We start from the raw sequence: 985246 nt of genomic DNA, 5'->3' as shown, positions 1-985246 counted from the left end.
TTAGCGTGTATTAAGACCCCCCCCCCCCCCGAGTATAAGTTCTAATATAATTTATTCATTATTTTTGAAAAACATTTTTTTTTAATTTTACAAAACTCAAAAACAACTTTATCCTTGTTACCAATTTGATTCTGATCAAATTTACTTCTTTTTGTACTTCTAGTAAAACCGAATATAAGGCCATATTTTCATATTTTATTTATTTTGGTTATAAATTTTCTAGGCAACACTCCTTGTGTTTCTAGTGTTATCTTTGTGGATACACATGCAACAGACCATCTTTGTATATAATTGATTGTAATGTCTCAGGAGTAATCGAAAAGGTACTGCCCGTGTATAACGACCCGCCTAATCTGATTTTGGTCATTTACGAACTAAAAAGGGGTCGTATACGCGCTAAAATACGGTATATCTGATTGACGTTATTAGTTTTTTTTCGTTTTGATTGATTTGTAAAATTCAGCTAAAACTGAATTTATTTTGAATTTGACAATCAAGGCATTAAACCAGTATAAATCGCTCTAAGAACTATCCTATTTATAAAACCACGTATCCACGTACATCCGGTACCTCAAAACTCGGGGAGTGCCTGTATTGGTTTTGTTATTGTTTGTTGTTCAATTGATTTGTCAATTTTACAGTCAATGTATTAAAACATATGATACAGGCAAAGAGTTCCAGGAAAGAAAAATGTAACAGTTATTTTCATATCGCTTTCATATACTGTATGAATTTGGTTGCCTAAAAGGGGAGGGATAAACTATTGGAACACCTTTGGAAATCTCTTGTATACTACTACAAGAAGTTGCTCTGTCTGACTATGCAAATCCGCACACATCACGAAACAAAAGGGAACGATTATACACACACCACATTGGTCGCAACAAATAATATATATATATATACACAAACTCGTGTATGTGTATTAGTGTGTCAGTGTGTGTAACACATAGAGCTTTTGTTCTAACTCAAAATGAAAAAAAAACAACACATTCACCACATCTAACACGCCTAGAAGGTAAATATATAATCATCGTCAGAATAATAATCATAATAGCAAAACAAATGTTCTGAAGAAAAAAATGCGTGATAGCGGGAAATAGAGACAGAGAGAGAGAGAAAGAGAGAGAGAGAGTGAGAGAGAGATAAAAAGAATAGTATTTTAAAATGATGAATAAGAGACAACTGAAGATAACTAGATAGGCAGTTAATGTTTGAACCAAATATGACACGCAATCGAAACATTTGATATGGGATGGGTTTAAAGTAGTACACTAACAATGATTACCTTGACCCGCTGCAGATCAATGGGGCTCATAATCGTTCCCTGGAAAAACTCCACGGTGGTGAAATGACGTTTGAACAGACCTTCCAGCTCCAGATCGGGTGGTTTACTTTAATTGGTCGTACATTGGGAATGGGCGCAAACAAGAACATAGGACGCGTCCGGACGCAAGGTTTTTTTTTTTATTGTTAAGTTTGTTTGATTTATGGGATTTAATGTAAACGATGCATTTATCCATATTACACACAAATCCATATTAAGCGTTCGGTAGCAAGAATATTGGAATATAGATTGTCCGAAACAGCACAACAATGAATCATCAGCACAACAGCGTCCCAGTTTGGTTGGCGATGCATGTAATATTAATCGCCCATATTTGAGGAACAGAGATAGAGAGAGCGCGCGAGTTCGTTAGGAAGAATTTTAGATAGTTCGGTCATTGAAGGACACGCATACATTCCAGAACATGATATTTGATCGAGGGGCAAAGAGAACAATTCAAGTGTATAAAGTGCGTGTTACGAAAAAGCGCAAAAATAGAAAATAGAAAGAAAAGACACACATGAGGTTAGTCATAGAAGAAATGCCGTAAGGTAATGGAAATGCTCCATTACGCTGGGAATTGTTCCATTCCAAATATTTTTTTTTTTTTGTTCAATGTTTATTAGTCTTTTTAAAAGAAATGTAACTCAAAAGAAATGTATTTTTATATCAATTATAATATTAAAAAGCAATGCACCAGCAATGTTGGTCTCTAGTCGTGGTACGCGGAAATGCAAATCGTTTCTGCAACGCTTTTGAACTTTGCTTGTGCTGATCATATTACGAACCAGTTCAATACCAATCTGACGCAACTAGAACATTTTTAGATATTACCTCTTGTCACGAGCTGTTCCCGGACCTTGTTGAAGTGGTAAGACTTACAAATTGCATATATATATTTATAAATATAGAAATTTTAAAATTAGAAGATGCAAAATTACAATAGTAATAACGAAAACAAAATACGAAGCGATTAATCAAAGTTTGATCCAAACGAATGTACACATAACAGAATAAGAAATGGTCGGTAAAATGTATGATACGAAGTTTTGCATTCCAAAAAAGAACAACGGAAAACGATAACATTCTAACTCAAATGAAACTTATTGCTGTAGTACAGCCAAAATTACTATCATTTATTAGTGGTGAGTGGTGAAAAACAGTTACAGGCACAAGAGAAAGAAAAAAAAAACAAATAAAACTTACAAATGATTAACAGACTGCGAGAGGCAGAGAAACCGAAAAAACACTGAATAGATACAGTAATGAGCGAAGAAGATTGAAATGGTCAATCTAAAACTGTACCATGCGCAAGCACGATGGTGGCATTGTGTGGCATGTTTATGTATTGCGCTTTACTATAAATATGCCAGCAACATCATAGAAGGCCAACATATAATGAGTAAAAACTAGCATAATAGCCGATTGGTAGTATTAAACATATATAGCAATAGATCGAATCGAAAGGAAATGATAAATGATAGCCGAATAATTGCTTTACACTATCTCTACGCTTCGAACTAACCTGTTCAACAACAACTGGATGGAACGATGTACTTGGCTAGCCTTACGACGAATTTCTTCCCTACACAAGGTAAGCAGAGTTATCTTAACTGAACTTTTCAATACCTATTGGACCCTAGTGGCTATGCATGTCGAAAAAAGCTGTCCTGCTGCTAGCTAACAAACTGTGTTCTCAACCCTGCCAGCCAGAGAATCCCGGTCTGCGAAGTGTTGTCATGAGTGCACATTACCGCGCGCAAGGAAGCATGCTGTGTCTCGGCAAACACACCCACAAAAGCGGCACAGATTCGATTCGGGATTCCCGAGTGCGGTACTAAACTAAACACGTGTGACCACATAGTTATCCGTAAACTGGCAAAACAGAATATGACGCAAAAGTTAAGACGCAAGTGCCACTGCGCCACAACTGAATTTTCTGCGTTGTGCAAGGGCGGTTTGTTTAGTGTGCGGGAAAATATTGGTTGGTTAGTGTGATTCAAAAATAGTCAGACGAACGACGATAGCATTGACAAAACGTGTTTTGCAGATAATGTTCACAGGTTAAATTCTTACAGTGGGAATTAATGCATTCCTGTTTGAAGGTAGTTGTGGTATGTTTCTGTTGTGGGAATGTTTTGGTTTGTTTTGTTTGTTTGATGGAGAAACTTTATGCATAAGAAAGCTTAGTAAAACTAATGTTTGTTGCTGTTGTAAGTTTTCGGTTGTTTGATTTCTGTTTTTTTCTGATTTGTTTTGGCTGTTTTTGTTAGTTTTTTTTGTTAAAAGCTGTATTCATATACCTTCACTCGTTCCAAATCGACCGCATTCATCATAGTTCCCTGAAAAAACTCCACCGTTGTGTAATGACGCTTCAAGAGACCTTCGAGTTCCAGATCAGGCTCCTTTCTACATTTGATACAGGTATGTATGGTCAGTTATAGAAATTGGTATTATGGTTAAAGAAACATGTTGCTTGTTATTCTTACAGGATTTGCGGTAAAGTAACTACATCAACAATTATGACGAACATAAGGTCAAAATTAAAAATGACTCAACACACTTTTAGGCAAAGGGGCAACTTTTCCACGAAAACTTGAACCAAATCGTTGATCAATACTAACATCAGCTTAGTACAGTACAATGATGAAGGAAACAAAAAGTCCCGAAACTGTGATGAGAGCTGATGGTAGAAATAATAACGACAACATTTGCATCTTAAGTAAAACAAACAGATAATGTACAAACTTTTGCTCAATTAAATATAGCGTTTGAGAAGAGAGACACTTGCTCTATGTTGGGTAACAATCGTTATTCAGTTTTAATATTATAATTGATGAGATTACTCTTTTGTGTTGGGAGCAACACGAGAAAGTGAGAACAACTCATAATTAATTAATAAAAAAAGAAGAAAATAACAACACACTCCGGTTGCAAACCTTTACGCTGCAGCTGTTGTGTAAATAAGGTTGAAAGGTACAAGAAAGATCTACTTACCGATGTAAAAATACCACTTCGACGTCGACATCCTCGCGATCTTCGTGTAAAAAGTCCTTCAGGAAATGCGACACCGATTCGTATGTTATGTGCCCGCATACCACGATATGTCTATTGCCGTATTCGTGCCAGCCCCACACAATCAAACCCACACACAGACACACACACACAACATATTCACCCGAAGGATTTAATTTTTGCACCATCATGGAATCGCCAAGGAAGATCGCGAGCCACGTGACATCAGATGATGGACGACATCCGGATTTCCAGCAGCATCGCACCAGGATGGACCGATGCACCGTTGAAAACGGCAGATAAACGACCACACACAACACCATGTATGCGTGCGCAAGGTGGCCAGGTGATAAGGATACACAAAGAAAAAAAACGTATGTTAGCAAACAATTCATGGACTTGTATCGTGACACAACATATGTCAGCAAACACAACTAAATAGAAAACCATATGAAACAAAAAAACAAAACGAATAACATAAATATGACGGTTTGCTAGGCCGCCTGTATCTTTTCCTAGACCGGATTGATATGTACGATAACACTAGAAGCAGCATAGCAAACAGCACTTGAGACGATTGTTCATAGCCGCACTGTTTGGCGGGGTTGATCACTATTTGGGGTTTTCTACCATCTTGCCAAAAAGTTCGTGCCATACTGCTAGTGCCACTGCTAGTGCCATCTTGTGTACGATTTGAATTGGATTTTAAGACGTAACGGAAAGCAATGAAAAAAAAAACAAACATTTAAACTTATTTCAGTTATCGGGTAAAGCAAAGAAAACCAATAACAACAGAGAGAGATAAAGAGAGAGGATTAGGAAACGGTGATCAAGATCAAGAAATTTGTTAAATGGGAAAAGTGAGGGATCGTGGGGCAGGTATCGGGACAGGGCAAATATGATAACAGTGACAGTTACAGTTTCGGCAAAGGCGAAGGGAAAAGGAGTTGAGGAGGAGCTTGATGAGACGCGACAAGTTACGACGATTTACGAAATGATGTAATTTTCACGGTACAGACGGAATGTGATGGACCACGAAACACGAAACACAAACATAACGAGATAAAATGAATGGATGAACATAATGAAAGAAAATCAACACAGTACTTGGATTAAACATAATCAAAACAAAACCACAGGTAGGATGACACAACCGGGCTGCATGCAAAAAAAACGACATGTTTTCTACCACACGACGTCGATAACAAAACTAAACAATTAACGGATGAAAGAGTCTTTTAATGATACTTAAAGGGGGGTGGGGGTTAAGGGAAGGAAAAAAGAGAGAAAGAGAGAGAGAGCGCAAGAGAGAAAGAAACAGATAAAAAGATAATTACGGCGAAAGGAGGGAAAGATATAACACAAACAAGGCAACACATTTCAAGGAGGCATCGTCATTGGTGCAATTATCAAAGATCGTTGTGCCTGGCCGCGAGAGGGACCAGCCCAAAGCAGACCGGCCAATTGACATTGACACAGTGGAGAACATTGCACATAGCACGGGGGAAAACACCGCGGAAAGGATCGTATCGTAATTCCTATCCGTACAGATTGACGGTACGCATACAAAAGAGCTGTGCCGACAGTATGAGCAACGTCAAAAATAGGTTAATATTTTTAGACACTATTAAAAAGAGCGACAGAGATACACAGAGAGAGAGAGGTATAGAAGAGAATTGCAATGAAAGACGATGGTGGCGAAGAGGATAGTATTGTTATACGGTAGAAGAAAGAGAGACATTTTTTTATATGTTGGTTTTGCGCGATCTATTACTTGATAAGAGCAGCTAGTTTATGTTTTGGTTTTTCGCTAGAAATTATGAATTAGGTAACTGTTTTTAACTGTTTTAATGTTTATGTAAACGCAGTCCTAGCTATTGGGTTTTTTTATATTACATTTCACTGCTGGTTGTAGGAAAAGTAAAGAAAGCGCTATGAGATTCGAGCACCAAAACATGTACTAAAGTTGAGCCATAATATTGCTTGAGCGATGATGCGTCGTTGCATTTTGCTCGGTGAATAGCAACTTTAAATACATACACTACATTATATACACGATTCTTACATATATATATACATGATGAGTTTGATTCGTGCAGCATACTACGAGCGAAATTTTTTACATATGAGCTTAAGTTACTAAACGCCTATAAACTAATTAATCACTACTTGTGCATCGTAAGGGCAGCAGGTGGTTAGGTGTATGGTGCAGAAGATTTTTATGTTTATGTTGAATGTGTGTGGTTTATTTCTATCTACGAAATACTAGAGCACTTAGCAGATGCTTTACTATAGCAATACATACATACAAACATACATACATACATACATACATACATATTGCTTAAATATACGATCTATTATGAAACACGGTCGCATGCAAATCCGTCGCAACGTATTACAAGCGGTGGCATTGTTTGAAATCATTATCTTTCCTTTTAGCGAAATGCATTAATCTGTATGCATATGTTAAGATTCACACACAAACGCGTGCGCGCACAGCACTGAGACGATGAGAGTAGCAATCTTGTAACGTAATATTAGTCATTGGTGCTACTACGAGATGCATTACACGAAAACTGCAAACCGTGATTTATTAATCTATGCGCGTAGTTCATATTTCTTTGTACTGATGTTCTTTTTAATTACGCGCTCGCTTTGTTTTGAAATCGCTATCACTCTTGCGTATGCCTTGGTTAAGAGAGGTCCTGAAAGTATTGCTTATATTTACTAAACCACTTTAGTTGTACTATATTAAACCAGCAGCATTGGTTGATTGTTTGTCTAGTGCTTACCACAAACAACTCGTTGCCACGGACCGTTTGAGGATGGTGAATGGACAAAAGCGATAAAAATACGATACTATCATCATATCAAAACATTACCGAAACACTACTCCAACTGGTAGAGGATGCTGGTTGAACGCACTAAAAGATACAGCGGGTTATGTTTTCAGCCTGGCCACGCATGTTTTTGCTTCTTGAATTCAATATATGGCTACCCGCCGGCCGGTTATGGCTGTGAACAGTTAAGTAAGATATCGTGTGGTGCATTGGCACGGTTAGCCCAATTAAATTGATCTCGTTTAAGTTTTGGTGCGATCGGAGATATTTCAACTCTAGCTTGTATGTTTGGCTTTTCAAGCTTTAAACATACTTTTGATTTGATTTGATATTACGTACGAATGATGATCTAATTTCAATTTCATTCTAGCGACAAACGATATCTAGATATTGCGTTGGATAATGCACCGGGCTATGCCAACGGAACGGTTGTAATGGAGTGTTTGTTTGTTTTTTTTTTTTGTTTAATACTGCCTTACTTATGGACGGAACACCGTGAAACAACAACAATTACAAATAGTACATCATTTCTATCAAACATCAAGCACAAAACATTACAGAGAAAGGTAGTAGTTTTTTTTTTAGCAGTGTACGTCTTTCGCCCCGAAAGCGGAGCGAAAGGAGATATTCCCAAACATTAATACCAAGACAAATCGAAATGGTAAAACACTAAGAACATAATTCATTCGTGCATTCAGTTCCTATCGTGTACTCATTCACAGGAAAAAAAAGAACAGGTTCGATACGAGATGAGGGCTAGCCAGAGTATATGTGTATATAGGTTGTGTCTATACACGTACACGCATATCGCTATGTGTGTATGTGCATAAAAAGTGGTACTTGTATGTTTCAAAAAATAATGACAATTATCTAACTCTTACAGTAGACCTGTTTATGCTTCATTTACGATTAACCGTTGATTGATTGATGCACAACAACTACATAACCGAGCGAAGCATAGCTTGTAATTGGTACGAGAAATCAATTCTCTCGTCTTGGTCTGTACAGGTTTGTAAAAGTACGAGATACTGAGTGTCACTATAGTATTGCTTTTAAGTAAGTCTGTCAACAGGACTGGAGTCAAAGCATCCGATTGGTAATTTAGGAACAATATATTATCCGGTCATACGGTGACAGCAAAACGGAATTCAACATATTTTTGAGTGATTTGATTTCAGCATGTGCCTCGATTCAATAGTATTCAGTGGCCCATACATATTTGTGGAACCTCGCCGATTAGCGCGAAATGGTGAGCTATTGTTAGATTGTTGGATGACGTTACTGGGAGCATTCAGTACGTCTAGCAAATCATTTCTTCTTGTGGAACATTCTCAATATCTATTCTTAAAAGACTACAGTACAACACTAATCAGGATATCAATAATCACAAGGAATACGGTCACGATCTACAACTTAATTAATTAGTACTACTACAAACACATCATGTCTGCCCTGGATCAACAGATGTTATGGTCAGTTTTGTTGTTTACATGAAGCAGTGAGCAAATTGCTCGATCATCATCCAGTGCCAGTTCACAAAGGCTGTGCTTTAAAAAACTTATCTCTTGTTGCTCATATTGGATGCAGAAGTATGCACCAATACATTCAATTATAATAAAAGAACATGCAAAGTACAACCTAGCGCAACGAGTCGCATTATCCATTTAGCAGGGCAATTTGACCGACCTGGGAATAAGTACATCACACATTCTATGGCTCGTGTATATGTGTATGTAGGTATGTGGAAGTGTATGTGAGTGTATGTGAATGTATGTAGTATGTCCATAGTATACCCAATCAACAAACAATCACCATTATTAGATGGTGGCTACAATTCGTTTCAGTTTAAACAAAAAAACAGTAACGCGAGGACATCAACACAGGATCACCTAACCAACACACCTACCATATGTGAGGGTTTATCGTAGTTCTTATTAAAGATACCTATATGTACAGTCTCGGTTTGAAAATATCCTTCCCCACACTACTATTAGATTGTACACTGCCACACACATACACACACACACATACATACATACACATATACGTCCGGTGCCCGGAGGTAGATATGCTTAAGGTTGTAATAATATGAATAGCTATCAGTGGACAATAGGGCGGGGTGGAGGTGGAGAGGGGGGGGGGGATAGTACAGCTAATCTGGCACCAACAAATGGTTTATTAAACACTAACACAATACGATACATGTACTTCCATTGAAAATAAAAACACACTTATCGATATTGACACTACACAAATTCGAGAAGAAGGGCTTGCACTGTACGGTTAGTACACATCGTTAATCATAGCGTGGGGATCTTCTTCGCGGTTCACTTATTCTTATAGTACGCCGCTTCCACCATTTGCGTTACATAGTTTGGAAGCTGGCTAGGTGACCAGAGCAAGATTATAGTGAGTAAACCAGGGTAATCAGACAAGAGTAGTAAGGTAAGGTAAGGTAAGTAAGAAAGACGATGGTCGCGCACTCAGAATCAGAACCAGATGCTTTAAAAGTATGCACAAGCGAAAGCGCGAATGTAATTCATACTTGTACACCACTCGCTCGCGTGGAGACGTGTAGCAGTACGCTTTCCCTCGAGCATACCGTATCTGGTCATGCTTCTGCTGTGATGCGAATATTGGTACAGTTGAATGCTAACAATCTACGACGATTTATTTGGGAAGTTGAACACCAGAGTATACCTTAGTTTGTAAAAACACCCACAGTTCGTTTGTTTGTCTTTTTCTTTTTTTTCTTCTTGTTAAATGATTATCTTCATGATAGTTGCATCCCAAAGTGGCATGTTTAGTGTGGATACGATGTAGGTTCGTTCGAAAAAATAGAGAATGTGAAAAAAGAACCCAAAAAAGGTAGCGAAACCAATTGTAGCAAATGGTAGATTCGAGACAAAAACGAAACCATGTCATACATTGTTCAAAAACAAACTAAAAATAAGTAGAAAAACAAACACGCACACACAAGACAACAAAAATGGTGGTACTATTGAATGCCATCGTTTGCACATACACAAAAGTGGATGTGCGAACAGGCACTTGAAATAATTAAGAAGAAAAAATATACGCAACACAAATGAAACCGAAAAACAAGCCATATGCATTGCGCAGCGAACTGAGGCAATAATACAAAAAAACAACATCAAACTCAAATCAAAGTGCTTCGCAAAACCCATAGAAGCTATTTTTTGAAAGGCACCAATTGCTGCGATTATGATCGATTTGCAAATGGATTAGTGTGTAATCAAAACGAAAAATTAGCAAAACAGACAAATCAAACGAATCGGATTTTAAAATTCACTGCAAAACAAGCGTGCACAGTTCAGTTAGCACTCAGAAGATGGGACAAAAAGGCATTGAATGTGTATACTAAAACCAAGAAGAGCTATAAAAACACCGGTCTATACGGTGATATGAAAGTTTTCAAGAGCAATTTCCGACATCAAAATAGCTATGCCGATACTAAAGAGATTCCAACGAAAGAGACAATATCGTGTGGGGAGGGGGCAGAAAAAGGAGCCCCAAAAAAGTTCATATGGGTTTTGTAACACTAGTTAACGAAACAGATAGACTGAACATAAAACCATAATCAATACATTCCATCCTTATGAGACATTCAGAGACCAAGATATACGCATGATCAACACAATATTGGTAAAGGACAGTGAACACTTAGCAAACATTGACCATACACAGGTGGGATAGTCTTGATTTGAAGTTAACAAAAGAGCAAGGAGCAGAGGAGATGACAGACAAACGAAGGCAGCAACAGAAAACGTGTATACGCCAACGAGTAAACAATACACTAAACTGTCAAACAGAGACACATGACAAAACAGCCAACACAGCACGAGACTGATGGTGGGAGATAAACCAATAAAAAATACAAAGGAACGCCTAAGGATCAGTTAGGCTGAGAGCAATGTACAAAACAAAACGTAAGAGAAAGAGAGAAGGCAAAAAAGACGTTAAATGTGCAGAGCTAGCAGATATGATAAAACGAAAAAAAACGAAGGAAGTTAAAAAGATTAAGAATAACAGAACATTACTATACGCTGATAAATTGCTTGATGGTGGAGAAGGAAACCGACGATAGAGCAAATGAAAAAAGGAACAGAATCGATTGATTGAAATGAAATTCGGAATGCTGAACAAACAAAAAAATCAAGCAGGAGAAATCGCGGGACCAATCGCGAGAAATCGCGCGAGAGGGCCTTGACTGGGACGGCAAATGAGCAAAATGGAGCAAAACGGAGCGCAAAATAGTGCGGAAGGCAAGATGGAGGAAAAACAAACAACACAAGAAACAATGAAATGCTATATAAGGTGGGTGGGATGGATGGCGGTGGCACAATGGTAATGCGAACGATTATAATGATGTAGGTTCTTGTAGAATCTCACCTTCTTCCCCGTTCATTCTTCAGTGTTCCCCCATATTTGGGTCTTGTTCCGATCAAGTCTATAATCTCTGGTATACAACTTGCAAATATCGCCTTTAGTTTTGTAGCAATTTTCGGGAAGTGTGGTATTTTTTTTTTTTTGTTAAGGTGGTAGTAGAGTGTTGATCGATAATTAGTTCGGAAGTTTTTTGGTTTTGATGGTTTTTGTCGTTGTGCAGTTTTTGATTGGGAATAAGAAGATAAGTAGTAAAAAAATTTAATTAAACAACGTAACCCATTCCGGTAGTGTGTTTTACGAATGAAGTTAAAGTAGTGTTTATCAGATATAGGAGCGTTCATGAAGATTCCATTTTTCCAGTTTTGTGCAGTATGTTCAGTTTCGGTCGTAAATGGAAAATGGGAAATTTAGAACAAACAGGGCCCCAATCCGGCATCCGGATTATTTGCAGTAGTTTGTTTGTTTAGTTTAGTTTGTATATATTTTTTTAACATTGAATCGCAGTTAATTTTTAAGGTCACCGTTAGATATAGCCGGTGTGCCATTATTGTTCACGTTTGATTTATTCGCAGTCATTCGCAGCGTTTCAGCGATACCCATACAGCGGGACGTTCGGCAATAGTTTATTTTCGTTTGAGTTTATTGCAGAATTCGACACACAATGCCACAGAGAAGAAGAGGTAGGTTTCCGAGACCATGGTAGGAAAGAAAAAAGAAAGGAAAAACAACATGTATAAACTCAGACTTGGGCTGTTACGTTGACACACAGACGGTAGTAAATGAAGAGTTGTTAAAAGAAGGGCGAACACTTAATACGTCCGGCAGTTCTTCACTAAAGGTGACAGCAGAACCAAATCACACACGCACACACACACACACGAGAAACGGAAAATTCTACCCCACCCCTAGTGCATCTGATTCTCCTGCCAGTGTCGTTTGTATAATCTCAGTTGCTTTTCTATTGCCTTATTAAATTTAGGTGCCTGCAAAATGTGTGGCATAAGACTGTGGACGTAATATAGATGTGTGTATATGCAATTCATTGATTTCAGCACCGAGGATCACTTGATGCAATCGACATTTAGTTTACAACCCGTTTCTGATAGGTCGGCAGGTTGAATCTAATGAGTGATTGTTGTACACGTCCGCTTAAGCTAAACCATACCCTAGGCTCTTCTCGGGTTCCAGTAAATCACAGCTCTACAAAACACGCGTTCATCAGTACGGTAACTCGCATACCCTTTGGTAGCACAAATGCAGCACACACCGCCGATGTTGGTAAGAAATTGGAGGTACAAATCAAACAAAGGAATATAGAAAAGGAAAATTTTGTATCATATTGAATAAAGCTACTTAAAACAAAACAACTCACTCACACACTCCTCTAGGTTTTTAAGGAGATCGTGGCCGTCTAGGATAGTAATGTGAAGGTTTGGGAGTTTGAAAGGAAAAGGGTTTAAAAGAGGTGCATACATTCTTACATACCGCGTATGGCAACTAATGGGTGTACGGAGAGGGAGTACAGAAAATGGAGCGAGGAAACGGTCGTCTAGTGATCGATCGGCTTCCGGTAACTCACAACCGTTATCTAGCCGGGCCGGCCAAAAAGGACAAACTTAAATAGAAATTAGAAGAATGTGACACATGACTCGACTATAAACGGAAATACAAAACTAAAGCAAACACCTACGTTTGTTATACCGAGATCGAAATAGAGAGTTAATTGTGATTCATTTACTATCCAAAGAAAACTGCATCATGAGTCTCGCACCCTTGGAGAAGGAGTTTGTTTTTACCTCCAGGAAAATAGTTACTGTTATTTAGTGAACTTAACCTTCTTTTTTAAAATTAACTTTGCTTACTGTTCGATCAACCAAACCCCCTTCAGTTGGCTTTGCCAATTCTATACCGAACAGATTTTGCCACTTCAATGAAGGCTGCTTGGTTATTATAGATGACACCAATTCCACCAATTGAAGGCTACGTGCAAATGCACAGTAATGTTACACAAACTAGGCTTCGATTTCTTAGGACTAACACATAGTTTGGTTTTTTTGAGCGGGTGGTGGAATTTTGGGGAAAGTGGCATGGTGACAAGAAGAGAAAACAAAATCCAACTAACACGATCCTCACTTCACATTGACCAGTGTGACGTTAGGTGGTGGTTGTGGTGATAGTACTAGTAGTAGTAATAGTAGTAATAGTTGTTGTTGTTCAGGGAAAATCAATAGACAAAACCGTTTCTAATACAAAACTTCTAATCTTCGCCAACGTACACACAGACACACACATACACACTACGATCAAATCAAACCAGTGTGGCCAGTTACGGGCAACTCTCAAAAGACCATTTCCACAAACAAAACGCAAACAATAACGATCGTTCGAGCGAGGGAAAAAGTGTGCTGCACAATAATCGTGCCAAGGAAGCTCTAGCAAATGCGCTCTTCCTCTCTCCAGCTCCCTCTCTAACCCATCGTCAACTAAGAGAACAAAAGTTCAGTGTAGTTTTCATACACAATGTTTCCAAAAACAAACCCGGTCAGAATAGAAAATAATGTTAATTATAACAACAAAACTCGTTCGAAATGATTTGCTAGCGCTTAGAACAGGATACCAAGTCCAGTCGTGTATGCGTATGTGTATATGTGGATGGTGTGTGTGGATGTGTGTGTGTGTGTTTGTGTGTTTATGTATATGTGTGTACGTGTGTGAGAGAGACAGAGATGTAATGTGTTATTGTGTTTCTAGGACCTAACCGAGTGAAATCTCTCTAGCTAAAATGTATATATATATCTCATGTCTAGCCCAGCACTCTATTTGTTTCGCAATCCATATGCACAGAAGGATATTCGTTTCCCTTGTACGTTTTTTGTTGTTGTTGTTTAATTATCGTTCCATTAGAAGCATTTTTATGAATGCATATTTTGTTAGCTGGTTTCTTTTCTTTTATTTTAGGCAATTTCGGGGTAGGTCGTTTGATTTATTCTCACTTTTCCTATTATGGATAAAATTAAGGTTGACAGATCAGATGTAGTTAAAAAACTATCGATTTGTTAAGGAACTGGTAACATCAATCAAAATTTTGCTCTAATATGCGTGGCTGCGGCATACAGGCTGTGCAAGCAAAAATCTTTATCTACAGTAAATGAATGTTTTTTTTTTTAAATTGGTATGTAAATAGATAATGCTAGAAGAATTCAAGAAAGAGGGAAGAAAAAACAAATCCAGTAAAAAATGGTAAAACAAACAACTGTGAAGAAACACGACAACACAAGAGGCTAGGTTACAGTGGGCGAGAGGGTGGACAAAATGGGAAGGAGAAGAAGAAAAAAACCAAAACAAAACAAAATTACCGGCCCTCCATTTGTACAGCAGAGAGAAATATGTATAGGCATTTGCTAGTTAACATCCCAACAGTTGCAGTAAAACAAAATTATTATAAAAAAAGATGGCCAGCGTGTGCGATGGCCGGAACTGGTGTAGGATTAAGTGAAAAGAAAAACCGATAAAAAGGTAGACAATAGTTGGCAGCAAAAATCATACACCAAAAACCAACGTGTAAGTCTCATCAATACGATTGGTAATTGCAGAGTGGCCCTATTGCAACCAGTTTACCGTGAGGGTAGGTAGTCCGTTTTTGAGTAAGCGGTACGCGGTGCATTTTTGCTTGATTTACTCAACTGTATCTCTCAACAGTCATTCCAGTATCTGTAATTACGAACCGCAGTGATGATATGGTTTAAAAACAGAAAAAGAAAACAACGAACAGGATACCAAATTTGGACTAAGTCTCAACAGGAAAGCGGTGAAAGTAAACGTGAATAGAGCATGGTGGTGGTTGTGATAGTGGTAGAAAGTGGTAGTGGTGGAGAGAAGGTTCCAAAGAAATGGCATCGACAGGAGGAGGTTCGCAAAACAAAAATGGATTGCTAGAGATTGCTTTTGCGTTTAACTTTTCAACTAGAACCAAAATTTCAAATCTTGGCCGAACCGAACCGGAATATAACAGAAGAACACAGGTGCAAACCGTTTGCAAACGTTTGCGCTACTGGTATATGTGTGGGGTAGGTACTGAAAACTTAACATCCGGAGGGGTTTGGATTTTATTTTTGGTACTTTGGTTAATTTTTTGTTTGCTGTAGCGGCTAGATCTAAAATTAATTGAATTATTGGAACGGTATATGGCAGTAAAAGAATCTTGGAAAATGCAGAACAAAAAAAAATCGGTGCAAAATTAGTATCTATAGAGGCGGTAGTTGTACGAAACCGAAAAAAGATTTTATAATTGTAGGCTAAGTAGTAGTAGTATTAATAGTAGTAGTAGTAGTAAATATATGTAGTAGGAATTATGAGGGAAAAAACGAAAAACCAAATGTTATTAAGTAAGTCTCTCACTCTACAGTATCAATTCAATACAGATCGGAAAGGAAATATAGCTAGAAAACCCAAATAATAGTAAAAGCCGATTTAGTGGCGTGGCTCCTGGATCTGCCATGTTTATAGACAATTCCATTAGAACACGCGTGAAAGAGTCGTATGTGCGCACTTTTAACAACACACACAGACAGGGAGTTCTGGAGCTTGACAGGAAATTTTGTAAAGAATTTAATTGAAAAAAAAAAATATCTCTCTTGTTCCATCTTTCGGGGGTTGTCTTTTCCTCTTTCATTTACATTTTTGGCGATTTTATTCTGGCGAAAGCATGGGTGTCTACCCTCTTCACGAAACACTCACACAAACCTGTGTTGGTCGTGAGACTGGTGAGCAATGGTGATCGCACCAAACAAGGACAAGGTGTTCGCGCGTTTGATTGCAATAATGGGAAACTCTCCTTGAAATTTCGTTCATATCGTCAACAGAAAACTGTGTATTATTTTTGAGGGATGCAAATTGTGAATGAAGCGTTGTTCAGGGGGTGTGTGTGAGGGAAAAAGGAGTTTAGATGACGGGTAAAAGAATGCGCGATAACAATTTGGTCATAACAACAAACGACAACTCTCTCAAAGCGTGATGCACATGACAAAACATGACACACAACCGCATTGTGTGCTTTCGGGAATGTCATTTGCTTTTGGAAAATGATGAAAAGCTTTTAAGAAATTTCATTTTGACACAGCGTGGAAGCAAGGGCGAGAACCAGCTTTACGTCGAACTATGTGTCGGTTTGAAGCGGCTCCAGAAGAAGTTTAGAAATCAAAAGAAGAGGCCACTGAAAATATTCATAAAAAAGGAAACCAAACATCATAATAGAGGTAAAAATTCACGAACATATGAAACAAAGCAACGCTCAAAGGATTCGAAACGTTTTACTTTCGCTCTTGTAAAAGAGGATCGATCGCAACATTTGGGAATGTGTATCTGTTGGTCAAATTTCAGTGTTTTGTTTATTTTCAGGCAAATAGCACTGCTTTTAACCTATCAAAATATTATTGAAATATTGAAAGCCATGGGAATGAGATTCATAAAGCATCTGCTATGATGTTTAGCAAAAGCGCAATGGATTCTGGTTAGCTAAAAAGCAATAGACAATAGAACTTTTAAAATTGAATGCTTTGGTATTCGATAAACTGTTCGACCTGTTGCATCGGTCGTTTTGTACACAACTTTAGCTGCTTCTCAAGGCAGAAAACTGAAACTTCCGTAGTATCATGCATATAATCATTATATTACTTTATTAGTAAAAATAAAAATACAGCAAAACATCATCGAAAAATGGTGATGAAGGCAACGAATCAGTTGCTCAATGTGTGACCTCTAGATGATAAACGTCGAATCAAATTGAATATTATTTGTTGCCTTTCGAGAGTCATCGATTATCTGCACTACTTTTACAGTACCTATGCAGAATAAGTGCCTAGTATCAGTTTTTTTTCTTGTTTGTTTCAAGATAATGCATCAATACTACTGTAGATGCAAAAGTTGATAACAATTGATCATATCCTAATGCCACAAACTGGGCACATAATGTGCATAGCGCTGAGACGATGCCGCCAAGAAATGGATTCTGTTTATGTTGGGCCGAGCGCCATTGGATATTGCCTATCCGGCTAGCAACATAAAACAAATGCAAAATAAAGGTGCAAAAAGGAAAGAGAGTATGGGATTGTGAGTGTGAGGGCGGAGATTTTAACGTGTAGCAGCACCAACAATAGGCCAGTCGCGAAATGAGCCGAAATACATGCCACCAAGAAACCAATGCCTTTTGCCGTGTATGGTTGATCTAATTGAGACAAAACGAGTTAATTGAAGAAAAGAAATCGGAATGAACTAGAACTGTCGCCTCGGGATTGTGTTATTGGTTTTCTTTCCTCCGTTTACAGTACACGAGACGTACAATTGTGAGCCGGAGGTTTGCTTTAGACGTGTTTCTTTTTTGGTCAGGTTTCATTTTAGCTTTCGGTGAGCCATGGTTTCTTCTTCTTCTTTCTACAACAAACTGGTTCAAAGCGTGTTTAATCGCGATTGAGTGTGCGGAAATAATAACAAAGTTTGCCTTTAGAAGGATAGGATCAATTGTCACTGGTTAGAATGTTAAACATAATGCCAAACGTTAGCGCTGAAGCACAATCGAACTAAAATAATACATTTCAGTTAGATTTGTTTCTATCAAATCAAAGCATATGATAAAAATGTGACAATTACAAAAAAAAAACTGACGCAAGGTATGACCGGCAATAAAATGAAGTACCTTTTATTTTTACAAGGTACTTAGTCTTCAAACACTTTCAAACCTTCATCCAACCAAACTCCATTATTATAGCTTCGATCGTGCTTTTTACATTCGATAAGAAACGTATGTTGCTTGCATAGAAGTTTCCTCTAATTTCTACACAATTTTAGTAGACATACTACGCAGCAAGCAACACATTTTTCTACAGTTTTAATAAAAAAGTATGCTCAACTAGAGAAACTGATAAATTAAAAAAGAAAATCTATGACAAAGGAGCAAAAAAGGAGTGTGATTGTGAGTGTTTTAAATCCGTTTAGAGTACGCAAAAGGTAGATTTGTTGCTTTTCGTTTCTAATCATTAGAAAACTTTCGAGTACGGGAGTAATTATGCATGTATCATCATACGGATTGATTCGTCAAAACTAGTCCAAACCCCATACTAGAAAGTAATTGATCTATTGTAAGGAAAATCATAAGTTTAATGAAAATAATAGCAAACGAAACGCATAATCGTAACACTATATCAATCGAATCAAACGGAAACCAAACCATAAAGAAAAGAAAGAAAGTAAAACAACTAAATAAAAAACGGAAACATGGAAACCAACAAGGAAAACTTTCAAAAAAAAACCGATGTAAACTTAGATCAACTCGGTACTCGGTCGTGTACCTTCTTCTAACATCCTTAGTGTATTTGCCGCCGTACTTATTCCGCTGTGCTGCTAACTCTGTGATCTCCGGAATCCAACTAGCGAACACCGCCTATACGGGAGTATAAGGAATAGTATCACGCACACAGGTACAGATTAATCAGCACGTCAGTCAGAGTGTTTGCTTTGGTTTCGAACGCAGATGTAACATGGTTCGGTGGAGCGCTTAGTCTTCCCTCACCCGTCCCCTCATTAGCTTGTGAAAACGTCACCTTCGCACCCCGTTTGCGGCTCTACTTAGCCACTCAAGTTGGTTTTTTGGATTACCATATTACGACACGGTTGTAGTTGCTCCGTACGTTCAGATTTCGTTCAGCGATGTTTCACATAGACCAACCCTTGCGGCAGATCGTACGAGACAGCTTATGTACCACCCTTCTGGACACTTTGTCGCTTGCTGTTTTATGGTTTATATTGTTTTAGTGGTTAGTTTAACTGTTTCTTGTATTTCACCAGGCTTATTTTCCGCAGACTGCCCGCATCAGTAGCACTTACTTTGCTCTCCACGCTTTCGCACTTCAACGTAACACTTATCTACTATGCGTACTTCCCCTCGCTTATGGACAGAACACGAAACAAAAAACACGCACGCGATGGTGTGTTGGAATGCAATTATTTCAGATTTGAAAAAGAAACCTTAGTCCTGATTCGAAAACATCACGACTATCGGCAGCTATGTGTGCTTGCTCATCATCTCCTCTCTTAGACAGATGCCTACGGCACAACATGGTAACGGTTCTACTGTTTTCTCAACGCGCTGCAATCTGTTGCTCAGCTGATTAGAAAAGACAATGACAACGTTTGGTGTTGTTATGTTATGCTTTGCAAGCTCTCTACAATGTAAAACAACATTCAAAATTAAATGGTTCAAAATTAGGCGAAAAAAAAACCACAGTAAATATTACGAGCATCGGAGATCCTTTGCTTGCCGTTCTAACAAGTATGTTACAAGAATGAGAAAGGAATGCGTAACGAAATTCCGGAGTGAAACTGGATGCAGTACTAAAGAGAACGAAACAAACCAACGGAATAGTGTCAAACCTGATGCAACAATGATTAAACTCTAGAATGTGTTACAAAGAAAAAAAAGGTAAGACCGAAACATCGAGAGACTCATTATTAGCTACGCTTTGTAGAATGATTAGTTTAATTTTAATAGTAAGGGGGAAAAACGTAACCGTGAATCGAACAACAAAACAAACGTATCATATATTTATATATAGATATATATATCTAGGAGCCACACTACTGAAAAGCTTGTACTTCTAAAAGTTGATAATGTCACTTCTGACACGTGTGAACAAGGCTAGTGGTTTCGCATTTCTATCATATCGTAGCGTATTGAACCGAAACATTGAAACGGCAACAGCAATTGAAATCATCGATTTGATATAACAGCCTGTGAACATTCAGCGACTTGTGAAATGAATAATTTAACTAAGAGATTAAATAATTTAATCATTTCCAGTTTTCCAGGAAGATCTAAATTACATTATTACAATTATTTCGCTAGGCACGGTACCGACAGAAAATAGGATGTTTCATCAAATCGATTATTTCAGTGGTGCTCAAATGATAATCGCTTGCAAATGAAGAGACCTATGATAAATTTGCATTATTTATACTAACGGATCCGTCATTGTTTATCGCAGAGGGAGAAGCAGCTGAACAGACTAAACCACAAATGGTTCCTGTTAATCTTTGCACACGAGCTGCTTTACAATTCTTCTTAGCTCTATCGATACTTTCAAAATATGTTATCCGTACTGTTAGTCCTACACTCTCATTAGTATTTAGTTGCTTTTTTCAATTACTATACACCGCTTAAAAATAGTGCGCTTATCGGCGATGGGGGAAATGTACCAACATTTTACTAGTTTGTTTTTGCTGTCAATGCTCGTCTCGCAACCGGATCAAACGGATCAAAAAAGTAGTGTTAAAGAGAAACGTTGCTATATGAAACGGGCACAACAGGATTATAAGAAGTATGAAAGCTGGAAGCTTTTGATAGCACACGAACAGCTGCCGTCACTGTTGGAAGGTTTGCACTAGTTTGCAGAAGGATAGCACTAAAGCAACACAGCACAATCAAACTGACCAGCCGCACTCATCACAGCCGGGTCCTGCCGGTGTGGCGGCGTGAAACACTGCCACCGCACGCAGACAAGCACACTCACAAACACGCAGTGCCACGTGGCGCACACATAAATGATACTCTTCATTCCAAACACAATTTTCAGCGAAAGGAATGGCGATGACGACGACAACAACGACGACGACAACAACGACGACGACGGCCAACTGTCGCCGTATGAGGTAAAAAAAAACGCAAAAACACATTAAAACGAAATCAAAAAATTACATGGGAACAACAGTAATTGAAAACTCAGTAAAACGAGCAGGAAACGGTAGAAAACAGAGTGCACATAACTCAGAGCATATAACGGACGGAGAGTGGGTGGGTGGGTGGACTGGATAGGCTCGTTGTCGTAAATGGCTGGATGGAGAGTACGCAGCGGAATAGAGAGTGGGAAGGTGAGAAATGGAGCGGATCAGAGCGAGAGAAAAGAGAGAGAGAGAGCAACTGAATCGTGGGCAACCGATATGGGTGTATTATATAGAAGGAACAACATAACATCGAATAATAGTTATAGCACAATTAACGAAATAACAAAATGGAAGTTTTGTTTGTTTGCTTGTTTGCTATAAACAGGCATTCGCTTCAACTACCTTTTTCCTTGCTCGCGCTTTAGCTCACCGCCGTACTTAGAACCGCTACCAACAAGTTCAATAATTTCGGGGATACTGCTGGCAAACATTGCCTAAAAGAGTCAATTGAACTTCAATGATTTGTCTGTAGTATTTGAGTGGGTGAGGTTTAAAGAAAAATTAAACTAAAACAAGTAGCGAAGGGGTGTGAAGGGGTGTAGTGATTTGTTCTCTTTTACGTTCCACATTTCCTTCCGCTTAGCGACAAACAGGCGCTAACATTTACACGAACAATCGCGAAGAAAATAAAGCCACCACAGTTTCCAAAAACATTGTATTTGCTGTCCGCCCTAGATGGAGCCCACGAAGGGTGCCCCAACACTTCAATGCAATCCACTGTAACAGAACCTAATTAAGAGAGCATTCACCTCGCCACCGAAAGGCTGCAGTTCCGCTTAGGATTGCCAGATCGACAGCATCGCTAGTACGATACAGCAGGCATGAAGATGTTTGTGCGCTAGATTGACCGACCGATTGGCGAGCAAAAGCAACCCCAGAACGCTCCCCTAAGCACCTAACCGAGCACGTAACGCAAACAGAAACGGTTCACTAGTCGATCGGGATCGCAGACGGGAAAACAAAACGAGAGAACGGAAAGCCGGAATGTTAACCAACAAAACAAACAATCGCTACGTTATATTATGCGGCAGCCAGCATAAACGCTTTGCATGCAAAAATAATACGCTCAAAGGTCAGCGCTAGCATCCTGTCGGCTCAATCGAACTGTTGCCTTCCTGGTTGCCCAGCCCCGTCGACCGTCACCCGGGCTTAAAATGCGATGTCGTATCCTCAAATTTAAAAGCGATGGTGCGCTCTAAGGCATGCAAACAAGGTGAGATACGTATAACATGATGAGATGAGTGTGTTGGTCATTTTTTTCGGTGAGTTTTTTGCGTCATTGGCTTTGAAGGAATATGGATTTTTTGTTGGTCATAGGTTCTGTTTTGTTGAGTAAAATAAATCATATGAACGCGTTTTTAATAACCTTATTCCAAATCCAGAATGTATTGGCGTTCGATGAACCATTTCACTAACGATTGTGGAATTAACAACGGAAGCAAAATGTTACAAAAAAAAACAAAAACATGTAATATTACAGTTTTTTTAGAAAAGTTAAATAAAACGACTGTACTCACTAAACGGTATATTCATGTAAGAAAAATGAAGCTTTCTTAGTATTATGATTCCAAAACGAATACGAAAATGGTCGTCACTTCCAAATTTTTGACCGAAAATACAAACACAAAACGTCTCAAAATAAAATTGCAACACAATAGTAACATTACTACTTTCAAGCAAAAAAAAACAAATCACACCATCCGAGCACGCGTCCACATTGCGCCACGAGCGCGTTGCTCGTCCACAGTCCGATGCGGAATTAATAAGCGCGCCCGAAAATAAAATCTATCTCCGCATGGCAGCAAGCGGCGCACATCATCATCTATGCGAAATGCAAAGGCAAGACATGGCAAATCCTGGGGAGCACGGAAGGCAGGCGTGGTTTTGAGGGTTGGTTTTTACTTGGTTTTTGTTTTGTTTTGTCTTATAGCTGGCTTGCGAAAAACCAGTGCCGGATTTTAACAAGCGATCATTTTCCTGATGAATCTAGCGCAACTGCCGTCGTGTTCTGTCTCGTCTTCCGTTTCGGTGGCCTGAACCGTTTTTCTTTCAGTAAATCCCCACAGTGTGAAAGATACCTTTCTTCGATGCCCAAGAATCTGCGTTGTGCATGTGGAAAAAAAGGAACCACTTTGTTTGCTTCCCGCGCGCATTGTTACATCATGCCACAGGACGACGTTACCGGCCTTCCGTACATGGGTCGAAGAAAGCTGTTCTATCCTGCAGGCCGAACAGTAACGGTGGCACTTTCCACTTCGGTGTGCACTCGTGTTTCATCGATAATGTCTTTCCCTGCCACCGACTGTGCGTGCGTACTATTGCCAAAAGCAAAGCTGTTGTAGGTTATACAACAGCAAACGAAAAAAAAACGGAAACAAATCAAGCTCGACAGCTTTGCGGGCGGTTCATCCGTTTTCCAGTCCGACAAAGCGCCACAGCACAGTAGCGAAAGCACGTACTGAATGCTGCCCTTTTTTCCCCGTACTGAAAGTTTGCGCATGTGCGAAGAAATGTCCCGTCCGGAGTATACACTTTGCACCTTCTCTCCCAGCAAGGCACCCCCGAAAAGCTATGGAGCATAGTTTCCTCAACACAATCCTTAAGCTTTCCGCAACGTCCTAGCACACATACGCTGACACCAAAGTATAAGATACGCAAAAGTAAAAACAAGCACATAGCAAATACTAATACAACGGAAACATTATTAGCTAAGGAAATTTAGGATGCGTTCAACACGCGGGCAACAAAGGGTAGCGATAAGTGTGGGGAGAATTGTTTTTTTTTTGGATCTAAGTTTTGCTTGCTGCGTTTAGTTAGTTTTGGTTCGGTTTTTGTTTTTTTTTTTCTTTTTTTCATTTCCCACTTGATAAATTTGTCCTGCTAGTCTGCCATGTTGCGTACGCAGCTGATGTTCTCTTCGCTGCGAATAGTACCCACACTAACTACCAGCACTGTCCGTTTACACTGATATTGGGTTTCCAAGAACGACGGAACCATTGGGAACGTTTGGACGCGTTTTGTTTATGTTTATACAGTTTTTGGCCGCTACCCATGGCACGATTGTTTATCCGCTTTTCACCGCACCGTCTTCGCACAATGTTGCATTGAATGGGCGTGAACAACAGCATTTTCCACTCAGAGTAAATTCATTCTGCAAGTGTCCATCAGCGCCCCAACAAGCGCTGAAATAATGTGTGTGTGTTTTTTTTTTGTCGAAATGCTTGCTCAAACGTACGCGAAGAACGACAACACGGAGCAGAGAAGAGCACACTAGATAAATGGGGACAGCGAGAAAGAGAGCGTAGAGAAAATGAAAAGATCACTTACCAAGCCAACAAGTAAAAAGAATACTAAAAAAGTTCGTCCGAGAACCGTTTCACAGTAAACGTCGCCATAACCTACTGTTGACATGGTGACAATGAGAAAATATACACATGTCCAATATGAGAGCTGTTGCGGATTATTGAACTCTAGTGGATCGCCAGAGTTTTCCAGCTGTATGTGAAAGTGGGGGAAAAAGAGAGAGAGAGAGAGAGAGAGAGAGAACGTAATCGTTTCCAAAAAAGGAAAAACGAAAACGAAGAGAAAGAGAAAGAGAGAAAGAGAGAAAGAAATAAGAAAAAAAATCAATTAGTTATGCTGGTCGGTAGCAAGCTGTAACGAGGGCTAGAACGACTCAAGAGCGTGGTGGGTGATGATAGTGTGTGGAACGTAACATTAATGGGTAATGGTATAAAAATGCATTGGAACATAGGCTGGAACTAAACAATTCGCCAAAAGGTCGCCAAAACAAACACAAAACAGAGGGGGGGGGGGGAACTTAAATGTAACAGCATTGCCACGATATCGGATGCGACAGAGTTAGACACCAATTACTACAAAACGACTGCCGCTGGTATGATCAACCAGATGGGCTGTAGCTTCAATTGCTTACACATACGCACTGCACCATTTTGAAGTAATTGATTGCCCTACTCCAAATGCTGCTGCTGCCACTACTACTGACGGAATGTTGCTTTTTAAATTCTTTTCTATCAAATTATAATACCTTGAAAACATAGACGCGTTGAACAATCATATTTGGTTTAACAAACAAACAAAACAGTAAAGTATGTTTAGATTATACGGAAGTGTAATATACGCGTACAAGATAGTTTTTTTTAATTATATCTTTCATAATCATAAAGGTATGAATTTTAAATGTAATGGGTGCAAAATGCAATGGTGATATATAGAAAGATAGTACAAAAACAAATACATCTGAATGTGGATACTGCTACAGTTGCTTTTTTATGTTTAGATTAAAACGCGATACTACTTATGAGAATAGAGATGTAAAAAATACAGCCTCTAGGTGAGGCTAGTTTGGCTGGCAACTTATACATTTATGATTTCCGATTATACGATACACTGTTGACATGCGCTCAAAACATACAACTGCAAGGTTATGCGTTTTACTATGGATAAAATGTTCATCTCGAGGTCAAGTAAATTTGGCTTAAGCATGTACGTAAGGAAAATAATGGAACGTTGAGAATGTCCGATAAGCTTGAACCAAAATATAATGTTCGAATTTTTATATGAGTTGTTATCTGTTGTAGACCGGGCAAAGTTTTTGCATGATTTCAACGTAATTATTTGCGCTACGCTGCATTAAGCACATTTCATAAACAAAAAACCGTAAAATCATAACATTTAAACCAGATTAGGTCATGTTTTTACAGATGGAGAGCGGAATAAATTTGTTTTCACTTAAAAAAAATAAAAATAAAACGGTGGTGCTTTCAAACGATTTAAAAAATAAATTACAATTGGAAACGCATGTTTACTCGACGATTGAATGAAAACTGTGCAGTGATCAGGGCTGCTGCATTACAATTTTTACTAATCGTAGTAAGTAGCAATCAAAATCTACGAAATAATCGGCAATTTCGCGTGGCATCAGTTGTCTTCCTTAGAATCGGCATCCTAAGCTACACTCGCAAAAATGTTGCAACAAAAAAACATATACATACTCATACAAATAGGATACATACACTAATACCAGATCGATTGAACGTAAACTTGATACTTGGGCGTGAATATGCAATTGAGGGGGAGTTTTTTTGGAGGCGATTGCTGTTTGTCTCTTATAATGCACAAAAGGGAAAAGCTGTCTCATTTTCATTTGAGAAGCAAAATGGAAACGAAAAACAAAACAAGCGAAGGTATCAAACGGTTTAAAGAAAAAAAAAGGATATTTTTGCGTATCGGCGTAATGCTTTTAACGTTTTATTGATTTTGTTTGCACTTTTGACTTTCGAGCATTCTCAGATTGCTGCCATACATCAAATAAGAAACAAAATCGTATGTTCTAAAAAGCTGAATGGAAAAGAGCTGCAGTTGTTGGTAATTGTTTGTATGTTTTTTTTTTTTTTTTTGTATTTTTGGTATAGGTATTGCATAGGTGTTTTCGCTTTCGAATCGATAAAAGACCGAATAATGAAAAAACGTTTGCAAATCATTCGCTTCAAAAAATTCAACTACTGATATTCAAGTATAGTAGAATGGACGTAAAAGTGGAACGATACTCACCACCGAATGTGACGATACACATTCGCGTAAAACGGAAACATAATTATGCTAAAAACGTGCTGCGCGCAGCAAGCATTATGCATTACGCACGCAGCACCCCTTCATCTCGACACACGTTGCCAAAATTTATGCCAATTCACGATGCCGCGTATCAGTGAATGTGTGTTTGATGGATGGGTGTGTGTGTGTATGGGTGTGTGTAGATGAGTAAACAATATGTAAGAATGTTGGCCGTGTTCTGCAGTGTGCGGAGCAAGCGCGAATTGCATAACTTTTGACAACGCTCGAAAACTTATTCTCTGCTTCTCTCTGGTACGAGCGGTTTAGCATAATCATTTGTCCAATCGCAATCATACTTACTCAACCTCATCGCAATTGTTGAGATAGAACGAAGGGCATTACGAATATTTACCAACCAACACTGGCTGGCATATGCTTAAAGACAGCTTTCAAGGCGTTTGGCATAATTTTACAGCATAATAATTGCTACTATGCTGTTTCTTGTGCAGGCTTTCCAGCATTTGGAACACATGGTACTTGGTAAACGTGGGACGTAGACATGCATATTCTACGATGCATATTGCTTCGCTTGACTGTATCCGATCGCGCAATTGATTTTTTTTTTTCATCTCTACTACGCTACGCTACACAACCACGCGGGGTTGCGAGTACCGATTTTGTACGCTTCCGAGGGATAGAAGTTAATGGCGAATCAACTACTGGCCTAATTTTTCAAAATGCAACAGACTTTTGTTACAAACTTTATATGTACACACAGACACACATACAGACACGCATGGAAATAATTAACAAATCAAATTATTTTCGCTGTGTTGGAAAACTACAACGCGCGGCTTCGGCGGCCAGCTGGTAGGGCACGCCCGCACAATCACGCTCTACGCATGTCAATCGTATTTATCATTAGCGCGCTTGCAGGAAACATGAACGCTATTCGTTACAAGTTTGTTTTTTTTTTTTGGTTTGAACAAAATGGACACATAGGTACGACCACACCAATGTATATACTCACCAGATGAATAATTCCAGCAGCTGTCAACCACACTGATATAAAAATTGATACTAATTGTGCCAAACGTATTGAACTAGATGTTTTAAGTATATTTAAATATTGTAATATGTCTGGAACAGTCATAAGACGCAGCGCTCGTAGGAAACGTAACCCTAAAACGAGAAAAAAACAAGAAGAGAAAGCGAAGGAAAAACAGAAGGGAAAGGGGTAAAGTAAAGCGAACGAAAGCCGTAGGAGGATTGGCAAGATACAGTAAAGTAAGAAGTACGGATTCGCAAACAAGAAAGATTAGTAGACTCGATATTTGCTTATAAATAGAACTGTTTTTTTGTGTGTATTCGTGTTGGGTGTTGCTTTTACTTCGCAACTTGGCAGGCCGGAACGTGCAAATACTTACCAATCCATGTCCGGTCAAGGTATATGGATACAAAGGACGGGGGTATCGTAAAGTAATCTACAAAACTGTACATCTCCAGCATGAACCAAAGTTTATCCGATGCCGCTATGAACTGCAAAAGAAAGAAAGAGCACACACAAACAAACACAAGAACCAGTAAAATAACCACAGTACGCAATAGGAACGGCTTCCCCACGCAAGACGTCATGCGTCAGGCAGTGGGTGTAATCTGCAGCCCGTCAATCAGTAGGTACAACGGTGTTGCTTTGTTTGTTGCCTTGCGCTTACCCGTATAAAAAAGTAAACCATAAAAAATATGTTGAATGCTAGGTCGATTTGCTGCGTAATGTTGTTGCTCCATTTTTGACACCTTTCCACCTCTTCGTTAGACGCATCGATGAAGTAAATGATGAGCGAGGCGATACTGAGAATAAACACGAGCACAACCTGCGAGACAGAAGAGAAAGAAGCAAAGCAGACGGTTCAAATGGCTGGTACACATGCTAGTTAAATGCATAAATTAAACTCCACTCCCGACTCATCATCAGTTATTAACGTTGTTTCCCCTATCAGTCATTCAGTAAAGCGCATGCACGCGTTTGGCTACAGAAAAGGATCCAGCTGGTGTGAAGTACCGGGCGCTTCCATGCGGTGTGAAGTACCAGGTGTCTCCATTTACCTGGAACTGCAAGCACGCAAGTCCAAAAACGGATGATGCTATCAAAATAAGTCGTTACAGCCACTTGTTCATTTCACACCATGCAGGAAACGCAATGCGTGTCAACAATGCGGCTTAAATGGTACACAGTATGGCATCCGATATGGGGCACGTAATTCTCGCGAGAAAACGCATTGTGTGCGGAACATCCGAACCCTTTTATTTATCTAATATTACATCAAATTACCATCATCGTTATTCCTTCAGTCCAAATAATTTTTATTTTTTTCTTTTCAGGAAAAGGGATTTAGGGTTTATCCTAGTTACACCCCGTTGGGATGAATAATTTCTTTATTTCAGCAATAGCCAGAAGCTGGGAGGTATGTATAATTGCATAATTTATCTACAACTCAAACAGCCTTTAAATCGCGCGATCAACGCGAAATCTGCCAGCATTCCTGTCGATAAACTGCAACATTTGCTACCACTGACGGCACACACCTGTTGTCTAATCGCGGTTGACGGACATTTCCGAACTGGTAAGTGTGCACACAACATACCACGTCACCGTGTCAACATATGGCACCCCTTTCTCGTACCACCTCGTATGCGGTTTTTTTTTTGCATAGATCCATTTTACGAAGCGAGGGTGATCTTTTATGGCCACCTACGTCTTCCCCTTTCATCCACCGTCGGTCCCACACCGAAAGGGGTTGGAGGTAAGTACAATTTAATGTCGCTTCTACTAACAATCACCGCAAGCGAAACAATCTAAGCATCGCGCCCTATATATATATGGCGATGGCCTCGCTGAATTCGGGCGAAAAGAGTGCGCTAGTTGCCATTTTTATCCACTCCACTAGCCAATATCATGCCCAGGACCAATTATTTTCACGTGCCTCATGCAAGAAGGCGCACCGAAACGGAAAATAACAACCTTTAAAATCCCGGACAGGAGGGGAGGTACGAGTACAAAAGCGCAACGCGGTGGGGAAGGGTGGAAGGGAAGGAGGGCAAATGTATGTGTGCTGCGGGCTTAAAAATAGACAACATTTAACGGAGGAGGCTTTCTGTGCTGCCAGTCGTACTAGTTGGCAGGTCCCACAGTCACAGCACCGCGCTTGGCGCGGGAAAAAGGGGGCGGCCGACAAAATCGTGACCTAAATGGAGCGTTTGCTCGCCCACTTTTCTTCCTGCATTGGTGAGGGGTAGGTGTGTGGACCGGTTATGCCTTTCTAAATTTCATATTGTTTTCTCTTGGCTTATTGTACGGTACCATACATTGTGTGAAAGAAAGAAAGAGAAAGAGAGAGAGATGAATAGACAGCGAAAGAGAGTAAGAGCAGACAATTACCGCAAGTACTCTCTAAAGCCTAGTGACGACGACTGCATTGTACCATTGTTTGGCAAAATTAGACGAACGGGTATTGCTTCACAATGTGTGTGTAGAATTGTCTTAAACTCTTCACCATTCCGATGATCCCATCTTGATGTTTGTTGGTAGTTTTGTACATACAGGCCCTTCTTTTCTAGATACATTCAAAAGCGTTTACATATTATTGCTGCATATTGCTTTGCTGAGCCTGCGAAGGTAACACATTTAAATTCCCTGCTTAAAAATAAACCCTCAAACCCAAAGTCCGGCACAAGACGGCGTTTCAAACAACACACCGTCTACACGACGCTTGAAAAAGGTTATACCACTCTGATGTTTCAAACGATTCTAGACAAGCACAACACACACACAAACTAATATGCATATCGCTCACATTACCGCAAGGCCACCGATAAGGTTATGTAAAGCCTCTCCCCCCTTTGCCAGCAAACTATCCTCTGTCAATGAACTGTATGATACAGCGAAAGTGCGAGAGAGATAGTAAGAGAAAAATAGAGAGCATGGCAATTGTACATTGGCCGGCTCACCTGACATTGGGTTCAATATAATAATAACAACAACAACAACAACAACAACAACAAATGCTTCCAACCCTCCCTTAGAGAAACTGCCCTGCGCCCTGCAATCGGCGGCAATTAGATGTTCAATAAATCAATCTCATGCTTAATTAGATTGCTCTGGTTGCTTTCCCACCATTCCGTTCCTTTCATTCCTTCGCAAAATGCAATCTGACCGAGTGTGTGTGTGTGTGTGTGTGCGGCTGTGTATGGATAGAGCCGCACTCACTCTTCAATTATGATTTATGATTTTAAATTTGAGCAGATGGGCCTGGTATCAAATCAAATGGTGTAGAATTTATTAATACTAGACGATGTCCGTAGTCTAAATTAAGACATACTTGCCGTCCCCATGTTTTAAACTAGCAGGCACCACAACAACAACCACAACAACAAAATACATCACGGAGCATCTTAATATTAAGCAACTCCGTGAAACGCGGCTTAAATTATATTTTTATTATAATATCAGAGATAATTATTGAAAAATAACCTCTAAAAATAATTATTGAAAAATACCAGAATATTATTTAAAAAAAGCTAAAAGGATAGAATTGGTAACCAATTTTTTTTAAAAATCTGCAAACTTCAACGTTTGTTGTAAACGTCAACACAATAGCATGAGTAAAATGATAATTTATAGAGTTAAAATCAAAATAAATATCGTTATACAAAATGTAAATTAGTCTGTAAAGTAGTAAAAATGCAATAATGTAAATTAATCTTTAACGACAGGTATATTCAAAAATTAATCATTTTTACACTGAAATCGAAATTCCAGTCCACAGCAAACAGAATAATTATTCCTAGTCAAGAGAAGTTTAACAATTCTGTTTCCAAAGTGTTACATATTTCAAAGCACTAATAGCATTGCGGAAAGAAGTTTTAATCCAACGAAAACTTCTTAGTTTATGTTGGTTGTGAGCATTACCATTTTCAGTCCGTAGAGCTTTTAATGTATTGCTCTATTATTGAGAATAAACCTCATGATAAATATAAGTACGCTTAATCAATTCAGCTTAAACTCCCAACGTGTGCTATTTCATTAGCCTGAACGTATTCACTAGCCAACAATATTCAGTGTATGATAAAATACTCCGTACGGAGACTGACCAAATACATTGTCAAAAGGTCCTTATATGGCAAATAATCACTTCTGGCCATTAAGACAAGTCCAATCCATTGGGTCATGAAAGCACTGCACCTTTTGTGCAGTGATACATCTTGGTTAAATTATACTTACACTTATATAAAAGTTTGCCTGGATGGGGTAAACATAAAATGTAAGCCTAATATCTCCCATCTACGAACGCGAAGCGCTCGAAGCACTAAGTAACCAGGTAAGTAATCAAATAAACTACAGCCTGATTAATATCCCTTAACCTTTCAGTTCGTAGTGATAGCCTTACCATGGTATGGCACCCACAGGTAGAGAAATGGCGATGGATCAAAATCTGAATAGCTTGAAACATATCATCGCGGCAGGCTATGAGCACACCCGCGAACAAATCTCCTCAACAATATCAATCCATTGCTCGTGACATGCTCGATGCATTCGCCCACGTCCTACTCACCAAGATTCGTCCGGTAGTGGTCTGTCCCGAGATCAGCTCGCCGGCCCAATCCTTCGCCTCGGTCATAAACGTGCCCTCGAAGTCCTGCTTGCCCTGGCGGGAGGCTTTCTGCTCCTTCTGCTTCGGATCGTTCGGAGCCAGCTCGGGCTCCTTCCGGCAGCACAGGAAGGCGAACGCGCGCCATAGCAGCACGGCCAGCAGGCCGGCCAGGAAAGTGAATATGCTGGACAGGAGAAAGCACCACCATTTCCGCACCCGGAGACAATCATCAAGATCGGTCGGCGGTAGCTCCGTGGTCAGTACTGATTGCTCCTCGTCACAGCCCGACATCCCCTCGATCCCGCTGGTAGGCCTGGTGGGGGATCGAGAACGCACACCGCTGCACACTGGTTGTCAACTTTCTAGCTGTAGTCATTGGACATGACGTCGTGCCTCACAGCCAGACCCGGGAGGCGATCGCACCGAACACGCGATCGGCAGCGCGACTGCTACACACGGCAAGCACACACACACACACACGGTGTCACTAGCGGAAAACGGGCAGCCAGCTAGTGGACCGCTCACAGCCACGTACGCACACGGAAGAAGCGCGCGCGCCCACACGCACAGCACACAGGGGAGACGACCGGATACCGGGCACTTCTCGGGTCGGCAGCTTTATGACGCGATTGCACTCACTTACACAACGCGAACCAGGCGCACAGGCCGTTGCACGATAACGAGACGAATTCGGAACACTAGAACTCAAACCACCGAGTGCCACTTCCACACTGCTTCTGGCGTGTTCACACCGACAACACACGCACACACGTACGCACCGATGCCTCCGAAAGGATTCTTCTTCCGCTATCTCTGCTTTGCCTGTTGTTACACTGCGCTTCCGGTCTTTGCGTTTTCTTCCCGTGCGAGAACTAGGTCAGGATGTGAGCGAGCGAGAAATGAACGGAAAGTAGCAAACCCACCTTCAGGTAGGGCGGTAGGTTCGCCTACTAGAAGCAGACACAGCGCGCAGGATATCCACAGTGCACACACACACAAACACACGCGGCGATGATTGTGTGTGCACGTGTGTATGGGAAGGAAAGTGAGAGAATGAGCGAGAGCCAGAAGAAGAGATTAAACGGTGCACAACGGCGACACACTCCAGGGCTGGAAGGGTAGAGGGCAATGGACCACCGCACTATACACACACACACACTCACACGCTGTCGGAATTTTACAAAATCTCACTCATTTTCCGTTCGCTGCAAAGCTGCACGGGGCGCTCTGTGCCGCGCTCCCACAACCGGCCGGGAGCGAAAGTGAGCAGGAGAGATGACTATTGTTGTTGTTGTTGCTGCAATCGTTGTCGTTGTTGCTTTTTTCACGTCCTTTTTTTCTTGCAGCAAGATCCGTTCCCGGAGCAGGACGGGATGCGTGTGTGAAACGGCCCCCCTGTTTTCCAGTCTTCCAGAGTTTACCTAATCCACACCGTCACACACCCCCACCGTCTTCAATGAGAGCTCTTGTGTTTCACTCTGCCACTAGCGCACTAGCACGTTTGACGTTTGTGTTTCATAGCTACCGAAGAAAGAACATATCAGATGCGAAACGATCCAAACTGCACAATTCCAATTGCGAGCCTCCAATCCTAGCCACCACTGCCTCACACAAACACACACACACACACGCGCGCGCGCCCAAGACTACTGCGATCGATGTCCGAAACCTCTTGCCACACCACACATGCACAGTGTACGAGGAACACTTTGTTCGTTCCGGCTACTGCGCTTTCCCGTTTGCGTCCACACCACTGCTGTTTGCCTTTTCCCAGGAGCAGTTTCTGCCAACCGTGGCCCATATACGTTGAAGCAAAAGCCCGTCTGCCCGTTTATACACACGTTATATAACGAAACCAACAACGGAAACTCTCCGATGGGCCGTCAGCGTTTGCGGCAGGACTGCACAACGAAAAATTAAAAGCAAAGGAGCACTTCCGCTACGACCAGATAGCGAACGAATAATGGACTTCAAACACACATACACAAGGCCACACGAGGGCACAAGGGAGGCACATAGTTAAAAGCAGGAGAGTGAGAGAGTGAGAGAGAGAGAAAGAGAGAGAGACCGATCGAGAGAAAGTACGAGAGAATGAATTATGAGAATAAAAATGCAGGATACAAGAGGTTGAACTGTAAGGGCGAGCAAGATGGACAGGTAGGGGTGTGGGGTGGGAAGGGTGCAAAGAGAACGGAGAGAATTTGACAAAGAGAGCCGGGTAAAGAAAACATCACTCCGCCATCTTTGTGTGGCGAGCTGCCCAACGCTCACCTTTACTATCCCGGGCTGTAATTTCGGTTTTCGGGATGGTAGAAAGGAAAGCTGAGGCATTCCTCACACACACACACACATATTCCTTGCCTACGGTTAAACTTTTTCAATTGTGCTCGCACCAACTCCTCGCACTAGCCTTGCCCAGTCTTGTGGGTCCGGCCCAGAAAATGTGTTTCTTTCTTCCGGTCACCTTTACTGTGTGACTCACACTCGAGGCACTTCGCTTGATCCTACTACGTAACTTTGCAACTATATTACTTATTGTGTGTTAGATCTGTGTTCCCCTTAACTATGAAAATAAATTCCTGTCATTGTCCACTTATTAGTTACCTTATTTAGCAATAATACTTTACCATTTTCCCAGTCATAGCTTTCTCTTACACGGTTTTCCAGTTGTGGGACACTTTCTCTCTATCCTATTGGAGGTGAACTTTTTATGATGGGAATTGGACTATGTGGTATCCCCATTGGCCAGGCTCCATGGAATTCCTATTAGATTTGTCCAACAAGGGTGCTATGGAGTCCAATTCCCATGGCGTAAAGATCTTTTCCCGTAAGAAAGAGTCAATAAAGTGTCCCACAACTATGATAACTCCTGGAAAACCCTGTAAGCTGCCTATGGGTCATTGTTTCGCACTTTCTCTGAGGAACTGTTCGTGCTCTTGGAAAACTTCTTCGTACGCTTCGTTGTAGCGCTTATTTGTAGCGGGATCTTCGGGTTTCACCCAACAAAGAAACAGTCGCTCAATGCTACTGAGAATCTTTTTAGCGAAGAAACCCATTGGAGGGCAACGATTCGTGCTCCATCAAATTTAGCAGGACGTGAGACGTCATTGTGCTAATGTTTCGAGTAACCTTAATTAAAGCCGCCTCAAGCCTCAGTCCCTAAAATTTGTACAGCTGCCCTACAGTTGGGCAGCTCTACCTATAATTACAGACCGCCTGTGTCGTCGCAAACTAATCCTAACTATGCTTACACCCATTTTCACCGCATGATGTCGGTGCCATTGCAAGAGAAAATTAATTTCACTTCGGCTTCTTTCGCCTGCTTTGACCTGGCACGCTCGGCACAATCAATAAAGCGCTGCTGACAGTTGCTGTCGGCGAAACTCAAAACGGGCACCCCACCGGGGTGGAATGGACGACGTTCGAAAAACTCAGTCCCTTATGCTTCCGCATGTTCACACCATATACTGGTGCACACACCGATCGTTGGCTCGGTACTGTCACAACACACAACCGTTGAGAAAAAAAAACAAAAGCACCTAAGCGACACACAAAACACCACCGAACTGGCGGAAACACAGAGGAAGAAATTATAAAATGAGAATGACTCTGCCGCACCCACCACCCACCCACTAGCTGGTGCCGTCTGCTCCGTTCCCTCTACCCCCCCACAACACATTCGTGCAATGTTTGGGCGACCCTTTCAAATTTTCGCTCGATATCTTCGTTCAGCGATACTTGTATTCATACCGAACGCGTAACGACGACCTGGCGCCTCCACCGAAAACTTCTCGACCGCGGTGCGATGCGTAGCGCTATCGTCGGCGAGCGCACTGTAGTACATTGGCGCTCGCACAGCGCCCATACACCGTCCCAGCATAATTTCTCCAACACGCGCGCGCTCTCTAACGTTTGCCCAGGGGGTTTCGAGGGCCAAGAAGCCGCTCTCCGCTCCGTGCGCTGTGAGATGTTGTTCCCGTTTCGATGCTCAACATTTCATACTTGTTTCATAAATATTTGCACCTTGCTCTACCCATTCTTTTATCACACGCAGCCATGCTTTGCGCGCGCTCGCGCTCTCTCCCTACCCCTCTCTCGCTCTCTCTCTCTCATTCTGTTTTTGAATCTCTTTTTCGCCTACTGGCTGCTCGCAACTGTGTTCTCCCGCTCTCAGAGAAACCTTTTTATAGATCGCGCACCGTTTTCCATCTTCCTTTGCACGCGCCATCTTCCTTACTTCGCCTGCTTTGTAGCACTCTGCACTGGTCACACATCATCTCCCCTTCTCGCTCATTCTTTTCACCAAGCAAGGGTGATAAAGTGGGCAATGGAAAAGCCAGCGGATGGTGGTGGCGGTGGGGAAGGGAGGTTGAAGAATTTGATCCTTTTTTTTGGGAAGAAGAAAAAACATGGCCCATGGCTCCATTTTTTGTTGGCTCATCCATTTTTTTTTTCTTCAACATCACATAGGCACACGAGTTGAAACTTTTGGTTGAAGCACTTGGGTTGTGGTGAAGCAAAGCAACAAAAAAAAATGCGTAACTTATCAGCAACCACATCCCCTGGGCAAAGTTGTTGGACATAGCACATTACCACATACACGCACAAACACATACATGTACACGTACATCATTCGGAAGGTGGTAGGAAAAAAGCAGAAACTCTAACATTTTCTCATGTACGGTACGACACACTACGGCACGTTATTTAATTTACACACAGATGAACGCTTATTGGCAAAAAGGCTGCACGATTGAAAATTTTCCAGCAGCAGCAAACAGCAGCAGCAGCAGCAGTAATAAATGGTGCCAGCGAGAAAGAGGAGGGGTCAATAGTTCGATCGGATCGATGGCACCGAAAAGGGTACTTTTCACGCCCAAAACCACACTGCCCACGTGTCGAAGCTGGCACAAAGCAATCGCACCGTGCTGGGCAACACTTTTTCACTGCAAAACGGTGCAGAAATGTTACCGAAAGGGTGAAAATTCGAGATTGAAAATTCCTGCACATTCACGCACACACACATACACACACACACACACAAGTCAGTTCACAGGGCCCTTCTATGCTGCTCCATTTTTTTTTTGCCTTCCTGCCTGCAGTACACCACCCCGAAATGGCAGTCGGTTAGCCGAGCGAATCTGTTACCTTCACGGGCGAGATCTAGCACACTTCTGATGGAAAATTTGTGCTCTCGCGCATTTGGGTGGCCCCACTTGTGCCTGCTTGCTCGTGATCGAAATGGAAGAGAGTGAGCATTGGAGGAAAAGAGAGAAATAGAGGGAGAAAGAGCGCGTACGGTTGGCGCGGCATGAAGCTTTTGGTAAGAAAACCACCAACAACAACAACAACAATAAAAAACCATGCGTGTGAAAATGAGAATGCGTCCGCACTACGGATACACTACGACTGCGCCAGGCCAGGGTTGGCTGGTAGCCCGCTAACAGGAATCGCCATGATGGCTGGATTTAAAATAACGATTGTTTAAAGTAGATATGTTTTAATTATTTGTACATTTTGAGAAATTTATTTCTCAATATTGAGCTAAATAAATTGTTAAGAAAAAAAACAAATAATTACGAATGATTCATGCGATTTTCATTGATTTACAGTACCGTCTTTTTCTAAATCTGCAAAATGATAGACTGTAAAAAATTAGAAACTGTTGTTAATTATTTGCTTGCTTGATTATTGATTTCCGTTACCAGTAGTAGAAAAGATCAAATTAATTGATGCTATTTTACATATTTTTACAATGTTTCTAGTCCCACACATTTGCCGGTCACAAATGCATCATTCATTTTAAGGGGGTTTCCATCGCTTTCTTCATTAAACAAAAGAGGGCGCTGCAATCGCCATGGAGAATTTGGCCAAATCAATGATTCAAATGAAAAGAAATCGAAAATATTCATCCGTTCTTCTGCAGGACACTTTTTTACAGCGAGCATACGATAAATACAATGAAATACAAATAATATATTGTTCCACAAATACATTTTGTTCACAAAGGCATATTCCATTTAACGAAAAAGTAGAAACACTTCTTTCTGCAAAGAGAACATAATCAATTTGGAAGTGTAAATCCCTCCAACAGTGTCCCCTTTGCATCTTCCCGTATTACAAACTAACCATGTAAAATCTAATTCATTCTACATCCCTTTACCTTCGTAACCTCACTTACCCAGAAGTACAACTGTTTCGAAAACATTCCCCATGACTGGTGTTTCGTCTACTGTGAACTGGGCACAGTTCCGTGCAGTCGCCAGTCGCTTTCCCCGCCAATGATGGCCCGATGGTTATTAACATGTGCCAATCTCGACCATTCTATGCGTGTTTCTTTGACCATTACCTGCCGTACCCAATAGCTTCCTGCCGGAACTGTCATCCATGATGTATTACCAACACCGCCGGTCCGACCGACCTGCCGCAACACCTCCACCAAGTACTGCGGAATGCAGATGTGTGTGTGTGTTAGCATATACCTTAGCAAATTGATTTATTCTTGTTTCACATTATGTATTATCCTTATGCATATAGAAGATCAGCGTGGCCGTCTGCGCGATGCGAGTTTGCTGCCCAGCGCGTGCTGCGTGCGTGTGTTCAGTTTGCAGTCTCACAAGCGTCCACCCAATCGTTGTACACGTCCACCGGTTCCGACAGGAAGTTTATCGACGTTTGATACTCTTCCAAACACACACGACATAATATTTTGGCCGAGTTTTTAGGTTTATCCATCTTGACCTCGCAGGACTTCTCGTGGTTGCAGAACGGGCAGTTAAATTGCTGATCGAGTGGCTCAATGTTCTTGCGCTTTGGCGGTGGCTTCCTTTTCGATTTTCTGCGCCCCATCGTTCCGACAGCCTGCGAAGGGAAGGAAAACGGTCATTAGTGAAAAGGCAGGCTCGGAAGCAAGACAATTGAGGGGTTTTTATCGCGATTTTCTCGTTTTTCACTTACAGATTTGCTTACGAATGTCCGGCTAGTTTTGTTTACACTTGCTTTAAGCCCGGGAGAACGCCGATTTTTGTTGTTGGATTTTTTGTTGTCCCAGCACGAGCTGTCAATCGGTGACGCTGTCAATCAGTGACAGAGTGACCAGAAATATCGATTTATCTGTATTCCTGCAGAAAATCACAGATTTTTTCATAATACTGACCGAAAAGTCATAAAACCATTTCCCAAGTCATTTGGCTGGAAATAGACGATCCGAGATCGTCGCGGTACCACGTAAATCGCGTATGACTTGAGCTGTCAATTATGTCATAAAATCTGATAGATAGGCTAAATAATCGCGGTTCGTGTATGGAACCATCCGAGGCCTGGTGACGATTGAATGTGCCAAGAAAAAATATTTGTTTATAAATTTGTGAATCCAATTATTTATTTAACATAGTTTAAGCAAAATAAAATACAAAACTCTACTCGGTTTTTCAAACAAATTCATCAGAAAAAGTAAAAACAATCGGTTCGCGCTACCGCGAAAATCTCAGGCCGCAAATACACGACGCGCGTTTCCGCGCCCGCGGAAACGCGTATAACAATCCAGCCATAGAAATGAAATGTCATTCGAACGCGCTACCGCGGAAACGCAGAGATGCTCAGCTGGATATCTCTGCGGAACTGTTATACGCGTTTGAACGCGCCTGCGGAAACGCGCGTCGTGTATTTGCGGCCTCAGGAATACCGAAGTTGGGTATCTCTGCGAAACAGCTCCTGATCGGAGGCGCGGAAGATTTGACAGCCCAATTGTTCTACAACTGTTAGGCTGGAAATAGACGAACCGAGATCGTCGCGGTACCGCGAAATTCGCGCCTTGTTTATAACAGTTGTATAACAGTAGAGCTGTCAAATCTAATAAGATTGATGGAAAAGAATTAGAATATTAGTTCAAGCTTTTTATTTCACACTTCACGTAGTTAGGTTAATGAGTCGAATGCAGAATACAAAAAAAAAGGTTAGAAAGAGACAGAACGTGACGCTACGAAAAGCGCGGACACACACTTCTGTCAGTTTGAAGTCCGGTTGGTTGCAGGTTTATGGAGTCGGGTTAAAGGATCGAAGTGTAGGATATTGCCAATCCTAACACCCCCGCTCAATATCCGGAAGGTGCCAACCCCAGTTTGGCTCGATGCTTCTGGAACAAACCGGATGACAAGCCCTTGGTCATCATGTCTGCAACTTGTTCACCGGTCGGGACATAACGAACAGCAACACGCCCCCGCTGAATCTCTTCACGGATGAATCGATGTCGAACATCGACATGCTTCAAGCGCGCTGTATCTCGCTCCTCCTCGACAACCCTTATCGTCGACTGGTTGTCTTCGTAGTAGACCACCGGACCCTCCGGTTCCATGGAAAGCTCCTTCAGTAAACGAACCAGCCAAACTCCATGGCAAACAGCGGTGCTCAAGGCCACGAGCTCCGCTTCCGTCGAAGACAACGATATGGTGGACTGCTTCTTAGTCAACCAACTGACGGCACCGCCGCATACTCGGAAGACGTATCCAGTGATAGAGCGTCTATCCACCAGATCGTTCGCCCAATCTGCATCGGCAAATGCTTCCAGTACTGGTGCCGGATCCTTCGCTGAAAACACCAAAGCCAAATCCAGCGTTCCTTTAATGTACCGCAGTATCCGTTTGGCATGTGTCCAATGCAGTTCCGTTGGACAGCTTTGAAACTGACTCATGTAGTTTACCGCGGCACATAGGTCAGGTCTTGAAGTTAGAGTTACGTACGTGAGACAGCCAACCAACTCTCGGTAAGGTTTCTCAGTACGCTCAGCTTCTTCTCCTCTTTTTAAGTGCAGGCGACACTCCATCGGTGTAGATGCTGGTTTGCACTCAAGCATGTTGAAGCGACGAAGCAGGTTCTCTAGAAATCCCCTCTGGCTGATGCGAAGGATTCTCTCTTTAATGTCTCGGTCAATTCCCAAGTGCCACAGATTAAGCTTAAACGCCTGGAAAATTGAATATCCATAGAAAAAAAATGAAAGCTCCACAGCTTCATTGGTTTGATCAATAGATGGCGTATTACAACTCATCATTATATTGCTATCCTTTTCTTGCAATGTGTTTCGACAAGTTTCATCTTATCATGACCTATATAGCCTTATAAATTTCTGAGCAAAAATCTATATGAATGGTCGTGTGGTCAGATACGTGGGTATCAACACCAACGACCATTACTCAAATCTCACTTGCTTCAGTGCTGGTGGTTTCCGTTGGAGTTTAGTATTTAAACAATCGTATCGCCGTTCTAGTTCTAGCGATGCATAACTTCAATGCGAAACCATACAACAGTACAGAGGAAATGAGAAAGCTCTCCTCCAAGCGATGAAGCTCAACTGGTTGGGGTATCCCACCAACAGAGAGCGCCACCAGCTTTTTTGCTATTTTTAGAATGCATGAGTCGTTTGCCGTCTGCTAAACGAAGTCTTTCTATATTCCGTTTAGGTAGAGAACTTGAGTCGTTTAGAAGCCGTTTAGTGGTCGTTTAGTGGATTTGTGGCACTTGGGTTCTCATACCGAGAAATGTGCGTACCTCTCCGATGTCCGTCATTTCGAATTCCTTCGAAAAACATTTCTTGACGGCTTCTATTTGCTTCAGCTGACGACCGACAACAAGTAAGTCGTCCACGTACAGAACTAGGATAACCTGGCTGCTTTTGGAACCCTTCACATAAAGACACGGATCACTCAAGCTTCTGGTAAATCCTAGACGCTGTACGAAACTATGGAATCTTGTATTCCAAGCTCGCGATGCCTGCTTGAGACCATACAAAGAACGGTTAAGACGACATACAAGATTCTTACCTATCTCGAATCCTTCTGGTGGAATCATAAAGATCTCCTCTTCCAGTTGCCCATTTAGGAAGGCCGTCTTGACGTCCATCTGATGAATTATCATCATTTGGTCATTAGCGATACTCAATACTGTTCGCACAGTATCAAGACGCGCAACTGGCGAATAGGTTTCGCCATAGTCAAAACCTGCTTTCTGGCTGAATCCACGTGCCACAAGTCTCGCCTTGTAACGCTGCTCACCATTTGCCTCGTTTTGCTTTATTTTGAAAAGCCATTTGCATGTGATAGGTACACGCCCTTTAGGAAGTTTCACTATTGTCCACGTTTCATTTCGCTCTAGAGAATCCACTTCTTCGCGAATAGCTGTTTCCCATAGATTCCAATCAGGACGTTTCCTCATCTCAACCAGCGAGCTCGGAAGATTATCCACAAATGCAGTTGCATTCATGGCATAACCAGTATATCCCATGTCATAGTCCGCTTGCCAGCTGGGATGCTTTCGGTCTCGTTCCGATTTCCGAACTTCGACCATTTCGTCTTCAGCTTCATCTGAACCCTCTCCAGGATCAATTCTGTCTGCACAGCTGTCGAAGGTCTCATCCCCATCCGCATCGTTTGTCTCTGCATCATGTACAACGCCTGATGCCTCCGAGACGCCGCCTGAATCATCGGGAACATCCTCGTCGTTACTTTCTGCCTCGGACTCACTTTCGGATTCGTATCGCACTCTACGAATCGGGAACACATCGGGACTGCAGCTAGGCTTCGGACTATCTTTCGAAATAGTTGTTGTTTCACCTTCTAGGAAGACCACATCTCGAGCTACGACGATCTCCTTGCGATTAGGGTTCCATACTCGATAACCATTACGAGCATACCCTACAAAAACCCCTTTCCAGGATTTTGCGTCTAGCTTCTTCCTTCGCTCCTTTGGAATGTGGACAAACACAGTTGATCCAAAAGCTCGCAAGCTTCGGACATTTGGTTTTCTTCCCTCCCACATTTCAAACGGTGTCTTACGCTGATCAAGCGCACTGGCAGGACTGCGGTTGGTCAAAAACGCTGCCGTCTCTATGGCAACTCCCCAAAATACTTTGCTGATGCTGCGGTCCTCTAACATGGATCGAACTTTCTCGACGAGAGTTCTGTTCATGCGCTCGCTCACGCCGTTTTGTTCAGGAGTGTAGGGAACTGTCCACTCGATCTGGATTCCTTTTCGCTCGCAAAAACTCCTAAATTCGCGACTGATGTATTCTCCTCCATTATCACAACGCAGGCGAGAAATACATGAACCAAACTTTGCGTTTACCAGCGCTTCATACTTACGGAAGTTGTCGAATACTTCTTCCTTTGACCGCATCAGAAACACCATCGTAAACCGACTCCAGTCGTCGACAAAAGTAACAAAATACTTTTCGCCTTCTAGCCCTTCTGGCGTAACCGGGCCACATACGTCCGAATGAATCAATTCGAGCACTCGCGACGATTGTCGACCCTCGCGCGCGGAAAAGGGTTTACGCGTTTGTTTCCCGATGAGACACGGCTCACACACGAAATCGCCACCCGATTGTGAAACTTTCGCATTTAATCCGCAAACCATGTCATTTCCGATTAATACCTGAAGATTTTTCGCACTGAGATGTCCATATCTACGATGCCACAATTCGAGATTCTTTGGCACTCGTCCACACGAATATAACGCTGTACACGACGCTTCGTTAAGATGGAAATCTATCACGTATAGTTTCCCGCGACGCATCCCGATTGCTATAACCTCAGAATTTCGCTCGATCTTAAGAACACCATCTGCGAAAACAACCTTCAAACCGGCCATCTCCATTTTTCGAACGGATAACAGATTTACCTGCGCTTCCGGAATGAACAACACATTCTCTAACCTGATCGGAAACGACTCGCCATTCACTTCACTTAGCACACGAATATCACCACATTCCTTAGCGACAATGAACTGCCCTTCCTTCGCCACTGCGATGCGCATCGGTTCCTTCATCGGGTAAAGCTTCTCGAACAGCTTCCGATCGTTGGTCAGATGCTCTGACGAACCAGAATCAATTATCCAGCTCATTTTCGATGGTTCATCGTACTCACTACTAAGGAAACAAATATCTTTGCTAAGATGTGCACTCGTTTGCGACGTGTCGTTCTTCTTCTTCTTTTCCGGACAGTCAGCAATCTTGTGCCCTTCTCGTTGGCATCCGTAACACTTCCAAACTTTCTTTTTCTTTTGTTGCTTCTTCGCTCCACCAAACGATCCGCCAGATCCACTGAATGCAGCCGCTTCCACTCTCGAACCACTCGATTTGCTGCTGCCTTCGCCGCTTCGCTTGATCTCTTCATCAAGTAATCTGCACTTGCAGAACTCCAGCGTCAGCTTGTCTTCCGGCATCGTTTCTAGAGCTGTAATTACTGTCGCATACGCTGGCCCAAGCGTCAACAGTAAATAGCAAACGATATCGATTTCCTCCAGCTTTGCTCCGGTTGACTTGTAGTCCCGGACGATTCGCTCAAAGGTTAGGAAATGATCCTGCAACCTTCCTCCGTCATGCCGTAGTGTGAGAAGCTTCTTTTGCAGGTAAAGTCGACTGGCGATGCTTTTTCGTTGAAACACCCGTTCCAAGGCCAACCAAATAGCCCTGGGTGTCTGCTGATCTTGGATATACTCAAGCATGTTGTCACCAATCCGAGAAATCAGCAGCGACTTGCAACGCCTTTCCTTCTTTAACCTCTGCTCGGACAATTTCACTGCAGCCTCCTTGACTTCAGCACTGTCCTTCTCGTTTACCGCAAGCCGATGATCATCCGCCGCTTCCTGCTCCACGCAAGACATGAGCTCATGCTCCTCCAGTAGCACCGACATTCGGTACTTCCATTGCGGATAGTTCCCTACCAGCATTAAACGGCTTTGAAGGCATTCAGAAGGCATTTAAGGCCTTAGTCGCCTTAGAAGGCGAATAAAGATTTCAACCGAAACTTTCACGGCTGTAACGGGTTCTCTTCGAAATATTTCAACTTTTTGATTCAACGAGAACAGATAGCTTGCCGCCATCTTCGCTTGTTTATATACTGGTTTTGCACCCTTACTAATGTAACTGCCAAATAGAGCAGTGACAACGCTTTTGGTTCCGAACCGAGAAAGCATGTGTTCAAATCCTGATTTTTATGATCTTTTTTCTTTGCTTATTTCTATTTTTATTAATATTTTCTTGCTATAATTAATATAAACAAAATTTTTGTGAAGCAAAATTAAAATAATACCTTTTTAAAAATCATAATAAATACACTATGTTCACCCTTCGTTATCAGGATGGGAGAAATATGTATTTCATTTCTCCTTTTTTTAGAGTTATCGAAATGAGTTTGATATATTAACATCTTTCAACGGGTTGGTCTTTAACAACCGAATAATGCAGACCATCTTTAATTAAGTGAAATAACTCAGAGCTTAACGCAAGAGAACATAACACGTAAATCGTGCTATCGAATCTCAGGCTCATATCTGGGAACACTACAACAGTGCAGTGCTGAAGACGCTTGTAAGGTTTTCTTTTGACAGTTTCAATTTCAAATTAAAAGTGAAATTTTTCATTCACGTATTTCAAAGGCATTTAATTACTGCTAAATGCACTGCTGATCGCCTTCAATTCGCCGGCGATTACAAGGCGATTAGAAGGCATTTAACGGAAATTTGCGGGTAGGGTTAGATCCATCGAACAGGGGTACACGCACATATTCCATCTCTTTATCCATCCTTATACGCTTTGTTATCACCAGCGAATACCTGGGCCCATAACCTAATAAGATTGATGGAAAAGAATTAGAATATTAGTTCAAGCTTTTTATTTCACACTTCACGTAGTTAGGTTAATGAGTCGAATGCAGAATACAAAAAAAAAGGTTAGAAAGAGACAGAACGTGACGCTACGAAAAGCGCGGACACACACTTCTGTCAGTTTGAAGTCCGGTTGGTTGCAGGTTTATGGAGTCGGGTTAAAGGATCGAAGTGTAGGATATTGCCAATCCTAACAAAATCTTCCGCGCCTCCAATCGCGCCTGCTGTTTCGCAGAGATACCCAACTTCGGTATTGCTGAGATTTTCGCGGTAGCGCGAACCGATTATTTTTACTTTTTCTGGCGGATTTGTGTGAAAACTCGTGTCGAGAAATGAGTTTTGTATTTTATTTTGCATACACTATGTGAAAAAAATAATTTGATTCGCAAATTAATAGAAAAATATTTCTTCTTGGCTCATTCAATCGTCACCAGACCTCGGATGGTTCCAAACACGAACAGCGATTATCTCGCCTATCTGTCAGCAGTGGCGGATTTAACGGTGCGCGGACTGAGCGGCCGCGGGGGGCCCCGTCAATGTAGGGGCTCCGTGTAAGGAAGTCCAGCATATAGAACAATGTGTACAGTAGTCTCAGCAAGAGCTTCTGCACTAGTTAGGGGCCCGATGGATGAAGGGACTCATAAACTATAGGGGCCCAGTACAGGGATTCTTAGCACCCCCCCCCCCCCCCCCCCCGCCAGCAAACCATTGAAGTGTGTTTGATTCAAAACCTTATGCAACAATATGCCCCCCCTCTCTCCCCCACCCCCCCGCTCGACACCAACCGGGGGGCCTCCACTCCTTTTAACGCTTAGGGCCCCCAACACCCTAAATCCGCCACTGTCTGTCAGAGTTTATAACATAATTGACAGCTCAAGTCATACGCGAATTTCGCGGTACCGCGACGATCTCGGTTCGTCTATTTCCAGCCTGACGGTTTTTGACGTTTTGAGCGAGGGCTTTTGAAGGGTAGCCGCCAACATAATCTGGCCACACTGTCTGTCCACAGAGTGTCAACAATTGTTTTCTCTTTGCATAATACAGATCCATAAAAACTGCAGAAGATTCCTTTCATTAACTTCCCCATGCTCGCCGGACTCTGCAGAACACAGTTTGGATTGATAAAAGGCTCTACCTGCCATGTGCTCAAAATGTCCACTGTCGAAAAACCTATCGAAAATGCTATCCGTGCAGGACTAACGAAAGAGCTTGCGCCCGTGCATTTGGAAGTGGTCAATGAATCGTACATGCACAACGTGCCCAAGGGTTCCGAGACGCACTTCAAAGTTTTAGTGGTTTCGCCACAGTTCGAGGGACTTCCGCTAATAAAGGTACCTCGTACGACGAACGTTGAAGTGCTGTTTAACCAGAAATAGGATGAAAACACCGTATTCTCACTCTCTCATTAATTTCAGCGGCATCGTTTGGTGAATGAAATCGTTAAGTCGCAGCTTGCTGGAGATTTTGTGCACGCACTTTCGATAGTGGCCAAGACACCTCAGCAGTGGGATGAAGCGTACAAGCTCGAACCTAGCCCAAACTGTAAGGGAGGATTCGGGAAATAAATCTTTGCACCTTGTTAGCTAACGTTCAAAAGAGTACATTCACTACATTATGGGGCAATGTTACAAATGATTGTTTGTAGCATCTTCTGAGTGTTTATTCCGTTCCACTCCTAACAACAGGATCGCCATTTAGATGCTGTAGGTGTCGAGTCGAAGCTTTCCATCATTTTCCGTAAAGTACATCATGTCGGCCATGGTTTGCTCGCAGATCATTTCTTCCACTCGTTCGTGCATCTGTAAAAACGAAACGCGTTTAGTTAGCACACATAAACAATCGTTACCCCTCACTGCCATCCGCTGTGCTTACCGACTGGGCTTTGAACTCTTTCAGCACCTCTGGGTGCTTAAATTTCGGTCCAAAATTCACGCTGATCGTTACGTTTTTGTGCAACGATATTGCCGGATAGTAGGCACCTTTGTACACGTCCACAAATGCCTCTCCCTGACAGACGCCGTTCTTAAAATAGTGAATCTTACTGCCCGGCTGCACTTTCAGCGCCTTCAGCGTTTCATTCACACGGTCCTTGTCCTCGTAATACAGATGGCTTTTGAACTTTACCAGCGGCCGGTCCTTGAACGTGTTCGATGCCTGGTTTGCCTGGTTATCGCTCGGCAGTGTGATTAGAAAGCCGAGCGTGTCCCCCTCTCCATACCCCGCGCTGTAATGCTTGCCGTGCGATTCGTGGAATTTGGTGCCCTTTCGCGACCGCCACGAATATCCGAACTTATCGTAACCGAGTGGTGCCTGCAGATTGGCGTACTCCTGTCCCCATCCCAGACGGCAGGCCGAACCATCGGGCATATCCTCCACGGTAGCTTCCCAGTACCAGCATCCTTTGGTAACGTCTAGTTAGCAATCGAAAGTAATGAAAGAAATAATGAAGGATGGCAGAAAAAGCATTGCCAACAGCGATGTAAATACCACTTACAATGAGAAGCCCGTGCCATGCAGTAACCCTTCTCGCCCGTTATCGATAGTCGATCCTCGGATACCTTTAGCTGGGGAGCACGATCGTGCAATGCGATCAGCACCGCGTTCGGCGACAGCACTCGATACAGCCAGCCCGGAATCGGTTTGCCTGCCCAGTCAGCGCTTTCGTCAAACTCTTGCCGGAACGGTGCGTGCGGATCGGGTTCGGCCAGTATGTACCGGTATCCGTCCTTGTTGAACGGATGCTCCAGCGGGTAGCCGTGGGCTGGCAGCTTCACCAACGCACCGACATCCGTGCCGAGGCGGCTCTTCTTTCCAAGCGCTCCGCTTTGCTCACTGTTGGGCAGCTTTCGTTTCTGTTGTCTGCTTTTCGAAAAGTTTTGCGTGGCTGCAGTAACGGAAGAGGGAAAACAAGAGGTAGAAACACACATAAATGAACCATGAGCAATTCATCTGTCCGGGCAATTGACTGCACTCATTAGCATACTTTCTTCCATCTTCCAGCCACGTTGATGGTGTGAGGTAATAGTGAAGCGATAAATGCACTTGGGATGTTGTTAGAAGGTAAATAAATACAAGCTTAGCTTGTCTTTTCTGGTCTAGGCACAATTGTGAGAAAAAACAACAAAATATAACAGCACAAAACACCGTAACCACGCTACATGTCGATGTAGTTGGCGTACAAGTGTGATGCGTAACAACTCGCTTATCTTTTGGGTGGGGAATAATGCGCAACTGACGTTAGTTTGTTGTTCTAGCGTCTCGCTCTGTCTAACGTCACCCATACCATCGCACTTGCTCCTATTGCAATAGATGCGTTGTTGTCGTTTCAAATCAAAATGCTTTTTGCAGTAGGCTAAATAAAGGATTTTTTTTAAGTAGGAATTTTACAATTTTGCTAGTGTAGGTAACAAGAATTGAGGCTCATTTTTAGTCAAATATCAGGATTTATCCTCCTAAAGTAAGCCAAAATGCCCAGTACACGTTGTGCTTCACGCTGTTCGCCAAACTTTTAGTTCGGATATTATCGAAATCTTCTTAAACCACTTACCCAATGCGGTTGCTTCGTCGTACGTTGGCTTAATCTGGGTAAGATCCGTATTGGCCAGCCCATACATTTGTCCCTGCTCGTTACTTTCCTCGTACGAAAACAGCGTGTTGATGTCTTTTATTAGCGAGCGCTGCACGGTCGCGTACCAGGATTGAGTCGATCTGCGCGCCATGGTCGTCATTGCCTCCCAGTAGTGATCCATGTACGGTATAATGTCCTTGTCCTTGCTAAACATTAGCCGCGCTTTGCCCTCCTTGGCCGCCGTTTGCTGCAGGTTCGCCAGCGCCGTAATGCACATCTGGGGTATCGAGGCTTGCACCTTGCGGAAGCTTTCCAATCCCGTCATGGAGCAGTTTTTGCACACAAACACGTAGTTCATCATGAACGGTACCAGGCGACCAAGCTGAAACCCGATGCAGGACTCGTGGAACCACCTACTGCAGGTGGCACAGAGCAACTCCACTATGTTGAGATTTCTTTCCTTTCCGCTACAACGAAACGTGTGATTATGGACAATAGATGAAACTGTAAGTGAAGGCCGTTTCCAACCACCGCAAATCTACCACCGTAACAACATTTTCTCTTACCAATAACAATTATATTTCTCCTCTGCCAAGGGAGACTTCTTGAGCTCGGGTTTCGCGTCATTCACATCCATGGTATACACTCGCTGCTTAAGGATAGCCAAGGGCACAGGAAGAATTTAAGTACCTTTACGTCTGGAGATTCGTTTTCTAGCACATGTACAACTCCTTGCCGCGTATTTCATTCATGAAATAAACAATGTTTGTAGAATCGTATGTTTGCGCTACAGTACGGCTTGCTGTTTGCCGCACGCGTCCTGAAGCGGCAACCCAAGCAACAAAATGCCATCAAGTGTCATTTTAAAGTCAAACAACTGAGTCCAGCAGATGGAGCGCCCTCTTGTGTAATATGCAAGAAATAATGAAAAGACAGTTAACCTGGAATTGTACCACCATTGAAATGTGCTGTGAAAGAACATTTTTTGGCTTTGTTTCTCAGTGCAACATTATTATTTTTTACTTTCCTCATGAAAGTATCCACACGACATCACCAACTGAACTGGAAATTCGTTGTCAATGTTTCTAGCTCTTAGCATAAATCTCGGAGGTATAGAAGTTCTAGTATTTTAATATCAAAGCCACCATTGTATCTAGATAGCTATCGTTCCCCTTCAATAAGGTTTGGCAAAGTGGTCAATAAACAAAAAAAAAAACAATAAGGAAGGTCGTGTGGTCAGATACGTTTCAACATCATCGACCATTACTTAAATCTCACTTGATTTTGTTAAATACGAAACTTAAATACGAAACCATATAAGGCCCAAAATACACGGAACGGAATTTTGCGGCCGCGGAATTCCGCATGCTGTCAAACCCATATCCAAACTGTCAACGGCTACTTTTCTGAACTGTCATATCCATACATTTTTCAGCAGGCGGTATTCTGCAGCCGCAAAATTCCGGTCCGTGTATTTTCGGCCTAACAGTACAGATGACAGGAGAAAAAAAAACGAGGAAAGCTCCATTGTATGGCTATCCCACCAACAGATGACACCACCACCTTTTGTTTGCTATTTTTAGAATGCATCAGCCGTCTGCTGAACGAAGTCTTTTTAGATTCCTTTTAGGTTGAGAGTTTCAGCCATTTAGAACCTGTTTAGTGGTTGTTTAGTGTATTTGTGGCACTTGGGTATCTAAATTTTCTCAAGAAAATGACGAAAACATACCCACGGGAGTTGCAGAAGATTTTGACATTATAAATAACCCAAAATTAGACCATTTTCAACAATAAAATATTTTCCATCATTTTTTTGTACAGTGCCCTAATCTGTTAACCAATATCGACATCGATTATGCGATCTGGTTCAAATTTGACAAAATTTCACCAATCGTTTTTTGTTCTTTGGGATTGTCGACATTGACTTTTTGACAGCGTTCGGCTTTTTTTGTAAACAAAACATCTAACTCCTTGTTATCACAACATTACCAACTCAGGGGTAATCGTAAGTCAAATTAAAACACAGTATTGTGCAATAGTATTCGTGATTTGATTTGCCGGCACTTTCTCCGTAGCGTACAAAACCATGCCATCGTAGGCATTGCGGTCAATTTTGTAGAGACACATCATCACAATGACTGCCATCCTCGGCGCCGGTATCAGTGGACTGGCGGCAGGCCATTACTTGCTCAGGAAAACACCGACTCTACCTCTTACCATTTACGAAGCGACGGATCGTATCGGTGGTTGGATTCGTTCTGAACGCAGCCCCGACCATGGATACGTGTTTGAAGCCGGACCGCGCACCATTCGTCCTAAGGGCCCGGCGGCAAGTAACACGCTCGAGCTGATAGAAGAACTTGGCCTTACCGATCAGGTGTACTCCATTAGCTCCAACCATACGGCCGCCCGGAATCGTATGATTTACGCGAAGGGCAAATTGAATCTGCTTCCCAACTCACTCGGAGGCGTGCTGAAAACGGTGCCGCCCTTCACGAGACCTCTGTACTTTGCCGCCTTTCACGATCTGCTGGCCGGCCGATCCAAAACTGCGCTGACCGATGAATCTATGTACTCGTTCGTGGAACGAAGGTTCGGCAAGGAGATTGCGGACTACGCGGTCAGCTCGATGCTGTGCGGCATTTGTGCCGGGGACGCAAAACAGATCAGCGTTAAATTTCTCATGAAAGATCTTTTCGAGCGCGAACAGCGCCATGGCGGTGTAATTGTAGGGCTGTTCAAGGAGGCACTTCAGAATCGGAAAAAGAAACAACCTCAGAGCGTTAAAAAGCCTGCCACCCAGATGGCACGGTTGGCCGATAGGGCAAAGGCGGAGAATTGGAGCATCTATTCGATCCGTGGCGGTTTGCAGACGTTGCCGGAAACGTTGGCCACCGATCTGCAGGCGAAGGGCGCATCGATCGTAACGGGCACCAAGTTCGAAGAGCTTACCTTCGACGGAGACCGGGTGGTGCTGCGGGTCGATGGGAAGGAGCAGCTGCTGCAGCATCTCGTTAGCAGCATCCCGAGCTACAAGCTGGCAAAGCACGTCCAGAAGCAACACCCCCAACTGGCCAGCACGCTGAGCAGCATCCCGTTTGTGGACGTGTGCGTGATCAATCTGCGGTACCGGAGGGGCGATTTGTTGCAGCAAGATGGCTTCGGCTTTCTGGTGCCTCCGATCGAAAACCTACCGATACTGGGTGTCATTTTCGACAGCTGCTGCTTCGACATGGACGACAACACGGTGCTGACTGTGATGATGGGAGGAGCGTGGTTCGAGCAGTGGTTCGGGAAAAACCCGTCCGACGAGCATTTGCTCGGGGTTGCACTCGAGCACATTAAGAAGATCTTGCACATTGAGCAGCAGCCCGACAGCTACAAGGTAAACTTGCTACGCAAATGCATTCCCCAGTACACCGTTGGCCATCAGGATCGGGTGAAGGCCATCCGGGCGTATGTAGAGCAGCATCGGCTTCCGCTGTCGCTGTGCGGTGCTTCGTACGACGGTGTCGGCGTGAACGACGTTATACTATCTGCTAGGAAGAATGTTGAGACGATACAACAATAAAAACGACAGGCACTATTCTTCTCTTCGATGTATGTTGCAGGCGGGATTTGGTTTCGGGAGCACACACGCACTGCCTATTTAAGTCTGATACTTGATTCACAATAAAGATATGTTTTTGACATACTGGTAACTCTTTGAAAGACAGTGAACAATCGTATGTACATTGGTTCTTAATTCATCCGATCAGTTCCAAAATCTTATCACTCTGTTTACCGAGTCATGTTCTAATGATAGCTGCACTATTGCAACGGTCACGAGAAACTACTGTTCGACGAAACAATTATACGTATCTTTATGTTTATTAAATAGAATTGTTCGCCATACGGCTTAACAAAATTAAGTTCTTATGTACTGATGCCACACCTCAGAGCTAGACATCAAGGAGAGGAGACACTGGAAAGGGAGGAAGTCGAATAGGTGGGATGAAGAATTGAAAGTGCATATGGCGCACAGCAGCGGATCATTACGTCCAACAGCTGTACGGCGAGGGGGAATATATATAGAGGGGAACGGGAAGGAATGTAGAGAGGTATCGAGGAGAGCAACGTTGACGTATCAGACCAAGCAACCGATATCTGTCCTCGTAAGGAGGCAATGCAGAGTATCCCACTCTGAGGGATTTACTAAGAGCAAACTTGGTGAACTATCTCTGCAGGCGCTCTAATCGGTCAATTTAGAAAATTAGGGCGCGGGAACGAGTGAACGAAATACAACAAAGAAAGCAAGTTTACGTTACAACAGGGAGAGAAATGACCTAGAATGTGTTGCAGGATATCACAGTCGGCAGGAGTAGATATTTTAGGGACAAAACCATGTTGTTCAGCGATGATCTCTAATACTGGTGTACCACAAGGGAGTATCCTAAGTCCATTGTTATTTATCCTTTCCATCAATGATGTCAGTTCTGCTTTGCTTCATGATTGTTTTCTGTGGTATGCGGACGACATCAAAATATATTATCATGTTTCCTCTCCCGGCGATTGCTCTGTACTTCAAAACATCCTTACTCATTTTTTTCCAGATGGTGTAACGATAGTATGCTTATTCTCAGTCCTAGTAAATCTAATGTCATTTCGTTCGCCCGTTTCCGTCCACCAATCATCTATTCGTATATCATAGATAATGTCCCTGTAAACCGTGTGTATGTCGTCCAGGACTTTGGTGTTATGCTGGATGTAGTTCTTACAATCACTAATCATAATGACTTCCTGATCTCCAGGGCCCGTAAAACCCTTGGAGTATTGAAACGTGTGGCATATGATTTCACTGACCCCCTATGCCTTAAGACATTACAGTGGAACCCCTCATAACGAGTACCCATCATAACCAGTACCTTCGCATAACGAGCAAATCTAAATGCTCTACGAATATCCCTCATAACAAGTAAAATCTCGCATAAGGAGCAATTTCATTTTTGTTCCCAATAAGAAATCGTAATCATTTCGAGAGTTTCAATACTAAGAATCGTTAAATATTAAGCTATTTCCAAAAGAGGCATATGCCTACACTTATATACCATTCACCTGAACACTGCTATAAGCCATATACCTACACTTTTATTCACCTGAATGAAAACCTTTATGAAAAAGAGCCTCCCGTATAACAAGTGGGTCATTGGAACGGACTAAACTCGTTGTGAGGCGTTTCACTATGGGGTTCTGTTTTCTAGAACTTGAATACTTGAACTTGAATACTGTTCGGTAAGCTGGTCGCCATCGGCTAGGATCCATATCGACCGTATCGAGAGAGTGCAGAGGTCTTTTACAAGGTTCGCTGCTAGCTAAATCCTTGGAGTTAGCTCTTCTTTCCTGCGTTATTACGAGGAAAGATGTTATCTGTTCGGTCTGTTGTCCCTAGATTTGTCCAATCTTCCATCATTGCATCACTTCTTCTGCACTGTGTTGATGCACCATCCTTACTCTCGTCTATCTCCTTATATGTACCATCTCGTACCCCATTACTTGTTCCTTCTCGTCGCACAGCAATAGGACGCAGAGATCCTCTGTTACGCGCTATGCAAATGATCAACTCCACATCCCATTTGTTTGATTTCAATCTCTCCTTACTTTCCTTTCGCTCCCATCTACCATCCACTCCCTAAATTCGTTACCCCGTATCGTGCTGCTTTAGATTAGGCTTACATTAGGTTTAGCATATTAGTTAAGTTTAGTAAGTAAGTCCATTGGTCAGCCACAAAGCAAACTTTGAAATATATTGAAATTTGAAATATAAAATATCACGGAACGGTAACTATTAATGAGAAAGGAATGAATGATAAACTCAAATACTTTAGCAGGGGCATATAAAAGAGCTAAACCACGGTATTTGGTATTACACGCAGTATTGCCTTTTTTACAGATAGGCACAAGCCAAGCTTGCTTCCACATAGAAGGAATGGACGAAGAACAAACGGATAGAGGAAATAGTTTTAAAAGCAACGGAGCAAACGTGCGTCGACATTTTTTGAGTATTGAGGCCGGAATAGGATCAGGTTTGTATGAGAATTTTAAAGCTTTCAGAGTACTAAGGACCGATTCCACAACGATAGAATTTAGAAAGAAAATTCCGAACTAGTGGCTGTAGATGAATGCTAGTATGATGGTGATGATAAACTCGATTGACTAATTGGTACAGAAAAATTGCTCGAGAAAAGCTCAACAAAAAAACGAGCAGATGTAACATGAAACAAAGATAACAATTATGGATAAATAATTGGCAAAAGTGTATTTCACATACAACAGAAACAGAATTAATTATAACAATTTTGTTCTTTGCGTGAATGATCTTCGCTCGCCACGCCGACCTCATTTGCTTGCCAATGGGGGTACGACGGTCTAGTTGCGAATCTTTCTCCGACGAATGGCCTTTACAGTAGCAGATACATTTACTATTAAACCCCGTGGCTAATCCGAAAGACAATTGGCCCTCTTCTTGGCAAACCGGTGCGGATGATAGAGTGAGTTAGTGAACTGGAAACAATCAGTCTAGCGACGAATTCATATCCACAATTGGCAGTTTCGAAACGCTTGCCTAGTCCTATTTAACGGACATAATGGTGCATCGGACAGTGGAATGTTTTCTCAACGATAAATCGATGCATAATGTCACCGATAGAATCGGATCAACATAATCAAAGATGAATAACTATAACCAAGCATAGGAGTCCACGGTGGTGCGATTGGTAGTACTTTTAATAATGTACACACGCCGTGTGGTTTCTCTACAGTCTTTCCATTACATTAGGCGGCCGATTTGTTGCCCTAAATCGTTCCTACACACTGCCACAAGCACAAAAATAGTCGCACAAAACGGTTTGCTCACAGCACACACACTCACACACACATACCGGTACAATACCAGATATGGATTCATAAGGAAAGCGATAACCGACATAAGCAAAGCTTTTCATTTTCTTTTCAATTTGCACATTCAATCGGTTTTGGATGGAGCTGCTAAGAAACGAGCCCCGCGCAAGGGGAGAGGAGTACGTGGCCAACCAGAGCGGCAGCAGCAGCAGCAGAAGCAGACAGTTGCCGTGTGCCGTACAGCAGCGGCTACAGAACTGGTCCATGACCGTCACCATATCATATGGGCACATTATGGGCCGTGAATGAGCCGGGTAGAAAGTGAACATTACCGACATTGCGCTTCACATACGGTTGGAGGACAATTTGGGCATGGATAGAAAACCGTTCGCCGTTGGCTTTTATGATAAACGACGTGACGAATCATCATCGCCACGGACGAACTAGTAAAGGAACTAGATAGAGAGAGAGAGAGGGAGAGAGAGAGAGAGAGAGAGAGAGAGAGAGAGAAGGAGAAGGGGGTGGCATCTGCTCGGAAGCTTCCAGTGGTCGATCGGGAGACAAGGCCCAGTGCCGCCGAGCGAGGACGCCGATGTGGTTCGAAAGAAAAAGTAAGTGAAATGTCCGGTACGTGAGTAAATGTACAATCACAAATTCATGTCATGCCCAGGCTCGCCAGCTGGCTCGGGGTTGTCCCACGCACTAACTAGGGCCTCGAAGGGGGTGGCGCACCGGGACATCGTTTGGAATGCACCACGCACAAACGTACTTGGTGGACGTGTGCGCCACATCGGTGCGTGTGTTCTATCGGTTCATACAGCGTAGATTGCTCTCTACCGATTGATTTAACTTTGTTTTTCACTTTTACGTTTCATAATGTCGACGCTTTAACGTTTGCATTCCAGCGCTCAAATTGCATCTCCCCTCGGCTGCCGCGGTGCGCTCAGATGCATTCGGATTTGAACCCTTTTTGACATGATCGTAAGCAGAGTGAGTATACATCGCGCTTGAATGTACACCTGCTCCCACTCCCGCTCCCACTGATGCTTCTTATCGTATCGATTGATAGTGGCGTCATGTGCTGGAACTAATCGATCTGTGCTGTGCTGTTCGGTTCGGTGTTCACTCTCCATTAGCTCTTCCATGCCCTACAGACAGTGTGTAGTGTGGTTAAGTAGCGCTACAAAAAACATTATCAAAGTTGGCGGTGCCGATGATCGGCACACAGAGAGATCGCACAAGTGCATCTTGGCGGATCGAAGGCCCATCGCTCACAGTGAACGATACAAGAGCAACAAAGCGCGCCACGAGAGCAAAAGCAAAAGTGTGTAAGGGATTTTTCTTAAAAAAAAAAAACAAATACACACACGTACCAAACACTAGTATTGAAAGTGAAAATAAATTTACATACCACCACAACCACCGCATGTACCGCTTGTCTGTGGCAGCATCAGGGAATGTTTGCTAAGGGTGGATTGGGGGGTGCACTATGATCATTTCGCTTATGCCCCGTCACGCTTCCGTGATATTACATTCAATTAATTGCTGTGTTTATTTCTTTCGCGTTGCATACCGGCACACACTTCAACGTGTTTTAGGATGAAAATGTTTCATTTTATGCGATTCATAATATTGGGCAATATTTTGGATGTTACCGAACAGAAAGGTAATTACAACTGTTACGCCACATAAGAAGAATTTAATATACAAAAGGTGTGTGAAATGTTTCAGGATCGTTTTTTAAATTTTCTTACAACCTAATTATGCCTGTGTAAAAGGACATTTTCTAGCAAGGCACTTAAAGGAATATTTATATTAAAAACACAAATCATCTCTCAGTGTGACATGTTTAGAAGTTATTTTAATGTAATATTTTTATTTCTATGTATTTTTTTTAATATTCATTGAAGTTTCATAATAAAGAATGTCTGTTTTCCTAATTTTTATGCAAACGACATTAGGCGTCTTCCATCAATTGCGTTACGCTGAAATTTCAAATATATTTTTTTGTAAATTATCCCTTTTTCACTGTATTGCGGTACATTCATATTTTGAGAATTTTAACACGTTACAATTATTTTAATATTTATATAACTTAAAGTTGACCCATATATTCAAATTCAATATAAATTTAGATAATTTGGATCCTCAGCGCCAGTGGCGGATTTAACGGTGCGCGGACTGAGCGGCCGCGGGGGGCCCGTAAATGTAGGGGCCTCCTGTATGGTAATTCCAGCATATAGAACAGTGTGTACAGTAGTCTCAGCGAGAGCTTCTGTGCTAGATAGGGGCCCCATGGATGGAGGGACTCATAAGCTATAGGGGCCCAGTACAGGGATTCTGACCCCCCCCCCCCCCCAGCAAACCATTAAAGTGTGTTTGATTCAAAACCCAATGCAACAAATTGCACCCCCCCCCCCCCCCCGCCGCTCGACACCAACCGTGGGGCCTCCACTCCTTTTAACGCTTAGGGCCCCCAACACCCTAAATCCGCCACTGCTCAGCGCCCATTCTGCACTTCCAGCACCATTCCAGATTTTTAGCTTGTCCTTTGGCTTTAGATAAGAGTGCCGGGTATCTGATTCAAACGGAAATGTGTCAAATTCTACACGAACGGAACCGAAATCGGTATTGTTCAAGCTTGTTAGAGACTTCTCTAATTTCGTTCAAAAATTGTTTCATTGACTCGAGACGTTGCTGTTAAATTGATCTGTAATCGCTTTGTTTATCAAAACAACCGGCAACGTGAAACGCAGGGAATATTGTACAATTTTAAAGTTATTCCTACGTATGGAATGTTGTTATTCTTTAAATGTTTGTGACGATGTGACGGTATAAAGTAGCGCTTGTGTAATGTTTCTCTATTTTCTGTGCATTTTGTTAACACCCACACTTCATACGGTAAATCATTACAAAAAAAATCCATTCTGTTTATAATTATATGCAATTCCTGTGGCTTAAAAATATTCTAAATTCAGTAAAACAACTCGCTTTCCTCAGCTTTAACCTGACGCAAAGCAGTTTGACGAAAAACGACCTCCGATTGAGACAGGTAATGCAAAAGTCCTTCGTTCAGTTTAAAAAGTTTAGCCCCCTTCACCACCTATCAGCGTTACGCAATTGATGGATGATGCCTAAAATATTGTCACACTAAAAGCAAACTCTAAAAACAAAATCAATGCTTTCAAGAACACGTTTTAAAAGCACAAAAAAAAACAACAAAATTTCTATAAAACAAGCTGTCGTTTGATGAAAACAATGTATAATAGATAAATAAACTAACTCTACATTAAACCCAAACACACTGCAAAAATTGGGCATAGCTGTTGGACAATGCCGAAAGCTTTCAGTAAACCCACAAGACGACCTGAGTATACTGGCAGTTAATTTCCACTGCCTTATCTATATTTATTTATTGACAAGAACAATCCTTTTTACCCCGCACGAGACACTTTGTCTAGTTTTCGTGTATTCAACATAGCACACGATCAACATTCTTAGATATTTCACAAAAATTACGATAAATGTAATACAGCCGCAAATGCATCCCTGATAATTTAGAAATTGTTTTTACCAATTAGTTATCAAATCTTCTCTACATCGTGAGCGTTATTTTTACGTCATGCAACTGAATTCAGACGTTTTTTCTTGTTCTGTTGGAACGAACCAACTCATTTTAATTTTTTACTTTTTTCATATACTGAACAACGTAGAGGGTGGTGCCCATTTAGCCCCGTTTTCGTATACACTTTTTATCGTTATCACTATTTTGGGGCTGATCGTTTGTTCTAGCCCACTGCCCAAGATAGATAAATCAGTTTGATCAACTTAATCTGATCAAATCTAATATAAATTGGGTTTCATCGCTCGGATTTATATCAAGTCACATCTAAAACTTTTCATTGTACAACGTCGATGTAGAATGGATAGAAAAAAATGGCTTTCATACACAAAACAAACGCCATCATAATTATCGATCGATCCTCCGAGCCCACAAATAACTATCCTGCCACCCTGGTTGCTCATTAAATTGTCAGCCTTTGGCAAGGCACCCCCCAAAACAACATGTGGGCATGTCTCGATGCACTGTCGCTCCAGCCTCCCTTACATACACACAACAGGCGATATTATATCCTCCCAGCAGCTGCTACTGCTTGCCAAACTGCCTTCCAGAAACGATGGCCGGTTGTTTTTGGACGGTTCATTGGGACTCCGCGCTGACCAGCGCGGTGTAGCTCCCTCACAGAGTATGTTGTTTGTTTTATGCTACGCTTTTGTGCCCATATACACTCTCCTCCCCCTCCCTACTCTTCTACACCGCCCACCGCGGGTGATAGTCTGCCGGTTCGGAAACCGGGTCCACCCGGCCAGTGCTAACAGCGCCACCCAATTGCAGGGTGCACTCGATTGCACAGATCCGTCCGAAAGTGCAGCAAAACAAGCAAGCAAAAGAAAGTAAATCCACCTCTCCACAGGCCGCCGCCGCCCACGGCCGCTCGCGCTTTTGTCTGTTCGCGCACACTACTCGCGCATTAGTTTTTTTTTGTGTGCAGATCCGCGTACAAAGTGTCAGTGTGTGTGTGTGTGCTGCAGAAAGTTACAAACAGCTTTGCATATCGCGCGATGATCGCGTTCGATCTCGATCTCGCAGCAGCAGCAGCAGCAAACTGATCGGCGAAAACTAAACTTTCGACCACCGAGGGGGTGGTTGTCGTTGTAACTATAGGGGGGAGAGGGGGGGGGGGGGTTACAGGCGCTGTGGGCCATTGATAGGGGCAAACGCCAACGCCTTGCGCTGCACTATGTACAACAATTCAATTTTTCTCCCCATTCCGACCCCAACGATCGCATTCTTCCGTTCCCTTGAGTCATGCTAGAAGGGAAAATGATGTAAAGGACTGAACCGTTCGATAGTTTCCTCCCATATACGTACACACGAGAAGCGCGGAAATCGAAAGTCATTGATTAATAGGCAACAATGCCGGTGGGGCAGCAAAAATGAAATAAAATAAATAGATTAGCCACCCTCCAAGCCCTCCCCGTGTCGTGGCAGGTGTGTGTGTGTGTTTGTGTGTGTGGAAAATGAGGAAGGCAAAGGGAAAGCCACCGCAGCATCTTGTGGCGCATTCGAGCCTCCTGCTTGAAGCCACCCCATCCATCGGAACGGGCACAAAAGGGCTCGCGAAAAGAAAATTGCCCGCTCGAGTGGTTGGTTGGTTGGTTGGTGGTGCCGCCCTGTTGTGTGGCAGTCGACCGCTTATTTCTCCCTGCGCGCCCGTTGTTCGATTTGATTAACCACATTCCGTGCAATGGCCACATGGCAAAAAAAAAACCCTTTCCTCCCACCACCCCGTATCATTCCACGGCGGCGGCGGCGGACACACCATCATGGGCTGTTTTTCCCCGTCAAGAGCCCTGCCCGAACGGCTCCCAGCAGGCTTCAGCGCTTTCATTCCCACGGCCATGGGCGCGAGAGGGCAATTAGCGAGGGAAAACGGCTAACAAGACGCAACGTTCTAACTCGAGCCCGCAGAATTGGGCGGACGAGCGTTGGGCGTTTAGCGTTAATTTGCGTTGCTCTGTGTTTGCCAATATGCCCTACCCGCTTGATGATGCGTCGGGGATGAAACGAGGATACATGCCGTGTTTTGGATGATTATTATGGCGCGATCTTCGTAGCGCCGTTTCCTCGAAGAGCAACCGGGTATAACTGTGCATAGGTTGGTTCAACTCGCTACCGTTTTTAAGTATCTTTTTTAAAGTTTTAGTTAACTTTATGCTACACGTCTTGCATACATTTTTCAGAATTTTTCCACAAGTAATTAAAGAGATAAAGGAGCAGTGTTGCAAAATGTCATGAGCATCGTGAAAATTTCACCAATGAAAACAATGAACATATCCGTGGTAGATTGATGATCATTGCTGATACTCAATAAAAGTGTGTCTTGACATGCCGAACGCGACATGCGAATTCTTGAGTCCAACGCGATATTCTGAATGACAAGCTTAGCTTAATCCCTGCCAAGCATAATCATGATTTTTTCTGGCTGTGAACAGTGATGCCAAATGCCACTTTTTCAGTCAGCAACACTCATGACTGAAACGAAGCTCTAATCAGCTGACGTACACAACTGAGATGATCAGTGATGAGCCTCAAACAGCTGGAGGATCAATCACATGCTTGGTGACATTTTGATTTGCACCCAACTCTTGGTCATTCACTTGGTCACGACATTTTTGTCGGCGATAATCATTCTTGGAATATACCTGACGTGAGGGCTCAAGCACCAAAATTAGCATGTTTTCTCCCTCTGACTATTTTGATTATCTGTCGGGTCAAACAGAGCGAGAAAACATGCTCATTATGTTTCTTGGAACTACTCGCAAGCACCGTATATCTCCCGTGACCATCGCGATGATCACCGACTGAAAATGTCGTGACCAAGTGAATGACCAAGAGTTGGGTGCAAATCAAAATGTCACCAAGCATGTGATTGATCCTCCAGCAGTTTGAGGCTCGCATCTGATCATCACAGTAGAGCTCGTAACGCTGACATGATTTTGTTTCAACCAGAATTTGTCATGACTATGTCAGTGACATTTTGCAGAACTGATCACAGCAAAAAAAAAGTCGTGACATAGTGACTGACCAAGCGATGGTCGCAAACATGTCATGAGCATATATTAGTCACATCAACCGATCTGAGTATCACCTCTGATTATCACAATTGAGTACGTGACGCTGATATGGATTTTGTTTCAGTCAGACTTTTTACGACATTGACAGTGACATGTTGCAGCACGAGTTTCGATTTGAATAAAAACCGTTACATTATTACTTTTGCTGGAAAACACCAACATCAAATAAATTTCCCACACAATGTTTAAAATCAGTCTCTTTACAATGTATAATCAACATAACACACTAATAGGGACCATTTTATGAAGTTTTTGCATTCGTCGTAATTGCGGAATTTATAAAATTAAGATGACAGATGTGTTGTAACGGTTTTTATTCAAATCGAAACTCCTTTATCTTTTTCATGACTCATAGAAAAATCTGAAAAAATATGTTAGACATGTAATGTACAGTTCTTAAAGCTATTAGATTCATTGTAATGTGAACATTTTGTTAAGTGCTGAAAAAAGTGTTTTTTAACGTTTTGTTTGTTTATTTTTTTTTTCAAACAATCCTGTCAACTTTGAAAAACTTTATCTTTAAACCGGTAGCGAGTTGAACCAATCTATGCAAAATTATAAAATAAATAGGTTAATTATACTAAAAAAATCTATGAAAAATTCAAGAGAAAGATGGCTGTGGTTTACACACATAATCCAAATTTAAAGTCAATCGGATTCCTAGAATCATAGAAATAGGCAATCAAAATCGATTTGGCCTCCCGGGCTGGCCGACTTGCCTGGAATAGGATTAACAAACAGGCTTACCAAAAAATCTCAGTTCAGTTCAACAGTATTGCTCCTTCATTTTTTACAGCAATCATACAAGCACATTGATAGAAATAAGAAAGACGGGGAAAATTGCAGTGATTGTGAAACCGCTTAAGAGACGCGCATTCTTTTCACACCACTTCTACCGCTCAGCCGCTTCTGCAGCGGGTACAGTTAGAATGGATCTCGTGCCGCAAGTCCTCATAAAAACCACCGCCATCACCCCTGCACACGTCTGTCCCAGAAGAGTGACAGTTTGTAAATAGGGAGGGGAGGGGGGGGGGTGGTGACTTGTTCCGTGGCCAAGTAGCGGGCCCCGGAACAGGTTTGCAGCATGTGCAATTTGTGCAATCAGGTTCATGTGCGTGTGGAGCAGCACAGTAGCCCACAAGAACTGGTCGGCGTGTAACGGATCGTACCCTGCGCTAGGCCAATGTCAGGGTCGTCTGTAGCTGGGAAGCAAACGATCGTGTGTGTGTGTGTATCGTATCGATCGATCATATTTCCTACAGAACTACTTTACTATTATGAGCGAATTTTGACACGATCGTCAAAGCTAGTAAAGCAAAAGCAGACCTAAGATCGACTACACAAACTGCTCTTACTAATGTGCAAAAGAAAAGTCACCCCCCACGATCACCCTTCCTCCCCCTCCCTCCCCCCACCCTTTTCACCCAAACAAGATCATCAACTGGATTCAGAAAATGAGGCGCAAACATTCCTACACTACATTGGTCACTTCAAATCCTTCCCATCGGACCCCTTCCCATGCATCTGCCGGGACCAACCATTCCAAGCGACAAACTAGCCACCTTCGCTATGCACCCCCTCACACCCAACGATCTCCACACCCTTCGGAGAAAGGGTGGCGGCAATATCGTAAAGCGGACAGCGAAGTGTACGCTTTTGCGCCAGGCACACAGACACACACACACACACACACGTTTCGGTATGTAGTTTTCACTTGCAGGTCCGCACTCCGGACAGGTTGATCGGAGTCAGTTTCGCGCAGTTACTCGTTGAACGTCGCCGCGAAACGTGGTTGCTGCTCTGGTGTGTTGTGACGGTGTGATTTTCCAGCCTTAGCAACGCAACAGACCCGGATGTACTGGGCGGTGGAAAGAGCTCTCTCTCTCTATTCAAGGATCGGTGTTGTGGATGTGTGTGTGTGTGGTGCTAGCAATATCATCTGCTAGTTGGTTGCGATTACTCGAAAGGGCCAATTTTAACGTGTCCCGCCGTTGTAACGTATGTGAGAGGTGATGCCTCTCAAGTGCTTTGAAGAGTGATCGTTCGTTAAAAGCCTATTTTTCTCGAATTGTTTACAATAGCTGTGTGTGAGTGTGTGAGGAAAATTACCCCCAAAAAAGGCCCTTCAACAAACGGTGCTACAAACTGTAGCGATCGGTGTGACGTGTGTGTGTGTCTATGTGTCTGGGATTAGTAATTAAGCGAAGGAATCTGAACTGAAGCCAATAGGATACGGGCGTAAAAAGAGCTCTACCCCCTTTTTGGCAGAGTGAAAATGGCCATTCAAATGGAACAGGTAAGTGCAATGGAAAATGCTTACGGATGCTTCGGATGCTTTTACGCGAATAGACTGAACAGACAACAGACAAAAGATGGTGTACTAGTGGAAGTTTTAGTGATGATGATGATTGGAATGTAGCACGCACACGGACGAGAAACCAGAGGATCTGTTTAGCGAGTTGCCAGCAAGCCTATTCCTGCATTGAAATATTGCGCGGGATTTTTATCCTGCATGTATGAAAATCCAGCAACAGCTTAAAAAAGATAGCTCCATAAATCAAATCATCCAATCTGCTGAAAAATCTGTATAGCATCGGTTGCATGCATTTTTTGTTGCTCTCCGTTACAGTCCGTCGAGCAAACTAATAAATGACTTTCGTGTGTTGCGCCTCAAGAAACCAGCCAGCCGCAAAACCGTTCCACACGACATTGCTGATGCTGTGTAATTTGGCTTTTTTGCTTTTCCATACGCGAATGCTTTATTACCTTTTCTAATGCAAACATGTTTGTGGCAGCATTTAACCATGCTTCTACCATGTTTTGAATTCCATCTCGTCTAGGAAAGTTTCAGCCACTTTTGCTAATAGAAAACAACTTGTTTGCTTGGCAAAATTATTTCTTTAAATACATAAAAAAATCACCACTTTACATGGGCTAACTATTGCTTTACATCAAAAGGCATATATTTAATTAAACTGAGGGACTGGGCTAGTGACGCAGTCGTCAGGACGTACGACAGCTAGAACTACAATTCCGTGTTACTGGGTTCAAACCTCGAATTGATCATGCAAGCAAGGCAAGGGCTAGACTGACTAAAACTGTGCATCAAGTTACTATTAAGTTTAAAATTGTGGTTTAAATTTAACTATTTCCGGAATTTACCCTATAAATACCTCATAAATTAAACAATCCTTTTATATCTTCTGGATATTTATGATTTGACACAGTCATACGACGACAACCTAGAGTGATTGCAATAAGCAAGCGAGAAAACTTTACTTTACTTACACAGAATGTAAAAACATTCATCAGTCGATAGATTTCATCGATAGTTACAGGCAACATTGGACAATGTCAACTTTTGTTGAACAAAACATATTTTGATATTTTATTTAAAAAGCTGAATTAATTCCTCAACTCCTTCTTTTTGAGAATAAATGAGATCAGTTTCTTCGCCATCTTATTCTTCTGATACCACCCACCCATGATTGGGCTGGCCGAGCTTTAATAACTTTCCAATTGAATTTCTTATATGAGATAGTACTTTTACATGTGACTTATGGTGGCAGATAAGATGTCTCAAAACAAATGCGATCCTCTATGGGTCCACCAAGACATCTTAATTTCAATTTCTTTTAATTTGAATAATTTCAAAAAATTATTATAATTTTCAAATGAAAGTAAAGTTTATATGTGAGTTTTCTGCTGTTCTGTTAATATTTAAGCGATCATTGGATTGGTTGGATTGGTATTAATGGAAATTGATTTTAACTTTGATATTTTGAGCCAATGCAAAGTCCTTAGTACTTCAAAGTTTGAAGCTTGACATAAAATTTGTCGTTAAAATGGTACAAATTAGTTTTGTAAACATATAGTTAGCCAGTAAATATTGCAAAGAAGATATGGTGATCATCTGCCTTCAAATGCAAACATCAAACCGAATCTCACTGTGACGTGATATCTCAATTCCAATTATGACTCCAAATGACATTATAAAGTTGTGTGTTAGGGATTCATGATGCGAATTACAAAACTAAAACCGCACCATCTGTGCCAACCTCCCAAAAGCTGTTTTCTAATTAAAAGCATGCTCCTCCCGCCTAAACCTTGATTATCATCGGAAAAACGCACTCAATCACCAATAAACCCTTCAATATTCCAGGTTCTTTTCCTTCTGCTATCGCTGTACGCGACCCTGACCGTGGGCGATCATGCACCGCCATTTAAGCCGTTGCATCCGTCGGCCTACACCAAGTCTCCACTGATGTATCCGAGCTTCGTGCCCAAGCACGGCATCGGGCTGAAACCGTACATGACGCAATTTCGTGCCGGCACGCGGCTAGCACCAGTAGCGATTCGGCCAGCTCCATCAATGATTATGAGGTACGGATATACTGCTGATGCCCCCCCGCATGTTCAATACGCATGCTTTCTCTCGAACGATTCGCGCGTGTGGAATGGAAAACTCCATTCCTCCAGACACGTGAGATTCATCACGTCTACTGCATTCACACTCCGCTGCTCTACCATGCGCTCTCTGTCTCTCTTTTTTTGCAGTTTGAAAAGACCCATCAAATCCATTCTAAGCCACCCTTCGCTTATGAAGCAACCGCTACTGAAACGACCACCGCCATCGCTAGCCTTTGCCGCGGCCAGCATCAAGCATCACAAGTTCCACAGTTCCCCGCCAGGACCGAGCACGGGTGAGATTGTGTTCGAGAAGCTGAAACCGGTACGTAGTGTTAGATTGTGTAATGAATCAAGCTGTACAGATTAGTGATGAGTAAAGTTACCAAAAAAACAAAATCGACTCCGATCTGACTCCGATTATTTCGGAACCGACTCCGGATGGTAGGTCCGCCCAGCATTATCAAGAGTCGTTTGGAATTGTCTCAAGCCGTTCGGAATCGCCAGGAATTGTCCAGAATCGCCCGAAGTCATCCGGAGCAGTGCGGAGTTGCCCGTAGTCGTTTGGAGTCGGAGTCGGCCGGAGTCGGCTTTCAAAGCAAAGGCCTTTATACGAAGTGCACATGCAAAGTGAAAGACAAAAAAAAACAACGAAATGAAATGCCTGATAACAAGCAATGACGGTTTTAGTTGACTCTGACCGATTCCGGTCGACTCCGAAAGACTCTGGTCGACTCCGCACGACTCTGGACGACTCCGGACAACTCCGGACAACTCCGGACGACTCCGGACAACTCCGAATGATGCTGGACGACTCCGGACGACTCTGGGCGACTCCAAACGACTTTGAACGACGGACTAGTGCTCCGACTCCGGCTGGAACTAGTGGTTCCCATATTTTTGGAGTCGGAATTGGACTAACAATAGTCGGAGTCGGATCAGAGTCGTGGGTGCCCTCCTAAGAGATCCACATCTCTGATACAGAACGTCTTACTGATGAGTGCGCTTGGTTTGAGTGCCTTCATTTTTTAGATCACCACGAAGCTCACCTCTCACAAGGATGGAGCAATCCATACGATCCCTGCACCAAACCTGGGCCTGGTGAACGCACCGAAGGCGCCGAACCAGATCCGAGTGACGTCCTACGAGGACAGCAACAAGCTGGAGATTGAAGTGAAGACAACCAAGCCCACGTTTACGGCGAAACCGGCCTTTTTGAACCTCAGCCCAACGGTACGTAAGGGAGAGCGGGAGTGTGAAGTAGTAGTGCCAATGCGCTCATGTGCTCATTTTCCACCCCCTTTAGCCCGCCCCGGCTGTAGGAACCTACGCCCATCACCACGCCATCGGTGCCAACCCGCACCAGTACCAGGTGACGGAGGAGCACTCGAACGATGTCACGATCGGTGATCTGTACTCGGGCAAGAAGACGTACTTTGCGCCGGATCCGGACCCATCGCTGCCGAGCAAATCGATCGTCCCAACGTCCGATCCGCTCAGCATACCGAGCAATGGGAAGTTTGCGCCAGCCACCAGCGTGCTGGTACAGTCACCGGTCGCGCACTACCCACTCCAACCGCAAACCAGCGCCTCGGCCGTGATCCAGTACGTCAACGCAGTGCCGCAGGCCAGCTATGCCATTCCGCTCGCCACCCAGCCCCAGCTGCAGCAGCACATACTGCAACAGACGGCCATGCTGCAGGAGATGCCCGTTTCGGTTAGTATCAACAATCCCCTCGTCAGTTCCGCCGTCGTACTCGAAAACCTCATTGTTGATGCCCGAACTTGATCACACCTACCTGCTTTATCCGCAGCACGACAGTCCCGACCATCATAATCATCGCCCTTCGCCACACTAATCGTATGTGCCACATTCTTCTAATACAGACTTCCCTCTCTTCCTCGCTTCCCGCCCAACGGGGTTTTAATTCCAGCTCTATAATCCCACCTATCTTGTGACCCAATCCAACAACCTTTACAACACCCACCAACAGCAGGCGTCGGTGAATCTCTTCAAACCGGACACCAACTTCCTTGGCACGGTGCAGCATCAGCAGCAGCACCAGCCACATCCGATCCACGTACAAACACAAACGCAGGCACCACCCATCCCAACGACCGTGCTGTACAACTCGTACCCGGCGTACAACAAGCACGCGGAACCGGCCGCCAGCACCGGCCAAATACTGTCTGCTACGCAGGATCAGCTGCACGAGCTGCAGTCCGTCGTGAACCAGATTCAGTTGAACGACATCCACAACCAGCATTCCGGCGACATGCCAACGTACGCCCAGCTTGTGGGGCACGAGCAGCCGGCCATCCATCAGCAGCAGCTGCCCCAGCTCAACCAGCTCGAGCAGCAGCTGCAGCAGCAGCTGATCCAGCAGCACCAGCAGGAAAAGGGCCAGAATCCGCAGCGCCAGATGACTGACGCCGAGATTGCCAACCTGCTCAACTACGGCATGATCAATCTGCACAATAATCTATCCCCGAGCGACTACTACCACTATCAGGTGGACCAGCCGACGGTGGTCCAGCAACCGTCCGCCCACCACACGTTCTACGAGCTGTCCGAGCGGCAGAAGGAAAACGATCGCATCCTGGCGCAGGCCCAGCAGGAGCTGTACCACCAGCAGAATCAGCAGCAGCAGTACCAGCAGCAGCAGCAGCATCAATACCAGCAACAACAATTACAACACCAGCAGGACCAGCAGCAGCAGCAGTATCCGGCGGACCAGCATTCCGACTATCTGCAGGCGTACCAGGAGCATCAGTTGGCCGTTTCAAACATTCTCGGCTTGCAGGACAAGCAGACGCAAGGGGGAGGCGCTGTGCAGCAGTATCAGCACCATCCGCAGGCAGCCATCGGCAGCACAGTTGCGCCCCAGTCAACGCAGAGTCCACTGCGAATATACGTACCGGATGGAGAGCACGAATACTCCAACAATGTAAGTAGACCTCTCAGCAGATAGCATGCTTATGCCGTAATAACAACTCCGCAATTTTCAGATAAACGCACAGAAACGAATGGACGAAATTGATTTCGAGTATGCCGATGTGGAACCGCAGGATCAGGGTGTAGAGGGTGATACCGTCAGCACGGCCACGAATGCTCATGCACGAAGCGACGAACCCATCACGCCAACGTCGTACGACGACACCACCACTAATGCGTACTACGACGAGCGAACGGCAGAGGATGGTAATGAGGACGGGAACAGCGAGTACTATGACCAGAATCTAAGCAACCATCGGCTCGAGTAAGCATCGCTGCATGCCGATGCCACGTGCGCCAGTCCCTTATATTAGCGCCTTGCGCTTGCGTTGCCTAACTGCTTGATTGCGCACTGTACAGCTGGTTGTTTGATCAGATCAGGGAAGGGTAAGAACGGAAGCGTTAGTGTATATCGTACAATCGTACATCTTTAGCGTGTAGGAAACAAACACATTATTTATTTCGCCCTAGAACTTCTAAATAAAACAAATAATTATCATGAAATGTGCGCATGCACGACAGGCGACAGTATTTCATGACAGCTGGTGACATGGTGAGTATTGTGTGTCATTTGCTAACAATTTGAGAACATTAATTCACTTTAACTTAAGAAATTGATATTTTGTCTTGTTTACTACTTAGTACAGTTATGAAGGTAGTAGTTTTGAAAAGAAAAACAAATTCAATAATGTCATCGTCAGCACACGAACGGAAAACATAAAATTCAAACGAAGAAGCTTTTAAACGAGTAAACCGTCACTGTGACGCAATTGTTTGGATTAAACATGTATTGTGCAACGTTAAAAATGGCTAATCAAGAATATATTAAATGAACAAATCAAGCGTGAGATAAAAAAAAACCCCTCCCCCAGCACGAAACGCACGTTCGCGACAAAGTTAAGAAAGATCCACTTCCAACATCTGGAGTACCCGCTCGAACCCAAACACAGACGAATAGAACACGTACGGTTTGCTGCGATTTACGCCAAAGTCCGGCTCCAGGGACGGTACCGTGCGCATTAGCTGCGGGTTCGGTGCAACCAAACACCCTACCGGACGCTGGACGTTCTTGCGCATCTTTTCCTTGCGCTGAACCAGCTTTTTCGTCTCGCGCAGCATGTAAATGGCATCTTTCGATATCATGTAACGCCGTATAGCCTACAGAAAGTGGAGGGGTGAAATAGGGATAAGCAATCATGGCATGGAAAAGCTCACAATCATGAACGGATCAACAAATAAACTTACATTCTTCTTCTTGTTATCGTGTGCTAACACCCACAGCAGTGTGCACAGTGTGCTAAATATTCCACAATCCTTATCACACCAACGTAGCAACATCTGCGATACGGTGACGAGGCCATCCTCCTGCAAAAAGTGCATAAAAAATGCGTTATTAATGACCAGCTCCCCCCTGCGATAGTAAAAGCCTGCAGCGCACAAACCGTACCTGAAACGCTTGCTCCTTGGTACCCCGGAAGCGTGCCAAATTCAATATGATGCGGGCGCAGATTTCGATCAAAATTTTGTCCACTTCGGACCGGATCGCTTGAGCCATCATGTTGTAGCAGAACACGGACAGAAACACGGCATCCTCCATGAGCAGATGCGGCACCAGTCGGGACATGCGCTCCAGCCGCTTCAGGATGCCGATCGCTTCCGACGAGCTGAAGCGTGTCTTCAGGAAGCGCAGACAGAGCCGGCTCACGTTGCTCAGCCGGATGGTAGGATCGCGCCGTGCTGCCATGCGGCTTGCCACCATTTGCTGAGCGATTTTGCGCATCTGCATCGTCTGGTAGCGCTTGCGGTGGTAAGCGCCACGCCACCAAGCCTGTATGCGCAGGGCCGCCTTTTGCTGCCGCTTGCGCTCCAGATACTCGGGCGTCAGCAGGGCAAGGAAGGCGCGCCGCGCTAGCACACCGCGCCCGTAAGTCTGCAAGCCGCGCACCGTGCGACGAATCTGTTCGAACCGTAGGCTCTCGCAACGAGTTTGCAGCTTTTCTCGGTAGCGTCTTTGGACCACAATTACAGCGCTACGGTAGATGCGATAGTTCGCTTCATCGATCAAACGCTCCCGGTAAGCACGGTAGTGGATTTGAATCGTCCGAACAGCTCGCAGTGTCTGCTGGTATCGATCGCGTTCTCGGCGCATGCTGAGCGTGGCCTTCCAGTGGATTTGAATCGTTGTAACCGCACGATAAATCCGACCATACTGTGCTGCGTCGTGTAGCATCGCCCGTCGGGCACGGTACCGTGCCTGTATCACCGTTGCAGCGTGCTTCAGAACGGTGAACCGTTTGCGCTCCATTACCATTGCACGGTGACCACGGAACCAGCGCTGCAGCGTTACCGCTGCCTTCCTCTTGCGCTCGTACTCAACGACGGTCTGGCGCATTAGCAGCTTGCCACGGAATCGGCGCTGTATCGCTAGGACCGATTCGCGAAGCCGAATGAAAGCAGCTCGATCGTGCCTCATGTTCCGATAGCCACGGTAGAACTCCTGCACCACAATTGAAGCACTTTTCAGATTCAGGAATCGGCCGCGACATTTCTCCATCGCACGCTGGGCACGATACTTGCGCTGTAGCAGTACGATGGCCGCGCGCACCCGTTCATACTGCTGAACGGCCTGCTGCTTAGCACGCTGTGCACGGTAGCGCCGCTGCATTACGACGGTGGCGGATTTCAACCGCAAAAAGTCCGATCGCTGCTGTCTCATGTGCAAAGTAGCGGCCCATCGATGGGAAATGGTGATGGCACTTCGTTTCAGGGCTGCATACTGTACGCGTTGGACCCGGCAGGCACGGTTGGCCCGGAAGCGACGCTGTACCACGAGCACCGACTGACGAAGCTGGAGGAACGCCTTTCGGTCCCGGTTCATTTGCAGCGTTGCGCGTAACCGTCGCTGTATGGTGACGGCCGCCCATCGACAGTGTTGCGTCTCGCGACGAACCATTCGTCCCTGCACAAGGGCACGATATCGCCGTTGCAGAACGGTGGCCGCATCACGGTAGAGCAGGTAGTCATGTCTAAACTTCCTTTGCAGCAAAACGCCTCGCCACGACCGTTGCAGAGTGAGGGCAGCATTGCATTGCCTGCGGTAATGGCTCCTGACTTGACGCATCTCCAGCGTTGCGCGCCACTTGCGCTGAATGTGGAGAGTCGCTTTGCGAATGGATTCATACCGCTGTTTGGCGGCTCGTCCGGCCAGGATAGCGCGGAATCGTGCCTGCACGGTGATGGTGCATCTGCGAAGTGTAACAAAACTATCCCGTGCTTGGCGCATTGCCAGTGTGGCTCGATACTGACTTTGAATGGTAAGGATCGCACACCGAACCTTCGCATAGAAGGCGCGAGCGGCACGCATACTCAATTGCGCTCGGAATCTCCTCTGAACGCAAAGAGTGGCGACTCGCAGGCTGTTGTACTGTTGCCGCTGTTCCATCATCGCTTTGTTGGCTCGGAACCGTTGCTGCAATGTAAGGGTGGCTTTGCAAAGCGTCCGATACCGTTCCACCTCCGACTGCATTGCCTGTCGTGCGCGGAAGCGCCGCTGCACGTTGATCACTACCCGTCGAAGGGTTCGGTAGCTTGATCTTTCCTTTCGCATCGCGAGAGTGCCACGCCAACGGCGCTGTACCTGCACGATCAAGTTCCGTGCGTGTGCGTAAGTGTGTCTGTCCTGCCGCATCTGTCTCCAGCCACGATACTGTTGCTGCAGACGAATGGCACTAGCACGCATCAGCAAAAAGCGGTTGCGCAGTCGCCGCGCCTCCATACATTCGCGCCAGCGGCGTTGAATACAAATCGCTGCCGAACGGCTGCGTAGATACTCTTTGCGCACGATGCGCATCCGCTGGTACGCTTGGATCTTTGCTGCCGATCGATTTTGGAGCCGTTTCCTTCGAATGAACGCCACCATCCCGTTGACGGTCGCATGCAGCCGACGATGGATCACGTACGATTTAATGCTACGCTGAATGATGGTCGCCTGTAGGTGGCGGTGCTTTGCCTCGGCCCGTATCTGCCCGATCAGGGTGGCCGCAGCAAGAAGCTTCCTGCCGAGCGCGTACCGTCGGTACGATGTTTGCAGTACGATTGCCGACTTTCTGCAGAGCAGGAAACGCTCCCGCGCCTGGCGCATTTGGCGCACCGTTCGCCACCATTGCTGTACGCGCACGATCGCGCTGAACCGGCGGGCAGCCAGCTTCTGCGCCAGATATCGTCTGGTGAACCGCTGAATCGTCACGATGGCGCGCAGCTTCTGCCGTCGATGGGCTTCGTACCAAACGCGCACGCAGTACCCGCGGACAGCGGCCTGAATCGTGCGGGCCGCCGCTTCTCGCCGCAACGCACGCTTTTCCTCGATCCGGCGGGAAATGGTCACCTTCAGCCAGTTCATACGCCACCAGCGCTGCAGTACGATTGCGGCCGCATTGAATTTTGGCGCACGGAATTTGTACACAATCTGCCAGAGCAGGGACATCGTCTGCTCCCGATGCCCGTCGCAGATGTCCTTGGCCGTGACGTTGCCGGCAATTTTATAGTCGGCCTGTTCCAGCGCCACCAGCGCCAGGTTGATGTTGTGTATCTTTTGCAGCCGCGATATGGGCGGCACGCGCAGGCTGGCCGACAAATCGTCCCGCAGCAGAATGATCTCCATGACGCGCGTCAGCCGCACGCCGTCCCGCAGATCGACGGCCAAATTCTCGAACGCGTAGTTGTACTCGTCCAGGAAGGACTGCTTGTGCGACAGCACGTAGCCGACGCGTTTCATGTGCTTTGTAATGTCCCCTATGCCGGACACCAGCTGGGAGGCAAAGCGGATCAAAATTTCTTTCGTCTCCTTGTAGGGCGCGTTGCGCACGAACAGGCATGGGTTGTGCTTGATCAGCTTGCGTCGCTTAGCCGTGTCGAGAAACAGGAGCAAAAACAGCACCATTCGCAGGGTAAACTTCCGCATGTGTTCGGCGTACGCGCGCGAAAGATTGTACGCTTTGGAGTTGCGTGTCTCCAGGTAGCGATCGCGAAACAGGCGATGTATGATGAACGTGCTCAGTCCGACGATGTCACGATTCGATTGTAGCTCAATCTGCTCGCCAAACACCACCTCCAGCCCGAGCCGCAGCCAGAGCGGATTGAAGCACAGTAGCAGCTCCAGGATGGAGCGCTGCAGCACCAGATCGAGATGCAAGTTGCGATCAGTGCGCAGCGACAGCAGTTGCTTCTCAATCTGTGCGGCCACCTTGCGGAGTGGCATCGCTATCTCCTCGCTCGTGTACAGCGCAATGCCGGCACTGCGCAAGTGGTTCAGTCGGGTTTTGTAATATTTCGATGAGATCAGCTCCTTGGTAGGGGCGAGCGTAAGCTCCTTCGATTTTACCTCGTCAAACAGCTTCCCAACGTCTAGCGGTTTGTTCGGTTCCGTGTCTAGATCGGCCGGTATGGTGACCAGCGCATTAAGCCACTTTTTCATCTGCCGCTCGTACTGCTCGAACGCCCGCTCGTCCAGATACATCGTGACAGTAAGGAAGGGATTACAGGTGGTGGTCGCCGCAAACGGATCCGGATTAATGAGCGTTTTCAGATGCCGGTCGGAATCGTACAGGAACACACGCTTCTCTTCGCTCTTCGGCGGTAAGCTGCATGGTACGGCGGTTCGCTTGAGGCTGAGACTTCGCGATGAGGTCTGTAAATGATTACACAGTGTAAAGGAGTTTGAAATTTTAATAGAAAAAAAGAAGGAAATTTAGGAGCAACTGCCCCTGTTTAGCTTACCAGTGTTACGCTACGAGTCGATGGTGTCGTTGACTTGTATCCAATCGGCTTCCGGAAAGTGCTACTGATTGACATTTGCGTTTCCGTTTTGGTAACCGACTGAAGGGCTTGTGCTATAATCGCGCTCGAGCTGGAAGTGAGCCGACAACGCCGTTTCGGTGGAGATATCGTTAGCTCAAATGGTTCCAGCTTCAGCTCCTTTCCATCGCCAACCGATTCGATGCTGCGTTTGCATCCAGTGCTCGGCACGACCATCTCATCGCTGAACCGGCCAACCTCGTGCAAGTTAAATCGGCTCGATTGTGCCCGTATTTCATGCTCGCGAAAGATCTTATCCCCTTCGTCTTCTTCGAGGTGGTGACTCTTATTCGTGCTGCTACTGTTGCTGCTGCTGCTCTTGTCCAACAGGTTTGGCAGCGAGGAGCGCGAAACACTGTCCTTAATAGTGACGGTTACATTCCGCACAATATTTTCCACCGATGCAGACCGTGAACTTTGCTCAGCCGACACGATAAACGTTTGCTGAGTGTGTAGGGAAGCTAGCAGCTCAGCATCATCGGATACCGAGCCGTTGCGCCGATCGTGACGACGCTCGAACGTAATGCCGAGTTCCGGCACGTTTTCCTCGGCTATGCTCGTCAGATGGGGACTGGAATCGTGCGCAACGGTGTGCGTTTTGTCGGTAGCGTTCTCAGGATGTTCCTCATGGACTGGCATTTCATCCTTCTGATTCGTTTCTAGTTCGTGCTCCTCCGTGTCTCCTTGTTCATGCTCTAGGGAGAACGTTAAATGACGCTGTAGGTTTTCATCTGACTGCTGCTGCACCAGACTACTGTCCACCAAGGTGGGACTAGCTATAAATGGCTTCAGAAACGTCTTGTCTACTGGCAAGGGTTTAGTAACGGTGGAGAAGCAACTGGGATCGAACCGAGTGTTGCGATCCTGCGGCGTCAAGGCTGTCGTCTTTTGTCGTGATTTGTCATCCATCGCGTCCGATTCCGTCTCCATTTCCGCTGTGGGAGCTTTCGGCGATACCTCCAAGTTCTTGCGCACGGAATGGTCGATCAATCCACGCCGTCCCTTGCCTTTCATGAAATAGTCGGGTGTGGGCTGGTTTTCTACGCGTTTTACATAGCTAACATTCACGGACAGGGGCGACAGGAACTGCTTAGCATCCAGCCTCGCACCAATAACGAGCGGACTGGTCGGATTTACATTTTCTTTGTCAGTAGTAGTCTTGTCCCCTTCCGTACGCATCGTCCCCGAGCTTGCTGCACCGTACTCGTCCATCATATCAAAACTACCGTCCCCAGCGCCCGGCCCATACATGGCCGTTGTTACTTTCGACGCAATAGTCCCCATCCTGGAACCAACCGTTATCGTAGGTACCGACCAACCTGGCTTGCCGGGAGAAGTTTTCGTCTTCTTCGGTAGAACGTTGCGCTTTAGCTTCACCTTCGGCGGGGAGGGTGATTTGAGTTTCAACTTTTTCGGTACGGCAAACGATTTGGCGACAGGTTTGCGGCTGGCGGCTGACTTAGGTTCGACGGTTTTCAAAATAAACTGCACGTCCTTTCTGTTGCCAATGCTATCGGTGAGCAAGAGCACGTCCTTGCCCACTAGCAGTTGCTGGGGATTCCACACCACTTCCAGCGTCTTCTCTGCGCCGGCCTCCACATCGGCCGTTGTCCACTCGAACCAAAGCCCACACCCGGGATCGGGCACTCTGGTAAGGTTAACCTGGGAGGGTAAGGTCAACGTGTATCAGAAGCAGGGAAGGGAGAGGGATGAAACTGTGCACATAATTGTCTGTATACAATACCTGCACCAGCGTCTTGTTTGTATTCCGCACAATCAGCAAACGGCGAGCGCTTTTGCCGACGGGTACGCCTTCAAACACCACGGTAGCCTTGGGAGTAAAAGGTCCTAGCAGAACCAGCGTCGGTTCCCGGGATTCGTTTGTCCTCGGTTTCGCTACGGCTCGTGGTGGCGTACAGGATACCTGACGGGATGTGTAACAGTAGTGTAAATGCTAATGCGACATCAAAATGACAAACATTCGGCTGTAAATCACCTCAAACGCGCTCATCCTTTCCTCATGGCTTTCAGCAAAGCCAGATCAAATGAAGGAAGAGTGAAAAACAACACACCACGGAATGCACACGGTAGCGTAAAAAAAAACGAAACAATAACGATAATACTGAGCAAACAAACTTAACAGAGGTAGAATAATTTCACTGCTATTCCACGGTACAGCCCGCGTCCGTCCAGCCGTTGTTGCCTTGAAAATACGTTGGCGATTTACAAAAAAGCCGACGCTGGTCCGATGACACTGCCGAACGTTGCCGACGTTTGGCAACTGACAAGCTGTCAAATGAAGAGTTCGAACTTGTCGTTTTCAAAACATGCAATTTCGAAACCGTTAAGAATGTTCAACCGTTTAATGAATGTTTAAATGTGTTGTTTTTATTGATTGTTCACATTTTTAATCGTTTGAGTATTATAATTTCGTCTCGCATTGAATACAGAATTAGATATGCGATAAATATTGTGGTAAGCATTTCCTTTGAACCATCAGCCCACAGTACATCTCACAACTACATATACTGTGGAAACGTTCAAACGTAACCGTCTTCTCTTCCGTTACGATACCCATTACAACAGAAACAAGCAGTTTTTTTGGTTTTAATTATCGATGTGCAAATGACTGATTTATTGTTCGTTCCATTTAAAAACATACACAAACCGGCATTGCTGCCTTGGATTTTTGCTTCCTTTCTTCGTTTCTCGCATTACTAGCTACCGTCGAGTTGATATACGCCTAAACATATCTACATCTACACACTACTGAAGAACCGTGCCCGGTAAGTGGGCACGGCCCTGGGAAGATTTGAAGAGTGATCAAAGGGAGGGAAAACGACCGCTTTCCCGAAACGCTGCTGATATGAAAGTGAATGAACCATTAGGGAACAATAGAGTATGTGTAACGCTCCTAAATTTCAACTCGATTAAGAAACAGTTCGTGTAGCGCCACAACGGTCGCATATCTGTTATTGCCATCACTCTAGGCTAGAGGCTGGTGGCAGGGCAGGGAAAGGCTACGGACGACTAAAAAAATACGTTCAGACGTTGGAAAACAGAGTCTTCGGTATATTTAGTAGTAATTTGCCTAACACATTAATCGCTAGAGAACGCTCTCTTCGATAAGACTTACCGGCTTATTTTGTAATGTAAATATAACTATATGTATATGTATATATATCTATGTATATATATATTCCGTAGGCATATGGCTCATTACTGGCTGCTAAAATTATTTACTACAATTTTGGTTCACTGTAGAGTACACGCATATCTCAACGAACGCGCCTTTGCACGATTGTGTTCCTTACGAGACTCTTTATACCTTCCTAACCAGCGCCCCCCTACCCTGGGTGAGTGTTTGTGTTCTATCTACATTTGGGGAGCTTCTTTCCCATTTCACGCTCCCTCGAAACGGTCGTTTTGTTTGGCTAATAATCCCCTACGCCACACACGGGGAAGACATGAGCACGTCCATTGTGACGAATGTAGTTAATGTCCAGCAATGAGTGAACCTGTTTTGGAAAGAACTCAAGTACAGAACATGCTTGCCACTAGCACTTCCGGCCACACCGGTTGGTGTTTGCGTCTGTACTGTACTTGAACCCCATTGTAGCAAGGGGGCCTCTCTAACAATCTGCTCATTGTGGACGGAGGCTGCTGGTATGGCTGGTGGAACAACGCGCGTCGCGGTTAGGTCGATAGTATATTGTCCATGAAGTTGGCAGCTCGCGTAGGGTCTCTCTCGTCTCTCTCCATCTCTTTTCCCCTCTCCCTCTCGATGCGTGCATGTGTACTGGGGCGGATCGGTGGCCTGGATGATACCGATGGCGCGCGCGCACTGCACCACCTTACGTGGCAAAGTATTTGATTATGTTTCAGTCAATCGCCTGAGATGAGCGTATTTCGTTGTGCACCGCGACGTGCACCTTACTGTTGGCCGGTCGGTTCGGGTAGATCTCATAATCGATATCGTCGTCCTCCTCCTCCTCGTCCATATCTTCGCCCTGTTTGATGAACACTGTTTTTAGTGAACCGGGAAACGGGATGATATCGGAACTATCAGAACCTTCTTCGTCGGTGGTCAGCACGTCATCGTTCGATTTGATGGCGACGTACGCAGCCGAAAAGCCCTTGAATCCAACCGTGTCGTCCGACCGGAACCGCACCATGAGCGCCTCGTGCATCGAGATGATTTCCGGTGGATTCTGGTAGTGGTGATGGTGATGTTGGCGCCGCCGAAAAAAGAGAGACAAAAACAAGGCAAGAGAGCACACGGCAAGGAAGCACACACACACCCGGGGGGAGGTAGTAGTAAATGCCGGAAATGAAAAACACAAAAGAAGAAAACACACGCACACACGCACACAAAACACAGAAAGAAAAAGAAAAAAAAGAAGCAAAATATAGCGATAGAGCGATACCATATGCAAGCGACAATCAAAAGGAAAGGCGCTGTACGGGATAACCACGTGCATCCCCTACGCAAAGCCGTTACACATACCGCATTGCCACAGTACTTTCCGTGCAGGGGGCCACTCTCGTCGTCCAGTCCGCCGTACACCTCGACGTAGTCGTACGAGCACATCTTTTCCTCCTCCAGCTCGAAGCTGAGAAACTTGAGCTGCACGTTCTGGCCCGAATCCGCCACGATCGTCCATTCGCAGTCGGCCCCATTTTCGTACATGCCCGAGCCGAACTTGATGTGCGAGTAGAAGTGGTTCTTTACCTCGGTTGCCTTCAGGCGGCCCCCGCAAGCGGTCGAGTGGCTGGCGAAGAAACCCTTGCGCTGGACGCTAGTGTCCGTATTGAACACCATGTACATCTGGTTGGAGGACGACGAGATGGGGTGGGGGATTTTGGCACCACAGAACCGGCCCAGCGTGTGACTGTCCGGCGAGTTGCCGTCATAGATGACGATATGGTCGTATGCGCATTCCTGTCGGTGTGCCAAAGGATTGGGACAGGATTATTCGTCAATGAAAACCAAAAGCTTCCCATCGTGACCGGCGACAATGGGAAGCACACACCCACACACACTCACCTGATGTGGCTCAATATCGAACACATTGAACACCAACCGTATCCGATGGCCGGGCGTCGTGGTAAAGTGCCAGATGCAATCCTTCTTCGGTGGATAGTAATCCGGATAGTTGGGGCTGAGGATTTGGCCGTGCGGTGTAAAGATTTCGTGCTTGCAGCCACTCTCCTTACAATCGTGACCATTGTCGTGCAGCGTGTACCCGTTCCGGCACGAGCACACGTACGAGCCGACCGTGTTTTTGCACTCCTGCTGGCATCCGCCATTGTTGACGGCACACTCATCGATGTCGGTAAAGTAAACGGCGGCAAAGCCCGTCTTCTGGATTGTCTTATCGGACTTGAACACCACCCGCAGGATGTTCCACTCGGACGTAATCGGTGCCGGCACGGTGTACCCACAGTACGAGCCGTGCTTGTGCAGCGTACCGTCCGGGCTTTTCGACAGCACCGCCACGTAGTCGTACTCGCACTCGGACGCCTGGTAGAAGGTGTTGCCCTCCAAGTCGAAGTGGGTAAAGTTGAGCGTGATTTTGTGCTGCGGCAACGCCACTATCTCCCACACGCACTCCTTCATGATCGGGTACTCCTTCGGGAAGGACGGCGATAGGATTGTGCCATTCGGCGTGTCCAGCTGACCTCCGCAAGCATCTGCAAATACACAAACACACGTTCACACACATCAGGGTCAAAGTAAGGGAAACTGTTTTCGGACCGAACTTTAATCGGATCAGCGGACCCCTCCCACCACAACCCATGTGACTAATCCCGCCTGCAACCGGGAGCAAACAATGGATGCAAACTCCGTCTTCCCAATTGCCATCCATTCTGTTGTCATGTTTTCTCAGCTTCTTAAAAAGAATACACACACACACACACACACCAAACAAATCGTCTCCCTTTTGGCGCGTGAAACTGCTCCAAAGTGGCACACACTTACTTTCGCACGATTTCTTATCGCTGTGCAGCTCGTACCCGATGTAGCAGGCACACTCGTACCCCCCGAGCGTGTTGATGCACTCGTGCTCGCAGCCATGGTCCATGTGCTCGCACTCGTCCACCTCCTTCATGAAGGTGGCCGAAAAGCCCGCCTTCTGCACCGATCCGTCCGAGACGAACTTCACGAACAGCTTGTTGGACGTTGACCTATGAGTTTGGGGATTTGGAAGAGAAAAGAAAAACGTCAGCACTTAACGGCAAGGATACGTGGAAAACGGCAGCTAATCTTACTTCATGTCGGGCGGTATTTTGTACCCACAGAACACGCCGATAAGCCGCGAATCGGCTGACCCGCCGTCCCGCACCTCGACGTAGTCGTACACGCAGTTGTCGTGGTTTTCCACCTCGAACGATTGGAACTTGAGCGCGACCTGGTAGTCTTTCGGCACGGTTATCCGCCAGATGCACTCCTTGTTCGGCAGGTAGTCGACGGGGTAGTTGGGCGATTCGAGCCGCCCGCCCGATTCGAGGTTCATATCGCCGCCACAGATTGCTGGTGAAAGACGGGCAGACGGTCAGCAACAGAAACAAAGAAAGGGGAGCGTTAAAGTGGGCCACACATAAAACTGGAGGAGATTTGGGGTCGATTAAGGATAGGTTTTCATTTCAATAGCTTGAAAATGGTTTTGAATTGCAATTTCAAAAGCAATTTGTACTACAATCAAAAACCCCTATGCACGGGAGTAGTTCTGTTGAAATATTGATCGATATAAATTAGTCATAACGGTCGAATTCGATTTAATCCCTCGAGCATTCTGGTCCTAGAATTGTAATCAATATTGAATCAACAGAGATAGGGTTGGTGGGCAAACTGACGCGTTAGCTTTATGCATACTGTTTGCGAAAATTTAGCAATTCTTTCTTGCATAACAATTTGTTTAGAAGTATTTAAAATTGTCGGAAAATTACATTATTTTCACGCCTGAGCTATTTTCATAAATCTTTTGCTATCAAATACAAATACGCTTACCATTTTTAATGTTCTTGATTTTGCCCAACACACTTAATCTTCGGTGGACAGTGCTGCGTTCTATCAACACCCTGTCCCGCCCCGCACTCACCTTCGTAGTTGGCCGCAAAGCCCCGCATCGATGCCTGCCGGAAGGTGGTCGTGTACGTGAGCAGCATACGGCTGCCGGTGGAGCGGATCAGCTCGTTCACCTTGCCGGAGCCGCAAAATTTCCCCAGTATCGGCGACTTGTGCCAGTAGCCATCCCGTATCTCGAGATAATCCGACCGGCAGCTGTTTGATTTGTAAATATCCTGCCGGGGGAAAGGGTGGTGTAAGGGTGAAAATGTAAAATGGGGAAATGAGAAATCATGTTTCACATCCTCTGATCGCCCGTCCGGTCCAGTGACCAGGAAACGCGCAGAGCAAAAGCGACAAGAAATCTCTCTCTTTTTGCGGTACTGGCACTGATCCGGTGAGTGAGAGAGAACGGCCCCGGTCCGTTCTAGTGTTGGAATTGGATGAGTTTGAAGAAAGCGAGTAAAAAAGGTTCGGTTTTTGCTTTTTTGAAGAGGTTGCGAATATGAGTGTGCCGCTGAAGTGTGTGTATGTGTGTGTGTATGATTTTATGAGTGTTTGTGTAGCCCTGGCCGTACCAGATCGGTTATGTTGAGCACTATCCTTTCGCCGTGCGTAGCCGTGATGCGCCACTCGCACCGTTCCGGTTCGGTTGGCGGTGTGGTGGAGTAGTACGTCGGGGAGGTAAAGCTGGCCGAGTTTTCCTGAAACGTGCGTCCACATTCTGGGATGGAATGGGTGGAAAGAAGAAGCAGAAGAAGAAGACGAAGGATCAGGTAAAGCATTGAGTTGGATCGATGGGTTGGCAGTCTATCAAGCGTAAGCGGGCCGGTGTTCGTGCAGCCATGAATGAAAAATCACACCGGCATGAGCGGTGAGCGACTTCGGTAGTTATTAGTCAGAAAACCGGGTGCACTTGTACCGGATAGGGTTAAGTTGAGCATGAAAAATTGGTTACGGGATCTGTGTAAATTGCAGAATACCGTATCGTGAGAACGGTAACAGAAGAACGCTTTGATGTTCTTTGGATCGATTGCTTTCAGGAACGACGGGTAAAATTTTTCGCAGAAAATGAACTGCTTGGGTGTGTTTAATAAGTATAGTTTCATTAGTTTTTCCACTTAAAGTTTCCTAACCAAACTAACATTCTTCGATCCACACGTAAAGGGAATTACCTGGAAAAGCAAGAGATACAGTAGCCGCAAGGACCTTTTGATCAAAATGGATTGAATTATCGAGGAACGATTCTTTTGGCCCCACTGACTACATTTGGAAATTTGAAATAAATCTTGGTATAAGTTATCAAATCATCATTCTTTTAAACGAAAAAAAAAATAATACTTTTATTAAACACGTCCAGGGAATTGCATCACCTGAGCAGAGCATAACGTATAAGGATGGAATCTCAAATTGAATGAAGCCTTTCAGCAACTATTTCAGTAAACTATCTTCAACAATAAGTAATGGAAACAGTCTGTGTACATAAAGACAGCAAATAGTCCCAATAAAGAATCAATATATAATATCAATATCAATATTAAAGAATCAATAATATTTTCTTCTTCGGTCTTATGTCGAAAAATACTTCCAAAACTATTTGGTATACTTACTAGCACACTTGTAGAGCAGGTTAGCTTGTGCGATGTCCCCCTCGCTCAGTCGCAACCGCTGCCCAATTTCAGGCCGCTTGCGACCGGGCATCTCAATCGGGAAGATCGTATCGAGATAGGTACCCTTCGAGAACGTGTTGCGTGCGTAATGCATGATCGAGTCGTAGTCGTACGGCAGTCCGAGCGAGTTTACCTCGTCCTCCGTCAGCTTGTTGAAGTTGTACTCCTGCCCGACCACGATATTGTTCTTCTCGATCACGACGTGGTTCTCCCGGTCCGGGCGGGTATGCTCATGCCAGAAGCCTACCACATGCCCGAGCTCGTGCACCACAATGCCGAACTTGTCGCAATTCTTACCGATCGAGATGGCCTGTGGCCCATTGCCCCGCTTGCCGACAAACGAACAGCAGCTGTTAGGGAGAGGGAAGTAATGAGAAGCAAGTGAGTAGAGCACGGCCTGCCTGGACTGACACAATCGCCTCCGCTTCTCTTACCCGCAGGCACGCTCCGTGAAGACGATATAGTTCGGATGGTCAATGGGATTGCGCTCGACGAATTTGATGCAGGTATAGTTTTCCCAGTGGCGCATCGCCTGCCGGAACAGGGCCTTGTGCATGCCGCTAAAGTTGCCGTCGATCTCGTACGGTATTACACCAAAGTCCCAGATGCGTTCCTTCTTGGCGGTCGCCGCCCGTATCGTGCGATGATGCTGCTGGTGCTCGTGCTCGTCGCGCGCGGATGCGTAGTAAATGTGGCCGCTAGCAGGGAAGGATAGGTGATCAATGAAACCAAAAATACTGTTTTTTCTATACGAAAATGCAAAATACACCGAGGAGTACATCTTGTTTGTCTTTTGTTTTACTCAGCTACTTAACATAGAATTATTTTTTTAGAGATTAGAAATAAACAGTGTTTCAGAGTGGAAAATAAGCTCAAGTTTATTCCGTTTCTTAAACTAAACGATCCGGGGACTAATATTTAAGCTATTCTGATGGGCTGGTCTCATGGTACAGCCGTCAACTCGCACGACTTAACAACATGCCCGTCATGGGTTGAAGCGCCGAATGGAGCGTGCCCCCATACTAGTACTGACTATCCTGCTATTGGTAAATCAATAAGTAACTGAAAGCCAAGCTCACAAAAGGCACAGGAAGGTCTTGACCGACAATGGTTGTTGTGTCAAGTGTTCTTCATAAGTGACCTTTTAGACTTTTAGGGCGTCCAAAAACATGAATGTCGAATATGAAAGTTACTCCACATTATCTCCAGCCTTCACACTGATACAGACTCAAAACTTATTCCGCCTCGGAACAAATTCTGAATCTATTCCGGTTCTGGAGTCTTTCATGAATCTATACAGATCTTGAAATTTACCCCGGAAATCAAAAATGCTCAACACGCCTTTGAATTTTGGAACAGATTCTGAACCTCCGAATCCTAAGATAAACCCTGAACTTAGCAATAGTCCTTAAACTCATACTAATTTCATCTAAACCCTGCAACAGACATCACATTTACTCTAGTTCCAGTACAGTTCCATTCTACAATTCATCTTTTTTTGGATTCAAAACAAGTTCTGATATAATTCTAGATCCTGGAATACATCCACAGCCTATTTCACATCTGGAACTGTTGCTGGACTTATCATAGCTCTAACTGATCCTATCCCGGACCGAAAACTCCTAGCTTTACCTTGCGTCTGCATTAGTAAAGAAAAGAAGCAAAGCGAACTAAGAATGAAACAATGATGCCTGGAAATCATTCCACTTTGTAAGACAAAATGCGTTATAACATCGCCATGACGCTTTGTTTATGGCAGTATTTGTTTTATTGCAAAGAATGCAATGAAAGCACCTTGTATCAGTACGGAATGATGGACGAATTGTGTTGTACAGCATTCCGCTTCCATCCCCCTAAGGTGTTTTATTATCACCTCAATAAAGAGCTGCAAAATTGTTGCAAAGCGAAAGGAAAACACACACACGCACCATTATCTTTATTGCTTTCAATTCAGTTGCAATGCTGCTGCTCGGGGCTTAGTAGTCGCCCATCTTCGGGGAACGGAGAATGTGAAGCTTCCCAAGACGGCAGCAATTAAAGCATTACAATATAAAGCTGGAACGTTTCTCTAGAGTATGCAAATCCAATTCCCGGGTTGCATTCCCCCACACGAAATCAACCCACATTCAATAATATAACATTTCAACGTTCATTCTCCCGTTATCCTTGCTCGTAGATATGCAAGGGGTTTACCGTACGATGAAAACGTCCTGGCAGCAAACAAAGATCTAACATTTATGTGTAGCACCGGCTGCTTCACTCATCTATGCTCCAGTGCCCAAGCGCAAACGCGTCGATGACACACGGCTGTGCTGCTTCGGGATGCGTCGTACTTCAGGCAATTCGTTACGGAATCATGATAACGCTCTCCATTTCAGCGCCACGGTATGAATGCAGGGTCTAAAAGGATGGGTTTCGCAGCATTAAGAATGCTATGCTGAACCGTAACTCCCCATCCTGAACTCTTCCTCCCGTTTTGAACAAATAGTACCCAAACCGAGCATGTCAAACGGGCCTCCACCTTTGCCGGTAGCAGTAGCGCACCATCGTTTACAAAGTTTTGCCCACCCGCCACAACCTGTTACCTGGCGAGAGTGCAATCGCCGTCCGACGAAGAGGCCACTTGCCGCAAACACTTTAGCGGATGGCCCGGACCGTGACTATCTTTCTCTTTCTCGCTTGTCCGTGTCAGTGTCAGTGAGCGAAAGACAAAACGTGTACGTACCTGTCCGCTTCGTCGTCGTCGATGTCGTCTTCAACAGGTAAGTGCTGCGGTTCGGGTGGATCTTGAGCTTTCCCCGCCAGGGCCGGTGCTTTATGGTCCGGTCGGAAATGCAAATTCATACCATTGTCGGCACCTACGTTCGGCTCGGCATGGGTGAAGTGCGTTCCGTGTGCTTGTTCGTGCAGGTGATGATGCTCAGAACGATGGCGATGCTGTTGGTGCTGTGGTTGAGCGCGAGGATGGTAGGACTTGTCGTACCCGTGCGCCTCACCGTGCTGTTTCATCCCGTCCACCGAACTGGCCCTATCGATGTCAACGTTTGCACGCTGTTCGCTTCTATTGCCGTCATCGTTGCCGTTCGCTGTCGGCGGCGGCTTTCGGTCGTCGTTAGCGATGACATCCTGATGCTGATGGTTGCGCCGCGGGCTATCACCTCTGGTCCGGCGTCGCTTCTTTCTCGGTGTACGGTTTTGTGAGCTACGTTCTGCCAGAGGCTCCTCGTCCGGATGGTGATGCGGGTTATGGTGGCTCGATCGGAGGTTGCGATCCCGCACCGAGTACGTTACCGTGCCGAGCTCCACGCGCAAACGTTCCAACCGTGAATGGTACGAGTTTTTGTTGACCACCGTACCGTCGTTGTTCAGTGGGGTCTTGCCGGATGTGGTTTTTGACGTTGGATCATCACCGGTATGGTCCGCATCGTGCAGCCGGGGATGTTGCTGCTGTCGACGTCGACGACGGTGACGTCTGCGGATACGCGTACCGGCCTGTCCAACTGCATCCTGCTCTCCGTTGCCGCCGCTGCTCGCAAGCTTCCCCACCGCAAGTATGCTCGACATTGGTTTAGTTTCGTTGCTTCCGGCTGCTACCTGTGCCGGATGGCTATCCGTGCTGACGGAATGCGACCCAGCGGCAGCAGTCACCGCAGTTGGCGGCTTGGTCGGTAAGGCGTAGGTGGCCACTTTCCGGCTGCTGACGTGATTGTTGCTGATAATATTGTCACTGATCGAGTCGATAACGATGTCCTTCGTGTCGGACTGGATCCGATCGTGGTCAATGTTCCGCACGGCACCGGTCGCATTCTTTTTGTTTGCGGTGGTCGCTTTTTTCTCACCTGTACGTTCCCCGTCACCACCAACGCCACCGGCAAAGGTTGTTTCGGGCTCGCGGGGAACTATTATGTTGTCCCGATTGTCGATGATGGTGGCCTTTACCGGCGGTTCGCCGGAACTGTCCGTGATGGAATTTTCGCTTTCGTACGATGTGCCGGAATGCGCATACGCCCCACCGGTGGCCGACGTCATGCCGGACAGCGGCGTGGAGGCGCGCTGTTTCGTCTTCTTCCGTATCATATCCGTCATGCCTTCCTCCTCGACCTGCAGCCCCTCGAGGTAGACTTCCTGCTTCAGCTTCACGATGTCCTGCTCGAGGCTCTTGTTCATACGCTGTCGCTGCCACTCGGTTTCGTAATTTACGTTCGGCATAGCGATGTCGCCCATAAATCCACCTGCAAAAACAACATACGCCACACGCACAGGCAGGCGAGAGAGAAGGGAAGAGAAAGTGAGCGGGCTGTGGTGACTGATTGTGGTAGCAGGGGAAACTGGACATGACCATTTCTGGGTGTATTTATGTGTGATTAGAAGCAACCGACCCGACCCGGCCCCCCGGCACCCAGTTTTGTAGCATTATTCAATGGTCATTCTCGGGGAAACACCTGTGCGCTTAACAGATAGCCCATAACAATGTAGAATACACCACGTCCATGATCACATGCAGAAGCCATTTATCACCTTTACATATGGGTTTACACAAGCAGGTCCTACAGAACATCGGTTTGCTTATGATGTAAAGTGGTGTGGGTTTTTTTTATTCGCATTACCTATAAAAGGTTCTTGGCAAGCAACCACAACACTTTCTGTTGTTACAATAGGTAACAGACAATTTATTTTGAGTAGCCATCACTAAACTCGCGTATTGTAGGTTTAACACTATAAAACAGGACACCAGGAAGGAAAGCTTTGCAAATGAGACGATGACGACCTGTTGTATTCATAATCCGGTTTATTTGAACTTAATATAAGTTCAAGGCTTAATATAAGATAGGCTGACGAATATTACGATTGCCTGTAAAGATGGCAACGTATTTATTGTCAAATTTCGGCAGTTTATTTATTCGGAATCGTTGGTGCAGGACAGCACTGGCGACTGTAATCGTCTAACAAAATAATCAAATAATATTACAAAGCAAGTATGCTAATAAGTACAAGTACAAGTATGACAAGCGTGATTTGATTGTTCTGCGTATAGAGACACGGTTCCCGAGAGATGAGAATTGAACCACGTACGTCCATGTACGAACGTTATGTTATAGCTGTACAAAAATGCATCCTGCAAGCGATACATGAGAGATTTGAACTATTGTTTAAAGCGTAATTGAAACCAACGAATGCATGTTTAACTTTAAGTGTTTAAACAGACATTTTAAGCTACAGTGAAAGATATTCGCTTTCGAATTTGCTGACCAACAATGATATAAAATTGTCCTTGTGCGCCTAGGTCAACTAGTTTACGAGACGGCTTCCTTCAAGTTCCATCCTATTAATAGCATCATACATTTGCTTTATGCGCTTGTTTTTTTTCTCGATAATACTCACATTTAGAGTATGCTTTAAAATAACAGGACATTTGGGCGAAAGCTTGAGTTTTTACTGTATAATAACATTGTCATTTATAACCATTAACTTTTGAGTAGCGGTTCATATTTTAGTTGAGGATTTCCTAGGTTCATATAAAATAAAATTCAGTGTATTACACCTCTTACATTGCGATATAAATATCATAACACAAACTATACTTTTTTCATAATAATTATTATAATTATTATGAAATAAATCTCAAATGTTTAAAACCTTCTAGTTATGATTAGTGAAAATGCAAGCCCTGTTTAAACATTAAGAAGTCTTAGCTAGGCAAGTTGTTGTAGCGCCAGATAAGGAAGTAAGCTAGGCAAATTAAAGACCCAATTTGTTTCGCAAGTAGTTTGGAGATCCCTGAGCTAGCTGATTCAGCTCATATTTCCATCAAGGGTTTTGCGGGTCAGTTTCCAACGTGAACAGCAGTGGTCACAGCATTCACTCATTTGTTTGCGACATATTTACAACAGCATAGTTGTCTCAAATATTTCATAACCAAATACTTTTAAACACAAGCACACGCGATATTAGGTATTCAGCAAACGTTTTTTTTCGTAAAAAAATCCTGTTCTGGTAGATAAATACTGTATAAGGTCGGAGGCCGTAACCTCAACTAAGCCGGATGCATTTGTTTCTTCGGATTGAACATGTTTCTAGTTCGCTAACAGTTTTTGTCAGCGTTTTTGTCAAAAAATTATTGGATCAGTGCCCAGGACATAATGTACACGGTATCTTTGCCGCATCTCATCATAACGTTAAAAACTGTGTCTCTCACACACACACAACGTCTGTAGTACAACCGATTTGAACAGACTTTGTTGGGTAACAAGGTTCATCTTATCTAAGTGCTTTTTCACCACTTGGCCGCTTGCTACAGCTTCCCAATTAATTGCCTCATCATGCAAACCAGTTTTGATTTTTGGATGGTAAATGAGATGAGGGATGGTAAAATTAAGGCTCTAAATTTGATGCTCTGTACTTTTCTGAGAGATGGTCAGAAACAGGCTCTAAATTTGATGCCCTGAACTTTTCTATGGATTAACAGCAAACAGATCCCAGCATTTTTTCTGGGCTGAATATGCGTGTTTGAATAGTTTTTCAATACGTTTTATTGCATAGTGGTCTATTTTTGTAATACTCTGGTGGTAAACTAGCTTATACTGTAATGACATTTGGAAGTAAAGAAGTAGAATTGATACAAATAAAGGTCCTGGAGAGACATTAAAGACAGGGATTAAAAATCGCCCATAAATGACTTCTCATAAATGCATGAAAAAGGTAATTTACGAATAATTCAACAATGCAGCATTTAAACTGAAAATAAAGCAACATATTTGAGAACATTTTTACCAGAATATATGCACAATTGGTTAAAATCACTAAAAAACCATTTCATGAAATTTTTTTCAATCGTGCGGTCCCTTGAGGATCTAGTTTGACTACCTCGGATCTTAAGCTCTGCAACATGCATTGTTTATAGTTTACGAAGTTTTAGTACAGTAATGAGTTGTTGTAATTATTAAGCAAAAAACTGGTGACAGAACAAGAATGAAAGCAATAAAAACATTGCTTTTTTGGTGGTTTATGAATCCTGACACCAAAGCGGGAAAAACGGACACTCTGTCCTAGAGAAAGATGGACACCGATCTTTTTTATTTATTTTGCTTCTCCTATCAATTGGTTTCATCCCTTAAATAAGGGTATTCTGAAGATGTAAACAATCTAGCAACTAGAGAAAGTATTGAAATAAGCGAGAAATGAAACACCGACCAAAATAGCAGTCATGAGTTATGCTATTATTCGTTTGACGCTGGTGAGGCACTTCACGAAACCCAACATCTTGCCACGGCTTGGTCAACTTGAATCAACAAAAAAGTTCCATCTTAAATGGAAAAACGGCTTCACCTATTAACAAGTCCCTAAAACATGCTTTAGTCGCGGACTTTCCGCGGAGTAATTCCCTAAAGGGAAGTTCAAGACTGTTGTTCTGTAAGCTCGAACAACGTCAACTATTAGAGCCCAATATTTAAATAATGCGTAAGATTCAGCATTCTTCGAGGTGTTAGAAGTGGCGCTTACAATTATTACATTAACGGCTGAATGAAACGCCCTTGCATATGGCCAAGAATTGGTTTATGTACGGAATTGGTTTATTGGTTATGTACTAGGACGTGGAAATCAATGGGATATGTTAAAATACTATAAAACTCTTCAATTTCCAACGTTTTCCACAGGTGTCCATCTTATCCTGCATGGTGTCCATCTTTCCCATTTCTGAAATCAATCATGTTTTTAATTCATGAAAAAAATACAAAAATCGATAGAAACTTAAAAGTTTTAACACGCTTTCTGATAAAACATGAGTGTAAGATAATGTATGCACATTTTCATGGTCGTTGCATTAATACATCCCTAGATTTTTAACATTTTCCTTAAGGTGTCCGTCTTTACTTATCTTCCCCTACGTCTTTGAAGGTTGTTTTATTTGCAAAAGACATTTTTTAAGCAGATACACAGGGCGTTTTCATTTATAGTTCTCGCCATTATTTAATTTTTCGTTTACGGTTCTGATGCACAGTTTGTGCCTCGAAGAAAACCTAAACATTAAATATATTAATTTCGAACGGTCAAGGTTTCAAACGAAATGTACTAACAATGAAAAGAACAAGAGCGCTACAAGATTTTAAGTGAGTCTGGTTCTAGATTGGAAATACGCCTTGTCTTAATATGGTTCTGCAAGCATACATAAGACACTAGTTACAATTAATGAGCTATTGTTGCCTGTTGTTGTTAACTAATTCGCATTTTCCCATCTCGTCAGCATGTAGCGATAATGGACCAGATTCATAATCATGTTTGATTGGTTAAAAAAAAGATCGTTACACACATTTGAGGCTAACCTTTGTGGCGAGCCTTCACCCAAGCTACCCAGGAAAGCTCAAGTTAGGAATAGAAGAGTAAATTCAATTGTGGAAAAGTGAAATTGATATTGATTGTAGGTTTGTCTACACATCAGTTCAGGGCCCTGCCAGTAACCTACACGCATTTGTAACAATCTACTGTGGCCACTTTGATGCCTAGACTCTTTCCCAATAGGGTAAGAAACAATAATGTACCAACCCCGCTCCCGCCCTGTAAGCGTGGAAACGGAAACCTTCGATACAATGAGATAATTTTGGGGTCTAATTCAATTTCCCAACGTATGTCAGGAATTGGTGGCTGCCCAACAAATGGTGTATCCGCCTACGGTTCCCAATTTCAATGCATACCGATTGACTTCAGCCGGAAACCGTTCCGTTCCGAAGCTGAAAGACGGAACCATATGCGCGCGCGCGCTTCCCATTGCCATGCGGTGGTCCGTTGCCATTCCGGAGCAGCAGGTTAGTTAGTGGTTGTCCCAGTGGGTTCCTACAACATAAATTATGAATAAATTTGAATCAACCGCATAATGTCGTGACCAACGATCCAGCTAGCCAGCTCTATTTCTGCCCGCTATTGAACAAACGAGAGGCGTACGTTTTCGTCTGTCCATGGTTCCTACACAAACCCGTTGCATTTGCCTCGACGTTAGAATGAAATCAACCGAAAGCAAGAACCAAACCATTGAACCATTGTGTTGCTCATGGTTTGGTGCTTCTCAGGTTAATGTGACCTAGATGCTGGATGCTCTAAAGTGCCATTGCCATGCACCAGCCACAGCACAGAAGGTTTGCTGCCCTTGCCCTACCCTCCCGAATGTGCTACCCAGAGTGCCATGGCAAAAGGTGCACTAATCTAGCAATTCAAGTGCAACAGGAGAAAGTTGACCGGGACGGCAAAAACAAAAGCGCATATGTGCTTTTAATTGCATTTCATTCATTCTGGGTTTTCCTCCCCTCACGTAGCATCATCCATGGCCCAAGAGTCTATTGGCAAGCATGTGCAAGTGCTGCCCTGCTCGGAGAGTACACCACACATGGGCGCACACCGGCGGGACGTACATGTGTTTTCCTGCATGTGGTTTGATGCATTTTTTTGTCGTTGTTATTTAGGGGTCTCAGCTGGGAAATGGAACCGTAATCCATGCTCTTGCTTGCTCCTTCCCCACGCTGCTAACCAATAAACCGCCCGCACAGGCACACATATGGTGCCAGGCGTAAAAAATGGCATAAGTGCAAAACTTGTACAGATGTAATTGAGTCCCTGCTGTAAGCGAGATACAATTTGGGGAAAACAAATCACTAGCAACTTGCACAGTGTGTACACCCGTCCTGTAGCAACATTCCTTGGTGTTCCGAAATGATGGATAGGACAGATTTAGCTCACAGTAACACAAACACAGCACATCAAACTAGGTCAATCGAGCAAAACCATTGCTCTGGTTACGTACCAGTGCCTGCGCCAATTCTCCTACCCGAAGGACGATGAATCGAAAAGTTTTGGAACGGTTGGTGAATTTTGATAGGCTCGAGCGAATGTAAAATGCGTCGGCAGAGTATTGCTGAAGTGGTGAAATGCGTCCAAATTAAACACCAAATAAACGGATAAAAAGCAGAATTAGATAACAACTTTTCCATTGTATCGTTGCAAAGTTTGGATTGTGTGTGTGCTTCTGACAAGCATTTGTAATTCGATTTAATTCAATCTAGCATTAGCTGGAATTTTCGCCACCAGTTTAAGAAGAACCTTGCATAAACTTGTGCTCTGATGGAACAATGAAATGAGTATAGAAAATTGAATGTAATAGAAAAGAGGCAAGAACAAGAAACTATAAAGTGGATCTTGAAAAATCAATCAGAGCATCAAATTGATTGAAATGTCAACGAATGCATAATAAGAAACGGACCCTTCGTCTTTTAATAATGAAATATGATAAAAAGTAAAGCAAATGAAGTATTAACGGATGTAATGATTAAATAAGCATGGATATGGACATACAAAGAAAATGATGCATATTGAAGAGGCTGCAAAAAAAGAGTACACAACAACGTTTAACGGCTTGGTGAAGCTTTGCGTTGAATCTAAAGAAACAAGTTACAAGCAATTTCAAACATCGAATCTTGAAAGAATATATACACTAACTGGCTGAACTGAGTATAGAAGTGATGGGAAAAAATGAAAATTTCGTCGAAAACGATTCCAACTAGCTCCGAAATTTTCTGAAATCGATTCCGGAATCGGCTCCGGAATTGGAATAGGCTCAGGAATTGGTTCCGGATTCTGCTCAGGAATTGGTTCCGGTATCGGCAACGTAATCGGAATCGATTTGAAATTAAAATCAAGTCAAGAATCGGAATCGATTCCAGCATCAGAGTCGGATAGTCGAAGTCGGGTAGGTACGATTCCGAGTTCCCACCACTAGTGTATAGCCACATATATTGAGGGCACATAGTTTGTAGACTTAGTTCCAATATTTTTTATCAAAAATATGTTTAAATCTTATTCTAGGCATGACTGTTGAATGTTTAATCTTGATTGCGAGAAAAAAATGCGCGATATGCATTGTAATATGCCTTTCTTTATAAACATCAGTTTTAATGTGGACCACTTCTGTTAACGCCACGGACCACAGATTGGAGACCACTCATCTAAATAGTTGTGGATCCGGGCTTAAAGGACTACGGGTGCAGTGAAAATGAACGTGAAATTTTGGGGTTTTCCTTACATAATTATGAGAATTTGGGTTTTCACGTTCAAAATTTCACGTTCATTTTCACGCAACCTTTAGATGGGAGAAATCAAAGGTATTTCCCAAAAATGGTCGATTTTTATCTACAATTGCTGGTAGTATCATCCCTTCGCAGTTAGGATGAAACATACAAAAATACATTGATTGTTTTAATATTGATATAAATATTTAACACATTTTTTACTCAAGTTCTGTAGTAATGTAGTGTCATTTTATGATATGTTTGTCCAATAATACATACATGACTGATTGCAAGAAGCAACATATAACAATCCAAATTATATTGATTCGTCTGTGATAGTTTGGTTCGAACTTTTACTCACATTCCGATAGCTTGTCTTTTGTGACGCAATGTACTGCCACAAAAAAGCCCCACAACAGAGAAGTTGTGATACTATTAGGCGGTAAAAAACCCCATTTGTATCGATTATTTTATTTATACAAAGCACAGTAATAGATAACATATTCCATTTACTGGACTAATTGTCATTATATTCTAATAGCACGTGAAATAGTAGCATTTGGTAAAGAAATGTCTAGAGTTTGGAAAAGGTACATTCAGCACAAAATAAATTCTTCACAATGGATGAATCAATCTTTTGAAGATTTGTCGCCTCTAGTTAAACAGAAGATATTAATAATAACTAAAGGTTTAAATTGTATAATCTTTAAAAATTATTGTTAAAATAGAATATGGGACCAAACTTCATCTGGAACACCGAATTGGGGTTGTAAATGTAAAAACACATGTAACTAGTCTTTTTATAAAACACATTCGGCATTTTTTCTTTAAGCATAACGAGCATAATGACACATTACAACACGAAAAAGTATAGTACAGCAACCTCATGTTACATATGCTACAGAAGCTCAGAACTTGTTGCTCGCGGTGAACTAATTAAAATTCCGCACATGACATACAAATACTCGGAAGTGGCTAATTTCAAACGACGCCACACAACATAGAATTTCAGCAGAGCCAAACGAAAAAGTAAAAACGAGGTGTTCCCTCAAAAACAAAAAAAAGGAGGAACACACAAAAAAGTCACAACGACACAGTCCCACGGGAAAACACATACGCCAACATTGCGCCCGCTTTTGGCAGCAGTACGATCGGCGAGTACCGGCACGGAGGGCATGAAAGGGGGAGCAGAAACACTGTCCTTCGGGGAGGTGGAATGATGATAAATGAGAATTAATTAAATTATAACCGTAGCAGAGCTGCAAAGCGGTGGGGCACGCGATCCCATTTAAATTGTTCCGCCTGCCCAGGAGCGCACACATATTGCAAAGCGCGTTGCCGCCTTTTCATTCCACTCAATTCCCGCCGAACGAACGCCAGTAGCGTACGATACACACATGGAGTTGACGGAAAGTGGGGAGACGAAAAAAACTCTAGCTGCAAACTCGGTACACCGTACACACCACACGAATGCAGTGTTATGGGATGCAAGGGACAGCATCCTCGCTGGGCCGCACTGAATTGAATCATCAACGGACAGAACACGGTAGTACAACAAACAAACGGACCACAATTCCCCCTTGACACACAGACATGCGCTGCGCTGGGTGTTGCGTTTCGTCTCCCCCACAATGTTACACAAAAAATGCCTAATTGCATTGCACTCTTATTATGTTCGGATATGTTCGCAAACAGAACGGTTCAAATTAAATTCAACACAAAAGGGCAGTATCACATTGCGACGGAATGATATCGCTCATCAATTGCTGTGCTTTCACATATCGTTAATGATAGTACAATTTTCACTAAATGGAAGTACATTAACCACAATTACAAACCAGTTATGCCTGTTTATAATCAATCAATATTTCAATTAAGTATAACATATGAGCTCTATCCATTTCATTGCTGATGCTTATTTGATTGATTAATAATTATAATTAATAAAGGCGTTTAGCAGAACAAGTAGAAATTTAAATAGTTGTTTTAGAAATTTAATAGTTGTTTAATTTAAACTAACAAAAAATCGCATAATAGAATGCACTCATTAAGCATCGCGTAAAATAAACCATCCAACAGTGCATAGCCCGGTTCTTAAACAACCCCCGTTAAACATCGATAAATAATCGGTTCATAATGTTTCCACCGGATGCACAACAATCTGAGGCAGGGCTCGATAAAACACGTCCTGCGAGCATAATCGTTTTGGTCCATGAGACCATTGTATAGGAAAATTCTTGGATCATGAAAAATTCTTGGACTGAAGTATTTTCTTCACCCAGCCAATAATGTAGTTCAATGCATCTTTTTTGGAGGAAACTGGAAGTTGGTACTTTTTAGGAAGTTTATGCTGAATTTATTGATTAGCTAAAATCCTTCGGGACTATACCGTTCCAGCAAGTTATGATTGTAATGGCTGTAACCGATGAAGATGTATTTTAAGAAAATGACAGAATTTATCTTTTGATCAAGTATTGTTTTTATGATTATGCAAGTTTATGATCCTTTTGAAAAGTTTGCTCACCCCTGATCTAAAGCGTTCCCACAGTTTATGAAAGCAAACGACGATAACAGATTCCCATAGAATTCGTAGTACATTGAAGTACATTGTACGTCCTTCCTCCATTGAGTGTGGCTAATTTAGTTCGACCGAACGGGCAATAACATATGATACAAAAATGGTACGTAGTACAAGGTAATGACAAAAAGATCGTATGTACTTATTTGCAGTTTTTATCCTCCTTTTACGATGATAAAGCACTAAACGAATTTAATTATGTCTACAGTTGAAAAATAGTAATAAATTGAAGAATGTCTACAACATCTTTCATTACTTGCGAGATGTTTTTCAACAGTCGTCAAATGTTATACTTGCATCACAATAATTTATAAGTTCTTCCACATGATTTTCAACACATCTCTGGCTGGATTGAGTTTGACAGTTCTTCGTGATGTGTTGAAAATCATGTGTAAGAATTTAAATTTTATTGTGATGCAAATACACTATTTGACGGCTGTTGAAAAACATCTGGGAGGCGGAGAAAAATGATGTACACATTCGAAAATGACTTGAAAATCCCTGTATATCCTGCTTAGGTTATCAACAACTTTTAACTATTACAAGTGCTTACAAAATAGGAATTTAGGAATAGTGGCAATTTTTGTAATTTATATATAAGTGTCTAATTATTACATGTGTAAGACGAGACTTATGAATAATAGAATGCTAAACTGAAATATCTGCCTTCAAGGAGATAGTTGTGTGTACCCGATGTGCTCCAAAAGTTTAATAAAAAAATACCATTTTTTATGAACTCCTTAATTAACCACTGCTTTTGCTAAACAAATAATATTTAAAACACTATTTTAAACAAAAAATCCGCATGAATCATGTCACTTTTTTCTCTTTTGGCGCCTGCAGCACAGATTCTAAACGCTCCAAGCGATGATTTTTCTCCTCCCATATGCAGGAATGACCATCCAGGACTGTAGCAGATCTAGGCCTGCCTGTGGTGGATGTGGGTTTAATTTTCTGTGATGGATCTCGTCACCCATAGCAGGATATGCTTCTTGGACCACTCAAGTGTCCCTTCTGGACTACTAAAATGACCAATCCACGTGTTGTTATTTTTTGCAATTAATTGAAGGGATGCTACGTTCTAACCACTCAAGTGTCCCTTCTGGACTACTAAAATGACCAATCCACGTGTTGTTATTTTTTGCAATTAATTGAAGGGATGCTACGTTCTAAAATACAATATCAACAAGGAATCAAACATTCAGGCTAATTCTATTCTGAACGCGATTCGATTCGAGTCGAGAAGACGAATTCCAAAGTGATTTTTCCATACAAATGAACACACAAAATTCATCAACTCGATGTCGAGACGACTCGATTATAAGAATAGAATACGCCTGATTGTTTGATTTATTAAACACTTCCTTAATAAAGCTTAGATCATTTAGTTATTGTAGTCACACTGATGACGTTGTCCGATAGATTCCGTTTATTCTTCATCATGTCAGATTGTCCAGTAAAGGGAACATCCTTTATCTTTAATTAACATCAACAAACTCTCATTTGAGCACATTTGGGACATTTCTGGAGCCAAAAACAAAACTGATATTTATACAAACATTCAACGTTAAACAACAGTGTTATAACGAATTGATGGGATGGGATTGGTAGGTTTGATTGTTTGTGCAAGCATAAAACAAGTTAGAAGGTGAAAAATCATGATGAATGTCGATTTACCTCCTCTTCTAAAGGTCTTAAGTCCTTAATGAAAAAAGAGACTTATTCATCCATCCTCCATCCTTTTTGAGTGCTGTCGATAACATCAGCCCCGTAAATCAATATTTTATTTCACCACTTTACCACGTATTGAGTGGTAGGTGAATAGTTGGTCTTGGTCTTGCGATGGATGCTCAAATGCTATCAATTTGCTCTGTCGTTTCAGTGTATGTTTCTGTACGAGGGTAAGTATTGATTGTTTATTGCTAAGCACATCAAGTGTATCTACAATCTTGAAGCAGATTCATAAGCCCATACTTCTTCTCGACATTCAACGAGTTCAACACGATTAGCATTTGCTAATTTTTTGTTCTAGCATTTGGTTTCTCTCCTATAGTTTGTTCAACCCAAGTAAATTGATAATTCATAATTTTAATTGGTCCTTTTAAGACATGTTGCTAATGTTAGTTGTAATGGCTAGCTTTACAAATTAAATGAGCGGATGGATATACAAATCACAAAGACTTTTGTTGCAGTTTTCCCAGCAGCTAAAAGGCCATAGCTTATGGTTGAATGTTTGAAGGAACCGCGACCACCGCCACCGGGCGCCATACTTACTCGATTTGCACGGGTCCATATCGATGTCGCCGGAGATGCTCTTGGGAAAGCGCGCATCGAGCAGCTCATCAATCGTGTACCGGTGCTGCTGATGCCGCCGCGTTATCAGCGTTTCGTTCAGCTCCAGCCCTTCGGTAAGCTGATTAATGGCAACGATCACCATGACGATCGCCGGCACCCATCCGGACGGTCGCGGTGCTCCAACGGTCGCCCGGGACGGTTTACGGTTTCCCATCGTCGCCGGTGGTGCCTGCCGATGGTGGCAACCTTCGCGCGGGTTGCCACGGCACTCCGAAGGACGAAGCCCCATCATCGTCACTCGTTCAAATTCGAATCCTTCACGCACACACACACACACACTCTGCCCAGAAGGACACAGTGGAGCAGACTTTCCCCTGTTTTTCTTCCCGGCACTTTTTCACTTTTTTCACACCCTTTTCCCCAAGCTGCACGGAATTATCGATATGTGGGACGAGGAGGTGGGAAAATCATTCACCACGAGTCACGAAAGAGAGCGAGAGAGGGCGATGGGGGGGGGTTACATTATCCACCAGTTTGTTGGCAGAAGTGCCGGAAAGTGCCTCGCCAAGAGATTGCGTACGTGCACAATCTCGTTTTCCGGCGTGAACCCCAAAAACTCTCGCACCCTCCGATACTCTGTCCCCAAATGCGAGGGAGCACACACACACGCACGCACTCTTATTGCTACTCCTTTTTTTGTCGATTTCCTTTTTGTTTAGGCTGCACTTCACTTCACCCGCTGGCACTTGGATCGCTTATCACCTGCTCCACCGGGGCCTGCCCATTCACACAACACGCACGACGGGGACGGTGATGACGGCGGTGGCGGCCAGCATCGGCATCGACATTATATTGATTATTTGTTTTCCTCTCTTATCCTTGGTACCGCGGATCATTCGCACTTGGACCACCGTTATGGTTAAACCGTGCCGCAACCACTGCACTGGAACTGGAGGAAGGAAGGAAAAGCAAAGCACTTGTTGGGTGAAATGGCCACGTTTGGAAGGTACGCAAAGCACGTACGCATAAGTTTAATGAAACATCTCATTTTGGTCGTGGGCTGGGGAAAATAATATTTGCGTTTGTAATATGTAATCCCTTCCCTAAAATAAAGCGCCCTGCCCGGAAAACTGCAAACTATTTGCGTACTTCGACGACGGAGGATTGCAAACAGCTTCTAGAAAAGACCAAAGCAAGCAACGTCATGATCGAGAGAAGTCTTCGCCAAACGTCTAGGTGGTGGGTTGATAACAGATGAATTCATTTACACGAAATAAACGGCTGCCTAGCACGGGATCCTCGGCTCGGTACACGCGCAGCAAGCAGACGTCGTCGTTGCGCTGGTGGTCGTGGGCTCCGCTTTGGCGTACAAATAATTTCGTGATAAAAATAGCTACAAAATTAGAACCAAACTTTTGGACCATTTTGGCAAACGGAAGCCGGGGCTGGAAACCCGACAGATGGCCATTGAGTCGGCCAAGTATTTCATTACAGAAACCAAGACGTCGGTTGTTCCTGAGGTTTGGGATTGGGACGTGCACACATGTGTGACACAGAACCTTTCGTATATCGACGACCCGAAAATCGTAATTTGCAGACCCATCAGTCGTTTTCATCAAGTTTCATCTAGCACAAAAACCACACACACACGAGCATTTCTTGGGACACTGGGACCGACGAACATGGAACCTCATCTGGTGTGGAGCAAACAGGGAGAGGGAGTGCGGGGGGAAGGTTTGTCTCTTGAAACATACCCATCAATAAAAACAGCTCTTGCGTGGCCAAAGGACCGTCCAAAAAGGGGAAAGCAGTTATCCGCAGCGGCAGCAGTACACAGCAGCAGCAAATACACATTCCAGTCTTCTGCCCCAACGGACGCCCCAACCAAAAACCGCGACGTTTACAGGACTGGGTGGAGGAGGGGGGGGGGGGGGGCGGTCCTTTGTGGGACCCTTTTTGTCGCTAGCGTCTGGTTTGAATGGTGTTTTCTGTGCCAAAAAAAAGGCCCCCACACACTGCGGTATCTTCTAAGCGGGTTGAATGGTTTAAGGTTTGGCCGAGACCCTTCCTTCCATAGCAGCACAGACGCACAAAATCACGCAATCAAACTCCCGCTTCGAAAACCCTTTACCGGGCGAAGATTTTGGTTCTGGTGTTCCTCTGTCATCCTTCCAAGAGATCAGTGTGTCTGTTTCTCGGTTCGTGCAATGTACTGTGTGTGTGTGTGTATTTTCTTGGAACAAACAAGATGCTCCCGCCACGTTCTTGACGGTTACTGCTTGGCAAACAGTTTCCCTGGTCGAGCCGGGACATAACAGGTTCTCCGAAAAGGGCCAGTAAACTGTGTGTTGATGTGTGCGGTATCCTTCGCGGGCCTTCAAAACGACAGCGGATGGCCCGGACGGGAAGCGTGGCGACACACATGAGGGATTCTTCGAAAACAACGTCCCAACTCCGGTGCAGCCGGATTGTTGGAGCATCATTTTTGACACTTTCCACGCGAACCGTACCGACCAGAGCAGCCGTTGTCGCCGTTGATCGATGCGTGTCGGAAAATCTGTCAGCAATTTTCCACACGTGTTGAGTAACGCGATGGTAGCACACACATCCGCAGCAGTTCTCCTGTCCGCTGGCAGGGGACGTTTGCCGTGCTGGCTGAGATTCAAAATTTCCCCTGTCTGTTTTCACGCTTCCAACCCCCCTTTGCGGGAGGCAGCCAGCAGGCAACCCGGGACAGATAATGGGTATTGGGGTACGGTTCGAAATTGACTTTCGCACCATCAGTGTTCCACCGCAACTGTGCTCCACTCCGCCTGTCCATCAAATCCGTGGGCCATCCCGTATCAACAATAACAGCCCTGCCATCCTGAGCCCTGCCTGCCTGCCTGCCTGCTACTGCGGTCTCTGTAATGTATAAACAAAAACGCAATCGCTTTTCAGAGCCCCGCGTCCGAGGCGACCTTTGCTGTGTGGTGTGTGATTTGCGCCCCGACGGGAAAGGGCACAGCGCGCTTCACACACATTAGTGATGTGCTCTTTGGAGCGCACCCACAACACCGATCCGACTCCGGGTATTGTTAGTCCGTTTCAGACTCCGACAAAATCCGAACCAATAATACCGCCCGGAGTCGGAGTGTCGTCAGGAGTTGTTCGGTGTCGTCCGGAGTAGTCCGGAGTCGCCCGGAATCGTTCGGAGTCGTCTGGAGTCTTTCGCCGTCGTCCGGAATCATTTGGAATCGACCGGAATCATTTGGCGTTGACCGGAGTCGAAGTCTTTCGGAGTCGCCCAGAGATGATCGGAGTCGACCGGAATCGGCATCGGTCGGAGTCAACAGGAGCCGTCCGGTGTATTGTGCTTGTGACAGGCGAACAAACACAACAAAATTCTTTTTTTTTATGCTTTTTTCTGTCTTTCACGACTCCGGCCGACTCCGGATGACTTCGACTCCAACCGATTCCGGACGACTCCGGACAACTCCGGACGACTTCCGACAACTCCTGACGACTCCGGATGATTCCAGACGACTGCGACTCCCAACGACTTCGGGCGATTACGAACAACTCCGGATGTTTCCGAACGATTCCGGATAATGCTGGGCAGACCTACCTTCCGGAGTCAATTCCGGATTTTTGCCAACCTTACCCATCACTACCAAACACCATACACATGCACAGAGCAAAAATATGAAGCAGGCGACGGGATAACCACACGCTGCTTCGCACGAGCCCATCACCATCCACAAGTTACGGCAACAATAAAGCATGCTGTGACCAAAAATTCCCCTTCCTAGCAAACACATCCACACACGCGCGCGCACACACACAGACACAGTCACACATCGTTCGCAAACGGGGCACTTGATTTGATTGATGGATAGTGTTTGTGTGCGCGGAGGAGCAAAACGATGCAGGTGGACATTTGGTGTTGGGTTTGGGAAAACAAAGTGTGTGTGTGATTGTTTCGTGTTGCGTTAATCATTAGGGTAATTAAATTTTCTCTCCTGCGCTTGTGTGTGTGTGTGTGTGTGTGTGTGTGTGTGTGTGTGTGTGTGTGTGTGTGTGTGTGTGTGTGTGTGTGTGTGTGTGTGTGTGTGTGTGTGTGTGTGTGTGTGTGTGTGTGTGTGTGTGTGTGTGTGTGTGTATGTATGTGTGTGTGTGTGTGTGTGTGTGTGTGTGTGTGTGTGTGTGTGTGTGTGTGTGTGTGTGTGTGTGTGTGTGTGTGTGTGTGTGTGTGTGTGTGTGTGTGTGTGTGTGTGTGTGTGTGTGTGTGTGTGTGTGTGTGTGTGTGTGTGTGTGTGTGTGTGTGTGTGTGTGTGTGTGTGTGTGTGTGTGTGTGTGTGTGTGTGTGTGTGTGTGTGTGTGTGTGTGTGTGTGTGTGTGTGTGTGTGCGGGTAGATAAACCGTCAAAGGATATTCGCTTATCCGGAGCGTGTGGGAATGAACCAATCGTTGGCATACCGATACGGCGCGAAGAACGAGGGCCTCCATCTAGCGGCACTACTTTACCGGTTTCAGCAGTGGAAATTAATCAAAAGATTGATGGCGCACATCGTTCCTTCCTTCGCAAGTCGAACCCAATCAACAGGCGCACACAATATAACGTCAACAGCAGCTAACCTCAGCAGCAGTGCGGGGCAAGCAAGTGAAACCTTCGGAAAACGACAAACATTGCACGCCCCGTCGCCCAACACACACTCTTCCGCGCGCACCCGGACCGCGCGAATGACGACTTCCTTGCCGTGTCCGAGGCTGGTTGCACTTAGCCGCTCTTCTTTGCTTACGCGCGCCACACACAGCGACCGACCGACACACGCACACACAGAGTGAACACACGCGTCCCTTACGCACAACGGCCACTGATGATATGCGTACTGATAAGACGCGGGGTAGCGCATCAGCGCAGACCAGCATCAGACAGACAAGGAATCCGTCTGTGCGAGTGTGTCCGTCGGGACGAGACACACTGTTGTTTGGCGAAATCGCGGAGGCTGTTGCTAACAGTTTGTTTTCTCCCTCTCACTGCCACTTTCTCTCACTCTCTCTCTGCCTCTCTCTTTCCCTTGGCACTCTAACGATGATTCTGTTTCACCCCATTTCTTATGGGCACAATTAAAACTCGCGCTGTGTTAACACACACACACACAGTCCTTACAAAGCGAAAGAACGCGAAGGAAATGGGGAAAAACAGAACAAGTAATTAAACGAAAACGGTGCACGGGAAAACATGAAGCGCCTCGCGCTGTTTGCTTGCTTAGAAGAACAGGTGGTGGCGGCGGTGGTGGTATGAGGACACGAGTGCGTACACGCTCGACCGTCTGGTTTGGTGTGCGGCGAGGACAACGACGGCGAAAGATTCGAAATGCACACAAAAAAGAAAGGAACGAAACCGGGCAATCACGGCACCTCCGAAAACCGTTGCGCACACGAAGCCATCCGGACGAAAACTGACACTGAGACTGGGGCGAAGATGCGATGCTGGTTCTGGATGCTGGGAAAAACAGTGAATCTCGCACAGTGAGTGTTCGTCGCGTTGTCAAGGTACCAAAAAGCGTTTTTATTTATTTATTTTTTTTTTTTTTATTTGCGCTCAAATCGTCTCGGTCGACGGTCATTTCATTGAAAACATGAAATAATTTAGTTTCAAGCGATGGGACGGTTTCTTGGAGATGAGGAAAGGAATCGATTATGCTATTTGCAGTGCCAAAAATTTTAAATAATTGTCTGATGGGTGAAAAATGAGAGGAAGGCTCACTCCCCCAGTTCCACAAATCCACCAAACGACTACCTAAACGGGGTCGAAACAACTCAAACTAAACCAAACTCAGCTTCCAAACTAAAAAGAATTCTAAAAGACTCCTTTAGCTGACGGTGAACGACAGGCCCATTTTGAACATAACAAAAAAAAAAAAAAAAAAACCGTTGGCACTATCTGTTGGTGGGATAGCGAAGCTTTCATCGCTTTGGGAGCTTTCATGTTCCATCTGCACTTTTGTATGGTTTCGCATTGCAGTTATGCATCGCTAGAATCGGAACAGAGATACGATTGTTTAAATACTAAAATCTAAAATGAACCCATCTGTACCGAGGCAGTTGATTGAGATCAAATTGAAATTTGACTAATGGTCAATGGTGTTAATACCCGCTTATCTAACCACACGACCTGACCTGACCACACGACCATCCCTATAGATCTTAGCTCGGAAAGTTAGAAGGTACATAGGCCACGGTTAGTTGAAATTAGACGAAAAATATTCTATTGAGTAAAAACCGGTGAAGCTATGGAGCTTTCATTTTTTTCTATGGATATTTGATTTTCTAGTCGTTTAATCTTTAAGCGTTTAAGCTTAATTTGTGGCACTTGGGATATATCCCAAGATTAGATGAAGCAGGGCCAGCAGTCGGCAAACTTTACGACCGAAAAAGCCAAATTCTACAATAATTTTCGTAGAGTTTCACTTGAAGAGCCAAATTGTAAAACGCAGAGCAAAAATGTGTGAAAAGTTTATAAAATATAAAATCTGCCCAGATCCGCCATCTCGATATCAAAGATGCACTTTGCCGATAGCTGAAGTAGGTGAACCCCATTGCAACAAAAGGACAGGAGGAATATAATGATGAGATATAAAGCGCCATCTATTAAGCAAACCGGTGAAATTATGGAGCATTCACTTGGTAATTCACTCTAAACCAAACGATTGATTGAGAGAACATTTAATCAATAGTTTGAACGATGTTACAATTGTTCTGGAACAGAATTAGGTAAAAATGCCAAGTGCAAACATATCACTTGACACTAGATAGCTGCACAAAAATATTGTTTATCTACTTGACTATCACTGCAAATGTTCGTCACGATTGAACAGCTGCCAAATTTATGCCGCTTAATCCGCCCTCGGATAATAAAGGTTCTACTGTAGTTAGACCACTTTATGAACCACTTTTATTTGGTTCTTTGATATAAGGCCTCAAATGCACGACGCGTATAACAAACCAGCCATAGAAATGAAATGTGATTCGAAAGCGCTGCTCTTGCTGGATATTGCTGCGGTTCTGTTGCACGCGTTTACGCGCCCACGGAAACTTGCGTCGTGTTTTTGCGACCTAAGGTTTAATTATGCGTTTTTTAAAGAAATTGTTTGCTCAATTTCAATAATATTAAGTATTAAAACTGAATTCATATGATCATCATTATCTAATGGAATGATATGTTATAATAACCGGTTTTAGTATTCGAATTCCTATTTTCCTGTTTTCCTTATAACGACAACGGATCTCAACGGCTAGTTTAAATTACAAATTGATACAGGCGGTCCCCGAGATACACGGTTAATGGGGACCGAAAACGGCCGCAAAATACCGCGTATCTCGAATTTCCGCGTAAGTCGAATCTCGTGATTTCCAGCTAAAATATCACTAATTTTCGTGTAATTTTGCAAGTAGGAGGCGGTTTTAGTCACTTTATGAATTATTTGAAATGATTCTGACTGAATATAACTGTTTTAAACCTTTTGAAATAGTTTTTAACATTCGGTCAAAACGGAAATTATTTGGCAATTTGAAATTAATGTGTCAAATCAGTACAATTTGCTCAAAGAATTGTCAAATTTAGAAAACCGCGTATCTCCGAATCCGCGTATAAGAGGTACCGTGTATCTCGGGGACCGCCTGTACACATTTTTGCTGCATGGACCCCTACCACGCCAATGCATGCTGCATCGACAGCAGCTGTCAGTGTCAGTGCTCAACACCACGAGGCCGAATCAAAATAAACCGGATCGTTTGTTTTCCTTTGCAGTCCAGCTCGGGGGAAAACAAAGTCCGGTAATTAAAGTAAAGTTTGCCAGTTCCTTTTGCCCATCAAAATGCCGTACGCAAGGAAAAAAATGCACAGTGGAGACACACATCTGCGCCGTCGGTGGCGGCTGCGGAATCGGCGCAAGGATTTGGACGAAATCGATGCCGACCTGAAGAACGACCCGGAAAAGCTGCTGAAACAGGAGGTCGATCTGGACAAGCCGGGCTTCGGGCAGTTTTACTGCATCCACTGTGCTACCTACTACATCAACGATCAGGCACTGCAGGCCCATTTCCGTACGAAAGTACACAAGCGTCGTCTGAAGGCACTCGAGGTGGAACCGTACTCAATTGAGGATTCGTTGCGTGCGGCAGGTCAGGGCAGCTTCGTGCAACCGCAGAAGCGAAAGATGGAAACACAGCTCAGCTTGGCGGAGGTGGACGAGGGAAAGCGAATGAAGGTGGATACGGTAATGGAGGAGGAAAAGCCCGCCAAACAGGAACTGTCCAAGGTGAAAAAGGTGACCGACTACAAGAAGGTCCTGGAAGAGCTGTAAAAATAAAAATGGTTGTTGTAAAGGGAGAAACGTTGAGTTTATTTCAATAGCCGTAACATTGGGTGTACACATTTTTCGCTCCCAAAACGTGTGAGGTCGAAAGTATTGTGAAAAGAGCGGCTCCCGTCCGTTCCCAGTTTCACATGTGGTCCATGAAGTGCGGAGTTCCGTTCTCATTTCTTCGCTTCGTTAAAATATCGCAACCGGACTCGGTGACGAGCAGGGTTTGCTCGAACTGGGCCGAAAACAAACCATCGGCCGTAACTGCAGTCCAGTCGTCCGGCCAGGAAACATCCCGCCAGGTGCCCTCGGATATCATGGGTTCGATCGTGAAGCAATGTCCCGGCTTCATAACACCAACGGCAGAATTTTCTACAAGTAGAGGAAATCAAACCACATTGATCGATGTTAGTGATGGAATTGAAAAGTTTTACATTGTCTGCAAGTACTTACTGGCATAATGAGGTACGTTCGGGGCGGTATGGAACAGTCGGTGAATTCCATGTCCGCAATAGCTCTTAACCACGCTGAACCCGTGCGCATGCACGTGCTTCTGGATAACGTTACCAATTTCACGATAACGTTCACCGGGCCTTTAAAAAAAGAAGCGTGAAAAAGTCAAACATTTGCATCCTTTTCTCCCTAACTCTCCGACCGCACTTACTTCACGATGGCAATCGCCTTCATCAGCGCCTCATAAGTGACCTGCACCAGCTTCTTGTGCTGCTCCTTCACATTACCGACGAAGAACGTTTCGTTCAAATCCCCATGGAAGCCCCGATGGTACACCGTCACGTCCACATTGCACAGGTCACCGTCCTCCAGCGGACGGAGATCCGGTATGCCATGGCAAATCACTTCGTTCACCGACGTGCAGCAAGACTTCGGGAAGTTGTAGTAGTTCATCGGGCTGGGATAGCACTCCCGCTCGATGCACGCCTCGTGCACTGCCCGATCGATCTCGTCCGTCGTCACACCGACGTCGCAGACGCGCGCTGCCTCGTCCAGCACCTCGCGCCCGAGCCGGCACGCCACGCGCATTCCCTCGATCTCCTCGTCATCGAGCACCTTGATCGTATTATTCCCCCGCAGGGCTTCCTCCGACTTGGACCGTCCCTCCTTGTGATCGGCATAGTCTGGCCGGGGGATGTGCGGCGGCACCGGGCGCCTTGGCGTTTGCTCGAACGGTCGCAGTTTGCCGGTAAACGTGTAGTAAGGCCACGGATTGTATGCATTCGTTTCCTTTCCCTCTGTGGAGACAACGGAGAAAAAAAACGTCGGAAGGGAAACAGAGAGAGAAAAAGAGAACGGGGAGGGAAATTAGTAGTAACGTGATGGTGGGACCGAGACCGAGATTCATCCCCATGTATGTGCACCTACTGGCAAGAAGGTGAATAACTTTGTGCTCCTTCCAAGAGCCTTTGAAGCAGTCCTGGCTGCAAAAGTACGAGCCCTGGATGCCCATCTTCAGGCATACCGGGCACTGTAGCGTCGAGGGCTTCTTGCAGTCGTCCGTCACGCAGAGATGCTTCGCCATATCACTCATCCTTGCTATCGTTTTTACAGGCACGCACGTGTAAACGGGTATTGTAGTTACGCTACGTTACGCGAACGGACACGATTCACCGGGATGCGGATGCGAAACTGAAGCAAAACACGGCACCAGAATTACCTAACTTGTACGGAAAGGAAAAATAACCGACTAGACCTTAAAAGAGCAAGAACCCGCACTCGATTTGCCTTTATTTTTCACTCCTCTCCCCTTTCCCTTTCCCTTTTTTCACGCAAAAACCGTTTGACAGGGTGAAACGTCAAAACGCGCGAACGCGGTCGCGACATCGCTGTTCGAACTCCCTAGCGCCGAAAGGAAAAGCAAACCATGGACGAAAATTACAGTTTCCCTTTCATTCTTGTATTTCTTTCTAAATTGTGTGGTTTGCCTTCGAATAAATAAAACGACCAATTTACCATGAACGTAATATGGACATTTTATAGTATTTACTTAAAAACCGGGGTAAACGATCACAATATGTAAATATGGCTAGTATCAGCCTTATCAGCTGATAAAGGCCAGGCATCATCACTTTGTTTGTTTGTTTTTCTTCACAATTGTATGCTGTAAAACAGAGTTTGTTTGGGAAGAAGTGCTTTATCAGAATCCCATAAATGCATCCAACTGGTTAACGAAACTGTCCAGCGCTCCGGGTGCTAGCTTTTCCAGCGTACTAAAGTCGGACTCGGCCAACGTCTCTAGCAACGTGTTTGGCGTGCAGTAGAAGAGATTCCTGTCCCTGCTGAGCCGCTCGGCCAGCTCGGTTTGATGGTTGTTCATCAGCGTTTCGTTCACGACAATGATCAACGGTTTGCCGGCTTCCAGCACTTCGAGGCAACTTCCGGCACCGGCATGACTGATCACCAGATCCGCTTGGCTGATGTCGTCCCCGATGCTGCTCTTCAACCCGTACGCCGAGAGTCGGATGGTTGTGTGCCTTTGAGCAAGCTCCACGTCAGGTGCTTCACCTTTTCCAAACTGTATCGTTAGCGCAGTGCATCCCAGCTTGGCCAACTGTTCCAGAACGGCGGTCGAAGTGACGGCACGTACCAGTGCCACGAATTCGGTCGTGCCCACGGTCACAAACACGCTTTTGTACTGCTTTTTAATCATTTTCTCTTCTGATGCAAACGTTCGGACTCGTTCAGATCTAACAGCGAACAGTGCGCGTTTGGTAGGATTCTATCCTAATCAGTTGCGTAAAGAACGTAAACAAATGGTGTTTGCGTGGTTTGACGAAAATCACCAATGGTACCATTTCTGGACATCGATAGTGAAGTTCTGTACAAACAATGTTTTCAAATGTGTACGTTAAGAAAAAACTTAACAAGAAGGAAATTCGAAATGCTCAATGTTATCCTAATTTAAGCTCCCAAATCATCTTAAAAATCTTTAAAAACTTCAATGCACACTGAGGAACTATGGGAACAAAACGGACGTTACCATTTCATTCTTAGGCTAACTTTAGGCGCTTTTAACATCGTGTTTTTGCTTGTGCTTGCGAAGCGCCTGGCAGTATGCAATACGGAAGGGCTTGTCCATAAATTTTGAGATAAATTAATTTCTTGCTCACACTGATATTTCATTACATAGATATTACATACTATTCAATTGGAAACAAATCCACCATTTTTGTAACGCGAATAATCAGGGAAAAGTAAAGATTTCCACTCACCGGTTCTATCTGCTTGTACTGGCTTAGGATCTCGTGGACTACATTGTTTCTTTATTGCTTTTTTGCATAAATATTTTAAAATATTTATTTACAAGCTTTTTTTTAATATTATTTTTAAAATGAGTGAATAATTGTAATTGATTGACATACCTAGAGCCGTTTTTGCAGCCTACAGGCGTTTTTTGAGTCCTTGCTGGGTTGCATAATATTTTTTGTTGTTGAATTTTTTACTTTTACCCCTTCGTCCTTGCTACGGGAGAATGGTCATGTTCTTATAATTTGAATTCAAAACTATTTGAAAGAGATATTATTTAAAGCTTTCGTTTAAAAAAACAGTTTTACTCAGTCAATTTTTGAGTCGTTTTCATTGACTTTTACGTTACGGCATATTTTAAATTGATTCTCTTTTAGAAGTTAAGCAAATGAAATGAAGCAAATGAATAAAATCAAATAAGTAAATACACAAAAACAAAAGGTAAAGCATAAAACAGCTGAAGTAGAAGCTTTCAGAACATCAAAAAGGCATAAACGAAAGAAAAAAAAACAAAGGTTTAAAGAGCATCCTTTCCAAATCAGAGCAGCAGCGGACCCATCGTGCCTCTCTCTATCGGCGCTTTGTATGTGTGCTGCTAAATCCCTGCTGCTGCTGCTGCTGAGACGTTACGCGAGAATCGAATTAGTTGCGCGCTGGCATTCAAACGGTTCGGTTCGGCTGAGCCGTTGCTCCTGCAATCCGAGCATAGAAGAAACACGCGTTCGGACCCGAAATACCGGTGACGGGAGCGTGGTGGTACGTGTGTGTGTGTGAGTCGTGTGTTTGTACAGTGTTTAGGCTCGCGGTTAATCGCGGTTTGGTAAACGCGATCGCGCCACAACACTTCTATTGAACTTTCGTGCACCGCGTAACCGGGTATACGAAACATTTTTTGTGTTTTTTTTGTTTGCATAGTTCTAGCATTAAACCAATCGAAAGTGCGGTTCGAAGGGAAAGTGAATCAATCCTCGAGGCCGAAAATAGCACGTGCAAACACATATAATTGAGCCAACCGAAGAAAAACACAGCAAATCTCAAACTTAAACAGCAAACAGTACGTGGCACCTTGTAAGAGAGTGCGTAAGAAGTGTGCGTGCGTGCGTGCGTGTGTTTGGTTAATCACCAGACACCGTGTTGCTTTAGTGACATGTTGAATAATTCGCTATGCGTACGGCGGGAAGTCGAAGTGGAAAGAGCATGAAGATAAACTCCCAGGCTGCCTGGTGGCTAAATGGCTGTGCAGAATAAAATGTGTGCATTGTAGCAACGCCCGGTCTGTTTATGTTCAATTTCTAGCGTGCCATCTAGATAACAAATCACCGAGTGCGCGCCGTCTGTTAGTGTAACACAGCACATTAAATAGCAGCAAAAAAAAAAAACGTTCACACATACACAATTACCAACACTAAAGGTGAGTGTTTACGGCTTGTGGCGTTTTTATGTTTATTTAATAAGGTTTCGGGCCGACGCTAACACCGGCCAGCGAGTGACATTTTCATCCTTCGCATCAACATATTAATTTTAAGTGGATGAGAATATTAAACGATTCCCTCCTTCCGGTCACACCTGTTTGCCACCCCATTCCGGTCCGGTGAGGCCACAAACGGAACCGAACAATGGAGAGAGCAAACTAGTGCAATGATGGATGATGGATATTGGATGGATGTAGTAGGATCGATCGATCGAACGGTGACTGCGTTCGCCAATTAGCGGCTGCATGCTAGATGTCGCGGCATTGCCTGGCCGTCCTGCGGGCAGATGGCCCCAGCGCACAGGGCAGGGGTCCCGTACCGGTGGACGGTGGACGGTGTAATAAGTTCGATAAACGGTCGCCCGCCAGCGGTTCCCTTCGAGGTTCGATCAATTGCGCATTGCCAGCGGTTTTTGCATTTGGCAACGGGGCAGCAACAAAGGGCAAGCGTTGTCGCGGTCACAGTTTGGTCCGAAATTGTAACAAACAAACAATAGATGGCTAATTAAAGGTAAAGCGTCCCCCGTACTACTGTTCGCGGATTTCGTGGACTTCGGTCTTCCAGCTAAACTTCTCTATTTGCAACTCGGTGGTGCAAAATCGCCATTCAGTGTGATTTGACGAAAAAAAAAAATCAAATAAAGAGTTCGCTAGCTGAACGTCCTTCCAAACGTCTCTGTATGTCCAGCCGCTGCTCCACCATACTCCACCATATGATCAGTAAACGGTACGCGAAACGGCACACCCGCATTAACGAGCAAATCCCATAAGACAACGGCACACACACACACACACGGCTGGGTGGCCTTGAATCAATTCAAGTGCCAATCTGCGATCTTAAATTTCCTCCCCTGTGATTCCTGGACGTGCCTGAGAAGAAGGGAGAGAGAGACCGGGGGTGCCACCTCCCCGAAAGGGGTGTAGGGAGGTCAACATAAAAGCGGGAGAAAAACAAAGTAGATATCCCAGCGTCACCGTAACCATCTGGCGCATACCGTAACCATCAGTAGGGATTACTCAATCTACTCCCTACTTCCCCGGCTGGATGTGTTCTTCTTCCTGCTCTTTTCTTTTTTTACCCAGGAATGGCAAACGCTGGCCAATGCTCACCAGCGCGCTAGTTGCAATTCATTCCTCCGCGACCCTGATTTGATAAATCAATTATGTTTGAACGTTACTTTACCTCAAACTGCCAGGGCTGCAAACGATCAGCCGTTCGTCGTCAACTTCCTAGCGCGGAGGGGGGGGGGGGGGGAGTGATGAATGGCAGCCGAAGGGCGCGATGCTGCACGGGCCCGGCCGCGCTTCCACGCGGATGGATGTTCTTTTAGAGTGTGCAAAGTGTTAAACTGCAGTAGGTGGAGCAGCATTAGCTTGGCGCTTCAGGCGCAAGGACGTTTGGTACCAACGTTTGCTACAACGGATTAGGGAAGGCGTACGGCACGTTTGGGAGTTTCACACTGGTTCCCGTTGTTGTTTCTTTCTCCATCGCTCGTACGTATCTAAAAGTTTCCAACACGATGAATATTTTATACGGACTATGGGATAGGAAATTTGTACACAAAATGTGCACACAATCCCCCCCCCCCTCCACCCTCTCCAAACGTCGGTAACCGTGTTGGTGCGAGGTGACGTATTGGAGTTGGAAGTTTCACACGATTGGGCTCTTTTTTTCCCGAGGATATATCGATAAGGGAGGACACCGGGTGTCTGATGGCATGTGTGGGGGCGTGGTGTTACTTTATCCCATAATCGAATAGGATAAAGTTTGTTTTGGCTGGAGAGCAAGGTCGCCCATCCCTCACCCCTCCCCTCAACAACTCCCTCCAGATGCGTACCAGATTGGAGGCAGATAATTGTTTTTCTTTCCGGGAGCTTTCCATGATCACAATCTGTCCGGTATCGATGGGCTGCCAGCGTGCCGTTAGCGTTTGTTGCGTCGTTTAATCAAGCGAAAGTTATTCGGTTCGGTCACGGTGGCAGCGTCTTGATTGAAGGTGATATACAATTTCATGTGACGTATGGAAGCGCAAGTGTCAATTTCATCATTAGAAATTAATAGCTTGTTTTTTTTGTGCCTTAGCTACATACTGTCGTCCTTTTCGGGGAATGAACACTGCAACTGCCTAGAAAGGATGTACCGTTCAGGATGTGATCGATAAGAGATTGATTTGATAATATTCGATGTTTGTTGAACAGTTCGTGAGCGCACATCAGAATCAATACAAGTACGATAGGAAAATCCACTTATCTATTATTGGTAGATTACGTCCTGGTCTTGGTTAATCTAATAATTAAAATTTTTAATTTTTTTTGTAATCTTTCATAAAAGGTGTATTTTTATCAAATGACATTGTTCAGTTTTCAGTAAGGTTCGGTTTTTTTTTGTTTTTTGAAGTTGATAAATCCACAACCTACACCTAGTCAGAACTCACTCCAATAAGATTTTACTACATGTATCTGAGATAGCTAATGAAAAAAAAAAACACACGACTAAACAAGTATTTCATAATTTTGTTGTAAAAATTCTCGAGTGATATCACATTTCTAGGTAAAAAAATATAAAAATCACAACAGTTATGAAATGATGAGAGTAAATTGATAAATAACAAAAATTGTCTTATTGTTTAGGATTAACAATTCAAATTAAAATTCAAGTTTTTTCAAATTGTCAGCCAAACGGTTTAACAATTCCTAAATATAACTCATTCCTAACTTAACCTATCTTAATTCGTAGTTGCTTAGAAAAGCTCTAAGTAGTAGTGGATTAAATATAAATGAAAATTTAAGAAAGGAAAGGAGAATAAGGCTGGAAGTAATGGCAGGAAAAGAAGAGAATGAGAAAATGAAAATGAGATGGAAGAGTTTCGGGAATAGGACTGTAATCGGGGACGGGGAACATCTGTGCTACCATTAACACTAGATTTACGGAATTTGAATACTAAAAATACCTTTAGAATAATCTTGATTTTTACTTTTCGTAAATTTATGATAACATACTATGAGTTTGTAGCATAAGTTTTATTTTCATTACTTTCATAGATTTATAGATATATATGTGGTATACTTAGCTCTACGGAACACTTCAAATTGACGGATGGGTTGATTACATTTAATTTTTTTAGTCAAGTTGTAACAATTTTCATGAAAAGTAACTGTAACGAATGAAAGAGAGCTATAAACCATTTATTATCATAAAAAATCTTGATAAATGATTTCAATAAAGTGGCCTTAAACGGAATTGCTGATCAACTTATTCCTCGAGTTTTTCGAAACTCCAGCGGACATCGGTCAAAATGTGGCATCGAAAAGATATCGGTCCATGTGTTCGGTGAAACAATAACGACTGTTACAATAAATCAGCATTGTGCAGATAATTTTTCATGGGAACCAAAACATGAATCATGTATCATAATTGTAATAAAATAGGTTTTTTCATGATTTTAACCAACCTAAATACGTATTTTTATCCACCCGTCACATTGATCGGTGTCCGTAGAGATAGGTATACAAGAGACGCCCGTAAACCTAGTGTTAAAATTGCGAACACACTGGAGCAGAGGCTCTATGGAACCAAACGTAGTACGACGAGAAACAACGTGAACTTAATATGATCTGAAATTGTACCATGAAAGAGTGATACAAATGGTTTTGTATATTTCTTATTCGTTTATTATGCTCTGCTCTATTCTGTTCAGTTAGAATTTGAGTTAAAATTCTTCAATCTAAAACAAAATCAAATGTTGTTATAAATAATTAAGTGTAAAATGCAAGAAAAAGTAACTTAATTACACGCTAACACACACCTATACAAATTAAGTTAAATGAGTTAATACAATTCATCATTTTCTCCCTTCTCCATTTCGATCTACACTTAACGGATAAACATTCTTATTTGAAATTCTTCAATTTTTAAATACTTGTCCCAAGCATGTTTTGCGTCATAGAATTATCTCGATAAAATCATCTAATGAACGTTCAATCGTCTTCAAGCACTCACTTAATAGACAGATAATATTGCTAATAATACTTTGGTTTATTAGTCAAACAGCTTAAATCCTATCATATCCATCCATTTATTCTCTCAATCTAGCCAATAACACGTTTCAATCAAACGAAATTCATCGATCGAATATCGAGTGGCAACAAACGAGCAGCTTTGTTGCGCTGTTCCCCGAGTGGTTTTGTGGTTGACCCCCGGCGTTCATTGTTATGCGGGAGCGTTAACGAATCAGATTGGGACGGATGGGATTGGATTAATTGTCGAATGCGTGTGTGACAATTCTCCGCGGTTCGTTCATGCTAACGCCTCCATGTCTTCCAAGCATCGGAACTGGCCCGGTCAGTGACACTGCTACGGGTAGGACGGGCTAGAACTTTAACTAAGCTAATGCGGCTGTTTACAGAGGATGGAAGGATAAGGAGATACAAAAAGAAGAAAAAAAACAGAGAAGAAAAGATAAACGGTACAAGAGAAACAGTACAGAAACGCAACACGTTAGAACCATATCAAGCGCCACGGTTGTTCCGCGGTTGACACTGTTGTTCTCCGGGGCCAATTGTTTGTGGCGGCACAGTGGCCTGTTGTCGTTGACGTTATGATTTTGCCCGTTTCCTTCTCGTACACTGATTGCCACCATCATCCGCATCTCTCACCTACCGCCACCACAACCATCATCATCATCATCATCAATTGGAACTCTTTAAAACGGTAGAGTCAACGCCAGCCCTGCCGGCCTTACAGCTGTCTCAAGAACTCGCACACACACACACAGGATCGATTGCCTTTCCGCTTTGTAATGGTAATGCATCACATCCACAAGGGGTGAGTTATTTTTTTCTCTCTCTGGGACGAGTCTTGCATAACAATTGTCCAACAGCCAACGGGGTCTGCTAAAGGTCGCGCAAGTACTTCCGAATCGAGTATCAGACAAACCTTTATCATGTCTCATGTTTACCTTCGGCGGTGCAACCGCGGACGGGGAAGTAGCTAAGCAAAGGGGGGAAGCAACACCAGGGATAAAAAGTCGTGATAGAATATGAAATAAAGAAGCAAGAAAGCAGAAACGAACTGTCGTGGAACGAGCGTTTTTAAAAATTAAACGTTTGAAACGTTTGCGCGCGGGCGGCGCCGGAGGAACTCGAAAGCACAATGGATATAAAATTAAACAAAACCGGGCAATGGGACAGTTTTTGAATGATGAATGCGGAAAGAGGACAAACTAGAATGGGCCTTCTATCGGTACAACCGCTACATCCGGTTTAAATGTTTAAGAGACTTCTTTTTAAACTGTGCCTTCCTGCACCGAGTCTCCGAACCTTCGCTCGAACGTCTCTAAAGTAACGCCGCTTAATAAAGTACGCCATCCCGTTCGGGGTGGCAATTATGCTGGCTAATTGTTCCGTTTCAAATGTGCTCGGCTGGCATCGAAACTCCTGGGGTAGCGGGAAGTTTCCAATGCGAAGAAGAATTCTTGCATTCGGTCTTTAAATCTGTTCATCACTTCAATCAGCACTAACTACCAGCATACAGCGGGAAGCGTTTGTTTGAGTTGAAACTTTCTCTAAATTGCCCGCCTTTGACCCCCGCATCCCACGTTTCTTCATTGGCCGCAACTTGACAGTGATACTTCCACCCGTAAGTTTAGCGATGCACCCTTGCTGCAGCTGCAAAGATGTCGAACCGCACCGCATATCCTGTGCGCTGCGATTCAAACAGACCCGAAACCGGATGACAGATGAAGAGCGAACTCCCAACACATACACCCATATGGCGGGAGGGGGTGGGTTTGGATTGGTAATTTAATCTGGGAATATTTTACGATGGCAGAGCAAAGTGCTACCCTGCGTCGGTGATCGAACCACGCACCGTTGCGACCAACCATTGCGAAGACAAACGCTAGTGCAAAGTGCCAATCCGGGATGGCTCTAGAGGGTTTCTGATGTGCGGGTGCAGACCACCAATCGGTACGAGATCCGGTGTAAGGTTTCGTTCGCCGCTTGCAGCGATGAGGATGTCGTGTTAGACTGTTACACACTGACGTACTGTGCCCGTATTGAACCATACTCCAGCCGCTCAAACGCACATTCCTGAATCTCTTCCATTGATGCCATCGAACAGAATCGCACTGAAATGGGCGAAGCACAGGGTAGAACACAGCAAGAAAGGCTTCGTGAGTTGAGTTGATACCAACTGCCACACATTCATAGTTTGGCCGTTGGTTTTGGCATTATGGTTTTGTGCACTGCGTTTGCTTTTCGCTTCACAAGACATGACTGTGACAGTGTGCCCCGTTATCAGAGGTTTCACGGTTCAACAACAACTGACGAAGATCGTTGTGCGCGTCCACCGGGATACGGGGTGTGTTGTGATGCAGTACAGTGGAAGCAAGACATAGCAAATGGTCCGGCAAGGGTGGCTCGGGATTGTTCCCATTTTTTTTTATTTTGGCAAGCAAGATGAACCCGCTGACCGACATCTGAGCGCTGGCGTGATCGATGAACCGTGGTTTTGAGCGAATTATCAGCGAAAGTGTGAAAAAACAATAATGATTTCATGCTCCATAAGATAGATGGGCCAATTAACTGGAGCAAGGAAGCGACCGTTCTCTGCCAAGGGATGATTATGGTGTGCAGACGTTTTGATTTTAAGACCTTTTGCTGTATTCGTTAAATTCTACAGTGACGAGGTTTAATTTTGAGGAGAAAATTGTGATTTAAAAGAAATTCTATTCAATAAATAATCTTAATGCTGGGTATGAGTTGCGAGACTGTTCGATAGAAGCGCCATTGCGCAAAAAGATTCCTGTCTCTGATATTTCTGATTTGATTTCTTGATTTATTTTTTCCAATACTTTGTTCAACATTGCACCCAAGTAAAACTGCTGTAAAAGCAAATATTTGTACAGTAACAGTATGTATAGACCTGAAATCTTGATAAACTGTTCGTAAATATCCCAATTTTCTATGTGATTGTATTTTAAATAGGATTCTTATTTCTTAACGCATACTTACTTATCAATTTTCTTATTCCATTCCTTTATCTCGGCCTTAATGGCCTTAAATTATTTAAAGCATACTAAACACTAATTATAAGCGAATAAACAATATACGAACCAGCTAAAATATTTAATCATTTACACCCAACAAAATTGATAGTGATATCAAACACATGGTTTTGCAGGAAAATTCAAACTAGCTAGACTGAGTGCAAATTCCCAATTATGACCCGTTAGTCTACTGGACTAACGAGGGACGAAATATCGTAAAAAACTTTATCCATTTTCAATCATATGACTACCATATGGCCATCAAGTGTTGATTTTTGGCGTGCATTCCGTGCGAACCTACAGGATCGTTGAAGTCAACAGGACATGGCTTCTGTTGCGGCCTCAGATTGTGACATAAAACGTAATTAAACCACACAGAATAAAAAAAAACAACAGAAAGATCGCCTCTACCACATGCTTGTTCAAACCCTTTGGTAAAAGGGTGTTTGTAAGGGGCAACGATAAAAATACCAACAGCAAAAAAACAAAATGAACCGTTTGACACAAAGAACGCTTCAGCAACGGCACTGGAACGATCTGATCGGATTATGTACGTGATTCATTACCGAGCCGGATGCTTGGGGTGTCACTGGATATGCGGTCATATTGCGATAAAATGCTTTTGTGCAAGGGACAAGGATGAAATAAAAAGTAAAGACAAGCGTTAAGGAAAGAAGGAAAGATGCAGGGAAGAAGGAAGGACTAGCGTTAGGGAAAGGGTGCGGATGCATTGGACTTTTTTATGATCAGGCTTTAAAGAATTGGTAAAAGGAAGGTTTGAAAACTGTTAGGTGGTTTCCCGTACCTATTCTCTCTCTACACATCTTCACATTGCTATTTGCTAGACAATTTCTCGGCAAAGGTGGCCTTTAAGGAAGATAAATGATAGGTGCTAGAGCAAAGTATTTAACCATTTAATTGATTATAGGTGGAAAAATACAATGCCAGACATCAAACATATCAATTCTGTCCTGTGAGTAAGAGTTAATCTACCTATTGCCCCTTGTTTGAATAGAACTTTTCAGACCGATTCCTATAAAACATACTTTTTTAATGCGTATAAAAATGGCAGGAAAGTTTAAGATCTATCTTCATAATCCGCCTGCACTGGTGGCCACATTGAGTCGAAAATATCTCTCCATGGCGCTAAACATAAGCTGCCCAAAATGATACAACCTTCCGCTGAGCACAGCGAAACAGCTCTACATTTCCGCTGTTAATTTTAATCGATTCAAATTGATACAATCCAGATTAATAAAGACCATCTCCTCTCCTTTTCTCCGCTCCCTTCCCCTCCTTCATCTTCGCAGATAATCGGCAGAAGACTGCGAGAGTCTCAACGCACCCGGTTAAACAAACGATCCGATTTCTAACCAATCCACGGCTGGCCGCGTAAAGTGACGGGAGTTAAGTTTCATCAACCGAACGACCGACCGACCGACCGACCGACTGAACAAACGACCGTACGAGCGCCACATCAACAGGAGCCGCATACCGGGACGCGACTCCACCATGAACAACAATAGCAACAAAATGCAAATTCGAGAGTCGCTAGCAATGGACGTGGACGGTACGACGGTGGAGAGTAGCCGGGGCTACCTAATTACCCGCATGACCCTGCTGGCGACGGTGGCCATCTTCGGTTGCCTGCTGCTCGGCTCCGGTCTGCTTATCTATCACTTTGCGTCGTGCGATGAGCATCATGCTTCCACCCTGCACCACACGACGCTGTGCGAGCATCAACATTCAACATCGCACCATCACCAGCAGCACGCACCGGCACCGGGTTCGGATGGCGGTGCGTCCTCGACCACGCACAACACACTTATCGAGGCGTCGACGAGCCGAGAGAATCCGGGAGAAACCATACCCGCCGGTGACAATGTACCGGGTGACACTGGTGCAACAGGTGCCGATGGGAAGGACCAGGGCGGACAGCGGGCGGAGGATGGTACGGTTGCATCATCGGTCCGGGAGGACTTACGGCTCCCCCGATCGATCGAACCTGTTGCTTATGACATTCGGCTGATACCGTGGCTGGTGGAGGATAATTTCACCTTCCTCGGTACGGTGGAGGTTCTCGTCAACGTGCTGGAAGATTGTAGCAACGTGACGCTTCATGTGGCCGCACTAAACATTCACAGTGCCAGTGTAGAACGCTCCACTGGGCGGGGAGAGGAGCAGCACAGTGAAGCAGCGACTGCAGATGAAAGCAGCGAAGGAGCGCCGTTGGTGAGGGAAATGGTGGAAATCGATCATAACCTTACGGTTGCTAGCAAGCAGTTCTACGTGCTTATGCTGAAGACGCCACTGCGGCGGGGCGAACAGTACGTCGTGCGGTTACGGTACGATGGTGTCCTGAACGATTACCTGCAAGGTTTCTATCGCAGCTCGTACACAGCTAACAATGAAACTAGGTAAATAGTTGCTTCGGATTGTCCATTTAGACACGCAGTGCTTAGTGTGGCAAGTATTTAAAGCGATTATAATTTTGTAGATGGATTGCCACGACACAGTTCCAGCCAACGGATGCACGCCGAGCGTTTCCATGTTTTGACGAGCCGGCTTTAAAGGCACGGTTCAACATCAGTATCGCACGCACCCGGGACATGATTTCGCTCTCGAACATGCCCCGGTTACGTTCGTACGAAGCCAGGTAAGGCAGAAAGTCCTATATCCTTTACCAATGACACTGCATAATGCAGAACGATCGACATTTTCAGCGAGCCCGAGCTGCAGGGATACGTGTGGGACGTGTACCAGCAGTCCGTACCGATGTCGACCTATCTGGTGGCGTTCGTGGTGTGTGACTATCTTAACCTGACGTCGGGCAACTTCGCCGTCTGGGCACGGGCTGACGCTATCGGATCGGCACGCTACGCATTAAGCGTCGGTCCGAAGTTGCTCAAGTTCCTGGAGGACTTCTTTCACATCGAGTACCCGCTGCCGAAGGTGGATATGATCGCGCTGCCCGACTTTAGTGCCGGTGCGATGGAAAACTGGGGCTTGATTACGTATCGCGAGACGGCCATGCTGTACGAGGAGAACGTATCGGCGATAAGCAATAAGCAGCATGTCATTACGGTCGTTGCACACGAGCTGGGTACGATCGGATAGTGTGCGGAAGGGGACTTTGTTGCGAGAACTGATTTGACATACCTCTTTACAGCCCATCAGTGGTTTGGCAATTTGGTTACGCCGTCCTGGTGGACGGACCTGTGGCTAAACGAGGGCTTTGCCAGCTACATGGAGTACCTTGGGGTGGACGCCGTAGAGCCGGCTTGGAAGTCGATGGAGCAGTTCGTGGTGAACGAGCTACACAACGTGTTTTCGCTCGATGCGCTCTCGTCCTCGCATCAGATCTCGGTGGAGGTGCACAATCCGGAAGAGATACACGAGATATTTGACAAAATATCGTACGGCAAGGGTGCGACCATTATCCGGATGATGGACCATTTCCTTACGACGGAGGTATTCAAACGGGGCCTGACCAACTATCTCAACGACAAGCAAGTATCGGGAGGTTCGCTTTGTATTGCTTGCAGCATGCTCAATGTGTGGCTCACTTTGCAGGAAGTATCAAAGCGCTAGCCAGGACGATCTGTGGGAGTATCTTACGAACGAGGCACGGCGCGGTGGCATATTCGACGATCACACGTCAGTGAAGGAGATCATGGACACCTGGACACTGCAGACCGGATTCCCGGTGGTGTTTGTACAGCGCGACTACGAGTCGGATAGTATAGAGTTTCGCCAGGAGCGGTTCTCGTTTGCGAACGCACTGAACGGGACGGATGGTGTTGCCCGGCACAGCGAACGGTTTCTTTGGTGGATTCCGATCACCTATACCACGCTGGGTGACAGTAACTTCCAGCAGACGAAACCATCGATCTGGATGAAGGCGGAGGAGGCGCTGGTGATCAATAATCATGACATACCGAGTCACGACTGGATGATCGTGAATGTGCAACAAACGGGTAGGTACAGATGGTGGAAGGATGTTGAGAAGCAATTCTTAATGTATTCTTAATTCACGCTGCAGGTTACTACCGGGTGAACTACGACGAACGTAACTGGCAGATGATCGTGAGGCATCTGCAGGACCGGAACAAGTACAAAACGATCGCAGCCTCGAACCGTGCACAGTTGATAGACGATGCGCTGAATTTGGCGCGCGCAGGCTATCTGGATTATGGCGTTGCGCTGAACGTTACGAGGTATCTGGTGCACGAGACGGATTACGTGCCATGGAAGGCGGCTATTGCTGCACTGAACTATATTGACTCGATGTTCATACGCACCCGCAATTATGGGTTGTTCAAGGTGCGGTTTGCGAGACATGCCAGAGATCGTTGTCTGCTTTCATTGATTAACTTGATTATTTCCTACCACTTCTTGCTTAGAAATATTCTATGGATCTGCTGGAAAACATCTACCGCGAGGTTGGCTTTGAAGATCATCGCGATAGCCCGCTGCTGACGGTGTACAAGCGAATCAGTGTGCTGAAGGCGGTATGCCATCTCGGAAACAAGGATTGCGTGAATCACTGCCTGCGCAAGTACTATGAATGGATGCATCAGCCCAATCCCGATATAAACAATCCGTGTGTATTAAAGATTGCATGTGATTTGTTCTTCCCATTTCCTAACCGGCAAACATTTGCTATTTTCTTCCAAAACTCATTCATCAGCATTTCGCCCAACCTGAAGAGCACCGTGTACTGTACCGCCATCAAGTATGGTGACGAAACGGAGTGGGACTTTGCGTGGGAACGATTCCAGAAGGCAACGGTCGCCAGCGAGAAGGAAATTCTGCTCTCCGCGATGGGTTGCTCCCGGGTGCCCTGGATTTTGGCCCGCTACCTTGAGAATGCTATGTCGGATGAGTACGGTATCCGCAAGCAGGACGCGTTTAGGGTGTTTATATCGGTGGCAGATAACGTTATTGGGCAACCCATTGCGTTCGATTACATGCGCAATAATTGGGCGAAAATGAAGAGCTAGTAAGTAGTTGGGCGAGGACCGTATTATTGCTGGCAATAACCATCATTTTTCATTACAGCTTCGGTGCTTCGATGTCGAACTTGAACATTATTCTCAAATACTGCACCAAGCGGTTTAACACCGAGTCGGAGCTGTTGGAAGTATGCACGCAGCGCGATACACATACACTTGGTTCGCTTAATTAATGACTTTTCTCGTTCTACCGTCCCGTTTCTTTCTACCGTTTATTTTTCGTAGCTGAAGGAGTTTGCTGAAATCCATTTGAAAGATAGCGGCCGCACGATACAGCAGGCGATTGAGTGGACAGAGTCAAACATCGCATGGCTAAACCGCAACGCACAGCCGATTGTTAATTGGTTGAATGAAGTCTAAATTACCATCCCATATTAGACACCCCAACCCCACCCCTTTTTTATGGATCCATCGTCTACCGCTCTGCAGGTGGTGAATAGAAAACGAGAAAGAGAGAGAGAGAGAGATAGAGAGATAGAGAGAGAGAGAGAGAGAGAGAGTGATGGTTTAAAGTTAGTAACTCAATTAGTGGCAAGCAGTTTTAATAAGCGTACTTAAGATAAAATAAAATGAACCGATAACGTCTAATCTATCTTTGTACGATCGAAATGATTATGAACTTGGTAAGATATTGGTTGGAGTTATTTTGCTAGACTTTATTCATCAATCGTGCTTGAACAAAGAAAAAACAGGAAAATATCTTTTTTTTTTCTAGAGACCATATTAAAAAGCTGACCTTGAGTTACTATCGAGCTAGTACCAACATCAACAGTCCAACGATCATCGATACGTTGGCCAATATGGTAGCTGCTCCACCGTTGATCTTATTATCCAAGAATTCATGGATCTCGTCACGATTCCGCAGAGTAAATTGCTTGTTGGTTTCATAGTCCTCCAGTCCGCTCTTAATCGAATCGTAAGCAGCCTGACCAAGGATGTTCTTGTTGCTTTCGATGAAAGCACTGATTGCATCCCGCTCGCTGTCGCTCTTCAAACGGGCCAGAACATTGTTGAAGGCCGATGCCACATTCGTGTAACTACCGTGCCTGTAAAAATCAGTAAGACATGTAAGACATATGCATAAACACAAAAATAAAATTGGGACTAAGATACTTACGATGCAGCCCAGTTAGCGTGATTTTGCTGCAGGTATCGGGAAACATGTGGCAAGGTGTATGGGTTGTTGATCACGTATGTGAAAGCATTATTTTTATCTTGCGAACGGACGTGAGGAGAAGCGATGCCATTCAGCATATCCTGCATTAACACGGTAGTTGAATATTTGAAGTAATCTCATTATAGAAACAATAGCACTTACCGTAATCAGTTCACTCGATGAGACACAACCCAATCCCTGAAGGATAAGGATCTGCTCTGTCGCCACGTTCGTTGTCAGATATTGATTCCACAAGAACTCGAATTCCTCCGTGGAGCCTTTGCGAATGCCCTCACAGTACACTACTTGACGCAAATCAGGATGGACTCTATTGAAGCAAGGGAACTGTAATTTCAGTCTTGTTGAGAATAGCATACAAACAGTGAAATACATACTTGACTGAAGGATTCTGGTGGTATCGGTGGAACTCGGCTACTGCTGCCTTGCTGCACTCTTCATGACCATAGTTGCAAGCCCATTGGAGTACGTTCTGGCGCATGTATGTGAAAATGCGTCGTTCGGTTGCGGTCGGCGCTTGGAATTTGACGATATCGTATGCCTTGGAGAAGATATCCAGGATGTGGGCCTTAAGAAAAGAAAAAAAACATATGCAATGAACAATAATTTCGAGTGATCAGTCATTGATCGTTGCGATTGAGAGCAATCTTACCGCGAACAGCTTCTCATCATCAGCATGAATTCTGCGAGACAGAGTGGTAAGTCCATTGACTGCGGCCAACCAGGGCGCATACTCGGTTTCCTCCTTAAGGTATTCTAGAATCTCCAGCGCCGTTCCGTATGGTACCACATCGCCGCGAGCCAAGTTGAACAGATCGTCCACGATCTGAGCTCGGTTTAGAACGTGAATGCCACCGAAGCCCTCGCTATGGAGCGCCTTGCTGATCTTTCCCCACAGAATGGCATCATAGTTCACGCGATAGTAGCCCACTTGCTGGTTGTTCAGAATGAAGTATTCGACATCCGAGGCTCCCTGCATGGGAATTTCGAACGTCATTCCGGTGTAGAATGCAGGACGAGTAATCGAGAACTCGCTAGCCTTGGTAGCGAAGGTAATTGGCAATGGCCATGCGATCTGTTCGTTGTGATCAGGTTCATTGACTAGGAAGCGTTTCTGAGTGATGGTGAATCCAGTGTCGTGGCTGGTAACAGTGACCAGAGGATAGCCAGACTGAATCGTCCACGGTTCCATGTAGGATCTGGCATTGGGATCATAGCGATTAAGAGCACTGAACAGATCTTCAGGGCGGGTGGTCTTGAAGGCGCGATCCTTGATGTACGCTCTAAGTGCAGTCTTGAACGTTTCCGTTGTGAGATAGTGCTCCATCATGCGAAGCATCACTGCTCCCTTATTATAGGAAATGTTGTCGAATATACCGCTGGCCTGAGCTTGCGTGTAGACGGGATGAGTCATAGGGTGGGTAGATCTCAAGCTATCCATCTGCATCACACCTTGCAGTTGCTCTACTACAAACTGATGATCAAGATTCCATTCTGTTTCAACAAGTGCTGTACCATAATACTGATAATAGCGGGCGAATCCTTCGTTTAGCCAAGTCACGTCCCACCATTCACATGTGACAAGATCTCCGAACCATTGATGAGCGATCTCGTGGGAAATCACAGCTGCAATACGGTGCTGTTGCATACTGGTGGAGTCATCGGACCGGTAGAGAATGTTCGTCTCGCGATACGTCAGCAAGCCCCAGTTTTCCATCGCACCGGCAGAGAAATCAGGTACCGCGGCCATGTACATGCGGGTCATTCCTGCCACACTAGCATAAGGATAATCAATCCATTCTTCCAAAGCTTTCAGTAGCTTGATTCCAACGTCCAAGCTGTACTGTGTTTGGTTCTGGGCCTGAGGACGTGCAAGAATACCCATGCCATCGCGATCGTTTATCTGGTATGGTGCCACGATGAACGCAATCAGGTAGGAAGACATGGATGGAGTAACGCCGAACGTTGTTAAAGTGCGGCCAACTCTATGGAGTGGAAAATTGAGATAATCTTTGAGATGCAATCTTACAAATCATCGACAAAGCCATTTACTACAGAGACTTACTCTGCGACAGCAGTTCCCACGATCGCCGTGTTGGAGTACACATTGTACTGAGTCTTGTGGTTGATCTTCAGCTGGAAGGTGGCCTTGAACCTTGGCTCATCAAAGCACGGAAAAGCTCGGCGAGCGTGTGTCTGCTGGAACTGTGTCGATCCCATCCACACCTTCACACCGTCTTCCCAGTAGTAGCTTCGGTAGAATCCGTGCATATCGTCATCCATGTTACCGACGTAGGTGAACGAGAGCACATACTCCACGTTGGCCTGCAGAGCGGAGCTGAGCGGAAGGGTCAAAATTTGCGTTTCCTGATCGTAGGTTTGCGGAAGAGTAGGTATGATCGTATTATCCGACTTGCGGGTCACGCTCCACGCAGTGATATCCATCCTTGCCATGTGCAGCTTGATCTGCATCACATTTTGTTTTTGGGTCGAGACAGTGATCTTTGCACTGCCATCAAACGTGAATTGAGCCTTGTTACCTTCTTGCTCCAGGTAAGGCTTGATCTCGATATCGTAGTGCGTAGGCCATACGTCATCGTTGAGTCGGTAATCTTCTGGCTGGGCACGTGGCTCGGGCTCAACCAGAAAGTAACGGTCCGGATCTAGTGGACTGGCCGTTGATACTACAGCGCAGGCACAGGTGACCAGCACCACCAGCGCTAGCTTTTCTGCCAATGTCATTCTGTAACGATACATCATACAGATAAGAGACGTGAGGAAAGATGCTTTACAAGCTACGATGATACATTAATCTCTATGAATGGGCCATAAAGACTGTCGATTGATAACTTCAAGCCGAGATGTTTCCGTCCCAGAAAGCGCAGGTAGTCGTGGGAAAATTAGAAAAATATTTCTACTAGTTCTCTTGTGGTGTAAGAAATTGTCACTGTTTTACGTTATTATATTTGAATTCCTGTTAAGGTGAATCCAGCTTATTTATGGTTGTAAATTTTATATATTTTTGACAGTAAATAACAGAATAACTGGAACCGAATTGTTACTGTTACTGTTTACTAGTACGCTAGTAATCAAATGTAACTTAACATTATTGCAGCTTAGGTGTTCCATACGATCCGTAGTTTAAAATTAAACTTATATAAGATTCATGTCCTCCTTGTCCATCCTTGTCCTCCTGGCACTCTATTAAACTCTCATAGCAGCATAACGTATTTTATCCATCTATCTCGTCCAACATTTTTTATTCATACGTGCAAATTGTCTAATTGTAGTGAATTTCACATTTTGTGGACGAAAATGACAGCACTAATTCATTTAACTTTTTTACCAGCCACGTGATCATTAAGGTCAGATGATACAAGTAACACGCTTTGGAACAAAGGAAAATTCGCATAAACTGTTAAATTAACTGTGGGTTTTGGGACTTTGTTCTGCTAATCATCAATATTATGATAAACCGACCGATTTTCATCTTCTTAAACTTATGTTAACGTTGCACATTAAAGCACGACACATATGACTGTACACCGTCAGTATGTAACACTGCCCGTATCACTAACTACACACGAACATCTGCTTGCATTGTCATATGGTATTACCTGATATGGTTGCTTAAATTGCTCTACAGCAACTGGTCAGACTGTTGTACTCTCACAGTTTATATAGAGCATAGGATTTGAGCACACGTAGATAATAAGAAAAACAAGTAACAAACCAATAGAATCATAAAAGATAGCTAATCGATTCAAGATGACAGGCTTTATCTGCAGTATACGATAATGTGACACTGATATGTCCACGGGAAACGGAAAAGCAAGTGTTTATTACACCAAGTAAGCTTCCTCAACCCAGTGCTTAAGCACCATCCGAAGAAAAGATTCTGATGTAATTAAAAGATGGGTATAGCCACCATAAATCTGAATCATTTGTTGTTCGTTAAATAGAAAGCTCACCAATGATTATTTCACAAATGTTAAATTAGAAGAAATAAGTCAGTAAAAATACGCGGTTTCTAGATGGCATTTCATAAATTTCATGTTTAGAACATGTTTAAAGAATTCTCTCCGAAATATTATGTGCAGTATAGGGTAAATGTACCAATAGTGGTGCAATTTGTGGTGGTACAGATGTATTTTAATGGATTTAAAGTGTCAGAAACGACAATTTCTGAATATGTCAACACATAACAGTTGGAATATGTATTATCTTCGCAATCACAACCATTTTTACCATAAAACACATCGAATTTACGAAAAAATACATATTTTTGTGATTGCTTCCTTGTACCTATAATGGTGGTATGGTTCCTATAGTCGTCGTATTGTGTTCCTATAGTGGTGGTAAACAAAGATGCATCAAAAAGGGTGTATAATATCAATGAAACTTAGTTTTGAAGCTGTTTCCGTATGAATAGCATGGATTATTGCCATAATAATGATATCTTTCGTAATTTGATCGTAAAAAATGTATGAATTTGGTTGATGAAAATATTGACTGAAGTACTGAATAACACCTGTCGTCAATCCATACTCAGAAGAGTTTGCTTGATTTGAAGTCGATTTTTCACTCAGCCAGATAAGCGAATTTTGGCCTTTGTTTCATAAATTACTTACAGAAAACTAATTTTTGTTGCTTATTTTAATGAAAACAGTACGACATGTCAAAAATGTCCTCGAAAAAAATCTAAAATAAGCTGTTTTTATTGATTTTAGAACTAGGACCACTATAGGAACATGCCTGTTTGGTGTACCAATAATGGCACTATCGTAAACAACACCTAAAAATACGTAAATATGGTCAAAAGCCAATGAATTTGAATAAAACAATATAATTTGATAACAATTATGTTAAAAAACTAATAATTGCATTGTTATGTGGTCATTTAGAACGTTAACAAGAATATGAGTATCGTTATGAAATCCTAAGGATTTTGGAAAAATGTTGATACCTTTCACAAAATAATGGATTTTTCGGTCACTAAGAAACGGAATGGCCCCATTTCATTTTTAAATCCTTTGTAAAAGGCTAGAGAACATTTCACACTATCATAAAAAAACTTAACTACTGTTAATTTATCGTATGAGACGCATTTTAGTGCAATACCACCACTATTGGTACTAGCACCACTATAGGTACGTTTACCCTACTTACTTACTAGTTAAACAGATTTAACAAAATGTTTGAAGTTATTATGTCAACACCCCGTGAGTAATAAAATTTAACCAAATTTGCGAAAATAGATCAGTATATACATAAAAAAAACCAATTCATTTATAGCTTCACAGTAGTTACAGCAATTCTACAGGTTATTAAATACACTCCAGCATGAAAACCAATTCTATCAGTCTTCTGAATCACTCTATACTCAGCGCTGAAGCAATGGCCATGCTTCTTGATTTAAGATTGTTTAAAGAGGCGAATAAAACCGTTCAGCGACTAACGGGATGCATTTTCCTTTAAGTTTTCAATGTTGTTTTAAGAAATGAGATAGTCTTTTAGTTTTTGGCTTCGAATTTGTTGTAGTTCCATAGCTTTATTTATTTTTAACAATTATCTACAAGTAAAGAACAATTCTTTTTCATACAAGTATCGGTGGTGAGGAATCACAAAACAGCACGTGAAATAAAAACGGACACCATCGATTTATCAGCGGGCTAGTACCAACATCAACAGTCCAACGATCATCGATACGTTGGCCAATATGGTAGCTGCTCCACCGTTGATCTTATTATCCAAGAATTCATGGATCTCGTCACGATTCCGCAGAGTAAATTGCTTGTTGGTTTCATAGTCCTCCAGTCCGCTCTTAATCGAATCGTATGCAGCCTGACCAAGGATGTTCTTGTTGCTTTCGATGAAAGCACTGATCACATCCCGCTCGCTGTCACTCTTCAAACGGGCCAGAACATTGTTGAAGGCCGATGCCACATTCGCGTAGCTACCGTGACTGTTTGTAAGAGACAACACTATATGTAAGAAACATGTACAAACGTAAAATACGTCTAAAATACTTACGATGCAGCCCAAATGGCGTGATTTTGCTGCAGGTATCGCGAAACATGTGGCAAGGTGTATAGATTGTTGATAACATATGTGAAAGCGTTACTCTTGTCTTGCGAACGTACGTGAGGAGAAGTGATGGCATCAAGCATAATCTATAACAACATGGAAGTTTAATGATTAAAGTAATCTTAATAAAGAAATAATAGTACTTACCGTAATCAGCTCACTCGATGAGGCACAACCCAATCCCTGGAGGATGAGAAGCTGTTCCGTTGCCATGTTTGTAGTCAGATATTGGTTCCACAAGAACTCGAACTCTTCCATGGAGCCTTTGCGAATGCCCTCACAGTACACTACTTGACGCAAATCAGGATGGATTCTATTGAAGCAAGGGAACTGTAATTTCAGTCTCGTTGAGAATAGCATACAAACAGTGATATACGTACTTGACTGAAGGATTCTGGTGGTATCGGTGGAACTCGGCTACTGCTGCCTTGCTGCACTCTTCATGACCATAGTTGCAAGCCCATTGGAGTACGTTCTGGCGCATGTATGTGAAAATGCGTCGCTCGGTTGCGGTCGGCGCTTGGAATTTGACGATATCGTATGCCTTGGAGAAGATGTCTAGGATGTGGGCCTTAAGAAAAGAGAAAACATATGCAATGAACAACAATTTCGAGTGATCAGTCATTGATCGTTGCGATTGAGAGCAATCTTACCGCGAACAGCTTCTCATCATCAGCATGAATTCTACGAGACAGAGTGGTAAGTCCATTGACTGCGGCCAACCAGGGTGCATACTCGGTTTCCTCCTTAAGGTATTCTAGAATCTCCAGCGCCGTTCCGTATGGTACCACATCGCCGCGAGCCAAGTTGAACAGATCGTCCACGATCTGCGCTCGGTTTAGAACGTGAATGCCACCGAAGCCCTCGCTATGGAGCGCCTTGCTGATCTTTCCCCACAGAATGGCATCGTAGTTCACGCGATAGTAGCCCACTTGCTGGTTGTTCAAAATGAAGTATTCCACATCCGAGGCTCCCTGCATGGGAATTTCGAACGTCATTCCGGTGTAGAATGCGGGACGAGTAGTCGAGAACTCGCTAGCCTTGGTAGCGAAGGTAATTGGCAATGGCCATGCGGTCTGTTCGTTGTGATCAGGTTCATTGACTAGGAAGCGTTTCTGGGTGACGGTGAATCCAGTGTCGTGGCTGGTAACAGTGACCAGAGGATAGCCAGGCTGAACCGTCCACGGTTCCATGTAGGATCTGGCATTGGGATCATAGCGATTAAGGGCACTGAACAGATCTTCAGGGCGGGTGGTCTTGAAGGCGCGATCCTTGATGTACGCTCTGAGTGCAGTCTTGAACGTTTCAGTTGTGAGATAGTGCTCCATCATGCGAAGTACTACTGCTCCTTTGTTGTACGTAATGCTGTCGAATATTGCGCTGGACTCAGCTTGTGTGTAGACGGGATGAGTCATAGGGTGGGTAGATCTCAAGCTATCCATCTGCATCACAGATTGCAGTTGGGCTACAACGAATTGATCTTCAAAGTCCCAATTCGTCTCAACGAGGGCCGTTGCGTAGTATTCATAGTAGCGAGCGAATCCTTCGTTGAGCCAGGCAACATCCCACCATTCACATGTAACAAGATCTCCGAACCATTGATGAGCGATCTCATGTGAGATGACAGTTGCAATACGCTGCTGTTGCATACTGGTGGAGTCATCGGACCGGTAGAGAATATTTGCCTCGCGGTACGTCAACAAGCCCCAGTTTTCCATCGCACCGGCAGAGAAATCAGGTACCGCGGCCATGTACATGCGGGTCATAGCCGGCATACTGGCATATGGATAGTCAAGCCATTCGTCCAATGCTTTCAGTAGCTTGATTCCAACGTCTAAGCTGTACTGTGTTTGGTTCTGGGCCTGAGGACGTGCAAGAATACCCATGCCATCGCGATCGTTTATCTGGTATGGTGCCACGATGAACGCAATCAGGTAGGAAGACATGGATGGAGTAACGCCGAACGTTGTTAAAGTGCGGCCAACTCTATGGAGTGGAAAATTGAGATAATCTTTGAGATGCAATCTTACAAATCATCGACAAAGCCATTTACTACAGAGACTTACTCTGCGACAGCAGTTCCCACGATCGCCGTGTTGGAGTACACATTGTACTGAGTCTTGTGGTTGATCTTCAGCTGGAAGGTGGCCTTGAACCTTGGCTCATCAAAGCACGGAAAAGCTCGGCGAGCGTGTGTCTGCTGGAACTGTGTCGATCCCATCCACACCTTCACACCGTCTTCCCAGTAGTAGCTTCGGTAGAATCCGTGCATATCGTCATCCATGTTACCGACGTAGGTGAACGAGAGCACATACTCCACGTTGGCCTGCAGAGCGGAGCTGAGCGGAAGGGTCAAAATTTGCGTTTCCTGATCGTAGGTTTGCGGAAGAGTAGGTATGATCGTATTATCCGACTTGCGGGTCACGCTCCACGCAGTGATATCCATCCTTGCCATGTGCAGCTTGATCTGCATCACATTTTGTTTTTGGGTCGAGACAGTGATCTTTGCACTGCCATCAAACGTGAACTGAGCCTTGTTACCTTCCTGCTCCAGGTAAGGCTTGATCTCGATATCGTAGTGCGTAGGCCATACGTCATCGTTGAGTCGGTAATCTTCTGGCTGGGCACGTGGCTCGGCCTCAACCAGAAAGTAACGGTCCGGATCTAGTGGACTGGCCGTTGATACTACAGCGCAGGCACAGGTGACCAGCACCACCAGCGCTAGCTTTTCTGCCAATGTCATTCTGTAACGATACATCATACAGATAAGAGACGTGAGGAAAGATGCTTTACAAGCTACGATGATACATTAATCTCTATGAATGGGCCATAAAGACTGTCGATTGATAACTACGTGTAAGGATGTTCCCAAGGGTTGTACGCACTATAACAAATCATTTTCTTAAATGAATTATCTTATCTATCGATGTGTAGAATGGGGATTTCCCTTCCATTTTTCATCATGAGCAAATCTTGTCCGGGTTGCTTATAAATGTAACTTACAGAGGTATGTGATTCATACTTTTGTCCAACTCAATTACAACTGTTTATGATATGTCATTCTTCTGAAAAGCTTTCATCAAACTGTTAGTCTACGTTATGATCATCGTGGAATGAAACCATCCTCATGATAGAAAAAAACACTCGCTAGAAGTGTTCCAGCAAAAGAACGACAAAAAGATCTTTAAAAAAAAATTCGAGTCTTTGATCATTTATTGACCGCTTATAGTTAATAGTAGGTAAACTGAAAACGGTGTTTCATATAGAGATAGATATAGAGAAATTGTGATAAATTTAAAACATCTAATTGCAAAACCCATATTGGTGTACCAGTTATATGTTGAAATATAATAAGTTTGAAGCGTCCAAAACTATGACACAATTGAGTCAAGTCTTTTCATAAATGAAATAGTACCATTTTGATAGGTAAAGGCCCTTGATAGGGTCTAAGTGACAAAGACACGATGTTAAACGCCATAAGACAGAAAATCTTTACTGTTTCTGGGTAAGAATTTTTGAAAGAAATTTTAATATTCACTTAATAGGTGTGTTAACTGGTATATATTCAAAGCAATATTCTCTAACACAATCATGCGAATGAAAGCGTTTATGACAGTAAGAAATGTATCCAATTTCTGGCTAGAGGTATGAGTACACTTATTCACATAGCACAAAACCAATATGCACCGTATTTAATTTTTGGTACACCATTTTATATCATTGCAACGGCACGTCAGCCAATTGTCAAATGTCTCTTTTTACAAACTGTCACGCGATCGATAGTCGCTAATTACATTCACTGTGATTGTAGTAACAATCAGTCTACACCAGTAAACAGTTCACAGAGTAAAAAAGCACCGAAATAAAACTTTCACACTGTCTTTTTGGACAAATTACCTGATATGGTTGCTTCAAATGCACGGCAGCCACTGACCACGAATAGCAGATCGGTGGCTATTTATATAGAAGAAAGAACATTCCAAAATGTGAACATGTGCGGATCCTAAACAAGTAAAAAAAAGAAAACAAATAAAAAAGGCAGCAAATCGAATCAAGATGACAGGCTTTATCAGCATTATACGATAGTGTGCCATCGATAGGCCTTGTCTTTGTGGGCAGGTGAGCACATGGCACACAGTTAAGCTGCCTGCAAAACCCTGTCACTGTGGTAGGGAGTTGTACTTGATGTAAAGGTGTGGGATACCGTGCAACAAATTAATGCGAAACGTGAGGTCTTGTGGTGTTGTGTGGGCCAAAAAGTGCTACAGCTTTGATGGTTGTAGTGGTGTGCTTTACACAAGTCATAGAACACTTTGAACGTTTAATTTGATTGATTTGTTACATCGTACTTACAACTTTACTGATTAAACTCAATAAGACAGTTAGTAAGTGGAAACGGGTGTATGACAATCGAAGGCGTTGCATTTGGAAAGGTACTACAGCGATTTGAAATATACTTTCAGATGTGTATATATGTGTTAGAAATTAAATAGTATACTATTAGAAATAGTATTTTTTGTGATCAATCGATCTTGTGGTTTATTTTCTATCCTTAAGAAATTGGAACCACCGTACAATGTCATAAAAGCATAGATAATGAAAACGAATGGAAACCCTTAACTGCTTATCACCATTCTACTGGTACCGCTCACACTCTAAAAACAACCGCGAGTGTGACACACAGCGCTACAACGACGTTGTAGATAACAGTTTCCGATGCTCCACTGCCCGCCTTTTGGCTTAGGAATCCGCGTATCTCCTCCCGATGATTCATTGTGAAATTTTGATTGTAGTCGAATTGCATCAACCCTGCCGCGATGAGCTCGTACGCCTCCCGACCTAGGACATCTTTACTAGCTTCGGCAAACTGTTCAATAGACGTCCTAACGCTCACATCATTCACCCGGCCAAGAATGCCTCCAAGTGCCATCGCAACGTGTCTGTATCCACCGTGCCTGTAAAAGCGAAAGTGAAAGGAAGTTAGATATGCGTTTAAGAGAAGGTTCCAAACAAGCTGAACTACTTACGCTTCAGCCCAACGGGCACTGTGTTGTACGAGATATGATGCTGCCGGTTCCAGTGCATGCTGATTGTTAAGCAACATCGACAGGGCACTCGCCTTGTCCTGACTGCGAACATCGGCGGAGCTTACGAGGTTCATGAATTTCTGTTCATGGAAATGTGATGTGATTAGAACAGGGTATGAAGTAAATGCTGAAGAATGCAATATGTCCTTACATTAACGGTTTCTTCTTTCGGTGCACAGCTCATGCCAAACAGCGTAAGCTGCTGCTCCGTAGCCACATTCGTCGTGAGGAAGATGTTCAGTAGAAAGTCAAACTGCTCGCTCGATCCCTTGCGTACACCTTCGCAATAAACCACCTGGCGAAGATCGGGATGTACTCTAGAGGAAGAGGGGAAAGAAAGGAAAAGGATAGCATGTTAAGAAATTGACAAGTTTGTCAGACTTTATCTCCACTCACTTTACGCCTGGATTGGTGCGGAATCGTTCAAATTCCTTCACAGCACTCTTACTGCAATCATCGTGGCCGTACCGGCAGGTCCAGTCAAGTACGAGCCGCCGCAAGTACGTGTGCAATCGACGATCGTATTGAGTAGGTGCTTGGAATTTCACGTACTCATACACGTCGGTAAGAATGTCCATAAGGTATTGCTGCAAGTGCAAAAATACTCGTGTTAGAATATACATCCACAATGCACTCCATCGCATTTTCGGATACACCACCTACCGTGAATAGCTTCTCATCGTCGGGATGAATTCTAGGTGCTAGTGAAGCGAACCCATTAAAAGCAGCCAACCATGGGGCGTATTCCATTTCCTGCTTGAGATAGCTCAACAGATCCAACACTTTACCGTATCCCAACACATCTGCCTTCGCTAGATTCAGCAGATCATCAACGATTTGAGCACGGTTTAGGACGTGTATACCTCCAAAAGCTCGACTGCGCAGGGCGGCACCAATCTTTTCCCACAATGCCTCATCGTAGTTGACGCGATAATATCCCACCTGCTGATTATTCAAGATGAAGTACGCCACGTCGGACACATTCGCCAAAGTAATGTTATGCGACTCGCTAGACACAATCGTCGGTGTCGTGCTTTCAAATTCACTCTCCTTTGTGGCGAACGTTATTGGCAGCGGCCACAGTAGCTTCTCTTCCGCATCCGTACCATTGGCGATGAACCGTTTCTGGGTGAGCGTTACACCGTTCCCGTGGCTAGTGACGGTTACGAGCGGGAAGCCTGGCTGTGTGGTCCAGGGTTTCATGAACGCACTGGCATTAGCGTTGCGTTTATCGAGCACTGTAAACAGTTGCTCCGGACGAGCCGTTGCAAACTGTCGATCCTTTACATACTCCCTGATGGCGGCCTGGAACACATCGGACGATAGGTAGTGTTCCAGCATGCGCAATACCACTCCACCCTTGTTGTAGGATATCGCGTCAAACATAGCGGCTGCCTGGGTCTGCGTGTACACCGTATGAGTCATTGCATGGGTGGCCAGTGAACCGTCCGTCTGCATGGCGGCTTGCAGCTTCTCTACCACAAACTGAACGTCCAGCTCCCAGAGCGGCTCGACCAGGGCCGTGCCGAAATACTCGAAGTACGTCGCAAAGCCCTCGTTAAGCCACGTCACGTCCCACCATTCGCAGGTGACCAAGTTACCGAACCACTGGTGGGCCAGCTCGTGCGAGATGATGCTAGCGATACGCTGCTGCTGCATGCTGGTAGCGTCCTCCTCAACGTACAGCAGGCTCGACTCACGGTATGTGATGAGACCCCAGTTTTCCATCGCACCGGCCGCAAAGTCGGGTATGGCCGCCATGTACATGCGCGTAATTTCCGGCACACTGTTGAACGGGTAGTCGACCCAGTTGCCTAGCGCTTTGAGTAGCTTCAAGCCCTCCTGCACACTGTAGTCGGTCTGGTTGAGGGCTTCGGGGCGGGCCAGAACTCCCATTACATCGCTGCTCTTCAATTCGTACGGTGCGACGATGAAGGCAAGTAGGTAGGTGGACATTTTCGGCGTGATGCCAAATGAGGCCAATGTTCGATTATATCTGAAATAGATAAAAAAACACAATTATATGACGATCATATTACGATTCGATATGTTTCTTTCGTACTCTTTCTTACCGTGTAGGAACACTGTTCACAATGGGCGTATTGGCGTAAACGTTGTACTCATCAGGCTTGTAATCCAATTTCAGCGTAAAAGTCGTCTTGTACCTTGGTTCATCAAAGCAGGGGAATGCTCGGCGGGCCTCAGTCTGCTCAAACTGTGTCGATCCCAGCCACACCTGCTTGCCGTTCACTTTGAAGTAGCTTCGGTAGAATCCACCCATATCCTCTTCCATTCGGCCGACATAGTTCACGACAATGTTGTACTCCACGTTTTTCACCAATTCAGACGGCTTGAGGTTAAGCGTCCAAATTTGTGTCTCTTCGTTGTACGTTTCATTTACTTTTCCCACCGGCATACTGTTGCTTTTGCGCATCACTCTCCAGTCCGTAACGTTCATGTGGGCCTTGTGTAGTTTGATCTGTGTAACATTATCCTTCAGAACGGTGACCGCAATGGTAGTGGTGGCATCGAATGTAAACGCTTCCTTTTCCGGTTCGGGTTCGAAGTACGGTTTGATTTCGATATCGTAATGAGTGGGCCACACGTCATCATTTAGTCGGTACTCCTCGAGCTGTGCGCGTGATTGGAGGTCAACCTCGTCAAACAACTGCGAATGCAACGGTGTACACGAGACGGTAGATCGTTGCAGATTGGCAAGCCCTAGAGACACCAAAATGACGATCTGCACGATCGTACCCATTGCAAGATGACAAATCGTGAGGACCTAATGCGGAAAATAGTTGTTATTCTATGTGCTGGCTTTATGAGTCAAAAGGCTATGATGAGCTTGTTCTAAGCTTTGTCCACCTTTTGTGTCTTGGCTCTACAACACTGACCCAGAAGTTTCACTATCACACTATTAACACAAACAATTGTCGGTGGCACGGCTTGCCCCAAACCAATCAGTTTCACCGGTAACTGAACGAGCATTAGCACAATGTGTCTCATTTATAAGGGCTCTTTACACTGAGCGCTAATTCAGCGATCACAAGAATGTGAAGAACGGATCTTGAGCTCAGTCTATTCTTATCAGTACTATAAATGCATTAAAAGTACCTATTGCACTCACTGTGAATCGTAAACTATCACTGGCAACAGTACGGGTGAATTGGAAGACGACTGCGTCTACGTAGATACATCCTATTCTTTTTATCTTTTTGCAAGTTTCATATCATATCATATCGACACACTATCAGCATTTCACGGTACTCGAGTTTTTAATTTGTTATCAACCATAATGTTTTGGAAATTTTTTTCAAAGTGTTGTGCCGAGACTTTTGGTATAGCTGTGATTCATCATGTCTGTTCACCACATTGACTCGCTCGATAAGAGTGACGGGACATTGCTTATTTTGTTGTTTAGAATACTAATTGAAGATTAAAGATGATTACACACATCTACCGCACAGAATAGTCAGTAATCTTTTTGTTGCATCAGCGATAAAATTGATTGAGCAGGTCTATTATGGTGTGAAATAAGGATTAAATGATAATGACAAAATTCACTCCCGTGTAACACAGATACACGCACAGATGCAGTTGGTAGATGGTAATACATCAAATCAATCAGCTTATTGACGGACTGATTGATTCATTATGCATTTTACACACTTGAAAATCCCCTTGGGAAGTTTGGAAACCCCGAAACTTGGTCCGGATGACTCGTTCCGTAATGGATATGGAATAATGATTGATTAATAACTAAGCAAACGAAGTTTTTCAGCAAAATTGAAATGGTAATATTGAAATCGTCCGTTACAATATAACTTTTACAATAGAATCGAGCAATCGGTTAGAAAAAAAACTGTTACAATAGAACCTATCTCACATGATCGTTCGCGACTGGAGATGCTCCGACGCTAAGCTAACTTATTCATAGCTTGTCAAATGTCGCTGCAAATGGTGCTGCGCTTATCTTAGGCGGGACGATGTACGCTTAACCCATCTCCGGCAAGGGGTAGATTTTGCCGCGGGTGTCACTATGGTTAAACACTAAATGGTAATTAGCAGCAGTAAATATCGTAACCGTCGGCGTTCGACAGTTCACTTTTATATGAGGACGGTTTAGAACCAGGCAAGGTGGATGCATACACTCATGTTACAGGAAGGCATCATTTACGCCGTAAGCGTTTGGCAGTATGATATTTAGCTGTCTAGAATGAGGATACTTAGGGTCGGTGGGGTTTACGAGTGACGAATTGTTTTCAGCCTCTGTATGTTAGAATAGGTTAGTTGTGAAGATAGAGAGAGAGAAAGAGAAAAAAAGAGACATGATGATCATACTCTGGAATGGTATGAATTTTTAACGGTTTTTAAGGCGTTTTGGAAAGGAAAATACACTGTATCATCAGTACTTCTAAGGTAAGTTGGATTATTTTCAATGTACTGTAAAGGCAAGCTTATTGATATGTGAACTTTAAATGGAAAACATGATTTATTTCGTATTTTGGATAATAACAGGGGCATTTTGAACGATACTTTTGTCATACAATTTCCAAACTAATCTTTCATAAGCAACTTGAATTAATACCCATATTGCTTTAGGTATTGATTATTAAGATATTGTCATTTTGTGGAATTCCTATAGTTACGTTACGCGCTAAAAGCTTAGTTCATTTATAAATTGGGCACTTTGCATTGCGTGTATCTTTAAAAAATAAGAAAAAAATCTTTGCTTTTACGAAAAAAATCTCGATATTTTCTGTTGATACCTCCCATCAACCGGCGCATAGCTGCTTCAGTCACTGTTCTGGCCAGTAAATTCCACCATTTCCTCATTGGTATGATGTCCTTAGTTACTGATCTTGTTTTCTTTAATATTTGTTTCTTTATTGCCCAATATCGGTCGAAACAATGGCCCTATTGGTCGAAACTGGGGGCAATTTGGTGGATTCAGGGTTTATGATATAAATTTTAGACTATCTAATCGAAGGTGCAGTTCGTGCTCAACGGAAACCAAATAAAAGTTTACTTCCTATGGCGCCATAAGTTTGCTGTACAGCAAAACATCGCAGAACAAACGTTGCACAGAATTTTATTCTGAGTTTGTGTCAAAATGTGTCAACCCCGATGGAGCAGTGATCAACAGCAGCATCCACCCAGATGTTTCATCATGTATAGATGTTTCATCATGTAGAATCATGTACAGGGTACGTATAGTATTTCATTCCCGTCTCACAAGGTCATGAGCGTGGCAATGCATGATATGAAGCAAAATTTTGATCAAAAAATCCCCTCAAATTCCCCTTAAGGGGAACTCCCCACCTGTTAAAAACCGTTGCCGTAGAGTATGTTGCTCTAAGAATTATTAAGAAGCAAATAAAATTCCATGCTACAAAAATATTGTATTTTTACACTTTTGTTTGCACCACTTGCTTGCTGACTGTCATTTTGAATCATCCAGAAAATATCTAGTTATACATCTAGGTTTACAAGGGACTATGACAATCATTGTTAAATAATGTAAGGACATAACGGTCTTCAAGTTGGGATTCCTTTGCTCGTTGTTAAGCAGTCATAATCAAATAGTTTTTTTCTTTTTACTCATAATTTAGTATTAACTTTGATTATGTACACTACAGATTTTACTACATTATATTATACGTTTCCTCAATGAACCAGCTATCAGTAGCTTATTAGCTGGATACTGGGGCACAATTTACACACTTGAATCAGTAATAGGCTTAATATTAACAATGTGGCGTAGCTAAGTTATCTTACGTTTCCAAGTCGTCTTTTGAAAAACTAGCACTGCCCGCAGTGTGTATGCTCGAAATGGGGATCGAACTGCATACGGTCTTGTTGGAACCAGCGTTTTGGCCGGTAGATAACTGCTCCAAAGCATACGTTATCAGATGCTATAAAATGGTTTGTTTATTTACTGCAACAGGGTGTTCACTATAGACATCACATTCATTGTAATTATAATCAGATAATAGCACGAAGTGCGCGTGGAATTCACCGGCTAACCGTGCTAATCTTGATAGGAGCAATAGGGCCCGGAATGTTTGTAAGTGTATGTGCTATCACAACTGACAAGTAAGCCAGATAAATGGGTCTTCGCGTAACCAGTAGAATACTGGAATAAGACAAAGACATAATATAAATGTGTTGAATGTCGTGTGTCAGCATCAGTGGGTTGTAAGATACTGTCGTGTCAAGGTGCTGTTGTACCATGGAGCGTTTACAAATAGTTAGTGTATTACTTTTCGTTCTACTTGCGCTGTACTCCCGAGTGGACGGGACCAGCTTAAGTTTGTTGCAAAATGACGAAACAACCTCCGACAGCTATCGATTGCTGGCTGTTTCCGAGCCGTTGTATTACGATCTTTACCTTGATATGACGGATGCCAACTTCTCTAACTATGCAGGATCGGTGGACATCACTATCAAGTATACCGGCAACGGCTCAATCTTTTCGTTGAATAGTGTGGATTTAGCGATAAACGAAGAGACCCTTCGTGTCGAACGCATGAATGGAACCAAAGTGCCTCTGGAATCGTTTACAGTTTCACACCAGTTCGAACAACTTTATTTCAATTGTAATGAAAAGTTAGAATCTGGTGCATTCTATAAGGTCCATCTAGAATTTAATGGCACGATCAAGACAGATATTTTTAAAGGAATTTACCGTAGCAGTTACCGGGTGGATGGTGAGATCAAGTGAGTATTGTTTGCATGATAAGCTAAAAATAGTCGCAAATGAAGATTAACAATCGAGGTACATGTAATACGTGCATAGTTACTTAGTGCCATTGATGTATTTGTCATTGCTGATAACGTGGTTTACTATTTTTGTAATCTGCTCAGATATCTGGCAACCACATTCTTTGCCGCTACCTACGCCCGAACAGTCTTTCCATGCTATGATGAACCCGGGCACAAAGCAAGATTTAACGTCAAAATTCGGCATCGATCGCATCATACGGCCCTATCGAACATGCCAGTAATCAGAAGGTATGATGTCGTTACAATAGTAGTAGTTAGCGTTGAATAGACTATAAATTATAATGTCAACATTTGCTTTTGTAGCACAATGATCGATGGTTATAGCGAAACGACTTTCGATACTACTCCCCTCATGTCAACCTACTTGGTGGCCTTTGTCGTATCGGAGATGAAAACGCTATCTTCAATTGGTGAGCTGTTCCGGGTGTATGCACCGGTATGGACATTAGGTTTTATTGTTATTTACTCCGAAATGATGATAATATTTAACTGCATTCAAACTTATTGCAGGAAAACAAGGTCAACTACACGGTTTACGCACATGACTTTGCGGTACGAGCAGTACGTGCACTGGAGAACCATTTCGGTCGCCAGAATCAGATGCGGAAAATCGATCTCGTCGGTATACCTGACTTTGCGATGGGAGCAATGGAGAACTGGGGAATGATAACGTTCCGCGAGGACTATTTGATCTACCAAGATGAGGAAAAAACCACAGCCTTAGCAAAGCAAAAGATTGCATCGGTTATAACGCATGAGCTGGTGCACATGTGGTTCGGTAATGAGGTGACTCCCGAATGGTGGACCTATGTCTGGCTGAATGAAGGTTTCGCCAACTTTTTCGAGTACTACATAACATCGCAGGTAAATAGCAATACAATACTACATTACAGTAAAAAGGCCGTTTTAGGGTGTTTAATCAAATTTACCACTGTTTATTACAGCTCGAGCCAGCGTGGAGATTGTGGGATCAATTTATCTTGGATAATGTACATTGGGCGCTATCCAAAGACTCGCATAGTTCTGTCCGACCGATGAATTACTATGCTACAGATCCTGCAGTTTTGAATGGATTGTACGACTATGTGGTTTATGAAAAGAGTGCTTCCGTTATACGGATGATACAGAACGTGATTGGCTTCGATACGTTCCAGCAGGCTATCAATGATTACTTACGATCACGTAGTTATCTCACAACGAGGCCGCAGTATCTGTATACCAGCATTGAAAAGTTCCGTACAGTCGATCTTCCGGCTAGTGTTGAGGTCATCTTCGAAAGCTGGGCCAATACGCCAGGCTATCCCGTTGTAACGGTGTCCATCGATCGTACCAAACGAACACTCACTGCATCTCAGAAGCGTTTTTGGATGCCGAACGAGCTCGATACGCCACCCCAAAACATGTTATTTTATATTCCCGTGAACTACGGCTCCAATGTACCCACGTCGACCGACTTTGAAGATACAACGCCTACATTCTGGCTGACACCGCAGGACCCTACGGCAACCGTTTCCCTTGAGGCGGGAGTCGAATGGGTCGTAGTCAACAAACAGCAGACGGGGTACTATCGTGTGAACTACGACGATGAAAGCTGGCATAAACTGATTGAGGTACTAAATAGTGATCAGTTTGAGGATCAGCTGCCCGTAATCAATCGAGCACAGCTAGTAGACGATGTGGCCAACCTTGCTCGGGCAGGTGAAGTGGGATACGATGTAGCACTGTCCCTGATGCAGTATCTGGAGCGTGAAACGGAATACATCCCATGGGCCACGGCGTACAATGCGTTGCAACATCTAGATCGAATGTTCTCTAGCCACAAAGAATACAATCGATTCGAGAACTATGTAGGAATTTTAACCTCGCATGTGTTTAACGAAATGAATCTATTTGATACTGAAAGCCATCTGAACCGTTTACATCGTGACAAGTCCGTTTACTTGGCGTGTTATTTCGGTGTTGAGGCGTGCTTGGATGCTGCAACTAAAATAATAGAAGAAGCACTTGCCGAGGAAACGTTAAACATTCCCAAAGAATTGCAAAACGCCGTCTTTTGTGCATTGCACAAATATGATCTGCTCGTTGAAGGAGACTATGGCTTGGAGATTTTCCAAAAATACTGGCTAGCGACAGATCAATACCAGCCGTTGATGGATAAGTTTATTAATGCGTTGGGATGTTCCCGCAATCTGGCCATGAACGAGTTCTATCTACAAATGATTGAAATAAATGAAACCGCACTTCCGATCACGGTGAGCATGAAAAATAACATCCTGAACAGCATGATTAAAGGAGGTCCGGCAACACGGAGTGCAGCGTTCCGCTATGTAAGTGCACGATTCGATACGGTCTCAAACATGCTCAATCATGAGCTTTCGGCGATGTTTAACGCTCTCGGCGACAGTGTTAACTCTCCAAGAGAGTACGATATGGTACGTAAAATGATAAAATGATTGAAGGAATGATGGACTACATTGCTTAATACTTCATTGTACTTATTTATTCAACAGCTGAAAGAGCTCATACATACTCACCAAACATCCTTGAATCCTTCATCGATGCAGGCAGCAACTCGTGCTCTTGCACAGGCAGAAGAAAATCTGCACTGGATTGCGAAACATTCTGGCGTGATTGCGAAATGGCTTGTTGAGCAAACGTTTGAAGGTGACGACGACGATGACAGCGGTGCAGAAGCTATTACTTCTGAAGCAGGTTTGTTCGTGTCGTTAGGGATTATATCAATTTCACTGCAGATGGTAGAGTATTAAATGAAGGCACAACTCGCGACGGGTTAGGCTTATCTAACTATCGGCACTTTGTCACGGCAAAATAAAACATTGCGAAGCACTAAGAGATATATTTGCTGTTTATTTTGTGTTAATAATGGCAAACAAGCAAACAAAAACTCAAGAGTGTTACAACAGTATAAACTTATCTAAACTATGGCTGATCTTGCACCCACTGAACAATAATGCTATCGATAAAAGTAGCCGGCAGGGCATGATAACATGCTATCTGGAGGAGTCTTCTTACAGATAGGAAACGTACCAGACGATTGCATTGTGATCCTGATTGCCTATCGACTAATCTATCCGGCCACGAGTGTTTTACCGCATCAATAAATAGCCTCTAGCCGATGAGGCTAGGAAGTAGCTATTTCGGTTGCGCGTGACGCAGTCCCCAATTAGGTACAGTCCCATAAAGATGTTCCGTACTGCGCTAAGCTTGGCCGCCTTCTGGCTGCCATTAATTCTTGCATCTGCTCCGGTGGAAATAGTGGAAAAAGTATCAACCAGTCGTGATGCGCATGATGACAGTCGCTACCTGTTACCGAAAGTGTCGGAACCGATCAATTACAACCTTTTCCTGGACATTACAAACTACGATTTCTACTCGTACAACGGAACGGTAGAGATAACATTTCGCTATACAGGCGATCAGAATCATTTCTATCTGAACAGTGATGGGCTGGTGATCGCGACCGAAAGCATTAAGGTGACCGGGCCGGACGGTACCGATGTACCAGTTGCAAATGTAATATACATGGAGGAGTTTGAGCAAATATATTTTGGCTTCAGAGATCGGCTGCAGACGGGGGAGCAGTACAAGATTGCGATAAGCTTCCTGAATAATATTGGCACTGAACTGAAAGGATTGTACAGAAGTAGCTACAAGGCTGGGAACACAACAAGGTGAGTTACGCATGAGATGGTCTAAACATAGACAAGAGTCGTTGAATAGATGTTGAAAAATACATCTTAAGAGCAGTTATGAAGCTTTTCAACTTGCTGGCAACGCCAATCAGTGCAACCAATATGCCAGTCATCATCTTTTTCATTAGCGTATCTATGTTTATTTATAGTGCTTTATCATGCTTTACTAACGACGTGACGTAATTGTGATGTAAGAAACATTTTACAAACCTTTTATCATATTCTGTAGATATCTTGCTACAACTCATTTCGAGTCCACTTATGCTAGGAGCGTATTTCCGTGCTACGATGAACCATCGTACAAGGCAACGTTCAACGTAAAGATCCGTCATCGGTCCGAGTATAGAGCCCTGTCTAATATGCCAGCAATAAATAGGTATATTAAGCTAGGGTATTCTTCTTTAAAGTTATTATATAGTGATCTAACTGTGCGATCATTCATTTCAGCGTAACGGTAGGAGATTATACGGAAACAACGTTCGACACTACACCTCTAATGTCCACCTATTTGTTGGCTTTTGTCATCTCCGACTTTAAAACGTTATCTCACGAATCCGACCGATTTAGAGTGTTTGCTGCAGTAAGTACTATATCAGGATGAGAGACAAGTTAATAGATTGGAAACATGTTTTTTATTTTATTTTATTTTATTTTATTCAAACAGGAAAGCAAGGTAGCTCACACTGGGTATGCGTTGGAGTTTCTTGGCAACTCGTTACGTACACTCGAAAACTTTTTTGGACGCCAGTATCAGCTGCCGAAAGTAGATCTCATCGCTATACCCGATTTTGCCATGGGCGCCATGGAGAACTGGGGCCTGATAACGTTTCGGGAGCAGTACTTAATCTATGAGGAAGGAGTAACGACCGCCCGTACGAAGCAAAACATTGCTGATCTCATTACGCACGAGCTAACGCACATGTGGTTCGGTAACGAGGTTACTCCCGAGTGGTGGACGTACTTATGGTTGAGCGAAGGCTTTGCTAGATACTTTGAATACTACATAACATCACAGGTAATGAATCCGATTTTTGATAAAATATGTTATTGTACCACATGTTTTTTGTTCAACGACTTTCAGCTCGAGCCTACCTGGAACCTCTGGCAGCAGTTCATCGTGAACAATGTACACTCGGCGCTGTCACAAGACTGTAACAGCAACAATCGAATGATGAGTTACTATGCAACGAATCCGGCGGTACTAAATGACCTGTTTGATTACGTCGTGTACGCAAAGAGTGCTTCCGTTATACGGATGATACAGAACGTGATTGGGTTTGATACCTTCAGGCAGTCTCTTAACGATTACTTACGATCACGAAGTTATCTCACAACGAGGCCGCAGTATCTGTATACCAGCATTGAAAAGTTCCGTACAGTCGATCTTCCGGCCAGTGTTGAGGTCATCTTCGAAAGCTGGGCCAATACGCCAGGCTATCCCGTTGTAACGGTGTCCATCGATCGTACCACACGAACACTCACTGCATCTCAGAAGCGCTTTTGGATGCCGAACGAGATCGATACGCCACCCCAAAACATGTTGTTTTATATTCCCGTGAACTACGGCTCCAATGTACCCACGTCGACCGACTTTGAAGATACAACGCCTACATTCTGGCTGACACCGCAGGATCCTACTGCAACCGTTACCCTTGAGGCGGGAGTCGAGTGGGTCGTAGTCAACAAACAGCAGACGGGGTACTATCGTGTGAACTACGACGATGAAAGCTGGCATAAACTGATTGAGGTACTAAATAGTGATCAGTTTGAGGATCAGCTGCCCGTAATCAATCGAGCACAGCTAGTAGACGATGTGGCCAACCTTGCTCGGGCAGGTGAAGTGGGATACGATGTAGCACTGTCCCTGATGCAGTATCTGGAGCGTGAAACGGAATACATCCCATGGGCCACAGCGTACAATGCGTTGCTGTATCTAGATCGGATGTTCTCTAGCCACGAAGAATACAGTCGGTTTGAAACTTTCCTACGTACCATCACAGGTTGCATGTATGAAAACATTCTACTAACTGGCCCGATGGATCAAATCAGCCGACTACATCGCGGGAATACCGTGTACTTAGCATGCTACTCTGGCGTGAAGAAATGTTTGGATGACGCGCACGCACTAGCCAATAAAGCTGTCCAGGATTCATCGTTCACCATACCTGAAGAAGTACAAGCGTCAGTGTTCTGTGCTTTGCACAAGTATCCAAGCGCAACACTCAACGCCCAGACCGATTTATTTGAAAAATATGTGACATCAGCCAACAGTCCCGAGGATTTGGATATGATTAACCGGTTCCTGGCTAGCGTGGGTTGCGCTCGTAACGAAACTATTATGGAATATTACCTCACGCTATTGGCATATAATTATCCGGGGCTTCCCGTGACGGCCGGACAAAGGAGTCAAATCTATCTCGGGCTAATCAACGGTAGCCCTGGAACGCGCCAGGCCGCATTGCAGTACTTGTACGAGCATTTTTCGACCGTCACATACTTGCTGACCTCCGTGACCCCGATCTTCACTGAGTTGGGCAATCGTATCAATACGCGATTACAGCACGAAGTGGTACGTTATCTCGACGCCCTTGGCATCTTATAGTCATCTAAGTTTATTGAAATGTTTTTTTTTTTTATTGTTTGATCTACTTTTCCTGTAGCTTAAAAACATTGTGGACGAGTACAGACACATGTTAACAACGGCAGCGAAAGCCGCCGCAGATGCAGCCCTTGTGAAAGCCGAACAAAACATTCGCTGGATAGAGAAACACGCTGAAAGCATCACTTCCTGGTTGGTGGAGCAGGACTATGAGGGAACTACAGCGCAGCCACCCGATGGTGGAGCTGTTGCCTATTCCGTAGGTATAGCTGTTGCATTCGGATGTGCAATTTTGCAGATTTTGTCAAATATGTTGATTCGTTAAAAATGTTATTCAACGTGTAAATAAACTATTCTGTAACAGCACCGCCAATCATATGATGATATTCTTCCCTTTCCTTATTAAATCGTTTAGTTTACGACAGCTTGTTGCGCCTCAACAGTAATAATATTTTTTATCCACCCATAGTACTCACTAATTCGTTGGTAAATATGGTAAAATGTGTTTCTATCCTCCTCGTCGCCATCGGTTTGTCGAGCTATACGACCCGAACCATACATTCCCACCAGATAGGTCACTTGATATTCGTTGACTCCCTGTGCAAAATGGCTTACTAGGACATTACCGGCATCCTCTTGGAAGAATACAGAACGCTGATAGTACTTTCTGTCGTGCTCCACACACAACTGCAGGCCGGTCACATTAGAACCGGGATCCATTCTCAGGCATGCCTCGTTGTACAGTGGAAAACCGTTCTGATGATGCTTTACTTTTTCTTTTCCTTCAATGTACACTTCCTCCAATCTCAAAGGTGTATGTGTTTGGTTATGCCATAAACATGCAGGGATAGTTTCATTGTTGACCGTAGCCACCGTAGCTAGCTTCAACAGTATCAGATTAAACTCTGTCGATACGTTGCTGTACTCCGGGTGCATGAATGTGCGCTGGATAGCGATAGTTTGCAGCGTACTATTGCCCAACACAACCGTAACGTTATCCTGGGCTATGCTTTGATAGCAAGAAGCAGTAGTTAGGACGAATTGCTTAGCTACCAGCGTACCGTTGCACGATCGTTCGCCACTGCCTTGGATAAAAGCCTGTGGATGGAACGTTGGGCGAATGAGCAGAATGTTCACAATCCACACAAAGCAGAATACTTACCATGTACGGATAGGTTGGGAAGTTATCCACATCGTAGGGAGACTTGTTTTTCCTAAACTCATGGTACAGATGCTTACAACTGTCAATCTCCTCGATCGCTTGCGATAGTTGCTCACGATGTTCCTCGTCTCGTAACACATTCTCAGCCGTGCAGCACACAACCATCTCATTCTGCTTGCCAAACGAGCAGGAAGACGATGGGCTAACTGGCTTACCCTGCTTAGCTTCCTGGTCAAGCTTCGGACAGTATCGCAGACTGACACAGGTACCTTCAGCTCCGTTGTCATTCTGACAGCGATCTCCATAGTACTTGGTATCGTCTTCGTAGTGAACTAAAAACGGGAACACGCGAATAAATCCCTGGATCTGTATAAAATTTTCAAATTTCTTACCTTTAGTTGCATGAACAATACTATCGATCCACTGCACGTACGGAGCTATTTTGGTGTACACGGTCGGCAGATTAAAGCCACAATTTTCTCCCTTGCTGTTGATCGCGAAGATGTAGTCGAAATAACGACCAAGCGCGTACAGGGATCGAGACATGGCAGATCCAACGCTGTTGTGGCAACTGTTTGGGGATAGCGCCGTTGGGAATCCGGCACAGAACTGATGTTGTGGCACCTTGTCCAAGCACTCGTCGTACACATTGGCCGTAGCGAAGAACTGATTCGTGCGAACGGACTCATCGTCGCTTTCGTTAAAAGGCACATATCCATTCGTTTGGTACTCATCGACTGGCAGCTTGTCCCACGGCCAGATACATGCTGGCAGAACCGTTTTGTTAAATCTGTAATCGCAATTTTTGAACAATGTTTAAACATTTTGCCATTTTGATTTTTGGTCGCGGTTAGTGCTTACGTGTAAAGAGGCTTCACTATTTCCAGCAGCGCAACATCATTCGCTAGGGTAGCTGCATCAAACTCTGGGTGATAGTGTATTTTTTTTGCTTCGGTTCGAACCCGAATCGAGTTCTCTTGCACCGGGTAGTAAACATTATACTGACCCATTTCAATGGTATAGCCATCGCTATAAGGTATAAATTGTAAGAAAATATTAGCAAAAAAAGGCAAGCCTCAATCGCTACGAACTGCTGATACACTTACACTTCATATTGTCGCAAGCAGTTGGCAGCAGTTAGAACAAATTTTGGTGCTATAAGCGATCCATAGCAGTGACGCTTCGATCCCGTTTCGGCTGTTTTCGGAACGATACGTACTTTGTATTGCTCGATGTGGGTGTTCGACAATCGACTCTTGGAGTATTGGACCTGCTCGAAATTATCGCTCCTAGAAGCCATCGAGTCCTCGTAGTCACGGAAATCGCTATACTTCGAGGTACATTCTATAAGATAAGCGTGAAAGTAGAATTTCATTCGAATCATGGTTTGATTGTGTTCCATTACTTACCTGATGGTAGAATTTTGTATCCAAGCACTTCTTCCATCCAGGGAATGTAGTTTAACACAGGTAAAGCTAAACCTTCATCGTCCGATCCGAAGGTGAACACGAACGGATGCATACGATACTTAGCAATGGCACGGGTTTGTAGTACTCCACTCGTTTTGAGCAGAGCCAATAAACATTCTTTACGATTTTGGAAAGTACATTTGGTTTCCTCCAGCTTCAAGCTACCATTAGATGCTACAGGTAAAAGGCAAGCAAATTTGTATTCATTTCTTTGTTTGTTGTCTGCATACCTTATTTAATCTCATTCTTACCAAGGTCTATTAGTTGAATCTTTTCGAATCCATCCTCAAACGAAGTGTCCCAAAAACATGCAGGTACTGCTAAACGTGTAATACTGAAAGAGATCAAATGTACCATACGAAACATTAATTATAAAATAATTTTCATATTTTCAAATGCTGCTAACCACTTACGTGATGGATTCGTTCAGCCGAAGCAGCGTTACATTATACTCGGGGTGAGGAAACTGTTCGATCGCGCTAATCAAGGGCAGTGTTTCATTGGTAAGTTTAATCTCTGGCAGTGTACCCTCCTCCGACGACGTACAGTCCGCCGTAGTTAGAACGTGCGATTCGTCCACGATCAGGCCGACACAAGTCACCTCTCCGTACTGTACTCGTACCGTGTGGCTGTACGTTTTGTCAACGTAACGATCGGCGAATATTGAGCTGGCCAAAGCGAATCCTCCGTGCTGGTAGATGGTGTATGGACAATCTGTGTGATAAAAAGGTGGAGAGGATGTTGTGTTAGCAGTCACAAATTGCACCTATCGCGTAGAAACTCGTTCTAACGTAATTAAACAGTGTGATTTGGAAATTCCATGCAAGCAGCAAACAACGACGTTAAGCTATTAGTATGCACATTACCTTTAACACTGCGTTCCACATTTGGTACGAGCTTATCTAACGCTTCAAGCTCAGATGCTCTCTCGGGAAAGAGGTAGCCGGAAGCTGTTTGGGGTGAAAAGAAATTATTTACCAAGTGTCGTTCCACATTTTCACTGTTCTCTCTCCTTAGTTCAAAACTTGTTTTTGCATGTCGTTTTTTTTTGGATATTCGTTTATTGGGTTTCACTTTTCGTACCTCCAACCAGACAACACACCACTGCTATGGCACGATACACTGTGGAATGGCATCGAAGCTCGCCCATTGTGAAGTATATTGAAGATCGACAAAATCAATATGATCCCGCAAACAACTGACGGTAGCTACGGTTACCGGCAGACTGCCAGAGGTTCCTTTAAATACGAGATTAGCACCTTCGCACGCTTTCGAGCAGTTTTTAAGAAAAAACCTGATCTTGGGTATTTCTAGCAACAGGGGTTTTGCCCTGTTCGCTGTGGTCACACAGTTCACCACCACATTGCCGCGAGACGAGCACAACGACTGCTTTCGTGCAGTGTACGGCAAAAGGTCTTGGAAGCTGAACGTTCTATCGTTCGGTCGCGTAAACGAAAGGGGAGAAAACGTAAACATAGCGTATGGGAATTGGAGGGCATAGTGGGGACTCTTTTTGTTGGTGTTTGTGATGCTGCATCATAATAGATGCACGACCGATCGATGTATAATCAAAACAAACAGCAGTACGAGACCGGCTTTAATCAGTGCGTCGATGCGAAGCGCGATCGCTTCGAATGATCTTGAAAGAGACGGAAGAGAAGCGAGTTCATCCGCACTAAACTAGTTTGTAGGAACTTCCCCGAAAAGCTTTTAATCAGAATCATGAATAACCTTGAAGGTGTGGTAAAAAATGGGTTGTAAATAATTCTCAAGATGATAATTAATTAAAAACATAGTTGCTTATTAAACGTTATATTTTTCCTGCATTTTAAATTTTTAAATGGTATGAATTGATTGTCTTCACATATCCTGTGCCATCAGATAGAGCTGAGCCCTGATCCATGGGTAGTACTCGCTTACTCGTGTATAAATCGCCGGACGATGCTGAGCACACTGGGCACCGTTGCTGTAGATGCCGACCACGAAGTTTACCGGGCGCCAGTCTGACGTCATGTACACCGTTCCGTACAGTCCGGTGCCTGATTCTGCACAAGCCGTTGGCTCATCGCCACAGTAGGAAATGTCCGTATCGGGCAGTACGCATGCCTCCGTTAGCGTAAGGTTGGAATAGTACTTCAGACGACAGTCGATGTAGTACAGTGGGTTCACCGTATCAGCGATGATGGCGTCCGAGACGGCATCGTACCCGGTTGAGATGAGCTGGGCAGGCATTCGATCCTTTTCGGGCCACATACAGGCCGGTACAGTGTGCTCGGTAATCGCGACCGGTGCGTCGAGTGCTAGCAAGGCGATGTTATAGTGATTAGTGTGATGATCAAACATCGGATGAACCACAGTGGACACGACGCTACGTGTTTGGTTGAACCATTCGTCCTTTCCGGTAGTCCCCAGCTGTACCGTAATTGTCTTAGACTTGACGCTGCAAAACGGGGATTTAAATTAACGTCGTGAAGGAAGGGGTCTTTGGAACTTCCAACTCACCGTAACACGCACTGGGCCGCGGTCAGTACGAACTGCTTCGCGATCAGTGTTCCGACACATTCCACCTTGCCCTCGTCGCCCAGTATAAGCGCAAGTTGCGAGTGAAGCTGCTGCTCCTTGGTCGTGCGGCGGTGCACTTCGTACAGCTCGTGGCAGTGCTCAATCTCACGCCGGATGCTCTGCAGCTTTGCCTGCTTGTCGTCTGCCTTCAGCATGTCGTCGGGCGTGCAGCAGTTGAGCACATCGCCCCCTTCGAAACCGCACTGCTGGAGGGCGGCCAAATTGCGCCCCTTGCCCTTCAGCTGCCGGTAGACCTGGGGGCAGGCTTCGAGGCGCAGGCAAACACCTTCCTTATCGTCTTTCGTGATACACTTTTCACCCAGTCCGGCGTCCGGGATCGCGAACAAAATTCGGTCCAGCGCAATCACATCGCGAATCCAGTCGGCGTACAGTGACACCGGCACCAGCTGCTGCTCCTCGTTGCAGAACAAGCTGACCACCATCGGGTGCATGGAGTATTTGTCCATATCACGTATTTGCAACAGGCTGCCCGTTGGGTTCTTGGGTGGAGCAATGGCAAGCATAGCAAGAGCAAATGAAGGTGAATGTTTGAGACGTATTTGGAATGAGCCTTTTTCGAGGCGACAATCAAACAACACTTACCCTTTCGCACCATTGGGCAAAGGTTGTTTTGAGGCAATCTTCCTGCGTCGATGCCAAGCAGACGGTCGTATTTTGAATGAGATTTCCAAGCTTAGTACCTGGAAATGTAAGAATGAAAGAGAATATTTGTTAAAATGTTACACATCTCGCTGTAAAGAGCAGAAATTACCGAAAGCGATATCTTGCACTTTGGAGTAGGAGATAACATTATCCTTTGGCCAGAGACAGGCGGCCGTGTTTTCCTGGGGCAGTCTGTATCTAAAGATGAGAATCAGTACCGTTTGGCATCAATTTAAATCACACCAAAAAAGTCGCATTCAAACATACTCGGTTGTTCCATTAATTCGCAACAGAATTGGCGCCTTTCCGCTGGTCACGTTCAGTGCCTTGTAGTTGGGATATACCAACCGATCGGCGATCGGTAGATTGAAGTTGTTTTGCAGCTGCACCTGAACCGATTTCCAGTCTTCCGGCACACATTCTGCGGTCGATAGTAGATAGTAGTCGTTTATCAACACTCCCAGACAGGTGCTGCTGTCATTTTTCTTGATGAGCGCAACGTGACAATAGTCGCTGTACACCGTCCGGAGATACTTCAAGGGACACTCTTAAACATATAAACATTAGGAACAAAAATGGTAACCCTAACGATATTTTACACATCACTCGAAAACTCACCATCGATCTCAATGTGCTCGTAGGTCATAAAGCGGTTCCTAAAGTCTTGCAGCATCGATCGTCCATCGTACTCCTGAGGATTGGCTGTGGATGAAGAATGAGCAATGAATCATAGAGGAGTAAATTGCGCATAAGGCCAACGAATTGCTGTACTTACAACTTTGCGCTGCGCTAATGATCACCAACACCAGTAGCGCTGCTAACCAACCCCACCGATACACGCGGCTCATGTTACTCTCGCTAAGCCGTGCTGGAATAAAACTTGTTCCCTCAACAACTGACTGGATTAGACTGCGCTGAACGACGATTCGATTCTACAGCGGGCCACCTTGTCTTCTTTCGCCCGAACAACTTATCGCTCCAAAGTTCCCCATCCAAGGTGTATCCCAATATTCATCCCTACCACAAAGCGTGGACCTGTGTGAACCCCACGCTGAGCGAACGGTCGCTGTGATTCTAACTGAAAAAACAAACAAAACGGAATACAGAAAATATAATCGGACCTGCGTGAATGATGATAATATTTCAAGTGTTATGGACCATACTGGGCTGCAGCTGGATGAGCGAAGTGATATAGAATGCAAATAAAAAGTTATTAAAATAAAGGGGTTCAGCATCTTTGTTTTGTTGGATATATCTGGAAATCCCTAATCGGCTACGGATTTCCCCAAAATGTCATTTCTTTATTCAATAGCATTAATTACTTTAGTATGCAAGAGATCTTTAATCGGTTTTATAATTCGCGTTGTTTAACTGATATTTGTTGAATGTAAGTCAATTAAGTTTTTTTATTTATACAAAGCAATCTTTTCTTTCAAACAAAGTTTTATTTTTAATTGCAAAATATTTTTAATTTACTAATAACACATTTTCATGTTTTCATGAATTTTTTATAATGGAACATTTAAATTGAGCATAAACATAAACTCAAGAATGTGAGAGCAAAGTCAGCCAATACATAGTAATAGAGATAAAGCACAGATTAGCAAGAGTAGAAAAACGTGTTATGTAAATAATTCAACAAATTAAGATAAAAATGCAATAGCATTTTAAAGTAAGCATTAAGCCATTAAAATTGGTATTTTTAATTTTGACCATTAACTTATTTGTATTGATACTTTATTATTATTAAACAACATTTTTGTAGCTCAAATAAAAAATAAATAAAATAAATAAATCAATCTGAAAGTCAATACGATTAAAATAAAACATTGCATTTCTTTCCTAGCTTTCCCTCTTACATCTGTTGACAACATAACAACATGTTTATGCTGAATGATCTCGCAGCATAACATACCCGGCTAAAGCCGATTCGTTTGTTTGCTCCGTAGAGTTGAGCACTTGAAGTAGCATTTAAGGCCATGCTTGAAAACACCAACACCCAGTAAAAACACGCACCGCAATATACATCACCCAAGGCTAGCCGTCTTGTGACTTATCAGCCGTTTGGCGTACAGATTTCGCATACGCGTCATGCCCTTGTTGTGTGTGAGTGTGTGTGTTGGTGCCGTATCGTAAACAGTGTCCATCTGACCGGCCCCTAAGCTTCGTACAAACGGCCTGTACAGCCCAGTGTAGCAAGTGCCAGTGCCGGTGAACGGTGCCAGTGTCGTCTATTGCCCAGGAACACCACACTACAAAGTGCGAACTCATCATGTACGCTTCGGTAGAAACGGGTGGTGATAATGGTACCGCGGACCATGTGCGTGTGGTCGATTTTCGCTCTGACACGATCAGCGTGCCGACACCGAGCATGCGCCAAGCCATGTTCACCGCCGTGGTGGGCGACGACGTGTATGGGGAGGATCCGACCGTGCGCCAGCTGGAGCAACGATCGGCCGCCCTGTTCGGCAAGGAGGCGGCACTGTTTGTGCCGTCCGGCACGATGGCCAATCTGTTGGCGAGTAAGTGCAAGTGATTTAAATTGAACGAAATTGAATAATAAGTTGCCCATAATAGCACTTTTGGGGGTTTTATAGGGAAAGTTAGCTAAACAAATTTGAAACAAATAGCGTTAGTTAAGCATTCCATAGGGAACACTTGGTACGTTGGGATATATTGATGTGTTTAATAAGAAACTGAACACAAATAGTTTCATAGACAATATTGCTAACAACATGTGCCAGATATGATTGTTCATTTAATCTGTGGCATTGATAAATTGCGAGCAGAATTGAATTGTCGGTAGATTTTGGGCTGCAATGGTGGCTTGTTTCTATGCTGTAATCATTTTCGTTATCTCAAGTCAATAAGACAATGATGATGCTTCCATGCGTTTAATTAGAACAATTGGAGTTAAATACAGTAAATCCTCTAGGGTGTTAATGTTAATTAGAACAATTGGAGTTAAATACAGCAAATCTTCAAGGGTGTAGATACTAAAGTATAGTATATTTTGAAAATACAACATACAAAATTGTACAAATTTATGTACGGTACAGTTTGGATTCGATACACTTGGAATTGCTCAACATAAACATTAATAATAGCAAAACGTGAATCCTATGTAGATGAAATGCAAATGTAACTACGAACTAATGATTATTGGTTCGAATAAGGGGAAAAAGCAACCATTTTAGCAGAAAAAAGAGTAGCATGTTGTTTGCGAGCATTACTTTGCCATCCATTCGTTATTTTGCCCATGATATGCAGAACTGATTGTCGATTTCAATAATTGCTATCAGTGGATGCAGGTTCTAGGAAGGAAAATGAGCGAGTAAATATACCTGGCAAAGAGCCTTGTAGGGATTACGAACTGTAGTTTGCAGAACACTGCACTAGGTCGTTCTAACGCCCATCTAAATGATTATCGATTCTAACAATTGCTTTGAGGCGATTTTACCACTCTATTCAGGTTATCTAGTATTTGTTGTGTGCAAATAAACGAGAATGAAGGTTTAAATCGGCTCTTAGCTGCCTAGATGGCGGGTTGTTCACTCCTAATAATGAAGAATGGATACGTTTTTTGTTACGTTTAAAAAACTGATTAGTTTACGTTTAATTAAAAGTTAATTTAAAAAAAGAGAACCCCAATAACTTCTTTTCATTTGTTAGGGATTTATTTCTTAACAGAAAGACAGAAAGTGTTTCGAACCGTTTGAATTGCTCAGTCAGTGATTTAAATTGAGCTATTTGCTAGCTTTTCCAACAATAAATTATACCATTTTGTTTTGCCTCCTTTCCCTTTTCCCAGTGATGGTTCACTGCTCGCGCCGCGGCACGGAAGCCATCGTGGGCGATATCGCGCACGGGTTTCTCTACGAGCAGGGCGGCGCGGCACAGATCGCGGGCGTGCTGCTGAACACGATCAAAAACAACCCCGACGGGACGTTCTGTTTGAACGAGCTAGTGCGCAAGTTCCGCGGCTTTGACGTTCACGAGCCGAACACGGTGCTGGTGATGGTGGAGAATACGCACAACATATGCGGAGGCAAGGTGCTTCCGTTGGATTGGCTCGAGAAGCTCGCCGCGATCTGTCGCGAGAAGGGTGCCAAGGTGCACATGGATGGGGCCCGCGTATTTAATGCCGCCAGCTACCTGAACTTGCCCGTTTCGCGCATCGTGCGGGACGTTGATTCGGTGTGTTTCTGCCTGAGCAAGGGACTGGCCTGTCCCGTTGGATCCATCCTGCTCGGAACGAAGGAGTTTATCAAGGAGTATGTGCCGGTGTGTGTGTTGGAAATGGCAGCAATGATAATGATCTGAATTCTTTCATTTTTAGGGCACATCGTTTGCGGAAAGCTTTGGGTGGTGGAATGCGCCAGGTTGGATTTCTGGCTGCCGCTGGACTGTGTGCGTTGGATGAGATCGTTCCCAAGCTGAAGGATGACCATGCCCGCACGAGACGGGTCGCGGAAGCCATCGATCAGATGGGTAGTCCTATATTCAAGGTAGATTTGGCAAATCTGCACACCAACATCCTGATGGTGGAGATCCTGAGTAAGCAGGTACACTCGAGCGATTTCGCCCATCGGTTGGCCACCGTGGCACCGGGCGAAATGGAAGCGGGTGTGGTCGATGCGGATGGCAAGGGCATTGCGGTGAAGGTGAGTGCACGCGATTGGACGTTCGCGCGCATCGTCATCTACACCAACATTACGGATGAGGACGTCGAGTTGGCTATCAAAAAGATTCGCTATGTCGTGGCAGAATATGAAAAAGAGTTGTAAAAGCAGTGATGTAGACTGTTGACGGTGTTCATGTTTAGAGCGATGGGAAAATAAATTTGCAAATAGGAACGCTAATCTGTGTCCAAGATGATGGGTTGGTAAACATGGATTACCTCGATTGGTCTGTTTACAGTTCAGCACGACGGTGCTGAAATGGTAAGATTGCCAAGAGATCGCCCGTAAATACAGTCCCTGGTTGAAACGTCTATTTTGAATTAGCTGCACCTCTTATTTTTTTCACTTCTCAACATTTTGTGTCACATCTAAGGGACGTTTGTCATCGTCCCTGGTGAGGGTTTCGGTCAACATAATCATGACATGCAATCATATTTTGTTGGTTATTATCACAGTCACAAAGTCCGCCATGCAGCTTAGCACGTTGCCCATGCGTTTGCAGACGATTCCGAGCGATTCTGGACGATTTCAGATGATTACGGACTACTACGATGGTTACTGGTGCATCCTACGATTCCGGAGGATTCTGATGATTCTGAAAGATTCCGTTTAATTCCGATGATTTCTATAATTTCGACGGTTTCAACGTTATAATGATTCCGGAAGATTCGGAATGATTACAACACTTTCTGGACGATTCCGATGATCCTGGACGATTTTGAACGATTCTCGATTTTGGACTCTGGGCTGTTCTGATTGTACCACTTTGGCAGGACTGGCTTTGAAACTGTTACGAATCGTCCGGATTCCGCCTTTGCCTATTTTACATCACCTCACCTCAAAATGCGTAGACGTGCATTTCGATTTTTTTTATCGAATTTGCTATTAACGATAAGCAGCATATTATCCGTTTTGGTATTTGAACGCTTAACAATTTCTATGTGTTCCAGATGATCACGTCTCTCTTCTGAAAGTGATACTTATCCCATGTCTCCCCTAGTATTCTGTCCCGGTCCAGAAACTAATACTGAACCCATAACTGCCTCGATATTTATCCAAATTTCAATTCCTAATCTTACCATGGGGATCGACGAACCATACCCGGCGGTAGATGTACTTTGCATAATGTAGTGCAGAAATTCACCGTAAAACTAAGCTCAATTCGTTTGCTGAAAATCATTCAAAATCTATTATTGCTACAGAGTGTAATCAAAACGAGAAAATTTGAAAGTGATAAACGTGAACTTTATTTTCCAATTTTTACTTTTCATCAAGGCTAGGAACTTTTCAATTCACATACATTCGTTAAACGTCGCATGCGCGATTGACGTTTGTTTCGTTAAATAGCCGGATGTGTTTGACAGTTTCGTTGAGCGATGTTTGTAATTATTTCGGTGAAAACAGATCCGCCGATCAGCTTCCAAAACGTGGCAAATATCGTACCATATCCCAGATGAATATCGAACCAAACGATTAATAGCCAAATTTCAAGTTGTATTCAGTGTTGTACATTGCTTTTGGAGCGTCCTCGAACTTTTCTGAGCTGGAGTGGAACTCTCGCAACAGCGGTGCATAAGTTGGCATTGCCGCACACGGGAACGCAGTCGTCAGGTAAGCTGCTGTTGCAATATGTGTATCTTATTTCAAATGTTTTTAGTGCTATTTTGGAATCATTTTGTGCTGTGTCGATTATTTTGATTATTTTTGCGAGCCGGTCTCTTCGAAAGCTAAATTGTAGCGGCCAATGTAAACAAACCCTTTGAAGGACTGAAGCTGGTGTGACGATGGTGCACCGACCGTCTGTGTAGGTCGGTTTCGTTACGTTTCGATTTTCTATGCTTTCCAAAAAGGGAAAATTTTCCTACACATATCATCCAAAAGGTGTTTCGCAAGAGCCTTACTTATTGTCTTCGCTGATATTAGCAACGTCACTGGCATTACATGCCTCAAAGATTGCTCAATATTTTGCTCCAAAATGATGATGGTACCCAACACTTTCAATGCTTTCCAATTTGCATATAAACAAACCAAACTGATACCTTCGCTCCTCCCCCCCCCCTCCATTTGCCCGACAATTGCTGAAGTGAGTAAGTTGAATTATTCAGTTAGCATTAATTAGAGCGTCGCGTTACGTGTTCAAATAAGCTTGTTCCTCTTCATTCTAGGTAGCCCCGACTCGAATGATCGCAAGCGAATGCTAAACCTGGTACAAAATTACCAGCTGCTTTCTCGCTACAACAACTCATCCACCTTCACACACACACACACACACACACTCATCGTCCTCCCAAACGGTTGATCGGTGATCGTCGTTGTTCCGGCGCGCAAAGCGCGCGCATCCATTACCTCCCATGACGTCGTCATTAGTTCCGACCCGCGCGCGGGCAACGAAGTTGCCGAAACACAAGCTGTTTACATAGCTCAACCGCTCAAACGCTGCGCATTCGCACTAAACCCCCTCATGCAGCCATGCATCGACCAGAGCAGCAGGCGATTATGCATGTGCGCGCTAGCATCACGCCACCGCGAAAGTCGTTGCGATGGCGTATCAGTAAGCAAGCACGCGTCGTCCGGTGCGCGGTTCGTGTCCGCGACCGACGACCGGCAAACGTACAAATTGACCGCCGTTCGCCAGTCGATCGAGCCTTCGGCGTTCGCCTCCGCCGCTTTCGTTCGCAAGGGTGTGGAGATATGGCATAGCATCCCATTTACGTCACGAAGCAGTCCGCAGTTCGCGGTGTACGGGGAGGGCGGATTGAAGCTTATCTGTTTGCGCTGGAGGTCAAACGGGAGGTAGCGATTTAACGGGGGGTTTTTTGTTGTTGTTGCATATCAATCAGGATTGCTTTAGGCGATTTTGCGTTGGAAAATTTGGTTGGCAATGCCATTTAAATGCTTTTTCCATTCGAGCTCCCTTAACGCCCACGCGACAGTAGCAAAAATTAAGTACTTATATTTTTATGCCACTATCTAAAACTTCTTATCTAATCAGCATGAGATTGGTAAGGTAGCTTTGCTAAAGTTGGGATTTGCACACAGGGTGATTTGATGAGTCTGAAATGAACCCTCTCTTCAGAGAACTCCTGGTACGGTGGGGGGCAGGCTGAACTTTGGTCACCCGGTGCCCTTTTGCAGGGCGAGCGTGCGGCTTTGTCGAGGAAGATAAGCGCGGACTCTATTTGCAGGTTTAGCTTAGCGGAATTTGGAGGATTTCGTGTGAATTACATTAATCGGTTTTGACGCGATCGGGCGCGCGTGCTGGAATTGCGTGCGTTGCTGTTGCTTGGCAGATGTTGACGCGATATCGCTTTTCTAGAAAGGAATATTTTGGATTACTTGTTTTATTTAGAATTATTTTATTAAAATCTCACAATAATCTTTTAATTTTTGATTTACAGCGCAATCTATAATTGCCCGAATTGAGCTTCTATCTGTCCCATCGATCCTCATTACAGGGTTTTCCAGGAGTTCTCATAGCTGTGGAGCACTTTATTGACTCCTTCTTACGTGAAATGAACTTAAAGTAATGGGAATTGGTCTCTATAGCACCCTTGTTGGACAAATCCAATAGGAATTTTGAAGAAGCCTGTCCAAAAAGGGTGCCATAGAGTCCAATTTCCATCTTATGAAACTCATTTCCAGTAACAAAAAGTCAAGGAAGTGTCCCACAACTACGAGAACCCCTGAAAAATCTATATATTATTCTATATATTATTCTATCTGTTTTTTTTTTACTTTTTCTCATTGCATAAAGATCTTTCTTCTGCTGTTGTGGACGAAAGATCGCTCCTGCTTTGTGACTTAAGTCTCGCATTTATCTAACAAGCTAGGCATAGTACTAGGCCACGATACACACTGTTGAGGAGGGTCAGCGCTACGCGCACACAGTGAAAGTGTGCTCGCGCTCTTGCAGATCGTTGATGAGATTTTTGTTTTGCTTCTTAATATACGTCCGTACAGCGGCAAAAACATAATAATATACTACCGACGCTATTTCCCTCTGAATCAGCTGTCCCGTTCCTTGTTTGTGCTTCCGCAAAACCGTCGGAACCTGCTGTCCTGTTGGTATCCCTTTTTGGTAGGCTGTATTTAATGTGCCAATTCACATTGGTTGTGGAAAGCGGTTGAGTTGCTTGTTTGTGTATTTTATTTACAAATTTGAACCGATCGTATCTTTGAATTGTTGTCAAAAAACCGATCGAGATGATGTACTGGTGTGCACTTTGCCTTCTCGTGTATGTCCAATCCAATCCGGTGTCCGGTCGCTTGCAAGCACCGTCCCCCCTTGTTGGTTGCATTGTCATTTGCTAAGGGCGTTTGTCGCACTCGCTTATCCTTATCGGAACGTAGTTGTGGTGGTGGTGAGGGGAAGGGTTTTAAAGCTTTTCTCTACGCGACGTGAAGATCAACAAAGACGACGACGATGACGACGAAGACGCTACCGAACCCGACGCTCTGAGTGTAACACTAGTAGCTCGGAGTCCATTGTGCCACATTGCTCCGAACCATTTCTTCCCCTTGGCCCCCTCCTTCCTGCTCGTCTTCCCTTGGCCATAGATTGCAATGCGCACGGGGTTATCAGTCAAACCTGCTGCCCGCTCGAGTACATTTGCCGGCACGCACACACCCCGATCGGCATAGACGCAGGAGCATAGGCCCTTCTCTATGTGTGGTGGCCCGCCATAGCACTACTGAGTCGCGAAAAAACTTTGCCTTTGGGCGCAGGGAGGGGTCACCCCGAGAGGGGAGGGTACGCCGCGACCTGCCTAGAGAGTGTGTGTGTGCGTGCGATGGCGTATAATCTTCCGCCTGTAAAAGCCTCAAAGCATCGAAACCCTGCACCGCCTCCGGGGGGGAGGGTTGGGAGCCGGACGGGCGGGCGGGAGCGTGCGAATGTGCGATTGTGGACGAACAAAATCATCGTGTACGTCGCTCGGTGCCGGCAGTCACTCGATAGCTGCTCTATCGTCGTTCGGATATGGTTAGACGAGCGGCCGCTGGCATCAGCAGCAGCATGTGCGCGCGCGACCCTTACGCGAAGAGCGATTGAGTTGAGTTTTTTCTTTCTGTTGTTGCCTTGATTAGTGATTACACGCCCGTGTCCCGCGACAGTGTGTACCAACGTTCAACCGTGGTTGCGTGTGTGTGTTCTTGACTTGGAAGCTCCCGTCCACTGGTGCAGCGGCAAACTGGAAGTGGCATCATTCCTCCATCTGTCCCAGTTCGTAGTTGGGTAGATGGGTTGCATCTACTGAAGAGAGAACGAGTATGGTTTCGGTCGGATAGTGCAATTGCGGTTTTGTGCGGTGCGAATCCCCATTGATGAGTGTGCGCGCTCTGTCGAGAGTGCATTCGATCGATCACGCGCGGTGTTCGGGAAATAGCGCGAGAAACCGAAAAGACTTCTCGAGCGTTTTGGGTATTTCTGTATACGGGGCTAGTCGTCGGTCGTTGTGGTCGATTTTGAACCGCTGCCAAAAACAAAAACAAAATCCAAACACTCTTCACAATCATTGTAAGAGGCCACAGCTCAGCTTTGACGCGGTACGTCATGCTCTATAGCGGATAAAAAGTGAAAGGAGTAAAATCGGGGAAAAACTCTGATCGCGAAAGTCATAAACTGTGCATTGTCTCTGTGAGATACCCGTGGTACGGTGTGTATGGTTGCGTGTAGGTGTGTCCGGTCTGTAGGGTCCTGTCGGCAGGACCTGCCGTGTTGGAAGTGTTGATTTTAGTATATCTGTAACGTTGCTGTTACGGCCAAGGCAGAATCAAACGATTAAACTCATCTTGTCTGTGTACGCGGTGAAACTCGGAAACACATCAAAATGCTGGGAATTTTGGAAGTGTTGCTGTTCCTTTGTATCATCGGATACTTCTTCAACAAAGAACGGTAAGAGAGCGAGCGAGGGTGAGAGAACTCTGTCACGATCGGCCAAGGATCGCGGTTGCCATCGCGCTGGACGGCGGTGCCTGATCATGCGTTAGACGGTGATCGGTCGAATCACCGGGCTGGAACTATGCATGTGTCGCTGCTGCTGTTGGATCGGTGCACTGATCACGCTCCAGATCGGCGGAACGAGTCAACCCATAGCCGGGTCCGAGCGCGCTTCGTTATCAACGCTAGTTGTGCTCTGCGCGCTACGAATTGACCTTTCGGAGGGACCTCTGTTTCGCGCACTGCCTTGAAAACGATCTTCGTTCTTCGCTGTGTTCCTGCTGCTCGGCGTGTGATGTGGTTATGTCAGGCGGCGTGCGGCTTTTTCTTATTGCTTCAATTCCACCCCGGGGGGAGTTTTTTGTTGTTGTTGTTGGTACGGTTACTTCCCCGAGCGAAATCGATCAATCGAATCCGGCAGCGTTGAATTGAATCAGATTGTGCAAACCTTGCAGATCTTGCTGCACTGATTGGCGATGGTGGTGCAAGATTGAACGATGGCCCTCGGAGAGGCCCTCCCGGGCCTGAGGGTTAGTGCCAGTTGTAGGTGGTATAATTGCGGAAGTTCCACAGCAGTTCTCCCCGTGCGAGTCTTCAAGTTCAAAACCTCGGTACGCGTCTGTACGTGTCTGTACTAAAGTCCGCACAATGTGTGCGCTTCTGCGACAATCCCGAAGGTAACGCTCCGTGCCAACCTCATCCCCAATGTGAACGATGAGCGCATTCTGGGGAAGTTCCTGTCCTGCCGAGCCGAGTGGCATTGGTTTCTGTCAAGTGCCTCGGTACGTGCTGCATGCTCCGGCAAGGCGTTTCCGGGACGTTTCTGACCAACTGACCAACTCTCGTTGGCCAACCTCCTGTTTGGGTGGGTGAGAGGGCGACTATCGTGTGCGAAAGAAACGAGCGCACAGTCCGCGTCGTTGTGAATTTGAATAACTCACTTAAGCGCGTCACGAAATGGATTTCAATTTCAATACGTGTTGCTCCTGTACTGCGCACGGGGTCGAACGTTTCAATCGTAACGAGCATAATGATGCTTTTGTTAGCAAATGTTGTTGATCGTGCGAAGACGTGAACAGTTGCAACATTTTTTCGATTAGGTATTTGTGTCTGTGTGAGTGTGTTTTGTTTCATGTATGTAAAATAGTGGAATGATCGAATGATGAACTTTTTAAAATGTGTTGACGAATTGTTTTGAAACGGATGACTCTACAGGGCAGTAGAATCTGCTTTAAAGAACTCCATTGTATTCCAAACAGCAGCTTGGTACGTGTCGTCTGAACCAGTTCATAAAATTCCTTATACGATTGCAAGTCGCCAAAGCGATCGTTCATCAAAATCCAAATCTCGGTACAAAATGCTTGAATATTCAACGAAGAACTCACTAATGTGTTTGTGGATAATCCAGGCATAAGTAGTATTGATAACATACTTAACATTCCATCAAGAGCTGGTACTAATCGTACCAAATCAATTCCTCACACCTTTGTTCACATTGATTGTCGATCATTCTTCCAAAGTCCATCCCAAGTGCACGGGATCCCACGATACGCAGACGTTCCTTGATCCGTTGCAGATGTGTGTGCCTATCATTTCCGCAGCTGTGTGACGTACACAAGCGGGAGGAACGAATGCAATTTCTTTCTTTCTTTCTTTCTTTGTTGCACAAAAAAACAAGATCGGCTTGCAGCGAGACGCTGCTTGCTTAATATGATGGAAAAAGGAACACAAACGACTGAGCTAGAACAGCTAAGTAAACTTTCCTGCCTCCGACTACTTGGAACAGTTTGAAATAGAACGCAATTTACGCAACACAAAAACTGTTTAGTCACATTGTTTCATCATTTGTCTGATGGATGATGTACTACTCGTGTTGATGCAGTGTAGACGCGATGACTTACTGACTCGAATCCATTAATAATGTGTACAATAGGCGATACTGACCTGTGCTAGTGTAGACATTCGGGCCAATGATTGTTGTCCGCACTAGGAAGTAGTCTTGTTGCGGTTCTTTAACCTGTTTGACCAATGACAAAAACTCTACGCAATGAACTGTGCATTGTGATGTAACAGCTATTGCGGGCTGCGCTCTATTGCCAGTGCTCGAGCAGTACGATCGAGACGTACTGCCTTCTACAGCAACATCTGAGGATGTCCATTTAGTTCTCCGTTCTCAGTGCGGTTACATTTTGTTTTCCCGTGCACACACAGCGATCGATGGTTTTGCGCTCTTCAATGCGTCCGTAACATGCATTCTGCGTTGTAATAAGACCGTTGCGCACACATCTATTGCCTCAAACAGATATTGCGTACAGCCGTCGAGTGTCAAGGCCGCCGATGGCAAAAACAAAATGCAATGCAATGCAATTGGCGCTGGACAGCTTCGTTCCCTTGTCGTGTAGTACCACTTTAGTGCGCTTTCTCTGAGGCGAATCGAGTGAATGGAATGATCTTTTTGGTTACGGCTGTGCTAAGAAGTCGGGAAGGGTTAGACGTTAGTCTCAATATATGCACGGTGTTGGGGACAACGTTGCGACGTGGATTCAAAGCAGACATACAATTAAGCTACGCAGTATTGAAAAGGTTGCATCAGTGACCTGTGAATATTTGTTGTAGATTTTTAGGAAACACTTAGAACATCATAACTTTTATATCAACACTTTTATCTATTTAATAACTAAGAACAAAGAAAAACATCAATACAATATCCTAAAAGCTTTGGCCAATATTCGAGATTTGCAAGTTTGATAACCAATTAATTAGAAATCAATTGATTATCGTTGTATAGCTCTTTAACCACAAATGACGACGGTTTGTTTTTCCACAATCTCACCCCACCTCTCGAGCAAACAAAAGCGGGAAAGGCAGGCACGATCGTCCGTGCGCGGGTGTCAAGAGCGTGGCAATGGGGTTGTAGGTGCTTTTGCAAGTGTATCAGTAGTATCAACCCTACTCCTCGCTTCTAAGTAAAGGGGGTTGTCTATCCCCCTCCTATAATGTCTAGGCTCTGTGTGTGAACGCTACCAATAAACATTACTATATTTGTTTGCTCTTGCTGCTGTTGCGCTGCTGCTATACCACCCTCCATTGATCCGCTGGAGCCTGGCACCCTTCGAAGCACTTATCGTTGATGATGGTTATTTTTGCAACAACAAACCAAAAAAGACGTAACAAAAGCCAAAACAGCCCTTATCTGCTATTGTTCGCACGTCCCGCCTCTCTGCCCTATCTCCAATATCTGTCGCTTCGCGTTGGTCCGATCTTAGCCCTTTTGACCTTGACACTTCCAGGGGCGCAGGGACAGTTGGGGGTGTGGTAATTGAACCTTGCTGGGGGATCGTGCGTAGTTACAGGTTTGCTGGTCCTGGCTTTACTAATAACTTTCGTTTATCTTTCGAGAGTAGTACGATACGTGCGTGTTTTGCGGTACGTCCCCAACCACGGCTCAGTGTGCAGAGCGCCGCCGGGTCATCTACCCTGTGGCGGAATCATTTCCGTAGACTTTGGACATCGATTATGGATGATGAGTGATTTAACTGATCGGTTTATCGATATCCTGTCGGTTCACAAGAAACAAAGGGCAATCGTTGGGTGGGTGGGTTGGTGGTTCGGTACACGCGCTAGAGTGCAGCCATGCTTTGTGTGCTTGCAGAGGCTCGTTAATCCTCCGGCTTGGGCAAAGTTCACGTTGCCAAGATTAGGTGGGCGGTGTGAAACGGAACGCTATCATTGGATATTTATATCCCCCATTGGGGATAGGGGGTAGGGGAAGGGGGAGCTCATTAAGTACCATGTGGCAGGCAGTTTCAGGGCACTTGATGTAACTGTTCTGTCAAGTGGTTTTATTGTCTTTTTATCTGTTTATTATTTGTGTTGTACGTTTTTATGTGTGGCTGAAGCAATAGTAGCTGTTTGATTGTTGTTTATATTTTTAGTATGTTTTATTATTAGCTGCACTTATGATTAAAATGTAACATGATTGTTTTAAAGGAGTGTGCTAAAGATGGGATCGTATTTAATCGCTGCTTTCAATCGATAATAGTCATGGAATGTTTCTTATGAACAATAATCTCATTGCCGAATGAGATAGAGTCTGGCAGTAGTTGCCAAAAGGCAATACAAACTAAAGCTAACTGCTAAGTGATAAGACAGTTCCACTACTTTTAAGCTGACAAGAAGATTACTAATAATAATCTCCGAAATGGATTGTTCTAGAGCTGATTGAAATATGGCACGGTTTCATTGCTATAGGTTAACAGATCGCGACCCTTGTGCCACGTTGCGAGCGATAATGTGTCCCTTGTTTAATGGTGCCGACCTTGCTACGACCAGTTCTATTTTACGCAGTTACGCCAGATTCGACGTGGAAAGCGACGTGCTGCAGAGCGAAGCAGCAGCTTCAGTGCATAATGTATGTGACATTTAGATCGATTACTAAGCAGTGTTTTGTTTTCCTTCCTCCACAGGGCAATCGATATGGTGGACATCATATCGAACCGCGTTCAGGAGGCGTACGGATCCTTCCGCTTGCCGAGCGTGTTTGGGCCGGGCACGGACGCCCAACCGAATGGAGGCTTTTCGACCTACTCGATGCTGAAGCGCTTCGGCGAGGCTGGACGGCGCCAGCGTCAGTTGAATGTGGATAATGATAGAATGGTATGTGGGACATCTTGCCCCAAAAATCGAGCCAGCTCCGTGCTAATGATACAAACCAGTGTGTAATTAATTGGTTACTATCTAGGCTGGTGTGCTACTGGTCTGTGTGATAGGGCAATAAGTGTGTAAATAACTCCCTCCTTATTTTCTTCCGCGCACACAAAACCCAAGTGTTGGTGCAGGACTCCTATTGCTTTTTATTCTAATCTTTTGTTTTGTTTTCTATTATTATTTTCATTTTACTGTAAACTGCAAATTCTCATTGCATTCACACGGAATCGATGTAAAAACACACATCTACACACATAAACAAACACACACAAAAATGCACAACAAAACGCTCCACCAATGCTGCCAACGACCAATACTTCGATACTGCGACACACATGCGATGATTTGCTGTGACTTATTGCTGCACGATGTGGATGACTACTGAACGTGAATTAATGTACAAAATTGGATTGTATTTATGTTTCACCAAAAACAAACCAAACCAAAAAAAAAACAAACTCCCGACCCTTCGTCCGCTGCCAGGTGCGACAGCAAAGTCTCTTCCACATAAAGGAAACATCGATCCCGCAAGTGCAACCGGAATTGAAACCAATTCCTGGCCTGGCATGTCCCCATTGCTCGCCAGCAGAAAGCGTAAGTTTGCCGCGTAATGCCAACCGATCGATCATTTGTTCATCTGCTTTCTCATACTAAACGCCTTGCAAAAGTGCACAATACTAACAAGAGTTTGTGTATCTCCTTCACGAGCCGTTTACTAACCTCTTGCACATTCAGTGGGTTTGGGTAGTTGATTGATGCTGCTAATGGAAACATAGTTAAGACTCTTAATTATAAGAATGTTTCATGAGATGCGCGTTTGAATAATACGTCCAACAACATGTTATTTAAACGTATTTAAAGAATTAAGTCTTTTTCCACGAATTTAAAATACTCTCTCATGTACTTGGTAGTACATCTTTTCTTTACAAACTCCCTCCCTAGCGCGTCAACTGCATTCAATCCAAAGCATGAATGAACAACAGCATAATAAAATATCGCCTTATCTCTCTTACCTGCTACTACTACTACTACTAAGCAATGTTCCGTGCGTAAATGCTTGCGGCACGAAGTACGCAGTTTCCTTAGCAAAATTTGCATGTTTTATCATATGCGAGACACCGTTCTCGCTCGCTCACCCATGCAACCATCCACCCCTGATTGCGTCGTTACATCGTTCGCTCTCGCGTCCGCTCACTGTCGCCGGCGATCGTTTCTCTATGACGATGTGGATCGCCACAAATCGGGCAAGAAACGCTGAGAGATGGCGAGTTGATCCGTCCCACGGGAACGTTCACGCTGCCAGTCGCAGCACGCATCGCTCACGGTTGTCACGGGTTAAAGTTCTATTTTTACCCTCCACAATGTACACGGGAGAGTAGCCCCCAGAGTACTGTCAAACTCTGTTGCTCAGTTGTTAGGAACATCTTCAAGGGTGGTTTTTTGTGAAAACGCAACGCTGTAAAATACGGTTGTTGGCTGGAAATCGTGATACAGTCAGTGCGAGTAGCACGCACAATGTGGGCTTCGGGTGGCTGGATTTCAAGGTGGTCGTTATCTAACGCACCCGGGAGCAGCAGCTCAGGTGGTGTTGCTGCTGCCGCTGGCAACGGATACCAGAATCGCATCTATCAGCTCGAACAGTTTTGGGTGCGCAAGGCCGTTATCATCATACAATTCTCGCGTCGCGTCGTCACGCTACACCGGAGCACTGTATCTAATCTGTTTTTTCTGTGTGTGTCTGTTTCTATTTCTTCCTGTGTGTATTTCTTGTGGTGCAAAACATCTCGCCCGTACGACGCATAACTTCAACAGCGTCCACAGCTTGGTGCGGACGATCGACGGCGCAGTGCGATTGACATACTGCGCGTAACGACGCACGCCGGCGAGCAGTATGCGCGCGTGCACAATCCGGGCAAGTTCGACTGGGGCGTCTGGTGTCCGCATCTGGCGCAGGCCACCCGTGTGCGCCGCTTCTCGTACCCGCAGGTGGCCGGTGCCGTCCTGCCCGACGAACGTGTGCAGGAGGCGCTGGATACGGCGGTCAAGGAATCGATCAACGACAAACGGGCCGAACTGGGGCTGGCGGAGAATGACGAAAGCTTCGACGAGGATCGCTACTACAGTGAGATGCTTCGCAGCCATGAACGAAGGGCGGGCAAGGTAAGTACCCGGCTCTCGATGACCCACTTGAGCCGGTGCACGTGAGAGAGTCGCCGTTTACTAATGAAACTCTGTTTGCGCTTGAAAACAACTTCCAGATCCTGATCGGCATGCGCTCGAAGATCTCGAACCTCGTGCTGCGCATTACCTCCTGGGTGCTGTACAAGCTGCTGCCCTGCTTCATGTCGGGGGTGGCCGCCCATCCCGCCCAGGTGGACATGATAAAGCGCGCCATCGAGAAGCACCCGGACGTGCCGCTTATCTTTCTGCCACTTCACCGCAGCCATCTGGATTACATTATGGTGAGCTTCATACTGCTGAACAACGACATCAAGTGTCCGCTGGTCGCCGGTGGGGACAATCTGCGCATCCCCGTGTTCGGCAGCATTCTGCGCTACGACGGTGCGTTCTTTATCAAGCGCAAGATTGACCCGCTCACGGGCAAGAAGGATCACGTGTACCGGGCGATCCTGCACACCTACCTGCAGAAGTGCCTGACCGCCGGGCACAATGTGGAATTTTTCATCGAAGGTGGCCGTACGCGCACGGGCAAACCCTGCATGCCAAAGGTGGGTTGCTGATGAGGGGGTGGCGTGTAGTTTCCGACTGGATCGGTTTTTTAACCCTTTCTTTCTTGCTTCATCCACAGAGTGGCATTCTTTCGGTGATTGTCGATGCATTCAACGATAAAAGTATTGCCGACGCGCTGATCGTTCCCGTCTCGATCAACTACGAGAAGCTGGTCGATGGAAACTTCGTGCGGGAGCAGCTGGGACAGAAGAAAATTCCGGAAAGCTTCGCCTCGGCTGCGTCCGCCATCATGAAGGTGCTGAAAGCCCGGTACGGGCTGATGAGGATCGACTTCAACGAACCGTTCTCGCTAAGCGAGCTGATCAAATCGCTCCGCAAATCGGACACCGCGCACAATTACACGCCAGAGATGCGGTAAGTGCACTGGAAGCACGAATCGTGAAGAAATGGGGTTGATGATTAATGCGTTTTTTCCTCCTACCAGACGATTGCAGCACAAACCATCTTCCTCCTCGCTGTTCGGCACGGACGTGGTGCAGGAAGAGCAAGACCAGCGGCAGCTGATCGACAACATTGCACGACACGTCGTGTACGACAGTGCGCGGGCCACCTCCGTCATGACAACCAACGCGCTAGCATTCCTGCTGCTGAACCGTTTCCGCGACGGTGCGCCGCTTTCGATATTGGTGGAAGCGCTCGATGAGCTGCGCGCCGTGCTGAACGGTGTGCGCGATCTCGGTTTCACCGGCTCGTCCGAGGACGTCATTCGGTACGCGGCCGACCTGCTCGGCCCGGGTCTGGTAACGAAGGAAAGCCGCAATGGGCAGCTGTTCGTCAAACCGGTGGTGATGATTCCGAACGTGATCGAGCTGTCCTACTATTCGAACTGTCTCATACCGCACTTTGCGCTGGAATCGATCGTCGTCACGTGTGCCGGCTTGCTGAAGCGTGAAGCGGAACGGAACAGCAGCACGGACCGGCACGATCACGCGGACGAGGTGACGGTCGGGCGGCGGGCGCTGCTGGCGGCCTGCATGGAGTTTGCCGAGCTGCTGATGTACGAGTTCATCCTGTGCAAACCGTGCCAGAAGCTGGAAACCGTGCTCGAGAACACGCTGCAGGAGCTATGCCTGCGGGAAATCCTGTCCCAGCCGGAGCAGGAGCTCACCGAGGACCAGGTGATGGCACGCAAGCTGGCCCACAATCTGGAGTGCGACGGGCTGGACGTGGACGACGACGAGCTGGACGATTATTTCGACGATCAGCACAACTCCACCAACGGTGGCGGCGGTGGGCGGCCGTACCGGGCGGTGGACGACGATGTGACGCGGATACATTTCCCGGCCGAAACGCACTGCAACCGGCTGGTGCTGGAGTCGGTACTGGCGCCCTTCACCAACACATACTCAGCGGTGGCGTCGTCGCTGCACCAGCTCTTGGACGGCAACGCGATGGTGGAATCGGAGTTCATTCGGCTGTGCATCAAAGAGATCAGCACGCGGGTTGAGCTGGGAGACTGTAAATATGGTACGTATGGCAAACATGTGAAGCGCTGAACGGTTGAACGGTGGGATGCTAATGATTTCCATTCCATTGCAGGCGAAAGCATATCCACCGATACAGTGCGAAACTGCCTGAAGGTGTTCGAGAAGCGCTCGTACATCGAAACCACAAACAACAGCGGCGTGCGGTTGGTGTCGCTGCAGCCTCCCTTCGACACGATGGCGGAACTGCAAACCATAGTACAACAGGTGCACACGTTCGTGCCAGTTTAGCCTGATAGGATAGCAAATCAACAAGGGTCCGTGGGCTCGGTCCGCGTGTCTGTACGATACCAAACCAAAACCGAACGTTTCGCGTCCGAAGAAAAGCGATTGCAACGAAACGTTTGCAATCGTGACTAAGACTTTAAGACAAATAAGCGCACACACACATACACATAGGGAGGCGCAAAACGATTAGAGCAAAGGTTTGTGATTTGTTTGTCGAAACCTCATCAAAAGACTGTTTGCGCTCCTCCAAAAATGTATGCTAAAAGCACAAAAGGAACAATTTCGGTCTGCGCGTGCGTGTACTACTGTTTAGTTGAGGCAAGGAATATATTGCTACGGTTGCTGTTTTAGCTTTAGGGACCAGCACTGTACGATTGCTCAATCGGTAACGACCGCCGTAGGCGAGCGTCTAATTTCCAGTGAAAATGAGTGATTGAACTCGTCGTTATAAATTTGTATTAGAAAAGACCAACGCGCCAGAGCGCGATAAAATCATATCAAGTGGCTGGATGTCAAGAAATCCTCGGGAACGTGCGTGCGTACATAAGCTTCACGTAAGCTTCACATGCGGGAATTGTGTGGGGCAGCCTGATTGAACGCTTCCCCGGACACGGTAGATGGCCAAATAACTAGACTTGATTTATAATGAACTGTATGAAATACACGAAGTGAATGGAAATGGTTGTTTAATAGCTACAGATAGGAGTTTGCAAACAATTATGCATTCTTCACATCTTAACGTCCGATCAGAAAATGAAGTTGGCAAAATTAGAAAAAAATGGTTTGAACGCTCCGAGCTCGCTCCAGATCCACCGCGATCAGTGAACAAATTCAAACGGCACGTACTCCTCAACTGGTACGCGCAATGGTGCTCTCTGCTGCGAACGCGCCCGCGAAGCCTGAAACGCGTGCACCGCAAGCTCAATCAGAAAGATGCCCCCGGACAGCAGCAGCATGGCAAAGTAGAAGATGAACAGCGGCAACAGATGCTCCATGTTGAACACGATGTAATCCGGCACCGACGGATGCTCCCGGACGCGCCGGATCTGCATCAACTGTACCGCCGTCTCGAGCTGGTGCTTGAAGCGATCGTTCATGCCGGCCTCGACGCAGTGCAGCACGATCGCGTTGAACGTCCCGGCGAACGGTGACGTCTTCGGGACGGCCATCGATTTGTAAAACTCGTAGATCGGCTTCTGTATCGGCCAGATGCCATCCGGCTTGCCCGGGATCCACCGGTAGTTGCCGGCCAGCACGAGCGGCACATACTCCTCCGCGATCAGCAGCGCCGAGTTGCCGTGCATTATGATCTGCTCGATCGAGTCACGCAGCGAGGAAGTGTTCCTGGTGGACAGCCGGCCCGACAGCGCGCTGTACACGGGGCTCTGAAAGTGTGGCCCCTCGTGGCGCACGATGTGCTCGTGGTAGTGCGATACCTTCAGCTCCAGCTCCGTCTCGATCAGCTCCTCGAGGCTGTTGATGTTGTTGACCTGCTGATTGCTCGGGTGCAGATACCGGATCGTGACGCCCTGCCAGATCGGGTACGACACAATGTTGTACACGAGCAGCCCCACAATGATCCACCGTTTGCGGTCGGCTCGGGGCAGCTTCACCGACACGTTGTAGATGATCCCGACCAGGTTGAGCACCTTGGTGCCGAACGTGTGGCTGCTCGGTTCGCGCGGCACATCGAGCCGGCGGGCGGCATACTCGAGCAGGAAGATAATCATCGGCACGCCGAACGAAAGCAGCACGTTCGTCAGCATGTACGCCACGCTGAACGGGTTGATGAAGACCTGCGTTTTGTCGCGATTGCGGAAGTAGTTGCGCGGCGTTATGAAGACAAGCTTCTCGGTGGAGATGTAGTGCAGGTAGAGCAGGTTCCGGGTGTCGTAGTTGTGTATGATGCGCGAGTTAGCCGCCAGATCGATCGCATTCTGCTCGATCAGCCCGAGCGTCCCGACCGGCGTCCCGTTCTGGTGGATGTACCCGATCGACAGCTCGAGCTCGTTTTTGTGCAAGATCAGACTGAAGTTCATCTGCTTCTGCATGATGGACAGGATCTCCTGGTCAATGTCGGTGAAGCTTACCGTGCCGAGGATGCAGTCGTACGCCGACGTCGAACCGTTGCTGACGTGCATCGCAATGTTGAGCGGATAGCCGTTCAGGTTGTAAACGCGGTCGTCGATGAAAAGGTTCAGCTCGCGGTTGTACGCATCCAGCTGCTGCCCGTCCGTCAGCAGGCGACAGTGCAAATCCGACTTCCCCGTCGGAAGGTAGCGCAGTTCCGGCGAGAGTGCCTTCCGGAATGGGTTAAACAGGCAGCTCTCGATCGTATCGTTCGCGCGGTGATTCAGCACAATCAGCTGCAGCAGCCGGTACCGGTACCAGGCGGCATGGAACAGGTCGGCCAGCTCCTGGTCGGCCATTTCCTGCGTGATGAGCATCACCTTGGCGCGCGGGTTGTACTCCGAAAGGTAGGGCAGCAGCTCCGTCAACAGGTCGTCCTTGTGGCCCGAGCCGACGAAGCATTCGCTCGTGCGATACTCCAGCTCTTGGGTGGTGTGCTCTAACGATTGGTGTACGAACGCCTGAAAACTAAGCTTGTAGTGCTCTTGTTAGTGGAAACACGTGTCGTCATCGTGTCATCACCACCACCACCACTTACCGATGAAGGGTGAAGGCATTCAGCGGGACCGGATTGTGCAGACAGTATGGCGACATGATTGGAATTTCCGTGCACGATTCTATCACGGTGACGGTGTGCTGGTCCGTGAGATAGTTGTCAAGGATTCGTGTTTCCATCGACACAGCCCGGGAGTGGCAGTCGTTGTGGCGCAGTGGATCCAGCACTGCTGTTACCCTCTGCCACAGCAACACTAGCAGGACACAACTGCACGCTTGCTTCATGGTGAATTTTTGAGGGAACGCGTACCATGCTAATGCGTTTTTATAGTGCGAATTGAGCAAACAAACCCTTGCGGAGAGTAATTAAGGGCGATTGTTATCGTTCGATAGTTCTGGAAAGCTTCCTAGATGGTGTTTGATAAGCGAAGGAAATCATTTATCACTTTCATCCCGAGTCCGGAGCAGTCCATTTGGGTCCAAACAGCTCGTTCGTTTCTAGAACTACGTTGTGGTCCAGTTTTAGCTCATTTTACTTTAACAAAATTAGTTGTAAATCAATATCCTCATACCTTGAACGCCAATCTGAAACCACGACTCGACTCAAGATCGACCCGATGTTCTGTAAGGTCAACTCCAAAGCAAACAAAATTAATTCATTGCTGCCAAACCAGCCGGCAAACTACTGCCTGGTCAGCTTCTGAGCGGGGTAACAGATCCTCATCAACGCTGCGCTCGGCGGGGAGCATTCTGTTTATTTTAAGAGCCATCTTTGGTGAAGGGTTCCGGTTTGGTAGGCTCGCGAAACTCGTTCCGCGCACAGAAGAATCGGAAAGCCGAACGACGCATAGACACACCGCAGCAAGAACCATCCGCAATGGGCGTATGGCTTTGGCACTGAGGGGAGGGGCGGTTGTAAAGGGTGTTTGCGGTGTGCTGGAAAATCCCCCAACTGGTTCCGATGGCCAGATGGTGACGTCACGCCGCATGGGACAGAGGAAGAAGCGACCCGACCGATCCGGTTGAACGCACCCCCTCGCGTACGGTGGTGGCACCCGCATCGTTGCAGCCGGCGGTTGGGCTTGCTACGGAGGACGGAGAGCGGTGACATCGGTGGTGGAGATTGTCGTTCATCTTGAAATTCGATCCTCTTTCTTCTGGCGGAGTGACACGAGTGAGCGCATGCGAGCGCGATACGCTTGGACTTCGATGCTTCGACGCGCCCAATCGATGCGGCGTAGAGCGATAATCCGGCTGTGCGCGTTCTTTGAAGGTTATGGGTGTTTGTCGGCGTTTGTCCTCGCGGTTTTTGCCTCGTGCGCGCTGCTGCCGGTCGTTAGTCGCGGCTTCGTTGTCGAGCTGCGTTGTACGAACGGGGATCGTACGCGCTTCTCTCTTTGTTGTTGGCAAAACATTCTAAAGCTCAATGTGGCCATCCAACGTGGCCCTTGTGGTGGTGCTGGTGGTTGGTGTAGTGAGTGCTGGATGTGACCAGCCGTGTCAGACGCGGGCGGCCAAACCGCAGCCGGGACGCTGTGTCCCGGTGGCCAAATGTCCCTCGATCAAGCAACACCTGCTGCGGTTGCAGTTTCGTGCGGCCGATCAGTTCGAAGCGTTTCTGAGCGAGCGTGCCTGCAGCTACGGAAAGGATGGGGTAAGTATTAGGAGAAGGGACGTGGGGGGTCCCTGTGCTAAACCCGCTCATGAGTGTGTCCGCCGTGTAGACGCTGCATCTGTGCTGCACTGGGAAGATAGCGTCCGATCGACGCACAGAGCTGGCACCGAACGAAGCCCTCGAGTGTCCCGTTGACTGCGTGCCGATCGAAGACTGTCCGGCAGTGTACGGGCGCAGCATGGTGCTGCAGAAGCGGTACGACCGGCGCCTGCACAAGCTGCTGCGCGACAACTTCTGCCACGAGCAGGCGGGCCAGCTGTACGTGTGCTGCGATCCGGAGCGCTATCCCAACTCGATCACGGCCGCCACCCGGCAGCTGGCTAAGCGCGTGAGCTGGCAACCGTGCGTGACACCGTTCGGGGACGATGGGAAGTGTGTGCCGCCGGCCCGCTGCGCCATGATCGACGACCCGAACACGATCGCGTCCGAGCTGGAGGCGTTCGCGATCGGGTGCGATCCGGTCGCGAACCAGTCGCAGCTCTGCTGCACCGAGCAGCTGCTCATCTTCGACCAGGAAGCGGGCAAGGAGTGCGAAACGAAGGCTGGGCTGGAGGGGCTGTGCACGGAATCGGAACGCTGCCTGGATTTCATCGAGTCCGAGGGCAAGGACGTGTACGTGCGGCAGAACTGGTGCTACACGAACCTGCAGCAGGTGGACTACTTGTGCTGCGCGCGGGACCGCATCAAGGAGCGTAAGTAATCAGCTTTGAATGGTTAGTCAGCAACAAAAAACCCACACAGGTCCAGTGACCTCTGAGTGAGAGTGACATTTTATTGAGAGTGCCTCTGTCTTATCAGCTGTGCTGTGCGTTTGGCCAGCTGTGCTACTGTGCGGTGGGATGAGATAGTGTCGTTACAATTTAGGGATTTTTGTTTTGGGTGTGTTGTGTTTGCTGCGAGAGATGTGTACGTTTTGTAATAATTGGAATTAGTACTTAGCTACAAAACTCATGCTAACTGGTAATGATGGATCATGCAACTTTATTAACGGATCGACCCGGTGCCGGATGAGTCTATGAAGGAATCAATTCCGACCTGTCATAGGAACTCGTTATGTACTTATATGAATTAGTGATGTACATACTGAGCCAGAACAAAGGAGTGAGTTAGTGATAATACTGCAGATGAGTAGAATAATTAAATCTAGACTTTATTTAATTTTTTCGTTTTTTAATCCATTTTTAAATGAATTATTTGTGAGCTAAAAAACTTTCGACAGTTAGATTTCAATGTGTGATGAGTGAACTAAAGCTTGGACTCACATAATAACTAACTTAACCACTCTGAATTCACCCCCAGGGATTGAGCGTCATCTGACCAGTGCTTGAGTGCGCTAGTGTGGTTTGGTAGCCATCATCCCAACACCTGTCAGATCGATTAGAGACAATCCACTGCCAACTCTCTTGATACGCGGTCAGTCTACTCTCATGGCAACCAGGTAGCCAATACCCGCCGTATGAAACTCGCATATTGCTTTTTGGACTACAACCGTTAAAGGACATACGTCGCATCGCCCAGCAACTATGCGTTGCTGGGTTATTAACGGCTAATATTAACAACTGCCCAACTCAGCTTCAACAACTAGATCTGTATGCCCCGGGGGTTCCCTATCCGCCCACGCCCGTTGCTTGCCATCGGCGAACTACCTATGGATCAGGTGGCACGCTTACTTCCATGTGCAGATCATTCGATGAAGTTCACTCGCTGTTCGACTTCAACATCTCACTACAATACTTCAAAGACCGGTTGTACTCAAGGCGGTTCTGACGTATCTCGTGATTAATTTTTTCGTGTAAACTATGTATTATGATCATTCACCGGGACTTATATTGTCCAGTTAATTAATAAACAATCATAATCTCTAGTATGAACTTGCTTCACTCACAGATCAGAATCGCTTATTTAACATCCTTTCTGAGGATCGGGCCAATGTATTGATTAGATCATGACAGCAGACCACACCTGCTCTGTTAGAATGCCTTCGTCAGTGCGGATTCCACTTTGTAGGTCTAGTTTCGTTTGACTCATCTGCAATTTAACTAACTCACTCTATGTGCCATCTAGTTTTGTGATTCAATACACTCTAAGTGAATTGCCGACCATTAAATATCAAATCTACGCTTTCTCTATTTGTTCAACAAAACAAATTGACCATTGACCTTCATATTCGGGATTGTATCTAGTTTATAATAACTTATGATTTTATAAACCTACCGAAACCACCGAAATGGCATCTACTGACACCCAAATCATGGCCATCCGTCAGAGTTCTCCAAGTCCCTCGCGGATAGCTCTGACCTGAAAGGTTCGGGTCAAACTGCCCTTCACAGAGTACTTGTTGGTTTTGTCTGCTACTTCTTCTTCTATTTGGCGTAACGTCCTACGCGGACATGCCGGCCTATACAGGCTTTCGTGACTTAATTCATTACCACGTAGCCGAATAGTCAATCCTTGCTATACTTACCTGTTACTGTTACTATACTTACCTTTCGTACAGTAATGCATCCCTAATCTTCAGCTCCACAGGTTGAATTTGGAATACGTGCCGGGGAGGACCTAACGGCCTGCTCGACGGTGATAAATAGACCAGGATTTTGTGTTCCGCTGGCGCAATGTGGACCGGTGGCGAGGTTGTTGCGTCTAATATCTACCCGTGGAACGACCGCCACACCGGATGAGGCACGCTTCCTGCGGGCATCGATTTGTCCTACGCCGGAAGGGGTGAGTTGTATCGATCCTTATGTAGTTAGTGTAAAGTAGTTACTAATATTTGACATCTTTTCAACGTAATCCAGGCCACCGGATATCATGTGTGCTGCGATGTGACGGCCGTACAAACTACGACTACACCGGCTCCTACAACCCAGCCACCGACCACTGTTGCTGCGGCCCCAGCCACAGCGAGTCTGGTCAATCATCCTAACATACGACTGTTCGATCGGACGAACTGCGGTCTCCCGGGGACGGTCAATAAAATCGCCTTCGGTCAGCAGGCACGGCTGTTCCAGTATCCCTGGATGGCCATGATCGTGTACGTGTCCAACACAACCGGCACGGAAAGTTCGGAATGTGCCGGTACGATCATCAACGTGCGGTACGTGCTTACAGCGGCACACTGTATTGACGGTCAGATGGAACGGATGTAAGTTTGTGATCAATGACACTGCTGGTAGCGCTCTCTAACTCGAGTTTCTCCTTTACAGGCGATACGTACGAATCGGAGAGTACGATACGCGTACAGATCCTGACTGCGAGGAGGACACTTGCGCTGCGCCAATCCAACGCTACGGAGTGGAGGATGCGATCTTCCATCCCAACTTTACCCGCATCGTACGTTCCGGGCATGATATCGGACTGCTGCGGTTGAACCGTTCGATCGATTTCAGCTCAGGAGACGTTTCGCCCGTCTGTCTACCGTTTACCACCGGGCTGATGGGATTCGATCCGACCCTGTACTGGATTACGGGTTGGGGTCTGACGGAGCGGCTCGAGGTCAGCCCGGTGCTGCTGCAGGCACGCATCCCGCCCGTGTCCTGCAGTCTGAGCAGCTACGCCATCTGTGCCGGGTTTGGCAATGCGACGCTACACTGTGAGGGTGATTCGGGCGGCCCGATGAAGGCGCAGGTGCCGGAGTACAACTTCCGGTTCGTGCAGTACGGTGTGATATCGGCCGGCCCGCGCTGTGGTACGCAGGGTGTGCCCGGGATTAGCTCACGCGTTTCATTCTTTATGCAATGGATATTGGACAATATAAAAGCCTAAGTAGATCGTACTGAGCGTTGGCTTTTTCATTGCTGTTGGTGACTTACAGGGTTTTGCGATTCAGCTCACACATTTCTAGAACTATCAAACCAACGTTTGGTCTTATGAAAGTGTGTTGCGTTCATGCGATCAAAATTCGCTATCCGGAGTATTTGTCAATTTATTAAATCGTGCCACAGTCAGAGCATTAAATCACGTCGAATCGTAAAAGTGTCCTACTGTCTCGAGTTGAATCGCTAAACCCAGTGTCATGAGAAGTACTTATATTCAAACTATGCATAAACCTAGCTATAATTAACGTTTTCTTCTTGTTGCTTGTTTCTCGTTTCTTCGCTTTCTAATTTCTTCTTTTATTTATTCCTTCTTATTGATTTCCTCGTTTTTTCTTTCACATCGTTCTTCTTTTTCATATTTTTCCGCCGTCGGATGATTAACTTAGTAATCAAACTCTTTCAGCAGTACCTGCGTAGACAGTTGTTTTGTACCATTTTATTAAACAACAAGGGGACATTATTTTGATTATGTTCCAAAACAGAGTCTTGCGAGGATGTTCACTTGACTCAAATCATTTCGAGCTCATATCCTGCGAGATTGCTTACTCTACTTACTTACTTATCTGACGCTACAACCGCTTTGCGGTCTTGGCCTGCCTCAGGAGTGTCCGAAACCGCTCACGGTCTCGCGCCTCCACGCCATCTTGCCTCCTCAATTTGGGCCTACCACGCCTCCTCTGTCCTTGTGGACGGTCTAAAAAGACTTTACGGGCTGGGTTGTCCGTTGCGTCCGATGCGTACCACATGGCCAGCCCACGGAAGCCTGGCGAGCTTGATACGCTGCACGACCTCGACCTCAGGTCGCCGTACATCTCGTATAGCTCGTCATTATAGCGGCTCCTCCATTGTCCTTCCACACATGCGGGCTCAAGTATCCTTCTGAGCATCTTCCTCTCGAAAGCGGCCAAGAGGGTTTCGTCAGATTTGGACAGTGTCCATGTCTCAGAGGCGTATGTGAGTACCGGTACTATATAGTCCCAGCTTCGTCTGTCGTCACAGGTTCTTTGAGGTGAATTGATTTCTCAGGCTGTAGAACGGCCGGTTGGCAGCCAGCGTCCTTGCTCGTAACTAATCCATGCTATTGTCGAAATTGACCCTTTAATTGACATAGGTGAATTCTGGGACAACTTCAAAAGTGTGTTCACCTATCTGTATGTCACGCCTTCGTAAGTTTGAATTAGTTTTTGGTAGTACCGCTGATGTTGCCACCATCAGTTTGGTCTTTGCCTCGTTTATCTGCAATCCGAGCTTCTCTGCCGCCTGCTCGATCCCTTTGTAAGATTCTGCTACGAAGGAGAACCACAGACCAATGATGTCTATATCATCAGCCTATGTCAGGACCTGGGTTGACTTATAGAAGATGGGTCCCGAAGTCTCCACCTTCGAGTCCCGGATGGCCCTCTCTAGCGCCAAGTTAAATAGGAGACAGGCAAGCCCTGGCGCAGACCTTTGGTGGTAACATCCACCTTCCCCTAGCAAGTTGGTCATAATCATTCTAACTAGCCTCATCAATTTGGCCGTAATTCCAAAAGAGCTGAGCTTACTTAGTCTACTTTGAGGATAATTTATTTTGAGCCTTTTATCATTCAGGACATAAAAGGCACATAACATTTAAGAAATTTATTTTATTGATACGTTGGCTCCAACAACGCCGAATAGAATTCCTAGCCGGAGACTGTCCACTCGTATCAAGACAGTAGTTGCTCCAACTGTCGTAATAAGTCTCAAATGGCTGTGTACTGATCGTGTAGATCGTTACGCTAGGAAGAAGAAATATATCTGGGATATGAACATGAATGAACTGTGCGATTTATTTCTTAGTTTACGCATCTCGGCAGAAGTTGTTTCAATAATAATGAAGCAATTACGTATCACCATGTGGACATATGACTTTCTAAAATATAGTAAACATACTTATTCGTCATAGAGTTTCAGTTTATAAGTGTGGTCCAATAGATCAAGATCGCAAAGGGGAACACGCTGAAACATGGAGCTCCAAATATTGTCTCATCTTAGGGTGACTCATTGCACGTGCGTTGTTACGAACGTGCACACCAGAATGACATAACACATGACTCACATCGAGCGAGCATAGTACACCTCCTCTCACTCATTAACCTGAAGCGAAGATTACCGGACTTACTGTGTTTGTGTTTTATTTATTTTTGATCTTGCCGAGAGCGAGAGAGGTCTACTGCAGCTACGCGATGACGTACGCAAGGGACTTTCCCACGTTCGGTTTTAGGCAAATTTCCAGCATCTCACCGGGGTTAAAAAGGTCCGGCGTTGAGTGTTCTACCCATCGCCCGTCTTATGTTCCTGTATCGTGCGTACCATCTAAATTTACCGGTTCTAACCACGCCAAACGACTCTCCCGTTGTCTGCAGTGAAGCACGCGAGTAAACCGTGCGGCGCGCATGCGTGTTTGCGCGAAACAAGGTCACTGCAGATCTGTCAGCTGTTCGCTGCTTGTGTGCTGTGGAGGTGTGGTTGTGTGGTTTTCGTAGTGTTTCGTTCGAATGCACTGGCTTTGGCTGATCGTGTTACTATCACGCGATTTCGTTGCCTGATAACACAGAATGTGTGCTGATGGATGCTTCTCGGTGGGAGTTGATTGAGATTGATCATTGCTTACAAAGTAGAAGAATTTAATGGTACACCACATCTTCAGTGCTATTGAAACGAAAGCTGATGGAAATAAGAATACATTTTTGATTTCTACTTGTAAGTAAAATAATGTGAAATTGTTATTCCATAATTTGCTTAATCTGCTGGCTCTCTGTATGTTGCTCTCTATATTATTTTAATGTTTGGATTAGAATGCATAAATTTATTTATTACCATATTGTAATTGGGACATTTATTTATTTGATGAATCATAATTTTCGACAATCATCAATATCTAACAAGTAAGATATATTTGCTCAGGCCCAGGTCTATGACAACGTTGCGGGATCATTTGTTGCTAACTCGTATGGATTTTCAGATCTGTTTTTGGTATTAGAATACACATACAGACAGCTGAAATTATCTAATATTCTGAAATATTCAATTTCATCAAAAAATAATATTCCTTTTTTAAATATTTTTCACAGATTTTGATAAAGATTGTTAAAAAAATTAGTTTGACTTGTTAAATGTTTAAACTTTACCTATAATATTGACAAAACATTGCGTTTTTATCAATTACTTGAAACAGGAAACCCCCCAATGGAATTCTTTATTATACATGGATTAAGATTAGTTAGAATATTTCACGAAGACTTTAACGATTATTAGTGTAAATGAAACACGTCATGAATAGATTAAATTAAATTTTTGTAAAAAAACTAGAATAACCAAAGATAAAATTACACTAAAAAAACATAGCATCAACCATCAACCAAACTGAAAACTGTCAGTCATATTAACAGTTTTCAGTTTGTAGAGGTATATTTAAAAATTACATTTATCACAGGAATTCAGCATATCTCCTCATTGCTTTTAAAAAAAAAATTTTTAAGGAAGTAATAAAATTCTAAAACAATTACTGAAAATTAGAACCCATCCTCTTCTCCGTCACCATCTAACGACATCTCATAATCGTGCACTCAAAACCCATTCCAATAGCGCTGTACGCATTCTAGTTTTACCGGTATTTTTGCCAGGCTAACCGTACAATGAAACAGTCCGGTAGCTGCTGGTCAGTTAGCTGGCAAACGGGCTGCTCCAATCGACAGCCCCTTCGCTCCCTTGTTGCACCAAATTTGGGCGTCGAGTTCCATTTCGTTTCGCACTTCCGCTCACGTGCGTTTATCCCTTTACGACCGGCCCGACGGAGCCGTTCTACGCAACGTACTGCGTACTGTCGGCAGAAGGAGAGGCTTTTCCCCCGTTCCGGCACGCTTAACATTACTGACCATGGCCACCTCTAGAGCACGGCGGGGATGGAAAAATGGAACGAAACGGAACGAAACGGTTTATCCACTAAAATTGATGTGCTCCACATTGGCGCTTCCTTCCTTCTGTTCCTCCACACACACATGCACACACATACTGGCTCATTCTCATCCCATGAACATGATATATTGCAATCAGTTTGGAAGTAACTGTTCGCTTCCATGTTCCTCTTTGGGCGGGTGGGTTTTGCTCTCCCCCTGCGTTCGCACACTTGCACCGGCAGTGGCCTACTTTGACCAGCGCTGAAGCCAATGGCTCTGTGTGTTAGTGTGTTACGCAGCGAGACACAACACACGCGCAGCTAAGAACGCATGCGAGCAGTAGGGAAAAATTCTTTCCCGTGCTCTCTTCGATTTTCCCGAGCCTAGCGAGCATTATCTTCTGTTCCTGTTTCCCATTTTTCTTACTCCATTCTGTCGCTGTCTGTTGCGTGTTAATGAAGAGTTTGCGGTAAAACAGAGAAAGAAGCATACTGTTGCAAACTGTATCATGGTCAAGTCAAATGGTGATCGCATTTCCCTCACGAAAGATCGATTTTGAGCAGATCATACTCAAAGAAAGTAGAACCCTCCGCGAAAAAAGTCTCACCGATTGAGTGATTTGAGCACAGTGCGCACTGAGCGTGCGTTCGTCCATATTGGAGGGGGACAGGAAAATGAGATACTGCAACCACGGTGACCGTGAGCGGAAAAAGTAAGCTAGTAAGCGAGAGAGTGAGAGAGCGTGTGTGTGTGTGTGTCTGTTTCCTTCTCTCGATCTGAGTGTCCTGTTTTTCCGACGGCTTTGTGCGATTCGTGCAAACAAACTGCATATACGCACTCATGCCACCCACCCAAACAGTACGCAACACAACCACACGAGCTGCGTTCGGCGCAAATGATTATCCGCCCGGGGGTGGTTGGCGGTGTACGGTTTCGGCCGTTTTTTCGATCCCACGGTGGGAAAACACGGCGAACGGCGAATGCCTCGTAATCTGCCCCTTTGCTGCTAATGAGGGTGAGCTTCCGATATGATGGTTCGGTTCGATGGGTTAATGTTTGCACGGTGGGTGCGTTGGTACGTTCGGGCGTTGGAAAAGTGCATACTGCTCTGTTGCTTTGCGTTTAATTATTAAAGTGATTGCTTTGTCTCGCAGTGACTCTGTCAGCAGTTTTCCAGCCATCCTTTCTGTTTTCCCTAAGAACGAGCACGTGTGAGTGGGCCCGAGCCGGTGAGATTCGGCGGGAAGTTTTCTTCCTTTTGCTTTTGGAGAAAAAAAAACACACACACACAGTCCTACCATGAACCGTCCCGGAATGAGTACCGCCGCTGCAGGGTCAGCTAGTGGTCAGCGCGTTGTGCATAAGCCGGCCGGTTGTGGCGTTAATCGGTGTCCGTTTTCCCAAAGCAAAACGTTCTAGCTCGCGTCGCGAACGTTCGACGTGTTCGTTCTAAAACCAACAACCCGAAAGCGGGTTAAAGTTACGTGCCAAAAGTGTGTCAAAGTGTGTGTTTTTGTCTTTCAGTTGGGAAAATCGGTGCAGAATGAAGATCAACACTTTCGACTTCACGCAGCGAAACACGGGCGCAGCGCGGTGACAGTGTCGGGAAGAAAGTGCCCGTGATGATATAAGAGCGTACGGGTCTAACGTTCGATGCAGTGGGGGTTTTGGTGTGTTTGTTTCACTCCCTGCCACTCTCTGTGTTTGAATGTTGGTGTGCTGCGAGAAGTTCTTTTTGTTCCTTATTTTGTACACTTGAAGTGATTTTAACTGAAATGGGTAGTGAAAGTGAGTGAATATGCAATACCGTACTTCTGGTATCAACATCATGAAGTAGTTAGCGATTAACAACTACTATTACAGTTGTGTGTGGGCCACGATAAAGTCGTTAAAAAGAAACTTGCCATGAATAAATTTTTAAAAGCAAATTATTTAATTTCAACAAAAAAAGTATTTAAACACCTATTAACACGTCATTCCCGTGCGTAAAAACCGTTCTCCAATGGTCTCCGTTTTGGGGTGCAAGAAACACAACAACACGCGCTTACACCTTGTTCTGGTTGGTGTTGGTGACATTCCACTGCTACCATGTGATAATGTTTACAAGTGTCGGTTTTGTTGTTGTTGTTGTTGTTGTTGTTGCTGTGAGAATGCCGATCCAATCCCTACCGAAATTGGCCTCAGCCTGGAAGGGTAGGGTTGTCCATGGTAGAGAGTTCTCTTATCTGTTCAGCGAATACCGTTTGATATCACTGATAACGATGGACGTTCAAAGGGAGGGAGAATGTGTGCATATTTCTCATACTCTTGTTCTCTGCTTCTCTCTCTCTGTCTCTCTGAATCATTTATCTTTCGAGTGAGTAACGTGGAGGGAAGATGGGGCAATATGACCATGGTGAGCGGTACATGGTCAAATAGAAGTTTTTTGAGTACGTACTCGTAATACATATTCGTAAGAAATCATAATTTGTTTGTATTTTTACCCCAATATGTAAAAGCAAAAACTTAACGCATAGTTTGCTTTTTACTAAATTTTATTTTATTTCTTAAAATATTAAAGTTTTATTTTTATTCATTTTTGCGATTTAATGGATTTGTTATTTTTTGACATGCTTTAGTTGAATACTCCAAAGATTCGTTTAGTTCTTTCGTCAAATTGTAGGGTAAATCCTTTTAAAAACACAAACGTTCCTTTAAAAATATAAATTTATTTTATTTTTAATAACATAAATGTCAAAAACAAATTAACTAAAAGCTTATATTTTAATTATGAATTGTAAATTAAGAATTTTTTTATTATTCGAGTTGTCATTTTTAGTCCAATTGAATGTTTTCGATGTGTTTATGGCTTTATAAAAAAATAGTAGAGAGAGAGAGAGAGAGGGAGAGAGAGAGAGAGAGAGAGAGAGAGAGAGAGAGAGAGAGAGAGAGAGGCAACTTACAAAAATAATGGTAATTATTTAAGACCTACAAATGATCCACTTCATTATTTATTTTTGTTCATGTTGTTTTGCAAAGGTATTTTTTCCTCTCAAGATTCTTATATTGTGTTTTCGTTTTGGTAAAGAGAAGTTTTGTTTGGTTTTACGGTAATGTCATATACTTTATTTGTTGTTATATAATTTTAATCAATAAGCTCCAAATTAATCCAACAAGCGTTATCAACTAAGAAAGGTAGTTTTATTGACATTTGAAATACCTACAAAGCAATAGCCTATTTCATAAATTCGATTTCTCACATTATTGGAGTTTGAATGTGTCCCCAAAAGGTTTTGATGATGATGATAAATCCCACCTCTTACCCCAACACAGGTTTGAGAAGGACGAAAGTATCTAAAAGATAATTTTACTCTAACAGTTACAATGCATGCACACACCCAAGACGACCTACATAGTTCCATCAAGGAAAAACTGGTCTTATCCATCAAATACAATGGAATTATCTAGCATCCTTTACGTAGCTCTCCAAGAACCAACTAATGGATCCAGCGAACTACTTATCAGGATGCAAACACAACACAACATAGTATATATCTCTATTTTTCATGTTCAAGCAAGTATTAATCCAGTAATCGATAGTAAGGATGGCCATTCCGCCCCTACATCCCACAACGGCTACATTTTTCATGGCAAAACAACACCAAAACACACCTGTAGCGCTTCGGTCAGCGGTTGTGTATCTTGGAGGTACACGGTTTGGCCTAATGTTTGATTTGATTAGAACTAATCATCACCGTAAAAGAGGGAGGGACATTTAAAGGTATTGCGTAACTTTGCGTGTTTAGTTGCGTGGTTAAGTGTGATTTTACATTTCATTCCTGTTTGTGGCAGCGTACCATATGGTTATGGACATTGAACAGCTTTTCAAAAAATATGCCTCCAATATGACTCCAATAAGCTGTAGGAATGTATGCTTGTATCATCCTCCGCAAAATGAATTTTAATGTGACCGAGAACGTTCTACAATTTCCATCATTAAACGCCCTCCTGTTCGACAGGGAAATCTTCAAAAATCCTTCCACCACTTCAACGAAAAACCTCTCTTTATCGCCTTTATTCTCTATCGCTCTTTCTCTATCGCTCTTTCTCTCTCTCTCTCTCTCTCTCTCTCTCTCTCTTGTCTCCCTTCTTCTTATACTTTTGCCCTCGTTCAACCTCGAATACGCGAAGCCAATGTCCACGCACACCGAAATGCCGGGGCAACCGCTTTCGCACGTAGTTAGATAACATTCTAAAATCGATTTTCAAAACGATTGCCAAAACGGCGAGAATTTCGATCACTGCACTGTATGGGTATGTGAGTGTGGATAGCGAAGCAAAGCGACGGAAGCAAACGGGTGGCGGGGTGGGCGGTGAGGAACCCCTGTTGCAGATACTCATAAATGGTCGATTAGCAGCAGCAACGGCAAGCGCGGGCCGCAAACAGGTGGCGCTCCGTGCAGAGAATAGGGACGTATCGGGGCGCCACCTTCCCCCTTTCCCGGCCGCCAACTTCCGTTCTGGCCAATAGGCGGCGGTGGAGGTTTAGCGTTCGCCGCTGCTCTCGGCCACGGTCCGCAGAAAGAAAGCGGACGCGCATTCATCAGCGCTCGGGTGCGTGATAGATTATTTTTGGATCGCGTCAAGTTAGCGTTTTGCGTTTTGCTGCCGGATCGGTGGTCGGTGGCGTCGGCTTTCGGTGCTGCAGAATCTACGAGGCCAACCCGAAGGGAGGGGGGGGGGGGTGGTTCGGGTGTCGCACACCCGTTGCAACGTGCGACGCGGGACCGACGTATTGGTGTGGTGATCGGATTCGATCGGAACCAAACAGCCCGCTCAGAACTAGAATGATGTGCGTAAGCAAGTTGTAGTTTGGTAGAATTGGTTCTTAGGTCTGTTTTCTATTCCGTTGAACTTTCTTTTGAAGAGGGAATTGAGAGATGGAAAGTTTGTGTTAGAATAGTAAATAATATGCTGAACTTTGAATAATACTTTCATGTTTTTTAAAATAATTTTTCATTTTTCATTTTCATCTAATATTATTATATATTATTATATTTTAATTTAAGTAATGTCCATCATCTGTAACAATATTAAATTTTAATCTGTTATCAACCTTTTTCCATACCACTACAGAGCATTCTACTACCTAGCTATCTTGCCATATGTTCAATGCCCATTTCCATCCCACTGTTGCTACTTTCCATTCGAAACATATGCTTGCGTTGGGTTCGAATTTTCGTTACAATATTAGAACACGAAGATGAATGTTTTCGCGAGAATAAACCACCTATCATGCACCGTTTCCATCGGCCGGGTGCAAAGCTGCACTCGGCCAGTCCGTGCTGCACTGGCAATGCACCGTAAAATCGTACCATATTGTTTATTTGTTCTGGACAGAATGTAGGACCAGACGCGAGGTTACCAATTTTCTCGCGCTTTTTCCCGACCGGCGCAAAAACCAGACGCGCGCCTGTCCAATATTCAACCCGCCGGATGACGAGCGCGCGCGAGTCCGAATGGGCCGTGAAGAGCGGGCCGGATGAACCGGACCGGGGAGAAAGGGGGTGCGGGAAGAGGGAATGGAAATAAACAGAAATGGCAACATTTACTGAGATGCACGCGGGACTGTTCGGCATTTCGGCCGAGTGAGATGAGTGAGTGACCGAAACTTGTAGAATGCTACCGTATGGAATGGAAAGTGAAAAGAGTTCCTACCGCCAGCGATTTCGATTTATCTTTCTTCCTCCTGGTCGTTCCCGCGCCTGAACCAATCGGAAGGGAGCGGCACACTTGGTGTGGAAAAAGGGTCGGTGAGGATTTGTTTAGCAAGCAACAAGTTAGTACGCACGTTCTCGCACGCCTCTCTCGGGTTCGGGCTGGGGCCGAGAAAGCGTGGCCCGCACATTGAGGGAGAGCGCGCGCGCTTCGAACGCGGTGGCGCACGCAACAAATGGTGAGCAAAAGTGAGAGTGAAGCACCCCTAAAGCGGCACTCAGCTTGGGCCGAACTGCTTCGTGTTGCATCTTTCTTTTGCATTTTTTTTTGTTTTTCCGTTTTGGAAGAAATGGAATCGGGGGTGTCAAACCGTGAAGCAATCGGCTCTAGGAATGTAGGGTGATTGGAGATGTCTAGTCTAATGAATAGGACTAATAGCTTTTGACATTGGGCAAAATGCAATAATGTTTCATGCGTAATCATTCAATCATTTCAGCATATTGTGAGCTCTTTATTGAAGACAGTATTTTTCTAATTTATTTAATAAATATTCCAGCAATTTGATTGTTTCATGTATTCAGTTTTAGTATGGGTAATTTGCAGATATAGACGACTAAAGTTTCTAACTTTATCAATATAAAATTGTTGTTCAATTGCTTCTAAATCAGAAATTTGATAATTTAAAAAATAAACATTTCTTCGATTGTTGCATGGCTCTGCTATATTATATATGTGTTCAAAATTTACCAGTATTGGAGCCTTTGATGTATTCACAGTCGTTTACACTAAATTTTATCTCAAACCCACCTATTTTTGCTTTTAATGCACCAATTTTTGACCGGGTGTCACAGTTTTGGCCTATAAAGTATCAACTTTCTACAGTATATATACATTTTTGTCTCTAATTTTAACTATACAGGCGTTGCCGTCAAATTTTAGCCGTAAGTCATGTATTTTTGTCTCGTAGGCGTCAATTTTTGACAGTGTGCATCAATTTTTGTCTCGTAGGCGTCAATTTTTGACAGTGTGCATCAATTTTTGTCAGTGCGCATCAATTTTTGTCTCGAAGGCACCAATTTTTGTCCAATGGTCACAAATTTTTGTCTCTTGGTATTTTTTCGTTATTTTAATATTTTAATAATTGCAGAATGCACAACAAAATTAGAGAGGTTATACTATGCAAAGGAATTAATTCAGGAATTCTATTTGTTTCATATAGTTTTACGTCTTATTTACAATAATATCAAAACAATTTGGAGAAGATTAATCTTCGATTATTTCGTCATTTTGGCATCGTGGCAAATAGTTAAATAAATTCCTAAAATAGTTCTCGCAATCCGTACGGGTTATCATTGTACTGCCATTTTCAATTAAGGAGTACAAAGTATTCCTATTCTTCCTATTCAATTTATTCCTATTCCTATTCAAAGTATTCTTAATTTTTCAAAAGCAATCAGCTGTGTTGATCTACGTACCTGAAATTTAGTCAAAAATGTTGAAGAATTTTCCTTAAAATACCAATAAAATATTCATAAACCATTGATTTTTATTGAAATTAAATGTTAGTACAATTAAATAACCCTAGCTACGCGTCAAATCAGGTAAACTCATGTTGATATATTAAGAGACAAAATTTCATGAACAAGCGACAAAAATTGGTGACCATGAGACAAAAATTGGTGCCTTCGAGACAAAAATTAATGCGCACTGACAAAAATTAACGCCTTCGAGACAAAAATTGATGCACACTGTCAAAAATTGACGCCTACGAGACAAAAATTGATGCACACTGTCAAAAATTGGTGACTTCGAGCCAAAATTTGACGGCAACGGCTGTAAGTCAAACGATTTATTTACAAAATTAAACATTATGTTTGAAACTGTATGTTCCATAATCATTCAATATATGTTAAGCATTACAAACAATGTTGCTCCACAATCATCTTTGGTCAGTATTCGGAGTTGGAATTTCTGGAGGGCGGGTTATAGTTGACTTACAGACAAAAATAGTTGCATCAGAGTCAAAAATAGATGCGCACTGTCAACATTTAAAATGCTTTCTACTGCTTTGTTTTGATCGTTCTTCATACATCATATCAAAATATTCTATTTTATCAAATAATAAAAACCAAAACCGAATCGTTCAAGTCCAATTCCGATAGTCAGAACGGCGTTTATTTGTCAAGCGCCATCTGGCAGATAAACTCCTTCGGGAAGGCAGTTTGAGCCGTGTTTGATACCCGCTTTAAAGGTACAGATTGATGCGCACTGTCAAAAATTGATGTCTCAAGTCAAAATTTTGGTGACAAGGACTGTATTGTAATTTACAAGGAAACATATGCTTTACATTTTTAGCACATATTTTTAAAGCTGAATAAATGCAAAAAAGTTAAAGGTTAGCTAATGAATCTTTTAATCGTTATACTCATGCAAACCATTATTAAAAAAGATAAAACTCGGTAAAAATTAGGGAAGGTCTCAGTTTTGTACAAATGAATTCAAACAGAAATAAATAGAACAAACAAACTAAAATTAAGCAACAAAATAGTTTGTAAACGAATGATCATTGATGCAATGTTCAGATTCGATATAACTCGGATAAATAGTATTTAATAGACACATGATGATCAAATATAATTTTCATCAACTATTTTTAAAAGCAATAACCTTATCTAGTACCGGCAAACTAATCTTAGTATCTTCGAAAATTATCCCATCATTTCATTTACATTTTAGAAAAATACATTTAAAAAAAGATGTAGGGTAAGTGTACCAATTGTGGCTATAGCACCAATTATGGCAATAACGAACACTATTTTCGCTCTAAAACAGCCTATTTGCATTCTAAAACCACGGAAGGAATTTTCATTTCAATTATGAACATTTTATCACATTTGTGCTTCATTAGTTTCATGTAGGTCACTTCTGTTTGTTAAATATCACCCTTTTAAAATGTGTTGCCAAGATTTTTGGTATCTTTTATCACTGCTTCTCCTACTTGCTAAGAGCAGCACTGTAGGATATTAGCGATTTTCAAGCACCTAACCATATTTTTATCTCAAAATCATCATTTTGGTGCAAAATATTAGTTATTTAACGACTACCCATCAAAATCTACCAACATTTCATCGAAAATATGCCTTTTTGCTGTACGTCCAAATTGGTACAATTAACCTTCGGTGTACCAAATATCGCAGTATGCTATGTGTTGTTACGTGTGTAACAGTAAATGAGTAGCTGGGTAGACTTTCCATAGATGCTTTGTTGACCACTGTTTCTTTGGTCGTAGCGCGTAGTTTACATGTGAACAACTCGGGTTTCTCGTTATTTTCGCAATCTAAAGTGTTAATATGTGTTTTAAGCATCATTTTTTGTAAAGTGTTCGAATCAGTAATCGGTGGAATAGTCAGTGAAATGTAATCGATTCAGTTTCACCAAAATAATGCAGTCTTGAATGAATTTCATACGAAGAAGTGAGATCTGAAGCCGCTCGTGTCGCCTTATTGCCAAATGTGCTCTTGTTCTTCCCTGATCAATAGTTAGTGCTAGTCTTGATCGGAATTATCTTGGCCAGAAGATAGTTGAACTATGGCTACGATTATTCATTTAAAGAAATTCAAATAGACCACCCTGATTTGTGCTATTCTTCGTATCGCGCTGAAACGGTAGCTGGCTTCGGTATAGCTTCCAGATGATATGAAGGATTGTCAGGTGTGTGTCGAAGCACGGTGTCATAAAAGGTGTACGAAAGTAATTTTTTTATGATTAGCCTCATCAATTGTGCGATTAATTGAGCGTGGATATCAATACAACCAGTGATAGAAAACGGATTTTTTTAAATGTTAATTTTACGTATTTAATGGTGGTTACATACTTATATTGGTGCAGTGAACTTATTTTTACTTGATTTCAGTTAAAACAATGTCACATAGTAATTTTTGGTGTAAATATCCACGAGTTTTAGAATACAGCCACAAGATTTCGTAATGTCTTACCACTTGAAAAAAAAAGATATAAAAGTTTACGAATGTCCAGAAAATTGTATGTCCAGTTTACAGCTTTTTTTAACATTTAAAAAGAAGCTAATCCCCTGAAAAATAGTTGAACAGGAGAAGAAGAAATTAAAAGGTAAAATCTACATGCAGGACTTATTGGAGTCTTGTTGAGGTGGCGAATATCTAGTTAAAAATTGAATCAATTTTGTACAACATTATCAATACGAAGAAATTCACTAATTAGATAAAGAATACCCGTGGAATAGATTTTGTTTTCCTTACAACACTATCGCTGCCAACTGTTTTATATCGTTTGACATTCCTGCGCTCCACCAGGAATTTCGCGTACCCCTATCCGAAGCGCACGCTCGCACGGTGAGTTACGCGTCCCCTAACCCACCACCACGTCCCCGGCCGCGATGCTGTTGCGATGCGATGCGCCGGGAGCGAGGGGACTAGGGAGCAATTCGGAGAAGTTCAATGTGTTCTAGGTGTTTAATGATAACGGCTCCGCCAGTGATAAGCATCGCCAGCAGTGCGACCGAGACCGATGCTCTCCCCCAGCACCGCAGGCCGGCAAAGGACGGCGAATTGGAGCGGGCGCCCAGTTAGCGGTGGCAGCGGTAGCTCCGACTTTTCCAGTGCCGACTTGGACCGAAGGCGAGTGTCATTCTCTTTCGGAGCTGCGTCTCTCCCATTCCCAAACCCGTCCACACCACTACACACCACCGCTCTTGTTGCCCAGCGGGTTCGGCGGTTCGGTGGTTCTGGCGTTCCTTACGCCGCAGCGAAAAGGGCAATCTCTCGCGGCAGGCTTCATCCTACTGCGGGCGCGCTACGTAGTTACGGACGGTGTGTGCTGGCACAGTGTTAGAAGGACAACGTCACGGTGTGGACGTCAGTGCGTTTGCCTGGTGGATTCTTGGTGTGATAGACGTGTACTAACCCAAAACAACGCTGCGCTGCAATCGTTGGGGCGTTCCGTGTTGCGATGTGCTGATGGACCCGATTATTTGTTTATTATTCAACCAAAGGCGAGCGTTTAGAACTTCTCGCGTAAGAATAGCGATTCTCGCGCGATAGAAAGTTGTCCCCATTATAAGCAACAGATAGTGTGCTTGTGTGTGTGTGTGTGTGTGTGTGTGTGTGTGTGTTTGTGCGTATGGTTGGGAGAGTGAGTGAGATGTTCTAGATAGGAAGCTGATAAGAACGCTCCAAACTTCTAACTCCGTCTCTACGCAGCGTCCCGCATGCGACTTCTCCCCTTCATCGTCGAGCGTTCTACTCTCTCTCTCTCTCTCTTCTATTTTCCACCCGTATGGCTAACAATTTTCCAGCCCCATTCTTGGCTCACCGGTTCCATATGGTTCGGTAGCGTCAGATGCCAATCAAGAACATATGGAAACGGTTGCGCCCGCCCATAGCAGCCTTCTGCGCGCTGCTGGTGCTTCCCTCTGCAGTAGGGCTGCTCTTATCACACTGCTTCCCTTTACCTCATCCCGATCCTCCTCCCTTCTCCTCTTACACAGACATTCTGACCGCCTGAGCCGTCCCCGCTTCTTATCTGTCAATCTCATCCATCCACCTCACCGCTTGTCTAAGGTGTTTGTCCTAAGTCACGTGTTTTTGTAGCTTTTTTATTCGTGCCTTCCATTTGCCCATTCTCACCTACTGTGAGCGGTGCTTTACGACGAACGCGGCTCGAAATATGTTTGCTTCGATCTTTTCTCCCCATCTCGAGTGTTTTGTTGTCGGCGTCGTGCTAGTGTCCTTTCGGTTTGCGTAGAACAAACGCTTCCGGATGCTACAATATGTGCGCGGGGCGGCAACCGGTAAGCTACAATATGGTTTGTTTTAACCGCGTACGCCAATCGTGGCGGGGCGTGTTTCGTGGAAAATCGTTGGCGTTGTTAGGAAGTTTTTCTAGTTTTTTTTTTTTTGTAGGTTTGTTTTGCGTACATTACAAAGAACATATGTTTGGTGAAATGAACGGTTACAATTTAAAATGTACGGTGTAAAAAATGTGCAATAAATGTGACGCTTCATGGCAAAGTGATAAAATTCCGTTACCAGATGGTTCGCATTACTGCAGGCATTATTGCGGGAATTTGTTTGATAACTTAGAAATTTGTTTTAACCATTCTTTTCAAAAGTGTATTCAGCGTATGTTTTATTTAATTCAATAATATTTAATCAGTTCAGACCGGTGTTGTATAAAAAAAGAAGCGATAGAAAGGGTGGTTCTAATTGAAACGAAACATATGGTTGAGCTCAACAACGCTTTTTTGTATTATGAACCATGCAAATATGCTTGAAATGAACTAACATTACATTTCAAAGGAGTTTTACTAACAAAAAATCCTGTTTTAAGTCGTTTCACTTGTAACAGCTGGTGTTAATGGCTGGTGAATGTTCTTCTTATTGCAGTCATCGGTACCATACGGATCAAATGCCATTTACTTTTTCCTTCGTAAGGTTAACATTCAAAGATGCTCTTTACATTAGAAAGCAGTTGTTAGTGGTACTGTGAGAACGATACAAATTTCCATTAATTTCTGTGGGAGGTTTTTTTCTTCATGCCGCTACTCCAAATTAGACACCAAGGCCAGTTTTGTTCAATTTTGATTGATGCGTTGTATAATGTCGTTTTTACTCATTCTAAGCGTTTTGTGCCTGTGTTGGTGCGAGAGATAATTTTATCTCCGACTGATAATTTTACCCGCTCCAGCTTACTTGCGCAGTCATTCTAAACTTATCTGCGAAAGCATTGGGAAAAGCTGGCTGCTTCCGGCTATTGTTGGTGGTAGCCGTTTGGTTGGTACTGAAATGGCAATATGGTGTGGTAATTTCTTGCTTTTGTATTGTGAATTATCGATTTTTTGTATATTTTTATTTTATTTTTATATTTTTTCTTGAAACTAATTATACTCAAAGGGTCATACTTTAAGTGTCATAAACGAATTTTTTTGTGCCCACTTGTTACAAATATTTTACACCCCAGCTCCCAGCAGTGAGCGAATGAAACCGTATCTATAGAACGGATTACGTGAGCCAAGGGACACAAGTGGCGATAGTATGTACGTGTATGTATGTGAACAAAAATTCCGTCTAGTACTAACTGTGGCCTTTCCATACATAGGCACTAGTACGTACGGTTAGCCGCTGCTAGCGCACTCCCCCCGATAAGAGAACACAATGAGAAGAACGCGATGGGGTGGGCTTTTCTTATCGTTCTGACGAAAGGCCCAAGAGGCTAAATAGAGAGACAAAGAAGGAGAGTGCAAGAGCGCACACGCGGGAGAGAGAGAGAGGGAGTCTTGTTTTTCAAGGTAAACCTCCATGGTAAGGGCTAAAGGGAAGAGGGAATAGAAGGGAATCCCGAGGCCACAGGGTACCAGATTTGAAGCGGTGGCAAGAAGATAAAGCAACGGTGGGGCCGTTCTAGCGCTAACATTTTGATACGTCGCTTCTAAACCCGCCGCCTGAAGGATAAGATTGATTCCAGGTTCGGGTAGGGTGATAGCGGGCCCTGCCGAAACCAGTCGCAAATTGACAGTTTCACGGTATCGTGCATGGTAGTTGGTCCGATGCGGTTGGTCCGATGGTCGAATTCTTGGTCACTGTGGTAAATTTGATCTGGTCGAAAGGATAGATGAAGATGATGTGCCTGTGCATGACCAAATGTTTAGTTCTAATGGGGATGAGAGATGCGATACGGTTGATCCAACCTTCGAATTCTTGGTCACTGTGGTCAGCTTGCTCTGGTGGCAAGACCTGCCAGAAGATGATGTACCTTTGCATGACCAAATGTGTACGGTTGCTAAGGCCTCCCACGTGCACTCGCTGTGTGGGTCTTTGTCTTGAAAGCATGGGTAAGTGATTCCGCTCGCTCGCAAGGAGCCATAAAACGATCGCCATACCTTTAGGGCAGATGTTCTCCCTCGCCTAATCGAAAACCTTCGCTAATGTTAAAACGCTGCCCTTGGAGAATTAGGTTCGACCTCACTACGGACCCCGGTTTTTTTTCGTGGTCCAGAATTCCTAGTTTTGCAAAACCGTTGGGCAACGTTGGGGGTTCTTTCAACTTTACTCGCGCCATCTCTCGCTCCCCTTTTCTCTCTCTCACTCTCTTTTTTGTTTCTTCTCCTCAACGGTTTGCTTTCTATTCCCTATTGCGAGCCGTACTTACCATTCTTGTTCGCGAAGAAGATCTACTCGGGCTCGGTCCGGTGCTTTCGGTGGCCTTGTTTTCCAGCCATCTCGTACCGTTGGTTCCTATTGGCGAGGGGCTCCGTTTCATTCCGCGCTGGCTGACTGGCTTCGATCTGGACGCCAGTGGCCGGACGCACATCGCCACTTACAGTTACACGCATTTTTTGGAGAATCAACAAAGGGGGGGGGGGGGGGGGGGGGGGGGGTACGAACAGCGGGCCCTCACAGTTTCGGTGGTTTATGGTTCAATTAAATTAACGTGAGCTTAACATTTTAAGGTTACAGTCCAATTATTTTTAAAGGGGAAGATTTAACGTTTTAAGCTAATGAGCGTAGGGGGGAGGCGGGTAAGATGAAGATGGTACGATAATGCTAAGCAGACCTTCTTCTGCTGACGGTATATCTACACAGACAAATTAAATTGTTTATATTTTGAATTAATTTAGCATAAAAGAATTGCAGATATGATTTTCCTATTGACAAACAATCTCAAATACCAACAAAACATAATTCTTCGATGAATTTGATAGCTTTCTATTGATTTTAAACATGCTAAGCAGAAGTGATATTAACAAGAATTTCTTATTTACTTTCCCGTTGCTACCATTTGCCGTTAAGCAATGATTTATGAATATAGTAAAGGAAAAGTGGAGCTAGCAAAAGCTTCGAGCAAAGGGCTCAGCGTGGGATGAAGGTCCGCTACCTGATGCCAGAATTAGGGGGAAAGAGGGAAAAAATCCCCGCCACAGCTGGAAACAAAACGTTTCGTTTAAACATCCCACCCCGAAAAAAACCCTTTTTGGAAGACCTACGCACCCCAAAACGCCGGATCTATCGATAGGTGTACACCCGTACGAAAGTGCCACGGAATGTCTGGTTTGCCTAGCTGCCTTCACAACTGCCCCATTTCTTTGCCCTTGCATCCACACCTTCCCATCCCTTCAAAGGCCTTTGCTGTTGTTCCTGCGGTACATCTTACCAATCCCAATTGGCTCATTTGTTCTGTTTCCTCCTCTTCCCACACATCGCGATCGTTTCTGATTTGTTTGCGCTTTCTTTCCACTTTCCCATCGCTGCTTACTTTGTTCGGTTGGGCAGCCGTCGAGCTCTCCTTCTCTTGATCTCTCTCTCTCTCTCTCTCTCTCTCTCATTATTTATGTATCTCTCTCACACACTCATACATATCTCTATTGCACGCCATATTGTGACTCGAGAGGGATCTCTTGACTCGATCGCCCATCTTAGCCTCACCGCTGCTCCACCCTTCGCCCTCTCTCCGTTCCCCACGTTGTTCGACGGCCCACGAGCTTCGAGCACATGTTGTCGTTACGATGGGTTTCTATTCTTCTACCTTTTGCTTTGAACTTTCTTCTCGGGAGATTTGTGCGATCCGTCAGACGAGGAAACCGTTTTTTTTACTGCTCCCCCCCCCCTTGTGTCTGTGTGTGTGTGTATGTGATTTTATTCGTTCGCTTCCTCCCGCTCGCGTACTAGGCAAGGCGGCGGCAGTAGTGTACGCCATCTTCTCATACCCGATGCTGATGGAAGGCACGTCCCAGAGCCAGAGCCCCGGCGTTCTATGCTGTGGCTGTGGCGTTCTCGTTTCTCTTGGATACTTTATTTTCCCGACCCGCTGCCTGCTCGGCGTCTCTGGCACCATGTTCCGTGACATGACTCGGTGACCTAATTTCGCTGTCGAGCGGAAGAATCTTGCCGGTTTTAACGATCGCTGGTATGGCCGCTGCTGGTGGCAGAAGAGACGGCTCGAAGCGGATGCGATATTCTTCCAATTTAAATCCCTTACGGGAAGGCTCTTTCATACAAGCGATAAATGAATGGAATATACAGTTGGGAAAATATGTATGAAATTCATAATTAATAAATGATTAAAGTATGTAAGATGCTTAAACAACAGATGTGTAGCTAGTTTAGAATTCTTTATTATTTCATTCACAGCGAATGAATTTAAATTAATTTGTAACTTAAAACATTATGACAAAATTTTTAGCAAAAATGGCTCGATATTTCTATCGAAATTTGATATTACTATCGCAAGTTTGACGCTTTGCCTTAAGTGAAAAGAAAAAAAAGTTAAAAGATTAATTCTACAACAAATGTACTTTCAACCTGATCTGCCAAAATGAACCCATTGCCAGCACCGTTCAAAATGCCAAAGTTTGACCAAGCAGCACACAAACCAAACAGAAGGGTAAAAATAAAACCGGAACACGGAATGCTGTACAGCCACGGTGTACAGGGTCTGGAGAAATGACAGAACACTTACGGAGCTTTTATTCGGTACTCGGGCAGGCACACTGGCCGTAAGAAGCGACCAGCTCGCAGTCCCCAGTCCCAGCATGCCCAGCACAGCTCACAGGGGCCCACACCGTTCCACCCAGCCAAGGCAGGGGGCAGGTTGGGCAATGGCGTCCGAGACCTAGAAAAGAAAGCGTCCCGGATTCAGCGGGTTCGTTCTGCTTTGCCATCGGGGTAGCGGTAGACTGGAAATATTTGCGGCCCAGCAAGAAAGAGAGCAAGAAAGAGAGGCAGAGAGAGAGAGAGAGAGAGAGCGAGAGGATGAGAACGGGTAAGGTGGGTAAGATAGCTGCAATGGAGAAATGGTTAAGCTGTGCGTGAAACGGGTCCGGCCCGGCCCGGCCAGCGCTGCACTTAACGGGAGGCTACGCGAAGCTACGGTTCTTCTGCGGGCGCGTCCAAGCCCTTCTGCCCAGCGACGCGCGCGGTAGGTTCTTTTTGCCGTCTTTCTTTTGAAACTTTCTTCGATCGAGCGGCCACGAACGATGACGAAGCTTTGGCGAAACGAGAACGTGCTGTAAGAAATTTTTATTAACCTAAGAAAGAGAGAGAGAAAGAGCTACTGAGAGAGGGATTTCGATGCGTGTGGTATGTGTGCTGTAGCCGTAATGTAGCAGAGGGAAGGGATGAGCTGCTCACCCTCGCTAGTCTCTGCACTTGCGTAAACTGATGTTGATAAAGCTAGCAGAATCGACGCCGAAGAGAGCGAACCAGAGCGAACTGCTCGCTGTTGGGGAGAAGAATTTCCTACCTCCCAAAAAACCTCTCACCCAGCTCACCCCCCCCCCTTTGCAAACCGCCTTTCAACGGCCTGAGGGAGAAAGGCAAAACGGAGAAAGAGAGCGCGTACGCTTTCGAGCGTTTCGGAAGAACGGCGTTGGCTCAAACTGCGAAAGAAAGCTCCGTAAGTGGCACTCTCCGAGCGAAAGAAAGCTCGCACGGCCGGAGCGTGCGCAAATACGAGTGCGTGCGCGCTGCGGGCGAGACTGGGACGGCCGAAGCCGAGTCGGTCTCGGTTGCACTCGCGGGGCTTTCGCGCGACCCACCGTCTGGGGGAGATGAGCGTGCGAAAGAGAGCACCACGCAAGAGGGAACGGGTGGCGCGTGGTGGTGGTGGGTAGCTCGGGCTCAGAGTATCCTAACCGACCGGAGAAATAGAAGGCTCCGCCAGCTTGGCCAGCAGAATCACCGATCAGATCAGATCGTACCGGTGGCGCGAACGATCCAGCGGCGCACACAAGACACCAAGGTCTGTCCCCGCAAAAGAAAAAGTCTTCGCAAGTCTCGGACTCTGGCTCCTCAATCCCATCCCGGGTGTGTTTCGTTGTTGTGTGGTTTTGATTCCATTCCGGACGCTTGAAGGTTTTTTTTCGGGAAATTCTACTTAGTGTGTGAAAGGCTCTTATTAAGTTGGTGCATGTGTTTGTCTTATCAATTATCGTGCGAGTGGTTGCCCGAATGGCTTACTCATCCTGGAAGGATATTGATACATCTTGCTAACTGTTTTCCAATTCTGTCCTCAGGAAACGTTAACCTTGTGAACAAGCGTGCAGTGTCTGATAGCAGAAACAATTGCAAATATTGATCCAGCAGCAAAGTGAATTTAGCAAACGCTGTTCGTGTCTGTGAAACAGTACAAAGATGTGTCGAGTTGTGTGTAGTGTCCGAGCTCCAGCAGCAATGTTACCCCTTGGACTGTCATCCCCTAGTGGACAATAGACTAGGGCGGCCCTAGGTCTTAGCAAGCTGCAATCTAACCTGCAAGCTAGTGGATCCTAATTCCACAAGGACGTTATCGGGTGTTTAAAGTATACAAGTGTTGGGCAGTGACTCCAAGTGACAGTTCTTTCCGTGAAGAAGTTGTGTTCGTAGTGTCGTTGTTAAAACAGTTTAATCTTCAAAAAAAGATAGTGATCATACGTGTTTGTGTGCATTTGATTGTGTGTGACAGTGTGCGGGTAATAAAAAAAAACAAAAAAATAAAAGGAAATAGAAGCAAAACAGCGCGCTTTGACCTCAATTCGGTGTTTGGCGTGACGCGGACTGACGCGGGTTTTTTGCATTGGTGGTGGGCATTCGGAAGATGTCGCAACAGTTAAACAGCCACGGTACTACTATGCTCGGTAGTATTGCGAACAGTATCGGAACGAACAATAGTATCGCCTGCAGTATGGGCAACAACATCCCGAACAATCTGACCACCATCCCGAACAGCATGATCGCCACCATGTCCAGCCCGGCCGGTAACGCCTCGAACGGTCCGACGAGCAACGGTGCCAACAGCAATGGGGCCAACGGTAGCAGCAACGGCCCGTCTTCGACACCGGCCACCCCAACCAACAACTGTCAGTCGATCCGTTACTGCTGTAAGTAGACGCAAAGTAGACCACGGGGAGGAACGCTCTCCGGGGGGCCAGAGCTACCGCACTCTTTTCGGGATCATTGCATTGGGTTTACAGGAGAGAAGCTTTGGAGATATTCTAATGATTCAGAGTAGAGGATATTCTAAACATATCAGTACGTCAGTGGATTGACACTCTAGCAGTTGCTAATCACGCTTTGTTCAACTTCCAGTTATGAGGATTACTCTTTTAGAAGGGCGTGTAACTCCACTAGTCGTGGAGTTGCATCAGAATGTAAAGATCCACCTTAAAAATATTTGTCTTTTCTTGGTGTTACATTTCGTTCCTTTATTTCGCTGATGTGAACGTTTCACTATCAGCCTGTCTGTCTCTCCTCCGCAAAAAAGGGCATCAATCAACCGAGTTAAACTAGAATTGCAACTTCCAGCTGAGAGGGGCAATTTTTGAACGACAACAACAACCGTTGGCCCCCCGATTGACCGAGTCGCTCGCTTCTGATTCTGATAAGCCTGGTCGGCGAATGGGCTGGGATTGATTAGAATCCTTTCTTCTCTGCTCTCCCTTGATGGGTTCCCCATCACCCTATCGGTAGGTTCATTCGCACCGTTTTGCTACACGCACACCTGCAGCGGTAGATTGAAAGGAAAATAATAAACTTGCTCTCGTTTTGCTGTGACTCCCTGGTCGAGTCCGCTTAGTCTTCACCATAATCATCCACGATCGATCGTTGCCCTGTGGTGGCTTCCCTATCAGGTTGATCTGGTGGCATCAGGCTGCATTGAGGTACGGAACAGGTGGCCAGCAACGGGGGAACAGAGCGCCACCCCACTCGCAAGTTGAAGAGAGATTAGTAATTTCAGCTTCAACCTCGGCAAGGGACCGAGACGTACCAATCAGCGTGGTGGTGGTGGTGGTGGTGGTACGGTTAGTAGTGTGGTAGCTGGTTGCCGTGCTAGTGATCGTACAGCTAGCTCTCCCCCTATTCCCCCCCTCCCTAGTACATGACACTGACGGCCTTAGCACAAGGGTTGAAGAGAAATTTTCATTCCGCTTTCTAGCTTTCTTTCCGCCGCGTTCCGTTTCGTTCTCCTTTTCATCCGACCGCGCACACGGTGGCTTTCCTTCTCAGCTTTCTGTCATCTTCTTTCATCCCACCTGCCCTCCCCCTCCCTTCCCTAAAAGAGAGGGAATTCATACACACAGACAGAGACAACGGAAAGCATTTTTATTTTTCGCTTCTCCGCCTTTTGTCGCCTTTCTTTCAATTCCGCACGGCCTGGTGACGATGTGTGACGAAACTCGAGCCGTTTTAGACACACAAAACCTCACAGTGCAAAACAAAAAAAAAAAACAAGCAGAAAAAAAGGTCTAGCATATACTACTAGCAAACGCGGGTGACAGTTGATTCATGCTGCTGGCGACCTCACACTGTCGCGACCCGCTGGCTTGGCGAAAGCGAACTGCCTGCATGCGATGAAGAATTGGTTTGCTGCCGTTTTTTGTTGTCCTTTTACAATTCGACGTATTGTGTTGTGCTATCACAGCGAAGGAATCTCACTTGGAGGGTGGACTAATTGGGGGGTTCACCTAAGCGGGTTTGAAATTTGCAAATAGAAAGCACACGAAGGGAATTCTTCAAGCTCGTTTAGTTCGATAAAGCTTTTACTCCTTTTAATGTGATGTGTGTAAAGCTGTGACATAGTATTTATTGCAACATCAAACATTCTGCCCACCAGTTACACATCACACACACACACACACACACACACACACACACACACACACACACACACACACACACACACACACACACACACACACACACACACACACACAAGGGTGCTCACATCAAGCACACGTTTCGCTGATCACGTGCACAGTAAAATCGGCACCATGTGGAGGGGGGCGGTTTGATGTCCCTTTCCACTTTCTGTGCCCCCTTAAGAATACATAACCTCAGCCGCGAGCGGTGAGGGAACGCCGAAAGTAAGCGCTTTTGTTGTGGAATGGAGCTTTGTGTGTGTGTGTGTGTTTCGGACATGGGCAGGGCGAGTGGATCCGGGTCAATCAATTCGGACACTCACACACACACACACACACACACGCGCGTGCATGCTTTAGTCACACCCTGGTCGCTTCTTCGGCACACAGTGGGGTGGACCAGGGAGCCGTCGTGTATTGCGTCGTGGCCTCGCGGCGATCACAATGGCTACAATGGTGCGCCAACAGGTGCGCGGTAGAAGATCACACCGCTTGGTCCTGGACCTGTTTTGGCTGGGTGGGGGATGGGGTGGATTTTTTCGGTGATTTATCATGGAAAAGCGAATTGGGTGTAATTCAGCGTACGTGAATGTGCATGTAATTGTACCCCGCGCTTGTCGGTACCGTTCGATAATCGCCGTGCCAGGCGTGTGAGGGAAAGGATGTACAAGGATGTGGCACACGAAAACAGGACTGGGGGCTGTGTATTATGTACGCTTTCCAAAGCTCATCAGGGATTGCAGGGAGAAGGGAGCAAAGGGCTCATGAAACATCACTCCCCTATTGTGGCAGCAATTGTGTTCAGCGGTGAAACCGCATAAAGAGAAGCTTGCACACAAATCGATTGCCTGTTTTTTATTGTAGTTCGCAACTACTCTTTTACTGCTTCAATCGCGAAATGATTGAAAGATGCGAGTGGTTTGTTTATATGCTCTGAACCACCCAACTGCTGTGCGAGAATGACAGAAAGACCTTTTAATTTTTATGCAGCCTCTGTAAGTTCGTTCCATCGTCAGCAGAGACAGCTGAAGGATAGGTATTGGTTTGGTTATTTTTGCCTCGTTAAATGTCATTCGAAGTGTGCTCTCCTTTTTTTTAAATATAAAAAAAAACCTCACCATCGTACGTGCGTGTTCGATTGATCTATATAGCTCTACCCTTTTCGCTTAAAGAGCTCTTCCCATCACCGTTGCCGGTGATCATCATCATCATTTATCAGCCGCGGACGCTGTAATAACGCACCATCCGATTTCGCCACGCGAAGAATTCTTTGTCAAGCACGGTGCGAAGCAGCGAGACAGCGCACGACAGCAGTGAAAGTGAGTTGATCGATGGGTTGGGGACGAACCGTCGGTGCGTATGCATTTTTCTCTCTCTCTCTATCTCTCCTTACCATCTCCCCGTCTGTCTGTGCGGGCACTTACGCACACGCAAATCGGGCCGTTGCGTGCGTTGCATTCTCAATAAGAAAGTCGGTGCTTTGGAGGGGAGGTGGGGGGGGGGTGGAAGATGTGGAGGAACTTAATAAAAATGAAATAATACAAAAAAACACAAACACACACCCATTTTTCCCCCTGACCAGAAGAAGAATACGGGGATTCACAACATCGACGCAAGGTTCAACCTGTCGTATCCCGAGGCCACAAGTGTCTCTCTCTCTCTCTCTCTGTCTTTCTCTTTCTTCGAGGTTCATCGGGGTTGCAAAAAAAAGTGGGCAACCAGCAGCCAGATGAATGGAGCCCTGGTGTTGGTTGCCTTCGCTGCCCCTCAGCGTGCGCCTGGGCTTGGGTTTGCATTACACGGCGGTTGTTTGCCCTGCATGCATGCGAAGGAGGAGAGCTGGAATGTGCTGCCGCTTAGACAAGCGTAGCGTTACGCTGGGGGTATGAATTCACGATTATCATCGCTATCATCATCGCCATCATCGTCAGCATCGGCAGGCTCGAAGTCTCTCGCTTGCAGCACGGTGAAAGTCTTTCACGCGCGGTGGCGCGCTGTGAATTGTTTTGTGCCGTGCCTGGGCCCTTCGTATGGTGTAGGGCTGCACCATTCTTGGGCAGTATTGGGCCTCCCCTCCGGGGGGGGGGGGGGGGGGGGATCATGGAACAGGTCGAGAGCGTGCTGACGAGTACCTGCTGCGTACCGGATCTACACGCATCGCGATGACTCTTCGCCGTGGTGCGTTTCTGTTTTTGTTGCTTTGCTCCAATAGCGCCATGCAGCAACATCCGCCAAACCGGGGTGAAGCGAAATGTTGCAATCTCCGGTTTTGGGGCAGCCCGTTTCGTACCGTTCAAAAGGAAGGGACAAGAATCTAGGTCAATCTTGACGCAGTAGGGGGGGCGCTGGGTCCGTGCGGGACGCCACGAGCTGATCTAAAGATCACTTTCCACTGCGTCGCGAGCGACTGACTCATTGAGCTCCGTGGAGCACTTTTGTCTACGTTGATTGCTTGGATTGGGGTTTTCCCCCGGAATCAAGCAAAAATAAAACAAAAATAAAAACATCCAGCACCATTCCGGTGCGGTGGAAAATGGCCCCGTGCAGGTTGCGTATGTGCTTGCGGTCCCCTCTGGTCCGAACGGTGGGCAACTTCCCGCGAAAGATCAATCAACACGATACGGCTGAAGAAGTGAGAGTTTTTTAGGAATGAAACAGCACGCATAACACCGTGACCAAAACTACAAAAGCCATCAGCAGTTGGTAGTGATGCATGCACGCATGCACGTACACACACACACACACATGAAGGAGAGGTGGGGCGCAGTGGAGTTTGAGCTGGCTGGTAAGACGAGTTTGAAGATCGCGTTTTAGAGAATGTTTGCGTTTAGTAAGGTATAAGGTGAAAACATATTGCGAGTTTAAATAGCTGCAATTGTAGTTTGCATTATGTATGTATCCGTTTAGGTAAACCTAGGAGGGTCTGCCACAACTACTACCACAAACACAAACACTTTATCTCCCAAAAAAAAAGCTATCCAAAACGAGCGCACACTCAGTTGTAGTCTGTGTGCGCAGCGCTGCAGAGTATAACCCTGCTGTCGATGTTATTGTTGTTTTGGGGTTAAGCTTCGTTTCGTAACTTCCCAGCAGATCCTCCGCGAGTCCTCCCTGCCCTCCCTGGCAGAGTGCTACTACAAACCACCCAGCTGCCTTGCCCCGGGTCTCGGTAGGTGGTGGTAGGTTTTGCTTTCTTCGTTTTCTATTTTCTAGCGAACGGCTTTGTTATTTTTGGAGATTTTTGTCTTTTTTTGGCTGGTTGGGTTGGTGCACCCCACCAATCTGCTGTGCGGGCAATTTTTCGGAGTGGGAGCGTACTACGACCGAACCTAAATGGCCGTCCCTTAGCCAACTGTGTGGCGCAGCGTTAGCAGCCGCGTGTCAATAAACTCGAATTCGATTCACCTTGTGTCTGATGTATGTGTGTGTGAGAGTGTGTTAAAGGATTGTGTCGGGGCGAGGTAGTGACTGCATGCACACACCGCAGTAGTCGCGCGTCATAGTAGCGCCCGTAGTAGCAAAGAGTAGTTTGTACAGGGGCGAGAGCTACATTCTTCACTGTTCGTGCTTGTGCGCGCCATGCTCGAGCACCATGAGCTCATCGCCATCGGTAGTTCTTCTTGCTCCGATTCGGGCGATTCGAGAGCGAAAGCTTTCCCCACGGGCGCTTGATGTTTCGGGGGCGCACGAATCTGGCCACCGCTTCTGCTGCGCCTGGCGACCTGCTGGCGGGATCTAGGTCAGCGGTAAGCGGTAAGCGGGGAAGGGCACGGAATTTTTATTATTATCTTTACCATGCAGGCGATTGTTGCTGGGAAGCTGGGATGCTGCTGCCTGAGCAGAACAATCTTTCCTATTTGGATTGTGTGTGTGTGTTTTTTTTTTAAATACACATTGTGAGGATTATATTGAAATGAAATTGAATTGGTGAGTGTTTTAAGGAAAGGACAGGTGATTTGGTATTGTTATTAATTTTTTAACACACTTAAACACACACACACACACACACACACACACACACACACACACACACAAACATTGGCAGAAGGAAATCTTTTGAATTATTTATACCGCCATGGAAGCAGCGCAAGCAAAAGACAGTAGCGTCCGGTAAGGCGACGAACCCGCTTAACGATTCCTGTTTGAATCGAAAAATGCACAACACAACAGTGGAAGAAGAAGAAGAAGAAGCAAAAACACCCTAGCGGAAACGATTTTTATGCTTACTTTCACTGTCCGAACGCTGGCGCGCGGAGATCTGGAGGACAGTGAGAACCGCCGCCGACCGGGTCGCAGAAGCATTAACGACGAAACAAAGCAAAACATGGTCCATATCTGCTTCACGGAAAGCAAAGGAAAGAAAGAAAAAAACTAACCTGTTAAATGGAAAAGAAAACGCACAATGGAGCAGCACAAGAAAGCCACACACACACACACTTAGCACACAATTCATTTTCGAGAAAGGGTTTTAGAAAAGAAAGCATTCTTTTCATTTTGGCAGCAGCAGGCAGCGGCGGCGACAACTTTCCTCCCAGTCCATTTTCTCTCGCGTCGAGGTTCCCGTCGTTCCACGGGGAAGTTTGCCGTGCTAGCTAGCTGCGCAGAGCCGAAATCTATTCCATCCCACGGTGACACACTTCCGCCAAAGGGGTATGGTGGCCGTCTCCGTCCTTCCGAGCCGTTGCATGCCGGTACCTGCCGTACCGTTCGTTTCGTTTGGTTGGAAAATGCTGTCGACGATTGCCGCTCGTGATCGTACGGCTGGCTTTTCTACCACCGGCGTTGTCGTCGTCGTGCCAGCATACTTTTTTCTCCCGAGATCGGAAACAAAATAACACACAAATGGAGGTTGTCGGTGGGTTAGGAAAGAAGGAAAGCAGGAAAAATGAATGCACGAAACGAGTTCTGTTTTTTTCTTCCCTTACACGCTTTTCACGTGCTGCCTCGGATGGTGGATACAGTCCGGGTGAGGTAGGGTCGTGTTGGGAGCAAATTTTGAACTCGTCAGACTCCAACTCGGTACTCGGCAAGTGGGTGAAGGACGTTAACAAGCTGGCAGGGTGGTTTTGGCTGGTGTGTTTCGTTTTTTTCCTTGTTTTGTTTTTGGGAAAGCCAAGACCACCGAATGTATTGCTGGAATGAGAATAAGCACAAGAGAATTAAGCGTTTGTCTTTTGACCTAGTTAGAAGGGTTACAACAGAAAAATACTCAAATCGAAGCTAGTTGGAAACTCATTTTTCAAATAAGAAAACGACATCATTTTGTTCATGCAAACAAATTCGTTGGAAAACTTAAATAAATACTAAAATAAATGGAAACCACAATATGTTAAAGTAACTTACATTCCATGTAATTGTTGAAAACAAAAAATCTCACTTTTAACATCACTTAGTTGCGTGCCGCCATTCTAGTAGCGATTGAGTTTGTTACGCTGGGAGGGAATGTAAATTTTATTACCAGCTCGGATCCGGGTTCTTTGCTATGCAGGTCGACAGGTCGAACGTATTCCCCTTTTTCGCCGTCCGATGTCGCGAGCTCGCCGCACATTTTGTGCTGGTGAAAATTCTCCCCTTTGCCAGTCCCGCTTGCGCTAAAACACAGAGCAAAACGGTGTGCATCCCAGGCAGTGATAATGGCCATGCTGGCGTGTAAGCAAAACAAGAGGAAGACGAAGAAGTAGATCATGATGATGATGATGATGATGATGACGCTCATACCGAAACCCGCGAACGGTGAAAGTCTTCTCGGTTGAAAGAGAAAATTCTTCGCCCATCATGCCGTACCATGCCCCATCATCGTCGTACACACATATACACACACACACACACACACACACACGCGGTTGACTCACAAATACGCTCACCGACGCCGCTCGACAAAGATCTGGTACGATCTTTGCACAGCTTAGCGCGAGCGCAACCGGTTGCGAAGGAATGGGTGGATGAGGTGGCACGGTGGGAAGAGGAAGAAAGCAAGACGGCAGGGCTCCATCTTCTATGTACGTGTGTGTGTGTGTGACTGGTGGAGGAGATGCCAACGACTTTGCGACTTTGCGCACCACCACAAAGGGTTTGGTATGGGAGGGGAAGCGACAGCACGATGGAGGGTGAAGAAAATTAAGAAACACTTTCTATTTTTCCTAGTGTTTTTTTTTCTAACTCGATGGTGCGATCTCTGTGGGAGCTGCTCTTGAGGCTTTCAGACTTAGCTAGACATATGCGTCTTCTTTTTCGTCCTTCTGTTAGTAGATACACTGAAGCAGAATGTATGCAAACGGCTCGCTGCATGGTGGCGTGCGAGTGGTCAGCTAGTGCTAGAGATAATCGACAAACCTGTACCGAGACACTGTTTTGACCTCTGCCGATGCGCATCGAGCGCGAACCAATATTCTCACCCCATGGTGATGGGTAGCTTGGTATGATAAGTGATTCAGCACGAAGGTTTGGAACGATTCGTTGCTTTGAGAGCAGCGCAGGAGGGAGAAACGAGTGTGACTCGGGCTCGAAAAATGACAGCTTAGTGAAAGAGAAAGCCACCCAATCGTCATCACAACAGCTCCAACACCACCAGCATCAGCAGCATCATCACACACATGTGTCATTATTCATCAATCCACCGATCCCTTGCCAATCTGGCTCCGGGGAAGGAATGCTGTGAGAAACAATGTACTTCTCTTGCAACGAAAAACAATTTCGGGACCCACTGCAGCTCACAACGCCTCATCAAAGGGCTTACGCGTGCAACGAAACAACAGGTGCAGGTGGTTTGGCAAGATGCGCGCTTGCACACTCGCGCACTGATGCACCACAGAGCTCACAGAGCCCACTGAAGATAACCTAAATTTGGAACCACACCTTTCCCCCTTTGCGTACGGCAAAGCATCACTCTTTTGTTCTGCTTTTCGTACCATTGCGATAAGCGATAAGCGAGCTGCGAACGTTTCCCAGGTTCGTGGGGGTTCGTCGCTTGCATGTTTGGTAGCTGCGTTGAAATCTTTCCCGTAGCAGCTCGCATTCTCTTTGCTTCTGCGGCCCGTTGCGGCGGGCGGAGGGAAGAAACTTTCTCTGCCGGGGTTTGCGTTCCAAGCTCGGGATGTTCTCGTTACGTCTTTTACGAGCCCACTTCCACCCGCCGGCACACTCCCTACTACCCCCCCTCCCGACGACAACGGTCGTGGATTGGCGATGTCACACCCATCGCCGTTTATTTGCAGCCAGGTACACCTCCGTTCGGGTGAAAGTTTTTCTGGTGCACCCCTTTCTTCCCCCGTTTTCGCCGAGCTCGTTCTGCGGGTCCTCAAAGTTGTTCTACCGGACGGGAACGTTGGCATTGGCTGTCGGGTGGACAGGTTTTTGTTGTTGTTGTTGTTGTGTCTTCCGTCCGCCCTGTCTGGCCACTTTTCGCCATTCCATATGTACCTGGTGGAAGCTTGGAAGCGAATATCCCATTTTGGGCCACATTGCACATGCTCCATATTCTGGAAAGTATGTCAAGCAATATTCTTTATCCGCGTGTCTGCAGGATCGCAAGGGTGAAATGAGTCCGAAAAAAACTAAAAGCAACCTTTTTTTAATACCATTTCTTGCCCACTTTCATCTACTTTACAGGGGAAGCTGATAAGGTCAAAACACTGATCCGGCTGCGCGCTGAGCTGTCGCCTCTGTTTACCGGAAAGCGCAACGCATCGAAGTATGCCTGGGCGTAAGTATCTTCATTTTTCCTCGTTTAGAATAAGCCAATATTGGGTCATCTTCGCGCCGATAGAGTAGTGTGCTAGTAGTTTAATGGCTGCTGTCGGTAATTAAGGCGATATGCTTTGTACCGTTTTGCATCGAGCTGATCCGTTAATCGCTCGTCTCCTTAAAAAAATGTTATAAAAACCGAAATGCTGTCCAAAACTGCCGGTTACTGGTTACTTTATTGCCCGGAGGGTATTAATTATTCTGTTTCTTCCGCACGAAGAGAAGTAGATCACCAGCAAACAGTACCGCCAGCATCAGCTCGAACTGCTGGCGGAAGCGAATCGGAAGTAAAAGAATTAGCAAGCGAACCAGCAGAAGAGTGAAAAGGGAGGGAGAGAGAGAGATAAAAAAGGCTACATTAAACAATATAAAATATGACGGTCCAGCGGTGAGATTTTGATGGAATTCACGTTTTCACCACCATTTCGGGCCCGTTTCTTTGTCCCCGGCCGGGGCTGTTGGAGTTATCGCCAGCACCGCAACACCGTTCTGCACCGAGGGCTCGATCAATTAGGGATGGCTGGTGCGTTTTTTCCGTGCGTACCACGTTTTTGGGGCCACGCGAATGAACAACGGATTTTCTTTTCCGTTTCGTTTCTATTTTTTTTTTTTGGTGAGGAGATTATATGGGATTTTTTGGCTGGTACTTCTTACTTCCGCTACTTCTAACCGCGTGCTGGCCGCGCAAGCTTTGTGGTAAGAGTGGGCTTTGGCGTGTGTTAATGGTTTTGCTCCGGTTAGTCGTTTTTTTTTCGACTGTAAAAGTTGCTGGCTATTTGGGCGTACATTAATTTCGTACAACAAATGGAAGGGTTTGATGGGTTTTGAGCGTTACAGAACAGAGCCGGACAGTGGTGATTGGGTGTGTGGTTTTGGGGTTTAAGGGATGGAGCTTGCTCTCGTTTGCGTAAGCTGTAATCTGTAACGTAGCTGCTTATTTTATCGCTGGCAAAAGTGCACAGAAGTACGATAAGTGGGTCGGAAATAGCATTTCGCGATGGGAAAAGAAGCAAAACTACGAGCTTAATCGATGTTGATCAAACCGATTGTTTCTTTGCTTTGGGTTTTAGTGCTTCGAGCACTTGTGCAAAAAAGGCTGTTGAATAAGATCAATGTGCACAAAACAAACAAAAAAACTAGTAAAGAAAAAAAAACAGGAAAATACTGCGCTATTGCATTTCAAAGCCATTTTTTCGGGGAAAGTTTCTATCAGAAGAAACCTCATCAACGCAACATAAGTCATATATGCACCCCACCCTTCGGTACACACTAGGAAGCTCCATCGTCGATCGGGCCCGCAGTAGGCATCATAAACATACAAACAAATAAAAACAAAACTCCCCACGTACACACACACACATATAAAGGCAAAAAAGAGGAAGAATGTGGTCGAAGCGCACGGTACGATGCGCGTCAAACAGTCTTCTAATCTCACTTTCCGTCAGACGACCGATACCTGGCGCAAGTGGCAAGCAGTAAGCCTGTCAGTAGCAAACAACAACAAAAAAAGAGGAAAAAAAAGGAAAAGAAACCCAATGCAAACGCCAGCCCGAAAGCGATAAAAGTGAAATTTGCAACAAACATTCGCAGACAAAACACAACCACGAGTGGGGTTTAGGTAGGGGAAGGGGAGCGGTGCGAGAGAAAACAACGTATCAAAGAAGCAACCCAAAGTGGATGAATGATGAAGAAGTAAAGCACACTTGTAAAAGCACACACACACACAGACACACACATGGCGATCGAACCACCATCGCTCGGCTCGATCATCGGGCGTACATGTATGCTACGTGGTGTGCAGAATTATGTTAACAACAAAACACTGCGCAGGGAGAGAAATGGAATGTGCGAAAGACTGCGATAAAGATAGAGTGGGAGATAGACGACGAACCTTTCAACCGCGCGCGATGAAGCACCAGTCACTTCAACAATGCGCTGCATTGGCGAAGCTCCCGGTCTGTGGACGCCCTGTGGGCTGTGCTGCAGAGGGAAGTGATGAAAAGTGTCGCGATCTGCTGACAAACTTCGCTGCCAGTGGCGCTGCGTATGGTGTGCATGCAAATCGTTTGCTCTCCAATCACGCTGCCTCGCTGGTCGTTGCCATGGCGCTGCTTTACTGTGCCTGTTCTTCAACCTGTCGACTACTGGGCGGGAAGAGAAATCTAAAGCGTATTGAATAATTTGTCCCTCACGTTGTACAAGAATAGCAAAACCGCGACGGACGACAATGTGCGGCAAATCGCCATCTTTAAACGCGATCCGGTACTTACGCTGCACAACACAAACACTCACCTGTGTCCAGTTTGTCCCGGGAAAGAACTGTCGGACACTGCACTTGTCAATCATAATGCATAGGTTCATTCGCGGTCGCGCGATTTGCCCGATCGATTCCAGCACATCCTCCCGGATGGAGCAAATGGGCCCGGACGGTTTGCTTGGCCCGATCGCTTCTACCCAGCAGGTACCAACTCCTGCCACGGTGAAAGTGGTGCAGCTTTATTGCCGTGCCGGATCTGTTTTGCCGCAAACACACACACACACACAGGTTGAGAGTCGTGGACAGGCTACATGTTTGGGCCGTAGCATTCCGACAAGGTCGTGCCGAGCGGGCGAGGGGTTTCGATCCGAATGGGGTCTAGAAAATGGAAAACACGCGATAGAGAACGCGCCGAGGAGTGGCGGGCGAGGCTTAGGGAAAGATAGCAAATGCAGCAAAAACAAAACCAAACAAAACACATTCACGCAAGCTAGATGAACAACCCGATGGGCGATGAGGTGAGGTGCAGCAGCAGAAGGAAAAAACAGATTTTCTAGATAAGTGCTCTCACGGGAAAGGGGATGGGAGGGAAACGATATTAGTAGTGGCATGTGTGCCCGGCCTTCCAGTGGCAGTGTCAATCGCTCGGGCTCTCGGGCGGTAGCTATGCTAGCGCACGGGGATTCCACCTGAACGGACTGATAATTAGTGATGAAAACATTGGCGTGCCACTGACCATGCCTAGTATGCGACGCAAAGACTGCCAAAGACTGCTAGCGCAAAAAGGGACGGGGGGGGGGGGGGGGAAGGGGGGAGCGATCGCGAGCGAAGAAGATCGTGGTGAAGAGTTTCACTTTCTACTTTTTCCACACGTGTGTGCACACCTTTCGGCACACACACCTCTCTCTCTCTCCCCCCTTTACGGGAGCGCAGCGTCGTTGTTTTTCGTTGCCTTATTTTGTAAAGCTTCTCTCTTCCTTCGGCGGCCGAGCTTTCGCTGTGTATTCTTTTCTGTGAGTGTTTCTTTTTCTTGGTGGTTTTCTCTCTCTCTCTCTCTCTCTCTCTCTTCGTCGTAATGATTATTTCTTTCTGCCCCGCAAACTATTCCACCGACGTGCCAGGTACAACTGCCGCGCTGCTTTTGCTCGTTCATTATATTGTACTTATGTATCTTTAATCGTTGTTTTTATGTTTGCCGTGCTTTCTACTTCATATTTCTGATTTGTTTGCTCTTTGTTTTTTTTTCTTCCTATTTGCAGTGTGGTTGAACGAGAACTCAGCGTGCCTTTACCGATTTCGAAAATCATCAAAAAATGGAACAATCTCCTGCAGGAGTACAAGGTAGGTTTTGTGGAGCAGGAGGAAAGAACGTCAACTACTAATTGGTTTACAATTTTAACGGACAATTGAGTTGAAAGGTTAAAAGACATTCTTAGTTAAAACTTTTTTGATCTGCTCTTTTATTTGGCACATAAAAAGCATCTCAACTTGTCCACAAACTTGTAGAACATAGATAATGAGCTTTAAACTCTTTATTTAAAATCCATTTAAAATTCCCCCCTTAAACCACGCCACTCCGCAGAATGAGACAAAGAATCTCGAATCTCGAGCTTTCTCTGCTGCAAACGCGTTTGTATTTGCGCATTGCGCATCGTCATCATCATCGCCGTGATGATCATCCTCCCAGTCCTTGATGTCGCGCGACCGGTCTCCAAATTGGTCACTCTTCAAGATCCCACGAGATGATGCTTCGTCTACGATCGCAATGGAAATTCCACGGTGTCGAGTCGAGTGCAACCTGCCCCGTTGTCGCTGGCTGCTCCACAAGCCTCCCTCTCTCCCCTCTCCCATACATTCCAGTACAGCATCATAAGAGCACCAGGTCCAGCTCCACCTCCCCTAAAAGGTTCCTTTCTTGAGCGACGAAGGTTACGGCCCGCCATGACATTCAACGCCCAAAACCGACCGTTCCGAGCCTGCTCCTGTCCTCCGGCACACTTCAAATCGTCCTCGCGTTTGGGACCCGCGTGCGCTTTGGGGGAGAAATTGAGCCGAGTACTTGAGCCGGTACACCGCGGTGTCCTACTTTTCCGATACATGCGGCTCCAACCGATACACACACACACACGAGTGCCACCACCGACACATGCAGCGACACGCGCGCGTGCGCCCGCTCGCACTCGGTACTCGGGCAGCATTCTTTCGGTTGTTTCGCTTATTATTCATCCCATGTAAAGTGAGATGTAGCCGAAGCGAGCGCAAAAGATGGCACGCGGTGCCGGAGAAAGAACGGGTGAAAGTGCGAGCAGGATGGACAGATATCGAGCTCTCTGCGGCTCGCGGACTCGGACCCTTCCTCGAAGCGAAGAAAGATCGACGACGGATCGTTGGGCAAAGCAAGAAGAACGGTACCAGTGTGGCCCTTTTTCTGCATCCCTTCCCGTTTTGTCTCAGTGCTCTGCGTACGAAATTATGAAGGCTTTGCTTGTGTGTGTTTGTGTGTGGTTGGAGATCCGGGTTCTTCTCCATCTCATTGCATGGGTCAGTTTGCTAGAGCTTCTCGAGCTTTGTCGGTAGTGGAGGGTTTGTTTTGTAGGATTTCCGTTCTGTTTTGCATGGGATGCGGGACGGGGGATGATGAGCTAGCGATGGTGGACGAGCTGACCCCAAGTTCCAAGAAGGGAACGAAAGTAGGTTACCAGGAAGTGATGAGCGCCCAAGCGGCCCAGTGTGCTCCACCGAATGAATAAAGCATATTTTAAAGCGCTCGACCACTTACAAGGTGTGTAATGTATAAAATGAATGTTATTGATTCTGTTCTAATTTTCAAGCTCACCAAACGCCGTGTCTCGCGTTTATAGTTCCTCGCGTACAAACGGTACACACGTGCTCGGGCAGCCATGAACCACGCTCACGGAGAACGGATCCTAGCTGTACATTGCCAAGCCTGTAGCGAGTAGCGCAATAAAATGCGTAGCGAAAAGGGGGAAACACGCACAGGAACGGAACACATTTTAATAATTATATAAAGCTTTAGCCAATCGTTACCCATCGCACCGGTTATCGGCTAGCTCTTCATCTACCCATGCCCGACTGAACTACAGTTAGGTGCTAGGGTGGCGCGCTTAACCTCTGCGCGTTCTAGGCACAGGCACATCGGTGTTCGGCGTCCAATCGGCAGCTGAGCTTGAAATTGGACTCATTAATCACTTCGCAAGTGGTGGCCGGAAGGCAGAACGGCGGAAGCTGAAGAGGTTGAGAAGCCTCCGTCCGGGGTGCGTTAGCAATTATGTTGCTTCATCCGTGGTTTTTTTTTCGGGTGGGGAGTTTGAGTTGCTATCACGCGCGCGCGCGCGCTCGATGCGTTGCTAAATGTTTGGCGGACGATACGCACCGATAATAATTGGGAGCGATTGGGAAAGGTGAGATAATTTTGAAAGGAAGTAAAACGTTTTTCTTGGGTTATCGTTGGAGCTGGCTAGAGGTTAGAGCAGTGGAAAAAGAACGCCTTAGATTAGTTGGTATTATTATGTTGAATATCGCTGCATTTTACCACGGGAAGAATAGCATAAAACGGTAGTACATTTTGAATGCATGTAATCGTCTAAGAGCAGTTGGTCTCTATGAAAGCTTTGTGGTCACTGCAGCACGCCATCAGCTACGGTAGCACATGTGGCGTGTGAGCATCTGGGCAATCTGGTCAACGTTTTAAAAGAGAATTTAACCATAGAAAGCACCACCGCGTGCATCGTTCGTGCGGTTTTGCAGCGGAAGGTAGCAGCGGATAAGTACAAAATTTAACGTAAAACGCCAATAGAAACTATGCTCGTCCCACCACCCACCATCTCTATCCCCTTGCTGAAAGAAAACACTCTAAAAACGCTCGGAAAGAATCCAACTGGAAATAGAAAGCCTGCCAAGGCAGACAGGCAGAAAAAGAAAGGTTTTGTTTCTTCTCTATTTAATGCGCTTGTACAGGCCCAAAACCGTTTGCCTCAGCTGGTGGACCAACCTAGTGATGCCGTGCTGTGGTTACGATCGTCTACGAAGCCATCCGCATACATACACACATGCGCGAGAGCCCTCATACACACGTACATGTGTGACACAGAGGGATCGGGGCGCGGTGTGCCTGCCGTCTTGGAGTGTCTGTTGCCGTAGTCGCTTTGACAACATCTCGCCCAAACCGAACGCAAACGGGGGAGGACGGATGACTGGGCGCGCGTGCAAAAGACTTCCAAAGATCATCTACGGTGGGAAGGCTCAAAGGGGAGGGTTGTGGGGTTGGCGTAGATGGCGAGAAACTGGGTGAAAAGATCGTAAAGGTCGATGTTAGCGGGAGAGAAAGCGCAGAATTAATCCGTTGCGGACCCGGGCAGGGAGAGAGCACTCTTTAGTTCCCCTCCGTCCGTTTGCCGTTGTTGCTGGTCTGCTTAGATGATGTTTCCCATGGTTGGGAGAGGCTGAGGCACTTTTTTTTTCGTCTTCCTATGCTTCTTGGTGTGGTGCCACGCTCTTCGGTGGTTACGAGCGAAAGCCCCTGCCGCCGTTGTAATTCATCATGATTCTAGGGCATGCTGATGGGCTTTCAATGAGCGGCAAGACATTCTTCTGCCTCCCGTTGGGGCTCGTTGCTTTGTCGGTTCCAGTGCCCAACTCTCATCGTCCGTTCGTTGGAGCTGGATGATGGTGGAGCAGTAAAACGAGTTCAAAAATGGTTGCCTTATAATCCATGACGGTGCGTACAAGTTTATTGGTTTCTTTAAATACGGCGTGCGTACCGCGAATAAAAAAATCGCTCCCAAAAGCTCAGAATGCCCCGTTCGATTGTCCGAAGAGGTACCGTTCCACGCGTCACGGTTCGATTGCATTCGTGCGAAAATCGTACGGTGCTGGTGGTACAGCTCCTGCTTCGCCTCCGATCCGGTTCCATCGAAGCGTGACATCCCGAAGAACGAATGTAATCCGCAGCGTTCTTAACGCCTTACCCCGTTCGGACGCACACTCGGTCAATAAGAACTTGATCGTCCGGCGCCCGTACAAGGCACGGACGCGCCAAGAATTTCCAGGCAGTTAGAGCAACTGCCAACCTAGCCGGTCGAACTAGCGGGTCCTATGATACCGTTTAAGACGTCGGTGTATACCGTCTGTGCGATCAAGTGTGCAGCCGTGTACGTGTATGCGAGCATACGAAACCGTTTGGGTCTCCGGGTTGCGGTGGTGCTCTAACGGTGGTTCCCGTCTAGCAAAAATCACGTGCTCGGTTGAACACGTGGTCCGCGTGGTGCGTGCTGAAGTTTGCGCAAAGAACGAACGCACCGAGCAGCTGGTGAGAACGCGTGAGAAAGAGCGTAAAAGAGATCAGAGCTAGTTGGTCCAGTTCTGGGGTGGATGTCACCGAACAGTTACACCGATTCTCGCCTGTACGCTGTTCCGTGTTTTGGATGGATCGACCGCTCGGCTGTTCGACTCTCGCCGGGCCTGGTCGATGACGGTGTGGCCAAGCGTTACGAAGAGTAGGTCAAACGGACAGCCAGCAGCCCAAGCAGCAACGCCGACATGTGCCCGTTCCAGGAAGCCTGTTCTAAAGTAACGGGAGCTTCAATCGCCGCTCGTTCGGTGTCGTGTCGTGCTGCTGGAAGGTGTCTTCCCGGAGAAGATCTTGGCTGGGTGGGTAGAATAAATGGAAAATGAAATAAAAAAAAGCATTCCAACGAGATGGGATGTAGTGAACAGCGATGGTAATCGTTTACTTGCGGGGCCAAAGCGAGCTTACCTGCGTAGGCGTCGTAGGAGCGTACACGTAGAGGACCAAAACATGTAAAATAGCCCCATTCAGGGATTGGGTCATCTTGGGGAGGGAAAAAATACATGTAGGCAGTATGTTCGAGGCGGTTTCTGTTTTGTATGCACACGGACGGAGGATTATCTAGTGAAACGCTTGCGGACGCTGGAGAGCTAAACAATACATCATTTTAATGCTGGAATGCGACGCTTTCTATTGCGTTTTGCTTTCAACCACCACAAAGCTTGGGCTAGAAGCTGCGGAAACTTTTGAAAAGATGTTCCTATTCTGCTTCACAGTTCACGGTGAAGATAAGCCGTGTCTTGAATTCAGTTTTTCTGCTGTTTGTTATTATTAAAAAGAGCTGAAATCAAAACAATTGCTTCATATGGTGGTCCAGTTTCCGCGGCAGAAGTATTGCGTGATGATGCTACGAACCGATCCATCCTTTCCTATATCTTTCACGGCTTTCAGGCAGTGTCAGTCTGAAGGAACCAATGTTTTTTGTAGGTTACGCTCAATTCTTCGTAGCGCGTGTGTTCACGTTTTTGTTTTCGCTGCCGTCATCGTGTTTGCTGTCAGATCGTTTTTTGGAACGGATATCGGAACACGCAAGCATACCGGCGCATACCGGCCCTAAACGAAGCTGTAATGTGCAACCTAGTTTTTTCGGAGCCAACCCGCCGAAGCACGTAGATTACGCTCCAGAAGGAGGCAGCTCATTGGCAGCGCGATTGCTTCCGGCTGGAAAGTAGCAGCACTCCAGGTGGTTAATTCGTTGGTTAACACATATACAAAAAATGTAGGATTCAACATTAATGTGCTTTAAGAGTTACTGCTGCGTGCAGTTTCCGCTTAACGTCTGTGAGAGCTCGTATGTGTTAAGGGCATGTAGCTCTTATGTTATCATTTTATAACAACAACCCGTCCACTTCGCTTCCCGGGCGTAGCGATAGCGCAGTGCTCACGTGTCGGAGAACGCTGTTTCGCTGAAATCGGTGGCCCGAGATCGAACACTTGTCGCTTCTCGGGCAACAAACAAACGCAAACGACGGGAGCCCGAAAGGGAAGCCGCATCTTAAGTGGCGATTCAGGTGACAATTTCCCTTATCAGTGTCGCCCCATCTCGACGCAACATCTCCGGGAACGCGTTCTATATGTTGTACAGCCCCGAAGTTCTACCTATGCTGGCGTGCGTATCGCTAATGGACCAACAAGCACCACCGGGCGGTGAACAAGAGATCGATAGCGCGACCAGCTTGCTGCAATTTGTCCAATCGGGCCCGCTGACATCGAGGCAAAGGTTCCGGCAGGCGATGTGTGTTTGCCTTTCTAATGATATTGTTTATCTTACTTGCTCTCATCACATCACACGTATACGGCTGCCGATGGAAAGCCAAATCGAACACTCGAACTGGCGCGAGTTGTGCGTTAATCAATGCTTTTGAGCGGTGATGAAAACGTGAAAACGCTTCAACAAACGCTTCCTGGTGGCTAGTATTTACACTCTTCTATTTATGCAACCAGGTGGCAGGCCTTCCCCTTCGCATTGTGCTGCAAGGGGCTAGCTTGAATCATCATAATCATCATCAACATCGGTGCGCTCATCTCAGTGATGTTCCACTTGATTCTGCCAAATGGAAATCTTTTCCTTTGGATCAGCGCTGCAGTGCCATTTTATTATTTCGCAATTGCCGTAATGCATGTGTGTGTTGGGAGGCTTTGCAAATAACACACATTTTTAACGTGGAAAATAATAAAACACCATTTTCCTCGATCGCCTGTTCGATCGTGAAAGTTTGCGGCGCAAACCATAAACGTACCTTTTACCGAACGATTTGCGCAGCTAGGTGAGGGCCATCGCATCTGGAATTTCCCCCAGCTAATTGTGTTGCCGAACTACTGTGACGGACGCTGATTGTTATCGTTTTTCGGTTGGTTGGAAAATAAAATAAGACGATAAAATGCCAATTTTTTGTGGCCCTTTCAAGCGACAGAAAGTTCTTTTTTTCACACGATTCTTTAACTTCGCCCTGTTTATGGCTTTGCGCATGTTAGAGCGAGCTTTGTTTACAGTTACCGTGGCGAGACCTTGAAGTCTGTGCCCAAATTTTGAGCTACCCGTAGCGTTGACCCTTCGGCAACAGCAACACCGCTAACGCGCCTGCCTGCGCTGTTTTGCCTTTGAGGAAACACAAAAAAAATTGAAGAAACCCATAATAAGGGTCCATTTCGCTCAAGGTGGTGTGCCAAAAGTTGGTGGATTTTTTGGAAAGTTTATCAAAATTCTCTGCCAAATGTGCAAAACTCTCACACGCTTGCCGGTCTTGGTGCCCTTGGAGACGGCACTGGAGGGTCGTGTTATTTTTGGTAACTGTTTTTTACACTAATAATAGTGAGTTCATCGTCTTTTTTCCCCGCTTTTTTTGACTTGCAAAATGTTGAATGAAATAGGAAATTTTCCCAAAATAGCTGGACCGGTGGGAAAAAAGGGCTGCTTGAGAAGCTGCATGCACGGGCACGTTAAGCCGTTTGGCACGTAATGCACGTCAAATAGTCGCACAAAAACCACGTGCCAAAATGAGCCCCACAAGGCAATCGGACGCTCAATGGGAAGCTGCCAATGCTCGATGCACGTTCGACACCCGTTAGGCGGTGGGCGATGACGAAGTTCTTGGGTATGGTCCGCGTTGCTGCACTCCGTCCGCACGTACGAGCACCAGAACGGGACAAAAAATAAGCCAATCGGTTTCCGCTTTCCGGATCTACTTTAACCACCCCTTTCCCCGTGCTTTCCGAACCCATGCTTGCGGTTCTTTCCCACTGTCTGCGCGATCGCTCTCTCGCTCTTGAGCTTTGGGCGGAGAAAGCTCGAGGGCTGTGGTTCATTCTTCAGTGGATTCCACAGGTAGTGTTTTCATTCTCGCGACGATCGCTGCCCCTCTCACATGTAGCGCACCATCTCTCTCTCTCTCTCTCTCTCTATCCGTCACTCTCGCAGACCCTTGCACGCTCTCCGGCTTTCTGAGAAAAGTCGCTCAGCTCCACTTCTCGCGAGACCCGCTTACGCACCGGACCGGTTAAGAACCGTTAGCTTTTACGCTTAACCTACTTTCGCGTGTTCTGTTTTGTTCACTTCATTCTTCATTCTTGTCCGTAACCAGCGCCACCCCATCGTTGTGCGTCTCACTCACGCTCTCCCTCTCCCGCTTGAGAGCGGGTCTAGCTGCTAACGGGCAACCCCAATCTACGGGGTACGTTCTACCCGGGCCCTTCTGCCGTTTTCCTCCTCTTGGTTGCTCCCTTTTAGGGTAAACCTTGACTTTGCTGCGATCGTGCGAGAGAGCGCGCGCCAAGTGCGTCAGACCGGGTGTACGCCGTTGGCCTTCGTTGCGCGGTTCGGCTAGAAGGCGGCCAGGTAACGGCGTTCTTGCTCTTGGTGGCATCTTTCTCTAGGCGAGCCGAGCGCGTGTTTGATGTGTTTCCAGTGATTGAAGCTTAGAACATCCGTGAGATGAGCTTTCGGAGCGTGGTTGGGGATGGGGTTTTTTTTTTTGTTGTGGTGCTATCCCTTCTTCAGCTGATCGTAGCGTTCGTTGGAAGGGTAAAGAGGATGAGAAACATCATCTTCAGCAAATCGGTACGCATGGTAGGTAAAGCAACTTCCTCTTGAAGTGACCCACATTTTAGAGAACGGTACCGTAAGACCTGTTCCCTTATTGCTAGCTTGTTTCGACTCTTAACTTTTACATTAAGATCCATTTACAACAAAACTTTTCGACGTTTTAGTTGTTGCATTAGACATTAGAACACATTGTTTCAAAAATGAGACTCATTCTATTGTTGTGAATGTTGCATAAAGCCTTCAACCTATTCCTCAAAAAAAACCGTTTAAATTCCACTGGATTTCAACTCATTTCCCAATCTTCACTTCAGCGCCCAAAATTGCGTGTCTTAACTCTTAAACCGGGGGCTATAAATCATCATGCAAACAAGCGGTGGTGTGTGTGTGTTTGTGTACCGGTTCGAAGCCTACAGTTTATCATCCGTTCCGCACCGATGTGACATTTATGATATGCGCGTCGCCAAACATCAATCAGCAGACCGTGCCGAGCAAATCAAACGACCGGACGGATGTGTCGAGCTAGGAGAAGGAGAGCAGGTCGGGGTGGGTTAAGTTTCTTTGTCCCCTAGTTGGCACTTTCTCCAGCCGAACGAACCAGCCGAGGGAAGGGGAAGGGTATCGATTGATTAGAAAGTGTTAAAGACGTAGTTTCACTTTCCGCCACACACTCTAGTCTAGGCAGCACTGGGGCGCGCAAGGTGACAGCATACTTTGGTGATCGATACCCGTGCATGGTGCGCACGCGTGTGTGTCTATGCGTGTGTGTGTGTGTGTGTGTGTGTGTGTGTGTGTGTGTGTGTTTTGCAGCACAGCTGTCTGCCCTAGAAGCTGGTGACTTCTCCGAATGGGACGGGCAAGAAGATGAAGCTCACATGGTACAAAGCACCGAAAGGCTTACCACGGACGGTGCGAGGAACTTTCCAATTGCTGTGGCAAGTGGTTTATCTATTTTCCAAAGGCTTTAGCTTTCTTTTGTCTTCATGCTTTCTTGGGTTTTTTAAACCGTTTTCCTGCACCATGTGAAGGGGGTGAAAAATTAAGCTACCCCACAGTCAGAATCGTTAATCATGTGTTTTTTTAATGCACCCGGGCATCCCTCTCGGCCGGGCCCCCCCGACCATGCAGTCTGCTTAACGGTGCGTTCTTATTTCCGAAACCATATCTTTGCCGCTGATTTGCGAGCCACTAATGCAGCTCACCCATAACGAGAGAAATAGCTGGTCCGAATAGTCCACAGACACACACACAGCTAGGCACCACTTTCACTCGAGCAGGCCCCGAAAGATGCTGGACAGCTGCGGTGCTGATTGCTGATGCTGCCGAGGGCACACGAAAGCCAAAGATGATTAGACCCCCGATGCTAGACCACCCCATTGGAGCATTCAGGGTGGCTGAAAGTGTGAATTTAGGCAGCGGTCAGCTCAGTTGGTTCTTCGATGCGTGCCAGCCGGAGGTCGTTCGCGCGAAGGAATTGCGCCCAGATGTGATCCTCATTATAGAGGCGCTTTTCTTGCTTGTTTTTTTTTCGCGGGCGCGCTCCGCTGATTACCAAAATTTCTAGCACTGCCCACCCTACCAACCCAGCACACGGGGTCTGCGTGTGTGTTGATACATTTTCATGAGGTTTTCCGTTTCGATTGGAAGATTTTTTGGAGTGACTGTGGTGTCCCAAAAACTAGTCGTTGGCCGGTTCGCTGATTACGAGCTCGCTGATGTTGTTGATTGCCTCGGCGGCGTGTCGAGAAGGAATGTGCGCGGATTTACAAGCTTAGTAGCGAGCAACATGGTGTCAGCAGCAGCAGCAGGGGCGAGGAGAACCAAGCTACAAGATTACTTACCGCGGTCCAGTGCGGCGCAGGGGCCATAGAGCACAGTTTGGAAGGCAGCCAGCGCCTAAAAACCGGGGGTGATGAGTCGCGGGCGATAAAGGTTGCAAGAGGGCAGGAAATCATGCGACCGTGTTGGGTAATGGCAGAGGTGGTGTGCGCGTTTTGTGTGGCGATATTGCCGGATGTGTGGACGATATTTTGAACTGTGTGTATGTGTGTCGGTTTCTGTGTTCACGCTTGTTAAGCGTAACAAGCGCACTGTTAGGCACTGTGCAGGTCCACTGCAAAGTGGGCCAGCGTTGGAATCGTTTCTTAACGGACCCAGCAAACGGCTCGACTGTGAAGTTGAGTTCTCCGGTGGGGCAGGAAGATTAACATTATGCTACTATGCTGAGAGAATTTAAACAGATGCATCAAAACGAAAGGCTCATCTTCTTAATTGGGTCAAAATTAGGCGCGGAAAAGTAAACCACAGAAACAAATGTGCTTCTTCTGTTGCTGGGATGAGCTTTTCTTTACATCTGCTGTAAGAAAGCTTGAATATTGCCGCTGGTTCCCCATCCTCCCAAATGGGTCTTAATTTTGGCTTCGAACTGGGATCGTGACCCTCGCATGATGGAAGATCCACTTCAGCACAAAGCAGAACCCGTGAGACGGCAAAAAAGAGTGATCCAAAAATTAACAATCAGACCCCCTCCTTCAACTCCTGCAATTGACCCATTTCTCGGCTGGTGTCTATTCCACCGGGTTGGAAAGTTCTCAAGCTTATTCTTTCGCGGTCGGAGTATGACCCAATTTCCCACCATAAATAAGTGGGCCCCCTCGCAAAAGCCAACCCTCTTTCTGGGGGAGGAGGGTTCAGTGGTAGAGAAGGCACCCAAAGCTAGCAGCGCACTGAGCTGCGGCGGACTTAGATTGGGATTCTCCCCATACCCACAGCCCAGAAGAATGTAATAGGCAACCCGCGGAAGGATGGGTCTTGTGGTCTCGTTGGTTTGGTCGTTGGTTTCTCAACGTCTTCGTTTCGGCAATTGGGAGGAAATGATCTAGGCGCACGAAACCACCGTGGAGCAAGGGGAAGGAAGTGAACACGAGAGCTCGGCAACATATAGAACAGCCAGCATTCCGGAGTTGGGTCTGGAAGTAGGTCGAACACAAAAAAAGAGCAGAAGAGGCGAGTTCTCTACGATCATCGTTGCTCGGTAATGGGGTTTGGTACCTACGGCAGCATCACTACCACGCTCCAGCTCAACAAACTCGTTCGGCGTGTGTGTGTGTGAGTGAGTGCACTGAGTAATGTTTTGTTGTTTTTTTTGCTCGTCTGACTCAACCTCATCCCCGTTAGACGTTGGGTTGGGTTCGTCTCAGAATAAGCTCAGGCTTGTAGGAATAGATCCACACACACACACATGCACACTCTCACGCACACTATCCACGGAAGATCTTCACCGAAAACGGGGGAAACGAGAACCGGGAACGTAGATTCTTACCCAGTTCCCACTTTGCGCGCTCCGTGGGCCCGCTTCGCTCGCCTGACGTTCGGTTGGGTCCGTTGCTTTCGCCACGGGGCCGGAACAACTCGGGAACTGGGTCACTGGTGGAGGGGTAATCTTCTGCCGTTGCACCGTTGTGCCGTGTGCCGTTGCTTGACCGACTGTGCTCGTGCGGTCGAGTGGGTTTCGGAGTAACAGGCCCGTGCCAACTACTGGCATGAGGCAGAATGGGAACAACGGCTCGCCTTGCTGGAGGATGAGAATGGAGCGTGTTCGAATCGATCGACCGAGCGTTTCCTGTCGAGTGCAAAGGTGACGATGTGCTGGCGAGAGCTGGGACGGGGGTCGATGTTAGAGGTCACAACGATGGGTGGGAAAAGGAAACAACTACGAGCACATTACTAATAGGTACAACTATTTTCTTTCTTCCATTCTTTCGTCCGCGCTACAGGCGATCAAAATGTCCGAGGAGCCGAAGCGTCGCGAGTGGCCATTCTTCAACCTGATGGACGTGTACTTCAGCGATCAGGTGAACGATCCGACGCTGCGCCTGTTCTCCTCGACCAAGCGGTTCGACTCGGACACGCTGGACGACGCCCAGTTCGACGACGAGATCATGAACTCGACGGCAGCGGCCGCGATCGCCGCGGCTGCCGCAGCGTCGGCCGCCGCCGCCAACGCCGCTAGTCAGCACAAGATCAAGAACGAGCTGATCGCGAGCCACGGGCACAGCGGCGGCAGCATGCTGGACATTTCGGACATCATCGGGGACGAGCACGGCGAGTCGAAGTTCGACCAGTTCAAGCGGGAGATCGTGCTGAGCCAAATCCAGGAAATAACGCGCGCCGGCAGCGGCGGGGGCGGCGGTGGCGGTGGCGGTGGCCGCAAGGAGAAAAACAACAACAATAAGGATCACCACAACAACAATAACAACAATAGTAGCAACAACAACAACAACAACAACAATACCAACAACAGTGTCAGCAACAACAATAGCAACAACAGCAACGCGAGCAACCATTCGCCCAGCAACAACAGCGCTAACAGCAGCCCGAACGGGGCCGGCCACAATGGCAACGCGACGCTGGAAAGCAAGCACAAGCTGATGGAATCGCTCAACCTCAGCCCAGGCGGTAGCCACCTGACGACGAGCGGTGTCAGCTCGCTCAGCACGACCAGCAACAGCAGCAGCGGGTCGGCCCGGGACGAGGCGAGCAGCCTGAACAGCAGCCCGACCAGCCACATGAGCAGCGGACCGCCCACCAACGGGCCGGAGCTGCGCAAAATGTCCAACGGCCCGACGGCGGACTTTAGTGCGCTGCTGGCCGCGGCCAACAGCCACACGAACGGTACCCTGCACAGCAACAGCAGCGCGCTCAGCAGCACCGACCGGGACACGGACTACGATGACTATGCGGAGCGGAGCAGCCTGTATGACGGTGGCAACAATCATCTCAAGACCCTCAACCAGAAGCTGCTCCATCAGATGAACGAACATCACAACATCGATCAGGTAAATGGTTGGAGCATTCTTGAGGGGTTTTCAAGCATTTCTAAGCGATAGCTACTGACATACTTACTTGCAGTAATGTCTTTCCGAAGCCGAACATCTCAAAGCTTCATAAGCGACTTGGCGTCCAAAATTCTCTGATCTGATTTATTGACTAAAATTTCACATAGATATTGCATTGGGTGGATTGTCCATGGATCTTGGATACTCCATAACATCAGGACTAGTTAGCTGAATGCTTTTCTATGCTATAGGTCCAATGGAGATCCTCCTTTGAGACTGTGTTGATATCTTTGTATCAGACCTACTCATACGGTGTCATTTTGTAGTTAATTTCCCAAGGATTTAATAAGCCAGTTTCGTTCAGACATTACAAAGTTCACACTGACAATGATAATCATCCGATATCAAACTTCTGACGTTTAGAAGATAAATGATTCCCCAAAAAGGACGTGACATGTGCACACCGTCTCCCCCGTCAAACACACAATCAGACATCAACGCCTTGCGCCAACTACGGTGTATCTATTGCAGCCGAGTGCCATTGTACCGCTTGCGTAAGCTTAACAAAGGTAGTCAACACTACACGCTTCATAGAGGGGGTGAAAAGGAGAAGGATTTTTGGCAAACGACTTTCCAAAAATTTGCTGCCGCAGAACGCACACACACATGTTGCGCAGAAAGAGGAAAGGGAGAGGTGTGCATAGGGGGATGGATTGTATCACCGCATGACGTCGTGCCACCGATGCCAGCGCTGTGACCACAATCAACACCTCACACTCGAAACCGTTTGCCATTCGCCCGATGTTCGCCCGGCTGTCGGAGATATTCTCCACGCGCTCCGATTGCGCCATCTTGCGATGGTTCGTCCGGCAAGCCTTGAGAATGCCATATAAGCGTGCAGAATCTCACACGCGAAATTTTGTTAGCCCGGTGTAGTACTCGACAGCCGACGGGTGTGTGTGTGTGTGTTAGTTTAGATGGGAATGCTTGAGGTTTGATTGGGATTGTGCTTTTCGGGGGCAACCACTTTCAGGATCCTCGGTCCCCGGTTCGGGCGGTAGCAATGGAAGGGTTAATTCTTCTCGCATACGCACCACAATCGAACCATTCAAACCACGTCACAGAGTTAGACGCGCGCACACAACAATCAATCTTTGGAGCAAGTAGGGGTTTCCATTTTGATCCCCGTACTAATGAGCATTAACGAGAGGACTTATGTGGGGATCGACGAGTGAGAGAGAATAGTGTTGCAGGTGGAAATGGTGGAGATGATGAAATTAGTTAGCATTTGATGTTGCATGACTCGTCACCTTCGGCGGGCTTTCACGCTTCTTCGCTTGAATTCATGTTTAAATCAAAGAATCCATGCTATCTAAGTCTCGATGCTAAGTTAAACCTCTCAAACATGACAAATTGTACGAAAGAAAACGAAATTTTCGCCCTTTCGCCCAAAAACCACCCAAGACCCGGTTGCTCATTTGCATGAGCTGACAATAAACAGCAAGCCGTTTGGATTTATGAATCGCCATTCACGACCAAAGACGCTTATTAATAGCTACAGTGCTGTGTTTAGCGTGTTTAGGCCGACGCCCCTCCCGTCGGAACCCCCCCCCCCCCCCTCTTTCCCGCCTCGACGCCAGCTCGTTCTGAGCCCCCTCTTAGACGATAGATAGCGCTTTCGCTTTCACCTGCCCGATGTACGTGACACACTTCTTAAGTGGTTGCTCAAGCAAGCGTCGTCGTCAAACGGAGTGGCAACGCGCGCCATGCGCAAGACGGTTTGCTGTCGACAAATATTACCTATTCGCTTAGCAGCGCAAGCCTCAAATGCCGTTTGCATTGCTTCCTTTCCGGCGGGTCGTAAAGGAGTTCCTTGAAGAATTGCGAAAAAGGGCAGCACAATACCGCCCAAACCGGGCCACATTTTGAAGCGTCTTCAGTGTTGCTCACCGTTTGTTGATATTCGCTGCTCGACACGCTCGAAAATCTTCCTCGACAGGTTCAAAGTCCGCTGCGGTCTGCGTCGTTGATAATGTCCAAGCAGAATAGTTTGGAATAAGTCGTCCGTGGAGTTATAATGGCGGTGGTGGTGGTGGTGGTGGTGATGGTGAAGAGAACGTTATGCAACTTGCGACCGCTCACATGCCCCACCCGCCACGTCCTTCTAATGCGGAGATGGTTGGAGATGTGAGAAGCTAAGCACAACCCCAAAACAAACACCACTAGAGCCACTAGCCCAGGGGTGCGCAAGCAGGGGAGGGTAGCTCGTACGTGCCAATGCCCCTTTATGCAGCTGACTCCTCCTCCTCGTCCTCTCGCCCCACCTCGTGACAAACACTGCAGAAGTGTAAGAAAATCACAACAACCAAAATCGAAAGGCGAAAGCACCAGCCTAAGATCGCGCGAAGGAGGAGAGCCTAACCACAGGGGAACCTGCTCCCTCTCTCTCTCCGTCTTCATTTTCGGCTGCCAATGTGTGCGTCTACCCAGCGATCTTTATTTTGATCTAATGCTCCAAAATTGTGCTCCCCACTCGTTGCACTCTACCCGGAGCAACAACAACAATAACAACAACAAAAAAACAACCTCCGACAAACCCACCCGGTAACCGGTACTGGGAAATCGATCGGTTGCTTGGCCCGCTGGGAGATTTATATATTTTTCGGCAACTTTCACTTTTTTTGTAGCTGCTCTTCTTCTCTATACCCCTCGTGCCACACTGTGGTAAGTCTTTGCGGTTGTGGGTATGTGTGTGTGTGTGTGGGTAGGAACAAGTGCACGACGGGGAACTCCCAACCACAAGGTGGCATGGCGTATAGGAAGATCGCAAGTAAACGGTATTGTATTTATATAATTAGAAGTCGAGGTAAAGGTACGCGTACAAGTTGCAGCAGGTTTCACAAAATGGCACCCTGGAATGTTGGAATTCAGCAACGTCTGTGGAAACTGTTCCGACCTGGGAGGGATCCACGGGAAGGATTTCGGTTTCGTCGCATGCTATGAGAACAGTTTTGCATTTCAAATTAGAATAGATTTCACTTTTCACCAGCCGACTCCAGTTTCGGGTTCGTCTTGTGTCGTATGTCCCGCGCACCTGTTGTTGTTCTTCCCGGTGCAAAACTGCCCCCAAGTACCCGATTTCGAAATATCGCTCCGGCATTGTTTCCTAACAGCTGGAGCGGAGGGAGAAGCTACACATTTAAGGGCCGCATTAAGGCGGCCATTGAACCCGGCCCAAAACTGAATCAAAACAGTGCGGTTTTTCGGTGGTTACGACATCGACATTCGGAGCTTGCAAGAAATGCTCCCACTAACACTCGAAGAAGGCAGCGAAGTCGTACACCGCAGCAACCATCCGGAATTGCCGATTGTGGTGTGTTTGTGGTGCGTTTTTTTTTCTTTTAAATCTCGAGCTTCTAGCCGAATTTCGTGAGCCAAGTGAACCATAAAGTTAGGCCAGTGTTGGTTGGCAAGGAGGGGGGTATTTTTTAAAGTTTTGTTTTTATTTTAGAGTTGTTGTGGGATGTTTGGTTGTGTTGTTATTGTTGATGCTGCTGCTGCGAGGCGCCTCCACCCGGGGCCCGCGGGGGGCTGAGATGCTCCCCTCACCCACTGAGGCTCATCCGCGTAACACACGCTCTCGCGGATCGCGTCTCGACCGAACGCATGTGCAGTCATCTCATCCGTCACGGAGTCGACGAACTCTCTTCGGAGCTCTCGAAACACATTGTGGCCAACAGTATCGCCCCTTCCGTGCCGTGCTTGTCGACTACCTTCCAGCGTCGTTCCTCTGCTTGCGTGGTTGACTCTGGCAGTTTGAAAGACCTTCGGAAGGTAACACAAACGGTACCACCGGGCACGGTGATTGCGAAAAGGCCCGTTGTGTGTGTGTGTATCGGAATGTTTAGAGGGTTTTTTTTGGAGGTGGTTCACACATTCGTAACGGCGCACGGCGTTCGGTACTGCGCAGTATCTTCGCTAAACTCGTGCGGGGAGTTGTATTCTCGCTCCGTGCTCACTCGCGCAGCCCCGACAGGCTTCACTTTCGGTTTGGGGTTGGGGATGGTAAAAACAAAATCACACCTTTATCAGTGAGCGCACGAGGAGTTCGAAAAATGCCACACAACCACCGAAAAAGCATATAAATAGCAACTCTTCTTCTGAACTTTGGGAACCCTGATAGGTTTTGGGGGTTTGGGCGGGTAGACAGGGATGGGTCCCAATGGAAACGACCGCGTCAGAGGCAATCCGGATTGACGGTGGTGTTTTTGTTTTCCGGTTCTATTCCGTCGCATTGTTGTCCGCCCTCGTCGTTGACAACTTTCACTTTCGACCTGAAAACGCGCCCCGCGATTCCGGGACAAAGACACTCACACGCACGTAGCTTTGATTTGCGGGTAAGGTAAACGATCGGTGCGGTTGTGCGGCGTCTTTCGAGCGGAATGCAAACGACGACGTTTCGGATGCCAGGCGGGACGACGGTGATGTTTGGCAGTCGCTTTTGCTTTCCGTTCGCTTTCATTGACTAATGTTGTTGACTTATGGGGTGGGTATGCGAACGGACCGACTGGACCCACGGCGGGTTTGCCGATGATGGGTTGCGCGGTCATAACGCGACACACCTGTCCGATTGCCCAGGCACCGCGATCAGCCGTGATCGAACGTCGATCGATGGTTTAGAAGTCTTTGCCCTACCTAGCGGCCTGCCCATTACACTACGGCGCTGTGCATCACGCAATATGTGCTCAGTGGTTACGAAAGTATCGGTTTGTTTGCGGATGGGTTTGAGACGGTTTCTGTCGTCCCTTTTGTATTGCAATCGATTATTTCGAATGAAGAAACGGAACGGCGCATAAAGCAGAACATTTAGATGCCGCTCCAACGAGCAGTCTGCGTCTGCATAACGATCATCCCGACGAAGCGTGCACACTCGTACACTCTTGGTGTAAAGCCCCCCAAAAGAAGCAAACACGCAAGACGCTCTTATGTATTGGGTAACAAATAAATAAATTAAGATTTTTCGAACTTTTGCCTTCTTTTCGGGAGCCTAGACGAGAGGCAGCTCCACACGGGCACGAATTAAGAGTAAAGTGTGTGTGTGTGTGTGTGTGAGACGGAGAGAGAGAGAGAAGAGAGATAGTAACTGCCCAAAAAAACAGACACCGAGTGGCGCATTTCGGAGGCTTTCATCTCATCGCATCCCCCCGCGCACAATGCCGCGAGGTCATTTGCGGTAGGGAGGATTTTCGGTGCCGTAACCGGTTCGGTTGTGCCATTTCGAGCGGACCTCCGCGGTGCCCCTTTCCCTGCTGAATGTTTTGAGTGTATATTTTTTTTTGTTTTGTTTTGTTTCGTTCGTTTTTCTTCCATTCAGAAAGACCACTTACCTGCTCCGCATTTTTGGGTAGGTTTTACTATTTTGCGGCTCTTTGCGTCTTGGTTGCATCCGAGAAGAGAGTTAATTTTGGAAGAACAAGTTTGGAGCGTTTAAGTTGAGCCGCAGTGCTGGTTGCGTTTATTTTTGGCCTTTCTTGCCCATTTCGGTGCAATGGTGCAAAGCGATCATCGCGCAGCGATCTTTGCAGACTGTCGTGACCATGGAAAAGGGGGGAGAACGAGAATCATAGAGTACAGGTTTATAAAGCACTGGAATTACTGAAAAAAGGAATTATGCAATATGTATGCAAAGTTTTACTTTCAGTCCCTTCTCAGCAATGATGGCAATGACTTAGAACTGATCTTTTTAACCCGTCTTTTCCCATCTTTTCCTCCTTCCAGTACCTCCTATCGTGGCGCGGATTCCACGGCAACATGTGCAAAGGATTCCACAGCCTGCAGCGGGACGGACAGATGGTGGACGTGACGATTGCCGCCGGCGGCAAGATCTTCAAGGCGCACAAGCTCGTCCTGTCCGTGTGCAGCCCGTACTTCCAGAAGATCTTCCTCGAGCACCCGTCCCAGCACCCGATACTGTTCATGACCGACGTCAACAGTCACCATATGGCCGGTCTGCTAGACTTCATGTACAGCGGTCAGGTACGGTAGAACGAGCCTGCAGCAGCACGCTTGCACTAAGCAAATGACACTAATTTGCTTCTTCTTTTTTTTATTCTGTCCCACTCACAGGTTAACGTCAAGTACGAGGACCTGCCCAACTTCCTGAAGGTGGCGGAAGCGCTACAGGTGAAGGGGCTGCACGGCGAGGTAGGTTCGTTGCCCGCGCGTACGCGCTGGCGTTGAAGTCGTTCGTTTTGTCTTTCCTTCTTTCGGGTGGGCGATCCTACTAGGGAGCTGTTTTTTTTTTGTTTTGTTTTGTTTTTTTTGGGGGGAGTTTAGTGTTGGTTTTCGGGACGGTTTTGCCCGTGCGACGTGACGTGACAAGCGGCAAGCATTAGCTTTCTCTTCCTATTTTCGGAGAATGGGTTTGGTGGACAGGCCGATCGAGTCATCGAACCGCCCGCGGGGTTGCGAACGCGCTGGGAATGAAAATGAGAGTGCTTAGCGTATGGCCAGCACGGACCGCTGTGACAAACGTGGTGAAATCAGATACGGATGGCCTGATACTACTGCTACTGCGCTGCTTCTGCATGAGTGTGTGTGTCTTTTGTTGTTGTTTGGGTTGTTTTTTTTTACGTGGAATCGGGTGTTACTCGGAATTCCGTTTTTAAAAGATGTGCTAGCATTACGGTTTATGCTGATTAGGGCTTTGCTGCCATTCTACTTGCGCGTGTCCCGCGACCGATCCCGCTCGAGAAAGAGAAAGTGCATGCGTATGGGCGGTAAATCGGTGTTGATCCATCCCTTGTCCCGGATATAATTGTTTTTTTCTTGTTTTTTTTTCTTTTCTCCGTTGCCCCGTTGGCGCATGCGTAGAGCACAAACGACTCTGAGGAGCGAGACTACCAGCAGCAGCAGCATCAGCACGCCCTGCGGTTGCAAGAGCAGCAGCGATTGTACCACCAGCAGCAGCAACAGCAGCACCAGCAGCAGCTACATCAGCAACAGCAGCAACAGCAGCAACAGCAGCAACAGCAGCAGCAGCAACAGCAGCAAAAGCTTGCCCAACAACGTCAGCAGCTGCTACAGGTCGCTCAGCAGCAGGCACATGCCCAAGCACAGCAGCAGCATCAGCAGCAGCAACAGCAGCAACAGCAGCAGCAGCAGCAGCAGCAGCAACAGCAGCAAGCAGCAGCAGCGGCCGCCGCCCAGCAGCAAGCCGCCGCCGTTGCAGCCGCCGTCGCCCATCAGCAGCAGCAGTTCCAGCACCATCGCAACAACTTCAAGGAGCTGATGAAGGCGAAGCATGCGGCCGCGGCCGTCGTACTCAACGAAGACTATCTCAACAACAACGCTAGCAACGCGAACAACAACAACAGCAGCAACGGCAACAATGGCAACCTCGCCAGCAATGGCAACGCGAACGGGCCCCTGTCCCCGTACGCCAGCAAAAAGATGCTCGACACGCAAAAGTACCAGAAGTACTACTCGAAGCGCAAGCTGGTGCAGCAGTACGAGCAGGAGATGCGGGCCGAGAAGCGCAAGCTCGGCATCGAGGATGTGATACAGGCGGCGGCAGCCGCGAACGCACTCAACCTACGCCTCAACAACGGTGGCAGCCCGATCGGTTCGCCGACGGCCGTCGCGGCCGCAGCAGCGGCTGCTGCGGCAGCCGCCGCCGCACTCAACCCGCCCGGGACGCCCACAAACGGTGGCACTAGCACGGACGATGAACAGCACCAGCAGCAGCAGCAGCAGCAACACCAGCACGGTCAGCAAACGCCCGTACTGCTGCAGAACATCAAATCGGAGCCACAGTACGACGACGAGGACGAGGGCATGGAGGTGGACCAGGACAACAACAACTCGCTGAACGCTGCGAACGCCAACACTGCCCACAACAACAACAACAACAACGAGGACGATTACTACGGACAGCACGATCAGGGCGTGATAACGACGGGCAATGGCAAAACGATCAAACATTCCATACTCGAGCCAAATATAGTATTAAAGCAGAGCGACGAATGTCTCACGACCAACAATCAAACGGGTAGCCTGAATCTGTGCAAGAACGTCAGCTAATCGGCTCGATCGCACTGTTGCGGTGGGCCTTGCTCGTTGTTTGGCGCAAGCGTCCTCAAACAGGGGGTGCAGAGATGCAAGGATTGTGGACGGCTTGGACGGGGGCTGGGTGTGTAGACGAGAAGTGGAGACTGTAGATAGCTAGTAAGGGAGGACAGTGTAACGTGTAAGCTAACTTATTTATTTGCTGTGTGTATGTGTGAGTCGTGTAAGTGTGACGTAACTGTGAGTAATGGAAAGGAGGCTGCTTGAGCGATCATTGCCTGATAATAATAATAATAATGATAATATTTACAATAATAATAACAATAATACGTAGTTGTAACAATAATATGTAGTTAATTTCGATCGATCGATCTACAACACAGCGATCGCGATCGCTCTAGAAGATAATCGCGCATGTAATCGCACCGCAAGGATTAAAGGGGGATTTTTGTTTATTTTGAATTAGCAAATCGTGAGTTACGTGTGTGTGAGTTACAGTTTCGGCGTTTCTCGGCGCCGGGACAGACTGGTTGAATAGTATTTAGATGTAGTATTTTTTTGTAACATTTGTTTTTCGCTCGTTTTTGTCTCTTCATGTGTTTATTGTTTGGTTTATTTTTACACGCTGATTGTAAGAAGTTTAAACAATGGTTCTACCCTTGCACCCTTTTTTGTTACTTTTCATCCCTTGTGTAGTATCCATCATTTAGCGTTGCGTGCGATCTTTTTGTCTATATATACACACACACACCAACACACAAATCACTCACAAACCACACGCGTCACGGCTTCACGCAAACAAGCACACACACACACATGCGCGTATACTTATTTGTCGTTGCGTTGATTTTCGATTCTAATTCAGGGGTTTATTTATTATCTTTTTTGCACACGTATGTGTGTGTGTGTGCATGTGGAGGTGTATTTGTGGGTTTGTTGCTTGCATTCACGTGTAATAATTGCTAGCGCGCGTGCTATCGTTGTTGATTATTTCTTAGTGTGTTAGGGGCACACGGGGCGAACTGTTGATGCGACACAAAAGGAAGGCATTGCCAGCACAGCACCTGTGTGACCTAATTTATACATATATACATACCCATATGTTAACGTAATGAAAAGGCGATATTTGATGTATGCGGTCGCAGAGACACGAAACAACAACAACAACAACAACAAAACAACAATAATATATACAGATACACATTATTAACTTAGCTGTAAGCACTCAGTATCGTGTAAGCGTATGTAACTATCCTGGCAGCAGCTGCCACAAAAGACACACAGTTCCGGTCACAGAACGATACAGACCGGAAAAGGAAAACCTAAACCCTTCGGACCTCTGCACATACGAACCTACGGGGAGGATGTAATGCAACGATGTAGCAAGAGAGAAATTGCTAGTTGTTGAAGGTCAGATCAAATTGTCAGCTCAGGTGTTTTCATGATTCTAGTTGTTGTTTGCTGTTTTGTACGTAAAAGAAGAAACGCGTAAACACGCCACCCAATAATGTAACAAACGTCCTGCTCGAGAAACAAAAGGGGAGAGGGAGAAGAACGTTTTTCCGCAGCGGGAAGTAGTGAGCCTCCAGGATGGCCGCAATATTTTATAAGACGGGCGGGGGTGGCAACCCCCTGACAGACAGGCAGGCAAGAGAGAATGGTATAGAGAGATTAGCATAACCACTTTTACGGACAGTTCTGTGCAATTGTGCAATCGAGCAGCAAGGAAGAATTAAAAAAAAACAAATCCCTATATGTAAATCCACGTACAGGAGTGTATCCAACAGGCATAGGCGTAAGAAAGGGCATACAATGAAGAGCAGGCTTGTACTGAAGACAACAAAACACTCTTCACACAGCTCTCCCAGACAGATATACAGACAGACAGGTAGGCAGCCAGGCCGTGTTCTCGGTTAGTGCTGTTTTGTTTCGTTTTGTTAAAAAAAAACCATCCTCATCTTCATTATCATTCACTTGTATCCGGGTGTTAGTATTTATTTTGTTATTTGCCGTACACGGCACGAACGGCCGTGCCTGCGAACGTACGAAAGCGCTCGATCACTTTGTTTTTGCATGTAATGAAACTAAACTATTGCTTCAAATACACGATTGTTGTTTAAAAAAACTCTAGTAGTATTTGCTGCTCGACAGGCGTTTTGTTTCATTTGTTCGGTTCCGTAGCATTGGGTTTCTGTTTCGAGTGTTGCTGTCGGGCGAGGGCTGTGTGGTGGCGTGAAAGCAGGTTGCGTTGGTATAATTAGATAGCTATAAACTCCTTAAGCATTCTTCTCTCTTCGTCACTCAGCGCTATCATTGAGTTGGGTGCCGTAGGTGTAGGTAATATGGCATGTAACTATGTAACTTATCAGTGGCTACTACTGTTACTCAAACTCTTATTCAAACTACGAACGATCGTACTACATTACCTGATTTGTTGTGAAATACTTATGAAATAATGAGATATATATATTAATAAACTGCGTAAAGGATTTAAACTATGCTGGCTTAATTGGGGTACGAATGTTCGCACGAAGATTTTCCTTATTTTGTGTGCTGAAATTGCTGTGTATAAACCGACGGTGTTTGGGCAGAGTTATGTTCACATTGTTATCATGAATAAGTTGTTTTATTTCGTATAAAATTAAGACACTGGCTCCCTTGATAAAAGTATATTTGCAAAGGTATGATAAAGATGGGCAATGTCGATGTAAGTGTGGCAAAGTTTCATGTGCATTACAATACCTAGGCGCTTGTCGTTCAATCAGCCACTTTCTCAAACTCGATCGAAGCGGGAACGATCGAAGCGTTTGTCAAAAATGACATAGAAGGGAAGTATTCTTGGATGTTTCTAGAACATTTTACCATATTGTACGCAATATGGAATACTGAGCAGGACATTCATGAAATAAGTTAAAGCAACAGCTTTGTATTTAGGCAGCTGAAAGAATCGTTCCACTTCGATCGAGTTTGAGAAAGTGGCTGACTATGTTGCTCAATGTACGTATGCGTAACTAGGCCCGATATGTATGTTTGTAAAAGGATACAGGAAGCTCAAAATGAAATTTGTACTGGCCTACCCTGGGACAAATGCAGACAGAATAGACAGAGTTGACATCATATTGTCGATTTAAATACGCTTGAGTGTAGAAATATCAGAACAAGTTGGACTCCTTTAGTATAAATCCAATCAGCCAAGTTGATTCCAGAAACAGTCCACTAAACATAAATATGCAGCAGGAAATAGAACGTGTTAGCTATTCAGGTGAAAGATAATGCAATGGATTTTTCAGATATTTTTTGTTGTTATTTTTTTATAGTCAATGTGCAGATTATAAACTTTAAAAATATATATATACACATATTCTATATTATGATTCAACGGTGATTGTACGAGTGTGAGGTGTGTTTTTTTTTTGTCTCACTAATCTATTTTATGGAACAGTAAAACTGAATATCCCTATAAATATATCACATAATTTGCGTTCTATTGTAAAATATTAAAATAAATGCCTCTAATAAAGGGCCATGAAACTTGGAGTTATGGGGTAAGGGGGCACCATGATTATAAACACCATGCTAACTTCTTTGCTAGACGAGCCAAGGGATTCCAGATACTCCATTATTATTGCTTTGAAACACTTATGTTGTATTCCCATTTGACCTAATATTAACTTCATAAGCAAAGTTCGAATGGTTTAAACCATTTAAATAAAATGTAACAGTAAGTTCCAGCAAATGCCGGATGTGGTAAGGTTTCATCAGAACCGTTAAATTGACAATTACTGGCTATCCAAATAAAATCGTTACACATAAGTTATAAGAATCTACGTTATCATCATACGGTTATCCTTTAAGGGACGCCCTTTGTTTATGTTATAAAATTTTAATAAGATTTTATTTATCTGCGGAAACGATGTGTACAACATATTTAAGTTGTAAAATTCCATTGTACTTAGTTGAGTTCAAATCTTTCTCCCTTGTATTTGATAACGACCCGTAAACGCTTTTCAAAGTCATTGCAAGCCGCATCCACAATGTCATTCGGCATTTTCTCCCAAATCTTCACTCAACTCTTCCTGAATTTCTAACGATTCCTTGCAAACGGCATCAAGCTTTGCAAGCATATATCCCCAAATACTGAAGCTGCAGTCCATTCAGATGAGCTGATGAAATAAGACAAATTTTCCTAATGCCGTGCTTGAACGTTCGAAGTTTTATGGGTTGGTACTGAATCCTGCTGAAAGCAAAAACTGTATTTTCCAATAAGTACGTTAGCTCAAGGCTTCAAACGGCTTGTCATAACGTGTTGCAAAAAGTACCGTATTTTGGGATATATAACGACTTCTCGTGTATAGCTTTTTCTGATAAATGTTTCAATATTTTTATAGATTTTTTAATTTAAAAAGAATTTTAAAACAAATTTGTCTAATTTATCAAATTATTTCGTACCTTCGTATTCTTGTGGTATTATCAGAGCTTTAGTTTCTAACCTGGTGGTTCTTTTTTATTAATTTGAATCATCAATTTAAACAACCAGTGAGATATTATCTTTGTAGTATTATCTTCGTGGATATGCATCCATCAGACTATGTATGACTTTGTATGTAATAGAATTTAATGTCTCAGGGGTTATCGAAAAGATCCTCCCATTGGATTTCTTAATTTGATTTTGATAATTTGTGACTTAAACACGCTAAAATACGGTACACCTAGTTTAGTTGAACGCCTATCATAATTACAAACAATGGCAATTTCCCTGTTGTCTACATAGCTCTCCAAACCAACTCAGTTGAGGGAGTTTGATATCGTTCGACAGCTGGTACATCATGAAGGCATGCTCCATAAATACGATGATTTTACTTGATGCAAGTTAGCTACAGAGCAACAAAGATTTGACTTACTGTTACCTTACTACTATTTTAATCCTTTGCAATTGTTTGGAGAGCTTAACTGAAAACTGGCAGTATTTGTTGGGAAAAGAAGGAAGACAATCTGTAAAAAAATCTTTTGTTTGACAAACCGTGTCAAGAAACACAATAAATGGGGTCTCAGAGTACGTGTATCACTTTTACGTTGCTACTCTGTACATGGTTCGATATGAAATAATACGAAATTTATGTTTGCTTCCAATGTTATTTGAAATTACCTGAAGGTTTCTACAGCCACTCTTATGTTACAGGATTTTTGCTGCATTAAATGATTTAAGTGGAGTTTTCATTTCGTCGAAGTCTACTAGTGTAGCTGTTCTAGTTCAAGTGCTGATTTAGTACGTTTAAGCAACAGTAGTGGCCATTACACTGAAAGAAAAACACATACACTGAAGACTTTTCCAGTGTTCCGTGTTAAGCTCCCATTTAAAACTTCCATTCTGTCCTGATGATGGAGTGAAACACTTTCATAATAACGTAACAGCAAACCTCCCAACATTGTTATACTCATTCTGCAGTTCATTAGCTCCTATAAAACGAACGGAGCGGCAAACAAGTAGAAGCGTTAACCGTCAAATCACACAATACCTGTTGAGTCTAATGGTGCCATGCAATATTGATGGCTGTAATATTCGTTCTATTTTACACTGCGGCAAACCCAACCGCCGGAAGTTAATCGTTGGTGTTAACGTGCGTGCGTGACAATATAATGGGTCTCCATTTTGTCACCGATAAGCATCACAATCAATTGTTTATCAACCTTTTTAACAATCTCGTTCATCAATTTATTCAGGCAGGAAAGCTTCCTTTGCGTGTATATAAGCAGCTCCACTGGAAATGGGTAGTTTCAGTGTGTTTTCACCCGTGTTACCGCGTTTCGTGCAAAATGCACCTTTCAATGGTGTTGTTTCTGGTGTGTTCTACAGCAGTACGGCTCAGCAGTGCCGCGATTGAGGTGAAAGCGACCACGACCCGTTGCTATTCGCCCGCGTTTCTAATGTACGAATCCATGATGACAAAGTTCCTGGAAGGTTACCAAACGCTCACTACCATCATCGGAGACGATACGGTAGACAATGCCATCATTGAGGCGATCAAGTGCCACCGCGTGAATATGTTGCAAGCTTCGTACAAGCTCTACACGGTCGATACGTACTTCCAGTCGGCCGAGAGGGATCGAAATGATCCAACCTATGGCTACAATCTCAACCCTTACCCGCTCTGGGAAGCGTTGTACTGCGAGGCGAACGTGTCCATGGTTATGGAGGAGGTTCTGCCGGCGATTGCGTTTCGCAACCCGGTGGCCCGGGTGGTGCTGCTCGTACGCGGCATCGCAAAGTACGATATGCTGCAGTTCTTTCGCCGCGCCTGGACACGGTACAAGATGCTGGACATTCTGATACTAAGCCGCATCGACTATCAAACGTTGCTGGTGTGTCTATTCAATCCGTACCTGACCGGGCGGGACGAGATGGCGGACGAACGCAACATGTTCTGCTATCATCTGCGCACGATGGAAGATGTGGCACAGTTCAACCAGGAGGCGCAGCGGTTCACTTACGAGCGGATTAACAACCTGCATCACTATCAGCTACAGGTGGCCATTACGGATGTGGAGCTGATGTCGAAAGCAGTTTACTTTCAAAACGGGTCGATTCATCGGTAGGTAATTGATTGGTTGTTGTGAGGCAATTGCAATAGAAAGACTGATTCTATTTTTTGGTGCAGTTTATGTGGCAGTTAAGTGCAAGGTTGATTGAAATACGGTTATAGAATGTAATGAACATTCCCATTAAGTTTTAACTTATTTTTAGTACATTTTCTTCTCGTCATTGATAACATCCTGTTGATTTAGTATTATTATGTTTATGCTGCCACCACATTGTGCATTTGAATTGAATTATGACGTCGCAAACTACTGAATATCGTGTTCTATCACTGTCCTGAACTGATTTTTAATCTAAAAGAAGATAAAACTTGATTCCAAATGCCGCTCGTAGATTGCGGGTTGTTGTGTTAGTGAAAAGGTGCAGTGTAAAAGCGTCTCGACCTGTCAAAACTTGTCATCAAGCCCATTTGTATATTATACCCGCTTTGGTTCGTTTAAACGCAGGATTAAACACAAATAAAATATTTCATCTCGTAGTACAGTCGTCAACGCGTACGACTTAACAACATGCCCGTCATGTGTTCAATCCCCAAACAGACCGTGCCGCCATACGTAGGATTGACTATCCTGCTATGGGGGGGGAATCAATTAGTCACTGAAAGCTAAGCCCACAAGTGGGTACAGGCAGGCCTTGACCGACATCGGTTGTTGAGCCAGAGAAGAAGAAGAAGAAAATATTTCATAAACACGAGCTATGTGCTGTTCTAAGCACAAATCTTAAACAAGTCATTCTTAAAATAAATAAGGCTCGTAGTATTAAGGAGGAGTACCTTTCAACGGTATAATTTGTTATAGTGAAGAAAACATGTAGATGTTCGAGAGACGCTCAAACTACTACAACTTAGCAGTAAATTGTTTCATAAAACTATGCTAATATTCTTCTTAATCAAAATTAATGTATGCTTCCGAATTCTTCGATACTACGCCCTATGAAAATAAGCGTTTTAAAATAAAAAAAAAGATTTTTTTAACTTTTTTATTGACTGCTAATGCATTACAAAATATATGATGTTCAATTAATTCAAAATTTAAAACGACAAATCATGATCAGAGAAATAGAAAATGACCATCATGGGTTCAAGTCTCAAATTGAAAAACACACTGTTTTTATCGAACTTGAAAAAAACTGTATTTATAGAAACTCACTGAACCATACTGGGCGAAGGTTGGATACAAGAAAAGAAGATCCAATGCTCAACATGCTATGTTATTCTTTCTGGCATAATGAGTAAAGTACTTCACAGCTTCGTCAGAAAAAGATAGAAGAAAATAAATTTTCTACGGCAGTTTTAATTCATAGGGGCCCTTCACGATTCTAGTTAGCTTTTTATATCAAGTTTGACAGTTGGAGGCTGGAATCATCTAAACACTCCATACAAAACCGCACACAAAACTAGCCTGCAATTTTCAGCCTAGATTATTTTAGCTAGAATGCTAGAATTAGATTCGAGTATCTGCTCGAAAAAAGGGCAACATAAGGTGATGTTTTCATTTATCCCAAGGTGCATCATAGAGAACAGGTGGTGGAATCTAGAATCAAAGTGTATGTATTTTTTTTTTATAGAGACTTCGAGCCGGTTAGCATCATTCACCTCTTTTATTAATTTAATCAATTCAATACTTAAAAACTAACATTCTTATTTGCAAGCCATTTGTCGCTTGCAAATAACCTTGTGCCGGGAAGTCTCGGTTTACTTAAAGCTATTATCTGTTGATTTTATTAAAACAGTGTCTGTTACAAATATGGTTTTGGTTAGAATTATTTATAAAGGTTAGTAATACGAAGGAATTTTAAAAGTTTACGCTGGCAATCTCTGTCTGACGAGAGGATGGTGTCGACGCTGTGGTTCAATTGCAGGTGATGCATTCCGCTGTATAACCATGGAATTCGGTTAAGATGTGGCGGACGGTGATTTCGATGCCACAGAAACTGCATAGTGGTGGGCTGGATTTTTGCAATAAAAATGTGTGGGTGAGCCGGGTGTGCGTGATATGATTCTATCATATCCTATCCGAAGTCGTGATATGATTCTCTGGTCTTGGTGTGATGGATGGTCTCTCCATGATGGTGTTGTGGTCTTGATGGTGCGCACGAAATAGCGGCCGCTGCTAACCCAATAACCATTCCAGCTATTGGCGAAGATGGTTTTGCTAAAGCAAATGGAGTCACGGTGTGGAAGAGTGTAATGGCAGCAGGCCGGGTTATTATGTCCTGCGTTGGCTAGTGGGTCTGCTATTTCATTTCCCTGTATGTCTGTCTGAAATTTAGCAGAATTTGACTTGGTGTGAATTCGGTATATTGCATAGTTGTTGGATGTGCGGGTGGTTCCAGATTCAAGTGCTTCAAGGACATTTGTGTTGTGTCTTTGGCTTGCATCAGGTACTTTATTCAAACACAAATATAACAGTACACATCATAAATAATAACAAGCACAATACATACTATATATACTCAGCCGCGCGCCAGCCGTACTGTGGCCTGCCGGGAGCCTTGCTCGACCGGCTGCTCGCAACACTTGTTTGTCCGAGCGCACAACACACACTAAGCGGCCCGCGCTTAGTGTGCGTACGACAGTGTGCGTGACACACTGTCGTCCCCTGGACATTGACCAGTGGTAGCACAACTACCACGGCAAGTCCAGGTGTCGGCACGGCTGCCCACAACAATTTGCACTGTCTGTGAAGATCACGGGTTGTCTCTGTGTAGGCCTTCATCAGCAGTAGATTCCACAGCCAGAGGATCCGTTTTGTACTGTTCCGTTGTACTGTACTGAAGATCAGATGGTGTGTTGGGGACTGCGCTGCCCCAACGTGGGAAAGGCAGAAAACAGTGGAGGGTTGTAAGGCCTCCACCTCGCGGAGAACAACCGATGAAAAAAGAGCTGAAGCCCACTAGCTTCAGCCTGGAGGAAGACCGATTTTCTTTCTGCCTAACACGAGGAATTGATACACTCGGAGTACCAAAACAGGACTGGTTGTATTTATTTTCCGTTTGCACGTCTGTCTGCTTCGAAAGTTCTAAACCAACAACAACTCTCTCAGCGCTGGCTCGCGCTTTTAACCGTTCGCGCATGGGAGAGAATCGCAAGAATTCATATGTGTGGGTGTGAGGGAATAAATTCGATCGCGCACGAGAATAATGAAAAAACCGTTAACGTGAAGAGTTCTAAAACTTTTCTCTCTTTCTTCTGTTGCGTGTTTCACACGCGCTGCAACTGGTTCACTGTCGGAGCGAACCGTTTGGGCGCGAACATGGTGGTTAAGGTATTTTTGCTGCACAAGTTCAACAAAATGACGGTTTGCAATGAGACTATTGCATGCAGCCCGAAGCTGATTATTAGGGACGACAACCGATTTGGATGAGTTTGGTGACTGAGGGGAGTGTTTGTTGTGTTAGCGTGATGAAATCGGCGATTTCCCTTTGGATATGATATGAAAATGTTTTTCTCCATCATTTGTCCTGCAGCTACTACTATCAAAGTGTATGTACACCAGGTGATCTCATAGCATGTTTTTTATAACCAAATTTGAACGTCAGTTTTTGACAAACAATTAAACAATTAAAAACATGTTTAAAATCGTCATTCAGAAGCAGAAGCGATAAAAATCAGCCTTCCAAATACATACATCTTGGGATAAGCCCACCTGTATACATTACTCACTTTGATAGCTGCTCGAAAACTGCTATACAATGCAAACAGCTCAAAGGCAGGTATTTCAGTCTACGATCTTAAAAGGAAAAGGGGCCGTAGACAGATTTTTAATCAAAATGATTATGAAAATGGTTGTTTGAACTGAAAATCCATAGTTGATAAAATGCTACTCCTAAACTAACACATATCAATCAATTTGTCTTCAATGAAAACCATTCTCTATTTAAATATTATTTTTCCAACTATCTTCTGAATTGAAAAGTATATTTTAAAATGCTCGAACGCTCTACATTGCATAATGCTAAAACATTTTAATTTGTTTCTTCTTTAAAATACATCAACATCGACCAATACACCAGCACTGTTCAACTATTATAAATGTAATATAAACGATTAATTATCTGCATCTTCTTTATCTGCTACATCCCTATAAGCTATCAGTACCTGGACGGAGAGATGGTGGAAATTTTTCGCCAAAGAATGAACTTCACCATCAAATATCTCGAACTAAACTACCAAGAGTCGGTCGGCTTCATTTCATCGAACGGCAGCATCGGTGGATCGCTGAAGATGCTCGAGGAAAACACGATCGATCTAGCGGCCAACTCGCGCTCGATCATGCAGCACCCCATGCGCAACCTGCAGTACGTCCATTTCCTGTGCCCCATCCGGCTGGTGTTTGTGGTCCCGTTCAACTATTTCGCCAATCGCTACAAGATGGTCTTCTTCCATGCCTACTCGCTGCAAATGTACCTCACGAACATTGCCATGGCCGTGCTCATACCGTCCCTGCTGCTGGTGCTGATGCGCCGTGACTTTTCCGTACCCGCGTACCTAAAGGAGTCGTTTCGCATTCTGGCGATTGTGTTTGCGTGCAGCGTCGCCTTGCCACGGAACACGCGCCATCGCCTGGTGCTGATGGGGTTGATGTTTTACAGCATCGTGGCCTACTCCGCCTGGCAGGGCATTACGATCGTGCAGCTAAACCAGGACGACGAAAAGCTGCGCAACATACAAACGCTCGAGGAGCTGGCCGAAACGGACCTGGACCTGAAGGCCATCGTCACCTTCGGCAATGCGATTCGCGGCAAGGCGTGGAATGGGAGCGATGTGCGGGGTCGTATTGCAGCTCGGCTCGATGTACAGTGGACGCCGTCCAACATCAGCATCATACCGGAGGTGGCGAACAATCGTACAACCGCGGTACCGATCATAGAGTACTTTGTGGAGGTAGTGCGATCGCGCTACTTCGACTCGGTGCGCAAGCGCAGCAAGGTGTACTTCATCCATGAGCCGTTCATCGAGTACCTGACCGCGATGGCACTGCCGAAGAACTCGCCACTGTTTCCCACCATCCGACGGCTGACGATGAGCTGTCTCGAGAATGGAATCGTAAACTTTCAGCTCTCGCTCATACGGCACAAGGGCGTGCTGCTGCAGATCGCCCAGAATCGCAACAGAACTTTGCGCGACGAACCGCCGGCCAGAAAGGTGAACCTGTTCAACATGCGCTTCGTGTTTTACGTGTATCTGGTAATGAATGGAGGGGCCATTTTGGTGTTCTTATTTGAACTAGCTTACCATCGCCATCAGAAGAAGCGCACAACATTGCGCAGAAATCGACGGCGGGTACGGGCAAGACGTTCTTCAATTATATGGCCATACATTGAGTAACGGGGAAATTCATACTAGTGATGGGAGCTACAGATTGGATACGTGAATCCACTCCATCTCCGACATACTTAATACGGATCCAACTTCAAAATAAATATGGCTCCGAATCCGACTACTCCGAACGAATGCAAATCCAATTGGCTCCGAATGAAACCGAACTACTCCGCTCAAATTCAAATGTTTGCTATTGAATCCGTTTCACTACCATTCTTGATTCGTAGAGAAAAGTACTTACACTACAAAAGCAAGTTATCAAGCAATCCTAGCTTCTAGCTAATAATATTCCTGCCTTGATAGCTACCGCCCAGCACTAATTTCCACCAATACTAATTGACTCTCGTGATTAACACTACATCAAAAGTATTAAGCTGTTTTTATTCTTTTTACCAAATCTTTTACACATTTATCTTTGGAAAAGTATTGGAAAAATCATATTTAAAATAAAATAATCCTCGAGAAGCCATGCGTAACGCCTGACAGTAAATTATCACCCATGTGTCTTAGCTTAATGGAGGCGCCTAGTGCTTTGATGAAAAATACTGTAAAATGAATTCTTGACAGAACAGGTAAAATATAAAAAGTAAAAGACAAATGATTTTTTTATTTTAATTTTAAATACAATTGTGGTGTGAAGAACAATCCTGTAAGCAAAACAGGACCTTTTTCTTCATTTAATATTTGTATGAATGAAAATAATTGAAGTTACAATACATTGAAGGAAAATTATAATGATAAAACTAATTAAAAAAATTATTAAATACATAACTAAAACAATTAAAATATTTTTATGAGTTAAAGTATCAGAAGCGACGAAAACCATTATTAAAAGCTACCAATTTAAATATCATGTTTTAATTTGTAATTTAACTAATTAAAAAGTTGCAATGGAAGTCTATAATGTTACTAAGAATGTATGTACATGGAAAACTTTCTAATGCCCTGTGTGTAGTTAAGCTCATTTTAGATGATTTAGTCTGAGATTTTTTTAACTATATTTTAAAATAAAAAACCCTACACAAAACTAGTTTTATTCTGTTTCATTAATTAGAATGAAAATCACACTTAAAGAAACTTTATCAATTTTCCTGCTGAACTTTTACACAACTAAATGAAACCATACTTTGATGTGATTAATATACTTATTTATATTTTGTAAATTAAAACAATTAAACAACAATAAAAAAGTTGTGAAAATATAATTGCTGTAAAACAAACGATTTAGATATATTTGGCCTTCTCGTTCTTGAGAAAACAGCAGTAACTATTTCAAAGAATGAGATTAAATTTTTACAAACCAATTGATGCAATCTCATCAGCTCATAAAATCCATCCAATGTTTTATTACAACATTTCCAATACAAAGGAACAAGTACTGGGCGTCTCCATTGCATCGTTCGTGCATTGCCTATCCGATTATGCTTCGGCAGTGAGTTACCCAACAGTCAAAAGCCGAAGATTTTATATTGACCTTTCGTTTTTTCTATCTGTCTCTCGCTCTAATTTGAGTGATTTTCCCTTCGTGAGTATCCACGAGCTCCTTCGTGTGGTTGTTGTTGTTGGAAGTTGAAACCGCCCAACCAACCAAGCCGAGCTCTTTCGAAGCAAATCCTTCGTGATGAGCGAGAAAGCATGTCACGCATCTCACGTGTTGCCATGCGAACAGCTGCGCGTGTAGATGTGTGAGTGCGCGGAGAAAAATTGATGGATGACGAATGGAGGAAGGGGAGGAGCTTCACTCTCTCGAAGCATTTGAAGGGGGGCCGAACGCTCTCTTCACATTTTGCGAAGAATCAGTTCAACTCAAACGCTTGGCAAAGAGGATATACTACTTTGAGGCACTAAATATTTCAGGCAATGGAGTCGTGGTCTATTAGTATTAGTATAAATTATTTCCCTTACCCCATTTATGAATTAATTTAAAGGAATAAACATTAATCTGAGTAAAATTTCAAAAGTCACTTTTAGCAAAAAACTTTTTCCAAATGTGTTTTGAAATTCTGAATCGATCTTGTAAAGACGGGTTTTTCATACAATGCGTACTTTTTAAGATATTTGGAAAAGTACGGTTCATAGGGTGCGCGGATGATATACTAGCAATGCTATTCCAATGAAATGCTATTCCGCTCTATCAAATTTTCAGCTGAGCGATTTTGTCTGTTTACGTTAGAACCGCTCCATTATTATTGCGCCTTTTACGTCCTCACGCGCGAATTCACAAATAGTTAAAGTGTTAGGCCCGCTTGTGATGAACAGTAGATCCACCATGTACCATGATTCAATTCTCTGATTAAATCGCACGTTATAAATAAATCGAATATCTCTCCTTCCAATTTCAATTAAAAACACATAACCACTGCACATAAGGTAGGAAAATAGATGAGAGGAGGAGGAGGAGGAGGAGGGGCTATAAACACGTACGTAAATAAAAGGGGGCAGGGCGCGCGTGTGAGCGAAACGCGGCAGCAAACGAGAGAATTTTTTCTTTCTCTTTTGTAACATTTCGGCTAAACACCCGAGCTTAACTTCGGTAGGAACTGCCTATCAAAGTTGGTACACCTTCGGTAGAGAACTCCCACCGGGCACCAGCACTCAGAGATCGCTTGAATACGCGCTTGAAAAAGAACTTGAGTTGGCGAAATTATTCAAGTGATCCGTCGGGTCCCGAAGCCGAAGTAAACCCGAAGCCGAAGCAAAACCCGAACGGGGTTCGGCACGAACCTTCGTTTAATTAGCCCCCTCCCCCTTTTTTGCCAGGATTTCTTTCCGAAATGATACAGTGCGAACCATTATATCAACATGATTCGATTTATTGAATATTTTATATAACATAAATACACAAAAAAAACACAACACATGCACAATAACCACTGCACTTAATTCTAAATTAACGCACATAATTTAACAAACACTTTTTACACTCGCACAGAGAAAAATTAGCACAACACTTTCTGCTCCTCATCGCTGTCGCGCCTAGTTCTCACTGCACTGTACGGCCCACCATCTCCAACACCACGACACAGCCACAGGTTTTGTTGTCTCCGTTCGCCGTGAAACACACATGAAATGGAAGAAAAATGATATTAATTAGAAGGGGGGATGTTGGTTGATAATTTTAATCATTTTTACTTACCTCAAATTAAACAAAACTCTATTTTTTACGGGGTTTATCCGCTGACTACCAAGCGCTGAAACACCACACAAGCACCAACCTCACTGGACTGAAAGTAAAGCCTACTGCGTGAATGTGTGTATGCGCTTCTGCCAAGCCAACCGCGCCGTACTGCGTGTGTAGCCAAGTGCGTGTGTGTGTATATTTGCACCACTGGACACAGAACACAAATCTCACCGCAAAGCAGAGCGTGTGTCGCCAAGTGTATGCATGTGTGTATTTGCACCACTGAATTCTGAACGTCCGCCGCACCGCACCACACAGCGTGTATCGCCAAGTGCGAGGCTGTGTGTTGTATCACCGTGGTGTGGCAAAATGTGTGCATGTGTGTACTTGCTCCACTGAAAACCGGTATCGCACCAGATTTCGGGTGTCGCCTTGTGCGTGTGTGTGTTATTGTCACAGCACACTCGTTCGTCATTTTTTTTTTCGTTTTTTCGCTTGAGCCACTCGATTTCGTTCTTCGCTGATTTTGGCAGCGCACGAAGGGGGTTCGGTTTCAACTTCCAACAACAACAACCACACGAGGAGGCTCGGGGACACTCATCAGGGGAAAATCGCTCAAATTAGAGCGAGAGACAGATAGAAAAAGTGAAAGGTCAATATAAAATCTTCGGCTTTTGACTGTTGGGCTTCTATCGAAGCTATATCGAAGCAAATTTACTTCGAAAGAGCACGGTTTGGTTGGTTGGGCGAACCCCCTTCGTGCCTTGCCAAAATCAGCGAAGAACGAAATCGAGTGGCTCAAGCGAAAAAACGAAAAAAAAAATGACGAACGAGTGTGCTGTGACAATAACACACACACACGCACAAGGCGACACCCGAAATCTGGTGCGATACCGGCTTTCAGTTGAGCAAGTACACACATGCACACATTTGGCCACACCAGCGCTCTGTTCTAGTGCAGGTAGTTTTCTGCAGTCCACGGTGATACTACACACAGCCACGCACTTGGCGATACACGCTGTGTGGTGCGGTGCGGCGGACGTTCAGAATTCAGTGGTGCAAATACACACATGCATACACTTGGCGACACACGCTCTGCTGTGCGGTGAGATTTGTGTTCTGTGTCCAGTAGTGCAAATATACACACACACGCACTTGGCTACACACGCAGTACGGCGCGGTTGGCTTGGCAGAAGCGCATACACACATTCACGCAGTAGGCTTTACTTTCAGTCCAGTGAGGTTGGTGCTCGTGTGGTGTTTCAGCGCTTGGCGGATAAACCCCGTAAAAAATGGAGTTTTGTTTAATTTGAGGTAAGTAAAAGTGATTAAAATTATCAACCAACATCCCCCCTTCTAATTAATATCATTTTTCTTCTATTTCATGTGTGTTTCACGGCGAACGGAGACAACAAAACCTGTGGCAGTGTCGTGGTGTTGGAGATGGTGGGCCGTACAGTGCAGCGAGAAAAACCAGGAGCAACCGCGATGAGGAGCAGAAAGTGCTGTGCTGAAATTGTTTTTTTTTTCACTGTGCGAGTGTAAAAAGTGTTTTTTTTTTAAATTATGTGCGTTGATTTAGAATTAAGTGCAGTGATTATTGTGCAATTGTTGTGTTTTTTTGTATTCTATGGTGGTTCGATATTCAATAAATCGAATTACGATAGTATAATGGTGTGCACTGTATCATTTCGGAAAGAAATCCTGGCAAAAAAGGGGGAGGGGACTAATTAAACGAAGGTTCGTGCAAACCCCCGTTCGGGTTTTGCTTCGGCTTCGGGTTTGCTTCGGCTTCGGGACCCGACGGATCGCTTGAATAATTTCGCCAATTCAAGTTCTTTTTCAAGCGCGTATTCAAGCGATCTCTGAGTGCTGGTGCCCGGTGGGTACTCATTAAACTTCCGTTGCCATCGTTACCAGAAAAAGTGCTCTCTCGCACTTACGCTCTCAATAGTAAACACTCTCCCGGCTATGAGACGATGCGAACGCGCGCTCCAACGCAAACAAAAGCGTACAAACGGTGCTGCTGCCAATCGTTAACAGACGCACAGGTTTCACCCACTTGTTGAACAAGAGAGTTTCGGCCGACCAATTTGGCCTTTTCATCCGGATACACGGCACACGTTACGGTGGCAGCAAAAGTCGTTAACCATAATCTACCGACACGCCGTTGTGTGAGGGTGTGCTTTAGTGTGCAAGTGAGTCGCAGTTTGAAGTGATTTGTTGGAAGGCAGCGAATACGTTTTTCTGTTTAAATTACAGCAGGCAAACAAGTACAACAACCATCTGCTACAATATGTTATCGATGGATAAGCGCCACAGTCGCGTAGTTGTCGCGATGGTTGTGTACATTTCCCTGTTCCTCGACAACATGCTGCTCACAGTGATTGGTAAGTGGTGGTAAAAGTTACTGAAAAGAAAGACCCCCTCCCTAAATGGTTAGCTTCATTTTTTCGCCTGCTTTTAGTTCCCATCCTTCCCGACTATCTGGTGCAGTTTCACGCGACCGTGCCAGCGAGCGTCATCTACAAAAACTTCAGCCTCCACTACGTGCCGAAGCTGATCGGTGCGGTTAGCGACGGGACGGTCATCGTGCAGCCCACCAGCCCGCCCACCGATCAAACGATTGAGCAGGAGAACGGCTCCATTGGCATCCTGCTGGGGGTGAAGGCGCTCGTGCAGCTGGTAGCGAACCCGCTGGTCGGCAACGGAACCGCCCGCTTCGGCTACTGCATTCCGATCACGTTCGGCACCGTGAATCTGCTGCTGGCGTCGCTGATTTTTGGCTTCGGCACGTCCTACACCTCCCTGTTTGTGGCCCGTGGCATCCACGGGCTCGGGTCGGCCTGCATTGGCGTGTGCGGGATGAGCCTGGTCGCGCAGCTCTACACCGCCGAACCGGACCGCCGGTCGAAGGTGATGGGCACGGTGCTCGGCGCCATGGCGGTCGGTGTGCTGGTGGGCTATCCGTTCGGTGGCATTGCGTACGCAATGGCCGGCAAGGCAGCACCCTTTCACGTGCTCGCCGTCCTGTGCGCGGCCAATCTGGTGCTACAGTACTTCCAGCTGGATCTCAGCCCGTTCCGCCCCATCCATCCCCAATCCGGCCTGACGCGGGATTCATCCTCCACCAACACGACGGCGATGGCGAGGCGCGCGACATGGTGGCCACTGCTCAGCAACCCACTGATCCTGATGGTGGTGGGTGGCATCTGGATCTCGACCTCCGCCATGGCCATCCTGGAGCCGTGTCTGCCCATCTGGATGATCAGCCAGCTGCATCCGAAGAAGTGGCAGCTCGGCACCGTTTTCATCCCCGACTCGATCGGGTACTGGGTGGGGACGAACTTCTTCGGCTCGGTCGCCTATCGGTTCGGACAGATTCGGGTAGCGATCGTCGCGCTGGTGCTGGTGGGCAGCTCGTGCATTCTGCTGCCCTCCGCCAACACGGTGGCGGGTCTGCTGTTGCCCCATCTGGGCCTCGGGCTGGGGATTGGGGTGGTGGATGCGGCACTAGTGCCACTGCTCGCCACGCTGGTTGACGCGCAGCTCGGAGGCACGACCGAGGACAGCGATGGGCAGCTCAGTTCGGAAGGGACACTGGGCGGCGAGCACGGCTATGGGGCGGTGTATGCGATCCAACAGATAGCGGTCAGCGTGGCTTACTCGCTCGCACCGATTGTGGGCGGTGAGCTAGTGCCCGTTATCGGGTTTGCCACGGTTTTACGCGCCCTCGGCACACTGAACTTGCTGTACGTGGTGCTGCTCGCCTGTTCCTCTAGCCTGCGAAGTGGGGGAACAGGAACGGCACTGCTTCCCGGCAGCTGCAGCAAACAGACCGCTCTACCGCTTGCCAACAGTGAGCCGTCGACGTATAGGCGCTTTTACAACAGTGTCGAGTAAAAGGGGAAGACAGGGTGGGGCGACCAATCGTGCGTGAAATGGAATTAGTCTTTATCTCGTGCCAGCCAGACGCTGTCGATACTTTAAGCCCGTTCAATAAGGCCACCGTCCACGATTGAACGAACGATTGGGACCATTCGGCGGAATGCTTAATCTTTAAAATATACACAGTGAGTTGTGAATGTATGTGTGTGTGTGTGCGTGTCATCTCCTACCGTATTTAAACCTCGTAAAAATATAAAGCAAAAAATAATAAAAAAGGTAACAAAACAGCGCTCGAACGTGATAAGTGCTTGAGTGCTTTTTTTCGATATGTTTAGTTATCGTGTGAAAGTGAACTGCTGTTCGCGTTTTGATGAAATGGGTTGTTGAGTGGACTGTTCATATTTTAAGATAAAGCAATTCCATCCATCACTTATCGCTTGCACCACACACAGTAGTCGGCAAAATTTAGTGCCCACTACTTACAATTTTACATTTTTTCCAATTTTTTTTGTGAAATATGAAGTTACTGTACTGCTTTAGTTTTTTAACCATTGGTCGTTTTATGCTTGTAAATGAGCAGTACCAAACCATGACGAAAATGAGAAGTTTGCTTTAAGAAACATATTTTTTCGAAAATTTATCAAAATCACTTTGACTAAATAAAGTGCCCATTTTAATCATTCTAAAGAAAATATTTATTTTAAATCATCTTATAACACCAATCCAATCATTTGTTTGCATTCCTCTGGCATTCCAGCCTTGTTTCAGGATCTTTGGTGTGCGTTTTTACCCAAATTTTTAAAAGTTTATCTAGTTCTGCATCTAGTTTTTACATCTGGTTGTTCTCAAGCGTTATCCAAAGTTTTGAATAAAAATGTATTTGTTTTTTTACCACTAAGATTTAGACTTTGTGGAGGACATTCAAGGACATTGTTTTATTCCATACGAGTTGGAACAATGAGCAAAATGTAAAATGAACATATCCGTGGTAGACTGATGCTCATTGCTGATACTCAATAAAAGTGTGTCATGACATGCCGAACGCGAAGTACGAATTCTTGAGTCTAACGCGATAACCTGAGTGACAAGTTTAGCTTAATCCCTGCCAAGCATAAACGTGATTTTTTCTGGCTGTGAACAGTGCTACCAAATGCCACTGTTTCAATCGCTAACACTCATAACTGAAACGAAGCTCAAATCAGCTCACGTACACAACTGAGATGACGACAGTGATGAGGCTCAAACAGTAGAAGGATCAATCACATGCTTGGTGACATTTTGATTAACACCCAACTCTTGGTTCACTCACTTGGTCATGACATTTTTGTCGGCGATAATCACGACATTCTTGGATTATACTTGACTTGGGCTCAAGCAACAAAATCAGCATTATTTCTCCCTTTGTATGTTTTGATTATCTGGTCCAACAGAGCGAGAAAACATGCTCATTATGTTTCTTGGAACCACTCGCAAGCACAGTATATCTCCCATGACCATTGCGATGATCACGGACTGAAAATGTCGCCACCAAGTGACTGACCAAGAGTTGGTTGCACACAATGTCACCAAGTATGTAATGGTCGCAACAACTAGTTGAGTCTCACCTCTGATCATTGCAATAGAGCTCGTGACGCTGACACGATTTTGTTTCAGCAGGAATTTGTCATGACTATGTCGGTGATATTTTGCAAAACTGATCTCAGTAAAAAAGTCATGACATAGTGACTGACCAAGCGATGGTCACAAAAATGTCGCAAATGTTTTATTCAATCGAATCGAATAATACTTCTTGAATGGCTCCCACATAGTCTTTATTCTGATCCTATGAAGATTTAGTGTGAGATTTTCGATGCAAGTGGTAAAAATAACATGATAAGGAAAAATGTTAAGGCTCTTGGGAAGAACCAATGTCTTTATTTTGTCACACGGAATTTTCATGAAAAAAATGTAAAACATGTAAAATTCAAAGTAGTAGGCACTTAATTTCGCACACCACTGTAGGCCAATCACGACGAAATTGCAAAACTTAAAAAAACTAAAAGGAAATTTATTCTGGCTGTTGAAAGTTTTTCATTTAATTAAAGCAACTGAACCATTAATATTAAATAAATATGGTTTGTATGGTATTATAGTTATTTAATTTTAATAATAAAACTCAGAGTTTTGTTACATTATTGTTGAGAAGATATAGCAAAAAAGCATCCCAAAACCATTAAACGCATAACCATTTCGGAAAAAAAACACTTGATAACATATACCTGTTAGTGAAGGGAGCATAATTTAATTTTATTTAAACGCGATTTACCATTACTAGCATTAGCACAGACGATGAAAACGAACGCAAATACAGCGGCACTAACAATGTAACCATTGTGCGATACATACAAACGAAAACAAATAAACTTTAAAGGCATATAATAACATCAAATCAATCGTTGTCATTTTAAACTTGATTTTCTTAAACAACTAGATTCACTGCACTATTGACTGAATATTGCAAATAAAGGAACCACTGCCACAGCTCACAGACACTGCACCAGGCATTGGAATACGAAGGAATCGTGCTGGCGGAAAATGTCCTTAAATTTGGCCCTCTGGCTCCCGTTCGGTTCGAGGCGCGCGTAGAAATCCTTGGCCGAGAGGATGAAATTGTTCACTTCCCGCTCGTTCAGCTGCTGGTAGGAGGGTAGCGAAAGCACCTCCGGCAGCAGCTTGATCAGGTGCTGGTTTAGCGAGGCCGAAAGAAAGATGACCGTCAGGCACCAGACGGACTTGTTCACCTGCGGAAAGGACAGGAAGTTGGGCAGCGAGCAGAGCAACCATTCCTGCAGCAGCGCCAGGTAGGACGAATCGATCGCCGATCGGAACAGCTGATACGTGACGCTCGCAATAATGTCCGGGTTCGGTTGGTTCAGCATCAGCTCCTTGAACACCTTCGTCAGTATCTCGTTGGGCGGGAGCAGGTCGCGTATCAGCTGGCACAGCACCTCGCCAAACACTTTCGCGCCGAGCGGGGTGGTGGTGCGTATTTTCGCAAACAGTATCTCTATCTTGTCGATCTGCTGCACTATGATGTCCGGCTCGTCCTGCACGATGCCGTTGCAGCGTTCCGTACTCTCAAGCTGCTCGTTGCAGCTGCGATAGATGCAGGTGACCAGCAGCTTGAGGGCGGACAGCGAAAACATTTCGTTGTCGATTTTCACCAGATCGATCGCAAGCTTTTCGATCTTTTCGTGCAGCGCGCGCGGCACTCGATCGGTGACGATTAGACGCTCCAAACCCTGCGCGGATGAAAACCAACGGAGTGAATGTGAAATTGGGCAGTGGAGGTACTTACCACCATTGTGCTCGCTACTTACGTTCAAGATGCACAGATAAATCTCCAAATTAGTGGTCCGTTTCAGTATGTTGTTGGCGGAAATGATACTGTTCGACAGCAGGTTGCAGTCCGGCACGAACCGGGACGTGTGTTCGATCAGGTAAAAGTTCAGCGACCAAACCAGCTTCGTGTGCAGATCGCTGAAGGCGCCCGAACTTTCCTCGATGATGCCGTGCTTGACGATATAGTTCACAATCACGTTGCGCAGCAGGTGCAGCTCGTCGTTCAGCGCACCGATCGATGAGTTCGTTTTGATCAGACACTCCAGCAGACAGATGAGCCCCTGCAGCGTTGCATTGCGGATGTACAGCTGGGTGCTTTTCAGATACGTCGGAATGATGGTGCACAGGTGCGTCAGATCGGCCATCGTTGGCACGAGCAGGGCCGCCAGGCGACACAGCAGGTAAATGATGTGCTGTTTCAGAATAGAGAAAGGTGGGAATAAAAACGTAGCAAAGGAGATGAAACGAAGGTGTACAACTGATCTGTTTCGATAGTACCTGCTGCGATAGCGTATCTTCCATCGGGACGCGCTCTTGCAGCTTCAGCAGCAGCTGGTTGAGCCAAAAGATTTGCTCCCGATTGTCGACCATTTCGCAAAAGTTGACCAAGTGTGGCAGCACCAGCGCAGGATCGTCCTCGATCAGCTGCTTCAGCACGTCGTAGATCAGCTGCATCGAGCTCGCGCTGTCGATGTTAATTTTCTCCACAAAGTGGCGCTTGTTGCGGACGACCAACGATTCCACCGGCAGGCTGTTGTTGCCTCCTGCCTGCGCTGTCGTCCGCTCGATCAGCTCCCAGAAGTAGTCGAGCGACAGCTGGTTCTGATCAAACCGCACCGTGCCGATGCTGCTGTCGTCCAGCGAGTACAGATCGTCCGTACCGGTAATGAGCAGCCGGCGCTCCAGGTTGGGCTGATAGAACACGTTGCTCAGCGGAATGTACAGCTGCACGTTGTGGAGCTTTTTGAGTCTACAAAAATCAAGGAAAGATCAAGTCATTTACTTTGCAGCATGTGTGTGAAACAAGCTCGAGCATTCTGCATACCCAATAGTGTCACATTTTATGTTGGGATTGCGCGTAGTATGATGAAACTTGCCCTCCCGAAAGCCAATCCATGGATAGCGGTAGCACGCTAGCAGCAGCGACATTACAGCCTGCAGGCACATGTTTTTGATTTCCCGCTGCTCGACCAGGCTCACGAAAATGGGATCCTCCGAGCGGTTCAGCAGCACCATCAGTGACATAAACAGCTCCTCGAACTGTTGGCGCGACGAGAACCCGAAAACGTTTGCTCTAAAAAAAAAGGATAAACACACAAAGCACATTACTACACGATACCAAGAGGGAAAACACTTGTTTGCCACACACCTTTTTAAAAACAATTCCAACAGCTCAACGTCATACAAATGTTCGATCGGTACGGCCGGTAGCTTCGGCGTGCCACCACCTTCCAGTGCGTCCAGCGAAGTGTAGCAATCGTACAATTCGTACGGCGTCAATGCGTAGGGATAGAATCGATCCAACTTCAGCAGCGGTATGGCGATCGATTCCACCAACGACACGACACCCTCACTCATGGTTAGATTTTTCGCCATCGCGCCCGGATCGGACACAAATTCCGCTATAACGATCGCTTGCAGGTACACTTCCATCGCATCGGCATGCTCTGCTGCTAAAAAGCGCTCAAATACAGCCGGTAATGGTCGGCGGGCCAACAGTTGCTCGTCCAGCAGGGATCTTTCGATCAGCCTGTACATGAGTTTGATGTACTGCTCCACATCGCCACGGTATCGATCGTTTTGGTTCAACTCGTTCCAAAGATAGCGCTGGTGTACGATCGTCCCGATGCAGCGCAGATACAGCTCGCGATGCGTAACGTTTTGGGCCGACTCTTGCTCTACAGCGCGCGCACAGACGGCGCCGAACGAGAGTAGTGTTTCGAAAAAGTTCGACTTGAGCAGATGCTCCTTTACGAAGCGATCGATAAGCTTGCCCTCGATGTAGAACAGGCACAGGTGCTCCAGTCGCTTCAGATATTCGAGGAAACATATTACCGACTCGGCACACTGTCTCGTCGCGGCCGTATCGTCCGGCTTCTGTTTCGCCTCGGCTAGCTTTCGCATCAGCACGATGAGGGTCACCTTCAGCATCGGGTGCACCTTCAGGTAGTTTAGGTGCGGATTGAACTGCACGCAATCGGTGCGGAAACCATGGAACATGCTCTCGAACGCCACCACAATGATGTCGCGCAGCAGCCGCACGTTGAGCGAACCGCTCGAGAGCAGGTTGATCAGCTTGCTTTCGGATTTGATTTCGTGCAGCATCTTAGCAATGTGGCGCGGTTTCGTGTACGAGGTGCCGGCGCAGTGGTACGCTACCTGCCGCAGGAACCACGCCTCATCGACGGGCAGATCTTTCAGCGCGGCCGTATCGATGGTTGGCAGTGCCGATGGCAAGCACTCGTCCGGAACGCTCTCGTAGTATTGCTTCAGCTGCGAGAGCGTTTTGAACAGCTTCGGGAACTTCCGCCTGCAGTCACCGTTGAAGCGAGAGTACAGATGGTGAAAATCATCCGCCGGCAGCACGGTCAGCACGGCGCTATCCTTCAGCCCGGCCGCACCGAGCTGCACCAGCGCGCCCAGCTTGTGATCGAGTATGAGGGCAGCGTTGCGCGAGGTCACAATGTTGACCGTGGCGAGCAGATCGGTTAACCGGCTGCACATGAGCGGGAGCGTCGTGAGCGGTGCCTTTTCCAGCAGCGTACGCTGAACGCCGGACAGCTTGCCTTCCACGGCTGTCATGATGGTTTTGACAATTTGCTTGGAAAATTCCTCATCCGCAATGTGGCACAGCAGCAGCGGTTGGAACTGGTCGGACAGGAGGGCCGTTTCGCTGGCCAGTAGAGCCGACACCTCGCTGCGTGGCCATTTCAACTCGTTCGGTTTGTGTTCCAGCAGCGTCTCGATGAGTACGGTGACCATGCGATCGTTTCGTACGTTGTACTCCTCGTTACGAATCAACGACAGCATTAGCTCCAGATCGAACCCGTGCTTTAACAGCAGCTCACACAGCCGGCGGGCAATGGGTGACGGCAGGCTGCGCCACCGGATCAACTCCAGCGGCATCTGTTCCGCCAGTGCGCGGCTCACGTCAGCGCTACCAGTCGCGCGGTTCAGCGTACCAATGAACCGTTCGATGACATCGTACGTGAACTGAACCGTCTCTCGCGGCGGGTTGTACATGACGCTCAGCTCGTCCAGCACGGCGAAACACTCGGCAAGATAGCGGACCAATATTTTTGCCAAGCTTTGAGCCGCCGGTTGAACGACGTCTTCCGTAGGTCGCGCTGTATCGCTTTCGTGCTCCTTTCCTTCTTCATCTTCGGGCGCCTTGTGTTGCTTGTGGAGATACAATCCTACGTGGTTCAACAGATAGCTTCCCTCCGTTTGCTGAAACACTTGGCGCAAAATCAATTCACCGTACGTGATTTTCTGCAGCGATTTCCACGACTCGCTCACGATCGTGGTGTAAAATATCTCCACAAAGCGAAGCACCACCTTGCTCTCCAGCAGCTGGTTGCGGCCGAAGCATTCAAACAACCGCCGCACGATAAAGTAGTCCGCGTTGCATTGCATCACCAGCTTCCCGTCGGCCAGCACCTGCAGCAGAGCGGCCAGCACGTCCGCCTCACAGTTTGCCGCCTGCGTACCGTCGCCGTCGTGCAGCCGCTCGCTGTACATAATCATCGGCACGATGCGGTACGCGTCCAGCTCGTCCGGGAACTTTATCAGCATGTTCAGCACCACCTCCTTCTGCGTGCTGCATTCCGATGCCTCCAGCACCTTCGGCAGCGCGCTGCTCCGGCTCAGCCGCAGCAGAAACACCTCGTGCGAAAGCGCCTGCACCGAGGCGATGGCCGTCCGGCGTATCACATTGTTTGCCAGCAGGTTGTCGCAAATGTTGATAATCTTTGGGATCGTTACCAGCGGTTGCTCTCGCACCAGCCCGCTCAGCTGAAAGAGAAACCGCACCACCTGCCGCACCAGCTCCTCGGAATCGTCGATCGTGCTGCGTTCGATCGATTCGATGTGCTTGAAGATCGACTCCACGAACACGTTGCTAGCGTCGAGCAGCTGGTAGTTGATGCTAAAGTCCAGCAGCTGGCAGAGCAGCTGCAAAATGCTCGCCTGCACCGTCGGGCGCTGTTTGGTGAACAGCTTCAGGCACGTTATTACAAGCGGTTCGAACAGCTTCACGAACGCACCGATTTCCGGCGTGATCGGTTTCGCTTTGGTTTTGCAAAAGTCGTAGTACCGGGCGAAGAACTCCTCCGACGCTACCGCGTTCGGTGCTTCCGCCAGCGATGCCTGGCGGAAGTATGTCACCTCCGCCGTGCGGTTCGTGTAATTTGCGTGAAACACGAATCGCAGCAAAAATCGCGCACACCGCACACAGTGGTCGGGTTCGAGGGGCAGGAACGTTTGCAAGTAACGCAGCACTTCCTCCACAAACTTCATACCGTTTGTCATGGCGGAGAGGGATTTCAGTTCCAGCAGCGTCCACAGTGCTTCGGTCGCTGCCCGCAGACAGTCGAATAGCTTCTGGCCCGATTCGGCGTTGATCGAGATGCGGTAGCTTTCCATCGAACAGCGCACCTGCTGGTAGAGCTTCATGTACGCGTGATCGCTGCCGAAATATCCGAAGCAGTTGATTTGCTGCAGTTCTTTGGTGTTCATGAAGATGTCCGCCTTTTGCGTCCGGTTCATGACCAGCGGGACGGTGTTGGTGTACACGTGATGGTAGATATTGAGCAGCTTCAGCAGGTGGATGATGAATTTGTTCATCGATTCACCGTCTGTTACCGCGTTTGTGGTGCTGCTTGACAAAACAGCTAAAAAGAGGTGAAATGAAAACGTGATCGTACCTCTTTTAGATTACCAAAAAAATCTAAAAGTCTCACCAACAATCATCTGGGAACATATCCACAGCAGATCCGCGTGCACGGTAAGATCCAGGACGGTGCTATTCATCCCCAGCAGCAAGCTCAACAGCACGCTAACCAGATTGTACTCGTTCCACAGGTCGACAAAATCGAAAACGTCATATTTTTCCATAAATATGCGTACAAAATGAATTATACCAGACTGTAACGAGAAAAATACAATTACAAATATCTCTTTCACAATATTCGCTTCATTTTGCCATACCTGAAGATTCTTGTCTCCAATTTTTAGCAACAGATTGCTAATCCGGTACATTACACGGCACACCGTACAGTAGTCTGGCACTGTTTCGCCCATGTTGGTCCTACCCTGCCGACGACGATCAAACGGTGCAGCGAACGTACCGAGCACAAATTGATCCACAAAATCGCCGACAACCGATGGTTTGGTTTGGCGCTTTGGCTTCTGTTGCACGGAGGAATCGTTCCACGCGCTACACTCCAGAAATTGAAGCAATCGTTCGCCCGCATGATTGCGCACGCGGAGATCGCCGTCGCTTAAACCGACCAACAGTTGATCGAGCACCTGATCGCGCAGCTGGTCGCCCTGGTAGCCGTGCGCTTTGATGCAACCGTAGTCCAGCTGAACGATCAAATCGAACAGTTTCCACTGTACCAGCCAGTACTTGTTGTAGGACAGCAGCAGCAGACGATCGAGAAGCGTTTTTATGTAGCCCGGTAGGAGATTCGGTGCCGGTTTGACCATTAAGCTGTCGTCTAGAAATATATTCCTGCTGGCCGATTGGAATAGAATGGTTGAGGTTGGTTTTTGCACTTTAGCGGCGCGACTGTTGCCGGTCGCAAGGCTTTGGAAGTAGACGTTGAAGAAAAGTTCTACCGACGATAGTGCCTGATTGACGACCGTGTGTATTTCATCCGAAAGGCCCTAAAACATAATGCAAAAGGATATGAGTGTAACTAGTGTTATTTTAATTTAATAATTATCATTTTCACATACCTGCACAACAACGTTCAGCAGTTTATGCTCACTCAAGAACGATTGTGTGGCACCGTTCGGTACTTTCGTGCGCAGAAACTCCCGATAACTGCCGCAGCGATCGACGGCAGCACGCATCAAGTTGCCCACAATCAATTGCACCGTGCCGCGGAGCGTCGGGTCCGGACTGTCGTAAAACAGCAGCACATCGGCGAGCAGCTGCTGCTGGTCCTCGTCCTCCGGTGGCTCCTTGCGGTTCGAAATCGTCATCGCCGTCAGTGCCCTCTGCTCATCCGGCAGCTCGGCCGTCGACGGGCGACTGCCCGCTACGCGATGTTCGTTTTTGATGGTAGTTATCACCTTTGGTACGACCAACAATTCCCGTCTGCGAGCGGGTCCCGGCTGCGGCCCGGCAAGGCTAGCACCCGGGCCCGGTTCGGACTGGGAAAGGATAGCGTCCAGATCGCGGCTTAGCTTTTCGTTGTTATCGATCGAGAAGTTTTCTTCGATCGATTTCAGCTTCGACTTTAAGCCCTGATCGAGGCTGAGCGACATCGGCGAGAAGTACTCAAAGTAGGTCGCACTGGTACACTCGCCAAAGTGATCCTCCTTCATTTCCAGCAGCTCGGAGCCGGCCTCCTCCGGTACCGGCGTGCCGGCATTGGCAGTGTCCGGTTCGTCATCGCCCGGCGACACTTGCTGCGAGAGCTCATTTATCGCGTCTTCCAGGTTTAATATTTCCACCACGGCAAACTCCTCCCGGAACGTGTCCTTCTCGAGCGGGAGGGCAAGTAGCTCCGGCTTCATCCGCACACAGGCCGCCACAATCTGCATCGAGAGGCTCTTGACAGACACGCGCACCACTGCATCCGGTATGAGGGCGTGTCTGGTGCCGGCAAGCAGAAACCGCGAACAGACCAATCGTGCCGTAAATTCGAGCAAATTCTGATCATGGATGGTGCCGATGAACAGTTCCCGCGTGCCTTCGGCACCCAGTTCCTCCGCCACCATCGAAGTGCTGAGTGGAACCTCGAGCGTGTCCCGGGATGGTGTCGGTGTTGGCGCAACCGGGACGCCCGGCGCCGGTACGACGGTGATCGGGTCGGTATCGTGCTCCGTTTCCAGCGTCACATCCAGCTCGGCCCGTATCGTCTCGGCGTTCGAGGACATGTGGCTGCTGGCCATCGACTCCATCGACAGCCGATCCTCCTCCTCCCCGTCGTCCGGCAGCGGTTTGTCGATGGATTTGCGGAAAAACTTCGTGACCGATTCGGCCGCATTCGAGCTGGTGAGCAGCGTGTTGATGAACGATCCGATCGAGTCGGTCGATTTTTGGCTTTTCAGCGACAGTGAGTCGGGTGCGACGGTGCTGGAGCTGTTCGCCCCACTTGCTCCCCCGTCCAGCGGCCCGGAACATTCGAGCTGCAGGGCGGGGGCCGCATCGAGATCCATACTCTTCAGCGAATCCAGCTCAATGTCGGAGGCGGACGCGAGCGATCGATCGTCTACGGGGAGCGCAAATTTCGTCGGAGTGGAGGTTAGCAGCGGCAAGGAACCGGGCCGCAGCAGCACATCGGACCGTGCGTCCGTGCTGGATTTGCGCGACGAAAGCAAACTGTCGCTAGGGTTAATCTTAAAGATGGAGTTTTTCAGCGTCTTACGCTTGAGCAGCATCCGCCGATGGTCACACTGTTCCGAGAGCAGCACCTTCCGCACCGCCGGCTGCACGTTGCCCAGTATCACCAGCAACACCTCCAGCGTGGCGTTGATGATCGTGTGCGTGCCTTCGCGCAGGAAGTGCAGACACAGGTCGTACGTATCGATCGCCTTCTCCACACTACAGCTGCGCAGCACGATCGGCAGAATCGCCCGGAAGCAGCCCATCACGCCGAGCACCGTGTTCGATTGCTGCTGCAGCTGGCCACACTTCAGCAGCTGCTCGATGCACCGGTTGAACGCATTGTTGGCGTAAAAGTCGGCGTTGCGCGATCCCTGCACGAAGGCGAGCATGTTCCGTGCGGCACAGCGCCGTTTGGTGGCACAGTCCGAGCCGATGTCTTCCAGAAACAGTTCCGTCATCTTCAGCACCTCGCCGTCGGTCAGGTAGCCTTCCAGGTGTGCGCAAAACACCTCCGTGAAGCAGCACAAGCCTTCGAGCAGCGCCGGCTCGCGGCGCTTGAAGATGGCAAATATGCACGGCAGCAGATTCTGGGCGTAGGTGCGAGCCTTCCGCTGCCGTATCGTGCCGCAGTAGTGGCCAAATATGGACAGTGCCGTGCGCAGCGAGCGTTCGTTTCCGTTCTTCTTGATTTCATGGTACAGATCGCGCTGGATGCGAACGATGCTTCCGGCCACCTCGCAGTGCCGCACGATGCGGGACAAGTTCTCTTCCGCCGCCATACGCACGCCCGAGTCGGACTCTTCGCAAAACTTTAGCAACACCGCCACTGCATTGCTGATGTGCCCTTGGTAGGTGGGTGAGTTCGCTGTGGACGTGCCGGGCCGAACGTTGACGATGGTTTCACTGATCACACCGAAATGGGCCACCTTTTCCTTGCCGATGGACGAGTCTGCCAGCTTCAGCGATTCGATCGAACGCTGGAGCGCCCCGAACGGATTTAGCTTATCCATTGCAGGTCCGGTTTGTGACCCCTAGCGAGGGGCGGGATGTGAACCTTAAGCCCGGGCAAGGGCGTTGGTTTCGCAGCGAAAAAACACGGAATGAAAACTTTTTATCCGCTGCCGATTGTAAGATGAGTCAAGCCTTTTAATACATTTTTTTTTTCACACAGCTGCTCAGCTGTCAACAAAACAAGCTGTTGTTGGTGTTGTTGTTGTTGTTGTTGCTACTGCGGTTGTTGACGTTCTGCTTTTTGGCATGTAAACAAATCGAAATTTAGACGAGTCGGACAAATTGGACGAAAGTTTTAGCAATATTTTTATTTGAATAGTTAATAATTAGAATAATACAATTTATTTTGCTCGAATATTGCAAGCACAATGCATATCATGCTCAGAAAAAACACTAAACCAAGTAAACAAACGAAACACTGAGAACTCAATACCATAGTGTATACCAAGTGAAATATTACAATTTCAAATTCAAACATGCAGATTTATTATTTTTCAGTTTAGTTCTAATAAACCATGAAATGATTCTAGTCAAAGAACAATTATATTGATAGGAACAAATTATCTTCTTGATCTCAGTTAAATTATTTACTTACCATAAAATCTTCTTAATAAATGAGTAAATGTATACAGGCGGTCCCCGAGATACACGGTACCTCTTATACGCGGATTCGGAGATACACGGTTTTCTAAATTTGACATTTATTTGAGCAAATTGTACTGATTTGACACATCAATTGTAAAATTCCAAATAATTTACCTATTGATCAAATGTTAAAAACTATTTCAAAAGGTTTAACACTGTTTAATTCAGTCAGAATCATATCAAATAATTAATTAAGTGACCAAAATCACCCCTTACTTAAAAAATTATACGAAAATTAGTGATATTTTGCCTGTAAAGCACAAGATTCGACATACGCGGAAATTCGAGATACGCGGTATTTTGCGGCCGTTTTCGGTCCCCATTAACCGTGTATCTCGGGGACCGCCTGTAATGTTATCATATTTCTCGTTCAGTGAAATATTTCACTTACAATTCAAATTCTAGCTGGGCCACGTGCTACGGCCGAAATGTGTCGATGTAATGGGGTGTAATTCTTCCTTGTTTATTGAAAATGCTTAAAATATAATGTGACTTTTATTTAAAAAGTGAGTAATTCACTCCACTCACTTGAGTAATTCCCTCACTAATTCACTCACTTGAGTAATTCCTCCAAAAATGAGAGTTAATTCACCGAGCTCGCAACATCGAGCTAGCAAATGGAATTCCCGAACGTTGACTGATCGAGCATCGTTCGTGACGTGCAGAACGCATCTCCAACGGCTACTTTCATCGGAAATGAAACGATACGTACGTCACCGGTCGTTGAAATTTGGAGCGAGTTCGATCCCGTCCTTCCGGTTGTGCCCGCAGGCACGTTTAGCGGCTGCTGTAGCTGGCCCGTGATCGGGTTGTACGGATCGCATCTAGCCCTGGCCAGAATGCAGGACGTTGTGTTGACGTAGAACCCGACTCGCTGTGCCTCCACATTCAGGTCTCGATTGACGAGCGTTTGCAGAATGCACTGGTTGATCAGCATGTTCCCATTTATCCTTCTAATGCACTGGACAAACTCGCAATGCCCGGAATAGCAATCGACAGTGGTGCCGCTGGTGGGCGAAACGATTACGGGACGCGATCCAGTAACGATGCCCTGCAAAGCAGAAGACACATTTAGCTGACTTACGATGGTGGATGACATATTTTCTTACCGCCAGATTCGTTGCACAGGTGGCATAGCTCGTGTTGATGAGATACAGCGAAGCACACTGGCTGATGGCGGCCAGCTGCGTTGGTCCAGCAGCGAGCGACCCTGCCCTAAAGAAGCATCCGTAGCAGGCGTCCCGCGTGGTCACAGTGGACGTTTGTGTTGTGTTGCAGAGCAGATTAAACAGCGAGAGCAGCCGTTTGTCGTTCGCTGGACACAGTGGCCACGGGTTGACAAATGTAAAGCCCAAAAGATGCACCACCGCGAGACAGTGCACCAGCAGTAGCAGTACCGTCGGTAGGCGCCACATTTTTGACCGTGCGCACTTGGAAAAGTGTCAACTGAAACTACAACGGGGCGGGTCAATCGGCGGGTCCAACGCTCGCTTCGGGTGATGACTCGTGGTGATAAATGGCAATAAATTTACTCAGTCAACCAGGTGGAACTGATGGTCATTTGCGCGCCTGCCAGAACGCTTAAAGCCTGTGAGTGGTAGTGAATAGTTTTTTTTTATATAATTTTTGTTGTTACATTTAAAAAGCACAATGCACGTAATAATGGAGAAAGTTTAGCTTTCACTGATCAGAACAAAAAAAAAATAGTTGAATAATGCGGAACACGAAAACAGTCGCACTAGAAGTGTTATTTGAATAACCTACTAGGGTAAAGTAGTGGCACTCTGACGGCGTGGAAAATACTCTATAGCTCTAGCACTCGATTGAAGTTAAAATTTGTGGAGTTGAAGAAATTGTCATGCATTGATACACTTTGCTCAATCGGCACTAGTATTCTAAGTAGGTGGAATATTATTTTTATACTACAATTCATCGTTGGAATTTAATAAGATGTGTGCAAATGAGCTTTACCCATTGTTTAAATTTAACGCTCTATAGCATACATGTCAAACATACGGCCGGCGAAAGCTTAAAACAGAAGCAGAAATGATTTTTCAATTATAAGACAAGAAAAATGAGTGTACTAATTTTGGTCTGTTTAGGAAGAGGGTTTCCGTTTTCCGACATTCTATCTAAGTAATACATTAATAAAAATTAAATAATTTACCCTTAGTGGCTACTTTGATTACGTAACTGCAAAGATGGCAAGTAGCATGTGTTTTAGTAGTTGTTTAGTGACGGTGCCCTAAGGCCGAACTCCTCATATTTTCACCTCATTATCTGTCGTTGAGGCTTTCTACGGAAGTTCGGAAACCATGAATCGAAATACCACTTTCTTCGCTTGATTGAATTATGAGGTATCGTTTGCGTTTACCGTTGTTAAAGGGCTGCATTTACACTTCGTGTGCCTATTATATGACTTTAGTTCCAAATATATATAGAATGGATTTTCTTGGTTTTTAAATACCGGTCTGATTTTTTGCACTCGCATAGCCGAAGAGTATCCTCATCGAAGTGTCAAGACGAAATATAAGGTTTAAAGAACTGTAATCGCCAAAGATCACACATATCCGGAATAATGCATAAGCATTATAATATTTCAGAGTTGAGGTGATCGCCACTGACAGTGTGAATTAATATCAAGTTTAGCATAATTTTATTTCCAATTTTTTTAAAACCGTATTGAAACCGTAGGATATTTTTCTATATTATCAAAGAATATAGAATATATGGTGAAGATTTAAACATGAAAAAATTGTGTTGGAGGCTACGCAAAATGTTGATTTGATTCTAGGTAAAAGGAAATGTGTAAAAAAAGACTGTAGCCAGGAACCGAGCATCCTGGAGAACGATTGTTGACCGGACCATGTTAGGTCGATGTGCTTTATCGTGAGCAGGCCAGCAAGAGCGAGAATCCCAATCTCTGATAGGTCTCGCTTCACCTGATCCAGCCATCTAGTTCGCTGTGCTCCCCTGTGCCTTATGCCGAACTGGGGATCGTTGACGAATACCTTCTTGGTGGTGGATTAATCCGGCATCCTCATAACATACCCTAGCCTTCGTATCCTGCCAGCCTTTGCCACCGTCAGGATGCTCGATTCGCTGTACAGCTCAGCAGGCTCTTGGTTCATATTTCTATTTCGAACTCCATGCTCGAACACACCGCCAAAGATGGTCCGGAGGATGCGTCGCTCAAACACGCCCAGAGCGTTTGCATCCTCCACTCGGATGATCCAGGACTCGTGTCCATAGAGCGTCCGGTGGTCCTCTCAATCAATGAGCGATATATCTCACATTTCGTGCGGGCTTGAAGTCTTCTGGATCTCAGCAGTCGGTGAAGTCCATAGTATGCCCGATTCCCCTGAACAATGCGACTCCGGACTTTGCTGCTGATGTCGTTGTCCGAAGTAACGACCGTCACGAGATAGCAAAACTACAGCTTGGTAGCTGCCGACCAAATTTGTAGCAAGGGGCGCAAGTCTGCAGAACAGGATCTGGGACAGAATCTTGTAGGCGGCATTCAGGACTGTGATGGATCGGAAATTCGAGCAATTCAGCCTGTCGCCCTTTTTGTAGACTGGGTGAATAACAGCTCGCTTCCACTCCTTCGGTAGTTCCTCCTACTCCCAGACTTTCACGATCAGCTGATGCATTTCGACGGTAAGCCTCTCCGGTCCCATCTTGAAGAGCTCGGCCGCCGAACCATCGCTGCCGGCAGTCTTATTGCTCTTAAGCTGCTTGATGGCGCTGGCAATCTCATCCAGAGATGGCGGGGGCACCTCGTCGTCTGCACCGATGCTGTCGCTGTTGTTACTGCTGTGCTGCTGCTGTGGTGATTGCCTTGTTCTGCCACTTGCGCCAGCCTCTCCTGCCTCTGCTTCACTCAGATGTCCTTCGTAGTAGCACTTGCACCTTTCGATCACCTCCCGCTCGTCCGTCAGGAGATTTCCATCCGCATCCCGGCACATTGCGGTTTTGCGGAGCAAACCCGCTCCGTGCCTCTTTCAATCTCCTGTAGAACAAGCGGGTGTCCCCCGACTGAGAAAGCTGCTCCAGCAGCTGTTCGTCTGACTCTTCAAAACGGCGCAAGGATTCTAGATTTTTTATATTTCTCAAAAAGGAATATTTTTTTACAACTGTCATCGATTGAAACTCATCTTCTATCAAAAAACGCAATAAAATTCATTTTTATGTATTTATTATTATTATTGACATTCATTTTTTTCCTCCACAGATACAGTTGAACACCACCGGGACCGGTGGGCGGTGTTGCTTCTATTGCTGTTGCTCCTTACGATTCTTACGTTACTTCAAAAACAACGCGTACCGCCCCAATTTGTATAGACCTGTTCGCTGCGTCGATATATTGTTTTCTTCTTCTAACCCACCCAATTGGTATATCGTTATTGTGTGTATTTTTTTTTAAATCTTGTCTGTCATACACGCCGTCAGCGAAGTCAAGTCTACTCTTAACAGTATAGATAAGAGCACGTAAGTCCAACACAGGATGGATAAGAAACCTGGTACTAGAAAAAAGTGTATATTTAATATTAGTTCGTTGTTCGTGTTTTATTTGTGTCTCCGTGTAAGTGTTGTGTGTGTATGTTTGTGTAGATTTCCTTGTTCCATTTTAATTGTCCCACCCATACGTAAATGTATTACATAAGATATATGCGCTGTTGTTATGTTGCCCTCACAAAGTTGTTCGCGACCTGCGACCACCGCAGAGCCGTCCTTTCGATAAGGTAAGAATCTCGGGCAGCAGCCGCAGGGCGAAGCATCGCTCATATGCATTTAATATTAATATAAAAGAAATGGAAAAAGAAGCTACATTTCCCCGGGTGCCTTCTTTCCTACTTTGTTACCCTACGCCCAAATGTACACGCCAAGCCACCCTGCCGGGAAGGGTGTCGTCATTGCATTTGCCAACGGCATATGGTTTTTGCTTGGCAACTCAATTCTCAAGCCACCGTACCGTAGCTCACGTACCGGAAATTGGGAAAATCGTTTAAATTTATTGCTTTGCTTACGATCGATCGGGGCCAAAAGAAAAGGGGAGGAAGTGTGCAAGACCGATTTAATATATAGAAACGGGAATTAATATAGACGGCACGCACAACTCCCAGCGCAAAGTATACAAACACATTCACCCGTGTGGTCTACTATTCGGAAACATAAATTTCACATAAATTTGTTCAAAAGTATGCAATGAGTTGGTTTGAGTTGAAGGCCTTTTCTTTACTTTTTCTACCACCTCTTCGAGATAAGGTGAAAACCCCCCGTGGAAAACAAAGTTTTCCAAAAGTTTGACAGAAAAAACGGACAAACTATCAAATGTGTGTATGTGTTTGTATCTGTTGCGTATTTGTGAGTGTTTGCCAGTGTGTGTGTGTGTGTGTTTGTGTGTAAACCGATCGTTTTGGGATATCTTCCATTTTACACCATATAAGATTAATACAAAATACTCTGGTATGATGATACATATTATAATAAGAAAAAATATATAGCTTTTGCTCATTGCTTTACAATCACAGTTCACATTGACGCGTTCGTGTATAATGTTTCGTTGTTTCCTTTTTTTGTTGCTATTGCTTTGTTCGTTGCTTTATTAGCTTGTCTTGTTTGCTTGTTTGTTTGTTTGTTTGCTGTTTTTGTTGTTGTATCTGTGTACTTGTCACGTTATCCCGAATTTTCGCCTCAAAAACTAAACCCCCACCCTATTTACTCATACAATATTAATAGCCACACGAACACGGTTTCTCAATCTCCATGTTTATACGCCCGCCCGGTTCACGCACACACATGCATACATATTACCCATACACGCGCAGTTCCCATGCATCCCAGCTAGTGTAGTGTAGATCACGATCACTCAAAATCCCACGCATCCCACGCCGACCGGATCGCAAATATACTTCTTTATATACCGATATTCGATTATGTCTTACATAAGGGGTGGGGTGGCCGGCAGCCAATAGACAGCGTGCCGGCACCGCACACCCATTAGAATATTCCAGTTCCCACCCCACTCGTGCGAGCGATCGCAACCAGAGGTAGCTGGAAATTCTCACTAAACAATAGTATGTGTGTGTTTGTTTGTTTGTTGTTGTGTGGGTGTAGGAAGGGACCAAAGCGATACCAGTAGTAAAGCGCTAGTGTGAAAAACGATTAACTAAAAAAACAGAGGGTAACAGTATGAAAGTCCAATACGTACAATTGAGCAAATTCAAATTGTGTGTTTGTGTTTGTGTGTTGTTTTTAAAAGCACCACCCTGTAATTCATGCTCGGTGATGCTTTCTGGTAGTTTTTTTCTTCTTCCTCTCTATTTCACGCACATCCCACGATCGTTTGATCGTTCGGATGCTGACCATCCATATCGATCGGGACTGTCGGGTTTGCTCCCTCCGTAGCACACGCTAAAACAAAAACCCCGCTGCAAACGGCAGGTGCAAACGGAAACGTTGCACGCGCTCGTCGCTTGCATCGCGCCGCTTAGCCGCGCTTGAACTTCAGCACCAGCATCGTGATGACGAGGAACAGCGCAATCCAGGCGATCGTCGAAACGAAGCCCATATACACGTCCGGCTCCATTATGCTCCAGCCGCGGGCCAGTATCGAGCGGAGGGACGTGGTGGCCAGCGTCAGTGGCAGGCAGAGCGAAACGTACCGCAGCACGAGCGGCATGCCCTCGATCGGCCAGATCACGCCGGACAGCAGCAGCGTCGGGTAGAACGACCCGAGGGCGAGCTGGATGGCGTTGCGCTCCAGCTCGCAGATGGCCGAAATGACGAACCCGAAGCACATACCGCACAGACCCTGCAGGATGGTCAGCACCACGATCCAGCCGATCTCGCCGTTGTTCGTCACGCCGAACACCACGATCATGAAGATCAGCACGAGCGCGGTCTGGCCGCACATCACCACGAACTGGGTGATGACGTGCGAGAACAGGATTTCGCTCGGCGTCACACCGGCAACCCACGATCGATCCAGCAAACCCTCGGTACGCTCGATGATCAGCGCGGAGGACGTCAGTGCCACGGCCAGGAAGAACACGATACTGTGGAAAGAGAGCGGGATCGGGTGGTTACGTTAAGCATACACGGCGATTGCCCACTTCCGGGTGCATCCGGATGGGGCAGAAACACTTACGTCAAAATGACTCCTGGTGCGACGAAATCAGTGAACGACGGATCGTTGGTACCGTAGATCGGAGCCTTGAACTGGATCGGAACATCGCCAAGCTTCGGATTGTTGTCGCACACTCGCAGCAGCTGCTGGGCAAACTCCCGATACGCGACCTGCAGGTCGCGGTTCAGCATGATGCCGATCTGCTGGTTGGACATGTCGAGCCACACGCGAATTTCCGACTGGTCCAGCGTCTCGTCGTCAGCATCGCGTCCTGTAAAAACAAATCCAGTTAGTACAGTGCAGAAAATCCTTCCCCTACTTGACGCCCTTCTCGTCGAGACCTACCGAGAGCGATACGCGCCACAAGTGCATCGGTAAAGTTGTCCGTAAAGTACAGTGCGCCCCAAGCGTTGCCGTCCCGCACCGCACCGAGCGCCGAGTCCAGGTCCGAGTAGTATTCCTTCACGATCGTCGTGTTGAGGTGGCTCAGGTAGCGACAGGATAGGTTGGTAAAGCTGCACCCCGGATCGAACGCACAGTCCGCCCCGATGGTCGAGTTCATTTCACCGTTAACGATGGCCATTTTCAGGTTGGTAGGATCACGCCCGATCGCCAGACAGAACAGGATCACCTGCATGACGGGCAGGGCGAAGATGAACAGCATCACGCCCACGTTTCGCCACATGCGCAGGAAGTTCTTCACCAGCAGCGCACGAATCTTTCCTTTCGACGTAAACTTTGGTGGTTGGGGGGAGGGAGAAGTTCCGGGATGAGAAAAACGATGGGGGAAAATACAAATAATTAACCAGTTTAGGTGCGCGTTGCGAGTTAATGTACGACTTACGTTGGAACAACCCGAACATTCGGTGCAGTTATCGCACTCGACCGCTTGACTGATCGCACCGGGAGCAGATCCATTGAGTCCATTGATCTGTATGAGAAAGGAGAGATCGTTGGTTGATAAGTTACAGGAAACCAAACATCCTACAAGAGCAAGATAGAGTGAGTGTACTTACAGCAATGGTGGATCCGTTACTGTCACTGATGAGCACCTCCTTGCTCTGGTGGAAGTTAAGTCCGACGACACCACTTTCCTGGCTGACGTAGACTGGGTTGTCCTTTTTGTTGCCGAATGCCAGTGCCGACAGTGATATGTTGTTGCTGTACGATAGGAAACATTCGATTAGGTTAAATTACTGCAAGACCTAACAAACACACACTGATGACTTACCTGATGTTCAGCTCAGCTGGTGCCACATTGGCTTGGCCCTGTTTGCGTGACAGCTTCAGGAAGACATCCTCTAGGCTGCTGCAGCGATACATCGACAGCAGGCAGCTCGGTGACTCTTCCGCCAGCAGTCGACCCGATCGCATCAGACCGATCTGAAAAAGAGAAGATGTTGCGATTGAAGAATTGATCGTCCACAACACAGTCGAAGCCACATAGCGAAGCCGTTGAGGTCAAAGATCACCACTCCTTACCGTGTGTGCTTGTCGGGCTTCCTCGATGTAGTGCGTCGTAATGATGACGGTTTTCTGGCCGGCCTTGGTGATGTGTACCAGATGATTCCATATACTTTGTCTAAGTAGTGGATCCACACCGACGGTCGGTTCGTCGAGAATGAGCAGCTCCGGGTCGTGCATCAGGGCCACGGCGAACGATACGCGACGCTGTTGGCCACCACTTTGGGAAGGAAAAGAACCGCACACAAACACGCAGACAGGTTAGATTACAGGGCTCTGCTCTTATGCGCGCCACACTATGTCAGTCTACCTACCTCAAATTCTTCACCAACCGAGACTCTGATGGCAGATCGAGAAAGTTGAGCAGAAACTGTAATCGCTCGACGATCTCGGACGTGTGCATGCCAAAGATCCAGCCGAAGTACATCATCGTTTCGCGGATCGAGAATTCACCGTACAGAGCAATCTCCTGCGGCATGTATCCTACGCGGGCTCCAGGGACACCGGATCCTTTGGATGAGGAGAGCAAGAATTGGTAAGTTGGGGAAAGTTCCGAATGAAACGACTCTTGCTGATGCCACTACTTACCCTTTGTTCCCGGCTTTCCACCGAGGACCCATATTTCTCCTGAGTTTAGTCGCTTTCGTCCTACTATGCACGATAGAAGTGTCGTTTTACCGCAACCGGATGCTCCTAAAAGTCCATAACTGGATGGGTTGGGAAGAAAAAGTGTGTGCAAAAGAAGAGGTTTAATAAAAGCGAAGCTATTTTTAACAACGACACGTCAACGCTCGATTTGTTGATTAGTTAGATTCCACCGGCAACTGGTCCCGTCGTAAAGCGGAGCTAATTGTTTGCATAAAGTGTCGTGCTAAAGCACCTTCAGGCACCAGTTTGGCACAAGAAGCACAACGCACATCACAGGCAGCTTAACAACAACAACGAGCACGCCAACTGATCGATCCACGAATACGAGCGCGTACCAAATGAGCGCGTTCTATTCCGTACGCCCGCGATTCCATTCCGATCACGTGCCAACGATTTATGTGCGCCGTTGGACACCTCCAACTCCAACCCCACTGGAGGATATCCATTTGCGTTGGAGATGGCCTCCGTGCGACTGCTTAGGGCTACAAAATAAATAATCATTCTGGCCATCGTGGATGTGGAAGGTGGAATCTTCGCAAGCGCAATGGTGAACGGTGGAATCGGACACACATTCCCTGACGCTTCGAGTGTAATAAAGCGCTTTAGCCGTGAGGGTTGTGCAAATAAAAGTTGTGCCGCCGTTGTACCGATCCGGTCGAGATGTGCATCTAATGGACTTGCACTCGTCCCGAGATGGGGCGATGGGCGCGATCAAGCGACCAAACTCACCGGAAGGGAGCTCTGCTGCAGCTTCTGGATGGCCATCAACCCTTCGGGCTGGACGGGCAAGAATGTGTCTTTGTCGTTGTCAGTTCGGGCCGGCATTGAAATGTATTGTCTGGCGATGGCGAGTCGTTTGATATGGCCGACAAAGTTTGGCTTTGCCCATGACTTATTGTTCTTTTCTTTTAATTGCACAAATGAAGCGGTCTTGCCATACATATTGCTTACTTATTGTTCGGTTATGTGTCTGCGGTGATTTTTTTTTATGTCTCATGCCTACTTCGCGTTGCTGATAAGCCGTGCGAGTTAACCTGTCCCGTATGGTGATGCGTCCTTGCCGTGACCTTCCCAACAATAACAACAACAACGAAAAAAGGGATCCCTTCAGCCACCTTGACGTTTAAAGTTTCAAATAACTTTTTTTTTGTATTTGAAACCCCGCAAACAACTTCAGCATGCTCAGCTTTACTGCTGAAACGTGTCTTCGGGTGCTCAGCTCATCGAACAATGCTCCGGAAGCTAGTTCCGTCCAAGGACGAGTCTGGTACGCAACGAATCTCGAGTGATTGTTGCCTGGTTTCAGGAGAGGGGGGGGGCGTTCACACTACACATATGAGGAAACGGAAACACACCGGGCCCCCTGGGTCGGATGATTCCACTCGAACGAATCGACGAAGACAATGTGTGCACACATGTCATAAGTGAAATGAGCTCAAGCTTCATCATAAACGCCCGGGCGCACATGGCGTGAATGTGTGGCTGCCAAATCGTACCGTGGCAATTGTTATTAAATCATAAAACCGGGCGGTGGAAGAGAAGCAAGCACAAACAAAAGATTTTCAAGTACATATTCCGTGACCGATTGCTTTCCTGCTTTCAAGTTTGCGAGGAGAAAAAAGGCTGTGAGCATTAATTCTTTAGTGAACCTTTGAAGTGCATTAAAGAAGTGATTTTTTGTATCAAAGAATCTAGATATTCACCTAGAATTTGATAACCCTCCCATAACCCTTCAGCTGTGGTATAATTGGCCATGAATTACATCAATTACCTCTGCGAACAAACGATGATCATGCAATTGCCAAAGGGTCGCGCATTCCACGCGCATTAGCCACGGTGCATTTCATACTGCCTCACAATAGCGAGCGATGCTGGTGCATGTTGATGTAAATAGTGACTGTCAACGGCTGTGCCGGAACTGACCCTTGCACATTCGACCCGCCCGCGAAGGAATGGTGCTGCTACACGCTAGCAAGGACGCTCAGCAAGGTGTGTACGGGGAAAGTGTGCTTTAACAAACACAAATTCCTCTCCGCCCAACAACGCCATTCACAAAAAAAGGTTAATTCTCGGTCAACCGAAAGCCCGTCATGCACGGTGATTGCGGCGCAGGCAAGTGCAAGTATAGACAACCTTTTTACACGGTTCGCTGGCTTTGAAGTGCGACCCAAACGATGCACACAACATAAATTGAGAGTAAAATTGCTACCTTTCATTTGGGACGCCAGTGCGAGATAGTCGTAGCAATGGAGTGAAAAACGAGGAAGGTTACTGATTTTGAAAAAAAAAGTGGATGATGATTGGCAAAGCGCCGACACGATCCGTAATTACTTCCGTGGATAGTCTGCTAAAGCAACACATGTTTGGCACGATCGATCATCACAATTTCTGCAAGTTGTACTTTTAATTTCTTCCCAACCTAAGCCCGGGGTTTTCCCACCATCCCACACGCGGAGCCACTCGGCGAGCAACTTGAACTGACCTTCAAGGTTAATCCGCAAAGGCAAACGAACTCGCGCCCGTTTGGCAATTTCCACACACTGTAACAAACGCTGTGCATCGGAATGCTCTCCACATCCGTGCGCGCTGGGAGAGGGCCGTATCGAATAATGAATGGGAGTGCGGGATGGGCGTGATTGTTTTTTCTGTTACCGTGCCAAAAATAAGGCGCAAGTTGCCAAAACCGTTCACATTACATAAGGAAACGCGCCGTGTCGAACGAAAAACGCACAAACCTAATGAGTTTAGGGGTGGGCTTTTAATAAGAGAAACCGCGTTAAGACAATGTGGATGAGCATATTGAACGAAGCTGGGCAAAAATAATTAACAAGATGATCAGCGTTGCAAAATTGTCCAGCCAACCAGGAACCAGCGTTGAGCTAAAGCAATCACAAGTCTGGTGTGTTGCAAACACAACCAAAAAAAGCATCATAACAATTTTGCACATAACATGATCACGATGAGTCATCGGTACCACAAACAGGTTTCGGATGACGGAAGATGCACACGAAGCGTTTGCGCTTGCGATCATCATCCCCAAGCGGTCAATCGAAACGAGCAGCGTTTGTGTGTGTGTGTTTGTTGTGATGTACGATGCACGCGGCCATTGTACGGGTGTACTTACATAGTTCCTTTGGCTACTGTCATGTTAAGATTCGATAGAACTTGATTTGGTTTCTTCTTGGTGCCGTACGATTTGAACGCATGCCGCACGGAGACGGCATTCTGCTGTCTGCTCCACATCGTCCCTCCATCGTCGATCGTGGCCACGCTCGTCTCACTGCCGCTAAAGAGAAGAGAGAAAATTGAGAAACACGGTTAGTTAATATTTTAATCACATGTAGTAGAAAAATGTTTAGAAATAGATGTTACAATTAAGACAGCACAAAGCGGGTCAAATTGAATCAAACGGCACTGCAATATTGTTGCTGGTAAACGTGTAAAGATCGTATAGATACAGGCAGCGATTCATTACTGGCTGAACGGTTCGTTCGCTTCGCCTGATTGTATTCGTTGCGCTTTGCAGTCGGCTTACTTCCAATCCAACCGCAACCACACTGCTGCTGGCAATTGTTGTGCACATTAGAGGATGCTTTTTTCTACCCATTTTCCAACAATTCAAATACAGTGAGAGAGAAAAAAAACACACAGATCGCGATTAGTGGCAAACCATCGCTGACTAATTGCAATTGCACATCTAGCCTTGATTCAGCTTGCCTGCAGCAGAGGGCGAGCGCTAGACGAGGCGCTTGAGCAGATCGGTCCACTTGCAGTGACGATCACACACTTTGATCCTTCCGATGAACTCCGTGCGGTGATACGTTTATATAACGGAGTGGAATTTTAACGACCTGCGAAGGAATGACGCATAGCCGCTGGAAAGTTTGGCCCGGATACAACTAGGTCTAGGATAGAGTTTTTCTCTGAGTCGCCGCCTGTTGGTGGTGAACGGAAAATCGGTTTGATAATTAACCGGGTTTGACCGGTTGCTCTTGTGCAGCTGTTTATTAGTGGAAGTGAGAGTGAGAGCGTTTTTGGTAAAACTATACTTCAATGTATCGCGTCTATCATCAGAGTTCCAAGTCGATCGATTCGGTGAGCTCCACGCGATAACACCACACACCCGGTTCAAAAAGACACGATGATAATGGCCTCGTTTGAGTTTGAGTAACCGCAACGGTTGACACAAAATCAGTTGCCCCAACCCGGACAGCGCTCTGGCACACGGTGTGTCACACAAATTTTCCCATCCACCCCGGCGATTCCGGGACTGGAAGGTCACATTATGCTAATGCCATGCGTAAGCCTCCCCCATATCCCTCGCACTGCTTATCGAACGTTTCGAAACAGCGGTGAACATCGGCTGCGCAATCGTCAACCATCAGCATGATCACCAACATCATCACGCACTGGTCAAACAGGCCAATCCCCTTTGTGGTCCTTCTATTTATGGCCGCATATGTGTGCGTGTGTCGACGCGTGATCGACGATCCACTGCGCACCGAAATAAACACCGCGCAAAGTACTTCCGCCTTTCGCAGGCGATCGCAGCCGCAGATCTTTGCCGGATGAATGAAAATAAAACAATTGAAAAAAAAAATGTCCCTTGCCGGAGCACCGAGCGCAGGGCCGGTTGGGTACAGTTGCACACCTGGATGCAGCGCCACCTCTTTCGTTTATGGAAGCTAGATTTTGCCCGCAAGCAGTGCGCGAGGCCAGAAGCTTTCGAAAACTCCGCGCGAGGGCTTTCCAACGGCATTCGGCGTGTACGGGGAGGCCAGCACGCAGCAAACCAGCGGCTGGGTTGGCGAAAACCAGTTGCCGAGCGGTTGCAGTTGAACTTTCAAGGACACCGGAACGTTGGCCGCACGCTGAATCATCCTTGCAGGGTCTGCTCGGGTCGGGTGGACCCGACAAGTTTTTCCTTTGTGCTGCAACATTGCCAACATTAAAGGGCTCTTAACGATCGGGTAGAGTAGGGCCAAATAAAAAAAGCAATAATCAAATGTGATACGATGTTTGCGAAATATTAAAATTCCAAAATTTAAAAGTGTATTTCAGTTTTTGAACATTCCATCGCATCTTTAAGCCCGCATCCAACATCGCAAGCAAAACGATGATGCTTGGCGACGCTTTCGTCTTACGTCAGGTGGCTTCGAGTTCGATCGCTAAGGTACGGATCATGCGCGCAGGTGTGCGTCTCCAGAACGAGGAAGTCACTTCGGCTCGAAGAAGATGGCCGTGAAGCAGGAAGCAGTACGAACAAAGGAGCCAACAAATACAGAAAAAAAGGTGACCATTTTTGTTTCACCATACGCACCACCGTTTGCCGCCATCTTGTCTGGGAAAGGGGTTTTTGTTTTGGCCTGCAACCTGTCGCTCTCCGGGGGCCGCTAAGCAGCGAACGCATTTGACGGTAATGATGTTTAGACTTTGCGCCATGTTGGGTGATATTTCTTGGTTGTCTGCACTTTTGTTCATTAAGATTCTGTTTAGTACCCGGCAGACCGAGATATACATCATTACTTGCAAATGGACGGCAGACGCAGACGGTTCCAGCGGTACGAATATTCCACCTGTCGAATGTGATTGTGTTATTCTGAAACGGCCTACATATGTTATATGGGAACCGGGAAGCATTTTAAGACAGCTCGTTAAACGAAACATACTGTGACGTTCCATCGTCGTCCCATTATCACCCCCATGTCGTCTAAGTACAGTCGAAAGGGTGCTAACCTTGAAGATGGCCGCTTATAGTGCGTGGCCATCTACCTCACTCGACGCCGAGCGGCTCGCGAGCCAAGAGACGGGACGAGAGAAGCAACAAAAACCGACGCAAAGTGGCGTGATGTGCGTACTTTGTGTCATGACCAATCCTCAATTGGTTTTGGTACTCTGCCCCTGGCGGGTGGACGCTAGAAATCTGAAACATTTATTTACCCTTATTACAGCACCGTCGCTGCTAATGCGCTGCCACCGCTCCGCAGCGGGGTCACACATTTGCGTTTCGTTCCACCCAGTACCATTGACCAGTACACCATACCCCTTTTGGTCCCCTGGATTTCAATCCGCGGGGCGACCTTTCATGCTCTCCTCGCCCTCATGCGCTCCTTGCAACCCTGCGAACCGGTTTTCTAATCGAAACCGACCTCTGTACCTCGTGCACTTTACAGTGTGTACCACGCTAGGCCCCATCGCAGTCGCCTTGAAGCAACGCAGGGGACGCGGCAAGGGGCAAAATTTGCCCCCCCCCCCTTCAAGAAACAGACGCAACTGCCATGTGGTGGTGCGTACCTGAGCGGTTTTCGCTAAATGGTGGTTCGCATTTTGAATACCAGATTCGATGAAAAGAGGAAAGATGGCTGCATGGTGGTAAATTCACCAGCACACGCACGCACGCATCACTGAATCGAAAATGGGTTCGAACGAGGTTTGGTGCGTCGCACAATCGTACGATCGCTACCGATCGCACCCATACACAGGCGCCTGGGCCCGTGCGTCCGCTTGAGGTGGACACTACCAAACGTCTATTGACGGCGCACACTAATGGCGTACGCGCCATCGCAAGGCTTTCTCTCACTCTAGCTCGCGGCATGGCGCTGTTGGATTGCCAACCGAGTGGGCCAACCCTCCGGGGTGGGGAGACAGTCTGGAGGGAAGATTAAACAGATGAAACAGCAACAAACCAAAAAAAAAAGACAGTTTGTACGACACGCACACACATTCACCCCGGTCCGGTGCAGCGGTGAACGAAACTGAATTGACCTTCGGAAATGTAGGCCGTCTCGTTTGTTGTATAACATCGCGATCGCGCACACACCAAGTCGGGCGCTGTTGTCGGTTGTCGGCGGTTCGTCGCCGCCACGGCCGTTGCAGTCTTTTTCACGGGCCAGCGGTTGTGACTGTTGTTAAGGCAAGTTTGCAGGTATCCTCGAGAATATTTAAATCCTAGAGAGAATCCTAAAATCCACTTTTATCCTTCGTCACACAGGAAAGAAAATGTCGCAGATTTGGTATGCAAAGCAGGAAAGTATCACGCAGCTGTCAAGGGAATGATGACAGTCTTCTATGTTGTTGGACGAAAAAATGTATTTTTTCGACTTTAAAGCCACCCAATGTGGTTTATGGCTTTAAACTTTTTTTAAAAAGATAATATCGTACACATTATATGGACCCTCTCCACGCCCAATTCACACATAAAAACAGCATCAAAACAGCATCTCCTAAATATGAGCACAACACAACGCTCACTCGAAGGCATGCCAGTCCACTATCGGTGTCACCGGAATGTTTCTTGTGATCATTTTATTGCTGTGTTACAGGCGAGCTTACAATTTCAGCTCCCCCCCGGCGGGCATATGGCGTAATGCGCACGCGAATAATCATCGCCACAGTAGCACAGCGCCGTTCGTTGCGCTCGTCGTTTCGCTGCGACCATCTCTTAATGTGGCGCAATTAAGCCGAAGAAAGGTGAAAAAGCACGATGCCTCCGGTGGTACCGAAACTGCGGCCACTGGGTGGGTGAGCGGCACGGCTTGGAGAAAAAAACACTACACAAAACAATTACAACCCAAGCTCGGAACGATACAACCCGCGGTGGCTCCGTGCTGTCCGGAGGGGGGAAGGTGGATAGGGTTAGCGAGCCGTTGTAAAACATTGACTAAAACGATCGCATTAGCCATCGCTGAATGGTTGATGATGGCTCAATTACACAATTGCTTTGATCGTTCTGCCCCACCTGGTTGGCCGCCCGGGTCGCAACCGTCAGCGAGCGAGCGAGTCCACAATCAATCTTTGTTGATCGGTTTGTGGTTTCGTTTCTATAGCACCGGTACGACCGGGAAAGGGGGCATGCAGTGATTCATAATAAAAAACAAGCTCTGTTATACAAATTGCGTTTTATCATTGCGGATTGCTTCTGATGGCCAAAACAATATGTTAACATTAATGAAGAATATGTAGAAATGCGTAAACAGTAAAGAAATGCGAACAATTTTCGCGTAAATAATAGTCATAAAAATAACGACGGTATTGTATACGAAAACTAATGTAAGAATGAAAAATATCTACAGTGTTTTTAAATAATAACATTCATAAATGGTGTTTGCATTCAACCTTACAAAACAGATATCGTTTACTGAAATTTTCTCTGCTTCGCTAAGCAGACGGAAAGCGTTCTGTTTCAAATATACAGAAAAGGTTATAGGGGCCCAAGGACGATGTTGAAGCAGATGTTATTGCAAAAACCTATTTAAAATGGCTATTGCAGTCAATTAGTTTGATGAAACCAGAGATAAATTGAGCAGAAAACAATCATGGATGATAAATTAAAGTATGATTAGTATGGGAGTATAAACAGTATATGTATAAAATATTTATCTTTTCCCACTACAAAATTGAGTTCAAAATACAACAGATGTTGAATGCAACTGTTATTTCAAATTAGCTGAAGACTGAAGAGACTTTCCCATATTTTATTTTAAATATTTATCCGGTATTTTTGAATTGGGTAAATAACAGAACATAGTTGTCGAGAAACACTATGTACATTATTAAAATTTGTATCTTTTCATTTGTCTTCTTCAGTTTCATTTGTATCTTCAAATAGCTTCAGCCTCTTGATAAAGATGTGAAATGCACGACTTAACAACGTACCAAGTCTAAATTCAAATCTAGTGAGGGTCACATTTTTCACAAATCCCGTATAAACTTTCCTGCTTGTGGTGATTTCAACAGTCCCAGACAACGAACCCTTGTTTGAGGGAAAGGTTGAAGACATTCCCATCCTTATAAAATGTGAAACATACATAGCAAACATTGCACCGAAAAAGAGCAAACATAATTTAAAGCCAATTTGTGCTTAGACAAAATTAAAAAAAAAATCTGATTACATGTGCTTGTGTGTTTCGTTTCATCTCTCAAGCAGTTGTCATTTGTATTTATGTTGATATCATCTTGATGTTGAAAAACAAGCTTTTCTGCAGTTTGACCAATGTTAATTTTACCAAATATCAGACACTTTCCCCATTCTCTTTCGTTTCAGTTTTTATTTCACAAATGCTAACACATTTTTTTTACGAATCACATTTTGTTTGATAGTTGTTCCAATCGTATGCATAAATCCAACTGTCATGTACCGTTATAATGCGTTTCATCTTATTTTCATATTCAACAGGCCTCATTTGACACACACACACTTCGAAAAGAAGGCAGATAAAAAAATGTGTTTTTTGTATGAATCCAAACGAGTTTGCAATCTTTAGAGACACTCTCGTCCGACCATAAAGATATTTATTGGAAGTTAAACCACCTTCATTGCTAAAAATCATTGCATCGAAAGCGCGAGTAATATTTCTTGAGCTTAATGTTTGCAAATTATTTGATTGTTTGACACTTTCAAACCGTAGAGGACTTTTACTTTGTTGTTTCAATTTCTGTACTTATCATACAGTAGAATGAATCCTTTTTTTTACTTTATGAAAAACTACTTTTGGTACTAAACCAATTGTTTTACAACAATCTCCAATTCCTCTGTTTATTTTTCAATCGATTGTTAAACGTATCTATTTAAAAGCGATTCAGTTGTTCAGCCTCCGCCTGCCCAGTGAACTCTTTTACGTGACACCAATCACTTTACTCGCGAGATAGTGTTTTTTAGACACACACACACACACACACACAATAGGTGTATGATTGCTTCCGGTCTACTTACGTTATCAACATTTTATCATGTATTTCTGTGCGTCCGTTTGGTCGAGCGGGGTGTACACCGGTGGCGTAACAGTCGGCTGCAGCGGCGGCGGTTTTCGGTTGTTTGTGAGCGCACTTCCGTTGTCGGTTTGGCTGCTAATTGACGGGTTTTGCCGGGGGTTATTTCGTGGGCACCACCTGGGCCAGCACTTTTGGGGCACTTTTTCGTCCGGGGGAAAGTGGTTTTCCCCACAGAAAAAAAGGAAAAGCGGCTACACACTGCGGCTGTTCCACAGCGGCGGAGGATTGTAATGTAATGTCCGGTTTCCCGACACAGTGGCCACTGGTGGCAGGCCGCGTCCACGGAACAGTCCTGGACAGTTTGCTTGCTTGCTTTTGTTTAGAACTAAATTGCACTTTATCCACAGAAACACTGCGCTGATCACTACGTTACCAGGTGATGAATTTAACCGAAATAAAACTTTTATCGAAACACGATTACATTGACTGCAAACAGGAGGGAAAGGCAAAGGTTAATCACGCGTGGCTCACGGAAGCAGAACAGCTTTGCACAGCTTCGTTTCAGTTTTGGCACAACTTCCGCGGCGAGTTCTAGCACCGAACTGAACTGAAAGTCGGGACGCACACACTACACACACCGACCGATCGAGGGGGGGTGGGGGTGGTGCAGGAGAGGGGAGAGCATTGGCACTGTGCAAACTCGACGCCCAGCATGCACAGGGACACGGAATAGGCAGCCGGCACTGGGATGATGACGCTGAAAAAAGACAGCGCCGACGCGGAACAACGCGGGAAGTGGTGAGGGAGGGCTGATGCTAAAGGCATTAGCATCTTCCGAGCACCGTAGATCGCAATCGCAAACCGGTAGTGGGCAGTGAGAAAGTGAGTAACTCATCCCCCGCCAACGCTCGGTTCTCGGAGCAGTTCCGCATCGTTCTGCCCCATTCCCGACGCGAGGCGCGTAATTTCCCACCCGCAAACAGGGGGAGGGGGGTCTAGGAGATGGAAGACGACACGGCGTTCTGTGGTTTTTTTGGTTTGGTCGGTGCTTCCGATCGCGATGCGCCCGAGGAGGCGGTAAAAAGTCTCATAAACCCCGCCCGTGCAGCACACCACAGCCCCTTGCAGCAAACGCTGCGGCGCGGAGACGTGCAGTAAACAAGCGAACGATCTTACACTCCTCGCTCGCGGGTTACGACACTGCACGCGATCGCGCACCTAACACCTCCCAACCCCCCCCCAAACTGTTGGAGCGGCTGAGCTGCGAGCTTTCGAGTGGCGAGCCTGGATGGATGGAGCAGCAGTTCAATTTGCTGCATTCCGCTAATGCTTCAGCGCACGGGCAGCAAACATCGATTTCAACATTTTGCATCCCACTGCACCGACCGACCCTCCAAGCGCCGACCCTCCAGCGTGCATAGCGACACACATGCACACACGTTCGCATGCGATTGTGGTTGGCGCGGATTCGTTTCGGACCAGAATTAAGCAACCCCCGGTCCGACTGGTTTTCCGACGCGAAAAACATTCAAGCAAAAGTGGTGCTGCGCATGAAGAGGACATGGCGTATGTGTGTGTGATTGTGTGCACACGCACACAACTCTACCAATTTGCACAGCAACACACACACACACACAGCCCAAACCAATCACACGAAGGACTTCTTGTATAACCACACTTGTGCTAATGGCAGCCGTACACGGTGGAGGTCTTTGGCTCGCTTGCAATGGATCGTTCTACCACACAGCCAGCCACACAGTTCATGGCTCTCGTTACGTCGCTGAGGTGGTGAGGTGGTGTGTACACAGGGCACGGGGGACCGCGAGCAAAACAAATTAACCAACATCGACGCTGTTGCCAAACCGCCAAGAACCGAACGGCGTACCAAGAACGGTTCGACGGCCCCCAGCGCGACTCGCGGTCGCGGTTTCGGTTCTTCACTGGAAGGGGGGGGGGGGGCGAGCAAATAGATACACACAAACACTCAAATTGAGAAGGGCTGATTGAGGGAGGGGTGGAGAGCATTATTGTGCGCACCGTTAGCTACAAAACCCTCCGTCAAACCGTCAACGCGTTCGGTCGGCTACTGTGGCAGTTGGATGAGATTGCAACATTTCGTGGTTGTTGGTGTGTTTGAATGTTGTTTGTTTTGTTTTTGTTTCATCTTTCATTTTTTGTTTTCGTTTTCTTGCTCGAATCTCATCAACTTCTCGGTGATGACCGTTTTTTCCAGACCGCTCAAACAAATGGATACAATTGAGACCACTCTACTGTGTTTGGGCAGTTCGCTTGAATTGCAAGAGCTAAAATTCGATTGCTCTGAGGCGCAAGAACACTTTGCTAACGAGAGGAAAAAACACTTACAGTTTTAAGTTCTTTCTTCAAGTTGGTCGGAAATTTTAAGAAACAGGCATGTAAAAGGCCTAAATGATCATCAAACCAAAAAAAGGATCTTCCTGAATAAGTAATTTGATCCAGCAGCAGCAGCACGACCGCGTGGCTTACCCGGTCAGCAACAGAAACGCACGCACGCTGTCAGATGCCACACGGCCCGATCGCGTCACAAACATTCACACATGTGCTATTCAAAATTCAAACAGAAGAAAAAAACACGCAAAAATTCAGCAAATCTTGTATTGGCGTGTGATCTAATATTCGCCATCCCGCCAACGGAAAAAGATTTGCTTTATGCAAATGGGACACATTTTATGTTGCTCACAATTTCGCATATCGTATTTGTGCGTGTGTGTGTGTGTGTGTGTGTGTGTGTGTGCAAAAGCCAGCCAGAAACCTGTTCCGCACCGTGATACCGGAGATCGGCCAATTTGGATGTGATTCCTCCCCGCGCTGTTTTTTTCCTTCTTCTGCGTCGCAGCCAAGACGAGCCTTCGACTAGAGGGTCTATTGTGAGCTTTCGGTCGAACTTCGGTCGCACACGCACGCAGTAGGAAATAAAACAGGATCTTCTCGTCCCCAGCCCGGCAGAATGACAGGAGATTGTACTTTTCAGGGGGGATGTGGTAAAGCTGGCTAAATTTATGCAGCAATTCGATCTGGTGGGCGAAGCGGAAGTCAAACCGCGCGGCAGGTGTCGCGAGCAGGCCAGCAGAAAAGGTTTCATATCTTGCCAAAAAAGTGGGGAAAGAAAATGTTAATTAAAGAGGCAATTTTAAGGGTGAAATGATGGCAAGCTCTATCCAGACCGATGAAAAGGAAGCTTTTAGCATTATTTCTTCCGCCTCGGAATGCGTAAGTGCGCAAATTCTTCTCCCAGATCCTTTCCAATCGCACACGGAAGCACGGACTGGCCTTGCCGCCTTGTTAGCGCTCCGACGGACTTTGCTTTGGGATTTTGCTAATGCAGGTATCAATCAGTAAGGTGCGGTGGGCGCATTTGCATGCCTAATGCAGGCAGGACGGCTAATGACCATAATGAGCGTAGTGCGTCTTTGTTTTCCCCCTGTACGATTTGCCTTAAAATATTTCTCCCATTTTTTTTTCGTCCCCGCTCATTACTTCGCCATAATGGGCGCGCGCGCACCGAGCGGCTAGCAGGAAGCGGATGCCTTTTGGGATTGAGAAGATGACCCAGCCAATTTGCCCGGTTCTCACACTCAATTCTGCCAATCGAACGGGCTCAATTCCGGAACACGGTTCCGAATGCGGATAAGAATTTCACGTCCGACGCCCGTTCGATAAAAACAACAAGCACAAAACAATGATGCCGTACGCGTGAAGCGCAGTGATTAGCCACGCAACCGGAAAACACAGACCACCGCCCCCGTGTGTTGTGATTACACTCGGTGTGCTCGGTGTGTCTTCGGTGCAAACGGTTAGAACAAATCGGCGCGCTGCTGCTGCTGCTGCGTTCGATTGCAATCCCGCGCGCACGCAACACGCAAGCGCAACAGTGAGCGCAAGCACGCACTTGCGCGGGGGTTTGGGTTTTCCCATCATTTCCATGCGGTTTCACATTTCCATCGCATCATTTCGAGGCCAAGCGGTTACGGGCGTTGTGTGCTGTTTTCGGTGTATGTGTGTGTGTGTGTGTGCTCCATTGGGTAGAAACCGCTCGGACCGCGACGAGTTCACTATGACGTTAAAAGTGTTTGACAGAGGGACAGTCATAGACGCGGTGGACACATGCCGGATGCCTGCTCATCGTGTCGCTCGAGTGTGAGGTGTAAAAGGAGGCAAGAAAAACACACCTTCAACAAAACCAAAAGCATAATAAAACACTGCGCGGCCGAGGGAGCTCGCGCGGGCGCGCACATGCACAAGGCGGTGGCAAGGTTTCTTTCGCGGTACGGCGACCGACGTTGTGCAATGGTCAGCAGTTCCCGACCGAGGGAAGAGTGCAAAAACAGCACAAATGTGTTTGCCACTGTCACCAGCAACAGCTGGGATTGGCATCGGTGTGTGTGTGTGTGTGTGGCTCCGACTGCTTGCGAGCAGGCGAAGTCGCAAAGCCAGAAACCCGGCTGAGCCTAAACTTGGGCCTCTTTGGACGCGTGTTCTGCTGCGGTCGCTCCAGCAGGTCCAGATGGTGTCCTACATTCCCCAGCTGGGTGGGATTATGCAAAATCTTTGGACGGTAGCAACAGGTCGCCGAAAAGCTCGCCCAACCTTCGGCGGCCATATGGGCGGCTGATTAGCAAAGATCAACTTGCACAGGGAGGGACAGAGAGAGAGAGAGCAAGATCCAGTGGAAAACCTCAGCCATCGTCTTGCGCAGTCTTGGCCGTGCAGGTTGCCGCACACCACCGAAGTGTGTGTGTGTGTGTTATTGCAATTATTATTATTATGCACGATATGTTGTCTCGCGCAGTCCGCAATTGGAACGCAATACTCTTCGGTAGCCGCACCAGCACTGCACACACACACACACACGTATGCACGCACGGCCCCTTTTGGGTGGGGAGTGTGTGGTGTGAAAAGTCGTGAACGAAAAAGAGGGCCAGCGAGGGAGGGTGGGAGGAATGGCAAACAGCGATTATCCAATTCGATTTGAAATCGTACTTATCTAATTCTGCCATTTTTGCGCACACGGATCGTTTCGGTTGCGGTTTCGCTCACGCACATCAGGCGCCTATTTGTATAAGTGTGTGAGTGCCTGTGTGTCTACACGGCTGCAGCACCCTCATTCTGCGAGGCGACTACTTGCCGAAGAGCTTAAGAAATGTCCCTCCACATGTGTTAGTGTCTGCAGCAGCAACAACAACAACAACAACAACCAGCCAGTATGCATTGTGCACGTCAATCTGTGTGTACCGCGCGGCTCCGAACCCTCCGCCGCCGCCGCCGCCTGCCGCTGGCGCAACTGGTTTGGCCACCCTCTCCATTTCACCCCCCCCCCCCCTCTCTCTCTCTTTGCCTGCTACTGCGTGCGAATCATTGACGGGGTTGCGGCGCTCGAAAGCCACCACCAGCTTGAGTGTGTGTGTGATTGTGTGTGTGTGGTTGAGCGCACACAAGAAAAACCCCCATCCGTGAAGGCCTTTGGCTGGCCGCAGCAGCCTTCTTCTTCCCCACCCTACCCACGTACCCCGTGCGCAGTAGTGAAACTTTCGATTTCTGGCACGGCATACACACGGGCGTACGGGGCAGGGGGAAGGGCGAGTTCGCTTAGCTTCTTTTTCTTCGCTAGCCAGCCACCAGCAAAGAACTTGAACGAGTCCGCGCGGCCCAAAGCTCACCGCGCACGGTATGGTGAGTTTTCAGGTGGCTGAAAGTGAATTACCTTCAACGTGGTGAGTGAGGAGAACCTCCCCTTTGCCTCCCCACCCCGCACAATCCCTCCCCAAGAGGCCTCATGCACTTGTCGCTGAGGCCCAAAACCGAGCCGATACAGAACTGCATCGGCTACATAACGGTAAAACTGCAATTGCACACCATCGCCGGGGGGGGGTTGGTTGGTTTGGAATTTGGAGAAGAGCCTTCGCATCGGACAAAGAAAACTATGCGAGAGAGGTTGCCTGTGTGTGTGTGATGGCGAATCCTTGCAAAAACGGTACACTTGGGGGGGAGTTTGAAAGTGTTTCAAAACATAAACACACTTAGAAGCACACAGACACACGCACGCACTCGGTTACGAACACGTTGCTCAGGGACACAAGTGGGTTTGCTGCGCTGCGCTGTGTACCAAAAAGCAAAAGCAAAGCCAAAAAAAGCGTTCCAACCCGCCGCTGTTAGAAGGCTCGGTGGTGTCCGCTGGTTGGCATTGACTGGGCGGGTGCAGGCCTTCCTCGACAACCCCAAAGGCCTCCTTCCGATCGAAGCGATGTGTCCAAGCGAAGATGCGACACCAAAAACGAGAACGAGTTTTCTCATCGCGCATTCAAGTCTTTTGTTTTGACGCTTTTTGGTGGATGATCGCAGCCATGCCTTATCGAACGGGCAATTTCTACTGAGTGCGAGAGGCAGAGAAAGAGAGAGATAGAGAGAGTGAAATCGAGGATCGCTTCAAGGATCTTCACCGGACACTACACCTCCCAAGCACGGACGCAAGGACGCACCGGACGCACAAGGTTCAAGGCAATCCAAGGTGTTGGAAAAGTTTCATTCAAAATGCATCTTGATTCGTGGTTTTGAGGGTTGTGAAATTCAACCACACGTTCAGCGTGTTCCGAGCGAACCAAAGCGAAAGCGAACGAGCTTTGATCGCATTCCAGCAAAGGTCTGAGTGCCGCCCAGAGCGCCTGTTTTTGCTTGACCTTATGTAACCAGATTCCTTTGAGGCTGTCCCTCCCAAGCACAAGCAGACCAATCAATGGGGCCGCTCCGGCTGCCGTCCCGCCTTGCAGGTAGAACTTCTTGCGGTGCATTATAATTTGAAGCCTGCACCGAGCGGGTGGCGGGTGCACCGAGGTCACAAACGCCCCAACAGCGTAACGAATTCTCAGCTGCGCAATCGATACGGCAGCTAATTGCCGGGGATCGAACCCGGCCTAAACGTGGCGAGGAAGGGAGAGCAGAGCACGGCAGCCGGACGGTGGTTGCTGGCGTTGTTTTAAACCGGTCGCATTATCCTCGCACGATGCATAATGTTGCAACAGCATCCTCCAGCGTACGGCGGCGGTGCACCAGCCGCGGAATGGCAATTGCGCAAAAAAAGGGGGAGTCGCTGTTTTCATTGCCTCGCCCGGCGTGTGTTTATGGGCTGTTCTGGGGGGAGGTTTTTCTTCGTTTAGGAGACTCGCGATAGGTTGGGAACTGTGGGGTCTGTTTTTATCGATCAAAACTAAAAGGGGCTAGAATCGTGCCCGGTTCCCATTCGGTCCCGATCGGTTCCAATAATGATCTGTGAAACCGGGCCACATGTCGGTTAGAAGAAAAGCGAAAGGCCTGACGGCAGGAGCAGGCCTGAGACTGCTTCACATATGTCAGAGGGCCAATCGGGGCAAGAAATCGAGACAAATCGAGAGTGAGAGCTGGCTTCTTTTTGTTTAGTCTCTCCCTCTCGTGGCTATTCCAAGCTAATGTCCCGTAAAACATCGATTTAGGAGGGTGAGGCGGGGGCCTTTTTTCTTCAGCTCAGCAAAGCTTCAGCTTGCTGGCTAGATATTGATCGCTCGGTTGACCAATGGCTGGTTTTTCTTTACAGTCAATTTCATAATGCAGCAATCTAGTTAGGGTCGCGAGCAATAGCGATCAATCTTTGTTTGTTTCACATTCACTAGGTAGCACGCACTCATCGTACGCACTAAATTACAAAGATCTTTGTAACACACACACACACACACCCAAGCCCGTGTAATGTGATGTAAGGTTTTTTGGGAGTAGAAATTTAATAATACAATGTACGGATAAAGCCCTTCATGTGCAGCTTGTGCAGCAATTGCTATTTGCAGCATCGTGCCCGCTCCACACAGATTCAGCCATCGCCTTTTGCGTCTCTTCCTTCTGCTTCCTCTTCTTCTCCTTCCTCTTCTGCCCTTCCTTCCATTATCTTTTTCCAATTTTCATTCCCTTCCCCCAATATCTAGCGCGCGCTCGCCCTGTCGTAACCAAAAATGAAAATTCATTCACACACAACTTTTCCTTTTCATTGAATGCAGCGTACCACCACCACCACCCAACTCCGATCATTTTCACTCTCCAGACAGGTTTCCACTAAGGCGCGTGTGTGTGTGGCTCCCTTTTACGTTTGCTCCACCATATTGCATCCCCTACGCGCGTTTGCACCATTGCGTAATGACAATTTTTCTTCCTATCCGACAATCTTCTTCTCAACCTCGCATCATCCTTTTGCGAAAAATAGGGGGGAGGGCGGGGGGGAATGGTTCTTCTTTTCATTTCCCGTTCCGAATCGCGCTTTTCCGATTTCGCACACCTCGCGTATTAGCGTGTGTGCGGGTATGTGTTTGTTTTCCTTTTTTCAGTGCCGTTCGGTGTACACTTTGGTTACTTTTCGGTTTCTCGGAGTTGTAAACCACCGCACACACAAACACATACACACGCACGCACAGATATTTGCACTCATTTGCACAGTATGTGTTTACTGCGTGCGTGTGTGTGTTTTTAATTTAATTTCGCCACAAATAAAAGTTAACACATCCTAGGGGTGGGCGGGGTGTTACATGGGCCAACTAACGGGGTAACACTAGTAGGTGAGTTTTCAAAACACACACACAAACAGACACACTTTTCACCGTAGCTCGTTTGCAGTAAATATTAACTCTTGTCTCGGGACCCAACTTTTCACCCCAAAATTTGTTTGTGATGGTCTTCAGATTCGTCAATAAATCCCTACAAAAATCACCATCACTTGCACGAAACTGCCCGAACCATCAGAAACGGTGTGCACTTCACGACTGAACGAAACAGAGGCAAATAATAAATACATAAAAAAAGCACAATCACTGGCACGGATTGCCAACACCATCCACTCCCTAACCTGTTTCACTTTTGCACTCCACCACTTCTGCCTTAGCACCTTGGGTGCCAAAAGGGACCGCCGCAACACACTCACAGAAAACCGCGCACAGAAACGCAACCACGAGCACGAACGGCCAACAGTAAACTGACGACACACGCTGAGGCCAGCCCGTGCCGAGACCGCACCGTCCGCGCACGACGGATAATTGTACGCCCGTTCGCTCTCTCTCTCTCTCCCTCTCTATGTGCTTTTCGCTCAACCGAATGGCCAGTCGAACCAGTCCGGCCAGGGTGGGGAGTCGAAGAAGACGAGACAAAGTTGCAGATCTTTCTCTCCCTCTCTCGCTCTCTCTCTCGGTGTGTAAAAAGGTTTGAAGATCGGTCGACGATCACGGTGCGTGCGTGTAGACCGATCACGGCGTGCTTTTGCGCCTTCGGGGCCGTGCAGAAGACGTGTTTTTTTTTTGCTTTGCTTTGCTGTTGATGCCACCACCGCAAGGATGGCGCAAGCAGCTGTCGCATTTGCGTTTTCGGCTCCACTTCGGGCCACTATGTGTGTGTGTGATGGGCCCAACTGACAGCATCTATGGGTGATAGGAGGAGGGCTGTCAGTATGCTGTCTAGTGGCGTACGGGGGAAGGGAAAGGTATGCTGTGCTGTGCGCGAACAAAGAATCGTTGAGCTAGTGCGCGCACTTGGCGACAGTTAGAGAGTTGTCCAGTGGAATGGTTCGTTTGAAATGATTCCTTTTAATGCAATTAGGATACAATTAATCATCATTTTTTTGAAGTGTGACTCTTAGTACAGGGGCACAGTTTTGCATCACCTCGTTTAATTACCATTCCGGTCAATTAGAGCCACGCACACCCAATAGGTTACGATTCACGTGTCTCTCTGGGCTGCGGTTTTGCCCAAGCAAACCGTGTCGTGTTCGCTTTCCATTTTTTTCGCTAATCAATCAAATACAAGCCCTCCGAGCAAGCGCACTGTTACCAGGCTTCTTTACCGCCCGGCACGCCAGGGACGCTCACGGATGGTCAGAACGCACCGGCACGAGTGTGCCGCCCGTCTGGGTTTAGATTGAAGGTTTTCTAGTCCGGGTCCGGTGCAACCGGTTCCGATGCGAGCGCGAGATTCATTCACCACCGTGCAGCAACCCAGCGAATGGGGGTGAGACGAATTAATATAACCCGCTCACCGTGTACACCGGAAGTAGTGGCGCGCTTGATAACAGTGCTCAGACACTGCGCTGTGCACTATTATCCGGTAATGATCTAATCGGCGGCTAAATCGATGCACCGATGCACTTGAGCAAACGGGCGGCGCGAGGCGGACATTCTACGGCGTAAGTGGCTAGAACCTTACGTTTTGCATCGCGCAACAGGCCACAGCCAAGGACCACTACACAGAGGGGGGGACGCACTCGAAAGAAGAGCAAAAACGTGCCCGTCCACAAAGCACCGCAGCCACAGGGACATGAGCTTCCGGCTGGGTAAATTTATTTCACCAACAGGGGTGCCCACATGCCCGCGCAAACCTTGGCGCCTTTGAACTGCTTTAACTGTTGACCCAATCGGCCCAACTCTCCCCGGATGGCGACAGAGCGGTTGCTGTGTGAGGTGCTAGAAATTCCACGCCTCAAGTAGCAGGGCGACAAGTGAGTCAAGAGGAGCCGCTCAGGACACACTGCCAAACCGGTGTAGGACGTGGGAAATCCACGCGTAGCATCAGATTTATCCTTCGAATCGTTACGAGAGCACACTCATTCTCCGGTGCTTGATTTTGTAAGCCCAATAACAGCAGGTACACTGACGACAGCAGTTTACGTTTGCAATTGACGGAACTGACCCTTGCGACTTCAAATGTGTGTGTGTGTGTGCTAGTGGCATCCCATGGCTTCCGTCACGAGAACGCTTGACACAGAGAGGCAGAGATCGAGATGTTCCTCCGCCAAGGTGCGCAGCAGGGCAATGTTCAAGCATTCCTAGCCCATCGCGCACTGCCACCCGCAAGGTGTTAAGTGCAGCACAAACAGGCACAAGTGGCCAAGTACGATTGACGTAGTGCACGATGAATGATGATTTTCCTGTGAAGCTTTACACACCGAATGGCTTCAGTGGCGACACGGGGACAAGATCTGGGAATCACCCGCACCGCGCAGGTTCCGGTCGGGTGAGCGTTGAATACATGGACACGCGACACCAGCGCCAACTGGACACCCGCGGCTCGGGATGCTTGGGGAATCTTTGCAATGTAATGCCGTGTAATGGAATGGCCCATTTGCGAAACACGACAATGTTGGCAAGGAGAGAGATGGTAAGTGGCTAGCAATATACTTATATACGGTGCCGGGAAGCGTCGTTAGTCATTGCAGTTAACGAGATCTAAATAAGGCTCAATTTACAGCTGGATGTAGTTGATCTGCAGTGACGTGCAGGAAAAGGGTGGATTCCAGTGCGGGATGTAAGTGCGGATTGTGGATCTATGGTGCGATACTTAAATGGATATGTCATGCTAGTTTAATATTGACTGTATGGAAGTCATTTAATTGTTTTATGTTATTATAGCTGTATATCTGCTCTGTAGCTTAACGATCTGCAATAGCATTTTCTTAGGAATATTTTGCGGAAATATGTATATATCCTCAAATCAGCTCGAATCTCGAATCGAATTTACAATCGGGAACTTTCTCTTCCTTTCTGGTTCTACTTGGAATAGTTAATAATCGTTTTGAACAATTATCCCTAGCAATAACATGATTAAAGGTTTCAAATGTCTCAAAATATGAAAAAGTCTATATTATTGAAACAAAATCTTAAATCTTGGAATATTCTCTACATAAATTGCATCTGATATTTATTTGTGATGCTTCCTCTGTACATCTTCACAATTGCTTGAACTGTTGTTGGAATGATGGCAACAAAAGGCGTTTAATTTTAAAATCAAATCTTGGATTAAATCCGTTAAATCCTGGATTTTATATCCAAAAAATAACATAGCTAAGTACTACAACACATAATTTATTCTTGCTACGGGGGTTCTAGTCGATAGAATATGATCTTGATGACCGGCATGTCTCTAGTTACTATTGGGTGAAGAAAAAGACCGTTGCATGGATTGCGGACAAACCAAGATTACCAAAAAAGTGTGTTTGATTCCCTAGAACTTCTTGAACTGGTTGAAATATTCGCTCCTTGCAGAAATCTAAGGGTTCGTGAATTTTCTACATATTCCACCGCGACAGACTGTCTTTGGATCGAATTAGCCTCTTCTCCGATGCATACAGACCTTTCATAAATTGGCAGATTGCTTTGAATTTTCTTAGAGTGGACTTTCTGTTTCCTTTCATATCCTTGATTATCCTTCCTTCCCATTTTCCAAGACCCATCAAGTTTTAAAGAATTAGTTTTTAGCTTTTCCTATATTGTTCAACTTGTCTAGCCTCAAACTTTTTTGGAATTCTTTGCGACTAGGAGATCTTTACTAAAACTAGGATAGCATAAGATATAGTTTAACCTATTAGGCAGACAAATTACTTACGAACTTACTTATAGTCTTACCTCTTAGGCACTTTACCAATTAAATGACTTCTAGTGAAGGAAAACATGTCTGTTTGTTGACTTGTGAGATTTGTATTTAATCACCGATCATACTCTACTGCTCTCTTTGTTCTATTAATAGAACAAGCTTCTACAGTGTATCAAAATACAGCAAGAAAGTGAAGCCCCAAAATAGGACGAATAAGAAAAATACCCTGTAAAGCATACGTGCTGCATCTTGTAAAACTTGGAAAATCAACTGTAAAGGAAATCAAAGTACAAATATACGTTTAACTAACTAACTCTACTGCTCTCTGTCGTCAACCATTTTGTGACTTAAGTAAAGCTTCTTGCTGGACCTACTGAAGCCCTTGAAGCATTTCTCTGGCTATACCGATTTTTCTAATTTCTATTTCGACTCACGAAATACATTCACGAGCAGCAGCAGCAGCAGCAGCAGTATTTTACGCACGCAAAACGGTTGTGTGCGTTTCAATTGCTCAACACCGAGTCCGACCGACGAAGGTCACTGTCAGCGCGAAGCTTCTTGCCACCCAAAAACTCGGCACCAAAAACCAAAACGCGCCCAACTGTGTACAGCGAGTTTCGGGAATTATTAGCGCTGCTCATCATCATCATTATGGCGGTGATGTTGCGTTCCAATCAAATTTCAAACCCCCTCGTTACGGACACACACACACATGCGCGCGCCCAAAACCAAAACGGAACCATGGTCGATGGCTGTCGAAATTGGCGCTATGATGCTACACATTTCACCAAGACACCGAAGCATGGTGCCGTGCCACAGATTGGCCCTGTCCCGGCTATGGCCGATACGTGCCCGGCATGAGAAGTCGTCGTCTTCATACCCGCGGTAGACAATGGAACCCACCAAACCGCCCAGGCTCGGGCCCAGCCGGTAACATTGAGCCATTTCCATACGTTCCTTACGTTCCAGCATGGGTGGAATTTGGTGGTGCGTTATGCGAATCGCGTCCTACGCCTTCACGATCCGTCGGCCAGATGCGTTTATTCGAAAGTCGGTTTCGGCTCAGGGTCACCCGTCAAAAGGGGGAAGAGAGAGGGAGAGGGCACGGCTGCTTTGTTTACCTCTTTGTAACTACATTCGTCTTCAAAACAGTGCCTTGTACGGTAGAAATCTTTCTACCGCATCACGGGCCGACCGTGCAGTGCCATACACACACACACCGCTTGATCATGAACTTGATCCCTCCGGAACGTTAAAGGGTCAGCGACGGATCTTGCACCACATTGTTACGAGTGCAATTCAAAACTGTGGCAAAGCAAATGGCACACGTTTAACGCACGCGACGGGTGGTGGTAGGTGGTGTGATTGCAGCCGCTCGACAATAGCTCGTCCTTGACGTTTGCCTCCCAGGCCGTCAGCGTCTTCGACTGATCGTCTGATCGGTCGTATGGCCACGGTTTTTACGAGCAGCGGCGGGCCCCATTAGCAAAAGGACAAAACGGCAATCTACGACGAGGCACAACGCCGTGTACAACGCGATTAACGACAGCAAACGTTGTTGGCTGTCAACAGGCCGTTTGCGCTGTTGTAGCTCTTTCTAGCGCGGCAAAGGATTCGTCGGATTAGTCGTCGCCGGAGTGGCGAAAGCTGGCACTGCGTGACATTCCGACCCGGGTCGTTAAAACTAAGACCAGCAAGGACATTCGCTGCTAAAGTGCGCTTAGTTTGCACACATTTGCGTACCGTTTTAGAGGTTATCCCGCCCGCGGTGGAACATTTGTACGATGGAAAGCAACATTTTATTAGGTGGTTTGATGTGCAACCTTTGCTTTGCACCTGCGAGGCATCTTGCTTGTGACTAACATGCGCTATCGGTTCGTGCTAACTCCTTAACTGCTACTTCAACAGCTGCTCTCGGTAAAATGTTTCCATCAGTTTTTTGTTTGCTGGTTGGACACTACTGGTTTTTTAAGCTGTGTTTTTTCCTACCATCCGATGACGAACGACGTACACGATGAACGATGTATCATGGTTTGTACTTTGCACCTTCGATCTTACTGCTGCTGCTGGCACCCCCTTACTCACAAACACACGCACGCCGCGCAACGCCACGATGACGAAAATTGTTGCAAAGGCAAGGCAATGGAATGGGGAGGGAAAGAGAGCGGGAAACCGGGCTTTCCAAGCATCACCACCACTGCGCTAGAATTGAACCGCAAAGGGAGAGGGGGGATGACATGTACGTCATTGGATCGCCAAGGCATGATTTGCATTAATTGAAGCCTTCCGCTGAGCTGGAGGGCACGCTAAGATCGCGCGAGCTTTGCCGTAAGAGAAAGGATGTCGTTTTTTGTTGCTACTGTTGCTGCTGCTAACGCTCGGTACAAATTGCTACGGCAACAACTACTACAACAACAAAAAAGAGACACCAAACATTAGCTTAATTCTTTTTTTTACCGCCACTCGATCTGTGTTACAGTGCGAGACGATTTTTCCAACGCTCCCGTGGCTGGCTGTGCTGCACCGTTTTTTCCATTGAACAGCTCACAGACGGCGATGGCCTTTGAATAATCAATTTTCCATTGAGGAGGAAAATTACGCGGCTGTGTTGCAATCCGGTGAAGGATTTTCTTCGGCGGGTCGCACGTTGTGCCGTTTCTGGCAGCACGATCGGTTTAACAGTGACCACCGTTTGATCGACAAGTTGCAGGCTTGCCGTTCGCTTGATCTCAGTGTCTCGTGGCCCAACAGGTTCCATGGTGTGAAGGAGCAACGGGAGCGAAGATGAAAGGAATACCAAATTACCTCGATGACAGAGTGTGACGAATTGTTGGAAATTGTGATGAGATCGTGACGTGCCGGTGCGCTACTGGGTTTTCGGTCAGGAGTGGGATGGATTGTACAATGAAGCGTTGAGCATTCCAATAAAATTGCTTTGGCGCCAGGAGCGGGATTAAGTGGGGAAGGAATAATCTTGTTGTGAGCAAAGCAACATCGATTATGTCAAACTTTGCATGGAATTAAAGATTGTACATTAAACGTTTAATGGAGATTACATTTACCTCCTCCAGTGTAGGGCTAGTTAAACAGGTCTTCAATGTTTTACTAGTCTCAATATGATTCTTATAGGAAATATCTTATTTGATCTACATCCTTCGCTGTGCACGTTGCATTGTATTTGACTGTAACTAGTATGGTTTATCTGCGCATGTAAATGTTCAATACAACGTGTTAACAACCTGCTAAACGATCAGTATTCAGTAAATTAAAATTCTTTTCTTTAAACTTTCGATCAAAAATTAGTTTTTATGAATTGTTATATTAATTATAATAAAATAAAGAAATAAAAATAAGAGTCAGTTTTGGGTTTTTTTTTTTCAAAATAGCGAGACTGTGAAGATGTAAGGAATAACCTTTTTGTAGACACATAATTCATTGAATGCATCAGGAAACTTCCAGTTTTTATCAACTTTTTTCATTTTTATGAAAAGAATATGTCTGAACTAGCATGAAAGCATTTTTTTTATTTTACTCAGGATAAACTCAAGAAGCCAAAACCCAAAAACTTTCAAACTTTCGAACGAAACTTTCAAAAAACTTTAAAATAGGAGCAGTTATACTTGAAGGCGCGAGACCGTGAGCGGTTTCGGACACTCCTGAGGCAGGCCAAGACCGCAAAGCGGTTGTAGCGCCGGATAAGTAAGTAAGTAATACTTGATAATATCTGGTCCATGGTATACTACAGAACACTGAAGCACTGCTTTAAAATAATTTATGAAATAGCAAGCAATGTAACAATTATTAACAATTTGCATACATTGAAAGGGTCTAGTGGTGCAAAGCGCCATTTCAAATCGTCTAGTGGTTCCAAGAGCATGTTAATAGTTTGAGAAAATGTCCAAGAATTAATTGCGATGTTGTACTACGAACTTCAACTCAAGGATATTGAAACGAACTGGACAGAAAGCCTCTAAAATAAACTTAACCAAACAATTAGAACTTACGATTTAGAATTAGAAACAAGAAAACGATGATTAATGTAAAACTGAATCTCACTGAACTAAAACTGAAAATAGATTGTATGTAGGAAAAAATAAAAAACAAAATGCTTCAAAAATTACCTGTGTAATCAAAATAAACTCTTTTCTATTACCGCACAACAAACAACAACATATCTACAGCAATGCACTTTTGCACAACATCGTACAACAGTTTAGCGATCAGTCTGTCAGCCTCAGTCAGTCTCATGCGACAGTGGATGAAGTAACACGCTGGCACGCACGCGGGGGAAAGGTTATTGAAAATTCGGTTTTAATTACCCCCTGACTTTCTCACCCGGCGAGTTGTGTTTTCAGCAACGGAATGAGGAACACCAGGCTCCACCAATCGGTACCAGTACCAGGGAAGGGATCACTGTACCACCAGCAGTGTAACACAACAATAAACGGTCGTCGATGAGTATGGTCCCACAACAAAAATGAATGAATGCACGCCAGAGATGAAGGTGTCGGGGTTGGAAATGGGTGGGCCCTGGGCTGTGGCGGGTTACGTAATGTCAAGGCCTTCGCCTGTGAGTAGCATTCGCTCGGGATGACTTTTTTTTCGTTACAGCCATTTCTTTGAACGATCGACTAGTGCCGATCGAGCCTGGCGGTGCGTGGCCGATTTATAAAAGCTCGATATAGTTAAACCAAAGTCAACACACAGAAAAACAGAGCGAGAGAGAGACCAAAGAAAGGGTCTCAATCGACGTTTGTGAGGTGATTCCCGTACAAGACTCAGAAAAAAACGATTATTTACCCTACCGTCGATCGCGTTTGCCTATTGTTGAGCAGGCCGCTGCCGGCAGGCCAGGGTTGGTGGGTTCACCGCAACTGATGACGTGGCAGCAGTGTGGCGATGATGAGGTTGATTGGATCCCGCATGACAAATGGCCTTCGATGGCTTTGTTCGGTTGGGTCCGGGCCAGGACACTTAAGCTTGACCTTCTTGTTTGATTACTCGGATCGGAGCCGCCGCCCAATGCCTTCATCGCCATCACTCTGTGCCCTTTCTGTGTATCGCCTTTTTTTACGCAAATGAATGACGACTGCAACCGTCGACGACAGTCGCAGATATCTGGTTCTCATTATCTGCTGGCGCATATTTACGACCCGGCCCGGCTGGTTTATTCCGTTTTAGATGATGTGACAAATTGAATCCCTATGACAGCTTGATCGACAATGGCCACGGTGAGTGAGTAAAGGACAAGGCAGTTCGTTGCAACCACCGGGCAGGGATTGGAGCAAAATTGAGTAAAATGCTTTGTTTTAGACATTTTTCTACATCAGTTTACAAACAATGATGCTGACAAACCATTTCAGTGCTGCATTCATAAGAAATTATTGCCTGTTAGTCTTTGTTTGTTTCATTGTTATCCTTACACTTCATTGGATCCCTTCAGGAATAATTAATAAACAAAGCGTGTGCAGCTGTAGACGCTTCATAGCAATAAAGAAACGATGGAATGTTGGGATCATTCTAATAGAAGATTAATCATTTATTTAATACGTTAATTCTACTACTCAAGTTAAAGAGCAAAAGAGCAAGAGCCTAGATAATTCAAAAATATATTCTTCAGTAGTCAGAACTCAATTGAAGTTTAATTTGAGCTAAAAATATTCACTAGTTTTCACTAGTGTTTTGGGTACAGTTTGGTGTTTTTATGCTAACAACAGGGTGTTTAATAAGAAATGCTTAAACCATATTCCACATGATGCAACTAGGACCTGCTGGAGTTGAGGTTTACAATCATAAATTTCGCCTGGTGGACATTTTTCATTACCTTTAATCCTTTCCCCTATCGTCAATAACTGTCTGCAACTCATACTGTTGCAACGATCACTCTTCCAAAGCGATAGAAGCAGTCAGTGAAGGTGCAGAGTGGCAGATATCACCAAAAGGAAAATGGATGAAAATCGACCCAGTTTCGCGGAGGGGTGCCGACCCATTCCGCGCCAGTTTGCACGGTCTAGCGTTTGAGGTTTCGAATTCGGCGTAAACCTCTCATCCTCAAACATCGGCCGAACCGTGCGGGCGTTTGGTAACGTTTCGGTAACGTCTTAATGGTCAGCGCAGCGTTGTTTGGGTTGGGTGTGGGTGGAAACGACATCAACCAAACACATCGGGCCCATTCCAGCACTAGCGGCGCTTGAATTGAAAACGCCAAAAATGACCCAACCTCGTCTCGCGCACTACAAAGCGAACTCAAACGATCTTACGAAACCTCGATCAAGCCGAATCGAGTTGTGGAGGTTTAGAGGAGTGTGAGAGAGGGATATCACTCGATAGTTTTGCTGTAAAAGCTGAGACATTTCTAATTCCTGCAGTAGCTCTACCAAATTAAATCAACTTTTCCGTGACATCCTGTGCGGATCTTTAGTAAAACGAGGCCAATCTTTGTTCATGTCGATCGCAAAAATTGACCTTCATGGCAACACACACACACACAGGCAAGGGCACACAAAAAACACAGACAAAGCACATACTTGTCGCATAATGTTGATAAAGTTCGCATACATTTAGAAGGAAGTTACCAAGCATGAAAAAACAGTTACCGTGGCTGAAAGAAGGGAGAGATACCAACGATTCGTACAAATACAAATTGTTGACCGACTGCTCGATTGCGCAGGGGGAGGAGGCTTTCGCTTTCGTGTCACTGGTTGCGCATTGCCTCCCGCTTCTCCTTGCCTTCGTTTCACCACACGTTGATGGCGAGCGAGATGCTTCGCCTACCGAGGAAAAGAATTGCAAAAGACCACCGGCCAACGCCGCGACGCACGTAATCGTAGCCCGCGCGCACATGGTGCTCTTGTCGCGTGTGAGCCGACCGCGTGTGCCGTACCTGGTCGTAAACCAAGCCACACAAACACACACACACACACACATTCCCCATGGCTTCTATTTGTCGAGCTTCAGATACGGTCTGGCCAGTTCGATGAGCAAAGGCAAAGCGACGTCGTATCGCCGCTCATAATCGATAGAGCGAACGACGCAGACTGTCGTTCCCAAGTAAACCAAACAAAAAAGCGCACACACACACACACACACACAACGCACCCGTTCAGGTCCCAGCCTTTCTCCGGCAGTTTTCACAGGAGTCCAGAAGTTTGTGCTTTTGCCTTTCGAAATATATGGTTCCCTTCACGATCCCCCCGGCAGGCACTGCGGAAAGGCAATCTGTTACGCAAGCTTCTATCACGCCAGCTCCGAACGTCTTTCGGTCCCCGAAAGATGCAGTTTAATAAGCATCATCATCATGGCTTCGGTGCATCGTCCGACTAAATGTGCCCAACTCTCCAAACGTGGGATTGGTTCGTTTTTAGCGGGCAAATAAGTTTCCCCCGTCGTTCAACGTAAACAAACCGATTGTTTGCGGCGGAGCCCTGTAAAAAAGGATGAAAGGGAGGGTTTCAGTACATCCCCCGGGCGTACAAAACACGGACCGCTCGGACGACCCCTCTCTCTCTACCGCGTACGCTTCGATCCCAAAAACAATACGTTGGCCTGTTTAACGTCCTGCTAAGTGACGGAGGAACGTTGCTTTTTTGTCGATTGTCGTTGCTGTAGAGTAAGCGTTAGTGTCCTCGACCTAATTTCTGCTCGTACCGCCACGCTTATGAGTGATGGCGTTTGGGGACGGTGGGAAGCTAAAAAAAAACAACAGGGAGGTTGTGATGTAATATTCATAAAGCGGGTAGTTCAACGAACGGACCGGGTTGGATTCGATTGTATCGATTTGCTGCGGGGGTATTCCCAACGCGTCAACGTCGTCCTTTCGCTTATCAATCGGCAAACCTTCCTGAAGCACGTACCAAGTGCCACGCATGGGCATGGGCCACACTTTAATGTTCTATCAGTTGGGATGTTTGCATGATTTATTCAGCGTTTTACGAAAGTGGAACATTAGCTACTTTTTATCAGAAAAAAAGGAAATACCATGCGTACATGGAGACAGAACCTGAAGTTGTTTATTAATCATGCATTAGCTGCCTCGGGGACTGTGTAATCACTAACAAAGGTACACTATCGTCATACGTTATCTCTGGACGTACATTTCCCAATAGGATGTCATTAACCAATCTGATGATCCGTTTCTTGATTCGATAGTCGATAAGAATTTGATCTAGATGCAATCTTTTTATGAATGTGCTTTTTGCTAAAGGAAGCTGATCAAGATATATCAAGAGATGATGATCAGTTAATGTAAGGATATGAACTTGGATCAAAACATTACAATCTTACAATAGTTTTAGTTGGTCCTGTTTGAATATTGTCCATTCATGTTAGAGTTTTTATATTCTTACTTCTTTCTGTTCACAGGGTTTCCCACGATTTATTGGTCAGTTTCCAAGAGTTTTTGTGCGTATCCCATAGATTTTTGGTTCGTTCCCATAATTTATTGGTATATTCCGATTGGATATCAATACAATTGGACCAAAAAATTCTGCGAAACGGCCAAAAAATCGTGGAAACGCACAAACAAAATATGGGAACCCACCAAAAATTGATGGGAATCAACCAATAAACCGTGGGAAACACTGTATCATCAAATTGTCATAGCCATGGTTAAACTAGTTGATTATTAAACTTTTTTTTAATTGCGCTCATTGTATGGCATTAAAATGGAGTTTCGCAAAAATTAACAAAACTTTTATTGTAATATCCTAATTGATATGGTTCCTTTTATTTGTTTAACTATTGTTTTACAATTGCTGTATACTCGAATGTCTGTTTATGAAAGGCTGTTTATCAACTAAAAACATCTTTAAGACTTAATGTTCGTCCTGCGGTGATCCGGATCTTTACAGCAGTATGGCTTATCGAACAGAGTCTTATTTAGCATTCGAATTAAATTTGACCACAATTAATAGCTCTTTTTTCGAATAGATATAAGAATACTCACGGTTTACTCAAGCATGTTTAACTATGGTTTTAGGTTCAATTTAATTAAATAAGAAACACTTGTAAACCCGTTGTGAATAATGCGAAAAAGGTATCGTGTAAGATAAGATTTAATTCTTTCCAATTACTTTATACCAAAAAATAAAGTTATTTTTTCCATCTGGTTCTTTGGACGTCTGAATAAGCCATTAAGTGTATCATTAAGCATAAAAAAATACCAAAAGTGCTCTAGATGTAAACGGCTGCTTTTAATGGAACAAGGTTTTTTCTATCTTTTAATACTTCTAAGAGCCATTCTGCAATGCGTGTTAATGGAAACACACATACTCGTCATTGATACGCAAGTTGCGCACCTGGTAGAAAACGGATAGCTTTTTTTGTTTAGCTTCTTAGCTTCTTTTACGAGTATCACTAATAAAGCAACTCCTCTGTACACGTGCCCTTCCTTGAGACGCAAACTATTAAAGAAGAAATTTTCATCACAGTAGTAGAACAAAAACAAACTCCGACAAACACTTTACTGTATCCTTAAGCTGGCGGAAGTAGCCAAGGCAAGGTTAATTAGTGACGAGTTTCGTGACTCAGCGTTTTACGGGTGAATCAGCGAGCGAAAGAAAATGAAGTGACGCAAAACAGGTGGTGCGAGATTTTGTTTTTTGCTCCTTCCATCTGTTTTCAATCTACCACTTCTTAAGTAGATCGAATTTGTAAAGGTCAGTGATCTGACTCAGCGTGCAAAGGTGCAAGTGGTTTGCCGTGATCATTTTTAGTATCTTCAAAATCAAACGGAATTTTGAATTATACTGTAAGCGTAAAAATATTCTCCTCAATTCACCAACCAGTCTGCTTTTGGAATAAATCTCACGAAATAAATTAAGGAATTACAGTCCGAAGGAATTAATCTCACCGTGTAATTGCGCACCCGCGTAAAATGTAACCTGCTAATTAAAATTACCAATCGTGCCCGAAAGTGAAACACTCAAAAAACTGACCCAAATCCGCGACCGCACTGCAACGGCCCACTGGGTATTCACCCGAAGCAAAAGAATGTCCGACCGAATGGACGGCCGGAGAGTGACATAAGCGGGACCAACGGACCGAACGGGGGCAAATGAAAACTTTTACCACAGCAGGCCGCCGGTGAATGGGTGTGTGTGAGTGTGCGTGTCACTTTTCAGGTGCTGCTGCAGCTCAGAAACGCACTGTTGCCCCCCACAAACTAACACACACACACGCACAGTCGTGCAGTCCGTGAAAACTCAGTGGCCTGCAGTGATAGCCGTGGTGGCGTGTGGTGGTGCGTAATCAACACCTTGACAAATCCGATACACCTCCAAGCTTCAATGTGCGGGTAAGAGGGGGGGGGGGGGGCTTCTCTTAACACCCCTACCTCCCCCGGTGCGCTACTGCGCACACTGCGTTAAATAATCTAATTTCGTCAGCTAAATCAACCACCGGTCAATGCAAAAACGAGAGTGGGAAAAACCAGCGCCAGGTTCAGCCGAGCGCGACTGTATGCGCGTGAAAAGCGCACGAGGAGTCCTCCAGCCAAGACGCTTAGTGCAGCGTAAACAAAGTAACATGCGTTGGAGGTTAGTTCTGCCACAAAGCTCACAAATACCGACGGAGCTGCAGGACAGCAGGAGTACGAACATAAAAAAGCCAATCAACAAAGTTATTTATTTGGACGCGGCAAACGCGCGCACGTGGGTAGCCGCATAAGAAAGTGAGACGACGAGCGCTATTTACGGAAAACAAGAAATAAAATAGAAATGTGTGTCATTAATAATAGCATCAGCATCAATACAAAAAAAAATCCCGAAGAGAAGTAGCTCACCACAACACTCGTGACTGGCCTGGCATCAAAATCCATTGACCGTCGCGTGTTGTGCTCTGCACACGGTGCGTGGCTATGCACGGTTATTTATTCATCTCTTGGCTCTCCCTCCTGCCCTATCTCTTCCCAACACAGAGAGAAAGGCCCTGGAGTCTGCGAAGAGTCTGCTATGTCTGTGTGTGGCAAAGGAAAACGAAAGTGTCACGGCAGACGAAAGCGCACTAGGGCAAGTCGGACTGCCCGAAAAGCGCCAAAACTTCCACCAACCGCGGTCTGCCGGTCCCTCTGTGCCCTGTGCACGACGCGCAAACACACTCACACCCAATCCACAAAACCGGAGTAACCTGATCGGTGGTTTTCGGTTCGGGCGGTTCAGTTTTGACCTGGAGACCCGGGAATTATGTAAACGTCACACACTTACGCTCGGCCCAACCGTTCACCCAAGACGCGACAAAAAGTGAAGGAAGGCGCACCAACAACACATACACACACACACATACATCTACACCCAACAGCATTCCCAGCCAGCTGATGAAAACTGATGCGGTCAATCGGTTGACCGACAAACCGACAGACCGACTGATCTCAATTTGATGATTTCCGTGCTGCGTCTCCGTTTGGGGCTCTCCACACACACACACACGAAGAAGCTTTTCAATTCATTTCGGTTTCGAGGTGTGGTGCCTATGTTTGTAAGGGGAACCGTTTTAACCCTTGGTTATTGCTTTTTAATGTGTTTTTGATTTCACGATGACAACTGCAACAGTGTGTTGTTTTGTGCGTGTGCGTGACTCCTTCTAAAACTGCCTTGCTAAGGTCCGTGCGTAATCCACACAGCATCATGGACGAACTGCACTCAAAGTTCATGTAACGCAACCGGTTGCGTGTCCATAAACCCTTAAATGCATGTACGCCATGCTGTATCGGGGGGAGTGCTACGTCATGCAGTCTGTTTGTTTGTTTATTAAACGCGTTGATCGCAAACAGCCAATAGAATTCATACACAGCAGCTATTCACTGCTAAACAGATGCACGGAACACACACACACACACACATCTTTCAATCGCTTGGGTAGGATCGCACCATCATAGAAGAAGAAGTTTGTGGCTTATTATATCACCGAAATCGGTACACTAACCGCTGTGACAAACTTGAAGACAGACGAAAATCGACACACACACACACCTAGCCGGGGTGTAAAGCAGAGGGTAAGCAAGAGGAACGGGATGGGATCTACCCTGACGATGGTGGCAAATCGGCATAACTGTTACGCAACGCGGTTATCTGGTGGTATGGCACTTTTTATTTTCGCAACACCAGCACCTCTGTGACGAGTTCGATTCGATCGTTGGAGAATCGGGCGAAAAGATACAACGATAGACGAGCCAGCAGGGTAAATGCTCTAAACGTTGTCCATGTGCAATATGCAACTGAAGCTCTAGTTGAATTTAAAACTGATTAGTTGTAATTGTTTGGAATTCATTCTAGATAGTATTGCAAATATATTGAGTTGTTATTTGGAGCTACACTGATGACAAAAGTAATTAAAACAGTACATTTACACCGCAATGAACCCCAGAACAAAAAACACAATCGCAATTAACACTCTTCTGGAGTAAAGATTTCCCTAAATAATGACGTCCAAGGTGTCGGATGGCGCAAGTGCTGCGCGTAAGTGAATTCCAAATTCGCCACGTCTGGCCATTAAACTCCTGCCGGCGCAGCCACTGACGTCAAATCATCAAGTGCCGGCCCGTTCGGTGCCACGAAACAATCGAATTCTGCTTCTGCTTCTGCAGATTCAATGACTCATTACCTTCGCGATCCTTAAACGATCATTAGAAAGCATGCGGAAAGGAGTGGATGGATTGAACGCGGAACTGGTGAAATAATATGCCGCGAAAGGTCAGCTTATTTTCTAGAAAACGCTAAAAATCGAATGAAATTAAAATTTGTTTCCATCTAGCAAATCATCGCTTCGTTATGACCTTTTTATTTTCACTTCTGCTTGTTTTTTTGCGAAAAATTCTAAAATAAATCAAAGAACAAACGTGAAACTTTCGAAAAGCTTCACCGAAGCTTTCGAGCAGCAACGAAAAGCGAGCAGTTCACCAACACACACACACACAAATCGTTCAAGCACGCAAAGCTCACATTGCATGCAATCTTGCATAAAAAAACTGCAAGAAAGGGCGCGCCGCGACTTAGCGAGCGTTGCGTGCCATGTGCGATACAAAAGATTGCAATGCTGCATGCAATTTTAAGCGACGAACCTTTGGGTGACACAGCGGAAAACTTTGAATAGAATTAAAATGTGAATGTAAAGATGAAATATGAACTAGCCAGTTTCTTCTTCTATTTGGCTTGGCAAGTTACACGAAATGCCGTTATACAGGCATTATAGATGTATTACGCACCACGATAGTCAGTCGTTGATACGGGGATTGATCCTATGATAAGCTGACGATTTTGCCATAGGACCGTTTAATATTGTTATTTTAAAACGTCAATAATACCTTAGTTTAAATTCAATTAAATTCAAATAAACCTGTACCCGTATAAAAAAAATCAATGCTTAATTATGAACCCACACTAGTTCAAGCTCATTTCCGGCGATTAATGTTGTTGTTGTTTTGTTTTTAAATTTGCCATAAAAAACACTGGTGATTCATTAGATTGTTTACTTGTTACCAAAATAGAGTAGTGAGTTTTTTTTGTCTGCAGAAAAAGCTAAAACTATTATTCTAGTTCATGTTCTAGGTCCAAAGGTAGCTTCAACTGGAAAGATGATGTTCGTCCCTTCATGAAATACCGTTGTCTGACCGGCGAATAATGTGAACAGAAAACCGGCTCCTCGCGCGGACGTTCCGCGAGACTTTTATTACGGATGGAATTTGCATAAAAACGAACCATCGGAATGTACGGCACCACGGTTTAAATGACTTCTCGCCGCGCGGAGCATTAAGTTTATTTCAGAGCCTTAATTTTAATCCCCAAAAATGTATGGGTGGCATAAAATTCTACTTCGTGCTAGACACGTGTTCCACAAACCTATCTCATGTGGTCCTATCTCATTCCAATCTCTACGTCTGTTCGGCCGGTGTTGTATCTGTTTGTCGTAAGGTCAGGTTCGAGCTTCCGCCACTGGTGCGCGCGCGAGCATCGACGGTAGTGGGGTGGCCACATCCGCAAGCGCTTCCCAACGCAGTGTGCGTAGGTAGCTGGGCAGGGGAGATGGAGCTCACCAGCCAGCCCAATGACAACTACTTCGGCAGGTCGATAACAGCGAGCAGGGAGATCGAGTTTTCGATGGTCAACTTGAACTTGAACGACGTGCGGTCTGTCGGGCAGCCCGTGTTGTACACGTGTGCGACCCGCTCGCCGCGCTGTAGCACACACACAAGCAGTCGCGATCGCGGGCAGCGTTACAACAGCAAACATCTTGAGTTGTAGAAAATCCACACCACATGCGGAAACGACGACGAGCGGCATCGGTGTTGGAGCTCGCGTGGTTTTTGGGATGAATCGATCCGAGACAATTAACGGCGGAAATCAAATTTTCCGAGCTTTTCAGCAAAACCTCGTCCAGCCGGATCATCATGGCATTGAGACGAGTTAATAGTCTCGATGGCAGCCGAATGGTGGAACGGTTGAGAGGTTTTTTTATATGAGTGGTGTCGTGAACTAACAGCCACTCGAGTTTAATTACAGCTCTACCTGGCGCTGAACACTGGAATTGTCTATATCCGTGTGATTTATTGCACAAAAAACACAGCGCAAAATTACACCACAAAAACGGGCAATGCAAATCAATACCCTTTTTTGGTAGATTAGAAGGAGAACGAGTTTGTAAAACCACTTCTCTCTCTGTCTCTCAGGCATTATCAAACGGATTGCGTAACACCATTATCATCAAAGTGCTATTAAATTTATTCTAAAACAGCAGATCCGGCTTTCCCGTCACCGGGTGGCGAAGCAACAACCTCCCAAAAACAGCTGTCGATTGACCAACTCAAACGGCGAGAAACAAGTTTTGAGGCAGGAAGTTTTTTTTCTTCTTCTTTTGGTTGTTTGTTTCTGTCGAGAAAATCTCAAGCTTCAGCCGTGGGGAACAGCACGAGTCGGTTGATTTGACACTTTCGGAACCAACGGTGCCGTGGTAACGTGGTACAACAAACCGACCCTAGCGACATTATCGATTCGAAGGCTGCGATAGCTTAGATTACGGTCGCGTCTACGGACCGGATGGTTTCGGTGGCGAGGTCACTAGCGCTACGAATGTCAAGGGAGCGGGGGGGGGGGGGGGGGGGGCAAGGAGCAGCAGCACCACACTAATGAACATCACATACCTTCTCGTTCGTCTCCTGGGCGAATCAATAAACGCTGCATGTTGCGCACCGTCGCCATGAAGTAGTAATTATTGTTTAGAAGAGAAAAAAAAGCGAGAAGATAACATTAAGAAGGCAAGGCTAAGGGGCACAAGGTGTTGATCGGTCACCGAGCAGCAGGTTCAATGATTGCACACAATCAAACGTAGGCACTAATTGCTGGGGGAAGATATTGTGTGCGCTACCTGATGCCGTAATGAGCGTGAAGAGCTTTGGCTACTTGAATCGCTTCATTTATTGTTCGATTTAAAGGATTTTAAAGGAAGGAAGCAGGTGGATCACGCGAACGATATCGTACCATACGCGCTGGAGTGCAGCAGCAGGTACAGACAAAACCTCGCCCCAGCAAACCGGCAAACGGCTAGAAACGTGACAGTGGTTTAGTGAAAGTGTAGCTACAGTAGAAAGCTATTTTAGCGAGAGAGCGTACATACGCCCTCCCTAGTGCACGCTATCGAATGGACGCCAACTGTCTAGCGTAGCCAAATACACCCAGTACCCTCCTGTACGAAGCTCACCCACGGCTCACAAACCGGCATTAGCATACAACACGTCGCGAGCGAGCAATCGTCACCAGATGTACGCGAAACGAACATAAAAGCCTTCTTTTGAGGGAACGGACACACCTTTGCTTAAACGTCAATATTTTACTTTGCTGATTGCGTTCTCTTGCTTCCCCAAAATACTCAGACACAAACTCAGACACATCCAAAAAGAAGCGTCCAACCATGATCGCTATTGTGTCTAAGGGGAAGAGCGAGTGAATTGACGTAAATCTTGGCCTGTGTAATCAGTTGTTTTTTTTCCTTCAAATTTAATGTGCACAGCAAACTGTTCAATGTCTCTGAATGATTCTAAGAGAGCTGTAATGTTAAGAATGATTTTTCCCCGCCCGAACAACGCATCGTTCGCATTGGCATGGCGACAAATTGTCATGCCGCATTGCCTCCCCACCGACGGAGAGTGACCCTTAGGGCGCGCCGGGGCGGAGCACCCCGGTGTAGGTTGATTGATATGGCGCTCATTAATGGTAGCTTTGCGCGTCGATCGCAATGAACTGTTGGGAGATGCATGGGTCACGGACGGGGCAGCCCACAAACAACTCGGCTCATTAGATGACGCGGGCAAGATTGTGGACCGCTCGTGTGCTGACCCCATTTACATCCTGAACCCCGGGATGCCATAAGGCATAAGGCAACCCACCCATCTCGCTAATCATCCCTGTCGTCACAGTGCGGGACGACCAATCTTATTGCAAACTGGTGCACTGAAGAAAGATAGTATGTGCTAGAAAAAAGAGAAACAAAAAGCGACTACTTACGTTACTGCGGGTGAGTCGGCGGTCCAGCTGAACATTCGCTGGATGCGGCGTTTGTCCAGATTGGGCCGGATCGCGCCCAAACCCTCCTCGGCCTGCTGCGGCTGCGTCCCGGGCGGTTGCGTTGGGGCTGCTGTGTCCGCCGGTTGCTGCGTTGCGGTGGCCATCCTTGACCCTTTCTAGCTAATCACTTATCAACACGTATTGTCGACCAAATAAAATCACAGACACGCGTGAACCCGCAGACACACACGACACACACACAACACACTTGGATTCGTCCGGCTTTAAGTTTGGCGCTCACCCGAACGTCTCTGCTTGCTTAGCTGAGACTGTCCGCGGTTGTTTGCGGTTGATTTGGACACTTTTTTTGTTTGTTTGTTTGTTTGGTAAAATCTCCACAATCCTGCAATAGTTAGAATGGGTTGGTTCGACGAGAAAAAAAAACATAGAAATAAAGTACACAATGTTGAAAGTAAACAACGAATTTTAATTCGGACTGGTTCGGCTTCCAAAGTCCACACCAACACACCAACCACCGTGTTGTCGAAACGAAGAAAAACGGTATACAAACGAGCCAGCAAGAGAGTGAGAGAGAGAGAGAGAGAGAGAGAGAGAGAGAAATAGCGAGAGAGCTTTTTGTGCCAATGACTTGCGTTTGGAAGATGTCTTAGTTTCTGTTTTGCGTTCTCACTTTTGGGCGCACTCAACCTGTGAACGCGTGCGTGCTTGTGGGGTTCGTCGCTTGTTAAGTTTTTCGTACCGTTTTTGATCGTTGAAGTCTTCACAGTCACGGTGGCACGAACGATTTCAATGCTTCCATAGCACTTTTTTTACCGGCACACAGTGAACGTCAGAAAAACGTCAAATTTTAGCAATAAAACGGCAAATTTAAAGAAGGAAATAATAACGAAAACAACAGCGTACGAACAGCAGCGGTTTTTTGTCCCAATTTCTGAGAGATGCTGCAAAAGTGCAACGTGCAGCTTTGGGGGGGCTGCGGGCTGTGACTCACTTGACACCGAAAACCGCTCTTTCAAGTGTAACCTCTTTGCGTGCCGTGATGCTGTACGGTGGTGTGTGCAGCACCAAGCCGTAGGAGCTTTTACCCTTCCTGCACTGCTCAACGTCTGCACTCACTTTCTTTTGTATCGGATGGGGATTTTTGTTTTACTGCCGTTGCACCGTTTGCGTTGTTTCTTCTCTCTTGGCCCGCTTTCGGTCACTGGTAAGCGCTCAGCTCAAGTTCACGGACTCGCAGCTGCGGGCTCTCTATTCACCCTCCGAAGAAATGCCATCGCGCACTCATCTCAATACCTTGCCTTGGCTCGGGCTTCTCTCACACCTTGGTCTCTCTAAAGCAGCTCAACCACCGAACGCACCAATCCGTCCGCCCCAGACCTAAGACGAGAAACGCTAAGCTTCCTCTCGCGATCGCACACGATCTTTTCTGGACACTTTCTGTTCCACAAAGCAAAACCAGCCCGAAAAAAAGCATCAAAAAAACCGTGCCAAATGATTTACTGTAACAACACACACTGTAACTTACTTTGTATACACTACTCCGTACAACACACATACACTACACACACGACCACCAAAATAGGGACGGAGAAAAGTCGTACCGCAAGAGTCGATACACGTTCGATACAGGGAACGGGAAAACACTTCATTCACCAACGGCGACTAGAAACGCAATAAACCAGGGCCCAGGGCTCCCCGGGTGGAGATCGAGCATTCGTTCGAGCTGCGTCCAAGTCCCCCTTCGGTCGGTCGGCCGACGGTGCTCAGTTTCGTATCGTCGTCGTCGTCGTTGAGGTTCATCGGCGGGAAGGCGCTCGCACACGCGGTACATGCGTGAGTTGCACCTTAACGTAATCAAGCAGGCGGTGGTGGTGGTGGAGCGGCTCTAGCAAAGCAAAAACAAATCTAAAACATCAGCAAATCATGCATTACGATTGGTGCATTAATGCAGCGGCAATGTAAGCAGGTTTTTTTGAAGCATCTTTTTTTGTATTTTAGTGTGCGTAAAAGGTGATCAAAACATATTTTTTAAATATAATAGTGAAGATAGCCATTTGAAAATGGGAGTTATTTATTTTGATTCACCCCAATAACCTCCAACCAAGGGAGCTTTTCGACTAGTGGGACAAACAAAGGACGTTAGGATCTTATCTGGGACGAAAGGAGTTACGAGAGAGCGTCTCCACCGATGCACTCATTTCGAGGTTGTCGACACGCACGAACAAAAGGTTTGTCGCCTGCCTTTTTTCCTCGTCCAATGCAACACACAATTTGGGCAATCGCCGCGTGTTTGTTTAATCGGTTCCACTTTCTAGCGTGTGCTGCGGTGACCTTGCGCTCCGGCACGATACATATACGCTAGAAGATCTCCTGCCAATTTGCTTCCATCTTCCACACTTCCAACGTGAGTGATAATTAACACATCCTCACGGTTGGATGGAACCACCGTTTGCATCGGCCAGTTGGCAAGACCTTATTGCCAAATGAGCAATCATTCCGACACCGGTGTGACATATCATCATCACCACACCTCAGGCCATCCGGTGCCGGAGGTCGATCGATAGCGGGGAATTCACTCTAATCTAAATTTAATGCCACTGCGCCGAGGATCTGTATGATGCCACACGGCTATCCTTGGACAAGCTGCGTGGTAGACAGCGCAGCTCAAAACATTCCATCGTTCTTCGACCGTGAAACTTTAATCTACAGGAATTGTTACGATACAAACACCGAAACGATAGCCCGCCCCCCCAACGATCGAATGTGTCCAATTATGTATCGATTATTTCGCATCGCCAATACAATCTGCGTTGTTTTCGTTGTTCGTTGGGATCGTTTTTAGTTGTTGTGTTTTTTGTTGTTGTTGTTGATGAAACTTGTCGATATTTTAAGATGATAAACTGAAACCGCTGTGTGCCTTCGATCCAATTAGCAGGCATGCGTGAGAAATGCGTTTAATTGTAAATATGCCGGCAAAGGTCCGAGATAGAGCGGCCGTCCGGGCATCGCCGATCCAGTAGGGTGGATTCGTTGTTTTACCGATACGACCATTTCTGCTCCTCCCCCTTTGTTTCTCCAATTTGATAGCAGTCCACACTGTACGGCGTGTACGGTTTATTCGTCGCTACCACCATAATCGTCGCTCGAACGCAACGCACTTGCGGGAGGTGCATGCGCACATGAGACGGGTGAAATGCAAGTGCATCCAGCAACAGTCGATTCGGTTGCGTCTTCCGTGTTACGTGACACGGGGCAAACTCGAGGCACTTCGGGTACGTACACACCGCATGCCTTCTTCAACCCGATCTTGTTCGACTCGCTCGTACTAGAGAGGGCATCACAAGTTATACGCGATCACCAATCTCTCTCACTTCTTCCCGTAAACATTGAGGAGAATTTTTTAGCAAAAGAGAGGAGCAGCAAACCTGCAAGAAATCTAAGCTGGTGTATCTCGCTCATATCCTACCCGGTTTTTGTTGGCCTCGTCTATTGCACAACGAAAACCACTTGGCTGGTCCCTTCGGTTAGACGAGATCGTACTTCGCATTTTGTTACAGAATGCATTTAATTTTCACCAACAACCAACATTCCTGTACAAGCTGTAGCACAACATTCCAACTGCTTTCGAGTAACTGTTGCTTCATAAAAGAGATGTACAGCCTGAGTTACAATTTAGCCTGGGCGCTTGCAGGAGAAGCTACAGATTTTATGTTTCTATGACTCATTTGTGAAGAGTTTTTGATCTCATCTGCGATTCAACTCATGCACTGTTTATGCCATCGAGTGATTTACTCTTTTTGTGAATTAACTCACCCACTTCCCGCATTGATCTTATCCTTAAATATCCGTAAAGAATCATAGAAACATAAAACAAATCGTCTGAAACTGAAGAAACCTTAGAAAATATTTGAAAAAAATACAAAAAAAATTAAAGGTAGTAGCTCTAAGCCGATATATTCTACATTTGATCTAACTAGAATTACAACTTCGTGAAGTTTCAGTCTGTCTTTTCCGGCTGTTTTGATTTCGCATAAAAGAGTAGTCAGTCCTGCGAGCTTTCACCGCGAGCTATCCTCGCAAGGAACTACCAGCCGAGCTACCTCTTAAGAGGAACTACCAGCCGAGCTACCTAATAGAGAATAGAGGTGTGCCCCAAAAATCAGAACCATGTGATTCATTCAGTTCATTCTGCAGAATGAACGACCTACGTTTATATTGTCAACGTTAATCGATTCTTTATAAATCATCATATATTGAGTTGTTCATAAAAATGACGTCTAACCCGTCGAAATAAAGAACGTCAAATATGAACGTGCACCGCATCATCAGGTCGTTCACAAAAAGAACGTTCAAGCCGTCGAAAAAAAAATCGTCCCGGTCTACCAAATAATGTTCATGCTGTAGTAAACCTATTACAGTGAACCCTCTCTTATTTGACACCTCTCCAATTTGAAAAACCTCTCTTATTTGAACATTTTGCACAGTCCCTTGATTTCCAGTACATTTTTGTTCCTCTAATTTGGAAAACCTCTGAAATCTGTGTCCCTCTTATTTGAGTATGGTGTTGCCATGGTTATTGAAAGATGTATTCTCAAATTAGCGATTCTGTTCGCAGTTTCCTATAGCAACAGTTAAGGCTGCATACTAAATGTTATGTCTCTTTCTTGTCTTGTATGGACCTTTCATTCACTTTCAACCTCTGTAATTTGAAAACCCCTCTTATTCGACAGTCCCATCGCCTCTCAAATAAGAGAGGGTTCACTGTATATTCTTCCTGCGGAATGAAACCATTAACCATATTTTCATCAACTAAAATGAACGAGTGAATCACGATTTACGTTCAATTCATTTAAATGAAAGAACTAGAAACGTTTACGTTTATGAAAATGAACCGAATTTCCCAAGCCTACTACCAATCCACAGAGATATCAGCCGAGCTACCATCTCATGGAGCTACCAGCTGAGCTATTCGCAGAGCTACTTGCCGAGCTACCTATCCACGGAGCTATCAACGCACAGACCTACCAGGCAAGTAGTTGTAGCAGGTAGCTTCTTGGCGTGTTGGCTCGCCAACTAGCTCCGTAAATAGATAGCTCTACCAGCCGAACTCATACAACAGCCGAACATCTACCAGTGGAATTGTAGCTCCGTGAATAGGTGCTAGGCTCGGCTCTGTGTGATGGTTGCTGTAAATCTCTAAACCTTTCTCCGATTGAGATTCACTCTTTTCCTTTTCCTCGTGGCGTATCAGCCAACAAAAACATCACATTTCGCTCAGAAAAGAGCTACCTCCTGAGTGAGCGGAGCGATTGAGGTACAGTTAAATCTCCCTAAGGTGAATCTTCAAGGGATCGTCAGCTTAGGGAGATATTCATGTTGAGGAAAACTAATGAAGGTGTTGCTATGAAGTATCTTAGAAACCACGTGAAAATCATAGCATCCTTTGACCAATATTTTTGTGAACTGTTACCCAAAAATTCATCATAGAAAATTTGGGCTTTCAAATTGCATATGCTAGCTTAGCTCCTTAGCGAGATACTCATCTTGAAGAGACACAAAATGTATGGAATATGACGGGACCGTCAACATGTTCATCTGAATCAATTCAGATTCAGACCGTCAAAAGTGAGTCAATTCAGAATGAATGAATTTCAGTGTTGGTGGGGGCGATTCCTTGGTACAGTCGTCAACTCGAATGACTCAATAACATGTCCGCCGTCCCCCCCGTAGCTAGGATTTGACTATCTGGCTGCATGGTAATGGATTAGGTCTCGAACGTTACGCCAAATAGATGAAGAATTACAGCGCCGTAGGACGTTATGCCAAATAGATGAAGAATTACAGCGCCGAGTTACATCTTCAGGCCTCACTCTAAAAGAGTCATCAAAAAACTACTGCAAATGATTTGCTAGTTGACGCGGAGAGTCAAGTCATTAGTCGGCATTTAGAGTCTTGGAAAGAGTTATTCAATTCAAGAATGATAAAATTCACTCTCAATGAGTTATCTGTTGTAGTGGAGAGTTAAATCACACATCTAGATTTAACGCTCAGAACAGTTACTGACAGTTACTGAACAGTCACATACAGTTTGATGATGTGGTTGTGTTCGTACTTATCGGAAAGAGCTAGAGTCAAAACAAATCTTTGTCTATTTAAATCAACTCATTTACGACAAAGATATAGCTCAAACCCTCATTGCGACTCAACACGCACATGACAACATTATACATTCCTTTTAGAAAAAGAAATGTTAAAGGTCACCCAGGGGTGTGTGGGTCATCGCCAATCACTCTACGACTGACATCACATGACACTTTTCAGCCCTGCCATCGATGGCTGCCAATGTTTACGAGCTGCCAGTGTATTGCCTTCGATTGCCAGTACACAACAGCCACAGCACAGTTTAGTTTTACGTTTCGGTTGCGCCCTGGTTCCGCCCGTAGCAGATTTTTCACAGGTTTCTTCTTGTTGCCCCCACTATCGGATTCTAAAGCATCGTCGCACACACAGTCACCCGCGGCAGGCATTGCCGTTGCAAGGACACACTCACATGGGGTCAACAGTGTGAAAGGAGGCCGGAAGGGTTGGAGGACCGGCAACACTCACAAACACACCCAAGGGAGAGAAACAGAGAGAGAGAGAGAGACATGTATACAAAGACACATCAATTGACGCACAGTCAAGGCTATTTATTGCAAATGGCTTTCGAAGCGATGCAACTGAGCCCCTCCCTACCTCCACCCCCACCCTCCCGCTATCATTATTGCGTTTGATAATGAAAAATATGACGAATGGCATCGCGGGCCTCCCCGCGGTGGAGAAAAGACCTTCACGCGAGCACGCGGGGCAATGGACGTCGGTTGGGTTTTCCAAGGCGCGGTTTAACTATCGGTGTACGCCGCACGTTGACTGCTACGTTCTTGACCGCAGGGTGGATAAATGGCGAAACCTGTTTATTAAGAGTTGACCCCACGTAACCGTGCTTCCTTAGTTTCAGCGAGGTAGTTGTGGAGAAGATGTGTACCTATACACACCGGTCATCGAGCCGGAATGTCGAATTGCCATCGGAACCTTTTCTTTTAATACATTTTAATTTCATTATTATGCGTTGATGCTAATAATCTATTAATCCACTTCAACTAATTTCTTCAATTTGTTTGTGAAATGTTTTAGATTGGTTCCACTTGATTCCACCACAAATCAAACCATTGGCAGCGTTACATGATCGCGCGCACGCCAAAACAACCTGTTGAATGAAGTGGTTACGTCGTTTGCCATTTAATCGCCGCCGACCGATAAAGGGTGGCCCTCCTATGCTATTGATTTTGCATCTTGCATCACATGCCACCCTCTCGTCCGCCAGTGTTTTTATCATAGCGCAAGCACAGCAAGACCGGTCAGATACTAATTACCGGAAGTGTGTCTATGTGTGTGTGTGTGCGGTGTGTCTGTACTAACCTTTCATCATCCACGTGCACCGTGGCGCGACCCGAAGAGGCAGTGTTCCGCGTAGACAGCAACGAATGACAGCAGGATCATCAGAACGCAGGTCGATTCGGAGTTCGGATTTCGAGTTGGCGCAGCTGTGTGCGATCGTGTGGTACAAATATTTATTTTTCACACCGCGTATTGCCTCCCAGTAGTGTGGAGGGTTTGTAAACGAGCAACACCAAGATTGCGAATACCGAGGGAAGGGACGAAAACGAGTTATCGATACGGTCAATATTGGCTCGGTGAAGCGCAAGCCCGCGCACAGCGTCTTACGAAAGAGCTTTGCACCGTGCACAAATGCGCTTGTTTGCGGTTAACAGATTGCTTTAAAGCCCGACCCGAGCGTACGATAGCTGGCACTGTGCGCACTCTGGCTGGTCGTACGGATCACGATGATGTCGCTGGTTGCGTTGTGCCCCGCCAGCGCGGGCCCGTCCGCCCGATGGCCCCGGATGTTCTCGACCAGTTTAATCTTCTCGCGTTTCTACAACCGGAGCGAAAAGGGAAAGAAATATTATTGCCATCATAAATCGTGAACCATCGGGCTGGACTCTGAAACAGCTCCACCGCAGCAGACGTACCTCTTTCACCAGTTCCTTCTTCGTCTCGAGCAGCGCTTGCTTCAGCTGCTCCAGCGTGCAGTCCTTCGACTTGGAGTCCAGCTCCTTGATGCGGATCTCCGCCGCCAGTGCCTTCAACTTCTTGGTGCGGGCCGTCAGCGCGCGCTGGGTGGCGGACAGCCGCTCCTTCACCTTGTGGCTGGGCAGCTTCTCCACCACCTCCTTCAGTGCGTCGTACATTTTGCCCGACTGCTGCAGCGTTTTCTCCTGCTCCGACACGGTCACCGATTGGTAGAGGACGCGCCGCTGCAACGTCTGCACCTTCACGATCAGGTCCATCTTTTCCGGATCCTTGCCGCTCAGCTTGCGCCACCGGTGCACATTCATCGGGGTCAGCATTTCGTCCTCGAGCGCCCGGGCCTTGACACGCTCCTGGTTCAGCACGCGGTTCAGCTGCAGCACCTCCTGCCGCATGTCGGCCGTGTTGGCCAGCCCGCGGGTCAGCAGGTTGCGCTGGGACCGCAGATTGCTAATCTCGATCTTCAGCAGCCGGATGTCGTCCAGCCGGTCGCGGTACTGGTTTTCGCCGCGATCCAGCGCCATATTCAGCATGTTCAGCTTCTCCGTCAGGTTGTTGATTTCTTCCACGCGCTGCGTCAGCTGCACCTTCACCAGGTCCTTCTCGTTGATCGCACCCTCGAGCTGCTTCTTCAACCGCGTCATGGTGGTGGCATCATCCTAGGGAAAGGCAAAAAGGAGTAGAGAGAGAGAGAGAGAGGGAGGAAAAAGCTATCCACTCTGCTTCCTGCTTACCGACAGCGTCTTATTCAAGCGCGCATTTTCGTTCATCTTTTCCTTCAGCTCCGAGGCGGAGTGCTCCAGCTCGGTGTTCATGTTCTCCACGACCGTTTTCAGCGTCTGCTTCTCCTTCTCTACCCGGTCGATCGTTTTGTTCGCCTTGAACAGCTCCGCCACCTTGGTGGCGTTCTCCTCCTTCAGCTGGTCCACGCTGCGGATTGCGTTCTTCAGCCGGTCCTTCAGCCCCTCCGACTCCTTGCTGCAGGTCGTCAGGTCGCGCTCGAAAATGTTCCGCTCGCCGCGCGTAATTTCGAGCAAATTTTGACTCTGAAACAGCCTCGACTCGCTTTCCTTCAGCTTTTCGCGCAGCTCGGCGATGAGGTTCTGCCTGTACAGCAGATCCTCGTTCAGCTGCTCGATCTGGTCGGACAGGTTCTGCACCTCCTCCGCGTTGCGGTCCCGATCCTTCTCGATCTTCAGCAGGAGCGTTTGCTGCTTCTGCGCGGCAGCCTGGTGCGCTTTGATTTCGTTTTCCAACGTTTTCTGCTGCTTTTCCAGCAGCGTATTTTGCTCGGTTTGGTTCGTCAGCGATTCTGAAATAATCGAATGTCTTGATTGTTGTAAACAGGAAAGCGCAAGGGTACCCCCACCCAGCTACTAACGGGTTATCTTAGTTAGCTCCTTGCGGACGAGATCCCTTTCGCGCAGTACCGCGTCAACCTGCTTTCTGGCCGCGTCGTACGACTTCTTGGACGCGTCTCGCTCCTTCTCAAACGTCACGATCGTGTTCCTGCAATCAATAATAATACCCGCGGGGTGAGTGTCGTGCAGCTCCTGCATGCACCTTCGCCACCTACTTCAGCTTGGCCACCTCTTGCTCCAGCGCGCTCTTAGCTGCCTCGGTCGACTGCATGGCCTTCTGCAGAAGGTCGCGAGTTTTTACCAGCTTCGCATTTTCCAGCCGAAACTTTTTGTTCTCGTCCTCCTTCAGCTTGAGAATGTTCACCTTGGTGTTGAACTCGTTCGTCACCTTGTCCTTCAGCTGCACCATGTTCTCGTAGTCGCCCACCGTCTTGGCCAGCTTCACCTGCAGCAGGTTCTTGTTCGTCTCGATGCGCTCCATGTTGGTGCGCAGGGCGGCCATCTGCATCGTCTGCTTCATGGTGGTTTTGTAGTTGCTGTCCGCCAGCTCCTTGAAGTGCTTCGCCTCCTCCGTCTTGGTCGCCAGCTCCGCCAGCACCTCGGTGTGCTGCGTCTGCAGGCTCTCCAGCTGGCGCTTGTCGCGGAACGCTTCGTTCGACGTCTCGTCCAGCACCTTGTACAGCTCCTTCACCTTCGCCTCCGAGTCGAGACACTTCTGCTCCAGCTCCTCCATGTACAGGCGCTGCGTGTGCAGCCGGCGGTTCAGCTCCTCGACCTCCACGAACAGCCGGTCCCGTTCGCGCATGATGCCCTCCTTGTGCTTGTTCATCGTTGAGCCGACACTGCAAGAACACACACAAACACAGACCGATTAGAACATATTGCCTTTTCACCGTCCCCCCATGTCACGTGTCCTACTCATCGTCCCGATCGCCGTAGCGGTCACTTTCGGCGTGCAGTTTTTCCAGCTTTTCTCGCATCTGATTCATCGCCTCCTGCACGTTCTGCTCGCGCGTTTGGGCCGCATCGGCCCGCTTCCATGCGTCCTGAATTTCCGACTTGAGCGTCTGTATCGTATCCTGGTCCCGCTGGGACAGTTGCATCGCCTGTGCCACCCGTCCCGAGGCAGCCGACACCTCGTCCTGCATCTTGGCGATCCGGTCCTGCTCTTCGATGAGCTGCTGACGCAAATTTTGACCCGTAATGAGCAGTTTCTGAAAGTCTTCCGCCAGCCCATACTGCCCGTTGCCCTGCAGGTCCTTGACGGTCTGCAATGGAAACAGTGGAAATGATTAGGAGCGATCGAAAGCTGATGAAACATGGCCAAACCTACCAGATTGGCTTTCGAGCACAGCTCCTCGAAAAACTCGTCCGTAATTTCTTTCGGCACCAGATCGTCCTCGAAGGTAGACTCCGGTGCCTGCGAATCTTCGCCACTTTCCTCTATTTGGTCCATGTTGTAGTATTCCTAGTGTTTCTTTCGCTTTCACTGCCTTTTGCCCAAGATGCGATTTGATTTAAATCCCACCGTCCGTACCGGGGGCTGGTGCAAATTAGGAGTAAAATTTTCCTCTTCTGTTTTTCACCACCAAATAACTACCGCTCCCTTGTTACCCGGTACCATGGAAACTCGACTGTGAGACTCAGAAGCGCCTGGGTGCAACGCTGCAATGAGGTCACGCTGGCTTTTAACCTCCATGCGTAAGTGTGCCAAACGCTGGGACGGCACAAATAGCTACAGGTGGTAGAGACACGACCGGCGCCTCCGTGTAGCGTGCACTCGCAAACCGAACTGACAGACAGACAGACGGAGCGCTGAACGGTGCAAGTGGTTGCTAGGATGATTTTTTTTTTTTGTGTGAAACGAAACAACCAACAACGAACCATGTGATATAGAGCTCGACCATTTAAATCCACTCCGCCCGGATATGTCGTACAATTTTTAATACCTTTGTTTTTGCCTTATCAAACTTTGCCGTTTATGTTTCCTTCAATGTTTTACGTATTGAGTTCCGAAAGTTTCCGTTTTTTGCTTATGTTTCTTTTCATTCACGATGCAGCAACACACGCACCCATCCCACAGTGTTCACTCTCTTTCTCTCTCTCCGGACGCACTAGTGTGTGTTGCTTGCGCGTGTTTTCTTCTTTTTCTTCTTCTTCTTCTGTGGTTGCTCCAACCCGTAAGAACATTTCCGTTTCATGTTTTTTTCTCATTTATTTTATTTTTGCAATTGTTTGCTTTTATGGTATCAATTTTAAAAATATATAAAGATATCACTCAAACGAAGGGGATGCGTTCTTTCCAATTTACACAGTTCGGTCCTACAACGCAACAACGACTCTCCTCCCTCTGCATGCACCTCCCTCTCCTCGTTCACCTTCACATTGCCTTTTTTTCGCTTTATCGTGTGTGTACAACATCTCATACTTTATAATTTGTTTTGCTTCTTTCTGGAAACTTTTAAAGCAATAGAAAGAACTGTTGCCTGTTCGTACTGTTCAGTAGGTTGCGGTAAAAGGGTATGCTTCTCGTTTGCTAGCGCGCGTACGCTACACTTCGGACTGATTTTTCTTCTTCTTCTTCTTATTTTTTTTTGGCGGGAATTTTCCACACTTTTTTGGGGTTTGCTTACGGTTTGCTAGCGTGAATATCATTACTAGAGCTTTTTGTATATCTTGGGAACACTAGCGGGAGGAGGAAGAGGAGGGGGGAAAGGCGGAAAGAAAAGTAAATCGAAAATTTTGCTATTCAAATATAACGATAAAACAAGATAAAAAAAAACATACACACGGACACACTCACACGAACACACATATGTACCTAATTATCATCACTTGCACGCGGAGTGACGAGACCAGGCGGCGGAGTTAACACGTACGATGTGGGTTGGTGATACTAGAACGCAAATTAGACTAAATATGACTAAAGTTATTTCTCTCTTTCTCTCTTCTTTCTCTATCTCTCTCTCTCACTCTCTCTCTCTTTCTCTCTCTCTCTCTCACTCTCTCTCTCTCACTCTCTCTCTCTTTCTCTCTCTCTCTCTCACTCTCTCTCTCTTCTCTCTCGTTCTCTCTTTCGTTCTCTCTTAGCATCAAATCCACGCCACAACCGAAAATGCGAAAACTGGCATTGATTCAATCGTGCATACAAAATCATACGTAATAGGTATAACAAACAAAGTCTTCCGTTTTTCACGTTTTTCTTCGTGTTGGCTTGCCGGAAAACCGTGCCAACAAAACCGGCCGGTTGCAGCAATATCTCAGCCTTTGCTTGAGTAGGGAGTGGTGGTTCGCAAACTTGCCAGCTGGGAGGGAATGTGTTTTGGAGCTGAATATTGATAGAGCAAATGTTAATAGTTTATTCGTTGGGGTTTTTTGTTTTGGTTTTTTGGGGATTTTAAATGGAATACGCGTCACGTGAAACGATAGCCGCAACAACCCTGCACACTCAATGAGCAATGAGGGTTATTTTTTGTTTCTTGCTTTCTTTTGATTGGCTTGCCTTTAAACTATATCGAACGGCGCTCTCCCCTGTTGCGCTGTCGGGGACGTTCCTCTCTCTCTTTCTTGGTGTTATGAATTGGTCAAATTGTGTGATTTTTTTGTTGCTATTTTTCCGTATCAACATTTACAAGAACATATATTTTTTTGCGTCGAATCAAATGATAAACAAATGTAGAATTATTCGTAAGATGTAAATCGCGCACGTTTCATTGTGCTTGGCGAAGAACGCAAGGGTTCCGATCAACGCCATCCACACAAACAAGCAGAACAAAGGGAAAAGATGTAAAATAAACAAAGCACAAATCGCTCGCAAGGTGCGTGTACTGTACATGGTCAAATGATGAAAGTATATCACAAATGGTTTGAGTAAACAAAATCAAAATAACTGCATCAAAATATCTGAAACATAAACGTATAGCTTCCGCTCGTCAAAAGTACGCAGTGTCAAGCTGGTGAAACAAACAAAACCCCCCCCAAAAATCATGTGGGAAAACAACAAAAACCAAATCAGCAGAAGCAGCAGCCTAAAAGAAAGCCTCAGCCAACCCGACACTCCTAACGGGCCTCGGGGGCCAGCGCCTAATAAAGCGCACAGCACTCGGCGGAAAGGAGTTTCTGCTATAGCTGGGCGGCATTCTCATCCAAACCCGCCACTGCCGTTCGTCACTCCACCGAACGCTATTACACTCCCACCTCGTGGATGTAGCAGTCCCGGCACACGCGAACCGCCTTGGTCAAACCATATTTTGGCAGCGGTTTGGACAGGTTCGAGCACACGCCGCAAAACACGCCACCACAGTTGCGGCAATGGTGTCTTCTGCGGAACGGTGTAAAAGCCGACGCGCAGGCCATGCACCGCGGCGCATCACAGTCCGGAATCCATCTCGGCGGCTCCTCCGGCATCCGTCGCTGCTGCTCGTGCGCCGTGTGATGGGCGGAGCTGTGATGATTACCACCACCACCACCAGTATTGCTATTGACGGGACTGCTCGGGCTACTGCGGCTGCGGCCATAGTCATTTTTGGACCCGCTGGCACTGTGCCTTCGTGTACCACCACCGCCGCCGGCCGACGCTTTCCCGCCCTCGACCACGATGCACGCCTCGCTCAGACTCACGCTCCGCTCCTGCGCCGTCCGGCTGCCCCCGACCATACCCCCTCCACCTGCTCCGCCCGCACCGACGGGCGAGGAGGCCACCACCGACACGGACACGTTCACCGTCACGTTCCGGCTCTCGACGCTGGCCGTGCGGCGCACCGGGGACGAATCGCCCGACGAACCGAACACCGAATCCTGCTCGGGGTTCGCCTCCTCGGCCGAGTAGATGCTTTGGCTGGAGCCGCCGCTGTGGTTCTGCTGGTCGGCCGTGATGACGTCCTGCTCGCTGGCCCGGAACTCGAACAGATCGGACGGGTGGTTGTGCTGGCTGTCCTTCGACTCCTCCTCGCTGCCGCTCGGCTCCGGCGGCTCGTCCGGCTCGGGCGGGGACGAGTTCATGATGAACACGCTTCGCAGCATCTTCCTCAGATCGGCGGCAAAGTTCGTCTGCAGCTGATCGGCCACGCCGGCAATGCACACGAACAGACGGTGCAGCAGGTTTTCCGTTGATCTGTAAAGGGGGGGAGAAGGTTGTTAGTACACAATTTACACGATTAGGGGAAGGTAAGGCTGTGGCGTACTTGAATTTATTTCGTCCAGCCGCTCGGATGGCGAGCGCCACCTCCTGCGCATCACTGCATTCGCTCTGCGTCGGTGATGTATCACAGCTGGAGGATGAATTGCGCTGCTGCTGGTGCTGCTGCTGCTGCTGCTGCATTCGACTGTGGTGGCGGGTGCTTCCGTTCGATGTGCTGTTGTTGCTGGTGGTAATAGTGCTGACGACCGAGCTGGTACCCTCGGCCGATTCGGCGTAGGAATGATGATGATGGTGGTGATGGTGGTGGTGGTGCTGATGAGATTGAGACTTATTTCGGTAGGCCGCCGACGACGAGCTCGATGAGGTCGATGGCCGCGGACGATGGTGGCTCGATTTGCGATGAGTTCTCGCCGCCTTGCATCTGAGCTGGCTGCGAAACGCTTCCTTGGGCGCGCCACCGAGCTTTCTGTTAAACGTGGGCTCTGAATCATTCTGCTCCTCAACCTCCCCAACCACGTCGTCCTCCTCTTCGTCGTCATCGTCCGCATCCACATCGTCGGGTTCGTCGTCCACGTCCGCTTCCTCGTAGTCACTGGACGATTCACTGATTTCGGCATGCTTGTGCACGGTGCTGCTGCCGCTTCTCGATCGATCGCGCACGGGCTGCTGCTTGCTGGCGCTACCGTCCTGTGGCGCACCGTTTGCGTTCGGCTGCCCAGCCGCCACTACAGTCCGCTCGGTCTCCAGTTCCGGCGACATGTCCGTGCTGTGATTTGCCGTACCGTGGCCGGAGTCAGAATCTATCAACTGCTGTTGCTGATGCTGCTGCTGCTGGCCACCGGAACCCACAGCACTCGCTGCCAGAATGCTATCAATGTTGGCCTGCGTCATCGCCGGGGGGGAAGACGCCGTTTCGGCCCCGAGCAGCCGCAGTTCGTCGTCCGTCGCAATGAAGCTGTCCGTCAGCGGTGCCTCGTTCGTCTGCAGCAAGTTGCCAAAGTTGGTGTTTGGTATCAGGTAGCCCGAAGCACAGTCTGTCGTCACGAGCCCGTCCTTCAGCATCACGTCATCGTCAACTTCGTCCTCCTCTTCATCCTCCTCCTCCTCCTCCTCCACGTCCTCATCCACGTCCTCCTCTTCGATCTCTTTCCGCAGGTGATTGTTATTGTCCTCCTCCACCACGGGCACTCGGTCGTCCGCGGCGTAGCTAGCCTCCGGTCCGAACGATTGGCTGGAATGTCGCGGCGCCCCTCTCTGCCGCAAATGCGCCTGGTTGTGACGTTGTTTCGGCCTGCTAGTGCTGCTGCTACTGCAGCCTCCTCTGCCACTGCCGAAACCGCTGCTACCGGTTGCACCCGTGCTCACGCCATACCCTTGACTAACTATGTGCAAACGTCCATCAGCCCCGCTGGTAGCATCGGTGCACCCGGTCGCACCCGGCCCGTCACCGACGACATTTGGCGCGTTCGTCGTCGTGACCGTTGTTACGATGACCACATGCTCTTGGCTTTCACCGACCGGCTCCAGCGCGTCAAACTCTTTCACACCAGCAGCGACCGTACCGCCACTGCCACTGCCACCATCACCGCCGCTTCTACCCTTTTCATCACAGATCAATTGTTCGCTCGCACTAATCTCCTCGTTCGTGCAGAGCAGCTTCTCCAGCTGGTACAGCTCCTGCTTCGTCAGCGCGTGCAGCAGGTCGCGCATCTTTATCAGCAGCTTCCGGAACGGGCGAAACATCTCCGAGATGTTGTCCGCCGGCTGGTCCATGTTGAGCGGGCCTTCGCGAAAAATCACCAGCCCCGCGATGATGGCCAGCCGCGGTATCGAAAACATCAGCGCCGGATCGTACGAATCCACCTGCTCCTGCTCGAGCAGCCCGGTCTTGAGCGCCCGCTGCAGCGTCTCGGAGAACAGCACGCAGATCAGCTCCTGCATTTCGTACTCCTGCTTCGTCTTCACCTGCACCATCGCGCTCACGTACACCAGCTCGAACTCGGCAAACAGCCGGTCGAATATCTTCAAGCTTTCGTACAGCTGCTCGGTGGCCGCATCGTTAATGTCCAGCCGCAGGGTCGGGCTGTTCGGGGTGTTGTTGCGAAGGCACTGCTCCCGTAGCCGGTTCCGCACGATCTCCAGACTCTTGGTGACCGCTTTCGCGAGCGGGCGCATCTTTGCCGACTCGGCCTCGCGGTTCAGTATCGACGAGCCGGCTGCCAGACACTCCGCCCCGAACCATAGCTGCCCGGCCAGGCTTTCCTGCAGCACCTCCTCCGGGAACTTCACGCGAAAGGCACGCTGGGCCCGATCGTCACCGAGCAGCTCGTCCATGATTTGGTTGGTGATTGCGAGGACGCGGTCCTATGTGGGCGGTGCGGGAAAAGGTAACATTACTTTACTGGTTGCTAGTGGCTGTGAGAGGGGAGGTTCATTCTTCCTTACCTGACCCTGGCGCAGTCGGCTCACTAGTCGTGTGCAGCGCACGGGCTCTGCCCGTCCATCGAAACTGTCCAGCTCGCTGGCAATCGCTGTCAGTGCACGATCGGCGTGGTAAAATCGTGCCAGCAGCGATTTGTCGTCAGCCTAGGGGAAAAGACAGAACAGCGATACATTGTTTGCATTAGAAATTGTTGTTCATAATCACAAAGACAGGATTTTGAAATAATTTTAGAAAATTCAAAGATGAATTATATCTTAATTTCAATTACAGAGATTTTTATTTAAATAGCAAATACAGCTCAACACATCCCTTGGAAAAGTCCCCTTGTCTGCTGTCCACAATCGACTTTGTCTATATTTGCAAACAAAACCAGAAACCGTTTACCTATTTGCAGTGCACTTTACTGCACTTTTACATAACCTGCCAGCCTGCGTTCGAAACATCTTCCACCACCGATACTGGTGTGTGTGTGTGTGAACGGTGCACATAACGCTCTTGTATCGCTATCGTACCGCGAAACTACCCGCACGCAGCGCAACAGCAGCGCACCATGAATGATGCGTTGTTCCTGCGCGGAAGGTACACGCGATTACGATCGTGGTTACCATTCGTGCGCACACTCCACCACCTACAATGCGCAATTGAACGGCGAAGGACCGTGGCGGTGCAAACCGAAACCGGTAGATTCGGCTGCCCCCCCCCCCCCCCCCCCCCGCCCGCCAGGCATTGTTACGCGCCAGACGTTGAGCACATGCCTGGCCCGAACCAAAACCTATCTACCGAATTGTGTATGGCCAATTGAGTTCATACGCATACCGGGTGGGAAGGTGTGACGAACATGAGCAGCAGGGCACGAGGGCGGTGGTGGCGGCTGTTGGTAAGCCGGTCTTAAAGCCCGTTAGTAAACAAACGGTGTTTTACACCCTGCCAGAAATAATAATCAACGATCAGCGACGAGCAGCGGGCGCCGTTACGTTGCCGTTTTGCACACCGTATTCGACCATTCCCGACGCGCCAACGCGGTTAAGATGGAGGTGGGAGAGAGCGGGTTCGGTTTCTACGCAATTTCGCCACCATTGCACGCGCTGAGTTCACTTCCTTCCGCGTCATCCCTGGACCCTGGCATGTAATTCGGCCGCTTACGACGAATAGCGCGTGCAGTTTCGTACCTTGCGCAACAGCAAAATGGAAAGTATCGTTTATTATTCCACCGGCGCAAAAGAAAAGTGATGGACAGAGGATTATCTAAATTTAATAAAAATAAAAAAGCCACTAAACCTGGTATTTTGTAGCGCGAATTGGAAAGTAGGTCAAATGCAGCAAAGATGTATCATCGCAGAGACCACTAATTGTACGTCCAACGGCTACTTCCGGTTTTCGTGCTGCCGTGCGACAACAAAAGCAGCATCCAAGGTGGATGAAACACGGTTGTCGGTAGGAGACATTTGCGATAAGCAAAAGGGAAATGTGAGAAGCGGGCAGCGCCGTTGCCACTGGTTTCGCCTCACTCGTTTGCTCACTGTCCCGTTCAACGATAATGAGCAGGTCGTTCTCATGTCGCTGTCGGACAAGGCGGAAGATGGTAATGCACCGTGTGCTTTGTACATTGTCACAAGCATTTTGCCACTCGTGCAGTTCATCGTTTCCATTATTTGCTGATACGTATACATTGTTCCCACAATGCTCTATTGTATTGGCGAACTCTTAAAGGCCAAAAATCTTAAATCTTTAACCAAAATGGTTAATAAAATAGCTGAATCAATGCTACAAATGTTCAAAAATGGGAATACAAACTGTCGGCACAAAAAATGAATCACAATTATAAAGACAAAAAGTGATAACACGTGAAAAATTATAAAACCCACACGTTACACTTTTCGTTTCGAGTGGTTTGATAACAACAAAAAAACACGTCTCAGCTGCTCTAATCCATCCTCTCTCATTTTCCTACACGTGATGTTACACTCACATCAGGCACTAATGCCGTTTTGCCGTTTTAATGAAACATGCACATGCTGAAATGAAAATGTCGCTTTATCAAACGAAACGTTTCTTCTTCCCGTACTGTGTGCGCATCGTTGCACTGCAGGCAAACGGGAACAACGGGTGATAGTGTCATGATGATAGAGACAATAGACTCATCACGACGTACAGTGACTCATCCCACAAATCTGGAACACATCGTCGTTCGGCAATCAGTTCTCAGTTATCAGTAGTGAGGTGCTCTCTGGAGCGCACCAACGACTCTGATCCTACTCCGGCTATTGTAAGTTCAATTCCGACTGCCGAAAACTGGGACCCACTAGTTCCGTCTGGAGTCGGAGTCGTCCAGAGCCATAGTCGTCCTGTTCAAAGTCGTTGGGAGTCGCCCGGAGTTGTCCGGAATCGTTCGAAGTCGTCCAGAGTCGTCCACAGTCGTTCGAAGTCGTCCAGAAACGATCGGAGGTAACTGGAGCCATCCGATGCAATGTGTTTGTGCCTGATTTCATTTTGTTGGGTTTTTTTGTCTTTCACTTTGCGCGTGTACTTCGTATTCAATTCAGGCCTTTGTTTCAAAGGCCCACTCCAGTCGATTCTGTACAACTCCGTACTACTCCGGACTCAGGACGACTACGGACGACTCCAGACGACTGCCGGACTAGTGTTGGGTTTCATCAATCCTTCGTTGAGATTCATTCATATGAATCTTCAGTGATGAGTGATTCGAATATCGAATCGACTCTTCTAAGATTCATGAATCTAAAAAAACTTACGAATGTTCAATAATTTATGAATCCAAATCCAAATCTCGAAAGATTCATTGATCCATTTAAATCCACTTATCTCCAGCGAGTCATGAATGCTTACAGATGTATGATTTTCAAAATATTGAGTTTGCGCGATCCCACCTGCATGTTAATTGTGGGTTCAAGCCTTGCATGAACTGTCTCCCCATAGCAAAACTAACTATACGGCTGCGTGGTATTTCCCAAGAAGTCTCGAAAACATGTATAGGTTGTATAGGCTGAAAACATGACCATGTAGGTTGTTGCGCCAAGAATAAGAATAATAATAAGAATCTCAAGCTCGATGAATCTTTGGAAATTTATGAATTCCTTGAGTTTCGTGAATCTATAAGATTCATGAATCATTGAAATTTTTCAATCTAACCAACCGAGATTCAGATTGATTGAATCATTTCAAAGATTCATTCGAATTATTAATGAATCTGAATCAGATTGACCCAACACTTTTCCGGACGACTCTGGACAAGTCCGGGTGACTTCAGACGATTCTAGACCAGCGATCGGCAAAGTACGGCTCGCGAGCCACATGCGGCTCTTTGGTATCGAGATTGCGGCTCTTTACAGTTTATAAATTTCATAGAACTTTCACACATTTCCGCTCTTGGTTTAACAGTTTCGTTCTTCATTTGACACTCTACGAACATTTTTGGAGAATTTGGCTCTTTTGGTCGCAAAGTTTGCCGACCGGTGTTCTAGACGATTCCGGTTAACTCCGGACGACTCCGGGCGTCTCCGGACGACTCCGAGTGACTCCGAGTGACTCCAGACGAATCCGAACGACTCCGAATGACTCCAGACAACTCCGGACGATTCTGGACGACTCCCAACGACGCCGGACGATTTCGACTCTGAGTGGCTCCAGACGATTCTCGGATAATGCTGGGCGGACCTACGTCGCCTCAAGATGTTTGCCAATTTTACCCATCCACCCATTACCCCAGTTATCAGTCGCTTCGAACAAAAAATCATCGCTTTCCCCACGCTTTTATACCGTTACCACACTAACACTCCACCTTACAACAGGTAATTTGAATTAAACATATATTTTTTATTATCAGTGCCTAAGAGCATTTTAAGCTTCTGCATCGTACCACCCTTTCCCTTCAGCAAAGCTCAACCAAACAGCTGAACGCATAATCGGTGACATTCACCACATGGAGCGAGCGCCCAGCAGCAGCAATGGGTAAAGGTCTCACAAATCTCCCCGGGGTCGTCGTTGACGCCGCCATGGTGTGTGTGCACGCTTTTCTCCCCGAGCCTGCTTTTACTTTATTTCACATCGGCAAGAAAGCGATCAAAAAAACAGCAACAGCGTTCAGCCCTTGCGAACCCGTTGCTCGAGGAAGTGGTGGGAAAACTTGTTTCCTTTACGCCAAACCCGTTGTTCGCTTATATTTTTTCCACGTGCACGTTAGCAATAGGAGAAGAAAAAGGAACTGAACTGCAGCGAACGTGCCCCACGTACTACTAACAACAATAACAGCAAAAAAGAGCTGAAAGAAGTTTCCACGCACACACAGCGTGGCCACTCTGGCTGTGTCCAATGCCAAAAGGCTTATGCTGTGGCTGGGAGGTTGGTGTGTGTGTGTGTGGTTGTGGATTTACTTTCACCTTTACTTCGCCACTCGATTCAGCGACCGGGCGATAAATGCAGCATGAATGTGAGGAGGTTTTTGTTTTTTATGCCTACTCCAATGTCGGACAAACTTTCAATGGATTATGATGATGATGATGAAGACGGTGATGTTGCTGATGGAGCTACGATCGGTATGGATCGTTTTGCACGGAAGCCTTCTTATCTGTACGATACTTCAACCTCGTGGCTTCTCATTCAAAGTTCGTAAAAAAATGTTTCAATTTATGAAAGTTTTATCAACTTGAAACTTATTAAACTACTGCAATAATGTAGCAAATTGGTAAGTTACACGCATGATCGCTTCGATCCCTTATAACTTGCTGCATATGATTTACGGAAATACTGCAATTTTTCCGCCTCATTTGCAAACTCGTAACGGATCACGTTTTACAATTTTGATCGATTTTGCCTGAAAATCCACATCGTCATCATCATTATCTCGCAACGGAATGGAAATTATTATGAATGCAAAAAAAATCACCCCCACACACACAAATCCATTCCCCTTGTTGCACTGGGATTTACGCGATAAGACAATGGAGGAATGAATGTCAACAAGTGACTCAACGATGAACTAATTTAATTGCATGGGACACGTGGAAAAACACGCTAAACGTTTTAATAACAAAGTTTGAGCAACGTTTGACTACGTGTAAATATAGCATAAAAATGTGTTCTAAAGTTTTCTCTACACAAATTACAGCATTATGGACTTTTTGATCAGTAAAATATGTGCCACAACTCAGTAAAAATATTAAAACTCGTGAAGGAAAGAAGCGAAAGCGTAAGTAAATGTCGCCGGTGAGAACAACTACTTTCCATTACTTTCGATTATTAGCATTAACACTTTAAGCGCCGCGTCATATGATTTCGTATGACGGCTTTGCTCACCACTCAGCTTTGTATCTGACGCTCAGTGATTCTCTTGAGAACGAATGAGGTAGGAAAGAGAGAACGAGAACGACATGTGCTGCGCCGCTTATCGCAATGAAACAAAAGAGTGATCACTATGTCCCGAGAAACTGTCGCTCTCATCGCTCTCTTGCCATGCGCTACGTGCTCACTCAAAAACTGTGACGTCAGGCTGGCGGTCAAAGTGTTAACATCACAATGGGGAAGAAAGACATCACACACGCAAGAAACTTTGCCAGCAGTGTGCAAATCTGCATGCACAACGGTGCACGCTTACACTCGGTTGCGAGTTGATCTTGGACAGTGTTGCGTCCAAGTATGTACCAGTCTGTGTATAGCTCAACGTGACGGTTGCTAATAAAATTGTCCTACAACATTGTTTATGGTTATATGCACCAGTTAAAGCAACTGCGATAGTGTTTATCTACACCGTAAGGGCAATGTTACAAAATGCACCACTTGATGCAAAACAAACAAACACATTAAAGCAAAGAAACAAACTAATGGTGACACATAATGTAAAGCAGGGTGAGGTATAATGGACACCAGAAGTAGTAAACGGTGTTAGGTTCATCATGCAGAATTTTAAAGGCCTACTTCATTTATTTTCTTTCCCTCGAGAATATTACACGAACTTGTTGCTTTTGTCAATAATCTGCACAACGCGATTGGTTCAATCAATAAAGCTTTAAATGCTTTTTTATAAATGACGTTATCATCTTTACGAGCAGAACGATCATCTCAGGCAAACGATCTGCATATTTTTCGAAGATATGTTATACATTCATAACTGTTTTAGAAGTGAACATGGTGACTCACATTTAGAGTACCCCCTTTACAAATAAACGTCAATCAAATATCTATAATTACGTCTTGAGTAGTGTGTTTCATTGATATCTCAAACACAATGTAAAATTCAAGAAGTTGAATGAAGAGATGGCACTATTTATTGCAGAAACGTCAAATAGTATCTACTGAGAAACACTAGGCGCTATTCTGAACGCTGGATCGACATCGAGTCCAGGTGACATGGAGATCTCGACAGAAGATAGACTTTGGAATTTCCAATATTCAATGATTGGAGGAATCGACATCATTGGTTGTGATGGTTGAGCACTGCTGATTTGCTTAGGTTCCATGAAACTCTATCTGAGGTATGAATTTGAAGTTTACGAAGCATTACTACATTTTTGACATCTATTTTTGCGCATTACAGGGTTTTCCAAGCCACTTCAATGTTGAAACTGAAAATTTCAATCACGTTAAATGTATGCTGAAGGCTGCACGGGTGAATTCAAGTCTGAAAAGCCAGTTCAATACAAAAAGTTTTGTTTTCAAAATCGTTAAACTATTTTTCAATATCGGTATAAGCCATTTCGATCTGTCAGTTTGGCGGGCTCTCGTCACTATGGGATAGAAGGAAATGCAATACGTCAAAATGTTCAATGATTGATGGTTTGTTTTCTTTTAGCATTGAAAACGTGTTTTAACGTGCAAACAACAATTATCAAATTCATTAAAACAAATTAAAACTATTTATAGTTTTGTTCATTTGATGGCTTCTATACTGTATTCGTTGGGATGATGCAGAAAACCTCACTCACTGAACATTTTGACGTATTTAATTTCTTTCTATCCCATAGTGGCGAGAGCCCGCCAAACTGACAGATCGAAATGGGTTATACCGATATTGAAAAATAGTTTATGGATTTTGAAAACAAAACTTTTTGTATTGAACTGGCTTTTCAGACTTGAATTCACCCGTGCAGCCTTCAGCATACATTTAACGTGATTGAAATTTTCAGTTTCAACAATGAAGTGGCTTGGAAAACCCTGTAAATAACAACATCTCAACTGCATGCTCATTTGCATAAAGTTTTCACAAATGTCAAAAACTAAACAAATGTGGATATTGTGTTTGGTACTTTCTCCTCATTGGCGTAACGACCTAAGCGGTCTTGTCGGTCTATACAGATTATCCAAACTTACAGGGTTTTCCAAGTCTCGAATGTCGAATGTAAATATTGGTATTCACCGCATCCTAGATGTTTTTCAACAGCTGTCAAATGGTGAATTTGCTGCATATTGAAATTTCAGTTTTTACACATGATTTTCAACACATCTCAAAGAACTGTCAAACTCAATCCAGCTTAACACGTGTTGAAAATCATGCTGAAGAAATTAAAAAAAAATTGTGCTGGAAATGAAATGTCAGATCGATGTGGAATAACATTTTGCACGCGGCGAATAACTATGTTTACATTTCAAACTTCATTGGAAAACCCTGTAACGTACCACGCAGACAGATAGTCAGTCAGTCAGAACACACGATGTGGCTGTTGCTAAGGTTCTGTAGCGCTAGATGAGTTTTTCTACTTCTCGACTCGTTTTCGATTTCGCTCAGAATACGTCACCCAGTACGTTTACCACGAAACCGAATAGTTTGTTGCTGGCCTTGTCGATTTAACTTCTTCTTGAGGCGCAAATAGTTCTCTTATTTACCTAATTGCCGCAATGCTTCAACAAAGAATCCCATAAAAGCCTTCTAAACATCATTTCTAAAAAGCAAATAAAAATCTAAAAAAAAAAACTTACCATGGCCATATTGCCCCCGTTTTTCCCCGTGTACACAGTACCAAACCACATTTTCTTAAAACCCCTCTGTTTCATCACAGACAAATGATTCACTTCTTCCAAACGAATAGAAAAAGAATATAGACAAAAAAAACTGACCACTGTCTTCACCGACACTTGATGGCCGTTCGGGGTCGGAAAATTCCACTTCCTGCTTCCTTAATGATGAGTCCACCTGGTTTCTGGTCGCAGGCAGAGCGGTATGCTTACCGGTGAGTACGGTGTGAACACACCGTCACCACACACACATGGCCATTACGACCACTGTCGGCTCGGGTGCCGCGGGCAAGTTCATTTCGTCGTACTGTGTTGGCCGTCGCGCGGCTGCCAAGGTCAATACGCAGGAACTCGTTAGCGGCTACCGTCCGTGAAGGCGACACAATGGAAATTGATCGACGCAACAACACCCGGGCGCTAACGCGTCAAACCCCGTGGGCTCCCGTGGGCCAAGAGTTTTGCCACAGGGAGGGCGCGCGCTAAAGGGAGCAAGGGGGGTTAGTAGAGTAAAAGCTTTCAACGTGTTGGACGGCGGCCGTTCCCGCTGAACGGTTCCAGGCACACATCTTCGCCCGATAGTTGGCACTCAATTTCCACGTGCACCGTCGCGTGGTCTTCCTCGCATGACGTGCAAAACCCCCCCTCGAGTGGGGAATAGCGTAAACGGTAGACGGTCAAAAGCACGTACCACACAGCGGGGCCTAATCGTTGTGACATTTTTTTTGTTTTACGCTTCTAAAGAAAAGCAGCATTCGTTGTTGTTAAAAAGAGACGGCGAATGTCTTTAACTTTCACAGGTGGCTTTCGCAAGACGACAATTACGGTACACGCTCAATTAAATTGCACAGCAATCAAGCTACTCCGTCGTCGTGTGCTGTTGTACCTCCAGAGCTACTCCATTATTTTTAACCTGTATAGCAAAGTGTGTATTGATTTTACTATATCTTATGTATTACATTTTACATTTTCTTACTTCAACATCCATCATACATTTGCTGCAAAAGCTTTTGAATCTTCCCAGTCACGCCAATGTTCAACCGCGACGACCTTGGGGAAGGGCCAACACACATCTTAACACCAACAACCCGAACCAACCTGGCGGTTCTGGCTGGCTAGGCACACGGACGGACCTACAGCAACGAACTTATTGTGCCGGACCGAACAGACGCCTTGGGCCACTCACTTTTGCCGCAAAACTCATGCAACACCGCACTACTACTGGGCTGTATTATTGCACAACATATGGTAAAATAATGTAAACTCGTTCGGTGCTTCTGCTTCGGAGGATATTTCCAGAAGAAACCGAACCCGCACGCGTGCCGATGACGTGCCAGTGGACAGAGTTCTTGTCGTGGCGGATTCGTTTGGGCTGTCTTTGGATTTTATGAATATAGCCAGCAATGATGGTGGTGTGTAGCGATAAATATCTACTCAAATCCATCGAGCGAGCTCTTTGTTTCTTCAAATTTTACAACCATTTGCTTGGGATGGTGCTACAGGAGAAAGATTTCTACGTTGTTGTTGATGTGTCTCAAACTTCCTGAAGGAGATGAAGATTCTCACCAGCCACAAACATTGTTGATAAAGTAGAACAACAAACAGATTCTACAAAATTGAACTGGCACGACCGAGATAGGGGGCAACAAGACGCACCGCGTACTGCGTCTTCCCAGTGTGTGCGCGACAGTTCGTCGTCTGTGGCCTTGAAACCAGAGATTACTATTTGTTTTAGTTGTATTGATGACTGTTACATTCATTTTCCAACTAAATTCTGTAAAATTAACAATCTTATTTTGAATCGACACTCTAGGACAGCACCGCTTGCGGCCAACAACAATCTCCCAATTGGCAGCCGCGTCGGTCAGTCGTCGGACAGTCTGCGTCGGTAGTTCGTTCGGTTAACATTACATCCCTTCGGGTTACAGCCCGCGGTTCGTCGCCATGCATGGATAAGCGCTCTCGACGGTTCGAACGCTCACCACCGACGACAGGTGGCCCCGCAGTGGTAGCAGCACTTCTTATTGCGTCGCAGACAAAAGGCAACCCCGCCGCAACGCTCTTCTGCCACATATGCTGCCCCAGTCGGCCCTGGCGGTCAGTAGTCTGCGCATCGTTTGGCGTGCATAAATGCGGACGACCCAGCCGGTGGTGTGGCGCGATTGCGAAACAGTTGCAGAAAAGCTCAAACCAGCTTCGGTCGTTCAGGTTCGGTTTCACAGTTTTGGCCGTTTTTCGCATTATCAATTATGGAACCCGTTTGGGGCCGTTCGGGCCGTTCGTGTTTGCGAAGGCCTGAATAAGAAATATGGCCCCCGGTTCGGGGCGACGTTACATCACCATCATATCATCGCACCCCACCCCGTTAATGCCGTCGTTTGTGTTTTCGTGCGTTATCTCTTCTTCCAAAAAAACACACACCCCACAAACAAACACACACAAACTTTCTCATTTTATTATTACTATTGTGTCGTGTGTCGTTTTTTTTTTTTTTTTTGGTGAACAATTGTAACAACTTACTCTAATGTGAGAAGGTTATTTTTGCTACATTTTGATATCGTTTAAGGTTTTAAAAAGCTGTTAATAAGGGCTTCTCTTTGGCGGTCTCTGCGAAGGTTGGTTTCAGTCAGATCGACTTTACTTGTGCTTACAGGCGATCTTGAAGAAACGAACCAGACCAGAAAAGGCCACACACGCACGCGTGCCCTCCTAAGCGTGTACACACACACATATGCGCAACACAACCGGCAACAGCAGCAGCAGTTGTTGTTGAGTGGCCTGCATTAAACCAGTTAGAAAAAAGGTTCGTACGTGTCTTGTTTTCGGTTGCGAAATAACAAACATAGCTTTTCTCTCAAGATTGAAGCAATTTCCACACATGGATTGCAGGGTGAATCATCGCTGTTTTCGCCCCCTTCCCCTGTAGTGTCGCCATTATTTAATGATCTTTGTTTGACTGTCATGGTCCCCGAATTTGCGACCAATTGTGATTCTTTGCTATCGATTGTATTGTATAAAAAGAAGGAAATACTTGATGGTTGAAGTACGCTTGAGATAATGAAAGGATACGCTCTTCCAGGATTGTACGACTTCTTTTTATTTGCTTTATAGTTATTTTCTTGAGGGATACCGTTAGGGATAGCATAGCATTCAATTCGATATAAGATTTGATTTTTAAAGCCCACGTGGATATCAATATTGGGGCCTTTCCGTTTTAAGTTCGTAGGCTGAAATTTCAGCCTGTCAGCTGTTTGCATTGTATAGCAGTTTTCGAGCAGCTATCTAAGTGGGTATATTATACAGGTGCGCTTATCCCAAGGTGTATGAATTTAGAAGGCTGATTTTTATCGCTTCTGCTTCTGAATGAAGATTTTAAGAGTGTTTTGTCTATTCGTCAAGCCTACAAAAAGCTTGTTTGAACAAAAGTTTTCACCCATTCTGTCAAAAAGTGATATTCAATTTTGGTTCTAAAAAAACATGCTATGAGACCACCTGGGCTACATACACTTTGATTCTGGATTCCATCGCCAGATCTCTTAATGCACCTTGGGATAAATGTAAACACCACCTTGTTTTGCCATTTTTCGAGCAGGTACTCGAATCTAATTCTAACTTTGAGGCTAGAATAATCTAGACTGAAGATTGCAGGCTAGTTTTGTGTGCGGTTTTGTGTGGAGTGTTTACAAGATTTCAACCTCCAACTGTCAAACTCCATACAAAAAAGTGACTAGAATCGTGAAGGGCCCCATTCTTAATCAAATAATTAATAAAAATAACCTCTTTTCAAATAATTCCTTTTGTCGTTCTTAGTTTGTTGGGATCTTCTTATTGAACAAAGATTTTTTGAACGCCAAGCGAATTTCCTCGCGGAAAGGAAAATGTATCAACGAAACAAGGCGCAACAGAAAACTTCCCAAGTGGTCCCGTGATTGCACTGACCTGCACCACACTTGAATGGATTGCAGAGTTGAAGCAATTAGCGCAGTGCGCCGGTGCATGTGCCTGCAATCGAAATGCAATTGCACTTTGTGAATGTGTGTCTCGTCTAAGCCTCAATCAATTAGCAAGGTTTGCCGGGTGGGGCCAGGGGAGCTTTACAATTGGCAGTGGTTAAGCGCTGCCTTATCACGAATCTTCGCTCCCACAAATGTGCTGACACAGCACACGGCTGGTAAGCGCACACGGCGACAGAAAATGATTACTACTGCGCATTGCATGGAAGAGCAGCAATAACGGGAAGAAAACAGCTTATTCCAAAAAAGGATTTATATGTAAGTAATAAAAAAAGTATTCCCGGGCCTTTACGCGAATCAGCAGGTCGGATTTGGTGAACCGTAAAATACACATCTCATGCTCGTAGCGCTTGACATACATACACGCGAGCATAAGACAAGAAGGACAGAACTCAATTTCAACAACATTAGCGTAAACGTATGACCCTCGCATCGCGGCAAAGTCGTACACACGTACACGCGCGGTTCAGGAGCAAAGGGGCACGAGTTGAACAAGCTGATAAGGAGGTTTATTAAGGAGGAGCTTCCCAACCACGGCTTTATTGCGAGTATTGGGATCATTGAGGGGCTTAAACACATTAGGGTTAGGGAGTTGACAATGCACAAAATTATATAGGTTATCAAAATTCAAACAAGTGCTTGAGTGATTGGGTTGACTGGTTGGAGTTAGAGCTTTGAGTCCCTGAGACTGGGAAGGTGATGAGAAGAAATAGTCATCTTTAAGAGAGCTTTGTATTATGGACGATCTATTTCAATACAACTGATGCGTATACAATTGAACTGAAATTTTTCCTATTTGTTTGACCTACTTACTGGTGGGGCTGATCAAACAATGCATGTACCAAATTGACGAGGCATTATGTACTGTGTGCTATACCAACAATCGGTTCAAAATACAACGCGGGACTGTTCTCCTTATTAGTATCGTTTGTATTATAAATCAGCGAAATGTTATAAAGAGTAATATTTTCACAATATCGTTTGTTGGCCTTCGCAGGCTATAAATATCAACAAGGCAAGATTCCGTTATCGCACAACACAGCATCGATAAGATAAAGTATCGCCTGTTGTGTATCTACAGATGCAACTGCACTACTGGGTTGGGGGCTAGCCGGCACAACAACAACCACAATCCAGGGGGACGACAGACAACAACAAAATCCTTCGGTAAGGTTGATGTCAGCACGCACGAGCGGCACACAACAAGGGGGGGGGGGGGGAGTGGACGGACCTTTGTGTGACGGTGGCCGATCGGTGCGGGTCGTTTCCTGGGGTCGCGGCAAGACAATTTGCACTTTTCCAAGGTTCCGGCGCTGGGCGAGCACGCGCGCGTGTAGCGGGACTGGCTGCTGCCGGGATCTGCGGAACTTCCTGCCACATGCGATGGGAGGATGGATGTATGTTTTGTGTTTGACATTTCTACCATCCTCATGTCTGGGGTTGTGTGTGTGTGTGTGTGTGTGTGTGTGTGTGTGTGTGTGTGTGTGTGTGTCTGTGCCGAAAAGAGGGCGCAAAAGGGCTGGCGCGGATAAAAACACGTGCGCTCGATGGTGTGCGTGCGGCGCTGCGCCGTCTGTGAATGTGTTGTTCAGCCACCCCTCCCCCCCCCCCCCGCCTCTGCTGGTGCGTGTTTATTTATGTGGCGACGATGGTGTGGCTACTGTGACCGAGGGCCGCCGTGCGTGTACGGAGTTTGTGTTGTGGCGCGCGCGCGTGTGTATTTTACTGTGTCGCTGCCGCTGCACACACACACGCAGGAGGGTCGATATCGTCGCACGCTGGCTCGGGCGGACGACGGTGGTCGGTGATGTGGACGGGCCAGAAACATTCCGGGGCGGACCTTCCCCTTTCTCGAAACCAAAGAAACCACCCTCAGCCGCGTGTGTGTGTGTGTGTCTGTGTCGAGACGACGGTGTGTGTGTTTGCTTTACTGTGTGTTGGTGACGCAATTCGCTCGCCCAAGGCCTTCCACGGTCGATTGTGTGTATGGCGCGCTCGGCCATGGTGTGGTGTTGTTTCCTGCATTATAATGCTACTTTGAAAATGCATAGACACACACACACACGCGCGCGCACATGCAAATCTTTAATTTGCGATGACAAACAATCGGATAACCCCGTGAGCGGGGGTTTCGCCATCCCTGCACAAATCATACGCAACGCAACTACGCAAGCAAACACATACACACAGGCACACACGCACACACGCACACACACATTACGGTAGCCTTCTCGCGCGCGCTACGTCACTGACTGAAAGGGGAGGGGGAAGGGGAGGGGAAAAAAAGAAAACAAGAAAAACAATACTCCACCATTGCATTTCTCGTCGTTTCGTTGGCGCTCTCTGTGCGTCCCATCGTCTTTACCCCCTCCACACACACACATACTTGTTTTCGCGCTTTTCTTCTGCTTCCCAACCGATGGAAAAGATGGACTTCACCCATGAAGAGAAAGAGACCGAGACGAGGAAGTGGAAATGCGTAAATAAAAAAGCAGACAGCAGCAATGACGACACCATCACCTTTTTAGCGCTGGCGTGAGGTGAAGATACGTGAGACCGTTTGGCAGCGAAGCGAAAATGGTCGCTGCTCATTACAAGGACAGCCAGCAGCAGCAGAAAACATGACTTTTCCACCCCGTTCACCCCATTGACTGCTTTGAGGGGTGCGGTGGTGGGGGCACCGACTTACCTTTGGCTTGTTCAACCATTTTCGTAACGAATCCATTACACTGCGGAGCACGAGGGGGGGTATCTGTGGAGGTCGCTTATCAATCGAAGTCGTGCCTGTGTGCTCGAGACGACGACGGATTCCGCGCCGTGACGACGACGACGACGGCTTTCACACCACCAGGCAGCGGCGGCTGCTGTGTCGTGTGGTCGTTTTGCTGTATTATTGCTAAGGTTACACCGCTCTGGGCTGGCACCGTTTGCTGTGCCACTGTGTTTTTGTTTTGTAGCTCACAAGGGGGAGAGATTTGTTGTCACCGAAATGCACTTCGTTCACGAAAACAAAACACACACACATGCATACACTCTCGGGCACATACACGCGCGCACACTAGCGCGGCACGCAGCCCGTACTACGCGTGAACAATGGTGCACTCGCACTAAACACTGCACACACACATACGCACAGCACACAACACGCACGACTCACCCGCCTTCCCTTAGCCGTACATCTTGGATGTTTCGTCGATTGGCCAGGGCACGGGCTGGCTGTAGTGGCTGTGGCGACAGGGAACAGGGGGTGCTGCTGATAGGTGCACGATACGTTGTCGACATGCAATCACACACACACACATGAACACACAATGCTTCGAACGGTGAACACTTCCGGATTGGAAGATTTTCGACCTGACCGCACGAAACGATGGACGATTTCACTGACTCATTGCTCTCACGCCGTCACACCAACCACCGTCACCATCTCGGCACCATCGCACCACACCACCACCATCTGCACTGCATCGGGAGAGGTTCTGTGGCGTTAGCGTTTTTTACTTTTCTTCTTCTGCTTCTGCTGATTGCACTTTTAGTTCACGCGGCTGCACGGTTTTGTTGCAAATAAATGCATTCGCCAACCTAAAGCAATGACTCATACCCCGTACCCCGACATTCGCTACTTGGAGGGACTCTGTGGGGACACGGTCCGTGTCCGAAATGGTTCGTCACACACTGGCGAAGGAGCGTACTAATGGTGGCTGTACAGCGCACGGTGGCTGTCTGACGATTTCCCTCAAATTCGCGTTTTTTCTGCCCCGTCGTCGTCGGGCTGCTGCTGCTGCTGCTGCCACCACAGATTATCGGATCGTGGAGCGCACGCACACACCTTTCGCTGTGTACGGTACGCGCGTACAGATTGGGGCGAAGGCTGTCCTCTTCTTTCCCACTGCGTATGATAGGGGCGGAATCGGAGATGGCGCGAGTGTGTGTGTGTTGGTGCGAGCTGCGAAGAAGAAGAAGCAGAACAGCAGCTGTCAAAAATGGAGATTTTCGAACATGAAACATTGTTTTTTTTTTATAATTATTTAAATACTTTTAATTTTTGGAATGTTTGAAAAGAAAAAAAAACAACAATTTTTAGCAATGAATATGACGCATTACTTACTAAATAAAATAAATTTGAATTTTTTTTTGAAAAGAGACATCCCACTGTGCCCAGAAGCACAAGAAAGAGAGACAATGAACAACGCTAGAAAGAGAAAGGAGAACGAGCTGTCAACCAGAGTGACCAGAAATACCGATTTATCTGTATTCCTACAGATTTTTGATATGCCTACCGATTCACAGATGACCGCCCTAAAACAACCGATTTTCCATTTATCCTACCGAAAATTACAGATATTTGATTTTTCAGTCGTTTAAGCTTAATATGTTTAATATGTTTATTGATTAATCCATCGGGATCTTGAAGATCCTACCCAAATAGCCAGAATTGCTTAAGCAGCTCATTTTGGCACGCTAAAGATCGCTGCTCTAATTCGCCTTTTGCAGTAGATAAACAGCATCAAAGTTCTATGTGGGTCTTTCAAACAGCGCCTAAGCAGCTTCCTTATGCCACGATGCCAGGGATTATTTTTCTTTGTGTTTTATTTTCAAGCAAGCGTCATCGATGAAATAAACAACAAGATTTGTTTCGTTTAAACACATATGTATATTTTTAAATCCTTTGTATTGATGAATTACACAAAATTTTACACAATTTACTGATAATTCACAATCACTTCACTCAATATTCATTCTTCAATTAACGAATCTAACTTGTGCAGCAGCAATGAGATTATTGCCGGCGTCCGTCTTTGACACTTTGACAAGAGCCGCCTTGTACCGATGTCATGCATTAAAAAGCTATAAAGTTCCACCAAGTTCAGTACTCTTTCTTAACAAGCCTTCAAGTTCCATCATGAACCCTACACATAGTGCTAATCAGCCGCAAAGTTCCAAAGAGTACCATGTGCCTGTTAAAAAGCTCCATAGTTCCGCAAAGTACCGTTTATCTCTTAATCAGCCACAAAGTACGACATAGGAACGATTTTTCGTTAAACAGCCCTAATTCAGCTATAAAGTACGAGCTGGCTATTTGGGTACATGAATGTACTTAAACTAGTGCTTATAGACTATGTAAGGTACATAAATCGATAGGGGAGAACAGGTGCACAAAAGAACAGGTGCTTAATTTGTGGCGCTTGGGATGCTGTTTCAAGGATCGCTACCCTTATTTCCCAAATGCCTCAAATCCAATAAACGACCACTAAACGGCTTCTAAACGACTCAAGTTCTCTACCTAAACGGAATATAGAAAGACTTCGTTTAGCAGACGGCAAACGACTCATGCATTCTAAAAATAGCGAAAAAGCTGGTGGCGCTCTCTGTTGGTGGGATACCCCAACTAGTTGAGCTTCATCGCTTGGAGGAGAGCTTTCTCATTTCCTCTGTACTGTTGTTTCGCATTGAAGTTATGCATCGCTAGAACTAGAACGGCGATACAATTGTTTAAATACTAAACTCCAATAGAAACCATCAGCACTGAAGCAAGTGAGATTTGAGTAATGGTCGTTGGTGTTGATACCCATGTATCTGACCACACGACCATTCATATAGACTTTTGCTCGGAAAGTTAGAAGGCTATATAGGTCATGATAAGATGAAACTTGTCGAAACACATTGCAAGAAAAGGATAGCAATATAATGATCAGTTTTAATACGCCATCTATTGATCAAACCAATGAAGCTGTGGAGCTTTCTTTTTTTTTCTATGGATATTCAATTTTCCAGTCGTTTAAGCTTAATCTGTGGCGCTTGGGTACGGTTAACACTTCTTTCGCTTTTACTTCTTTTAACTCAGTTAAATTTCGAGTTTTAACCTACCTGTTGCATAGTAACACGCATAACGCAGTAACATTGCAAGACTCGATCAGAGTACACATTGAGTGAATAAAGTTGATTCCATTCTGAACTAAGGAATAAAGCAGTTGTGTTTTTCTGAAGATATATTCCCTGCGACATATCACTACCGAAAACTACCCATAAAATTTTGATGCGCCTACTGAAAACCGCCAACATAATCTGGCCACACTGCTGTCAACGCGTGAAGGCATCTTGGCGCTATTGTGCAATTGTTTCGTGACTTTTCCTGTAGCAACAACGGCCGCGAACTGCGAGTGAATGCACAATGTCCACGATAAATAAGCTTGAAATACGTGGAATACGCAGCTTTGGAGTGGACCGTGCCGATGTGCAGGTAGGTCGTTTCCGTTTTTGCCATTAGTTGCCGTACCATCCAGCTTTACCGCTCTAACGCTTTTGTTTTTCGGCTTTACAGCAAATCAATTTCCGCTCCCCGCTCACGCTGATCGTGGGCCAGAACGGTTGCGGCAAGACCACCATCATCGAGTGCCTGAAGTACGGGCTGACGGGAGAGGTGCCGCCGGGCACGAACCGGGGCGTCGGCTTCGTGCACGATCCCAAGATATTCAACACCGTGGAGAGCTTGGGGCAGGTGAAGCTGATGGTGAAGGATTTTACCGGCAACACGGTGACGGCGATCCGGTCGATGAAAATCACGCACAAGGGCAAGAACCCCAAGTTCGAAACGATGGACTCGACCATCACGATGGAGAACGCCCAGACGAAAGAGAAGGTCACGATGACGCGGTCGCGCGTCACCGACATCAACAACGAGATGTGCGACGCGATGGGCGTCTCGAAGGCCATCCTGAACAATGTGATATTCTGCCACCAGGAGGACTCCTGCTGGCCGCTGGAGGAGCCGAAGGAGCTGAAGAAAAAGTTCGACGCCATCTTCGGGACGACCGAGTACAACCGGGTGATCGATAAGCTGATCAAGATCAGCAAGGAGTACAACGAGAAGCTGAAGGAGAAGCAGGGCGACCTGAAGCTGCTGCAGAACGTGAAGGCGCAGGCGGAAACGAAGCAGCTGCAGCTGGAGGACGGCGAGCGGAATATGGCAAGGCTGACGCAAATGATCGGCGAGCTGGAGGAGGACATCCGGCCGATTCAGAGCAAGCTGGAGCAGCTGGCCCTGGTCGAGCGGCAGTACTCGTCGCTGCTAGCGAAGAAGATTGAGTTTAACTCCAAGTAAGGAAATGTTCGTGAGTTGCATAGTTCTCTCTGTTAATACTATCTTTTGAATGTCTTTCGGCAGGATAAAGAGCAAGCACGAGCAAAGCCAACAGCTCCGTTCGAAGATAAACAAACTGTTTGAAGGATCGTTGCCCGAGCTGGAGATGGAAGTGCGAATCTTTCAGCAAACGTCCGCCTCGAAGCGGTCCGAGCTGGAGGACGAAGAAGCGGAGCTGCAGCGCCTCAAACTGCAGGACCGTTCCCTGCAAAGCAAGCTGCAGTCAATCGATGGGCAAAAGATTGAACTCGCCGAAAAGCAGAAACGCGAACGGGAGCTTCAGATCGAGCGAGGCAAAAAGATTCGGGCGCTTGGCGATAAGCTTTCGCTCTCGCTGGTCGAAGATTACGGTGCTGCTTCGGTCAGTGCCAGCGTAGTAGAGGCTGCCCTCGGCTCGATCCGCAATGCGCTCAAAGCGCAAGAAGCGACGGTCCTATCGAAGGGCAAGGCTTTTGAAGAGGAAGACGCACAGGCACAGAAGCGCATCGACAAGTTGCGCGAAACGAAAGCCACGCTGGAGAGCGACTGCACCTCCAAGCGCAAGCAGATCGAGCAGTTGGACCGTGAAAAGCTGCAGACGGCTCGCGAAGTGGCCGAAATCGAGCGGTCGGCCGAAACGCTGAAGCGACTGATCGATGAAATCGATCGGCTCGAGCAAGAGTACGAAACGCAGGTCAGTGCTGCGGATTTGCCCGCGAAGCGCAAGGAGCTGGCGGAAAGGAAGCTGCTGCGCGATCAGCTGCAGGATCAGCTGGACAAGCTGGACGAGCGCATCAGCTCGCTCGATGCGGTGGCCATGAAGGAGCAGGAGCTGACACTAAAGGAGCAGCAGTGCACCGGGCGGGAGGCTGAGTTGCGCCGGCTGCGCAACAAGCATGGCGACAGCTTGCGTCGCCTCTTTCCCGACCGCACAATCGAGTCGAACTACAAGAGCAATCTGCAAAACCTGTACGACGAGCTGCAAAAGGAGGTGAAAACTGTGAATGAAAAGGTGCGCCGCACGCAGGCCACGGTGACGGAGATGGAAACGACCCGCAAAAGCCAGAAGCAGCAGCTCGATCGGCTGGAGCGTGAGTTGGCCGACGCAGAGGAGAAAATATACAGCGCCTGCCGGGGCAACGCGTACGAGGAGGTGCTGGCCAAGCTGAACGAAAAGATACAGAAAAACAACATGGAGCACGGCGAGGCACGGTCGGCCGTCGTGCTGTACCAAAAGTTCATTGCCAACATCGAAAACGATCGCTGCTGTCCGGTGTGCGAAAAGGGGCTGGAGAGTGAGGACGCGCACGAGGTGAGCGGCAAGCTGGGGGATGAGATTCGACGGCTGCCGGAGAAGATTGAAACGCTCGAGCGGACGCTCAAGAAGGATCGGGCCGATTACGACAAGCTGCTCGCACTGAAACCGATCTCGGAGCGGTTGGAAAAGCAAAGGAAGGAACTGCCCCAGCTGAAACAGCAGCTGCAGGATACGGAGAAGCGGCTCAGCACCGCGTCGGACGAGCTGGAAGAGTACCAGCTGGCGGTGTCAGAACCGACGGCAAACATGCAGCTGATCAATGCGATTGTCGGCGATATGAGCGTGCTGGACAAGCTGGGCAGCGAACTGGAGCGCATGAAGCGTGGCGTAGAGGAGCTGCGTGCCCAGCTGGGGCCGAACATGGCCGAGGGCGTTACCATCGAGTCGCTCAAATCGGAACGGGAAGCTTTACGCGCCAAGTTCAAAACGGAGCGAAATCACACCGACGAGCTGCAGAACACGATCGATACTAAAACGGAAAAGCTGAACAATCTGCAGGCTCGCAACAATCAGATGAAGTCCAAGAAGCTGAAGCTACAGGAATCGGTCCAATCGTTGGAGCAGAAGCGCGCGTCCGTCAACGAGCTGGGTGCAAAAATTGCCACCCTGGAGGAGGAATTTAAAGACGCCGAACGGCGACTCACCCCGGTGCGGCAGCAGCTGCAGCAGGAGCTAGAGCAGAAGCAACGCTCCAAGGAGCAAAACAACAAAGAGCTGCAGCGGTTGCGCAAAGCGCTTGAGGAGCTGCGCTGGGAGGAAACGGCAATCGTACGGCTGAGCGGCGAGCTGGACGATCTGGCCGCACTCAATTTGGGCGTCGAGCTGAGCCGACTGCAGGCGAAACGAGAACAAACGCAGCAAGAGCAAGACCAGCTAAAGCGCACGATGGACGGCAAGGCGAAAAGCATCGAAAAGCTGCGGCAAGACATCGCCAATCAGCATCTGCAGGAGCGGGATCTGCTAGACAATCGCGATCTGAAGCGTTTGATGCGCGAAACGGCCGACTTGGAGGCAGAACTAGCCGCGCTGGTCAAGAGCATGGGCGAGATGGAGGTGTGCAGTGTGCAGAAGGAGCGCGATCGGCTCATTGATCTGCGCGATGAGCTGCAGGCCCGCCGGAGCGAAATGAACGGCAAGGTCGGCGAGCTGCAGCGGCAGCTGAACGAGCTGCGCAAGGAGCTGAATCGCAGCGAGTTCCGCAACGCCGTCCGCAACTACGTCACGACGCTGACCGAATCGATCGTGCAGCGGAAGATCATCAGCGACATCAAGAAGTACCGGGACGCGCTGGAAAGTGCACTGCGCGAGTACCACACGGAGAAGATGCAGGAGATCAACCGGACCATCTTTTCGCTGTGGCGCGATATCTATCGCGGGAACGACATCGACTACATACGTATCAACACGGTGGACGACGGGGTGGCGGAGCGGTCGGACAAGCGCCGTGCCTACACGTACGGCGTGGTGCAGGCGAAGAACGATGTGGAGATCGATATGCGTGGCCGCTGCAGTGCCGGGCAGAAGGTGCTGGCCTCGCTCATCATACGGCTGGCGCTGGCGGAAACGTTCAGCAGCAACTGTGGCGTGATGGCGCTGGACGAACCGACCACTAACCTGGACCGGGACAACATCGACTCGCTGTGTGAATCGTTGCGTCGCATCGTGTCGGAGCGGGAAGGAGGCCACTTTCTGCTGATCGTCATCACTCACGACGAGGAGTTTGTGACCAAGCTGGAAAAGTTTGAAAACTACTATCGCATTTCGCGCAACAGCGAAGGCAAATCGGTGATTAAAGAGGAGCAACTTTAAATTCCATGCCATATTCCATTTTTGCATTGCACGTATGTATTATTCTCATTTTTCGTTATTGTCTTGGTATGTTATCATATTCAGTTTATTAATAAAACATACGAAGCTGTTTGGATAAAGAGAGTGTGGTGGTAATTAAGATATTGATGACTGTTCCAATGCACATTAACAATTGGATAAAATATCGATCGAAATTTGGTTTAGTTGTTAGAATTTTCCTTACAATCTTAAAACTCATTTTGATGAAAAATTTGTTGCCAATTAAAACAAATGTAAGAAATTAACGTATTGACATTAGACATTTCTGAACAAAATATGATCTCTTGATTTCTTGAGTTAATATTTTTCATAATACAGCAGATCATCAACCAAACAAACGATTTAAAGCTTCACCATCACAACTAATAGCTCAATGAATGAAACACACTGATGGTTGAGGTGGCGTCGCTGCTGCAGTCCGATCGTTGTTCCTTTGTTTTATTATCACATAAAGTACACTTCCCGTAAAACATATTCAAGAAAGTGTCCCAAAATTAAGAAACCCACTGAAATCTCCTGTATCTATTCGTGAGGTGCATCATCAGCGTCGTGCGAGTAACAGCATAATGAATGGCTGCTGTTTAACAGGAAATCCGTTCTTCACAGATTTGTATGCTTTCTTCAGTGGCTGGTTGGTCCATAACTTCAGGTTACCCTTTTTTAACACGTCTTTACACGTTAGTGTCATGATGCTAAACCACTAAAAAGCAATATTTGTAAAGCTTTTTTTGTCGTTTTTTCATCAGTTGTATGCTCATATAAAACTTCCGAAAATATAAAGAATGCATATTTAAATAGCTTAAGATCCATAGTAGCCAAATTAGATCCACAAACGAGCGCACGATTGAAAATTTGTTTGTACAAATTTGATAGAAATCATGACAAAAATGGTTCTCAAATGTGTTGTCACACCTCTAGGCTGGATATTATATTGTTGAATAATTCACTAATAACTTTTATGCAGTTTTTATGACAAGTTTTCATCTTTCCCGTAATGCCCGTGTTTACTTACCATCCTCTAGATCAGGGGTCTCCAAACTTTTCAGTTCGCGGGCCGCATTGCTTCACAATCAACTTCGTTGAGGGCCATTTTGACGCTACCTTTAGAATGGGTGGAAGTTCAAATCTCGTTTTAATAAGAAAATACTAGCAAAATACATAAAATTTCTAGAGCTTTCTTTCATTGAATCTTGATTTTCGTTTTCCAGAATTAAAAAAATAAATTTTGATTGGTTAGTCAGAAAAGAAATCTATTTAATTTAATCTTTACCCAGTCATCGCGGGCCGCATTAAAGGCTCTTGAGGGCCGCATGCGGCCCGCGGGCCGTAGTTTGGAGACCCCTGCTCTAGATCATGGGTCTCCAAACTACGGCCCGCGAGCGGCATGCGGCCCTCAAGAGTCTTTAATGCGGCCCTCAAGAGTCTTTAATGCGGCCCTCAAGAGTCTTTAATGCGGCCCGCGATGACTTGGTAAAGGTTAAATTAAATAGCTTTCTTTTCTGACTAACCATTCAAAATTTATTTGTTTACTTCTGAAAGACGAAAATCAAGATTCAATAAAAGATAGCTAAATACATTTTATACATTTTGTTAGTATTTTCTTATTAAAACGGGATTTGAACATCCACTCATTCTAAAGGAGCGTCAAAATGGCCCTTAACAACGTTGATTGTAAAGCAATGCGGCCCGCGAACTGAAAAGTTTGGAGACCACTGCTCTAGATAACGATTTTTTAAAACGTGTGATATAATAATTTGGAATTGAAGTATCGATAAAATCGGCACACGAAGCATAGTGAACCGGGAAAACTCCAAAAAAATCCGGGAAAAACCGGGGAAAAAACCGAGAATTTAAAATCCTGATTCGAGTGGCCACCCTGATCTTACGAGCATTTTTGCGAACAAGGATTTTGGGGCCAACTAACTTTGCGACCAAGGATTTTGAGATTTTGAATTCTACTACGTAGTAGTGATGGGCCATCGGAATCGCACCCACGACTCGGAATCGCTTCCGAGCATTACTACTCAGGCTCCGATTCCGATAAATTCAAACCGCTGGAGCCGTCCGGAGCCGTCTGGAACCGTTGGAGCCGCCGGAGCCGTCCGCTAGTCGGCAGCCGGAGCCGATCGGAGCTGTCCGGAGCCGGTCGGAGCAGTCGGAACCGTTGAAGCCACCGGAGCCAGTTGGAGCCGTCGGAGTCGTTGTAACAGACTGAAGTCTGAACGACTCCTACGGCTCCAACCGGCTCTGTCGGCTACGACGGTCCCGACGGCTCCAACGGCACCAACGGTTCCGACGGTTCAAACCGGCTCCGGACGGCTCCAACGGCTCCAATGATTCCGACGGATCCAACGATTCCGACGGCTCCGGCTGCCGATTAGCGGCTCCGGACGGTTCCGGACGACTCCTAGTTCAGAATTTTGCACCTATCTTCCGGAACCGCTTCTTTTTTTGGCGCCGGTCATTCGGAAGCGATTCCGGATTTTTGTTGAATTTACTCATCACTACCACCTAGAATTTTGCCATCTGTGGATTTTTCACCAAGGATTTTGCGACTATGAACTTCGCGACCAAGGATTTCGCGGCCAAGAATTTTGCGACCAAGAAATTTGCGACTAATGCATGTTATACAGGGTTTCCCACGATTTATTGGTTGGTTCCCATCAATTTTTGGTGGGTTCCCATGTTTGTTTGGTGCGTATTCACGATTTTTTGGTCGTTTCCCAGAATTTTTTGGTGCAATTGTATTGATATCCAATCGGAAAATACCAATAAATTATGGGAACGAACCAAAAATCTATGGGATACGACCAAAAAATCGTGGGAACGCACCAAAAAATCATGGGAACTGACCAATAAATCGTGGGAAACCCTGTAATGAAGCATGTTGCGACTAAACATCTTTCCTGTTTCGAAACCATCTTAAATGTAATAGAAATACATCCTTTCCGATTGCTACCACCATAAGCGTCATCCAATGACAGCAAAACGCCTATAAATCGAACACTCTTGACCTTGTAAATTATGTGACCGAAGTAACAAATCAACCTTTGCCGTCTCCAGACAACATATGGCGATGGTGCAATGAAGCGAGTCCAGGATTTACACCATTATTATTTATGGACCAACAATAGACTCTTAATTGTCCATTACCACGGGCATGCATCTCGCCTTGTGTACTTTCCAACTGAACCCCGGTACGTGTGGGAAGATGAAACTGCTGCTTAAGATGGTAGCAGCTTCTTGCCTTACCCGAGCATCTATCTATATTCTCTTTATGCAAATGATACACATCCGGCGCGCTTTTGAAAACGTTTCACCCCTATCCCCTAGCCCAAGCCGTTTTCCCGCTTACTCCACCACCTTCAGCCGTTCGCACGTCAGCGGATCTACGGGGAATGTAATTTAGCTCCTTTTGTTTTTCAATCCTACTGAAAGCCCTCACCACCGTTCCCATAATCTCCCTCCCTGCACTCGATCCGGAACGATATCATCCTTGCAAAACGCTTCTTCCCAGTCCTTATGCTGCTTGCGAGCAGGTTAAGCATATGATAATAACAAGGATCAAAGATGCTCATACGCTTTCTTGCGGGTTGCGTGGTTGTCTTCACATGCTCCCTTTCGTTCCCTATCGACAAAGCAACCCCCCTTCCCAACCGTCTCTCGCGCGAAGTTCCCGCGCTTACGCGAGCGGTTTTGCGGAGGATTTTTGTTTTGGTGGTTGCGCTATTTACATAATTTTAACACTCACCAACACGGATCCGATTCACTTTAATTGATTGACTTTGATATGCTTGATCCGTTCATGTCATGTGCGATGGCGGTAGCGCTCTGCTGTGTCTGGAGCTATTGAAGGCAGGGTAATGCATGCGTGTATGCGATATGATGCCAGGATGTGGACAACCAGGACGAGAAGGGTACGCGTACGAGTACGTGATTTCGTCGAACTGATTTGTTGATTTGCTGCAAGAAATACCGGAGCCGGGGCGGCTCATCGGTTGTATAAAAGCAAGCGGTTGGACATGGTCTAGGCAACAGTTTCCAATCCGGTTTAGACTAGTGACGGTCGATTGGGGAATCTTGTTGCAAAGTGACGCAGTTCAATTGATACTCAGTGGCTTTTGGTACAGTTCAATTAGAAGGTGGACAACGTGCTGGAATTGTAATACGGTGAAACATAAGTGAGTGGTTCTGTGAAGTTGAAAACGTCCAAGCAAAGGTTAATTATTACCCTGCAACCCTCCAGATCTCGTCCAGCATGTTACATACACGCACGATTGCTCTGCTGCTGGTGGGGCTAGTGGTGCTAGTGAATGCCCAAACGTTTCAGTACTCCCGTGGATGGACAAATGGGAAGCGTTCGCCGTCGTCTTCATCATCGTCTTCACCATCATCCTCGGCTGCAATGGAACCTTTAACTGCGAATCAGCTGCTGGCCTCTGCTCTGTCCCCTGGGGGATTAAACTCTTTAAAACCTAGTGAAAAGTATGCAATTCATCCTCTCTAAACCAATGCACATCTATAAAAATGGTTTAACTGAACATTCTCCTTACAGAGCGCTCCTACGACGCTTTTTGCGGAACCCGTGCGATCTTCGTGTGGCCAGCTTATTAGCCGCTGCCCACCCAACCAAAGAGCTGTTTCCACTGGCCGGCAACAGCTTTGACAGTGCGGAATCAGCCGGAGCCGCATTCGTGCTGCCACCTTTCCTAATGGATCCCGACGAGAGCAACGGTGGCATCGGTGGCAGCAATTTGGCCAACGGTCGTTCGATGGAGGATGAGCTGCGCTTCAAGCGCGGTACGGCCACCGGTTTCAGTGATCATCGTCAGAAAATTGCTTAAAACAGTCCCCGCTATATCCGTTATCACATGCCCGTCATCACATGCCGCCAGACATCAGAGTCAGTCAGTCAGTCACGTCGGGGAGGTCGGAGGAAGAGCGTAAATCAGCGGATACAGGTGCTACGCTTCAGGATGGTGTCCACGTGGCGGTAATTGTTCGCGAGACGCATCCTTGAAGAGCTTCATCAGGGGCAGAAGCAGCACCAGCAGCCGCACGTCAAGAGCAAGAAACGATGATTTAATAATGATTCGCGTCGAAGGCAGGAAAAAAGGAAGAAACGATTATCCATTTGTTGAAGTTTGACACGATGTCCCACATTGAACACTCTACGGGGACATGGTGTTTCCCGTTGTGGCGAAGGACATAGCCACCATAGTTAGTTATACAACCCGCCATTACCGATCCTCAACTTGTTTGGGGGGGAGCTGCTTATATTTCTGCCCAGCGGAAATTGCCCACCCTGGGAGCCTGTGTGTGGACTGTGCGAAATAGTGTATTATATTAACAGATAAAGATAAGGCGTTCTTGTCACGTTGAAGCAACATTTTGGGGCGTGTTTGTTTGTTTGTTTTGCTTGTTTGCCCGACCCAAGACTTCGAGCCGATGGGAGCGGAAAGAATCGATTATAGCAAATGGGACCAGAAGTTACCAGAGACTCCGAATCCGAGTGCCGAAAATGAAGTTGTCCCTGCAGGTACGGCAGGTTTGGTTGCAGTTGGTCGGTGCAGTTAATTGGAAGGTTCGCTGAGGTCGACCTTGTCTTGGAGTTACAAATTATAGGGCTGTGTTTTTTGTGTCTCTTTTTGGATTTTATGAGCCACGGCGGGAGGAATTAGCCTCTCTTCCGGCGTTAAGCATGGGCAGTTAAAAGTATGACATCGTCGCTGGTGGTATGTGGCAGGCTTACGGAAGTTGAAATGAGTATTCGTTTGAAGGGAATTTCCGGACAGGCGTTAGGGAAGGATGAACGCCGAAGATCATCAGAGATTATGATCGGAAGAAAGGTATGCGTCTTTTGTGTTTAGAAAATGCACTACTATGAATTTGTTGAAAATTCTACTTGTAATCTTGCAATTCAGCCCGGTATAAGTACAAGAGTTGAAAAAGATAAAAGAGCGCAAAGATGTTTGCTTAATAGCTTATATTTTATACTCGGGCCGGTCTCGTAGTACAGCCGTCAACTCGTACGACTTAATAACATGCCCGTCATGGGTTCAAGTCCCAAATGGACCGTGGACACTATTATATACTGCACAAATTGGTAACTTTAGCAGATAACCTGTTAAAACTACAGTGGTGGACATTCTAACTCAGTATCTCATTTTTTATGGAGCAACCTTTTAACCTTCAAAGTAAGGTTTAACCTTTTTAATAACAATCGGATTAATATTAAAGAAATTTTCCGCATGGCATTTTATTCTATGTCCTTCCTATGAAAGTGAAATGATGAGTATGAAATTGGAATAATATGAAAAACTAGACGGACAAAGATCCAGATCTCACGGTGGTCCTATTAATTATTGATTCTTTCACCCAGTTGCCTAGCTTTTACTGTTATGGGCACTCTGGAATGAACTTCTAACGTTTTTATCTTTGAAAAGTACATAGCAGAGTAGATAAATTGAATGATTTTAATATTTTTTAAATATAGACAATAGGACATTTATAGATAAATAACATACATTAACAATAAATACATTAACAGCATCGTACTAGCTGAACTAGGATGGGACCAATCGATGTTGGATAGTAAAGAGTTCTATTTGTTGTAGTTTCCGAAAATAATGTTTGGCAATGGTCAGTATCCAGATAATTTACTATCCCATCATTGACAGTACAGGCGACAGTAGAGCAAGGGTGGTTAATATCAGCATTAGTAAGTTGTTCTACAGATTTATCAATACGCACATATGTGACGTTTTCGTTGGCGAGTAATAGTTCCAAAGTGACACAATTAGTGTTTTTGATAGTATCGTGTTGCTGCAAGCTGACGTAAGACAACGCATCAAGTAGCGAGGAGCACGTCATGCTAATAAATTAACGTGAATGATTGAAATAAACATCACCGGTATCAAATTTGGACCATGTAAGTTTAGGGAAAAAAAATCGCCTAGAAATAGTAGAGCCATATCGGGAATTTCTCAGCAACGAGATCCCCTGAGTAAGCAATTAAGCTAGAGTAAGCTAGAAGAGCTTGCCTTTGTGTACCGATACGGGCCCAACCGGTTTCAATGTGTGAATTATCGCATTCGTTGCGAACAGCATCTAACGTGCACGATATAGCTATCAGCACACCACCACCAGTGCTCTTATTACTGCTTTTGCAAGATCGATCGGCGCGAAAGGCTGTGTAGTTATCGTCAAATAGTTGTGTAGAAAAAAGATAGTTTCGTCCAGTTAAGTCTCGAATAAAACAATGACATCAAAAGCACTGCTGCACGAAATAGAAGAAAAATCGAAATAGAATAGAATAGAAATCAGAGAGTTTTGATTTTAGTCCGCGTACATTCTCATAGTAGATGCAAATGCTTTTTACCTCATTAACTCAAGTTGAATGTGTAAGTGAGCCCGTGTGTGATCGAGTGCTGATCAGCATTTGCACGTTCTCTGATCGAGATAGAATAGTGCTCGTTTCGTTTGAGTTAGGTAGTGTAAGTGAAGCTGAATAGGATACAGGGCTGGGCGGCCGTTGTTCGTTTGTGTTGTGGAGTGAATCAGTGTACGTTTCGTCAATAATTAAACGTTGCTCATTTTCGCTGTGATTAAGCGCTGAATACGATGCGATGCGATGGTGTTCGTCAGTAGATGTTTGTCAGGGATAAAAAACATTATTAATGAATGGAGCGGTTGAAAGGTTAGTATAGAGATTTGCGCCGTTAGTGATGATTATCTTAAAACAGTTCTGGGATCCTTTGCTCTCTTTTCTTTCCTTTGCTGTCTTGGAGTTGATCTTCATGCTCTGTGATGCGTAGACGTTGTTGCAGAGATGGTATAACAATATGTTATATATCTTATAAGCAATACTCCAAAGCCGTCCGTCCTGAATAATAAAAAAAATCTAGAAACATCACCATTCTGCGAAAAAAATAAATTTGCAATGTTTTGTAGACCATAATAGCCTAGGATGCAGTCGGCAGTAAAGTAAATCAATAACCAATGATAAATAGTGTCAAACAGTTTGATCTATCAGTACACCGTTAATATGGCAAGCATCGCATCTAACATACCTCTTTCCACTACGGGCAATCGGAAGGTAAACTAATCACTTGATTCACACCGGATTTAGCTGTTACAGGGAACCATTAATTTGTCAAGCTGACAGAATCTGACACGGCTTAACCATCCAATAGTTAGTAACACGTGCTCTGGTGACTGCCCTATCTGTACAAGCCGTGAGCCTGCTGTGAAAAATGCTCGCAAACACTTGTCCGGCCGTGCGACACCAGCCGCAGTGTTGGTGCATGTGAATGAAAAAGGAAACCGGTGCAACCGCTCTTAACCTTTCGCTCTGCTCTGCGCTGGTAATTTGATCGGCGTGAGTACCACGAAGATTTGCTCACGTTCGATCCGAGGGTCGTTGCCAGCTTCATCCCATCGCAGCGAGCAGCGAGCGGAGCGCGTGCGAGGGACATATTTTCCACCGCCAATCTAATCGTCTCATCGCGGAAGGAAGGGAAAATTGCAACCGTATTGTAACGCGCACTCCCTGCCCATCGAATGTAAAGATCCGCTACCGGAACGGCCAAACGCACGGCGGGATGTTGTTGCCAGCCAAGAGCATACGTGGTGTGGCGTGATAAACATCGGCAACAAAACCACTTCACTTCAAAAGAGCAACAACGATCAAAAGTCCTGCAACATCCCTGCTGCATGCGCATCTGACCCCGTACCCCTCGTCTCACAATGCTTCTCTTCATATGTCGGTAGAAGGACACCCCTTTTTTGTACATGCTGTGACCCGCTCTCGATTGCGCAGACCCTCGAAGGGGCTGTTTCGTATTACTTTATAATTAATTTATGTGGATGAATGATTGCCCTGCGCATCGGTGTGATGAAGAGTATGGGCCGTTTGGTTACCTTTTGTACTGTGTTTTTTTTTTGTTTTCTTTGTAGGACTACCAGGACACAAATTTTTCCCCTGGGTATGTTTGTCTTCTTTTGTTCGTTTGCATGAAACTGGGACAGCAGCACAAAAAGGAAGTGAATTTTTAGACTCGGACCTAACAACGCGTTTATCACTTGCGCCAGAGCGTTGGCGTAATCGTTTTGACAGGTTGGATGACATTGTTTGTACCAGGATTAGGAGCGGCACAATTTAAGCAATTTGAATCAAAACTGATGCTTGTGCCGTTTTTCTTACCCAGAGATGCTTTTTCCCGTCCAAATGTTTGCTCCTGTGCTGACAGAGGGCCGCATCTAATCAAAAGTGAAGACGATGGACGCTGTCAGTGGGAATGGTTATCTGATTTGAAACACTGCCAACATTACCACACTTTTGCACGTGCTTCCTTCGTTCCCTCCTCTTCGTAGTTTTGAGGGCCAGGTTGCCAGTTCCCATTTCACAGGTGAACTTCATTTATCTTTAAAGAATTCAATTTGCGAGATTTTAATCAACGCTAGCCAGGGCGCCGGGGTCCGCCTCATCGCTTCACCGAATTAGCCGAATCATATTTAGGGCAAGCTCGCGCAGGCCAGTGGGATGAAAGGGGGTGGGGGGGTTGATGGAGGATGATGCCTGCGAGCAGGTGAATAATTTATTTGCATTAACAGAACCAGTCGAGGAAAAGTCAAGCGAAGAGACCAGTGGAAGAAAACGGACTCTTCAAATGGAAATTGCGTGCAATTTTTTTCCTAGTGTGTGGAAATGTTTTTTCCCCAAAAATCAGAAGACGGCAGGCGAATCTGTTTGGGGATTTGTGTATGTGTTTGTGGGGTGGAGCAATAAGAATGCTGTCCAATTTATTTAAAAATTACTGTGTTAAATTGTATAAATCGAAGGTCGTTACACATGATGCTGGAATGGTTTACAAAGCCATTGCAAGTTGACAATCGTTCAAGGGTCATCCAGCGAGCAACTTTTGGCTCTTTCACCAGTATCCTTGCTACTCGCTCGATGTAAGTGCTCTTGATGCAATGCAATGCTCTGTTCATGAGAAAATAATTCAATTAGCTCACTACGCACCAGCCAGCAACGCGTCCTGGGAGCGATGCATACGCCACGATGGCAACGACGTGCTGCTGCTGCTGCTGCTGTTGCAAGTTCCACCGTCTCCGGGGACTCATCGCAACCCGGCAGCAACCTGACAACTCAATCAGCTCACGGGCGTGGGTATTGGTGTGCCACGTGACGATACCACCAGCCTAATCGGTGCACAAGAACCATGGGAACTGCACCGGTCCCCGAACAGAGTCTACACTTGTTGGTGGAAGCCACCGAAATTCGTGAGCGATTAATGGGTCGAAAGAGGCGCATGGGTCGGAAGTGTTGTTACGCGGGCAAAAAGTATCATTTTCGGCGTGTGATTTTCCCGTCCGCAAGCTCAGGGGGGGGGGGGGGGGGGGGGTGGAAAAGCAGCGTTTGTTTGCGAAGAATGATAAACATATTTATAATGTTATTAGGGGGCGCGCGTATAAAGTGTGTGTGCGTAGAGAGAGCAGATCGCCCCTTTGCACACACACACACAGTACAATGTGGAATGCTGTGCAGACGTACTTTGGTAGTCGAGCGTCGAGTAGAGTTAATAAATTTATGAAATCAAACACCACAGTACGCCGCCGTACAAGGGAGCGCGAGGGCCTAATTGTTTGCTGGTTTTCGTCCATCCCAATTGTTTAGCTGTTAGTGAAAGAACCTGTTCCTGTTTTTTTTTTGTTCCAGTGCGTGAGTGTTGGCGGTGGGAATGGCACAAGAGCACTTAGGGAAGGGCAGCCGTCCCGCGGGACCGATACACGCGAGCCTGCAGTGGGCTGACGGGGCTCGCAGTCAGTCCCTCGGGGTGAGTGGTGAACACTGATGTTGCTGATGATTTTCCGGAATAGTTTGCCTGCGCTGCATACTGCTGGCTGCAACCGGAAATGTGAGAGAGGGCGCGAGTGCCCCTGGTTCGGTTGCTGACAATTGTTGCCTGTGCTGCGTCCTACACGTGCCTTTATCCCGTACACTTGCGGGACCAGAGCAAAAATGAAGGCACTTCCATTGGCACTGTCTGCCGTGTTGTGTGTGTGTGTGTGTGTACACGGAAATTGACTTTTCCAGTACTGCTGGATCGGGTCCGTTTAAAATGTTTTGCTAAATATTTAATGCGCCTCACGTCAACATAACAAGGCTGGCTCGTCACAGACACGGCCTGTTGGCTGCCGTCATCGTCATCGTGTGAAGGTAGCTGCCTAGTTTGTTGTTTCGGAAAGGACTGGACTGTTTTTGGTGCTCTCTTTTTGTGTGTGTGAGTTGCACTCTTTAAATGCCCTACAATGAAGCCACTTTTTAAGCTTCGGCTGGAATAGGGAGCCGGATGGAACATGGCCATGCTTCCGAACAGCAGTGCCATCGGAAATTGGTTGGTTGTGAAAAATTAATCGAATTAAAATAGAGTGTGAAAATCGGTTTTTCCAACATTCCGTACACGTTGGTCGTTATCGTAACAGGATGGCTCGTTTGTGTTTGATACATCGTTTACAATTAAGCCAGAGAAAACTGTCACTGTGTGTGTCTACGGGTGACCCTACAGGGCAAACAGATACGGACCCCTTTCCCAATAGGTTGAAGCGTACTCGAGTGGCGATGATGCTGCAGATAATAAAATAGCAATTGCTCACGAGATTTGTTGCTGTTGGTTGTCTGACCTACCATCAACAGTCACCTAGCGAACAGTAGAAATAAATGTTTGCTACCAATTGACCATTTGCTGGTTGAATATATATTTACCAAGTTTCGATACAAATTGAATTGGGACCGTTTTGTATTTTTTGCTTCATTCGGTTGTTTTTATTCTTGCCAGTTCATGCCCGCTTTCAGGGCCATTTTATTCGCTTGACCGGTGGTGGTTGGTTATCCCCTACCGTCCCCTTTTTTTGCTTCAAATTCTACCAATTGACCATTTCCGAATAAATAGATCGTCGTACATAAAAAATGCATCTCCAGAGGGAAGTGATTCGTTGCGATGGGTTTGCGTGTGGGTGTGCTCCATTTACCTCTGTTTGCCTTATTTTATTTTACACATCGTTTTATACTGTGCCGTGATTTCACAACAGGTCGGTTTCGTAAGCGAGCGTAATAAATTATTGAGCAGCAGAAAAATGCGGAAAAAACGGGGTTTGATTGATTCGTTTGCTTGAAAGTGGAAACATTGTCGGTGCGGAATTAAATCGTTTTAAAGGTGCCAGGCTTTTGTGGCTGTGCCTATCAAACAGCAATATGCAACGAATTATATTGAAATTAAATTTCTGATGCCTCGAAAATCCCACCAACCTTATGGCAAATAAATAAAATGCATGATTAATACTGAGTTCTTTCCCCGCTCATTAGCACGATTAGCCCGACTCACGACAAATGTGTTGGTTGATTGTGAAGCGCCACACAATTAGGAAAAGCCACTCAACGCTATCATCGCCCGAATCCCGATGATCCCCTTTTAACCAGTGACAGCTTTCCGAACATTGGCCAACTTGGCTGGCGACTGACGGACCACAGCACAAAACTGTAACAGAGCATTGTCTCCGGCTTTCTGCAAACGAAATTAAAAATGTGCTGCATTGCAGTGCTGCTTCGCATAAATCAGTCTACGGGGCCACACTCGTGATGAGGGGATTAACACGTAGAAACTCATATGCTGCTGCTGCTGCTCCTACACCAAATCTCGTCTCGTTTTTGTGCGCGAGAAGGCGCCAACGCGAGGCACCACAAACAAGTTTGAATGCAACAGTCTCGTGAGAAGTATTTTGTGTAGTCAAAAATGTGTGAAAAGTATTCCAAAAGAAGGGGGAATAAAACCAATCATACGCATTGTTTTGTAATTTGTATCGTTCTCCGTTTTATTACTGTTCTTTATTTCGATCTTGGGAGGGAAATGGGAAGTGATTTGCGCCTTTCGTCCAACTGTAGCCCTATTTTTCGGTATCTTCACTTCCTTTTAGCTGCTTTGGAGATAATAATTACGTGATGCATGTGCTTCTCATGTGTGTGTGTGCGTGTTTTTTGTTTGTTTGTTTGCAAAAGAAATGGCCACGCTATACTTGTGTTTGCCCCATCTGGTGAAGCAGTAAATTAAGCTTATTTTTAATAACAGTTCCTTAACCCGGCCGGGCTGCACAACGTCTGGTCTGGCGGATATGGGAGTTTCGTATATTATTTTGTGTTTCCTTCATCCTTGCACGAATTTATCCTTAAGATGTCTAGTAAATGATGCAAATGTACAATGATGCTGCTTGACATTGATGCTATTGGGATGGGATGAATGATCGCCGATCGTTGTCTCTCTCTCTCTCTATATTACAACTCAACTACAGTTTAATTAGCTAACAGCTTAAGCGATATGCTATTGAATAACCCTTCTTACTACTGAAACTGCACCCGATCGATTTGCTTTACATTTTCCACTCTTTCTAGAATCATAATCAGCTCCAGTAGTGTCGTGTACCGTTTCCACTATATACACACGCACACACACGCACACAAACAGAGCACTGGAAATACTGCAAATGTAAAGATGCACTTTCGCTAAATGCTGATAATCGTATCGTTACTCTTCTTTGCGAAGTGATGAAGATCCCTAGCCTGGTGCCTAGCTCGTGATTATAGAAGTATGATAAATGTTCCTTGCTCGGAATATATTAGTTAATATTATCTCCTGCTCTTGACCCTAAACTTCTCTCGATCCCTAATTTCTACAAAGTTTGGAGTTATCGAGTGGCGAAGTCGTCGTTTTCGTTGTATGTCGTATCCTTGGTGAGTCGGTTTTTATGTTGTTGTTTTCTTTTTTACAAATATTGTACAACGTTTCACACGATGCGTGCGCGGCACGCTCATTCAATTGCTCACTGTTAACGTTTTAGTGCCAAACCTTCCTGCAGGTAGGTACTAGCAGCCAGAAATTCTCGCTCGCGTACGCAAACACACTCCCTTTCATATCACAACGCTAGACCTGGAGATGCCCAGCATGATGTATCGACTTTTGTTTCGATGTTGCACCGGTTTGGTCGTGAAAATCGAAAGCACGCGCTTCAACACCCGGCCGTATGCGCCTCGGCCCATGGCTGCAGTCCGTGGAGGGCGGCCAGCGGTGCACCGGGCGTGGTGGCGGAAGGTGCTGCCGCCGATGGTGGCGGTTGGCCGAAGCCTTTGCTGAGTGCTTCTGCCTGCAGCGACAGCATCAATCGGTTGGCGGCTTGCCGTTCCGCTTCTCGTTCCTCTGCGGTTTGTCTCCTGTGGAGAGAGAAAATAGAAGAAAAAATGCAATAAGTGCGATTGTTTGAAGGTTGTTATAATCCCAATGGGAATAATTGGAATATTTCAAAATAAGAACAGCAAATGATGCTTCGCATTCGAAACGATGCAAACTAATACAAAACAAGCGTAAACATCGATTTCGTTGCTTAGCAAAACGTGTGTGTGTGTGTCTACTGTTGCGTATCGTTTCCGAGCTGTCGGCGCTTTTCATGGCATACAAAGCATGCACACTCACACCCATGAAAAACTCACTCACATGTGCTCAAGAAATGAAGAAAAATGTTAACCTCCTTAAGCATGTAATTTGACTGATTGGTGTTTTGTTTGTATCGTAGCGTGTTTTTCCTCCCCTTTCCTCCCTTTTCTCCTTTTGGTAGGGAAGTGGAAAAGGATGAAAAGGATGAAATTAACCTTCTGCAAGCAACTCAATTTAAAGAATCGCATGTTCTCGCCAACTTATGTAGGCAGTTGCTGTTTTTCACGAAACCAAATTGAATTCAGCGCAACGGCTTGGTTAAACACAACCATTGGTTCAGCACAAAACAGGGAAACAAAACGCAATCATGCACACACACACACTCACACACAGCAACACAAAACAGAACAAAACCTTTAGTCATGATCAACTCGTGCCGGTTGTCTGTGGTGGAAATTTTTCGGGCTTGGCCGGGGCGGAAAATAAATCGATCTTTTTAACAAGGCGAAAATCGTTGGCATTTTGGTTGGATGGAAAAGAGAGAGAGGGAGAGAGGGAGCCATATAAAGAGCGAAAAAGAAAGACAGCAGCAGCAAAAAAAGGTTCGAAAACTTCCCCGCGTCCGCTCGCGTGGCGATACTGTTCCCTCCGGCCACTCCTGCATTAAATATTAATCGTGGCTGCCATCTTTTTAAGCGACTTTCCAGTTACACTTTGACCGGGGTAAACGAATGCGGGGAAAGAGAGCGCTAAGTGATTCTAACCAGTGTTGGGGCCGCGCGAGGCAAGAGTTTTCATTCTGCGCGCGGCTCACTTTTGGTACGAAAAATCCATACTCCAAAGGGGATTGGTCGAGACTGTGCGGCGATGAGGTTGTGTTATTTTTTTATTCCATTTTTGCTTCCGAGTCCTTTAAATAGTCTCTTTATTCATACAGTGACAGCTAGCGCTTTGTCATGTGTCTAACAAAAAAAAAAAGTCTTTTTGGGGCCAATTTGCCTGATTTGTTCAGTATTTTTGGAAGGCGTGTAGAGTATGAGCATGAGCTTGTTTTAAGAGTTGCATGGGCATGCATGGACTAAAATACTCTTTTTTTTGTTTAAAATTTTATACTTTTTTTGAGTTTATCTTTTTTAAACTATTAATTCCTAGAAAAAACAATCCCAAAATTCCATTCTTGTAAGGACAAAAAAAAAACCTGCTCTCGCTTGTCAACCTTTGTGTTGGTATTTTTTCTCTCTTTTATCCATTGTTCATCGTTTTCGTCCCCAAAAGTTTGATATGAATTTTTTATGCTTCGCTTTATACCGAACTCCTCCTGTACCGCATCACTACCTGGGGCATCCAGCAGCACACGGTACAGAAGCTCGCCGTTGCATTATTAAAACCTTCATAATCGTTATACCAGAAGATGAATCACCGATATCGTGTATACAGCGGCAGAGACTTTAGAGCCGCAGTGGGAACAAAAGGAACAAAAGTGAGAAACAGTTTTGCAAAGAAAGCGATAATATTGAAATGATGTGACGATGGCTTTAAAGAACATTGACTTTCGTTCATCAGCTTCATTCGATTTTGCAAATTGAAAACTGATGCTTTTAATGATCGAGTTTACGTGGCTTGGCGTTTTAGAAGTGTATTTATTCTTTACTTTTGAATGGATTTACATTTTGAATGAAAAAAAAGCTCTATGGCAGTGATGTCAAACTCATTTGACCCCGCGGGCCAAAATGCTTCTGAAAATAGTAGCACGGACCGCAGCCTAGTTTTTTATATTATATTATATTACATGATACAAAAATCAGATCGTTTTCAGTTCTTTTTATTTCATTTTGGGATAAAAATTGCGTTGCAATAGCTAAAACTTTGATGTAGAATAAAGTAAAAAAAAACTGTAACAGATTATTTTTAATTGGACATAGACTTCTGATATTTCCGAAATTTTCATAGTTGTGTGCCAACTAACAAGATTTAGTAGGCAAAAATAATGGCAAAAACTAGTCATGACTAACTACGTTGGTTTATCCAATACAGAATAGTAGATATTACGTTGATGTTGAAGCCATTTTGATTATCAATTTTATTGAGGAGGTATTAATTGTGAACAGCATTTACGTCCGCCAGAAACAGTAAAATCTTACTGTTTTCCAAGGTCAATGCTGTCCAACGTCATTAAATTACTACAAGTCGGTTCGTCCAGTCCAGAAATGAACACATCTTCATTTCACAGTCGGAGAGAGCAAGGTATCATATAAGTCCTTAGTGAACGTTACTATCTTTCTGCCAATTTCCATAGAAATCCTCATTCTCATTATGACGACCAATCAGAGAATGCATAAGCCCTCCTGCGGTTTATCTAATCACATTGGTCTTTGTTGACTGCCTCATGGAAAGCTTGAGACCGTTTGTAACATTCTATCATAACACGAGTTTGTGCTGACATCTGATTTCATCTGATTTCTAATCGTTTTGCAGAAGTATAATGTTGTAAGCTGCAGTCATACGCAAATAGAGGTTCAACCTTTCCCAACACAGTATGCCAAAAAATGCAAGCGCTAGCATTTTAAATTCCTGTTGGTTAAGTGATTTTGTTATTTTTGTCTAGTCTTTTTCTTGTAGAAATTGCAGTTTTGGTTATCCAGTACCTTGATTGATTGCTTAAAAAAAAGTTATTCCAAAACCACATAAAGATGCGTAACTTACTTTCGTACATTCACAGTTTCGTATGAGTTTAAAGCTAAAACGCGTGTTGTTTCTTTTAAAAAATGTTCATCAAATATTTGTTGCTAACACATTTGCTCATTCGAAATGGTTTATCGAAACATAATTTTCATTAATTTTATAACCTTTTTAATAATATTGTCCGGAATTCAATACGCTTTACATCACAGTTTTATGTTTTCTTCTATACCTCGAACATTGTCTATTTATGTGATGTGGTCTTTCTCTCTCTCTTTCTCTTTATCTCTCTCTCCGTCTTTCTCTCTCTCTCTCTCTCTCTCTCTCTGAAATGAAAATGTAAGTGAATCCCAAAATGTGAAATTTTGACTTGAATTCGAAGTTGTTTTTTCCGACGACTGTCTTCATGAAGCCAGTTTTGAGTGGAACATCCGATGTGATTATTAACAAAATAAATCATTGAGTAAAATAAGATAAAAACACACAGCAACTTAATAAAAAATAACCCAAAAGTTTACCTGCTTCTTTCCAAAAAACCAATACCCCATCAATTAATCGTTTGTCTATTTCAGTATTCAATCAAATTGATTTGTGTTGAATATTTTACGATTCTGGCAAATGTCTGGCCCTAGATCTTGTTAGGCATGTAATTGAATTACTTTCTTCCGTGTATGTGTGCTACTGCCATACTGTTTTTCGTGCATTTCTTTCCATCTCCCTTTGCTTGTCCCATTTGTAGCTTCGTTTTTATCTTGTTGTAAACGTACGTGTACCGTGTGTCGCAAGACTACATCGTGTGCACCGCTTAGCAGGACAATTTGACTGATCAAAGACCAAGAACGCACAGCAGTACGGTGCAGAAGTGCTTCTAGGCCCTGCCAACCATTACTCATTGTGTCACATCGTCGCTTCTCGCCCGCTGTCACACACGCAAAGCCATCCAAGGAGGGTGAATCGGGAGTTAATTTTTTGTGTGATACTTCGAAGGGACACGCTATTTTTGCGAAGGGTTTTAATTGAGTTGTCCGGTGGGAAAACTTCGAAACGAAACAGGACTCGTTTGTCGCATGTAGAAAACTGGCGCGCGTTCATTAGGCGGTCTTAGGCGGGTGGCGTAGGAAGGATGCGCGCGCTAGAGCAATGCCTGTTATTTAATTTAATTATCAAACAGTAGTTGATTATTTCGCATTTAATCCGCGTGGTAAAGTGTGGCCGAGCGGCCAAGTGGCTGGATAATGGGATGCATGTTTATTGTCACAGTGCATTAAAACTACCGCCGCCACCATCAATGCGATGGGGCGATGGGGCCGCCTGGTGACGGTGCCGTGGCTGCGGTGTAACATTTATGAATAAGTTAGCGTAAATGTAGCTGCTCGTTAAATGTAAGAACCCACAAAGCACTGTTAACTATTAACAACACTGCAGGTGGTGTAGAGAAAGACAGTTTTCTTAAATCTTCTCGCAGACACACAAACCCCCACCCACACACGTACATACGTATGTAGGAAAGTGATCACGCTGTACGAAACACGCTCGTGCAAGCGAAGATGTCTTTCGTTCGGGCCCTTGGCAATGAGATTATTTATTCAGCAGGCTACAATCTTCGACGATTTGGGAATCGATTTAGTTTCGTAAGTTCTGTCGGCATCGGGCACAAATGGGCACGCTGGGCAGCACGATTGCGGGAATGCGGTAGTAAGTGCAAAGGGTAAAGAGGAGTGAAAATGTTGTTTTGCAACGATTTTTTACAACCAACTGAAACGATTGATCAGCTCATTTGGGTTAGAGTATGGCCTGTTTGGTACGTTTGGGTTCATTGAGCAAAGGGATTGGTAGTTTACGGTGGTTTAAGATCGGGTGAAGGCTTAGAGCCAGCGGCGGATCAAACGGTAGGCGGACTAGGCGGTCGCCTGGGCCCCGCCGATTTAGGGGCCCCGTAGATCGCCATTCTATAGTATGCCGTATGGACAGAGTACTAGCGACAAGGGCCCCCGGAAGGATGGCCGATGGGGCCCCGAGGTTGGCGAAACATTTGCACCCCCCCCCCCGTCAGTAAAAATTTTAGAGTTTGCGACAGATGATTTGCGAAGGATTTGATTTGCGAAGGGGGCCCCGCTGAATCACTTGCACCCCCCCCCCCCCGTCAGCGAAAATTAAAGAGTTTGCGACTGATGATCGAAGGGGGCCCCGACGGCATTTCAAATTTACTGTTCAATCTCCCAACAGCTACTTTAGTCCGGCTACCCCTCAACTCATCGTTCCGCCTAGGGCCCCCGATACCCTTGATCCGCCACTGCTTAGAGCTCAGTATATTGCGATGTAAAACGGTACTTTGGTGACGGCGCGATGCATGTAACTAAGTATGTATGTATTTTAACCAAAATTTCTTAAGCAGGCTTAATTCTGTTAAGAACATGGACCACTTAAACCAAACTCAAATTTTATGAGAGCTTTTTATGGAATTTAGAGCTTTCAAATGTAGCAAATGGTAGGAAATAACAATATATATAACGGTATAAGTCGATCCTACCTGAAAAACAAATTCAAATTAAATTAGTAAGGAAAACTATCATATGTTTAAGTATTTTATAGTGCTTATGACATTTAATACCGTCTCTATTCAATAGTAATATAATATGAAGTCAAATGTTCAAGATGGAATATTAAATCCTCTGCGAACTTCGTGGTTATTTCGTACAACAAATCTTAATTGGAGATGTGGTTCATTAATATTTTGTTTAATTAATATATTGTTCCAACATTCTTTAGGGATGCATTCCGTAGCCTCACGTTATTGGAAATTGAAATCTTCACGGGTTAACACACGAATTGGATATTGCTAGCGTTTCAGAGTATTTATGATCTGTAGGATCTGAATTTATAAAAGTAATTGATCCTTGAATATCATCCAAGATGGCAAGGATTATAGAAAAGGATATTAAAAGATTCCTATTTAAATTCATAACTATATGTACAAGAAATGATGTTAGGTCAAATACCTAACATAAGATTGAACTTGGTGATGGAATAATTATCTATTATCATAAGATTAATTGCTTTGTTCTGATTGTTTGCAAGTTTGATTTCATTTGAATTATTCTCAGCTGGAAGATTGATTTACAATCTAATACTCCATATAATCTTCATTTACCTAAAACATAACTGTTCCATTGTATACTAGAATACACTTCATTTCATATGCAGCCGTTGAGCTGAAAAACTGTGAGAAATTGAGCAGGTACGAATTACACTGTCCGATTAATGATGCATAGCACTCGCTTCCGGCAAATGGTCAACTATTGCTTAAAACGTTGTTCGCTACTTGACTGCAAGGACAGCCAGACAAAACTTTTGCACGTTCGCAGCTAAACTAGAAAGTCCTCCGTCATGACACACACACGAATTACGATGCATAATTAATCTCGCAAGCGTACAACTGCACGGCTACACATCACCCTCGCACCCAAAACCGATCCCAGAACGATCACGTTCGTGTCGCGTAGCACAGCGTAACCCTCCATCATTCACAAGCTGCTGCTGCTGCTGCTGCTGGTGCCGTTGCTGGTGGTGAGCAGCGCCATCAATAATTAAAATCTGTAAAATTAATTTCCACCAATACTCTGGCCTTCCAGTGTCACGAAGCCTGGTAACAAAAATAGCAAGCTGTCATCAGCAGCAAACTACCACGCGAGGCATCGTTAAAGCGTTGCTTCCCCGCCATTGGCAGGTTGCATGAATCAGTACCAAACCCCAACCAGCCAAAAACTAGCTCAAATTCCGTTTGCGTGACATTGGCGCTAGGCAATGGGGGCTTTACCTGTATGCCAGTGGCATTGCAATCGGATGGCAGTAATCAAATTTAAATGCGGATCTAGATGAAGCTAATTCACCTATCGGATCGGCAGGTTGCGCTGGTAGCAATGGCAAGCAAAGCTGCGTATATAATCGTTTCGCAAACGGGGATTGAGGGTTTGTGGAGCGAGGATACATAAATCATGCATTCGTGGCTGTCAGCGAATGAATCGCTGATGATTGCCGTGCAGGTTGACCATTTGCAATCCAGTTTGGCGGTGCGTGGATCTGGTCGGTTGGTGTGGTAAGCGTACCGTAACTATTTGCCATAATCTGTACTTCGTTCGTGCTGGTGGCGTCGCTGCTCAGGTGAGGTGTGGAATAATTTATGAAAATGATTAAATTAAATCCCAAATTCAATTTATAATAGATGAAGCAGATCGTTAGAGTACGGCCCCGGTAATGCGGTATGGGAATAGTTCTACCAATGCAGCGCTAAATTTTGTGATCTGCATTTCATAGGCCAGACCAGGCCAGTTGTTAAAATGACCCGCTGGCAATTAGTGTATTTCGCGGAGGTCCTACGAGCCTCGACTGAAAGCGGTACATTGTGTTGATGATGATGATGACGAAGTTTCTGTCAGACATGGGCCTCAAAATTGCTTAACCCATTTGCCAGCTGGTGTGAATATCCCAACCCGAAATGTGCTGCTGGATCAAAGCTTGAGTGTGGGTCTAAATATTAAATTTGCATTCCTTTTGGTAGCCTGGAAGAGGACCATATGTAGAACGAAAAGGTGCCTAAAATTAATTAGCTTGATCTTAATTTGTATCACTTTCAGTGTTTGGTTGAGAGACGTTTATAAATTAAAATGTGTTGTCTGTGAAAGGAGTAAGCCAAATATGATTGAAGAAGGTTAAAAATAGCAAAACAATAAACTCTGAAGTCCTTTGCAATGATCCAAGTTATCCCAGCAATCAATATCCTTCTTTTTAAGACTCATTTTTTCCACACAGCAATACATCAAAGGCCACACCGAATAAAATATAATTCATTGCTAGCTAAAGATCTCGCTTCAACTAAACCCGACCAATAAACTCCAACATTTTCATGCCCCAAAACTGAAGAACATAAATTGGGGTTGAAAACTTTATCACGCCATTTTACAATAAAGATTAAGTAAAATGCAAATGAAGATGAAAATGGGCCCATTTTACTGAGCAGGTAAGCTAACCCCGGCAATGCGCAGGGGAAAGTTTATCCTTCTGGCTCGCTTTCTTAAGAATTTCGCTTTAAAAAACCCCTTTCAAAAGTTGTAAGAAGTTCCGACGGAATTTGACTTGACAATCAAGCCCTAAAAGGATTCCCTCAATGTGTGTGTGTGTGTGGGCCACTTAGCAAAAGGTTGTTGAAATTTAATATAATTACCCTGCTATTTAGATAATTAAGTTCTGGGTCCCCCTTCCGCAGAGCAAAGCGTAAGCAGTACACCATTCCTGCTGGTAACTGGGGCGTTATCAATCTTTTCTATGTCTTCCCAGCTCGGCAGGACATTTTGTGGCCCAGTAAAAGATGGCGCTTAAGTACAAGACTTTCCGGGTGTCTAGCGTTTAGCTATACACGGGTGGCTTTTCTTGCTTCCTTTGTTACACTTTCAACGGGAGCAGAGTTATTAATTGATTTTAAAACACGCACACAGGAAAAACCGCAATAGCGCGCTTGTCAGTATACTTGGAGATTCAAGGGAAATTCTAAGCGTACCGCAGGAAGACGGATGGTCGGGTGTTCCACTTGGTGCCTGCTTGGTGAGGAAACAATGGTCAGGATTTAGAGTGATGAATTAACCGTCCAACCTCGCCTAGCCGCATCATAAAAGTGGATCGTTTTATGGTCCCGTTTTATCAGCCGACTTCAGATCGTTCGCTTGAGAAGGAAATTGAAGCGAGCTGTTGTGTTAAAAAACGCTCACAAAACCACATTAAATGAGCCACAAAAAGAAAAAAAAAAAAATACCGACGGTACAACGCACCCACAAAACCCGAAAGCGCACTAGTTTCTGAAAATAGCGACCAAAATGGTGTTTGGCTCCATTTTGCTAAATCGGACTACATAAAAGCCACCGCCACACTCTTTCCACGATGTTCGTCCTGGCGGTAATGAAAGCATGAATAATTCAGAAATTGTAATTAGCAATGTTAATCTAGTAATTGTTCGTACCTTTCCGTAATTGTTCGCGCATAAATTATGTTACCTACGCTTGGAGCGAACAAAGAAGAGCAAAAAAGAAAAACACCCAATCCTGCGCGGTCCCGAATCGCTCGTACCTGTGTAACTCGTGTTAACCGTGGAGTGCAGCGCGAATCTCATGAATATTCGCCGACCACCACACAGCAATGGATGGGTTTCAAGAAAGTTTTTGTTTTGTACAAAGGAATGCTTTTCGTTTCGTCTTGTACGATTGGCCACCGTCGGGACGGGTTGACGGGATATGAGAATAAAAAATCACACACCAACTTCAGTAGCTAGATGAGGAGGTCAGGTCGCCGAATTGGATTATGGCAGAAGGATGTTATTTTTAATTGAATTCCAATTACTAGTAAAACAAAAAAAGTGACCGAGGTCTATTGAGTGCAGCTGTTGTCCTTTGGGTTCCAAAACCGACGGTACGGATGTAGATTTCACAAGCATCACGACAAGCAAGATGAACCACAACGCGGTGCACACAAGTTGCAGAGGATTGCGAACGATTATAATTGACAAGACACGATGCTCTATGATAGAATAAGCGTTCATCCGGCATGATTGGATTCGGTACGGTTCGGCGGTTCTACCAAATCCGTCCTGCGAACTGTCCGTTGCCGACGGTGGCGACTTTTTTGGCAGTCTCGCCACGCTCCAAACTCCAACGGGATTCGATTAGAGAGTGCCGCCGGTGAATGCGACGAATGCAAAAGAAATTCAGCAAAGTGTTAGCACAAAGCTGTGACTCTGTGTGACTGCTGCGGTGGATAAGATTGTTTTGTTTTTTTTTTGCTGCTGCCATATGCTGTGCGCGTTGATTAGATTCCTTTCGTTTTGTGCGATTGGGTTTTGTTAGATGTCATGCTGCGATGTCCCTTGCGGTCAGATGCTGCACATTCAGACGAGCATGCAAAACCACACACCCACTCAGTCGTGGTAAAGTTTCACTGTTTCAGCTGTTTCGTTGTTTTAGCAACTCTAATGGATTGTTTGCAAATTGACGAGAGTGGTAAGCGGGGAGAGTGTAATTTGAAGTTGCGAGTGGAGTAGATATTTTAGCGTATTAAAAAATAATTTTCGACTATACTTTAAAAAAGTTGGAGTGACAGTCTGTTAAACAATGCTAAAAAGCTTTTTACCTCATACAATAGAGCAATACAGTGTATCTCCGTCAAGCGTGTTTCAGAGTAACTTATGCAAAGCAAATGCCCCACCCAAACTCATTTTCCCTTCCCTTATTTGGGATATTAATTTCGCCCCGAATCGACTGTAGCCAAGCAGTACTTTTTTTCAAAATCAATTACCCGCACGAGCGCACAGGCCAGTGTCACATGCATGAACGGTTTAATTCATCAACGAATATTTGTTGAACCCTAGTGCTAGCTAAACCCATTGACCCGTTTTTCCTGCCTTGCTTCTTTTATTGCTACACACGTACACAAACGATCCCTTTCGCTTACCTCCATTTTGTGCGGCGGTTTTGGAACCAGGTTTTCACTTGCGCATCGGTCATTTTGAGCCCTCGCGCAAGGGCAGCCCGTTCCGCCGATGCCAGGTACTTCTGTTTGTGGAATCGCTTTTCTAGCTCCGCCACCTGGATGCGGGTGAAGGAGGTGCGTGGCTTTTTCCGCTTGGGCGGTGTCCTGTTCTGGTACGGGTGGCCAATCCGACGGGCAATGGGGAAAGCTGTAAATGAACGGTAAGGAAAAGCACACTATAGTTAAACAAGAATTATTGACAGAGCATTTCAGCATTTTTACACTAGCATGTGTGCTGTGGCTATGATTTTCGTGTTTGGGGCTTTAGGGCGCGCGTGCGTGTGTGTGTGTTGAATTATCAAAACGTCACCCTCCAACTAGTCAGCTTGAGCATGATGTCGGAGCTCGTTGGGGGCCATTGTGGTAGCTTGACTATTAAAGGGCCATTATCATGACTCCCTTATTATGGCGCCCACCTAAACCACCGAAAGTAGACACCTGGGAGGCTTTATCAAGCTGCATTTAATTTTTATTTGCCCTGCGTTGATGACGGTCTATTATTTTTAGGGGTCGGTTAAGTGACAAAATGGGAAGGTTGTTATAGCACCTTCGTTTTTGGAACAGAACCATTATTTTGATACCGTATACATTTGGGCATAAAAATCATGCGAGTATTCTTATAAATGCTGCGTTATTTTCGTTGTATTGAAAAATTGAAATCTCCTTTCAAATGAAAAAAAAAAAATAACGACTACCTTTACATTAATCGAATATTTTAGAAGGTTATTTTTATCTATCAACCGTTTTCTGTTTGGCGGGCCTAAAGCTTTGCCTGTCAGTGGAACAATATCCTTCGTCCGGGCAGTATGTATTTGAAAATTATGTTCCGCCATACTTGATTTTATTATTTGTGTACAAATAAGAATCTATTTTGAAATATTTTCTTATTTCTTGTTTTAGCCTCTAACTCGCTAAAACAGAATATTAGAAACACTTTCAAAATAGATTTCTTATTCTTACTTTAAATAAGTTTTAAAACATCGATCCAAGCCTTTTGACAAAAGCTTTTAGGCCTTTTTTGACAAAATTTTATGCTTAAGCAAAGAATTCAATCCTTCATGAGCTAACCTGATCGAGCCTGCCTCAAAGCGGTGTTGGTTTATATTTTTTCAGGATGAAATAATGTAGGCTGAATATGTAGGCTAGTTTTGTTTGAGGTTTTGTATGATTTCAGAAGCCATGCTTCAAACTCCATATAAAACAGCTGGCTAGTATCGTAAAATCCCCCAAAATTTGTTTGATTTTTATATATTTTTGATAATTTTTGAGGATCTTTTATTTACTGGTTGCTATTTTTTGCAGGCAACTGCAAATTTTTACTTTACATTAAATGATTTTGTTACTAATAAATTTAAGTGTAAAAATACAAGAAGATTTGTTCGTTTCAGCAGGACCTCGACAGTATTTTTGCGTAACGGAAATATTTTCAATTTAAAATTTGAGGCTTAGCGTATCATCGCCTTCATTATCGAACATGTCAACGCCTGCTTCCGAGCGATTTGATATCTTGCTGAAAAAATCAATTATATGCTCCAGTAAATCATAAACTCGCTAAAATGTCAATAATAGCATTGAAAATCCTGTATTTGCTTGTTATTAACTCAGTATTTCAGATTGTTTTCATAGAAATAGCCTGTCAAGACCTAAAATTCAAACACAGGTTGTGATCACTGAGAACAAGAATCATTGTATAAGTATCATTTTTTAAGTAACAAATATTGTATTTACCCATATCCATAAATCAATTAAATCTCTGCTACTATACACACACTGTTTAATGACATTGATCTGCTTGAAATACAAACAAATCAACAGTCTAATATAGCTCATTACTTTAATAAACTGACAGGCTTTTTGTACTGGCTGTAATTTGATTCAACCTCATCCAACCAGCAAAATGATTGCAAACAATTCATGACATTAATTCCAGCTAAACAGTTTACTTCCGTCTCTCTACCTTCAGGCGTTCGAGCCATTGACATTGCTGCTTGTATAGAAAAAAACGCCTCACTACACTGAACTTTAAATTCCGCCATTTACCAACCAAACCTGTCATGTTGGCCATAACGATTTCGTGGAAGGTTTGCTGCACTAGTCCATTATTATGGCAAAAGTAAAAAAAAGCAAAACAGACACACTCTTTTTCTCAGCTTTAACCGTGAGCGTTGTGCGTCATGCAGGGACAGCAAAATTGCAACGCATTTAAAAAAAATACAAGCAAACTACTCCAAACACACATAAAACATGCTGGAAGCAAATTGTTATTACCGTTCATTAGCTGCACCGGAGTGGTGATACATATATGTGCATTTTATTTCCGTGCACCCGGGGAACAGTGTAGCTTTACAGCGCAAACACAACCGGTGGGTGGAAATGGGTGGGAAAGGTATATATTTCATCGCCGTCCCGGGTCGTTGACGGTTGCATGTTTTATCAGCCCCGTTTAATGTAGGAATTTAAAATAAATGAGTTCAATTATACACATCTCCTTCTTCTCGCCTCAATCATCGCTCCCGGCACTGGTTGTCACTTTTTTGTGTTCAGTTGGCCTTTGGTTCTGTTAAACGCTACAGCAGCTAATGGTTTAAGGCTTGTCGTTCGATCTTATCCGATTATTACAGTACAGACACGTCGTTGTTTAATCACAAATTCGTTGCAAGACGCACATTGATAAAACGGTGATGCTTTGAGTATAACGTACCCAAATATTTATGACTTGCCATTAAAATGATAACTTGACACCAGGAACGATCACTAAACGATTGTTATGTACATTATTTGGATGTTATATATTATATTTTAACATTTCTTTCATCAAGTAAACTTCAATGTGGTTCCAAACTGATGGAACCATCAGGTAATTGCTATTAAAACCTGTTCCAAATGTAAATTGCATGTGCTCCAATCGCATCTGCAACAAACCACTGTTGTCTTTATATTGGCAACCCATCGGTAAGATTTAACGATCGAAAATACACGGAACCCGTACGGTACGGGTGTATAAATATCGGCTCACTCCAAAATGGCAGTGAACCGAACACTCCATAAACACTTACGGTGTTAAAAGCCTTCCCATGCCCTCCCGCCAAATCTTACCCATTGGGACCAGGTATAGCTGTAAAGTGTAACTCCTTCAAGAAACGCAAAGCCCAGAACAACACCGCACACGGTTCGGGTGGGCGATGTGGTGTAGAAATCAATTCACTTATTCTTAGACACAACCCCGGGAGGACGGGATGATAGCTGCTCAAACCCAACCCTAGCGACGACTTACGCTTTCAATCGCTTCTAAGCTCCCGTTGCCCCAGCGTCCCGTTCACCTCAAACGGACGAGAGAGGTGAACTGTAAATTTCTGGTTTTATCGGTGAAATAAAATATATTATTTATAGTTATATGATGATAACGCCTCGCGTACACCGCAAAACCCTCCGGGCGGACAAAACGCACGGATCGGAATCGCACACCGATCGAATGGTTCGAATGGTCGTAACTGCGTGGTCTAGCAAATGGTTGCTCGTGTCGTTGGGGGCAGCAAGCAGACAACGGGTGTGTGTGTGTAAAGCTGGCAATGGCGTGTGGTGGTGGTGGCGGTGGTTACTTCAAGCTCATGTACAACTCAATTACGGCGTGCAATCCAACAGGCGCTAAAACGCTTTCAGTACGCGTGTGCGATCGAAACGGCTTTGACAGTAGTGGACTAAATAGCTGTAACGATTGCGCTGCCATTGTAAAAGGGGAAAAGCCTGCTGAGTGATACTTGTGGACTGGTTTTGCATCCGTAATAGGGGCTGTGAGGGACAGCTTTAGCCATACCAGTGGTAAGGATATCGGCGCGATAGTGTACCTAAGCATAGAATTAATGGCGATCAATGCATTTGCTAGAGCAAACGACCAGCACAAGGCGCCGTCGGTGACGCTTCGGTGACTGGCATGGCAGAGAGTACTTGAGTACTTAATTCCAATTAATTGCCGCTTTCACGGGGCCCAAGGAAAAGTAGCGCAAAAGCGTTGCTGTGTGCCACAAATTGGAGTAATATCGTTTAAGGAACATTTCCCACCCTATCGAACGCTCCCGCACGGAAAACGCTTCACGAAAGGATAAAATAGCTTTTACCTCGGGGTTTTGGGCACGTGAACTGCGTTTACTGCGCTACATTGCCCTCCCCTTTCGACACCATAAGCTTGCTGTTGGTACGACGCTCTCCAAGGGGATAATAATCTTTACAATAATCGGACCCAAGGAGGGTAGCCACAACTTTTGATGAAGACGCTATAACGATCGATCCCCAATATTGGTTGGCGGGTCTGTCTGTTGGATTATTGATTGCTGTCGGAATCGTGCCTGACGTTAACGGTGATTGCAAAACGGGAAGTGTTTTTGAGTAGAAGAGGAGGGAGGAGAGCGAATGAGATGGTGATATTGAGGGTGATAGGCCGACGTGCTACACGCAGTTTTAGATAATCGGCGGTGAAAGGAAGGATCGGAAGCATCGGAAAGAGACATGAAAAATGTTGTATGGCTTTGTGCATTTCAATTATCGTAAAGAGATTGCAAATGATTTGTTTTTAAATTATAAAAGGTTAAGCGAGTCTGTGCAGTAAATCTCTTACTACTATTCTTATTGAGTAAATCAATGGAAATTCGAACGGAAAGTAATAAACTACCCAGGATTTCATAGGGAATTAAATTGAACTCATAGTTCAATATTTTGCTTCTCAAATGATAGCCACTAAAGCTCTTTACATACGTTACTACACATTACGTTTTGAAAGTACCGAAAACATTTCAAGGCTTTTGAGTTGTTGAGCAAAAGCTAAAATCTTTGATTCATGCTAGAATGTAAACAAGTGTTTAAATTCTTTCCCTACGCTATATGACCGTAGGAAAAACATATATTCGGCTGTAATGTTTTCTTTAAAATCTAGTTCGATACGTTTGTCCAAAACCTTCATTCCTATAGAATGCTTTACATACGTTTATCCAACATTTAAAACAGCCCGGGATCGTTTCCGTTCTCCCCGACGGCCCCGAATACCTTTGGCTCGTACATCTTTTAATCGCATGATTCATCGTAGCGTGCAATCTTCCCATTATCCAAACGAAACGCGACACGAAAACTGGACTGCGACAACAGTGCTTCCTTCAATCCGACACAGAAACGGAAACAATGTTGTGCATCACCAAGCCAGATTGTCCACTTCCGCTAGGCCGACGGGTATGCGTGCGGCCGACCCTGCGCGTAGCGGATGACACGAATCAAACAAGCTTCCGAGACGCAACGCCAACCTCTCTAATCATCTTCCTCGGGTAGGGTCGAGTGATTTGAAGAAAGAAAAAAAAAGGCAACCAATTTCATTCAAGCTGACCAAATCGTAGCTTATTTCTAGCGTGTGTTGGCTTGCATGTCGCTAGACCTTCGTTTGGTATGGTAGTGACCCAACAATGTACGATCAAAAGATAGGCCTGATAGGAAGAACCAAATGCCCAAAAAAAGGTGGCGATTCCGAATTTGACGCGTGTTGCCGGTCGGCTTGTAGGTGGTGGTTTTTTGTTAGGATGTCCTCCTTGTTATTTGCGATTTCATCATCTTCGCTGGGGCGTGTGCGGAAGATTCCTGTGAAATTATACGCTTTCAACGCCAATTGCCAGATGTATTCTTGCAGCCTTGACATGGATTTCCCAAAACTATCGCTTGACGGCTTAATGAAGAAGGTTTGGAAGCTTTCGTCATCCGTCACATTGTGGGTGAAGCTGTCGAAAAACTACAGGTGTCCGATTGTTTAACAACGATCTACAATAGTTTGGCTAATGATAGGAGTGTTGTTGTACACACTATTAAAATAGAAAAATAAGATCTACAGTATTCAGTCGTGAAGCCTCTCTTTTCATGCTACCAGTTTGGTAATGATGGGAAGTTGTCTTTTCCCAGCCATCCGAATTCATCTTAGCCGACGGACATTTTCTTTCTTCTTCGACAAGTACAATCAGCAACAATCACCCACTAAACATAATTTCGAGCCATTTAGGTGCCAGGTCGCCGATGGTAGAAACGGGCCGCCGCCATCGTTGAGCAAAATTGACCACCGCTGTAATTGTCGGAGGTTTTGTTTTAATGCTATCATTTACTGTTGCCATAATTGCTGTTGCTGCTGCTACCGTGCGTAAAATGTGCGCGCAAAGTATCCTACCGGACGGCTCGCGACGCAGCCCAATTGCCGCTTGCTGTTACGAATAATAGCTGGGCCATTTTTCTGTCGTACCGTTGTTGTTCCTTCGAAGGAGGATGACCGGCCCCGGCTCGCCCGATTGCAACTCATCCAACCAGCAAACCAATCATCAACCAACCAGAGCCGCGTACTGTCCAATCACCCGAGCCGCCTTTTCAATGAGCGCATTTGCACTCCAAGGCGGCATTTTGCAGCCGCGCACAAAGATGTCTGAGATGCTTGCTACATAAGCTACACAGGCCTACCGGGCTTTGTTTCCCGACAAACCCGTGAACCAAAAAGAAAAGAGTGGTCCAATCTCGATGCTCGATTGGCATAAAACAACACACATACGCTCCAACGGCACACACGCAAGCGCCCCGTCAACGGCTGCCGCGGTTACGCTCCGGTTGATTTGGTTTTGGGTGGGTTCTGTCGGCGATAATTTATCGCAAACTTACATGCCGAACACTGCCGAAAATCTCCCAAACAGCATCGGACCAGGAAATTATGCAAACAAAATAAAAAAAAAACAAACGCTACAACATTTCCTCCCACCATTTCCGTCCCACCCATCCCGATTGCGCCAAGATCGAAGATCGAGTGCCGAATCTCGCCTGATGATGATGCGCCGTGTTCATTGCCAGCTCCGTACGTTGTCGTAGGAAGCGATCCGGCAAGCTAACAAGGGTCAGCTCACCGGTTAATCTTTTAAGTAAAGAAGCTTGTACCGGGGCCTGATAAGCGGGGTACCAAAAAAAAAAAAAACAGAAAAAAGGTGTGCTCTGCGGGGTCCTGCCCTCATCGGGTGAGGTTGCCCGTTCGGGTTCAGCCGTTTTTCGGCCTCCTTCACCAATAGCCATACTATTGCGACGTCTTGTGCGATGACGCAAAGGTGCAAAACGATCAACAAGAGATGTCAGCTTAATTGGCTTCGGGGTGGGGATAGAGTCTTTTTTTTTCGAGATAGACATGAATGAAAAGGCAAAGCCTCCGGAAGGCGCATCGGAAGGCGACTATCGGAAGGAGGAGGAATGGAATTTGTCAACATGGTCTCGATTTATACTCGGCCGGCGCTTCCTCTCGGGCTTTCGGGCGCTGCGGGAGAAAGTGTGGACATAAATATGTCAAACGGTTTTCGATGTTGAATCATTTCTGTTTTTATTTCCTTTTTGGGCTTTACTTGCCACGGACGGTCCACGTTAGGTCTTACGTCTAATTGAAAGGACACCTACAAACCGGGGCCAGCCACGGGGGTTCGAGGAGCGTTATCAGAGAGCCCGGAATGAGTCAGCAAATGAGGAGATAATATGGCACCGTTTGCTTGCTATGTTTAGTTTGTGCTTGGTCGGATAGGCGAAACAGGAAAAAACGACTCCCTATGTAGCGAACTGGTTTGTCCAGTTTATGGAATGGTGTGTTTTCACCACTTCAAAAATACCATTTCTCTTATTCACTCGACGAACCAATTGGTACGATGATTAATACCGATTTAATAAATGTGTCTGTCGGCAGATATTGAATTAATTTTGGATTGGAATCTGCTCACCGGTATTTTCTAGACCGTAAACCGATCGAGGATCGTTTACGATCGAAGATGTGTAAACTGAAAGCGAAGGAAAACCGAAGCCACGTCGCGCGATGCACTGATCGAAGCGGCGAGGGTCAACATGGAGCTTAACGCTTTGATTTTTGTTTTAACGATCAACCGATCAACCGTGTTGCCCCTCAGGGCGATGGTGTCTGACTCTTGCGGCACAAGCACGATTCGATCGTGTGTATGTTGCGTGTTGCTCTGGCGACGGATGAAACGTTTTCGAATGATGCGGCAATAATTAATACTAATAGCCACTGTTTTCACCACTGCGATCGGAATGAAAGGTAAGGTGGTTGGCTTGTTTGGCACAACACAATTTACGACCGCTGCAAGGTGCCGCGGAACAGTGGAAGCTACAAAGATCTGCTATGGCAATCGTGATACGATTACATCCGCGGGATAAATATTTGACCGTGCTGGGCGCACGCACATGACGATCATCCCTGCTACCGTGATTTGGTAGTGGATTTATTTGGGAAATAATTATTTTCCAACTATTTAACTTTTTTTCAGCCCACAACAACTTGCAGCTATGATCACATTCGAAAGCGTAAAAACTGCATCTTAATTCCGAGGCGCCGAGATTCCCGGTCGCCTTATTCCGAGCGGTGGTCTGTTTATTATTTTACCCATTAAATTCCTTCTAATGGTCTTGTGATTAGACGGTTCGCTGTCGAAAGGCCATGGAGCACACATCTATGGAAGATGAAGCGGGTCGTAAAAATCAATCGTAAAATTTTATGTAATCGTATACAGCAGTCGAACATCCATAACAGGATCTGCATGCTTCTGTAGTAGTTTGAAAATCTCGTTAATTTTATAGTTATTATTGTTAACTAAATCCTGTAAGCAGGATTCCCGAACGTAAGCCTACTTAATGGGTGTGTTTCACCTTCAACACAAAAACGACTCAATCGTACGTGTCTCGTCACTTACCAGCTAGCCGATCCTTGACCGCTTGATGGGCGAGCGCGGCCGGATGCAGTGGGGGCAGCGTCCAGGACAGTGGATTGCACGGTCCTCGCTGGGGAGGCACTCGCAGCACGTGGCCGCCAGGATACATCGGGTAGCTGTAGAGCGCTCCCGCCGCGTACTGCAAACTGCTCGGCGAGCTGACCGTAATGTGATGCCCGTTCTTGATGAGTCCCTCCGGGCCGGTGTCCTCCGAGCCGGCATCCTTGTCCTTCTGGTCACGATCGTACGATTTGCCCAGTAACCGCGATATGCTGAAGGGCAGGTTTTCGTTCGGCGATCGTGTCGTCGGCTCGGTCGAATGTGTTTGATGGTCACTGATTGAAAAGAAGTGAGGGGAAAACACGAAAACGAATAAAATAAAAACAGTTGTAGTATATTTCACCGAGCTTCTTAACTTAAAAGCATCTCCTGGGTTGATTCCACTGGGACGCAAGCGACCACTTCATAAATTTAATCAATCCTATCGGACTGCCGTATCATAAAGAGGATTATTTTACAACCTGTTTTATTGGGACACAGTATAGGCCAGGTCAGGCGAGTATTTTGGACTGTGGTTACTTTTTTGTAGCTGTTTGTAAACATGTTGCATTTTTAATGAAACTGTTTGGTTTACCAGAATTGGTGCCTCTTTAAGAAATGCTTGCAACTCTTATTCCGACTCTACACTTCCGCCTTGCCCCCTATAATTTGGGTTCAGGGCCGAGTGGTTGGTTGGTTCCTGGGATCGAGTGAATAATAAATGAGCTCTAACTCTATCTGAATCTTGAAGGAAAAGGGGTTTACGGGAAAGTATCTTTCCTTTTTAAAAAGCGATCTCCTTAAATCATATCACTCCCAGAAGAGCTTAAAGGAGGAAGGTGTTTGAAAATTATGGATCTGTTCATAATGCAGTGCGGGAGCTACTGGTTCGTTGTGTAATCGGTTTGGTAGATTAAATGATGATGCTACCGTTGTAGAATGTTTTTGTGTGTAAGCTTGGCCTAGCTGATGATAGTACTTCGGCCCTGACCATTCACTCACGGTCTGTGGTTTGCATGGTGGGTGGATGTGCGGCAACCTTTGATGGGAAGGCGTTGATAGTTTATTCAAGCGACTATTTCTTGTGGCATAAATTAGAGTCTAATTAATTTGTTAAATTCCGCCGTGTGATCTATTGCGGAGGGCACGCTGTTTGATGTTGGAATAAATTGCCAAAACAGGTGGAACGCAGGTAGGGGAATGTGGGAATGTCCAAAACGGTAAGCAAAATGTGATTCATCTATTCAATAGAGAGGCACCTGATCTTAATTAGGTCCGATAAGCTTGATGCGTACGATTCGTGTTTTCATTAGTACGAACATGGGTGCGCAAAAAGAAGAACGCGTAATCCATCAAAAACGGAATGTGGTGAAAGGCACACCAGCACAAGACACCAACTAAAAGCTATTCATTGTCAATCATCGCGAAAATGATACGTAATTAGAGAGAAAAATATGCTAAATTGATGCGCTATAAATACGCAAATTTTGCATACAAATGTCTTTCTCTCTCTCGTTTCGTCCAGTAAATGGTATTATCGTTAATAGACAAGAATAGCTAAGCCGTCTATCTATGCTGATGTTGCTGCTGATTATTCAATTTGTTACTCATTTGGCAAAACTTTCATCACAATGGCATTATGTGCATATTCATGAACATTAGCGCTAACAGCAGAAATAATGGATGCATTAGTAACGATCGTTTGGCCACTTTTCGCAATGAAAAACCTTCGAAGCTTGAGGAACCACTAAAATGGATTTTTAAATTAAAATGGCAAAAGATAGAAATGATTTACAGTTGATTTTACTATTTTAGCAAAAAGGGGGCCATTTGAATGTTTTGCTTTAAATTTCTGGAACTAAAATGATTCTTTCTACAATTAAAATAAATAACCCACAGTCACCAAATCGAGCATTGCTTTCAATATAAGTAATTTGAGTTACTTTTTACTAGGTGTAATATGAATCACACATATGGATGTTTTAGTGATTTTTTCGAAAGAGCTCTAATTTGATTACCAAGTTGCCAAATTTCAATTTGTCCTCTATATTTTATCTTAAATTATGAGTAAAAAGTTCTTCAAAATATCATTTGTTAATTATTTGCCATTAGAATTTCAGAGAACTATCAGAGTCAAGGTAATTTTTGTTGTGGGTTAAAGTAACAACGGCATGCTCTCAGACATATTGTTTCGACACTTATTTATTTAATACTTAAATAAAGCTCAATAGTTATTATAACACTGCTCGGGTTGTTTTCTTACTTCTTGAAGCATATCGTTTTGCTAGCACACACGTACCTGGCAATGTCGGACTCTTCGTAACAGGACCCATTGCCATCACCATCGAGATCAATGTCTTCCGAGCCACTGTTGTAGGATACGCGCGATTGACAGTCTGAGTCAGCGTCCACATTAATCTCTTGATCAAGATCCTGATCTTCGTCCTCGTGCGGCGACGACATTATCGCTAGTGGCGGAATTTTGGATGTATTGTATATTTTCTGCACAGCACAATGATTTCTACACAAATACACACCCTCACACACTGACACAAACAATGAAATTTGATAGCTGCTTTCTTATGTGTGACCCAGCTTCTTTAATGGACCTGAATTCCCGAGCCTGATTTCAACACACTCATATAACTTTGTTCTTCCTGCTTCACTTGCAATCAACAAGGCAAACTGTTTGCTAGTAATCAGCAAAGTATTTCAAACTACACTACTCATTATATTGATGTTTGCTCATTAATTAATTATCTTTCATCATCAGCACAGTTTGCTCGAACAGCTTTGCGCTGAGTGTGGATTTCTTCGATTTGATAACGGTAACCACCTTAATTTGTCACTTTTCACGAAAAGTTGTGTAATTGCTATCGACACTGCACCGACAATGAGCAACTAAAAGCACTACCACAGTGAAGAATAAACATCCAGCCCTTGGTTTGCGATTCACTCGCTCGCTATTGCTAGTCGAAACGTTACGAATGCGTGATTGCGTGTTTCCACTAAAAACCGTTCCACCGTTTGGGATGCCCGAGTCAAAACAATACGAATGAACACGCGCGCCGCAGAAAAACACTTTCGTCCGCAACCGTTGTTCTAAGCGGTTTGTGCACCAGCGAAGCAAAGACAGACCCTCAACCATCAAATCGAGGTGGTTGACACGCCCACAGAAGGTTTTACATGTGTACCTATCACTTATGTACAGGGTGAGTATATAACCGTACTGGCTCTTAGGCTTATGGCAGTGTGGTGGTTGTTTTTTCCTTCGTCGGTTTTACTCACCCTAATAGGGTACAGTGATGTAAACAGCATATTGTACTTGGTTAGGATTGTGTGTCGCTGTTAAATCGGTTTAGATTGGATTATTTTGCTCTAGTTTTGATTACAAGTATATAAATTTCTAAATGATTTTCAATATAAAGATTTCTGGGTGTTATATTTTGTATATTTATTATATTTTGTCACTAGTCCATTTTTGCCACTAGTCCTAAAATTGAAGAAAAACAATCGAAAATGCTTTTAATTTATCATAATTAAAGTCACTGAGTATGATATATTTAACATATTTTTACATAATCAATCAATTAATTTAAATATTTATACATTAAAGTTCGAAATGTAGAAAGAATGGCTTAATATTACGAATAATTTCTTACACTGTATAAACTGATATACACATTAGTATAATCTAAAATTATTAATGCATTATCATCCATTTCCATCATCCAATGCATCCAAACATTTGTTCAATGGAATGAGCTTTTATAATTTATTTTAAAAATTATGCACTTTTTGCCCTTAAGCCATTCGTACCCAGCGTATAAAATTTCATACGTAAAGTACTCAATTTTGGCAAAGCCGTTTTCTATGAAACTAAACTGTTTAGCGTTTTGAACATGATAGAAGCTGAATATTTAAGAGTGATTCTTGTACTAGGAGTCACTTTTGTGATTTTTCTGTTATTTTCGTTGCGTTTGAAGAGTGCAGAGTTGAGGGAAATGGAGCCACAAAAGTAAGTAACAAAGCTCTCGATTATTTCTATCTTAAAGGATTCGCGAATCCTCAAATTGATGACAAAACGTTACAATTATTAATATTGATCAATACTAATAGATCCAAAACTAAACAATGATGTGCATATTGTAACCGATGTACAACATATTTGTTTATTTATTTATTTCTTATTTATTGTTTATTTTTATGTGGGTTTGCATGCTTCGTAATATTTTTTTAGTACCACACATAGTGACTGTGAAGCCGCTAATGCTAAGCAATTATTTAAAGCATGCTTGAATTGGTTTATATTGAATAAAACAATAAGTTTAATTTTTAAAAGCTTTGCGTGCTTGATAAATTATCTGCCCAGCGAATAAAATGTCATACGTTATGTATCTCTCAACATCTAAATCGTATCTGCAATTCTAAACAAAAAAAGGATTTCTCTACTGTTTTTGGCACAAACGTAAATGTCATAAAAAAACACTTATGTTAGTTGGGTCAAGTTTTTGTACATCTTGGTAGTAATGGGTTAATATTTAAAAAGCATTGTTACAAAATTATATTGTATCCTACTTGATTTGCAAATGCATCCAATCTACAATTATTGCAGATCACGACACAACCCGATTTTTTTGTCTAAACCAAAACAATATTCCATCACGAATTAGGTAGTTCGGGAAAGTGTATTTTTGATGAGTGTTGATTAAATATGATTGTAGAATATGTATAATAAACTTTCAAAATTATATTGTGCATTAGGTATTGTGGGAAAAACAAATTAAGGCTTGTGCATTTGTGTACGATTTCGATTCTGTCTCGCTGTACCTTTCTTCGGTACGCCCAAAATGGTGGTCGGGCAAACAAGGCGGAGCCTAGCGGTAGCATTTACCCGTTTTTACAGCAGCAAACGTTTGATGCATGAAAAATTGTTAAAGGTTTGTTTTCATGCTGCCCAGAAGTGTTTTGATAAGAATGCTAATAAAAAAATAAACTTTTCATTCCGCAATAATAATGCGAATGGATATGGGTAGCTGCTTAAATAAAACCAGCAAAAAGCTTCATTTTTCGTACTGGCGCTATAAAACTTTGCTAATTTGCACCAAAACAACTTCGAGGTGCGCCCAGCACTCATCTCTATGTGTTCGTTGAATGCCAACAGTTTGAAGCCATGGTAGATCGTTTAATTCTTTTCACTTTACATTCCACTGCAAACTGTAGAGCGGTATTCGATTCTCCGCTCACTCAATATCATCATCGGGCTGCTGTAGTCCTGCGTTTGGGGCAGAGTGCGCTGATTGGCTGGATCCCGCTGTGCAATTATTTGTGCAACCGTCACTCGGGGGTGAGTGAAGTGCACTTTTGCTTCGTTGATGAGTGTGTATGTGTGTGAGAGAAACGAGAATAAGCAATATGGGAAACGCGCAAACGCACAGCCAGTGCGATGCAAGATAACGATGTCAATCACCGTTTTCGTTCTTATTATCAGTTGTCTCGTATGGAAAAACGCTATGTTGATGTAAAAATGTGCGGTATGAACATTTTTAAAGCTCCCATTTAATGATTGCTTTATTGCTTCATATTGACAATGAACATATGGACCATTGACACGCAATGAAAGAATAGTAACTTATGATTCTGGCATACAACAAATGGTTAAATGCTTATGAATATGGAAAACAATATCATATTTTAAACATGAGAAAGTTTGCCTCCCTCAACCTTCTTCTTGTATTTGCTAGTTTTGTTTTCTATTTGCAAAAAAAAAAACCACTTCCTCCACCAACGATTGAAGCGAAGAGAAAGAAAATTGCAATTTACTCCGCTCCACCAATAAACCGTAAACCATACCAAAAATGACCTTCGAGCATCGATCCCGTGCCGCCCATTCCGAAACAATGTAATGCAAATCGTGGTAATTGAGCTACAATGTACTGCGTGATGATGCAAGACATCTGGCAAACCCGGCGTGGAGTAGGAGGAGGACCGCTTTTCCCATTCCTTCGCTCACTTTACGATCCTTTTCCGACCGTTTCTGTGCTGCTTGCTTGCTCGCTTGCATCCCGTTGCTTGCCCCGAGCCAGCCAACGAGCGCTTCGTCATATTTTAATCATTTTTATGATGAATATTTTTCCGAGCAATCATCATTTATTTCAATTGAGTCGAGAATATATCCGTTGGCCTGTTGCTGTAATTCCGATTGTGATTTGCTGCTGCTGCTGCCGCCGTTGCCGCAATGACAAGCCCGAAGAGATGGGCATCACGGGGTTTCAGAGTTCGTGTGGGGTGAATTGAAGGGATGAGGTATAATTTGATTCCTTTCATTCCGGTTTTCCACCGAAGACGGCGCTCGGTTGCTTCTTTCGGTTGCCGCCAGTATCCATAGTGGCCACGGTTCGGTTGCTCCGGTGTAATGCTGTAATTTGTGGCTGCTAATTTGAAACAATGTAGCCAAAGATCGAGAAACGCGCGTTTGGCGTTCGGGTTTGAGAATAGTGCCATCCGCACTATCCCACCAGTGGGTACCACCAGGAAGAGAGGGGGTAGATTGGATGCAATTTCATCGCCTGCCAAAGTCCACTCCCACTTACCGACCCAGGTATGATGGAGTAACGTATTCAATTAAGCATCAAATATTCATCCGGCTGTCCTGTCCGCGAGGCGAGTTCGTTTGCATTTGATGGCCCATGGTTGCATCTCGCTACAGGTTTTGATTGCTTGGCTCGTTTATTATTTGCTGCTGTATCGTACACGGAGCCATGAAAGAGCTGAAAAAAGTGAGTTTTCATCAGCACAAACATTGACCGGCGCGAGCGTGTACACGCTTATCGATAGTGCCAAAGAAGCTGAAGGAGTTGAAAGGTAAAAGCTCATCCGTTCGTCTCTATCGTTTTGCAAATGTTGCACGCAAGCGTTCCTGTTTGCTGGCGTTTGCTGCTTTCTCGCTTTCGGAAGCGTTACCATACCAACACTACTGAAGCTGATGATGCTTCTCTGCGTCCTTTGGGTTGTTTTCGTGGAGGGGGATTTCTTATGTGCTTGAATCGTGTCCAATGATACGATGCAATGTGGCTACAGGTGTAGTTGTAGCTTTGGGCACGTTTCTTGTGTTGGTAGCTTTAGCGGAACGAGTTCTAGTAAATGCATCGGATATGCAAACAAAACTGACGCCAACCACACAAAAATGGTTGTAAACGAGTGTGTTAAGTGTTATTAAGACACATAAAAGAATGTCGAAAGCTTACCCTATTTGAATGCATAGTATATATGCCATTTTACTCTTTTCTTTTATCTTGAAACTCATTCAAATATTTCCTCAAAAATCTTTTGAGCAGATTGTTTTATCACAAAATATCCATTTATTCCACTTTGTTGCTTTCCCTTACCGGAACTGGTACAAAAAGAGCACAACGCTCCGCTGACCTTTGCCGGCCGTATCAATTTCGGTTAATTTGCGACAGCGTAATTCCATCAATGATCGCGCAAAGCGAAGTTAATCTTCAGCGCGTCCGTTGCCTGTGGCCTGATCGTGGCGCAGCCCGCGCAAAAGCTCACATCAACTATAAACTGCCAATCGCAATAACAATAATTCCATCGATGAATTATTGATCGAAGCGCTTACAGTTATTGAGCGGTTGGTGGGTGGGAGCCGGCAGAAGGAACGAAAGAGAGCAAGTAGGAGGCGGTAGTCGACGCGGTACGCGGTTCGTGAGATGAATGTGTGTTGCCTTGCTCACCGCGGTGTCTACACGGTACGTGGTTGCTATTTGAAGACATTGTTCCCACACCTACACGAATTTCGGACGCATTAATGTCCTGCGGGTCTTGTGTGGGTTTGTGCGGGATGGTGCCCATATAAAGACATATGCTTTATTTATAAAATTTGATCGCAGGTGGCAATTTGCTCTAGAAATAGCGGGCTAAATAAAGGTATGGTGCTGCCTCTCCATTGCGCATTCATTTAATTATAGAGCTCAATTTATTTTTGTACAAAGATGAGATTTAAATAAGTTTTCCTTATGTTTTACAACCGTGCAGTGGAATAAAATGTTCGATCGTATGTGTGTAACTCCAAGTGAAAGGCAACGTTGTTCTTTGTTCAACATTGGATGCAATGAAACGGAACGATTGTTCAACGTGTCGAGTGAATAGCAAAAGAAACGCCATTGCTATCCCCCCCACGTTACGATCGGGAGCAGCCGACAACAGGCCAAGAGATTGAAAGGGCAGCAGCGCCAGCGAGATGGAATATCAATCGACCACCGACCGGCTCCGTGCAGAGATGGATCCAGCGCACCATAATCAACTAACTGCCATAGTAAAGCGATGGGGAACGGGATGTAAGGAAAATTCAATCAAAGGCACAGAGCGCTGGGGAAAAGCGAAAAACAACAGGGGAGAAACAATGCCTTCCATGCCTGCGCTGCAGATTGTGATCCAGAACGTCTGCGGGAAGGAACGGGAGCACCCGGGGAGGGTTGAAATAAAAAGATACTTTGTATGCTAGATCCGTTCCTGTGGTGCAATAAAATAATCCTTCGCTTAACTGCCATTGCAATCATTTCTGCTGAAGACAATGACGAAGTGGCCGGGTTCGATTTATTGTTTTGCGCGCCCGTCCAGTCCCTCGAAGGCTGGGCGGCCGCTTGGATCCGCTGTGGTTCTGTGCCGGTGGAAAACAGCGATGGCTGAGTGGGTGAGTGGTTTCTTTTGTGGTTGAAGGGACGGATGGTAGTGAGCAGAAGCATACAACGAACAATATAAAGTGGCTCACTGTTTATGTTGTACATTGAGATAGCAATTATTTACGATGTCGATGCACTACGTTGTGGTATTGTTTTAAAAGCATACAAAGCATATAAGAGCAGGTAAAAAGATGAATGTTTATATTTTAAATATTATAAACATGAATTTAAGATAGACACATGTTGCCTCAACCTCAACATCATTGCTTCAACAGCATAAAAAAGCGATATTAAGTGTTCCCGTTTCTCCTCACGCCTTTTTGTTTAACTTGCACGATAAAAAGAAAAGCCCATTTTCCACCCTCACTGCTGGTACCCCGGGTGGTTTTGTTTAATAGACAGCTGTGCACGTATCATAAGTACGTTTGACCGCACACAACATAAAACACTACTCACAACGGTGTTGCAGTACGGGCGGGCAAGCGTTTCGGTCGCGCAAAATCCGTTTAAGCTCGCGCGTTTGCCGCAGCAATTTACCCGCCCGCTACGACAATTGACCGTTTTTGAAGGGTTTTTTTTATTCTCCTGTTTGTGTGCTGTTCTGCGTGTCCGTGAAAGCAAAGGGCTGTTTTCATTTCAATTTTATAGCCCCATGATTGCCGAGATCCGAGATCGTGTTGATGTGGAGGCGCACACTGGTTGGCGCGGCGGTCGTCGTGAAACGGAACGGCCCGTACCACCCTTTTGCACTGCAACGTGGACAGGGACAGGGAACGGTACACGGCGTAACAACCGTGCCACAGAAACCGCACATTAAAATGTTATCTCGCGTATCGCCCCCTTTTCCAGCCCTGCCGCGCGGGCCCTCTTCCCTTCTCCGAAGCACATCGAGAAACGAGGAAATGGCTGCAAATAATCGCTACGCTGTTTTGCCGTTGCCCGAAACGTTACCTCGCTCCGGTCGGAGTTAGGGGTGGAAAACTGTGAAACCGGACGCAACTAGTTCGGCACGGCTGGCCGCGAACAGCTATGGCAAAAAGACGCTCCCCATTTACCTGCATACCACCCCGTCGGGGAGGAGTTGGGATGGAGCGAAGGGAAATCAATTTCGAAATAAATATACCATTTTCCCGAAACGCGGGCGCGCTCTTTCTCTCTTTCTCTCTCTCTCTCTCTCTTGCTGTCGGACGATTTGCGTTTGCGTGAGCTTTGTCTGAAATTACATTTAATCTTTTCGCCCTCGTCACTGTAAAACACCCGTTTGCTGGACCGCGATTTTCAGCGCGGCCATGTTAGCGTCCCATTGTTGTGATTCTAAGAAAAAGAGGCTCGCGCGATGGTAGAAAGCATCTTGTAGAGGGATGTTATGGCTGGAGGCAGGAAACAAATTACGTGCCGGAAATAAAGGACCAATGGGGGCAAATGTATTTCATTTTGGATGATGTTTTCGTAGAATCTTTAACGGATTGAATTACTGTTTTTCGTAGTTTGATCCAAAATTCTATTGAATGTTTGTTTACTGGAATGTAATTTTTAGAGAAAAGCATAAGAACATTTTGTATCCATGGGATGAACAATGGTGGTTTAAAATGACGTTATTGAGGGCTATTTAGATGTTGCTTTTATCTAATGTTTGAGCATTAAGATCTTGGTTTCTTGGAAAACAAACAAACTATCGATGTTTGAATATTATCCCAATGTATCTTACTTGATCTCTTAATGTATATTTCTATTGTCCAAATCTCAGTCAGGCTTCTATCTTGACAAAGCTTCATCAGTCTATTTTAATCTATGAACGCCAAGCATTTGTCAAAATCGTTTCATCTATTCATCTATTCATGGTAGGTTAAACACATACGCCGGTGAAGCAAATATGATAAAGATTTCTGAACCGGCTAATCCATCTGCTTTGTTTCTCAAAACGAAATCATTTTCATTATTAGCAGACGAATCTTCATCAATACTGTTATTTCGAACCTTATTTTGAATCCTTTCCATACGTCCACAGACTAATTTTGTTTAACTTATGGTATGATAGTGTTGGCATACAATTTTACAATCATTTGAATTAAGATTTTTTTGAAATTTCAACAGAGTACTAGAATATCACTTCAATTATTTACGCTTACATGAACTTGAGCTGTTTGGTTTAAACATATTTGGTAATGTGTCCCACGAAAATATATCTCAATGCTGATATGACTGATATGATTGATCGAACCCAGATCTAGAGGCTTATTTGAAGTTTGTAATAAATACAACAACGACATTGTAAATAACTTTTAAATCATTATATATGTGATATTTGTCACTAAAATGTGATGTTTGTATGTCAGCTGTCATCAAGGTTGTTAGTATTACATTGTTGTATTCAGGCTTTTCACTCGATTTCATCGACAGAACCTTTTCTCGTCGACAAAGCCACGGAGAAACGATTAAAATTTGAATCTCTAGATAATTTGTCATTGTCCATAACATGCTTGGTATCGTTGGGTGGTTTAAAGAGAAAGTAACTTGTTTTAGATAATAATTTGAGGTTGGTAAGAAACAGTATAGGAATAGAAAGCTCTGATAAAAATGTGTAAAAACTGGTTGTAGTGGCTTATACTCAGAGCATTGAATTGCTCTAAACAACGTTGCTTTTTCTGAGAATTTAGAGCCAAAAGCGAAAAATATTACTTAAATTATTAAACCAGACAACAAGACGACCAATCTTTATTATTGTTTTTGTAGCAATCTCAATTCCAAAGCGATGCAGTCGCATGCAAGGTCCATTTAAAGCATTGATGCACCAAACAATATAAATTGCATGTAGTGCCTTTTTTTGATAAACATATTCATCATCCAACCGAAACGTAAAAATGGTAATTAAATTAAATAGCGACAAATATCGAAACATCGAATACTGTAATCTATGAGGTGAGTTCGATTGCTGATACGGGTAATTGTTAACAATGGACGTAATTATTGGACGGCAAGAAGATAATTTACTTCCAGCCGTATGGGTTTCCAACAAGCCTCACTGCAAATAAACCCCCTTACCCAAATCGCACAAATTGCCAGCAAGTCCGTCAGAACAAAACAGAACGTTCGATCAGAACGGAAAGAGAAGAATCGATCGCATCTGCAAAAGGGTTTTGCGTTTCCGTTGACAATCCGTCCGCGTTGTCGGAAAGAGGCAGGCTGCGTTCCGGTCGTTGGGGCGTGATTTGTGCCCAATCGAATGATCAAACAAACGATCATCGTTCCATACTCAATCACTATAAATTAACTTCCCTTTTGGGGTGTTTTCTTTGCTCTTCTCTCTCTCTCTCTCTTGATCATGCTTCATTGCCGCTCCGAACTGCCTGTAGATGCGGCGCATCAAACAGCGTCTAAGACCTAGACTGCCGAAACTACGCACCGGCATCGCCGAAGGTAATGACAGGGATTGGTGGTAATGATCGGTTTCGGCAAATCACTTGCCGGTGGTGTTGGCGATCCCTCACTCCTACTCACTCTCCCTAACGACCTGCTAATAGGTGGTCTTTGTCCTTTGAAGTGAGCAGCTTCTTCGGGACCATTTGGCAGACGAATCTTCATTGGATTGTCGCAAACGAACGACGTAATCGAAAGTGTCGCTCGCTCAGTGAAAAAAAAAAACTAAAAGCGAAACACGAACGACGAAACCTACGTGAAGCGTCAAACCACGACGCTTTTTAAATGTAAATTCTTACTCTGTCCCCATGCCCCATGTTTTGTACGGTGCAAAGTAGCACTGGCCGCGCTAGTATTGGGGAGTATTGATCTGCGCGCGTGCATTGAAAGTCGAGGGGCTGTTTTTTTTTTTTGAGAAAAAAGCTTTTCAATTAGCCACCAAGCCACCGATAAGAAACGTCACATAAATCCATCGGCATTTAATATTCGACTCGCAGGCGCTCGGGAAGGAACCTGCAAAGAAGGAACCATTCAGCGGAGGAGATTGCGGCGAGAATGCTTTTTGGCGGGCTGGCTGAATGATTTTAGGCCGTCGTCCGTCGTCCGACGTTTGTGCAGAGGTTTGGTGCTGCCGTGATCAACGTGGAGCGTTGATTTAGCTTCCCTGCATTGGCGGGAACCGGAGTGATTAATGAACAACTCAATTCCTTAATCCGGACCGGCGCTGTTCATCCTGTTTGTGGTGATGCTGGTCGGGAGTGTCCATGTCCCTACTGGAGGGAGCTGTGAGCTTTCTTTGGTCTAAAATACTGACACGTTGCGGCTCATGTAAAAAAAGTGATTGTAACCTGCTAAATACCAACAGTATAGCACCCTTGGTAAGATCGTGTTTCAGTGCGATTACACTGCTTAAGTGTGGGTTTGGAATGAAAAGTAACTTTGATCAAATGAAGCTTTATTCAATTTCTTATTTTATTCAGCCATTAAAAAATATACGATCCTAGCGCAACACTCCCTCCAATTACTATTAAATCGATTGCTAAAACAGTTGTTGTATAAGGTAAAGTCTAAATTTCATCGCTTGAGAAAACCCACCTGTAAACTCTTCAACCTTCCCACTCGCCAAAGATCGGCAAAAAAGCCTGTGGCGGCCTAAATCGGGTCGCAACACATTTCTATAATCTCTTGATTTACTCATTAACATTTAAAACACGTGTTGTTTAACGTTAAAAGCTTTCGAGCTGATAGATTAAGCGATGGAGGCAACGCCTCGGACAGGGCAACAAAACGTTCCACCGAGCTCGTGAACCACCTCACTCCCGGCCCATCATACCTCGTCACAAACCAAAGACAAAGGGGTGGAAGGAAGTGGAAACCGTCATGGAAGGGAAGATGAAGACGCACGAGCAATCTGTTGCGGTTTGAGCCGAAAGCTTGCGTTGGTTTCGATTTCCTTCCATTCCGTCCGGTTGTCATCTTGAGCGGGGCATTTGTCTTTTCCGCTTGACCAACCCGACAAGTAAACAAGCCCTCACAAACGCGGCACAAAAAGTGGGAAACGAAGACAAAAAAAACCTATAGCTGCGTTTTTGTTTATATTTTATTTAAAGTCAATAATTGAAGCAAGACAACCATCCCGAGCTCGATCTGAGATTGCCTCACTCTGTCGGGCTAATTACATCGCATTCGAACACATTGAGCAAGGGTAATTTATGGGAAATGGCACGAACAATCCCATCGTTCCCGGCACCAAACCACGATGGATGGGAAATGAAGGAGTAAAAATTATGACATTAAATAAATCGGCCCTTCCTTCCTTCCGAATCGGCCACCCTGAATCCGTGTGCGACACCGGATCCGAGACTTTTTCCTCACACACACACACACACACCCATGTCAGGTGTCTCAAACGATCCTCCAGCTGCCGTTGCAGTTTGTCCGCTTGTCTGGGCGGTGGTCATTTGCTTGAATTCATTCATCAATTTTAATTATATTTTCCCATCCGCGTGGCTTTCAAGCGACGGGAGGAGGATGTCTATTTGTTTTCCACCGCTTTACGGAGGGAACGATTTGAAGTTGATTCGCTCAAGATTGTTTTGCGTGGGGTAGCGTGTGTCGTCTGCGTGGCAGAAGGTTTGGACAGGGGACCAGTAATCAACTAGCCAACGTTTTTGATGGGAACATATTTATTTTAGCCTATAATTAGGTAGTTGGATGCCGAAGAGAGCGACGCTTCGGCGGGTGGTAAAAATGCTAAGATGAATGCATTTCCTTCCCATTCCACAAGTGTTTTAGTGATGTGAGAGAGTGAGTGAGTGTACTAGGGAGAGGTTGATAGTTTCCGGTGTTGGTTTTTTTTTTCATTTAAACATTTGCTATTAAACTACTTCGAAACGTTTGAAAAATAATAGTGGCGACAACAAGGACAAGTAAGATTGTTGAGGTTGTTTTAAGAGAGAACAATGTGCGTTTACTTTAAACGTCATTATAAATTCATTCGTCAAGGCTTAAAATAGCTAGGAATGCAACAACTGCACATTGGGCTGCCAATTATTCAATAATCATTCATTTTTCAAACAATTTTAAATATGTCACAATCATGAGATTCTGGAATAACCCGAGTAATGTAAATGTTTTTTTAAAGTATATTGTGGTGGAGTAATGGGATTGGCCAGTAACAGTTTTTATTTAAAGCGTTCAATGGTCCTTGAAAATCTATTTTTTTATGTTTAAATGGATGAAATGTTGTCATTTTTGTAAGATAATTCAAACAATTTAAATGGAAATGGAAAGGATTTAAATATTGTCATTGTCGTAAGATAATTCAAATAATTTAAAGCATACAATTTCTCCCTTTATATCAAAATGGTGACATCCTTTGTCAAATCGGTGTGACGCTACATCGCAAAAGATCATCCCAAATAATAATTGAAGTGCGCTTTTTTTTATTCAGTAGTAGGGCGCTTTTATTGTAAGATAGAGAATTATGTGATTTATATCAACTCTTGTGTTTGAATTTGATCACTTTTGGGTTCAATTTGGACTTGTGGGTTAATAAAATAAAATGTTTATTGTATTCTATTATTATTAATAATAAACACTATTATTCTATTATTTCTTATTGTATTCTATAAACACTACTATTATACTATTCTATAACACTAGTATAAATATTGCAAAATGTAGGAAAAAATGCAAGGATTTTAAAGTCTATTTTATCCAATAAACCTTTTTCAACCATTCAGGACACAAAAAAACATTGATTTATACTTAACTGTTCATTTAGCGGCACATGAAGCTAAAGAAGATATCTTTCATAATTATTATTCTTGTTCTAGCCAGTGTTGTTAATTGTCGACATTTTTTTATGATATTCGCAGTAAGCGGGTGTCAAAATCATTTTTTGATCATGATATTCATGGTTACCATGACACGACTTTCCAAAAGCGACAATAATTTGTGCATTAACAATCAATGCTTTTGCGATGACATGATTGCAAAAAATGTAGACTGAATGTCATTTGACATTTTTCAGTGAGAATCCAGAACTGCTTAATCGTGCATTTACCGATACTAAGCCATTAAACCACTTGAAATTTTCACTCAGTGAACCAGGAAAATGGTGTTATCTTACAGGAGTATAGAAATTCACGCGAAAACACGAAAAAAAGGACTTATTTTCGATGAAGATCTAGTTCACTTGAGGAACGGCAAAATCAAAAAGTCAAATGATTGTAGCAGAAAAAATATCATCGTGTCAAATGATATTTTTTTCCATGATTGTCGAATGAATGCGTGGATCTAGAATGCGATGCTTCAAAAAGTATCATTTTGTAAAATACTATGTCGACGACTATCACCGTTCGCAACACTGGTTCTAGCATATAGAATGATTTTAGAAATATTTAGTAGGCGTTTAGAAAGGATAAATATCCTCTAAGTAAGACAACTTAATATTGCTGTACGCATGTTTCAAATATTCATCAATCATAAATTTATCGTGTTTTATATTCCTGTTTTAATGTGCCTTGATACTTTGATAACAATTTTACGTATTTTGAAAGACTATTTTTTCCTAAACAACACCGCATCAACTGATTTTTAAACAAGCGTCAGCATTCATGTCAGCGTCAAGTACTCAATTGTGATAAGCAGAGGTGATCAACGGTCACAGCGAAAGCTCAAAGCGATTGGTGTGACCAAAACATGCTTCTTGACATTTTTGCAACTATCGCTTGGTCAGTCACTATGTCATGTCTTTTTTACTGTGATCAGTTCTGCAAAATTTCAGACAGTCATACCAAAATCTGTATGAAACAAAATTATGTCAGCGTCACGAGCTCTATTGTGATGATCAGAGGTGAGAATCAAATAGTTGTTGCGACCATCACATGCTTGATGACCTTTTTCGTAACCAACTCTTGGTCAGCCACTTGGTTGCGACATTTGCTGTCGGTGATCATCACGGTAGTCATGGGAGATACGCGTTGCGTGCGAGTGGTCCCAAGCACCAATATGAGCAGGTTTACTCGCTCTGCTTGACTCGATAGACCATCAAAGCATACACACGCCAAGTATATTCCAAGAATGTCGTGATTATCACTGTCAGAAAATGTCGTGAGCAAGTGAATGACCAATAGTTTTTTGCTTAACAAAATATCACCAAGCGTGTGATTTGTTCACCAACTGTTTGAGTCTCACTTGTAATTATCTCATGTATGTGAACTGACTTGAACTTTGTTTTAGTCCTGAGTGTTAGTGACTGAAAAAAATGTTGATAACTGAAAAAGTGCCATTTGGCAGCACTATTCACAGCCAGAAAAATACATGATTATGCTTGTGACAGCATTTAGCTCAGCTTGTTAGTCAGGTTATCTCGTTGGACTCAAGAATTCGTACGTTGCGTTCAGCATGTCATGAAGCACTTTCATTGAGTATCAGCAATGAGCATCAAGCTACCACAGATATGTTCATTGTTTTTCGTGGTGATCATTACATGATTCTCGTGACATTTTGTGGCTCTGCGTATTCATGATTTAAAAACCTGCAGTAAGTTTTGAAATCAACATTCAAATGACACATGAGAAAATAGTTTGAACGAAGAAGGGTTAGGTCAAAATGGTTCCAAAGAAAATGAAAGAGTTAACATACACACTGATGCACGATTGTTTTCTTTAATATCTTTTCACATTCTTGTTCCAGTTTGGATAGTTTATCTTGTAATTTTTGCTATGAGTGAATCGACATCCACCATTGGTCGATGGCTCGGGGCCTGTTAGTAATGATTAGAAGTGCGTAAAGGCTTAAAGCGAGTTGTGCATAATACGAAGAGGTTAAAAGCGAATGTTGCATATCATCATCATTTAATCATCATAATGAGCTTTTATTGTGATGTCATAGGGCCACAATGAGCCCTTGACCTTGGCACAGAGGAAGTATACATTCAGTTAGTGTGATATAAGAGTTTTCCAGTGATCGACATCACGATTGAATATTACATAACTTACAGAGACACTATTGGTCTTGTAAAATACAATCAAATTATTTTTTTATGATGACTTCATTAAGAACATCTTCATAAGCTATTGAAATGAGGAAAAAAGATATTAAAACACAATTAATGAAGTATCCGATCGGACTATTGTCCCCAACTCGATCGAAACACTTACAACAGTGGAAAAGATCAGGCCACAAAAGACTACGCTCGTACTACTTCGAAAGGTTACCGGCCCTGTCGATCGCCACAGCCAGACGCCACCCTGTGCACCAGTGGGCACGGGCGAGAATGAAAACATTAAATCGATCGCTTTCTTATCAGTGAGCCGTGTATCGGAGCCGTGGAAGCCGATGACCTGTTTTCAATCTGTTGGTAAGGGTTGGCGGAAAGCAAAGCAAACTAAATTATAGCTGTATCGTTGGCCACACCAGAAGGGTTGAAGGCGAGGGGGGGCGGGACTAAAACCAATCTCAGCTGACCAGCACAACGATCGTGACCGGGTGTTGGAAACCCCAACAGAGCTTCAAGAGACAACCAATTTAAGCATTAGTGTCACGCTTATCGCGACTCATCCGCAACACAGCTTTCCGCCTCCTCCTAGTTATTTCCATAGTGCTACAGAAAGAGGAGATTGAGAGGGAGAGACAGAGAGAGACAGCAAGTAAGAGAGAGAGAGAGAGAGAGAGAGAGAGAGAGAGAGAAGGAGAGAGAGATAGAAATATCGACGAGAAACAATTCTACATGTTTGGCAATGGATGAGTCGTTAATTTACTGGTTTTTTAAATTCGTCCACATCTACCTCACTTCGATAGGGAGTGTTATTCGGGGCTTCTCGATTATTGCGTGCCTTTCTCTTCCCTTCCTTGAGGTTTCCTGCCACCGAGGAGGACTCTGTGGAGTGCGCAAGGGAAGGCAATAAAGGTAAATGAAAAGAATGTCTCCGATAAGCGGCGACGACGACGACGTCGACCACAACGACGACACAGAGTTGAAGGCGGAAATGGGCCCAAACCATCCCCTCCCGGGACGAGGACGAAGGAAATGATCATGCTGTGGCTGCTGCCGTTTGGTACGTGCTGCTGATGCGGCCACCTAGGAATGTTAAAAGCATTTTCTGTTCTCCCTTGTTTTCTTCACCGCCACCGGAGGGAACAGGATCGATGAGTCCCTCCGATCGGGCTCGAGTTTCGGGTGACCACTTCTGTGTTACGCACAGTGCTCGTACCGTTTCCCGTCACGGGATGGTCGCGGGACTGGAAAGGAAATTCTTCTCGAACCCTCGAACCGCCTTCCTCGATTACTGCTTCGATCGATCTGTTCGACAGTAATGAAGGCTTTAAAGCGTAAGTAATTGCATATAAACCGCCCCGATAAGATAAGCCACACGTACACATGCGTACGAAGCAAAAGGGACTCGACTCGGGGGCTACTCCCGGGCCCGCAACTGAGATCGCAACAATATGTCCTCGGCCGGTTGTAGGCCGTAGATTGGGTGAATCTGTGCGGAATAATTAAAATACCTCGCAGCGACCGGGGATCGTCTGTATCCGGGCCGGGTGCCGATAAGGCCGGGAATGAAATCTTGGCTGGGCAAAATCTTGACCAAAGTAGCCAAGAGACACAGGAATCAAAATGAATGGGCCACCCGGCGTAACCGGCATACAACCGATCGTCATCAACTTAACGATCCCGATGGTGAGACGATTTGTAAACATTTCAATTGCGGCGGCTCCCGGGCGCGAGAGTTGAAACGCGTGCGCTCGACCCCGTTCCCTCGCCACACCCCATCGCCCTTTCTCATCCACCGCCTGCTCGAGCCTCCGGAAGCTCATCCGTCTTTGGAAGCCGGCAGGCTAATGGACGTTCGATGTACGATCGCACACGTGGTGGGGCGTTTGCCGCCACCATCATCATTGTCGGCGCGGTGTTGTTGCTGTTTGCTCGTTAGGCATATTATGCAAAATTTGCAAAAAATAATTAACCTCCCATCCCGCAACCTCGCATCTCTCGTTTCGCCGCCGCTTGCTTTGGTCATGGCGGCGCTGGCGGTGCACGAGCCAAACATAATTTGCATATTCCGAAAAGTGTTCCATGTTGCCTAATTAATAAGAAATTCATTAGCGTGTAGGTGAGCGGCACGAGCAGGGTGGGTGGGTGTGAAATCTGGTGGTGATGGTGGTGGTGGGGAATTTTCGTAAGGCGGCAGTTTTGGTTTCTAAAACGAGTAGCAATTGGCGTTTGTTGCCTATGCAAGCCAGTTGCTTATCAAGTGGAAAATGGGAATGAATACGAGCATGCATACCAAGTGGCTGGTCGCTCTAGTGTTTATCGTGCTTTTTGTTTCAGCTGAATTGTTCAGCGAAGGGCTAGCGAAAGGAAGCTACATTGTTTGCAGCGTTGAATGGTAGTGTTGATTGTTTTTTCTTCTGCTGTTAAGATCTGTTGCATGATAAATGGAAGTTTAGCTGCCGGAAAACAACTATAGTGGCTAATTTTGTTCATAGAAAGGAATTTAATTTTTTCAATTAAGGAGTGTATCAAAGAAACAAAATATTTTATCAATGTTAAATGGAAACGCAGTTAAATGGAGATTCAACAGATTACATGAATTTTAGAAATAAATTCAATATTATACTTTGAAGGAAATTATAAAAGATTCCTGTTCTGTTTCTCCTTTCTGTTTCCCTTGATTTAGCCCTATTATATATATTTGTAATTGAATTGTTTATCCATTGCAGAATAGTCAATGAGCATAGCGCATAGTATTAGATCCCGGAACATGATGTTGAGCCGTGCGTTTGGCTTTCATAATGCGCCTATTTTCTTATTTTTAACCATAAAACACATGCATGATGATGGCAATTACACAGACGCATAAATTATCGTATGTAGATTTTGTAGCATAAATAATTCGTTATATTTATCGTCCTTATTACTTATTTGTTTTAAGTTGACGAGCCATTGATAATTTTGGAAAAGCGAAACATAATAAATATTTTTCTTAACCTTTCATTCAACGTAATAAATATTTTTCTTAACCTTTCATTATTATGATTTGTATCATTAGGCCATTTTACTAATAAAAAGAATGCATAATCCACTAATGGGGGCCTTCACGATTCTAGTTAGTTTTTTGTATGGAGTTTGACAGATGTAGGCTGAAATCATGTAAACACTCCATACAAAACAACACAAAAAACTAGCCTGAGATTTTCAGTCTAGAAAATTTTAGCCTTAAAGCTAGAATTAGATTCGAGTGCCTGCTCGAAAACACGGTGTTGTTTACATTTATCCCAAGGTGCATTAGAGAGATCAGGTGGTGGAATCTGGAATCAAAGTGTATGTAGTCCAGGCGGTCTCATAGCATTTTTTCATAACCAATTTTGAACATCACTTTTTGGCAGAACGAGTGAAAACTTTTGCTCCAACGAGCTTTCTGGAGGCTTGACTTATACTCAAAATACTCTTACAATCTTCATTCAGAAGCAGAAGCGATAAAAATCAGCCTTCTAAATTCATACATCGAAAACTCGAAAACTGATATACAATGCAAACAGCTGACAGGCTGAAATTTCAGCCTACGAATTTCAAACGGAAAGGGCCCCAATATCAGACTGTTAGATGTTCAAGAAAATAGCTATAAAACTATAAATAGCTTGACATTCGTTGGAAGATTTTTGTCAAGTTATTTATTTTTTTGTTGTTAATTTTGAATGATTTTTTGTTTGTTCGATTTAACAGTATTTGACTTTGTATCAAACATATTTATTATAATTCTTGAAATTAGAAATTCAACATAAAATTTGGTGATACAGAAATAATACTTCAAACTCAAAACAAACAGAAAAAATATTATTTTTCAAACACAAAAACTAATGCACAATACAGGTGTCCCCCGAGATACGACTGTATTTGGGACCGAAAAAATGTCCCAAAGCAAGGCGTCGAAATAGTCGTATGATAAATATCTGTGAATATAAAATTTATGACCGAAATTGAAGAGTCAGAATCTATGAAATCATGTATTTTATTTAAAATAATGTACGATATTGTATTAATTTTCCTACAAAAGCGATATCGATATTCAAGATCGGAGAGTTGTGGAATCTGTGGAAATGTGTTTTTAACGGTTATCAGCATCGAAATCCAAAAAAATATATATCAATTTCGTCTCAATGACAACCTTTACCTGTCAAAATCAAAATCGTCGTATCTGCAAATCGCCGTAACTCGAAGGGGTCGTAACTCAGGGGACGCCTGTATAATAAATTTTATGAAAGTGAATTTATATCCCTTTTTGACGATATCACCAATGCCATCATCAAGACGTCAAGTTGCAAAAAAACAGGCCCTGCTTGGGTTGCCCATACATGGACAGAATAGCTCTACATTTATATGAGCATCAACGTTTATTAAGACATTTAAGTGACGTCAATTTGCCGTGAGATTGTTACGTGGGATTTGGTAATCTTTGATGCGAGTGCAGCGCCATCTATTCGACATACGAAAAAACACATACGTGCCGCGCAGTTAGCGACCTCTACTTGTCAGAGTCTATTTCTCTTTTATTTTGAATTGTTGGTTGGCATTCGTAATCAACTAATTTTTACAATATTAAAATACTTTGCTTTATGTTTATAATTTATAAATAAAATAAAGAAGCAATAAATTTAAAAAGATATTAAAGAACTTGTTTCGAGGAATCTTCGTTTTGTTATTTTGAAAAATCTGTTGTGTTGGTCGTTTTAATAAGGATAAGGATAAGTATTAGTATTATTTTTTTTCTTATTTATAAATTTACCAAATATGTTTGATGAATCGTTAACGTTAGCTTCGTTGGCATATTTAATAAAGCCTTTTTAAGCGTATCTCATCTTTCTCACTTCATATAACATTCACTGAAAACATCTCGATGTGATCGGCTCGCAGCTTATATCTCACTATACCAGTTACCACACTCACCGTGGAAGGTTTCGCTCCCTAGGGAGTCACAATCGTTTTGAATTGCTCATATGTCCATTTAGGCCCATTTATGTTTTGACACACGCACTCCAATGTTGTGTACATCTGGGAAAATTCGTGGTGAAAGTATAACCGTTTATTAGTGTATGTTGAGGTAAATAAATTGATGAAATGATACCAAAAGTTTGATCCTTTCCATTTAAAAAAAGGCTGTTAATAACATTACAAAATAAAATAAAATAAGAAGTATTAAAACCTTTAAGTTTAAATAATATTTAACTTGTATTTAAAATAAAAATTTCAAACCACAAACGTTTAGGAATGAACGGTACACCGTTAGTATAAACGGTATGATAAACATGATTCAAAAGAGTAGTGTTTTAATGACAGTCAACATAAAAGACCCCTTTATTACGCCAACGTTTTTGATTATGATTCTCTTCCGCTCTCATTAATTAGAAAAAATGTTTTTAAAACCCACAAATTCTTTCAAGCCCTACGCCAAAAACACAAGAACGTTCTACAGACAGCAAACATTTCACCTAATGGTGGCATCTTTCAGCAAAAGGTGAACGAGTGCAAAATAATTAATTTTCTGATTAATGTTTACGATGTGGTGATTCGCGTAAATATTCACCGTCTTGCGATAAAGCTCTCCTTTGCACTCTCTCTCTTTCTCTCTCTCTCTCTCTCTCTCTCTCTAATTTCCTTCTCTTTCTTACTGATTAAATTGCGTCGCTTTGCATCAAGAACATGCTTTTGCTGTTTCTTGTATTTTCGCAGCTCCAAGTCTTATATTACTGCCAGACGAGATTGCGGTTTCGTCGTTTGGTATGGCACTCTGGTGAAGATAAAAACGTGCAGCAACAAAGCTGCTACGCGTCACACTAGCCCAGGCACATTACTTTGTTGCCGGTTACAGCGTCGTAGCACCATTGCCAGGTGAGGAGAAAAGACGGCCGTAAAGGCAAGTTCTTGAGAACCGAGCGTCCGTTCCGGTGTTGCCGTGCAAATAAAAACCAAAGTGTAACACAATGGCGTCGTTAATTACGTCCAAGTGTCGTCAAAATGGGGCGCGTTAAATCTAGCTCGTATTCTCGATTGGATATGCTGCTGTCGTTGCCGTAGTCTTGTGCGGAGAAATGAGGGCAATATCGAATAGTTTTTGGGAAAAAAACTGTTGCCATTGTTTTTGGCTTTTGTTTTAAAGAATAATGGACATGAAAAATAACATTGAATACGAGTAACAATATGAGCATGAGCAATGAAGAAAGGCATTAGTTTCATTTGTCAATCAAATGTACATTCTATCTCTTTTGTTAAATGCTTAGATATCACAAACACCGCCTTTAATTGATTCTCAAATGCGATTTTATTAAATTTCCTATTCGCCAATGTTTTCTTTCGATAGGCTTTAACGACCATTAGCAAACAAGATTGTCGCGATATCCATTAAACAGCGGCTGGCCTCTCTTTCGGTAAACATCAACCCCTAATCCGATTACATCGCTGTTGCACCCGGTTGCCGAAACGGACGGTCTCTTTGATGATGTAATTTTCCGTACGATACATTAATCCTTAAAAGATTAATCATAACACGGGCTGCGTCTACGTCTAGTCGGTGTATCGTCTGCGGTTTTGAAAAATCATCCTAAAAGCACGCGCACCCATACATGTAAAAGAAAACAACCGAAAAAACAACAACCATTCCTTTGCCAAACCTTCAATTAGTTCACACTCTGCCCGGTTCACCGGTTCGGGCCGGGTTTACCGGTGCGCAGGATCAAAGTGGATCCTTAGAGGACGGCTCAAACAGGCTATTAATTAAACCGCCAAACGCGACCGTCACCGTGCTCGGATCACCTGTTCAAGGCGATGTCCCATTTAGCTGCTACCATTAGCTAACGATTGGTCGAGAAGGACTGACAGGGAAGAGCGTGTTTTCGAGCTAAGATGCGTCTTTAAGTGTGGCCTAATGTAGGGATGGTTAAATATACGTCGTTTATCCTTAATGTTTGTTTGGTAGGATTTTTTTATTACTAAAAGAATTATAACGTTCAAACCTATTTGAAAGCAATACCTAAATACAGTTTGATGTCCCTTTTTGGGGGAGATATTCATAATCGTGTTGAGGAAATGTCTTAAGCAAAACAACATTTACCACAGTGATATTTCCACCACCTGATCCACAATCATTAGCTCCAAAAGATTGCTTTAGTCCTCGAATAAGTATATATCTATTAACTAAACTAACAAGTAGTTTGACGAAAATGTAATTAGCTGAATAAAAGCTTAAGTACTAAATAATTGTGACATAATTGTTAACTCGTTAATTTAGTTGCCATTGGTAATATAGATAGAAAAAGTTTGTTTTGACAGTAGGGTTTAAAGCTATATCTAAAGATGTACAAACAATCGATATCCCAAGTACTATACCTCATAAACAAGCACTTTGATGAAACAAATGACAGTTTTTGAAGGCAGTGAAATGTTCAAAAAGTACCCTTTCAAATCATTGTCTTGTTCCAGGAACCAACGGGTACTTTAGGGCTCGATAATCGGTACAATGTATGGTTACTTGACAAGTCATAGAATAAAATAGGATAGGCCGGTCAAGAACTACAGCAAATACTGCACTATAAAAGAAGAATTAGATTTATTATAGTGACAAGTGGGTACACTTTAAAACACATGCGAATATGTAACTGTAATGGCCACTGTTGTTTATAATGATTTTTAGAAAAGGTGATGATTTAATATAGGATATGGTCCTTAACTGCTGAAAGAGAAAAATGGAGACATAGTAAGGAATAGTATTTTGGTAGTTTTGCATTCGTCAACTTAATTGGATTGTTTATAATTTCTTGCAAACCTATTCCTAGCACTGTTTACAATCATTCATGGAAGCATTGAAGGTAATGCACAGAAACGCTAAGTACAGCTTCATTACAGCTACATTACTCGATTCATATGACATACGAAAGCTTTCAGTAGTTCTAAAGTAGTATAAATTTAGTATTTTAGAGCCTCGTCAAGATGACTTAGATACTGATAAATTTTATAATTTGCTCGCTATAACGTTTAACAAAACTAAAATGCACATTTGCAGTTATTTAATAACGTTTGAATGACTTCTCGATCATACTTGGGATAAAATATAAGCTTTATCATGTATTAGGAGCATTTGAGAAGAGTTTGGAACAGAGTAAATATTTCATCGTATTTCATCGTTTTTTAAAAGAATGGTGGGGCATTAACTTGGATTGGTATGTGACATCAAACATCGCTAAAGAACAAGAAACTGTTAATTAATTGCCTTAAACGTTAGTTCAAAAGAATTAACCGGTTCTATAGATTGAACTTTGTAAAGTGATTTATTTTTTTTTTCAATCTTAAGTTAAAATGAAATTCTACCTGTTGTTCATTCAACCTTACAATGAGTTAAATTTAAGCGTACAATGTGGTGTGATTTCTTCTAAAACAAATTCTTCCTGCTGACAATAACTGACTATTTAAAAATTAGATGAGTAATTGATAAGATAAAGAAAGGTTCATCCCTTGAGAGCGAATTCAACATCACATTAAAGATTAAAAAACAAAAGCTTAAAATCCAATTTAGATTTGCATTTACATCACAAAAATAAAATCGTTCTACTTTATTCTTTTACAAATTATGTACCGAAAATGTAAACGTACAAAACATCCAAACCTTTTCCGACCGTACGCAACGTTCCGTAAAATACTTTTACATCAAATTTAATTTTTGCTGTACGCTAACGAGTAATTGCGATCCTGTTGTTTGTGTTCGGTGCTATTCGCTATCGGGCTCGTACCAATCTATGCATCATCCCATAAGCCACCTTTTGTTTTGTTTTTTTCTTGGCAAAACAAAAGCACCAGCTACCGCCACCGCCATCACTACCACCACCACCACCATCAACAACAATCTAATGAGGAAGAACATTTAATTACATGGTTCGTTGCTGGCGCCTTGTCTAAAGCGAGGCGAAAACAAACCTTTGCACCAAACGCCTCGGCGACTGGCCAGCGGGTTCTGCATCGGTACGGGCAGCGCAGCAAAACGGCAGAAGGAGTTTGATGTTGCAGTGCATCATTTAAATAATTCGTTGATTAATATCGCTGATAAGGGAGGGCGCCGCTCCTTACGCCCGCTGTTGGCACCCACTAATTATGATCATTTCGGGACGCAAAGTCCTCTGTTATTGTTGTTGTTTTAAGCTCGGTTTGCTTTTGCATCTTCTTTCCTAGTAGTGGGATGGAACGGTGGTGGCCATCGTTTGTATCGTTTGTTTTCTTGGCTTCAAACTTCCGGAGCCTATGCAACCGGCTGGCCTTTTCAAGCCTCCCTCCAAATTACTGTTTGATCCCATATTCTAAGGGATCGGGAAAAGGTGTCGGGTCTACGTTTCGGGTCTGCTGGAGCTGGTTGCAATCGATTTGGTTGTAATATTTGGGTAATTTGTTACGGTTTGATGTTTTTACGGGATGTTTGATCGTTTTTTTCTGTTACCTTCGCCCTCACTGAAATGCCATTATTGGGTTGTATTTGATCAAGGTTCTATTATGTTCGTTTATTTGAGGCTCCTTGGCGAGTGTTGGTTTTTGATAACTGTCAGATGAATGCTAACTGTCGTTCTGCCCTTTCATTTACAGCACAATCGATTTAACCAAGCGATGTAATGCTTAATAGGCGGTCTTGTGTCGTCAACAGTCGTCAACTTGCACGACTTAGCCAATATGCCCGCCATGGGTTCAAACCTCAGGTGAAAAACCTCAAACCTCATGATCAATCCCATCTCCCTGTAGCAAGGATTGACTATGCTGCTACGTGGTACCGAAAGCCTGTGGAGATCAGCATGTACATTTGGACGTTATTCGACGCTAAATAGAGAGAGCTAGAGAGAGCAATGCTCTGTTTAATTGTACTCCATTCTACTGGAAGCATTGAATTTAATTTTAAAACATCAATAAATATCATGTTTTAAATTAATAATTTACTTATTAAAAGAAGCATCTACTTATTTAAAGCTATTTAACTGTTCGATTGAGATCTTAAAAACCGATCTTTAAGCTTCATTATTTTTCGGTTTAGTCGATCTGGTTTAAAATGTTTTGTTGGCAAGTCAAGCAACAAGTCAAATAAGTCAGTTATAGGATATGTAGGTTGCACAACACTGCTAACCATTATAACGTTCTTAAGGACCTTGGAGAACAAAAAACAACTTTTGTAGCCTGTTATCATCGCTACACGCAAGATGAATATAAATGCAAATTAACCTCTTTAAACTGCTTAATTATCCTTGGGGGCAAAGCCACAATAATAAATAAACAAAAATAAGATGTCATCAGCATGTCCACCTTCTGCGTTTGTGCGTGTTCAGTTCAGCTTTAAAATGACAGCAAAAAGACACCAAACACGACCAACCCAAACAACTCAATGTAACCTCAGCTGGTGAATTGAATAAATGGAAGCATCTTTTAGCTTAAATACACACACACACGCCCAACAGCATGTGTAATGAAGCCCATAATTTTCGTAACCGATAGCAAATGGTTAATTAATATTGAGATCGCTTCTACCGCACCAAAAAGCCAACCAGGCAAATGGTGTGTTCACTGCCGTAAACAGTTCATCCTCGGTGCCAGCGGAAATTCTGTACCCAGCAAAATGGACAAAACCACATTAACCCTGCTCGTCAGCCTTCCCTTTTCTCAGGCTCCTCTGCCCCTCGGATGTGTACATTAGGTGATATTTTTCTTCGGTGTAACCCACCAAGCTGCGGCGAGTGCGTTTGGGAAAAATAAACCGCTTCCGAACCCGGGGGTGAAAAAAGGGGTCGCTCGTCGATGGAACCGAGACCCGCATAGACAACCCGCCAGGGCCAACCGCCATTTTTATTGCCGTTTTTCAGGCCACTGTGCCCCTTACCACGGACCACTACCAAAGGGGTTCGGACGACTGTTTTGGACGACGATGATGCCTTCCTTTAATGATGACATTTGTTTGGGAAAATTCGTTACCAGCTGTCAACGGACGCGCTTGGCGGTGATGTTGTTTCAGGCCAACCGGTGAAATGAAACACGGAAGGTCATCGCCATAAACACTGCCTAGTGGAGTGGAGTAGTGTGTAGCTTGCCATGCGCGCATGTAAGCGTGAAATCAAACATAAACACTAACGCTGGGTGATGGGTGCACGAACGAAGCTCTTAAATCTCGTTTGCGTTCGCGAGCGCGCTTGGAGCGCGAGCAATACGGAGTGGATGACAAACTAATGAACCGATTGCAAATGATTTGCTGGAAACGGGGGAAAAAGATGTGTGAGATTTGATTACTAAAGTACAGAAGCTAGCAATTTGGTGCCGTGCTTTAATATATCTGTGTTTGGGGTGATAAGTTGTAGATGAGGTTTGAGGCCGAAATAGAACATGGCTGCCCATTTCCAATTCCAAGCAGTACTGGAATGTTTTTAAATGACATTTTATATCGATTTTACTATCCTTTGTCCTCCCCAGGCCCTTGCTGGCTAGACCGAGTGCACAGTAGAACTGGCACAGAGAAACAGAAACGAGAACGGAAAGATCGAACGGGCCCGAAGACGCACATTGAGCGGGCAACACGTCGCCCGGGGAGGCTGGCAATAAATTAAACCATAAACAAATTACACTTCCCCAAAAACTCATTTATCGAACGTGTGGTCCAGTCCGACCAGTGCGAGGTTGGGTCGGGTAGGGCCGAGGCCGGATGGCCGCGCGGAACAAGTACATATTTTCGTCAACATCAATTAGTATTGGAACTGGGGTGGTGTTTAGGTGCGTGGAGCTGGAGGATAGTGAGGAGTCGAAACGTTCTGAGCCAAACGATGAAGCTTCGAGCGAACGGAGTCTGGCAACACTGACTTTGTGAGGGGAAAAAGTACCAGTTTAGCATGCCTTTTCGCTTCAGAAAAAGCGAGAAACATACAAAACTGGTCCTATTTTGTTTCACTTCATCATTGCGTTTGCGTGATTGGATAGCGTTATAGCTCCGCCCTACGATGAAAGCTTTTCCTCCCCACTCCCGGACCGGGTACACCGAACAGTATGGAGGAAATAAAACTTATCTAGATCACTTTGTGTTACCGGTTGCTGCATTGTGGTCTTTGGCGCATGGCGCAACGGGGCAACGTGGAGCACACGCGCGCGCGGAGAGCAGGCTCATGGATTTGAGTTTCAATTAAATTAAAAGTGGAATTTATCGTTCCTTTCGTTAGCTTTCGCCGACAACGCGAAACAAACTGCATCCATCCCACACCACCAGTGCCGAAGGAGAGAGGGTGAGCGTTGAATCGAACCTCGTGGTGGTGGTGGGCGGTAGAGCCGTCCCGGGCCTCTCGGCCGTTCACACAGCACAATCCTGTGCGCTCACTTTAATAATAATCGTGCTCGAATTGGGTTGTGCAAGTGAATAGACAGCCAAGCGCCTGGATTAAGCGCCGTCGGTGGAATGGTTTTGTATCGCGAGCTCGTCGATCACACTTCGTCCCTTCTCCCTCCACCCCGTTTGGTCCAAGGAGTGTCCAATCCTAACTGCTGACGGCATGACATGACCACAATGAAGCACACAATTAAAAATTTACTAATCTCATTCCGCAAAACAGACGAATGGGGCTTTTTTTCATTCGTTTCTTTTTTTTCACGAACTCACGTTTGACGGTTGCGGTGCAGGTGCTTGTCAGCGGGTCCGCTCATTTTATACCGCGCGCGACGGCACTGCGATGACGACAAACGAGCGATTCATTCCGGAGTCAAGGTTAATTTAGTTGCATTTTAAAGAAGATGCCTTGCCTGCATGGTCGCTAAGCAACGCTTGACAGCAGCGCGAACACAGGCGCGTCGAACCGTTAATGATGATCGCCGGTGCGGGCCGCCGGTGACGATGGCAGGTGCTTGCGTTAATTTGGTTGCTTATCGAACAAAGCGTTACGAAATGGCCATATTTTATTCATGTGCGAATCAATACATAAGTTCACTGGAAAGTGCAGGAAGAAGACATGCGTTCAGTCCCACTCACGTTACGCCGATGAGCGGATTGTATTTTCAATTAGGGATGAGGTGCTAGTGCATTATATCTAGAGTATAACTAGATGATACTTAACATTTTAAGTTCTTTTAAAGACAAATTTAAAATACAAGAATTGGTTATTAATTTCTTAAATTCTCTCGTTTACTTCGCTGTACAAAGAAGAAGATGGTATCTTTAATCCTTACTTTATTTCAAAATTTGCAAATCTTCATTCAGTTTTATGAAAACATTGATTTTTGTATCGACACTTTAAGATTTATTTCTGATCATACCTTCATTGTTTATTTGAATTCTACTTACAATTCTGACCCAAATGCAATTCAACGAGTCTACAATTCATGATCAAATTAATGGTTCAAACAATTCTCTATTTCATCCTTAGTTCTAGAAGGCCTAACATTGTTTTAGTCTGTATAATATCATTGTAGATAAAATGCTCCGCTATACAAGAAAATAAATTATTTCACTAGATCTCCTTTTAAACGAAGTACCCAAATGGGAAGGATTTTCGAATAAGAATTAAAGATGAAACATAGGCAAAAATAGTTAATAATAATGTTTACTAGACGCATCTAGTCTTAAGACTGAAATAAATTTCAAATTGCAATTTCAAAGACGCATTTTGTTCTAAGCATTGTGCCTTTTGTACCATTGTGTAACAAATTCAAACGGTTTCAGTGACATTTAAACAAAAACACGCTATGCGAAGGATCATTTTTATTCAAAATCAAAAGCATTTTTCATTTGGATCAAAAGCCAAACATTGTTAAAACCTCAATTTTCTTAGAATAAATTAAATCATCCATCTTTAGCATTTGTACAGCAGTGGATTTATTGCATCGATTTTTTTCTTCAGAAATCTTCAGTTTTGTATTTGTCTATTTAATACATAATTTAAAACACTCTATTTTGAAAACTCTCCAATGAGCAATATATCAACAAACAGTCATGAGCTTTCGTGTTGTGCTATAAATTTGATTTTTAACTATTAACGCAATCTGCAGGAGCCCTTCTGTAAACCGAGGGGGAAGCCATCTCCCATCTAATCGTTCTGTTTTTTACCACGCAAATCCAATTTTCCTCTTAGCAAACGATCAATTTTCAGCTTGACAAAATGTATTTTGCTTCCATTTGCTTCCCCAAACCCCAACATAAGATTTTACACCAATGTATATCACCCTCCAATCCTCCAGCACCAGCAAAACCACTCCAATCACAGATCCCAACACCAGTAAATAATGAACCTTGCGATCCATGTACAACACATTGTCATCGGCAAAGTCGTCCCCATGCCGAGCCCGGGGCGTTGCTGAAAACCATCGAATACTGCTGCTGCTTCTGCTCCTGTTTTGGGGTGAGAAAAGTGTCAAATCACCACCGAACATAATGGCGCTAAACATTGTAAACTTTGCCGGCAAACTTTCTGGTAGCGTCATGCCAGTCAGTACGCCGGCCGCTCGCAACGAGGGGAGGAAGATTGGATTCCATTTTGGCCTCGATACACTCCGATACCTCTCGGCTTGATCCGTTGGCCGTTGGGTTTTGATGGGTTTTGTGTGTGCGTTTCGGAAAGAACCAGCAGCAGCAGCAGGCAGAAGCAAGTCCACTGTGTGGCAGCCACGGAGCGTTTAGTGTCGGGGCGTGCTCCAGTTAGAATCACCCTTGGTGGAAACACTCGCACCAACCTGCCAACCGGGACCAGCAATACGCACAACACCCTCACACCGACGATCACTCAACCGAAGCAGGGGCCCGAAAATCTTGCCACCGACTGTGGCCCGGGGTGCCGTGCGCTGGCCAAAAATTGGTCCATAAAAAGGTTGGGAAGAAAATGGGAAAACGTGTAACGTGTGCACTCACTTGGAAAATCAACTTCTTGTCGCCTTTTTGACACCGTTGACGAGGGTGTATGGAGGGGTGGGATGGGTGGGATGGGTGGTTTTTTTTCTCAGTATGCGTCGAAACGATGAGCCCATCAGGATGGGCGGGATGGGAGCGGGGTGCGTGAGATGGAATGACTTCTGGTCGATTATCTGTGAGATTGACAAATTCTTCGTCCGACCACTGCAGGCATGGGCGTTCGGTCTGTTGCTTGGGTGATTGCGTGAAGAAGACTATGAGTTAAACCATTATTTGCTCGGTGGTTGTGACGTGTGATGTGCCTGCAGTCTTTTGTTGGCTACAGTGAAGTCGCTCTAATCTGCGGAGTATCTCTAAGATGAATTGATTCGATTGGGCTTTCGACATTTTCTTCAGCGAAATCATTCGGCCTATTTTATAGGTATTTAAATTATTTTTGAAAAAAATTGCTATTGCAGTGGTTTTAATGCATTTGTTTCATTAACATGTAGAAAAACAGTTATTATTGGTTGAGATATTTCACTATAAACCGTAAAAATATCATTCAAAGTTAAATGATTCATCGGAATAAACTCAACATTCCCGATTTGACGTCACAAGACTTCGATTACGGTGATATTCTGATGATTTTGCTGTCAGAGAATGGATGAATTATTTCCTTTTTCATTCTATACCAGTACGTTGAGTTCGAAGTTTACACTAAAGAGACTTCACTGTGTTTAACCTATCAAACACAACATTTACAACGTTTTCCAGACAGCTTACTTTATTCCGAAAGCATTTACAATAATGAAAGCAAAACACTGTTGCTGTCAGCTTCTTCAGCAATTGGTACATTTCACCCCGCACTCGATGAGTTGGCCACCCAACGGTTCCCCCCTCGGCTGTGCTTGTTCGCACCATAAACCGTTTTCCATTTTCGCCCAAGCTGGCGTCACGCATTCCAGTCGATTTTTGCCAACCCGCAACGAATCACATCCTCCTTTAAAGCCATTTGAGCAGAATTTGCTATCGAAAAGCGCTGGGTGTGTAATACCATCTAGAACGATAAAATAAGATGAGATAGTCAGTTGGTACGAACACGGGCGGTTGAGGATGAACCTCAGCCCGATGGCGTGAGGCAAAGGACTCCTCCTTGCGGTCGCCTGTTCGAAGGAGTGGAAATTTGCTTCGCAAACAAAAATGTGTGCTTCAACCGCATTTTCAAATGTGCATGTGATAGTGTGTACGCTAGCCCCGTCCCACCCGTCCACCGAACGGGCCATGCTCTTCAAAGTGCAGGCCTTTTCTCTCCCTGGGACAGCCGCCACCCAAAAGCCCACCGTGAGCCACCGAAACCGAAGGAACGAAACGAAATGACCCACGATCGCTCGCGGAGCCATTTGGAAAGAAAACCAAAAAAAAAAGAAAGAAAAGAAACCCCCACCCGAAAACAAAAAAAAAAAAAAACCTCCAAACGGGCGGTCCCGGGCGCTGGCTTCGAACTTCCATCATGTTTTTTAAGTGGTCAAAGGAAGCCGCGGCCTTAGGTGTCGGTTAAGCTAATTGGTAGAAGATCAAAGGCGCCGACAATGTGTTTAAGTACGATATAATACGGTAAAAGATGGGGAGCAAAGGGTGCGGGGCGGCCCTTCATCGTCGTTCCCCAATCCTTCACCCTGCCCTGGGTGTTCCTCAGGCCATCCCACACCTCCTCTCCTTTGTGCGCATCCTTCCCCAGCGCTCTCAACAGGTAATAACTCTATCTCACTCATCTCGCACAAACCGTGGGGAGGCCCTCCCAAGCTGCGCAGGCAACGAAGGAACCGAACTCTCGCGCCCGCAAATCTGGACCGCCAAGAAGGAGAGGACGAGGAAGGGTGCTTTGCCTAACAACAACTGACTGCATTGATCAGTTTCTGCGCAAGCATGCGCAGTGGGCGAGGAGGGTACATACGCGAAAGGGGCGAAAAACACTGAACACCACACACACACGCATCATAATGAAAATTAAAGTCCAAAGAGATTGAAATATGTTATTAAAGAGCGGCCAGCGTGGCGATCGGGATGCAGCGCGAAGGGTCCGACTCTCGGCCGCGCGAATTTCGATTGCTTTTGCAGCGGGAAGGGAGGGACGAAAGGTGCTACGATTGGAGGGGAAGAATGAACTATGTGTCTTTATAGGGGGAAAATGAATTAAAATAATAATGCAATCCTTTCTTTGCCGCTGAGCGCTGAGAGAAATGCAAATAAACGTTAATTAGCTTGGCTGATTAGATAACTTGAATATTTCTTAAAAGGCATTTTACAATAGTATTCTTAATATTGAATTTGTATTTGTACTTGATTTTGAATTGAAACTATACCGGATAGAACGCTCGAAACTATTGCTTCCTCTTCCCATATGAACAAAAAAAAAGAACAGGAACATCACAAAGAACCCATCAAAGAAAGGAGAAAACAGCTGAAATCGATACTGAACGGTACATAATTTCAACAATCAAACTTTTCCATTTTAATTGCTCGACTTATTTTGCATTGCGGCAGCTCCCCCACACAAAAAAACTCCTATCGGATCGTTTGATGTGATTGAAGGCATAAGCATAATCTACTTCCATCTACCTCCGTTCTCACCTCCTTCTAAGGAATCACGAATTGGTGGAGGCGTTTTGTACGGGCTCGGACTCGACCCGCGTGTTGGCTACTGGTCTACCGGACGGCCCGGTTTCGGGGGCCCTGTTGATGTGGCACGGCTCTACCGCATCTGGAACGTCGACAGCTTCGTACTTGATCATAGCTCTCGCGAGCGTTGCGTGGCGTTTGCAGGGGAACATTTTCAGCATCATCAGCATAAATGGATAATGAATGAGCGGCATCACGAAATGAGGCCCTGTGCCATCGTATTTTACACTTCCTACTTTAGGCTTTTTTGTGTGTGTGTGTGTTGTTGTTGCTCGGTCCGAGCTTGCCTGCTGTCGGGGGTTGCACTGATTTCCCGCTGTAGGTGTGCGTGCGCGCGCGCGCGTGTGTGTGGGCCCACCATGACCATGTGTGTGAGAGGGGGGTAAGGTGAGCCGAATTTTACAACGTTGAATTCGGGCGTTGTTTGAGGCTGTGGCGGGTGTTTTGGGGGAAATTTGATAAGAAATTGTACAGAGAATCTAAAATTTTATTATTTTATTTCGATTTTTCATACTTCAAGCATACGGTTTATGTCAGTGCTTGAGGCAGTATAATCACGACTGATAAAACGATTTTTAAAACTGATAAATGCATGTCCTTTCATCCCTTTGATTGTGCTTCCTTACTAGCCGCTCAAACCAGGAAAACGCACTTGTAAGCAACATAATTAAATTCTTGATACGCAAACACTCGTGACGCAAACAGATAAATTATCGCTCATCATTAGTAGGCCTATCGCTTCAGCTAGGCCCTTCAGCTGCACTTTGGATCATCGGGACGAGGAACGCAACTCTACAAAAAGTTGAACAAAAAAGAAGAAACGATGTACAAGTGTCCGTAACAGATTCACTGATTTGTTTTGGTGACGCCTTTTTTCGACTTCCCTTTGGGTGGTGATAAGAATTTATCATCGCGCTCCGAACTAATGCAGTCACACGAGGACACACACACACACACACGTACATTCCTGCTAGTGTGTCAAAACAGGAATGGCGCTCGGAACAAGTGCGCCGTCATCGATTGTCACGATGTTTTTCCCCGCTCTCGCGAAGGGGACGAACAGTCTCTGGGGTCGGCGACGAGATTGAAGGCAATTTTTGATGGTCGATTTCACGCCGGCCTTTTTATGAGGTGCTGAAATGAAGTGCCCACCCTAGCGCCCGGTGATGCTGGTGGAAAAGGGTGTGTTTTTATGAGCTGTAGGCATATAAATCTTGCCTTGCACACCCAGCCGGCAGCTACCGCACTCGGGCACGCCGGCTTGATCGATGGGAAGGGGGGAATGCGGGTTTGGGGGGGGCACGGGGTTGCAGGGCGATAGATGCGCTCGGTGCACATGCACAACACACTCACACACACACAAAACAGACATGCGAGACGTGCATCACGCTTTCCCGGGTGCGCTTAATAGGCTGAAAATGATATTACAGTAGTGAGGGCACGGTGCGCAATAAAATCCACCGGACCATCGGTAAGTGAAACGGTGGCTGGGAGGATTGTACGATGATCTGTCATTACTGTACAGATTGCATGTAGTTGCTAAACGTGCATGGAACACATTTGCATGGGTCACATTGAAACATTGAATTGAATTGAACTATAGAAATGAAACAAATTCCGTCAATTGTGTCTTCTGAACCACAAAGGATAACCTAAACATAATTTTTCAACGGACTAGCAAACTTCTTAAATTTCTTGTAACGTCTGCCCTAGTAATTACTAACCAACACAACGTAGTTTTTGTTACACAGAGTTTAGCGAAAAGTAACGCAGTATTTTGCGTTAGTATTATCGCGTTAGTATTTAATATCGAATTGGAATGAACAAATGTTTGAGAGACGGCCTATTAAACATTAAAAAGGTTGTGACAATATTTCCAACAAAATTATCACTATTTTGTTTGTTTGCATGGGTCATATTTTAATTCTGCGTCTTAGGATATCTAAAAAGTGTTTGTCTTATATTGAAATCTTTCATTTGAGTTCATTTTATTAAAATATATATTTCAAAACATAAGGTGATTAATTTCGTCTTTCCCAAGAATGGAAAGCATGATCCTTGAGATGTTTGAATTTAGGACCGGCAGTGAATAACCAGATGTTTGAATTGGATAGTTAGGCAGTGAATTTATCGGTGAGGCCTTGAAACCGAAACTTTTCACAAACATCGAACATTAGAGTATGCTTTTAAATTGCAAATATGCACTCTTTAATTTCTTTTATTATACGATAGCTATTTCCTGCTTCTGCATCATTTTATCCTGTTCTGATTATCTGGTTCCAACACTTCCTAACCATCCAAGAACCAATACTTAAAATACAATACTTATAATTGAAATAAGAAAATGTTTTCAGTTAGAGAATTTTACAACATGAACTAGAAAAAATAAGAGTGTATGATTGTCGCTACGCCCAATTCGTTTCGTTCAATCGGATATGCTCATCCGTAATCGATTTTGTTGTTCATATCCGTGAACCAAAATCTACAGTACAAACTAATTAAACAATCAAACAAACAAATAAATCACTTCGTTTTCTACTGTGGGGTTTTTCGATAGGGTACGGCCATACCCCTGTGTAAAAAAAAAACATTTAGGGTTGACTGTCAGCATCCAACACAAAAATGTGAACCCGCATGCAACACATGAAGGGGTTCCGAGGTAGAATTCTGGCAACAACATTTGAAGGAAGCACTTTTTTTGGGAGAGTGAAATCAAAATGTGTCGAATTGTTGTTTTTTTTTGTCTAATTTTAAATTTAATAAAATGTGATAAGTGCCGTTTGTGATTTTGAAGAAGTAACCATCACAAGTAATGAGGTGAAGCAAGTTAGTTAACAATCATCTGTTCAGTAGGTTTTTTCTATCACTGTGTCATGACTGTAGTTTTTCGTTTTTGCGGAAGATTCGGAAATTGAATATGATTAGCATTTTTCAATTACGCTGTTTACTTTTATTTGTTGCAGCTCAAATCACTCAATTCTGAATGAATGGATCATTTAGGAACAATAACACAGACATGCAAAAACTAACGTCGTTCTTGTGTAGGATTTCCACGTGAAAACGGTAAGTACAAGCATAATTTGCTTTTTTACAGCATCTGTTATTGATGAAAATTTGAAGTTTGGCTACAATGATGTTTTCAATTTGCAGCTCAGCTATTCTATTCTTCACTTTAGATTGAATTTGGATGATGTATTCATATTTTTAGTGCATGATAATATTTCTTTTTTGCTTCTTTACTCAATCAAAATTGATGGTAGCGTTTATTAACATTTAAACTTAACTTAATATTTAAGCTTAACATAGATAAGCGTAGTGAAAAGAATCTATTACATACCATAGATTTGTTAGAAATTTATAGACGAACAGTTTGTTTGTATATGAACACATAACATTGTTTTAGAGTGCAAATTTTGCAATTCCAAATATGTTCATTACAGATTAAAATACAAATATTTACTTATTGATGAACAGGCATGTATTATTTCCTGGAAAATTTCTCTTAAAGGAATGTTTTCAATTCGTAAATAGTAATGGCTTGAATCATGAAAACTCATCTCATCAATTTATAAGCACTCTCTCTCTCATTTCTGCAATATTCTAGTAAAAAGAGAATAGCATATCCTATTATATTTTTTGTTGATCTTTCAGAGAAAATCTTTACTGCAGGATTAAGAAAAAAAGATTGTATAAGAGAAGCAAATATAAGCGACACTAAATTGCATTACAGCATTATTACATTATTATAGCCTCCTAACACCACCAGCTGACGAAACTGCTTATACCTAGATCAGTTAGCAATCATATTTGTTCTTTGGAACTAGCACTTCACAGCACTTTAGGGTTTTTAATTTGTTTATGTTTATTTGTCGCACTATTGCCTACCTTGTGATTGTAGAACCCACCAAATATTCCACGCAATCGCAATCAGTTTGAGATCCGAGTATGAACGTCATTTCACTAGGTTCAGCCTTATGTTTCTCAGCAAATTGGTTTGATTTTCTATGCTGCTTGTATTCATTTAAATCTTCAAAGCATATTCAGGAAATTTCCAGATTTTGAAGTATAATGCGAATGCAGACAACTGGTGATGGTATCCTGTCCTGGACATATAAGCAATGAATTTTAGAAAAATAGGATAAATTATTTAAGCCACACGAAACAGCAAAAATGATGTTCGATTTGATAGTGAACAGATGAATCTTAAAGGATCATACTTAAATATATCTGATAATAATAAAACAAACAGAAATTCTTGTGTTATTTTTTATCAAAGTTGTAGCTAATAGAAAACATAGCCGTTAACATATTTACTATTAACAAATAACAGAGAAAGCATTATTAGTTGAAACGCTACAACGGTAGTCGATTCCTATTGCTCTTCAACTTGTTGCACCATTCCCTATATATATATAGGCACACGCACGGAATGGAAATAAAAAGTAAAAATACAAATAATTAAGATTGAAATCTTTAATTAACGATCCAGCGCTGGACGGTGCGCTCAAACACTTGCTTTTGCTGCTAATCGAACAGTCGGCTTACACCGGCAGTCCGGCAAGCTGATCGCTGTAAATCGGTTTTCCATTGCAAACCGTTGCAGACCGATCCATCACAAATATGCTGCCGACTAGAGTATGCCACCGTCTGGTGCACCGGGTGTTACCGGTTCGGTACGGCGCTATTTGTCGAATTTCCTCTCTAATATCGCCGACATCCTACGATGTCGAGATCATCGGCTCCTCCAATGATTCGCTGATCATCATCGCGCAAACGATCATGGCTAAACGAAGGCAATTACGAACGATCGACGGTGGCGATCCGGGACGTAGCGTTGGCCACCGAGCTGATCGGTTTTGCGGAAGGGAAAGCACAAATAGACGATGGATTTGATGTTTTCAGCGATTTTATAGATCGATCGACATGCTGGGAGCTTGTTTCGTTGCAGTACGGTACGGAGCGGAGTGGGGTGCGGAGCGGCTGGTCGGTTCGGAAGCGATATTAAATATATTTTTAGCAATTAGCCAATCGAGATGAAAAGCGACCGAGTCACGGCTAAAAAGGGAGCCTAAATTGAGGTTTGCTGCATGTCCGACTTTCATGTTTGGTTTTTAAAAGCACATCGCATGAAAGGGCGAAAGAAATCTTTAATTATTGGAGGAATAAACACTTTCCAAGCACGATTATTGTTCTTCCGGTAATTTCATGTTGATCGGAACCGATTTTTTATTTCCAATAATGAATGTTTAATGTGAGGCATAGTTTTTGGGACAATTGTTTGGTAACTTGTATAAAAATAACTCGTATGAAATCGTTGCCCTTTCCTTGCTCTATCAAAGTCGAACACAATATAACGCTAAGTGCTGCCAGCATGTGTCTGTGTAACCAGATTCCTAATTACACTTAAACATACCGATATTCTGCCACCGGCAAATACCATCAATCGTGCCACATTAATTAAATGTCCGAGTCTGTCGGTGAGTGGTTCACGCAGTGTGCTCGCCACCCAAATCGGACCCCAAAACGGCCCCCAACGGTCTGTTTGCCGTGCTTGACAGCTGTCAAGTCGTCATTGGATTTTCACGTGTGACGACGACTACCGATTCTCAATCCAGCATTACAGAGGTACACACACACATACACACATATTCAAACACACAGTTGCCTCACGCCATCCAATCTGTTTTCGGTTCCACGTTGTCAGTAGTTAGTAGCTTTAACGATGGCATAGCACATGCAATCCTATCTCCATGCCCCAGTTACTTCCCAAATCCTGCCAGCTAGAGTGGTGCTTCGTCTCGAAGAAACTTCATTAAAATGAATTATTCGTACACCGGTACCTGGGTACTGGTAATGAAGGGGGTAATGAAGTAGCATGGGGCGGCAAATATCGATTTACTAATTGGAATTGAATACTCTACCATACCACTCTTGCTGTTGGTAGGAGCTTCCATGCGAGTGCTCAGGGAAAAATCAAGCGAAGAAAAAACTGTGCTAAATCAACATAAAATTAATACCGATATTACATGTACTCAGTCAATATTTTACATATTTAACGAAGCAGCAAACAAAGCGGCACAGGTGCTTTCCCCCTTTTTTGTATGTCCGTGCCGCCCGGTAGTATGGTTAGTTCCCATATACATTTCTTTCTTTCGCTACGTTCTTGATTCAAGGTGGTGAGGATAAAAACTCCAGCAGTAAAACGCAGCCACAAAAAGGAGGTTTTGATCGTCCCAAGCATTTTGCAAGACTGTGCGGTCGTGCGTCTTGTACTATTCGGGAGGGGCCAGCAAGGTGTAGTTTGAATTTTTAATAATAAGACATCCGTCATCATCCACGAACCCGTATTCGGTTTCCTTCAGCGAACGGTTTCACAGCAAACAAGTTAGTCAGCATGATGTTGTTATCGTTATTATACGCTGTAGTTTTTTGCTGCTGTGCTCAAAGCAACCACGCACCGTGTATCAGAAACTGTTCAGTTAACAAGGGACCAAACCTCCAAACTCAAGAGCACGTCCTGCTGCACGCACCACGTAAGACACGTGGCCCTCGGTGGGTGGCGCAAGTGAGGGAGGAAAAGGTGCAACACTGCTGATTGTAATATAATGCAGAGGTGTACGAATTAATTAAGAGCACATTTTCTTGCTTTTCTTGCGCTTGTCCCTTCCTGACGTGTGTTCTCTTTCTTCCCAAACGCCAATACCGCTAATTTGTGACCTAGTCCGGTGGCGATTGGCCACATGCCAAGATTGGCTGCTTGTGGCCGTTGTAAGAAAATGCTGCACTGCTGCTTAAAGAGAGTTCATTTTCATTAAACTAAGCAATCTCTAGGTACCTTTTCTGACTGGGTCGTATCCCTCGTTTTCGACCATTCGAAGCGACGAGGCAAGGGCCGTTGCGTTCTTCATCACGTGCACCAAACTCCCAACGGGGAGTCCATAAATAATCGCATCTACATAACAAATCGTGTGACTAGAACGGTGTTTAAAAGGCAGTTTGTCTTTATTTATGGTGAGCTGCAGTGCCTGGCCGGAAATCACGCCAGAGCTACTGCTGTTTTTCCCGGAACTCCCGGTTTGGGGTGAAGCGGTACACTTTGTTGCTGTTGTGTTTGTTTTTTGTACCATCTGAAACAAACGCAAAAATAAAAGATAATCTGGTCATTCTTGTACTGCAACGGTAAAGTAATCCAGCCTTGGAGGCAAGTGGTGTGATTGATATTGATTTAGCAAATAAATAAATCAATTCGTTGTACGCTTCGTCGCTTGATTTATTTTTGGAATGCGATGGTCACATCTATTGTTTTATTTGTCGAGCAGCAAGGTTTAGTTTGAGAAATTGTGAGGTAACAAAAGAACACTGTAACAGAATTCCTGCGATTGGAAGATTGATTCCAAACTGGAAGTTCAGTTCATTTTTTTAGTAACATAACTTCTAATTGAAATCAATTTGATACTAGATTTGTATGTATTTTGCTACTATTTTTACTATTTTTGATTATGTGTGTGAGGGCCCCTATAACTAAAAACACGCAAAGTCTCGACTCTATTAATATGCTTCAGCTAACCATCCATTGGACAATGTTATTTCTTTTCGCGGCTTGTGATGTATAAATAATTCTGCGACCAAGAATTTTGCGACCAAGAATTTTGCGACCAAGACTTTTGCGACCAAGACTTTTGCGACCAAGAATTTTGCGACGAAGAATTTTGCGACAAAGACTTTTGCGACCAAGACTTTTGCGACCAAGAATTTTGCGACCAAGACTTTTGCGACCAAGACTTTTTCGACCAAGACTTTTGCGACCAAGAATTTTGCGAACAAGACTTTTGCGACCAAGGCTTGGGAACAAAAATCGTTTTTGGTTGCTTCATTGGTTTCTATGCGCGGACCATACTTCACAAGGTTCGAGTAGAAATAGCAAGGCCCCATTGAGGGTATACGTCGCCGCAACGAGTATTTACGATAACTCTTATACGATACAGGATTTTCTAGGATAGGCTAATGATTGTAAAATGCTTTATTAAACTCAGGCCGGTTCATACAACCTGAATGATTTTCTCATTTGAAACGTTTCTCCACATATAGGGCTGGGCATATTTTTTTGTATAAAAGAAAGTCGAAAAAGAACTTAAATTTCACCGAAGTAATTAAGTCCCAATAGTTGAGTCAGAGTATTAATGCGGCCAGACAAAATAGACCATCAATATTATTAACATTTATGTGTTAACATTCTCCTAGCAGTTTGGTTCGGAATTCAAACTTAATTAAGTTCTCTAGTAATCGAAATGAAATCAACAAGATGACTCTATCCGTCACCATTTAGCTGATATCGCCCAAATTATAAAGTCAAACATTTTCACCTCACTTTGTTAAAGAATTTGTCTCCAGACGGCTGGCCACTTGCCAGCAATGCAAATTTGATATGCAAATGCAATAAATTATCATAACATCTTTTTCCACCACATTGTTTCGTAATGTCCTCAACGTGAAATGAAACATTACTGCCATTCTTTGGCATAATGAAGCAATTATACTTTCCTTTCCATTACAATCGAAACCAGCACTTAGCAGATGGGTGTATTATTGTAATTAATTTTTCGACCCAAACAACCCCCTATCCCCATGACCGCAGAAACCCACACGATGATTATTTTTACGATTGGCTGCAGTTCACTGTGGGATTGAACTGCTATCTGAGTTTTCTTTTAAACGATGTCACACACATGAGAAAAGCATCTGGAACAGAATGTAATAAAACCACCCTGATTTGTGTAAACTGAGCGGTAATAAACCCCTTTCATCCTCACACAAGCCAAACCAAACAACCAAGGTCGCTTAATCTACAAACATCCATCCCATGCCACAAGAGCGTTTGCGGTGATGTGTTTTTAGGATTCCGTTCGTTTTCCAATTACCAAAACGCCCTTTTTCGAGCTGCCGTGTTGTTCTCTTTTTTACTGCTTCTTTATAAAGAAAACCTACGGGGTCCTGAAAGGAAAACATACAAACACCATTTTGAATCGATTCCGCAGCCGTGCCACAATCGAAACGGGCACGTAAATACAATTTGCCTGCCTGCCTCGGTGCGTTCCCATTGGATGGGTCAGTACAGCAGTTTGCTCGGCTCAATCATTTGAATTGTACGAATGAATTGAACGATCAGGATGATACGATTTCATTCGTATTCTTTGATCCGTTGGCGTATTTAAATATATTCGACGGTCATCCACCAGCTGGCTCGATTCCCCCCGGTTTTTGGACGCGCCTTGGATTGATAACCACTTTTCCGGTTATTACTGCTTTCTCTTACCCTCCCGGAGAAGGATACGTTCCGTTGTTGTTGTTTTTGTTGTCATGAACTAGGCAGCATCGGTTCCAACGGTGGCCCACTGAGTGTTGGGTCCTCCAGTTTGGCTGCTCAAGGGCGTTTCGATTAACAAACGACTAATAGCACCTTGGTGAAGATACGGCCACTTTTGCTCGGTTGTAACACCTTCCCGCGCAGTGCAACGCTTTCCCGCTGGAGCTTCGAAATGCCAACGAATCGTGTGTAACGAATTGTTATTAAATTTGATAATTTCTCGCTTTTCGTGTTTCGGTCTCTCGCTTCGCACGTCACCCGGCCGAGCCCGAGCCGGACCGCGTGTGGTCTCACGGGGCACATCTACCCTTCACCCAGGGATGCCTAACAAACAACGAAAAACATTCACCGTTGGAGACCACACCGCCGTGTATTTTTTAAAGAAACCGGTGAAAAAGGGTAAGTTTAAAAACGCTGCCCCGCAAGAACGGTGCGGCCAGAGCGCTTCTACTCAATTATTTAATAAAGCCATCATAATCTCCTCCCTGGGCTGGCTGGGACTGTGGTTTTGTTTTCAAATATCATCCTCCCCATCATCACCGACAGCGTGGATACGTTGTCGCACCGGGTGGCATACGTCCCCGCAGTCGGGGATGATTTCTTTCGGCGTTTCGGCGGGGTTTTGGTTTTCCGCGGTGGCAACCGAACAGCTGCAAGCTTGATGGTGCGCTCATTGGGTAGGATAATAAGCTAACCCATCATTATTTGGGAGTTTTCCTCGCTGCAGCGACTCTCACGCGCGGGGCCACCCAATCAAGGCGGTAGGCAGAGAATGGAACCCGAGCCACGAAAAAGGGCTGTTTGGCGGCGAGAAAATGATGCTTAAATGGCCGCCCGGCTCGTTCGTCAGCTGGACAGTGTCTCAGGATATTTGATACCTCGATACCCGCCTACCCATAGCGTGCACATCCCTAAGCGACTTGATGTGATTGAAGTTAATTGAGATCATAACCGGGCAGCTGATTGGATAAACGGGGTGAAATTAACTCTATTGGGAAGAGTAGCTTGAACCCGTTCTCATTAAGGGGGCATATGGCTACCTGGTTTAGGGATTTGATATCACTATCACAAACAATTGTGCTATTATATTCTAGTTGTGATGGCTACTGGGTAGAACGCTTTGGATGGGAATTGAAATATTCTTGGCGTTGTAGTAGTACATAAACGAATAAACCAGGCCAGTTTTATCATGCAAATCAATTGTAATAAAAGCGTCACGATTTTTTAAAAGCTTTAGCAAGCGGTAAATTAGGGGTGACTTGAGAAAGCTCTCCTAATTTCCAGCTTCTATTAAGGGGGACTGGAGTAATACATCAATCTAAAACAAATTTACTTTCACAGCGACACACATTGTGTAAACTATGTTGGTTTGTTAATTTCACTAACTGTAAGGATCTTTTAAGAGATTTTAGCCTTTTCAATCCGTACGATGGTCAATTAATTAAAACTTAAAAAAAAGTCTATAACAGTTGTTTGGACTATAATTCTAACCGCATGATATGTAAGATTATCTTGATATCTAAACATTCTTATAGGTACAAAACGATCGAAACAGGTTTTTAAAGCTTACAAAACCAACACCTCCAAAAGTAATCTGCGATTTACAGCCTGTATTATTTCAGCCTTAAAGCTAAAATTAGATTTGAGTACCTGCTCGAAAAAATGCAACACAAGGTCGTGTTTTCATTTATCCCAAGATGCATTAAAGAGATCAGGCGGTGGAATCTAGAATCAAAAGGAATGTAGACCAGGTTGTCGCATGTTTTATTATAACCAAATTTGAACGACAGGACAGATGAAACCTTTTGCTCAAACATAATTATAAAATCTTCATTCAGAAGCAGAAGCGATAAAAATCAACCTTCTAAATACATGCACCTTGAGATAAGCCCACCTGTACATTATACCCATTTTGATAGCTTCTCGAAAACTGCTAAACAATGCACAAAGTTGATGAGCTGAAATTTCAGCCTGCGATCTTAAAAAGGAAAATTAGTCTCATTGGACATGAACCATTGCTTTTAAACCGGTGTGTTTAATATTTACAGTCAAAATACTTAAGACTTTCATAATTAATCCTCATGTTCTATTTAGTTATTATTCATGAACACTTGCACAAAAAATATTTGCAACAGTAAGGTCTTTAATGATATCTAATGTTTTCTTTACTTGTCATTTTGTAACAAATTAACGAATAGTTGATAATGTCTTTGGGTTCTGCTCTTTTATGGACCGTTCCTCGTATTGTAGTGTTGTATTGTTTATTGTATTAAGTGAAATTAAGTATCAAGTTCAAGCCCCAAATGGACCGTGCCGCCATATGTAGGACTGACTATCCTGCAGCCAAAAGAAGGAGAAGAAGATCATACAATGATAAAGTTGAATTGTAAAAGAGAACTGTTGAAATTTATGAATATAAAAAAAAGAATAGATTTTTTGAAAGATTAAAATTAAAATTAACAGAGATCTAACGGAGTATAATGAATGAAGGACTGTGTTTAAACCCCTGTGAAAATAAAATAAAACTTCGAATGTCATCCATTGGTAATATAACACTGAAGTATGAATTCAACATAGAAAATATAAAAAAAAACACCGATTGTTATATATGAGACTTATAGAGTTCTATCTCATCAGTTTCTGTCACAAAACGTTTGTAACATTCCGAAGGGTTGTACCACATTTTCTGATGTGATTTTTTCTGATGTGTGAAGAAACTTTTTAACCGTGAATTATTTGAAGCATAACTAGCATATATCAATAAATAATTTTTTTGAGAAATATTGAAACAATGCCATTAGAATCATGCTCAATATTTTGTATTTTGATATACGCTTGATCACCAATATGATGAATTGTGCATCTGAAGACTTCCGAATATTTGTTTGAAATTATTCCTGATATGCAAAAGATAGCTGTGATTGATATTTCTAAATAGAAAATTCATCTGATTAGCGTTCATAGTATTTATAATTCATCCGAATGACTAATAGACTTTTTGAGGAGTAACAAAATTAGTAACATAGAATGCTAAAAAAATGTTGAACTAGAATTTAAGAATCATATGAAAGAATTATGTGTTCAGGAATTATACCAAGTTTGAGCCAAAAAATTAGCATTGTTGTAGATTGTTCAAGCAAAGTATGTGCAAAGGTATTATTTTGATGTATGATACAAATATAAGTTTTCATGAAGGCCATACCAAACATATTAAAAAAAGCAGCAACATCCTGATAAATGTGTACAATTAAATCGACATTAAACATTTAGCTTGTGAATGTGCTCTAATTGTTTCGAGGGTGATGATTGTTTCGTCGGGTCATAAACGCTTTCCACTGAAAATAGAATGCACCTCGAAATCCTTTGGGCATCATCATTCTGCCGCCACATCCATTATCACAACTCACAAGACAGTTTATCAAATAACGATCACTGTCGGTGCTTCAAAAACCACTGTCAGCAATAAATGTAACAATCTGAACCAAATGAACCTTCAATTTCTACCGCTGCGGTCGAACATGCGGCTTGTGACCTACGTTTGTCAACACGTCATTACTTTTCCTTCCCGTGTTCTTTCATTTCTTTCATACACTCGCACGACACGTTCGTCACTTACCGCTGTATTCCCACTGGAGGATGAAATGTGCCAAACGACACGGAAATCGAAACAGTACACACCGTTTAAGTTTTAGAGTCATATCAACTCTGAGTGTTCATTTTCATGTATTTCTTGATGTTTTCTTTTCCAATTCGTCTGTACACTCTTGCACATGGGTTACGAAGGTTTCGTTGGTCACAGTTTTACATCAGTGACGCGCGAGACGGACGTTTGCTAGATCCTAGCTGGGGTTTACGTGTACAGCTAGCAGCCTTTCTTACGTCTATAAACTTTACAATCACGAAATACACTGGGCCTTACAGAAGCTGAGGATGTGTTGCGAGAAGTTTTGCTATCGGTAGTACACGTTTGGGTGAGATTTTCCTGCTACATATTTTGCTAGTGCTTTTAAATTAAGATACCTACATACGCTACGCAGCCTTGGGTTGAGCTCTGTTCACATCGATCGGACAAGGGGGCTTGCGATGATTCTACACATTCACATACTACACTCCAACCGAACGCTGCCATACCAGTTCTGTATCTTCTTCTATGAGAAACATATCTACACAAACTTCCCGCCGGTCATACAAAACAAACAAACAGGAGTTGGCGTTCGTTAGGACCTTAAGAAAAAAAACATATTTAAAAAAAACATCTCCAACGCGTCAACGCGAGCAGTTATCACACAACAGTAACCTAACCTAATCTGCAGTACAAAACGGCAAACAAAGAGGGGCGCTCGCCCACCAATATAATATGGTTTTGTTACGTTCAATAGTAATACTTTTCTTCATCTTTGAATCGGTGCTGAATCGGTCGCTACCTCTAGCTAAAATAATTACGCGTGAGTGTTACACATGTACAGGTCTAAAATCTGATTTGCAGTCTTGCCACCGTTGCGTCTTGCCAGATACACAGAAAGAACGTTCCCAAAATCAAAACATCACATATTCATTTACTCGCTATATGTACAAAACTGAACAAGAAGATAGGATCCTTCCCGTATGGTGTTGAGGTGAACACAGACGGTGGCCACACCATAGCATTCAAAACGTGCGGGCCAACACACTAACAGACGGTTTAAAATCGAATATTGCCACAAGCGGGAGCCGGTCGACTCCGCTGCTGTACTTGCGAAAGTGCGTAGAGCCCTTTGCACACTTACGCCACTCTATCCAGACCGTGGGGATGTAGGAAGGATGCGCTGTTTGCGAGGAAAAGTTTGCTACGGTTAAGTTCCTGGGTTGGTTTCGCGGGGTTTTTATTCACCGCGTGAGCGTGAAGAAGCTTACTTCTGTGGGCTGCCACCGTCGTCGTGCATGATTTTCTTCTTGAGAATGTTCATATCGTTCACATTCTCCAGGAACGTTTTGTGCGCGGACAGCACCTTCACCGTCTCGACGTCCTTCTTCAGCTCCTCCATGTCGCGCTTCAGCTTGGCCCGTCGGTTCTGGAACCAGGTGATGACCTGTGAATCGGGGGAGCAGAAAGCGTACGCGCTCAGTTAGTGAAAATTGTTGTAATGTTGGTCTGACAGAGTGGGGAAAAAGTTGCGGACGTTGGGGAAACAGGGGCTGTTGCCGGATAGCCTGCACGCGAATGACACACTTACCTGTGCGTTGGACAGGCCGAGGGCGGCCGCTATCTCGTCCCGATCCGAAGGTGACAGGTACTTCTGGTACAGGAACCGCTTCTCCAGCTCGAAGATCTGATGGTTGGTGAACGCCGTCCGTGATTTCCTTTTCTTCTTTGGCTGCGGTCGGTTGGCGAACAGGTTTAAATGCGATTGTTCTGTAGAAAGAAAAGGAGAGAAAGAGAAACGGAGTGAGTGAGCGAGAAAAGGTCAGGGCAACATTAGTACAATTTGTTAATTGCAACGCTAAAATTGAAGACAAACAACAAAATGCTACGGGCAGGCTCAATCAAAGGCCAACACACCGACCGACCGACCGACCGACCGTTCGATTACGGTGTCCGAATCCGACCGATTGATCTTTACCATTGCGCGCTTTTCCCCCTATGCGGTACGTGCAATAATCGCCTTCCCTCAGGCCCCAGCTCCCTTCCCCCGACCGGTAGTCTACGGGCTACAGGCCACAGACACATCATCATCTCCCGGGTGCTTCGGTACGCGGCGGCACCTCCTTTTTGGTGGCTCGTATGTTTTTTTTGCTCCTGTTTAGCGGTGGTGGTGCTGCTATAAAAGCATAAAACTTTATTGAGATCTAATTTCCTCCTCAATGAGATGCCATTCGAGGGGCCTGATTTGGAAGGCCCGGGGCTGGCAAAAGCAGCCGATTGCTCACTTTCTGCTTTGTTTTAATGGTGAGGTTGAAGCATTGAAAGGTTTGTTGGAAAGTTGAAATGTTACTCCGTTTCGTGCGTCTGTTGATGGAGGGTACGTAATAAATAATTAAATATAATTGTTGGGTCTTCGATTAAACATAACGTTTTGTCTCCAGACGGTTTGATGAGTGGTTGGAAAACAAATAGAGCCATTTAAACTATTATCATTCTGCTATACGATCACGAGTTGTACTAAATGAAAATTATTGAAAAGCAAAAAACAGTAGCCATTTTCCGGTTGCCCGAAATCCCAACGATTAGACACACAAAAAAAAAAACGAAAAAGCAACACTATCTCTCAAACGATCCTCAAAACCCAACCGGGGGGAGAAAAAGACAAACCCACCCGACCAACACGTAAGCCTTCAAAACGACAACGACACTAATTAACATCCGAGTGAGAAACGAATCGACGGGTTTCGACCGACCCAGACACTCATATGTATATAGAAAAACAGGCATTTCACGTAACAAAGCCCCCGGTTTTTTGTTTTGTTTTTGGCCAAAGTCCGAAGAACGGTCGAGAGGGAAAAAAATCCCCCCGCCCGATCGCTCGCCGCCATGAAAAGCGTCGTCACTCGCACCGACCGATACCCACAGGGGGAAGAAATATTAAATTAAATGATAACATATTACGCGGCAGCGCGGAGGTTTCTTTGGTTAGCCGAAACAAGCCGCCTGCTGCTGCATGCGCCCGCGATCACATCCGCGCGCGCGGCGGATATGAAAGGCGGCGCGCACAAACCGGGATGATATGGAAACACCGGGAAGACACACGGAACCTTCCCGTTTCCCCGCTAAAGCTGCCGAGCGTTCGTAGTGCGCCGTTTTTTTTTTTTATTTCATTAATGGGGTGCCGTGGTGCCCGGGCGGATGCGATGTTCCACGGACATGCTTATTATTATGACGCGCTTTTTTGTTGTTGCTGTTGTGCTGTTGGTTGTGCTCTTTAGGTTCCTCTCGCTCGTTGTTATGTTTTATTTCAATCCATTTCCACCCGACCATTTGGGGCATCGTCTCGTTCGCGAGGCAATAAAATTATTAAAATTAAAATGAAGAGAACGATTTTGGCGGCTAGGCAATGTTACAAGATACAGAGAGAGAAAGGGAGAGAATAGACAGAGAGTGTTGGCCAGGGCCGGATGATCGTCGGTAGGATTGAAGTGCGCCGCAACGGAAAAGCCAAAGGATCCGTCGCTAGAAATCTTTCACTTTTCAAAACTTGGATCCAGATCAGCGGCCAACGACCAGCGACCGTAGAAACAGTAAACCGCCCAAATCCTGTTGGGCAATAAAGATGTCAACCGTATGGGGTAGTGTCGCTGCCACTCTCCGTGACAGATTGTAGAAGCGATCTGCGCGGTGACATTCGTGACAGGTAATTAGTGAGCATTAGCGGGCGTTTTGTGAGGTGCTTCAGTTGACAGAGCGAAGAAGAAATCGCAACAAAACTGCCTCGATTGTGCCAAAACAAATCCGCCATCCCGAAAGGCGGCAGCTGGGAGTGGGACACTGTTTTGTGTGTCGGTGTGTGCAGTGCGAAAAGCAACCAGGCACGTAAAACACTCACTTTGCGGTACAAATTGCAACATTAATTACCAAACATTACTATGATTTGGTGTGCCGTCGCTGTGAAATCGCTTTGATGAATGTGTGCGAGCGCGCATCAAACAGTTTCGGGTTCGGGTGATGCAACATCATAATGCCAACAACACCCAAACCTAAGGATGCTGTGAGGGTGGAAACATGAGGCGGGTCGCGGTGAAAGCATAATTGCATCGAGCGACCGAGCGAGCGGCAACGATGGAAACGATGCAGAAAAGAACGCTGCGTTGCACCGGCTTGGTACCGATTGCATCTTTGCCGCTTTGCATAAAAGTGCAGAAATTGGTCACCCTTGACACCACCCCTCTGCCCGTTTCTTTGGAGTCGCATTCAAATCGATTCCGTCGCAAATTGACCGGCACCGAGCAGCGCGAGGCAGCTAATTAGGCTCTCGCGGGGTCCCAAATCGTCACTTCTCAGAAGCGTGCGAGTTCTACTCGGGTCGCCCCATCGAATTGGTAGTGAGAGGGGAGAGGGAGGGCTAGCAGAAAGGGCCGGGTGACCGTGGTAGTTAATTGCCTTGCCATGCTGGATGCCGCACTCTGTTCCCGTTAAATGAACCGATTAACTGCGAGACGAACGCGCGCACACCGAGCAACACAGAGACGGTGGGGAGGGGGGGGGGAGATGGTGCAACGGGGAGCCCTAAACCCTTCACACCGGCTAATTCTTTGATCTGCCTGCGCAGCGCTCTGCTTGGGTGTGCTAACGGCGCGATCAACCAGAGCTGATGCATAAGTTGGCGTTTTTGTCAATAAACTTGTCAAAAGGCGTCCCCACTCATGCCCGCCAAATCCCCACACACACAGACACTCTGCTGTGCAGGCCGGTCGTTCCCTTCGTTCGTCAGAGGTCCCTCCGATCTTTTTTCTCTCTCTCTCTCCTTCGGTCTTCTTGGTTGGCGTTTTGCGCGATTCGTGTTTATGATTTCTCACCCACAGAATGCATCGTAGAGCGTTGCTGGATCTTGTTGCGATCAGATTCAGCACCAAAGCACCCGCCAGTTAAGAACAGTAGCACTGTGTGGAGGCTTTTCCCTTCCAGGAAAATCTATAGTCGATGGTGGTGGTGTTGGCGAAAAAAAAAAAGAAGGAAGAACGATAAAAAATCGCACTAAAATTCCCGGGAACCATGACCATGGTGCCCTCTGCTTTATGGCACCGATAATTAGCTCCGGTGTCAATTCCAATCCAATCCATCCTCCTCGGTAGCTTCGGTGCTTACGGTGACTCACGGTGACCAAGACCGAGCGAACCCCGATAAAAACCGGTAGGGTCGTAAAAATCACGGCACAAAGAACGCCCCTACCGTGTGGCCACCGTTTGCGCATCGTTTATGATGTTGGGTCGTTTTGGATCCCGCTCTTATAGGAAAAGCACGCTAAAGCGTTAAAGCTTCAGAGGGCTTCCAACTTATTGACGGATTGACGAGCGAGACCTGCCCCGTTTTGTGGGGGACCCTTGTGCCGAAGGTAAATGAATGTATTAGCGTTTTGGTAACCGTTCCAACGGCGTTCGATCGATACACAGCTCCACAGCTCCAGATGGAATGAATGCCACAAAATGTGTTTTGTACGTGATGGCAAACAGATACAGCAAGGCGATGTTTCAACGAACACACCTAAAGCCTAGAGCAGTGGCACTACCATTAACGACCCAGTGAGACACTCGACTACCACCGTCCAACTCCAGGACGATGGTGCGAAAACCGTGCGAAACCTACGAACACGCAGGGACAGTAACAGTAATGGCGAAACAGCGCTCGAATCGATGGCGTTCCGCGTGAGAGCACACACAGCCAGCCACTGCGTCAAATGGACGGTGACGGAGCACGGTTGAAGGGACGGCCGAGAGCCTTTACACAACAACACACGCACTCGGCGACCAGCGCGGCTCAGTAAAACAAACAACAAGCGACCGGACAAATGCTGTCCCTTCGTTCCGCCTATGTGTGCGTGCGTGAATGAAACCCACTCCAGCATAAGATCATTCGCTTGTTTGTATTTGTGTAATGTTTGCGGCCCCACCTCTCCTCTCCCCCTAGTGGCCACACTGTGTTGGGGAGGAAAACGCATCCCCCCGAAAAAGCAAAAAAAAAAAAAACAGTTGGAAACGAAAGCAACGAACGCGCTTGCGCTGCTGCTGCTGCGGCGGGGTGCGTAAGAAGAGGTTGATAAATTGTGATCATGAGCGGCCGGGCGGCTGGGGGGTATTGGAAGGCATGTATCCAAAGCAAGCCGGAGCAAGCGCCAAAGCGGGACCGGCAGGCAGCGCGAACGAAAGCGAGAACGGTCGACGACGCCGACTTTGATGTTGTTTGCTGGCAACCCCCGAAAAAAAACCACGCCCCACGTAAGGAAGCGATGGCGCTTTGTGTTGGTGCTGGTGTTGCTGCGTTGGGTTCGTTCCTTTCCAGCGCGCTTTGCGGGTGTCGTCTTTTGTGTTCGCTATGCTTTATGTTTCGGTGAGGAGAGTTGGGAAGTCTTACTGTCGCGCTATGTTGGAAGAGCTTTAGCAAGCGGAAATGCTATCGATTGAACCGATTTTTTGTTCACTGCAAGCGCGAATTCGCGAGGTAACATCAACCCAATATGTGTATTTTAAGCTCACTTGAACGCTTGTCCGCTTGGCGAACAATTAAGAAATAAAAGTTTTAAAACCGTTGAAATACAACCGACAAGTACTCGATAATTAAATAGCATGATTAACGTGTGCTCCCTTCTCCCTCCTGCTGGTCACCGCCTGATACTTCTTACGGTAAACTACTTCGATCCAAAATTGGTAGTTTGCTGACACCAATAAAACCATAATTGAACGGCCCAGCTTGAACGGCACCTAATTTGCAGTATTTTTTGCAAACAAACGTGAGTCCAGCGAGCGGAACGGCCCACGTTTGGAGTCGACCCGCAGTCGCATTCAGCCGGTGTCGTGAGCAGTAATTTCCAGCCACCCGCCGTAGGACTCGTAAAGGATGACGCAATTCGGCGCTGGTAGTGTGCCCGCTGCGCTAACGATTTTGCTTCTAATTAATCAATTAATTATGGACACCGTATTATGGCGGAGTAGCCAGAGAGAGGAAGAGAGAGAGACAGTGTCTGTTAGGCACCTCACCTGACCCTACCGTACGGCAACCCCTAAGCTCATGGAAACAAATGATGAACGACAAATTGGTAAGTAGTAGCTCTGTACTCCCCGCTGTACACCGTTCACCACCAACAAACGTTCCGAGGGTTCGATTATTTCTATCATAGAGACACAGAACACACACACACATACGTAGTGACTAATGCTAACGATGCAGTCGATTGCAGCTACTGTTGTTAGAATCCAAGTCGGTAGTGTACGACCTCGTGTCAGTACTGCCACTGGCAAATTGTCACTCGTCAAGCTGAACCGGGAGTGGGACCTGCGGGTAGGGACCACCAGAGCTGCGTATAATGATAGTGCTTTTTTCTACCTTGTCCCCTGTTTAGTGTGTCCCCCTTCGCACACACACACACACACACACATACAGCGTGTTTGTGCTGCGAACAAAAGCTTCACATTAGGATAATGATTTCATGCAGCCCACATGATGAGAATCCTGTTAGTGGCACGCAAGTGTCGCCTGGCCGTTGGTTTCGGTCTCGCCCGTCCTTCCCGGTCACTGCAAAAGGTGAAGGGTGGTGCGGTGAAACTAGGCCAACTTATTAGCGGACCGAGCCATTTAATTAGCGTTGAGTTGTGAGTTAAAGTTTGATTTAGTAGCTGCTGCTGCTGCTGCTGCATATGGATTTTTTTAGACCTTAGAGTAAAAAGGAATTTTAAAATAATTATCTAATGTACAAATATCTATTTTTAGCAGAAATGAGTGACCTTAAATAGGCGTTCAAAATCCCACTCACAGTTTGGTTCCCATTTACCGCACCTTCCAAAGCGCCAAACACAATGGGATGATATTTCCTTTTGGTCGCCGTTCAGCAGCCCTCCAGAGCTAATCAATTACCATTCGGTGGCAGCTCCCTGGCCCAACACACACGGACACAGTGCCCTGCCCAAAACGGGACATGGGCATGAGCGAGCACCCAACACACAATAACCGGGTCGCACCTCAAACAATGATCAATTAACACTGTAATTAAATCGAACTTTCCACAAACACACCGAAGAGGGTCCAACGGTGCTGCCAGTTGGTTGTGTTTTCCCTTACCTTCTAAAGCTTTTCCTTCCCGTGTGTGTGTATAGAGGCCGGCTTTTCTTCCCGTTTGAGCTCCCAGAATGAGTGAGCCGTTTCCCTTTCGAAAGGGGGAGAAGTGAAGAAAATTAGCGCCAGGCAGGCAGAAGCAAAACCAGCGGTCTTGTGCAAGTACGGTTCTTGGTGTCGGTGAAGGGTAATTATTTTTATGACACGCCGAAATACTTCCCGCCACACACACACACACACACACACACACACACACACACATCGGACAACATCGCGTGAATGTCGCTCGTTTTCAAAGTGACGTTTGCGCGGTGGTGTGTGTGTGTGTGTCTACGGTAAGGGGCTTTAAAACACGGAAAACTTCCCTTCCCATTTCCCATCGCACACACCGTGGTTTCGTGTCTGTTGCCGCTTAGCAAAAAAAGGGGTAAAGTCGATGTCTGGGCCCAGGTCAACGGTGTTCTCGGTGCGATAGTAGAACTATCGATCGAGTGTTTTTTTGTTCTTCCGTGTGTTTGCTTCTGTTCCATAAGGTTTGGGGTGGTTTGAGAAAGCAAATTTTCAAATCAGATCGTGACTGGCACATTTAACGAGCCTTCGTACGGCCGTCTCCCGTCCAGTGAGCACTTCGTTGCACCTTCCTGTCTGGCTGCCCGCCGGCTCCGGCTCGTGGCACAAGGTACGGCGCGGTCGTTTTCGATCGGGGCGCTAATTTTCAATAAATACCCCATTCGCTACAAACTGCAAAGAACAACAAAGCCCTTAAAACTCGCTCGCCGAAACAAACATGCGCTATTGATTGCGGGAACCATGGTCTGCGGGTTGTTGGAGGTAGAAGTAACAGGAAGCATTCCTCTGCTATGAGAATGTGTTTTTTGTGTAAAGTAGGATGAAGTCAAATGCTATACCACCCACCAGTGGCTACTCGGGCGGTCCAATGACCACCAGAGTTGCGAACCAAACGGGCGTAGCGTAATGTTGTGTCTAACATTACATGTACTCATGTAATGTAGTTGCAATATGAGTACTCAAAAGAGAGAGGAAAAAACATGATCACAATACACAACTTATCCCAAAGAAACACAAACACACAAAGAAAAAAATCGACATGAAATGCCCTTCCGCGCATCATTCATTCATTCATGCCGGAGCATCAATGTGCCGGAAAGCTGACAAAATGTTCTTCTCGCCCGAAAAGAACTAATTTACCCATTTGCTGTCAAAACACTGCACGCTCGTGGTGTGGGTTGTAATTTGAGGTTGCAGCCCGGACATTTGCTGCCGGCCGTGTTTTTATCACTTTCGTTTGCGTTCTTGCCGGAGGAGAAAGTTGCAAGCACGGTGACGCGGGCCCCACGAACGAGAGAGAGACACACACATACAGAAAGAGAGCAGAAAAGGTCGATCCTTTTGGAAAGCAATAAATTAGGAGTGAGTGCACGGGTCATAAATTTTCTCTTCGCCTTGCCGGTTCGCTTCGTTTTCCCAAAGCCGTCAAGGCCCCCCGGAGGAGGAGGGTTAGTGCTTCCACCGTTAGAGAGGAACCACTTTTTTGTTATTCGTAGACCCTCATCTATATGCAAATGTAACGTTGGTAGTAAAACATGCCCTTGCTGTTGGTATGTCGTGTTTGTTACTGAAGCTCAAAAATCTCCTCACCGGAAACGAAGACTCGCTGACGCTTTGCGGGGAAGATGTTTGGAGTGGCATCGCTCGGGCACAACGCACCGGTTCAGTGGAGGGCTTGGGAAAATGCGGCCATCTCCCGAGTGCGTCTATTATCTAATCGATCCGGGGTTGAGGGTTATGACCACTGGGAAAAGCCGACCACTTCGATATCTAGGCCACAAACTGCACCGAGATTTACACGCTTGTCGATGGGGATATGGTTAGTGTTAAGTCTAGTTTGGCATGAAGAAGGATGTTTATTGATAGTACCTCGAATGATCTGTCGTTGTTTGCCTGTACCTTCATTTGGCAAACAATTGATAACGATTCAGTGGGATTTTAAGGATCAGAAAAGATGCCTGATGTTTTGCTTCTGTTGAGATCAAGTCTTACGTAAAATATATTCATGATAATTCTAAAATTAAAGATAAATTCCTTAAGAACTGAAGTGTTCGTCATTTCCCATAAAAAAAACTCGCGTTGCTTTTTATACTAATTCCGTACAAGTTGAAGTTTCAATCTGCAATGGTACAAAAAGCACCTCCAAAACCTCACCCAGCCGGAGCACATAAAGGCCCATAAAAAACGAAGAACCTCATTATCGAACAGCATTCCCTCGCCGAATCTGTCCAATTGCCCCTGCAATAATTGTGCGCGTTTCGAATGCAAAACTTCGTCCCGTATCGAAAACATTTACAGCACGTAATGAATCTTCTTCGGAGCCACCGCATCATCACCAGCTTCGGGATGCAACCTGGTGTGGTGATCACAACAAGCAAGCAGGTCTCGTCGCTGTGCAGCATTCATCTGACCGATCCACCGATTGCTGGTCGTAAATCTTGCCATCATGCCCATGCAAATGCCATTTTTTTCTGCAGAACCTCTGCCGAATCTTCTCTGTCTTGCTGCCTTTTACATCCTTCACACGTAAATAGCGTTGATAACCGACAACTGGAACGGAGAATACGGCGCGGCATTGTTGAGTCTGTTGCCGAGCCTCGCGTTCTCCCGGGGCCGCGTTCCGGCTGTCGAAAAGTGTTGCCGATTCTCCCGCACGAAACGGACAATCATTACGAATTGTGCGGCTAGTTTTGATGTGATGATGTTGATGATGGTTGATATGCTCGGCGATATGTGTCCAAATGTGACAAAAAAGATAAAAACAGTCAGCATGTCAGTGTTGCGGGTCAGAGATGCTGACCATACCTGGACCGAGCTCGATGCGAAGTCGCAAAGTGTGCGCTTGAAGGTTGGCTTCGCAGGCACTGCCCCCGGTTTGGGGCAGGAGCGGTCGAAACTTGCCAACTCCGAAACGAATGGATGGGAAACTGTGCGGCAAAAGCATAAAGTGATGCCGACAGCGGCAGTCATAAATGCTAATATTAAGCATCAATTTACTATCGTTTAAAAGCCATAAAATTAATAAAAAAAATCATTTCACCAAACGGGCTAACGGGGCAGGGAGAAGCGGATCCTTAGCGACCCAGAGTGAGTTTTGTCTCTCTCTCTCTCTCTCTTGCTCTCTGTGGACACAATCAACCCGTTGAAGTGGATGGTGGACGGAGAGAGAAATCGTTTCTTGCATGCTTGCCGCTTCGTATCGTAACGGGTCTAAATGGCTTGTGTGCAGCCAAGTTGACGTATCACGGGGCGCCGTCATCTTCGTACGTAATTCTGGCAGAAACGGACTGAGCAAGCCACCCTCACCCCACACACACACACACACACACACACAAACAAGCAGGCTCTCGAAGATGCTCTTAACCGACCCATTGCTACTTAAGATAGGAGAAGCGGCGCAACAGAAACCACAAGCCACCGGGCCAGCCGACGATGCGACGGGAATGCAACTCGGCAGTGCGTGCACCGATAAGTAGATGGTAATTATGATTGTTTGAGTTAAACATAAACATTTGAGTCACTCTCTTGAAGCCACTTGAAGATACCGCCGAAAGGAAAGGTGCAAGCCATGGCCCACGGGATCATACTGCCAAGCCCTTGGCTTGGCGCAGTGCGCCCTCATCTCCCGTCTCTCGCTCTCCGGCTTGAAATGTTCCAGGTGCAGCGGCACAACAGCACTCTAAAATGCATCGCAGTTGCGCATACGCGCATCGGAAGTTTGATGAGAAGTGATTAATTCACTTTCCGTCTAGCTCCCCCGCAACACACGCACACACACGCACACAGAGAGCTACATCGCACCGCAAGACCATTATATACCGCCAGCTCGGGCGAACAGGACGTGTCGGGTGCCGCAGAACGATGATGATGAGGGTAATTTCTGTCGGTCATTATCGAGCTTCAAGAGCGGGGTTTTGCTCCTTAATCGTGCTCAACGGAGCACGGCACTGAGCAAAACAAAGCGTACGAAACAAAAGGCAAAGAGCGCACAAGAAAGGGAAGGAAACAACATCCAAGCGCAAACCCCCACACCGTGCGCGCCCCGTTTTGAGGTTTATTAATTTAAAAATCATTTATTCTTCGTAAAAGTGTTACCGTTCATCATCGTCATCGTTCAGCGGTGCTGCGGTGCCCGCGGGCTGCAAGGCTCGTTTCGCTTGAAGTGATAGAGCAAAAAGGCGCCGGTGGTCGTGCAGGGAGTGGCTCTGACGTACAGCAGAGCACTATAAAGATCGATCGCGATACAGCGCGGGCTGATCGTTGGAAGCGTCCCAAAGGGATTCGGACAGAAAGGACAGTAAAATCACAACCATAGTTCCATTACCCGCGCTCGGCTCATTGATGATGATAAGGGGGAAAATGTGCCCCAAACAATCGAAGGCTCGCAAGTAAAGAGCGAGTCCTCAATTTCAATGATGACGTACGCAACCGAACTACAATACACCGAGGCCTACACTACAGCATTCTACAATTTCAATATCCAGTCCAGGTACAAAACGGTACAGCGAAAAACCAAAATCGCAAAACAAGTTAAAACTCACACACTTATTGAGATTCAATTCTGACGCTTCAGGCGCCTCGGGCATTTAGAGGCCGCAGCTCGAAACTCTGGATGGAAGAAAACAGGAAAATTTGCCCTAAAGGGTGTGTTCACTTTTCACCCGGCGCTTTGATCTTTGCCGACAACGGGCAAAAGGAGTAAACAAAAAATCAGAGAGAGAGAGAGAGAGAGAAAGAGAGAGAGAGAGAGAGAGAGAGAGAGAGAGAACTGGTGAGCAAAAAATTATGTAATAAATAGAGAACAAGATATGGTGCCAACGGTTGGGAAGAACGAAGAAACGAATGATCACTTTCCGAGATATACTGTGAGCGCGTTTGCTGTGTGTATGAGCCTGACTTTGGATGCTACTTTTTGGTTAAGATTTGGGATTTGCGATGGTGTCATTGCACTATTTCCATGTTTGAACGAAACCATCTGCAAACAAAATCAACACACAGCCACAAGTTGGCACGCACATGTTATGCACCCAACCTGCACTGAGAAAGAGATCACAACCACTCAGCATGACAACCACTGGCCGGATCGATCGCCGTCTTCCGATCGCCGGCTTGCTGGCTGGGCAAACAAATTGTTCCGGCTGCTAATGGCCGAAAACGTCTCGCGAGTCTAGACGGCGTGGTATGCTTGCAGGCCAGAGAAAGTAGAAACTCAAAACAATCCAACATCCGCCGTCTTGCGATTGATATTGGGATCAAAGCAGGTGGGTTTAACGCATAACATCGAGCGCGGAACGAGGCTTGAAGGCAATGTTTGCCCACATGCTGATATGCTACCGCATTCGTTTCCGACTGTTACGCTGTTACTGTAATGGCTAGACATCACTATTTACACAGTAGTTGAGGTTGGCGTAGAGAAATCAGTGTTTATGGGCTGCTGTTCCAAGAATAGAATGCCATTTTTGCAACACATGTTACGTCGAGAACGTCTGTCCGCATGTACTTTATATAATATTATGGCTACAATGCATGTTAGAGACGGCAGACTTTAGAATATTCTAATTATGAGTAAATAAAATTACTCAATCATTTCTTCAGAAGATGTGTCTGTTTCGATCAACCATCGGACATGCTACCACAGTTTATTGAAAAAAGCCCCCCCAGCCCATCAACTGCCAAACGAAGAAGTCACACCGAACGCCGACAAGATTGATTAAACTCAAATTGTGTCGCTGCGTGCCGCACAGTTGATGGAATTAGCAGCCCAAAATCAGCCAGTCTCTGGGGAAAGAAGGTAAGATGTGCGGTGTTCGGTGCACAGGAAATTGAAATGCCCTCAACCGTGTAAATACGGCGCGGGCTAAACGGACGGTTACCACCAACACCACCACAGGAGCGGGGCGAGAGTCTCACGCAAACCCGCGTCCATCGCGGCAGCGACAAATGGGACAAAAACAAACTCACGAGAAAGCCATTTATAAAATTAATCGAAAAAAAAAAAACGGACGGGCGAATGAAATGCCCCCGTTTTGTCCTATCGCGCTCGTTTAGGGCTTACGTTTTCTTGGTAATACGATTGTCGCGCGCGCGCGCTCGCGCTTGGGCCCGGTTCACCCTCTCGCGTAAGATGGCGATTGTGTGCCGACCGGATCGGGCTTATGGGGGTAGTTTAGATAAGGCTTTTTTATGCTCCCCTGTACACTGAAAGAAGAAAGGAAATGTGAGTAGTATGTGTGCGTGTGCGTGTGTGTTTTTCTTTTCTTTCCCATACGTCTATTCATCGCATCGCCGCGGTTTTGTCACCCACCGGAGCATGACCAATGGCGGCGGGGAGGACCTCCGAGCTGAAGCAAGACCTCTCCATCTCCCAAAAAAAAAGCTACATTCGCTTGCGTCCCATCCGATGCGATCGTTTAGGCACACTCTGCCGTACGCTCGTTAGCTTGGCCTTTTTTCTCCCTTTCGTCACATCGCTCGTCGTCGCCGGCCGTCGAGTTTGGCCACTAATGCGAACCAATTGCGTCGGTTTGCTTTAGCTTTTGTGTTCGACACCACCATCACTTCCACGCATGGGTAGGCACATTGTTTCCTTCTCTCCTCCCTCCCAAACACACAGCTCTTTAGTTCTGGTGGAAAATTGTCATTGCTCTTTTGCCACAATTTCCTGGTGGCAGAACAAAAAAAGAGACCCGCAAGTGAATAAGGAGTTGAAGATTTAATTGAAACTAAAATTAATTGGAAATTAGAAGCATACCTGCGGTACGACGAGCTACAAGCAGCTTCACCATATCCACACCACTCATATGCCCGAAGACCGCTGCTCTGCCGCATGATTATGGTGCAGTACCTGATCATGAGAAGCATCCAGCAGATGCTCTGGCGGTCGGCCGAAAACGTCTTACTCACGTTCTGCTACATTTTTCATTCGGGGAAAAACTTCCCCGACGGGGGCGGAAATATCGCCCAGACCTCCGGCGATGTGAACCCGCTGCCTGTGGCACTTACCAAGTACATCGGGATGATGTTGCCAAACAGCTCCACCGCTGACGCCCTGACGGCTGTCTGGGGAGGTCTGGTCGTGGGAGATTTTGGCAGTGCTTCTCGGCGCAATTTCTTTTCGCTCCACTGCAATCGCTCTCGACAGGTCCAACGGAGATGGAAAATTGATTGAAAAAAACGGGACCGCACATGCTTGCGTGTGCTTGGGTGGTCCAGACCGTCGTAGGTTCAATTTCCTGTAGGTGGTTTAGGTGTAGGCCGCTAACAGTTTTGAGTGTTTTAGAAAGTGTTTAAAATAATAAAACTCCTAACATTTTAGAGAAACACAAACCCGACGTTAAATTTCGTTTCGGCGTACAACTCTTTGTGAAAGTAACCCGCCCGCCGGGGTCGTCCATGTTCGCGTGAGCACCAATCAGCGGCGCGCGCCTAATCAACTGTTATCAAGCAGGCCCCTGGGGTGGAAGCGATCCGTCATACGCACACTCGATGGTGGTTATAAAACGGCCATCACTCTATCATCTGTCAAATTAAATTCACTACACCCGGCTACCGTTACGAATGATGGCGGCTGATGCGTGCTGATGATGCTACTAAAACATGTCAACAAGCCGCCCAGCGAAACAATCCCCGCGGTGGTGGTGGCACGCAATTGTAAAACATACGCTCCACCGCTTTGGCACGCGTTGGTAGTGGTGATGATGGTCGGTGGACCGTCTTGGCCGTTTGTATATACACGCACACAAGCAAACACACACACATATATTCCTAAAAGCGCTGGGAATGAAGAATAATCACTCGACCATAAATCACGTCGTTTCGGGCGTTCGTTCGTGTCGTCTCCATTTTTCACCATTGAATGCCGCCTGCCGTTTGTGCGACGGGCTGCAAAGACAGGGGAGTTTTCGCTTCGCAGGTTCGCCTTTTGGCTTTTTTGGGAAGGAAGCTAGCAGTGGGAAACACACACGGGAAAGGGAGCACCAAATCGTTTATTGCTTCGCAACACGCGGACGGAGCGAGCGCAAACCGTTGACTTTTGGGCTTGGGCCGGGTGACGGTTGCCAAGTGTCAAGTGTTGTTTACATTGGGGATTAATGAAACAATCTCCTATCGTTGCGTGTCCAACCCCTCCCCGTGCTTGGTCCTGTTCGTTTCGTGTTGGTCGTGAATGAGTGTGTGTGTGTTTGTGTCGCTGCGGGTGGACTGTGCAAAGCGAAAATTCGATCCAAATTGATTTATGGCGTTCGATACGCCGATCGAAATGGATCGATTACAAATTGTTTGCTGTTGTCGCTGTGCTGGGGAGAAGGAGGAGGAGGAGGGAAAGGAGAGGGAGGGGTTCGTTGTCGTACCTTTTTGTTGGCGCAATTTTGATTAAGTAGCCAATAATCGAACCACCAGTTGGGGTGGTTCCGAAGCTCAAGACAGATTGCTCCCGGAAGGATTTCTTCCGGCCAGTGCGGCAAACACGATTTTTCATGCCGCATCCGTATCCGTATGTTTACACTAAAAATCATCACTTCGCACCGTGCTCAATGTGTCATCGATTATCGTTCCGGACGCTGGGGGATTTACGCTTCGCTTTTCCATCGGTTTTCGCTTGGTTTTCGTTTCCCGCATCCCTTCTCGCTTACGGCAGTCGAGATTTTCAAACCCCCCTCTGCTGTGCATCGGCGGGCTCGTGCAACTTCCGCTCCTCGGGTTGGTAATGGTTTAATGAAGCATGAATGCTCGACCGACTCTCTGCACCACGCTCTGCGCTCTGCGGCAAGTGAAAAGCGTCGGCCTGCTGCCGCCGGGATTGGTAAAAATCTCTTCGTCCCAACGTCTCTTTTTTGCGCCCGTACTGTCAGCTTCACTGCCAGCTCCTTTCCGGGCACAGTGCGTTTTTCTTTCTGCACCCCGCTTTTCGCGCTGCACTCGTGCTGCATAAGCACTGCTCTTATTTGCATAACAATGCTCACAATGGTAAGTGATCATAAATAAACATAATTATGGAGTCGGTCGGTGTGTTTTTTTTTCCGGCGTCCTGGTTCGCCGTCTCACCTTTTTCTTCCTCTTTTGGTGTGTGTGCATTAGAGTTTTCGTTCAATTTTCGTTGCCCACTTTTTGCCTCGACCGTTCGCTGCTCGTTTCGCTCTGTTTTCGTACTCGCTTTCGCTCCCGTGCGGAGTGATAGAAATCCCGAGCGATACTCCTTCATCCCGTAGCCCAGTTCACTAGGCCTGGGCTTCTCTCGCCTTGTTTTGCCATACCGCTGAGGCCCACTTTTCACTGGGCGTTTGATCTGACTTGTTGCGAGCGATTGGTTTTGACGTATCAATCGATTAAAGCACAAAAAATGGGCCTCAGCCTCCACTACCGCAAAGAGCGTGAATCATTAGCTCGTGTGCTGGCAGCGGAGCGAGGGAAGAGTGTTTGCGAGCATCATTATGACGTTTGAGCTGGTTAAGGTGTCGGGGTTCCGCTTTCGGTCATTTCGGTGGCCGGTGGGCCGGTTGGTGTAGGTGTTAGAAGTGATCGCCGGCTCGCTCTGCCTGCCCCTGGCGTGGAGGTGCCGACGGTGGGCTCACCAAATCTCGCCCGCTTCCTCCAGGGGCTTTCGGGACGATAATTACAGGGCACGCATTCGCCGCCGACTATCGAATTAAGGGCGCTCGCCCAGGTTCTCGTTCTCGCTCCCGCCATCCGTTCTGTTGTGCAGCTTCAGGCAGGCAGCAAGGAAGTGGCAGCACTACTTCGGGGTTTTTTGTTTTCCACGCCGCCCCACCAAGAGGAAGCGCTGCCAAGATCAAAGACAAACGGACCGGCCGCGGTAATGATGATACTTGCGGTCAATCACTGCCGACGCTTTTAAGGAGATGACCAGCACCGCCACCACTACGCGGCTCGCGGTCCAGAATCAATTAACAAATCAATAATTGTCGTTCATTCATAAGCCGAAGGTGGCCGATCTGTCGTAGGATTGGGACAGAATTATTAACAAAAGAACCCAGTCTCGGTTGGGTGAGGTGACGTGAGAACTTTCGGCATGATTCACCGAGCGATACTATTTGCTTCGGAAGCGTTTGTTCTAAACCCAAATCGCCCGAATGGTTAGCATTGATTAGAAGCTGGCTGGGAAACTAAAGAACACATCGGAATCGATCCACCAAAGATGGAGGAAGAAGAAGTTTTCTCCGTTTCCCGTTTTGCTTCCTCCCGGTTTGATCGGGCAAGATGGTCTTCCCTGCACGGCGAACGAAAGAAGGTGATTTAATTTGACAGCTGAGTGAGTGGCGAGCTCGTTACGAAGTGACGGCGGATTATAGCGGTCAGTTGTGGAGATCCGATTCGTTCGCCGCTCTCCCCCAGTCGGTAGAGGGCTTTTGACTCTCGAGTGCGTGTTCCTTGTCGTGCACTTGTTGAAGGACCTTTTTCTTCTTCTGTGTGTTGGGCTCGTTTTGTTGTGATTGTCGGTTGTCAGTCAGTGACAACAGCAGAACAACCAAACAACAACAACAGCCAGCCAGCCAGCCAACCTCTAGCACCTCTAAGCCGATGATACTTTCCACCGAACGGAAGAAGTGCATCGAAAAACAAACTCGTCGACCAGAGAGCTCTCCAGAGCGAGATGCGAGAATGGTTTTGTTTTCGTGCGAGCCTTAAAGACTTAATTGGATTGAAATCGGACAACTTCGGGGTGCGTTGAATGGCCGCTCTCAGCTCAGCAGAGTGTTGTGAAAGCCAAACGAGCCCGTGTACCACCGGCAAAGGTTATCAACGTCGGTGGCAGCTTCACCTTTTTTTTTTTGGCTTTGGGATGATAATTGGAGCAAACGTTCAAACACACGTTCAAACACACTCACACACACGCACACGAAATTTGGTTGCGCAAATTTTTAACTCGCAACGATTGCGCTGGCAATCAAAACAGGTATTGCGCGAACGATTTCATTGTGAGCGGAGCGCAGAAATGGGTTTGAATTAAATAATTAAGTCGAACCGTGTTAATAGGCTTTACTAATACTGCCCGACCGTTCAGACTCATTAACATCTTTTATTGCTGAAAAACGGTGGAAAATGTATTTGAATCGGATGCTAATGAGGTCTTGCTGTAGGCCACACCGCAGAACAAAAAAAAACAACACCCAAACGAGTGGAGCATATTTTTGGTACCATTATCTCCGCTCTATCCGTTGTGATACCGAAACCAACAAAAAAAGCCTAATCTAAAGTTGTAAACATAAAACAAAAAACCTCATATCTCAGGCATCGACACGAGAGCCTAAACCAGATCACCAGATACCAAGACCTCCATGATCGTAGCGCGTCGATCGTTTAGCGAAAATCGGAAATTAATTGAAACTCAATTTGTCTGGTACCTGTGTGTGTATGTATGTGTGTGTGAAGTAGTTGCTTTTTGTGGTGCCGTCACCCTTCGCTCCTTTAGACCCTTACCGAACAGCCCTCCCCGACAAATACATAGCCCTCTTGTCTCGCTGGTCGATAGTGTGCGAGAGCTCACTTGTAGCCAATTGCCACGGTGAGGCCTCCCAAGCAGCGCTCAGAAGCGCGCGATAGAGTTATTACCAGCATCGATCTTCTGCAAAATTGTGGATGGAAAAAGCATCAAAAATGCTGCTGGCCAGTGAAATGGGTTTGAGTCCGATCAGGTGGGTTAGAGAGAGAGAGACAGAGAGAGATAGAGAGAGAGAGAGAGAGAGAGAGAGAGAGAGAGAGAGAGAGAGAGAGCCAAAAAGCCCCATTCACAGTGAAGATGGCAGCAAATCTCAAGATCGAGTAGCTGCAGAAAAAGGAAACACAAAGCAACACACATCTCCTCACTCCCATCCGGCCCGGGCATCTCCTTGTTCAGCGTGTCATCCTTTCTTTCTCACCTTTTTTTACCTCTTTAATATAAGCTTCCTACGAGAGCGACAAAGAGAGAGAGAGAGCGAGCACGAGAGAGGCTGCAGCGAGAGAAGAAAAAAAGCGGCCACAAAAAGCTCCCTCGGCTCATTGTGCCAGGGCCGGGCGGCGGCATCCTTTGATCTTCTTCCAATTAGCCTAGCCGACACCTTTGGGCTCGGTCGGCGTTGGCCTTTGATCACCTTGTTGCTGCTTCCACCATTTATACCGGAGGCCGCTCGCCACACACAGGCAGACACATCATCATCATCAGCAGCCTCTCCTGCCCTGCTCGCTACCCTTGGCCACAGCCCAACGGAGAAGATCGGGCTCGAGCGAGACGGCGAGCTACGGGGATTCTGCTTTTGAGGTTGTTCGCTCATCAACACCGAAACGGCCGAGCACCGACCGGGGTAACCGGATTGAACGCCTCGGACGCCGCAGTGACTCGGGCGAACTGTGCTGTTGGGCTGCGAGGGAGCGGCCCGGAGAGGCTTCCCGAGTCGTCCGAGCGGGGTGGCCCAGTGAGTGAGCAATCTTGCAGCCGCACTTGGCGAAGAACAATTCGTATTAAGAGGATATTAGTTAGCATTTACAGTTGGGGAGGAGGAGGGGGTCCGATTGTACCAGTCATCCTACACAAAAGCGCGCACCGGGCAGAGGTGGGCTGCGGGCTTCAACACACACACTTGCGAAACTGGCGATCTCATACATGCTTGATCACATGCTTATGCTTTTTCGACACATTTTCTCCTCCACGTGCGTTCCCCCGACATCCGAAACATTCGTCATATTCGACCGTTTCCGCTGGCACACATTCAAATCTCGTTTGATGCGCATCAGGTTTGGCTCGATCCCCTTCCCTTCTCCCGAATTGCTGCTGCCCGAGCCCAGTCCCAGTCCAGGTAAGGCCGTCTCTCCTCGCTCCCACTCCGTCCGCGCGGTTGCTTGTTGTTGGCTTATTATGACTTTTATTGTTGTATCTAATAGTTGAATGAGTTATGCTGTTCAGCGAAGGAACCGGCATGGACATCGAAAAAACGAACTGAACTGTGTTGGTGCCGGCGGCGGCAAAGCCCGTTTGATGCCGCAGCCACGGGGGCAGCTAATCTGTGCAGCAACTTCACCCAAGCTAAAGGTGACCAGGCAAACGGACGCCTAGTTTAAAGCGTCGACAAATTCGGCATCACACCCAGTGGACTTCCACCATTCCCCGATCGAGCCGGGTCTTTGGGACCATTAAAACGATGATTGAGAACCGGCGGACAAGGTGGAATTATCAATCGGCTAATAGCTATTAACAGGCAGGGCTTTTGTTCGCGTTCTGGCTTAATCTCGGGTCGCCCCGGGAACGGTTCTCGCCTTGTTCGGGGCATGTTTTCAAGCACGAAACAAAATGTCATTTTGATAATCCGATACATAAGTACTGTGCTGATAGGCGAGCGTCACGTTCACACCGTTGAGGCAGGTTGAATGGATGTAAAAAACAACTGAGATAGCGACTGGTTGATTTGAATTATTAAGATAAGCAAGATACACGATTAGCCTTATCCAACAGCCTAATTAATTCCGAACCTTGCATTAAAGAATTAATTTGCTACCCATGTGCAACCCAAGTGCAGTCTTCTCCGGTGCGCTAAAATGAACGCCCAATCTGACAGAATTTCACATGTTTTTTTTTTCTTTATCTGCCCAGATCGCTGCAAGCTCTCCCTTCCTTTTGGGGGCCATTCTTCGGCTTTCGGCAACGATATTCACACTCCTCGCTCTGGTCGGTGTCGATTATTGTTTCGTTCTTTTCGGTGGGTTTTTTGTTGTTGTGTGTGTGTGTTGCTGTTGTTGTAGCTTCGATGCAGAATTATGATTGCTGGCGACGATCAACTGGCCGCCGGGCAGGCAATCCGCTCCTCTCCATCCGCACCGTCGGTTTGGAATGTTTGTCCTCTTCGCGCGCGCAAAACAACGAGCTAAACGTTTATTGGTATATGTTGAACGTTGCAAACCCAGTAGTGTCTGTGTGTGTGTCTGTGTCCTACGATCCCTTTCCCCCCCTCCCAACCCGACAGAATAACAAGGAGATCAAGACCCGAAAACTGTAATCAACCGGTACTAAAGTGATTAAGTCAATCAATGAAAAATTGATGATCTGTCGGCATGTGGCCTTTGATGTAGCGAACATTTCGTATTCCACCCGTCCGCCGCGTGTATTGTCCTCCAGCCCAATGACTTCCTTCGACCTGCTTCCTTATGCGTCGAGCGAGAAGGAGCCCGCAACAGCCGCAGCAGCAGCAGCGCCAGCAGAGAGGGGATTTTATTCAAACCAATTGTGGAACAGGCCTCGATCGCGAGCGAACCTTTACCGGGCGGAACTCGCGCACGCCACAAACCCATCGTCCAGCGTGCTTTAGTATCGCTTCCAGACAAGGGGTGTGTGTGTGTGTGTGTGTGTGTGTGTGTGTGTGTGGAGAGTTAAGTAGGAAAGGCGAGCGCGCTAATAAGCTGCTCTACGGATTGCCGATCAAAAGCGGCAACGAGCTGGTCCTGCAGGCCGTCGCTGAGCCCGGGCCTCGAATGGATGGGAATGAACCGAGGTGTCGATGTCCAGCGGTGTCTAATGGTTCTAAGACGAAGCGGGCGAAACGAACGCAAACGGCACTGAACGGAATGCACCACCGATCGTGTCCAGGGCAAGCCCAGGGCGAGTGAATTGATTTGCTTTGGACGGTTTTGGAGCGCTGTGAATGAAGGTGGTGAAAGCAGTGCCGTTTCAATTTCGTTTAAAGTTGAAAGAAACACCTGCCTGCAGGAAATGAAATGTTTCCCCCATTTTCTTATTTCTATTGCCCAAACAATTGCCCTAAACATAGTGCATCGAATGTCTTTTGATCGCGACAGAATGTAGTTTCAGCTGCGCAAAGCATCTTCGCTCATCTTGCTTGTTGCTGGCTGTCATCGCCTAAGCCGGCTCGTTTGATGTAGTTCAATATTTGTCCTTCTTTGATGTTGCTGCCGTTGTCAAACATTGTGATTATGCGCGCGGAATTATTGTGCCCGAGTGCCCAACACTTTCGTGATCAAAGAGCATTGTTCCCGTTCTGGCACATGTGTGCTTCGGCTTGCGAAGCCACAAAGCCGTCCACGGAAACCGGGCACGTCAGTGCAAAATTGCATATTTGCATCTTCCTCCAGACCAAACAACTGCCGACGGGTAGAAAACAATTAAAGACAACGGGGATGCACACACAAAAAAACCAGCAGTGCCGGGTCGCCTCACCATTAGTGTCAGTTGCAGGCAGCCAAATTTCAGGGTCGGTCGCCGATCTGGCTGCTAGCGGTAGGCACTGCGCGTTGGCTGTTGTGCTGCCTTCGAACTGGTGCGAAGGAAAACGCAGGAACGACGGCTCGGCTTGACATCCGGAACGTGATAATTTAAAGTGGCACTGGCACCGGGCAGATCCACGGCGCAAACTGCAACGTTGGCCGCTTCGCCCGCCGATCGTCACCGCCATTAACCGTCGGCCCTGTCAGCTGCCATCGGAGAGCGCTGAGTGGCAGCGGGGCCGGTGGCCAAAAAAGAGTCGGGTCTGGCGACAATAAGCGATCATCGCGTGATCGCTCAGGATCGCACCGAGGTTACCTTCGATTCGTTCCAGCGGTGCGGTTCGGTGGCAGCCCCGGGAGTTGGCCCGTATTTTTGGGACCGTTTTGGCCGCCGCTCCATTCCACTCCCTCTCATTCAGTAGACTGGGCCGCCATGACGAATCGCGTCGATTCATCACGCACGCTGGCGAAGGATTTCGGTGGAATGCCGACGTCCGTTTGATTCGAGCTTACCCGACGATGGTGATTCACCTGGACGCCTGGTTGTTGGTGCGTTAGGAAACAGGATGCACCTGATTAGTGAGCAAGTGGCCGCGGCACACATTAAGCAGCGCACGGAAGACGCGGTAACAAGAAGCGGAAAAGGGAAAAGGTGACTCAAAAAAAAACAGGGAAAGATAAAAACACATCGTTTCCATCCCGACAATAACATAATTGTTGGATCAATCTAAATCGGGCGTAGCCAATTGGATCTAACGTGTTATTTTCTCTCACCTTGCCCGACACTTTTTGTTTTCGTTGCTCGTTCTTCGTTCGGGTCGCTTTGAACCTGAGCTTTGGGAGCCGCAAAACCATCATACGTATTCTTTGCTGCTTTGGTGGTGCGTTGATTGGAATTTGCTAGGCTGTTGATGATTTTTGAGCGCTGTTCCCAGCTGATGCTGCACATCAGGAAAAAATTCAATTTGTCAATGTACTAAAGTTCCCACGCAAAAATGGGAATGCGCACCTACCGAACGGTTGGTGAATCAATAAACGCAACCACAGCATTGAATTACGCGCAGCAAAGCTTATTTGCCAAACCAATTTGGGCACTGGGCTCGGATCACTGCTCGGAGGCACTCTAGGTTCTCGTAATCGATGATGATTACGCCGAGATCGGTTCCGTCAGCTGCGGTAGCGAACGATTTGATCTTGCGGCATCTTTCAACGATGATCCGACCTTGGGCACTCTGTTTGGTTGTATCGGATTGGAAGATTCGGTAATTGGATTTTGATTTATTGCACACTTCGGAAATCCCAAAAACAGGTTCCCGCTCAGCGTCCGCTCAGACCAGAAGCTTCGGGGGCCAATATTGTTCCAATATATTGCGGACGTGATGCTGCTTCTCACGTCTGCGTTGTGATCCGCTTTTGTTCTTTTGTTTCCGTAACCATAATTTCGATTAAATCACGATCATTGGAGGTTTTTTTTCTTCTTTGGAGCTTTATTTTTCTTACAGGAACTTTGTTAAGTTGTGTTTAATGTTTAAAGAAGATTATCTGATAAATCGTTATTTGGTGTTTTTGCTAGTATGTTGCTGCACTTGTCAATATGTACAATAAATGTTTGCTCCATTGTACTATATATCTTTCTGAACAAGTTTTCAGTATTTAGGTTGAAGAAATGCTTACCAAGTTCAACTCAGTTTAATGCCACTGTCTTCAAACAAAATGGAACCATCGTGCATAATTTACCAGTATCCGAGTGCCCGCACTACCTATATAATTAAGAAGCAGAGCAAACGGCACAAAGCAGTAGTCGTGACGTCGCAAGGGTAATTAACCCCGAGACGGGCAGGAGCCACGATCGCGCCTTGATTAAGCAGCATCTCGTTAGTTAATCAGTCTGCAGCTCCTCAAAAATAGCGATCCCCTTGATAACACACGCTACAGTCGGATTGTGACGGAAGTAAACCTAGCGTACCGCAGGGTGGCAATGGTGGTTAGGAGGTTAATGGCAGCGGAGGCAGCGGCAGCAAATCTTCTCCAAGCCCCTCGCTCACACCTCAATCGACGATGAAAATTGCTCGTTAGCTTAACAAACGAGTCCAAAGCCGTGCCGCGGCTCGGTGATGCAGCAAACACGAAACAGCCGAGGATTGCTTGTCGTGCATTAATGTGCCACACTGTCAGCGTGCCGGGCCGGTGCAAAAACAATGGACAATCTCATCCTTACTCTCCCCTTCCCCCCCCCCCCCCCTTCCAGCTCCGTTAGTTCCCCAGCTGCCATGAGGGGTAGATTCGTGTTGCCCTCAACGAGCCATTGCGTTGTCTCTATTGCGTTTACAATCGCGTTACAATCGCGCATCGGCATCGCAAACCGTGCCGAGTTCCCACTTGACTGCAGGGGTGGGTAGAGGGGACGAATGCGTGATATTATGGACCCGCAAACAAACACAACAAAACCTCACGGCGGGGGAAAAACAACAACCAACACGAAACATCGTTTACCGAGCCACCGAGCACCGCCAACGAGTCCGCTGCTCCGACCGGCAGGAGAAATGGTAATCGGATCTCATTTGTAAGTCTTGGTAATCTAATTTTAATTCCAAGTCTCTCCGTCATCCAATACCGACCGAGGAGTGGGTAACGAGTGGTCCAGATATTCGCTCAAACGGCTAACGTTATGCGCACCGCGGTCGGGTTAGTTGGCAGCGTTATCATGAATGTTGCATGAGTAGGTTTCATAAATTATCAAACGCTTTCCATCACGACTGCTCTCTCTATCGCTGTTGGAGAGGAGGAGGGAAGGAAGAAAGTCAACAAAACGCATCAGGAACGTAATGAAAAGGGGAAAAGGTAGAAAAGATAATAATACTAGACTATGTAGTATCGTGTAGGAGAATCGTTTCAAAACTCTGAAGTTTAGCTGAAGGTTTCTGATTTGAGCAACCAAGTTAAAAAAAGATAATTAAGATTAGGAAAAGAGTTCAAAATCCACACCAATCGTAACCTTTTGCGCTTAACTTGCGCTCCCAAGTGACGCTTTTCCTCACACTTTCTGTTATTTGTAATTGGAGTAGAGTTTGCTTATTAACCTTTATTGCTGGTAGCTCTCCTGTTGCTTAAATAAAACTTCCAGACAGTGCAAATATTTGAGCAATCGCAACTACTGCATAGAAATAGGGACAGGCGAGCGAGCTTCGTCTGCCATTGATCTGCAAACAAATCGGCCAACTATGGCTGCTTTATGAGGCGAACATCCGTGGTGGGAAAACCCCGCACGGGACGCACTGTTCAAACAGCGTCTTATTAGCAAAGCAAGCAATCATGCCACAGCGAAGCGACGCCTACTTGCTTCCAAGCTTTGTTTACGTAGCGACCTTTTTCACTTCACACGTTCGATTGCGTGAAGCCCGTGATGTCCTGAGCAAGGCATTGGCAATTAGCAAGTAGAAAGTCAATAAAAGAAGACATTTGCTCACGCAACGAGACGTGTTTTAATGAAGGAAACTCGAAGGACAATTGCTGCTGCCAATCCGCACAAATCCCCGTAGCGTATTTCCAAATCTTCTAAGTCATTCTTTTACACACGAATTTATGCCCAACTTACCACTATCCTCGTTCGATTCGTCGAAGTTCTTGTTCGTCATCTGGAACAGTGCATCGAGCGGCGTCCCGTTCGGTGCCGTCTTGCTGCCCGATTTGGCTGCCCCGCTAGCGCCTCCGTTCGCGCCGCTTCGGCCACTACCATCGCCCGCACCCGCCGATCCACCGCCCACCCCGGACGACGAGGACTGTGACGACTGGTGGCTCTGGTGGTCCGACCCGCGGCCAATTTCCGGCGAACAGCAATCGCTGGCCGCCGAGCTCGACCGCTCCGACCCACTCTCCGACGGGATGATGTCCATGCTCATGTGCCGCAGCAGCTGGGCCTGCGCCCGGAAGTGTTCCTGCAGCTGCTGGTGGTAGTCCAGGGCTAGCCGGTGCTCGTAGTGCAGCAGAGCCGGTGGCAGAAAGGGCCGCACCGGGATCGGCCCCCGCAGATGGTCCCAGGGTCGCACGATTTTGGACGCCGCCTGCTGCAGCGTGCTACTGCTGTGATGGTGATGGTGGTGGTGGTGGGCCGCCGCCAGATGGGCCGCCGGATGGTGACCGGTGAGATGCAGGTGATGGTGCGACAGGGAAGCATGGTGCAGGGCGGGATTAATCGGCGGTGGGCTCGGTTCCCGCGCTCCCTCCCGGCTTGCGGCCTCCGCGTCGCGTCCCAGGATGTCGGCAATCGAGAACGACTTGACGCCTTCGGCCGCGGTCGACCCGGAGGACGGTTTGGTAGTGTTGCTGCTGGTGGTAGTGCTGGTGGTGAGGGTGGTGGCCGAGTTGCCGCTATTGTTGGGCGAGGTGACCGTGTTTGCACTGCTCGCACTGTTAATGGGCGTCGTGGGGCTCGAGCCCCGGCTGGTGGATTCCTTCGGGCTGCCACCGGGCGGACTGGCGAGCTCGACGCCACTGCCACCCTCCACCATGCGCAGCCGCTTCAGCGGCGTGAAGTAGTCTTCGGCCCGGGCCTGCAGTGCACTGACCGCCGCATGGGCATGCAGGGCCGCCGGATGGTGCGGATGGTGCGGGTGAACGAGCGGATGATGGTGGACCAGGTGCGTCACCGCTAGCGGGTGCGGATGGGGCAGATGGGCGGGATGGGCTGATTCGCTTCCGATAGGCGGTGGACTCGGCGAGCCGACGGATATTTCCGACCCCGCGGGACTGCTGCACGGCGGTGGCGGACTGCTCGTTCGGCACAACATCTTGCCTGATCGCAGATCGGCTTCTTCGAGCATTTTTGTTTTATGGGAGGCCGCCAACAAAAGGGTCTGAATTTTTTAACAAACAAATCTCGCCAATTATCCCACACAAACAGGGTGGGATGAGATCATGAACAGCTACAGCAGTGAATGGGACTATCTGCCTTTTCTGTCACTTAACACACGGTAAACATTGCGTCTTAATTTTTAGCACGTATCGTCACACCAGCAACCTTGCTTTTTGCACTTTAAATTCATACTTTTTTGGCTTCGAGAAAACGTTACAAGTTGCACCACCTTTGCCGTTAACTCTATCTCATCGACAGTTTACATTGTACGCACAAAAACACGCCGCAATTTATTCTCCTTTCTTTCCACATGCACACACAAAACGAACGACGCTGTGCTAAATTTCCTCACAATACCAATTGTCACGCCACACGAATGCTCCAAGATCGCACTGTACCGCACTGTATCTATGCACGTCGCACTGGAAAACTCTTCACTTCAACACAAGCGCGCACCTGCCAAGACGCGACAGCAACAGCAAAGCTCGCACAGAGCAAACACAACGCACGAACACGCACACCGCGCTATACGCGCTACGCCGACAGGAGTGTGTAAGTACGTAAACCCCACGCACTGGCTGCCCAAGAGCACTTCGACTTCGAAACGTGTCCGCACGACCACGAGGCGTTCGCTTTGCCGGTTGGAAAGAAACTTGTTCGCTCGGTCCGTCCGCAGCCTCGCCTGACGGATCGGTCGGCCGGCGCGTTTGCGTGGTTTGCGTAAGGCCGGCATTTTTTCCTCTTGCTGTTGCGCCGTTGCAAAAGTAGGCGGAGCTAACGAACGGTTGCGCACTCCGCACAGCCAATGAGCGGGCGCCATTGCTGCCGCCGCAGCCGCTGCCGCTGCCTTCCGGTTCCGGTGGCTAATTTGTTAAGCTGGTTAATTGACTTCTGAGCGCATGTAGTTAGGCGACTAAGTGCAAAAGCGTTTTAGAAGTTAAATGTATTATTTATTGCGCGCTCGAGAGCGCTCCGGCCGTTGCGCACTGTCTGTCCCTTTTCGTTCTGCTGGACGGTTCGGTGCTTTCCGTTTCCGCACAGCACACTGTGCACTGTGGCCATTGGGGCAGTGATTGCTTGGTTGCGCTCGCTCTTTGGTTGTGTTGTGCGCCTTGTGCCTGGCGTACGGTTACACGGGGGTTGGTGTTGTTTGCTTCTTAGCCTTTCTTATTGCTCGTTATGAAAGGAGATTGAAGGATTGCCAGCTGCACGAGTGCTGAAGCGGCATTAGCAAGCGCAGCGGGTCTTTATCGATCTATTGCGCTCTATTTATGTCACTTGCTCGTCATCTTGGGTTTACGATGCCACTTATCAACGAGTCGAGCTTTTCGAGAGTTTCTTTTTAAGAGATAGCAAATGGATCTTCTGAATTAATGACAGAATGTAACGCAACTGTGGTATTGTATATAAAATTGGAATTTAAAATATTCGTTTATGTTCTTGTTTCTTCGTTTTTTTTTCTCTTAAATTTAACGTCTCTTATTTCTCGTATTTGTAAGTAAAGACGTAAAAAGCAAATATGTTGCACATAAATAATGGAAATGAACCGTTGGTGTTCATGTACAACATATCCATAAAAAAACACAGAAAAAAATCGTTTTGAGTGCATATAATTATTTAACTGTACTAAGCACAGTAACATAGCATAATAAAACATCTTCCAAGCAATATTCTTTTCTATCACTCTCCTCCATCATTGTTTCTCGCTAACCAAGCGGATATGGTTTCCAGAATGCATCTGTTTTAGCCCGTATTGTGCAGTTAGCCACAAAATCAACCAGCTGCTGCATGCTATCAACAATAACACACAACAAAACCAATGCACGGAACAGACGGCCACCGTGAGAAGGGAAGGAAATTTGAATTCGAAAAAACATTTGTCAGTAATTCACCAAACCGACCAACGTGCTTGTACCACAGCGAAATTCGGCCTGTTCGACTCCAATCGCCTCATAGAAAGCACCGTTCCACGCACCTTAATTACGGTCTACAAATAATCAAACCAGCTTCAAGTTAAGCACGTAAAGGAAGGAGCGGAAATGACTTTATAATCACCCGTTTCTTTGGTGTGGATTGCGAGTGGACCGTTTGTCAAAATTCGACCGTATGGACGACCATTTTGTAAAACCATCATTCGTAACTACCGTTGATCATCTGCTCCTAATTGATATATTACGTGCTAGGTGTGTTTGTTATACGCACGTACGCAATGTTTGAAAGGTTGGCCGTCCAAAATGATGGGAAAAATTGTCAAAGAAAATTGCGATTGGTTTGTAGCCGTACACTCTACCAATGTTCGAAAGGTTAAAGTAGTGATCATTGAAATATGTTCAATATTTTTTTTATTTTGCTTAAGAACTTTTGTTTAACAGAACAACGATGCTTTTGCCTGACACTGCTACCATAAGCTGCTATCATAAGCGCGTACTGGATGACCGAAGCAAATACTCAAGGGTAAATGAAACATTTGTTCTAATTACTCAATGTTCGTCCCTCACGATTCGACAGTTGTCAATTTTGTTGTGGATCAATTAAATCCCCTCTACTCGTGACCCGGTCGCAATACAATCTGAATCTACATTCTCATCGTGGTCATCAAAGTGAAAAGAGCTTCACGTCCCTTGGGCGGTCTAATCAACGAAATAGAGCCTCTAAACAAAGCAGTTTATAATTAATACGTGCAATGTTTTTAATGCAGAATATTACGCCTAATAGCTGACCAGGAGACCGCAATCAGTGAGATTGTTATCGTCGAGCAATTTCCGGCCGCCAGCCAATCTCTTTGGCATGAGCAATTTTCTCAAAAATTCACATTGAACTAAATGAACCGCACAGCAAAAAAAGGTTAATATTAGGAGTTGATTTTTGAAGTGAATCAGTACATGAGCAAAATGATCTATTATGCATAATTAAACGAGACAAAGTTTTGTTACACTTTTAAGCGTCTAACTACTTGACGAATTCATCTGAGGGGTTTTTAGTTTAATTTTTATATTCTACTGTATCATTCAATTAGCACTGTATCAAAAATATCAATCGAGCAAAACCTCCTCTAGCAACATTGTATAAAACATAAAATGAACACTATATTACACTTCTTCGGATGCAAATGCAGGGGACAAACGGTAGATGTGCTACCAACAGTTGAATCATAAATATTCTTGATTGACGTCTCATCGTCTGGCGCGAGAAAGGTAAGCGACACCGAGTTAATCATTCATTGCGCCAACTGTCATCCAATCGATAAATTGTAGCATTTTACATCCAGCACGGTCTTTGATGAATCCAAACCGATACAGAAAACCTACATCTAAGGGAAGCAACAGGCAGCGTAATAATTTCGAACCAGTTGAACTGTTCTTACACCCATCCCAGCACAACGGAAATCAGAAGTGGATGTCATCCGATGAACGGTTACCGGTGCTGTCGCCTGACATTTCCACTGATTACAGTAATTCCGTGGAAGAGATTTTAAAATTAAATGCAATCAAAAGTGCATCGATACAATCGGATGGGTCGCTGTGGCCGCGATTCGTCCTGGTGCCATCACCAGTTGACAATGTCCGGTACGGATGATTTATCGCAGCGATTCATTATGGTGCGAATTAATGGTTGATCGAGTGTAGTGCCATCATCCGGTGCGCATTTTGCCTGGGCATATTTCCTACCCGCCACTCGGTAAAAACTAAATCGCTTCGATAGTAATGAATCAAATGCACCCGATTGGCACTTCCTCTTGGCGGTTATTACATGATGAAAGCTATGGCCAGGCTGCTACCGGAGCTGCACGGATCCATCCATTTCTGTCATATTGATATCGTACACAGCTTATCAGGATGGTACGTGGATGAATACGGTGTTGCGTGAATGCGCGAATACCCATTAACCACAATGGCAAGTGGAAAGTATCGCTTAATTAAATTGAACACTCCAACGCAATCACTTTGCAGTTCACGTGTCTAGGAAAATTACAAATAAACTGAACAACACACAACACCAGCAATGGAACGTGCTGACGGCCCTCGGGCTGCAAGCAATAGTGTTTGCCTGCAGAAAACAACCTCTAATGTTTGGGGTCATTTGTAATATCTGTTAGGATTATTATGGTATGATGGATATGTGTCGGACATCACCAGCGAGGAGCAATGATGTAGCGAGAATAATTGCAAAGTATTGCGCTTTAAATTCAATACAGTGTTTGCATGTTTGAAAAAAAAATAACACTCTGAAAGATGTTATTTAACTTGCATGAAAAATAGAAAACAAAACAATTACAGCGTGTAGAAATGCAACAAATGACATAGCATATACATTGAATATAACAAGATTTTACACTGCTAGGCATATTATACCACGACTTTTATAGTAATGAATTTAAATACAATAAAAGTAGTTTTATTGATTGATTAATTCAAAAGTCGATGGAGTTTATTTTATTTTGTTATTGTTTATTGTTGTCAGTAAAGTGATTGGCCAAACAAGCGTCCTCACCACAGACTTAAAAGTAAGACTAAAATAAATATAATAAGTATTAACACAACAAATAACAAACTAAAACCAGTTTACAAGATTTTTAGACAGATTAACGAAAACTAGTAGAGTTGTACCAGTCAAAAGACATGTAAATCAGATTAAATTTACGGGTGCCATTGCAGTCATAGGGTCGTTCTCGCTGTATGCACATATTGTAAGGTTAGTTCTAATTACTCTGTAATAATGGATTATCCTATGTAAGACGGGCATTTATATTGACTCTAGACAATAGTTCTGGCGAATCTATCTCATCGACGATAAGCTTGGATATAAACGTACATTGGGCATTATCACGTCTACTAGCAACTGTGTCCAGACCAAATAACCAACAACGAGCTAATGTAAATACACGGTAAGATTGAAGTGTTATCGCCAGACTTATTGTATAAATAAAGCTGGAGCTCAAGTGGTTGAATGTCGATATTTATAGCTCAATTTATATGAGTTATGCTAACATGCGGGCATAATTCAATCGTAGGAATTGTATACGTTTTTCTTATTTTCTCTATATCTTCAGCAAAATGCACTAAAATACAACATTGATTCAATTTCTAATTCTTTTTAAAGGGACATAAAACTTCAAATGACATTGTTCATGTTAAACGATAAAAATGTTGATGTAGTAAGTGTAGCCATCTTTAAAATAACCAACCACAGATATACATTTTTCATACATTAGTCAAGTGAGTGACAACTGCAAGCTTCAATTACGTTACGTTAATAGATCATAAAAGTGTTCAATGATACTGTATGTAAAGTTAAGAGCTAACTTTGTGTTTGTGTTTTATTTGCATCATTCATTTTCAAAAATCTTATCATACACTCAACACTATTGCTTTTTTTACTTTAATCTAGCATCTCATTTTCTCTTGGCTTCAAAATCCTACATTTCAGATCATTTACGCTTCTTTATAGATGAGAGACATGCGTAGTACTTGAAATCAAGTTTTAAATTATCCTAACCCAATAAACTTCCAATTGCTTTGTAAAACTACGACGTAACGTAATTGAAGCTTGCAGTTGCAACAGGCTCAACGTGAATACTCATTACCGACAAACGGCCTATTAAAGCTCATAAATAAATTGCAGTCATCTCTTATCCTTGCTCACTGTGGTTCCACTACCAACAATACTTCATACTTACATGTTCATTAATCTCATCAATCATGCCGCACCGCGTTTGGCAATGTGACAATGATTAGCTGCGTGCAGCAAAATCACCAATTGATGGAGTATTTGGACCACGCTCGTTCCCCGATCCGGCATTGCATGCTCTTGTCACACAGTCGTCAGTCACGCTTCATAATGCACTCTGGTTGACAAAACGTTGAGTGGGTTTTAGCCCAGAAGCAGCAGCTCATCGCGCCGTTTCGCCAGTCAGCCTGCTCTGGCCAGCTGAATGTCGATCTAATTGCAAATCAGTTCCGGTCGGGTGCGTGCGTACGAGCCCTCATGAAAATGATCGAAAGCCCATAACCAATTCCTTACAACGCAATGCACAATGTCTGCAGTCTGCTGGCATTGCCACTCTGCCCGGTGAGGTGGAAAATACGAGAAGCGAAAAGCAATTGCTACCCGATCTGGTTCCTGTTGCTCCTGGTTGGTTGATGAAGTCGTCCTACCCGTCCTTCCCTTTCGTTCCGGTTGCCTAATGAAGCCATTCTCCAGGAAAGCTGCAACGATGTATGCAGCCCTTTTGGGAAGTTGGGGAGGAATGAAAGAAACCATCGCCACGAGTGTTGGGATTCTGGAAATCGTTTAAACTCACTCTCGAACCTATCACCGAAAGATTCCCAAACATGTCAATGCTCACAGTGGCTGAGACTTTAACGCCAACATACGCCGAACCGTAGACGGGACATGCTGTTCGTTTCCTCTTTACTAGACAATCAAAATACCTTTTTAATTTACGCTTCATGCATTTTTTGTAACATATTTAGCTTTGCTTCTAGCTTAATTCAAAAACAACCGATCAATTAAGTTCCGGCCTGAGACCGAGATAGAAGACTACAGGCGGTCCCCGAGATACACGGTACCTCTTATACGCGGATTCGGAGATACGCGGTTTTCTAAATTTGACAGTTCTTTGAACAAATTGTACTGATTTGACACATCAATTTTAAATTGCCAAATAATTTCCGTTTTGATCGAATGTTAAAAACTATTTAAAAACGTTTAAAACTGTTATATTCCGTCAGAATCATATCAAATAATTTATAAAGTGGCTAAAACCACCCCCTACTTTCAAAATTACACGAAAATTATTGATATTTTGGCTAAAAATCACGAGATTCGACTTACGCGGAAATTCGAGATACGCGGTATTTTGCGGTCGTTTTCGGTCCCCATTAACCGTGTATCTCGGGGACCGCCTGTACATTTCCGTGGTATGTGGAATTAATTTACGAAAGGCAATGCAATACATCGTATTTCGGAAGAATGTAAACCATTTAATGTAATATGGCCAGCATAAAGAGCAATCTTAAATGCTATTGCGCTTAAAAAGGGTAAATTGGATCTAACTGCACCGTACACGCGGAATGAATCAAGCTCGAAAGAAATCTTAACGCTGCCCTTACCGCCACAATGCCGACAGTAGAACAAAGGCACCGGCTCCGTTACGCCCGGTTACACCCGTTTACACAAGGGTAATGATTAGAAAATCGTTTCCCTATTGGCTACCGTTGCCGGCTACCGTTTCGGGGCTTTGATTTGGCTTTTATATTGAGTAGTGCCGGTGCCGCTGCCACCACCGCCGCCGCCACCTGACCGTTCTGGGGCTGGGGATGGCTTAATTTTTGCTACCACCATGGACGAGAGAGTGCGCTCTTCCAGTTGGCCGGCTTTAGCTGCCACACTCTTAAGCCAGCCATCGAAACGGAAGCTGCCGTGGGATGCTAATTGAAGGTAGTTGGTGGCAAAGGGCAAATATCGCCCGACCGTTTCAGTCGGTGTGCGTGTGTGTGTGTGTGCGATCGGTCGGCAGGCAACGGGGGATGATCGGTCAACGATTCGTTCAGGCCCCGGGATGGTTAACCCGTTTAATGAGAATTGCCCAGGTTCGGGCCCTTCTGCCTCGTATTTGTTTGCATTGCCATAGCACTGGGCGCATTCCGTTCGTTCGGGCAAACTGGGCAACTGGATGGGCTAGGGCTGTTTTACTGCTTACGGAGTGGAGCACAAACCAACGGCGGTCTTTTATTGGAAGGCACGTGAGAATAGTGCTAAGTGAACCACCAACATTGCTACCGTTTCGGCTGGCAAAGCCGAACGGGTTTGAGCATACCGGGTGGAGGTGAAAAACGGCTTCTGGTGTTGCTTTTTCGGGATGCGTTTTGTTTGCTACAAACAACAATATTGCTTTGTTTTTTCAACAATAAAACGAAACGCGTATTGAACCACTTCTGGTCTCGACTTCCGACGATCACGACACCCCAGTCGAGAACACCCAGAACTGGTGAATTCTCAGGAAATCGATTGGTGTGTCGGCAACGTTGCATTCATTGTCTGTTGGGTGGAGGCGTTCCAATTTGTTTCAGAATCGTTATTATCCTTTTTGTTGTGCCTCACGCATATCTGCTCCTTTTTGCAGCTCTGAATACGTTCTCCGCCTAATGAGTGCGAAGAACCAACCGACCTCTGCCAGGGCATTCCGATCGCATTTGTGACATCTGTACGCCTAAACGCTTCAACGGCTAGAGAGGGTGGACACGAAAACGAGAATTTAATGTCCATAACGATGGCCTCAATCGAGCCGACCGATTGGAGTGTCGGGGAAGCCCGGGCCAGCAAATCGAACCTCCGAACGGACATTTCAGCCAATTCAGCTGCCATGCGATGACTTTACGAATTTGCTCCAGTCAAAAGGTCTGCAACAAGGATGCAGTGCGAAAAAAGACTTTCCGACAAACCTCAACCCGAGGCCTGAACGGCTTGAGGGAAACAATGGACCGCAACTAATTAAAGTGAATAAGTAATTGAACAATTTCCATTGGCACTTCAGCACTTCAGTGTTCCGTGGAAACTCCCGGGTTGTTGGTAGTTTGTTCGCACTGCGGATGACTGTGGCTATTGTTGTTACACGTTTGCTTCATCAAACCCTCATCACTCTACCCCGGATCCTTTCCTGAGTCATTCGATGTTTGAGCACCGTTTTGTGATTTGTGCTCAGTATGTGTATGTGTGTGTGTGTGATGTGTGTCAAAGACACCATTTTTCTCGCATTGGAAATGCTGGCACATTGCCCGTGCGTTTGTTATTGCTTTCTTTTAAAGGTTTTTTATTTGCAGGTGGCTCTGCTTTAATGGAGTGTGACCGGGAGTAAAACAGACAGAAACAGAATCTCCCGGTGTGGCCCGCCCGGAGGCAGCACGCAAACATTTCTTTGTCTTTTTTGGTGAGCTTTCCAGAACGCATGGAACGGTGTCAGGTTGCCCATTGACCGTAACGTATTGATTCTGAAACCTTTTGGTTCGACCATACCGACATTGTTATCGCCGTTAATTGACCTATCGGTGAACTATCGTTAAATCGATTGAATATCCTAGCAGAATCGATGATGAGTCGAATTTTAGGTGAAATGAAATGATATCTGTTCCTATGGGTGAACAGGGTTAAATGGACCTTTTCTTTCGAAAGCCGTTTGGAAATATGAAAAGAATCGATTGGAAGAGTTCAGAAGAAGAGTATTGCTTCAATTCAGTAGTAGAATGTTGATATATTTATAGCTTTTTGCAGTTAGAAATGTTAGTGAGATTTTTTGGATTTTTGTTCATTGTAAGATGTTTAACCATTTCAACTCATTTTCTCTAATGAATTGTACGAAATGCCGTGGACCTTTAATTACTACAGGTTGATGCATCCAGTGGAATTGAAAAAAAATTCATTTGAAAGTCGGAGAGGAAAACAGATCACAGAAAATTCTCAGCAATCATTACTCCTCACTTAACATTCTTCATCATGACGATCAAAATCCTATTGACAATCCCATTTTTAACTTTTGTAGGCTTCTTAATACACACTAATAATAACTTAGTGTCATGCCAACTTTGGAAACTTTGGATTTTTAGTTCAACAACTAAACTAGATATGGCATCGCAGTCTTAAACAATCATGCAGTGTATACATAATGTATTTCTTGAAATTAAAAATATTTGACATCCTATGTGATGATACTACTCTTGATTCTTCAGTTGACAAGAGGGCAATTAATAAATTCAATTGAGCAGAAATACCATCATTATATCTATAAAGGGAGCACAGCGAAGGGACCGAGAATCCTGGAGAATTGTTGTTGACCGGGCCATGTCACATTGTGAGCAGGTCAACAAGAGAGAGAGAGAGAGAGAGAGAAAGAGAGAAAGAGAGAGAGAGAGAGAGAGAGAGATCTGTAACGTACATGAAATACTTATGTAGAACATTAAATAGTATTCTGTCATTATTGACAATTCTTTTATGAAATACTTCTTACTGTTAAAACTGGACATGAGGAATTATGCAAACTGTCTCCAATTTGCGAACATTTTCCACCGAGTTGGCATTTACTTGCACGGATTCTTATTGTTTCTTGGTTGTTTTTGGGTTTGTTTTAATTCGTACAATGATGGTTTTGTATTTTCTCCTAATGTTAGAAATAATTGATTTAAAATGTTTAGTGTACGGTTTAAAAAAATCGTCTACCCATATTCTGGTAGAAAATATCTGTAAAACACACTATTTTCATGGGTAAGGGAAGTCGTTCAGCGAATCTTTTCCGAGGAATCCAAGCTATCCTGATGCCGTGTATTTTCTTGTCCAAACATTCGTTTTTGATTGCTTGCAAAGTCCAAGTGTTCTAACGGTGGATTATTGGATATTTCATGCAACAAGAATTATTTTGTAAAATATCTAATATTAGTATCAGACAAAGATTCGTGGTGAGTGAATACAAAAAAGATTGGCGAATTTGTTTTGACACTTGTTTCTGGTGGAAGGCGAAAAATTCGCCAACAAAGATATGGGCTGTGAAATTGTACCTAATAGAATTTAATTACATTTTAAAGCAAATGAATCCATGCTCATGTAAAAATCATTCTACTTATGTCGCATCTCAAACTTAAACCCCCAACCAGAGATCATCACCCAGCTTGGCAATCACTCACATACACACAGCCGAAACGGTATTTCCAACATCCCCGGGTACTGCGAGGCACATTTTAGCATGCCCTTTTTTGTACCGCTCGTTGGTTTTGTAATGACACGCATGCTAAATCACACAACCGGGCCGGCACGATACAAGTGCTTATTTTGGCACGTCGACAATGGAATGCCAAAATGAAAATTAGTAAAGAAGGTGTGACGAGCGTCGGCAACGAGAAATTAAAAGGCAGCGCGCACCGGTCCAAAGCGGTGTATGCATCACAGATTTCGTCGTTCGTTGGTTGTTTTTTTTCTTTTTCCTCACAGAGCCACAGAGTCAGTGCTCTTTCCAATTTTATTTAATTGCAGTGGTATGTCAATTTACCTCCACTGTGATTGTTTCACCAGCTAAGTAAGATAGTGAGGATTTTCTTTACAAAAAATTGATGAGAATTTACAAGTTTCTTCTCGTACTGCACCATTTTTGAGGTGAATCAGATTTCCGATCGCTAATTGTATCAATACACACCCTGAGACTTACTTAACGCGCCCGTTGTTCGCTTCGAGTCGCTGGATGAGTATTCTTCTACTCCCTTCCCCTTCCACCACCGACCGACCACATTGCCGTAGCATTGCGTCCCATTTTCTGCAACATCATTATGATGATCACCCGCTCATGCCACCACCGCGCGCGGTTGCACCTTTTCCCCCAAAACCGTCTCATCGCTCGCCATAGGTTTGGGTCGCCAATCTTTCGTCGTCGCTGTGCTCTTCTCCCATTTCACCCGGTAACACTGGCTCCGTGGGCACCGTTTTGTCCAAAAACGCCAGCCAGTCGGAAAGAAGGTGTGTTATAGCATTAACTACAAACGGGCGAGCGCTCATTCCCTCCGATCGCTGCTCTTTGATCTTTGCCGACAGTGCGGCCGCATTGAGAAGGCAAAGTATCGATTTTTAACCAGCCAGCCATACCTGCGTTTGTCTGTGTGTGTGTGTGTATGTATGTGTTTGTGGGTACGGTGTGTTGTGGCTAAAAGGGTTGAGATGGATGGAGAAAGGGCAGGAGGGGCATCGCATCAACCCGGACGCCGTGTGCCGGGGGGGAGCAACGACTCCGGCAAACGCAGCCGGATCGGAAACAACCATTTGAACCTGCCTGCCCTGGCTGTTGGCCGCAGTCAGGCACTTGGTGCAGTAGAGGCCTGAAATGGGGAGCCGAGCCAGATCCATCTCTTCCGACTAGACGGCTTTAGTGCTGAAATTTCTTCGTACTGCTCGGCTGCAGCAGCGAGGGACTGAGTGGTTGCTAGTTGGATAGCAAAAGGGAGGAGAGGCATGTTGCATGTTGTTGGAACTGTCGTTCCCTAATAGCTCTGTGACTTGGCATTTGCGCAGACAAATGCGACATTTGCCGGGGAGTGGAGAGGGCAGAGGCAATCATAAAGCAGCCATCACTGCGCGCGTCCTGTTCCTCGGCCATGGTTGATGGTGTGCGGAGAGGCTTCAAGCTTTCAAGGAGCTTTTTCTTTCAGTGGAGACAGTGGGTTAGAAGAGAAGCTTGAAAAGTGGAAAAGTCTGTCTCTTTTATTTTTACACACTTTTTCCCCCCAAGAGGTCGTGAGACAGCTAGCGTAGCTGGCCAGCAGTGTAAAGGATTGAGTGGCGAAAAATCCATAGCCATGCGCTGTGTGGCCTCGGAGAGGGCAAGGTGCGAGCGAAAGCTTCGGCCAGGTGTAAAGTCGAGGTTGAGAAAAGCGAACTAATTAGTGATATTTTAGATTGATGTTAATTGCAAAATTGGCATTACGTGCATTAGTGCTGGGCATAGAAAGGGGGGAGGAGGGAGGTGGAACGGAGTGATACGTTTGGCGAAGACACCAACGGAGCGGAAGCCACTTCCTTCCCTATCGCATGTAATGTAGTTTTTTTCATCTTTCATCTAATACACTGCCCTGTAACCTGCAAGAGCCATGCGTGCGAGGAAGTTAAGCAGTTGAGTGACTGCTGCTGAAGTTGTAAATTGTTTTTATTTTTTGCTCTTTTATGACGCCTTTTTTCACCTCACGGCATCCTTCATAGGAAACGGGTGGTATCGTTAAAGGAGAAAAATGTTGTTTTTGGCAAGTTGCATATTCGATTTGGTTATTTTTTTGCTTCCGTTTGTATTTGTTTGTTCCTGAGGCGTGCGCTTCCTTCATTCAGTTGGAAGTGCAAACGATTCCAAACACCTTTACTTCCTTACCACCCACTGTAAATTTCGGCCAACAAAAACCCCAACATGCTACTGTCGGCTAGCATAATGAAGATTAATTATGTGGTGCAAAGAATGGCATGCTTCTAAAGTTTAGCACTGCTCCCAAGCACTACTCGGTCAATCTTTTCCGACCGAAATTTATTTCCATGCATGAACGGCAAACCTGCTCACAAATGTATGGAAAAAGGCAATAAAGGGTTTTCCCCGGTGGAGAAGTTATAATTTTCTGTAATTGAGTTAGTTTTATACCTCCTCGCCTTAATGGATGCAATCGCAATCCAATTTCAGTCCAGCTAGTGCGAATGTTTAACAGCGTTTTATGTAGCAAATCGTACTGTACTGTACTGAGCTGTATTGGAAAGGTAGGCAAACCATTATTCTACCGTGTGTTGTGGCTTGCAAACATTACGATAAATTAATGTTTCAAACTGTAGTTTCGTGTGAGGCTTACTAATCTTGCTTCAATTGGCGAGTGGGCAGCTGGTATTACTAACTAACATTGGTAGAGGGGGGCTTGGTTGATGTGCACAATCTTTCCCATGCCCAGCCATCCCGTGGGTTTTATGGATGCAGGTATTCGGCAAAAGGTTGTTGGAAGTACAACAGGTGTTTCGGTTTGAACGGTTTGAGTTACCGGATGGAAGATTTCCGCTTTCTGCTTCCATATGCTAATCAAGAAAATGGCTACTGAACGTTTAAATGCAGAACAATCATAATACTTTTAAAATGCTGGTGGTTGATGGTTGTTCCAGAACAATGTTTCATGTTGGTACTATGGATGATTCCGATGTACCGTTTTTGGTGGTTTGAAATTTAAGACATCGTTATATTTATCTTCGTGTCTGAAAGACAACTTGATTTCAACCAGTGGGTTTGACATATATGCTTTGAAATAATTAGACCTTTTCTTAAAATAAATACCGCTTGAGATCATTCAATTTCAGACAGTCTTGAGACAGTCCAATTGTCAATTTAAACTCAAATTCAAACGGTTATTTCATGTATTCCAAATCGAGCTAATCTTAACAAAACGATTTCATTTATTTGCGATTTAACGTTGGTGAGATTAAACACAGAGCGATTGCAAAAGAAACAACAGAACATTTTTAACATCATTTAACTGTGCAATTATCTTGCCAAAAAATATAAAGAAGAATAGTCGATAGTAACTAACTGGTGTTATTTATTTAGAGTTGTGTCACATCACAACACAGGTATCACAACAGCAATACTACGATCTCCGTTGAAAAATGTGCCGGTTTTTAATCGTTTATAATTGTAGTGTTCTGGGCCGGTCTCGTAGTACAGTCGTCAACTCGTACGACTTAACAACATGCCCGTCATGGGTTCAATCCCCAAATAGACCGCGCAACCATATGTAGGACTGACTATCCTGCTATGGGGGGGATCAATTAGTCACTGAAAGCCAAGCCCACAAGTGGGTACAGGCAGGCCTTGACCGACATCGGTTGTTGAGCCAAAGAAGAAGAATATGTGCAAAATGGTTAAATTCACGAATAAAATAATTTTTCAATCGTGCGCACCCTTGTGGATCTAATTTGACTACTGCGGATCTTAAGCTCTGTAACTTGCATTGTTTATATTTTTGGAAGTTTTATTACTTGAATGAGTTGTCGTGATCATTAATGAAAAAAACTGGCGAAAGAACGAGAATGAAAACAATGGAAATCTTGTTTTCTGGTGGTCATCCTGCCCTCCTGACACCAAAGCGGGAAAAACGGACACTTTGTTGTAGGGAAAAAAGATGGACAACGAATTTATTGATTTATTTTACTTCTTATATCGATTGGCGGTTAATAGATTTCTTCAAATACCTTAAATAAGGATATTCCAAAGCTATAAATCAATCAGCAACTATATAAAGTATTGAAATAAGCAAGAAATGAAATACTGGTCAAAATAGTAGCCATTTGTTATGCTATTACTCGCTCGACGCTGATGAGGACAACTTTAAGAAATAAAAAGATGAGGCATTGATACGATATCGTTCAGGAATAGATGAAAAATTCTATAACATTACAAATATCAAATCTTAAATTTTGACATGGTGGAAAATGGCTATGACTATTAACAAGTCCCTCAAAAAATAATGGTGTCGTGGACTTCTCGCGGAGTAATTTCCTAAACAGAAGTTCTAGACTGTTGTTCTGTAAGCTGGAGCAACGTCAGCTATTCTTGCGCGATATTTCAATAATGCTTTAGATGCCGCATTCTACGATATGTTACAAGCGCTGCTTACAATATCTAAATTCATGGCTGAATGCACCGTCGTTGCTCTTGGCCTAGAATTGGTTTATGTACGTAGGATGTGGAAATCAATAGTAATTGTAAAATACTATAAAATTCTTCAATTTCCAACGTTTTCTACAGGTGTCCATCTTACCCTTCATGGTGTCCATATCAGGTGTCCGTCTTACCCGAATTTGAAAATTTGAAAACTGCACGAAATCAATCATGTTTGTAATTCATGAAAAAAAACACACAAAAATCTATAGAAACTTAAAAGTTTCATCACACTTTTGATAAAACATGAATGTAAGATAATGTATGCACATTTTCATGGTCGTTGCACTTATATATCCCGTGTCCGTCTTTACCTACCTTCCCTTAATGCTTAATAATAGGTATCCTTTCATTGAAATAGCGGCGGAAAATATAGGTTGTCCAAAGTTTGTGACAAAAATAGTATTGATCTATAATCACTCCCCAGATCTGCTGGCTAGACTCAACATCAATATACCAAATAAGACGCTAACACATTAGCACTTCAAAAGCGACAGTATATTGTTGTTCATTTCTGGAAGATTCAACTTGTCCTGCGCGTTTATTTATTTTTATCATTTCACTTAATATGACCTGAGATGAAACAATCATCCATTAGTACTGTGCATGAAATTTTATTCTTCGACTATGATATGAAGTGAAAAGGATATGTTGTATGTGATTTGATTATCGAAGCCAACTTACAGCGTTGTCCTACCATTTAAACCGCTTACGTGTAATATTTTTAATATTACGAAATTAAATAATAACTTGTCTAATAAATCGAATTGATTGAATCATTAAAATTGTAACAACAAGAACACGTTTGAAACTTTTTCTGTTTGTAGTACTGTTTTTTTTTATTAATAAAGTACGAGCAGCTTGCCTATTCACCAGCTTCCATTATGGCAAATTACGGTTGGAAAAATCACCCCTAGCAATAGCTCTGACATGATTTTCATCAAAGTTATTGATCACCTTTACCGACCAAGAGGGAGCCTGCACCATACACAGCAACGCATCGGAAGACATCCATTTGCCACCGGCTTCAGTGGGCCACTTGAATCCAAATTTACTCACACAATCGTAACAGATCACGGTAATTATGGAGCCGGTCTTGAAGCGAACCACTTTAAACGATATTAAACACCCTTACGACCATCGTTGAGGTTTAATAAGCGCTCCGTGATTGCTTCACGCACTTTGCACAACCCGATCATGGGTGCGATCATGTGGTGCAGAATGCCAATCCAATCGCCAACAACTGGATTGGCTACGTCCGGTCTACATTGTATCAGAGTGTGGGGAGGGGGGGGGAGAGTGAGGGTAGTCCGTCTTTTTGCAGAGTGCTTTTTGCGCGTGACAATTAATTAGCCCCAGCTGTGTGCGTGGCGCGCATGGTCGCAATTGAGTGGTTGCCATTCGCAGTGCAATTACCGCCATACTCGGAGCCGCTCGGCAGAATCTACTTATCAACTGCTGGAATGAATGCGTGTGTGAGCATGTTGTTTTTATCTTTCAGCGCTCTCTCTCTCTCTCTCTCTCTCTCGCTCCTTTCTCCCTCTTTCTCTTTATTTTCTCCAGCTGAATCTGTTCCTCCTTTAGTGCTGCTTTGTTCCGTTTACTGATTTTAGAGCTCTTTCCGAGCACAGCTCATTTATGTGACCGGCTCTGTTGACAAGACACGAAATGACATCGTCATAAATGTTGGAAGCTAATTAGTAATTAATGAGATCCAGTTTTTCCCATTTCCCTCGCTCTCGCTCATTTGCATACGAAACGGGGAGCTCTCGACTGCGTTAATCTCTTCAGAGCCCATCCAGCGTTGGGTCCAGATCAGCACCAGGATTTGCAGGTCGGCTTTTTAAGTGTGTGTGTGTGTGTTGATTTACATTCCAAGATTTGTTACAGCAAGACAAACCAACAAACCAAAAACCCTCCTAAACAGATGACGAACTGCCAAATCTGACAATCCGTCCAGTTGGCAGCAACTTCCTCCCATCGGTTGTAGCGATTGAGACATTTTTAACAACCTCCTCCTTGTGTTTGTGAGTAACCGTGTGTTTCGGGACACATTTGAAACCAACCAAACCCCCCCCCCCCCCCCCAACGGCCTCTCTAAGGGTCTCGTGAGCACTAATTTGCTTCGTTAAATTTTCCATATGTGGTTTTGGCTTCGGTGACTGAATGGGACCGCGCACATGCTTTTGCGGTTGACAATCATGAGCCGAGTATCGACGATGGTTTATCGTCCAAAAACCTTCCCAGCCGACAGCAGCAACACTGGCAGGTTTTAGCAGAACGCACAACGGTACACCGCATGGAGATGGACGTAAAACGATAATTTATTTTAATTTAATTTGCTGAAGTAAAGCAACGCCAGCCTCCAGGAATGGGTAGCGGAAGCGATGGCTCATTAGCCATAAAGCAGTGCGATCAGACAAGAGAGGCAGATTTCACGTCGGTCTTCGCATGACTCGATTCCTTGAATTTGAATGTACCTTACATCGGCAGCAATCCAGCAATCATGATTTGCGGTATGAAAGATGATCCTCGTTTTGATGCGGTGCGTTTCGTCGCTGTCAGTTAAGAATTCCGCGAATTACACATTTCGTTTAGGGATTCCGTTTCCGAGTATCTATTGATTTACATACGCGCCGACACTTGTTAAGCAATCGGTTATGGGCGATTGAGTTCTGAAGAATTTACACTGCCCTTGAACCAATCAAAAGCTGGACATTTATTATGTTTCAGACCTGTCCGATTGTTAAGGCCATAGTGCCGACTAACTAGAGCAGGTTCGAATGCTTAACGTGAGATGAACCATCCCATTCGCATACGGGCTCGTGTGTTTCGATTCGGAACTACTTGAACCAATTATACGTTTGGCGTATCGACCTCTCGCCCCCCCCGCGTTTCGATTTGTGGTGCGTCTCAATTGCTATTGAGCTATGATTCCACTATAATTCCGTCGTTAGCGTTAGCTGGCTGCGGCTCCTTACCATATGGTGTATCATTTATCTTTTTGCCGGCCTGTTGTACAATCTCATTTGTTTCCACGGCGCGCTCCATTTTGGATATTTTTAGGGCTCCCCGTCAGTTTTGCTTCCCATTTTTGTTTCCCCTTGGGACCACCAATTTAGCTCAACGTGACGGATTCGAGGCCCTAATTAAAGCACTGTTTGCTTCTCATTTCCTACCACGAAGAAGAACAACTACAACAAAAACATGCAAATGTACCGCCCAGGGGATAAGGAACACTATCACCGGGCTCCATTCCCGTTCGGCGCTTGACCAATGGTTGACCAACGGCGGAGGCACCAAACCGTTGAGCAGATGGTCGAATGCCGTGACTCTCTTCCGTTTTGGTGCGTTTCCCCGTGGCCTGTTCCCCGTTCGGTTGGTTTGTTATTGCTATTGCACTGCCCGCTGCCGGACTTGGGCGTTCGTTTTTCGTTCGCCAACGTTCTTGATGAAGCTGTTAGTAATTTATCACTTCTCACACGATTCTTGGCAGTATCGTCTCGCGCCACTTTGACCACCGCACCGTGGCATACGCTGGGAGACCCCTGACGGCTTACGGCTCAACGGCTTGGTCCACGGGACCACCAGGGCCGTCATTATTTCCCAATCAAATAAATCAAAACTGAAAGAAAGGGAAAAATAAATGGAACCTGCGGGATCCTGCTCTTCCTGGACGGGGCCTTTCGCGCTCACCGCGCACGCAGAGGCTGAGGGGACTCCGAAGGGCCGAAGACCCGGTTGGGCTCGCGTGTGAAGTGACCACGAAGGGTGAAGCAAATCATCCGAATCATTAACTAGCGCAAGACCACCACCACCGCAAGAGCGCAAAACATTCATCCATGTGCAGCGCTACCAGCCAACCCCACCGGGTCCGGGTACCGCGCGGGCCACCAAACCGAAACCGATCAACCCCGGACGCGTTGGAAACACAATAAAAATCGCGCCTCCATAAAAGGAGTAATTAATTTGTGGGTGGTCGCCATCGAGCCTACGTGTGTGTGTGTGTGTGTGAGTGTTTGCGCGCGCGCGTGTATGAAGACTGCTGATCATCATTATTATCGTCATCATCATCATTGTCTTCTGGACGCTCGCTGGTGTTGCCTTTTGCTGTCGTTTTGGGTCGCATGGCTGCGAGACCAAAGGAAGCAGGTCTAATAACAGTTGTAAGGCGTCCAAATTTACGTGCCTTTTCGTACCGGAACATCCTCCACGGGTCCACGGGTTAGGTCCCACGTTACGTTACGGGCCTAGGTCCTAATGAAGGCGTCCCCACCGACCACGAAAAGAGCGCGTCCGAGCGATGCCCAACCTGGTGGCAAAGTGGACCGTGAGCCGGCCATTACCTACAGCGAAGAACCTGGACTAAATAAGCACGACTCCTTCCAGTGTTTTTGTTGCTGTTGTTTGAATCAATTCCAGCGTTCCGGAAGAAAAATTACCCATTTTCGTGCGTTGCCACACTAGCCACACACACACACATCGGGCTGGAGCGGAACAAACTGAAAATTTTGAAACTAAGCAAGCTCCTGCTACCACACACACGACATCGTCAAGTTGAAGGAATCTTCCGTGGACATGAATAGGTGCAGCTGATTTGATGGATTGATATGTCACGGTAAGAGGAACATACAAGCAATAAACTTACATCAACATTTAATTTATGTTTTGAGTGAGCGTCAAAAATTACAAACAAAATTGTACACAATTCCACTTCAGGACCAACAGCAGCACTCGATCAACAGTTTTATTCCCATTGCACGAACTGATCAATTCGGTTTACAGCCGGAAGGCTTATTACCTCCCTACCAGCTTTGCTTAGAATCCTGTTATCGAAGAAGTGGCCTTACTACACGGCCAAGCCCTTCGGCTCTTGTGCTTGTTCCGCAACGATCGATCGTTGGTGATCGTTTTGTCGTTATCTTTCTCTTCCCCTCCTAACCGTTCACCCGATTACCTCGCTTCACATGGGACCCACGTTTGTTAGTGGGTACAATTTAATCTCATTTACTTTAATCGATCTATTATTATTTATTAACATTGTATGTTTTGCTCGCCTTCTTCGCACTGCAATGCGCTATCAAATTTTCCGGAGATTCTGTCGTTCGGCCGGCAACGACTACGACGGCGACGATGACGACGGGCATGCTTGATCCATTCCGTTGATTTTGCCTCATTCGTTTCGATTCTTTGCCTCTGCTCTGTGCTCATTCTGCTATCGCGCGTTAGTTCTGCTCATATTAGCCTGCCGAACGGGGCCAGGCGGAATGCTGGCATGAATTTGAATCGATGCTTGGAGCAGCTCCGCGTACAAATCGGTCCCTGGGTGCACAATCTGCGTCTTGTGAGGGCGCCTCGAGCAAACGTACAAAAAGTGTGACTAATCAAAATTACAGGCTTTTACATTGCTTATGCTGATGAGGCACAATCACCGAAAGGGGATGTTGTGAATGAGAAGAGAGATAGAGAGAGAAAAAAGATAGAGAAAAGAGAGATAGATTGAGAGAGAGCGAAAGAGAGCGGGATTTCAGTGACGAGACGCCGTAGTTCAAAGATGCAGAAAATTGCATTGGTTTTTGGTGATATTTGCACGTTTGAGAAATTTTGCTTAAGTAAAACCAAAGCAGCAGTCTTAATAATTGATCAAGTTGTGATACTGCTTTTGAAGTAGAAATGAAACTGTAACAAACATCATTTTCATCGTTTCATCGGCTAAATATACTGAAGTTGTAAAAAGAGCTGCGAAGATTGCTCTCTAAAGCTTTTTTTTTGTATAGAAAAAACCTGTCTGTTTCATTGATATAATCGGATAACATTATGATAACTGTTTATTTATTCCATGTGCCCTCTTGAACAGGACCATCCAGCACCATAAAAGTGATTGCGCGGTCAATGATGAATTATTTATTTACCATAAAAAATACACTACCCAATGCCCGTCAGTACAGCCGGCACAATTCGGTGACTTCTGTGATGACGTTTCATGGTACTATAGATTTTACGATCCTAGCAGCAGAACTGAAAAAACAATCTCACATTCCTGCCAGATCAGTAATCGTTGAGGGGCCACAAACCATTGTGGCCTGGCATTTTGTTTCTGCTCGCCATCTTCCAGGTCACGGACTTTTGACGATTACCTACATCGAAGTTGTTATGATCAACGCTGATTTTATGACCATTTCTCGAGTGGATTCGTAAGCGATCTGTTCTAGTCCTTTCGGTCCTGGCCGCCCGGGTAGTTCCGTGTGCATTGTACAATTAATGCATGTTTGTTTAATCATTCGGATTTGGAATTGTTTTGTGTTTGCTCGGTTCTTTTTTATGGGTGCTCATCTTCTTAGAACGACGAAAGTAAACCGTTCCTATCTGGTTTTGCCACCGGCAATGGGCTCTATTTTACTGCATCATAAAAAAATATTTCAAAATAATGAAGCTACAACACAAAATACTGTTTCGGTGGCTTAAAACGCAAAGCGCTAAAGGGTCGGAAATGTGTTAGTTGAACGTCACTGTGAAAAACTGTAGCGAGATGACAACACGTTACTGCTTTTAGAATTGCTTGTTTTCATAACGGGCAGGGTTGTAAACCATGGTATGATTCTTGTAATCACTCATGAGAACACAAGCAGTGCTGATTATTTATTTTTTTCGTTCTATATTGCCAGTCATAAAATGTCTTGAGAAACTCTAACCTATAAGTAACATCTTTCATGAAAAATAATATTTTAATTCTTACCCGATGCATGAGAGTTGCTTAATTTATTAAGCAGAAATCTTAATTTATTCATCTTCTTTATATAAAATATAATCCATCTTATTTTATTGTTTCATAATCAACGAATGTAACCTCACAGCGATAAATATTCTTCTCTTCAACAAGAGAATTTGCAGCATACATCATAGCAGACAGCAACTCGGTGAAGCATGGTATCTGACGAAAAGTCACACAAAGCCCTTGCAAGCAATGCAAGTGTGGAAGAGAATCAAAACGGGAGTTACGACTGCTTTGTCGCTTCTACATGCATACCTTATTTGCATGCACAATTAAGTCAATTAATTAAAACAAATGCAAACAATGTGCAATTAGTAGCGGGCAATCTAACATGATAAACGGCTTTTCCTCATACCTCGTCCTCGACCGACTATTTAGTTAGTCGGAATAGCCAAACGTCAAATGGAGCTGCAGCACATAGTTAGAAAATATACAATTAAAGCGGTTATTTCACAATAAAGGATTTATTTTTATGCTGTTATCCATCATTTTATTAAATCTTTAAATACTAACGCAATAGAGCTTAAAACATGCAAGTGATTTTGTCTTCATTAGTTGCTTTCTTGTATTAACAGTGGTAAGAGTTCGAACACAACATTTAAAAATCGCATACACACAATTTTCGAAAAAAAAAAATTACAACAGGATTTTACAACTCATAATTGAATGCCAGCAAAATAATTTGTTTAGCTCCGTTTTTGGAATAAACAACGGAATTTGGGGCAAAGCATGCCATAGGGACAAGAGTGCCACCAAGTAAGAAATTTAGTAATTATTTTACAAATGTGACCGTCTTGCAACATTGCCCAAAAAATCACGTCTTTTTCGACCCTATTTAAAACGCGTCAAAAACAGTTTTGTTTGCTCTTATATCCATATAAATTCAGTTATAAGTGAGAAAATACGGGCAAAATGGTTATGAGATATAAATCGGATTTTCATAAACGGATTTTAATGAGTTATAACATGAAATGCTTAAGGTGGCACACTTGCTCCAAATTTCGCTACGTATTATTTCATAAATACAATGCTAAAACGCATAAAAGCATTGATTTCAATCAAATAATATTATTTCCGAGATTGAATTTTCAAATCATGTGAAAGACCTCTGAAAAAAACACCTTATGCGTTTGAAAAATCATATTGCACCTGTGAAAATAGCATTGGTGCGGCGAAGCAACAACTTTTGACGGCTAAACTGAATCTTGAGCTTGTTCAATTGTTTTGCTGACATTCCATTCTGACTTGTAACATCCTGTAAACATTTTTAAAGACGATTGAGACAGTGAACTAACTATATTATTGGGTCAAAATGTCTATATGTAAAGTATATGCAATATTTGCTTGTTTTGATAATTTTGATGTTTGGAAAAGGCGTTTGAGTGTCCATATGAATTGTCTGAAATTAATTAGAATCAAAATTTGTCCTCCAATATTTTATCTTTGTCTTTGTCCAATATTTATCTTTGTCTTTTGTCTTTATCTCTAATATCTTTTATATTATCCTCCATAGACTTTTCTCGAGAGTTGCATCATAATTGTTATTAATCACAAAAATATACTTATAGTTATTGTTGCCAGAAAGTTTAAAATTAATGTTGAATAATGAAAATAGGAAAATATCATCTTTTAAAATCTTTATTTGAGAGAAACGTTCCGAACATTTCATTTCATTTGTACTTTTTTCATATAGTATTGCTATGTTTATCTGTTACATTTGGTAACATACTACATAAGAATTTATTTCAAAGGAATCTTATTGTCAAGTTTTACCAGGATATTTTTTTTCGCGTGATTCTTTTTATTGTACTATGTTATTACAAAAATATGTGTTTAAAATTGATTATTAAAATTACAATTTGTTGTATGTAGATTTAAACATCAATTATTTACCCTTTTCTTTGCAATAGTGAATATATTTATAGCATAGTAAGTGCAACTGTCGTGCACTTGTCTTTAGTGAGGAACAAAATCGTTCGTTAGTTCTTATTGTACCAGTCGCACGCTAAAATAATTTAAAGTGAAAGGCACTGGCTATAGGAGTTAAAACTGAGCTACGCTTAAGTATCTGATTTTGTTCTGCCGAGAGAAGCACATTCATTTCATTTACATTTTTTAAGGTTCATTCGTACACCTTCGCACATTGAACAGAGGCTTGATGGAATCAATCGTAGCTACGCTCGACTCATGCTCCTCACTGTGTCATCAGGATCTTCATGCCTCCGATCACTCATCATCGCAGGCAATAGCGATGGTATCCGGAACAAAATGACGGAACGAATAATTAGCTCCCCCATCACGAAGCATCCGTGTGCACGCTCGGGAACGATAAATGCGAGATGTGTGTGGCATTTTATTGAAAACGTTCACCCGTTTCGCACTGTAACTGCGAAGCTTTTATTTCTGCCTGCTCGTTTTGGCACCGTCCGTTCGTTCGTTCGTTCGTCCGCCTGTCCGTGGCACACAGCGTCGATCCATCTCCATGCCGATCATTTGCTGTCACTCACAGAACGGTTATTACGAATCGAAGCCGGGTCGGCACTTTCGAGCTGGTGGGCGAGGGAAGGTGCAGAACGGTGTCCCGTTCCCGTTCACCATTCCATGACCGTTTCATCTCCGGCAACGGAACGAAAGATAATCATCCGACAGTTTTGACGGACGAAGTCATAATCATGTGCCTTCACCTGGGTGGTAAAAGCGATCGAGGCATACTTTGGGGTTTGGGTCGCAGGGCAGGGCACAACCGAGGCAAAACGAGACAAAAGTGATTGTTCGGCGACGATTTTCGCAATTCCTTTCGGCGGTTTCGGTGCTTTATTTATAGCTTTGTGCGGCGCAACAAGCACCACACCGCGCTGATACGATTGATTGAGATGTTGATGCCATTCCGCTTTCCACTTGACAGCTATTAAACAGCGCGCAACGCACAGGTTGGATGCGTGGCGTGGCATGGCAACTTCCACACTGCCCGGAGGGATCAGTGGTACAGTTTTTGCTTTGATTTCGATGCCAGATACCTGCCCATCAACAGCAGGCGGGTAAGGACCTCTGAAAATGCCGACAGGACGCTACAAAACCTGTACGAGCTGCCGGACGTTATCCGCCGGCTACGTTATGCGAGCGGTTTATGAGGAAACTAATTAACACCCGAACAACGATTTATTGCTGCTGGAAACAGGTTCCCGGTTCGTCTTGGTTCGCCAACGGCCAAACCCTCACAAATCGTGCTGCGTATCGTGCTGCCTATCAATTTTAAGCTAAACGTCAGATATTTAGGCTCCGATTTCCGCAACTCTAACACTTTCTATCCACCCAAGAGGAACAAATCTTTCTTCGTTTATGCGTTTGCGTTTATGCATTTAAACGATCCTCTTCAAAACGCATGGCAAAACACAATACACCTTATATTTTTACTCAATTCGTAGTTAGAAAAGAGTATGATTCGGGATCGAGGTCCAAACAGTAGAATTCAATATATCATTCCCTTGTTACCGCAGCATCGACCGCGAAGGATGCTGTGGGATCGTTAATTGCTGCCCCTACCGCATCGGCCTTGATCGACCGACAGCAGGTAGCCGATCCTTACATGTATCAAACCCCCTCGTGGTAGAAAGGATCATCGGCCGTAATGAAGCCCTCACAAACCGATCCACCCGCTTGATCCAATTTGAGCTATGGACGATAATGGAAGGATCGGAATGCTGTGCCTGGACCAGTACGTTTTATTGGTTTCAGCCTTCCTTTGCTCTACGCTTCGAAGGAACGGTGGAAAGGGATGTGCGGGTGAAAAGCTTCCAACACACAATGCATCCATACCGGGCGGCATTGGCCTTTCTTGTTGTGTAGAGTCATCGCTGTAAACACTAATTAATTGACACCTTTGGCGGTCGGACGGCTTTTCTCTCAATTCTTCTTTCCATTCATTTGCCCGTACGTCCTTTGGTTTGATGTTTTTCGACGACTTTCTCTTCCTCTTTTACTTTAAGTTGTGTTTTTTTTGAGTCGTGTTTACGTTTGTTATTATTTGAAGATTATGATACAACAAGATAATGTAGCAGTTTCTGGTAAGAGTTGTATTGAACTTGTTGTGAAATAGTCATCATTTGTTTTTATTTTAAAAATCAAAACTGATCTCAATCAAGTGCCAATATGAAACTGTTTCATAAAATATTCATTCAATATCAATGAAAATTCTCGCATTCCTTTATAAAAGGTGTGACTGTTTCATCACGTTTCTCGCAAATCCTTCCGCTGTATGTGGCTAATGACCCACAGCGTGCATTCAGCTGCTACTAAAACATAGAAAGGCTGGATGAGCGCGAGCCACTGCCGGAGCGCAAATCTGTGACCAATTTGGTGGAAAGGTGAAAGAAATCTAGCGGGCAGCGAAAACAACTTAATCATCGGTAGAAAATTAGCTACCATTTCACGCAGTCTCGGTGGTCTTTGGGTGAGGCCTAGCGTCATGGGGGGCCCTACGCTACGCTGGCCGGGTATGTATGTAGGTCTGCCAATCTGCCGAGGCGCTGCCGATAGGCACCACAACAATGATGTGAATCGTGATCAGGGACGCTACGATAAGGGGTTGATCAAACAATGCAGGTGGCTTCTGGATGCGATGGAGTTGGATGGTTGGCCGGTAAATTAAGCAATTTGTATCTGCTGAAGAATGCCATGGTTCATTCCATCTCGATTTAATCAACGACTATCTCCTATATAACGCAAAACATTTCTCATTAAAAGGTGAATGGCACTAGTCTGGTCACGTTGTAAGAGTCTGAAAGCGTAATATAAAATGAATTTACTTTATACCCTATGTTAAATGCTCATTTAAAAAAGGGTCATTATTTTCTGTGGTTAAATAGTTACAATTATTACAATTAGGTATGTTCGGAATATATATGAAACTCAGAACAAATTACCCACCCAGTTTAGCAACGATAAACATCATTCATTAAGGTAATTAAGAGTAGACAATACACAAATATATTAACATTTATTGTAATGAGACCTATTCCTAACCATACGAAAAATATATTTTGCAAATTAAACGTGGTTTGGAGCTCTGTACTATGTCATTTTATGATATCATTTTAAATTCAAGACACACTTTTTTTTTAATTTCAAATTTAATCAAGCAGGTTATATAAAGAAAGGTATATCTGAGATGTAATGTTTATGTTTTTGCATCTACAATTGCTTGCTCCTAAATGGGCAGTTTTTTAATGTAAACCTCACTGTCAAACCAATAGTTCGAAAAAGGACCAATTATTGTATTACATCTTGATTGTGAACAAATTACTTTGTTGATCTTATGATCTTGATGAAGAAGTTGTTGATTCTTATGATCTTAATGAAGAAGTTGAAAGTGAAGTTTATTGATAAGCGTGTCATGTATTTGCCCAGGAGACAGGAGATTGCTGTTGAGCCAAAGAAGAAGAAGAAGAAATCAGTATAAAAAGAATAATCACTATTTTTAAGAAAAGTAGTCATGTAAGAAGTATTTAAGTTAACGTAAAGAAAGAAACAAGAATTTCCATGAAGTTCAAATTTATAAATTATGTTTTATTACTCTGCATAATATCGTTTTCATAATAAACTCATTTTAATGAACTCATGTCAACAGTTTGAAAGAAGTATGTTAACACTTTCATTCGGTTCATCTCCTTTGATACATTGTACAATGTAATATTCTTGCAAAAAGATCAAAATGAACCGTTCGTAAAAGGCCATCTGATTTAACGAATAGGATTAAAATACCTTCTGAAGTATAACTTTTTTTTCTTTCAAATCACACCCTTCATCTTGTGCACCCTTTCCTCACCCTAACTACCCTTGTTTTCACACTTTTACGCACGCATCCGAGGCACCAAACTAGGTGAAACACCTCTCTTCTTCGCCTCGTAAAGCGTTCGCACGCGCAAAATCATCAACCAAAGACGTGTCGGCACAAAATGCGCAAACCAAGCGCAAAACCGATTAAAACGCACCACACCAACGACAGGCGGCATCCTTTTTGGTGGTTAGCGTTGGCGCAGCCCTGCAAGGAACCGGAGAGGTGCCCATTAAAGATCAAGCGCAAAAGGGTCGCTCCCCTACCCCTCTCCCCATCCCCTATCGAAGGGGTGTGCGACGGGCGGGAATAGGATTGGCAACGCAATCGCACCGAATGGCAGGACAAACGAGCAAACGAGAACGACAACTTGCGCGGAATCACGGGACGACGCCAGGGAAAGGGGTGGTTGGATGGTGTAGAGCGGTAAGAGAAAAAAACGAAAAGAAGAACAAAACACACATACACACACACAGAGCAAGAAAATTATAATATTAATATGATGATGTATTTATTTTTGCTTATAACAATAACATCAAAGGGAAGATGCCGACGCTTGGGTGGTTTTTCTTTCGCCTCGTCGCGGCGTCGTCTGTCGGTCGTTCTCTTTGAGAATCGTCCCCGTCGTGTGTCTCCACCGCCAGCCAGCTAATTTCCTCTTGTTCCGAGCGCTGCTCACTCGAACAGCTCAAACGGCCGAAGAACTCTGCTCACACACACACACACGCGCGCACGAGGGAGCGATCTGGTGTCCTCCAGCATCTCTTTTGGGACGCCCACTGCCAGCAGTGATCGTAGGCTGGTACGTTGGTGGTCAAACCCGGCTGGTGGTGCATCGCGAGTCCCGGGAACGTTGGCCAGAACATTCCCGTTCCCTCTCCCTCTGTCACGACCAGAGGCTTCACTCGCTCGCGTGGTGATAATACTTTAAACGAAACCTTGCTCGATGTAATAAGCCGCCATGCCCCAGCCGCGAAAGCGCAAAAGCGGTAGAACGAAACGAGACGATGCTAACTGAACGATGCCCCATTCTTTTTTCTCTCGGCTCAATGCGATCTCCAATCCCAGAATCGTGTGGAAGATCGCAGTGCCGAGGGAACAAATAATGCTGGACTCCTGGCGGCGGCCACACTTAAGGGGAAGCGATCAGCCTTTGCGGAAAAATACGATAGGAGAAGAGAGTAATCGCAAAGATGAAGATAAAGACTTCCCCCCTTTGAGTTTGAGGACCGGCTATCGTAGGAGGACGACACGGGCCACTTTCAGTGTGGCAGGCAGGCAGCTGGTGGAGAAGCGAAAAATAAATTACCGCTCATAAATGTGAAATTAGTGAGTGCCGAGCTTACCGCGAAGAGTAGCATGGGTAAGGATGCAGACGAGATGGGGAAATGGGTGGCAAACGGTGACTGGCACCAAAAGCTGTCACAATTCCAAAGGGATGGCTTTGTTTGGGACGCCAACAACCGCAGGGATGAGTGAGAAAAACAATTTCCCAATGACCATCTTTCTTTCAGCAGCTTCTCGGTGTTTTCAAGCGGCGTTAGCCCCAGATCGCTCACCAGATAAGAGGCAACATCCGCACAAATAAGCTTTCACGGCCAAACGATGTCGTCACGGTCGACCGGTGGGGAGTAACAACAGCAACAGTAAATGAAAGAACGAGACCTCACCGACGACCCAACTTTCCAAAAAGCTTCGCCACCCACAGCATGCGGCAGCGGGTCTTGCTCGCACGTACCGGCGGGACCAAACGCCAACCGAACGAATTGATAAATTGCTCGCCCAGGATTGGCTGAACCTGGTTGGGAAGCGACCAAATGGGGCTTTGGGTGGGTCGTGGGCGAGGAATGGTTACGAGCCTATGCTGCAACCCCTTTCTCTCGCGCAGTCGGAACGGAACGACGAGCTGTGCTGGTTAGGACAGGTAAGTGCGACCGAGACCGATCCAGGTGGAGGTAAACAGACAGCGGATAAGACGAAGTACACGGCAAAAGCGACGATGAAGATCTTGTGGCTCTTCTGGCGGGTTTCAATTTAACGTTCGCCATGATGGAATTTCGGAACGATACCATCGGCACCCTTAATGCAGGCGCAAGTGTCCCGGTGATTGATTCGCCGTTGCTTCCGAGCAGACTTTAATGAATAAATGACTGTACGACAAGGTGGTTCAGGACGGCTACTGAGAATAAGTTTTAGACGATATGTTTGCTAATTCTCTGGTAATAATACAGGAAAAGTAATCATTTTTGAGAAAAAACTACATTTCAAACTTAGTTATTGTAACAAACGCAAATCTTTCTGTTCCAAACACCCTACAAGCGTAGTTTTCAATGTTGCAGCTTACGTTGGGTCCGTTTATGATCGTCGCCCGTCGACGATCTCCCCTAGCTTGGCCAAGATTCATCTTCAATGTGACGATAATAATAATTTCCAAGGCTAACCACATCCTGTCCTCGGACGTATAAATTTCGCTTCTTCAGTACGGTTTGCGCCAACCGATCCTTACCTATACCTCGATCATTTACATTCCCTCTTTTCTCTCTCTCTCTCTCTCTCTCTCTCTTTTTTTTTCTCTCTCTTTTCCCCTTTTGTGACTAAATTTTCTTTGCAATTATCGCACCAACTCGCAAATCGTCAAAGCCACGGATCTCTAGCAAAACTAGAGGATCGTACAGTTTCAAACCCCGACGATGCCGCCCTAACGGTTAGCTAACACCACCAAAACGCTACTGCTGCTGCGGCAACTGCTCAGCACCCTTTCCCCTCCCGAAAGCGGACGCCAGCTGCATGTGACCGCAAATTGCACATAAATAATTAAAATAATTAGCAAATTAAACATTACACGCGCTAAATGATTCCGTTAGCGAGCGGGAGAATCCGCGAGACATCGCGTCATGGGTGATCGTGTCGGCGGCCAGGGACGCAACATTTCGGGTGTGCTGTAATGAATTTGTCCGCCTCACTCTCCCCTGCACTTGGGCAAGTAAGCATGGGCCCGTGTGCAAGCGTGGTTTTAATTAAGCACCCTTAAATCGTCGTCTTTAATCAATGTGAAAAAAGGCTAAAAACCTGAGACTAGCGGTATACGATAAATCCGTTGGTGGTAGTGCATGATCCACAAAGTATACGACGTATCCTTGGCAGTTTCTTGGCGGGCATCTTGCCTTGCCTGTGTTGCACATCGGTCAATGCAGGGAGAGTTTAATTATTTCTTCAAAATTACTCACTTTGCTTACCATGCCTCATTTTGAGCCAAGCTACTGAGTGTTGCTGACTCTGAATCGTTCGCTACGACAAGCGTCTCTAGTTCAATGCTTTTTGGGGGAAAAGTGTCAACTTAAAAATATAGAGAGGGAGAGAGAATAATGGGAAATAGTATGAGAAAGAGAGAAGAGAACGAGAGACTGCTAAGAATAGTTTTGCATTGTGCAAAACCATGCAGTTCAGGTGTCGAAATAATTTTCAAATCATATAAGGAATGCCATCATAGACACAAATGCTGCATTTTTTTTCTAAAAAACAATTCTAGTTTTGTTTGTTTCGAAGAGTTTGTTTTTTATATACGACTTTTCAAATAAATTTGTCGTTTTATAGCATCGGGACTTAAAAGCAGTACGATAACTTTAAACCAGAATAGCGTGCATAATTTGTCTTGTTGATCTTTGAAATGCATCTGCTTTCAGTACGAATGTTCGTCATATGCAACTAGTAGCCAATACTGCAAGCCAAGCCGCACGCTAATACAGTACGCCATGTCAACTACCCTGTCCCATTCATCATCGTGCATTAGAACACAGCAACGGCTACGCGGCAGTACCGCAGCAGCAACGGAAATGGGAGTCGCTTGGTAATTAAAAACATTAGCAAAAACCACATCCCACGACCACCCCACTCTCAGCTCGGCGCACCTCTTGGCGCAAAGCATCCCGACGCATCATAAATTACTCCTTCGTTTCTTGGTCACAGGCCACGGGCGGACAGGCCCGGGCACCGCACACACAAAGATGCACTCTTTTTAAATGAGGTCTCTCATCCAAGACCTCACCGGTTTCGGCATCTGGTTGCCAACGGTGCCACGGTGTGATTCGCTGCAATATTTGTTCAGGCGCCGCCAGCAGTGACGACCGAAGGCGCAAGCAGGAGGACGCGGCGGGACGGCGTGGTTCGCTTTACCGCGTCGCAACGCTTCGCCTTCGACGGGTTGACGGTTTGACAGGTCGTTGAATTTGTCGTAATTAATACACGAGTTTCTAACGCAGCTAATCTTCCATTTCATACCGCTCGGGACTCGGGCTGCTCATCCGGAACTATGTACGGTGAGCGAGCTGGTTTTGCTGGCAGTTGCAAGGCTGCTAGGTAGGTCTGCGAAGCGAGCGCAACGGCGGACGGCATTGCGTGCAAGTCGCGTGATGGCTGCTGCTGTTCGTTTGCTAATGGGACTTAATGAAGTATTTATTTGATGGAAATGCAAGATCAGCTTTTGGGCTTGGTGTGTTAGTTTGTTTTTGTTGTTGTTGCTGTTGTTGCTTTTTCCTGTCGCCTTTGTCATGCCACCGCAGTACGTAGTTTGCTGTGGTTGAGCAGATTTCAATTACACATTTCATTGAAACGCTTGATTAAGGAGTGGTGTTCAGATAAAACGGATAATGAGATAAATATTTATAGTCAATCGAACAATGATATGCTATATTAGAACATATTTTTATAACACAGTATAAAATATATACACTGAATGACATATTTCTTATGTAATCTTATTATTACCACAGACTTAAAACAACTAAACATAGAAGAAAAACAATTAATACAAACGCTAGTATTTAGATTTATAAATTTTAAGTGCTCCCAGTAAAGTGCTCAACCATACCCATTATAAAGTGGTATTTGTTAAGAATCGTTTTAAGTTTTTTATACATTACTTTAACATTTTAATAATTACATAATTTACACATTGACATCACACATTGAATTGAACAAAAACTAAACAAATGGTACTCCCACAGTTTATAAGTACAAACTTGCAGGGATAAAAAAAGAATGTCACATAGGCTCAAGTCCTTTGTGAAACGAGCACGAGCAACAAAAGCCCATGAATGGCTTGGGTCAGTGCCAAGAAAGAAAGAAGAAGTGCCAAGAAGAAAATAAAACAAATCTAACGAATTCTTAATGTTTAATTTTCATGAAATCTGAATGCATTCATAGCATTTAGTTATTTTTTCTTCATATTTACAATCTATGTTTTCAAAGTATCTGCTTGGGATGGATCAATATGCAGATCAAAAAGGTGATTCAGAAAAATAACCCTGATCCCGATATGCTCTGGTAGGGATATTGTTTAAGGCAGCAGCATGAGACTTAACTTTGCAAACAAGCATACATTTGAGAAAATATGAATTTCACAGTTCTTATCCAGAACTGCAAGCAACATAATGCAATATAAGACCTTTAACTAAGAATACATATTATGTTTATTTTTATACCAAGCATTTTCAACAATAAAAAAACGTACTTTTAACGTATCACAAAGCTTCTTCTCACCACGTGCATATTATTTAATTGCTTCATCTAATGAGACCCTTTCTCACACTTCCATCGAACAGCGTCAAGATACATTTCCATTAGCCTAAACGTGTACCATGACAGTACGTTCTTCTACCCCGATGCCATCCCAAATTGTAGCCCACAGGCTGAACAAAGCTTCACGATTTTTATTTCAATCGTTAATCAACACTTATTAATTATCTGAAGCGTACTCCGCACTCCAAACTCGAGCCTCTCCTCTGGCATTATTGGCACCAACACGTTCGCTAGATGCGTTCGATCGATCCCCGATCACTCGCCCCAGCCGGGCCATACACGCACTCCAAGCAACGGTTCGAGCAACGGCAAAGCGTTCTGCTAGCGCTGGCATGGTGTCCAATATTTTCCCACGTCCATTCCTGCGGTTCACACTTTGTCCATGAGCAAATGGATCCGATGCGTCGGCCGGCAATCAAAAATCAGGACAGGAAATTGGTTCCGAATCGGTCGCTTAGCCAAAAGGTATCAATCAGGGAGCGACCGACGGTAGGGCCACGATAACCGTACGCCGATCCGGCCTATCCACGAGCCATCACCGCTGGCAGGACGCCCACGGGAGAATGGGGCGCTCGTAAATTAAATCAATTAGCCCTAATGAAACGTCAAACATGTCGGCGCAGCCGTAGCCGGGCCGGGCGCGTTGACTCAGCGAAAAAAGTAGATTAACCTTTTACACGATTTCCGCTGCGCGAATCGCCGCGCCCCACACCGACTGGGGGGGACGGAGAATAATGCAACGAGGCAGGTCTTTCCCTTTCCCCTTTCTCCGCTTGGCATCCAGTCAGCAGACACACACACACATTGGCCAAATCGTTCCGATAGAAACTCAACAACTGAAAGGTCAGCACTTCGGAGGAAGCTTTGAGACCCACAAGAACGTAAACCGCGCGGGTTGAATGATCGAGGACAAAAAGTGTGAAAAATTAAATTCCCAGGCTCCATTTCTCTGCTGAACAGGATGCACGATGCCGGAGATACGGGTCGCCTACGGAAGGGGCGATAGGTGAACCGAAAAAAAATGAAGTCATAAAACAGTGTCCAAAACGGTGGAGCGTCTTTCGCGTGCGCGCTCTCCCTGTCTCTGTCTCTTTGAAGCGCTGAATACTGTTATTTTGGTTGCAGACTGTAGATTTGTTTTTGTTGTATAGCACAACCGAGCGTCACCGTTGGCTTGGCGTCTTGGGTGATAGTTGCCACTTCCTACCAGGTTGGATTGCTCGAAAAAGGCGTCTTTTATTCAAATGAACCTTCCGGTCGCGCGAACGTCCTGTCTGGCCAGGGTCCACATTCAACGGTTGGAGTTCAAATCGAATCTCAGCCCCGGACCAAAGTGCTCGAGTGAAGCGAAGCGATCAAACGGTGGCAGAGAGAATTTACATAAATGTATCATTTTCGTTAATGATTAGTTGACGGGTGGAGTTATAATTAGGCAAAGTAAAAGAAGTGCGATGTGGAGGCGCTGTGCAACTTTTCCGACAATCGGACACGGAGGAAATTTGTTGGGTTGTGGCATAGGATTGTTTCTCGATTGTCTAGACATTGTTGGGTCATGTTGGGTAGATATGTTGGATTGAACTTATATTTATTAAACTTAAAGATCCTGACACTTATGTAAATTATTGGAAATTAAGAAGGTATGCAGGATATTATGTATTTAATTTAATCTCTCTCAAAGACAAGCCAGAAACATTCAACTATGTAATGCCGGGCATATTCGATTCTCATCCAAACCATATCCCGTTGCAAGCATTCTCGTTATGTAATTCCAGTCAATCCAGGTAGCCTGTGAAAATTACGTGAAATAAGACGGAGAATATTGAATAATGAGAAACTAAATGAGAAATGCTCGTTTAAATGTACAGTCAGTCCAAAAAGTATTCGTCTAGCTGAATATTCTGCAGAAAAAGGCGAATTATAGCCGCAATAGGCATGGGGTGGTAAAAGTAATCATGGGATTTGATGAAGGGACTATCAATACACACGTACTGCTAAAAATTTTAATAGCATTTAAATAGTGCAATAACAACTAAATTATTTAAAAAACTTAAAAAAATCATATGATTGGTGCGCAAAAAATAATCGTCTATCAGACTTTCGGCGTAATATGCGTATGAAAACAAAGGTTATGGAATCAAAGAATGTCCTGATCTTGTTTCTTACAGGGTTTACCTAGCCAATCGGGCGTCGTCAAAACGTTATCGGTCGCCGTAAATACTTTTTCGGGCGGCGTAAACCCTCAATTGGGCACTGTGATTTCTTTTCGGGCCTTGTGAAGTATGAATCGGGCATAGTGCAGAATGAATGCGTCCTACTCTTGAAGGTGTCAAATCGGTAGCCTCGATGTGTTTGATCCATTAAGTTGTTTAAAAATATGTCTTTTGATTTATTTGATTTTTTTGACATTAAACTGCTTCTTTCGTTAGATTTATCGTCAAGGATGGCTACTTACATGGCAGTTTGTCACTCAATTAGTGTCAGAAAAATGACCAAACTCTGATCAAATGAAGGAACGAGGCCTCCCACACATTTTGTAACCTTCAAAAATGGGTAGGATAGGTTATGCATAAGTTAAAGATACGATTTTCGCCATCATGCTCCAATCATTTAACTCGCCCGCCTTTAGTGCCTCTCTGACCGCTTGATGTGCAATGCAACAGACAACAGAAATGCATTAATTTAGAAGGAAGTCACCAGTCAGATTGATAATAATAAATTTAAATCATATCTACGTATTGCTTGGCCAATGTAAATGATTAAAAAGCTAGATGGATGAATACTTTTAGCAAGCTCATCAAACGACTTTTTTTAGTTTTTCATGTATTTTGGTATGGTATAGGTATAGGTGTATTTTGCAATAGTACACTATTTAAATGCTTATTTTTTAGCAAAACGTGTGTATTGATGGTCCCTTTATCAAACCTCATCATTAATTTTATCGCCCCATACGTATTGCGGCCATAATTCGCCTTTTTCTGTAAAATATTCAGCTAGACGAATACTTTTTGGACTGACTGTATGTACAGTGGCAGCCATCTAAAGTCAGACACCTTATATTTTCCCATATTATCTGACTTTGTGGCGCCCTGAACAGTTCCTTAGACCATTTGTCAGTAAAACATCGCTATGCGTCATTGACGACACTCTTCAGGTCGATATCTTGAAAATTTTTTGAAAACCATGCAAAAATGTAAGAAAAGGTGTAAAATTCTTGCGACCTACGGAAAGTCGAACAGTCCATCCCTTAGGAAACTACGTAGAACTCCAACATTGGGCAATATAGTTCTAAAATCGTTTAATTTCGGTTATTATAAATCAATCGATGATGTATTTGGTCAGATGCGTAAGGAATAACCTAGGCCAAACACTCTATGGTCCGAATTAGCCAATAGAAGAACCATTGTAAAGAGAAAGAGAGTATCATGCATGTAAATATTATTGTTGTTTATAATTTTAATAATTATTAATCTTTTAGAAGTATTAGGAATGAAGTAATGGTAACAAATTTGTCAGTTTTTCTACATAATACAATACAAATGCGGGAACAAAAGAATGATTAGGATATCTTTATAAAATTAAAATGTGCAGAAATCTTCAAAAACATCCGTTTTGTGGGTGGTTGTAACAAAAAATATGATTCAATTTTGTGCCATCCAGCTTAAACTTGCGTGAATATAATCAATTGATAAAAAATAAACAGAATGAGTGAATATATTTTCCGATAAGTGGTCTAAAGAACTGTCCAGGGTGTCCCAAAGTTAGATAACATGGAAAAATATTAGGTGTCCGATTTTAGCTGGCCGCCACTGCATATCCGGATCTCAAGCTAAGTTTAAAATATTGATTTAATTCGATAGGTAATCTTTTTAAATATCGATAAAGATTATATATATATTTTTTCGTGTATGGGTGTAAGCATCTAGCCAAAATGTTAAAAAATCATAGTAAAACTCAAATAATTGATCGGTACACCTATCATCAATGGACAAATGTGCCACACTTGAGAATTTAAATTAGTTTTCATGGGCAATAAGGACCTATGTCGTTCTTAGGTTACATGTTTACATGCTCAGAAAGATTATCTATCGAATAACAATAAAAAGTTAAAATTGAGTGTAACATAAATTTATTAAGCCTCCATACATGAACATCGACACAGGGTGATCTGCTTGTCATTTAAGTACCTATTGACTAACTTACTTATTTCCTTACTCACACACTTATTTAATTACTTCCTTATTAACTGACTTACATACTGTTTTTTTTTGTTACTGGAGATGGAGTTTTCCAATGTTTATATTCTAGAGGCTGTCATTCACTTTTTTTAATTATGGTTGTGCTACATGGTTGTGCAAGCTCAAACCAATAGTCGTGTAACTTTAGCTATCAAAGAATACTATATTTTGACATCACATCACGTTCAAGAGATTATGGATAACTCTACTAGTTCCTAAACCGATCAAAGAAGCTACTTTGGATTAATAAAACGTTTCTTTGAAGATAATTTTTCAAATAAATTGTTGAGGCCAAAATTAATCGTTCTCGTTGAGTTAACAACAATAAAGTTGAGTTTTAGAAACATTTGTTCGCTTTGTGTGTTTCAGCATTTGAAGCATAATATAGTATACACTCAGTTTATCGTCAAAATTGCAAACGGACAATTCGAATAAAATAAAATAAAATGTCTGCCGCTGGAAATGAATTTATTCGATAGACAACCTTCTACTTTGGAAATGTTCAATCATATCGTTTGTAACATTTACAAAATCCGTCTGTATAAGTGAGCAGACCATCCATACATGGATTGTTACCTTGTCGATGACGCAGACACCCTCCCAACCGAGGGGGAACGTATGCAAATATGGAAAGTAATAAATTAATTTTGAATAATTGATGGAACGTCGAACGATGGATACATTGCCATCCCTGTGGCCGTTACATTCATTGGCTAAACAACACCCTCCGGGCTAGACACAAGGAGGTTATCACTTACGCGGGCAACAGACCGCCGGTGGGCTGTTTATGTCGATCTGGTGCTCGTGTCTATTCTCCGCCGTACTAATTCATCCAGCACCATAGCATTCGACCGCAATTACAGCTGTTGTAGGTATATGGGGGCCGGAATCCTAAAGAGTATCCCTAATTTTCCACATTACCATTCAAAGATGGCGGCCACAAGCCCACCAACCAGCAACAGCACGAAAAAAAACGGCATCATAATCTATCATTAATGAGAATGGTTCTTTGTTTCCAACGTACCGTCCAATCCTTCATTCACCGCATCGCCAAACCGCCTCGCTCGGTTGTTACTGCTGCGTTACGTTCTGTTCGCTTATCGCCCCACTACGATCTAGGCGGGCTGCTAGGTGTGCCGGTTTTTGGCGATCAGACAGCCCGTCCCCGTTCCCGGCGGGGCGAGCCCACGACTGTCCTGCGGGTTACGTTCAGCAAGCGTGACAACAACAAAACATCAAACCACCCCAAAAATGGACGATCGTCGACTGGTGTAGGTTTGTGCGAAGATAAATGGCATACCACGTCCGTCCGAGCGTCCTGCGCTGAGGCTAACGACATATCAGTTTTTTTCCCTTCTTTATTAGGGTCCCACTAACTGAAGCTACTTTGAATAAATACGCACCCGATATATCATCGTCAACGGCAAACAAATGTAGTGTCCCGTGATGGATGTACGTATTCATTAACTTTGAATCGAATGAGTGAAGGTGATTAAGATACGGGGATTTTTCCTCCAAATGCTTGATGTTCAATAGAAGTCGGTGTAGCAAATATTTAAATTATCCTTACAGTGGGTTTTGGTGCCTTGATTAATGAAATCGACCAAAAGGAATTATTAGGAATTATTGCTTATTAGTTTTGAAAATACTTTAAACATAACAATAATTAACATTCAAAGTAGTTTTAATAAATAAATGTCAAAGGTGCAAAACCGACTAACATCTAACTTATTATGATGAATGCTGATACGCTGGTATTTGACAATATATTATCAAATCTTATGAAACACACTTCATCGCATGAAGACTATTTATATTGCTAATGGCAAGGTATACAAAAAAAAAACACAGTTACAGAAATCAGAACGAATTAGAGGCAGAAAGATAATTTAATGTAAAGCTTCGAATTAGCACGAACGATCCAAAATTTGATTGATAGTTGCTCACTAATCAAGTGTGAATGATGCAAAAGGGATCGTCGTCGCGCTTCCAACACAAACAATTGTTTTACAATTTTTTTCTCCCCGTACGGGCGCACAGTCACGTAGGCCATCGGTTGCGATTTCGCTGCGGGAAAACAAGCAGCGCTACCAAATCACAATAACTAGACCAATCCAACTTAAACCAACCAAAACCGAATGAAGGAGCTGCGAAAACGACAAGCAAATTAGACGAACAACAGCCTCACCCAGCGCTGCGTGCAAATCAACCAAAGCCAAAGACAACAATTAAATCAAACCGTTCTCGCACCCAGCCGCTAATCGATCGTTAATGCGCAGCCCATTGCCAACGTGTGTGCAAAACTCAAAAAATAAAAAAAGAGTTGGAACATATACCATCGATTGCCACATCGTCGACCGTGTCATCCGTGCGTTGTCGATTGTGATGGGCTTTCGAAGTTCCGTGCCACGCACGATGGGACGCGTAATTTAAATGACTCAGTCTTAAGCAATTAGCAGCCGATATCGAAAATTAATAAGCTGTCCTGAAACCGCACCACGTATCCAATGTCATGAAAGGGACGACTTTCCATCCCATACCGCGAGTATGACGTGGTACCTCTTGTAAGCAACTTCGTCCCCGTACGTTAGGGGCCATGCTAAATGGTTTCATTGTTGTTTTAACTCAACGTCATCTTGTCGTTTACCACGAATTAGCGCAACACCGGAGACGCTATATTAACGCCAAACGGAAGCCCAGCGTAACTCGTCAACGAATCCTCGAACCCGTTCTGGTTTATAAGCTTTTGGCAGATTTCTCCTACCACTCATGCATTTCGCTTGAAGCTTGACTAATGTTGTTTTGTTGATGCTTTATGTTGGTGAATGCTGCGAAATGGAAGACTTATTTGTAGGTGATTGTAGCAAATGAAAAACATATTCTAGGACTAGCCAGCTCAACACCTTAAGCAAACAATTCAATCCGGTAAAATACATTTCCACCATAACAACGAACACTTAAATGATCTGTCATTGGTTTCTTTGTGTACGTTCGACAAACATTGGACAATGTTAAATTGGGATTTTACGAATTGGAAATGAAGCTTGCAGCGTTGAGTTGCACATAGAAACCCTGTAATAATTCAAGATTATCCAACGTACTGATGTTTTTTTCCAACGGTGTTATCTGTATGAGTGTGAGAGTAAAGAAAATGAATGATTGTATAGTGAGTAATTTTTCTCACCGTGAGTAAAAATTTACTGTAGCGTGAAGATTTTGTTTGGGAGCGATATTGAGACTTTTCTTCATAAGCAATACAAAGTAAGGTGAAATGAGTAAGTTATATTTATACTAAACAACAATCAGTGATGAAAACAGATGAGATGGATACAACAATGAAGCAAGACATATTCAGTTCAGCGCTTCAAAACAACAAAAGCCCAAAAAGGGAACACAACTTTTGTTTCATATTTTGACAGACAGATGTCTCTGACACGAATTACAGCTTATGATATTATAAGCTAGATGGCACTACATGTTGCGAAAAGGAATCACGAAAATGCGCTCCATGCACTTGAATACCCAAAAAACAATTTTACAAATAGGTCGAGAATCAGAATTCGACTAATAAAGTGTTTTCTTTTCAATTCTTTTTCAATCTTTTCAATTTAAATGCATTGATTATGTATACTTAATTACACACGCAGAAAAGGCACCTCTCTGTTCGACACTTGAGTAGGAGTCCAAATACAGGCGACCTTCGAGCTAAGACTCCCTAGAGTTACGACGACTCGCAGATACGATTTGATTTTGACAGTTAAAAGTTTTTATTTAGACGAAATTAATGTATTTTTTGTAAGTTCTTGCTGATAATCGTTACATACACATTTTTAAAGATTCTTCAACTACCCAATCTTGAATATTTATGTCATGTACATGGCGTTTCTAGTAAAATTACTACAATATTAACGTTTTTAATACAATGACTCTTCTACGACGGTTATAAGCTTTATATTGGCAATAATCCGACACACGACTTTCACGCCCTGCTGTGGAACATTTTTTTAATCCCAAATACTGTAGTATTTCGGGGGTCACCTGTACCTGATGCTATTTAGTACATTTGCCCTTTTTGTTATCCCACTGATTATACAATGTGATGATCTATTTTAATCATTTGTATGACATAGCTAACATTTAAATAATTATCTTTTTTCCAGACTTGATTTGATTTGGAAAAATGTGAAAATGAATCGTGCAGCTTTGTAATTTCGGAAGAAAATAATGACTTCCCTTTTTTCATTTTACTGCACTTTCAAAATAAAGCTCGTTTGCAACGTCATCTATTGATGAGAAGCGGTACTGTACATACGCAGGGAACTTTCATTGTGCTTCTTTGAAGGGCTTGCCATCTGTTTTGATGCATTTTGTGCATTTATTAATTTACTAATTTAATAATAAATTTATGTATTTACTACTTATTCAGTACCTGTTCTGCAGATACTGTATAGAACACCAATATTAACAACTTTACACTGTTCCTATTTTATATAAATATCTATTTATACATACCTATCACCCAATTCTTAAATCTTTAAGCAATTTGTAGTTTTATTCTGTTCTTTTATATGGCAGTTTTTATGTTATTTTAATGGTATCTGTTCCGTCTAATGAGCTGGAAGACGTTAGAATTTATAGCCTGGGCCAAACGTATTACGGTTTACAGCGCGATGGAAGCAATGAACGGCGAAGAGAGAAAGTGCGATGGCGGGTACTGACATGGAAAACGTGGACGCATATAATTGCTAATATTAAGGCGATTTTACGATCAACATCCCCTTTTTACTATTTAACCTGAACATTATCTAATGTATAATGTCTTCTAGTAATCAGGCTTACATATTTTGTCTATTTTTTTTTTTTTTTGTTGTAAGATAATTTTCATTTCCTATAGAAGTCTTTCGAAACAAATACGCATTTAGTGTTAAGCTATGGGACTTTGAAATGGAAATGAATTAAATAATGAAATGTTAAACTATCGTTATGAAATCGTGGGAGTGCAGGGTGGAGGACTCTCAGCAACTTAATTTGAAACCCAGATGACTTTGTTCCCTAGGAGAACCGAATTTTGCCAAGTTACTCGGAGAGAATCCCGCACCGCTCCCCAGTCGATAACCTGAGGAGCTCGAGCTCCCATTGTCGTATACGGGGGAAGACACATCCTGAAAGCCCGACTTACTGTTATGCGTGCTGACATGCGTGCCAGATGGACTTATTTATTTCATATATATAACCGACGGACCGACTTGCAAAGCATTAGGCTATTTTCCGAGTGTCGTGTAGTCCCATGTCCATCACCAGGTCCTGGTCTATCCAGTTGGATCGAAATCGACCGAAACTACCAACACCCAACCCATCCTAGACTTGACACTTTAGACCGTGTAAGTGCCTTCGATCCTCCCCTGCGCCCCATTGCAGTGGCGATTCATACGCTAGAAGGTCCTACGTTCTTTCTTGAGAAATCAAGGCAATCTCGTATCTCGCACTTCCAAAATATGAACATATGTCCGAAACGTACGTACTGATTACTGCTACTGGTATTTATACTCCTACATGACGAGGTATCCTATCAGTGCATTCCTCAATGCTTGAGCAGAAGACTTCCTCGGGTTATCAGTCAACTTCACGCATCTTCGAGCTCTGCTACTTGACTTGAACCTATGATGCATCCGTCTCATTTAGCCTAACGAGGGGGCAAATCCTTGCTAATTACCAGCAGCACCACGAAGCGGTATGAGATCGGTCTTTGAAAATGTGGAGTCATGAGGCAAGCGAGACCTCTGAAAAAATGAATCGTATATAAAAGCAAACTAACGTAGCCGAGGCTAAGGCCCCCTTTAGACCGAAGCTTCCCACGGCTGCTCTGTCCGATTATAGGAAAATCCGACTCCTTCCCATGTAAAATATGACTACACCCCGCTATCGTGTGGACAAAATCATTTAGATGCTTTACTCTAACCTAAGTTCGTCTAGTTAAATTTCCGTTTCAAAGCTACAGCGATGCAATTGCTGTACTCATTATTTGCAAAATTTAAAAAAAAAACTTTATTAACTAAAATAAATGCAATCTCGATGCTTTATCATCGATAATAAAGTTAAACGCCTTCCATTCATCATTGAAGCAGTAGCTCATAGTAGCTGATAATAGTTTCCCGCTCAATTAATAGTTGATAGTATTTTCCAGCAATATAAAGGGCCGAGATTACCAAATCATTTCAAAAGCTTTCTATTTAATAAATTAATAAATCAGTTGATAATGCTCAAACTTCATTTTAATTACATACAGATCGTTTAATTTGCTTTTTACTGCATTTTTGCTGACAAGCTCTGTATGAAATAAAATAAATATTGTAATCCTATAACAAATTTTACAAAAAGGTTCTCATTTTCAATCTCTCACTATAGAGCGTTACTTTTTCACTCTATAGTGAGACGATGTTGGTTAGTGAGTTGATGTTAGGGGCGGATAGCTTGGATGATTTATGTAGCGTGTTGGTTTCTTGCACACTTTGTACCGACATAGCGATTCATCGATGTAGGCGTTGGACGAAAGACGACAAGGATGTTTTCGTCAAAGAATATCGTCCATTTGTATGTGAAATTGTGTAATATTTATGAAGTGATCTAAATAGCAGAAAGATAAAATAAGTACAGGTAAGTTTAAAATTAATTGCAGCAGCTTCCCTGGTATATTGGTACGGGTAACCAGTAGATCGTGCGCCACCGCCAGACTAATATCGTTATTGGCTGCATAGTGTACTGTTGATGTTCGGATTGCTGCAGTACGACATCAAAATATCCAGGACCCTACAGTTTGCAGTCTGATTTAAAATGCTCAATCATCTGCGTCACCTATTTGCCCTTATATTCGGCCTCAGCACAATTTTTCGATCGAAAAAATTCGATCGATCCGGCTGTCATTTTGGTGTCATTTGACACTCATTTCGCCGCCAAGGTGTTCATTTTACTGGTCTTTTTGAAAACTGGTATACCATGACACTCACGAGCAAAATGAACTATGCTACAAAAATTCGATCGTTCCGCTTTGTATGGCGAAAAATCCGCAACTCATTGAGCTGCGGAAATTATCGAATATCAGAAAAATGCCATAAATCAAGGTTAATGGTTTTGAAAAACGTTATGTAAAAGCAAGTTGGTAATTGTTCTGGTTCTTTTTCAATATATTGGGTGATAAAAAATCATTTATTAAATATTTAAAAAAATGGTTTGCCTACACTAAGTACTGAACTCGATGGGAATCGACTTCATGCAAGAGTATGAAAGAAATACGGCCTCAGCACCATTTTTCGATCGAAAAAATTCGATAGGCGCTTACGTAAAACTGACAGTATAACTATTTCTTTCATACTCTTGCATGAAGTCGATTCCCATCGAGTTCAGTACTTAGTGTAGGCAAACCATTTTTTTAAATATTTAATAAATGATTTTTTATCACCCAATATATTGAAAAAGAACCAGAACAATTACCAACTTGCTTTTACATAACGTTTTTCAAAACCATTAACCTTGATTTATGGCATTTTTCTGATATTCGATAATTTCCGCAGCTCAATGAGTTGCGGATTTTTCGCCATACAAAGCGGAACGATCGAATTTTTGTAGCATAGTTCATTTTGCTCGTGAGTGTCATGGTATACCAGTTTTCAAAAAGACCAGTAAAATGAACACCTTGGCGGCGAAATGAGTGTCAAATGACACCAAAATGACAGCCGGATCGATCGAATTTTTTCGATCGAAAAATTGTGCTGAGGCCGATAGTTATACTGTCAGTTTTACGTGAGCGCCTATCGAATTTTTTCGATCGAAAAATGGTGCTGAGGCCGATTGTCTGAGGAAGTGTCCCAGAATCCTCTCTTATTGTAGGACGCAAACGTGAACCACGTTTGTGAAGACTTTCAAGGGCAAAATATGGACCGGTACTCCGTTGAAGACTCCGAGCAGAATCGGAAGCTGCGGGCTGTCAAGCTCCTCAAAGCGCTGCGACTCATTGATCAGCACCTTTCCGCAGTTAACCGACTTTGTGCAAATACGACCAGACCTGCTAAAATCTGCCTTATGCTATCGATGTGATGAACAAGATATTAGCAAACGTGACCCGAATGATCAACGAACGGTGTAAGATATAGTTACTGCAGCAGTGGATGGATAGCTACGGTTTGACAGAACAATCTATTTTTGATGAACCTGGTGGCACCGGGTAGCCGTTTCTGCTCAAAACTAATCTTGCGTACACGCGGCGTCGATTGAACATTGCAATAGCAGTGGCTTTGAGTTGAATTGCTGCTCTGCTGCTGACCTGGTGACGTACGCTACACTCTAAATTCAAGCTATCGCTCAACCTGGACGCTAACAGTTCCTGTAACATCCGTGTACAGTCAGCACAGGCTGAATTGATGCAACAGGCTTCACTGATCGTTTGGTTGTGTCATTTGAAAGTAGAGCAGGTTAGCACACCCCCTTGACAAGGATGGAACACATACCCTGAGATCAGTGGGCACCAACACTGATCGTATGGAACGAGACATCCATGAGTAGCCGCTATGCTCTTGAAACTCGCGCCCTCGATCACGCCTTGCAGGACGTTATGGGAAATCGGCAAACGTTCGGTGATAAGATGGTGCTGCTATGTGGTGACTTCCGACAGATACCAACGTCTAGGTTTTGCAGCAGTGTATCCGGCAGAGCATGCTGTGGGACAAATTTAGGGTATTGCGTTTGCGGCCAAAAATGCGTGTGCAGACAGCCCAGACTGTTCAAGATGCTGAAGAACGGAAAGAGTTCGCAGAATTGCTGCTCCTCATCGGCGAGAGTTACATATGGCAGCAATGTGAATTTCGATGAATAAATTATTTATTCCAAGAGGTACACCATCCTCAATTTAACTTATAGAATTTTAAATAATAGAAAATTAAGAAATCATGGTTGTGTGTATACTGCAATGTATGTTGTAAATACTATAAGCATACAAAATTAATCAAAAGCATTCAAAAAGTGCAATTCTCATATGTCCCATGATAAACGTTGCGAAGCCCTGTAACCGGGCCATTTTAACTAGTATTCAACAAAACATAATCAATGCGCATAATTACAATAGTGATTTTTTTCCAATAATGTAGCTTGTTGTGACAATCATCGATAGAAAATCTTCAATGAACGTGTATAAATCATTATGACCTTTTGACCACTTCTGCTTGTCACAACAGAAACCACCCAGAGGGTACTATATTTATTTAACCCAAGCTCATATTTAAGTGTCTGGTCGTTAATGCTGCTGTTCGGTGGTCAAGTGAGGTTGGGTTCGTACGTTAATGCTCATCGACCGGGTGGCCAACCCATGCCCATACGCACTTGTCAAAAACAAGTGTAAATTTGTCCCGAACTCACAATTCGCCCAGCTGGAATCGAACACATCCTTAACGTGGAACACGTGTGGTCTGTCGGCGCCAATGTCCAAGACATCGGGCACTTGAAATATGTCCACATGTGGTCGTTTGCACGACAATAACGCTTGTACGTCTGGGCTAGGTTGTTACAAACTATCAACTAACGTTCACAATAACTTCTAGCTAGGACTATTTATACAAACACACAAAGTTTTGAAAAACACCCCAAAACAAGCACCCTGGCTGAAGCAAACAGCCGTAAATCTGTGCACGATTTTCAACTTTTCACCAGCCCGTTGCACAAAACGCGATAGGAATCCGAGGTTTATTAAAATCGCGTAAACGCGCTCGTGCTCGATCGTGTGCGTAAAAGATGCCAAGCGAGTTAGAGCCGTCATTAACATCCGCGGCCACTGCTGTTTGTTTGAGTGTGGACCATTCCGAAGGCGATGACGATTCAGTGCTGGGGCCAGCTCGAACGCAGAAAGGATTGCAACAGTCAACAAGGGTCTGCGTAATGGTGCGCCGAATAAAACCATCCTCTTGAAGTGGGTTACGATGGTGTACCCTCGGGGGAGTTTTGGATGGTCAAACTACTCCAGACCGTTAAAGTCGCGCCAGGGCCCCCCTTCCCACCCGGTTTACCCTGGCTTGGCTGTTGCGGTTTGCCGGTGGTGCCAATATAGAGCAGCAAGAGGTCAAGAGGGAATGTAGATTAGTGGAACACTTAGAAGTGGATTTTCGAATAGACGACCGATCTGGCAAATGAAGCCCGGCCCAGGGCAATCGAGTCCACTCTGCGCCGAATGCTCGAACTCGCTTCATCCTGCACGGGAACGTGGCGCAGGTTTGCAAACTGCTGCGACCGTGAGCCGATGGGCGGCCTGCAGAGGAGTGCGATGCAGCTGTGGGATTGGAATTAGAGCACGTTTTAAGGAGATAACAGCTTCAATCGTTGCCCGAGTTGTGCGGAAATTTTGGCGTTCTGCAACCGAAAGCGGGTCGGAAACAGGAAAATCGTGCAAGGGCAGGAGGAATCCGGCACTCGAGAGCGAGTTAAGTAAGGGATTGTGAGCGTTGTTGCTGGGGTAGTGTGTGATGTGGCGACGGGTGTTCCACGTGCTGAAAGTACGGTGAAACGGCTAGGCCTTTATTTTTGGCACACGTTCAACAATGTTCAGTGACGTGTAGTTGAGCAAACCATCTGACAATATAAGTTATGAGCTATCGCTGTAAATTGCGATATTTGAATTAGATTGTTTTCCACAAACATTCATCCTATACTGCCATGTTTGTGAATGATATTTGGGATATTATATTAAATATGGTATGTTTATGTTTGTCATAATCAAACTAGTTCTACATTAATCTTTTTTGTTACTCTTACTCAAGGTTATCTCGTTTTAAAGTTAAATGCAAAAAACATATCAAAAATGTTGGTCCTTTGTTAGGTCTGAACGAATGCCCTGAAGCTGGGTGTATATTATCCATTACAAACCAAATCCTGATTAGACTCGTTCTTTTGTTTAAGATAATTTGACTATCCACAGTGGTTTGTCAATGACAGACCTTCATCCTGTTTGCGTCAATTAATTTGCCCAGATGTGACTGATTGACGTACACATTGCATGATAGAAGATCGAAGTACTTTGAGAAGATCTTGGCTCAGACGACATTTGAATCCATGACGGGTATTTCGAACGAGTGTAGTACTATAATGACAATGAATCTGTAGTTATCAAATGTCTATTACTTACTTACTTATCCGGCGCTACAACCGCTTTGCGGTCTTGGCCTGCCTCAGGAGTGTCCGAAACCGCTCACGGTCTCGCGCCTTCGTCTGCCAGTCCGTTATCCCGGCCTTAATGGCGGACGCCTCCACGCCATCTTGCCACCTCAATTTGGGCCTACCACGCCTCCTCTGTCCTTGTGGACGGCCTAAAAAGACTTTACGGGCTGGGTCGTCCGTTTCCATGCGTACAACATGGCCAGCCCACCGGAGCCTGGCGAGCTTAATACGCTGTACGACAGTGAGGTCGCCGTACATCTCGTATAGCTCGTCATTATAGCGGCTCCTCCATTGTCCGCTATAATCAAATGTCTATATTAAATTTATTAAAATGAATTACATGAAAACTAAAATATTACTATCTCAAAATTACCGCTTTCTCTCTGCTTTTATTTCTCAAAGGATGCAATATAAACAACGATAACGAATGTCATCACACAACATGCTTCTGTGTCACTGCTTTCAGCAGAAAAAGAGTTGAAATTGATGTTTTTTCTAAGCATCATAATTAATTTCACATACAAGGGTACATTCACAATCATACCAATCATGAACTAGATATCAACCAACTTTCTTTTGTGTGGGAAAAAATATATGGCCGTCATTTTAAGCATCTTGTACTCGATAAAGAGCCTTATGATACCACATCATCGCTGAACAAATTAATCGCTCTTCAGCCACATCCGTAAGCTACTTGAACGGGTAGCACTTGGTTGCATCTAACAGTTAAAGAATTTCCCAGATACATCGCCCAGTGGACATGGCAATTGAAGTCGCTTTTTAATACACCAACCAGAACAAGAAAACATGCCGAATCATTATCAAACATCAAATCTATTCACATGCACGCAGCATGTGATCACACGCACACCAGAGAGAGTGTGCCGACTCGGCCTGAAGTGGTTTAATTACTTGTCAATGAGACTTTCACCAGCAAAGGACACATCGGCAGGAAAGATAAGCGTGTGGGATACATATCATTGTCTATGTGCAATTGGTCGATGAATGCCGATTATATGGGGTTGAAACGAGCTAGAAACGAAGAAACAGTACCGTGCGACAAGTGTCTTCGGGTGCGATAAGGCTCAATATGCTAAGTGTATGAAACCTCTTCAGTCCTTTGCGGTGAGACCAAAACAGACTGATTTTTCGAATCACTAAGCGCAAGAGTTGAAAGTGATAAATCTGTGTGATCCATGTCTGGTGTAATGCCCCGTAGAACTACATTAGCATGTTCTTTAAGTTTAAATGCTCGTAGGAATTAATTGAAAATTAAATTGCTTTTAATTCACTCTATCGTCAAATGAGCCAACACGCTAGCAGATCTCTCACTACAGCGAACGATAAGCTAGTGTACAAAGTAATGCGCGCTAGTCTTTAATGCGGTGCTTAAAATACTCTTCCACTGTGGCACCATCTATCTAGAGTAGATGGAATTTCATCCGTCTTGATCGTATGACGCGAAGCTAGCATAAACAGGAGCAAATAGAAGAAGAGAAGAAAGCACTCCAACGGACGCTTCGCCTTTCTCGACTCTCTCAGACCCGCTTGTGCCCGTGGTATGATGTTATACCGTGATGCACCAGGCATCTTCGACTGCGCGGGAGTAACGGTCGAAAAGGTTAATAGTAGTAGAATTATCCTTTAATTACACTTGTCTGCTACCGTCAACACCCTTACAGCTCTCGGGAGCCGTCTACTGGCTGGCTGGCTGGCTGGCTGGCTGGTTGGCCACAATGAAAATCGACACCGTCGGAAAACAGTGCACTCTCGCCGGCTTCGTCGTCGGCGTCGTCGACGTGCAAAACCATTGCCGCCCCCGGAACACGGAGTCGGGCAGGGGGTTTGTGGACACGGAAAAGGGACACGAATATGTAAATATTTACCGATTCTCGAGCCCGTCGAGATGGCGAGCACGTCGCACACTCACTAAAATATAATCGCTGCAAAGAAAGGGTTTCCTGTAATTCAATACTCCTGTTGCCCGTTTCCCAATTTTCCAGCGATCCAGTTTTTCTCGGCCTGTGCCCCGACCGCTTCGCGCTGTGCGTTGGACGCCTGAGCGGAAAACCTAAGCGCTTTGTGAATGCGTTTTTCTGGTTTAAAATGAGTTTTTAAAAAACTTAACCCGCACACACACACAGCCAGCATTCGAAAACGGGGAAACACGGATCGTGTTGAGCATTTGTTTACTTCGGCCGAACGAGATCTTGAGAAGCGAACTTAGGGTTTGGCATCGGTCCCAATTCCAATGTTCGAGTGCTGGTGACTTAAGCAGATTGTTTATTGACGTGTTGAAGCCGGTTTTGGCCTCGAGACCTTTATCTGCTTGCTCGCTAGGATTCGTTTCATACCGTGTTTTGAGGTACGCGTCGATTTGCTACGACACTGCAGCAGATTAGTGTACTGGCAATAGGTTCCGGGTTGGTGTTTTGTTATTTGTTTAGTCTGTGACACTACTGCAACGTTATGGCGAAGTGGGTAGAGTTGTAAAATTTTGTGGACATTTTACAGAAGTGTGGCTGGACAAAACAACAACAGGATAGACACTTTGTGTTAAAATCTAGCAAACGGGGAACTCATAGATTCTTTTTTTTAAACCTCCTTTGTGTAAAAACCTAGAACCCGTAAGATGAGCGGACTCAGGCAATTTCGCTACTGATTCTAAAATAGAATGATAGACAGGTCAGTAATTTAAAATGAAATGTATAAAATTCAATATTATATGGTTCCAAATTATACCGTATTCTTCAATATTCAGGTATTGATAGCATGGAAATTTGAATGTTACAGATGAGCAAGAGTTAGAAAACAAAATTGGAGTGGCTGCAATATCTTATTTGACGCACGACACGACCAGTATGGAAAGGCAGTAGTGTTTCATTTACTTTAAAAATATTCAGCTAATTATGTAACATGTTTCTTAAATCAGGCATCATTCAGGAAAGCAAAAAAGAACAAAATAATTTGTGTTGTCTACTTTACTTAACTCCTAGGAGAAAATTGATAGTATGGCTTTCAATTCCAATGTAAGTCAACATTAGATTTTTTTAATTTTAACAACATTTCTAAACAATTTTAAGTATTTAACATTTTGTATAAATTACGAGATTTGCATAGCTAGTGATGTAAATAATATATAAGATTAATTTAAAATCATTTGGTTTGTGATTGTCAGGAATTTATTAGACAAGAACTATGAAATGATATTGAGAATAATGTATTTGGAGATTAAGTACTTAAAATTTTACGTTGGTGATTATTTATTATGTAGCACCGCTGTTTAGTTGGTTCATTGGACTGACAAGTTTATTCGAAGACCCTTTGGGTCCTTGGGGAAAAATACCAATGTTTTGTATGTTTGTATCTCTATAAAGACGCCATGACGTCTTGGCAGAAATTTTAATCGAATTAACGAGAGATACTTCAAATTACAAACCTTAAACCTGTTAATTTCAATAAAATATAAGCTGAAGTTTTTAAGCTCCAAATTGAATCGAACATCATTGTACGAATTTGCAAATAAAAGTTCTGTTTTCATACTTCAAAAAACACCAAAGTTCCATTCGAGCGTCTCAAACTACACATGATACCTAGTGCTTCATACGATCCTCCTATTCATAAACAATTCGCATTACAACGTCACAACATATCTACTCGTTTAATCTTCGGCTTATTGATCAGGAAATGTTTTATCGCTTTTATTCAGTGCCTCTCACGAGACTATACCGATTGATCTACTTTGTTTGCAATCGTCCCATATCGTTCACACCGACCATCGATATAACTGTGGGGATGGTGTTGATAAATACACTCTACCCCAACTGATTTAATTACCCGCCGCTCGATGAAAGATCTAATAACATTTGAGCACATTAAAGCGATGGTTATGATGATCGGAGTAAAGTGTGAACTGAGCAGCAATGAGGATGGATGTGATCTTAATCTATTGAAAACACGCTCTTTTGAGCGAGAGGAAAATTGTTCTTGATTCCACGCAAGGTGGGGTGAATAGGGGGACACTGGGAAAATTACTGTAAGCACTGAAAAAAGAAGGTAAAAGAGACCAAGCGAAAAGGAAGTGTAAGCGTGTAGAGTGTTTGTGAATGGAGATCATAGGGCATTTTTACGAGAGGAAGATATGGAGACGGCAGGTTTTTCCTCCAGTCCAAACACACACACACACACCCACAGAGGCTGCACTTTGGCGGCTATTCCGCTTTCACGCATGTTCCGAAAGCCTTGATGTTTGTTTGCTTAAGCAGCGGGATACGATAAACATAGAATATTTATAATCGATGCTCACTAACTAGTTCATAAATCGATCATCGAACGAGCTACTGTACGGAGTAATCGTGCATGTACTCAACCAGGGGTCGGGGAACTAGGTGTACATCACTTTATAGAGCTGTAGTTGACATTGGTTGTGTCTTTTAATGCCTCACTGTCTCAATGAAGTAAAATTGTACAAGTAAACTTCGTTTGGAATGAGATTACTGGTCGATCGTTTAAGAATCTATCCAGATGTTTGCTCTATGGTCACAAAAGACACGACACCCTGATGGATACGACACACCAAGAAAAATGAGAACATTTTAGCCGTACACAGCAAAATTAGCTCATCAATAATTTCGAAATATTTACACATTCACGCCGGTAAGCGAGTTCAGCTTTGCACCCACTTTTTCACACCAGCATTTTCACTTCCTGCGCGTTAGTACGGCACCATCCCCTAGCACGGCCCCGGAACGCAGGGAGTGCGAAAGGAGGAAAGGGGCCTATTGCTTGTTTTACAGCCGTTTTACAAGAAAACAATCGTGTAAACAAAGCACATCACCGCGCAGCACCGCCGCAAACGTATGGCGCGCGCAGGAGAGGACGAACGCTCGGCGAGGAAGCTGACTAGCTCCGTCGAGAGCGTCGGAGTCGTAGAAGAATTTTGATGGACTCGAAACCAAAATGTTATTCTAAGAAGCAGCCATGTGTGATGATGATTATATGGCCCTGTACGACCCCGGTACTGTAGGTCTAATTGGTGCTTTTACTGTCGTCGGTCGGTCGGTCGGTCGGCAGATTAGACTGGAAATGGTCCCGGACCTGTGTACTGCCGAGGACGGGAATAGGTTTAAAGGATTCTCTATGTTGCCCCTTGTTTTCCTAGCAAGCCTTTCCCTGTTTCCCCCTATTCGGGTATGAAGCGGGCTTAGCGAGGAGGGAAAACAGAGGACTGGCAATAGAAAAGTCATTTTCCCAAAAAACACACTCTCTTCCGTTCGTCTGATGCGAGTGAGAACTGAGCGCGAGTCTCTTGTGTAAAGAAAATACTTACCTTCTACTGCACTCAACGGTAGCGTTCGTGCCTTCGTTACGGCACGGTATGATACAGAAGGGGCTTATCGAGGGGGGAAGATTTTCACTTGTTGCAGAACTGACGGTGGGTAGACGGTGTTGCCCGTATAGCGCTCTGGTTGTGACATACGATGGCAAAGAGGTAAGCGTACGTCGATCATGTGTGTTGTGCGGGATACTATTATTGTAGCCAAGTGAACCGTAGTTAAACGGTGGATTATCGAATGCTCTATGCCTCTGAAACGCAACTGGAAGCGTTCGTGGCGAGGGAAATATAGGAGCATTTCACCGACAACAAATACGATCACCCGATGGATTGGCTATGTAGGTCAAGGTGATGGGGAATGTTGGGTGGAGTTGGTGAAAAAGGGTGATGGATGCTATCGGATAACCTGTCAATATGGACAACCCGCGAAAAAGCATCATATCAAGGTATCTTTGCACCTCAACAGAACATACCATGTCCGATACTGATGCGTTCTAGAACATTTTATGAACGAATGTCTAGTACATGCATAGTATTCATCTGATTTAATACATATATGCGAATACTGAACGATAAAAATGTACATTCACTATAAGAAACCACCCGTACTATCCATCCGCGCTCTCCGAAATGGAAAATTGCTTTTACAACCCGTATTGCACCTTCCGGCCAGTTTTTTGCGCGTGCGGAAACCTATTAGGAAAGTCAAACAGCTATTTTAAGCCACCATCATCGTAACTTTCCATTCCCCGTTGAATACTGCGCCTAAGTGAATGACTTATGAAAATGAGCCCCGCCGGTACGATTGAATTGCCCCTGCCAAGTGTGCATTTAAACTCAGGAAATGGGGCTTGGGAATGTGAATAATACTCGGGTCATGTACTGGGTACTGTAAATATTTACAAGTGCCGTCTTTCTAGTCACTCGTTCGATTGTTTCCGAACGGTCATGTTCCGAATTATTGCAACCTCGTGTCGAAATGGTGACGGCAAGTGGATCGTGGAGATGCAATTAGAAAATACTTCGTTGCAATTAATGGACCGTCACACGCGGAAGTGGTTTATTGGCAGTGTTTTGTATTTTCCTGAAGAAGGGAGGTAGAATACCAGGAACAGAACAAACACAATCGGCTGTTAAATTTGGTCTATAAAATGCATTATTGGCGCCAATTTTGTGTTGCTGCAGAGCTGTGATAATATACACAACCATTTGCAGTCGCATGATTTCAAAAATCAGGACTATTTCCACGCAATTGCATAGAATCCAATATTCAACCGTTTTATTTGTCTAGCTCAGGGGTCCCCAAACTACGGCCCGCGGGCCGCATGCGGCCCTCAAGAGCTTATAATGCGGCCCACGATGACTTTGCCAGAGTTAATATTACGTTATTATGACTTATTCAAATAAAAATGTATTTTTTTACTTTTCTTAGACAAAAATCAAGCTTTAGTAACACGAAACTGTATTAGTATCGTTAGTATTTTGTTGTAAAAACGAGATTTAAACGTTCACTCATCATTTAAAGGTAGCGTCAAATGGCCCTCAATATAGTTATTTTTGCAGCAATGCGGCCCGCGAGCTGAAAAGTTTGGAGGCCCCTGGTCTAGCTGATGAAAACTCGTGAGTACCCAACACTCTGTAAGGTCACAACTCGAGAGAAGAGAGAGAAAAAGACGATAAAAACGATAGAATAGATAAAAGTTCAGGATGCGTCTGTCCTCGTGGACGCGTCTGTTTCGTCTGTAGTCGAAAAACGCATTTCAAATCGTTATTAGTGGACTTATTTTTTGATTTACCTTTCCAACAATAATAAGGCCTTTATCTAATAAAATCTACCACATTTTCAGCACTAGTAAATAGGCTGAAATTTCATCCTGTCTTAGAATAATATCCATCCCCGATGTATTCATTTGGCAGTTTTGTTGCGCCATCTTGGATTTTAGCATTTGTGTGCACACAAAGATGCATTTTTATATCGTTTTATTTCCTTATTTTATGTGGAAATATTGAAAATTGAAATGCATAAGAGTACTTTTAATAAATTTTAAAATATCGATCCAAACGAATTTTAAACTTTCTTTTTTTCTGCACCACCACCTGCCTCATTCTCATCAATACGCATCAGAAAGTTAGTTACGCCAACAAAATGTTTGCCAGTTTCTTTGCGTCACAAATGTGACAATCGCGAAAAATGAGAAACACATTTGTTGCAGCACACACCATTAATCGTGCCTCTTATCCGGATGAATATTTTGACGTGTAATTTAAGTTGACTGGGATGTCAAAAACATTGACCAATAAAAAAACAAACTGCCGATTTCTTTGATTAGCACAAGTTGAGACCCATTGTCACATTACTTTTTGTAAACATTGTCACAGTAGTAAATTAAAACACAATGTGACTCATATTTTCTGTTAAAGATCAATTACAGAGGAACGCAGTTTATCCGGGAAACTTTAATCCGTATTGTTGAGGAATGACGGTTAAGTACATAGATGACATTGCGTGCTGGATATTTGAAAATACCATTTTTAGAGCACATAGTCATTACGACAAATTCATGACAAATTCCAAAATAGTTTTTTTTATTTAAGAATTTGTGATACAAACATACTTGGAACTATTATTCGATTGTCCGGGCGAAGTCAAGTCCGAAAACAGGATTTTCCTAGTCACTTTCAAATGTGCACATAATTCACGCCTTCAAGATGTTTTTCAACAACTGTCAAATGGTTTATTAGCTTCATAATGGAATTTCAGTTTTTACACTTGATTTTCTACACATCGCAAAGAACTGTCAAACTCAATCCAGCTTTAGACGTGTTGAAAATCATACTGAAAAAAATAAGAAAAAATATAAAAAAATAAAAATTATTATGATGGAAATGAAATACAGCTCCACGCATAACTATATAGACAGTCGTTTTTCACGATTTGCGGAAAATCCAGAGGAGATAGATTAAAACAGTGAATGTATGAATTGTGCAGAAGTGTTGAAAATCGTGCTGAAGAAATTAAAAACTTTTATGATTGAAATGAAATTTCAGATCGATGTGGAATAACATTTTGCACGCAGCGAAAAACAAGGTTTGCATTCGAAAGAAACTTCCTTGCAAAGATAACAGATTCAGTTGAATCCTATTATTGAAAGTATGTTTCAAACAGCAAACGCCTTCTATTCTAATGATTGATATAATCGATAAGATTCATTTTTAGATCAATATTTCACTCCCAGTAAAATAAATAAAACGAAAATAATTTATAGAAAATAAACGCACCCACTCATACAAACCGACAGTCCTACCGTGCATAAATGATAAAAAAATTGAAAAAAAACCGCTCAAGGACGGTCGAAGTCGAGTTTCCGGTTGAATCGAAGATTGTATGTAATTTTTTAACATTGGCGCTAGATTTTACCCAACCATCTTTCGGTACCTCTTCGGCAAGAAGAGAGCCATTTTGCCATCTCGCACTACGTGAACGGCAGGTTTCCCCATCGATCACCGCACACGATAAGAGGATGCTTGGTGGGTGGAAATGGATGAAAATTGTCTCTCTACCACTATCAAAGAGGAACGTCTATAAGCGCTATATCTTGATGCTTTTACTTTTTTTTTGTATTTCCACAATCACACACAAGCTGCTGCCTCTCAGACGGTCGATGAAGTACAGTATCGGACAGAAAGATAGGGCATTGGTTTTTTAACGCACCATGCACCCGTTGGGTCAAGTTTATGTGTGGTTTGTATGTGTTTGTGTTTGTGTGTGTGTGCATGTGTGTGTGTGTGTGTGTGTGTGTATGTATGTTTGAATGTGTATTGATGTGTGTGTTTGTTTCACAAGTAGGTCGTTTCGGATAGATTTGTCAGTAGTTTTTTTGTGTTTTGGGTTAGGTTTTTGTTGTAATTTGCAGGACCACCGCCCTCGCGAGCAGTGATCCCTATTCAAAAATGCAATAAGCTCAGTTTTTGATCTTATTGCCGTCGCCCACGATGACATTAATCATGCGTTGACGCATCGACATCACCAGATTCTGGATCGTTTCAGGTGGAATTTTGCTCCACACCTCTTGCATGTGATCGAAGAGATGATCCAGATCTTCCGGTATGTTTTTACCCAGCCTCTTCTTGAAAATTGCCCAGAGGTTCTCAATGGGATTGAGATCCGGGCTAAGGGCTGGCCACTTCATTGTTTTGACATTGTTGTCAGCAAGCCAAGTTTGGACAGTCCCGGAAGTATGCTTAGAATCGTTGTCTTGCATAAACATCCAAGACCGAGGAAGGTTTTTCCTAGCGTGTGATAGCAAATGAGTATCAAGAATATCTCGATACCCAAACCGATTTAAATTACCGTGGATTCGAACCAACGGACCCATCCCATAGTAGGAGAAGCATCCCCACACCATGAGACTACCACCGCCATGCTTGAAAGTTTTGAAGCAGTACTTCGGATCAAGAGCACAATTAACAGGGCGCCGAACCAACCTACGTCCGTCCGACCCCTGTCGATTGAATTTTGACTCGTCTGACCACAAAACCCTGCGCCAATCCTCTTCATCGAAGAACATGTGCTCAATTGCAAATAACACCCGTGCGTTTTTATGCGCAGGTGTTAAATTGGGCACTTTGACTGGCACTCGCGCGAGTAGCCCGGCACTGACCAATCTTCGCTGAACTGTTCTCGGCGTCACCGCCAATTTCAGTCTGCCTCGGATCTCTGGTGCCGAGCTAAACGGATGTTTCTTCGATATGTTAACAATCTTACGGTCTTCCTCCGCCGTGGTCTTCCGAGGACGTCCGGGTGACTTGCGCGTTTCGGTTGTCCGAAGCGCGTTCGCCACAAAAGTGCGCGATCGTTCCATCACGAACTCGATCGTTCTGCGCTTAATGCCAGCAGCCGCCATTCGCTTAATGATATGGCGCTGATAATCGGTACAATGTTTACCTCGACCCATTGTAATAAAAATTGCTTGCTTAGACCGTCAAGAACACACTGGTTAAAAACTTGGACACGACTGATGCCGTGCACTGCCTGCGTTCTGCTTTTATACGCGATGAATCACATCGTTGTCGAGCAGCAAAAAAGCGTATGGATAAAAACAATCAATGAGTAAGCGAGTGAGCATGTATCCATTCAAAACCAGAACAGAATACTGCCGCGCTCATGAAACAAAACGCCCATTGAAAAGAACACCTGCGCGCTTGCTCAATGCACACACAAAGTTTCCCATGCGCACACAACGTTCAACGCAAAGATGCACGCATGCCTTTCAATGGCGTGCACTGGAGAAACACCTGTGAGGGAATGCCGAGTTCATTGCTATTGTGCGCGTTTTCATTTCGCACCGGTGTCGTATTCACATTCATGAAACAGCACACCTGCGTTCTCGTCCGGGGAACAAGCGCTGCTGTCGATGCAAACTTTAGCATTTATCCAAGTGTGAACGCACGCTGTTTCACATGATAACACACATAAACAGAATGCTTTCAATGCAATATGAAACCATGTCAAGCTACGTTTCTTCAGACAAAAACCCGCGCACTCGCACACACACACACAGACTCGCACACACACACACACACACACACACACACACACACACACACACACACACACACACACACACACACACACACACACACACACACACACACACAAACACAAGTAACGTGGCAAAACAAGTGTACGGTGCGTTGAAAAAACTAGGGTCCTATCATTCTGTCCGATACTGTACCACCGGCTTCGACCCGGGATCGAACGACTGTTCGTAAGCGTTCAATATATTTCTCGAGAAGCGGAAAATGCTAGTCAACGGCTGTGCCGCTACTCATTTCGAACGATCTGTGTCGTTTGTTAATTTTTCCGGCGTTTTTCTTCTTCATTCCTTGCCCGAGGTTTTCCCAAGACGGTCGCGATGCTTTCGGAGAGACGTCTACTCCGGTGGAAAATGCCGCCTTTTCGCCGTTCAATCAATCGACTCCGGAACTGGTGCTGAAGCAATAGCGTGAGAGTGTGTATGTGTGTGTATGTGTGCGTGTATGTGTTTATACATGGTGCTATTACCACTTCCCTCTCATCTCCGCTCCGCTCCCAATCACAACACATTATACAGCCATTTGGCTTGGGAGCTCCACTTCCACAGCTTCACTTGCCAATTGGGTTCGATGGGTTCGAAATTAGTGTCGCAATTGAGAAAATGATTGAAAAGGGTGCCCATTAGCGTTGCTTCATGTTTTGATTCGCTCGTTTCTTCGCCATCGCCCGCGCGGACCTCTTCCGCTTTTCTTTTCTTTGCTTCGGTTGGAGTTATTTTCACCGACACTGTACAACTACAGCGAGCACGGCCGGAGAAAAAGCGCTTTCTTTTTGCATGATTTTCTTTCGCTTTTCTTTTGCTACTGTTGCTGTTGCTGCTGCTGCTGCTGCTTGGCGTCTCGATAGGTAGTCCTTTGATTGGTGCTGAAACGCTTCACTTATCACTAATCGTTTCGATCGAACCGGAGAAACTGTTTCCGAGATGGGGCGGGAAAGGCACTGACAAAAGAGTAAACTTTTTTATTCGCAACGCAATAGGCGAAGAAACATCGGCAAGAGGAGAAAAAAAAAGTCCACGAAAAAGACCATTTATGTGATTGGCATAAATTATCCATGTTGTATCGATACGACGAGCGTCATTTGTGGGGAAGTTTGCTTCCATTTTCACTGCGCGCTGCTTTTAACGTTCGATGAGTGGCAACGTCTGGCAACGCGGTTAGTAGGAGCGGAGCGGACATCTATTCAAGCTGCTCTGCACAGAGTGAAGGATCTGCAAGGAGTAAAGGTGGACTAATAGAAGAAGAAAAAAAAATAGGCGGAAATTATATCAATTGCTAATTGACTTATTGTTTCCCGCCTGCTGGAATTGTTCTCGAGAAGCATTTTCAATTGAAACGGAATTTCAAGCTGATTAAAAGACATCCACAACTCACACCGAAGAGCCTCAGAACGCAGTGCAGGGAAATATTTTTGCTTAAATTGCTAAAACGTTTATTTCGGTGAGATATCGTTCATTTAGCTAATGATTAATAGAACAAAGAAGGTTTCAATAGTAGTAAAGACAATCGAAATTTGACAATTCCGAAAAAATTGTGATTCTATATGACAAATACAAATTAATCTGTAATATTATGCAAAGAAATTATACAAATACGTTGACAGAGATTGTTTAACAAATTTAATAATAGTACTTTAATAATAACCCGTTCCACAATATTATCTGAAAGACTTGATGTTGCATTAAACTTAAATTAAGCCAATTTCAATCATCTTTAAATAACGAAAGCCTTTCGAGTTTTTTTTTAAATAAATCGTTGCAGTTACAGGGTTTTGAATCATATAAGGGAATATTTAAATCACTTAGGGGAATGTTGCAAATCGGTAGGGGAATGTTGCAAGCAAGCTGTGGAAGTTTGCAATAATATAGGGGAGTGTTGCAATCGATTAGGCGAACTTTGCAAGCGTTTTTTTGAAAAATATCATTTGGAGTTGTTTTCGTGTGGGATTCAGCTGTACACATGATAAACTAAATAAATCCTGCTGCGGAGCCACAATTAAACGAGATAAGTTAGTAAAATTAACAAAAATATTTTGAGGTTATTACAACAGCACCCACAATCTGATGGCAGCTCCAAAGTCCGCTTGCAAAATTCCCATAGTAGATTGCAACACTCCCCTATATGATTGCAAACTATCACAGGTTTCATCCAACATTCCCCTAAGTGTTTGAACTATTCCCTTATATGATTCGAAACCCTGTATAGCTATTTCTAATTTAATTTCCCGGTCTCGAGATTACAGCTGTGTTCAAGGAAGACACGGTTTATATATAGTTGATTGTAAGTTAAATCATTTTTTTTACAATTACCTAGCTTTTTTGGAGTATCTACCATTGTAATTATTGATTAATTTAAGACTTTCAATTTTTAAAGTTGGAAAATTTTAAAAATCCAATTGGACATTTATCCTAGATGACTTTATTCTGATATTTTAAGAACTTGAGAAACTTAATTTTGTGTTAATACCCCAGATCAAAATATGAAATCTTCGCCAAAGTCCACAACATTCCACCTCCGCTACTAACGTATTCAAAATGAATTGCGCAAGTATCGTTTGCGTCACATGACGGCATCGCCGCTAATTTATACCGATTGCCTCAACTAGAACGTTCCACGATAAACAATTCGAAGAACAATCAATCGGTAAAAATCGATGCCCACTAACCACAACTGGTCCAATCAGTTAAACCCGTTGGCGCTCTTGCTTTATCGTTCTGCAGCATCCGGCAAACACGAGAAAGAGACACCTACGACGCAACAACAAAAAAATGCAGAAAAAGTGTGAACCATCGCTTTTCCCAGTTGAACAATCCGTAGCTCGATTGTAATGATCTTCATTCATTTTGATTTTTTAATGCCTTTTGCTTTGTTTACGTGTAACGCTCGCTATCTGTTTCCTTGCCCGGTGTGTGTGTCTGTGCGCCTTCCTCCTCCCTCTTCCCATGCCTCACAGCTAGGACACTTGACGGGCCTTTAGCTGGGCGACCCGGGACCCGGGATAATCTAAATAATTGGCTTTTCAACATCGGTTCGCCCCGGGAAGCCCGGTAACGCACATGTGAGCATCGTGTGGACGCCGGCCGTGGGGATTGGTCTACACCGCTGCCGCTGAGAGTTTTCAGAAGAGTCGTTTTTGATCGCCTGAGGTTAGGACGCGTGCGATCGGCCGTTCATCGACAGGGCCCACCTCCAACCAGGCAACCTCCTCGGCATAACGGCGGATACGCAACGCGCATCCTTTGTTTATATCGCGTGCGGGGGCCGACTTCATGGACGTTTTTTACGACGCCACCAGTCATTACTAGGCCTCCCCCCGAGACCTTCGGGAAGGAGGGAGCGCAATTCTAAATGAACAATTGTTTTCACCAGATCCGCTCCAGAAAAGCCAGACCTGTGCCGTTGGCTTCGGCAAATGTTTTCCCCAAATGACTTTCTGTAGGTGATCATGTCGGAGCTCGTCGATCTATGTGGACCTCCCCACTTGCTGGTCGAAAATCCAAACAACGAAAAAAAGGGAAGAATTTACGACAGCTCCGATCGCTGAAGTCATACTTGCCACACTCGTGCCACACGGTGCAAGTGCTGTTTTATCACCTTGCTGCTATTGCCGAGCTATGAAGCAATTCGACTTAAATGACCGAAACTGTAGTCAGTTTGGACGACCCAAACTCTTTCGTAAACCTTCCAGAATCCTGGGCAATATCTTGCGTTAAGGTTGTGGTCCTCTTACGCAAAGCGCTCGACCGATAGGGGAGGCACCCATTGCCGTCCCCTCCGTTGACAATGAGTTTGTTCGGAACGCAAGCACTGCGCGAGAAACATAACAGGGGCATATGTTATGGTTAAGCTAGCCCGAGCTAGCAACCATTTTACGACCATGCTAACCGTCTGCCCTTTCGCCTAACTAGGTGGCACTATCATTGACGCTGGATGAAGTTGGTGTGGTGAGTTTTACGACCGATCATTGCTCCAATCGACCCCGTGCAAAAGACCACCCATGTATCGGATATAAGGAAGCGCTGGGCAGATACAAAGTATAGATGAGCGGATGCCATTGAGTAATTTATTGGTTTATTATTTCGACTCGGTAACGATGCCAACTCGAAGAATGTACAATATTCGTCTTAATATTCGGTGGAACAACGTATACGTCTCTAAATGGATTTGGCTATGGACTTAATTGTTTACCCAAAGCAGGATAATTCGTCCTGCAAATGAAGAACTTACCCTGTTTATACTGGCCTTGAACTCATGCCGGGCATGGTGTTGAGTCATACATCTTAATGACACAGCTAAAATACTATATTCTCGGCCCAAGATACAGTATAAATTATGACCAAAAGGCTATTTCCAATGGGTCACGTCGAGAAAGAACGATTTAATACGCAAAATAAACTTTTGTTCAAACTTCATACCACATTACGACATCTTAAGACGATTACGTAGTTTCTCAAGTAAATCATAAAATGCTTTATATTTAACTGTCTTAAAAAATGATTCCAAATGAGTTGCTTGTACTTGTCATTTATCAAAAAAATCATTTATTTTCCATTACATTTTACAACAGGGAGCATTATTAACCTACATTAAAAGTGTTTTTGTGCGCTACTCACAGTAAACAACGTTATGTAGCGGAACTTGGGGCAAGTGTGCCACCTTAAGCATTTCAAGTTATAACTCACTAAAACGTGTTTTTCAAAAGCCGATTCAAATCTCATAACCATTTTACATCTATTTCCTCACTTATAAATGAGTTTCGCTTGAAAAAAATGCAAATAAAACAGTTTTTGAAGCGTTTTAAAAACGGTCCAAAAAGACGTTGTTTTTTAGGCTATGGGGCAAGAGTGCCACTCGTATGGGGCAAGACGGCCACCTGGTTAAAATAACCGTATTTCTTAGATAATAGGAAATAATTACGTTTGTACCACTAGTGTATGTATTCCTACATGTATTTAGTCAACAATGAACCCTTTTTGACCACCAACTGTACCACAATATGGTTTGTTACTGTTCTGTTTTTCTGGCGTGGAATCCGCTCACAATAGCGCACCATCCCGCAGCACGCTACAACAATGTTTACATTTTTGACAGCTCGCGCCTATGAAAGATGGTGGCACACTTGCCCCAAACAGAGATGGCACACTTGCCCCAAAAGTTGTAACTTTTTTGAAATTGAATTTTTCAGTGACAAAAAGAAAGTTTTTTTCAACTAACCCCACAAAAAATTTCACGTTTTCTCAGCTATACGGTGGTGTAAATATTTTTTCGGTTGATTGTTCGCATGATTTTTGAGAGCTTATTTGATTGGATTCAAAAATTATAATATTCTGCTCAATTTTGAAACTCAATATAAATCAGTTCAAAACAATGGGGAATATCGATTGGTCTATATGAAATTCGGCTCAGTATACCTAGTCATTGGAAAGGAACCAACTGTATACACAATTGATCATTAAACTAAAGTTTTTAAGGAAAAATGCTTGGTGGCACTCTTGCCCCGTATGGCACACTTGCCCCAAATTCCGCTACACATTAGCCCAGCCACAACCGCCTCACCCATCCACATTAATCGATCTCCACATTTTCACACTCGTCCTCGTCGCCTTCGCCCGCCGACGACAGCACACTGCAGTGGCCGCTTACATCCACATCCATCCGGCTGCGCGATCGCACGTCATCCGAGCCCGGTCCGGACAATTCCGAGGGTGACCGCCGTCCGGTTGAATTTACATTTTCCGCATCACTGTCGCACCGGGTGGAGAAGTTCAGCGGCCCTGAAGATGCGGCCTGAAGTGGACCGTGGTGAGAGCTGGGCGGCTTGCAGGAGTTGGACGAGGTGGACGACGACGAGGACGGTGCGGACAGGACGACGGAAGGAGCTATCGGCCCGTTCGGCACGGTGGCCATCTTCGAGGGGTAGAAGTAGGAGAAGGGCATCGAAGGAATTCCCGGCATACCGTACGCCATCTGTATCTGCGATGGGGAATTCAAGCAAAAAGAGATAATTAAGCAAAATCAAAAACCTAAGCCTAAGGTCCTTCCGGGCTTGATTCTTACCTGATGCCGATAGACGTTCAGCAGGGCCGGATCCAGCCCGGTGGCGTAGTGTGGTTGACCGGCGGCTAGCATCGGTCCGTACGATCCGTCCTCCCGCACCAGCACCTGCACCGGCACCCGCTTGGTCGCACTCAGCAGGGCGGCCTCGTGCTGTTGGATCTGTTTCCTCTTCGTTTTGTAGCGACGGTTCTGGAACCAGATCTTGACCTGCGTTTCCGTGAGCCGCAAGTTTTTCGCCAGCTCGGAACGCTCCGGCCCGGACAGGTAGCGCTGCTGGGCGAAGCGACGCTCCAGCTCAAACACCTGAGCATGGCTGAAGGCCGCTCGGGAGCGCTTTTTCCTTGCGGACGGCATCTCCTCGCTCGGGTGCAGCGTTGTCGCTTGGCCACCGTGCAGCCCCAACGAACCGGTGTAAGGCGAGGGCGATGAGTCACAATCTGCACAGGGGAGAAAATGGGATTGGGACGTTTATTTGTAAGGCATTCACAGACAAACAAGACACAGCACAGTAGATGGCACGTGTTTCGAAAGGCATTTGTTAAGGGTGCACATCAATTGTTCCCAAAAGCGGGGGAAAGATCATACACATTTAGCTAATTGTTTACTGCCGTAACGCTTGGCAACTCTTGGTTCATTCGTACCCGAATCGTTTTCCGCCAACCGTCGCATATCGATGGGGCTTTCACTGCGCTGATGGGCCGCCTTGCTCAGCCGGTAACAAGTGGCCGTGACTGATGCGGACGGTCGTGCCCCTTCCAGCAGCATGCTGGCAATCCGTTCCGACGGATTCCCACCATCACCGCCACCGTCACCAGTGTCCGGACGGGTGGCCACGTCTTCTCCATGTTCACGCACCGGCTCGGCAGACACCATGAAACAATCGAGCGACCCTCGGCGTAAGACAGGTGGTATTCCATTTACGGGGAAACCGGATGGTGTGGTAGCATTGTTGTTGTTGTTGTTGTTGTAGTAGCTCATGCTCAACTTTCCGTACAGGCCTTCTTCCACGGTCGATCGTGGACTCCCGGAAGGTTCCAGCGTTCCTCGCCGCACATGCTGCGTATGTCGCGTGTGCTGTGCGTGGTAGTGGTTGTGATGATGTCGGGGATGGTAGAACGTTTGCATGTCCTCCTCGTTGCCAGACGATTCGCCCGAACTGTGGCGCTCGACCCGGCGGCTTCTCGTGAGAATGTCGTTTATCGAAAAGGGCGTCGAGACGATCGACTTGGCGGTGGAAGCAGTCAAGCTCATGGCACTGCTGCTGCTGCTCGAACAATGTCACACGATCAGGCACGGCACAATCACTCAAGAAACACAGCGGAGGGTTTGAACTACGATTTTAATCCTTTTCTATCACAAAACACATTCAAACTTAATTGGTTCTGATAGCGCTCAGACGCAACAACGAATTTCCACTGATCCACACTAAAAACTCTCGCTCTCACAGTCCAATCCGTCACACCACAAAATTGCTTTACTTGAAGCAGAGGCAAACCCGCAAGCCGGCCAGAGCACAACCGCACTTAACGAGCCGAGCAGCACGAATGAAGCGCACACTTTTCCCGCAAGCCACCGCGTGTGCTCGGGAAAGCGTTTTTCCCATTTCCACGAGCAGCACGAGTACCGCACGCTCGCGCACCAGCCAGCCGCCGCGCAGTGCTCCGTTCTCTGTACACCACTCTCTGGCGCACTTCGATTGGATAAGAGGCGAGCCGTGATTGGTTGAAGCTTCGGGCCGGCTCGAGCGATATATTTTCAGGGTTGTTTGTTTAGCGTGAGAGCGCGCATGGCAGGGCGGGCAGCGTGGTCGAGCGGGGCAACGCGGTCGATGTGGGCATCACTGGAAGAGGGTTGCTTATCGGGTTGCCTGTAGTGCAGGTTTCTCTTCCTTCGCGCTGTGCGCGTGGTGGCGGGAGTAATGGCGAGCTTGAACGCGTGTGTTAGTGGACGATTCTGCGCTCCTTGGTAGGTAGGAAGGTCTGGTCCGTAGTGCGGTGGCGGATGGGTAAACATAGCAAGGACAAGCGATCGATGCTTCAAGGTGAGTGTGTTTTTTGCTTTTTGCTGGCGTTTATGAAGCGAAACCACCACCGAAAGAAGCATTGTGTGCATTGTGGCTAGGCGCAAATGAAGGTGTTCGCCTGGGCAATGTGGCGAAGCGAATGGCTCGACCGTGCTGAATCATCTAATCACGGAATCATTCTAACGAGCGTCTGCCGCCTTCGTGGGTGAGAAGAAAAGGGGGATACACATTAGCGACAAACTGTTAATGGAATTACTTTCGGGAATAAGCTACTTTTATTTGAGCACGGGGAAAACATCGAGGAAATGCGCCAATGGTATCCATGGATGTCAGGAAAAAGCTACAATGTTTTCAACTGAAATATCAATTCATGTGCAATCTCACTTACTTATTTTGTTAAACATATACAACCCATTAAAATCATGTATTATTATACAATGAATAACGAATATAACACCTTTTGCAAGAAAAACAAATGAAGTATTTCTTGTTATGTTGACCACAAACCAGCGGCTGGCATGACTAGAAATTTTGTTAAGTGTCTCTATGTCTCTGTGTCTAGTGTTTGTGAAGATGTTAAATGTATAAATCGTTTTTTTTTAAGTAGAATATAACGTCAAAGTGTCAAGAGCAACTATTGATTGATTTAGGAGCGAGTGTCAGTCTAGAACATTTGTTATTAGTTGCACCTTATATTGATAAGAAATTTGTTTTTTTTTTACATCACCATGTATTCGAGCAGAGTGTTGAAGTTAAATAAAAAACTAACAATAACTATAAGTAAAACTGGCGGTCCCTTGATACTTTCATCAAGTTGCACGGCCCGACGAGCCGCGTCCATGTCTCGTATGGACCGTCCTCCATAGCAAGGACTGACTATCCGTCTTCTTGGTATTTATTAAGTTTAAAAAACCAGTATAGTCAGGCATAACTGTGATTATAAGGTTACAGAAGAATAACAGGAGCCTTGAAAATAAATTAAAACTAGAGCCTTTGTTTTTTCTAGTCGCAACAATACACTTTTCAAATGCTCTTATCACATGGGAGACTTTATTGAGAAATAATACTGTTGAATATTCACACATTCTTCATGTATCGTAAACTATACGGATCTGTTGTTAGAGTTTCACTTCGAGTTATCTTAACTGTCGCATCCAGGCTTACAGACACACCCAATCCACTGATCTTGTGGTACGAACAGTGACTTCTGGATGAATACATACATATGTCACAGCTAGCTCGACAAAGTTTAAGATGATCAATATTTCATAGATGTATGACTTGGTGAAAGAAATTTCAATAAACTCATCTTATCGTTTGTTAGACGCCCCATCAATTCTTATTAAATTGTAGCTTCAGGCTCCCCGTAGAATGTTAAGACCCAGGACATTCTTCAACATAGAACTCAGATCGACTAATTTTGGATCCAAAGATCTCCTAATAATAATTAATTAATAATAATGATTGATGATGATAAGTGCTTATAACTCGCTAGGAAACTTTGATCTAGTTTAATCAAACGTTTATAAGGCTACCTTTACAATAGATTGTAGTTATTTTGTAGGTGAAAATATTAATGGTTACATAATGGTTTACAAGAAAGAAGCATTACTCTACTGGTTTGATATATTGTCTCAATTTTATGATGCACATTTTCAATGAATATTTAACCTGCATCAAATACTGGAAAAGGGAAAACTTTGAATCTTCTGTTGTTTCTCTTTTCAGGATTCACTTTATTTGTGTTAAGCAGTATGTACGCCGGTAAGTAAGTACCAACACCATTCTTATACCACTTAAGAGGTAACCTTTTTTTGCGCAACGAATTGCATCCACAGTATGCACTTCACAGATAAATCACAGTCCTAGCAGTAACCCACGCACCAACCCTCCCTTCACACTCCAAGGGCTGATGCGTAATACATCATCAAGCGTGGAAAGTGTTCGATGAGTGATCACTTCGCTTAATTGAATATTGACCACAGCGAGTCAGCCAACGCGTCGAGTGATATTCGATAATCCTTGTGTAAGCTTGCTTCTCCATTCCCCTAGCTTCCAGACATTATTACACGCTGGAGGTGAAACAGGCGAATGCAAGAGAGAGAAAGAAAGAGAGAAAGAGAGAGAGAGAGAGAGAGAGAGAGAGAGAGAGCGCGCAGCAAACCAACATGCAAGGGGCCAGGGAAGTGTTTGTATCGTATTTCATAGCGCAAAGTAAAGTAAATCACTGCTCCAGATTTTTCCATCGCCGAAACACAATTTTGGAACTGTTTAGCTCCGCTCGTTGACCCTACATCTTCCACTATCCTTTTGTACACACTTCAAAATCGACTTCGAACTTGGAATCCCTCCTCTGTAGCTGTAGCTGATGATCAACTTTGCGATGTTTACACTGTCATTTGATGATGATTACCCTACAGTGTCCTCCAAGTCCATGCTCTTTTGGCCCTATCGGCGATATCAATCGCGCAGTCGGAACAATCGAACGACCACGCACCGTTTGCCCATTGTTTTGACGTGCGAACGGAAGCGTACGGATTTCCGGAACCGGAACTGTAAGGCTCTAATTAACTTACATTTTATCCAACGCTTGCCAATGCATTCCAGGCCATTTATCCACCAGGAGCGGGGTCCATTTGTACTGTGCACGTGCGGCGCTGAATAATTTTCATCCTCACCTTGTTCGCTAGTAACAGGATGTGCTGGACGGATTCAACCAGCACCCGCAAAAGCCGCAGGCAAAACAAATTCACAAAAGTAACACCTTCCGGGCAGTAATTTCAATTAGTGTCTATTATCCAAACGCTTGCAGCCGGGAATGGGAAAGCGCAACGACTAGGAGATTAACTCACCAAGAGTGTAGTATGTGTGTATCAAGAAACAATGGGCAAAGTTGAGCAACAGCTCACCCTCAGCCGCACCGAGAACGGTTCCCACCTATCGTTCTCGCTGGCAACGTTTTATTTTCGCGGGAACTTGTACGTCTCGATAAAGTGTTGTTCTAGTTGAGTGACCGTGGACAATATGCTACCATGATGAGGTGATTGTCGACGTTTCCCCGAGCCGGCTGATGCGCACGGGGTGACGACACACACACGACGCCTATAAGCTGCAAATCCGCTTGAGGCCAAGTGTCCTTTTTTCCCTTTGCTGGTTGCGGTGGCACGGTAAGTGGAAAATTTGTGAGCTCTACACTGGAATTGGCACGCCGGGAAAGTGTCCATTTGATTTGAATAGTCGGCTGGTGCTCGGTCGCAACCAACGACGTGGTGAGTGCACTTTTGTTCTGGTCTTCTTACGGTCGGACGGAGGGGTTTGATGTTTTGGGCGTGATTTGAATGACAATATGCTCATCGAGAATCTCATTTACAAACGATGCACGGGTGAAAGTGACCAACTGAATGCTATTTTTGAATGCAAGTAAGGGTTTATGTTACGCAAGGAGGAGTAGGCAAAAAAGAAATTGAATTCGAAAAACAAAAATGATTAAAAGTTGAAGTTGAAGCCTACAAAGATATAAATAATTTGAATGAAATCATAATTATTCTTATTCTTATATTTATCATAGGGTGGATTGAGCTGAGAAGGTGATGTACATAAAATAAATTATGTTTTTCAATTTCCTCCATGTATTTTAACAAATACTTTATTGAACAAAATTTAGCTCCGGAACTATTGCTTCGAATAAACGGTATTGCTTTCCTTTGCGTTTATGATAATCATAAAATGACCATACTGATTTATTGCAATAGCTTTTGTGATAAATATCTCTACATTCCCGTATGCAGCTCACTTAACCAGAGTAAATGATGATATTTATTTATTTAAATTAAAGTTATCGGGCAGTATGCCTAAATAACTAAATGCTTGCAATGTACATGTTTAAAGTAAGGCCCTAGAACTAACTTGAATATGCTGACGCAGCTGAGTAACGGATTGATTGAAATCTGATGATAACCCGATAACTATTATAAACATCAATCATTTTGAGCAGTGGATCATTGGCACCAACACCAGTTGATCTAGGGCTTTTTAGTAGCTCTCTACTTCTAAGACCTCTAGAGGGAGTAGAAAAGCAAATAAAATTTAAAATGTCAGGTGCATCGAAATCTCCAACTAATTATGTATGCATAAAAGTTATCTGAGCTGTAGTTCTCCTATGCTATAAAGTATCTAGGCCAAAAAATAAAAACCAAACATTATAAGAAGGACGTGGAATTTGGTTTGACCTGGGAAGACGATGGAACATAACACGTGTGATTTTTTTCTGATTTTTTTTTTATTTTTTCTATGTATGTAATCTGTTGGGGACACCAAACCACACTGGCAAATTCCAGGATGGGACGGACTAAAGAACAGTATAATGTTTTAATGTAGTGGCACATAAGCTAGTTCCTATCTTAACGTTAATGCAACGATCAGTTAAAATATGAGTCGTGATTATTCGAACAGGAAGCATTTTCTTTTATTTGTAAATATCTATTAAAAATTAATAACGACAAAGTTAAACTAAAAAAAATAAGAAATCTCAATATAATATAAGTTTAATATAATTAAACTATCGTTCATCGTGACTTATAAGTGTTTAAAATAATATTTTAATGAAAGAGTAGTATACATTATGAAAAATAACGTCAAAATAACATAAAAACAAACATCTGTATTACTTCAATAAAAAAGTATTTAGTATTATATTCAAATGTTTAACAGCTGTGTAAAAAGTCAAGTGGAATGGTAGAAAACATTTAAAAAATGACAAAAAGTAATTTAAAAAAATTATCAATAATTGAATGAATAGTTTATATTTCTTGCCAAATATTTTACGTAATAGTCGCTTCATGATTGTTTACTTTATCTATTTTTAACTTAAAACGGCATGTTAGTTACGCTAGAAGGATAGGAGAAGGGCAGATTTAGGGCTTCGGGACCTAAGCGGTGAAAGGAGGAGGAGAGCGTTCAGGCCCCTGTAAGTGCAGAGCGTTGGAGGGGTTGGGGGGATGTTATAAGATGGAATAGCTACACCCGTTGGAATTGCTGGAAATCTGCCACTTGTTGGTTGGCTCATAAAGATGCAACATTCGTCTCTTTCTAAATTGAATCTAAATAATATTGACAAAAATAATTTGAAATGCCGCAGTCCCATAGTACAGTCGTCAACTCGGTCGACTTAATAAAATGCCCGTCATGCGCTCAAGCCTCAAGCATGGACTTGACTATCTGGCTGCGTGATACTGAAATAGACTCGAAGGCCTGTGCAGGTCGACTTTTCCGCGTAGAACGTGTTACACCAAATACAAGAAGAAGTAGTCATCTTTCATCCTTTCATCCGTTATTAAGCGATCCTTGGTGGCATAATTTTGCCTGCTAGAACACTTCGTCCTAGGGCGCTGCAGGCCTATCGAGTGAGCTTATGAGGTCCATCGATTTATTGAAAGATACACAAATATACAAATAATCCTTGGTTTCAACATAATTGGCTCTTGCACCGGTCATCTGCACCAGTAAAGAATCGTGGTTTCCCGCTCCACTCTACGCTTTGGGCCAACGCCGATGAGGAAAAGCTGCCCGTTTCACGATGTAGCGTTAGACATATTTATTATCCGTACAAAAGTGTTCATCGATCTTATACGTAGATATTGAAAAAATAAAACTGAAATAACTCTATTTGCAAAATATCGCCGCCAGTATTGGAAAACAGTCTTGAAGTAAAAAATAAAGCGCCAATATAAAGGCGTATCGCGGATTGCATACCCTTCAGGCGTTCACAAGCCTTATTCGCCAGTAGGTGGCAGCACTATCGCATGCTTCGGAGCACGTGCGCAGAGAACGTTTGGTGGTTTGAATTCAGATTAACCGTTAGTTACAGATTCTTTCTAACTGAACATGTATAACTTCATAAAATATCTCCTTCAAATGTTCAATCAATTCTTGATGTAGTTGTAATGCTATGTATAACTTTATGTTTCTGAAACAGAACGGCATTAAACACACTATCAAATGTTTGTAGACACCATTATCTTTTGTTGTTTGGATGCAAAAACGAGTAACGAGATTTCTTGTTGTTCAGTGGCGATGTATGTATTTTAATCATTTATTTTATTGAATTGTACTAATAAATTCGAGTTTCGTATCGACGGCACCTACCATATCTGACCATGGTAGAAATATCAAGACAATGATAGTAACGCCCATTCGCGGCTAAGGAAGACTTAGACCAACTACGTTAGTTGTGCCAAACAAGAAGAAGAAGTAGAAGACATCAACAGACTGCATGTATTTTACGCCAGTTGAGCAATGCAATTGCCCTTCGTTTGTTTAACATTAGCAGATAAGATAATAATTTCATTGTTTATCGCCAATCCAAACCCTTTCAAGTTTATTTTTATAAAGTTATCCATCACACTACATTTCCACAGCTTCCCAAAACATTGCTTCTGTTTTGCATCTCATGCGCCCCCCGCCACCAAACTAAGCGCATCGTAAATAATATCCAATCTTGCCGAGAACAACAATTCCCAACCACTTTCCCTCTCGTTCGATAACAAAGCAAAGCTTCCAAAACAGACGTCTTGACGTAGCAGCGCCGAATGTAAAACGAGCAAAACCTGAAGCCGCCCTCCGTGTAGAATAGATTTTCCCATCGTCCCTTATTTTCCTCGCGAGCCAGCATCAAGCGTGTCATTCTATCTTTGATGGGAAATTAATGGGTGCCACTAGAGATCCCGATTGGTGGGTGAAGCCATACCGAGAGAGAAAGAGAGAAAGAGACAGAGAAGGGATGCACCACAGAGGGACGGCACTACAAAAGCTGAAAGTGTTCGTTGCACGCACAATTAGAGCACGCACCGGCGTACGATGGCGCACAGAGCAAAACTACGATTTATGGCATTTGGCCATCGGTTCTATTTCATCCCTTGAGCTCGCACCAAGCCACGCACCAACACACACACGCACACATACTTGGCCACTTACACCCATGACTTACGATCGGGCGAGCGAGCGCGCACAGATCGTGAGGGTTATCCGGGGGCTAATCGTTTCCTTGACAGAACGTAAAGCAGATGCCCCCGGTCGACCTCGCGCAGGGGTGCAAGATGCGAGAGTTTTCCCTTTGGATAGTGTGTGCGAGTGTGTGTGTGTTACCGAAACTGGGCCGCTGGGAGTTGGAGCAGTGGGGGAGAAAAACGGAAGGATCAGTGTTCCGCGATTCCGTCAGTCAAACAGGCAGACCCTGGGCGAAGGAATGAATGAACTGCCTTAATCGATCATAATGCTGGAAGCAAGCAATAAACGATTTCGTCTTTATTTGCTTGACGCACACACACACACGTACACGGCAGCATCGAATCGGGTTTCATTCGCTGTCAATCGTTGGTGGTATAGCGGATGGATGGCCATTTTAGCAGCTCGCGACACCGAACTGATGTGTCAGCCGTCTGGTCGCTTACTGGATTTCTTGACGGTTTTTGTTTTGTTTTGGGAGCCACTATCAAATTACAATTACGACTTAAAGCACGTCGGGGGAAAAGATTCGGGTCAGCAGTAGGCGCTGGCCCCATTTTGGGTGGATCGGAACGTCCAAACCAGATGTGCATTTGCGTACGTGCCAGCGCGATATGATGATCGATGACTGCTAACTTCGTATCGGTCGAGCTCTTTTGAATGATGGACTACATTTATTACACCATCGGCATTTACATTAGTTTATTTCATCTTTTATTGTCCTAAGCAAGGTGTCCTTGGTAAGAAATTTTTGGTAAAGAATCTAAGATATTTACAACGAATCATCCACCGATCGCTCCCCTACCAATAGGAAACTTTCTGATCGTAGTACGGGTTTGGGGGTGGTGGAGGGGGCGGTGGGGACGAGTACTGTTCGCTGTACTGAAGGCCGTACGTGGGGTATGGTGGTGGCGGTGGAACCGTAGACGACGAACCGGCCCCCGAGCTCATAACCGAACCCATCGCCCCAGTTGTCCCTGAAGCAGATGACCCGAGATATCCTGTTCCATAGCTCCCGGTGCCCTGCGTTCCTACCGTCGGCATGCCCAGGGATGGTGACAGTTCGTCGTAATCCTTGCTGCTAGAACCGGAAGAGTCCGAGGGACACCGGGGACCGGCGACACCCGTCGAGGACGTTGCGTCACACTTGGCGACGGAAGCACTCTCGATCTGTACGCGTTTCGATTTGTAGCGCCGGTTTTGAAACCAAATCTTCACCTGCGTAGGGGTTAGCTTCAATATGCTGGCAAGCGTTTCACGCTCCGGTGCGGACAGGTAGCGCTGCTGCCGGAAGCGTCTCTCCAGCTCGAGCACCTGCCCCTGGGAGAAGAGTATGCGCGGCTTTCGCTTGGCGCGCAGCTTACCATTCTTGCGCAGCTCGCTGCGCGACGAGGTGACCAGCTGGGTGCTGCATTCTTCTGGAATGGAAAGGATGCGGTGTGAATAAGGTGCGGAAAAGGGCGTGCGAAGATCAAAACATACTTTGCAGCATATCCTCCTCGGTGGTGTTGTTGTTGTTTAGCTGACACAAACTGTCCAACTCCTGCACGTGCTCCGACGTGACGCAGGTGGAGACGCTCGAAAAGGATTCGTCCTTTATTTTGATCCCGTCGGCTGGACTCTGCGTGCCAGACGCACTGTCTAAGGGTGTGCTCGTGTCCAGCAGGGTGGGCCGTACGTCTTGCAGTAGGAAGTTTGAGCACGGATGCTCGTGACCGTTCATGAGGGAGGATTTGTCTACGGACCCGTACCCACCGAGCTCCAGCTCTGAGCCAACCGAACTTGCTACGGAGCTGAGTGCTGGGCTGGAGGTCGCATTGGTCGCACCGATTACCGGCGTACTGTGCGTACCGTAGGAGCCGTATGACTGGCTGTGTGAGTAGTGTGGAGGAGGTAGATGGGATGGTAGGATGGACGATGGCATCGATGAAGAGCCAAAGTCGTACGATGCGGATCCATAGTTGAGGTCGTGATGATGGTGGTGGGTTTGTGAGAGGTAACCGTGTGAGATCATGCCGTACGGATCCGGTGGATGGTAGGACGTGTCGTAGCCGGAGTAGGCCGGGTAGGAGAAGTGATTCGAGGGGCTGAAATTGAACGAATGGTAAAGAGTTGTTAGACCATGTCAAAAGTTGTTGCTAATGAATTTTTAGGTTTATTTTTGATATATAGTCTAGAATGGACCGTCCCCCCGTAGCAAGGATTGACTATCCGGCTGCGTAGTAATGAATTAAGTCTCGAAAGCCTGCATAGGCCGGCATGTCCACGTAGGACGTTACGCCAAATATAAGAAGAAGATTATATATTTAATTTTGGAATATGGAATCCTCCATGTTGATTTATTGATCTATGGTAAGTATGAAAAAATGGGGCCCGCGTCTCTACGAAGTTATGTTTAATCCAGTCTATATTTGAAATTGAACACCCTTATTTGTATATTTGTATATTTATTAAATGATCGACGGACCTCATAAGCCCTCTCGATATATGTAAGGGTACAATAGGAATACAACATAAATAGTCACACGCTTTACAATAACACAATAATAACAATAATAACAATTACAAGGACGCTAAAGATTCTGGCGAGAGGCGCGAAGTAAATTAATGCGACTCAACACATTTGCCATCGTCATGCCGGGCTCATACGCATCAGATTCCGCATTCAGAGCAAGACATATACGCAAAAACGGGTCTCGGGAGGCGAAGGCGGTCCTTGTCTCTGGGATGGCCAGCATCGCCCGAGGGCGGAGAGTTCTTGCAGGCACGTACAGCTGTATCGACGAGAGCAAAACCGGACAATCGATGCTACCATTGAGAAGCCCAACGATAAAAGCCAGTCCAGCATTTCGTATTCGGTCGTCGAGTTGGGGTAACCCGAGCAACAAACACCTTGTTGTGTAGTCGTTGTTGCTGCCCCACGAACGGAGCGCGAAACGGGTAGCCCTACACTGGATGGACTCCAAGCGCGCAACTCCCCAAACGTTAGAATCAATATTCAACGTAGATATTATATTCGGGTTAAGAAGTGGTCATCGAACAACTGAGTTTGACACATCTGGACGATGGGATCAATAGATCAATTTTATTAGGAACTTGAACAATTCTCCTCTGGACTGTTCCGTACTAGGTTATAATGACTATTTGATGTGTTATTTATTTTCATTTATAATAGATCTACGGAAACATTTTACCAGCTGCCCTAATTAGCCTTTTTGTTTAATCTAATATTTAGTCACTTAAATCTTATACGTTATTCTTTACATTTCTTTCGTGAAGTTACTGTATCTCAAGTATGTTGGGTTTGTCCTTTCATTGCAAATAACTTCAACCATCTTGTTTAATGACGGTGAGACCACGTAGGTTGAAGTACTTACAAGAAAAATAATCTGTATATGCTTATTCCTGTTTTTAAATTTAATCCAGGCTCTTTTGTTACCAACCATAAAGATAGGATAGGATAAAGATGGATAAATTTACTGTCCGTGACTTTGACTGAGATAGAGACTTTGAAGAACTTTTGAGTATTTTTAGAAAAAAAGCTTGTATCAATCCTTCACAAACGACTTTTAAATGGAAAATATATCAAATCTTATCAAACTGTGTAGCACTATAATGACCAATCCTGGGCGTTTAAAAATAAATAAAATGAATCAGTAACAGGATGCAATTATCGCACCAATAGCAAATTTGCTGAATTTCTACAGTTCATCGTTATTTTAGTTCGATTTAAATGAATATTTGTTCATAAATAAATTGCAATGTAAACCTTCATCCACCTGAATAAGTAATTTCAACGTAAAAAAATTTAAACACTCTACAAACTCTGAAGAAGCCTTAAAACAACAATATTTAACAGAACAATTTTAGACAAACGTATTAATTTTCCTTAAAATACATTTTTATTGAAACAATTATCAAGCTTTCTCTATAAGCTATTCAACAATACTGAGGGGAAAATTAACGACAAAATGAGATCGTCAAATAGACAAGAAAAATGAATAAGTTAAACTTTAAATGTAGCCTAGTGTAGGTATAAAATAGAATGACCTTTTCTTTAATTCTTCAACCAGATAAGCTTGTAAAAGGAAAAATATCATGCAAACTTGAAAAAGGAACCACAAAGAATAGAACTGTTTATGCAAAATGGTATTAAATTTTTAAATAAAGTTGAGTTGTTACTTTGAGGAACTCAAGGGCGATACGTAAGTGTTTTCAACCATTTGTATAAAACATTATTTTCTCTAAAAAATGATTTCGTGTGCATAAAAAACGACTCTTAGTATGTATATATATATACATATACTATTTGTATATATATTTAGAATTTATCTAAATCGCACAATATTAGCCATTTTCCAACCTACCTTTCCATCTGACAGTTGAGATACCCGTCCACCACTCCGGCACCTGATTCAACCATATTGAGTATGTCCTTCACCGAGAACGGTGTATTATTGTTCGCTTCGCTGCCACTTGATGCTTCCGTGTGTGTTAGATCGTAGTATCCTTGCTGGAGCATCCTTTCTTTCGCTCACCACCGCACTTAACTATACTGTCCACCTTCACAACAGATTCACAATGGCTTGCTTAAACTTTTGAACAGTATCAATATTAAACCATCACAAACACTTGAAAGAGTGTCAACCTCACTGTCTTAGGCACAATAATATAACAATCTAAATTCCACTTCACATCAACAATCAGATAAACATCATTTGTTTAAAATTCAACAACTGTTTTCTGCACTTTAATCCAACAGCAACTCCATATTGTCCTTTGCCAACGTGTGCTACATTCTCGAGCTCAGACAACTTCTGCCCAGAACTGCTGCAACGAACTGCACACGAACGTCCTTTCGCCCAAACCACATGTGACCGACTGTTCTTGGGCGTACGGCGACCCGCACATTCCGATATCTGGTGCCATCGAATTTCCAGACCCCGGCGAGAAACTGCGGCAATGTAACGCAATGCCGTGCTGAAACGAGACGGAAACACTGCGTACTTGAGAAGACGATTCTGGTCGGAAAACCAAAGCGCTGTGTTTCTTGCACTGGTGCTATCCTTATTCGATCGATGTGCTTCTTCTTTTCCATGCAACCGTGCTGTGCTGGGGAAAGTTTTATCGCTGTTTTGTATCACTGCGAGTTGTGGGCCAATTTTCCTCCGGTTCGATGGCCACAACTATCCGGCATCGAACACCCATGCACGGTGGTGTATGTGTTGTTTCCCACAAACACACACTCTCACGTTTGTGAATCGTATTGTGGAGGGAAAACGCATCGGACACTGATTGGTACACGGGGAGAGATTTTCCACGTACGGGATTCGCCTCGGTTCGGTTTGATCTTGCGCAGTCGGATGCGCTCGTACAGTAGATTTCCCGCCATTAACCAATACCAACCAACCTGTGCTGTATTAAAGATGGCGATCGAGGTTCATTTGATTTTTCCGGGAAAAAAATTACACCACACCATAGAAAGTGTTCTGCAAGATATCAAAAGAAGCGGTCACAACCACCAAGAGCTGTGATGTTCGAAGGGAAAGTATGTCTCTTTCCTTCAATGACTTTCAATATGTACACATTGTCCACAAATGTAATGAAAACACACACACACACTATCGAGCCATAAGGCAAAGCAAGGCCAGGAATCCTTCGATTCATTCGAGCAAACGTCTCCGGTCCACCGCTGGGAAGACATCTGGAAGCAATGTTGAACGTCCAATTTGTTTGATTTGTGTTTTGGTTTTTGGTCGGTGTCGCTTTTCTCCTTGCACCACCGAGAGGACCGGAGACAGAACCGAAAGGACCTCCAAGGATTTCCAGACCTTGTCCCGTCGGTCGAAGGGCCATCCTGAGCGCAATTGCATGTTGTATGTCTGTTTTACATAATCGAGTCCGCGGTGGGATGCTGGTGCGCCATCGGCAAGGATGGACCGGAGCGGGCTTGCGGGTCAGCTCGGTTGTGTAACACAAATTTACAACCCTCGGGAGGGGTTGTAGCGCCGCCGGTGCATTCGGGATTGTCTAGACGATTGACGACAATGACATGCGTGTACGCAAAACCAGCGGACAAGCGGACATTTGGTCCATTTCTAGAACAACAACACTGTCATTCGTGTGTTAGTGTTGGTGTTTGTGTGTTAAATCGAAATGAAGTTCCACCGAGCCTGTCCATCTACTCGGTGACACGATTTCACTTGATGACTTTAGGCACATACCCAGAGCGCGACCGTAATTCGACACTACGTCAGCTAACAAAGCAAGAAGGTTGTTTGGCGGAGGATCATGTCAACAGAGAAATAAGCTGTCAGTGATATGGGCCAATGTCAGTGCGGGGATTTTACCCCGCATTCAAAGGATTCCATTGTTGGGTGGAATAATCGAACGTTCTGAAATGCTCTTTTTCCCCCGTACAAGGGAGACTGAAGTGCGTACGGATGGTAATGGTTGAGGATAAACAGAAGTGTTGTGCGGTGGAAAATCGTTGGAAAATTATTACTCACCAAAGCGGAAAATATTGAAGAATGCAAGAAATGTTCAAAGAAAGCAACTTTATTTAAGGTTTTACGATATAGCTGACGTCAGCTTTCGGTTGAGGCAAGAATGGTGTTTAATGTTAACAAATGAATAATTTATTACTTTTAACCAGGAAAATTTAGAGAGCTCATAAAATTCGATTTACCACAGGCATAAAAAACCCCGCACTTGACAAGCTAATAAAATTTTCCTACATTTTACAATCGGGTCTGGAGCAGAGAAGTGAAACGAAAAGAAAAGTTTTAAATTCATATTATTGTTGCATCAGCAAGCCAACAGATTAACGAAGCTAGGAAATAATATTCGGATCATAGTATAACTAGCTTTATTGTTTAAATGTCAAGAATTCAATTAGAAAAAATTACATCTTTTGAACTTTTACATGCATGAAAAATATATGGCCAGTTTTAAAAGTAAAATTTAAAGAGATGACAAAGTTGTGTGTTCGACGTTCCATTTTGTTAAAAAAAAATAATTGTGTCCTCAATTAAATAGAAAATAAGGTATAATACTAAACCCTGAGGCTGTCCTGTGGTACATTCGTCAATTTGTACGACTTAACAACATGCCCATTGTGGCTTCAAGCCTCAAATGGACCATCCTCCTGTAGCAAGCCTCATGTACGCCATGTCCGAGTAGGACGTTACACCAAGCATAAGAAAAATAAGACCTCAACCAAAGCTTAAACAGCTAATAAAATAAAAATAAAATAAAATATTTTAACTATCTATCATTTGTCGATAAAAGTAAACAAATAAGCACAATCATTAATATTTACCATGAAGAAAGGCGATCGTTACCCTTCGGCATTCTAAAAACAGATATCTGAAGACAAAATGATTAAAAAATACACATTTTACAAAAGATTGAAAACTAAAACATAAACCATATACCTAGCTAATTTATTTTTAACCAAAAATCTAGTTTAATAAATAACGTTTAAATGAACCTTTGTCATATTCCTACTATTAACTTTATTTGTAGTAGTTTGAGTAATTTTTCTACTAAACTTGTAAATATTTTGATTTAACTACCAAGTGTTTTTTCTTTAGTCTTTTTGTTGGTTCTTGTTCTTTTGTGTTAATTTAAAAATTACTTTAAAAATGTTCCAACACGACCTTTTACAATGTTCACCATCAACTGTAGCCACCGCTAAACCTTAACCTTTTGAATTAAAGCATTAAAGCAACTCATTCCATAATGCACCCGTCATCATCTCGCCGTGTCTTTGCCTTATTTGTCGTTTAGTTTGTGACATTCCAAACATTTTCTCATCTCAGCACCATGCACCCGGTCTCTCACACACACACACACCCGCACCTACTCCCCACCCCCCAACGGGTGTGCCACAAAAACAACGACGAAACATCAAAGCCAAAACAAGATGCCCAAGGATTGTAAACGGCGGCTTCTGGTCGCCGGCCCCGCCACTGTGCGGGACTGCGCGGTTCAGCTGGACGGCGGAGCCAAATGCTGACAAATTGCAACTTCCAGCAGCCCCGGGGAGTGCATTAGCGTTACATAATTTATGCTACTGCCTACTGCTGTCACAGAACCACTTGAGCTCGGGATGAAGATTGCTCGGATGAGCCTGAGGCTGGGAATGGATTGCTCGGAAACAAAAGCGCTCGCTCGGCTCTAGAACCGCCCGCCGGCTTCTGTCTTTCTGTGGTGCGTTCGGTACGGTGCAGGTTAATGTCGGCAGTGGCGCCACCAGCTGAACATGGACGTCCTGCCAAAGGAAAACAGTCCGTACAAGATGCACGGACGACGAGCAATACGTGTGCGTGTGTGTGTGTGTGGTAGTCGATCTATGAATGATGGTTTTATCAACATCAAACCATACGCACTTGGACTCGAATGATGATGATCGATCAATAACTGTTTTGACTGTTCGATCGTGTCTGAGAACGAACGGTGGTAGGTGGCATCCCGATCGCACATCCGGCGTGGATTAAAACCAGATTCGACGGTCACTTCTTTTCCTCTGCCTTTGCCAGGCCCGGAAAGACGAGGAGAAAACCGACCCACTTGAAATTTCCTTGCTCTGGCCGATGTGGTGCTGTTTTTGGAATAAATATATTTAAATAACTCCAGCATAGACGCGTAAAAGACGCGATCTTGTTTTTTTCTCGCCGACCAATGAACAGTTTTTCCGGACGCCACGTGCTAAAATACGCGAGAATATTTACAAAACAGACCAATAGGCAATTTTTATCTCAGATCCCAGCCGCTTCCTAAATTTGGCCTCCATCCATCCGACAACCGCTACCATGCCGATTTTGTGTCATTGTGTTGCGGCGGGAAAGATTAATGGCGATCAATAAAGCCGCTACCGCACATTTAACGCCCTGCCATTTTCCAGCAAACAAACACCCGAACACCCGATCACGATCGCTGGCAGTCGCCGCCGCCGCCGCAGTAGGAATGTTGGCTCAACCTTACCCATGCGACTGTGGAATCGTATTGCGATAACGAGAAAATTTATTACGCTGCCAGATGCCACCGCGGGTCGCCGTTTCGGATAAATCCCGGGCGGCTTAATTGAATTTTAATTTGTGTCATAAAACTGATAACCCTTTCGGAATGAGTTTTCCTTTGCGCGTTTGGGGTGTTGCGCAGTGCTTGCAGAGAACTTGCACGTTTCGGTTGAATTCTGGGTGATGAATAATACGTTCGTCCCATGACGCATGATCCCATGGGCCTGGTTGACTAATCGACCTCGATCCACTGATGTGGGGTGTGCTGGTTAAACATTTAAATGTGACAGCTCATAGGTTAATTAGAGGAAAATTCTGCAACAAAGTTTTAGTTTGTTTGAAATGTATGAACTTTTAAATTTTTATCGTATATTTAATAACAATTCTTTGTCTTATATAACTTTCTTTTTTTTTAATAATCAATCAAATATTGCAAGCAATTCACTATTTTTATTATTAATGTTGTTATGCCTTCGTATGAAGTTCCTTGCAAGATGGTATGAGCTTCAAAATAGGTGAAATCTATGAAGTCTTACCTATCACATCCTGTCCTACGGCAACGTGTTTTGACTGTGTGGGTTTTGAAATGTAGTGTGGAAGAACATTTGGATTTTTTTTTTCAAAGCGAGCAAATTCATTACGTGTTACTAAGCATAGCAGTTTTTGACAGTTATCCTTTTAATAAAACCTGTTGATTAATGTTTTTCATATTGTCAAATGTATAAGCCGTAAGGTCACGGGAGGGACAAAATGCTGACAATTTTGTCAAAACAATTTTGTCTTTATTTTGTGGCCTGCAGCAGCCAGGAAATAAAGTTGACAAATATTGCAAATTATAAAAAGTGACACAATTTTACGCTTGTGAACAAGCTTAAAGAGTTATCTGGTGCAGTTGTGATCCATTTATGTAGAAATATTGCGTTACTGCATGTTTCTAGTTGATTTTTGTTTCTATTGTGTATCGTATTGCTTCAAACTACGGACACTTAAGAAATTTTCGGCTTGTAATAATTTCTTACTAACTCGGTAAATTTGTTCGGTTATATTCTTGCAGAACTCACTGAAGTGAAACAAAACTTTAGAATGTTTGCATATTCTGATTAATACTACTGGCAATTTCAAGCTAATGTTTCAAGATATGAACATTTTGATTCAAATTTCAGACAGCTCCAAAATTCCTATTATAACCTTCACATACATACTACATTTTAATAGTTTTTAACTTCTTGTAAAGTCCTAATCCTGAATGTTGGTGTCCTCCTCGAGTGAAAGGACGACGGTTTACTGACCGTTTATCTTGTACTCGTAGATGCATAGAGACGAAATATTGCTGCACAAATCGACGGTCTTCCCAGTACGGCCATCAAGGCATTTGTCACATCTATCTCGAAATATCGTTATTTTCGTGTTATTATCGCTGCCCACAAATATGTGCATGCAATTAATTACAATCTACTTCGGTTGTGCGTAATTTAAAACAAGAAAAAAATCTCGCTTTGAATTCCGGTCAGAATAAATTAAATATTTTAAAGATAATCACAGCACAATTTCATCAAACACTATTCATTTTACGCTGGTACGCTGAACCTCATCGATTCTGATGCATTTCAATGCATTTACTTAATGAACAAGCACATGCTTAATGTCCGGAGTCTGAAGCTGTCCGAAATTTGCATCAAAACGGTACTGCTTTAACAAAATATCGATCGATATTCATGTTTTAAATATTTCTATGAGCAAACAATAGAGGCTTGACTTTTTGTCATGTGGTATAACTTTTTGTCGTTAAAGTTTTGTCAATGTGCTTATTTTTGATGCGCCACTAGAAGAGCTCTTTTATTAATATCTAAGTGGACAATTTTTGCAGCATTTTGTCGCTCCCGTCGCTTAGCTAATTTTTGTTTCTAATCGTTAATGCTGCTAATGTCTTATTACATGCTTAGAAATTCAATCAAAGTTTTTACCACATTTGAAAAGGTGTTTTCCCATAATGCAATCCTTTGCATCCAGTTTATACCACTTTCCGGAGGTCGAATAGGCCTTATACCAGTTTCAAGTTTTGTGTGGTTTGTGTCTAGGGTAAATGCGCACAAGCTCGTCGGAAAGCTCGTTCCATTCGGTGTACGAATAAGTTTAACAGCTTTTGCTGAGATGGAAGCTAAAACTATATTTTCTGCTGTACTGTACCCTAACCTTGTAATTTTTATGTGTATTGATTTAAATTTTTATACATTTTTCAAAATGATTCCACATATTTATATTTATATATATTTATATTCAATTATCATTCTGTTTCGTGTGTTCTTTAACATGGTATTATATTTTTTAATTTTAAAGAAAACAAAATCAATCCTTAGTTTTGAATTAAGCTTGAATTTATTCATGAAATAAACAATTATTCATGAAACGTATTTTCCTCTTCTATTGTTGATTTGCATCTCTGTCTTCGGGCACTATTTCAGTCATATATCGGTATGTATGTATTATATATTAAACTTATTTTTAAAAAAACTAGCAATGCACAAGATATCTGCCACCATCAATTCTTCAGCAATCTTCAGCAGTATTTTTATCAACAAAATTTAAATCTGAGCACAAACAAATGTGCAAGAAATATTACAGTATCACCAACAACTATTCTCCTCTCAAAAAATCAATTACGTGACACAATAAGTTAAAAATAAGGCTTTGCAATATCTGCATTAGAAAGTTCGTAATAAAAAAGATTAAACTATAAACACGGACTTATATCGGAAAGCCATTCGTAACTATAAAGATGTTCATCACATATAAAACCCGCACAAAAAAGGCAACAACAATTTATGCCAACTACTCCCCCTTGTTCCGTTTCCTTGCCTTCGTCAGTTGCAATTGCTACCAGATATGAAACGCAGCTCAACCTTCACAGCAGGATCGGCTGATAAATCTCACAACAACAACAACAACAACAACAACAAAGAAGAGAAACAACCCCACAGCACCGACCCGCATAGCAATGGGCTGACCTTTCGGGCTGCCAATGCTTCGATCATCGCCGGCACGCTAATCGATCGTTTGTCCAAGTTCATAAACATACCATTTCCATCCCAACCGTTTCAATGCGGTGTGTCCTCATTTGGCATGATTAGCTGATTTCAGGCTGACTCCGTTAGCAGCGAACGAGCTGCTGCTGCTGTTGCCGCTTCTTCCATTAACACACCCCACCGGGCCGCGGTTTTATCATGGCAGCGTGTCACGACACATATGCCACAGTAGATCATGCCCGATCACGAATGATCGTTTGCGCATAGATCGATTGCATCGGCATCGAGCGACGCTTTGACTATCAAAAGAGCGATGGAGCGAAAGAGAGAGATCCCTCACCTCATTCATTACGACAATTGCTCAGAGTGATTCCGTGATTCATCCGGAGACGAAGCAGTTTCGGTTGAGTAATTACGAATCATAAATTACAATCAAAACCCCAATTGAGGTGCCGAAAAGTGGTCGAAGCGCGGGCGCGCTCGCTCGCGATCAAACGGACAATGGACGCGTACTTGCGGTTTCAACACTTGTGGCCGGGCAAGCCTTCGATCGGAACGATTTTCGGGGCGGCCACCTTTCCGGACAGGCCCCAATTTTGACGGCGTAAGCGTGTGGCCGATCGTGTTCCCGATCGGGCACGTGCGGCCGTTTTGGTGCGGCTTTTGCTCAAAGCTGTTTGATTTTGCTGCATTCTTGTTGTCGGCAGTATCGGCGGCTTTGCTCAGCACAGCACAAATATCTCACATCAATCAGCGCCCAATCAGCATCCCGCACAGTCCGTGAGGCCATTCTTTCGCGCCGTTTGCCGAAGGGTGCTTGATGATTTGTTTCGCTGTGTTGGAATGTTTGCTCACCAATTCGATATGCTCTTCTATACGTACGATATGTTTCTTCTAGGAATGTTATTAATGATGAAATTGCAAGAAATGAAACGTAATATTTTATATAATTCATAAGCAAATTTAATCCTTTTATTACTGCGTATATGCCACATTTGTAATGCAAAGTTTGATCACTAAACCGCAAACCAGTTTTGCCTACCAATCATACTGATCATGACAGCGTTTCATCCAAATTCACACACAAAAGCATTTGCTGATTTTCCCTGTGTGAAATGCTTCCTTGCAGCAGCTGGAAGCATAAATACCATTTGCAAAACATTACAATAATTCATTCCCTTTCAAATATTTAAAACAGAGATCGTGGAGGTTTTTGCTACTGCTGCTACTGCTCTCTAAATACCAATTATTTCCACCCATAACAAGCCACAAACAGCGGCATACATTTCGGTATGCCAGCAATGCATCATCTTCGGCTGACAATGGATTGTTCCAATCAAAAAATGATTTCCCTCCAGAAAGTGGAACCCGCCAGCGAGCTCACGCACGGTTCGCTGACAAAACAGACCCGCGAAAGGACGACGCACACGCTTTTCTCCTTTTAATGATATGAGCATTATTAAGATTCACCCATCACGTCTTTTACGAGAATTTGTCCACCCTCTCCCTTTTGGGGCAGGCAGGGGACACACTCCACCATCATCACGGTCTTAAAATTGTCTCTCGGTTGCCTTTCTCCGACCCGGTTGCCCTCCCCCCGGTGCCATTTGACTGAATCGTTTATAACGATCTCGATGTTTCGATCGCACCACCAAAACCAACGATAATGAAACGCACGTTCAAGCTCTCGGCACTCGGCCTGCGTTCGTTCCCTTTTTAACTTTGCCCCCTTCCCGAAAACAATCGCTTTTGCCAATTTGACATTTCGCTTCACATCATTATTACAGATTTAGATGCTGGAACAGAGGATTACTTCTGCCGTCACCAAGGCACTTGCTCCTGGCGGTTAAGTCGGGCATGCATCTTGCAGGCAGGCAGGCTAGCAGCCCTGGGCACACAGGTTTGGGAGGATTGACGTAAAATATTTCCGAGCAGCCAGTAAACAGCGCCCCCTGCCACAGCTCCCTGCACAGGGTCGTGTACGGTCGATTGCAGGTTGCGATTCAGGTTGCGATTTCTGTCAAACTATCGATCGATCGTTAATTCAGAATCAATCTCCGATTTATTCCACCATCCTGTCAGCGCTGCCTACGGTAGCTTCCGGGCGAATTTGTTTGTGCGAAGCGAACGGAACGTCTCAAGACGAAGAGGGAGGGTTGGTGGGTCTGTTATGGGTCACAGTTGACCCAACGCAAAGCACAAAAAGAGGATCTTGTTTTTGTGTGTGTGCTTTTTTTTCTTCTCTTCCTTCTTGCTTATCCATTCGTCCTAGAAGTTTCGCTCGTTAGTTTATTTCCTTATTTCCTTGCATGCGCCTGTCTGTGTTTGTGTGTCTGTGTGTGCATGTTTGTTTGAAAAACTTGTCAACCGATTGTCCTGCTGCTGCTGCTGCTGCTGCTGAATTTATTTATTGATATCTTCTTTGTCACAGAATGCCTTGCCAATGTTTTATCTCTCGCTGTTTGCACATGCACCCCCGAAAATGTGAGCCTTACAAATTGACAGGCAAATGAATTATGATCGTTAATTTGTATTGGAATGGAATCGATTGTTTTCACTGGGAGTTGAAGAGAGCAACGGGTGCGGCGAAGGTATGACCGGGACGCAGGAAGGGCAGAGCTCTCGTATGAATGCTGAAACCTTCATTAAGGGCACGGAAAACATGGTCCATCGTGAAATCGGTCATAAATTCGGGCCTTTCCGAATTTTGCGATCTTGGAGACACTCTGGTTGGACGGTGCAACCGGATGAGCAGAGTAATTGGATCGATCGAAACGGTTGGCCCAATGCTTGAAACGTAGTGCCTGAATTCATTATTTACCGCTTCGAAGGGACTCACAGGAGGTATTTCCACATTACATACGCTTTTGCTGTGAGGTTATAAAGATGAGGGTGTGATGATTTCCCAGCGACGAACTGCCACGACCGCGCACGGGACGATCGGAAGCTCGATCGCCTAGCTTCATTCATAGGATGCAACCGTGTTGTCTCAATCGTGAGATGAAATCGAGTCACCGAGCTGACTCATGGCGATTGCTTAACAAATCGGTTCCGGAATTAAGCCTTCCCTTTGCTCCGTCTCAGTGCTTGGCGTCAGTTCCGGAGAGCGACCGGCGACTGGATGACTCGACTGGATCGGTTTGTGCGATCTTCGATATCGATCAGCTGAGCCCATTGAATGGATTTTCACCTGACCTCACACATTGCAATCGCTGCGAATGGTGAGAAACTGGGAATATTAATTTCCCTCATATTAAACCGGGAAAGTACGGGCCTGTCGGGAGGTGATGGCGCGAAAGTATCTAGGAGTTCGCTGGGAAGCTCCAGGTGATCGAGGCTCTCACGGCCAGCTAGCGTGAATAAAGTGAATCGAAAGTTCGAAAGTACTCATAATAATTAAAATCACAAGAAATGCACTGGAACAAGAAATGATGTTTGATCTTTTTTCGATTTCTCTTAATCTCAACAAGTCTTTAGGGTTAGATTAATAATGAAAGAATCTATTACATTAGGATGAATCATTACATAAATTATCTAATTATTACAGCACTAGTCCTCCGCTCTGTATGAGTCAGTGCTTCTATCGAAATAGATCACTAGAGAGTAGAAAATCCGTATTTATAATACAAGTTATACTGTAGAATTATCTGTTTAGCAATATACGATTTAAAACGGTTCTGAAATGACAATTAATCTAGTGCTCATCGTTATCTCAAGCTACAGAGTTGCATAAAATTCCTGAAGTATCTTTGCATCTCCAAATTCATTTAGATCTCTTATAATTACATATTTTAAACATTCAACTCACGATCACAAAAATACAATTTGTTCTAGCATTTAACAAAATAATCTTCCTGTTCAACATTTCATCTTTAGCTTTGCTCTGTTTGTGTACGGTAGTTTGATTGCTGGTGGAAGATAGATCAGCAATAGTGGCTTCCTTCCCTCGTGCCAGCCATAAACCGTTTAATGATGACATCCATTTACTGTCTTTCGTTTACAGCTTACCTGTTTTTAATTTTCCCTCGTGGTGCATTTTAGTGTTTGGTATCCCAAGATAAGGATCGCAACTAGAACCAACAGCGATTCTGAAACCAAAAAAAAAAAACGAAAAAAAAGGTTCCACCTGCAATCGTTAACGGGAGTCCCATTTTGTTGGCTTTTTTGTCTTTTGGCGTTTGTTGGTTTAATGCAATTCCTAAAGTTTTCATGGACTGTCAAGGCTTCGTTTAGGCACTTCCTGCCATGCCTAAAATAGTCCAAAAACTAATATCTGCTAATCGTTAGTTTGTTGCAACGATGAACAGTTCTTATTTTTATTTCAGTCGTTCAGTTAAACAGTCGAGGCTTCCCGCTTCGACCTTTTCTCAAATTTGTCCATTCAGCGCAATGATTTGTAGTTTCCAATTAAAGCAATATGCACGCTTCTAAGAGACAAACGCACTTGCTCGGTAGGCGTTTGCGATCGTTAAACGGAACCAGGCACGCCTGCCACGGTTACCGAACTGCGCAAGCAAATTGTTAACCAAGAAACCGGGAGTTAATTGAGTTGTAAATCAAAATTATCGGAAACCTTTCCCGGGACGACAGGATGCGTAGAGGCGCGCTGGAATTGCTTTTCAATACGCAGCACAAAAACAAAGGCACAGGTGTACCGGCAGCTCATTTGTAGTTTGAACCCCATTACTCAACTGCCGATCGTACCGATACGATCGCGGAGGGGCAGATGGGATGGTAGAAAAGGATTTAAAAATGTGTCACTGATAAATGCAATTTTCCTGCGCGTTCGACCTTGTTCATGGGTGTAAGTTATTGTGATGAATTGTTAATTCATTTATGCGCTTTATCATTGGCTTGATTTTCTTTATGTGGTTTCATTTCCCCTTACTAGCTTCTTCATTTCATTTCTATCAATTACAAAGAACATCTTGACGTAAAAAACAATGATACGGAGAGGGTTTTTTGTATGTATTCCTTTTGTATGTATTTATTTGTTATGAAAATAATAATAATAACAATCCATTCATTTAGCGAGTTTTCAAACACACTCCCGCAAGCTATACGATATCAAACGATCTTCGGATGCAGGTAGGCATGAAAGGCCTCTCTTCACGAGAAAGGATCAGCCGAAAGATACGCACGATACGATCTATCCTAAATTATTGTTCCAATCCGCCTTACGCCATGTACCGCCTGGCCATCAAGACGTTTGCAGTTACATTTCGAACTTTTCTCAGCAGATCGCTTGCAGATGCGGTGCAGATGAAAGGACGATCGATTATCGGTACAGCGACGACAAGGATTACATCAGATGCAGCAGCCAGTAGGCTGGAAAGGCTTGCCAACCGTTCGGGATGAAACATTCGGTGCATCAGATATTCGTCAATAGGACCGCTATGTAACGCATGAGGGTGCGTGTGTAGGCAGTACATTTGTCAGTTGTCAATCCGTATGTGCGTTTGATTTATCGATAACGGTTGAAGGAAGAAATTGTGTTAGAATGATAAACGATCGGGCAAGTGCTTGTCGAAGGGATTGCATGGAACAAGTAAATATTTGGATAGCATTATATTTATCGGATAAATAAGGCAAGTGAATGCTGCTACGATCCGGCACGATTATGAATTTGAGGCCAGAACAATTACGCTAGCACTGCAGTGAGAGAGGTCCAACCATTTTTGTCCGAATTTCTTTATTTATTCTTGTAACCAAGATCTCTTAAAATATTTGATGAAAATGAAACAATAATTTAAAACATTCAATTCCTGAGTAGTAGGTTTTACCACATTAAATATGATGTAATATTCATACCAAATTAATAAATATACTTCTTATGCAAGTTAAATGCAGCAGCATAAAATTATTTAAAAGATTTGTTGTTACTTTTGATACTCCTTTTTTCAATCGATTAAATATATTAAAACAATGTTGGCATTCCGTTGGGTAAATACCATGAAAATATCATTTACTAACGATCATTGTACCTTAAAATCAGACCACCCAAAGAGCTCGATTCCAATGGCGATCGATATCAGTCTACAAATTACAAACAAATGATCGCATACCAACCCGATCCGATCAGCGACAGTACATCTCGATCGTTCGAACAATCCATTCCATTTGCTTGCAATCGCAAACGAAAACAATACACTGATACTGTTCAAACTACGGATCAGCCGATGGACGCAAACGACGTGGCGATCAAATGGAAAGCTTTAAATGAACGAACACAAATACCAAAAAAAAAATGATTCAACCACACTATTTGAAGATCGCCGACCGATCTGTGCCAGCGCAATGTGACTTGCAAGAAAACTGGCCAACTAAAGTCCGACACGACCTAAAGCGGCATTCGGTATTGAGCTCATTTTTCTCATCGCTATCGTTTTGACACCGACCAATCCAATCCAGGAACTGCGTGAATTATCGCAATCAATTGCGAATTAATAAAAAGAGTAATTTATTTGCGTTCCGCTTTTTGCGGTCTCTTTTTTGCGCCTTGCTCAACGAAGCCAACGGAGAGACAAAAGCCTATCGGAATAGCATGGAAGTTGGAAAGAACGTCCGGACGATTGGCGATCGTTGAACGAGATGAGGTTTTAATTTCAGTTTGCCTGTGGCAAGGGCTGAGGACACCCCTTAGCACACCCCGCTGTGGAGCTGCAAAAACGGAAGCGAAATGCAATTATCACTTGCGAGTGTGCCCGTGCCCGTACCATCCGCTCATCTATCTTGGCGATGGCCAAACCTTTAATCGACGATGATAGTGCGGAGGCCGACCGATAATAATCGGATTGGTTTTCGAATTACACGCTGTGTCGGTGTCAGCGTTCGGTGCATTTCGGAAGGAGGGAAGCAAACGAACTGCACTCGCCTACCAACGGCAATGATTGAATGATTATTCTTGCTTGATTGATCATAACAATGTTGTCACAGTCGAGAGCCATTGTATTCGTTTTATTTATGTTCTCTTTTTTCCGGAATCAGGTAGATTCTGCATTTACGTCACAAAATACCATATTCTGGTTTAAAGATCATTCACATACTTTTATCTCTAGGTTTAACATTTTATATGAATTGGTTCGTGTTTTCGCCATAACAATCTACATACAATTTCTTTCCTGTACTATAATTTTATAACTCTCATTATGCGATTGATCATCTTATGTTATTCACTCATATTGTTTATTTTAAATTATATTTTTTATTGTTTCCAGCAGCCTCGGTTGGTTTTTCTTTTGATTTTTATTGTTATTACCGTTTTGTCTATTTCTTATTTGGGCGTTATGTCTTAAATTTTCTTAAATTTGGGAATATTATTTTCAGCAGCGTGAATGTAAAAAGGAAGATTGCATTTCATGAATTTTGTTTAACGAATTGTTCCTGATAATTTTATCATTGCAGTATATATGCTATAGAGAACTTATCATAATACACACTATCAGCTATAGACACATTGTAACATTGTAACTTTGGAAAGCCAAGCCACACCATTATAACACGTTCAGTAAATCAGATCATACCATAGCAAAACACGCGGAAGAGTTCAGGCCACTCCATTCATACAAATAACAGTTGTGACACACTTATCAAAAACAACCGAAACGCACAACATAAAGCAGGAACAGTTTATGCTTTATAACTCAAAGCAGGAACAGTATATGCATTAAAACCCAAAACAGGAACTAAGTGACAAGAACCTTCGTTCTCGTCAGCCAAAAACAAACGTAACTAATTTAGTGAAAACAATAACTTTTCAACATACAACCGAATGTGCGAAACCCTTAGCTTCTCTTGCGTATAAATAAAACCAACTCCGATCATGACAGGTCAGATTCGTTCGGACTTACAGGATAGGACTATGTCCATCCAACATCTATCGACTTCTCATTTAAAGAGTTTAGTTATGTCCCCCTACCCAAGGTAAGGCCTCTAAACTCCAACGTTTCCAGTAAGGGAAACCTTCAAAAGGTTTCTATGATCGCCTGGACGATCAAGTGTTGAAAGTCCAGGAACGAAACAGTATCCACTTAATTTCTGCCTATTTCGGTAAACGATGACCTTCCTTGTCGATGTTTGAAGGCCACCCTGGCCAACACGAGTTCAAAGTTACTACATTGCAACCGCTCCAAAATCAAACATACTACATCATTACGCTTTATAATATTTGTTCTTCCTTGTCTTTTCCGCCTCTTTGTGTTTGTATATTTTTTTATAATACTGAGATCCATTACGTACAACGTAATTTGTTAATAATAATTCATCCTTAAATTCCATTCAATATCACTGATTTGAACATCATAGTATTGTTCTTTATAACCGTGTAGATTTGAATCAATTGATAGATCAATAGTTTAATAGTTAATGGTGATATAATATTTTTTAATAAATAAACAACAATTTATTTGGTCCATCTTGTTGTAAGCCATTTTTAAATAGGTGATAATGAATACATTTGATACATTTGAAAGGCATATATTAGTCCTTGATATTTCCGTTGAAAACATAAAATGTGTTTCTCAAAACCTTTTTTAACAGATAAAATTAATTAATAATAGATAAGGTTATGGTAAGGAAAATTTTAATTTTTAAAATTCTAACAGAGCGTAAACTAAATTAAAAATCGCCTTACATCCACATGCCACATGAACAAGAAAATCAAGTATGTTTTATTATCTGGATAAAAAACGATGTACTACCAGCCTTGCACTAACCATTGCACCTCTCCAATGACCATTTCACCCTCCATCATACTCCTATCATCATACTACGAATTCTAAATCAACTCATCGAAGAATTTATGGCAAATGAACGAAACTTAAATCAACTCTTTTCCAAAAACACATACACACGCTTCTCAATTTCCATGCAAATTTCATTTCCTCGCGCGTTTCACATGAAAAGGCCGCTAACTCTCAATTTTCGTCACAAAGAGCCAGTTTGAAAAAAACATCGTCAATCATAAATTCATCACCAACAGGATCTGCGAAACGCTTGACTCATGTACCGGTCAGCAAAAAAACAATCGGAATAAATTGAAACACTAATCTACGTGCGTAGTTCAGTACAAACAATCGCGATCCAATTGCGCCTGGAACTTAATTTCCGTCGCAAAAGCTTCGCACGTTGATTGAACAAACAAATTCATCATCTGTTTTCCTCTTTGAGCGGTGTGTGTTTCAACGATTCAATCACTACGCATTGCAGTGATAAGCTCCAAAAGGATATTGGATTTATGCCAATCCTCCACTACCTTTTTTTTATTCTGACAGACCGTTAGCATTCCCACATGAGCCCACGCTGTTTTCCTGCTTTTCTCTTCAATGGCATTCGTTGGGGAATTGAAACCACGCCAGATCCATTGGTGAGGATCACCTTGTTGTGCCGTGGCATTCAATTAACCGCGCTGCATTATATTGCTTACTATTTGCTGCTCGCAAACAAACACTAGCGGTCGCATCCACACTCATTAGGAACACGGGTTCTTCCGTGCTCGCCCTGCACCAACTCCAGAGCCGATGGGCACCGATACTCAGCATCAATTCTGCTCGGTGTTGGTATTTGAAGAGGCTAAATTTGTCATTATTACCGACAAACGGGACACATCCTTCAAAAGGCCCCATTCCGGCAGCGCACGGGAGGGTCATTTGCGACACCCCCCCCAGCTTCGTAACGGGTTGCTGCTTCTGCCACCTCTACGCATCCCGCAGGTCAGGATGGACAGCAGGTGTAAGAAACTGGGCCCGAAAAAGTGGTCGAAACCCACTTACCACCAGGGTCGATGCTGCCCTTGCGCCTTGCGGTCCCACTTGTGAGATTGCTTGTTTGTCCCGGCACGAAGAAAGGAGTTTTGCCGCTTGTTTGCATTCGAATCACTTCGGCGCAACAAACACTCACACACACACTGGCCATCAAATGCCGCCATTTGGGCAGGCACTACGGGACGAGGCTGGCTGGATGGTTGTGGTCGGTGTTTTGTTTTTCTCTCTTTTGTGGCCGGTGGTACACGCTGAAAGGGTTTGCGCGAGGTTTGAAGATTTTTAGACAATTAATAATCAAACATCATGCAGAGTGTTAATTGTTAATCGCTTCAGCAAACAAACCATTTATTCAACATTTGCATTCGTTTTTAGTGCTGATTGAAAGAGGATGACCAAAGAAAATGAGCCCCATTCCCGCCGAAGGTGTTCGAAGGAATCAGGTCGTGTTGATTTAAAATGACTCGATTGAAACCAAACAAAGGAATGGATAATTATTACCGATGAAAAGTCTTTGATCGTCTCTTTAAAGTGTAAAATTAAAAAAAAAACTTATTAATTCCTAAAACTAAGTGAAAATCTCAATAATGATCATGATAATGAGCCCGATTCAAATACTTGAATGCATGTTTTCAAAACTAATACACTAAAACAAATATGGGAAGGTTGTTAAAGATGGATATTAGGGAAAATGTTGAAAATCTAGGAATATATAAATACAGTGACCATGAAAATGTGCATGTGACGAATACCTGTACAGTTTGATGAAATTTAAAATGGTCTACTATATTTTAACAATAACCATTGCTATTAACTTTCTGGTACGTACATAAAAGGTTTTTTTTTGTTAATTTGCAACAACGGTTCGTTCAGCCGTCAATTTTGAAACTGTAAGCGCCGCTTCAAACACTCCGTAGAATTCAGAATCTAGGACTTTAGTGAAATATTAGTGAACCATTTAGTGAAACATAATAAATTTTTCCAGATTACAGATAAATAATTTATAAATCCCCTGTAGGAAATTATTCATGTCCGTGACCCCAGCATGTTTGGTGGACTTATTAATATATAGGCTCTTCGAGGCACTTTTTCCACCATGTAAAATTTCAACTTTATTATATTTATTATCAAACGAAGAAAGCGATTATTGATTCTAGGCGTGGCAAGAATTTCCGTCCGTCTTTCCCACTTTGGTGTCGCGATTCTTAACCACCAGAAAACAATATTTTTTATTGCTTTCATTACCGTTCTTTTGCCAGATTTTAGCTTAATAATCACGATCAATAATTAATTAATAATCATGTAGTCAAACTACCGAAAATATAAAAAGCAAATTATACAGCTTAAGATCCGTAGTAACGATTGGTTCAACACTGTGGGTTGAATCAACATCTCGCCGTTTTAGTGTTTATAGAACTTTTTGAAAAAAAAACAATTGGTACATCTTATTCACATTAACTGTTTCGAATATTTGAGTCACACTTTACTGATCATAAATCTGTTAATTGTCAAAATAAACAACAAAACAAACACATGGTGCTTCTGATTGACAGCCGATGTATTTTTTACTTATGGGACTTAAGTTGTGGAAATTAGTGCGGCCAATGGGGATAAAATCGAGAAAAGCTCTTTTTTGCAGTTGACAAGCAATTTTGACAAAGTTGAAAAATTTTTCAACATTTTTTCAGCTCCGTTGCCACGCGCTAAATGGTTGAACTTCGATTTACCAACTATTGAATATGTGATTTTTAGTTGGCTCGTTTTTCCATACAAAAAAAAAATCTGAAATTTTTCTCGGCAAGCCATGCGATTTTTGTAAAATTATCAAAAACCGGTTTTCCCATACAAACGCATGCTTTTTAATTGAACTGTCAGCCAACTATCGAGCGTTCAACTAAAAAGCATGCCAACTAAAAAGCGTTTATCTATTGAATTCTGACTTTAATTATGGAATTTAGAACTATAGTCTGTTCCCGAGTTACGCAGTTCTCGACTTACGCGGATTCAGAGATACGCGGTTTTCTAAACTTGACAGATCAAATATCAAATCAGTACAATCTGCCTCAAGAAATGTACAATGAATTGCTTTTTTGCTAATAAATTTAAACCACTTACAAGCTCGGGAACGCATAAACCGCGTAACTCGGGAACAGACTGTATTTAATATTAGGTTTAGGTATTATTATGACTTCGGCCCTATTTAAGGCTTGTTTTTGACCGGTTTAGGCTTAACTGAAGAATAAAATAGTCGCTTCTTGGGATCACAATGACCGATGTTCAAATTATGGCTCTCGAGTCTCGAGAATTCATTCCGTAAACCAGATGGTATCTTCGCAGCTTCTACTATCTGGAGCCTGGTTCCATGCTATTTGCAACGAAATTGTTGTTCCTGGTTGTAAATTCATTCCTTTTGCATGTTTCAATCCAGTAACCGCATTTCCTTGTAAGATAGTAAATAATGAATAAAAAAACTGAATAGTAATTTCACATTGGTAAAAGTATTGTAATCAGGGGAAATCCTAATGGTGTTGAAACTACCTCCAATTCCCCAGCAATAACTTATAGTTTGGTAATAGTTCAAAGAAGAACAGGTAATAGTTTGTGAAATTATTCTTTTGTTAGAAAATGATGAATTCAAAACGTCCAGACACTACTTAATGAATGACTATTCCACGTTAGAATTTATAAATAATGACGCACGTACTACTATGTTCCATTATGCTTCAATGTCGTCAACTTTGTTAGTTCTTTGCCTTAACAGATAATTGTGTCACACTGTCAGCATTACGACACGGAAACATTATTCAATAGATCCATCCGTTACCTATGCTCCCAATCGGACACCATCACCAAACTCTATGCAAAGTATCGATCGTTAGCAATAAATTCACCAAAATCGTTTCCAAACCTCCATCGGCAAACTTTGTTGCATGCGGGCTTGAGACAACAAAAGGATCAACTTCTCAGTTCTGCTGAAAAGCCACAATCCATGCTGTTCCCACCACCCCACGCTCCGTCAAACAACATGGCCTTCATGGCCGACCGTACAGGATGTGCTCGTTTTGATGTCGATGGCTTTTGCATTGTGCTTTTTTTATTATTTCCGAATGCATAATGCCATGCCGTGCGCCGTGTTTTGTTCTACTAATACGCGCATCCCGCCCCGACCTCACCAGCTCGCTTATCCCCGGACCCACACCGTCATGTAGGTGACACGATTGTGGAGAAGTGGGGACCGCAACAAGACGGAGGGCATCTTGCATTTCTGTAGATGTCTATATTTGCTGAAGATTTGCATACGATTCAGGCATATGCGAGGCCCCGTGGGGGGGGGGGGGGGGGGCGAAGAAGAAAAGGTATTGTTTCCCAGCCCGTGGGCCACTGGCTTGGCGGTTTTCCTTGGCGGGGCTTTGATCGCAGACGCACAGCGCAGCGAAACACTGCGCGACCGGAGATCCGCCCAGCCCGATAGCGCACCATTGGCGCAGTGATTAACAATCGAGCAGCCTCCGTTTGCTTCCGCTAGTGAAGGGGGAGGGAGACGCGAGGGTGGAGATCGGTGTTGTACGGCCACGCGGTTCTTCATTTCTTTCCCAGCACACCGACGGACCGATCACCAGGCCCCAGCCGACAGGCTCGTCGTTCGACAACTAAATATTACAGCCACTAAACATCCAAACCGTACGGCGGCATCCTTTTGAGATGAACGGTTGGGCGGCAAAGTATGGCCCTGCAAGAGGAACTGGAGGGCGTCAAAGGCACAACGGGACTGCCGACTGACTGCTTTGATAAACCCACTCACTCACACACACACACATGTAGACACACATGATTTAACCGTGGCACGTCCGGACAGGCCTGAAGTGCCGGCAAAAATTAACCGAGAAATCAATACTGTTTAATTTATTTAATATAAATGTTTTCCCTGCGCTGTCCGGGCTCGTCGCGATCGTTTCGCTTGCTTTCCGGCGGCACTCCATCGCGATCGACAGTTGATCGGACCGTTCCGCGATCGTGGCGCGATCGGTAAGGTTTGCTGCTTGAGATTTGCTCACTTGTGTACCGATACACACACACACACATACAGATCGAACGGCGAATTGTTGACGATGCTAAACGCTCGGGCAAGTCAGTTGAACGTTGAAAGCAAAACCTTCGAAAGCAGGATTAATGGCTTCATATCGCCTGGCCTCGCGATCGTGAGGCGGAGGAGCACGCGGGCTGAGGTAGAAAATATTATTATAGAAAAACAATAATCATGTTAAACATACGCCAAGCAACGGAACGCGCAACGATTGCACGGCGGTGCGCGCAGGTAGAATACGGTACAAGGAAAGGCCAATACTTTTACAAAGGGCCGCAGGAGAGAGAGAAGTCGCCCAACGAGCGAGCACGAGTGGCGGGGATAAAGAGCCGCCTTGTGAGCGCGCCTTTTCGCTCAAATTGTGATTAATGAGCTATAAATTGAAAATCAATACACCAGCCCCAACTCCCAGCCCTTTCACGTGTCCCCTTTGGATTTCCCTTCACGCCTAGAATCAACCCATTCATGCACCGCCGTTTTGTATCTTTTCGCCTCGTTTCCATGCTCCATGGAAGAGATTATGCTTTTCGGCGTACCTGCTGCCGTTACTGTAGTGGAATTGAGTGGTTCCAGTGTACACACGAAGCGCACACATTCTGGGCAATGGGGAAGATGTGAGGGCCAGACTTGTGGTTGACTGTTTTCCTTGGTACGTTACATTTGCATACCTGGATCGACAGACGGGCAGGCCATTCGGGCAAGGACAGGTTCAAGATCAATGTATTTAAAGAAGTTGTCGCGATGATCTTTGCGACTCACGAGACGACGCGTAAAGCGATGACGCAATAAGAAGCAAGAAAGAACGATCGTGCATTACCAACTTGTGAAACATCTTCATTATGCCGTTCAACACTACCGCTTACGTTGCAGTGTGTTTGGGAAAACAATCATTCCGGTTGAATCTAATCACGCTCATGCATCTAAACTTACACCGCAAAGACAATGACACACCGTCGACAGAACATTATTTATTATTACATAGTTCCCGTCCATGGAAGTAATCTGCAATCGGCTAGGAAATCCCAACCAGCCACCCGATCGAAGAAATAGTTAACGCCCCTACCAAAACACCTCCAACGCTAATCAATTGCTTCCATCTACAAACTCAGTACAATTGATTCCTGCCGTCATGCTCCTATGTAAACATTCAGCACCTATCTAAGCCCACGAAACTGCTCGCTTTCGTTCGCTCTCTGCCTTTCTCGGTGTGGCTCGGTTTGACAATTTTTCACACTCATCACCTCGCCCGCCTTTTGTAGGGTTCCGTCCGGTTGCACTTTACTTCACGCTATCGCTTGGTGAGCTGTGGTCGGCTGCTCCGCATCACCGAGGAAGACCCATAAATCCATCAACGAACGCTGACAGGACTGCTTCTCACTTCTTGCTAGCCCATACATCATAACTGTCGTATCTTGAATTTTGGATTACCGTCGAGAGCCTCCGGGACAACACCCCATACGCAGGGCCGCTACTACTACTGGTTGGGGTGTGAAGACCAGTCAGGTTCCGACAGGTCGGAATCACTCTCTTTTTTCTGCGCTTCACTAGAAAAAAAATGCATAGTACACCGTGCAAGGTGCAGCAGTGCAGTTGATCATATCTGCAGAAGAAAGGTGATTTTTTTGTTAATAATGACTCCTGTGCAAGATGAAAAACAAAACGCAAAGTTCAGATTATGAAATGCAGTGCATTAGAGGAGAGTGAAGTGGTGTTTGCAGGCAAAAAAATGAATCTTAACGAATTGCAAATGAGTTCTAATACCATTATGCGAGACGTTTCTGCTCTGTGGTACCGCTTTTTGTCTGTTCCTTGGTGTCCAGAGAGTATTTTTTAATGAAATATGCATATCAACTAACTAAACAAACGTTAACATTGATTGATAACCTGACTGTATAACCTGACGCAACACTCAACTCTCAGGTGTTTCCAAGCAAATCAAATTTTCTTCACCATATTTCTGATTAATTTTAACTGTAGTGACACACATGCAGCGTGAAAGTGATGCTATAAAGAATCATTAACAATTTATTTACCTGGTTTTTTCATGAATTCTTTTACAATTGACCAAAATGTCATAAAAACGCTGAAAATAAGTGTTTAACATCAGGTGGCATGATTCTTACGATGATGGGAATCTGATCCGCAAAAAGCATTTGGTTGTTGTTCTACTTGAAAACGTTCCGGAAAAACAAAGGACGCAGTGAAAACTGTTTATCTTCTTTTCGTTTTAGCACATGAGCGTTATTATTTTTAAATAAATGACATTATTTAAAGTTTGTTTTTCCTTAATTTGATAAGCTGTCACAAAACATCATTTTTTTGCTCTTTTTCTAATTGGCAAATGAGTTCAACCATGTTGCATTTAAAAAATATTCGTTAACAATAATTCATTTTTTCAGGCTAAAAGAATCCCAACTAAAATGATAAATTCAAAAACTGCTCAAAAATATGTCATTTTGTTTGCAAATTATGTAAAATAATAAAATATTATTGTTTTTTTTTTTAAATTTTAACCAGTCTCCGCGGAACACAATTTAAAGATTTGAGGTTTTAATGTGAACTAAATGTGGACAAAATGTGGTCTGGAATGATCGGAATGGCTATCATTGCACTTCAAAAAGTATAATTACAATACATGCGATTGTCATCATTAATTGACAAGTAAATAAATAAAAATGTTATTTATTCCATTATATAAGACTCTTATGATTTGCCACTCATTTAAGAATAGTACTCCCAATAATTCACTTCAAGTAGTTTTTCAAAAACCAAAACAAGAAAACCTGAGAAACTACCATTGTGAGATAAAATACGAGCCCAATTCCAATCACCACTCACTTAAGCAAGTCAGAAGCCACCCGAGGTGCCATATTTGACTCGACACATTCCGGCACAGTTTTGTCACATTTCGATGCCCTGCTCTCGATCCTGCTCACTGCCTGCGATTGGTGCGCTCTCGAACGTTACTAACAAGCTCGACACTCTCGGCAACACTGCACCGCCACCATAAGTGGTGTAATGGTTAGTGTTAATTGAATCGGTAAATAACCAATCCATGGGATCATAACTCAGCCCTCAGCCAACATGTCCTTGCCGGGCAAATGTACGACCGTAGCGCCTGACACAAACGAAACAAACAGCGCACCATCACCGCACCATCACTCAAGACACGCGGGTAGAGTGGCCGCGCTGCTACTTTAGCGTTGGGCAAAAGCGCGGCACAGTCCGCTCGCGCTTCTCGTGCGAGTTGTGAAGTGGTACAGGAGAAGAAGAAAAAAATAGAGATGTTTATTAAATTTAAAATCATTGTTTTGCCTTTTTTACCCCCGCTCGTGTCAGCCCGCCAACCCCCGCACACACACACACACCGTTATCGCAACATAACACGGTGTCATACATGGTTTTGATCTTTTCTTCTGACCGCGTGGCCACAATTACGCGACAATCGATCGAGTGGCGGCGGCGGCGGCGACTGCTAAAAGGAACCGCCTGGACCAGAAGCGAAAAGTGGAGGAAAAAGCGCTTACCGAATGCCGAATCTCACATCTGCAGGGATGTGCGTGTCCTTGGTTTGCTCTTTATACTTCGTGGTGCTCCTTCACCGGCCGGCTGCCTTTGTGCCGCATCTTATCGCCAGCCCCCGATTGCCGCGCGCTAACTCGGCGTCGGGCTGATAGCAGGCAAGGCAAGCAAGGATCGGTTTAACCCGGCTCGTCCTTAATCGGTTTGCGTTGTTTTAGTACTTATGATCGTGTTGTGTGTTTTTGTGCTTTCCACCGTTGTAGCCCAGCACCGGGCGCATGTGGCTCCTGCTGTTTACTTTCGCTTTGTTCAGCCGGTTTGTTGATTGTTTGACATACGGATTAAGTGTGGGTCTCTTCACAAACGAGCCACCTTCCACTGTCGTGGCTGCTATTATTTACGCAGTGCTTACCGCTTTTCACAAGGAAATCCTTTTTTATCCTTTTCTTAGCTGCCGGCCATTTTTTCACCCTGAAACTCTTGTGTTTTTTCTCTCCCTTTTTGCTAGATAAGTGTCTTCGCTCGCTTTGAAGTGGATATATTTACAACTAGTTAATAGAGTGATAATCTAATCAGCTACATTTGGGCTCGGTCTCAATGGGTTCGGGTCACGTTTAAGCACTTGCTAAACTGACATAAATAACAGCACAATCACTTCTAAGAAAATTGGATCATCCCAGTTTCGGTTGCAACAATTGACACTGGCTGATGTTACAAAACATTTCCAAGATGCTGGAAAGGATTCGGCGCTAGATGCACCTTTGCAGCGAGACGCGAAGTACTTGTTAATGTTTCCCATTGATAATGGCCCAACTGGAGGACACGAAAACAACTCACAGCAATCTTCAACGAGGGATTTTAAAGTTTTCCCTTCCATTTTCAACTGTCTCGTGCCTGCCTGCCGTCGAAGAAAATCGTCATCCCGCGTTTACAGGTGCATTCTGAGGCGTCGCCTTACGACGTCTCAACCCTACACTACAAGCGCGCTATAAAAAAGCAAGCCATTTTAATAACTTCTTCCGCGACACCCGCAGCGACGAAAGGGCTTGCGCGAAAAATTCATAATCGTAAAATATGAATTTTCATATTCACTTCCTACCATCTCGCCGTTCACCGTCCGGGGCGCACGGTCCCACATACCACTTGCCCGCCGAGTGGCGCAATATTCTACGGAACCGACACCATTTAGGTGAACCACCGAAGCTGCTTTAGTGTCTCCGGTTTCCGGAACGAAGCAAAGGGTCGCACTCGCATCCCACCCGAACAAACGTCATAAAAATTTAAGCGACTTTGCACCTACACGGATCGTTGAGTTTGTTCTTCCGCGTCTTTAGGTGTCTTTTTGTATATGCGAGTGTCTGTATGTGTACCTGTCGTCAACTAGGTTTTGGGATGAGCTTCCCTTCGAGCGAGTATTGCTATTTTGCTTTTGCGATGTCCATGGAGCCGCAGCCGACTCCTTTGCCGACTTGACTCCTTCCTTTCAGACGATATTCCTTTCAGACGGCCGGGTCGATCGTAATAAAAAGAATTTTCTTTTATGAAAATTTAATTCGCAACCACTTGTGATAAATGGTAATGGCGTTGTTATTATCTAGCACTGTGCTATGGTGTAGCGTTCAGGCGTTATGGCTTTATTGGAAATCACAGCGCTTTTTTGCCTTGCGGTGTCGGCTGGATGTGAGTAAAATAATAAGAAACGTAGGAAATTTGGTTCATTTAGGCGATAAATGGTTGTGATTTTACAAGACATATTAGGATAATGGAAGTAAAGCTCATTCTTCATTGAACATAATTCTTCAAAAGCCAAACTTTTTCTTGATATTTGTTTGTTTTTTCACCGAAAAGAATAACAATTAACGAATGGGTGGATTTAAAATCTACATTATACGTTGAGCTAGCAAATCACACACATTCTCAAGATACCTAATTATTGACATCAGCTATTACTATGAATCAATGGTTGATCTTAAGAAAGCTTGCAGCATGTTTTAATAGCAAACATCTCGAATACAGTAATAAACTCTTTTAGGATTTATCATATTATTTTTTGTAATAAGAAGTTAACATAAAAGTTTATACTATTCTGATTTAGATACGAGTCGAGACTACAAAACTAAAAGGAGAACTTTTTCATAAAAATATTTAACAACTCCACGTAGAAATCGCTTGATTACAAACGTAATCCATGTTTGATCCATGCATGATAGATTTTACTATCATTTTTCATAGATGGCTTAGCTTGTGTATATTATAAAATGGATCAACCGTTTGTATGAATCTTACAAGCAATTTTATCTTTGTTTACAAATCATTGGTTGAATTGAAATTTCATTGTCCGAATATCTGAGGTCTGTAATTGTTATAATAAATAGTTATGATCATATAAATAGATCATATCATTTTCAATCATTGATTGATTGTTAGAAAAAAGAAGTGTTACCAATCAAATACTAACAAAAAGCAAAACTACTAACAAGGAGAAAATTCACCAAAATATTTTTAAAGTAATGATTCTATACTTTCCTCAGAAAAATATGGAATGAAATCCTGAGCAAACTCGTGTAAAACGTTTAATATTCTTTATTAAAAATATATTCAAGTCTCGAGAATTCTTCCCTCCCATTCCCACGAATTATCAGCCAAATACAATCTGTAATTGGATAATATAAATTGTGTGTATTAAGAATCAATTGCGCAGTCAATTGACGCGCGGGGCGAAGCACGAAATTCAATTTGAATTTTTGAACCATCCCGTGGAACAGGCAATTTCTCTTGCAAAACGTTCTACGACTTGGTGCCAAGAACGGCAGACACTCGCCAAAAAAAAGTAACAACGAGATCACATTTTCTAAGGTCCCCCAGCGCCCAAAAAAGTAAGCCAATCAATTCGAAGAATTCAATTTCTAATTTATATGCTAAAGAGAAGAAACGGGCAATCGCGCAACGGCCACGAAGAGAAACGGAAATGCTTCTGTGCACTGTGTAAGCGGCTCGGTCGCACACTCCGAAGGCGTTTCGAACAGTTCGATACACCATATTCCTCGAAGATACAGATTCCCGTTTTTGGGAAAAAGGCAAACCTAACCACCACCCCCCCACAAAGGAAAGCGTTCGTTTTTCGGTGCACCTGGAGTGAGTGGTGGAGCTTCGAGGCTAGTCGGAAGATTGGAACGAAAGTCGTGAGCACAGCAGCGTGCAAAAATATGGTGGCCAACTGCCCGATGCGGGTGTCTCGGTGTCACCAAGCATTGAGAATATAAAATCGAGAACATATCCTGCACCAAACAGGGAGCGCTCTCCCTGTCTCGCGATGCCCCGGTAGTCAGAAACTTTGTTTGGTTTATGGGATTGCTTTCCATTCATATTCAAATTTTCGATTTCACCAGCTTCACTATGGAGGTAGCGCTACCACGGTGTTGCCTCTGCGAAACGGACATTTTTTGCGACCGTTTTTGTGCGCTTTTATATCCGCACGCGCGCGCCATCTTCTATTCCATTTCGTTCGGGCTCGGAAGGAAAGGAGCCTTTTTATAAGAAATCAATTTTTCCCCCCGGAGCTGCTGTGGAGTGGGTTCGGGCCTCATCTTGCTTTGCAGCCGGCCAGAGTGTGAACAGACGCAGAATTTATCGTGTTCCAACACTCGCCCGTTGCCTGTTTGGGCTCTATCCACAAAAGCACACACACAAGCACACACTCTTGTTTCCTTTTCTTTATGTACTGGCACAATATTTCGCTATTCGAGCCGATCGCGATAGCAGTGGAGAGAATTTAATTTGCCGCCAATAGGTGTACTGTTCGGGAAGTTTGGCCGCACTCTCTGCTCGTCGCCTGCGAAAAGGGACATGCAAATTTTCTTTCCAAAGCAATAAGCCTGTTTCGAAGCAATCAAACCGAACAAAAAACTCCAATCACGAAGCTAATGGTAGAGATTTTCCTGTTTTGTTCCTGTTTTGGCGAACCGTTTCGGTGAGTGTGGCGAACAAAAGCTGGTGCGCGATCAGCAATAGCAAACGCTTTGCAACTGAAGCGCTTATCCGCAGGCATTAACGATTGATTTATGCTTGCTTCTATTGGACCGTGCCCGTTTTACGGGCTAAACTATCATCTCGAAAGCACATTTTCATTCTTGATGATGGCATGATTATGCACCACAATCAATTTTAAATGCAGTCAATTGCCCGATGACGCCCAAACGCCAAAACCCGCTGGAAACGTCAAATCCAGTTCCAGAAGTTAATCGAGTCCATTAATAAAAGGGGACACTTTTCAACTTTGGAAAACGGGCCCAGCTAATGGGAGTGATGATTTGTTTACACACATTCATCTCTCTGTCTCCCCGCGTGTGTGTGTGTGTGTGTGAGGCGTGATTTAGGAGATTCCATTTGCTATCTGTAAACGAGCGCTTGGTGGGGGAAGGGGGAGAGAGCGAGAGAGCGGATGGAAATTGTTTCATTATTTGAAATGTCGTTCGATTCGGGCTCGTGCGGCGTTGGGTGAAAAACCATTCGACACAAAACACATTCGACACGGTGGGGGAGGAGAGTGCAATAATGCATTCCGAGTGCGTTTGTATTTTATTTTCTCGCTCTCCTCCTTCCTCTCCTTTTTTCCGTTATCCACTTTCACTGCCGCACTCTCATTGGCATCGATTTCTCGGATGCCGCCAACTTAATTGATGATCGTCAGCTGCAAGCCAGTTGGCCAAAAGCTGAGCCGAGCACGAGGAAAGCGAAACAACCGCGGCAGAGCGGTAGAGAAAACAGGTACAAATATTGACACGCCCGGGAAGCTAAAACGGATGTGGGCTTGTCTGCTTGCTCTTGCGGGGGATGGTTGCGGCCGGAGACCGTCGTAAAAGCATCGCGAACAGTACCGGTCGCAAGGGAACACCGGGCAGCAGTGACAGGCTGGCCCTGTCCCGCATGTTATGCGCTGGCCGCAACACAACAACAAGAAGGTGCTAATCCCAAGAACAACACTTTCCTCGGTGGCTTTCGGTGGTAGCGAATGGTGGCGGGACACACCGGATAAACAACGTGCACACCGGGGGCCGGCCGGTAGGCCGCGGCGTTGCAGTAACTGTGGCGCACCGCTTCAAAGGAGATATCGACAAAGTCGCTAGCGTCAGGATTTGTTGATCGTGATGCTTTTTGGTCGGGCGGGAGCTAAATATTGACTTAGGATCGCTACTTTACCCAAGGCCCAGATGTAGTTGCCGGTGAAGTGGCATCAACAGTAGAAGGAGTGGGGATGGTTAGCGAACGGGATATCCTTTACAACGCCGGCCAGGAAGGAAGCAAACAAATAGGGACAACATCAAAGAGTCAAATATCCAAAATTTAGCTTTTGTTAAGCTTTAATGGAAAATTATTTGCATTGAAAAATGTAAATCATGCTAAATGCGAAACGAGTTATTAAGCTGATCTTTCTACTTATTTTAAACTAATATGAGACTTAAGAACATTCACACGGATAACAGTGATTCCATTGAACGAGAAATAAATAATTAAACAATTAAATGCATCTTTTGAAATTAGTTTTTACATGGCTAAAAACATACTTGCTACACTATCAATCGTTGAGATAAATAATAAGCTGTTACAGGAGGAGGTCATATACAGGTGGACTCTGAGATACACTTTTAAAGGAGACCAAAAACGTCTGCAAAATTCTGCGTAAGTTGAATTTCCGCGAAAGTCGAATTTCATGTTTTCCAGCCAAAATATCTCTAGTTTTTCGTGCAATTTTGCTTGACGTGTTAAGTTTTAGCCAATAAATCAATCATTTGCTATTATTCTGACCGTTAATAATAATTTAAACCTTCTTCTTCTTCTTCTGCTTTGGCTCAACAACCGTTGTCGGTCAAGGCCTGCCTGTACCCACTTGTGGGCTTAGGCTTTCAGTGACTAATTGATTTCCCCCCATAGCAGGATAGTCAATCCTACGTATGGCGGCACGGTCTATTTGGGGATGGAATCCATGACGGGCGTGTTGTTAAGTCGTACGAGATGACGACTGTACTACGAGACCGGCTCAAATTTAAATTTAAACCTTCTAGAGAGAATTAAAAAAATTGGACCAGAAGTGAAATTTATTTTGCATTTGTCAATTGATCAGTAGAATTTGCTCAAAGAACTGTCCAATTTAGAAAACCACGTATCTCCGAATCTGCGTATAAGAAGTACAGTGCATGGGACTGCCTGTATAGCATAAACAGGACCAATTAAGTAGGTTACAGATTAAACGGATTTTGAAAACTATCGAAAAACGCTAGGAGTAACACTTTAGAGGCTATTGTAAAATTCACCTAAATTGTATCGAAAACTGGGTAAGATGTTTGTTACATTTTACAGACACTTATACTCAACCATGAACACTACTAAACAGTTGGATAGCTGACTAAGACACGCAGGTGCAGTTTCTGATACATTGCTGACTATCTAATTACTGTGTAGAAATTCGATAGAACAAGATGTCTTACGTTCTTACGTCTTACGTCTTATTGTTAAAGAGTGTTCAATCATTGGTTCGTCATGTATCCTTGCTGTACGATCTGCGGAAGATACTGCTGTACGATCTATTAACATTCCACCTTTTGATGATGATATTGCTAGAGGGAAGAAAGTGCTTGGGTTATTGAAGAAGCTGATTACGAGATTCTACGATCCCAACCGTATCTATACTGCATTTTCAATCCATCAAAAAACTGTATACAGAGCATTACTATGCAATAAAATAAAGATAATTGGATCTGAAAATCCAAATTCGCATAATTTATGCGACTAGTCGAAAAGGCAAAGCGATTGTACCAGATCATTAAATAGGAAAGTTGAATGTGAGGCTGTATTTCCTTTTCGTACTATTCTTTCTAAACGTCTTGCTATAGGTAATCGACTTTTTAATCCCAAATATTGTCTTTTTTATATATTGATCTTTTCATTCAAATAGGTATGGATGATAGAGCTGTTCAGCGAATGTAAATTCATCCAAATTAAACCCAAACGCTCAATCAACGTATGCTTCAGCGCAGCACCAGCTTAGCGATTGTTTCCGCTAAATAATGCAGGAATTTCAATTAGGCTACCCAATCATCGAGTTCACGCATTGCGCTGCTTCCCGGTTTGTCCCTTCCATGCACCGGATGAAGAACGACGGATGGCGCCGGGTGATTGATATCGAATGCCGTTTACTAGACGCGCGACTACTTCTGCGTTGATGATCGCCGAACGGCTGGCAGTCCGGGAAACTGACAAAGACCAGGGAACGCACAGCTGAGCGGTGTTGAGTGTGAGCCTTCCTGCCCGGTGCTCGTTATCCTACGCGCCCACTGCTTGCGCACAGAAACCTATCAATACCAGCGCTTACAAACCAGCGCCTGCATGCTTTTGTTCGTGTCTTTGTTGATTTTAAATTGATCTCCATCTCGATCGATCGTAACGAGCTTGTCCATTGAAGATTTTGCTCGAACCCTTCCCCCGAGCAGACCCGGTGGGTTCGGTGGAGCACGGTTTTCCACTCCGTTTCCGAACGCTCTAAGGTTGCTCATGCGCGTAGATTTTAATGCCATTATTCGCGATCGCCTTCACCAAAGCACCCACCCACCCACCACTGACTATGGGGCGTTCGCCAAAGAGCGAAATATTTACAACGATAATAATTGCTCTATATATTTTCCATCATGACTAATTGACTATTATGCTGTCCCTGGTGGAGCTGCCCGCGTGGAATGGTGCAGCCATGCACCCAGCTTAATCTACCTACCTGCCACCCTCTCAACACCGTACTGTTGAGACAACTCAATCTCGTCAGCCTCGAGCACAGTCACACGATCGCTCGGCTGGTGATTGTCGAGAGGTTTGGTGGAAAATGTAGCTCGAAAGCCGAACCGAACCGAGTTTGCAGCAGAAGAAATTTATTAACATCAACCGAATGAAGGCTAGCAGAATCGACAATCGCCAATCGCCGATGGAAAGCGAAACATTGAAGGCCGCTGCCTGCACGCGAGACCGGCACACCGGATTCCATATTAATAATATATTTCTGCCTTATAAGACATGACGTTAATTTGCATTTATCAAAAGCAATGAGACACATTATAAACAGGCAGCTTCTGCCCCGGGCTCCAGATCTGCAGTTGAGCAGCATCTGCACCACGAGATCATTGTACTGTACGTTCGCTCGTCATCAACCAAACCGTTCGGCACGGTTCGGCGCGCCTCCCATCCTTTTTTTTTTTTTGCTGCACGCTTTTTTCGCGATTAACAAACCATAAATAGTTGCAATGGCGGTGCTGTGACTTTGTGCCCGAGCTGGAAACTTTTAACGCTATTTGTTTTCCCATCATTAGTGTTCCGGGCAACACATTGTAAAGCAAACAGAGGATTGAGACTGCTGAACCAAAGGTGCAATGAAGATCAGGTGCAGATAACTTTAATTTAGCATCGCAATGAGTGCTCGTTTGGTTATGAGAATGGTAGAGAGTAGGTTAAAGTAAAACTAAGAACAATATTTTGTCGCTAAATGGGTAAAATCAAAAATATAGTTTCAGTTTTGTCATGCTTCGTTATTCATTTGTAATAAATGCAATTTTAATATCAATATGCTTGTGTTCAGCTTGAATGAGTGATGAGTAATATAAAATGAAACCATCTAAAGTTAATTATTATTTTAAAAAAATCATGCATAAGATAAATTATAATTATTATGATCAATTTTTTTACAAATAGATGTTTATTAAAACTTTTTTAGTAGAAAATAAAAAATATAGGGTAAATGTACAGGATTGGGCAGGTTAGTGCAGCAGTTTCACAAAAACTGCTCGTACACTTACAATGTTTATTACTTTTCTTGAATGTGTCATTATTATGGACGATAAACTATCGTATTATGTTGTGCTATTTTTTATTTGCCGTTTCAAATGCATTTCTAGCGATATTCATGAAAATGCAAACACTGTTTTTGTTCCTATTTTCGGCAACGCGAATACGGGTCGGTAAATGTTTGTAAATGTAAATTAATGCCAATAGGTAGACAAAAATGTTTATAGCATTTTTTCACTTTCACTTTCCTAAGATTGGTGTTCAATAGTACTTAAATTATTAATTTTGATGTGTCCATTTTGGGCATTTTGAGGGCAATTTTTACAGTCGCTTTGATGTATAGATGCAAACTAAGTAGGCGCTAACGAAAAGAGACAGTCTGGCGGCTGCAGAGTACTTTTTTAATTATTATTTTTCTCCCAAGTTATTGGATTATTTATAGTAAAATTAGCGATATTTTATACAAAAAATATTGTTTTATGTTTCGACATACGCATTGTAGTGTTCTGGTCAAGTTTTAAATGATTATTCAGCAAAATTAAAATTGTGTTTTTGTTTCAAGTTTCGGCAGGCGCCCACAGCAATTATCTGTCAAAAATCGACATTTACCGTGTACCTTTTTTCGGCAGCATTCAAAGTGAATAATTACTTGTTTTTCGTGATCTTAAAATTCCAACCGGGCTAGAATAAATTCTGCAACTATAGACCATAGATTAATTGATGATTAAAACTATTGAAAATTAAGATTCATGCCTCGATAAAAGCGAAATGCAAAACAGATCCAATCCATCACCCATTTCCCAGCCCATGAATGTCAATCGCCTGCAAAAGCAGTGTAATAGTAGGCATAGATAAACGGCTATTACCTCCACGTACATGTCGCTGCGTTTTCCTCCCCCTTACTCCGCCACACAAACACACTCCGACAACCCACTAAAACATCGAGTCCTCGGATTACACGTTCCTAATTTCCCGTTGCCATTGCACCGTGACAAGTGAACATCCCGGGCCTGTCCATAGACGGCGGGCTCGTCGATCATTATTCATCATCGTAATAAACTGCGATTACAATCCCCTTCCTTGCAGGGGTGCACCCCTTTGCGTTGACCGAAACACCACCGCGCCTTCGGCACCGGTAACGCTGGTGGATTTTAAATTAAAATTAATAAAAAATATATTGTAAAACCAAACGCAAACCCAAACCACCCTCTTGCCACGGCAGGCACACGTGTGAAGCGCTTTGTAAACACGCGATTGTGTCCCGTTCGACGGCGACCGTTCAAACAAATGCCCAGATTGGTATTATCCTTACGCGAGAGAGAGTGTGAGTGAAAAAAGTGATGAAGAAAAGCGATGCTGCAAAAAGGTAGCAGCAGCAGCACTGGGTTAAACGTTGGCTGGCTGCAGGCAATTATGAATAAAATAAGAATTTATCTTCCGGTCCGCTCGTTTCCGGCCGTCGATCATGTGCCAACCATCGCTGGCAAAGTAGGCACCCGGCTGGTCACGTGCCGGGATCTTTATGAGATTCATCCGATTGCGTTCCTTACCCGTTATCCCGGGCTCGAGCCTGGCCTTTGTAATCGCCTCTTTGACGTGTCGGTTGCTTCCCAGGCGCCCGAGCCCATCATCTTACTGTCACGAAGCTTATCTTGTGAATGTGAAGCAATCAGTGCCATCACGTTGAGCCATCATTTCAAACTCATTTCGTCCTTGCGTGCTTCGACAGCAGCTTAAACAAACACAGCTTCCTCGGGTCAAGTAAAACCGCAACACTTCTCGTTGCTCGGTTTTAAGTCTTTCTACCTAATGCGTCTCGCCGGATAAATTGTATTTGCACGTCTAATAATAAATGTTCTTCCGGCCCGTGGCAAGAGAAAAAGTGCACACACACAACGATAAGCAATAAAAATCAATGCCCAGAGCTGAGATTACTACATCATACGCTTTTTGACTTGTGGTCCGTTTACCATTTACTTCTCATCCTTGCAGCGAACCCATTGTTCTCACCCAGCATGGTCAAAACGGTGCTATGTGCCGTTTCGCTCCCCCGCTTCAGGTTTCCGGGATAAATTTAATTTCTTTCACCCGATTAATCTCGAACATAAGTCTCCCGTATCGTATTTCCATTAAACACTGTTTAGTTTAACAACATTATGTGTTTTTTCTCGCCCCGCTCCAGGCACACGCTGACACGGCCAATCCCCCTAGCACTGTTGCACGCGGTTAGACTGTGAAATCGACTCTGTCGGCGGTGGTGGTTTACAGGAGTCTTCAATCGCTTTCCCCTATGCGCCGCTTACCGCCAATCCATCCTATCAGAGGACACTGATGTCGGAATCTGGGCACGCAGGGAATACGCACTGGGGGAAATGACTCTATCATAATCGCATTTACTAGTTTTGCCCGAGCAACACTCAAGAGCAAGAGCAATCACAGAAGGGTCCCGTCGTCTCGTCAACGGGAAAGCATCGCACATCGGAGGGGTTGCGTGCGAGCAGTTAGTGGCGCTTAGGGCCGAGGGTTGCTGCAGTCTTGCCCTAGCGAACGGAGCTCTAACTAGCTCACTTCCCTCGCAGCGTACGGCGGCGACGCCGTACGATGGGAAACGGATATTAATGATTCGCCGCTCGGGGGTTTTTCGGTCGGCCGGTCGGTTTCGGTTGTCTCGTAGGTGTTGGGACAAGAAACAAGGGGATGTACGCTTGTTTGATGTTTTACGTCTTTGTACGCAATTATTTCATTACCAGTTCATTAGGGTCGGGGCGTATGTTTGCTGGTAGGAAGAGGGAGGAATTGATAAATTGACTGGAGGTATTTCCCGACAAAGCGGTTTTCGTACATACGCTAACTCAAAACAATTGTGTTTGGCATAAGACTGACCAACGATGTTATGATGTTTGAAATGATCCATTGGCTCAATATTTAATATTCAAACACTATATGCCACGCCTATGTCTATTATTACAATTAGATTTAATACATGTTCTTACATATTGTCAAAAATAATACTAAACAGTTTGTACTTTACTAGAAGACTTCTTATTCTTTTTGGCTCAACAACCATTGTCAGTCAAGGCCTGCCTGTACACCACATGTGGGCTTGGCTTTCAGTGACTTATTGATCCTCCCATAGCAGGATAGCCAGTCCTACGTATGGTGGCATGGTCCATTTGGGGCTTGAACCCCATGACGGGCATGTTGTTAAGTCGTACGAGTTGACGACTGTACCACGAGACCGGCTTACGGCTCACTAGAAGACTAGATGCATTTTATTTTAATTATGCGTGTAGGAATCTCTTGATACCTTTTCTTTGGATGCTCTTACTCATCTTCTTCTTTTTCTATTTGACGTAACGACATATGCGGGCATTCCTGCCTATAAAGACTGTCGGGACTTAATGCATTACCACGTAGCCGGATAGCCAGTCCTTGCCACGGGGAAACGGTCCATTCCAGGCTTGAACCCGTGACGGGCATGTTATTGAGTCTACAGTATAAAGAGCCGTAATCAAACCAGTCCAACTTGATAAGATCCTGAGCGTCGAATAAATGAACAATCAAACCATCCTTGAGCCATCGTGTACCTTACACATCTTTTAATAATATCTGAAATCCTCCTGCAGTTTTTAACAAAATGTGTCCATCTGGAACGCAAGCGCCAGCAAATATTTTGATTTCATTCTACTGTCTTCTCTGTCTGTCCAAACTGCAATAAAACATATCAGTGCACTTAAAATATCTCTTTACGAAAGCAATAATTCAAAGTTCTTTATTTCTAGCCCGACTTTATCTTCTACCACGATCAACGATCCGTTCGTTCAGCTGACAACGACATGCACACGCGCTGAAAGTTTAACATATAATCTATGATCAATCATAATTAGCCCTATAGAAAAAGAACTCTTCCAACACCGAAAAGAATAAAGAAAGAAAAACAATCACAACTCGCAAAAGTGTGTCCTACCATCGGCGTTCGCAAACTACCCGGCCGATGGTTCGGCCCTTCATGTAAACCGCTCCCGGCCAGCCGTTGTAATTGAGCGGCCCTACACTGTTTCCCTTAAAGGGATTAAATTTCGCCGCCATTCCACCGACCGGAAGTTTCCGGTTTCGACATCGGACTGGCGGTCGGTCGCTTCCTTTAATTCCTTATCCCAATATTTGACAAACGATTTAGTGTTCCGACAGAAACGGCACGGTATCGAGCTCTAGCTGACGGTGGGCGCGAAGGATTCACCCCGCCCGACCCCGGTTGTCCTTTCATCGTCAGCGATCCGGCGATCCCAGGTTGCCCGCTCGAGAGGACCAAATCCTATTTGAGAGCGTTGTACCGGCTGCTGCAGTGACGGTGCAGTGATGGTGGTGGTGGTGCGTGAAGAAGATTAAGCGCCACCGGCGGCGCTTGCAGCCTCACTCCTGTTGACTTTCTCATGGAAATTTGATATTTATTATTGCCTTCATGATCCGCTCGATTGTTAGCGTTTTGTCTGTGAGGTAAAGCATATGAGTAAGAGTTTTTTTTTGTTGTTGCACCCATGGCTCACCATCGCTCTTGGGTCGACATTCAATTACAACGCAAAGCTGATGGTGATTATTGTTATGCGTCGGATTAGTACCAATGGCTAGCGTACGTTCGAGAGGATTGCGTCGAATTACGGACGTAGGCTTTTTGACTTTTTCCGTCAAAGTGTGAGAATGCAAGAAAAAAACCTGGGTGACCATTGTTTGACTTTCCCACTCATTCCCAACAACGCCAATAGTATATTTGAAGCACCAAACGAACTGCTACTTATTTCTTCACAGCGCTAAGTCTGATTAAGTTAAATTTAATATTTTAATTGGTTAAATTACGTATATGCCGCTTGGAACGGAATACATGATATTTTATATAGTTTCTGACCTCTTCGTGTTCAGTTCCGAAGTGCGGTTGTTACAAGAATTGCTTGATGGTGTATGTTCTCGTTTCTTTTTTTTGTAAAATATTATTTTTGTCGAGGACTATTCTCCTATGCGCCTCCAATGAATTCTTTTACATATTTCATTAAACACAAATGACAGTCCTGTATTGTCATTTGTTGTCTTCGGCTACACTCCAACTATACTTTAATAGCTTTGTAAATGAGTCAAATATACTAGTTTACCAAAACAACATGGAACTATTCTACTACGAATGTAATCCAGTTTAGGATACTCAACAACATTCCCAGCGTGCTATCGTAATGTTAAACATAAAGGTAACACGCACCAAAAAAACGTTCACAGGAACATCGCTTCACTACTCAACTGACCCGGAGTGGATCGTTCTGGGAAAACAAAAAGACGATAAGCTGTCTAATCGGTCCGCGGTTGAGGCTAGTCTGCCCCTTCCGGTCATCGGGTAGGGCCAAATTATCGGCACACCGACCCGACGTTAAAATTCCGGCAACGGCATAGTACATTCCACACGCTGCGTATGAAGCCACAAAACGTAGCAGCGCTACCGGGCTCGCCATAAAGTTAAACATCCAATTATGCTGCAGTAAAACTGTCCACCGTGTCATGCTCGCGATAGTGACTCGTGACTGCGTACGGAAAACGTTTACACTCTTTTTCGCTTCACTAGAAGGTTGGCAAGTTGACCCCAAACGAGTTCGGGGCAGCAAACCATTATCTGCTAGCCAACGTATTGACCAAGTCAACATTTAGTACACCTGCTACGGAACGCGCGATGACGATCCTTCGTGCCGTACGCCGTTTGATTACTTTGTGCGGCATTCGGCCGCCATGCCATTCGGTAGATCCATCTAGCCGTTACCGTTTCACCACTCTACCGAAAGGGCACAAATGCGTGCTAATCAGTGCACGCTAAATTAGTGCCTCCCGAATGAGTTTTTCCATTCCACCTGATACGGCTCCTTCGAGTGGGGGGAAAACTCGCAACATTCTCCCGTATGCATGCAACCATCAAGCCCTGTCTACGGAGGGCACAAGCGAGACACACTTTGCGCGGCGAGTAACAACATTTACCATTTACCCGGTAACGATATCTCATCACTGTGCACGAGCGCACCGACGACATATCATTTGCCGATGGTGTTGGTGCATGGTGAAAATTCAATTCCTGCACACAAAGTGCAACACTCTATCGCCCGAAGATAGCGAACTAAATATTGTGCCAAAGGACGTGGAACAAACGTGGTACAGTCGCTGTACCCGTTGCAGTGAAACAGGAGATTGATGTGGTTTCTCACAACACACATCATGCTCACCCATCCTTCGCTTTGCCAGCAAAGATAGTCCTTGGCGCATAATAACGCCAGCACGCCAGTCAGACCGGCGAGAGCCCCTCCAGCGCACGCCACGGGCTCTCAGACATCCGTCGTCGTATCACATCTTTTGCTTCGTCCTATCAAATGGCACGTGAGCGCCACCGAACGAGCAGTCGCCTTATATTTTATTATTTATTACAGTTTTATTACAAGTGAAAATTTATGAGATGTGAAAAGCCAGGATACCAAGAAACGAGGGGAACGGAGAAGACTCGTTTAGCGAAAAACCCCCTGGTCCACCCGGCCGGAAGAGTAACCTGAACGGGGCGGATTTAACGAGAAAAAAGGGCAAGGGAATGTGATATGATGGATGAATTATGGGATTATAAGTCTATTATGAAAAGATAACAATTTTGGCCAAATATTTGCCTACTAGGGCGTATTGAATGGTTTTTTTTTATTTAGTTCGTAGATGGTAATTCCTGATTATACCTGAAATTGTTTTTTCTATTTTTATTCGTTCCAATTTCCAGGTCTTTTACTCACTGTGAAAATAAATCTGTGATATTAAAATATTACTGAATTCGTTTACCAACTAAATGCAAATTACGCTAGCTACAATTTTGTCCAGCACAACTCCGCTTTCTTACCCACCGTAAGTTGTCGCCACTCGGTACGACCAACCGGATATTTGATATTCGAGATTATGCAAGACATACACCACACACATTTGCCTCGAGAGAAAGCATTTGGCACCCTCCCATTCAAACCACCCCATCGTGAATGGGTTTGGAAGGGCCAACCGGCGGACAGGGGATGAAATCTCCACCGGGCGTGCTGACGGATCATGACGATGTGTCTCCATTTTCCAAGTAAGCAACTTTTCCAAACTTCGTTCCACCCTCGGGCGCTTCAACCGGGCCAAATCCGCCCATGGTTGGCAAAGCTGCCATCTCATCTGGAGTTCTGTTGACGAGACGAAGGATTTTGTATTTTATGGTTGTTTTATGGTATTTAAAATATATCCTTCGACATTGAACCTGCCGGAAATGAAGCTCCTGAAAAGGGTGCAACACACTTTGTTCGAAAAGCGCGTCATGGAAATTGCATTACATTTTACTGTTAAACGGTGGAAAATTGTGATTTTTCCTTTCTCGCAGATAATAATATTATGTGAACTAGTGTAATAAATATGGGTTCTTTTTTCTATGCGAAATAACCACACAATTACCCAATTCAAATTCAATTAACTTTATCAATTAATCAACACCTCCCCTTTCTACTGCATTCTCTCCGAGTGCACAAAGAAAACATAACAAACCAACACGCGAAGAATCCTCGAAAATATGCTTCGTATCAATCGTGGGCCAAATTTTAATATAAATGTAAATGACACGCATGTTCCCAGCGCCAATCCACATTAATAAGGATTACAGCGTATTAACGAGATTTTTCGGGTTTGCCTTTTTTTTTGTAACGACCCATCGTTGTCATAATTTTGTTTCACACCCTCCCTCCAACCATATGCATGGGATCCTTTTGGCGTTTTGATCGCACTCAGCTCAACCCGGAGGTTTTGGGCGCTTTTTCCCAAGATTGCTTACCTAATTTCATACAATTTTAATATTCAATCTGTTGTGGCCCGCCTTGTTTACCGCACGCACACACAGACGCGTTCGAAGCCGGGCGAGGGCGATCGGGGCTCTCTCCCTCCTTCAAATTTTCTCACAGGGAATGAAAAACCGCAATATTTGACAAAGGATAGAGGTAGGTGAGGAAAAAACACTTTACCTCCCCTATCGTTTTTAGCGATGCAAATATGGTTCTTCGCACTACCACCAGGGGCCAACGAGCCATCCGAGCGGGATGCATGATCTTCTAGACCAGAGGAATGAGGGCTGACAAAAATAAATGTATAATATCGCATACTCATAACGTCCCTATAAGGTTGAGGTAATTCATTCATTCTTTGCAGAAATTAAATGCTACTGCTTTGCACAGTTTAGCTTAAACGATTACGGACTCTTTAGCCTATATTTAAAGGTTAACAATAAATGGTACGGTTCTTTATTTCAATTTTTCTCGAGGTTCATTTATTAGACTCCTTTGTCAATTAACAACTCACATTTTTATTGTTATCTTTTTCATCATAATTATAATTAATATCTTTCTAAAATTATTCTATTCTTTTAAGTTACATTAAAAGAATAGAAATTGGCTCTTGTTGTTTAGCTAATGCCTAATTCCAATTTTATCTTATCTCCTCTTGCAACACTCCATCAACAAACTGTTCAATTTATTGTTTCGTGCCCCATTGCTGTAAAACCCCGTGTTCTCGTTGGCCTCGCCTTCTCCCATCACCGATTTGTTGCAATCGACGAGGGAATTCATTGGGAATTAATTAATTAATTTGCAACTCAATCAACGCCCATGTACCTGTGCATCGATTGCTGACTGTCTGTCGAGTCAGGTTGCATGTTTCTATCATATACCGCTTCGTTTACAATGTGTAGTTGCAATCAATAAATTTTTAATTGAATTTTTTACATCCGTACCACGCGACACCATCCCACCAAGTGCAGTGGATCGTGTCCAGTTTCAACTGTCAACCAATTGTCCAGTAAAACGTCAGCGATAGACCGTACACAGTGCTAACAATGCACTCATGTCCAGCCAGATCTCGGCGGAAGTGTGGAAATGGTATGTGATGCACATGGGGAGAGAGAAAAAAAAGAAACAAACCCCATCGTCATCCACAATGCACAATAGCATGTTGGAGGAGAAAAACAATTAAAACGCCAATATGTTTTTGTTACAGACAGGGAGGGAAAGCGCTCACAGACAGCTAGTGACAGTGTTCGAAATTGTTTTCCAGCCAGCGCCAGTAATAGTTTGTTAGTGGAAGCGATGGAAGGAAGGGGTTCGATTCCGAATTCAAGTACCCCCGTACTGCATCCTTAGGCAGCACATAGTCTTTGCTATTTTCCTGGCTGTTCCTGTTCTTCTCTAGCGCTCTTGGTATACGATACGATGCTTTCCTAAGTGCCTTTCTTAAATTATGTACAGTTTCAAAAAACCGAGCACCCTCCGGCGGGGTTTCGCATCAATAAATAATTTACCACCCATTCAGTGTACTCCAATTAAATAAATCTCACCATCCTAGAGCCGTTGTGCGGTGTGGACTTTACGAAACCATTGCTCAACCCTCCGTCCCGGAAACAAGAAACGTAACCATCTGCGGCTAGTGGAATGCAACGGAAATGGTTGGCGGAAATGGCACACCGTACCTACCTGGCTACCTGGACTACCAGTGGACAAAACAACAACGCCAACGCCACCCACAATGCCGTCGACAGGTTGACATTTTCTAGCCAACGGGCGTCTTTCCAACCCAACACTCCATTCATTCTGCATTGTCAAGCGAAGAAGCAAAGTTGAAAAAAAAGTTGCTCCCCAACAGTAGTTACAAAGTACCGGGAATGCAAAAAAGGGAGCTACCGTTTTTGTGTACCACTTTTGCTATTGAACTGCAGCTAAATAGCAGCCTGGCAAAGTCTTTCCTCCCCTTGATTTCCCCTTCACCTGTTTTCACTTTGCTTCACTCCATCACGGGCAAGTATTTGTAAATGAGTTTTTCATTGTTTTTGCTGTCCCTCTCCTCGGGATGTCTTTCTCGGTTGAATCGGTTTTAATAGACGGGAGAGCGAGCGAGAGGGCTTATAAAATACAATCATCACCACCACCACCACGGCCAGCGCTGCAAAAACCAACGCTGCATTCAGCGTTGGTGCTGGGTACTAATGGCGGGCAAAGGTGTGAGTAAAAAGTTTAATTAATATTTATTTATTGGATTTCTATTGTTATTTACCGTTCTCTTTATCGCTGCGTTGAAGCAACCGAAGCGTGGGTGTTGAACAATCATCGTACAAAACACGATAAGGGGGATGTAGAGTTGGTTGGTGAACTGAAACATTCACGGTTGCCATAGTTGCCATACGGTTGCCATCTTTGGGATTTGATAAATCGGTCATCAGTCGACAAATGAAATCAGATTAGCCGAAAGACATTAAACTTTTTTTGTTACTTTTTGTGAAGTTTAAGAAAAAGATTCATTAATTGTATTTCATGTATCATTTACATTTTTTTATATCGCATTGTGTTATGCCGAAAGTGAAGATCGTAATGATAATGCTCCATTTTGGGAAAACTTTTCACACAACAATATTAATTACCAGAAACTTCAAAATACTAAAAGTAAATTTTGCTTCGCTTTATCACCCATACAATAAGATCTCGGGCAGTTTTTTTCTCTATTTAGTCTTATGTAATCTGTTTAATCTCTTATACATAGCTTCATTTTCGTATCTAAATGTCTGTGAAACTTGTGAGTCCATTCATGAAATATCGCTGTAGTGATTTGAGGATAAGAACTGCAGTTACCGACAATTATAGATTTTTAACAATTTTTTTTGTTTCTTTCCTAGAAGCGTTGATAAAATGCAATATTTAAAATGATTATTTTTCACCCATCTGCCTGATGGATGTGTTTGCAAAATCTTAAACTCAGTGGCAAACCAATCCTTCACAATGACAAACACAAACTTTGCCTTAACTGCGACCGTTCACTTGACTTTGCCAACCCTAGTCAGCCAACCAGCGCACACCAGCTCGGTGCGATCCGCTTACAGAGCCGGCAGGATGCTGCGGTATGCTCGACTATTATTGCCATCTTAAATAACAATAAAACTTTTGCCCATCCCTATCAACTCCACAGCATCCCAGGACGAGAAACGGCTTTCGCCCTTCGCATCGCCCCATTGCCATGAGAACAATTTGGCCCCTTTTGTGTTTGGTGCGAAGAAAACGGGTACATAATATCTTTGACAGCTTCCTGCAAACGCCCGGAATGCGCAAACGCCGGAGGGGAGCGTCTCGGTCGGCTGAGGGATGAGCAATGAATAGCATTATCTGCCATGCTGACATAATAAGTTTAAGAGGGAAATTATTCGGGGGTTGCTTTTGGACGCCGGTCTCGCACCATGGGCCACCTTCCCTCCCCAATGCGTCCGCTTTGTTTGTCCTCCAGCGTTGCTTTGGCGTGGGCCATCGGCGCGTACCGAAAACCCGACGGAAATCGTACCAACCAGCCGACCCTTCAAGACGTAACAGCGCAAGTAGTGTAAGTAGCACGAGATCATCTATTCGATGGCCATAAAGAGCGCAAATACCTGCGGAAGGAGAAATGGCTTTATCTTTCCAAGCGTTCGGGCGGAAATGAGCCCAAACGAACAATCATATTTTTCTGCCGGAGTTTATCACTCTGACACCAACGGGGCCCTTTTTCCCCTGAATCTTCTGTTCCCCATTCTGTTTGCCCATTCTGGTTAAGACCTAATCTTGGCTGGCGCGGAAGACGGCACAAGACTGAGAAAAGAAGAAAAGAAAAGTCGTTCTAATGGTGCCTGGGGGGAATTGTTTGCAGAGAAACGTGGCTACGTGGAGAGAATTGGGCGTCGGAAGTAGGGCAACGACGGTGAGATGTGGATTAATTTGCTCGAAATTAACGCATTTCCTTTCAAATATTTAGCAATTGTCATATGGTGAGGATTGTTGTTGTTTATATAAGCGTGTTGGAAATATGTTTGCGATGATTTTATTGCAAATTATGTACAAATCAGGTGTAAACATCAAATTGTTATATCGTAACTCAAAACAGTTTTATAAACTGTCACACTTATAGTACAATTGATATACAATTATATTAAATATATTAAGAAATGTTTTAATTTGGAATATAACACCATCCAAAAAATAATTGCATTTATTCAGCTATAATTTGATTAAACACTGGGTTCTTCCTGGGTTCCTGGGGTTTAAACACTGAGTTCAAATTTCATTGAAAATATAAAAAAAAAAAAAAAACAAAATTTTAGGCTAACTAGCTACTTTCGAGATTTGCTAAACACTGTACGAAAAAAATAATAAAGCTACTATTAAAAACATTTAACTACTATTTTCATTCCACAAACAATTCACTGCTTGTATTTCATGTTTGTTAATAACACATGCCTTGTTTTTCGTGTTTATCATAATATAATAAAAGGTATATTAGTTGTAGTAAGTAATAAGTAATATAAGTAAGCAAGCAATCCAGTAAGTAGTAAACTACACCTATGGCAGGAGAATGTGTTGTGTCTTACTTTTACTTACAACAGATCATTCAGTCCGGCGTATGAAGAGGAAACGTCTATCATTAGTCTAATGCTTCTAACTGTGCTGAAATGTATGCAGTGCATGTTTATGTTTATGTTTATTTGTCTATCGATGGACAATAATGCCCTCTCGAACCATTTTAGCAATGTTTTACAATGAGTTCTTCACAATGGATTACAATAACATAGAACATAAAAATGTGCAGTGTGATTTACATATAACAATAATTAAAGAAAAACTTTAAAGAGATAGGATTTATGAGCTAGGTTCTAGTTTTAAAGTGATTCGTTATTCGTGAGATGATAAATGTATATTACTTCGTCAAACATTTGATATAAATAATATTTGTGTGTAATAAAGATTCCTATCAGAGCTAGAGACACAACCATTACATACTGCATTCAGATGAAACCGTTCACACCGATACGGAAAGGATCCCATGCTGCATAAAATAAATCTATCCAAAGCACTACAATACCTTTGAAAACAGTCCCGCCCCAAAGCCTCATACCCTTACTGGGCAGTCACAATCGTAAACCGTTTCGTAATGGCCTTAATCCTCCGGCAGAATCGTGTCGAAGGAGTCAAATAATTTATCCCCTTTGCCAGAAAATAAAACCCTCCACACTACCACGCACGCAATGCCGGTACATTTCCGCGTCTTTCCGCAAAAGGACGGCCCGTTGGCGGCAGCATGTGCACGGCAGCACGACGCGAAACAACTAATTAAGACATCAAAATATTGATAAATAAGAAAGTCATAAAACCCGTTTAAGCAGCTATTAAAACGGGTCCCGGCTACTGGCGATTCCTGCCGCGGTTCGTGCAAGGGGCTGGACGTAAGGGCTGGGAGTTCGAGTTCAGTAATATCGCTAAATGCATGCTCGGGCTGAAGTTAACATCGGCTTCGAAGGGCATAAAATCGATCGAACGAAACACTTCCAGAAAGCTATCAAAAAGCTATCTTTATTTATTGTTGTACGGCTGCAGATAAGTAAATCCAGCTAAAGCGTAGTTACGATTACTTCGGAGAACGTACAGAGCAAAACAGGATAAATAACTGCTTGCTTGAAAACGGAATGAAACGTTTTATGAAACCTTCGGCAATGCTTATCTTCATTGTTCTGCTTATAAATAAAACGCAAATTTATTTCATAGGCCATTATGCTCCACGGCAAACTGTCATTGCCTGTCACTTAGGAACAACGTCCAACAGAAATCCATTTAATAAACCACCTCCAGCGCGTTCCTTTAACCACTCACCAACAAAAAACGCTGTATAATTAATTTGTTTTCCAGTAAATGACTCCAATTATAAATGTCCTTCAAAGTCAGCGACCGGCTCGCAGCTCGACGCCAATCCTCCCTCGAAGCAATCTTCTCCGTCGGCAGCTTTTCGGCAGAGGAGCAAATGGAGTACGGCCCAATGGAACAAATAGCCAGTGCAACCATCCGGCAACGGAGGGCAATGGAGGGCACTTTAATTACTTAATTTGCATAATATTTCAACAAGCCATGTCTGAGAAATTGTAACCACCGACGCTAAACGTTCCGAGCGTGTCTTCTGTGATTGCTGCTTGTGTCGGAAGATAACTTTTTCGCCTTTTACTCTTGCTCCCTGCTGCTGTATGTATCATGTGGTCTCACACACTCACAGTTTTAAGTACATATGTAAGCAGACGTTACTAACACAAGCGCAAAAAGGTAGCGCACCACTACCACTATCACTACCAACCCAACCACTGATAAACTGGAGAGCATCTCCCGGCGTGAAAATTGGGCCAGAGTGGTGGAAGACTATGTAAATACCGCTCGCCCGTCGCTAAAATGAAGGGATGAAAACGGAAAAATGGCTGCTTGGCCCGAACCGCAGGGACCGTGGATGCAGTTGCTGTCGGATCCGGGGAGTCTTTCGTTGCGTGGCGTCTGCGCGCTTTTCCCCGTGTGTTGGCAATGCAAACACTCACTTTAGCCGTCGGCACGGGACGTGCGATTCTGCGCATCGCATGCCACATGTATGCATTATCGAAAACCCCCACGTCACCACTACTGCAGGATACCCAAACATTCGCTCGATATGTCCTCACACTTCGGCAGGGGAGAGAGACTCCTGCTCGTCGCTACGGTTTATGTACAAAAGACTCCAGACTTTGCCGTCGCGTAATTGCTTTTCGACGTCCTGAAAACAGCCAAACGAGGACGAAAAACGCACACAATCAACTCGGCAACACTGTGCGTTTGGCTGTGTATACTGTGCAGTCGAGAAAAACCACCAACAAACGAAGCGACACCAATAAATATGTAATATCAATATGTCCAATTTGGAAATTTGCAGAAAATTTAAGTTTATTGATTTTGTTGTTGTTGCTCTCGGGCTGGCTCTCAGACGCAGTCGTGTTCGGTTTTTGTTCGTTTCGCTACTTTTGTGACGTGAAGAGTTCGCCCGCTTTGTCAGTGGGCAGGGAATGAAAAGCTCCCGCTAGGTTCAGAAGTGACAGAAAACCCTTTTTTTCGTTAAGTTCTGTGTGTAGCGTTATTGTGTGTTTGAGGGGGGCTCTGTGTTGATGATTCTTTGTTGGTAGTAGTGGTAATGCTGGTGGTGGTGAAAATGATGTTGTAGTTTGTGAATTTCATCTCCGGTTCGTCCGTCGGTTATCTTCACTGTCCTACCCCGCAAACCCTGGCATTCCATCCATCCCTTCCGGGGATCCTTTTGCAGTGTTGGTTTGCTTCTCGTGCTTCTCGTTAAATTTCCAACGGAGGTCCATCCGGTGAGCGGACGTAGAAGCGTAATCGAAGTGGTGACCTTTTTTTTTACACCCGTACACTTCGTTCAATTTGAATGGTTTTGAGCTGCGGGGTGGGTTTGGGTGTTGGATGGGGCCGGTGGGAAGCAATTTATGCTCACGAGGTTGTGTCACCCATCCCCACTTGGTTGGAAGTTAATTTTTCTTGCGCCATCAAACACACGGCTTCCGGACTGATTTTTGGTTGCGCTTGAACACATAAACACGACTGGCGGGTGAATCAGTGTTTGTATAATTTAGAAAATATGTTTTAAATTTTAAAAACCAAATGAATTTGGAAATAATATTACATTTTGAATGACGTTTGTAGGCGATGAAAATCGATGTTGGAACAAAAAAACATTATTTTCGATCGATTGAACACAATACACCGGAATTATATTATATTTTTATGCAATTTTCTACCATTCTTAGTTATCCACTATTATAAAAGTCTGGAATGCACTTCAAGATTATTCAGACAACTCTCAACACTCTTACAAATCCATCACACGGTTAAAAGTTCCTTCATCGAAAAGTTGCAATTTCACCTCCCGCAAACAATTCATTTTGTGTTGACGCTTAAACGTGACGCCGCGAGAGCGCACGGCGGAGCGGTGTCTATCGCCATTAATACGATAATGAGCAGATTATCAATCGGTCTGGACGTAGAGACTCACGAGAAACACCAACGGAACGTGAGTGGAATGGGGGCCAAGGGGTTTTGGGGCCAGCTAACCAGCGCCGGTTACATCCATTTCCCCACCGACCTGGTAATTGGGTGCCTAAGTGGACACGTAATTTGCTCGTTTATCGGCACTCCTTGGATAGCGTAATATTCCCCTGCCACTGCCACCACTGCCATCTTACTTTTATTTCATTTCAGTTTCGCTCGTCCACCACCCTTCCGACTGACCCCGAACGAACGGGGGTCTGCACCATACTTTCATCAACAAACATCCTGCTGCCCATGCTGCAGCCGATTGGCACAGACCGGGAGAGTGGAGGACGAGAGTGAAAACAATGCAATTAAATGTTTATTCCCGCGCTAACCCGATCAGCCCGCGTCAGCTTATTTTCCCGCCAATATATCCCGCCGCCCGCCGAATCTGCCGATACGTGGCTTTTCATGCCTTTCCCACCCGTGGCGGACGTCGTGCAGCGTCTGCCACCACCCCGCGTTGACCATTAACCGATTTGTGTTTTCAGCTTTTGCTCGTTTTTTTTTATTCGGCTAATGGGGAGTGTTGGCGCGATTTCACGATTTGCTCGAATTTCCTCCGCGGTCCGATGCGAACCGTACGCGGGAGCGATTGAGTGAAAGGGAGCAAGTTTTGGGAAAAGGATAAAGCTTGTGCTTGTTATGGACAATGGCGTAAAGAATGAGAATTTTTAACTTTTTATTTGTAGTATTTTATGAATAATTTTAATTATTGTTTTTGACGATTGTCTTCACCATATTTGTGTAAAAATTCTAAACATCTCAAAAAGCAGTGTTAAATATTATAAAAATAATATAATCAATGATCAAAACACAATTTTAACAAACTAAATAACGAACCATAAATTTCCTATTTAATTACAACATCAGTTCTTTTTCCAAAAGTTCAGGCATAATTTGACCCGTAAAGCTCGGAATTAGCACCATTGTCATGTATTACGAAACACACCAGCAGCAGCAGCAACAGCGACAACAACAAAAAAGCAGCCTCATCCTGCGAGCAAAGCTCGACTGCTCGTTAAATGTCTTTATTAGTCAGTTAACGGACATTCATTGGATTGGGTACCATCGGTATCCATTCCGTCGTGCAAACTGTGTCCTCCCCTTCGCAGGTCCCCTTCCAGCCTCCAATGTACACGGTAACAGCCTGCTCATACGACTCCTTGTGCCTAACTGCCACTCGTTTGCCCGCTTAAGTGCTGTTTTTCTGCCATTACCCAAACGAAACCAAACCCGAACGAAACGATCAGCGATGAACAGCGAAATTATTCAACTCTTTTCTCTTTGCACTTCCACCTCTGGACCACCACCTTTCTGTCTTGCCCTCCTCAGTGTCGTCAACGTACTCACGTGTGCCCAATGTGTGTGTGTGCACACATGGGCCCTCTGCCACACTTTACGTAAAACCAACACTAAATCCTTTCGATCTTTCGATCATGCCCATCGCGCCTTCCCGGGCGAAATCGCGCGTCAATCCCAGCATTCATACCGTCAGCTGCTTCAGCTGTTTGCCTTTGCACCAAACCACTCTGCCGTCGCAGGGTTGCTCTACTGTAGCAGCAGCAAGAGCAGCAGCAGCAGCAGCAACGAACGTTTCAGCGATGATGCCAACCAGGGGAAGATATGGCTAATATTTGCATACCGCACCGCTCTCTCGTTCGAAGGGAAAGATGGTACCGCACACCAAGCACAACGGCGATAACAATTGCAAACTGTCCGGTGGTCTGCGGATGGCACCAATTTGCGATGTTGACAGAACTCAGAGAGAGAGAGCGTCCCTGCGCCGATCGGGCGAGGTGCCAGGTTTAGCTTTTCACTGTCGCGAGCAGCGTAGCTACAATAAATGTTATATGTTGGTTGGTCAAACCAAGCCGACTCAAATCAGTGTTTGATCGCTTTGTGAGATTGAACATAATAAAGAACAATAAACACCTGATTTTAATACATGAAGTTTTCACAACCTTCTCTGAAAGCTTTTCTAATTTGATATATTCACTAGGGATGACTTTGGTGCGACGTTTATCCCAAAATGTTTTATCGCTCACGCTGACAAGTTGTTGACGAGGTCACAGAACTCAACGTTTCAAAACATCAAATGAACTTGTCATTTGATTTTGTATTCAAGGCTCGGCAATCAACACCTCAAATGGAATGTTAAAGGAAACCGCAAACGTTTTATTGCTTGGTGTGCGTCTTAATTTTGGGAACTTCTTATATTGATCTTTTAAATCGTTCTGCCCTCATTTAATTGCTAGTTATTGTAGACTTTATTGAGTAGTTTTACGCAAACTATTTTGTTAAACACACCAACGTTGGTGGCATTTATATTTTGGCCGCTTTTCTTGTTAATTAATTTATGAAAAAAAATCTAACAACAAGAAAAAGCAAAAGTAATAGATTTCACTCATTTTATTCTTATGAATGCTATAAGTTTTTTGCTAACTACGGATATTTTCATTTATGCTTATTATGTTTGACGATAAGTGTCGCAGGATAAAAAAAAAATTGAAAATTTTGTTGCCTTGTGCTCATTTGTAGCGTTAGTGCAAATTTGCGGATGATATTGTTAGCAAAGTAGTGAGATGTGGATACATTTTATCTCGACTTTTATAAACCTATCAAATGCCAGCAAACATTTCAGGTGAGGATAACAAGTAAATTTTCTTAAGCAATACGGCCTTTTTGGACCGTTACTCCTGAATAAAAAAAAATTAAAAAAAAAAACAAGTAAATTTCTTTTTATTTGTCTATTAGGAAGTATGTTAGTGTGCTACAACCAGTGCGACAAAATGTCACTGTCAATGTCATAAAAAAATCTGACTGAAACCAAATCCATGTCAGCATCACGTACTCATTTATGATAATCAGAGGTGATACTCAAAACGATAGGTGTGGCATTTTTGCAACCAACACTTGGTCAGTCACTATGTCATGGATTTTTTTTTACAGTGATTAGTTTTGCAAAACGTCACTGACATTCGGCCTCAGCACAATTTTTCGATCGATCCGGCTGTCATTTTGGTGTCATTTGACACTCATTTCGACGCCTAGGTGTTCATTTTACTGGTCTTTTTGAAAACTGGTATACCATGACACTCACAAGCAAAATGAACTATGCTACAAAAATTCGATCGTTCCGCTTTGTATGGGGAAAAATCCGCGACGCATTGAGCTGCGGAAATTATCGAATATCAGAAAAATGCCATAAATCAAGGTTGATGATTTTGAAAAACGTTATGTAAAAGCAAGTTGGTAAATGTTTTGGTTCTTTTTCTATATTATGCTTCGTGACATTTTGTGCAACCAACTCTTGGTCAGTCATTTGGTCGCGACATTTTCAGTCAGTGTTCATCGCGATACTCATGGGAGATATGCGGTGCGTGCGTGCGTGCGTGCGTGCGTTACCTCTGATCATATCAGTTATGTACGTGAGCTGACTTGTACTTCGTTTCAGTCATGAGTGTTGGTGACTGAGACAGTGGCATTTGGCAACACTGTTCACAGCCAGAAAGATTAAGCTGTTAAGTTGCGCTAACATTTAGCTAAGCTAGTCAGTTAGCCACACTTTTATTGAGTATCAGTAATGATTATCAAGCTACCACGGATATGTTCATTGTTTTCATTGGTGAATATCTAGTGATGCTCATGCCATTTTGCAGCACTGGCTACAACCACTGCTAATACTACCACCACTATTGATACGTTTTCCCTATGTTTCGCAACTAATCATTTCGCTTTGTGAATAAATAACTACCGCTCCGGAAATTTGCTCCATTTGCAGTAATTTCTCCCATCGCCAATAAATCGGAACACCGAAAATGTAACATGATGGTGGTACCAAAACTACGATCACTAATTAATTAAATGTTCAACATACAACTGCCAACACGCATCATTAACCGACCCGTCAGAACAAAACAAACCAATCTCTGTTTCCCATCGTTTCTCTCTCTCTCCCGAAAAGCCCTTAAGATCTTTCCGTTTTCGGAAGAACGACAAACTTCCAACAAACTGTTAGGAAGCTAACACACACACAACCGAGCTTTTGTAGAAAACGAGAAAACAATTAAAATCCTGTTGACTTGTTGGTGTCCGTTTCGTTCGACGAGAATTGTTTCCCACTGCCACTGTCCAGTTCAATCGCGCTAACCCTAATCATCTAACGGCGGATCACCGGAACATACGGGCACACGAGAAGGATGTTGTAGTAACACATTTGACGCGCAGATGAGGAAGCAATGACGCATTATGTGATTAGAGAGAAGTCTAATTAATTATCTGCCATATAAAAACAAACCCTTTTCGGCGATCAGCGGGTTGCTTGTTTCTTTTCCCGCTTCTCACGGATGTGTGGAGCCGACCAGAGCTACCTGAGATTGAAAGATCAGTTCGCAGGAAGCGACCCGCCAGCTACCATCTGAGGCGGTCACATCAGATGGGCCACTCGAAGGCTGCTCCGCGATTGATCGTAAACGTGTAATTAAGATGTTAAATTGATCGGGTACGGGGTGTTTCGTTTGTTGCGATCCCGGGCCAACCATCTGTAGCGGTAGGTTTAAAACTAAAGCCTAAACGATGCCTACATACAACCTACGCCACCGAAGCTCAGCCGGCAATTGCCCTTTTCCACTTTACCCGAGCGCCGCCGGAAGTTTGCAAACATTTCCCGCTAAATTAATAACAATTAAGCGTTGCTTTTTCACGTCTAAGCTGTTTCGTTTTATTTTAGCTCGTCGGGAGTCGTTTGTGCGATCGCTCATTACCGGCGAGTTGGAACCACCTACCCGCCTGCTTCCTTCGATCATAAACCCTGCAAAACCCCCATTAAATTAGGACATACCCCCGAAAACTTAGCGGACAAAAGTAATGGAGAGTACCACAATCGAATCGCTGAATGCCACCATTGCGCGCGGGAAAACAATATGTAACCTAAGCAGAATGGTAAAAAATTACCCACCCAGTGCCAACCAGCTTGTCTGTTCGCCTACCTTCGAAAACTTGGAAACCGTTTTGCATTGCTTACGCGTTCGGACCCATTTTCCATAGCCCCGGAAGCTATAATCCGTGTCTACCGGCAGACGCCCATGTTTCACGAAAAAAAGGGAAGTCACCGTGTGGCGATTGACCATGGCGAAGAACAAAGGCTAATTACCACCATTACTCGGTTTTCATCATGGGCGCAGCACGTTGTGATTGCCAACAATCACACATTTTTAGGGAAACTGTTTCTTTTCCCATCCCTGGGTTTCCCGATGCCCTACCTGCTCGTTTACCGATCGTGCACTTGCAGCACCACACAGCAGCAGCTGTGCCCCGTGAGGCAAATCTAGCCCACAGCACAGAGATACTGCTCCGAACCACCAAATGGGCCTTTGGACATTATCGTGCAAAGGTAATAAAATTTCGTATTCATGACCAGCGCCTGAGTGGCCCTTCCGGGGCAGGGGAACAGCTCTTTGGCGTTCTTCTTCGGTGCATCCTGGTTCGGTTCGGTCGTTTAATGGTGTTGCTGGGAGCCGCAACGCAAAGCCAAATATTTTAATAAACCCATTAAACAATTGCTTCCACGCTGGGGCTACCGGCACAAAACAATTGCTACCGTGTCCCATTGCAAACCTGGACGCACTCGCCTTGGCTTGCTGGCGTTTCGGCACTCCGATCGTAAAACCATTCACTCATCACCGATGATCATTTTCCAGCCGGGCGCCACAACCCCTCGGCGGGACACACACACACGCGGGACAGGAAACGCACCGCAGCTCAAAGTGCGGATCAAAAATGGAAATTTGTTTAGCCCACGAGCTCGGGCACAATTTGAATACGGGGAACGATTCCAATCCGGCCTTAATGGGCAGTGTGGGGCGGGTTTTCACATCGATAAAGCGCTGAAACGATACAGCGAGAGAGCGCGCAGGTCGTTAAAACCGTTTCCCGGGCCGAGTGTTTCGCTATATCAATCGCAATATCGTCCCGTTCCGGCGTTTCCCAAAAATACACCACCCGCTCGAGGTCCTCGTAAAAGTTACGCGCGGTCACCCTCACACAGGCTCATTTGATCCTCTCCGTCGTTGGCGAGCGAGCGAGCGAGCAACCCAAATGGATATAAAATTCGGAGCGCGGAAATTAATGGGGCCGATTGGAGAGAAATTGATAACATTCCAGCGGCGCGGAGTGGTGTAGCGCACGATCTCCTCTCTTCCCATCCTGCGTTTAACAATAATGGGAACCGTTTTTCGGACCGTTTTCGGGCCACTTGCAGGACGGCTAAACGGTAGCAAAACATGCTTCAACAGTGCCAATGGGGGAGGATTACAATAATTCTGATGAGCGATTGCTAACAGTGGGTCGAGCGAAGTATCCGCGCCGGAAGTCGTTAGCACGGAGGGAAAACGCCAGCCCATTCTTTGGGCAGGTTGGCAAGTTGCGCCTGGTGGTTGAGCTACCGTTCCAAGGGGGCCCGGGGGGGAGGAAGGGAAAAAGCCGAGTTTCCTAGAAAAGCTACAAATTGCGGCATAATTAATGAGCTGCCTGATAACATGGTTACTCGAGCTGCTTTTTTGTTGGAAATTCCGATTTTCTGAAACTTGCAGGAGCGCAGGATTCTCGGAACAAAAAATTGGGATTAAGCCGCTTACCGAGCAGGGTGAACGAATTCGAATGATTTTAATTAGTGCAGGATACGCCGGAAAACAGCGTACTGGGTCGGGTGTTGTTGTTGGTGGTGGTAATACGAGCGATCCGAAAGACAAACCCAAACAAATACACAATCCCCACCGGCGACAAATTTTCCAAGAAAGCTGGTCATAGTTTTGGTTGCACGCACTGCTCGGCAATAGCAAGAAATTATTATGCAGGATAGGGTGGAAAAACAAAGAACAAATTAAGTAATTATGATTTTGTGATATTTTTCGGCAGCGGCAACCATACGTCAAAATGGTTAATTAAAACAGTGCATTAACAGACGAAATGAGGCAGCTATACATGGTATTGGCTTTATGAAATCTATCTGCCCGCACGGTTAACCGATACGCATTAGTTTGAATTTCAATTTCAACACTTTTTCACAAGCCAACGAATAATAGAAACATATTGTAAATGAGGCAAATGAAACATCTTTGCTTATTAACTTATGCTTGGACATTTTAATTAATAATAATTCTTAAGTACATTACTCAAATGAATGTATGAAGATTTTTGAGACGTCTAGTTGCTTCTCGTTGGCTGAAGATACAGGGATTCTCTAGCCAGCTCAACAGCCGAAGCAATCAATTCGATCCCTTATATATTTCAGCAATAAAAATGGAAACTTGAATGTCCTGTCATTGGTTGCTCGGTATACGATCGACATTCATTTAACAATGTTTAAAGGGATTGCAAATGAAGCTTACAGCGTTGAGCTGCCTTGTAATACACTGTAATTTCAATATATTTTTCAATATATAAATAATAATAATAATAATAATAATATTTGGCATTTTTGTAAAAGTATCTATGTATTATTTTGAATAGCGAATTAGATTAACTAATGTAGAATCAAGTAAACAAACACTTTTTGATTCTTGGTAAAAATAAAGAAATCAAAAACTTTATGACTAAAATATTCGTGAATCATTTTGAAATGTCTAGCCTTTCAGTAAATCCATTCGAAATGAGCTAGGTGGGGGGAATCTTTCATCAAATAATCTTAAACAAAATGACATCGAGCAGGAGTCTTCTCCAAGCAGTAAACTGTCTTCTCGCAAAACCACAATCTATGCTTGATGTATTGAAAAGAGCCGAATGTTGTTTATTTTGCTACATTTACGTAATATTAGAATTTCTACCAGTATGAAAGAGTAGTTTAGGCTGTATTTCATGATTTCCAAATGCTTAGATGTTCGTTTTTTATACGCAATTTTGTTAAACGTGCACACGTTATACCTATCCAATGCCCTAATTACAAAATTCAAAATAAATTCAAACGAAATTTGATATCCCTTTTCTACACTGCATAACATTAGCGCAAACACTCTTACCTTGGCGAGTGATTGATTTGTTCCTACACCATGCCCAAACTTATCAAATCTAACTCAAAAGATCTGTCCAAATTTACCTGCAATATTCTGCAAAAAATCATGCTTTGCAAAGACATCTTATCCAACGTTAAACCTCACTGGAGCCATCACCACGAGCCCATTGGAGGCGTCCTATTTATTCATTCACAAAACAGAATATCCCATTCATTAGAACGAATCACCCGCACGGTGTCCCGGGTTCGATTGTTTCCATAAACCGGTTCTCCAACCGGTAGCCTACCAGACAGCGCGAAGTTAATGGCCAGTTCTGTCAACGGGTCACTCTGTCAGCTCAACGGTCTTCTGCTACCAGCATCCATTCGGAAGTTAAACCCAACTACACAAAAACAAACAAACAAAACAAAACACTGAATCGCCTGCTATGAACGTGACAAGGGGGATGCTGTGTGATATTAATTTGCTTTTTTATCTCTATCTGTCCGGTTAATTTGTTTATATAAATACTTGTCCAAATTAAAATCATCAACGACTGCGTTGTCGTTGCTGATCCTGCTCGTTGTTAGCGGCTGCTGTTGCTGCTTCTGCTGCTGATGATGATGGTGATGACAATCACGATACGGAAAGCGATAAATTTATGCTACTGGAGCTACATTTTCGGCCCCTCGCGAGGACATACATATGATCGCATACGAACGCCTGTCTGCGTGAGGCGTTCCGATGGCGGCTTCTGAACACCGAAAAATGATCCTACCGTGGCTCGCGGTGCGACACCGCGATGAAGCTACGACTCCCAATCTGCCTCCTAACGCTTGTAATCTCGACCGCTAATCAGGCATCGTTAAAACATACACACGGCCTCGGACTTTGCTTTTGGGTTCTCCCGTTTTCGGTCGGTTCTTTTGCCGGGTCGGTGGTGGCAAGCGGCCTAGCCTCGCTCTCGGGCACTGTGCAATGCCGTGGATGCCCATTTCCATACAGCCACAGCAATCTTTCTCTGCTGCCGTGCTCGATAAACCCCTTCTGAAATCCAAACCATGCTCGCTCGTTCGCTTTCTTCTTTCCATTTAATTTGGACCGATCGATTAGAATCTTTTTCGCTGGTGCTTGCATGTTGGTGGTGCCTTTCGGAGCTATATTAGCTGCTGCGCGACGAAATCTCATAATCTCTTCACATGCCGTAACGGTCGACTCTTCCTCCACACACTGACACACTGTATTTTTGTGTTTGACTCTGCCTGTGTCTGTAATCCCGACCTCCGAAAGAAAAGTCCCCCCGAGTTCAAACACTGATGCAATTTGAAGTCCATGCATTACAGCTCATTGCACACGTCCATGTACATGTGCGGGGCTGGGGAAGCATCAGCGAAACGAGATTTGAAGATGAGGTTTTTATTGCTCATTACGCGAACGCGTAATTGCTATTACACGCACCCGTTCGATGGCGCGACGGCGGAAGCTGTCAGCAAGAATTGGCCGAGGCAGAGAACTCTGCTAGGCTCTGGGGTTTGTGCTGTGTGGTAATTTGATTTAATTAATTCCGAGAAATGAGCGATCTGTGCGATACCCGTGCACCCAGCGGCTCATAGCGTTGGTGGGGCAAATTTAGCTAAGATTGTTGCATTTAGCCAGCCAGCGTTTGCGTGCGGCGCGCCAACGGCACTCGCCACCACTCATTACAGACTCATCAGCAGCATTTTTATTACCATTATCGGGAAAGTTTGATCGCTGAAAAGGGGGAGCGAAAAAGGTCATTTCTTGTGCGCTGATTTATTTACTGGTAGATTAACGAACGACGTCATTTGTTGTAGCTATGACGGATGAAATATAAACCTCAAATTAACACAAGAAAATGGATCAACAATGTCTTTCTTTTAATGCTGCAAATTGGGATCGAAGTGGAGAAGAAGCTGTTCTAAAAATTAAAGGATTCAACCATCCGTACAAAAAAAAGACATTATTTGTTTATATAATAGGTTCGCAACAATGATTTCTTCTTATATTCTAGGAAAAAAGGTAGTGATTGCAGAGACACACAATTTTGTACAAAGTATTATCATTGCTTTATTAAAACACAGTAGTTTAAACTCAAATTAAAAAGAATACATTTATGACAACGTCTACTAAATTATTCTCGCTTTTACTCTGCTAGCAGAATTACTTTAACCAATTATATGACATAAATATTCTAAACTTGCCGTCAAATATTCCTATGAGCAATAAAATGATCTAAATTAAGATGCTTGAATAACATTGACTAGGCAAATTAGACTAGAATTTTATAGATTCGAGAAGTATCTTATGACTTTGAGCTAGCTTGCTATTCTATGAATATGTACAGGCTGTTATTTTATACTTGAATTATTTATTATTGAGCATAATAGTACGATATCAGGGTCTATTTGCATGATATTTAATTGTAAAGTCATCCATGTGCTTATTTACTTACCGAACCAAATGTTAAACACTTGCTTGCTATCCTGAATGAATCATTCCAACACTTCCAGCATCCATCACATGATCTTCCAACAGAAAGGTAACTCTTAATTGGTCGCTCAGCAGCTCACCATAATCGTTGATGCAGCACGCGAAAACTTTCTAAACTGTTATCTTAAAACTAATGAAATTTGTAATCTGCTTTCAATTCAAGTTTTTACTAAGGAAGTAACAAGGATGCAATTTGTAGCAAACGTCTCAAAGAAGAGTTAACTTATACTTTCTGGACTCGGCATAACATAAAGTGATCAAATCATTGTTTGTGATTTGATAGATTATGCCACAAATGTCACAAAATGTCCAGAAAGTGTGCTAAAATTATCAGAACTGCTGATATATCAGTTAAGGTACCAAACCAAAAATAATTATAAAGCAAAAGGGTTGCAACTTGGTTTTCGTATCTTTCATTCATCAACTTCAGTTGGTCGAATGGTCTTAGTGAAACTTAGTAAAACTATGACAACTCAAACGATGGCTCCAATATTAATAAGCCTTTGTTCCACGCTTCAGTATGCAACTATTGTAATTAGTTTAGTAGTAATCTTGCTTTCAATGAACGGCTGTAAAACGGGGTACCATTCATTTACTCCACCGATAGTAAGCAATATCAACACCACCATCCACACATACTCACAGACACATACATACAGACACACACGGTGACCTACCGACTTCTTATCATCACGAAGTAGTTCTTTGAAGCGAAGAAGAACGTCCAGGCAAATTCTTCTCGCCGGATTAGTGCGATGAGTGTTATGGCGCATAATTATTTCCGATGCGATTATTATTATTTCATCGTGGTAATCGCTGAACGGTCATCACGTTCCCCACTTTCGCCTGCATTTCCTCTCGCCAACCCCATCGTGCACCCCTTGGTCAAGTGGCTATCATCACCCAGACCGCAGCAGAAGAAACCGAGCGGCTTCGAAACGGGCCAGCACCCATCGCTCGATGTCATTAGTAACGTCTTATCGTGTGGATTCGCCCCGGGTTCCCGATCCAAAAAGGCCACTGCGACGACGACGGTACTACACAGAGTACCCTATCACCAGGGGGTCTTCCCGAATGGCTCTTGCTCCGGTCCGCGTACGCGTTCGAGTGTTTCGTGCTCGGATGCGCATGCCATCGAACTTGCATTTCACACAGCAAACGGACCATGTCCATCCGTCGCCCAACTCCATGCGCAACCGCAAGCCCTCGCTACATCTGTCTCTTTCCCTCGCACTACACGCAAGGCATCGAATGCGCAGCGGACGTCCCGTGGAGAAATCACTAAAACCATCACGCTGCCGGCATGCGGTAGAATCGATTTTTCGGCTGCCTCTTTATGAATTCGCCAATCATTCAAATCATCCACCCTCGTAATGAGCGGCTGATTGAGCGTTTCAGCGAGGATGGACGACGGTGTGGTTGTGCTCCGCTCCTCTGCTTTCCTCCCCAGCCTCCGCGCGAATGCTGAATTCGATTAATGGTGACGGAAATTTATGATCCGGACCTCACCGCCAGTGTCGAATGGAATTAATTGAACGTGGCGGGATATAATAATCCACTGATTGTGGATAATCGTTGCGAATTAAGCGCTATTAACAGTGTACAGTAGCGACACCGGAGACGACACCGCCGCACGAACCGCCTTCAATCACGGGATGCTTGCCTATTGACAGGCAATAAAACTCTTGTGTATGGCATCCTTGCATGGATGGAAGGGAAAACAGTGTTTGATCATTGGAAACGGTTATGTTGGTTAATTTGGTTAGTAAAATTATCCAAGATAAACTTACAAATGCTCAATTTCATTTTGAAATCGAATCTTTTATAGCACTTAATGATGATAGTGTTGACAATCTGAACGAAACGAGCAACAGAGCTTTGCTAAATATGTCGAGAGTGTAAACGTTATGTGTGATAAATACAAAAGAAGAATCTAAAAGGTTGTGCGTATGAATGTTGGTGAATGCATCATTTCATTTGTGATCGATAATTATTGTTATTCTTAACGTATCGATCTACTTGGTAATGCTGGTCTCATACAGGGTTTACTTGACTTTTACCACCAAAAACTACAAATAGATCGTTTTCAGTACTTCTCAAAGGCACTTCAAAATATGTTTTAGTTGTCGAATAAGTTCGATTTAAATTATAAAAACTTGTTTTTTTTTTAATGTATTTTGACTTGAAAAAAATTGTTTTAATGGTTTTCAGAAATAGTTCAAACTATAACTATAGCTCTAATACACTACACACTAGACTCTAGTTTAAATTTCCGTTTACATATTGACAACACTGTTAACAAGGCATACAAGATGCTAGGTTGTATCTTTCGACAATTCCTTGAATGTACTGATGTCTTATGCCTTAAGTCGTTGTTTACTATATTAGGTGTGAAGTATTGCTCAATTCTTTGGTTCCCGAATTGCACTACAATGATTAACAGAATAGAGGCAATACAACGGAAGTTTACAAGACTTGCTTTAAAATGCGACAAATTCAGAAGACTTACAACCATACCAAATTATCGCTCGCGTTGCCTTCTGCTTGGCCTACAGACGCTCGAATACCGTTTTAAGGTTAACAAATGCGTATTTGTAGCCAAAATATTAAAAAAAAAAAAACGAATAAGACGTCCCTTATTTACTAGAGAAGATCAATATCTACGCGCCATCGAGACCTCTTCGCTCTCGTAACTTACTTGTCGGCTAGCTAAGGTACGTTAGTCGTTACTATATTAGCTATGTCAAGGCAATTCAATACATGGTCTCATCACTTTGATTATATTTTATTAATTTTCAATTTTGGCGACACCGAATCAAGGGAGATGTTAGGGGAATAATTTAAGGTTTAGGTGTAGGATAGGTTTTAAGTACTTAGTTTGTCACAGCCTCAAGAGTGCAAATGTATCTTGCTTGTACATAAATGTTGGTAAATAAATAAATAAATAAATAAATAAAACTAATAGACATATGCCGGCCTAAACAGGCTTTCGAGACTTAATTAAAAGATTAATTAAAGGCTTGAACCCATGACGAGCATGTTATTGAGTCGTACGAGTTGAAGGCTCATATAAATACATATAAATACAGACATATAAATACAGTGCAAATAACAAACTTACATCGAATTAAACCATCCTTCTAGAGAAGATAATTGCAAGAAGAAAGGAATATTTCAGCCAAGTAGTAACAGTTTGTTCAATTCCGTAGATTACTATTTCTTGTCGACAATTTCAATGTGATATAAAAACACGCAATAACAATACCCACAAAATGTTTGTTGTAGTATTTTTCTTCATTATTTATTGTATATAATTTTCTTTTCTTTTCTTTTCTTAGTATTCTTAGTGTTCAAATCACCAGCACATTTGTATCTAACTCTTAACCACTAGCTTGCCTCCACGATTCCACTTAGCATATGCATGATATCCTCGCCGCTTCTTCATCCACACATACATACGAGCGCATGTGCTGTTCGCTTATTGTGCCTAAAGGCCGGGCTACATTGATCGTACTCGCAAGTGTAATTTTTATTTTCACTAGCGCATCTGGCGGCGACCAGCGCAAGCTAGATGTCGGTATAATTTATGTGTCAAAATTATTCATGCTTGGTGTCTCATCAAGTTTTGAACAGGCTACTTGTATGCCGTTTGAAATGTTGATATACGCCTATAAATTGCAACAAAGTAGGCCGTTAATTGTTGTTGTTGGACAAATCGTCATTGATACAAAGCGCTGGGCAACATTTTTCCCCATCTTCCAACATCTATCCATCATTGGGTAAAATTATAGCCTCCTCGACCCAAAACGTTTTTTGACAGATAAATTATACCAGCATGTAGCTTCAACCCGCCACCGCTAGATGGCGTACGCGTTCACAAAAATTACACTACGGAGTACGATCAATGTAGCCCGGCCTTAATGTACAGTTTTCGGTTACGCGGTGAGCTACCCTGCCAGCTAATATCAAACATCTCACCAACGCTCTTCGCTACATATTGCCATTTGTTTGTCGTTTACCTTTTTTTTTGTGCAATGCTTTTCGTCTAGCGTGTTTCTTCATTGATGCGTGTGCGAGTTTTTTTGTTACCTGTTCCTGCGCTTTATTAAAAAAAACTCTTCCCCCGGCAAAAACCTGAACTCCATCCGAATTGATGCCCGATTTCAGCGCTTTTTTGTGTTGCTGGTGTTTGCTCTGAGCTAGGAGGCTTCAAATTAACCTTATTTGCCTTCCACTTAATGGAGTGGATTGTGTGCCCCTACCACCGGTTCCCCCCCGTCCGTCTGTACAACTTTGGCAGCAATTGGATAAGTAATGATCGAGATCGGCACACGACCCACAAACATTGGAGGCTCTTCTCCAAACACTCACCCCGGGGCACCTATCTATCTATTAGCAGCGCAAATGGCGAATAAGCTGTCACATTCAAACAACAACAAACGCCTCACTGTCGTCATCCAGTAATCCCACCTCATCTACACTCGCACACCATCCCCCTCTCTCTTTTTAAACATGGTCTATTTACAACGGATCGCCCGGGGACCCGATCGGACGCATTTGACTTCAGCTGATCGAAATCTCCAACGAACGTTTACCTTCTTGGCGCAATCCCTACACTTCCCTAGCCAACGTTAGCGATTGTTCACCCCTTTCGGGGCTGTTATTTACATTCCACACAAACACATAAAAAATGAAATTAAAACCGTGCACACAGTGGAGCCAGCTTTAGGCGCCATTGCCACCCAAAAACGTATCGCGCTGGAAAGCAAGGGGAAGGGAGCAAATTATCCACCCCCTCGGGCCGAAAAGTGTTTCGCACGCAACCCTCGGAACGTCGGAACCGTTTTTCGTTCGGGACAATATTTACAAATGGCGATCGGAGAGCGTTTGTCTTGAGCGGCGATGAGGTGTTGTTGGGCTAACACCACCACCACCAATAGCACTCAGCAAACACCATCCAGGGGAGGAAAGGGAGGCAAGCGAAGGATGCCCAAAACTGATTAATATTTACAAAATCCCCCCCCCCCCACAGGGAGTAGGGCCAATACAAAGCGCCCGGGCCAGGGAAAGCCCACGTTTAGGAATAAATAAAATTAAACTCTTCGCACTCCGGGCATGCCCTGTGTGAGTTGCAGAGTTGTGCCCTTCCTCCTGCGAGGCCGCTTGGACGTTTGGATGCGAACTAAAATAAATACCCTAATCATAGACATCGTCCGGCCGGCACTACCACTTCTTAACGAGTATAGCAACAGGTCAGTTTTAGCAATAGACACTTAAATGCTAATATTCACAATGGTTGATTGGTTGGTAGGTTTTGTTTTGCAATTGTTTTTGTTGATGCTGCTGCTGTTTTTGTTGTTCTTGTTGCTGTTGGTTTGTTGCATTTTGGAGGCATCTTCGGCACGCTTAGCCCAGATGCATCGCGCCACCCATTAAGCTCGGATGGAAGTAGCCCATGTAGAGCTGGGCGCCCGGTGCCCGCCCGAGTGCCGCCATCTTGATCTTCTCCAGCTCGGCCTCCTGCAGGCGCTTCGCCTTGGCCCGCCGGTTCTGGAACCAAATCTTGACCTGGGTCTCGGTGAGCCGCAGCGACGAGCTAAACTCGGCCCGCTCCGCTATGCTGAGGTACTGCTTCTCGCGGAACTTCTTCTCGAGCGACAGCAGCTGCTGGGTGGTGAACGGTGTGCGGGGCTTCCGGTTCGGTTTGTGCTTCCGCAGATTGCACTTGATACGGGGCGGTTCGTTATCTGCAATAAACGGAGAGAACACATATACAGGATTGATTAGTAAGTGCGTCGAGCGTTTTTTTTTCTTTTCATTCAATGTGAGGCACCGAAGGCACACGTGACACGTCGGACAGGCAAGAACATCGATCCGTTCCCCGCCGTTCGTTGTCGACCGAACGAACAGACCCAGGCAAACACGCGGGAGCGGTCTTTCAATCATAACAAAACGCCCTCCACCGTTGGCGAAACACACTGAAACATCGTAATCGCGTGCCAGCTGTACATTCGTCCGACGGATGCACCCGTCGAACATGTGCTCGAACATCGGAAAACTAAACTGGCCCCGGTCTCAGCCGCTCCCCCCCCGGGGTAAGGGAGGTATCTCGTTCATCAAATGGCGCTTCTGTGCGTTCCCTCTACTCGCGCCGTCGTGAGAAGGAATTGCCGTGCGTGTATGCAGCAGCGGGGGTAAGACACATTACAATATTTCAAGTGACAGTTAATGAAGTTGCCAAAGAGACAACCAAATACAAATACCACGCGACAGACGGGACGGGAGCGCACTGTGGTCCCGTACTAATAAATTTCCGACCACTTCAGCCGCCTGTACCCCCTTTTTATCCTTCAAACGTGTTGAAACCGTTCGACGAGTTCGACGATGGATGAAGTGTAAACGAACACACACGCACATGGGCAAAGATTTATTACGATTTTTAATTTTTCATGTTTTTTTCTTCTTTTTTTCCCTTCCCATTGCCTATCGAATCTGCGGCCGATCAAGATGTCCGGACAGCGATTCAGGGTCGTTTTGAGCAACACATTATTCGACAGCGAGACTCCGCGGAGCGCGCGCGGAGCAGTGCTCTAATGTCTCATTAGTCAAGTGCGGCTTCTCGGCACTGCTGCACTGTGTATACACGGTGGTGACATTCTTACATTCCCCCTACCGCTGCCCGAGCACATTCCCGAGCTCTTTGTGTCGGAATACGGATACCGAAAGACCGATGGTACGAGAACGGCATTTCCAACCACCATTTCACAGCCATGACAGCGATATGTTTATTTTTACACAAAAAGGCAAAGAAACCGAATCGAGCGGAAAAGCCGACGGGAAGCCAAACGGAAGCACTGCAGTTGTGAAGGGGGTGAGTGACTGTTGTACCGGTACCCCGGGGGAAAGCTAATAGTCTATTAGAACTTCAAGCAATCGATACCCTGTCTCGGAAGCATCGGAGGGAAACATTCTGTACCGCCTTCGTGGATGCCTTCTGGGCTGGGGACCGTCTGAGTTCCGCGCGGTAGAGTTAATTGATAGGAACGCACTCCGAAGTCAAGAGAGCGCTAATAGTCAAGTGGGAACCGGTAGCGAGGAGTGTAAGTGACACAGTAAATTATAACCTCAATCAGCGTTAATTGACGACGATCGACGCCATTGAATCAGAGGGTAATGCTCACAGCGTCGGGTTGCAGACTTTCGTGAAGACATCTGTCCCTGTGCAGAGGCAGTTCGTCTCGCTACTGAACACACACACTTTTCAATTAACATTGGGTCACCGCGGCATACACACGGTGTGCGAAATGAAATGATAATAAGAACACCATTTCGTCTCGGGGCGTCCTTTTGGCCACACCCTTCACAGTCACACAACAACCCACAAAAAAGGGGGAAGGTTGGACATGTTTCGTCGTCCACGGTTGCAGAGCGTTCAGGTTGGCCGCACACACACTCGACACGGAAGTTCCACCTACATACTGTGGACTATTGCCCCCTTCGCCTCGTTCGCGGGTCGATTGTCCTTGCCTCGCACATACACTGCTCGATCGGCAAAGGTGGCGAAGCAGTAAATAAAGGTTGGCAGAGAGTACACGGGCTGATAATATTCACCAAGCCCCATACACACAGAGCTCTACGTACACTATGTGCACGTTCGCGTTCGAGTGGAACACAGTTCGCTAGCTGCACTAGCAGCGCTCCCGCTTCTTGATGCAACTTCCAGGCGCCGGCCCACTGTTCCTCTCGCACACACACTCATTTGCGCAGTGCGCAAGCACTGCAGCGCATTGCCTCCGTTGTGAGCAGGCGAAGTGTGAATTGCAGTTTAATAAATTAATTTCATTCGTATGTGTGTCCCTCCTTCTAGCCTTTCGGGTGTTGGGTTGTGGTGCGATGCTTAGTTGGGGCGAAGGAAAGTATTGGCTTGCTCTTTTCTTTTTTGCTGCCATAACAACCTTAACCACCAACCGCAAGTGCACGTTATGTTTGGGATGTTCTACAACGCGCCTGCAATTTGCAATGCAATGCAACTCGCTTGCCCTCTCTTGCCTGCTGACCATCGTGTGTGTTGCCTTGCACCGCGATCGCTCGCTTGGTGCCGACGGTATTCCAAGGGCACGAGCGGTAACCCAAACAGAGCGAGTGGGTGCGTGTGTGTGTGTGTGTGCAAGAAGCAAAACCTTGTGTGTGCTTTGCTTTTACTAATTTGTTTTGCACAAGAGAGCGAATCGATTAGTTCGGGTTCAGGTTCAACTGCGATTGGCTTTTTTGCTGCCTGTGCCTGTGGTGTTTCGCAGCCTTCCCGAGGTTTAATCGCACTTTCTTTGCAGGGGTAGAAGGGGTGTGTGTGTGTGTGTGTGTGTGTGTGTGTGTGTGTGTGTGTGTGTGTGTGTGTGGCAGGGTGTGAGAGCTGCTGCTGGATGCGGGGCATTATGATGAAGACGGCCACGTAGGCAGCAGCGCAGTGCAGTGGGCACAACCAACAACATTTGCATTCCATTAGCGTCGATTAGTAATTGCTTGTTACCGTGCACCGAAGGGTGTGTGAGCCGGCCGGAGACGCTGATCGCGCTGATCTTGCCCGCTCTCTAACACACGCAAGATCCTAATCGCGATCGTAACTCACACTCTTCACCGGCAACTATCTTCTCGGGCGAAAGATCCTTCTCGGAAGCAAAAGGAGCCCGTTACACATACCGTTCCCACAGTGTGCGCTCTACCTGTGCTAATGAACTGAATTTATCTGTTTCCGTTGGTAGTTTCGAAGGTTTTGGAATTCTTTTGCACTGTTCTAGCCGGGCAGCCGGGCTAAATCTTGTCAGCATAACAAGCATCAAAAGCATAGTTTATGCGCCCGTTATGCTAGCAATCGGTGCCAAAACCACCCTCCCATGCAAAACACACTCTCACACACACGCACACTCACTTATCTAAATTGCTAATGTACGGTTGATCAGGTGAACCCACCCAAACCCCACTCGCGCGCCCTTGTGCCGTAACGACCGGCAATTCATTAACTGCAATCAAATCAATTTGCTGCTGCGCGTTTCACTGCATTGGATACCGTGACGAATTCCGTACCCTTCTCCATCCCCCTCCATCCTGCTTCCTCTCCCCCGCGAGCCCCCGCCCCATAGTCGACGCGATCGCGACACGCTTTGTCACACACATGTTTCGCGATTCCAAGGCAAAACACGCCGATTGTCGTGCCAAACCGTGCTCCCCCCCAGCCCCTACCGCCCTTCTCAGGCGCTGCTGCTACCCTCCGTGGGGTTTGACAAATGGTAATAAGATAATCTCGCACTCGGAGCGATCGAGCTTCCCCCTTCTGCCCCTCAATCCCCTGTTTGCCGGTCGGTTTGTGTGTGTGTGTGTTTGGTTCGTTTTAGGTATTCCTCCCCAAACGGCTGGGGCCGATATTTGGTCAACTTCCGCTAACTCTGCCCGTCACTCGCGCACCAACAGCAGGCGAAAATCGTATGCGAAAATCTGCCGCAAACTCGTCGTGCCCCGGATGCCACAGACGGCGGGGCGGACGCGTCCGCCGCGCAAGAATTCGATGCCGATGGTGAAGCGCGCAACGAGAAACGAACGCGCAAACATACCCCAAACTTTTCCCTTTGATGTTTGACGCTGCTCATCCGCGTCGCAGACAAATGGGAAAATGGCCCCGCGAGCGTACAGATCCGCATAACCTCCGCGGCAAGAATGTCAACGGCTAATGGGAGGGAAGGTGGCAACCGTTCGCACCAAATGTGAGGTAGCCAAGAAGACCCCGGGACGGCCTCACCGAGGACACGCTTGGGGACGGTTGTTGGGGACGACTGGCGGTACAAAAAACAACCGCTCAATCAGACGGGAATCGGAATTCGGCTAACTGTGTCTTGGCCGATCGGCAGCCCGCGGGTTTCCCGCGGGCGCAGCTCTTCTTCCAACTACATCGGTTGCATTGCTCGGCTTTGCCAATCTGGTACACTTTAATTTGAATTTTATTGCACACTCAATCGGGAGCTGGCAATGTTTCGGAAGGACAGATTTTTTCGCTGATAATGTTCTTCCCTGTGGTAATGAGGGCTTGCCAAATTCTTCCCCGAAGTTTGTTGTGCTCCACTACGCCATCAATTGTGTGCCTCATTTTCTGTATCGTTATAAAAAAAGATCATTAAAATTTTCAATAAACTGCTCCCTCGATGCTCTTCAAAACGCTTTCCACCTTTAACAAAGCTGATCGTTATCGAAATAGGTCTCGTATTTTGTGCGAACGGTGCACTTCCAACCAAAGCGAGCGTCCAGAGGCGACGGTGCTCAAAATTGTCACTAACCACAACACCCCCGAACAAACCCATCTGATCCTTTTTCGGGCTTTGTTTGTTCCGGTGGCTATAACGTTATAAAACGCTTTACCGTTTTTACTACTTCCAGCGAAAACAAAGCCACTTCTTCAGGCGATAACTGCGCCAGGGCGACAGGGCAAGTCGTCATAAAAAGCGACAAAAAGGCACCAACCAGCCGGAAAAAGGGTTCATCGGGCGTCCGTCATCTGGCGGTCCATCCCGTTCAGGGATCGTATAAAGGTTCGACCGAATAGTTTCCCTACGCCCTGATGTGATGGTCGACCTTCCGACCCAGTGGCATTAAAACGGAAACATTGTTTCGAAAGGATACCGCAGGCGCCCGGTGCTGTGCCTCTGCTTTATCTGCCGTCGATCGGCAGTGAAGAAAGGATTAATTAACACCCGTACCAACACACACACACCCGAAGCCATCATTTACGGCACCGATCGACACATTCGAGAGTGAGGGTGAAAGAGTTATGGTACCTAATTGAATTAAACGGAAACGATTGGCCTTGGCGACACTCTTCGGAAGGGAAAAAAGCGGAAATTGGTTCGCTGCTAACCTAAGGTGACCCCGCCGGCTACACCAGATGCCGTTCTGGTGACGGAAGCAACCACGCATTACGCAACCCGAGAGGTCAAACACACACACACAGAGGATTTCTATTTCTGTTTAAGGCTGTTTATTTCCCTGTCGTGTATCGCTAGTGCCCAACGACAGCTTTTCTGCATCGCTCGATGTGTTTGATTAAAAAAGTTGAAACACAAAAACAATATTTCTGAGGCTCGGACCCCTCCCCTCCCCCGTTCAAACAACGTAAGATTACATACACGCAAGAAATATAACACAGCAGGAATAGTGGGACACGCCACACACGCCACACACACACACACTGCTAGCCCGTCTCGGGTTTGGCGTCTCCGGCGAAGGCGACGAAGATTTTTGCAATTAATTAGCCACCATTTGCATACAAGCACTAATTGGGTTGAACTGGCCGAAGCGCGCAAAAACGAAAACGGCCCCCAAGCGTCCCTCAGCTCTACCCCGCTCTTCCCAGTGATGGTTCCAGTTTGGCAAAATAGCAGCCGTTTTGTTTTTGCTTTACATTTTTTCTTCCCAGAGACTGAACCCCTCAAACACAGAAAAAACGCAAAAATGCAAACGCTTTTACACGAAAGATAGTCATAAACTTTGCAAGTTGAGGACATGAAGCTTTGCGTAACAACGGCTAGAGGCTCTATTTGCCGACGTTGAACACGCGGCAAACTCAAACAATGGCAATCAATCCGCGATCCGATCCGATGACTAGGCCCGGGTCCCTCCAATCGAAGAGCGCCATCGGCTGCCCAAAAGCCGCTGGGGTAGCCGCGGTAGCCGACAGCAGTTAATGGACTAATTAAATCAATTACACCTGTGATAAACCATTTTAATGGCTCTATATAATTTATAAGCGCGTAATTTATTTCTTGTCCAGGCTGGGCTGAACCTTCCAATGCACCGTCCTTGGGCTTCCCCCGCTTGGCCCTCCTCGGGAACACGCAAGCCCCACCCCGGCGCTCTCGCACACACGCTTCCTTATCGAGCTGAAATGTCACATTTTGCGCACACCGCTGCCACCGGTCTTGCGGGCGAACCAATCGTGCCGTTTAAGTGCTCTCCAGCAATAGGGGACAGTTTTTGGGTCCGTTTTCGATCCCCCGTTTTGTGGCTGCGCTGCGCGGAACCGTTTAAGATTAGATAAGAACGCAGCGCCACAATCGGACGCAAGCTGCAAACGCATCGCAACCGCACCAAACAGTAATTATCGCTGCTGCGTTGCACTTGTCTCCCGGCGCGTTGCATTCGGGAGCTGTCCGCTTCTCAATTCTCTGCTGCCTGTTTTTGGCCTGCTTGAGGTCGCTTTGGTTGCCACTGTTGTGTGTCTACCCATGTGCTCACTCGAGCGTTCGAGCGCCCTCCAATTTCCAATCAACGCGCTCAGCAGTCATTTCCCGTTCGCCCGGTAACTTCATCGGCAGCTACAGGGAATCCGGGCTTTTATGAAAGCAAAACAGGGAACAACCCAGACGGAAAGGCGTTATTAATTGGGCACGATTATGGGGCCGATTAAAATTTATTGCCAAAATTAGCGATTGACACGCAAATTTGCGTACCGCGAGTGAGCACGGGCGGCTCCCGAAACGATGCAGTGCAGATGCCGCTGCCGTTGTTGGGCACAAATTATTCAAACCATCCGTGCCGCGATTCCGATTTGAGTGCCGCAAAGGAGTGCGCCCAATCAAAAAGCAACCCCGAGCGAATTTGCGACACGCCATGGCCGTTAATGCTCATAATTTTTGTAAATCTTTCCCCGGCACTGACCCGCTGACTTGCAGCGTGTCTGGAGAAAGCTTGTCTCTTTTTGCTCTCTTTCACATCCTTTTTTTTGCCTCTCCTCGTGCCTTTACACTTTACGCCGTTGCCGCGAGGCGGAGCGCACTAATACGACGGGAAATAGAAAATTATTGAGATAAATTTCCATTTATCACCCAAACAGGCGCGAGTGTGCCCGCCGAAATCGTATCGCAGTTGTCGCCCAACCGGCAAAGTGAGAGTTGTTATTAATTTATTTAAATTCCAGTTCCGGTCTACAATTGTCCACCATGCGCGCACCATCCATGCCAGTAGCCGGTCGGTCCCGATGGTGTCGACGGTTGGGTGTGTCCGTTCGTCCCAAATATTGCCAACAGCCAACACTTCATTTGTCTCTTCAGCAGATCCCCCACTCTCTCACTTAGTCTCTCTTTGTTTCTCTCTCTCTCGCTCCTCCTCTCTTTCTACTCGAGGGATATCCCTCGACGTGCAGCAGCAGACAGCCTCCCTTCGCTGTAGATTGATTACGTTCCGGAGCGTGTGCATCTCAATCACGCTCGACAGACGGCGTTGTAACGGAAGTAATATAGTTATTAACGTTCCAAACAATCAACGCAGTAGCAGCTTCCTGAGCCACTCGCTTCTTTCACCTCCGGAAACGCCGGACCCAAACGGAAGTATTGATGTTGGACGGCAGATTGGCTAGGAACTGAGAGACACACTGGATGGGGTTAATGCAAAGAATTAGAGATGCCGTGTAACCCAAATATCCCACAAAATAGAAACAAACTAAGAATGTCAATTCAAAAACAGACTTATTTCATTGTACAATTGCTTCAGATATGCTTTCATTGAGAGGTTTCAGTTTTAAAAGAAGTTTAAAATGACAGCTTTATAATGTAATGCTTGATATTGTTGAAGTTGAATGTCGACAATTTCAACCTCACAAACTGTGCACCAAATACTGTTTTGATGCTATCTCAAATATCAAACACATCAAACACAGCGCAAAGGCTAATCTTAATACACTAAAAGTCTGCATCCCATCCCGACGTATAAATATTTCATTACAACTTCATCCATTTTTTATCATCCCAAAAAAACGCTAACGCATCCACTAATCGCAACAGCAACACCGATTGAAACCCAACGAGCCGGACCGGGCAAACAGTAAAGATTCTTATCGTCCCGGTTAAATGCTAGTTTTGTAATTCCAGTTCCCTTCCACCACAGGCCACAGCCTTCGGGATGGTCCATTAAACGACGGACTGGTCAAATTGAACAGGAAACAGGCCAACGTAACTACAACAACGCCTACAAACCAACAGCCAGTGCGCACTGTGTCTAGCACCTGCGTGTGAAAAGCTTGGCTGATCTGATCTCTCTCGTTCCTCTCCGCCCCGATGTGGCACAGTCCTGCAGCAACGGCACCAGAGTAAAGAAATTAATTTTCAAATCATCACCGGTCGAACCTTTTTGCTGCGACTGCCTACCCTCTGGGGCACGGATGGCGGACGGACGGTTACGGTACCTACGCGATGCGCGCCAAATTCGCCGTTTCATAAAACAAATCTAAATTAACAGCTTCATTAGCAACGTCGGATGCGCGCAAATATCGTTTCGACATCCCTCCTTGCAGCCGCCAGTGTGCGCCTGCCTCTAGCCTGCCCGGGAGGGGGGCGAGGCACCAACCCCGACACCATCAGCGCCCATTCCGACAGGCGCAACATGACGTTCCGCTAGGAATCAGGGATTCCACGGAACAGAAGCGTGTGCGCGTACACACACACACCAAGTAACCCTTGGGGTGCGACGACTGATGAAGACTAGCTTGAGAAATATGGTCCACATTGTCCAACGGTGTTAATCCGGCCAGAAGATTACTGCCACTTCTTTGTATATATCTAAGTAAAAACCATTTTGACGTGAAATGAAGGATCTTTTTCTTGAAGAAACAAACTAGCTCTGCAAGGGTTTAGGGGTGCTCGCTTGCATACGCGACGCAGAGCCCACAGAGTGTCGTTATGGATTGAAATTTATTCATCTCATTTACGCCGGTGGGTTCCTCGGGTGGGTTCCTAATGATGGTTGTCATTTTATTGCATTCCCCGCACAAACCGCTCGCCTCGGAGTTCGCCTTTCTGCAGAGACAAAAAGCTGATGCGCACAGGACGGTCCACCACCGCCCCAGTCGCTGCGTGCCATCCTACCTCGTGCTCGCTCGCTCGTGTTTAATTGTTTTGAACGAAAATTGCATTTTCTGCACCGCGCCCCGAACGCATGCGGTTCGAGGAAATGACGACGCAAAGGAGTCAGGCGCTCTCTCGTTGCTCTCCCCGCAAACAAATTCTTGGAATTGTTCCTCCAAGCAGCCAGAGGGCGTCCATTAGCGTTGTTCACTAATGCGCACACATCTATGGGGCCCACTGCAGCAGCAGCAATGTGTGCGCCATCTAGTGTGTGTGTGCTGCAAATGTGTCAAAATTGGTAAAAATTTGCAGCTGCAGCTAATGCGGTTGGATTTTTGGGTGTCTTTTTTGTTTCGTACATCTTGCATAAAATTCTTGCGCCTCTAAAAAACACTTCCATGAAACCCCCGAGACGACAAATACACAGCACCGCACAGCACACGGAAACATGTGCTCGTAAAACTGGCAACATTATTATTGAATGAATTAGCAACCCGTACTACCCGAGCTACTGAGTGAGTGCTTTGCGGCGGCGAGCCCTGTCCGTCGACAAATTAAGTCATATAAAATGTTGAACAGGAAACGGACCTGTGCAGGGAGGGCCAAACTGCGACACGAAAGTATTGGTAGTACATTTTTAACCCACCACCAACCACACAACTCTTTTATGTAGTCAAATTTCTATAATCATATTCCACAGCAATCGAGTTCGACTACACAACACAGCCCAACAAATCCTGTTTCGGTTGTTTTTTGTTTGTTTTGCATCCAACGGGCTACACCTTTTGCTCACCGGAACGGGAAAACCTTGCCCCAAAATGTCCCGGGCCTGCTAGTGTCCCCACCGCGGTCCGGGAATTTGTTCGCGGAAATCACTCGTTTCCACGCGGCTGGATTTGCATTTCAAATTCCGTTCCGTTTCGTTCGATCCGTGTCGGAGGGTGGAGGAGCAAGGCTCATGGATGTATAAGTAGCCATCCGGGACCTCCTCGTCAGTCCCGAATTTATCCCCGCGCACAACACACAAAACACAACTACCAACAGCAAAACACACACACGCCAAACATCGAACAATAGTGAAGATATCCAATGCCTCCTCTGGTACGACCCCGCGTACGCCATCTGTAAACGAACGACACACGAAACGGAACAGCACACAGCGCCAGCACACACACACACACACACATTGGAGAAAAGTTTTGTATTCTTCGACACAAAAATTTGCAATCTCAATCGATTGACTTCGTTCGTTCTTCGCACCGGGGACCTGGATTGGGCGGGTTGGTGGCACTGGACGGTCAAGGATCGTTTACAATCAAATCATAAACCATTTCACCGTGCATACAGTTTTGCGCTGTTTGGGGGGGGGGGGGAGGGTGTAGTGCAAGGGGCCTTGGGAAAACAATGGCGTTGTAAATTATTTTCAAATGCATCGCCCTCAACCTCAGAGGAGCGGGCTCAGTTGCAACGTGTGCTGCAAGGCAAAGAACCACCCCGGGAAGGTGTATGCGCGATCGATCTCGTCTCGTTGCACATACACACAAACAAACACACATGGGAGGATCGTTTTCGTGTCATCGTTGACCTTCGGCAACGTTAATAGAAATGTTTCAATGTGTGTTCTGGAAAGCGATAGTGGATAGCTGTGGAACTGTGACGGCCGCTGGTAAAGGCCGCATGTGCTCCAAAAACAGAAAAAGAAAGGAAGAGAGAGAGATAGAGAGAGATAGAGCAAGTCAACAGTTCTCTCCGTTCTCTCTGCACCCGACTGAGGGAACAGAAACAAAAAGATCTTCATTAATATTGATTCCGATTAATGGAAGGCTAAGTGTTGCCTGCCCGTCGACTCCATTTGTGGATGGTATTCCGTTGGAGTTTGTTGCATTAGTGAGAACAATTTACCACCACTACTACCGCTGCTACTAGTACCATTGCTATGGAGGCCCACTTTCCAAACGCTCCTGGCCGCTCAATTGAAACATTACCCGACCCCCCCATTGTAAGCCCGCGAGACCAAACCGAAACTTTGCCACAATCTATGCCGGTCGTTCAAATAAGGAAATTGAAACGTTAAGCATCACCACCCCAAAATGATGGACTGTGGAGAAAAGGGAGAGCGAGAGAGACAGAGTAAGACAGAGAGTGCTAAGAAGCTAAAGTCTAAAAAGCCAGGTACAGCCTACCTAGGCATCCCCACGCATTTAGTCGCCGTTTATTTGCGCCTGCTAGTTTTTGGTTGATTTCTGGTTGAAATTAATATTAATTAGTGGAAATTACAATAAATAATAAAAACCCAACTCTCCGCTACTACTACTGCTGCCCAGGCCTCGACAAAAAAGGGCAAAAAACGACGACCCGTAAAAACTAAAGCCCACAAACAAACTGGAGTGAGCTCTCTACATCAAACAACAATCGCATCAAGTGGTGAAATGGTCCTTGGGTTTGCGTGTTGAGAATCTATTATCAAATCCCGCCCGAACACGCCTCACCAACCCGCGGGACCTCCAATGGACCTCCGCTTCCGGTGCTAATTCATTCGCTGCCAATGGCTGACCCAAGCGCGATGATACGGAAGGGTGCGGACGGGACCCGGGTTGGTGAAGTGATTTAAAATTATTATTACATTAATTTGATACTTGTTTATAATAAAAGCGAACATGGAAAAGTATTGTTGTTAATTTATTTGTTATTGTAATTTCATTGCCCTGCCCCACTCCCCATCCGCAAGTGGGTTTCCTAATTTGGGCCGCTAGCCGCAAGAGCGGAAAGAGCCTCCGAAACCTTCCCTTCCCTTCCAACCAAAGTCAAATTAACACTCATTTCGTTTGTACGCTAGGCGAACGAGGGCGAAGGGATAATAAAATGCGCCCGGTGCTGTGGCGGCTGTGGCCGCGCGAATTAAAACCCTAAAGCATCTGCGTTGGGCGAAAGGTGCACACCGGGGAGCGGGGGGGGGGGGGGGGGGATTGGGAGATTTCGAACCCCATCGTGTGATGTTATGCGATCCTCTCAAGACTCATTAGCGATCGGACGGGCGTAACGCGAGTGCAGGTTTCGGCCTGCGATGATCTCTTTCTCTCTTGCGCTCTCTCTCTCCCTCTCAGATGCACTCGAGCACACTGGAACTCAATCCAGGCGTGCACCGCACCGGGGAGTGTGGAATGGATTCACGCAGCACTATAAAAATGTTTTAATTTGTTTTAAAACCGTTTTGTAGCTGAAGATGTGGCCGCGCTCGGGCACGATTTTTGCTCGCTCACTTTTTGCACCGACGTTTCGATGCACAGCTACTGTGCGACGGTGGTTCGAGCGTTCGAGAGAGGTGTCCGTTTACCGCTGGTTGTATGTATTTATAATTTTATATCCTCTCTCTCTCCCACTCCGAATGCTGTAAAACCAAAACAGCCCAAAAACCCGACGCGACGGGCCGTGAGATGTGGCCACAGCCACAACAAATCCGGTAGTTGCTGATTGCAGATAATCACGACATGTCGTCTGAAGTTGCATTCGATTTTTGCCACCGCCATGAGTGCAGGGTGCTGCATCAGTTCGCCTGCTCCTTCGGCTGAGCAACTGAATCCCCTTCTTGGGCACAACAACAACGCGGCGACCATGAAGCCGACCGCACATCAACGGCGCAGTCAGCCGTTGGACGGTAGTAAAACAAATATACGATCAATGCGAATTTCATGCCACTGGCAGTAGCCAACCGTCTATTAAAGACGAGCGCTAATTCATACTGATTATAAATGTATTCTAAATAAATGGCGCTCTTAATTTGTTTGCCTGATGAAACTTTACGACGAGCAAATGAGTATTGAAGCTTCGCAGATGCATTGTACGAGTTGGAAGATCTTTTTGGGTTTTTTTTTTTGGGAAATTTTTACTTCACATTAACCATTCAACATTCAACATCAATGGGGCCCTCCTTTTTTTCCTCTTCTACCCTTAAATCCACCTTTTGAATTCATCGCTCAACATTGCCTCCAACTGACTCCACTGGCCAGTAGTGTTTGTTATCACCAACCCGGACCAACCGCCGCTTTACATACTTTCCCCCTAAACAAATGTTAAATTATGCTATAAAATGTTTAAAACAAAGCAAAAACACTACCAAATGCGAATTAATTTCACGTCAGGCGTATTTGTGTATACAGCACCACATCAACAACAACAACGAAAACAAATGCATGTGGCTGTGTGTGTGTGTGTGTGTGTGTGTGTGTGTGTGTGTGTGCGTGAATATGTTTTATTGCTTTTTATTTCACCGAGCCAACGAACGGAACAGCATACACGGTTGACACTGGAAATATATCAAAAAGGCGCCACACGGGCTAATTAAAACACTTATCAAATTTTCACCCCACGTGCATGGGGAAGGGGGTGCACTTCGGTGCCCGCACTAGCCCGCCTTTTCCTTCGGTGGCGCAAGCTTTACTCGCGCACCGCTGGGCGGTAGTAAGCTGCCAGCCGGAACAGCTAGATCGGCTGCCTTGTTTCCCTAATGACTTAATTTGCGCGTTGAACCAACGTTCCCCCGAGCCCGCTTGCGACAATAGAGCGCCTCCCCCGGGTGAGGTGAAATGAAAAACAAAACGAAACTAAACGCAAGACTAAAAGGGTGAAGGGGTGGGGGAGGGCTGAGAAACAACAACAAAACCAACAGCAAAAAGCTACACACACGCAACACAACAAATGCTTCAAAGCTCGCACGAGGAATGAAAGATGGCGTCAATGGGTTGTCGAAAATTGAATTAAACGAGCAGAAGGAGAAGAAAAAGAAGAAGAAAAGAACAACCACTCATGTAGTAGCGCAGAGCGGGGTGAACTTAGTGTGAGGATACATTGAAGGGAGAGAATGGGGCAAAAAAACAAAAAAAAAGCGACGGCCTGCTTTGACTAATTACACACTCCAGCACACGGCGAACAGTGGCGATGACAGGAAGGCAGAGGCAACACCATGTCGAAGCAGGGCGGGTAGGTACACAAACACACACCAAATAAACAAACTACAACTACAACTTGATCTAAGGCCAGGGCGAAATAATCCACCGATCTTAACACGATCACAAAATGGAGCTTTGGCAAGAGGAGGTGCGTAAGGCAGTGCAGGAGACGCAAACGGGGCACCGAAGGCAGCGTGAAGCGGAAGGTTAGGAAACGGACCACGAAACGTCACCACCGTCCTGGGCGCTTTGGGCGAAGCTAGTTTAATTAAATTATAGAATTTAAACGGTGAAATTATGATAATACTCCTCCCAGCCGGGGTCTGCGGAGCGATGCGCTTTTCGCCTTTCCACCGTTCCATTTAGCCAACTTCCAACTGTTTCGTTGATGATTTTTCTAGCTTCCTGTTTCAATATTGAAACTATGTGTGTGTGTGTGTTTTATTAACTTCTTTTTTCCACTTCGCTGTAACAATTTTCAACGAAACAAAACAAAAAAGTGTTCCAAAGCCTTAGCGATCGCAGACGGCAACACACAAAAAATAGTTCAACAGGCGACGACATGAACGAAACGGACACACACACACACGGCCACAAAAACTTTATCCCGGTGTGTAAACTAATTACAAGTTAATTAACCGGCCATCACACCGGGACACCGGTTTTCACTTCCTGTTTTCGGTTTCTTCCAGCTTCCCTACGCACCAACTTACCCCGCCCCTACTCCACTGATCAGATCCACCTTCAGAGAGCAGAGAGCATCATCATGAGAGATGAAAATAAAGTCATGAAGACGTCCCTCAAATTGCCTTTCTTGTGTCGTTTTGTTTTATACACGCGCACACACACACACACACCAGCGTCGGGGCACGGAGCGTTTGTTTTTCCCACGGACCACGGCCTCACCGCCGTCGCCACCGACGCGATCGATTCCGGGCCTCGATCCCGATAGCCCGGGTGCGATCATCACGATCACGCTGGGCCATGGGATGCGCGGGGCGAAAGATGTATCTGAAATCTATTAATTAATCTTTCTTATCGCGGTCTCCTCCTGCCTGCACCTTCTGTCTGACTGGCGGCGGCAGCCCAGGTCCCGGGTCTCTACAGTCGGCCTAGTTTTCTGTGTTTTTTGCCTTTTTTTTCAACCTAGCAACCGTCTCACACCCAGAAGCACTGTTTCGTAAAAACCCGGCCCATCCCATGGTCCCGGAAAGCAAACGCCCCGAGAGCCTAATTAATTGTTTTCTTGCCTCCGTTCGGGGCTTCTGGGGGTGTCGGGGCCGCTCGGGAGGATCTCTCTCTCCCTCTCTTAGAACGGAGCCACTAAGAAGAGTCACGAGCCTCGGTACGATAGAGGACAGTCCCGGTTCCAGGAAGTGGACAAAGTGGATAGTTCCCGGCCCGAAAAAAAGAAGCGGCCCGTGATTAAAGGGAAGAACAAGAAGAAGAAGCAGAAGGAAGGCGAACGTAAACGTCAGCGTTCGGTGCGCTCAAAACATTCCTTCCGAAATTCGCCCCCTTTTGCGTCGGGTTTGGGTTTTGGCCGAGTCTCCGGGGGTGACCCGATAAAATATGTTTATATCTTTCCCCGGACCCGATCGTTTGTCATCTGCGCCTGATGACGTTTATCCGATGCCGCCATTCCCATGCCCAGCCGGCCCTTCGTCTTCGCCGGCCGTTTTCGTTCGTTTATTAGGTTATTTTCGAAGATCGCTCGCCCGCTCGATCGATGATTTATTGCGATCGCTGTTGTGCCACGTTCGATGGTTTGGATCGAAACACGAATTAGTATTAGGCGCTTGGTGCGCTTCAACTTAACCCTCAAAAGCGGTTCTTCATTAGAGAAAATGCTGGTCTTTTTTTATCGAGCAAAGAATTTCGCATTAGCGTTTCGTGTCCTTGTGTGTCATTCTTACTTGCATAACATACCATAATTCCGTTCGCTTCTTATTATTAATTTGTTGCGCGGAAAACACACACACACACATGTGCGTGAAATATCAGGCGTGTAATTATCCCCGAACAGCAACATGACACAATCGTGCAAACGGGTTTTTGTTGCACATAACCATCAAATCATTTTCCATCTTCCTTTATGTCAACAAAGCACCCACTAACCTTCGCGATGATCACGTACTGTTTGCTGCCTTCTTGACTAAGACACACACACACCCCAAACGCATGTCTTACACCAAATTTAAACCAAAACATCCAAGACAGTGTTGTGTTTTTTGGTTTGCCGTCGGCCGGTGACACTTTCCCACTTTGCACGCAGCATCCCAGCGGCGAAGCGCGTCACGCATGACAGAACTTTCCGAAATTGCTAACCCGAAATCCCCAAACGACCAGCAACAGCGCGCCGTAATCAGTACGGGCTGGTCGTTCAAAAAGAGCAAAGGCAAACGACTAACCACACGCATGTGTGACTTTTCATCAGCTTTTTGTGCGTTCCTTCGCTGCTCTCTTCCCCCAACCACCACCCGCCGAGAAGGAGCGAGATTTTCATTCACTCATTCAATGCCTATTAGCGTTTCCGTCCATCTTCATGCCCTCCAAACTCGATCGCGGCCGTCATCGCCGCCCGTTATCTTGTTTCCTTTTTGTTTCACTTCATTCAAAACCGAAATCGCGGCAACGTGGGCTAAATGTTTCTAATTTGTTAAAGCCACCCCGAGCCCACCCTGGGAAGTGCGATATCGATTTCAGATTGCTGCCGGGGTTTGTTTTTTTCTTCTTTTCATTTTCCGCTCATCCTTTCAGTTCCGTTTTGCCGTCTTCACTTCCACACTTTGTCGGCGGTGTTGCCCTTTTTGTACAGTGCGCCAGTGCAAGCATTACACAAATCCCACCGCTGGTAGCAAATGACTGGGTAAAAATAACGAAAAACACACCGACACGCCGTGTTAAGCCTGAAAGGTGTTAAAACGGTTTGGAGCGGTCCGGGCTCGAAACAAATACGGCGGCCAAGCAACAAAAAGGCGAAACAACGCGACCGATCGATTATGTTGACCTTTGCGCCGTACAAGTGCGCTTGAAGCCCGTGTGCTTGTTGCCTTTGTGCTTCTTTTGCCTTCGAAAGATCAATATTTGTCCGCTTTGGTTCCGTGGGTAGAAGTGTTCTGGTAGTGATTACCACTACCCCACACGGTAAAGCGCGTCATCCTGCTGTGAAAATCCCCGTATCGACCCCCACACCATTAGAAGATACTCGAATACCATGGAAATGCGACTCGCACTCGTTCGACCGAAACTATCAGGTCCAAAAACAAATTATCAACCGATTGATAACTTCTTGGGGTGAAGCACATCGACGCCATCGGCACACAGAGACACAATATACACGCTAAATCTGTCAGCGCTTCTGGACACAACTATGGCGCCACAATTAACCTTCAACCTTGGCCGTTTTTTGGAGCTCCAAAACACACGCACACACACACACGACTTGCTGCTTTGCGGGCACGATTAAACGAAATTAATCTTTCACCTAATGCCCCTCCCCACCGGTGCGCCACACTCTCTTCCTTCAATCCCTCCTCTGCTTGTGGTCTAATCAGGTCGCCTAATTTCTAATTCGCCCCGGAACCGAAACCACCGAAATTCGAACACGCGCAATACGCGCGGTGCATGCGATTAACCTTCCAAGAAACCTGGCCCACCCATCCCCCCCAACCCCCCCCCCCCCCCCTCCCTCAATGATTACGGAAATTGTTCTTGCCTGCCGTGCCGCGACCCCTGTCTTATTGCTATTGCGAACAAAGCCAACAACACACTTACCTCCACCAAGCTGACCGGCGCCGAAGCCCTGCCCGGGGAACAGCCCCGGCGGACCGAACGGTGGCATCTGGCGGGCGCCGGGCCACGGTACACCGCCGCTCATGCCGCCCCAGGCCGCCGCAGCCGCGGCCAGCGCACTGAACGGCGTCGGCCGTATCGGTACGTGGCCGGCGGCGGCCGCCAGGGCCGCTCCCGGCGGCGAACCGTGCCCCATCCCCATCGCGGACGGTGACCCGGGCGAGCCGCTGCCCTTCCGGCCGCCCGGCTGCGAGCCGCTCTCGCTCAGCTCCTGGTCCATGTCCTCGATGTCGACGATCGAGTCCTCCTCCTCGTCGTGGTTCGAGTCGTAATCGTCCGACTCGAGCAGGCTGTGCGGGGTGTCCGTGTGCCGGTCCGCGTCCAGGTTCCGCAGCGAGCTACCGTCGTGCTGGGACCGGGGCGAGGAGGAGCTGGTCGTGTGGGAGGACAGATTGGCGGGCAGCATGTCGCTGGACGGGGAGGTGCCGGGCAGGGTCGTGGTCGTCACCGTCGTCAGCGCGGTCGTCATCGCCTGGTGCAGCAGCGCGGCACCGTGCGGCGGCCCGTGCACCATCAGCGGGCTGAGCGGGGTGAGCGAGGGCGGCGTCGGGGTGGTCGTGGTCGGGGTGCCGGAGGTGATGATGGCATGGTGCGCGTTCGGCGTTTTGGGCCGCGTGTCCGCCAGCAGGGACGCGACGCTGAAGTTGCTGATCCGCGAGTTGCTTTTCTGCTGCATGGGCACCGTCGGGCTGGTCATCGCCATTCGTACCGGAGTTACAGTCATTCCTGACGATTTTAGCATGAAGATTTGCACCGAACTACACCGCTGGCCGTACGGAGAGAAACGCACTTTCTCGCACAAAATGTCGCGTCACTTTGATTGCCCGAAAGCAGTACCGTTTTGGGGCGGGCGGTTTGGTTCGTTAGGATCAAATGTTTCGCACCAGCACGCAATTGACACTCATTACATCGCAAACTTCCCTTCTACTGAGCAATTGTAGCGAACCGTGTACACTGGGAAAACAATTGACAACTCGCGTCATACGACATAGCTGACCGTCATTCGTGCGGGGAGTGATTGACGGAGTAGCACTGCACTTTCGATCGGCGGTTTTTCTTTTGTTTCTGTAGCTGCCAAAGGGTTTTATTGGTGCTTATTTCCGGGCACTTTAACTCTCTACCATCACTTGATTGCCACGTATCACACTCGGGTAACTGATTGGTATTCGAACATCGACAAACCACCCTACACTAGCGCACAACTGAGCGCAAACAAATCACTTGCGCGAAACTCACACGATCGTCACGAAACGAGCTCCAAAATCCGGTAAACACTTTATCCGACACAAAAGCTTACGCGAAAGCACCGTGAAACTTATCCACCCCGGTTTGTTGCGTTTGTTTTCTACCGACTGTCTACGCAGCCCTTTTCCGCTTTACGCTTACGATCGCTTACAACACGGGACGCGCGTACGGACGTGCGTGCGTTCGAGTCTGCGTCTGTCGAGGAATAAAAATTGAATGCATTCGAGGGACAGGCTGTGTGTGCCTCGACGAGATGAACCGTGTTGGTGTTTCTTTTTCCTCCTCTTCTTCTTCACTTCCATCGACCCCGGGCATTTTCGAACACGCTCACACCAAAAAACGCACTCACTTTGTCTCGCTTTGGCGCACGCGCTCGGCGTATTCACGCCACTTCATGCCCGTGCCTGCTTACACACGGGCACAAGCAATGCCAACATAGCTGTTTCCCTTCCACCGAAACTGGTTTTGTTTACGTTTACGCGCTGTACATAGCACCCTTCGTTATATACTTTTTTGTTGCTATGGAAACCCCTATCAAGAGGGCGGAGCCTGCCCATTCGCTCGTACAGCCAATGGCGACCGGCCACCATGACCAGGTGTTGCGAGCGTGAGGGCGCGTGTGTGTGTGTGCTTCCTAGGGGTGCGTTTCGCTTGCGGGGGGAGAAAAATGAAGTTGTTCATATTTTATGATTTCCTACACACAGTCGCTCCCTGTTTTCCCCCTTCCCGTTCGCGCCCTCTTCTTGCCCACAACCGCTCTGCTGGGTAGTGTGGCCACCGCCTCCTATGTACGATGGCGTTACTATCTTTCGCGTTCGCTGTTCGGTTTATTTTCTGCGCTATGCACATTGCAGTGGACAGAAGCTGCCACAGCGGTAGCAGCTGCTAAATTCTATAAAAGCTGTCCCTTCTTGCGGACGAGCTTCTCGACACACTTCTCCACCTTCACCCCTCTCTCTCTTTCTATCTCTCTCTCTCTCGCTTTCTCATTCCCTTCCCGCTGGGCTGACTTCTTACCATCCCCACACGCAGCCGGGATGAAAAACCAACAATGAAACGATCACAAAATCCCTCCCTTTCTTCAAGTCCGCACGGGCGACGCACAATGCCGAGCAGACACGGGCGCGCCTCGGCCATACCCGAGGGGACTATTCAATTTTCGTTCCATAATTTCTTATTTACTGTGTAATTAATTTTCGGACAAAACGGTCACCCGGTCCACGGCTGTGGTAGTGGCGCGCTCGCACACACTGTGCTGCTCACTCGTTTACTCCGGTCGCGAACAGCGCACCAAGCGGGGGAGAAAGGGGGTGGAAGAGGCAGCTCGGCGATATCTTTCCACCATTTTGTGTGTGAGTAATTTTCGCTCGGTTCAAGGCTCATTTTATTCTGGTTAATTTTTAATGGGTTCTTCTCACTCGCTTCCTTTCAACCCCAGCATCAACCCCCACATCCCTTCGCTGATTGGCGCCCGTCGTCGTATTAAAATGTCAAAGCCCGTTTGGATGGGTGGTTTGAGTTTCCGTGCTTTTTTTGCGCCCTTTTCAGGGCCCACACTGCCGTACGTTCGTGGAAAACAATCCTTTCGTTTTTCTTTTGCAGCGACCGGAAGCGACGGGAACCTTTTCAGTTGGTTGAGCTCTTTTTTGTGCGTTTTTTTTGTGAAAGAAGATTTAACTTTTTTTCATGCGTCCTAAAAAAACGTAAAATAAACTTGCCACTGCCACTGGGCTTTACAAAATGTGGTTTGTGTTTGCGTGTAGCTAATTTTAGTGAACGGTGTATCCTTCCCTTGAAACATAGTTGTCGTTTGATTGTGCCATAATTTAACGTTCAATTTTGTCAAACACTCTATCCTTGTGTCATAACAATCAAACCCTTGATGAATCCTTTTCACCTCTACGGGCAACTAATGAAGGATAATCGCTAAGTAATATGCATTAAATGTGAAGTCAATCGATAAATAATTCTTAACAACTCCCACACTCAGTCGCTTGTACACGCTCAAGCTCAAGCCAGCACCTAATAAGCAATTTTTCGCCTTCATTTCAGCGAATGATATATTGAAACGGAAGCACATTTGCGGTCGCACATTTTACTCTTGACTGGCATGATCCCGGGAGCGCCCACATTAATTGCAAATCATGTCTATTCAACGCGCTGTGCGTGGGGGTTTGTTGAGGGAATGCGAGTAAGAAAGTTAGTAGAATGTGTATAAGATGAGAAGTCGTTTGAATATAAAGGTAAGAAAACATATCTTATTTGGCAGCGAAGCGTTGTTTCAATAGTTAATCTTGTGTAAGTGTGTATTTTATTGCAATGCACATATTTAAAATTCTGTTAAATATCCTTATTAATTGACACAGTGCCTTACGTTGTGTTGTGTTATGCTCATTAAACATTTTATTTGAGTGGAAACTTATAAAAGACAGGTCCTGCAGCAAAGTATAGGAATATATTACCAAATTTAATTCATAAAATAAATAGAATATAGCACTGTCGAATTTAAAAGGATTCTTTTCCAAGTAGTATAACTCTTTCTCAATCAATTTTAAAGATTAATGTATGTGTTAAAATGTCGAATGAAGTTTCAAAGCTTATTTGAATTTCTATAATTCGTTTCTTTATCGGTTACTTGTCGACATCTATTCCAATATACCATCGTTAAACTAAAACCGCATCATGACCATTACATGAATAACATTTATTATAACCTTTAAGGATTATTATTTAATTTCCATACTCTTAAAAGGATAGTTTATAATTAGCCTACACTTTAGATCTTTGGCGTTACATATAAAAAATAACATATTATTGAAATTTGATCAATCACAGCAACAATATATAAAAATTTGTTTACAACGCTATATTTACAGTTATTATAATTTGATACTTTTTTATAACTATTTCTTCTCTTTTAAATATATCTCAATGTTTTTCCTACTTAATGTTTGCAAATAGCAGTAATAATAAAGTATTTTTGACTTGATACCTGTTTTTAAATCAAAATAAGGAAACATTGAAGAGCAGAAAATCAGATGGAAAATAACACACTTTTCACAATTTAAAACTACCTAAATGACATGTGAATCAAGCTCCACTGAAACGAACGATTCTCGCGCCTAAAATGATTCCTATTTATCTTCACTGGCTCCTTTAAAAAAACATCGTTTTAACCGCGCACTTCTGGAGCGCAAAGTATCATAACACTCACACACCTATCACACTCAATGGCGGCATTTATACCGCGCCTTTAATGAATGCTTCGTGTTCGGCAGCGTTCCAAATCCCCCATAAGCATCGTGCGCCCGTACGCACGAACGATACGCACGCAAGATGCAGAGCAGGGCAACGCCACCGGCGTAAAACCTCCCATTAGTGATCACATTATTAATCAACCACTTAACATGTAACAAACCGTTTTAAACGGCGCTCATCATTATGTTCCTCACCCAGCCCAGCTGCATCGCATACCGTGCAGCAGCCCGCCAGTTCTTCGCACTTCATTTTCTGCTGTCCCAGTTTTCACGGCTCTTTGAAGAATTTTGACTACATTTCTTTCGGGGTTTTGGTGGTGTTTGTTTACTTTCCTCTCGCCGCGGCGCCCTTTGTCACCCGGACCGATGAATACACAGGACACAAAAGGAGGAAAATGAAAAATTCTCTCTTAATTTTGTCTCATAATTTTCCATCCAACGCTGCATTGCTTGCATGCCTCCCAATTTTCCATTCCGTGATACTTTACAGCCACTCACGCTCTCTCTCTCTCTCTCTCTGTGGCCGGATGCTGTAAGATGCTTCACCGCAAAACATTACCCACAACATCGTACCGCTTTTGTCGCTTGGTCGCTGCATTTTGTTTCCTTCTTCCTTGTTTTTTCTTTTTGTTTTTCCTTGCTTCCGCCGACAAACTTTAACACAAGCACACGGTAATCATGACTTTACCGAAAGTCAGAGGCGCCCGGTTTTCCCCCGGCCGGAGTTCCACCAGACCGAAGCAAAAAAGGGGTTGTCCTTCTGCACGGAGAGATTCTTGAATATGTAAGAAATAGCAAAGGGCAACGAAGAAAAAGAAACAAAAAAACAGCTTCAAAAACGGAAATTGATTTATTACAGCAGTGACACTAAACGAAATGTAAGGGAAAGGTTCTTCCATCCTGGTTCCGTTCCCTTCCTTCCAACGCGCGCAATGTTACATCTGAACCGAAAAGGGACAAAATGTGTCATTAATTAGATCGCTGGTCAACTGTGTCGTGTCTAGCAGTCTATTCTATTCTACATTCTCCATTTACATCGCCGAGTGGCGCCATTGCCAGCACTGAGGCATGAAATATTTCGATCGAACGAGCGTGAAGCTTCCTAATCGTTCGTTCCAATTGCAATCTTTCAATTAAAATTGAGATCTTTTGTTCAGGAAGCAGGACTAGGTAGACTACGAACAATCGAGTGACAGTATGGAAATAAATGTAGGAACGAGGCTTTGGACAACGGTTTGAAGGCATTACTAAAACATCAGAATCGATTCAATGCTTTTATTATTTACCCAATTTTTTGATTGCTGGAAATATAATTAAAAAATTGAATCAATCTTTTCTAATGAGTACTTTTAGAGTGTACTGGTTACATTCGCTTTCACCTTTATCTCATTGACAAACATAATGGCATGCATTTTCGCTCCTTTTGATTTGCAGTCAACGTTTGTCATTTTCAACCTTATGTTGCATGATTTTGATACGATTGATTAGAGATATAATTAACAAATTACAAGTTAAAAACATAAATTGTCCCAGATAGCTCAGGTTTTAATGGTATAATTTTAATCAATATGTTAAAAATATTTTTTTTTAGTTTTTATTGCACAAAACATAAGCACCATCCAGTTTCCCATTAGTGTGATTAAATATATTTCAAAATTGAATAAAGATGTTCTATTACTTGTTTATTATTTTTCTGACTATTTTGTGTCGATATTAATTATATCAGTAAAAATCTACATTTTGCTTGACAGAAAAACGAGCTGACCTAATATCTAATATCTAATAATATTCTAACTCCCGCTTGGCCATTCCGCAAAACCCACTAAACACAAACTCGCAGCCAATAAAAAGACACAGACAAACGATATCATGAACATCGGTCGCTCCATGAACATATCAGAGCTCCAATGTGTGTTATCAACAATAAAAATAAAACACATACACACACACACTCCCCACTTATAGTGTGTCGTTTTGTATTATTGCTGCGCACGTGTCACAGATTTTGCTGAAAACGATACCAAACGTTCTCTGATTTCCAACCACTATCTAAACCCGTACCCCCCCGGTTCGCGCTAAGTGGTGTTTGCTATTGCCGGTAGTATGAGTGTGTATATACGTGTGTAAGGAGGGAGATTTCGGTGATTCGCTTCCCACCGAGGCAAGAAGCTAAGGGATGAACGAATCGTAGCCCATAGGCCGAACCCGAGCCGTTGAAGTACAGTCGCATCCAAACGAATCGGTGTCCCATAAATATTGGCTGCTACAGACACTCCCGAACAGTGCTGCTACACTCAAGGGAGGAAGAAGTTGAACACCATTTAGAGGGAAAGAGAGAGAGAGAGCGAGAGAGACTAAGAGAGTCAGAGAAAGAACGAAATCGTTTATCTAAATCGACCAGAGGGATGGGATGTGCCGTCGTCGTGCGAATGTGCGATTATATGCTATTGAGAGAGGGATGGAAAGCGGGGGAAATCTATTTGCGGGCGATGAATTTTTCATCACACAAACCCATCCTCTTCCTCGCTCTAGGCAGTGGGGTTCGCACGCAACCGTACTTCCGGAACCGGTGCCATATCCTGCCAACGTATGCTCGTATTTTCCAAGCATTATTTTCAAACAAATATTTTAACAAGATAAGTGATTGTAATTGAGCGTTCGCCTCTTCCCTGGTGCCTTGTTCCCGGCAAACCCATCCCCTGGGATGGTTAGTGAAGGGAAGTTGGAGAGAGCATATTATTATGCTGCGAGCTATTGTCTATATACTTTACCCCATTTTCACCTCAGAAGAAGCGCAGGATATCATATAAACGTTGGAAAATACGCTTGTGCTAATGAAGCGGAAGAGATTTGAAGTTTTTTTTCAAACTCGCTATTACCTTCTTTATATCATAGGAAGTAGACAAAACTTATATTACTTTAAAACACTTTTTTTGAACCATAACACCTTTTGTTGAGTAGCGCTACGATTCGGAAAGTAAATCTTTTGGCAAAACCTTTTTTACATGCACTTTTGATAAGATCGCATAAAAAATTAGTTTTATTTGCTTCCGTATTGTTCGACTTCCTTTTTGCTACTGACCTTTCCTCCACTCTCTCTCTTTCTATCTCTCACACTCTCTCGTGTTGTCGCTCTCATTTCTCTTCTTCTCGCAAATCGCACTCTTTGCGGAAGCAGTTTACCGCGTTCAAGAAAGGCCTATTTACCTTGTCTATAGACCTATATCGGTTTCTGCGGTCGTACCTTACACCCCCACCCGTAATCCTGGTCTAGTATCACAGGCCAGTGTTACTTTATATCAACGACCGCTAAATTACACGTCCCTCTTTTAAATATTCCACTTGCAGTTCTTACTAATGCTTGACGGCACCTATCATCTTTAGAAAGTATAATCTCCTCTATAACTCCTCGTATCCATTGTTTTCTGTTTTTTCCTTCTGCTATGAACACTATATCTCCTTTCTTTAAAGGGTTGGACTCGGCGAACCATTTCGATCTATTATTTATGCCTGGCAAATATTCATATATCCACCTCTGCCACAACTGTTCCACGTATAATTGTGATAGCTTATACTTATCGCGAAGCGCTTCTGCATTATTAGGGCTTGCTGAGACCAAATGTGGTTCATTTGGAGATACTCCCCTTAAAAAATTGTTCGGACTTAGCGCGTCCGACGATTCATCCGCCACATACGTTAAAGGTCGCGAGTTTACCAGGTCTTCAGCTTCCGTGATCGACGTAAGAAGGACTTCATCTGTCAATCGCTTTCCTTCTTGTAGAACCTCTAAAGCAGCTTTAACAGTCCGCACCATTCTCTCCCATGAGCCGCCCATATGCGGTGTACCGGGTGGAATGAATCGCCAAGAAGTTCGCGCGTTAGTCAGCTCGTTGGCGCATTCTTCGTCGACCGCCTGCATCCGTTCCACTAGTTCCTTACTGGCTGCCTTCAAATTCGTCCCATTGTCTGAAATAAATTCTGAAGGAGGGCCTCGACGGCAGATAAATCTTCTAATAGCCATTAAACATGACGATGCACTCAAATCGTAGGCTACTTCTAAGTGCACCGCACGTACTACAAGACATGTGAAGAGGACAATCCACCTTTTTTGACGACTGCGACCTACCGTCACCTCGATTGGGCCGAAATAATCGATTCCGACACTGCTGAATGGGCGTTGCGTGTTGCTGATCCTTTCAGGAGGTAATGGTGCCATTCTGGGAACTGCCGGCCGACTTCGCTTGACTTTACACCAAACGCAACCGCTTACGGTTTTTCTCACTGCTGCATTCATATTTATAATGAAGTAACGTTGCTTAAGATCGTTTTTCACTGCCTCTCGAAAAGCATGTCCATGCTTTTCATGGTACCACTGAATGATTTTTCCGGTGATGGAGTGGTGCCTGTGCAGAATGATTGGAAATCTTAAATCAAAAGGAAGTACTTCTTCATTAATGGTGCGCCCTTCCATGCGAATAATTCCATCGCCGTCGATCAATGGTGTTAGGCGATATAACATGCTCGACTTCTCAAGAGGAATCCACTCTTCTGCTGACAAATTCATGTTATGTCTCAATACCTTTAGTTCATCTCCGAAACATTCCGCCTGAGCCATTTTTAAGAGAATACACTCTGCTTTATAATGCTCTTCTTTAGTTAAAGGAACGTTTATTTTTTTCCAATTTGCCGTGATTATTTTCTTCCGCTGTAGTTTGGTCGCTTTAAATGTTTCTAGCTCTTTCCCATCTCGTCTACGTTTACAATTGGATATAAATCTAATCACACATGCCATAGTGCGAATTAGTATAGTCCATTTTGAGATACGTGTCACATCAATGAGGGGTTTCTGGAGATCTACCTCATGGTACAGGTGAATTGCGCGTAATCCTTCTTCAGTGTTTGCGCCAATACTTGGTTGATTTGGCCATTCTAATTCATTTTTGTATAAAAATGCAGGTCCTTTGAGCCATACTGCTTCCGGATCGAAACACCATTCTTTACAACGTTTCGTCAGTTTATCTGCTACATTTTCATTCGAAGGAGTCCAGCGCCAATCCATCACACTCGACGTTTCCAAGATTTCACCAATCCGGAAAGCAACAAAGGGTTTGTATCGATGTTGGTCGGATCGTATCCACGATAATACGGTACGAGAATCGCACCAGAGAAATTGCTTCGTAATTGCCAATCTATGCATTTTCTTTACTGTGTTCACTAACCTTGCGCCTAGAACTGCTGCGCATAGCTCTAACTGTGGAATCGTACGTTCTTTGATAGGTGCTACCTTTGATTTGCTCATCACCAAAGCACACTGGATGCTATCAAAGAACACGGCTCTGAAGTACGCTACACACCCATATGCAGATTGACTAGCATCCACAAACACATGCAATTGAAGCTCTTTGATCTGTTTTGTAGAAAACCCACCAAAATATGCTCGCGGGATTTTAATCGCTTCGATTTTTGGCATCAATTGTCTCCAATTTTCCCAATTTTTTAGCGTCGAATAGTCGATGGGTTCATCCCAATCGCATCCAGTTCTCCATAACTCTTGAACGAGCATTTTTCCTAACACTGTGAATGGTGTCAGGTATCCCATTGGATCAAACAGCGACATCACGCAACTGACAACTATTCTCTTCGAAGGGTGATCATTTTCATAAGCTTTAGAAGGTGGTGCGAATTGAAATGTGTCATCCTTTACATTCCACATTATGCCCAGAACTCGATCAACTTTCGTAATACGCTCTGAACATTTCTCTTTAAATTGAATTGATAGCGCAGGATTTTGTTCTCCCATGTCCTCGCTAAATCCTTTTCCATTACTGACCCAATTTCGTATATGGAAACCACCTTTTGAGTGTACATATGTTACTTGCTTTGCCAATCGTACTGCTTGTTCTATTGAATCCGCACTATCATAATAGTCATCAACGTAGTGTCGGTTCTTTATTGCATCGCAAGCTTCAGGATATGTCTCACTATACTCGTCGGCATTCTTATTTTTTACAAACTGTGCCGAACATGGCGAGCATGTTGATCCGAAGGTGGCAACATCCATAACGTATGTTATTGGTTTCTCATTTTCTGGGTCAGGGAACAAGAATCTTTGAGCTTGTTTATCTTCCTTTCTAATTGCAATTTGGTGGTACATCTCTTTGATATCTCCACCAAATCCAATTGGACCTTCTCTGAAGGGACATATAACCGATGGCAGCGAGCAAAGCATATCAGGGCCCTTTAGCAATTCCGTGTTCAAAGACACACCTCTAACGGTTGCAGCTGCATCCCAAACTAATCTGAGTTTTCCTGGTTTGTTTGGGTTTTTTACCACATTAAGTGGGAGATACCATACTGAAGCAGGGTCCGTTTCATCTAACTCTTTTTTAGTCACCTTATGAGCATAATTCTTTAATTCATACTCTTCTATCATCTTATGTATGGCTTCTTCCAGTTCCTTGTCCTTCGCCATTTTTCGTTTCAAACCATCTAAACGCCCTTTTGCCATTTGGAAACTGTCAGGAAACTTTCGTTCATCTGATTTCCAAAGGAGTCCCGTCTCAAATCTGTCACCTATACGCACCGTGGTCGCTTGCAAGATATCGTTCGCTCTGCGATCTTCTTTAGCTACTGGCAGCTTGGCTCCAAGAACGTCAGAATTTTCTAAAGTGTATTGCATTCTTAAAACGTCATACAGCTCTTCGTTGGTAACTGGAACGATAGTATGGTAATTAATGCGTTCATTTGGTATATTGCTTACCGTACTCTTCGGGCCATAAATTGACCAACCGATCTTGCTTTTCACGGCGATTGGCTCTCCTGGCTTGCCAATTTTCGACTCCATCGGGGCGAATAAATGCAGGTTGTCCAGTCCTAGCAGTATCCTCACGGGCTCATTTGCCGCCTCTTCAATTGGCACACCTTTCAGGTGTGGGTATTGCTGCTGTAGATAACGATAGGACTCTCTTTGAGAAGGAAGCACAAGCTTTTCCACGGTTCGTGCTCCCTTTAGTAGAAAGCTCTCTGATGATCCTCTTGTGGATAAAACGACATCGATTTTCCTTGACTTATCTTCCCGTCGTTCGACGTCTGCACTCCAGCTCACCACTAGCGGCTCATTTACGCCTTGAATGCCAAGCGCATCGGCAACTTCATCCTCAACAAATGTTCCCGAAGCCCCTTCGTCCAGAAAGGCCACCGTATCATAAGTACGATCACCCGCCGATAACGTAACTGGCATCGTTCGAAAAACCGTGGAAGGATATTTTCCACGATGTGCGTTGCACGCAGCTTCCACTAGGGTAGACGTCTGATGCAGCAAAGGATGGTGGTGATCGTTGCATCCCTCAAACCCGCATGCACGCCTAAACCGACACACAGCTCTTCCGTGATTGTTCAGACAGTTCTCGCATAACGAATTTTTCCTTACGTAGTCCAGCCGGCTTAGTACTGAAAGATTCTTAAATTCGTTACATTCTCTCACCTTGTGCGAAATGCTGTTGCAAACGTAGCACTTTTTGACGTCCCTGTTTTCGATCGCATGATGATTTAGGTTTGCACGGGTCCCGGAACGGAAATTTCCTCTGTTGGTCTTGTAGCTTCCGAAATCCTTCACTTCCGTGATATCCTCCGTAAGGGCAGTCAGGTAGCTTGAAAACACTTGTAGAGATTTTCCACGCCTATGCCGTTTATATCTTACCCAATCCAACTGGTAACCTGGAGGGAGCTTCTCCTCCAGCTCTTCGACGAGCAAAGGATTGCTTAAATGCTCCGTCAGCTTCGCACCCACGATGTGTCCGACCAATTGTTTTACTGCGAGTCCGAAATTTATAAACGTCTCCAGTCGATCAGCATCCGGAGCAGGTACAGCTCGAACCTTGCGTAACAGCGCCTTCAGGATACGACGAGGTTTCCCAAATAAATTTCGCAGCTCCTTTATCATGTCCGGAACAGCATCCGCGAGCATCAACGTTCCATTTACCGCTTCCAATGCATCTCCACTTAGGCTTTGTCTCAATCGTTGTAAGTTTTCGAGGTTAGAAAAGCCACATGCTTTTGTCGTGTCCTCGAAACAGCTGATAAACGCCGGCCAATCCTCGGGGGCACCACTAAACGGGGGTAATGGCATCGATAAACGTTTACGTGCCGACTCTTGACGACGCGTAAGGGGTTTTTCTTCAACCTCCGTTTCCACATCACTTTCAACGAGCTCACGATCACCGCTAGATAAATCCTCACTCGCCGTGCTGCGCTCATCCTCATCCATCTCCTTTGTTGCACTACGACTTGTCACGCAAGGGTTATCAACGGGACGACGTTGATTGCGTTTCAATTTGGAAACCTTCAAACGCAAATTCTCAATCTCGTTATCTTTCTCTCGCATCTCTGCGTCGTATTTGGCTACAAGCGCATTGATGCTTTTCTCCTTGCTCGATTTCGTTTTACTTCTTTTCTCACCGTTTAGCTTCAATTGCTGCGCACCACGTGTCTGCTTAGTGGTGTGCGTCTGCTGCGCCGATTCTCCTTTCTCGATCATCTCCACTCTCGCTGCAACGGCCAATACGGCATCCACAACGTCGCCGGTCTCGTTCTTACTTTCGGGAATACGCTGCGTCGTCGGCTTCGATTCCCGTGACGGTCCAGCCTCTTCGTCGTGCTCCGTTTTGCGTTCCATCGTCTGGCAGAACAAGCACTCGATGCAGGTAGAGATTCACGATCACTTTTAGTATTGTGGTAACAAACTAATTTTTTATTGTTGAGTAGCGCTACGATTCGGAAAGTAAATCTTTTGGCAAAACCTTTTTTACATGCACTTTTGATAAGATCGCATAAAAAATTAGTTTTATTTGCTTCCGTATTGTTCGACTTCCTTTTTGCTACTGACCTTTCCTCCACTCTCTCTCTTTCTATCTCTCACACTCTCTCGTGTTGTCGCTCTCATTTCTCTTCTTCTCGCAAATCGCACTCTTTGCGGAAGCAGTTTACCGCGTTCAAGAAAGGCCTATTTACCTTGTCTATAGACCTATATCGGTTTCTGCGGTCGTACCTTACACCTTTCATTATATGCTTTCTTTCCATGTTTTATGTTAACCTTTATTTGATATTTCAAGCATTTGGCACTCTTATACACACTTCAAGGCACGCGGCTAAACCACGATTTGATCACATTGTGTGAGGTTTCTTTTCACATTTGCCACAGCTGTAAACTGTTAACCTGCAGTTGGGAGAAACCATCCCTAACCTTCCTCGCTCAAGTGGGATCTTTCCACGCAACAAAGGGATGGAAGTCAATTACTTTGTAATTTTCATCATATTTTCTTCATCCCGACTCCATTGCAACTCACCTTTCTTTTCTCTTGCAATTTCAATTGTCCTTTCCAACATCCTCCCTATCGTCCGTATGAAGTTTCAAATTTTCAGCCTAGAGTGGCTGTTGTTTTTTTTTTTGCAAACCGTAGTGAAATTCGTAGAACACACTCCAGTGCGCCACTCGTGTACAGTTTGGAGTCATGCTGAGCCAACCTGCAGCTCTCGCACACAACGGGCAAACAATCATCCAAAGGTATTGGATCCTCCCAGCGGGATGAGGGTGATGAGATGAGATTTCTGATGAATTCGCTTTAAATTTGACGCTTGACAGTTTGGCGAAAAATGGAACAGGAGAGTGTGAGTGGAAAATGATACCCCTCGTCTAGTAGAAAAAAAGGAAACAAAACAACGAAACAAGGTGCACCAAATAGGCCGAACATGTTCCTGGACTCGCAAGCTGGCTTGCATTTGAATGATGGCTGACTTTTGGGTTTTGGCACGAACATAACAACACAGACACACACACAGACAGGCTTGTGTGCGGGTGGCAAATGGCTTTGTTTGTGCATTGTGACATTTGTTCCATTGATCGAGCTCAAGAGCCGCCGAGGGTGCTGAGGCGGTCCAGTTCTTGCCAATAATGCACTTTTGATGAACGTTAATAGTGTCGGCATTGTTGCGCGAAGGGACACGCTTACTTCATTAAATATTCTTTAATCCTCTTTAACGAATGGCAAACGCATGATGGCGGCGCATGCTTAAGCGCTTAGGATTATGGCGTTGACATTTCGTTAAAATTGACAACTATCTTACTAATCCATATAAGCGAGTTGCATTCTGTGCGATTTGTTGGGATGTATTGGAAGTTTTTAAATGTAAATCATGAAATAAAATGAGGAAAACACAAAGTGCGCGTCAGCAAAGCATGTACAGGTGAATTTAAATTATTTACAAATCTGATATCAAAATTATTTGTCTAATACAGTGTTTGGCTTAAGAAAGAAAATAGTTTGTAATTTAATGTAAAATCACATCACGTATAATTTGCTCAACATATGCACAAAAACTACTTGAACTTTGACTGTTAACAGCGAAAAGGCAAAATGAACACCGTAAACTATTTTCAATAACTAACAGAGACGTTTAAGGAGCATACAGCCAAGTAGTATCGCGTGTGAAACCCATCCATCAAACACCACGTCATCTATATTTATAATCCAATCCGTCACTCACCGATTTTGATTGATCACTAAATTATTTAGTGCGAAACAGATCGCTGACTGTGTCCCACAATTATCACATGTTCGAGAGTGCGGGTATGCCGTTCTCATCATTTACCTTGAAAACCGTTAAGATCCCATGGGATCTAAAGGTTTCTCTGCTATTCTTAGATCGATCATCGAATGTCGAACAGCGTCGTACTGCTGATTTTGGATCTTTTCCGCGAAGGTTTGCTATCCTAAGCTCCTCTATACCCAGGCCTGGGTAACTAACGATAATTAGAGGGTAATTAATTTGTGATAGACTATCCGTAGAGTCAACCAACACTTCAACCGTTCTCTCCCCTTCCAAAACTGCATATGTGATCGCTGTCCCTGTCAGTTGTGCCTGTTATGCGTCATTGCGAAAGAATGGATTTGAAGGGTACAGGTAACCTTACCAATGGCTCATAAATTGTCGTCTATTCTCTTCTGCAGCGGTTGCGGTTTTGTAACCATTCCGACAGGACCCACCATCGATCCGTCCAACCATCTACGGAACCCTACCAATTAAAACGGTACTGCACGGGGATGGCCCTATCGGTTGAACCGATTGACTCCGTAGCACGTACTACGGAGCGCTACGAGATCGTCGTTTAACAACAAACAAATGACACATTTTACAAGGCCTCCGGTACAAAACATGATTGGTTACGTTTTCCAAACTGTCCCATTTTGACAGCTGCACCAAGAGAACCCTTAAAGAGAGCTCGGTATGGTCGGACGCCTTGCTCTTACCTCGGGTATGGCCAAAAGAATCGACATACGACCCCGACCATCATCATGGCAAAATAAACGCTTGAAAAGCGTATCGAGAAGGAAAAAAGCGTCGGGCATGGCACCGATCCGAACTGCAACTGCACTGCAATGACACAGGGCTACGAAAATCAACCACAACGAACTGACTGCAGTCGATTTTTATAACCTTTGGCTTTGGACTCTGTCATCTACTTCAAACCGAGAGTTTCGAGATCAATAGCATAAGAATTGGTGCTGAAGCTTGCAACAAAAACGGAGGACCACTCACGGTGCGACACGAAAGCTGAAGCCAACACCTTGAGTCGACATTCTTCGACCGTGCCGGGTTTTACTGCCGGGCAGAAGAGACAACAGACACTGTGACGATGGTAAATATGACTTTAATGAGTTGAACCACTCGAAATCGCACAATAGGCATGACAACCGTCGTCCCACAGGGAAACAAGAGGGGGGAAATATTGAAGATCCTACGATCTTCTTTGCCGATTTGACATGCCAAACACGAGTGTCTGCTTACTATAGCAGTAATGATGGATCGGATTTCCGTCGAATTGAGTGCATTGGATAGAGTCTTCAAGAATGCCAAGAATTGCTTACAAATAGTTGAAATATCGTTATGCATCTTAAAAGTGGTATATGTACATTTATTATTCTTACTTTAATCCTTTGATATTTTTATTTGCTTAGTGGTTCATTTATTTGATTTCTGTTTTTTTGCTGCCCATTTTTACTGTAGTTGGCCGGATGTGAGATGTTTTTTATAGCTTTTTTGCTTCTACATGTCTTAATTGATTCATTCTTACATTGGTTTATTGGTTATCGTTGTCTTTTGGAACACTTGTACTTTAATGTATTTTCGGTAGTATATGTGTAAAATCATTTGCTTTAATATGGTTACATCACACAACCCATGGAACAGTTGCCAACTCAATCGACTCAATAACATGACCGTCATGGGTTCAAGTCCCGAATGGGAACCGTCCCCCCGTAGCAAGGATTTACTGTATCCGGCTGCGTGTAGTAATGAATTAAATTTCGAACTATTGTACAGGCCAGGCATGTCATCGTAGGACATTACGCCAAATAGAAGGAGAAGATTATACAACCAAATAAGCGCAAAATATAACCTTATCCAACAATTAATAATGTTTACTAGTAACGAACCATTAGCAAATAAGTTTTTTTTGTTCAAGCACTCCTATCACCAAAATAATATGTATATATTCTCAATTTTCGATATTTGAGTTTTGCGGCAAATTCTAATAACAATAATTATTATTCAACAATGCTTCGCATTAAAGAAATCTGTTCATTCAAATGTTTTTGTTGAAATACCTTTAAGTTTGAACTCTAGTCTGCAAGTATTTAAAGTATTTTTTGAGTAAATTTACATTCTAAAGATGATGATTTTGGTTTTCGTCCCTTTGTTTATGTGTCTTCTTAGTTTTTATTGTTTTATCGCCACGCTCCAAAGAACCATCGGTTTTGCAACCCACCGAAAAGTGAAAGATAAACCTTCGTACATTGAAACCATGGTGATGCGCTTTCTGTCATCAGTCGTTTTTATTTTCGCTCGTTATCAGCACTCCCCGATCGTAATCCGCTTCTAACGAGATGGCTTGTTTCGTACTTTTCAATTCACTCCCGGGCTCTTTCATGCTGGCCATGGTGCCTTGGCAAATGCTCAAAATAATGGCCAACACACGAATAAAGATAAAGCCAAACAGCATTCCCAGAGCAACTGAAATAGCCGAAAATTGATTTCATAACTGTGATTGTGCGATTGTGACTCTAGGAGCCGATTTTGGAAAAGTTTCTGAAACGATTACCCATAGCTTTTCTGATAACCGATCTAGCAAATGGTATGCGCTTCCATGATTACCCTGAGGCGTTGGACCATCACTGCATTCACCGTTTGATCATCCTTTGCTAATCATCGAGATCTAGCTAATAAGGATGCCGTTTGTCCCAATGCTGAGCACGACACAGCCATCCAAAACCAGCAAACCACCAGCATTCGGGGTTAGTCTCCCATACGGGAAGCTTGACAGATTGGTTAATCAGATAAGGGTTAACTGGGAGACGTGACGTGCATCGCTAGTATAATAATTGCTGTTGATTAGGGGTGGTTCGTAAATTAAGAGAACGCATAATACCGTATGCCTTCCCTGTACCGCTAGATCTAAAATGGCGATTGCTACTGCAACGATATGCTAATTTGTGTCGATGAGGGAGCCTTTGGCAATCAACTCGTGAACATGTATTGACCAAAAGACAACGAAGGTAAGTTGTAAATCATTACAGGATACGGTAGGAGGATCAGCGATAGTGAGGGGATTAAATAGTTAATGCTGGTTTACGACTATTTTGATAGCGTTAATTAAATTATTCACAGAGTACCAATGGCACCAATTTTTGCTTTGGTCTTTAATACTCTTGAAATATGCCATATATCAATTGAAATATGCCGATACTATGGACACAATTATACAGTAAAAATAAGCTCTAAATAAGCTGTTTGTTATAATATATTCAACGATCGAATCGAACGATCCTCAGGATCGCGGTTTCGGTTACTTATACAAATCCCTATAGCACGAAGAGTCTTTTCGTCTTACTCTTCTCCTTCTTCTTCGCCTATTCTAAGCGACATACCATTTTTCCGAAACCCGCTCCATTTGTTTCGGTGCATCATTATGGGAGTATGCAGAGGTAATTGGACACCATACGCCGGCCCGAGAGCCTGAACACTTGCAAGAAAGTGAGAATAGTGATTAATTGCCCGCAGCCTTTGGCGGTATTTTGCCGCCAGCAGAACTCCGAGCTTTGCAGATTTCCTAGAACATCGACTATACAACAAATTTAGGTCCTAAATTGTACAACTGTATTTATCGCGCAGCTACAGATGCTTCAGAACCGTTTGTTAGGCTGTGTAATTTATAGGACATAGCATATTGCACTGTTCTGACATTTGTTTGACGTCCGGGGTTGTAGATCACTGTGCCATGGGTAAGCCTCCACAATAATCGATCGAATAAGCCATCTAATTTCCCCACTTTTCGTTAGCAATACCCCGTAACGGCTGTGCAAACGGCGCTGGATAGGAACACATCGATTCCAAGCTTGACCAAACCGCCGGTTGGACTGGTTTTGAGCGAAAGAAGAAAAAACATATGTTTTGACCGCAACATAAATCATCGGATCATCTCCGAGCCGGAGCCGTTCCACTCGCAGTAAAAGCGGGTCCGAATCTACGAAACAGTTTCTAAGCCCTTACGCCCGTACGGATTGGACGATCTAAGAAGCCGCCGTACCGAACCCATGCCTTGAAATGGACAACTTAAGCAAAACCGTCTCACAAACCTCAACTCGGTTGCTCAGTGACTTATGACCAATGTCACAGAGCGCACTTGTTCCCTCTGTCTCAAGTTGCAGTGTGACGTTCTTCGCACTGTGCAATGCGAGCGCACCCGTTCCAAAAGGATCTTTAAGCATTCCCCTGGGCTATCCCTAGACCGGCGATCACAGGCCGCGCTAATAAGGCGCAACCGAGCCTATGGGTGTAGTATTTAAAGCGTTAGACTTTCGCGACACGAGGCACGACACGCCCCTGGCGCCAGTTGCAAGAGTGTTGGATGGTTCCTTGTGGACTACAACGAAATATGCTGGAATAATTATCTCCGCGGGGCAGACCCCGCTGCTCGCGCCGTCATTTGGGTATCGCGCCGAAAAGCGTATCCAAATCGTAAAATTTCACGGATTGTTCTTATGAAGTGCGTGTTTTCTCCTGTCCCACCCGGGTTCGCCTGGCCGGGACGCAAAAGCAATAGATAAGGTCCTAAAGTGTAGCTGTCATTGGGCTCTTAGCTTGACTCATACGGAGTGAGGGCGAAAATTAGGAATGATTTATTAGCTTTCTTGTGTGATGGTTTAACGCCGCGGCAAAAACAACGCTCTTGAGACGCCTTTCTTTCCAGGACAATACGCATAATACAAAAGGCTGTTAAATTATGTTTAAAAGGTAAATAAGATTGGTATATGCGTTCCCGCGATACAGTCGTCAACTTGCACAACTTAACAACAAATCAGTCGGAAGTTCAAGACTAGAATGTACCGCTGCGTGGTACTGAACAAGTCCCAAAAGCCTGTATAGGCCGGCATGTCCGCGTAGGACGTTACGCAAGATAGAAGAAAAAGAAGATTGTAATATTGTCATTATTACTAAAGAGTAATTTTATTTGCAAACAACGTTAAATTGGTCATCATAAAGTGTTCTTAAGACCTATTTTACTTCTCGTACTTATTTTTACAACAAGCTCTAATCATTTCCATACTATTTCAACGATATTAAACTTAAGTCTTCTGTACGACTTTAAGGGCTCTATCTCTACGACTTACGAGCTTCTACTAAGAGAACAGCAAAAAATAGCGAAGCCTCTTTCCGATCTCGATTGCGATTGCGAATCCGCTAATTGCACTACAATACGTAATAAATTATCATAAAAATCGAAATTATTTAACGATGTCAGCAAATTAAATTTATGTCAAATTTGCATCAGCACACTGCTCGCACCTTGTTGTGCGGCAGCTCGTGCCGTTACGCCTCGATTCCGAACGGTTTCCAGGCGTAAATCTTACTGTGGACCTCAGACTCCAGGCTCGAGCAAACCAAGAAGCTAATTCCCAACAGCGGAACGCGATTATTAAACATGCGCACACTCACGCAGGGGTTTCACCTTACCAACCATTGCCATTGCTTTCTCGATTCCATTCAGACGAAAGAGTGAAAATCCAACACGTATACGACCGAAGAAGCTCCCCTAAAGACGATCCCCACAAGGGGAGGTGAATAAGCCTTTGCCTTAGCGGCGGCACACAGCGCGGCGGCTATCGAATCGGCAACGGGTGAAGCGTTATTAATAAACGATAATTTATAGCACACGGGGTGACTTAAATCGCTGCTGATCAATAAATTAAATTAATACGATTTTAAATAACCCCACCAATCGATTGCCGAGGGTTCTCTCCAGCTGCATCCACCGACACACAATAACAAAAAACCAGCCTCCGCCAGCTGCAAAGGCTGCAGCAAGTCCCCGAAAAGTCCGTGAGGACGTTTGTCATCGGGTCGCCCGGGTGCCGGTTGCTTTCACGGAGGCTTGTCAGAAGTTTGTATTGGAAATTGATTGCCCAGCCAGCGGGAGTCCACACTCACGCTCATTGCCGAGGTTCGGGTGGGTTGCGACCGTGTTTGCGACAAACAGCAGAGGAAGAAAAAAGTGCTCCCAAGATTCGAAAACCATTTCATCCGACCAGTCCTACCCGGAGCAGCGGCATAAGACGGCAAACGCCCGTACGCAGTGTGCCTTCTGTCCGGCTAAGCAAATTAGTGCACACCAAACAAAACAAAACGACCATCCTTGTGCGTTGCGCTCCGGAACGAATGACACACACACACACAAGGTGTGCTGTTTGAAACTAAAAACAAAAAAAGGGCGCAAAAAGGTGCCACTTTTCTTACCAAATAATGAGGCACGAAAAAGCAGGTCATTGTCACAAACACAATGCCTTAGAGGTGGGTGACGTCCTGGGGCGGGGTACTTGAAACTAACCATGGGACGCCAGCGTTCACCTTGCATCCCGCAACGCACGTCGTCGTAGTGCCATTCCTGTTACGGTTCCAATTCGACGCAATGGCCACCTTTCTACCGTCTCCTGGCCAATGCTCGATACAGGAAAGCTATATTCTATCCGGTCCAATGGTCTTGAAGCAGCAAGCGGCACAAATTGTTTGCAATAAAACAGATGAGCTTTGCCCATAAATCGTTTGAACTTTTTTTTACATCGTGTCGGCATTTGAAAAACATTCTACAATCGAATGATCAACTAATAACGATCTATCAGTAGCCAGGCTAAGTGTCCAAGCCAAGTCCACCGTATTCGCAGTGTCCGTTGTGACATTACACCCAAGAAGTGTCTTTGTGTTGGCACAGCTCTTTAACACATTTTCATTCAAAATCATTAAGCGCATCGGAAGGGATATAGTTTACGTTCGCCGATCAAACGGTTGCGTTGTTTTGCTGGCTGCAAATTGTTGTCTGCGTCTCCAGCGGGTCGTGAGAAAAGTCACACATTTTGCAAATGTGTCATTCCGCAGTGTTGTCCTGCCATGTTCCGTGGGAAGCCGTAGCTTCTGTGCAAACACACCGAGCTGCTGGACGGTGGCGAGTGAGCTGATGGGGAAGGATGCGCAAGAAGCTTCCTTCAACAAACTGTCTACATTGATTATTAAAAACATCAAGCTCCCCGTGGCAGACAGTCAACAATTGTGATACATTAGCATTGATGTTAGGCTTCCGAAATAGACATTCTGCAGGCGCATGAATGCTGATTGATAAGAAATTGTTTTCATAAGCAGCAAGTAAATACCGAAACTCATTAGCCAGCGTTGCAAATTGACAAGCATCGTGTAGTTACATTTTTCGAATAAGAAATGCCACACATCCTGGCTTCAATCACATCCAGCTGCCAAATAAATGTCAGTTTTACGCAAAACATACCAGCACATAGAGACTTCCTTTCCTCCCTAAGCAGTTTACATGAAACGTAATTCAAATTTTGCACGATCAAATCCTCCGATTTTCAGCTATGTTTACAGCACATCCGTTAACCTCGGTCACCCGCTGCTGAGCAACATCAAACACTAACAACGCTCACTGGCACTGATTTTTTCGTTTTGGTTTGTTTGTTTAAATACTTTGTCAGACTCCACAACATCGGCTCCAAACGCAGCACGCCCAAAAGCCCGATAGGACCCGGGCAGCGGCTTCCTTTTCAGTTTCTGAAAGGCCATCAATTTATTGAACGTTTCACATCAGGCACTTACACTGCGATGGTGCCGTACGCCGGCGGCCGACATTCGTTGCGTTACTGGTGCGCGTTTGGCAATAATTAAATGAAGCAAATTCATGTCGACAACCACTACCATCACAACCGCCCTAATCAAAATAACACGAGATGAAGTCATCGTTATATTTGGTGCAATTAATAATTTTAATTTCAATCTCATCCCGCCACGACCCTTGGGGTGCAATGATGAGCTAGGCCGGCCGATAAGACCGCGGGCCCGGCCGGCTGGCTGGGTCCAGCGACGGACGAAACGGTCCCTACGATCTATCAGCGCGTGCGAAGACCAAGACGGCCCGCAAGCAAGGAGGGTCAAGGGCCGCCCCGAGTTCTCAACTCTTCGCCCCGGGCAGCCGCAGCCACAGTTTGTTACTGTCTGTGATTGTTTAGTGTAGTTTCGCTTTAATCATTCCAACGTTTCTGATGCTGGTGTGTTTTCGCTACGAAGTGATAACATTTAATTGCTTGATTACCGTGTGTGTATGTGCGTGTGGGGGTTTTTGTTGTTGTTGTTTGCTCTTTTATTTTCGGATCCGCGTCACTTCTCGAAAACCTTGATTTGTCGACAAGTGTGTTTTGGTAACGGTGCTTGATACGCGGCCTCCTTCTTGTGCTCTCGCGAGCTCTACCCGGCACGCTGTTTCGTAATTACCGTCAGCAGAGCTGTCCAACACTTTTTTCATCGCTTCTTCCGTTTCGTTCCGTTCGCTCCATTCCATCCGCGCACAGGGATGAGCTAACGATTGAGATGCTCGTTTTTGTCCGTCCTGCTGATAAGAAGTAATTTAAAGCATTGCTAAACCTTATGTGCTTCGCATTTGCAAATCTCGTCTGCCCCGTTGTCGAACCACCGTTGCATCATTGCTCGGCTCACGGCCGCAGCAACCGAGCTGCCGAGGGAAAGTAATCACTCGTAATGTGCTGTTTTCGCTCTTCCCTTTTCCCTCCCGAAACGCTGCTACTTCCGGAGAAATCATAATTTCCTGCACCTCATTTGACACTCGCCTGTCACGGCCATTATCAGGCTTATCAGGCGCGAAAATTTTGAATTGAAATGGAAATGGTGGCCCTTTCCAAGTAAGCGAAGGTTCAACTGTGCGGCTCCATCCTTTTGCGCTCATTAATCTGGCTCGGTAAGACGCACACCACTTGCGGGCCACTTCTAGATTAGGCTTCCGTCGAACTGTCGAACGGAGTTTTGCAACACATCCTTCAGCCGAAGCAGCAGCACCGGCCTTAGTGATTGCGTAGTAATCCTACGCCCGTCGCCAATTAAACAAACCCCGTGGTATATGGGCGCAGCAGAATGTGTGTACAGCAGCGCTGCCTACGATCAATTAACAAATCGTCATCATTAACGTGGTCGCCCCCCCCCCCCCCCCCCCCCCCCCCCCCTATTCAACAATGTGAGTGGCTGTTACGAGTTAAAAGTGTTTTAATTGCGCAAAAGTGCGATACGCAGACGCATCCTGGCTGATGTGCGCAGTATGTTTGCTGTTGCTAACATGATCACGCCTGTGTGCAAGCTGAAGACATATTGATGCGTTACAGTGAGTTATTTTTGTTTGCTTCTTATGTACAGTCGACTGTTGCCAAGAAGGTGATGGGTAAATTTTACAACCTTAAATTCATTTAATTACTGTTCCATCCATATTTGGTAGTGCAATACCCAATAAACCTTGGATGATCAATTCAAATATAACGCACAACGCTTTCTTATGTTAAAGTATATCTCTTCTGGAAAGAGATAAACAAAACGATCACGACCCTTAACCGTTCTACAAGCTTCACACAGGCCACAGGCTTTCGCTCCCACTTCCATCAACCAACGCCATTCTCCAATGCATACACGAGACGCGGGAAATTGCCATGTTTTTCGTTTAATGAAGTATTCAGTAGTAAAATTGTCCTTCCACGCCCAGCATGTCTCGACTTCGGGCTCTTCAACGACTCTCTCCCGCTCTCTTCAACGTTTGCTATTATTGCAGCTTCATGCTGCCTGCCATTCGGTTCGATCGTAAAACCATCGAGCTCCAACAACTCCCGCCGTTAACACGCGCCTGTCTTGCAAGAAAAAAAGAGGCTGCAAAAATACGTGATGCATTATGAATTTCGCGCTTGTAGCTTCTTCGAGCATTTCGAGCTTATGCTTGTAGAAGTAAATTGCGATTTCAACACTCTTCCTACTTAGTTCGAGCAAAGTGGAGACGATATTTCGGGTGGCAGTTGGTTGGATGTGGAAATTCCATGCACCCGCTAAAATGCATTCACCGTACATCCTGTAGAGAGCAAAGGGTCTAACATTCTGCCAAACCACGCTAACCCGAGCTGCAAATCATCTTAATTATTCTTTCGGAACAGTTGCCCATAAAAACACAAACACAACGTACCCCCGCTTGCTTGCGACTAGCCAGTGGAGCAAATATCTTCATTACCAGCAAAAGAGATTATTCATTGCAGCATAGCCCGAAGAAATTGGCGAACGATTTGGTTCAGCAGCTTTCCACAAATCTGTATCTGTATTCTTTTTTATCTTTTTTTGTGATCCTCTTCAGTAGCGGACAGTTTTCTGGCATTCCAATTTTGGCAGAGAATTCGTTCATCCGGAAGCCAATTAGTGAGCGAATCCGCTAAATATTTTCACTTTTTACGAGTGTAATTTCAAGGCCACAGTTTATCCTGCGCATGAAGCTCACTCGGTTGAGAATACGTGCAGCGCTTTAACCCATCGCATTTATTTGGCCGATTTTTATGAATGAGTTTTTAATGGTTCACAAATTTGCGACTGCAGTCAAATTCAGATTGAGTCAAGTTAATAAGTGTTCCATCGTATCCAGCAACTTCCAGTCCGATTTAAATGGATCTGTTTTATTGCCCAATCACGAGGCAGAACACGGACATAGCAATTAAACTCGAAGCCGAAATCGATTTTGGGCTAGTCGTGCCTGCAGCTAATACATATTCTAACGTAATTTTTGCCCTTTTGGTACTTTGGTCGGTTTGTGCAATTACAATTTGAAAAATTTCCCACAGACACTACGTTTAGAAGGATTATTATTAGCTTGGCGTAGCAATACGATTTTATTGCCCGAAATAATTACCTTATTTCATATATCCAGAGCAGATACGTCTGAAGCTGTCTGCCAAGGTACTTCACTTTTCGTTGGAATTTTAATTGTTCATCTCTTAGGCACCGTGTAGACCGAATCCATGCCTGCGGCTATTTTTTTTTTCTAAATTATTTTTTGGCTGCAATGCGCAATAAAAATTTGAAATAATTCTCACGAGTAATATATTTTGCAGGATTGTTATTGATCCATGCCCAAAATGAATCTTTCATTGCTTCAAATAATGATCCTCCTTGATCATCTGTTCAAAACAGGCGCTTTTAGAACTGTCGTGCAGGAAAGGTACACGAATTTTAAGTTAAAATTTAGATTTATTAACTTTTTAGCATCAGACAAACCAAACTTGAAATGCTGCGCGATGGTATTTGACTAGCCTCGATAGCGATCGGGAACATCTGCTGCGATTTCACCACATTCACAGGCAAGAGCATAAACCAAACAGCATGTGTCCCTTTTTCATACAAATAACAATAAAAGCCATCCGCGACGACAACCTCGACTAAACGGCGTGCTCCCTCCTAGCCCAAAACGCCATTCTGCCTCTCTCACGGCAGAGTTTATTATGAGGTCTTTTCTCCCATTATCACCGCGAGTCACAGCCACAGTCGTACATCGAAACGAGGTGCAGGATGCCACGTAAACGTACTGTACTACTCAATTTTCCCATTTTTTTTTGTCCTCGCTGTCAGGATCGTCGCCGAGACTCGTTGACTCGTTGCCGTTCGATATTTATTATTAGGATCATTAACTGGAAGTCCATTATTACTCGGCCCGTCTCGTTCTTGCTGTGCCCCCCCATCATCGACGATGAACGTTCCACACCAGAGAGTATGGCACGCTCGATACAGCTCGAAAGGAAGCGCACCTAACAAGATTAACTCTCCTCAATTCAAGTATCGTTTTATAATTAACTACACTCGTAAACGCGTAAAAGCCATCGCTTCTGCCGCGAGACATTAAACGGTTGCGTCGTGCACGAGGACAGAAAGAGCAAACAAGCAATCTGTTAAATCGACCCCAGAAAGGAGACGGAAACTCTGGTGGCAGCGGACAGGCAAACACAGAAACGGTTCGCTTTCGGTGCGGAGCGGTGCGTTATTATTTTGATTCATTTGAAGAAAATGAACCCCGAAACGGTGATTAAACGATGCACTCGAAAGGATCTTCCTCCTTTTTTCCCTGGTTATTGTCGTTTGTTTGTCCCTCGTCTGCCCAAAATCTGCCACGAATGGCGTATTGACGCAGGAAGCACGGAGGGGAATGGGGAAAGCGCGAAAACGAAATCCACCATTCACTTCGCTTAATGATCCACACAAAAGAGCAACAACGGCAGAGCGAAAGCGAGAGAGTGATGATGCTGGATGGGTTTTTCGCTTATCGTACCCCGAGTGTGTACAATTTATAACAATCAAAAACCCGAACCTTCCCAGTGCTTAGGGCTGTCGCGCTGTTGGCTGTTGATCGAGACCCATTTGCCGCTTCTGGTACCGGTTCTTCCCGGTGCGTGCTAAATAGCGACCGGGACTATGCACAATACATAAAGGCTACAGCAGCAAGCATAACTGGAATGCCATGATGTTCCGACCAGCTCGACGCACGGTCGCAAGCGGCTGGGAAGTATGCTGGAGTGGGAAACGACGAGACAGCAGCGGCTGTAGTTAAAAAGCTATTTAAGGGTAATTTTGTTACAATCGCACAAAAGGTGTAGCACTTGAGCGGTACAAAATGCATGCATGTGGCAATGATGGGCAGCCAGCCATGTGCAAGAATAGGGTGCGATAGTGTGTGCATTGTGTGTCACACCAGTTGATCGTGTCTTTATATGATTAGCAGATGCGTTGAGCAAATCACGATGCTAACATTGCTGCCATTTGGCCATTTGTAGCAGAGTATGGAGCGGAGTAAATTGGATTTGATGGGTTGGGTTTTTTTTCGTTACGCTACGGAATCCATTTAATGTGATATTTATGTGAGAGCTACAAAAAGCTTTTATCTTTTCGACAGTTATTACCAATATATTTAAACAAATGATCAATCCATATTTTTTTAGAAAAGAGCAACAATTATAATTTCAATTCATTCGCCATCGGTATACTGTTCATAATTTAGATCTCCTGCATTGACTTTGTTGTAGATAAATGAATAAAATATTTCTATAAGGTTAGCAGCTCATCGAGAAAAAATATTTAAAATGTATCCAATAATATTTTAATGTACAACTCAATCCATGAGAATTTACTTACTTTACTTATCCGGCGCTACAACCGCTTTGCGGTCTTGGCCTGCTTCAGGAGTGTCGGAAACCGCTCGCGGTCTCGCGCCTTCGTCTGCCAGTCCGTTATCTCGGCCTTAATGGCGGACGCCTCCATGCCATCTTGCCACCTCAATTTGGGCCTACCACGCTTCCTCTGTCCTTGTGGACGGCCTAAAAAGACTCCATGAGAATATAAGAAGCAATATGTAATTATCAACGTTATTTCCAATAATTTTAAAATCATGTAAGATAATTTGAAGAATGTATATTTAATTATGCTGATTAAATAGTAGATTATTCGATGTAAGTCAGATCCAAAGTTAAACTAATCAAGATTTGTAGAAACCAAATGACGCTCTTCCTTTTCGGTTATGGTCTTATAAAATCAGATTGGTGAACAAAACAAAGATTAATCAGATAGATGCAATAAAAGCAAACCACTCCGAACCATTTATCACCAACAATAGAAAACAAGTATTGTTTGCCATAAACTGAGCTATTACAGCTAGTTTCAACATACAATCCATACGGAAAAATACGCAAATGAGTAATGCAGTTGCTATTCCATTGTCTAACTATTTCGTAAGTTACTCGCATCGGTAAACAAAAGCTAGCCGATTAAAACGTCTTGTTTGCTTATTAGACCGACACACGACTAATCAGCGCTCTCATTCGTACCGACCATCATGCTAAATTGAAAACAGAACATGATGCTCCAAGTGATTCATGAAATCGTAGATTGATAAGCTTTCATTAAGGCAGGATTTACGCCATTCGCTCCGTTCCACAAGAGCGTCCTACAATCCGCACACTTCCATGCGCACATCTTGAATGAATAATGAGCATGCCCGTGAGTGTGGCCCCGCGCGCACGCTCTCGAAGACGCAATCAATGAAAGGAGATGGCCACATGATCATGATTTCGAATCTGTTTGTTTATTTTGCGTCTCTTTATGATGGTTTGTTGCTAGGGGAAATGAATGGAAGAAAAGCCAGTAAAAAATCATCTCCCCAATATAGCTAAAACTGGTCAAACAAACAATTAACTCCAAATTTCCAAACTTCTCTCCACGAATGAAACGAACACACCGACCAGGACACACAATAGGTACTCATCATCATAGGATCGTAGTTTGTTGTGCCAGGTTCCGTGATCCCTCCGATCTACGCCACTGCTAACCGTTGCCTTGCTGCGGCCGACAATTCATTGCGTCTAGCTTCTAACCGGCTGCTGCCTACCCGGTGTACAAAATGCTAGGACGATGATTAACATTATCGTTATAAATTCGTATGGTAAACACTACCGAAACCGATACACACACACAAACACAAACCTGCTAACCTAATGCTCGCCCGTATGGAGGCATTTGTGGTCCCCAGATGACCAATCCTCGTCGAATGAGGAAGCAAATACAACGCGTCCCACCAAACACGACGAGGGAACACATTTAAGTGAATAGCGTCGTAATGATCGGGAATTATCCGGGCGAAGAGCATCGGAGATAGAATGGCGGCAAACGGATCGGATCACTACTCCACAGTGGACAGAAACCGTTGAGTAACGCTGTACGAGTGCCCAATGAAAGGGAGATGGAAGTGAGATTTAAAATTAAGATTGAATAATCTACGCCCTGCAGACGCAAACTGCTCTCGGTCAACGGGCAGACGGGCGATGAGTGGCTATGACAAACGTTCGTTCGTTTGTTTGTTTGTTAGCTTCATAAAGTGTGAAAACCATTTGCTGCACGGCAGAGTCAAGGGAGTAGAGGACAAAGCGGCAGCGACAAAGACATTATGTGTTTTATGTTGTTATAAAATAATTTTAAAAACGCTCTTGAGAGTACATTGATGCTTAATTTTAGGTCGGCAATGAGCTACAGTTAAATTGCATAAACTCTAAGCTACAGGAACAGACATCAAAATAAGAAAAACTAAAATGAAGCAATTTGTATAAATTGCATCAACAGAGCCGAGAGGACACCTCATGCAAGACAGCATTTATTTAATGAGCTCATCCATCGATGCAAATCGACATGCCATCGTCCCTTGCAGTCTGCACTTTTACACAACCCTGCTGCCACTACCAGAACTTACGGGACGGATCAAAACCCTCTGGAATGCAATTGAAACAAGCCAACCAACGGTCAATAGTCGCTTCACTAACAGCTTAATTTGCCGCTGGTGCCAGAAGTAGCGCACATCGTACGTGTTGTTTTACCAGCGCACATCGCCCAAAGGGAAAAGCATTACCACTACCACCGCCCGGCACTACCGTTTTTTTATTTTATATTTGCCCACTCGGATGAGCACATGCAGGCCCGGCTGCACACCATCCGCGAGACTGCAACGGCAAAGATCGTTGCGTTGAAATGCACCTCGACATGCGTTTGCTCAAACAATTAGCGCCAGGTCGCGTTTGAAGCTGAATAATTATATTGTTTGTCCGGTGTTGTGTTGCGCACTATTACAACAATGGCCATTTAGCACGTCATCGCTGCACCTTCGGCTTCGGTCGGTGCGATAATTGTGCCAACGCCGGCACATCCGGCACCACACCGCACCGCACTCGCCGTACGGAGCCGGGCAGCGATGCCGCCGGAAGCGGACCACACACACGCCGCCGACCCGCTGGCGGACGGCTACCGAGCGATGGGTGCGCGGCAGCGCGGCTGGTGCTAATTACGTTATTATGTATGTTTGATTTGAAATTATCCAAACGCACCAAAACACAACAAGGGATAAAAGTGTTTCTTGACTTCATGGCCACCGGCGCAGGATCCGGATCCCACGCTTTGGTTTTGCTGTAACTGGTTGGTCGCTCGTTCTAAAAGCATTGTTGCTGCAGAACAGATCACATTGAGCCATACTAATTGTTCCCATCGTTGGTAGATAATGCTTCGTGTGCAAACGGGGCAAAATGGATGAAAAGATCTCATGTATTGAGAAGACGTGTTTTATTTGTTTTGCCAATTCCACAGGTTTACAGAGTTTTTATGTTGTTTTTTTATTAACATGGATCTGCATTTTAACATTTTTCTGCAGTAAGTAATGCAAATATTTGGTTATCTCTGTATCATAACACTTAGTTATAGCTTTATTTTTGCATTGGAAAAGATTATTGAATTATTTGTTTGTTTATTTATTTTATTTACTACTTTTTTATCCAATATTGTTCTTCAGTATGACTTACATGAAAATTATGTCAGAAGTATGCATCACAACATCTCAAGGATTGCCACACTTCTTTTTTCATTTGTTTTAACACTTCAAACTTGTATAATATTATTCTTCGGTATAGAACACGTTTCATATTTTCGCTAACCTGTTTATCTTCTTTCCGTTCTTTATAGATAAACCTTCTTGTTATGCCGCAAACAATTATAACAACAAAAAACACCGAGACAGGACCCTTTAACAATATTCAATTTGTCCCTATCGATCCAACGCCTTGTTTCCATAATGACAGTAATCGATCAACAAATTTGCTGGCCAATTTACGCCGCACGTTAGCTGCAGGCTCGGCCACGATCGTCCACTGCACTTGGAAGAAACAAGGGCAAGGTGTGCGCAGTAATAGGATAAAAACTCAATTTCAGTCCTTTCGATCGATAATGATATTAATCACCGGCCACAGGGAGATGATTGCTTCGGTCTCGTTTACCACAGCGTGGTTCAACACATACATTATGATTTTTTCCCTTTCCTTTCTTTCTAAGTGATCGTCCGTTTGTAGGACGACATTCCCACGAAGGTTGCACACTTACAGGAGAGCCACATTAGCAATCAGCATGACAGGCAATATTTAGCCACTTTCTGTTGATAAGGCAACGAATGAACACAGCCTGCGCCGGCTTATCATCACTGACTCGGTGCAGTTTACCATCAATCGATCGGGCACGCCGATCTGTGACACTCCGGTTCCTTGGCTCACTTTCGATCGCTTGTTTCGACATACACGCTCGCTTCACTCTGCGCACCAGACGCAAACCATTTCAGTGGGTTATCGCTGGTGCATAAAACTGATAATTAGTGTCAATTTGATTGAACTTACGGTCTTAATTATTCAATCGTGCCGCCGACTCATTCCATGCTCCAAGGCTGATTCATGGCCGGATCGAGTCACTTCTGTTACGATTCATTAAGCCCAGGTTGTACAGCGAAATATTTTTATCACGATCCATTTAAAACTTGCAGCCCATAAGAGAGGGTATGCTAATTATTTATTACATTTAACACTTAAATGAACATTGTTTTGCCTTAATTTACACAATTATTTGTATTGTGAAACATAACATAATTAAATTCTGTTCAAATGACCTTAGAAATCTCTAGGACCGTTTCTAAATACGGATGTGACCATTTTACCCTATCCCAATTCGTCCATCTTTTTTAAAGATTAGCATCGCCTAGCGAAGAATCACGAATCTATGAGCGGTAGTATTCAAACGTTTCGCCACGTGTGGTTGAATTTCAACGTCTTGTCGTTGTGATGGCACGAGCCAAGAAAAACAACTATTGAAATGTTACAATTTTGTGATCCGAGTCCGAGCACAAACAAAAACTTCCCATCTCCATTTCCAACAAAAAGGGAAAGCGGTGACGTCACGCCGACCGCCCTGGCCACGGCCAAGACTTTGAACTGCTCCGAAATGATTAATTGAGCATGAGCTAATTAGCGTAAATTAGAGGAAAAATTGAAATTCCTGCACGATGTTGGCTGAAGTTGGGCAGTCTTCGGAGTTTGATAAGCTTTACCATTTTTTCGACCCGATTTTCAGCCTTATTGGAACGGTATTTTTGTGCGCAAGTTGGAGTTTGCTTTTTTGTCGCACGCCTGCAGAGCGCTGTACACTGATAGAACCCGGACATACAAGCGTGCTATTTGATAAGCACCGTACAGAGCGCTCTATTTTTGATGACAGATTATGCGTTGTGTCAAACCATTTTTGCCTCGTGCACAACCCGATCACCGTGACGATCACAACCAGGGGCATGAAAATGTTTTCAGCCATTCCGCTGGCGGCATTTCGTTTGGGCAATCATGAAAGAAACGTCGGACTACAATTCACACTGACAATATTGACTAATAAAAGCGAGGTAAAATCTCGATCATCACTACCCAAAACAACGCACCATTCAACAGCATTTGCTAGACCGACTGTTTACTCTACTCACTTGGATTAATTAATACCCGTGCGCGGGTAACTTGACCGAAACAGGACTCCATTTATGAGCATCTAATATGGCAATAAACCTTTGCCTTTAATGGAACCGCAATAAGCTGTTTTCAATCAACATTTGATACTCTTTAAATACTGGAAACTTTAACGACAAAAAAACCTTTTTGATGATAGTGATGATTCAAAACAGTGCATTTAATAATCTTGTTTGTGACTCACAAAGTAGCTCAGACATTCCAGTTTTTTTTTTGTTATTTCTCGTGCAATTAATAAGGAGAGGCAAAGAGCGAAAGATCAATTTGGAAAAAATAAGAAACGCAATTTTTGCGATGAAACCTGAAACCGATTAACCTCCACGGTCAATGTGTGAACAATTTTGATTCATTTCATTTAAAACAGCTGCAATCTTCGAATGTGGCAAATCAATTCATAAAAGCAAAACGATAAGCATAATTTTCACAAATTACTATTCTCCTTAATATGAACAAAAAAGCGGTTACGAAATTAATACGTTCGAACGAGTGTGTGTGTGTAAACGAAGGATCGCTGCACGGACTGCGATGTTCGATTGACCAGTGTGAAACATAGCTGGCCTTACCGTATTCGTCGAAGGGCCAACGCAGGGTAACGATCAATTTTCCCGCGATCACAAATTTAATAACGTAATTTTATGGTCGATGATCACAAATTGCAACACCGCAAACGATTGATTTCTCATTTATTTTTGCAGGTTGCTCGAAAAGATCCACACTCTTCCCTGTTTGAACTTCGCATTCTTAAAGCTCATTCGGACTAAAGCTTCGATCATTGTCTGTAATATAAAATTATCAACAAAAAATGTTAGTGATTTTATCTTGAAGAATTTATCAACAATTGAATTATTGAATTATAACGTTTTTTTTACGTAGCCATATTTTAGTATATTTGTTTTAATTATTTTATCCCTTATAACATAGTAATTTTTTAAAAAATAAATCTACTTGCTTTTTGCTTTGAAACATGGCCATACCCAAAAAAAAATTGAATATTTATCACTCAGCTTTTCTTCGTTATACTCTAAACTTAACTTCTTTTCAAGCCTACTTCTGAACTGATCACCAATCTCGTCAACCAAGTGCTGCGTCGCACTGTCTGTGCGTTGCAGAGTGAGCTTACTATTAGGTTCACTTGAGCGACAGTCATCATAACCAACAGTCAATCCGTTATCGCATGCCTACGTTTAATGGGCCGGCAAAAACTGTGTAACCTTCACTTTCACAGCACCTCGGCAATTTTGCTCTACCTCGCCCTCCGTTGAACCGTTGCACGCTAAATTACTTATCCTGTGCGCATCGTGGCACCGTGGCACCCTGGCACGGCTGATTACAGTGATCAAAGTTAATGATTTTATATAAATTTTTCAACACATTTTTGATTGCACCGATAGGAACCACGAACCCGTACAAGCGTATAGTGCCGCAGCACACCGCCCGTATCAGTCAAGTTTTTGAGGCTGAAGTAGAGAGAGAGAGTGAAGACGAAGGCGAGGGATGGAGATGAGATGGTGGTGGCAGTTGTGATAATGACGATAAATCGTTTGGCTCTATCTCTTTATCACTACGCGGCAGTTATTTTGAGTTTAGCACAACACACCCCACGAAAAAAAACCTCTTCTCGCTAAGAAATTATCCCCTACTTCGTCGTCCAACATTTCGTGACGCAGGGCGAGGAGTTGAGAAAATTGCGGAAGCTGTCGCTTTAGCGAGGTGCCTCATTTCATGGACACAATCAGTGATTTGCGTTACACACAGTTTGATTGGAAAATCGCTTCATAAGCTGCCCGATTATCGTCATTTCAACTTTAACGTATCGGAATATCGAGCTCAAATCGAGCAAAAACTGCTTTCAAACATCATGCGAAAGAAAATGTAATACAAAAGAAGAAAAAAAATTTAAATGCTTTCTTCACTCTGCGGGAGCTGCAATTCTTGAGGTATTGAAACACTCTTGAGGACAGTTTTGTGAAAAAAACATTCAGTAGTACATAAGCCGGAACAGAAGTAATGCACCATCTAACTATGTACAATGTCATGCAAATCACAATCCGTCAAGAATTGACGCAGCGTCCTTCTAGATGGCACATGGTCAGAATAACAAATTTGTAATCAACGAAGAGCAGAAAAATACGAAACACATTATCGAACCATACTTTACCAACCCCCAAAGTCATAAATCACCAATCCTTTCCCTTCTCGATCTTCACGATCTACGCATCTACCTTATGCGTCTAGGAGGACAGACAATAGCATAAAAACTTAATCTATACCTATCCAACCAAGAGAAGAGAAAAAAGCTTCATATGTGTTCTCGAACACTTTTCGCACCCCCTGCGACGCTTCTTATGCTCCACGGGGTGTCAACTGTCCCATTCTCGAAAGGCGTTACATCTAATTATTACATGACCGCCCACCAAAACTCGTTCCGAGTCACAGCATATCCGTTTGGCTTTCCCCTCGCAGAGGGCCACCCTTCGCCTCGATCCGGTACGGTTTGCTAATCCGCTTAGCAATGGGATCGCTGATTGGATTATCGGCTGACCCGGCTTACCACACCAGGAAGTCAGCAAGTCGGGTTATCACGTGCCATATTGACCACCTTGGTAGGGCAAATATTTTGCACACAACGCCTTGCAGTGAGCTTTGTGAAATATTATGAGAAAAAAAAATGCTCTACACACTCTTCTCAACGCAAGCTTACGATGGGCGTAAGATAAAGGGACAGGTAGACGTCGTCGTCGTCGTCGTCCAGGCGTACAGAGACCATACGTTTGGCTAGTCTCGACCGCCTAATGATGAGTTATTGGACACCATGTTCCAAAACTATGCCTTTGCGTTTAAACACTCGTAAATTTGCTATCTATTCTCAATCAATTCGACAACATTGGGCAACATTTCTGGCACGATAATGCGCCTACGTTGCTCCCGAAACCCAATCCTGCTTGCTCTGTTTGTGTGGCGATGGGAGCAAACGTGGTGGCGAACATCCAGTAGCCAAATCGATTGAAACTAGCAACACTTTTTACCAAAGCGAGAGGATGAATAAATCAACGCTTATCTGCTTCCGAAAACAAAAAAAAAACCTAACCTGTTTGAACACACATGCCGCTGCTGCTCGTCCATGGAAACCAAACCGGAACGATCGCAGGCAAATTAGAAAACTCGACATCACAGAGAGCTTCTAGAAACACCGTCTCAAAGCACCGTCCCGTGAGCCGAGATGGTCTAGATTTTCAAACAGCTTACACACACGGGTGTCTTACCCTGCCTGTGCGGGCCACACTTTGGGGAAGCGCTCATTAACATCAAAATAGTGCCGTATCGGTTATTCATACCTAATAATTTATGAATTTATTATTTCAACCCCGCGCAACGATCGTGGCTGATCGCGGGCAGGGCAGAATATAAGAGCAACGCACGAACGACACGGACCCTTTGCCTTACGCCGTCTGGCTGCGATAATGCTCAAAGGGGGAGCAGCGACCCAGCAGTGCTGCCGCGAGCAATAAATCAATGAGAAGTTATTAGCTTCATGTTACTCGATTAGACTTTGCTTCTGAACGAACAGTCGCCAACGTCTTATGGTGTATCCGTGCACACAGTGAATCTTTTTATGACGCGTGTCCAAACGACATCCAGAAGCGTTGAAAGCGTCGAGTCGTGAGGGTGCCCTCAACTGCAGTCAAAATGCAGCCCCAAACGTATTATCGCATCTGGAGATCTCATGTTGGGACGATTCAGAGCCCGGGAATAAAGCAATTATAGTGCCCTTACAAATACGACTCACTAATTATGAAGATAATGCGCTGTAAGTTATCGAATTTGATTTTTTCATTCGTGCTTATTTACACCCAGCAATCTTTTTCTCAGATCATTTATGAAATAAGTTATGTTATTCTTGAAGAAATAAGAGCCATAGTACCAATCATAATGCGAGAAGATGCAAAACAATGTAAAAAATACGTTTGTCTTACAAACCATGGCCAGGTGTCGATTAACTATTTTTTAAATTAGTTGATAGATTTTGGGATATTATTTCCAGGATAGCATGATTCGTTTAATCACTATCGAACATTAAAGTAATTAAAATTGTAGTTCAAGAACACATAAGATGGTTTATACAATTTCCTCCGTGTTCAACATGGCTACACCGAGTTCGAATATATTATAGACATAATGGAAGAGGAGTAATTTACAAATGTTAGGTCATTTGATAACTTAAGGCATTTAAAAATATTCTTCGAAACCGCTTGTTAAGGAAATATTTTTTTTAGATGCTCTTAAAAATCAAAGAAAGTTGATGGTAGACTCTTCCTTTTTTAAATATAAAAAGAGTCTCTATACCCTTACTTTCTTGTACATCTTTCCAGTGGGCCAACTAATTTCCATTATATGCGAAATATGACACACAAATTTCGCCTACCTTCACGACAAACACGATCACACCTTCGCTTCCAACGCCAGTCCCTGGCCTGTCGTGCCGCAGGTAATCGTGAACAGTTGAACTCGGAAAAATTGTTTCCTAACCCGTGCCCGGGTGCACTGATAAATCTTTCTCTCTCCTTAACCCCGAAGAGAGCCTTCGAATAGTGCATCGGCGAGCATGGTAAACAGTACTCAATTGCTCAGTTACACAGCTATAAACATTTTGTGTTAAAAAGTTTCAACAATGTCCCCGTTATCCACCCCCCCCCCCCCCCCATCAAACAGTTTCCATTTCTGTTTTAACCACCGAGTTGGCCACACCATCTCCATGACTTCGCGCTCGCGTCCGATAAAAAAAAACGACACCGCTAAACTCCAAGAGACGTCAAGTTGGCAGCATGGCTATAATGTCTTTATTAACTGGCGATACCTTTTTCACCAGCTTGCCAACCTCTTTGTGCAATTTATTTGTTTTCCATTTCCACCCTATCCTCACGAGTCACCCCCGTGCGTCCTCGCAGGCCTGTTTCTCTTTCCCACCAGCTGCTGCAGCAACACTCCCTGGACCAACAAACTTTACTTTGCCTACCGCAGTTCGATGCTGAAGCGTGGTATGCCTCTCCCAGTGCAAAAATGCAACCTTCAGACACGGCGCGCACGCTACCACGCTGTTGATCGAGCGGGTTTTGTCGCCCCTGATTATGAAAATGTGCTGCATGTATATTTGAATATGCACCGAGTCAATACTAAACTGGAATTGCGGCCTCTCCTGCTTCACAGAGAACTCCATACATTTCTCGGATTTTTTTACAGCCCCACTTAGCTTATTGGATGTTAAGGCTGTACAGAAAAGTACTGAAATAATACTACTACGTTAATTGAAACATTCGTATGTGTGTGGAGAGCACATCCTAGCTCAAAAGTATGTGTTTGTTTCGAAGTTCAAATCGGTTCCAACGCTGTGCAAGCTCCAGCCAGTCGGATTCGAGCATTTTTCACGCTACAGCTTTGTCTGTTGCCTCCCTTAAGCATCTCTCCCTAACCCTAAAGCCAAGCCCGGACAATCAAGACACCATTTTGAAAGTCACCAATGTTCCATCGACTGGTTTATGATTTATTGGGCACGACTTTGCATTCATTTCATGTAGCAGTTTATGCTGAAGCGCAAACGATACATCGCTTGTTTATCGATGCTTTTCACTTCGCCCAAGTGTACGCTCTTTCGCTTTACAGCTCTTCCGTTTTTATGCGCTCTCTGGAATTTCCCTCAAAACAGCTAATCGTACGACCTCAGTAGGAAAAAAAAACATAATGGACAGTTCAGGATGTCTGCATTATTATTTGCGTTATTATTGCCTTAATCTCTTTCCACTCTGCACCGTTCTCAATCGAGCTGCAATCGAGTTCTCGTTCGTGAGGCGATTGGTGATATAAACAACAATCGTAATAACATTACCAAAACGGGCATATCATACATGCGGCATGCAGGTTCGGAACGATCCGGCCGGGTAGGATCGAGCAGGATCCCAACCGGACAATGCGGCATGATAAATATGCCAACTGCAACCAGCCCCGTGCGTTCGGCCGTGAAAACCGGGAAGGTGAAAACAATTTGCAAGCTTATTCATAAAACGATTGTTTTCTCGTTGACACTTATGCACGAAGAGCGGAAAACAATGACCATTATTGCGTTTGCATTCAGATCGAGTGAATGCATTGATTTGCTTTTTTTGTGAAGGATTATGCTGCTCGTGCATGATTGCGACTCGATCTTGCATTTTTATGGTCTTTTGCAAGCTGCCAAACATTATTCATGAAAATGATTGTTTGGCGCCAGAATGGAGCAGTGGTGTTAGTATGAAGAATAACGCATCGAAAGTCATCAGCATGACGCTATCAACACATTACTAGCGTATATAGCTCAACTTCAAATTCGTTTAATTATTTTTATAAAATTATAAAATTGTAGTAACATATTTCAGAGTTTGTATAGTACAAGTTAATTTTGATTAGATCATAGGCTCAGATGAAATAAATCTCTAGCTCCATCCATGCAGGAAAGCTCGAAGCCCTTGTCAAAAATGGCTTAAAATGGTAATGTATTGATGATTATGACAGAGTTTTAGGACAGTTTGTCGTATTACATGCATAACTGAACAAGGAATTTAATTTGTATATTTAAATTACAATGAGTCATTCTAAATATTGAAATATTATTTCAAGATTCGAAGCATCGTCAGCATGTGGAAAGATAACGTGGCAATCAAAATGGCGTTTATCATATAATTTCAATGCCTTCGATTAAACCACTAAACTCAAACCTACGATACGTTTATAGGTTCTAAAAATTAAAAATTGAGTATACCAAAGGACCTAATATTTCCTTATGCTGTGGACAAAAAGAATTCAACTGGTTCACAATTACATACTGGAAATTTATTCTAACGAAAAGATAGTCTTAGAAGATAGTCTTCCAAGAATACTGTGTGCCTCGTTCTATAACCTCAGAATATAGGGTGATTAGCAAATTGTCAACATTTTTTCAACTGTTTTTCGTCATATCATGTGTTATAATATATGAAAAAATTGAGTTTAATGTGTTATACAAAGTGCAATTATAAAATATGGAGTATTTGATGGTGTGCAATAAGAATTTATTTGAAAATTTTAAAAACATGTTTTTTTTTAATTATTCGTAATTTTTCTGCACATAATTTAATATACGTACATTTTTTAAAACAATAATGATGAATACGAGAAACACGTATCATGAGTATTACAGTTTTATCCGTCTCGAACATTTGAAATACTTTGGCTTTTCGCTTAAGTGTACAACAATTGGCAAACTACCTTAATTAATAGTATACTAACTTATATGTGGTTACCAACGCCATGAATTTCCTTATTTATTAATTTTTAGAGCACATTGGAATGAAAAGAGATACCAACTGTATTTTTTTTTCAATTTAATCTATAATTAATTTAAATAACGAAGTACTTGGACTTATAATTGAACAATAAACTATCTTTTTACCCGGCTTCCCTTAGTTTACTCACATAAACTGTGCTTTATATGCACCCCCATCGCTTACATTCCATAGATTGTTCAAATTACCCAGGCTATAAGTTTCCTTCTTAAAATTTATCAAGGAACCATCCTAAAAGTCAAACTTAAATTTAAATCTGTTTATTAAATTGCCAATAAAACAACACTGACAGCTGTCGTCAAGTTGTCTGTAGTGGAGCCTGCCTCAAGCGCATCATTCTCTTCGTAAACATTAAACGGGTAACCATCTCTTCCAATCTCTTCGCAACCATTAAACGGGGAACCATCATTAAACCATGCTCATTACGCTAATCCACCATCCGCTTGCTGCTAGAGCGTGAAAATCGAGCCAACTTACATCCATATTCCGAACACTTTACTGTTTGAGATGTTTTACAGCGGAACGTGGTACAGCCCGAAACAGCTATAAATCAATCAGCAGTGAAACAGCTTCAAAGACAGACTTAACGAAGTCCTGCGTTCAGTACCGACCAAAAACTGTTTAACCAGGATCGTGCACCGAAACTCATACAGTAACGCTTGTTTTTTGTGCATATTTCAAAGCATTTTCACTCAATTAGATTTCGTACTCTACCCCCTCCTTCAAACTGTTCTGCTCATTATCGATTCGAGAAAGTGAAAAATAATCGCCAAAAGTCACTTCAAAGTTTACCGTGACTTTGTCGGGTTTTTATTTCTTTCGCGCTATTTGTTGTTGTTCTTCCAGCACCCAAAGCTGCCGCTTGAATTTGTCTTGTCTTCTTAAGAGCAAAGATCGCACCAATCCCGAAGAAGCAACAAACTCGCCTCATTCTACCCCTGCCGCAAGGCACTGTTTCGTAAGCAGATTACAAATTTTGCTTCACTACAATTTTACAATCACCCCTAACCCCTGCAACCGTTGAACGAGAGAGAGCAAAACCCCTCCGGACAAATCCCGCTTGCTAATGTTTGCTGCTGCGTGTGCGTTGCCCGTGAACGGTTGTGGAAAGCCGTGAGGCAACCCTAACGAGATAACAACAAACTTAAATTGGATTTAGTGATCAACTTAGGTTTAAGCCGGCTGTAATCCTGTCTTGTTGTCGATTCTAGCCTTTTTTTCCCGCCCACACATTCCGGACTCCGTTCGTTTGCGTCCCATTTGACCTATCGCCGAATGCGCGTTCAATGGGTGAAGCTCACGGCAGTGTAGTAGCAAGCCAAAGGGATTTTCACATCAAACGGTTTAAGATTTTTAACAACCATTTCCAATCGCGTCCCACCACTCCAGTCCGCCAAAGCGGCGATACGCATACATCAACATTCCACATCGCGAACGGCGCTTCATTTGGCAAGCGGTCGTCGCGACCGCAAAAACAATCGTCAATTGTCGGAGGGATTAGGTTCGCGAGAAAATCTTTGCAGTGAATGTCTTTCTTTTTTTTCAGTGTACAAGGTTTTTTTAGTCGTAAGCGTGATACACTTCGGGGCACAATTATGCTCCGAGACAGGCAAAAGGGGGTAAAACAAAACAAAAATGGATCGGCAGCCGTCAGTAGAACGAGCGAACGGGCAAACGGGCAGGAAAAGGAGCAGCCCACTACAATCAACCCTCCGGAGGCAACAAATAACGGGCACGAACGAATGTCTTAATTTGATTTAATGGTTATGTTTATGGTATGGTTGTTATGTCAAGGTGCTCCAAGCAAAAACGAAACGAAATAAAACAGCCCCAGAATGCCATTCCAGCGAACCAACCGACCGGCCTATGTGCGATCGAACGGGTACGAATTGATCTCCTCCACACGATCGTGCGTAACGCTCACACAACCACGCTCACGGTCCAATCGCGGCGCACCAGCAGCACTCCCTCTACAAACCGCGAAAGCTCCAAAGCTTACCTCCCCACACTTAGCTGCTTATATACTTCGGGCCACCAAACGCATCTATGTATAATGGTCTTGTTCCCCTCTTCTGTGGATGCTCTTGATACGATCAGCATCTCGCGATGTTTCACCAACACACGTATGCCTGCAGCCTGCTACAGAGCTGTGTACGTGGTCACAGATCGATGCTCCACCTTGTTACCACCCCGTTTGAAAATGTGCTGAGAGAGAGAGAGAGAGAGAGACACGAGAAGAAGGGGAAGGTGTGTCAGCCCTATCGGAGGGGGCGCGAAGTTGCACGCTTCAACGCGATCGATGGCTGATCGGCGGCAACGAACGGCCGGAAGGTGCAGCGAGAAATGATCTTCCCATCAAGCCCATGGCTACGCTACAGCAATGGCGCTTTGACGCTAAGAGTGCTACAAATTGCACCCTCTCCAGCATACGCACACACAGCGATCGCGACCAAAGTTCACATGATCGGGCAGCCAATCGATGTGCATCTTGGATGGGGGCAGCAGTGAGACCGTTGGAAGCAGTGGCGCAGAACATTTGTTATTGATCGCTGTGAGGGATGCAGCCCACGATGGTGCAGTTGAAGGAAAGAAATGAGCTAAACATAATTAACTATAGCGCTAATTATAGTAACTCTTTGGGCGTACTAATATAGCTCGCGGTGACTTAATTTAAATTAAACAATCAGATCCACCAAAGAGATTAAATAGGCCTTGAATTAATTAAACAAACTCCTAAATTTAAAAAAACATTCGTCTCTTATGAATTCAAATGTCATCTGCAAATAGTTGTTTGATTATTAAAGCATTGTTTCAATGCATCAAATTAAAAATTCAAAAGTATTCAAAAGTAAAAGTATAGCCACGCAGTTTTAGGTCAGATCAATCAATGTTTTTGACATATGTAAATTACACATCATTTAAGTTAATAATGACAGTGTGTATTTGTGTGTTAATGTGTTATAATAACAAATTGACACAGTTACATGCGGCGGTCTCATGGTACAATCGTCAACTTGCATGGCTTAATAGCATACCCGTCATGAGATCGAATCTCATATGGACCGTCCTCCGTAGCAAGGACTGACTATCCTATTCGGCTGCGTTGTAAAATAAGTCTCGAAACCTCTACATAGCACGGTATGTCCGCGTATGACGTGTTACTTACGCCAAGTAGAAGAAGAAGAAAATATTGTGATAAGTGTTTTAACATGACATGCACACTCAGCTGACTGACAATAATGTGGGCTTGCAATCGATGTTTTTAGTCAGTGTATTGTGTTATATTGATTTCCAATTGAATGATATTCATCAGCAATACGGCCGAAGCTGTTCCTTTGGAAAAAATTATATTCGTCATTTTAAATAATTGGTAATTTATAGTTAAAAATAATGATTCCTGATATTTTCTTCTTTGATGTTTGCCTTTTCTAAACTTTTTTAAACATAATTCCTTTTTTAAATCTAATTGTTTATTTTTAACATTCCAATGCAATAACAAACCCGAAATTTACATTCTTAATCAATCAAAGAGGGATTTTTTAATAAACTGCATTTTATCACATTACTTCGGCTAAAATAAGCTAAGTTCAACGTTATTAGATTTTTTCGTGTGATCCAATGGTAACAATACTGCTCAAGATGTCGGATGCAATTTACCTTGAGTTTCCTATGGTTACATCTAAACATATGAACTGCAGTAATTTTACACATTTTGGTACGGTATTCAGATATATTTACTTATTCCTTTATATTCTCCCATTGTGTTAAGTTATAAAAAAATATGTCTGTTTTTCTTTTAATTTCTCTACTTCATATATTAGTAAGCTATTTCAATTAAACTACGATAATGATTTACGATAGTAATTTACATCTCTCTCGATCACTTTTCCATAAAACAAACTATATGGAACTTCCTCGCTCACACATGATTAGCACTTGACATGATTGGAATCTATATTTATTGATTTATTTATTTATTTATTTATTTATTTATTTATTTATTTATTTATTTATTTATTTCGACAATTTTAGGGTCAGGTGTTATAAAGACTATGACCCTTGCCACTTAATTCTGTATGCTAAAACTAATCTTGCCTATTACCTATTTCTGTTCTACTTTAATCACTACCATTCTAACTTCGGTAAAAAGGTAAAATTCTTTTTTTACATAAATCTTCACAATAAATGGAGAAGGCTGGTAACTGTCCAAGACAACCTTTCATCTACATTATGCTTATTTCATTTCACTTCTATTCTTTGCATTCTCACTACTAACTCCCTCGATTGCCTTCCATCGATTGGCAACGAGCCCACGCATTCAGCATTCTCGAACAACGCATTTTGTCTTACCTTAAGCGCCTTATTAGGCGTCCACACATGAGCGATCGCATGAGTGAAATCGCATTCCGTTCAGCATGTCAGTACACACTGATTGCATGCTTATGTTAAACTGGTGAAGCGTACAACAAAAGGAAGCAAAACATGCTCCTTCCCGCACCGTCCCAGTCAAATAAAATGATGACAATTTCCCTATCTCCCTTGACCGATCGAATGATTTATTTTATTTTATTGTAAGGCACTATTATTTTTACTAATTGGCATATTTATATTGCTTTATAATGATCTTTATGCAGAGCACGGGCGCTGCGAACGGTGTGTCCCGTGTGTCCCGTGTGCTTCGGACGCATTGGAAAACGCAGGAAAAAAAGGTACGAAACGGAACTCAATTCCAAATCCGCAGGAAAACAAAGGTCGCGGCTGGACGGCGGGCTTAATACGAGCTTCGGCGACAAACGTGGACGCAAGGGGTGTCACTCTCGCTGGCTCAACAATAGCGATTAAACTGATACGATTACACGACTCATACCATCGGCGAGCCAGCCAGCCAGCCAGCCATGAAACACAGTCACCGAGATACTATTGTTATGGCTTCAAACTGCAACACAACGCGGGAGAAGGGAAGCGGGAAACCTCGGGAAAGGATTGCATCCTTCGAGCATAAGTAGCGAAAGCGTTAACACACACACGCTCTGCTCTGCTACTACCTGTCCGATGCAGAAGTTCGTTAGAATAATTTATGCAGCGGATCATGCGCTGTTTCCGTCACCCTTTTTCCAGCGTTCTGGCTTCCCAACAGCAGCGCTGGGCGGGTGCAACTGCCGTTTCTCCTGTCGTGGATATTCAGGTTTTTACCATCCATTCAACAAAAGCCTCCAGCGCCGGAACACAAGCCACATACACGATTGATTGATTTCCTTCCGAGAAAAGTTCGGTAAGCAAACGTAGACAATTAAACTCACAAAACGCCATCCACTCGCGATCTCCGCTGTCGCGCTGTGGCTCGCAGCCTCATTTCGCGCACTCAAAACCTGACGGCGCGCTGAGGTTTTCGTGCGCATGTACATAATCTGTCCAGTTTTCTCATCGTTGGCCTGAGTGTTTTAGTGTGGCTTTTGCAGACTTTTTTTCCAATCGCTCGTTGTTAATAAAATTCCAATCATAATATTCTACACACACACATACACACACTGTTTAGAATGTTGCTAGCCATTATTATGCATACGATGTTTTTCAACGAAATCTACAATCAGGAAACAACTCACAACAAGCTCTTTTAGGTAATCATCTTAGACATAAATTTAGGTTATTTATAGAATCCACCCTCAAGTTTATGTCAAGACGTACTATGAGCATCTGATTGCTTTTTTACATGATATAGGTAGCGATATCAACAAATAATAACGAGCGAAGATATCTACAATTTCATTCCAAAACAAGGACAACTCATAATACCTCACCCTTTCCGAAGATCTTTCAATTTCTTTCCAACTACAAGGATACACCAATGTTCGTTTAATGATTTCCGAGAAGCACTTGAAGGTTTGGGTAAAGTTTCCTTAAGCTCCACCGTGCCGTAACACACCGCGCTTGTTTCAACCCATCTTGTCTTTCCACCTAAATCCCTTTTGTGATGCGAGTCCTGAAACAACTCAAACTGCTGCTCCCCCATTCGACATCCGATCGCCTTTCAGACAGGCCCAAACAGCATCAACCAACGTGCAGTTTAGCTACATCACTGGAAACGGGCAGCAGCACCAACCAGAGCCTCGGCAGTGGCAGCAGCAACACAAAACGGTAGCAAATTTTTAAACGCGAATCGACGCGATGAGATTTACGGCCACGGTTCGGAGGAATTTTGTCCAATTAGTGAAGGGATTGTGAACTTCTTGCCTTCAGTTTTTTTGTTTTGGTTGGTTTGAGCTTTGTTTTCGTACTGTTCCTTGGTGTTTGGTTTTTGGTTGGCGAACTGAAACAAAAAGCCAGTCCCTTGTGTTTACTGTTTCACTGTCTTTCTCCACACTGCAAATAGATGTTAAGGGATTTTATTTGTTTGACAATTTTGAGCACAATTTTAACTTTCACCCTTAGAATTAAATAGGTACTGTTTAATGTTTCAAAGCTTAAAAGTTGTAATCAAGGTTAAAAAAGCATGTATAATAATTATATATTTACATCACTGTATAATGAAGAACAAAACAAAAGTGTTCTAATGATTCACATTTTTAAACATTCATATATCTGTTTCATAAATTCACTTACCACCACATTCAATTACCGACGGGATTATTTGAAATCGCTCATTCATCACTTTCACTCCAAATATGTTTGAAGTTATTGGCTAGAGTCACAAAACTTTTTGGTAAAATAAAACGAACTACATCTAAACAAGATGTGAAACGTAAAAAATGAGATGTGCGTAATATACAGCAATAGATTCAGCAATTGTGTTTAACTATATCGAAAGATCTGGACAAAAGGCACTTTTAAAAGATAGGAAAATGAAATTGATTAAACATATATTGTTGGATAATTTTAAATAAAATGTATAGATAAACTTATACAGAACATCTCCACATACACTCAAAAACCTAAAGATAAAACTGCAAAAAAAACCATTTTTACTATTAATTATAATATTATATTAGATTTCACTCATTTATTTATAATATGTTGTTCAAGATTAGAGTTCAAGTGATTTGTTAAATAAGTTGAAATAGTAATCGTTGAAATAAGAACCGAGTAATAGTGCTCATTTGTGTATGTTTCTTTTTAATTGTAAATTGTAAACATGATTACATTACATTATCAGTCTAAATCTGTAAAACATAATTCGATGATTCTTACCTCATTGTATTGTCCCCCAACTATTGACAAATGAGATCCGATGTTATTGCTTTTGGAAGGTCGTAAACCCGTTAAAGAAGCCACTCTTTATAATTTGCAAACATAATTTAGTTTCTTCAGTCTTTCATCCTGTTGAAATACAGCTTTAAGTATCTTCTTAAGTTAATAAAATTTTGTTGAATAATTATAATTCTGAAAGAATCTAAATTATAGGGAAATATAAGAGTTCTGTAATGGATTTATCAATTCAGAACGACTAAACAACTTGTTCGCCATGGGTTTAAGCCTAATTACGACATTCCTTGTATTCCTATTTATTTATATTTGTTGACAGCATGTTAAAAGATTAATGGATAAAAATAATGTAAAATTGGATTAAATATAGGATTTGTCTTAAATTAATGATTTGATGATTCACAACACATTTCGAATAACTAAGATTTTAGGAGCAGCCAATAAATTGTATGGAATATCTAATAACTTAGACTGATTTAATATAATTAATATGTTTGAAACTTAGCTACACGTCACATAAATATTAATCATTCAACAAATTACTAAATTTTACTATCAATCACGTTTCACGCACAAAATATGTTTCAAATGCATGTAAACGTTGTCATCATACGTTTGCGCCTGCGTGCCCAGTCTCATGGCTGACTGGTTCACGGTTTGCCAGCCGCGCATTAAGTCAATTACATTGTAAGCGTGTCGCAGTCGCATAATAAACCACCGGGCGGCACGCAATCATCGACGCCATTAGCGTCAAGCCTTTTATCAAGGAGAATTGCATTCTTTCGTCACGTTTTGTTTTCGCTCTACCGTTTTGCGCACTATACACTCATTTGCCCGTAAACTGTGGCTATGATATTAATAATAAGATAAGTCAAGATGTGTCATTTCGCTGTTGCTCAGTCGTTCTTGCTACTGCCCACCATCACCACCCCCCAAATAGCCCATCAAAACGGAGCTTTAGTTCATGGCACGCATCACATGGAGCTGTTGGGTACACAGATATGCATTAAACGCTAATTAAATTATGTTAACCTAGCGACAGCATCATTAAGCTTCGCCGCAGCACCCTTCACTGCCATACACGGCAGTGCATCGTCAACTCATTTGAGAATTATTAATTAACTTTAATTAATGACGCTCCCCATAATGCTTGCGCTACGCTACGACTGGTGGGCAAAAATCACGCACGAAGCAAGTACGGCACAGGCACACACACTTACGCTGCTCAGTTACCATTGAAGGATTGTTTCATCACGCATCAAGATCTTCTTGCAAGTGTTTGCTGTGTATGTTGTGTCTTCGCTTCCTTTTCTCTCTTAGTTTTACCCCCACCACCGGACTACTCGTGCGAACTCGAAGAAGCGGGGGTTTTAGCGATGTCTGACTCCTCATGCGAATTACACAAATCGCTGCCATTTCCACCAACAATCATGACCACAGCTTGTTCTGTGTGTTTGCTCGTTTTCGTCAGTATATTAAAATGTGCACCAGAATCTCTAGTTAGCACGCAACCCGCCCGGTTTCTGCTTCCCAGCGACCGGCCTGTGCTAAACGCAAAGTAAAACGATCAACTAGCACGAAGATCGGTGACCATTTGTCAGATTGTTCCGCGGGGCCAGAAGCGACAACTGCTCATTCGCGTGGTGTGCTGGCCGCGCAGGAAGCAACTCTTTCGACGCGCCGCAAAGCGAGATGGAATAATTTGAATATTTTATTATGCTTACCAGGAGGCTTATCGCGATGAATGGGTTTTCGCCCAGCTAGTGGGAGCTTCCACCCCGGCGGGGCTCTAGCGCTACTCTCGTGATCCAATTAAGTGTCGCTTCGCCAGGCCGCGCGCAACAGGGTGCCCGCGGGTGGTGTGCGCGTGTTGCGAGCAACAATATCATTATCCGACCTCCGGAGCGAAAAACAGCGTCCACCAAAACAAAAGCGTCTCTACTGCTGCGAATGCTCTCCCTGCCGCCCCAAAAATAAAAACAAAACTCCTCTTTTCCAGCCAGTGGTAGCTGGTTCTTGGCGGGATTAACGGCCGCCGCTGGAATCGAAACGCTTTCAATCGAACTCGTACCCGGTATCATGTTGCGATCGGATCGGCCCCAAAACGGAGATCCGAAATGGAAGCTGGAAGCTGCAGCAAGCGGCAACAACGGGAATGCTCCAAAAGACCCACCCAACAACAACCGGACACAGCGCGAGCCTCGAAATTAGCAGACCATTTGAAACTGTCAGCTACTGTTTTTGCTAATTAATAACAATGTTTAGGGGGGCCGTAGAGTGGCTAACGAAACGATCGGTTGAGAAGGCGATGGAAGAGTTCGCGTCCTCGCGCCGGAGCCTCTGCGTGCTCAGGTGGAATGTCACATTTCGGGGGCAATGGCAAAACTGTGGCGGCTTTTGTTACGACGACCACGACGACCACGGCGACGACGACGACGGAGACGACAACGACAAACGACGAAAGTAAGCAAAAACTTATGTGCTGATGTAAATTTGTGTTTCTACCGATCGTTGTTTTCCAAATCGCTCTCTTGATGGGAATGGAATGTTTGGGAACGTGTGGAAAATCACCGTACACGATCGTGGGATTGAAATGTGAATGCAAATCGCTTCCCTATCGGGATAATTATGTGTAAAATTAGAACACATGTTGAGTGACGCTTGACCGCGGAGTCTTTCCACTAATGCTTTGATTGAGTTACAGCCGGACTGAGAGGCTTTCCCTTCTACAACTAGGAACTTTTTAACAAAATATACCTTCAACTACTTCACAGCAGCAAAACAAAAAAGGGACCAACAAGTTTTTAATTAATTTTCCACAGATCAGTCGACCGAAACAGAACAAAAAATTGCACTGCAAAGGCGCTCTCGACACGATGCACACCGATGCAGCAGGGATGGAAGCTTCGGTGCAGAACAGCGAAAGAGCAAACACATTAGCCTTGTACCGCGCCAGCGACTATCTGTTTGTGCTGCTCAGGGATTTTCGCAAATAAAATGTAAATTGAATTCACCGAATGTAATAAATTAAATCAATCGCCTGCGCTTCACTGTAAACTGTGGTGCGGCGGTTCCGTTCCGTTTTCCCTCCGCCCAGCGAATCCGGCTATCCGGCTATCTCCGCAGACAGACGAAGGGCGCTGTCGCGCCAACGAGAAGATGTGACTGTTTTGCGAGTGAAACAGTCCCTGCAGCAGCAGCAGCAGCAGCAGCAGCAGCGCCGAACAGGGAACATGAATGTGATAAACAATTATGTCACGATCTTTTTATAATTAAAATATTTCTCATTAACGAGCCCTCGGGCTCCGAAACGGTTTACCAATTAAACTTAATTTGTAATTGCTTAATACCTCTGCACCAGAGTGCGCGAGCGCACCGTGCTACTTGGCCAGTAGTGTCCCAGGTGACGGTCGATTCGGTTGGCATACCGGTAGGGTCGTGTATGGGGCGATGTTGATAGTGCCAGGACCCCGCATGTTGTCTCACCCCACCCAGCGAAGACTAGTGCCCGAGTGCTAAAAGTCGTAAAAATGTAGTAAACGTGTGATTGGAAATGCAAAGCTCAGCATCAACCGCGTACACATCCCCTCCCTTTCGAACGGTTCAGTTTCCGGAGCATCGGATGGCAAATCGGGGAGTAAGTAGGGAAAATCACAGCAGCCTGTGGAAGCATGAGATGATGTCGTTCGATCTTCGGTTGGCCCGGTTGCCGCAATTGCTACTACGGTAGCAGCAGTAGCAGCAGCAGCTCATACACGAGCCCTCTGTCCACTTCCAGCTAAATCGTTGCATCTCTTTTACCACATTCCGCAGGGCAGCCACGTTTAAACAATTTCCCTTCGATCGTTTGCACTCCCCGTCAGTTTGAAACGCTTCCCAAACGGCACGGTAGCAGCGAATCACAAATCGCCCGGACGTCTTTCGTGACTGCTGCTGCTCGCTCGCACGGTTGCCCCACTAACAAGGATGTGTCGCACAGTTAACCGAGACTCCACTTTGGCACTTCCCTGTCGGCAGTGCATTTTCGCGGACACACACACACACACACACACACACACACACACACACACACACACACACACACACACACACACACACACACACACATTCCTACAACCCTCCCTACTCGCTCCAAAGGGACTACTGCAAGACGCAAGGTACAGTGGACGGTGCCCCCGGACGCTGTTTTATTATTTTCACGCTCGATTTAGTCGCTTGATTACAGCCCGACAACACTCCCGACCGGAGGCACCGAAGCTCCGGTCGTATGGAAAAGCGCACAGAAAGACATCCAGCATGACTCCGATCGTGGTATAACTGAAGGCAAACCGCAGAGAGCAAACTAAATAAAGTTAAACAACGCTTCATGGCGAAGGTGCAGATTGTTCGCGCGGGAGAATGTGCGCAAGGAGAACAAAAACACAATCATTTAGTTTATTACCATCAAACTCTATCAAACGTCAGTGAGCTTGCAATGGCAGTAGCTACAAATGTTGTGTGCTGTTAAATTGTGCCGTTAAATTTTACGATATTATCTATTCACACAGCCATGGCCAGGATTTGTGTGAGTGTGCTTTGCGCTGATCGTGCAGTGATCGGAGTCGTTTTTTTAAGCACGTTTCTACTTACACAAGTTGCATGATGTTATTAAATAATGATAACAGCCCCCGTGTTACTTCTGTCTGTAATCAAAAGGTTATCTGGTTTAAATTACATATTGCATCGTTAAAAGGCTACAATTGCGACTTTAAAGTTTTTGAGAAATCAACTTTTTTGTCTTTAATCAATATTCATTTGATCATTCGTTTATTTAAACTAAAAAAGGTTAACAAATTGAAAATTGTCTAAGCTTAATTATAGATGAGCAATATTTAATAATCAGTGAATTTATCTAATAATACTATGATTTCAAAACGAATCTATACTTCTCGAACTGTTTTGTAAATAACTTGTTTTTAACAAATCATTAATCCCTCATATGAAACTTACTCAATAGTAATTGGTATGATCTTAGCAACAATTTCCTACTTTCTTCAACAACTTCATTATTAAAACATGGAGATTCGTCCATCTCGCCCCAGACCCAGCCGAGTTGTTATTTCCTTTTCCGTACAACTGTGCGACCAATTTCCCTCCGAAGGCTTTCAGGCTGCAACGCACTCCCAAAAGGGTGAGACACTGCGTGACTCATTTGAATGCATAATTATCAGCAATCGACCGAAACGAAACTAGACGCAAGCAGTTACACCAACCAAAGCACCACTAAATGATGTCGTACACAACACGGTGACACACCGAAGCTTCACGGCCGAGACACATCCATGACATCCATCGCACAGTGGACGATTATGCGAGCCGCCAGAAGCATAAGGCGGCAAACAGCAACGACAAAAACACGCATACACTTTCCAACCAAATTGCCAATGCCAAAGAGCAATTCAACGACGTCCGTCCAGTTGGTGGCGGGTCAGTTTCGTACCGAAAGCAGCGTGATGCGTGGCTTCATTAGTCGACAGAGCCTTGCCGGTCGGACCCCGCTGGACCCCGCTGCTTGCCCGGGGTTGCGATAGCCCAATAGAGTAAATTTATGCACATCAAATACCGAAACCGAAGCGAACTAGCCCTTACCGAGAGAGTAAAGTGCCGCGACAAATTTGCTACTCTCGCACCGGTCGATACCGCAGGCCTAATAGCAAACCCTTCGCAAAAACATCGCCATCAACATGCGAATGGGTGCCACGCAGCCAACATCACCACCAACACCACACACCATGGGTACCAGTGACTCAGTTAATTAATTGTATAATTTTTATCTCTCGCACGCCCGTGTACCGTGCGAGTAAGCGATATGCGGGTCCCAGCCAACGCCAAATAGGAAAAATGGTCCCTTCCTTTTACACGCGTCGCGGAAGATTGGTGGACAGCGATGTGAATAGGGCACCTCAACCTCATTATCGCTCATTGATTGACCACTTTCGGCGTGGTGGACAGCACAGTCCGTTGCGGCAATGGGTGTTATGTGACAGCGAGCTTTACCGCGTGGTATCCGTTTGCACATGTACGTACGCAACTACATCTGTGACGTTCAGGGACAATGTTTTGTCCACCAAACCGTTTGAACGAACAGCAGTGGTGTGTTCGTGTACAAGTGGAATTAAGTTTAACGTTTTCTTCTATTCATTTACCTGCAAAAAGTGATATTACATGAAATTATCGAGGACCAACAAAAAGTTAGCAGAACCTATACTCCAAAATAAGGATTTATGGAGGTTTATGATTACTGATTACCCTCTGATGGGTATCACAGTCAATCAATAGATAAATGTAGATGAAAACGATTGGGGTATCATTGAGCACCTGATATTGCTCAATAATGCTTACAAAAAGAGAAACTAATCCCGTAAACGTATATATGATGAGATTACACAAACTTAATTGATCATTAAATGCGATAACTATACAGGTTGTCCCCGTCATTCGCTATTCATGCGGTCAGAGAAGAAATTGCATATCTCGAATTTCTACGTAAGTAAAATTTCGCGGTTTTCAGCCAACATTTTAACGAACAAAATAAAATCGATTCACACTTACTTTTATAACAAACATGATATCCTTAAAAATATGTGTTAGTCAAATTAAAAAAAAAACGAATGAAGTAAAAAAAGATAAATGGAAATATTAATACCTAAAACATGTTGTTTTCTCCAACTATGGTTTTTATGATGGAAGGTTTTGCCTGCAACACCTTCTGGGCATTCTTTCTTATACAAATACTATGTATATACAGATATTACGTTGTCTCACCAGAGCATTTGGAATCAAACAAATTAATCAAAATATAAGGTCTTATGTGACATAAATCGAAAAAAAGCAACATGTTGAATCTTCTTCTTCTTCTTCTTTTGGCTCAACAACCGTTGTCGGTCAAGGCCTGCCTGTACCACTGTAGTAAGTTTGGAGATGGTTACGGTCGCCATGTAATGTGATGAGCGTATATACGGTACAACTGATCAACGCGTACCATCGCGGTAGGTAGTGTTTCGGTGACATGTATCGAAGTAGAATAATACTTTGTTCGAAGCGGATTTTTCGACACTTGATCGTCCAGGCGATCATAGAAAGCTTTAGGAGGTTTCTCTTACTGGAAACGTTGGAGTGTAGAGGCCTTACCTTGGGTAGGGGGACATAACTAAACTCTTTAAATGAGAAGTCGATAGGTGTTGGATGGGCATAGTCCTATCCTGACAGTCCGAACGAATCTGACTTGCCACGGTCGGAATTGGTTTTATTTATACTCAATGGGTTTCTTACATTTGGTTTTGGGGTGTTTTTCTCCTAATTAAAGGTTATTGATATGAGGTGCAATTTATACTTTGTATCGGAGCGAGGTGACTGTCATTATGTGCCTATGCTGCGCTTTTAGTGTTTTTACTTTTAGTGTTTAGGTTCTGGAAAGTATAAACTGTTCTAGCTAAAGAACGAGTGCGTTCGTAGATCTTTGCCTACACTGTGCTTTTAGCAATAAGTTGCTATGCGTTCTCTGATTGTCCACTTCACCGCAGTAACGCTTGAATTGCTTATGTTGCGCGTTTCGGTTGTTTTCGATAAATGTGTCTCAATGGTTTTTTTCTATGGACGGTATGGTCTGGGTATGTTGCTATGGTGTGGATTGATTTGCTGATGTAATATAATGAATGTGTTGCAATAGTGTGATTTGGCTTTCCGAAGTGTGTTACAATGTGTCTATAGCTGATAGTGTGGTTTACAATAAGTTCTAATTAGCCGATATGCTACACCACTATACTTGTGGTCTTGGCTTTCAGTGACTTCTTGATCATCCCATAGCAGGATAGTCAGTCCTACGTATGACGGCACGGTCCATTTGGGGCTTGAACCCATGACGGGCATGTTGTTAAGTCGTACGAGTTGACGACTGTACTACGAGACCGGAACATGTTGAATGATCATGTAAATTCTTAAATTTATGATAAATAACTACAATAATTAACAGTTAGAGAATATTGAAAATGCTCTTGTTAAAAGTAACTGATCTTGATGTAATCCCAGAACAGCCACCAAGAAATTGACTAAACCCATTTAAAGACGTTAAAATTCGTTACATTACGCTATTATTAGAAGTGATTGCATCGCACCATACAACATTTACACAATAACCATTAGTAACACCGTTATGTTCTGCTGTTCTTCCTATTATCATTCAGTGTCATTTCAAACGCCAATCGTACTTGTATCCTGTTCAATACCATATCCTTGCTCGCGTTGTAATTATCTTGTCTAATTTTTCTACCATTCCGGCCACATCGATACACTGTCCCGAAACAACCAACGCAACGCTCGCAGCACAGGTTACAGGCCTTCGGTACAAACTGTCATCATTAACAAACACGGTACGGCCAATTATCGTCGCCCAGCCCAGTCCCGACCAGCCGTGGTCACAATTAATCAATCAAAAAACAGTACAAACGTTCGTGTTTCGTCCGTTTTTGAGCGCTGTGACAACATGTCGTCTCGTTTTCCGTGCCGTACGATTAGAGCACGGGACTAATCATTGCTTAGCCAGCTCGCCACGTTCGTTTGCCATGCCGTGCGCTTTCAAGAACACATTAAGATTCGGTGTGCGTCGAGCACACAAGTCCATGATAGAAACCGTTTTAGAGGCAAGATGACATAACAAATCGTTCCGGCCAGGTAGAGCCTCTTCGTGTGTGACAGCAGTTTCAGTCCTCGGACAAGCAACGGGTTTTTCCACCGTATCACCGTGTATCATTTAGAGAAGGACGAACCGTATCACCGTGTATCATTTAGAGAAGGACGAACACACACACACGGACACCCGCGCAAGGTGGGTATGGACGATTAAATTAATGAATTTTCATCACAGAACTTCGAACCAGAAACGGCTGAGTGACGCATTTTCCAACCGTCATGTGACATGCCAATTCCGTGCCTCCTGCGGCCACTGCTTGTTTGTCAATTAACACAAAACAGGAACAAACTAATCCCAATCTCGCACACTAACACACACACACACACATACACACGACCATTATGAGCAGGCGGATGGGGTTGGCAGGAAGGTAGGGTACGCCATCCTCCGACGCCGTGTTTTCGACCGTGATTAATTGTCCGATCGGGATGGCATTCCGGGGCACCGGAGCTGTCGATTATTTTTTCGAAATGTCAAGCATCAGCTTCTATGAATTATGATCTCGAGTTGAGAATCTTCTGGGATGATCTGGTTTCCATTCTGATGCTTTGTTTTTATCTCTCAAACATTCTACTGTGTCGTCAGTCGAAGTCGTCTGCCTGCTCGTATATGCACGTGTTTTTAGTTTGTTGGTGTTTCGTTCTGTTATTTTCCTCCCTAAGAACCAAATAACATCATTGCGAACGGACATCGTATCGATCAATTCGACGATCGATCGATCGAAACTCTGACGCCACCATCGTGCTGCAACTTCGTTTGCCGCTGCTGCTCTTGCGGTTGATAGCCAAACGCAATGACAAACGTCCATTATCGAACACCGATACCGAGCACGGCAGAACCGGCGGCTGGCTCCTGTGCGAGCCAATGCATCCCCCCTCCCCCCCTTCAACCTACCACGGTTGTCACTTCCAAGAACGAAAACCTACCCTCCAGACACACGCGATGATAGCATAAGCTGACAAGAGTTTGAGAAGAAAAGTTTATGGTATCGAAAACAAAAATAAACCCAAACCCGCACAAACCCGTGTACGGAGTGGAATGGACAAGAAAAACACGCAGCAATACAACCGGGTAGCTGCTGCTGCTAGCAAAACCAGTAACAGGTACGAATGAATTATTCCAATTTTAAAAATTAAAATTCTTGGAAAATAACTGAACAATTAATTCCCGATTGCAACACGATCGGAGACGGATCGATCGACCCGGGCGGGTGGAATGCTGCAGCTTTACAAGGTATGCTGGACTCTCTCGCTCTTTCCCTCTCTCTCTCTCTCTCTCTCTATGTATGTGCATTTGTAGCCACTGTGGCCACAGAAAAAGGGCCGCCCCAAGGGAGGCCAGGTGAACGTGATACAAATGAGTCTTCGCAAGCGCGGAATAATCGGCAGCGTTGCTAATTTTTTATTAATTTATGAAACATGTCCCGCTGGAAATGATCTCATCACAAACCGCTCGCCAGCCGTCGATGGCTGGGATGCCTCTCGTTTCCCTTCACCGATAGCACGGTGGCCCCAGCAGGCTGCCGGCAGAAACAAAAAAAAAAACAAAAAACAAAACGTTTATAAAAAAAAATATAGGAAGCGGTAAACGAAACGTCCACTTTCTGATTGATGTGACGTTGGCCTCGTTTGTGGCGGCGGCCAGGCCAAACCGGGACAGTTTCCCGTTCCTTTCCTGACGTGGCTGCTGTTGCTGCTGATCGATTTCCGCTGCAACCATTGCAGCAGCCCGCTGTCGTAAGCGCAATGTGTTGCGAATATGTGCTGTGGCCGGTTCCGCCTGCCAATGGCTAGCCGCGCGTTTGGCGCATTAATTTCTGCATTAACTCATAAATTATTAATCCAATTATGGTCGGACATTTCACTTGACCGATAGGGGGCCATTTTGCACACCGTAAAGGTTGGCAGCATAAAAAAGGGTAACTATCGATGTGCTGCTTAAAGATGTGGCATAAGCAGGGAACGTCAACATCTCTTTGCTACTGTTGGATCATTATTACATGCTTAATGCTACAAAGTTTAAGCCATTGTTGGATGCGATCTACTCCAGAACTCTTGATTAATTAAAAGTTAGATTTTCAAATCATAAATTCTATCCCAATCCAATATTAGTTTACGGACTAGTTGCACATCACCCTCATCCAATACGTACGAGCTAAGATTGTGAAAGCTTTTATCTAACCTAAGCACGCCACAAGTCGTTGCCACACTATCCCACCATGTACGAGAATTCAATTAACGCAGGAATCCGCACATCACACTAGACCAACACCCGGCATATGTCATGATGATTCGCAACCACACCGGCTCAACATTTTCCCACAATGCACGTCCCGTTTGGATGCTTTCCACGCGTCTGCAATGGGACATGCGGACAGGGTGCAGTGAGTGGGAATAATTTTCCGAAAAGAAAAGCTCACTCGCCAATCAATCGCCTGTCGAGGGCTGCCGAGAGCCTTCCGCACCCATTTCCGATTGGTCGATTTGACTTATCTTACCCTCGTCAGCCCTCCGCCGTGGGGCCTCTGCATAACCTGCAGACTTTCATATTTCGCCTCATCAGCGGCCATGGCCATGGTTTGTGTGCGCTCGGGTTCATCTTTAATTCATACGCATTCCGTAATTTGTACCGGGCGCAGGATGATGATGTGCCATCGCCATCACCGCCACCATCGCCGCGCGCTGGTCCGTACTGCTTAATCTGCAGCCCTTGGGCTGTCCGCCCCACGGGCGAAGAAATCTTGCCATTTCGTTTTTGCCATTTCCCAATGCTGATAGCTGCGTGACATGGCGACGTGACGCGCTCATGGACGCGTCCGTTCGAACAAATGAATTTACACATAGCCTGCGCAGCACCGATCTTTGCAGCACGATCGATCCTTTGCGTCACCCTCTCCAGTGTGAAGCAGGTTTTGTCTATTAAATTGCAAAATTTTCACCACCAATTCTCCCCACACACCGTGCACTGCGTTTCTTACCGCCCGTTCGAATGGCCCCGCGGTGGTTGATAACCCGAACCACCGATGGAGTGTACAACGCACCAGCTCCCTGTGTCGCACGCTCTATCCGAGAAAGCCTGCCATGGCCGCATTCGGGCAAATCGCATCAGCATCCCGCCGCCGCCGCCACCATCCCAGTGGGTATCGTTGCGCTCGGCAGTCGAAATTAGCTAATTACCGCCGGCGAAGAAAACCTGTGCGCCTTCCATGGCTCTCTCATGGTGTGCCGAACCAACGGCAATTGCAGTTGCAATTAATTAAGGAAAATAGCTTTCCGTTGTCCAACGGTGCAGAAGTACATAATTGTGTGTGACGAAGGGAACGAAGAGATTGCAAGCAAACGCAGTTCGCTCTGTGGCAGAGGGAAGCATCAAGAGGGGCAGTATGAAGGATCGGTCGCAGCCGCGCTTAGCGAAACCGTGGTAGCGGCGGCCACGGCAGTTTTGCAGAAATAAATTAAGAATCAATAAAATCAACTGCCCGGGCGCAACCATTACGAGGGACGGTGCCAATCGGTACGGCGAGGCAATTGCTCAATGTGAGCCATTTGTTGATGCTGTTGCGTGTCGTGCATCATGCTGCAGGTGTGCACATGGGCTGCATGAGAACCAACCAGCGCTTGCACGATGCTTTGTTGGTCCTGCATTCGTGGTGTGTTATGCGCAGTCATGCACAGGTATGAGAAAATTCAACAACTAAATACATCAATTGGTAAAAAATGCAACTTACAGCATAACAAACAAGTGCGATTACCGTTTTGTGTAATGAATTACTCGATATATCTACAAAGTATAATGCTAAAACAAAATTGTTTTATATTCACCCAAATAAGTAAGGTAACAAAGTAGAGGAGAGCACATATTAGTTTGTTTTAGATGAGCCGTAACAAAAATGTAAGGCAGAAATGTATTAAAAATGTTAATAATTTCAATCAATTTAACGATGATTATGTCGAGGACTACGTCCCTGTAGTGACTAGCGCCACCTAGCGCCAAACGCAATCAACAGCCCTTGCCATACTCACCGAGCGCACCCTGTAACTGTATTAGGGTTAGGTAGTTGCGAGGTCAGAAAGGACAGGATGCGCCGATCTTCGTTCACTTTTAGAGACCCACACGAGGACCACGACCCGCGGCAGTAGTAAAATAAACTATAATATTGTAAAACCCAAAATTACATCAAACGAGCTTCAATAAGTAGTTACCCCGGCGTGATGAGGATGTGGTGACTACAGGCGACTTAATGCTATCACCACACCTCCATGGGAAATGGTCAACATTTGGTCTTTAAACTGCTTTCCTATGATAAGATGGACTGGTTGCTTACATCCCTGATATATGACTTGTTATGTCAAAACGTTACAATTACAGTTTCGTTCAGAAAAAAGGCATACAAAACTAGCCCCAAACCAAGTAAAAATGTTATAATCTATTTTATCTTCTTCTATTTGGCGTAACGACCAACATGCCACCCTATACAGACTTTTGAGACTTATTATAAGGGGGAGGTTTTACGATACTAGCCACCTGTTTTAACATGAGGCACTCGACGACTGAAATCATGTCAATACTCCCTACAAAACCACCCGTAAAACTAGCCTCAGATTTGGTAAAAAACGTCGATTCGTGCCAGGCTCAATCAGGTAAGCAGACTGAGGATTTAATGTTTTTTAAAGATTACAAATAATTGAATCGATAATTTAACCTTCTTAAAACTAGGTTAATCCATATCAAATAAAAAAAAAAGAAAAACGTGTTTAAAATGCATCTGTGTTTGTACACAAATTATGAAACCCAATAAGGCGAAACGTAATTGTCAAACGATTTTCAAACGAAAACAAAACGATTGTGAAATTCATTTGTGTTTATAACAAGATGTACTAAAGCTATGAAATGGTAAAAAGCGCCTTTAAGGAGTTACTATACTTGAGGGACCTTGCGCCATTTTAATCTCGTTAAGCATTAGTTTCCGCACACAAAACATAGCAACTAGAACAGATTTCTTGGTTCTTGAGTGCAATTTTGTACATCTATTGACTTTATTGGAACGTATATTCCCAATATATAATGAGCAACCATATTAATTAACAAAAAGTGGTAAAATAAAAAAAACCAGGAAAAAGTTAAAAAAACAATGTTTTGAGTCCCGGGGACCTTATTTCAAATGGCGAATTGTCATAATCCTTTGTATTTCACCACCTGATCTCCTTAATCTACCTGGGTTTGTTCACAACTGATGAAATACAGTATGGCGAAACGTAACTGTTAAATAGATACAAGCCCGATGATGAATGTTGTTCCAATAACTGTCTAAACTTATGCGGCTTGAGAACGGCCCTTATGCGGCTTGAACCCATGACGGGAATGATATTAAATCTTACGAATTAACGACGGTACTACGGAATTATTTTTTATCTATTTTGCTCCTTTTGGGTCTCCAAATTACAGCAAACTTGTTTTGACTTTTTTTTTACTTTTTAACTCATAACGCGTCAATAATAGAAAGCTCTACAATTCTCATATATTCAGTTTGTTGGTTAGTTGGTTGGTGTCAAAATGACCCTCAACAACCATATTTATGAAATGAAAAGTATGGATACCCCTGTTTTATTGGAACGCTCTGTTTAGATTAAAAAAAAAAATCATCAGTTATTAGTTTCATACTTTTTTTATGAATTTGATAAAAATTCTAATTTTTTTATGAGTTGATGTTTGAATGCTCAAAAATATCTGCTCTTTCTATGAAGTATGGTTTAACGCTACTTCAGACAAAATCAAAAGAAATAATACAAAAATGCAGACATTTTTGACAAGCTACTTTTCTATAACACTCCTTCTTATTGTACCCATACTTTGAGCTCTTTTCTTACCTTGAACATTTGAATGATGCGCTTCACTTCCGGTTATTTAGTAACTTTTAAGACCGCTTCGAAAACTACTGTTTGGGTCAATTCAGGTTTTATCTTTAATCTTTATTCGAGAGTCCTAAAATGCTACACTTTTCTATATTTCTTAAAAAATACCTCCTTGGTATCACTCTAAATCCTCACTGGAACTTCCCCTTACACGCAAAAGCATAATAGAATTATATAAATGTGTACTGATTTACTGCGTTCAATCACCGGCCGACCGGAGACCCATTCTACGCAGAATTTGAGAAACGATCGCTAACGGGCCGAGCACCGGCTTGATTGAGAACAGCTCCCAAGCAGAAAGAAAAGAAAAAACAAAACAAAACAAAACATGTTTTCCGATCAATTCTCCACTTAGGGCGATGGCGGAAAAATGGAAATTTCATATTTATTGCTTTCGCATAAGGAAAAACCTGTGCTGGTGCCAGTCATCACGCAAACCCCGGGCTGCCCTGGCCGCAGCGTTTTTACGCCCGCAACACTATTCCAAACGGTCCCCACACCCCACCCAGCGACCGTTGCGTTTGAAATGAGTTTTCATGTGAATTGTATTAAGATGTTATCGATAAATTAGTGATTCAACCATTTCTCTACCGCCCATATACCGAGAGTGGACGGAGTACCGGATCACTGTTGCAGCGCGGGAATGTGACAACGCACAGCAACAGGAACCAGGTTCGGGCTACCGCCTGTCGATGCAAACATACACACACACTCAAAGCGCGTAGCAAGTCCGGGACCGGGCGGGAAAAGCCGAGCAAACCATCCCCGGGAAGGCCGGGTAATGCTTCTGCGTGGAAACCATTTGTAATTGTAATTTCTTTATTTTTCGCTCCGACCCGGGGGCAGAAGCAGCGGCGAAACCAGTCGCCAATGAGTTTTCCCCAGTTTGGTAGCGAGCCCGGGAAAATCAAGGCGGTCGGGCAGGCGGGGAACTGTACAGCCTCACCGGGTTCGATATATTCCCCCCTGGGAGCCACAGCGCACTCACTCACGCCGCAGCAAACTCGTTCCAGCGCGCCAACAGCCTGCAAAAGGGCTGTACACACAACACTCAAGCCATAAATGGGCACGCCAAATGAGATCTCACCTGTGCACTCGTTTGCCAGTGCTCGCGATACGATCCGAGTCCTCTCAGGCCCTACGATTCAGGGGGGGGGGGGGGGGCACCGCAGCATTTCGTCGCGTTCGCCACGTTCGGCTAATTACTCTCGGTAGCAAAATTTAAATTCAATAAACAATTAATTGAACCGCTTCGGTACGTGCATCTTCCTGTTGCTGCTGCTGCTCCATCGGACTGCGATCTCCTTTATGGTAGCTTTCCAATTTAGGCCAGCCCCTACGGAAATGGCCGGTGAAAGGAAACCCTTCTGGCCCTTTACGCCGGTGTGCGCGATTGGCGAACGCAAGTTGCGCGGCCAAAACGCAAGATAATGTCAGCCGATAATAGAACCGAGACTTATTTGGCTTTAAACGCTGACGATGACGATAATGCTTCCCCTTCGTCGACGATGATGATGATGATGATCCTGCGTTTGCTGGAAGATGATGCACTGCTACGCAGGGACAGTGCGCAATTACAGAAAACTGTTGTTCCAGGAAACTGTCGCCACATTCCCAAGCGCAAAATCGCGCACCCGTACGGCCGTGGTTTGCCGTTGCATATCTCTCCCTTCCCCCCCTCTCTACAGCCCGCCATCGCGCGGTCAGTTATTATTATCTCCCCGTGGGCTATAACGACATGCGAATGAAGTTTAAAATGGTGATTGTGAATAGTTTCACACTTTACTAACTCGCCCATCCCCCCCATGGATTGGGTAGCAGGTTCGGGGATGGTTTGCTGCGGGAAGACGAGACGAGAAGTGCGCAAGCAAAGGGCCACAAACCACAAGTGGATGGAATGTTGTACTGCTTTGTTCTTCTCTTCTGCTAGCTACTGGTGCCGATACCGGAGCAACACACTCGCGCGAGCGATTTGTGCGGTTCCACGATGTGCGCGCACTGCATACGCAAGCAAAAGCAGCAGCGAATCGGGAATAAGCGACGAACTCGTTGTGCGTTAAAGTGCGCCTAAAAAGGATACGGCGAGATAATCTTTCGCGCAGCCCTTTTGGCTTGTAACCTTTTCGCTCGGCGACTCACGCGCTGCACGGACAAACACACACACACGATCCCAAAACCGGACAAACACACACGGACACGCATATTGTCGTCCCAAGCCCCAACTCCAACACGCGCGGGCGGAGGAGAACCGGGCAGCACTTACACAAATCGGTTTATCGGTGCACTTCCAAATACGGCTGCCCCATCAATGATTTTACACATATTTGCACCCATTTACGGAGCATGTATTACAATGAGTCGTTTGCGTGGTCCGCAAAAATTATCCTGCGATCGTGCCGCTCGAAGGATACCCCCTCCCCTTCCCCTGCCCTGCCGCTGGGCCACCCCGTTTGTTACGCCTGCCAGGGCTGTTGGGTGAAGTAAGTTCAAAAAATTACTTCCATTCCCCAAGGGGTTTCGGAGCGCGGGACTCATTTTTGGACCGTTCGCCGATGTGCCACTGCTTCTACTACTGCTGCTACCACTACAAGGCTTGATTGAGCGCAAGTGAAACGGAGGAATAACGGGCTTATCGCGGATCATTCATCGCGCAGAACTTACGGCTTGAATGATTTATTGTGCTCGTGGTCGGTTTGAGGTGTGTTTCTATTTAGCGTGACACGTTTACACCGATGAATAGAGTTCGGGTTTGGATGTGTGTGTGTGTGTGTGTGTGTGTCTAACCTTTACTAAAAAGCGTGTAACAAGGCTTGGACAAACCTCCTTTTTTTTTAAACTAATCTCACTTCACACAAAGTTGCCTCCGCGGTACCTTTCAACGTAAAAACGCGACCCTTTCCGTCGATGGTTGCGTAAAGCCAAGTCGTTAGCAGTACAGATTCACTGGCTCTTTAACGAAAACATGCCAACCCGTTGATCGCTTGTAACAACCCCAAAAATGGCGATTAAGGATAATCTCCTCACCTTTTCGCACTAACAATCGGACAGCCGGACGGACGGGCCAAACACCAGTAGTTGGCTGCAGAAGGGAAGACAACAACAACAAAAAACACACGACGACTATGCACAATTATCAATACCTGCAACCTAGCGGATAAGCCCTACGGTTCTTTCTTCTCGCGCCGTTCTTTCCTCCCGCGCAACATCTCCTTTAAATCCGCGATCGTACTTGGCGGGACCAAACGCTTTCCAATGTTGCAGCCCTTAAAGAGGACAATTTATTATCCCAATTAGCAGCGATAAATCCGAATAACCTTTTTGCTGATCTGCTCGTAACCGGTGCCAATTTCCAGCAGCTTCTCCCCCCTCTCTCTGGTTCCACCCCTTCCCCCTCCGACAGGGAAGCTTACTTCTTCTCAGACCTTCGCAAACAACGCAACCGAGCAGCGCGGAATCGTTCTCGCCGATGGATCCTTCCCCATACCATACCTTCTGGCTTCCACCACGGTGCACGGGTGCTTCGTTGCCGTGGCACGACCCTATTGGTGTGTCACCCGCTTTCATCGACGTTTCATTCCCTCTCGATCGGCTGTCCCTTCCACCATCACCATCCACTTTAACCATTCGCTTTAGGGCCGCGTAACATTGCCACTCTCCCCCATTTTCCGGGATATCACGATCTCGATCGTTAATCGATGCTTCACAACTTTCAACATATTTCAGTTTGCACTTCACTTTTAACTACCCGGTGTGACTACTGGCTCAACACCAGCAGCAATTCAGCGAAAAACGTCATCACGCCCTTTTACTTTACACAAGAGCAACCAAAGCAAAAAATCCCATTCTTTCGCAACAGGGGTAGGGGGTGTTCGAACGGCAAACAGCCTACTGACCATTACCCTTGCCTCTTATCGCTGGGACGGAAGTCAGGCCCGTGCACACACTACGAGTTCCGGGGGCCAGCCTAATGATACCATCTTCATCGTCGGCCGAAACATTCCTAACGAGCAACCTACCAAGTGCGCACCGTAATCCGCCAAAACCTGCCGCGCCACAGCGTCACAAAAATACTCGATCGTGCCCCAATATCGACGCCTGCCGAAGCTCAACTTGCCCCCAAAAACCGTTTTGTAAAAGTGTTTGTGCGCGTGAAACAAGAACTTCTAAAATGGGGTGTCGAGTCTCAGCCAGCTCCAACACCACCGGGTTTAGCACCACGGAAAAAAAACAGTATAAACCAACAAACCAAACAGAAACAGAACGAGAGCGAGAGAAGAAAAAAAACACGCATCGGAAAAGGAAATCGAAACGGCTATCACAAACTTCCAAATCCACCAACGTCACCTTAGCGTTCCTCCAGCCTGCGCGGCCCGCACGGTGTGTGTAAGATCTGCGCGAACAGTGGTAGCAATTGTTTTATTTTAATTTAATTGGATGCTGCTACCATGCGATCGCGCGTCCGCTTCGCTGGACGCAGCCCTTTCCCCGCTGGACCGAACCCGATCGCCTGGATGCCGCGTAAACGCAACGCAAGGGTCGGACGGACGGTCCGAAGACTCGAGTGCGACGGACCTCGAGTCAGCCAAATAAAAGTCAAACGAGCGAGCAAAATTAATTGCCCTCGTCTGAGACAAGTTCTACCCCTTCTCGACGGGGTGAAGGGCTACCAGGTGAAGGGCAAGAGCTGTTGCCTCCTCGCTGCTTCTGTCAGGGGTTCCAAAAAAAACCGGACCCTACGATTAAACGCCGAATAACGAGGTTCGAAGAAATCGACTCGAAAGCCACCGCGCGGCAGGAATCTAGCTAACCCCTATCGACAATCGAACGCCGCTGCCGTCTGTAGGTGGCATTCGAGTCCACACGCGCTGTACAACAGCACCGATCGACACCAGGAAATCAGTTTTCATTCTTTAGAGGAAGTTCGATTGACTGTTAATTGACACCCGTGCCGGAGGGTTTGGAGATCTGTTGGAATGGTTGGGTTTTGTGGATGCTGCTGGATTATAAAGTTGTTAATCAGCGTTTTATTTTGCAGCTCTTGTCTCGTTCCTAGTAGGGGTTATTAGTTGTTAGACAAACTGATATCATATTAGCTTTATCTGCTGGACTGTGGGGTATGATAGATCAATGCAAGCATAATTCTCATCCTAATTGTCTGAATAAAGGTGCTAATAACTGTGATAAAATGTAACGATTCGATTGACAGAGCTTATACAATTGTTTTTCCAATACACTATGGCTACTGATCCTTTACTAAGAAGTCGTTACAATAACGCTACCTCAGATCAGACATGTCGAACATGCTGCCCGCGAAGGCTCCTAATCTCGCGAAGAAGTTTGGCAGTTATTTGAATGAAGCAGAAATAGATTGTAAATTATAAGATAATAAAAACGGGTGTATTAATGTTGATTCACTGAGGAAGAAGGTTTCAACATTCAGTTTTAATAGTTCGATTATCAAATAGTAAAATAAGTTACACATAGTTTCTTGTTTGGGAAGGTATCTACGAAGATGGTATGTATCAAGTGTTTTAGTAGTTGTTTCCTGAGACCACTCTAAAGTCGGACCATCAATATTTTCACCCATTTTCTGACATTGAGTTCGGAAAGTTCGGAAATCATGTATTCGAATACCACTTTCTTCACTTCATTAATAAAGGTACTCTTTAGATATGTTTCTTCTTAAATCAGGTCGATATATTTAAAAACCATAAAAACCCAACCCTTAAAAAGGAAAGAACTGTATGAGATCGACTGTATGCTGGTAGTCTCTTTTCCTCAACAAAATGGCCACATATCTAGCTCATATTTGCTGATGTAGTGATTAATTTTGATTAATCGTTATTAGTCATTCGCGTTGTCAAAATGCAGCATTTGTACTTCGTGTGTATACGAGGCAATTTACGATGTTTAAAGAACTGTTCAGGTAGCCTGAAAGTTAGCAGATATCTGAAGCAATTGAATATGAATTATAAAATTTCCGAGTAGACACGACCGCCACTGAAGTAAAGCATGAGTAAATTCAAGAATTTAATGAACTGTTTATTAGAGGCTACAAAAAAATGTAAACAAGATTCTAGGTCCAAGAAAAAGTCCTTAATGATTTTTGCCGATTGAAAGCACTTCCATCCCACCGCCACCCAACTGCTGCCCGCGAGAATATGTTGAACCGTAATCCGGTCCGCGACCCAAAACGAGTTTGTTTGAAAATGTTTTAAAAAAATCTTGAGCATTGACATAATGTCAAGTATTGTCGTCAAAAAAAGATAGATTTAATCCACACTTCTCGAATTACAATCGATAGCTTATAACTTAAGTTCGTCCCATGCATTAGTTACTAGTAAACTGTTGGATTGGAGAAACTAGTTCTCCAACCTTTTTAAGTTCGCGGATTGCTTGGCTTTGAAAATACATTTGCCGCGGCCCACATCGATTGAGGGCATGCATTTTGTAGACTTAGTTCAACGTTTTTGATCAAAAATATGTTTTTATCTTACTCTAGATATGCCTGTTGAATACTTAACCTGATTGTGTGAAGAAAAAAAAGCACGTATGTATAGTAATTAGCTTTTCTTCTTCAAAAATAATTTCTTTTGCGGACCACATCTATTAGCTCCACCGACCACAAGTGTTCCCTGGACCACAGGTTTAAGACCACTGCTGTAGTGTGTCAGTGCATGCAATCCATTCGTGCATACATATGCATATACTTGTTCATAATTTCATTCAAAATATTGTTCTGAGATTAATAAATCTGAAAACATACTAATTGAGATGCGATAAAACTGGTGCCTTAAATAGAAATAACACGTTTCAAGTGGCAATGTTATTTTGATAAACATTGTACCACAAGTAACACAGACACTAACTGGTATAATAAACAAGATGTTTATTATTGTTCAAGTTAAACACAATATCAGATTCAGATTTTTCTTTGTATAATTTTGAAATCGATGTGTTCAAATTCCATTTCGTGCGAATATATTTCAATACAAAACACGAAATCAAAATTGTCTTGCGAGGGCTAATAACGAACGATTTCCTTCTATCGAAAACTCCTCTCACTGTACACCTCTCGAGAGCAAAGGCACACCGTTTACAATTCAATCGACATAAAACACTGTCAATTGTTTGCATTAAATGCGCTTCCTTTGCGCGACCGTAAATCACCCTTGCTCATGTTATTCAGCTTGCGTCGAGAAAGGTTACCGTCGAAAGAATCGTCGAAGGAGCTCTTTTTCATTTTTTTAGGACTAGGACATGCGACGCAGTCATCTATTCCGAAAGTACACAGACTCCGTTTTCCTCTCAACCAGCACTCTCCGAACCAAGCTGCTGCTGCAGTGGACAATGGTACGACCGGTCAAACCCGCTACCTACACAATAAGAAAGCGGGTTCTGTAATGCACGGTCCAGCATATCACTGCGCTATCTTTACTTTTCACACTCCGTTGAATGGGAGATTTGATTCAAGGCAGGGCACTCGTTTCCTTCGGCAGCATATTTCATCGCCCCGCATCCAGCCGCGTAATCGTAGATGGTGGGAAATTAATTGCAATCGAACTCATCACCGTTGTCGTACTCAATGAAGCCATGAAACTTTTTTTTCTAGCCGTATCTCGGGAAACCTTTGCACACAAATTCAATGGAACCTCGAGTGATCAATGGATCTCGTGCGTACCTTGGGTTCGACCGGTCGCTGGGTTGGCTAGGAGAAGCGCACTGGACAAGCACACATACACTCACCGGGACGGAAGGGAAATAGAGAAACATAAATGTACCGAATGCCTGCCCCGGTCGTTTTGTGGCTGGTTATGAACGAGTCGTAAATTTTTACGACCCACGAAATGGGTCTCCTACACACTGAAAGCGCTGCTTGGTGGAGGACAGGAAAGGACGAGGGCCACACGACACTCTTCCGAGGCAGTGTTTCCTTCTTCTATTTTTGTTAATTGTATCAAGTTAACCTCGAAAAGCCGAAAATATCCTTTAGCCAGTTCTGGGATGAATGAAATCGATTGAGTGCGTCGACTCGAGTGTGAATGATCGTCGATGGTGTCTCGGTGTGGGAAATATGCGATCATAAAAGGATGGGTTTTTTTTATTATTACGAACGCAAGCCGTACAAATCGATTGACCATTAAAATCTTCTTTCTTTTGGACCTGACTCAATGGAAGGATTTTTTTTAAATCAATTCCACTGCTCGTAAGTGGAAATCGTTCACAATGAATTTAGTGGTCCAGTGCATGATCATGAGGGGTTTTTTTTAATCCGTCTTACAATGAATGAGAAAAGGTCAAAATAAATAGATCATGTATGGAGCAGGTTTAACCATTTTTCATGCTGTTGCAATTCAATAAATCATTTTCACTGAACAGTCAACAACCAAAGGTTCTTGAAAAGAGATAATTTTCTGTTTCGAATCAATTACGTTAAAAGTGTGACCTATAACGACCTACAGCGTGTCCTTTTTTTAACATTAACAAGTACAAAGTGATTCCAGGCATGGTTACAGCAAGCCCAAATTAAAACATGCAACGTGTGCTAACGAAGGTAAGTTATTTCGTACAAACTACTACATACGGTAACCGCATACCATCTCTATCGGGCCAAGTACAGCTAGCACGAAACAAGATAAACGATCCGTTTAGCTTCCCCGAAATTCACCAGCGTTGAAATCCGGGGCCCGCACCGTAGCAAAACGCTGGTCCTTTTTTCCGCGCTCCCCGAGAATATCTTTCCAATTAACGCATACCAATAATAACAATTTTGTTAATCGTCTCAAAGCTCACGGACATGCATCAGAGAAAGGATACGGGGGCGAGGTAGGGAAGAATGTGCGCTCCGAAAGGACCGACCAAAATTAATGAACACGAAAGAGAAAGAACAACATCCAGCAACAAACAAAGCGAGTGAAGAAAACAGCGAGGAAAGGCAACAAATGAACTGCTACCGTGGTAAGAGATGAACTTATCAGATCATAAATTATCATAACAAGAACAATTTTCCGAAAATTTAAAGACTACCTGTGTTCCGAGAAATAGATTCGGATGGATTCGAAATACACAACCAACGACTTGGACGAAATAACAACCCCATCGTACCGATACCGCTCACTAACATCGCTTTCCGCAGCAAATGTGTAGTAGCAATGTTGTAGCAACGCGGGCCTGTAAACGTGTTGCACCCTTTGAACCGCTGTTGTTCAACTATCGAACCGAAGCATGATTAATTAATCCAAAATGCCACTGTGCTGGTACCACCACCTCCTGCACAAACGTCCCATAATCCCAGGAACTGCGGTAGTGCTAAGCCGCCCCCAATCAACCCTATCCTTACCTGAGCCCGTGTGTGGAATGGAATGTGCGGATCTATCCCGGGGACGTTTTGTGCCCGTACCAGTCATTAAGAGCCTTCATTCCTAAAGATCTCAATTCCGACGAAACACTGGTTAAACGGCAATCAAGAGCGGCTTAGTAGAACACCTTGCCTCTGCCTCTCTTAGAATGAATATTTTCCCCTTCTGCTGCCGAACCGCGACTGCGCGATTGAGACGGAGCAGACAAAAATGATCTAACTTTCGATCGAACACATCAAATATTCATGAGGTACAAATAGGAATATAAATTTTATGTTCCTCTCCTTATGTCTTGCGTTCGCAGCGCTCGCAGTAATGCTCACGACGCAACTCGCCATCGCTGTCGATCGACGGGCTAACGGACCCCGGGGGCTGTGATGATGCTGATCGACGCCGATGTTGAGCGTGCCGGGAAGGCATGCCGACAACAGGAAGCCCCGACCGCAAGCGCACTAGAACCATAAATTACATCAATCAAATCCATCCAATCTATGCTCCCGAGCCTCGAGTGGACTGGATCCGTCCCGGGCTGATGCTGGAGGGTGCTGATTGGATGCAACGATGGCGCACAAAATGGATCCTCATCCTCATTAGCCGCACCGATCAAAACCCGGTGTCACATCAGCCACATCCCGCTTGGGGGATCGGTGGTGCTTGAACGGTGTTCGAGGGGGAAAGGTTGTGCGAGGGTTTAATAAATTTCGGTAGCACCCGAAATTCGTTATCGACCCGGTTTCGACCTGCCGAGAAGGGTCCCGCAGGGTGGAAAGCTTTAATCAGTGCCAAACAATCTGTAGATCGCTGCTCTGATCCGTCAGGATCGTCAGGCTACTGGTTCTGTTTTCAGCTTCAGCTATCGCTGCTCTCCGCTCTCCGGCGGGAAGGGGAGCATCTCGCCAACCACCGTACCGGACGTGACGATCCCAATAGAGCGCCGATTATTTCTGCTGATAGCCGAATTGCCTTCGACGAGGGTCCAATAATATATTAATTTAAATACTGGCATATCGAACCCGCGACATCCCCACGGTCACGACGGATCCGTGTTCTCGCCCGGTCCGTTCCCAGCCCAGCCAGTGGACGGATTTATGTGGAGCAATATAAATGAAATAGGCTGCTGTATCACGGTGGCTCATTAGTTTTCCGAGAAATTGTCTAATTGGGTGACCGTGTTCCGTTGTTCTTTGTGTGTTGTTGGTCGGGATGTCTTCTGGCGGGGATGCCGTTCTTGTTACCTGTTGTTCATGTTTTGTTTTTAGCAAATAAAAATAAGCATAAAGCTAAACAAAAGTTCCTTATAAATGTGAATGTTTAACATAACTTCAACTTAACTTTTTCATCATTTTTTTATGGATTCGTATGTTTAAAGTTGCGAAACAATAGGTAATTATTTTTCATGCATCTTGTGTTAGTTATCAGAAACAACTGGGAAACCTACATTTTATAATTAACTTTAAATTAATGTATACTTTCAGACACAAATAGATCAAAAAAGGTTTAAATATAATGAATGTTCAAGCCGCTCAATATGTTGTTTCAGTTGAAATGATTGCACTTAAGTAGCCACAACTCATAAATTCATTAACACGATGGTTAAATTTACAAATTTCAATTCAATACTACAAACATGCATCACCTTTTTGCATTAATAAGCTACGATAATTTCAACAAAAATAAAAAGGTTACCCATGAGAAACACAAACAAGCGCGACAGAAACCAAATCTAACATGAGCCTAATAAAATCCCCAGAGCAGCAACATCAAACCTCGATAAACGCTCACCGGATCTAAATCCGTACGATATCGTCATAAAATTATATTGTATATGGTCATCAAACACATACCGATCATGTTCAAAGGTTGGGTGAGCTTAGCTAGGAAACTAAAACAACACAACCCGTACCGCCGCCATCCCGATAGCCCCAGCGCCGCGGTACGATGAAGCCGTAAATTAACTGGCGAGTCACAACAGCAAACAAGAAAATCGATCGCGCTACCAACCGGATCGCTTCCGATTGTACCGAACCGAACGACAGAAACTGGCTTTTGGTGTAATCATCAGCCTCGCTCCTGCCCGTCTCGGCACCACCGCCTCGCATCGGGTGCGTTGAATCTGTGAAACCGTTGCTTGTTAAATCGTTATCGAATCTTTATGATTATTGGCATACTCACATCCTACTGCTTCTCCTACACCCGCGGATGGGGCATGAGAGCCGAAGGGGGACAAAATTAACAATAAAGCCCCAACGACACAAAATTAACTCCTTCTCATCAAGATATGGATCTCTGGAAAGGTTGGCCGGGACGAACCACACTGCCACCACTGGGTTTCCGAAACTTCTACCCAAACCTGCCCGTGCAGCAAAAAGGCGCAGTGGGTCCAACACCAGAAGCGAAGCGCTGAAAATTAACTGAAATCACCTCAGCCCACTCAATCGCATAAACATCGAATCAAATCATCTCCGCACGCAACCGGCGAGAGCGAACGTAGACATGTTTGCCGTCCGGGACGCGAAGAAACGCACTGCGCTACTAAACATCCCTCCCCACCCAAAAACGGGGGGACTTTCATCGCCCTCGGGAAGGAGCCGGACCCGGGGGGTTTGAGCAGCAACCTATGGCTTTGGCAAATGAATTTCCTCCGGCTCGTTACGTGCGAACCGGGGCCTACCCGAAGACAATTAATTAATGAACCAGTGCGCCTCTATAGGCCTGCTAGTGAACTGTTTACAGCCAGCCGTAAATTAAGCCCCCGTGTGGGACGATCCGACCGTTTTTGTGCGTGCGTGTATGTGTGTTTGTGTAAGGATAACGATGTGTACGATGAAACTATGCTCAAGTCGGTTATTTTCCTTTAGCAAAGCGTGTTGCGTACGCGATCCTTACGAAATCATTGCTTTTTTAGAGGAGCTAGTCACCATCAAACCATCGGCGCGATGGACCTGCTTTAAACGATCCTGATCGGTGATAATTTTCTCATGTTTTGTTCAGCTTTCTCGTGTGCTGGTACGATGCAAGCGATGCGTACAAAACAAAAAAAAAATCCGTCCTCCCAAAGGAAAAATGATCGATTGCATTCTTTACCGAGCCAGTTGCCGGCCGGATCAGGGTTTGCCCATCGCCAAACGTACGGAATTGATTGCGAAATGGGAAGACGATGGTGGAAAATTTATTTTTCAATCCGATCGGTGCAAAATCGTAACCGCGACAAAAACGCATCAACCCTACACGGCCGGTAGATCGTTCTGTCTCTGAGAGACAGGTTGGCTCGTTGGCACGTTGCACGTTTGGGCGCAAGGTGGGCAGCAGTAGGCGCTGCATTCGCTGTACGCCAGCAAAAACTATTAGGAATAACAAATCTCTAACCAATGTGCACCAAGGCACATCAACTGGTGGGTCGCAATAAATGGTCACCGTCGCGCGATCGCCATTTTGCTCCGTTACCGAGCCGAACCGCGAAAACGTGCGCAAGATCCGGCGGCAGATAAACCGCCCTGTCCAGGTAACCTGTGCCACCGCTGGGACGGTGGCTGGCTGGAGCTGAAGCAGGGGCTCGTTTGGCGTTGCGGCAGTACCGTAGAGCGTTCCGTCGAAGATCGGCAACCATCGGGGCCGTACGGAGGTGAGATTTTTATCGCCAATATTGTGTGGTTGATTGCTTGCGTTGACGGAAATTTATTGTGACCGATCGCGCAACAGCGGTGCGGTACGTGTTGGTAGGGTACTACTCCGGGGCTGGCGTTTATGGTGACACAGATCGACGATCGGTAAACCCTTACCCAACACATACAGTCACTACAGCAGCAGCAACAAAAACCACAACTTGCAACCTGTTAGTGATCGGAGCGGGCAGGAAGGCGAGGAGCTTTTGTACCGTTGTCTGCAGCCAATATACTAATTCTACGATGATCGTTAAATACGACATCTGGCTGAATGGAATGATTTTATTTATTGTTCAATTTCATAATTTTATTGGGATACTTATACATATTAAACAATTTGTTATATTCTGGTTGTTAATACTATTGGCTGTTGTAACTGAGGTCGGTCTAGGGCCGCCTCAGTCTCCAATAGGATTGTTTGCTATTTTATGTTTGTAATTCTTTAAAAAAGCCACACACAAATTAAGATATTTGTATGCTCTAAAATAAAGCTTCTCACTTGAATGTAAATGCCAATTACACTTCGACTGCGTTAGTAAGTCTAAGCTATATGATCTACACATTAACAGTCGCACAAAAATCCAAATTCTTACTCCTCTATCCTCAGATATCTTAACAATGACACATGATACAAGTGATTACTCTTTAACCCTTTGTTGTTATTCGCCTCAGAGTTTCATATCTGTTCGATGTTTTAAGTGGTGTATACAGCAATTATCCGCAGTTCGCGATACTCGATACACGCGAATTCGCAGTACGAGATTCCACTAAATTTGACAGCTACATGTGTTTTTTGCAAATATTTTAATTCTTTGATATATTGTATGCTCTTTTTGAATTTCCTTAGTATTCTTAAAGCATTTTGCAATAAATTTGGGCAAAAGATACCTGTTTTACAACAAAAAACTTTAATGCAAAACTCTGTGGCGATATTTTTCAACCCTCAAACCAGTATTGTAAACTATTTTTCTATAGGAATCCGCTATACGCGAAAACTCGAGATACGCTATTGTGCTCGGTCCCGTACGATAGCGTATATCGGATAATGACAGTACAGTCAATTTACCCCAAAAACTAAAAAATCTAATTTCCAGTACCCAAGAATGTCTGGTAAAAACACCAAATCAATACCAACTTTTTCTCAAATATCATCTCTGCTGAAAATTTTAAATGCGTCTTTCTCAAAGATTGAAAATTACAACATTCAAAATTCCTTTTCCTCTAAAAAAAAACTCTTCTCAAGCAGACTTTAAGAAGAGCTGGGTAAGGCAACAATAATTGACATATGAGAAAAAAGGTATTTTCCAAAATTCGGTTCTAACATCCTGATCCGAAAAATATGCTCTTCTTGAATTAATCTAGCTTCATATTTGGTTAGTAAGCATTATTTCCCGAGACACTCTTGTAAAGATTTCCGCTAGACTGTGGTACAAACGCGTCAAAAAGTGTCTCGTAAACATGTACCACTTTGCGCCTTCGGTAATATGCTATGTAATATGCATCATTTATCTTTGCACATCGCACCAACAGTTAGCTGCGCGAAAGCAACAAGCTACTGCATCGAACACTGCAATTCGATCGTACGAATAAGTTCATTTAACGTCGATGCTCGATTTTGATCTCTTTATAAACGATTGCCCGCACAGCCAACCATCTTGCGCATAACTAATTCCGCCTGCACCACTCGGGCCTGACGATCATTACTTTATGCGGGGATCTTTTGTGTTTGTGTGCAAAACACGGCTTCTAATGTGTCAACGTTTTTCTAATACGAGCGAGTCGGCATTTAACGGTCAAATAAATAAAGAAGCAAACGATCGTGTTTGGAGAACGACAGGCCGGAAAGTAGGCCGCCGCAAGCCGGGAGGAATCAATTAAATTAATTTATATGCTCAATCTTAAACGTGGTCTTCAGATGGTTCCCACCACCGCACCCAACTCCCCCTTTCATACCCAAAAGCAAAAGCCACGAAACAAAAATGGAGTGTTTTGCTTTACTGCGCTGCAATTGCTTGCTGCCGGTGCTGTAACGGCACTAAGCATCGCAACTGGAGCAACGTCGTTTTGACAGATCGATCGAGGAAGATAACTCGGCTGTCGGGATCGATTCCGTTCATGGCAGGGGCTAACGTTCGTAAACTCAACCACATCGAAATCTCCACCCCGTTCGGCCCCGGCTCCACTTCCAATCGATTTCGATCGAACAGAAATAAATCAATTGCTCGACTCCGCTCGTTTGACCGGAGCGTTCTTTGATAGCGATCGAGCGCTCATGTGAGATGTGCCTCGCCATCTTCGTCCATGGCTGGCGTTGGTAGCGTTGATGCTGATGTACGCAACCGGGTCGCATTTACGCAGGACATGGCTTGGGCATTGCAGAAACCGCCTAATGAACGCAACCACCGCTACCCACAGTCTGTTGCACAGTTCAAAGCAATCCATTGTTTTCAACCATGATGGCTGCAGGCGTGTGGTATGACGTTCGATGGCGACGGACGGGCAGCATCAAATTAGTAATGTTTTGTACGTTCGCATGGTCCTAATGGTATATGGCGCAGCGTACAAGTGTTGCGGAATGTCAATTGTCGGCAGAAGAGAGGCAGGCAACATTTCAAGCATTGGAGCAAAAGGGAAAGAGTGAAAGAGATAGCAGTGGATTTAAAAAGGAGAAACAGATGAACGTACACTGTGTGAATGAATTGTTCCTATGATTTATAAGATTATATCAAACCTGAAATGATCTACGCTAGGGCCGCTGTGATCTCTGCAATGTGGTTGATCATGGCGAAACGATGCGCACAGTGGTTCTGCATATACATACGCTTTTATTAACTACATTGTTTTTTACATTAATTATTTACCTTTTTTATTCAATTGATTGTATTTATGTTACATTTATAAAATTGATTTTATTAATTTTTATTGTTTTTTTCCTAAATTTCTATTTCAATTGTTGGTATAGATTTGTTTTCATTATTCCGTCTTAATTTCTCATCTTTTTAGATGTAACTAAAAGGAGTTTTTCAAGAGTTTTTATTGCTTTTTCTTTTTGTTGGATATTTCCTTTTATTTATGCTATTGATTATATTTATGTTTTATTTATAAAATTAAATCGATTGTTTTTTTATTATTTTATCCTAAATTTCTACTTCAATTGTTGTTATACATTCTTTTTCATTATTCCATCTTATTTTCTAATATGTTTCTAATTACATTTATGTTTTTTTCGATATATCGTAAATGCATACTTTGGGCAACTATTCTGTATTTTAAATATTTTAAAAGTCTTTATGTACTATCTTGAATGCTGCTATATTCTATTAAAAATAGAATAAAGAATTGATACATGTCATGGCAATGAAAACATAGTAACCGAGATGTTACAAAGAAAATAAAATACGAAAAACAAAAAATTTAAATAAAATAATATAATCAAAATGCAATTGAAGTTTTCCAACTAATGCATTTGAATGCACAAGCTTAAACAAAAATCAAAAAAGAAATTCTAGTGAAAATATTGTCGTTTTTCCTAATATTTTTCTGCCCACTATCCAACTCGAACTCACTAGCTGAAAGCGCAGACACAGCCGAGCCAGGTAACTTATTTTTATTGTCATTGATATTATTATCATTATCGATCGTGCACATGAAAAATCGTGATATTTGCCGCCGCCCATCCCATCTTGCTACCTTGGAACACCCCCAGTGGCTCCTCTTCCTAAGCTCAACGAGCTTCTATTACGAGCTATCCAAACACGTTACAGAAGCGTCCGGCGATCCGCTGCAATGGACACCCACCCCCCTGCTGCTCCGCCGAAGAGTAACTTTTTGTTCCTTTATTTTCTCCCTCACCTCCTGCCACTGTCAGGTCAGTCAGAGAGCATACATGAATCGGCCGAGACGAAGACGACGACGATAAATACGACAACCGGTGACGAGCGGCTGCAATGCCAGGCCCGTACGAACGAGCGTACAAACTGTCAAGCCATTTTGTTGAGAAATAATCAATTAATAAATCATGCTTGTCAACAATTTATTCAAACATTTATTAGCTCATTAGTATATTTTAATTACCCGAGTTGCAACCGGCCGACAGTTTGCCCGATTGGCCCGATGTGTTCATGTCGCCCAGTCGTGGCGCGCGCGGTACCGACCAGAGGAGGGGGGAGGAGGGGAATGGATCGATGTGGGTACTACCGTGCCTCTCGACCGGGCGTGAAAGAGTTTATTTATAGTCGTACACTAGGCGATATACCCTTTTATAACCCTGCACGGTGCCACACCGCCGGTTCCGAAGGCCCGCTGGGAAGCCCACGAACGACGTTATGAGGACAGCAATAGGCTTTGGCAGGAGTGCCAGAATGTGTTGTGCAAGTGCTCGTGTGCGAGTGGTTGCGGCTTGTATGTGAAGCATTTTGTTGCCAACCAACTAACTCCTGCAAAATCAACACATTTTACGAGCGAATTAATCTTCGAACGCGTTCATTAGCGTGTTGAAAGTGGGTTAAGACAGAGGGAGAAAGTCGAGAGGGCCACGTTTAGTGACTGTTTTATTACTGATGTGCGACCAAAAAACCGTGTTTCGATAGATTTCTATTGCAATAATATTTTAATTAAATAAATTAAAATAGATTATGCTGTACAAGGTAGCTTGTAAACACATTGTGGCACTGTGAACACATTCGCCTTGTTCTTAATGTAAATGATTCGGTGTAAATGAGTTTAAGTGACTTAACAGCTTATGCTCTTCTAAAACACCAATTATCATATTTGCCCGACCCAAACGCCAACCTTCCCGGCAGACCTAGAAAACCGACCGATTCTCCCGTACTCTTCCGCTCGACACAACGAAACACGACCAAACACACGCCACGCCAAGCACGAACTCCAAAACAACACCTAATAAACAGTGCTGCTCTCTGGAACGGTCCCGGGGAACGAGCGAACAGAACGCCAACGCGAAGGGAAAAGAGCACACGGAAAAGCGAAAAGGGCAAGTTTACATTCAGAAAATTAGATTATAATATTAACATAAAAGTGTAAATGTAAATTAAATTTATCTTGTATTATAATTTATTAGTCGACCCCGCCGCCGTACTGCGAACCGGCAGCAGCCTCGTCGTTCGTAGGCGCTGTGTGTTCGCTGCATTCGCCTCGCTACAGCTTCGTGCCGTGTGCGAATCAATCGCGATGCAGTTTCACGATCCGTTGCACACGGTGGCTGCTCGCTTGCCGGCTACTATTTTTCACCACCTTGCCCCCGGGGCGAAAAGGGGGTGGTTTAGCAAACCAGGGCGACGCTTGTCTGGGGCTGCTTAATATACTTGTAAAACGAATAGCGCTGCAACCGGGCAAACGGGAGTCCCTGGCCGGGTAGCATTGCGCGATGGGTTTCAAGCAGCCCCATCGTGAGTCGAAGAAATACTGCACAAAGAGTTCCAGTTCAACTGAGAGAGAAAGAGAGAAAGAGATAAAAACGAATTGGCAAGGACTGGTTGGTAACGGTTAGGTTTGACCATACAGCGAAACCCACGTCACACCTTCGTCCAGAGATCGATCGATCGATCTTTCGGGGGTACGCGAGAGCGCCCCGAATGTGGGCATAATTTATTTACTCTATCGCTAAGACGACAAGTCATTGGTCTCAATAACGCTAATGAATTCCAAATCACTAGCCGTATGCACCGAGACACCCAGACTCGCGTTTGCTGCCTTGTTGCTGGTGCTGGTGGTTACTCCACACGCGATCACAATGTTTCTCGGAAAGACATTTTTGCAAAACCAATCTGCGCTCATCACAGCAAATGATTGCCTCTTCGAACCTGTTAATGGTTGATAGTAAAAAGTTCGTTTTATGATTGCAAAGTTTGCTTTTATTAAACGTTACAAACAAACGCGTGTATGGCGGGATGTGATTAATTATGTATTCATTCATTAGAAACTTCAGGCAATAATAAGCTATGTAATTGGCTACAAACAGAAAACGGAACGTAAAGCACACCAATTGACACATGATTCAATGCGTTTTGCCAATGATTAACTTGAAAAGTCCATACAATGCCTCTTAATTGCTCAAACCGGCCAACAACAGAAAGCATAAACAACATTACATTACGCCCCAAAACAAAACGTTAGCTCCATTCCGCCAGTAGGTCAAATCCCTTGCCCATTATAATGCAAACACACCAACAAAGTGAAAGGGAAGCGCACAGGAAGCTGTCAACAAGCGGCCGTCGTCTCACAATTAATGTTCGCAACGGAAGAGCGTGTGGTCTCTCTGCACGAATCAATTGATACGACAAACTCTCCGCACTGAGGCTCGAGATTCTAATGAGCCGCTCCAATCATTGCTGGTTAATTAAGAATTAATAAGATTATCTCATTCCACCGTCACTGTGCTGCTGTCAGTACCTACAGTGATCCAGCGGCAGGAAACGTCTCCCGTCTGATACGTCATCCCTCGAGTAACTCGCCACACATCTTATCATGCGGCCTACAGCGGACCTACCGCAATGCATGTTGTCCATCGCTCTTACCACACGATCAATATCATCCTACCCCGATCGCCCCGACCACTCCCCCTCTCTCTCTCTCAAGCGGTTGATGGCAGGCACGGGAGAGTTAATTACGCTAACAGTCGCTAACGATGACCAACACCAGAGCGAGCCAGCTCACACCCAGCAGCAGCAACTAACAGGCACAGACAGGAGAGTAGCCGGACACCATAATCGTTTCAGTGCAATGTTGTTGGCAAACCATTACGCCGTGGGTTAAATTAGATTCTCACTCCAACGCAAACGCACCCGGGGCTCACGCGAATGCCTCATTTCACACCTAACAGGCGTGCTGCTGTGGCCAGGGGTGGATGACGGGTCTGGCGATACTGTGTGCAATTATCAGACCAACAGGGCCTGGGCGGCAGGATATCCTCAATCTACTTTCAATTAATAACGATGTGACGGAATGCTAACCAGGTGAGCTATCTCTCGCCGATTGATCGCAAGCTGCAGCAAGCCCGATACATAACGAGAGCATGGAGAGTTACTCCCTCCCCTGGCGGTGCATTGTTCGGATAATTATCTAGCAGCGTACGCAGCACAATCTGTTAACCATTTCGCTGAAGTAATGATGTGTGTTTGTCATTATTAAAACATAACCCACCTTAACCGCTCCAATTGCTCCGACAGAGGGCTTCATGATGACAAAAAGAAAAAAATAGTGTCCAGGCTCTCCACCCTCTCCCTGCCTATCACACGATGGTGCATCCGAGCACGTATCAATTCACACATCACTAAATTGACAACCAATCTACAATAACGATGACAGGATTGGGCCTTTTCAGACACCCATGCCTTTGCTCAACCGTGGAAATGGGAACTTTTCCCACCGAGCGGCCCAGGTGTGCTGAAATCGCACTCGCTGCCACACTACACACACCGAGCAGGGGACCAGGCCTGCTCATTTCGGCACGTTCAGGACAGGGCCGACCGCAATCACTCGCCGATTCTTCGCGTTTGCACGCACCTAGCGACGATTAATGGCGATTTTTATTTTTAAGCTCCCATTTTTCCCAAATAGAGCTGTAACTAAGCGATCGATTATTGATTGACTGACACGTAGGCGACATTTTCAACCGGTCGCGACTCGCGAGACACCCAGGGAGTGAGTGGGGTACACCTATGTGTAATTGTTTTTTTTTTTTTATTATTTGGTTGGGTCAAGAAATAAGGTAGAAATGGTTCTCGTTAGTGCAATTAAGCGGGTTTTTATATGCGTTTTACCTTGTTTCAAATGATCTGTGCTGGAACTAAATAGCAAAAGTGGGAATTTAATCACTTTAATGATAGCAGCAATCAGCACCACGCTTTTCAATTGGAACATATTTAAACGTTATAAGGTTATACATACTGTATTTTTTTTTATTAAACTGTTTTGTGCTATTTGTGCCTACTTGTGACTACTTTTGAAATGTATTACACTGATGGTCCAAGGATCCCACAAAGTGTTATCTGTCTCTGTCCAAGCTGAACACAAACACCGGTTTCCCTTCATCAGTCCATTTCTATTATAGTATAGTTTTTCCATTTTATTATAAAATTTCCAAAATTTCATTTTAAGGTGATTTAAGTGATTTCAAGCAAAATACTTGTATTTAACTTGTTTGTTTACTTGTTTACATAAGTAAAAATTATATTTTAAAATATTTAAAAATTTGTAAACTTAAACCAGACGGAAACTTTTGTACGTTAGTAATCCCACAAAAAGTAACTGCTGTCTTGACATTTGACATTCTTGAATTGCCCTATAACAGGTTTAAATTATTTCAAATAATATTTATTTGGATCAGGATCTATTCTTCAGGTCTTTTGAACTATACCAAATTATTGAATTTACCCGATTTAACATTTTTAATGCACATATGATTTTAAGCAGCATCGTTTGTCTTTAACACGTGTTTGAATCATGCACGTTCTTTGTGTAAAAGTCTACTTTTCTGATAGATGAATTTAAACAGTGCACGTCTTTGTGTTTTCATTTATACCATTGCATTACAGAACAATTGAAAAGCATACAATGAAAAATCATAAAATTCAATGACATCATTTAAGCGTGCATTTTGCGGACGATTAAATGCCATAAACTATGGTTATGGCTTACATTACAATTTAATGCTACATTTACGTACGATCTTGGAAAGGTACATGAATCTCGGACACGGTACCATTCGCGAACCGAAAGACAATTCAGACAATTTTCCATTTTATTATAAAATTTCCAAAATTTCATTTTAAGGTGATTTAAGTGATTTCAAGCAAAATACTTGTATTTAACTTGTTTGTTTACTTGTTTACATAAGTAAAAATTATATTTTAAAATATTTAAAAATTTGTAAACTTAAACCAGACGGAAACTTTTGTACGTTGGTAATCCCACAAAAAGTAACTGCTGTCTTGACATTTGACATTCTTGAATTGCCCTTTAACAGGTTTAAATTATTTCAAATAATATTTATTTGGATCAGGATCTATTCTTCAGGTCTTTTGAACTATACCAAATTATTGAATTTACCCGATTTAACATTTTTAATGCACATATGATTTTAAGCAGCATCGTTTGTCTTTAACACGTGTTTGAATCATGCACGTTCTTTGTGTAAAAGTCTACTTTTCTGATAGATGAATTTAAACAGTGCACGTCTTTGTGTTTTCATTTATACCATTGCATTACAGAACAATTGAAAAGCATACAATGAAAAATCATAAAATTCAATGACATCATTTAAGCGTGCATTTTGCGGACGATTAAATGCCATAAACTATGGTTATGGCTTACATTACAATTAAATGCTACATTTACGTACGATCTTCGAAAGGTACATGAATCTCGGACACGGTACCATTCGCGAACCGAAAGACGAAAGGATAACAATTAACCAACAAAAATTATGATTGACTTACGTGCCGCACTGCTCGTCACATCATACCATTTCTGATAGCAGAGAGACGGCAGCAGACAGGAAAAGTAAAAAAAAAAAAGAAACAACACCAGTAGCACCGTTGGCTGTCTGTGCAGGTATTTCTTATTGTTCGAAATAAAATAAACATCTTGTTAAAATTCCAACATTTTTTGCGCACACCACAGCCCATACCCCAAACCGCACTCCACAGTTGAACCCGCAGAGGACAGGAGCATTCAAACGGCATCCACAGTTTGGTGTGTGTGTCTGCGTGTATGTGCAAAACGGGAAATAAAATAATATCACCCCGCCACATTGGCGCAGATCGGGACAATACACAGAGGGGGACAACGACGACTGCGACGACCACGACGACATCACATTTCGCGTTGTTCTTCACCTATCCGCCATTTTGCCGCAGCGCTGCGCACGCAGCCTGTTTTAACGCTCCTTTTATTATACGCAACAACAATGTGACACCGAGCCGATGTGGACGCGCAAGCATGGCGAAACTGTGCGAGCAAAAATGAAAAAAAGACGCAAAACAAAACAACAATCAGCGAAAGGGAACAATTGGTCAGGAGGAATTGGCCCAGATACCAAAACAACAGCAAAAAAATGATTCTTTTACAAAATAAACGATTCGATGCAGCACCGAAAGCACAGAACGCACCTACGGAGCAGATCAACACCACACACCACACCCCGCGTGGAGCCGAAAACACTGCGCAAAAGCAAAAACCGCTTGACAAATTACGACAAAAATGCAACGATCACTTTGATGAAGGATGCACACAGCGCGCAGCAGTTTGGTGTGGACCATAGCTTCATTTTCGAAACAAGTCATTAGCGATGTAAGGCGTCCTCGCTGCTCTGCTCCATCTCGCACAAACAAGGCATGGAATAAGTTTGATGCCACCGAAGCAGCGGGTGCGGGCCTTTTTTGTCATTTTGCCGTTTGCCCTCCGAAAGGTGAACGCGCGCGCGCGCGCCTGAGGAACGAAGCGCGATATTTGCGATAAATTGTTTCTATACATTTGGGCTTCGCAGTTTGTACCGGCGGCGGCCCGGGCGCGGCCGGGAGGCTTGCAAAAACTTTATTGGAATTAAAATATTTTGATTGGTCCCCATGGTTGAGGGTTTTTTTTTTGTGTGGCCAACCGCTTGGTGTGTTGCGGTGTTTGTGCCACCAAACGGAGGTCACTGATCCCGTGCATCAGGTTGTGTCCTTTTTGTCGTGGCCTGTCGACTCCATGACTGCCCACTCGCAAACTTGTTGCTGAAAAGTAGTTCAACAGCTATGCTTAACGGGAAAATCGATTGTATTGTGTAGATGACATACATTTTATCAGGCTATTTTTTCCAAAAAAAACGATCGCAAAACATTCGCACCAGCATGGGAGAAAAGGAAACCGCGATGCTCTTGCCCTTACACAACTCGTTGCGCGTTAAATTGCCGCAGTTTTTTTCCAGGAAATCTCGACACTCCCCCATCGTCGTAACGTTCTCGTGCGGGGGCAGAGCTCAACGATAAGTCACATCATTCGTACGAGGAGTTTAATTAAATCACATAAATTTACAACTCAATTGCGGCCTGCAGCGTGTCAGACCAATGACAATGTCTGATGTCTGTTTTTTTTTGTTATGTTTTGTTCTTCGCTCTTGTTAACCGATGTCGCACACAGTGGAACTACTAAATACTACCAGGGACTTCGCCCGGGGGGTTTCCGCAGAGCGGGCGGATTGTGGGTGGAACGCACCCGCGAGGATCGCACTTGCAGGCACACACGATCGGCTAATTGTGTCCAATTGAAAGTTTATTACATTATCATAAATAAGTCACTTTAATTAATTGTGCAATTGTGCTGCTCAAGTCAACAGGCAGTGATGTACTGATATGGTTTTGTGCGTTGTGTGTAAAGTTGCGGTGACGCTACAAAAAACAAGCCAAATCTAACGTCTTCTCGATTGATTATTCTAAGGGTTAGACGTTGTTCTATGCAAGCAGAAACAAATAAAACACACGTTTAAGTAATTTTGATCTAGGGAAGGTTATATGATTTTGAGCCAATGGCATCAATTTATATTCACTTTATTATAAACTGCTTGTTCCAATATATGTTTACCTTTATTAAATATTTAAGCAGTGGCATCAAATAACATATCCAAACAATTGCGGAAACCTGGAGAATAGAGTTTATAGAAACACATATTGAAATAAACCAACATCGACATAGGTGTCAAGTAGGGAATATGAAAAAAACACAAAAACACAAATCATTCAAAAGTTCGTAAAGCCAATGTTGCAATAGAGCGAATTTTCTAAGAACTCTTCTATTTGTGATTTAAGGCGATGTTCTCCTAGTACACACTACCAAACTACACACTATTCAATGTTCTTGCCTTAAACCTTTGCCTTAAAAATAAGTAACATGACTACGACTACCACTACGGGGCGGTCTCGTAGTACAGTCGTCAACTCGTACGACTTAACAACATACCCGCCATGGGTTCAAGCCCCTAATGGACCATGCCCCCATACGTGGGATTGACTATCCTGCTATGTGTGATCAGTAAGTCACTGAAAACCAAGTCCTGGCAGACAGGCCTTCACTGACCTTGCCTGTACCAAGACTGGTGGGCCTCGATACATGCAGGCCTTGTGACCGACAACAGTTGTTGTGCCAAAGAAAAAGAAGAAGAACGATGTTGAATCATTATTGCTACTTGTATGCATTAAACATGTACACTGAAATAAAATAAAATTCTTGAAATGATCATGATGAGCTCCGTGCTTTCATGACCCTCACCGTATTAAACACATTCTTTCGCTTAATCGACCGAAAATAAAAAAAGGTAAATTCTACTTACATCCCAACAATAAAAAGATTAAACTCGAGCTTTGTAACGCTTCACCCTCATGGGGCAAATCAGTTTTTGATTCATCTTCCTGCGCCTCAACATACCACCTGAACATGCTCGCTCAAATCAAACGAATTGTGCACAGTGCACAGTTGGGATTTTACGTTTCATTTTTGTCCGTACAATCCCGGGGCATGGCGTGCGCTTTCGGGGTACGTTTCCAAACAATTAGCTCTCGAAATTCAAGTACTCACTCAGTCCATCTACACATTCACCTCAACCAGTGGAGCCATTTATCATGCAGGATTAACATTCCACTTGGTAACTCTTTCATTCACAAACTGTACTGCGCATACCCTCCATCGAGACTGAGAGCGTCCTCGGTAAATAGCGTGAATTTTTGGACGATTTGTGTGCGCTGTAGCTTTGCTCAATGGGTTCGCTCACCTCAATGCAGCTCAACGCACGGGTACAATCTCCTGTAAACGATAATTCATTGTCCTTTTTCTCACATCCCAAAACTTTCATTCATGGTATCCTAGCCGGTCGCGGTCCGACGTTGCGGTAGAATTGGATGCGTCACTGACCGGTGGGCCACCGGCCGTCGGACCGAGGACCCTCTGCATCAGGAAAGTCATGCTCGAAGTCATAAATCTTTCCCGTTCATCAATGTCCGGATTGCCCCGGTCATCATCGAATCGAACGTCGCTTTCTTTACGATGCTTTCGGATCCTTTCGGAATGGATCAAGCAGCTCATTTATTAGTTTATGGCCGGCTGAAGGACCCCGGAGAGTTCTCGTACCGTTTTGTTACCCGTCACCCCGATTGTTGGGTACGCACGCTCTGTCGACTGTCGACTTAATTATTGCACCCACCCTGCTCTGCGCTTTCCGGGGCTACGGTTTGAGTGGCCCACTGCCGGCCACTCTTGAAGTGGTTAATCATTAACAAATAAACGCCCGTAACTATGCCGTTGAAATTTCATTCATACACCCGACGACAGGACGTGAATGTGCGAAGCCGTTTTGGACCGGAATTCTATTAGGAGGTCATTGTCATGATTCGGAGGTTTTTTTTCTCCCTCCGGTGGGTCCTAAATGTTTTTTTTTTTTTTCATTTGGATAAAGTGGTGGGAGTGGTTTCGGTACCTTACAAGATTTTGTCCGATCGTTTCTTTGAAAGTGAGAGGAAGAAATTATGAACAACAAGCCGAACGACACCTTGTGCGGGAGATTTCTTTGTGCCGGATCACCAAGTCATTCAAAACCATTAACAGTTAAATTGTATTTCATGCTTGGTTTTTTTCCGTATATGTGATTGGAAAATACTCATATTCCCATTAAAACTTCATTAGAACAGGTCAACCCGCCCGTCTATGCAACCTTTCAAATAGGTAAGTGTGAGTTTATGTATTATTTTGAGCTCAAAACATTCAAAAGTGTACAAAATTGTACATACACGAGGAGTTTTTATTTGAATTTTTCTTCATTCATCTTGTCCCATAACCTCCCCAAATCGCAATCAAAGCTGTGTTCGGTACGCCGCACGAAATTTGTCCCATGCCTGTTCATCACACTAACGACCTACGATGAGCGCGATAATTTCAACGTGCAAGATCGTGTAATGAAGCCATTACATCCGGCTGATAGCAGTACTCCTCACGATTGGTTTGCTGCTCCTGCTACTGCTATATCATTCTATTATTTTCCCACATTTTCCGACACCTCCCTCCCGGCTAACAATCAAACGGCCAGCGTAACATAGATAGAGAACACACAAATCGTATCCTCGCACAGCAATAAATCAACCATTTGCAAACAGCGCGCTGCACACGAAAAGCGACGACAGCGTTCTAAAGCCCGAGGATGGCGTTTAGGATTTCGGGAGCGACCGGACGCACAGAACCTAACCCCAATGTTCCGGCGTACGCCTCGTGTATCACACTAAAGCGCCTACAGTACAGCGATGTGGCAAAACGATGCGAACGATTGCCAAAATTGGCTGGAAATTGAATTAAACTGCCATTAAGTACGGCTATACGACCCCGACCGTTTGACTCGCCCGGGACTCGTGCACAACATTTTCCTGCTCCTGCTACTTTTACGCGCATATTTCTACCCTCCGGTTCGATAGGGCAGCGCACAAATGGCAGAGGGCTAAATAGCATTGCGTTTTGAAAGGAGGGGTTTTTCGGAACCGAGCACAACAAAACGCCACAACGCCAATAATCACACCAATAAGCGTCGAGTGTCGAGTGAGCTGGTGAACGTCGGTGTCTGTTGGATAACCAGACTCACTTCCGTGACCGATGGATATAATTCATGTGCTCGCTCGCGGAATCGTTTCTCTGGTTAAAGTGAAAGATACTTAATAGCTGTGATTGGGTGCGAATCACAATAAGTAACAACCATAATTGAAAAACGGTAAAAAAGAATTGAAGATTCCTTTAGCCTTTGGTATATCTAAAACGGGCATGAATAATTTGAATTATTTAATTATATTACGAATTAAAGAAATATTGCTATCAACATGTCTGGTCAATTTCTTGTCAGTTATTATTATTATTATTTATTTAATTCAACGGGCACAATGGCCAAACTCAAGATGTGCAAAAACAGTTTACAATAATCGTCATGTTTACAAGATTTTCAAGTTAAATAATGACGTTCCACTACAGCAACAGATAGTACCAAAGTAATAGTAATGTACAACATTCAATAGGCAAGGATCCATGAGCAGGAGCCAGAGTCTATCTTTGAACTGCTCTGAAGATATCCCAAAGTGAAATGCATCGGAGCTAGCATTTAACTCCGCAGACATACGAATCATAGGGTCTTACCGACCAGCACTGGATAGAAGCTGAGGTATCCACAGAATATGTCTAGTCCTAAGCAAGCAAGTCCTATGTGGAGCAAGAATGTTTATGCGGGACAACAGAGACGTTGAGTCGATGGCACCGTTGAGAACCTATGAAAAGGCACTGTGTGTTATGTTCCCTTACGACAAGAGGATCAAGGCCTAGAAGACGGCCTTGTGCAGTATACGATGGAAGATTGTCGCCAGGGAAAAAAGCGTTGAGCATATCTAGTAAATTTGCGCTGAATAGTTTCAATCCAATCAATAGCAGTTGTAGGGAAAGAGGCATAATCTAACACCGGACGAACAATGCTGCTCGCGGAATTATCGCGAAATTATTTGGTCGTCCTGAAAAGGACACCAAGCAGTTGGTTTCCTCTAGAAATAACGTTACTGTATAAAGATCCGATGTTGTAACGTTTTGGATGAAAAGTTGCCGATAGCTCTGACAAGCAAGGAACTGTTGCGGGAACTACAGTCACCATAAAAACTTAATATAACTAAATAAAAAAACGTCGTTCAAATAGTTATCTCCATTCTATTCCCTGTTGGTCATTGTAGGCAATCAGACATCCATAACATCCTATCACATCTAACGACAGATCAACTAATGGAATGGAAACTTCTGGCCATCTACATTATATTGGTAATCTCAGTCTTACGTCTTATTCACTTACAGGGAATTGATATTTACAAGGTTTTATCATTGTCAAAAATGACGGAGCAGTAGAGTCTGAAAAAGCGGGTAATGGTGATTGTAGAGGGGCGGTCTCGTGGTAGAGTCTTCAGCTTGGTCTCGTGGTAGAGCAAGACTTCACAACATGCCCGTCATGGGTTCAAGCCGCATATGGGACCGTCCCCCGTAACAAGAACTGACTATCCAGCTGCATGGGATACTCAATAAGTCACGAAGTCTGCCGACCCGACTTGCATCCGATCCCGATTTCACCGTACAAGTAATGCAAACAATTATATTATATTCCTATCTATAACGCAGCAGAAAGCGATCAACAACAATTTGATGGAATGAATGAAACCTTTGTCTTATTGAAGATCATTTTAGATCAATTCTTAAGAACATGTTTGCAACATAATTTCCTCAAAACATTTTTTTAAACAAAATAAAACTAAAAACTTATCAATTTAATACAAAACATATCTAAAAACAAACTACAAATCGGTATAAAATAAGAAATGGTTTTGCATTTAGAATTTGGACTCCAATCATACATCAATTCAAGCCAACCAACGACACCTCCCGCTGACCTTCGGATTGCATAGATTAGCATATGCTAATGTGTGTGTGTGTGTGCCTTGTGCTTCGCCCTGCCAGCATGGTTTGTGCAGACTGTTAAAAAATGCAACAATCAACAGTTGTCATATTTATAAGCGTATGCGGGAAAGAACACACACAAAAACTGCTGCTCAAATTTAAAACAAACCTTTTGCGCTGAACTTTGATGAATTCTGTCACCTCCCATTCTTAATAACCCTTCTTTTTTTAATGAGCGTCGATTATAATTTTACTCTTTCAAACAAAAGCGCACCGTGTTTCAGGCATTGACCTGCGGAGACGAAAAACAAACAGCAAACAGGAAATTGCACACCCGGTAAGGGTCAGGTTGGATCAACACAACACTACACACCGGGTGCAACGTTCGCTTTCACCACCAACCATCATCGCGATCATCATCATGATCATCGAGTCACCTTTTGGAGCTTCCGCGCTCCTGTTCTGGAAGCCGCTGGCAGTGTGCTGGTGATGCGTTTCCTTTTGCGGAAGAACTGACGGGCTGATGGACTTTCGACCTCCCGCCACTGCCATCTTGCACAGTGGAATCGTAATTGCTTTGAGCATCTAAGGGAACTGCCAACGAGGTTGGATTGCGAACGATCGTCCAAAAAGTCAACCCGAAACCCAGGTATGGCCGTGAAACGTTACGGTGAGATGCAGAAAGCAGCACACAATATTTCGTACACAATGTTTACGACCCTCAATAATGCTTTATGGAAGAAATTAATTTATATCAATTATAGCATCGGGACACCATTACCGATCGAAACTGCGAATGCGAAAGTCCATACCATCCACGTGCGATCCGCGTCGGACATCAGATCGCGAGCGCTGGGAAGATGGAGCCGCGGTCCCGAATGGGGCAAGATTTCATGCCGAACAGCACACGGAGTCAAACCCATCTCAGAGTTGTCGTTGATCCCTGTTGTGGCCCTGCCTGCCTGCCTGCCCCGTTCTCGTACGCTCGCGGCTCCCAAAACCGTGCCGACCAATAATAAATAACGAACGAGCGCACGGACACTGCACTGAACGTCGACTGACGGCGAAACAAATTGTTATAAGAGCGAACCGAAATGCCATACAATCGGGCTGGAAATGGACATGCCTCTTGCCCTTTGATATGAAGAAAACGACGAAATGTTACCAAAAGCTATTTTTGACGAGTCGCTCGATCGATCGAGAGGACACAAAGGCTCCTCTGTGGCAGAACCACAAAAATGTCAACGACGCAACGAAACCGAACGCACCGCAACCACCACACACTCAACACATCTGTTTCGATGCCAAATAAGCGCGTGATGTTCGTCATTCGACCTCCATCTCCCTCTCGGGGGGCGACCAAAGAAGGACACCGCATCCAAACAAGAATGGATCTGGCGAAGCAAAAACGGCTTACCACGGCTCCTGTCCGCCACCGTTGCCGCAATGTCAGCAATGCCAGAGTCATTAAAAATTAAAGATTTTCATTTTATAGCTTATTAAGGGAGCCACCAACCTCCCCTCCCCTTTTCCGGTACACATGGGCTTGGCTCTGGTACTTCATTTGCTTTTTCTCCCGCAATCATTTTCACTACCCGAGTTCCGGGATGACACTGCTCGGGGCAACGCAGAAAAAGTAGCCCGCGAGAAAAATTGAAATGGAATGTGGAAAAATTTTAATAGGCAAAACGTCCTGCGTCTATACCACTCCTGCACCTTTTCTCCACATAAGATAGACAGCCCGAAAAAAAGGAGTACGAGTCTCCCCTTTCGAGAGGGATGTGTTAAGCGTCGTTTTTACACCCTTTGCGGGGAGCGAGGAAAAAAAGGAAAATGTCCACATCCGTTACTGTTTGTTGCGCAAGCTCAGACAATGTGCAGCCAAAGATGTATGGGGGCCATTGCGGTTGCAGAGCGAATGGAATGTTCCATGTTCGCTCTACCACAAGGAATATATGGGGTGGGTGGTACGTGAAATTATGTCCAATCACCCCCGCTTTGGATAACAATAGGAACAAATGCAGTCGGTGAAGGAAATCGTGAACTACCTTTGTTGGGCTGTTGCTAGAAAGAAGTTTGCAAACTATTTCAAGGGGGTCTGTTTGCACGGTCTGAAATTACTTACTGACCTAATTTTTCCTATCCGCCGATGTAACGGTACACCTAAATGTGGTGTTGTTTTGCTATTTTAATAACTATCCGCTGTGCAATGATGTGGTATGAAGAGGTATTTTTAATCTGAAATAGTCAAAAACCTGGACCAGCACGACTACTCCAATTGGCGAAATTGTAACATAATAAGCACCAGTTACGTCTAAAGCATTAAATCTTGGAGCATGTACAAATGTTGCACACGAGGTCAGAAAAATGTTGAGAAAATTCTTGTCACCGTTTGAAAGATGCAACCCAACACGATAGTAGGTGCCTAATTAAATAGATGGAACCCTTCACTACAAGTACGTACGTGGAGCAAAGTAACCGTCTTAATACACCTAAAATACCTAAAAACCTAAAAAAGTTCACTTAAACCGTTGCGTTGATAAATTCAACTATCTTTCTCGTTTTTCTCCGAATCTGATTGATCGGCTACAATTAAATGTAAATGAAAGCATTCCACGGGTACATGCGGTCAGAAAAAGTATACATTTTAATCTTTTTCGTCAAAATTATGATAACAAATCAATTGAAACGTGTGGAAACGTTAGAGTTATCATACAAGCCAACAACAACTCTGGGAAATGCTATATGTAATTAAAGATTACTCCATAACGGCTCTCCTAAGCGCCTAAAGGTAGGCAATATAACGGTGTTAAATACGAACAAGCCGAAAGAATTTCCTAATTTATTGTAGTGATGGTAAAAGTTGGCAAAAAACCAGAGTCGACTCCGTTCCGACTCCGATCATTTCCGACTCCGAATTAGGTAGGTCAGCTCAGTCCTTGGGAATCGCCGTCCGTAGTCACTCGAATTGGAATCTTTCGGAGTCGCCCGGAGTTGGCCTTCGAAACAAAGGCCTGTATACGAAGTGCACGCGCAAAGTGTAGGACAAAAGAACACTACGAAAATAAATGCCTGTCCACAAGCACATTGCTGCGGACGGCTCCAATTTAATCCGATCCCAGTGGACTCTGATCGACTGTGGATGACTCCGAATTACTCGGACTCCGGGAGACTCCGATTCCGGAAGACTCCGGACGACTCCGGGAGACTCCGATTCTAGAAAGACTTCAGGCGACTCCGACCGACTCCGGACTCTGCATGACTCTGAACGACTCCGGATGGCTCCGGATGGCTCCGGATGGCTCCGGATGACTCCAGACGACTCAGGACCACTCCGACTCCGGGCGAAACTAATGGTTCCGATAACGCCGAAGTTGGAATCCGTCTATCAACATGCGGAGTCAGATCGGAGTCGTCAGTGCGCTCCAGAAAGCACATCATTAATTTGTTGACCTACTTGCTCTACATTTTAGATTTGTTCTGGTGCCAAATGTTTCTTTTAAAACCCATAAATATTGTACCCATATTGTACCCATAACAAAATAATCCAATCCATTCAGCATCATTTAAAGAAACTACATATAAATCTAGAGCTCAATGTCTTTTAGAAATTAATTATCTCAGGTATTTCCAAATATTAAAAAAAAACAGACACATCTGCTTCGTTTATATTCCTTAAATTTACTGAACAAGGACTAGTCGTTGTAAACAAATAAATTAGTCCATGTCTAAATTAGAGCTAAACACACCGCTTTCTTTAAAAGGAACGTTTTAGTTGTCCCTCATACGCCCCGGGACAAAGCTTTAAGTGCAGCAACAAAAACGATCAACTGCAAGTCATTCAATAGCAACAGCTATCGACTGGCCATTAGCAAGATTGGATGAAGGGTTTTTATTTGCTGTGTCTTTTACCACCATACATCGATCGATACAACACGATCAAGGTGTTTATTGGTCCTATGTTCCCTCTAAACCTCCAGTACAAAACCAACAAACAAAAACCTCTAAAAAAGCAACATTGCAACACATTCCACCACGATGCAAAACACTTGGCCGACCGTGCTAACCAATTCGATTCATTTGCGCACGTCGTTCCTTCCGCACGTCTCGGTCGCGTGGTGGTATCGGTGCTCCAGTCCGGATGGACTCTTCCTACCTAACGTCTTGCTATCAGCTACCATTTTCCCCAGAAGGATCGTTCGATCGCACATTGCCGTACATAAATAATTGAACATAACAGCTCGACGACCAGGCCGACCGTTTTTCCACTCTCGATTAGGATAGTATGTGTGGCCACCTAGTATTTTATCTTATCGATAGTTTTCCCGTTTTCTTTACGAACAGATCAATTGCTTTTTTGTTCGAACCCGCTGCCCCTTTCAGTTGCTAGCTAACCCCGGTCGACCCCGATTGCTACAAATCCTCCCATCATCATCATCATCATCCCGTTTCGCCCGACGATCGTCGACGTTTCGCGCGGACAAAACCGGCGGCATCCACTTTGGAACCCCGAAAAAGGAGTCCGCTACAAACTCGCGTCTCTAATGCGCACACTAATGTCTTCCTGTTGGGTGGGAAAGATCACCATCGGTGGTGATGGTGGCGGTGGTGACGAAATCACAACACAGTCGCTCCTTCAGCTCATGAAATGTTCGTCAAACGGACAGCGCTTCCATAAACGGAGCATGGAAGAACTGGGACGTTGGTGGTCTATTGACGCTATTGACCACAATGAGCGGACGGTGTGCGATCGTCAGCTCGATCTTCGAACGCCGAACAAACCAACTACAGGCCTGGACCCACTGGACCAAAAGGGTTTACTTCCCTCCGAACCGTTCTGCTGTCACTCACCAGAGTCAATCGAAGAAGATACGCGTGCACACGCATCCCGCTGCATCGGTGGAAGGCAGTTCTGGGAGGCTTGGTTTGCAGAACCAACCGACCGCACACACACACACCGTGTTGAAAATCATCGACAGACCGACCTCGATCGCGAAGCGGGAGTACAGTGCAACGGAGTGTGATCAAAGAGTGGCCCAAGGGTTGACTAATTAATTCCACGATTGACAACTCACATCGGGATGGTCAGCGATATCGTGATGCTTTTCATCAACACACCGGCACCATTTCGGCACGCTCCTTCCCGAAGGACTGCCCGGGGCTTGCTGTATACGCCTCCTGGCGGATCAATTGATTTCGAATTAGCCGGTGTGAAATGTGTCACGTGAGTCCTAGAACCTGGCGGGAAGCTTTTCTATCTAAGGGCAGATGGCCAGGTAGAAATGAATGATCATCGAACAACGCGCGCCAAACCAATGCGTGGCCGCATTTAACACCTTCGTTTGGTTGCGCGTGAACGGCATACACACACACACACTCAGTTTTCCGCTCTGATTTTCGTGTTCGTGCCGACCCGTAGTTCGTGGTCGGCGGCCACTGACAATGAGCTTTTAATTAATCATTTTCCCTTTTGGCTCGTCGTGGTCGCGGTGGTGGTGATGATGATGGTGCGAGGCGGCAATTGACGATGCGCGCACGCTCATGATACGATCATGATGTTGTGCGTTCGCGCTAGTGGGCACAGTTTTGCGCGGCCCACTTATCATGCCGCTTGCCACGCCGCTTGTAGGGGCTGATGCCCTTTCTGGGGGAGAGGCAGCCACTCGATTGGCGAACGATGGCGATCAGTTTCCTCCCCGCGAACTGATCGGCCAGACCCAAAAAGGGCAGTTCGCTCCCGGTACACAAAAGTACGTATCGCAAAGATTTGCAACGCTAAAAATGTCTCGAAGTTGTATCTACACGACGCAACGAGTACCAGCGGCACTGATGAACAACAAGCAGTCGATGCAAAGGACTGCGTGTTTTTTGTCGTTTTATTGAATATATTATACGGAAAAGTAAACGATGTTCAATTACCTGTAAACAACAAGAGGTATCTTTATTTTTAATATGCAAATTTTCTAATTATTCGCACTACAATGCAAAGTGATCTTACGGTTGTGTTTCAAACTAGCAACAAACGATTCGAACAGAATCAATTTTATTTTATTTTATTTTAATTTCCATTCTGACCCTGTGGTCTTCATGTATTCTCTATCCTTCTGCCAATTCAGATTAAAAGCACTACTTCTACTACTACACTTCTACTTCTTCGATTAGGCAACATTCTAGACTAGTCAGAGTTAAGCAACGTTGGTTTTTTCTAGGGTCTATTTTAAATTTTTGTAGAACCTTCCGAGAAAAAAAAATTAATAAATTCGTGAACTATATTGAATACAGAATCTGTTCAAGGAGCAAAAAACGTGTTGAAATAATGTGCATACGCTGATGATAAAGACATCATTGGTCTGCGGCTCTCCTATGTAGCAGAAGCCTACCAATGGATCGAACAGTCGGCAAAGAACCTCGGATTGCATGAACGAAGCAAACACCAAACTGATGGTGGCAACATCAGCGAACCTACCAATAAATAATCAGAACCTACGTACGCGTGACGGACAGATAGGTGAACGCACTTTTGAAGTCGTCACAGAATTCACCTATGTCGGGTCAAATGTCAAAGGACGACAATAGCATGGTAGTTAAGTTGCGCACAAGGATGGTGGCTGCCAACCGGTCATTCTACAATCTGGGACTATATAGTACGTACCGGCCAGGCCGATTCAGACTCGGGCAATGTTGACCCTGGATGATCATAGAACACAATTTGGCTCCTCTGACCCGTTCCTACTCATGTGCCGTGCGTTCCTACGCCGTCAGCGACGCTTTTGAGCCGAGAATTTCACCGACTGAGTTTAATGATCGTGTTTCTGTGCTAAATTCTGTTCCATAGTGCACGTTTTTATGTTCTATGTTAGTTCATTTTTGGCCCCGTATGTGTAGAACGACAATGGAGCCGTTATAATGACGAGCTATACGAGATGTACGACGACCTCACTGTCGTACAGCGTATCAAGCTCGCCAGGCTCCGGTGAGCTGGCCATGTTGTACCCATTGAAATGGTCGACCCAGCCCGTAAAGTATTTTTAGGTTGTCCACAATGACAGAGGTAGGCCCAAATTGAGGTGGTGAGATGACGTGGAAGCGTCCACCATTCAGACCGGAATAACGGATTGGCAGACGAAGGCACGAGACCATGAGCGATTGCAGGCCAAGACTGCAAAGCGGTCTCCTGAGTCAGGCCAAGACCGCAAAACGGATGTAGCGCCGGATAAGTAAGTTTCTCAATGGGATGCAAGTCAATCAATCGGTCGACTTTAATTAAGTAGGTCTGTTTTGCTTATACCTCCGAATGTTAAGGTTTAAAAATATCCCTTGCATTCATCGCTGTTTGAAATATTTCGAGGACACCAATAGAACAGGAATGTGAGTTTTGGACTAGTAGTGGACGTAAATGTGTCACCTTTCTTACACTTTTCCTCTACATTCACACACTGCGCCTTTCGGAAATAGCTTCATATTTAACGTTTCTTAGTATTGACACACTCGGAATGATCACGATTTCTTATCGGGAACAACAATGAAATCGATCGGCTCGTTAAGCGAGATTTTACTCGTTAAGATAAGTATTTGTAGAGCATTTAGATTTGCTCGTTATGCGAAAAACTCGTTGTAAGGGGTACTCGTTATGAGGGGTTCCACTATATTTGTGATAAAACGGATTATTTATAAACATTTAAGTGTTTCTCAGTTTCTCGCATCTATGAATTCTCCTATCGTTGCATATTTGTATAATTTTAGACACTTAAATAATTAACATTTTTATCCTATAAATGAGCAAAAATTGGATGCATTGTCGCTGGCTGTCCTTTCTGAAATAGATTAAAAAAGATAATAAGAACATATCGCACCTTCCCTATACAAATACACTCTTAAAACAACTGTAGAATAACTTCTTTTTCTTTCAAAAACTCAACCACAATGTGTTACGAATAAACTATTGCAAAACTATGTATATAGTATTACATTATATTCAATCACAATGATTCATTCATTACCCTTTAAAAAATTGCGTCTTTTGTGTGTTGTAAATTGTGACTCTCACCCGTCAAATACGTTCCTAATCATGTATAACGATCGAAAATAAATAAATCTATCTGACGATTCGCTTCTTCCAAAGCGCCACAGTCAATGCCTTATGCCAATCTCCCGCTCAAATTGTTCAGCCTTTAGGGTGCCATCGATAGCCTGGCAGTTTTCGTTAAACACACTGTACGCACTGATCTCGCCCGGTGCCTTCTTGGTGCGCGTATTGAAGTAGATTCCGAACAGCGCCGAAAGCATCAGAAAGACCACTCCGAACCGCAGCTCTATCGCGATGGCATACAGGGTAGCCCAAAAGAGGAAGTACACCAGATAAGTTACATACGTAAGCCAGGAGCGCGGTTTAGCTTCCGGCTCTACTGCCACGTTCGTTAATGCACCGTCCGAATGATCCGACTCGTCGAAAGTCGCTGGTTCCGGCTGGCTGGGAAAGGAACGGATAGCTTTGGCTTTGATTTTCGCAACTTCCACCTCCACGCCTTTCCTCCTACTGTTGCTTTCCTTCGGTGGTGGCTCATTCTAAAAAGAAGCACTTCATCAATAGCTGGTTTTCGCAACGCGTATGAAATTTCGCCTGTACTCACATCCGCTTCTATAATGACGTGGGACGCTTTCTCCTCCGTTTGCACCTGGTGGAAGGATACCATGTTGTAAATCCGATCCTTAACGTCGTTCAGGAGCGCTTGCCGACGTTTTGTTTTCCGGTAGCTATCTAGTTTATTTTCCATGCGTATTTTGTTGTTTTAAAACTATTATTTCGCGACAACAACCACAACCCGCTGCAAATCAAAACAAACACTATTACCAAGATCACTACACGCGAGGTGTTTTGACGTTTCGTTTTAGTACACACCGTTGTGTCAGCTTGATTTAGAACAAGGAATTATTTAATTTTTTGAATATTTTTAAAAGAAAACAAAATGCACAAAATGTGTATAATAAGTTTATCAATTTTTGTTTTAATTCAAGTCAACACATTCCCACCAAATGTTGCTCGCAACGTCACAACGTCAAAACACTCTCGAAATTTCACCGCTACCATGCCTCTAAACACCTTGCCCATGAACAGAAGGGCAAAAAATAACACCAACGAAACTGTTCTGTCCTGCAGTCCCACGGAATTACGACAAATCGATCGAAAAACAAACATCCCGCTACGGAGAGTGCTTAAAACCGAGTGTCCCAGTGTCAGATCTTACGGCATGTGTGGCATGCAAAAATATCCCTAAATTGTGCAGTGTGTGACGGTGGTGGTGGCCCTCGAACCAGAGCTTTTCTCGCCAGAGCTCCGCGAGCGCCACAGCTGTGGCAACACATAATGGAAGGCGGCGCAGGACCGCAGCAGTGATGTGTCGTGTGGATCCATTCGGTCAATTATTATTACTACCAAACACAGCTGCACCAAACCAGACCGCTCAGTTCCGCTCGAGTGGCAAACAGAATACGTTTATCAGCGTTCTAAAATTTGCATTGCCCAAAAAACCCGCCACCCCCCGCGCCCCAAGTGGGTCAACTCTGGTGATGAAGTGAAAATAGCTAGCTGTGTGTGCGTGTGACTGTGTTGTGTACATATATACATATTTTTTTACTACTATTTATCAGTGAGTGCAAATAAAAACGTCACAACCTGTACTGCTACTACCCCCCTCCTCCCCCATTCGCCCGTCGAAAATGTCCGTGGTACGCACGAAGGTCCTCGGTCTGGTGGACGTAATAATGCGCGTTCCCAGCCTGTTCATCATCGACGAAATCCTCAAGATTGGCATGGGCGTGCCGATTGGGCAGCCAGCGGGCCAGCCCGCAAACAGTAGCGCCATCAATCTGGACTCCCCGCCCGTTGCTGCAATGCTTCCGGACGACGACCGAGGGATGCAGGACAGCATCGAGGTGTACAAGTTCGTCTCGCTCGCCGTGCTGAAGTTTCTAATCTGTCTGTTCGGTAAGTGGGTAAAGGCTGGTTACCGTTCGATCGACTACATCACTCTGTGGTCCGCATCCGCAAAGGAAAAGTCGTGGTCATCATCCATCTTGCCAAGCATCTTTCTAGTATGCTGCTCTAACTGTTCTTTCTGCACCGTCTGCTACCGTACCTGTGCGGCTGTCTCCCTATCCCCGGCAGCATCGAACAGGGTCAGCCAACCTGTTTGCAAAGAACATGCGAACATCATCCACACACTCATACACACACATACACGCACACCTGCCACAGACGCAACAGCGGGAGGCCGTAGCCTTGGCTCGGATGTAGGTTAGTTCGGTGCAACCCGTCTCTGTTGCATACCCCCCCATTGAACGAATCTGGTCGGTCTGCATTCTCTATGGCGTGCTGCAGGCCAGAGATCTTCATTCGTTTTTCCCCGGGCAAGGATGCAAGAAAATGTATCAACTTTTATCAAATTCCATCGCTTGCGCCTCGGCCGCCGTTCATTGACGTCACTTTTATATGTGCATTTTCGAATCTTCCCAAATGCTTACAGAACCAATACAACTGGCTGGTGGCTTCGTGGATTTAACATTATTGTTCTAATGTATCAACACCATCAAGCGTCTAAATGCGTCACAGGTAGTAGAGCTGTTTCCGCTCGGTCTGTTTGTGGCTGTCCGACCTTCAAGATGCTGGCCAAGGGATAAAGAGTTAATGAACCAAAACCAGCCCGTCATGCTCAATAGGCCCAACGGCAGCATCACGCCTCGCGCACGAATCATGTCTGTTGCCGGCGTAGAGCTAACCATTTCCACCGCTATAATAAATACTCTGCTAATGTAGGGTTTTTTTTTGTCGTTGCTCTAAGCCTGGGCTGTTCTTTAGTTATAGTTCAGAATTGTCTCAATATGGTAGAATTGAAGCATTAGTTGCCGGAACACTTGTTGTTGTTTCCTTATCGCTTTCCATCGATTGCTGACACCATCGCGTGACAAACGGCGACCGTTCGAACCAATCAATTAATAATGAATACGTTCCCAAGACCTAGTAAACTGCTGATACCTTTCTAAAACCCCTACACTTTTAAAACTAACTTGCCACGCGATTTTAAATTATTGAAACGAAAGCAGTTTGTATACATGTACGGTGGAACCCACCAAAAGCGTGGCGGGTATTGGTTCAATGATTCAGCATGTTTCCTGATAACGTTTCAGCTGTGCGTTCCGCCGGCCCAATCCACGGGCGTTGGGTGTTGGGCTGATTGGGGAGGTTGGGTGGCGTATCGTTCGTGGATTAATCGTGGACTTGGACGATGGCGCACCGACCCCTGGCACGCCATCCCAACCCCTCACAAAACATGCACGATCACTTACGCAGGAACAGGAGTTTCGCGTCATAGTACAACCGTACACCGTGTTTCAAGCCAATGCCATACTCATGCACCGACAAATGCTGTCTTTGTTGTTTGGCTTCCAATGGCCATACTAATGTGCAAACAACTCACGGAACAGAAGTGAGCATTGTAAACTGTGCCTCAACGCACGAGGAACACACTCTCAACAGTGTATTTGGGGGGTAATCAGTGAGATAACGAAGATACAGGCGTTACGGATGATTTGAAGGTGCAATATACTATGCATGATTTCTTGAAATATGACTGTTCATTTAACATTTACCTTAACATGTTTATTAAATTATTATTTGTTTGAATTATAACGATTTTTTCCACACATTCTCTTCCATTCTACAGGTGCCATTAGTGCAGCGTGTGTGTTTATGCTATGGACGCGCCATTTAGTGATCGTGTACATGTACATGGTCTCCGTGGGATTGATCTTTCTGTCGTACTGGAGCAATGTCTCCGCCCTGTCGGTAATATCGGACAGTCCGAGCCTGCTGGAGGACGTACTGTCGCTCAACATGGACCGTCTGCTCGACCCGGGAGGTGTACTGATCTCAATACTGCCCCACCTGCTCGCCCAATGGCTGATGGGAGTCATTTTCGCCTACATTCATTTGGGACCACGGTAAGCAACAACAAACCTCCCACAAACGCATCCTTTAAGCAGAAACTTCGAAACACCGCCCTAATTCACTTTGTTTGCTCTCCCTGTTCACCCCTTTTTTTTAGGCACAAAATCGTCCAAAAAGCGCTTCCGTTCAGCTTCCTAATGCCACTGTTGCTTGCAATGCTGCCACTGCCGTCGCTAGTCCTTAAACATTCCCCCGCCTTTGCCGCGATCCTGCCGCTCGTGCTGTCCAAGATTGCCCTGTGGAGCTCCTCGTTCGACGTGGTCAAAACGATCCTGAGCGGCTACCAGCACGCGCGGAACTTTGCCAGCAACTTTGGCATCGCGACGCTGATCGAGAACGAATGGCAGCGGCTGAACGTGCCGTGCGTGCTGCGCGTCTTCTGGACCATTCGGCTGACCGAACATCTCGTCAGCCTGCTGATGTCGTCCGAGGCACCGCTGCGGTTTGCGGCCACCGTGCAGAGCGTGCTGGTCAGCGGGTGCGAAACGCTCACCGCCGTCCTCGGCATGACCAGCATCATTTCGCTGATCTGCCACTACATCGGCAAGATGTTCCAGCTGTTCCTGCTGTCCGAAGACTACGACGAGGACAAATCGATCGGTACGGTGTCGGCGATACTATTCTACATTTTAGCGCTGCAAACCGGGCTCACCTCGCTGTCGCCGGACAAGCGCATTGTTCGGTTGTGCCGCAATATGTGCCTGCTCGTGACGGCTTTACTGCACTTTTTGCACAACATTGTTGCACCCATACTAATGTCACTGAGTGCGGCCCGCAATCCCTCGCGGTAAGTATGGTGGTTTCCAAACTTCCAACTAAAATCGGTTCCTCCCCTCTCTCGATTGCCATAACAACACACGAACACCTCTCCGCCTCCGCCCCGGTTATGTTCACTGTGTCACTCTTACAACTACTACTACATGCTGATGTTGATGACGTTTGATATTCACACGCCACTATGCGGGGTTTGTTTGCATTTCACAGCAAGCGTCACGCACGGGCATTAATAGTGTGTGCTTTCCTTCTCATTGCGCCCGGATCCCTGCTGGCCGTACTGTGGGCCAGTCACTCCCCATCCACATGGTTGCTAGCGGTAACAGCATTCTCTGTTGAAGTGATTGTTAAGGTGAGTAGTGTAGCACCAACTCGGAAAAGAGCATGCACCAATCTCGAGCAAGGAATCAAAAGATTAGGCAGCCGTTACGTTCAAAATCACTTACAAGCCGTGCTTCTCACATTTTGCTATAGGTTCTGGTGAGTTTGGCAACATACACGCTGTTCCTGCTCGACGCCCGGAGACAAACCTTCTGGGAGAAGCTGGACGATTACGTGTACTACATTCGCGCGTTTGGAAATTCGGTCGAATTTTGCTTCGGCATATTCCTGTTCTTTAATGGCGCCTGGATACTGATTTTTGAATCCGGTAAGTACGATTTCGTTTGTTCGGGATGCTCCACGCCTTGCAGACTCCATTCCAGTGCCTTTTATTTGCTGTCGTTTTCCTCTCCAATAGCTTGTTGTTTGGTAGTTTGCTAGGCGTTTGTGTGAAAATTAAACTTAAGATTTGGTTAACATTTGACTCGATGCAAATCTATCATACACTTGCAAAAATACCCTTTACAAATTATAATTCTTTTAATTAGTAGTTGCCCTACATTTGTAGCAGCATTTCTGAAGCAATGTAATCAGACAATCATGTATTTCACCTTCCTTTTTTTCTATTATCATTTAAATTATTTGTTTCTATTATTATTATGGTATATGTTTTACCATTAGTGGGAGCTGGGTCTATATTTTATGGTTTAATTACACATTAAACACTTTTTCATTGGTTTAACTAAGTGTATGAATATTTGTGTTTGTATTTATTGTAAGGTTTAATTTTTAAAATTATTTAAAAAAACATTAAAGGCATCATTATTGTCTAAAGCTGTAAAAATAAGTAGAAAGTTACATTTGAATCGGACAGGGAATATTTAAAGATAGACCAAAGCTAATTAGGTAACATTGGCACTCAAAACGCATTTGTCATTTCACTCTTAAACGGGTCAGAAGGTTGTAAAGTACAGCACAGGTTTTTGTATTATTTTTACTTTGTTTTATTTACAAATTCCTTTCTTTCTCATTCTTTCCTTTCCTTCTTTTCCCCATTTTTTTTGTGTTGCTTATATTTTTGTACAAACAAATCCCTACAAATCACCACTAAAACCACCAAACAACAATTATGGACACGACTACTCTCACTGCCCTTGTCCCCCTTGCATATGTTACTACCACCCCTAACGCCCCAATCCCCATTCCTTGTACAATTTCCCCCATATTCCCCGTGTTTCCGCTTCCATACGAAATGTCGGGTTTGTACTGCTTGATGCCTCGCTTACATTTAGAAATGATTCCAATAGGCGGTGCCATCCGTGCGCTGATGATGGGCATCCATGCGTACTTCAACATCTGGTGCGAGGCGCGTGCCGGCTGGGTCGTGTTTATGAAGCGCCGGACGGCGGTGCACAAAATTTCCTCGCTGCCGGAAGCCACCACCGCCCAGCTGCAGCAGTTTGACGATGTGTGCGCCATTTGCTATCAGGTAAATTGTTGATTTTCAGCGCCCAATTTCACTCATCAACTAACAACTCTTCTTTCCTTCCTTCTTCGCGGCTACCAACCACCCCATCCCATCGACAACAGGATATGACGTCGGCAAAGATTACGCGATGCAATCACTACTTCCACGGCGTGTGTCTGCGAAAGTGGCTGTACGTGCAGGATCGCTGCCCACTGTGTCACGAGATTATCATGAATCAGGACGGCAATCCGGGCGACGAAAGCCTAGAGGAGCAGCTAAACAATGGGGATAATGTGAGAATCGAACCACGAACCGGCCGACCCGACCCGAGTGCCGACGCAACGAACAATCGGCTGCAGAATGTTCCACAGCAGGCCGCCATCGTGCAAGGGACTGACCAGGCCGATCAGCCACCGGCACAGCCCTTGTTCGACGATCGGTACTTTGAGGAGCAGATCAACAATATTAGCCGTGCCGCCAGTGCCAGCAGGTCAATGGTAGGAATTCGTGCCGGCCAGACAGACGCGCAGACGGATGCATCCAAGCGGGCACCCCACCACCCGGAAGAGCAATACCGGGACGAGTATGGTGTGACTATGAGATTCGGTGCGCGTGAAAATGCGCATCTTTACGCAAACAATCTGGCAGGAATTGCAGCGCCACAGCCGAGCAGTGGTGGAGCCACCGGCACTGTCGATGGCAATTATCCCAGTGGCAGCAATTCCTCCGATGGCAGCCCCAGCAGCAGCAGCAGCAGTAGCAATACGGAAGATACCGGGAGCATGAGCAGCGGTAGCAGCGCAAGCAGCAGCGCCAGTGGGACACTGTCCGGATTATCCAACAGTTCGCTCATGTCGGCGGCTGCCATTTCGTTCAACCTTCGAAGACGGAACCACGTCCTGCTGCAGCAAGAGCAGCAGCAGCAGCAGCAACCACAGCAGCCAACTTTGCCAAGAGAATAAACAACCAAAACGAAGAGAATGCACACGTGTGAGTGTGTGACATTGCACTTGTCCGACGAGCAATCGCGTCGAATGAAACGAGGCGCTCAAAAACCAACACGAAACGCGCTACGACCATAAAGTCTCATTTCTGAATGAGATTCTGTTCGGTTTAACTATCAACTCAAAATAAGCCAAGAGAACCACAATGAACGACGACTATCCGTGATGCAAATTGATGGACTGAACGAGAAAAGACAGCATGGTGTAAGGTTTTATCCGGCACGGGGTGAGAGAAAGGGAGAGATAGTGAGGTTGTATTGTACATTTCTAGTAAGTTTTTGGTGAACGCAATGTAGCTTGTATATTTATATTAACTTGTTTATAATGAACCGGAATATGAGGGCATATAAAAAAAAAATTAGAGAACCAGAGAAACCCAAGCACAGGAGCACACATCGTGGTTCACTGATTTGGGGCGGGGAGTGATGGGGAAGGGTGAAGTATAGTGTGGGTGGGTAGGTTTTAGCATTCGGAGGGGTAAACACACAGAGTAAAACACAAAAGCACTACATCTGCTACGTCGCACACTATAAAAACTAATGACAACAGCTGTGACACACTCGTTTCAAGCAGACAGGGGTAGGAGATTATGGTGTATTGAGGTGGAGTCTATTTGCGAGCCAGTTGATAGCATACATTTGTAACATTCGCCACATCTACTCGGACACGCCATTTGTCCCCTCTCCGGGGGTGTAAACTGTTGGCAATGCAAGCATTACTTCTATCGCCACCAAAAGGAATCGAGAAATAACTGCACAATGTCTCGAATCGAGCACAACAAGTAACGACGTCTCATGAGCAGGTAGTAGAGTAACACTATCACTAGCATTGGCAACAGTGTTTAGATTCGAATTGATTTTCGCTTTGTTTCCATTTACCGTCCATGTGGTGTGTGGTTGTGAAGCACAGCAGTGGTTCTAAAGCTTCTGCCTAAACAGCAATATAAAGCAGCGTATCACACAGCCATGTTTATATACACGCCGAATGCGCATTGTGCGTGTTACAGCAAAATGGACGCTAAACCGTAATAGCCACAACAGAAAAAAACACTTCCTTCTTGCTAAATCGCACTAGAGACATACCGGAAAAAGAAAGAGTTGATACTAGGTGACATCAATAGTCCGCAAAAGAAAACCACCCCGGCTTTGTGAAGCTAATCGCACGCCGCAAGCACGGGGGAAACAATTGTACAGCAATTAAAATGATCAATTAACTGATTTCACCGTTCTTCGTTTTATCGCGCTATTGCATAAGAAGGTTTACAACTACTAAACCCCGTTCCCTGTGTCTCGATCGAACTTAGATTGAACTGCACAAACTGCACGTTGCAGGCCGTTGTTCTCCAGGTGTCGCCGGGGGCCCGCGGGGGCGATCGTGTGGCGCATCACGGTCGTACTAACATTAATGCAGCACACAAAATGGCAATTGCACAAACATGGTTAAGCAGTTTTTGGTTTTTAAACTACGCTCAACATATGAACATGATGTGTATATAACAAGCATATATCGCACACCCTTTGCGATGAGAGGTACTTGTTGTTCCTGTTGTTCTGTGTCTTGTGCTCGACACCGAGCGAATGTTTCCTGGGGGATTTGTTAGCTTCGAGCGCTAATAACTGTTTTAGCGATACTTTTAAATAACTCTGCCCACTTTTGTTTCCTTAAAGTGCGATGAATGCTGATGCTGGGGCGGCATGTACATAGTCGTGTGGTCTTCAAAATATAACCAAAAATAAATGACCAGGCGGGGAAACAAAAAAAAACGAGGGCAAACTCAGCTGTGAAATAATAAACAAAAATAGTAAAACTGTTGTAGGGAAATTCCTAAAATAATGTGCTTTGTTGCCAATTTTACATTTCCTGCATCCGATATAGTGAAGCGCGGTATTATCTTATAAGAATGTAATAACACACTTATTGGAATTTGTTTCCAACGGTATTTAATTGTAATGCTATTTAAGTTATTTACAAAATCCTTCGCAGAATTCCAAATTTAAGTAAATTTTCCAACCTATTGGGAACACCTTTTTCCCTACACCTCATCAACGGCGTTATTCGGTGCCAAACAGGCACACAAAACTGTCAAAATTTCTCATTCATTCACAGCTGACCACTTGGAAAATGGACGCTTTCCCGCACCTTAAGCGGAATTTCCTCATTCGGTGTGCAAATCTGCATTCTGCTACCCTCTTTTCCCCTCCTGCAGCGCAATTTGGTAACACACCCGACGCTGAGCTAAATGAACTGCAAACAATCTACGGCGCCAAGTTTCGCGCCAAAGCAAGTGATGAGGGCGCACCACGCCTGCCCCAGAAAGATGTGCGATAGCGAAGAAGCGCGTCTCTCAATGCGGCTCAACTACAAACGAGACGCAGCACGAAACCCCACCACGAAAGAAGCTGCTGATATTCTTCGGCCAGAGCATTAAGACCCAGCGCCACCACCATCACCATTGTGTGTCACCCGGTCCACGACAACGCAGCGCTCCGCTCCGGCTACCTCAAGAGGTTTATCTAGCCACATTAAAACGACTGCTGCGCATTCTCGCAAGACACGACACTCCCGGCGTAGACGCGGCGCAAAAGCGAAAAGCCACCGAAAACAAAAACTGCGCCCCTCCCTTCAAAAGCAAAGAGTTAACACCCAAATGTGTGCCATTTAGGTGAAAATCAGATGGGCATAGGCAGCGCCACCCCACCTGTGCCCCTGCTCCGTTTTATGTTTTTAGGTTGCGCAGGAAAAGCGGCCAATCACGGGTTCGTTGTTGCATCAGATAGTGCCTACCTTCTGCACCTGACCCGCACCCGCGGTTGCCGACCTGACCTTATTTCACTTTCTACACGCACACAAACGGCGGTGGTGATGGTGTTCTGGTTCGTGTTTTTATGTCCGGAAAATTGGCCCACTTGATTTTTCTCCCGGGAGGAGGGTTCTTGAAATGTTAAATATGTTCCACATTTGGTTAGGCGCCTGGCGGCCTTTATTGTTACACCCGGCACCTGTCCGTCCACACACACACCGTTTAGCGGGAACGGAACCCACCATGCCCGGAACCTCACTATGCAGATGTGTATCGCCCTTTTCCCACCCTCCTAAGTACGATCGTGATCCATCTGCGGAAAGTGCAGAATGTTTGGCAGGAAGTTTTTCCTATTGGAACCGTTGCCCTATTGGAACCGTTTTTGGCTATTGGAACCGTTGCCCTACCGTTAAACCCGCGGGGGAAATTATTTGCCAAAGGAAGGCAACAACACTATTCCCTCTTGTCGAAGAAAAACAAAACAAAAAATCATCCGCGCGCTATGTTGCTCAATACTTTTGAGGGCGTTTTCGCACTGTCATGAATCATAATTAAATTACCGTCGACCCAATGCAGCGCCGTTTTCTTTTTACTTGTTTATCATATATTTGCACGCGCTCGACACATTTTTGTTTGGTGCAAAAACGCGCATACTTTTTTACCATTTCTTTAACCTATTTTGTTTGCACCTGCCAGAGAGCTGAGTATGTTTTCATCTACTTTTCCATACCATTCGCGGTATAATAATAAGGTATAAGAATGATCTCGAAGCACACACAAGATACAGTGAAAGGCATATTACGCTGTGAAGTGATGAGCTGGAAGCATGCAGGTAATAATAAGGGCGAATGAAAAGCTTCTTGATGAAAGACTGAAGGCCTGAAGACATAGATAGCTAAGTCCAAGGCGCAGGCCAAGACCGACTACGGTTTTTGCACTAAATAAGTTTGTCACATTGTTCTTATTGGAGCTGAACATGAAAGCAAGAGATCTATTGAACACCCTACACAAAACAAAGGTTACAAGCTACATAGTATCAGCTTCGTCCGTCGCGACAGATTTTTTTAGGTGAACTGCTACCTCATACTGTAGAATGAACGGTTAGCCCTAGCGCGCAACTCAACTACCATGCTATTCTCGTTGCTGACCTTTGACCCAAGTTAGATGAATTTTGGGATGACTTCAAAACTCCACCGTCCAGTCACGAATGGCCCTCTCTAACGCAAGTCCTCTTGGCGCAGACCTTTGATGGTATCAAAAGGCCCTGAGTGTTTTCCATCTCCTGGCAAGTGACGTCATAATGATTCTAACTAGCCTTATCAGTTTGACCAGGATTCCAAAAGAGTTCATAGCGTCGTACAGTTTTACCCTGGCTTTGAAGTAAATGAAGAGATGGTATGTGTCGTGTCTGTATTCAGCCATCTTCTCCAAGGTCTGCCGCCGGCTGAAGATGATCTGATCAGTGGTTGATTTTCCGTTTCGGAATCCTCTTTGATAGTTTCCGACTATCACTTCGACATGCGGGACAAGACGATCCTGAAGGATCAGGAAGAATATTGCATAGCCGATATTCAACACCGTAATACCCCTGTAGTTGTTGCAGTCCAACCTGTCTCCCTTCTTGTAATGGGGTAGATGATGCCGAGATTCCAATCACAAGGCATCGATTCGCTATCACCATTCCACACCTCAGTAACAATTTGATGAATTTCACTTTCTAGTCGAGCACTATTCCTCCATTATTGGCCGGTTCAGCTGCGATTCCGTCGGTTCCGGGTGCCTTGTTATTTTTCAGCCGACGGATAGCCTTTTGGGGTTTCCTCTATGCTAGGTGGCAGTAGCATGACACTATTTGCTAGTGGAGCCTCTAGCTGTTCATTAACCTGGTCGTTGAGTAATTCATCAAAGTACTGAGCCCACCGCGAGAGAACCTCTGGCTGGTAACTAACCAGGCTTCCTTGTTGCGACAGCAGATTACCTTAGGTACAACGTTGTTTCGATGACCTGCTATCCGCTTGGTCAAACTTTTGTGTCGGTCCGTACGCCTCTCTGGTTTGCTCGAGTTCCCGCATGTTTTGCTCTTCCCATGCGTGTTTCTTGGAACGGTGAACTCGTTTCTCTTCGCGTCTGAGCCGCGTATATTCCTCTGCGAATGTCCACGTTCTACGCCGTTGCTGCATTGCTCGGTATGCATCATTCTTACGTTCGGTCACTTGTCTGCATTCTTCAGATCTGCAGTCTGCACCAGTCTGCAGATTTGGTGTTGCCACGACGTGGAGGGAGTATGTTTCTTGCACAGTTTATGATTTACTTGAGGTCACTTAACCATGTTACAAATTAAGTTTTATATTCAACAATTTTCTTTAAATGCTTTCACAGTTGATGTTTTTATTGTTAAACAAAACATAATATATTTGCGATCGTTCACTTTTATCCACATTGTTCGTGTAGGTGGAAACGATCTATTATGTCCCGTACAGTTTATTGACAGTAGTAACTCCCTTAGTAATTCCCAACAGGATGAGCACCAGGTAGATCGTAGATCGACCGTGTTAAGCCAATAAGAAGATCTAAATCGGTATTGAGTTTACAGCAAACGAGACTCCGTTGACAGTGACCCGATCTTCATAGTAAGGATTGATTATCTGACGTAGTAAGTGTGAGGTAATAAATAAAATCGTGATCCTATACTCAAGTAAGCAACTAAGAACGTCGTGACTCTATACGCGTCATGTTCCCAAAGAAGAAAAAGATATATTTTACAAAAAGCGTCAGTTTTACACCGACTCATGTTACTTATCCATTGGATGAAACGCTTTGCGGTTGCGAGCTTTTGTGGCGGACGCTTTGCCACCTCCACTTGGGTCTACAACGTCCCTCTACCCTTGAGCGCGATAAAAGAACTTTGACACACTGTACGACAGTAAGATCACCGTACAGCTCATATAACTCATCGATGTACCGATACCTCCATTTTCCTTCCTCACATACGAGGTTGTCCAAGATCCTTCTGAACATCTTCCACTCGAACGAGGCTGAAAGAGTTTCTTCAGATTTGGACAGTGTCCATGTCTCAGAGGCGTATGTGAGTACTAGTTTCATAAAGGTACGATGTACGATATAGTTCCAGCTTCGTTCGTCAAGATTTGTTGTTTTTGGTAAGTTGATTTGGCAGCCTGCATCCTTACGCACAACTCAACTTTCTTTGAACCAAGATCGGTGATGTATTGGATTGCTTCAAACGTGCCTATCCGTAAGTTACCCCTAACTAAGTATCTCTGGATTTGTTCATAGAAATTGCGAAGGTTATTCATCCACCTTGAACAAGATGAAAACAAAAACCTCTTCATTCAAATGCCTTCTACAAAAGGATACGATTAGCGAAACGAAACGATGCCGTAATAGACAGTTGCATGCGTAACACATTGGCATAACACAGCGGCAGTTCAACTCTATTGCTTAATGCGCAAACCATGTGTTTGCTCACAGTTTGTGCAAATAATTGCAACGCTTACCACAATCCAACTCGATAACAACAATATGCATAATATCCAGCAACGCAAAAGTGACATTATTGTTCGTTCGGAGTACTACGACAACGACGAAGATGATTATAGGCTACCACCACCACATCATCCCACCTATTGTTAGCGCCACAAATAGGCGTAATAAGAAACAGGCAGCAGACACAGCAGTGTCTTGTAACGCTAAAATTAGACGATAATTCGATGTGTCGAATTACTCCAAACGTACCACGGTGGTTTCCTTCTTCCTATGTTCGCTCGCTTTCATCTGTGCTTGGTGGCCCGGCGGTGCCACCCAACGATGATAGAGGGTTTATGTTGTCACCTCCGGGTGACTGGGTGGCGAACGGCAAGCGACGGCGTACTAGCAAATGCACGAATCCGCCCCCTGTCTCCTACTACACTCTAGGCTCACCACAATCAGATTCACTTTCTGTCGATTTTTGTTGTGCTGGAGAAATGAATGCCCATTGTCTTTCCGATTGGAAGCCAATTCGTTTCATGTACCCTCCTCTAGCGCATGATGCGTGTGTGTGTGTTCCGTTTGCCACATTTTCACCCTCTCTACCCTGCCAAAAAGGCAAAAAAAAAGTAACAAACGACAAATCTTGACAAGGGTCACTGGCAGTGTCTGCGGAAAAAGATAGCACACGCTTGTTTTTCGTACCAATTGCTGCTACTTCGCCTTGCCGACCGTTCCAGTGGCTGAGGACAGAAACTTCACATCATCTTCCCTCGCAGGTGGGTGTATGCACGATCATTGTAGATCCCTCCACCCCCTCAATATCAGCCCTTTTTCGCTTATTATTGCTTCGCCCTCTCCCCCACAAAGCGTGTCCTATTATCTTGCCATCTCTGGGACGGCGTGTGTTTTTTCCTCTCTTATTTTCTATTTCGTTTTTAGCTTTTTCCTACCAGAGCAACCGACCGCTGACACTTGTCACACACGGACGATTTGGATGTACACACACGTGCACTAACCGGTGACTGTTGGCAAATTTTCAATCGCTACACATTGGCGTTGGGCACAGCTTTTGCCACAAATTGTGGCTCGCGCGTGCGCAAGGGCAAATGTCGCAGAAGTGTAGTGAGGTAGTATGTATATATCGTAGGGAATTATTCGTCCAGTAAAAGAGTACAACTGAACAACCAGATTAAAAGATACTTTTTTTAACGAGACAATACACGATAGGGAAAATATAGCAATATCCTGAACATTCATATTATTATTCCCGGGAGAGATGTTTAAACCCCGGGACAAGTAAGAGTTTTTCAAATACATCTTTAGCAAAATTATCATAACAGAACATAGAGAAAAAGTTCATTATATTACTAATAACTTTCTAAAACAACGTTAATTTTTGGCCATTTTCATATTACTAGTTAATTTGGCCAGTCTGGTGGTACAGTAGTCAACTCGTACGACTTAACAACACGCCCGTCATGGCTTCAAGCCCCGAATGGACCGTGCCCCCATACGTAGGACTGAATATTCTGCTATGGTAACAATAAATCAAAGAATGCCAAGCTCACTTTACCAGTGGGTACAGGCAGGCCTTGACCCCGACAACGATTGTTGTGCCAAAAAAGAAGAAGAAGTTATTTTGGCCAGGTTACAAGGCCACGTAACTAAATTTCAAAGACCCCTATACTCTAAAGAGTACGCCGGAATTAATGGTCTTGAATTAAAATGAGGTACTTATGACGATCTCTTAAGAGACCTAATACCAAAACCAAACCCATATTGGTCCTGACACCAATACATAAGCTTTTCTGGTTCAAGAACTACACAAGACCTAATGCCAGTACTGAACCTGATACTGATCTATGCCGGTCCAGGAACCGATACTAAACACAAAACGGTCTAGGAACCAGCACTGGTCAAACCGGTCCAAAAACTGATTATGAACCCAAACCTGCCCTAGAACCTATCAAGGAACCATACAGGTTTTGGAACCGATCATGAACCCATAGCGGTCCTGGGACTGATCATGAACCCATACCGGCCCTGAAACTTATCAAGAACCCATACCGGTCTCAGAATCGCTGACGAACACGTATCTGTCCTGGAACCTATCATAATCACATCCGCTCCAGGAAGAAATCCTGAACTCATACCTGCCCTAAATCCTTTCATGAACCCATTTTAGTTTACGAACCGATCATAAACCCATACCGGTCCTAGAACCTAACTTGCACCCATACCTGTGCTGGAACTGATACTGAACCCATACCGGGCCTGAAACCAATCATGAACCCATAGCTCCCTATTTTCGATTATTTTCAGATACAGTATCTGGAACTGTTCTGGATTCGGATCAATACTTGGACCTGATCTAGATCTGGAACCGATACAATTCCAGTTCTATCCGACAAACCATACCCGGTAGCAAATGTGCATCGTATGTATAGTTTAGGAATTAGTGTATGAATTAGTGTAGGAATTACTGTGGGAATCTTAGTACAATTTGTATCCTGATAAAAAATCAAATCTGTCATATTTACCTGCTTCTGATTTCAGAAAAAGATAAGTTTTAGAAATAAAGCGGAATGACAAACAATATCTAAAATCTAAAACATGAAATTGAAAAATTATGTTTTAAACTACAAATACAAATCTAAAATTTCTTCACGTCATACAATCTTGACTTGATCTACACGCCAATCGGTACAATCTTCACGTAATACAAACTTGAAAAATAAATTATAAATTCACTCATAACAAATCAGCAAATGGAAGGAGAAAACAAATAAATAATAATTTAAACATACACCTCCATCAAATTGGAGGAGACGATCTTTCTTATAAACGTGCATCTTTTGTTTAAATTGTTTCACAAACGACATCTACTTAAAAGAAGGAGTAAAACGGCGAATGTAACAGACAGCGTAATATCGCAACATAAAGCTAACGACCTTTAAATAACATCGGACGATTTTCATTTATCCATTTTCAATATTAAATAGAGGTTTTTGAAGAGGATTGGATATTATGATTAGATATTTTGCTTAAAATTAAACCAAATGCTTGTCATGCGATGAAACAGTAATTGAAGAAGTACAGCGATAAAGAAGTCTTAGACTCGCAGCAAGATAAGATTGACACTCTCGAGCAATTGTTTCTGTATTTTAATATTTTAAGCAACATTTTATCAGCTCTTCAAACCACCTTCGGCTGGAAAACATTCACATTTCAAATGGGACACCAATGCCATCAGCGCATACAACGCGTCCAGATTTTGCACCAAGACATGTGCAGCAAGCAAACTCTAGCCAAACTCGTTGGTAGAGTTATTCACGCAGCCCTCCGCTATGGTGAGCGGGGTTCGTTGGAAGATACAGGCCAGAGCAAGCTACAGAAAAGCAGGCCCGCGCTAGAACGCATCCAGTGTCGTTAACTGATCCGGAACGAGTCAAGAGAACTGCGACCCCGGTCGAAGAATATGTGCAGCAGCGCAAGGTACACAGCGGTGGGTCTCAAAACTGTGGCGCTAACATACAGGTATTTTCCCTGCCTCGATGTGTGTGTGTGTGTGTGCTTGTGGGAGGAAGGGGGAGCGCCAGAGGACAGGCATTTCACGCAACGTGATTTGTGTATTCGTTTTTCCCTCCGTCTTTAACTTTTCTTTTCCAGCGCATTTTCAATGCCAGTTTGACTGTGATCGCCCTCCCGGCCCCACTGACAAACCGACCCATTGCACCTGACTTGCAGCAAGCAATTCATGTGGGGGAGCGGTGGACAGATGGGTGGGAGGACACACCGATCCAGACTGCGGTGGCGCTGCCAAACCAACCAAATCCCGGCTCGGCTGCAGTGCCCCATACAGCCCCATCACGGGGCTCGTTCGTCAGCCCTTACGATTCGCCCGCCACCCTTATGCCCTGGGATGGATGGGGACGGAAGATGTACCACAAAATGGAACTGGAAATAAAACTGAGTAAAAAAAACAGAAACAGTAGATTTACCCACAGCAACGGCAGCAGCCAGCTGCAATCTGCCCCCCCATAAAGAAGCGGGGAGAAGACCCATGTTAGGGATGCAGGCTGGGAAAGGCTTCCCTTCTTGCGCGTCCGTCCGTCCATCCGCTACGCTGGGCTGGCTGGAGAGATGGGGCACGGTTGTGTACGTTTCGGTCGGAGGTGGTTGCCACTTTCGGTTCGGTGTGGAGTCGGCAGTCTACAAATGACTTTCGACGACGAAACTCTTAGTGTGGTGCTTATGCGATCCACCACCGCCAGCGAGCTCCGCAAGCCTAACGACGCCACCAACGCCGCCAAGTATTCGGTGCAAGTACGGCTCAATTAAATAGGGCACAGTGTTTCAACAACTTCGATAGGGCCTGTTTCTGGTGCAGCTTTGATATCTCGCTACGCAGCAGGTGCAAAATTACCGAAAGGGTTTGAAAAAGTTCAGTTGCGTTTTGTTGTAATTGGTGCAATGTGTCGTCCATTCTGGATCTTTCTGTGCTGTGTCGTGACGTTTAATGTTGTTTTTGGTAAGCAAAATCGCAGTGTAGTCTTATGTTTGTGAAGTACAAAACTTTACAAGGAAAACAAAAACTGTCTGAAAATATTTTAAACAATAATAAACGACGCAACGGCGCTGAAACGGAACTGCTCTACAACCATTGTGAACGCCTCCAAATGCGCCTAAAACGTGATCATCTGCGATCAGTGCCCTGCAACCACATGGGAAAAGTGTGATGTAATTTGGTGAAGTTAAATGCGCTCCCGTGACTTTCATTGACTATTGTTTCGCGGGTCAAAGTGGTAGGAGGAGAAAAGCCACAGTGTGAACATGAAAATTCGAGAAAAACCAATGCAAACTGTACTAAAGTGTTGTTTAAAATGGATTGTTGCTATGTGCTATGTGTTTGAAGAATGTTAAAGCTTCAAGTATTTAAAAAACGAGTGAAATAGATACAAATTGTAGGCAATATTTGGTTACTGGAATTACTATGATTCTTTTAATATGATTCTGGAGGTACTGATGATTGTGAAGGTTTGAAACCCGCTGATCATAATACGTTGGGCTATATGCCCTTCACAACAAGCTGGTCGTTCGAAATCGACTGGAATGTTGTAAAAGTAATTATTTGAAATAATCTAGTGTAGGATCAAAAAGCAAAGGAAACGTTCGTCAGCTCCAAGATTCTTTCTAAATATCAAAAATCCATAATCCAATAGAAGCATTAGGAACACGCAAGATTTATCTGAAAGGTCTCAGAGGATCGATTCTTCCGATGAAATTATGCAAATTAAAGATTAAGAAGCACATAAATGATTCTCAACCCTTATCAATGGCCCATTTTCCTTAGGACGTACCAGAACTATTCGCAATCTATACGGACAGCGATGCTCGAATCGCTTGGAAACGGCCCTCGATACAACGCTAAGGCGAAGCCAGCAACGCTCGGGTTCTAGTGTAAGTATCCGTTTCTTGCCTCTTAACGATGTTCTTTTTCACTAACAATGCGCATCATTCTCTCCCAAAATCATTCCCAACTATGCCAGTCTATTATCGATTTTTCCGATAACGGACAGCCGCACCGGCCCACACTATTTGATGCCGTCGGTCAACGGTCGCCGTTCAGCAGTAACAGTTACAACAACGAAGAGATACAGCAGATAGTGTCCGAGTACAAGCAAAAGCTAAACAGCCCTTCGAACAGTGTCACGTCGCCGTTGTCGTCCTACTTCCAGCCGTCCAGCAGCAGCAGCAGCAGCCCGGGCGCCGCACAAGTCGAGGTGGCAAACCTGCGCGTCCGGATCCCGCAAAACCACCAGTGGGTCGTGGTGGACCGGTGCCAGTTCATCGAGCATAATCGCACGCTCGACACGAAGCTCGAGTTTCCCGATCTGCAGATCAGTGGGCGCGTGATCATGCACCCGTCCGGTGGTCGCTGCGATATGATCCTACGGCTGCGGCGCGCGGGCATCGAATTTCGCACCATACCGCTCATACCGTCGGGGCTGGGCGAACGCAGCCGGCAGGCGAACGTGCGCACCGATTCACACTTTTCCGAGCCCGGTTTCATCTCCGTCTTTGCGCACAGCTGCGAGGGTCCGAGCGGCATCAAGTATCGCATCAACTCGAAACGGCGCCACTTTTTCAACCGCCAGCCAGCGGCTGCCACCGGACCCTCCTACTACGGGCGCGACCGGCGAAGATCGTTGGACTATCTGGACGATGATTTGATCGGCAGCGACGGGCTGCACGATGTGCTCAAGCTGAACGACGGGGACGCACTGTTCCTGTCGCCCTCCACCTTCGTCAACCTGGACGGGGAAGACCGGGAGGGTTTTGGACAGACGGCAGACGGCTCCTCGAGCGCCAATCTTGACCCGAACAGCAGAACGTTCTTTGCCGAGCGGAATCCGTTCTCCTATTCGGCGTACGCCGGTGGACCAGCGTCCGGCAGCTATGGTAATGGTCCCGCCGCCCATGCCAACCCGGACAAGGGCTGGCATAATGTGGAAACGAACGAAGCGTTGGACGATGCATACTCCAACGAAATCGATAACCTCTTCTCGAAAGGAGTGCGCGGTCTCCTTACCACCTACATGCAGAAAGCTCTCCAGCCCGCGATTAAGGAAACGCTCATGGAAAGCATGGGCTACACATTGTCCTACGGATAACTTTCGCCCGGATGTTCGGGTGCAGCATGTTAATATGTAATAAATTATTTGTGCTATTTAATGAAATCCCAAACCAAGTATTTTATTACAATTCCATATACTAAGCAATTAGTGCAGCAAAAAGACACTAGCAATGTAAGCTACAGAGAACGCTCGTTTGACGCTATCTGGCACTACAATTAAATGGCTCTGGCGATTGAATGTGATAGTTTCTAGTGCAAGTGCACGAAATTACTTACGGCCTTCTAGGTTAGTGTCGCTATTCAAAAAACTCGGGTCGTTATCCATGTGGAAAGAAGACTGTTTCACACAAAAACAAAATACAAAACATTAGTAGGGAGCCAAAAGTTGACGGAATACACTTACCTCAGTGTTGCTAGTAGCGGATTGTGCCGGATCGGAAGCCGGATTGGCGTTTTTCGAAAACACAAACGTCTTCGGTCTCCCAAAGGCCAAAAGATTGGGTTTGTTCTTTGGAGGTTCCTGTTTTCCCGCACCATTGGCCTCCAGCCCACCTGATTTCAGCTTTTCCAGTTCTGTCTTCAGTTCCTTGTTGCGATTGCTTGCCGCCTCCAGCTGTAGAGCCAGCTTCAATACAGTGGCATGCAGGTCTCCGGCGCAACGTTGCTTCTGAGCGGATTGGCTCTTCCTGTTGGCAATACTTTGCTCGAGCTCGGTCACTTTACACTGGTTCACGTTGTTCAGCTCCGTGAACATGCCATCCTTTCGGGTCTTTTCCTCTAGAAAGCAACGTTCCATGCGATCCACTTTGTTTTCGTAGTTTTTCTTCAGCTCGGCGCAGCGTTGCTGCAAGGTGGCCTTCTCCGTTTGCAGCTGCTCGAAGGCTTGCATCTTTTCGGCAACCTTTTGCTTGGTCTTCGCTAGCTCCACCTCGCAGTGCTCCATTTCCTTGCTCCTTTCGGTCATTTCGGTTTGCATTTTTTTGGCACTTTCCTCGGAACTGGCCGCTATCTTGCGCAGCTCGGCCATTTTTAACTGACACTCTTCGCGCAGTTTCGCCATCTCCGCCGATACCGCCGATCGTTGCTTACTCATCTGCTGGGCCCGAGCGGCCGTCTCCGCGAGCGCGTCACGAATGTTTTTTCCTGTTGGTGTTTAGTTAACAGCAATTAAGCGCCAAATTTGAAAAAAACGATCATCCAAACCATGCGGTGCAGTGCAAACTAGTGACGGATAAAGTTGGCAAAAATTCAAAGTCGACTCCGATAAATTAGGAATCGACTCCGGTAGGTAGGTTCGCCCTACATTAATCGGAGTTGGAGTCGTCCGGAATCGCCCGGAGTCGTCCGGAGTCGTCCGGAATCGCCAGGAGTCGTCCGGAGTCGTCCGGAGACCTTCGAAACAAAGGCCTGTATACAAAGTGAATGCGCAAAGTGAAATACAATTACAAAAACACAACGAAATGAAATGCCTGATCACAAGCACATTAAACCACACGGCTTGTCTTCGATCGACTCTAGACGACTCCGAATGACTCCGTCTCCGATCGACTCCGACGACTCTAAACGTCTCCGGACTACTCTAACTTTGAACGACTCCAGGCGATTCGGGACGACTCCGCACGACTCCGGGCGACTTCGACTCTGGTGGATCTAGTGGTTCCATTTTGCCGGAGTCGGAATCGAACTAACAATAGTCGGAGTCGGATCGGAGTCGGGGGTGAGCTCCAGAGAGCACAACACTAAGTGCTAACCTACCTTCTTCCTCCTTCTCGTCAATGCGTTTCCGCAGGTCATCGATAGCGAACCGTAAGGTAACGCTCTCCTTCTTCAGCTGTCTGCGTAGCATTTCGCTCGATTTGATGTGAGCATTGATCGACTCCACCTTTTCCTGCAGCTGCTTTCGCGTTGCACTGTTCTGAGCCTCTCTGAAACGGAAGGTGGACAAACATGGAAAGAGGGATTTAAAACCCGAAACGCAGAAAACAAACCTATACTCCAAACCACTTACATGTTGGCCATGAACGATTCGATCACTGGCTGATCATGTACATCTTTCTTCATCTGTTCCTTCTGCTGTATCGCGTCCTGCAGCGTCTGCATCAGAAGCTGTATTTCCTGATCCTGATGTACATTACGCACTTGCAGCTCCACTGCTTTGACCATGATGGTGCTTTTGTCTTTGTATATCAGTTCCCGAATGTTTTCTAGGATATCGTTGTACGTACCGCCACCAGCTTGTTTCCCGTCGTTGGCTGATGGCGATTGCTGACTGTCCGACATAGTGTAACTGGATTTGCTTCGAATTTGTAGCAACACAATCACTAATTAACTATATTTGATTCGTTTTCGATCGTCTCCAGATAGCCTCCCCAAAGCTTGTCTCCAATTTTCAACCGAATGGCGTTCTTTATCTTCTTCTCCAAAGACGAACCAAAATGGCGTCAAATGCGGCACATACTGAAACACACAGTGTAAGGTAGTGCTCTAGAATCAATCGTAAACGACAGACGACAAAGCAAACCTGTCAAACATGGTAAAACACTTGTCGTATGACAAGTCAGATTCTTCTTTTCTATACACCTCGTTAAAGATGTCGTTAGCACACCTTACATATGTGCCTCCTGGTTTAAAACATGCCAAATACACGTAGAAGCAGCCCAATGTATATATTTGAGTATGTAATTAAAATTGTGAGGATTTTATAAAAAAATTTGGATGAAGCTGGTGTGTCTTTGTCAAACAAACAATGCTGGACGACAGATTCTAGACCACTCCCTAATAATACGATCAAGGTTAACAGACATCAGGGGCATTCGTAAATCAAGCAAATGTTCTAAATTAATCGTTTATTCTAGATATGGTAATGCTCAACAACTCCTCAGTTTTTTAATGTACAGGTTTTTTGGGTGATGCTGAAATATTTATTTTTCGTTGCGAAAATATTAAATTTGATATTATGTCCTGCAATGTCCTGTGGAAACCTTGAATATTGAGGTTTGTTGACAGCGCATACTACAAAACATGTCCGACCTGGCGCTTTGAAGCGGATTTTTGTTCTCCAATTGTTGCATTAGTTCAAGTTGGAATCCGGAAGGTGTCGGAAGGTTATCAACGCAGTTTTGCAAAAATCCACTCAAATTACCCATTGCTCAAGACATTCGTAGGAAAGTTAGCCAGTGTGTTAGAAATGTCGAACAAAAGCAACAGCAGCAGCCCGAGTGCATACACGGATGGTGGCGAATGTTCCTCCAGCGAGGACCCAGCAGCGAGTCAGCCAGGAGCCATCTGCCAGGAGATGATGCTGCAAATCCAGCAGATGATGCAGCAAGGTAAAACGGCCTCGTTGCTGCAAGTCGTGCAGCTAACGATACAGCACGTCGAGCAACGGAAAGAAATTTCCAAGCTGCAGCAATCGCTCAAGAAAGCTCTGGAGGAGAGAGTGCAAACCAAACGGGACCTTATCGTGCAGCACAACTTTAAAACCAACGTCAAAAATCTGTACGTAGTCCCGGTAGCCGGAATGGTAATACTAACCCTCAAATCGCTTAGCTTACATCTTTTGCTTTGTATCCGTTTCAGCGAACGCCAGAAGCAGTCCGCTTCGTTGCGCTTGCGCGAGAAGCTGGATACTGTCAATGCCATCATTAAAACGAACGACGAGATGCGCGCCCAGCTGAAGGAAGATGATACGCTGGCTCGATCGGAAGTGGACGAAATTCTGAAGGTGCTATCTGATATCACTCCGAAAGGTATGTGCAAATAAAATGTAGGCTGTAGATTTGATATGATATCTACTCTTTCTTCATGATAGGCCCAATGGCGGACCAGTGTGCCGGCTTTGGCATCTAGTTATAGTGGTTTTCAGAGATTCTCATAGTTGTGGTACACTTTCTGGTCTTTTTCTAACTGGAAATGAATGTTACGTGTTGAAAATTCTCCCTTGGGAATAATCGTGATGGGAATAGGAATTTACAAAGATCCAGTCCACAATGGCCATAAGGTCCAATTGGTCCGATCTTGTGTTACAGTCGTCAACTCCGATTGACCGACAACGGTTGCTGGGCCGAAGAAGAAGAAGAGTACAATTCCCTTAATATAAAGTTCTGCTCCTATTTCCCACCTATATATTAGCTTGGTTGGGCCCTACAGTGCTGCAAAATGTCACTGTTAAGGTCATTAAAAAATCTGACTGAAACAAAATCCATGTCAGCGTCCCGTACTCAATTGTGATAACCAGAGGTGATACTCAAAACGATTGGTGTGACCAAAATATGCTTCGTGACATTTTTGCGACCATCTCTTGGTCAGTCACTATGTCATGACTTTTTTTTTACTGTGATCAGTTCTGCAAAATGTCACTGACATAGTCATGACAAATTCTGACTGAAAGAAAGTCATGTCAGCGTCACGAGTTCTGCTGTGATGATCAGAGGTGAGACTCAACTACATAGTTGTTGCGACCATTACATGCTTGGTGACATTGTATGCAACCATCTCTTGGGCAGTCACTTGGTCACGACATTTTCTGTCGGTGATCATCACGATAGTCATGGGAGATATGCGGCGCTTGTGATTGATCCACCAACTGTTTGAGGGTTTGAGATCTCACCCCTGATCATCACAGTTATGTACGTGAGCACTTTCATTGAGTATCAGCAATGAGCATCAAGCTACCATGGATATGTTCATTGTCTTCGTTAGTTAACATTTCGTGATGCTCATGACATTTGGCAGCACTGCGGCCATATTTTCAATATCCATGAAGAAGTCCTAAGAGCACATAACGATCTGAGTAGTCCGGTGCCATTGGATGGCGTGCCTCGGCTTCGAATGTGTTTTGTCTTGCTTCGTTTATGGTATCTTAAGTGTTCTTCGATTCTTTGAAGGCCTTCATATACACATAGAAAGATTGCAGATTAATGACCATCATCTCTGTGTTACGTTCTACCTCGGTCATTCCAATATTTGGAATCTTTTGTTGAAATTTATTTATTTATTTATTTATTTTACGTTCTACCTCGGTCATTCCAATATTTGGAATCTTTTGTTGAAATGTTCTGCTACCATGCCATTAGCAAGATAAAAAGATAAAACACGTGTCAATTTTGTTTTATCAACGCCTAATATTCAATTCTAATGTCCAATTCCAATTCTAGCCGCCGTCCTACAGAACGCAATCAAAAAGGGCGAAGCCATCGTGAAAGAAGCCAGCCAGCAGCTGAGCAATGCTGCGCTGGAAAAGGCCAAACTTCAGCAAGAATGTCGCAACAAGGATTACGAGATGAGATGCGCCGCATCCAGCATGGCCGAAACGGTGCAGCAGCAGAAGGCCGAGCTTGCGGACCTGGTGCACGCCATCCAGGAGAGTCTCGGTCAGCTGGATCACGAACAGCAGTGCTTGAGCGAGCAGGAAAAACGGTGCGACCAGTTGCAATCGGACCTGGCCGCAATGCAGCAAAACTACGAACGCCAAAAAGAAGCTTGGGAGACCGAGCTGAAAAACAAAATGCAGCACTTGGAGAAGCAAAACCAGCTGCTGGACAAACAGTTCAACGATATGAAGTCGAAGGATGCGGAGCACATTGCAAGCTTGACGCGCACACTAGAGGAGGCGATCCGCGAGGAGGAAGCAGCTAGAGAGCGCGTCGAGATTTTGACTGCCAAAAAAAGCGAGCTGGAGAGCACTTTGCAAAACGTAAACCGCAACAATGCGGAGCTGGAACGGGAGGTCGAAAGCTGCCAGCGTAAAAAGCAGCAAGAGCTGGAGCTTGTCCGCTTGAAGGAAACTGCCAAAGCGAACAAGGCGACGGCGGCGGCGGCGAAGGAAGCTCCGGTTGCTAAGAAGCCGAATCTTTTGCTGAGCGGAAGGCCGAAGCTTTTGATGTTTTCCAAAACTGGTACCAACGCGCAGGAGCAGCAGAATACGAAGCCGGCGGCGGCTGCTGCTGCTGATCAAAACATTACAATTACCAGTGATAGCGATGTAAGTTTCGTTATCTTCTGCTACCTTCTGTACAAACTGTGTAATAATATGGTTGTTTGTTTCTTTTTTTTCAGTTATCCTGTTCTTTCCAAAACTCGGTTTACTTTGATGGTAAATACTAGAACGAGTTTATCATCTTTAAATATTTGTTTTATTGTATTCTATTAATAGCGCATTAGAATTCAAACGAAATTCTACCGTTAGCATTAATACATACCTAGAACTATGTAGCGAATTAATTATGCGATTGCACACTACTGGCCGGAAGAGCACACCACCGATTATTGTAGGTGGTGTAATGGAATGAAGTAAAATAAATCAACATGAACTGAACTGAAACCAAAATGGAACCTACTCAAGACCCTGCCTCAATGTATGTTGGGCGTCGTTTCCAGACTTGCAAACAAAAGCATACACCCAACCCCATTTGCGTAGAAAGTGCAATAGAAGCTATAAGAAATTGCTCGATGACAGTGCGCGCAAGCTGACCGCGCAAGCAGAAACACGAGCTCGCGGAGCCTAAGACCAGTTCCATAAATTACCGCGCCATCGTTCGGTTGTGGGGCTCGTTTGAGGGCAAGCTTTGAACGGAATAAAGCAACAAAAAAAGGCCAAACAACGGACTAGCATCATCAACATCCCCTCTCATCAGATATCAATCCCCTTCCCTCCGTGCGTTCGGGTGTAGGGGTTCCAGCACCGGTCACTACCGATCGCAAAACCCATTCTGTCTCTCTCTCTCGCCGGTGGCCAGCGCAAAACAAGTTTCACTTTCACTGCGCGAACAACAACGAACGCGCGCGTTCGTGTGCCTCCCGGAATGTCAATTTGTTGTGTGTGTGTGTGTGTGTGTTGGTGGCTGGAGAAATTTCTTGTCCCCAGTGCGAGCAAGATCAGGGCCAGTCGGTGATTGACTCCAGGCATCTGTGGACTTACCACCGTTGAAAACAGTTTCCCTTTCTTTTTGGGATTGCGGATTGCCCCAGTGTCACAAACGGACGGTGGCGCCTCAAATCCCGGTGCTGCATTATAGGAAAACGGGTGTGTGTGTGTGTGTGTGGTTCTATTGCGCTGCGCCTGCAACGTTACGCTTTGAAATGTCCCGTAACTGGTGCTGGTGGTGTACCGTCGTGTGTGCCGTGGCGGTCGTCGGCACCGGTGTTCGCTGGGCCAGTGTGAGCGGGGCCGTCATTTTGCCCAAAATCCCGGACGTGCTAAACCCGCCCGTACCGGACGGGATCGATCTGGTGCAGCAGTCCGCCTTTCTCGAGAGCACCGAGCAGGATCCGGAAGTGACGCCCGGTCTGTTCCAGGGCGATATGGCGATGGACAACCGCATGTACCGGTACTGGCGCGTGGGCCTGAACTGGGACGTGTTTCCGGAGCGGGTGTGGCCGAACGGGACGGTACCGTACGCGATCAGCCCACTGTACGATGTGGACGATCAGGTCACGATCCTGCAGGCGATCCGTACGCTCAACTTCATGACGTGCGTCAACTTCGTGCCGTGGAATGGGAAGGACAAGGACTTTCTGCTGATCTGGCCGATCAAGTATCCGAAGGGGTGCTGGAGCTACGTCGGCAAGATCGGCGGTACGCAGATCGTGTCCCTGCAGCCGCCGGACGATCGCAGCCCGAACTGTCTCGGCAACGAGGGGCGCGCCATACACGAGCTGATGCACGCGCTCGGCATATTCCACGAGCAGTCACGTGCCGACCGGGATCGGTTTGTCAAGATTATCTGGGACAACATCATACCAGGTAAGGGGGGGGGGGGGTTTAGCAGAAAAGAAAGAAGAGACGATCAAATGTAATGCAATTTCACTGAATAATAATATAATTTCCATTTGCTTTGCAGCGTTTAAATCGAACTTCGAAAAGCAGTCGCTCAAAAACACCACCTACAGCTTCGAGTACGACTACAACAGCATCATGCACTACGGCAAGAACTACTTCAGCATCGGCAAGGGCAAAACGACGATCGAAACGAAGATGCCCGGCATTAAGCTCGGCCAGCGGCAGGCACTCAGCAAGACGGACTGTCTGAAGATCAACGATCTCTACAAGTGTTTGGATAATCCTAAAATTAGCAAAAAATACTACAATCTGTGCAAAACCCTCGGCATTTAATGCCCCTGTTGTGTGGTGGTAAATCCAGGCGAACGGAAGGGGAATGGGAAAACGAAAGGACCACGGTGGTGTGAGTGATATGTTTCGTTTCCGGCTTTCTTCCGAACCCATTAGAAAGTTAATTTATTATTTCCCAATATTTATATCTGCGGTGGGGCTCTCACGATGGTCGTCACCCACCGAACCCCTAAAGCTTACCCTATTTGAGTAGAACATAAAATAAAGCTTACACAGCCCGAAAATAGAGGACACACATCTCGGTTTGTTTAGTGTTTTAAAATTAAAATATCTTTATTTTTTTGTATCTTTCTTTTGTCGATTGGACATGGTTTTGTTGTTCCCGGGGTGGCGGGGTATCCCTCCGGCTCTCTATCTCTCTCTCTAAGTAGTAGATCAAATGATGCGGATTCATACAAATCAAAAAGAAATGTTCGCGTTTCCCTCACTTTTCTTCTCGCTGCTGCTGCTCCGGGAGGTGGTGGACACAATGGTAAAGGAAAAGTTTACCAACATGGTGGTAAAAACCCTTCCTTCTCCATTTTAGGCTACACTTGGGGCGGCCGTCGGAGGAGGGGGAGCTATTACTTTGGAGATAATCAACGCTCATAATCCTCCCTTTGTTCCTTCAGCCCTTCCCTAATACAGCCTCCTTTCCTACCAAAGCCAACGCGAAACGAGAGTTCCAGGGTAAACGTGGACTTTGCAAAAGCAGCCGTGCGCGCGTTCAGATGTTCTTGATGGAGCTAGTATAATCTTACCGCAACACTCCGATGACGTGTCCCACCCCGCGCCGGCGGGTAGCGGGCTTTTTAAAGACGACGTTGTGTTCTTGCCCCCGCGTAAGGGACAAAAAGCCACACTCACTTAATTTAAAAAAGCCAATGGGTGGGGGGCGCGTTTGGTGGGACACATCCACGGTCGGTTGCAAGCGCGCGCGGCATCATCATCATTGCGCGGAATTTGTATGTGCTGCGCGCGTGTTGTAATGATTTTCTGTTGTTATACAGGTGTGTGGTGTGTAGTGGGCAAAACGCACACACGCTTTAGTCATTTATCACAGAGTAATATAAGAAAAAAAAAAAGAAGTACAAAACAAAAACCTCCGCATATGCTTCTGTTGGCTAGTAGCGCTTCTGCTAATCTCTCTCTCTCTTTCTTACTTCCCGCTTTAGAAAGTGTTTGATAATATTAAGAAATACATGCACACACACACATACATTACGACTTTATACTGAGCTGCATTATGATGGTCTACTTTACCTTTGCTTGCCTGAGAGAAAGTAATAATAGTTTCTTTTGTTGTTTTTTTCTTCTAAATATAGTGTGCTCTTTCTTATTCTTGCTGTGTTTTCTTTTGTTTGTCGTTTAATTACGCACACACACCTGAATTTGCTGGTGGTGAGATTAGTACACACAATACACCGAGACCGATGGAGAGATATTGGAAATTCGATTCATTCTACGCGACGCCTGTGTGCTGTGGACAGAAGAAGTGTACCCCCTTCTCTCTTTCTATCGCACATACTACACACACGCACACACTACTAACTGCATATACTGTGTATCGAAAGTAATGCTCATGAGGGGGGTAAAGGTAATATAGGAGTTGTTGGTTGGGTGATGGTGTGTCCTAGCTTGTACATAATTCTGTGACCACTATCATCATCACCCGATTTAATAAAGTCAAATGAAATGTGTAAGTGTGGGTGGGTATTTGGGCGCTCGCCTGAAAAACGCCAATTCATTAATGCTGTTTAATATTATGCATGTGGATTTAAAAGAAAGTAACCCTATCGGATAATAACAGGCGGCGCGCGGGAGTGGGATTTTCAAAACGAAAATAAGCGCGTTATTATATCAATAATCATAAAAATAACTAAAGAGAACTGGAACACGAAGAAACAAACGAGCGGTGGCGGGCGGAGGGGGGGGGGGGAGGTGGGTTATAGGGCGCAACATAAAAAGGTGGTCCTAAACTGAACTTAAGTTTCTATTCGTAAGGAATTAATTGCAAATGAATGCATTTACAGATCCACGCGCGCACGTTTCTTTTCTTGTACGTTAAAAACAAAATCCAACGAAGTGTGTGTGTGTACGTGTGTGTGTTGGTGAGTGTGAGAGAGTGTCCCACACATCCACACACCCACACACCACTCGCGTCGTGTCTCCGCACACTTCACTTAATCGTCGAACCGGGTGTGTTTGGTGGATCGCGAATCGTAACTACTGCTGGCGCCACCATAGCCGCCGCCGCCGCCATTCGAGTAGCTGCTGCTACTGCTTTCGTACGGTCGCTTCGCGCCACCATAACCGCCGCCATAGCCACCACCGCCATATCCGCCACCGTAACCACCGCCGTAGCCGCCGTTGCCGCCGCGGAAGGTTCCGTAGCGCCGGGTGCTACCGCCGCTGCCGCTGGCCGTCTGGCTCCAGCGCAACAGCTCGGACGGTATATCCTGCTTGGCTTCCTGCAGGATGTTGACCAGCTCGCGCGCCTGCTTGCGCTCGGCCATCGTGAAGAAGGTGTACGCCACGCCGGTTGCGTTCGAGCGCCCGGTACGTCCGATACGGTGCACGTAATCTTCCGTCTGCTGCGGATAGTCATAGTTGATGACCACCTTGATGCCGTCCACGTCTGCAGGGATATAGCAGTGACGCACGAGCGAGAGGGAGAGAAGCGTACAGAAATAAGGAGAAAGAAATACAGCGTTAGATTCCTGCTGGTCTTGCGAGGTTTGTGTTCGTTTTGGTAGTTTTTACTTTTTTATGTTTTTTTCTTTAAAAAAATTGAAGTAAATATATGCAAGCGACCTACTCAAACTTCACTATTTCCTACTCGTGAATGATGTGTGTTTGATGGATTTTGGCGATGAAAAGGAAAGCCAATCAATGAAAAAGCAAATAAAAAAGGATTAAACTGATCCCACCGTTTGATGGATGTGTGTGTAGGAGGGAAAGGAGAGCTTTAATACAGTTTTCCAGGAGTTCTGATAGCTGTAGGACACTTTAAACTCTTTCTTACTTGAAATGAACTTTTTGCAATGGGAATTGGACTCTCTAGCACCCTTGTTGGACAAATCCAATAGGAATTTCCAACGAGCCTGTCCAAAAAGGGTGCGCCATAGAGTTCAATTTCCACCGTATGAAGTTCACTTCCAATGGGAAAGAGTCTAGGAAGTGTCCCACAACTATGAGAACCCCGGAAAACCCCTGTAATGCTTGTTTTGTAAGGAACATTTTAAAACGCATTTTTATACTACTTTAAAGTTGCTTCCACAGGATGTGAGTGTATCTTCCGCGAACAAAATATACGCTGCAACGACACTGCGAGAGACGTTCGTTGAGTTTTGTTTGTGCCGAAGATGGTGGATAATTTTCGAGTGAAATTTAATAGCACTGGCAGAACACGGAATTAGTTGACATTCGTGCCAGCGACTCTATACTCGGTAGAAAGGATGAAGAATTAAAATGTTCATTAGCATTGCTCGACGGAGGGGGTTTTGGTTGGGAGTTTAAACAAAAGGATGGGAAAGTAAACAAACAAAGAAAAGCGATGATATGTGAAATACAATCGAACAAGCTTACGGATTAAAATGAGAAGCGAATCTATTGAAAGGGGTAAAAGGATTATAGAAAAATGCGTTGCATTCAAATGAACTTTACCCTGCTCAAACAAAACATTGTACACAAAAGCTACCCTTTTGTCTCTTCTACATGACTTGGCGTTTGGCAACACGATTAGATCTTCTAACATAACTGACCAGATAATAGGAGTGTACTCTTAATCAACCATGTTAGAAAAGTGAACAGAGTTTCCCAGACGTTCTAACCTTTCCCTGATCATGTCTATTATGCGTATGATGTGTGTATGTAGTGTGATTAGTCGATAAACTCTAATAATATAATAGTAAAAGAACTTCAACATAAGTATGAACAGCACAAAATACAAACCGTCACTAATTATATGTTCATCAGAGCCTTTCCAGTGGAGTAAACACAGCGTTACTCCTTTCTGTTCTCACACATACGTTAGTGCTCTTTCCACAATCCCCTCTCACTCGCTCACAATCGAGCGCGCGCAACGGTAAAACGAACGTATCTCTCCGCGCGTTCTGAAGATGCACAACGCGCACACCCCCTCTACTACCATCATCATCGTCGTCCCCGTTTAGTAAGGGGCGAAAACGGGACCCACGTATCCCATCCGAAACTCGCGGGGACGCGTTTGAGGAACGCTCAAGTTTGGTACCACGCAGCGACGACGAGTGTGTGTCGATCTCGCGTCGAGTGCGCGGTTGGTGGCAAAGGAGAAGATGATTGTCGTGTGTCTTTCTTGAATACCGCCACTACTACTACTACTACTATTACAGCTGCGATTCATGGTACTGCGCGCGTTCAACAACCAGATTGCAGAGCATAGCCGCCGCCTTCCATCCCCCGGGTTTGTGCCTTGTGCTACACGTCCAAAACGGTCGATGCTGTTCGGACCACCACCACCGCCGTAGAGGGGATGATATGGACGTCGGCGTAGCGGCGCTTGCGGCGATGTGCTATCTGTGCTGCTGCTGCTGCTGCTGATGCTGCCCCCGGTCAACAACACGGTTTTCTCATTTTGCTGTCTTCGTGCTTGCGCGCTGACTCAGCAATGGGATTGGTTGTGTGTTTTATCCTGGACCGAGCCGTGCTCCGAGCGAGCGCGCTTCTGGTTGTCTTGTGCGTTATTTGTGAAGTGAGTGTCTGTGTGTTTCCATCAGAAAGTTGAGGATTGATCAAACCACCATATCACGCAGTATCCCGAGACCGCATATTCTTCCGTACGCAATTCCGGAACACACGCGCATCACATTTAACAAAGCCGAGTGTCCGCGTATTGGAGCTGTCGACGCGCTTTCAGGGTTTGTGCGGTGTCAGTTGATTCTTTTTGGTTTACGAGATATTAGAACTTTGATTATCTGCCCTTCGAGAATGGTTCAGTTGAATTTGTGCAAAGGTAACTCCCTTTTTGATAGGGTTATGTTATCGTTATGTTAGTACTTTTCTCGAAAATGGATCGCCTCTTCGTATCGATCGATCGATAATAAAGATTTACTCATTTTAGGCACAATTATCTTAGTATGACTTAGTACTTGGTGTCGTTAATATCGGATCCCGATAGCTCGAGGGAAGGGATATTTCACAACCGTCGATCGCATGTTCGACCTCCTTTTTCTCAAGGGTCTATATGATGTCGAATATTGAGGCAGATTCGTATTGTGCACCGCATTTTCTCCTGTGACTTTAATCCTGATGATGATACGTGTGTGTGTGTGCGTACGAAAGCACTGATAGTAGTAGTAGTCATGTGTTTTAACGCAGTATATACTCAATGTGGTGGTACGTTCGTCGGGCGAACAGCTGCAGTGAGCTAGTCTCTCGTTTTAGCGCGTGCCACCCCAAATCCCATCACGGAGAGGGAATGGGCCACTCAATTGCGCAATTGGAAGGTAGCACACTACAGCACAACACCACCACGTGTGAAGAGGCCGTTTCAATCGGTAACACCTTTGCCCCTGGCGAGGATATTGGTATCGTGACCATGTTGCATCTCTGTCTCTCTCACTCCCTTTTTTCATATTTTAGGGCCATTTTTTGTGTGAAAGGTTTTGGCACCGTGTAGTAACATACACTTTTCCCGTCCAGTACATTTTTTTTTTCATGAATGCGCACCCACCACCACCACCAGCGTAAACGAGCGCGTGCGCGCGCACACGACGCCAATACCAATTGGGTTTGGGAGAGGCGATCGAGACGCGCGATTTTATGTTTGCGCCGAGTGTAGTCGGAGGAAGTGTTTGATGTTGGTGCACACGTGTGTGTTCATTGTACGGGCGAAACATATGTAAAACAGCGGGCTGAGATGTACTTTTGCTCACTATCCCCACCACAGCAGCAAGATGGTTCGGCCTCTGTAAAAGAAAGTACGACACGAGATCGGGAAGAAGAAGAAGAAAGCGGAAAAGTTGAGTAAAGGGAGCTTTGTTTTGCTGTTCGCCGAGACGCATTTCGGTGTAGGGGGGACACACAGGGAAATAAAAGGGAGAGCTTAAGAGACACACGCGCGCGCACAACAACTCTCATCATTTGCCCGTAAGAAAGGAGATTTAGACAAGGGAAGATGGTAGCTTTTGATGATCTCTTCGCTCGATGATAAGGAAACATTAAAGGTACATATTTTGCCGCTACACGTTAAGGATGAAAACTAGAACCGACAAAGAACACGTGTTCTCGCGCTACAATGGTTTTTTTCTACACTCAACTCGCGTTTCTTTTTCGTACGTGGAAATGGGGAAAGATTGAAAGAACAAAACATCTGCTGTGTGTGCGCAAGCACGCTTATCGTTGCAAAGCATGCCCGTGCGCAAGCACACCGTGAGGAAAGGCTCACACTACAAACATTGCTTGGTGTGTGTTAATAATGATTGGTTGACATCATCATCATTGATTTAATCAGCCACAAAAGCTCATTCGCTGTTGCCATGCATACGAATAACCGTTCACGCAGGTTCGCGTTCATACTGTTTTCCCATTCATACTCATTCGCAAGTGACGTCGTTTATATACGGGTGCCGTTCATTTTAGATACAGTTGATGATATACAATTTGTAGGCAAGAGAAAAACGTAACCAAAACACTTACCCAAACCACGGGCGGCCACATCTGTTGCTACCAGGATGCAGGAGCTGGAATTGCGGAAGCGGCCCAGGGCGCGTTCGCGCTCCTGTTGCGATTTGTCGCCGTGCATCGATACCGAGTCATAACCGTAGCGCTTGATTTGCATACTTATCCGATCGCACTGGCGTTTGGTGGTGGTGAAGATAAGAATTTTGCCCGGATTGCCTTCATGGTACAGTTCCTCCAGCAGTTTGCCCAGCCTGCGCCACGAAGGATGAAAGGGGGTACACGATGAACAGAGAGAGGAAGGGGGAGGAGAAAACAAATAAAAATACGTTAGCATTGGACCCACTGTGGAACAACATTGTGCCCGGTGATAATTCGTGACGAGACGGGCCAGTAGCACCAGCTGGCTGAGTACACTTACTCTGGGTTTTTGTCCTTCTCGGCAATAACGCGCACGTGCTGCGTAATGTTGTGATTCGCCGACAGCTCCAGCGAACCGACGTTGATCTGCACGTAGTCGCCGAGGAAGTCACGCGCCAGACGCTGCACCTCCTTGGGCCAGGTGGCGGACCACATAAGAATCTGACGATCCGGCCGGACGTGATCGAGGATCTTGCGGATCTGCGGCTCGAAGCCCATGTCCAGCATGCGATCGGCCTCGTCCAGCACCAGGTACGTTACCCGCTGCAGGGTCGTGGTGCCGGACTCGAGGAAATCGATCAGCCGACCGGGCGTGGCGATCACGATCTCGACGCCGCGGCGCAGGTCCGACGCCTGCGGTCCCTTGCTCGAGCCACCGAACAGGCAGGTGTTGCGAATGTACGACGATGAGCCGAACTCGGTCGCGACCTGCTGGATCTGCTGCGCCAGCTCGCGGGTCGGGGCCAGCACGAGCACCAGCGGTCCGCGCACGGACGGGTCCGGCTTCTGGTGATTGATGTGCACGATCGCGGGCAGCATGTAGGCGAGCGTTTTGCCCGAACCGGTCTTGGCGACGCCGACCATGTTCAGGCCGCTGAGCGCGATCGGCCAGCCCTGCGCCTGGATCGGCGTCGGGCTCTTGTACCCCTGCCGGTCGATCTCCCGCTTGACGTAGTCGGGTATTTCGATCTCGTCGAACTCGGTGATCGGTTTCGGGCACTTGCCGATCAGCGTGATATCGTGCTTGGCCAGGTAGCGATCCACCTCCTTCTGCGAGCGATTGCGCACGATCGAGTTCTCGTGGTAGAAATCTTTCTTGAACGGGGCCAGCGTCATCTTGCTCCAATCGATCTTGGTCATCCCGCCGGCATCCGCCCACTTATTGCGGTACCCGCCGCCGCCGCCTCCTGCACCGCCACCACCGAAGCGACTACCGCCGCCTCCATAGCCGCCGGCGCCGCCACCACCACCACCTCCACCGTAACCACCACCACCGGGGCGCGAACCGGTCGTTCCAGTTCCGCGCTTGAACTCGGTCCCGGTGCGCTTCACACCGTGGTACGGTTCCTTCTTGTAGTCTTCTCGCTCGAATCTCGGAGCCCTTGAAGGATAAAACGATATAAAAAGATACAAATCATGTGATATTTTCCTCTTGCAAAATCTCGCTCGGTTACTGTTACTTTCAACTGATGGTTCAGTTCAGTTTCTCTCTCTCTCTCTATCTCTCAATATCTCTCTCAATATCTCACTCTCTTCGGTTTCGATTGAAGATCGTATGTGTGTTTTTTTTTTAATTAATAGCTTTTATGGGTTGGTGGTTGCAAGCTAGGAGAGTCGATTTACACCTAATGGTCATGATAGTTAGGTCAGTGTACATGCGTGTGCGAATCAGAATTTCTAATATTATCATATCTTCCACCGCTAGCAACAGCAGCAGCAGCAGCAGCGGCGGCAACAGTAGCAGCGCATGCTCATTTCATCGCGACAGACTGTGCGAGAACTCGCGCGAACTGCTCGGCGGCACAGAAGAAGAAGAGGACATACTTTTATCGCTGCCATATCGATGCAGTCGCTGGTGCGGGGGTAGCTTCGCGAAGAACGGATGGTCGAGCGCCTCCAGCAGCGTGATGCGATCCTTCGGATCGTACTCGAGCATCTTCGCGATCAGATCAAACATCTGCATGTGCTCTGGCGCATCGGACATGGCGCTGCGCATCAGCGGCTTGCAGTTCTGCAGCACGTACCGCGCCTCGGACGTTTTCTCGTCCCAGTCGAGCTTGCCGTGCGGGAAGTATCGGGTCGGCGTTTTCTTCGCCATGTGGTACGGTATCGGGCCGAGTATGCGCTCCATCATGGCGAGGTGTTCCCGGTTGTCGTGCGTTTGGAACAGCGTTATGCCCAGGTACAGTTCGTAGATGATGCAACCAATCGACCACACGTCGCATGGCTGCGCCCAACCTAGCTCGAGTATCACCTCCGGCGCCCGGTAGTGCCGCGTCGAGACGATCGTGCTGTGGTACTCGTGATCGAAGATGGCGTTGCCGAAATCGATCAACCTAATGTCGCTACAGTTGACGTGGCGCAGCTCGCGGTTCTTCCGCGTCGTCCTGCTGACGACTGTGTTGTACTCGGAGTTTACGAACAGTATGTTCTCCGGCTTCAGGTCCGTGTGCGTGAGCTTGATGCTGTGCAGAAAGTTGACCGCAAAGCACAGCTGGTAGGACATGTGCCGGACCTGCTCCATCGGGAATGGCTGGTACTTATTGTCTTTCATGAAGTCGTACACGCTCTGGCCGAGCATCTCGAACGCGATGCAGATGTGCCCGTGGTAGTCGAACCAGTCCAGCATCAGGATGCACAGGTGCCGGCCGGCCGGATCTTTGGCAATGATCTCCTCCAGCACATTGATCTCCAGCTTGGCCGTCTTGCGATACTTGTCCACATTGCGTATGATCTTCAGCGCGATCGTGTGCTCCTTCTCCACGTCCTTCGCCTTCACGACGCGCCCGAACGTACCTTCACCTAGGGTAGATAACAGTTTGTATCTATTATGTACTACATCACCAGGTTGGTATATCAAATGCCCGTGGGAGTCGTTCTTGATGGGGCTGTGCCGTTTCGTCACTTCCGGCCGGTGCTCCCGCTGCTCGCGCTCCCGATCGCGCTCTCGCTCTCGCTCCCTTTCCCGGTCGCGTTCCCGCTCGCGCTCTCGTTCCCGCTCTCGATCGCGTTCCCGCTCGCGCTCTCGCTCCCGCTCGCGGTCTTTCCGGGACGTCCGATGTGGCTGTGGCTGCTGCTGTTCGTGGCGCCGCGACGGTTTCTCTTCCCGATATCTGTTCTTCCTGTGGCCGCCACCGGTGGACCCGACACTGCGCTGGTGGTGAGACTCTTCCGAGCGCTTCCGTTTTCTACGGGACGAGCTTGTGTTTGATATCCGCGCACTCTTATAGCAGTCCCCGGATTCTGTATGCTTCATACGCTTCTCCTCGTACCGGCCGCCGACAGACGCCCTGGACCCGGACCTCGAATGAAGCCTGCGTTTTGAGCGTGGCATCGCTGTCTGTGTGTTGGTTGATGCTGATATGTGGACAGATTTACGAGAACAAGCACCAAAAAACGTATCATAACCGACTCTGGACGGTTGATGGGAAAATAGGTTTTGTTTTTTTTTATCTTCAAAGGTTTTTCAGTGATTTTACTTCGGGCCGCTTGAAAATGGGCGCACTCTTGGCTAACTACTTTCTCTATTTCACCACGCTCTTGTGTGTGCGCCCTTCCCGTGCCACAGTATGAATTCTACAAGCCAACACACAACCAACCAACGCCGTTCAAGGCGCAATGGCGCTTATACGCGTTCGCACGCATGCACTCTCACACACACCACACTATTCATGTACAATTTTTACCCCCAGTCGAATTTTCTTCCCTTCATCTCACGCTAAATTCAAACACACGCACACACGCAAAACCCGTACTACACCACAGCCATCGCTTCGCACATACGCACACCAGCAAAACACATGCGAGCGCGTAATGTGTGCGAGCGAGCGAAAAACGTTCCATCAGGCAACACTGCCCCGTAACCCTCGCTCAATCTCTCTCTCTTTCACTCTCACGTGCTTTCCATGCCACCCGAGAGCACGGCTCGAATGACGCCTCGTGGTGGAAGTAATCCCGTCATCGACAAAGCAGATATGTGTGTGACTAACGGCAGCCATCTTGATTCTTGCAACATGGCGAACCAAGGCCAAATAAAATCAACCTACGAATGCTGCTTTTTCCAACACCGCACGGCAACTTTCGGCCGCTCAAAAATACGCTGCGGATCGTTTCACTTGCCACAAGCATGAATGACCCAGCTAACTATTAAAAAGGTGCAATTTTCAACCCCCTTTTTTACAACCACGCCATAACCACGTGCAAACCGCACCACATCTGGGTGGTGGCAGCAGCAGCACCTGGGGCTCTGGCTACACCGCTTGCTTGCTTTACACGAGGGAATTTACTTACATGTCTAAATCGTCCTCGAAACCTTCCTTGCTGATGGGAGTCGAATAAAATCGACTGGTACTGGCTAACACTGCCGAAGGAAGAAGAGTCCGGGAACGGTCGCAGTAGGACTGACGTCGGGTTGTAGGTACTGCGATGACTTCCGGGATTCGCAAGCGACTACCGAAACTGGCCGCTGATGATGTACTGCAAAATGAGCGAACAACAGTCATTAGCGACCGGCGACACACCTGACCCCACATGGCTGCGAGGTATAGTGCTGATGGTATTGGCCCGCTGACGATTTTTCACTACACTGCTCAGCCCCCCGCAGCTTTCCCCACTGGCCAGCACAAGAAACACCACTCACGACAGAAGCGCACCGCCCCAGATGCTTACCTAATCACGGTCAATCTTCGAAAGAAAGCCACGCTGCCACACTTCAGAAAGAAACCTTCCTGTTTGCATGGGGCGAAATGTAGAGTACGTCTACACCACGGCAGAGCAGTTTGACAGTGGGTACACGGAAGCAGGCGAATGTTTGACAATGGCTAGGCGAAGTGAAAACACACAGCCTACGCTTTGAAATGGCAGTTTTAGCTACATTAACTGTTTTCAGTTGATGAATAATTGATTCAGATTGAAATAAAAATAAAAGTCACTTAACTCAATTCCATTGAGTCACACAATCATCGTTATAGGTCTCGACTTTTACCACTATTTACTATTTGCTATTGCAATTGATATTATGATTAATTGAACCCGGTCAATGGTTTAGGGTAGTGGGAACGCTGATCCGATACGATTTTATCGGACGAAATTTATATTGGATTTGACAGATAAAATCAAACGTACGATTCCGTCGTACGACGGAACCAAGGTGTATTTATTTATAAGGTACATTTTTAGCGCGTTTGCCGGGTGCCATCATTGAGAATCGTCAAATCGTGAAATGTCAATGTCAATGCTATTATGCGTGCGCAAAAATCAAAATTGTTTGATTCTGACGCAAGCGGTTTCAAACTGTCACCCGCAGCGGGTGTGAAATTTATACATTTTCAGAAAAAAACCTTATATAGGAACAACATCAAATTATTTCTATTATAATAGTTAAACCATTCAAATCATCCACATAATCGCAATATGAAGCGAAATACCGTTTGACAGCAGTATCTGCAAAGGTTTCAAAAAATCCAATAGGCATACAATTTGCGGGTGAAATTTTTGCCACTCGGCATTCCGTGTAGACAGACCTTTGGTGTGCCACGTACAAAGGTAAACAAGGCTGACATGCATTGAACGTCAAGTTGGGAAAACAAAAGATTTCTGTTTTCTCCCGAACATACGATCCACAGTTTAATTATTAAAGTAATTTGGAAAAGAAGGCCCAAACCACAACCACCATGGAAACTCCAGAGGTTCATATCGATGTGAGTGGAAACATGGAAACGCCACCGGACACCAAATCCGGTTTCAACCTATCCTCGTAAGTGTGATGAAATGGGTGATGCACCCGATCGTATGACGCATCGACAGGAATAACACAGATGCATTCCCTTGTTCTACCAGGTTTACCAACTTTTCCACCCGCATCCCGAGCTTGTGGGAGCTGTTGCGCCTAAGCCGGCAGAACATTCGCCCATGGTCAGAGTTTCTACAAACGTCCAACTTCAAAACGGTGGCAAACGTGTCCCGCCTCACGAACCGCATCATTCGCAATCTGGCCTACTTTCAAAGCAACTATCTGTTTGTGTTTCTGGGTCTGATTGTCTATTGTTTGTAAGTGGAGAGGAGCAGTGCGAAAGCGCGGTTTCCCACGTATCCAATTTGCCCCGTGCCCCCAGCTAATGTGCTTGCTCGTTCCATTCCAGGTTGACCTCACCGCTCATACTGATAGTGCTGGGGGCCGTGTTTTATGCTTGCTACAAAATCAAACAGAACAGCACGCCGGTGGCATTCTTCAGCAAGCAGTTGAACACGAACCAGCAATGTATTGCGGTCGGTGTCGCCTCCGTGCCGGTGCTGTATCTGGCCGGGGCCGGTGCCGTCATGTTCTGGGTGCTGGGTGCCTCATTCTTTGTGATATCACTCCACGCGGCCTTCTACAATATCGATGCGATCGTGACGGAGGACACGGAAACGTTCCTCTCCGAAACGGTGTGAAGGGGATGGCAGTGACGATGCCGAACGAAATCAGCTGTGGGATGATCCTGATCAGCTGTGTGAAGCTTCGTTGCATAGCTTATTGCGACAATTTGATTTGAAAAATCAATTCTCCTTCCTTAGCTGTGCGTATGGTAGAAAAGAAAAGCTGTCAGAAAACTAAGATGGGTTGTTTTAAAAATTTAATTCCGCATACCTTTTTTATATTGCACCTTTTATATGCAATATTTTGATAAATTCGAACCTGCACCAATGAACGCTGTGGAAAATTTAAGCAACGAAATTGTGAATCCAATTGAAGGAAATGCACTTTACGTATTTATTTGTTCTCGCAATTCCTACTAATCGTGCACCAAGCGCAAATATGTATTTATAATTTCTCAAAAACTCCAGCAACACCGTGGTAAAGATAAATATCAACGTTTATTTCAAAACAGAATTTTTTCACATAGTTTACAATAAAAAAACACGAAAGTTCTTCTCTTTCGAACGAACAAGCTGCGTCTCAAAATTAGTAACGATTAGTAACAAACCACACACCCTTTGATGGACAATCGGTACGGTGAAGCCGACAGTACCGTTCTGCTCGTTCAGTTGAAAACCAAGTCGTTGTAGTTGCTCAGCACATGGTACGCCGACACACGGCAGCTGGTGGTGGTACGGACCACAGTCGTACGATCGGCACGCTCAAAGTTTGCCTTCACCGTTTCATAATAGCGACCATCGCTGCGAAACAAGAAAGGGCAACATGATAGCAAAAGTGTGAATGTAACAATGCAACCCCGAACCCCAACTTACCTCAGCACCAGACAGCGCAGCTTCAAGCACTTGACGCGCAGCAAATCGATCGCCTTCTGGCTCTTGTCGGAGAAGCGCAAGTTCTCCGGATCCCAGCGAAGCTCCAACCGCTCCAGCTTGGTGCAGTGCGAGCCGATCGTATCCATCAGCTGGTCGACGTGTATGTTGCCGCCCAGCCGCTCGGTCGTGCCCATCACGATGATGCGGATGTTGGTCAGTATCGGCATGATCGACATCCACAGCTGGTCGGTGATGTGCGTCATGCCGGAAAGCACGCACGCCTGCAGCTGCGCCCCGTACCGGGTAATGAACCGGGCCAGCGCCTCGTCCGAGATGTTGTCCGACGAGTCGAGGTCCAGCGCGATCAGCGACTTCGGGTTGCCGCCCTCCATCCACGCCTTCAGCACGGAATCGTTAAAGCCATTGATCTGGCCCGCGCTCAGGAAGCGCAGCGTCGGGATGCGCGTCAGCAGATCGATCAGACACTCGGTCGACAGGTCGGTGCCGGAAATGTCCAGCTCCTGCACCGAGCACTTGTCCCATTCCGCCTGCATCACGTACTCCGACTTCAGGCTGGTACCGTTCATCAGCAGACACTTGAGCTGCTTCGAGCGGGCGAGCAGCGCCTTCAGCGTCGAGCCGGTCACCTTGTTGCAGTAGTTCACCGCCAGACACTCCAGCTGGATGCAGTTCGAGCTGAACGCGTCGATGTGCGAATCGTCGATGAAGTTGATGCCGTACAGGTTGATCACGCGCAGGTTCGGCGTGGCCGACTTGAGCTTGTGCACGTTGATCACCTCGTAGATTTCTTCCTCCTCCTCCTCGCACTTCTCGTACGTGCCGATCAGGTGCAGCACCTCCAGCCCGTTGATGAAGTTGTAGATCTTGCGCATGAAGCCCTCCATGAAGATCACCTCCGACAGGCAGATGCACATGTACCGCAGCTTGGCCGGGAAGGCTTGCATTTCGCTAAAGTCGTGCAGCTGCATAGCTGAAGGAAAAACACAAACAGAAAAGAGGGTATTAGATAAAGTACGATCATGGTGGCAATCCTTCGCCCCCACCTACCCGTCGAGAAGTCGAGCAGCATGTGCGTCAGATTCGGACACTTGGAGGACAGCTCGTGCAGCACGGTGTGCGTGATCAGCTCGATCGGCAGCTCGATGTAGCGCAGCGACGGTCCGAACCGCACCGAGATGAGCTGCAGCAGCGACTCGAGCGATCCCACGTGCAGTCCCGACACTTCCGGCCGCAGCGACACATTCTTCCACAGCTGCGTGTTGTAGGCGATGGTTCGCCAGCGGCGGCACACCGTCGCCATGCGACATATCTCCAAATGGCTCAGGTAGGAAAAGATGTGCAGGATTACCTTATCCGGAAGTTTTTCGATGGACTGCGGGTACAAGATGGGAACATTAGAGGGAGCGGCGGTAGTGTAAACGATTTCAAAAGCAAGCCAATCAGTAACATGTTCGGTGCATGCAGCCAAGCAAAACCGAAGGAAAATAACAGATAGTTTCACAGTAGTTATATGTCCTTCAAACACACACACACACGCACCGTATTAGCGAACGGGCTTTTGCCATCTTCGGTGAAGTACAGCTGGGATGCTTCCAGTGCCACTTGATTCCACACATCGCTCGAAAGATCCATCGTTAATTAATAGGGGGTGTTTTTTTTTAAAAAGGATTTTCCTCTTCACACAACAAAAGGCCCCTTGTTTTTGCACAGCAGCTACGCGAGCCAAACGTCCGAATTTTCCGAAAGGGAGTGAAAATTTTGACATTCGTAACGTGGAAATGCGGTCCGATCGTAGTGTGCGTAGCTGAAGCTCTTCCCGTTGTTGTTAGCGACACACAAAGAGAGCAACAGAGAGTGTGTGAGAGAGAGAGAGGTCAGTTTTATATGCTAAGATGTGTTTTAATAAGCGGGAAAATTCAGAGGCATTCCTTAGATGCTCTCCCAAAATGTTGACTGGCCACTGCGTGCGTGAATGTGTGTGTATCATGCTAAATTTAAACAATGTGACGCGCTTACGGCGAAATCCCAGTGTTTGGGTAGACAGATGCTCATGCGCCGTCAGCTTGAACCAATGTCCCCATGTGGTACGCGGTCCGGATCGGTTCGAAAACAGGCGATCGAGCGTGTCTCGGTGTGTGTTTGTGTGCGTTAGTAAAGAACATGCGGTCCAGGTTGACTACATGGCCGGTAGTATGCGATATGCGAATGAAAGAGTTATCATGGCACGGTTGTCATGGATACGGATTAGCGACAGGATCGTCCCGTAGTGATTAATGCGATACTAACCGTTCCATCGCTAGAGCCAAAGAAAAGCTAGGAAAATAAGCAGATGGAAAATAGTGATAAATAAAAACAAAATGATAAACAAGCAGAAACAGAAACTGCAAAGCAAAGCTGAACGATGAAACGCTCTTTCGTAGCAGCGCCGTTGGATTTGAAACGCACTGCTTGTGGGGATAAAGCCGATCACTTACCATGCGGCTCCTCCGGAAGCTACCGCTAGAGAAACTGTCACTATGGACTATGGAAAAATCGATCGCACTCCATGCTTGCATTGTTTGTGTTTAACAATTGGCTGTGGTGGTACTGGTTGGGTGGGTTATAGAACTCTATTAGAATAAGTCGGTGCCGTTTTGCTACCATTGGCATCATTGCGTGGCGTTATTGTGAAAATCGTTTCCGTTATAAATCTCAAAGCTTGTGCTACTGGTCATGTGATTCGAGTATTTAGGTAAATTTCAAATTTTTTAACACATTCTGCGCATGCAAAGTCGATTTTAATTTAAAAAAAAGTATTGTTGCCCTAACATTTTCTTTAATTAAAAACAGATGTGTTTAACTAAGCGACGAACGTTTTCCAAATCAAATAAAATTCCATAATTGCTTCATAATTTACGCGAATCACTACGGTTGCACTTGTGGATGTGTAAGTTAAATTTATGCTTCATTCAGGCAGGCAGATACTGAAGCTCCAATTGATTTACGATCCATCACCAACGGACGTGTCACTGTACACCATTAGTACATCACACTTAATCGTCATTAAACTGATGATTAAGTCACCCGGTCGTACAAAAAAAAAAAAAATAAAGGGAGAAATGAAAACTCATTCCCAACTCACCACGACCGCGAATCCACTATACTGCTACTGCTTGGCGGCACACACTTTACGCACAAAGGCGATACACCGTACTGTCTGGTGCGGCCGTGAGTTCCGATCAGAATGCCGGCCCGATCGCGAATTAAGCGGTGCGAGAGTTCCACACCGAAACAAATTATAATTAAAAGTGATGTTTTGTTTCAATGTATTGGCCGGCGTTTTTCGTCGATTGTTGGGGCGGTTGGGGGTGGGAAGAATCGGAATAGAAGGAAACACAGTAAACGGGACATTGTTTCTGTTATCTTTCTTGCGAACACGAACGAAAGCTACCGTGGTACGTATAGAGCCAATATTAGCTTTAGAGAGTATTTTACAAAAAAAAAACTTGAATTACTTAAGCCAGTTGGGTGAATTGAATAATATTATTCCGAGTAATTTTTAAAAACATTATTTAAAAAATCTTAAGGCATAACTTTGTGAACAAATTCCCAGTACAACCCAAGCTTGGTTTGATCCGAATTCATAAAATAAACCCACCGCAAGAAGGCGAACCATTTGCAATGTTTCACCCAAGCTTTGTTTATTTATTAATGTACATTTTTCCACTCAACCAGAAATCCTGCCCGCATTCTAGCACACGCACGCTACTGGTCTTCCTTCCTTGCAGGATGCTTTACCGCCAAGCACCGATCACATCGCGAAATCATTACGCTGCTTACGATCATCGGCAAGAACGAACATGTCGTCACGTCTGGCGGTGGTGCCAATTGTGTCGTGTTTCGTTTCTTTGCTGTTTTGTTTTGCTCTGTCTTTTTTTGTCGGTTTCGTTTCACTAGTCGCAATGGAACGAGTCAACACGTTGGACTTTCGTCAACAATTTTAATGGCCGCTCATGGGGCGGGAGGGGAGTGGAAAGGGGAAACTTGCCCATCTCAGTCGGGATTCCCGTCGTTGCCATTGAACCGCACTGCTCGTGTCGAGTGTTTCGGTGTGTGCGTTCATGATCAGGTAGGAATAATTCACTTAACCGGCTCCACAACCTTTCCATTACCGACGAGTGCTACCACTGCCAAAAGTGTACGTCAATCATGCGGGGAGGGGCACCGCGGGTTCAAATTACCGCGATATAAATAGAGCACACTGATCAAATTACACCTCTTTTTTTCTTTACGATGATCATCATTGCTGCGGGAAATCGATGCCGTCGGTCACACACTTTTGCACACTTTTTACGTACCTGGGAGGGTCGTTTTCTGAACGTTACCGGAAAAAGTAAATCCATTTAATTGTGAGAACGTTAACGCTTCGTTGCTGATACGGATGGTTTTCACCCACTGATTCCGATCCCCGGGTAGTGGTGTAAATTGATCTGTCACTCAAATCGAATCGTGAAGAAGCAACAACAAAAAACCAATTCGAAAACGATCGGATTTGGCATTCGGGCACGAATTTGCCAACAGTAAGCATAACAGAACGATCGTGTTGCGTTAGAGTTGGTGACGAACGAGGGCACGATGACGAACATTGCTCGACACACGCGCGTGCTTGACGCATGGCGTGGAGCGATGGAGGTGCCTGGTGATTTTCACGCGTCAGTTTGATTTTAGCGCAAAACGGTTAATACTCAAAGGGTTATTTGCTCAAATAGGGACAAACTGCGTGATTAATGATAAGAACATACTCTACACTAATAACTGGGCACTCTGATATTAAGAACAGTTTGGGCAATTTTGTATCACAACGCAACATCACATGCTTTAAATAATTATGCAAACTCAACACACACATCCACTCAAAAGTTTTATATTTACAGTAGACAGCATCGAAATTAGCCAAAACTGCAACTCGATTGCATTCTAGTTTTCACTCATTCACCGTTTGATTAAATATATTGCTGGTGCACGCTAAGGAAGCACGGTGCATCAGTGTCGTTGCTAGCTCGCGATCCATGGTGCCCGATCCAAGGTGCTAGGCGCTTGTGAGCAAAACGAAAAACCACGGAACTACCGCCGGACTCGACCAAACAATGGTGACTGATGGGGGCCGTCCCGCTACTTACACAGTTCGAGGTGAAAATGATTTTCCGGGCATCTTCGTCATCGTTCATATTTGTGCCCAGCAGCAGGTTTGCTATGCTTTGCCGCTGTTTAAACGTACTCATCTTGACACGCGTAACTGGTTCGTCGTTTCGTAACCTGACGCTTCAAGACGGGTCGGGGTCGCTATGCACAACGACAGGACGGCAGCCACTCGGCAGTGGTCAGTGGCGAACCTTAACGCCAACCGCCAGTAACACTACACTGAACGCGCGGAAGCAGTTTCTGCTGATTGCCCGATCCGGTGACCAATGACCATGCGATTCACCCGATCGGTGCTGGGAAACTGAATCTGCAAGTGCATCGGCGTCGCATCCGACACCATTTTCCATCGATCGAAACTCAAGTGAGCGAGGTGAGCATGATCGCTTTTGTGCGATCAGAGGGACGGTATAGTAGAAAGGGGTTGAATTATTTTCATCACCATCTTATATTTATAATTATTTAACTCGTCTGCGGTTTTCCATATACCTGTGGCACCTTCACAGTCGAGCAATGGGGCAGCAATGTGTGGTTGCTGTCTCGTGAGCGGTTGGCACCGTTTTTCACTGCCAAGGTGGCTTGTGTTACAATTATGGGATGACATTTGCCAGCTGCAGTATTGATCGGGTACGTGTTGAAGGCTTTGGCAAAGGTAAATCAATTGCAAACCATAGCGAACGCAGGAGATGATTGTTGCTGAGAGCAAAGGGAAGGGATTGGATTGGAAGAGTTGAAGGATTATGTCTGAAATAAACTATTGCACAGCTTCCATTGAGCTGTGCCAAGTTATTGATTTCGAGTTGGATGCAAAACCTATGAGGGATTTTAACATTTTTCAATCTCTTGAGGATGTATTTGTGTAAACAGACCACAGTAGAACTAGATTGCAGATTTCAACAACATCTACATTATATTTGCGTCGAATCGAACAATGTTTTGATGCACATACAGAAATGTTTGTCTGTCCGGTTTTTGGTTATAGATTTTCCTTTTTTCTGTGATGAAGAAAATCCTGTAGGTAATGCGATGTTTAAACTGCATGCTCTCTATAGCCTATTTTCATCCGCCGCAGGATCGTCAATGGAGATGATGGATTTAGTACTAATAAACTCAAACTCTTTAAAAACAAAACATTAAAAAAAAATATTCATACGCTTCATGTACATCGGAAAAAATAGGCCATCGAATCGAAACTAAATTGCTCTTGCTATAACGAGAAAGTATTAACACCCTGTTGATGGATGACAAACATGTTTGTCACATTTTTCTCCAACATATTTGACGGGTGTCGAACTTATGTTCGTCATAGCTTGGACGGTGCCTGTCTGCCGTAACAAAAAAAAAATACGAAAACAACATCTAGTCACTAACCAGTGATTCCCAAAGTATGATATAATTAGTAGAGTAAGGGATGGTTGATCTGTTAAATGGGTTTTAATTTAATGCTAAAGAATAATATAAATCAACCATAGTATTTCGTCGGTAAGAGTTTTTGATATAAATTTAATGTCATTAAAATGTAAACATTGTCATTGTAAACACGAAAACAGAATGAGATGATTAACGCTGTTTTCTACAAGTAGATCCAAACAAATCCCTTTTTTTTGTTATATGAAGTTTTTCATGCGACTTTCGCAAAAAGCTGTTTTGTGGAAACAGTGTGTTATTTTAGAAATTAAATAGAAGAGCCATTCCGATCTCTACTAGATAGATGCGGTAGCTCGCATAATCGGATGGGATCGATAGATACTAAGAATCCTGTTACGACTGGCATGTCCGTTTGGTCGTTACGCGAATGAAAAAGAAGATAATACTTAAAGTAGGAGTTTGCTTTAGGATTGATGTTGAAAAAGAACTGGTAAAAAAAACAGAACAAAAAGTTGACAATAAGCTCCTTAGGTTAATCGACGATATATGAAAAATTAAGATTTATATCGATTTGGTTACTTATTTATCGGGCGCTACAACCGCTTTGACTTAGGAGAGTTCGAAACCGCTCACGGCCTCGCGCCTTCGTCTGTCCGATCTTAATGGCGGACGCCTCCACGCCATCTTGCCACCTCAATTTGGGCCTACCACACCTTCTCTGTGCTTGTGGACAGCCTAAAAAGACTTTACGGGCTGGGTCGTCCGTTTCCATGCGTATAACATAGCCAGCCCACCGGACCCTGACGAGCTTGATACGCTGTACGACAGTGAGGTCGCCGTAAATCTCGTATAGCTCGTCATTATAGCGGCTCCTCCATTGCCCTTCCACACATACGGGGCCAAGTATCCTTCTGAGCCTCTTCCTCTCGGACGCGGCTAAGAGGGTTTCGTCAGATTTGAACAGTGTCCATATCTCAGAGGCGTATGTGAGTACCGGTACCATATAGATACTATATTATTTAACCTATCTTTGTCCTCGTCTTCATTCCCTTTATTGTGGAAGCGGGCATGGCTAGTTCCCATTCACAAAAAAGGTAACCCGTCTGTCATTTCCAATTACCGTGGCATCTCAATACAATGCGCAATAACCAAGGTATTTGAGCATATTATCCATACCTATGTGTTTAAACTCACCTCTTCTACTATTATCCCTCAGCAACATGGCTTTTTTCCTAACCGTTCTACAACAACTAACCTTATGTCCTTCACCTCTTTCGTATCATCCCAGTTAGAGTCAGTTAAACAAGTTGATACTATTTATACTGACTTCAAATCTGCATTTGATCGTATTCCTCATTCCTTACTTCTAAATAAAATTTCACAACTTGACGTCAATAATCTTTTTGTATCTTGGTTACGTTCTTTTCTATGTGATCGTTCCTATAGTGTTAAATTTAATGATATGTTTTCGACTCCCTTTTCTTGTAGTGCAGGCGTACCGCAAGGTAGTGTTCTAAGTCCTTTGCTGTTCATAATTTTTATTAATGATGTCCGTACCACCCTCCCTCCTGAGTGTTTCCTCTGCTACGCAGACGACCTCAAAATCTTTCTCCCAGTTTCGTCTCCTAGAGATTGCATTTCCCTACAAAATATTCTTGATCGTTTTTCGTCTTGGTGTTCTAGTAATTCCCTCACATTATGTCCTGATAAGTGTAACGTCATTTCGTTTAGTCGTTCGCAGTCTCCAATCACTTACTCGTACGTCCTAAATTCTGTACAAGTCAATCGTGTTTGTGTCGTAAAAGACCTCGGTGTCTTGCTTGACAGAGGCCTCACCTTCAGCCACCACATTGACTCAGTTGTCAATCAGGCGCGGAAAACATTGGGTCTCCTAAAGAAAATTGCGTGCGATTTCTCCGACCCAATGTGCCTGAAGACTCTGTTCTGCTCTCTGGTCAGATCGATTTTGGAGTACTGCTCAATAGTCTGGTCCCCTACAGCTCGAACCCATGTGGAACGTATCGAGCGGGTGCAGCGATCGTTCACCAGGTTTGCTATATGTAAAATCCTGGGTAGATTGTCCTCCCCCATACCTCCTTACGAGGACAGGTGTCGGCAGCTTGGCCTGGAACTATTGGAAAACCGCCGTTCCCATGCCCAGTCCACCTTTATTGCCGCATTACTCCTTGGTAATATTGATTCTCCTTCCCTTCTTTCTTCTATCCCTTTCTACGCCCCTAACCGTGTTCTTCGAAACCGCCCTCCCCTAGTGATCCCTTCCCGCCGAACTGCAGTGAGCCGTAATGACCCCCTTCTTCGTGCAATTCGTCGATTTAACTGTGTATTCTCTATGTTTGATTTCAACCTTCCCTTATCCTCTTTCCGATCCCGCATCAGAACCCTCCATAATCCCGTGCTGCCTTAATTTTTAATTTTTAAATTTTAGATTCTAATTTTCTAAAAAAAAAATTTTTTCTCAAATTTTTGATAATTTGTGTTAATTTTTGTTAGGTTAGGAACATAGGTAATAAGTATTATTTAAGCATTTGTGTAACCAAAAGGTAGACAAATAAATTTGAATATGAATATGAATATGAATATAGTCCCAGCTTCGTCCGTCGCGACAGGTTCTTTGAGGTGAACTGTTTTTTTCAGACTGTAAAAAGACCGGTCGGCAGCTAGCATCCTTGCGCGCAACTCAGCTTCAATGCTATTTTCGTTGCTGACCTTTGACCCAAGATAGGAGAATCGTGGGACGACTCCAAAAGTGCATTCATCTATCTGTACGTCACGCCTACGTAGGTTCTGATTATTTGATGGTAGGTCCGCTGATGTTGCCACCATCAGTTTGGTCTTTGTCTCGTTTATCTGCAATCCAAGGCTCTCTGCCGCCTGCTCGATCCTTTGGATTTCTGCTACATATGAGAGCTGTAGACCAATGATGTCTCAATCATCGATTTGGTATTTAGAATTATTTGAAAATATTTGTGTTGGAATTAAAAAAATTGGTTCAATCCAGTTTTGTGGGAAATTACGAACACAATCAATACATTTTCAAATAATAATTATAAAAAATAAAAACAAAAATTATTAAATTTTGATATTAATTTTATTTTCCAATGATTTCTTTATTTAACGATGAAATTCAAGAATATTTATTATTAAATAATCCCATAGCAATTCATACAGAAATGATTTAATATGTTGATTTCTATTTCCTCTATTTCACTTCGCATTTGACAGAGTTTTTCAAGTCAGTTTCGATTGTAAACATTATTATTCACCGTATCCAAGATGCTTTTCAACAGCTGTTAAATGGTTTATTTGTTTCAACATGAAATTTCAGTTTCAACAAATGATTTTCAACGCCTAACAAAAAACTGTCAAACTCAATCCAGCTTAAGTCGTGATGAAAATCAAGCTGTAGAAATTAGAAATTATTATGATGAAAATGAAATGTCAGATCGATGTGGAAAAACATTTTGCATGCGGTGAATAACAATGTTTACATTCGACACTGACTTGGAAAACCTTCTATATTCTAAAGCAAATCAACTTGCTAAAATAAAACTAAAACAACCGCATAGCTTTTTACGTTTAGTTCAAACATTTGTAAGGTTCCGTTGTGCACCCGAAATCGCATTCGTTGATCATCACCTTAACAAGCGCGGCTTGCCATGCTCACTCTCTCTCTCTGCTTCCTACTTGGGGTGAGTTGCGTTTTGTTGTGATCCGCAAACGGTTCGAGCTGCTGCGTGTGTGCGGTTGTGCAGTGCGTCGCGCGCGAGTTGTAACGGTCGTTTTTACCTGCGCGTCCCGCGGGCCTGTTTTACCCTTTGAGGCTGTTCGCGCGTTTGAATGACGAATCTCGCGGTGCTTTACACCACACAGTGGCCTGGTATTTTGAGAGAGCGTTGTCTTCTGTGCTAAAGGTTCGTAGGGAGACCGGTGATATAAAAAAAAGGAATAGAGTGTGCACACTTTTGGCCTAGCTGGTTAATGGTTTGGATAGTACGGGTACGGGTGCTGTGTATTACCGGTGTTCCCAAAAATGGGTCGAAATGTTTACCTCTTCGCACGCGGACTGTGAGTGCGTGCGTACTATTTAGTGTGAATTTGTAGCGAGAAAAGCACATTCCTTCGTCAATGAACGTAAGCAAAAGGGCATTTGTTCCTTTCACTTTAAATTGTACTGTTGCATTAATACAGAAAGCATTTGCCTGTTTTGACATCTTGGCCTAACAGATCGTTTGTTCACCGTGCAGCATTGTATGCATAAAGCAAACATTTTCGTACAGGTGCGTGTGCCTAGCAAAGTGGCAAACAGCTCTAAACTAGGTGACGTTTTATTACACCCGGCCGGATGATGATGCGGTTAGTTGGTGGTGTGTGTATGTGTGCATCTGTTTGCAGGAAACCGCAGACGAAGCAAATGCTTGAAGGAAGTGCGTAGTGCACAAAACAAATAGGATTTTGTCTGGAAATAGTTGTAGCATTCTATATAAAAAAGGTCTTTCAGCTCAACCTCACATTTGATCAAACGATTTGAGTGGTTTTCCCCTGGATCACATAATGCTATTCATCGTAGCTGAATTAAAACTGTAAATTTTGATCACCGAACTAATGTCAATCTCTTATGTAAAGGTTCTAAATGTTATGGCTTCCGCTGTCGCTTCGGGTTGGCATACCTTGGGAAGAGAAATACAAAAAAAAAACCGCCATAAAACGCGTTGGCTGGTGTTTCGGATCTTTCGTTATGATTTTGGCAAAAAAGCAGAAAAAAAACAAGACATAAAAAGAAGCCAAAAATCAGCGAAACCGGTTCCAGTGACGAAAACCAAGGCAGCGTTTTATGTACGCTTGTCCGTTTTCTTCGCGTTCGTTTGTACCGGGTCGGCCCAACAACATTTTCGAAATGCCTTTAAGAGCATGCATATTGTTTCCCCCCCCCCTTCTTCTTTCAATAAGCATATCACTGTTGATCGCATAGACGGTAGGGTGTAGGGAGGCTGTAATGGGTGGGGTGGTGGTGCGTTTCGTGAAGGCAAATGGACGGATTGGATGAATTGAATAATTGCTAGTAAAATATCAGACCGAAGCGACCGATTAATCAATTTATGAATCAGCAAAAGTGATCTTCACCCATAACCACACTGGCCGGTCAGTTGGGAGATAGGTGTTAAAATTACCCATTTAATAAAACCAGCAAAGCAGCCTGGTTGATGTGCATCATTAGCTATTAACAAGCACGAAATGAAGCGGACAGAAATTTCCATACACTTTTAAGTTATAAAAGCTCTGCGCTACATCAACATTATAGTTTACTATTGTTGTGCACGTAATACGGGTAAATGCACTTTCTGCCCATTAACTTTCACAAAAAAACCTGTTAAATTAAATGATCATTGAGCGCATAAGAGCGTAATTATCCTGTTTACATGGCTGCACAGGATGGAGGGTTGACAACCAAAAAAACACAAGAGCAAGAATCGAATATTGTCTTCGATTGTATGCATGGAAATTATAAACTGGAATAAAGTAGGTTACCATTAAACGGTATGAAGTATCCTGCCCGGGCACAGCTTTAGTGACATTTGGATATCAACAGTATAACCGGTTTGTTCTTGTTTATAACAAAATTAAGTATAATTTAATTTATGTTTTTAAAACACTACATAATTTGGACCAATAGCTGGGCAGCGTAACGCAATTCCAATGTGTTCAGAAACACCTGAGCCCACAGAAGGGGAAAGCTTCTCAAACTTGTGATGGTTTTAGCTTCGAATCATTCCATGTTCTGAAACGGATAGAAAGTTTGATAAATGTTGAAGAGTTCAGCTCTTGATATCGATGTTGATGAAGACATCAGCAAGCACCTTTGGCCAGCTTGAATCTAGAAATAGGTCCCAAATTTGTCTTGGTCATTTAACTGATCTAATAATTCTAATCTCTAACTTAACCTAACCTATCGCTAATGAAACTTATATCGATGTTATTCTGAAATTGTTCTGAAATCTATCTTGGTTATGGAAATATTCCCAATACCTTTAAGCTCCTGAAACTGATCGCTGACTTATTCTGGTCTTAGAAGAGACTCTGAACCTATGCTGGTCCTACAAGTGATCTTTACATGATCCTACAAGCGATCTGAAACCCATACCGGTACTGGAACTGATCTTTAACCCATACATGTTCTGAAAGAGATCCTTTGCCTATATCGCTCCTAAACTGATCCCTAACTACACTTGGAACTGCTCTTAAAACCATACCGGTGAGGAACTGGAACAAACCCCTAACGTAACAAGATTGTGGGACTGATAATGAACAGGTATTTCGGCGCTGAGACATCAAACATATCCGAATCTTGTGACTAACCCCGAACCTATGTCACTCCGGGTGTTGATTTGGAACCTATCGTAAGTGCAGAACCGTTGCTTGACCTAACCGAATTGAGGAAACTGATATAGAAATTTACTCGTAACATGAGCGAAATTCAGGGCCAAATTGTGGGTAGAAAATGTACAAAGAACATGTCAAACATATTGGGTTTGAGTCATTTAAACAAACTTCTGCAAACACTAGAAACATCAATGACCCGTTTAAAAGGTTGTTCTCTCTATTATGTCTCCCTAGGGGTAAATGTTATGCTTGCGTCTCGCGATCGTTAATAATTAGCTATCGTACGCCTCTTACAAAACTGTGCTCCAGATAGTCCATCAAGACTGTTATGGGACTCCGTTTAAAGATACAACTACCAAGTACAGCTGCACCAGCCCATTAGGCAAGGAACGATCTCGCCTGGACATCTATCCATCGTTCAGTTAGGTGCATAATTTTTCAATCATTTATAATTACTGCCGATCTTCATCCGACCAGCCCGGTTGTGCCCGGTATGAGTAGGTCGATTTGGTTCTTCGGTTGTCTTCCCGCATTTCAAACTCACCCGATTTTCCCACCATCCCCGGCCCCCGGAAACAGGTGAGGAAAATGGAGCAGTCCGCTCTATGCTGCAGAAGGCGGGGGCACACATAGAAGAAGACGAAGAAGAAAAACGAAATAGCAGATGGCAGAGAAAGAACACACCCAGCTAGAAGCAACTGCAGGGAAAGCAACAGTACGCGCAATAAAGCTACGTGCTTGGATGTTGTTTCAATTACGCGGGGTGGAATTACGAGTATGTACGGAAGGGACGAGGAGCGGGGTGGGTGGGCGGTCTGGGAGCTGCACATAGTGTAATGATGGTAGAATATAGATTGGCACATAGACGTAGAATTAATTATGCACCGAGCGCAGATTACAGGCCCTGTACTCGTTCTATTTCTTTTCCATCCGGATGGAGCCGGGGCGGCGTGAGGTGAAAGACGGCCACATGCATATATACGGCCGGAATGTTTCACGTTCCACGGGCAGCACATACCGCATACCGTCGTGGTCGTCGCGAAACGAATAATTTTGTCCGATCAGGTGCAAAGACCTCGCACCCCGGGCGGCTCACCGCGGCTTTCCGAAGCTTTCCGGTTTCCGGTCAAACTCGCTCGTGGTCGTGGTGTTGTTTTTGTGACCGCGCGGGGCTTAGACTACGCGGGGTTCAGTGTGTGTGTGTTTTGCTTCCCGAGGAGTCCACTCTGGCAAGGCAGCGTAATTGTAGCGTGTCTTCTATCTGGTTCATTGGGCGGAGGGGACGGTTTTTCTTGCGCTGATCATGGAGAGCAGCTTTTTAGTTGCCGCATTTGATGGCTTTTTGCATGCTGTGTGTGTTTTGGAATTCCTTGCTGAAAGATTGTATGTGTGTTAAATTTTGAAGAAGTTTTACTTAAGATTGTCCAAGGCTGTCTAAAAATAATCCATCTTTCAGACATAGCTCTGGAAACATGTTTCCAATATTCTCACGTACACTTCCTAATGCCACAGACCATCCAAACGCGTTCTCTTCTCGTGCCAACGCCAAACCCCTGGGACGGAGTTGCGATCATAACAACTTAGATCGCGATCGTCAAACTTCCGGGATTGGTTGGTTCCGGGGTGTGCGAGAAATCCGTTAAAATGACCATCCATTATGCTCGAGTGGCCGGTCCCGAGTCCCGGTAACATTAATACCCGTCCAGGGCGCGTCGCTTCGCCGTACGGTACCGCCCTGATCGCGCAGTCTGTGGCTTAATTAAGTGTAAAGTAGCTTCCGATGTTATTACGCTGGCAAAAAAAAACACACAAAGAACGTTGTAATTATATCGTGCACTGCGAAAAAAAAACACTACTCCAATAAGTTCTTGGAATTGTCAACCCAACAACCTAGCATTCGGGAATCCGTTTTTAAAGGCATTTTTGTTATGATTTAATCACTTTTCTCACCCTGGGAACGCTCAACAATCGAAACGGTTTCTGCTTAGCCCGGACCCGATCTCACCGCTCATGAAGATACATCGTGCTGCGGCTCTTTGGCTCAGCTTTAGCGAATGAGATTGTCGTTGTGGACTTGGTTTGCTGTTTCATCGAGCCGGCAGGCACACAGGCTTATCGTGTTCGGCAGTGGAATTGCTGATTTTTTCCCACCCTGTTGTGTAGAACTTTCCAACCGTATTATTCAATTACTGTACTCTGCTGGCCGACCGTAGTCGTGCTGCCATTCTGCACCGCCAGCCAAAGCGGTAAGCAGAAGACACGGTACACCCATTATCATAAATCCTTGGGCGTTCGGCCGGACGCCGAGGAATCGGACGCAAAGCACCTGCACCTTGCAACACGGCTAGTGGGGTCAGCTCGTGGAAGATCGTGGAAAACCCTCTCCGACCTGCATTGAAATAATGAATCGGTCCCACATCCCCCCCCCCCCCCCCCCTCAGAGCAACTCAATCAACCACCAGTTCCCTGGCTAAAGAGCTCCCCACGAAAGCGAGGGACCGAGTGTTTGGAAACGGCAAACGGTTACGGTTTGAATGTTTCTATTCCGTTGGGAAAATGTAGCTCTACCACCCCTCGAAAAAAGGCCATTTTGTGACAGCGGCCGTCGTGTACAAATATTAGACGAGTGTTGGGGACAGCTTGCGCAAGAAAAGGTAAGCTAAGGTTCCCCTTTGAAAACGTGTTGGAAGGTGAATTTGACGGGCTAGAAAATGCGTAAATAATGCTGACCTTCTTTTAGTGGGGAAACTCCACACTTTTTTCTACTTTTGATGCGAAGTTGTGTCATAAGTACTCTTGATGAGCTGTGAGTAATAATTGAGTTTGGACGACTTCATTCCAAACGCTGCCGAACCCTAACGGTAGCGGGCCGGCATTTGGACAGGCTCGTTGATAATTAATGTTTTGGGAAACGAGAACGCTGCTATCATTAATGAGAGAACTATGTTAAACCATTGACCATTGAAAGAGACCAAAAATCTTGCAACAATCGTTGCTATGCAAATGTAGATAATTGAAATGTCAGAAGTCATCAATTGTGAGCGAATTAGTATGTAATCTTATAAAAATGGCATAATTTATCTGAATGATGTAAAGCAACGGGGACCGCCCTCGAGCTCTGTTTTTTTTTTGGTCTCCCATCGGATGTGAAGCAGTTGTGCAATGCTTCTAAATCCAAACTCGCTGGCATCTTGTGCAGTTGCCTAAGCTGCATCGTAAAGGAAGGAAATGCCGCGCACCACGCAACGTTGTAACTCACAAATCAAAGAACAAAACAAAACCAAGCGGCAACTGCAAACGGTTGGCACCGGTTGTCCAAAACACCATCCCGAGCGCGCTCCGTGTAAATAAACAAAACGCCAAACGCCTCCTCTGCTACATTCCCGAGAGCTGGCCGCACATTCTTAAGCCGTGCACATCGCCCAGTGGTTCCGATGAGTTGGTTTCCTTTCCGGTTCCCGAAACGCTTCGTAACGTTTGATTGAACACTTGGACTGGACACGGGTGGTGGGTAGTTCAATGGCCAATGGTAGCAGTCGCATGGCAGTATCACCCCTGGTATGGAGGAAAAAGGTGAGCGGGTCTTTACATTTTCGCTTGTACGTGTTGCGGGGTGTCTTGTAACCGGCAATGAAGCCATACAGTGAAGGTGCGATGGATCATGGCGGACCACCGTGTCACCAAACTCAGTTGCAGTGCACTGTAATTATGGTGCGAGCAGTTTTGGTGTTGTTGTTGACGAAAGGCAAATATTTTTGGGATCCTGATGATGAGGTCTTTCTTCATTTGGGAGGGTTCAAACTACATTGTAGAAGAATCGATCATCATCGCGAAAGTTATAAGGATTTGAAAACACGTTGACAAGAAACGAGGTTTATAAAATTACACAATAAGCTGCTTTATTGAGTTTCTCACCTATTTTGTCGAATCGTTCTTGACGTGACAGTAGCAAATGTTGCAACACAGACAAGTCATACAAGTTCTTCGTCAGGTCACAAGATTTCGAGAAAGAGTGTCAGTCGTCCTGAGATAGTAAGAAAGATATTCGGCAAAAAAATGCAATAAGTCATCCTAAGCCCTCAATTCTTAACGGAAACAAGCGTTCAGTCTTACACTCCTCTGTACATCGTGTACATGAGGAACGGTTAGAGTAGATTCGACCCTTCTTTTCCCTCTTGATACAAACATAATGAATGTACTGATGATGATGGATATACGCCGAAGCGTTCGTTCGTTCCATGCCTCAACTACAAGGTAAAAGAGAGAGAGAACCAAAACTGCACTCACCGATGCACTTTTTGTATGGTACAAATTGCAGCTTCTGATTCCACGTAGCGAAAAGTCGAGTGCCTCGATCGCCTGTGACAGGTACAACCTGAAGAAGCAGCAGCAGCAGCAGGTGAAATGGAAACTTCACCGAAGAAGGATCCCTCGGTCAACCGTTATCGGACGGTGCCTCACGGTGATCATCGCCGGATGACCTTTTACTCACACCGTGTCCAATGTGCTACGGGTGTGTGTCTTGGTGTGTGTGTGTGTACATCAAACCTTTGGAAAAAAATTCTGGTTCTTGCCAGAATGCCGACGAAACGGAGCTGGAGAAGCCGAACGCGCGCGAAAAATGCCCGCTGGAATGCGGAGGGAGAGCGAAACATGTGTCCTGTTCCCTTCCGCGGTGCCCTTTTGCGCTCGCTCGGTCGATTACAGGTTCTTGTCATTAGAAGGGTTTGCGATGTGCCCAGGGTGTCTGTAGAGATGTTATTCTACCGAATACGCTACCCTAAGTGTCATTAAAGCTTTATTCAAAAAGTGTCGAATGTTTGAAACCCACTTTTGTTTGTGATCTTCACGACATCCACCCAAAAAAGAAGCAATTCGAAACTGTTTCTGGTACGTTTGACACATATTACCGGTTTGGGTCGCTCGTTTGACCAACACGAACCCAAAAAAGAAGCGACGGCCGCGAGCGGCAGGCAGAGGCATATATGTCTTCCTTCAGTTCCAGAAGAGCGCAAGAGAGTGATCTCCTCTCACCGATCTCACGGACTGATCGAAGGTAAACTTACCCTTAGCCAACTCCCTGCCCCGGTGGCCCCTGGAGAAAAGACACAGCCAAGAACAGCTTCTACCTGTGCCTACTTCTGCCGCCGTGCCCTACTGCACAGTCCACTCACAGACACAAGCGCAAGCGGGTGCACGCACACACACACACCGAGACGTAGCGGCAGTTCGGTCGGCCCAGCACAGCCCACCGCGGTGCGCCGTGGGAAAGGTGCGCCACAAGAAGATGACGACGACGGTACGACCACGACGACGTCCCTTCGCCGTTTGCTGGTGGTTGCTGCGCCTACTTCGTGCCGGCGGCCCCAGACCACTCGATAGGTCATTCTTTCCACTCCAAACGTGGCTGAGGCTGAGTTTCTCAATGGAAGAAAGGGCAAACAGAAAACAAAGCATGCGATCTCGCTCGTACCCCGATGGTGCCGATTCCAGTTTTTTCCCTTCGCCAACCTTCCCCGTCCCCCCGTGTGCGATGTGTTGCAGTGTTCTTTCGCTCACTCTTCTTCCCTGCAACCGCATTCTTTCCACAGATAGACGGAACCCCAAGCCGTGGACGGACGGGGTGCGCCAGCGATCGAGTCAGCAGCCGCCGCCATCGTCCTGACAAGGCTCCCGCGGGACATTCCTCGATCCTACAACGTCAACGATTGTGTGTGTGTTTGTGCGCGCGCGCCCGTAAGGGTTGCAATAATCGGAAAAACACCCTAAATACCATCTCCCGGCCTGCACTCCTCCGCTGGATCTTCCAATTGTAGCGAGTTGCGATTGCTCACTGCCCCTTTCCCCCAGGCGCGCTTTTTTTCAACGACCCAGCTGCGCACCCGTCGCGGGAGACGCGTCCACGAATTCGGCTCTCGCTAGCGCGCGCCGGGAGAGACACCGACAGAAACCAGTTCGGCTCGTCGGCAGTGCTTCTGGTGTCGTGTAGTGGTGTGGTCGTCGATCCGCACTCCACGTACAGTCGTACGGACGGTTCCCTTCGGACGGTGTGCGGCTCGCGCGGTTGCTGCGGATGCTCTGTCGTGCTCGTCGTTGCTCCGGCAACCAGTCTACTGGTGTGTGACGTGGTGCATTTGGGAATTTAATCTCGTTCCTAGCGCGGCGCAACAGTGTGCGGCCAAAGCTTAAGTGTGTGATGTTCAAGAGCTGATCAAGCGTGCGCTTCGATTAACGTGTGTGTGTGTGTGTTTCGTGCAAATCCATCCGTCCCAATTTCGGTGCGCCCAAGATATAATGCTGCTGCTTCCCGTGAGCGGACGTGCGATCATTGCGTGAAGTGCTTCGTGTACAACGACGTGTTTGTGTGTGTGTGTGTGTGTGCTGAGATTCTGTCACAATCTTCTGCTCCGGAGGCTGGGAAGATTTGGCTTCGTGGCGCGCGGTGCAGGGAAAGGTGTTCCTGTGTAGCGAGCGGAGCAAAAAAAAAAAGGGCGCATAATTCCGGCCCCTTAAAAGTGCCGTTACCGCCGATCCCGCCGAACCGATTTCCTCTCGCGTGGGTCTGTGTGTGTCTGCCTCTCGCTCGTAGTGTGAAGAAGAAGAAGAAGAAGAAGCAAAACAAGAGTGTGTTTATCTGTATCGCATGCTGCGTCGTTGTGTGCATTTAGTGTCAATTGGGTGCGTGTTTTCCTCCCATTTTCAACAGTTTTTCCGGCCGGGAGTGTGGAAAATTGCCGGAAAGGGGGTAAAATTGGCGGAAGTGATTTGCTGCTAGGCCGAAACGAAAATTCGAAACGAAAACGCCGTGATCATGCAGTGATCGGTTGCGGGTACGGTGCATGACGCGTGGAAATGTCAAACGTTCGCCAAGGCCACCTGTGCGATTTGTTGATTTGTGGAGCGTGTGTTTTTTGTTGTTGTTATTAGTCGGATCTGAGCCAGCGAGCAGCAACACCACGTGGTAAAGACCGGCGGCTCGGGACGCTCTGGTGTGTTTGTGACAAAGTGCTATTTTTGGTCCCAATTGGCTCGTAGCCGTCGTAGTACACGCATCATGTCCCGCCCGTTTGCGATAGTTCTGGCCGGTTGCTGTTGTATTGCGTGCTCAAAAGACCTGTGTACGTGATGCGACTACTCTAATAGTTGGGAGTTGGCGCCGTTGGCTCGCACCGAAAGCGGCTCCCATTTTCGCACGCCCGGACGGACCGATACATTACATGTTCAATGCTAAAACACATACATACCGGGCCCGTAACGACGGGCCAAAATCGCTCCATGCGCGGTGCGGCCGGCGGCGGCGGCGGTGGTGGCGGAGGCCTCGGTCGGCCCATACCACCGCTGAACGTGTCGACCGTGTCGGCCAGCTCGGCTGCCACGATCAACTCGACCAACACGGGCGGACCGCCGCCCCCGATCGGCACGAAGCACATGAACGGGGGCCCACCGGGACGGACGCTGCTGTCGTCCTCCTTCATGTCGCCCTCGACCGGCAATGGAACCGGCAACAACAACAACAACAACAACACCAACACGAGCAACAACAACATCCTGCACAATGCGTCCGCCCTCAGCGGGCTGTCGGTTGCGCTCGGCAACGGAGCGATCGGTGGAGTTGGTGCAGGAGGCGGAGGAGGAGGAGGAGGCGGGGGTGCGATGGGACTGGCCGGCTTTAATCACAACAACTCGACGACGAACAACAACATCCTCAGCAGCACGATCAACATGAACAAGGACCGGTTAGGGGCGAGGGAAGCGCTGACCAGCCTCGGGTTGCTGTGTTTAGGTATGCTATCCTTCTCTCTCTTTAACTGCTTGTATGTTTGTGTGTGTATGTGTGTGTGTGTGATGATGATGACGTCACAGTTGCTGTTAGCAGCAGCGACGTTGATGATCCAGATGGTGTGTTTTGGGGGAGAATTAGCTGACTCATCGATGCTGCGGCCATTCCCATGCTAGAGCGTGTGTGTTCCCACCAGCGAGGCGCCTTGGAAAAGGGTTTGCTTTTCGGGTAGGAAGACTATTTTTGGTGGTGCGCGAGCACACATGTGTACGAAGGCGCAAATCAAGCGTGTAGCGTTTTGGAAATTGCAGTGTAAAGCACTGCTGATGTTGTTGCCGTTTTGTCACTGAGAAACACGACTTTACGGGGAACATACACACATGCAGGGCTAGTCCAGCACAGCTGTTGGTTGATTTATTGCCCGTGGATTATGATGGTGCGTGTGTGTGTGTTTTATGCGGGCGATTTAACGCCGATGAGTCCGATTGGAGCGAACTGGTTTGGAAGCATGTTATGTTTGTGTAAATAACGATACATGTTTCTGAAGCTACCTATTATAAACATTTCTTTTTTTACAAAATGTGAAGTAACTCAATACTACGCTAAGAAACAAAGACAAAAGTAAAAGTAACATTTTCGCCTACACGCACCATGTCAATAAGGCATTCCACCGACTGGATGATCAGCTATGCAGAATAATGAAATATGCAAGGACACTTCCTCTAAATATGGCTCGTACGGTACATATTTTGTACAAACACACACCCACGTGCAGTGAGGACGCTAATTGTGCTTAACCAGTGTAGGTTGGCAAGGCGGAAAAGAAAACTGGTTTTATAGTAAACAATAAATTCAACGTCCTGGTTACAAAAAGTTGGAGCGATCATACAAAGCGCAAAACGGGGCATAATGGTCACCTTTAGCACTGGTACTTTGCTATGTTGTTGATCGTCATGTTTGGCAATTAGAATTAATGGCACTTAAACACACATTAAACACATCTTGTTTTTGTTTATCAGTTCATTAGTTGTTTTAGAATTTAGTTTTAGAAAGTTCTATTAGGGCAAACATAAATTACGTAACATTAAATTAGAATTATTTTGTCCTCCTCTCCTCTATCAAGATGTGATTTGTGCAAAAAGTTTGTATCCGTCCATGAATTACGTAACGGTTTAAAACACGTTCGACTTACTTATCTGATCACTATTTTTTATTTAGTGCAACTAGCGTGGTCAGTCTTAAAGGACTTGACTATCTCAAACTTACTGGTTTACGCCCATAATCGTACTCGTATAGCAATACGAAATACGAGTCCTGAAATGACGTAACGTTAAGACATGTATTTTACAGCTATAAAATCTTCTTCTTCTTATTATTTTGGCTCAACAACCGTTGTAACTCAAGGCCTGCCTGTACCACTATACTTGTGGGCTTGGCTTTCAGTGATTTATTTATTACCAGAGCGTATGGGGGCACGTTCCATTCAGGGTTTGAACCCCTGACGGGCATGTTGTGTTAAGTCGTACGAACTGACGACTGTACCATCAGACCGGCCCACAGCTGTAACATAGGCTCACTTTAATTATCGGTTGTATGTATTAATACTTCTTCTTCTTCTTCTTTGGCTCAACAACCGATGTCGGTCAAGGCCTGCCTGTACCCACTTGTGGGCTTGGCTTTCAGTGACAAATTGATTCCCCCCATAGCAGGATAGTCAGTCCTACGTATGGCGGCGCGGTCTATTTGGGGATTGAACCCATGACGGGCATGTTGCTAAGTCGTACGAGTTGACGACTGTACTACGAGACCGGCATGTATGTATTAATACTATTGTTCTTTTAATATTTGAAGGAATCATTTCTATTCCTTAAATGCATTGCAGGAAGTTAGAATGCTTAAGTTTTGAGTTTTGAATTATTGCTTAATTAACTCCCTCGATAGAAAATTAATCATCTTTTTTTTTGTCGAACATTGAGCAAATTTATGAAATATGAAGTATTTAACTTTACTTTATGTTGGACACAGTTTGGAATGGTCACCTCTCCAATATTACAAATTTGAATAAAAAATTTACCTTTTTTCCTTAAGCAGAAGTCGTCCTTCCGGAATAAAAATGTATCTTTTTTCATCATAAAAGTGTTCCGTAACTTATGGAACGCCCCCGAAAATCTGTTTCCTTCAATGTGTCAGAAAAGAAAAAAAATTGTTCTTTCATTTTTTTTTCGTTCATGAATTCGCTAAAAAATTATTCCAAATATTATAATTTCAAAAATTCCAAAAAGTTTCTTACAAAGGTCAGATGTCAGTTTTATTTAAAGGAACAACAAACCAATAAAGATGTTGAGGCGTTTTAAAGGCAGCCAAATTCCTTTCTCACAGCAGTTAAACCAATTACCACCGATTATTAGCCTTAGAAAGATTCTTCACTTCAGAATTGTTTGCTTTGCCGGTTAGAATGTCTAGCTAAAGTTAACTTTTCCCATCCTGCACCCGGCTAGATCCTGTTTCAGCTAATTGGTTTATGGTACCTCCGAGCGGTTCACCGTTTGGCCATGCGGGCTTACCATCTAGAAATAACTTTATGTTATTCTTTCACAAAAAAGGGGCAAACATCCACGCACACACATAGTCAAACGAAACTCATTCATCTTTTTCTTTTCTTCCCCTCTTCTATTCGTTTCATTTTTACGTTACTCCTACAACAATGAACCGGACGATCGTCATCACGCTGCTGCTGCTGCTGGTGCTGTTGCTGTGTCACTATAACCATCCAGTGTCGCTGCTGCTTGCGCTGCTGTCGTTGATATTTCTGCTGAAAATTTCCCCCGGCGGTCGGGACCCACCGCCACCCACCATCGGTCCGGCCGTCCTGGAGGATTACGCCATCGTGTACGACGTGACGCTGGCCCTGTGCGCCCTGTCGCTGTCGTTGAACCTGTGCTGCCTGCTGGTCTGTGCCATTCAGTTCCTGTTCGCCGTCAAGCTGGTCCGCGCACCTGCCACGACCGGAAGGTAAGTGTGCTGCGTACGAGCGGTCCTTTTTTGTATTGTTTTCCGTTTGCTAGTATCACTATCGTTCGATCATTCTGTTTTGCGCGTTGTTTATTACCTTCCCGTTGTCATGGCTGTGTGTAAAAGGGAAAGCAAGCAGTTGTGGCAAGAGGGTTGTCTTTTTTATGGAGTTGGAGATGGAGGGCAGCAGGACATCGTAAGGGACCCCTTTTCACAAATGTATTCGGTTTCAGCTTGCATCGGTGGGTCGGACCTATCGTTTGCCTTATAAAAAAAACATTAATACCTCGACCACGTGCTACATAAATGAACGCTTTTTTGTGTCGTTTGTTGCACTTCCATTTTTAAGGACTACTTTGACCGTTCTATTGCCCATTTGGCCGTCCGTTTTGGTATCTTTTTTTGCTTCTTTTTGTCACCAAACATACAGCGGGCAAGTTTATTGGGCCATGTCGTTACGGTGCAGGTCTTTTAATTTGAACGCTGGCCCTCCGATTTCCATTGAGCGTGGGGGAAAGGTGCAACATTCACGACCAACACTTTGGCGGGTGCTTGAGCCTGGCCCTTGAGTTGTTGTAACGGAAAATGTGCACTAAAGCATGAACACTCTGTCGCACACACCCACGTGTAAACTAAGAGGGAGAGAGAATTTCAAGATGCAGACACACAATATGTCCTGGCCAGCTGAGCAAGTGCAGGGAATTGACGCGTAAAGTTTAACTCAAAACACAGTTTAAAAATCCCATTTTTGGGGGTCTGTGCTCTGCAGCTAACTAACACAACAGAAGAAAAATGTGCATTGTATATAAACATCGTTGTGTGTGGTCGTAAAATAAGCGAAAAGAGGTTAAAATTAGTGCCGAAAGTTATTTTACTGTTGGTAATGGGTAGCATGAAGCACACAACTTACACAGCATAATGCCGGTTTTGGCCGTTTTCTCAGTGTGTGTGTGTGTGTGTGTGTGTGTGTGTGTGTGTGTGTGTGTGTGTTTTTGTTTTTTTTTGTTGTTTTTCGTGTACACTCACTACACTCACCCCCAAAGAAGAGGCCCCGTAGCCTCCGCGTCTAATTGCAACCGGGGAAGCAATTGAACAATTTTATCTGCCTAACCACCGCCCTTCTGGTCCACCTAGTGTACAGCCAGGGATTGTTAAGGCAACGAAATTTTTAATTTATTACCAGTAAGAGTAACCAGCGGCACACCGAAAGTACCGTTTGTGCCGGCGTTTGTGTTCGCGATTGTAATCATTAATGAGCGGCCTCACGCTCTTAGACCGTGTGGTTTGGATCAGAATGGGGAAACGGGGAAGCAAAACGGGAAGACAAGGGTTGCATTCCGCATTTTAGACCTTTTTTCCTAGTGAAGAGGAGAGGGAAGTCTTTTTTACTCTGCTTTGAGAGCCAAATTGCCAAACCATGTGTGCCAACAACCTGTGCGTTGGTGAGGTGTCGGTGGTCAATATGTAGCGATCGTTTAGCGATCGGAGCATATGAAGCTGTTACGCTGGATTAGGTCTGGCTGAAGCCGGTAGAAGCTTAGGCGTTCGATCGTATAGGGGAAGCTAGCCTGCCGTCTGTTTTCTTGGTACGATGCTACTAAGCCCCGCTCGTCATATTCATTGGGGCATTTGATTGGAAATTGATTGAGTTTGAAGATCATCTATCTAGATGGTTACGAAACTGGGATGGGCTCTTGAGCATTAAACTCCATATTCATACTTACTTTCACGCCATATAAACAGAAAAGTTATGAATTCTTCGAAATAGAACTTTGTGTTACAATATCTAGTTACAGTTTGCTATAGTTCTGAGCATTATATTAATGTTATAGTTTATCATTTCCAAGAAATTGCACAATTTTCTGATACACTTATTTTTGAAAAAAAAGAATTATATAGACTTATACTACTTAAACTATTTATTTCGATGCAGTTAAAAAATATTACAGTCGGTAGATTTATATACGTCATTTTCGACGTACACAACTGCCTTTCATGTTTTGTAACTTGTTTTATTTAACCTTTTTTTTTTAAATAACAGAAATATGTAGTCTGGTTTTAAAATTCCATAAATTTCAATGTAGCTGATAAATACAGTTGTTGTTGAACCAGTTATATTAGATATATTCAGTGGACATTGAATTTCTATTATGGTTTTTGGTAATAACATTTATTGAGTGTAGTATTGTATCATCCAAGGAAGTTTCAGTTCCAAATCTAGATTTTCCCAAAACTTATTATTTCTTGAATTCTGCTCTGCAAAAGTTGCTGTTAAATATGTAATTCTATCAGAAGATAATAGGAATTCATACTAGTACTGCAAAATGTCATGAGCATTACGAGATATTCACCAACGAAAACAATGAACATATACGAGGTAGCTTGATGCTCATTGCTTATGCTCAATGCGTCATGACATGCTGAACGCGACATGTGAATTCTGGAGTCCTACGCGATACTCTGACTGACAGGCTTAGCTTAATGCCGGTGCAAGCATTATCATGTATTTTTCTGGTTGTGAATAGTGCTGTCAAATGTCACTGTTTCAGTCACCAACAATCATGACTGAAACGAAGCTCAAATCAGCTCACGTACACAACTGAGACGATCAGTGACGAGACTCAGTTGGAGGATCAATCACATGCTTGGTGAAATTTTGATTAGCACCCAACTCTTGGTCACTCACTTGGTCACGACATTTTGTCGGCGATTATCACGACATTCTTGGAATATACTTGGCGTACCTCACGCTCAAAGCAACAAAATGAGCATGCTTTCTCGATCTCTGTAGTTTGATGATCTGGCGGGTCAAACAGCGAGAAAACATGCTCATTTTGTTTCTTGGAACCACTCGCACGCACCGCATATCTCCCATGACCATCGCGATGATCACCAACTGAAAATGTCGGCACCAAGTGACTGACCAAGAGTTGGTTGCATACAATGCCACCAAGCATGTAATGGTCGCAACAACTAGTTGAGTCTCACCTCTGATCATCACAGTAGAGCTCGTGACGCTGACATGATTTTGTTTCAGTCGGAATTTGTTATGACTATGTCAGTGACATTATGCAGAACTGATCACAGTAAAAAAAAATCATGACGTAGTGACTGACTAAGCGGTGGTCCCAAAAATGTCACGAAACATGTATTGGTCACACCAATCGTTTTGAGTATCACCTCTGGTCATCACAGTTGAGTACGCGACGTAGTCATGGATTTTTTTCAGTCAGATTTTTTATGACATTGACAATGACATTTTGCAGCACTGTTTCGTACTCATTGTCGTGTATCTCTTCAAAACATTGTAGCTACATAAAGAAAAGGAATATAAAAAGAAAAATAAAACTAATCCAAAAAGTGGGTACAGTACACACATTTTGAAAATAAATTAGGATAAGAATAAACAATATAAAAATAAACCAATAAGTTTCCTCATTTCATTACGAGATAAGAAATCTTGATGCTGAATAGTGGAGATAAAAAACTAACAATTTATAACCAAATTTTACCGCGATTACGAAGCCCACATCAATTATATTTACCCACTATCAAGGTTGTGTAAAACTGCGAAATCTTGGTAATGCTAAATGAAGGACGATTGATTGTTGTAAATTAAGTTATTCTAGGAAGAAGCTCTAAAGTAATAAATTCTCTAGTCTACTATTCAACTTACAACACAGGTTGACGTACCGACCTACATCAGCAAATAATGTGTGACCTTAAATGGATTGCATACATGCGGCCAAAGGCCAATTGCATGCCGAAATGGATTCTTTTCGAACACGGTGTTACATCCCTCAGGACATACATATTAATTTGATTACGCTACGTACAGAAGGATTACGTGCCGTTGGGCATGGTACAGTAGCATTCCTTCGCTCCCTCCCCCCGAAAAATGCACTGCACTGTTGCGATGCACCTTAATGCAACGCCTAATCCCGATACTACCAAACGGAGGCCGATGGGTAGGATTTACTCCGTTCCCCCCCTGGTAGGGTGTTTTGATCCATCATTATGTTCTCGCCATTTGTCGACATCCGACCAGCATGAAACCGTAACTGTAGCAGGCTGTACGGCTTCACCCATTTTATGGTAGTGTATTATTAGCACATTCCGCTCGAGTGAGCACGGTTTGTGTTGCAGGCCCGTCTTTGTATGTACTGTGCAGTTTTATTGATTCATTAGCCAAACGGTTCGGAACGGAATGAGTTCGATTAGAAAGATGAGGCCCAGACAGTGGGCAGTGGGGCAAATGGGAGAAGCTGGGAGTCGTTCGGTTTGATTTAATTATAGATAAATCAGTTAGTTGCATTCATCTGCAGCGGAATGTACTACGGGGGAGGGAAAAGGAAAAGAGGAATTTAGTGTGAAAAATCGTAAAAAAGTAGTTTGTTGCTATGGAATAGCATGGAATCATGCAAGCGAGTGCAATTGCATTAGAAAGCAAACACAAACAATACCTCAATTGATCTAATGGCATCTTTGCTTTTCAACACTTTTCTTTCCAGAGGCAATAAGTACTTACAAAAGTCCAGCGTGAGTCGCGTGTGTGCCGTTGGTGGATTTTTTATTTCGATACCAATCTTTCTGACCGGTAAGACAAACCCCTGCCGAATCTTCGTTTGCGCACTATCCAGATCTGACCAAATTTTGTTACAATTCTCATTTATAGGTATCATCTTGTACACTTTCACCCAGTTCCACTCGACACCGGCCATCGTGACGAGCATACTGATCGGCGTTGGGATTGTGTTTTGCGGTGGCGCAATGGTGCACAACGTGTTCGTCTGGCAGCGGGAAAAGACCATCAGCGTCCGGCAGACGCCGCTCAACCTCAACCTTACCCTGTCGCCGCAGATCAGCACGATATCGACGGCGGCGGCGGCAGCGGCCGCGGCCCACCAGTACCAGAACGGGCACGCTTCCGGTGCCCATCATCACATCAGCCTGAACCACGTGTACAGCAACCACAACCACACGCCGCTCACACACAACTCGCAGGCGAGTCACACGACACCGATCACGCAGCTAACGCCGGTAACGCCCCTGTCCGGGAATCACTCGCACATCAGCTTCAACCATTCCTACGTGCCGCCACCGTACGCGGGTGTCCGGGCGGCTACGGCCACCCCGCCAACGCCTAAGGTCATCGGTGCGCTGCTAAATCGGGACGCGTCCGGTTCGGTCAGTCCCGGCATGCCGGGCAGTGGAGCGAACAACAACAACAATCTCGACATGAGCAACGTAACGACTGCCAACTCACCGCACGAACTGTCGACGCTGGTTTGAACGTATTAGTCGGCTGTAACAGGAAGAGATCACGACCCACGACGGAGCCACAGGAAACACTGAGCGTGTCGACGCTTTTGCGATACGTTTAGTGCATTGTAAATGCATCCGGCGTTCCCCGCAACCGGGAAGGAGCTAGTTCGATGTTGGATATTTCTGTACCGAAATATCTGTACTATCGAGGCGGAACTAATTCCGATGGAATAGCAAGAAAGCAATACAGTCGAAGCAACCTTTCCACGCGCTGGAACGGGTTCGTTCAACGGATTGTCCATCGAAATCCGAGATTAGTTGAGATTATTTTACTGCTACTGCTGCTCGCTGATGCTGGGCAGAAATTTGTACAAATATTGTTTGCCTCAATTGCCTTTTTTTTTTAACTATGCGTAAGACACGAGAGTAGCATGCAGGCAGATACTGCTAGGGATTTAATAGATAGTGCCCGTATGCTCGTACGGTCGAGCATCGAGCGGTAGGCGTTTAAAGAAGAGTATTTATTGTAGCTGTGCTTAGTTAGTTGAAGTGCATGGAATGTGCAACCGACAGTACTGGCGCGACAGACACTAAGCGCGGTTGCGCATGTGTGCATGTGTACCTTGAAAACATTTTTAAACTCGGTTTTGTGTCGAGGAAAAGGATTCACATTTTTACTAGACGTTAAGTAATTCCGAAACGATGCAGCGAATTTTAAAAGATACTGTAAGTTTTAGATAGTGCAGCACCTGCAGAATATGAATGTTGTTTTACGCCGCGAAGGCAGGGCAGTAGGCGAGTATGTTATTTTTTTATGGAATATTAATACAAACTGCATCAATCGATCGACGTTGTTGATGGCGAAGTGTCTATTTGTGTGGGTGTTTTGATAATATCACAAATGTTTTGGTTCGGTGCATCTTTGGTCGACGTAACGACGAATTCAAACGAGGAAATCAAAGCGATAAGTGCCCTCTACCGGCATTTGTTTTGAACTATTTGTGACAGCTGAAACGTTTCATGTAATGCAAAATGAAATGTTGCATGGTTTAAATTTAACCGCGGTTCGTTATTTAACTGCTATTTGTGTTACATGCTGTTTTATTTTTGTATAAAATATCTGAAAGATCAAACGAAACAATAAAGCAGGAAAACCATATCCACGTTATTATCAACCCATACGTTGAATGATAATTCTGAGGAATCATGACGAGGTTTTTCTCGTTTTTTGTATTCATCCTTGCCATACTCCGCCCTATCCTTTGGTTGTTGCATTTGCTATGTTAAGTCTCAAAAGTCTTTGTTAAATTGATTAAATTGCGCCCTCTTACATTGGCCGTCGTTTATTGCGTTAAATATAACCCAAACCAACCATATTTAGTTTTTTCCATATTTCTCAAAGTAATTGCACAGTGAAACAGATTGCAATGACCAGTAAAAAGTGGAGTAAATTTATTAATAAATTCATAGTCTAAAAACATACATTGTTTTTTTTTTGTACACAGAAGAGAATACGGTTTGCATTTTTACATCGATACAATGGAGAAACGGACTTACAGTACAGCAAATATTTTACATTTCAGATATAGAAATTCTTTAAAAAATGTATCATACACATTTGCTTAACGTGCTTAGCACGGTGTAGTAAACATTTGACACAATCGCTTAAATTTATAATATTCTCAATTAGTTAGTACAAGTTAAAAATTTTCCATTTATGCATAGAAAAAACACCATCATCTAAACGGGATTAAACTACACTATCTCGTGTACTCGTGTCTCCAGCTCCAGAAACTGGTCCAACAACGCCTTCCAGTTGTGCACGTAACAGTTTGCGTAACAAGAACCGCCAACCGAACCGCGTCGGGATCGGGACGCAATAATTTCAACAACAACTAACAACCGGAAGGTACGCACGTTTCGGAGTGAAGCTGTTCACTGTTTGACTGTTCGGATCGGAGATTACATGCCTGATTTTAATATGTACAGTTTCTAGCCACTTCTCGTACCAGTGCACTATTACAAAAGGAGCGCCGTTTAAGGTTAAAAATCGTAGGACAGGCGCGGATAAGTGTATTACGTTACCTGCGTGTACGTCAATAGCAAATTTGTGTGTGTCTGTGTGTGTGTATGAGTTTTTGTGTTAAATTAATATTCTCTGTCAGTTCCGTATCTTCCCAAGGGTTCAAATAAAAGAGACCCGCCATGCTTCAACATCGTTCGCCATCGCACATCAACTATGTCGGACTGACGTCAGCCGGTTGGCACAGCATGGCCAACAGCATCGCCAATAGCGCATGTGAACTAATGATCTGTAGCCTCATAAAATGCACCATTGCCCCAGCAGGTTGTCGCGAGCCGGATGTTGAGCCTGAACTTCCAAGACCCCGAAGAACTACTAGTAGAGCAGACAAATCTTCGACTAATGCCGCTCGAAACACCTGGGGCGACGTTATGTCCGAGTGGAGTCATGCACACACATACACACACACACATACACACACAAACATACAGAAACACATCATTTAACACCGCAGGGCGATTAGTGCGTTCAACAACGGTTGCTTGAGCATTCAAAATTGGGCCCGCTGGCGGCGATTAATCGCACGGTCGCGTTGTGCATCGATACACGCTAATCACTTTTCGGTTCGGCCATGTTGAACGATTTGCTAATCGGTCCACTCCCTCTTCCCCCTCGCAGGTGCCTGCAAACCGAACCGACACTGCAGCACCGCACAGGTTCTGCTGCCCGGTGGCCGGGTAATTTCGCCGGGGCGCAACCTAATAGGGACCGGGAACTTTACTGCTTAATAGGCTTATAATTAGAAATCATCGATCTGCTGGGACAGGCGGCGCCACACTATCACTCAAACGAAAACACACACACACACACACGTACTTAAACACTAAATCAAATGTCTCACAATCTCCGGGGTGGCACATCTTCCCCGATGTCACCAGTTGCTAAGGGCAACCCCGGGGCGGAGGAGAAGACATTTGGAGCGCCTATACTGATTAGAAATCCGGCGTTTCGGATTATGATTATGTTGCCGTTATTGCAACGGTTTCAATTTAGTGGTGGCCATGATACACACTCACACACACACACGCACACATACATGCCCATCAAACAATATCATTAGATGCTCCCAGTGGGCGGTAAGGAGCACGTAATGAAATGGACAGACGAGCGTGCGTTTGCGCGTGTGTCACTGTAAGGGCCAACCACATACAGCAACGCGTCACTCGGTCACTCGACCTGTCAACCGCAGGTCTTCCCGGGAACACGGCGAAGCACACCGAGCGGTGGCCAAGTTCCCAAGTAAACGAGCGCGCGAGCGCCGGGTTTGTTTGTTTGTTTGTTTGACGGCGGTGCGCTCTCAGCGTTCTTCCCTGCGGTGAAGAAGCAGCGGATGCTGCGGTTGTTTGACGCACCGAACGACCACCGAGTCCGGCTCGGCGAAGGTCAGCACTGCTGCTATTACAGCAAAGCCAACGGGAGCGGTCCGGACAAGTTTGACGCAATCACATTCGCCACCGGTTGATTGCCACCGAAATCAATCACCCGCGCGGGGTTTTGCGTTTTGCGTTGGGGCCAGCGATCACGCAAAAAAAACCACAAAGCCGAGGGCGATGGTTCGGAGCGAGCGGGGGGAAGAGCGACAGTCCAGCGAGCACCGCGAGACCACCGGACCACTTCGGGGAGGGTTTGGCCGTTCCGAAGCATCCCAGGGGGGCTGATAGCTGAGATGTTCGAAGTCGGTGCGCCCGAAGTGCATATGAATTTCGCGGTGTCTCGTGGAGTGTTCCGAGAGCTGTGGGTCTGTATGGACAAAAGCTGGGGGGGGCTATACTTTCGCTTGGCTTCTATATTTGGGGCTAGGATGGAGGCCGTGCGCGTGGAAGTTATGCGCGAGGCCGGTAAGTATCACCACCTAAGGTGGAGCTGGCAGACGCACACACACACACACTTGGCAGGAGGCAAACACTCGCTCGTGCCTTCAAACGGGGAAGTATATTTATCTAGCAGCAGCTGTGTGTGCGTGTGTGTGTACATGCCGTAAAAACGAAACACAAGTCAGAAGAAAATTAATATTTACAGACATGTTTCACTAGCAGGAGGCCGATCTGCCTCCCTCCTGATGCCGCCGCTCGGGAGCTGCGGGACCGCTTCAGCAAAAGTCGAACCGTTCGGCACGCGCGGACTGGCCGGGCTGGCCGGGGGCCGTCGCTCAGACACTCGCGATTTCGATGTACTTCTCCACCATAAATCTGGCCTCGCCGACGGCCGGCTCCTCGGCTCATAAGGCGTCCGCGTTCGAGGTGCCGTTGCCGGTGGTGCGCGTCGTCTTGGTTTGGGCCGCGGGCGGGATGGTTGGTGGCGGAGGCTTACCGCACCAGACGACCTGCAATCGTGTGTGTGTGTGTGTGTTTGGGGGAAAAGAAGAAAAAAGATGTTTTGTTTTAGTTACTGTTTGGTGCTACTGCAAAGAAGTGCCCGAAGCGTTGTTTATTGCCCAAGGTGGCCACGGTGTTATATTGGCTATAAATCACGCGCCACGGAAGGTAGGTAGCGCGCAGCGGCAATTTGGGTGGAATGTAATAAGCAAACAAATAGGAAATTGTGCGGTTTTTCCTACCTCCACACAGCCCCTTTTTTTGGTTTTGTTTGGTTGTTTCAAGCACATACATCCAAACAGAGCGCATTCGATCGTACCGATCGATTATCGTGGCAGTAATGGAGAAGGTGAAAGATGAGATCTTCTCCTCTTGGCACGGTGGTAGGAGGTATGGAAGGCGAGGCGAACAGCTACAGAGTCGATAATTCATCTCGACAATTGACGAACTGCATATGGCCAAGCATTGGGATTGCATTTGGGCACCATCGAACATGCATACCTTGCTCACCTTGCGAAACGCTTTCCGGAAGTTGTCCGACAGGAAGGCGTACAGTACGGGATTGATGCAGGAGTTGGTGTAGGCCAGCACGTGCGACACGATCTGAAAGATGATGCTGGCGTGGGTCAGCCCGTACAGCTTCAGTGACTTTAGCAGCAGGATCACCTGGCAGGATGGTAAAGGTTTCCAGTTCAATTAGGCTTCTTTTCAAGCAGCTGCAAACGACGGCGCCTTACCTGTATTGGACACCAGCAGAAGGCAAAGACCAGCACCACGACGACCACCATTCGGGTTACACGCTTCTTGCCTCTCCTGGGTGGGTAATGTATGAGAGAGAGAGAAAGAGAGAAAGAGAGAAAGAAGGATATAAAAAAGGGAAAATTATACGAGTGTGCCCCACTAGTGGTGGTTGTGCTGTCGTTGGTCCGGTACAAACTACGAGCGAGAAGATGCAAATTCTGCATCGAACCAACAATACACAGGTGCGTCAGGTGGCTTTTGGGGGTGGTTTGTAACGGCACAGCACGGCAGCTACGTGTTGCACCATCCATCACACGGTGGAGGCGTTCATTAGTAGGCGTGAAAAGGCACTGTGGCTCCACTCCGCTCCGCTCCAATGACAATGGCATACAAAGTGATTAAGGCAACACGAATGCGTTACATACCGCATCGTTACATGGGGCGTAGCATTGTGGATGAAGGCAAACGTTGGAATGTGTGATGTTGGTGATGTATTGGTAAATTTTACTACAAATAAATTACTAAAGTGTATCGTATTTCAATCGTGTTTTATAGCTTACTGAAAACATAGGAAATTCGAAAACTGAAGCGTTTCTCGTCGATATTGGGCCATTTGTTCGGCTAATGGTATTATTTTGAACGATAAACTATCGTATTATGTTACGCTATTTTTTATTTGCCGATTTTAATGTATTTTTTAGAGATATTCGTAAAACTGCAACCACCGTTTTTGTTCCTACTTTCAGCAGTTTGTTCCTATTTTCCGCAGGCTGTGCTCCTATTTTCGGCAACGCGAATTCGAGGACGAAAAAAAACATTTTCCAATTCCAAGCAATGCAAATAGGTAAACAAACATGTTTAAAACAGTTTTTCACTCTCGCTCTCCTTAGATTGGTGTTGAAAAGCACTTTAGTTAATTGATTTATGTTGACCATTTTGGTCATTTTGCTGGCAGTTTTTACAGTCTCTCTGATGTGAGTTACAAACAAAGAGCATTGGTGAGAAGAGCCAGTCTGACGGCTAGAGTCTGACGTCTGACGGCTCCGATTGACTCAAAAAATAGTATTTTTATCTTAAGTTATTGGGTTATTTATCGTGAAATTATTTGAACGCGAATCATTTATTTATTTACATAACTGCTGTCTGAATTGAATTCTTAACAACATACCTATTAACTAAACTTATTAAATATTTGCTCGGAGGATGTATCGGAAGGATGGTAAGGAGAGGTGATGGTCAAACAGGTGTGCGCAGGAATTAAACAATCTCACAGCACTTAATAAAGGGTCATTTAAACCAACTGAAGTGCGTCGATTTGGAACAAATAAAGGAGCACGAGGGTGTAAGGAACGAATTGGAACATAGAAATGCAGGGATGAAAGAATGATATGTGAATCCACAGCATTAGATATGAGCGAGGCAACAAACATTATTTGGGAAATGTGACGGCGTTTCTCCAATGAGTCCGGACCCAACAGCTGGCATCTTTGCTCATAGTCCGGTAGGGTATTGGTGATATTTGATGCAATAAAAGTCGTATTAAGCGTCGACGTACGCATTCTAGTGTTCTGATGAAGCTTTAAAGCAATATTCAACCAAATCAAAAGTGTGTTATTGTTCAAAGTTTCAGCAGTAACCCACAGCATTGAACTGTCAAAAATCAACATTTACCGTGTACCTATTTTCGGCAGCATTAAAAGTTAAAAATAACTGGTGTATCGTGATTTTAAAATTCCAAGCGGGCTAGAATAAGTTCTGCAATCATAGAATCTTTCATAAAAACCACACTTTTATTAGTTTACTGTTCTGGTCTCTTGCTAAAAAAAACCTGCCAAACTGACAGCAAAGCTGCCGTAAAATGTTAAATTCTGCTCACTTTAATTCAAAATCCTGTTTTGCGACAACTTTTAACGCGGTTTGGATAATTACACGTTTTTAGTTACTCTGTTACACAATCTAAATGTATCGCATTTCATTGAATGGCTTTTGTATGAACATTTTCTTATTAGACTTACGAGGTATTTAACATTAGTTGCCATTTTTTTGGGATCAGACTGACGTGTAACTATCCTTCTAATTCTTCTAACAAATGGTAAATTTTGTAGTCATACAACTCTTTAAAATGTAATTTTGTTCTTCTTATCAAATATTTGTCATCTTCTCGAAGAAAAAAACCCTGCATACTTTCTTTATGATCTTTTATCAATCCACTGCAAAACAGGAAAGACAATAGCGTAGTTTGGATTTAATGTCTCTAAAACAGCTATTGAAATACTCGAAGACCACCAGTTTGTGTGTTCTCCGAAATTGAATGTCCATACTTAGCTAAATCAAAACCACTTCCACAAGTTGATGTACTCTGTATGATTAGAGTTATTAATGTTGATTTGCGAGATGAAAACTCCCTTTTGTGATTAATTTGACGAGAATGGCAGTGGTGATGTATGAATGTAGACCGGAGTGAATCTTCACTTGGGCTTCAAGAACAAGGAAAACCTAGCCCATCAGCCGAGCAAACGGAAACAGTTATCGAGCGGTTTGAGGACACTGAGCGATTGACGTTACCCGAACCATGCTGACCTGTATCAATTATTGCTCGTTTCGGTGGTCCGAGGCGTACCAAGCTTTCTTGCCCCAGCTGCTCGTTATTCTACAACTTCAACGCATCCTGCTATCTACACTACCCAAAAAAATGGTAGCTTGAGAGGCTCGATTGCACCTCGATACCGCACGACCAGCATCCCTCACTTCCGATAGGCCACATTTCGTTAGCCGCAAGCGTCCTCAAGCATTGTTTAAATAATTGCTGCTCGGGTAGAATGGTGGTATATCTCTGCCCAGAAATTGAGTTCCTGTTGCGGCGTAAAAATAGGTCGAAAGCGCCCATCCCCACCATCACTACCAACGTTGACAAGCTGGGCCCCTCAACCTCAAAAGGGTCACGATCAGCCTTAGCCGGAGGGATGAAAATAGTTTCGTTCGAGCGGGTTTCGGTGCGGTAATGCTAGCCGGACTCCGCATGCTCGTTGCCACTCATCAAAGGAGCAGTGCGGCCACCCGAGTACGGCAGCCGGCTGTGTGGTCTGCGTTGGATCAGAATTTATTACTGTTTCGAATAGTGCCCGCCGGCCCATCGACATCAACCTCTGTCATATACACAGTCACACATACACTCGATATCGTTTTCAATTCATGTCTACGGTTCGACTCGGGGTGCGAAATTGGCACAAAGCCAATAGCCCAACGCATGCACGCTTCGGGGCTGTCGGGCGAAAGCAGCACCAGCAGCGGGAACTTATGTCTGGTTCGTGCTTTTCCGTTCACACTTTGCAAACACACATGGACACATACACACAACAGGTGACCCATTGCGAACTTTCGTTTCGCTTCCATTGAACCATCCACCAGCGGGCCCAGAACGTGGCACAGACAGGGTTGAAAATAAATTAGTTTATGACGGGTGAGGCGATCCGGCTGCCCCGTACAAACTCACTGCACGTGTGCGTGATTTGGACGCTACGGTTGTGTTGCTTGAAAGCTGTCCCGAAATGAAAACAAATAGAACCCGGCACAACAAAAAACAGCACATGAAATGGCGCTCGTGTATATATGTATAAATTACACGCCGAACTTGAAGCTTCATTTCCGTGTTTGCGGAAAAAGTTTCGTGGAGGCGCCTGGTGCCGGATGGGCCAGTACAACGAAGCGAGCTTAAAACATGAAACAGCTTTTCAGTGTCTGTATCGCTACCCAGGCTAGTGATGGAAATTTATAGTGAAACGTTGTTGTTTCTCCCCCTCCAATCAGAGATAAAAGCGTACGATGGTGCTCCGGGTTGGGTAAAGTGTCATTATCACGAGTTGTGCGGTTGTAGCTACGTGTGTGTGTGTTTGGGTGTTCAAGTCGGTGCTTGAATTTACAGCTTACTGCCCCGCTAGGCGCTTGTTGTTTGCTAAACATGCGGAACCACCATCGTGCCGGCGATGACACTCCGCACATTGGTGTGTTATTTTTGTAGCGTCAAAAGTCTTTCCTCGCCGGGCGAATCGGTCCGCGTACCCGCGAGCTACAAATTGAATTTATTTTCCAGCTGTCAACGATTGAAGGGAGGACTCCAGCGGACTCCGGTCATGCCAATTAGTAACAATAATAGCACGATCGCTCGTGTTCGATTATTCCTCCTCTTTGCGTTGCCGGCCACACTGCCGGCGCGAAAGGCGACAGGCGTTCGAGTGTCTCTGGACGCTTCTTCCGCTTGTGGACACTGCGGGCAACGGTCAACGACAATAATAGCAACCGAGACAGTCCGCTGGCAAATCTGGTTGATAATGAAATCAAGCAAAATCAACGAGCAATGCTGGTAAGAAGGTGAGGTGAGAGATAAGGCACATCGGGCGTTGCTGAAAGCAACCGTAAACAAGCTGTCGTTGGAAGTAACACGCTTGTAATTGAATTGTTCGTGTACGGGGTTTGAATATGTGAAACGTTAAACGTGCAATACTTTTACACACAAAAAAGATATAACTGTTAAAATGCAAGCTAAATAAAAAAAAGTATTCCTAACTGATTGGTACCATTAAGCCTCATGGAGATGAAAAATGTCAACTGATTCCATTAAAAAAAGACAACAAAAAACATTTTGACAAAACTTTCCAAGCCACTTTTAACTCAGCTGAAAACTCCTCAGTTTATGGAAAACTTTTTCTTGTTTTTTTTTCTTCTTGCTCAACCTGTTTTACCTCGCTTACGATTGTTTTATTCTTCAAGTCCATCAATCAACCACCACCACCAGGTTTCCCCGCAGTCTCTTCATGCATTGTTTGGATTGTTTTGTTGGTCAACGTATCCCAAAGGTTAAAGTTGCCCTGTCAATCTGGCAGGAAGCTGGACGTGTGTTTGCACTTTGTGCCATCGAGATTGTTTTATTAGTCAAGTGTGTCCGGAAGTGCTAGCAAATGCCAGCAAAGGTTTATTTTTACTTTCCCTTCCTGTTTATCCGCTCACCTGGCAAACCGGTATGCTTGGGTCGAATGTTTACCTGCGAAAAAGGGATGTGTAATCGTACCTCGGTGCAATGAAAGTGTAAAGTTTGCCTTTTTGTTACAAGTTTATTTTGTTATCCAAGATGTTGCTGCAATGCATTGGGGCAATTTATTTTAAATGTGTCTTTTCGCGTGTTTTTATATTCTTTCTATTCTTACATATCAAATTGCTCAATTGGTCTATTTTTGAGTCTGTGCACTGTTTTTAAATTGTATTGATCAATGACTGGTATTATAAAAAAAACTAGTGTGCCTTTGCTTTTGAATGTTTAACTCGCACTTTGAAGAATTAATTTTAATATTTCAACATCATTCCCTAATTAGTTAAATGATGAATAAATAATAGATAATTAATAATAAATAATGGAACAAGATAATATAGATATATATGTTGGTAGCCAATTTGTTTATAAGTGTAATAAAATTTATGAATTATTTAATTTAAATAAAATTCAGACACTAATATTAATAAGTATATTCAGATGCGTATTTGTGAATAAATCATTAAAATATTTCGATCCTTTTCCCTGTTAAATATTTAATTTTATTCTGTTCGCAGAACATGGTTGCCATAATATTCATACCAGATGGCAAAACTTGCATAACTAAAAATGTAAATAAGCTCTGCTCGTCTAGCTTAGTTTAATAATAGTAGTGAATCGATACCGATATAAAAAAAGAAAACTACACTCAAAAGTGTCTGTGTAATGAAAGCTGTCAGTAGTAACGGTGCAGCGCATAAAAAAAAGTATCGCTCATGATAGTTTCACGCCAACCGGCAGCTACTCATCTTAACCTCGAACGACCACTCAGCTGCACATCAAACGCCAACGCCATCCTCTTTGATAATTTATTTCCCTGTTTCTTTCTTTCCTTCTTTGTCTGCCTTCAAACACTTTACCAGCGATTCCGAAGAGCCATCTGAAACTGCTCTAATGAAGACTCATAAACATCACCATCTTCCGAAACCGGCACATCTAGCGTTCGGCAACCCGGGGAGTGCCCCGACACTCTTATGTACCGTGTGCTACGGCATATAACTTTTTGATGGCACGTAAATCAAATTGGTGCACCTAAATACACATACAAACATACGCGCCCGCACACACACACACATACACACACACTATCCCGGGACGGTAATGTACTCGAGGTTGAACGGTAAACCCCCTCACCTCGGTGTCCAGGATAGGCAACGAAAATAAGGACGAAAGTGGAATGGCACAATAAGAGCATGTTGAAAAATTGCAAATTAAACGTTTAAATATTTAAACAGATGATGGAACGTTATTATGGGGTGGGGTGCTCTGCTTACAATTCGTGCCCTAAACAAGCGTCCTTAGGATAAGCGGCCGAGAAACGGATAGCAAAAGCGGGAAGAAAATGGTGACCGTGCACTAGACACGAGCAAGATGTATCCTCATACGCACACACTGGACCGCGGTATTAAGATGCAGAAGATGGTGTACCGGGGGAGAGAAAATTGAATAACACCGAAATTGGTTGATCAGCCCAAATGGGACTGTTAATGCATTGGGCACAGGTTTGCTTGCGTTCGACAGAAACCTCTGTCTTTAAGACACGCCGCTCGAAGGTGATCGGGGCAATGGCGTAGCCTTACTAGCTTTACTGATAGCTTGCTCCATCGGAACATTGTTTTGGATGGTACAGCTGCCATTTACAGCAACACGGTAGCCCTTGGTGATGATTTTCCAACATGCCGCCTTAACGTCTCGCGTGGAGCCGATCACGTCGTTGGCGTTGTTGCTCGTTGTTTGTTTTCGTTTGGTTTGCCAGTGTGCTGACGAAGCAAGGAGTGCGCATCGGTGCACACTAGGGAGTGCGGATAATGTGTACGTACCTGGATTCTGCCGAGGCCCGGCCTCCGGGGGCACCTTTCCATAGCCGTGCCAGCATGCCCATGTACAGGAAGGATATTAGCGACAGGGGCACCACGTACGATGACAGGAAAAATGACACCTGAAATGGAAGACGAAAGCAGACGAAGTTGATGAAAACAAACCGAATACAAACAGGCGCGAGAGGCGATGGTGATGATGCGTAACGCAACGCGTGAGACACGATGGTAGGTGGGGTCGATAACAGCGCAGGACATGGATGGATCTGACGCGGGTCAGAAATCCCACGAGAAGCCACTGTGTGGCTCAGTGGTAGAGACACAAAGGGACATCAATGGTGGATCATTGGTACAGAAGGTTTGTAGCAGGCGGTATGTGTTTGGTATGGTGGAATAGGCAGAAGGTAACAATTATTGTGTCACTTTTAATCACTACTCGCTTTATGGCTCTAGAGGCATTGACTTAAAGGGCTATGTCTACCAAATTGGATACTTTGTGTCGCATTGCATAAACTGTCGTAACGTGAGCCTTGTTGTTAAATGCAAAATGAGAAAATTGGACCAGGTGATAATGCACATAATGACCAAACATGGTTCATTGTGTGTTCAAATGAGCTACAATCGATTCATTAGCACAGGTTAAAGAAGGTAAAAACTCTTTATTATATTTTTCTTGTGAGTTTCTTCGGTCTATATTCGTCGTTTTTTGCATAACGATCTACGCGGTCTTGACAGTCTAAACAGGGCTTCGAAACTTATCAGAACTACGAAACCGAGGATTCAGTCCTTGCTATAGGAGGTCCGTCCAGTTGGGAATCGATTCTGTCCGACATTATAGCAGCCGACGGATCTTTCAAAATCATTTTTAAGTTTTGGAGTATTCTCCCAATTCGAATACGAACTCTATATTACTATCATATCTATCTTCTCCGAGTAGTCTTTATAAGACAAAAATCATTCATACAGTTTCTCTTACTCAATCTAAAAGGAACGGTAGCTGTAGTTGTCTAGAGATGACCTCAATTCATTTTAAAAGTACCCTGTTTAGTCACGCGTTCAGTATGACAAAATGTTCTGAACACGTATAAGGAAACCACCATTTATGTCATTTTTTACAATCGTTTCGATAGTTCCCGCTTCGATCGAGTTTGAGTAACTGGTTGATGATTTGAAAGAGTTTATCTTTTGAAATGATTACAATAGAAGTCTACCTTTAATAGGTAGATATTATTATAAAAGGCTAATCTGCATCACTTGAAATAAAAAGAGATACATTGTTAAGTCGTATCTCGCAAGACCGCGAGCGGTTTCGGACTCTCCTGAGGCAGGCCAAGACCGCAAAGCGGTTGTAGCGCCGGATAAGTATGTAAGTAAGTACATTGTTAAGTCGTACATTTGCATAAATGCATTACATTAATCGCTGTGAGGTTGAAAGAAGATATACGAGGCCAGTACATATCAATACAACAAAATCGAGTTATCAACAACCTGTTTAGCAGATACAAGAATTTTTATTTGAAACATGCTCATACATTAAAAAAAAAATGTTATCTATTTGATGAACTCCTCGGCTGCCTCCAGCAGCAAAGTGGCTCAAATAATTTTGCGTATTTTGGCGTTAATGTATCTGAAACCGACACTGATCGCTGGCCTGATAAAGATACATCTTGAATATTTCTGAATAATAAGAAGATAAATCTTGAATATTTGAGCCTTATGTAAAGCGTTGCTATAATTCCAGTCACCAAACGATAGCTACAATGAAATAGGACGAATACGAATAGAATCACATAACGAATCATATAACATCTCATTTATAAAAGAAAAATAATTGACGGAATTTAATGTTTAGTGCTAAAAGATCATTTTACATCAAGCACTAATGAGACAATAGTTTTCGGTGCATGTTTAGATTTTACTCAATTGGTATTCATCTCAAAACAGAGAACTAACCACGCAGTAATCATCAATCAGCTTAGCAGACAAGCAGTTTTTTACTGATCACGGCTTCCTTTTGCCAGAGAGTGTAACAGGCACACAACCTAGAAACTCCACTTTCTCTCCTAACCCTACGAAATGGGATGACTGAGCCAAAAGCAGGTGGAATCTCAAGCAGCTTCCATAAGCAGCGTATAGTTTTCGTAATAAAAGGCAGATAATTTGATCTAATTCGTTACGGAACATCAAACAGCCTGCGTGTTTAGCGAGCGGCGGAAATTCAACCGCTCGAAGCGAGCGGATCGAAAATTGAAGCTTGCTCGCGAAACAGCATTCGACAAGCGATTACGGGTCAAAAGAGCTTTGTTATAAATGCGCTGCAGTGTGGCTTCAAAGCAGAGCGCTACCGGATGCCATTGTAAGTGTGCGCGGGTTGTGCGAGATTCATTGAAATTTGTTGAGTTTTATTCGCCCTGAAGCTGCTGTTTTAATCATAATTTCGGAGTAATTAGCCATAAGCGGATTTGCAGGAAATTGGCGCAGCAATGAGTGGCAGCTAAGGGGAGGAGGGAAGGTAAACAGCGCGTTTGATTTTTCGGTTCATTTTGTGGAAGGTTCTCTTTGATAATTGCTAATTGAAAAGTAATTGCTTGCTTCTGATGTGTGTGTGTGTGATTATTTTTGTTTTTATTTTTTGGCAGTTGTTAGAAATCTTCTTAGAATTTGCCGTTTCTTTGCTGTTTCGTGCCGTTTGCATGTAAATGTTTCACTGAGGGCGTAATCCACACCTGCTATTTCGAGAATTCATCCGTGACATTCCTGTGAAGTGAACTTGTTTTGTTGTCGGATTACTTCCAGTTTGTCCCCAGTTTGATATCACATGTTTGTACTGTACATGTTATCCTGCAGGATAGACTCGTTGTACAAAGGATTTGATCCTATGCGGAAATGAATGGGCGAAAATGGAATGCGGTATATAATCCCATTTAATGATGCCGTTATCATTGAATAAAACAAGTTAAATGAACGATGTCTATAATGTGTATTCATTTCATTGAAAGCTTAAATGACATTAAAATAATGGCATTAGTATAAAAAATTAATTGTGGAATGTAAGAAGAGTGATTATTGCATTATTTTATGAGTGTACAGGTATTACCCGATATACGCTAACTAGAATATTCACGTAGATCGCGTGTTTCAGTAAAATTCTAACGAAATTTCGTGTATTTTTTCTTGAAATCGTATATTTTAGCCACTATATAAATTATTTGATCTAATTCCAACTAATGATTACACTTTTGTACTTTTTAAATGTGTTTTTTTTAATTCAACCAAAAGGGCATCATTTGAATTTGTGTATCGGAACCTGTACAGGCGGTCCCCGAGATACACGGTTAATGGGGACCGAAAACGGCCACAAAATACAGCGTATCTCGAATTTCCGCGTAAGTCGAATCTCGTGGTTTCCAGCTAAAATATCAGTAATGTTCGTGTAATTTTGCAAGCAGGGGGAGGTTATAGTTACTTTATGAATTAGTTGATATGATTCTACTGAATATAACAGTTTTAAACCATTTGAAATAGTTTTTAACATTCGATCAAAATGGAAATTATTTGGCAATTTAAAATTGATGTGTCAAATCAGTACAATTTGCTCAAAGAATAGTCAAATTTAGAAAACCGCGTATCTCCGAATCCGCGTGTAAGAGGTACCGTGTATCTCGGGGACCGCCTGTATTCTATACTGCGGTTGATTATTCTTTAAAACTTATCTCATTGCGGTAACCATCATCGAACTATGTGTGATTTCCCAAATAACCAGCTCGAACTCTATAGCTGATTTGAGACTGTTTAACAAAAAATCGTGCCAATGTCGTACCTTGTGGCTGATTAAGAGATAGACGGTACTTTGCGGAACTATGGAACTTTTTAACAAGCACATGGTACTCTCAGGGACCTTGTGACTGATTAGCCTGATGTGTATGGTTCACGATGGAACTTGCAGGCTTGTTAAGAAAGAGTACCGAACTTGGTGGAACTTTATAGCTTTTTTATGCTTGACATCGGTACAAGGTGGCTCTTGTCAAATTGTCAAAGACTGACGCCGTCAATCATGTTATTGCTGCTGCACAAGTTAGATTAGTTCTTTGAAGAAGGGATTTTGATGGAAGTGATTGTGATTTATCAGTAAATTGTGATACATTTCGTGTAATTCATGAATATTAAGGATTTAAAAATATACACATGTGCACAAACAAAACAACTCCCGTTGTTTATTTCATCGATGACGCTTGCTTGAAAATAAAACACAAAGAAAAATAATCCCCGGCACCGTAGCTTAAGGAAGCTATTTAGAAGGATCACCTGGAACTTTGATGCTGTTTAACTACTGCAAAAGGTGAATAAAAGCAGCGATCTTTAGCGTGCCAAAATGAGCTGCTTAAGCAATTCTGGCTATTTGGGTTGTATCCTTCGCATTTGTATTGTTTCAGCAGATGTCAGTTTTAATCTGACCTCAATATGGATAATCCGTTGTTTCCATTTAATATATAGTACCATTCTATACTAGAATGTGATTGGATTGAAGCGAAAAATTGTCTTGCATGTCCTGGGAATAGGCTTAAAACAATAGAAGCAACCCAATCCGCTTGAAATATATCGATGCAATCACGTCAAGTAACCAAAAACTCACTCTTTTACACAAAGATATTTCCAGGGATGAGTGTGCCGTCGTGTGTTAAATGAAGAAGCCATATCTATGTCGGAGTAACAAGGCCTGATCGTTCTTTCTGAATGAAACAAAAAAACTCCATATCGTTAGTAACTGTAGCTGTAGCTTTAAATTGAAACATGCTGTAAAGCTTATCTAAACTCCGCACATTAAATCTTTGCACGTGTAGTTGCTGCATCGTTTTACTAAATCAATAAAAAAAAGAAGTTTTTCATTATTCCAATACATATCGCAATCGGTGACAATTTAATAACACCATACTATCCACCCGCTCGTCATAAAGTAATTCCATCTCACACTTCCTGGTGGTACGATGCAAAAGGATTATGAGAATTTGAGAGCCACAAAAAAACGCTCCGTGCTGAAAAATACACCATTCCCCTTGTTCCGAAGAAACACATCCCTAGAGCCAAAAATTGACATGATAATACCGACGCCAGAAGATGAACGGCGGTGTTCCTGCGTTGGCCCACGCTGCCTCTCTCCGTTTGGAGCGTGTACATTTTTAGGAAAATTCGAAACTCAAACCATAACACGCCGTGGGTATACGGCGTTGTGTGTGTAGCGATGTGGAAAATTCGTTTCCATGGACGGATGGAATTTGCGCTAATCCGGTAAAATGTGGCGTTTGGTTCTCGGTCCCTACTCATCCGTATTTTCTCTCTTCATTCTCGCTACCACCACACGTGTGCGTTTCTGTAATAGATGCATTTAACTTTCCTGTCGATGGTGAGTTTTACCAAATTGAGAATGCGCACAAAAAAAGAAGAACTTTACTTTCTATATTAGCTAATGCAGCACATCGATGGAATGTGGGAACCAGTGTTTGGCAGCACGGAACGGCCAAGTTCGCAGAGTAAAGCCGATCAGAGCTATTCTGCCCACTGGGAAAATGTGTGAGGCTCTGCACCATTCGAAGCGGATGGAAAAGAAGCTTACACTCGGTAGGTCCCACATATGGGACCGGCAAAAGGGGGAAACATTTTTTCATCATCTTTCCAGAATGTGGAAAGTCATAACCGCAAAGGGTAGATTTACTTCAGGGCAGCACATTGAACGGCTTGTATCGTTTGGTTTTCTCTAGATCCTTAAAATATTGCCAAAATCGAAACAAGCAATAGAGGCGAAAATAGCACCAGCAAAATACAGATACGTTTTTTTGTAAGATGAAGATGCTTAGCATAGGCTTTTGCGTCCCACACTTTAACACGCTATTGTTTCATGATTGGTAAGAGTTTTCCACATCACGATTTCACGCACCTACTACATTCGATAAGCTCAAGCGCAATGAACGCGAACACATGGGCACACCGTTTGAGTGTGATTGAGAAGGGCAAACCGCGTATCTATGCGCAAAATACGGTGAATCAATTAACAAACTTCGCTGAAGTAGTAGTGCGTGGGTTTTGGTGTAAGGGTAGAGTTGTTCGCTTAATCAGGCCCATGCTAAGGTACGCCCATGATCGTATTAATGCCGTTGATTAATTTTGATGAATTTCTCGTGCTGGCGAAGGAGCAATCTTCCCACCAGCAGCATTCATTTTCATCCCGCTCGGGTTTGTTGTTGCAGTGTGCAGTGATTGTGGAGCTGGATTTTGGCTCAGCTCGCTGCTGTGAGGGTGTTTCGTTTTGTTGACTTCTGTAAAAACCGGACAGTTGAATAGGATGGGGCTTCTGAATTTGTAGAAGCAAAGAAAGCAAATGCGCATTACTCTCATTTAATTAATAGAAGATATAAATTTGTTTCCCAAGGCAACAACTCGCGGTGTATTACTAATGGTGGAATGGGGTTCATTTCGTTCAAAATGATTCTGTCTGGGGTTAACACTCTGGGCATGGAATGGAATGGAATGTTTTAATTAGAACGAGATTTATAGTTGTACCCCTTACCCGATTAAATGCGTTGATTGATTACAAAATAATATTAACAACTCTGATTATAAGTTGTTGGTAGATGGGCAATGTGACCAAAAAAGTCTGGAGTCATTCATGCTTTTGGAACTATACTCAATTAAAAAAGCAACTGATGTTGCTCAAATGTATACATGTTCACAGTAAGAGGACAGTATGCGTAAGATAATGCCGTCCTATTGTGTCAAAATGATGGAATTCAAAACGTCGATAACAGTCGTGGTTGCAGCAATGTCTGTAAGGACCGGTAAACACGGAAAATTGTAGTGATACTATGCCGGATCTAAACCCGTTTATTAGTATTATAGTATATTCTCTTCAAAATATCAGACATTGCGTTATTTATTAATGTTACGAAGAAAGTATGCATAAGATTATCAATCTTCAACTGTGACGTGATTATAGAACAGCAGGTTTTACTTTCTCCATCATTACATTCCATTTCAACTAAATTTGGTCTGATGCTATAGAATTTGAAGACCATTCATTGAGACACCCGACCTCTTCTTCTCAGCAAATTCCGAGATAATCTTCAAAATACACACCACTGTATTTATAGCAAAAGCCAAATTGCGGCGCCAGCAGCAGGAAAGCTGCAGAACAAAACCTGCTCAAAAGTTGGTTCATCAATCAGCAAGATTAGAAATTTCAAGACTGGTTTATTTTTAAGCGCGAACAAAAAGTCCCTCGCCCATCCGCCCATCTCGCAACACGTAAATACTTTAAGTGAAACTAATTTTGTGGCAATTCTTTAACCCCCCTCCCCCACCAAAAGGTCACGACACTTCGTCCCGGTTTGTCCTGGCGCCTGGTCTGAAGCCGGCGAAAGAGTTAGCTACCCCAATTTGCGCAAACCAAGGACATGTCGATGGTTTTCGAAATTATCGCGGTAAGAACATTCATTCCCTGCTGCGTGATTCAAGGATCCGAGTCAAAACGGTCCGGTCCAGAGATACCTTCCCATCATCGCGTTCCACAATCTCCGGGAAGCTAATTTGACACTTTGGAATGCTTGATGAAAGACTGAAAGTTTGGGTAGCAGCGCTAGAAACGGTTGCGCTAACGAAGGGACCGTCACATCCGGTGTGCGGAGCTGTGGGGAAAAGTTTGCACTCGACGATGGTCATAAGAAGGATCGTTCGTTGAGAATAAAGTTTTAACTTATTCATTGGAAAAAAAAGAATAACAAACAAACCCTGTCACCCTAAATGTTGTCCGGTAAGCTGCTTTCTCTTTTTAGATCTTTCTGCTACCGGGACGGGAGTGAAGACTCTTGAGATTCGTTTATTTCACTGACACATAAAGCAATCCTTAGCAGGTCCATCCACAAACCGAAACCGGTGCACATGCTATCACTTTAGCGGGAAAACGATGGATAAAATTTGACTCATGTTTGGGAAATGTTTCACCGAGTAGATTGGTGCGGTCGAAACAAGTTTTTGAGCAACTCGCTAAACAACACCGAAACGGAACTGCTACTAGAGTTCCGAGACTGGCATCACGTTCCAAGGTCGGTTTTGACCGACACACAGCCATCGTGGGATGCTGTGGTTGCTCAGTGTGATGACTGAGGGCAACAAACTGCAGCAGGAAGCGGGAAGCAATTAATATCGCATCCCATAAGAACATGTCAGTCAAATTTCGCGACTGTCCCGTACGAATCTTTTTCGCTTTTGCTGCTGCTGCTGCTGCTGCTGCTAACAAATTCGATTCTGCGGGCAGTATCCTGTCGTCCCTAATCGCTTTCCATGCTCCGTGCGCACGCTGTCGTTCCATTAAATTAACTTTAAAACTTTTGACAGTTGAACGTTTTCTTTTGTTTTGTGAAGGTTGTACAAATGCTTTCTCCGCTCCCGCCCCGCGATCGCCATGGAAATGTTGTGAAGCGGGTTGTTTGGAAATTGGAAAGTTTTCAGCAGCGGCGATGACATGCGGTATGTCGCGTGGGACGAGGCAACATAACGAGCGCCAGCTAACTAGCTTGAAGCAGAACAATGTAGAACGTAATGCTGCGAATGCCCCTGTGTTCTCCCTGGTGCTTGCTACTCGAAACAGTTCTGCGACACAGCCTCTCGAAGTCAACAGCACGGGCATAGCAACCATTGGGTTGTTATGCCGGAAGTCGTTGCGAGAATGGATTCCACCGCGTAATACGTGCCATTTCCCTCCGGCATGTTCAGATCGATTCGGGTGAGTTTATACTCGGTTCATTACCGGAAACGCGCGTCAATAAATGGATTAAAATTGGCAATACCCTTGTCCCCCGCCAGGGCTGGCCTGGTAGCGCGATGGACAGCAACGTCCCAGTGGCCACATTCTAACCCAATTTCCGTGCAGGGACCTATTAATGGTTGGACGGTTTTTTTCCTGTCCTGCTTTCGTGGAAAGTTGCATTTGCATACACTGACGCTGCCGCTTGCAAAGATTCGGATGATGGACACTGGCGTGGACATAATTACAAGTTGATCCCGCTGGACACGGCAGAACGCTACGCTACGGTGGCGAACGGAAGCGTAGAATGCAGTTTCCCGGATGTTTTACTGGGCAGCCACTTTGCTCGAGGGTCGACGACGCATGGGATGCACTTTAATTTAATCTACTTTGCTATAAATGTTGATTTAGTAGTGCGGTGGTGATGTTGCTTCTGATTGTACAGTGAGTTTTTACTCAAAGGTTCGCCTGCGGACTGGACATAGGATTTGGAGAGAGTAATGAATGCATTGTAGGGATTTTGCATCTTTTGACCTACACATTTTTTGTTTTCACCGAAATGCCATACCACAATCGCTTCGTATGAATTTCAAAGAGTAAATAACATTCATGCTCATGCATTTCTTGATAATGGATAATATTTTTCCACAAAAACTCACCAATGGCAACGTCGGGTGTGCTCGAAAACCATAAAATTCTTGGATATGGTTTTTTGTTATTAATCCACCCTTGTGATGTTTTGCGTTCTGTTGCAATCAACACTGAAACTCTTTACATTCAGCAAGTTTACTTGTTCTAGACACCATCTCACGTCGGCTTGTGTAAATGTGCATGTTTTTGTGAAGGGCTTCTTTCTTTCTTCTCGTTTTTAGCTTAAACTGAACACGGACTGGGTATTTTTCTTTACTGCTAGTTCTGCCATCTGTTTAAAGTGAATCCTTTTTCGATAACTTCTTTTTGCAGGGGTGAGAAACCTTATGGTACTTTTGGTTCGTAGGAATATAAACATTTGTCAAATACAGACTGATTTACTTCAATCAAATGTTTTATGAAGATTTGAAATTCAGAAGAACGCAAAGATATATTTATCACATGCTTCATACTCCATTTTGAATTTCTGGATTTAAGATTGCTGGCGTAAGAATGCTATTACAAAGTAAACTGCAACAAACATTTCGTACAGATTAAGTTAGTTAGTCCTAAATGATAAAACTCGCAGCACTGCCATGTGACCATTCTAATCGAGAAATAAATACATACATAAATAGCGCATAAGCTAACAAAACCAACCAACAACGACATTTGGCAGATGGCATAATCATACGACACGTTCAAAGATTACAAGTTGAGATAATTAGTCCGATACGAGCTCCAGTTGCTCATCCCTCCCTAGAACGCAGTATCTGCTGCAATAATCTGTTAGTTTTGGGAGAGATATACGTCGGAGATTCGGTGTACTATGAAATATGGAACGGGGTAGTTCGGGTAACTAGCTATCCGATGGACACATTTCGCCCAAGCTAATCCTTCCCCGAGCGGTTCTGTTGCTCATTCTCCCGGTTCTGCTTCACCGGGCTCAAGAAGTTTCAAGTGAAACAATACGGGACACTTGTTTCAGCGTGACTCATGCTGTCGTGGACCGTCGCCCTGTCGCCGAACGGCTAAGCTTGTTCAAATGTTGCACCAGTCGCCGACCAACACTGGGCGGATCTGATTTTATGGCAAAGTTTTTGGCTCCCGTCCCTGAGGAACGACGACAACGACCGTATTGGTGAGGGTGACTTTACCAAACCAAAGCGAACTTTAAAAAGGGGGGAAATAGTGTTGTTGCCTTGCACCGTCGGTACTGCTGGGGTCGCTTTAGTGTACTTCAACATGGCTGGGATGGCAAGCTGGTACGCTCGACGCTTGCCAGTGGGTTGTGGATAGTAGAATGATAAGGTTTGCTACTTAATTGGGCAGACGACTAATTAAAATGGATGTGTAAGCATAAATATTTTGAAATTATTTTAACCACTCCTACGAAACTGATTTGTTGTTTATTGTGTTGGGCGTATAGAAAGTATAGAACAAATACTTGGTAGACATTATGATTCATAAGCCGCGAGCATAAATTGCCACGAATAGCATCGTACAATTCATTAGATGTTTTGTGAATAATCATCATTCGCCTTCCGGGCGCGTTATGAAGCATCGGAACGGAATCATGCAAAAAATGATGTTTCCGGCAAAGGCCTGTTTTTACGCTAAGCTGGAATTTTGAAATGACCGGAAGGGGGCGGCAGCATAAATTTCACATTAAACGTTCGCCGCTATAAACCAACCCTAGGGGCCGTTTGGAGCTTTGGCACAAGATTTTGCAGCCGGCGGCCAATGGAAAGAGGATTAGGCAACCCTTTTTTGTTAAGCGTGAAAAAGTGTTAAGGTTCCGACCAGTGTCCCGCCCGCTCGACGGAAGTGGATCGTAAACTAAGGGTACAGGGCCGTGTTTGATTTCAGTTTTTTTTTATTGCATCCCGATACAAAGTGTGCAGAATAATGGTGCTTACGATACAAAGTTTGTGTGCGTGGGTAAACATTCTCAACGTGAAGGAGCTGCGACGGAACGTGGGTTTAATATACTTGTGACAAACGTTTCGCTCACGTATTGTGATTGTGTTTTGCGAAATGCATGGTTTATTATTCAATTGGTTGTTGGAATTGCACGGCGGTTGTGGGAATTGTGCTTGTAATTCAATGTATAGTGTACATCAAACTGATGATTGCTTGTGTGATTGAATTTATCAATTCAGGTGTTTTGTTTTTCTTACACAAAAAAGCGTTACAGCCACCAACTTACTGTTCGACAATCATGTTGTACAATGTGTGTATTTTGTTGTCGTTTTTTTCAAGTTTTTTTTAAATGAAAATTTCCTTACAAATACCCAAGAATGGTAGCCATTTTTTGAGCTCAATGCTATCCACCAGATGCACAAATTACCATTCGCCTTTGGTTCAAACTCTTTGCCAAAGCTCAGTACAATGGTACGCTACTTTGTTGTTCTTTATTTTCCCACATTCAATGCATCATGTTCCTGTCGCTTACTCGTACCAAATGATTGGCATTCCCTCAAACGAGGCAAACATTTCGAATGCGACGTGGAAGCTGGTTGAGTGAATGCTCGAGATGCAGGTTTCCCGTACGAGCACACGCGAATCGCACACTTCAATTGTTAGTGAATAAATTTACAACTCATTGCACTCGTACGTTTGTCAGCCTGTCTTTCGTTCTCTTCGCTTCTCACATGGTGGATGTAATGTTTTGAGACTTACAGGAAAATAACACATGACTGAATGCATGAGTCAATGGTAACTTTCTTGCTCATGTTAGTTTGCAACGTCGAGGGTATTTTTATTGTTAAAAATTTTAACGTTCTTTCGTCAAGTTTTTTTTAACTTCCTGTTCGTAAATGTTCTGTTTTTTATGTAACTTATTTGTCTATTGTTGTAGAGTTACAGCTCTTCACAATTTGTTGGGTACTTTTAGAAGATCGGATTCGACAGGGTGACCCTTTTTCAGAATTTTCTCGAGTTGAACATTTGGGTTGAATGGCAGTCATCGGTCGACTTATTGTTGTACTTAAATGGTTGAAGAGTGTATGGTTCATTGGCTTAAACCTTTTTTTCCCTGGCATTTTTGATAGAAAACCAACCTCACGACCGAGCAAATCGCATCAAACGAGACAGTCAATGGAAATTGAAACGGTACAATATCGCGTTTTTGAAGAAGTACGATCAAATAATCCGCTTCGAAAAAATTGTTTGTAGAATGGCAATGACCTTACATCGAATCATTTGAGAATTTACAGTACTATAATGGCATTAAAGTATTAAAAACTCATACAGTAACAAATGTGAGCATAATATAGCAGTTCATTGGGCTAGGTGAAATACATGTACATGTTTTTGCAATTTTAAGATGTTGTTTTGCTGTAGAATGTTCCATGGTTGTAGCTAACATGTGGTTCTTGGTTGAACAATTTGATAATTGGTCTCATCATTGTTAGGAAACTAGAAAAAAAAATCATGCTCTGTGTAATATGATGATGCTAAAGCATGTGATGTAAAGAATTCAAAATCCGTACTGTTTTTTAATGCATCACCATGCTGTACCACCAGAACTCTCTGGTGGTACAGTCGTCAACATGTAGGAATTAACCTCATGCCCGTCATGGGTTACAAGCCCCGAATCGTATGGGTCGTGTCCCCATACTTAGGACTGACTATCCTGCTATGTGTAATCATTAGCAAGTCACTGAAAGCCCAAAGTTCACCAGTAGTACAGGCAGGCCTTGACCGACAACGGTTGTTGCGCCAAAACAGAAGAAGAAGATTGCTACAGTCAAACATATTTATCCCCTCTGTTAAATTTCTGTTCGTAAATCTTAAGCACAGCTTCCATTATGAGTTATTTTTTCTTTCTCGATCACGCAACCCAAACTTTTTCGACGTAAGACTGTTGAAAATTACCACTAAGCCTTTCCTATTCCCATTCCTCACCAGAAACAGCTCTAATAGCTGGTCCCACATTCTCGACGCTATGCATCATTGCTTTTGATTATGTAAAAATATTCTTCATCAAATTCCTATGAAGTGTGTGGGCCTGTTTTGTACGGAATTGTATTCTCGCTACTCTTTAGTTTGTAGCCTGTTCGCTGTTGGCATCCAGCATCCCTCCGACTAGCGCAACCGAGAGTGCAACCGTGAGACGTGCGGTATGGGCCAGCCTGCTGGGAAGGATGAGTGAGGAATCCACAAGTGAGTGGTTTTTACTCGCAAGCACCACGGGCACGGGTTTGTCCTTCGGAAGCCCTTCTGCGGGAGTGCTCCCGCTACGCCAGTTTATGGAAGTTTTATTGGCACAAAATTTCACGCACCAATTGCCATAATGTGCTGTGTGATGTAATTTTATGAGGTTTTTGAATGTTTTTCTATTTGGTTCTGTTGTTGCCGCCGTTGCTGCTACTACTGCTGCTGCTGCTGTCCATGGTGCTATTGCTCGAGTGCGATGCTGAAGCCCCAAACCCGTTTCGGTGATTACAGTCGAATGGTTGACGCAAATAGCTTTTTCCCGGGAATTATACGCCACAGTCTATCTCCGTATTCTTTGCATAATTCGAAATATAAAATTATGGGTTTGCTGGAAGATGTGCAAATTGATTTGGAAATTTGGCTGCGTGATGGTCTGTTTTGCGCACGGCAAGGGCCGCAAAAGTGTATGCTCATCAAACAATTTGTGCGATTGGCGAAACACTCTTGCATTAGATTAAATTTATCCGAACGTACCTGACCGACCACCATAAACCCGGAATGGCGGGACGAGCAAGGTTTGAGGGTTGTTGCGGTGGGCGAGGGGCGTATGGTATGAAGGAACTATAAAATCGAGAAAGAACCCAATCAATCGGAAATGCAGCGAAGTGTGTTAACGATGCTTGTATCTTCGCGCACCGAGTGTGCTGTGCTGCTCTGGAACGGATGAGGTACGGTTTTCGGGACCGTTCTGTGTGACCATTCAAAGCGTGCCCGTTTTGGTGCGGTCCTATTAGACCCGTAGCTATGGCAATCGGCTCGGAAGCCCGGCTCCAAGGTTCGAGCCATTCGAACCAATTTCATTTAATAGGGTTTGAGTGAAGGAAGCCCACGATGAGCATCATCGATTTGCGATTCGCGCGGAATTTAATGAGCAGCCGTGGGCCGAACGGGCCGGCGGCTTTGCTCTTACTGCCAGAAATTAATCATCGACTTGCTGCCATACTCGTGCATAATGAAACTGCGATCACAAAAGTGTGAGTGGTGCTGAGCGCTTCGAAGCGTTCCGGGAATGGCGGAGGTACTCTGATAAAGTTCCGCATGCTGTTGGAACGTTATTTTGTAACTACTCGTTCAATACAAGTATGGGGAAATTTGTCTTCAATAAGCAGTACAGTGTACAGCGACAGAAAAGAGTTGTATCGATCTTGATACCCCAAACAACTATGAAAGACGGCTATGAATTGAAAATGCCAGAAACATGAATCGGATGCATCTAAGTGGGGCACGTGCAGGATCAGTTCTTCTGCCAATGTATTCCAGTTCGTGTGTTTTGTAGAGTGGAGTAGAGAAAGTAAAAAAACACACATACACACACCCATTTGACGATCAAACAGTGTAACGGATATCCGTGCTCGATGGCAGAGTGTTTTGAATTTGCGATAGCTCATGCTGTTCGCAGATCAAAGAAAACAAACCCGGGGAGTGTGTCGAATGATGAAGTAATACGATTCCTTTGCACGGCGGACACGTTTGAAAAACCTTCACAACCCACGCACTAGGGCAGCATTCTGTTTTCTTCTAAATGAAGCTTTTAATATCTGCACAGCCAGAGAACTTTCGGGCGTAGGTTTTGATGTTGTCTACATTCTATTTATTTAGCATTACTTGATGTAGGAAACTTTTTTTTATCCTCTCCGTTCAATTGATATTAAGGAAAAAAAAATTGATGCAGATCCAAAGACACGTGGCCCCTGAGTAAAACCACTTTGCTTTGCTAATCTTTATGCATCAGAGCAAAATGTTGGGTTTTTTCACTTTGTTTAAAATCCCAATTAAAAAAATGCAGAATATTGATCACTATTACATTAATTTAATCGATCTTTCGTGGCTACGGGGAGGTAGTCGTTTGAGAAAAGATTTTAACAAGAGTTTTTACAGCTTGCCACACACAACTTTGATCATGGCTGCTCAATATCTACCTTTCTCCTAATGCAATACGTTTCAGAACATGTTAAATCGTTTTACAATTTAATGGCTTGCATTTAATCGATCATGAACGTACATGTTGAAACCTTCATTCACTCTCGTCGCAAACATGGCTTTCTACCGTCGGAGTAAGATAAAAATAGCTCGAGCTTGAAAAGATGGCTCGTACCATCGAGAAGACAGCGTACACGCGCTCCGTCGACGGCGGTATTAGAATCGGCATGTAGCGAACTGAAGCATGAAACCACTAACCGGCTTTGGTTTTGCTCCGCATTTCCCCAGCATGTTACGCGATGTAACTAAGCATGCCCCACAGCTTAATGTCCGTTTCGAGGTGAAGTTCAACCGCACAAACTGGGAAAAGCTTCGGAGATGGTTTCATGTTTTTTAGGTTCCATTTTTTCATATATTCCCTGTCTCTCAACTGCTCTAAATGAGTGTGGTCCCAGCTAGTGTGTCGATGCTCTGTGTAAAGCGCACCTAGCATGTTTAGCTCGCTGCTGTTGAGAGAAGAAGTACTTTACAACGAACACTCGCCATAACGCCAACCAAGGGGACCGACACGATGTACTATATTTGCTTCGTATGTATTTGTTTACATGCAATGTTTGTTTTGCAACGTGAGTGCGGTGAGAACGGCGAAAGAAATGGCGGCGGTAGGGACGCACTGGATGCATTCCATGAACACCCTCTGGCTCTTCCAAAGATAGACGACCAATGGGAGCCTGTACTAGCCGCCAACAACGAGTCGGAGGATTGTTTATTTTCTCATTTTCTCCGAGGCGTACCTATTCCGCGTACCTATATCGATGGTCGAGGAGCCGCCCGTTGCTGCAACATCCCAGAGAGGCGCATCGAGCACGAGCTTTCGCCCATCATCGGGCGCCTGGGTCCGCTGCGTACTACTGAATGGGCTTCGCGTGTAATGGAGCGCATTCGCAATGTTGTGTCCGGAATTTCTATCGCTTTTTATTTCGTCTGTGTCTGCATCTTTGCCACTCTCACGATGGCGCAATGGTTACTTGCTACTAACCATTGCAGTAGCCCCAGGGTGGTCTAAGGTTTTATGAATATTTTGCCGATTTCTTTTACTTCCGTTCCCGTTCTGATTTCGCTTGACCTAAGCGGAAATAATGTTTGGTACGGTTTGCAAGGTGCGGAGGCGCATTATTGCTGTGATACTGTGTGTCCATTAAACTGTTACGCCTGGCGAGCGAACACAACGGAAGCTCGTCTGGAGGTTGTGTTGTTCACCTTTGCCGTAACGGTGTGGGGGCGGTGAGTGTGAAAAAAAACAATGCAAAATTGAGCGGTAGCAAGAAATGGGAAGCGTAATTTTCTATTTATGTGTTTCACGTGAAACTGAATGGTATGCTTGTTTATTTATTTATAAGAAAGGCACTGCTCACTGCAATATCGCACGTTCCAGATTATAAAATGCGTCTGTTACTGTACTTCGTAAATTATGAAGCAGAAAAAATCCAAATTTCAGATCATTTAATAAGTCTTCGAGCATTTAATCATGTGTTTCACATCTTGATGCTTCAATTACAAATGATGAGCTCACAAACGCAAACGCTTACCAACGCACCAGCTTTCGAGATGGTAATTGGTAATCAACGCCAAACAACGGATAGAATGGAATCAATGAGGGTGCCTACAACATCCTAGGTAGTAGGCAATTAAATATGTTGTGCTAGTGATGATAAAATGGGTGCAAAAAGAACATCAATGTGTGTGTGAATCTACTTACATGAAAGGCAACTAAGCTGTAGCCTTCATTGTGAAGAAAAAGGCATGCCGTATAATAGCCACCCTGGCGTGGATAGAACAGCACTCCGTGCGAGATGGCCACCGGTATGGCCGTCGTTAGGATGACAAACCACGTCAAGCAAATAGCACTGCGAAATAAAAAAAAGGAAGCAAAAGTAGACAGAGCGTTAGAGGGAGAGAGCAAAATCGATTCAGTTAAGCATCGAGCGATAAAATGAGTCGAATCAAAACGGATTGTCATCACACCGGATCGGTAGAGGGTTTTAGCATGGGGACCGTGTATCGCCCCCCCCCCCCCCCCCCACTAAAAGCGATGATGAGCGATTCCTCATTTTGCCTAGTTGTAACATACAAGCTAAGAGGCTATTTGTCATCCTCAAGTGGACAGGGCAAATCAATCGAGCCAGCCATCGCACGAGCCAGAAGGGCCGTACAACAACAACAACAAAAAAGACATCGCATGCAGCGAGAGTTTGCGTCTTTTCGTGCGAAGAAAATTAACCACGTGCCAGCGAGCAGCTAAGGAATCCACTTACAGTGAAGCATTTCGTTCGGTACGAATGGACATGCTGGTGATGGGATGTACCACTGCCAGGAACCGATCCAGCGACATCAGGACGAGTGTGTACGCGCTGGCATGTGCCGTGACGACGATCATGTACTGGACCTGTCGAAACGAAAAAGGAAGCAGAAATGGGGGCATTAGCAAGCGACTTGCAGCTTCCCTACGGAGCTGTTTGGAAGTTTGCCACGAGCCCATGAGTGGGCTGAGGAAAACTCCTTTTTTTGCATACAACGTCACGTACAAACTTGCACCAATACTCTCCGAAGGGCCACTCGGGCAACACGTAGTCGACGGCAGTGAAAGGCACGCAGAACACGACGAACAGCAAGTCAGCCGCTGCCAGGTTGATGATCAGCAAGTTGGTGGTCGATCGCATGCTCTGGTTCGCGGCAACCACTGGAAAAAGGGGTGAGCAGAGTGTTAAAGTAAAGCGTGAGAAAATGGTAGGAAGCAGCTCATTTGGCAGAAGATATTTCAATTAACAACGCTTCTCCAACATTTCGTAAGTTATTTTTTGCTATTCGACAGTCGTAGAAATCGTAGGAATTGTTTTTAAGGTTTATAGACGATATGATGCCAACTGAATTTCACACTAGAAAAATTTGCCTTCGCCTAAATTTTGGTTATTTCCTAGTTTTTTAAGAAACGAATAAACAGCGAATAGCTCGCAATATCTAACCAAAAACCGACTGACCCATAAATTAGTTCGATTTAAAGCATCATACTCTGCCTTGGACATTACTCGAAATTATTTTAATCTTTTAAGCTTATCCTCTGCCCTCTGACAGACTCATTCAAGCGGTAAGGGCTGACGATATGATTACGAGCTAACATAATTCTCTAAGGTAATATTTGCACAAAAAGATGAACATAAACGCTTGAATGCATGCGGTTCAGAATATTAGCTTTTAACTCTGAAGAATGCCACTGTTTCTTTTATTCTTCTTTGTTTTTGGCTCTACAACCTTCGTCTTTCGAAAGCTGCTTAGTCTATTTGGTCTGGCTTTCTCGTGATTTATTGTTGGAACCCACGGCAAGCCAGTGTGACAGTGTGGATACGGTTGGCGAATCGATACTCATCCATTTGGCCTGGTGGGAGTCTTCCCATCCATTCGCCTGATTGCTGGATCATCCCTGTTTCGTAGAATAAATATTTCGGTCTCAGGGTAAGACAGGCCAAAGTTAGAGACATAACTTTCAAGCCAAATGTAAATATGAAATTGAAGCTTTAATACATAAATAAATAAATAAATAAATAAATAAAAACTTTAAAAAATATTACTTTATGTTTAATCTTTAAAGCCCTCTTTCTTGACGCTAAAACATTAATTATTCTTTAAAACATATTGAATAGCTTCATTAAAATGGCTCAATACATCATTTTGAATTAAGATAGCACTCTCGCTCTATCTCTCTATTAATCCTACGGTTTACATTTACATACAAGCTTCATGCAAGCTAGACGCTCCAGCAAAGTGTAAACCATGTTGCGAATCTTGTCCCCACCCTTGTGCTTTTGAGTGTACCGATCAATCATACTTTTATTATTATTTTCCCCGCGGTGACATTGGGACAAATTGAAAAAAGCCGTATCTCACTCCCTGCGTGCTCAACTGTGCACATCAATATTATTTTTCGGGGTGTTCATTTTCCAAAACATTCGCCGAGGGACTTTGCAGGTAGCGTATATTATTATGTTTCGCACGCCTGGCTGTAATGGCCGTTTCCTTCCCTCAACCGTGGACGGCGCGTGGCTTTCAATTTGCGTGGACCTTCGTGGTAATAGTGGCACTGACTGTCGCCCATCCGTGCAAAAGTTTTATCCTGTGTCAATGTAATAAAGTCGAGCAAGCCAAATGCAGATTAGCTTTTGGTCCCACCGTCTGGGTGGGTGTGTCTCAATAAGAGTGAATATTTCGCTCTGCGTTGCCCTACCTAAGAGGAGATTCGAACAGAAGCAAGTCGAAGCGAGTAGCATCAGTTTGCAAAGGGACAGCAAGAAACCCCAATCAAGCGTTTGTGGAAGGTGCCACGAGGCTAGTGATAGTGAGGATGAAATGTTTCACCGGATGCTGGTGTCAAAAGAAGAGATTCATCAATAGCTAATCGACTCGCAAAGATGACAAACGATGAATCTTGTTAGACTAGGTAATTTGGCTTTGAATTAATGCTCTTTGCATGTCTTTGGCATGGAATGGGAGGAAAGGAAAGTAAATTATTTATCAAATGATGCAATAGTAATGTAGAAAGGAAAGCTTTGAGAAAACTACAAACTTCATTTCACGATAATTCACAACTACAAACGCTATAATCTTATATAAACTAGATCAAATGTATAGCGTAGCGGAACAAACAATGGCAGGTCATTAATGCAAAATGGAAAAAGTTTTCATACAAAGTTATACAATGCACATGGTCGTAAAGTGAAATCGTGATAGTTCATTTTTTCCCCCTACCTCATAAACAGGATCTTTTCCACACTTCAAAAACGCTGCTGTGCCAATGGAGACGCCCAGTCTCTCATGCGGAATGGTAACACTTTCTCAAGTTTCTCACTTTTTTCCCCCTTGCAGAAGGTCATCAAGAGTGTGTGTGATGCGAGATTCGTGCAATGGCAGCATGGCTGTTTGATGTTGTCACCACTTGCAAATACTGAGCTGCTGTTGCTGGAATTCGACATAATGATAGTGCGCAAAGGCAAAAGGACTCCTCCGGAGGTGGTTGTGCGATGAAAATTCCTGAACAGCAAAGTTGAAAAGGGTTCAGTGCAATGAATCGACGTTTTGCCTGCGGGATGGGGACATAGAGCTGCTGCGTGTAGATGTTGCAGTAGCAACAGAAGCGGATAGAATATTCCACAAAGTTCCCTTTTGCTAAGCACTGGGGAGCGATTGAACGGAGAGCATTAAAGTAGCAATGAGGTAAAGTATTTTCCTGTGAGACTAACATAACTTTACTCCTGCTAGCTTCTTTCGGGTTTCCGAAGCAAACACGTTGCTAGTTAGGATTTCCGTACAGCCGTACTTTCATTTCGCCGTATTCTTCTCCCCCCTGAGGATTGACCTTCGGTTTTGAGTTAGCCGAGCGATAATCCCCCAAGTTACAGCGGCGCAAATCCGTTCCTTTTCTGTGGCCTAGCAAGTGGAAGGGTACTAGTACCACTCCATGGCCTGTTCATGGGAATTTCAGCCGCCGCGGATAGTACTGGAAGCCCGCTTCATTCATCACTTAGCCCGTGCGTCAATGGACTTCAATGGTGGAACCGATGGCAGGGAGCGAACGACCGTACGGTGTAAAAGATACTTCTCGTGCCGGTCATCATTCATACGCTCACGTACGGCTACCCAAACCCTACAGGGAAGCGGTAATATTCGCGCCTGTAATGGAGCAGGTTAGTCGTAATGATGGTGTGGCTGGCTGCGCGAGGGCGTTTCGTGCTGAGGGTTAAATCAACCAAGTATCTTCGCAGCCGAACAAGATTAATTACCCTTATCATAACGCTCCACGATCCCTTGCCGGTATGGGTACACTCTAATGGGGCGGCAGAAATCGTACGTGCCGTGTCGGAAAGTATGCAAAGAAAATGAAACTGTAAAAACAAACTTCACACCCGTTGGGCGGGAGTTGAAGATTGATAGGGTTGCATGATGTGTTGTTTGGTTAGGAGCTATCGTTTTCTTTGCCCGAAGTGAAGTAAGCTACACCGGGCGAGCTTAATAACACATTCATCGATGATGACGATGCTGTTTGCTTTCTGCCGAGTTTATCTAAGCACTTTTGTGAAGAAAACGAGCATCCTCATGGAATGCAAAATGCACATTCTGGAAGATTGGAACAGGATTGATCCAATATGCTTTTAGACTTTTAAATTCAGAGCTTTTCATATACACGAAACGTAGTAAAGAATGTGTTTGGTTATGACATTTAAAATGTCGTACAGTAAACGGTTTAAATATTTCATTTCTGTTTTCATGATTTGAAATGTTGAAAAAAATCTTCAAAACAAGTCTATTTCAAACAAGTCTACTAAAATTAACACATATGATGATATCTGATACACTCCTACAGCTCCAACCATTCAGTACACTCTCTTCAGCAGCATTTCAAACCCACCGATGCTTTAGCATGTGCCATCTCACGGTGTAAAAGATTTATGTTCTTCACCAAATGGGTGTGCTTGCTGCCATGCGTCTATCGCAAAAAATCAACAAGTCCATCAACCGCCAGCCTGTGGAGTGGAGTTTGTTGAAGAATGGTCATGAATTTTATTCTGCTTGAAGGGTCGACTTTATAGTTCGGTTCTATCGTCCCCCGGCCGGCCGATCCTCCCCACCCGCAAACTGAGGGCAGCACTGTTTGTGCAACGGTAACATCAGTGAGATTGATTTTTAGTGCATGGTGTCGGATTTCAGCTCGGTTTCAGATCCCGTCGGAAAGCACTTGCGGCATTGATACGCCCATGGAACTTTGGATTGGGTTCACGGTTCGCCCGCCCCTCGGCAAAGCTTCGTGGAGTAGTTGGTGCACTTTTGATTTGTTTTTGTATTTTTGTGTTTTTTTGTTTGTTTTTTTTTTCAACCCATTCCAGTATAAGGGGCCATTTTTGAGCCAAGATATTGAATTTCATTATCGGAACTGCGGAGCCTACGGGGTAGACATACACCCACACACATACGGGCACAATGCTGCGCGGGAGTGTTGCTGTACAATTTTCACCAGGTTTTTCTTAGAAATGTTTTTGCCTTGCGAGGAGTGTTTCTGATGGCAGACGAAATTACCATTTCGAAGCAAAACATGTTGGGGGCGTATTGTGATAAGCTTGTCGATAGCATACAGCGCCCATTAACCATCAAAGCAGATTGATATGATATTCGTTTAGTTTTTTTTTTGCTTTGCTTCTGTCATGGCCTTGCTGAGTGTCAATCACAGCATGTAGGAAAAATGGAAACGGTTTTCGTTTTACAAGGGATGAATGAGCAAATGAAACGTCCTCGGGCTTGATTGTATTGTATGTTAGCACAGGAAAATGTGTTGACAAAAGCTTACAGTTGGATGGTGGATGGAATGGCAGAAGATTAAATTACGGTTATATTTTGTCCACAACAATACTTCGATGCGTAATTAAAAGCGCATCATAAGAGATGATGAACGGGTAAATTTAATTTAATACCAACATCATTTTATTATAAACATGAAATTCATTTGAAGTTGATTAATTGAACTCATCTCTGTATTGCTCCACTTAGCCATTCTGGTTCATTTATCATGTGGAATAACTGTCTATAGTTCGATGTTCCAAATTTATCTAGCATCAATACGTTCAGGTGTTATTTAAGATTATTGAAGGATCTGATTTTAATTAATTTTGAGATTGAATACCATTATCAAATATTTAAAAAATCAAGAGATTTTCTTATATTTCCATGTAAAATGGATTTAAAAACAATATCCTTCGAATTCCCTTTAAAAAGTAATAATATTAAGTGCAACATCAAAATGAAGGAATCTGAAATGATGAAATATGAAATAGCGTCTACGGCAATTAAAGATATCAGCATCAACCAATGTTAAATTGATAGTGAAAAATGATTTTTCCTATTACTTTTCAATACGTCTTGAAAATATTCAAAATTTTAGATTTTAGCAATGACATGTTATCAGAGGCGGATTTATCCATCTCGGGGCCCTAAGCGCGGGATAGAATTGGGGCCCCTGGTTTCCTTAAAAGTCCAGAAAATAATATCGCATTTTTTTTTTGAATATCTTGTTACGAATACCAAATATGTTATCCTGATTTCGTTAGGGATTAATTTTGTTCTGTCGTTTAGCATCTATCATCTATCAAGAAGCATCTATCCGTTGTCGGTCAAGGCCTGCCTGTACCCACTAGTGAAGTGGGCTTGGCTTACAGTGACTTTTTGTTACCGTAGCAGGATAGTCAGTACTACGTATGACGGTACGGTCCATTCGGGGCTTGAACCCATGACGGGCATGTTGTTACGTCGTACGAGTTGACGACTGTACCACCAGACCGACCCAAATAGCATCTATAGTCTTAGTGTAATCAAGCTAACATATTTTGCATATTTTTAGGATGTGCATCCTCGTTGTTTCCGGTAGTGCAAAAATCAAAACTGTATTCAAATACTAGCTATGCTAGTGTTACTAGTATTTGGTATAAAGAAGCATTTCATTCTCTGTAGTAGTTTTACAACACAAGTACGCATTAGGTTGTTTTTCTAAGCTAAGAGTCTTTTATATTGAAATGAATCAATGAACAATGAAATGATAAACTTTAGTTATCAAAACTCCAGACTTTCCGAATTTCAGTACAGATCTAGGTATACCTAGATAAAGGCATATCGGGAAAACCAGACAAAAAAATATGAATTGTACTCATTTATACTTTTGTATTTTAAGCGCAGAGTTTGCAATACATTTGTTTGCTCATTCATGTACATGTATAGCTGTGAAAGCCACTATACAAAGCTTGTGTGATTTCCTGTTTCACAGATACATAAAATGTGCCTAAAATCTAAGCGTCCGACAATGATTATCCTGCACTTGCGTATTTGTAGTCTTTTCGTCGTTGCAATCGAGATCGTTTAGGAAGTTCTCAAAGCATATAAATTAATCGTCCCAGGAGCTTTTTTATGACTTATTATTAGGAGAGGTTTTATTGTTTTGAATATGGAAGAGTGCAAAAGTATGTAAAATTTGTTTTGGCCTTCAAAAATTATCCCCAAAGTTCGTAACATCTTTTAATTGATATAAACGTTATCAACACATTCCACACACTTACTTTTAAGAATGTACTACTTTGAGAATGATTTAGTTTTCCGTTTATTTGTGCATTAATAACAAAAAATCAATCGCTTATAAAAGTGAACTAACATGTGGAGGTTTAGCTCGGGGCCCCCTTTAAGCCGGGGCCCGCGCGGCCGCTCAGTCCGCTTATAGTAAAATTGACCACTGCATGTTTATATAAAAAACATTATCCATTTTTAAAATACTGAAAACACTTTTAATACTACTGATTATATTGAAAGCGTTTTGCATAACAATCATTAACATTCATAAGCCATACTTTTATTATGAAAACTCATCCCTGCCACGTGTAGATGACCGGTTCCAGCAGTGGTGCAGTATTTCCAAGTATCCATAATGAATACAATCATATTTACTCAGGTAATTCAAATACAAGCCCTCTTTCTACGTATCAAACAGTCAGGTGAGCAATGCTTTGTAGCTCATTTCCACACAAAAAGGGACAATCTCAACCAGTTGAAAACGGCACAATGTTGCGTACCGTTGTGTACAAACGGACTCGTATGGTAATTAAAATACGACGAATTCTTTTTATGGCTTATTCTTAATTCATGATTTACATACGATCGAGCTACAATGTTGTCCTACTTTAGCTTGGACTGGACTTGGAGCAATTTTTCCCACTACGGTTTAATTTATTAAATCCAGCTGCACTTTATGCAGGCTGCTTTAGAATTTTTCAAAACTTTTATGTTTGTTGAGCATGCATTTGCTATGAAAAGAGGATGATTGAATCAATGTACAGTGTTTTTTTATTGCTAGTGATATGCAACTACTTATAAGACTGTTTCACATTTTACTTTTCACTTACCCAACACAACCAACCCATTGCCGAGCAGGCCGGCGAGTCCGATGAAGCCAAAGAATACTGGCACCATCAGCGAGACGATTCGCTCGATGGTTGATGTGTTGACGTGATAGAGCGCCTCATTTTCGAAGGTATAGTTCAGCAGATCCGTCCAAGAGCTGTTGCCCAACGTCCCGTCGGGCATCAGCATCGGCAGCTGATGATGCAGCCCCGGTAGCTCGGTTGGCGTAATTTTAGACTCGTTCGTCATCGCAACCGACGGGATACGGGATGATTTATTCTCGAAACGATTTAGGGATTATTTGATAGCGATGAAGCACAAAAAAAAACACCGACAATGAGAATCTCTCGCCGCCACTGGTTACCACTGATGCCCAAGGTGTGATAGAAAAATCGCCTTTCGTTATTTATTTTGCCCGATCGTTGCACATTTTTTTCCCGGCACACATTTCCCACCGCAGGGTTCGTTTTAATCCGTGGTGAAACAGATGATTCTTTGGTCTCTCGTGGTCCGTTGTCCGACACCACATTTGATTGAATCACAGCCGTTCTCACATTGTTTGTAGCGATACAACGAGGCGCTGCTGTTTCACTTTTTTGTTTGCTGCATTTTCACTGTTCTTGCAAATAATGGCTTAGCTGTGCCGGTGGCGCATTTCACTGCGTGACCTTGTGTTGCGATTGTTTATTTCACCGCTGGCATGCGCTGCCATGTTTGTTGGCTGTTGGTTTAACGTACAAAGGAAAACAAAAAGCACAAACACTCGCTGCTGGTGCTGTGAAACACACTGTTGACAATGATGCTGCGGGCCTACAAAAGGAATAGAAAAGCAACGTTGTTAAGCGGCTCATATAATAAAGCGGCGTGAAATTTTTGCGTTTTGCGTGGTAGAGCATTTGTTCCAATTTCTGGTGTTAACATTGTTCAATGAGACAATGTTTTGCGCTAACACAGACGCTAACTATCATTGGAATTTAGAAATAATTTAAATTTGCTTTTTTGTGGTTAAAATTTTGTGTAGAATTATTTTTTTAATAATATAGCAACATTGTTATATTCTTTTATACATGAAACATTATCATTTTACGCCTTTATAAGTTGTTACTGACCGGGATAAAAATCAATCTGTACGGGCAATGACCAGACCAGATCAGATCAGGTCAGATAGCTTCACAAGCGATTATCATGCATGTCAATCTTATTGGTCATTGTCTGACATGGGCCTCATGATGATGATTGATGACTGTTAAATGAGGTAGATACCAAAATGACCAAAAGCTTGTTAGAACAGTGCATGGCGTGAAAATAGCTTTCATTGGTTTCACCATTCCACACAACCATAGTATGTATGATAATGTTTAATGGCAGTAATAAATGTTGTGATGAATACAATTTTTCTAGGAAAAAAGTCAGATGGATTCCAACTCAAAGATGATGATGTGTAGGTTTGGATTATATTTTGTTTAATTACAGCTAACCTAGCGTACTTGGTTATGATATGATATGCATAAAATATAGATTTTAAACAAGAAATCTAAAATTGATAATCCTTCTTTAATGAACGTAACATTAGAGGGAAATCAATATTAGCTGTGATGCAGAAAAATATTTTTTCAAACGATAAATTAAGATAACATTAAGTTTAATTTATATATCCTAATGTTCCTTTTTTGTTTTATTACTTTTTTGGCCTTTTAGAATATGATTAAAAGATAAAAACGTGCCGTTACATTACGTTGCGGTCGAAGATCCCATTATTCCTTAGGATGTTATTGTATAGGGAAAGTGGTGTTTTGATTATATTTTTTTATTTGTCTGATTGAAATGTATTTGATGTAAAATGTATTTGATTTTCTTGAATTCATTGGACACTTTTTATAATTTGGCTAGTGCCATTATATGTAACAGAAGAGCAGAATAGATTCCATGTAAAATCAACTACAAGATTCTAAATCAGAGATACCATGTAAATGAGCATTATTAAATTATATGCAATTAGTTTATTTCTGTATCTTTCTGTTACTATAAGATTAATAAACATTCATTAGTTTTATCATTATAACCCCCAGACGGACAATGGCAAGGGACTATGTCTCTGAGAGTAACAAATGATGGTCCCAGGCTAATTAATTTCAACCTCTGCTATAGTCTGACTATAAAAGCTGGGATCAGCAACAAATAAACGAATCGAAATCCTATCTAAATTAGCTACGAAAGTAGATAAATATTCATGTTTGTAGTATTTATGGTTGCTCAATCGACAAATGATTGTATGCATATAGCAATCGACACAATCGATTGAATTCACCGCTGTATATATGCTCTAACTCTTCGTCGAAGTTCTAGACGTTATATTTATATTGTTAGAACGCTGCCGATTTCTTGAGCTATATCGCGATGTTCCTCAAATGATACCTTTGAAGCAACACTTTGTTCGGGAATTAAAATAAGGGGTATGAGTTTTGTTTATCCAGACGGTGCAATTGGTGGACGCTGGAGTGTATAACACTATCTCCTATTCCAGCAAAGATGCTGATGATATCATACGAATAAACAGATGCAGATTTTCACATACGGCGCATTGCAAAGAGTTAATGTCACGTGAAACAAATAGTACAAATATTTCACAAATACCGATTGCACATTGTACCCCAACAATGCGAAAGCCTGAGCGTTACTCAACCGGATATGACTGAGAATAGTATGCTTGTGTGACATCTTTGTCCAGAATCTATATGCTCGGATTGGCAAGCGACTGATCGTGAAGGGGAGATGTTTGAATGCATGACGCTTAAACCGCAAACCGGAACTGGCGGTGAGTATGTCGTTCGTATGAAACCTTCTCGGAAATAGAAATTCAAAAGGTTCTCGAGAATTACTTCAGGAAGAGCAATTTTATAAGAAATCAAATTCTGAATTCTGACGTAAGTTGTACAGGTTCCATAGAATTGCTGGCCTTAAAGATAGCCATCAAATATCTTATCCGAATGATAAGAATTCGCAGATCTACTTCTTGTAAGAAAGCCATACCTAGATGCGACTCAATTCGCCCGTCATTGATTCAAGTCTACGTAGGATATGTAGGAGTAACTATCCTGTTTTCAATAAACCCAAATGCTAAACCCATTTGTGGAAAAGGCAGGTTTGCACAGGCTAAAATGTATGGCAAATAAGTAATAGAACATAATACCTCTTACTATAAAACATTTTCATTTAATGCATTCCATAGTTTTATCTCACAACAGAAAAAGATACACATAAATATGCTTAGTTTAGGTTCTCCATCATCCAACGCATTCAAAAATTAAACTTGCAAAAACATACGTAACAGGTAAAATGCAAAAACCATAAACCCTGCACAAAGTATGCTAAGGAGCGAGTGCTTCAAAAAGGCACTTGTAAAGTTTTTTCTGCGAAAAAAAAAACTTTCTGCAGCAAACTATTACCCGTTGCATCATTCCACCCAAGTACCGATTCACCCACGTTGAAAAGTTTTGCTCAAGAACTTCAGCTTTCCCGCACTAGGGACTTAGGCAACCAAGGAGCGCAAAATGTAAATAAATATAATTGTACTTGCTGAGCAGTTTCGGGCAGGGTGCCCATGAGCACCATAAATTACAACCCTCATCAATCAATGGTCTCCGTCGCCTGCGTTGCTGGTGGCTTCCCGCTTGTTTCGTATTTGCGGGAGAACAGCATATGGAGCGTGATGATTGCGATTGGTCGCCACCGGTTGGTATCAGATTTCGTTTCCTCGTACGCATCGCCATGCGTGCGTGTGCGACGCTAACCTCGGGTGAGGAGGCAAAGCGTTAAGCAGGTTAGCTCCGGCTATTCGCCTAAACACTCGTACCGCTTCCGATCGTTCGGCTGGTGGCGGGTGTATCGGTTAATGATGTAGCCTTTCTCCCGTTCCGTCTCGCACAAATCCGTTTTTTGGGACCGTGTCGAACAGACTGTGCCCCACGAGGATGTGAAGAAATTAGCCAGCATCAAAGTGACGCCAGCTCCATAGTTAGAAACGGGGTGATTGAATATTATAATATGGTTTTCACGCTCTTTCGCTTAGTTGTGGTGACATGGGCATGGGCAAAAGGCGGCCCGGGCGAAAGGATAAATTAATTGTGTAAAACCAACGAAACCAGCAAGCGGCTTCCGCTTATCCCGCAGTGCCACCCCGGGCAGTGAGTGAAAAGTTAAAATGCGTGTTGACTTTATGTATTCAATTCGTTTGGCTGATCTGCTGCGTATACATATCTTGCCCCTAAGCGTGGTATGGTTTCGTTTGGAGATTGTTATTCAACAGAGGGATTTTATCGGCTCGGTACGCCCAAGATCTTGAGCGAGCCTCTTTTGGTTAGGAATGGTTAGCCTCGAGTTCGACGCGTTTACCAGCACCAAGCAACACCCGGTTGTTTTCGTAACAATATTCCTTCATTAGCAGTTGCCTGTTGCCCTGGGCGAGTGCCCAGGGTAATGAATATTTGAATGGAGACGGTGGAAAACACAACCGCCACAATGTGCAAAGTATCGCCGAAGTTGTGAGCTTATGTCATTTAAATTGAGTGCGGACAAACTTCGCAAAATGATTGCATGTGTACCCACAGCGCCACAGCTAGTGTCGGCGGGTCGGCACATGTTCAAAATATCCGGAGGGCTGATTGAAATGGCACATGGGACGAAAATGCAAATTGTGTCCTTTTACGCGCTGGGTTCACGCTCGCCCAGCACAGGCTAGATGAGGAAAAAAAAAGAAATTTCCGAAGCTAGAAAGACTCATTCATTGAACGTGGTTAAGTAGGGAAAGGGCTTCTGATGTGTCATTTCAACAGGGAATATACATTTTGTTGGGTGCTGAATCGGCATAATCATGCTGAAACTGGGCCTGTTTTTGTACGATAGCGATTGCATCACTTGTGCGTAGTTTTGTGGTTTATTTGATTTTATTTAGAACACGTTTTAGACAACTTTAAAAACCTTCATCAAGACGATCCGTGCTCTGAAATGTTATCGTCATCGGCGCACATTGTTTCCGGATCCAACATCTTTAGAGTTCTAAACACCTTAAAGTAGATAGTATACGCCACTGTTTAAAATAGTCATTGAGAAATAGATTTCGATGTTGTACAAATAGCCTATATGTAGCTTGTTAGGTACAACAAAGGAAATTATGATCTCTAAAAATGATACGACATAATTCAAAGGATAGTACTTAATTGATATAAGAAAAGATCCATGGTACTAAACATTCAAAAGATATATGCCTTAAATGAAAGAAATTTGAATGTCACATTGTACGAAACATGTTTACAAAATAATCGAGATTCGTCTCATACTCTACTGCTCATTTAGTTGAGTCTCTATGAGATACACAAACATGGCAGTACGTTTCTGTGTATTATTTTTCTGAACTATTTTTGTTTTACATTTCAATCCTGTGAGTAGAATTTTTGAATCAGTACAGCCACACATCTACCTTGATTAATCTTAAAATTCTAGTTTCCAGAATGTATAGCAATGCAACATTATTGGACAAAAAGTCACAATTTAATCAATAAATGAATGATGTTAGGTCATAGTGAAAAGAAATTACCGGAAATTTAACATAGCTTCTACTAATGTAGGGTTGAAATCATACTTGTCTTCACATGCGTTTCCATGAAATCCTTGAAAATTTGTACAAACAACTCGGAAACGTTTGTTTTACCGCGCAGCATTGACAGGCATTCAGTTGTGATGGCTTTCAAGTCGAAGAAATTAGATAGTTTCTAGCAAAAAACGATTCCTAAAAGCACTGAAATATGCTTAAAAGGGTCAAGTTAAATGTGTGTCTATATTTAAACAAATTTGGAAATTTTCATTTCTACGAAGGACCATTCTAATTGGAAATAGACACGAGCGTTTGTCTCTACCTTTTTTACTTAGACTAATAGAGCTTAAAACTGCAAAATAAACTGTCTGTGTTACATTCATAATAGACTAAGTTACAACGTTTGCATTAAAAAGGATAAAAATAGTCTTTTTTCATAAGTTTATCATATCCCGCACTAGCAAAACGTTAATTGTACTTTCTATAATAGTATCCCATTAATCAGTAGACAAAATGCTACACTTCTATCAGTCGAACTCTTACCGTGATGACCAAAAAAAAGTAACTTCGTCCAGGAACGTGCGTGATCAAAGAACGGCACCCCATAGCGTCTAAAATGGACACCGTGTGGCACGTTCGGTATTATTTTCAGACGGCGCATAAGCCCGTTCCGTCATCTACAACAGCTTGGCACTATTAGACAACAATGAGAGCATCGAAAGAAAGTCCGGTTGCGAATGGCCGACAACCCTGAGCGACTTGAGGTGCCAAAGAAAGCTGGAAATGAAGACCGAGGGACATGTGGCTACATTACTGCGTTAGCTTGCCCGGGAGGTCGATGCAACCGGCCAAACAGTGAAATAGTACCTGAGAAACATGAACAAACATATCATCAAGCAGAAATCGCGTCCACTGGCTTCGCAGCAGCAAGCAATGACGCCAAAACTCAATGCGACCATTTTAGGTGGAATTTCGGCTGAATTTCGATATGACACCTTGGTACGCGAACTGTGGTTCATCATCCCGAAGCGGCGTCTCATCGAAATCTTCTGGACCAATATGTTGCAAAAGCTCTACTCTAACAATTTTGTCGTGAAAACTGAGGAGGGATTGATAAAAATCGAGGTAGGTCTTAAAAACGTGCTTGCACGCATGTCTTCATCCACCCTGGCGAAAATTCCGGATGACTAACAAAGGGTAGCTTGTAGGTTTGGGGATTTATTGTTGCAAATAAGCTTAAACAATCACCTTTCAAAGGATGCTCATAGAAAGAAATGATCTTTTTTAGTTTTTTTTCTACAGAAAGCAAAAAGAATCATTTTTTTAATGCAAACGTTAAACGAAACTATCCTTATGTTTAATTATTTAAAAAAAACTACTGAAACTAAAAAATCGTTTGAATTATAAAATCATTTCTAGATGGTGCGTAGTAGTTGACTTTTTCTTTTACAACATATTTGGCATCGATTAAATAACACTTATTATCCACAACCCTTGGCCGAAGTGTACAGACCCTACATAGTAGTAATACCTTTCGTCCCCCTTCCCAATACACCGAAAACTCCCGTCGTCTGCACTTACGGGAAAGTAACAGTTATGTGCGTAAAAGGATTAACGGCGCTGCCTCCGCTTGCCACGCGAACCGTGGCCAGACCGCTGTTTATGTATATTTATGTAAATCACGTACAACCCTTTCCCCGATTCTTCGATCATCCTCACACCCGAGCGCCGTCCGTTGTCGAATGGAGGGGCGATCAAAGTAGAAGAGAGAAGCGATGCTGGGGAAGTTCGTCAGGCAGATTAATCCTTTCACCGGCAAGTCTAGGGCGCGTGGGGGAAATTTCTTCATTACGATTATGTCACTTATTGTCACCCGTGCTTCCCGCCAACTGCTTCTTCGCAAGACGCTGCGCCGAATTTGATGCCAAGGCTTGCAAACTCTTCCACCGACTGGAGCATGCCAGCGCGTACAGCTAACACACACCCGTACATTCAACGGTGGCACACGTGAAAGGCATAACCCGTTATGTTGCGCCCATGTGACCAAGGCTACATGGCAGGCGCTCGAGAGGAGTGGTGGCGCTGAGGTGGTAAAGCTTTCTGGTTGATTGCACAAATGAAAACAGAGCATCCGGGAGTTCGGAGCTTCGCTGGTTCGGGAGAGCAAATACGAAAAAGGAATGATAATAAAGGAAATAATTAGACGCAGCTGCTAATCGGACCGAGGACGGCGGAGCAGACGACGCCTACCAAAGCCCCCACACCCTCTCCGTTCGGTGCTACCTGACGCAATGATTTCTCGGGGGGGGCAGCTTAAAGTTGTGGACGGTCACGGGTTAAAGTACGCTCTCCGATAAACCAGATAAAGCGCGCACTGGCTGTCGGGTCGGAAAATGAGAAATTATACCGGAGCCGCAACCGATTTCGCAACCCGGTGGGGCAAATATTTGTAACGAAGCGCAAAGAAAATATAGCAACAGTTCCGAAACCCGTAGTCGCCATTCGCCAGGGCCAGGCACCACCAGGTTGAAGGGAGAGGGTTGCACCACTTGCCCCGGTAAAAAGATTCGAGTGCGAAAGCGAACTAATAAATGAAGATAAATATTTGTTGTTAGTCGCTTTTGCTCCGATCGGTGGCCTTCGGTGTACTTCGGCCCATGGCGGGTGGGGCCGTGGAAGGGCCAGAGCGATGTCATTTTCTCGGTTGCGATGGAAACAACACGCCACGAAGCTTAACGATCGAGGATGGTCCAAGTTTTGGGGGACATTTCGAGACGCAGAAACGTGTGCGTGAATCAGAGCGTTCGAGTGCATTTGCCACTTGTCACCGGAAAGGGTACGGTGGGGCGGCCCTCTCCTTTCGAATTAAATGATGTATCGTAGACCGTCGTGAAGGGATGGCAGGTGAGCGGTAAAGCAGACACCGCGTGTCCATCATCATTAATCGGTGTTTGGCAAACCGTTTGATTCTGTCTTGGAAATTCAGCCAACTCGCCAGCCCGAAAAACTGCCAAAGGGGTTTGCCGGGTGACTTCCGGAAGAAAAGGAAAAAAAAACAAGCAGCGAAAATGTGTGCGTGTGTTTATTTGATTTCAACAGATTTACGGGGCAACACTTTCGAGTGAGGATGAAAAAAGGATTACCGGTTTGATTGGGGATAGAGTTGTTTTTATTTCGTTCTCTAGAAAGCTATTTTTCGTACAGAATGGTGCACATGAGCGTGTGCTTTTCCCTGCTCATGGATAGATAGATGCTGTCATGTACCCCTTGGGCACGGCAAACACACCCTGGGCAAGGTAGCGGTGGTGGTCGATTTGATCGAAAAACGCTCAAAGGTGTAGGGGATTGCCGTTCGGCACACTTTCATCAACATTAAATCCTTCAAAAGGGAAGCTTTGTGCGTCGTCTTTGTCGGGCCTTTGTAAAGCCCCTCGCCGATCACGTACATGGCCGTGATGTCCCGAAATGCTTCGGTGAATGGGTTGTACAAAAATTAAATCACTTAGTGGAAGCAAACCTAACCGTACAGGGGGAAATAGGGCAAAATCTGGAAACCGTGCGCAGGCCGTAAATCATTCCGTATCCATTACGGTTGATAAGTTGAACCGGTAATAGAATTTGTCACATCCTGAGTGAGTGTCTTCCGATAGCGGCTGGCCGGGTCGGGTCGGGTTTTAATAATAAATGTTTGTTCGTCGCACGTGTGTGTGTTTGTGTGTGTATGTGCCCATACGTGTGAGGCGACAAATTGGTTGCAAACGGAAGAGACAGACAGACAACTATATGGAATGGGTGCAAAAAAGAAATGCAACACACACACACACATTAGGTGGAGGTGTTGAAAGGACACACAATAGCAGAAGAACAAGATAAAAATGTATATGAGAAGCTTGGGTGAAATGGGCATGTTAAGAAATTCATAGAATGTGTTTCGACTTCATATAGTAAGATAAAGCTTAGCATCGATTATGAAATAGTATTTTAAAAATATCAATTTAAATACTATCAACACAAAAAATTTATAACAATAAGAATAGCAATAATAATTATGATTATAATAATTATTTAGTCAAACATAGACGATACACAAGAAAAGTGTGTACCACGATTAATGGTATGATAATATGTCTGCAATTTTCCAAAATTCGTATTTGTACCTATTTTTAAAGATTGTTTAACCAACGGCGGTGGACGCATAATTATGTTAAAATAAATAAATAAATAAAAAAATAAAAAAAGCATTAATAAAAAGTAAATAAATAAATAAAAAATAAGTAAATAAATAAATAAATAAATAAATAAAATACAGGAGTCCCCCGAGATACGACTGTATTTGGGACTGAAAAAATGTCCCAAAGCAAGGCGTAAGTCGAAAAAGTCGTATGTCGAGTATCTATGAATATAAAGTTTATAACCGAACTTGAAGAGTTGGAATCTATGATATCGTGTATTTTATTTAAAATAATGTTCAATAATGTAATAATTATATTTTAAAAGCCGTATAAAATATAGATATTCAATATAGGGTAGTTGTGGAATCTTTGGAAATGTGTGTATAACGGTTATCAGCCCAGAAATTCAAAAAAATACATAAATTTCTTGTCAATGACAATTTTTAACTGTCAAAATCAAAATCGTCGTATCTGCGAATCGTCGTAATTCGAGGGGGTCGTAACTCGGGGGACGCCTGTATATAAAAAATAAGTAAATAAATAAATAAAAAATATATAAATAAATAAAATAAATAAATAAATAAAAATAATATAAAATATAAAATGTCCAAACAGCGTCAAACTTATGAGGGACAACATCGTCATTATGTTTACAATAGTATGTTTAATATAAAATTCAATATATTTGTTTGTTAGTGTTTCATAATTGAGTTACATTTTTACTGCAAGTTGTCTTTGTTTTATTCAAATAAAATATGTGTATGAACAATATATTTATATTTATTTTTATGGTTTTATTTATATGGAACAACAACATATTTACAATGGATGTATGTACAATTTCCTTCACAGGGTAAAATGTCATTAAAAATAATGGAATAAAAATCTATTTAAATAGTCACGACGCTATTAAAAACATTAAATAAAACGATAAAATTTCATTTTTATACTGATTAAAGTGTCATCATCACAGCAAAACGACCAAGGCCGTATAAATCAAAGTGTATGCTTCAACTGTTGATGCTGCAACACTAACATTTTGCTCATAAAACTCAAAGTGCATGCAAGCTTCATAAATAAACAAAACGGGAAATAAAAAAGGCTGTCCATTTGGCCCTGGCCTTCCGTGAATTTTCACCACACCGAGCCAAACCTGCCGAGAAATGACCCAACCGATGATCATGACGATAAGGATGATAAGAGCGTGTGGGGTAAAACAGCGGACACGAGGCTGAAAGAATCGAAAATAGGGCTCGGGGCTGCCGACCAACGGTTGCACAAATTCCACATCGAAGCGTACAAACACTGGTGTGCAGTACCGGGACTGCAGGGGTGAGCGATGGGAGGACGAGGCGTTTGAGAGATTTGCAGGGATGTTTTCCCCACGTGTTACTCTTTTTATTGCGGGGGTGTTATCTTACAACGTTGGATTTCACCGACTGAGATTCGCTGGTGGTATGTTTTTTTTTATTTTATTTTGTACTCCTTCGTTTTCGCTGCTGGTTTCTCTTCCTATTGCTTGCTAGTTAACTACACTGCTTGTGGTTTGTTCTTGGGCGCACGTTATTTATTGTTCCCTCTAGTAGCACCGTGGCGCAAGTTCACCTCCTATCGGTTTCTAAATCACCGAAAAAACTGGATCCGGTGTTGTTTGTTGTTTACAAAACACTTCACACATTTTGGCCATCATTTTCACGAACAGCGAACGGCCTTCACTAATCTAACGCGCGCTCTGTTTATTTTTATTTTTTTGTATCACACTCTTTTCCATTCTCTTGCCCGGGAAGCCAAACCCATCTTGGCGTGGGTGTATTGTTATTGCATTGTTTACACGGATCGAACATTTGCAATCACTCACATGGAAAAGTGTTTTTTTCGCGGGCATTTTATTTCGTACCACACGCACCAAATGCTGCTAGCATATTCACAAAAAAACGCCAAAGAATTCGAAAGTTCGTAAACACACGGAATACAATACACACAGATACACACTCACAAACCTGACGCCCGGCACTTGAGAACATGCAGATTTATTTATACACTTTTACAGTCAATTTTCCATTGTGAAAAGAAAGGCGAGCTTTTTTTTTCTTTGAATGTACACACACAAAACAGCAGCCCAACAAAAGAAGCCGAAAGCGTCACGTTCTTCATAACGAAGAAGCCAACAACAAACTGCTGTCCTTCGCAGGATCGAAATGGTAGGATATGCCGAACACGGCAAGGCTAACTTTGGCTGGCTGCTATGCGCCGATCTCGGTGGTTGCTATGGTAATGCAAATGTGCTATGGCAAATGTGCATTCTCCTGCTGCTTTTCTTAAAGTCAGTTTACAATACCGTGTGGGTGTGTTTTATTATGTTTGAGAAAGATATACCACTTATTGAAACGACCGTGCACAGAAAAGCTTCGCGTGTGATTGCGTCTGCCGTTGTACGGTGAGTGAAGCACGAAATGTTTTTACCGAAATTTGCTCCCGGTTGATACGAAAGGCCGACGACAACTGTGGCCACACGGTGGTCAGGACCGCGATGCCGCACCGTAGCAAGCGTGCTATCGGTTGTGTGGAAAATTGCTGAGAGTGTGCCATGCGTTTTCTCTCCCGCTCCCGTTGTGTCCCCCCCGGGCTGTGTGTTTGTAGCACCAAGAAGATGCGGTTAGTCTGTGAGAGTGAAAGCGAGAGCGAACATCAGTTTTTGTAGTTATCAGGACGCTTTTTGGAGCTGGGATGATAATGGACGCCTGCTTCTTGACACAACAAACTCTCCACAACGCTCTCTGCAATGACGTCGAAGAAAGAGAGAGATAAAGAGAGAGAGAGAGAGAGAGAGAGAGAGAGAGAGAGAAAGAGAGATTGGGAGTGAGCGTTTTTACTTGACAAGATAGCGAAGATAGTAAGGCGACCCCCCGCATCCAGTCAGCAAACAGCTGTTAGGGGATTGGGGTTACGGGGGCTGTTTGGAAAGATTTCGCTTGGCTGGATGTGTCACGTGAGCAATATTGGATACTGTTTACATTATGTACCAGGCAGCGTGGAGAGACGGCGGCTAGCTGAGACGGAATAAGATAAGTATTAATTTTTTCGGTTAACTTTTGCGGGAAAGCGAAGGCGAATCAACAGGTGAGAGAAAAGGAGCCGCCAAGAGAGTGTGCGAGGGAGAGATAGGGAAAAGCGAAAGAGATAGAGATATAAAAGAGAGCAAGTAGCAATGGAACAAATAGTTCTGGAAGATACGTTAAAATTATGACTGTAGCATTTGAATTTAATGTTTTTTTTTTAAAGCAATATAGTATCTATTTTTGTAATCGTAAAGGTCAGAATATTAAAAGTTTTAATATATTTAAAATATTTAAAAAAAGAAAGAAATTTTTAGTATTTTTTTCTTTAGAGCTTATATTTTAGTTTATGTATTTCCCCCTTTAATTGTGACATTTTGTACCATCGTGTACAGCATATTTGTCATGTTTCAACTTCCATCCCAGATAATTGCACGAATAAACCCCTATTCAACTTAGGTATCAAGATAAGCTTAAATATAGCATTGAAACAGATCTGGTTGACTGTTAAATAATATGTTCCAACGCTCTTTTTTCTCCGGAACACACAACGTTCTATGCGCGGAAATGAGTTCGCAAATGGGGCCGTAATATGCATACGTAAAAAAAAGAATTTTATTCATTTCGCATAGCTAGGACACCACTGACCGTGTAGCTCGTGCACCGAATGGCTCAACGATATTATGAGTAGATCAGGTTTATCGAACGAATTCAATTCACCTCTTAATTGCGCATGGAAAGCTCACGTTCTAATTGCATGCAGTCAGTCGATGCATCGTACGTAAATGCAGCCAATGGCGTGTGGTAATGTAATTAGATTCAAATATCATTCAAACCGATGGGTGATGGTAATGTAATTAGAATCAACTTACAAAATTAAAATCTATTTTGGTGACCTGAGTTTTATCTGTGAATTTGGAATAAACGCAGTATATTATTTATTTTAATGAGAAACTTTTGCTTGAGGTGTGCAGATACATCTATTCATTCACCATCGGTATGGTACTTTAACTTTAACTTTAACTTATGAATAAATATAATAAATTAAGGATAGATTAAACCGTTACTACTAATATAAGCTTAGTATAGAAAGGATAAAATTTCTTCATTTACTTGATTTACTTGAAAATAAACGATTCTGCACAAATATGAGGTTCTTTTAATTCAAAGGAAATTAAACTTATTCAAATGGAATGAGATAATCTAGATTCATAATAAATCTAGATTTTTCTCATGCGCCTGGCTGTGCAGATTAAATAATAAAAAATTGCTTTTTGGAGGCTCTCGCCTAAAATTGGATTTCAGTGGTCGGGATGTAACAGCTGGTTCGAATATTTTAACATATTTTTTAAAACAATACAAAAGAGTGCAGTTATCAAGCTTATTGCAGTTCAAATTTCGAGGGAGCGGATGAATGTTTCATATTGCCATATGAATTTCTTTTGCTGTGCGTTTTTGCATTACTGAATCTGTTAAATAAGCGTATTCTTTTGTTATTACTTCCAACCATGGATAGAATTTGAGCACTGATTGAATGTTCGGAGGATTTTCTATTTTTGACTTGAATTTTGAGGTAAAAGGCATATTAGTTTTTCTTTGAGATGTCTATTGATCAGTAATGATTGTAGCTTTATGCTTGGTAGAAGAAGATTTAGACCTCCTTTAGCTTTGAATAAGCCAAGTTGGTTCATACAGATTCTCAGTCCACCTTTAGGCCACATGAACTCACCAAGCAAAGATGTGAGCGTTGCTATATGTTTTTTGTTCGCTAATATGTTGATCCTATGTACCAAAGTTTAGCTGTTAAGAATGTGTTTGCTAATATGGCTCTCTGCTGCAAGTTAATTTCTCTGTGTTTGTGGTGCCTTATTAGTTGTGCAAATGTTTGTGTAGTTCTATCCCAATTTAACTGGATTATTAATGTTAGTAAGTTGGTGAAAATTATGCCCAAATTTTTTAAGCGATATTCTGTGCTAATCCAAGGAACTTTTGATTTGTTGAGCTCTGTAATATAGCCTATGTCCAGACCTTTTGTTTTTCCGGTGATTAATTTAGCTTCTGATATTGATTGATATTCGATAAATATTTTTCTAATGTCATTAATGTATCCTGTTTTGTTGTGATGATAGAAATATCATCAGCATATGCGTTTATGATCTCTTCACGGTCATTACACACTAACACACATTACGATTCTAATTTTTCTAGCAAATTATGTAAGTATAACACAAACAAATGCATCGCAAGTGGATCTCCTTGCCGCACTGACTTTTTGATTGGGAGTTTTTTGTTGATAGGCTTCCGTTAATATCTCTAGAATTTGTGCATATATTTCTTTTTCCTAATGAATTGAATCAAGCTTTGATTAAATCCTATTGCTTGCATTGTTTTATACAAAAAGTTGTGATTTACTCTATCAAATGGCTTGGAAAGATCAAAAGAGATGAGTTTGCCTATTTTCGTTTTGTTGTTGATTTCAAGAATTTGTCTTTGATTTAAAAGAGGACTTGAAAAATATTATAGATCTTATTACTACTTTTTTGGGAGTTTGTTCTTCTTCTTCTTTGGCTCAACAACCGATGTCGGTCAAGGCCTGCCTGTACCCACTTGTGGGCTTTGGCTTTCAGTGATTAATTGATTCCCCCCCATAGCAGGATAGTCAATCCTACGTATGGCGTCGCGGTCTTTTTGGGGCTTGAACCCATGACGGGCATGTTGTTCTGTCGTACGAGTTGACGACTGTGCTACGAGACCGGAGTTTATTAGTGTTGGTAATTAACCTCTTCTACTGTGTAAGAACTGAACTGTTTCAAAAATATCAAAAATAAAACCATACTGCTCTAAATAAGAAAAACTTTTTATCATTAGTTTTTTTTTAAGTTTGTATGAGCATTTTAATAAAACATTGTTTTGACAAAGTACAGGAAACAAAGATTTACAAACGATCAATGGCACGTGGCACATTTAAATTTACGAACGGTTGTTCGAAACGCACAGTGGTCGAAGCTACTCATCCCAGATGGTTCGTGCATCGGCTAAGAAACAGAAGTATGTAATTCCATGGAGCTTGCTGGACTCATTGTTTACGTTTCTATTTTATCGCCCTTCGTTTACTTTTACATTTTCAATTCATATATAAAACGATTTATTCATTTTTTTTTTTAAAGCAAATTACCATCACAGTGGTTTCAACGTTACCGCGTCCCAAGGTGTATATAGATGTCATTCATTCGCTACAGCGTTTTCAATAACAATTACACACACACACACCCATATGAACACACTTTCCGCACACGGCCCCCCTGCATAAAGGATTGCGAAATTCCTATCATCTGTGTGCGGTTGAACAGTCGTGGCCAAAATGTACATTGAAGCACATGCTCAGCCGCCTGTGACGATGCTGCAGAGATAAACAGAGCGCATAACATAGCCGTGTGTGTGTGAGCGTGTGCGTGCATGTTTGTGTGTGGGTGTTGATTCTAATCAAAACAGTCGCGAAACAATGGACCAATTGTTACACCGTACAGCCTTGTGATCGTGTGAGAAGAGTGAGCATTGTTGTATAGCCGGAAGCGAGCACCCGACCTGCTTCGGTGCGGCGCGGTTTGTTTGTTAAAGTCCGGGGCCGTTTTTGTCGCCAATTTCGACGCCGTACATCATCGGCCACCGTCGCCATCGTGCTGTGATCATTCGGCGCGAGCGTGTTTTTTCGCACACTGCACCACTGGTGGACGGTCTTTAGCTCGGTGGCGGTCAAAAGTGTCGCGCATACCCACCCCGCCCGCACGTTCTGGAAGGCCGCGGAAGCTCTCGACGAAACGTAACACCCGTTTGCGTGAATAGTGTGCGTCCATAGACGGGTCCGGTTGCCCGTAGATACGGTTTCTACCTCTCAACCTACCCAACCACCCCCCAGAGGCTGTCCAACATCCTTCGAGACACATACACACACAGCCAGGGTCCGCCGGTCGCTAAATGAGTAGAGCGCTTTTTGTCATTCCGCAACGCTTGCTATCAATCGTCCGATGTAACCAGGTTTCATTGATAACGCGCCATTCGAGCAAAATGAGCGAACAGCCGGAGAGTAACATTGTGAAGGGTGCTGATAGTTGGTTCAACAAGTAAGTCATCTCCGTCCGCCCGTGTTTGCAAGCGGATTTTGCATCCTTGAGCGCGCCACACCGCAGGCCGTCTAATAATACCCGAGACGGTCTCGTTCTCTGTGTGTGTGTGAGTTGTTTATTGTTCCAATTGTCGTTACAGATACTCGGCGGTAGAAAGTTCTCCCGAGGGCACGTTCAAGGGGGTGAAGGACCGGTTCAATGGCATCACGGTGGACTCGAGCATGGAAACCTGCAGCCCCGACTGTTTTCCAACCGTGCTGAAGCGTAAGTTACCTACCGTGTGTGTGTGTGTGTGTGTATGTGTGTTGTGTAACCGTTGGATATTATTGTTCTTACCGTGCTTTTTTTTGCTTTTAACCCCATTTTTTAGGATCGCTCGACCATTGGATTCAAAGCAAAACCCGTGGCATATGGTTCAAAGTCCATCTGTCCGCCGCCAGCTGGATACCGGAACTAGTTAATGTGAGCATTAAGCTGTGCTGATTTGTTTGTTTTGCCCCTTATCTGCGCTGTGCTACATTGTACAAATCAAAGTAGCCAGTGCCACAAATGTGCGCAAATGGTACAATAATGTATGTTCCCTTTTTTTTCAACTTTTCGACCTCCCGATAGAATGGATTTCAATTCCACCATGCCAAAAATTCGTTTGTGATGCTGTACCGCTGGCTGCCGACGGACGAGTCGGCCAACATTCCACCGTACTCGCACACGATGGTCGGGGTCGGCGCGCTGGTAATGAACGAGCGCCAGCAGGTGCTGGTGGTGAGCGAAAATTACGCCCTCATCGCTGGCTCCTGGAAGCTACCGGGAGGCTATGTGGAACCAAGTAAGTGTGCACCGGAACGAACGACGCGAACTCCCACCACTTACCCACACACACTCGCGCGTGTCATTGCTTGCAGATGAGAATTTTATCGACGCCGCCATCCGGGAGGTGGAGGAGGAGACCAACATCCGGACGCGGTTCGACTCGGTCGTCTCGATACGGCACGCGCACGGCGCCGGTTTCGGCTGCTCCGATCTGTACATCGTCATGGCGCTGACGCCGCTGACGGAGGCAATTTCCAAGTGCAACCGGGAGATTGCCAAGTGCGAATGGATGGATGTGAACGAGTACCTGAACCACCCGAAGGTACACGAAACGAACCGCAACTTTGTGCGCACGTACCTGGAGTACAAGCGGCTCGGTGTGCGCATCGACTGTGCCGAGGAGATGCACCAGGTGCTGAAGAAGCGGTACAACGTGTACTCCGTTACCAAGGTGCCGGAGGTCGGCAGCAGCAGCAGTAGTGATAGCAGTAACAGTACCGGCACGCCGAAATTATAGCGTCCGAGCGAGTACGATGCCGCTGGCGACGGCATGTCACCGAAAGGAAGGATTCGATGACCGACCGCTGGTCGGCGTGCGTGTTTGGCAGGTATGTTGTTACCCGCAGACGATTGCAAAGTGGAATTAAGACGTTGTTTTTCTTGTTTTACCAATATTACATCTGCTCTGGTGGATAGAATTGTTACATTTTTTTTATTATTAATTCCATTACGTGAATATCACTCTCTCTCTGTCTCTGTGTGGGGTTTAACCGAGCTGTGTGGTGTTTTGTGAGGGGAAATTGCATAGACAGATGCGTAAAACTAGCAGCTAGGAACATGAACATTTAAATTACCCTCAATGTTAACAAAGAAAAAAAGAAAAGGATTCGCAGACGCCTCAAACCGTCGCAATTGTAGACGTGATCCAGGTAATGTACGACGCAACGTTAACGTACACGCCCGGTATGCCGTTTGCACCGCAACCGATGCCCCACGCTACCAGGCCCACCACGTACCAGCGATTGTTTAGCGCGCACACCAACGGCGATCCGCCGTCCCCGGTGCACGCATCCTTGCCCAGCTCACCGCCGGCGCAGAGGAAGCTGGTCGTGTCGAGCACAAAGTTGCCACCGAGCCGCGTCGTGCGCAGGGCCGTCTGGCAGTTGGCCGAGTTGACGATCGGTACGTCCACCTCCTTCGGGATGGACTGGAAGGCGCCGCTGACGAAATCGTTCTTGCCCCAGCCGGACACCCAGCAGCGGCTGCCCACGAACGACGTGACCGGCAGGCAGGCCGTCGCAATCGTTGGCGTCGTGCCGAGGGCGACCGTGCCGGAAAGGCGCAAGATGGCAATGTCGTTGCGCAGGTTGGCCGCGGTAAAGCTCGGATGCACAAAGTACCGCGCCACGGTAAACTCCTGCACCGGCAGGGGCTCCGTCGTGGAGGCTGCGTCCCACTCGCCGAGCCGCACCTTCAGTGCCCGGGTGCCGGAGCTGCGGAAGAGCATCATGTTCGCTTTATTCGCTTTATGATGTGTGTGTGTGTACGCCACTTACGTGTAGTCCGATATTTTGTGCGCCGCGGTCAGCACGTGCAGATTGTCGATGAGTGCGCCGGAGCCGACGTAAACGTCACCCGGCCCGAGCAGCACCACCTGCCAGGGATACTCACCGTAGGCGGCCTGGTTGGCGGTGACGGCGGGCGAGTTGGCAATCGGGGGATACTGCATGCCGCACTGGTAGCTACCGGCCAGGCAGCATCGCTCCAGTCCCGATTGACAGGTCGCGGGTGAAGCGATATTGAGCGCTATCACTGAGGCGACTGTGTTGGTCGTGGTTGTTGTCGTCGTGCCCAGCGTAACACCCGTATTTGCGCTTGGCTGTGGGGAAAAATCGTACAACAGTTAGTTTTCATCCATTTCCTCACACAAAACGTATCGACACATCCGAAAAGGGTCTTGCTGTTGTTTGAGAATGCTCATCACTTGCTCACTTTTAAGAAACGGCAACGTTCACTTACATTTGAAACAATTCTCACATCCAACTGGCCGGCACCGTCCGTTGTGCCACCGGTGCTCGTCGTGTTACACCGGCCCGTTGGTACACAGACGCACGTCTGGCCGGTCGGTGTGCCTGTGTTAACAATGTTCGGGAGAATACCTTTAAGGTCATTTCAAAAGGGACGCGTTCATGCAAAAAAGCCAAAGAAAAGCGTTAAAAACAATCGTTGGGGTGGTGGGTAGCGGCGGGACGAGCCGTAACGAGCGACCAACCTGTCTGCAGTGGCACGACACCCGTAAGGACACCGCTGGTAATGCCGTTGCTCACATTAATGGCAGCCTGTCGCGTGAGGTCTTTCATTGTGCGGGAAGCGAATGGGTAAAGCCGTATGTAGTGCCCAACCATGCGCCATGGTGAAAAAGGAAATAGTGAAATTATTTAAAACGAATCATGCCGCAATACATAGCGTGTGGTATGACGTATGTATGTATGTGAGGTGAGATTGCTTTCGCTTTACCATTGCCGGGAGTTCCACCGTCCTGGGGGAAATTGAACGCTGGGCTACGTTCCACCGTGGACAGCGCTGTCACTGTAAAGCCACTGCTGGCCAGCAAACACACCAGCCCTATGAGCAGGCAATCCATGACGTCAGGTTGCTCGGATGCTTATGCTTCGGTCGCTAAGGTTGTCTGCATCTAACGAACTGTTGTTTGGCGGTGAAGTCGATTGCGTGCAGTGTAAATTGTGTTATTATTCAATGGGCAGAATCGATGACGCACAAAGTTTAAGCTTTCTTACACGTTGATATTGTACCATCAATCGATGGCTTCACTTTAAAACAATCACAACTGCACAAGTTAATATGCCTTTTGCCGCTTTACACTTTGGTCACTAGCTCCTGGATTGTTGAACGAGCCTTACGCTACTGAACCGTACCACGGTTTGCATGCCACCCATTTATAGTAATTCTAAAAGTGCGCTGTTGCACGCTGTCGGAAATACCGACCTGATGGGAGCGACACTGCAATTACATCGGGCACGCAGAAGCGCGGGAAACGCTACCGTGTTCGGTGGTGGTGGTGGTCAGCCGATTGACCCAAACGAACGTACGAACGGCTCCTCCATCGCAGCGGGGTAGGTCCAATTATCCGGGGGACTCGGAAGGCTGGAAAGCATCGGTACCCTTTGCTTTCGCTGCGCCTATACCCTTGCAAACACACACAATGGTACCGTTTTTATGGTGGAGACAGCACCATTTCTGCGCCATGCGCTGGTGCTGGTTTTTACACTACATATCACTCTAATGGGATTGCAAGTCGCGATAAAAACGAGGGACAGAACTCTACGCTCCGTGGATGAGCAATTTTATTGATGACTGCTGGTGACCGAACCACCGCTGTTGGTTAGAATAATCGGCCGAAAGATTTCAATGCCAGAGGGGAAGAGTTGGACCAAAACGAAGTACAATTTGTGTTTTTATTTTCTTCAAAAGTTTGCATTCGAACACTGCTTAAATCATAGTTACATTTGAGCATTTTATAGAACTAGCTTGTTTTGCCTTACGCGCTACACACTGCGTATATGCCCGCTTGTTTCACATACGCTGGTTGTTACACTATTTCTCTAATGTTGTGTCCTTGGCCCAGGGACGGGCACCGCGACACACTTTTTTCTCCACCTCTTCCTCAGGCCCAATTGCATGGCTAATGACTCATGGTGTGTCCCAGTCGGGAGCCCAAAAGTGTGTGTGTGTCTGTGTGTGTTGTGAACTTGATTGCAACAGGAAAGCGGAATACGATCCGACGGTGGTGCCCCAACGGTTCTTAGGAGCATCCATCCTCTCATACGTACGCAAGGGTGTGTTTATGTGTGTGTGTTTTTTTCTTCTTCTTTGATATATTACAGCACAATATATACGATAATCCCGCGTGTTGACCCGAGATGCCCGAGATGCCCGAGAACGACGACATCTCGGCAGCCATCCGGAACGGGTAGAAAGTTAAAAATGAAAATTCTTGTTGTACCTCTTGCCAGGGGGGGTGCCAGGGCCGGTGGCGGCCACTTTTAAAAACTGTTCGCTTGAAATTTGATCGATCTAGGAAACCCTTCTGTCCGTGGCGTTGCTGGTGGCGCTGTTTTCGGTCCCGTGCGCCCCACCGGACGCTTTGGAGATCTCCCACAGCACGTGCGCGACCCGCTCCTGGTACTGCAGCATGTCCTCGTCCGCGAACACGGTTGCCATCTGCTCGAACGTTTCGCGCAGGAAGTCGTCCCGCTTCTGGCGCGTCCTTAGCATCCGGTCGATCTCACGCTTTATTCGCTGCCGCAGCCGGTTCTTCGTTTTCTCGATCGTGACGCGGATGTCCTCCTTGTTCTGCCGACGCTTGCGGTTCAGCTCCGCGTTCCGCTGCCGGCGCAGGACCTTCTGCTCCTCCGTCTCGTTCTGGCGCTTGATGCGCTGCTGCAGCGTGTGCTTCGCGCGGACCAGCTGCTTCACGGAGATGTTCTTCATCGATTCCTCGGGCACGGTCGGTGACTTGGATGAGGACTCGGCACTGCTGCTCGACGAACCGGATGCGGATGCCGCCCCCTGTGGGTTTTTGTTGTATGCGTCCACCTTTTCGTCCTTCACCATTCGCGGGTTGTGCGGAGGGGGGTGGTGCGCGGGCGCAGGGGAAGGCTGCTGTGGCTGCTGCTGTTGCGGATGTGGTGGCTGCTGCTGCGGATGCTGCTGGGGATGCTGTGGATGCGGCGGTTGTTGCTGCGGATGGTGCTGCTGTTGGTGCGGTGGCGGCGGCGGATGATGTTGCTGCTGCTGTTGGTGCTGCTGCTGCTGTTGCTGCTGTTGCTGCTGCTGCTGCTGATGCTTGGTGTTGTGACTTTTGGACTTGTGGGTGCTGCGGGAGGCACCGTTTGGGAACATGCTACCAGACAACGAGAGATGGTTCATGTACAAGGCATTCTTATCGTAATTCATATGTGGCGGATAGGCGTGATGATGGTACAGATTAAACTCTTCTATGCTGAACGGTGGCGGAAACTCTATCGGAGTCGGATGTTCCTGGATGTCCACTTGCAGGTAGCTGTACGGGGGCTCCATCACAAGAGTGTGGCAATGGTGAAACAAACGTTGCTCGGTGCTGCCTCTCCTCCGGCCTCTATCGCATAATCGCACTGGAACTACACGACACAGATGGTGCACAGTCGTTTGCGTTTCACAATTGGGCGCTTAATTATTGAAAAAAGAAACCATAGCTCCCGAAATGTATCAATGTTATTGTTGCCAACTTATGCGTCTGACAGGCTTCAGGGACGGAGCCCTACAAAGTTACAGCGTTTCGCCCGCAATGCCAAGCGTTTTCGCTTGGGATGACCAAGATGTATACAACCGGGGCAGCCGTTGGTGTTTAACCTTTGTGGCTGCGGCCGTTTTTTCCAGGGGCTGGCAAACTTTTTCGAGAAGACAATTTATTATTGTGGGTTGTTTTATTGGACGAACAAAATAATTTTAGGACTCTAAGTATTCTCATTTCATTCGACTAATTAAAAAAAAATCCAATATTTAAATTTTTTATGTTCGAAAGGGTTCAAGAGACCAGCAAAACAATCAGGAATTTTTATACTTTTTACCAATGACTGTTTGTGTTAGTAATAAGTTCAACACGAAAATAAAATGCAGTAGAATATTTCTTTATGATACTATCGCTTCTACCCTATAGATACATATATCATGAGTTCAAATGAGGTATAAACGACTCAATCAAGTCGTTTGTAGAAGATTAAAAAAAATATTTAAAATACTAAATATTTTAATTTTCTACTTCGATTATAAATAATGTTTTGTGGTACAGATATGTCGAATCTCGAGTGATACAAATCCACTAAATAAACAACCACTAAACGGGTTCTAAACGGCTCAAGCTCTCAGCCTAAAAGGAATCTAAAAAGACTTTGTTTAGCAGACGGTAAACGACTGATGCATTCTAAACATTACAAAAAGATGGTGGTGCCATCTGTTGACGTGATAGCCAAACAGTGGGGCTTTCCTCGCCTTCATTTCTCCTTCCCTCTATACTGTTGTATGGTTTCGCAGTTAAGAACTAGATTAGCGCATCGATAGAACTAGATCAGCGATTTGTTTATTTAAATACTAAACTCCTATATGATCTTATTCTATTTGGCGTAACGTCCTACGTGGACATGCTGGCCCATACATGCTTTTGAGACTTTATTCATTACCTCGAAGCCGGATAGTCAATCATTGCTACGGGGGGACGGTCCATTCTAGACTTAAACCCATGACGGGCCGCTATGAAGTACCATAACTAAAGCAAGTGAGATTTGTGTAATGGTCGATGGTGTTGAGACCCGCGTATCTGACACGTCCTTTCTTATAGATATTTGCTCGGAATGTTAGAAAGGTGTATAGGCTATCATTAGATGAAGCTAGGTGTAAAGGACAGCAAGTAAAGGACAGCAAATAATAATGAGTAGCAATATAATGATTAGTTGTAAAACAAAGCGCCATCTATTCAGCAAACCAGAGAAGCTATGAAGCTTTCATTTTTTTTCTAGAGATAGTTGGTTTACCAACCATACTTTTTTAGAGATAGAATATCGGCATCATCTACCCCGTATACAAGAAGGGAGATGGGTTGGACTGCAACAACTACAGGGGTATTACGGTGTTGAATACCGCCTATAAAATATTCTTCCTGGTCCTTCAGGATCGTCTTGTCCCGCATGTCGAAGAGATAGTCGGAAACTATCAAAGAGGATTCCGAAACGGAAAATCAACCACTGATCAGATCTTCATCATGCGGTAGATCTGGGAGAAGATGGCTGAATACAGATACAACACATACCATCTCTTCATTGACTTCAAAGTTGCATAAGGTAGATAGCATAGGGTAAAATTGTATGACGCTATGAGCTCTTTTGGAATCCCGGCCAAACTGATAAGGCTAGTTAGAATGACTATGACCAACGTCATTTGCCAGTGGATGGAAAACTCTCAGGAGCTTTTGCTACCACCAAGGGTCTACGTCAGGGAGGCGGGCTTGCCTGTCTCCTATTTAACTTGGCGCTAGAGGGGGCCATCCGCGACTCGCGGGTGGAGATTACGGAAACCATCTTCTATAAGTTAACCATATGCTGATGATATAGACTTCATTGGTCTGCGGCTCTGCTATGTAGCAAAAGCCTACCACGGGATCGAACAGGTGGCAGAGAAACTCGGATTGCAGATAAACGAGGCAAAGACCAAACTGATGGTGGCAACATCAGCGGACCTACCAATAAATAATCAGAACCTACGTAGGCGTGACGTACAGATAGGTGAATGCACTTTTGAAGTCGTCCCACGATACACCTATCTTGGGTCAAAGGTCAGCAACGAAAATAGCATGGAAGCTAAGTTGCGCGCAAGGATGCTGGCTGCCAACTGGTCATTCTACAGCCTGAAAAAGCAGTTCACCTCAAAGAACCTGTCGCGACGGACGAACCTGGGACTATATAGTATCTATATAGTTCCGGTACTCACATACGCCTCTGAGACATGAACACTGTCCAAATCTGACGAAACCCTCTTAGCCGCGTTCGAGAGGAAGATGCTCAGAAGGATACTTGGCCCCGTATGTGTGAAAGGACAATGGAGGAGCCGCTATAATGACGAGCTATACGAGATGTATGGCGACCTCACTGTCGTACAGCGTATCAAGCTCACCAGGCTCCGGTGGGATGGCCATGTTCTACGCATTGAAATTGACGACCCAACCCATACAGTCTTTTTAGGCCGTCCATAAGGACAGAGGAGGCGTGGTAGGCCCAAAATGAGGTAGCATGATGGCGTGGAGGCGTCCGCCATTAAGGCCGGGATAACGGACTAGCAGACGAAGGTGCGAGACCGTGAGAAGTTTCGGACGCTCCTGAGGCAGGCCAAGACCACAAAGCGGATGTAGCGCCGGATAAGTAAGTAAGTAAGTAAGTTGGTTTATCAGTCGTTTAAGCTTATTCTTTGGCGCTTGGGATACGACTTTTGTGACCTACAACTTGATTCAGAACTGTTTGTATCGGTCTCAAATTCAGTCGTATGTCGGTAGTTACTCATTAGAGAACACGGTCCATACGGGGCTTGCATATATGACGGGCATGTTGTTAAGTCGTGCGAGTTGATGACTGTACCACGGGACTTACTCAAACAATTATTCCCTCAAATATGATGCTGAGTTACATTTTTAAACACACAAGTATTATTAATTTTATCTTTCCTTGTAGTATTCGTATTACTTACTTTGTGTTTCTTTTCGGATATTGGAACCTACAAGAAAAACTACGCCACATGCTTACATTGACTATTCATTTTATTGTCATAATTGATAGGAAAATAAACGAGTGACAAATTATAGCTTAGTTACGGGTTGTTCCACAGTTGCACAGGCCGCCTCACGCCCGCTTGTCGTATTGTGAAAGGGCTACATTATGTTCAACATCGTTTGATTTAATCTCTCCTATCTGTTTTGCTCGTATCTTCGTGTTTTTTTTTTAACATATCGAAAGCACTTAGTGTATAGAAATGAAGACCATTACAGCGGACAGTTAGTTGGAAGTAGTACAGAAGTATCCTCGCCACCTTTTCGAAACGGCAGGAAGCTACTTCTTGCTCAAAACATAAACTGGCTTATGCGGCCAAGATTACAATACAAGGCTAGTAACAACAAGATGGTGAGATACTGCACCTAAACGATTTGTCTAAACGGATGAACACAATCACTGCGCAGTGGTTTGTTTGACTTGTTTTGTGAGTGAAACATATTTAACATTGCTATGGTCGGTACACTATCACAGTGTGAAGGTGTTGTTGAAACAAAACATTGTAGCGCAAAATCATTATATCTTGTGGGAAACGAAAGCTGGCAGTGCTAAAAAAAACCTTAGTGCACGTATCGCCACGTGGTTCTCTGCCACCGTGCACTGAGTGTGTGGTGCTTCATGTATATTGCATTGACCAATGTGGTGGTGTTAAACAAATATGGCTGTCTTGTTCTCAGCGCGTGAATTTGAGCGTTGACTGTGCGCTTTTCGTTATTTAATTTTTGTTCCTTTTTTTTACATAAATACTACATTTATTTGGCACATTCGTTGTTCGTTACTGTACGCGTGTTTTTTTTGTTTTCATTTTGCTTCCTCTCTTCACTGTGCATTCGTTTGCGCTTCTCTATAGGTATACGATACAGTTTTAGTATTTTTTTATATGTTATTTTTCTGTTCATTTTAGTCCTGCTTAACTCTTCAACTCCCTCCTTTATCCAGCCGAGCAGTTGGTTATTTTGTCACTCGACTTACATCACCCTCTTAGAGCGGTTCATCCTTTTGTTGGGTGAAGGTGGGTACCGCTGTTTCGTTGGTGGCCCCATAGCGAGAAGCTCCTGCGGCCTCCTCCTCCCTCCGCTCGTTGGAAGAATTGGGTGGTTTATTTTGTATGTTTTTTTTCTGTTTTTACACCACTGGTGGATCCGTTCCTAGATTGGGTCTGCAAATTGGGAGTGGAAGTTAGTAAATCGTTGCTTATCAAAGCCGAGATAAGTCGAGATGAGTGAGCTGTTTCGTTTGATTTTGGTTGGTGTTCCGATAGAGTGTCTCGTTTTGATTTAATATTTAGTAAATTGCCTATAAATTTGACTATTATTTTACATTTATAAGATAGCTTGTCATTTCGATATGTTAATGGTCGTGTATCGATAGTGTATTATTTACATTCGTTGTTTGTTTGATTAGTAAAGGGAACCTAGAGGTTAAAGAAAGAGGTTTATTTGTTGAAATGTTGCTTGGGTGCCATAATGAAATGAACTATCAACATCGCGCAATATTTTGAGGGTGAGGAGAGTAACGATATGTTTATAATTGACTTTTTCTTCAGCCACACAATTATGCCTTCAACAGTGTAGTTTGAGCAATATGTTCGCGCTTGTGAGCGTCATATTGATAGGGTAATAATAAATAGTGGAGAATTCATTCACAATTTCTCCACAAATTGAAACAAAAGCCAGCTGGAAGCAGATCTTAACAGATGAAATAAATATACGCGAAAGGAAGGCATTACGGAACCGTCATAACATTAACGATCATTTATGTACACGTTCACCAAAACATTAACATCAACCTGTGGTCCATCAGTCCTGGCTGCAAGTTTACAACAACTACATAGCCCGCTCACGATAACATGGGAATAAAACGGTAGCTCGCCAGTAACGATCTCCACGCGAACCACCCGCGTCTATAGACTATTGACTACGGCAAAACTGATCCAACGATCTTTCAACCGATCGTGCAACAGGACAGAACAGAACGATATACAGCTAACAAAGCAGTGATGGCTTGCGCAAATAGGACAATAACGGCACGTGAAGGTTAGTATGTACATGTGATGTGGTTTGCCATCTTGTGCGATGAATTGGATAAGGATGTAGGCTCTAGCTAGGATAACCGTTAACGGTGTCTATGGAAGTTTTGGGTCACAGACGTTTCATAACGCATGACAGCTTGTCGCTAGCGAATGGCATAATAAGACCACCGCCAGCTGTATCGCTAGTGTGCTAGTCCAGCACGCTATTGACATGCCAAACTGTTGGGCACCGTTGAACGGACGGGGATAGATAATGTGCACTGGTGGAGGTTCCTCGATTTTATCAAACTCATAGGGACCCAAAGGGTCGCCCATGTCGTCGAAATCGGTATAAAGCAGTGAGGAAGGTATCCAAGACGGACTGTATGGCGCAAGCGCGTCAGTGTTAAGAGATAGTTACCACGGATCCATTCGAAAGCATGCGTTTGCAAGTGCGACTCATGTTAGTAATGCGTTGTAGATTGTGCATTAATCTGCTGGAAAGTTAAAGAGATCTAGCAGGCGATACTTACTCGTCGCACACGTCCACGTTGACGGTTCGGATGGTAAAGTCGCGCAGTAAGATCGCCTTGCCCTCATTGTTCTCCACAGAGAAGACGCACCCGTTGAAGCTCTCGTTGAACCGATTGCCGGTAACGCGTTCGACGTCCGGAACACCGCCTAGAATGAAGGAATTCAACGTACAGTAGTTTTAAATTCACACGTTGCAAAACACTGTGATCGGGCACGCCGTTTGCCGCTTTCGTTACGTACCGACGTAGAAGCTGCCGGGTATTTCCATCGTCTGCTTGCCGGTCGGGCGCGTTTCACCGTGCACCGTCAGCGAATCGACCTGCAGGTGGAACTGGTTGCGCTCCCGCCGGACCAGCGCCACGTGCCGCTCGTTGTCGACCACGTACACATCGCTGTTGCGCACGTACGACTCCTGCCCGTCCATGCGGATCGTCAGCTCGACGTAGCCGTTCGACAGCGACAGCGCGACGTAATCGTTGCCGAGGAACTCCTCACCGTTGCGCTGGCCGTACCAGATCAGCAGCCCGTTCGGCTCGTACGCGCTGAACATGATCGCGAACTCGGTCGTGATCTGGCTTTCGCTGTGCTTGAACGCCTTCGGGCTGACCTCGATGAAGCCGTTGCCGCTGAACCGGGACGCGACGATGTCGGTGTACTGGGTTTCGCACCGCTGGCCCAGATAGCCGGGCTCGCAGGTGCAGGTATAGTTCTGGCCGCCCGCATGCGTCTGGCAGAGCGCACCGTTCTCGCACGGGCGCTGGTCGAGACAGATGTCGGTAACGGTGTCGCAATCGTAGCCGCCGCGGCCCGGCCGGCAGGTGACGGGGCTTTCGACGTCGATCGGATCCGGCTGATGGCCGTCCGCGTGGCCACAGTGGTAAACGTTCGCCGAGTCGCGAATATCGTCGATCATGTTCAGCTTGTTGCCGGATGTTTCCAGCTGCGTGAAGTAAAGCGAATGAAAGGCACATTGGTTAGTTAATCAACATGCCAAAAATACAAAGAATAGGGCTAGTCCCTACTTATCATGCACTAACCTCGGCAATGCAACCCTCAAAACCGCGTCGGACACCAATCTCTTGGCTGAGCAGCAGACGCTTATCGTAGCCACCGGCGTACACCTTCGTCTTCAGCAGGATCGGCGTGTTGCGGTTGGACATCTCGTTGTTGACGGCCTCATCGTCGACCTGCAGATAGCCGATACCGGCCTTGGTGCGTCCCGCCGACACCGTATGCCACTGGCCCGCCTCGATCGGTACGGTCGATCGTACGATCAGTGGTTTCATCTCTGTGGGACGAGTGGGAAGTAAATGGAGAATGCCATGATTAAATGCTGAGACTCAGTGCATCGCATCATAATCGCAACGTACTTCCAGCTACACTGTAGCGTATTTCAACGAAACCATTGTTCAGCAGCACGGCCATGAAATCTCCATATCCTTGCTCGTGCTCCGCCGCATAGAACATTATGCCATTCTCCAGCGAGTCGGGCTTGAAGCGGAAGCGGATGCTTCGTTTCGATTGGAATTTGCTGAAACAAAACATACCCCGAAAGCGTTCGAAATTCAGTGTGAAGGTCCCAACAAGCCAACTTTGGATGACACTCACTCGTATGCTGCATAGCTGCCGTCCTTAAAGGCAAGCGTTGCGTCCGTGTAGTGTTCGGTGTACTGACAACGGTCGCCCGTCTTGTGCACCGGACAGTAGCATTCCGGTCCCGTGTCCGTCTCCTCGCAGCGGCCTACGCCGCACGTATCGTCGCTGCAGCCGTCGCCCTCGTGCTGGCAGTTCGTGCCCGTGTACCCATCGCGGCACATGCAGCTGTACCCTTGGGCCGTCTGCGCCTCCAGACACGTGCCGAAGTTTTTGCACGGATCGTCGGCGCACGGCTCGCAGGTCGTGATGCCGACCGTTTCCAGTGCGTCCTCGTACAGCTGCACCTCCCGGTCGTTCAGCTTCAGCCGGCTGATGCAGCCGACGAAGCCTTCCTTGTACTCAACGGCGGACGCCGGCACCTGGTCGAACTGTGGCACGCCGCCCACGAACAGATGGTCGTCCAGGTTAAGGCCGTAGAACTTCAGCCTGTCCGGGAAGTTGACCGGCGTTTGGTCGTCCACGAGCAGGAAACCGTTGTTGCGCACGCGATTCACCTTCACCGTGTGCCATTGGCCCATGTGCACCGGTTTCTCCGGCTGCAGCACCACCTGCTGGCCGTCGAAGTTGAAGCGGAACTGCGGGTAGCCGTTGCGGAGCGACAGCGAGATGTAGTCCAGGTTCGGGCGGCGCTGCGACGCGTACAGTATGAGCCCGTTCATCTTTTCCGGCTTGAAGGAAACCTCGAAGTAGAACTTGGAGTACACGTTATCGAACGATTTGAACTCCATGTAGCTGCGGGGCGACTGCGGGAAGAACGGGATCACGTTGTTGACCACCAGCGTGATGACGACGTTCGCCGACTGGCCGCCGTGCTTGGCCGAGCAGACGTACTTGCCGGCGTCCGAGGCTTGCACGTTCGTGAGCGTTAGAATGGACTGCGAATAGAGATAGTACCCGGTTAGAGTGATACCAGACTCGTTCCGGCGCTTTAGAACACTTACACCATGCGTATCTCTATCGTTGGGCAGCTCGCCATCGATGCGTGACCACTGGTAGGTGGTCGGATACAGGTCCGTGTTGCACTGCAGCTTCACCGTAGTGCCACGCTCGGCAAACTCCATCCGCGACGTACTGCGGGGCAGCACATCCGAGATCGTGTTCTCCTCCACCTCCAGCTGGAAGTCGGAAACGTAGCGCAACCCATCCTCGGTGAAGCACACACACGTGTACGTGCCGGAGTCATCTTCGCGCGCATTTTGAATGTACAGTCGGTTTCCTTCTTGCTGTTGGTGGGAATATAAGAAGCAAAAGTGCCATCATCAATTGTCCATCTGCATCATTCCTTGCCCTTTTGTAATGCGCTCTCGATGCTTACGTGAATGTTATACGGTAGCGGTGTTCCGTCCGATTTCTCCCACTTGATCGGTACACCAGTGCCGGCCGACGAGCTGCAATCCACTACGAGCGACTCGCCCGGTCGTACCATCGAGCGGGAGGGTTCGAGCTGCAGCACAGGGAGCGACTCTGGAGCTGTGTCGGAGTATTGAGGTATTGAAAATGGGAGAACAGCACACGAATTAGTTAGTGCATTGATGTTCCGCCAGGGAGAGGAGTGCCACGAAGCCTTGGGTACGCACTCGGGGCACCCTGTCCTCCGGCACGTTGTGCTGCAAATCGGTTACTAAGGCTGTTCGATACATAGTGGTTTTATAACATTCACTACTACTGGCGTTTGTCGCACACAGGTTCTGTGTTTTTAATCTTTTTTTTTTGCTTCATTTATTTCTGCTTACGCATTTCTATGAGTTCTTTTTTTATTTTCTATCACCTGTTATTTCTCTACCAGCTTGATATTAGACTAGATATACATATCCACCTTCCCGACTAATTGATTAGCACACCGTTCCCATCGTTAGGCATGAATCGTTAGTTAGTAACCCACAACCGTACAGTTAGTAGATATGATTCATATGTATTATTAGCACGCACGGACACGAGTTGGCATAGATGATGGGTTAGCTAAGGCATGGGTTAGAAACGTCACGGTTAACAATAAAGCTAGCACAGTCAAGGAGATTCGTCTTTGTTTCAGTTCTGTTTTTTACATCTCAACCAGAGAAGAAACCAGGATGTTTCGTAGAATTGTGGTGCTAAATGTTGACAGATTGGCATTTGCTACTAACACAGTGCAGAACGCGTTTGGCACACACACAAGGAGCAGATAAAGCGTTGTTGTAAAAGTGATTGACAAACGAAAAGAAAGCTAGCCACTACAGTAGAACAGTGTCACAAACGGAATTATTTTCAGAAAGTAAAACAATTGCGACAAACAAAAACGTCTATTAACTGTGGCACACAAACACAAACACAAAAGCACAGAAGAAAAAAACAGAAGACAGAAGAAGAAAAGCACAGCAGCTAATAGAAAGGAGTATCAGGAAAGATGTTTCCTTTCCACCAAACAGCATATTCTCAAACAGCTGCTGGAAAAAAGCCTAAAAACGCACAGACGCGTATGCACACTCACACACATGAAAAGCAAACGGAAGGGACAAATTAAACTGTTTTACATACCGTCGGATATCATCGAATTTGTGGTGCATTGGAATTTGGATGGGCTTGAAACAAACGGATTATACACAATAGGGCAATATTGCGCTCTACAGCTAGTTTTGGGGTCGCGAACGAAAGAGCTACCTCGTCAAACTCGCTCCGAAGCTCCGAGCTGAGTGAGTGCGCTCTGCAGCAAAAATCTGGTTGCTCCACACTGAGCGAAATGAGCAACAATTTAATGCAGAGCTTAATAGGCGAATCAGCATTTTGAGAGGTAATTCATAACTGTTTTATTTTTGTTTTCAATTACTATTCGATATATTCGAAAGGATTTCACACAACGTTGTCCGCTCTGTGTGGAGCTACCATGCGCTCACAAAGCTCCGCTGCGCTCATTACGATGGAACAATACTACTTAAAACGGACGCATTTGTTTTGGTTGATATGCTTCTAGGAATGGCGTATTTACTTACAGACATTCCAATCTCTTCAAAAAGACTCTTCACAATTCTTAGAAGTTGAGGACTTTAAACACAGTTGCAAAAAAGTACAATACGATACAAAATCGCTCTTATGGGAATAATTTGAACGTAGAGCAACAATATGTAAATCTACGTGTGAATAGACAACGAGTTAGTACACAGATCCGTTTGTAGCGCGTGAAATATACCACAGGACACAGGAACTCTTCTCTTCGGGAGTTCCAGGTTTAAGAGGACCACATTGAACGGGACGTATGAAAGATTAAGGCAAGCGAAACAAAAACGAAACAAGATCTACACTGCTAATCACACACTCGCACACAACATACAGGGGGAAACACAATGAAAGCTACACACACAGCGAAAGTTGGATGAAGAAATGGCGTAGATACTCCACCGAAACTGCTCGCAAATGTCTCCGAGATATGGTATTCCGATTACGATTAGCAGCGAGCACGATCGGGCACTCACAGACACACACACACACACACTACGTGCTCTCGGCACGTAGGGCCAAGTAAGGATCCGAGGTGGAATTTGGAATTTTGACACGCCTGGACGGACGGCGCACGACTGACACGACACAGTTTGCGGAGTAGCTGGCAAAGTACGGTCGCGCTTGTAGGCTTCGCATGTTGATGACGAGATTCGGTAGTGACACTGACACAGCATGGTGGACGCGGGACTAACTACGACGTCAACTACCACTGCTAGTTTGGGTGCGCTACTACAAATTGCACGGATAAATACGGATAAGTAATAGGCACTACTGGGGGGCAGGTTGGCACAGGTAAACTAAAGGGACACAAAGACAGACAGACAGACAGACAGATAGACAGACGGACAGATAGACAGAGAGAAAGAAAAGGGCGGGGAAAAAATGAAAAGTCATATTCATAATAACAAACCGAAATGATGGTGCGTTGGTGGTAGAAGACGGTGCGGCGGCGGACGCCGGACATCCGCCACCGTCGCAGCATCCTTGACCGTGGGTCTGGTATCATCGGCCCGTCCCAACCGGGGCACCATCGTCCGCTCTTGGTCGCCGACGCGCCGCGCCCGATCGTACTGTACGCAGCACATGAAGAAGGTGCCATTGCACCGGGCCGGACTGGCGCGGCAAAGCCACAGGACGCCATCGCCGCACGTGCTCGGCGCGCACAGTTCCGGCGCAGGTGTCGGCAAACCGGTGGTAGCATTCAATCTATCTCTACCTATTGCCCACGCGATGATTGTTTGTGAGCAATCGTGGAAGGAACCGAACGGAAATGATTACGCACCGTAACGGATCAATCGTTTGGAAATTTCAAAGGTTTTTTAAACTTTTTTTTTGCAAGCCAAAAAGATGTGGCGGGTGAAAGTGTTGTGTTGCATTCACCAAATACTGCATCGGAGCGAAATTGAATTTTGAACAGCTTCAATTTTTGGTTTTGGCATACAATCGTACATACGGTGCTGGTAGCCGAATCAGGATCATCCGAAACGTAATTGGGCCGGTGGCAGTATTCGACTAAGTGCGGCGCTAAGTGGAGGTAGTGGTGAAGATGTCTTGTATGACAGGCGTTGGTGCGGTGACACAAGTGAAGGTGAGTTGTTGGCGGTGCGTCGTGCTGCTAGTGCTCATGGGTGGGTGTGTGTCACTATGAACGTGTGTGTGTGTGTGTGTTTTTCTAAGATTGCAAATGGACGGGATACCCCGCATGCCGTGCATGTGTCACGCGGCAGCACTCGCAGCACTTGGCGCAGCAAGCGTATATGTGATGCTGATAGTGATGATGATGATTGCCACGCTGTAGTAGCAAAACACACACACTCAAAGCTACACACATAAGGTTACCCTCATACAAGTGCACACATAACAAACTCATCTCACATCTAAGGGACACTACCGACTGGGGCAAACGACCCCGGGTTGTGAAAACAGTAACATAACAAGGAAGTGCCATGGCGAGGGGCTCTGTAATGTTATCGGCAGGTGTTGGTGAAAATCTGTCGTTTGTTGGTGCACAGAGATGAATAAGCAACTACCAATTTACAGAGAGGAGGAGGAACAAACACTACAAATGACTGAAATCGTTCGATCGTTCGCAGGACATCTTTAGTGCTGGTACCCTAAATTTTGCATCAACGTAACACCGACCGAAGTGATTCATTTCTTTGCCAAGCTCTGGAAGACGTTGTGCCATTTCATGTTCAAGAAATAGATCACTCACAGTGGATGGCGGTGATCGTTGGATGTTTTGAAAGCAATGAGGTGAAACAGGGAAAACAGTGAAGAGAGAGATTGATAGAAAAAGTAAGTAAGAGAGAGAGAGAAACAGACAGGGATTGATAGAAAAAGTGTGAGAGAGAAAGAGAGAAAGAGAGAGAGAGAGAGAGAGAGAGAGAGAGAGAGAGAGAGAGAGAGAGAGAGAGAGAGAGAGAAAGAGACTGGGCGAGATCGGTGATGATTTTTCATTAGTAATATTGGTCTGTTATTTTATTGTCCCATTTCCGGTTGTGTTCTGCTTGTTATCCTTATTGTGTACGTTCCAAGGCTTTGCCTACGCCTTGCCGGTTCCCTTTACTGCATTTACTACCATCCAAGTATAGCTGGGGGGAGGTTGTGTGTGTGGGGTACAAACAACAGCTCAACATTTGTAGGCGGTTAGTCATTCATAACACTATGATTCTATGCGCAATGTTTTTTAACAAGTACATACATAAGTATACGGTGTGCTTGTGTGTATATGTGTGTTTTGGCGGGTGTTTGCGTGTGTTGGTGTGCATGAACAGGGTAAGAGGGAGGAGGGCGGGTTGCAGTGATCGTTTGCTAGTAACATGTTGCACTATGTACGGGTGGGGAAGGGACATAAATCGAACCTACTAGTATCCAGTGCGCTGCGCAACAATGTTTTGCCGCATTCTGCCTGCAAAAGATCGCTGCCTAGCGCACTGCGAAACTATCGAACCGTTCTAAGGCCTGGCAGCCGTGGAAGAAGAGGAAGAGAATCCTCATGCTGAAGTAAAATTCTTCTAGTGTGTTGCTAGCACGATGGGAAACATGCGGATGCTGCACGATGCTGCACTGTTAATCACCTCTTACAGCCACTACTAAAGGGCATACTAATCTCCGACCCACGCGAGCCGAAGGTGAAGACAACGTGTACTATGCTTGCGTACGATTCACTATGATTTTCTACCAGGAGGGCGGGTGTTTGTTTGTTTGTTTGTGCTGTACTAAATGTGTAAAAGTTTTGACGCCACAAAGCGCGATGTGTGATTTGCCTGTTTTGTTTTATCTTTTATGTGGTGTACTTTTAAACACGGCAGGGTGGCAGTATTTGGTTGTTCTTGCAAACGAAATATCAATCACCATAGTAAAGAGACGCTACTATTTATTCCCACTCCCTTAATACCGTCGTATTGCCTCACTATGAATGGCAGTTAGAGAGTTACTTGCGCTGTATAAACGAATGTCGTCTTCGTGTCGTAATGTTATCATTCTTGTTGTATATATATGTGGTAACTTATTGAAGTAAAGGCTGTTGTATCCTGTTACCTTAGCGCATAGCATATGCGTGTTGGGTTTAAAGGCATTTAAGGCCAAGCATTACAAAACCTGTGCCGTCTCTCATCGAGCAGTGAATCATATGAACAAATCCCTTCGTTCACTAAACCGCATGCCCCCTGTCACTGTCATATGTACATTCACTGGGTGGGCAAAAGAAATGTAGCTGAACGCTCATGAAAGTACGAGTCGCAAACCGCCCGATCGATCGAAATACCTATTAAATGTTCCCTATCCAGTATTAATATCTTCTGCTTGGAAACGTTGAAATGATACAACAGCATGCTCGATAAAAATATCTATTAATTTAAAATCTAACCTCTGACCTGTGTCCTGTGCTTGTGTCGTTCCAAGATGCCAAGTACTAAAAAAGGCTAATGGCTGTTCTCAAAATTTAAACTACGCTATAGCGCTTGAATCTTTTACAACTACTTCTACAGGGCTTTTTGTTTGGATGTGGGGAAACAACTCCAACCTAACGAAGCGTAGCTAAAATTTTGAAAGATTATCTAGACATCGAAGCAGCATTGGAAACGACAGTTTCTAACCCATGATCCTTAAGCGATCTCTCCCAAAGACGATGCGTTAAAACTGTTCGATTTGGTTTCGCCTTCTGCCTGTTTTCTTGCTTTCCCCAATTGTCTTGGGGTGCGCTGCCTGCTCGTTGGAACGCGGTGTACTGTTTCTGGGTGTTTTTGATTCGCTTAAAGCTCCCACCACCACCACCGCTTGTCAATCTGGGGTTTTGCGTCGAAGGATTTGCTTTGTTTGGTTGTGCGCTACACTACCGGTTCCTTTTGCGCAAAACAATGCGCGATGCCTACTTATACTTACCGACCGTTAGCACTATAGAATCGTACACGACCGTGCCGTCCGGATAGGACATGCCGCACTGGTATGTACCAGCATCTTCCGGCTCGAGATTGAACAGGTGCAACTCTCTACCGTTGGCGACAATCCTAGCCGTTGGCGGGAGGGTGCGTTCCAGGCGATTCCAGTTGTACTGCGACGAGGTACAAGACATTGAGAAACCAATCCAATATCAGCAAATATATGTTACAGACGGCCACTAGCGTCTATGGCGCGGCACACTATTTGTTTTTCTTTTGTTTGGTTATTTACTGAACTTACCCGCACGTTGACGTACGGTGCACCAGCCGGCAGCTTACAGTCCAAGCGTATCGCCGCACCTAGAGACGCCTGGTGGTACCGCTTGCCCACTATTGGAGGTTCCGGCATGAGCTCATTTTCTAGTTGGAGAAACACAGTTGAGACAGTTGAAAGATTAGCTTACGAACATCAGGCGATGATGTTTCAAGGACTCTGTCCTCAACACTGGCGTAGAAGTAACGAAAGCATGCTTACTGTTAACGACCACCTCGGCGGCCTTCTCCGTCTCGCCGAACTGGTTCCGGACGTGGCAGTAGTAGCGACCGGCATCCTCCGGCGCGATGCTGCTGAACCGCAGATAGTTACCGTACGCCTGCACCGTCGGCGGCAGCGGCAGGTTATCCTTGCGGTGCCATTTCACCTCGTACGCTACGTCGCTCGTGACGTTGCACAGGATGTCCACCGCGTCGCCCGGTCGCACCGTCATCGGCATCTGCGGGCTGAAGCTGATCTTGGGCAGCGAGATGACCTCCACCATGATGCGCACTATCGTGACCGGCTGCGACGGGGACGGGAAGGTAACGCAATCGTACATGCCGGCCGCATCGTGGCCGGTGCTCTCGATCGTCAGATTGCCGCCGCGCACGATCGACCCGTACGGCAGGGGGCGTCCGTCGCTGCGGCGCCATTCGGTGCGGGTGCTGCGGAACTCCTCGTTGCACATCAGGTGCGCCTGCTCGCCGAGAATGGCCTTGTAGGTGTAGGCGATCGGTTGTGAGGAAGGGCCCGGCGGCCGTGTCGGTGGCAGACGCGGCGGATAGTACGACGGTGGCCTGTCGTCGTCGTCGTGGGGTCCGACGTCACCCCGTTTCGGGTCCACCTGCAGCGACAGGTACTGGGAATCTTCGCCGGCCGCATTCTTGGCGGTACACTCGTACGTGCCGGCATCGTTCAGCTCGGCCTGGTGCAGGTACAGCGTTACCTCGCGCAGTCCCTCGGTCTGCTGGCGCAGGTGCGACCGTGAGGCACCCGGCGGTGGCAACAGCGTTACCATCGGGGCCGGTTTGCCGGTCGCCGAGCAGTGGATGGTGAATTCGTCGTTCTCCGTGATCTTGTGGCTCTCGCTCGGTTGCAGCCGAATGATCGGAGGTTGCAGCACCTCGATCGTGGTGGACAGTATGGCCGAGCCGGCTGCATTATCCGCCCGGCATTCGTACTCGCCCGCATCTTCCAGCGAGGCATCGCGCAGCCTGTTGGGGTGGTGGAGTACAGGGGTTTGATGTTTGTACAGTGAGAGAGTCGGTTCGGATCAGATGCTTACGTGATAACTCCTTCCGCATCGTTGGTGAAGCGAGATGACAGCGGCATACGATCCTTGCGCACCCAGGTGATCGATGGGTACGGGACGCCGGCCGAAGCCCGGCAGCTCAGACGCACCGATTCGCCCACCTTAATCGTTTGCGGTTCGCTCGGGTAGATCTCGAGGACAGGCTTTTCCCGACCTGCGAAAAGAAGGGATCATTTACGATGAAGCATTTCATGATTGGGGGAGGGGAGTTTGCTTTCGCAATGGGAGATTATTGCAAATGTTACCAGTTATCGCTTCGAGAGCTTGCAACACGAAATAGAGGTTGGAACGCGTTATTGTTAAGGTCTTGTCTTACCACCGTATCTAATCAAAAAATTCTTTTTCCCCCGTGTACTTACGATCAATTTCTACGACGGTGTAGGCACGATCCATGCCCTCCTCGTTGCTGGCGACACAGATGTACACGCCACCGTTGCTTGGCTGGGCGTTGAAGATGCGCAGCACATTGCCGCTCTGTTGGACGTTGCTTTCAAACGTCTTGCCGCTAAGCGTCCACTTGACCGTTGGGTACGGTGTGCCGGTGGCTTCACACGAAAGCGAAAAGTCTGCCCCTTGCAGTACGACGTAGTTTTTGTTCAGTGGATTCACTCGTGGCGCAACCCTGCAATGGAAAGACGGTTGAGCCTACGGTTGTCATCGGTGTAAGCTCGTAAGCTCATCGTGCGACGCTTTTCCTTACTTGTTCGACGGTGGTAGCACATTGTTATCGGCAATGACTACATCCACCGTGGAGGTCTTGGTGCGTCCGTTCGGGAAGTACGCGGTACAGCTATACCGACCGGTGTTCTCTTGCGATGCGTGCTCGATGATGAGCATTTCGTTGCGCACGTCCGCGTTGCTGGGCAGCTGGCGCTCTCCCAGCTTGCTCCAGACAACCTGGGCCGTCGGCGAGCAGCGACAGATGAGCCGGATCACCTCGCCCGGCTGTCCGTCGAAGCTGCTCGGCGAGATCTCTACGCGCTCCATCTCCGTGGGATAGGATGGCGGCAGGGTTGGGCCAACCGCTGGCCGTACGTACACGGTCAGCAGGGTATCGGACTCACCGACGTCGTTACGGGCAACGCAACGGTACGTGCCAGCATCCTGCTGTCGCAGCGCGCTGAAACGCAACAGTCCACGTTCGGTGACCGCGTGGTATGGTAGGGGCTGATCGACTCGTTCCCAGGTAATGGTGGGTGTGGGATAGCCGGTGGCAGTGCAGAGCACTTCGGCCGAGAGATGCTCATCCTGGTCGATGAACGGTTGCGACAGCAGCACTGTCGGCTTGGCGGATCCTTGTTCTTGGGGAAGAATAGACATAGCACAGAGGGTAACAGAAATGTCATAGGGAATCCATCTTGCTGGGAAAGTGATCACTTACTGCTGACGTTGATGGTGACCTGCTTGTAGACGACTTCGGTACCACTGCTCGCCTTACACACGTACAAACCACCGTCCTTAATTTGAATGTTCGTAATCACTAGCGTACCACCGTCCGTGTAGGCACTGTCCGGCAAGCGTCCATTCTTTCTCGTCCATTGTACATCGATCGGGCTCTGTGAGAGGGGATGATCGGGCTTAGTTTCCGATTCGCATCAGTATCAGACAAACTTAAGGGACATCTTACCTGCGATACGACGTGATGCGCTGTACAGTCAGCACGGAAGTCTTCGCCAATTTCGACGATCTTAATCGACGGTACGTTGATGACCACTTCGATTACCGGGTTTCGTGGAGGTACAGTTGGACGAGTGTCGAGTTCTTTACAGAGGAAAGACGTATCGAATGGAAGCATTAAATTTTGAACTCCAAACGGCGGGTGTTTTGGGGTAAGAATTCTTTGTTGGTGGCATGATTAACAACATGTGCCTACTAATGCATTGGTTAGATACTCGAGTAGCTAACGAGTTGTTGAAAGCGGATCATTGTTAGTTTGACACCTTTGACACGATATTGTTGTTACGAACGAAAATGTGTCTAATATTGGACTACTTGGTTGGTTAATTGAATGTGTTAATGGTCGCGATCGGAGGCGTTTAGTGTAGCAGTATGGTTAGCCCAACAAGCGCATACTAAAACAAGTACAGACAAAAAGAGATCGGTAAACAAAAAAAAAACAAAAACCTTCGTTCGATCGCTTGCTCTTGTACATTACGCCAATCTCCACTCCCTCTGTATCACATTTTTGGTATTGATTGAAGATACCGTTCTTTGACGTGAACACGAAGGCATTATTTGTGCAGTCAACTTTGGTAGGAGCCCTATTGTTAGCCGGTCTCGGACGTTTAGGTAACCCTAGATCATGATGCATGCGATGGATCGTCATATCCCGTACGTTAGCGATGATTTGTGGTTTTGTTACAGATGCAGAGTAGATGCATGTATGTGTGCGTGTATTTTTGTATGTTAGAAGGATGATTTGTAAATAAGAAAATTAAGATGAGAGATTATGTGAAACCCATGGAAATTATCTTACCATCATGGAAGCAACCCGTTTAGTGTGTGTGTGTGTGTGTGTGTGTGTGTGTGTGTGTGTGTGTGTGTGTGTGTGTAATTTTTAGTGATTTTTGTTTTGGAAATGTAAGACATTTTGAAACGATTGTCTGCAAAACGCAGCGTTACCCAGAGTGCATAATGTGATTAAAGAAATAGAAATAGAAGTGAACAATATCCCAAGGTGAGGCGTAATGTGAAGAATAAAACATCGTAAGGCGAATGCCAGCTTCATTGCATGCGATCATCCGTTGAGCGAGGGGGGGATCGACATGAAAAACCAAAATACTTACGGTTGTCACAATTGTCACCGCTGTACCCTTCTCTGCAGTTGCACACAACGACACCGCGGTTGTCCATCTGGCACGAGTCGGCATTCTCGTAATTGCACGGGCAGGGCTTGCAGGCACCGAGCAAACCGGCCGATCGATCGTAAATGTCTCGATAGTGCAGGTCCTCACATTGCTGCAAGAGTGCGAGCAGAAAACGGGAAAAAGTTTAGCCAATATCCACTCAGTTTGGAGTTTCTTCGTCAATTCTTTAGCCCTTACCTCGCAGCTAGTGCCACGATATCCCGGAGGACAGCGGCACATTTCTACTTCCACCGCCGGATAGGGCGTGCGCGTTGGTATAGCCGTGCCGAGGGTAATGTCACTCAGTCTAGACACCGAGGTGGATTCCTTGGTGGTGGCACGGATAAGAATGTGCTCCAAGTTCGACAGCACGGTCAGCATATCACCTCGTGAAGCTGGGTACGAGTTTCGGCGGTTGATAACGATCCAATTGTGCTCAACCAGCGGTACGGCGTAGGTCTGGAAGAAATATCCAACATCATGAAGCAATTTGAACTCCGCTCACGACTCCCGATTACTTACACCATCGTCGTAGTACTCGCGAGACCAGGCCAGCTTCATACCACTGCCGATCAGGATGATGTCCTGATCAGCCAGCGGACGGCCACCCTCGACGTACTGCGTGACGGTGAGATTCGCACCGTACGAGAGGACCTGATTGCCCAGCACCAGGTTCGGCAGGCTCCAGTAGTACGTTTCCCGATCGCGGAACGTGTAGCTGATCTCGTTGATGCTCGGGTTGATGGCAAAGTTTCTGCTCTCCAGCAGCGTACCCTCCCGATCGGTCAGCGTGATCGTGTTGTCGTACGCGTCGACAATGACGGGCAGCTCCTCGCGGTACAGGTTGGAGCTGCCGCACGATTTCGTCACGCCGGAGCAGAAACACTCCACACAGCCCGTTTCGTGCTGCGTGCCGAGACCGAACGAACCTTCGCGGCACTGGTCGCACCGACGGCCCTCGACCAGCTGCTTGCACTCACAGCCCCGCTGACAGTTGCCGGTAAAGCCACGCACGTCGCACTCGCGACAGTCAAACGACTGGTCCGGCTGGCTGAGCGTGCAGTCGTAGCGCGAGCCGACGGTCGCATTGCCAACGTACGGTGGGCGGCACAGCTCGCAGTTGTTGCCGTACGTGTTGTCGCGGCAGTTGATGCAGGCGCCGGTCTGCGGGTCACACTCATCCGAATGGCCGTTACAGGCGCACGGTTCGCAAATGCCCAGATAGATGCCCTGGTCGCCCTTGTAGTAACCGGGCGCGCAATCCTCACACGACAGCCCAATGTGACCGGTCGGACACTGGCACTGCTCAACCGGCCAGGCCCGGGCGCCAGTCGCGTACGGTGAGTCGCGAGCAATGTCCAGACTCACGTACGACAGGGCTGCCTCGTTCGAAACCGTGTTGTAGGTTGCCTTGATGAAGATATCACTAACGTTCGCTAGTGCCATCAGCAGGTACTCTCGCGTGGCCGCATTGCCATCCTCATAGTTTTGCCACTCGTCCTCCACTATTGACACCGAGTGGGTGTTCGAGCCGTACGGAGAAATGGGGCTGTTGGTGCGATAGTGATGCAGCTTAATTTTGTTGCCCTGCGTGAACGAGAAATGCGAATTTACGGTAACAACAACGGATCACAAGGCATCGGAATATTGCCTTCCTAGGGACACTTACGCTATGCAGCACGACGTCCGGAGAACTGTTCCGTGAGATACCGCCCGAAGAGTGGGGAGTGTAGCGCAACGTGTAGTTCAGATGGCCGCCAAACGAGGTTAGCTTGTTGCCCAAGAATCTGGAAGCAAATGAAAGGTTAGACTTAAAGTACATCCGTTCCAGGTCGGTTTTGCGAAACTTGTTACATACTGGTTGGGCAGCCGCCAGTAGAAGGTGTCATCGCTGGCGCCAAAGTTGCGGTACACGATCTCCCGGTTCGACACGGGCAGCGCGTTGGCAACGATCGACGGGTTGGTGTAGTCGGAAATGAGCGAGAACCCGGACCGGCCGTCCGCGAACGAGGCGTGGATGGTATCGCGGACCCAGGTGGTGCTGCTGCACACGTTCGTCAGCCCCATGCAGAAGCACTCGACACAGCCCTTCTCGTGCATGTAAAAGTGCTGCGCGGCGCATCGATCGCAGTACGTTCCTTCGATGCCCGGCTTGCAGTAGCACCGTCTGTCCGAGCCGATGCGTTCCGTGCCGAGCGCGTTACAGTTCGTTACCGGGCGCGGGAAGCATCCCTCGCCGAGCGGATTGCCCACGTACCCCTCCTCACACTCCATGCACCGCTCGCCAGCATAGCCACGGTCGCACTGGCACACGACATTGTCCCGGCTGTCCAGGTAGCAGGAGCGGGCGCGCGACTTCTCACCCGCCACCGGGCAGGGGCACGGTGCGCAGGGAATGTCACGGTTCGGGTCACCGTAGTAGCCTGGCTGGCATTCTCGCTCACGCTTCACGCAGCGCCCCAGCCAGGGTCCGCTGTTTTGGCGCACGTAGCCATAGTCGCAGCTCTCGCAGGACAGCCCGCGGTACCCGGCCGGACAGCGGCACTGTTCCACCAGCGAGGCCGAGCCCAGTCCACGGTCGTCGTGGGCAGCCGAATCCATCATAACGTTTACCAGCTCGATGTTACGCTCGATGCCGTCCACGTACTGCATGCGTATCAGGATGCTTTCGATACTCGCCAGTGCCATCATGATGTCTTCGCGAGTGGCCGGCGATCGGTCCGGGCGTACCCAGTTGCCCGGCAGTAGGCTGACGGAAACGTGGTTCTTGATGTCCGGGTAGAATGTGCCACTGTGCCAATGTACCAAACTCATTCCGTTACCCTAAATTGAAGCGATGAGCGTAGAGTTAACACATCTAATGTTGAATTGCTTGATTATCAAAGGCGTTGGAGATATCGTACCTTAAGAATTACGTCCGGCGCATTCACGGGACGGCCGGTACCGTCATATTCAACATCGTAGCGAATCGATCCACCGTACGACTTGAGCTGGTTGCCCTTGTACTCTTCCGGCAGCGAGTAGTACGGCACCCGTCGTCCCGGCACAAGATTCGTTAGGCGCAGCTGTACTCCGTGACGCTGGGCGGTGAGATTGTGATTCTCAAACTCGCCCACGACCAACTCCCTGCGTCCACTCCACGGTCCTTCGACGCCGACGATCGTCAGCGACGATACAGGCGGTTTCAGCTACACAAGAAAGAAGGAACGAAATTGAAGCTAGGCGACGAACCCCAACCATGTGTAGCGCAAACCCCTTCGCAAACGATTACTTACCGCGTACGTGTACAGGTCGGCACTGTTGCAGGAGGTCGTAACACCGAAGCAGAAACAGTTGATGCAGTCGGACGGGTTGCGTGCCTGGCTGTTGAATGTGCCCTGCTGGCAAACAGGACCACTGCCCGTTACGATCACGATCGTGTCCGGCGACACAAAGTGAGTGCCCATCGTGTTGATGATCTCGCACGAGTACGCACCGGAGTCGATGGGTTGCATGTCCTCGCAGGTCAGCCGGCCGAAGCCCTGGTCATTGCGCGAGGTACACTTTTCGGGCACGTGTCCCCAGTTCAGTCGCCACACGATCAGCGGTACCGGCACACCAGTAGCACGGCAGGTAATATTCAGCACACCGCCAGCAATGATCGATAGCGATGGTGGTGGTGGTTGAATTACAGCCGGAGCCACTGGAGTATGGAAAAAGTTGGGTTTTTTTATCACACCTGTTAACTTTACTCCTTGCCAAGGGGACTCTTCTATACTTACTGCAGCCAACTTCGTCCGATTTGTCCTGACAGTCGGGATGCGTATCGCACTGGAATGACTTCGGGATGCATTGGCCGTCCCGGCACTGGAACTCGTCGTGCCGGCACGGTGCGTTTGGTGGCAGCGTTGCACAGTTCTCCTCATCGGAACCGTCCCCACAGTCCTGCTCACCATCGCACAGCCACGTCTTCAGTACGCACTTGCGGTTGCGGCACTTGAACTGGTTCGGTTCACATTGGTCCTTATGGCTGCACCCGTTTTCGTCCGAATTGTCGGCACAGTCCTGTCGCCCGTCGCAGATCTGTGACTTCAGAATGCAGTTTCCGTTCATGCAGGTGGCCTCATTCACGCCACACGCTGTCGGTGGCCGTTGATGGTAGTGGACTGCATGATATTGCAAAGGGAAGCAAATATTATTTTTAATTAGTGGAACTGGAAACGTCACAAAACCCTTCAGCCGTATTTTGTTCATATTGTATCTTTGCTTCGAAAACAGTATTTTTGCTTTAACAGTATACTAACCATCATTCCAACACACCACGTACACGCAATTGTGGCATGTGTGTGTGTGTTTTTGTGCATGAAAGGGAGAGGACAATTATTTTCAAATCAATGTCTAACAGCTTGTATCATCAAGACTGTTTACCTGTCCCGTAAAATGTAAACCCTATGTGAGGTATCGTTCCATACTTTAACGTGCTGTACCGGATTTGACTGTACTTAATATTCCATGCTGTGAGGCAACAGTGTGAACGCAATTGGGAAATGGAGTTTTTTTTCTTCACATGATTAATTTAAAGCTATTCAAACAATGTTCCCAGCATTACTTACATCGTTCAACGGTCAGTTGCACCACTTTGCTGCTTCCAGGAGTCGATTTCGGGTATCCGACCGCTTCGCAAATATATTCACCGTTGTGATCAATCTAAACGAAATTGGGGGGAAGATGCAGAGTTAATATTGCTATTGTCTTTTGGTGTATTCATTGGGCATAGGCAACGGAGAAAGGTTCTACTTACCCGAATGTTCGGTATTTCCAGACGACCGTTCATGTCCCTCGTGCCGGGTGGTAGCGGTTGTCCATTTCCACGAACCCACTTAACCTTGGCGTGCATCGGGCCTTCGTCACGGCACTGGAAAACGACCTCGTTGCCTGAAATGTGGGCAAGAACGTGTTAGCAAATGGGGGGGCGAAAGATTCACTTTTGTTCATTGTTCCCCGCTAAAATGAGTGAAAAATAATATTGGATGGACACATTTTATGGTAATGTGCCAAATAAAGGTTTTTCGAAAAAGTTTTAGTTGATGGGGAGGTGTGGAGATTTCGATTAGTTAGCTAAGTATAACAGAGCAGTTTTGCAAGTTTAGTTTATATTACAGTTCTTAATAACTTAATAACTTAATTCGATAAAATCCTTGTCAAAATATGGCCACGTTGTTTTATCATAATTGTTTTCGTCATGATTTTTTTCAATATAAATTTTAAACACTGTTAAAAAACCCCTCAATCAAGGACATTCAGGGTCGCTTCAATTAATTGGTGAAAGTTGTTAAATATTTTTGTATAATGATTTTTCTAGAATTATGTTCATGTGTTTCAAACTAAAAACGAAAAAACAAATATTATTTTCTTTCGTTTTAGCGATATTAAATTGCTATACATTTAATGTTTTAAGAAAGTATGGCTTCAAACAACTTTGTACAGTAATTTCTCTTTAAAATAGGGGTTTTTTGTTTTGCTTTTTGGGAATGATTCGGCATTTTTGAACAATTCCTCAAAAAAAATCAATATTTTGCTTGGCCAATTTCTAACAATTGCCAAAAAGTATGTTGTGCTAAATGTGTTTTTTTAAGAAACACTAACTACTGATATCATGCAACGATCATGCAGTAAGAAAGAAAAACATGCATTTGTTTGCCTTGACGGTCGGTCGTAAAACTTACCCTCCACAATTTCCTCTTTTCATATCAAAGCAAGTGATTAGCAAGCGTATAAAAAAGGGAAGAAGATAGCGTTAGAGTAAAGCGAAGGATGGCAATAGACAATGCAGTAGGATAGTTATTGGAGCGTAGGGAAAGAGTATCAACAGCGGGAGATAATAGCGGTATTGGTATTGTTGGGGCACATTTGTACATGGTGTCACAATCACGCCAGCTCTCTGATTCGGTAGAGCTTTCGGTTCCTTCATCATCATCAAATACGTTTGCAACTACTTACTTTCCTTGATGGTTTGCTCATCCGGGTAGGTTTTAAGGTTCAGTCTCGGTTGATCGAACGGTGGAGGCGGGGCGTCTAGTGTTTGGAGTAGATCGGCAAGACGGAATGAAACAAAACCGTTGCAATTAGTATCATCAAATTAACAATTGTTCCTGTGATTGAATCATTAAAATTTGTAATAAGAAGCATCAGTGTGATATATATTGATTAGACAAACGCACACACGTATTCCAATTTATTGTTGTTTTAGTTGAATTTTGTAACCCAGAAAACAATTGAAACTATATGCTGGTTAATGGTAACAATTCAAATCGACGCAGATTCACTTTAGTTTGTGTTGATTGACTCAGCCGGAGCTTCGGTGTTGATGTACAGATGTGTTACAGTGTAATAGTAAAAATGCATCCAAATTTGTTTAACAAAACTTACAGGCATGGTCGAAGAATGTTTTTGAAGCATGTGCACTTTAGTGTAAATGGTATTAAACTCTTCCGCGTGACGATTTTGTATTCAGTAGTGAACTTTCTGAATAATTTAAAGAAAATACATCCACTGCACGCTCACGAAAGTGATCCGTTCACCCAGAGTCACATCACATCATTTTAGTATATTAAAAAATTGTTCAAAAATATTATTCGCCAATTGAATTACTCTAAAACAAGCACGCTGTTAGATATCGGTGCAAAATTAATCCCGGAAGCAAAAGCATCAAAAACCACGGGACGAACCCGGGGCACGCGCGGCACAAAGCCACGACACTTACACTGGAATTCATCGGTACAATCAAGCTCATCGCTAGTGTCGTACGGACAGTCTACCCTGCCGTTGCACTTTAACGCCATTGCAATGCAAGGACCGTTCTCGCACCGGAATTTGTTCGGACCGCAGCTAGCTGTAAAGGTTCCGGCGGTGGTCCAGTTCCAAAAATCGATGGACGTTTTCAGAGGGACAAAGACGATAGATCAGAAGACGAATGAATGGTGGGTGTTTTGAGGCCGAGAACAACAAACGAAATCATAAACGATGTGATAGGAAATGAGTAAACGAGGAAAATCGATCGATGGGAATGTCGGAAACGCACGAAATGTTCTTAGAAGAATACGGAGCAAAATGTGAGTAAAAGGATGAAAATGAAGAGGAAACGGAGAAAGAAAAAAAAACAAGACAGAAATGAAGCAACTTACTACAACTCATCTCATCACTGCGATCCTGACAATCGTAGCGACGATTGCAACGTTGGTCGAGTCGGATGCACTGACCACTGTGGCATGTCCATTCGTTGGATCGACAGATCCGCGCTAGAAAATGCCCATTGGCCAATACGGTGTCGATGTTGGACAAAATGAGCAGGATGTGCGTCAAATGATTGGCGATGAAATGGGTTTTTTTTTGCGAGTGAGAGTGGCGGTGTATGAAAAGAAAATGATAATAGAAAATTAAACAAAATGAAAGGAAATCAAATGAAAGCAAAAAATAACGATACAAATATCCTAACAGCCGATTGCAAAATTAGGGAAACATTTTCATACACCAACAATTTTGAACGTCTTTTTTCCTCCCCTGTAAAGCAGAAAGCAACTGTGTCTACCGCGTTAACGATACTTACTGCAATCTTTTTCATCTGATCCGTCCACGCAATCGATACGTTGATCGCAGCGACGAAGTTCATCGATGCACTGGCCAGTCCGGCAACGGAATTCGTTTCTTGCACAAGAACCTGTGAATTTAAAGTACAAAAACAGTTGTGAAAAGCGTCACAGTTAGCAAAGGAATGTTAGGTGGGACGTACAGTTGCGCTCGTCAGATCCATCGGCACAGTCCGGCCGTCCGTTGCACAGTAGATAGTTGGGAATGCACTGACCATCTGCGCAAGTGAATTCATTGGATCGGCAGGCTGGAATGAAAGTGTTCATGAGTACCCAATTGTCGCGATTTTTCATGTGTTTCTACGATTTTGGTGAAAATAAGCAAACGCATGCAATAACAAAACATGACAATAATTTTTTTTTAAATACATGTCTGGAGAATTCTGCACATTTGGTTTCATTTGTTAGAGTACGCATGCTAGAAACGGTTATTGGAGTAGGTATTTTCATAAAACGAATAGCCAAAAATTACATATGTTTACAAAAAATGTGTGTAAGTATAAGTTTCATTGCTACAACATTAAAAGAATAAAGCAAATAAAATGAGAACCGTAAAAATGCAGTCTTTTTTGGCTCCGCATCTAAAACTTTTGTTCCATACTATTGCAAACTGGACATATTCTTAAAGATTCACACATGCATACAAAAAAGAAGGAAAAACTATAACAATAAATGCTAAACAGAGAGAAGCGAGTGAGATAGAGAGCAAAGGGCAGAATAATGAGTAGGTACTATTTATTAACCGAAACAGTTCTGCTCGTCCGAGAAGTCTTTGCAGTCGTAGAAACTGTCACACCGCAGCAAGATGTCAATGCAAGAGTGTCCATCTAAGCACGTGAACTCAGTCTCATTGCAGGTGCCTGCACACGGGTGCATATTAGTTGGTGCATGGTGTTGGTTGGTGCCGGTAGTGGTGGTGTAGGCAGTTGTGCGTGATTAAAAAGATTGGTGGCGGCAATAGGCGTGCACACGTTACAGAGTACACGAGATGGTTTTGCGAGGCGTAAGTTTTTGGTTGTTTAAAGGGTAGATTCGTGGTTGGTGCGCAAAACAATAGCAGATAGAGAGATGGAGAGAAAAACGGGTTAAAGCAGCTCCGCTATACTAGTGGAGTACAGATTCCACGATGCTAATATACTACTTTAGATTTGATTAATCGAACTACTTGATGTATGCACGTATGCAGGGTGTATTTAGATTTAGTGCTGCACGATAGTTAGAGTCTTAGATGAGTAAACTTTTAGCATATGGTTATAGCGCGCAAAAGTACCAAATATACGTACGACAATTCTGCTCATCGTAGCCGTCGGCACAGTCGCTTACTCCATCGCAACGCTGCGAATGACGGAAACAGCTACCATCGGGACACTGAAGCTCCTCGCAACGCTGCATGTGATAGGAGTGGGATTATAGAAGGATTGTTAAAACGGTACTAAAATAAGCAGAAGAACATGAAATTACCTCTAACGGCAACGTCGGACAATCGTGCTCGTCCGATCCGTCCGTACAATCCGCACGACCATCACACCGGCGATCGTCTTCGAAGCATCGTCCATCACAGTAGAATTCATCTTCGCGGCAAGGATCACTGGGCCGTTCTTTTAAGGGAAAGGTGTGATTTGTGAAAAACGATAAAGCAATTGTTTTTATTCTTGGTTCGCATAGTATTTACGATTTGAGATGGATTAATTTTCTGGGTGACAAACAACTGTTTGCATCGACTGTCTTTGTTCTGACATTTATTGATAAATATTTTCAATGTTTCTTTGAGTGCACATAATTGAAAACAAGTAAAAGATTTTGTGGTTAGCAACGCATGGTTTGAACTTAGCTGTTATTGACGATAGAAATAAACTGTAAATTAAAAGCAATATGAACTGTACGGCTACTTCAGTAAACACACGGTGTGCTGCAGAGCAGATCCAACCACGCAAACTTTCCGAACGGTGGCTATATGTTAGGGGTTTGCTTCTGCTACGTATTAATTGTAGTTGCAAAGCACGACTTACCTTCATCATAACAGCCCTCCTCATCGGAGCGATCAGTGCAATCGACTGAACCATCGCAGCGGAAATCCTTGTTTATGCAAAAGCCATTTCTACACTGCCATTCGAACACTTTGCAGTTCGTATTGTTGTCTGCAGATATACACGTGCGCAAGAAGGAAGCAGATGAATACAGCGTGTCATGATGGTAGCAAAAAAGAATGGGAGAATAATTCTAGCGTTTCAGTGCGTCGTGTTAGAGAGAATTCAACTAGAGCAATGTCATTGATAGCAATGCTTGAACAGTTAAAGCTTGTACTACATTTTACCTACTTTATTACCAGGACACACCAGGGATATTGTGGGCTACGGATATTGGATATTAGTACGCTACACGCAATTGAAAATCCGTTAGTAGAACACGTAATGCAAAACATAGAAAGTAATCCCCTTTTAATAGACACTTACTACACTCAAGCTCGTCACTACCGTCGCTACAGTGTGGCTCCCCGTCACAGATGTGCACCGACAAAATGCATTGCTTGTTCTTGCAACTATTAAATTGCGTGCAGGTGTGAACGATTGATTGTACAAATGATACGGGATGCAGACACATATATACAGGCACACATATATATATACACGTGGTGAATGGTGATCGACGCGAATCGTAGAACGAATACCAGGGAAATTGAGAAAAGAGTTGGGAAGAGAAAAGAACAGAATGGTCAGCAATTATGTACACCGGTTTGCTTAGGATGGAGGCTAGCCACCGGTATCCTCTCGATCCGATCGTGCCTATATCGCAAGGCATTCGTCTGTGGGAGGCTTCTTGCGGTTAAAGGTAACCGGCACTGTCTCCAGTTAAAAGCAGGTCACTTACTGGAACGCATCACCATAGCAAATGGCACAGTTTCGCTCATCGCTGCCATCCGAACAATCGGGAACGCCGTTACAGTAGGCCTGCATCTCGTAACATTGGCCATCGCACGAGAACTCGTTCGAGCTACAGGGATCTATGATTATATACAGAATGTGTTGTAATTGTGTTGTTGGAGGACATTCATAAGCTCATAGATTGATCAGTTTGGAAATTTTTGCATTACTTTGCAATTACCGACAACCGTGCCGCTTACACTTTGGTATTTGCTTAGTGTTTTTATAAAGCAAAAAGTTATTATTTGTATTAGTATTTGTATTTAATTAAAATGAAGTTTTTAGGAGTTCTCCAATTTGTAACTGAGCAGAATGGTGTGTTGTTTTAGTAGAATCAATTAACCATAAGCAAGCCAGAAGGTGTTTGATTAGCTTACATTAAAGCTCAACGATACCGTAAGGCACAAACCTGCACGTGAGTTGTATTAGAGCATTTATAATACTAATGAGTGCTATTAAAGTAATTAAAACATCAGCTGAAGTTCAGTGTTCGATGTTCGATGATGAGCATTTCCATTTCAATAAAATCCGATTAAGGTATGGTCTGAGTTTTACGAAAAGCTGCAAAGTTGTTTGCTGTGTTGGCATGCAGTTGATGAGAAAGTTGAAGGTAACGTAAGAAAGTCGAAAGTAGAGTAGGTAACCTTTGGCATTAAATTGTTAAACCTAACCATTGAACAGATGCACTAAGATACCGGAAAACAACCCATATACAAAACAACCGAGCTCTATTCATACCAATCAACAAATCACCCGTTACAGTGAGGCATACGCAAATTAATGAACTATCCCTCAAACCCCTTTAGTGGTGTAGAGGACGAAGGAAGTTACTGCAGTGTAATGAAAGTGAAGGGTGGGGAAAACATTCTTCTATACCCGAATTGCAGCCAGTCTCGTCGGATTCATCGTGGCAGTCTACAATGCCATTGCAGTGTTTGTAATCCGCAATACAAATGCCGTCGTTACATTCAAACTGGCCTTGGCCACAGCGAGTCAGTGATTTGATGGGTGGGTTGTTGTCTACGAGAAAATGCGAGGTGTGATGAGAATTGTTGGCAGGAGAAAGATTTGTTGAATTACGCAGAATGATTTTGAGCCTTGTTTTGTTGCATTATTTCTTCGGAAGACAACTACTAAATCTGAAGAATACTAAATCACAGTACAGTGTAGCCGAGATAATAGCCATGTGGATTTCAAATTTTACACTCTAATCGTGTTTTGTCGTGTATCGCAACATATGGAGAGGTTTGTAAACAATCTTGTACATTGGGTTTGGTTAAAGTGGTTTTCATACTCAATGATTGGAAGGACGCATCGAATACAAGCACACTTGCGGACAGCTACAGCGCACACAACGTTCACGTATAAGCCAATTAACAATACATATGACATAACAATATGGCACGACGAAGATGACAGGGAACATTCAAATTTGGGCACAAACAATAAAATTCGTGTACAAACAGACACAGGGGAAAGGAAATGTGACACACAACGTCATGGATGGATGGGAGCGTTTAGACTTCTTGATGCGCATTGCACTTGAAAGGGTCAGTTTTTAGCCCATCGAATTGGCTGTTACTCGATGTCGCTATTCGACGGCATCATCCCCTGGCCCATACTTACCACAGTCCATTTCATCCGTTCCGTCTTCGCAATCTTTCCGATCATCACACACGAGCGCTTTGGACACGCAGCCCCCGTCGTAGCAAGTGAACTGATGCGACGAAGATAATTTCGTAAAACAAAAAAAAATTATATTAAATTAAAAAAAAACAAACAAAATGAAACAACAAGAATCAACATAAAAATCTCGAAGTGTAAAATTCGATCAAAAACTGTTTTACCTCGTCTGGCATACAGGTATAATCGCCACAGACTGAGTCGGTTTCGTCGGAATTATCACCACAATCGTCAATATCATTGCACATGTAGTCCTTCGGGATGCAATTCCCATTATTGCAATGGAACTCATGTTCACTGCATCGACCTGGGATGTGAAAAATGGCGAAAAACAAAGGAAAAACGAAGATAACGAATGAACTAAAGCATGTACATAATAATTGACTATACTGAAAAGAAAATTAAATCCATTTGGAGTTATCTTTCTCCGCTCAATGACGATTTCAACCAACACTGCAGGAACTACTTTGCAGAAAGTAGGCGATTTGATTGAGTCCCCTGTGGGCTGTAAACATACTTGTAAAGTTACATCCCCGCTCATCCGAGCGGTCATTGCAATGGTTAACGCGATCGCAACGCTGGTACATTGGGATGCAGAATCCGTTGTCACATCGGAACTCGTGCGCGGTGCAGTCTGCGGCGTTTCGTTGAAGCGGATTGGCAGTTGAAGCGTGTTTCGTGCAAGCATCGATGCACCAGGCGTTTCGTTTTTGTTGGTGGAGGTGGTTTGCGTCGGGTGATGAATTTGCGTAACAAATCATGCGAGCATGCAAATAAATAGTTAGCAGTTTACCAGTGGAAGAAAACCGGGGGAATGGGAAGAAACAATGCAACGCACTGATTAGTGGCGACGTCGCTAAACGATTAATGAGGGATAATGAGGGATAAGGTTCCAAATTCCGACACCTGTATTGGATCTAGTCCAATCTAGAGTAGCCGAGTAAGAAACGAGTGTTAATGAGAATCAAGCGGACGAGTGTATTAGTCACGTAAGACAAACGAAAAATTTCACATTGGAGGAAATTTGATGAATTTATTGTTAGAATTTATATTCTTTACTGATTAAATGAGATTTATGTTATGTTTGTTATGATAAATTTTGATATATTTGTTTCTTCTATGATGGTATTGTAAAAAATCGTAGATATAGTAATTTCAGGGTTATTAGTTATTGAGAAATCATCCATTCCGAAGGTTGGATCCGAGGTTTAGTTCCAAAGGATTATCAAATTTAACAATGAATGTAAAGTTTTACTTAGGATTGTTTTATACAAAATAATCTTTGATAATTTTGGTTTTTGTCTCATAGTTGTTTCAAACTTTCATAACTTATAAAAACCTATTGTTAGAAAAAGAAGGTAGGGTAAATTTACTGCATCTTAGAAAAAACTCAATTAAAAAAAGTCCTCAACCTTTGCTAGTAGTCCTCAATGATTTCCTGGTGGGTAAAAGTAACACTCCAAATCATTTATAACCAAATTCCCGGAGAAAGCTTTGATAAATTGTTGCTGTCTTTCTCCTTTTGTCGTTGAAGCAAGTCAAAGCATGGAAAGCTAAGGCATTTTAGCACAATGTTTAGAAAAACTTTTCCAATAAAACAAACTCTTATGATTACAATACATAAAAATATTCGCATACTTCCTTATAAAATCTAACCCTGCACCATGATGTAAGTAAACCAATCTCAAATCATACTCAATCAAAGAAAGCAAGTAAGTAACTCGAACGTTTTTCATCAATGTATTTCACACATAAAACACAAAACACACACACGCATACACACAGGGGAAACGACACAAGACAGGAGAACGAACGCTTCTTGCGCCAGGGACACAAACAGGGATGGCAGCAGTTGGGATGGGAGTGTGTGGGCCGGAGGTGAGGGAGCGATCTGGATGCACTTACCACAGACCTGCTCATCGGTTCTGTCCAAGCAGTCGTATACCTTATCGCACCGCTTCTCTATCGGTATGCATCTTTTATCCCATCGACACTGAAACTCGTAGATCGAGCACTTGTCCCGTTGGGCTAAAACAAGGGTGTTTCGTTTCGGGTACATTAGTGAGTGGAAGTGCGTTCGAAAAAAAGGGCCAAAGGTCGTAGTGCGGTCCATGTCTTTTGTGTGTGGAGTTTTTCGAAGAAATAAAAGGTGCGCAAAATGCGCAAATTCTTTTGGGTGGGAAATAGTACAACTCATACTTGAAGTAAAAGTGCACGAAATGCACTGGACTGGCAAAGGTGGGGGTTTGGTTTCTATTTAAAGAATATTTGTACGAATAATAATAAAAAAAACAGTTGCACAAAACAGACGTGACGGTAAAGAAGAAGACAGCCGCCCATGGTAAAATCAGGAAACTCATTAAACAAACGCGTATCAAAACGTCGCATTTCAATCAACTCTCTGGCAGCGCGGATCATCAATCGCACGTTTTCGTCGATAGAGTCGCAATGTCACGCACCTGCGAAAAACCTATTAGCTTTCGAAACACGAAAGTCAATTAATATTTTTCCTTCCCAGCTGCGAATGGTTGCATGTTTTTTTGGGAAGTGCAAATTTAAATCAGGAAGGAAAGAGGAAGGAATACAAATCATTGATCGGGAGGGACACAACATCAAGCTCGCCAGGGGAAAACACAGCGCAAGCTCTCTAAAGCGTGTATCGCGTGGAAAACAAATCAAAACATTTTGAATCCCTAACCCGAAGGACTTAAAATCGTGCAATTCAATCATGCAACGCGCCAGTCCCCTTCATCCCGCTCCCCGGGGCTACTGCTAGCATTAAGTATTGATCGAAGCAAAGTGAAAGCGAATAAGACGCGGGGCGCGGTAGGAGAGGTGAGATAGGGACAACCAGTGTCTGGACATGGTACCGTGAGTATCGCCATTATAACTGACACCACGTGAAGTCCTCTGTTTGATAGCGGCAAATGCTGGGAGACGCTGCAAAGGGACGAGTTGTTTGGGCGCTCTGGGTGTATATATGTGTGTGTGTGGTTATACTGCCTACGAGTCGGATCACTTTACCTGTTGTTCTGCTTACCAGCACCGGTCACTACTTTAACAGCAAATAGCATGCATACAAAAAGGGATACAAATCAAATGACACACTACGTGGTGGAGTAGCAAGAAAAGCAGACGGAGAGGGAGAGAGAACGTGCAGCATTTTTCTCGTCCGAAGGGCATGCTAGCGAGTAACGTACGTGCAAGCGTGGTTAATGCAATGCTAATGATAGTACATCCCACAGGCAATCCGTGCCCATCCTTTCCCACCCACAACCAGCTACTACCGCAAACCGTACTTCTACTGTACTTCTACTACCAGCAACACTCTCCCCGGCGCTCGTTCTACCCGATGCTTACTGGGACAGTTGCGTTCGTCGGAAATGTCGTCCGGACAGTCGATGTTGCCGTCACACTTTTGCTCCAGCGGAATACACTGCCCATAATCACACTGCCAGGTGTTTCTCGGGCAGGCTGTGACCGAGATGTAACCGGGCGGACGCCATAATTCAGGTAGGCATGTGGAGAACGTTTATAAACAGACACGCGAGAAATTTAGAACCAAATTTTTACGCGAGGAAACTCCTCGAGGAAACTCAACAAAAAACGCGAACAGGAAACGAAAAGTTAAGCGTCAAGCAAAACAGACACCTACGACACTCATCCTCATCAGCGTGATCCCGAGGACAGTCGACCTTGCCGTCGCAACGACCGAGTATCGATACGCACGACCGGTCCCCGCAGGTGAACTTGCCTAACGGACAGAAGGTGGCTTTTTCGCCCTTTCCTTGGTAGCAATCCCGACCCGGTTTTGTGTGTGTCGGTTAGCAGGGCAGCATGCGAAAAATAGGGAGGGAAAGGTTAGCAGACGTTATGTTGTGTGAGTATGTGTTTTTGGTCATGGTTGTTGTCGATTAACGGATGTCTTAAGCACAGCGTCTTCAGCCCCTCAGCAGCAACAATTATGCTCTAGAGAGGAGACGATTCTTAGGTCTCGTATGTCCCAGGGAAGGATACAACCCTGAAAGAGTGCAGTGTGGGGAAAACGAAATCGTTACATTAGCGCCTACCTTCGCATATTTCATCCTCGCCATCCGAACAGTCCCGATTGCCGTCACAAACGGCTTCCTTCTGGATGCAGGTATTATCCGATCGGCACAGGAACTCGCGCGATTCATCACACTCAACAATTCCTAGTTTTGTGGTCGAGCAGTAGCAGAACACGATTGAAATTAGTAGATTGTTTTGTAGCCAGAAAAAAAACTGACCACGGACACTTACCACAGTCCTGTTCGTCTTCGCCTCGTGAACAGTCCGCCACACCGTCACACTGTCTGTCCTGATCGATGCATCGACCATCATCGCAAGTGAACTCGTTGGAAGTGCATTCTGAAATAATAAGGTACGGAACAAAACCACAAAGAACAGTTCAGTTAAAGCAAATCCAATGAAATGGTAGACAATGTTTCCGCCAAGTGGAAAATAAGAACAACAACGATTGCTTGGTTGTTCTCTAGCCCGTTTGCTACGTGCCCCGTGTGTCGTGCCAGTCTTTAGATAGCTTATGGATATGATATGGTTTTACCGTTCGCTCGTAGTTCGCTCCCCAAACGGAACGTTTACGGTCAGCGCCGGAAAGCTACAATCAACACCAGCGCAAGCATAACCGATTATACATTCAGCTCCCGGCGTAACCCCGGACACACAGCACACTAAAGAGGGTTGATTTTTCGAGCTGATTCTTATTGTGTTTTTGTTTTTGCTCAATTTAGACCCGCTTCCGTTTGGCATGAGCGAGTAGAAAGGGAGGATTTTCCGAGGATTATGAGTGTAGAATAGTAATAGGAATAGAAGATGGTCGACTGTAAAGTGTTGGCACTTGGTTAGACCACTTTTGGTGAGTGGTTTACATGGTGGGAAGTAAAAAGGATTCATTTTGCACATGTTTTCGAATAATATGCTATATCTATTGAGCTGTGACTCAATTGTAGCTGATCATTTATGTACTGTATGCTTCTTTAACAGTCGCCAACGTTTTGTAACATACTATTTAGAAGGAACATATTTACTAAAAACATTGCACATGATTAAGGTTACTTTGTACATCTAGCAAAGGAAAGCAAAGGAACCGAAGTAAATTACATCATCATGAGCCGGTGCTGTTGCATTTCAATGAAGGGTTCCACCCCTGACCCAATATTTCATGAAGGACAAGTTCACGCAATGCTACAACATGCTAATTGTTGCTAATTGAAGCTTCGATGCTTATCAATGCGATTGCCACAATCGCAGATGAGTGCACTAAATTGGCACTGAACACCATTGAGGTGGCTGTACAAAGAATATAGTAAATGGTGCACATGGTTCACAAGATGTATGCAAAATTGAAGCAGCTTGTGAGGAATTTAAAAATTTTAGATCATTGAGGGTGTTCGAATTGATGGCATTAATTCTAGTGAAACTCTCCTCAGATGGCGATATGCATAGGGATGACCTTAACATTATAGATTGAAGACGATAGCCAAGACATTGATGAGCTGTGATGTATAACTGACTTCAATACAGGATTTGAACTGATGCTTTGTCATATGCTTATATTAATAACTGAGAAAATAGTCAACTTGATTAGCTCCAATAAAGTGCCTTAGGCATAGACATTTCCCTTAGCAAACGCTATAACAATAGCTTTCTAGAGAAACATTAATAAATGTACAGTATGGATTGCTGAGCGAAATGATGAGCGTACATCATGATTCGCTAATTGCATGAGTTATTGAAACAGATAGATTTTTTTACAGCAGTAGGTGTATTTTGTGCAATTAATAACACTGCTATCCAAGATTAGTGAATTGAAGGTACCAGCTTCTATCATTTCCAACAATTGCGCTTCACTATCACTGCATCACCAAAGAACTAGATCATCAAATATGATTTAATACATCAACTTTAAAACAGACTGGCTCTACTAAACTCGTATAAAACTAGATTAACCCAAATATACTCGTGACGATGCTCGACAGCATCCGATTAAATGACAGTTACTTGACAAGCGGCCACAAGGACACTGGTGTCACCATGGGTAGTAGGAGTTGGGCAGATAAAGTGTTTCTGGTAAAAACAAAAACAACATAAACAAGCGAATGACCAAACGATGGGCGATGGGGTGCTCTGCTTCTTCTCCCCTTCAACTCCCACACATGCTATGGAGTGGTGAATACACACACTTTTCGCGTCAAGTGCACGGTTCCACTTTGGGAGCAATTCGATCCCGATTCGAGCAGGATTGTTTGTCGCTTCCAGTGGCGCTGCAGAAGTGGAAGTTGGTTTGTTGCTGCTCATCTGCCTTAGCCGGTTGTGTTACCATTGATATCTGATCCACGCATTATTTTTCACTCTTCGGTTCGATGTGCAGCTTTTTTCTGCTCTTCGTTGAAGCTAAATGGAGTACCTGCGTACATCATGTACCTATAGTTCCTGCGAATGCTCGATTTACTATATTGTGCAGCATTGGCCGTGGGAGTCGGATCGCAGAGTGGGAAAAAATTTGGACAAAAATTCCATCTACAGCAGCACCGTGGAATCGCTTCAGCTCAAACTTCATTTCAACTCGATCCGTGAACTTTTTTTTTCGCAGAAGGGATTTTTACTCCGATTTTCGGCTGTAGAAGTCATCCAGAATATTCTAAAATCCCCTTTCCTTCATCGCTCACAAAGCAGCGGTGCTGGAGCAGCTATAGTACCGATCGACCAAAACCCGCTCGTACCAGGAATAGCACGATATGGAGCATTGTAGTATACTTTCTAGCATGATGGAGGAAACCCTTGCAACGATACATCGAGAAGGAGCGCAGCAACCGTGTCTTCAAATTTCGAACCACGGGTACCGGTTGCTGGTCGGACGGAATCGGACACCAGGTGAAAAGTTGTTTTGCCCGCTGCACGGAGCAGGTTTCGGGTTTAGCTGCATCGTAAAACATCGCCAGCATCAGCCCGGTAGCATTCGACACGGTCGGATCGACATACGGGGGTAAGTTTAAAGCTAGGCATGTTGGAAGAAATGCAATGTACATCACCAAAGAGCATGCTCCTGGATGAAGCACAAATCGTTCGGTCAAAGAACCTTTGATTCCCAGCATAGAATGCAGACATCGAGGCGATCCTTCCCGTGGCGAGCATGGGAGCAATATCGTATTAAAATGCAGTTAATGTTTGATAGCAAGCAAGTCTTTTATTATTTTTCATCGATAGCGAAACGTAATAATTGGCGTACTGTGTGCGGAACAGCCGGGTCAGGAGGGTATGATGCAATCGACTCGCATCCACCTGTTGTGCTGTATTACGTCCACATTGTTTTGCCCCGTAACATGACCTTCGGTTGTGCTGAGCGTCGACGTCTACCGGGGATTTTCCATGAAAAGTTTAGCCTTCTTCACATCCGTCATGTAGATTGCAAAACCTCCACACCCGAGCCGTCCAGGCGGTGTTGGCATCATCCAGCAGCCGAATTTCAGGCTCGTATCCCATTTCACGAGGAGCGAAAGGCAACTTGCATCGACAGCCGTATATCCGTATGTGTTGGGAGCTTTTACGGGAGCTCGGGTGCACTCAGAATGTTTGGAAGGTGCTCTCCAGTTCCACTCCGAACCGGCAATTCGTCGTGCCGTGCCGTAAGAATTAGATAAATACAGACGAAAGAGCAACACTACAGACGATGTAATTCAATCAAACCATAAACAACGACACACAAAAAAACAGAATAGATTCGCCAACACGCGGGATGTTAGTTTAGGGTTTTTTGTGTGGTATTGTACGCCTTCGTTGCTGGCTGCTTATGTACATCCCCTGTGTTACACGGGATCCTGCTTGCCAGCCGGTTGGTAGAACCATGCTAAAATGTAATGGCAGTTTGCAAACACGCTCGGGAGTAATGTGATACTGTTCGTGTTGACGAACAAATTGGCGTTACGCTCTAAACTTTTGATCAATTAGAGAGGGTTCCAACACGGAGATTTATGTTACGCTCGTGGGATGTGTTATAGTACTGTGCAATGCATAATAATAATGTGAGAGTACTGCATTATTATGTCCGAGAAATGTAAAACAGAATGGATAAAAGTAGTTGACCACTGATGTAAGAGAAATGTTTACCACTAATGTGAACCAAATAGAGCATAAGCAGAAACCATATCCATTAGCAGTGAGGAAATTAAACAGGATATTGAAAAAGAAAGTTGGATCCATTGTTGTCGAACCACACATGGAGCTAATTTGTTTCGGTACCGTATTGCAACAAATGCATTGTGTCAACAACACGATCAATTGCTGTTTCTCATTAAGTTAACTGAAACGTGAGGATATTGTTTATTATTAAAATCCTATTTTTCTATTCGATTGTTATGCAAACCGGGTTGTTTTATTAAAACATATGGTTGTTTGAAGGTGAATACACATTCTTTAATTAAAAATGCAAGATTTCTGATAAGAACTGTACATTTTTTCCGAGACTGCACACAAACATACATGCATTCATTTCAGCTTTCTTCCATCAGTATCATGACGCACGTTAGGCAGAATATTAATATCATCATTTCAAACAGTGCTCAACGATCAAGCACACTTTTCTTACGGTGCTCATTTCTTGTCTTGATTGATTGACTTAAAATATCGCTTACCCTAGCCACGCCGAACCGTTTGATGCTTTCGATAGGGTTCGATTAGAATCGGGCTGATTGTTATTCATCGCCTCAAGTGCAAACAAACTCGCGCTCTCGGGAACCGTCTCGAGAGTAGCTTTGCGTAGCCTTTACTTAACCTCGGTGTGGAGACTTAAATGCGTCACTTTGATTTTTTCCGACTCATCATCTTTCACCGTGACGGTGCGACAGCATCGATTTATGCTATCGCTAAAGGCAAACATTCCTGGACGCACTTTGAAGCGCATGGGTGGCTCACGTCCTCGTGCTAAATGTGTACCCCCGGCAAAAATCGTGTGTGGCTTTGAGGGACGAAGGGAAGGTGCGAAGTATATACAAAAAAAAACCGTTGAAAAAGCAGATTCCTTCTGATGGTGACGAAAGTGCACGTTATAGCATGGAATAATTATCGCATTTGCTCGACCATGCTTTCATCTAGTTTCTTGTCGAGCAACTGTGTGTGTGTGTTGTGAGTGAATTGTTGGTTGAATAAGAAGAAGAGAGAGAAAGAGACAGACAGAGAGAGAGAGAGAGGGACAGAGCATCAAACTTTGCTGACATTTGCATATCTGTCCGATGGAGTGCATCCACCTTCTACTACTCGTAGGCAGAGAATGATTCGCCGTTGAAGAAGATAGCACAAGGTTGGACAGTTAAGTTGTTGGACGAACGGTTTTTTCTACAATGAAAGTGTTTGAATTAAACAAAAGTCCTGGGAAATACGATTTTTTTTTTTGAAAAAAAATTATGATAAAATGTTTCAATGTTATTGCTAACTGACAGTTAATTTATACCAGTATTAACAATACTATTAACAATACTAGACAACGTTTATAATCTTATTTATTAAATACAACTTTGTTCGGTCTGTTGAAACATAACTCAATCAAAAGTATGTTCTGTCGAATTAGAAAACATCAAGCAATTTATTCCTATTTAATTCTAATCATTTTACAACGCGATCGAAATACCCGCTCAATCAATTGGTCTGCAAGTGAAGTAGTAGAAACGCTCCGTTCTCCGTAGGCACAGATTTATGAATATTTGTCGTCTAAATTCATCCCACCATTCGATTGCAACTCTAACGAGCGACGCGCACAAACATTTCATAGAAGGGACAACAAAAAACCTTTGCTAGTAGTTTCTGGATGAGGGGAAGCAACAAAAAAGAGCTCCTTTATTCGTTAAGTGCTTTCACGGCGGCAGCTTAAATGTCTACATTTATAAATCACATTACCGCTCCACATTACTCCAACGGTGGATCATTTTTGAGGTTAAAGGTGAACATAAGTGAGGGTCTCATTTTTATGCCGTTCCCAGTAGTATCAAAAGAAGCGAAAGAAAGGAGAAAGAGAGAGAGAGAAAACGGGCAATATGTTATGTCCTAACGTAAGGTCTCCTATCCATGATTTGCGTGCGTCCATCGAGCATCAAGGATAGTAATGAGCAGCGGTAGTATCGATGTCAGTACGGTACGAGCAAACACGACATGGATCAGGGCCGCTATCACACAAAACGGTCGCTAGGATGGAAACGATGGCAACGCTCGATAACGTGACTGTAAACAATTTTAGAGAATATCAAATACATTTGTTTATAGACGGGCTAAATGCAAATCATAAAGGAGATTCGTTTGACGGTCCTCGGCTGTCGATTCGGCCGTATTCCACATTAGTAAATCGACCATCCATTAATCGAGCCACGATTATGTACATCCGGTGGCCGCGGGTGGAGTGTGTCTTCAATAGGCAAAGCTAAAGCTGCCACAAATCAACGGGACGAGTGGGAAGGATTATGAGCGTCTGCTCGGTAGGCCTTACTCGGGCTCGGAAAAATATTAGATTTTTTTGGTAGGAATGATTCGCCTACGATGATGTTGCCAGGATAAAGGGATAAAGGGGAAACCGACACGACGGCATGTTTACTATTCCGTGTCGTAATGGTGACCGCATTCCCGGTCTAGACACCGGTGAGTCCTTGTCGGTGGGGTTTATTTTAATGAGTTGGTAGGAAAAACAGAGAGACAAAATGGGATTTAAAGCAATCGTAATCAAAGCGAGGGTTTTTTGTTTGTAATACTTGCAACAAAACATGATTCGGATCAAACTCAGGTTATGTGTTGCCAAAATAAACGAAACGTTCCAATCATCGTTTAGTCCAATTGGATCAAACTAGACTCCCACTAGGGATAAACTCCCACTTGTATAGAGAGGGAAAGTAATTAGATAAAGTTGTATATTGTTGTTTTTTTTTATCTTTCTTAGCAGCATGGATAACAAACGAATGTATCCAGCACACTTGTCTCGTCGCTGCAGATGCATTCCGTTTAGTGGAGCCGTAGAATAAATATTAGATCATTGTTGTTGGATGCACGGAACTTCTTCACGATACTTCTCCCGGTGGATGGCGGGACACTCAGGCTCAGACTCAACATACCCAATCTACAGATTTCTTTTGCCCGTTCAACTGAGTCTGAAGCATAATGGGACATAGAACTGCATTTTCTATTAAATACGTGACCGAGTTTAGTCCACCGATCGTCGCCTTCGGTGGCACCCTCCGCGCAACAGAAAAAGAATTGAGAACTAAAGCCGAAAGCATGCTGCGCTCTGCAGTACACCGGGCAGGGTAACAGTGTCAGTAAGACAGGTTGTCCATTATTTCCCCCAGCTGCCGAAGGGTGGTGAGCGTCATTTGTATCACCTTCATCATCACCATCATCCACTCCCTGTTGAGTAGTTTATCTCGTTTTTTTTCCTCTTCTGTCCCCCGATGGTTCTGTCTGGTGTGTTAATTCTCTTTCACTCACACATTTTGTCATCCTGAGCAGGACCGCTAAACGTGAGAAGAGTCTTTTTGTTGGAAAATTGATTCACACCAAGTTGTTCGTAGATATTGCTTTAAACATTTCGGGAATCATTTCTAGTAAATCATGGATGGATGAGCTTGGAACACAAGATTGTTAAAAATGTTGCTTAATTATTTGCATGAATTCTAAAACCTGCCCACTTCACATTGAAGAAGGTCAATTCAATATGTTCCGTTTATTTTTTGATGGACTATCCACATCATTTTAGAAGCTAATGGGTTGTTGCTGGAAATACACCAATCATTTAACTACAAATTAACTCATTTCTTCTGGAAAAACATCCGTTTTCTGGCAGTCGCAAGAGGGACGGAAGCAAATTCTCAGTAATTTGATACATTATTTAGACTCAATTCGTTAAGATTTGTTTATAATCATTATTCAGCGCAACCCTTCCATCTGTTCTAGAGAAAGGCAAATGAAACATACCCGAAGACAGAAGATTTAAACAAAACCAAGAGGGAAAGTGAGTTGAGAAATCAAAACAAAGCTACCTTTTTCCTCTTTTCTTTTCGTAGGCACAGCGAAATGAAAGATAAATGCTCATTAGGGGATTTGTGTGACGAAAAAATGACGCAAACATTGTGTTAAAAATAAAGGTAGCTTTTGTCACATTAACTCTTGCTCAAGAGAGACAAATATTCCATTTGAAAGAGGGTTGAATTAGATGTTCAACAGCTCAAAGGCAAATCATTTCTTGCGAAAAACGTCTATGCAAGTGTGATTCTGGAACATATTAAAATGGAAATTAAAACCAATCCATCATTTATTTAGGAAATCAACTCTCAATTCTTGGCATTTCGTCTTGCATCACACCGAAAGATAGTGCCATCAGATCTGTACTAATGAAGAATTATTAACCCAACTGCATTACCAATGTCCGGCGTAAGCCGCTGATGGGTCGGTAACTTTTGTGGGTGTCAATACGGAATCCATTAGCGGTTTTGACCAACTTTCCAACCGCAGAAATGATGCTGATATTTTCCATCTCCAAGTCCTCATTGGGTGCTCACGTTTCAACTTTTTCCAATCTTTTCCTACGTCCACACCTGTCATCGGCATGTGCCCCGGCGGTTCACTTCCATCCCACTGCAGCTGAAGTTTCCTTTGAGCGATGAGAAGTTCGAAATTAGATCACGCTGCACATTTTATCCTCCTGCTCCCCGAACCACACGGCACAGCAAAAAGCAATCCCATCAACCCATGCTACTACTCCGGCGCTCGCTCCCCCCTCGGTCAACAGAACGGAACCGAATAGTGGGTTGAGTCGAAAATCTCCAGAATGCCGCGGGTGTGTAGTAGCGCCGCGCACGTATGAAGGAAAGAATGCTGCTCCCACCCACCGATGCCAACAAGTCCGTGTGAAAATAAATATTTTTCCACGTTCCACCCGACCACCCGATGGATGGAAACAACGAAAAATACCATCGGATCCAAATAGCGGTGATGAAGACGTTGATGACTGTGTCGTTGGATGGCGCGCGCGAAAGTTAATCATTTGTGTGAGAGGCGGTTGTTCTCCCTTCACGGTTGCGCTCACACTCACGAGCTTCAGCGACTGTAGGGGGCGCATCCTCGTATGGGATGTGACAAGGGGAAAGTGCATCCTACCGCACCGATTGTTGCTGCTGCTCTCGCGTTTCGGGTTTCAAAGACCGCCGAAACTGAAATAGAAAAATGTCAATTAGCTCCAAAATGCTAGGACCGAAGCATTGGTCCATGCATTCGCGGTGGAATTCAAATGTGTTCGCGCTGTGTCCATAAATGTGTCTGTGTGTCTCCATTCCTTCTCTTTTTCCATTCACTCTGTACCCCCTAATCGAACGTTATGCGCTGTATTCATGTTGGCGCCGTCAGTGATGAGATTGGGTTGAACGAGTAAACGAACAAGGAAAAAAGAACACAGAAGAAGAAATATGTTACAACACTAGAACAACAAATCTCTCTCTCTCCCGCTCCCGGTCATACACGATTTTAATGAAATGCGACAAATGGCGCGTTGAATCGGTATCGTTAGGTCATCAAATTGGCCGAACACACCGCGCGACACCGCACGTATGGAACATCCCTTTCCTTCTTCAAGTTCTTAGAGCATGTAAAATGACACACGAAAAAGAAACAACGACGCTCACAAATTCACAACCAACGGGGCAAATCCGCGGGGCGGAAAACAAATCGATCGGGAAGTCCAAAATCCATGTAACGAAAGTGTCGTTTCGGAACGCTCGTAAATGCAATACAGTGTCAGGGGGACACCAGGCATTGCCAGGAGTTAATCCGGTGTGTACAGGCAAGAAAAACAATTGTGTGTTGTGTCCGTGCTCTACAGTGTCGAGATATTTTGACAGCTAGCGCCGTGCGTCGAGTGCAACGTGTGCGTGGAACTGGCTGCCGTGTGTGGCGCGGAACTGGACCACGCCGCGGTATTGTGCACGTGCTAGATTCGCTTGTGAGGCGCGTTGTGTGCGTCACCGAGGGGAATAGAACTCCCGTGAGCTGCTCGCCCATACCAAACGGCAAAAAATGGGCAATTTTTTCCCCCGTGCAACTTTCCTGGTGTGGCACTGGGCGAGGAAAAGGAAAGAGATTTAATAAAAACGTGGCACATTTTTAATTGAATACGGCGTTTGGGGGCTTTATTGTGCCCGTCTCAGTGTGACGCGAGTCTGTTTAATCGTGGGGTGGCTGTGTTTCATCGGAAAAGATGGTTTCTTTTGATACCACCGAGAGCAAACACCAGGTGTGGCACACCAATGAGTGTCACTAGCTGGGATCGGTTTGTTTTTTTTCCACTATCGCCTGTTGCATTGTTGTGCAGAGTCAGTCAGGCACGCAACGAACGCTGTCATAATGAATGGCTTAATGCTAGTTTTGTTTACATTTGCAATTATCTTGAACGGCAGAACAAATCATTTAAACAAAACAATCACGACCAAAAACTGTGCTGTGGTTTGAGGAACATTGATTGATTGTTGGCTCATGTTCCGGCAACCTGCCCGGCGATAGAATTGCATTGAATTATTCATTCTGCGTGTACGCTGAGTGCACACGGCAGGTTGAGCCTTTTTGCCGAGACTTCGCTCTGGGGCGAGAGTTACACGGGCATACTGCATCCAAAAATAGGATGCAATTGAAGGGAACTGCACCAGTGCACCGTTTCGGCGATGCACGTTGGCCGCCCAGTGATGTCACGCTGCGTTTGCAGAGAAGGTGTTGAGATTAGTGCAATAAAAATTGAACACAACCAGCTGGCAGATGTTGGCAGGTTGTTGGCGCTCCGGAAAGCGTGTGCACGTGTGCACACACAATCGAATGGAGGTGGATGGAGTCCCTAAAATAGCTCTGACAAAGCTACCGGGTGTACTCGGCAGAATGTATTTCCGTCATGGGCAGTAACAACGAACACTACATAGTTTTTGGTTTAACTAAGCGGTTCATTTGATGGAACAGTGTAGGCGCCTTTTAATTTTCTTCTTTGTCAGCAAAACAACAGACGTAGAATTGATGGGAAATATTGTACAGGAAAACATGTTTTGTATGGACAAGTCAAATTTAAAGCACTGTGAAGATCATTAACGATTTATAGAATTGTGCAGATCAAAGTTGTTTCTTGAACTACCTGTTGTAATTGATTTTATTCAGTTTTTTGCTAGACATTTTAAGCGTCAATAACACAATTCATTTTTTGTCTTTCAAGCAAACACGCAAAATTAGTTTGGGGAAAAAAGTACGCATTCTTCATAACAAACATGTTTGCCGTCTCACAACGCTGTAAACATAAGTAAAGGGCTGGTTATGTGTATTTTCTAAAAAGTGTGGCGAAGCGCAACCATTGTACTCATAGGTGCAGTAAGGTGCGCCTGAAAACTATTCTTATTTTGTATATAAACCTCTTCTTTGACATCGCTATTGCGCATTAATGATGAATTCGCCATGCCCTTTTTTAATTCACTGCTATCTGTGATTTTTTTAACCCATGAAAGAAAAACAAAGGAAATTAATTCTCGTACGGTATTTCACGAGCAAGTGCATCAGTCAGGCAGATTTGACTTTCTTGGTATTTTAAGTAAGTTATGCCTAGTTGTGCGATGTAGTATAATTTGTTATGTCTAATTTAAGTTAGACACTGTTTTATTTTTGATAATTGCACAAAACTATCGTGATTGTCAAAAGTTACCTTTTTTATTCTGTATAAAAGTAGGAACAAGTAAAAGTAATCAGGATTGTTTGAAAGTATTTTTCGACATATTTTTTGCTTCTTTCTCTAGACAAAAAAACATGATGATTATATTTTAAAGCCAAGCATACAGTATTTCTGTCCCAATTAATTAGAGTTATTTGTTCGTTTTATTTCATTTAAAGTGGATATTTTTTTAAATTTAATGTTTCGATATTATTTAAATTATGTTTGTGATCATTTTCCATGGTGTTCAATAAATAGTCTTACCTTGTCCACTAGCGCGTTCTATGCTAACTACGAGAAGAACTGCCAGCCATAAGGCAGCTCGCGAGTTGGCAGAAAACATTTTACATCCACCGTAACGCACCTCTCGTCCCCAGATTATCCCGAGAGTTGTCTTTTATTTTCTACTGGCTGTTTTGATGATTCACGTACAGATTGCGATATTATGTCGATGTAACGCACAAAAGACACATCCAACACACACACACCAACACACCGTTTCACCAGGAGGCGGCGTTGTTGCTAATCTCCCGCCGCAGCAGGATCAACAGCAAACCAACACCACTCGGCTTTAAACTGACCAGCAACAATCACTACTGCTCGGCCTTTACCTCCCTATCTACCCACCCAAGACGAGAATGGTACACTCACACCACACACGCCAGTTTTCTTCACTCCGTGCACTCACTCACTCGTTCCGGTACATGTTTGGGAAAGTTACAAGATTTTAAACGCTCCTAAAATAAACGTATGCATACAATGAGCAATGGGTCAGTTCGGCCGGGGCCGGTTAGGGTTGGGCTGATTTCACTATGCCAAGAACAACACGGCAGCAACGATGAGGTAATGGTTTTTAGCTCAACCGGATCGCTAATAGTTTGCCCTTCGGCTGCCTTGTCCCTTCGGTGCGATGTCGGCTGTGCCCAGTGCTGCTGGAGGTCGCCGGTCAATTAATATTAATAGTTTTCATTATTTACACATTTTTTAAGCTCACTAACGCTCCCTCTCTCACGCGCTTGTTGCCGGATGCTGCCCACTAGCTTGCTGTGCTGTTCTTGTTGTTGCGTTATGACATGACATGATGCGTCCAGCAAGGAGCCGAACGGATCGGAAGTCAAGTACGGTGGGTAGGGATGTGGGTTAGCCAAGAAAATTAAAGGGATTCGTTAAGACTCGCCCTAATCCTGGCTCGCCAACGCAGACCAATCATCAACCTTTGCCAAAGAAAACCCCTCGGGGAAGCATAGAGGCTAGCGGCAAGAATTAACCAACAGCCAAACATCCTACGGGTAAGCGGACATCCGTCAACTCGTCAACTCGTTGTTGCTGTCAGCGGCGTGGCCTCCCCGGAAGCAATGGATGCCTGAACGGAGGGAGTAGCAGCAATGCATGCGCTTCTAGATAATCTGTATTAATTTATCAACGTAGCTTTGGCTACGTCCGTCAAGCAAGCCAACAAACGTGCTCTATTCATTCTTCAAAGTAACAAACCGAACCCCTTCGAACCTGTTAAAGCACGGGCTGTGATGGACTGCGAGGGCATAGCTTCCTAGTTCTCCCAGTCCTTTATGCAAAGCGGCCAAGTGTGGCAAATTGAAACGTATTTCTAAAGTTTGTATTGCTTCTTAATTGAGTAATTTATGATCGGGCAAAACCGTGCTGATGTGTCGGCACTGGTCATCTGGGCGGTCCCTCGGCCACGATCGGGAGCGCCCTTATTGCAGTATCCAGTGCGATCGCTTCCGAACAGTCCACTGTGGTTGCACTTTTCCGGCCATTGACTGACTGGGACCACCGCAGGCGACGTGGCTATGATCTCAGCGGCACGACCGATGTCGCCAAGCGCGGCATCGGAGGTCGGAGCACACAGAGAGCAGACTGTGTGCAGCATCCGTGGTGTGGTGCGCTGGTGGTGCCAGTCCATTGCAAGCAAGTGGGCCGCGGGATGCATTGCCCCTGTGTACGTGCCTGGTGGAGCAAACAAAACACTTTACCATGGCGCCCGATCTCAAACTCTCGAGTACTTGACCGATTGATCGATGCAAAATAACAGACGTCCGCCTTCTTGGACCCAGGACCCGGGGGGCCGGAAGACTTTGCAGCAAGCGCTAGCAAAACAGTGAAATGAATCACCGTGCGTCTTGTAATGTTTTCTATTTGCCAGGCAAACTCATCCCGCCCCTGACTCTGGTTAGGGTTTTAAAGTTTCCCGCTCCCGATTTTTAAATCAACGCATAAGCGCGCTGTCTTTCTTCCTACGCGCAACCACTGTTACGGCGCCTTCAAGTCAATTAATGTCCGCACGGCCATTAACTTTTTAATGTCATTACTTCCTGCCCTAGGAGCCTGCACCGAGACGCATCGCACGGATCTGTGCCACACTTTACGCGCTATTTTGGGGGTTCTTCCGGCGCTGTGGCTCCTTTTATTTGCTTTCAACGTATCCTTTTTGTTCAAAGAGGGGAGGGATGCTATGTCCCATTTAGAAAAGATGGGAATTGTCTGCGTAGGGTAGAGAGTAAAGCTGATGAATATTTTTTGAGGCAGATCTTTTTCCTGCCTTTCCTGTGTTGAATACCGTAACATTCGATAAACATTTGCGTCTTAAAAATTAATACAAAGACATTTTTTTGTAATCTAAAAACACAGCAGTTAGGTATAAAAAGAAATGGTGTTGAAGTACTTTATGAAATAATTATTAAAAATAATGTTTACGTAAAACAATTAACTCATATGACATTTCTTCGTACACACCGTTGACACAATAGTACATCTACTTCCGAGGCAAGAGCACTTACATCAATTTGAAAAGGAAATTGATTGGTAAATTAATTCGTGAAATGCATTTCGAACAGACTTTGTTGTAAGCTCATCCATCGGGATTGATGGAAGGTGACATCATTCCTCTTTTACCACGCGAACCACTTCTGGGTCAGATTTTTTTATATGCGCAAACTAATTGACGTTCCTTATGAAATACATGGCGATGATAGCATGGACATGATGCATTATTCTAATAGGCAATTTCAATTAACAACAATCTACAGAAGAGCATGCTGCATGCTCAACCTGCTCGTGGAAAGTTCCAGACAGTTGAAAGGAGGATTGGCATTATTTTCTGTCCGTAGAGATGACAATGACGTAAATATATGTGTTTAAATCGACCAACGTTAAAGGCCACCAAATTTCATGTTTGTGTTCATCTTCGTTTGTAATGTATTTATTGCTAGTTTGAACAGCAAAAAAGTAATAACAATAACCCTACAGCTGACCCTGCCGGCCGGAAGGATAGGGCAAACTGCTCACTATCAGACGGGTCTCGGGGCCAATGCAAAGTACATACATCATGTTAGCACACATCAATGGCTTGGCCCGCCGGTGTTGTATTGATTTTAATGGAGCACGGACGGCATACGGAGTCGCCGGCTGGGAAAGGATGCGGCCATGATCATCGCTTATGTGGTGGCGTTAAAATAAATATAACAATTCTAACCACAACAAAGTCCAAATCCGCACCCTGCCAGTGGTGATACTTGAAGATGCTGATAGTGTGGCGGTACAATCAAGGATCGTCCCGAGGTCCCGCGTTCATTGAGATTTTTGCTGCGAGCCGATTGCAGCGTATTTCATTTTCATTTGCTTCTTCACAGTAAACCATTATTATTTTTTGCGCTCACTACCATACAGCGATCAGAGGTTTTGTGTGTTCTTATCGAGGCACCACATGTTGGTTTAAAAATTCCCCATTTTTACGACCATGTCCGCGCCCTGTAGGTTATCGGACGATGGGCGAGGACAGCAGAGTCTATGCTGCGACTCTTCTCTGCTCCAATACGCAGGCTGTGTGCCTGAGATGTCTAGTTATTGCATGCATGAACATTCAACTAACCACATTACAACCATTTGTCCCCATTCCGGTGCAGTAATCAATTTTTTGTAAATTATGTTCTTAGCGACAAATTGGTTTCGATTTGTTGAAGTGATTTACATTCTGTGTGGGTATGAGTTACAACAAGGAAGGTCATAAATTTATTACAAGTCTTGCTAAGAGGCAGCAAGATTTATCACCTTTGAGATATAAATGTTCTAGCAAAATGTGTATGTTAAACCATGTTTTGCCCTTTAAAAAAACCACCAACACAGTCGCATTAGAATCACATCATACGCGCTATGCACGCACACATATGTTGCGATCGTTTGCGTTACGAGACAGTGTATTACTGCCAAAACAAGAGGAACCATTAGCGTGACGCGAAGGAAAGAAGGTGGAAAAAATCAAATTTCTTTCTCCCGCTTCTTTCACCTAGACAGGCAAGCCGTGAGTAAAAGCTTTCAGTGTTGGCATTTTCTGTTATGTTTTTTGGCTTATGTTGATGTTACATTTCTAGCGAAGAACGTTCCGTCTCTTCGCAAGAAAAAATAACCTAGCCCATAACATTCCCGTCGCTTCTGTTTCTCACACACACACACAGCGGCTAAATCAGCGCCGCGCAAACAAATTGACAGAGAATTTAATAATTTTTTATCCAATTTTTCGTGGTAGCTCAAAGGCGGCTAAGTCGCAAGATGCAGCTTTGGATGAAGCATGAAAAATAAGAAAAACTCTGCCCTTGGATACCCCCCTGCTTATGATGCTCGTTTAGTGCAAGATTTAGGTAAACGCAAGAACGTATCAGAGTAATGTAAAGGACTGCTTTCTGAAAGAGCATTTTGAGTGCAACGATAATAAAATTTAACTTTTATGCACCGTTAGAAGAAAAAATCCTGCATATAAACAGCCTCTATCCATTGCCGTTAGAACGGACGAGAATTTCTCAACTGTTTGACTTAGCCATTATTCACCTTTGCGTTTGGGTGCTTATTTTCTCCCTTTGGAACGGAGTTAAAGGATAGAACATTAAAATAATAGTAAAAAAACAGTACCACGGCAGATTTCTGTCACGCCAGGAAACCATCAACACCTTGCTCGGCTAATGAACGAATATGATGACACTGCACGACAATGCCGACGACACAGCCAATGGCTAAGGTGGATGAGCAAAGTGTAAACAGTTGCTGAACGATAATGGGCTTGAGCGCACCAAACTGCATCGTCGTACCGTCCAGTGCACTCGCGGTGGTGAATGATCACAACCGATGGCAAAGTTGTATCATCACGCAAAATAGGCGCACAAAACTAAGCACACACACACATGCACATACAAGTTTTATTGTTTTGTGGCTCAACTTAGTACTTGAAGCAAACATTTTTGAAGAATTGATTATTTTAAAATCTTGGCTGTAGCATGCCGCTCGGAGATAATCTATCCTGCGCTGCACTCATCAGTCAGCAATTCATTCTGACGACAAAAATAACCTTGAATTTGGTTCATAATTATACACACGAGCTTTGGTTCCATTTTCGATGTACAATTTCACAATCGCACGAACCGTACAGCATTATCATCGGCGGTAAAGGTCACTTAAGAGCGATCCGTTCCATGTCCATTCTTCACTTAGCCGTCATAACACAGGTTGGCTTTTCGACACTCATGAGTTAAAATTATGATAACGGTTCTGAGTAAAAGCACATTAGATTAGATCGCACACTAGAACACCAGTGAAACGTCTTACATTTGTGAAGCATGAAATATATGCCTAATAATAGTCACTGGGGACGAATGGAATTATTGTGTTTTAAAATATATGGGAAGGAGGTACCATGTACGGTCGTTTGAATGTGAATGTACGTCGCCTTTAAAAATCTATTAAATTGAACAATTTAAAGTATCTCATCTCTTTCAATGAAGCAAAAACATCGCAAAAAACAGATCAGGGGATTGGCTTTGTGGAATTTGTACCACATTTTAACTTGGAGTGAAATGTTCCCGTAGGATTGTTTCATTTCTCACTGCCCATATGACCAGCCCTATCCCAAAACGATCACACAGTTATAACTGAAACCGTCGGTGTAAGCGCAACACGATCATTACGGTATGTGAAAATGTGCTTCTTCGCACGCCAACGGATTCTGAGAACGAAAGCGATCCGCATGCCATTAGACCGCGCGCGTTAGCTTTATGCAGATGAAAATGTAAATTAAACCTGAATTGTGCTCCAAGATAAACCTCGCAACTTCTTCCTCCCCGCGAGCGTGAGGACAGTTGGCACCAGTTCAGCGCCGTAAAATACGCGCCTGACAAATGAAGTGTCAGCAAAACACACCCGCGATCGAACACACCCAACAGCTAGGGCATGACTCAAGTCCACCGGCACCAGCAACCCCTAGAGCTACACACGATCAACAGCAGACACGGCGAACAACACGGCATTGAAAATTGTAACACACATCTATTCCCACCGGATCAGCGGATATTCACCGAAAACTGTAAACTAAACTAATAAGCGCCAGCAGAGAGTGTCACTGGGCACACGATCACTCCCACCCCCTACACAGAAACGCACGCACACACACACACATACGCCAGCGTTTGTACAATGGAACACCGCGGAAGGACGTCCTGAGCAGCTCAAGATGCGTCCGCACTGTTTCGTTTTCCAGCACCGACTAACGTACTAGCGGGCGTACGACTGGCCGACTCGGTTACTATCGCGCTCTGCTGCTGCCTTGTGAGCGCAGCGCTCGCGAGAGCACGCCCGAGCGAAGGAAGTGCGGGTTACTCATCTCCAGGCCGGCAAACCTTTTCGAGCGTGAACCGAACGGAAATGAACCCTTTGGCGGTATTGGTTTTTGATTGCCCGTAGAGTGTGCCCGTGGTGTTGTTGTTGAGTTTTTGCTTTGTTTCAGTAGCAAATGAGCAATGAGTTATTAGCGGTAAAGTTTAGGCCTATCGACAGGCGCACCCAATTATGCACGCTTGGTGGTAATAGTATGTTTGTTTGTGCTGGTAAAATTGCAGCACAGTCACATAGTGCCAGTACCTGAACGCTATCGATGGGAAAGCCCCATCAAACATCTCCAGCAACCGACAGCATCCTATCGCCAGGAACTCATCGCAATGCATGGCAAGAAGTTAGGATCGCGTCATCACCGTTGATTCGTTGATTTATGTTGATCTTCTTGCAGCCAGCCGATGGAAAACCCCATGCCACGATGTGTGTCTTTTTAGTAGAAATGGCCTTTTTGTGCGAAATGGTGCACTTTTTTCCATCGAAAAAAAGAAGAAATTTCCATCCCTGAAGATGACGCGAAGGGATGTGCACATACACAATCACGATTCTCGCAACAAGAATGTCAAGTGATCCAATCCTAGCTATTTTTTTTATCCGGGAAAACCTTGAACCACCCACTGTACTGGCGCTTTAGCTGGTGCGTTTTTTGCATTCCTTCTCGTGCCTGATTGAAATCGAAAACACTGATGAGACTATGAGCACAAAAAAACGCTCTCACATGCCCGCCCTGTATAAACAGAAACAATAAAACAACACAGTGCCGCTAGCGCTAGATGAGCGCGGCATTAATCATGTGTGTAGTGCATCAGGGCTCGCAGATGCAGCTGAATGCAAATCACTTGAAGCCGCAGTTTCAATTTGTGTTGTGTAATTTATGACGCTGTCATAAATTAAGCTTTTGTGATATTTATTCCTAATGGGAATTTATTTTATTACTACTGTTTTTTCCTTCATCCAGCTCCAGCTAAGAACGCTTGCTCTCCTTGGTTGGAATCTTGTACGGCAGAGAATTATTCGAACGATCAGGTATGTTTTATACATACTAGCTATCGGTTGTTAAAACTGTTCATCAAATTGCATCACTTTAATAAACATCAATGGCACGATTATTTTAGTCATTTTCGTTGGCAGTCAATGAATATGCCAATCAATCGTGACCTAATCACGTATTTTATATTTATTCCTTGACATGATGTGAGCTAATAATGTTTTTTTAAATTTAATCTTTAATTAATAATCAACTAAGAGCATCTCAAGCCTGTAATAATACCTGATACAGTATAAAATAAGAAATAGATCAACAAGCAAGCTCTAACTTTTCGAGTACCCTTCGTTAACAAGGTTTGAAGAGACAAACATTACTTCGTTTTCTATGCATTCCAGCGCTTACTGAATGCCCCGACCGGTGGCACAGTCGATTGAGTAAGTCATAAAAATCAAACCCTTTCAAACGGTATATCACGAGCGACCCTAAGACCAACCAATCGGCGGACCATTCCATTGGGACCGAAGTAAGAGACACACAACCGTACACAAAGAAGGTCATTCCGAAAGTTCGGCGATCTAATTTTCGAAACTCTCACCCGTAATGCCTCTCCCCATTCCTCCCCAGATCCAATAGCAAACACGCTTGGCATCGGTATTTAGTTTAGTTAATATTTTTCATCCACCTTTTGCTTGTCTTTGCCCAGCCACACGAGCTTCAAGCGGCCACGTGAAAGAGTTTTAATGTAATTATCGATTTAATAAAACATCCTTCCGCGGCCCCGGTTGTGGAGACAATTCGCTTCGCGAAAATACGGTTGACATCAACTATCTCACTCGCACGCATACAACGTCCCTTGAGAAGGGAGCAGGGGAACATTCTTGGCCCTAGAGGTGGTTCAAATTTTCCACCCAACTCCGAGCGCAGTTCGTTTATCAGTTGAACAAATGAACTGAAACCGCAGCACCCTGACCATGGCGGGAAACGCAACTTCTGCTGGCAGTGTATGCGCGGCGCTGTCCTTTAAGCGCACAGGGTTTCTAATGAAGGGTGAAAATGGGGAGGAAAAAAAAAATCAGAAGTCACGATTGTACACGACGGTGTGACGGAATTGATCAAACTACGGGCGCACTCTGACCCCAGGCGCAGTTTAGTATCAACGGTTTTTTGAGGCAAGACATATTTACGCCCCGGAAAGTGGAGAGTGAGGTGGCCGCAGCGAGTGTGGCCCGGGAGATGTCGTAGCAAATTTGCACCATCATAAATTATCACGCAACATGAGAGCAATCAAACGCCGGGCCTGGGCGATGTTTGCTGCGAACGGTTGGTGCCCTGTGATGGGAAGTGATAGCGGTTTAAGTACTGTTTTTAAAAAACGCTTAACACCAATTCGCGCTCATGTCAATTCGTTTTGCTTTTTGCAATCAATTCCCCGAAGAAAGGCTACCACTGTCTTGTCTCGAGCCACGGTTGGCGCACGGTTTTATGGGTTGGTTGGGTCACGCACTGACCCGATCAGGGAGTAGTACGGGAGCCGTCGGGTGCGTAAGCAGGCGCCGACGTTAATGCTAGATTGCTTTCCGAACCGAAGTGATGTCGGAGTGCGAGCAATGCGCCAAATCGAACCCAATTGAACCAATCAATTTCCAATCGCGAGGTGTTAGAACGAACGTCTATGATAACCACTCACACTCTGGCCGCCGGCTGATGTGTTGCGGAGGGTTTCTGGAACGCGCCATATCAATCAGACCCCGTCAGACGCACACGGTCCCGAGCAAACCTCTCCCGTGAGGGAGAAAATCTGTCCCGCGCGAACTACCGCTCTCGCCCAGTCAGCGATGAATGCCTGCATTTTGGCGGGCTGAACTGGATGAACCCGCGTCCCCCGCGCCCCAGCGCAAGCGAAGCGACATTCCAGAGTGGCACAGTAAGCACTAAAAATAATATTCCATCGCTCGCAAGCAACGCCGCCTATCCCGGCCGGCTTTGGTGCAGCGCCGCTGCCTGTGTGATCCGTTTGGCTAGATCTGCAAGATCGTGTCATTTAATGTAAATAATATGCGGTGGGATTCAGTGGGGTGATGATATCAACATATGACTCGGTGCATTTGTTCCAGCATCTAGCTGATGTGTGCGAATAGAATAGACACAGCTGCAGTAGGCGCCCGAAGGGCAAAAGTTTGATCGCGGCAGCAGGCGCTCCACGCGCATTAATTGTCGTTGGGGTTTTAGCTGTAGCTAGGGACCAGCTTTGCTTGTGTGCGAGTGTGTGCTTAGAGATGCTAAGCAAGAGAGTTGCTATGTTTCCTTTGTAAAGAGAGATCAAGAGTAATGAACTTTAGCAGCAATCAAAGTTTATGGAATGCAGCTTACTGAAGAATGCGTTTAATAAATTTCTAAAATTTTGACGTTTTACTACCGCGGGAGGGAGAAGTATTGCTTGCGTATCGAATCGTGCTTAATGGATTATAAAATGGGGTGAATGAATTGAGGCACGTGCCTTGCTTCACAATTGCCCAATCAAACCTACTGTAAATCAAATTGTACGGATAATGATACGATCTGTTACCATACGGAACTTTGAATTTTTGTAGGATATTCATCAATCTTTTCTTATGACGGCTTATCGAGTAACTATTAAAACTATTCGCTATTATTAACGACCTTAGCAAAATATCAAACTTAACGATTATAAAATAATATTATCGGAACATTTCAGACGGCATGTGATGTCAACAAGGTTTCATTTCTAGTTAATTAAACGATTTCTCGTGTTCCTCACTGTTTTCTGGTAACGCAAACAAATGTTCAAAGTCAGTAAAACAAATTGCGTGCAAATGTTTAAAATAAGAAACGAAATGGAATTGCACATCGTAATAAACAAAACACCCGTTCAGATGGTTCGCGAAACATCCCTTTCAGGCAGGAGGTTTTCGAGGCTGAGTTAGTCTTGAACGTTTCATAAAAACTAACTCTATCTCTTTCCGATTATCTTGTACAAAAACTTAGTAAAACTTAATTTTTGCCAATGAGTTTTTTGTCTGTCTCTTCCAAACCATCGGTAAACGGAAAAGCAGTTAATAATAGACGCGGGGCAGAGTAGCTAGGGTCTAAGTTTTGCTGTGCTGAAAACGTTCTCAATCCTAACCTCGCGGCAAGCCAAAGCACAGCCCAATTCGTTAGAAGTTTGTGTGCGGCTCATAATAAATATTTGAAGTCACGCAATCGAATTGGAATCGGTTGAGACAAAAACGAAGCTCCGTATCAGCGCACACCATGCAAACGCTGGCCGCGATAGCTGTTTGGTAGCGAGTTTTTAAAAAGCGATTGCCACCGTCCAATTTGTGTGGCTTCGTCTGACAAACTTGCGCAAAATGGATCGGCCGGGGGCCGCTGGTATGTAAAACCTATCGTGATTACTGTAGATTGGCGTTTTGTTCCCGCCCGATTGGCCTGTGCCGGCAAGACAGTAAACGTTACTGTCTTGGAGGTTAGATCGTGGTTGTACGATATGCGCCGTGCTCTCGTTTTTAACTTGATGACATTTTTATAGGTAAGCTGGGTCAAATCATATTTGTCGTCTATCGTATCTCTTGTTTGGCGGAATCCCTAGCAACATTTTATTTACGTGTGAGACTGTTTGCTCTCAGCTGCTCTCCTACGGACAGGAGAAAGCCCTAGACCGGCATTTGCAAAACACAGTCGTCTGACCGATGAAAAGTTTCTGTGGAGGAGTAGTAAATCTACGCTAGAACAATTCATTAGCGAAACCGATACGATAATGAACTGCATGAAGCCCCTGTATAATAGAAAGTTGTTCGCTTCTTCGCTTGGAAACGGAGCAAACGGACAGCGAGGCCCTAGAATTGACCAGACTCCAGCTCAGAAATAGCTCGTGGCTGAGTTACTGCTATTTAGCCGGTCAGATTTGGTAAACGTAGCGCAATGTTCTGTGATAAATAAAGCAGTGAATGAGAATAGATATACTACAATAAACCCGCCAGTTTAAAGATGGAGTGAAATTAATTATGCGCTGCATAACTTTGAAAATGGAAAAGACCATATGATATCTTCCCTCCTGAGGAGTTTGAGATGAACAACCATAAACCTAATTGCAATGAGATTCAAGTATATTCACTAAACTTTAAAAAAAACTACATCTCAAATGATAATGAAACAGGATCCTTTTTCCGGTTCAGAAAACACTTTTCAAAAAGGTAGAATCCAGCTAGAAAATATACGTTAATAGCCGCCTTCCTACAAAATATTTCCTCGTGCGGTCATCATCTCGTAAGGCTCTTGTGTAAACACTGCAATCAACACTTCAGATGGCTCACACCTCAATAGAGGATTCTTTTGTGTTTCTAAGACCAAAGGATATGATTATACTTATATACTACTTGAGATAATGAAACCAAAACGAAACCTGTTGTTTGAGGGTGGTGATTCAATTAAACCTTGTTCAAATGGTTCCTTTCCATTATTTTTCGGTCGTTCCGCTAAGAATTTTCTTTAAAATGTGTAACTATTTGAATTTTATTTAAAAAAATCCGAATCTTTCAATAAGCTACAAAATGGAGAATACTTGCAGATTTTATTGTTTTAGAAATTCTAGTTATTTAATACCATAAATTTACTTTTATTTTTTTATTATGTTATCTTTCAATAGATTTAAATGTCTATAAGCAAATAAATATATCCTAATAGCAATGAGGACTTATACACCTCTGCTCGTTATCTTTATGAATTAACAATAAGTTCTTCGTTGACACAGAAAAAAACATACATCTAGATTCCATATGCATGATTAGAATAAAAATATATTCTAGGAAGTGGCAATCGATGTGACATAATTGAGACAAATAATAATGCTCTATCTTGAGCGGCTTCGCTGTGAATCGATTTAAAGGCACCGCGCCACGGAATAGATGCTCATCTACACAAACCAACCATAATCTAGGCCACGCTTAAAACATTCCCTTCTCACCACCCTTCAAACGTAGGGCGAACTTGCATCTACACCGTTCTAAGCCAAACGCACGGAAGCTGGACCGAAAATAGTTTCACTTTTATGCTTTCTAGGCTACCATCCGGAACTGTGGAACTTTAAGTGGTTCCTCTCACGATTTACAAGACTCGCTGCTCGGCAAACGGGCGCACAGATGAGCCCAACGTCTCGCAGTAACAGGGCACAAACGGGGCACACACACACACACCGACAAGTAGCAGCAGCGTCTAGTAATTAGATTCGACCAATTAGCGATATGCATATTGCACCCTGCATTTGCATACATCTATGACGAACGGGCGGGAGCGTCGTCCTAAGAAAAGTGACCTGCATTCCCCTGCTGGCCGAAGTGGGGGGGGGGGAGTGTGTATGCATGCACTGAGGTGCTGAAAATGGCGAAAGCGGAAAATAAAAATCGCATCGACTGCTCTCGTACCGTCAGCACATCTTAGCGCAAACGATCGTATCGCTCTTCCGGGGCATCTGCTTTTAACTTTAAGGGTTTGTGTGTGTGTGTGTATGTATGAGTAAGTGCAAGAGGAAGACGGAAGGCAGTATGCCTACACATCATGTTCGTGGTAATGAAACATGTTTGATCTATAAATCTGCAGAGATAACGTTTGCGATACGGTTGGCGTTTTTCTCCCTCTCACACTGCCGAAGGAATCCTTCAATGAAAGGATGGATTTTTTACACGCTTGATGACATGCATGCCGTGCCCATTGGCGTCCCTCTGTCGGTGTCAGTTTGTCGTCCTGACCTTCCGCAACGAGCCAAACGGGCGTCGACCGGTGCACGTTTTCGCTCCGTACGCTTCCGCAGCGTGGAAAACAAATCCCGGCGAATTCTCACGTCGTACCAAACATTTTTCAACACCGCCATCGAATCCCTTGATGCCTTCATTCGGGTGTCAAATGAGTTCGTGTCGGTGTCGCAGGATTTATGCCGCCACCGGTGCAGCATCAACCTACTGCACACTCTGTGGAACGAGCCCCCGGCGGTGCCGATGTTCACCTGAGTGAGGCTCTTCAAGAGGAATTTTAAATTACCACTCTTTTTACGCTCATGTCGGTAACATCATGTTCCCTCACTGCTGCCAGGTACAAGCAGAGGAGCGAAATTCTAAAAAAAAAAATCGTCACGATGCCACCCCACGTATCGTGTTATGTTGCCGGTGCATCAGATGATTGATAAAATAAAAGCTCTCAATGCATGCGTGGACAGCGAATTAGATTCATGTAACGCTCTAATCTCATCGCTCCAAAAATCAAAAATCGCTCCGGTTCATATCAACTAGCGCGACACACTTCAATAAAACATCGGTACACCACTTCATAGCGTGGATTGAATTTCCTGTAGGCATGTGTGTATTGGCCTACCCAACAGCCCTCAGGAGAGGTTCGTAATATGATCATCCTTTCGTTCGGTTTTTGGTTTTTAGTTCAATCTCGTTGTGTTTTTTTACACTAGTTTAATCGATTGAGATTCCTTTTGAAAAGCTTTTCGTCACATTTCGACAAGGGTTATCTTTCATTTATGAACCTGTTCCTAACTCGTCGACCGGATGTGCTTTTGTAGAAAGGCTTAGGTGTAACAAAGGCAACTGAATGTGGCATAACTTTAATGAAACCTTTTTTAATAAAATAAAATCACACCACTCTTTCACATTTGCTTAGTGGTGTTAGTTAGTAGTAAAAGCCTATTTGAACCTTTTTGTGCCTTTTTTGCAGATACTATTGGTTTCAAATAAGTTTTCTATGTAACGAAACATATTTATAATTACAGTGCAGAATTCAAATGCACAGTTACGCGCACCAAAAGCTCACCCTTTGATTACACGCTCCCTGCAAATAATGCGGCCTTTAGGATGGAACCGTTTGGTAGGATTTTGATTTACGACGCTGGAAAGTAAATAAATTCAACCTCTAAAAACCGGGTGTAATATTTGTTTTCGCTGCGGTTTCGATTTAAAAGGGCCGAATGAAAAACGCCTTGAAGTAGGGCGTTCCACGTGGTGTAACAATAACATAACTAACAGCAACAACTTTTCTAGAGTAAACAGAACTGTAACACACACACACCCAGTAGGAGAACAAAAAACATACAGACCCCAACTATAGCTCGGAAGGGAAAATTCATTCGCCCGATGGCATTGAATCCCGAAACGAGAGCATACATTAGTCGCACCGCGGGTGGTACAGCAATGAGTCGAGTCTTGAAGGGTGTCCAAGCATTCCGGTACATCGATGAAACCGACCCGACCGACTGTACGGGAAGCGCGACGGTTTTCTTCGAGGGTTGGAAATTGTACGCGGAGAAAAAAAAACACACACACACAAAACGTCTGGATAGGGCGGAAAATGCTCCACGAGTGACTTCGACTCTCACGCCGGAAAGGATGCTGCTCTGAAATTATGCGTTGTCGTCCTGTCCTTGCACGCGGCAAGTATAAATGATAACGAACACACACACACACATACACAAAACCCATCATCATCGCACCAAACGGCACACACCACAAAATGGGGCGGAAACTTTTGCGCACCCGAGCATGAAGCACGAAACCGTGCAGCCGTGCTGGGTGCGATGCGTTTTGCTTTGCGTGGGCAAAAACACACAACTGGATGCTGCCTGGTGGACGACGCCCGGTTGTCACTCTGTACTGCTGCCCACCCACGGAACTCAGTGTTCATTTTATTTCTTGCCCACCCTGGAGGTGGTGAAAATGGAACGACACTCGATTTTACTTGCCATTGGATTGTGTGGCAACGAAAGACTTAAAGTTGAATGGAAAAATAAGAACCTTTTGGTTTCATGTTTCTTGCAAACAAATAATGTCTTTTTTTAAACAAAACATATAAAAAATACGAAAAGCGAGGGAAAAAATGAAATAAAAATTACACTTACCCGTCGAGGGACAGTCGGCTTCATCCTGTCCGTCGCTACAGTCACGATGGCCGTCGCACTTCTTCGCAAGCGATACACATCTGGTTCCGTCGCATGAAAACTCATCCTTTTCGCACTCTGATTGGTGTGTGTGTGTTGCACGGCAAAAATAGATGTGTGGGAAAAAAGGGTAAACAATTGCAAATCAATAAACGTTACCCGTTACAAAATGATCAAGTGAAGCGTTGAAAATGGCGACGGACAAGGCGGCACACCGATGAAAGAGCAAACCAATAAGAGTTTAATTTTTGTTACTGAACCCCGCCGAAAGCATTGACAGTCGTGTGATTTGGAATCGCTATTACCGCATGAAGAATATTAGCTGATTAAGCCACGTGAACCAACTCACAGATTGGAGGTTCCTGAAATTGCTTCATTGATTTTAAGGTAGCAGACACACACGCACACACACACAAAGATCTATAAGGACTTACTCAAAACAGAACAAGGACAAAACAAGAGCACAAAAACGCACACAGTAACGCACAGGAACCAAATGCAGATGGAAGTAGGATAAACAGTGTGGTTGGCGAAAGAGATAAAGGAGCGTCTAGAGGTTTTCAGACTTTGATGATAATCGATGCACGATGATGATATTGTTCTTAGAAAATATGAAACGCAAACAGCATCCAGACAATGTGGAAAGAAAGCGATTATGGTTTTAGCCCCAAGGTTAAGTTTCTTGAAATGAGATAGTTAGTGACATAAGGCGTGAAATGAAAAATCTCATGAAAGAGAACAACAGCACAAATTTGTTTTAGTTATGATCAAAACAAAAAACTTTTACAAAGTATTCGAATCATAGCAAATGAACAGATGAAATTAGATCGGATGAATCCAAATAAAATGGGAAAATCAAACAGAAACCCGAAAAAACACACACACACAGTAGCAGTTGGTGAAGAATGAAGCCCAGGCAAGATCATTGGATTGGAAGCTACCCACAGAAAAGCAGCGGGATAATGGAAGGTAACAAACAAAACAATAGAGCAAGCCAAAGTGTGCGAAACGCGAAGACGCGGAGGGCAACAGAGCAAACAATGAAATAAATCATAACCAACTTTGGCACTCGGGTGCGTTTTCATCTTCGCCGTTGGGACAGTCGGGGCGGCCGTCACACCACTGGACCGCACAAATGTACACGGACGTCTTGCCGCACCGCACTTTGTCGTCGCCCCGGCACAGATCCTGCGTTTCCTCCGCATCGTAATCGCCGAAGCGAGCCCGCACCGTGGTCGGCTCCACGTCATCCACGTCGTTCGGGCCACCGATCGGTCGATCGGTAGCGTAATCCTCGTCTTCGTCCTCCTCATCGTCCTCCTCCTCGTCGCCTTCATCGTCGCGGATGGGGTCGCGGACGGGGTCGCGGACGGGGTCGCGGACGGGGTCGCGGGCGGGGCCGCGGACGGGATCCCGGGACAGAGCCGGGAAGGGTTCAAGAATGACCTCATCCTTGCCTAGATCGTCAGCATCTACACCTGCGCGTAGCAAGCGTAGGAACGCGGGAACGCCGGAACATGAATGGGAACAGGACAGGGAAAGCGTTAACATAAGGGGCAACGGTGCATGGGGTAGAGTGTGCAGCAAAGGGACCGTGCGTGAACGAAATCTCGCACGTCTGTCATGTTGCCGTCGAGTAAAGTGGAAGTCACTGCGGAAGTTTAATCCAGCATTCTTCGGTTAAAGTGTATGTATACATACTCAAACAAACCACCCGCGTTGCAGTAACGCAACACACACACACGCAAAAGAAATTATTCATTCAAAGGGTGGGCTGGTGAGGGTACTACGCTGCTAGATCTTAAAAAAAGTCCTAGGAATGGGATGCCTAAAATGGGTGATACGCCATATTTACCGGTGTCATCTGCCAGCACTAGGGAAAGACCGTCCGGGCGCAATTCGTAGTGACCGCTCTCAAGCTGGGAACGGATTCTATCCTCCATTTCGTCCAGGTTGAAGTCTTTCGGTGCATTCAGCTCGAGCGTTACCAGTGTTAGCTGGTTGCTGGACGGATATGGGCTAAAATTTGTAACAAAAAATTAATACCTTTATGTTCAACAACATTACATTTCAATATCGTAAACTAAGCGCAACAATGTGTGTTCGATCGAGTAAAACGTAACTAATAATCCCAGTATCCCAATTATGCTTTCAACCACGTGGTGCTCGGTATGTAAGCTAGTCGTGTAAAAATTGCGCCAAATCTCCGTTCACTCACGCGTGAGCAAAAGATGAAGCGAGACGGCAAAACAACAAGTGAGAAACTCCATTCGTGTTGTAAATTCTTCCTCACTCACTTGCGAGCACCAGTCGTCAATCCGAATCCCACGGATGAACCAATCTGCAGCCAATCTCACGGATGAACCGAAAGCTTAGCCGATTTAGCATGCAATATTGCATGCAAGAGCGGTGATTTGTTCATTTTGACTGTTCGGATTATTTCGCTTCGTGTTTTGTTTCGGCACGCTGCTTCGCCTGAACCGGAATCCCCCTTACCCTTGGGAATGTTTATCTTTCTTATATCTGAATTGAATTATTCTGTGTCTAATTCAACCGTTAAATAGGCCATTAACATTAACGAAAATTAAATTAAATGCATCGTTTGCTACTCACTCAAAGCGTTTCGCTGTCACCACAAAGTCCGTCCGCAGTGCCTCATCGATCAGGTTCTTCACCAGCGTATTGACGTGCGATAGCTTTTCGGCATTCTGACGAGGATCGCGCATACTGCTGTGGAACGGTTCATCCAGCGTGATTGTCATTTTATCTACAAAAAAAAAAGTTAATCTCAGTAAAGCGAATTCTCATTGCCTACCGGACGATGGTTATACTTACAGAATGTCCACGTATCTTCTCCGGGTGCCGATTCACCGGAACCCTCGAAACCGCTGCCTTCGGAGTCGGCGAACGTATCGTACTGGCGCTTAGGACGTATGCCACCGAGCTTGCTCGACTTACCGCCAACGGCCGGTATCGCATTGTGAGCCTGATGTTGTTTCTGATGCACACCGGAACCGGACCGCCGGGTAGTTGTCGTTTGCGTGACCGAAGCAGCATCCTTTGCCAGCTTCTGCTCGCGCCTCAGCTGTCGCTCTTCTTTCGTTAGCTGCGCTTTCTTTTTGTTCTTCAGCTTCTGTGGCTTTTCCTGGGCGCTTGCCTTTTTCTTCTGCTTGCCATGCTTGGTGCCGTTGCTGCGGTCAGCTTCGGCTGGCTGTGAGCCGCTCCACAAGCTGTCCAGACTGCGCTTGATGCGCTTCACGTTGCGCACCAGCCAGTTCTGGCTGGAGTCATCGCTTGGCGTTTCATTCGGCAGTGAAACCTCATTGTCGGCCTCATTTTCGGCCTCATTGTCGTCCTCGCCGAACTCCTCGACGTCGTCCGAGACGTAGGACAGCTCGTCGCTCCCGTTTGGCTCACCGATGTCCACCGACTCGTCGGAATGGTCAAACGTGGGCTTCGATTGAGCGGCAAATAATCGAAGATTTTCTTGATTCTCCATATCCATTAGCCTGTCAAAGTTTGATGAGTCGGTTGGCTTTTCATCTTCGAACACCAGATCGCTGTCCCGGGCACTCTGTGGAGGAAATGGGAGGAAAGAGGCTGTTAAAAAAGTCGATCGCTAAAGTTTTTAATTTCACACACTGCTTACACTGTCCAACAACAAAGCTTAAAAATATTACAAAAAAAGCCATTGGTAAGGGTGAAACTTTTTCACAAGACAACCCAAAAATCGATGGCAAGATATATTTTTTTTTACTCTTCTACAATGAACGGAAAATCTTTCCAACCACCGTGTTTGCCGGTTTTGGTACGAAATTGCATCCAGAATGACACAATGTGTGTTTTTTTTTATTAAACCATTCTTCCCCCCACCGTTGTGCCGAAACGTTGAAGGACCCATTTTGACTGATACTGTGGCGCAGTCACTTTCGCTGTGTGCCGTTGAACGCGCTCCGCTCTCTTGGCTGTTCGTTTGCACCACCAAGAAGTCAGCCCCGAAATCGCGTTTAATCAAATATTCCGAGCACGCGACAGCAATTTTAACCACCGGCATCACGACGCGCTCATTTTTCGCTCGTTTATTAGGTGTTGCTGGTGGTCGATGGCCTGTCCACTCGTCGACGGGGTCGGTAGGATTCGGCAAAGGGCAGCGTAAAGTAATGTGAAACAAAGTGAGCACACCGAGCGTACAGTCCATGCGCCGGCAGCACTGGCAACGAGCGAGATACTTCCTGCCCGGAGGGTTCATTTGCTAGCCCATTTTTGGCGGACGGAACGCTCGGGACGCTGTTGCTGGTGGGCTTGGAACGGCACGAACAGAGCAGAGGATGATTGGGATGGAAGAAAAACTCAAAAAGTGTAACGTTTGGGAAGATGATGAACAGCTCTATTATGTTTTCCACTCAGAGTAGAAGCGTTCCTCTCGTATTGTTCAAGTTCTAGCGGAATTCTTTAGTTCCGGTAGAATGTACACTGGTTTTTCGGTGTGCAGCGTATGATTTTAATGCATCGAAAACAAACCCAAGAATGTGCACCAAAAAACATCACCTAAACAAAGGAATTTTGTTTGAAACAATCTCAGCTCATCTCCTGTTGCGTCTCATTCATAACTTCTTTTATCTGATCAACAATCAACGTAAAATATACGAAGCAAAACACGTGTCAGATCGTAGAAGGGAGTGATAATGTCTCTCCATCCACTCCTCCAACAACTCTATTCGGTCGATGATGGTTCACCATGAGCGAAACAAGAGAAACAAAAATTCTGCTCGTAGATGAGTTGCACGTAGCATCTTTCTCATGTTCACATTCTTCGGAAGGGTCAATGGAAGAAGAAAAACGCGAGATGAACATAAGTGCAAGAAACACATCTTAAAGTTGTCATTTACCGGATCATTTGGTCGCAATTGCCGTACAGAGTGTCGATAATCATGTCTTGGTAATAAGCATACTTCGAATATGTTATTAAAACGCTTACAATCAAACTGTTTACTTACAAAAGTAACGAAAGAACGATGATATAGCTCAATGAATGTAAGTTAATGCCTTTTTTTTAAATAATTTTGAAAAATATTTTAAACGCGTTATGTACACTTGGTACAATTACAACAATAAGCTGTTAAAACAGTTCGAATACCAGGACAGACCACAAAGTATGCACACCAAAGAGAACATATGGTCAAAATAGGTCAAACAGCTGTGAACTGATGGTTGGGGCCCGCTTGCGAAACCTTAAAACTCCCATGAAGGGCAATCGTCAGCTTTGGGCGCCAGTGGCGGCTTATTTCTTGCGCCATCGAATCCTAACTCATATAACGGCTACTAACGCCAGTGTGTTTATGGTGTTAATTCAAACCCAACCCAACAATTCTGCCATGGGGAAGGTATCCTTGCACCATTCGTTCCCCTCTAAGCATTCCAGCGAATAAAGTAAAATCTCGCAGCCGCCGACAAACACTCGGACCGGGCACCGTATACATTTTTACGATTAGCATTAGTGCAGAGGCATTACCGAGCGGAGTTGCACAACGGCAAAAAGCTTTTTCATGCGCAGTCGCATCGAGTAAACCACCAGATTAGCATGGAGAGCGGCTTACTTGATGAGCCGCGTGAGCAGCTGAGCCAGTGCGCTCATACAGTGCGTCACGAAGAAAGGAGCGAACGATGTTTCGAGGCAAGGGTTTACATCCTTTGACCGGTGCAATTGATATAATTATTACATCATTGTGACAACGATGCAATGGAGCTGTTACAATCAAGTGATAGTGAAAGAATCGAAACGAACAAAAAGTTGAATGGCGTCCCATTAATGACTCTGCCGCTAACGAGGAAAAATTGTATCATGATTGGTTCAATTGATTCCCGAGTTGCGTTACACTTTCCCGAGACGACATGATGTTCTACACTGTTGCTGAATGATTGGAACGATTATTATTAATTTTAAATTGTACATAGTTTCGTTTTTCAGTATCGAGTGCTACTGAAGACCCTCAGTAATTAAAGGTAATTAAAATGTGTGCAGCAATAAAATACAACAATGTGGCCAAGACAAGTAGTGCAGTTTCGATATGTATAGCAATAAATTCAACTCTGTATCTTGTATTGTTGATTTATGCAATCTTGTATTGTTGATATACAATCAACAGTTTCTTAATCTGGAGATTAGCTAAGAAAAAAACACTATTAACAATTTATAATAATATGTCTCACAATGCTAGATGAACGTATATTCGCGCTACACTGTACAAATCTTAGCGGACAGTCTCTTGCCACGCAAATGAAGCCAATGCACAAAACGATCGCTCTGCCGGTACTCTGTAACGTAGGCCGATCATCATCACAATCGCGCCCCGTGTTAGAATATATGTAAATGAAAAACGCAAACAAACCCGTCGGACCCGGACACGGCTTTGGGCCCGGCGCTGCTAAGAAAGCTGCGTGGTCTGCAAGTAAATTGACACGAGCACAATTTCCCACCAACAACCGCCGCTGGGACGATGGGTGGAGCAATCGCAGGAAGGGAGCGCGCATCATTCTCAGCGAATCTTGTGCTCGGCTTGTGGTCATTTGAGCCTATATGCATATACACTGTTCACAATGCTAATGAAATCGTATGGCAACAGTTTTGACCACGCAAAGTGGTATGATATCATCCTGCGGATTAGGAATCATCCTTCTTTCTTCTTCCCCATCGGTCGGTGCTGCCGCCCGTGCGGCCCAACGATCCAAGTGCTGCTCGCTCGTGCACCGGAAGCGAACACTTTGTCAGCGTGAAATGGAGATAAAGTGCTTCAAAGTGATCGTTTGTCCCGTCAAACGCCAGCTCGTATGGTGCAGCAACCAAATTGGGTCTCGTGTGGGAATCACGTGCCGGGCAGATTCTATGCGGGCCGGCGGGACACATCGGAGCGGGAATCTTTTCATCCTCACTCCTATTCCAAATATGCGTGGAGTTGTTGAATGAGTTCATTAAAATTGGGTGTTCCTTTTTGTTAGTGGCATCGGGCACATTGGGATTGGGGCACCACATGCATTTGCTTATTTTATCTTTGGAACATTAAAAACATTGTATTGTTATGATCCCATATCGAAATTTAATCAAAAAAGTATTTGAAACAAAGTGATAGAATCAAAACTCATCCATAGAACTATACAAATATTAAAAATGATCTTTCTAATTGTTCCTGTTTTTGATGCTCTTCATCTATATTCTTTTGCCTGGTTGGATTGCCACTGAATATTGTCGATCCAGGCCAAACCTAAGCTACATTACCAAAGTCCATCGACATAAACGCCGACGGCGCGCCTTTTCGACATCTTTTAGTGTATATGGGACGCATTAGGAACGGGACTATAAATAGCCGCCGATCCATCCGTTTTTGCTATTTTAAACAGTGCGGGAAATCATGTGTTCCTGTTACGGGTGACCGCTTGACAGCGTGCACGGGAGATGCACGGAAGAAGCATTCCAAACAAATACCACAGCGAAACTCGAACCCGGAAAGGTTGAAACCATCCGGCAGCGAGTTGGTGGTTATGATAGTGCCAACTTGTCTGTTGACTTACAGGCAGCACATCAGATGGTCCACCCAGCTCCAGCAACTTCCCCACGGAAATGGCTCAAAGATGAAGCGTTTGTTTTGTTTTCTATTTTTTGTTCGTCGTTTTTCTTGTGTCTTTCGCTTATTCGATTGAAACAATCGATACTGTTTAAGTGTGGTGCAGATCACTCATCGTGATCATTCGTAGACATTCCTGTACTCATCCATAATGGTGGGAACTGTTTCGTTCGAGCTAGTTACTTTGATCTCTACGACAGTTTCAACCGCTACTAAGTGCATTGTCCGGTTAATGTGGCGCTAGGAGCAATGTACGTTTTTTTTTTCAATCATAATATTTCTATTTTTGTACATAGCTAGTACAGTCACACATATCTTGTTCATTGCACAAAAATCTATGACCATATGATGCATACTGATCCTCTTCAGTGAAACTCCACATAACACCAGACTCTGAAACAATTTGTCTGTGACGCTAGTGACTAGTGGCGTTCAGTTAATAAGGTGATGTCATGGGTGGCTTCCCTTGTTCATCCGGAGCGACGACACTTGATATTCGTTATTTATTGCCATTGACTTCTGCCATCCGTGGTACCCCTGCGGCATGCCGTCAGTATCCCTTGTTACCACGCAACGACCTACTGCCAGCACCAATCCGCGTCCACATGTAGAGCTGGCTCAACATTTAAACGAGCCATAATTAAGACTAAAGCGCGTTCCACTGTGCCGGTAAGGAAACCCCAAATAACACCAGACCAGATCGTCCACGCTCCGTTTCGAGTCGCGTTATTACCGACATTAATTCTCCGTGCGCATGTAAACGTTGCTCGGGCGGCACTTTTAGTGTGCGTGAAAAGAATACGATGATGATTTAAGAAAGGGGAGGGGGGGGGGGGGTGGATTGGGAAGGTTTTTTGACCGCCAAGAAATGCAACAATCGGCAAAGGAGATTGGAAAATCCTCCCGAAAACATCCACACATTAACGATCGGTCACATATCTTGTTTCACACGCCTGACCGTACGTGTTTGATCTGCCGCTGATGTCATGCGTTGGTTCCTTACCGGGATGGACGTGATGAACTAGATGGTTTATTACTTCCAGTGAAACTGTCACTCATTATTGATATGATGTAATAAGATTATGCGTACTGAAGGCCTTTTTAATCTCGGATAGCTTGTAAGTTATGTGATCTGTTGAAACCTTTCTGTTTCACAATAAATATTTGACACAGGACATTCTATCACATAGAAGTACATTCTTTCTTCAAACACATAGAAGCCAATTTTTTCCCACTGAATTCACATGCCTCGGAGAAAAACTCGTTCTTATAACCAACAAGCTCTTGAACCATCTCAAAGGCCAACTACTAAGCACTACTAAGCAGAAAAATCTCAATCAAATCAAGTAGGGGGTTATGAGCTGTTGTAATCCTCACTCTTCGAATAGCAGATTGCCACATTTTAACCATCTGTTTCAACTAGTGAACCGAACGATCTTCACACCACCATGCGATAACCGTTTAGAGGATGTACTTGAACTACTTCAGTGTAATATCTATTGATACCCAATGATTCAATGATTTAAACGAATAATATGTTTAACACTACACTTAAAAGAAGGGGAGTTTGAAATGTTTTGCTACTCATTTTATGTACAGATATTTACAGAAAACCTTTGAGTGAACTTTAAAGGGCATAGTGATCAGTGTCATAGATAATTCTTTCAGTCCCACTCTGTCGCTAATTGAACTTTCAATTAACATTTCTGGGCAATAATCTGTATCATTAAGATACAGAGACCATCGCAAGACTTGTTGATATCAAGAAGAGCTACAAATATTCATCAAGATTATTCGAAAAGCTTTCAATTTCCAAAAACCGCTACGAAAGAGAAATCACCTTTAAAAGGTATTACGATTATCTCGAGCCACAATCTTTTTCTTCTATGTTACTCGTTCTCAAGGTTAGAATAATTGTAGCTCGGTTAGACAGCTTCAGCCAGATTTATGATAACCGCTATTTAAATGATGATCCATCCTCATTCGAAAATACGATAAATGACAATAGTTCCAAATACTTATAGCATCAATTTGACTATGACACCTCAAAACCTGTTCCACCTCCAAAATAACAAAACGATGATTTTATTTCATTTCAAGGTTAGATGACTAAATTTGGGACATCGCTAAGCCTGCGATTGGTGGTCGTCCGGCGTTCAACCAGTGTCGATGTGATTAACCACCGTGACCATCGCTCGGGGGAAGCTCTGTCCGTCGATTGATCCAAACCCAAATACCTGCGGATGGAAGCTGATGTAAATCAACAAACATTATGGTAATCTTTTCCCGTCCGGTGTCGCTTCTTCTTCAGCAATTGCCTTGATGAAGTAACACACCTTCCAATCAAGTGATTCATTGATTTCGGCGACCGATTTCGGCACCATCACGTAATGTCAAAGTGCGTGGATTGTCATGGCATCAGGTAAATACTACAACACAACGTACTTTTTATTAAAGAAAATTTTGCAAATCTTGTCAAATTAAGCATTCTCTTCAAGTTTCAATATCTTTTTTCTACTTCGTGTAATATCTGTCCTTCACAAACCCAAAGCGATACACCACCACCTCAGCAGAAAGCGTTCATGGCGTGAGCTCATCGTAGACAGTGCTTAGCCTATCTCTTGGTGCATTTTATGGCCCTGAGGTCAACCAAGTTTAAGTAGCTCTGCCCAACTCCCCGTTTACAAGCTGCAGAGTCGTCCGACAACGAAACGACCCTCGTTCGGCATTCTCGTACGCGTTACACGAATCTTGTCCGCTCTCGTCGAGCCGTCACACTAAAAACTGACGACGTGCAAAAGAGCATGATGCTGCAGCCGGGAAGACAGATTACAGTGCTGGCTACTCTCCCAACAGCCGTAGGCAGAGCTCGAGACAAACAGTGAATCGGTAAATATTTGCACCATCCAAACACCACACCAGCGCATATCGTTTATGTGCCGGTGCGAAAAAAGCGTCATTTCCTTGCATACGACAACTAGCGACAGTCATTCACGGTTGACTCCACTAATTAGGATCACTCTGCGGTAGAACATCCACTGCCAATGAGGTTTGGTCCGTGGGTGGGGAGCAGCGCGTGAACTGGGGAGTGCATTAAACGTCCCAGCTCGGGGATCATATGTTGTTGATAGTGAAACATACACGGGTTCGGAGGGTAGCAGGGGCAAAGTGTTTATCTACCAGTTGCTAAAAGAGAGCTCGAAACGCTCTCCGCAGGTTAACGGCTAGTGCTGACGACCATCAATCTATTGATTGGTCGTAAAATTGACGCTCGGTAAGGACGGTGTTTATTTTCGATACACGACACCGTTGTTGGTTTTGTCCTCTTCTGCCGAATTCCAATCGTCTGTTCAAGGCAACAGCGATCAAGATCGAACATCAAATTTGCCAAGCCATCATCGTTGGTGCTGATGAGCGTAGGCCGGAAATCGTATCAGATGGATGGAAACGAATGCGCTGGACACTTGAATTGCAAATCCGCGCTTGTTTTGAATGCTTATTCGGCTGAGGCTGAGCGGATTATGATGATGAATAGGAGCAAATAAAAAAGTCTAGCTTGGTCAATATTTTCTTAGTCATGGCATTCATGACTTTAACGATGCTGCTGCTAGGAAAAAAATAATTTTACGATAGAAATCAAAGTCTCGCAGAAATATCTTGGTAGCCCACGACGCCAACAGATATGAAATATTTAATATGGACGTATCGCATCGACCAGCTGTCACACATCAATGATAGAACGCTAATTGAATTTATCTTTACATTTTATCTGTTCCTCTGTTTAATTGGTCTACAACGCTGGATGATAGAGCCATTTAATTCATAGTTGAATTAATTTCATTGTTTAAATGAAATACATTGCCCAATTGATGTAATACCTAATGACATTAACAACAAAACAGTAGCATTTTCTACTACATATTATTTTCTTACAAAAACATTCAAATTAACTAATGATTTAAAAAAGTATTTTAAAATAACCCATCATCGAGTGTACTTGTCTGGGTTCACTCCACTAATGTTAATGCCACACATACAGACAAAACGTTTAAATTAAGTGGTAGAGCTATTTGTAACCAACGTAACGATGATCCACTAACTGTTTAAAGAACTAAAATGTAATCAATTTATTTGAAACATTTTAATACTTATTTTTCAAGAAATCATTCAATTTTATGTAAGATCTTATCGTTTATCTTGGATTTTAATTATATTTCAACGTTCATGACCTTATTGTATTGGTATTGATTAACATTCTCACACAACTACTAGGCGTCTCCATAACGGTTATTTTTTGCAATTTATAAAAAATGGTCTGACCATGTGGCTAGTTGAGATTTTTGTGAGTATGATAAAACACTTACTTTTTATTTTTATTAAATATCTGATCACAAGTTAATATTGAATAAGTGTCCATAAGACTTACAACATGAAGTCTATCATTAGCTTTACATATTCTGGAAACTTAATTATATAACCACGGAACAGTGGTTTCTTGTACTAAATGAAACGAATAAGAGTAAATCACAAGCAGTAGAACAGTTCACACCAAACAATCAAAGCGATAGTACTTCTAACGAGCCAACGCACACGGCCGTTTGCATCATATTGGAACCGGTTTCACTCCAACCCCGCAATAAACAATGACGAAATCATCGTTCGCCATCCGGTGACGCAATGAAACTGTCAGAAAGAGCTTAGAACTTAATTTTTCTTCCACTAACTACCGCAAAGTGAACAGTTCAACAAGATCATGCACTCGTGTTGGCTTCTTTGCTATCGTGTTCCACTTCTATCGGTACGTTTTCTGTGACTCGTTTGGTCGAGTCGCACCAAACCATATCGAGTCCGGGCTGTACCCCGTTTTCCCCCAAAATGACCCAAGTTCAAGTTGGACGAAATAAAAATTTATTGCCTCCCTTTCCATCGTCAGCAAGACGAAGCGAAGGCGACTTTCGCACTTACACGACACACGCGACGTACCTAGCAAGATATTTCGGAACCAGTTCAGTGTGTGTATGTGTGTGATTTTTTGTAGCACAGTGGCTTTAGAGACTTTTACCAGCTCCATTGTGGTCGATTAGGAGTTTCATCTTCTTCATCTTCCAGTATCGAACAATGTGTTCACGTTAAGCAGACAGCAGAAGACTTAGCTAACCGATGTCCTACAGTCGTCTTAGGTCGACTCCCGTTGGTATAGACTTGGAACGAAAACGGATAAAGCGTCATTTACGAGCTTTATGATTCGCTTGCAAACTACAAACTTAACCTTTTTGTTTTAAAGAGGCGTCCACATGTTTCATCACTTTAGATTCAGTACCATTAGTGTGAATTTTTCCGAGAAACCCATCTGACACCAATCGCACGCCAAAGCATGCTGCAAAAATGGGCAAACTTCAAACATTGGATCGATCGTATGCATTATGCATTGTTATTGTACATTGAATGGCTCTGGTACTGGGAGAACTGCCTGGCGGACTGCGATGGTAGCGTTTCGTCCATATATTCTTTGCCACCGGGAGCCGCTCCACGCTGCTGCCGCTGATTCCAGCGTACCAACGGTGAATAATGATAGCGACCCCGAGACTAAAGCTCGACCCACAATCAAAACCGCTGACAAGCTCGCAAAGACTCGATAATTCTTGCCAGCACATTTTCGCCAATAGACCTTTTGCAATCTTTTAGTCACTTGAGAAAGTAAAGCGCCAACGCAATAGCGCCTACAAAGCTGTGGAATACAAATTCTTTAAAAAAACACACACACATACACACTTACATACACTTGCTCGTAGCGGCACGAAAGGAAGCAGAAGAAAAGGATGCAAGCAGGCACCAGGCACGCCAACACTCCGAACCCTAACGTCAACCCCAAAATGGTAAGCTTAAGAACTTAACAAGGGAAACGTGACCAAAATCGCGATGCTACCGCGCGACCACGTCCGCGCGCTGTCTTTCGGGCACCACGTCCACGCTTGTGCCGAAATCGAGCGAGGTTGGTTTACGAAAAGAAACAACAAAACCACCCAGCACGACATTGAGGCAATGGTACGGTCATCAAGAATCTGTCACCGGGCAAACTTGAAGGCGCGTGGAAGCGTCCGTCTATGCCAGAGTTTAACCATCACCGCACAAAAAAAAAGAATCATGAAAAACGTGAAAATCGTTACTCCACAGTTCCAAAGCTTAGAGAGTACAGCTCCTTCGCAATTTAAGCAAAGCTTGCCACACCGACACACACACGCGATAAAAAAAAACACAAGAGAAAGAATCGAGCCTCCAATTTGGATCCAATGAATTTTGTTTTGCTCGCCTGACTACTACTCCCCCTGTTGCAAAGCGTGGCACCACCACCGCCTATCGCCATTCCCTCTGATCCACTATTCATGAGGGTGCACGCCAGAATAACAACAAGCAAATTACATCGTGCTGCTGGTGCTAACGGTGGTAAGCCAAGCGGGGTAGCGTAGAGTGGGCAGAGCGGGTCTTTTACATATAAATTTACTTCCCCGGCCCAATCGGCCCCAGCCGACCAACAACCCCTCCTTGTCAACACTTGTGGAGGAGAAGCGCCAGCCGTACGTGTTTTCACGCATCAACACGGTTGCATTATAAGTATTCATCATTGGCTTCCTCCTGGCGTCGTAATGCTAGCAACATTGCTCATTAAGTGAGATTGATGAATGTGGTCTAGCGTCGCGACCAGGGAAAACGTAGCGAAAAGCACTCTTCACTCCAATGTTAGGCAATTAAAAAGGATGAGTTATTGAGCCTGCATTTTAGTTTGTTAATATGGTGTGTTTGTCACATGCAGTTGACAAATGAAATAAAAAAAAAAGTTCTTGGAAAGCCTTAAATTAAGTCGATCACAACATGAGGAACGAGAAATCAATGCAGGCATTCGGAATTTTCATTGTACTATCAATGTCAAATCAATCTACCCCGACCATGTCCAAGCGTTATTAAAGGCCAATAACTTCAATTACAACCAACAAAGCATTACATCATCTGGCTCGAAGGATCGAATTATTTATGGCTTCTAGGCTAGGAAACCCATCCATTTCTAAGTGATCAAATAAAACATGACGACGAGCGGCTCAGATCTATTTGCAGATCAATACGCAGATCTTGCCATCGACCCATCGCCGTCCACCAGCAATCAACAGCTTCAAGTGTCCAGTGTGCCATGCGCGACTCAAGTCATGCAATTGTCGGCGAACGCGTTTTACGAGTTCAGGCCATTTCGTTCCCGTACGAATGAAAAACTCATTACAGTTTCATTTAATGCTCGTTAAAACCGACCATAAACGTAACTCCCCAAAATGATTCTTAATGAATGCGTCTATCAGCGATGCAAGTTATGCGTGTTTGCTGGCCGAAGTTGACCCTAATGATGATCAAGATGTGAATGATGTTTTTTTACTATTAGATGGGCTGTAGAAATTGTTGCATTGGTATTCTATTTCAAGTCACATCTTATAAACTTAGCAATATATATTGCTGATCGGATCTTACGACACTTTGAAAAGCAGACTTTCAATTACTCAATGTAAAATGACTCCACATTAAAATCGTGACAGTAACACTCGAAACAAACCATGAGACTTTACACGAACAGAGAGATTATGCTTCGAGCAAAGAAATTATTCGTGACAACTTTTTTAGATACGAATTGAGCTAGAGTAAAGACAAACGAGCCAAGTTCGTTGTGAGTTGTCACGAAAAACAGCCAAATCAACAGAAAAGTCTAATTACGAAAGAATGAGTAAAAAAATCCCAAAAAATTTCCCAACTGTAAAAGACAGTGCAAACCAATTTTAAAACACACTAAACGAAGAAATGGCAAACCACAGTCTCGCAACCTATAGATAAACAAACGAAATTGGTAGCCATAATCACAGTGATTTCCAAAGGAATAAAATTGGAACAAAACTTCAACCCAATCAATATTCGCAGAGCGTGTGCAAAACTGATGCTACACAAACAGTATGATATTTTAAACATGGTATAAGAACAACAAATTGATACATTACGTTTGGCAGTGTGCAAAACGGCAATGATTTATTGATCATCCAATTATTTGCGGTCAAGATTCGTGGCAACCGAATCGCCCGATCGCGATTGTTGCTGTTTCGCGAGCAAACGTCGAAGAGAGAACAACACCAACATGGAGAAACAATAATGAAAACACAACAACGTGCAGCATAAAGTAAGGCATAAAACATTTTAAAAAAGGGAGAAGAAAAAACCAACACCTCTCCCTCTCTACACTTCATCGTCCCACCCCGACTAACACGAACATCTTGACATTAGTTACCTGCCAGACCAGACCGTTTCACAATATTCCGAAACGCGCGTTCTAAAAATAACATGGCCACAACATTCGCCCGAATACATTTGCCGCGAGAGACGAGCATGGGCGTGGGCTGCGGTGGACAGCGCGAAGAGCGAAAGAAATTAATTCTCCTCTCCAAAACTCCACGCAGGCCAGCGGTACACGGTCCTCCACCAACCGGGGCGGCAAACCCGTTCTCCTTGTTTGCACGGGCGCGATTAGCAAGCACGCGAGCCGGAGCAAGCAGACGCAGTGCAGACGCAAGGCCCGGTGACCAGCCGACCGGCGGCGGTTCCGGGGGATTTCTCCGTATGATGTGTTCGTCTTGCTGGCGGTAACGCTCGAGGCTAGCGAAGGATCCTCGGAAGAGTGAGACAACGAGACCGGATCCGATCGCACACCGCAGGACGCCCGGTGCAAAAGAGTGAAGTAAGAAAAAGTCCCTCCCTCACTCACTGTCTTGGATGAAATGGCAACGGGAGGTGGGTGTGATCGGGTGGGGCTGGAAGTATTCTTTCTTCGCTGGGGTTGAGTCTTGTTGTGTTGCTGATGCTTTGGCACGGTGGTGTCGAAAGGAAAGGATTACTCGCGCAGCGTTCGACTTGATGCATCCGCAAGCGACGAACGCACTGGAGAAAACATTCACCCACCGGTGATGCCAACAGTCTTTGTAGCGTTCCATTTATGTCAAAACATACTCGGTTAGCTGTGCAAAGCCGTTTCATTTCGTCCCTTTTCTTTTGCTTGAAATGAATATTATATGTTTTTACACCATCGACACTTTTAAAGCGGTGCCATTATCTTTTAGCATGAAGTTTATTCTTTTCCCCTGACATGAGCTCAAAATCTCCTTGTTTTGGTTTGTGTGGATTCTTACAGCTTTTTTCGGACTGTATAAAGTCCCATTCTTTTTAACCATAAATGTAGCACAGACAAAAAAAGTGACTAGGGCAACAAAAGGTTTGCCTTATAGCTCCACACTTTAAACCTCGGCTGCAGGCCCAAGCCCAGACCACAAACCGGTTCCACAATCGCAATCTCCTGCCGCGAGCGGTTTCGGACTGCAGTAGACTGTCCTTCGCCTACGCGCAATAGACGGGCTGATCTTGCGGCATAATAATGTTCACTCGGGGCGGGCTTTGGGGGGGGGGGGGCGTGGGGGAGTTGCAAACCATCCCTTGACTCATCGCTGGGGTGCTACGCGCTCCCTACGCCGTCTACAGAGAGATTGGTGCCGGTAAATTAAGCGTAAAAAATCCGCCGTTGTGGATTTTTCGTCGCTGTGGGGACGTTGTTGCCCGCTGCATCTCAGAAGTGGCCCCGGCGGTATGACACAGATATCAAGAAAGTGATTGAGGATGCTTACGGCTTGCTCCGGTGCCGCTTCTTGAGCAGACCCATAAACACACCCATGAACTCTTCCTACGATGTTGTTGGTTTTCGCTTCTGAACCGCAAGTGACAACGCGTGCGTGCGGGAAAGGGAGGCGACAGCGCTTTAAAAGCGTTTTACTTTGTTGTCTGTCGTGGGGTTGGTCTTCTTACAGTACTATCCCCCTCTGCCCACAACAACATCGCCGTGCCTGATACGAATGCATTTTTTTGCATGAAGCAACGCTCAAGTAAGGGATTTGCCAAGGGTGACTTAAGCACAGTCGGTAACAAAGTGTAGCATTTTATAACAGTGTACCATATTTGTACGACATTACCGTGTGCAATTGGAGTTTATTGCTATTTGTTAAAATTATTTTTTGTACACATACAAATTAGCCCTTAACCAGGTGCAATAAAAACAACAAAAAATGTTCCGTAGACATAATTAAAACGCATCCCGTAGCTGGCCCCATTTGCCCGTTATTTTGGTACTGCCTGTAGTGTCTCAAACTCCATTAATCTTCTTTGGTTTGGCCTCGTACGCGATAACATCTTTGAAGATGTATCTGTGGCATGATGACGAGAGCTGTACTGTGTATTGTACCAGAGAAGAAAAAAAGATGCATTAATGCACATACGAACACAGTGCCGGGGCAGCAACATTAGTGAGCTGCATGGATTGCTTCTCGCTCCTTTTATGTGCGTTTTTCTGACGGCCGAGTTGCCCATCAAGCGACTCCAAGATTTGCTGCAATTTCCGTATCGAAATAGTATTTGCATGCGCATCTCTTCGCTTCACAAATCTCAACTGTGGTGTATTTTTTATGCTTCCCTCTCAACACGCACTCGTCTTGATGCACTTCAACCCTTCAAGCGGCTCTTCGCCTGTGTGTGTGTGTCTGAACAAACGTTGAACGGCCTGGTGCGACTAATGAATCGTACGATATTCCCATGCATGCCATTTCTTCCCTTCCCCGCTGCTGGCAGCCAAGTTTATGTTGCATGGTTCGCGCGTTCAAGGCCAGAAGCTTTGAGTTATGTGCAACTCGGTGTTTGCCTTCTCTACTACCGACCATCGTACCATCCGCGGTACCTAAGCTAGCGCGCGGTCGAAGTAAACTTACAGTGTGACAATTTGGAGACCATCACCGACCAATAGCGTCGTCATTCGGATCGGATAACTCCTGCTGATTAAACAAATCACCATACACATTACAAACACAAACAGTGTCGCTCTCGCTCTTTCTCGCTTGATCGTCCGATGTAAATGGTGCCCTTGGCTCATTCATGCGAACATGCCACGGTGCTCGCCACGAGTGAGGATCCACTTGTCCAAATTCCTGATCGGCACCCTGCGCCGAAGGGTCGCTGTCTGCCGAACCGAAGCATTACAGACACACACACACACACCCCTACCGTCTCAAAGGCGTGACAGAGAATGTGACAACGACGGTACAGCAGCAACTACAAGCGAAACGTGCCCGTCCGTGTCAAACAACAGTGCTGTACGCCCTTTTGCCAGTGAGCAAATTTGTTTCCCGCGAACAAATGAAACCAAATCAGCGTTGCAGGAGGGAAGGGCACCTAAATCCGTTTGCTAGCTGTATCCTAGCTGTCGCTGCCAATGACATCATATGTGGCTGCGTGTGCATGTGTGCTTAGGCTGCTTTTCAGCTTGACTCTGCCACTTTGCGTTGCCTGTCCCTGCAGCGAAAACTGCAAACATAGCACAGATGGCAAACAAGCAGCCGATTTCACGTACGATTAATATCCCCCGGTGGACGATCACTTGTCACCGGGACTTTTGAACACGGGTTCGGTTCATTGACAATTAATGCGCATACGAATAATGTTTGCTATTCGTCATGAAGGAATTCGGAATCGGGGGAGTTCATGTTCGTGGTAACATCGTCAATGATAGAGCATGGAAATATTTACCAGAAACGATTATAGCTTGTACGCAAGCGGATGATATTCTACTCATTCATTGCTGCGGAACACATTCATCAAACCAAATCTTCTTACATTAAAAAAAACACAAGCAATTCTCGGTTCATTTTCACTTCGCCAGAAAGCGCAGACTGCGTCAGCCAATTCCTTGTCTCGCCTCTGCCTTCACGCGGAATGATTATTTTGGCTAAGTGTGCCGTTTTGTCTAGTTCTTCCCTTTGTAGCGGCCCTGGTTGTTTTCTTCTTTGTCTCCATTTTCACATGTGCTTCGCCTTGCGCGCTCCTTCGCAACACACGCACCATCATATCCCTTTGCGCATTGCAAGTTTTTGCTCATGCTGCACAAATGTTGCAAGTGTTTTGCATCTGTTCGGAATGTAGGTACACACAAACACCAACGATGCCCGATCGTACAAACACACGGGCAGGATGGGGAGGGGTGTTACGGTGGCGAAGTGCTTTGAACGAGCACACACACTGTGTGATGGGTAATAAATTAAAACAAAAACGTGGTCGCCGTGCACTTCATTTTCATAAAATCTTGCAACTCTAACCAGAGCGCGCTCTAGAGGACGCTACCGAGGAACGTCTTCACTGTCTAGTCGTGCTTTGTATGGGAAGACCAAGCAAAAAGAGCCATGCTAAAGCCATATTACTCTTTATCACAAGAAAGTGTATTTCTATCAATTAGAAAATATAAGGTGCATGCCACGAGTTCTGCCACAAAATAGCATAGCAAAATCTTTTGCTTTGAAAATTCAAAAAAAGTTATCTTACAAAGTTGTGTTCAAAAATATCATAATAATTTACAGATTTTTTTCCATGCATACATCACAACCTTGGTATAATTTCACAAATCAGAACGGTCATTCTACTCCAATCGTATGGCCACGATGCTCCGTGCTCTCGTAAATCGTTCATACTAAACAAAAAAGTAATACAAAAAAAAACAATCAAGATCTATTGGCTCTGCATTTTTGTAGCGTTCATGTTCATGTTCGTGTTTGACGAGAGTAGACATGATACAATGTTAAACAAATTAATCAAACGGGAAAGAAGCACGAAATACTATACTTGTACATTCTTCGTGTTCAAAACTGTCTTCCAAGTTATTCCTATGCTGCCATATCAGATCAAACCGTAAAACAGTTCAGTTCATTCGATCAAATTTTACCAACCACGGCTGATGGTGCCGAAATCAACTCGAAACATGTAATAGACAAATGGTGAGAGAATGCAAGGTGGCCCAATTTTGCGTTCCGTTTCAACATGTGTCAATTTTGCTCATTGTTGTTCTATGGCATGCAAGCGAACACACAAAAATAAACGAATGTTTCTCTTTCTAACTCCCGATCCCGGTCCTCTTTTCCTTCCGCTCATGCTCTCTCTCTGTGGCACAGCAAGGTACGGCAACCCAATGCTTTCTTGACCTGACATAAATTAAAATAAGTCAACCACACACGCTAAACACATCGCACCATTAGAGAGCATCGCAAGCACCATTGGCCCATCGCCCAACGTGCATTCCTGGCGGTTCGTGAATCACATTTCTCACCGGTGCCTCACTGCCTGGGTCTGCTGTGATGCTTCTGAGTGTTATTTCACAACAGCATTTAATGTTTTCACTCCCTCTGTGCGTGCTACCTATCATATACCATCAAGAATCTTTAAGGAAGATGCACACACAATGATTTATTTATTTTGCCTATTGCTATTATCACACTTTTATGAAAACTAGCTACACAAACAGAAGCTCAAACAGAGTGATTATAAAATCAAAATATAATTTACTCAAATGACTGTAACATATTACAGAACAAAAAAATAAAATAAATGCCGATACCCCTAGACCGACATGTGAACCATCGGTCGGATTATCCTATTTTTCATCCACTCACTAAACAAACAACCACACACTGCTTTCGCAAACACTGCTCACCTTCGCTGGCAGGAGTAGTAATGTGGAGAAGAGAGCAGGAAAAAAACAACATTGCACCACAGCCAAATCCATACGCCCTGGAACGATTCTTCCCTCGTTTGCCTTCGGTAAGAGCTACGGAGTATTTTTTTTTTTATTTTTTGCTTTTTATCTCACCACTAAGGCTAAGGCATGAAGCATAAAATAGCAGATCGGCGTAAAACTGGTTTCGCCCGAGGAAAATATGTATTACGAAATCGACCACGACTAGAAGCATTGCTTGTCGTTTTAAGCGCTTCGTAGCGCTTCTCTACCTTTGCCCCCGCCGGGGCTGGATCACGATTGCCCGCGGAGTGTTATTCTGTCATATAAATGACCATTAGCATCATCGCCACGGCCATATTTCTTGGTATCACGATACAAAGCAGCGAGCAGCAAACACATATCCCAATCCATCACAACTTTGTTTGCGTAGCGCGAACAACGTGGAGGCGGATGAATGTTTCCTCCCGGTTGCTCCAGCTTGTGCGGTGTTTGATACATTTACCAAACATGTAAACTATTTTCGAAAGAAGATGCTTGGTGTTGTTGGATAGCGCTGTATGATTAATGCTCCGTGAATGCTAGAGTAATCTTTCTCCCTTTTTTTCAATTCCAACTTTGATTAAATTGAAAAAAAAAAGAACATTGACTGCTTTAAACATTTTCTTCACATTGTGCCAAAGTGGGATTGACGTTAATTATCGTAATTTGTAACAGTACGGTAACAGTTGCTGTTCCCCCCCCCCTCCCGAAACGCAAACAAGATCGAAGTTTGCATAAAGAAAGTCAATTAACACCCGCTTGGAGCGAATGGCCCCAACTGCCATTTAAATCTGCTTTATCTTCATCCACTCTGGGGCATGCATGGGCCTCCCGCAACGCGTGATGCTTCCCGTGGCGTACACACCACACAGCAACAGTACATATTTCACATGATCACACACGATCGCTAGGGCGTTCCATTTGTGTTTGCTGTGATCTCATGCAGCCAACCCGCTCGGCTCGGCTGTTGTTTTTTGCCGTGCTTGCAACGGCAATATCAATGTCTCTCCGCCAAACTGCGAAGCGTCACATAAATAATGTGACCGATGAGAGCATCCCGAGTGAGTGCCCAAATGTGCGTGTGAAACTGTGCCAGCGCCGGCAAAAGGGCCGGTCGCGTTAAATTCGTTTTCCGACCTTTTGCGCGACCAAACGGGCGGAAAACGCACACATGTGCACAGATAACTTGCTTGCGGAAGGCAGAACCGCACACATGTGTGTACGGGTGCCGTTGGACGGGAGTGAAAGAACAAACAGCGCACGAAGGAAAACTCCTGTCGCAATGGCCGGATGATGGAATGGCGCTACGGCGAATCTGAATGTCGAACTGCTTATGACATCATCGTGAAACACGCTGCGGTGACGGATCGTGCCGCCCGGGAAATGTGGCCGGCTGGTGTAGGATAAATGTTATTTCAGCGCACGGTTTCACCCACCCAGCAACTCCTCCGCGAGCGCGTTCCTTGCGAGTTTTCGTCTGGCATTTTCTACGAAATTTTGCTACAAAAAAATAATGCACTAATAAGAATAACAGCACGCCAACAATAAAAATTGTGAATTAATGCGTCTGGCCACATTTCAACTGCATCTTCCCAAGTCTTCCCAAGCGTCTATTCGGTCGGACTTTGTTCTTCTTCGGCAGGCTTCAACCGTATTGTCGTTCATCGTGCAGCTTGATGCGACCTCTAAATGCAGCCGGCTGGCTGGTTCGATCGATCGATCGATCCTCCTGTCTCCATAAACAATGTAGCCGAACGCGATGCCAACGCTTGGGCTTGCGATGAATTTTTAGCCATTAGGTCATCGACCAAAAGACCGACTGCAGCTTAAATCAATATTTGCTTGCTTGCTACACACCAACCGGAGTCGTCGGAAAATTCGGTCATCCCAAGCGCATTGCTTTTTTGTTCTCCCTCCTGTCTGTGCCACCCCCTGCACCGTCCGCTGAACGATTGCGAGCGACCGAACGATTTTGCCGCCAGTACTAATAAACAAATGGGCAATGCGCTTTCCGACACGGATTCAAACGGATTTACTCGGTCGAGCATTTACTTGGGGCGGGCGTGTATATGTACCCCGTGCCGTTTTATAGTGTCTCGCAATGCTCTTGCACCTTTCGATGCGAGGTGGAGCGATATTTTCCTGCCTTTCATCGGTGCGTGCGGTGTGTGCGGTGGCCTTTTTGCCTCCGCGCTCGAAGCTGCAGCGGTACATTCCTAGCGAAACACTTTTCAATCGTGTGGGAAATTTGGATTGTGGTTTGAGATGTTGGGATTTAGATTCAGCCCAGCAGAGACTCTACTTCTTTCAAGTTTTACTGTTCTTGGTGCTGAATATCCAAGTTCCTGGTTTTTTCGTTAGCATGATTTAAAACAAACTTTGCGAAAGCCTGCCAAATCGTAAGCAGAAATTTGCTTCTTTGTCTCAGAATAAATTGCCGTTGCCATCACTCGTAATGCTGAATTTCAGTGTTATGCGCAGCACACACTAACATAACGCCAATGCGCAACCGAAACATAAAAACTGCAGCCCAAGCGCACATGTGCAGCAGCCTCGAATGATGCTCACCCGCCCGGAGCTCGGTTGATTTACGTCCTGCTGTTAATATCGCCTTTTTTGGACCAGCTACATCCAGCACCCCCACCGCACCCAAAAAAAAAACAATCCCATGATCTCCCTCTTCCGCTGCAAGCCTGTTATGCTGGCCATGTTGCAATAGACGCACAGCAGACGACCGACCGAACTCCTCTAAATTATTGTCATTAATTTTATCGTTCCGCGGCGCATTGTGTCGCCCGGGACGCGTCGAACGACGCAGCCGCACTCGTTAAAAAACGGTTCGAACTCTGCGCGCTGCACTTACTTCCCATTGCGCACCCCAAAACTGGCCTCATGGCACCAGACACGCACTCGGGAGCAATTTCGGTGACGTAAACCGGCTGAGTCATGCGTCTGGCAAATCTTGTTTCTTCCTTTCGCAGCAAAACAAATGGGCTACAATAAATATGTGTACCGTTCTGGCGACGCATCGCCATGTGATGGCATTGTCTTGTAAGCGTCAGTGGTCTGTCAGCATAAACAAAAAGTTGTGCAGTTCAAGAAAACCACATTCTACTTGCGCGCACGATGCGCGAGATGGAGCGGAGAGAAAGCAACAGCAACGTAAAAACCGGTCCGCTGTGCGCAAGGGAGAGTTGCATATTATTGGAACCGTTCCGCACATGCCAAGGGTGCAGCGGTATCGGTACGCTCTAATCCTTCGATCCGAGAGAGGAGGTGGCTTAGCGAATTAATTTTTACGATACGGTTTACATTTGCATAGAAAACAATCATTTGCCTTCAGTTGCAGGAGAAGGAAGAAGGAAAAGGCGACTGTATGTGATCCACGTTCTAATGTGGCATTGATTTATGCTTTAGTTTGTCTAACTGTCAAACGCACAATCGTGATCCATCAATTCTTGCAGTAACGATAGTGCGAATCCGCACGACGGACGTGACCATATACGTATGTGTTATTCAATAGTATTCTCAGCGTTTTATTAGTATGAATTTTGTATAAAACTAGTTAATTTGGCCCGGTTGTAGGATTAATCAATATAATTTTGGGGATATTTAATAGCATTAGAATGCGCACAAAGGTTTTTTTTTAAGAAAACGCAAATCATAAGTGCCTCTTACGGTGTGTTTATATTAGCTCATTCGAACCCATCAAACCCTTAGAACTATATTCCGGCAAGTGATAGAACCCATCATACCGTCAATTGAGTTAACTCCAAACAATTTTGACAGCAGTTCGATGGGTTACCTAATGAAGATTTTCATGTGTAACAGATGGCTAGAGAGAGAAACTGGTTCAGACCCCAAACTGATCCTGGTACTGTTGTCAAACCCATGTCGTTCCTGCCAATTTTACACATCCCACACCAAATCTGACACCGATTCCAGATATTAGAGTTGGTCAATAACTTACATAGGCTATCTCGAACCCATACCCGCCATGGACCTTATCCTGATCACATAACGGTCCCATACCTTTACCAGAACTCTCACTGAACCCATAGCCGTCTTTCAACTGATTCCGAACTTGAAGCTTATGTGGACCCCTGAACGTCGGACAATCTCCATTATTTAGCAAAATGATCACATAGTTTACCAATCATATGCAACATGCTGTTGAAATTAAATAATTATAGTTATTGGTCATTTTTGGTACTTCATGTGCGTTTTAAGTATCTTAAATAGTAAAACACCAGTGCCTTTGCTGAGCGTTTTTATGATTTTCTAGATGTGGGCATGGTTACATCAGAAATTCCTTATCATATGTAAAGTCGGTATTCCAATACTTTTCCTTCTTCTATTTGACGTAACGTCCTGCACGGACATGCCGGCCTATACAGGCTTTCAAGACTTATTTAGTAGCACGCAACCGAATAGTCAGCCCTTGCTATGAGGGGAACGTTCCATTCTAGAGTTGTCATGCGAGCTGACGACTGTACCGCGAAAGGCGGCCCTTCGTATTCCGATACTGTTTGTTGCTAGTTCAAAGAACTGTTCCGGAAGCATCAAACTAAGTGCATATGCGGAGTAATGTATAAGAAAAATTAAATAAGGTGGCCATTACTGTACATTCTTTCTACGCAAGGAAAACAAAAAGCATCTCAAAAATTAAATTAAATATGTATCATTCTTCTCCTAACCTTTCCAAATAGTAAAAACTAAGTCGGCGTTGTGTGTCCACAACCAAAACAGTTGCCATTGTATGGATGTAAACTAAATAAGAACCATGCAATTAGCCGCTGGAAAGTAACGCTGATCAGCCTTTACCAGAATTTTATAATAGAGAAGAGATAAAGATTTTAGAACGATGATATTTTAACATCTTTTCCTACACCAAGCCCGCATAAGAACATGCAACGAACTGGCCCCCTGATTGCTCTCCATGTTGCGTAAAACGTGATTGAATAATTAATTCTTATGTGCTAGTAAACAGCCCGAATAAACACCAATAATGCTGATAACAATCTAATTGACCCAGGTCAATTGTGCACGCACGCACAGCCAATCAACCTAGCCCGATAACACACCCTTTCCCCTACGCACGTTTCGACTGTGCTGTTGGAAAACAATTTTCCAACCAATTTTCCATATGCCTCAACGGCACCAGTGGGTGAGGGTTAAAGTAACCTCTCCCGAAAACGTCCACCTTCTATAACCAGAAATGCCAATTGGCGGCATCGATTGTATCAATCTACTGGCCACCCAGTGTCAGTCGGTCGGCCCGTAGGCAAAGCCGTTTGCTCGGTGTGAACCAGCTATAAAAACCAAAGAGAGAGAGAGGCAGAGCTTGGGGAGGTTCCATGGAGGTTTCAGCCATAAACGATCTCATGTTACTGGTGGCAACGTGATGCATGTTTTGGTTCGTTCGAAACGCCTAGGTTAGCACCAGCTCCCGATGGCACGACCGTTGACGGTACAATGGCTTCCTAGTTCAGCGAGTATCTCGAAAGCCCATCGCCGGTTCGCTCGCCGGTTAGTGCAGACAATAATCTACTTTATCAGCGGTCCAGAAAACCAGAAAATTAATTGATTCTCACCGCCACAGCAAAGCCCAAACCCACGCCCCAGCGTCGCGAGTCGACGGAGGGGACGTACACTTGCCGACATAAATATGGCCGTGGGGTTGTGGGAGTTGATGGCCAGGGTTCATCTCGCCTGTCTTCGAACGCCGAGAGGCTGACACCGACACCTAGACAACTGGTTTTTATTTTTTATTTCTTTGCTCCTACACCATAGCACCTTCGTGCTAGATATACGCATTAAAACACAAATCGCTGGGCTGGGTTCCGCTATCCGATGATCCGAGATCCTATACGGTACTTTCAGACACACACATACCACACCGTGAACGCGGTGGAAGGTGGTGTACAAGAGGGCAATAGGTCCCAGGCACTAATCCATCTTCAATGGAGCAGGAAGGTAGTGCAAGGAAAAAGTTCATCTATCACCCTAAAGCCACCATCGCGCAGCGGTAGCTGCAATTATTAAGAAAACAATCTGACAGTAACTTCTGTAGGCGCTTGTGATGCTCTAACCGTGTTGTTCTCGTGGTTGATGATTAATGATTTTGGAGCGGGCTAAAGAAACAAAGTTGTCAAAGTGGGTATGGTAGCCCAACGGTTATGAGTATCATACGCGTGTCTTTGGGAAGATTCCCGAACAGTGAAGTAATAATGAAAAGAACGCGTATTATTATTGTCTCGTGTCGTTGAGCTGTCCGTTAGAACGATTTTGGATCACATATGTACTCGGAATTGTTTAATTAAACACTTAACTGACGAAGCAAATGAGTAACCGTAATGCTTTATTTTTAAAACATCAACGAAAAACCTGCGTGAACAATGATACATTCGCTTTAAAATGCATGATAAAAAGGTAATTAAATACCGAGGCCCTACTTCGCGCCGAAATAGTGTGTTTCTGTAACGATGACGTCAGACACGAGAAGAAAAAAAATCCCTCTCTGTTTCTGCGCTAATCTTGCGCTACGTGTGGTCCGCGCTCACATTAAAGCTAGGCCGAAACATGCCATGTACGCGCTAGGTAAACAAAGACTGCTCTTATTTTGTCTACATCTTGTCCGTAAAATCTTTCGCCAAATCTATCGGTCAAAGTCTCCGATCAGATTTACAGCAAACGGCGGTCTGTATTTTCCCTTGGCGTAAACAATGGCGTTTTAGGTTTAGCTTTCTTTGCCTATTATTAAAATGGCAACTTCTCTCAGTTTCGTACGTTTCTCGTATTGTGATTAGTTGCCTGCCCAGTTGTTTGGAAAACTGTAAGAGAAAGACAACTCAAACTACGGAAGTGTACAAATCAAGGGTTGGCAAACTTTTTAAGACGATGGCAGAAAGGACAAAAAAGAAAGAATAGAAGATTTTTTATCGTTATTCCATAAAATGTTGCCGCAGGTCGGTTCTACTCAACTCGCGAGTCATTCAATTTGCCGAGCCCTGTTATAAAAACAATAAATCTGAACCTGCAATTTGAACACACTTACCAGCGACAACAAATGCGACACTTTAAAAAAGGGTGATCTTTAAAAAAAATGGGAAAACTAATCGTGCCTAATTATATCGTCTAGTTTATGGTTATTTGGTTAATAAATAAGATCATTTCCCGCTGCACTGTATGTCACGATGAAGGCCAGAATGTGCTTGAAAACGCATTTCTTTTCACCGACGATTCGCCTCCCAAGTCACCTTAATGCAGCGTTGCATAGAAGAGTGTCTTACCGATGGTATTGCCGATCGTGGGCAATAAATTCGAATTAAATCCTGCAATCGAAACAGCTCTCCCCAGACCCTCGAATGAGTGATGCACTAAGCGAAGGCTCTACAGAGGGGGCCCGGAAAATGGGAAGCATAAATTTCAGCTCCCTGTTTTCAACCTGCGAACTATTGGGGCACCACACACAAAAAAAAACGAAAATTAATCGTTTAAAAATATCTTTCGCTCATTCACACACTCTCACTCTTCCTCTCTTGCGTGTGTACTTTCGATTGCACCGTAGGTGGAACACCCGTGCGGTTAGGTTCGTTACAGTGTTGGACTGTTTACAAGCTTCCACATCATCTCGTGCTCTCGGTTATCTGCATGTGCGCGAGTACAGACTGTTCATGGCGACCGTTCTCCCTCCCGAAAGGTTTCACCAGAGTAAACAATTAAACCTCGTAAAACAAGCACCATCTTGACGGCTACACTATTCTGCTTTCATTTCAAAGGTAGCGTCAGTGATTCATAAAACAGAATGTATGCCACACACACACACAAACACACACACCACAATGAACCCGGGCATCCCCGTCGACGGCCCATCCGTTGGAGGGCACAAATTCACCAGCATCAGCACCATAAAATCTAACCATTTCATCACACAGCACCGGCCGGACACCAGCCGGTCGGTGAAACGTCGTGCGAGAGAGGCTAATCCATCTAAATGGTGGCCAAATAAGACATAACCTTCAATAAAAGCAGACCCAAAAAGAATGTGTCTAACACCTTGATCCGCGTGCCCACCCGCGGACGGCGTAATTTGAGGGTGATTATAAAAAAATTCATCATAACACATCCGACAAGCCCGCGCGGACTGGAATGGTCATTAAAAAGGTGGCGAGCGAAGGCAAACGGAACTGAAACGAGATGCGATTTCTTGTGAGTGTAGAAATGTTGACCCATGCGGTACCGGACAGGTTTTCGTGAGGAGAGGGTGAAAGGAGGCAAATTAGGAAAAATTAGATGCTGAATAAAAAACTAATTGTGTGCTGCATAATTCATCAGCTGCTGAAAAAAAAGCTGTTCTACCGTCTCCCCGGTCCCACAGAAAATTCATTAATTCGCAATTTATGTTGCAGTGGCTTCAAACGCGGACCTGTTGTAGACTTTTGGAAGCGTTTTTTTTCTCTCGTCAAAAAATGAGCAAATTGAATTTAATAACCATAGTAAACAATACAGCTGAAACAAAACTATTCATTCACGAGAAAAGATTCCATTTGCTCGATCGAAACGGTTAAAACATTTGATTCGGTCTGTTCATTCAAACGCAATCCAATCTGCCCACGTACAATGGCATCATCGCACCCAGGCGTTCCCAGTGGCGATTTGGCGACAGTGGGTGAAGTTTATTCGGAATTACAGCTCATAAATTTCCTCCATTTCTTCCATGCCCGTTTACAAATGAAAAATTAAGAGCTGTGACATCATCTTTCGCATTATAAAAATGAAAATTTATTGAAGTATGTTCCGCTGAACGCTTTTGAATAAATTTATCTCAAATCGATTTTTTGATGGATCCTGCTTTTGAAAAAAAATTGTCTCAAAATTCGCTTTATACTCGTTAATTGTATTTTGTAAGCAAGCATTTGCAAACAATTTCAAACATCGCACGCCACAACAACGGCTACATTGTGTCTCATCGCTGCCAGTGGAGAGGGTAGGTTTTGAGAGTGTTTAATCTCTTTTCACAAATTCATGATAATATTCACCGCACCATATACTACAACATGAAGCATCCGTCTTCTAACTTGGAGCGCATCATGCTTCCGTTCCGTCGAATCCAGCATATGCCGCCAAAATTCACCGCACCAGGTTGGCAACAACCTTCCTAAAGCGGATCGCCGTTGTTTCATAAATTATCAAAGTGTGAAAGATGCTAATTATTGGCCGAGCCTTTTTGTCGGTTGCCGACCGGTGGCAAACATTGTTTCGCGGTAGACGTCTAATCTCACAAATCCTTCTCATTCTCTCTCTCTCTCTCTCTCTCACACACACACACACATACTCTCTCTTTCTCTCTCTCTCTCTATTTTTGAAACTGGTGATGCTCATCGGACAACTTTTCGGCGACGAGGTCGAAAAATGCAGTAAACTAAATCAGGCACCCAAAGCAAAAATCAACATCAACCCAAAAAAAACGCTGCCACGGCAAGGTGTACCGTGATTCACGCGGTAGAGTAGGTTGGACTTTTAAACTTATCTAGGTGGATTTTATGGATGTTTAAATTAATCATGCCGCTACCACAGATAACACGGCTTGGCTGTGGAATGTCAATGCGATAGCTAGAGGCGCACTTTGAAGCGTTGAAAGTGCAGTTCAGAATGGAAATGAATGTATTATTTTATTCACCATAAACTGCACCATATCATAGTGAATTTCTTTATATATTTTTATAACATAATATCGCACTATTGTTAACACTATTAATATAGCATTTTTAAATTACGCTTGTAACCTAGGTGGATGTAACAAAGCCAGTAGACATTTATATTCAACATAAATGAAAAAAACTCTGGCAAAAGAAGAGATTTAAAAAAAATCTTGTTATATATTCCTAAACAGTAGCAGGATTCACTGATAGGCGCCAACTATCAAAAGGGTAGACTGATTCGAATTCCCATCTCCATCTCTCAGCTGCGTTACATCATCAGATGACTATTTCTTTGGAATCATTATTCATTTCCGTTCCTTTACATGGACTTCTTATCTAATACTTAAAAATGACATAATTTTTGTGCGGAGAATTCAATCTTACCAATATCGTTTCACTCCGTTGATTCACCACTGCAAAGTTTTACAATATTCCAGAAAAGAGATGACATCAGTAGCATGTGTAGCGTGTTCAAAAGCAATCGAACAAAAGTAGTGCCCAGCAAGAGGACACGGTATCGCGATAAGGCACAAAAGCCCGCGCGCCTATTCATCATCAACGGAAGGCGTGAAAAACTGTCACTGCTCGAGTGCGTAAAACCTTCGAACAAATTGATTGAAATCCTATCCCAGCCACACTATCTTCCCACCCAGCACTCCAGTAGCTTGCCTCCGAAGATAGGCCATTCGGGCGACGATGCCATGAGCGGGGGCAGCAGCAATAATATGATAATTAAGCGATCGGTTGAGCGCTACAAAATGAAAGACACCGGCACGGTCGTGTCGATTCGGAAAGGCCAATGCCGCGCGGAAAGAAGCAACCCACAGGCCCGTGACGAGCGCGAGCTGCACGAGCGTCAGCCTCACGAGCGCCCTCGGCAATGCCACGGCGAATGCCCTAGCCGGTCGCGGCCGACCACATTTGGTGCTATGCGCCATGCCCATATACGGCGCACAAATGACCGGTTGGTGGGGTTTCGGTACAGTTTTGTCTGCCGACCTTATCCCTCCGAAGCACACGCATTTGCTCGAGTTTTGCCTTCATCCAGCCAGCAGGCACACAAAGCAGAAGAAACCGATGCGAAACACACCAAATAAGGAACTCCCACCTCCGTCCGTAGTCGAACTACAGGCAGCACACACACACATACACAGTCCCACATTCGTTCCATATCTCGATAAGCGGCTGCGCGCGGTAGCTTCTTGATTTCAACCTACATATTCTCGGACTCGGGATCCACTCATAGAAACGCTCATAGTCCCTCTACCGCAGGCAGTTCGATACGTATATCGTATGCCTCATTTCAACAGCACCTCACGACCCATGACTAAGATTGATCTGCAGTCCCCCCCCCCCCCCCCCCCACAACCCCATGCAAATGCTCGCGTCGGAACGAAAATAGCTCCCAACGCGCATGAAACAAACCCAGCATCGCCGTCAGGAAGGGTCTAAAATAAAAAAGTGTATTCCGCATACCTCCGTTTCCCACCATCCCCCGGCCATTGGCTGTGATGACCTCGGATCAACCAAGAAGAAATCTTATCCTTGAAGAATCTCAAATTCTGCTCCACCCTTCTCCGGCTTCCAGGGGTGCTTTTTTACAGCCAACCGCACACCGACCAAAACCACAAACGACGCCACAAACCATTTCACCCGATCGACTCGGTCGCGAGCTCTACGGGTACGGCGGCCTGCGTGCAAGGCGGAAGAAGGCCAACCAACAAATAAAAAAAACAGCAAGCGACTAAGCCTAATGGCAAGGCTTGTCTGAAGCAAACTGCACAACATTGACTCCAGCCCGGCCGAAGGAAGAGTGTTAATTGAAAACAGGTTCTTCCTGAACTGTTCTGCCAAACTGCGAGAGGAGCAACTGTGTGTGCTTTTTTGTCTTCTTTTTGTTGGCGAAATAAAATCGACAACAAAAACGGTGCAGGCGCTCGGGATCATTTGTGCTAAGCGAAAAATGCATCTGAGTGGAGCTGTCTGGAGCTTGCTGGTATCTTGACAATGAAGCAGCAGCATCAGCAGCAAGCATTATAAAAAGGCCCACATTCAGAAATGCGGCAGCACAACGTATGGACATAACAAAATATGTTCCAAACTATAATGATGCAATTAATCCATCACGGGAGGGCGAACATATCCTCAAGCGTCTTGAAAGACCTAAAGAGGAAGAGATAGTAAACCGTAGGATTCTCATACGTTGGATGCGAACTCAAAATATGTGTTAGGGCAATAAATGCCTCATAAATCGGTATAGGAATGTATTTTTTCCAATGCTGGCAAAGAATAACGTGCATTTCGAAAAAGTTCTTCCCAACTTTCTGCACGATAGGAAGACATGTTAGAAGAATAAGGTTGTTGTGCATTGCAAAAAAACTCAGCGCAATTAATCACCTGAAACAGGCGCACTTTAAGCCTTTAAGCCAAATTCTATTCAAAAACTAGCGGCACGATGTAAAGAGCCAAATTCAAAAAACCACCATCAAATTGTGACATGAAAATGATGATCAAGAAGGGTATTTTGTTCGCTATCTAAGCAGAAAACAGCTTTGCCGACCACTGACCCGGAAGATTGATAGCAAGAGATGTTTGCAAATCTTAACCCCAACTCCAGGAAACGGGATCTGTTTGCAACTGCACCGGACGAGTGCGCTTAAGCAACCTGACTGCGCGGAATTTCGCATTTGCAACCGCATACCAGTGGTGACGCCATGCGCACAAAGCTTCAATAAGCTCTCCTCTAAAACCATCCTCGAGTTTGTCTAAGCTTACCTCCAGAGTGGACCTCGCCCGAACACGCGTCCCGACGGGGTTGGGAAACGGTAACCCACCCGTTCCTTATCTTCGCCAGCGCGCACAGCATACGCCTCTTATCGTGACCGTCGTGCGCGATACGGTCCGATGCGTCCCGCGCCCGCGTTGCGTTACATCATGCACAAAAATATGCACCCACAGCCTACAGCGCCGGGCCCGAACTCCTCTTATCAAGAACTACCTTGTCGTCAGAGGCCGCAGCACTACTCGGGCACGCTACAATCTGTGGTATTTTCTAATCAAGATCGTAAGACCCATTCACCCGAACAGATGGGCGAGAGCGGTAAGGAAGGGCGGTGTGTCAGCCAATTGGATCACCTCGGTAAAAGACGATCGGCCTCTACCGGATACATTGTAGCGCACAGTAGTGCCTCCCGCGTGGTTAAATGATACTCCAAACTCAATGCAACAGGTGTGTGTGTATGTCCACATCTGAAAGGGGAGGCTTCAGGTACAATGTTTCTGATAACCTTTTTCTTTCCTCTCCACCCCACTCTTACGAACAGATTCTTATTCTACGCAACGCTTCGGTATGTACTGCAGACCTGTACACACGAAAAGTAGTGCTCCCAATCCGATTCTAGCCTGCATTTCGATCAACACTCGTGGCACCGAACAGCCGGGCACCCGGATCGGTCCCTGAAGGCGACCCACTTCAGCGATCCCAAAGTGCTGGCTGCGTTTGTCAACAGCGAGAGTGTGTACTCTGTTTGCTCTTTTTTCCGAGTGGCGCGACCGACACGCACCCCATGCGCGGACCAACTTATGCCGTACGCCCCACACACACACTTACCTCGCTCTCCACGATGGACGGCTGTTTGCTGGCTGCATCCGTACCGCTGGCGGCTAGAAGTAGCAGCAGCAGCAGTGCCGACGCCGCCGCTACCCTGCACCTTACGGCCGCCATTGCCGAGGCGGCGATGCGATCACTTCCGCTTGGCGCGTTTGGTTCGCAACGAGATCAGCCAATGGTGCCGGTCCTACTCCGGAAATGCGGGACTCGAGGAGGAAGAGCAGTGCACGCACCGCCAACCACTAAGCGCTTGTCCTGTTTGATTTAGCCACCACAAACACACTCACACTACGTGCACACACTATCACCGCGCAAGATACACAACCGCACACAAATCTATCACACTAACGCGGCCACTAAGAGATAAAGAAACGGGTGTTACAACAACAACAACAACAAAACCAAAAGGAAAATGTTTTTTGGGAGGTAAATGTTTCAACATGCGCTCGTTAGTATCGTATTCTGTTTTAGATTGTCTAGCACACGCCCAGACACACTTTCAACGAGCCCACCAGACGACTGACAGATACGTTCAACTCCAGTGCCTACTACCATCTAGCATGGGAAGTTGCATCTTCCCCACCAAACTTTAAGCCCCCCGAAAGAAGGAAGCATTGCGTCACTGAAAAGATCACAGGAACGATCGCTTGGGCAAAGTAGACGCCCAGCGTGGGCCTAAAGCACACCGAGAGCAAAACAGCGAGGGGAGTGAAAGAAAAGGCCACGACCCCTTAAGGTAAATATTAGCAAACGCTCAAACAATGCAACACACAAAACTAGATGACGAACGATAGCGCGGACGACGCGATACAGTGCGGCCTATACACACCAACGTCTTTTTTATCGCGCGCGCGACCGCTCGCTCGTCTATGTGTAGCCCCCGTGTGGTCTCCTCGTTATTTCGTGCCCGTTCTCCATCGCCAACTGTTAGAAACTATGTGTTGCTTATGTTTCTTCTTCTTCTCTATTCATTTTTTCCCTTTCTTTTTCAGCCCTGCACGCGCTATTCCGCTCTTCTTACACCTCTCACAGCCCAGTCGAGGAGATGAGATGCCGGGGCCCGAGTTCGTTCGATCTATGCCGATAAGAAGCAGGGGGGAGCATACGAATTGATTTCAGATTCAGCGCGGGAACCCGCTCGATACCGTGTGTCTATGTGTGTGTGTGGTTTTTTTATTATTACCGGCTTCCAACAGAGGGCTCGCACACGAAAAAAGGTTCACACTAACACACACACACACACACATACCGCCCAACGTCTCACAACATAAGCTAAATAGAAGCGAGGCAACCGTGGGGCATGCATCTGTTGTCATCTAATTTTGGACTTGATCACAATTCCGTCTCGCTGGGCAGCCTGTTGTCGTGAGGCAACGTAAGCAACGAAGTGATCACAACACACATTTCTACATCCGCTCACAAAGTATTCCGATTCCGACAATGTTCTGCTGCACCCACGGCGGTCAAGCGACCGTGAACGCGCAAAAGTTCGGCAGCCCAACGCGGATGATGAAGTAAAAGGGCATGATCGTCGTAGTCCGTCACCCTCCCCGGATGGAACGTGCTGACGATTCAACTCCTTCGGCCTGCCGTGCGAACCCGATCTTGTTGCCCCCGCCGGGTTGGGCAGTCAGATGGCTTGGCGGGCCTGTTTTCCGCTGACGAAGTGCGACGATGCCGGGTGTCGGAAAACAGGGCAACCACACGTAGTCCAGAAAAAAACAAGACCGGCGAAGACGGCGAACCGGACGAGCCAGCAATTGGACACTGCCGGTGCACTAGCAGAGTCACCCGGTGACTGATACACCCGCGCACAGATACACGCACAGAAACGCACACTGACACACACCCACACCCGGCTCGAAGAAATCGGCTTCTTCCCCCGGCACCGGCGTCGAACTATATAAAAATACACTGCCGCGCACGCACACACACACACACCCACCCAGCACCACCTTACGCGAGCGTGTACAGCCAGACGCGCAGACTTCTTAAACCTACCCCCGGTCGGCGATTTGGTGGAGACGATGTGAAGAAGCGGTACCGGGTCGCAAAGGGCACCCCACCAAACACTCCACTGAGCAACACACTGAGACGGACACACAGGTAGTGTGTGCGCAGCGAGAGAGAGAGAGGAACAGGTGGCGAGGAATTGGAAGGAAGAAAGCACTGCCGAAATGCCGAACCACACTGGCTGAGCCGCGGCCACGAACTGAGCCGCGATACGCAACCGTCGGGTGCGCGAAGCCGAAAACCTTGCGTATCGTATCGAGTCAGACGAAACGAAAATGAACCATTCCCGCCTGATGATCACGTCACTAAGCTCCGTGACCTCGGAAGGCGTGAGTTTTATCCGGCCCGGCGTTTGGATGAACGCAATCCCCACTGTACCGCGGGCCGTTCGAGCGCAGCCTCACACGTGCTCATCTCAGAAGCTGTGGAGCTCATCTTGGCGATGGTGCTGGCGTGCGCTTTCACTGGCTTTGCCGTTCATCTCACGATGCGCTCTTCCTCCCCGCCGGCATACCGACGAATCGTACCGGCCCAGATGATTGGTCCACACGTGGCCGGTCCCTACACCGGCGAGAAGGTGGAGTTCTGGGATAAGGCCCGAACTGCCGCACCCGATCAGAGGATATGCCCGACGCCAGGTGATAATGCTCCCCGTGAAGGCTAATGCGCTGACTCGTGCCTTTGGAGCCTCTCCACGTGGATTGTCATTTCTCCAGCAATGTGTTCATTCCCGTGCCGGCATATGATACCGGTTGCATGCCGGCGGACTACAGCTGTTTTCTGTTCGGTCGTGTTCATTTCGTATTTTCGTTCATTTGCTGTAACTGAGAAAAGCTCCGTTGATTTTGGAGCAAGCGCTGTATGTCCACGGTGGGAGCAGAAGCGTTGTGCTTTTGGTTCTGATTTCAGCTTCGGCACGTTTACCGCACAGATGGAGACACTTAGCTCGGTTGAATTTCAAATGTCAACGGCTTTACAACTGTTCACCTTTCTAATGACAATCAAGTAAGTAAAAGCATCGTTAAAGAGATTACAAATTCATATTTAATTGACAATGCCAAGTATGGTTTAAAAGACAATTGGACAACAGTAATACAGAATTATACTTTGTTTTGTTCAATTTAATCTTGTTTTTGTTTTTTTATAGAGACTTTCAGCCAATTGGCCTCATTCGCCACTTTTAATCGGTAGATTCATTCTAAGCTTAAAATATAGCATTCTTCTTTGCAAACCATTTATGTCTTGCAAATTACCTTATACCGGGTAGTCTCGGTTTACTTAAAGCTATTATATGTTGATTTTATAAAAAAAAGTGTCTGTTACAAATGTGGTTTCCGTTAAAGTTCTTTATAAAGGTTAATAATACGAAGGAAGTTTAAAAGTTTACGCTGGCAATCGCTGTCTAATGAGAGGATGGTGCCGTGGCTGTGATCCAATTTGCAGGTGATGCGTTCCGCAGTATATCTATGGCATTCGGTTAAGAATTAATTCGTTCGTAAAAGTACAGCTTTAAAATTATTAATTATATTACTTAATAAATTATTTTATAAATTGATATTTGAAAACATTACTGTTATAATTCAAATTATTTTATTTTATCCATTTTAATCGATGTGTCGCACTTCTTTCATTTTTTTAAACGTCAAACTTAAACATACGCAGTTTCATTTAGCTTCTTAAAGAAGATAATGAAAATAATTTAAAAAACACAAACAAATTCATGTGATATTTATTTAAATTTTACTGAACGGTGATAGTTTTTTTTTCATGATTTACTTATTCAATATTTAGTGCATTGTATTTTAAAAAGTCATTTTACCAATAAAAAATATGTAAAGTGCATATGAAATATTAATGTATTATTCAAAAACTAATTTTCTTATCAAACACTACTGCTGTTTTGCTCTAGTGGATGTACATAATGTAAAGGTATAGATTTTGTAGGCCTCTTCTACCCAGTAATACCAGTAATATTATTACCTAGTTGTAATAGACCAACCCTTTTTTTGGTTCTTATGTTTGAAATTAATCGTGGCATGAATCCATTCCACAAGGCATTCACTTTAACTACGATGAGTGAGGCCCGGGTCTATGTACATGTTACGGCAACATTTGTTAAATGGTAAAATTTCTGGATTTTTCTATTTATTTCAAAAATTAAAAACTAAAAACTTATTTGCTCACAAAAGCATTTTAAATTTGAGTTGAAATTATTATTTATCCATTTTGATTTGCAAAAAAGTCCGAAAATGTTCCTGCAACAAATAAACATGAAACAATTTGATTTGTATCTCTTGCAACTTGCAAAATTTTCATAGACCCGGGTCTAAATAATACCTTTCATGACCAATTCAGCTCCAATTTCATTGTTTGTTCTTTAGCTGATGCATAGCTTTTCGGATTTGTTCGAGCCTTAATGGTTATAGGAGGATAGTGACTGTTAGTGCCATCTGGTTTTGTGCCATTCAAAGGATCGACGAGTACATCGCACCCAACGCAAAAAGTCATTTGATTGGTTATTAATCAGAACGCCATATTTTTGTGGAGTAGTATTAAGTCAAACTTTCACTCATAAGTTGGGTCGTTTCGAAGGTTTCTTCGAATTCCGGCATGGGTTTCTTTTCTACAACATATTGTCAGCTGCTGTGAACATTTTTTATTCGAATTTGAGCTGAAGGTGTTTCTTTGGATACGGTATGGGTAGTTTTTTCGGAACTAATCAATATTGTTCGCTGAACCAGCAATATCTGGTGTGTGCTCACATTACGGTTAAAGAGAATGAGTACATTTCGCTTGTATTTTAATAAGGATTACTGGTAGTTTTAAACACCCAGAGAGTTCATGCTGAGGATTGATTATCCGCGCTCCATTTTTCCAATCGGAGAAATACGACGAAACCATCAGTCCAAATCTTTTGACCCAGCATCTTATTCTTTGTCCCTTAGCATAACATCTCAGAACTGGTCAATTCTTGTTCCAGGCACATCTTTGCATTATCGGTACATAAGTATCAAATCAAGAAATTGGAGAGACCGATAGAGGATCGTTCCACAGATGTCATTGTCTAGCCCCGCGCTTCCAATGACACATTCCTGGGTGATTCAGATACTATTGCTCAAATTATTGCTCATTAGTCTACCTTTTAGATGCTTATGCGGACCTATATATACAAGTTAAGTTACTGATCAATTGATAAAACTGTTGCATGTCATGAGCATATTTGACGCATAACAATCTAAAAATATCATAATTACATGATATTTGGCCTTCTGCTTTGAGAATTCGGATAAAAACCCAAAATCCTGGTAAAATTAATAAACGCAATATAAAATTGAAATGAGGTTACAAAATATGTATTTTTATACTTCGCATCTTTTTTTATTGTTGTTATTGCTTTTTTCGTAATTGATCCAAAATCCAAAAAATATAAATCAATACCTGAAACAAATAATTCATTATCTAAAGATCTTATGTATCTTGTGCGTCAATAGATTGACCAGAAATTCCTCATTTTTTTAAACATTATATTAATTTTTGTTTGTTATTTGTATGTTTAACATATTGACTTATCTTTTTCATAAAAATAATAATTTCCTCGTATTTAGGAGTATGCAAGAATATATATACTTTAGCGTTTATTATCAATGATTTGTCAAAGCTCCGATCTGAAAGATCATATAAAATATATTCACAATTAATTGATTAATGGAGGACAGTATGATTCAAATATTATTATATACACGTGAATGAAAAGAGTATGAGCTGATCTTTTAAAAAATTGATCAATGACTGACAGTAAGTGGAATTTCAAAAATTAGTTGAGTATTCCGAACACACCGAGTTACAAATTGTAAGGAAACGTACCATAGCTGCCGCCTTGCTACAATTTTGTGTTTCTCCTTTCATATTAACTGAAGGTTTTCCGTAGCGACCATAAAAACAATTTAACAGCTTCATATGAATCCTAACCGCTCGTGTCAAAGTTGTTTACCCTCTGTTTCTCAAACAAATCTCTTTATTCTGTTTCCTATTTCTGCCACCATCGCGATTCTGCGGAATTTTCGTTTTGTGCCTTCCTTCAGTGGACAGCATTGGCGGTTTCGGTTGGCCTTGCCTCTTTTAAATCTTCACGCGACAAGATGGAAAGCTTTGTTGAGAGCCCACCCATCCCGTACATCACTCGTGGGCTTCGTTGACGGAACACTGAAGAAGAAACTTTCCCGAACTCACGCTCCAGGAATCCCTGCAAGGCCCGTTTTGTCGCAGGAAATGTCATAAAACTCCCTCCATCCCTCTGGCCCTAAAAATGGAAAGGCTCTGGCGGTTCCGAACGATGCAGACTGCTACCGAACCGAACATACACTTTCAACGGATGCCATTATGCCCATGGCTCGCGTGAGTATCTGGTCACCTTGCACCGATTCCCAGCCCCGAACCGTAAGCCCAGCCCACCAACCTACCAACACCACTCTCGGTGCCGAAGTTGTTTTGTTTTCCGCTTCATCTTGATTGCAGTTCCGGCCGCTTTATACGCGCCGGTTCTTCAACCGGAAGCCTTCGTGCTGCGATAGGAAACAATCGAGCAGCGCAGGGCAAGGTGTAGCATGTGTAGAAGTGTGCCAGAGAACTTCGGGCGTACGCGTTTTGGAAAGTTTGGCACTCTCGGGGCGGCACGTGACACGGTAAGTTGGGTTGGGCAAGTTGGGTAGAATTTTGTCGCTTTGTCGCACGAACCTTGTTCAACGCATTACACGTGACTGCTTGACGAGTGTGCCGATAGTGAAAAACGGTACACGATGGGTTCCGCACAGCCTTCCCGCAGGGGTTCCATAGTATTACAGAACGGAAATGTATGGGAGAACACTAGAGCGCTTAATACGTCTGCGTTCGTCACATTGCAACAACTTGTTTGCCATTCGTCTGTAAATTCAGTTTCAATTTCTCGTTTTCAGTCGTTGGGATGAGTTAAGCCAGTGTTGAAGTTCGTGTGTATGGTTTGTTTTCATAGCATCAATTACGATCAGTTAAGCTTGTGAAAGCTATTTCTTGGTTTCGTACATTGGATAGAGGCATGTAAGATAACGCATTTCTTAAGGAGCCGATCGATATCGATTGAGTTTGTTAGATAATAGTGTTATGGATGATAATGTTGTCAAAGCTCCATCTAGGCTTGCATAAGTCAATGCAACTCTCGTTAGACTTATTTATGGATGGATTCATAACCCCATAGTCTCGTTTGCTTCCAGACCAGATCCAGATTTGTTCAAGTTGTGAACTCAAAAAAGATGTGTAACAAGAAAGAATTAACAGTACGGACAAAGAGCTGCAAGGACTTAACCAATGTATGGACCAATGTGAAAGATTTGTTGTATTAAATATATTTTCACTATATTTCAATTTGTAAATTTTGATTGTAAATTTGATTATGGGTTTGATACTATCATTTGGTTTTATTTATCATGCATAACACTATTATCAAATAATAGACTCCAAATAAACATCAAATAATACTACTACTCATACACTATATAGACGCTATAGCTTTTTCACTAATGTTTATGCACTTGTTTTATTATTTGACAAATTTGCTCCATATGTATATGCTCATTTTTGTCCATACAAGACTGTTACATTACTTTCTAGGGTGAATTTTATTCCTATTTTTTCTCACAAAGATACAAAGCAAAACTTCCCCTCAATAAAAGTTGTTTTATTCATTTATATTTCATTACATGTTACACAGATACATAAAGAGATTCACAAATACACTGGGAACTGGAAGGACCGTATCAGTAACAAGCTGCATGGCTCAGTGACTCGGCTTATGACATCCTTTTATCGTTTTTGAGAACGTGTCTAGCTGCAGGTAGGTATCTCTTGCCTTCTGTGATGTGATGTGGTCCATGTTATAAGTTATCTTGAATTTAAGTATATAAGGAACATATCGTCAGCAAAGCTGTTCGGTCGAATTTCAACTGTGCAAAGAAAACTTAAAATAATCCGTTTCAGCATTCTGAACAAATATTTGCTAGTAAATCATTCCATACATTTATTTTTGTTGTTTATTTTTATTTAAGCTTTTTTTGTCGAGAGAATACTAATACTAGAGCGAATATTCTCTAGATACTGCATACGATTTGAATGTACATGATTTTAAAAGCCAACAAATCATTAATTAATGATTAACATTGGGTTCGTTTCGAACATTTATACGTCGTTAAATGTGTTTAGTCAATTCCACTGCCATAATTTCAGGTTTATGTAGATCACCTACAGCATTTAGTAAACGGCTCAATAGTAAAGCGATACGGAGGTGAATTGAGGAAAATAGCACATAACAGCACAGGATACTTCCGTTGAGTAACACGGTATTGGGCCGGTCTGGTGGTACAGTAGTCAACTCGTACGACGTAACAACATGCCCGTCATGGGTTCAAGTCCCGAATAGACCGTGCCCCCATACGTAGGACTGACTATCCTGCTATGGTAACAATAAGTCACTGAAAGCTAAGCTAACTTCACTAGTGGGTACAGGCAGGCCTTGACCGACAGCGGTTGTTGTGCCAAAGAAGAAGAAGAAGAACACGGTAATAAATACCAATATTGCATGTTTTATCTACTCGACGAAGTGTGGGATCACAAGCAGCAAACACCTGATGTTGTAATTAAGTTGCTGATTTCAGTCACGGAGTGCGAAGCGTGTTACCTTTCCGTTGAATGAAGTCTATAGCCTCGCAAGAGCTCGAGTAGATGCGGACCATCACAAGCAATACTATCTTACTCCATCAAAGATCGAACAAGTACACAGTACTATGTCCTAGTTCAAACAGGCTCACAAAGTTCAGGTGCAGCTTTGCATTTGGTTCAAAATGATCAAAATTTCATTATGTTATGTTAAACAGTGTTGAATTTTAATAATGTTCACACTTATTTAGAAAAAAAAATCACTCTGTTTGTAGCATATATCGCAATCAGAGATTTTAAAATGAAAGTTTTTAAATATACTAGTTTGTAATATACAAAAATTGACAAATTTTCCATCCTTGAAAAGAAGAAGAAGAACTACATCAGTGATTTGCTGCTTGTAAATTTATAAAAGACACAAACACATTTCTTACGCCAAGTGCTCTATTTGATCGACCACTACCCTCTATTGTAAAGACTAACTGATCTGATTACGAGAAAAAATTAAATCCACGTCCACATGATATGCTTGTATAGGCCGGCATCAGTGCGTAGATCCCAACATTCAAAATGTGACTGCTAAATATGCTTCTTTACGAGATTTTTTGAAAATATTTGAAAACATGTCACCAAATGAAACACGCAATAGTAGAATTATTAGTTTTAAATGACTCTTTTCTACGTAGTTCCACTGTTACACACAATGCCCGAATGCAGCCAAAATACCGTACGCTACTATGTAATATTCCATACAGGGTTTCCCACGATTTATTGGTCAGTTCCCATGATTTTTTGGTGCGTTCCCACGATTTTTTGGTTGTATCCCATAGATTTTTGGTTCGATCCTATAATTTATTGGTATTTTCCGATTGGATATCAATACAATTAGACCAAAAAATTCTGGGAAACGACCAAAAAATCGTGGGAACGCACCAAAAAAATATGGGAATCCACCAAAAATTTATGGGAACCAACCAATATATCGTGGGAAACCCTGTAAAGTTCTTATCTCAACCAGTCCTTTCCCGTAAAACCGTGTTTGTGAAGCTTGTGTTTTTAACGCAGGAGCGATAAAAAATAACATCTTGAAGCATACCCCCACGCGCTTCCTTTCAATATTGACAGTTCCCCAAAATGTGTACGTTTCCACCGGCGTAACCTGAACTTCTGTGCGCCCGGTCCATTTCGGTAAGCCATCAAACCACCTGCTGAGTTGTACTGCAACATGTATTGCGTTTCTTTTTCCTCTGTTGACGATTTTTTGTTTTTCTTTTAATAACAACGTTTCTCACAACGTCCAACGGGTGGCTTGCGTAATGCCGCGCGTCCTCGGCACTCGGCCTGGCAAAATAAGCTAGCTTGCTGAGGGGAGGGTGGAGAAAAAAAGTGTAATGCCGACGGAAACTCTCGCCTGCCATTCCCGCTATAATGGCAAATTAAATGACCATAAAACAATTCGAAGCTTGTCAGCAACAGGAGGCCGTCACTACACCGACGCATGCCAGCGCAGCGTTTCGTGCACATTTATTAGACCGTTTGCCACCCGTTGAACTTCGGGCATTAGGGGGTGCGGGTACCCTGCCTCAAAAATGTTGCCCCTCCACGGCATGGGCGAACCCTGGAACTGTGCAAACTCGTGTCGCTGTTTGGTTAGCGAAAAGTTATCGTTTGCAGGAGAGCGTAAAAAAACGTAACCCAAAGAAAACGCTACCAAACAAGCACACACACATACACACACACACGTACAGGACTTTGGACTGCAACTAGCCATTCCTTAACCACCCTGTAGCTCCCCCATGCGAGGGTCCATAATCGGAACGGATAAATGACAGCTCGTTGAAGTGGAAATCGTTCTCTCGGTAAACATCTCAATCACCCTCACCCACCCAGCAGGAGCATACGATGGTCAATGTTTGTTTAAAATGGCATTATACTCGCCTACGCTCTCCCCCCCCCCGCCCCCCCCCCCCCTCATCCCACAAAAAATGACGAATCCATGCGGTATGGGTGGAGCTGACGATTAGCCACACGTCATGTTGATCGATCATGTGCAAAAAATGTTAATTATTGCGATAGACACGCTTCGGGGCGCTTTCCAATTACACTGATTGCAAAACCATCCGCAGCACTCTGCACTGGATGGGGAGTAAAATTATCCTTCCAAAGGTTGCTTGGATGCTGGCGCCCCCAGGGTGTGCCCTTTTGCCGACGCATATCATCCCGCTCACGTGTTTCCAAAGCTACTGATTAAGCGGTGAGGAAGGAGAGGAGTGGAATTTCAGAGAACGATTTAGTTCGAGTTTGACTACCGATGATTGTTGGAATTGACTGTCTCTCTCTCTCACTCTCTCTCTCTCTCTCTTTCTCTCTCTCTCTCTCTCTCGTCCTCTCTCGCTCTAAATATGCCTTTCACACATCAGCTATTTTTCCTCCGAAACACTCCCTACTGGGTAAGCGAAAAAGTTGCCCGTGCTAAACTAATGCCTTCCTGGCTTCCCTAAATAGTGGCACACACACAAACACGCACATTTGCAGGCCGGTACACTTTCGTCACAGTTGGGCGACAGTCATTAGCAATCGCTTAATCATGCTATTTAAACTTGGAAAGGTTAGGTGTCATGCGGTATCCAATCAAATGTTTCTCCGATTAACACTATAAATGTCTTTTGCACATAATAACACTATAAACGCTTCCGAAATCAATCCAAATCCGGACATGGTTAGGGTGTTACCCAGGAAAACGAAGTCGATGTTAAGCCTATAGCTTGCAGCATCATACGAAATGGAAGTATGTATTTTAATATGTACGACTACGAACTGAAGCAATTATACTTCGATCGGATTTGCTGGATTTATGTTACTCACGTAGTTTTGTCAACAACTATCAGAGGGTTCCTCTTTTTGTGAGTTTCTGGTTAGTTTTAACTGTCCGCAGACTGCTGATACGCAACACGATATCTTCACACCATAACATACATGGGAAGGACGTTCTCAGACGCTTGACTGTTCACAGGGTGTCCTTCAATGACCCAGGCATAAAGGCAAAGTTGAACATTCGAAGAATGGTCATATTGTCCTTAAGCCAATGACTTTTACTGTCCCTTTGAGGATGTTTGAATGTGAAAAGCAATATAAACAAACTATTTTACTTTCAGTCTCTAGCTTTGTGTATCTGAGCAATTGGAATCTTTCTTTTGAATTGGGCAAACATTTGGTAAGGACAGCGAAATGGTTTCGAAATAGCTTTTTGGTATCATCTATCAGGGAATGTGTATGGCTTTTATACTCCACAGTAGGATGTGTGTATCTAGGTTTGTCTGCTAATCTTGTGCCTATCAATAAATATATAACCAATGTATGTATCGATCAATGATTGTATCAATCATGTATCCTCCTGCAATACAATCCTAGGAGACGTACCGGAATGCACGGGAGACCCTCTATCACTAACAATAACACACATAGGACTATTGGACGCAACGAATATTGATGGGAGTGTTTAAAGTCTTTTGAACTCAAATGATCACGTTCTCGATCACTGTTGCTATCTTGTTTTGGTCCGCCTAGTACTCATCTTATCACAAATTTTGAACTACATACATAAGAAAGAAGTACAGATAACTGAACCTACAGTAATTCAAAATATTATCTACCTCGGATCAAAGGTCAGCGCCGATAACAGCATGGAAGCTGAGTTACGCTCTAGAATGCTGGTTAACAATCGGTCTTAGGCCCTATTGTATAGCCTAAAGCAGTATCTCGCCTGAAAGAATGTGTTATGATAGTCGAATGTAGAAATCTTCTTCTTTCTGGCGTAACGTCTTACGCAAATTAGCAGGCTTTCGAGAATTAATTCAGTATCAAGCAGCCGTATAGTCAATCCTTGTTACGGGAGGATGGTCCATCTGACGCTTGAACCCCAGACAAGCCATGTTATTACTCGTACGAGTTCACGACTTTACTACGAGATCGTCGCTCTAGGACCAAGTCTGGGAATTATCTGGGAAATATTCTAGGAATCTAGGAATACACAGTTCATTTATAGTACGCTTCTGGAACATGGCTACTGTTCAAATACTGGACGATATGATTACTGTTCGCATTCAAGAAGAAGATGCTCAAAAGGATTATTGGCCCCGTGTCCGTTCTTACTGTCGTGCAACGTATCTAGCTCTCCAGATTCCAGTGGGCTGACCATGTTATAAGCATAGAATTTGAAGACCCAACCTGTAAAATTCTTTTTAGGTCGTTCGCATGGATAGACGAGTCCCAAGTGGAGGTGGCAAGATGGCGTGGAGGTGCCTGCTATTGAGGGATAACGGTATAAAAACGCTAGTCGCGAGCGATTCGGATACCGTGAGCAATTTCGGACAATCCAGCAACAGGCTAAAATCTGCAAAGCGGCTATCGCTCCGGAAAAGTAAGTAAGTAGGTACTCAACTAGTTTGTACTCTTTTTTTGCAATGTTTTACACTTTGACCTACAATAGGTATTTGATATTTTCAGATCAACATTCAATTCAGTGAGTAACTATACATAATATATTTTGTATTCAAAATGTGAAAAAATAGTTTTTTATGTGATATACAACTTTATAAAACTATTGTTTTCCATATCTCTTCTATCGAAAACTTCTCACTGTTAAACTTAAGCTATTATAAAACATAATCCAAATGTTAGAATATTGTGGAAAGAATTCCATTCCATTCCACAGTTCTTAATATAAGCATCTCCAACAACTTTCCTTCACCAAAATGTGTCTCACAAATTGCATCCCTTTAGTTGCTGAATTAACTATCGAGACCTGTTCGCTACCAGGTTCGCCGAATTTCTCGCTTTCCGTTCAATTACCCGCACTAACTCTATACCAGCACAATTGCCAGAACGATTCTGCCGCACCACTCAATCGCATACCTCCCAGCCCGTGTGGTCTCGTACCATTTTTTTTATACCCCATGGTGGATAATTTTTCCATCATCAAAAGGACATGAGGACACATTCTTTCTTCGGTCGCGCCGTGCACCGAAATACCGTGGCACACCGCTGCGTGTGTATAACATTTTATCATTCAACCGCGCGCCCGCCTTCAAATCAGCATTGTTCGCGGCCGTAACGGAACGGAACTGAGACCCCGAAATCCAAACACCCACAGGAAAAATGGTTGCAGCAGCAGCAGCTTCCAAATACCCCGTCACTCGCCCGGTGGTACGGTTGGGTGAACCGAAAGAAAGCCATCCATTCACCCGCGTGGTGTGGTACCCCCGGGGTGGCTTAATAGCGCGCCGGCATAGTAAAAACGCTGTCATTATGTGCCGTACGTCAAATTGATTTTAATAATTGATGCACGATGCCATTCCATTCTTCCGCTTCGCTAACCAAGTCTGACCCGCCAAGTCACCAACCCCCGGCGAAGGAGCGGATTTCTCCAGCCCTCCCGTGTCCCCGTGTACGGAAGAAGTAACAGCATTTCGCGAGTCGGCGCTTAATTCATCATCCAGCCGCAAAGGTACGCCGCTTCACGCGCCACAACTATCCAACACGGCCGCACCAGGGCACAGCGCGCTTGGCCTTCTCCTCCTTCTTGGCTAGTTATTTCTGGCCCTGGCACGACATAACGTGGTATCGTGGAAGAGCCGTTTCCGTTTCTGCCTCCTGCCTGCCGTCGTACCGAGAACGAGAACATTATTTACCTCATCATTGATTAACCATTACCGCCGGTTGTACCGGTGGCCGGTAATCTGTTACCGCACAGCGGCAAACGATCTGCGCGCCGAAGCACTTGTAAACGGATTGCTATTGCCACAATTATGACACTCGATCCACCGCGCGAAATAGCTCTCCCAAAAGGGTGTATGGCACCAGAGGGTACTACTCAAATCGAACGTGATGCAACCCGAAGGGAGAGAAGGGTTCAAGTTACCTCAACCGGATACTCATCCTACCAAAGCACGCCGATGCCCGTAACCAGTGCACACGGCCGACCCGAAGCGTCCCGTGCAACATGCGTACCGAGCGGTGTCCTTTCACTCTATTGACATGCTCGAAACTTTTCCAATATCCAACTGCGGCCCGTTCGCAGCTGCTCCCCCCTGTTCGCAATCCTTCCTTCCACTTTCGTGCGTTTCAACAGCTCCCGCAACACCCAAACTCCACGCGATCTAGCAACAGCGTCGTCGTCGTCGTCTGGTACCCGCCGGCAAACTATACTGGCCCATTGTTAAAAGCTAAAAGATTTTCAGTTTCCATTCTACTCGCCTGCATCCCCATACGCCTCTCCCTCTTCCCCCCCTTCACCTCACTGACTGAATCCGCCCGTTCCCTTCTTTCCGCCCCAATCACGGTGGTTCGCATCGGAGAAAGGTCAGTTCAAGAAACACTTCAAACACGCAATATAAGGAAAAGAAAAGCTGCTGTGTACTCCACTAGACCGCATTCCCCCCAGCCCTTCCTCTTCCCTCCCCTCCCCTTCTAACCATTCAATTCTACTTCTTGCCACCTTACGAGGTACGGTTCAGGCGTGCTTTAGCTTTTTTTTCTCTATCCCACTGTCCTTCCCACTGCTGTTGCTCCCGTCACAATCCAGGACCGAGCGACGGGAAGCGACGTAACGAAGGGCAACATTATAATGTTACAGCGGCTTGAAACATTTTTTTTTCCTTCACTACCAGCTCTTCCTTGCGCGATGACGGATGAATAAAAGTCGGTTTCGGCCGCAGGGCCATACGGGAACACACAGCACAGCAGACGCGGGGGGATGTCAGGAATGAAACTGGCATACATCCCGCGGCCCAGGGAGCGATTTTCCAAACGCACTGACTCACACACTGCGGAGGAGAGAACCAGTCCAGCAAAACGGTAAATAAAAGAAAGAAGATTATCAAATGAAAGAAAGCAAGCAAGCAAGCAAAAAAAGGGAAGCGAACTGCACGGAAGAAAAGGATCCATCCTTCAAGGACCATTGTAGTCGGCGGTTGAATGCAAATGACACAACTGTTCAAGTGTATATGTCATAATCAAGCGTCCCAGCGTTTGCGCGAGGTGGTGGGGCAGCAGGATGCAGGTTGGCCCGCTCGGTACCTCGGCCACCGTGAGTGTCCGGTCCGGAAAGTGGTATCGAATATTTGCTCCTCCGCCCGGTTGTTCGGGTAAAGGGGAGGGAGGAAGGAAATAAGCTTCAGCACAAACTTGTTTTGCAAATAATCGCCGGGTGCAGGTGGGTGCAGGCGTGAAGGATCGGTCGAGCATCTTTTGGACTCACCTTGCCGTGTCCAAACGCGGTGACCAAACAATCCGCATCATTCCGGTTAAATTATGTGCGCCTGTGTTGGCCAGCGTTACGAACGACCAGGGAGCGTCGTAATGATCCGCTCATGATGATGACGATGGCCTCCTCCAAAAAAAAATAGGTGCGCGGGGCGCATTATAACGACCCCAGCAAAAAGGACTTTGCGCCGGCCGAATTCCTTTGGCCTGTGGTGGTCGGGGCGGAGGAGGGATGCTTTTTTCAATGGACCAAAGAAAGCTTGTTGCCGTTTCCTCCCGGTGTGTGTCCAGCCCCGTGATGGGGAAAAAGACGCCTGACTGTGGACTTTGTCCCACCGCCACTCTGTTACTGTCGCTTTCTTTTCGATTCTCCCCGCAAATTGGAGTGTGAATGTGAGTGGTAACAATTTGGTGCGGACGCACCGACCACCGCACAAAAAAGCGATGGTGAGGGCATTACAGTGGTACGGTGCCGCTTGTCAACGCTGTCGCCCAACGCTTGTTATGTAATCCGTCCATTCTTTCTTCTGCGACTATCACTTTTCCCATCAGCATCATCATCATCATCGTAATCATTGTCGCCGTCAGCTTCGTTCCATCGTCACATTGTGTCCACAGTGCGTTGCGTGGGGGGAGGACGCCCAACGCGCGGTGAGGAACCGGGCGTCTCCATTTCCGGTACGAAGATCCCGCCTTTTGAGAATCACTATTCGGGTGGCTAACAAAGCGTTCCACTCTTTTTTATGTCACCCTCATTAATCTTTAATTGTTAACCTGTTACATTTGGCTGCAGGCCGGTGGTTGGTCGGAGGATGATTATCACTACCGCCTGCTGGTGTAAATTGGCAGCGCAGCTGGTGGTGTGCAGAGCGCAAAGCGGCAAAGTAGGCAAATAATATGCGCCTAATAGGTAGGCAATTTGCACTGCATGCAGGGAATATTTATTGTGTTGATATTCTTTCCGTTCAGCTGGTTCATGTGCAGTAGTGGAGTTAGTTTTTCATACAATTTTAATTGCAGTCGCTTTTTTCGGTTTCTCTTCAAAGAAAACCATAAAATGTTGGAAAAATATTAAGCGCATTTTTTTCTCATTTTTAGGAAACGTCCTTTCCTCGTTACTTACATTTGTAAACCGGTATTAATTCGATGACTGAATGGAACGACCAAAAAAACCCCTCCCATACGCAGTACATGCAAACACAATCAATTTCCCAAAAAAAAGAAAACTCGAACAAGCTGCTTTGCGGCATGCATGAATCCGTACGGGGCAGGAGCGGAGGAGATGAATTGATTCTATGCGAAATACATCTTGCTTCTTTTTTTCTCATCAATCACAATCTACATTGATTACCCTTCGGATGCGAATAGGATTACCGCTCAATTGTGAAAACCGACAAACGCGCCGTGGAAGGTCGCCGGATGGTAACCGACCAAGGATTCCCATTCTGATTCCGTTCGCTTCGCTCTGCCTCGCAACCTTTGACCGAGTTTTCTAAACTTATGGGCAATTTTGCTACGCTACGGCAAAGCGAAGAAACAAAAATATGCTACCCTACCAAAAAAAGGCTCGAACCGTTTGGCTGCAGGGTTATCGGGTTTCGGGCACAAACAACATTTGCTCGATTAAATTGCATTAACGATGGATGGGTTCAATGGGAAAAGTTTCTAAAGCGGCTGATTCCGTGGGTTGATCCGATGCTATACGCAGTATCCTTTTTTTTTGTTGATATAATGACTACAAATTAGATCAAGGATCAGTTAGAGCATTTTGTGGCATGGGGTTTGAGTGTTAAAACTCGTTTGATATTGAGTAGGTACAGAAATAAATTTGTAATATCGAAACAAAACTTGTGTCTAATTACTTTTTTACTGCTGCGGGTCTACCCGTTTTATCTATATTTTTAATTACCCATCTATTTTCTATTGGAAATTTATTTTTAATTACCTTTTTCTACTACTTGGCGTTACGTCCTACGTGGATATGCCGGCCTACTGTACCACGTAGCCGCAGAGCCAATCCTTGCTACTGGGGATCAGTCTATTCTATACTTGAACCCGCGACGGGCATGTTGTTAAGTCGTGCAAGTTGACGACTGTAACACGGAGCCGCTGCGACCGATTTTTGATTAAAAACTAGTCAAAAATCGATTATAAGGCTCAGATTAAGAGAAACACATTAAAGTAGAGCAAAAGTGCGTTGTGATAAAGATCAAACATTTTCTGGCAGATTGTTTAAGGTATAATAAAAAAACAACATTCAAATCCTAAAAATTCATGACAACATTGACAACATATTAGCTAGCAATTTATAATATGTGCAACAAAAATTTATACAACTGTTATTAGGTTAAAAAGCAAAGAAATATCACCCATTAGGTTCAAAGCCTTTATAATACAAATTAAATATAAGCAAATAAATATTTGTATTGACTTGTTACAACTAGAATCATTTATGTGGCCAGAGAAAAAAATATCATGCTAAAGGCTGCAAATTGTTTTCGATACTATGTTATATTGCTTTTTAATTAAAATATGGATAACATTGTTTTCGTAAATGTATTGGTATAAAGCTACTGCGTAAAAGCGTTCCGGAGACTCGAATTATGGCGTAAATTAATTATTACGCTTTTCTGTCAAATCATAGTTGATAAATAGTTATTTTTGATTAAATTTGGTGCTGTTATGCAATTAATTGCTTATTTAATACAATTCGAGTAGAGAACTAGGCTAGTTTTGGCTTTCAAACTTTTAGCAAAAATGTAATTTATTTTGCATTTGATAATTGCTGGAGAAAATTGTGCTGATTTGACATATTAGTATAACAAGGGAAAAGACTGTACACCAAAATACTATGTCGCACAACTGTTCATCTAATTGCGCTCTCTAAAGCTATGTTGTTTAAAATTTTGCTCAATTTCATTTAAATAATGAGTACTAATTTATTTCCATTTTTTCATTAGGAGGAATGGTCCAAAATAGCCGTATTTCGTATTTATTTCAATGGTAATATATGAAAATAATCATGTTTGTATTTTTTTTATTTGCAGTTACAATATTAATTACGGCAACAATCATACAATATTAATTGCTTACTTTTATATCTGTTGTTTTTACAGCAGCAAAATAAAAGGAATATTATAAAGAGTTTAAAAATACTTACGAAAAACAACTGAACGGAATCCAATATGAAAAAGATATTCAAAAATATATACGGACCGTAAATTAGGTTAGTAAACATTTTAAATCATGATTTTTGTAGCCTTGTAGAAATACATCAATTGACAACAGAAAAGAATATTCTCTCCAAAGAGCTGCGACCCATTATCACATCAAAAATTTAATTTATTTTTTTAAATATTGGATATTGAAAAATCAAGATAAGCAAAATTGCTTCTACGTCTATCAATACTACTACTACTACTTCTACTACTACTGCTACTACTACTACTACTACTCCTACTTCTACTACTACTACTGCTACTACTACTACTATTACTGCTACTACTACTACTACTACTACTAATACCATTAATCACATAAGATTTAAATATAAAAAACGTTCCTAATTCCATCTGAAAATTACCCTTTTTTGCTGTCGCTGAAAAGATAACCAATTTAAATTAGAAGGGCATGATGCTAGAATTATAATATGCCAGATTTGCTCGAAGAAGTGATTCCTAGTAATGAAAAAGCCGTCGGAAAGGAAAAGCAATGTCAATGTAAGCTTAAAAACTTAATGAATGGATTCCCATGCAACTGGTACGATAAGCTGTGTGTAGTAAATGAAATATTCACGATGTTATGGGCAAATTGTTTTATTGTTCTGTATATTCAAGAAACAAATAGCAACTATCTACCAAATTGCCTATCAAATCAAGTGAAAACTCTAATTGCATCAATTCATCAGTCATTTCTGATGCTGATCTGGCCGTTGTATCCGTTTCGGTACGTCTTATCTTGTGTACTGTGTATCGTTCATTCAGTTTACCTCCACTGCTATCGAAACGATGTAGTGTGGCCGCTACAATCCGTACCGGTACCGATTACATTTCATCAGCTCGCACCACCATTGCAATGCAAATTGCATTCTATATATTTGTTTACGGTGGCAATGCAATAAATTACATTCACCGCTTCCGCTATTGATGAACGCGCGACCGGAACGTGCCTCTTGTGGTGAGCTCGTCATTCATTGCTCTCCCACCCTCTGCCTTGTAGACCGGTTAAAGCGCATTACAATAAGCGGTACCGTAAAGAGGCGCCCTTTCATCCTCGGGCTTTATGGGCCGGTTAGAAGCCGTCAGACGAACCGAATGATGAAACGCATTTTTGTTATGGAATTTTAATTACACCTTTATTCTGCTCTTTTCGATGAAACGGCAGTGTTGGAACAGTAAGGCTATTCCAACTCAATCAAATGTACGTTGATTTATGCGAGGTTTTTTTAATTTATTTTGAAAACTACCGCTTGAATGTAAAAATATTGTCTTAATGCATGAGATTTAATTTAAATCCCGCCTAGGGGAAAGGAGCAGCAATGTCTCTTTGCTAAATTTCGAACCCAAAATTCCGAAAGGATTAAAACCTTCGGCTTCATCCTTGAACAAACGTCCATAATCAACTTCCACCCTATCGAGCTGCTTCTTGAAATTGTTAAATCAACACAATCCATCCCACGTTTCCTTCCCTGTCCCAGAAACAAACAACCATCGACACGATCATCGCCGGTGAACAAGCAGATCGAATCGACAGAACCTTCGTCTTTCAAACACAGTTTGCCCCCTCGGGAGAATTTATTTAGCTATCCATGCATCTACTGTGAGCGCAGCGCAGCGCTTGAAGAGCGACACCCGAACACGATTGCCAGAATGTCTCGAATCTTTATAGGGAAAACTCGCTGATCTGTTTATTTGCGCAAGTGATTCGCGGGTGAACGCAAGCAGAGGGAGCGTTGGTACGGAAATGCCGATCAAACAGTATTATAGTTCAGCGTGGTAGAGCAGCCAAAGTGTAAGTGATAGCAAGCACTCTTGGCAAGCGAGCGTTGGGCAGCCGTCGACAACTTTGCCGTGGGAGCTGCGGAAAACATGGCCGGAAATCTTTCAAACAAACAAAACCCCACAAACCAACTTCTCCGCCCGCGCGACATGTGACCGCGACAGACAGACGTTGGCAGGCGCTTGGAGGGGAGGCGAATATGTTGCAGCATTTATAAACACCAACCAAATCCAAAGCCAGAAAGAAAGAAGCTCGATGTTTATGCTGATTACTAAAATTCGTTGGTATTAGCCCATTGTGTGAGCGTATGTTGCCCATGGCAACGTGCACACCTCATCGCACAAGGCGTTTTTTCTAATTCGTGGCCAACAAACACCAACGACAGCTGGCGCAACGATCTAGTAGCGAAAGTAAAAACAGCCCCGGCCAGACATGCCAGACACGTTGAGTAGGATGAGTGGCGGTGGGCATGTTTTTGGAGGCAAAGTTTTCCTTTATATTTTTCGCCGCTGAATAATTCATCTCCGTACATCGTTGCTTTGCGGGGAAACTTTTGTTCGAAAGCGAAAGTGCCTGTAAGTATTTCCGCTTCTTTTTCCTCTCACTTCCT

The 985246-nt window shown here is 44.6% G+C and overlaps 53 protein-coding genes and 1 pseudogene across 189 annotated transcripts in view; 23 read left to right on the top strand and 31 right to left on the bottom strand.

Moving 5' to 3' along the window:
• Positions 1-37836, bottom strand: part of LOC1274388 (calcium-activated potassium channel slowpoke) — a 69585-nt gene extending 31749 nt beyond the window's left edge. For 13 of the 43 annotated variants that reach the window (XM_061646231.1, XM_061646233.1, XM_061646245.1 and 10 more), the window contains exons 1-9: positions 37740-37835; positions 32553-34112; positions 28656-28814; positions 28368-28479; positions 27971-28122; positions 24694-24861; positions 21709-21800; positions 4325-4435; positions 1289-1394 (exon numbers count right to left, since the gene is read on the bottom strand). In XM_061646231.1, coding sequence (XP_061502215.1) covers positions 1289-1394; positions 4325-4435; positions 21709-21800; positions 24694-24861; positions 27971-28122; positions 28368-28479; positions 28656-28814; positions 32553-32882 — 1230 coding nt within the window. In that variant the 5' untranslated portion in view covers positions 32883-34112; positions 37740-37835. Of the gene's footprint in view, positions 1-1288; positions 1395-3630; positions 3737-4324; positions 4436-11598; positions 11691-18938; positions 19031-21708; positions 21801-24693; positions 24862-27970; positions 28123-28367; positions 28480-28655; positions 28815-32552; positions 34113-37562; positions 37582-37629 lie in introns of those variants that run through there. The other 30 variants (XM_061646219.1, XM_061646202.1, XM_061646215.1 and 27 more) reach the window with 11 other exon arrangements.
• A 1216-nt stretch (positions 37837-39052) lies between these two features.
• LOC1274384 (transcription elongation factor 1 homolog) lies at positions 39053-39699 on the bottom strand. The gene is made up of 2 exons (XM_313500.3): positions 39549-39699; positions 39053-39452 (listed from the first exon to the last, which is right to left on the bottom strand). Exon 2 carries the CDS (start codon positions 39438-39440, stop codon positions 39192-39194), a length of 249 nt encoding a protein of 82 aa, XP_313500.1. The 5' UTR covers positions 39441-39452; positions 39549-39699; the 3' UTR covers positions 39053-39191.
• Positions 39700-40683: 984 nt separating this feature from the next.
• On the bottom strand, positions 40684-41280 carry LOC133392003 (uncharacterized). The gene has a single exon (XM_061649720.1). It carries the CDS (start codon positions 41278-41280, stop codon positions 40684-40686), a length of 597 nt encoding a protein of 198 aa, XP_061505704.1.
• Positions 41281-47232: 5952 nt separating this feature from the next.
• Positions 47233-47834, top strand: LOC1274383 (bolA-like protein DDB_G0274169). Its single transcript, XM_313499.6, has 2 exons — positions 47233-47578; positions 47663-47834. The coding sequence occupies exons 1-2, from the start codon at positions 47333-47335 to the stop codon at positions 47810-47812; spliced, it is 396 nt and encodes a 131-aa protein (XP_313499.6). The 5' UTR covers positions 47233-47332; the 3' UTR covers positions 47813-47834.
• Positions 47835-47859: 25 nt separating this feature from the next.
• On the bottom strand, positions 47860-50654 carry LOC1274382 (set1/Ash2 histone methyltransferase complex subunit ASH2). 2 transcript variants are annotated; one of them, XM_562582.5, is made up of 5 exons: positions 50382-50654; positions 49795-50282; positions 48742-49131; positions 48120-48658; positions 47860-48046 (listed from the first exon to the last, which is right to left on the bottom strand). In XM_562582.5, exons 1-5 carry the CDS (start codon positions 50450-50452, stop codon positions 47942-47944), a joined length of 1593 nt encoding a protein of 530 aa, XP_562582.4. In that variant the 5' UTR covers positions 50453-50654; the 3' UTR covers positions 47860-47941. The 2 variants fall into 2 exon arrangements, with proteins under 2 accessions (XP_562582.4, XP_003436576.1); XM_003436528.2 differs by lacking the exons at positions 49795-50282; positions 50382-50654 and adding an exon at positions 49231-49476.
• Positions 50655-51722: 1068 nt separating this feature from the next.
• Positions 51723-53543, top strand: LOC1274381 (protoporphyrinogen oxidase). The gene is made up of 2 exons (XM_313497.4): positions 51723-51820; positions 51891-53543. The coding sequence occupies exon 2, from the start codon at positions 51950-51952 to the stop codon at positions 53384-53386; it is 1437 nt and encodes a 478-aa protein (XP_313497.3). The 5' UTR covers positions 51723-51820; positions 51891-51949; the 3' UTR covers positions 53387-53543.
• Positions 53544-65132: 11589 nt separating this feature from the next.
• Positions 65133-71338, top strand: LOC11175909 (probable serine/threonine-protein kinase yakA). The gene is made up of 7 exons (XM_003436527.2): positions 65133-65686; positions 67553-67773; positions 67948-68122; positions 68830-69030; positions 69104-69514; positions 69732-70745; positions 70807-71338. Exons 1-7 carry the CDS (start codon positions 65666-65668, stop codon positions 71059-71061), a joined length of 2298 nt encoding a protein of 765 aa, XP_003436575.2. The 5' UTR covers positions 65133-65665; the 3' UTR covers positions 71062-71338.
• Positions 71339-71530: 192 nt separating this feature from the next.
• LOC1274380 (protein abnormal spindle) lies at positions 71531-78887 on the bottom strand. The gene is made up of 6 exons (XM_313496.6): positions 78642-78887; positions 78390-78569; positions 76568-78307; positions 72240-76478; positions 72038-72157; positions 71531-71950 (listed from the first exon to the last, which is right to left on the bottom strand). The coding sequence occupies exons 1-6, from the start codon at positions 78654-78656 to the stop codon at positions 71690-71692; spliced, it is 6555 nt and encodes a 2184-aa protein (XP_313496.6). The 5' UTR covers positions 78657-78887; the 3' UTR covers positions 71531-71689.
• Positions 78888-79696: 809 nt separating this feature from the next.
• On the bottom strand, positions 79697-106797 carry LOC1274378 (protein tolkin). 9 transcript variants are annotated; one of them, XM_061642995.1, is made up of 13 exons: positions 106712-106796; positions 101288-102257; positions 88110-89616; positions 85819-86082; positions 85325-85734; positions 84293-84438; positions 83749-83950; positions 82919-83180; positions 82629-82834; positions 81693-82339; positions 81153-81587; positions 80718-80856; positions 79697-80655 (listed from the first exon to the last, which is right to left on the bottom strand). In XM_061642995.1, exons 2-13 carry the CDS (start codon positions 101598-101600, stop codon positions 80609-80611), a joined length of 4578 nt encoding a protein of 1525 aa, XP_061498979.1. In that variant the 5' UTR covers positions 101601-102257; positions 106712-106796; the 3' UTR covers positions 79697-80608. The 9 variants fall into 9 exon arrangements, with proteins under 9 accessions (XP_061498979.1, XP_061498978.1, XP_061498977.1 ...); XM_061642994.1 differs by having other exon boundaries at positions 79697-80856; XM_061642993.1 differs by having other exon boundaries at positions 79697-80856; positions 106674-106765.
• A 2228-nt stretch (positions 106798-109025) lies between these two features.
• On the top strand, positions 109026-109689 carry LOC4577194 (zinc finger protein 593 homolog). The gene has a single exon (XM_061643368.1). It carries the CDS (start codon positions 109171-109173, stop codon positions 109657-109659), a length of 489 nt encoding a protein of 162 aa, XP_061499352.1. The 5' UTR covers positions 109026-109170; the 3' UTR covers positions 109660-109689.
• LOC1274376 (methionine aminopeptidase 1) lies at positions 109678-111491 on the bottom strand. The gene is made up of 4 exons (XM_313492.6): positions 111040-111491; positions 110324-110909; positions 110113-110252; positions 109678-110031 (listed from the first exon to the last, which is right to left on the bottom strand). Exons 1-4 carry the CDS (start codon positions 111203-111205, stop codon positions 109799-109801), a joined length of 1125 nt encoding a protein of 374 aa, XP_313492.5. The 5' UTR covers positions 111206-111491; the 3' UTR covers positions 109678-109798.
• A 131-nt stretch (positions 111492-111622) lies between these two features.
• On the bottom strand, positions 111623-112456 carry LOC1274375 (UDP-N-acetylglucosamine transferase subunit ALG13 homolog). The gene has a single exon (XM_313491.4). The coding sequence runs from the start codon at positions 112322-112324 to the stop codon at positions 111812-111814; it is 513 nt and encodes a 170-aa protein (XP_313491.4). The 5' UTR covers positions 112325-112456; the 3' UTR covers positions 111623-111811.
• A 1108-nt stretch (positions 112457-113564) lies between these two features.
• Positions 113565-127043, top strand: LOC11176075 (aminopeptidase N). 3 transcript variants are annotated; one of them, XM_061647401.1, is made up of 12 exons: positions 113565-113676; positions 113836-114331; positions 122751-123857; positions 123938-124096; positions 124164-124543; positions 124610-124949; positions 125014-125417; positions 125483-125763; positions 125844-126043; positions 126131-126442; positions 126502-126583; positions 126681-127043. In XM_061647401.1, exons 3-12 carry the CDS (start codon positions 122953-122955, stop codon positions 126813-126815), a joined length of 3198 nt encoding a protein of 1065 aa, XP_061503385.1. In that variant the 5' UTR covers positions 113565-113676; positions 113836-114331; positions 122751-122952; the 3' UTR covers positions 126816-127043. The 3 variants fall into 3 exon arrangements, with proteins under 3 accessions (XP_061503385.1, XP_061503386.1, XP_061503387.1); XM_061647402.1 differs by having other exon boundaries at positions 124610-124953; positions 125018-125417; XM_061647403.1 differs by lacking the exons at positions 113565-113676; positions 113836-114331 and adding an exon at positions 118982-119216.
• A 43-nt stretch (positions 127044-127086) lies between these two features.
• LOC11175889 (membrane alanyl aminopeptidase) lies at positions 127087-131399 on the bottom strand. Its single transcript, XM_003436525.2, has 7 exons — positions 131247-131399; positions 129695-130372; positions 128282-129614; positions 128007-128197; positions 127774-127939; positions 127573-127712; positions 127087-127501 (listed from the first exon to the last, which is right to left on the bottom strand). The coding sequence occupies exons 2-7, from the start codon at positions 130369-130371 to the stop codon at positions 127201-127203; spliced, it is 2808 nt and encodes a 935-aa protein (XP_003436573.2). The 5' UTR covers position 130372; positions 131247-131399; the 3' UTR covers positions 127087-127200.
• A 1747-nt stretch (positions 131400-133146) lies between these two features.
• Positions 133147-137770, bottom strand: LOC11175602 (membrane alanyl aminopeptidase). 2 transcript variants are annotated; one of them, XM_003436524.2, is made up of 7 exons: positions 137614-137770; positions 135783-136460; positions 134370-135702; positions 134097-134287; positions 133864-134029; positions 133663-133802; positions 133147-133594 (listed from the first exon to the last, which is right to left on the bottom strand). In XM_003436524.2, the coding sequence occupies exons 2-7, from the start codon at positions 136457-136459 to the stop codon at positions 133294-133296; spliced, it is 2808 nt and encodes a 935-aa protein (XP_003436572.2). In that variant the 5' UTR covers position 136460; positions 137614-137770; the 3' UTR covers positions 133147-133293. The 2 variants fall into 2 exon arrangements, with proteins under 2 accessions (XP_003436572.2, XP_061503391.1); XM_061647407.1 differs by having other exon boundaries at positions 137511-137642.
• Positions 137771-138223: 453 nt separating this feature from the next.
• On the bottom strand, positions 138224-142703 carry LOC11175863 (membrane alanyl aminopeptidase). 3 transcript variants are annotated; one of them, XM_061647404.1, is made up of 7 exons: positions 142476-142703; positions 140876-141588; positions 139467-140799; positions 139200-139390; positions 138955-139120; positions 138744-138883; positions 138224-138671 (listed from the first exon to the last, which is right to left on the bottom strand). In XM_061647404.1, the coding sequence occupies exons 2-7, from the start codon at positions 141562-141564 to the stop codon at positions 138365-138367; spliced, it is 2826 nt and encodes a 941-aa protein (XP_061503388.1). In that variant the 5' UTR covers positions 141565-141588; positions 142476-142703; the 3' UTR covers positions 138224-138364. The 3 variants fall into 3 exon arrangements, with proteins under 3 accessions (XP_061503388.1, XP_003436569.2, XP_003436570.2); XM_003436521.2 differs by lacking the exon at positions 142476-142703 and adding an exon at positions 141672-142389; XM_003436522.2 differs by lacking the exon at positions 142476-142703 and adding an exon at positions 141701-142388.
• Positions 142704-144004: 1301 nt separating this feature from the next.
• LOC1274368 (aminopeptidase N) lies at positions 144005-148447 on the top strand. The gene is made up of 6 exons (XM_061649707.1): positions 144005-144013; positions 145606-145820; positions 145896-146028; positions 146103-146456; positions 146537-148024; positions 148103-148447. The coding sequence occupies exons 1-6, from the start codon at positions 144005-144007 to the stop codon at positions 148358-148360; spliced, it is 2457 nt and encodes an 818-aa protein (XP_061505691.1). The 3' UTR covers positions 148361-148447.
• A 297-nt stretch (positions 148448-148744) lies between these two features.
• Positions 148745-152277, top strand: LOC3290884 (aminopeptidase N-like). The gene is made up of 6 exons (XM_061647405.1): positions 148745-149284; positions 149535-149681; positions 149753-149885; positions 149970-150320; positions 150387-151874; positions 151966-152277. Exons 1-6 carry the CDS (start codon positions 148797-148799, stop codon positions 152227-152229), a joined length of 2871 nt encoding a protein of 956 aa, XP_061503389.1. The 5' UTR covers positions 148745-148796; the 3' UTR covers positions 152230-152277.
• LOC1274366 (uncharacterized) lies at positions 152216-155959 on the bottom strand. Its single transcript, XM_061647408.1, has 10 exons — positions 155619-155959; positions 155402-155485; positions 154949-155249; positions 154787-154869; positions 154476-154709; positions 154173-154410; positions 153928-154095; positions 153459-153856; positions 153067-153398; positions 152216-153002 (listed from the first exon to the last, which is right to left on the bottom strand). Exons 1-10 carry the CDS (start codon positions 155683-155685, stop codon positions 152316-152318), a joined length of 2592 nt encoding a protein of 863 aa, XP_061503392.1. The 5' UTR covers positions 155686-155959; the 3' UTR covers positions 152216-152315.
• Positions 155960-156331: 372 nt separating this feature from the next.
• Positions 156332-158909, bottom strand: LOC1274364 (uncharacterized). The gene is made up of 7 exons (XM_061647409.1): positions 158536-158909; positions 158379-158462; positions 158028-158307; positions 157870-157958; positions 157701-157798; positions 157038-157597; positions 156332-156975 (listed from the first exon to the last, which is right to left on the bottom strand). Exons 1-7 carry the CDS (start codon positions 158606-158608, stop codon positions 156396-156398), a joined length of 1764 nt encoding a protein of 587 aa, XP_061503393.1. The 5' UTR covers positions 158609-158909; the 3' UTR covers positions 156332-156395.
• Positions 158910-159759: 850 nt separating this feature from the next.
• On the top strand, positions 159760-162622 carry LOC1274363 (uncharacterized). The gene is made up of 3 exons (XM_313472.6): positions 159760-160282; positions 161572-162034; positions 162100-162622. The coding sequence occupies exons 1-3, from the start codon at positions 160033-160035 to the stop codon at positions 162545-162547; spliced, it is 1161 nt and encodes a 386-aa protein (XP_313472.4). The 5' UTR covers positions 159760-160032; the 3' UTR covers positions 162548-162622.
• A 1195-nt stretch (positions 162623-163817) lies between these two features.
• Positions 163818-178229, top strand: LOC1274362 (glycerol-3-phosphate acyltransferase 1, mitochondrial). 6 transcript variants are annotated; one of them, XM_061663505.1, is made up of 8 exons: positions 163818-164053; positions 172847-173036; positions 173571-173681; positions 174900-175247; positions 175346-175816; positions 175897-176192; positions 176263-177305; positions 177378-178229. In XM_061663505.1, exons 2-8 carry the CDS (start codon positions 172857-172859, stop codon positions 177551-177553), a joined length of 2625 nt encoding a protein of 874 aa, XP_061519489.1. In that variant the 5' UTR covers positions 163818-164053; positions 172847-172856; the 3' UTR covers positions 177554-178229. The 6 variants fall into 6 exon arrangements, with proteins under 6 accessions (XP_061519489.1, XP_313470.5, XP_061519490.1 ...); XM_313470.6 differs by lacking the exon at positions 163818-164053 and adding an exon at positions 167069-168335; XM_061663504.1 differs by lacking the exon at positions 163818-164053 and adding an exon at positions 168900-169057.
• LOC11175939 (uncharacterized) lies at positions 178220-180237 on the bottom strand. Its single transcript, XM_061649690.1, has 2 exons — positions 180219-180237; positions 178220-180119 (listed from the first exon to the last, which is right to left on the bottom strand). The coding sequence occupies exons 1-2, from the start codon at positions 180235-180237 to the stop codon at positions 178369-178371; spliced, it is 1770 nt and encodes a 589-aa protein (XP_061505674.1). The 3' UTR covers positions 178220-178368.
• Positions 180019-185622, top strand: LOC1274361 (serine protease 7). The gene is made up of 5 exons (XM_313469.5): positions 180019-181829; positions 181900-182542; positions 184369-184571; positions 184646-184992; positions 185054-185622. The coding sequence occupies exons 1-5, from the start codon at positions 181602-181604 to the stop codon at positions 185610-185612; spliced, it is 1980 nt and encodes a 659-aa protein (XP_313469.5). The 5' UTR covers positions 180019-181601; the 3' UTR covers positions 185613-185622.
• Positions 185623-199929: 14307 nt separating this feature from the next.
• Positions 199930-242576, top strand: LOC1274359 (probable serine/threonine-protein kinase cdc7). Of its 2 annotated transcripts, XM_061643201.1 has the most exons (8): positions 199930-200191; positions 207329-208171; positions 217538-217631; positions 221189-221270; positions 233113-234174; positions 239953-240210; positions 240301-240378; positions 241048-242576. In XM_061643201.1, the coding sequence occupies exons 2-8, from the start codon at positions 207889-207891 to the stop codon at positions 242254-242256; spliced, it is 3066 nt and encodes a 1021-aa protein (XP_061499185.1). In that variant the 5' UTR covers positions 199930-200191; positions 207329-207888; the 3' UTR covers positions 242257-242576. The 2 variants fall into 2 exon arrangements, with proteins under 2 accessions (XP_061499185.1, XP_061499184.1); XM_061643200.1 differs by lacking the exon at positions 199930-200191 and having other exon boundaries at positions 206971-208171.
• Positions 242577-248046: 5470 nt separating this feature from the next.
• LOC133391644 (uncharacterized) lies at positions 248047-254426 on the top strand. Its single transcript, XM_061647029.1, has 2 exons — positions 248047-248831; positions 252926-254426. The coding sequence occupies exons 1-2, from the start codon at positions 248056-248058 to the stop codon at positions 254163-254165; spliced, it is 2016 nt and encodes a 671-aa protein (XP_061503013.1). The 5' UTR covers positions 248047-248055; the 3' UTR covers positions 254166-254426.
• Positions 254427-256736: 2310 nt separating this feature from the next.
• Positions 256737-806616, top strand: LOC5667758 (uncharacterized). Of its 5 annotated transcripts, none has more exons than XM_061644233.1 (5): positions 256737-257191; positions 795869-797493; positions 800265-800502; positions 805014-805099; positions 805178-806616. In XM_061644233.1, the coding sequence occupies exons 2-5, from the start codon at positions 796935-796937 to the stop codon at positions 805792-805794; spliced, it is 1500 nt and encodes a 499-aa protein (XP_061500217.1). In that variant the 5' UTR covers positions 256737-257191; positions 795869-796934; the 3' UTR covers positions 805795-806616. The 5 variants fall into 5 exon arrangements, with proteins under 5 accessions (XP_061500217.1, XP_061500216.1, XP_061500215.1 ...); XM_061644232.1 differs by lacking the exon at positions 256737-257191 and adding an exon at positions 787039-787243; XM_061644231.1 differs by lacking the exon at positions 256737-257191 and adding an exon at positions 787039-787243 and having other exon boundaries at positions 795306-797493.
• Positions 259176-261613, top strand: LOC4576836 (synaptic vesicular amine transporter). The gene is made up of 2 exons (XM_061648133.1): positions 259176-259670; positions 259748-261613. The coding sequence occupies exons 1-2, from the start codon at positions 259577-259579 to the stop codon at positions 261181-261183; spliced, it is 1530 nt and encodes a 509-aa protein (XP_061504117.1). The 5' UTR covers positions 259176-259576; the 3' UTR covers positions 261184-261613.
• On the bottom strand, positions 263430-273330 carry LOC4576838 (huntingtin). 2 transcript variants are annotated; one of them, XM_061643267.1, is made up of 8 exons: positions 270511-273330; positions 269758-270438; positions 269511-269694; positions 265919-269441; positions 265595-265843; positions 265048-265519; positions 264528-264962; positions 263430-264449 (listed from the first exon to the last, which is right to left on the bottom strand). In XM_061643267.1, the coding sequence occupies exons 1-8, from the start codon at positions 273118-273120 to the stop codon at positions 263691-263693; spliced, it is 8913 nt and encodes a 2970-aa protein (XP_061499251.1). In that variant the 5' UTR covers positions 273121-273330; the 3' UTR covers positions 263430-263690. The 2 variants fall into 2 exon arrangements, with proteins under 2 accessions (XP_061499251.1, XP_061499250.1); XM_061643266.1 differs by having other exon boundaries at positions 263430-264962.
• LOC11175874 (uncharacterized) lies at positions 274336-275346 on the bottom strand. Its single transcript, XM_003436516.2, has 2 exons — positions 274876-275346; positions 274336-274817 (listed from the first exon to the last, which is right to left on the bottom strand). The coding sequence occupies exons 1-2, from the start codon at positions 275179-275181 to the stop codon at positions 274377-274379; spliced, it is 747 nt and encodes a 248-aa protein (XP_003436564.2). The 5' UTR covers positions 275182-275346; the 3' UTR covers positions 274336-274376.
• Positions 277948-322044, bottom strand: LOC1274354 (ABC transporter G family member 23). Of its 4 annotated transcripts, none has more exons than XM_061643496.1 (12): positions 301618-301755; positions 292723-293207; positions 286135-286296; positions 282951-283069; positions 282677-282872; positions 282381-282582; positions 282130-282281; positions 281915-282059; positions 281743-281829; positions 281244-281634; positions 280920-281169; positions 277948-280827 (listed from the first exon to the last, which is right to left on the bottom strand). In XM_061643496.1, exons 2-12 carry the CDS (start codon positions 292731-292733, stop codon positions 280260-280262), a joined length of 2283 nt encoding a protein of 760 aa, XP_061499480.1. In that variant the 5' UTR covers positions 292734-293207; positions 301618-301755; the 3' UTR covers positions 277948-280259. The 4 variants fall into 4 exon arrangements, with proteins under 4 accessions (XP_061499480.1, XP_061499482.1, XP_061499479.1 ...); XM_061643498.1 differs by having other exon boundaries at positions 292723-293145; positions 301618-301753; XM_061643495.1 differs by lacking the exons at positions 292723-293207; positions 301618-301755 and adding an exon at positions 321617-322044.
• On the bottom strand, positions 329231-334111 carry LOC1274353 (cilia- and flagella-associated protein 58). Its single transcript, XM_313461.5, has 7 exons — positions 332462-334111; positions 332047-332396; positions 331344-331970; positions 331149-331276; positions 330502-331079; positions 329710-330426; positions 329231-329612 (listed from the first exon to the last, which is right to left on the bottom strand). The coding sequence occupies exons 1-7, from the start codon at positions 332582-332584 to the stop codon at positions 329442-329444; spliced, it is 2694 nt and encodes an 897-aa protein (XP_313461.5). The 5' UTR covers positions 332585-334111; the 3' UTR covers positions 329231-329441.
• LOC1274352 (lateral signaling target protein 2 homolog) lies at positions 334176-354587 on the bottom strand. 2 transcript variants are annotated; one of them, XM_061642198.1, is made up of 4 exons: positions 353376-354587; positions 338714-338854; positions 336312-338632; positions 334176-336241 (listed from the first exon to the last, which is right to left on the bottom strand). In XM_061642198.1, the coding sequence occupies exons 1-4, from the start codon at positions 353409-353411 to the stop codon at positions 335314-335316; spliced, it is 3426 nt and encodes a 1141-aa protein (XP_061498182.1). In that variant the 5' UTR covers positions 353412-354587; the 3' UTR covers positions 334176-335313. The 2 variants fall into 2 exon arrangements, with proteins under 2 accessions (XP_061498182.1, XP_061498181.1); XM_061642197.1 differs by lacking the exon at positions 353376-354587 and adding an exon at positions 351918-352118.
• Positions 356703-361052, top strand: LOC1274350 (DNA repair protein RAD50). Its single transcript, XM_313457.5, has 3 exons — positions 356703-356927; positions 357009-357784; positions 357852-361052. Exons 1-3 carry the CDS (start codon positions 356859-356861, stop codon positions 360931-360933), a joined length of 3927 nt encoding a protein of 1308 aa, XP_313457.5. The 5' UTR covers positions 356703-356858; the 3' UTR covers positions 360934-361052.
• LOC4576842 (pro-corazonin) lies at positions 364992-366361 on the top strand. Its single transcript, XM_001230938.3, has 3 exons — positions 364992-365153; positions 365219-365457; positions 365528-366361. Exons 2-3 carry the CDS (start codon positions 365231-365233, stop codon positions 365814-365816), a joined length of 516 nt encoding a protein of 171 aa, XP_001230939.2. The 5' UTR covers positions 364992-365153; positions 365219-365230; the 3' UTR covers positions 365817-366361.
• Positions 373720-397636, bottom strand: LOC1274348 (T-cell leukemia homeobox protein 3). 2 transcript variants are annotated; one of them, XM_061646747.1, is made up of 4 exons: positions 396771-397636; positions 394451-394803; positions 385632-385857; positions 373720-375238 (listed from the first exon to the last, which is right to left on the bottom strand). In XM_061646747.1, exons 1-4 carry the CDS (start codon positions 396968-396970, stop codon positions 375037-375039), a joined length of 981 nt encoding a protein of 326 aa, XP_061502731.1. In that variant the 5' UTR covers positions 396971-397636; the 3' UTR covers positions 373720-375036. The 2 variants fall into 2 exon arrangements, with proteins under 2 accessions (XP_061502731.1, XP_313455.4); XM_313455.5 differs by having other exon boundaries at positions 373724-375238; positions 396807-397636.
• Positions 442719-471571, bottom strand: LOC4576841 (homeobox protein B-H1). Its single transcript, XM_001230937.4, has 4 exons — positions 469644-471571; positions 444252-444430; positions 443932-444107; positions 442719-443843 (listed from the first exon to the last, which is right to left on the bottom strand). The coding sequence occupies exons 1-4, from the start codon at positions 470866-470868 to the stop codon at positions 443801-443803; spliced, it is 1623 nt and encodes a 540-aa protein (XP_001230938.4). The 5' UTR covers positions 470869-471571; the 3' UTR covers positions 442719-443800.
• On the top strand, positions 516969-517024 carry LOC133392361 (U6atac minor spliceosomal RNA; annotated as a pseudogene).
• Positions 536181-551248, bottom strand: LOC1274346 (uncharacterized). Its single transcript, XM_313453.6, has 6 exons — positions 550098-551248; positions 547213-547817; positions 546536-547148; positions 537347-537981; positions 536706-537142; positions 536181-536621 (listed from the first exon to the last, which is right to left on the bottom strand). The coding sequence occupies exons 1-6, from the start codon at positions 550250-550252 to the stop codon at positions 536214-536216; spliced, it is 2853 nt and encodes a 950-aa protein (XP_313453.6). The 5' UTR covers positions 550253-551248; the 3' UTR covers positions 536181-536213.
• Positions 614511-635759, bottom strand: LOC1274345 (muscle segmentation homeobox). The gene is made up of 2 exons (XM_313452.5): positions 634036-635759; positions 614511-616180 (listed from the first exon to the last, which is right to left on the bottom strand). Exons 1-2 carry the CDS (start codon positions 634853-634855, stop codon positions 615840-615842), a joined length of 1161 nt encoding a protein of 386 aa, XP_313452.5. The 5' UTR covers positions 634856-635759; the 3' UTR covers positions 614511-615839.
• On the bottom strand, positions 734058-734993 carry LOC1274344 (SAYSvFN domain-containing protein 1). Its single transcript, XM_313451.6, has 2 exons — positions 734737-734993; positions 734058-734671 (listed from the first exon to the last, which is right to left on the bottom strand). The coding sequence occupies exons 1-2, from the start codon at positions 734878-734880 to the stop codon at positions 734237-734239; spliced, it is 579 nt and encodes a 192-aa protein (XP_313451.5). The 5' UTR covers positions 734881-734993; the 3' UTR covers positions 734058-734236.
• LOC1274343 (protein TRC8 homolog) lies at positions 735363-743440 on the top strand. 2 transcript variants are annotated; one of them, XM_061644225.1, is made up of 7 exons: positions 735363-736091; positions 737827-738103; positions 738208-738897; positions 739095-739236; positions 739359-739533; positions 740513-740694; positions 740796-743440. In XM_061644225.1, exons 1-7 carry the CDS (start codon positions 735824-735826, stop codon positions 741633-741635), a joined length of 2574 nt encoding a protein of 857 aa, XP_061500209.1. In that variant the 5' UTR covers positions 735363-735823; the 3' UTR covers positions 741636-743440. The 2 variants fall into 2 exon arrangements, with proteins under 2 accessions (XP_061500209.1, XP_313450.6); XM_313450.6 differs by having other exon boundaries at positions 735365-736091; positions 740498-740694.
• LOC5667754 (uncharacterized) lies at positions 748742-754706 on the top strand. The gene is made up of 3 exons (XM_061644235.1): positions 748742-752497; positions 753320-753426; positions 753516-754706. Exons 1-3 carry the CDS (start codon positions 752440-752442, stop codon positions 754638-754640), a joined length of 1290 nt encoding a protein of 429 aa, XP_061500219.1. The 5' UTR covers positions 748742-752439; the 3' UTR covers positions 754641-754706.
• Positions 754697-757228, bottom strand: LOC11175521 (paramyosin). Its single transcript, XM_003436514.2, has 4 exons — positions 756612-757228; positions 756359-756528; positions 755007-755746; positions 754697-754940 (listed from the first exon to the last, which is right to left on the bottom strand). Exons 1-4 carry the CDS (start codon positions 756881-756883, stop codon positions 754872-754874), a joined length of 1251 nt encoding a protein of 416 aa, XP_003436562.2. The 5' UTR covers positions 756884-757228; the 3' UTR covers positions 754697-754871.
• LOC133391288 (girdin-like) lies at positions 757299-760931 on the top strand. The gene is made up of 4 exons (XM_061644234.1): positions 757299-758101; positions 758183-758352; positions 759760-760586; positions 760661-760931. Exons 1-4 carry the CDS (start codon positions 757791-757793, stop codon positions 760706-760708), a joined length of 1356 nt encoding a protein of 451 aa, XP_061500218.1. The 5' UTR covers positions 757299-757790; the 3' UTR covers positions 760709-760931.
• On the top strand, positions 761099-763801 carry LOC1274338 (hatching enzyme 1.2). Its single transcript, XM_313445.6, has 2 exons — positions 761099-762347; positions 762445-763801. Exons 1-2 carry the CDS (start codon positions 761684-761686, stop codon positions 762714-762716), a joined length of 936 nt encoding a protein of 311 aa, XP_313445.5. The 5' UTR covers positions 761099-761683; the 3' UTR covers positions 762717-763801.
• Positions 762978-774576, bottom strand: LOC11175667 (uncharacterized). Of its 5 annotated transcripts, none has more exons than XM_061644226.1 (5): positions 774183-774576; positions 773805-773990; positions 769795-770895; positions 769392-769627; positions 762978-765351 (listed from the first exon to the last, which is right to left on the bottom strand). In XM_061644226.1, coding segments are annotated over exons 2-5 (1794 nt in total). In that variant the 5' UTR covers positions 773807-773990; positions 774183-774576; the 3' UTR covers positions 762978-764896. The 5 variants fall into 5 exon arrangements, with proteins under 5 accessions (XP_061500210.1, XP_061500211.1, XP_313440.6 ...); XM_061644227.1 differs by lacking the exon at positions 774183-774576 and adding an exon at positions 774154-774179; XM_313440.6 differs by lacking the exon at positions 774183-774576 and having other exon boundaries at positions 773805-774107.
• On the top strand, positions 774978-776443 carry LOC1274335 (prenylated Rab acceptor protein 1). The gene is made up of 3 exons (XM_562528.4): positions 774978-775269; positions 775353-775562; positions 775655-776443. Exons 1-3 carry the CDS (start codon positions 775187-775189, stop codon positions 775944-775946), a joined length of 585 nt encoding a protein of 194 aa, XP_562528.2. The 5' UTR covers positions 774978-775186; the 3' UTR covers positions 775947-776443.
• On the bottom strand, positions 776351-782231 carry LOC1274334 (F-box/LRR-repeat protein 7). Of its 7 annotated transcripts, XM_061643644.1 has the most exons (6): positions 779887-780053; positions 779240-779351; positions 779052-779078; positions 777813-778137; positions 776745-777735; positions 776351-776672 (listed from the first exon to the last, which is right to left on the bottom strand). In XM_061643644.1, exons 2-6 carry the CDS (start codon positions 779318-779320, stop codon positions 776537-776539), a joined length of 1560 nt encoding a protein of 519 aa, XP_061499628.1. In that variant the 5' UTR covers positions 779321-779351; positions 779887-780053; the 3' UTR covers positions 776351-776536. The 7 variants fall into 7 exon arrangements, with proteins under 7 accessions (XP_061499628.1, XP_061499633.1, XP_061499631.1 ...); XM_061643649.1 differs by lacking the exons at positions 779240-779351; positions 779887-780053 and adding an exon at positions 781103-781234; XM_061643647.1 differs by lacking the exon at positions 779052-779078 and having other exon boundaries at positions 779887-780038.
• Positions 806617-807189: 573 nt separating the features above from the next.
• LOC1274331 (allatostatin-A receptor) lies at positions 807190-855681 on the bottom strand. 5 transcript variants are annotated; one of them, XM_061645740.1, is made up of 9 exons: positions 855578-855681; positions 843355-844162; positions 835957-836111; positions 835687-835817; positions 835131-835278; positions 817810-817928; positions 810903-810978; positions 810667-810831; positions 807190-810173 (listed from the first exon to the last, which is right to left on the bottom strand). In XM_061645740.1, the coding sequence occupies exons 2-9, from the start codon at positions 843599-843601 to the stop codon at positions 810069-810071; spliced, it is 1146 nt and encodes a 381-aa protein (XP_061501724.1). In that variant the 5' UTR covers positions 843602-844162; positions 855578-855681; the 3' UTR covers positions 807190-810068. The 5 variants fall into 5 exon arrangements, with proteins under 5 accessions (XP_061501724.1, XP_061501725.1, XP_061501722.1 ...); XM_061645741.1 differs by having other exon boundaries at positions 855453-855630; XM_061645738.1 differs by having other exon boundaries at positions 855491-855630.
• A 3717-nt stretch (positions 855682-859398) lies between these two features.
• On the top strand, positions 859399-861802 carry LOC1269070 (uncharacterized). The gene is made up of 5 exons (XM_307652.6): positions 859399-860291; positions 860434-860558; positions 860665-860756; positions 860907-861120; positions 861197-861802. Exons 1-5 carry the CDS (start codon positions 860146-860148, stop codon positions 861619-861621), a joined length of 1002 nt encoding a protein of 333 aa, XP_307652.5. The 5' UTR covers positions 859399-860145; the 3' UTR covers positions 861622-861802.
• Positions 861803-861933: 131 nt separating this feature from the next.
• On the bottom strand, positions 861934-864414 carry LOC3292575 (phenoloxidase-activating factor 2). Its single transcript, XM_061647747.1, has 6 exons — positions 863903-864414; positions 863622-863807; positions 863377-863457; positions 863124-863263; positions 862661-862983; positions 861934-862597 (listed from the first exon to the last, which is right to left on the bottom strand). The coding sequence occupies exons 2-6, from the start codon at positions 863746-863748 to the stop codon at positions 862003-862005; spliced, it is 1266 nt and encodes a 421-aa protein (XP_061503731.1). The 5' UTR covers positions 863749-863807; positions 863903-864414; the 3' UTR covers positions 861934-862002.
• A 152-nt stretch (positions 864415-864566) lies between these two features.
• On the bottom strand, positions 864567-866436 carry LOC5667757 (GATA zinc finger domain-containing protein 10). The gene is made up of 2 exons (XM_061647748.1): positions 866110-866436; positions 864567-866028 (listed from the first exon to the last, which is right to left on the bottom strand). The coding sequence occupies exons 1-2, from the start codon at positions 866202-866204 to the stop codon at positions 865200-865202; spliced, it is 924 nt and encodes a 307-aa protein (XP_061503732.1). The 5' UTR covers positions 866205-866436; the 3' UTR covers positions 864567-865199.
• Positions 866437-869448: 3012 nt separating this feature from the next.
• On the bottom strand, positions 869449-965998 carry LOC1274328 (basement membrane-specific heparan sulfate proteoglycan core protein). 50 transcript variants are annotated; one of them, XM_061647696.1, is made up of 53 exons: positions 965680-965894; positions 963679-964034; positions 931924-932662; positions 931702-931855; positions 930944-931107; positions 930150-930566; positions 929050-929166; positions 902017-902124; positions 901806-901928; positions 899641-899763; positions 898253-898369; positions 897900-898042; positions 897679-897769; positions 896929-897072; positions 896000-896132; positions 895585-895670; positions 895141-895269; positions 894593-894729; positions 894415-894517; positions 893275-893379; positions 893092-893202; positions 892670-892783; positions 892249-892377; positions 891486-891560; positions 891212-891226; positions 890287-890420; positions 890099-890192; positions 889268-889651; positions 888782-889188; positions 888410-888694; positions 887365-888329; positions 887176-887293; positions 886029-887093; positions 885705-885965; positions 885447-885618; positions 884785-884955; positions 884288-884421; positions 884042-884216; positions 883361-883961; positions 883020-883282; positions 882634-882814; positions 881568-882562; positions 881334-881452; positions 881037-881205; positions 877561-877866; positions 874993-875147; positions 874619-874900; positions 873630-874552; positions 873392-873552; positions 873059-873309; positions 872262-872961; positions 872021-872168; positions 869449-870635 (listed from the first exon to the last, which is right to left on the bottom strand). In XM_061647696.1, the coding sequence occupies exons 2-53, from the start codon at positions 963790-963792 to the stop codon at positions 870602-870604; spliced, it is 13344 nt and encodes a 4447-aa protein (XP_061503680.1). In that variant the 5' UTR covers positions 963793-964034; positions 965680-965894; the 3' UTR covers positions 869449-870601. The 50 variants fall into 50 exon arrangements, with proteins under 50 accessions (XP_061503680.1, XP_061503679.1, XP_061503681.1 ...); XM_061647695.1 differs by having other exon boundaries at positions 965639-965854; XM_061647697.1 differs by lacking the exon at positions 965680-965894 and adding an exon at positions 965534-965550.
• Between the last annotated feature and the right edge of the window lie 19248 nt (positions 965999-985246).

This window comes from Anopheles gambiae, chromosome 2 (genome assembly GCF_943734735.2).
Source record: "Anopheles gambiae chromosome 2, idAnoGambNW_F1_1, whole genome shotgun sequence".
Classification (NCBI taxonomy): Eukaryota; Metazoa; Arthropoda; class Insecta; order Diptera; family Culicidae; genus Anopheles; species Anopheles gambiae.
This window is presented reverse-complemented; position numbering and strand designations above follow the sequence as displayed.

What these genes read in the sequence shown, in the direction of transcription:
- LOC1274384 (XM_313500.3), bottom strand. Translation starts at nt 39,440, where the DNA reads ATGGGGCGCAGAAAATCGAAAAGGAAGCCACCGCCAAAGCGCAAGAAC.
- LOC133392003 (XM_061649720.1), bottom strand. Translation starts at nt 41,280, where the DNA reads ATGAGTCAGTTTCAAAGCTGTCCAACGGAACTGCATTGGACACATGCC.
- LOC1274383 (XM_313499.6), top strand. Translation starts at nt 47,333, where the DNA reads ATGCTCGCCGGACTCTGCAGAACACAGTTTGGATTGATAAAAGGCTCT. An exon ending in AGGGACTTCCGCTAATAAAG is followed by an intron (nt 47,579 to 47,662) that starts GTACCTCGTACG and finishes CATTAATTTCAG; the next exon opens with CGGCATCGTTTGGTGAATGA.
- LOC1274382 (XM_562582.5), bottom strand. Translation starts at nt 50,452, where the DNA reads ATGGATGTGAATGACGCGAAACCCGAGCTCAAGAAGTCTCCCTTGGCA. An exon ending in CGACGAAGCAACCGCATTGG is followed by an intron (nt 49,132 to 49,794) that starts GTAAGTGGTTTA and finishes CCGTTACTGCAG; the next exon opens with CCACGCAAAACTTTTCGAAA. An exon ending in AAGAGTTCAAAGCCCAGTCG is followed by an intron (nt 48,047 to 48,119) that starts GTAAGCACAGCG and finishes TCGTTTTTACAG; the next exon opens with ATGCACGAACGAGTGGAAGA.
- LOC1274381 (XM_313497.4), top strand. Translation starts at nt 51,950, where the DNA reads ATGACTGCCATCCTCGGCGCCGGTATCAGTGGACTGGCGGCAGGCCAT.
- LOC11175909 (XM_003436527.2), top strand. Translation starts at nt 65,666, where the DNA reads ATGGCCATTCAAATGGAACAG. An exon ending in TTTTGAACCTCAGCCCAACG is followed by an intron (nt 69,031 to 69,103) that starts GTACGTAAGGGA and finishes CACCCCCTTTAG; the next exon opens with CCCGCCCCGGCTGTAGGAAC. An exon ending in TGCAGGAGATGCCCGTTTCG is followed by an intron (nt 69,515 to 69,731) that starts GTTAGTATCAAC and finishes TTTTAATTCCAG; the next exon opens with CTCTATAATCCCACCTATCT.
- LOC1274380 (XM_313496.6), bottom strand. An exon ending in CCAAGGAGCAAGCGTTTCAG is followed by an intron (nt 72,158 to 72,239) that starts GTACGGTTTGTG and finishes CACTTTTTGCAG; the next exon opens with GAGGATGGCCTCGTCACCGT. An exon ending in ACGATAACAAGAAGAAGAAT is followed by an intron (nt 71,951 to 72,037) that starts GTAAGTTTATTT and finishes CACTTTCTGTAG; the next exon opens with GCTATACGGCGTTACATGAT.
- LOC1274378 (XM_061642986.1), bottom strand. Translation starts at nt 101,600, where the DNA reads ATGATGGGGCTTCGTCCTTCGGAGTGCCGTGGCAACCCGCGCGAAGGT. An exon ending in TATGGACCCGTGCAAATCGA is followed by an intron (nt 89,617 to 101,287) that starts GTAAGTATGGCG and finishes TTGTTTTTGCAG; the next exon opens with GTGGATTTATGGGCGACATC. An exon ending in CGATAAGAAATCGTGCGAAA is followed by an intron (nt 82,340 to 82,628) that starts GTAAGTGTGTGC and finishes GTGTATTTGCAG; the next exon opens with ATGCTTGCGGAGGTCAGCTG.
- LOC4577194 (XM_061643368.1), top strand. Translation starts at nt 109,171, where the DNA reads ATGCCGTACGCAAGGAAAAAAATGCACAGTGGAGACACACATCTGCGC.
- LOC1274376 (XM_313492.6), bottom strand. Translation starts at nt 111,205, where the DNA reads ATGAGTGATATGGCGAAGCATCTCTGCGTGACGGACGACTGCAAGAAG. An exon ending in AAGGCGATTGCCATCGTGAA is followed by an intron (nt 110,253 to 110,323) that starts GTAAGTGCGGTC and finishes CTTTTTTTAAAG; the next exon opens with GCCCGGTGAACGTTATCGTG. An exon ending in GAACGTACCTCATTATGCCA is followed by an intron (nt 110,032 to 110,112) that starts GTAAGTACTTGC and finishes CTCTACTTGTAG; the next exon opens with AAAATTCTGCCGTTGGTGTT.
- LOC1274375 (XM_313491.4), bottom strand. Translation starts at nt 112,324, where the DNA reads ATGATTAAAAAGCAGTACAAAAGCGTGTTTGTGACCGTGGGCACGACC.
- LOC11176075 (XM_061647401.1), top strand. Translation starts at nt 122,953, where the DNA reads ATGAACAACAATAGCAACAAAATGCAAATTCGAGAGTCGCTAGCAATG. An exon ending in CGTGAATGTGCAACAAACGG is followed by an intron (nt 125,418 to 125,482) that starts GTAGGTACAGAT and finishes TTCACGCTGCAG; the next exon opens with GTTACTACCGGGTGAACTAC. An exon ending in AATCCCGATATAAACAATCC is followed by an intron (nt 126,044 to 126,130) that starts GTGTGTATTAAA and finishes CTCATTCATCAG; the next exon opens with CATTTCGCCCAACCTGAAGA.
- LOC11175889 (XM_003436525.2), bottom strand. Translation starts at nt 130,371, where the DNA reads ATGACATTGGCAGAAAAGCTAGCGCTGGTGGTGCTGGTCACCTGTGCC. An exon ending in CACCAGAATCCTTCAGTCAA is followed by an intron (nt 127,940 to 128,006) that starts GTATGTATTTCA and finishes TTGCTTCAATAG; the next exon opens with AGTCCATCCTGATTTGCGTC. An exon ending in CATCGAGTGAACTGATTACG is followed by an intron (nt 127,713 to 127,773) that starts GTAAGTGCTATT and finishes GTGTTAATGCAG; the next exon opens with GATATGCTGAATGGCATCGC.
- LOC11175602 (XM_003436524.2), bottom strand. Translation starts at nt 136,459, where the DNA reads ATGACATTGGCAGAAAAGCTAGCGCTGGTGGTGCTGGTCACCTGTGCC. An exon ending in ATGATGAGAAGCTGTTCGCG is followed by an intron (nt 134,288 to 134,369) that starts GTAAGATTGCTC and finishes TCTTTTCTTAAG; the next exon opens with GCCCACATCCTAGACATCTT. An exon ending in CACGCCATTTGGGCTGCATC is followed by an intron (nt 133,595 to 133,662) that starts GTAAGTATTTTA and finishes TCTTACAAACAG; the next exon opens with TCACGGTAGCTACGCGAATG.
- LOC11175863 (XM_003436521.2), bottom strand. Translation starts at nt 141,812, where the DNA reads ATGAGACACATTGTGCTAATGCTCGTTCAGTTACCGGTGAAACTGATT. An exon ending in GTGAACAGTGTTCCTACACG is followed by an intron (nt 140,800 to 140,875) that starts GTAAGAAAGAGT and finishes TATCTATTTCAG; the next exon opens with ATATAATCGAACATTGGCCT. An exon ending in CGAAAGAAGAAACCGTTAAT is followed by an intron (nt 138,884 to 138,954) that starts GTAAGGACATAT and finishes TTCCATGAACAG; the next exon opens with AAATTCATGAACCTCGTAAG.
- LOC1274368 (XM_061649707.1), top strand. An exon ending in AACATGCCAGTAATCAGAAG is followed by an intron (nt 145,821 to 145,895) that starts GTATGATGTCGT and finishes TTGCTTTTGTAG; the next exon opens with CACAATGATCGATGGTTATA. An exon ending in CTCCAAGAGAGTACGATATG is followed by an intron (nt 148,025 to 148,102) that starts GTACGTAAAATG and finishes TTTATTCAACAG; the next exon opens with CTGAAAGAGCTCATACATAC.
- LOC3290884 (XM_061647405.1), top strand. Translation starts at nt 148,797, where the DNA reads ATGTTCCGTACTGCGCTAAGCTTGGCCGCCTTCTGGCTGCCATTAATT. An exon ending in AATATGCCAGCAATAAATAG is followed by an intron (nt 149,682 to 149,752) that starts GTATATTAAGCT and finishes CATTCATTTCAG; the next exon opens with CGTAACGGTAGGAGATTATA. An exon ending in CGCGATTACAGCACGAAGTG is followed by an intron (nt 151,875 to 151,965) that starts GTACGTTATCTC and finishes CTTTTCCTGTAG; the next exon opens with CTTAAAAACATTGTGGACGA.
- LOC1274366 (XM_061647408.1), bottom strand. Translation starts at nt 155,685, where the DNA reads ATGGGCGAGCTTCGATGCCATTCCACAGTGTATCGTGCCATAGCAGTG. An exon ending in GGTGTGTTGTCTGGTTGGAG is followed by an intron (nt 155,486 to 155,618) that starts GTACGAAAAGTG and finishes CACCCCAAACAG; the next exon opens with CTTCCGGCTACCTCTTTCCC. An exon ending in TGCTTGCGACAATATGAAGT is followed by an intron (nt 154,096 to 154,172) that starts GTAAGTGTATCA and finishes TATACCTTATAG; the next exon opens with CGATGGCTATACCATTGAAA.
- LOC1274364 (XM_061647409.1), bottom strand. Translation starts at nt 158,608, where the DNA reads ATGAGCCGCGTGTATCGGTGGGGTTGGTTAGCAGCGCTACTGGTGTTG. An exon ending in AGTGCAAGATATCGCTTTCG is followed by an intron (nt 157,799 to 157,869) that starts GTAATTTCTGCT and finishes TTACATTTCCAG; the next exon opens with GTACTAAGCTTGGAAATCTC. An exon ending in TTGCCCAATGGTGCGAAAGG is followed by an intron (nt 157,598 to 157,700) that starts GTAAGTGTTGTT and finishes GCTCCACCCAAG; the next exon opens with AACCCAACGGGCAGCCTGTT.
- LOC1274363 (XM_313472.6), top strand. Translation starts at nt 160,033, where the DNA reads ATGTACGCTTCGGTAGAAACGGGTGGTGATAATGGTACCGCGGACCAT. An exon ending in GATGGCCAATCTGTTGGCGA is followed by an intron (nt 160,283 to 161,571) that starts GTAAGTGCAAGT and finishes CCCTTTTCCCAG; the next exon opens with TGATGGTTCACTGCTCGCGC. An exon ending in ACGAAGGAGTTTATCAAGGA is followed by an intron (nt 162,035 to 162,099) that starts GTATGTGCCGGT and finishes TTTCATTTTTAG; the next exon opens with GGCACATCGTTTGCGGAAAG.
- LOC1274362 (XM_313470.6), top strand. Translation starts at nt 168,271, where the DNA reads ATGCTGGGAATTTTGGAAGTGTTGCTGTTCCTTTGTATCATCGGATAC. An exon ending in ATGAACGAAGGGCGGGCAAG is followed by an intron (nt 175,248 to 175,345) that starts GTAAGTACCCGG and finishes AACAACTTCCAG; the next exon opens with ATCCTGATCGGCATGCGCTC. An exon ending in AATTACACGCCAGAGATGCG is followed by an intron (nt 176,193 to 176,262) that starts GTAAGTGCACTG and finishes TCCTCCTACCAG; the next exon opens with ACGATTGCAGCACAAACCAT.
- LOC1274361 (XM_313469.5), top strand. Translation starts at nt 181,602, where the DNA reads ATGTGGCCATCCAACGTGGCCCTTGTGGTGGTGCTGGTGGTTGGTGTA. An exon ending in GCGGGACCGCATCAAGGAGC is followed by an intron (nt 182,543 to 184,368) that starts GTAAGTAATCAG and finishes CCTAATCTTCAG; the next exon opens with CTCCACAGGTTGAATTTGGA. An exon ending in TTTGTCCTACGCCGGAAGGG is followed by an intron (nt 184,572 to 184,645) that starts GTGAGTTGTATC and finishes AACGTAATCCAG; the next exon opens with GCCACCGGATATCATGTGTG.
- LOC1274359 (XM_061643201.1), top strand. Translation starts at nt 207,889, where the DNA reads ATGTCGCAACAGTTAAACAGCCACGGTACTACTATGCTCGGTAGTATT. An exon ending in TCAGTCGATCCGTTACTGCT is followed by an intron (nt 208,172 to 217,537) that starts GTAAGTAGACGC and finishes TCTACTTTACAG; the next exon opens with GGGAAGCTGATAAGGTCAAA. An exon ending in TGAAGGGGCTGCACGGCGAG is followed by an intron (nt 240,379 to 241,047) that starts GTAGGTTCGTTG and finishes GCGCATGCGTAG; the next exon opens with AGCACAAACGACTCTGAGGA.
- LOC133391644 (XM_061647029.1), top strand. Translation starts at nt 248,056, where the DNA reads ATGCACCTTTCAATGGTGTTGTTTCTGGTGTGTTCTACAGCAGTACGG. An exon ending in CAAAACGGGTCGATTCATCG is followed by an intron (nt 248,832 to 252,925) that starts GTAGGTAATTGA and finishes CATCCCTATAAG; the next exon opens with CTATCAGTACCTGGACGGAG.
- LOC4576836 (XM_061648133.1), top strand. Translation starts at nt 259,577, where the DNA reads ATGTTATCGATGGATAAGCGCCACAGTCGCGTAGTTGTCGCGATGGTT. An exon ending in CATGCTGCTCACAGTGATTG is followed by an intron (nt 259,671 to 259,747) that starts GTAAGTGGTGGT and finishes GCCTGCTTTTAG; the next exon opens with TTCCCATCCTTCCCGACTAT.
- LOC4576838 (XM_061643266.1), bottom strand. Translation starts at nt 273,120, where the DNA reads ATGGATAAGCTAAATCCGTTCGGGGCGCTCCAGCGTTCGATCGAATCG. An exon ending in TTGGAGACAAGAATCTTCAG is followed by an intron (nt 269,695 to 269,757) that starts GTATGGCAAAAT and finishes TTCTCGTTACAG; the next exon opens with TCTGGTATAATTCATTTTGT. An exon ending in AAGATACGCTATCGCAGCAG is followed by an intron (nt 264,963 to 265,047) that starts GTACTATCGAAA and finishes ATTCTGAAACAG; the next exon opens with CACATCATTTACCTGCTGTG.
- LOC11175874 (XM_003436516.2), bottom strand. Translation starts at nt 275,181, where the DNA reads ATGTGGCGCCTACCGACGGTACTGCTACTGCTGGTGCACTGTCTCGCG. An exon ending in CCTGTGCAACGAATCTGGCG is followed by an intron (nt 274,818 to 274,875) that starts GTAAGAAAATAT and finishes TCTGCTTTGCAG; the next exon opens with GGCATCGTTACTGGATCGCG.
- LOC1274354 (XM_061643495.1), bottom strand. Translation starts at nt 321,780, where the DNA reads ATGGCCACCGCAACGCAGCAACCGGCGGACACAGCAGCCCCAACGCAA. An exon ending in TGGAAAGCCGGGAACAAAGG is followed by an intron (nt 282,873 to 282,950) that starts GTAAGTAGTGGC and finishes CCTCATCCAAAG; the next exon opens with GATCCGGTGTCCCTGGAGCC. An exon ending in GCACCAGGAGTCATTTTGAC is followed by an intron (nt 280,828 to 280,919) that starts GTAAGTGTTTCT and finishes CTCTTTCCACAG; the next exon opens with TATCGTGTTCTTCCTGGCCG.
- LOC1274353 (XM_313461.5), bottom strand. Translation starts at nt 332,584, where the DNA reads ATGGACCAAATAGAGGAAAGTGGCGAAGATTCGCAGGCACCGGAGTCT. An exon ending in TACGGCGATCGGGACGATGA is followed by an intron (nt 331,971 to 332,046) that starts GTAGGACACGTG and finishes GTGTTCTTGCAG; the next exon opens with TGTCGGCTCAACGATGAACA. An exon ending in CAAGAGGTGGCCAAGCTGAA is followed by an intron (nt 331,277 to 331,343) that starts GTAGGTGGCGAA and finishes TATTGATTGCAG; the next exon opens with GAACACGATCGTGACGTTTG.
- LOC1274352 (XM_061642197.1), bottom strand. Translation starts at nt 352,118, where the DNA reads ATGAGGATGGTAGAAATGTCAAACACAAAACATACATCCATCCTCCCA. An exon ending in TCGGCCACCGTCACACAAAG is followed by an intron (nt 338,855 to 351,917) that starts GTCCGTCCACTC and finishes CTTTTCCCCTAG; the next exon opens with GCTGACGACAAATCGCTGCT. An exon ending in GCTGGACGAAATAAATTCAA is followed by an intron (nt 336,242 to 336,311) that starts GTACGCCACAGC and finishes CCCCCTTTACAG; the next exon opens with ATCAACGGAAAACCTGCTGC.
- LOC1274350 (XM_313457.5), top strand. Translation starts at nt 356,859, where the DNA reads ATGTCCACGATAAATAAGCTTGAAATACGTGGAATACGCAGCTTTGGA. An exon ending in TGGACCGTGCCGATGTGCAG is followed by an intron (nt 356,928 to 357,008) that starts GTAGGTCGTTTC and finishes TCGGCTTTACAG; the next exon opens with CAAATCAATTTCCGCTCCCC. An exon ending in AAGATTGAGTTTAACTCCAA is followed by an intron (nt 357,785 to 357,851) that starts GTAAGGAAATGT and finishes GTCTTTCGGCAG; the next exon opens with GATAAAGAGCAAGCACGAGC.
- LOC4576842 (XM_001230938.3), top strand. Translation starts at nt 365,231, where the DNA reads ATGTTACATACACGCACGATTGCTCTGCTGCTGGTGGGGCTAGTGGTG. An exon ending in TCTTTAAAACCTAGTGAAAA is followed by an intron (nt 365,458 to 365,527) that starts GTATGCAATTCA and finishes TTCTCCTTACAG; the next exon opens with AGCGCTCCTACGACGCTTTT.
- LOC1274348 (XM_061646747.1), bottom strand. Translation starts at nt 396,970, where the DNA reads ATGTCGTCGCCGCACGAGGACGAAGATCAGGATCTTGATCAAGAGATT. An exon ending in AAAACGATATGCTTCAAGAA is followed by an intron (nt 394,804 to 396,770) that starts GTAAGAAAACAA and finishes CTTTTCAATCAG; the next exon opens with TGACCATCAAACACATTCGA. An exon ending in AACCGCCGCACAAAATGGAG is followed by an intron (nt 375,239 to 385,631) that starts GTAAGCGAAAGG and finishes CTCTCTCCACAG; the next exon opens with GAGACAAACCGCAGAGGAAC.
- LOC4576841 (XM_001230937.4), bottom strand. Translation starts at nt 470,868, where the DNA reads ATGCTCGAAGAAGCCGATCTGCGATCAGGCAAGATGTTGTGCCGAACG. An exon ending in CGAATCGAACGAGGATAGTG is followed by an intron (nt 444,431 to 469,643) that starts GTAAGTTGGGCA and finishes TTCTTTCTACAG; the next exon opens with AACAATCGCATTTAAACCTG. An exon ending in TCGGCCTGTCCAACGCACAG is followed by an intron (nt 444,108 to 444,251) that starts GTAAGTGTGTCA and finishes CCCGATTCACAG; the next exon opens with GTCATCACCTGGTTCCAGAA.
- LOC1274346 (XM_313453.6), bottom strand. Translation starts at nt 550,252, where the DNA reads ATGCTCCAGCAAGGATACTACGATCTAACACACACGGAAGCATCAAGT. An exon ending in GATCAGAAAGTTTCCTATTG is followed by an intron (nt 537,982 to 546,535) that starts GTAGGGGAGCGA and finishes GATCGTGTGACA; the next exon opens with TTGTTCGAGCAGCAGCAGCA. An exon ending in TGAACGTCTATCGGCATCAG is followed by an intron (nt 536,622 to 536,705) that starts GTAAGAATCAAG and finishes TCCCCATCGCAG; the next exon opens with ATACAGATGGCGTACGGTAT.
- LOC1274345 (XM_313452.5), bottom strand. Translation starts at nt 634,855, where the DNA reads ATGCTAAAATCGTCAGGAATGACTGTAACTCCGGTACGAATGGCGATG. An exon ending in CGCCGGTCAGCTTGGTGGAG is followed by an intron (nt 616,181 to 634,035) that starts GTAAGTGTGTTG and finishes CGTTTATTGCAG; the next exon opens with ATAACGAACCGCCCCGTATC.
- LOC1274344 (XM_313451.6), bottom strand. Translation starts at nt 734,880, where the DNA reads ATGGAAAATAAACTAGATAGCTACCGGAAAACAAAACGTCGGCAAGCG. An exon ending in ACGTCATTATAGAAGCGGAT is followed by an intron (nt 734,672 to 734,736) that starts GTGAGTACAGGC and finishes GCTTCTTTTTAG; the next exon opens with AATGAGCCACCACCGAAGGA.
- LOC1274343 (XM_313450.6), top strand. Translation starts at nt 735,824, where the DNA reads ATGTCCGTGGTACGCACGAAGGTCCTCGGTCTGGTGGACGTAATAATG. An exon ending in GTTTCTAATCTGTCTGTTCG is followed by an intron (nt 736,092 to 737,826) that starts GTAAGTGGGTAA and finishes TCCATTCTACAG; the next exon opens with GTGCCATTAGTGCAGCGTGT. An exon ending in CTGTTGAAGTGATTGTTAAG is followed by an intron (nt 739,237 to 739,358) that starts GTGAGTAGTGTA and finishes ATTTTGCTATAG; the next exon opens with GTTCTGGTGAGTTTGGCAAC.
- LOC5667754 (XM_061644235.1), top strand. Translation starts at nt 752,440, where the DNA reads ATGTGTCGTCCATTCTGGATCTTTCTGTGCTGTGTCGTGACGTTTAAT. An exon ending in GACGTTTAATGTTGTTTTTG is followed by an intron (nt 752,498 to 753,319) that starts GTAAGCAAAATC and finishes CATTTTCCTTAG; the next exon opens with GACGTACCAGAACTATTCGC. An exon ending in AGCAACGCTCGGGTTCTAGT is followed by an intron (nt 753,427 to 753,515) that starts GTAAGTATCCGT and finishes CAACTATGCCAG; the next exon opens with TCTATTATCGATTTTTCCGA.
- LOC11175521 (XM_003436514.2), bottom strand. Translation starts at nt 756,883, where the DNA reads ATGTCGGACAGTCAGCAATCGCCATCAGCCAACGACGGGAAACAAGCT. An exon ending in GAATCGTTCATGGCCAACAT is followed by an intron (nt 756,529 to 756,611) that starts GTAAGTGGTTTG and finishes CTTCCGTTTCAG; the next exon opens with AGAGGCTCAGAACAGTGCAA. An exon ending in CCGCTACTAGCAACACTGAG is followed by an intron (nt 754,941 to 755,006) that starts GTAAGTGTATTC and finishes TGTGTGAAACAG; the next exon opens with TCTTCTTTCCACATGGATAA.
- LOC133391288 (XM_061644234.1), top strand. Translation starts at nt 757,791, where the DNA reads ATGTCGAACAAAAGCAACAGCAGCAGCCCGAGTGCATACACGGATGGT. An exon ending in ATCTGATATCACTCCGAAAG is followed by an intron (nt 758,353 to 759,759) that starts GTATGTGCAAAT and finishes TTCCAATTCTAG; the next exon opens with CCGCCGTCCTACAGAACGCA. An exon ending in CAATTACCAGTGATAGCGAT is followed by an intron (nt 760,587 to 760,660) that starts GTAAGTTTCGTT and finishes CTTTTTTTTCAG; the next exon opens with TTATCCTGTTCTTTCCAAAA.
- LOC1274338 (XM_313445.6), top strand. Translation starts at nt 761,684, where the DNA reads ATGTCCCGTAACTGGTGCTGGTGGTGTACCGTCGTGTGTGCCGTGGCG. An exon ending in CTGGGACAACATCATACCAG is followed by an intron (nt 762,348 to 762,444) that starts GTAAGGGGGGGG and finishes TTTGCTTTGCAG; the next exon opens with CGTTTAAATCGAACTTCGAA.
- LOC11175667 (XM_313440.6), bottom strand. Translation starts at nt 774,046, where the DNA reads ATGTGGGGTCAGGTGTGTCGCCGGTCGCTAATGACTGTTGTTCGCTCA. An exon ending in TTCGAGGACGATTTAGACAT is followed by an intron (nt 770,896 to 773,804) that starts GTAAGTAAATTC and finishes TTATCCTTCAAG; the next exon opens with GGCTCCGAGATTCGAGCGAG. An exon ending in TGTGGCCGCCCGTGGTTTGG is followed by an intron (nt 765,352 to 769,391) that starts GTAAGTGTTTTG and finishes ATATCCCTGCAG; the next exon opens with ACGTGGACGGCATCAAGGTG.
- LOC1274335 (XM_562528.4), top strand. Translation starts at nt 775,187, where the DNA reads ATGGAAACTCCAGAGGTTCATATCGATGTGAGTGGAAACATGGAAACG. An exon ending in TCCGGTTTCAACCTATCCTC is followed by an intron (nt 775,270 to 775,352) that starts GTAAGTGTGATG and finishes TTGTTCTACCAG; the next exon opens with GTTTACCAACTTTTCCACCC. An exon ending in GGTCTGATTGTCTATTGTTT is followed by an intron (nt 775,563 to 775,654) that starts GTAAGTGGAGAG and finishes GTTCCATTCCAG; the next exon opens with GTTGACCTCACCGCTCATAC.
- LOC1274334 (XM_061643644.1), bottom strand. Translation starts at nt 779,320, where the DNA reads ATGCAAGCATGGAGTGCGATCGATTTTTCCATAGTCCATAGTGACAGT. An exon ending in TTGGCTCTAGCGATGGAACG is followed by an intron (nt 778,138 to 779,051) that starts GTTAGTATCGCA and finishes TTGTACCCGCAG; the next exon opens with TCCATCGAAAAACTTCCGGA. An exon ending in GCTGCTCGACTTCTCGACGG is followed by an intron (nt 777,736 to 777,812) that starts GTAGGTGGGGGC and finishes TTTTTCCTTCAG; the next exon opens with CTATGCAGCTGCACGACTTT.
- LOC5667758 (XM_061644233.1), top strand. Translation starts at nt 796,935, where the DNA reads ATGCTAAAACACATACATACCGGGCCCGTAACGACGGGCCAAAATCGC. An exon ending in CCTCGGGTTGCTGTGTTTAG is followed by an intron (nt 797,494 to 800,264) that starts GTATGCTATCCT and finishes ATAACCATCCAG; the next exon opens with TGTCGCTGCTGCTTGCGCTG. An exon ending in GATACCAATCTTTCTGACCG is followed by an intron (nt 805,100 to 805,177) that starts GTAAGACAAACC and finishes TCTCATTTATAG; the next exon opens with GTATCATCTTGTACACTTTC.
- LOC1274331 (XM_061645740.1), bottom strand. Translation starts at nt 843,601, where the DNA reads ATGACGAACGAGTCTAAAATTACGCCAACCGAGCTACCGGGGCTGCAT. An exon ending in ACCGAACGAAATGCTTCACT is followed by an intron (nt 835,279 to 835,686) that starts GTAAGTGGATTC and finishes TTTATTTCGCAG; the next exon opens with TGCTATTTGCTTGACGTGGT. An exon ending in CGGGCCTCGGCAGAATCCAG is followed by an intron (nt 810,979 to 817,809) that starts GTACGTACACAT and finishes TTACCCACCCAG; the next exon opens with GAGAGGCAAGAAGCGTGTAA.
- LOC1269070 (XM_307652.6), top strand. Translation starts at nt 860,146, where the DNA reads ATGAGTAGAGCGCTTTTTGTCATTCCGCAACGCTTGCTATCAATCGTC. An exon ending in TTTTCCAACCGTGCTGAAGC is followed by an intron (nt 860,559 to 860,664) that starts GTAAGTTACCTA and finishes CCCATTTTTTAG; the next exon opens with GATCGCTCGACCATTGGATT. An exon ending in GGATACCGGAACTAGTTAAT is followed by an intron (nt 860,757 to 860,906) that starts GTGAGCATTAAG and finishes ACCTCCCGATAG; the next exon opens with AATGGATTTCAATTCCACCA.
- LOC3292575 (XM_061647747.1), bottom strand. Translation starts at nt 863,748, where the DNA reads ATGGATTGCCTGCTCATAGGGCTGGTGTGTTTGCTGGCCAGCAGTGGC. An exon ending in TGTCGTGCCACTGCAGACAG is followed by an intron (nt 863,264 to 863,376) that starts GTTGGTCGCTCG and finishes ATGACCTTAAAG; the next exon opens with GTATTCTCCCGAACATTGTT. An exon ending in ATGTGAGAATTGTTTCAAAT is followed by an intron (nt 862,984 to 863,123) that starts GTAAGTGAACGT and finishes TTTTCCCCACAG; the next exon opens with CCAAGCGCAAATACGGGTGT.
- LOC5667757 (XM_061647748.1), bottom strand. Translation starts at nt 866,204, where the DNA reads ATGGAGCCCCCGTACAGCTACCTGCAAGTGGACATCCAGGAACATCCG. An exon ending in AGCATAGAAGAGTTTAATCT is followed by an intron (nt 866,029 to 866,109) that starts GTACCATCATCA and finishes GTTGTCTGGTAG; the next exon opens with CATGTTCCCAAACGGTGCCT.
- LOC1274328 (XM_061647696.1), bottom strand. Translation starts at nt 963,792, where the DNA reads ATGGCGGCCGTAAGGTGCAGGGTAGCGGCGGCGTCGGCACTGCTGCTG. An exon ending in CAGTGATGAGATGAGTTGTA is followed by an intron (nt 892,378 to 892,669) that starts GTAAGTTGCTTC and finishes GAACCTTTACAG; the next exon opens with CTAGCTGCGGTCCGAACAAA. An exon ending in ATCGTGGCACTAGCTGCGAG is followed by an intron (nt 885,619 to 885,704) that starts GTAAGGGCTAAA and finishes GCACTCTTGCAG; the next exon opens with CAATGTGAGGACCTGCACTA.